At 48.1% G+C, this 983,846-nt stretch overlaps 396 protein-coding genes and 3 non-coding genes across 399 annotated transcripts; 197 read left to right on the top strand and 202 right to left on the bottom strand.

Moving 5' to 3' along the window:
* The first annotated feature begins 218 nt into the window (after positions 1-218).
* POJ06DRAFT_91266 (GDP dissociation inhibitor-domain-containing protein) lies at positions 219-2,481 on the top strand. The gene is made up of 4 exons (XM_056191753.1): positions 219-550; positions 640-761; positions 816-824; positions 879-2,481. The coding sequence occupies exons 1-4, from the start codon at positions 459-461 to the stop codon at positions 2,294-2,296; spliced, it is 1,641 nt and encodes a 546-aa protein (XP_056044676.1). The 5' UTR covers positions 219-458; the 3' UTR covers positions 2,297-2,481.
* Positions 2,482-2,558: 77 nt separating this feature from the next.
* Positions 2,559-3,424, bottom strand: POJ06DRAFT_194899 (Phospholipase/carboxylesterase/thioesterase; the record flags this gene model as incomplete). The annotated part of the gene is made up of 4 exons (XM_056184974.1): positions 2,559-2,777; positions 2,834-2,914; positions 2,970-3,164; positions 3,248-3,424. The coding sequence occupies 4 exons, from the start codon at positions 3,422-3,424 to the stop codon at positions 2,559-2,561; spliced, it is 672 nt and encodes a 223-aa protein (XP_056044675.1).
* Positions 3,425-4,081: 657 nt separating this feature from the next.
* Positions 4,082-5,199, bottom strand: POJ06DRAFT_91247 (uncharacterized protein). Its single transcript, XM_056191752.1, has 3 exons — positions 4,977-5,199; positions 4,702-4,907; positions 4,082-4,646 (listed from the first exon to the last, which is right to left on the bottom strand). The coding sequence occupies exons 1-3, from the start codon at positions 5,056-5,058 to the stop codon at positions 4,398-4,400; spliced, it is 537 nt and encodes a 178-aa protein (XP_056044674.1). The 5' UTR covers positions 5,059-5,199; the 3' UTR covers positions 4,082-4,397.
* Positions 5,200-5,354: 155 nt separating this feature from the next.
* Positions 5,355-9,278, top strand: POJ06DRAFT_250819 (uncharacterized protein). Its single transcript, XM_056187334.1, has one exon. The coding sequence runs from the start codon at positions 5,658-5,660 to the stop codon at positions 9,147-9,149; it is 3,492 nt and encodes a 1,163-aa protein (XP_056044673.1). The 5' UTR covers positions 5,355-5,657; the 3' UTR covers positions 9,150-9,278.
* POJ06DRAFT_250818 (Prp19/Pso4-like-domain-containing protein) lies at positions 9,279-10,213 on the bottom strand. Its single transcript, XM_056187333.1, has 4 exons — positions 10,029-10,213; positions 9,924-9,968; positions 9,745-9,849; positions 9,279-9,672 (listed from the first exon to the last, which is right to left on the bottom strand). The coding sequence occupies exons 1-4, from the start codon at positions 10,039-10,041 to the stop codon at positions 9,422-9,424; spliced, it is 414 nt and encodes a 137-aa protein (XP_056044672.1). The 5' UTR covers positions 10,042-10,213; the 3' UTR covers positions 9,279-9,421.
* Positions 10,214-10,719: 506 nt separating this feature from the next.
* POJ06DRAFT_91205 (nucleotide-diphospho-sugar transferase) lies at positions 10,720-12,564 on the bottom strand. Its single transcript, XM_056191751.1, has 3 exons — positions 12,138-12,564; positions 11,208-12,081; positions 10,720-11,160 (listed from the first exon to the last, which is right to left on the bottom strand). Exons 1-3 carry the CDS (start codon positions 12,410-12,412, stop codon positions 10,825-10,827), a joined length of 1,485 nt encoding a protein of 494 aa, XP_056044671.1. The 5' UTR covers positions 12,413-12,564; the 3' UTR covers positions 10,720-10,824.
* Positions 12,565-14,013: 1,449 nt separating this feature from the next.
* On the bottom strand, positions 14,014-15,360 carry POJ06DRAFT_250812 (ribosomal protein L1p/L10e family-domain-containing protein). Its single transcript, XM_056187332.1, has 2 exons — positions 14,919-15,360; positions 14,014-14,863 (listed from the first exon to the last, which is right to left on the bottom strand). Exons 1-2 carry the CDS (start codon positions 15,329-15,331, stop codon positions 14,179-14,181), a joined length of 1,098 nt encoding a protein of 365 aa, XP_056044670.1. The 5' UTR covers positions 15,332-15,360; the 3' UTR covers positions 14,014-14,178.
* Positions 15,361-15,757: 397 nt separating this feature from the next.
* Positions 15,758-17,378, top strand: POJ06DRAFT_91184 (protein-tyrosine phosphatase-like protein). The gene is made up of 2 exons (XM_056191750.1): positions 15,758-16,158; positions 16,211-17,378. The coding sequence occupies exons 1-2, from the start codon at positions 15,894-15,896 to the stop codon at positions 17,254-17,256; spliced, it is 1,311 nt and encodes a 436-aa protein (XP_056044669.1). The 5' UTR covers positions 15,758-15,893; the 3' UTR covers positions 17,257-17,378.
* A 37-nt stretch (positions 17,379-17,415) lies between these two features.
* Positions 17,416-19,766, bottom strand: POJ06DRAFT_221493 (uncharacterized protein). Its single transcript, XM_056185626.1, has 3 exons — positions 19,555-19,766; positions 19,375-19,499; positions 17,416-19,319 (listed from the first exon to the last, which is right to left on the bottom strand). Exons 2-3 carry the CDS (start codon positions 19,460-19,462, stop codon positions 17,500-17,502), a joined length of 1,908 nt encoding a protein of 635 aa, XP_056044668.1. The 5' UTR covers positions 19,463-19,499; positions 19,555-19,766; the 3' UTR covers positions 17,416-17,499.
* A 73-nt stretch (positions 19,767-19,839) lies between these two features.
* Positions 19,840-20,792, top strand: POJ06DRAFT_250808 (uncharacterized protein). The gene is made up of 5 exons (XM_056187331.1): positions 19,840-19,992; positions 20,094-20,123; positions 20,190-20,208; positions 20,292-20,431; positions 20,494-20,792. Exons 1-5 carry the CDS (start codon positions 19,990-19,992, stop codon positions 20,545-20,547), a joined length of 246 nt encoding a protein of 81 aa, XP_056044667.1. The 5' UTR covers positions 19,840-19,989; the 3' UTR covers positions 20,548-20,792.
* A 22-nt stretch (positions 20,793-20,814) lies between these two features.
* POJ06DRAFT_91135 (S-adenosyl-L-methionine-dependent methyltransferase) lies at positions 20,815-23,386 on the bottom strand. Its single transcript, XM_056191749.1, has 4 exons — positions 23,169-23,386; positions 23,046-23,095; positions 22,657-22,993; positions 20,815-22,601 (listed from the first exon to the last, which is right to left on the bottom strand). Exons 1-4 carry the CDS (start codon positions 23,190-23,192, stop codon positions 20,907-20,909), a joined length of 2,106 nt encoding a protein of 701 aa, XP_056044666.1. The 5' UTR covers positions 23,193-23,386; the 3' UTR covers positions 20,815-20,906.
* A 24-nt stretch (positions 23,387-23,410) lies between these two features.
* On the top strand, positions 23,411-24,454 carry POJ06DRAFT_267382 (Thg1 C terminal domain-containing protein; the record flags this gene model as incomplete). Its single annotated transcript, XM_056189235.1, has 5 exons — positions 23,411-23,424; positions 23,470-23,736; positions 23,793-23,968; positions 24,021-24,109; positions 24,164-24,454. 5 exons carry the CDS (start codon positions 23,411-23,413, stop codon positions 24,452-24,454), a joined length of 837 nt encoding a protein of 278 aa, XP_056044665.1.
* Positions 24,455-25,387: 933 nt separating this feature from the next.
* On the top strand, positions 25,388-28,671 carry POJ06DRAFT_91097 (fungal-specific transcription factor domain-containing protein). The gene has a single exon (XM_056191747.1). It carries the CDS (start codon positions 25,468-25,470, stop codon positions 28,537-28,539), a length of 3,072 nt encoding a protein of 1,023 aa, XP_056044664.1. The 5' UTR covers positions 25,388-25,467; the 3' UTR covers positions 28,540-28,671.
* Positions 28,672-28,920: 249 nt separating this feature from the next.
* Positions 28,921-29,622, top strand: POJ06DRAFT_237360 (uncharacterized protein; the record flags this gene model as incomplete). The annotated part of the gene is made up of 1 exon (XM_056185945.1): positions 28,921-29,622. One exon carries the CDS (start codon positions 28,921-28,923, stop codon positions 29,620-29,622), a length of 702 nt encoding a protein of 233 aa, XP_056044663.1.
* A 155-nt stretch (positions 29,623-29,777) lies between these two features.
* POJ06DRAFT_91116 (uncharacterized protein) lies at positions 29,778-33,306 on the bottom strand. The gene is made up of 5 exons (XM_056191748.1): positions 32,740-33,306; positions 32,620-32,682; positions 32,421-32,568; positions 31,985-32,370; positions 29,778-31,932 (listed from the first exon to the last, which is right to left on the bottom strand). The coding sequence occupies exons 1-5, from the start codon at positions 33,203-33,205 to the stop codon at positions 29,933-29,935; spliced, it is 3,063 nt and encodes a 1,020-aa protein (XP_056044662.1). The 5' UTR covers positions 33,206-33,306; the 3' UTR covers positions 29,778-29,932.
* On the top strand, positions 33,302-34,782 carry POJ06DRAFT_250794 (Rix1 complex component). The gene is made up of 4 exons (XM_056187330.1): positions 33,302-33,500; positions 33,552-33,624; positions 33,682-33,786; positions 33,842-34,782. Exons 1-4 carry the CDS (start codon positions 33,456-33,458, stop codon positions 34,657-34,659), a joined length of 1,041 nt encoding a protein of 346 aa, XP_056044661.1. The 5' UTR covers positions 33,302-33,455; the 3' UTR covers positions 34,660-34,782.
* A 166-nt stretch (positions 34,783-34,948) lies between these two features.
* On the top strand, positions 34,949-37,158 carry POJ06DRAFT_250791 (uncharacterized protein). The gene has a single exon (XM_056187329.1). It carries the CDS (start codon positions 35,037-35,039, stop codon positions 37,023-37,025), a length of 1,989 nt encoding a protein of 662 aa, XP_056044660.1. The 5' UTR covers positions 34,949-35,036; the 3' UTR covers positions 37,026-37,158.
* On the bottom strand, positions 37,143-40,005 carry POJ06DRAFT_250789 (transcription factor Vhr1-domain-containing protein). Its single transcript, XM_056187328.1, has 2 exons — positions 39,116-40,005; positions 37,143-39,062 (listed from the first exon to the last, which is right to left on the bottom strand). The coding sequence occupies exons 1-2, from the start codon at positions 39,555-39,557 to the stop codon at positions 37,537-37,539; spliced, it is 1,968 nt and encodes a 655-aa protein (XP_056044659.1). The 5' UTR covers positions 39,558-40,005; the 3' UTR covers positions 37,143-37,536.
* Positions 40,006-57,060: 17,055 nt separating this feature from the next.
* Positions 57,061-59,833, top strand: POJ06DRAFT_289693 (uncharacterized protein; the record flags this gene model as incomplete). Its single annotated transcript, XM_056190320.1, has 4 exons — positions 57,061-57,117; positions 57,182-57,297; positions 57,369-57,543; positions 57,612-59,833. The coding sequence occupies 4 exons, from the start codon at positions 57,061-57,063 to the stop codon at positions 59,715-59,717; spliced, it is 2,454 nt and encodes an 817-aa protein (XP_056044658.1). The 3' UTR covers positions 59,718-59,833.
* On the bottom strand, positions 59,834-61,972 carry POJ06DRAFT_90916 (Misato segment II tubulin-like domain-containing protein). The gene is made up of 6 exons (XM_056191746.1): positions 61,574-61,972; positions 61,450-61,516; positions 61,341-61,404; positions 60,824-61,288; positions 60,254-60,768; positions 59,834-60,197 (listed from the first exon to the last, which is right to left on the bottom strand). The coding sequence occupies exons 1-6, from the start codon at positions 61,770-61,772 to the stop codon at positions 59,951-59,953; spliced, it is 1,557 nt and encodes a 518-aa protein (XP_056044657.1). The 5' UTR covers positions 61,773-61,972; the 3' UTR covers positions 59,834-59,950.
* A 125-nt stretch (positions 61,973-62,097) lies between these two features.
* Positions 62,098-63,532, bottom strand: POJ06DRAFT_295051 (uncharacterized protein). The gene is made up of 2 exons (XM_056190495.1): positions 63,467-63,532; positions 62,098-63,414 (listed from the first exon to the last, which is right to left on the bottom strand). Exon 2 carries the CDS (start codon positions 63,395-63,397, stop codon positions 62,192-62,194), a length of 1,206 nt encoding a protein of 401 aa, XP_056044656.1. The 5' UTR covers positions 63,398-63,414; positions 63,467-63,532; the 3' UTR covers positions 62,098-62,191.
* Positions 63,533-63,631: 99 nt separating this feature from the next.
* Positions 63,632-64,860, top strand: POJ06DRAFT_250755 (survival motor neuron interacting protein 1-domain-containing protein). Its single transcript, XM_056187327.1, has 3 exons — positions 63,632-64,104; positions 64,161-64,650; positions 64,701-64,860. The coding sequence occupies exons 1-3, from the start codon at positions 63,749-63,751 to the stop codon at positions 64,794-64,796; spliced, it is 942 nt and encodes a 313-aa protein (XP_056044655.1). The 5' UTR covers positions 63,632-63,748; the 3' UTR covers positions 64,797-64,860.
* On the bottom strand, positions 64,861-66,569 carry POJ06DRAFT_250752 (Pre-mRNA splicing factor PRP21 like protein-domain-containing protein). The gene is made up of 4 exons (XM_056187326.1): positions 66,347-66,569; positions 66,241-66,287; positions 65,627-66,188; positions 64,861-65,577 (listed from the first exon to the last, which is right to left on the bottom strand). Exons 1-4 carry the CDS (start codon positions 66,447-66,449, stop codon positions 64,907-64,909), a joined length of 1,383 nt encoding a protein of 460 aa, XP_056044654.1. The 5' UTR covers positions 66,450-66,569; the 3' UTR covers positions 64,861-64,906.
* Positions 66,570-66,641: 72 nt separating this feature from the next.
* On the top strand, positions 66,642-68,570 carry POJ06DRAFT_250750 (PCI domain-containing protein). The gene is made up of 6 exons (XM_056187325.1): positions 66,642-66,874; positions 66,925-66,981; positions 67,040-67,276; positions 67,330-67,719; positions 67,767-68,114; positions 68,167-68,570. The coding sequence occupies exons 1-6, from the start codon at positions 66,791-66,793 to the stop codon at positions 68,374-68,376; spliced, it is 1,326 nt and encodes a 441-aa protein (XP_056044653.1). The 5' UTR covers positions 66,642-66,790; the 3' UTR covers positions 68,377-68,570.
* On the bottom strand, positions 68,571-69,868 carry POJ06DRAFT_250744 (translation initiation factor 2, alpha subunit). Its single transcript, XM_056187324.1, has 2 exons — positions 69,553-69,868; positions 68,571-69,494 (listed from the first exon to the last, which is right to left on the bottom strand). The coding sequence occupies exons 1-2, from the start codon at positions 69,628-69,630 to the stop codon at positions 68,643-68,645; spliced, it is 930 nt and encodes a 309-aa protein (XP_056044652.1). The 5' UTR covers positions 69,631-69,868; the 3' UTR covers positions 68,571-68,642.
* Positions 69,869-70,226: 358 nt separating this feature from the next.
* POJ06DRAFT_281064 (uncharacterized protein) lies at positions 70,227-71,211 on the bottom strand (the record flags this gene model as incomplete). The annotated part of the gene is made up of 3 exons (XM_056189921.1): positions 70,227-70,906; positions 70,959-71,040; positions 71,134-71,211. The coding sequence occupies 3 exons, from the start codon at positions 71,209-71,211 to the stop codon at positions 70,227-70,229; spliced, it is 840 nt and encodes a 279-aa protein (XP_056044651.1).
* A 1,929-nt stretch (positions 71,212-73,140) lies between these two features.
* On the top strand, positions 73,141-74,816 carry POJ06DRAFT_195676 (uncharacterized protein; the record flags this gene model as incomplete). The annotated part of the gene is made up of 2 exons (XM_056184998.1): positions 73,141-73,632; positions 73,677-74,816. The coding sequence occupies 2 exons, from the start codon at positions 73,141-73,143 to the stop codon at positions 74,814-74,816; spliced, it is 1,632 nt and encodes a 543-aa protein (XP_056044650.1).
* A 526-nt stretch (positions 74,817-75,342) lies between these two features.
* On the top strand, positions 75,343-76,639 carry POJ06DRAFT_250735 (putative spi1-GTP-binding protein). Its single transcript, XM_056187323.1, has 5 exons — positions 75,343-75,693; positions 75,759-75,871; positions 75,925-76,082; positions 76,143-76,271; positions 76,328-76,639. Exons 1-5 carry the CDS (start codon positions 75,496-75,498, stop codon positions 76,396-76,398), a joined length of 669 nt encoding a protein of 222 aa, XP_056044649.1. The 5' UTR covers positions 75,343-75,495; the 3' UTR covers positions 76,399-76,639.
* A 20-nt stretch (positions 76,640-76,659) lies between these two features.
* On the top strand, positions 76,660-78,419 carry POJ06DRAFT_250731 (yeats family-domain-containing protein). The gene is made up of 7 exons (XM_056187322.1): positions 76,660-76,682; positions 76,788-76,899; positions 77,162-77,354; positions 77,423-77,574; positions 77,620-77,790; positions 77,842-77,962; positions 78,017-78,419. The coding sequence occupies exons 2-7, from the start codon at positions 76,888-76,890 to the stop codon at positions 78,103-78,105; spliced, it is 738 nt and encodes a 245-aa protein (XP_056044648.1). The 5' UTR covers positions 76,660-76,682; positions 76,788-76,887; the 3' UTR covers positions 78,106-78,419.
* Positions 78,420-79,679, bottom strand: POJ06DRAFT_250728 (uncharacterized protein). The gene is made up of 2 exons (XM_056187321.1): positions 79,040-79,679; positions 78,420-78,983 (listed from the first exon to the last, which is right to left on the bottom strand). Exons 1-2 carry the CDS (start codon positions 79,580-79,582, stop codon positions 78,744-78,746), a joined length of 783 nt encoding a protein of 260 aa, XP_056044647.1. The 5' UTR covers positions 79,583-79,679; the 3' UTR covers positions 78,420-78,743.
* Positions 79,680-79,808: 129 nt separating this feature from the next.
* POJ06DRAFT_250726 (eukaryotic rRNA processing protein EBP2-domain-containing protein) lies at positions 79,809-81,100 on the top strand. The gene is made up of 2 exons (XM_056187320.1): positions 79,809-79,898; positions 79,946-81,100. The coding sequence occupies exon 2, from the start codon at positions 79,989-79,991 to the stop codon at positions 80,913-80,915; it is 927 nt and encodes a 308-aa protein (XP_056044646.1). The 5' UTR covers positions 79,809-79,898; positions 79,946-79,988; the 3' UTR covers positions 80,916-81,100.
* Positions 81,101-81,696: 596 nt separating this feature from the next.
* Positions 81,697-83,089, bottom strand: POJ06DRAFT_90691 (uncharacterized protein). Its single transcript, XM_056191744.1, has 3 exons — positions 82,338-83,089; positions 82,029-82,277; positions 81,697-81,972 (listed from the first exon to the last, which is right to left on the bottom strand). The coding sequence occupies exons 1-3, from the start codon at positions 82,693-82,695 to the stop codon at positions 81,782-81,784; spliced, it is 798 nt and encodes a 265-aa protein (XP_056044645.1). The 5' UTR covers positions 82,696-83,089; the 3' UTR covers positions 81,697-81,781.
* A 383-nt stretch (positions 83,090-83,472) lies between these two features.
* On the bottom strand, positions 83,473-85,078 carry POJ06DRAFT_195089 (cation efflux family-domain-containing protein; the record flags this gene model as incomplete). Its single annotated transcript, XM_056184982.1, has 5 exons — positions 83,473-83,781; positions 83,834-84,090; positions 84,139-84,613; positions 84,668-84,778; positions 84,848-85,078. 5 exons carry the CDS (start codon positions 85,076-85,078, stop codon positions 83,473-83,475), a joined length of 1,383 nt encoding a protein of 460 aa, XP_056044644.1.
* Positions 85,079-86,001: 923 nt separating this feature from the next.
* On the bottom strand, positions 86,002-87,775 carry POJ06DRAFT_90701 (uncharacterized protein). The gene is made up of 4 exons (XM_056191745.1): positions 87,500-87,775; positions 87,158-87,448; positions 86,978-87,108; positions 86,002-86,924 (listed from the first exon to the last, which is right to left on the bottom strand). Exons 1-4 carry the CDS (start codon positions 87,594-87,596, stop codon positions 86,208-86,210), a joined length of 1,236 nt encoding a protein of 411 aa, XP_056044643.1. The 5' UTR covers positions 87,597-87,775; the 3' UTR covers positions 86,002-86,207.
* Positions 87,776-87,956: 181 nt separating this feature from the next.
* POJ06DRAFT_267358 (ribosomal protein L10-domain-containing protein) lies at positions 87,957-88,955 on the top strand (the record flags this gene model as incomplete). Its single annotated transcript, XM_056189234.1, has 5 exons — positions 87,957-87,984; positions 88,069-88,157; positions 88,217-88,290; positions 88,340-88,430; positions 88,497-88,955. 5 exons carry the CDS (start codon positions 87,957-87,959, stop codon positions 88,953-88,955), a joined length of 741 nt encoding a protein of 246 aa, XP_056044642.1.
* A 92-nt stretch (positions 88,956-89,047) lies between these two features.
* Positions 89,048-90,299, bottom strand: POJ06DRAFT_90659 (uncharacterized protein). Its single transcript, XM_056191743.1, has 4 exons — positions 90,260-90,299; positions 89,937-90,189; positions 89,728-89,855; positions 89,048-89,671 (listed from the first exon to the last, which is right to left on the bottom strand). The coding sequence occupies exons 1-4, from the start codon at positions 90,260-90,262 to the stop codon at positions 89,207-89,209; spliced, it is 849 nt and encodes a 282-aa protein (XP_056044641.1). The 5' UTR covers positions 90,263-90,299; the 3' UTR covers positions 89,048-89,206.
* A 106-nt stretch (positions 90,300-90,405) lies between these two features.
* On the bottom strand, positions 90,406-91,843 carry POJ06DRAFT_90623 (SWIB/MDM2 domain-containing protein). The gene is made up of 4 exons (XM_056191742.1): positions 91,530-91,843; positions 91,360-91,455; positions 90,926-91,300; positions 90,406-90,866 (listed from the first exon to the last, which is right to left on the bottom strand). Exons 1-4 carry the CDS (start codon positions 91,584-91,586, stop codon positions 90,591-90,593), a joined length of 804 nt encoding a protein of 267 aa, XP_056044640.1. The 5' UTR covers positions 91,587-91,843; the 3' UTR covers positions 90,406-90,590.
* Positions 91,844-92,699: 856 nt separating this feature from the next.
* On the bottom strand, positions 92,700-93,266 carry POJ06DRAFT_90552 (uncharacterized protein). The gene has a single exon (XM_056191740.1). It carries the CDS (start codon positions 93,127-93,129, stop codon positions 92,806-92,808), a length of 324 nt encoding a protein of 107 aa, XP_056044639.1. The 5' UTR covers positions 93,130-93,266; the 3' UTR covers positions 92,700-92,805.
* Positions 93,267-94,677: 1,411 nt separating this feature from the next.
* On the bottom strand, positions 94,678-97,146 carry POJ06DRAFT_274933 (uncharacterized protein; the record flags this gene model as incomplete). Its single annotated transcript, XM_056189632.1, has 3 exons — positions 96,604-97,146; positions 94,827-95,162; positions 94,678-94,752 (listed from the first exon to the last, which is right to left on the bottom strand). Exons 1-3 carry the CDS (start codon positions 96,787-96,789, stop codon positions 94,678-94,680), a joined length of 597 nt encoding a protein of 198 aa, XP_056044638.1. The 5' UTR covers positions 96,790-97,146.
* A 186-nt stretch (positions 97,147-97,332) lies between these two features.
* On the top strand, positions 97,333-99,425 carry POJ06DRAFT_281059 (uncharacterized protein; the record flags this gene model as incomplete). Its single annotated transcript, XM_056189920.1, has 3 exons — positions 97,333-98,255; positions 98,306-99,179; positions 99,264-99,425. The coding sequence occupies 3 exons, from the start codon at positions 97,333-97,335 to the stop codon at positions 99,423-99,425; spliced, it is 1,959 nt and encodes a 652-aa protein (XP_056044637.1).
* A 347-nt stretch (positions 99,426-99,772) lies between these two features.
* Positions 99,773-102,429, top strand: POJ06DRAFT_90545 (uncharacterized protein). Its single transcript, XM_056191739.1, has 2 exons — positions 99,773-101,135; positions 101,191-102,429. Exons 1-2 carry the CDS (start codon positions 100,120-100,122, stop codon positions 102,263-102,265), a joined length of 2,091 nt encoding a protein of 696 aa, XP_056044636.1. The 5' UTR covers positions 99,773-100,119; the 3' UTR covers positions 102,266-102,429.
* POJ06DRAFT_90466 (uncharacterized protein) lies at positions 102,430-103,566 on the bottom strand. Its single transcript, XM_056191737.1, has one exon. It carries the CDS (start codon positions 103,470-103,472, stop codon positions 102,594-102,596), a length of 879 nt encoding a protein of 292 aa, XP_056044635.1. The 5' UTR covers positions 103,473-103,566; the 3' UTR covers positions 102,430-102,593.
* Positions 103,567-103,578: 12 nt separating this feature from the next.
* Positions 103,579-104,861, top strand: POJ06DRAFT_250695 (Dcp2, box A domain-containing protein). The gene is made up of 3 exons (XM_056187319.1): positions 103,579-103,936; positions 103,997-104,482; positions 104,533-104,861. Exons 1-3 carry the CDS (start codon positions 103,823-103,825, stop codon positions 104,824-104,826), a joined length of 894 nt encoding a protein of 297 aa, XP_056044634.1. The 5' UTR covers positions 103,579-103,822; the 3' UTR covers positions 104,827-104,861.
* On the bottom strand, positions 104,862-105,746 carry POJ06DRAFT_250689 (thioredoxin-like protein). Its single transcript, XM_056187318.1, has 4 exons — positions 105,531-105,746; positions 105,417-105,472; positions 105,241-105,344; positions 104,862-105,185 (listed from the first exon to the last, which is right to left on the bottom strand). The coding sequence occupies exons 1-4, from the start codon at positions 105,597-105,599 to the stop codon at positions 104,992-104,994; spliced, it is 423 nt and encodes a 140-aa protein (XP_056044633.1). The 5' UTR covers positions 105,600-105,746; the 3' UTR covers positions 104,862-104,991.
* A 1,545-nt stretch (positions 105,747-107,291) lies between these two features.
* POJ06DRAFT_237331 (uncharacterized protein) lies at positions 107,292-109,032 on the top strand (the record flags this gene model as incomplete). The annotated part of the gene is made up of 6 exons (XM_056185944.1): positions 107,292-108,294; positions 108,342-108,387; positions 108,437-108,531; positions 108,586-108,666; positions 108,725-108,841; positions 108,887-109,032. 6 exons carry the CDS (start codon positions 107,292-107,294, stop codon positions 109,030-109,032), a joined length of 1,488 nt encoding a protein of 495 aa, XP_056044632.1.
* A 432-nt stretch (positions 109,033-109,464) lies between these two features.
* POJ06DRAFT_195864 (ribosomal biogenesis regulatory protein) lies at positions 109,465-110,112 on the bottom strand (the record flags this gene model as incomplete). Its single annotated transcript, XM_056185005.1, has 2 exons — positions 109,465-109,725; positions 109,792-110,112. The coding sequence occupies 2 exons, from the start codon at positions 110,110-110,112 to the stop codon at positions 109,465-109,467; spliced, it is 582 nt and encodes a 193-aa protein (XP_056044631.1).
* Positions 110,113-110,755: 643 nt separating this feature from the next.
* Positions 110,756-111,945, top strand: POJ06DRAFT_195457 (WD40-repeat-containing domain protein; the record flags this gene model as incomplete). The annotated part of the gene is made up of 3 exons (XM_056184992.1): positions 110,756-110,864; positions 110,920-111,719; positions 111,778-111,945. The coding sequence occupies 3 exons, from the start codon at positions 110,756-110,758 to the stop codon at positions 111,943-111,945; spliced, it is 1,077 nt and encodes a 358-aa protein (XP_056044630.1).
* A 331-nt stretch (positions 111,946-112,276) lies between these two features.
* POJ06DRAFT_267346 (clasp N terminal-domain-containing protein) lies at positions 112,277-114,247 on the bottom strand (the record flags this gene model as incomplete). The annotated part of the gene is made up of 6 exons (XM_056189233.1): positions 112,277-112,412; positions 112,465-112,919; positions 112,968-113,511; positions 113,565-114,019; positions 114,071-114,135; positions 114,193-114,247. The coding sequence occupies 6 exons, from the start codon at positions 114,245-114,247 to the stop codon at positions 112,277-112,279; spliced, it is 1,710 nt and encodes a 569-aa protein (XP_056044629.1).
* A 312-nt stretch (positions 114,248-114,559) lies between these two features.
* Positions 114,560-115,284, top strand: POJ06DRAFT_90279 (uncharacterized protein). The gene has a single exon (XM_056191734.1). The coding sequence runs from the start codon at positions 114,728-114,730 to the stop codon at positions 115,277-115,279; it is 552 nt and encodes a 183-aa protein (XP_056044628.1). The 5' UTR covers positions 114,560-114,727; the 3' UTR covers positions 115,280-115,284.
* A 972-nt stretch (positions 115,285-116,256) lies between these two features.
* On the bottom strand, positions 116,257-117,875 carry POJ06DRAFT_195070 (uncharacterized protein; the record flags this gene model as incomplete). Its single annotated transcript, XM_056184980.1, has 2 exons — positions 116,257-116,343; positions 116,400-117,875. 2 exons carry the CDS (start codon positions 117,873-117,875, stop codon positions 116,257-116,259), a joined length of 1,563 nt encoding a protein of 520 aa, XP_056044627.1.
* Positions 117,876-118,045: 170 nt separating this feature from the next.
* On the top strand, positions 118,046-119,789 carry POJ06DRAFT_90346 (thioredoxin-like protein). Its single transcript, XM_056191736.1, has 4 exons — positions 118,046-118,127; positions 118,310-118,528; positions 118,589-118,685; positions 118,747-119,789. Exons 2-4 carry the CDS (start codon positions 118,397-118,399, stop codon positions 119,652-119,654), a joined length of 1,137 nt encoding a protein of 378 aa, XP_056044626.1. The 5' UTR covers positions 118,046-118,127; positions 118,310-118,396; the 3' UTR covers positions 119,655-119,789.
* POJ06DRAFT_90282 (uncharacterized protein) lies at positions 119,735-120,729 on the bottom strand. Its single transcript, XM_056191735.1, has 3 exons — positions 120,023-120,729; positions 119,922-119,964; positions 119,735-119,865 (listed from the first exon to the last, which is right to left on the bottom strand). Exons 1-3 carry the CDS (start codon positions 120,461-120,463, stop codon positions 119,816-119,818), a joined length of 534 nt encoding a protein of 177 aa, XP_056044625.1. The 5' UTR covers positions 120,464-120,729; the 3' UTR covers positions 119,735-119,815.
* A 255-nt stretch (positions 120,730-120,984) lies between these two features.
* Positions 120,985-122,707, bottom strand: POJ06DRAFT_194978 (beta-glucan synthesis-associated; the record flags this gene model as incomplete). Its single annotated transcript, XM_056184975.1, has 2 exons — positions 120,985-121,042; positions 121,104-122,707. The coding sequence occupies 2 exons, from the start codon at positions 122,705-122,707 to the stop codon at positions 120,985-120,987; spliced, it is 1,662 nt and encodes a 553-aa protein (XP_056044624.1).
* A 1,068-nt stretch (positions 122,708-123,775) lies between these two features.
* On the bottom strand, positions 123,776-125,286 carry POJ06DRAFT_250656 (mitochondrial K+-H+ exchange-related-domain-containing protein). Its single transcript, XM_056187317.1, has 3 exons — positions 124,378-125,286; positions 124,288-124,326; positions 123,776-124,225 (listed from the first exon to the last, which is right to left on the bottom strand). Exons 1-3 carry the CDS (start codon positions 124,898-124,900, stop codon positions 123,924-123,926), a joined length of 864 nt encoding a protein of 287 aa, XP_056044623.1. The 5' UTR covers positions 124,901-125,286; the 3' UTR covers positions 123,776-123,923.
* Positions 125,287-125,765: 479 nt separating this feature from the next.
* On the bottom strand, positions 125,766-126,484 carry POJ06DRAFT_90165 (uncharacterized protein). The gene has a single exon (XM_056191733.1). The coding sequence runs from the start codon at positions 126,258-126,260 to the stop codon at positions 125,880-125,882; it is 381 nt and encodes a 126-aa protein (XP_056044622.1). The 5' UTR covers positions 126,261-126,484; the 3' UTR covers positions 125,766-125,879.
* Positions 126,485-126,708: 224 nt separating this feature from the next.
* On the bottom strand, positions 126,709-127,002 carry POJ06DRAFT_267338 (uncharacterized protein; the record flags this gene model as incomplete). The annotated part of the gene is made up of 1 exon (XM_056189232.1): positions 126,709-127,002. The coding sequence occupies one exon, from the start codon at positions 127,000-127,002 to the stop codon at positions 126,709-126,711; it is 294 nt and encodes a 97-aa protein (XP_056044621.1).
* Positions 127,003-128,181: 1,179 nt separating this feature from the next.
* POJ06DRAFT_250648 (aquaporin-like protein) lies at positions 128,182-129,433 on the bottom strand. Its single transcript, XM_056187316.1, has one exon. It carries the CDS (start codon positions 129,390-129,392, stop codon positions 128,538-128,540), a length of 855 nt encoding a protein of 284 aa, XP_056044620.1. The 5' UTR covers positions 129,393-129,433; the 3' UTR covers positions 128,182-128,537.
* A 1,093-nt stretch (positions 129,434-130,526) lies between these two features.
* On the top strand, positions 130,527-131,883 carry POJ06DRAFT_90094 (uncharacterized protein). Its single transcript, XM_056191732.1, has one exon. It carries the CDS (start codon positions 130,932-130,934, stop codon positions 131,514-131,516), a length of 585 nt encoding a protein of 194 aa, XP_056044619.1. The 5' UTR covers positions 130,527-130,931; the 3' UTR covers positions 131,517-131,883.
* A 367-nt stretch (positions 131,884-132,250) lies between these two features.
* POJ06DRAFT_289652 (uncharacterized protein) lies at positions 132,251-133,779 on the bottom strand (the record flags this gene model as incomplete). Its single annotated transcript, XM_056190319.1, has 4 exons — positions 133,344-133,779; positions 133,098-133,292; positions 133,007-133,039; positions 132,251-132,958 (listed from the first exon to the last, which is right to left on the bottom strand). Exons 1-4 carry the CDS (start codon positions 133,548-133,550, stop codon positions 132,251-132,253), a joined length of 1,143 nt encoding a protein of 380 aa, XP_056044618.1. The 5' UTR covers positions 133,551-133,779.
* Positions 133,780-133,855: 76 nt separating this feature from the next.
* On the top strand, positions 133,856-136,196 carry POJ06DRAFT_295033 (FYVE zinc finger-domain-containing protein). The gene is made up of 3 exons (XM_056190493.1): positions 133,856-134,274; positions 134,342-135,443; positions 135,490-136,196. The coding sequence occupies exons 1-3, from the start codon at positions 133,963-133,965 to the stop codon at positions 135,942-135,944; spliced, it is 1,869 nt and encodes a 622-aa protein (XP_056044617.1). The 5' UTR covers positions 133,856-133,962; the 3' UTR covers positions 135,945-136,196.
* Positions 136,197-136,280: 84 nt separating this feature from the next.
* POJ06DRAFT_250641 (uncharacterized protein) lies at positions 136,281-139,378 on the top strand. The gene is made up of 3 exons (XM_056187315.1): positions 136,281-137,386; positions 137,444-138,483; positions 138,535-139,378. The coding sequence occupies exons 1-3, from the start codon at positions 136,517-136,519 to the stop codon at positions 139,202-139,204; spliced, it is 2,580 nt and encodes an 859-aa protein (XP_056044616.1). The 5' UTR covers positions 136,281-136,516; the 3' UTR covers positions 139,205-139,378.
* Positions 139,379-139,626: 248 nt separating this feature from the next.
* Positions 139,627-141,849, bottom strand: POJ06DRAFT_195661 (uncharacterized protein; the record flags this gene model as incomplete). Its single annotated transcript, XM_056184997.1, has 2 exons — positions 139,627-140,980; positions 141,032-141,849. 2 exons carry the CDS (start codon positions 141,847-141,849, stop codon positions 139,627-139,629), a joined length of 2,172 nt encoding a protein of 723 aa, XP_056044615.1.
* Positions 141,850-143,538: 1,689 nt separating this feature from the next.
* POJ06DRAFT_289646 (armadillo-type protein) lies at positions 143,539-145,305 on the bottom strand. Its single transcript, XM_056190318.1, has 5 exons — positions 145,095-145,305; positions 144,880-145,046; positions 144,713-144,826; positions 144,371-144,664; positions 143,539-144,323 (listed from the first exon to the last, which is right to left on the bottom strand). Exons 1-5 carry the CDS (start codon positions 145,243-145,245, stop codon positions 143,712-143,714), a joined length of 1,338 nt encoding a protein of 445 aa, XP_056044614.1. The 5' UTR covers positions 145,246-145,305; the 3' UTR covers positions 143,539-143,711.
* A 3,023-nt stretch (positions 145,306-148,328) lies between these two features.
* POJ06DRAFT_250635 (uncharacterized protein) lies at positions 148,329-148,999 on the bottom strand. The gene has a single exon (XM_056187314.1). It carries the CDS (start codon positions 148,633-148,635, stop codon positions 148,339-148,341), a length of 297 nt encoding a protein of 98 aa, XP_056044613.1. The 5' UTR covers positions 148,636-148,999; the 3' UTR covers positions 148,329-148,338.
* Positions 149,000-150,491: 1,492 nt separating this feature from the next.
* Positions 150,492-151,748, top strand: POJ06DRAFT_89985 (uncharacterized protein). The gene has a single exon (XM_056191729.1). It carries the CDS (start codon positions 150,713-150,715, stop codon positions 151,697-151,699), a length of 987 nt encoding a protein of 328 aa, XP_056044612.1. The 5' UTR covers positions 150,492-150,712; the 3' UTR covers positions 151,700-151,748.
* Positions 151,749-152,254: 506 nt separating this feature from the next.
* Positions 152,255-156,119, bottom strand: POJ06DRAFT_89990 (uncharacterized protein). The gene is made up of 4 exons (XM_056191730.1): positions 155,842-156,119; positions 154,418-155,795; positions 153,968-154,368; positions 152,255-153,918 (listed from the first exon to the last, which is right to left on the bottom strand). The coding sequence occupies exons 1-4, from the start codon at positions 155,944-155,946 to the stop codon at positions 152,350-152,352; spliced, it is 3,453 nt and encodes a 1,150-aa protein (XP_056044611.1). The 5' UTR covers positions 155,947-156,119; the 3' UTR covers positions 152,255-152,349.
* A 471-nt stretch (positions 156,120-156,590) lies between these two features.
* POJ06DRAFT_89947 (uncharacterized protein) lies at positions 156,591-157,469 on the top strand. The gene has a single exon (XM_056191727.1). The coding sequence runs from the start codon at positions 156,729-156,731 to the stop codon at positions 157,308-157,310; it is 582 nt and encodes a 193-aa protein (XP_056044610.1). The 5' UTR covers positions 156,591-156,728; the 3' UTR covers positions 157,311-157,469.
* POJ06DRAFT_89951 (uncharacterized protein) lies at positions 157,470-159,979 on the bottom strand. Its single transcript, XM_056191728.1, has 3 exons — positions 159,573-159,979; positions 159,232-159,474; positions 157,470-159,182 (listed from the first exon to the last, which is right to left on the bottom strand). Exons 1-3 carry the CDS (start codon positions 159,696-159,698, stop codon positions 157,629-157,631), a joined length of 1,923 nt encoding a protein of 640 aa, XP_056044609.1. The 5' UTR covers positions 159,699-159,979; the 3' UTR covers positions 157,470-157,628.
* A 2,197-nt stretch (positions 159,980-162,176) lies between these two features.
* POJ06DRAFT_89934 (citrate synthase-like protein) lies at positions 162,177-163,944 on the top strand. The gene is made up of 2 exons (XM_056191726.1): positions 162,177-162,575; positions 162,632-163,944. Exons 1-2 carry the CDS (start codon positions 162,386-162,388, stop codon positions 163,675-163,677), a joined length of 1,236 nt encoding a protein of 411 aa, XP_056044608.1. The 5' UTR covers positions 162,177-162,385; the 3' UTR covers positions 163,678-163,944.
* On the bottom strand, positions 163,844-165,864 carry POJ06DRAFT_89909 (uncharacterized protein). The gene is made up of 6 exons (XM_056191725.1): positions 165,541-165,864; positions 165,375-165,457; positions 164,977-165,316; positions 164,724-164,920; positions 164,543-164,671; positions 163,844-164,495 (listed from the first exon to the last, which is right to left on the bottom strand). The coding sequence occupies exons 1-6, from the start codon at positions 165,711-165,713 to the stop codon at positions 164,161-164,163; spliced, it is 1,257 nt and encodes a 418-aa protein (XP_056044607.1). The 5' UTR covers positions 165,714-165,864; the 3' UTR covers positions 163,844-164,160.
* Positions 165,865-165,874: 10 nt separating this feature from the next.
* On the top strand, positions 165,875-167,540 carry POJ06DRAFT_89867 (uncharacterized protein). Its single transcript, XM_056191724.1, has 2 exons — positions 165,875-166,367; positions 166,418-167,540. Exons 1-2 carry the CDS (start codon positions 166,005-166,007, stop codon positions 167,432-167,434), a joined length of 1,380 nt encoding a protein of 459 aa, XP_056044606.1. The 5' UTR covers positions 165,875-166,004; the 3' UTR covers positions 167,435-167,540.
* On the bottom strand, positions 167,541-169,252 carry POJ06DRAFT_89863 (uncharacterized protein). Its single transcript, XM_056191723.1, has one exon. The coding sequence runs from the start codon at positions 169,129-169,131 to the stop codon at positions 167,647-167,649; it is 1,485 nt and encodes a 494-aa protein (XP_056044605.1). The 5' UTR covers positions 169,132-169,252; the 3' UTR covers positions 167,541-167,646.
* Positions 169,253-169,547: 295 nt separating this feature from the next.
* POJ06DRAFT_274905 (SWIRM domain-containing protein) lies at positions 169,548-172,239 on the bottom strand. Its single transcript, XM_056189631.1, has 2 exons — positions 171,104-172,239; positions 169,548-171,047 (listed from the first exon to the last, which is right to left on the bottom strand). Exons 1-2 carry the CDS (start codon positions 172,130-172,132, stop codon positions 169,800-169,802), a joined length of 2,277 nt encoding a protein of 758 aa, XP_056044604.1. The 5' UTR covers positions 172,133-172,239; the 3' UTR covers positions 169,548-169,799.
* Positions 172,240-172,418: 179 nt separating this feature from the next.
* Positions 172,419-173,841, top strand: POJ06DRAFT_221386 (uncharacterized protein). Its single transcript, XM_056185625.1, has 3 exons — positions 172,419-172,724; positions 172,842-173,490; positions 173,542-173,841. The coding sequence occupies exons 1-3, from the start codon at positions 172,458-172,460 to the stop codon at positions 173,634-173,636; spliced, it is 1,011 nt and encodes a 336-aa protein (XP_056044603.1). The 5' UTR covers positions 172,419-172,457; the 3' UTR covers positions 173,637-173,841.
* A 113-nt stretch (positions 173,842-173,954) lies between these two features.
* POJ06DRAFT_89775 (SNF2 family N-terminal domain-containing protein) lies at positions 173,955-177,156 on the top strand. Its single transcript, XM_056191722.1, has 6 exons — positions 173,955-174,204; positions 174,267-174,602; positions 174,660-174,883; positions 174,932-175,542; positions 175,594-176,001; positions 176,055-177,156. The coding sequence occupies exons 1-6, from the start codon at positions 174,085-174,087 to the stop codon at positions 176,915-176,917; spliced, it is 2,562 nt and encodes an 853-aa protein (XP_056044602.1). The 5' UTR covers positions 173,955-174,084; the 3' UTR covers positions 176,918-177,156.
* POJ06DRAFT_89727 (Ribokinase-like protein) lies at positions 177,156-178,780 on the bottom strand. The gene is made up of 2 exons (XM_056191720.1): positions 178,155-178,780; positions 177,156-178,101 (listed from the first exon to the last, which is right to left on the bottom strand). The coding sequence occupies exons 1-2, from the start codon at positions 178,510-178,512 to the stop codon at positions 177,395-177,397; spliced, it is 1,065 nt and encodes a 354-aa protein (XP_056044601.1). The 5' UTR covers positions 178,513-178,780; the 3' UTR covers positions 177,156-177,394.
* Position 178,781: 1 nt separating this feature from the next.
* POJ06DRAFT_89769 (uncharacterized protein) lies at positions 178,782-181,493 on the top strand. Its single transcript, XM_056191721.1, has one exon. It carries the CDS (start codon positions 179,066-179,068, stop codon positions 181,286-181,288), a length of 2,223 nt encoding a protein of 740 aa, XP_056044600.1. The 5' UTR covers positions 178,782-179,065; the 3' UTR covers positions 181,289-181,493.
* Positions 181,494-181,498: 5 nt separating this feature from the next.
* Positions 181,499-186,060, bottom strand: POJ06DRAFT_250605 (armadillo-type protein). The gene is made up of 11 exons (XM_056187313.1): positions 185,656-186,060; positions 185,397-185,594; positions 185,152-185,336; positions 184,229-185,098; positions 183,893-184,178; positions 183,619-183,825; positions 183,389-183,556; positions 182,698-183,338; positions 182,121-182,640; positions 181,918-182,064; positions 181,499-181,866 (listed from the first exon to the last, which is right to left on the bottom strand). Exons 1-11 carry the CDS (start codon positions 185,755-185,757, stop codon positions 181,648-181,650), a joined length of 3,543 nt encoding a protein of 1,180 aa, XP_056044599.1. The 5' UTR covers positions 185,758-186,060; the 3' UTR covers positions 181,499-181,647.
* On the bottom strand, positions 186,061-187,971 carry POJ06DRAFT_250603 (uncharacterized protein). Its single transcript, XM_056187312.1, has 6 exons — positions 187,771-187,971; positions 187,670-187,717; positions 187,543-187,618; positions 187,364-187,470; positions 187,237-187,310; positions 186,061-187,184 (listed from the first exon to the last, which is right to left on the bottom strand). The coding sequence occupies exons 1-6, from the start codon at positions 187,848-187,850 to the stop codon at positions 186,193-186,195; spliced, it is 1,377 nt and encodes a 458-aa protein (XP_056044598.1). The 5' UTR covers positions 187,851-187,971; the 3' UTR covers positions 186,061-186,192.
* A 74-nt stretch (positions 187,972-188,045) lies between these two features.
* On the top strand, positions 188,046-190,040 carry POJ06DRAFT_250596 (uncharacterized protein). Its single transcript, XM_056187311.1, has 3 exons — positions 188,046-189,195; positions 189,250-189,869; positions 189,923-190,040. The coding sequence occupies exons 1-2, from the start codon at positions 188,192-188,194 to the stop codon at positions 189,635-189,637; spliced, it is 1,392 nt and encodes a 463-aa protein (XP_056044597.1). The 5' UTR covers positions 188,046-188,191; the 3' UTR covers positions 189,638-189,869; positions 189,923-190,040.
* A 222-nt stretch (positions 190,041-190,262) lies between these two features.
* Positions 190,263-193,757, top strand: POJ06DRAFT_250594 (glycosyl transferase). Its single transcript, XM_056187310.1, has 3 exons — positions 190,263-190,393; positions 190,495-190,617; positions 191,075-193,757. Exons 1-3 carry the CDS (start codon positions 190,334-190,336, stop codon positions 193,484-193,486), a joined length of 2,595 nt encoding a protein of 864 aa, XP_056044596.1. The 5' UTR covers positions 190,263-190,333; the 3' UTR covers positions 193,487-193,757.
* Positions 193,758-193,878: 121 nt separating this feature from the next.
* Positions 193,879-196,000, top strand: POJ06DRAFT_250591 (adenylate cyclase associated N terminal-domain-containing protein). Its single transcript, XM_056187309.1, has 5 exons — positions 193,879-194,022; positions 194,082-194,424; positions 194,488-194,801; positions 194,859-195,339; positions 195,396-196,000. The coding sequence occupies exons 1-5, from the start codon at positions 193,973-193,975 to the stop codon at positions 195,831-195,833; spliced, it is 1,626 nt and encodes a 541-aa protein (XP_056044595.1). The 5' UTR covers positions 193,879-193,972; the 3' UTR covers positions 195,834-196,000.
* Positions 196,001-196,103: 103 nt separating this feature from the next.
* On the bottom strand, positions 196,104-197,512 carry POJ06DRAFT_237294 (uncharacterized protein; the record flags this gene model as incomplete). Its single annotated transcript, XM_056185943.1, has 3 exons — positions 196,104-196,970; positions 197,023-197,388; positions 197,468-197,512. The coding sequence occupies 3 exons, from the start codon at positions 197,510-197,512 to the stop codon at positions 196,104-196,106; spliced, it is 1,278 nt and encodes a 425-aa protein (XP_056044594.1).
* A 973-nt stretch (positions 197,513-198,485) lies between these two features.
* POJ06DRAFT_195009 (Alpha/Beta hydrolase protein) lies at positions 198,486-199,525 on the top strand (the record flags this gene model as incomplete). Its single annotated transcript, XM_056184976.1, has 3 exons — positions 198,486-198,647; positions 198,701-198,847; positions 198,899-199,525. 3 exons carry the CDS (start codon positions 198,486-198,488, stop codon positions 199,523-199,525), a joined length of 936 nt encoding a protein of 311 aa, XP_056044593.1.
* Positions 199,526-199,743: 218 nt separating this feature from the next.
* On the top strand, positions 199,744-200,387 carry POJ06DRAFT_281033 (uncharacterized protein; the record flags this gene model as incomplete). Its single annotated transcript, XM_056189919.1, has 5 exons — positions 199,744-199,774; positions 199,853-199,951; positions 200,070-200,175; positions 200,229-200,289; positions 200,346-200,387. 5 exons carry the CDS (start codon positions 199,744-199,746, stop codon positions 200,385-200,387), a joined length of 339 nt encoding a protein of 112 aa, XP_056044592.1.
* Positions 200,388-200,658: 271 nt separating this feature from the next.
* On the bottom strand, positions 200,659-201,804 carry POJ06DRAFT_267307 (chromatin modification-related protein EAF7-domain-containing protein; the record flags this gene model as incomplete). Its single annotated transcript, XM_056189231.1, has 3 exons — positions 200,659-201,441; positions 201,490-201,626; positions 201,711-201,804. 3 exons carry the CDS (start codon positions 201,802-201,804, stop codon positions 200,659-200,661), a joined length of 1,014 nt encoding a protein of 337 aa, XP_056044591.1.
* A 301-nt stretch (positions 201,805-202,105) lies between these two features.
* Positions 202,106-205,096, top strand: POJ06DRAFT_221360 (MCM2/3/5 family-domain-containing protein). The gene is made up of 2 exons (XM_056185624.1): positions 202,106-202,467; positions 202,521-205,096. The coding sequence occupies exons 1-2, from the start codon at positions 202,265-202,267 to the stop codon at positions 204,982-204,984; spliced, it is 2,667 nt and encodes an 888-aa protein (XP_056044590.1). The 5' UTR covers positions 202,106-202,264; the 3' UTR covers positions 204,985-205,096.
* Positions 205,097-209,676: 4,580 nt separating this feature from the next.
* POJ06DRAFT_250570 (cytochrome P450) lies at positions 209,677-211,925 on the top strand. Its single transcript, XM_056187308.1, has 3 exons — positions 209,677-210,073; positions 210,154-210,307; positions 210,375-211,925. The coding sequence occupies exons 1-3, from the start codon at positions 209,920-209,922 to the stop codon at positions 211,639-211,641; spliced, it is 1,575 nt and encodes a 524-aa protein (XP_056044589.1). The 5' UTR covers positions 209,677-209,919; the 3' UTR covers positions 211,642-211,925.
* A 179-nt stretch (positions 211,926-212,104) lies between these two features.
* Positions 212,105-214,000, top strand: POJ06DRAFT_221353 (Saccharopine dehydrogenase). The gene is made up of 6 exons (XM_056185623.1): positions 212,105-212,215; positions 212,292-212,377; positions 212,475-212,601; positions 212,650-212,760; positions 212,814-213,063; positions 213,113-214,000. The coding sequence occupies exons 1-6, from the start codon at positions 212,208-212,210 to the stop codon at positions 213,872-213,874; spliced, it is 1,344 nt and encodes a 447-aa protein (XP_056044588.1). The 5' UTR covers positions 212,105-212,207; the 3' UTR covers positions 213,875-214,000.
* Positions 214,001-214,960, bottom strand: POJ06DRAFT_221350 (domain of Kin17 curved DNA-binding protein-domain-containing protein). Its single transcript, XM_056185622.1, has 2 exons — positions 214,807-214,960; positions 214,001-214,757 (listed from the first exon to the last, which is right to left on the bottom strand). The coding sequence occupies exons 1-2, from the start codon at positions 214,892-214,894 to the stop codon at positions 214,099-214,101; spliced, it is 747 nt and encodes a 248-aa protein (XP_056044587.1). The 5' UTR covers positions 214,895-214,960; the 3' UTR covers positions 214,001-214,098.
* An 82-nt stretch (positions 214,961-215,042) lies between these two features.
* On the top strand, positions 215,043-216,889 carry POJ06DRAFT_300510 (uncharacterized protein). Its single transcript, XM_056190714.1, has 4 exons — positions 215,043-215,974; positions 216,029-216,256; positions 216,314-216,366; positions 216,414-216,889. The coding sequence occupies exons 1-4, from the start codon at positions 215,138-215,140 to the stop codon at positions 216,820-216,822; spliced, it is 1,527 nt and encodes a 508-aa protein (XP_056044586.1). The 5' UTR covers positions 215,043-215,137; the 3' UTR covers positions 216,823-216,889.
* Positions 216,890-218,349, bottom strand: POJ06DRAFT_250563 (5'-AMP-activated protein kinase beta subunit, interation domain-containing protein). The gene is made up of 4 exons (XM_056187307.1): positions 217,808-218,349; positions 217,649-217,751; positions 217,119-217,600; positions 216,890-217,064 (listed from the first exon to the last, which is right to left on the bottom strand). The coding sequence occupies exons 1-4, from the start codon at positions 218,271-218,273 to the stop codon at positions 217,036-217,038; spliced, it is 1,080 nt and encodes a 359-aa protein (XP_056044585.1). The 5' UTR covers positions 218,274-218,349; the 3' UTR covers positions 216,890-217,035.
* A 155-nt stretch (positions 218,350-218,504) lies between these two features.
* On the top strand, positions 218,505-219,778 carry POJ06DRAFT_250560 (uncharacterized protein). Its single transcript, XM_056187306.1, has one exon. The coding sequence runs from the start codon at positions 218,681-218,683 to the stop codon at positions 219,545-219,547; it is 867 nt and encodes a 288-aa protein (XP_056044584.1). The 5' UTR covers positions 218,505-218,680; the 3' UTR covers positions 219,548-219,778.
* Positions 219,779-220,201: 423 nt separating this feature from the next.
* On the top strand, positions 220,202-222,271 carry POJ06DRAFT_221342 (PIG-X). The gene is made up of 4 exons (XM_056185621.1): positions 220,202-220,508; positions 220,584-220,717; positions 220,768-221,186; positions 221,238-222,271. Exons 1-4 carry the CDS (start codon positions 220,350-220,352, stop codon positions 222,116-222,118), a joined length of 1,593 nt encoding a protein of 530 aa, XP_056044583.1. The 5' UTR covers positions 220,202-220,349; the 3' UTR covers positions 222,119-222,271.
* Positions 222,272-222,379: 108 nt separating this feature from the next.
* POJ06DRAFT_89178 (uncharacterized protein) lies at positions 222,380-223,266 on the top strand. The gene is made up of 2 exons (XM_056191717.1): positions 222,380-222,981; positions 223,045-223,266. The coding sequence occupies exons 1-2, from the start codon at positions 222,517-222,519 to the stop codon at positions 223,195-223,197; spliced, it is 618 nt and encodes a 205-aa protein (XP_056044582.1). The 5' UTR covers positions 222,380-222,516; the 3' UTR covers positions 223,198-223,266.
* Positions 223,267-223,334: 68 nt separating this feature from the next.
* Positions 223,335-224,470, bottom strand: POJ06DRAFT_267298 (uncharacterized protein; the record flags this gene model as incomplete). Its single annotated transcript, XM_056189230.1, has 2 exons — positions 223,335-224,115; positions 224,181-224,470. 2 exons carry the CDS (start codon positions 224,468-224,470, stop codon positions 223,335-223,337), a joined length of 1,071 nt encoding a protein of 356 aa, XP_056044581.1.
* Positions 224,471-225,503: 1,033 nt separating this feature from the next.
* POJ06DRAFT_89166 (uncharacterized protein) lies at positions 225,504-227,333 on the bottom strand. The gene is made up of 5 exons (XM_056191716.1): positions 226,948-227,333; positions 226,773-226,846; positions 226,652-226,713; positions 225,997-226,585; positions 225,504-225,939 (listed from the first exon to the last, which is right to left on the bottom strand). The coding sequence occupies exons 1-5, from the start codon at positions 226,993-226,995 to the stop codon at positions 225,921-225,923; spliced, it is 792 nt and encodes a 263-aa protein (XP_056044580.1). The 5' UTR covers positions 226,996-227,333; the 3' UTR covers positions 225,504-225,920.
* A 130-nt stretch (positions 227,334-227,463) lies between these two features.
* Positions 227,464-228,668, top strand: POJ06DRAFT_267296 (PIH1 family; the record flags this gene model as incomplete). The annotated part of the gene is made up of 4 exons (XM_056189229.1): positions 227,464-227,614; positions 227,670-227,759; positions 227,816-227,959; positions 228,016-228,668. 4 exons carry the CDS (start codon positions 227,464-227,466, stop codon positions 228,666-228,668), a joined length of 1,038 nt encoding a protein of 345 aa, XP_056044579.1.
* Positions 228,669-229,164: 496 nt separating this feature from the next.
* Positions 229,165-230,181, bottom strand: POJ06DRAFT_267295 (uncharacterized protein; the record flags this gene model as incomplete). Its single annotated transcript, XM_056189228.1, has 5 exons — positions 229,165-229,482; positions 229,541-229,624; positions 229,679-229,831; positions 229,892-230,037; positions 230,106-230,181. 5 exons carry the CDS (start codon positions 230,179-230,181, stop codon positions 229,165-229,167), a joined length of 777 nt encoding a protein of 258 aa, XP_056044578.1.
* A 181-nt stretch (positions 230,182-230,362) lies between these two features.
* Positions 230,363-232,026, bottom strand: POJ06DRAFT_89305 (Der1-like family-domain-containing protein). The gene is made up of 5 exons (XM_056191718.1): positions 231,921-232,026; positions 231,703-231,851; positions 231,575-231,634; positions 231,426-231,520; positions 230,363-231,119 (listed from the first exon to the last, which is right to left on the bottom strand). The coding sequence occupies exons 1-5, from the start codon at positions 231,938-231,940 to the stop codon at positions 230,625-230,627; spliced, it is 819 nt and encodes a 272-aa protein (XP_056044577.1). The 5' UTR covers positions 231,941-232,026; the 3' UTR covers positions 230,363-230,624.
* A 195-nt stretch (positions 232,027-232,221) lies between these two features.
* On the top strand, positions 232,222-237,162 carry POJ06DRAFT_89105 (uncharacterized protein). Its single transcript, XM_056191714.1, has 7 exons — positions 232,222-232,596; positions 232,649-232,755; positions 232,824-233,721; positions 233,784-234,115; positions 234,169-235,329; positions 235,380-235,529; positions 235,581-237,162. The coding sequence occupies exons 1-7, from the start codon at positions 232,320-232,322 to the stop codon at positions 237,129-237,131; spliced, it is 4,476 nt and encodes a 1,491-aa protein (XP_056044576.1). The 5' UTR covers positions 232,222-232,319; the 3' UTR covers positions 237,132-237,162.
* On the bottom strand, positions 237,160-237,741 carry POJ06DRAFT_250523 (uncharacterized protein). The gene has a single exon (XM_056187305.1). It carries the CDS (start codon positions 237,676-237,678, stop codon positions 237,193-237,195), a length of 486 nt encoding a protein of 161 aa, XP_056044575.1. The 5' UTR covers positions 237,679-237,741; the 3' UTR covers positions 237,160-237,192.
* Positions 237,742-238,677: 936 nt separating this feature from the next.
* Positions 238,678-241,321, bottom strand: POJ06DRAFT_89158 (uncharacterized protein). The gene has a single exon (XM_056191715.1). The coding sequence runs from the start codon at positions 240,911-240,913 to the stop codon at positions 239,090-239,092; it is 1,824 nt and encodes a 607-aa protein (XP_056044574.1). The 5' UTR covers positions 240,914-241,321; the 3' UTR covers positions 238,678-239,089.
* A 1,159-nt stretch (positions 241,322-242,480) lies between these two features.
* On the top strand, positions 242,481-243,563 carry POJ06DRAFT_89097 (uncharacterized protein). Its single transcript, XM_056191713.1, has one exon. It carries the CDS (start codon positions 242,658-242,660, stop codon positions 243,477-243,479), a length of 822 nt encoding a protein of 273 aa, XP_056044573.1. The 5' UTR covers positions 242,481-242,657; the 3' UTR covers positions 243,480-243,563.
* POJ06DRAFT_89096 (mitochondrial distribution and morphology proteins-domain-containing protein) lies at positions 243,564-245,977 on the bottom strand. The gene is made up of 2 exons (XM_056191712.1): positions 245,191-245,977; positions 243,564-245,140 (listed from the first exon to the last, which is right to left on the bottom strand). Exons 1-2 carry the CDS (start codon positions 245,849-245,851, stop codon positions 243,648-243,650), a joined length of 2,154 nt encoding a protein of 717 aa, XP_056044572.1. The 5' UTR covers positions 245,852-245,977; the 3' UTR covers positions 243,564-243,647.
* A 607-nt stretch (positions 245,978-246,584) lies between these two features.
* Positions 246,585-248,257, top strand: POJ06DRAFT_267287 (pseudouridine synthase; the record flags this gene model as incomplete). The annotated part of the gene is made up of 5 exons (XM_056189227.1): positions 246,585-246,708; positions 246,779-246,800; positions 246,870-246,936; positions 246,997-247,049; positions 247,105-248,257. The coding sequence occupies 5 exons, from the start codon at positions 246,585-246,587 to the stop codon at positions 248,255-248,257; spliced, it is 1,419 nt and encodes a 472-aa protein (XP_056044571.1).
* A 192-nt stretch (positions 248,258-248,449) lies between these two features.
* POJ06DRAFT_89018 (uncharacterized protein) lies at positions 248,450-249,142 on the bottom strand. The gene is made up of 2 exons (XM_056191710.1): positions 248,883-249,142; positions 248,450-248,829 (listed from the first exon to the last, which is right to left on the bottom strand). The coding sequence occupies exons 1-2, from the start codon at positions 248,992-248,994 to the stop codon at positions 248,642-248,644; spliced, it is 300 nt and encodes a 99-aa protein (XP_056044570.1). The 5' UTR covers positions 248,995-249,142; the 3' UTR covers positions 248,450-248,641.
* Positions 249,143-249,920: 778 nt separating this feature from the next.
* On the bottom strand, positions 249,921-251,262 carry POJ06DRAFT_89028 (RF-1 domain-containing protein). Its single transcript, XM_056191711.1, has 3 exons — positions 250,869-251,262; positions 250,783-250,801; positions 249,921-250,718 (listed from the first exon to the last, which is right to left on the bottom strand). Exons 1-3 carry the CDS (start codon positions 251,105-251,107, stop codon positions 250,266-250,268), a joined length of 711 nt encoding a protein of 236 aa, XP_056044569.1. The 5' UTR covers positions 251,108-251,262; the 3' UTR covers positions 249,921-250,265.
* A 299-nt stretch (positions 251,263-251,561) lies between these two features.
* Positions 251,562-252,843, top strand: POJ06DRAFT_194822 (Alpha/Beta hydrolase protein; the record flags this gene model as incomplete). The annotated part of the gene is made up of 3 exons (XM_056184969.1): positions 251,562-251,966; positions 252,024-252,170; positions 252,226-252,843. The coding sequence occupies 3 exons, from the start codon at positions 251,562-251,564 to the stop codon at positions 252,841-252,843; spliced, it is 1,170 nt and encodes a 389-aa protein (XP_056044568.1).
* Positions 252,844-253,219: 376 nt separating this feature from the next.
* Positions 253,220-255,229, bottom strand: POJ06DRAFT_267283 (uncharacterized protein; the record flags this gene model as incomplete). Its single annotated transcript, XM_056189226.1, has 8 exons — positions 253,220-253,406; positions 253,468-253,545; positions 253,604-253,807; positions 253,878-254,129; positions 254,185-254,321; positions 254,374-254,800; positions 254,847-254,933; positions 254,991-255,229. 8 exons carry the CDS (start codon positions 255,227-255,229, stop codon positions 253,220-253,222), a joined length of 1,611 nt encoding a protein of 536 aa, XP_056044567.1.
* A 314-nt stretch (positions 255,230-255,543) lies between these two features.
* POJ06DRAFT_250502 (uncharacterized protein) lies at positions 255,544-258,419 on the top strand. Its single transcript, XM_056187304.1, has 3 exons — positions 255,544-255,912; positions 255,972-256,872; positions 256,928-258,419. Exons 1-3 carry the CDS (start codon positions 255,810-255,812, stop codon positions 258,312-258,314), a joined length of 2,391 nt encoding a protein of 796 aa, XP_056044566.1. The 5' UTR covers positions 255,544-255,809; the 3' UTR covers positions 258,315-258,419.
* Positions 258,420-258,427: 8 nt separating this feature from the next.
* On the bottom strand, positions 258,428-260,133 carry POJ06DRAFT_88942 (pyridoxal phosphate-dependent transferase). Its single transcript, XM_056191709.1, has 3 exons — positions 259,804-260,133; positions 259,052-259,741; positions 258,428-258,998 (listed from the first exon to the last, which is right to left on the bottom strand). Exons 1-3 carry the CDS (start codon positions 259,896-259,898, stop codon positions 258,542-258,544), a joined length of 1,242 nt encoding a protein of 413 aa, XP_056044565.1. The 5' UTR covers positions 259,899-260,133; the 3' UTR covers positions 258,428-258,541.
* A 39-nt stretch (positions 260,134-260,172) lies between these two features.
* Positions 260,173-262,368, top strand: POJ06DRAFT_250494 (chaperonin Cpn60/TCP-1 family). Its single transcript, XM_056187302.1, has 7 exons — positions 260,173-260,279; positions 260,384-260,447; positions 260,501-260,571; positions 260,621-260,715; positions 260,772-260,814; positions 260,868-261,455; positions 261,513-262,368. Exons 1-7 carry the CDS (start codon positions 260,255-260,257, stop codon positions 262,265-262,267), a joined length of 1,641 nt encoding a protein of 546 aa, XP_056044564.1. The 5' UTR covers positions 260,173-260,254; the 3' UTR covers positions 262,268-262,368.
* Positions 262,369-262,810: 442 nt separating this feature from the next.
* POJ06DRAFT_88877 (RNA polymerase II) lies at positions 262,811-263,635 on the bottom strand. The gene is made up of 3 exons (XM_056191708.1): positions 263,441-263,635; positions 263,241-263,381; positions 262,811-263,181 (listed from the first exon to the last, which is right to left on the bottom strand). Exons 1-3 carry the CDS (start codon positions 263,444-263,446, stop codon positions 262,930-262,932), a joined length of 399 nt encoding a protein of 132 aa, XP_056044563.1. The 5' UTR covers positions 263,447-263,635; the 3' UTR covers positions 262,811-262,929.
* A 424-nt stretch (positions 263,636-264,059) lies between these two features.
* Positions 264,060-267,434, top strand: POJ06DRAFT_195408 (trypsin-like cysteine/serine peptidase domain-containing protein; the record flags this gene model as incomplete). The annotated part of the gene is made up of 9 exons (XM_056184991.1): positions 264,060-264,334; positions 264,387-264,444; positions 264,500-264,518; positions 264,570-264,668; positions 264,731-264,876; positions 264,924-264,995; positions 265,048-265,311; positions 265,368-265,799; positions 265,848-267,434. The coding sequence occupies 9 exons, from the start codon at positions 264,060-264,062 to the stop codon at positions 267,432-267,434; spliced, it is 2,952 nt and encodes a 983-aa protein (XP_056044562.1).
* A 138-nt stretch (positions 267,435-267,572) lies between these two features.
* Positions 267,573-269,270, bottom strand: POJ06DRAFT_88812 (uncharacterized protein). The gene is made up of 4 exons (XM_056191707.1): positions 268,427-269,270; positions 268,304-268,375; positions 268,173-268,243; positions 267,573-268,117 (listed from the first exon to the last, which is right to left on the bottom strand). Exons 1-4 carry the CDS (start codon positions 268,865-268,867, stop codon positions 267,712-267,714), a joined length of 990 nt encoding a protein of 329 aa, XP_056044561.1. The 5' UTR covers positions 268,868-269,270; the 3' UTR covers positions 267,573-267,711.
* A 3-nt stretch (positions 269,271-269,273) lies between these two features.
* POJ06DRAFT_250480 (fungal-specific transcription factor domain-containing protein) lies at positions 269,274-272,444 on the bottom strand. Its single transcript, XM_056187301.1, has 2 exons — positions 272,029-272,444; positions 269,274-271,968 (listed from the first exon to the last, which is right to left on the bottom strand). Exons 1-2 carry the CDS (start codon positions 272,131-272,133, stop codon positions 269,479-269,481), a joined length of 2,595 nt encoding a protein of 864 aa, XP_056044560.1. The 5' UTR covers positions 272,134-272,444; the 3' UTR covers positions 269,274-269,478.
* A 1,508-nt stretch (positions 272,445-273,952) lies between these two features.
* Positions 273,953-274,069, top strand: POJ06DRAFT_t41. The gene has a single exon. It is a non-coding gene; the product is annotated as a tRNA-Leu (tRNA).
* Positions 274,070-274,179: 110 nt separating this feature from the next.
* POJ06DRAFT_250475 (armadillo-type protein) lies at positions 274,180-281,066 on the bottom strand. The gene is made up of 11 exons (XM_056187300.1): positions 280,543-281,066; positions 280,442-280,490; positions 280,333-280,395; positions 280,129-280,284; positions 278,304-280,079; positions 276,609-278,246; positions 276,024-276,557; positions 275,533-275,972; positions 275,375-275,484; positions 275,011-275,323; positions 274,180-274,956 (listed from the first exon to the last, which is right to left on the bottom strand). Exons 1-11 carry the CDS (start codon positions 280,914-280,916, stop codon positions 274,320-274,322), a joined length of 6,090 nt encoding a protein of 2,029 aa, XP_056044559.1. The 5' UTR covers positions 280,917-281,066; the 3' UTR covers positions 274,180-274,319.
* A 264-nt stretch (positions 281,067-281,330) lies between these two features.
* Positions 281,331-281,605, top strand: POJ06DRAFT_267274 (uncharacterized protein; the record flags this gene model as incomplete). Its single annotated transcript, XM_056189225.1, has 2 exons — positions 281,331-281,393; positions 281,444-281,605. The coding sequence occupies 2 exons, from the start codon at positions 281,331-281,333 to the stop codon at positions 281,603-281,605; spliced, it is 225 nt and encodes a 74-aa protein (XP_056044558.1).
* Positions 281,606-282,441: 836 nt separating this feature from the next.
* On the bottom strand, positions 282,442-284,476 carry POJ06DRAFT_250468 (Aspartate/glutamate/uridylate kinase). The gene is made up of 4 exons (XM_056187299.1): positions 284,151-284,476; positions 284,016-284,096; positions 283,768-283,957; positions 282,442-283,722 (listed from the first exon to the last, which is right to left on the bottom strand). The coding sequence occupies exons 1-4, from the start codon at positions 284,330-284,332 to the stop codon at positions 282,559-282,561; spliced, it is 1,617 nt and encodes a 538-aa protein (XP_056044557.1). The 5' UTR covers positions 284,333-284,476; the 3' UTR covers positions 282,442-282,558.
* A 1,094-nt stretch (positions 284,477-285,570) lies between these two features.
* POJ06DRAFT_88675 (small GTPase superfamily) lies at positions 285,571-286,779 on the top strand. The gene is made up of 5 exons (XM_056191706.1): positions 285,571-285,846; positions 285,925-286,064; positions 286,120-286,248; positions 286,300-286,358; positions 286,412-286,779. Exons 1-5 carry the CDS (start codon positions 285,795-285,797, stop codon positions 286,584-286,586), a joined length of 555 nt encoding a protein of 184 aa, XP_056044556.1. The 5' UTR covers positions 285,571-285,794; the 3' UTR covers positions 286,587-286,779.
* Positions 286,780-286,971: 192 nt separating this feature from the next.
* On the bottom strand, positions 286,972-287,867 carry POJ06DRAFT_267271 (Endonuclease/exonuclease/phosphatase; the record flags this gene model as incomplete). Its single annotated transcript, XM_056189224.1, has 2 exons — positions 286,972-287,740; positions 287,797-287,867. The coding sequence occupies 2 exons, from the start codon at positions 287,865-287,867 to the stop codon at positions 286,972-286,974; spliced, it is 840 nt and encodes a 279-aa protein (XP_056044555.1).
* Positions 287,868-288,018: 151 nt separating this feature from the next.
* On the top strand, positions 288,019-289,366 carry POJ06DRAFT_88597 (nucleoside phosphorylase domain-containing protein). Its single transcript, XM_056191704.1, has 5 exons — positions 288,019-288,333; positions 288,403-288,478; positions 288,526-288,605; positions 288,667-288,731; positions 288,781-289,366. The coding sequence occupies exons 1-5, from the start codon at positions 288,117-288,119 to the stop codon at positions 289,255-289,257; spliced, it is 915 nt and encodes a 304-aa protein (XP_056044554.1). The 5' UTR covers positions 288,019-288,116; the 3' UTR covers positions 289,258-289,366.
* Positions 289,366-291,485, bottom strand: POJ06DRAFT_88639 (tetrapyrrole methylase). Its single transcript, XM_056191705.1, has 3 exons — positions 291,231-291,485; positions 290,837-291,171; positions 289,366-290,778 (listed from the first exon to the last, which is right to left on the bottom strand). The coding sequence occupies exons 2-3, from the start codon at positions 291,153-291,155 to the stop codon at positions 289,475-289,477; spliced, it is 1,623 nt and encodes a 540-aa protein (XP_056044553.1). The 5' UTR covers positions 291,156-291,171; positions 291,231-291,485; the 3' UTR covers positions 289,366-289,474.
* A 1,020-nt stretch (positions 291,486-292,505) lies between these two features.
* On the top strand, positions 292,506-293,294 carry POJ06DRAFT_194871 (flavoprotein; the record flags this gene model as incomplete). The annotated part of the gene is made up of 1 exon (XM_056184973.1): positions 292,506-293,294. One exon carries the CDS (start codon positions 292,506-292,508, stop codon positions 293,292-293,294), a length of 789 nt encoding a protein of 262 aa, XP_056044552.1.
* Positions 293,295-294,169: 875 nt separating this feature from the next.
* On the top strand, positions 294,170-296,053 carry POJ06DRAFT_250449 (uncharacterized protein). Its single transcript, XM_056187298.1, has one exon. The coding sequence runs from the start codon at positions 294,253-294,255 to the stop codon at positions 295,894-295,896; it is 1,644 nt and encodes a 547-aa protein (XP_056044551.1). The 5' UTR covers positions 294,170-294,252; the 3' UTR covers positions 295,897-296,053.
* Positions 296,054-298,158, bottom strand: POJ06DRAFT_250448 (rab-GTPase-TBC domain-containing protein). The gene is made up of 4 exons (XM_056187297.1): positions 297,791-298,158; positions 297,611-297,736; positions 297,121-297,548; positions 296,054-297,066 (listed from the first exon to the last, which is right to left on the bottom strand). Exons 1-4 carry the CDS (start codon positions 297,966-297,968, stop codon positions 296,158-296,160), a joined length of 1,641 nt encoding a protein of 546 aa, XP_056044550.1. The 5' UTR covers positions 297,969-298,158; the 3' UTR covers positions 296,054-296,157.
* Positions 298,159-299,269: 1,111 nt separating this feature from the next.
* On the top strand, positions 299,270-301,380 carry POJ06DRAFT_250444 (uncharacterized protein). The gene is made up of 4 exons (XM_056187296.1): positions 299,270-299,475; positions 299,598-299,675; positions 299,732-299,870; positions 299,924-301,380. The coding sequence occupies exons 1-4, from the start codon at positions 299,411-299,413 to the stop codon at positions 301,256-301,258; spliced, it is 1,617 nt and encodes a 538-aa protein (XP_056044549.1). The 5' UTR covers positions 299,270-299,410; the 3' UTR covers positions 301,259-301,380.
* A 15-nt stretch (positions 301,381-301,395) lies between these two features.
* POJ06DRAFT_88558 (PhoD-like phosphatase-domain-containing protein) lies at positions 301,396-303,530 on the bottom strand. The gene is made up of 3 exons (XM_056191703.1): positions 303,279-303,530; positions 302,516-303,219; positions 301,396-302,466 (listed from the first exon to the last, which is right to left on the bottom strand). Exons 1-3 carry the CDS (start codon positions 303,363-303,365, stop codon positions 301,533-301,535), a joined length of 1,725 nt encoding a protein of 574 aa, XP_056044548.1. The 5' UTR covers positions 303,366-303,530; the 3' UTR covers positions 301,396-301,532.
* A 589-nt stretch (positions 303,531-304,119) lies between these two features.
* On the top strand, positions 304,120-305,604 carry POJ06DRAFT_250441 (eukaryotic mitochondrial regulator protein-domain-containing protein). The gene is made up of 2 exons (XM_056187295.1): positions 304,120-304,840; positions 305,041-305,604. Exons 1-2 carry the CDS (start codon positions 304,295-304,297, stop codon positions 305,515-305,517), a joined length of 1,023 nt encoding a protein of 340 aa, XP_056044547.1. The 5' UTR covers positions 304,120-304,294; the 3' UTR covers positions 305,518-305,604.
* Positions 305,605-307,229, bottom strand: POJ06DRAFT_208549 (Threonyl/alanyl tRNA synthetase). The gene is made up of 2 exons (XM_056185408.1): positions 306,823-307,229; positions 305,605-306,767 (listed from the first exon to the last, which is right to left on the bottom strand). Exons 1-2 carry the CDS (start codon positions 307,028-307,030, stop codon positions 305,686-305,688), a joined length of 1,290 nt encoding a protein of 429 aa, XP_056044546.1. The 5' UTR covers positions 307,031-307,229; the 3' UTR covers positions 305,605-305,685.
* Positions 307,230-307,701: 472 nt separating this feature from the next.
* On the top strand, positions 307,702-310,116 carry POJ06DRAFT_281006 (rab-GTPase-TBC domain-containing protein; the record flags this gene model as incomplete). The annotated part of the gene is made up of 3 exons (XM_056189918.1): positions 307,702-308,429; positions 308,484-309,803; positions 309,879-310,116. The coding sequence occupies 3 exons, from the start codon at positions 307,702-307,704 to the stop codon at positions 310,114-310,116; spliced, it is 2,286 nt and encodes a 761-aa protein (XP_056044545.1).
* Positions 310,117-311,395: 1,279 nt separating this feature from the next.
* On the bottom strand, positions 311,396-312,927 carry POJ06DRAFT_250434 (uncharacterized protein). The gene has a single exon (XM_056187294.1). The coding sequence runs from the start codon at positions 312,907-312,909 to the stop codon at positions 311,530-311,532; it is 1,380 nt and encodes a 459-aa protein (XP_056044544.1). The 5' UTR covers positions 312,910-312,927; the 3' UTR covers positions 311,396-311,529.
* A 450-nt stretch (positions 312,928-313,377) lies between these two features.
* POJ06DRAFT_195087 (lethal giant larvae like, C-terminal-domain-containing protein) lies at positions 313,378-316,379 on the bottom strand (the record flags this gene model as incomplete). The annotated part of the gene is made up of 2 exons (XM_056184981.1): positions 313,378-316,242; positions 316,311-316,379. 2 exons carry the CDS (start codon positions 316,377-316,379, stop codon positions 313,378-313,380), a joined length of 2,934 nt encoding a protein of 977 aa, XP_056044543.1.
* A 524-nt stretch (positions 316,380-316,903) lies between these two features.
* Positions 316,904-318,483, bottom strand: POJ06DRAFT_250431 (50S ribosomal protein L30e-like protein). Its single transcript, XM_056187293.1, has 3 exons — positions 318,293-318,483; positions 317,783-317,851; positions 316,904-317,722 (listed from the first exon to the last, which is right to left on the bottom strand). Exons 1-3 carry the CDS (start codon positions 318,293-318,295, stop codon positions 317,012-317,014), a joined length of 783 nt encoding a protein of 260 aa, XP_056044542.1. The 5' UTR covers positions 318,296-318,483; the 3' UTR covers positions 316,904-317,011.
* Positions 318,484-318,864: 381 nt separating this feature from the next.
* POJ06DRAFT_195574 (ANTH domain-containing protein) lies at positions 318,865-320,822 on the top strand (the record flags this gene model as incomplete). Its single annotated transcript, XM_056184995.1, has 5 exons — positions 318,865-318,888; positions 318,938-318,955; positions 319,021-319,137; positions 319,192-319,315; positions 319,369-320,822. The coding sequence occupies 5 exons, from the start codon at positions 318,865-318,867 to the stop codon at positions 320,820-320,822; spliced, it is 1,737 nt and encodes a 578-aa protein (XP_056044541.1).
* Positions 320,823-321,920: 1,098 nt separating this feature from the next.
* On the top strand, positions 321,921-322,976 carry POJ06DRAFT_267256 (uncharacterized protein; the record flags this gene model as incomplete). Its single annotated transcript, XM_056189223.1, has 1 exon — positions 321,921-322,976. One exon carries the CDS (start codon positions 321,921-321,923, stop codon positions 322,974-322,976), a length of 1,056 nt encoding a protein of 351 aa, XP_056044540.1.
* On the bottom strand, positions 322,967-323,964 carry POJ06DRAFT_250424 (HSP20-like chaperone). Its single transcript, XM_056187292.1, has 4 exons — positions 323,781-323,964; positions 323,349-323,716; positions 323,203-323,293; positions 322,967-323,147 (listed from the first exon to the last, which is right to left on the bottom strand). Exons 1-4 carry the CDS (start codon positions 323,854-323,856, stop codon positions 323,116-323,118), a joined length of 567 nt encoding a protein of 188 aa, XP_056044539.1. The 5' UTR covers positions 323,857-323,964; the 3' UTR covers positions 322,967-323,115.
* POJ06DRAFT_250422 (mediator of RNA polymerase II transcription complex subunit 8-domain-containing protein) lies at positions 323,965-324,894 on the top strand. Its single transcript, XM_056187291.1, has 2 exons — positions 323,965-324,183; positions 324,250-324,894. Exons 1-2 carry the CDS (start codon positions 324,085-324,087, stop codon positions 324,856-324,858), a joined length of 708 nt encoding a protein of 235 aa, XP_056044538.1. The 5' UTR covers positions 323,965-324,084; the 3' UTR covers positions 324,859-324,894.
* Positions 324,877-325,963, bottom strand: POJ06DRAFT_88284 (uncharacterized protein). Its single transcript, XM_056191702.1, has one exon. It carries the CDS (start codon positions 325,693-325,695, stop codon positions 324,895-324,897), a length of 801 nt encoding a protein of 266 aa, XP_056044537.1. The 5' UTR covers positions 325,696-325,963; the 3' UTR covers positions 324,877-324,894.
* Positions 325,884-328,113, bottom strand: POJ06DRAFT_88250 (ammonium transporter AmtB-like domain-containing protein). Its single transcript, XM_056191701.1, has 2 exons — positions 327,519-328,113; positions 325,884-327,456 (listed from the first exon to the last, which is right to left on the bottom strand). The coding sequence occupies exons 1-2, from the start codon at positions 327,655-327,657 to the stop codon at positions 326,072-326,074; spliced, it is 1,524 nt and encodes a 507-aa protein (XP_056044536.1). The 5' UTR covers positions 327,658-328,113; the 3' UTR covers positions 325,884-326,071.
* Positions 328,114-331,703: 3,590 nt separating this feature from the next.
* On the bottom strand, positions 331,704-332,935 carry POJ06DRAFT_88203 (HAD-like domain-containing protein). The gene is made up of 2 exons (XM_056191700.1): positions 332,453-332,935; positions 331,704-332,401 (listed from the first exon to the last, which is right to left on the bottom strand). Exons 1-2 carry the CDS (start codon positions 332,560-332,562, stop codon positions 331,768-331,770), a joined length of 744 nt encoding a protein of 247 aa, XP_056044535.1. The 5' UTR covers positions 332,563-332,935; the 3' UTR covers positions 331,704-331,767.
* Positions 332,936-336,265: 3,330 nt separating this feature from the next.
* On the bottom strand, positions 336,266-339,184 carry POJ06DRAFT_88180 (putative phosphatase regulatory subunit-domain-containing protein). The gene has a single exon (XM_056191698.1). It carries the CDS (start codon positions 338,990-338,992, stop codon positions 336,359-336,361), a length of 2,634 nt encoding a protein of 877 aa, XP_056044534.1. The 5' UTR covers positions 338,993-339,184; the 3' UTR covers positions 336,266-336,358.
* A 3,540-nt stretch (positions 339,185-342,724) lies between these two features.
* On the bottom strand, positions 342,725-346,127 carry POJ06DRAFT_88156 (WD40-repeat-containing domain protein). Its single transcript, XM_056191697.1, has 5 exons — positions 345,736-346,127; positions 344,568-345,687; positions 344,315-344,518; positions 343,516-344,265; positions 342,725-343,463 (listed from the first exon to the last, which is right to left on the bottom strand). Exons 1-5 carry the CDS (start codon positions 345,984-345,986, stop codon positions 342,981-342,983), a joined length of 2,808 nt encoding a protein of 935 aa, XP_056044533.1. The 5' UTR covers positions 345,987-346,127; the 3' UTR covers positions 342,725-342,980.
* A 323-nt stretch (positions 346,128-346,450) lies between these two features.
* On the top strand, positions 346,451-347,971 carry POJ06DRAFT_250404 (uncharacterized protein). Its single transcript, XM_056187290.1, has 9 exons — positions 346,451-346,559; positions 346,621-346,763; positions 346,850-346,925; positions 346,980-347,025; positions 347,077-347,166; positions 347,221-347,278; positions 347,345-347,461; positions 347,524-347,536; positions 347,607-347,971. The coding sequence occupies exons 2-9, from the start codon at positions 346,761-346,763 to the stop codon at positions 347,765-347,767; spliced, it is 564 nt and encodes a 187-aa protein (XP_056044532.1). The 5' UTR covers positions 346,451-346,559; positions 346,621-346,760; the 3' UTR covers positions 347,768-347,971.
* POJ06DRAFT_250402 (uncharacterized protein) lies at positions 347,972-349,322 on the bottom strand. Its single transcript, XM_056187289.1, has one exon. The coding sequence runs from the start codon at positions 348,824-348,826 to the stop codon at positions 348,017-348,019; it is 810 nt and encodes a 269-aa protein (XP_056044531.1). The 5' UTR covers positions 348,827-349,322; the 3' UTR covers positions 347,972-348,016.
* A 115-nt stretch (positions 349,323-349,437) lies between these two features.
* POJ06DRAFT_250401 (Mysoin-binding motif of peroxisomes-domain-containing protein) lies at positions 349,438-351,950 on the top strand. The gene is made up of 4 exons (XM_056187288.1): positions 349,438-349,567; positions 349,646-349,902; positions 349,964-350,341; positions 350,402-351,950. The coding sequence occupies exons 1-4, from the start codon at positions 349,495-349,497 to the stop codon at positions 351,923-351,925; spliced, it is 2,232 nt and encodes a 743-aa protein (XP_056044530.1). The 5' UTR covers positions 349,438-349,494; the 3' UTR covers positions 351,926-351,950.
* A 212-nt stretch (positions 351,951-352,162) lies between these two features.
* Positions 352,163-354,857, bottom strand: POJ06DRAFT_195789 (uncharacterized protein; the record flags this gene model as incomplete). Its single annotated transcript, XM_056185002.1, has 2 exons — positions 352,163-352,449; positions 354,380-354,857. 2 exons carry the CDS (start codon positions 354,855-354,857, stop codon positions 352,163-352,165), a joined length of 765 nt encoding a protein of 254 aa, XP_056044529.1.
* A 1,743-nt stretch (positions 354,858-356,600) lies between these two features.
* On the top strand, positions 356,601-358,248 carry POJ06DRAFT_88007 (N-glycosylation protein-domain-containing protein). Its single transcript, XM_056191696.1, has 4 exons — positions 356,601-357,052; positions 357,113-357,347; positions 357,404-357,523; positions 357,583-358,248. The coding sequence occupies exons 1-4, from the start codon at positions 356,700-356,702 to the stop codon at positions 358,015-358,017; spliced, it is 1,143 nt and encodes a 380-aa protein (XP_056044528.1). The 5' UTR covers positions 356,601-356,699; the 3' UTR covers positions 358,018-358,248.
* Positions 358,249-359,056: 808 nt separating this feature from the next.
* POJ06DRAFT_250390 (uncharacterized protein) lies at positions 359,057-360,959 on the top strand. The gene has a single exon (XM_056187287.1). The coding sequence runs from the start codon at positions 359,273-359,275 to the stop codon at positions 360,683-360,685; it is 1,413 nt and encodes a 470-aa protein (XP_056044527.1). The 5' UTR covers positions 359,057-359,272; the 3' UTR covers positions 360,686-360,959.
* A 178-nt stretch (positions 360,960-361,137) lies between these two features.
* POJ06DRAFT_87941 (uncharacterized protein) lies at positions 361,138-363,064 on the top strand. Its single transcript, XM_056191693.1, has 2 exons — positions 361,138-362,081; positions 362,133-363,064. Exons 1-2 carry the CDS (start codon positions 361,590-361,592, stop codon positions 362,868-362,870), a joined length of 1,230 nt encoding a protein of 409 aa, XP_056044526.1. The 5' UTR covers positions 361,138-361,589; the 3' UTR covers positions 362,871-363,064.
* On the top strand, positions 363,065-365,033 carry POJ06DRAFT_87942 (negative regulator of Ofd1/Enhancer of translation termination 1). Its single transcript, XM_056191694.1, has 3 exons — positions 363,065-363,439; positions 363,497-364,371; positions 364,427-365,033. The coding sequence occupies exons 1-3, from the start codon at positions 363,259-363,261 to the stop codon at positions 364,577-364,579; spliced, it is 1,209 nt and encodes a 402-aa protein (XP_056044525.1). The 5' UTR covers positions 363,065-363,258; the 3' UTR covers positions 364,580-365,033.
* POJ06DRAFT_87714 (Arp2/3 complex, 34 kd subunit p34-Arc-domain-containing protein) lies at positions 364,655-366,051 on the bottom strand. The gene is made up of 4 exons (XM_056191692.1): positions 365,634-366,051; positions 365,271-365,554; positions 365,086-365,218; positions 364,655-365,030 (listed from the first exon to the last, which is right to left on the bottom strand). Exons 1-4 carry the CDS (start codon positions 365,941-365,943, stop codon positions 364,804-364,806), a joined length of 954 nt encoding a protein of 317 aa, XP_056044524.1. The 5' UTR covers positions 365,944-366,051; the 3' UTR covers positions 364,655-364,803.
* Positions 366,003-367,426, bottom strand: POJ06DRAFT_250384 (uncharacterized protein). Its single transcript, XM_056187286.1, has 4 exons — positions 367,143-367,426; positions 367,011-367,083; positions 366,818-366,960; positions 366,003-366,760 (listed from the first exon to the last, which is right to left on the bottom strand). Exons 1-4 carry the CDS (start codon positions 367,264-367,266, stop codon positions 366,270-366,272), a joined length of 831 nt encoding a protein of 276 aa, XP_056044523.1. The 5' UTR covers positions 367,267-367,426; the 3' UTR covers positions 366,003-366,269.
* Positions 367,427-368,010, top strand: POJ06DRAFT_250381 (Rab5-interacting protein-domain-containing protein). The gene is made up of 2 exons (XM_056187285.1): positions 367,427-367,600; positions 367,667-368,010. Exons 1-2 carry the CDS (start codon positions 367,532-367,534, stop codon positions 367,925-367,927), a joined length of 330 nt encoding a protein of 109 aa, XP_056044522.1. The 5' UTR covers positions 367,427-367,531; the 3' UTR covers positions 367,928-368,010.
* Positions 368,011-369,090, bottom strand: POJ06DRAFT_250379 (cytidine deaminase-like protein). Its single transcript, XM_056187284.1, has 7 exons — positions 368,925-369,090; positions 368,821-368,847; positions 368,698-368,762; positions 368,551-368,631; positions 368,421-368,499; positions 368,256-368,365; positions 368,011-368,193 (listed from the first exon to the last, which is right to left on the bottom strand). The coding sequence occupies exons 1-7, from the start codon at positions 368,971-368,973 to the stop codon at positions 368,146-368,148; spliced, it is 459 nt and encodes a 152-aa protein (XP_056044521.1). The 5' UTR covers positions 368,974-369,090; the 3' UTR covers positions 368,011-368,145.
* A 177-nt stretch (positions 369,091-369,267) lies between these two features.
* POJ06DRAFT_250369 (yeats family-domain-containing protein) lies at positions 369,268-370,208 on the top strand. The gene is made up of 3 exons (XM_056187283.1): positions 369,268-369,355; positions 369,417-369,612; positions 369,670-370,208. The coding sequence occupies exons 1-3, from the start codon at positions 369,329-369,331 to the stop codon at positions 370,092-370,094; spliced, it is 648 nt and encodes a 215-aa protein (XP_056044520.1). The 5' UTR covers positions 369,268-369,328; the 3' UTR covers positions 370,095-370,208.
* On the bottom strand, positions 370,209-372,343 carry POJ06DRAFT_250364 (P-loop containing nucleoside triphosphate hydrolase protein). The gene is made up of 3 exons (XM_056187282.1): positions 371,944-372,343; positions 371,731-371,888; positions 370,209-371,673 (listed from the first exon to the last, which is right to left on the bottom strand). The coding sequence occupies exons 1-3, from the start codon at positions 372,217-372,219 to the stop codon at positions 370,320-370,322; spliced, it is 1,788 nt and encodes a 595-aa protein (XP_056044519.1). The 5' UTR covers positions 372,220-372,343; the 3' UTR covers positions 370,209-370,319.
* A 148-nt stretch (positions 372,344-372,491) lies between these two features.
* POJ06DRAFT_267233 (FAD dependent oxidoreductase) lies at positions 372,492-374,245 on the top strand (the record flags this gene model as incomplete). The annotated part of the gene is made up of 3 exons (XM_056189222.1): positions 372,492-372,714; positions 372,769-373,076; positions 373,130-374,245. 3 exons carry the CDS (start codon positions 372,492-372,494, stop codon positions 374,243-374,245), a joined length of 1,647 nt encoding a protein of 548 aa, XP_056044518.1.
* An 829-nt stretch (positions 374,246-375,074) lies between these two features.
* POJ06DRAFT_267232 (uncharacterized protein) lies at positions 375,075-377,287 on the top strand (the record flags this gene model as incomplete). Its single annotated transcript, XM_056189221.1, has 3 exons — positions 375,075-375,851; positions 375,901-375,970; positions 376,023-377,287. The coding sequence occupies 3 exons, from the start codon at positions 375,075-375,077 to the stop codon at positions 377,285-377,287; spliced, it is 2,112 nt and encodes a 703-aa protein (XP_056044517.1).
* A 224-nt stretch (positions 377,288-377,511) lies between these two features.
* Positions 377,512-378,617, bottom strand: POJ06DRAFT_267231 (Vta1 like-domain-containing protein; the record flags this gene model as incomplete). Its single annotated transcript, XM_056189220.1, has 4 exons — positions 377,512-378,127; positions 378,181-378,308; positions 378,358-378,458; positions 378,518-378,617. The coding sequence occupies 4 exons, from the start codon at positions 378,615-378,617 to the stop codon at positions 377,512-377,514; spliced, it is 945 nt and encodes a 314-aa protein (XP_056044516.1).
* A 246-nt stretch (positions 378,618-378,863) lies between these two features.
* Positions 378,864-379,822, top strand: POJ06DRAFT_250353 (thioredoxin-like protein). The gene is made up of 3 exons (XM_056187281.1): positions 378,864-379,050; positions 379,102-379,406; positions 379,468-379,822. The coding sequence occupies exons 1-3, from the start codon at positions 378,879-378,881 to the stop codon at positions 379,798-379,800; spliced, it is 810 nt and encodes a 269-aa protein (XP_056044515.1). The 5' UTR covers positions 378,864-378,878; the 3' UTR covers positions 379,801-379,822.
* POJ06DRAFT_250351 (ubiquitin-like autophagy protein Apg12-domain-containing protein) lies at positions 379,823-381,054 on the bottom strand. The gene is made up of 3 exons (XM_056187280.1): positions 380,780-381,054; positions 380,020-380,709; positions 379,823-379,969 (listed from the first exon to the last, which is right to left on the bottom strand). The coding sequence occupies exons 2-3, from the start codon at positions 380,701-380,703 to the stop codon at positions 379,910-379,912; spliced, it is 744 nt and encodes a 247-aa protein (XP_056044514.1). The 5' UTR covers positions 380,704-380,709; positions 380,780-381,054; the 3' UTR covers positions 379,823-379,909.
* Positions 381,055-381,267: 213 nt separating this feature from the next.
* Positions 381,268-382,163, top strand: POJ06DRAFT_221227 (ribosomal protein S8). The gene has a single exon (XM_056185620.1). The coding sequence runs from the start codon at positions 381,435-381,437 to the stop codon at positions 381,909-381,911; it is 477 nt and encodes a 158-aa protein (XP_056044513.1). The 5' UTR covers positions 381,268-381,434; the 3' UTR covers positions 381,912-382,163.
* A 122-nt stretch (positions 382,164-382,285) lies between these two features.
* On the top strand, positions 382,286-383,455 carry POJ06DRAFT_87620 (uncharacterized protein). The gene is made up of 3 exons (XM_056191690.1): positions 382,286-382,752; positions 382,811-383,031; positions 383,091-383,455. Exons 1-3 carry the CDS (start codon positions 382,434-382,436, stop codon positions 383,205-383,207), a joined length of 657 nt encoding a protein of 218 aa, XP_056044512.1. The 5' UTR covers positions 382,286-382,433; the 3' UTR covers positions 383,208-383,455.
* Positions 383,203-384,428, bottom strand: POJ06DRAFT_87623 (HotDog domain-containing protein). Its single transcript, XM_056191691.1, has 4 exons — positions 383,797-384,428; positions 383,685-383,732; positions 383,519-383,629; positions 383,203-383,466 (listed from the first exon to the last, which is right to left on the bottom strand). Exons 1-4 carry the CDS (start codon positions 384,361-384,363, stop codon positions 383,341-383,343), a joined length of 852 nt encoding a protein of 283 aa, XP_056044511.1. The 5' UTR covers positions 384,364-384,428; the 3' UTR covers positions 383,203-383,340.
* Positions 384,429-384,540: 112 nt separating this feature from the next.
* On the bottom strand, positions 384,541-386,892 carry POJ06DRAFT_250338 (WD40-repeat-containing domain protein). The gene is made up of 3 exons (XM_056187279.1): positions 386,520-386,892; positions 385,185-386,466; positions 384,541-385,136 (listed from the first exon to the last, which is right to left on the bottom strand). Exons 1-3 carry the CDS (start codon positions 386,657-386,659, stop codon positions 384,735-384,737), a joined length of 1,824 nt encoding a protein of 607 aa, XP_056044510.1. The 5' UTR covers positions 386,660-386,892; the 3' UTR covers positions 384,541-384,734.
* An 849-nt stretch (positions 386,893-387,741) lies between these two features.
* POJ06DRAFT_195066 (uncharacterized protein) lies at positions 387,742-388,595 on the top strand (the record flags this gene model as incomplete). Its single annotated transcript, XM_056184978.1, has 4 exons — positions 387,742-387,970; positions 388,022-388,162; positions 388,220-388,324; positions 388,384-388,595. The coding sequence occupies 4 exons, from the start codon at positions 387,742-387,744 to the stop codon at positions 388,593-388,595; spliced, it is 687 nt and encodes a 228-aa protein (XP_056044509.1).
* A 184-nt stretch (positions 388,596-388,779) lies between these two features.
* On the bottom strand, positions 388,780-391,892 carry POJ06DRAFT_250332 (Sodium/hydrogen exchanger family-domain-containing protein). Its single transcript, XM_056187278.1, has 4 exons — positions 391,699-391,892; positions 391,545-391,647; positions 391,067-391,495; positions 388,780-391,019 (listed from the first exon to the last, which is right to left on the bottom strand). The coding sequence occupies exons 1-4, from the start codon at positions 391,717-391,719 to the stop codon at positions 388,939-388,941; spliced, it is 2,634 nt and encodes an 877-aa protein (XP_056044508.1). The 5' UTR covers positions 391,720-391,892; the 3' UTR covers positions 388,780-388,938.
* A 995-nt stretch (positions 391,893-392,887) lies between these two features.
* POJ06DRAFT_87572 (uncharacterized protein) lies at positions 392,888-394,401 on the bottom strand. Its single transcript, XM_056191689.1, has 4 exons — positions 393,759-394,401; positions 393,628-393,713; positions 393,448-393,578; positions 392,888-393,397 (listed from the first exon to the last, which is right to left on the bottom strand). Exons 1-4 carry the CDS (start codon positions 394,059-394,061, stop codon positions 392,976-392,978), a joined length of 942 nt encoding a protein of 313 aa, XP_056044507.1. The 5' UTR covers positions 394,062-394,401; the 3' UTR covers positions 392,888-392,975.
* Positions 394,402-394,418: 17 nt separating this feature from the next.
* POJ06DRAFT_208476 (Oligosaccharyl transferase STT3 subunit-domain-containing protein) lies at positions 394,419-396,989 on the bottom strand. Its single transcript, XM_056185407.1, has 2 exons — positions 396,368-396,989; positions 394,419-396,320 (listed from the first exon to the last, which is right to left on the bottom strand). Exons 1-2 carry the CDS (start codon positions 396,834-396,836, stop codon positions 394,501-394,503), a joined length of 2,289 nt encoding a protein of 762 aa, XP_056044506.1. The 5' UTR covers positions 396,837-396,989; the 3' UTR covers positions 394,419-394,500.
* An 88-nt stretch (positions 396,990-397,077) lies between these two features.
* Positions 397,078-398,516, bottom strand: POJ06DRAFT_267221 (uncharacterized protein; the record flags this gene model as incomplete). Its single annotated transcript, XM_056189219.1, has 2 exons — positions 397,078-398,323; positions 398,392-398,516. 2 exons carry the CDS (start codon positions 398,514-398,516, stop codon positions 397,078-397,080), a joined length of 1,371 nt encoding a protein of 456 aa, XP_056044505.1.
* A 107-nt stretch (positions 398,517-398,623) lies between these two features.
* Positions 398,624-399,895, top strand: POJ06DRAFT_87500 (uncharacterized protein). The gene is made up of 5 exons (XM_056191685.1): positions 398,624-398,798; positions 398,850-398,955; positions 399,013-399,140; positions 399,201-399,506; positions 399,558-399,895. Exons 1-5 carry the CDS (start codon positions 398,783-398,785, stop codon positions 399,803-399,805), a joined length of 804 nt encoding a protein of 267 aa, XP_056044504.1. The 5' UTR covers positions 398,624-398,782; the 3' UTR covers positions 399,806-399,895.
* Positions 399,896-400,287: 392 nt separating this feature from the next.
* POJ06DRAFT_87505 (uncharacterized protein) lies at positions 400,288-402,348 on the bottom strand. The gene is made up of 5 exons (XM_056191686.1): positions 402,016-402,348; positions 401,887-401,954; positions 401,639-401,831; positions 400,823-401,575; positions 400,288-400,766 (listed from the first exon to the last, which is right to left on the bottom strand). The coding sequence occupies exons 1-5, from the start codon at positions 402,255-402,257 to the stop codon at positions 400,418-400,420; spliced, it is 1,605 nt and encodes a 534-aa protein (XP_056044503.1). The 5' UTR covers positions 402,258-402,348; the 3' UTR covers positions 400,288-400,417.
* A 1,821-nt stretch (positions 402,349-404,169) lies between these two features.
* POJ06DRAFT_250322 (P-loop containing nucleoside triphosphate hydrolase protein) lies at positions 404,170-406,795 on the bottom strand. Its single transcript, XM_056187277.1, has 5 exons — positions 406,505-406,795; positions 406,408-406,444; positions 406,240-406,346; positions 404,584-406,180; positions 404,170-404,524 (listed from the first exon to the last, which is right to left on the bottom strand). Exons 1-5 carry the CDS (start codon positions 406,522-406,524, stop codon positions 404,441-404,443), a joined length of 1,845 nt encoding a protein of 614 aa, XP_056044502.1. The 5' UTR covers positions 406,525-406,795; the 3' UTR covers positions 404,170-404,440.
* Positions 406,796-407,173: 378 nt separating this feature from the next.
* POJ06DRAFT_250320 (centrosome microtubule-binding domain of Cep57-domain-containing protein) lies at positions 407,174-410,289 on the top strand. The gene is made up of 6 exons (XM_056187276.1): positions 407,174-407,804; positions 407,862-408,375; positions 408,432-409,021; positions 409,068-409,349; positions 409,410-409,804; positions 409,865-410,289. The coding sequence occupies exons 1-6, from the start codon at positions 407,457-407,459 to the stop codon at positions 410,064-410,066; spliced, it is 2,331 nt and encodes a 776-aa protein (XP_056044501.1). The 5' UTR covers positions 407,174-407,456; the 3' UTR covers positions 410,067-410,289.
* Positions 410,290-413,423, bottom strand: POJ06DRAFT_250316 (uncharacterized protein). Its single transcript, XM_056187275.1, has 3 exons — positions 413,034-413,423; positions 412,817-412,984; positions 410,290-412,759 (listed from the first exon to the last, which is right to left on the bottom strand). Exons 1-3 carry the CDS (start codon positions 413,365-413,367, stop codon positions 410,691-410,693), a joined length of 2,571 nt encoding a protein of 856 aa, XP_056044500.1. The 5' UTR covers positions 413,368-413,423; the 3' UTR covers positions 410,290-410,690.
* On the top strand, positions 413,424-414,736 carry POJ06DRAFT_208468 (CDK-activating kinase assembly factor MAT1-domain-containing protein). Its single transcript, XM_056185406.1, has 2 exons — positions 413,424-413,616; positions 413,680-414,736. The coding sequence occupies exons 1-2, from the start codon at positions 413,589-413,591 to the stop codon at positions 414,651-414,653; spliced, it is 1,002 nt and encodes a 333-aa protein (XP_056044499.1). The 5' UTR covers positions 413,424-413,588; the 3' UTR covers positions 414,654-414,736.
* On the bottom strand, positions 414,608-415,607 carry POJ06DRAFT_87282 (uncharacterized protein). Its single transcript, XM_056191682.1, has 2 exons — positions 415,074-415,607; positions 414,608-415,022 (listed from the first exon to the last, which is right to left on the bottom strand). Exons 1-2 carry the CDS (start codon positions 415,500-415,502, stop codon positions 414,828-414,830), a joined length of 624 nt encoding a protein of 207 aa, XP_056044498.1. The 5' UTR covers positions 415,503-415,607; the 3' UTR covers positions 414,608-414,827.
* A 1-nt stretch (position 415,608) lies between these two features.
* POJ06DRAFT_87326 (uncharacterized protein) lies at positions 415,609-417,596 on the top strand. The gene is made up of 2 exons (XM_056191683.1): positions 415,609-415,863; positions 415,910-417,596. The coding sequence occupies exons 1-2, from the start codon at positions 415,808-415,810 to the stop codon at positions 417,246-417,248; spliced, it is 1,395 nt and encodes a 464-aa protein (XP_056044497.1). The 5' UTR covers positions 415,609-415,807; the 3' UTR covers positions 417,249-417,596.
* Positions 417,243-418,414, bottom strand: POJ06DRAFT_250306 (Translin). The gene is made up of 5 exons (XM_056187274.1): positions 418,155-418,414; positions 417,908-418,084; positions 417,811-417,847; positions 417,643-417,757; positions 417,243-417,591 (listed from the first exon to the last, which is right to left on the bottom strand). Exons 1-5 carry the CDS (start codon positions 418,301-418,303, stop codon positions 417,275-417,277), a joined length of 795 nt encoding a protein of 264 aa, XP_056044496.1. The 5' UTR covers positions 418,304-418,414; the 3' UTR covers positions 417,243-417,274.
* On the bottom strand, positions 418,415-420,621 carry POJ06DRAFT_250302 (pyruvate kinase). Its single transcript, XM_056187273.1, has 3 exons — positions 420,463-420,621; positions 420,362-420,406; positions 418,415-420,076 (listed from the first exon to the last, which is right to left on the bottom strand). Exons 1-3 carry the CDS (start codon positions 420,569-420,571, stop codon positions 418,689-418,691), a joined length of 1,542 nt encoding a protein of 513 aa, XP_056044495.1. The 5' UTR covers positions 420,572-420,621; the 3' UTR covers positions 418,415-418,688.
* A 564-nt stretch (positions 420,622-421,185) lies between these two features.
* Positions 421,186-423,195, bottom strand: POJ06DRAFT_250299 (tRNA synthetases class II-domain-containing protein). Its single transcript, XM_056187272.1, has 2 exons — positions 422,234-423,195; positions 421,186-422,187 (listed from the first exon to the last, which is right to left on the bottom strand). The coding sequence occupies exons 1-2, from the start codon at positions 423,071-423,073 to the stop codon at positions 421,213-421,215; spliced, it is 1,815 nt and encodes a 604-aa protein (XP_056044494.1). The 5' UTR covers positions 423,074-423,195; the 3' UTR covers positions 421,186-421,212.
* Positions 423,196-423,521: 326 nt separating this feature from the next.
* POJ06DRAFT_250294 (P-loop containing nucleoside triphosphate hydrolase protein) lies at positions 423,522-425,651 on the bottom strand. Its single transcript, XM_056187271.1, has 2 exons — positions 425,381-425,651; positions 423,522-425,335 (listed from the first exon to the last, which is right to left on the bottom strand). Exons 1-2 carry the CDS (start codon positions 425,391-425,393, stop codon positions 423,744-423,746), a joined length of 1,605 nt encoding a protein of 534 aa, XP_056044493.1. The 5' UTR covers positions 425,394-425,651; the 3' UTR covers positions 423,522-423,743.
* On the bottom strand, positions 425,652-427,037 carry POJ06DRAFT_250293 (peptidase family M28-domain-containing protein). Its single transcript, XM_056187270.1, has one exon. It carries the CDS (start codon positions 426,944-426,946, stop codon positions 425,780-425,782), a length of 1,167 nt encoding a protein of 388 aa, XP_056044492.1. The 5' UTR covers positions 426,947-427,037; the 3' UTR covers positions 425,652-425,779.
* A 1,143-nt stretch (positions 427,038-428,180) lies between these two features.
* Positions 428,181-429,115, top strand: POJ06DRAFT_250292 (uncharacterized protein). Its single transcript, XM_056187269.1, has one exon. It carries the CDS (start codon positions 428,332-428,334, stop codon positions 429,082-429,084), a length of 753 nt encoding a protein of 250 aa, XP_056044491.1. The 5' UTR covers positions 428,181-428,331; the 3' UTR covers positions 429,085-429,115.
* Positions 429,116-431,612, bottom strand: POJ06DRAFT_250290 (uncharacterized protein). The gene is made up of 3 exons (XM_056187268.1): positions 431,355-431,612; positions 429,800-431,299; positions 429,116-429,747 (listed from the first exon to the last, which is right to left on the bottom strand). Exons 1-3 carry the CDS (start codon positions 431,500-431,502, stop codon positions 429,347-429,349), a joined length of 2,049 nt encoding a protein of 682 aa, XP_056044490.1. The 5' UTR covers positions 431,503-431,612; the 3' UTR covers positions 429,116-429,346.
* POJ06DRAFT_87191 (uncharacterized protein) lies at positions 431,600-432,538 on the top strand. Its single transcript, XM_056191681.1, has one exon. The coding sequence runs from the start codon at positions 431,914-431,916 to the stop codon at positions 432,406-432,408; it is 495 nt and encodes a 164-aa protein (XP_056044489.1). The 5' UTR covers positions 431,600-431,913; the 3' UTR covers positions 432,409-432,538.
* POJ06DRAFT_221188 (MRG-domain-containing protein) lies at positions 432,530-433,902 on the bottom strand (the record flags this gene model as incomplete). Its single annotated transcript, XM_056185619.1, has 6 exons — positions 433,650-433,902; positions 433,583-433,595; positions 433,292-433,531; positions 433,138-433,239; positions 432,674-433,092; positions 432,530-432,638 (listed from the first exon to the last, which is right to left on the bottom strand). The coding sequence occupies exons 1-6, from the start codon at positions 433,847-433,849 to the stop codon at positions 432,530-432,532; spliced, it is 1,083 nt and encodes a 360-aa protein (XP_056044488.1). The 5' UTR covers positions 433,850-433,902.
* Positions 433,903-434,050: 148 nt separating this feature from the next.
* On the top strand, positions 434,051-436,914 carry POJ06DRAFT_250280 (SPX domain-containing protein). The gene is made up of 3 exons (XM_056187267.1): positions 434,051-434,280; positions 434,336-435,963; positions 436,019-436,914. Exons 1-3 carry the CDS (start codon positions 434,198-434,200, stop codon positions 436,699-436,701), a joined length of 2,394 nt encoding a protein of 797 aa, XP_056044487.1. The 5' UTR covers positions 434,051-434,197; the 3' UTR covers positions 436,702-436,914.
* On the bottom strand, positions 436,915-438,146 carry POJ06DRAFT_250272 (cyclophilin-like domain-containing protein). The gene is made up of 7 exons (XM_056187266.1): positions 437,969-438,146; positions 437,835-437,875; positions 437,677-437,772; positions 437,568-437,603; positions 437,435-437,503; positions 437,311-437,367; positions 436,915-437,246 (listed from the first exon to the last, which is right to left on the bottom strand). The coding sequence occupies exons 1-7, from the start codon at positions 438,114-438,116 to the stop codon at positions 437,091-437,093; spliced, it is 603 nt and encodes a 200-aa protein (XP_056044486.1). The 5' UTR covers positions 438,117-438,146; the 3' UTR covers positions 436,915-437,090.
* A 219-nt stretch (positions 438,147-438,365) lies between these two features.
* POJ06DRAFT_87077 (uncharacterized protein) lies at positions 438,366-440,489 on the top strand. The gene is made up of 5 exons (XM_056191680.1): positions 438,366-438,713; positions 438,772-438,825; positions 438,874-438,899; positions 438,957-438,993; positions 439,057-440,489. The coding sequence occupies exons 1-5, from the start codon at positions 438,450-438,452 to the stop codon at positions 440,350-440,352; spliced, it is 1,677 nt and encodes a 558-aa protein (XP_056044485.1). The 5' UTR covers positions 438,366-438,449; the 3' UTR covers positions 440,353-440,489.
* Positions 440,490-440,851: 362 nt separating this feature from the next.
* On the bottom strand, positions 440,852-441,704 carry POJ06DRAFT_267200 (uncharacterized protein; the record flags this gene model as incomplete). The annotated part of the gene is made up of 2 exons (XM_056189218.1): positions 440,852-441,057; positions 441,116-441,704. 2 exons carry the CDS (start codon positions 441,702-441,704, stop codon positions 440,852-440,854), a joined length of 795 nt encoding a protein of 264 aa, XP_056044484.1.
* A 2,259-nt stretch (positions 441,705-443,963) lies between these two features.
* On the top strand, positions 443,964-446,585 carry POJ06DRAFT_86913 (uncharacterized protein). The gene is made up of 2 exons (XM_056191678.1): positions 443,964-444,530; positions 444,580-446,585. Exons 1-2 carry the CDS (start codon positions 444,102-444,104, stop codon positions 446,392-446,394), a joined length of 2,244 nt encoding a protein of 747 aa, XP_056044483.1. The 5' UTR covers positions 443,964-444,101; the 3' UTR covers positions 446,395-446,585.
* A 329-nt stretch (positions 446,586-446,914) lies between these two features.
* POJ06DRAFT_195247 (ribosomal protein S21e) lies at positions 446,915-447,245 on the bottom strand (the record flags this gene model as incomplete). Its single annotated transcript, XM_056184986.1, has 2 exons — positions 446,915-447,163; positions 447,222-447,245. The coding sequence occupies 2 exons, from the start codon at positions 447,243-447,245 to the stop codon at positions 446,915-446,917; spliced, it is 273 nt and encodes a 90-aa protein (XP_056044482.1).
* Positions 447,246-447,592: 347 nt separating this feature from the next.
* On the top strand, positions 447,593-449,062 carry POJ06DRAFT_86902 (transcriptional activator of glycolytic enzymes-domain-containing protein). The gene has a single exon (XM_056191677.1). It carries the CDS (start codon positions 447,858-447,860, stop codon positions 448,932-448,934), a length of 1,077 nt encoding a protein of 358 aa, XP_056044481.1. The 5' UTR covers positions 447,593-447,857; the 3' UTR covers positions 448,935-449,062.
* A 632-nt stretch (positions 449,063-449,694) lies between these two features.
* Positions 449,695-452,774, top strand: POJ06DRAFT_289554 (uncharacterized protein; the record flags this gene model as incomplete). Its single annotated transcript, XM_056190317.1, has 3 exons — positions 449,695-451,316; positions 451,367-451,722; positions 451,780-452,774. 3 exons carry the CDS (start codon positions 449,695-449,697, stop codon positions 452,526-452,528), a joined length of 2,727 nt encoding a protein of 908 aa, XP_056044480.1. The 3' UTR covers positions 452,529-452,774.
* A 662-nt stretch (positions 452,775-453,436) lies between these two features.
* Positions 453,437-454,469, top strand: POJ06DRAFT_250244 (transcription factor e(y)2-domain-containing protein). The gene is made up of 3 exons (XM_056187265.1): positions 453,437-453,807; positions 453,920-453,990; positions 454,060-454,469. The coding sequence occupies exons 1-3, from the start codon at positions 453,743-453,745 to the stop codon at positions 454,203-454,205; spliced, it is 282 nt and encodes a 93-aa protein (XP_056044479.1). The 5' UTR covers positions 453,437-453,742; the 3' UTR covers positions 454,206-454,469.
* On the bottom strand, positions 454,470-456,820 carry POJ06DRAFT_250241 (U3 small nucleolar RNA-associated protein 8). The gene is made up of 3 exons (XM_056187264.1): positions 456,117-456,820; positions 455,620-456,063; positions 454,470-455,551 (listed from the first exon to the last, which is right to left on the bottom strand). Exons 1-3 carry the CDS (start codon positions 456,762-456,764, stop codon positions 454,565-454,567), a joined length of 2,079 nt encoding a protein of 692 aa, XP_056044478.1. The 5' UTR covers positions 456,765-456,820; the 3' UTR covers positions 454,470-454,564.
* A 979-nt stretch (positions 456,821-457,799) lies between these two features.
* POJ06DRAFT_250239 (P-loop containing nucleoside triphosphate hydrolase protein) lies at positions 457,800-459,653 on the top strand. Its single transcript, XM_056187263.1, has 7 exons — positions 457,800-458,049; positions 458,131-458,290; positions 458,369-458,475; positions 458,532-458,740; positions 458,796-458,879; positions 458,928-459,002; positions 459,063-459,653. The coding sequence occupies exons 2-7, from the start codon at positions 458,238-458,240 to the stop codon at positions 459,159-459,161; spliced, it is 627 nt and encodes a 208-aa protein (XP_056044477.1). The 5' UTR covers positions 457,800-458,049; positions 458,131-458,237; the 3' UTR covers positions 459,162-459,653.
* A 97-nt stretch (positions 459,654-459,750) lies between these two features.
* On the top strand, positions 459,751-463,179 carry POJ06DRAFT_86770 (P-loop containing nucleoside triphosphate hydrolase protein). The gene is made up of 5 exons (XM_056191675.1): positions 459,751-460,029; positions 460,351-460,607; positions 460,663-460,881; positions 460,935-461,114; positions 461,168-463,179. The coding sequence occupies exons 1-5, from the start codon at positions 459,906-459,908 to the stop codon at positions 462,842-462,844; spliced, it is 2,457 nt and encodes an 818-aa protein (XP_056044476.1). The 5' UTR covers positions 459,751-459,905; the 3' UTR covers positions 462,845-463,179.
* Positions 463,025-465,289, top strand: POJ06DRAFT_250228 (TLC domain-containing protein). The gene is made up of 3 exons (XM_056187262.1): positions 463,025-463,805; positions 463,861-464,195; positions 464,252-465,289. The coding sequence occupies exons 1-3, from the start codon at positions 463,514-463,516 to the stop codon at positions 464,963-464,965; spliced, it is 1,341 nt and encodes a 446-aa protein (XP_056044475.1). The 5' UTR covers positions 463,025-463,513; the 3' UTR covers positions 464,966-465,289.
* A 154-nt stretch (positions 465,290-465,443) lies between these two features.
* On the top strand, positions 465,444-467,754 carry POJ06DRAFT_250227 (uncharacterized protein). The gene is made up of 2 exons (XM_056187261.1): positions 465,444-465,782; positions 465,852-467,754. The coding sequence occupies exons 1-2, from the start codon at positions 465,570-465,572 to the stop codon at positions 467,454-467,456; spliced, it is 1,818 nt and encodes a 605-aa protein (XP_056044474.1). The 5' UTR covers positions 465,444-465,569; the 3' UTR covers positions 467,457-467,754.
* POJ06DRAFT_250224 (ChaC-like protein) lies at positions 467,755-468,851 on the bottom strand. The gene is made up of 3 exons (XM_056187260.1): positions 468,796-468,851; positions 468,294-468,733; positions 467,755-468,235 (listed from the first exon to the last, which is right to left on the bottom strand). The coding sequence occupies exons 2-3, from the start codon at positions 468,631-468,633 to the stop codon at positions 467,853-467,855; spliced, it is 723 nt and encodes a 240-aa protein (XP_056044473.1). The 5' UTR covers positions 468,634-468,733; positions 468,796-468,851; the 3' UTR covers positions 467,755-467,852.
* Positions 468,852-469,949: 1,098 nt separating this feature from the next.
* POJ06DRAFT_300416 (uncharacterized protein) lies at positions 469,950-471,902 on the bottom strand. The gene is made up of 2 exons (XM_056190713.1): positions 471,825-471,902; positions 469,950-471,768 (listed from the first exon to the last, which is right to left on the bottom strand). The coding sequence occupies exon 2, from the start codon at positions 471,553-471,555 to the stop codon at positions 470,071-470,073; it is 1,485 nt and encodes a 494-aa protein (XP_056044472.1). The 5' UTR covers positions 471,556-471,768; positions 471,825-471,902; the 3' UTR covers positions 469,950-470,070.
* On the top strand, positions 471,877-472,254 carry POJ06DRAFT_237181 (uncharacterized protein; the record flags this gene model as incomplete). Its single annotated transcript, XM_056185942.1, has 2 exons — positions 471,877-471,948; positions 471,979-472,254. 2 exons carry the CDS (start codon positions 471,877-471,879, stop codon positions 472,252-472,254), a joined length of 348 nt encoding a protein of 115 aa, XP_056044471.1.
* Positions 472,040-472,614, bottom strand: POJ06DRAFT_250215 (uncharacterized protein). Its single transcript, XM_056187259.1, has 4 exons — positions 472,442-472,614; positions 472,273-472,391; positions 472,170-472,252; positions 472,040-472,139 (listed from the first exon to the last, which is right to left on the bottom strand). The coding sequence occupies exons 1-2, from the start codon at positions 472,585-472,587 to the stop codon at positions 472,340-472,342; spliced, it is 198 nt and encodes a 65-aa protein (XP_056044470.1). The 5' UTR covers positions 472,588-472,614; the 3' UTR covers positions 472,040-472,139; positions 472,170-472,252; positions 472,273-472,339.
* A 4,656-nt stretch (positions 472,615-477,270) lies between these two features.
* Positions 477,271-477,751, top strand: POJ06DRAFT_289544 (uncharacterized protein; the record flags this gene model as incomplete). The annotated part of the gene is made up of 1 exon (XM_056190316.1): positions 477,271-477,751. Exon 1 carries the CDS (start codon positions 477,377-477,379, stop codon positions 477,749-477,751), a length of 375 nt encoding a protein of 124 aa, XP_056044469.1. The 5' UTR covers positions 477,271-477,376.
* Positions 477,752-486,815: 9,064 nt separating this feature from the next.
* Positions 486,816-490,272, bottom strand: POJ06DRAFT_250194 (uncharacterized protein). The gene is made up of 4 exons (XM_056187258.1): positions 488,906-490,272; positions 487,627-488,852; positions 487,449-487,574; positions 486,816-487,397 (listed from the first exon to the last, which is right to left on the bottom strand). The coding sequence occupies exons 1-4, from the start codon at positions 490,097-490,099 to the stop codon at positions 487,307-487,309; spliced, it is 2,637 nt and encodes an 878-aa protein (XP_056044468.1). The 5' UTR covers positions 490,100-490,272; the 3' UTR covers positions 486,816-487,306.
* POJ06DRAFT_250192 (uncharacterized protein) lies at positions 490,263-492,265 on the bottom strand. Its single transcript, XM_056187257.1, has 3 exons — positions 492,090-492,265; positions 491,748-492,035; positions 490,263-491,692 (listed from the first exon to the last, which is right to left on the bottom strand). Exons 1-3 carry the CDS (start codon positions 492,207-492,209, stop codon positions 490,361-490,363), a joined length of 1,740 nt encoding a protein of 579 aa, XP_056044467.1. The 5' UTR covers positions 492,210-492,265; the 3' UTR covers positions 490,263-490,360.
* A 92-nt stretch (positions 492,266-492,357) lies between these two features.
* Positions 492,358-493,404, top strand: POJ06DRAFT_86462 (uncharacterized protein). The gene has a single exon (XM_056191670.1). It carries the CDS (start codon positions 492,507-492,509, stop codon positions 493,089-493,091), a length of 585 nt encoding a protein of 194 aa, XP_056044466.1. The 5' UTR covers positions 492,358-492,506; the 3' UTR covers positions 493,092-493,404.
* Positions 493,328-495,636, bottom strand: POJ06DRAFT_267183 (WD40-repeat-containing domain protein; the record flags this gene model as incomplete). The annotated part of the gene is made up of 6 exons (XM_056189217.1): positions 493,328-494,125; positions 494,221-494,439; positions 494,493-494,712; positions 494,761-495,243; positions 495,293-495,471; positions 495,526-495,636. 6 exons carry the CDS (start codon positions 495,634-495,636, stop codon positions 493,328-493,330), a joined length of 2,010 nt encoding a protein of 669 aa, XP_056044465.1.
* Positions 495,637-496,811: 1,175 nt separating this feature from the next.
* On the bottom strand, positions 496,812-498,497 carry POJ06DRAFT_267182 (arginine-tRNA-protein transferase; the record flags this gene model as incomplete). The annotated part of the gene is made up of 6 exons (XM_056189216.1): positions 496,812-496,925; positions 496,982-497,370; positions 497,427-497,941; positions 498,019-498,191; positions 498,253-498,274; positions 498,331-498,497. 6 exons carry the CDS (start codon positions 498,495-498,497, stop codon positions 496,812-496,814), a joined length of 1,380 nt encoding a protein of 459 aa, XP_056044464.1.
* A 416-nt stretch (positions 498,498-498,913) lies between these two features.
* POJ06DRAFT_86515 (uncharacterized protein) lies at positions 498,914-500,667 on the top strand. Its single transcript, XM_056191671.1, has 2 exons — positions 498,914-499,290; positions 499,349-500,667. The coding sequence occupies exons 1-2, from the start codon at positions 499,272-499,274 to the stop codon at positions 500,614-500,616; spliced, it is 1,287 nt and encodes a 428-aa protein (XP_056044463.1). The 5' UTR covers positions 498,914-499,271; the 3' UTR covers positions 500,617-500,667.
* Positions 500,668-500,681: 14 nt separating this feature from the next.
* On the bottom strand, positions 500,682-504,029 carry POJ06DRAFT_274780 (uncharacterized protein). The gene is made up of 3 exons (XM_056189630.1): positions 503,587-504,029; positions 502,811-503,535; positions 500,682-502,759 (listed from the first exon to the last, which is right to left on the bottom strand). Exons 1-3 carry the CDS (start codon positions 503,935-503,937, stop codon positions 500,719-500,721), a joined length of 3,117 nt encoding a protein of 1,038 aa, XP_056044462.1. The 5' UTR covers positions 503,938-504,029; the 3' UTR covers positions 500,682-500,718.
* Positions 504,030-504,208: 179 nt separating this feature from the next.
* POJ06DRAFT_267179 (RNA polymerase II transcription factor SIII subunit A-domain-containing protein) lies at positions 504,209-505,389 on the top strand (the record flags this gene model as incomplete). Its single annotated transcript, XM_056189215.1, has 3 exons — positions 504,209-504,544; positions 504,599-504,622; positions 504,679-505,389. 3 exons carry the CDS (start codon positions 504,209-504,211, stop codon positions 505,387-505,389), a joined length of 1,071 nt encoding a protein of 356 aa, XP_056044461.1.
* A 233-nt stretch (positions 505,390-505,622) lies between these two features.
* On the bottom strand, positions 505,623-507,189 carry POJ06DRAFT_86326 (uncharacterized protein). Its single transcript, XM_056191668.1, has one exon. It carries the CDS (start codon positions 506,693-506,695, stop codon positions 505,856-505,858), a length of 840 nt encoding a protein of 279 aa, XP_056044460.1. The 5' UTR covers positions 506,696-507,189; the 3' UTR covers positions 505,623-505,855.
* A 780-nt stretch (positions 507,190-507,969) lies between these two features.
* Positions 507,970-508,809, top strand: POJ06DRAFT_188040 (uncharacterized protein; the record flags this gene model as incomplete). Its single annotated transcript, XM_056184784.1, has 2 exons — positions 507,970-508,292; positions 508,350-508,809. Coding segments are annotated over 2 exons (783 nt in total), but the record flags the coding sequence as incomplete, so codon positions are not given.
* Positions 508,810-510,649: 1,840 nt separating this feature from the next.
* POJ06DRAFT_300405 (uncharacterized protein) lies at positions 510,650-511,402 on the top strand (the record flags this gene model as incomplete). Its single annotated transcript, XM_056190712.1, has 4 exons — positions 510,650-510,664; positions 510,739-510,807; positions 510,870-510,934; positions 510,972-511,402. 4 exons carry the CDS (start codon positions 510,650-510,652, stop codon positions 511,303-511,305), a joined length of 483 nt encoding a protein of 160 aa, XP_056044458.1. The 3' UTR covers positions 511,306-511,402.
* Positions 511,403-512,548: 1,146 nt separating this feature from the next.
* Positions 512,549-513,397, top strand: POJ06DRAFT_195857 (MFS general substrate transporter; the record flags this gene model as incomplete). Its single annotated transcript, XM_056185004.1, has 2 exons — positions 512,549-513,016; positions 513,071-513,397. Coding segments are annotated over 2 exons (795 nt in total), but the record flags the coding sequence as incomplete, so codon positions are not given.
* Positions 513,398-514,048: 651 nt separating this feature from the next.
* POJ06DRAFT_86295 (uncharacterized protein) lies at positions 514,049-516,261 on the top strand. Its single transcript, XM_056191667.1, has 3 exons — positions 514,049-514,391; positions 514,445-514,579; positions 514,630-516,261. The coding sequence occupies exons 1-3, from the start codon at positions 514,296-514,298 to the stop codon at positions 516,058-516,060; spliced, it is 1,662 nt and encodes a 553-aa protein (XP_056044456.1). The 5' UTR covers positions 514,049-514,295; the 3' UTR covers positions 516,061-516,261.
* Positions 516,262-517,421: 1,160 nt separating this feature from the next.
* Positions 517,422-519,407, top strand: POJ06DRAFT_274773 (uncharacterized protein; the record flags this gene model as incomplete). The annotated part of the gene is made up of 4 exons (XM_056189629.1): positions 517,422-517,851; positions 518,000-518,284; positions 518,331-518,917; positions 518,970-519,407. Exons 1-4 carry the CDS (start codon positions 517,614-517,616, stop codon positions 519,405-519,407), a joined length of 1,548 nt encoding a protein of 515 aa, XP_056044455.1. The 5' UTR covers positions 517,422-517,613.
* Positions 519,408-523,823: 4,416 nt separating this feature from the next.
* Positions 523,824-524,855, top strand: POJ06DRAFT_237165 (uncharacterized protein; the record flags this gene model as incomplete). The annotated part of the gene is made up of 1 exon (XM_056185941.1): positions 523,824-524,855. One exon carries the CDS (start codon positions 523,824-523,826, stop codon positions 524,853-524,855), a length of 1,032 nt encoding a protein of 343 aa, XP_056044454.1.
* An 849-nt stretch (positions 524,856-525,704) lies between these two features.
* Positions 525,705-527,463, bottom strand: POJ06DRAFT_86255 (Zinc/iron permease). Its single transcript, XM_056191666.1, has 2 exons — positions 527,132-527,463; positions 525,705-527,073 (listed from the first exon to the last, which is right to left on the bottom strand). Exons 1-2 carry the CDS (start codon positions 527,315-527,317, stop codon positions 525,961-525,963), a joined length of 1,299 nt encoding a protein of 432 aa, XP_056044453.1. The 5' UTR covers positions 527,318-527,463; the 3' UTR covers positions 525,705-525,960.
* Positions 527,464-528,827: 1,364 nt separating this feature from the next.
* Positions 528,828-531,023, bottom strand: POJ06DRAFT_250147 (uncharacterized protein). Its single transcript, XM_056187256.1, has 5 exons — positions 530,810-531,023; positions 530,652-530,721; positions 530,522-530,600; positions 530,328-530,466; positions 528,828-530,264 (listed from the first exon to the last, which is right to left on the bottom strand). The coding sequence occupies exons 1-5, from the start codon at positions 530,883-530,885 to the stop codon at positions 529,051-529,053; spliced, it is 1,578 nt and encodes a 525-aa protein (XP_056044452.1). The 5' UTR covers positions 530,886-531,023; the 3' UTR covers positions 528,828-529,050.
* Positions 530,873-531,669, bottom strand: POJ06DRAFT_86121 (uncharacterized protein). Its single transcript, XM_056191665.1, has 2 exons — positions 531,003-531,669; positions 530,873-530,940 (listed from the first exon to the last, which is right to left on the bottom strand). Exon 1 carries the CDS (start codon positions 531,585-531,587, stop codon positions 531,138-531,140), a length of 450 nt encoding a protein of 149 aa, XP_056044451.1. The 5' UTR covers positions 531,588-531,669; the 3' UTR covers positions 530,873-530,940; positions 531,003-531,137.
* A 15-nt stretch (positions 531,670-531,684) lies between these two features.
* On the bottom strand, positions 531,685-541,731 carry POJ06DRAFT_267168 (uncharacterized protein; the record flags this gene model as incomplete). The annotated part of the gene is made up of 10 exons (XM_056189214.1): positions 531,685-531,719; positions 531,776-537,371; positions 537,436-537,648; positions 537,718-537,815; positions 537,868-537,935; positions 537,987-538,716; positions 538,770-538,886; positions 538,940-539,510; positions 539,571-539,942; positions 539,995-541,731. 10 exons carry the CDS (start codon positions 541,729-541,731, stop codon positions 531,685-531,687), a joined length of 9,537 nt encoding a protein of 3,178 aa, XP_056044450.1.
* Positions 541,732-542,376: 645 nt separating this feature from the next.
* On the top strand, positions 542,377-545,579 carry POJ06DRAFT_86008 (armadillo-type protein). The gene is made up of 2 exons (XM_056191664.1): positions 542,377-542,955; positions 543,008-545,579. The coding sequence occupies exons 1-2, from the start codon at positions 542,597-542,599 to the stop codon at positions 545,478-545,480; spliced, it is 2,832 nt and encodes a 943-aa protein (XP_056044449.1). The 5' UTR covers positions 542,377-542,596; the 3' UTR covers positions 545,481-545,579.
* Positions 545,580-546,023: 444 nt separating this feature from the next.
* Positions 546,024-547,523, bottom strand: POJ06DRAFT_280958 (hexokinase-domain-containing protein; the record flags this gene model as incomplete). The annotated part of the gene is made up of 3 exons (XM_056189917.1): positions 546,024-547,255; positions 547,306-547,356; positions 547,418-547,523. 3 exons carry the CDS (start codon positions 547,521-547,523, stop codon positions 546,024-546,026), a joined length of 1,389 nt encoding a protein of 462 aa, XP_056044448.1.
* Positions 547,524-549,625: 2,102 nt separating this feature from the next.
* On the bottom strand, positions 549,626-552,099 carry POJ06DRAFT_250139 (P-loop containing nucleoside triphosphate hydrolase protein). Its single transcript, XM_056187255.1, has one exon. It carries the CDS (start codon positions 551,844-551,846, stop codon positions 549,669-549,671), a length of 2,178 nt encoding a protein of 725 aa, XP_056044447.1. The 5' UTR covers positions 551,847-552,099; the 3' UTR covers positions 549,626-549,668.
* A 1,917-nt stretch (positions 552,100-554,016) lies between these two features.
* On the top strand, positions 554,017-555,771 carry POJ06DRAFT_250134 (Quinolinate phosphoribosyl transferase). The gene is made up of 4 exons (XM_056187254.1): positions 554,017-554,253; positions 554,313-554,396; positions 554,456-555,343; positions 555,398-555,771. The coding sequence occupies exons 1-4, from the start codon at positions 554,151-554,153 to the stop codon at positions 555,643-555,645; spliced, it is 1,323 nt and encodes a 440-aa protein (XP_056044446.1). The 5' UTR covers positions 554,017-554,150; the 3' UTR covers positions 555,646-555,771.
* On the bottom strand, positions 555,772-556,929 carry POJ06DRAFT_250132 (uncharacterized protein). Its single transcript, XM_056187253.1, has one exon. It carries the CDS (start codon positions 556,840-556,842, stop codon positions 555,826-555,828), a length of 1,017 nt encoding a protein of 338 aa, XP_056044445.1. The 5' UTR covers positions 556,843-556,929; the 3' UTR covers positions 555,772-555,825.
* A 24-nt stretch (positions 556,930-556,953) lies between these two features.
* Positions 556,954-558,560, bottom strand: POJ06DRAFT_250130 (translation initiation factor eIF 4e-like domain-containing protein). Its single transcript, XM_056187252.1, has 5 exons — positions 558,116-558,560; positions 558,011-558,047; positions 557,723-557,959; positions 557,522-557,664; positions 556,954-557,469 (listed from the first exon to the last, which is right to left on the bottom strand). The coding sequence occupies exons 1-5, from the start codon at positions 558,322-558,324 to the stop codon at positions 557,355-557,357; spliced, it is 741 nt and encodes a 246-aa protein (XP_056044444.1). The 5' UTR covers positions 558,325-558,560; the 3' UTR covers positions 556,954-557,354.
* Positions 558,561-558,693: 133 nt separating this feature from the next.
* POJ06DRAFT_250126 (beta-lactamase-like protein) lies at positions 558,694-561,391 on the top strand. The gene is made up of 7 exons (XM_056187251.1): positions 558,694-558,832; positions 558,888-558,986; positions 559,041-559,138; positions 559,186-560,233; positions 560,290-560,700; positions 560,749-560,887; positions 560,937-561,391. Exons 1-7 carry the CDS (start codon positions 558,797-558,799, stop codon positions 561,263-561,265), a joined length of 2,160 nt encoding a protein of 719 aa, XP_056044443.1. The 5' UTR covers positions 558,694-558,796; the 3' UTR covers positions 561,266-561,391.
* Positions 561,392-563,665, bottom strand: POJ06DRAFT_250123 (organic solute transporter Ostalpha-domain-containing protein). Its single transcript, XM_056187250.1, has 2 exons — positions 563,285-563,665; positions 561,392-563,238 (listed from the first exon to the last, which is right to left on the bottom strand). Exons 1-2 carry the CDS (start codon positions 563,320-563,322, stop codon positions 561,660-561,662), a joined length of 1,617 nt encoding a protein of 538 aa, XP_056044442.1. The 5' UTR covers positions 563,323-563,665; the 3' UTR covers positions 561,392-561,659.
* Positions 563,666-563,690: 25 nt separating this feature from the next.
* On the top strand, positions 563,691-565,465 carry POJ06DRAFT_250121 (Sec8 exocyst complex component-specific domain-containing protein). Its single transcript, XM_056187249.1, has 4 exons — positions 563,691-564,499; positions 564,553-564,726; positions 564,778-565,148; positions 565,203-565,465. The coding sequence occupies exons 1-4, from the start codon at positions 563,851-563,853 to the stop codon at positions 565,242-565,244; spliced, it is 1,236 nt and encodes a 411-aa protein (XP_056044441.1). The 5' UTR covers positions 563,691-563,850; the 3' UTR covers positions 565,245-565,465.
* An 86-nt stretch (positions 565,466-565,551) lies between these two features.
* On the top strand, positions 565,552-568,271 carry POJ06DRAFT_250119 (peptidase M24, structural domain-containing protein). The gene is made up of 9 exons (XM_056187248.1): positions 565,552-565,854; positions 565,926-565,997; positions 566,043-566,196; positions 566,255-566,316; positions 566,370-566,640; positions 566,698-567,141; positions 567,196-567,345; positions 567,400-567,832; positions 567,883-568,271. Exons 1-9 carry the CDS (start codon positions 565,683-565,685, stop codon positions 568,042-568,044), a joined length of 1,920 nt encoding a protein of 639 aa, XP_056044440.1. The 5' UTR covers positions 565,552-565,682; the 3' UTR covers positions 568,045-568,271.
* A 5,303-nt stretch (positions 568,272-573,574) lies between these two features.
* POJ06DRAFT_85707 (uncharacterized protein) lies at positions 573,575-575,406 on the top strand. The gene is made up of 3 exons (XM_056191663.1): positions 573,575-573,917; positions 573,972-574,209; positions 574,260-575,406. The coding sequence occupies exons 1-3, from the start codon at positions 573,771-573,773 to the stop codon at positions 575,300-575,302; spliced, it is 1,428 nt and encodes a 475-aa protein (XP_056044439.1). The 5' UTR covers positions 573,575-573,770; the 3' UTR covers positions 575,303-575,406.
* A 5,374-nt stretch (positions 575,407-580,780) lies between these two features.
* POJ06DRAFT_250104 (cyclophilin-like domain-containing protein) lies at positions 580,781-581,881 on the top strand. The gene is made up of 7 exons (XM_056187247.1): positions 580,781-580,985; positions 581,046-581,087; positions 581,166-581,189; positions 581,265-581,294; positions 581,359-581,376; positions 581,441-581,599; positions 581,658-581,881. The coding sequence occupies exons 1-7, from the start codon at positions 580,953-580,955 to the stop codon at positions 581,820-581,822; spliced, it is 471 nt and encodes a 156-aa protein (XP_056044438.1). The 5' UTR covers positions 580,781-580,952; the 3' UTR covers positions 581,823-581,881.
* Positions 581,882-582,550, bottom strand: POJ06DRAFT_250100 (RNAse P Rpr2/Rpp21/SNM1 subunit domain-containing protein). The gene is made up of 2 exons (XM_056187246.1): positions 582,214-582,550; positions 581,882-582,163 (listed from the first exon to the last, which is right to left on the bottom strand). Exons 1-2 carry the CDS (start codon positions 582,435-582,437, stop codon positions 581,941-581,943), a joined length of 447 nt encoding a protein of 148 aa, XP_056044437.1. The 5' UTR covers positions 582,438-582,550; the 3' UTR covers positions 581,882-581,940.
* Positions 582,551-582,728: 178 nt separating this feature from the next.
* POJ06DRAFT_250097 (P-loop containing nucleoside triphosphate hydrolase protein) lies at positions 582,729-585,166 on the top strand. The gene is made up of 4 exons (XM_056187245.1): positions 582,729-583,159; positions 583,866-584,395; positions 584,445-584,809; positions 584,864-585,166. The coding sequence occupies exons 1-4, from the start codon at positions 582,925-582,927 to the stop codon at positions 585,045-585,047; spliced, it is 1,314 nt and encodes a 437-aa protein (XP_056044436.1). The 5' UTR covers positions 582,729-582,924; the 3' UTR covers positions 585,048-585,166.
* POJ06DRAFT_208367 (ribosomal protein S5, N-terminal domain-containing protein) lies at positions 585,167-586,470 on the bottom strand. Its single transcript, XM_056185405.1, has 3 exons — positions 585,852-586,470; positions 585,637-585,788; positions 585,167-585,576 (listed from the first exon to the last, which is right to left on the bottom strand). Exons 1-3 carry the CDS (start codon positions 586,377-586,379, stop codon positions 585,468-585,470), a joined length of 789 nt encoding a protein of 262 aa, XP_056044435.1. The 5' UTR covers positions 586,380-586,470; the 3' UTR covers positions 585,167-585,467.
* A 627-nt stretch (positions 586,471-587,097) lies between these two features.
* Positions 587,098-587,743, top strand: POJ06DRAFT_237146 (ureidoglycolate hydrolase; the record flags this gene model as incomplete). Its single annotated transcript, XM_056185940.1, has 2 exons — positions 587,098-587,479; positions 587,535-587,743. 2 exons carry the CDS (start codon positions 587,098-587,100, stop codon positions 587,741-587,743), a joined length of 591 nt encoding a protein of 196 aa, XP_056044434.1.
* A 1,440-nt stretch (positions 587,744-589,183) lies between these two features.
* Positions 589,184-590,612, top strand: POJ06DRAFT_250092 (Eisosome component PIL1-domain-containing protein). The gene is made up of 2 exons (XM_056187244.1): positions 589,184-589,396; positions 589,447-590,612. The coding sequence occupies exons 1-2, from the start codon at positions 589,279-589,281 to the stop codon at positions 590,349-590,351; spliced, it is 1,023 nt and encodes a 340-aa protein (XP_056044433.1). The 5' UTR covers positions 589,184-589,278; the 3' UTR covers positions 590,352-590,612.
* POJ06DRAFT_250091 (uracil-DNA glycosylase-like protein) lies at positions 590,613-591,903 on the bottom strand. The gene has a single exon (XM_056187243.1). It carries the CDS (start codon positions 591,820-591,822, stop codon positions 590,980-590,982), a length of 843 nt encoding a protein of 280 aa, XP_056044432.1. The 5' UTR covers positions 591,823-591,903; the 3' UTR covers positions 590,613-590,979.
* A 5-nt stretch (positions 591,904-591,908) lies between these two features.
* On the top strand, positions 591,909-593,024 carry POJ06DRAFT_85614 (ribosomal protein L11, N-terminal domain-containing protein). Its single transcript, XM_056191662.1, has 3 exons — positions 591,909-592,358; positions 592,427-592,624; positions 592,701-593,024. The coding sequence occupies exons 1-3, from the start codon at positions 592,194-592,196 to the stop codon at positions 592,788-592,790; spliced, it is 453 nt and encodes a 150-aa protein (XP_056044431.1). The 5' UTR covers positions 591,909-592,193; the 3' UTR covers positions 592,791-593,024.
* Positions 593,025-596,562: 3,538 nt separating this feature from the next.
* POJ06DRAFT_85569 (uncharacterized protein) lies at positions 596,563-597,520 on the top strand. The gene is made up of 3 exons (XM_056191660.1): positions 596,563-596,775; positions 596,833-596,893; positions 596,954-597,520. Exons 1-3 carry the CDS (start codon positions 596,736-596,738, stop codon positions 597,390-597,392), a joined length of 540 nt encoding a protein of 179 aa, XP_056044430.1. The 5' UTR covers positions 596,563-596,735; the 3' UTR covers positions 597,393-597,520.
* Positions 597,521-597,913: 393 nt separating this feature from the next.
* POJ06DRAFT_85574 (kinase-like domain-containing protein) lies at positions 597,914-600,309 on the bottom strand. The gene is made up of 2 exons (XM_056191661.1): positions 599,962-600,309; positions 597,914-599,905 (listed from the first exon to the last, which is right to left on the bottom strand). Exons 1-2 carry the CDS (start codon positions 600,139-600,141, stop codon positions 598,004-598,006), a joined length of 2,082 nt encoding a protein of 693 aa, XP_056044429.1. The 5' UTR covers positions 600,142-600,309; the 3' UTR covers positions 597,914-598,003.
* A 289-nt stretch (positions 600,310-600,598) lies between these two features.
* POJ06DRAFT_250076 (uncharacterized protein) lies at positions 600,599-603,132 on the bottom strand. The gene is made up of 7 exons (XM_056187242.1): positions 602,658-603,132; positions 602,222-602,575; positions 602,002-602,171; positions 601,752-601,943; positions 601,160-601,701; positions 601,031-601,106; positions 600,599-600,983 (listed from the first exon to the last, which is right to left on the bottom strand). The coding sequence occupies exons 1-7, from the start codon at positions 602,989-602,991 to the stop codon at positions 600,900-600,902; spliced, it is 1,752 nt and encodes a 583-aa protein (XP_056044428.1). The 5' UTR covers positions 602,992-603,132; the 3' UTR covers positions 600,599-600,899.
* Positions 603,133-603,261: 129 nt separating this feature from the next.
* On the top strand, positions 603,262-604,624 carry POJ06DRAFT_250067 (RmlC-like cupin domain-containing protein). The gene is made up of 4 exons (XM_056187241.1): positions 603,262-603,813; positions 603,870-603,965; positions 604,014-604,231; positions 604,286-604,624. The coding sequence occupies exons 1-4, from the start codon at positions 603,386-603,388 to the stop codon at positions 604,393-604,395; spliced, it is 852 nt and encodes a 283-aa protein (XP_056044427.1). The 5' UTR covers positions 603,262-603,385; the 3' UTR covers positions 604,396-604,624.
* Positions 604,625-605,828: 1,204 nt separating this feature from the next.
* POJ06DRAFT_237136 (glycoside hydrolase family 3 C-terminal domain-containing protein) lies at positions 605,829-607,077 on the bottom strand (the record flags this gene model as incomplete). Its single annotated transcript, XM_056185939.1, has 3 exons — positions 605,829-606,642; positions 606,701-606,945; positions 606,997-607,077. 3 exons carry the CDS (start codon positions 607,075-607,077, stop codon positions 605,829-605,831), a joined length of 1,140 nt encoding a protein of 379 aa, XP_056044426.1.
* A 665-nt stretch (positions 607,078-607,742) lies between these two features.
* Positions 607,743-608,941, bottom strand: POJ06DRAFT_85479 (uncharacterized protein). The gene has a single exon (XM_056191659.1). It carries the CDS (start codon positions 608,702-608,704, stop codon positions 607,952-607,954), a length of 753 nt encoding a protein of 250 aa, XP_056044425.1. The 5' UTR covers positions 608,705-608,941; the 3' UTR covers positions 607,743-607,951.
* On the bottom strand, positions 608,793-609,916 carry POJ06DRAFT_250055 (bola protein). The gene is made up of 2 exons (XM_056187240.1): positions 609,394-609,916; positions 608,793-609,328 (listed from the first exon to the last, which is right to left on the bottom strand). The coding sequence occupies exons 1-2, from the start codon at positions 609,638-609,640 to the stop codon at positions 609,180-609,182; spliced, it is 396 nt and encodes a 131-aa protein (XP_056044424.1). The 5' UTR covers positions 609,641-609,916; the 3' UTR covers positions 608,793-609,179.
* A 563-nt stretch (positions 609,917-610,479) lies between these two features.
* Positions 610,480-612,190, top strand: POJ06DRAFT_280937 (uncharacterized protein; the record flags this gene model as incomplete). Its single annotated transcript, XM_056189916.1, has 6 exons — positions 610,480-610,649; positions 610,705-610,809; positions 610,872-611,015; positions 611,070-611,723; positions 611,833-611,910; positions 611,989-612,190. 6 exons carry the CDS (start codon positions 610,480-610,482, stop codon positions 612,188-612,190), a joined length of 1,353 nt encoding a protein of 450 aa, XP_056044423.1.
* A 494-nt stretch (positions 612,191-612,684) lies between these two features.
* Positions 612,685-613,875, bottom strand: POJ06DRAFT_250044 (NADH-ubiquinone oxidoreductase complex I, 21 kDa subunit-domain-containing protein). Its single transcript, XM_056187239.1, has 3 exons — positions 613,741-613,875; positions 613,389-613,656; positions 612,685-613,326 (listed from the first exon to the last, which is right to left on the bottom strand). The coding sequence occupies exons 1-3, from the start codon at positions 613,783-613,785 to the stop codon at positions 613,091-613,093; spliced, it is 549 nt and encodes a 182-aa protein (XP_056044422.1). The 5' UTR covers positions 613,786-613,875; the 3' UTR covers positions 612,685-613,090.
* Positions 613,876-614,084: 209 nt separating this feature from the next.
* Positions 614,085-615,179, top strand: POJ06DRAFT_267138 (replication fork protection component Swi3-domain-containing protein; the record flags this gene model as incomplete). The annotated part of the gene is made up of 3 exons (XM_056189212.1): positions 614,085-614,383; positions 614,437-614,512; positions 614,574-615,179. The coding sequence occupies 3 exons, from the start codon at positions 614,085-614,087 to the stop codon at positions 615,177-615,179; spliced, it is 981 nt and encodes a 326-aa protein (XP_056044421.1).
* Positions 615,180-616,819: 1,640 nt separating this feature from the next.
* POJ06DRAFT_294928 (fungal-specific transcription factor domain-containing protein) lies at positions 616,820-620,527 on the top strand. Its single transcript, XM_056190491.1, has 3 exons — positions 616,820-617,577; positions 617,632-618,139; positions 618,192-620,527. The coding sequence occupies exons 1-3, from the start codon at positions 617,072-617,074 to the stop codon at positions 620,343-620,345; spliced, it is 3,168 nt and encodes a 1,055-aa protein (XP_056044420.1). The 5' UTR covers positions 616,820-617,071; the 3' UTR covers positions 620,346-620,527.
* On the bottom strand, positions 620,528-622,630 carry POJ06DRAFT_250038 (Isochorismatase-like protein). Its single transcript, XM_056187238.1, has 2 exons — positions 621,946-622,630; positions 620,528-621,890 (listed from the first exon to the last, which is right to left on the bottom strand). Exons 1-2 carry the CDS (start codon positions 622,464-622,466, stop codon positions 620,615-620,617), a joined length of 1,797 nt encoding a protein of 598 aa, XP_056044419.1. The 5' UTR covers positions 622,467-622,630; the 3' UTR covers positions 620,528-620,614.
* Positions 622,631-623,237: 607 nt separating this feature from the next.
* On the top strand, positions 623,238-625,295 carry POJ06DRAFT_85288 (amidase signature domain-containing protein). Its single transcript, XM_056191658.1, has 2 exons — positions 623,238-623,768; positions 623,818-625,295. Exons 1-2 carry the CDS (start codon positions 623,520-623,522, stop codon positions 625,207-625,209), a joined length of 1,641 nt encoding a protein of 546 aa, XP_056044418.1. The 5' UTR covers positions 623,238-623,519; the 3' UTR covers positions 625,210-625,295.
* Positions 625,296-626,774: 1,479 nt separating this feature from the next.
* Positions 626,775-628,627, top strand: POJ06DRAFT_85271 (permease for cytosine/purines, uracil, thiamine, allantoin-domain-containing protein). The gene is made up of 2 exons (XM_056191657.1): positions 626,775-627,917; positions 627,969-628,627. Exons 1-2 carry the CDS (start codon positions 626,863-626,865, stop codon positions 628,597-628,599), a joined length of 1,686 nt encoding a protein of 561 aa, XP_056044417.1. The 5' UTR covers positions 626,775-626,862; the 3' UTR covers positions 628,600-628,627.
* A 675-nt stretch (positions 628,628-629,302) lies between these two features.
* Positions 629,303-630,902, bottom strand: POJ06DRAFT_250030 (uncharacterized protein). Its single transcript, XM_056187237.1, has 2 exons — positions 630,434-630,902; positions 629,303-630,316 (listed from the first exon to the last, which is right to left on the bottom strand). Exons 1-2 carry the CDS (start codon positions 630,827-630,829, stop codon positions 629,795-629,797), a joined length of 918 nt encoding a protein of 305 aa, XP_056044416.1. The 5' UTR covers positions 630,830-630,902; the 3' UTR covers positions 629,303-629,794.
* Positions 630,903-632,363: 1,461 nt separating this feature from the next.
* Positions 632,364-633,131, bottom strand: POJ06DRAFT_237126 (Matrixin-domain-containing protein; the record flags this gene model as incomplete). The annotated part of the gene is made up of 1 exon (XM_056185938.1): positions 632,364-633,131. The coding sequence occupies one exon, from the start codon at positions 633,129-633,131 to the stop codon at positions 632,364-632,366; it is 768 nt and encodes a 255-aa protein (XP_056044415.1).
* Positions 633,132-633,467: 336 nt separating this feature from the next.
* Positions 633,468-636,728, bottom strand: POJ06DRAFT_85211 (high-temperature-induced dauer-formation protein-domain-containing protein). Its single transcript, XM_056191656.1, has 3 exons — positions 636,481-636,728; positions 635,210-636,379; positions 633,468-635,160 (listed from the first exon to the last, which is right to left on the bottom strand). The coding sequence occupies exons 1-3, from the start codon at positions 636,574-636,576 to the stop codon at positions 633,712-633,714; spliced, it is 2,715 nt and encodes a 904-aa protein (XP_056044414.1). The 5' UTR covers positions 636,577-636,728; the 3' UTR covers positions 633,468-633,711.
* Positions 636,729-638,283: 1,555 nt separating this feature from the next.
* Positions 638,284-639,962, top strand: POJ06DRAFT_85167 (PLC-like phosphodiesterase). The gene is made up of 4 exons (XM_056191654.1): positions 638,284-638,721; positions 638,782-638,861; positions 638,916-639,250; positions 639,301-639,962. The coding sequence occupies exons 1-4, from the start codon at positions 638,618-638,620 to the stop codon at positions 639,757-639,759; spliced, it is 978 nt and encodes a 325-aa protein (XP_056044413.1). The 5' UTR covers positions 638,284-638,617; the 3' UTR covers positions 639,760-639,962.
* POJ06DRAFT_85173 (uncharacterized protein) lies at positions 639,560-641,235 on the bottom strand. Its single transcript, XM_056191655.1, has 3 exons — positions 641,165-641,235; positions 640,199-641,114; positions 639,560-640,093 (listed from the first exon to the last, which is right to left on the bottom strand). The coding sequence occupies exons 2-3, from the start codon at positions 640,747-640,749 to the stop codon at positions 639,943-639,945; spliced, it is 702 nt and encodes a 233-aa protein (XP_056044412.1). The 5' UTR covers positions 640,750-641,114; positions 641,165-641,235; the 3' UTR covers positions 639,560-639,942.
* Positions 641,236-641,331: 96 nt separating this feature from the next.
* Positions 641,332-643,194, top strand: POJ06DRAFT_250013 (NUDIX hydrolase domain-like protein). Its single transcript, XM_056187236.1, has 4 exons — positions 641,332-641,712; positions 641,798-642,024; positions 642,110-642,821; positions 642,885-643,194. The coding sequence occupies exons 1-4, from the start codon at positions 641,646-641,648 to the stop codon at positions 643,067-643,069; spliced, it is 1,191 nt and encodes a 396-aa protein (XP_056044411.1). The 5' UTR covers positions 641,332-641,645; the 3' UTR covers positions 643,070-643,194.
* A 68-nt stretch (positions 643,195-643,262) lies between these two features.
* POJ06DRAFT_250012 (Ribokinase-like protein) lies at positions 643,263-644,706 on the top strand. The gene is made up of 2 exons (XM_056187235.1): positions 643,263-643,833; positions 643,893-644,706. Exons 1-2 carry the CDS (start codon positions 643,531-643,533, stop codon positions 644,559-644,561), a joined length of 972 nt encoding a protein of 323 aa, XP_056044410.1. The 5' UTR covers positions 643,263-643,530; the 3' UTR covers positions 644,562-644,706.
* A 39-nt stretch (positions 644,707-644,745) lies between these two features.
* POJ06DRAFT_250010 (Spt20 family-domain-containing protein) lies at positions 644,746-646,677 on the top strand. Its single transcript, XM_056187234.1, has 5 exons — positions 644,746-645,267; positions 645,324-645,418; positions 645,497-645,532; positions 645,584-645,668; positions 645,723-646,677. The coding sequence occupies exons 1-5, from the start codon at positions 644,859-644,861 to the stop codon at positions 646,568-646,570; spliced, it is 1,473 nt and encodes a 490-aa protein (XP_056044409.1). The 5' UTR covers positions 644,746-644,858; the 3' UTR covers positions 646,571-646,677.
* On the bottom strand, positions 646,678-648,573 carry POJ06DRAFT_250006 (nucleotide-diphospho-sugar transferase). The gene is made up of 6 exons (XM_056187233.1): positions 648,273-648,573; positions 648,057-648,217; positions 647,840-647,987; positions 647,365-647,786; positions 647,104-647,312; positions 646,678-647,046 (listed from the first exon to the last, which is right to left on the bottom strand). The coding sequence occupies exons 1-6, from the start codon at positions 648,418-648,420 to the stop codon at positions 646,743-646,745; spliced, it is 1,392 nt and encodes a 463-aa protein (XP_056044408.1). The 5' UTR covers positions 648,421-648,573; the 3' UTR covers positions 646,678-646,742.
* Positions 648,574-650,461: 1,888 nt separating this feature from the next.
* POJ06DRAFT_195677 (kinase-like domain-containing protein) lies at positions 650,462-651,614 on the top strand (the record flags this gene model as incomplete). The annotated part of the gene is made up of 3 exons (XM_056184999.1): positions 650,462-651,258; positions 651,317-651,451; positions 651,509-651,614. 3 exons carry the CDS (start codon positions 650,462-650,464, stop codon positions 651,612-651,614), a joined length of 1,038 nt encoding a protein of 345 aa, XP_056044407.1.
* A 394-nt stretch (positions 651,615-652,008) lies between these two features.
* Positions 652,009-652,616, bottom strand: POJ06DRAFT_195916 (cytidine deaminase-like protein; the record flags this gene model as incomplete). The annotated part of the gene is made up of 2 exons (XM_056185008.1): positions 652,009-652,352; positions 652,532-652,616. The coding sequence occupies 2 exons, from the start codon at positions 652,614-652,616 to the stop codon at positions 652,009-652,011; spliced, it is 429 nt and encodes a 142-aa protein (XP_056044406.1).
* A 292-nt stretch (positions 652,617-652,908) lies between these two features.
* On the top strand, positions 652,909-656,374 carry POJ06DRAFT_280928 (Frag1/DRAM/Sfk1 family-domain-containing protein; the record flags this gene model as incomplete). The annotated part of the gene is made up of 12 exons (XM_056189915.1): positions 652,909-652,953; positions 653,014-653,059; positions 653,112-653,229; positions 653,252-653,331; positions 653,390-653,506; positions 653,557-653,769; positions 653,818-653,944; positions 654,038-654,070; positions 654,125-654,209; positions 654,261-654,306; positions 654,357-655,628; positions 655,683-656,374. 12 exons carry the CDS (start codon positions 652,909-652,911, stop codon positions 656,372-656,374), a joined length of 2,874 nt encoding a protein of 957 aa, XP_056044405.1.
* A 573-nt stretch (positions 656,375-656,947) lies between these two features.
* Positions 656,948-659,031, top strand: POJ06DRAFT_249990 (CRAL-TRIO domain-containing protein). Its single transcript, XM_056187232.1, has 8 exons — positions 656,948-657,127; positions 657,200-657,293; positions 657,354-657,364; positions 657,504-657,651; positions 657,708-657,881; positions 657,941-658,069; positions 658,127-658,278; positions 658,333-659,031. The coding sequence occupies exons 2-8, from the start codon at positions 657,288-657,290 to the stop codon at positions 658,568-658,570; spliced, it is 858 nt and encodes a 285-aa protein (XP_056044404.1). The 5' UTR covers positions 656,948-657,127; positions 657,200-657,287; the 3' UTR covers positions 658,571-659,031.
* Positions 659,032-659,191: 160 nt separating this feature from the next.
* Positions 659,192-660,668, top strand: POJ06DRAFT_196171 (uncharacterized protein; the record flags this gene model as incomplete). The annotated part of the gene is made up of 5 exons (XM_056185014.1): positions 659,192-659,270; positions 659,341-659,410; positions 659,477-659,555; positions 659,633-659,771; positions 659,836-660,668. 5 exons carry the CDS (start codon positions 659,192-659,194, stop codon positions 660,666-660,668), a joined length of 1,200 nt encoding a protein of 399 aa, XP_056044403.1.
* Positions 660,669-660,802: 134 nt separating this feature from the next.
* POJ06DRAFT_84881 (uncharacterized protein) lies at positions 660,803-662,732 on the bottom strand. Its single transcript, XM_056191653.1, has 5 exons — positions 662,470-662,732; positions 662,320-662,389; positions 662,182-662,260; positions 661,992-662,130; positions 660,803-661,938 (listed from the first exon to the last, which is right to left on the bottom strand). The coding sequence occupies exons 1-5, from the start codon at positions 662,543-662,545 to the stop codon at positions 660,938-660,940; spliced, it is 1,365 nt and encodes a 454-aa protein (XP_056044402.1). The 5' UTR covers positions 662,546-662,732; the 3' UTR covers positions 660,803-660,937.
* A 179-nt stretch (positions 662,733-662,911) lies between these two features.
* POJ06DRAFT_267119 (P-loop containing nucleoside triphosphate hydrolase protein) lies at positions 662,912-663,777 on the top strand (the record flags this gene model as incomplete). Its single annotated transcript, XM_056189211.1, has 4 exons — positions 662,912-663,085; positions 663,153-663,350; positions 663,416-663,553; positions 663,613-663,777. 4 exons carry the CDS (start codon positions 662,912-662,914, stop codon positions 663,775-663,777), a joined length of 675 nt encoding a protein of 224 aa, XP_056044401.1.
* Positions 663,778-664,263: 486 nt separating this feature from the next.
* On the top strand, positions 664,264-665,330 carry POJ06DRAFT_84834 (uncharacterized protein). The gene is made up of 3 exons (XM_056191652.1): positions 664,264-664,807; positions 664,870-664,952; positions 665,005-665,330. The coding sequence occupies exons 1-3, from the start codon at positions 664,507-664,509 to the stop codon at positions 665,257-665,259; spliced, it is 639 nt and encodes a 212-aa protein (XP_056044400.1). The 5' UTR covers positions 664,264-664,506; the 3' UTR covers positions 665,260-665,330.
* On the bottom strand, positions 665,255-668,994 carry POJ06DRAFT_221056 (uncharacterized protein). The gene is made up of 6 exons (XM_056185618.1): positions 668,912-668,994; positions 668,512-668,770; positions 668,387-668,446; positions 668,083-668,330; positions 667,296-668,022; positions 665,255-667,242 (listed from the first exon to the last, which is right to left on the bottom strand). Exons 1-6 carry the CDS (start codon positions 668,920-668,922, stop codon positions 665,401-665,403), a joined length of 3,147 nt encoding a protein of 1,048 aa, XP_056044399.1. The 5' UTR covers positions 668,923-668,994; the 3' UTR covers positions 665,255-665,400.
* A 383-nt stretch (positions 668,995-669,377) lies between these two features.
* POJ06DRAFT_237109 (protein-tyrosine phosphatase-like protein) lies at positions 669,378-670,330 on the bottom strand (the record flags this gene model as incomplete). Its single annotated transcript, XM_056185937.1, has 5 exons — positions 669,378-669,468; positions 669,518-669,621; positions 669,670-669,675; positions 669,731-669,809; positions 669,867-670,330. The coding sequence occupies 5 exons, from the start codon at positions 670,328-670,330 to the stop codon at positions 669,378-669,380; spliced, it is 744 nt and encodes a 247-aa protein (XP_056044398.1).
* Positions 670,331-671,059: 729 nt separating this feature from the next.
* On the top strand, positions 671,060-673,901 carry POJ06DRAFT_249949 (heat shock protein 70 family). The gene is made up of 6 exons (XM_056187231.1): positions 671,060-671,232; positions 671,319-671,427; positions 671,485-671,508; positions 671,569-671,612; positions 671,671-672,030; positions 672,089-673,901. The coding sequence occupies exons 1-6, from the start codon at positions 671,194-671,196 to the stop codon at positions 673,523-673,525; spliced, it is 2,013 nt and encodes a 670-aa protein (XP_056044397.1). The 5' UTR covers positions 671,060-671,193; the 3' UTR covers positions 673,526-673,901.
* POJ06DRAFT_274716 (uncharacterized protein) lies at positions 673,902-675,046 on the bottom strand (the record flags this gene model as incomplete). The annotated part of the gene is made up of 2 exons (XM_056189628.1): positions 674,853-675,046; positions 673,902-674,805 (listed from the first exon to the last, which is right to left on the bottom strand). The coding sequence occupies exons 1-2, from the start codon at positions 674,861-674,863 to the stop codon at positions 673,902-673,904; spliced, it is 915 nt and encodes a 304-aa protein (XP_056044396.1). The 5' UTR covers positions 674,864-675,046.
* POJ06DRAFT_84647 (uncharacterized protein) lies at positions 675,010-676,292 on the top strand. Its single transcript, XM_056191650.1, has 2 exons — positions 675,010-675,609; positions 675,669-676,292. Exons 1-2 carry the CDS (start codon positions 675,408-675,410, stop codon positions 676,187-676,189), a joined length of 723 nt encoding a protein of 240 aa, XP_056044395.1. The 5' UTR covers positions 675,010-675,407; the 3' UTR covers positions 676,190-676,292.
* POJ06DRAFT_84672 (uncharacterized protein) lies at positions 676,275-678,027 on the bottom strand. The gene is made up of 4 exons (XM_056191651.1): positions 677,638-678,027; positions 677,426-677,582; positions 676,987-677,375; positions 676,275-676,937 (listed from the first exon to the last, which is right to left on the bottom strand). The coding sequence occupies exons 1-4, from the start codon at positions 677,875-677,877 to the stop codon at positions 676,395-676,397; spliced, it is 1,329 nt and encodes a 442-aa protein (XP_056044394.1). The 5' UTR covers positions 677,878-678,027; the 3' UTR covers positions 676,275-676,394.
* Positions 678,028-678,268: 241 nt separating this feature from the next.
* POJ06DRAFT_280923 (XRN 5'-3' exonuclease N-terminus-domain-containing protein) lies at positions 678,269-682,336 on the top strand (the record flags this gene model as incomplete). Its single annotated transcript, XM_056189914.1, has 5 exons — positions 678,269-678,272; positions 678,344-678,422; positions 678,487-680,072; positions 680,121-680,387; positions 680,442-682,336. The coding sequence occupies 5 exons, from the start codon at positions 678,269-678,271 to the stop codon at positions 682,334-682,336; spliced, it is 3,831 nt and encodes a 1,276-aa protein (XP_056044393.1).
* Positions 682,337-682,456: 120 nt separating this feature from the next.
* POJ06DRAFT_84589 (signal peptidase 22kDa subunit) lies at positions 682,457-683,687 on the bottom strand. Its single transcript, XM_056191649.1, has 5 exons — positions 683,197-683,687; positions 683,051-683,127; positions 682,918-682,994; positions 682,747-682,859; positions 682,457-682,697 (listed from the first exon to the last, which is right to left on the bottom strand). The coding sequence occupies exons 1-5, from the start codon at positions 683,349-683,351 to the stop codon at positions 682,577-682,579; spliced, it is 543 nt and encodes a 180-aa protein (XP_056044392.1). The 5' UTR covers positions 683,352-683,687; the 3' UTR covers positions 682,457-682,576.
* A 176-nt stretch (positions 683,688-683,863) lies between these two features.
* POJ06DRAFT_208301 (ras family-domain-containing protein) lies at positions 683,864-685,329 on the top strand. Its single transcript, XM_056185404.1, has 5 exons — positions 683,864-684,210; positions 684,306-684,333; positions 684,395-684,484; positions 684,541-684,669; positions 684,733-685,329. The coding sequence occupies exons 1-5, from the start codon at positions 684,148-684,150 to the stop codon at positions 685,068-685,070; spliced, it is 648 nt and encodes a 215-aa protein (XP_056044391.1). The 5' UTR covers positions 683,864-684,147; the 3' UTR covers positions 685,071-685,329.
* POJ06DRAFT_208297 (P-loop containing nucleoside triphosphate hydrolase protein) lies at positions 685,330-687,965 on the bottom strand. The gene is made up of 3 exons (XM_056185403.1): positions 687,111-687,965; positions 686,111-687,063; positions 685,330-686,060 (listed from the first exon to the last, which is right to left on the bottom strand). Exons 1-3 carry the CDS (start codon positions 687,882-687,884, stop codon positions 685,349-685,351), a joined length of 2,439 nt encoding a protein of 812 aa, XP_056044390.1. The 5' UTR covers positions 687,885-687,965; the 3' UTR covers positions 685,330-685,348.
* An 897-nt stretch (positions 687,966-688,862) lies between these two features.
* POJ06DRAFT_84508 (uncharacterized protein) lies at positions 688,863-689,986 on the top strand. Its single transcript, XM_056191648.1, has one exon. It carries the CDS (start codon positions 689,242-689,244, stop codon positions 689,830-689,832), a length of 591 nt encoding a protein of 196 aa, XP_056044389.1. The 5' UTR covers positions 688,863-689,241; the 3' UTR covers positions 689,833-689,986.
* POJ06DRAFT_249922 (thiamine diphosphate-binding protein) lies at positions 689,820-692,568 on the bottom strand. The gene is made up of 4 exons (XM_056187229.1): positions 692,243-692,568; positions 692,071-692,169; positions 691,924-691,991; positions 689,820-691,867 (listed from the first exon to the last, which is right to left on the bottom strand). The coding sequence occupies exons 1-4, from the start codon at positions 692,383-692,385 to the stop codon at positions 690,141-690,143; spliced, it is 2,037 nt and encodes a 678-aa protein (XP_056044388.1). The 5' UTR covers positions 692,386-692,568; the 3' UTR covers positions 689,820-690,140.
* Positions 692,569-692,783: 215 nt separating this feature from the next.
* POJ06DRAFT_84395 (vacuolar protein sorting-associated protein 35) lies at positions 692,784-696,024 on the top strand. Its single transcript, XM_056191646.1, has 3 exons — positions 692,784-693,258; positions 693,390-693,796; positions 693,846-696,024. The coding sequence occupies exons 1-3, from the start codon at positions 692,952-692,954 to the stop codon at positions 695,898-695,900; spliced, it is 2,769 nt and encodes a 922-aa protein (XP_056044387.1). The 5' UTR covers positions 692,784-692,951; the 3' UTR covers positions 695,901-696,024.
* Positions 696,010-697,078, bottom strand: POJ06DRAFT_84417 (uncharacterized protein). The gene is made up of 3 exons (XM_056191647.1): positions 696,601-697,078; positions 696,453-696,535; positions 696,010-696,393 (listed from the first exon to the last, which is right to left on the bottom strand). The coding sequence occupies exons 1-3, from the start codon at positions 696,955-696,957 to the stop codon at positions 696,120-696,122; spliced, it is 714 nt and encodes a 237-aa protein (XP_056044386.1). The 5' UTR covers positions 696,958-697,078; the 3' UTR covers positions 696,010-696,119.
* Positions 697,079-697,317: 239 nt separating this feature from the next.
* POJ06DRAFT_289463 (xylose isomerase-like protein) lies at positions 697,318-699,095 on the top strand (the record flags this gene model as incomplete). Its single annotated transcript, XM_056190315.1, has 7 exons — positions 697,318-697,378; positions 697,438-697,474; positions 697,540-697,638; positions 697,685-697,846; positions 697,906-698,128; positions 698,192-698,377; positions 698,431-699,095. The coding sequence occupies 7 exons, from the start codon at positions 697,318-697,320 to the stop codon at positions 698,722-698,724; spliced, it is 1,062 nt and encodes a 353-aa protein (XP_056044385.1). The 3' UTR covers positions 698,725-699,095.
* POJ06DRAFT_249905 (uncharacterized protein) lies at positions 698,729-700,207 on the bottom strand. Its single transcript, XM_056187228.1, has one exon. The coding sequence runs from the start codon at positions 700,135-700,137 to the stop codon at positions 698,833-698,835; it is 1,305 nt and encodes a 434-aa protein (XP_056044384.1). The 5' UTR covers positions 700,138-700,207; the 3' UTR covers positions 698,729-698,832.
* A 528-nt stretch (positions 700,208-700,735) lies between these two features.
* On the top strand, positions 700,736-702,592 carry POJ06DRAFT_249903 (uncharacterized protein). The gene is made up of 2 exons (XM_056187227.1): positions 700,736-702,334; positions 702,388-702,592. The coding sequence occupies exons 1-2, from the start codon at positions 701,000-701,002 to the stop codon at positions 702,433-702,435; spliced, it is 1,383 nt and encodes a 460-aa protein (XP_056044383.1). The 5' UTR covers positions 700,736-700,999; the 3' UTR covers positions 702,436-702,592.
* Positions 702,593-702,828: 236 nt separating this feature from the next.
* POJ06DRAFT_249900 (Rec8 like protein-domain-containing protein) lies at positions 702,829-705,090 on the top strand. Its single transcript, XM_056187226.1, has 3 exons — positions 702,829-703,019; positions 703,077-703,307; positions 703,362-705,090. The coding sequence occupies exons 1-3, from the start codon at positions 702,987-702,989 to the stop codon at positions 704,880-704,882; spliced, it is 1,785 nt and encodes a 594-aa protein (XP_056044382.1). The 5' UTR covers positions 702,829-702,986; the 3' UTR covers positions 704,883-705,090.
* A 70-nt stretch (positions 705,091-705,160) lies between these two features.
* POJ06DRAFT_249899 (P-loop containing nucleoside triphosphate hydrolase protein) lies at positions 705,161-708,843 on the bottom strand. The gene is made up of 7 exons (XM_056187225.1): positions 708,733-708,843; positions 708,566-708,660; positions 708,418-708,517; positions 708,293-708,366; positions 708,084-708,237; positions 707,888-708,031; positions 705,161-707,826 (listed from the first exon to the last, which is right to left on the bottom strand). The coding sequence occupies exons 1-7, from the start codon at positions 708,803-708,805 to the stop codon at positions 705,398-705,400; spliced, it is 3,069 nt and encodes a 1,022-aa protein (XP_056044381.1). The 5' UTR covers positions 708,806-708,843; the 3' UTR covers positions 705,161-705,397.
* A 2,326-nt stretch (positions 708,844-711,169) lies between these two features.
* POJ06DRAFT_249895 (uncharacterized protein) lies at positions 711,170-713,040 on the top strand. Its single transcript, XM_056187224.1, has 2 exons — positions 711,170-711,214; positions 711,383-713,040. The coding sequence occupies exon 2, from the start codon at positions 711,662-711,664 to the stop codon at positions 712,877-712,879; it is 1,218 nt and encodes a 405-aa protein (XP_056044380.1). The 5' UTR covers positions 711,170-711,214; positions 711,383-711,661; the 3' UTR covers positions 712,880-713,040.
* A 378-nt stretch (positions 713,041-713,418) lies between these two features.
* POJ06DRAFT_267098 (uncharacterized protein) lies at positions 713,419-715,005 on the bottom strand (the record flags this gene model as incomplete). The annotated part of the gene is made up of 2 exons (XM_056189210.1): positions 713,419-714,547; positions 714,599-715,005. 2 exons carry the CDS (start codon positions 715,003-715,005, stop codon positions 713,419-713,421), a joined length of 1,536 nt encoding a protein of 511 aa, XP_056044379.1.
* Positions 715,006-715,599: 594 nt separating this feature from the next.
* On the bottom strand, positions 715,600-716,547 carry POJ06DRAFT_249893 (heat shock protein 9/12-domain-containing protein). The gene is made up of 2 exons (XM_056187223.1): positions 716,232-716,547; positions 715,600-716,173 (listed from the first exon to the last, which is right to left on the bottom strand). Exons 1-2 carry the CDS (start codon positions 716,239-716,241, stop codon positions 715,779-715,781), a joined length of 405 nt encoding a protein of 134 aa, XP_056044378.1. The 5' UTR covers positions 716,242-716,547; the 3' UTR covers positions 715,600-715,778.
* Positions 716,548-718,667: 2,120 nt separating this feature from the next.
* On the top strand, positions 718,668-720,229 carry POJ06DRAFT_249886 (uncharacterized protein). The gene is made up of 3 exons (XM_056187222.1): positions 718,668-719,132; positions 719,195-719,289; positions 719,354-720,229. The coding sequence occupies exons 1-3, from the start codon at positions 718,687-718,689 to the stop codon at positions 720,049-720,051; spliced, it is 1,239 nt and encodes a 412-aa protein (XP_056044377.1). The 5' UTR covers positions 718,668-718,686; the 3' UTR covers positions 720,052-720,229.
* A 554-nt stretch (positions 720,230-720,783) lies between these two features.
* Positions 720,784-722,135, top strand: POJ06DRAFT_84272 (P-loop containing nucleoside triphosphate hydrolase protein). Its single transcript, XM_056191645.1, has one exon. The coding sequence runs from the start codon at positions 720,860-720,862 to the stop codon at positions 721,739-721,741; it is 882 nt and encodes a 293-aa protein (XP_056044376.1). The 5' UTR covers positions 720,784-720,859; the 3' UTR covers positions 721,742-722,135.
* Positions 722,136-722,196: 61 nt separating this feature from the next.
* On the top strand, positions 722,197-724,427 carry POJ06DRAFT_249883 (Metallo-dependent phosphatase-like protein). Its single transcript, XM_056187221.1, has 3 exons — positions 722,197-722,598; positions 722,677-723,705; positions 723,756-724,427. Exons 1-3 carry the CDS (start codon positions 722,433-722,435, stop codon positions 724,217-724,219), a joined length of 1,659 nt encoding a protein of 552 aa, XP_056044375.1. The 5' UTR covers positions 722,197-722,432; the 3' UTR covers positions 724,220-724,427.
* Positions 724,406-725,617, top strand: POJ06DRAFT_249879 (regulator of volume decrease after cellular swelling-domain-containing protein). Its single transcript, XM_056187220.1, has 2 exons — positions 724,406-724,792; positions 724,846-725,617. The coding sequence occupies exons 1-2, from the start codon at positions 724,458-724,460 to the stop codon at positions 725,495-725,497; spliced, it is 987 nt and encodes a 328-aa protein (XP_056044374.1). The 5' UTR covers positions 724,406-724,457; the 3' UTR covers positions 725,498-725,617.
* A 155-nt stretch (positions 725,618-725,772) lies between these two features.
* Positions 725,773-727,016, top strand: POJ06DRAFT_249876 (uncharacterized protein). Its single transcript, XM_056187219.1, has 2 exons — positions 725,773-726,537; positions 726,597-727,016. Exons 1-2 carry the CDS (start codon positions 725,838-725,840, stop codon positions 726,701-726,703), a joined length of 807 nt encoding a protein of 268 aa, XP_056044373.1. The 5' UTR covers positions 725,773-725,837; the 3' UTR covers positions 726,704-727,016.
* Positions 727,017-727,151: 135 nt separating this feature from the next.
* POJ06DRAFT_289447 (IMP-specific 5-nucleotidase) lies at positions 727,152-729,419 on the top strand. The gene is made up of 10 exons (XM_056190314.1): positions 727,152-727,384; positions 727,452-727,465; positions 727,524-727,582; positions 727,640-727,772; positions 727,804-728,005; positions 728,066-728,153; positions 728,204-728,273; positions 728,321-728,671; positions 728,728-728,850; positions 728,901-729,419. The coding sequence occupies exons 1-10, from the start codon at positions 727,374-727,376 to the stop codon at positions 729,158-729,160; spliced, it is 1,311 nt and encodes a 436-aa protein (XP_056044372.1). The 5' UTR covers positions 727,152-727,373; the 3' UTR covers positions 729,161-729,419.
* Positions 729,065-730,818, bottom strand: POJ06DRAFT_289441 (mediator complex, subunit Med17; the record flags this gene model as incomplete). Its single annotated transcript, XM_056190313.1, has 6 exons — positions 729,065-729,347; positions 729,403-729,563; positions 729,617-729,718; positions 729,772-730,016; positions 730,067-730,683; positions 730,733-730,818. The coding sequence occupies 6 exons, from the start codon at positions 730,816-730,818 to the stop codon at positions 729,221-729,223; spliced, it is 1,338 nt and encodes a 445-aa protein (XP_056044371.1). The 3' UTR covers positions 729,065-729,220.
* Positions 730,819-730,938: 120 nt separating this feature from the next.
* On the top strand, positions 730,939-733,014 carry POJ06DRAFT_84137 (P-loop containing nucleoside triphosphate hydrolase protein). The gene is made up of 12 exons (XM_056191644.1): positions 730,939-731,179; positions 731,255-731,263; positions 731,337-731,412; positions 731,481-731,534; positions 731,594-731,663; positions 731,710-731,753; positions 731,808-731,872; positions 731,920-732,349; positions 732,403-732,455; positions 732,503-732,534; positions 732,584-732,819; positions 732,874-733,014. Exons 1-12 carry the CDS (start codon positions 731,159-731,161, stop codon positions 732,885-732,887), a joined length of 1,104 nt encoding a protein of 367 aa, XP_056044370.1. The 5' UTR covers positions 730,939-731,158; the 3' UTR covers positions 732,888-733,014.
* Positions 733,015-734,382: 1,368 nt separating this feature from the next.
* Positions 734,383-736,556, top strand: POJ06DRAFT_249835 (general substrate transporter). The gene is made up of 3 exons (XM_056187218.1): positions 734,383-734,946; positions 735,000-735,221; positions 735,269-736,556. The coding sequence occupies exons 1-3, from the start codon at positions 734,714-734,716 to the stop codon at positions 736,401-736,403; spliced, it is 1,590 nt and encodes a 529-aa protein (XP_056044369.1). The 5' UTR covers positions 734,383-734,713; the 3' UTR covers positions 736,404-736,556.
* Positions 736,557-737,100: 544 nt separating this feature from the next.
* Positions 737,101-739,146, bottom strand: POJ06DRAFT_208257 (Pescadillo N-terminus-domain-containing protein). The gene is made up of 2 exons (XM_056185402.1): positions 738,994-739,146; positions 737,101-738,922 (listed from the first exon to the last, which is right to left on the bottom strand). The coding sequence occupies exons 1-2, from the start codon at positions 739,089-739,091 to the stop codon at positions 737,131-737,133; spliced, it is 1,890 nt and encodes a 629-aa protein (XP_056044368.1). The 5' UTR covers positions 739,092-739,146; the 3' UTR covers positions 737,101-737,130.
* A 1,777-nt stretch (positions 739,147-740,923) lies between these two features.
* Positions 740,924-741,414, top strand: POJ06DRAFT_267085 (uncharacterized protein; the record flags this gene model as incomplete). Its single annotated transcript, XM_056189209.1, has 2 exons — positions 740,924-741,085; positions 741,133-741,414. The coding sequence occupies 2 exons, from the start codon at positions 740,924-740,926 to the stop codon at positions 741,412-741,414; spliced, it is 444 nt and encodes a 147-aa protein (XP_056044367.1).
* Positions 741,404-742,111, top strand: POJ06DRAFT_84081 (uncharacterized protein). The gene has a single exon (XM_056191643.1). The coding sequence runs from the start codon at positions 741,582-741,584 to the stop codon at positions 741,990-741,992; it is 411 nt and encodes a 136-aa protein (XP_056044366.1). The 5' UTR covers positions 741,404-741,581; the 3' UTR covers positions 741,993-742,111.
* POJ06DRAFT_249829 (SacI homology domain-containing protein) lies at positions 741,886-744,660 on the bottom strand. Its single transcript, XM_056187217.1, has 7 exons — positions 743,983-744,660; positions 743,818-743,923; positions 743,490-743,767; positions 742,957-743,431; positions 742,832-742,904; positions 742,599-742,782; positions 741,886-742,545 (listed from the first exon to the last, which is right to left on the bottom strand). Exons 1-7 carry the CDS (start codon positions 744,376-744,378, stop codon positions 742,231-742,233), a joined length of 1,827 nt encoding a protein of 608 aa, XP_056044365.1. The 5' UTR covers positions 744,379-744,660; the 3' UTR covers positions 741,886-742,230.
* Positions 744,661-745,659: 999 nt separating this feature from the next.
* On the top strand, positions 745,660-749,927 carry POJ06DRAFT_83969 (P-loop containing nucleoside triphosphate hydrolase protein). Its single transcript, XM_056191641.1, has 5 exons — positions 745,660-746,125; positions 746,172-747,191; positions 747,237-747,608; positions 747,660-749,571; positions 749,624-749,927. Exons 1-5 carry the CDS (start codon positions 745,757-745,759, stop codon positions 749,884-749,886), a joined length of 3,936 nt encoding a protein of 1,311 aa, XP_056044364.1. The 5' UTR covers positions 745,660-745,756; the 3' UTR covers positions 749,887-749,927.
* A 155-nt stretch (positions 749,928-750,082) lies between these two features.
* POJ06DRAFT_83964 (histidine phosphatase superfamily) lies at positions 750,083-751,958 on the top strand. The gene is made up of 2 exons (XM_056191640.1): positions 750,083-751,425; positions 751,488-751,958. Exons 1-2 carry the CDS (start codon positions 750,356-750,358, stop codon positions 751,897-751,899), a joined length of 1,482 nt encoding a protein of 493 aa, XP_056044363.1. The 5' UTR covers positions 750,083-750,355; the 3' UTR covers positions 751,900-751,958.
* On the bottom strand, positions 751,959-755,562 carry POJ06DRAFT_84017 (uncharacterized protein). Its single transcript, XM_056191642.1, has 4 exons — positions 755,242-755,562; positions 754,913-755,184; positions 754,184-754,860; positions 751,959-754,137 (listed from the first exon to the last, which is right to left on the bottom strand). Exons 1-4 carry the CDS (start codon positions 755,377-755,379, stop codon positions 752,018-752,020), a joined length of 3,207 nt encoding a protein of 1,068 aa, XP_056044362.1. The 5' UTR covers positions 755,380-755,562; the 3' UTR covers positions 751,959-752,017.
* Positions 755,563-756,985: 1,423 nt separating this feature from the next.
* POJ06DRAFT_83952 (L-Aspartase-like protein) lies at positions 756,986-758,978 on the top strand. The gene is made up of 2 exons (XM_056191639.1): positions 756,986-757,299; positions 757,430-758,978. The coding sequence occupies exons 1-2, from the start codon at positions 757,102-757,104 to the stop codon at positions 758,819-758,821; spliced, it is 1,590 nt and encodes a 529-aa protein (XP_056044361.1). The 5' UTR covers positions 756,986-757,101; the 3' UTR covers positions 758,822-758,978.
* Positions 758,979-759,134: 156 nt separating this feature from the next.
* POJ06DRAFT_237073 (ribosomal protein S6e-domain-containing protein) lies at positions 759,135-760,095 on the bottom strand (the record flags this gene model as incomplete). Its single annotated transcript, XM_056185936.1, has 3 exons — positions 759,135-759,666; positions 759,732-759,919; positions 760,090-760,095. The coding sequence occupies 3 exons, from the start codon at positions 760,093-760,095 to the stop codon at positions 759,135-759,137; spliced, it is 726 nt and encodes a 241-aa protein (XP_056044360.1).
* A 274-nt stretch (positions 760,096-760,369) lies between these two features.
* On the top strand, positions 760,370-761,453 carry POJ06DRAFT_249812 (uncharacterized protein). Its single transcript, XM_056187216.1, has 2 exons — positions 760,370-761,225; positions 761,285-761,453. The coding sequence occupies exons 1-2, from the start codon at positions 760,471-760,473 to the stop codon at positions 761,430-761,432; spliced, it is 903 nt and encodes a 300-aa protein (XP_056044359.1). The 5' UTR covers positions 760,370-760,470; the 3' UTR covers positions 761,433-761,453.
* POJ06DRAFT_249810 (P-loop containing nucleoside triphosphate hydrolase protein) lies at positions 761,454-765,226 on the bottom strand. Its single transcript, XM_056187215.1, has 6 exons — positions 764,887-765,226; positions 764,668-764,821; positions 762,941-764,610; positions 762,526-762,877; positions 762,364-762,470; positions 761,454-762,314 (listed from the first exon to the last, which is right to left on the bottom strand). The coding sequence occupies exons 1-6, from the start codon at positions 765,178-765,180 to the stop codon at positions 761,562-761,564; spliced, it is 3,330 nt and encodes a 1,109-aa protein (XP_056044358.1). The 5' UTR covers positions 765,181-765,226; the 3' UTR covers positions 761,454-761,561.
* Positions 765,227-765,450: 224 nt separating this feature from the next.
* On the top strand, positions 765,451-767,068 carry POJ06DRAFT_249808 (phosphoribosyltransferase-like protein). The gene is made up of 4 exons (XM_056187214.1): positions 765,451-765,791; positions 765,995-766,086; positions 766,147-766,880; positions 766,939-767,068. The coding sequence occupies exons 1-4, from the start codon at positions 765,721-765,723 to the stop codon at positions 766,999-767,001; spliced, it is 960 nt and encodes a 319-aa protein (XP_056044357.1). The 5' UTR covers positions 765,451-765,720; the 3' UTR covers positions 767,002-767,068.
* POJ06DRAFT_208232 (uncharacterized protein) lies at positions 767,069-770,847 on the bottom strand. Its single transcript, XM_056185401.1, has 4 exons — positions 770,682-770,847; positions 770,312-770,614; positions 767,647-770,256; positions 767,069-767,592 (listed from the first exon to the last, which is right to left on the bottom strand). The coding sequence occupies exons 1-4, from the start codon at positions 770,733-770,735 to the stop codon at positions 767,242-767,244; spliced, it is 3,318 nt and encodes a 1,105-aa protein (XP_056044356.1). The 5' UTR covers positions 770,736-770,847; the 3' UTR covers positions 767,069-767,241.
* A 111-nt stretch (positions 770,848-770,958) lies between these two features.
* On the top strand, positions 770,959-772,175 carry POJ06DRAFT_249802 (histidine phosphatase superfamily). Its single transcript, XM_056187213.1, has 2 exons — positions 770,959-771,136; positions 771,207-772,175. Exons 1-2 carry the CDS (start codon positions 771,109-771,111, stop codon positions 771,851-771,853), a joined length of 675 nt encoding a protein of 224 aa, XP_056044355.1. The 5' UTR covers positions 770,959-771,108; the 3' UTR covers positions 771,854-772,175.
* POJ06DRAFT_249801 (Ctf8-domain-containing protein) lies at positions 772,176-772,837 on the bottom strand. Its single transcript, XM_056187212.1, has one exon. It carries the CDS (start codon positions 772,703-772,705, stop codon positions 772,295-772,297), a length of 411 nt encoding a protein of 136 aa, XP_056044354.1. The 5' UTR covers positions 772,706-772,837; the 3' UTR covers positions 772,176-772,294.
* A 44-nt stretch (positions 772,838-772,881) lies between these two features.
* POJ06DRAFT_83880 (uncharacterized protein) lies at positions 772,882-775,763 on the top strand. Its single transcript, XM_056191637.1, has 2 exons — positions 772,882-773,293; positions 773,348-775,763. The coding sequence occupies exons 1-2, from the start codon at positions 773,233-773,235 to the stop codon at positions 775,672-775,674; spliced, it is 2,388 nt and encodes a 795-aa protein (XP_056044353.1). The 5' UTR covers positions 772,882-773,232; the 3' UTR covers positions 775,675-775,763.
* On the bottom strand, positions 775,759-776,896 carry POJ06DRAFT_249795 (ribosomal protein S8e/ribosomal biogenesis NSA2). Its single transcript, XM_056187211.1, has 3 exons — positions 776,759-776,896; positions 776,512-776,638; positions 775,759-776,370 (listed from the first exon to the last, which is right to left on the bottom strand). Exons 2-3 carry the CDS (start codon positions 776,624-776,626, stop codon positions 775,877-775,879), a joined length of 609 nt encoding a protein of 202 aa, XP_056044352.1. The 5' UTR covers positions 776,627-776,638; positions 776,759-776,896; the 3' UTR covers positions 775,759-775,876.
* Positions 776,897-777,101: 205 nt separating this feature from the next.
* On the top strand, positions 777,102-777,404 carry POJ06DRAFT_267070 (uncharacterized protein; the record flags this gene model as incomplete). Its single annotated transcript, XM_056189208.1, has 2 exons — positions 777,102-777,281; positions 777,345-777,404. 2 exons carry the CDS (start codon positions 777,102-777,104, stop codon positions 777,402-777,404), a joined length of 240 nt encoding a protein of 79 aa, XP_056044351.1.
* A 482-nt stretch (positions 777,405-777,886) lies between these two features.
* Positions 777,887-779,251, top strand: POJ06DRAFT_249791 (uncharacterized protein). Its single transcript, XM_056187210.1, has 2 exons — positions 777,887-778,375; positions 778,425-779,251. Exons 1-2 carry the CDS (start codon positions 778,076-778,078, stop codon positions 779,175-779,177), a joined length of 1,053 nt encoding a protein of 350 aa, XP_056044350.1. The 5' UTR covers positions 777,887-778,075; the 3' UTR covers positions 779,178-779,251.
* POJ06DRAFT_274672 (uncharacterized protein) lies at positions 779,252-780,472 on the bottom strand. Its single transcript, XM_056189627.1, has 4 exons — positions 780,413-780,472; positions 780,241-780,351; positions 779,465-780,167; positions 779,252-779,416 (listed from the first exon to the last, which is right to left on the bottom strand). The coding sequence occupies exons 1-4, from the start codon at positions 780,413-780,415 to the stop codon at positions 779,265-779,267; spliced, it is 969 nt and encodes a 322-aa protein (XP_056044349.1). The 5' UTR covers positions 780,416-780,472; the 3' UTR covers positions 779,252-779,264.
* Positions 780,473-781,921: 1,449 nt separating this feature from the next.
* On the bottom strand, positions 781,922-783,604 carry POJ06DRAFT_280894 (general substrate transporter; the record flags this gene model as incomplete). The annotated part of the gene is made up of 3 exons (XM_056189913.1): positions 781,922-782,974; positions 783,028-783,484; positions 783,537-783,604. 3 exons carry the CDS (start codon positions 783,602-783,604, stop codon positions 781,922-781,924), a joined length of 1,578 nt encoding a protein of 525 aa, XP_056044348.1.
* Positions 783,605-786,828: 3,224 nt separating this feature from the next.
* POJ06DRAFT_280893 (Metallo-dependent phosphatase-like protein) lies at positions 786,829-788,916 on the bottom strand (the record flags this gene model as incomplete). The annotated part of the gene is made up of 2 exons (XM_056189912.1): positions 786,829-786,893; positions 787,977-788,916. 2 exons carry the CDS (start codon positions 788,914-788,916, stop codon positions 786,829-786,831), a joined length of 1,005 nt encoding a protein of 334 aa, XP_056044347.1.
* Positions 788,917-790,852: 1,936 nt separating this feature from the next.
* Positions 790,853-791,908, bottom strand: POJ06DRAFT_83772 (uncharacterized protein). The gene is made up of 2 exons (XM_056191635.1): positions 791,738-791,908; positions 790,853-791,687 (listed from the first exon to the last, which is right to left on the bottom strand). Exons 1-2 carry the CDS (start codon positions 791,810-791,812, stop codon positions 791,142-791,144), a joined length of 621 nt encoding a protein of 206 aa, XP_056044346.1. The 5' UTR covers positions 791,813-791,908; the 3' UTR covers positions 790,853-791,141.
* An 896-nt stretch (positions 791,909-792,804) lies between these two features.
* Positions 792,805-792,898, bottom strand: POJ06DRAFT_t34. The gene has a single exon. It is a non-coding gene; the product is annotated as a tRNA-Tyr (tRNA).
* Positions 792,899-793,226: 328 nt separating this feature from the next.
* POJ06DRAFT_249783 (apoptosis-antagonizing transcription factor) lies at positions 793,227-794,492 on the top strand. Its single transcript, XM_056187209.1, has 4 exons — positions 793,227-793,360; positions 793,415-793,597; positions 793,654-794,261; positions 794,320-794,492. The coding sequence occupies exons 1-4, from the start codon at positions 793,301-793,303 to the stop codon at positions 794,384-794,386; spliced, it is 918 nt and encodes a 305-aa protein (XP_056044345.1). The 5' UTR covers positions 793,227-793,300; the 3' UTR covers positions 794,387-794,492.
* Positions 794,493-802,350, bottom strand: POJ06DRAFT_249779 (uncharacterized protein). The gene is made up of 5 exons (XM_056187208.1): positions 799,491-802,350; positions 797,929-799,436; positions 795,254-797,869; positions 795,037-795,202; positions 794,493-794,980 (listed from the first exon to the last, which is right to left on the bottom strand). The coding sequence occupies exons 1-5, from the start codon at positions 802,240-802,242 to the stop codon at positions 794,778-794,780; spliced, it is 7,245 nt and encodes a 2,414-aa protein (XP_056044344.1). The 5' UTR covers positions 802,243-802,350; the 3' UTR covers positions 794,493-794,777.
* A 1,033-nt stretch (positions 802,351-803,383) lies between these two features.
* On the top strand, positions 803,384-805,137 carry POJ06DRAFT_274666 (vitamin-D-receptor interacting mediator subunit 4-domain-containing protein). The gene is made up of 2 exons (XM_056189626.1): positions 803,384-803,971; positions 804,020-805,137. The coding sequence occupies exons 1-2, from the start codon at positions 803,455-803,457 to the stop codon at positions 804,946-804,948; spliced, it is 1,446 nt and encodes a 481-aa protein (XP_056044343.1). The 5' UTR covers positions 803,384-803,454; the 3' UTR covers positions 804,949-805,137.
* A 561-nt stretch (positions 805,138-805,698) lies between these two features.
* POJ06DRAFT_280890 (Sec23/Sec24 trunk domain-containing protein) lies at positions 805,699-808,210 on the top strand (the record flags this gene model as incomplete). The annotated part of the gene is made up of 3 exons (XM_056189911.1): positions 805,699-806,487; positions 806,536-806,633; positions 806,680-808,210. The coding sequence occupies 3 exons, from the start codon at positions 805,699-805,701 to the stop codon at positions 808,208-808,210; spliced, it is 2,418 nt and encodes an 805-aa protein (XP_056044342.1).
* A 115-nt stretch (positions 808,211-808,325) lies between these two features.
* POJ06DRAFT_83754 (uncharacterized protein) lies at positions 808,326-809,584 on the bottom strand. Its single transcript, XM_056191634.1, has one exon. The coding sequence runs from the start codon at positions 809,380-809,382 to the stop codon at positions 808,465-808,467; it is 918 nt and encodes a 305-aa protein (XP_056044341.1). The 5' UTR covers positions 809,383-809,584; the 3' UTR covers positions 808,326-808,464.
* Positions 809,585-809,946: 362 nt separating this feature from the next.
* Positions 809,947-811,277, bottom strand: POJ06DRAFT_195893 (cyclin-like protein; the record flags this gene model as incomplete). The annotated part of the gene is made up of 3 exons (XM_056185006.1): positions 809,947-810,369; positions 810,561-811,027; positions 811,085-811,277. 3 exons carry the CDS (start codon positions 811,275-811,277, stop codon positions 809,947-809,949), a joined length of 1,083 nt encoding a protein of 360 aa, XP_056044340.1.
* A 634-nt stretch (positions 811,278-811,911) lies between these two features.
* Positions 811,912-812,241, top strand: POJ06DRAFT_267058 (ATP synthase complex subunit H-domain-containing protein; the record flags this gene model as incomplete). Its single annotated transcript, XM_056189207.1, has 2 exons — positions 811,912-811,924; positions 811,979-812,241. 2 exons carry the CDS (start codon positions 811,912-811,914, stop codon positions 812,239-812,241), a joined length of 276 nt encoding a protein of 91 aa, XP_056044339.1.
* A 625-nt stretch (positions 812,242-812,866) lies between these two features.
* On the bottom strand, positions 812,867-814,147 carry POJ06DRAFT_267057 (hemolysin-III related-domain-containing protein; the record flags this gene model as incomplete). The annotated part of the gene is made up of 3 exons (XM_056189206.1): positions 812,867-812,925; positions 812,995-813,069; positions 813,121-814,147. The coding sequence occupies 3 exons, from the start codon at positions 814,145-814,147 to the stop codon at positions 812,867-812,869; spliced, it is 1,161 nt and encodes a 386-aa protein (XP_056044338.1).
* A 1,077-nt stretch (positions 814,148-815,224) lies between these two features.
* POJ06DRAFT_237052 (uncharacterized protein) lies at positions 815,225-816,127 on the top strand (the record flags this gene model as incomplete). Its single annotated transcript, XM_056185935.1, has 1 exon — positions 815,225-816,127. The coding sequence occupies one exon, from the start codon at positions 815,225-815,227 to the stop codon at positions 816,125-816,127; it is 903 nt and encodes a 300-aa protein (XP_056044337.1).
* A 94-nt stretch (positions 816,128-816,221) lies between these two features.
* On the bottom strand, positions 816,222-816,882 carry POJ06DRAFT_83590 (translation machinery associated TMA7). The gene is made up of 3 exons (XM_056191633.1): positions 816,599-816,882; positions 816,390-816,537; positions 816,222-816,331 (listed from the first exon to the last, which is right to left on the bottom strand). The coding sequence occupies exons 1-3, from the start codon at positions 816,627-816,629 to the stop codon at positions 816,316-816,318; spliced, it is 195 nt and encodes a 64-aa protein (XP_056044336.1). The 5' UTR covers positions 816,630-816,882; the 3' UTR covers positions 816,222-816,315.
* Positions 816,883-816,991: 109 nt separating this feature from the next.
* On the top strand, positions 816,992-819,506 carry POJ06DRAFT_267054 (kinase-like domain-containing protein; the record flags this gene model as incomplete). Its single annotated transcript, XM_056189205.1, has 4 exons — positions 816,992-818,499; positions 818,553-818,690; positions 818,747-819,015; positions 819,070-819,506. 4 exons carry the CDS (start codon positions 816,992-816,994, stop codon positions 819,504-819,506), a joined length of 2,352 nt encoding a protein of 783 aa, XP_056044335.1.
* A 1,298-nt stretch (positions 819,507-820,804) lies between these two features.
* POJ06DRAFT_249749 (uncharacterized protein) lies at positions 820,805-824,582 on the top strand. The gene is made up of 3 exons (XM_056187207.1): positions 820,805-820,982; positions 821,032-821,916; positions 821,970-824,582. The coding sequence occupies exons 2-3, from the start codon at positions 821,219-821,221 to the stop codon at positions 824,290-824,292; spliced, it is 3,021 nt and encodes a 1,006-aa protein (XP_056044334.1). The 5' UTR covers positions 820,805-820,982; positions 821,032-821,218; the 3' UTR covers positions 824,293-824,582.
* A 604-nt stretch (positions 824,583-825,186) lies between these two features.
* POJ06DRAFT_t42 lies at positions 825,187-825,258 on the top strand. The gene has a single exon. It is a non-coding gene; the product is annotated as a tRNA-Glu (tRNA).
* On the top strand, positions 825,218-826,305 carry POJ06DRAFT_249746 (uncharacterized protein). The gene has a single exon (XM_056187206.1). It carries the CDS (start codon positions 825,372-825,374, stop codon positions 826,260-826,262), a length of 891 nt encoding a protein of 296 aa, XP_056044333.1. The 5' UTR covers positions 825,218-825,371; the 3' UTR covers positions 826,263-826,305.
* POJ06DRAFT_249745 (uncharacterized protein) lies at positions 826,306-828,083 on the bottom strand. The gene is made up of 3 exons (XM_056187205.1): positions 827,531-828,083; positions 827,235-827,471; positions 826,306-827,185 (listed from the first exon to the last, which is right to left on the bottom strand). The coding sequence occupies exons 1-3, from the start codon at positions 827,839-827,841 to the stop codon at positions 826,480-826,482; spliced, it is 1,254 nt and encodes a 417-aa protein (XP_056044332.1). The 5' UTR covers positions 827,842-828,083; the 3' UTR covers positions 826,306-826,479.
* Positions 828,084-828,441: 358 nt separating this feature from the next.
* POJ06DRAFT_249743 (uncharacterized protein) lies at positions 828,442-829,096 on the bottom strand. Its single transcript, XM_056187204.1, has one exon. It carries the CDS (start codon positions 829,073-829,075, stop codon positions 828,584-828,586), a length of 492 nt encoding a protein of 163 aa, XP_056044331.1. The 5' UTR covers positions 829,076-829,096; the 3' UTR covers positions 828,442-828,583.
* A 102-nt stretch (positions 829,097-829,198) lies between these two features.
* Positions 829,199-830,453, bottom strand: POJ06DRAFT_249739 (uncharacterized protein). Its single transcript, XM_056187203.1, has 4 exons — positions 830,408-830,453; positions 829,796-830,343; positions 829,619-829,727; positions 829,199-829,564 (listed from the first exon to the last, which is right to left on the bottom strand). Exons 2-4 carry the CDS (start codon positions 830,189-830,191, stop codon positions 829,386-829,388), a joined length of 684 nt encoding a protein of 227 aa, XP_056044330.1. The 5' UTR covers positions 830,192-830,343; positions 830,408-830,453; the 3' UTR covers positions 829,199-829,385.
* On the top strand, positions 830,373-832,025 carry POJ06DRAFT_249737 (ribonuclease III domain-containing protein). The gene is made up of 5 exons (XM_056187202.1): positions 830,373-830,461; positions 830,518-830,659; positions 830,717-830,992; positions 831,056-831,783; positions 831,839-832,025. Exons 2-5 carry the CDS (start codon positions 830,603-830,605, stop codon positions 831,945-831,947), a joined length of 1,170 nt encoding a protein of 389 aa, XP_056044329.1. The 5' UTR covers positions 830,373-830,461; positions 830,518-830,602; the 3' UTR covers positions 831,948-832,025.
* POJ06DRAFT_294881 (uncharacterized protein) lies at positions 832,026-833,850 on the top strand. Its single transcript, XM_056190490.1, has 4 exons — positions 832,026-832,400; positions 832,455-832,589; positions 832,643-832,831; positions 832,885-833,850. The coding sequence occupies exons 1-4, from the start codon at positions 832,224-832,226 to the stop codon at positions 833,782-833,784; spliced, it is 1,401 nt and encodes a 466-aa protein (XP_056044328.1). The 5' UTR covers positions 832,026-832,223; the 3' UTR covers positions 833,785-833,850.
* Positions 833,851-834,446: 596 nt separating this feature from the next.
* Positions 834,447-837,303, top strand: POJ06DRAFT_249734 (uncharacterized protein). Its single transcript, XM_056187201.1, has 3 exons — positions 834,447-834,747; positions 834,841-836,551; positions 836,607-837,303. Exons 1-3 carry the CDS (start codon positions 834,598-834,600, stop codon positions 836,933-836,935), a joined length of 2,190 nt encoding a protein of 729 aa, XP_056044327.1. The 5' UTR covers positions 834,447-834,597; the 3' UTR covers positions 836,936-837,303.
* A 65-nt stretch (positions 837,304-837,368) lies between these two features.
* Positions 837,369-842,287, top strand: POJ06DRAFT_249728 (uncharacterized protein). Its single transcript, XM_056187200.1, has 7 exons — positions 837,369-837,643; positions 837,703-840,107; positions 840,154-840,801; positions 840,851-840,929; positions 840,980-841,399; positions 841,468-841,568; positions 841,629-842,287. Exons 1-7 carry the CDS (start codon positions 837,519-837,521, stop codon positions 842,054-842,056), a joined length of 4,206 nt encoding a protein of 1,401 aa, XP_056044326.1. The 5' UTR covers positions 837,369-837,518; the 3' UTR covers positions 842,057-842,287.
* Positions 842,288-842,313: 26 nt separating this feature from the next.
* Positions 842,314-845,476, top strand: POJ06DRAFT_249725 (WD40-repeat-containing domain protein). Its single transcript, XM_056187199.1, has 7 exons — positions 842,314-842,765; positions 842,817-842,968; positions 843,019-843,305; positions 843,352-844,179; positions 844,232-844,354; positions 844,407-844,873; positions 844,928-845,476. The coding sequence occupies exons 1-7, from the start codon at positions 842,571-842,573 to the stop codon at positions 845,393-845,395; spliced, it is 2,520 nt and encodes an 839-aa protein (XP_056044325.1). The 5' UTR covers positions 842,314-842,570; the 3' UTR covers positions 845,396-845,476.
* Positions 845,477-846,697, bottom strand: POJ06DRAFT_249722 (uncharacterized protein). The gene is made up of 4 exons (XM_056187198.1): positions 846,381-846,697; positions 846,152-846,278; positions 845,969-846,101; positions 845,477-845,916 (listed from the first exon to the last, which is right to left on the bottom strand). Exons 1-4 carry the CDS (start codon positions 846,511-846,513, stop codon positions 845,815-845,817), a joined length of 495 nt encoding a protein of 164 aa, XP_056044324.1. The 5' UTR covers positions 846,514-846,697; the 3' UTR covers positions 845,477-845,814.
* Positions 846,698-846,771: 74 nt separating this feature from the next.
* Positions 846,772-847,974, top strand: POJ06DRAFT_249720 (nucleoporin complex subunit 54-domain-containing protein; the record flags this gene model as incomplete). Its single annotated transcript, XM_056187197.1, has 2 exons — positions 846,772-847,127; positions 847,177-847,974. Exons 1-2 carry the CDS (start codon positions 846,890-846,892, stop codon positions 847,971-847,973), a joined length of 1,035 nt encoding a protein of 344 aa, XP_056044323.1. The 5' UTR covers positions 846,772-846,889.
* Positions 847,975-848,851, bottom strand: POJ06DRAFT_249718 (uncharacterized protein). Its single transcript, XM_056187196.1, has one exon. The coding sequence runs from the start codon at positions 848,754-848,756 to the stop codon at positions 847,995-847,997; it is 762 nt and encodes a 253-aa protein (XP_056044322.1). The 5' UTR covers positions 848,757-848,851; the 3' UTR covers positions 847,975-847,994.
* A 2,123-nt stretch (positions 848,852-850,974) lies between these two features.
* On the bottom strand, positions 850,975-852,493 carry POJ06DRAFT_249714 (uncharacterized protein). The gene has a single exon (XM_056187195.1). It carries the CDS (start codon positions 852,459-852,461, stop codon positions 851,382-851,384), a length of 1,080 nt encoding a protein of 359 aa, XP_056044321.1. The 5' UTR covers positions 852,462-852,493; the 3' UTR covers positions 850,975-851,381.
* Positions 852,494-854,172: 1,679 nt separating this feature from the next.
* On the bottom strand, positions 854,173-855,251 carry POJ06DRAFT_267040 (uncharacterized protein; the record flags this gene model as incomplete). Its single annotated transcript, XM_056189204.1, has 4 exons — positions 854,173-854,246; positions 854,304-854,548; positions 854,613-854,838; positions 854,894-855,251. 4 exons carry the CDS (start codon positions 855,249-855,251, stop codon positions 854,173-854,175), a joined length of 903 nt encoding a protein of 300 aa, XP_056044320.1.
* A 691-nt stretch (positions 855,252-855,942) lies between these two features.
* On the bottom strand, positions 855,943-857,303 carry POJ06DRAFT_249705 (uncharacterized protein). The gene is made up of 2 exons (XM_056187194.1): positions 856,464-857,303; positions 855,943-856,411 (listed from the first exon to the last, which is right to left on the bottom strand). The coding sequence occupies exons 1-2, from the start codon at positions 857,147-857,149 to the stop codon at positions 856,033-856,035; spliced, it is 1,065 nt and encodes a 354-aa protein (XP_056044319.1). The 5' UTR covers positions 857,150-857,303; the 3' UTR covers positions 855,943-856,032.
* Positions 857,304-858,562: 1,259 nt separating this feature from the next.
* POJ06DRAFT_237035 (uncharacterized protein) lies at positions 858,563-860,956 on the top strand (the record flags this gene model as incomplete). Its single annotated transcript, XM_056185934.1, has 5 exons — positions 858,563-859,036; positions 859,083-859,295; positions 859,345-859,928; positions 859,955-860,212; positions 860,278-860,956. 5 exons carry the CDS (start codon positions 858,563-858,565, stop codon positions 860,954-860,956), a joined length of 2,208 nt encoding a protein of 735 aa, XP_056044318.1.
* A 785-nt stretch (positions 860,957-861,741) lies between these two features.
* Positions 861,742-863,609, top strand: POJ06DRAFT_83268 (uncharacterized protein). The gene is made up of 2 exons (XM_056191632.1): positions 861,742-862,028; positions 862,080-863,609. The coding sequence occupies exons 1-2, from the start codon at positions 862,009-862,011 to the stop codon at positions 863,347-863,349; spliced, it is 1,290 nt and encodes a 429-aa protein (XP_056044317.1). The 5' UTR covers positions 861,742-862,008; the 3' UTR covers positions 863,350-863,609.
* A 932-nt stretch (positions 863,610-864,541) lies between these two features.
* On the bottom strand, positions 864,542-865,385 carry POJ06DRAFT_249698 (uncharacterized protein). The gene has a single exon (XM_056187193.1). The coding sequence runs from the start codon at positions 865,156-865,158 to the stop codon at positions 864,844-864,846; it is 315 nt and encodes a 104-aa protein (XP_056044316.1). The 5' UTR covers positions 865,159-865,385; the 3' UTR covers positions 864,542-864,843.
* Positions 865,386-865,522: 137 nt separating this feature from the next.
* On the top strand, positions 865,523-866,753 carry POJ06DRAFT_249696 (DASH complex subunit Duo1-domain-containing protein). The gene is made up of 4 exons (XM_056187192.1): positions 865,523-865,929; positions 865,991-866,110; positions 866,165-866,327; positions 866,378-866,753. The coding sequence occupies exons 1-4, from the start codon at positions 865,540-865,542 to the stop codon at positions 866,629-866,631; spliced, it is 927 nt and encodes a 308-aa protein (XP_056044315.1). The 5' UTR covers positions 865,523-865,539; the 3' UTR covers positions 866,632-866,753.
* Positions 866,754-868,928, bottom strand: POJ06DRAFT_249693 (uncharacterized protein). Its single transcript, XM_056187191.1, has 4 exons — positions 868,535-868,928; positions 867,787-868,414; positions 867,638-867,737; positions 866,754-867,587 (listed from the first exon to the last, which is right to left on the bottom strand). Exons 1-4 carry the CDS (start codon positions 868,576-868,578, stop codon positions 866,941-866,943), a joined length of 1,419 nt encoding a protein of 472 aa, XP_056044314.1. The 5' UTR covers positions 868,579-868,928; the 3' UTR covers positions 866,754-866,940.
* A 41-nt stretch (positions 868,929-868,969) lies between these two features.
* POJ06DRAFT_249689 (uncharacterized protein) lies at positions 868,970-870,374 on the bottom strand. The gene has a single exon (XM_056187190.1). It carries the CDS (start codon positions 870,186-870,188, stop codon positions 869,088-869,090), a length of 1,101 nt encoding a protein of 366 aa, XP_056044313.1. The 5' UTR covers positions 870,189-870,374; the 3' UTR covers positions 868,970-869,087.
* A 3,475-nt stretch (positions 870,375-873,849) lies between these two features.
* Positions 873,850-875,045, top strand: POJ06DRAFT_267032 (uncharacterized protein; the record flags this gene model as incomplete). The annotated part of the gene is made up of 2 exons (XM_056189203.1): positions 873,850-874,231; positions 874,285-875,045. The coding sequence occupies 2 exons, from the start codon at positions 873,850-873,852 to the stop codon at positions 875,043-875,045; spliced, it is 1,143 nt and encodes a 380-aa protein (XP_056044312.1).
* Positions 875,046-877,126: 2,081 nt separating this feature from the next.
* POJ06DRAFT_83127 (fungal-specific transcription factor domain-containing protein) lies at positions 877,127-880,010 on the bottom strand. The gene is made up of 4 exons (XM_056191629.1): positions 879,411-880,010; positions 879,328-879,355; positions 878,240-879,274; positions 877,127-878,190 (listed from the first exon to the last, which is right to left on the bottom strand). Exons 1-4 carry the CDS (start codon positions 879,653-879,655, stop codon positions 877,243-877,245), a joined length of 2,256 nt encoding a protein of 751 aa, XP_056044311.1. The 5' UTR covers positions 879,656-880,010; the 3' UTR covers positions 877,127-877,242.
* A 1-nt stretch (position 880,011) lies between these two features.
* Positions 880,012-881,491, bottom strand: POJ06DRAFT_83078 (NADP-dependent oxidoreductase domain-containing protein). The gene has a single exon (XM_056191628.1). The coding sequence runs from the start codon at positions 881,244-881,246 to the stop codon at positions 880,287-880,289; it is 960 nt and encodes a 319-aa protein (XP_056044310.1). The 5' UTR covers positions 881,247-881,491; the 3' UTR covers positions 880,012-880,286.
* A 601-nt stretch (positions 881,492-882,092) lies between these two features.
* POJ06DRAFT_196054 (OPT oligopeptide transporter protein-domain-containing protein) lies at positions 882,093-884,764 on the bottom strand (the record flags this gene model as incomplete). Its single annotated transcript, XM_056185010.1, has 2 exons — positions 882,093-883,784; positions 883,850-884,764. 2 exons carry the CDS (start codon positions 884,762-884,764, stop codon positions 882,093-882,095), a joined length of 2,607 nt encoding a protein of 868 aa, XP_056044309.1.
* A 1,690-nt stretch (positions 884,765-886,454) lies between these two features.
* On the bottom strand, positions 886,455-888,573 carry POJ06DRAFT_195826 (glycoside hydrolase superfamily; the record flags this gene model as incomplete). Its single annotated transcript, XM_056185003.1, has 2 exons — positions 886,455-888,159; positions 888,212-888,573. 2 exons carry the CDS (start codon positions 888,571-888,573, stop codon positions 886,455-886,457), a joined length of 2,067 nt encoding a protein of 688 aa, XP_056044308.1.
* Positions 888,574-896,331: 7,758 nt separating this feature from the next.
* POJ06DRAFT_208167 (general substrate transporter) lies at positions 896,332-898,213 on the top strand. The gene is made up of 2 exons (XM_056185400.1): positions 896,332-897,007; positions 897,057-898,213. The coding sequence occupies exons 1-2, from the start codon at positions 896,487-896,489 to the stop codon at positions 898,198-898,200; spliced, it is 1,665 nt and encodes a 554-aa protein (XP_056044307.1). The 5' UTR covers positions 896,332-896,486; the 3' UTR covers positions 898,201-898,213.
* Positions 898,214-901,383: 3,170 nt separating this feature from the next.
* POJ06DRAFT_83011 (fatty acid desaturase-domain-containing protein) lies at positions 901,384-903,053 on the bottom strand. The gene is made up of 2 exons (XM_056191627.1): positions 901,885-903,053; positions 901,384-901,831 (listed from the first exon to the last, which is right to left on the bottom strand). Exons 1-2 carry the CDS (start codon positions 902,768-902,770, stop codon positions 901,440-901,442), a joined length of 1,278 nt encoding a protein of 425 aa, XP_056044306.1. The 5' UTR covers positions 902,771-903,053; the 3' UTR covers positions 901,384-901,439.
* Positions 903,054-904,462: 1,409 nt separating this feature from the next.
* POJ06DRAFT_208159 (catalytic protein) lies at positions 904,463-906,301 on the top strand. Its single transcript, XM_056185399.1, has 2 exons — positions 904,463-905,555; positions 905,612-906,301. Exons 1-2 carry the CDS (start codon positions 904,568-904,570, stop codon positions 905,929-905,931), a joined length of 1,308 nt encoding a protein of 435 aa, XP_056044305.1. The 5' UTR covers positions 904,463-904,567; the 3' UTR covers positions 905,932-906,301.
* Positions 906,302-908,306: 2,005 nt separating this feature from the next.
* Positions 908,307-909,605, bottom strand: POJ06DRAFT_82995 (NADP-dependent oxidoreductase domain-containing protein). Its single transcript, XM_056191626.1, has 2 exons — positions 908,866-909,605; positions 908,307-908,813 (listed from the first exon to the last, which is right to left on the bottom strand). Exons 1-2 carry the CDS (start codon positions 909,447-909,449, stop codon positions 908,414-908,416), a joined length of 984 nt encoding a protein of 327 aa, XP_056044304.1. The 5' UTR covers positions 909,450-909,605; the 3' UTR covers positions 908,307-908,413.
* Positions 909,606-913,905: 4,300 nt separating this feature from the next.
* Positions 913,906-914,420, top strand: POJ06DRAFT_249665 (uncharacterized protein). The gene is made up of 3 exons (XM_056187189.1): positions 913,906-913,955; positions 914,021-914,243; positions 914,313-914,420. Exons 1-3 carry the CDS (start codon positions 913,945-913,947, stop codon positions 914,328-914,330), a joined length of 252 nt encoding a protein of 83 aa, XP_056044303.1. The 5' UTR covers positions 913,906-913,944; the 3' UTR covers positions 914,331-914,420.
* A 1,713-nt stretch (positions 914,421-916,133) lies between these two features.
* POJ06DRAFT_82980 (uncharacterized protein) lies at positions 916,134-916,944 on the bottom strand. Its single transcript, XM_056191625.1, has one exon. The coding sequence runs from the start codon at positions 916,720-916,722 to the stop codon at positions 916,399-916,401; it is 324 nt and encodes a 107-aa protein (XP_056044302.1). The 5' UTR covers positions 916,723-916,944; the 3' UTR covers positions 916,134-916,398.
* Positions 916,945-918,113: 1,169 nt separating this feature from the next.
* Positions 918,114-919,833, top strand: POJ06DRAFT_249662 (uncharacterized protein). Its single transcript, XM_056187188.1, has 2 exons — positions 918,114-918,687; positions 918,743-919,833. The coding sequence occupies exons 1-2, from the start codon at positions 918,247-918,249 to the stop codon at positions 919,529-919,531; spliced, it is 1,230 nt and encodes a 409-aa protein (XP_056044301.1). The 5' UTR covers positions 918,114-918,246; the 3' UTR covers positions 919,532-919,833.
* A 1,718-nt stretch (positions 919,834-921,551) lies between these two features.
* On the bottom strand, positions 921,552-923,119 carry POJ06DRAFT_82943 (PLC-like phosphodiesterase). The gene is made up of 5 exons (XM_056191624.1): positions 922,850-923,119; positions 922,760-922,777; positions 922,622-922,693; positions 922,437-922,560; positions 921,552-922,378 (listed from the first exon to the last, which is right to left on the bottom strand). The coding sequence occupies exons 1-5, from the start codon at positions 923,015-923,017 to the stop codon at positions 921,708-921,710; spliced, it is 1,053 nt and encodes a 350-aa protein (XP_056044300.1). The 5' UTR covers positions 923,018-923,119; the 3' UTR covers positions 921,552-921,707.
* Positions 923,120-926,426: 3,307 nt separating this feature from the next.
* Positions 926,427-928,039, bottom strand: POJ06DRAFT_280873 (uncharacterized protein; the record flags this gene model as incomplete). The annotated part of the gene is made up of 6 exons (XM_056189910.1): positions 926,427-926,505; positions 926,583-927,160; positions 927,218-927,367; positions 927,411-927,536; positions 927,638-927,925; positions 927,980-928,039. The coding sequence occupies 6 exons, from the start codon at positions 928,037-928,039 to the stop codon at positions 926,427-926,429; spliced, it is 1,281 nt and encodes a 426-aa protein (XP_056044299.1).
* Positions 928,040-929,342: 1,303 nt separating this feature from the next.
* Positions 929,343-930,689, top strand: POJ06DRAFT_294866 (RTA1 like protein-domain-containing protein; the record flags this gene model as incomplete). The annotated part of the gene is made up of 7 exons (XM_056190489.1): positions 929,343-929,490; positions 929,546-929,676; positions 929,739-929,802; positions 929,872-929,910; positions 929,964-930,283; positions 930,339-930,409; positions 930,466-930,689. 7 exons carry the CDS (start codon positions 929,343-929,345, stop codon positions 930,584-930,586), a joined length of 894 nt encoding a protein of 297 aa, XP_056044298.1. The 3' UTR covers positions 930,587-930,689.
* Positions 930,690-935,700: 5,011 nt separating this feature from the next.
* On the bottom strand, positions 935,701-937,199 carry POJ06DRAFT_249647 (Zinc/iron permease). Its single transcript, XM_056187187.1, has one exon. The coding sequence runs from the start codon at positions 937,043-937,045 to the stop codon at positions 935,921-935,923; it is 1,125 nt and encodes a 374-aa protein (XP_056044297.1). The 5' UTR covers positions 937,046-937,199; the 3' UTR covers positions 935,701-935,920.
* A 1,328-nt stretch (positions 937,200-938,527) lies between these two features.
* On the top strand, positions 938,528-939,863 carry POJ06DRAFT_300258 (chaperonin 10-like protein; the record flags this gene model as incomplete). Its single annotated transcript, XM_056190711.1, has 5 exons — positions 938,528-938,566; positions 938,602-938,946; positions 938,993-939,241; positions 939,271-939,456; positions 939,515-939,863. The coding sequence occupies 5 exons, from the start codon at positions 938,528-938,530 to the stop codon at positions 939,704-939,706; spliced, it is 1,011 nt and encodes a 336-aa protein (XP_056044296.1). The 3' UTR covers positions 939,707-939,863.
* A 2,076-nt stretch (positions 939,864-941,939) lies between these two features.
* Positions 941,940-944,719, top strand: POJ06DRAFT_294863 (Melibiase-domain-containing protein; the record flags this gene model as incomplete). Its single annotated transcript, XM_056190488.1, has 3 exons — positions 941,940-942,470; positions 942,522-943,125; positions 943,177-944,719. Exons 1-3 carry the CDS (start codon positions 942,431-942,433, stop codon positions 944,717-944,719), a joined length of 2,187 nt encoding a protein of 728 aa, XP_056044295.1. The 5' UTR covers positions 941,940-942,430.
* On the bottom strand, positions 944,683-946,851 carry POJ06DRAFT_249638 (transcription activator amyR). Its single transcript, XM_056187186.1, has 3 exons — positions 945,883-946,851; positions 945,378-945,831; positions 944,683-945,330 (listed from the first exon to the last, which is right to left on the bottom strand). Exons 1-3 carry the CDS (start codon positions 946,806-946,808, stop codon positions 944,881-944,883), a joined length of 1,830 nt encoding a protein of 609 aa, XP_056044294.1. The 5' UTR covers positions 946,809-946,851; the 3' UTR covers positions 944,683-944,880.
* A 309-nt stretch (positions 946,852-947,160) lies between these two features.
* POJ06DRAFT_249634 (uncharacterized protein) lies at positions 947,161-948,048 on the bottom strand. Its single transcript, XM_056187185.1, has 3 exons — positions 947,555-948,048; positions 947,220-947,304; positions 947,161-947,178 (listed from the first exon to the last, which is right to left on the bottom strand). Exon 1 carries the CDS (start codon positions 947,959-947,961, stop codon positions 947,557-947,559), a length of 405 nt encoding a protein of 134 aa, XP_056044293.1. The 5' UTR covers positions 947,962-948,048; the 3' UTR covers positions 947,161-947,178; positions 947,220-947,304; positions 947,555-947,556.
* Positions 948,049-948,342: 294 nt separating this feature from the next.
* Positions 948,343-949,704, bottom strand: POJ06DRAFT_280868 (uncharacterized protein; the record flags this gene model as incomplete). Its single annotated transcript, XM_056189909.1, has 5 exons — positions 948,343-948,478; positions 948,514-948,973; positions 949,029-949,415; positions 949,450-949,548; positions 949,584-949,704. 5 exons carry the CDS (start codon positions 949,702-949,704, stop codon positions 948,343-948,345), a joined length of 1,203 nt encoding a protein of 400 aa, XP_056044292.1.
* Positions 949,705-953,993: 4,289 nt separating this feature from the next.
* On the bottom strand, positions 953,994-955,181 carry POJ06DRAFT_237011 (protein kinase; the record flags this gene model as incomplete). The annotated part of the gene is made up of 3 exons (XM_056185933.1): positions 953,994-954,423; positions 954,586-954,841; positions 954,893-955,181. The coding sequence occupies 3 exons, from the start codon at positions 955,179-955,181 to the stop codon at positions 953,994-953,996; spliced, it is 975 nt and encodes a 324-aa protein (XP_056044291.1).
* Positions 955,182-955,349: 168 nt separating this feature from the next.
* Positions 955,350-955,825, top strand: POJ06DRAFT_267009 (uncharacterized protein; the record flags this gene model as incomplete). Its single annotated transcript, XM_056189202.1, has 3 exons — positions 955,350-955,444; positions 955,556-955,641; positions 955,707-955,825. The coding sequence occupies 3 exons, from the start codon at positions 955,350-955,352 to the stop codon at positions 955,823-955,825; spliced, it is 300 nt and encodes a 99-aa protein (XP_056044290.1).
* Positions 955,826-957,111: 1,286 nt separating this feature from the next.
* On the top strand, positions 957,112-959,800 carry POJ06DRAFT_82790 (catalase-like domain-containing protein). The gene is made up of 3 exons (XM_056191622.1): positions 957,112-957,425; positions 957,486-957,798; positions 957,850-959,800. Exons 1-3 carry the CDS (start codon positions 957,192-957,194, stop codon positions 959,535-959,537), a joined length of 2,235 nt encoding a protein of 744 aa, XP_056044289.1. The 5' UTR covers positions 957,112-957,191; the 3' UTR covers positions 959,538-959,800.
* A 2,108-nt stretch (positions 959,801-961,908) lies between these two features.
* POJ06DRAFT_274617 (uncharacterized protein) lies at positions 961,909-963,510 on the bottom strand (the record flags this gene model as incomplete). Its single annotated transcript, XM_056189625.1, has 2 exons — positions 961,909-962,256; positions 962,749-963,510. The coding sequence occupies 2 exons, from the start codon at positions 963,508-963,510 to the stop codon at positions 961,909-961,911; spliced, it is 1,110 nt and encodes a 369-aa protein (XP_056044288.1).
* Positions 963,511-964,980: 1,470 nt separating this feature from the next.
* Positions 964,981-966,130, top strand: POJ06DRAFT_249623 (putative glyoxalase family protein). Its single transcript, XM_056187184.1, has 3 exons — positions 964,981-965,363; positions 965,456-965,655; positions 965,717-966,130. Exons 1-3 carry the CDS (start codon positions 965,230-965,232, stop codon positions 965,791-965,793), a joined length of 411 nt encoding a protein of 136 aa, XP_056044287.1. The 5' UTR covers positions 964,981-965,229; the 3' UTR covers positions 965,794-966,130.
* A 1,367-nt stretch (positions 966,131-967,497) lies between these two features.
* POJ06DRAFT_294861 (uncharacterized protein) lies at positions 967,498-970,056 on the top strand. The gene is made up of 4 exons (XM_056190487.1): positions 967,498-967,989; positions 968,048-968,713; positions 968,801-969,348; positions 969,449-970,056. Exons 1-4 carry the CDS (start codon positions 967,814-967,816, stop codon positions 970,003-970,005), a joined length of 1,947 nt encoding a protein of 648 aa, XP_056044286.1. The 5' UTR covers positions 967,498-967,813; the 3' UTR covers positions 970,006-970,056.
* A 264-nt stretch (positions 970,057-970,320) lies between these two features.
* POJ06DRAFT_274614 (major facilitator superfamily domain-containing protein) lies at positions 970,321-972,738 on the top strand. Its single transcript, XM_056189624.1, has 7 exons — positions 970,321-970,632; positions 970,699-970,775; positions 970,830-970,881; positions 970,947-971,121; positions 971,179-971,274; positions 971,333-971,833; positions 971,893-972,738. Exons 1-7 carry the CDS (start codon positions 970,372-970,374, stop codon positions 972,438-972,440), a joined length of 1,710 nt encoding a protein of 569 aa, XP_056044285.1. The 5' UTR covers positions 970,321-970,371; the 3' UTR covers positions 972,441-972,738.
* A 426-nt stretch (positions 972,739-973,164) lies between these two features.
* On the bottom strand, positions 973,165-974,561 carry POJ06DRAFT_249610 (uncharacterized protein). Its single transcript, XM_056187183.1, has 2 exons — positions 973,241-974,561; positions 973,165-973,208 (listed from the first exon to the last, which is right to left on the bottom strand). The coding sequence occupies exon 1, from the start codon at positions 974,292-974,294 to the stop codon at positions 973,509-973,511; it is 786 nt and encodes a 261-aa protein (XP_056044284.1). The 5' UTR covers positions 974,295-974,561; the 3' UTR covers positions 973,165-973,208; positions 973,241-973,508.
* Positions 974,562-974,833: 272 nt separating this feature from the next.
* On the bottom strand, positions 974,834-977,085 carry POJ06DRAFT_300248 (major facilitator superfamily domain-containing protein). The gene is made up of 2 exons (XM_056190710.1): positions 976,271-977,085; positions 974,834-976,222 (listed from the first exon to the last, which is right to left on the bottom strand). Exons 1-2 carry the CDS (start codon positions 976,774-976,776, stop codon positions 975,046-975,048), a joined length of 1,683 nt encoding a protein of 560 aa, XP_056044283.1. The 5' UTR covers positions 976,777-977,085; the 3' UTR covers positions 974,834-975,045.
* Positions 977,086-977,219: 134 nt separating this feature from the next.
* Positions 977,220-979,958, top strand: POJ06DRAFT_249607 (fungal-specific transcription factor domain-containing protein). The gene is made up of 2 exons (XM_056187182.1): positions 977,220-977,630; positions 977,679-979,958. Exons 1-2 carry the CDS (start codon positions 977,410-977,412, stop codon positions 979,750-979,752), a joined length of 2,295 nt encoding a protein of 764 aa, XP_056044282.1. The 5' UTR covers positions 977,220-977,409; the 3' UTR covers positions 979,753-979,958.
* Positions 979,959-981,454: 1,496 nt separating this feature from the next.
* On the top strand, positions 981,455-982,703 carry POJ06DRAFT_280861 (uncharacterized protein; the record flags this gene model as incomplete). The annotated part of the gene is made up of 2 exons (XM_056189908.1): positions 981,455-981,803; positions 981,850-982,703. The coding sequence occupies 2 exons, from the start codon at positions 981,455-981,457 to the stop codon at positions 982,701-982,703; spliced, it is 1,203 nt and encodes a 400-aa protein (XP_056044281.1).
* Between the last annotated feature and the right edge of the window lie 1,143 nt (positions 982,704-983,846).

Raw genomic sequence — 983,846 nt, 5'->3', positions numbered from 1 at the left:
TGCAAATAGCTGAATTCGCAGGGTACGTCTTGCGCTGATGAATATAAATGTGCATCCTCAAAGTCAACCTTCAGATGTGGCCCCGGCCGGGACAGGCATGTTAACCCTAATCTGGGGAGCGACTTTATAATAATAAGCTGAGTTCTAGCCAAGTTAGGGCAATGACGTGTGCATCGAAAAGCTAGGGCAAAGTGTATATCGAGTATGATGAGCTGCCGCTCGTGTAGCTTGCACGGATCGATTCACTACTTCCGGCCCCGCAATTGCAGTCCTGAACAAACTGGATCTCCTCGTTTCCGACTACCCAATTCGACTGTCTCCGTCAATTATTTTCTGACACACTTCAGTTTTGTTGCGTCTATTCGCTGTTCGACCGAGATAACTGCAGGTAGCGATTTCTTGCACTTCAACCCATTCTCCGAAAGATTTTCCTTTATCCATAGCCCCCTCAGACCCCAATGACGACCATGACCACGTCGGCTGCGAGTTCTACCGAGACGTGCGATGTCCTGATCTACGGTACGGGACTTATCGAAAGCGTCGTTGCTGCGTACGTAATTTTCGATCTCTTCATTGAGCTAAGCGACTTTCTCTGCGCAAATAGATTCACTAAGCTCTCAGCTAACAGTTCTCTGGCAGGGCGCTGGCATGGCAAGGAACAAATGTTTTGCATATAGACAGCAACCCGTATTATGGCGGGTCATGGGCAGCTCTGAACTTGGACGAGCTGAAAGCCTGGACGGACCGTGTGAACGAGACTGGTAGGTGACGCACTAAATTTTCCCAAAAGACTGTATATTAACTGCAACGTTTAGCCAGCAATAGTATGTCTTGACGAGTCCGCCAGTAGATGAAGTACATGCTCACATGAAATGTAGACACCCCGTTCTCGGACGCCTATCTTTATATTTCACGCAACCTTGATCCGCGGAAATATGCCATTGATCTCAGTCCACACATTCTTTTTACACGCTCCGACCTTCTCAATCTCCTCATTAAGAGCCGGGTATCTCGCTACCTTGAGTTTAAGCCATTGGGCTCCTTTCACACTTTCGAACAGGACTCATTTGAGAAAGTTCCCGGAACCAAGGAAGACATTTTCACAAGCCAGACACTTACTCTTCTCACAAAGCGCAGCCTCATGAGATTCATGAAATTCGTTATTGATTGGGAACAGAACACAGCCGTTTGGCAGGAGTACAAAGATGAACCAATTTCGAAGTTTCTGGAAGAGAAATTCGGGCTGGATGGACCACAGATTGTCGAATTAGTCCACTCTATTGGATTATTGCCAACTCCAAACGCGCCAACCGCACTGGCACTTGGTAGGATAACTCGATATCTAACGTCGATGCACGTGTACGGCAACTTTCCAGCCATGTATTCCATGTATGGTACCGGAGGAGAGCTGGCGCAGGGCTTTTGCCGATCAGCTGCTGTTGCTGGCGCTGTCTATAGACTTGGTACAAAGCTGAAGAGCTTTGACGAGATTTCAGGAGAAGCAGAATTGGATTCGGGCGAGAAGATCAAGGTCGCCGAGAAGGTCATATCAAGTGAAGGTACTGTCGCTGGTGACGAGGAGGTCACGAGGATGGTGGCCGTTGTCGAGAAAGACTGCAAGGAGTGGTTTGCTGAAGGAGAATCTGCTGCCGTTGTGGTATTCCCGATAGATACGCTGGACGGCAACAGATTTGCTGTCCAGGTGCTTGTTATGGGAAGCGGTAGCGGGCAGTGCCCATCTGGCCAGGCAATCTGGTATCTCTCGACGCAGGAAAGGGGCGAGCAGGGCCGGAAGGATTTGTACGTCGCACTGGAGAAATTGGAAGAGAGCATTCTGCGAGAGTCGACTGAGAATTTCGAGTTTGACGTCAACGAAGAGGATATCTCCTATCTGCCAAACGGTTTGCCTGTCATTTCATCAGTGCGATTAGGCGAGAGCTTAAGAAATTTCACCCCCAGTGAGTCGCTGAAGTATCTCCTTAAGCTCACCTACTCTCAAAGATTGACAGTCAGTCCTATTGAGCCTACGGCAGATTCCAAGTTAATACACTCCGTCGCGCCGTCTATTGATCTAGCGTTCGAAGATATTGTTGACCAGGCTAAAAGTCTCTATGAGCTAGTCACAGGCACCACCGACGATTTCTTTGATGTTGACTTCGAAGATGAGGATGACGAAGCTACCGCAACTGCTGCGGCAGCAGATAGCGACATTCGTGATATTACTGACGACAATGATGACGATGTAGTGGGCCATCACTCCGATTTCGAGGAAGTCGCTGGTGAAATGACCATATAACCTGCAGTTTGTAAACAAACTGTGTAGGGTGTGATTCTCGGTTATTGTTGCGCGCTTCAAGGAGTCTTGTACTATTAACTCTGTGATATATTTTGCTTTTGTCTGTATAATGATCGTCATTTGACTAAATTTGGTGCTACGTGTGTGGTTTGTTATTTCTCCATCGTATCGTTTGCACGGGATTCAACGTCTTGTTAACAAGTAACTCTACACCAAGTCTAGATACGACAATCCACATTATTACATCAAGCTCAACTCTCTCCTAATTAATCGGTAGCTGTCTGTTCAAAAATTGGAGAACATCATTGATTTCCTGTGGTGACGCACTATGAGTTAGACCCTTGTACTCGTGAAATTCCAAGGGAATATTCAGGGACTCCAAAACCTGCTTGGTGAAAAGACCGTATTCATATTTGACGACGGGATCATTAGTACCGTGGCCAACGAAAAACGGTAGTTTGATGCCCTTCTCTTCGTGGAGCTACATAGCGCGATGATTAGCATGGGCTGGTCGTAGGAAAAGATAGTGGGTCGAACCTTTGCAATTTGCGATCGCATGGGGATGAAGCCTGACAAACCAACAACACCACCGAGCTTGATGTCAGTAGTCAAACCAGTCTAGAAATTCCATTTCATTAGCAACTTTAGACTGGCTAACTTGCATCGCACTCACCAATAAACTGATTGCACAGCCTTGGCTAAAACCACCAATTACTATCCTCTCGGGCTTTATACCCTTGGCGATCTCCTCGTCGATATATTTTCGCAGACGGTCAGCACTTTCGAGCATACCCCGTGTATCTTCCTGACTCTCGACCTTGTCGAGTGATATGATATCGAACCATGAGGGCATCTGAAGACCAAAGTTCTGCAGAATCACGCATTAGACTCAGCTGACACGATATCCTTGGCACATCACCGCAGGCTCGTAGAGCAACAATAGCCACATACCAAGGTAACCTTCTGTGTCGGAGCGTTGGGGAAGATGAACGCGACGTGGTCGAGCACCTTCAATCTCCGGTACTCGTCTGCCAAAAATCTCCATCCAGATCCGGAATCGCCGAGACCGTGCATGAAGATGAAGGTCGCAGTGTGCTCCTTGAGAGCGGGGATACGGACTGCTGACATGCTTGTACTGACGTCGTACTCGACGGGGAGCGTCGATGTTGGTCGGGCAGGATATAGTGCGGCGGCGGATGATGAGTGCTTCGACGCAGTCGAGAGGGACCACGGGCCGAACAGATATAGAAGGAGCAGGCCCGCTAGAAAGACAAGCAGAGCGCGACGGAAGAGGGCGATGGACGACAGCGTGGCTATTGAGAAATGCAATGAAACTGTGGTTATAGGAGATGAGTTCAGCCGTAGGATGAACCGGCGACTAAAAGAAGAAGTGCTGGTTTTAATTACTACGGAGATTAGTTAGGGCAGAACAGGAAAGTACCGCAGTCCTTACTGGAGGCCGGAGACATGTTTCCGCACTACTTCTACACACTACCAGTGTCTGTGATAGAGAGGTCAGTAAACTTATTGGCCGCAAGATTCGTTTACGGGCATGTTGGACAAAACAACGTCGGTCGCTGCCCTAGCTGTCATGAATATCACGGCGGCTGTCCTCCGCGGATAGATACCTCTTTTCATGCCGATAAAGGGTACCTAATTTCTAGTTATCAGCAGGTTTCTAGACTCATTGCATGTCACTTCAAAACTTTCTGTTCGTTATAGTGTTCTACATGTCGATGGATTCGCACGTGTTGACGACCCAATCATGTGCCGCCTTCCCGTCGTTTCCTTTTCTTTGAGACTGTTATCGGCCTTCGTTGCAGACCCACAGAAGTGTCTTTGCTGTTGCTCGCAGAATCAGTCTTGGACGAGCAAGATATGTATTAAATGACGACGTTGCTCGGGTTGGTCTCCAGACCGGCATGTAAACCAGTCAAGATATAATACACTGACGATTAATGTTCGCTTAATGCCGCTAGTCATTTACAAGTATAACTTTTAGTCACTCCCAATGTACTCCTTGTCTCAGAAATCAATATACACGAACGCCAATCCCACAGGAGACATCACATATCCGCATATAAGTTGACATATTAGCCATCTAAGTAATCTTTCGAATTTTATCCAGCAAGACATCAACGCGGGCTCCCAGCTTTGGTTGTCCGGTCCTGGTATACTGCATCATTTTCTTCTTCTTAGTCTGCCGTTGCTCGATCCGTTGCCTCCGTTCCCCTTCTCGACGTTCGCGCTCTAGTTGCGCAGCTTCGAGCTCACCCCGCAATTTGGCGGCTGCCGCCTCTTCTCTTTTATATCGAGATAGCTTTGGTTTCTTGTTGCGCCGGTCGACAGGCTAGATCATTGAACATGTTAGTCGCTTGAATTCCAAAGCAATATAGAACTAGAACCTTCTGGTCCGCTTCTTCCACTTGGCGCGCGGCATTTTGGTATTTATCCTCGTCCGAACTGTCTGCATCTTTCGAAGTAGAGCGCTTGACGCCGTTCTCTCGGGACGGAAGCGGCGGCGGAACTTCGAGCCCCATACGTTTCAAAGTTTTTCGATATGATCGCTTAACGTCCGCATTATGTGACAGTGTCTTTTTAATTTTCTCAACTAAACCAAATAATTAGCATTCTTTTGCAAGAGTGTCACATATATGTTGCAATTTTGGTAAGAACTCACGTTTGCGCTTGTGCACGCCGTCGGGCATGGTCTCGAGAACTCTGAACGAACGACGAGTCGCAGGGGTTTCTTCTCCTGACATTTTACTCTGTAGAAGATGCCTGAGGTATTATTCAAAGTAATATAGAATATAAACAAGAACGTATGAAAGCTTTCTGGCCACCTTCTGGCAGGTGAAGAGGCAACAGACTGAAGTCAGCGAAACTTCCTTGTTTCAAGGCGCCAACGTTAAATCCAAATATTTATTCGGCATTGTACTCGAGAGTTGATAGTAATTAAGCTTCCATATTCTAAGTGGCGCTAAGCAGTATGTGGAATAAACTAAACGGCATCAAACAAAATGAACCTTAATGCAAAACCAAAATTCGCCTGAGGTCCGAATTTTTCTTTCCTCTCGTTCTGCCTGAGCGGCGCATACTATCAAACGGAGCATTGTCATACCTAAATAATAATAGGCCGTAGTTCTAGTAAATCGCCATTCTGAAGGATGTTATTATTCGTTGAATGTAGCTACGGTGAGCGGCAAAGTCAATCTCACTCGCTTCAGCGCAGAACGCAAAAAACTCGAATCGTGCCATCAAACGAGAGCGACAGTCGTAAGTCGTAAACCTCCACAACCACGAGCTAAATACATCTGCGTGCTTCCGTGAATAACACGACGGAGACAACCATCAAGGGTATATGGCAGCCCGGCGCGTTCCACTGCTGGATCTCAACAGGCCGTTCCGGGCGACGCACGACGAACTGCTGTGGTGGTCGCTGAAATCATGCTGGTCATCCATTTGCCATGCCTCCTCGATTCCACACACGCAGCAGCAACTGCCGCCGCCTCTTATTGGAATTTTATATCCTGAGTGGACAATTGGATTAATGCGGAAGACTGCGCGTTATTTGGAAATGCGTCAGAAGCGGTTGTTGCAGGTACTCTATGCGCGCCAGCGACAGTATTCTCAAGCACACCATGAGTCCGTGGAAATCGGCAATTCACATAATGTGAGTCGCGACGAGCGCTATGAAGCGCTGCCACAGGCCGATGGCGGGATATCTCCGGAGCCAAGGATACCGACTGGACTTACAAAGGAACGTTATTGGGATTTGCAAGAGCAGTCGCATGCCCACCATTCAAGCACTGGAGCGCAACTGTCGCACGAACAAAGACGATCAGCCGATGAATGGATTCCAGAGTCGTACCTCAAGATTCCGGACGACCCCGACCGACAGTTTATGAATCTCATGCGGATAACTCGATCATACAACGTCCACTTGGCAGACACGGCGTTTAAACTCTGGCGATTGTGTCTCGAATCGATTATCACGCGAGTGCAGATTATGACCGAACGAGTGCAGGTCTACAATTTCTTTCGGGAAAGCAACAGCACCGATGGCTGGCAGCGCATGATTTTGATTTTCAACGACGTACCCGAAAATCGACGTACCGAGCTTGACTTCCGGTTCAGATTGTGGGCACTCCTACGGCTCGGACTAAGCGATGCGGCAGATGCAGCATTTGTAGAAGGCATGGCAAGATTTCCGGCAAATATGGACATGCAATGGAGTATGATTGATCGATATCATACCCGGCGAGAGGAATTCAACCAAGTGTTCCTCTTGTGGGCTGCACTCATGTACCACACCGATCCAAAATTACGCCATAATCGTCGCCGGACAGAGAACACGATGCGTGAGCTGCTCATTAAGTGCCATGAGCATGCCGAGGTCGTCGGCCGGGTGATTGATACATACAATGGTAAAGAGATGCACCAGTTCGGCAACCGCTTTGCGCGAATCGCTATCAGTATCTTCGCGGATCTGGGATCGCCGATGATTGCGAAGGAAGTGTACATGCGGATGCATGGGCGGGAGTCAAATCGGGGGGATCTTGCGCGGGTCGTGAGGATTCTCAATCGAGCTGGAATGGCGCAGGACTCATCGCAGCTGATCGAGACATTTGAGAACGACTATCCAGCATGTTCAAGTACGGATCTGATCATCGGCACGAAGCTGGAGACTCTTGCTGCAGCAAAAGACTATAACGGTATGCAAGAGTTATTCGAGAATGTGATTGCAAGTGGTGCGCAGCCGTCACCGTATCATTACAACGTCACGATGCATGCGCTCGGAGAGATCGGTCAGGTCGGGATCGTAAACAGATTGCTTGAGGACATGCGGGAGAAGAAAATGAAGATCCCTATTCAGGTTCTCGGCACAGTGATGTGGAGCAGGTCGGTGGTAGGTGATTTGGATGGCGCGATCGAATTATTCGAAAACATCGGGAAATACGGCTTGAAACGCAACGATGTGGTTTACAATATCGCGCTTTCGGTCTATAATAAGCGCGATGATGCGGAGAGCATGCTACTGACATTCCGGCGCATGCTACGAGACGGTATCATACCAACAAAGCGACACATCACAACGCTTATGGCACTGTTCGCCAAAAGAGGAGATATCGAGCGATCAGAAGCCATGTTCCAACTTCTACAGCATTTCGACGTCGAGCCAGATGCTGCCGTGTTCAACGTTCTCGCTGCCGCATACATCCAAAAGTCCGCCCACATGCCCACTGTGTCCAAAAACATTCTCCAACGCATGCGGGAGGCGGACGTATTCCCAGACACGCGACTGTTCGCGACACTGCTCCACGGGTTTGCCAGGGCCCATGATTCTGCCGGTTTGAAGCGAACGATTGAGCAAATGAAAGCGCTATCGATTCCGATGAACTCTGTGACTTTTGGTATCATGATTCATTACCTAGGCATGGCTAACCAGCTACCCGCTGCCGAAAATGTGTTCCATCAGCTCGATGCTCTTGGTATCGAACATGACGTGTTCCACTACACTTCGCTGATGACCGCGTACCTTTATCATGGGAACACGGGTATGGTGCAGAGAAAATACAGAGATATGATCGCTGAAGGCATTGCCCCGTCATTCATCACCCTGCTGACGCTCATGCTATCGTACCGAGATCGACGAAAGCACTACGCTGCCGAGTCCCTGCTGATGATGATCGACGGAATTATAGATCGTTTGCCGCCGCTCGACATGACGAACCCCGTGTCACCGAAGACAACTATACCGGCATATATCTTCACGCCGATAATCCGCTTGTATCACCCACTTGGCTCTCGGAAGTACGCACAAGTGATCGAGCGTTTCAACCAAGTCAATGAATCCCGCGAGTTTGTTGACCAGATCCAGCCAGATCTTACATTCGAGGCGCAGGCATGCATTGCTGCCGCACGAGCAGGCGATTGGGCCACCGTTCAAACACACTGGCGACGACTCCTGACTGTCGCGCTGCTAAAGCACCGCGACTACGATCCGTACACGAACAAGTACTCTGACCAGATCAAGGGCATAAACCGGATCTTGTTTGGCGATGCGCTGACCTCCCAAATGGACGCGATGATCACGACGGATCAGTACGAGGAAGTGGAGGTCCTGTGGCAGCAGATGCGCGATCTCGGCGTCAAGTTCTCAAACCGCAACTGGAACGCGCGTGTACGTGCACTCGCGCGGACTGACGGCCGTGTTTTGGATGCCATGGAGATGGCGACCAAAAAGCTCGTGGATGGGTACCTCAAGATTCGAAAGCACAAGGACACGGCCAAGTGGACGTCCGAGAAAGCGCTCAGATCCAAGTTACGCCAGCAGAAGCCGAAAGTACGGTATTATCTGCAGACGCGAACCGTCCGATTCTTCTCGGATCTGCTGCAGGAGAAATATAGCATTGAGAACGAGCAGCTGGATGCTAATCCCCACGACCCTTCGGAGTACCAAAGATTGCGAAAGAGATTCAGGAAGATATTTGCCATTGTGTACGAGTATCGTTTCAGACAAAAGATGAAGCGACAGATGATTGAGCGCCTTCGCAAGCTCCGAACTAAGAGTATCGAGTACTCCTACTACAGGCAGTGGAGACATCACCAGCGCGTTGCGCTCAACCTGAGGAAAGGGTTACAGACGACGCGCAGGAAGCGGATTGAGGAAGTGACCCAAATAGTCTCAGAGCGCGGACAAAAGATTACTCCTGAGATCAAATATGCGATTTGGAAATTGAGCAGGGCGAATAAGAAGAGTTATGGGGAACAAGTAGAGCTGTTGAGAAGTATTGGAGGATCGGTTGTTGATGGTCAAACTGTGCATAGAGATGGTGGAGATGTTACATAGGAGGAGTCAAAAACTTAAACAGCATGTTATTTGTACATATGGGTATTGGATTTGATTTTGAACTGTTTTGGTTGTACATATTTGCATAAGGATTTGGCATGGCATCATTTTGTAAGATAAGAGTCGTGGAATATCATGTACATATCATAATGACCAAGTCTTATTTTCGTTTCTGACGTCTATTTACATTATCCCGTATAGCACAACAACATATCCGATTCATCAAATGATACAATAGTATACAAATCTCGCAAACCAAATATTCCGCCTCCTCACAGCTCGCGCTGCGTCAAGGTTTGTAGCTCCGCTACAGCATCATCCCGCTCCTTTGTCAACTTCGCAACAACACGAACTGCTGCGTCATGATAATACAATGCCGTACTCAGGTCCTGCCTTGTCTTGAGCAATTCTTGTCGTAGAGTCAGGGTCTCGAGGACCAGGGCGTCCCATTCGTTTTGGAATGATTGGAGAAGCGCGGGAATACTCGCCTGTGCCGGCGTTCGGGGCGCTGGAGTTATTGATGCTGTTGTCGCTGCCGTTAGCGTAACTGGTATTTAATCAAAGGAAACAAATAACATTATGAACTGGGACGCACTTTTTATCGAAATCAGACTGTCGACGGACAGTGCATCACCGGATATAGGATCCGTCCCGTGCTCTGCTATGTACCCTTCTATTAATTTTCTATCAAACACGCTTCCTGTCTTATTATCAGTCACGAACACGTATTTATAACTCTCGAAAAAACGAGCTTATTTAGAACTGCATGCATACCGCTGTTTGGAGAAATCACTGGATCTTGAGGGGTCGTTCCCGAAACTGACGATCTCCTGTTAGTGGTGCTATCCAAAGGTTGTAGTCTCTGGTTTCTATACATACTTGCGCAGATCATTGTAACGCGGCCAATTCCTATTCGAAAACTGGTGGAAATGATACCGTGCGTGCGGAGTGAAGATGCGATGGGGTTGTCTCAAGTGACACTATGAACGCAGGGCAGCTCATCAACTTTAGACAGGATAATTAAACAAACTAAATTAAAGTTTTGACACGGACTGACGGTTTCAATCATAAGGCTTTTATTTTGGATTTCAGTAAAAATTCTGCGCAACTTTATCGACATCTGCCTATAACATATAATAATAGCGTACAAATGAAGAGTAACTAAAATATCTCATCTACTGCTGTCCAATTACACACATTCCAAACATACAAACGAACACAAAAAGTATAATCACTAATCATAACAACTCGCCCAATCAAAATGCTATTTTATTACATACAAACAGAAAATAGGAAAGGAAAAAGGCAAAAGTATATATAACAATGAAAATGTCGAACGGTTAAACGTACAATCATAAACGACGAAACAATGGATCAGCCACACAAAAGCAAAACACCTGACAAAACGAGTAATACACAAAAACGAGGTAATTATGACGGGGGAAAAAAACAAGTCTATAGTCATCGCATGGAACTGCAACCAAACTCAAAATGAGGATTAAAAATTAACAATTAATGTCACCCGGCTCTTCACAAATTGAAAATCAAGACTGTAAGATCGTAGATGACTTAATTAAATGTCGGGAGCACATGAGAGTATAGCTGTATAATGCTGAAATCAATGGAACCAAATGCAGAAACAAACTGATTGTCCAAACTGGGACGGAGAGGTTGGTTAATCGGACGTCCAACCGCCGACTGCGTTAACCCACGACGGAATACAGCTTCCGTCGTTACTTTCGACGTCGGCAATGTCGGTGTCGCATCTGCATCGACAGCCAACCCCGTTTTCTCTATCAACGTCCCAGTGGTCCCAATATCTATCTTCTTCTAGGTCTTTCTTACTCATGGGGTCTCGAATGTATGGTGTCCGCGGAAGCTGCTTCCGTGGGGCGTTACCGGGACAGTGCTGAATGGTTGTATGCCGGTACCCGATATCGCGGAAATAGTGAACCTGCGACGGGGCAAGGAAAATGCCGGCGGCCAAAGAGTGAACTGGAGCATCACCCCACTATAGGTATATTAGACACTGTGTTACCACAAAAATAGAGAACTTACTCTTTCGTTCCAGAAACCACCGCTTTTATCTAAGAGCTCGAAAAACTCATTGTACTCCTTGCTTCGGAAAAAGTCTAGCTTGGCAATCTCGAAATTGCTCCAGAAATGACACAAATTATACTTTTCACCGTTCATGGCTTCTGGATCGATCTTCTCAGGCTCAGGAATGCGGAACTGGTCATCCACACCAGAAGTTCTGGGGCCAGACTCTTTCTCTTTCTCGTCGTTCTCTAGGAAGACCTCCCACATGCCCTTGGACGTGATGTTGCGTGATCGTCGGAAACCAGAAGCGTACCTGAACAAGTTCGGGACAGTGTCGACGAGCTCCTTGATAATGATGGTGAAACCATAGACCTTTCCCTTCTCCTCCATATACAAAAACGGATCATAAGTGATATCGCAAAAGTACTTCACATCTGGCTCGACACGCCAGTACCAGTCATACTTTGCCAGCATAGGATGTTTGTAAAACTGGCCAGAGTAGAATCGGCACATATGGTGGTAAGATTCCACCCCACCGTACATGATCGCGGCGTCGCCTTGTAGGGCAATGGACTCCTTGACTTCCTCTGGGTCCGCCCAGGACGGGAAATCCCAAAGCTCTTTGTTGATGACACCAAACTCAACCTTAGACTCTGTGTAATTCAAAACGGTTTCCCTGAAAGTCGAGTTGAATTCAACGTCGTTGAGGAAGAGATATGGATAGTGGAACCATCGATTGAAGTGGCGTTCGACGGACTTAATGGAGTCGATGACACCATCCAATTCCTTATTCCGCGCGAGGATGACCATAACAGCGTTTGCTCGCGGACGCGACGTATCGGGCACCTGACAGCCGACGACAAACGGCGCATCAATTGTTTCGTTCATAGTTCTGTCACTTTATCAGCATCGTTTTGTGGCGGCTAACAGAGAGCCAATCAGAAATACCTTATATCCGGCAGCCGACTTCGTGACGGAAGCAGGCTAGTGTTTGACGGGACTTGGACGAACCGAATTACAAGAACTATAAGCACAAGCGGCAGAAGTAGGACGACGCCGAGAGGGGCCGAGATGTTGTGCCGTATTCGCACGCGCTTTCTGGCATAGTCAAGTGGCTTACCCTTAAATGATGCTGCCGGAAAGAGAGAGCCTGCACTGGCGGGAACCGGCAGATATTTGGAATCGCCTAATTGACGATGTGCCCGACGTCCAATGCTCGACATTGGTGGATAATGTTGGAAGTGCAAAAAACTTTGGATGTAGTTAGACGCCGAACGAATAATTTGCGTGCAAGACCGACGAGCGAATGGTGCTAAGTGTTAATTTGCACGCTCTCCCCGAGACAAACGCCCAAATGAAGAATGTCAGCGAGCGGCCACGAAAGGAGGTGTGGATAATAGAGCGCCTCGGAGGAAGGGTGTCGGTCTTTAGGCGTCGGAGTACATGAACAGGCGCAGGATAACTGCGAAACGTCGGCAGGCGCTGCCGCGAGGGAGGATGGTACTTGCGGCAGGCAAATAACGAGGAGATGAGGAGAGGAGCGGTTGGGAGAGTCGGAGACGGAAGTAAACGCAGCAAAGCCTCGATTTGCAAACTGCAGAAGAAAATAGGCAAAGGGAGTGGGGCGAACAGTCGTGGTGGTGGATTAGGATTTGGCGGCCGGGACACGATCGATAGGCAGCTGGCGGTGGCTAAGTCTTGGGCGACACTTAAAATTCAACCAAGCAAGGGTCGCTCAGGGACGCACCCTAACCCGCCCGTGTCGCGCGACACGTCCCTTACTGAAGTCGATACCGCCGATGCTTACGGCAGACTGACGCCACACCTTGTCGACCGAGAACAACCGAGTGGCCGTGTCGACTGTGTCGAGAGTCGCTTTATCAAGACCTGCGCACTCGGCCACGCATCCCAGCTGAACCAGACCATTTTGTTAACTCTTTGGATATATACATCTCTCATCGTAATCCGCACATAATATACCGTCGACTACAATGGCAGCCGATATGCGCATCCGTGTGTTCCATCCACTGCGAGTGAAACGGATGCTTGCGGCTTACAAATGTCCCGCTGGACGCGCAATTCCCATGTCAATGATCCTAATTATGGATACATGTCTGGTCCTCTACTCGGTCCAGAAGACACGCAGCCGCGCTGCGGATTGTAGGGACTGCATATCTAAACATAGAATCACGTTCATTTATCGATTCATTCGTCGACTCTCCAGCTACGGAATGTGTTCCTGCTCCCAGGCGACGGAACCACTTGGCACTAACAGAAGCACCTCACTTTCCATCCAACACAAGCACAAGAACAGCTTATTTTTGGTACCATAACCACCATCACAGAAATCGTCCCCTTCCAAAAGAAAAGGAATCTTCATTTTCCTCGTACTACACCAAGAAATGAAATTCGGCAATGGAACTGTGTGTATCCGATCCAAACCAGCAATGCAAACATCCGTTTCTCGCCAACCTCAAAGACCGCGATCCCTTGCCCCGCAGAACATAAGGATGGGACTGAGAATCTTGCTTGCATCTCTCGCGTCTCTTTGGTACAAGGTCGGGAATTAGTCCGCAATGCAGCCTGGACTGGAAAAAAAACTGATACCAAGTGTCGAAGAAGAAAAAAAAAAAGGAAGAAACCATCGCTCGTGCGAAAGTTCTTTTCAAACGATCTCTGACGCACGTGTCGTAGTGATTAGAAAATTCTGGTCGTATTCTTCACGCCAAGTCCCACTTATGCAGGTCCTTTGGTTACTCGCGACGACCGAGACAGAAAGAGCATGTGCTGACGGCCATTTAGATTTAATTCTTTCAAAAATGAGACTTGCAATAGAAAAATGAACAATGCGTTAAAGAGTAAAACATGACGGGATAAATCCCAAACTTTTGTCTATCTTACATGCATGCAACCGACCCAAACCTATCCATTTATACATCAAGTTTCGTTCAACTACAATAATTGATTCGGTTCTTCTGATCCCCAATATTCAGGTTAATTTCTCGGTCAAATAAATCGGCAAACTGATGCTATCCTTCGTCTTCAAATGTAACGATCGAATACCATCCCAGCCACCCTTGACAATGTTCTTTGATACCATGCCGTCAACAATTGCTGCTACGTTTTCCGCCAGATCATCCACCGAAAACGTTGAGAATCCGATCTTGACACTCGTGCTGTTCGCTGCCGGTACAAACACCATCGCGGAATTCAATGTCCGAGTAATCTCAGCGTTCACCCGCTTAGCCGACACTGCAGCTCTCTCCCGTGCGAGTTCATCCTCGGGCGAGATATTCACCTTACGTTTCTTACTCGCGCTTGCCTGTGCGACTTTGGCAGCGGTTTCCATGGCAGCAGCAGCAGCCGGATTCAGGATGTGAATCGGAATTGGCATCTTTTTCGTGGAAATAAATGGCTTTCCCAACAACTCTGGCATCATTGTCACAACTCGGTCATCAGCCAAAAACAAATCGTGGTCGTCCCGTAACCGACGCTTGGCCTCGAATGTCTTAAACTTTGTCTTCAGCTTCGAGATGCCTACGATCCGTTCAATGCTGTCCTTTACCGGAGAGTTCTCGTCAACTAAGAGAATGTCTTTATACAGCCGTTGTGGATCCTTCGTAATCAAACAGATCGACGTAGTGTCCGGATTATGAATCGGGTGTGGAACAGTACTACATGACTTTCGTTAGCGTCATTGTCCTTATTCTGTCCAGCATGCACACTGACATTCGTCGAGGCTTCATCAATGGCTTATCACTGAAATATTTCTTCGCGCTAATAATCAAATACAAAGATTTCTTCTCCGACTCCTTCGGATCCGACGGATCGTCGCTCAAAAGATTCAGTTTCCGCTTCTTGCTAGGATTGTTGCTCTCCGCTGCCGCTGCGGCTTCCTCTTCTGATTTCGTCTCCACGTGCTTGATCAGTGCAGTAAGAGCTTTTTTAGTCTGCTCTAGTGGGAGTGGCGAGGACGAGTCTGACGATTCGGCTGGCGCTGGCATGGATGCAGACTTTGCTGGCTCTTTTGGCTCGCTCGCTCGTTCAGCGGCCTTAGTCGTCCCCGGGGACACGGTCGCCTTGTTTTTTGCTGGCGGCTCCGATCTGGAAGCCTTCTTATTACTCTTGCTCTTTGTTGGCATTATCAACTATGATTCCAATAGGCTTGGTGGTTGCAGCTTGAAAATGTGTAAAAAAAAAATTATCTCCCCCAGTTGGGAGTTGAGATAATTTACCCGGCCTGGGATCCGTCGTCGACATAATAGAACGGTGATCAGGAACGCGCACTTTCGCGTGGTAGTGCCCCTGTCAAGCATTTGTCATCACTCTTGCGTAAATGGGAGTCATGGGATTGTTATTGAAATAAACGTACTAAATTGTTTTAATCTGGCGCATGGTATTGTAGCCGTGGCAGGTTGTATTGTTTGGTAATTTGGCCGCCCAAATGGCCATCGCGTTGTCAACTATCCTTAAACTTGGGAGATTGTGTTCTCCCGCTGTAATGCCTTTTACTCCACAATCTGACGACGGCTCAGTAACACTTTTGCACGCATCTCTGTTGGCTAAGTGGTATTATTGTGAACGTGCCTCAGTCCGCACACGAGCAACTTCCATCTGAGGCACAGCACGCCGTCCAGACGTAGCACATCTTTCTTCCAGTGTCTGCGGCGTCCCGTTCACTCTCCTCCACCACCATATTCATCAATGGCGGAGTTTCTCCGCTCGGCAATCGCATCGCCGCGAGCGAGACACTATGACCCGGTGGCGGACACATACCTCGATCTCGCATATCTCGAGAAAAATATCATCGTATGTTCCATGCCCACGAATGAGTTCCCGAGAGTGATGTACCGCAACTCGCTCAGCGATCTCCGCAAGCTACTAAACCTTCGTCACGGAAATCATTGGCATGTGTGGGAATTTCGAGCCGAAGGGGCCGGATACGAGGATTCTGAGCTTTACAATCGAGGCAAGTTCGTTGCTACTCACTCGGGCAGGATCGATCGTACTAACCAGATCAGTCAGCCACTTCCCATTTCCAGATCACAACCCCCCACCGTTCGCCATGATTCCGACCATTGTGTCATCGCTCCACAAATTCCTGTCTCAAAATCCCGAAAATGTCGCCGTGCTGCATTGCAAGGCCGGCAAGGGTCGATCCGGCACGATCTTCTGCGCGTACCTGATCTCGCAGCACCACTGGACAGCGCAAATCGCGTTAGCCCATTTCACGTCCAAGCGGATGCGCATCGGTTTCGGCGAGGGCGTTTCGATCATATCACAGAGAAGATGGATACAGTACGTTGAGACGTGGTCGCGGGATCCAAACAAGGAGTACCGTGATATTCCTGCTGTTGTTACCGAGGTCAGAATTTTGAATCCGGTTAAAGGATTGGAGGTCCGATGCTGCGGGTTCAAGGAACATGGACGACGGATCGTGACGCTGTATGAGTTTACGCAGGGGGATCATGTTGGAGAGCGCGTGGTTGCCGGCGGATCGAGTAAAGATCCCAGTGTATGGTTTGGCGCGAGCGAGGAGAGCGTCGATTCTCAAGAGCAACCTACGAAACCAACGACAACGGTTTCGGATCCAGCCGGCAGCAGCAGCCATCATCACCATCGCCACGTATCTCTGCACCGGAGCGGCACATACCGGTCGATCCAATACCAGCGCTCTCTCGACCCCTCACGGGATCCGACCAAGCTCATGACGGGCACGGAAATCATCCTGCGTCCAAAGGCAGATATCCACATCACCGCGGACGTCAATATCACGGTTGAAAAGAAAATATACGGACCTGCAGGGCTGTCGTTTCTGAGCGCGACCTCGTATGTTTGGTTTAACGTGTTCTTTGAGGGCGATCATGATACCGGCGGCACGTTCAGTGCCGCATGGGAAGATATGGATGGATTTAAGGGGACGAAAAAACGCGGCGGAAAGATCTTTGATCGGTTAGAGGTCGACTGGGTCGTTTGCCATCCCATGGAATTGCCGGCCCAGCCAGAGCAAGAAATCGATCTCAGAGCGTCCAGGGACAGCATCGAGCAGAACTCGGCCGTTGCATAGATTGTAGATATTGTACCATATGTTCGTTTGTTTTACTGTTTCATGTGGGCTTTGGAGTTACAGTTGCTAAGGGTCATGGCAGGCGCTGAGAGTGAGTTACGGGATATATTTACGAAATGGCATGCATATTTATAGACTGGCTACACGACTCATTAATAAACTTCGCTATTTACAGAAATGCAAACAATGTTACAAGTCAAAATTGTGTTCATCAAAATAATAAATACATTATATACATGCATCTTAGACGAGAACCTGCCCCGGATCAATATACAATGGCTTAAAATAGCCGTCCTCGGACTTGCTATCGCTGGGGAAAGTGACGACGGCCGGGCTGTACAGGTACCAACCCTTGAGCGCATTAATTGCTGCTCGAGTCTCCGCCTCCTTGATGCTATTACCCTCACCAGTGCCTAAAACATTGGAGCCAGAGTACACGCCAACAACGAACATTGGACCGCGAGACAATCGACCGGTCTCTGCGATCATGCGCGAGATCGGAGGCGCCAGGTTTTCGCGCGCGCAGAGCCGGGATAGTTCTCGAGTAGGCTGCACGATCTTGAAGAGAGACGAGACGTCGACCTTGCGCGACAAGGCGTGATCTCTGATGAACTTCTTCGCGGCAGCCTCGCCATCGTGAATGTACACGCCTCCAACTACAGCCTTCACGAAAGAGCTCATGGCGTCAGAATAGCGCTGGAACCCAGTGTATTCTCCTTGGTTTCCGTACTCGTCCACCTCGGCGTACTCCGTCAATCCGTTCAGCCTTCGAACGACCAGCCGTCCGTACTTCAACATTCCAAAGCCATCTGGCAGCTCAAGGGACGGCGCGACTGTGAACCCGACGTCTTGTGGCGCGTCGTCGCTTGTCTTCTCAGTGGATCTCTGCCTTGGGGGTGAGGCCACGCTTGGCTTCTCTCGCCCGACGCCCCAGTGGTGCCCGATGCTGGCGAGCGCGTCTTCGCCGACATAGGCCCAACGCGCCTCCTGAATGACTTCTTTCGGCAGACGAGGGTACTTGCAGACAATAAACTCGAGAACGTACAGCTCGAGGAATTCCTTCCCGAGAGCAGCGAGCGAGCCATTGTTCGGATACACTCTTGCGAGACTTGAGCTCTCGCAGTTTAGCGCGCGGGCAAGTGTCGTCAAGGGAAAATTCTTCGACAGGCCGAGACGGGCATGGAGCGCGACAAGAGCAGACGACTTGGCGACTGTAGCTTCGTCAAAGTTGATGATCCTGCCTTCTTCAACCTGAGCAGTGTCGCTGTTCGACGTGGCGTTGGTCAGCTCGGGAAGGCGTGCAGGTGGTGGAATGTGAATCTTTCGTGCCAGCTGGTAAGGCGTACGCTCGACGGGAAGTTGCACTAACTTCCTGTGCGTAACAATGCTTGTCGGATACAAGCACTCATCAACCGGGACAGCGCTCCTGAATCGTTCGCGGTAAAGCAAGAATCTGGAACTCGGCAGCGGCTGCAAAAGTGCCTGCGCCTCTCGCGCCCGCTGAGCCTCCACTTCCGCCGGAGTCGTGGGTTTGTACCTAAACGCGTTGAACGACGGAACCTCGTTCTTTCTGATTCTGTCTCGCGCCCATTTTACATACGCATTATACAGCGCCTCGTACCGCAAACGATTCAAACTATCCATGAGCTTTCTGTATGCAGGTGGCTGCTTACTCCGAATAGGCAGCTTTCTAAGCCGAAGAACACGTCCCCGACTGCTCATCTTCTTCAAAATAATAGCCTCGACCCTCGCATCCCGTCTGTACCCCATCACACGCTGCAATCTTTGCCGCCGCGCAGCCTCCTTCTTGGCGACCTCGCGTTGCACAATCTCATCCTCGGCAATCCGCTGTTGTTGTCGAAGCCGGTTATACACTAATTTGAAAAGCTTGATGCGTCGCAGCGCGTTGCCTTTCTGATATCCCGTCGCAGTCTGCGACCGTAATGTCTCCCGCTCAGAGTTCATTACTTGGAAATTCGCTTCCTCCATTCTTCGTTCCCCGCGCGGCGCAATGCTGGGGGTGAACCGTTTCGGATTGCTTAGTGCTTGTTTGTAGATCGAGGCTACAGAATCACAATCAGGTTTTGTTTGTGGTCGTATGGGTGGAACTTGACTTACCATTACGCAATTGTTGGAATACCGGTGTACGACGGTGAAGAACGGTCGGTATCATTTGACACCGACTACTTTGTCGAAGGACCCGCATCGTCGATATGTTCTATATATCCCTAGAGGACAATGGTCTGCCACATGTTAATGATGATGTCTTCTAGCCGGACCCAGTAATCTTTCACATACCGGTTACTAGTCAATTACACCTCGCCGAAACACAAAATTCCCGCCAACTAGAGCTCTCTATCCTTCCTTTTCTAAGACCGTAGATTCTTCCGTCAACACTACTTCACTTCCGATTTGCAATTCCCGATACGTATTTGAAAGTTCGAAAATTTTGTTCTCACTTGGCCGTGCTAGGGCACGCGAATAAACGCCAAAGAGACTCTCCCATCGTGCTCAGGGATACGCTAGCCAGCGTAGAAGAGGGCACCCAATCATTTTCGGCCCTTTACGGTGTTGGTTGTGCTGTGCGAGTTATCCGCGAACGCATATATTTCCCCCACAAAGCCGGATATTTGCAGTGCTAACGTGGGATAATTCAAATTTTTGGGCGGAGTTTTATTTGGTCTGGATATAGTCGTTTAAGCTACTTGTGGATCAAATTTATTGAATTGAGATATGGTCAGTAGTTTGTGAGCCTATGGCGGGCAGATCGATTGCTGCGCGAACTTAGATTATGGCGATTGCGTACAGATGCACGGTGCTAATTTATTGAATAATAGTCCGCTGGCAAGAGATATCCGTTCCCTAAGGTATGTGTTTGTCGCCGCTGCACTAGTTGAACGTTTTTAATGGAATCATAAACTAACCGCACACAGCATGTCTGGGCCACAACAGGTACAAACGCCTTTTCAAATACCTACTCCTGGCAGGGACCGAGATATAGCAATGCACAGAATGGGCTGACAGACTTCAAACAGGTGGCTGGTGGCCTAACCCCAAGAACTGGCAACGCAACACGATTGGCGTCACGGCGAGCCTAGTTGGGGGCGGCATATTTTTACTTTTCTTCGGACCGCAGATGATGGAGCCAAAGTTGTCGCTTGAAAGCCGAGATCTCGTATGTCGAATCTTTGTTATCTTATGTTGTTTTAAGGATCGGCGGGCTGACGTCGGATGTAGCTGTCGTTAAAATTCAACGAGGCTGCCAGGCAAGGGCGATTGAGCAAGGAGTAAAAAAAAAACTCAAGGAATTCGCGACATATCGTTTGCAACAGAGATATTCACGAGGCAGTTGCTGCGCGATGGGTTTTGTACAATATGCAAGAGTAATGGACATACGACAGTTAATGTGCATGCGCTTGGACGGGTTGTGATTGTGGACAGTACATAGTGGTGATGTTAGGTACATGTTTTTGGTTGTTTAGACTCATTGGTCTCGGGAATGTAAAGGGCATGATCTCTTGTTTAGCAGGATGGCCTGTCGTGGCCATCCAGTCCCGGTACGGTTCGAGTAAAATGACCCTTTTTTGCCCATTATATGACAGTATATCCAACCCTACCAAACAAAACATTTTCAGATCTAACCAATCGTCTTACGCAGTCTCGTCGGGCTCTGCCACCTCGGTCTCAGTCTGGTCTGTAGTCGCAGGAGTCTCGGGCTCAGTCTCGGCCGGCGCATCGGTACTCTCGGCCGGTGTCCCGTTCTCCTTCTTGTTGCCCTCGTCCCGGACATTCTCGACCCTGAACACTCGCAAGAGCAACTCCGCCGTGTCCTGCTTCGGCAGCATCAGGTTGACGGACCCTCGGCCCCGCCACATCGGGAACACGAGCGGCTTGTTGTCCTCGGCGGCGTCGACGACCTCCAAAAACACACAGCCTTCGGTCAGAGCCAGGAGTTGGTTCAAAAACTCCTTGTCCTTTAACTCGTTAAACTTGGGAAACGTGACATGACACAGTGTTTCGAGCGTGTCGAGCCCGCACCGGACAACACGCACTGCATCGCCTTCGTTGCGCGCGATATGTCTGTACAAAACCGCCATGCCTTCGGATTGCACCCGCCACGGGCAGGTGCCCTCGAGCGTCTTTTGGTAGGCAAAGAGCTTGATGCCGGCGTGGATGAATTTGACTTTTGTGTCGTTGAGCGAGATGACAGGGAATAGCTGGGGATGGACGTAGTATATCGTACGGACGGGTTCTCCGGTCGCGTTGCGCACGAGGAGAGACGTGCGCGGGAAGTCGTCGGAGATCGAGTAGAACGACCAGCAATTCTCTATTGTGGTATGATCGCTTGCGAGGAACTTGAACGGTTCCTCGTTTGCATCACGCGGGAGTCGTTCTTTTTTCTTTACCGCGACCGGTCGTCGGTCTGCGTCTGGTGGCTGGGTCGGTTCGGATTCGGTTGCGTCGTCGGTCGCCTTTGGGCGCTTTGCGGATCCGTCCTGCTCGAGAACGTCGTCCGGCCTGGGCTTGCGTTTAAGCGGCGCCGAGGTGGCCGCATCGCTGGCTTCGGCGATTTTCTCAAACAACGTGATGAAGAATCCGCCCGTGTCCTGGTCGTGCGGGTACACTCTCATGCAGTGCTCGACACCAAGCTCGATCTCGTCGCCCTGGACAAAGCAGCTGGCCGGGATCCCGTCCTCGGGTCCGTCCTTCCACAGCTTATCCTTTCCCATGACTTTCCAACTCGTCATGCCCTTGCGGCGGACCAGGCCCGGTAATAGTTCTGTGCAATCCACGACCCGGACCTTGCCGCGCCACATTCTCACCGCCTGGGAAACGACGGCTTCGTTCTCGATAGGGTTGAGCGAGCAGGTCGAGTAGACCAACTTGCCGCCCGGTTTGAGCAGGTGCAGGCCGCGGTTGAGAATATTGATCTGGGTCTGGTGAAGCGAGAGGCCGTTGTGGATGGCCCAGTCGCGCCAGACGTTGATGTTTTTCCGCATCGTGCCGTCGCCCGAGCACGGGACGTCGCACAGGACACGGTCGTACCGCAAGTAGGACTCGTCGCCGATTCTGATCCGGGGGAACAGCTGGGCGTCGTGGTTGGTGACGACGAGGTTTGGCGAGTTGAGCCGTTTGACTTGGTGGATGAGCATGTGGCTCCGTTTGTGGTCCGAGTCGTTCGCGACGACGATGCCGGTCGGGTCCGGGACAGCGTGGACTGCTTCGATGAGCTGGGCGGTTTTGGAGCCGGGTGCTGCGCAGAGATCGATGACGGCGTGGTGGGGCTGGACGTCGAGCAGGAGCGGCGGGATCATCGAGACTGCCTCTTGGCGGGATATGTTGCCCTTTTTTTGCCCGTTAGTATGTTTAAAGATCAAGCGGGACGGAGAAATGACATACGACGTCAGTTTCAACCACAAGGAACCGCTGGAACCGGGCAAACGGCTTGCTCTTCCTTATCACGGTCTTGCCGACTCTGATCTGCCACGCCAGGCCGTCGGGATACCACGGCAATTTGGTCGGCGGCTCTACTTCTTCGCCTTCCCACGTGATATTTTTCAAGAACGGAACATACTCGCTGACGAGCGTGTCCCGGATCTGCAGGGCGTCATGGTGGCTTGTGCCGGTTATGCGGAAGGTGACGGGCAGGGTCTGTTTGCAGGTCGCGAAGAATGCCAGCCATTCTGATTCCGGCACGATGTTCAGCGCTCTGTAGTATTCCTCAAACGCGGCGTTTCTTGGGGTATCGTAAGTCTATGAGAGCCTGATTTAGATCGTGGAAGACATACTGTTTCTGGATTTCGACCCAGCCGCCGGGCTGATCGCGCGATCGCGGGTGCTGCATGGGGATTGCGGTTAGTAAAAATTGTGTCAATGTGAGACCTGCGGTAAATGCCAAAATTCGCGCTCACATCATTACGTCCTCGACGACCCATCCTATTTCTCGGAATTAAATAGGTCTATAAAGTGTAAAGTCGATGTTTTGCACTTGGTTTGGGTTGCTAAAAAAAAAAATCTCAAATTTTTGGGACATAAGGGTCCGATGAAGTTTTGTGCGGCGCAGGGAGCAACGTTGGTTTAGGTGGAGGACCGATCTTGGGGGTTCGAAATTTACTCGCCAAAGAACGAACGACTGATCGATGCAAGAATCGGAATGGCCAAATCACGGTATGTGGCTTACTGGCAGTGTATGCGACGGACTAACCAGTGCAGGTTCGAATATGTGCGGACGTACGAACAGGACGGGATCCTGCTGCCAAACACATATGTCGTCATCCGGCTCGACGGCCGGGGATTCCACCGGTTCTCGGCCCGGTATAATTTCCGCAAACCGAACGACAAGCGGGCGCTGTGTCTTATGAACGCGACCGCGAAGCAGGTCATGGGGCAGATTCCGGACGTTGCAGGGGCATATGGACAGAGCGATGAGTATTCGTTTGTGCTGAGACGGGAGTGCCGGCTGTTTGATCGCAGAGAGGCGTGAGTTGGATTTGCGTCGGATTTGTTATCGTTGTTGATGTTGACTGGCAAAAAAGTAAACTGGTTTCTACGTTCGCGTCGACGTTCACGGCACATTATCAGTTCCTGTGGCCGCAATATTTCCCGGATACGCGTCTGGATGGCAGTATGTTACCTTCGTTCGACGCGCGGGCGGTGCTATATCCGTCGCTGCGAGAAGTGCGGGATTATTTTAGTTGGAGGCAGGCAGATTGTATGTCGGATTTGTATTCGTGCATTCTACGAGTGCGGACGCTGACTGGCAGGCCATATAAATAATCTGTATAATACGGCATTTTGGACGTTAGTACTCGGCGGCGGGCTGTCCGAGCACGACGCGGAGCAAGCGTTGATGGTGAGTGCGAACGACAGTTGGAGGTGATAGACCCGACTCACAAACGTATGGCAGGGCACAAACTCAGGAGACAAGAATGAACTGCTGTTCAGTCGGTTCGGCATAAATTACAATAACGAGGAGGCAATGTTTCGGAAAGGCACGATGCTTGTTCGAGATGTCTGTAGTGCCGACCCATCATCGCCGGAGTCGACAGACAGCAGAGATGTGCCGGACCAGCACGAGAAGAGCAAACGGCAGGTTGAGCGGGAGGAGAAGGCGAGGCGGAAGGCGGAGATCGTCGAGATGCATGTTGATATAATCGGGGACGAGTTTTGGAAGAATTCAGCGAGGTGGATTAGTTGACTACGGATGGTTATAATGATGTGAGCTAGGCAGCTTCTGTATTACTGTATATAGATAACTTAGGTAAGTTATGTAAATATAAGGAATCTGCTGTTTCGCGCCATCCGAATTGGGAAGTCCAAGTCGAACGCTATTAGTGGGCCGGCACGGCTGTTGGCGCGGCCACCAATCAACGTGCGGCAATGACGATCAATGCACGCGCGGCTGGGCTCACATGCAAGCCACGTCAGCACAAGGGTGTCGTACTCCATTGTTCCATTGTCTTTTTTTTTTTTTTGCATTCGGCCTGGCTCTCGGACAATTTTATTTAATTGTGCGGCTTGCGCGCCTGCACCGCCACAGCGGCCGGCACGGCTCGGCTGCTTGCACAACCTTATTCCCGATTGGGTTTGGTTTCTGGCGGATAATTCGATAGCATAAGAAACTGAAAGGTTTGTTTATTGGGCAGAGAGCGACACCAATGCGTAAGAACCCGCGTCGTTGCCCACTTATGCTTGGTCGCAGGCAGCCAGCTATTATAGATTTGGTGGTCTCGGTTCCGGAGCCGCGTGGCTTAAGACCTCGGCTACCGGCAACTTCGGCCTGTGCCGCAAATCCGGTCCATCCATCACTCTTTGCTCGGTCCTGGTCCGGCTTGCCTGCGCTGGCGATTCCGAGCACGACAGTGACCGAGAGATTGTCCAGTCCAGCTTGCCGGCCTCGGAATCGTCGTCCTGGCCTCTGATCACATGACTGGTGGACGGCACGCTAGTCCCGATCGAGTCTGGCGTGGGCGTCAGCCGGTTGGCCTGTCGATTAAGGTTCGTGATCCGACAGCGGCTTGCACGTGCAGAGTACGAGCACCTTGGAAATTGTGCGCAGAGAGTTTTGGCAGCCGGCAGCCGGCCGCGACAAAAGGCGAGGCGGTGCAACGCCAGTAGTCAGTCGTCTCCACTGGACGACAGCAAAAAAGAACTTCCATACACAATATCGCCTACTTTGCTACTCTTCCTCTCTACACCACAACTTCGCAAATGGCAGACAACCGCCTCCCGCACGCGATGCCTCCCCGGCCGCCACCGCTCCAGGCCAGCTACTATCCTCACCACGTCCTGCCGCCGTTCATGGCTCAGCCGGCTCCGCCACAGCCTCAGCAAGCTGGTCACCAGCTGCCATCTATCGCTCAACACGCTGGCTACGACTATTCGTATCCTCCACCACCTCCACCACCGCCGCCGCCACCGCCGCCGCAATCGCACTACCACCATCCGCCGACAGCACCTGCGCAGCCTGTTCCGGGCCCGCAGTACGCGCCTCCGCAACCACCGCCGCCGCCATTGCCCCATCATCCGCACCACCACGGCCATCCCCACCCGCAGGCCCTGCCGCCAAACATCGCGCGCAGACCATTCCGCCAACGTCGAAAAGATCCGTCATGTGATGCCTGTCGCGAGCGCAAAGTCAAGTGCGATGCGACCGACTCGGCCGCGTGCTCAGAGTGCACGTCACGCAAGCTCAAGTGCCAATTCACAAAAGACAACTCGCGACGCATGTCCTCATTGAAGCAGGTCCAGGACCTCGAGCGCCAGCTCGCGCATGCACGAGCTCACATCGCGGCGCTCTCCGCGACCCTAGACGGAGCGTCTGCCGCCGATGCTGCCGACGCTGCCGCCGCGGCCGCAGCCATCGCAGACCCTGGCTCGCCTGGGTCGGTCTCGTCGGCCTCGCCGCCGCCTCAGTCGCCGGTCCAGCGCCACGTCTCCCCGTCCAGCGCACGGCTGCCGGCAAGTCAAGTCAACGGATCGCCGCCGCTGCTCGACATGCTCCCTCCGCCAGCACCAGCGCCCCGGCCGCCAATGGCACGGCCGAATCATGATTTTTCCGCCGTCAGAGACCATCTCCAAAAGTACAATAGGGGCGTGTACAAGCCGCCAGCGCCGTATCGGGAGCCGGCAATTGAGTCTCACAATGCGAACGAGTCGATTGGATCGAACAAGATTAAATTGCCGCCGAAAGAAGACGCGATCCAGCTGGTGGGCGCATACTACGACAGCATCCACTCCTGGATGCCTGTCGTTCACTGGCAGACATTCCTTGCCCAGTTCGAGCACCTGTACGCCGGCGGCGGCGATCTGTCCAGAGTCTCTCCACCATGGGCATCCACGTTCTTCGCCATCCTTGCCTGTGGTGTCCGGGCGAGAGCACTGCACGGCGACCGAGCCAGGGAAGCGACAGCGACAGGAAGAGAGTACATCATCGCGTCGCGCATCTTCACTGACCTGTTCAACGACGCCTTCACAATCGACCACACGACGGCGGCCCTGCTTGTCGCAGTCTTTTTGGTCGAACTTAACTGCACGTCGGCGGCGTGGACGTGGCTTGCTGCTGCGGTTAGAATAGCCCAGGATTTGGGACTCCACAGAGAACTTAGGCCGGGGTCGATCACGGCCGGCATGTCCGTCATCGAAATCGAGCTCCGGCGACGGATCTGGTGGGCGTTGTACGTTTGGGACAGGATCTTGGCCGCCGAACTCGGCCGCCCGTACCTGATCTCCGACGATGACTGCGACGCGTCGTTCCCAACCCCGGTCGACTGTTACTGCATCACCGACGCCGGCATCGTGCTTGCCACCCCACTGCCGACCGGACCAGACGACCAGCACGCGCCGCCGTCGACGGTGCTGTCGCTCTCGAACCCGCAATCCTCGGTCGGGTGCTACTTCATCCCGACCATCCACATCCTGCGCATACTCGGCCCGCTTCGTCAGACGCTCAAGAGTCCCGTGATTGCCCGAACGACACTGTCCACGTTCGACGAGTACTTCAACCAGTTTTGGAACGCGTTCCCGTTCCTGTCGCCGTCGATCGGCGCGGCCTCGGACGAACATCTCGAGGCAATGTCGCTCGTGCCCGTGACCGTCATGCAGAACTTGCGCCTGATTTTGCACCGGCACAACGTGTCTCCATACGCGCCGCCAGATCTGCGCACGTACGCGCTCGACAGGTGCGCCATCATCGGCCTCGAGACAGTCGCGTTCCTGCAGCGCACAATGATCCGGCCGCCTGGTCCGCGGCCGATGCTGTCCAAAGCAATGCGCAAGCCCGAGCATTTCTGGGCCGACAGAATCACACAGAGCCTGACGGCATTTCAGCTCATGAATATATGGCGCACAGCCTTGTTTTTAATCGCAAGAGGGCTGTTCCGGCATGCCCGGGTCTGCGTCAAGGTGTCTGCTGCCGCCCACGACCATCGCGAAGTTAACGTTGCATGCGGCCGCTACTTGGAGGGCCTCCTTGTCAAACTGCGCGACAAGCTGGCGCAAATCGACGCAGCCCACGGCGACGGGGCCGAGTATGTCATCGAAACCGACGAAGACATGATGGCGCTCGTGTCTGGCGACCTGCAAGCCAGCTCGGACGCGTGGATATGGGAGCAACCGTCCGACGACTGCGGCTCGTCCCGGACGACGACCACGACGCCGTTCATATCGCCCGCGGATGCGCGCGCCCACCCCAGCGTTAGCGCTGCCGCTTCAAAACGGCCACCGCCGGCCGGCGAGAACGGACACGGCGGCACGACGCCGCACTCGTTCACGTTTGATGTCATGGCCGGCGTCACGGCCGACGACGCCCACGTCGACGCCGCGAGCACGAAGACCGACCGGACACCGGAGCCGTGGAACAAGTGGGTCCAATTGGATGAGATAATGGAGCATCTCGACTCGTACCGCGCGTTGATGCGGCCGCGGGACGAGTTCATCGGGCGCGCGCGGCGAATCGGACTGGTGACCGAATTGCTCAATCTCGAGCGCGTGCTGGACGAAATGCTTGTGCCGTCGATCATGCGCGCTGTCGTCTGCGGGCGCGAAGAGTATTCAAATGGACACCCGGTCTCGATCAAGGGCAAAGAGAAATCAGAAATCACAACTACATCTACGGACGACGACGACGACGACGACGAAGACGACGAGAAGCCCATCAAAGGCATGAAAATATCTCGGCCCGACAAGCCGCGTGAGCGCGATCGCGAACGCGACGAGCTAGAGGCGGAAAAAACGAGCAGGGAAGTTAAGCGGGCGAGAATTAGTATTGCGAATATTATATAACATGTATCATACAATCATGCCTTGTTTTGGGTGGGGGGTGGCGGGGGTTATAGTCTATATAATTGTTAATATTTGTGTATAGGGACATCTGGCGTATGTTTGTAATGGTCTGGGAATGTAAGGATTTTGTATATATGTCATATATTAAGATTTGGGTATGTTGGATTTTGTTGTATGACTAAGACTTAATGTAGTGCTGTTGCATTATCTAAGGTCTGCGTTTATCGTTGGTCCGAACTTTTACGGTGTGGCGTTTGAGGGGACATGGGATTAGGGTCTGGCTGCCCCGCAAATTGGCGCACCCAGACTGGCAGTAGTAGTTACTCGAATTTTCGCAATAGCTCGCAACGACAGCAATCAAACCTGTTCGCTCTTGACAATATGCCACCGCCGCCAACTCCGACATCAACAAGAGACGTGAGCCTGTCCGCGTTGCTCGCCCTGGCATCATTCGCGCCTACCGCCTACAGCTCACACCCGTCACCAGGTGCCCGCCGCCCCGCACAACATCGCCGCCAGCACCGAGCTCGCGTGCAATGCCCGCTTCCTTGGACACTCACGTTTACAGTCAAACAATTTCCCCATATGCCAATTGTCGAGGCACGGGAGGTTCTAGTGGACGGGCTGGCGCCGTACGGGCATCTTGCCGCGATCACGCCCGTCCGGCCACTTCCAGCATCGTCGGCGGCGGCTGCCACAGACACGTTCGAGATCGAAGTCCGGCTGCACGATAGCCGGACAATCCCGCCGAGTCGGTTACGGGTCTGGCTGCCGGTCATCCGGCGGCCCTGGACTGATGACGACAGCGACGAAACAAGCCACCAGCAGCAGCTCAGGTGCCCGTACTTCGTCAAGGTCGGACCGCCGCGCAAGGGCGCCGTCACGAGCTATTGCGTGTATTGTCATGCGACAGATCACTTGCGCGCGGACTGCGTCAAGGCCGGGCCGTGTGCTGGGTGCGGCAAGATGGGGCATTTTGTCGGGACGTGTCCGGACGCGCTCAAGCTGCGAACGCCGCCGAGGCGTACGAAGCGTTTCTACGACACAGCAGTGGTACCCCGCGTGGATGGGGATGGTACCTGACTGACTAGGGGCCAGTTTCAAGGTTGGAACTTGCAACGACGTGTTAACTGCTTGTCTGGACGTTACGGTCAAGTTATGCTGCGGCATCCATCGCGCTCGCCCATGCCGGTCTGCGCGATATGTTGGAAAAGGGCTTTGTATTTGACGGCAAAATAGGCTATGCCGACCTACGAACTCCCATTAATCCATAGACATTAATACACAACCCCAAGACGCCATATCGAAAAAGGACAATCTACCCTATAGTATGCTTTGTATCCTAGCCATATCTTATCATATCGTACGTTCAAGACCTATGTCATATGCGCATTCAGAAATTCGCAAACGGACAGTGCATCGGTAGGTCCGTCAGCCGCGGCTTCTTCTTTAGCTTGTCCGTCGACGTCGTAGACTCTGAACCAGACGACGTAGCCATCACGGTGCCTGACGACACCGCATTCTGACTAGATGTCACTGTGCTCGTCGAGGTCGTTGGCCGGGTGAGACTGTCTGGGCGTGGTGTCAGCCCAACAGCCGGCTGCTTTCCCGGTTTCTTCTTGCCCGGTGGAGCTTTGTCCGACAGTATTATGTGCCGCGCGTCGAGCAACTTCTTGCCACTCACAGGCTTGGTCGTATCTTTTTCCGGTACCAGCTTCGGCGTTGACTTCTCCGGACCAGGTCGCTGCCCACTCGCCGGTTTGGCCGCCGCAGGCTTAGCCATCGGCTCATGCGCCTTATCTGCAATCAACTTCATGATAATCCTCTCCGCGACGGAAGGCGGCGCACTTTCCACAGACTTTACCATACCTTTGTCAGGAATAGGTTCAACGTCGCCGACAACGACAGATTTCGCTTTCTCGACCGCTGCCGCGCGAGGTATTTGCCGCTGAAATGTCGTTGCCTGGCGTTTAATGGGTGGCAAAAATACGCTCGGCTTCGCGGGCTTGGCGTGAGAGTCCGGCGGCAACTTGGCCGCCGGTACGACCGGTGACGGTGTAGCGGTGTCCCTGGGTAGAGTCGCGCGCGGTAATGTCGGAGACGCAAAAGTCGAGGCTTTTTTCTTGGGTAGAGGCACCGATGACAGGGTTGTCACGGGCGAGCCGGTATATGTTTCGTTTGATAACTTGCGTTTTTTGACCACGCGGCCAGGGCGAAGAGGTGCTGCGCTTGGAGAACTAAGTGTGCCCGACGACGCGTTGACAGGGGACTGCTGGTTCAAGCGGGAGAGGCTCGTCGACAGTTGGTAGATGTCGACTGCAACAAGATCAGGCGGCGGCACGGAATCCGGGCGTCTGGGCGACACGCGACTAGGGGACGAACCTCTTTGGAATGGCTCCGGATGCATGGATTGCCGGTGTCGTTGTGAGCCCTCTGTTGAACTTGACGCATGAAGTGCACCAGTAGGGGGGATCTTTTCGTCGTTCTCGGGTTCCGGAGCTGACGGCCGTCCTCCTGAACGGTCTTGTTCGAGATGATTTATTAGTGGTGGCTCCAGTAGAATTGGTGGTAGGCGCGTCTTTCCGGAAGGATTTGATCCATTAGCGTCTTTCGCAATATTATCGGCGGCTGGCTCTTCATAGTGGGTTATACTCTGTGTGGCCACTTCGTTTCCGCGCTTCGCACAGGGAAAAGCGTCGTACGGCCGCTTGAGAGGCGATTTAACTTGTAATTCCTCAGGCGCAGCGGCGTCTCTAGCGGGGCGACACTCTGATCTATGCTCGAGCTGTGGAGTTTGAGGCGCTTGTGTCCGATCTGGAGAGCGGTTTCGCTGAGCTTGCCGTAATAGGACGCTTACACTAGTAGGATTTCCATTTTGGCGTTGTTCTGGCTTCTGCGAGGACAGTGCCGGACTGCTCGCGCGTGACGACGGACGTGATGAAACTGGAGATGCAACGACGATAGTGTCGGTCTCTGCGATAGCTGAAGCTACCTCGGCGGGCGTTGCTGCCGACGCCGCTAACATCGCATCCGGGGCATCATTTAGGCTGAGAATGTACGTAGATAACTTATTCCAAACCCTCGAGTGCATACGCAAGTTTCCGTTAAATTCCGAACGTAGGAAGATGCGCATTTGTACGATTTCGCGGATCAATTGCGCGCTTGGATGAGATAGGTTTCGTCCGAGCAGTATGCACACACCGAGAAACTCAACAGGCGCGAATCGACGAGATTTGTCAATTTTGCCACCCCATGCGTGCGTAAATGTGTCTGGATACTGAACCACCAGCTCGTTTAATCGATCGAATACTTTGACAATATGCGTCCGAAATCGTGGTGAAAGCACTGCTTCTTCGTTGCTGGAATCCCTGCAGAATTTAATAATGTGGGCTACTCGAATATGTCAGTATTGATAGAGTATCTAACAAGTACCGCTGGCACATACTTCCCGATACCAGGGTCCCGGCGGAATTTGACTCCTGGAATTTCTTCATCTGAGCTAAGACAATAATCAAGACTTGTAGTCCTCTCTGTCGTTTCATATCAATCAGGGCCTCAACGTTCGGATATCGTTTCAAGAGTTCCCGCGCGACTGTGTGCGCCGGTGTCGACATCGCTTGTAACTTCTCAGCCGCGGTAAGTGGCACGCCTAGTTGCACCCTTGAGAACATTTCCTCCTCTTGGTCGCTGGTCAGGTCTGCGTACTCGACGCATAACAGTTTGATGCTTAGAAAATATTCCTTGACTTGCTTTGGAAGCCTAGGTTTCTTGCCGGAAATGTACCATTTAACTCCTCTACTGTCGACGAACGGAATTTCACCGTCCAAAAACCTGAACTATCATCAGACTCACGGCATCTACTACTTGCGATTAATGCATACCGCATTATTGAGGATAGTCGTTGCTTGCCGTCTATCGCCACCCGAAACCACTTGTCACTTTCGTCTGACATTTTCTTCGCGTTAAAAATGATTGGTGGCACATAATAACGCGTCATGAGCGATGAAATCAGATTTTGCATCCTCTGTTCTATCATAATGTCAGCATATCCGGTCGCCATGGAGTGAACATACAGCTTACTGTTCCAAACAACTTCCCGCTGGTAAGACGGATTCAGCTCGATCCCATTTTTTTTGATACAGGCTTCTTCAAGTTAGTCCTGGCTTTTCTATTCTGACACAAAATCCAAACTTGTCATACCGTAGAGATCCGCTATCGACCAGTCGCGAGCGACTGGCTCCGGTATCGTTTTCTTTAACTTCTCCACTGAAATTGAAGGACTGTCCTCTTCGTCGTCGTCAACGATAGAGTTTCTCAATCCCGATGCTGGAACGGCGTCCGGAGCGGCATTTGACCTATTTGGCGCTTCATTATCACTGTCGTCGTCAACGCCAGTAATCAGGGCTTCCAATTCCTCATCATCGCTTTCGTTCGCATGGAAATCATATGTAGTCTGAACCTTAGGTTTCACAGGCGACGGTCGTGGCTGACCACCTAAATAAAAAGCAGCCGGTACTCCGGACGCAGTCGAGATCGTAAACTCCGTCGACGGTGGGATTGGCCCTGGTTGAAATTTTGGCTGGGCTCGTGGATCGGTTGAAGGACGAACGTTGTGGTTAAGAATAGTACTCGTCGCGTCTCTGGATGATGATCCAGCTTCTAGCATTTCGCCAGAAGTCAACCTTTATACTCCCGTTGAAAAAATCGTCCTGGTGAACGATGTTTCCACAATGCTTGTGTAGTCACGGTGAGCTCAGGTGAGCGGGAGTGACAATTAAATTGATCCTGATGCCTCAAACAATAATCTTCACACCGTTGCGGCTCACGGTCATCGCCTTACATTCAAAGCTTGAACTTGAAGAGCTCAAACTACGAACCTATCGATTGATCTCGACACATAAGACTGGACTCTCGAAATGGGCTCTCAGAGAAGGAAGAAAGAGAAGAAAAAAGACTTCGTTGTATGTATGTTGTCGTGGGCAACCGGCGCAGATCTAACGCTTGGCCAACAGAAACCAAAATTGAAGGTGGGAAAAACGAAGCCCAAACCAACATCACACACAGAACTTGGGTTTAAAGCTAAAGGTAATGCTTGTACGGCCCGAAACTGGACGCATATCGCCTGTCTAACATATTGCGTAGCTATTGGTCTCCCAGAACAATCGATTACAAAGGCACATACTCCTCGAGAAACTTTTAATCACTACTTATCGCTAGCGAGACATCACTCGCACACTGCACGTCGAGGTATTATGACGGATGTCTTCGGAGATTGGCAACGACATCTTACTAACGAAACCAGAGGCGTTGACATATTTGCAGTCACATCTGCCGGAGGATGTAGACTCATCTCTGTTCACATCGATTTCGCCTCTCATACTCGATCCCACATCAACAGTCCGCGCTGCCGTCCTCTCACTCGTGCGTGCCATCCCAACTACATCGCTCGCACCACATGTCCATTTAATTTCATTATACATACACGCAGGAATGACTCACCTAGCACCTGACGTTCGCGCAGACTCGTCCAAAGTCTTGCTGTTATTGTTGAAGGCGGAGGAATCTGATATCCCGATGCAACTAGTCACCCGCAGCTGGGCCAAGTTTTTGCATTGCTTTGGATCACTGCTAGGATGGGATCTGGCAACATCTCCGACGTCAAGCAGTTCTACTGCCCCATCGGCCCATACTGACGGTATCAAATGGAATAAAGTCGGCAACGCGACAAGTATAGACGGAATTGCTAACGCAGCTGGACATCTTGAGGCGCTTTCTTTGTTTCTCCGACTGGGCCTCTCCGATAACTTGACTCGAGAGACGCAAGCGCAGAGGCAGGTACCGGTGTACCATGCCGACACCGGTAAACACCTGATTCCTCGCAATACGACAGCACCGTATGCTCGGCTTGGTCTTTTTGTCGAGGATAAAAGTGGTTTATTATCCACCGTTTGGTCGACTGAGGATACCAGTGCCAGATACCAATTATTGAAGCCCATGCTGTCTGGTATACTATCCGGGTTGGACTCAGGACGCCGACAAGGTGGTGAGATTGGAAGGACGTGCAAATATTTAATTGATTTCTTGGACAAAGTTAAGCTTGAAACGGAGAAGTTGCAGTGAAATCCACTTTGTTTAATCAAATGGAGTGCTTGTATATAGCATTTTGGTTGGATATGGGTAAAGTTCCTAAAATACATAGATGCCGTGGTATAACAACGTATGGCAATTATTAGATTTGTAGCGTAATTTGGAATAACTAATACTGTATGTTTAGTTATGTTATTTATTGTTATTCACTGTGTTAAATTGTGAAGCGCGCGAAGATCACGCCTCAGCCCGGGTGACACTAGCAACCACATTCAGCGATGTCAACTGGACTATGAACCGCAGGAAAAAAATAGCAGCCACAGTTAACCTAGCATTCAATTGACCACGAGCTCTCGTCTCGCAGCACTAGACCATCCTCAATTCCTTTCCCTGCTCAACTGTCGAGACCGATGGCACATCCTGTCCTCCTCGACCAGTTATTGCGCGAGCGCACGGCCGCTCTGCTGCAGTCGGCGACTGACTATCGTCGTTACGCACGCCACTTGTCATCTCGTCTTCATCGTCTACGAAAGACACTAAAAGTCCGTCGGCGTGTTCCAGCTAAAGCCAGAAAATCAACATCCGCTGTTCCGGCGGACACGCTAACGAGCAAGTATAAGACACATGTTCCCTCTGCGCCGGAATTAAATACCGACAAAAGATTCGCTGGCATCTTACTCCTTGCTGCTGAGCGTGCCTGGGCACATGCCATGGAGTCTAAGGCGACAATGGAAAATAATGCTGCTGGTGCGCCAGAAAGGAAACGACATATTCTATCTCGACTAGAAAAGGCGCGGAAATATGCGGCTGCGTTGCAGTCCATTCTGTTGGACGATAACATGTCAGTGACTTCCTTCACTGATTACGAAAAATTGCAAGTTGTCACGTACGTGTCTGTGATTATGGCTACCGGTGATCTTGAATCCCGAAACTACGAGAAAGCGGTTGCGAGTTTTGCTGTCGCATATACAGGTCTGTCGGGTCTTGTGCTCAACTTCTCAACCACAGACGCGTCGGATGACGACAACGATATGGCCGACTTATATCGTGATTTGCTCTCCAGTACAGTAGAGCCTGCACTTAAGTTTAGCGCGATTCAGGTTGATTCATCTTCGCGATCTGTCGCAGTCCTCGCGCTTGCTCGAAAATATTTGCCGACCTCGCCGGTCGACAAACTAGTCTCTAGCGTCGCGAAAGACGAGACAAAGGCGAAGGAGTTGCTCTCTGGGAAGAGTGAAGCTGTGGAGGCGTTGTCGACTATGCCGACAATTCGGTGGCGGTCGCATACAGCGCAGCTCCGGGATGCGTCGGTCGCTGCAGCTATCTTGGCAGCGCGTACAGCAGACGATACATTACTCTCCGACGTCCTGTCTCCGTCTGGCGATGCAGCGAAGAACTTGTCGTCGAGGGACAAGGCGCTACGTTTCGACCCTGCATTACTAGCATGGCAGGATGCTGTTGACGCTGTGCACGATGCGATTGCGGAGGTGACAAATTCCTCGATCGACGGAGCACAGGAGCGAATTCAGGAATTGTACATTGTGTCGACGTACGCAAATTACAATTTGATCTCCCGAAGAATCGCTCGTGATAATGTGCTCGCCTCGCAACTGCGATCTACGCTTAATAAGAAGCAGAAGAAAGAGTCCACTCCTAGGTCGGCGGTGAGTAAGTCCGTCGCCGGCAACGTCAGAGCCATCACGGGTATCTACGATTCGATTCTGCAATCTATTTCTCAGATCGTCGAATTGCCAGGCGTGGCGGCCGACGAAGCACTCTCAAACGCACTGTCGTCATTGCAAAAGTACTACACTAGTTTGCGGCTAGGTATCGCAGCGGCCGGATACCCCCAGGCGTCCGTTGACGCAAGCATTTACTGGAAGAAAGCTGTGGACGAGATCAATGATGTCGACGAGATCGCGTTAAATCTTGATCTTGACGATACTGAAGACGATTACAATACCAAGATTTTATTCACGGTAGACGTTCCCGGCACCAGAAAGTTACTGACGTCAGGTGCTGCCACGTCGCAATCTTATTCTGAGCAGGCAAAGATTTCCGAAGAAGCTATTCTCGAAGCGCAGCGGAACAAAGGTTCACAACCATTCGTTATCGACACATTGACATCTGCAGCCATGTGGATAGATCAGCAGACTGGAAAGACAAAGGTCGTGGATATGGAGCGATTGGTTGATCTCGAGAGCATGGCCAGGTTGACCCCGGTTCCTGCAAAGCCGGTCTTTTTCGACACAGCGTTCAATTTTATTGGGTACGAGGACGGTATAGAGAAGGAGGCAACAGCTTCTGCTGCGGCAGCTGCTAATGCTAGCAGTGAGCCAGAGACTCCGACTGCAGCGCAGCCGGAAGAGAAGAAGGCTGGATGGTTCTGGAGACGGTAGATGTGCGATGACGATCGTGTAACTTGCATGGAAGGTAGACATGTTACTAGGACGTTACTAAAATCGTAAGACGCTGTGACGTGTTTGAGGAGTCAATGTGTAAATAGGTAGACGAATAATTATTCTGACAGGAATAATATTGGGATCCCTTCTTGGATCCTCTTTGGTACTAGCACACGTTCCGTGCCCTCTGAGGATATGCTACAACTCCTAGGTACAGGCTAGTAATTAGTACTTTCCCAAAGAGGAATAGCGCGAAAGTTCCCAATGGGTATACTCGGTCGTTTGTAACTGCATGTAGAGAGAGAACCAATTCAGATCGAAGAAAACATCTAATTCCAATTTACAACCAATCGCCAAAAAGTTCCCAATACCGACTATTTGTACCACCCTCCGACCGTGGGCAACCATAATAAACGTACAAGGACGTATTGTATACCGATCAGACAACCGTCCCAGACAAAATCAAACTCCGTCCCAATACAGATAATGACAAAACAGTAAATAGCTTTTAGACCCCCACAAGTGCTCCAATCGATATCCTCCTCGTTGCGTCCGCCGGAGATGTCGACGATACTGGCTGTACAGGCACCGAAGTATGCCTGAGGGAGGGATGCTGTTGTTCGTGCAGTGCTTGCACTTGCGTCATGGTGATCACCTCCACTCGCAATGCCTGAGCTGTAATACCAGCACCAGGCTGTGCTGCGTGCATGGCAAGATTCGCGTCGGCTTCTGATGTGATCTGAACTCGGAGACCGCCTCTGTTGCGGAAGTAGTAGAGCGCTACAGGCGCATCCTCAGGTAATGACAGCGTTTTGCGGACGGTATTGAGCAGAAAGGAGAGACTTGATTGTGTGTTTCCAGCTAGGTCAATTGGTTGGATGGTACAGGGGATAACACGATCACCGTAGAATAGTTCCAGGGTCAATGACGATTGCTGCTGTAATGACGAGGCGTTGGCTGGGAGAGTGCGCGGTAAGTTGTCTTGCGAGTTAGAGACAGCAACAGTTGCCGTCGAGTAGAAGTCCTGTTCATCCTCCGCCGACAAGTACGACGAGAAAGTACTCGACGATGATGACGATGCGGTAGGTGAACGGACTAGAGGAGGCAGTGATGACTCGCTCCGCCGAGACGATAGAGCTGGCCGGTAATTAAAGTAGCCCATTCCGAAAGACGAAGCACTAGCCTTCGTGGCCTCAGCCGAGACCTCACTGGCCACCGACATGCTTTCGACACCGTTAATTAGTCCAGGAGACAATGGCCATTGTCCTCTGACCGGTATCTGTTGGTCTTGCTGTTGCTGTTGTTGTTCATCTTTCGGGTTATCCCGTTCAACTGACAGTGACTTTGATCGAGCCTTGGATTTTGGCAGTCGCTTCCGGTTTCGTCGTACCGACTGTACAGCGGCGCGAACGAGCTTGTCAAAATCGGGAAGAGTCTGGGGCGGGAATCCATACTCCTCACGAAGAGTGTCGGCCACAGCGATGATAACATCGTCCTGCTCGGATGCCTTCTTGGTGGAGAGTGACATGGAGTCGATCAATTCTAGTCGTCGAGCGGAAAATTTCTTCCACTGGCCCTCATCTGTGAAATGCAGCTTCTGGCGGATAGTTTGGGTCACGCCGGAAATGCGCATTGAAGGCGCACGCTTTAATGGTGGCGGAATGAAGATGGAGGATTTTCGCCGTTGCAGGGCATCAGCTGACGAGGACAGGGACGGCAAAGATGGCGGAGGCGTGGGAAGCAGCGGCGAGACACCGTGAAAACGAGGCTGCGTCGCTGGTTGCGTCGACGGAGATACAGATGAAGTCGCAAGGGCACAGTATCCTCCCTGCGATTGGTTTGGTGGATGGAGATGCACGTACCGGCCTCTGGTTCCCGCCGCGCTAGAGTATTCCGGTAAAGGAGAGTCCGCTGTGTTTGGTCGCCGCAATTCCGTGAAAGATAGGTGTGGACTGTTGTCGTCCTCATCTAGTTTGTGTGCTTGAACCTCGACAATTATGTCGACGTTGCTGAGTGCCTGGCGAAGTGACGCGTCTGCAATCGTCAATTTCTAATAGCATGTTACTGCTTGCGATAAGGGCGCTCACCATCAAGTATATATTGGTATTCAGTCTTGCCAGCGAGTACGGCAGGCTTGTACTGTATCCTGAATTGCCTCTCGTCCTCAATGAAGAACGCACTTTGAATGTAATTCTGAAGTCTGCTGAAGTTGAGGTGTTCGTCTTCCAAGTTCCACTGGATTGCACGCCCACCACATTCTATGCGGAGAGTTCTAGGTGTGCTTGGAGAACGTGACTGCTGTTCGTCTTGTTGATATGTGGTGCCGTATATTCCGTATGCTGACTGCTTTCCAATTTGTGGCAAGGACTTGACTGACGAAGTAGAAAGAGCCACTGGCATGGAGACGGAGTTGCTGACGGACGGCTGAGAGGAAGGCGTGAGGAAGGCAGCTTCTGTTGACGTAATGTTATCGAGTGATAACGGCGAGTTCAGGGCTGAGAACGAAGGCATAACAAAAGTGTTAGCCATGAGCCCGCGGCCAAACAAACTAGTATCGCAATATTTGAGTGCAGATGATGGTGTAGCTGAGCTAGTACGGTAATGTGGATAGCAGGGACAACAGGTAAAGAACAGCGCCCGAAGAGCCGACCTGAAGCGTGATATAGGAAAGAGCACAGTATTGCGTCTGGAAGGTTTCGAGGTTGGGCCGCCTTATTGCGAGCTTGAAGGTACTGGAGGCGCATGCACCAAGCCGAGCGGTCTGCGCGCCGCTATTGCGGGAGACAACGCTGGTACCGAAAAGTACATGTCATATCAGGCGGAAGATCCGTACGACGAGCAGAGTACTCGAGGGACAGTCCACAATCCCCGTTGTTAGCTGTTACTAGGCAGAATCACATCGGGGCGAGAGGCTGACGATAGAGACGGAGAGTACACCCGCCGAGCCTAGTGCCCCGAGCGCGAACGCTGTTCACTGACCTGCGACTCCCGGTGGCCAGTGCGAGAAGGCATCGGGACCTTCCTGGTATCTGCGCGGCAGTTGATAAGATTCCGTTACATCGCGAGCCTGTTAGACTCAGGTTCATTGGTGACCGTGCAGCTTACGGAAGCCAAGTCTGGGCTAGACATGTCGTATCTCGTCTGAAATTGCAGTGTGTCTACCCGGACGCCCGGGCGCACGGGCACTCGTAGAGTCACCGGCAGTTCCATTTCCATCGCGCCATAATAGTGCAGATTCGCCCCCGGCCAACTGCTTCCTCTCTAATAAGTCATGCGTGTTTGCCACTTAAACACCATATGCGCATCTGCTTGTACGAAAGTCTATGTCTTCGGATGGCTGGGCGCCGATTGGGTATCCGCAATAACGTCATATTGAGACAGAGTTCGCACGGATTTGCTCATGCTGGCTCACTCACTGTCGTTGGTGGCAACTATCTCCGCTCCCTTTAACGGAGCAGGACTGGAGTCTACAGACCATCAATAACTTTTCGATTGGGCGTTGCTTCTGTTATTCTTGAGTTGGCTCGCACATTCGTCTCAGCTGTCGCCGGTTTGCGTATGTGTATATACGAGCGCCCTTGTTGCATAACATCAATTGCAAAACCCTTACCCTAGCCAAGTAATCCAAGTAAGCCAAGCTGAGGGGCATATCGATGAAGCACGCAAATCGCACAATCAATCAGCATGCTGTCTCAGTCAAGATCACGATCGCCAATAAGTTTGCAATCAGAAGTTACTTAAAACAGGAGTTTGCATGGTTACCTGTGGCAACGATGGCTGTCGTGCTCGAGGTTCAGACGTACATACGACGGAAACGCCAATCACGGAGGGTAAGTCCTGGAAAGTCCCGTTGAATCGCTCACTGCTGATAAGCCGTTCGACTCCTCCACGGCCCGGTGTCCATTCAGTCGCCTATAAAGGACGCGGCCGATAACCAGAAACTTATCTACAACTCGGTGAGTACTTACAATCGTTCTAATTCTACGAGGTTGATACCTACAATTCATCCGCGCCTCAATCGTCTACCAATGTGAGGTGCGTCTAATCTGTTGTCGCAGTTGTGATAGCGATAAGATAGTAGCCGAAGTTGCAGCCTCGGATTAGCGTTTACGGAGCCGAGATGCAGCCAGACACTATCTCGTTGCAGCCCATGACTCACCGAGGACTTGGGAGTCCGGAGAGTCGGGCCATGACTTGCCTGTCACCTCCAAATGCTCTAATATGCTATTGAGCAAATTGGCCCGAGACATATGTGGACTGCATCCGCGATAGCACTGCGAGCTGCGCCCCCTCTCAGCTCTGGCCGAGAGCACAGATCGCGTGGCCCGGGTACCATTCGTTAGAATACCGATAATGCCAATGGACACAGACCGTCTCTACATTCAAACAAGCGCAACCTAACCATTGCATAAACGCCTTTGCTGACTGACAGTGATACTCATTCTTAGGGACGCGGGAAGGAATGCATATCTTGTCTCCCACTTTCTGGCTGAGCATCACATCCAAATGAGCCATCAGAACATCATAAACAACAGGGTAGATCTCATTTGATCCCCTACACGAAGATTCGGCAGGCATGTGTCTATGCGAATGTCTTTGCCACGCACCGTGGAATGTTCCAGCAGTTACAATTGAGCCGCCGTAAGCGCACAGGACCAAGCGACGTCTCTGACGCGGGCAACTCACGGGGCACGATAAGCGACCCCTTATCGCGGACAGCTGACCACCTGTGGGTTTGGTACCGTGACTCGTAATCGTTGCTTATCGAGTCGAGAAAGAATACTCTCAGTTTACAGTACTACCAGCCAAGCCAATAATACGCATTTGGGATCAAGCAATAGCTACCGAATGTAGTGGGAGCAGCACCGGAATATGGGCCGGATATTTATCATTTCCCATGTTCCATAGTTGGGTAAGTCAACTTAAACCATGAGGTCGCTGAGGACGGCATTCGGCATCGCTCAGGGTCACACTTGAGTTGCGGTCGCGCAGATTGTAAGACTAACCAGGGACGACAATGAAAAATCGGCGACCAGATAAAGGAATATGTAGTTAACCAGGCTTGTGGCTCTTGATTTCTTGACTTTTCTGGTCCGAGCAGATGAATTGGCGGAGGACTTATTCGGCTCTTCAGCCGACCCCTACGAATATCAGTATCACGTACGCGCTCGCGATAAACACCAGGAGCTCGCCCGCAAGAGAATGCAGGGAATAACGGGGTGAAGTAGGTGGCGGCGTGTGCTCGCGAAGGAGATAAGCCATCATTGACCAATCGGCAGGGGGTTGTCAGCGGTATTCATTCTCTGGCGTCGAGCCATGCATGGGGCGGGAAGGAGAATGGGGCCGTGCCTGTTAAGCAATGCGACTAGGGATGGGACCGATTCTAAGTCATCGGCCCTGCGCAATGCTCTGGCGTTGCGAGTTGTGACAGCCAAGACCTATTCATTGCAGATCTCAAATGCACTTATATATATGACACACTATATAGCAAGAATTCTGGCTCACTGTTTTTCAGGCAAATCCTATTAATGACTGTGTGAAACTTCGCATGTAGTTATGGGTAATACGCAAAGCCACAATGCGTTAGAGTCCGGGACCTTACTACTCGTCGGAACTGGGATAACTTACATCGGCTCAGATAACTTAATTGATTTCGTTTGTCAGAAATAAGTTATAAGGCATGTTCGCCTACTACATCTGAAATGGCTAGTTCCTAGCGCGCAGGACTTCTGCAGATGGATGTCTGAGACTAAAGAAGCACTAAAGAAAAGCTTCGACCCTCCGCTGAACACAGACATTCTCATATCCATTTAACGTAGACCCTCTGCAGCGGTAATCCTATTTTGCATTCCGATCTTTCATTCGTACAATTTGTAGATTTTGCGTCGTGCTGACAACATCAATAGCTAGGTACGAAATTAGGGATCCCGAAGCCCTACGATAAGCCAGTTTGAAGTTCTGAATCTGTGCGCCAAGACGCAAAATAAAGTTCTGCTTCAGACCATTAGCTGAACGTTATTATTGTAGTGAACTAAGGGGTTCTTATCGTCAAAGTTTGATGTCGCGGAAGATCCGATGTGTAACGGTGCCAAGCCCTTACAGGGATTGCCGATATCCAACCCCAGTTAGCGTTGCGAAAATATACAGATATATCTGCAGACCTAGATTGGGGCATAAGACTATGTATGGGATAACAAACTAATTTGGAGTAGTATGACAATTGACAAAGTATCCCCAAAGACTGGGATTAACTGTCGAGGTGGTCTCTAATGTAACTCGGAACTTGCCACATTCCATGTTGCTGCTGTTGGCGGGCGCTCGTTCCGTAAGGGCAAGTTTGCAAGTCACCGTTTTTCCGATTCCCGAAAGCGAATATATGGCGAATCGAATAAGGGAACCAAGCGTCCGCCGGGACTCCATAAGGTTGGCCCGGGCAATAACTGGTGCGGCTCTCTTCGCGCGTGCTTGCATCGTACATGAAACGTTGACTTACTGGTACGAGAGAATGTGTGCAAAATGCTATTCACGAAAGTATCTTGCAAGTCCTCTTGTGAACACTATGTCTCATGCTCGACAAGCGACAAAGTCATAAGGGTTAGGTTGACCTGCCTCTGACATTTGCCGTTAAGTTTAGGACCGGCCAAGCCCTCCTTCCAGTAATTACAAAGCACAAGTTACGCATCTGGCGAGAAGAGCTAATATAGTATACTTCATTTCGCGAAGACATTGTGGATACAAGACGTCCAGATCAAGCCAGTTACTGGCAACGACTATTGATATCGACAGGCACAGACCAACCCATGCGGTTGCCTTTGAGTCTGATCATGCGCGGTCAATCTTCCGTTTTCTCATCTACAATATTGGTTGGTCCTATCATACTGCATGTCTGTCTCTCGATATTTAAGGCTTCAGCAAACTCAGTTTACTGAATAAGGTACGTAAATATAGTATTAGATCGGCCGGCCGTCCCTCTTGGTCATGAACTGCCCTGAACCTGAAATTGGTCGAGCGGCTAGGAGCGGCACCTGACTTTCTGATTAATTTGCCCTGTGGTATCTGATTCGCTGCAGTTCAGACTCGTTCCGCAAAATTCAGTGGTTAACGTTGCCGTCTAGCCATGCGTCTCTCCTGTTACCGAGTCAACGGTATGTGATCGCATCGTGCAGTACACGAATGGAAATACGACTTACTCACTGACATGCATTATGTGGTATATCACAAGAGTCGAGATTGAGTCGTCGTGACTTATTATTGCTACAAATGTGCTCCCAATGCAGGGAGCCACATTAAATTGCATCATTTGCTTCTGTGTCGCGCATTCCTTAGACAATACTTTGGTCTCTCGCAATTTGCTGGTATTCGCAATTTTACAGGTCCAATCACAGGTACGACCGTCTTTAGATCCATAACTCAAACGGCAGGAACTGCGTGTATTACGCTGCGAAGGTACCATACACCATGCCCCACTACTACCTTACTTATCCATGATTTTAAGGTTCGTAACACCAGATTTTTTTCTGAACGTAACTTGAAATTTTCCTCAATGTGGAGATAGCCCAGAATATTTCTTTGTTATTCATAGATCGACACACGCTGATCGCAATATGGCCCTTGACCTTTAAATAGCACCTAACTAACTGATGCCAGATTTGAAGACGTTTGCTTCATTTTTGCTTATGATTTTAGCTGTAAGATAGATATGGAAGAGGTACAGAGTTAATGTTATTCTAAGCTGGCCAGCAAACAAAGCTCAGGGGGTACTGGATGGATTATCTTACCCGCAGCGCGATTGATACGTGATCGCAATTGGCGACGACTATGTCGCCATAACTAGTGCTGACCGATACTCTTGTAAGTACATCAGTTGCCCTATATGAACTACCGTGGCGGGTTTGCGTGTCGGGTCTTGTCGATGTTCATCCATATCGCTCTGGGTTGGGCCCAGGGCGGAGCTCCTTCTTCTGCGTGCTCATACATTGTGGACAGGACGAGCAGAAATTTGTATGATGGAATCTTCCAGTGGTTTTAAGTCAGAATCACTATTTAGCAGTGTGCTGTTCGCCAATCTTCCTATGCTGGTCATCGTTCTCCCATAAACTGCAGGTTAATCAAGAACATGCAACGCAATATCAAATATTTGGACAGTGGTGACTACTGACTAATTGCTTGTCATTCTTGTTGATATGGACTGAATGTCAAGAATTGAACTTTTCGCGATGACGTATTCTGTCGACAAAATTACGAGTCTGACGACTTTGTTGTGAGCGCTGTACACAGGTTCCGCGTGCCACGTGCATCCTCTCAATTTCCGAGTTTATGCTTACTTTCTGTTGGTTTGAGGCGACCCGGGTATGCTCGATACAACGGAAATTAGACAAGATTAAAAGCAAGCCAGCCGTCGGCACCGTATACAGGAAAACTAGATAGGATAGAATTTAGGGATCGGCACGGATACACGGATAACGGATAACGGATATATCCGCGGATATCCGTCAAAAATACGGATACGGATAGTGGTAAAGCAACCTTGATTAGTCATATCCATGGATAATATCCGATGATAAGACACATAATAAAGTTATCAAGCAAATTATTACCGAGGGAGGTATTGAATTTTTCGGCTGTGTCGGGAATAGATAGTCATAAGGAACAACCAGGTTTACGCAGTAGCTTTGCTAGGAACGTAGTAATTATTATGTCGTCCAGCATTCGCAGCGCCGCTTCTGAGCCACATTACCCTAACCCGGAATGTGGAAGAAACCATCACAATAATAACAGCTTGTATGTCTGAATATAAACCGATCCATTACCTATATTAGACCAGCTCATTTGCAGAGCAAGGTGAGCCGGGTTCATATGTATGGATCGCCGAATCGATCTTAACGATTATACGACGGTCTTATTGACTCATAAGCTCAAGAAGGCGTTTTTAGCCCAGTTGAACGGTATATTTAATATCAGTGATGGTTGTAATATCATGGGATTGTTGGGTAGGGGCACTGGCGGAAATTTCCTAATAAGGCTTAGTGTATCACTAATGCACCAATAATATGCACAACATTTATGATCTATGCCGGAAATAGACTAGTAAATAAGTTTGGTAGTAGCCAGGGAACTTAGCAGCCGGCACAAATCCCTCAAAACGTCACTTGACGCGTAGCGTTCGCGCGCAACAATTGTTGACAGTTTTCAGAGCGCGTTTCCTGTCTTGTCTCAAATCCCGGTATCCTGCATTGCGTCAGGTCCATCAGCAATTTCAGCTTTATTATGGCGGCGGACATACCAACCGTGGGTCTCACATTTCCTACGCTTGTTGCTTTCAAAGAATATTTCAACAGTTTAGCGAAAACAACGTTTTTGCCGTTGTTCACGTGCACAGCAAGCCCACAAAGAGAGAAGCCACGTATAAGATCGAATGTAAGATGCATGGAGAGCCAAGACGATGGAGAACCCAGCCTGATGACCCTGACCCTGACCCTGACCCTGACCATGAAAGTTAATTTCCTTCTTCCTTGTCGCCATACCATCAACGTTGGAGTTCCAATGAAACATGAGGATATTAATCCTCGTTGGGTAGTCAACAAAGAGTATCCTATCGTCGATTTGAGCGGATGGAGGCCCCTAAAGGATGAAGAAATTAGTGTACTTCTCGATCCGCCCAAGGACGCGCCGCGAAAGGGACGACCTCTGGGATCATTCAACAGGATTACGAGTGCCGTGGAGAAATCTACAAGTGCAGGCTGTTGAAAATTGAGGGTGTCGTGGTGCCAGCTAAATGGTGTGGGTCATGTGACCCTACATCATGTTAGCTAGTTGCATCGACGACGACCGAGTTTTCACTGAGGCAGGTGGTTGACACTCATTTTCGGGTTCTCAGGTGCCTAACAAACGACTATATCCGTCGTTGTAATGTATGCAATGCACGGGTACCATTTGGGCACAAAATAATCCTTTTGTGTAGTGGCGACTGGGAGGGTGTCTACACCTACCAGTGTTCCCCCTTATGGGAGACAATTGAAAAAAAGATTCAACCTTCCATAAACAAGCAATTTTTGATTAGTGAATAACTATTATTTATTAGTGACCAACTGTTAAATATTAGTGATCATCTATTATTCCTTAGTGACCAAGTCTAAACTCCCAACCGGACATCACCTAATTTCCTTAGCTAGGAATTTTTCGTACACAAAGTAGAGTGCACTCAGTGTGCTCCTTAACGTACTCTGATAACCGGGATAAAGAGCTTGCGATCTTTTCGGAGCCTCACTGAGAGGACATTTTAGTGACCACGTCACAGAAAGATTTAGTGATTCTATCACTAAATCGAGGTTCTACAGACCCCTAGCAAGAAGTAAAAGAGGAAGGGTGCTCAGGGCACCTGACGTCGGTGTATGCGCTGTCGAGTTAGTCTAGTTATTGATTCCAGTAGTACACCTATTTTGTTAGGTAGCCTTCCTAGACCTCTACCTACGAACATTTTGTAGTGTGCCGCCATGGACACTAAATACAACTTAAACATGGAGTTTTTGGACTCCGCCTCGACGATCCTGTCGTCCATTCCCGCGCTTACCAAACTACACAGGCTGCAAGAGAAAATGTGGCAATTGCCATCAAACTGGACATAACGTCCGCACTTGCCCAGGCAGAACCAATCCAGATGATGCTAGCGATGAGTTTTCTGTAGATGTCGGTAACGCAGGCCTTGATGATCATGCGCCGGAATTATGGCGAATCGAAGACAACACGGGGCCAAGTGATTTCAGGGATCTTTTGGATGGGATGTCTAACGCCGTTGTTGGAATGTAACGGGGCGGTGCTCGACGCGGCGCGGACTGGACGGGACTGGATTGGACTAAGACATCGTTCGGCAACGCAAGTCTTGAAGATTACGCGCCGGAATTATGGGGAATCGAAGACAACACTGGGCCAGGTTGATTTCACGGATCTTTTGGATGGATGTCTGACGCCGTTGTTGGAATGTAACGTGCTTGACGCGGCCTGGACTGGACTGGATTGGACTAGGACATCATTCACCCCAAAGGCTACGGCTTCAAGAATCAAAATGTCAACTAAGGTCGATCAGAGAGAACCTTAGCGTGGGAAATTGTTATAGTCTATCAGTCATATCTACATTTCCCACATGAGCCCTGTTAGCGCGATGAACTCGTATGAGTTTGCTCATACGAGGACTCTGCGGAAGATGAAGTATTTGATGAGGTGACCAAGTGGTTCAAGAGTCCACCGAGAGATCTGACAGCGATCCACTTGCTTATTTTAAGAGCAAGCATAACGATTTTCCAAGAATCTCGCGAATGGCGCGAGATCTTTTGGCTGTCCCTGGGTCCTCCGTGCCCTCGGAAAGAGCTTTTTCTGGAAGTGGCAATCTTATTACAGTCCGCAGGACCCGCTTGGGTGATAAGACCATTGAGGCATGCATGTGCCCAAAGAGTTGGGATTGGTCAAGAGAAGCGAATGATGGTATGTCAGTGAAAAAAATAATTGGCGCGATAGTGTAAGGCACAGTGAAAGGTAAGTTCGACTAGAACTTATTTGAAAGGGGTTGTTGGATATCCGTAGTTATGATTGCTTGATCAACTAACTATCGTATCCAAGGTAATTATGATCTATATATATACTGTGTAAACGTATGATTTGTGTCTAATCCTCAACAAGAAGTGATTCTTCACATGAGGTTACTCTAAATTTCTCATGTGAAGATAGTCTACTCAACTTAGGTAAAATCCCTCAGACTATTCTTCTTTTAGGAGGATCAGCTCATATGTCATACGTAATTGTGAGACAATCTCATAAGAAAATTGCTCATGTGTCATACGACAACCCTTGATGAAGTAACGCGAGCAGGACTATAACGTCAAGTTTCTCGTTGGGTACGGGCTATTATCCTTAGTAACGATAATACCTTTGATCGTACCTGAGTGACGTGTGCATAAGCAATATTTAGCTTTGGTGGCTGAGCTCATAAGACCACTTCCGCACTTCGCACTCTTACTATCAACTCTCATGACGTGTCCTCCTCCTTTTAGTATTACTCCATATACCTTAGCATGAACTTTATAGCTTACACATTTTACTTAGCTTATTCTGAAGTTATAGTTGCTTTTTCAACACTCCCCCACAACTATATACTGCTAGTCATAAATGTGTTTCTTATGCAAGGCTTCTGATACGGTCAATTTCTTCAGGCTTAGTGCCCATTCGAAGTACTTTTCTGAGATATTCGAACGCTGGTCGAGGCAGAGGCTTTGTTAACAAATCTGCTGCCATTTCTTTCGTCGGACAATATACAATCTTCAACTCGTTATTTGAGACAAGCTCGCGAGTGAAGTGATATGCAATATCGATATGTTTTGCCCGTTCATGATGAGCCGGATTGTTAACCATCGCTATGCAGCTTTGGTTATCTTCGAAAATTTCGGTTGGCTCCGTTTGTAAGTAATGCAGCTCCCTCAGAAACTTGCGCAGATATATTCCCTCCTGAGCTGCGTTGCTGAGAGCCACATATTCTGCTTCTGCCGTAGAACGAGCAACAGATTGTTGTCTAGTGGACTTCCAGCTAACAAGTCCAGTCGGTAATAGGAATGCGTAGCCAAGCGTCGAACGCTTTGTGTCCAAACAGCCAGCCCAATCAGAGTCACTATAACCAAACAAAGGAAGCTGGTATAGTTGAAGAGTGGAAACACGGCAATAGAGTAAACCGTGATTTGGAGTATATCGTAAATATCGAAAGATCCGCTTTACTGCAACCCAATGCACCCAACCAGGATTGTGGCTATAGCGGCTAACAATGCCAACTGCCGTTGAAATATCCGGTCGTGTATGAGTGGATGCATAATTAAGGCTGCCAACGGCATTACCATACGGAATCTTCTTCATTAACTCAATCTCACTCTCTTGTGTGGGACACTGATCCAGGCTAAGCTTGATTTTTGGATCTAGAGGAGTGCTAACTGGTGACGAATTTGCCATTCCATATCGATGCAGCATATCTTCAATGTATTTTCGCTGAGAAAGAATTAGTGTACCAGCTGATCTATCATAAGTAACTTCGATTCCTAAATAATAGGTTAATTGACCCATATCAGTCATTTCAAATCTTCTGCGAAGTTTTGATTTAACTTGTTCCAGTCTATGCGCTCTGTCTGCCATGATGATGAAATCATCAACATAAACTACCAGGATAACTAAGCCATCGGAAGACGACTCGTTTTTGTAGACGCACCAATCAGAGTTCAAACGGGTAAACCCTTCATCTGATAGAGCACTGGTTAGTTTGTCGTTCCAGCAGCGAGGAGCTTGCTTTAGACCATAGAGACTTCGACGAAGAAGACAAACGCATCCCTCCTGTTCTTCAAAACCAGGTGGTTGCTTCATGTAAATAGTTTCAGATAATTCACCATTCAGGAAGGCAGTTTTAACATCCATTTGATGAATGAACATTCTGCGCTGGACGGCTATATTTAATACCAGTCGAATGGAGCTAGCTCGTGCCACGGGTGCAAACGTTTCGTTATAGTCATACCCGGGTCTTTGAGCAAAGCCTTGCGCCACTAAACGGGCTTTATATCGAGCAATGGTACCGTCCGAACGCTTTTTCACACGAAACACCCAACGTGAGCCAATTGGTGTTGCGCCGGGGGGTAGATCGGACGCAGGGACCAAACTCCAGGTGCTGTGTTGATGTAGTGACGCTAACTCGTCACGGCAGGCTTCCATCCATTTGTCAGCATCAGGACGAGAACGCGCGTCATGAATCGTTTGAGGATCGGACATCACAAGATCAACAGCATTTGCTTTTTCAAGAACACGGTCGGCTTGCTTAAAGATTGGTATGACAATGCGAAAGTTGGACTGAAGGTGTGACGGACAAGGGTGATTCTCATACCGCAGTACATCAGAGTTATCAGAGACATCGTGCACTGGACTATTGGCTCGAGCTTCTTGGATACTCTGAATTGTAGAAGTCTCAGTGGTTGGATAGTCATCAGCAGGATGCCCCAAGCCGGTAGAGGCGTCGGCAGGAAGCCTAATGAGATCCTTATATAATCGAGTCTCATCAAACGTAGCATTTCGCGATACTAATAATTTTCGTGTCTCTGGATCATACAATCGATAAGCCGACTGCTCATTTGGATAGCCGACAAAGACAGCAACTTTTGTCTTATTGTCAAGCTTGTGTCGGTCAGTGACTAGATAATGAGCAAGACAGCCAAATATTCGAAGCTTTGAAACGCTGGGTTTGCGGTTAAACCAACGCTCATAGGGACTGCGACTTCCAGTGGTAGTGCTTGGACTGATGTTGCGGAGATGTGTCGCCAAAAGGACAGATAAACTCCAGAACTTTGACGGCATACCAGCCTGAGCACGCATGCTTCGTTCTTTGTCAAGTAACGTGCGATTCATGCGTTCAGCAACACCGTTTTGCGACGAAGTATCCCGCAGGGTACGACGTAACTTGATGCCATGCTCCCGACAAAATGTCACAAATTCACTGGACTCATATATACCACCGTATTTACCACCGTTGTCACTTTGAAGTTCACGGAGTTTCCGCCCAGTATGCCGTTCAGCAGCGGCAAGAAATATGCGAAATTTGGCAAGGACTTCTGCTTTGCGACGGAGCAAGTAAACAAAGCAGATTGACGTTGCATCATCGATAAAAGTAACAAAGTACTTAAAGCCGTCAATAGATTCAACAGGAAGAACGCAAACATCAGAATGAACCCGATCAAGAGGGTGTTCGCAGCGACTTGTGCGAGAAAGAAAAGGTTGAGCATGTGCCTTCCCGTGTTGACAAGCGTCGCAGAAGTGTAGTGGTGTGTCACTAAAATTTAGTCCTGTTGCCATTTGTTGACGTCGCATCTTGTTTAGGTTCTGTTCGCCAAGGTGGCCGAGACGTGCATGCCAAAGATTAATATCTGTGGTGGCATTTGTACTGGCATACGTAGCTTTAATGGATTTGGCAGAACGAGACGCTGCACAATGAAGGTACATCAGTCTATCCTGAACGAAACAGGTTCCGATGCATTTGCCGTCTTTAAGAAGACGAAAACGATTTTCTCGAATACCAACGTCAATCCCTTTTTCACCCAGTGAATAACTGCTCAGAAGGTTTTTTCTCAATGTCGGAATATACAGAACATTCTGTAACATAAGATGATTTGGCACGCCATTATTTGAGGGGTGGAGACGGAGAAGAACATCGCCAGATCCAATGACTTTTCCATCGGTGTCTTCACCACCAAAATCAACTTGTGCAGACCACTTTTTGAATGTGCGAAAAGACGTAATATCATTGCACATGTGGTGAGTCGCACCAGTGTCCAGGAGCCAAAGGTGTCTTTGACGAGACGTAGAAACAGAAGAGTAAGCATTAAACGACATTCCATTACTATAAGCACTAGTTACATCATCAGGTTCTTCATCACTCCAGAGTAATTGTTCGTCGTCATATTCATTGACGTTGGAGAGCCTGGTTTGTGCGGGAGTATCAGTCCCCAATGTTACTGACTGCTTGGTGGCTGACGCAGAAGTCCCAACAACTTTCGAAGTGGGCTTATCGGCCATTTTGGTGGGGTTTGACAACCCACACACAGCAGCAACAAACTCAGGATCCAATTCACACGAGAAGGCCGTGACCTTCTGGTTTTTCTCGGAGTTGTTCTTGATAGTAGCAACGTTGGCTTTCTGTTGCATACCTTGTACCTGCCGAAGCTGGTACTTCTTGATGCGACAGTCTTTTGCTTCATGGTATCTCTGGCCGCAGTGCGTACACTGAAGACCTTTCTTAGCCAACCTCTGGTTCTTTCGTCCCTGGAATTTCTTCCATTTGTTTGAAGAAGATTTTTGATGATTGTGTGACTCCTGGCTAACTGACACATTGTAGGCTGCATCAGTTGAACCTTCCGTCAAGGCCTCGCGCTGAAGTCGGAAATGGGTAAGAGCCTTAAAGACGTCACCCACCGGCATATTCGGATTGGAGAGAAGGGAAGGAAGTGCATCACTGTAGAAGGAGGTCAGTGAGCGGAGAAAGACCTCGACAAACATGGGCTCGTCGACAGTTTGTCCGGCCACATTCAACTGATCTCTGATGTGAGACAGTTGTTGAAAATGTGCTTCGAGGGTCATGTCCATTCCCATCTTGGTCGAGTATAGCTTGCACATTAATCTAGGCTTTGATGCCGCCCAGATCATGGCAAACTGGTCCTCTAGCGCTCGCCAAACATCACTAGCCTTAGTCGCTGTGAGATGGATCTTCTGGTATGCACTCTCCATGTTGATTAACAAGCATGAGAGTGCATTGTTGTTCTTCTTCAGCTTTTCTTCAGAGAGATTAGCAACTGTCTCCGTATATTCCAGAGCTTCAGCTAGTTGGAAAGCACGAAGATGGAGGAGCACGCTTTGCTTCCAGGAGAGGTAATTGTCCTCTCCCTTCAGCTTGGGAAAATCTCCGTAATAGCCAGACTTAGAGAAGAGAACTTGATTTGTTGTTGCCATATCGCCAGGGCTCATAACCTGAAAAAAATAATTGGCGCGATAGTGTAAGGCACAGTGAAAGGTAAGTTCGACTAGAACTTATTTGAAAGGGGTTGTTGGATATCCGTAGTTATGATTGCTTGATCAACTAACTATCGTATCCAAGGTAATTATGATCTATATATATACTGTGTAAACGTATGATTTGTGTCTAATCCTCAACAAGAAGTGATTCTTCACATGAGGTTACTCTAAATTTCTCATGTGAAGATAGTCTACTCAACTTAGGTAAAATCCCTCAGACTATTCTTCTTTTAGGAGGATCAGCTCATATGTCATACGTAATTGTGAGACAATCTCATAAGAAAATTGCTCATGTGTCATACGACAACCCTTGATGAAGTAACGCGAGCAGGACTATAACGTCAAGTTTCTCGTTGGGTACGGGCTATTATCCTTAGTAACGATAATACCTTTGATCGTACCTGAGTGACGTGTGCATAAGCAATATTTAGCTTTGGTGGCTGAGCTCATAAGACCACTTCCGCACTTCGCACTCTTACTATCAACTCTCATGACGTGTCCTCCTCCTTTTAGTATTACTCCATATACCTTAGCATGAACTTTATAGCTTACACATTTTACTTAGCTTATTCTGAAGTTATAGTTGCTTTTTCAACATGTCAGAGGAGGTTAATGAGGAGTCAGATTGTAATACCTCGTCACACCGTCACCTTGTCAGGAACCGCTCCTGAGGGTTTCGTACCTTCGTTCCTGTCTCGGCGCTTGGCGCTCCACCGAGGGAGGCCCCACCGAGGCTCCACCTAGGCTCCACCGACTCGAGGCCGACACGTCGTCCGCGGATATGTAAAGTTTTGCTTATTTGTTTTGTAATCATTTAGTGCTTATTGGTTGGAGAGGCTCGGACCGGGCCGAGGGAGGAGTAATAAGAAACGCTCGTTCCCCGTCCGAGTCCTCATTGATAATATTCTAAAATATATCGTTACAAGCCATCCAGCTCCACGTAACATATAGTGCAATTCCCGTCGACCCTTACACACCTCGTCACATTGGGTTAGAGGTCGCCTCCTCACACTGGAGGCGGCGCGCCTCCCCGGCTCCTGAGTCTCAAGGATACTATGTAATATTAAAATGTATATATAGAGAATGGAAAGGAGGAGTCGGGCCTGGCAGGCTTCAATAAATATTGAAGGACAGTAAAAAGCTACCATACAACTTCCCCCACCCTTTTTTGTGCTTACGCCTCTCTTAGTGCGGCGCACACACAGATGCAGAAGAAGAAACGGCAGCAATGATCTTGGGTTGCTGAATTGTTGGTATTGTGGACTTAACTGTCGCCGCAACGGTTGGCCCATGGCGCAGTACCTGCGATGCAACCGTGTTTTGCCTGCTAGTATATACTCCTCGCTCTGATTATTACTTTAATTAAGTAATTTACCCCGACATGTGATAACTAATAAGCATGGTGATCCAGCAATCATGGCCATGCATTTTATTGACCAGATAGAGCAGGATCAGTTTGTCAGATCATATTGTTCGGTCCGTCGCTCGCCTTCCATTGAGAATCTGAGACGTCTCTTGAGCTCCTCTCCCGAACGCCAGCGAATTAGGGTGAATTCTATCAGACCTGGAAGTTTAGCAGTCACCTAGCTAGTGTGTGCGAGGGCTGCACGGCGGCACCTCAGTGATCGGAAATTCCCTACGGAACCCTCGCTATCCGATTAGCCACTCTGTCGGGACGGCCCGATACAAGCTGTTAAGCCGTGGAGTTTACGGGCTGGCTGCGTCTGGGTACTCCTTGGCCATATCCGTCCAGATGGGTCATTACAGATACTTCCCCAACTGGGTGTGCCACCGGAACAAACAACTGACTTCGTATATGTTACGCCCGAGACGGGTTCTCATTACTTTCTCTTTAGGGATATGATAAGCATGTAAGAAAAGTCGGGCAGAACTTGATAATCTTCGTATGTACGCTTACATGCAAGATCTGTTAGCTTAATTGAAATAGGACAATTACGTTAGAGTCAGCTCCTTGGCCCTATACGGTAACAGCTGCACGGCTCATGAAATTTCGTAAGCGCTCTGGCGCAAGGAGAGGTCAGTGAGCTTGTACCGCTAGACGGGGGATCTCTAGCTCTGTACCGTCCTTAGTGCCCTGTGCTTTTCATAGTCCCATGTAGTCATTGGGCGCTGATAAGGCGAACGTCCTGATAAGGAGTCATGGCGATTACATGCCCTATGTCGGTCCTCCGTCCACAGCTGTCAGGAGTCTCGCATTGCGACAATCCCACTTACTAACATGAACACATGGCCGTTCCTCTATTTTCCCTTTGATATCGGAGATCTATGTCAATTTGCTGCTCTGAAAGAAAAGAGTACGCTGCCAAATCTTTAGAAAAATTAGCGTGCCAAGGCGTGTCTGATAAAGGATCGAAAACTTTCGATCATTTGTCGGCACACACAAACCAAGCCCATGCTTTGCTTTGACCAATTACAGTGCGTGAATCTATGCGCCAATCGATTCATCCATATATTATTGTTTACTAATTGGTGAACGATGCACGCCATGAGAAAGCCAATTCCGAGTACTGCAGGTCTGCAGCCAGCAGAACCCTACGAAGAAGGTTCGAGTGTTGCCATTTAAGGCTAAAGCTAACCTTAAAGATTAAGGTTTCACATGACATCAGCGAAATCGTGTGAATTACGAGACCAAATTTACGGAAATCCTACGAGGAAACTGAGTAGGGGTAAAAATGATTGCTAAACCTCTAATAGATTTTGAATTTAGCAAAGGAAGTTCATGGAGAGTAAACCAATCATTCCGCTTTGGGACTAGCGTAAATAGCCGTCGGTACCCATCCGCCGAGAGTCAGTACCTCTGCTATAGCGCTAGAGCTATTCCCATAGATCCTGACCCTGACCCTGGCGATGGCACCAGCGGCCTGCCTGGGCCCGTAGGATATTGCTAGATGATTCCAGTCCAATAAATTATATAGGTCATAGTACCTTATGCATAATAATTGACGGGAGGCTTATCTTCTGCGTTCATTTACGGCGGCTAGTTAGCCGGATGGCATACGAAACAGGGCCGGTTGCACCACACGCCAACTTGAGCTGGTCCAGCGCAGCATCAAGTCCATCCGTAGAAAGGTCTGGAAACCCGGCCGCTGAAAAGGAATAGTGCAGCCTAGCATCGTCGAATTCAGAGTGCGAGCGTGAAACTGACAATAACAACAAATGTCTACCCTTGCCCTACGCCAAAACGCGTATACACATGTGCATTAATTAGCGCATTGATCATGTTATGATCCACAAACGCGTTACGTACAAGCCACTTCGTCACGCTGAAAAATTGGGGTTTACTCGAGACTTTATTTGACCTAAAGACTTGAGATTGACGTAGATTCATATTCTGGCCTGATCTATATCGATCTGCCACCTATTCTACGTGTTCTACGCAATAAATATTTTCTTTGATCTTTAGAAGTTAGATCGAAATCGAGAGGTTTATGAGATGGTAGTGGGCCAGTCGGATTCGTCGACTTTCAAGTTCGACTTTTCTGGGATCAATGTGAGTTTTCCGCAATAGTATTCTTTTGGCAAACTTTCGATGAACTAATCCAAAACCATTATAGTGGTCCAATGACGATCCAGTATCTATTGTTAACGCGTATCGAGAAGCTCTGAAGAGACAAGAGCAGCAAAAGAAACGGAGGCTTCTGGAGAGTCAAATTGTTACGAATGCCAACAGGTATATACGCCCCCAGTCCCACGTTTCCAGCGATAATATGAATATACTAATCTATTATGTACTATTTTTAGGGAATTGGGTTCTGTTGAGTCATCAGCGACGATCTCGCCCACCATTCCGAGTGCGAGTGGAAGCATCAGAGATCAAGACTTCACCTCTAATCGCGGCATCAACGTCAAGAACGGCAATATCAACAGAAACGATGAGATTATACTGCCAAGTATTATTGGCTCACAAGTGTCTGAGGTATATTCAAATAACTCCTAGTTGCTACAAGTATGTCCTCTCGGAACGAGATGATCTAACTACGACAGCAATCTCGAAAGCGGTCGGCCATAGAATCACCTGAAGAAAGACGCAGAGATGTCAGATCTTCTCTCTATGTATTGTGGAACTCACGAAATGTCCCAAGAAGACTCTTGCAGAACAATCGACGGAATGTTCGGAAGCACGCACCGCCTTCTTATTTCGCTCAATTACGTCGTCCTGGCGACAAAGCTGCGGCTGTGACGTCTGTGAATTCTGCAGGCGAGATTGACCAGAACAATTCAAGTCAGGCGTCAACGGGGTCGGTGACTCTTCCTGGAAGAACGCAGGCTCATGCAACGTCCGACTCCAGCTCATTATTTTCGCAGTCGACAGTCGGACTTTCAGAAATTCTAGAGCAATCCTTAAGACCTCTATATGTGGATAGTATTACGCAGACAGATACTGCTCTAGATGAGGCTGTTAGCGACAGAAAGAGGCGCTTGGAAGTTTCCGATGTCACGCCCGACCGCAAAAAGCGGCCTGGGTTTTTTTCGGCCGATTTCGAAGACAGCGATGGCGAACTTAAGGAGATTGAAGTTGAAGAGCCCTTTCTTAAGAAGCGGCGACTGTTTGCGAATGATGGTGTCACATTAGCGAGCAGTCCCGCATTTTATAGGAGTACATTTGAACTTGATGGTCCTGGCCTACATATATCACCGAGAAAATCCGGCACAGATGAATCCAATATCGCAAGGCGGCGGTTAGAGTTGGAGCGAGAAGAGCGAGAGCAACAACAGAGAGAGAAAGAAGAGCGTCTAGAGAGGGAACGACAAGAGAAAGAAGTTGAATTTGAACGGCAACGGAATGAACTTGAGGAAGAGCGGAAGCGGCAGCAGCTGAAGCAGAAGGAGTTGGAGGAGAAAGAAAGACAGTTGAAGAAGGAGCTTTTGAAAAAGGAACAGCAATTAGCTGAGCCGTCCACTTCTACTCCTTCCTTGACGCCGTTTGGTGACAGTGGAGCGAAAGCTGGATTCACAATGGGTGGTACAATTGCAACACCCCCGACCACGCAAGCAATTAGTTCGGATAAGCCATCCTTCGCTTTTGGTTTGTCGACGACTACCTCTAACGACAAGACAACAACATCCGCTGACTCACTACCAGGCTTTTCTTTCTCGTCTGGTTCAGGAGCGACAGACACTGCAGGATACGCCGCTACAAAGACAAACGGCGACACGAAGGAGGACCCGAGCACTTTATCGTCAACCCCGGCTCCTAAGTTCCAGTTTGGTGCCAAATCATCAATGGCTACAACTGGATTACCGTTTCAGTTTGGATCGTCATCTACCACACCTTCTTCCTCTGCAACTGCAGTACCCCCCATTGTTGTCGGTACACAGGCAGCGTCGTCCGCTCCGTCGATCGGCTTCTCGTTCGGTGCAACATCTGGTCCATCTAGTACTTCTACTTTGTCGTTGTCGACCAAGCGTTCTGGATCTGCGGAAGTGCCTTCGACATCTTTATCTGGAATTGGAAAGACATCTGCCGTGGAATTTTCCTTCGGCAAAGCGAGTACAGTTTCAAGTGCACCCATGATATCTACTCCGTCTTCTGGATCGTCTCTGCCTGGGTTTGCTCTCACTAGCAATGCTTCTACCACAGTCGCTTCCACACCTTCACATGGCCAGCCACTTTCGTCGGCAACTACGACCGAAGCGATAGCAGCTCCATCATTTTCATTTGGCTCATCCGCAGCACCTCCAGCCGTACCGGGTTTAACCAGGTCGGCACCGGGGGCTTCATCGCTATCTACCTCAGAAACTAGTGCGCAATCTTTTAACTTTGGTGCTGGATCTACCAGCGCTCCAAATCCATCGGCAGTTTTTGGGTTCAGTGTGGCCACAACAGCTACTCCTACTTTCGGATCCACTACTGCTTCCAGTACTCCGGCTCCGCCATCGACTCCTTCGTTCAACTTTGCACCTAGTACAGCAAATCCAGCCAGTATATTTGGGTTTGGAAGTGCTCAAGGCACGGCTATGCCTGCGCATATGACTTCGAATGGTATGACTTCGTCAACTCCAAATATGTTCGCCTCCCCTGCTCCATCAGGCACACCTCCGCCAGGTAGAAAGCTGGCACCCATGAGAGGGCGGTTACGACGACGCTAGACCGTTGTGGGTAGTTTTGCATAGGTATTATATTCTTGTAGATTATTTATTTTATTGTGTATGGAAATGAGTATCGGATATAGTCTGTATGTTTACTATATGAACCGGTTGTATAGACTTCGACGAATGAGTTTATGTGTATTTTATGGCGTTGTATGATCTTGAAGGTATCAAGTTTTGATTGTCATAAGTTAATCGAATAGTAAGTCTCCCAGTTGCTGTGCAGCTTTTATTCATTCGTCGTCGTCTCCAGAGCTGTCCCCTGACCAGCCAAATTCGTATTCGGCGGTCAGATTATCCAATTGATCTTTCAGTTCTTCTCGTTCGTCGCCACGCACATACCGAGAGACGAAGTCCTTCATGTCGGCCAGTTGATACTTTGTAAATGAAGTGCTATACAACGCTGAATACAAAGGTCCTGCCTCTGGAAAGTAGGATGGATAAGAGGAAGGCGTTGGATAGCCCAGCGAAATTAGTCGCCTAAGTCGAATCGCCTGTCAGTCTATGGTGCCATGGAAATTGAGAAAAAATCATACCGGTCTACAAATCCGCCTTCATTTTGCACATCCGTGGCTTTCGCGTACTCCTCCCAAATCTGTTCCATGCTGCCGTTACTGCCTCGACGGTCTCGAACGATGCCGAACTTAGAAAACACATGACCTAGTCGGGACTTCGCTGCCCTCGACTGTGAGAGCTTGTCTTGGTGCCCATTATTTACACTATTTGTTCCGCCTAGTTGCAAAATCGCGTGTCCAACCGCCAATTCTATCCCGCTGACAATATTACGAGATCCAAAAGACGTGACCTCAGATACTAGGTTGTCCATCGAGACTCTCGACTCAGACTCTTGTAGACGTGTCGGCAGCGTTAAGGATTCAAACGCCGCATTCAGCAAGCCAGTGTATTGCCATAAACTGCTAGGATCAAATCCATCATCTGCAGAGAAGAAGCTTTGTAATGCGGTCGTATCTGGCTTGAGACATAGAGGGACGTAGGCGGTTGATAATGCATTTAGAGCTGCGACCGTTTGTATCCTGGAGTATTGGTTTACCTACCATCAACATTAGGCACCATTTCCTAAACTTTGTATAAACAGCAGAACATACCCGGTCCAAAATAGCATTGTCTTCCAGACCCCATAGTAGAATTGTGCTTTTGGGAATGTACTCATCGCGCAACTCGCTCAAAGCTTCCGCTGTAAAACCTCCCCAAGCGGAATCAATGTCTGTAACAACGTTCACGCCGCCTAATAAATCGCATTCTTCGAGAAGCGCTCTGAAATGTGTTTCCAGGACATGTTCGCCTGCGCTGCCCTCGTTATTTCGGTTATGGAATTCACTTACCCCTATATCGTAGCCTCTAAATTCTCTCGCCTTGCCTACAGAGCCATGGACACCTGCAGTTGGCGAACCTAAACCGCCGCTGCCTCTTGCACGCCCTTTTGGAGCATCTATAGGATGATATTCCCAACTTGAAAGCTGCAAGAGTGACCTTGGGTGGTGAAAAATGTTGCAGTAGTCTGACCAGTACAATGTTGTTGAAGGAGTTAGCTTTGGAATGTGTTTCGCTTTCTATATAGCACGGCTTAGCACACCTTTCTGAAACTGCATCGACGCTAATTACCTGATCCAACGACTCTATGTAGGCACCTTTTGGGACTCGTGGCTCTTCGATTCGAACAACATCTCTAGCGTCGTTAGATTACGATGGCAGAGGTATTTATACATCATACCCAGGCGTTAAGCTTTCCGGCTCGTTTCCATACAGCACGTTGTATTTCGTCAACGACCCAAATCCGCCTGGAAATAGCTGGATCAGACTTGTTCTACCACCAACAATCTAAGATATGTTGGTACCTTTCAGATCCCAGAGCAAGCACCGAGGAGTAAACGTCTCCGTGCTTCCGTCTGCTGCAAGACCACTACGAAAGGTAACGTTATGATCAACTGGACTTATAGTGTCATCGTATGTGAAATAGCTTTCTTGAGCATTGAAAAAATGCGTAGAAAGATGATTTGCTGTTGCTGAGAATGAAAGATGAAGAATTTCTCTCATGTTGGCTAACTCCTGTGACTGCACCAATGTCAATCTAATAAACACAAACTGATATATTCGATTGAAATTCACCTCAACTTCTTCCCTTGACTGTCGAGAGGTCGCTTCGAGAACACATGAAACACAATTATCCGGATGATTGCGTGAAGGGCATCTGCGATGCTACTGAGGACCACATCGGGCTCTACTCCAGACCTAACCCTATGAGCCAGTTTAAACGTCGTGAAAGGTTAACTTTCACTTTTAACTCCCCTGCCTAGTCCTTAGGGTTAGGTGTTTAGCGAGATGCTGAAAGCGTAGACATTCAAAACTGTGAACCAAGACCTGATGAAACAATGCCAAAATATTCAATTACCAAAACCGAGCAGTAATTAATATAAGTTAAATGTAATATACAACGCTAATTAAAATACTCCAATTCATAAGCTCTTGTTCCACTTTTCGACACAGCTGCCACTACAAAAGTCACGCCGAACTACCAAATTGTCAATTCCAACAACGCCATTCCACCATTCGTATGCATATGCAACTTCTTTAACCATAAACGCTCCACATTGTCCACATGCATTTTTGTATAAGTTCATTTTAGTTGCAAGATTAACCAACTCCAAAATATTCATCGGCAAGTTCCACTTGCTGATTTCTTTTTCTGTTGCCCGGTATCGCGACAAAATGCGCAAACACAGCTCTGACAGCCTCGCAGTAGCTGAATTAGATTCAATTTCTGCAGACGATGCAAGGGCCAAATACGGCGAAGCGCCAGATTTTGCATCACGTAATGCAGCGTTATCTGGCAGTAATCGAAAAGGGTTCGGGTGCACCGTAAGCACATGCAGCTGCTTTAGCTGCAAAATCTGTGCAGGTAGATACTGCAGTTCGTTACCGCCCAAAGACAGGTTTTGGAGATTTCGTAAACGGTATATTGCATTTGGAATCGCAGACAGTCGGTTGTTCCTTAATGAGAGTACAGTAATATTTTCAACGGTAAATAAGCTTGGCGAAATTTCGGAAATATAGTTATTCGATAGGTAAACTTCAACATCTTGTCTAAGTGGTCCAGCATCTTGATGTCCGGCGAAGCCCAATTCTAGTGCCACGAGATTCCTCAGGTCACCAATCTCATCTGGGACTTTATCCAGATTTAAGCCATCTAAATCTATACTTCTCATTCCATCCTCAAGTGCTAGGCGAATGCGATCCGAAGCACAATCCGAAGGCCTGTCGACTATAACGAAGGAAGAGCTTCGGCCCGATAGAGCAGACGTGGTCCTACTCGCACTCAAACGAGGCTGTGGCTCCAAGAGACCGTTGAACGTCCGAGAAGAGGTAGTTGAGATAAAAGACCGATTTAATTCGTCCTTAGGAGGAGAAGACGGTAGTGCTACCCATTCGTCATCGTTGACGATGTCGGACGTGAGCTGCATGCGCTTGTAACCCTTAAGCCTATGATGTGTCTGAGAGTCATTTCCACAGTCACTATCGTCTGCATCTGTACTAGCTGGCTCTATATATGAGTCGGACGTTGGATAGTCGCGCTTGCGGTTGATCGTCGACAGCGCGATCTCATCGAGTGGACGCGACTGATTATGGGAATATGGCAGAAGAGGCTTTGCTGCATTCGACATTTCAAAGAACCTTAAACCTAATAGATATTAGAACCAATCACACAAGCTATAAACGGAAAATGAATGTACCGACAAGTACTTGGCTCGATATGTCCCGCGCAGTCTAGAGAACTGTGGTACGACGCCTCCAGGCTGTTAAGTTGGCGTGCGCTAGGTCGCATGCCCAAAAGTCGCGTTCTGTTGACAAGTCCCCGATGCAGCACGTGACCAATTTTCTGTAATGTCGAGTCACGTATCGTATCACCTGGCGACGCGTCTCGACCACTTCCCTAAGCATTCGGCATATAGTCAACCTCTATGGACATGGTTATCCTTTTCTGTGGTTGATGTAATAAGTCTGCTAGATGAAACATGTCATCTAGGAAAAGGAGAGCCTCTTCCTCACCCGTGTCTGAATGGGATAAATACTACGACAACGCGAGCGGAAGTGGGGACGAGCAGCTTGATGACGCGGAAGTCGAGATTGTCTTTAACGAGAGCCAGACAGATGAGCCAGGAGAAGATCTAGACGATGACGATGAGGAGTGTCGTTATAAGCCTAAAAGTACAACTATTCGGTTAGGAACCTATACTGCTGGACCGTTAGATCCCATGACAGGACAGAGAGGAGCACTACCTATTTCTGATGATGCCAGGTCCATAATGTTGAATTACGATGATGAGAGCTCAATCCCTGAAGATGGAATGTCGTATTTAAGATTTGTGAGGTCAGTCTATTAATGCTCATCGTCGTTGATGGTGACTTGCTCTAATAAATGACTAGACGAGAAGCAGAGGCCAGACCGAGTTTCGTATCATCGAGACGCAGCAGGTCAGACAGGGAATGTGCTACCACAGATGTTCAGAATCCGAGAGAACCGCAGCCAGTGTCTGACCATCCTATCACAAAGGAGTGGCATCGCTATATTATGAGCCAATATAAGTTCTCCCGGTCCGTGCTGGAAGCCTCATACGAAGCCATGCCTGTTATAATACAACGTTCTGAACTTCCTGATAGTCTAGCCAGTTGGAGAGAATTTATTCAATCGTCAGATCATCCGCCTACAATGCAGCTGTTATCTGTTTTAGAACAAGAAGATATTTTCAGGCTCTTTAAATATTTCCAACGCTGGATAACACCTAACATATCACTGTCTATGTCTCGGTGGCTTTTTGCGCTGTTGGTTCGTACATCAGATATTGTACCTGGTAATGAGATTTCGATACTACGACAACTAAGTCAAAAGTGCTTGGAAGTGAAGAGGGAGTCAAAGGTAATCTTGTCCAATCCTCAGTGCTGGGCGTATGACTAATTATGTTATAGGAATTAACCAATATTTCTCGTGCGACTGTTGACATGGTTGTATCCATCGTTTCAGAGTTCTTTTCTCAAAAGGATTTGGCAGCCTATTTGTTCTAGCTGCTCGTTGGTAGCATCCGTGTACATCAATATATCCTCCATTATAAAATCTTGAAACTACTATTACATGCTAAATGCAATTATTATACACTATATCAACAGCATAGTATTTACTGTTGTTGCCTCTTTCGCCGTTGTGCTTCTTCGGGCGTCAAGGCTGTTCCATCAGAATCAAATAAGTCGCTTCGAGCACTAGCTAGCCTCTTAATGTTGGATGTGACATCACTGAAGGCAAGATTCGAAATGGCATTGCGTGCGTCGATCTTTGCCTTTTCTTCTTTCCAACGTGGGTGCAATTGCTCAATCCGCATATGCTCCTGGAATTCAGATGACGGAATCTGTTGATGACAAAGTGGGCATTCCTGCATGATAATTTTACTCGCCTTCTGTGTGCTTCGTCGTGTACTACCTTGCGGTAAAACCCTTATACTTTGCAAACCGGGATTCAGGGCAGCGGCTTCTGCTTGGCGTTGCCTTCTCAATCCTTCTTGTCGTTCCCTAATTCGTTGTTCCTCCTCTGATTCCTCTAGAGCTGGGGACGGCGACACAGCGGCACGCGGCGCCGGAATCTCCAGCATCTCCTCTTCCACAAGAGGTGCTGTCTCACTCTCTATACGCGATGCATCGTTAAATAACGACATCATCTGTTTCTGCTCCAAAGAAGCATGCTCAAGCTCTGATAAAGACATAGGAGGTGGTAGTTCAACGCCATCATCAGCCGAAGTAAATTCAATCGTCTCTACGACGACAAAGTCGTGCCAGTCAATCTGGGCGTACGCAACTAGGTGAAGTCAGTGCCAGTAGTTTGCAATGATAAGGGTCTAACTCACTTCGTTCGGCCTCAGCTTCTTCCGCAGCTTTCTGCGTCTCCGCCTCCTGATGCTTCTGCCAATCCGCCCTTTGTTGGGCTTTCTCTATCACGTGGAATTTATTCTTAAGATTCTCCTTCCATCTGTCACTCAGATATCTCGGAGGATTCAATACTTTCCTATACTGCTCGACTAGCTTTGTGAAATATTGGTAAAATGAGTGATTGGGCCGCAAAAAGTCGAATTGATAGTTTCGCTCCTCTCTTTGCGACAGCATATTAGAGAACGACTTTCCATTCTTGGCGGTAAATAGTGCAGTTAACCGCAGAATATCCAAATCTTGCGCAGATATTGGCGGTATGGAAGCAGCGAATTCGAACGCTGGTAATTGGACAGGTCCCTTGGGTTTCTCGACTTTCTGCAACTCTGGCTCCTTCGCGTCGACTTGTGCAATGCCATATCCAGCTCTGTTCTCCCTACGCTCATCTAGTCGCCACTCATAGAATGGGTAGTATGGGTCCGCTGGGTTTAGGAAACTAAACCGCGTATTATTCTTTTCGCTATCCCTGATGCGGGTTTCAAACTATTTGACGTCAGATTTAATCTCAACACGGTTCGAAACGAAAAGCACATACGGCTGCACCATTCCGATACACATATCCGGCAGTTTTCTCAATAATTTCTAAATAATTCCTGTGTCAGCCGGTTTACAACAGTCGGAACTTTGTATAGGTCGCTTACCTCTAATATCTGGTGGTGGAATAATGATACCCACCGGAGCAGATATCTGAGCATGAGAAAGTTGCGGTGTAGTACCGTTTCGCTGAATATTGGACTCTGCCATGACTAATGTCAAGTAGATTTAACAACCAATTACAAACTCGTCTGGAATCAAAATCCCTAGAAATGTCAAACGCGCAAGTATTCTAGTCACGTTCAAGGTCGTATTTGGCTTGGAGTCAGGTGGTTAGGGTACTTAAGGAAAGAACCGCAGCAAGATTGAGGCAGAAATTTATCGGTTATGCATTCACTTACGGCTTCATCTTCTCGAACTCCAAGCATGCCCCGCCAAGTAGGGCAACGTTCCATACACGAAACGCGCCGGGGCAATAACTTCGAACAGAAGCATTTTATATCCTAGTTGTTGATTCTTCTCCTAGAGTATTCTCATAAGCATCCTCCAAAATGTCTGATGGAATACCGAAGCCTGAAAAGGATTACAGTGATGTCCTAGAGGTCGAGCTACCTAAGCTCGATGAGCTTGCGAAGGTATGACAAATCATAGAGTCAGCTGTAAGATTTCTCAGCTGATATGTTAGACGGACATCCAAGGCGCCGTTGAACGCCTACTCGCTCTAGAAAAGCAGACTCGACAGGTATTTGGCATTGTTCTGTGTATATGCTAATATGGGTTGCTATTGACTCACTTCTAAGTCGTCTGATCTTGCGTCCACGGAGAAACTTCTGGTCAAAATCATTACCATTTACAAGGATGCAGGCGATTGGAAACAGATGAACGAACAAGTCCAGCTGCTGTCCAAGAAGCACGGCCAATTAAAACAAGCAATAACTATGATGGTCCAAGAAGTCATTAAGTTTTTGGACGACGCTCCTGATACCGATACGAAGGTGGACACCATTGAGAATATACGCACTGTTACTGAGGGAAAGGTTGTTTGATATTTTGTATAGTTATGCTAGCCAGATGCTGATATGCGGATTAGATCTTTGTTGAGGTTGAGCGAGCTCGAGTCACCCGCACGCTGGCCAAGATCAAGGAAGATCGAGGCGATATTGACGCCGCTGCGGAACTTATGTGCGATTTGCAAGTAGAGACATATGGATCTATGGATAATCGAGAGAAAACGGAGTTTATTTTGGAGCAAGTTCAGCTTTGCGTGATTCGTGGTGATTTCCCGCAAGCCACGGTGCTGAGCCGCAAGATATCTACTAGTTACTTCGATAATCCTGAAGTGCAGGACTTACGACTACGTTTCTACGAGTTGATGATTCATATATCTCTACATGACGATCAGTACTTAGATGTCTGTAAGCACTACCGTGCGGTCTACGATACGCCAAGCGTCAAGGATGATGAATTGAAGTGGAAAGATGTAAGTTGGTGGTAGCACCTTGCCTAATAGTAGCTAATGTGCGATAGGTTTTGCGTAGCATTGTTTACTTCATAATTCTCGCCCCGTTCGACAACGAACAGTCTGATCTTATCCACAGGATAGAGTCTGATACCCGACTTCAACTACTACCTATGGAATCTGAATTGATTAAGTGTTTTACTCTTAACGAGTTGATGCGATGGCCCAGAATTGATGAGATATATGGGACACACCTCAGAAAGGTGGCAGTGTTCGACGTCTCGGATCCTAAGGGCGAGAAGCGGTGGGATGATCTCCGAAAGAGAGTCATTGAGCATAACATTCGCGTTGTTGCGAAGTATTACACTAGAATCCACACGTCTCGCCTGAAGACATTGTTAGACCTCTCTGATCAGGTAGGATATTTTAGGGTTTTCATCAACAGCGTCAGACTAATCACTGGTGCAGGAGACTGAGGCCTACCTTTCACGCTTGGTAACTCAAGGAACAATTTACGCCCGTATAAATCGTCCAGAAAGGATTGTTACTTTCGACAAACCCAAAGATTCTAATGATGTGTTGAATGAATGGAGTAGTAACATTTCTAGCCTTCTTGGATTGGTGGAAACTTTAAGTCATCTTATATCCAAGGAGGAGATGATCAGCGCGAAGGCATGAAGAATAAAATAGTATTTCTCACCGGACCAGTTGTATGTTACCCTATGGACTGTATTAGTTTGTTAGTCGCTATGAATTATGGTGATAATGATCTCAGTCATATAAGAGTGCGACTGGTGGATGTTATGTTCATCGGAGAATGTAAGGGTCATGGCATGCATGACAACCCAGCGGATATGTGTGAAGATAAGACATGTGTTTATATTACAAAGTTAGTTAATTACATCGACCCTAAGCAAACTTCCGATGCCACCATTGCCGATCCGTTATTCTATGTCACCTGCTTCGCTCTCGGAGTCATCATCGTCACCCGACACTTCCTTATTCTCTAATTCCTTTCTCTCCATAAGAGCCTGAAGTTCGGCATCATCACTTTCGGTAACCGCCTTCGGCTGCATCTTAACTGTGAATTCACCACCAGCGTCCTTGATGCTCTTCTCGATTTCTGTTATAGCCTTCTCTAAAATCTCGATACCTAGCTGCTTGTCCAGGCAATGGGAGGTCAAGACATATAAAGGAGGCGAGACTAGTCTGACTTTAACTGGGACGGCCTCAGTATGAAGCGCTTCCGCCTTCTTCAGAGCAGCCTTAACCGCGTCGATGCCTTCATATCCGAAACATGTAACATCGACATCAGCGCGAACCTTAGTGGGTTGTGGTGTTAACCGGCGGGCAATATGCTGTTGTAAGTCGTCCAATACGGCCTTAGACGGCGCCTCAATGCCGTCAAACACCGCGTCAGGGTTTGTAATGGCGATTTTGAATGCATCATAAGCATGTCCATACTTCTTGTACAACGGCCAACCGATTGTCGTGTATAACTGCTCCAAGGGAATATTATTCTTCTCCGCAACATGCCGTAAGATCGAATGGACGGCCTTAGACTTATTGAATTTTTCGTCACACTTAATCACATCTTCTGCAGAGACCCGGCGTTTTGAAAGATCGATATATCCCTTCTCTTTATCGACACGTAGAACGACGACAACTTCATTGCGGCCAACTCGAATTAGCTTTTGGATTGATCGGATACGACGACGGGAGAGCTCAGAGAGTAATATCATGCCCTCGATGTTGTCGTACTCAAGAAGCTTCACGTAAGCTCCCATCTCTGCAATCTATCGTGACAGTAAGCTAGATTTGATCTCAAGATTACATTCACTTCAGAGATCTTACCTGTCGAACATTGACCACCACCAGATCATCGACTTCGGGGTACTTGTTCTCGTAATAGCGGCAGTTGGAAAGACTCATAGCTGCGGTTCAATAATTATCCAGATCCTATTCTATAAGTAGTTCGCAGTTGCAGGAAACTTGTGGAATTTGATTGGCCAACGCTCAAATTCTCAACTGCAGACTCAATTTATAGTTAGCTATTACAAAATCTGCAGCCCACCAAGGAGAGGATAATTTTTTCAACGGGTCACTCTGGGTTAGGGTAATTTTATTGAAGGTCACCATGGTCAATGGCATGAATGATAATAGTAGTGGATCAAAGCAACTGGCGTCTGAAATCGAAATGCATGTTCCTCTAACTGATACGTGACATGTTATAGACTACAGGGTACAGGCTACATTCCCAATTTGCTATTTACCAATACAAGTGAACTAAATCTACCGAGAAATTGCTCCTGAAAAATATTGAGCAAGTAAACAGTTGTACTCATTCATATTTCTCCTCCTCAAGTCAAGTTGTCCTTTCTGTAATAAAGTAACATATTCGATCCTTCATATCTGAAGTCCTTGGTCCAATCTACGGCTGCTTCTTTAATCTAGTCGGAATTGTCGTCGATTGAGTATCTGTAGGCCAAGTTAACTATATGAATGAAATTATTCCTCGTTGACTCCACTTACGCGAAAAATACAAGCTTGACAACAAATGCAAGGGCCATGTGTGCAAGCACCACTCCGACAAGTAAAATTCTCGAGGTCTTCGCTTCAGTGCTATTCAAAACTGGATAAAGGTTTCGCACTAAAAATGTAGTTGAAACAGCAAATCCTACGGCAGCCGAGACCCACCTCACAACATTAGAAACCGTTGGGAAGTTGAAGATTTCGATAGGTGAAATTGAAACGAGCGCCACTGGTACCCAGATGGTGTTGGCATAGCCGTATAACGTGACGCATTCAAGGAGCCGAGCATGCTCCGATCTGTACCATTTCAAGACGCCCCATAGAACGATTGGCACTATGAACGTATATCCGTACATCAACGCTGCAGCAGCTGAAAGTAATGCAAAATTGTATTCATAGCGCATACCTGCCACATGTGAGGCAATGGCGCCAGCGAGTGTTGATGAAAAGAAAAGAACCAAGATAACCGTCGAAGCTATCCAAAAAGGGCCGTATAAATCTGGGTTGTCACCAACAGTGTCAACAAAAGAGACGCGCGGATAAAGAGCATAAAGGCATCGTTGTAATACATCTGAAGTCTCAACATTAAAAAACTGCGCATAAAAGTGAACTGTCCATATCGATACGGGGCGATTGGGATCGTTCTCTAAGGCAGATGGAGGCTCATACAAGCGATCTTTTAACAATGTCAGAGCCTCGCCAGAGTCTAATTATTTAGAGATACATACGCTGTCCTGCCGGTATCTTTCCATGAATGTTGTCTCCCGTGTGGAAATCATGGAATTCAAGATCAGTTTCGCCAAGGTCGACCTGGACACAACGTCAGTTATGAATTCAATGGCATTTTTGATAAGCTCTTTGCGCAATATCTCCATGCAATTCTGGCAGGAAAGGTTAACATACTCCTTCAGCGTCAACATCGATTAAGGTGTCATAATCGCCTCTCGGCGGCGGGTTGGCCGCTGCAGTTGATCCCGCCATGACCAAGATAAACAATAAAAATTACTAGGATAATGGGCGCACACCACCAATCAATGAAAATATAGTATAAATAACTAAATATACTCCTTAATTGAAAACTTTCCAAGTATCTTGTGATGGCGCAACTTGACCCGAATGGCAATAGTACTTGGTCCGATCGGTTGCTTCCCTATTGTTGTAGATGCTGCCATGCAGCAAGTGCTGCATGGGACTTCTGAGGGTTTTGAACTGTGCTACTGTCACTACTCAAGGGCTGAGGGTAAGGTTATCTTCCTTCAGCGTTAGCAATGACAACGCATTAACATTTCCAAGCAGCAAATACGACAACGCATAATCAAATTCTCCGTAGTCTGTCAAAAAGAAAAGCGAAAGTATGTCTGCGTAATAATAAGCCAAAAGGGGTTGAATCAAATGGCCACGAATTCTAGGAGCTAGCCGAGCGATCAACATAGATAACTACTACAAGTGTGTTATTACTTGTTACCCATCCCATACTATATGCTCTTGCGGTTTACCTAGCTAGACTAAGTGCAAGTTCACCTTGGTCATGCTATACACGTAATGCAATCATCATATTATAACACAAAAACATGGCGATTCACACATTGCTAATTTCGATTGACTCGCGAGTTACCAGCATAGCGAAGTTATTAAATATCACCCTCTATGCAGCATAATTAATCGCCGTCATTGGTCTCATAAAGACGCTATCGCACTTTCAGTAATCTTTCCTTTATAGGTTAGCCCCAAAAAATTCAGCTAAGCTATTTTAGGCAGTGTAAGTGGAACGCGTGTTGGGAGTTTCTGTGATCCGCGACAGTTCGCTCGTCATTCCGCCATATCATGTCTTGACTTGAGTCTTCACATATTTGCTGCACACTTGGCTGTGAATTGGACTCTACAATATTATCCCTCGAACAGATCTCAGGCCCCGACGTAATAAGTGTCAAGTTGGCTGCGAGCCGAAGGGAATCAGGTAAGTATCCCATACAAGGCGATTCGTCACAACTACCCGTGTTGCTGACAAGTGGAACGGCAGTCAGCTTCTTTCTAACTGCCTGTAATACCAACATGCCGATTGACGATTTTGGAGAAGACGAGGACTATGCATTTTTAATGCCCTCGCGCCTTTACATCAGTCCGCCAGGATCTGCGAGAACCTCGTCCGGCAAGGTTACCGCGTCGAGTCAAAGCGAACGATCCCTGGAGACAATGAGTACTACCGACGATGAAGATTCCTATAGTATAATATCAAATATTTCCAATATAGATGAAGAGGAATTTAACGACAATATCTCCACATTCAGCAGCACCGGGGTCAGATCGGCAGCTTCGTCGTCTTCATCAGAAGCTGAATTTGGAGCCGCGAATGGTCATGATGAGCTGCCGCACTTCCATGATTCACTAGTTCATCATGACATAGCGGACATCGCGGATGAACTAAGCGATCCTGATCTTACGAATACAAATGAGAGCATCCGCGACGGAGACGAACATGTTGGGCATGTCAGAAGCGATATACGATACGATACGACGGCACTTGTCGAGGGCGATGCTGCAGAACCTAGCATGTGCACAGTTTCAAGCCCGACTATCTTGGTTAACGATACCGATGTATCTAGATTGCAAACACTGATAGTATATTGCATGTGCTGGGTCAATGACTTTTTGAACTGGATCTCGTTTAGGTACAAATTAATCTCGCCCGCGCTTATCCTTGGGATTCCGAACGTTATCTTCTTCAGTAATACAGACGACAGCGAAGTGCTGGCAAAGGTGCAGCCCAAGCTAATCAATTCCTATAAATGTGCACCATCCGTTCTCATTTCTCCCCTCACGTCTTCGATTTGGTCATGGTTGGAAAGGCTAGGCTATGTACCTCGCTTTATAAGTTGGGTTCCTATTATACGTCGCTGTGAATATGTGAGCATGGAACAAGGCAATCGCTATATTGCGATTGATACTTTGTTTGATGGCCAGAAGTCGAAACTGTACGCAGCCCATGGTGAATGCGTTGCCGGATCGCGACTGAATCGGCGTACTTGCCCTGACTTAATTGTGGTGGAGTACGATCCCTCCGGTCCACATGGGATAACAAGTCGTATGTTAGACAACCTGCGGCGAGTTACCAGTGTTGTCAGTGTGCCGGTCCTTGTTCTTTCAGATGCAAAACAGCTGGTCCACAGTGACTTCGATTTCCTTGCTGAACGGTCCTCTATGGCTCGTCACTTAAATAGACTTAGTGAAGCATGCGACTCATCTATCGCAATATCTACCAGTGATTTAATCGAAATGGACGATAACGATATCTATAACGCCTTGATATCTGCCTCTCGTTCAGTCTGTCGTGTTGGATCCAATCATAGCGTCGCGAAAAATACACCAGTTTGCTCCAATAAGAGCTCCGTTTACGAAAAGACGGTATGAACTTCGTACAGCTATGTTTGCTATGCTAATGGGTATAGGTCTGGAACAGGCTCATCCTTGGAGCTGTGATTGCATCTCTCACATTGTGTTTACATACATTCTGTCCATCGGTGCCTTACGGATTGCAACTTCAGCAGACAGACTTCCGATTTCACGTGATTAGCAAGAACAGCATCCTTATAAAGTCCCCCACGCTGCTGCATCGACAGTCTTCCTTCTGGACTTCTGCCCATTATGTCAGTCATGATTTCAATGTCGATACAGTGTCCCGTGCTTGTGGGGAAGTCGTTCCAAACGCTGAAATCTTAAAGGTCTTTGGGGACGAGGCTCTGATTACCCTCGACCCAAGAGATGCTTGGGGCGATATAAATATTACACTTTCTTCGATGGCATTCAAAAAGTGGTATATCGTGAATCTAGGCCGACAAGAATACGCCCACGATTATGACGTTGAGCGCGATAGTATGTTGAAGTTATTCAAAGCTTGGACAGCAACAAAGAGCGTGCGTATTTGGGCTCAATCTAAGGAGCTCTATTTGGACTATGTGAAGCCAGCTGCGAAAGGTGCTTCCAAGTGTGCTGGAAAAGGGCTTAGACAACTTGGAGACCGAATTTCGGATCATTATTCTGAGTATTCTAACATTGCTGTTTGGCCTGCTCTGCTGAAGGGATACAATGCGTCCTTGATATTAATTACTGAAAATGGGAATCAGGGCGCATTATTTGTCAGAACCAAGTACGACGCGGCTAAGAAGTTCTCAACTCAGGGCTTTGTCGAATTGTCGCAGTGGTGGAGTGACCTCACCACCCATTCTGGTGAAAGAACCACGTCCCTTTTGGCCGTCGTGTACACTTCCTGGAAGAATGCTAAAAATTCTATGGAACCGACAGCTGTTAGCGTTTCCGCAAATTTGAAGAGGCTAAACTCTAAGGTGTACGAGAAATACGTTCGGTATAAAAATGTCGACTTCAAGTCGTCAGTGTCAAGTGCGGTTAATGCTCACCGAAAGTTGTTCCAGGTAATTGCGAAGGCAAATAACAAATTTATCGAAGGTTTCAAGTCTGTGGAAGAGGACGCGAGGAATAAGCATTACCAGAATACCGCGACCGCTAGCAAGAACGCTAAGAAAGTATTTGATAAATATATGAAGACGTTGAGAAAGTCAATGCAAGTCTGAATTGATGTCGTGAGCTCGTTACGTGCAATTGAGAGTCTTTGGTGGGGTCGGTTCAAAGTATGCGTTACAGGGTCGGCGCAGGATTGTTATATTTGGTCTTTGATGACAATTGCTGTTGTTCTGTGATGCGGGATTTGCGTTCGTTTGTGAATGGTTTTGACGTTCTGTTAGGTAGTTTTGAAGTTTCGTTTTGTCCACAATAGTCCTTTTCATTGAGTCGACTATAGTATTGTCGCGGTAAACTAGGGTATAAGCACTGTCTGTTGCATGCAAATGCAAAGGATTATACAGACTGTTAAACATATAGTAACCAAACCATAAGCGAGTCGTAAGATCGCCATTCTTGAAGTGAATTACTATAAAACGACCATACTGTACGCATCCCTGTCCTACAGCTACTGCCAGCTAGACCGATGCAAACCATTCTGTTCGTATCAGTTCATGTGGTGCAAAAGTGCTCATGAACAGTTTGTGTATGGGGGCCAGCGAACTGATGGGTCGTGGCCAACAGTAAACCTAAATCTCAAGTTGCGCGTGCTCGTCCCAAATTTTTCCTAACATTCTCTGACCTCGTCTCGATCTCATCCTTCTCGATCCCGGCAATACATTATATATTATAGACGTATATACCTGGACATTAAAGCGTTCTTTATATTTCTACCTGGAACTATCTACATCGATGTCTGCACAAGAAACAAAGACCGACGAGGCTGTCAACGCGGTCGAGCCAAAGCCAACCGAAGAGGCAAAGCCCACTTCAACACTCCCTACATCAAACGTCTTCAGCATGTTCGGTGGCTCGCCTGCCAGCTCATCATTCTCTATCTCGACCGCCACTGCTGCAGCGTCGTCATCCAAGGACAAAGAAGGAGGGGATGTAAGTGCGTTGTTCAGACCGGTCGATAAACGTTGATCCAGTTTTCTGACTAACAATTTTAACAGGGAGATGCTGACGAGGCTCCAGCTTCGCCCGATGTTCATTTTGAGCCTTTAGTTAGACTCGAGAAGGTTGACGTGAAGACCAATGAAGAAGAAGAAGAGGTCACTTTCAAAATGTGGGTATCGTTTAAGACTCGCCTACCACTGATCTGGTCTAACTACGTTGTAGTCGTGCCAAGCTTTTCCGATTCGACAAAACTAGTGAGCCTGGCGAATGGAAGGAGCGAGGAACCGGTGATGTCCGATTTTTGAAGCATAAGGGGTCTGGTAGAATTCGATTGGTCATGCGGAGAGACAAAACCTTGAAAACTTGTGCAAATCACTACAGTACGCATCATCTGTTTACCAATCTTTATTCCTGTATGAATATATTACTGACGTCAACAGTCATGCCAGAATTAAAACTCTCTCCTAATGTCGGCAGCGATCGAAGCTGGGTCTACAATGTCTCTGTTGACATCAGTGAGGGTGAGCCGGAGGCTTTGACTCTGGCCATTCGCTTTGCCAACTCTGAGAGTGAGTCGCTGGATGTCTTCATTAATTTCGAAAATGTTGCTAACGTCGTCATTTAGATGCCAATATGTTTAAGGACAAGTTCACTGAGGCCCAGGAGTTGAATGCAGCGGCCTTTGTCAAGAAGTAAGAAGGATAATTGCATTGGCAAGCTACAGCCGTAGGAATCGCGTTTGAATTTAATGAGAACTTATGTAATTCGAGTTGGGATGTCGAATTGCAATGTATAAAATCACGCCTTGCGTACCACATCGTTTGTTTATCAAGGATACGACGGTTGACTTAATTTGTATACGGAATGCAATGGATATATTCGCTTGCGTTTCAATCTTCCTAATAACTAAACGAATGACGAACGCAAAGTTTATCCCATAGCGAAATTCATCCCATAGCGAAATTCGCCGTGATCTGCAGGTACGCAAAGAGAATGGAAAGCCACAGGCAGGGGGGTTTACACCATCGCCGTGGGAGGCCATCGCCGTGGGAGCATTGCGCGCTGTAAGTTAACAGTGAAGCTAGCACCCACCTGCGATTTGTATCGGACCGCCGCCGCGCTTATTCTTATCCTTCTCCAACCAGTAATTTCTCGTACAACAGAAAACGTTTAAATTAGTACACAATGACACAAGACGTAAGTAAACTGGTTCTTATCTGATGTTCTCGAATCTCGACATCCGTCGCACTCGACATGTCGTCACGACGCGTCGATGGTGTGATGCGACACTGGAAGGAAATTTGACATATCTCACAAGACCATGTTGAGTGTTAATCAAATTGGCCGCAAGAGATAATATGATTCGCAATTGGATTTTCTGATCTTGCGACCCTTTCGGTTGCCTGTTTCGAGCATCATCGGGATCTGGCCATCGGGATCTGACAGTTTGTTTTTATAGGTTGTGCGGACGATTAAAGTAACGACAACGAGTGAGGTTTTGACGGATCTTGCTCCTGTGAGTGAAGGGTTTCCGATGCGCAAGTGGTCAGTCAAGATCACAATGGTCGGACCATCAGGGGCAGAACTACCGGCCAGTATTTTCGACAAGGTTACTTACAAGCTACATCCGACCTTCCAAAATCCTAATCGAAGTAAGTTCTGTCTATGAATTCTTTAATTGGGTTTGCTGGACCTGTGACGCTTATGGTTCTGTCAACAGCTCTCAAGAAACCGCCATTCAAATTAGAGGAGCAAGGATGGGGTGAATTCGATATGACAATCGTTATGCATGTAGTGGACAAGGGAGGAGAAAAATCAATCGTTCATGATTTGAATTTCTTGGAGCCTAAATATGATGTTGAGCATAAATTGGTAAGTATTTCAATCTGGTGCAGAGCGAATCTAACGGTCTCGTAGTCATTCCCGACCTCCCGGCCGCTTTTGGCGAAGCTTCTTGCGGAGTCTGGACCGCTGCCAGATTCTGCGACTGCTGGTAGTCCGCTTCCTGCTGATGAACCTAAGAAAGAAAAGCGGAAGCACGAAGGCACGGATGCGTCTAAGAAGAAGAGCAAGCACGAGAAAGCATCGGTATGTATAGTTACAAGAGAATTGGCTTGACATTTTGCTAACGTGAATTAGATTGACGTGGAGCGACTGGCTGAAGGCCTGGAGAAGCTCGGCCAAGACGATATTCTTCAAGTTGTGCAGATGGTTACGGAGAACAGGACGCCAGATATGTATGTCAAGAACGACGTCGAAGGTAAGTGCTATTTTCGTCTAATTATCGACTTCGACTTAACAATATTCGTATTAGAGGGAGAATTCCATTTGGATCTATTCACACTGCCCGACAACTTACTAAAGATGCTGTGGGATTTTGTTAAAAAGAGAGCCGATATATAATAAGTGCGCACTACATCGAGTGGACGAGATTGACTTTCTAAACTATGATGAATTTATTTTACAGTTTGTTGGTGCTTGCCAACCTCCTTAGGATTTAGATACTAGCGATATAAGGTGGTATTGACGACCAAATAGGTCAATGTTAGCACGATGGTGGACTAGGGCGACACTCACCAGCATGAGCTAAAGATGTCGCAGTTGTTCGCATAGCGTAGGCACATGTATAATTATGCAAGATTTATTGGTTTGCTTTTATGGTTTTTGATGAGTGTCGTTTAGTTCTTGTATACTGCTTGTACTATATAATTGGAGCATCTACCGAATTAAACATTACGTGACTCAACGTTTCGTCCCCACTAGCAGCTTCAATGGTATACAGGCAATTATGTTGGCAATAACTTCCATTCTCTTCAACAGCCCTGCTCCAACCTAAAACCGAAATCGGGCCCGGGTTGGTGTTGTTATAGATCTGCTAACGCAAATGCCGTCGCAATCGGATGTTCAGGTAGTGTTAGTGCCGGGATTGCGAAAATCTTGTCATCACAGTGCGCCATATCTAGATATCGATTAGAAACACCCTATGGCAAGAGCACGACTGTTTTGCAGAATTATCGCATATTTGCTGTTATTGCGCAATCTCACCGTTTTAACACGCTTTCTAGATTTGCAACTTCCAATCGTGAAGTAGGGGGTAGCTCGTCGACAACTCGTGCGATATTCGCGACAATCCGATCCCCGTGGTCCGTATATGCCAATATGGCAGGTATTCCAACTTTATCCATTTCCGTCTCCGAGTAATGCATCTGAACGAAGCTAATGGTGATATACTGTTGAGCAATCTGGGAGAGCAACGCGGAAATCATCTTGCTTTCTTGAGACTGCCGAGGGCAGAATTAGCAGACGCGACGGCCAGCAGCCGCAGTTTCAGACTAACCTCATCATATAGAAGGACGATCACTACTTGATTGCGATCTCCAGACTCAAGAGCCTCCAAATAACCGTCAGAATCAGCATCTATCAGCTTTCCAAATGAATGGGATTGGGCGTGCGACGAAGGTACGGTCGCGTTAGCCTTTAACTCTCGCAGTCGATCCTCTCTCCATTTCAGTAGAACCGACATATCCTCCCGTTTCCGCTCTCCATTCATGTCTAGATCTATCAGTTCATCCAATTCAGAGTCCAAATCGCTGTCTTCCTCTCCGACTTCTGCCTCGTGACGTTCATTTCGAACCACGTTCATTGTCCTTGTATATTCCTCCAGCGTCTCCTGCGACGGAACAGCTTTAAATCCTGCTTCCACTAATTTCAAGCTTGTCTTCTTCTCAGCTACATCGTCCAATACAGTTGTAGTAGTTGGCGCATGAGCTACCGCCTGAGCTGTTCTCTCCCGCCTAGCTCGAAGTCTGTCATTGCTCGCCTGTGCCGCAGCTACCCGCGCATCAGATATCACGCCTTTTGGACCGGTATTCTCCGTCATCGTCTTCAGTAAACAAGTCCAAGACTTTATGATTAGTAAAGGAATAGAAAGCAATGATATATCATTTAATCAAAATGAAGCACATGAAGTCTTCAGCTCGTGCGGATCCCCCAAAAAATCGAGAGATCGTGCGGCTCAAAGTAACTTTAAGCACTGAGCCCTAACCCAAAACCATAGGATTATTCCCAAATTTTTACGACCGAAATTTTCTGATGGCCTATAAAACCGCGACATCGAGCGCAAACTTGATTGACTCACTACCAGCCAGTATTACCAGTACGCTTGGCCATTTGACAAGTAGGTTATATTGCTAGAGGTAAGTGCTGATAATTGTGCTTTCACCTCTGTGTCTAAGTGATTTAGGTGATCCGAGTCATCTAATTGTTAGCGGACTCAAACGTTGATCATGGTCAGCAAATTAAGGACCGCACTTAGTCGCCACCGTGGTGTTGATTATGAGGCTATTAGACTGAAGTCGCACCATAAGCGGTTGAAGAAAGAAAAAGTCCAGAAGAGTGCGAGTAAGAAACCTAGATTGGACGTCCAAGAACCTCAGATGACTATCCAGTCTGGCACCAAGAAGAGCAACAAGAAGCCAAACAAGGTTCCTGCTAAAGTTATAGTGGAAAGTGAGAACGAGGATGAAGATTCTGGGCAAGACGGGGGCTATGAGGACGTTGATAGTGAGGAAGAGGAGGAAGATGGCGACGAGGAGGTCGATGACCCGACAGTATATACAGCGCGGATTCTAGATACGTCCAAGCTTGAGGATGATCTGTCAAGCGATTCAGAATCAGACGACGAGGAAGCTGTGGTACGGGAACCTACTCCAAAAAAGAACATCGTGATGCCGCTCACAGGAAACGCAAAAATGGAACAGGAAGACGAAGAAGACGTTGCGCTCTCTGACCTCCCTACCGATTCCGGATCAGATGAGGAAGACGGCGAGGTCGTTGATATAGTTCCACACCAGAAGCTCACAGTCAACAATGTCAAGGCTTTGAAGCAATCGCTCTCAATTATCGCGGTTCCATTGTCCTCTTTTGCATTCAACGATCATATGACGGTCACTTCGGATGAGCCTACAACTGTCGAAGATGTCAACAATGACCTTACACGCGAGCTAGCGTTCTATAATCAGGCATTGGCGGCGGCCACTAAGGGACGCAGCGCACTGCTCAAAGAAAAGATTCCGTTTTCGCGTCCAGAAGATTACTTTGCCGAGATGGTCAAGAGTGACAGCCATATGGAAAAGTTGGCACGCCGCCATAGCGCTGACAAAGCCTCTGTTAGCAAATCCAGTTCAAAGCAGAAGAATAAAAAGAGGAAATAGGTGCAAATAAATAAGCAGCGGGAGTGTGGATAATGTTCAAATTACAGGGAATTTGTTCGTAAAGGGTTGGGTGTATAATTGCACTAGCATTTGTCCATGGTGATTTTTTTGCATGTACATGTGCATGATCATTATAGTACACTACGTGCCGACTTTTATCGTACCAATGGAGATGTGAATGACCTTAGGTCAATATTAATTGTCATCTGTATTAAGCTTTAAATCGGTCACAACGCCCTATGGATACGCTGCGCAATGGCTTGCAATATCGAAATACACGGAAAAGATATAGATTTGAAAACAACAACAAACCCCGACACCATGTAACTCCTAAACATATCAAATATCTCTAGCTTGCTAATCCTACAGTGAATAGTCATCCCATTGTCCATAATCTTCATTCTCGCGCACCATCAGCTCCCGTTCCTTAACGAGAATGCAAGTCCAATTCCAGTACGCAAAGCTATCCCTTTCCCTTGTGCTCGCCTGTTGAAGTGCATCGCCGATGTCCTCGCTCTCACTGGCTGGTATACGAGGAGTTACAGTCGTTAAATCGGTAGACGCCGAATTAATCCCCGGAGTCGCACTTGGCCTCACAGACCCATTGAATTCTGTGTTATCAGTCCTCACGTGTGTGAAATCGAGTCTGCACTCCTTCAAATGTTTATCAATGCAGATATTCGTCCTTCCATCATAGAGAGACGAAACAACGGTCTGGGCGATTACATTTGCACCCTGTTCCGGCGTCCTTGTAAACCACAGTTTGCTGACAACGTGATGCATCAGAAACTGGACGTATAATGGTGAATGTCGCTTTAAATCTGTAGACGGTACAAATCCTATTTATGGAGACGATCAATTACAGCTTATAACAGCATAGTCCCAATAACTTTACCTGGCGTGCAGATAATCACATCCACGTTTGCACCTTGGAAAAATTTACTCCATTCACTAAGGCACAAAGCTTGGACAGCTTTGGTCGCCGCATATGAGATAGGCTTGGGAATGGGACCGATCGATTTACCCTTCTTGGTCCGGAACATCACACCGCTCAAATCTATCGGAACTCATCAACATTATCCTTCCAATCTCAGCAGCTCCTCAAATACACACCTGCATTCTTGTAAAGACTGCTACCAACAAATACCACGCGGTCTTTGATACGAGGACTCAGGAGGGCAACCAGTAGCCACTGGGACAGGTGGTTCACAGTCATCCCCATCTCACACTTTTCTTCCGTGAATGAGGGCGGGCCCCAGCATGATATTCCAGCGCCGAGGACAACAGTGGAGATATCTAAATTCTTTCCCAGGACTTCGCTGGCAAAGTTGCGAGTTGCTCTAAACGACGAAAGATCGCAACCTACATTTGTAGTTAGCTCATGCCCATTCGCACATTGGAAAGTTGTGGACGAAAACATACCGATTCCTTCTACCAGCGATCCGCTTTGTTCAGCAAGCTGCCCAAATCTCTGTAAAGCATCAACTGCGTGTTCGCTTGATGGATCACGAAGTGCTAATATGAGATGCAGCCTTGGCGTTTCCGTCGTTGAGGATGATCCAGTAGATGATTTCGATGACACTGACGCTGTCCGATCCCGACTCTCGACGCTGCGCCTTCTAAACTTCTCAATCTGTTCTGTAGCAAGTTTTCCATGAAAATGACCACCAAATGTACCGTGACTATGAGCAGATTTGACCAATAGTTGTTCGACAGCGAGAAAGTTCAGTCCTGATGTCGTACCAGTCCACACTATGACTTTGCGACCTTGCGCATCCATTGCTGCTGTTCGCAGTGAGCGCTTCTTCCAATTATGATGCCACTCTGCGTAAGTTTTGCTTGAGTGCGCTGCGAGTGCAAACAGAACATGTCAATGCGCATGTCTGACTGCTAACGGCGTCGAACATCCGGCTGCTAGCCGAGAAGCCCCGACTGATGCTCCGTGGAGTCATGGCCGCGGGCGGGCGATGAGGTCATAGGCCCTTGAACTAGACGGCACCAGACCCAACGTTTTGACAAAGCCGAGATCCCATGCCATCTTCTAGCACATGCTGGCAAAGGACAAGCCTCAACAGCACGTGCTGGCAGGTGTAGAAAGACGACCTCAGTTCGTCACAACTCGAATCTGATTTGGTTAGTGGCAGTAGACGAAGGGTTCTGTAGTAAGAATCTGGTTTAGGTTAGCGTCATTGCGTCAATAAATAACCTCTTGGCACTTCCTTACCTTGTTGAGAAGGCGTCGCATAGCGTCCTCTGTGTCTATATTACACGCAAGGAGGCATATGTCCGCACGCCGCCTACGATATGGTGGATAATGTTTTTCAATGCTACCATGGCAGTACTGTACGAGGATGAGGATGCTGTAATATGAACAATGCAAACAAGAACCTAGGAAAATACCATACAAACCAAACAAGCATGAACAAGATGCAATTTTAAATAATACCATCCAAGAACGTAACGCTGAGCAACGCTGAAATGACTATAGATAGGAACTCTAGATATTAACCCACAGCTTGAATTAACAAGGCTCAACCGTCTCTGGGGTGCTGAAAGCTTACGACCGATCTATATCTATCGTACTCTCCCACTGTATGCCTGTCTTTCCCCTGAACTTCACGGCATTGACCGTCGGGCTGCCATTCACACTTGTCGTGAATCCTGGGGACTTCGAGTTCGCCATGGTCTCTGCGCCCAAGTTCGCTTTCAGAACGTCGCCTATTATCCTATTTACATTTGCACGCACACGAGTCTCGTCAGCCGTTGACCCATGCAACCGCAGTTTGATGTTAATTATGAATAATCCGTAATGAACTTGCCACATCCGAGAGTCCTCGACTGATTTGACTTCGGAATCGCCTTGAATCTAGCCTCGGGTTAGCTAGGTCCGTGTCGTCTCCCAAGGAGTAATAACTTACCTCGTTCAAAATCATCTGTGCGCACCTTCCACTGAATCCCATCAACAACATGCGTCCCAAAGTAATAGCTGTCATCCAGCCGACGAAGCACATTGCGAATGCGATTACTATCGCCAGCACGTTATCAATCGTACTATACCATGGCTCTGATGTCCAAAGTGGCAAAGACAGTATTACAAGGCAAGAGCTGAGGGTGGTGAGATAAAGAGGGTTATTCAGTCCGTACTTTAGTTTCCGAATGTACGAAAATTGGACAGCTGTCCAAGGATCAGCTAACGAGACGAAAGATGAGTCAAATTGCATACCTGTTCCTATTCGCTCATGATTTTTGAAAACTATCGATGATACAACAGTAGCCATTATTGAAAAAATGACCACAATTGGCGTTCCCCGAGCATAGAAGCGTTCTGACTCGTGGTCATGCGGCGAGCTTTCAGTAATAACATGCTTCATAAAGTTTTCGCATAAATGTGAGCCTATGTCAATCCCCATGAACAGAAGGCCAACCGTGCTGGCAAACCCAGCCAATATCTCCGCTCTCTGCAGTCCGAAAGGGTGCCTTATACTGCTGTTTTTCCAAACTTCAAAATTAGACAAGACATCTACTAATACCGACAGTGTAGCTGCGAAAGCATCGTAAAATATGATATGGGATAGGGCCATCAAAACCGTAGACTCAGAGCTAATAAACCACAGCTGAAGTCCAACTAAGAAATGCAGAGAACACCATCCTAGTTGGATTTTCTGATCTCGTGACATACTTTGAATTGCGTCCTTGTGCTATAAGATTGTTAGCCGACGCCATAAAACGCGAAGTGAAACGTATATTCCTACCGTGGGCACCGGAAAATGGGCAGGAACGACTGGTGGCGGCCTAGGTGGTGGCTCGAGGAAGAAATTCATAGAGACGGAAGAGTGTTTGTATTTGTGTCCTCGCCGTTGATTCTAGAACGACTAGTCAGAATGCAAATCTCGCGCGTTCGCAAACCATAGCCCCGCGAGGCTTAAACTTACAGGCTTATTCACTGGAGATCTGGACGCGACGGTAGACTGGAAATTGAATGGCTTCCGAGGGACTTTTACAGGCGATGTCGACCTCGGGGGAGTAACGTTAACTGGCATCGGTTGGCCATTCTGCTCCGTCGTTTTTTCAGTTGCAGTATTACTGCCATCGCCATCGTCTAGGGTCACACCGTCAAAATCAAACGCGTTTAAAGTATTTGCAGGGGCGTTGACCCCCAGCATCCCATTCACCGCAGTGTTCACTTTGGGGCGCACGCTGTGCCGTATTGGACTCGGTGCCCTTGATGCCGTTACCGTTGTGCTGTTCTCGTCAATCGCAGTCTGCTCGAGCGACTCGCGAGACGAGCTGTATATATTCGATTTGTACGGTGATGAGGAAATTGCTATAGAAGGTGGCGGTGGAAAGACGAAAGACGATCGGCCCCTGCTCGGCGACGGTGACCGCGATCTGCCGTTGTAGTTCGTGATATCCGCGAATCTGTTACCGTTCGCAGGCGGAGGGGGTGGGAGCATAGTTGCTGTCATTGTTGCAGATGTTGATGATATTGACATAGCTGCGGTGTTTGGAGCAGGGTGGGTCGTGGACGAGTAGGCATTGGTGTCGTTGCTATGGTTCGGCACCAGCGACACCGGATTTGGCAGTAGAAACTCCGGTGCGATGTCATATAGGGAGACACGTTTTTCACGCCTTTTGGATCTTGGCGAAGGTGAGTATGACTCCATTATCGTGACCTCGACCGCTGAACGACCGTGAATTAGTCCGAAGTCGTCGATGCAGACCGGGTTTCGAAGAACTGCTGCAGGGGTACTCGAGGCTAATTGACCGTCGAGTCGTACATCCTCCCAACACTCCCAGCTAATAGGTCGCGTGATAGTGCAGGGTGCCGCGTTGCATTCAAAAATACAGAGACGCCACGTTCACTTCTTAGTGGAAAAGACTGCAGTGGTTTAAACTAATATCTGGGCGCCTTCCGTTGGTGGATCGTCGTCAACTTATCCGTTTGGCGACAGCCAACGAAGGGTACCAGGCTGCACCTAGCACCGCTGCGGTTGGGCCGATCGTCAAAGAAATGGGCATAACCAATTGAAACTTTAGTCGCTGATGTAAGCACTGACTACACTATATGTCACACCACTACTGTTTGATATTATAGTTATCATACGTCTGAAGGTTCTTTGCTACTGGCTATCGAGGTCAATTACTTAATCTTTCCATTTTGCGTAGTGAGCTTATACTCAACCGGCTTAGAGGCTACATCAAACCAAGCGCCCTCGAATAATGATACGGACGAAGCGTTGCTTCTCTTGTGGAATTATGTACAACATATAATTGGAGGGATACTTCGCTTCGCTATGAAGCATACTGTAGTTCTAGTCCAAATGTTTTCACTCCTTGTCCAGGCCGCACGTCTATCTCTGCTCCCAAGCTGAACAAGAATGCCTTGACGCGGCCCTCCCACAACAGCTTGATGGTGGGGCTACTAGTTGACACTCGAGCCTTCCATACTGCCTCGTCCACAAATGTTTTCGTGTCCTCTCTGGAATCTTTTTCTATCGTTGAGCGTTCACTTTGGCCCTTTTCTACAGCTTCAGAAGGCAACAGGGATTCTTCAGATTGTAGAGGCTGTTTCAGCAAATCTTCACTGACAGCAGTGGGATTCGACGGCGATCGCTTCCACAGCTCGCATCCAAGTGTCAAATCGCTTTCGTATGAGAACGCATTAAAATCGAGCCTGCTCGCGAAAGTCGTATTAGTGGTCGACTTGACAGCATAGGTCGCCGACAGCTGACCCATTATCGGATTCAAAGTCACCGTCATCGTCATTGGAGTGCTCACATACGCGGAAGATGTTGCATACCGCAAGCCTGTTGAGACGCCGGCCGCCTTATTGAACACTCCATAATATATCTCACCACCGGCGCTCAACAATGATTGCGAAGATGACTCGCTTAGTTTTGAATCGAACCCAAAGTTGTAGAGACCTCGTAGACCCAGCAAGGCCTCGTCGGTACTGTAAATAAACTCGCTGCACCATTTTCCAGCATTCTTTTGTATCTGAGTCATCATCTAACGTATTTCGTTAGCATGCACTGCCTCCAAGCCGTCAGCAATAAGCTTACCGTTCCACCATTACGTAGTCTGGAGTCGCTAACTGCAGAGATCACTATTTGGTCAGTCGGCGACAACTGTCGAATGTACATAGCCTCAAGGATATTATTAGGCAGATACAGTTTACCGTACAGCAACGTATCTAGAATGCGTTAAAACCCCCTTCCACTACTAATGCCTCATATGCGTACTCTTGATATCAATTCTTTTTCCTCCGAGCCAAATCTCTCTGTACTTTGGGTCTTCCGGAGCTTCCGGTAGCTTAACCGGCCTATAGCCACAGAGGACTTTTGTCAATTCCACGTCATCCGTAGAAAGTCGACTTGACGACAGCAAGTTGTTCGGGGCACAATAGAAGTAGGATATCGCTCCATCAACGATACCACTGAGGTTCTTGACCGAATATGACGACGCTGACGCTGGCGAGGACAGTGCTGACACGTTGAGAATGAATCCAGTCGGCAAGGAGAAATCCAATAACTCTAATTACCAATTAGTCGACTTCACATTATATCGTCGCAGCTAAAGGTTACCTCTAGAACTAGCCGTCAAATTAGAGTACTGGTTCTCGGCGTTCCAATTTGTTGCCGCGTAGAAGCTCTCGAGGATATGCTCTAGATACGAGTGCATTGCGAGGTCCAAACTTTGCGTCCGACCAATCTCGTCAATCCGTACAAGACTAGTATGCTAACGCCCAAGTCGCTTCTACGGCATTATAATATGATTCCAATGTGCCTAATTATTGAGCAGTCCCTGCTGTAGCTGTTTTGTAGTTCTACATTGCCGTATCCACTTTGTTGCTGTCCCGTTCTAACGTTCAGGAGTAAGCCTGCACTGCCACCACTGCCACACATATTCTATAGGGTCCCGCGAAAAAAATGATGAAAAATTGGAACTCCCAAAGGCTGAGGAGAGATAGTCAAAATCAATTTCGCCGCGGTTTGCTCTTAAAGGCTTTGATCCACCGGAGCTGATTTATTTTATGATAACATGCCGAAGTCAAAAAGGTCTAAGCTTGGTAAGTCCAGCGGCCAAAAATTTTAAGAATACGTGTTGAAGAACCCTCAGAAAGGGAATCTGGGGACTGACGCTTTCTACATAGTTACATTGACCAAGACCCAGAAGAAGGGCAGGGAGGGCAAAGAACTTCTATTTAATCAGATAAGAGAGGCCCTTGAAGTATATAAATATGTTAGTACTATTTAACTCTTGGAGTAGCACCATGTAGAAGCCAATTAACCTTTTGTTAGGTCTGGGTATTTGATATTACCAACATGCGAAATTCTTTTCTTAAGGATGTGCGACGAGACTGGAATGGTAGTCGGTATGAAGTGTCTTGCATCGAGCTGGCGCAGAATACTAAGAGCACATAGGTTGCTGTTCGGACGAACAAAGGTTATGGCGAAAGCGCTGGGACTAACGCAAGAAGATGAGGCTCGAAACAATTTGAGCAAGCTGTCGAAAGTAAGACTTATACGTTGGCTGCTACTATTACCATAGCCTGGAGAACTAACAGCGACTGTGAATTAGTACGTTAAAGGAGCCGTAGGTTTGCTTTTGACCAGCGAAGACCCAGAAACTGTCGAGACCTATTTCTCAGATTTCGGTAAATCAGACTTCCCGAGAGCTGGTCAAGTCGCCAGCGTTTCATTCACAGTTCCATCTGGAATAATATACTCACGTGCAGGTCAAATTCCAGTTGAGGATGATATACCGTTGCCTCATTCATTGGAGAGCACTTTGCGGGTACAGCTCGGTGTTCCGACGAGCTTAAAGAATGGCAAGATCGTGATCGAGAATGATTTTGAGGTCTGCAAGGAAGGAGACGTGTTGGATGCGAAGCAAACTCGACTACTAAAGCTCTTCGGTATTGCTTGCGCAGAGTTTAGAGTACGATTGGTTGCATACTGGGGAGATGGCATCGTTCATGAATTAGATACAACTCACAGTGACGAGGAAATAGCTGATGGATCCGATATTGTAGGATAAATAACAAAAGTACTGGAATTGGATTGGGTTTTACTAGCAGGTTTATATTATACATTTTGTCATTTTGTACAATCTAAGTGAACAGTTACAAGCCCAAGCCAAGCGATTCTTTTGAACATTCATACTCACGGGCACATTCGATTACGGAGTTCTGACCCTGACCTAATATTGAGACTCGACCAGCCACGCTGGCCATAAGAGTAACCCTTTAATCCAGTCGTAAGCTCATCATGCTCACTGGCGCTGGGAGATTATCGTCTAAACCGTGATCGGTCACCGTTGCGATCACGATCATGACGATCTCTGTAGCGGTCCCTGTCGCGGTCGCGTTCACGCGCTCGGTCGCGTTCGCGATCTCTGTCCCATTCTCTGCCTCCATGTCGGGCGCGGTATCTGTCTTTATCGAATCTCTCTCGTTCGCGATCTCCTTCACGGAACTGATCCTTCTCACGCTCTCTTTCACGCGCTAGATCTTTGCCGACAGGTCGAAGCAATGCAGCCTTTGTGTAATGTCTACCGCCCAAACCACCTCCTAATCTTCGTGGTTTCCAAGACTTGACTGTTCTTCCGCGCTCGACGTCAACTAGGACTTTTCGTCCCTTTATCGGCACGCCGTTCATTTCTTTATATGCGGCTCGCATATCCTTCTCTCTCGCAAAAACTACAAAGGCATAGCCGCGTGGCTTGCCGGATTTTTTGTCTCTGACAATTCGTATCTAAGCGTCGGTTAGCTCGATAATCGTTCAATGCGAACAAAATTCAACGTATTTACGCGCTCAATTTGCCCATATCTTCCAAACTCATCATCCAGGTCTTGTTCCGTGGCATCGTACGGCAATCGAGATACAAACAATGTCTGGAATGGATCGCCCTTAACCAGTGCATCGGAATTAGGATCCCCTACACTCACAATTAGCAATACTCCTGCCGCAAATTTCCAGGGTTTAAAATCCATCGGTGCGAGTAAGATGGGTCACATACAAGCTTTCGATCCGTCTCTTAACCGATTTTCATGGGCATCTTTCTTCTCTCGTCGCAGTCGCTCGATTTCCTCGACCCTGGTCTCAGTGGGCACATATGATGATTCAGGAGCATTAACTAATTCAAGATATTTGGCAACTCCCGATATTCTCGCGGTTTGTCGATTTTCTGGGGCCGTGTCCGCTGGTGGTAAATATCGCAGCGGAGGACGTGGTGCGAATAGCGCTAACAGAGGGGGCGGCAACTTGTCCGTCTGCCAAAATTAACAGTGAGTATCATGCTAAATATTTATGTTGATCCTCTCATATTTCATGTCGGCTTACCATTGTGAATGCTAATTATCAGCTATGCACTGAAGAGGGTTGAATGAGAAGAGTGGAACGAAGGGTTTGTGTATGGACGGGCAAACTCTATTCGAATTGTTCGCGACCATCAATCACGAAGGCATCAAACGGACCATTACCGGAAGAGTATAGCGAGCAACTGTCAAATTACGTGATGATAGTATACATACTTGGTTAATGATCAAGTTGTACAGAAGATCAGAGCACAAACCAGATAGAATATGCTACATTATAGATGCTCAGACTGATAAAAACCAAGCCTAATGGACTCGCGTAGACACGATCACGACATTAAACAATCGAATGCTCACTACGCTTCACCAAATAATTCATCCATATTCTGAGCATGGTCATCTTCTACGGATGACGCTTCATTGCTGTTGGTCATATCCTCGCCGCCTGTAATTTCATCCCGCTTATACAGATGATTCCCCAAAATTTTATTCATCGTGAACATGTGCACCTTGTCTCCAAATACCGGTCGCATTTTACCGTCACATAAAATTTCCCGTTTGTCCTCCGGGTTCTGGAGGTCGTGCTCTTTTATGTACGTCCATATACTCTTCACAGCCTCTGGACGCGACAACTAACATAACGTGTTAGCATCCAACCAATCAGGACATTCTTAAACGAAAAGTTTCCTACTTCTGTCACGCCCAGAAAATCTGCCAACTGTGGGCTCAATAACATCTTCGCGTTAAACGGGTTGTTTCGATTAACCTCGCGTCTCTTCTTGGTCGGACCAGCATCCATATCACTTGATCTCTTCTTCTTTTTGACAGCAGCACCGCGCTGGATGGACGCCATACGCCCACCACTCCTCACAGAATTCAATTCCCGATGTAACTGAGCTGCATACTCTGCATCCGACGTTGGGCGTTTCGTATCTGGCGCGGACGATTTCCTGGCACTGCCTGACTTGCCATATTTCTTTTCCGGCTGCTCCTTTTTTATTGCGGCTGCCTCTAGCTCATCCTGGATATTATGAAAGCACTCAACGATAGCACCATCTACCTCTCGCTATAAGTGAATTAGAATGTCTTGCCAATAGCTGCACCAGTCAGACTCAGAATAATTACTTTATAAGGTGTAAGATCAATTTCAAACAACGCCTGCAGCGCATTTCGAACTTTCTTAGCCGATATGCGCTCTACATCGGAAACTCGTAATATGGCCTATTACTATCTTGTTAGCCATTTCTGAATTCTGAACCTAGCCACACCATGTATTCGAGCTCCGGAGCATGTACATCAATTGTTGGAATATAAGGCGTTGGATCGAATGGCTCCCGCTCGTCCCCGGACATCTTTATGGTACATGAACGTTCTGGCCGGCTGGCAAGATACACATCGCCTAACCTACGAAGTCTTCGGAGCCCAAAATACACAATAACAGTACTGCAAATATCAGAAAGTCTTCACGGTTCCAGGATTTGGTAACACAGTTAAATTGTCGCTGGGTCTATTTGATCTGGACGGACACAATCAGTTGCTGAATCACGACGTGTGGCTGGAGCAACCAAATCCCCGCCAAACTTCGGTTGACAATACCGTGGCTGTGCATGGCGTCGATTTGTCTCCATATTATTTGATCCTGACGTCAGGTAGCCTTAGCAGTCTCAATTTTCAGACCTTTCCACATGGCGGCAATTATCGATCACAGTATTATAACTCCACCGCTTCGAGTGTTGTGTGGTTAAAAATTAAACTCTTAGCACTGGTATACTTCCACCAATTGTAAAGAAATGTTCAACAAATGCCGTGTAGCCAGGTGTAAAGGTTGGCTGCATTTTAATTAACTGAAAATAAAGAGAGTGCCAACTCAGAATGATTGCGCGAGGCCATACACATTTGCGTGTATTGCCAAAGCTGCTTGCACTATGCGAATGCGCCTTCCTGAATTGGACTTTATATAGTTAGTGTAACTACATAATGAATATAACATTAAACTATGTTGTGCGCATATGGAAAACTGGAATAACAGACACATCGAGCCATATGCTGTTGCCGGTCATTCCTCACTAGTCGCTGACGAGAGACGAAGTCAACGGATTGAGCAGTCCCGAGTGCATTGGTTGCCTTCATCATTATGAGCAGATCGCTAATTTTAGGGCTTCGCGAGAATATCTGGCGTTCCATTTTCGGAAATCAGTGAATCAGGGGCAAAGCTTATGTTGAAATATGGAGTTCGGACGCAATTTGCGCTGCCCCAGACAATTACGTGTTTGCAGCTGATCTTCGCAAGCGCATGAGAAAGGAACATATCATAGACCATCGCGCGCACGCAACAGCTATGTCAAGAATTCAACCCTTGGATCTTGATGGCGGTAAAGTATTATCAGTCGGTCCAAGTGTCTTTAGAAGGAAGATCGCCGTAAGTGGACAAAGCTAGGGACGAGTTCATAGGAAACTTCGTTCCGCTCAACTCTTAAGAAACTCATCCGCCCAAATATATTGGACCCAAATAATAAGGGTATCCAAGTCTAAGCCTCATTGAGGTCAACTCATGTAAATTGGTCTATTATCTCAGTATGGATCAGACCGTACTCCACCGTTAAACAAAAGATACGTAACTATTTCTTCCCAGCTTGGTAGCAACCATCCCACACAGAGAGCATATAGGCAGACGCAGAACGCTATGACAGCTGGGTTATTGTATGGTCGACCGACAAGCATGAGAGATATCATCGTACCGAACATAAGAATCCTTTTCGGAAACGTAGACTGGACTGCCACGCTGGATATATTAAAAGTGCTCACGACAACCAATGCCACTATGCGAGGTTTCATCTGTCTATTCGTGTGAGCATGTCCGCATTGCTGGTTCAATACATATTTTCGAGTGCGCATTTTGCAATACCGAATCTCCTTCGTCTTCGAGCGCTCTCGTCAATGCTAGACCTGTTGAACAACTGTTTATACGTAATCTATCGGACGTCCTTTCAAACGCTCCAAGAGCAGAGTTTCTGCTTGCGTGGAATGTGTCCACAGGATCCCGCAAACATCTCTTCCTATCATAGTCGGAAAAGAAAAATGGTTAATACAGAGGCTAAAATGTCAGCCGCAGAAGCAGTTTGATATAACAGACATGGGACCCCTTGAGTGTTTCTTAGGGATAAAAATCACCGCGATATCGTTCACAGAAAACGTTAAAGATGAGCCAGTCAAGATATATTGGAACTCTGCTCACAACATTCGGAATGGCAGACGCAAGCCAAAATCACTCCCGTTAGATAAGTACACGCAACTTCAGAGGCTGCCCGATGATAACCCTGGCAATAAAACTGAATTTGGACTGATCATTGGCAGCCTGATGTATACAATGGCTACAACCCTACCAGACATCGCATTTGCTGTATCTAAACTAAGTCAATATTGTAATAACCCAGCAGAACAACATGTTGCTGCACCAAGGAACGTACTTCGATATATAAAAGGCACCATAGATCATGGAATTGAGTACAGGCACACCAGCAAGCTTGAATTAGTAGGTTATTGCGATGCGGACTGGGCTGGGGACAAAGATACTAGACGATCCACCAGTGGCTACCTGTACACCCTAAGTGGTGGGCTGTGACATCGAAGTCAAAGCGACAGGCTGCAACCGCACTGTCAACCACCGAAGCTGAGTGTATTGCACTAACTGAGGTGGTGAAGGAAGTGTTGTGGCTCTGAATGCTCCTGAAAGAAATCGGACATGACAGACACAGTCGACCACCGTTTATGAAGATAATCAGGCATGTAGAGCCTGACGAAAGATCCAGCACTTCATACTCGTACAAAACATATTGACATTAAGTACTTCTTCCTGCGGGAGAAAGTGGCGAACGGTGAAACAATAGTGATCAAGTATATGCCAACGGAGCAGATGATCACTGACACGCTAACCAAGGCACTGCCGGCACAGAAGTTTCAAAGGTTCAGTCAAGCCTGGTCTGATTGCTGGAGGGTAACAGGACTAGTGCAAACAGGAATGGTCATGTACATTCGTTAAGTTGGAACTAATTATTATAAAATTATGGGATCACGATATACGCTTGTTCCGTTGTACGATTAAAAATAGGATGTAGATTACATTACGCTGACAGATGTAATTGAGTGACCAGGGAGTTCGTTCCCAGGCTCACAGCAAACTCGTATCGTATGGCAGCGGGTAACCTCTCAGTCGAACCGCGCAGTCATCCGGCTTGTCAGTCCTCGACGTCTGACCTTTGTATTCTGGTGCAACAACCGTTACCTGAACAGAATGCGCTATACCAGGCTTGCTGTCGTTCGGCTCACTCCATTCACTGGCCCGAACGATTCGGTAGCCAAGAGGACATGCTTGCCTCCCAGAATCGACGGAAACTCGATCTCGTCATGACTGAAACCTGGCTTAGATACTACCTTCTGGTCCCTTTAGGACTCGTGGTTTGCTTTCGGCGCTACTGATATGGCCAACAGCAGCGACGCGGCCTGCTTGATTTGCTCGTACTGATCACGGCGTACATCGAGAGAGAACGCGTTCAGCAGGCGGCGCGAGTTCGAAATCAAATCACGTCACATACCTGGATCGTATTCTTCAACTGCAGCGCATCCCAGGAAAGCACGAGCCGATATACTTCTCCGAAAATAAACAGGGCCAGATAGGTCGGGATGGCGACCGTGTTGGAGTCCCGGCGCTGGGCCGTGTCGATGTTTGCGTTGTTGATGTTTGCCTCGAACTTGCCAATCAGGTAGCCTTCGAACGCGAGAACACGGCCGGCCTCGACGATCACGACGACCAGGAACGAGACGCTCCAAGCGGTGACCGGGTTGTGACGAGGTTCGAATCGGCTTCGTCCTTCTGGAACGGAATAATCGAATAAGGACACGCCTTGGAAAACCCGCACAACATCGCCGCCCTGGAGGTCTTGTCTTTAATCGAACTGAAGTTGCGGACAAGAAAGATCTCAGTTGAGAGGCAGGCGTGATTTCATATGGTACTTGTCGAGAAAATTTACGAATATTACGTAGAAAATAATTGCCCATACAAAAAAAATCAAAAAAAATAAGAAGGTCTAAGTTATTTTATTTTCTACTCTTAATGTTGCCTACCTCTACAACCTACTTTCGACCCACTTCCACACCGCTTGCAACCTTTATTTTCCTCACGTCTACAACGTACTTTCAACCATTCCGCACCCCTCAAATGGATAGCGACAGCGATATTTTTATGATCTAGCGCTATTATTATTATTATTTATGAGATTTTGGCCCACGAGCAGAGGGTTCCGCCCTACGGTCCTGTTATCAATCCCCGCAGGATTAAAACAACACCTATCCGAAGGGTTCATCTCCATGGGAGGGAGCAGGGTTCACCCTATAGTTACAGTTTATAGCCGGTTGGTGCCAAACGGATACCAAACCCTTGCTTCTAGTTGCTCAGGATGGCTGCATCAGAAACCCTAGTCCCCAATCAGACGCAGTCGCATCACGGTGGTGGCCTGACTGAAAACCTGTGGGCGATGATAATCGCTAATGCGGGCGGCACCTGCCGCAATTTAAGCCGCCTGACAATCACGAAATAGAACTTTAGCTTCACTGGGGCTAATGATTATCGCCCAATATTTTCTCCGGGCAAAGCGGCGGGCAAAGCGGCGGCCGACAAGGTAATTCCGCAACTTACAAAGTGGTCCGGTTAGGTCAAGCCTGGTTTAGTGTTTTTGCAAATTGGATTGGTCTTTACTTTAACTAGATTGGTGCACATCGAATTGCTTATGAAACAGTTATTATTGGACCAGCGCGTGGACTCATAAGCGACGTCCTAGTGGTATGAATACCAAATTACTTTAGCTAAGTTTGCAGCTTAGCGTGGGGCAGCACGTTGCATTAGATACGCTAAGTGCGGCATCCGGCATGGCGGGATCCGACCATCCGCCCAACTAGGGTCGATACCAACTTCGTCCGATGCAACTAAATCAGGTAAGCTTTTCTATGTTCGCGTTTGCACGGTCTTAACTGCAGAACTACTGAGGAACTCGCAACGACGCCCTGCCAAGAGCCGGTCAGGAACGGGGAGTGAACATCTCGCGGGATATTCGGTGCATCGCACGTTGTAGCCAGAAATATCAGCTAGATTTGCGACAGACGCCACATGACCATGTAGACTGGAAAGTTAATTCTGGTCCGCCATTACTGTAACAAACGCGATGTCATCCTATATTTAACTCCGGCTTCGCTCGAATTTTGTCGACTAATCCAGTTAGCCTTGATTGCGCGGCACTGACAACTGCACTAGACTGTGGTGCATATTCTGACTTACACGTGTGCCCAACATATTCTCCTTTGCCCAACAGGGCTAACCGAGGCACCGCAGTGATTAAGTCCTTCTCCTAACGTGACGGCCAGATAATCATACTGAGACGGGTGGCCTCGTGTTGCTTGCTGGATGCCAGTTCCGCCCAGAGTACTTGTCGCAACTGGTAACTCGGCGCAGAATGGTGGTGCCGTATGAGACATTGTGGCGACTCTGCTTGCTGCATCTCGCATCAGAACCAGTTCGAGCCGCCGCGAGATCTTGACTGCACACTAAGGAAAGAAATAAACCATTCTCGTCTATTTTACGGACGAAGTAAATCCACTGTTATAATCCAAGAACTTATCCGTAAAAGGTTTACGTGCGGCTATGTGTGCCATGGATTATGCGGCTCCTCGTGCGAGGCTATTTACTTTTCCTCATAGCTGGTTCATCTGTGCACCAACTTCGAAACCGCCGTCGTTAACACACATGAAGATTCGATGTGCACGCAAGAGTCAGCCCCGCCTTGCTCACTGGCGTGCGGCTGCTGCTGCTGCTGCTGCTGCTGCTCCTGCTGCTGCCAGTTGCCGCAAACTATTTCTACGTTCTAATATTATTCCACCTGCCCGCCGTGCATGTGTTGTCTCGCCGGTCGTTTTTCGGCAGGCTTCCTCATCTGCCGCTGGTGTGAGATGGATGACCGCGCTCTACCGAGGAGATCACTAGACTCCATTTCTCCATTGTCTTCACAATCGTTACTAAACGACTACTTTCGTCAGGCCGCGTCGCCAATTATGCCGTACTCGAGGGCTCAATTTGCGGAGTCTCTTCATCGGATGTGGAATGTACTTTTGTCGTTCAAGACTCGTCGTCATATGAAGAAGTGGTTCCGATGGTCGATACTTGGCGTTATGATCTTTACAGCGCTGTTCTTGCTTAGCGTCCGCCTGCACATCGTCAGTATAGATCCTTCAGTCCTGCCACTTTTAGGCAGCAGCGGCGATCTCGCTGGCACTTCCTCGACGACCATTCAAAAGTTGACAACGAGCGAACGCAAAACGACTGCGGTGGTAGCTTCTCCTGAAAGCAATGCTGAGAAGATGCGCATAAAAGCAGAGCGGGCTAAATTCCAGGCACAATTCGACATGACCAAAAAGCTTGCTGCTCATCCTACTCCGCTCGATTTGCTCCGATATTGCTCGAACCCGCGACACAAGCTGTCAAGCGCGAATTACCTGGTTTCAACCGTGGCAGACGAAGGCACGATAACGCGAATGGACTTTGGCTGGCATCCCCGCAAGGCGCCTCGATACAATCCGAATATACTGCCCTTCCCCAAAGATTACAAACACCCTTATATTGGCTTCGCGCGACAGTCGCCCAAAGGTGTTCTTTATCATCACGAGATCGTGTGGTGCGAGATGGATTGGGGGGAAACGCCAGCAATTGGCCGAAAGGTACTCGTTTGCGCACAGCCTGCTCAGAAATTGAAGTTGCCTGAGTGGGTTAGCAAGCCCGGGTCGTGCAAGTCGCTTCCGTACTTGTCGTTGAAGGCTGGTCATTCGGATCCGCGAGTGCTGTTTTCTCCCCGCGGCGAGCCGTTGATGGTCGTAGGAAATAATGGAAAGTCGAATTGCATGGGACAGTTTGCGATCGACTTGCGAGTTGTCGTTCCAGGTTTGAACTGGAAGATGGGACTTCATCACGTCCCTATTCGGTATGCCCTGTCCAGATTCCGTATGAGTCGCACGCCCTAACGAATTCCAGATATAAGACGCTCACCGAACTCCCTCGGCCTGAATATAACGAGGTTGAAAAGAACTGGTTCTTGATGTGGGACGAAGCCGACATCGGATACGTCCAGCACGAGACCGAGCATCGTTCCGTGTCTTTGCTCAACGCGCCGCAGAACAAACAAGTCAATATCGCTACGCCGGGCATCCAGAAGTGTTTGTCTGCGCTAAAACGGCCGATGAAAGACCGCAAGACCCAAGCCAATGACATTCACCAAGCTACGAACTCGCTGCGGGTAACATTGTGCGACTTTCCCTGTATCCCAACCATCCATAACACCGTTATTATCGAGCTGATGCATATGAAGTACAAGAATGTGTATGAGCTTTTTTACAGGCGATACGTGATTATCATGAATGTAACTGCGCCGTTTGATGTCATTGGGCGGACCGGCAATCTCATGTATGCGGGCACGGACGAGCGGACAATGTTGTACTCTGTTAGTATGACGTGGGACCACGAGCATTACCGGGGTCATGAGGAATGGGATGAGGACGTGCACGGAGGTCATCAGTATTTAGAGGAAATGGAGGCAGAAAAAGAACGACAGGCAGCTCTGCGGAAGCCGCCAGTCAAGGACGGGAGCACTGTGTCGGCGAGCAAAGAAAAGGAAGAGAAGACCACGGAAGGGTTGATTTCACAAAATTCGAAGGATGGAGCGAAGAAGGTGAAGAGATACCTCACAGTGGACTCAAGCAGCAGGCTCCTCAAACGAGCAAAACCGGCTGATGGCAAGGACGGCGATGGAGCTCCCTCTGCCTCGGTACTCTCCGGTTCGAGTAGTATAACGACTACGGTGCTGACGACTTCTGCTGAGATACCGACAGCAACGGCTTCAGCGTCCTCGGTACCGCCTGCGTCTCCTCTTCCAGGCGAGTTATCAAGTACTCAGCAGCCACAACGTATAGACAGCAAGGCTTCTACTTCTCAGCCCAGAAAGACGGATCATCCCCAGAATCCATTAGTTAATAAGTATTACCATGGGTGGCTAGATGACACGATAATGATCAACATAGGCATCAACGACATGGACGCTGGGGTGTTGCATGTTCGGGCACGTGATTTACTAGAATGCATACATACGTGCGAGTAGTTACTTGATATGTCGCCAGTGAAGCCAGTAACGTGGTCTTAAAGCGTTACAGGATGGAATGAAAGGGTGTCGTTTTTGCATACTTCTAGAGTTTTTCATGGCGTTTGGGACTTTATGATCTGCGTTACATGTACGAACATATGCATATTGAATTGAATGAACCTCACTGCAGATCACAAAGAGCATTTGGCTTTTAGTGTTGTACACCAATGACATCCGCGAATGGCTGCTGCTGATGAATGACAAGCATTACTGCCAAGCGGACGAAATCGTTCCTGCCGCTGGGTGCATAAAATTTAATGTAACGAAGTCCACAATTAGATCTGCGGCTCATGTGGCATGAGACAAGAGAGGCGCGCTTTTCGTCGTGGGCAGATCCGCGGATGGAGCTTTACCATCTTTATTCATCAACCAAAAGCCTGGACAAAGAAGTAGGCATAGTAGCTCTCTCTAGCAAGTGTATCCGCTCCTGGTTCGTCAGCGAGAGCCGCACGCTTGAGCTTATGGGAGGGTTGCTCGAGAACGCCAAGGGGGCAGCACGGCGGCTGCAGCCCGTTTATTTTGTTGAACTCTCGCACCGTGTTGTCTTAATCTCGATTAGCTGCTTCCCTTTGCCGTACCTCTGTCTCTCCCGGTCTGTCCGTCGGTCGGCGCACCTCGATCTTGTCCTGTTGCTGAGTCCTACTGCTTCCAAATGGACGGTCACTCACAACTGAACTCGCCATCCTCGGTTTCCCCATTGTCTTTGTCGTCAGGAGTTTCGAACAGCTACTTCCGCCAAGGCATGATGAATCCCGGCTCTCACCCACCGTCTCAATCGAGCGACCGTCGGTGGTATAGCTGGTTTACATCGCTCAAGATCCGACGCCGGCTCAAGCGAACCATGCGCTCGGTGTTACTCGTCTGCGTCGTCTTCGCCTTGATTTTTGCTATCGGCCAGTACTGGCGCAATTTCGACAGGGACTCGATAGCGATATTTTCTGACAGGCTGACTGACCACTCGGCCAGTGCAACTCCAACCACCACTAACACGGACAAGCCTCAAGCCCAACCTGACGGGAACGACAGCAGCAAGACGGAATCGGACAAGATTGCAGATCTCAGGAACGCAGAGCGTCCGAAATTTGAAGCAGAGCTCGAAATGACGCGCCAGCTCGCTGCACATCCCACACCACTCAGCTTGCTCCGGTACTGCTCGAACTCGCGATACAAACAGTCCAGTGCCAATTTCCTAGTCTCGGCCGTGGTGGACGAGGGCACTGTGGCCCGCATGGATTTTGGTCGAAATCCGCAAGCTCCACGATATAACCCCAATATCTTACCGTTTCCGAAAGATTACAGGCATCCATACATCGGCTTCGCACGTCAGTCTCCCAGGAATGTGCTGTTTCATCATGAAATTGTCTGGTGCGAAATGGATTGGGCCGAGACGCCGGTTATAGGCCGCAAGATACTCGCGTGCGTAGGAACGCCTAAAAGACTAAAGCTGGACGAATGGATTACGAAGGCAGGTTTGTGCAGAACACACAAGTACTTGGGCCTCAAGCAGGGCCATGCGGATCCCCGGATCCTGTTCTCACCGCTTGGTGAGCCTTTGATGGTGGTCGGGACAAACGGATTGTCCAATTGTATGAACCAGTTCGTTATTGACCTACGCATTGTAATTCCGGGACTGAGTACAAAGATGAAACTTTACGGCGTTCCGATTAGGTAGGCTCCATTATTAGCTCTCGCTCACTGTCAGGATCGCTAACGGGTCGCGTAGATTCAAGAAGCTTACAGAGCTCCCTCGCCCCGACTACAACGAGATAGAGAAGAACTGGTTCCTAATGTGGGACGAATCCGGCATTGAGTACGTCCAGCACGAGACCGAGGACCGATCAATTTCCGCTGTCGCCTTACCACACGACAAACAAATCAACATTGCAACACCGGGCGATCAGAAATGTGTGACCTCACTCAAGCGCAGATTGGGCCGTAAGGGACAGGCGAATAATATTCATCAAGCCACGAATTCGTTGCGGGTCACGCTGTGCGACTTCCCTTGTATTCCAACAATCCACAATACTGTTATTATCGAGCTGATGCACATGAAGTATATGAATAGATTAGAATTATTTTATAGACGGTATGCGGTCATCATGAATGCTACTGCACCGTTTGATATCATTGGACGGACCGGCAATTTGATGTACGCAGGAACGGACGAGAACGTCATGCTATATACTGTCAGCATGGCGTGGGATCACGAGCATTACCGGCAGCATGAGGACTGGAATGAGACGGTACACGGCGGTCATTGGTTTTTCGATGAAGTCGAGGAAAGGGAGAGAAAGATAGCAGAGGAAATGTCAAGGACACTTAATGTAGAGAATGCAAATGAGGAGCAGGGACAGACCACAACGGAGGAGAAAAGGGAAACGCTGCGAAAGCGTGCGACGCCGGCAGACGACATGGATGTCGAAATCGACGACCTGGATACAAGTGCCGCTTCGACATCAGTAGCAACGGCTCTCAGTACCTCCGCTGTGACTGTCACAAGACTATCTGCATCGTCTTTGGGCACGTCATTGACGACATCGGCCTCTAGTACCACTTCTAGCGCGGCAAGTCATTCTAGCACGTCGCGAGGGACTGAAGGCAAGGCGGCCGAGTTGAAGACTACGAATAGTCTTCCCAAATCGCAGTCTTACCCGCAGAATCCTCTGGTGAATAAATACTACCACGGCTGGCTGGACGACATGATTATGATCAGCGTAGGCATCAACGACGAGGACTCTGGAGTCTTGCACGTTCGGGCGCGTGACATGCTAGAATGCGTACACATATGTAAGGACTGATGTCGAATACAGCCAAGTAATTTTGAATTGGTCTGTGCTTTTGTTGCGTTGATTGACATTTGGCGTTTTGGGAAGCTACATGAATTTATGCATGAACGACTAAAGTATGGTTATGACACCACTGCTAATTTCATGATCTCCATCTGGAGTCTGCCAAATATTGTTGCATGAGAGTCCAATTAATCTCAAAACCTGCCAAGAAACCCAGATTTCAACGCATCCCGCTGTAGCAGCGAACCAAAATTGTCCAAATCGTTTCTCAATTGCAAAAAGTTTCGACAAAAAAAAAGCCTCCCTCTTGTCTGCTCCAACACCGCATCAGCTTCCATCACATGACAACGGTCTCTTCGCTCAATTCGTTCCCATTCTTTCCTGCCAATGAATATACTGATTGTTTGAGCGCATTTGCGGCGAACCCGGACTGCACAGAAGCACATACCCCTTCGCGGCCGCTATCCCGGCGGTAAGGTTCGACTGGAAGATATCGCGCTGTATATTTAAACGTGGGACGAGTGGCGTTTCCAGAGCTCTGAGCCGTCCGAGGGCGGTCCAGTCTGCGGAACTGCCGCATCGCGCCGGGATATTTCGTCAACTGGTGAGTAGGAATGATCGTGTACTCCGCATCAAACGTTTCCAAGAATTCACAGAAATTCTTCGCGCTTCTGACGAATACTAACTTAAGACAACGAAATGGGAGCCGTATGCCCAAGATCATGACAGCAATAATAGGACTAGCGACCCATCGATTGAACGAAGGCGGTGCGTTGGAGCAGTGAACTGGCAGACTCGAACCGCCGATTTTTGACGTGGCGGGCTTCCATAGCATTGGCAAAGTATCACGTATCAGAGATTTTGTTGCGCCATAGACACCAACAGCAACCACCGATGCATGCCGCCGGTTATGCCTTCCGTATGGTACTGCGAAATGATTAAGCACAGTCGAGCCAGATAATGTAAACCGGGACAGAACCAACTGAATATCTCTGGAAATTTTACAGTATAACGAAGACTTATCTACTGCTCCTTTTGCAGAAAATGTACCACCAAGACGTTGAGGTGCATTGCGCACTGGTGAAGTTGTATGAGACGAGGTAGACAGTGGCAGGGACAGTTCAATATCAGAACAGAACGCGCAGACATAGATTGCCCAGACAAATGTAGCTCCGCCAAAAATGCAGAATATGCAGTTTTCTAAAGTGGTCTCCATACCTTCAGTAAAGATCACTGTAATTATTGATCAGGCTGATGGATGTGAAGCGAGAATAAGACCGATGAATTTCCAATCCAACTGGTGGGCTTGGGTGATTCACATGATTGAACAATCAGTTCAGTTCGCCGTCGATTCATGAATTGTGGCCAATTAATGCCTAACTGCACATGCAAAACTCTAAGTTTTGCACATGACCTGGATGACCTGGCGTATCAACAACATACAACTCGACCGATCAGTTCTTAATTCTCTCTCTTGGCTATGTGATTATTCTAAGGATGACTAACTATTAGTTCCAAGCAAATTTGAATTACAGTGCCACGGCAGTCGATGTGCAGCTATTCATAATGCCGATTCAAGCGCAATTCAACTTTGCTCATGCATCTCTAGATGAGGTCCTTGATGATTTGTGCGTCAGGTTTATTATAAATTGCCCACCAGAAGAATTAGCTTCCGTAGAGGTGAGATGGGATTAGTGTTTGCATCAGCCAGCCGTGAACTAATCAAGTTTGTGAGTAAAGAGAGTCTGCTTTCAAATCGAAGAAGCGCACTGGTTCTTCGAAGATTTCATACGGTCTGAGAATCCTCAACTGCCATCACTCTCGCAAAAGAAGTTCACAGCACGGATATTTGCACATTGCCCGTTATTACGGAAATGGAGCGACGTGCAAGATCAAGCGTTTGCGGACTTCCTGCAATACAAGACCAGAGTGCCCGTGCGCGGCGTAATCATTTTGAATAAGAAGATGGATAAATGTATATTAGTGAAAGGGTGGAAAACGTCTGCTACCTGGGGATTTCCGAAGGGGAAAATTAACCAGGGCGAATCAGACGAGGACTGCGCTGTGCGCGAAGTCATTGAAGAGACCGGCTACGATGTCTCAGCTCTGCTAAAAAAAGAGGACTACATCGAGCTTACAATGAGGGAACAGCAAATGCGATTATATGTTGTCGTTGGAGTGCCTATGGATACCGTGTTTCAGCCACAAACAAGGAAAGAGATCAGTGTGCGTAAGCTTTCGGTGTTTGCTGTCGACGTTGCTAACGAGGGTTCCAGAAAATTGAATGGTTCAAGCTGAGCTCGTTGCCAACTTTCAGTAAATCAGACGCCACTGCAGAGAATGGAATCAATCCAAAGAAGTTTTACATGGTTGCTCCGTTCATAAAACTGCTTCGGAGGTGGATAAATGATCACAAAGTTGCAGCACCGACCCAATCGAAGAAGATACTTCAGAAGAACGGTATTCGGCAGCATATGTCGGAGCCAGTGACACAACGAATAGACGACATCCCTCAAAAGGAGGACCCGGCGCAGTCTATATTATCGCTGCTAAGGAAGACGCAGATATGAAGGGATAAGTGATTGCGTGGATGATACGCTGCATGTAAAACATTCAATGTAGATGCATTCAAAATTATCCGCGACCATTAATTTACAGTAACTAAAGCAAACAAGAATATATACAAAATTCGTAAAGTAGATGTGGTCTCAAACCAGGCGCGGTTCGCATAACCACTAGACTTTATATCTGTATTGCTCAAGGACGTGAAATGGACTCCATATACCCCTTGGACTTTGGTTTGTCGAATAGACCGGGTGCTTCATTCTCCGCAATTTCTGACCAGACGCGTCTCGCAGAATTTCGACCTTTTTTACTATCTCATAAGGCTTCATGTTTCGCACGCAAATGACTTTCTGCCGGCCGTTCACTGTCACAATGTTAGCATAATCCTTATCTCCGCAACAGTTAAAACGTAAACATACTATAATCACCAGTAACAATCGGATGGCCCTTCTTCACGTCAACCTCCATTTCAATTCCCGGGTTCTCTGCCCTTAGCGTTTCTAGGTTTTCATGCAAATATTTCCTAGACAGCGCTTGTAAGTCATCCGTCATCTTCTCTATGTCAAATGTTCAAGCGTATGTCTACAATTCGTACCTCATTCCAACTGAACTACCCCCCCAATTGCAATATCTAAAGGTCAATTTCTTGCACTGTAACAGCTGGCATTAGATTGCATCGAAAATTTCAGTCACAGCGAAATATACATACCGGTAGCACAAACGCTCCAACACCATTCCGCGCAACTGATATTCCTCTCCTGACAGCTTGAATTGGCATGATTACGAAGAACTCCTTGTTGGTCAATAAAAATGCTTGTATGAGCCAGACGAGATTCGGAGGAAATTCGTCGCCGCAAGCCAGACTTAGGCAAGGTTAGGGTAGGTTCCAAGGTTGGGAGGTTGGCACAGGATTTTAGGAATGCACATTACTAAGTAGACAGGTTTTATGACTTTTGAGCGCAAGCATATTCACTCGACCACACTCTAGGTTCGATGATTTGTGTATTACGGTATAAGTATGCGTGGTTACTAAGTGATGCAGAAGGCCTGTATCCCAGCAGACTGCAGGGATCCTAAACTAGGTCATCGGAATCCATGGACGAAAACAGCCAGATAGTATCTGCTTCAAGTCAATGAAGCTCTTTAAGTTTCGATGGGAGCTTTCGTAAGTGCGATATGTGCTAAAAGACTGCTGACATATGTAGTATGGTTGGCTTCCGTCACTTGTAGGGAATCAGATTCGCAGCTAATCGAACTAACCGTACTGCTGGAGTTAGCATTTCTTGAAAGTATTACAGTGATCGTCTTAGTCGTCGGTTTCAAAGTTCAAAGACTCAGAATATTCAGGAAAAGTAAAGGACGAGCAATTGAGTCAAAGAACGAGCGTAAGAAATGCCGTTCAAAACAACAACTCCCGCTAATTGGACGTAATGGAAATCCTCTTCATTAAACTCGACGGTATTGTACTGTTGGAAGGTGCGTTAAATGTCCGTACTAATTCTTTTGGTCGAGATGAGGCACGAGAACATCCAAGGAACCAAACGCTCCTATCCACTATGGTCTATTCGTCCGATGAGGGTCTGGTCTCACACGTAGAATATCTTTAAGTGGCAATATCTTCAATTAGAAATCATAACGTTTAATACAGGTCAGCGTCCTGGCGTTGCAGTTCATCAATACGAGCTCCCCGTGTTGCATCAGCTAAAAGCCTCGTGAAAGGTTTCGGCGTCCGCCTCAGTGAGATATACGTTGTAGATCGGCCACGGATATTTGGAGGTATCTGAGATCAATCAGAGCGTTACTGATGCCGGACTCGATGAATGCATGGAGACAAACATTTGTGATTGTAAGGAGATCGGCCATGCAGAAGTGGATGACATGATCGAAAATGACCCTAGAAGACACTAGTGAAGACGAGGGAAAACTTGAGAAAAGTGGTGAGCAGCACAAGAAGGTAGAGACAATTATAGTCGAAACCTTGCTAAATGACAGGAAACAAACCAGAGAAGTGATAACGAAGTGGTCAAATGCAGTTTTGTCCAATTTGATACAGCGCCTACAAGTACCGAACCCGCAGTATGCGTTTGCAACGCTTGTGGCTAGCGTGAACCTTTGATTGAAAGTTAGCCGGTGCCTTGCATAATTATTAGGATCACTTCCCATGCAAGGACGCGATTTGCGCGCGTTGGATAAAGTAACTCAATAACACGCGTCGAATAGCCCCCCTTGAATGATGGTACATTCCAACACCATCGCGCTCAGCTCGACCCGAACACTCGGCCCCCTAGATCGCCTGTACTTTTAATTGACCGACCCCGCGACGTTTCTTTTTACGTCGTCTCGTCTCCCCTTCATCTTCAATACTGTCTATGAATTGGCCCCCTATGCGCAGAGTCGAACTTCACCTTCATTTTCTGTTACCTAAGCTGTGATTGGCGAGGACTATATACGCGTGCCGCCATCAAGAATCATGTCGCGACGTCGAAATCCACTCCTCGCGCGACCAAAGTCGATGATAATTGACCAAAAGACGATCGAAAGCCTCACCGAAGAAACAAGTGAGGTCCGCAGCAAATCGCGTTTTAATAAAAGGGGCTCGTTAAATCGAAATAGCAACAGTACAGTTTCTTCGACCACCTCTATTGCTCCTTCCAACTCGTCTATGTCATTGTCTTCTAATGCTGTTGCGAATGGTCAGCTGTCATCGACAGTGAATACGGCAGTTATGTCGCCATCATCATCTTCATCCACAATTGCTTCTTTGTCTGACAAGTCGCCGGGAAGTCATTCAATCAGCTCACCTCCAGCGAAAAACCAACGACGAGACATACTTGGCCGCATGAGATCATCATTGGATCGACGGCGGAATCTTCCATGGAATCAATCTAACAAGGACAACTCTCTGCTTTCCAATTTGGAACCAGTGTCTGATCTCGGACAACTTCCTCGGGCTGGGCGGAAGAATAATTCATCTACGGCATTTAGTTTGAAACAGATGACGCGGAGCACAAGTGCTCTGTTCATTTTCAATAGCAGCAAAGTGTGCATATCTTCGCCATCCACTTCCCCTTCTGCGACCGAGGATTCTCTATCCTCTACCGACTCATCTGCATCGTCCGAGTCGTCTCCCCCTACTTCAATCACCTCAGCATCATCAACCCCCTGCTCCCCATCTCCTGTAAGATCTCATCACGAGAATATACCGGCTACTATCATCGAAGACGAGGCAACCGACACCGAGTCACCGACATTTACTCCAAAGACTCTATCGACGGCCGTTACATCGCAAATTCCCCGTCTCCGTCCTGTGCCCCGACCACGACGCAACAATGGACATATTACCAGACCTCAGACCATTGTGGGATTTTTCCGACAAAGCAGGCTGTTTTTTTCGTCTACTTCAAAGTCATGCGATGTTTTTGGGATGCCATTAAGGGATGCCGTTATTGCGACTCGTCTCGATGTTAGCAGAGGTATGCATTCTAGCGTAGTGAAGGTGGAATGTTACTAACTATTGCAGACGATGGTAGGTATTGGGTTCCTGCCGTCGTTACGAGATGCGTCGAGTAAGTGGCGATGTCTCAGTCTCCATTGAAATCGCTAATGGTGGGATAGGTTCTTAAACCACTATGGCCTACAGGAGGAGGGACTGTACAGAATATCTGGCAGCGTCTCAGGAATCGAAGAACTAAAGAAAGAATTCGCATTTTGTAAGCTGATACCGTTGAATGTTGCATTTGAGCTAGACTAATTTACGAGTCTAGACGGCGAAGAGATGGTCTTGCAACCAGGCGTTCATGACGTCCATACTATTGCATCTCTATTGAAGGCGTATATCCGAGCTTGTATGTTGTGTATTTCATAATCTCCTGCGAGCGACCAATTGCTGACTCTTGCACACAGTACCTGAAGAGCTAATAGCTCCTACTCCTCAATTATTTTCTATTTTGACTCAAATTGCAGAGGAGGTCCCTTATGACGCCATTCAAGATTACATGGCAACATTACCTGTCTATGTAGGTGTCAGTGTTGGGATCTGAGGCGACGTCTTCTAACGGTATACAGAATTTTCACCTTCTCCGTATGCTTTGCACCCATTTTTCTCTCGTCACATCAGCATGCAGCAAGAATCGCATGACACTTTCGAATTTAATGTTGATTCTGTGTCCGACAATGCGCATGGACAGCAAATTGTTCTCGTGGATGGTTGAAGACGTTGATCTATGCATGGGACCAGTTGGTCGGTCAGCCATAGTAAACAATGAGTACGCTGCTGTGACTGATGAGACTAGGTTCCCAATAGGCATCGAGCAGCCTACAGGCGCAAAGGGGAACGAGCGTCTCCTATAAGTCGTTTCGAGATAAGAATTATTGATATATGTAGATTAGACTGTAACGAAAGTGTATATTGATGAACATAGTTTGTAAATGAAATACTACGGCCGGTATGTCTACGTTCATTTCCTGGTGACTACCATATCATAAGTTGAGTTGTAATAAATTCTTTGGTCAATATCGAATGCATGCAAGCGAAGACATATACAAACCTTGACAAATGCCCGGAATCCCAACCCGTAGTATACATGTGAACTAAATTCCTCACCAAATCATGCAAAACCCCAGCTATATATATGTATACATGTTTACTTCGACGATCTCTTCGCTCGCTTGCTTTTGTTTCCCGATCCCGATTTTCGTGATTTCTCCCCGCCTCCGTTCTCTGTATTCTCATCAACCTCGACAAGCCAGGGTTCTTCCTGGTTTTTGCCTTTGTAACCCCATTTCTTCACCCATTCTCCCTTCGCTTCGTCGTACACCTGGTTGCCAGAATTGCGAGCTTTTGGAGTGATACCTTTTTGTTTGGCAAATTTCTCCCACTTTGTAAGAGGTTTAGGAACGGGCACCTATACATAAATCAGTTAACACCAATCTTGGTCAATCTTGCATCTAAAGGTGCAGAATATACATACAGGCTTCTCTCGAGGGAGCTGAGTAGTGGGATCTGGTAACTTTACAAACACCCCATCATTGTGCTTCACATCCCCCCCTGTCCGACCGCCTGTCACGACCGGAAGAGCTAAAACGTGGTTAACAAGCATCTGAGCAGAATCCCTGGCTAGTGACCACAAATATTCCTCCCTCTTTGCCTCATCTGCTGAGCTCATGATTTCAGGATCCATCATATTCGTGTCGAAGACGGCGAGATTGCCGAGATCGTACGTCACTGGTACGGCGCGCTCGACAGTGACGGGCCGGCTGCCTACAGACTGCGTACTTGTGGAGTCTGACATATTTTATTATTTCGGACTCTAAAGAATATCAAGCGATCCCGAGCTCGAATCTGTAATTGACAAATTGACGCAAATGATTTGATTATTGGAAAATATTCTTCGACACCGTCTAGTTGGGAGGAATAAATCTAATGCAACCAAAATCTATGACGTTTATGCCATATTTGCAAAATGCCTAAATCCCTCAGAGAGTTAACCTCGGGTCAATATTTCTCCTGCCCCGATAAGCTTCTGCAGGGGGATACAATAAATTGAACCTAAATATTATGTGACTTTGGAGCGATCATGACCAAATCGTGGCTCCACACTGACACAAATCTAATTTGCTTGACGTCAGGCGGCGGAAGACAGTCGAAATGGCATCTTGGCCAACGATGCTTGTTCTAGTAATTTATGTGCATATATATACCTGAGGTTCTGCTATAATTAAAACAGTGCAAACGATAGTCCGACCCGCAGAACTTGAAAAGTTGTTGTTTGGCGGGCTCTTAGCGGGCGGCACCCCGCCCGTATTTTGTTCCCAACTCACTGGGTCGCCCGTGCCCGCAATGCGAGAGCCTCATTCCATGTATGCGACCATCGTCATCGATGCCTTTGGTCGCTCTCCCCTTTCCACCACCACCATCGCAATCCGCAGTCCACAATGGCGGCACCCGCAGATATTCAAGACAAGATCCAGGCATTCCGTCAGGAATCGGAGGTTCTAAAGGAGAAGATCAAGCGACGCAAAGAAGAGCTCGATGACGCCGATAGTATGCCCTCGATCCTGATCTGACGGAATCGGACGCTAATGCTACTTGAATCTAGTGCATAAGATGGCGGCCGACATCGAGCCTTTGCCGCGGTTAAACATGAAGATTCGACGAACGCTAAAAGGCCATCTCGCTAAGATCTACGCCATGCACTGGTCGACCGACCGGCGACATCTATTGTCCGCGTCGCAAGACGGAAAGCTGATAATATGGGACGCATATACTGCGAACAAAGTGCATGCCATTCCTCTGAGATCTTCATGGGTCATGACATGCGCGTATGCGCCATCTGGAAATTACGTGGCTTGTGGTGGCTTAGACAATATATGCTCAATCTACTCGCTACTGTCTAGAGACGGTCCAACTCGGGCCCATAGAGAATTGGCCGCCCATGCCGGGTACATATCCTGCTGCCGCTTTTTGAACGATCGGAGGATTCTCACATCATCTGGCGATATGACATGCATGCTGTGGGATATCGACACCGGCACAAAAGTTCAAGAGTTTGCCGACCATCTAGGCGATGTTATGTCTCTTTCAATAAATCCAACAAACGCAAATGTCTTCGTATCAGGCGCATGTGATAGTTTTGCAAAACTTTGGGATATACGCGTTGGGAAAGTTGTGCAGACGTTTGCGGGTCACTTGTCTGATATCAACGCCGTTCAATTCTTTCCTGATGGCAACGCTTTCGGGACAGGTTCAGATGATTCCACTTGCCGTTTGTTCGATATTCGTGCAGATCGAGAGCTGAACAAGTACACACTTCCATCTATTAATTGCGGAATTACATCTGTTGCATTTTCCCAGTCTGGTCGGCTGTTGTTCGCTGGCTACGATGATTTTGAATGCAAGGTTTGTGGTCACATATCACTAAAGCTTGCTGAGACGTACTAATTGATTGTTCGTGCAGGTCTGGGACGTATTGCGCGGCGACAAGGTTGCATCGCTTAGCGGTCATGATAATCGTGTTAGCTGTCTTGGACTCAGCAACGACGGAATAAGCCTGTGCACAGGATCATGGGACTCTTTAGTAAGTGCGGCCCTTGGCCAACGGCCGAAGGTACGTTGCAGTTGCTGACTGATTTAGCTCAAAATATGGACGCCGTAAATGATAAGTTGCGGAGAAATTGGACGCGTACCAATTACTTCGACTTGTGGGTGAGTTGGTAGGACGGTGTGGTAGGACATTGTGGGCAGGCGTTTATATGCTACATTTACGAGAGCATTTGTCAAGCTTTGGCCGCGATTGTTTCACTTCGTCGCAGCATTGCAGATTATTGGCATGGGGAATAGTCAGTGTGTTGTCCGTTGTGTATAACAAACACAATGCATTAGGTAGACTACAACAAAAGGATACCGCTACCATGCCAATTGCTCGAATAAAATCGTACAAAATCTTGGCATTATTGTCAGCTCTTCGGACCAACGCGATCGATTCCCCGTAAAGGGGGCCTTTCGTCTTCAACCTTCTGAGTTGTGGATTCTCCGCTTGGGTTCGATTTTTGAAGTGCTTTCTTAGCCATGGCATCCAAGTTCTTCATTATTCTTTAAAGAATATTAGTGACCAGATTACGACTATTTCTCAAACGATACATACGTTGCGGCACGCTGAGGCCAAATGCTTTGAAACTCCCAATATGTGGGCCTCAGAGCTTCCCGAACGTTTGGATTAGCATCTGCAAGTCCGCTCTTGATGCAAGTCTCAAATAGTTCAGCACAATTAAAGCTCTCCATAATCGTCTTATGTGCCTGATGAGCAATTAGGGTAAGCTGTAGCCATCCGGCCGCATATAGCCTTGTCTGTGCATTCTTGTCTCGACAGGCACTGGATACCATGCCAGCCACTCGCGGTTGAAATGATGTGTACGCAAGTAATACCGTGATAGTGACGTTGGCGCTCTGGGCCGCCATTTTTTTCGTAGACGAAGACAGTTTCACCAATGACTGCAGAAATCCATCTACAAATGGATCGATGCCATTTTTCGTGATAGTGGCCAGGTCCATAATTAGTTTGCATCCGTGTACGCTCAGCGTCGTTCTAAGAGAACTCACCTAAAGCATTCAGTTAACTCGGTACTTATCGTTAAAGATTCAACATACAGCCTTGGTTATTCCCTCTGATAGACTTCTTAGGCATGTAATAAATGTGATTGCATGATCTGCATAAGCATTTCCTCGTAATATTTCCCTGAGGGCCACAATATTTTTCTGGCGCTGAGCCCAGTTAGCTTCCGTCTCTTTACCGTCAAATGCTGGTATGAGATCCTCCATTAGGTGTTCCAAATCTCTCGATGATGCGACGAACGTCGGCTTCAAATTTTCTGTTGACGTTGCAGGTAACTGCTTCAAAAACAGTTCAACTGATGGGGAGACTGCCTGGGTCATACCTAAAGGCACTACTGGGACTTTTATGTTCTCGTCCTGAGCCTTAACTGGAAGTACAGCCAGTGGTGTCCGTTTCATTGATGGAATGGCCACATTGGATGCAGGCACCGGTGTGGCCAATGAAACGACTCCGGTTTCAGATTCATCTGAGATTCCCTGAATGCCCAGGGTTGACAGTACTTCCGACACCAAGTGAGAGGGTATGTTCTGATTCTGCATTTCGGACTTCAGTTCAGTCATAGCTTGCGCCGTAGCATTCCTACAGAAAATATCAGCGATATTCGGTAGTACTCTACCGAATTCGGCACGCACTTATAGAGATCAGCGACGCAATCTTTGCAAGCATTTCGAACAGACTCCGCTGGGTCGCGTAAGGTAGATACGATATCAAATAGCAATGTTCTCGGCGAAAATTTTGGCTCTGCGGTCTGTAATGAGCACAAAAATGCAAGTGTCTGCTCTCTCACGCTGTCGCTGTCGTTCAAAAATCCGGCTTTTCGTAGACAGCGTTCCACGTCAAGGCTAGTCGCTCGCCAATAATCTGTCAGAGCCTTCCGAGCAATATCGTGAACTTTGCTATTGTCGGCAAGCTTTTCAATTAAGACTGGGACCACGTCATTAGCGTATCGCCGTAGCTTGGGCTGGTCTTGAAAGTAAATCCTTTTTACAAGGTGACACAGACAAGCAAATGAATACTGCGAAACTTTGACGTTTTGGTAAAATGATCCCTTAATGAGACAGAAAAAGTAGATCTCAATGGCTTTAGGCTAGATAAATCCGTTAACACATCGAGCAGGACTGAGACTAAGCTGGCTAACCTCAACTGCCTGATGCTTAAATTCATGACGCAGATAGCTCAAAAAATTGACCAGTGAGTCAATGTCTTAAATCGGGTAAGCAGGTGCAAGTCCTTGAAATGCAAGATACATAATTGACGTACCTATCTCTCGCTGAGCGAGCTGTCGCTGAAGCGATGCTGCATCGGTGAAGGACATTGCCGAGCGTCGATAACAATAATCCAATACCAATTCACCCAAACCTCGAATATTAAGCTGGAGCTACTGGAAACTGTGTTGGTCTCGTCTCCAAGTGTTACGAAAGAAGAAGAAACCAATCGTGCGAAATAATCTTCAGAGACGCAAGAAAACGGCGATGGCTGTTTGTTTACAAAAATGATGAAGCACGTGCATCATTACCCGGGCAACCACGGAACCTACCCTCCTTCAGAATAGGCCTAACCCTGAATTGGAGTTGCCCGCAAAGGCACAGCGTCGACCAGGCCAATGATGAATCACGTTACCGGACAAAATTGATTGGGCGGCTGCTCCATGATCGCTTTGCTCCGACATTTTGATCATCTACAGCAACAGCGTCAATAACGCCACAAAGGTTGGATTTCGCGTTTGCAGTAATCGTGTTCAGTCCGTTTAGAATTATAATTTAGGATTGTATTTGCCGCCGGATAGATTGTCAAGATGCAGCGATTTGGCACAACTCTTCGACGTTCCCTCATCGCTCATGGCTCGTTTCGAGCACCGCGCAGCTCATTGACAACTGCCAGACGATATGCTTCTTCAGGTACTTCGGACGAGTACTACAAGGGCATAGACCCCTGGGTCGTTGGTTTGCCCCTCGCGACCTTTGGTTTATTAGCATTGTACAAGGCGACTGCGCCCACTGATTTTCACTCTCCTGAATACAAGAGAAGAATGGCATACATCAATGAGCGACGCGACTACTACACGACGATGGCAGAGGAGATTTTAAAGGCGTTTGAGGTCCAGGAGTATACCGATCCGGAAGACGGAGTTACGGTTAATATTAATGAATCGTCCCTCACTGAAGATGATGTTCGAATGGCTTCCTACTTACCCACTCCCATCGAAGATTTCGTTCCTGGATCGAAGACCACTAGCCGCGATGTGCCCGTGGATATTTCGGATGAAATGCTTAGCTATCTTGAGGAATCGCTTAAGAAAGATGGTCTGGATGAAATAGTTGAATTGGTTAAGAGCGGCAGCGCATAAATTCTTGTAGCTACCTGAATGATGGCGGCAGGAACAAGAAGGATAATGTTCTATCTAGAGTTGGTATTAGGATTGTATAAGTGTTGTTGGAGACTTGACCAACGTTATGACGGCGGCCGGCGTCAAGTAAGCTATATTGATCTATGTCTAACAGCCTTTTGCACGAATTTATATTGGTTACATTGATTTGCCTGGAGCTATACATATACCATGGTAGATCTTGTCCGACAACAAAATACTTAATACCTACTACCTAATATAGTAAAATCTGGATTGAAATGCTTGACTGAAAACCTACACAGATCGCGAGCAGCTTTAATTCCTTCCTTTGTGTTGTCGCATAGCACACGAGCGAATCTTAACAACGCAAGACATTCGTCATTATCTAGCTAAATCGTCGGTCATGACTTGCATATGTTACAACTACTATTCAAGCAACTAGCAATTTGACGATTAGAACGCTAGGACGCAAACTTGAATAATTAATCGTTTCCGCATGAAACTTATCGAAAGTGCACGTGTGGGCGGATCACACATAACTCTTTGAAGCTCTGGACGAGCCGACCAGAACCGCCCTGCCCGGTGCCAAATAAACTCAGGATTCATGACTAGAACACTATTAGCTTATCTGTCACCAAGTAAGTAAATCGTGCTTACCGGGACTCCATCATATTCCATCTCCCCAAACTTCTTCACGATGCGCCGTCGTTTTCTTCGGGCTTTAACCTGTTTGTATCCTAACAGTTTGGAGCACAATGTCACTACCAATACTCAGTCTTCTGCGCAGGAGGAACTTTTAACAACGTACAACCTACATGCTAATAATACGGCGACAACAACTGCCGCAACAGTGGGTACAATAACCTCAATCGACTCCCGGTTCGACGTAGCATAGGTGCATGATGCGCCCGGCCCTCCAGAGACCCAACAGTTCTACAATGTGTTAATATTGCCAGTAGAGTGCCCTTCGCAGAGTGTCATACCGGTTGCTCTATAGAGTTCATATCAATCCAGACAGGATCAGAACCGGCAACTGACTGCCGCAATGTCTGCAACATGGTGTTCTACAACTCCTCGTCAGCTCTGCACCTTTGTACCGATGATCAATAGCTGCACATACCTGTAGAGCAGTCCGGGGCACGCTTAGGATCGTATTTCCGGTGCATACGCTGATAGAATCGTAGTATGAAACTTTCTTTTGAGATAGGGTCCAGTTATAGGGGCTCTTAGCCACGCGGCAAGCGACCAAATACTTTGAGAAGCAATTCTCCACTGTCCATCGGTCCTCTGTTAGAGCAGCACACCGGCGCATCTCGCCAGAACCACCAGTAATGGGAGTTGCGCCACCTGTCGGTACTGGCTCGAGCTCTTCCGTGGGCTGTCCAGCCTTCCATGACCATCTACCAGACTCTAAAGCACTGACAAGATATTGCAAGATTTCATTGGAAGAGCCTAATGTTGCATTGAGAACGGGACTAAATCCGCATTTCATATACTGGAGCATAGCCACTGCGGAGAACGGATTATCCGACGTATCTGAGGCAATTAGCCACGAGGGATTAACTCTTGCTCCACTAGATGTGATGGCGATATCGTCTCCATCGCTGATCGTGCACACTGATGAAGGTATAGCTTCAAGTTCTGCCGATGAAAATTTGGAAGTATATAATAATGCTCCATTACCAGAATGGGGTATGTCGTCGGCACTGAAAATATAATCAAAATCCAATCTTGTATCGTATTCCGAGGAAGGCACGTCGATATCACCAAATGAGAATAGAACGCGATAGAAGTCCTTAAACAATACATTTTGCAACAAGGGCCATCCTTGACTTGACACAGCAGTGTCATTCCACGTCAGATTTTTGGATCGATCCAGTTCAAGCATCACTGGAGTATATACATATTCTCCCAAAACGTTTTCTATCTGAGAGGCCAAGTTGTCCAAATCAGTGGCAGCTACTGTAGCTTGACTAGCCGTCGAGGTTACGCTGTCTGATCGCAGAGATGAGACGCTTGTCGTAGCCTGCTGCGTGACAGTTGTCCCGACAGACCCTTCGTCACCAACATTGAGAACCGCAGCACTTTTTGCTGACCGTAGATTCATGGTTAATACGATCGTTTGTGCATTCAAATTGTCGTCAGTGTGATGGATCCATTGCTCTTTGAGAATGTCCGACAAGAACACCGAAAATGTGATTGTGGTATTGCATGTATACGCCCTGCCATTGTACAAAAATATAACCGTCTCACTACTACTGGAAGGACCGCTGTCAATGCCATCCGACGAAGTTCCGCTAACTGCTGTTGATGTATTGCTCGAGTTATTGTCTTCTGCGATGAAGGGACACAATTGCCAATTACTCGTCCGACTATTCCAGTACAGATCCAAAAATACCCGAGAAGCTCCCCTTCTTATTATCGCGGCGAAATTGGTCAACGTGTTAGAAGTATAATTTAGAGGTTCCAGAAGAACTGTGTTGAGATTGATCGCAGGGTTCACCAGTTGGTCGATCGACACATTAAGTGTCAAATCCCTTTGTGAACGGATGGCATATTCGTCGGACAAAGCCAGGCTGGGCCAGTTCAACGCCATTTATATCTCTAACAATCGGGCTGATAACTGCCTCATATCCATGGGCATTCTTTATCTTACTCGCACGTAGGTAATTGTTACCGGAGCCTATGACACAAAACCCTTACGCAAAAGAACAGTTTCCGTGTCAGCTCATTACGGCGACAAGAGGAGCACGATGAGGAACAGGCGATCTGGCGTTTACGAACCCAAGGTACATTATAACATATGTACATAGACTGCAGAACCATAGATCTGAGCGAACCCCATTAGGTGAGGTGAGGATAGTCCGATTATCCTCGGTATGCGGTTTAACAGTAGAAATAATACAAGACGCGAGGCCAATTAATAATCCAATTGGATGATAAATTCGAGCTGGTGCTGCCCTAAGGTATATTTACCGCAGCACAGGCTGGATGGATTTGATTACGCGACGTCAGCTCACATAACGAAAGGTACTATTATTAACACGTCCCAGCAACTCCATTGAGTCCGTCCCCAACCACAGTAACTTCCAAAGCAGTTACTACAATATCAAGACGATGCGTCTTACTAGCTTCTTTGCTTTCTTATCTGTGGCTATTGCCACAGTTTCTGCTAGCAATGTTTTGGAACTAAACGAGAAGAACTTTGACCAGTTGATTGTCAACAGCGGTAAGCCATCTCTTGTCGAGGTAAGTCAACTTGATCTGGAAGTAGCACAAGTCCCGCATGCTAAGGTATATGTTTCCTAGTTCTATGCGAGCTGGTGCGGTCACTGTAAAAATTTGGCACCTATCTACGAAGAATTGGCGGACTCCTACGCGTCAAGGAAAGAAAAGATTCAAATTGGTAAGCCTAATTTTGTCATGTTCTCGTGTCAAAATCGAGCACAATACTGAACAGTCGCAAGCCAAAATTGATGCGGACGTGAACCGAAAAGTTGGAAAGAAGTATGATATCAAGGGTTTCCCAACAATCAAGCTTTTCGACGGGAAGGGAGGTGATCCAATTCCATACGACAAGGGTCGACACCTCGATGCTTTCCAGGAATTTGTGAGCGAGAAAACTGGTCTCAAATCTCCTGGCAAGCCAAAGACCCCACCATCTACGGTGGTGATGGTGAAAGATAGCGACTTCAAGCACATCGTTCTGGATCCGACTAAGGACGTGTTAGTGGCCTTCACTGCGAGTTGGTGTGGTCACTGCAAGGCTATGGCGCCAGCCTATGAGTCCCTTTCACAGGTCTACGCGCCTGAGAAGGATATCGTTATTGCAAAAATGGATACAACTGATCCCGGTGCTCAATTCACTGCTCAGGACTATGGCGTGACTGGCTACCCGACGATTAAGTTGTTCCCGAAGGGAACTACGCAGCCATTGGATTATAATTCCGGTAGATCCGTCGAGGATTTTGTGAAATACATCAATGCCCACGCCGGAACACACAGAACTGCCGATGGCGGTTTAGATAGTGAAGCCGGTCTTGACTCCGATTTCGCTGGAGTGATTGCGAAGCTCAAGAGTGTATCGGACGAGTCTGTTGCTAGTATTATTGCGGATGCCAACGAGGTTGCTAGTAAGTCCATTGCTCCATTCTCAAAATACTATGCCAAAGTTGTTCAGAAGGTTGCTGCCAAAGGCTCATCCTACCTGAAGAATGAGATCAAGCGTCTTGACAATATCATCCAAAAAGGCACAATGGTCAGGGAGAAGCTTGACCAGTTCCAGATCAGAAAGAATATATTGTCGGACATTCTCATAAAATTATCGCAACCGGCTGCTACTGAGGAGAAACAGGTGGACAAAGATGAGTTGTAAATTTAAGCTCGGGCAATTTGATTGCAGAAGAGTCCATAATTGTGGGCTTGATATGGCATGTTATATTCTAGGTCAATAAAACTGGTGTCTTCGACTCCTAGTATGATCGCCTCTATAGTACTAATACCTCAACATGCTCTTAATGCATTCACCAACGATAATTAATGTAATTTCCTTTCAAGGTCATCTATGCGCCGCAGCATTTCGTCCACTATTGAAATGAATGTTAGTTGCTACTTACTATAGAACACTGCTGGTGAAACTAACTTTTAGCTGTCATGTCCATCGCTACATTCTGAAATCTGCCGCTCTGACAGTAGACAATTAGAGACGTCACACATCCTATCGACGGCGGTATCCAAACTCACCAGCTCCTCAATTAATCTTTGTATCTCGACTTGGAGCCCATCGGTTTGTATGACCGCTACTGGGATGGAACGGTCCCTGCTCTTGAACCTCGGTTTCCCTCCTCTTCCTGCGCCTCCTTGAGTTTTCAGCGCCGGCTCGGACCTAAGCGAAGCTGAGACGTTTTCGGACTGAATCATCTCTCTTGACGAGTCATTCAGCTTGGACTCATCTCTGGTGGCATCAGATAACATAACCGATTCACGATCGACTGAATCCCCAGTTGTTTCGTTTGCAGGACCACTGTTTGACTCGTTGGATCCGTCGGTAGCGTACTCGTATGCGTCGTCGCTCTGATTTGACTTGCTAGGACTTGTACGTTGTAATAATAATTCCTCCGGATTGGATCCGCCCGCTGCGGCTCTGGGGTCGTCTTCTAAATTCTTTAATTTGTCGTCATTCATCTGTCCAATATGTGAACTGGATAGGTTATATGTGAGTGTGATCCGAAATTCACGATCTCGTCCGCAACCATGTGAGTTTTAATTCTCCATTCCAATGTAACGCAACGGCCGTTCCGTCGATGAGTATTATCTTTACTGATAGCGATGTCAGGGCCGCAAGATAATTCGTCGGCAACTTTCGTATACTAACAAGTACTTAGACGAGACCGTCTTGTAACTACAATGTTGCGATTGTAACTCTATGCCAGGAGGTACTCCGGTAATCGTGTAGCATCAGCGGGTTTTCAGTCCATTCGTGTCCTTCCAACATCTAACAAAATCTATAGAATACAAATCAAAATCAACATAGCTCTAATAATTCAATTTTACGCCCAAACCTTTGCAACCACGAGACAACATTTTTTGCAAACAATCATACACTAACAGATAACAGAACCCGCTACACACATGCTACAGTTCCATCTAACAAACGTATGAGAAATTCCATACGCCGTGCGCAGTCGTAATTATTCATAATCCCTTCACATTGAACAGCCGTGCATCAAAGTGTTCTTGGGGAAGTCATAACCAGCAGCACTCCTAGAATCAAATCTGTTAGCCGGACAGAAGTGTCGTTAGAATGATGACCACAAGCACTTACCAGCTAGTGTAATTATAATTTGAGTATGCAGCCGAATGGTTGCTGATATATTCGGTCGTAGGATAACCTTCTGGGTCGCAGGTAAGAATCTCACTGCCCTCAAGCTGATATATCCGGACATAGTCAATATACATCATCCGAGGGAATTCAATCGTTGGCCAATCAATATAGGTCCATGAGTTTGAAAGACCCAGATTTAGAATAATGCTCATTGGTTCCTCTGAAATTTGTCTAGCCCCGATATTACCGTTCTCACCAATTGCCTGTCCATAGAGAGTATAAGTCCGCTCGTCACCAACTTCCCATTCGATATAGCCCGACTCTGTTCCAGGCTCATACTCAAACCCGTACTTCTGAAAGTATGTACGGTCATACCACTCATTGTTTAGAGTCGTAATACCGGAAACAGCCTGCTGAAAGGGGCCACCTCGGTACGTATTCATTGCCGTTGTAGTTACGTTGTGAATCGCTATGAAATCATAATTCGGCATATACCAAATGTCATATGGAGCAACTTGCAATGACTGCGAAGCTAAACCGACCTTGTATGTAGCATTTAGATCACCATTGGCCCCTTCCAATGCATCGATTTCAGGTGCACCACGGCCGGTTCCAGGGTTGGGATGATCCTCCCCGTTACATGTGCAAGAGCTTAATTTCTGACCAGGAAGAAAGGAGATGCCATCAGTCGACGATTGATTAGGTGTAATACCAACGTCGCATTCGTTGTACGCGTACGGCCAAACACCTTCCGTCGTTGCAAGATAGCCTGGTCGGCCCAAGTTCCCCATGGTCCAAATACCTGGCCATAGACCTGGCTTGTCACCCCGGCCAGGTAAAGATGCAGACACTTCTAGTGCTCCTCCCTTAAAGCACAATTTATTCCATGACTGTAGCATACCAGACCGATAATCGAGGTTGTGATTCTTGAATGCATCGAGACGCAGAACCAACGTTCCATTAGCCGTTGTGACAGCATCAGGATCATACCATTCCAAGTCATTCGTAGCGGCGTAATTTAGATCAATGGCTTGCCAGAACTGGTCTTCCTGCTCATAAAACGTTCGGCCCTCTTTGTTGAATTCGTCCGAAAACACCAGATTCATAGTCTGGCCATCCTTATTTTTGCGCGTCATGGCCGACGCCGGAGTATCTGGATCAACAAGAGATGTCCTGATACCCTTCAAAATGCCATATTTATAGGATGTCAGCGAATCATCAATCGGTTTGCTTTGATGAGGGACACCAGCGTGACCTGTAAACGTTAAGACAGGCAAGATGATAAACACCGCTATTGCACCCAGGACCATGGTGGACAGTGCCACCAAACTAGTGAAACCACGCGCGTCAAGCCAGGTCCACTTAGCGTTCTCTTTCGCATCGAGAATGGGGTCTGGGTTGTGCATGTAGTCGTCAGCTTCTTTTTCGTCGATGTGGAGAGGAAACGATGAGACGGGGTAGCCACCAAACGGTGAAAAATCGGGGTCGTTCTGGACAGCGCCTTGAGCAGAAGTGGGATCGCCAAGAGCATGAGGATATATGTACGATGAAGATGACGCTCGTGATGATGCGTAATGTGAAGTAGCGCGAGAGGAAGAGCCCATAAGAGGTGAGGCGTTGGCCGCCGACAGTCTGGACGGATTGTAGCGGTCAAAGGCCGCTGATGACGATGCCGATGGTGACGATGAGTGTCGCGATAATGAAGAAGTAGATGATGACGATGAGAATACAGCCTGCCGAGAATTGTGAACGTGTTCGCCATGCGCAGATTGGAAAGCCGCCGTGACGACGGCAGCAGGATTCGTTGATGAGCCATCTCTATTCACATGCGACAACGCGATATCAGATGTCGCAGAGAAGTCAGACTGAATAGACGCACGGTCTGACAAATTTGTCGTCGATTGCGCCGGCGAGGCGAATGGGTTGAGAGTGCTCCTGTTGGCTTGCATTGAGGATGAAGGAGATTAGGGAAGCGAGCCACAAATGCAGAGGACGATCGTCAACAAATTGGAGCCGCCAGTTACCGGAAAATTCCGAGTATTGCAAACAGCTTGCTCAAGTCTCGTCCGTTGATAAGTTCAGTGTATAAATACCAATGGTGGTCTATAGAGTAAACCGTCTGGAGATGGTGTGGTGTACAAGAGCCAAGCTTGTTCAGTCCGGTTATTCTTTCCTGAGGAACTTGCTCCTGCGTTCCTGGATCGCACCCTGGCGTTGCATCACGTGCGCCAAAAATAGAAGCAAACAACGCAGTATCATGGGTATAGAATAACGCACCTCAGCATCTCAATTATTTTTGTTGTAGCGAATTCTACGTACCAAAATAACGCGATATTTAATACCACTGACGGGACAATTTTAAACGCGTCCTGGCGGCCCCTGCCCTTCTCTATTAATCATAGACATAGTTACAGATTCCGGATTTCAAATCTTAACACAACAATTATCGGCAGGCAGCTAGAATTAGCCGGACTATCTGCCTGCCACAACACCGACCGCCGACTAAGAAGAATTTTGCAGGATCACTAGTAATTGGATGCTACGGGCTTGTAAACAACGGGTTCTATAGATTATGGAGTAGAAATACTCGACATTTTTTGCGCTTCATTTTCCTCTTATGATGCCTCGACTGGTTAGGTCACGTGAAATAACGGTAGTAGATTGTAGTAAAATCACATATATTACATATTTACAAATGCACCGATGTGTGCTGCTCCGGTAACGACCTATCTACAATTGGAACTCAAGAAGATATAAAATACGTGCATGTACACCACCACGCTCGTCATCTATGTATGTCCTTTAAACCGCTTCGTCATTTTAGGTTTTCTTTTCCGTTTTGTCCTCCTCTTTCATTTTCTGTTGAGCTTCCTTCTTTATCCGTACCCGCACCTGAGCCAATGCGCGATGAAGTTCGGCTTGTACCTCCTCTGCGTCCATTGCTTTAGCAAGAGTCGTTACTTGAGAATCTTCTAGTAACATCTTCTCCCCCTTTGAACCACCTGGTAGGTCCACAACCATTGGAGCCTCACTGCGGTACACTGCCTCTATCACATGGCTCGGTTCCAACACAAACTTATTCTCATCTACTATGCGCTTCAACACTTTGGCACCTTCCCAAGCTATCACTCAAGTATTAACTACAAGACACAGCGAATGATAGTGGCAATCAGTAGCAACTTACCTTTCCAATGAGACCATGCGCGATATAACAAGTAGAATCCTGATAAATTGTCAGCATAGAATTCAAGCAGTGTCATCCTGTTGAGCGTACCCGGAATATTTGGAATTAGCGGAATTAATGCGACAGGCAATGTTAATGGAGCGCCCACAAGACTCAGGACCATGTACTTGAAATGGTAAGGCAGGCCCTTCTCTGCCAGTTGGCGAACAAATTCCGCGGCTTCATGGTCCTTAATCAATCCTGGAGGGTAAACCAATGGCACCCGCTTTGATTGCATCAGGAATTCTCTATCTCTCAAATTCCTATCTCTCAAATCGTCATTGCGCTTCCAAAACTCCCACCATTTCTTTGGATGTGTTGGCAACAACCCAGCGGGTGGTCGTGGGACGCCTTTCAAGCTCCATTCGTCATATGGGATCCGATCCATTGCTGCGTTTCCCCATTTTGTCACTTTAATCTTCCACCACGTAGTTGAGCTCTCCCAAGTTGTCCACATGTTATGGGCGCGCTGAGCTAGTCGATCATCGAATCGTGGCGGCAATGCATGTGACGAAGTCCTCTGTGCAATAACGAGGCGAGAAGCCGTCGAAAGAGGAAGAATGATAATCCGCATCGTCTAAATATTTAAAAATATACTTTAGTCAATCAATTTATCTTCCTGGTTGCCTGTGGGGTCACTTGTCTATGCGATTCGTAAGAAAGAATTACACCACTGGACAGTTGCTTACTACAGTCTGAACCATGGACTCTAGAGGTCTTGGCCAGTGTTCACAGCTCCCCGCGCGAATCTATTGAAAACGAATGTCTTGCTATGATCTGTCGGACGTGAAGAGAAATCGCATTTGACAACATGTAGATCCGGCTGCTTCGAGACACAAATCACAGTATACTTGTGCATGATCGCCAGGCGAGGCGGCTATTGTCACCTGCTTCATACTTCCTTGTATCATTGGCCTAAACCATGGGCCGGGTAATTTTAGTCAGACGCTACAGCTTGTTACCCGCACATTTCGCTGTATCCTTGCCTAATGATTTGCTAGGATCCACTGTTCGTCTACAAATTATTTGTTAGACTTGAACCTCGTGTAAGTTAATGTCCAGAATTGCTGATACCTCAATTTGACCTTAACAACGTTGCAGACGTATACGGTATTGATGGTAAGCAATAATATTTTTCGTCAAATCGACTTTTGCATTACTATGGGTGTGCCCTCCCGTAGCGCCAAATTTACCAGACTCGCAAACCAAACTCCCAATTCACAGACCCGCAGATGGACTCGTTCCCGCCTTTCCGCCAGATATACGACGTGCCAAAGAAATGAGCCCGGTCATCAACGAATCCCTGGAAATGGCAGGATTGAGTGATGATGACATCCTCGATATTATAGAAGAGAGGATTGCAGATACTGCCAACGACGAGCAGTTAGAAACCGGCTCCGGTGCCAGCTCCTTTGGCGCTCGCTCGTCAGGCACTGCACAGCGCGAGGAAGAGGGCCAAACGGGACATGACTGAATCCATGGCCCTCGTTTTTGAGAGGCGCGAAGCGCGTGAGCATAAAGTTCACGTCATTATGCTCTATCAGTCGCAGATCTCAGACCTGAGACAAGACCTTCGGCACTCGCGTGAGGAATGTAGAGTCCTCCGTGGGAAGGTCGACGAGCTGAGGCATGCTTCCGCTCGTGAGAGGGCGGATCTTACTGCCGAGAAAGGCCGGGCTCTCCAAAGGGTAATGATGTTGGAAATGCTTCAGAAAAAGTAGATTAGATAAAAATTTACAATATAAAGACAATTCTTCAGACTCTTTCCATATTGGCTCATACTTTGAACGTATCTCAGATATGCCCAACAGACGGACCCGAAGCTGGTGGATACGGCAACAAGTCTCTATAATAACGCGTCGGTACCGGTTGTCATCAGCTGGTAGGGGCATTTTGAGTCTGGCAATGACCCTTGTAATGCCCTCATACCCCATTCTGCAGCCTGCCTTGCAGAAAGCAACTGCTTGTTTGTCCTGGCTAAAGCAGCTCTCTCAACCGGATCCTCTGGCCAAGTGTCAAAGCCGTACGATGAGGAAAAGAAACCGAAAACTAAATAACTACCTATAAATATACGAGACAGAAAACACAACACATAACTAGCACAAACAAATGAACATAACAAACCAAAGAAACTAACTCTGTCATTACAACCGCTGAGATTGGTTTGGGGTCGCATATAATAGTACGACCTTGCAGCTTTTTCTCATTGTTTGGCTGCCTGCCGATCGCGCGCTGCCCATGGCTTCTTCATATGGCCTCTTGAATCTTACAATAAACGACTCCGGATTCCTAACGAAGCTGCAAATGTCGCGTTGCATTCTTGGATTTTGACTGGCACTCGGCGCCAGTAGCCCAGTGCAAGATCCGAAGAATCTCCATCGATTATTCGTCGTTCTCGTCCTTTGCCTCCGGATACTCACCTGGAAGGAGCTGGAGGGATTCCAACTCCTCTAGGTTGCTGGACGACTGGACCATTGGCTCATTATCGACGCAGTTGCTCGAATCTTCTCCCGAACTTACGCTTACAATGCCATTGAGATCAGACTCGCGGAACTGGATGAGCGGCAAACGCTCCTGAAATAGGCCAGGAGTGAATGTCGGTGGTGGCCGCACAATATACCTGCCGGTGCGATCAGGGTGCGGGGACGAATAAAACGACACTAAATGTTTGCACATAACGTGCATGTATAACGAGCGGCGCATCCAAACGAGCGGCGCACTTACCCACACCCACGTTATAAAACATCGCGACAATTCCACCAAAACGCCTAAAATCAATTTAAACTACTCAGAATCCTCTTCCTCAGACGTCTCTATTACAATTGTGTCCGGTCTCGCCGCAGTTGCCACAGCGCCGCGCGCGCGTTTTTCCCTTAGCTTCCGACCACTACTTGCCTGTGTTTCCTGCTTTACCTGTTGCGCAATGTCCCTTTCGTCTTGCAAATCTTGTGCTTCCTGTTGACTAAGTGATCCTCCTTGCCGTAGACGTGTTTTTTTTAGCCCTCCGGCGTTTGCTAAGCTCCTCCATTCCTTGCCGAAGGATCTGGTTCTCCGCCTTCAACAATGCCAACTGGTGCATCATTTTCGACGTACCCTTGGCACTGGTCAACAGCTTCGTAGATTGAGGTTGGGGAGCTATTTTGATGACGAGCAATTCGATTCTTGATGAAAGTAGTCTGTGATTAGGCTTCGGTTGGGTTGTTAGGTGTCTGGGAAACCCAAGGTAGGGGGGTACCAGGGCCGGAGTTGGAGGCGTTGGCGTCTTTAACTTGAGATCGAGCATAGAAATCACACTCTCGGGGTCTAATGGAAGAAGTCCAGTACCTCGGAAACCTCCTTGGATGTTTTTTTCCGTCATTGCAGCGAAAAACGCAACGCGGAAGGTAGGAAAGAAGTTGTCCTTGGTAATGTGGGTAATGTGAGCCCGCATCATATCCTCAACTTGCCTACCATATGCCTTCTTTAGCGGGTTAAAACACCAAGATCGAGTGGCTGGAGCATGTGAGAGGAATGAGGAGGCATACATGAGGGTGATGATGTTGTTTTCCTTGCAGTATTCCTCGAACTCATCCGAGTGGTGGCTCTCGTGGCCGTCGAGGATTAACAGACGATAACCACCCACAGTTCGGGACTTAATATGCTTCTCAAAATGCCGAATCCAATCCATGCCTTTCTCATTCGTCGTCCAACCGTTCTCCGTAACAGCGATTACCCAGTCGGGTGAAAATCCGCTGTTTTGATACCAAGACGCGAGGTGGTTTTTCCCTGCAACAATGACGAACGGCGGCACCGTCCAGCTCTGGGAATTGACGCCCTGGATTACCGTAGAACATTCCCGATTGCCAGGCTGTACCCGAAAATTCTGCGCATCTGCCATCTGGTATGTAGTCTGGTGGCGTCGAAATGTCTACGGAAAGGCACCTACTATGTTTAATGGTGATGATTCAGATTGCCCTTTGATCAAGGCGTATATGCAAGTTGCCTCGATTATTTAACGTGCAATATGACAAACCTTGAACCCAGCTTCACACCCAGCTTCACACCCAACGTAACCTTACATTCGATTCCAGGCACCACGCATTGAAAGATTCACACCGTATCTACATAACAACCGAAGTACAATACAATAACCAAACTATGCTCCAATAAATAACCATACTTTTTACACTGGCTGAACATGCAGAAGCCTCTTACTAGATGTACGAGCGCCGTCAAAACCTGCTCACCTCAATGTCGGCGTCGCCAGTCTTCTTTTGTCGTCTCATATTCTCCATTAATCTTTCGACCGCCATTGTTGGATTCGTGACGAAATTGTCATGTTCGCCTTCATACACAATAAAATCGAAAAGTAGTTGCCCCGATATGGCACCTACGCAGGGCATCACTATAGGAATCCAGAAATAATAGCCAGCGGTTGTGAAAACTTCACGTCCATACCCAGCCATGTATGAGACTAGTCTAGGTCCAAAATCACGAGCGGGATTGATGGCATATCCTGTCTGCCAACCGAGGGAGGCCCCGATAGCGTACAGAGCAAGCCCCAGCACCAACGCACGGATAAGATTCCATTCCGTAGGAAGCTTGTAGGACAAATGCGGAGAGGATTGGCATGCGACAGCATTCACGAAGAAGACTAAAACAATGGTCCCGACTAACTCCTGCATTGCACGACCGGGCAAGTCAAGGAAGCTCACCGGGTAGGTGCAATAGATACCAGCTGTCCTCAAAGTACCGGTCACTTGTCGTCGCCCCCCATCGTAAGCTGTGATCGCATTTCGATAAATACCGAAGATACATGCAGCGCCGATGCCACATCCCACCACCTGGGCCAGAACATAAATTGGCAGCTTCCGCCACGGAAATCCCCGAAATAAGCAGTTCGCCAGTGTTATTGCGGGGTTCAGATGCCCCGCTGCTCCGCCAGTGATCGCTGTAAGATGACCCATCATGAGTCCGAAACCGAAACACAAGTTGATTGTGACCTCGTTGCCCATCTCATTGTTCGACAACAACGCCTGGGCCACCGCGCCATCTCCTAGAATGATCAGAAGAGCACTGCCAAGCATCTCCGAAAGCGGCTCTCGAATTTCTCCACGCAACCACTTATATAGCGGGATTTTGATATGGCGGCGTCGCTCCTCGGTTGCCCTTTCTTCCTTGTCCTTGCCTCGAATATCAGGGCGAATAAGAAAGTCTTCATGTTCCACCATCGGAGACGGTGTTTGAGCCCGTTTATAGTACCTCTTCGAAGAGAAGTCAGACACCGGCGTAGACGAGCAGTTGCTGTCTTCGGCACTCCATATGCCATTTCCAGCAAGTCCATGGCCAGCTGTTGCTTTTTCAATCTCCATTTCGTATGTAATAAAAATTACTCTGCCGAATGGACGTTATGCGTCGGTTGCATGCAAAACGTAGTAACCATTATATGGTGGAGCTAGATTTGCGCCAGAGAAGGTGGGGTCCTTGACTCGGCGTTCGAACAGCACACTAAATTAGACAGAGGAGGACATACTAGCGTTACTGGAACGGGAGCGATCTTTCCCCGCAGCGGTCACAAATGGGAGGTGATAACAATATTGCCGCTGACTGTGCGGGTTAAACTTTCGAGGCCCTGCGTGCAAATAACGTTTCTTTCCCCGGCGGGGTTCCAGCGCGCCGTGACATTTTCCGTTGTGCTCGCAGGCCGTTGTCTCGGGCTGCGTCACGTCTAGGCCGAGGTCGAAGCTTAGCGCCAAACATCAGCCCTAAAGGCGATCTCCCGAAACCTTATTTCCACCCCCTGACATCTGACATATACCGCCTATATTCTATGTGGTATCATACCCCAGTGCTATTCTAACCTCATATCTAAACTAAACTACCTTCTCGCTGAGCAATGCACTTTCAGCCAGCACTAGTAACCGTGCGTGCATATCTCACGATTAATGGTGCAGAATACGCTACAATACAACAGGTATGGAAATGCGCTACAGAACTAGAACTTTTTTGGCAGTAGCCGATACGGGGCATCAGATGAAGCTTCCTCTGAAAATTAATGCTACAGCTTTGGATAGGCGTATGGCATTACTTGCAGGAGGATTTCAGGTCGGTCCAGCTGCGACTTTTCTGTGGTATTCGGGTTAGGGGAGCCTCTGAGGTGGAAAATTAGCCGCACACAAAATCGCACCAAAGCTCAGTAAAAATCGACGCAAAAAAATCCAGAACAACTGTAGCAGAGCTATTGTTGGCTCTTGAGGCTGTTAAGACATAATATACGAAAGCAATTAATTGTCACTAGAAGCCGCTAGTGATGAGATCTGGCAGATCTGTAACAGCGACAGCCCTTCGCAAGCCCGGTGTGTCTCTCTTTGGAGTGAATTCTGGCATACAACGCCGATTCGTCTATGATACATAGCAGTATCAGCCGCACAGACTTGTAGCACAACTCAGGGGTAGACAAATTTCTCGCAAACAGCAAGCGCACTTGGTCTCACCTATTACGTTCAACTGTGGTATGATCCATAATACGAACTTACTATGACAGACAAATCAGGTCTGCTGATGATGAGCTCGATGTGATCGACAAAAGTCAACCGCATTCATACTATTCCGCTCGCGTAAAAGCAATGGGGTCGCAAAAGGAGTCGCAGGCCAAGCAGAACCGGAAAAAGAAGAGAAGGCTCAAGCGCAAGAATAAGCGGCGAAGGCAAGATGCTATTGATGACGAGCACTATGACTGCGTATCAAGTACTTCTCACCGGCCATTGCCGTATTTGGGCGATATTGCTGAGGGAAAACCAGCTGGCGAGAGGGAGATCGCATCGACCCTCCGATTGGCGGCAAATGTAAATGACCGTCCAGAAGATATTAAAGATGCGACTCTATATATTGACCAAAATTTTCCGGAAGGTGTTGAGGACAGCAGAGATTATGCGGGGGCCGATGGTCGGGATTGGACCAACCATACAGCCGACCATCCAAACTATCATTCTGGCAGGGATGAGGACGACAGTTTAGACGGAGCGGGCGGCGATGACAACAATATGTCCGATGCTGAATGGGAAAAACGTGAATCCAATGCAGAATTCGAGGCAATTAAGGAAGTAGATCGGTTGGACCGCGAACTTGACCTGCAAGAGGAGGAAATTCTATGGACTTTCATGAACACTGGTTCAAGAATTCAACAGTCCAGACGAAAACATAATAGTTAGTATATTGAATAATACGGTATTTGTTTACACTAGCTGACAATAATTTGTGTAGCCACGAACAATTTACACGATATCCGCTAAGCACTTACAACTCCATAGAATTATTGCAAGGTGGCTTACTTCTCTTCCACGTTCTTGACTGTCTCAAAATCATTGTGTTGGTAGTCGATCAATCTTAGGAACATATTTCCAAATTTCTGCGTTGTCTTTGGTGATAGGATGGTGTCCTCAAGCGCGTCAGATGTCGAGTGCTTCTCCGCAGCGCCCGTGCCACAAGCAAATGGTCCCGACTCACTACTCGAAGAACTCAGTATCAGCAGATGATCCGGATCATGCAATGTGTGGGTCTCGATATGAAGCTGTGTGACTTTGTTCATCTGGGACATCGGCGGACTGGTGATAGCATCTTTAATAACTGCTGGACAACGCTGAGATACAGTTAAGGTCGCAGGACGTGTAGAAAGAGATTTCTTTTGCGTACCGTCTGGATGTCGCGATCTCGCAGACTGGTCTTGCAAAAAAGCCATTTTCTTTGATGTATGGTGTGCTGCAAGTACACATGTTTGTGGAAGACGATGTATATTAGCCGCATGCAAAAGCGTTCTCAAATTGGCCGGTTGCCTCGCATGCCTGAACGCCACAGTCCTTAAATGCCAATACCGTAAATGAAACATAACTCCAATATTTACAGAAGCAATATTACACAATATTCAGCTACAAAGAAAATCTGCATATTATTCATCTTCCGTGTATTGTTCCGTGACGGTGTCGGACTCCACACCATCGGTGTGCACATCCTCCTCATCTTTTTGTATCCGACCACCATTAGCGTTGCTACTATACCGACTGTCTTTATCTTGGGCAGTGGACTTATCTAATGGTGATGATACCTGACTGCTGGCTACGCTATCGGCTCGCCTCCATGGCTTTTGTCTACCGGAAAACGCATTTTGCCGTAATAGACTGTCAGCGACTTCGCTTCTGTGGTTTGGCGTATGAGGAGACGTCTCATCAATCTCGCTACCACTGCTAACCTCAGCAGCTCGTCTTCGTTTCGATTTGGTAGGTTGTCGTGGAGCTCTAGTAGATCGTGATCTTTTCTTCGGTGTCGTCGTTGTCTCCCCCTTGATATCTTCGCGGAATTCGAAATCCAATTCTTTATCCGCATCTCCACCAAGCTCATTTATCTTTTGCTTCTTTTCATTGAGCAGAATTCGCATTTTTTCCAAAGTTTTTATCTCGCTCTCGTCTTTCTTCTTCAGAAATTCCTTTGCTTGATTGCGAAGATCGTCGACCTGCTTCTTAGTGGCATGTAGCTCTCTTTTTGCTTCCGCGATTTGCTTCCCTAGTATCAAATATTCCCTAACAGAATCTGAAACCCACCGCATAGGACTGATCAATGGATTGTCGTCATATTTGAATTCGACAGTGCCAAGCACGTTCTATTGACATGTAAGCATTTCCTAGTTCCAGCAGCTGAATCCACATACCGTAAAGTGGTCAACATAATATTCAATTGATATCTAGATGCGTTAGACACTTAAAGAAAACACAGCCAGATCAGGACAGAGAAAATCGTACCAGATAATTTTTGTTATGATCCTTCACTCCTTTCAAAAATACTAGAGGATATCTGTATTTGTCACGAAGTTCCGGTCCTTCGAAGGTGTCTTCATGTAAAAATATCCATAACAGTAAGCTAGCCCATTCACCACTAGGAATCAAATTGTTGTGACTCCGTATTTTCTCAGCCTCTAAAGGCGTAACTTCATAGATCTAGTCGGTTAACGTTCAGACATATGGAACGCATAGGGACTTACGACGTACGGAATATGGCTTCTTGCCGTCAGTGGCTGCAATACCAACTGAAAACTTCGTTGGCGATGGGTTCTCGTCGACCTGATCTGCGCACATAACAAATGGTCCACCTTTGTTGAGCTCTGCGAACGATAATGGACCACGAGAGCATTCGTCATTTCTTGGATTGTAAAGTCTTGAGTCATCCGACAGGTTATCTTCGTGTAGATCTTCCATTTCTACGCTATATTCGGAATCCACTTCAAAGTTGGATATACCAATATACTCAGTCTGTGCTCTTAGAAATACTTGCGTATGGCGTACAGAACATGATATATATCGCACTGAATCTAGATCGTAAGAACAATCACACGCGTTGATATTTGAGGATATGTGAGGCGACGTCAATGCGGCTCAACTCTTCGCTTCTTCTGGTCGACCTTTCGTCGATTATACCCAAGACAACAGTGCACGTGCCACACAGTATAACCTCCACATTTTATGCTACATTAGCAACTTAAATACGAAAAGTCTCTGGCGGTAGTGACACTCAGCTGTCCGCCTGAGACTTCCATAAAGGCCTTTAGATCATTAGCGTTTCCGTCGCAACACATCTCGCGTCGTCCGATACTCCCTTGTTGTAACAGTCATGGCGTCTCCTAATCGTCGTTTGCGAGATCGATCGTTCTCGCCTATTGGCAGGGACTTTCTTTCCACTTCCCCTGTCCCGTCCATAGCTTCGATCTCATCAGTCGCGTCGGGGACGACAGTCGTCGAGACACTTCGATCTAAGAAGCATCATGCAGCGAGTCATGTATCTCACAGGCCGCGACGTGTTATCGGTGGAGACAGTTTCCAGCTGCCTCCAGAAATACCATCATCGGCGATCGTATCTCAAACATCGAGTGGGGGCGAAGAGAGCCTAGATCAAATGAAATGTCCTATATGTAATGAAACGATGGTACGTACTTGTCAGCTCTGTCGCACACCATCCAGAATGTGCTCTTTGCTAATAATCGCTTTGTCAGACGAACCTAGCGGAGTTAAATGCCCACCTTGACGAATATCATAACGATGTGGGACAGGGCGAGAAGGATAACATGCGGTCAAAATTCATGAAATATCTGTCAAAGGCCAAAAATTTCACTCCAGTACAGGCATTAAATCAGACATTTGCGTATGCAGATATATCAGATCTTGGCTTCACTATGCCTTTGGCACCAGGTATCAGTCCCGACACATCGTCATTCGCTCCATCCAATAGTGGAGCTGGTTTTGCAGGACCAGGTGCGCTGGGTTCGACAAGCGGTGTCACTTTTGTTGGTCCTCATAATATCACTCCAGCTGGTGGCAATGGGAACGCCCGCAGAGTAACTTCTCCAGCGGGTATCAATGGTTCACATTCCCATGCTGTTCACCAGAAGCCGAAGTTGACCGAAGAGTCTATTACTCGTGCACATTGGCAACGAGAAACTGGAAACGATCATTGCTCAGAATATAGCTGCAGGCGTCTTCTCACTAGTAAAACCGGGAAAGTAAATTGTCGGTCTTGTGGAAAGCTTTTCTGCGATGAACATGCGGCATGTCAGATGAAGCTTAATAAGCGAGCGAAGTGGGATCCTGCGCACGGAATTTGGGCAAGAGTCTGCTTTTCGTGCTTCGAGAGCCGTCCAGGATTTAACGACACTTCTGGGACAATAGAGGATCTCTCGAGCCTGTTCACGGAGAATAGAAGGAAAACCGTCACCAAGGCACATTTGGAGGCGAATTTGTTGGAGAAACGTCTTGCGAAGTTAATAAAGCTTTTGATTGAAACCAGCGATCCGAGCGTCAAGGATTTGAGTATGCCGGCTATTACTGGCGCTGGAGCTAGTCAAATGGCAAAAGGGGCGGCTGGTGCAGCAGCTACTCTGGCAACCGGGTACTTGAAGCAGCTAAGGAACTATCGTAAACAGCCCGAGCAGTCAATTGTCGCATGGCAGGATGACAAGGATGTTCAAGATTGCCCTTACTGTGAACAAAAGTTTACATTCTCTTTACGAAAGCATCATTGTCGGCTATGTGGAAAAGTTGTGTGCGCTTCGCCGGAAACTATGTGCTCGTCGAGAATAGTATTGGACATGGAAGCGAGTATGTACTCGAAACGGTTTAATGGCAATGTTCTAACTGTTCATAGTCTCCGAGTACCTCTCTGAAAAGATGTATGAAGACATTGCCGTCAGGGTGCGTGTGTGCAAGGATTGCCGGGCAATAGTCTTCGGCCGTCGCGAATTCTCCGAGGATGTTGCGCATAAGCCGAACTTCGTCAAAGTGTACGAGAACATGGTTGAGTTCAGGCGCGGAATAGAGTCACTGCTTCCACGCTTCCAGAAGTTGCTTGGCAACTTCGACGATCCAAGCAAGCCTCCATCGCATGAGCTTTTGGCCGAAGCGTCGAGAGTGCGCAAGAAGTTGCTATACAGTTTTCAGGAATATGACACTGCTGCTAAACGTATTTGGAAGATGTCAACATCCTCGGCACAACAAGCTAAGTTACAGAGTAATGTTCATATGGCTGCCATGCAAGTTCTGCAGCTCTATATGCTTCCTTTGCGCAGTTTACCGAACGCTTTGAAGCATGCTCAGACATAGAAGCCGTGGTGTGAGAAGCTCAAGGAACGGCACGGATTGTTTCAGTAGATTCGGCATTTAATGGAGCTCTAAGTGTATAGTAAATGTTTTGAGAATATGGTCATTGCAAATGGCGTATGGGGCGTTGCAGTTAACATGTTGTAGTACATGTTTTGGTAAATACATAATACAAAGTAGAAGGAATTGCATCAGTATTATAGTTGTGTAGACAGGTTAGCTAGCGTTAGATTCTGGATGTAGGGCCGGCAAGAGAAATTTAGGTTCAGGATAAGCGCCTCGACCATTCTCACTCCGTGGGTTGATGTAACTGCTTTCAGCGTCATATAGGAGCGCGCAGACATCCTCGACAGAACAACTCTACACGGGCATCACTACACGCGCTACGGAACACTAACGCCTTCGATATCGTTGCTGACGCGACAGCGAATCAAGCAGCACAACTTTACGAATTTGTCGTTCTGTTTGAGAGACGACAAGCTCTGTAGTCTTACTTTCGTGGCCAACTACCCCAGATCCTTAGTTTCGGCTCATGGTCGCCGAAAACGACACATGCAACGCATTCAGCCGCCGCCATGAATGCTCCGTCACCTACAACGTCCTCCGCGGGTACTGGCACCACAGCCACTGGCTTTGGAGCGACAAAAGTGGCCATTGACGCCATAGATAGGAAAATCATGGGCCTCCGAGCTCGATTGACACCTGATCCATACTGCGATCCTGCATTCCGCGAAGAATATGTGACTTATCTGTCGCCTGGGTCAAGCGCAACTGTTCCACGGAGTGGCGGGCTGTCGGGGCTGGAGGATTCAGTGAGCGATGGGGCTAGTGGTAGTGGAAGGGTGTGGGATGAGGACGATTATTATCCACTTTTAGGGACAGATCATAAACCACAGAGAGCCTCGCAAATACAGGACGAGCAAGAAGCTAGCAGTGCCCATACTACACAAGAACGGTATTCGCCATTAAGAGAATCCGGTTGGAAACATGACCGACAACATGGTAATAGATCCGACAGTCAAGCAATGCTCGACATTATCCAGGACAGGGGTCTCGTCAACCCCCATCACCACAGCGATGGAGACAAGGATGCAGGCAGCGTACTTAGGGATGAGGATCAAGACATATCTTACGATCGGGATCAAAATCGTGAGCGCGATACAGAAGGGAACGGTAGCGTACGGTGGTATGGCAACCATGACCGAGATAGGGCCAACCAACATGACCATCATGGTATCGACCGCCATAAAGAACCCGAAAACCGCAACAGGCTTCTTGTGCGGGATCGTGCTCACTATAGCCACAAACTCTCAAGTAATGAGAGTGAAAGGAACGATATTGGTCAGCCTAGACACAGAAATGACCCATACAGGGGCCACAATGGTTCGTCAATACCACCTTCACCACCGAATGAAGTATCTGACAATACCAAGGCCAAAAAGCAGGTAGGAACCGATGCTATTGTTTGCATGCAAACGATCAAGCTAATTGCATCAATATAGCTGTCAATATCACGTGAAGATATCGATTACCATCCCCTCGCACGGCTGCCATCTATGTTAAGTCCAACTATCCCTTCCGTCTTCGATTCTGATGAAGCGGATATCGGAAAGATGTTGGGCATGATAACTCCTACACTTCCACCATACTTTGATACCGATCTGTCTGCGCTGGGTATACGACTGGAGGACGACCGACATAATAGATACAGCAAAATGCCATCGGATCCAGTGCTTCAAAGTCATGATAATTCATCAACTGGCAAACCGCGCAGTCGCATCGTTGTTCTACGCGTTCCGTCTTTTAAGTCCGGAAATACTGCACCTAGAAAGCGCGATTTATCAGAAAACGTGAGAGAAGATGCTAAGAGGCGGAAGCTGGAAAACGCATTAGCAAGCCGAGAACAGAAAGCCAAGCCAGCCGTCTCGGCGATACCTCAGTCGTCGACTGACAAAGCACTATCGATATCTGCTATATCATCGAAATCGTCCCTGAAAATTGCTACCGTTGCGGCTGGTATAGCGTCCAAATCTTCTAGAACAACATCGCCTATATCGTCATTGTCCCCTCAACACCCAATTGTATTCTCCAAGGAGAATATTAGCTCCAGTAAGCTGATCACATCGCCATTAGACCGTCAGGCCGCCACTCCGCCATCTCAGGTAGTTGCTCCCAATGACGCTGCATCGACTCCCGGAACACCAAGTACAAAAAAGAGTACACTTGCTGAATATAATAAACGGCGGCTTATCGCTGGAGGCGACGCATCCTTCTCGCCAGCGTCGCACAAAAATGAATACGCGAATGACAAGGTATCAGCATCTACTACGCATAGGTTGTCCTCAATAGACTCATCGCACAATACGATACAGAAAACAAGCAGTAACGGTGGTGTATCTTCTAACACTCAGGCCGCCCAGGTTCTTGAACGCAAAGCGCAAAAATGGATTGCTATTGCTACTGATAGAAAGCACGAGTCAGACAGACAAAAGGAAGCCGGCGACCTGAAGGTAGCAAGCTTATATGCCATGGATGCGCTGCTGTAAGTGATTTTCTAAATTGTGTTCCACATTGACGTCTAATTCGCTAATAGTGCCTATCTCGTTGGTTTTGACTACGATGACAAGTGCTTGACTATCAAAAACCGCGTTCCATCGGATAAGAACTGGAGTACTCTTGTTCCATTCACTCGTCACCTAGTGACCCTGCATGAATCCAGCAAGGCTCCTTTTCTGGCCGGTCTCAGCTATCAAATCCGTGCAGTTGTCTATCTCCGCATGGCAGGATATCAGCGTCAAACAGTGAAGGCATTACAACATTCTTCTGTTGTGGAAGCACGCGAAAGTGGGACCGCGGAATCTCCTGAAACAACAGCATCTGGTGGAAGTAGTACTAACAACCACGTTGCCGAGGTAACTGAATTACTCACGAAAGCTTCAAGGAACATGGATTTAGCCGCTTACGATTTTCAAAGAGCCACAAGAATGTTCCCGATAGAAGCTGTAATTGAGCGGTGTCCCCAGACATGGCGCCGGCGTGCTTTACCGGCCGAGCATCTCTCTCAGTCAATGTCAGCTGTCATGGGCGGAGGATCAAGTGGACCTGGGTTACGCCCATTGGAGGACCAGTTCGTGTTGCCAATACAGATGTATTCTAGCGTTCGGGAAGTGGCGGCATTTGGTGCATCGCTGCTTAGAGAATGGGCCGACCAAAATAACCTGAAATACGAATCGGCCCTCGCGAAGGGGACATCGGAGCAATGATGGTAGACCGCTTAGTTTTTGGAATTCAGTTTTTGGAATTCGTGGACGTTACCATTTCGTTGTACAATATTGGTAGTATTTGGATTTTGATCTGTTCGCATATGGTTTGATGGCGTTATATGTCCTATGATTCTCGCTATATGGTGTAGACCATCAATTTTTACCTTGTCACGATATGAATGTGATCAATCATTTTCTGTTATTCTAATAATCTGGTCTCTTATTCGACGTCAAACTTCATGGAATACTAGAATAAAATCAACTGACAAAAGCATACACGAAGACAAACTTAGCGCGCACACAAGAGATTAGCATGGTACAATGACCAATAGAGCAGCTTGCCATGTACACAAAACAAGGAACAAAACAAACAAATCCGAAATCCACCAAACGTTACAGATCAAGAATTCAATCGAACCAAACTACCACAAAACGCATCTGGGCTGCTTATTCTTGCATTGGAACGCATCAATGAACTCCTGCGAATCCTCCGCGACCGCGAGCACGCGCACAAAGCTCGGCGAGTGAGGGTCGGTGTAGATTCTCTGAGCCGCCGTACCGGGCCTAATCTTGCCGCACCACCAACGGCCGTAGTTAATAAAGAAAATTTGTTCCCTTGTCAGGTTCAAGCCCGGCAAGATCGGACTTGGGTTTTGCGCTTCGTGCTTCTTCCACGCGTTGAACGACGCCGCGATACCGCCATTGTCGGCAATGTTCTCGCCCTCGGTGAGCTTCCCGTTCACGTGCAGGATATTTCCGTCTTCGTCCACGACAGTGTACTCGGAGTATTGGTCAATAAAGCATTGCGCTCTTGAATCGAATTCTCGGGCGGTAACTGGAGTCCACCAATCGTTCAAGACACCGTGCTCGTCGTATTCGCGACCCTGATTGTCGAACGCGTGCGAGAGTTCGTGGCCGGCGACGGCGCCAAAGGCACCGTAGTTCATGTAACTAGGCTGAGATTCTGAGAAGACCGGAGGTTGGAGGATACCAGCCGGGAAGACGATCTCGCCAAGAGGAGGATTGTAGTATGCGTTCACGGTTGAAGGCGTCATGCCCCACGCCGCTCGATCCGTCAATTTACCGAGCGACTTCCATTCCTCGGTTGCAGCCTGCTGTCTGGCAGATACGTAGTTTTCAAAGTACGTCATCGACGACACGGTCAATTCCTTATAGTACTCAGCTAGACTTTCCGATGACTTAACGTTAGGGCTCTGGTCAGGGTATCCGATTTTCTGGACCAAGTTATGCACCTTGTCGATGGCGACGCCCTTGGTCTTGACGTCCATCCATGGCAAAACATTAAGTTTCTCGACAAACGCCTCCTTAATTCCGTTGATAATTTCTTCGCCCATGCGCTTGGCCTCTGGCGAGAAAGCATCGTCGACGTAGTACTTCCCAAGAATCCACCCGGTGAGGGAGTCGACTTCATTCACGCAGGTCTTCCATCGTTCAGGGCGAACGCTGACATCAATACCTCGGAGCCTATTCCTGAACTCAGTCACAGGTTGCGAAACTGACTCAGACAAGTGACTCGCAAGGACTTCTATTGCCTTCCAGAGGAAGTAAGTTTGCAGAGTCTCGCGGGAAGCGGAGGCCACAACGTCGTTTAAGTCGATAAGGAATTGGGGGTAGGAAACTATAATCTTAGAGGGAAGTATGCTGGAACCGGTCATTGTGCGGATTATGTGGCCGAAATCAATCGCACCGAACGCCTCCTGAAGTGCGGCAGGAGTGTACGGATGATACGTCTTGCCCCCGTCATAGAGTTCCTCGCTGGGAGCAAATTAGTAATTTGCAAATAGAACACAAGCCAGGGTCACTTACAGATCCATTCCAATATTGGCAAGGTTGGTTTCAAAATCGACGACGTCTTTAGCCAATTTCTCGTATCGCGCATCAGCCTCGGCTGCCGTTAACGAACTATTCGCATCAACTAGCACATTGGCCAAAACCTGCTTGATCGCAAGGACGTAACTCTCAATAACTGCCGGCATAGAGTAGTAATCCTTCGACGGCAGGCCGTTCAATGGTTGATACAGTTTCAGCGCGTCATAATCGGGGTCCATATCGTCAGCATCAATATCGAACTGAATTAGAGCGGTGACGGCCAGTGTCTGCAAGTACAAGACCGTCTCTGTCACGTCGGCAGCCGCAGCGCGGGTAGACTTGGCGAAGAGGGAACTAGGGCCCTCGGCCCACGACTTGACTGTCTCAATAGCTCCTTCGTAGGTCGGGTAAGTCGCCATGATCTGCTCGAGGATGCTGTAAATGGGCTCTGCACCCCGAGAATCAATGCGGTCAGTGTCCATGCACGCAGCATACACACCGGTAGCCTTATCCCAAATCTGCCGGTCAGCAGCCGACGTGCCAGTGTACTCGCCTTCGAGAATCTGCCGGGAGAGGCGAAGTGAGTCCTCGTACATTACGGTTGAAGTGAAGTAGTCGCCCTGGTCGGCTCTCAAGTCATGTTTTGCGATCCACCCGCCACACGTGTACTGGAAGAAATCTTCGCAAGGGTCAGCGGTCAAATCGACGTCCGCAAGTAGACCAGCCGCAACTGTGACGCACTCGGGAGTGAGACAGATTTCGTCGACCGGCGCGGTATCGTTGCGATGAGTCAACTTCCACAATCCACGGAGCATCAGAACAAAGACAATGAATCCCGCAAATGCCAGACCTAGTTTCACCCAAAACGGCTTCTTCTTTATTCTAACGGTTGTAGATTGGCCATTGCCAGCTTGCGCGGCACCTTCATCTGAGGCAAAGATGGCGGTGACAGTTTCGGGGTTGGTGGGATACGGAATCTCATTTGTTGTTTCTGAAGTCAGAAGAGGAGCTGAGTCGGCTTCGTCGTCACTCGCAATGCTGCTATTACTATCCGGAATGCGGTCACGCGTGGCTGCCGCGGAGTCACTGTGGAGACGTCGTTAGTACCATGACCGAATCCTTCTGACGATGAATTGCGACGTAAGAGCTAAGTAACTCTGAAGCACGCAATAATATAAAACAATAATGTATATAATAAAGCGAACTGCAATATTTTGCATCTCTTATGAGCTTGCAAACATTTCTCCAGCAACTCTTCAACACTGCACAAACGGCTACACCCTACTCGGTCAAAACGCACTAAGTTAACAAACTTACAATCCTTCTTCAGCCATCTTCAGCCGGATCCAATTCAATCTCAGGAACACGCCAAATTCGGTTTCCGTTCGCGTTCAATACTTCCAGTCCAGCGGAAACGGCCTCTGGAAGTGAACAACTACGAAGCTCGACTCACTTCCAAACGCGGCAAGCTCGGGTCGGCGGGGATGGTGATAAGCAATGTGTACCATTTAAGGTACACTTCATGTCCACATGTATTCAATATAAAGTAGGGTACCTCTGGCGGTACTTACCCTAACCCTTCCGCGACATCACCTTGTTGGCATTCGTGCTAACTGATCAACCGTCTAGGTTACCCTTGCCCAATTTAAAGCGAGCCCTTACCCTACAAACTCAGCTAAATGCCCTTACCCTTATCACGTGATTTTGAACAATCAATGATGAGCCGCACGTTGTCTCGGGTTGTCGGTCGAGGAAACTTTGCTCGAACGTGCATTACCCCTGAATTCATAAACCTTAAAAATATTTTGTACGACAAGTCGCGCGACTTTTTTTTTTCCGTGCCGACCGGCGCGTCGGCGAAGAAGTGACGAGCGTTTGTCTTGAGCAGTTTTATGACGTGATAATGACACAACCCAGGGCTCTTATTATAGCAGGACTGCCAGATTTTGGACCATTCGACATATATATTATATAATACTATAATACTATGCTACTTTATACGACACGAACCATAAAGCGTAGTAACAAAGGTCATCATCAATACTATAAATCGCACAATTTCAACATAATCGTCATATTTAAGAAAACCGTTTGCCCCGATGTCAGATTTGTACACACACCTCTCACGCTCACGCTTCGCACGAAATTCTGTACATACACGTATATATCTAATGAAGAAAAAATTAAAATATGTATAATAGCTAAAGGCACAAAAATTGGAATAATACAAGTCATGAAAACACATTTAATACACAGATAACAATTGTGATAACAAAGAATAACCTTTATTTGCCTTCCCGATAATAATAATGCAACTTCTTCGGATGCCATGTGGATAAGGAAAGAAAAACCCGTAAATGATGATGATGAAATGACGATTACAATGACGCAACGGCGGTGAGATCACCGTACAAAAAACAAAAGCAATAAAACCTCGCAAATGATTGGGTAGGTGTTTGGCGAAAGGATCCACAATCATGACATAATCGTAACGGACGTGTGCGTTCGCAGTATAGCCGGCTTCGCCTAGTTGCTTCATCCGAGACCCGTAGCGACGGCAAGAATAGGGCGTAGTCGAACGAAGAAACAGGCACGTTGTAATACACAGTTCGGACAAGAAACGACATAACTGAAACGAAAATATCAAGGGACCAAATTCAAAGCCGACCTATGTAGTTTACATGTAATTATACCCTCTAAAATCGCCATTGGTGAACGCGTTGCGCAAGGGCTGATGTACAGATTGATGAGTGAAATAGTGGGGATGTCCTTGGTGGTGCTGAGCCTGATGGCGCTGGTGGTGCTGTCCGTTTTGTGTCTGTGGTTGTTGCTGATGCTGCGCATTCGACTGCTGGCCGCTGGACGACCCAGTATAGGCGGAACCACTGGTGCCATTGACAGCCTGCATAGCATTACTATCTTGAATTTCCAATCCCTGGATACGCCTGCTCAACATGTTGGTACCGTCATTACTGTTCGCACTGCCGCGGGCGTAGCCTTGGAATGGCGAACTGGATCCGTTACCATTAGCGGAACCAGAAGCTGTGCCAGCAGGAGAAACAATTATCTTCGACTGAATGCGACGGCCATAAGGCGTGTTACGAATCGATGGCAGAATCGGACGAATAACGTCGACGAGGACTTGACGAGTCTGAGGATCGGCATAGTCAATCGCAGTCTGAATAACATAGTTCGCGAATGAGTCTCGAAGAAGCTTCTCCAAGAACACTGACGAGAGCAACTCATCGATAAGAATCTTGCGTGTACCTGGCTCAGCGATACGAATGCACTGTGACCGAGTCAGTTAAGCTCATAAGACGGATGAATAATACTAACCTTCTCAATAACATTTGAACTAAACTTTTGCATTGAGAGCGTGCACACATTACCCGCGAATCGACGGATCAAGGGATCAGAGTACTTTGCGTCACACAAGTCCAAGACATACTGAGTAACATAGTTTCCAAAGGGATCCTGTACTAGAGTGAACGCATGCGTAGTGATCTCGTTCACGAGCTGTTGCTTTTGAGCATCTGACGCGTGGTCGATGCAGCGCTGCAAAACACAACAGCCATGTCTATGTGTACCTACGGCAACGCAATTCGCGCTGACGGCATCAAATATAAACTGCTACGGATTAGTACGTCCTGCCAGGTACAAAGAGATACATCAACATACCTGTGCATCATCAGTGCTCAGTCGGTTGAGACATTTCTGGATAACGTGATTTCCGTTCAAGTCTTGAATAAGCTCGACAACATTTGTTTTCAAAGCGTTTACAATTAAACGAATCTATTGTAAATGTTAATATCCACTATAGTCTATTCCATTTTGAGTATTCGTACCTGCTCAGGAGTGGAGACATGCTCGATCATCTTCTGTAACGCGCGAGTACCATGCTGGTTCAATGCAATTTTCACAAGCTGCGGAGCAGCAGTCTCTACTAAAATTGTGCGCTGCTCATCGCCAGCATGCTCCAACAACTTCTGGCACAGATAGTTTCCAAAGGGATCTGATCTCATTAGCAGGAACTTCTGTATGAACCTGACAGGATGCTTACCAATCATAAGTTCAACAACGTGAGGGTATGTCTCGTTGAAAATCATATTCAGATACGTGGGGTTCCTCTCCTCCAATTTCTTTTGCAAGTAGCGACATCCATGCTGGTCCTTGCACAAAGAATAGATCTCGTTCGCAAGACTCTCGAGCATCACATTCGCGAATCGGTTCACGTCCTGCTCACTCTGGCGTCTGCTAGATGCAGTCCGGTGAATCAGATTCGCAGCAGAGGGCTGTGGTAAATTAGGTTGCGATGGTGTGTGCTGATGCTGGTGAGGATGGGCCTGTGGAACGGGAGGACCTGGAGCGATTCCCTGACCATACAAAGTGTCGGAAGTCGGCTGCTGATTCGAGCGGTACAGAGGGGGATACGAGTACGTAGAGGGATGAAAAACCTGCGGCAACATATACGGAGGATATACTCCGGGCGATGGGACCGGGGAGATACCTTCACTGTGGAAGCCTGGAAGTGGGCTTACTGATGGCTGGAACCCCGGCTCGCGGCGCTCGATGTCTGAAATTGATCGTTGCGAAGGCTTTCGACTATGCGATACGTCATTCGGGAATGACTGCATGACTATGAGTCAAAGAAGAAACACGTTAACAAGCGGTAAACACACCTTAGAAGAACCAGTTCCATTGAAGAGCTGGTAAGTAGATGGTATGTCTACTGAACCACGCTTATCCTTATACTGAACCGGGTCCACATAGGAAGAAGACACGCCGGACAACGTATGCTGATGGCCAGCACGGCCGCGAGACATGAATGGCCAGACCTGTTGCTGAGCGCCAGCTTGAGAAGCTGTCGAATGTTGTTGGCCCGCCGTGGACGTGACCTGAGATACAGGTGGTTGCGACTGCGATGACTGGTTAAAGCTCTCGCGGCGTATAAGAATGGGGAACTTGTCATCGGTAGTGTTGAACTTAAGCTCCGGGTTTATCGCGACAGACGAGGACGAACTGGCCGCACTGTCATCCCCAAACAAAAACTTTGTCGTGTTAATCTGGCCAAGAGCATATGTTGTATCGACGTCCACCGCGCTCTGTGATCGAGACTGTGAATCTGAACGACCAAGAGACAGCTTCGGTAGATCAAAGAGCAATGGATCGTCATTTGATAGTCGGCGGCTCGGACCGAGCGACGTCGACGTCAGCGTACGAGTACGCGGAATTGCCTCTTCTGGAGGAGTCATCAACTGCTGGCCAGGCAAACGGAGCATGCCATTAGGAGTGACCAACCCAGCGACGCCAACGGGTACAGTCTGGGAGCGTATCCTATCGCCGCCGACGGTAGTGCTCGGTAGAGCGTCACGGTAGTCTGGAGGCGTTGTCGGTTCGCTGATAGTAGTAGCAGTGTTGGCACTGTTATCTGCCTCATTGGCAGCCATCTGGAGAATCATCTGCTCGTCCTTGCGATGCTGCTCAGCGAGCAGGTGCATTTCGTGTTCGAATCGTCTGATGTGCTCTTGTCGCATGAATTCGTGCTCCTGGCGTTTCTGTTCAAGCTTCCAGACGTATATTAGCAACAGTGAATCACAAAAAATCAGACTTGAGGACCCACCATCTGGGATTTTTGAGAAGGCTGTAAAGCAGAAGAAATTCGTTAGTAATGTACATCAGATCAAATGACAATGGAGCAATCCGACAGTCCCGGACATACTGCGGCTGCTCCATACTTAAACAGCAACGACATGACTTGACACTGAAAGAAATGAAAGAAATGGAAGAAATAGAATGCTTACTGTTCCCTCGTATAGACCGAGCGGGGACTTGCTGAGTGCTGGATCGACCATGATCGAAGACCTATTGTCGACGATCGACGAGATCCTAGGGGCAGCGCTAGAGCTCAAGGTGCCCGATACAGTCGGGGACGAGCCTAGTCTGTCAACTGTAAGGAATTGACCGCTGCGGTTACCCGACTGGGGCAGCAACAAATGGGGGGAGTGGAAGCCGGACTCTGGGAAGGCAACGCTTGACTGCGACGGTGGTGAAGGAGTGAAAGCCGCAGACACGGCGGTTGAAGTAGTGGAAGTCGCCGTGATCGCCGTGCTAGAGGGTGCGGAAGTATTTGGAGAGCTTGCAGGCAAAGGCGATGATGACGCGAGTGGAGAGGAGGACGAATGGCTTTTGACGTCGGAATGCTGCAAAGGAGTAGGTGGCTGCGGCTGTCTTGAGACGGGCAACGAACTAGTGCTTGTTTGAGCAGAAAATGCCATCAATCGAAGAAATCGGACTAGAAAGAACCCAGCGCAAGGAATAGCGCAGGATGGTTAGCCGTGTGTAGGCAAAAAGATGGAAGTCCGCTGGTGGGCGTTGGGTAAGCAAGTCAAGAACAACGAAAGAAAAGTGAAGACACCCGGTTGAGTCTGGCTGACGCAAAAACCAACCCAGCACATAAAATGGAGGACTGAGGTTTAGAGGAGCAAAAGAGAGAAAGGCCAATCGAAAAATACAAGTAAACGACCGATCTAGCTATTGCGGGAACAGGGGGTTGCGTTATGGCTATGCCAGCGGGGGAGCAGAACGAAGGCGCTCCACACAAACTCGGTTGAGAACGGAGACAGCAACTTTGGTCGCACTCCACCACGCGAGACCGAGTGCAAAACTGAAAATAGACTCACCAACACGACAATGACCGATCTAATGTACAAGGAGCCCAGAGAAAGTGAGAACGAAGGAGATGAATGGCAGAGAATTCGTTGGGAGGGAGCGGCGGCGACGAGGCGCGAAAGTTAACTATAATACAGGTCGTACTGGCAGACCAAGGTAAGCTCCCCGCCCAAAGAAACAGGATGGCGGGGGGGGAAGACGAACTCCTTTGTATAGTAGACGGCTTGATTGAGCCGAGTAATACGGGTGGAAAGGGTGATAAGGGAGAGGGAGTAAGGCTGTAGGGAGGAAGAGATCGCTCAATGAAGTGAATGCGAGAAAAGGAGCTGGAGAGTGCCACGAACTGCAGACCCGGACTACGGACTACGGACAGGTGGAGGTTAAGTGGACGCTCACACCGTGACAAGGTGTCGGGGGCCGGGACCTAACTTAGCAAGTTCAGCAACGAATCGCTCGTTACCTGCTTGCTAGGCCGAGCAGACCGCAAAAGGCGTGCGTGCGGGCGGACGTACGATTCACGGGGTCTACATACATATCAGCGGCGACCCGAGACTTAGTCAGACGCCGGACAGCTACCCTCAAACACAGAAACTGAGATCACCCCCGGGGAGCGTGACCGCGGGCGGAAACGGCCCTCAAATTATACTTACTACAGAAGATGTGTTGCACGCGCGTGAAGCTCGGTCTCGGGCTCCCACGCGAGTCTCGAATCGCGAATCGTCTCCCGGTCTCCACTTCCCCCAACCCTGACCTCCCGGTTGTGATCCGCAGCAGCCGTTTCCGCGGACAGAATCTGCAAATCTCAATCTCACCATTGCAGGCAGCTCATCTGCAAAGAAACCGCGTGCTGGGGAGATACTGGTTTTCTGGCTGGATCGTGTCAAGTCTAAGATAGCGAATAATATTCGCGCAAATAGGCAGACAGCAGTCATCGCGAGTCACGAAGTCACGGACTGCTCACGGCTCAGTCACTGATCTTCTGTCGCGGCCAGTTGGGAGAGGCTCAGGCCTCACGGGTCGCGGTTTTCATGGCTAGTGTAGCTGTCATACTGACCTACTGGCTTGGTGCCCAATTCCCAAGACATCGCCAAAGCCTAAACTGTACCCACAAAACCCTCGGAGACAGAGACCAGGTCTCGCCACCGCTGCAGATCCCACCGAAGCTGGCAGCAGGGCCAGTCGCTAGTCGAGGAGCCACTGAGAAGTGGGGAAAGCATTTGAGAACCGGAATCGCCAATACTTGCCTGGACGATTGTCGGGTAACAGTTCGGCGACTCCACAAGGGGTAGTTGATAGGTATTGGCTCAAAGGAGAGTTGTATAAACAGCCTCATGCTGGCTGCTCTCCATTCTGCGTCAGCAAGACTCATCTTTTCGCGAAGGGGCGGTGCTAGTTTTGCCCTGTACTTCGTACCATGCATAAGTTACGAGAAAATGCTTGCTGAGTGATACGGTCCGTTGCCACACGAGCACACGACGCGTCGTCTGCCAGCCGGCCGGGCCGCCCGCGTGCATCTTGCCCCAGATCGGTTGTCACAGGTCCGGTGAGCCGGCCAACAGTAAGCACCAAGCCGGCACTGACCTAGCCAGCGCATGCGAGAGCAAGTTAGTGTAGGCCATAACCTGCTCCTGCCAATCTCGATGCTGCACTAACTAGTGTAGCCAACGCCTTACTCGATTCGAATCGGCATTCACCGATGCAAACGACAAGCGAGCGCTGCCGGTTTTAAATTCCACTTGTACCCTTTTTTTTGGCCTGCCCACCACCGCGTGTAGTCCGTGTCTTTTAAACCTAGTCTCGGCACCTCTGCCGCTAGGATACCAATGCCGCTACCACTCACTGCCACTACGACTATCTCATGCCCAACACTACCCGTGTCCTACTGTCCATCACCGTCACCGCCTTATGGCGATCCCGATTCTCTTGCGGCGATCAGTCTCACTGAGATTATGTCCTGATCACTGCCGCTTTCGACTTTGGCTTGACCTGCAGACGATTCCTTCCGGCTAAAATGATCCGGACTCTATATGAATGGTGCCACACGCATTGTCCACTTGGACAATTTGATACCTACAACTACATCGCATAGATTGCTGTCGCTAAAGCGACAGAGCTTTCCGATCCGTCAACAAATCCGACAGCGCGTTAGCCTTCCAACCAAGAACAACTAGAAGAAACAGTTACCTTACTTGAAACGCAACATGCTCCACCGAGCATTAAATGCTCGGCCGAAGCCTGGTGAGTGGCATTCCAGGTGTTATCTGGTTGTTGTCTCGTAATTTCACCATAGCCTTGAGGACTAGGTCTGGTTAAACCCTACCTAGTCTGTAACAAAAATATAACCAGCAAAAAATGCGGTCTCGGAAGCCATCCACAGTGGGCTAGGGTTTCACGGAATTGCTCGGATAAGTCGATAAAACTGGCAGTTGGACCCCGCATAAACTTTTGTGACGTCACCCCACATGTTGGCTTTCGATGCTGTTTGGTAAAATAACGATACGACAACAGTCGTGAACGTTGAGTCGTGCTGTTATGCAAAGATATGGAAGGCGGCATAAAGTAGACAAATCGAGTTCGGTGACCCAGGTTTGAAGTTCTGTGTAATCTGGTTAAATATTGGTATATGCGCGGGCATTACGTCATCATTTCTTGTTCTACAGTTCCGATGTCTGCGCAACCCATATCTTTTCGACCATGTACTTTAGAGGGTTTGCCCGTGGCTTGCCCGTCTTTTTCTATTAATAATAAAACCCTCATGGTCTTAGAGAATCACTAGTACCCAACCCTCTGTTCCCGTTTGGGACTAGCGTAGGCGTCGCAGACTCGACGGTTTAGACCTGAGCCTGTTACACGAGCTAGAGATAACTGGCAACTCGTGCGGCGCCCAAGCAGCGTATTTAATCGTGAACTTCGCTTCACGGTTGTAAATCAGAGAGAAATTCCCAATGATTCTTCGAAAGTTTGGCTTCTTTTCGTCATTGTAAACCTAATGACAATACTTGAAACGTCATGGCAACTACACAAGTTACAAAAGGCAGACTACCCATCAATGTGACGTCCGCTTCTCTGCTCGGTGATATCTACAGCACTACGACCTACTGTTTGCGTGACAATGGGTTTAATGGTAGGATCGGGGATGTCACTCTCATCTCTTACGGCGACACGATGTTTCGCGACTCGTCTTACACCGACAAGTTTTGCGGCATGACTTCTGATAGCGTGGCGATAGCGACTTCCAATCCTCTTCAAGTCATTGATGTTTTACTGGATAGCGGTGGCTGGCCAGAGCAGTTTTGTCCACTCAATCCCGCATGGAACGAGGATAAGAGTGTTGATGCCATGGGCATCACCAACATTGTTGAAACAGGCCCCGGAAGGGGCATTGTGTATTTCCTCAAGAACCACAGACCTGGTGGAGTCAATAATTTGGTTGGCGCAGGCGTCGCGACAGTTACTATGCATGGCAATCGGCCATCATGCACACGTCTTGCCGAATATTGGTGGGACGGAAAGACGGAACCCCACTATGGGGACATTTGTGCCCTCAAGTTCGGCAACCATATCTACGCGTACGGCCACGGCCCTACTTCCGCGGAATTCGTCTATGTCTGTCGTGTCTTGACTTCGCGCGCGACAGACCTCTCTGCCTACGAGTACTGGAACGGCTCAAGTTGGCAGAAGGAACGTCTGTATAACGTATCCGAGAAGGAGAAGATATTTTGGCAGATCCAAAGTGGCCAAATTATCTGGAGTCCGTACTATGACTGCCTCTTGTTTGTATACTCGAACAATTTCCTTGATAACCAGATCCTGGCCGTGACTGCCAGCTCGCCCACCGGTCCGTGGTCATCGCCTTTTACTCTGCACAAAGTTCCGACGGGGAAAACATACTCAGCCACTCCGCACCCAAACTATGACTGGACTGGGAAAACATTGGTATGTACTTACACTAAACACCCGAATGCGCTGCAGGCTGTCAAGATTACGTTTGCATGATCGCAGACGACGACTTCCCACGTTGTTACTTCTGGTTTTGATGGTTTGAGTTTGGAACAACTGTCGAACCCCAGCTCGACATCACCAAGGATCGAGATTAAAGAGCGGCAGAGGTTAACGCGCATTGAATATTCTTCTGCCGGCCTCGTTTGTGTTTGTGTTTGGCTTGCCTTGGGTTATAATATATTGTAGCGCAAGCGATATGTATTTGGAAATAATACGGTTCCGCAGTTATTACCTCCATTTCCTGGTGCATAACACTGCCTGCAGTCGGCCAGGGAATAGAAAGGCCAACTGGCCAAGATCTGTTAAAGGAATAACTATGTTTAATCAATGGAAGTATGGAAGACTGGATATGTTGACAATAACTTGGTGTCATAGGATTAGCTGACGAGAGAGGCCTGCTGATTACACGCGGCAGTATGATACTAAGAGGCACTCGTAAGCGGACTAGTTCCATACCTTAAAGTTTATTCACCAGAGACATTTGCAGACTATCTGAGCCGCACCACCGTAATGATAGAGTGGACCGCCGCTGGGACGGACGGAGATGAACATAGTACCGGCAGCGAGGTCTCATGATGGAATTCAAATTGAGACTGGAACACCGATGACGTAAAGAAGATTCTATTTACAAGCAATGAAAACAATCAAAATGCGTCCCCGAGTTTTAACCGCGGCGCAACATTCATAGACAACAACTCCTGGAACAACAACTTCGCCGCGTACGGAATCGTGAGTTTATAGACATTCTTCGCCGACTGGCATGTCGTACACCACCCGTTATACCCCATCAATCCGCACTGTCCACACACATCCACATCGAAAGCATCAGACGAGATCATCAGCCGTTCGAGCAGTAGCTGAGACGCGCCATAAGCGATCAGACAGTCGCGTTCCATCTCGCCGAGACGTAGACCACCGTCCCGTGATCGGCCCTCAGTCGGTTGACGGGTTAATACTGCTCGCGGCCCGCGCGCACGTGCATGCATCTTGTCCAGGACCATGTGCTTTAGCTTCTGGTAGTAGATCGGTCCAAAGAAAATGTACGCCTGCAGACACTCGCCAGTGATACCAGACGTCAGCATGTCCTTCCCCGAATAGCTGTAACCTTTATCCACCAGAATCTTCGCCATATCGGTCAATTTACTTCCACCAAACGCGGTGCCATATTGAAGCGAGCCGTCCAGCACACCGGCTTTCCCTGAAATCAATTCAATCATTTTGCCGACCGTCATTCGGGACGGGAAACCGTGCGGGTTCATGATAATATCCGGGCACACGCCCGAGTCTGAAAACGGCATGTCTTCTTGTTGGACAATCACACCGCACACGCCTTTCTGGCCGTGTCGCGACGAGAACTTGTCGCCGAGCTCGGGACGGCGAGTTTGTCTTAGCAATACTTTGATCAGTGGTTGCTCGGACTCCGACGACGTGAGCAGGACCTTGTCGATATAGCTCGGCTCCGGCGACTTGTAAATCACTGGACTATCTTTATAGTCATCTGCCGACGGCGTCGGACCTCCTTGAGCGCCAAGGAGATTGTCCCCCGCGTTGTTAGGAACTTGTTTGTTGACGTACACCATTCCTGTCGACACTTGCTCACCTACACCTGGCAATCCGTCCTGCTCTAAGATCGCGTGTTTGAGAATCGGGTTACCGTCTTGGTCTCGCTTAACTCCATCTAGTCGGTCATGAGTCTGGTTCGAATACCGCTTCAGAGTCGTCGTATTCTTCCTCAGCACTTGACATCGTCCAAACCCACGGTCGATCGACGACTTGTTGAGGACCAACGCGTCCTCTATATCATAACCAGAGTAACTCATCACCGCCACTGTCGCGTTCTGACCAGCGGGCAACTTATCGTACTGAATAAGCTCAATCGTGCGTGTCTTGACCATTGGTTGTTGAGGATAGACCATCAGATACAGCAGCGTGTCGATTCGTTGCAATTGATTGTATGCAATAGCGCCAATAGCCTGTTTACCCATGGCGCATTGATACGTGTTCCGTGGCGACTGGTTGTGATGCGGATATGGAATCAGCCCTGCAACCGCGCCGAGAATCGTGAACGGTTCGATTTCAAGATGCGTGGTAGTGCTGTTGATTTCGTGCTCGTATATCGCAATGTTGCAGTCGTTCTCCTCGTTCACGTCTAGATACTCAACCAGTCCTTTTCGCAGGAAATCGTCAAACTGCATTCGGCCCTCTTTCAGTACCTACCTTAGTTAGCATGATACTACTATCAGCAGCGATCCTCCTACATACCTGAATATACTTCGCCGTAACCAAGGACTTTTGCTTGTCAACAATAATCAACGGCCGACATATCCGTCCTCCGTCAGTTGCAATATGCACGGCCTTGTGATGATGATTAATATAGAAGCTGATAAATGCCGATACCCTACCCTTTCGCCTCAGGTTTCTGAACCGCGTGACGAACTTGACGGGAGTCCGTGTAATGCCTAAAACAGTGCCGTTCAGGAAAATGCCATATGATCCAAGCGCATGTAGTTCATGGCCGCTGATCACGGAAATGTCTTCGGCGCCCAGAACGTAGATAAGCTTCTTGATCGGCTCTTCTTCGTCGTCGGTGGTGATGTGTGTCATGAGGGCCAAGTTCTTGACTAGACCGCATGCTTCGCCTTCAGGCGTGTCAGACGGGCACACTTCATCATTAGCATCGCTCGCACAACCAAAACTCAACAAGATACCTACGCATTCCAAACTGCGACGGCTGCAGTGAGCGAGGTCCGCTGACTTTTCTCGTCTTTTCGAATTGACTCGATATTCTAGTCATCATGCCCAACGCGCTAATATAACTCAACCGGCTCAGCACATGCGTAACGCCAGCACGCTCCATCTTAAACCGCTTCAACGACCAATTTCCTGTCGATATCGCACGATTCATGCCCATCGTGATGTTATTGCTGTGGATAGTGATATTGAGCAATGCGTCGAACTCGTTTGTCCTATTCGGTTTCTTGAGTACCTTATCGATGCTCGTCTTGAAATCATTATTAAACTTCTTGAACAAATCTTCAAATAAAAGCGATAACAACTGGCCAGCGAGTTCAAGGCGCTTGTTACCCACGTAATCTCTGTCGTCTACTAACTGGGGATTAACCATTGCCATAAGAACTCGTCGCGTCATGATTGCCATGTAAATGGCTTTCTCTCTGAAGTCAAGGTTATGTACTGTAATGTGTGCAATGACCGTCGTAGCGAGCGCTTCTAGACCTTCTTGCAGTGCCGACAGCCTCGGGCTCATTGGTCGCCTGCTTGTCTTCACTTTTGTACCGAGATATTCCAGCGCCTGTTGTTGTGTGAACACGTTCAGTTTTGCGCACTCTTCGATGTTGATCGCGAAGACTTCTTGGTACCGTGAATCTGCCCCAGCCACGAGCTGCAAGATCTCGAAATCTGACTGAATACCACACGCCTTCAGCACCAACACGATAGGAATATCTTCTGTAATCGAATTGTGCTTCAGGTAGATTTTGCCGTGCTTTGTGAGGATATACGTCTTGGATTTCCGTTCGTGGGTGGAACTCGTGACTGAAGCCTGGAAAATACCTTTCTTCTCGTCTGCTTCGACGATGATGCGATTCTTGCTCAGCTGTTCCTGTACAAGAATGACCTTCTCTGTACCATTCACAATGAAGTACCCACCGGGGTCAAGCGGACACTCCATCAACTTCGCCATCTCAGTCTCAGACTTGCAGGCCAGCACACATCGCTCACTCCGCAGCATAATCGGCATCCGTCCGATCTCAAGCCCCTTGTGAATCACAATCTTCTTTCCCCTCGTGTACTCCACGTCCACGAAAATCGGTGCGGCGTAGGTCAAGTCTCGCAGACGACACTCATGAGGCGTGATCTCAGTGCTCAAACTGTTCTGGTCTTTTCTTTGTGGCATGCCGACGCGGATATCCAGGTACTTCAGGTAAAATTCTGGGTCAACGTCGCTAACCACGCGTTCGTTCGCGCGCACGATTTTTTTGAGATCAACATTCACGAAGTAATTAAATGAATCCAGATGTTGCTTCACGAGACCTTTGATTTTCAAAAACGCAGGTAATAGAAGCCATTTATCCTATCCTCATTAGCACGAATTACGTGATAACTACAGTAAAGCGTACCTCAGCGGTATTGACCGCGTCAGTAATTTTCTTCCCATGATACACCGGTTGCAACAACTCATTAAACGACGCATCGGGCCGTGCGTTGTCCTTCTCAATCGCCATATTCCAGTCCCTTTCTGAAAAATGTCGTTTCACACTCTGCGAGAAGGCAATCACATAGGCAGCCTAGTATCTACCGACGAGGTGTAATCGTTCGTTAGTCTCGGGCTACAAATTTATCCTAAAGGAAAGTTGCGATGCTCGTGACGGTGCTCAGGGTGGGCTCCCAAACCGCGAAACTTTATAATGTCCCAACCAGGCCACTACAAAGTCGCGTCAACAAACTTTCGTTTAATCCACGACAACGCGAACATTTGATTCACAGAATATTCTTACCATACTTTAACAATACTACAAACTTGATTGATCATCTATGCGCTTCAGTGCTTAGACATTACACACATAGCAGATTATCTTCGTCTCGTGCTCAGCGCGAGTTCAATGCCCAGTCCAATTTCAAACATATCCCAGGCACCCAGCCACCTTCACAACACCAATCCTGCCGATTACCAACCGATTACCAACACCGCAAAGTTCTCAACCATCTGAGGTTTCTACGATATATATAATCCTGTCTTACAGCTTGTGATATTGTTTTAGTGTGTCGCACCTGACTAAGGTGCAGAGCGACTGGCAACGACAGCAACGACAGCAACGACAGCAACGACAGCAACAATATAGCTGGAAATGACAAAGGGGCCATAACAAGGGGAAAGCAGTAAGGAAGGCGGACGTTTACAACATTTCACAGGATCAGCGAACCGAAACGACTTCATCGTGTCTCAAAGAATGTATCTCATCGTCATACCACGAAGAATAGCCGTGAATACTCAGTACAGAGCAAAATGAAATCACTTCATCAACCAAAACAACAACCCGCATCGTCTCAAACCCAGTCTGCAAATAGCCAACCGATTGGTAGTAGGTCTGGCCTGTCATTTTGGATGCCATTCATGTCAAATTCTCCCGTACCGCCACAGTCTTTTGCATCGCAGACCATGTACAATGTTGTGGACAAATGCAGAATAGTTGGAGATTTTCCTCATGCAGAGGGTAGGCACACGAATGCTAGGCAAGGCGATGAGGCAACAGTGACTGGTATTCAGTTTGACGAGACCGATATTGAAATCGTGCCGTTTCCGCAAAGGCGACAGGGTATTCGTGTTCGATATCCCACTGGCAAAATCGACAACGGCTCACTGCGGGTGCAGTTGCTTAAGCAAAAGTATATTAGAAGGAAGCAGATGGCTCTAAAGTCTCACAAGATCAGATTAATTCGCGACAGATTAGCAGTGCAGGTGCGCGCTTTGAGTGATGCAATAGGAAGAAACCAGATGGAGATCAAGGATAATACGGAGGACAGTACTAGAGATAGAGGGATCGTTACTAACCTAGCTACGGACACGCCGGATTTTCTGAGGGCTTAGAAATGACCGAGCTAAAGAATAGTGATTATGTCTGATCGCATTATCTTATATAGCGAGCAGATTCGATCTATGCGGTAGCGCTGGGCCTAGACATTCTATATCATGGCCACGGAGACCTGACTCCATAGATTTGAGTTTTACGTTGTTTACAGTGCGATAACTATATTTAACGGCAATAATTTATTGTCTGGCTACAATGGCACCAAATCAAACCTATCACCTAAGATACACAAGTAGCACTCGGGGACCTACTAATTCCACGCAATGCATTACATAATTCCACAAACGATACCATGCATCCCCTAAATTGCAAAGTACTCAGCGGCGTCGTCTCCGACCACCTCGAGGTACATGATTTGTATCCGAGGACTTTGGTCCCATGTCTCCACCCGAATTTGTCGGCATTCGCTTGCTGATCGCCTTACTCGAAACACCGGCGCCAATCTCAATATCCGGCTCTTCAACGACCAACCCAGGTTCCAATGGCCGTCCGCCAGTACCGCCAAACTCGGCACTAGTAACCCACCGCTTGTCCGCCTCGGTTAGCCGGTCAACGGGAATCGTCGAGACGCCGGTCGTGTAGTCGCAGCAATCTCGAGGTCCGAAGCCAACTCCCCATCTACAGCGCAGCGTAACATCGTCTTCAGTGTAGGTCTCCATCGTCGTCTTAATCAACTCTGCGTCAGACCGATAATAAACCTTCAAAAATGCGCACCGTTTCTCCTTATTCATGATCACGCCTTGTACCCGCGCGGCCTGCTCGAATACAGAAATCAACCGCTCTTCTGACATTGAATTTGGAACACCTCCGACGAAAAGCGTCCGACTGAGAACTTTGATGCATCCTGGCGGCATGGTGGGATCGAACGTGACGTTTTTGGGTCGGATTTCGACGTCAGGATAGCGGCGCGGTGGAGTGCTAGATCTACGGCCACGGGGACTCCGGCCCCGATAGGACGGAGATCGGGAATTGCGACGACGCGAACGAGGCGACCTGCTTCGTCGGGACGAGCTGTATGGCGGAGAACGAACAGAGCCACGTCCGCGGTCGTCGTGATCAGCTGGTGGCCAAGTAGGTAAGACACCTTGTGAAGTAGGCATCGGCAGACCACTACCTGGCGCTGCCGTTGTGGTAGCTTGAAGAAGCGCCGTGATCTGATTCAAAGGGACTCCTTGACTGATGAGCAGCTGCATGAGCATAAGTTGCTGTTGCATGTCCACCTGCGGCGCAGCAGCGGGTTGCGCTGACGGCATTGGGAATGAGAAACCAGGGATTTGCGGCTGCGTTGGTTGAGGAGCTGGTTGTTGCGCACCGGAAGTTAGGAATGGAAGAAGGGCTGACATGTCTGGAAGGGTCGCAGCCGATGTGGTCGGAGGTGTTTGAGTCGTCGTTGGAAGAGATATTGGCTGAGATTGCGGCTGTTGAAGAGCAGCAGCTAGCGCACTGAACTGACCTTGCGGAGGGACAGGCGACTTTTGTTCAGTAGCGTGCGCGCCATTAGCAGCACCAGGCAAGAAAGCCGACAGAATAGATGATGGGTCAGAGTAATTTGGCTTCGGAGGGGATTTCGGCCGTCCCGCTGGTTGTGAAGGTGCCGATGCAGGCTCGCTCTTAGCCATGCTGGCAAGAGCTTCAAGAATCGAAGACGTCGATGGCACAGGAGCTGCCTGTGACGTTGCAGCAGCTGATGCTAATGCGGGCGGGGGAGTGTTTCCGTCTTTGAAGACATCAGCGAGCAGATACGAAGGAGGCGGATAGGGGGGTGTAGTCGATCCTGCAGACTTTGCAAAATGCGACCGAATAGTTGCCAGGAGTTCAGGCGAAAAGGTTGCCGCTCGCTCCCATATATCTACGACTTTCAAAATCTTGTCCTGTTGCATACTGTCAGCGGGTCCGTGGCAATATCAAACTTCCACATACCTTTTGGTCTGCAGGGGCAGATACAATATCAGCCATCAAGCTGTCAATAATATCAGAAACATGGTATACACCGGCCGCCGGAGTCCCTTCCGGAGACGAAGGAGACGGCACCTGTCCTAATTTTCGGGCCTCGTCTTGATATGCCCGAACGATAGCGTCGACGACGTACAACGCGCCAAGTTTATGAGTCGCAGGGGCACGTTTAAAATGAGTATATAGTTTCTGTACAAGAACAGATTCGGACTGTTGATATATACGTGGATCTCGTTAGCTACATGCTCCTCATACCGCGAACAATCGCGTCTATTTCTATGTTAACTGGTAAGACTAAGTATATTTACCTCGAAATTCTGCATAGCTATATCCGAGAGTCTTCGAATCTTGGAACCTGAGACGCCAGGAGGCCGAAGTTCCAGCATGCTTTGCAGCAAACTCTCGAATTCGGTCACGGCTGGTGAAGAAGACATAATTACTGTTTATCCGCAGTCCTTTGAGCCTTGTAGCAGAGCGCAAACTACACGTTCTTTGGAATATAATGTATTCTTCCTCAACAAAAATGTATGTGGGAACTCAGCGATTACAGTCTTCCTACTGCTGGCTGAGTGAACGTCACGAAATAATCAAGTTGGAAGCACCAGACTGCAGGCCAATTCAGATTACAGCTCTACTCTGGACTGGATAGATACGGTGGCGACTATATACAGTTCTACTGATATTGAGTGATCGCCCGTTGTACTGCAAAAATGGAGCTGTTACGAATTAGATTTGACCAACTCCAGATGAACATCAGAACATATTCCACTTGATAGTTAAACACAGTATCTCTCCATATGATCGATCTAGTGCACGCGTTGCATCTGGATTATAATACCGCTGGTAAGTAATTACAATCCATGCGAGGCACTAGTTTGTGACCTTATGCGCAAGACTACCTAACGAGGGGGGAGTTTGAAATCAACAGACGAAAGAAACTTTTACCTACAGTACTACAGTACTACTAATAATATGATAGGACCTGATTCCTTTGTTCTAGAAGTGAGAAAGTATAGACCGAGCGACACCTCTGGTCAAGAATGTGTACAACAGAGATCGCTTGCGTCTGTTTCTCGACTTATCGAACCTGGGCAAGACTAATAATGCTCTAGAATGATCAGAGGTCGCCGCTCTAGATGTATCTACTATTGGCGAGATGGATCGCAATAATAGAACCTTTGTTGGTGGTAGGTGTGAAGAGAACAAGAAACTTTTGCGGTGGAAGGTGTTTTGCACTGCATTGCCCCTTAGGGTCTCTGGCTTCAGATATGGTATATTTGTAACTGGTTTAGACCAAAGTATTGAGCCGGGTAACATTACTACTCTCGAGCCGGAGTGTTGGGCCTCAACATCAGAATTACTGTAACTTATACTCAACATGTGAGTATGATGCGGTCCATTATTGGATGTTATGCAGTGGATTATATGGATCCTGTTTTCTTGAGACTATATTTGTAACGTCGAACACAGTACATTGGCTGGCAAAGCACATATCGCGCACATAAATGCAGGGTGCATCATGCTGCTGATTGTCTTTTAAGAAGATATTTGTTTCCGATAACACGAAAACTGCTGTAACACCGTACCTTATAATATGTCCGAACGGAACGTCTACAATTGCAAAAGCAAGCAAATGCGCATCGTTGGTGGGTTTGCTTGACGTCAGTGACTGAATACATGCGCAGGAGTCGCGTTTAATGTCTTTAAACAAAGAACGGCACCGTGTCTCCACACACAGCACGATTTATAGCCAGTGATTTGTGGAGCCAGATGCGAGGAGACAAGTGTGGCTTTTTTATCTGCGCGGGCACTTATGGACGTGTGATGTTGAATCGCGGGTATAACTCACCGTGAACCTCCACGCGCCGCAGCGACTTTATTCGGCCTGTGCCTGTCTCCGGCGGATGCACCAGTGTCGCACTATATGCACTATCGACATTCCGTGTCGGCAGCTGGCTGCAGCGGAACATTAAATGGTAAATTTAGTTAATCCCCGTTAAGCCGATGCAATATTTACAGCTAATTCGTATCGGCTTAGCGAAATTTTCTGCTTAGATAAAAATCATTTGCTGTGATCCGACTTTTACAAGAAAAAGAATCGGCTTAAAGGTGTTAACGGCTTACAACGAATCGGCTTAATTGGGTTTTAGACCCTCGACATCCGTCACAAGTCGACTCGGAAACGCATATGTCGCAATAATGTCACAAATCTCGGACCAAGCGCATCCGAGCCTCAACTTCCCCGCCCGCATGGCGTCTTCTAGACTATGCATGTATCGACGAAGTTCTAGCAGATCTCACCTGTAGAGGCCAGGGGCAGGCAGAATAATGAGAAAGTGCTGTCCCGCTTCCACGACTCGCGTCTCGCATCCATTAATGTTTTATAAGAGAATACAATGTCGTAAAATGTCAAAGCTGCTTGCTAGCGACGCGACTTCCGAAGTCCGCCTGCAGCAAAACCGGTCCGGGTCGGGGCCGCTTTTCCATTGGTTACCCCAACCACCCAGATTACCCGGCCGACTGCCGGTCCCATTCAGCGAATAATAAGAGCCGTCGTCTCTGCGCTTCCTCATTTCTGTTGCGTCCGCAAGTCCACCTGCCCGTCTTCGTTCCCGTCCTCTTTCTTCGTACTTCCTCATTCGCAAAAATGCCTGCTCCTTCGCGTATTGCCTCGTCTTTCGTCCGCGTCTCCCAGCGTCCATTGGCAGCGTCCTACCTCAGAGCCGCCCGCCTCTACTCCACCGCCAAGGAACCTGTACGTTTCACACTCTATAGTTTGCCAGAATTTGAGGCAATTGATCTCTGTTGCTTCTATTGATGTTATTTTCTCCCTTCTCGTCACGGCGAGACAGGGTGATCAAGCGTCCTATTTTGTCTCGATTGGTCCCGTCGATCACATCGTTCTAACGCTGTACTTCTTGTAGACCCTCAAGGAGCGTTTGGTTGAGCTCTTCCCTGCCGAGATTGAGAAGGTGAAGGCCTTGAGAAAGGCCAAGGGTTCCACCGTATGTTGCATATTTCTCCAAATTCGTGATTTTCGTTTGGTTCTTGCATTGAGCCGAAGTGCTGAACTCAGTTGTGAATCCGGACTCACTAGCTTGGTCATCACCTGCGGTTGCTAATGACTGTCCAGGTTATCGGTGAGGTCACGCTCGACCAGGCTTATGGTGGTATGCGTGGTATTAAGGGTCTTGTCTGGGAAGGTTCCGTCCTCGACTCTGACGAGGGAATTCGTTTCCGCGGCAAGACCATTCCCGAGGTGCAAGCTATCCTCCCCAAGGCTCCCGGTGGAAGCGAGCCTCTTCCTGAAGGTAGGTAGTAATCTTACTACACATGCCGCTCTCTTTGTACTAAATCACTCTGATAGGTCTCTTTTGGCTTTTGTTGACTGGCGAGATCCCCACTGAGGGCCAGGTTAAGGCCCTTTCTGCTGAGCTTGCCGCTCGGTCTGACCTTCCGCAGCACGTCAAGGACCTCATTGATCGGTCCCCTGCTACCCTCCACCCTATGGCCCAATTCTCGATCGCCGTCACTGCCCTCGAGTCTGAGTCTGCCTTCACCAAGGCCTACGAGAAAGGTGTCAATAAGAGGGACCTATGGCTCTATGCCTACGAGGACTCCCTCGATCTCATTGCCAAGCTTCCTTTGATTGCTGCTCGTATCTATCGTAACGTCTTCAAGGACGGTAAGGTCGCTGAGATCGAGAAGGACAAGGACTACTCTTACAACTTATCCAAGCTCCTCGGCTACAGCAGCAACTCTGAGTTCGTGGAGCTCATGCGTCTCTATCTGACCATCCACTCTGACCACGAGGGTGGAAACGTCTCGGCTCACACAACTCACCTTGTTGGCTCTGCTCTCTCCTCTCCCTACCTCTCCCTTGCCGCTGGTCTCAACGGTCTTGCTGGTCCTCTCCACGGCCGTGCGAACCAGGAGGTCCTTGAGTGGATTCTCGAAATGAAGAACAAGATCGGCAGCAACGTTACCAACCAGGATATCGAGAAGTACCTCTGGGATACCCTCAATGCCGGTCGTGTCGTACCTGGCTATGGTCACGCTGTTCTTCGCAAGACTGATCCTCGATATATGGCGCAACGCGAGTTCGCGCTTAAGTATCTCCCTGACTATGATCTCTTCAAGCTTGTTAGCCAGATCTACGAAGTTGCTCCGGTGGTCCTAACTAAGCACGGCAAGACCAAGAACCCATGGCCCAATGTGGACTCCCACTCAGGTGTCCTCCTCCAGTACTACGGTCTAACTGAAGAGTCCTACTACACTGTCCTCTTTGGTGTGTCTCGTGCCATCGGCGTCCTTCCCCAGTACATTATCGACCGTGCACTTGGCATGCCCATTGAGCGTCCCAAGTCCTTCTCTACCGAAGCTTACGCTAAGCTTGTTGGCTACGAGTTCTAGGCTAATTGTGACATAGTTTTGGAGTGGCTGGTAGACGCGTGTAAGAATTCTGGGCGGTATGAGTGACGAAACGATAATGAGCATATTCTGCTAAATAGTGTGACCGGGTTAAATACAATTGAAATAGGTTATTTTGGGAAGTTCAAAAGGATATACAGTTGTGTATAGTTAACATATTTGTCTCTTTATCACATCATGTCTTATCATTGCTTTAAAGTACTTTTTAAGGGACAAAGAGTTGATTATCGCTTCGTGTTCGTACTGTTACACTCCATGAACGCATTCCTTATTAGCGTAGATCAGTCGCAAGGGAGATTATATGCTCTTATGTATCACATAGCATAACAGAAATATACTACACCCTTTATAGTCACCGCTTTTAGACGTACCTGACTGATACATGAACATCATAAATCTACACGAAAGAAATACATGCACAATGATACTTCCAATTCTACAATATGTCATACCATACATAATCACCTAATTCAACTTTGACGCCTTCTCGTACAATAAATCTACAACGGCCGTCATATGGCGAACAGTATCCAACGCCGCATCGTACGTTGCGTCCTGGCGCTGCTCGTCAAACACGATCAACCATCCATTGCCCTGGTCAAGAACACCATAAAACACCTTGTCGAGGATCATCTGCGAAAGCTTGCCCTCCACTTGACGGGTATCAAGACCGACAATTTCTGCGACGTGCGAGATTTCGACACACGAGAAAGGTTCGATCACGCGGACTAGATTCTGCTCCAGAAGGGTGTCGTATAGTGCAGAAAAGTGCGAGCGGATGATTGGATCGCTTGAGAGTTCTGTTCTCTGTTAGCACATATGTCGCCTCAGTGTTCAACCAACGTACCTGTCTTGTAGGTCTCTAGGGCCTCCTCAAATTCCTTCAAGCTTCGGTTAGAGTGCGCCGCTGCAACAGCCTTCATCGCTTCTATGTCACGACCGGCATACTTCTGTGCCATCTTGCCTGTAAGGAGAGCTGCATAAGGTCAGCCTACATACTCAGATCATCAATCACTAGCAATACATACAGTGGACGTCGTCGGTGAGATTCAGCATGATCTTGCAAAGTAGCATGTACTTGAGAACCGAAACTGCTCGAGCGTCTTCTTGACTAGAATACCCTTCGAGAGCCTCTACAAAGTACGAGAAAGCGGTCTTGTAGTCCTTATCCTCAGCATGGAGAATGCCGCTCTGCATATCTAAGCTGGCTTGCATCAATGTCGGGCTAAATCGCCGTCAGCACATGTCTTACAAAGTGAGTTTGACAAATTCGCAACATACCAGTAAATCGCATTTGCACTTGTGCGCGCGCTGGTCAACGCCGCTCTGCTCTTTGGTATATTTCTAAGTGCGTGATACACCCGACTCTCAAATAACTGCACCTCAACCAATACCATCTTGTCATCCAACCGTTTCAGCTCCTTGAGCAGCGTGTTAATGATATTTAATGCATCAAAGTATGCCCCACGCTCAATGTACAATGACACGAGCCGGGTCTCGAGGCTTTGCCGGAGGAAATTACGGCGCTCGGAAACAGCCCATGCAATGCAGTCTTTCGTGACGGTAATTTGAGTATCGATTGTGCCAGGAACAGTCGAGAAGAGGTCGATCAAAGCACGTACTACTCTCGTATTAATGAATCGCATATATAACGGTATTAAGTATTTTCTGAAGCTTACTTATTTTGGCCACTTTCGATTTCGCGAGCCCAGACATGACTGTCCGTGAGGTATGAATTAACTCCCCAAGCTCTTTGATCTTCCTATATTGCATGCAACGTTAGCACCTCATCGCCGCAGTCATCGATAAACTAGCAATAGATATAAATTCAGAAGCGGAACATACCTGTGGTCACGATACAAAGCGCCCAGTTCATACAATGCGGTCTCTTGCTCCGCGATGGCCTTCTCATTGTTACCAGCGCTTTTAGACAGGATATCCCTGTACAAATGCTCCGCTTTGGCAAGGTTATCCGCTTTTGCCGCCGCCTGTGCTTCTTGTAAAACTGTAGCAGTCATTGTCTCCGATGTATAAATCAGGTATCAAGATGTTTACGTATGATGACAAAAGACGACCAGAGTGATCATATATATTAGTGTGACTCGCCTGGACACAAGTGCGTGATTACATGTACGCTGCAGGGAACGCAGGGTACCGAGCGTTTAGCAGCCACCGCCCGAGTAACCATCATCAATCAACAGTCCCAGTACTCGGCGAGGCAATCGCGTCATTCTAGTAGAATCACTTGATTTCATATTTCGGTTTGATTATACGCTTGATCCGTCTGACGGAGAAGAAGAAGCGTCCTAATGAATCAATACGTCCGGCCTGGCGCTCCACCGCCACTCCCACCAGGGAGCATTCACCGTTCAGGCTCCCGCTCTCACCGGAAACAGGTACCACTGCCGCCAAAGCCAGCACTTCCAGCCTCTGCTCCGCACCATGCGCAAGTACAGACTCAACATGCCCAGGCAGCTCATGCTCAGGCACAGGCGCAGATGGATAAGCGGTATATCCGACGTCCTGTCGAGAAGAATATTCCGCCAAAGATCGAGGCGTTGATCCCCGATGCGAAGCTGTTCAGAGAGTTGAGAGAGGTGGAGCAGAATATGGATGCCACTATTAGTCGCAAGAGGTTGGACATTGAGGATACTCTCGCAAAGGGCACGAAGGTGTGTATATGCTATTTGGTTTATCGAGGTACGATGTTAACAAGCTGTAGGAGCGCAAGAAGTTGAGGATATTCATATCAAATACTGTAATTGATCAGCCATGGCAGACAGTGGACCGTATAGACGAGAATGCTTTTGATTTCGATATTGGAACTATCCCATCATGGCTCCTCCGTATTGAGGGCAAGCTTCTTGACGATAACACCCTGATAGATTCTCCTCACCGTCGCAAATTCACTAGCTTTTTCCAGAGCATCGCCATCGAACTTGATAGACCCAAGGACTTATACCCAGATGGTAATATAGTGGTATGGAATCAACAGATGAAGCCCGGCTTACCGCCACAGCCCATGTCAGATAGCGTCGACATCAAAAGAAAGGGTGACACCGATATCAATGCTCGTATATCGTTCTACCTTGCAACATCGCCAGAACGGTTCAAACTGTCTGCTCCGCTGTCGACTGTGCTCGGCGGATTAAAGGAACAGACTCGACAAGAGGTTGTGATGGGATTATGGCAATACATCAAATTTCGGAATCTGCAAGATCCAGATGAAAAGCGGACAATAAACTGCGATGACGCGTTGCGTCAGGTATTTAACAATCAAGACCGTATCTCGTTTGCACAGATGATTGAATATGCCGGGCCACATCTCTTACCACTAGATCCGATTGTGATTGATTACACTGTAAGAGTGGATAGGGAGTCTACTCAGGCCGAGTTTGCGTATGATATCGATGTCGAAGTGGATAGCCCACAGCGCCAAAATCTTCAGAATGTTCTTGCAAATTGGCATAGTAATCAGGACGAAATCCATGCTTTGGACGATCAGATTGGGATCACTATTCAAGAACTGTTGACGGCTAAGCTTCGGAGAGATTTCTTCACCCAGATGGCGCATGATCCTGCTCCCTTCATCAACAGGTGGATTGGCAGCCAATCTAGAGATCTTGAGATTGTGCTTGGCGATCGAGACTTGCAGAGCGAAGAGGTTAGACGCGCAGGATTCTACGGAACCGAGGATCTGACGGAGAGCATTTTCTTGCTGCTGAATAGTCGGAAGTAGCCGTGATCCGCACTTGTGGTGTATGTTATTTCGGCCCTACGTGCCTTTGCGATGTGTATTGTTTGATTTCTGGGTTGGTTAATTCGTAAAATATGTACAATATTGTATCTCTGTCTGCCACATTACAAGAGTAGACATCAAGTTGAAATTCTTCTAATTAATGTACTATTTGTTAATACGATGCTATCTTGGCATTATTTACAATAGTGGATTTATTGCCTTTCTATCCATGCGCGGTCGTCAAAGTACTTTCTAAGCGGTTTCGGGATCCAAACCGCCTTTCTCTCGTGATCGTAATAATTCTCCAAAATTGCAACAATAACTCGCGGGACAGCCATCGCAGTTCCGTTTAACGTGTGCGCATATGCTAGTGTCTTCGCGTCAACCTTGACACGCGTATGGAGTCTCCGAGATTGGTAGTCTGTGCAATTCGACGCCGACGTGACCTCACCCCAGTTTTGACGACCTGGCATCCACGCTTCGATGTCATACTTTCTGTACGCTGACGCTCCGAGATCCGAACCTTGCATTTCCAGGACGCGGGCATGAAGGCCTAGGCCGCTTATAATGTCTTCTTGTAATTCGCGAAGTTCTTCTAACATATGATCTGAAGTCGGAGTGCCTTCAGGGGCCGCTTCATTTGGCGCAGCAACCCATGAAAAGAGCTCGACCTTAGTAAACTCGTGCACTCGATATATACCTCTGGTGTCTCTTCCTCTAGATCCAGCCTCCGCACGATAGCTCCTGCTCACACCAACCATCTTCACCGGACACTCGCTTATATCAAAAGATCTGTCATTGGCCCATGCGGCAAGTGGAATCTCTGCAGTACCAGTCAGACATAATCTGCCCTCGTCACAGCTGTCTGGCTCTCCTCCTGCAACCGTGATATTATAAATCTGCTGCTCGCCATTAGTATCTCGTGGTCTGAACCCACATGCATGGGCAAATTCCCGACGCACTATCGACGGCGGAATCATCATCTTAAATCCTCTTCTCCGCGCCTTCTCCAGTGCGTATTGCACTAGGGCCTGTTCCAGAACTGCCCCATCACCTAGCAAGTAATAAAATGCGTGTCCTGAAACATTTGAAGCGGTCGTCAGATCAATGATACCTAATTGTACTCCGATATCAACATGGTCAACTGCCTGGACAAATCCATCATCGCAGCGTTTCGCTTCGGCCGGATCAGAAGGTGGAGGACATAGGTACTTTACAACACGCTCTTCGTCCCGTGGACAATTGTCAGGGATCAAATTGGGTACTTGGTCCATGTATTCGCGTATCTTACCATCCAGATCTTCAATCCGGGCATCCACCACATTTCCCGTATCTTTCAATTTTCCGAGCTGTTCCAAGATTGGGATCTTATCTTTAGCTGCGCGCAGTTTGATCTGTAAATTTTTCCGTTGCGTGTACACCGCCGTACGATCTTTCCGGAGAGCATTAGCAGTGGCATAAAGCTCTGCTATAAGTGGAATAGTGTCTGCCACATGCGGAAGCCGGCGAACATTGCAGGACGTTATGTAGAGCTCTTGGTTTGCGACTAAGTGCTTAATATTAAAGTGTGGGACTGCAAGCGCTGATGGCTGCTTCTTGCTGGATATATTGCGAAGTCGAGAAGATGATGTTATATGCCGATACCGTGATCGCCATTGTTGTGCGCATTGCGCACTTCGTGGCATTGGTGCTTGCATGGGTCGTTTCGTGGTATTGCGTATAGATTTGATTTTATTATGTATCTGAGTTTGACCGTACGAGAGTTCCGTGAGCCCGCCGTACGCAACCGAGTCATTTTGTAGCTCGCGAGAGTACAAGAATTGTTAGGGTTTTGGTGAAGTCGAAACAGCAAGTTTTTGGCGCCAGATAAGTTCACCACGCGCTTGCGAGTGCCTCAGTTGCCATATCGTACTCAGAGCCATATAAGCGTGAAATGTGAACTTTTCTAATTTCAGGAGTACTACAGTTGATCATTGACGTCCACCGCCGGTCTGAGCCAGCAAGCACCGTCGGGACTTCCGCTTTTAAAGCAGTATAAGCAGCTGACTGTTATACGGAGATCCATTAATACAATGGATAATGATTCGTAGATTGTAATTGTCTGTAGAGATTTGATACCACAGTCATTTCTAGTTCACAATCAAACGATAGAAATCGTATAGTTAAGGATACCACAGTCATTTCTAGTTCACAATCAAACGATAGAAATCGTATAGTTAAGACGTAGCATATTTTACACCAGTGTCAAATTCTCACATTTTACTACACCATAACGGATAATATCGTACCAATATCTCAAACAAACATAAAGTACACAGTTTATAAATTCTACAGGTTATAGATTGCTGCAAAAAGATATACACGACTAGATCTGGTCCATCATCAACGACGATGCCATCACAGCATCATCACCCATCTCAATATTCTCAGAGATCTCAGCAGCAGCGCGTTGTTGTGAAGCAGCTTCCCTTTGAAACGCCAGTCGGTCTAAAAACAACTGCTGCCTAGCTTGCTCTAATTCCCGGCGCTCAGCCTCAAGAACCTGCTCAAGCTCTTCGAATTTGGCAAGCTTGAGCTCCAATTTCCGCGTCTGCATGCTAACCAGAGAATTAACAAGCCTACTCATCTCCCGCTCCTCGTCCGTAGCGAGTAAGTGTGCACGCGCAGCGGTAACACCAAGAGCAATCGAAGCTGCCTTCTTTACTGTTCCATTGGCACTTTCTTCTTTGTCGGTGCTGCTTTCCGTAGATCCTTCCTTACTACTTGAATCGACGTCCATCTTATCCTCACCGTTTGCAGATGCAGAGAACGCAGGAGTCGTCTCGGACTTCGTGCGCCTCTGAAGTTGGGCCTGGATGGCCCTAGTCATCTCGGGTAGAGCACTCTGTGCAGCAGCGGCTGCAACTTTCGGGTCAACTATGCTCGCCAGGAAAGCAACGACACTCATGACTGGATTGTCAGCCTGAGAAAGTGGAATGTGATTATACTGCAACGCTCCCATTTCTTCTGTTTTGCTCTCCAAGTACGGGTCTTCAATTGGTAATTGCAGGAACTTGAGCACGCACTGCTCACGTGTTCGAGACCCAACGTGATCAGCAATCGCGTTCCAATCCTCGTCGTAAAGCTCCATACCCTCCAGCAACAATAACGTCTCCTGGTCCGTCCAATCCTGGTCCCGCTCAGCTGCCAAATAGGATGTGTCCTCAAACTTGACAAAGTCAGACGTCTGACTGGAAGACGGAAACCGATTCTCAAGGAAGCAATTTGCGCAGAGATCGTACTGCTTATTCTTCATCGAGTGATATCTTACACGCGTACAGTCGTTTCCGCAAGTGAAACAATTATATGTCTTCCGTGCATTTCCATTAGGTGTATCTGAAGCAAGCGCAGCCGATGTGTTTTCGTAGAATATCTTGCGAATTTCCAGATTCAGGTCCGGCTTGATCGGTGGAGCGGTCATTGCGCGTTCAGTAGATTGGTGCGGCTGACCAGCAGATGCGACCGCGCCAGCACCGGGATGGAAAGGCTGCAAACCTCGTGGAGTATCTGCTATTACGCGGAAGTGTCCTGTAAAAGGCGGTCCAATTGTAGACGGCCGAGTTTCAGGATCAACCTTTGGCTATAGTCAGCACTACTCTGAAAGATATTGTAATTTGTGCCTTCACTTACCTGGTAATTGATCAGTCCCCATTGCTCTAAAAAGGCATGTACTCTCATAATTGCACAAACGTCACCAGCAAGATTCCGACGACAAGCCGTAACTGTGAGATACTCGACCGGGTTCAGTCGGTAGGTATTGATCATAAAATCTCGGTAATCACGGTACACCGTCGGGGTCTTAGACCTATTCCGATTGTTGAAAAACTCTGGTAATGACTTCCTCTCAATATCATTGATGTTATTCATGTCAAACCACGCGGCATAGGAAGGGATTGTAACGCTGTGTGTCTGCTCGACCAAGAATGCTTTGGCCTCTTCTTCTAATGTTCGCTTTTCCACCACGGTCTCTTCAACGACGACATTCACGCCACTATTGTCTGCAGGAGTTTCGCCATTTGCAGGGGCTGGAGCCTCTTCGGATGATTTAGTTTCTGGTTCATCAACGTCCATTGGCATTGACACCTCCGGTTCTCCTTCTTGCTTTGGTAGTGGCTCTGGAGCAGCGTCTTCGACATTCGCCTGGAGCTCAGTATCTCCGGTGATTGCAGTAGCAGCTTCCTCGGCAGCACGGACACCTGGAATTACTGTATCGCTATCTGCTACTGCTCCTGCTGGTCTGTCCTCGGCTGTTGGATCAACAGACTCCGGCACATTTGGCACAGGATTAGCAAACTCCTCTGCTCTTGCTGCTGAGTCAACAGAGGTTTCGGTGATCACAATGCCAGACTGCTCTTCGACAGTGGGTGTGTCCTCAGACTCTACCGGCACAGTTGCTGATTCGGCTTGACTTTCCGATTCCAGTATTGCCACAGGCCCCTCAACTGTCGCAAGCTCAGCAGGCAACTTATTGTTTTCCTTTTCCTCTATTATGATCTCCGTAGTAATTTCCTCCTCAGGCGCGCTGGATGGTGCGTTGTCGGCACTGTTTATAGCAACTTCTGCAGATTCTGGGACAGGAGTTAGCTCTGAGGCGGGATTGTCAGATGCCGCAGAAGCAGGCTGCTCGGACGGCTGTTCTGGCGCCGGAACGGTATCCATTGTATGCCGTGTTAAATTTCGAAGTGTAAAAATCGCGGTGGGTGATGAGAAATTGGCGGATTGAATTCTGATTCGTTTTGTTTGCGTTTTGATGATGGTGCATCTAGCGTTTGGTTCAACGAGGCGTCGATGCGGCGGAGAGAAAAGATCCAAACAAGCATAAATCTCGCATGTAATGGTGGTTGTGACCACAAAGCTCAGATCTAGCTACCGGAACGACATCTACTACCCTAACCCAGATCTCCACATTTGTCGGCGATGACAGAAACGTTCCGATGAAGTAAATCATCTCACAGGCGCGAGCAGTTCCTTATAAATTTTCCAAATGGCATTTTTCCACCTAAGCTCGTCTGTGCGACGACCAGCGTTTGACTTTCTTCGGCATTCGGCATCACTGAGGCGTACGTTATCGTCACTTGCTGTTCTTGAGGCTGTCTCACCAAGCTATTCTGTCCTTACCGCTGCATCCAAGGTCGGTGGTCCGATCACAGTTTTACTTGCGGGATCAATAGCCTCTACTACGGCGGGTGAGGTTGCAAAGGCTGAAGGTGTTTCCAAGGTCCTGACGGCGACTAGTGTCGAGTACGACCATGTACGTATCGTTTGCTTAGTCCAGTAACGTCACTGCATTTCGTCTTTTCATTAGCGCAGATTTATCGTGGCTGGCACGGTATTTTCACATTAGACCTTGCTAAATGTATTCATACAGGGTCTGCCCGAGAGCTTGGCACCTCTGATCAGCGAGAACGTGAAATCTGGAAGCTACACACATGTCTTCGCTTCGGCCTCTGCATTCGGCAAGAATGTACTTCCACGTGTTGCGGCCTTACTCGATGTTCAGCAGATCAGTGACATTACGGCCGTGCAATCGGAGGATAGCTTTGTCCGACCAATTTTCGCCGGCAACGTGATCGCGACCGTAAAGTGCAAGGATCCTATTAAACTCATTACAGTCCGCACTTCTGCGTTTCCCGAGCCGACTATCTCTGGGTCATCTGCGCCAATTGAAGATGCCGTTGATCCTGCGGTGAGCTCGCGGACTACATTCGTCTCCGAGGAACTCACTAAAAGTGAGCGACCTGACCTAGGATCAGCCAAGCGTGTGGTTTCGGGAGGTCGCGGTCTCAAAGACAAGGAAAACTTTGATAAGATCATCTATCCGTTGGCCGATGCTCTAGGTGCGGCAGTTGGTGCCAGCCGTGCAGCTGTTGATTCCGGATTTGCGGATAATTCATTACAAGTCGGCCAGACCGGCAAGGTTGTCGCGCCCGATCTCTACGTTGCGGTTGGAATAAGCGGTGCTATTCAGCACCTCGCCGGTATGAAAGACAGCAAGACAATTGTGGCTATTAACAAAGGTATGCTTATATACTCAAACCTCAGTTACGTAAGGCTAACAGCTCACACAGATGGCGACGCACCAATTTTCGAAATCGCGGACGTCGGGCTCGTTGCCGATCTTTTCGATGCAGTCCCGGAATTGACCGACAAGCTAAAGAAGTAAAGCAGCTAACTTTAGAAATGCATGTAGTGGTAATCATTCCCGGTGTTTGTTGGTCATGCGTGTTCAGACGATTATATACATTAGTGTTTGAAAAGAGAAGAGATATTGTAACATAGACTGCCGTTAGTACGAGACATACTAAGTTTGTAATATTAATCTATAGCTATTTTGGCCCACATTCGTCATGAAGCTGTTTGACCTGGAGGTTCAGGTGAATCCTGATTTACTATTATCGACTCTAGCAGTTATGACCCTAGGGTTTGTTTGCTTTACTAAACGCGTTCGCGTCGCGTCGACCATAAGGTCTCTTTACTGAAGCCGCCCACTGCACGACACAGCATACCAGCCATCGCCTTCGCGGCGCTTGCCTCGACGATTAGATCTTCTTGACGTTATAGTTAGTATTTTGAAAATAAAGCCGTTATCGCCAAGTCTAGAATCCACGACGATGGAAAATATTACTTCGACTGGGGCGAACTTGGAAGGAGAGCGTGAAGCAGTTTCTGATACAGATTCTGTGGATTTACCTACTCCACCAGCTACTTCATCTCCAGAACCAATATCCGAGGTAATATCGCCTATTCTGAGAATAGGATTACTTTGGGGTGGGGGTTGCTAACACTGGAACAGGAGCAACGAGAGTTTAATGCGCTTGAGCAAGACAAGAAACTTGCCCGTCTGCGCTTTTTAATTGAACGATCTAAAGTCTATTCCTCAATTCTATCTGACCGGCTTCTCCAGCAACAACAAGAAAAGGAAAAGGCACAAGCTCTCGCTGAAAAGAAGAAGCTGCTGAGAGAGGAGAAGCCGAAGTCCATCGAAGTACGACCAAATGTTGCGACGCGACATGGTGGTGCCTCTAATCCCTCTGCAACTAAAACGAGTCCCAAAAGCTCACGGAAGGCAAATGTCAAGACCGCTGGCAAGCACTCGAGTTATAGTATTGCCGACTATATATCCAAAGATGTAAGATAACCATCTCCATAAGAATGAGAAGGGTGTGTTAGTAACTCTGAACTCTAGGAGCTTGCGTCCACCAAGAACACTTCTCAGGCCCTTCGAGAAGCGGCGACTGAGGAATCTAAGGGTGCAAAGCCATTGTCACATCCGCGTTCAGCTTCTGCTCGACAACCCGCTTTGGTGACCGGCGGCGTTCTGAGAGACTATCAACTTGCCGGGGTGGAATGGCTTATTTCGTTGTACGAGAATGGACTTAATGGTATCCTTGCTGATGAAATGGGCCTTGGGTGAGTCAGCTTTGTGGCTAATGTTGCCGTTGCTAAATTGTCCTGTAGAAAAACATTGCAAACCATCGCATTCCTAGCGTTCCTCCGAGAAAAGGGCTCATATGGCCCATTCTTGATCGTCGCTCCCCTTTCAACTTTGACCAACTGGGTCAGTGAAATAGAGCGTTTCACACCGTCAATTCCTGCTCTGCTCTATCATGGCACCCCTGAAGAGCGTGCCGAAATGCGCGATCAGGTTCTGTTCAAGAAAATCAGCGTGAAATTTCCTATTGTAGTGACGAGCTACAACATCATCATGAACGATCGCAATTTACTGGGCAAACTACAATGGAAATATATAATTATTGACGAGGGGCACCGAATTAAAAACATGAACTGTAAGCTGATCAAGGAGCTGAAATCATACGATTCCGCGAACAGACTGCTTCTTACTGGTACACCGTTGCAGAATAATCTAGCGGAGTTATGGTCTCTCCTGAATTTCATATTGCCGGATATTTTCCCAGATCTGGAACTGTTCCAGAGCTGGTTCGACTTCTCAGCATTGCAACGAGAGAATGGACCTCAGGAGATAATTAATGAGGAGAACAGAACTAGTATCGTGTCGAACCTGCATGCGATTTTGAAACCGTTTTTGCTTAGGCGATTGAAATCTGACGGTAAGTAACCTCATTAAAGTACTTTGGTTTTCACGCTCACCGCAGTTGTAGTGGAATATTCGTTGCCTCCAAAGAGAGAGTACGTATTATATGCTCCGATGACAGCTACGCAACAGGAGTTTTATCGACATTTGTTAGCTCGTGATATTAAAGACTATCTACTGGATAGAATCATGGAAACAAACGGCACGAAGCGGAAGGCTGGCCCAGTGCTCGGCACGCGGGACAAGAAGCTCAAACTCGATGCAAGCAGCCCATCATCGTCAGAAAACGATGGCGTTACTCCTGTGCGGAGATCGAAGAGGCGGGCGGTTAAGGAGAGTTTTGGTACATACAAGGAGCTCTGCGATAGGGATTACTTCAACGCATTGGAGCATCCGGAGCAACTGGTGGATCAATACTATCCATCGCAGTCGGATGACGAAGAGGAAGCGCATGCAAGGGAGGTGCTGAAAGCTAGTAGGTTTAAATTCGAGCTCCATAACTCTGAATACAATGCTAAATCTCGCTAGATAAGGCAGTTAATAATAAGAAGCTCCAAAACTTGATTATGCAGCTTCGTCTCGCTTGTGACTCGCCACATTTGTTCTACACTCCATGGGACGACCCCCAAGGCAAAGTTGATTGCCCTGACGAATCAATTGTCAATGACTCCGGCAAGATGCTTCTGATGGATAGGCTTGTTCCGGAGCTTTTCAGGCGAGGTCATAAAGTGCTGGTATTCAGTCAATTCCGAAATATGCTGGATATTATCCACGACTGGGCTGAGATTCTTCGAGGTTGGAAAGTGTGCCGTCTTGATGGACAAGTTAAGCAAGAGGATCGCAAGCTTGCAATTGACAATTTCAACAGCGATTCGAAGTACAGACTATTTCTGCTCTCAACGCGTGCAGGAGGTCTAGGGATTAACCTTTCGTCAGCTGATACTGTTATTTTGTTCGACAGCGACTGGAATCCTCAGCAAGATCTGCAAGCCATGGATCGCGCGCACAGAATTGGACAAACTCGGCCTGTTATTGTTTACCGTCTTGCAACTGCAAATACCGTCGAGCAAACTATGCTTGAGAAGGCTGACGCGAAGCGACAGCTCGAGAAGCTAGTTATTCAACGAGGCAAGTTCCGAAGTCTCGTTGGCGGCTCGAAGGCGGCTACAACTGAAGACGAAATAGCGGCATTGTTGTTAGGAGATAGTGGGCTGGAGAAATTCGTCGTCAAAAAGAGGGGCGATGTCATTCTCTCCGACGAGGAGTTAGAGGTGCTGTTAGACAGAAGCGATTTGGCATATGAGCGGGCAGCTTATGGGCATCAAGACAAAGGCCATATGTTCAGAATTGTTGATACTGCTCCTTCCGCCGAGGGAGACGTCCTTAGTTAAACGGGAAAGCTGATATTTGCACTTTACCTTTTGTATTTATGTATGATATGCATGGATTGAGTTAGACTTTGTGATTAGTTTATTGTAGAGTATATAAACATATGAGAATGGTCGTTTAATAGTTAGATTACCAAGTTAGGCGAGTTGACAGTCGGGAGAACCACTGTGGCAATATTCACGTCGGGGCTACGGTCAATACTTGGTAAAGAACGCAGACGAGTGGTTGTCAATAGAGTTACGCGTTCACAGTCAACTGAGAGGTGAATGCGATTTGATTCATTAGAGTTGGTAATTGGAGCTAGTGCGGGATCGCTAAAGAGCGACTGAAAAGCTAAGCTGAAACGTTCCTTTGCATAAGTGCTAAGGGGGATGGTTGAGTTGTCCAGCAATCCAGCTCCCTCTCCAGTTCGCTAAGCCCGCGCTATAATACATCTATGTTCTATAATGATACCCGTATGACGGACATTGTGGCATACGTCATAGACCTAACCTGTCTTTGTACTCCTTAACTCTGTCCAATACTGCGGATCCGTTCCACAATTCTGGCTTTCCCTCGTCGCCAGGAAGAGTCAGCTTTGCAAGCCCAACTTGCTCTACCGATAAGCCAGCTGCAACGTTGCCGTATATTGCTGCCTCTACTATGTCTCCGTTGGAAAGAACATAACCGGTGCACAGTCCCCCTACGAAAGTATTTCCCGCTCCTGTGGGATCAATCACGCGTTCGGGAAACGGGGTGTGGTAAGCCTCTAGCCACATCTTCCCGCGTCTCTTCGACAAGACAAGGCAGCCATTAGAGCCTGCTCTGATGACTATCGCAGCGTCTTCTCGCATATGTGGCAAAAATCGTAAACCAATTTCTTCAATATCGTCCTTTTCAAACGGCTCCGGTAGATCGAAAAAGGCAGCAGCCTCTGCAGCGTTTGGCGTCAGAATGTCCACCATCGGCAGAGCATCTAAGCAAGCGTCCAGATGCTCTGGCTTACATAGGTCCGGAACAGGCTCCCATGCAATCACTGGAATTGGCAAATCTTTCTTTGAGGATTTTCTGAGCTCGACGATACCGCGAATGAGACTTTGGGCTCTTTCCGGGGAGCATATAACGTGAAACGTTCGAGATTCTAGAAGTTTTGTACCAACGACATCTTCCGTTACAATCCGTTTCTTTGGTGTCGTATATCGAAATCCTACAGTGCGATTAGCAATCGATTTTATCGTTGATTAATGCCCCCCAAGTTACCTCTGAACTCCTTTTCTCCGTACCCATTCCACCCTCGTGTGGTTAGTCGTGTAGGATCCTCTCGGAAGATCATTGTCGTTTGCAGACTAAACAGTTCCTTTTTGATCTCCTGAGGAAAGTCGCTCCCAGCGTCTACAATCCATCCAACACCCTTTGAGAGGGGATACGGCAGAAAATATCGAGCACCGTAGGCTGCATATGTTCCTGCACCTCCAATGACATCGTATAAGCTTGTTCCGTCCAAATAATGTATCTCATCGATTATGAACATGCCAAAGCTTGTAAATATCATTCCAAACTCGTCTTGTGATGACGAAGGAGAACTAGTCTGAGCAGCAGTTATATCAATAATCGCCATTGATATGATATTTCATAAGTATATGAAAATGTTATATTAGGGAATATAGTGTGTGCGTTCGATATGGGACCGTAATTGCTCGGATTAATGTGCCCTTCGCCGGTCCTAGCCTAATGGCATTGATACAGACACCGCACGAAGTGAGTACTTAGTGACCAATCTGCGCCTATAAGTTGTAAGTATAAGTAAGGTATGCAGGATCCTAAACTATATCGTATGCTTGTATTACCGTAGGCGAGAGGGCCTAAGGATTGCACTAGCTCGAATACGAGGGCGAAGATTCCGTGCGGCTCTCGTGAGGTTGTCCATCCCTCACAGGGACAGGCGATCACTAACGCCTCTACTTCAGGAACAATTCAATTCGACGAATGTAAGCGTATCATTTCTAATTTTCCAGCTCATGAGAGGGCACAGTCCGAACGTATATATCTGCCCTTGCCACAGCCCGTAGGGCGTGCGCACATGCATATACGCTTCCTCAACGCGTCGTATAAGTTCTCCCATTTCTGATCGAAGATCCCGTCAACCGGTGAATCAACGGTTTTGCGCAGACATGCCGTCTTCGATTCTCGATTTGCCCACGGAGACATTGGTTGACATTTTCCTGATCGTTATTCTGTCATCAGATTGCTTAGAGTCATGCCCCAGGATAAAGATCCGAAATGGACCGGTTCGACGCGGGCCCAGGGTGTCATCTAGTAGTTGCCTTGGCAATGCTTTAACAGACTTGATCTTTTCATCAACAAATTCACCTTCAAATAGCATTGTTCTATCGGGCACTATTCACCGTGCGTATGCATTGAGTCTCGTGTGCAAACGGTTCTATTCTGTGATTTATCACCCGTCCCAAGACGTTCGAATCTGGAAATCAGTCGCCGCAACTTTCGGCTACGACGAGTCTCTGACTCTTGGGAATATACTAAAGTGCGGGACTTCGTCAGTCTTGCCACAGGCAACATGGCGCAATGCAGCGTATGTTGCGGCAATGTGGAATAGGCCTTTCAAACGCGCAGCAGGCGGCGGAGGATTGGGACGCGTTAAGACAACTAAGTCAATGTCAACATCATTGCCGCCCCCTCCACCCAAAGGAATCATACGCACTGTTGATTTAGCTGCACCCGGTCAGGGAAGGTCTGGACCAACGTATGTCACGCTCGAGCCGTCTTCGAAGGATGCGGGGAAACTATTTGCCCAGTCGGTGGACGCAAGGGAGGAAAACCCTCGATCAGTTTCAACCACTTACGGGATCGTGTCGCCCGAAACCTCAAGAAGCAAGATTATTTTTCGCGGCATGGATCAAGATATATCAACATTGGATTTCTCATTACCAAATCAGAGCAACCTCGTCATGGAAGAATGTGCCTTACTTTCAGACAAAGTCGATACTGCTATAGGATATGAGATATCACGATACTCACCCTCAAGTGGAAAGAAAGAAAAAATATGGAGATTACAAGAACCTCCTCCTGAGCGATACATTACTAACGGTGACTCATTGCTCGCATTGTATTCGCCGAATATGGTTTTCTTTTGGACGGGCTCTCCAGATAATCCTGCTCGATTGCAATGCTATCAAGCTGTGCCGTCTCTTCATACGGCAACCACGTCTAGTTCATCGACATCGTCATCATGTTCATCGTCAGTCTCTCCTTCCATGCTGAATAATGTTAGCGCGACGAGACATTGGTCGACGCAATCGCTTTCATTAGCATCAATGCGCAGCGACACCTTTACGGAATGTCATAACGGCAAATCAGAATTGCTGTGGGATATCAACTTGTCGCGCGATTGGAGCAACGATAGTCCGCGGGAACAATTCTGCGTTGTTCGGAATATGAAAATGACATCTCGCTATGCGATAGTTCTAGTCCATTGGTATCCTACCAGTTCAATGCACAAGCTATCGGGCACATCGTTTCGCATTTTGCATTTAGCAACAGGAGAGACGAGAAATGTGCTGATGTTTAATCAGCCTGATCTCTCTGCGCCGTATCCGATGTTCACTACAGTGTCGGATCACGACTTCGTCGTGACGGACACTCACATTGTCTCAGGCGGTCCAAATGGAGAGCTCTACGTCTGGAACTATCACATGCAGAATACACCGCTCTACTCTATTCCTGAACCAGACACGAGAAGGCTCACGCATGTAGAGGGATCGTTCGCGCCGATGTACACCTATCTTACTGTATCGGTCGACGGGAAATATTTAGTTGCAACCGCCAATAATCGTATCACTGTGTGGAACATGTTTGCCAAGAAACTAGAAGGTGTATATCACAATGGCCGTAAAGTTACTAAGCGCGACTTCTATCTGAGAAATCCATTCGACAATTTCCGCACAGGCATTTGGATCTTGTATCGGGACTGGCGCAAGAAGAAGCGAGTAACGACGGCTATTGAACGCTTGGTCAGTGACAACTATTTTGTCGAAGAGTACGAACTGGTTGGCGAGAAGTTCAAATATATCATGGAGCCATTCGGCGAGGACAAGCTCGAACGCAGTTTGACAAGTGCTTGTCACCTTATTGGTAGATGCATCAAGTCAAGTGAGCTCATAAATTTACTCGAAGCCATGAGATTCTGGGTTCGTTGGCTACTGATCACAATCTGGGCATATGGCTATTTTCTACTCCTTCGAGGAGAGAAAATGCTGATCGGCGCTAGCGACGGTGTCGGGGAACTGAGAAACAGTGCAGACGTCGAACACAGTGGTGTTGAAGCAGTTATTGACGATGAGGAAAGTGTGGATATCGATCATATTCTCGAGGAGTAATGCGTTCTATGGTTTCTTACGGATTTCCTTATATTGGTATTGGTTGGGTATTGGTGAATGTTAGGATCGACTACAAGGGCTCTTATTCGTTGGGATTGCATTTATCATTGATCGCTAAATGTATTCATAGTTATAGATTAGACGCCGTTTAGATCATGTATCCCGATAGACGTAAATAAATGCAGGATTAAGGATTTAATAGATATAATGTTAGATATTGTTACGATCACTAACACATCATACAAGCAAGACGTAACTTGAAACAAGCTAAAACTGCCTAAATCTAGTATACATGTCTTCATCAAATACAGCTCCATATATCGTACAAAGAGAGCAAAGCAAATCAATTCAGAAGCTGTTCACTTTCCAGTCCACTCGTCATCGGACTCCGGTGCTTTCTTAACCTTTTTCTTTGAGCCACTCTCGTTAGACTTCCGCTTCTTATTTCCACTACTGCTGGCCGTCGATGGCGCGACAGCCTTTTCAGCCGGAGTGGCTTTAGCTTTCGGAGTTTTAACTTTCACTAACGACGGTAGTCGCTCGATGACCCCAACAGGCAAGAATGTCGTGTGGGCGATCTGGATTACTCTGTTAGCTGTAAACGTCAATACATCTAGGAGTGTGCCTACCTTCTGCGCAAAAGTTGCACTAGGCATAGCTCGGAATAAATCCGCTGGCAACGAAGCTTTGCCTGGCCATGTCTGCATAGACCAATTATGAGCCTCCTCGAATTGCCTGATTATAGCCTGAGCTAGGTCTGATAGATAGTAGAGATTCTATGGAATCGATTTGTTAGTACTGTTATAAGTGATTCGTCAAAAACGGAACGTACTTCTCCAGATTTCTCTGAGATGGCGTCACGGACTTGCTTGACGCGCTGGGCGAAATAGAAAATTAATGAGATATTCTGCTCCGTGACGGTCGCATTTAAATAAAAGATAATATACTGAGCAAAATCAAGAAGGTCATCGACATCGGTTCCGTAGTCTGGATGGTGAGCCAACATATGCAATAATCGAGCAAAGCACCGTTCCATGATTGTGGTCTTCTGCTGCTGCTGCTTTGCCAACCGCGCTCTTATCCAGGTAACAAGCTCATCTTTAACTTCTTCCTCAGGCTCATACGCCATTAAGAACGCAATCGGAATGTACTTCTCCGGTAGTAAGTCAGCTGCTAGGTACCGCTTCAGCTTGTCGATGAAGGCCTGGCGAACTTGGAAGTCCCTGTCTTGAACCAAGAGTGCCAACTGATTGATATCTTGTGGCTGTATCAATCTCTCGTATACCGGTATCTTGGCAAGTTTAAGAAGTAGAAGCCCAGCTGTTAGACGAAGTCTAGATTTAAAATGAAGTCTTTCTCTGCGTTAGTGATCACAACAAATAGCAAAAAAAGAAAGGAAAGTTTCTTACGGCGTATCCTGATCCTTCGTCATTTCACCGGAGTTGGCAACTAAACAATTCAGAAGCTTTAAGACGGGCTGGGCAATTTCTTTTGCCGTCTCGGCATCCTCAGCGGCACGCAATCGATTGACCAGTATCCGGAGCGCCAGAATCTTTGCTTTACAGTCATCTTCCAATTGACTGTCCTCGACCCAGTCCTTGTCGTGTTCTGAAGTCGATACCCGATTCTTCAAAAGTATTTCCTTGATGAGAAATCCCGTAATTTTGTCAATCTTAGGCTCGACAATTGCGGATGCACCACGGACTAGTTCTGCAAGAATAGCCAATTGACAAAGAAAAGCCGGATCTGCAACATCAAATTTCGTTGCGACGACAAGCAAGTCACGAGCATAAGCGTCTTTCTTCTTACTTTGCAATATAATGTTAACAGCATGCTTTGCTTCTCCCGCTGATCCATTGGTCGCAAAGTTCGACAGTGCCTCAAGGAACTGACGTTCTTGCGGCATATCCCCAGGGAAGCGCTTTGCAAACCCCGCACAGGCCTTTAAAGTGTCAATACTTCCATCAAAACCAGGTTGTCGCTTCTGGATTTCTTGAGTCAGATCCTGCATATGGGCCTTGAGTACCGCCGGCATCGAAGTCGAAATATCCTGACATTCTGATAAGAAGAAGATACATAAGTGCACGAGATGAGTCTTACCTTGAGCAACTCATGGGCAACTGCATTAAGTCCATTATTGGCCCGTTTTGAGATTTCGACGATGGGAGGAACATTGCTTCTATTGTAGAATATCAAGCTACTCCGATACATAAGTGGCATCAGAGTCTCAAGAATACTTGATACACTCTGTCTATTCGATATCTCGGTCTATTATTGAGTAAGCACTCGTGAAATTGGATGTCACCATTCAATAAAGTTCCTGAACTCACCAAAGCCTTATGGACAGTCTTGATATCAGATTCTGAAGTAATGCAGTCTTTCATGAGCTTGTACATGCGTCTATCGTTCATCATGTAAAATTTAGCCATGTGAGCCTCGGCCTTGGACGAGTCAGGAAGTTGCTCGCCCATCCACTTTATCAGTCGATCAAGCTTTCCTTTCAGTTCCTCGCCCTCACTATCATCTACCACACCCCCCTAATGACAGTCAGAATAGGTTATATTCAACTTGAACAAAATCGTATTATGCAAATATATTCCCTACATTGTATTTCTCGCACAGCTCAACGAATGTCTGTAAGATTTGCGCCATTGTTCTTTGCCGGATAGGAATGGCGTTAAAGGCTTTTCTGGGCTTTTCGTCGAGATATTTGATCACAGTCAGCATTCGTGTAACTCTCTTCGTATCGTCTGAGTCAAAAGGCATCAATTGTTCGTAAATGCAATAGTCGCTCAGTACGGTGGTCTCCTTGTTGTTCAAATAGTATATCTCAAAGATACGAGACGGGATCCAAGCCAATTGAGCAATGATATCTTCATCTTGTGAAGCACTGGTTAGAGTTAGCGTGCAAATAATAGAACTATGGAGCCGAGCACTTACATATCCTCATAGGCAACATCGTACAGGCTTCCGAGAACCTTGATTGCTTCCGCGCGGACAGTGAACTTCCGGTCCTTAGCACGCTCGGCGAGATTGATGAGCACCGTTTCGTTTCTGAACTTCCGAACGATGCACTTGTAATCCAGATTTCCAATTGCTTTGCATGTTGCCAACCGAACCTTGTCATCGTTATCGATAAGCTTGGCGGCGAGTCCTTCAACCGTTCCCTTGACAATATCTGCACGGTTTCCCAAAATAAACGCACATCCCTCAGCCCATTTGGCGCGAACTGACGGATTCTTATCATTTTGCCGACCAAACCAAGCATCCCAGCATGTCGGATGAGCTGAGATAAAATTCACTCGGCCGGGAATATCTCCCGCAATTAACCCGACTGTTTCAGTCGCCATAAGTCTCATCTGTGTGTTGTCGACCAAGATCTCCTGTTCGAGCTGTGGAATCACATTCTGTAAAACCTCCGGTGCGGCTTTCCAAATCTCGACGATGAGACTGTGAGCTTTCTTCAGTTCTCCCAGATCCGTTTCAGATATGTCATCGGCTGAGGATTTTGTCGAGATATCGTAGATGACGTCCGTAAAGTACTGTGATATGTGCCGCGCCATTCGATCAGTACAATTAATGCAGATAGTCTTCGCCATGTTATACGCCGGCGGCAACTGAAATAATGAAGTCTGTACTTTTGACGTCTTGGCATTATTGCCTGCCTTGGGCTTAACTTCGACTGTCTTTGCGCGAAGAAACTGGGCGAGGATGAGTGTGATCACCTCGGATGGAATTGTGGGTGCTTCGTCGATTAACTGGACTAAAATTTCTCCCATGTGAAACTCAAGGTTTTTAAGTCCATCAGGTCTATCTTTCGTAAATGATGTGATACAAGCAATTCACACTCAAACTGAACGTACTTAACGAGATCGAAAAACATCTCGAAGATATCCGACATGAGATCATCACCATTGGGCAAATCCGATACAAGCACGATACTTTTCACCTGTGACAAGCTCTCAAGTAAATAGCAGTACTGTAGAAAGTAAGGCGAGTCCGGATCAGCAAGGCCTTTTAGTTGAAGCACGAAATGCTCGAAAATACTCTTGTTAGTGAAACGTTAGCGTGCACAACTTCCATATGCCGCTGTAGCCATCATACTCACTTGCAGCTGAGTAGCAGTATATGGCGCGTCAGGCGCATATAGACGTAAAATATCGGCTAGACAGCATGCTACATATGCACGCACGCCCTTATCTCTGTGGTGGAGCAGGTTGTTGGACACTAAGTCCTTGGCTACTTTGTTGACGGTTTTTAGTTCCACAGACCCTTGATCAAATTTGGCAAGTTCAACATGAACAGCCTAAAGATTTCATTAGGCGCAATCCACGTTTGTGATTCGACAACAGTGTCGTATCGCATACCTGTAACCTCTTCAAAAGCTCTGAGACTGCGATGGGCTTGTTGGCTTTTGGAGCGAGCGGCTGATCAAACTTCAGACGCTCCCATGATTGAACTGCCGGCATTGTAAAACAACGAATTCACGATCTGCGGTGGATATCTATAGACGCGTGTTTGTCTTGACAAACGATCCGTGGCAATCGAGTTCCCCGATGCTGCAAGCTGCCAGGTTGCCGGAAACAAAATCCTTCAAATAAACAGAGCACAGGAAATATGCTGATAGATTCACCAAATAGTATTGCTTGGAAACGGCATGCTACGAAGGTCCCGGGGTCGGTGGTTAAACCTGAATGCGGCACTGCGTACTTTGCGGATTTGGTTTTCCCGTTCATGACGCGACATTGACGCGTCGAGTCACATCACCTGCCTCTCGCCGGATGAGTCACAACAACCTCTATATCTATCGCCTGGTTGTGATCCGCGGAAATATTTATTCGACATCTAAAGTATGGACCTACGAATAATGCCTGCAGAAGTCCTCATATTGCATGACTTCCTTGTTATTTCGATACTATTCGCTGAATTCTATCTTTCAGCATCCCGCAAAAGCTTTCAAAGACAATCGGGTCAGACCCGTAGCTCCAATGAACCGAACATTGTGGTATATCGGTGTTTGAAGTGTATTGTTCTACGAAGATTCTGAATCCAAAGCCAGTTGATTCCGAGATGCGACTTCCCTCAACATGGTCACTGTGTTCTTCAATCTTTCGCTTCTTGTTTCTTCGAAAGTTGCGTGACCATACATTTCCCTGCTGCGAGTATCCTGTGATATAGTGTGTCGTTTCGCAGTTGAGCTTCGATAGTCGCTCTAGCTTCATAAAATCTCCAAATTCGTCTTTCATGATTGACAAAACCTTGTCTAGCAGACGATCATCGTTGGCTCCATGTGTATGACTCAAATCCAAAATCCATCCGGTAGCTGGTGGTAACAGTCCTCGAATCGCTGTTGAAGGCAACGGATCCAGCGGCCTAGTAATGTCCGGCAACGGTCTTCGTCCATCAAACCTCCAGGCCACGGCCCACCGCCTCGTAAACTGCCCTTGAATAAACTCGGCGACCGCATAGTTCGAAATTCCGCGTTTCCGAAGACTATTCACCACATCTTTCAAGCTATCAAGTTTGCCCAGCATACTCGTGTACCACGTGCTTCCGGTGTTTACATCGTTACGCAACATTTCAATGCTCTCATTAATCATGCGCGTCACAAACGCTACCTCGCCTCCGGGAGTAATCATTTCCTCGGGCGCCGCAGATGTAAAACTACGAGCAGGTGTAACTTTGAGAGCCTGGGAAGCATTGTAGTCAGCTGATGAAGAATAGAAAGGCGGGTTGCACATAGTGAAATGCAAATGCTGGCTTGTGTGAGAATCCCCGCAAGCATGAGGACCGAATAAAGAGTTTCCAGGATCTGCCTTGAAGACAGAAATCTGCTCCATCAGGTTGTTCCTGGAAACGAGCTTTGCTGCGGTTGATACAGCGACATCGTCGACGTCTGGGCTTAGGTTAGTTCTTGAAAATGACAGTAATAGAACGTCAGAACTTACCTGTTGCAATGAAGTGCCAATTACGTCGAAGACGGCACCCCAACAATGGATATATACAAGATGTACCTGTGCCACTAGGACAATTATGGAATTAGTGTAAGCGGTCAATTTTGCCCGGAGAACTTACATGTCCAAACCCCAAATAGGTTTCGAAGAGTTGGTATCGTTAGAATCAAAGGAGTCCGAATCCAACAGATCTTGCAGCCATAGAATATAATTTAGCCGATTGGCAACCTGTTCAAGAAACTACTGTTAGATTACATATGGTCTGACACAGAGGCATAATTCCTTAGATCAGAGCCCTACCCTAGGACAAAGTCTATCTGGTAACAACTCGACATCGATATCAAAGTCCTTGTGCAGAAGCGCCTCTGTAAGAGCGCTAAAACAGTAAGCTAAAGGCCATAATTAGCTACTGACAATCAGTGCGTACCAGACAGCTTCCGGGTCAGTAAAATCCACGGTCATGTCATCATGCAGACTACATAGAAAATGTGAGTGATCAACGCACCCTTTAACAAGACTTGAACTTACAACTTTGCGAGCTTGGAATACGACTCAGCTAGAGCTCGGAAGTCCGGAGGATTGTGAGCATAAGGATTTCGAACATGCATAACGCATTGCCATGCTATCAAGGTATTTATAGAGCTAATATGTCGGTCGACAACAGCCGATAAAATGCAAATAATATGACGACCCTCCACGAAAGATCCGAGGTTTCGCGTTTATGCAGGGGATGCTTGGGATTAGGGTTTGCATTGTTTTAGTGAGTTCAGTCCAAGCGTGGACGAGAGCAAACTATTTGAAAGATTTAACATTACCAGAAGCGGCCAGGCTGCAGCATGCTATAATACTTTACGCGCATATTGCGAGAAATTAATGTGCGAGCTGACTAGCAGAAATTGAAGACAGACGTCTCTCGCAATCGCGTCCCCTTCACTGGGAGTAGGCAACGATGGACCAGGCCGGATCCGACCATTGCCATTCAATATTTAACGATGACTTAGCTGTCACTCAAGTCATTTCATATGGTCATAATTCCACTCCTATTGAGAGTGAAATCAAAGAACCGGAGTCGAAAGTACGAGTGGCGTCACTTACAGACGCCGTAGATGAGGTGGACGATTCTGACGACGCTGCGTCGGTAGCGTCTATCGACCCAACGTCGGAATGGAACTACAATGTGAATTACCTTGCTCTGCTTAATTATGAGATCGAGGAATTTATGCATCCGGCGTCACATTTTCGGAGGGCTGTTACAGAGAATGATCATGGTCACCTGACCACAAAAGGTGCCCTTACGAGGCGGTTTGGATTGACTGGCGAGTCTACAGCAAATTATCCTCTAAAGGCGAGCATCATTGAATCACGGACGCATTGGTCTCCAGAGGAAAAAGAATTGTTTTTCGAATATCTCGGAAGACGGTCGCGTCATGATCCCGTTGGGATCTCGCGTGGAGTTGGCTCGAAGTCAACTGTGGAATGTGCAGAGTACATTGCTCTTTTAGAACGGGGACTACAGCAATTGAGAGCAAAGGAGCGGAAAAGAAGACTGCATGGTATGCGGATGCGATGGAGACGACTTATGAGAAAGATTCCGGCGGCGAGAAAAATGTCAGGACAGTGGATTCGGTTTGAAGAAAGTGAGAGCCGAAGACTGGAGAACTACACAGAACATTCAAGTAGAGATAAAGAGGCAAAAGCCTGGTTGAGGTCCCGCGCCATACCTGAAGAGCCACAACCGCTGAAAGAGCAGCTGTCTGCGGAGATCGACAAGGAAGAGAGAGGAGCTAGTAATGATGAACTACAGCGAATATCAGGCTTGCTAGACAACTACTGTGCGGACTTAATTGATCGTGAGAACGAGGCTCATCCAGATGACGTATACTTTGATGGTATAGGTGAAAAGGTTGCTCGCGAGTGCCAGTTGCTTAATGTCGAAAAGATTCTTGAACTGTCCTTAAGGTGCGATGGATTGTTCGGTATAGCTTAGCCTATTCTGTTTCTAATGACTAATAGGTTCTACTATCAACAAGAGAACCTTTCAGCTTCTGTCACGGAGTACTTACATCGGCATGCACTCCAGTTCTCGACTATCAGCTTCTTTCACGGTCTCGTACGGCAATTTACCAGACGACTGGTCGCCACAACTTTGACAGTTGCAGAAACGCGATTGTGTGTATCGGGAATACGAATGTTTCATAGAACACAAGTAGTCCATCGCGAAGATGTAGAATCGGCGTGCGCAGCAGTCGGTGCAGAGGTTAACTCGGATAGGTTCTGGATAGCTTTCAAACGACGAAATGAGGGGCTACGAATAACAGAGCCCAAGTCAATCCGTGAGATAGGCGCGGAAGAAGTAGCAAAGTTATTGAGCATTCCAGTTACGCGTCGGAGATGACTAAACAATGAACAATGATTTTGTTGAGAGCATTACTCGGCGTTTTGGTGCGGCATGTTAATGGCATGTTTTTCAGTGTGTTTACATCTCTCTCATGCTTATATAAGGAATTTTCTTGCAAGTCTGGTGTTCGGCTGTGCTAGTCGGTACTCGGTAGATATCAGGAAGCAGGTGTTGGGATTTTTTTGGCTGCGTCTCGTGACTCCAGATCAGGTGCAAACAGGAAGAGCATCTACGGTTCTCCAGTCAGTCCCAGCATTCCTTGTCGGAATTCATGTTTCATACCAAGATGGAAGCAGTACGCAGGGGATCGTCCTATCTGCCGCGTGCCTCACTAGTGCGCGGAATATGTCGGATAGCGCAAACCTTCAACGAGTAGAGCCAAGAGTATGCGATTCCAAGGATGCCTATCTAACTGAGAGCTTCTGACGACCCGTGCTGAGCCTATCGTAATTTGATCCGCGCGCCTGTGGCGTCATCGCGCATAGACACATGTCGTATGTGTGGCTTCCCCTCTTGTGGCGGTGCATCATGCTGTCGGTGTCGGATTGAGGGGCAACGCAGATGATCGGAGGTGCTCTAGCCGACTTCCATAGCTACTCACTCTGGATAAATACCTCCACACACCGGCCAGTCTTCCCCCGAGAGATTTTGCTAATACCACCCATCCCATATACAATCCATCCACCATCCGCCATGTCTTCTTCCTACTCTGCCTCCACTTCCTCTCCCGATCTTCCGCGGCCTAAACACAGAGTGAGTATTTATTCGATCCGATCATCTGGATTGTTGGCCGATGCCAATGAAAGTCACGTAGGTGATTTGTGTCCGGCTGACTTCCGCTTTCTTTACTTTAGCGTACGCCCACAGGCTTCAGCCCTAAGGAGATCACGAACATCGAGGCGTCTATCCCTGCTGAGTCTCGTCAGGTCTGGCAGAAGTTTGGTGTCAAGGAATTTGGCGGCAAAGAGGAATTTCAGGTGGGTGCTATGGTTTGATTGCTACATTCTTACTCTCGCGGGCTGCCATATGGATCAATGGCATTCCACGTCCGCTCATGTCGATTTCGTTTGGTCATTATTGCAACTATTTGTTCGCATCCGATTATTCTTCATGCTGCATTGCCGGAGCCGGCCATTAGCCACCTGTGAGTGGAGTGCTCCTGCACCGCCACTGGATGATGTCGGTCCGGGCTAGCCAGTGCCGCAGTGGGCCGAGTCCCGTGTCGGTGGGATCATTCGATGGAGTGAGTGGTCTGTGCCCAGAGCTCGCGTCAGCCACCGATGGTCACGCTTTGCTACACATGACCTCCACATCTGGGGGACCACTCGAGCCGCATTTTGCGTCGAATTGAGTTTTTTAATTACGCATTGATCCATATGGCTTCCCGTTACAATTTGGATATTTCTTGACCATATTCACTGACTCCTGCCGCAGCAAGAATTCATCCGCCATGTCGAGACCACTCTTGCCCGAAGCATTTACAATTGCGACGATCTGGCTGCCTACCAAGCTGCTTCCCAGGCAATCCGAGATCGATTGATCATTGCCTGGAACAAGACCCAGCAGAAGCACACAACCAAAGACCAGAAGCGTGTCTACTACCTCTCGCTCGAGTTCTTGATGGGCCGTGCTATGGACAATGCGATGCTTAACGCTGGCATCAAGGATATTACCAAGGCCGGGGTTGCCGATTTGGGTTTCAAGATTGAGGATCTTCTGGAGCAGGAACCCGATGCTGCCCTTGGCAATGGTGGTCTCGGTCGTCTTGCGGCTTGCTTCATTGACAGTATCGCGTCCACGAACTATCCGGGCTGGGGTTACGGGCTCCGCTACCAGTATGGCATTTTCAAGCAGCGCATTGTTGACGGATACCAGGTTGAATCGCCTGATTATTGGTTGACATTCTCCAATCCGTGGGAGATTCCTCGTTACGAAATTCAGATTGATGTTATGTTCTACGGCTACACTCGAAAGTACACGAATGATGATGGAAAGGTTGTCCATGTTTGGGAAGGCGGTGAACAGATCCAGGCTGTTGCATACGATGTTCCTGTGCCTGGTTATGGCACTGAGACTACCAACAACTTGCGTTTGTGGGCCAGTAAGCCGACTCGTGAGTTCGACTTCGAAAAATTCAACGCAGGTGACTATGAGAGTTCTGTCCGTGAGTCTCAAAAGGCTGAAACGATTTCCGCCGTTCTGTACCCGAATGACAATTTCTACAGTGGCAAGGAGCTTCGTTTGAAACAGCAGTACTTCTGGGTTGCTGCCTCTCTTAACGATATCATTCGACGGTTCAAGAAGACGCATCGCCCCTGGAAGGAGTTTCCGGACCAGGTTGCAATCCAGCTTAACGACACTCATCCTACATTGGCAGTGGTTGAGCTTCAGCGCATTCTCGTAGATATGGAAGGCGTCGAGTGGGACGATGCATGGAATATTGTCACCAATACTTTCGGCTACACCAACCACACGGTGCTTCCTGAGGCCCTGGAGAAGTGGCCGGTTCCGCTTTTCCAGAACTTGCTTCCACGTCACTTGGAGATCATTTACGACATCAACTTGTTTTTCTTGCAGCAAGTCGAGAAACTATTTCCCAAAGAACGCGAACTCCTTGCTCGTGTCTCTATCATTGAAGAATCTTCGCCGCAGCAGGTCCGCATGGCGTACTTGGCCATCATAGGTTCGCACAAAGTCAACGGTGTTGCTGAGCTTCACTCTGAGCTCATCAAGACAACTATCTTCAAGGATTTCGTCACTATCTATGGTCCGGATAAATTTATGAACGTCACCAATGGTATCACTCCGCGTCGCTGGCTGCACCAGGCTAACCCGAAACTTTCCAACTTGATTGCTTCTAAGGTTGGATCATATGACTTCTTGAAAGACCTAAACTTGCTCAAAAAGATCGAGCCGTTCGCTCACGATCCCAAGTTCCAAGACGAATGGGTTGCTATTAAGAAGTTTAACAAGGCCCGCTTGGCTGCTCACATTAAGGAGCACAATGGCTTCGACGTCAATATTGACGCTCTTTTCGATGTGCAGGTCAAGCGCATTCACGAGTACAAGCGCCAGCAGATGAATATATTTGGTGTCATCCACCGTTACCTCTCCATTAAGACCATGACTGAGGAGGAGAAGAAGGAGGCAACTCCTCGTGTCTGCATCTTTGGTGGCAAGAGTGCCCCTGGGTACTACATGGCCAAGACTATCATCAAGTTGATCAATGCTGTCAGCGAAGTTGTCAACGCCGATGCCGACATTGGTGATCTCCTCAAAGTCGTCTTTATTGCGGACTACAACGTAAGCAAGGCAGAAATTATCATCCCGGCTTCCGATATTTCGCAGCATATTTCTACGGCTGGTACTGAGGCATCGGGCACTAGCAACATGAAGTTTGTCTTGAGCGGTGGTCTTATTCTCGGTACTGTTGACGGTGCTAACATTGAGATTACTCGCGAGGTCGGCGAGAACAACATATTCCTCTTCGGTCACCTTGCGGAGTCCGTGGAGGATCTTCGCCACAAGCATAGGTTCTCCAAGGTCCCGCTAGATCCCAACCTTGAGAAGGTCTTCGAGGCCATCGAGAGCGGCATGTTCGGCGATCACAACATCTACGGCTCGCTCGTGTCCTCCGTGACCGGTTCGGACTACTACCTTGTCTCCGACGACTTCCAGTCCTACCTCGATGCGCAGAAGCTTGTGGATCAAGATTTCAAGAACAAAGACACCTGGGTCAGTCGAAGCATCACTGCTGTTGCCAACATGGGCTTCTTCTCGTCTGACCGTGCCATTGATGAGTATGCCGAGTCTATTTGGAACATCGAGCCAATTGCAGTGGAATAGAGTATGGATATCTAGAATAGTAACGTGATTCGCACAAGTTGGGTTTGTGCCTTTATTAAAGTGGATATATAGTTGTTTTTATCTTGAAATGTCGCCTACCATACAGTTATAGGTTTTGATCGATGCGTTTATAAAAGTCTAGAGTACCTTGTACTTAGTTACTTAATTATATAGTTATGAAGTTTGGACTAGTGCTACATGTGTTGTTGCTCATGGCTGCCGTAAATGTTACTAAACGCGACTGATCCGTGATCCAGGAAACTTGATTACCCCTGAATTCAGCATAAGCGTCAAGCTGTAACTGCAATTGAGTCCTTAAATGGAATATTAAATTGAGCTTATACCATGACAATCGCGTCACGATGCCAGTTCTCCCGTGCTTTCTGATAACCACTCAAACTCTCAGACGACGAAGCTGGCCAGCCGTATTGGTTTGCTTGATCAATCCACCCCTAGTCACGATTAGCATCGAACTACGTAGTAGACATGGCGGACGTCAATATTCCGGGCTATAATATGGTGACTCTGATGAAGAGGTAAACAGGAACTGTATTATTCGTCGCGGGTGCCTTGTTGTGCATGCTGACGGACATAGGCTCGAGGCGGCGACTTCGAGACTCGAGGATCTGACAGTCTTCCAGACACAGGCTATGCAAAGCCGGGGTCTTTCTACTCCTACGACCTTGTCAGAAACCACGATTCCTGGGTCTGTTACCCCTACGCCGGCAAGCACGTCTACATCGACCATCGCAACTCCTGCTCCAGCCGCTCCTGTGTCCACACCGGCACCGACACCGGCACCGGCTTCGGAGCCGACTCCCGCCCCAATTGTCGAAGAGCTCCCAGCTTCATTAAAAGAGTTTGACGACTTCGTTGCGGATCATGTGACCCCATTTGTGGAGCTCAGCAAAGGAATTGATCCTCTGGTTGAGAAGCAGGTTGGTCTAAAGTCCTCAATCGAATGGGAAAACCCACGCGCTAACTACCTGTTACTCCTCTAGGCCAAGTATTTAGTCGCAGCATTTGATGCGGAGCGCGAATTCTTGCGCATCGTCTCAAAGTCAAAGAAACCAGCACCATCGTCTCCCGTCTTCCTTGATCTATTCAAGCCGATTACAGCTCAAGTCGAGCTAGTTCAGGACTTGCGTGAAAAGAACCGAACGTCCAAGTTCTTCAACCATTTGTCAACAATTAGTGAAGGTGCACCTGGATTAGGATGGGTTGGTGTTGAGCCTACTCCTGTTCCTTTTATTGGGGAAATGAAAGATTCTGCGCAATTCTACTCCAACCGCGTCTTGAAGGACTACAAGGATATGTACGAGTTCTGACTGTTAAGGTTTGCAACTGGTAGGTATTAACAGTTTCTCAACAGTGATCGAAAGCATGTCGAATGGGCGCAGTCTTTCCTCAAAATCTTGACCAGTCTTCAAGCCTACGTGAAGAAGCACCACACAACAGGCCCAACCTGGAATGCCAAAGGCGAGGAAGTCCAAAAGGTGCTGGCGGAGTTGTCTGGTGCGACACCTGCTCCTGTTGAAGCTGCTGCTGGAGCCCCGCCTCCTCCACCCCCACCTCCGCCACCTCCAGCTTCAGTCTTCCAGGTTGCATCTGAAGCGCCGGCTCCTAATGGTGGACTGGGTGCCGTTTTCGCTGAGATCAATAAGGGCGAGGCTATCACTTCGGGCTTGAAGAAAGTCGACAAGAGTCAAATGACACATAAAAATCCGTCAATCAGAGCGCAGGAGCCCATACCGTCGGATAAACCCGGCAGTCCAGCACCACCGTCAAAGCCTCAGAATCTAAAGCAGAAGAAGCCTCCAAGGATAGAATTGGAAGGTACCAAGTGGATTGTGGTATGACTCTATTGGCGGAAGAAACAAAGTGTCTTTGCGCTGACCTCTTGCTCTAGGAAAACTTTGAAAACAATCCTGAGGTAATTGTCGAGGCAGAAATCAACCACGGCGTTTTCATTCACCGTTGCAAGAACTCTACTGTCCAGATTAAAGGAAAGTTCAACACCGTGACTCTGAACGAATGTAACTCCACTGGTTTGTTAGTGGAGAGCTTGGTTTCTAGTGTCGATGTTATTAAGTCAAACAACTTTGCACTACAGGTGACTGGCAAGCTGCCTACTATTTCCGTTGATCAGTGCGACAACGGCCAGATTTACTTGAGCACGGAATCCCTGAACGTTGAAATTTATACCTCGAAGTCATCAGGCTTGAACGTGAACGTGCCTGACGAGGCTGAGGATGGCGACTTTAAGGAGCAGCCGGTGCCGGAACAGTTGCTGCACAGGATTTCAAAAGGCAAGCTTGTAAGCACCATTGTCGAGCACATTGGTTAAGCGTTTGTTCGAGCATAGGCATAAGGATCTCCACGATCCCTGTGCATTTTGGTTCAATTATTGTCCTTGACGGTTTCAGCAGATTTTGATGAGTTAGCCTTTCATGTACGCAGATCGAAGAGAAATGTATGTACCAAGACGAATGTTAATAATGCATTGTACAGTAACATATAATATACTCTACATATGGCCATGACAAAGTAGGGTTCGTTATGAACCATAATGTGCATACATGATCACCAATACTTCGACTTCTCCTACCACGGCACATTACTGTCTGTCTCGTACATAGAACAGGTATGCATTTTCATGCATATATAGAGGCAGCGGTGAAATTACCTCCGAATGGCCTCTTCGGGTGATTGGGTCTCGGAGATAAACTGCATGACATGTCTTGTATGAAATCTCAAGATGCCATGGAACGATAGCAAAAGGTGCTAAGAAAGTCCGCGGCGTCCATGGCGTGAAGTAAGGCTTCGAAGGATCTTGCAAACCATACGCGCCATCCTGCCATGGGAGTGGTGAACCGCAGTATTCCTCCAAGTAAGGATAGTACCATCGCGGATCGTAGACACTCGCTGCACCTCTAAATAACCTGACGAACTCCTGCAATTCCGTTTGCTGGATTTCGACTCGCCGTTGGGCAATTCTCTTCAGCAGGTCCTTGGCTTCTGCACTAGGTTCCGAGGCAGTACTATCGAGTCTGAAATATTCGGTTGCTAGCTGACTGATGCTTGGATCATCAGCAGTCACGGCTTCTCCAGCCTGGAACGAATCACGATACTGTTCAACTTCCATTTGTCCCTTTGCCACAAGATCCTCTGCCGAAACTCCATCCAAGGTTAGATCCTGGATCTTGTTCATCAAATTCTCCACCGTCATAGCTCGGACTTTCTGATACAAGCGCTCAGGATCATACGGACCATCGACACTAATGGGCGTAAATTTCTGCTCAAACATATTCCTAGGATCTTCTTTGCAATTCTCCTTGAACTTTTCAAAAGCTTCGAGTTGTTTTGTGTCCACCTCTTTCGAGAACCCTTCTGACGGCTTTTCTCTTCCTACTGCTGTGAGTACACACTCAGGCTCCACGGAAAACACGTCGCCAGGACGAAGTGGGTAGAAGCCATGCTTCACCTGTATACGGGTTAGATCATGTCTAGTCACACTAGACGGATAATATACGGACCTTCGATCCATTGACCTTCACCTTCCCTGATGAAATAAATTCTCGTGCTTGCCTTGGACTGCTGGCAAACATTGCTCGAAACATTGCCATGTCCAACCTCCGTTCTATGGGAGCATATAACTGTAATGCAATTGGTACCGGCTCTCGCTCACCTGACTTGTCATCTTTGTCGTGTAATGTCTCTGCTCCAACGAGATTCTTCTTGAATACACCCAGCCAATTATTTTCTGTGATATGATCGCCATGATACGCTCGTGTTTCTCTTTTTGATTCCCATTTCTGTTGATATAGTGAGGCACTTCGCCGATAAGCCTCCTTCTTGAAAAAATTGTATAGATTTTGCTTATGCCATGACGCTCTTAAAAGCTTTAATAATTAATTAGCATTACTTCCAGAAATTTTAATAGAGCTTTCGCTTCACAATTGTACAAGGAAAACTGCTTACACCTCTCGCTAGTGATCGAAGCGGAGAACTGGGTTTCTTCGGCATGTCGACCGTTGGGTCCTTGTTGAGTCTAGTCGTGGAAATTCGCTCTCAGTGATACCGTAAAATCGCAGCCGGACTAAATATCCTAGTGACGGAATACAATAACTGCGGCAATAATAAATTGTCGTTTGCTAAAATAATTCGGCGCGTTTGATAGTCTACAAAAATTTCTGGTGACGCTTACTTCGCTCGTATTAGACGGCATTAAAGTCAGCATTTTGACCATTACCGTCACAACGCCGAGATCCTATGCCACACCTTTTTGCCAGATGATAGCGACAAGGCTTAGCGCGCGCTACTAGCACAAAGGCTTTCGCGCGCTCGGATGTGTATAAATATAATCGCACTTTGTCACAACTCGATTCTGATTTTGGTTAGTGTCAGTAGACGAAGGGTTCGTGCATACTAAGAATGAGGATATTATTTTTCCCATCGCATGTGCAAGGAATTCAGGGGGAGCGTGGAACTGTGATGGAAAGGTTAGGGCCTTAGGGGTCACCACTCACCAGTCTGGACGGAATAATAATATACCGCGACCGATTCGTAGCGTCGGCCCGGTCGGCCGTCGGTTTGTTTACCAGCTCTCGGTCAGGCAAGATGATACACCGTCCTTGCCAACTCAACTCTCCACCAAGATCTTCATGATACCTTCGGAAAAATGTTCGCTTGGTGCCAGCAAGCATATTTTCTCAGCTTTGTTTCAATTGCGGCTTGGTTCCATGTAGCTGAGTCGAGCGTATTTTTGCGCACTAAGCTCAACCAGATAGGGCAAACAAATGACATTGCTGGGGGTTCTCGGCTTGTTTTCTACCTAAGAGATGAGATATTCGCTCCTTTTAGTACTTCTCGTGTTTTGCATAGGGCTAAGGTAGGTAGTCTGCCACCGGTCGTGCACAATTTTTCGCTCCCGTTGATTTCAGGTCTGTCATGCCTTACAATCAATTCTATTGATGGTAATTATCAGGGCGATACGCAGATGGTCTCGGAAGGAAAATACACTGGAGGCAGACACTTTCGACGGGTTCCGGACGTCACTGATAAAGAGAGCATACTATCGTTTGCAAGAATGGCTGCGAACGCATACACCGAAGATCCATCCTCGGATGGGTGGGTCGAAGTTGGCGCACCTTGGAATAGAGTATACGGGCCGATATTTTCTGTTTCGCAATCGTAGTGATTAACGCGACACAGTCTTTAGGAATTGGCTGGGACTCTGACGGTGTCCGAGGTCAGGTGTTTGTGGCGACGGCCCGGTCAGTCGTCGTCATCGCACTAAAGGGAACCACGACCCTTCTTTCGACTAATGGAAGCGATACTTACGAAAACGATAAGATCAATGTTGCTGTTGAATTCTTACCTATATTGCAACTTTGAACTAACGTCGCGTAGGATAATCTCTTATTCTCGTGCTGCTGTGGTAGAGTAAGCTTTGCATGGACGACAGTATGCGACTGCTACACAAAGGATACATATACCTGCTCCCAAACATGTCTTGAGAGAGAACTGAGATCAAAAGACAAGTATTATGAGGCGTCCCTGAGGGTATATCATGATGTTGCAAAATTGTATCCAACTTCCAGTATTTGGCTTACTGGTCATTCCTTGGCTGCGTCGTTGAGCAGTCTCATCGCTCAGACGCATGGTGTGCCAGCTGTCGCGTTCGCAGCACCAGGCGAGAAGCTAGCGGCATCACGACTGCATCTTCCGACGTGGCTACATCCGGATAGCGAGAAACACATCTGGCACTTTGGAAATACTGCTGATCCTCTCTTTATGGGTACTTGTAACGGGCCGCTGTCGGTTTGCGCTATCGGGGGGTATGCAATGGAAAGTCAGTGTCATTCGGGATTGGAGTGTGTATATGACACTGTTGCTGATAAGGATTATGAAATGTCCTTGACCTATCATAAGATAGAGAAGGTCATTGAAATTATTGACGAATATGATAAGCCAGCAGCGTGCTCGAGACCCATGAGCTGCCAGGATTGCTACTTGTGGAACTTTATCCGTGATTAGTCGTTTATTGTACTGATATGCGATATACAGTTAATTGCACGTTCTGTTTCCCACGTATTTAAGAAAAATTATGTTTGTGTAGTTGAAGATTCATACATCCCTGGCAATTTTCGCCCTAACCCGTTCTGTAAGATTTCACCGATTTAAACAACTTACAGATGTCATCACGTTTACCTTTTAGATCAATCATCAGATCATTCTCGTCGACTACATCAAGAATGGGTGTTACTGTTACTCCAATTGCTCCCGGTAAGCAGTTATTGAATCTTTCGGGTGTCTATAGCTGCCGATTTCAGCTAGCTGACTCGCGTTTTGTTATTTGAACAGGCAACGGCGTCGACTTTCCTAAGGTCGGCGACACGGTCTCCATGCACTATGTCGGCACATTGGAGAACGGAAAGAAGTTTGATAGCTCTAGAGATCGAGGTATGTCATATATTCTCCGTTCTTGTATTTGTTTCTAGTGATCTCGACGATGACGTTGTAATTTCTGTGGCCGAGTTATAGCTATAGTGACGTCGTGGCCATGACTAACAAGCAGAAGGCAAGCCATTTGATACCAAGATCGGCGTTGGCCGCGTCATTCGTGGATGGGACGAGGGCGTTCCACAGCTCAGTCTTGGTGAGAAAGCTAGACTTACCATCACTGGGTACGATTTATATGAATGTTTATCGGGTGTTGCCGATTTCTAATGAATGATAGTGACTACGCCTATGGATCGCGTGGTTTCCCTGGCCTGATTCCTCCTAACGCTACTTTGATTGTGAGTTTCGTTTGGGTCTACGTAATGTAGTGATCTGTTTTCTAATTTTGCGTCAGTTCGAGGTCGAGCTTCTTGGAATCAATGGCAAAACTGCTTGAAATTACTAGGATATAAAATTTTGCACAATATGCTTGCTATTTATTTAAGAATGTATTAAAGTGATAATTTTCAATTGAGGATAATGGCACAATTAGGCTGAAGTAGTTAAGAAGGAAGTCATTGATTCGTGAGATTTGTTAAAGCCTATTCTTCATAATTACATAACCTCATAGTACCCTAAAAATACACAACATAACTAGCTAAGTCGAACCACCGCAAATATCGTACATTCTTATGAACGGATGGTACGTTGACTACTCGCAATCAACATTATTTCTTCGTTTGCCGTGAGCTCCGTCGTGGAACACGCCGCGTTTTGGCAGCAGCTCCACCTCTTCCGCGTCGACCTCGTCTACCGCGATTATAAACCGGACGACTGAGCTGTTCTTCCTCCCCTTTGTCGCTCCCCTCCGATTCGTCCTCTTGCTGTTCATCCTCACTTTCCTTCTCTTCGTCGTTGTCCTCGTCTTCCTCGTCCTCTTCGTCAACCGCTGGTTCTTCGTCATGCCGTCTTGTGATCCGCCCGCCGGTACCTCCTCGTCTGCCGGCTCTGCCTCGTCCTGGCCGACTACGAGTAGTTCCGGAACTCTTATCGTAAGCACCGGAGCGGCCACGTCGTCGCGTAGAGCGAGGTACGACTTCTTCTGCTTCTTCTTCTTCGGACAACTCTTTGTCCGATTCTTTGTCCTCCTCTGGCTCTGACTCCATCTCAAGACTACCCAGATCATCATCCTCGCCGCTTGCTTCACGTTCTCGTTTCATACCCCTAGTAACTGCCCCACCTGCAGTAGTTGACATCTGAGCTGGGCTTGTCGCCTGACTATCAATTGCTCTCGCATGTTCGAGCATTAAGTCGCCGTACTCTTCCCATGGCAAAGAGAACTCCTCTCTCATCTTCGGCGGAACGAATAACGAGTTAATAGCGTCTGTGTCTCTCCCTTCTTTCTGGTCGGCTTCTAATTCTGCTTTCTGATGCCGAGTTACCATTGTTGTTGGTGGGGAGGACGGCATATCGACAGGTGACTGAGACGATGATTCCTCCGATCCATCCTCCTAAAGATGTTAGACGCCGAACATCGAGGATATATGCAAATTACTGACAAGCTCATCTAATCCTTCAAGGTTATATAATGTAGATAATTTGTCCCAAATACCCTTCATAGTGAGATATGGCCCCTGGATACTTGCATTATTGACCATTTGACCAATGCAGATCATAAGAAAATGCTTATTTATTCCTATTTGACAATTACATTAACAACCGATCCGACTTTAAATGCACATCCATGGATCTTCGAGCGGACTTAAAGAGAGTAACTCACCGACTGGCTTGTACCGACATATTGCCTTGAAAAGAGCGGTCTCCTGCTCGATATTCCACGCATCCGGTGGGACATCTTCTGCCTTTCGCACCATATTCAAACAAAGTGTATATGTACAAACTACAGATTAGCACATATATCTTCTATCCACGGATTATAAAATCTACTCTTCGTGGCGACGGTGCTTACGACATGACGAGTGTGTGGATGGTAACTCAGGGTATCAGTTGCAAGGCATTACCAAACCCTCAGACTCGAGACTGGACGGCCAGGAGAAAGTCAGAATTGTCCGCTAAGCCGCAAATGCAAGTGTCAGTGTCACATTACCCTCTCTTTGTCTACGCGTTTTTACGCGTCGCGTCGCGCTAAACCCATCCCTGGCCAGCGAACTATCCCGCTCTTCTCCCTCCATGCACTCATCTGATCTACTACTCGGTCAATTTCACCAGTCGGTCGCACTGCCATCCTTTTCTAATTGTTGGCCAGCTTTGCGAATTTTGGCGTGCTATATTTGATATTTTCTTCATCAGTGGCCAGTTAACATATTGTGAACAATGGACACTCAGGATGGCGAATTCGTGCCTCTCAATGACGCGGTCCAAAATGATCGCGTCCGCAAGTTCATGGACTTTCTCGACGATGAGGATATTGCTACAAACTACAGAGACCATATACGTTTAATGCTAGCACGCAATGAACGTCGCCTTATCGTCAGTCTCGATGAAATTCGGGAATTTGATCGCGACTTTTGGAATGGGTAGGCTTTTTGGTGATAAGAATAGAGATCTTTGGACAGCTAAGATTTATTAGAATCTTGAACGAGCCTTCGGAGTATCTACCTGCCGTAGATCGTGCGTTGAAGGATGTCGTTATGGCAGTTCGCGACAAGTCGCGCCATAGCGCTAATGAGTCTGATGTCTTTTACGTTGCATTTCGAGGCGGTTTCGGTGATCATGCGGTGAATCCAAGAACGATCTCAGCGCGCCATGTTGGAAAGCTCGTCAGTCTTGAAGGTATTGTGACTCGATGCTCACTTGTTCGTCCTAAAATTGTCCGATCGGTACATTACTGTGAGGAAACCAAGGTTTTCCATGCTCGCGAATATCGTGACCAAACTATGGCTACCACCATGCCAATTATTGGCTCAGTCTATCCTACCGAAGACCCGGAGGGACGTCCTCTTATAACAGAATATGGCTATTCTACATATCGCGACCATCAAACTATGTCTATCCAGGAGATGCCTGAGCGTGCTCCTGCTGGACAGCTTCCGCGAAGCATTGATGTAATTCTCGATGACGACCTCGTCGATACAGTCAAGCCTGGCGACAGAATTCAACTAGTCGGCATGTACAAGTCCATGGGCAGCAGATCCGCGTCGAAGGACACGGGCTCCGCCCAATTTCGCACCGTTATTCTTGCCAACAATATCGTTCTGCTGTCAACGAAGGCTAGCGGGGGTGTCGCTCGTGCCCGTATCTCCGACATCGATATTCGTAACATTAACCGTGTTGCACGGAAGCGAAACCTTTTTGAGCTTCTGTCACAATCACTTGCTCCGTCGATATACGGTCATGACCATATCAAGAAGGCTATTCTACTTATGCTGCTGGGCGGTATGGAGAAAAACTTAGATAACGGCACTCATATTCGTGGCGATATTAACATTTTGATGGTTGGTGATCCTTCCACGGCGAAGTCCCAGCTCTTGCGCTTCGTTCTCAACACTGCGCCCCTCGCCATTGCCACTACTGGTCGCGGATCGTCCGGCGTCGGTCTCACAGCAGCAGTTACATCTGACCGCGAGACTGGTGAACGAAGATTAGAAGCGGGAGCTATGGTACTTGCTGACCGCGGCGTTGTCTGTATCGATGAGTTCGACAAGATGAGCGACGTCGATCGTGTTTCTATTCACGAAGTTATGGAGCAGCAGACTGTTACCATCGCAAAAGCCGGCATTCACACTTCACTTAATGCACGATGCTCGGTCATTGCGGCTGCTAACCCAGTGTTCGGGCAGTATGACACTCACAAAGATCCTCACCGAAATATCGCCCTTCCTGATTCGCTTTTATCTCGTTTCGACTTGTTGTTTGTTGTTACGGATGAGATCAACGATGCTCGTGACCGAGCTATTTCAGAGCATGTCTTGCGTATGCATCGGTATGTCAAACCTGGCGCGGAGGAAGGTGTCCCAGTACAGGAGGACAGTGGCCAGAGTCTACAGGTTGGCGACGGATCAAGTTCGCGACATGCGAATGGTGACGTTGAGGACGATGAGGATATCGAGGTGGCTGGTGGTGTTGGCGATGACGCGGACGAGCACAAGGTCTATGAGAAATATGACGCCTTGTTGCATGCTGGTGTTACAACAAAGACGAAGATTAACGGCACCAAGAAGATCGAGGTTCTCAGCATTCCATTTATTAAGAAGTATGTTCACTATGCAAAGACACGTATAAAGCCGGTTCTATCGAAGAATGCAGCGGATTATATTGTCGCTACATACTCGGGACTTCGAAACGACGAGTTGAGCTCCAATCAGCGCAAGACTTCGCCAATTACAGCGCGTACTCTTGAGACACTCATTCGTCTTGCGACGGCTCATGCCAAGTCCCGACTGTCAACGCGTGTTGAGACCAAGGATGCTAAGGCAGCGGAACAAATCCTGCGATTCGCGTTGTTCAAGGAGGTCGTCAGACCAGAGCGCAAGAAGAGACGTAAATTGGAAGGTGAGTATGACAGCAGTGATAGCGAGTCCGATGAGGACGAGTACGATGAAGATGCGGACGACCAGTCGTCCTACACACGCCCGCACTCGGCTGGGAAATTGACTCCTCGTCAACATGACATGAGAGTAGCTCGTGCAAAATCGAAAGCAGCTACTCAATCGAGCAAGATTGATGAGCTCGAGGAGGATCCTCTATATGATGAAGATCCACAGACTCAAGATAGCTTCCGGGTACTGGCTGAAGCGGTTGAAGCGATGGGAGTGGCAGACACTGGGGATGGAAGCGGTAGCATGGCAGGCCAGCAGCCAGGAACAGGTATTTCACCATCCAGACTACAGCAGTTCAGCAGAATCCTCGGTCAAATGTTGAACACACCTATATTTGCTGATGGCTACGCTCGGTTAGAAACGCTCATCACGGAGATTAACAAGAGAATGCAACAAGAGGACCAGTTCTCCGAGCAGGAGGTAATGGCAGCTCTGAACCGTATGAAGGACAAGAACCAGATTATGGTGTCAGAAGATATGGTGTATGCGATTTAACCTGCTGGTGGATACTATGCGACTTGTGGTGAAGGAATTGGTTCTGTTGTGGTGTTGGTGTAGATTGCATTGGTGGCTAATGATGTAAAATGGACTAATAATAATTTGCACATTCTTAGTATTATATACACGCCACCCGTCGCAAAATATGATAATCAATGGCATCCTAATTGCTATTGCTCCTTGGAACTAGAGTGTGCACATTGTCATACTTTGTTGACAAATGAGGTACCTGGCCCTCTAGCCATGCACGCAATTATTTGAAATTAGATCCTAACCACACCTCAATAGCAGGTTTCCGCGCAAATTTCTTCTACTTCTACTCTTTTAATTATTTTATGTCGCTCATACCATTCTCAGCGTCCTCGCCATAGTGTGAGTTAATCCCGTTAGCGGAAGTGGGCATTTTCGTTCGTCCACCGTCGTCAGCGACATTCTCGTATGTTCTGCTGCTTTTGACGCAATCCCTGCTGATGTTGTGAGTCGTGTGAGTCTCGATATGCCATTATGACGACCGTGATACAGGCTCTCTCAACTTTGCGAGTGTGAAGGGTCACGACGTATTGTAGTGAGATCTATTGGACGACTCTTCTAACATATGGGTGTCCTTTACAGCGCTGGCAACCTGAAGTCATATGCGGTGATAGCAAGGACGCAAACCCGGTGGTAAGTATCGCAATTGCAGTGATCGGAGGATCCTCTGTGATTGGAGTTTTTCAAGGGAAAGAAGACGGTCATGTGCTAGCCATGAAATTGAGGCAGATATCTCACTCTATTCCTCGATGAGGCATGTCAATAACATTCTCATTCGACACAATAATCTGGTTGCCTGAGCTTGGATGAGTTAGTCTCACTAGTTATAAGCTACCCGTCAGATGTTGAATTCGAGGGCTTCTATCAGGATGACAGGCTTCCTTTCGCTCGAGCAACTCGTCAACGATACCAAATATCACATATTTAATTTCCTAACGAGTACGTACAATCAACCCACCATTGTGTTTTGAAGTAGTCAACAGCTTGCGCATGGATGCACACCGAGCGGAGTTCTCAAGACAGACAGCCTGAAATCCTAGCTACGTGCTAGATAACTTGGATATTAATGTCAAATCAATTTGACTGTGAATTGCATCGGGCATTCTTGAGCCGCTCGTCGGGGTGATGTTGGAAGACCTAACCTGTGACAGTTGATTAAAAACACTGCATTGACCCAGGTCCCTTCCCTATGGAAAAATCATCGACCCTGCACACACAAACCGTACGCATGTCACAACTTGTGTAAGGTACTATTACGACTCGATGAAGACACTCGCGAAGGGACTCCGCAATTCTGTCCCAGTGACTCGCGAGTCGCAGTGACTCCTCGAGACCTGCATATCCACTTCGACGGGGCTTTGCTGAAACAATATGGGGGAGCAACTGGGACTAGCCTCTCCCATATGGCATATGACTTCCTCCGACAGACTTACAAGAAATATTTAGATACAATTTATTACAGGCATTTGCATACCTACGTTATTGGCTCTCCAGTCTGATGACCGTTTTGGACTTAATAATGAGACAAAGGACCTATAATAATCTACATTGGTGAATGAAAGTCAGATTTTGAAACACACCAATGGGCGAACACAACGAGGCTATGAAACAGTCAAATAATTAAAAGCGAATCTGTTGCTCCAACCATATCTTTGTGGGGGTCACAGTCAATCCAATTAGCGTGGTCACCACTCCCATGTAAATTGACGCTATTAAAAGAGATAAGGTTACAAAATGAATATATCCCTTCTATAAGTCGAATATAAGTCATATCTCACTAACCGGAAATCCCTAACTCAACGACACCTTGCGCAGATGGTGCTCATGACACTGGTGGTCATTACATTTCGACGGCTAGGTGGTCAGGATTAATGCAGGCCCGCTGATGGCACAAGTGCGACGCCTCGTAGCCTCGGTAGAGCAAGTTATATACGCCATCCTCGCTGGCAGCAGTTAGAGAACGAATCATTGGTTGGAGACGAATAATAGTTACCTCTTTGTTAGATAGCAGACCACGCGATGGGCATACTGAGAACTCGCCTGTGGCGACCTTGGTGCAGTACCTCAACAGTATGTTCCTTGTACCGTTGATGTCTCGGTCGCAGACAAGCCCACAGTGTGCGCATCTGAACACCTTGCTCCCCCCAACGTTGTTCTGACGCCCACATGCTCCGCATGTCTTGCTTGTGCGTGCCTCGCTGACCAGCACCATCCGGCACCACCAGTACTCCTTGACTTGTTGACGGGCGTACCAAGTCATGAACGTCCGCACTCCCGGGTCTAAGGATATCACCCGAGGAGGTGGACCTTCCAACATCTTCAGCGGCCCGGGATCACACAGGTAAGCTGGCTGTCAACGCCTTCTTCGATTTAGGGACTCCCTCATCCTGTATGGCGCGCAGACATTCGTTGTACGTCCACCGTGCTGTGCCAATCCACATGGTATGGGTCTTTCTGTTGCTCGTTCTGTTGCTGGTTCTGTCGTCGTCGCCGCTGTTGTCGTTGCTTTTGCAAACCCATCGTTATTGAGAAAATGTGAAGCTAGATGAACAAGAAGAGGGTTTGTTGGAACTCGCAAGATAGTCGTTAGACCTTGTTGCGTTCCCGTTCCAAGAGGTATTGACAGGGACTATTTATACGTTCAATGCCTACAAGACCCGATACTCCTCTCTAGTGAATGACTGTATTTTCTCTGTAGCTAATCTTTAAGAAGTAAAGATTTGCAGGAACTGCTGAACATGGCAGTACGGGTGAAAATACAATCATTTTCCTAAACTCTCTAGAGTAGGGATCTACGATCATACGACTCTAGCACAGAATATGATATCATCATATTCTGTCCTGATGACCCCGCACGGCATCACTCTCAGGTGGTCTCTATCAAATGATCTTGATCATCGTGAACTGGCCGTCGCCTGAGGAACGATGGTGCGGTAAATGTGTACCTGAGTCAGGGGTACACTAAACTCTAATACAGGATCTCGACGTGGCTCTAATCACACGACTATCACTTGAACCGGCACTCACTAAAAGTGAGGTCCAGTCCGTCGGCTCACCATCACTAGTATCAAGTATCATGACGTAGAGAACACCATGGGCGACTACCGTTTGCCTTGTGCAAACTAAAGAGCGTACACATTTACTATCTCACTATGAGGATACAGTTGTCCTTTCAACACGTTATTGGCGCGCGCTGAAGAAGTACGTAGATGAAGGCTGGTCAAACGTATATTAGAACCATGCTCGGACGAAGGCGAGAGGGAAGATTCAGCGCTCAAGCGGGAACACCACGGCAGCCGGGATAGGTGAAGATATTTAAATCTCAGACGAGATGCACAGAGGCCGGACAGCGACAAGAACCGCGCGACGCAAGGCTTGCGTGAATGGCGCGTGTTGCGAGTTCGCGATGGCGGCTCGCGTCGGCGGAGCGCGTCGAGCGCGGAAGATAGCTAACATCAGACGAGAGGCACAGATACCGGACAGAGACAAGAACCGGGTGCGAGTGTAATGAAAGGACCTTTTTCCGGGGTCAGGGGGGTGTCGAAAATTAGCTTGTCCGTGTGTCGCTTGGGCTTGTTTGATTAATGATTTTTTATGTGGGTTTTCTTGACCTTGGCTCCTAGGAAGAGGAGCAGCCTGGCAGAACATAGGAGGAGTTTGTTCTCGCTGCTTGTACATCGCAGCACTATTGTCCACCAGATGCCGGTTTGGGGAACTAACGGCAAGTCAATGCCTCTCGATCGAACGTCTGTCGGACCAACTGTTAGGGCTGTCGGCGGATGGCGGATATGGCGGATTCTATCAGCCAAATTAAAACGTGGCGGATATTTGCGGATATCGAATAAATATCCGTCAGGTTTAGAATCGTTAGGGTTGTATGAAAAATGTCGCGACTAAAATGGATGCACCATAAAAGGCGGATTTATTCGACAAGATGGCGGATGGCGGACAGGATCAGATTAGTCGGATATCCGCATCCGACACAGCCCTATGTAGTCCGAAGTTTCAGCGAATTTGAAGATGCTTTTTGACTAAGTATTCGTTAGTCATGAAATTCGTGGGCAACGCTGTGGCAGGCGGCCTTTCCGTCTCGACCCCATGCCGGCCGCGGTGACGAGAATCGAACCAGCCCCTGGTAACGCGTGTATTACCATCCTAACTTGACCATAATGAGTATCCCTATTGGAACACAAAGTAGATAAAAAGCAACCCCCGCCCCCATCCGCTCAAACACACTAACCATTCGTGGGAGAGGGGGGGAGGATTGGGTCCAAGATGAGTAACGCACCCTTCGTATATTTACAGGAGGTGTCGCAGGATTCGGTCCAAGATGGCGAGAAGCAAGCCTCTTGGTCCCGCTCCTGCGACGTCTTTCTCAACAAGGTAAAGGGCACTTGCTCCCGTTCTGCGACGCCTTTCTCAACGAAGTGAGAAAGTGCCAGCGGCAAGGGGAGTTATTAATGCAACGACACTAACCAAAATCAGATTATTCACACGCGAATCATTCGCATACGGCTGTAACCAGAATCAGATTCGAATTGTGATATTCGGTGGCTCCGATCCCGGCGTTGTCAATGGGTCTGGTGCCGTCTAATACAATGGCCTGATTCACTGATCCGAGATGGGCCGATAAGGTCGGACCGAGTACGAGCGAACTCATCGCTCGGCAGCTGTTCCCAACTCGCTAAAATGCTGAAGCTAGCCATATCTGGGCTAGCCAAAGTATAATTTTCCGAACACGAGTGCGGTCACATAGAAGTACAGTCGTGCTTACCCGGATGTCCCTCATCGCATCGTTTATCGTTGTTCGGCCACTCGAAAATTGTTCAGTTCCCAGTTGCTCTCCCCCCCTCGCTGAAGGTACCGCCAGTCTCTGCACCATTTTTCCTCTCCTCAAGCACAATGGCTCTTGAAAACTCCTCTTCAGAGTCTGTCTTCATTGACAGTGTGGTTCTGTCATCTAATCTGGAGTCTCTCTATACTGGCATACTCACGGGCGTTTCCGTTTGGAAGCTCCTCTTCGGTGTTCTCGTCTGCGTAACAATCTACGACCAAAGTACGTGCTTATTGTGATTTGTCGTCTCGGAGTTATATTTTGCTCTTCCCAGGGACTGGCATCGTTGACATTGAGCATAGTTTCCTATGTCACTAAGAAGGGCAGCATTGCCGGGCCCCGGTTCAAATTGTACCCTATTATTGGCCCGTTCTTGGAGTCGGTTAATCCCAAGTTCGAGGCCTACAAGGCTAAGTGGGCCAGCGGTCCTTTGAGCTGCGTTTCTGTATTTCATAAGTATGCATTTCGCTCATTAGTGGTGCTTTTGTTTTGTATCGAGAAGTTGACTGTTTCCGTTGTTTAGGTTTGTTGTCATCGCGTCGACGCGGGACCTTGCTCGCAAGATATTTAACTCTCCTACGTATGTAAAGCCCTGCGTCGTTGATGCTGCTATCAAAATTCTAAGACCTACGAACTGGGTTTTCATGGATGGCAAGGCCCACGTCGACTACCGCAAGGGTCTCAACGGTCTATTCACTCGCAAGGCATTGTCTGTTTACTTACCTGGTCAGGAGGAGCTTTACGACAAGTACTTTAAAATTTTCCTTGAGATGTCCGAAAAGGGCCATGTGCCTTTCATGCACGTTTTCCGCGAAATCAACTGCGCTGTTTCATGCCGTACTTTCTGTGGTCATTACATTAGTGAAGAGCAGGTTAAGGTTATCGCAGACAAGTACTACCTTATCACTGAGGCTCTAGAGCTTGTTAACTTTCCTATTATCCTTCCATTCACCAAGGCCTGGTATGGCAAGAAGGCTGCTGACATGACCCTTGATATATTCCAGCAGTGCGCTGCTAAGTCTCGCAAGGCTATGGAGGCCGGCGGTGACGTTACCTGCACCATGGACGCCTGGATCAAGGAGATGTTGGAGGCGCGTGACAACGTTAAGAAGGACGATGGTACCTCTGGTGTCAGCATTCGTGTTTTCAATGACAAGGAGATTTCTGAGACTATCTTCACGTTCTTGTTCGCTTCGCAAGATGCTAGCTCCAGTGCGACTACGTGGCTTTTCCAGATCCTGGCTGACCGGCCAGATGTGTTCGCCAAAGTTCGTGAGGAGCAGTTACGCGTTCGTGACTACGATGTCAACAAGAGACTCAGCATCGACATGGTTGATAAGATGACATACACTCACATGGTTGTCAAAGAGGCCCTTAGATACAGACCCCCGGTTATTATGGTTCCCTACTTGGTCAAGAAGGACTACCCCATCTCTCCTGACTACACAGTTCCCAAGGGCTCTATGGTCATTCCGACCGTCTACCCTGCGCTCCACGATCCTGAGGTCTATCCCGAGCCGGAGACATTCAACCCAGACCGATGGATCGGCGATGATAGCTTGGCCAACAAGGCCCCCAAGAACTGGCTTGTTTTCGGTACTGGGCCCCACGTCTGCCTTGGGCAGACATATGCGGTTATGAACTTTATTTGCATGATTGGCAAAGCTGCGCTTTTGATGGACTGGACGCATGAGGTCACTCCCGAGTCTGAGGAGATTAAGGTGTTCGCTACTATCTTCCCTCAGGACAACTGCAAGTTGAAGTTCACCAACCGGGAGATTGCGACGTAAGCGGTCGAATGGTGGGTTAAAATTGGTAATTTTTGTACAATAGTGGTGGTTCGCGTTAAAGAGGTGATTGGCATTAATAGACACTTGGGGCGATGTCCGAGCAATTCCTCACACACACTGGAAGTTTTTGCCGACATAAGTTTTGTATTTAGCCATTATAGGAGTGTGGTATTCTAGAGGCGTTTGACTTAACTCCTTTTCCCTTTGAATAAATAATCAATGTTATATTTCTCGTCTATTGTTTATTTACTTACTTGATTGTAACAACGTGTAAGATTCGTCCCTACATCGATGCGTTTACGTATACGCTAAGCCTCTTTTCCATCTAATTCCGAGAGAGCAGCGTCTGAGCCAATCTCACGGCCTACCTTTGGAAAAGATGAATAACTCGTAACCTCCGACAAGATGTAGAATCGCCTAAATGCAGTTTCCATATTCGGCCAGACTCTCATTTACTTGGTCCCGATTGCCTTAGGCTTAGGGTTAACGTAGACAAGGAGCTAAGGCGCTGCTGAATCCAAAGTTTCTCAGGGTGTTTTATTTTATTTACACAATTGCTTGTACAAATGACGCAGTAAGATTTCCCGGATGAGATGGATAACTGAGCGTTAGGGTGTATAAGAAATTGCTAATTTGCTGTTTATAAGCAGGAAAGTACTACTTTTAGGCTCTGGTTTCGTGGCGAAGCCCACGGTCGATATTCTTGCTGCGCGGCCCGACACCGAGGTCACTGTCGGTATGTACATGCAATTGGTCTGCCGCGGTTTCTCAACGGAATGCAGACTACCTATATGTACGACGATTGTATTATTAAGCCTAACTGTTGTGTATAGCGTGCCGTACTCTTGAGAAAGCAAAGGAGTTGGCTGGGGATTCTGCAAAGACCAGGGCCATTTCGCTTGATGTCACCGACGAAGCTGCTCTTGACGCTGTCGTCGGTGAACATGATCTGGCTATCAGGTACGTGAGACTTTTACATATCCGCAGCCTGTACTTACTGTGCCAAAGTTTGATTCCATACATTTATCATGCTCTTGTCGTCAAGTCCGCCATTAAGAGCAAGAAAAATGTTTTGACAACCAGCTACGTTTCCCCGGCTATTAAAGCATTAGAGGAGGAGTATGTTTGTTTATTACTCGTCGTCAGAAGTTGCATGCTGATGACCCTCACAGTGCCAAGAAGGCTGGAATTCTTGTTTTCAACGAGATTGGCCTTGACCCTGGCATTGACCATCTCTACGCTGTGAAGGCTATCGATGAAGTTCATGCCAAGGGTGGCAAGATTGTCAGCTTCCTGTCGTATTGTGGTGGTCTTCCTGCGCCCGAGAACTCGGATAACCCATTGGGATACAAGTTCTCTTGGTCATCTCGTGGTGTACTTCTCGCTCTCCGCAACAATGCTCGCTTCTGGCAGGATGGCAAGGTATGGATTGCACCTTAGCTCCTTGATGCGTTGTTAACATATAGATAAGGTGGTAGAAATTCCTGGCAAGGACCTCATGAAATCCGCTAAGCCTTACTTCATCTACCCTGGCTTTGCCTTTCTCGCCTATGGAAATCGCGACTCCACCGTCTATAAGGAGCTCTACAACATTCCTGAGGCCCAGACTGTCATTCGCGGAACACTTCGCTACCAGGGTTTCACCGACTTCGTCCTTGTGCTTGTCGACCTCGGATTCTTGGATGACACCCCAGTTGATTACTTGAAGGAGGCAATTCCTTGGAAGAAAGCCTTCGCTAAGCTCATTGGAGCCAAATCCAGCAGCGAGCCTGATATTTTGGCTGCTATCGACGCTAAAGCTTCGTTCTCAAGTGAAGAGGAGCGGGCTAGAATCATCAATGGCTTCCGTTGGTTGGGTCTCTTCAGTGACAACCTCATTGCGCCACGAGGAAACCCATTGGACACGTTGTGCGCTACATTGGAGGAGCTGATGCAGTACGAGGAAGGTGAGCGTGATCTTGTCATGCTGCAGCACAAGTTCGGCATTGAGTGGGCCGACGGCTCCACGGAAACTCGTACTTCCACGCTTGTCGACTACGGGGACCCAAGGGGATACTCCTCCATGGCTAAGCTCGTCGGTACACCTTGTGGTGTTGCCGCCTCGCTCATCTTGGACGGACATTACAAGCAGACCGGTGTTGTTGCCCCTCTTAGCTCGGAGATCTGCGATCCTTTGAGAGACGTATTGAAAGAGAAGTACGGCATCTATATGGTTGAGAAGACTGTGAACTAGACTTATCACGCATTTTTATCCTTTGTGGCTCGTTTGGATATGAGTTTGGTACGATATATTCCTTGTGCATTGTATAGTTCAAAAGTGCTTGTACTCGGTTTGGTCAGGTCACAAAAATGCAATAGTTCATCCTTTATTTTAACACGAAAATGTAAATGCAATATATACCGAGCCTGTAACACCAATAGAAAGGACTAATGATACATATGTCAGATAGACATTCTTTATTTTAACTTCATAGGCTTTGGTCTCGTCGCGACAGTAGCAATCGGCTTTTTGCTAAAACTAACAGCGAGCTTGATTGGTTGCGTTCCGTCGCGCTGGAGTTCCCTAGCGGACTTCGAATCATCCGACTCTGACTTATTTTCATCATTCTCGCCTTCCTTCTTTTTCAGCTTTTTTAGCTCTTCGCCCTCCATTTTCGCCTTCTTCACTTGCCTTTCCAGTTGCTTTTGTTCTCGCTCCAAATCATCTTTGTCGCCCCTCTCCCGCTTCTGAGCGAGCTCTCGTCGCTTAATAGCTTCTGGTGAATTATCAATGTACGCAATCGTAAAGCCGCCTTCTTTGCCCGGATCAACTTCAACCCTGCATATGCCCTGATCCCCCAAAACCTTCACAAACTCTGTCAAAGACACCCATTTCGTGGCATTCATATGAATATGGTTTCGATCGGAGATATACTCCTGATAGAATTTATTAAAATTAACCTTCTTTTCACCGTGACTTGATTTGAGTAGTGAAAGGAAATCGCGCTTGAACTGCTCTGAGTATTCTGCAATCTTTTTCTGTGGGTTTTCGCCGATGATGAGCATTTGGCGGACATGACTTTCTGATTGTGTATGGCAACGAAAACCGTTTTCATCTCGGCACTGTTTTTCACAAACTATTGAAAGGTTAGAAACATCGGTTAACCAAGGCACACACTGACTTACCTTGACAATACCAACGTAGCCGTTGAAGGCCTTTAGCCTTCATTTTGTTGGCTATATACTTTGGTGTACCAACTTCCGCTCGGCCCATTATTGATGATGTTCCCTGTTGTGATGATGGTGTTGACAAGCTTGATGTGGCGCGTCTGTGTGCTTGGGTCAGGAAGTTATTTCTTGATAAAAGACTGCGAGCAGCCTTCAAACTTTAAAATTTGTCCTAAATTAATGTCCGGCTTGGGAGTTCTTTCTCTGCACAATTCTACCTCAGAACGACTTCTTAATTTCGGCCGCGCTCATCATACGGCACAAAGGATTGCAGTGGTTGTCCGGCGAAATGACTGCAGATACAGAATTTGAGAGTCAGTCCGATGCCTTCATGACCTGGTTGCGAGCCCAATCAGGTGTGCGAATAACCAACAAAATCAGCCTCTGCGACCTTCGATTACAGCAACAGGGTCGCGGCGTGATCGCAAATGCGGATATCAATGAAGGCGAGGTCGTCTTTTCAATTCCGCGATCTGTCATACTAAGTATAGAGAATTCCGGGATTGCAGAGAAAGTGCCAGAGATTTTGGAATTGGATCATTGGATAGGCATGATTATTACGATGATGGCCGAGGATCGGCCTGATTCGCGGTGGAAGCCATATTTTGACATATTACCCAGGCAATTCACGACGCCCATGTTCTGGCCGGAAGCTGATTTAGAGGAACTGTGCGGAACCACGGTGTTGAGCCAACTGGGCAAAAGTGATGCAGAGGCTACATACGGCGACATTGTCTTGCCGATTGTCAAGAAGCATATGGATATTTTTGCAAAAGTTGATCATTCGATAAGTGCGTACCATAGAATGGGGTCGCTTATACTGTCTTACAGCTTTGATGTTGAGCGAGAGGGCCAGTGTGATAAAAATGAAGTGGATAGAGACGACGAGACTGACAGTGTCGCGGAGGTTCCTGAGCTCGACGAATCTGACTCTGACGACGAAGAGCTGTCTGCTGAGGACAATAATGGAGATGAAGGCGAGACGGCGAAAGAAGACAACGAAGACGTAATCGAAGTCGAAGAGGAGGAGGAGGACGAGGACGAGGACGACGACGAGGATCAGAAGTTTGTGAAGGCAATGGTCCCCATGGCGGACATGCTGAATGGAGACTCTGATCTGTGCAATGTACGTCTTATTTATGGCTCCGATCCATTTGAGTACCACTAACAAATGAATCAGGCCAAGTTATTCTACTCGAAAGAGCATTTAGAAATGAGAGCGATTAAATATATTCCTAAAGGCAGTCAGGTGTACAACACATACGGCGACTTGCCAAACGCTGATCTTCTCCGACGTTATGGATATGTGCGATATGGCAAGACGAAGGATGACGTTGTCGAAATCGAAACTCAGCTCGTCATTGATACCGCTTCTCGTGGTTTGCCCGAGTCACATTTGAAAAAGAGGGTATGTCTAAGTTACCAATACATAACTGCAATGTAATAGAACGTAACCGTCGTCTAGATAGATTTTATGGTCGAAGTTGATGAAGAGGAGGACGAAGAACTCCTTGATGAGTACGTGCTCTTTGAAGTATTACCAACCGAAGCTAACCTATTCATAGCTCCATTCAAATCCCAACATCATCCTCGGCGATTCCGACGTCGGCCCTCCTTCTTACTTACATTCTCATGTTAAACCCAGCGGCCTTTAGGAGTCTGAAGAAGCAGGGCCACGAAAATATTCAACGCATCGCTCGCAAGGAACTCAAATCGGAGGAACAGCGCGAGCTCTGGATTGCGATTATTAAAAAGAAATTGGCCCAATACAAGACGGATATTGTGACCGACGAAAATTTGATTCTTGAAACGTCTCCGGACGTTAACCTTAACTTGCGCAACGCCATCGAGGTCCGATTATCTGAGAAGCGCATATTAGAGGCAGCGATGAGAAAAGTTCGAGAGTGGAAGATCAAGGACAAGAAGAGACGAAAGGAATTTACTACCAGGCCTTCGAAGCGAGGCAAGATCTAATTCCTTAGCAATTTTTGGCAACTGGCACTTATTGACATCGTAAATATCGAGCATAAATTGACTATTATGGTAGCATTAATTACAAATATACAACAGTTGGAAGATACTCCACGTAAACAATCTGAAATACAAAAAAAGCTTAACAGCAACACAAGGACTCCTTATGCTAATTACCATTAATACCAAAGCCTTATGACAGTATGAACAAGCGGGTCAAAGCGGTGCGTAGAGTATCTGTGTAACTATACGGCGTTAGCTTCACATGCGCCATTGTCCCACCATTTCCAACAGCATACCATATTTTCTAGCATATCTGCTTACGCTCGCTACGGCGAGAACATTGTGTTTAATAGAAGTAGTCGCGAGATGATTTAACACCACATGATTCGGAATCGGCAATACGCTACTGTCATCCTTTTCGGTAGAATTTGTATTCAGAATGACAGTCTCGAGATGAGGTGGAAGATATGGCGGTGCAGGATAATCTTCCGATATATATCGTTCAGTTGCTTCAGGATTCGTGAAAATCTCTGGAATTTGGCTGGTATACTCCAGCGGTGGTATTGAAACTGTGTCCTCGAACTTTTCTTCATCCAACTGGCCCTCGCGCTCCAAGGAAGGAAGGTCTAAGCTGCTAACTTCTATGTAGTTAACAAGATTTCCCATCGAATCAGTCGCAGTCGGGAGCGCATCCGAACATCGTAACTCATTGTCGACGACAAATCGTATCCGGTGAGTACCAGGTGGCAAGTTTACTACGGTTGAAAACTCATTTCCACTATATCATTTAGTGACAAAACTGGGATCCTCTTAGAACCACACATACTTCCGAGTCAGTTTAATCATTTTTCTCCATCCAGTGAAAGTTCCCGTGACATAGACCTTCTTTCCTCCATGAACCCAACTAATAAGAGTTGGAACAGTTTGATCTATTGATCCACCAATTAGCTTTCGCATAAGCTCAGAAACTATAAGAAGCATTTACCGCTTGGTTCCCCATACGATATATCGATCTCCTCGCCAGAGAGCATTTTCGAAACTGGCTTCCCTGTCACGGCTGCCTCCTCCGCAGGCCTGTCCGAATCAGTTGGTTCGACATTTTCGCCTAGCTTCAGCCGCTGAAATTGAATATCATCCACAATGTTCTCCGCATGTTGCGCAACAGCTTCTGAATTTATCCCATCATCTGCGGCTATCTCACGGTGCTGCGCGTTCGGTAGCGAATCGAGCGATTCAGAACTCAAAGCATGGACGATCGATTTTATTGACCTGGCTCTCTTATCTGCCGTAACGTCTTGGGACTTGAAATAAGATCCTGATTCGTTGGAGCTGTCGTGCGTGAAATCGACTGACGATGTGTCCTGAGGGCTGGTCACTGATGACCCTGCCGTCGACTGCTCCTCAGTCGGGGGCGCCTCCGGCGGCCTCTCCTGGGAAGTCGAGTTTCCCATTTTCGGGTTCCACTAGAACACGAGCTTTATGAAAGTGTTTGCAGAAAAATAAAGATTGGAGTGAAGACGAGGTGCTGGCATTAATGTGGGCATTCACACTATTCGTTTCAGATCTTGGACTTCCCCAGCGACGCGACAACAGCCGGGTAACTTGAATCGGTCGCACTGAACCTGTGGACGGCTCATCGCACAAACAAACTCACTCGCTTGGTCTATCTCACGAACTTTACTCACAACTTACCTCGCACTGATCATCGATCACTGGTCCACCGAACGAGACCTGCGGACGCCGTGCCGGATGTCATCCACGATTAAAAACAGACCAATAGTCATCTAAGATATCTTAGATATATGCGACTCCCTTCTCCTTACACGCTCATGGGACAATAGCTACCTATGACTTGCATATGGCATTGCCAAACAGTTACCAGGGGGCGAGCATGTCAGTAATCGGCGTTCTTTGGGCAGTCTGCAGAGCTCCTGTGCTTATCCCGGTTCGAATATTTGTTTACTTTATTCGACTGATATTCTGGCCAGTTCCCACAATATTCCGATTCTTCTATAAGCTCGTCAAAGCAGTCTTGTTTCCCCAGGCATTGCTCAATGCGTTCGGACCCCTCTATTTTTTTTTCTTCACTTCAATCAGTATCGGAATAGTTGTCGGTCTTTGTTTTGGAGTGGCTTCCAAGGTACTGCAGTTTATTCTTGGAATATCACAATCGCAGAGAATAGCCGTGGATGAAGCGCCAATGTTAAGAGATGGAACCAGAGTGAAGTCCAATAAGACCACCGCAGCTCTAGACGGACACAGAGTAGATACATTAGCAGCTTTAGAGAAGGGCAAGGATATGGAAAAGAAATTGAAATCGTCATCAATTGGGGCCCGGCGAAGGAGGGACTTACCATTGACTTACGAGATGCAGAAGAACGCAATTAAGCGTGACGTTTTCGACACTAAGGAGCTTACACCGGCAGATATCGCCGCATATAATGACGACAGATTGTTCGAGACATTCAGCAGTAATGCGGCACAGCTGAGGTACATATCATCGATGCCAGTGGAGTCGGAAGCTTCGTTGAGGCAGTCTTCCCTCAGGGGCCGCCATCCACCGACAATTTTGGAGGAGGAGGAAGAAGACTGTACTTTGGAAGTAGCGGGAATTCCAAAGGAAGCTGAATCTCGGAGACCACATGATAATTATGCAAAGCCTGAGAGGAAAAGGCTTGTCGGCCTTACGGAAAGAAATCTTAATCGAAGTTCGTTTGGCAGTTAAACAAAAGTTACTTGGTTGTGTATCATATGAATGACACTCGCTTGCATAATTGGATGTGATGGTGAAACGGATTTATAATGTATTTTGGCGTTATTGGTGGCTCCTTAATGTACAGATATTGTAATATGTAATATGATCCACATGCTAATGATCCACATGTCGCAGGTCTAACATCCTAAACGGAAACAGGACAACCTTTGATAAGACTGAATATCATGTAATAAATTAGCATATAACTGTTAGCTTGCTCATGTGACACGAATGTCCACTGATAAAAGTTGACCACCAATATGTAGCTATCGTGGATCTTTCATTGAGTTCCAGTAGTTCATGGGTTTAGGGTACCAGTAGCGTGAACTTTAATTTGAACCCTTCCCAGTTGTCTACATTTCACATTTAAAGCCTAACTGAAACATCGCCGAACTCTCGAACCACACTTGAATTGAACCAGTTCCACAGTGATAAGGGCAGTGCAAAAACAAAAACAAAATACACTACTAATGCCGCCTAATCCCTTAATGAAATAATTCAGACGTGGATACTATTAGAGTCGCTTATTGTAAAAGATTTAAAGACTCTGAACGGTTCTGAGACTTTTTGAGACTATACTCGCGGGAGTTCTCGTTAATCACGAAACCAGGGTCATCGGTTTAAGAACCCGAATGGTTCGTTCAAGCATAAACGCTAGGAGCTGATTGAGCAGACAGTTACTCTCCTCATATTATCAAAACAGCTTAAGAACGATATCTGCATCTGGTTATCTGGCTATCGGATATATTGATCTAGGGCGCCCGATAGTACTATGGCGTCTATCAGACAGCGTCATACGTTTATTGTGCACTCGCAATTTCGCGATACGGCGGACACACTGAATTTGAGCAAGGATAAACTGACACTCAATGATGTGCCCGGGACAAGACAAGATAGACTAATTGTGACCACGGACCATCTTAGGGAGAAGGTAATTATAGCATTTTTTGTACTGTTGCCTTACATTTTAGCGGAGATGCAGCAGCTGATTATGAATGCCTGACAGGACCTGGTACAAGCGGTCGAAAACATACGAATCGAGATAGTTTCACGAGAGAATTTCGCGCATATAGCACCATTTAACAGACAATTGGCTTGGGGTACTCATATTAATGTTGTCCCTACAGAAGGATTCGATTGGTATGCCATTGCACTCGCTTTAGGTGACTGTGAATGTTCACAAGTGATAGGAATGGCTTTTGCCACTGGATTAACTCGTCAGTAAATTCGAAAATTGTCTGTATTGGCCAAGAATCTTTTATTGAGGTTCCTTACGGTTATTATCTGCATTCGCAGCACACAGATTCCTCACCGCTGCTGTCATATATCGAGAATACATACGCAGCCGTTAACCGAGATATGTTGGAAGAAGTGAATACCGCCAATTACATAAGTATGTCACTCAACAAGAATTCGACAGACCGGAGAACTACTGGCCGACTCGTAGCAGAGGCCTATTGGTATTATGGGCGTTGGACGAAGACAATTAATGCCGGCGGTCCGGACCATAGAGTCGAAGTTGGCCTGCTAGGAAAAGTTGCCGACGATCCTCAGGGGGATTTGACATATGGCGGAATACTGGCAGTTATTGGGGATAATGAACAGTTTGGTATGGAAGATAATTCATACTGGTTAAATTGGGCTAACGTTGCATGTACAGTTCCCACGTTGTTTGATTTTTCTCCCAGACATCGGAGCGTTTATCAACCAGCGGTCTATTATCCTGATTTTCGGCAGCCGTACGGACTACATCCTAAGCATTTAACTACGGTGCTTGGGGACATTTCTCCTCCTCGAACCAAAATCACCGTATTAGACGTGAATGAGGAGAACGGCGAGATGGATGCGTCAGAAGCACCGACGTCATGCCTATTGTATGGGTACTACGTTCTGCCCAACTTCATATTTGTTGATCAGTATCAGATCTCAGATCTGGCTGATGCGCAGGCCAGTAGTGTTAAGAGGGTTGTGGGCATATGGGGAGAGACAGATTTGGAAATACCAGTGTGGATGGTCGATAAGTGGGGCAGCACGATGCTATTAGAATTGATCCCACCAGAACAGCCTCTCCTTCCCGGACAAATGCAGCAGATGGATATTGAAATTCCTATGCATTCACGATACGAGGTCCCAGGATGGAATACTACGATCGTTAAACATGAGATGCCTTGGCCAGTATTATTTTGGGCATGCAACGGGTCAGCTGAGGCTGATATGACGACAAGTCCCTTTGATAGCAATGGTCTTGGTCATGAATACTTGTTCGCACCTGGCACAATGTTTTACTACCTGCACCCTAACCAGACAATCTCAAATCCGGTCAATACGACATGTCTAGTTACGAACCTCAACATTCCCGTGGTTCCACTGGAAACTTACAAGTATGTACAACCATGGACAGTCACTGTCATATTACTTGGGTGCATATGGATTTTCTACAAAACATTCCTTGGATTTAGACGCGATGGTGGTATTAGGAAGTCTCCTGGGGCTAAACCCGATAAAAATAAATTGAAAGGCAAGGGACCAAAGACAGAATAGTTAATTCACGGCATTTGTATTTATAGACACAATTTAGAGAATTGTACAGATTTTGCACTATTCTTAGTTGTTATCCATCTCTCAGAACACTCAGCAATCATATCTAGTACTTAATGTTCTTTAACTAGAAAATCAGAGTTCACTTCCAATGAGGAAATAACGGTTAGGGTCCCAATGATTGTAACGCATCTCTGCGGGGCTTGTACCTGTGACGTAGTGAGTGGGGATCCGTTCCACACGCGACGAGACGTACGCAATGTGAAGGACGACAGGCTGCAATTCTCTCGGTCAATTCGCGGTAATTATTGTCACACATTCCCATTGTGCTGCCGGACGTCACAAGCGATCACGGTCTCAAATATGTCAGTGGAATGCTGAATGCCAGAATACTATTGTAAATGATGTCATTCTCACCGATATTAAGGACAGGCGTTCTGCCTGTTTGTTTTCGCTTCCAGTCGTCAACTTTGTTATTGCCAAAGTCAATGATCACGCGGTTCTGTCCGAATGCAGCTCGTATTTCAGGACGACAGCAGTTCGTGACTAAATCCCGTCTTTATCAGTATAAACCAACTGTGAACTGGAGACAAGGCGTTCTGTACTCATCATCAGCTTGCGCCTTTACTTTCTTCACATCAGGATCGTCAACCATTCTATGTGACGCTTCCGGCGGTCGTCAGTACTACTCGGGTTCAGGTGGGGCAGTTTCCAGAGAAGTTCGCACCGAAGAACCACGAGTGGCCCGTCTTGATTATCGGGAGCTAGCACTTGGCAGTTTCGCGGGACTATTTGTTGGATTCTTGATTGGCAAACTCAGTCGTGTACTTGTGTTCATTGCAGGAAGTACATTTCTATTCCTGCAGGTGGGTATTATATCTTGGTCAACAATAGCGCGCGCTGCAGAAGGTTACTGACATATTGCATAGTTCCTTGCAAGCCGACGGGTGATCTCGTTGCCATATAATCGATTTTCTGCATGGGCAAGGAAACGCTACGGAAATAAGGAGTTATTAATGGAGAACATGTCCTTCAAAGTTGCCTTTGGTGCAGCTATGATTGTTGCAGCTGCTAATGCGTAAACGTCAGCCACAGTTATGATAATACTTATGTCATGGCTTCTTTACTTGTTACGAGGGAATAGTTACTTGTGCCTCGAATAGATGAAGTCACATCACTCAGTCAAGATCGTGGTTTACGGCTTACTACATATAACCCACTATCTCCTAGAAGTTCCACCAAACCCGGTTGACGTTCTCACGCGCTGCTCGCGAACACCTGATGACGAACTTGAGCTCGTCCAAGAACTACTACCACTGAACGGAGGTCTATTCGGTCTGGGCCCAAAGCCATCATCATAAAACATAGCATCTCTATACATACTTGCTCGCTCTGCGGTACTAGGCCCGGAATTCGCGAATCGATTGTATAGTGCAGTAGCGGCTGCGCCCGCTCCTAACCCCGACCAGAATCCCGGCCTCCATTGTCGTTCTTGCTGGTATTGTTGCCATTGCCTTCGTTGATCGCTTTGTGTAGACGAGAACCATTTGCCACTGCCATTGTTGTTATCATGACGAGAATAAGGTGGTGGAGGTGGCCCTCCATCTCCTCCATTGTCATCACCACCATTGAACAGGTTTCCAAAAAATGATCGCGTTGGACCACGTCGTCCGGATGGGATACTGTTATGTCGGCGATATGCAAAGTACCAAGCCAGGTAGTATACCAGGGCAACGAATCCCAGGAACATTAGTAGGGTCGATAAGAAAGAATAGTCTAAATTCAAGGAATGGAGGTCAGCCTCAATGTAAACGGTGCGCGACCGCTCATGCTTCTTACCATCAGATCTGCTATTTGACTTGAAGTAGCTTGGTTTTCCATACCGGGCATAGCCAGCATCTGTGAGGTGTATTGTATATTTCACGCCGCAAGAACCGCGTAAAATATATCGGTCATTGGCAGATGAATATCCTTCACACTGCACCTCTGTAGTCCCTAGCCTAAATATCACAACTTAGTATATGTTGTCCGTGCTTGCGGGGCCAGCGTGTAGCTGATCACTTACTTGAAGTATCCAGGAATATCTGCTGAGCAGCTCCATTGCACGTCCTCGCTGCCTCCCTCTCCTGATCCCATGTTCCTGCATTGCATGACCTCGACTTCGTATAGTCCCTTTGCATCACCACCAACCACTTGCAGTTGCGGAATACGTTTCAGGCGTCTACCGTTGGTCATGACACCTTTCCGTAGGGTCAATGTCTGCACATTTGATAGTAGCCCTTTCTTGTCAGCTCCAAATGCCGAGGTCGAGTGAGGAAGGGCCAGAATCAAGACGAGGCTCTCCAACAATTGCATTGTGGTGAGCTTCATGCTAAGTACTTCGTATTGCTTGCTACCGTGTTTTTCGCAGCTTCAAATATAGCGCCTTATAGTAGTCGACACGCAGACTATATAAGAGGAAAGGTCGGTACATTGGAAGCTGGTGCCTGACGTGGGTAGGAAGGCACAATTTGTACGCGCGGCCTTTGGAGGGCAACGATCGCGTGTCGCTGGGAGTTTTGGATACGTGTTGCATTCGACCCTTGTATTAGACGGCACCAGACCCAACGTTTTGACATCGCCGAGATATGATGCCACCTTGCATCTGGCAAGGAGACAAGACTGAGGTACTCTACTCGTCAGAAGGCTTTAGAGCGCTCGCATGTGTGGACGATCTCAGTCCGTCACAACTCTAATCTATCGATAACTCCCTTTTTGCCACTGCACTTCCTTACCTTGAGAAAACTGTCGCTTGAATGGGACCAAGTGGCTAGGTTCTCGCCTCTTGGACCGAATCCTGCGACGCCGCCAGCGGCCGCCTGTAAGTAGACGAAGGGTTCGGGTGTAATCTGAGTTGGAGTGGACGGAGGCGGCGGTTGGGTTGTATTATAGTTGGAAGTGGCTTATACTGTGCAAAGTGCATACGCACCATTTAATCAATTTGTTTTTTGTTCGTGCAACGTTGAATAGATTGCGCGCGCAGCAACCGCATGTGAGTTTTCTTGGCAGGATGCGTTATTCGTCATAGACGCGAGAAATAGACAAGAACAAGCCGTCGCAAGACAATGGATGAAGCGTGCGAGTTCGTGATGCGGTGCGCGTCAGGCGTGATTTGTTTACTTGAGATTGCGCGCACGGTCAGCGAGTTGATGATAGTCAAATGTCGGTGATTCAGCCCAAATTGGGATGCCCTAGGCACAATAATACTCGAACTTCAAATTATACGGCTCGTACTTCTCATTATATGTCCGGAGTGATGTTCGTCCGCGAGTGAGTGAGTGAGAATGCGCTGCTGACCCCACTTCGTCTCAACAGTTTTACGATTCCTCTTCTCAGCTCCACCTCAAAGTCTACACTTCTGGCTCCTAGTGACTTCGGAGCAGATAAGAACTCAACGCTGGCAGTTCTCATCACGAGCCCTATCAAGCGAGCTGCTGACTTGTCGACGGCACACTATTCGTTTTTGCGCTTCAGTTTGCTAATCCACCACGGCTATGTAATTGAGTATCCTTCTAGTAGATGCAGAGCTAGCACGTCCAGCTGGTTGCGACTCTGCGTGAACAACACACTAAGTCACCTCAAATGACAAGATGGTTAATAGGTCGCGCAATTGACTATAGACAAGGTATACCTCGTCTTATTGATAAATACAACACTGACAAACATGTAATCATACAACCAATGCACTACCGAATTTACTACAACATGAAAATGACAAAGAAGATACCTTCCTCGCTTAAACGCTTGGAAAAATTAAAACCGAAATTTATGAAGCAGACATTCCCCTAACACACGTTAGCAAGCAATACTTAATTTTCCTCTTGCAAACACCCTGAACTTACGTGATGGACAAATCTCTCATGCCTTGCAGAACCTGCTCGACTCTGCTGTCTAAGAAACCACCAGCGTATTCTTCCCGGGTACTGGGATCCAAGTACTGCTGTACCTGTGCCATTCTAGTATATGCCTCGGAGCAAAATCTAAGCTGAATCTTAACGAGAGCTTCGAACGATGGATCGAGGTAAGGAACACGCAAGTCAATCAATTGCGGCAATTCGCTAATGAGCTGAGTATTTAGCTCTTCGTAAATTTGCTTGGCAACCTCAGCATCTTTCTCAGCCTTTGGTAACTTCTGGACGTCATCGGATGGCTTGTCAACGAGCTTCTTCACCTTAGACCTCATGGCGTCATAATCCAGCAGCTTGTGGTTACGCTTCTTAATCGCGTCATTGATATCGGGGAAGTACGAGCAGAAGCGGGAAATGGGTTCCAAAACTGTGGCACGGTATGGCCCATCCAAGGCCTTGACGGTGTCGGCGTCGAGATCTTCGACCGCCGTGCGGTAGTATTTGCTTACGCCGTCGTTGGCACCGGCCTCGCCGTAGAAAGCGTCGATGGTCTCAGCAATACGAGTCTGAGCGGCTGTCATAGCTAGTCAAATAAAGTCAGTCACACTCCTCCATATCGCAAACTGGCATAATCCTGAAGCCTGCGCACCTCGTAACGAATCCAGGTAACCCTTGGCTTCCTTCTGCAGCTTGTTGGCCGCCGATTCGAGTCTGTGATCCTTTAATCAGCAATTATAATTAATTAGAAGCACTCCCATACAAGTACTCACGTTCTGAACCTCCGCTCTTCTAGCTCGAACTCTCTGTCAATTGTCTTTTCAATTTGGCCAGTCTTCATCATGACCTACCGACCGTTCCGATTAGCCAAACATAACCGCCCAAATCACTTTTCCTTTGAAAGAGAACAACTCCATATGTTCCATACTATTGGGTAACATTACATACCGTTGTCCCGGCACGATTGACCGCCTTCTTAAATCCGGACCAACTCATTGCGATGGCAGAACTCTGAAGTCAGTCTTGCGAACCAAGGAGAATGTCCTCGTCGATGCTCGCTCAAATGTGCTAAATTCAAATTTCAAGTCGGAATCAGACTGCTTCCTATATATTGAAATTGCAAGGATTGGAATAGCTTCTCGAGATTGAATGATAGAGGAGGAAGAGGTGAAGCGGGGCCTGAAGGCGTGATATTCCCGAGCAGATGACAAACTGCGCCTTTGCGCGATCCGCTGAAGCCAGGCCGCAGTGCTGACGTTGCTCGCGGATGTCACGGATTACCTGCTTGGGTGCACATCGTATCCCGTCATGGTGCATTTAATGTTGCAAGTACGCGACCAGTTCACGCATACACAGCCACACCTCGCACAGCCACTCTCGTCCGCGCCGCACCGCCCGTCACTCAGCACGACGTCCATTTGATTTAATTTGATTTATCCGAACCGCCATACAGAAGGCAACACCATGTCGAATGAAGGCGAATACACGCTGATCCCATCGCCTGGGTTCGTCGTGAAGACAGCATTGCAGGCTCCAACTACAGATCCGCCAGCTTCAGTAGGCACAAAGGTGTTTGTGAACATATGTTACAACAAGCGTGTTCCCGAAGCACCAGGTATTCAAGACAAGTTGACGCGACCATAAGATAAAGTGTATTAACAACTGCGCAGGCGGGCTTGAGAGGATTGAGGAAGCAATAATGCGTGATGATTGGGCCATACCGATCATAGTTTCGTCGGCAAGGGAAGACAAGGATAAAGGTATTGGTATATATGCATCTCACCCGAGAAACAAGACTGACAGTGGCTTTATCTAGCTGGATCCAAGTGCTTGGTATATGATTGCTGTGCGAATACGAAAATATTGCAGCACGCCCTTCGTGACAGCAACGTTCGTCTCGTTCTCATCGAGTCTTGTTTAGAAGTAGCAGAGGGTCATGCGCGAACAATATTTTCTCGAGGTACATATCGACGAACTTAACTGCCGCGTTATTGAATCTATTGACAATATTGGCAGATTATAAACTCCCGAAATTGAAGTGGAAAGGCCCTACAGGAATTCCAATTGTATATCGTGATGAGGCGGTGTATAAATCCGTCCTAGGTAGCGACACTGAGACGGTCCAACCTACGATTACTTCGACATTAGATGACCTTGCGAAGAATATAGCGAAGGGTGATGAGCACCAACAGAAGGCCATTGCTGGTACAAATGAAACTGCTACCGAGACAAGAGCGAAGTCCGATAACCCATTGTTGTTTATCGAACAGGAGGCCAATCAAGAAGCTCATGGTATTTCGTTAATTCCGAACAGAGCGGGCCAAAGTCGGAAGAATTTAATTATTGAAGAAATAGATAGCAAGCCGTCCATGAAGGTAGCTTCGACAGGAGTTCCGCCATTAGTCAAGGAGCCAGATTCGTCGAACGTGACTCTCAGAGACCTGAAAAGGACTTCGTTTCCTATGTATCAAGTTGCGGTTACATCAGAAGACGCAAAGGCGCTTTCTTCAGCAAACTTGGAGTTCGACGATAGCTCTCGGCTGCTAGTTATCAAGCTACAAGGGTCAGAGTCGAAAAATGTTGAACTCACGGTTCCCTCTCGGGCGAATTTAGAAAAGATTCAAGCTTTCTTTGCAACCGACTCCAATATTTTGTCCATTTTTCTATGATTGGTGCGGTAGGCATCCAAAGCCCTATAACAGAAGAGCCGAGATCGAAGTGCATCGTCTCAAGGCAAGGGATTTTGTCCGCAGATCAGCGCGTTAGAATTTGCGACCTTTGTGCACTGATATAAATTGGTGGATTAACGTGTACTCTTCTGTAACTGGAAGAAGTTGAGGACATCTAACGATATCCACGTAGAGCAGATGTGATAGTCGAGTCAGGAACACCCAGCCGCTCGGGAATTACATCTAGAAATCGAAGATATTTTAGACATCAATGGTAAGATATCACTAAGTTTCTGCAAAGTTATTCTCTACGAGTCCTAACAGTGAACATCGCACGCAAGGCTGAACGCCTTTGATATCTCGCGTCAGGTGAAATACCGATGACAACCGTAACCATTAAGCTATAATATCAGTAATGCACATATAACCAACTTTTGTCGAAAGAAAACCAGCAAATCCTATGCACTGTATACAGAATACCCAAACGAACAAAAGACTAAAACCGCTCCTTTAACCGTGACGCCACAATCCTGAGATTTCCGTGCACCTTACCAGGCGGGCTACCTAAAATTAAACTGACGACGGCTTCACGCGCCATTCTGATATTCTGGAACCCTCCCAAAATGTGAATTTTGCTGTCAGCAACTACTATTCGAGTTCGTGTAGCATTCTCAATAGCAAACTTGGTTTTGCCGTCTTTGCCTGCAATTCGGCCTATCGCACGGGCGAGATGGTCGCCTTGCAGAGTTTTTACATCTTTGATTTCAAAAGATTCAATATAGAGATCGTCTAGCCGAAGTAGCGCAATAGCGTCCTACACAAGTTAGCTCGGAAAAACCAATGTCATCCATCGAAAAGAAACAACAACTGACATCAACATCGAAACCAAGAGTAAAAGCTTTAATAAAGTCAGCTCCTTTCTGAATAGCGCCAGTGTCATCAGTCTGCCTGCTTGTCTTATGGTTCTGTCAAAACATTTTCTTGTATATAGTGCCACATTATAGACATACCCGTAATTCCACAGTCTTTGTCCGGACGTTCATTCTAACTTGTAGCTTCAGATGCTCAACCAGTGGTGGATATATCTTAGTCCAAACGCCCTTTAATGGAGTCATCCTATGTGGTGGAACTGGAATCTTTCGAGACTGCGATTTAACGCGGACCTAAGTTGCATATTGCTATTAGATCCAATGTCGATGACCATGATTTCTGTGCTTACGTACCCGCTGTTCCTTTGCGCTTCCAAACTTTGGCCGGCCGTCCAGATCAATTTCCATACCACCTACAGAAGAAGGTACAGTGGAGACTTCGGTCCGTTCGTCTAATCCTGAAGTTGCAGTTGAAGTGGCATCGATCAAAATTTCGGCGTCTACTTGACCATATGTTAGTTCTTCCTCCTGCTGCGGATTCGAAAGAATAATAAATTGCCAATTATACCATCATCGTCGTCAATTTCTATCTTCCCAGCTACTATTTCGGCAGGTTTCTCCCGTAGCGCTGTAGGTGCGGGCATTTTGAATAAATGGATACGTATTTTGATGCAAGAAAAATTTCGCATCCAGCGGCGCATATGAGGGTACACTCCCGGTACGGAAAGTACGCGGGGATCGCCCCGAAAAATAGTCGCAGTTCAGTACAGGATCTACGCGGGGCTCAGCTCAGGCACAACTGACAGTCAATGCGCAAGTTCTACGTAAAGTGAAAGCCAGAGTCTAGAAAGTAACTGACAGCATCATATAAAATCACTTACTTGTAATTCCAAACTCAACGCCAATGCCATTATACACTCCATAGTATTAGACAAACCACTCTCCTCTAAACTCCACCAGGGACTTCAGCAAGTCCTGGAATAGCACAACGAAAACGATCTAATGCCGAAATACAACCGTCCAAAGCACAAGCAGTTTAGCACGATTCTCATCTTACAGACCCTGATACGCTGCACAGACGGACGCTTCATGATCCACCGAGCCTGTGACCTCTACCCCATCTAAATGATGCACTTGACCCTTCTTGTCTTGTATTAGAGGAAGTACTTCCCGGCTGTCCAGATCCTGCCGCCGCACTCGGATAGTATGCGCTGCCAAACGACCGATTCACACGTCTAGCATCGGTTGTCCATCCCGTTTCGGCAGACCATGCGCCAGGCAACAACTTCTTCAACCATTGCGGAGTCTGGATAATAGGACTTGGGGGCACACCTGGTTGCGACGTCTCCAAGTGCTGATACAGGTACGACGCGGCCGCTCCGGTTGCTGATATCAGAAATGGTAACTGACCTTCAATAAGCAACTTAAATGCGAGGAGGAAAGCCGGGAGGTATTTTGCTTTGAATGTGATGCCAAAATAGAAACTCACAATCCGATCAGGATTGTACTGTGACCATGTATGGGTAAGAGCAACCAGTAAGGGCGCCATATATGCCATACCACCAGTGAAGTAATTCAAACCCTAAATGCCAGTATGTTAGACCAGTCTCGTAGCTAGCGTGTTAATAAAGCTAAACTAGGATGCGGAAATGTAGGGAACCACGACCACGACCACCAGCAATTGAACCATGCAGGCAGGTTTCTCAAGACAGCGCCCACGATCCCTGTACACGAATTCCCAATTATATTGCGAATGATTGACTCTGAGAATCGTATACAGGGCTCAATCTTCTCCATAACCAGAACCCAGAAACCTATGGAGCATAAAGGTCATGGGGCAGAAACAGGAGTGCTTAATAATAGGGCAAAGCAAACGGAACCTACTTACAGCAATAACACCGCCAAGGAGTGATAGAAAATAAACGTAATCTGCAGTAAATCCTCGAAACTTTTCCAACTCGAGATCTTTACTATAGGTGTAAACTAAAGCGCAAGTTAGAGCTAGAATGACTCAGCTATTAATCACAAACCCCTTACACATATAAATTTCCATCAATTTTGACATCGGATCTCCGGTAACGATAAAGAACGCCGTAACTGAAGCAGCAAAGTTATTCAAATGTTCAATAATCGACATAAGGCACCAAGACGTCGAGAACACGAACCTGGCCTCCATAATTGCAGCTTATATACAGTCACTGGCCAGTAGTTGACTAGCAAAGCAGGCGAAATGACATTCAGAAGAGTGCCGAAGGTAGTGCCTAGCGTTCCGACGAGGAACAGGCGTGTTATTGGCGGAACAGAGTAGATGAACCTATTATCAATATTGGCAAAATCCTTTCAACCTCAATGCAGATTACATCGAAGTCTCAATAGGACTTACTCTACAATATCGTTGGCCATTGATGTGTCTCAATGGATGACTAAATTGCTCGAGCGAAAATTTTCTCTCACCGGAGAAGATGCGATTCTCATGTGCTTGATTTTGGAGCTTAAGCAATGAGAACGATTTTGACTCCAGCATCCCCAACCCTGGACTTTGTCATCACCGTATCATGAATTTACCACCTGTCTTTAACTCGGCCCTAGCCCTTAAGTCCTTGACGCGTCGTGTTCGCGTCTACCGTGCGGCTCATCTATTTTGTCGCCGTCTCTTTCCCCCCTGGCCAACGTTCTGCTCCGCAGCTGTCTGAGGTGACTTGCATTCCGTTTCGAGGTCCGCATTCACTATTTATTATCGTCGTATAGATCATCAGCGGTACGTTTGTACTCGTGAGCTGAAATGGGCGCCGGCAATCGTCTCGCACAATTACGCGAGGCGAAGAAGTTGAAGGCGGAGGGCAAGTCGCGACTGTCAACGTACCAACTAGAAGAGTCCGAAGCGATCTACGATGAAGTTGACGAAGCAGGGTTTAAGCAGGTTGTTCAAAAGAGACTGATGGATGAAGACTTTGTCGTCGACGATAACGGACTGGGGTACGCGGACAACGGAACCTATGATTGGGACCATACGGGAGAAAATGACGATAGTGAAGTCGAAGACGATGGCCCCAAAAGGAGTGAGCGATTTGTAATCTGGTATGTCGTGTCGCGCTAATCGTCATTCTACAGAGAAGAAGAACCCAAAGGATGGGAAGCACGAGGTCTCCAAATCGCAGAAGAACTCGATGGAGAAGTTCATGTCGAAATCGTCTATCTTACCGAAGAAGCCTGCACCTGTACGTATCAAGAGCAACAACGCCAACGCAATATATCTTTGAGAACTAGAGACTAAGTCTGGATTTAGAGGGTTACTGCTGAGGACGATCAGAACTTTATGGACGGCTTATTAGGAGAAGTTGAAATGGCCAGCACGCGCAAGCCGACCCAGAACGCGTCGTCCCGGCTTGGAAATTTCACGAGCTTTTCTCGCTCGCTTGCGAAACGACACGCATCACCTCCTCTTCGAAATAGGCCAGCGAATGTGGCTAGCTTATTCGGTTCGCGACCGGATGCCGCAGCTGTCGTACCGTCTTTACCTGATGATTATGAGAACACGGTGGACGTCGAAATGGAGGAGACTGACCATACAACCAATTTACCGTCGTCGCCAAGCGATGTGAAGCCCAAGTCCAAACGCTTTATCAAGCTCGAGCAGGTTTCGGACGATGACGATTTCCACATGAGCGACGACGACATTCTTGCAAATCCAGTCGCATCATACGAAGCTGAGAAGAAGCAAAAGCAAGAAGAAGAAGAAGAAGACGACGAGGACGAGATTTCAATCGAGAGGCCTATGGGTGCGTCAGCAAGCATTTCTGTCGAGAGGATCAACATATCTGCATCCAAGCCGTCGTTGCCGAAGCCTAAGCCCAACACAAAGCCCGCGGGAGAGGAACCACGGACGGACCCTCCTGTCGAAGGATCAGACATGTGGACAACCATGAATGCAGCGCTTCCCGTTGCCTTGGCATCATCTCCATCCCAGAACGTCGGACCAATGGTCGGAAAGCTTCCGCTGTCTGAAGTCGAGGAGGACGATGGAACTATCAAGCTGTTCTGGACTGATTACTGCGAAATGGGCGATCGTTTACTACTGTTCGGAAAGACGAAGCATAAGAAATCGGACACGTATGTCAGTTGCATGGTACAAGTCTCCGGTATCATGCGAAAGCTTTACTTTCTACCGCGACCTCATAAAATTGGTACGTGCTATGCACTGCGTGTCACGACTGCTGTTTGATTATGATTGATTAACACTATATAGACAACGGAATCGAGACCGAAGAACCTGTGACAATGCAGGACGTCTATTCCGAAGTCTCGAGACTATTCAGCAAAGACAAAGTCGAATGGCGGTCAAAACCGTGCGAGCGTAAATACGCATTTGATCTGCCTGATATTCCGCATCAGAGCTCGTATCTTATGGTCTTGTATCCATACACGAGCAGACAGTACTCGCCAGACTTGAAGGGCGACACGTTTTCGCATGTGTTTGGTACAGGCACTGGACTTTTTGAGCAATTTGTGTTGATGAGACGAGTTATGGGACCGTGCTGGTTAGAGCTCAAGGATGTCGAGACAAAATCCGTCGCAAATGTAACTTTTTTCTGATGCATTTCGTTTTGGTTATCAATCACTAACCGTCACAGTCATCCTGGTGCAAGGTCGAGCTTGCGGTCAGCGGCCCAAACAACATCACGCCAGTCCCAGACGGCGACGCGCCCCAGATGACGCTAATGAGCGTCGCACTCCGGACAGTCATGAACCACAAGGACAACAAGCAGGAGATCGTGGCCATCAGCGCCCGCGTGTTTGACAACATCCAGCATGACACAACCGAGTCTCCCGAGAAGCTACGTCCGTACACGTTCACAATCGTGAGGCCGATCGGGGCCGTGTTCCCGGCAGGTTTCGAGGCCGAGGTTAAGCGCAAAGGTCGGGGCACGATATCGGTGGAGAGAAATGAGCAGGCGTTGCTGAGCAATTTCCTTGCTCGGGTGCAGAAATATGATCCGGACGTGTTCATCGGACACAATCTCGACTCGGTCGGCCTCAACGTGCTGCTGCACCGGATCAAAGCCCGGAACGTGCCCAATTGGCACCGCATGGGGCGCGTGAAGCGGTCCGAATGGCCGCGGTCGTTTGGGCGCGGTGGCGCGTCGGCGTTTTTCGCGGACAAGCAAGTCGTTGCCGGCCGGCTTTTGTGCGACCTCGCGAACGACCTTGGCAAGTCCGTGATGGCCAAGTGCCAGTCGTGGAGTCTTACCGAGATGTGCAGTCTCGTGCTTGGCGTGAACAGGTACGAGACGGAAGAAGTGGACACGAAGAAGCTGTCGAACTGGACCGACACGGCGACGGGCTTGTTTGAGTACATGATGCACTGTGAGCTCGACACGCATTTCATTGCTGGCCTCGCGATCAAGACGCAGATGCTGCCGCTCACGAGGCAGCTGACTAACCTTGCCGGCAATTCGTGGGCGAGAACACTGAGCGGAACTCGGTCCGAGCGAAACGAGTACATTTTGCTGCACGAGTTCACAAAGAACAAGTACGTTGTGCCGGACAAGCAGCAATCCAACCACCCAGCCCATCACAAGAAGCCGGACTTGGACGACGACGAAGACCACAACGACGACGAGGCCGTGGTGGGGTCTAACAAGAAGAGAGACAAGTACAAAGGCGGTCTCGTGTTCGAGCCTGAGAAGGGCTTGTATGATAAATATGTACTGGTTATGGATTTCAACAGCTTGTATCCGAGCATTATTCAGGAGTACAACATCTGTTTCACGACCGTGGACCGGTCGAATTGCGTACGTGCGACTTTAGTGCATGGGGAACATTGTTAACATTATCGAACTAGACTGAGACGGACGACACGGTGCCAGACCCGCCATCGTCGGATATTCCCATGGGCATTCTTCCTCACTTGATTGCGACTCTGGTCAGTCGCCGCCGACAGGTAAAGAGCCTGATGAAAGATCCCAAGGCCACTGCTGTCCAGAAAGCTCAGGTATGCATTCTAGTAGTATGTCTAACGGGTTACATATGCTGACCAGGACAGTGGGATATCAAACAGCAGGCACTCAAGCTCACGGCCAACTCGATGTACGGGTGCCTCGGATACACCCGGTCCCGGTTCTATGCCCGGCCGCTGGCAATGTTGACAACATACAAGGGCCGGGAGATTCTGACCAACACCAAAGAGCTGGCCGAGTCCATGGATCTCAAGGTCGTGTACGGCGACACGGACTCGGTCATGATCAACACGAACTGCGACGGGTACGCTGACGCGGTCAAGATCGGGAACGAGTTCAAGAAGGCCGTCAACGAACGGTATCGGCTACTCGAGATCGACATCGACAACGTGTTCGAGCGGCTGCTGATGCACGCGAAAAAGAAGTACGCGGCGCTGAGCTGCGTCGTGGACGGGACCGGCAAGCTCGAGACCGTGGTCGAGGTCAAGGGCCTCGACATGCGCCGGCGCGAGTACTGCGCGCTGTCAAAAGAGGCTTCGAGCTTTGTGCTGGACCGGATCCTGTCGGGCGAGCAGACCGAGACCGTGGTCGAGAAGATCCACGAGTACCTGCGCGAGCTCGGCGACCAGGTCCGCAAGGACGCGATCGGGTTCCAGAAGTTTGTTGTGTACACGAAGCTCGGCAAGGACCCGGAGCAGTACCAGGGCGGCAAGACGATGCCGCAGGTCCAGGTCGCGTTGAAACGCAAAGCCCGGGGCGACAAGGTCGTCGCGAACGACGTTATCGCGTACATTATAGCCGCTGGCGAGGGCAGCAACCCGGCCGACCGCGCGTATCCGCCGCAGGACGTCACGAAGCTGGGCTCGGACCTCAGGCCCGACCACGAGTACTACCTGGCGAAGCAGGTTCTGCCGCCGATTGAGCGGCTGTGCGGCGCGATCGACGGCACGGACGTGATGCGGTTGGCCGACTGCCTTGGTCTCGACACGCGCAAGTACGTGCTGCACAGTGGCGGCGGCGGCGGCGGCGGCGGCGGCGGCGAGTCGGGGCCAGTGTTTGACCTTGTGCCGCTCGAGAGCACCATCAGCGACGCCGACCGGTTCCAGGACGCCCGGCGGCTTGTCCTGCGGTGCCCGTCGTGTGGGAACGAGTTCGAGTTCGAGGGCCTGTTGGCGTCGCGGCAGATGTGCACGCCGGCCGGCGTCCGGTGCCTCAAGTGCGAGACCCATCTGGCGGTGTTTTCGATCGTGGCCCAGGTCGAGCGGCAGATCCGGCGGCACATAAGCCAGTACTACAACGGCTGGGTCGTGTGCGACGACAGCGCGTGCGGCAACCGGACCAGGCAGATCAGCGTGTACGGCAAGCGGTGCATCGGCAAGGACGGGCTGGCGAACTCGTGCCGGGGCATCATGGGGTACGAGTATTCGGACAAGACGCTGTACAACCAGCTGCTTTACTTTGGGTCGGTGTTTAGTGTCGACAAGGCCAAGGGCAGGGGCGATGTCGAGGTCGACGCGCTGGCGGAGCACAACCGGGCGTCGTTTGACATCGTGGCCGGGGTCGTGGCCAAGTACTTGAGCGACTGTGGCCGGCGATATGTGGATTTCCACAATATCTTTGGCTTTATGCAGACTTAGAACGGATTGGGTACATGTACTATAGACATATAATTATTGATTACATCAGACATTCCATACATCAATGGTCCTCATATTCGATTCCGTCGTCGTCATCACGCACCCGTTCGCCGTCCCTGGCCAGCATGGCCTCCAACGCACTGATATCACCGGGAAAGCTCTCCCTGCGGGTGCCGCCCTGGGCGACGGGCAGCCGGCCGTCTGCCGTGACGTGGTGCATCAGGTTCTCGCGCTTGAGCTCGTTGATTTCGGCCCGGCGCTCGGCCGACGCCATGTCGTCTGTCGTCATGGCCGCGAACTCGGCCGCCGTGAGGTCGCCGTCGGCCAGTCTGCGGGCCAGGCCCGGGTTGTGTTTGAGGTTGAGCAGCTTGTCGCGCAGGACGGGCCGGTTCATGTGGCCGTTGTTCATGTCGAACAGGGCCTCCTCGACCGCCGTGCCGATGGAGGATATCGACTTGCGCCGGGCCGCCGTCGTCGTCGCGGCCGGGCACGACGCCGCGATCGCGTCCGAGATCGCGGCGGCCGACTTTCGTCGTGCTTCAGTCATTTTGGGCTGTCGTCGCAGCAGTAGGCCGATTAAGTGATTATTTCTTAGTCCGTGATCAAAAGGTCGTTGCTGAAGAATCGAGGTCAGCGCGATCTGTATTTGACTGGCGGTCGCGCGACTCGTGATCCTCATCGCTTGCGTCATACCGCGTCGCGTCGCGCGAGGCTCATGCGTCGTCCGCATCACGGCATGTCGTGACGCGGAGAGCGTGTGGCTGTAGCTGTGGCTGCGCGGAAGTGGCAGTTGTGCAACATCTCGTTCGGGATTCACACTCGCTGTGGCTCGCCGTGGCTGGGGTAGTATGCCCCACAGTAGAATTTTCAGCGCAGAGAGTGTGTGTGGGGCATTTGGACGTGGTGGCGTCTTGTTGTCGTTATTTACTTTCGGTTCCGAGATCGGGCTTTGCTCGCGATTATTTCGTTTGACAACTTCAGAGCCGGCCAAGCGTCCTTTTCTTTTTTGCGGGGTGGGGGGGCGGCCGCCCCCGGGTTCTGGAACGCGCGTGGAACGAAAATAATTGGCAGCCCCGAAGCGATTATTGGGCGGGACAAAATAAACGCGCGCGCGTTCCCGTCCGTCCGGTCTCATAAAAGCGAGTGCAGCCTGGACTTGATTAGGGTTTGCTCCTCACACACACGCGCACACACACAAATCCACAAATTCGTGCAGGAACAAGTCGCTAATTTGCACCTTGGTTTGGTCGGTCGGCCGCAACACGGAATGATCGCGCGCGCAAACTCGATGCATATGCACCCCAACTTTTTACCGGACCTGCCTAATCCGGGGTTCGGTCCGACTTAGCTTATGTTTTTACCCCCGCGCGTGTCTTTAAGTTCGTCCAAAGTGTTATTCCAGAAACTGCTGTCAGGCCTGTCAGGCCCCGGCGCTTCTATATTACTCTACCGACATTGATGGCAAAATTAGCGCGATTTGCCGAACCCGGTCTTCGACCTCGTGCGGGTCAGATATCTGCCAGGCGAATAGTATATCCTCTCCAGCACTGTGCTGCAATCCCCAACAACCGTTCACCGAAGGTTAGGCGCTGCTGCGAATAAGTTTGCAACGGAATTCACATTGACAATAAGCTAAGTAGACAATAATAGTACATCGATCAACTTTTTAAAATTCTCACTCGCCATGAATAACCTTGAGATTTATTTTAAACTCCGCCCAGCTGGAAACCCGATGCAAAAATAAATAACGAACCGATAATACGACAATGGACGCCATAGTCTAACACTGTAATATGTACCACTACCACCATCACAGGCTGAATCAACCATGCAACCGCGGACAAAGAAAGCCCAAAACCGAACGCAATTTCCCATAACTTCCCTTCCAATATCCAATGCAAAATCAATGTAAAAAATGCCAAAGTCATACCCATCCGTCAAATCTCAAAATATCTTTCCTACCAACCCCGGGCATGATACCCGAACTCGGTGTGGTCAAACTCTGGCCGGTCGCCGTAACTGCTTCCGCCAACAACTGCCCGAGACGGCTCAGGATAATGTGTCAGATTGGCAACGTCGTGCGATGTGTGCCGCCGCTTCAGAATCGCTGCCGTCGTCACGTTCTTTTGTTGCCGCTCCCAGAGTAAATTCCGTCGCAGTGACTCCGACAGCTCGGTCGCTAGCATATTGCGCCGGGTACTGCGTGGCGAAAGCGCGGGCTGGGACTTGGATGCGATCGACGCTGACGACGGGAACGTTGGCACAACCACTGGCTCCGTCGACGTTGTCGATTTTAATGATTGGCTGTCGGCAGGCTCTGACCGCTGAACGTGCTGTGCTACAGCCGACGCGCGACGGGAAGACGCCGTCTGCTGCTGTTGCTGTAATAAAAGCTGCTGGATCTTTGATGACCGCAACGAGTTTTGCTGCAGGTACGTGGCGGCAATAGCGGGCGTAGATCGAGATCCGGCGTTTGCCAACGCCGTCCGGTCCGGCTCGGTGTGTAGCAACGTGGACAAGAGCGACCGGCGCGACGTGATCGTGGGCCGCTCTTCTCGAATGAAGAACGAGCTCTCGTCAAAGCTCGGCGGCCCGCTCTCGTCGACCGAATCCCAGTCAGAGTCAGCGTCATCGATTGCGCTTTCGGAAACGTCGTCGTCTTCAATGTCGTCGTCGTCGTCAATGTCGTCGTCGTCCTCGACCTCTCCGGATGACGGAATCGTGACGACTTCGTCTCGGAACGACGTTCGCTTGTGATGAGAACCGTTGGCGCTGAACGCGGACGAAGATGCGGCCAGTGGCGGCTTCTTGGCAGAGAACGAGCTGCGCAGGTTCGACAACGCCTGACCATTCGGCGCCAACCCATTTCCAGCCGGCGAGACGCTCTCACCGAACCCGTCCGATTCACTGGGCGACGATTCGATAAAAAACATCTTCTTCTTGGCCCCCGCGTTGCGAACGGCCACGCGAGCGGCGAATCCATTCGTCGGGTCGGCTTTGGCGACTGGCTGGGGCTGCGACCGGGGTTGTGACAAAAACAGCTCGCTCCGGACAGAGTGCACGGAAATCGCGGACGGCGAGAATCCGCGTACGATGCTGGTGGACGACGGCGCTGCTCTAGACAGCCGGCCGCGGTCCGAGTCCGTGTCCGAGTCGGAAGCGTATGCAGACGACCGGGGGATTGGCTGATGCTGACTGGGAATATCGACGGCAACGGGTTTCGGCGCCGGCGGTGGCGGCAGGAACAGGGGCTGCTGCTGCTGATGCTGTTGCTGTTGCCGCTGAGGCACCACCGGTGTCGGTCTAGCATTTTCTTTATTTGCGGTCAGGTCTTTCTGCTTCTGGAGCTGGGCAAGCCGCTCGGATCGGAGAGCCTTCCAGTGGTCCTCCTGGCCCATGTTGAATGTCTCTATAACTCTCTGAAACCGCTCGGTCGTGTTGGACTTTTGCATCTGGGGCCGGGCAGACTTGGGCTGCGGGTGGGCGTGGTGGTCAGACGACGCGGACTCGACCGACGACGAGAGATCAGGACACGGCGAGCAGGACGCAGACTTTGCCGAACCGGTGCCGTCGTGGCCGTTGGCAGTGCTGCTGGCGACGAACGCGTCGCGGTTCCAGAGCCGCCAGGACAGGTTCTCTAGGCGACGGCCGTTCTCTAGGTTCTCGGCACATTTGGAGAAGACGGTCCAGATAGAGAAAAGGTTTTCCGCATCGGACGTGTCGAGTTTTGTGATGTTGTCGACTGCGAGCGAGAGGACCGGGTCCTTCAGTTTCGCCGGCATCGTGCCGAGTGTTGAATCGGGGATGAAGATGATGGACGAGATGGTGGAAGTAAGCCGAAGGGGATGCGAGGTTTGGGGGAGGGGGGGAAGAGAGGTGAGAGCTGGCGAGTGTAATAATAATGCAGAGAAGGCGTTTTGCCTGGGGCGGCAAGTGGGAGGACCGTGGGTCGGTTGTGTCTGGCATGTGCTCTTGGCGGGCCAATCGCGCGTTCGGCTTTTGCGCTGTGCGGGTCATGTGCTGTGCGCCACAGTACTTCCCCATGTGACCGTCCGCCGATGACGAGTGGCGGACAAGTGGCGGTGCAGCGGGTTGGCGGTCTCACTCATCATCATCAGCCTCGTCCTCCTCCTTGGGGGGGCTGCACCGCCACATATGCATCAACAGCCGCTTCGAGGAGCAGCCCTGAGATTTGCTGTCAGCCGACTCAACTCACTGCCAGCCAGCCAGCACACACAATACACAGACACATAGTGCCGAACAAAATACACGAAAAAGAAAAAAGAACAACAGCACTCACCCAGAGCGACCAGCGCAGATCCATCGAGTGCGCGGTGAATGGCGCGTCCATTTCGCACGCGGTCTGCTCGGTGCGACCAGTGCGTGTGCAGGGCAGCAACAAGTTCCTGGTGGAGCGCAAAATGATTAGTTAGGCCAAACCCCAGCAGGCGCAATCGACCAGCTAACTAACTAATTAAATAATTACTCACATTCGGCGGCACATGCAGACCGGCAACAGCCGCGTAGTGCGCGCCCAGCGACGCGTCGTGTTCATGTTCATCACCACCATCGTCGTCACTACGAATAATAACATCATCGTCCGGTCCTGTTGCTAGCCGTGCGCCGAGCACTTCATCCGGTGCTGGCATTGCCCGCGTACTGCGATACACACGCCGGCCCATGAACGGATCTGCGCCGGCCATTGCCAGCGCCTGGGCTGTTCGCGTGGGAATAGTGGGACGGCCGGCCGCCACACTGTCGTAGACCGTCAGTCTCCTGCGTCTGCTGCCGTCGTCGCCTACACCACGACCACTGCTGCTGCTGCTGCTGCTGCTGCTGCTCTCGCCAACCTCATCTCGAATAATCCGATCTGGGATCGCCTCGGCCGCTGTGGCCGTGCGCGTGGCGCGAATCCTTCCGCTGCGGCGCAGGTGGCGGTGCAGCTTTTTGTCGTCCTGGTCGTTGTACGATGATGACCCCGGATAGTCTTGCACCACTTCGCTCATGTCGTCCTCGGCCTCGTCATTCCTGTCCTCGTCCTCATCCTCTTCACCCGACTGCTTATTCCGCCGCCGTCGTTTGGCCCGGTGCATTGCCGTTCCTAGCGATAGCGCGTGTGAGCAATTCCCCACGTTTGCAAACCAAACACCATTGGCCGCGAACCGCCGGCTGTCGTATACCTTTCGTATCTGGATCCTATTCAATCCCGACAATCGGCCAGCCTTGTAATTAGTTATGACTCGCGCTGGACAAACTTCCTCCGTTGGATAGCAGGCTGAACGAAACCGCCTTGTCGAATAACTAAAAATTATTTCGTGGTCATCAAAAGTCGACGAACGCCGGAATGGATATTTGCGCGCCGTGTTATTCAACCTTGCGCGGTGCAGTTGTGCAATAAACGCGCAAATGTGACGCGACTGCGGCGCTCCTTCGTCCGATCGTGATTTCAGGGGCTCCTGTAGTATATTCACGTCAAACCACACCCACGCCCGATCCATCACCTATTCGCATCCTGATTTGTCGACCATGGCCGATTCGGAACCAGAACTAGGTCCAGCGCGACCACCCGCCGCCGCCGCCGTCGTCGGCGGCGGCTTGCAACGCCCAGAATCACCATTCTCGCTCGACAGACGGCTCCTCCGTGAACTGTCCGTGCCAGAACACATGCCGGCACCGCACGCCATCGGCGCGCCCGATCCATCATTGCTCGCTGTCGGGCCGCCTCCTCCTGCTGCCCCTGCAACGGCAGCAACAACCCTGACAAATTTACTCGACGCAAAGCGCGGCAAGGCCGGGTTCGACTCCCCGGACCAGGTCCATCTCAATTACCGCTTGGCCCACGACCGGCAATTTTTCAACCCCGGCCGACGGCTCGACCGGCTTGTCGCGGACGTGTTTGCAGATGCCGGTCGCGGTCTGCACGCGTACGGATCGAATCTTGCCGACGTGTGGAGACTGGACGACGTCTTGTCGAATATCTATGTGCCGGACAATACTGCTGACGATAACGACCGGTTTGTAAGCGCCGGCAAGTTGGCGACGAATCAAACCCTGCCCGCCATTGTTGTGCCTGACCGTGCCCAGAGAAAGACGAGGTGGGATCAACCTGGTCGCGTATCCGAACGCCGGACCCATCGCGAGTCTGATCGAATTCGTCGGGATCATCCCGGTCGCCAGATCGAAACCAGCCTTGGCTCAGATACAGTTGGGCACAGAACAGACCGCGACCGGTTGCTGCGCAGGGACGATCGAGGCCGCTATCGAGACGACAGAGACCGCGACAGAGACCGCGACAGAGACCGCGACAGAGACCGCGACCGCGACCGGCACAGCCGCGCAAGACGCTAACGATTTTGTCTGAGCTCATGTACCATACCTTGTAATATATTCATATCAATACATACATTAGTAAATTACAAGCCGTACGCCAAATCAACGTATTTACAATCAACCGCAAAAGAAGAGATCGAAAAAAACTATGTACAAGAAAAATGCCACGACAGGACGGCGGTCAGTTCAAATCGTCAACGTGCCAATGCTCATCAAAATAATCTGGAACGCAAGCTGCAGCGACCACAGCCCGACCTTCCTCATCCGCCGAGACCGCTCCTCCTCGTCCTTCACGTTCGCCGCAATCGCCTCGTACACTTCGGCCGACAGGTCGTCCATCAGGCCGCTGTCAAACACGGTCCAGCTGCCGTCAAACTCGCCCAGCTTCTTGACAACCCGGCAATTGATCGGGATGTACGTGTTGCGGTTGTTAATGTACGCCACGATCGGCCGCACGAGCGCGTTGTTGATGTACGACAGCTCCGGCGCGAGCAGTGGCACGGCCGCCCGCACATTGTTCAGTTGAATCCGCAGATCAAACACAATGTACTTTTCCGGATCCTTCCTCGACATCGTGCCGGGGCCGCTGCCGCTCCGGGCCGCCGCCTCCGCCACGTCCTCAAGGTCGACCTTGTTGCGGTTCCGGATCCGATGGAACAGATTCTTCAGCAACCACTTGTCCTGCGGGCTCTCGTCACCGTCCTCGTCCACTGCCGCCGTGTCCCTCTTCCGCTGCCGCGACCGCATCGTGTGCTCCCACCGTTCGACAATCTCGTGCATGACCCGCGAGAACTTGGCGTCGCCGTCATCAGACGGAATCATAATGTCCGCAATAATATCCACGTCTCCACTTGTGATCCAACTAAACGGGCCCTCGCCTATGCCGCGATTCAGATGGTCTATATTCACCCCGTCTATCCGTATCCGCGACGTCTTCTTCCACGGATTCCGCGGCGCCGCCGCCGCCGTCGTCGTCGTCGTCGTCACACGGCGCCCGTCATCCTCGCCGAACGTGTTCGCGTTACTCGGCAACTGCCGCGGGTGGATCGTAAACAGCGAGTCGTCGTACGAACCGGACATGTGGTTGGCACATAAGAAATCGTAGAATAGCCACTGCTTGCGCAACTGCGGCAGGTCGCATGAAAATATGCTGATCTGGAACGGCCGGAACTCACCCGGCTGCAACACCGTCACGAGAGAGTCTTCAAGAACAAAATGGTCAATCTCAAAGTCGCCTGGCCGATGCGCTCGTTTGTATGACCGCGGGTCCACGTTCCGGACCCACCGCACATGCGTCCGGTCCACAAGCCCGCGGATGCCCTTGACTTCAACATCCTTCAGGATGCCCTTGCCATTCATCCATTTCCGGAACGACAGCGTCACGTCGATAGAGTCGACCGTCAAATCAAACTGCGTGTAATTCCCGTCATCAACAACTTCATCGCTCGCAGGGGTGTCCCCATTCGCAGACGATGCTGCCGCAGCAGCGGCCGCCGCCGCGGCAGTCGCTGGCGAGCCTTTTGTCACTCTGTTGTTGTTCCTGCCTGGCCGCCGGGACACGAACACGTTTCGGAACGCTATCACGCCGTCATTCCAGTGCGGCACGATAGCGCTCTCGAACACGACCGTGACGCCAGTTTCTTTGGTCAAGTAATTTCCAATCATCCTCGCCAGCGTTTCTACAGCTCGGTTAGCTCAACCTCATCGCCACCTGATGGCAATAACTCACCCTGAGCAAACACCGTATTCGCAGTCAGAATCACCAACGAGAAGAACGTCGTCGTTCCCAGAATCACCCATATCACATTCCCGACAATCAACCAGGAAAAAAATGCAGACATGTCATCCATATTAAACGGTCTCACTTGTCGAATCAGCGTCCACTTGAACCGGATCCGAAGCCGATCAAACACGCCCGTGGCCGCCTTCAAAAGTTCTTCTTTTGTCGGCCGGTGCAGGCGACGCGAGACAGTGCTGCTCCAGTTGTCATCGCCAGATTCGGTCTTTGGTGGCTGGCTGGGTTTGTGCCCAGATTCAGCACGTTGGTTAGAATATGTCCCCTTATTGTTGGCCGCAGGCTGATTATGATCTTGAACGGTGCGATCAGGCGGTGAATGGTCATCAACTTTGTTTGCGACTCTCCCGAACATCGAGAACGACCGTGACGGCAACTGCTGTATCCGGCCCCTTGCGAACACTTCCTTAAACGCAACCCGCGTCCACAGCGGCGCAGGCTCGTATCGTGCCGGCATCCTCGCCGTCGCCGCAGGCCGCCAGACGCTCAGCATATCTGTTCGCGAATGTGTCCCGCGGGACGTCAATCCTGCCGCCACAACTCCGTCACGCCGACGAAAACACTGAACAAACTGATTCCGGCATTGACTGATCATTGATTAGTCTAGCAATAATGAAAGGGCCACAAGGACCCCCTTGTACACCCAAATCGGCGGCCCAAAGGTATTAGAATATGTGAGATCCTTTGTCCCGACCGTCAGTACCCGTCACGCACTAACTGATCCGGAAACTATGTGCAAACCAAAAAAATTTCCGATGCAGATCAGTTGAATGTCTACACCGGGACCGACGGATATTCTTTCTTGTCAAGAGTGGAGTGGATAAACGAGACGATTTCTTAGCTCTGGAAAACTTAATTAGCACAGGGTCCCGGCAACTTTTTCCCCACACCAGCTACCCTCAAATCAAGCACCACGTCGAGAAAAAAATACTTACAAAAATGCGTTTCAAGTCAGACGACGTCCATATCGTACGACTACTTGTTGTGCTATTTCTGTCGCTTTTTCGTAACGAAATCTCCCCGACGATCCGCAAACAAACGGCTTCTTGCTACTCTAAAGTTGCGATGGCGCCTGTTGTAGACAACTTTTTCGCACGTTCGGCTGACAGGGCTTGACTGTGGCCTGCTCCTTAACTTTTTAGTCCATTTGCTTTCCGTAAAGGGTCTCGTACCGAGTGTCCTAACGGCTTGGATTAGGGTTCCTTGCCCTGGCTCGCGGCGAAAAACTTTCTATCAAATTTTTTGAAAAGCAACGCATTTCTATCTTCACCGCAATCTGCACTTACGGCTATTCCGTTAATTTTAATCGTTCGATCCGAGAACGAAAAATGGCGGCTACAGCGGGTGATTCCGGTGATTTTGTTATTAAGCCGGAGAATGTTGGGTCGAATGTCGATACCTCGACATGGCCATTATTGCTGAAGAACTACGACAAGTTGATTGTCCGGACGGGTATGCATGAACTGGCGACTTTGACGGATTCAACGGATTCAAAGTAGTGATTTATGCTAACTTATCGTAGGCCACTATACACCTATTCCAAAGTATGCACGGTTTTATATTGAGATGATGCCGATTATGAGGGGGACATGAAGCTAATGGTTTGCACGCAGTGGGAGCACGCCGTTGAAGCGAGATATCAAGAGTTATATTAGCAGTGGAGTTATTAACTTGGATAAGGTACGATTTGCTAACAGACCTTCTGATGTGATCGAAGTAAGAGGCTAACGGACTGTTTAGCCTAGCAATCCTAGCAGTCACGAGGTCGTCGCGTGGGTTAAGAGAATTCTAAGGTACATCTTGACTTTATCCTCATGCGTGCGAGAATCCCGTTTAACCAAACTACAGGTCCGAGAAGACCGGTCACAGTGGCACACTGGACCCGAAAGTCACTGGCTGTCTTATCGTTTGCATCGACCGCGCAACCCGCTTAGTCAAGTCGCAGCAAGGCGCGGGTAAGGAATACGTCTGCGTCCTGCGTCTACACGAAAGCATCGCGGACGAGAAAGTGCTTGTCCGCCAGCTCGAGACGCTCACAGGTGCGTTATTCCAGCGTCCTCCACTGATTTCTGCCGTCAAGAGACAACTCCGTATCAGAACTATCCACGAATCAAAGTTGATTGAGTTTGACAATGATCGCAAGTTGAGTGTATTCTGGGTCAGTTGCGAGGCGGGAACGTACATCCGGACGCTCTGCGTGCATCTGGGATTGCTGCTCGGTGTCGGTGGACATATGCAGGAGCTGCGACGAGTCCGGTCTGGTGCCATGGGCGAGGAGGACAGTTTGGTCACACTCCACGACGTTTTGGACGCACAGTGGGTCTACGACAACACTCGGGACGAATCATACCTTCGCAGAGTCATCCGACCGCTCGAATCGCTTCTTGTGACTTACAAGCGTATCGTAGTTAAGGATAGCGCGGTCAATGCGGTGTGTTACGGCGCCAAGCTCATGATTCCCGGTCTGCTCCGATACGAGGCAGGTATCGAGGTCAACGAGGAAGTCGTGCTGATGACTACCAAGGGTGAAGCTATCGCGCTCGGTATCGCGCAGATGTCTACCGTCGAGCTGTCGACGTGCGATCATGGCGTCGTTGCGAAGGTCAAGCGCTGCATTATGGAGCGTGATACGTACCCGCGACGGTGGGGTCTTGGGCCTGTCGCTCTCGAGAAGAAGAAGCTCAAGACGGAAGGCAAACTGGACAAGTACGGTCGGATGACAGAGGCTACGCCTGCCGGGTGGAAGAACGGCTACGTTGACTTGTCGGTTAACGGACAGACAATCAAGGCAGAGACTGCTGCCGTGGAAGACGTCAAGGTGGAGGAAATCAAGACTGAGCTAGTGACGGAGGTCAAGGTAGAGACGGTGGGTGAAGGCGAAGATGAAGCCCAGAAAGCCGATGGGGAGGAGTCGCCAGAGAAGAAGAAAAAGAAGAAGAGGAAAGCGGATGACGATAGCGGCGACAAGAAGAAAAAGAAGAAGAAGAAAGAGGAAAAGTAAATACTTTCTGTGGGTTTGTAAGAGTTAAGCTTTGTATTCTCGCGTTCGGTTCAAAAAGTGTTTTATTACTTAATGCAAAGTGTTTGGTTCAATCAGGATTGCCATGGTTGCAAATCTGACTACGTCGACAACAATGCGAAATAAGCAATTACTGATTGAGTATAGCGTACGGAACAACTGCCAAGCAAATCATTAATAATTAAAATTAGCCAAGATCATCGACTTCGATTCACCCAAACAAAATAGATCACAACGCCGAGTAATGTGAGCCATAAACAGCATCCCAGTGACTTTGCAAAGCAACTTTTTCATGACGAACGCCGGATAGCAAGTTGCATGACGCGGTCGGTAAGCAACATCCAAGGAGTTGTCGAGAGGACGCACTTATATGTAACCGGCCGACAGAACGCCAGCCGAAGACGAGGAGGAGACCTCGTCATCATCTAGGCAGACAAATGTGTCCTCACCGCTGTAGTAGTAGTAAGCACGCCGGACGACGACTTGTATCTGGACGGGAGTGTATGTATAAACAGCGGTCGCGAGGAGCACCAAGCAGGTGAACAAAAATGAGTCTAAGAAATTATTAGTATCGGATCTCGTCGCGATTTGGGGGGGACATGTGTACTGAGTACGAACTGCTCAATTGGCGTCATAACGTATAACGGCAGTGTTACGTCATACCGGTACTTCCATTTCTTGATGAATGCCCCGAGGGAGGAGTTGGACGACGACCTCATTGTACGACTGACCTCGCTGGTCGACGACGGGTGGACAGCAGGAGGAGGGGAAGGCGACAACCGGATCTGACAGCACGCGGATATGGGCAGCGGCAGTGAGCAGACAACACACGAAGGCCGTCAGACGAGCTTATATTGAAACAAAGGTTGGCGGTCAGAGGCTCGGAAGGCGCGGGAGGGCGAGGGCCAGTTTGATAATGCACATAATATACACAGACATATATACACACCAACGCAGCCGCATGGCGCGTGAGCAAGGGTGAAGCTTATGGGTAAAGGTAAAAAAGGTGAAGCTTATGGCGACTCTCGGTACCACCATCGGCCATACTGCAAGCCATATTAGCACTGCTGTGGCATGTCGAGGCCGCCCGATGATCCCGCAGGGTCAGTCCATACTCATCTACACGGAGTATGTGGCAATGGCGACGTGCTCGTTGCAGGTGACGACGAGCAGAGGTGATTGCTTATTGATCAGTGGCCTAAGTCGCGTGGACTCAGAAGCGACCGGCAGCATGTTGTTAAGTGTACTACTGTCTGTCGTAAGTGTAAGCGTGCCTGTTACTTTTCCTTGTAGGGAGTAATGCCGGTTGACCACCGAAATCAAGTAGCTTGTAACCCTGAGATATTACTGGCGACAGCAGTCATTTTGCAGCAAAATCCTGGCTACTCCGGAACTTGCGGCTACGTCACTTCATCGCGCTAGTTCAGGGGTGCGGGAGCGTAAGCCGCAATTGGCCTAGCGCGTCTCTTAATTGTCGGTAGTCTTACGCCGTTCAACCATTTTGTCACGGCTCAAAACAGCCAAGAACCTCGCCGGCTTTGATTGTCCTCAGTGGCGACTAGCTGGTCTTAACAAGGCAGTATGATGCATCATCCTTAATCCACAAACAAACTGTTTATTTAGTGCACTCACTCGTTCAGGTGAGTCACGCGCTGCCGATCTCGCCCTCTCTGATGCGGTCGCTGCCAGCGCCGCAGCCGCGGTTTTCCGACGCTGAATTGATTAATCTAGACGACTGCCGATTCTAGACTAGCGTGGGGCTCACAATTGACTAATTGACTACTCAACCTTCAAACTCTAAACCAGACCTCCGGAACCTCATTCCAACAAGAAATGCCCTGCCGGCATTACCCGAACCCAATACCCTCGGTTAGCTCTTCCAGGCAAATCGTAATACCTGAAGCATTGGCCTGTTTTGTTACCAACCCATATCTCCAACATTATACATACAACTGGAATTCGCAAAAGTAGTAACATTTAGTATTCTCAACTATTTATTACTCTTCCGTGGCTTCTGATCGTAGTTTTCTTCGAGCTCGACTAGCTTCTCGAAATCCTCAAGTCCAGCACTGCCTGCGACCGCTGAATGAGATCCCGCAGAACGAGCACCGGCTGCGATGTGCTCATGTTTTACAAGGGTATCTTCCTGTAGAACCTCGCTGTAAAGCTCGTCGAATGGCTCATTCAATTCTCCATTCAAGCTGTCCTGTCGCTTTCTCTCGCGTCGAACTGCCTTTTTCCGTTGCCGTGTTTTTTTCTGCCGCAGTTGCTTTATCTTCTGCCCGCGCCGGCTATTCTCGGGATCTCGCAAATACTCCAATTCTTCCGCCAATTCCCTCCTTGCCAATTTCCGATTCTGTTCACGTGATCTGGTGGCTTGCGACGACACCACCAATCCTGTCGGTATATGACGAAGCTGCACTTTGCTGTTGGTTTTGTTAATCTACGTCGCTGATTAGTTGCGACACTCACTACCATATATATATGTTCTCCCAACGTGTTCATGCCTTTTGGCCCCCTTTCCCCCTATGCTTGTGTTAGTAGCCGACCGGAACGAGAGTTCAGATCTCAGATCAGAACAGCATATGCATACCCGCCCTTTATAAACACTTCTTCAATCTCATCTTCAGGAATCGCTGGTCGCGGCGGCAATGCAATATTCTTACACCTCGGCATCGCAGAACAAAATGTTGCCATGTGGTCTCGTACTATATCTGTCGATCCAGAGTACGAACCGCCATGGTGTAACGTCGACCTCCTGCTGGCCAAGGCGAAGAAAAGCGATTCCGCCTTGAAGAAATACACAACATGCCGCACAATTTTCGAAATCATTTTTGGCTAAGTAATCCGCAGAATCTACCAGACTGGTAATAGAGAAACCGAAGAAGTGGCGTGGCCTGAAGCCCTTGGATAATGGGTTAGGGTTCTTGATGTTGCTGCTTATCGGGAAACGCATTAGGAAGCTCTGCTGTTAAGGTTTAATCGCGCTTGCGGTTTTGAGTTTAGCACCTTAATAGAGGCACTATTGCCACGAATATGCCGGATTACGTGGAGCAACCCGTCATATGATTGACGGCAGCGTCCGTCTTACTCAATCGACAAACGTTAACTGTCGCTGGCGAAACAAGCTGTTGCCACGGTCAAGCCGCTGCCGACTGTTTGCATGCAGGCAGCAATGGCAAGGTCATCCATCATGCCGACACACTTAACGATGTTACTCGGTCTCGTTCTATTGTTGGCGGGTGTCGTTAGTGGTATACAGCTGCCGTTCATCGGCAAGCCCTTGATGCCGTCGCCGATAAGCCCCGACGAGCAAACGTATGCTCCTGGATTCACTCTGCGGCATATCTTCCACCACGGCACTGAAGATCATCCAAAGCTGCACTTGCGGAAAGATGTCGGTCCGTCCTACCGCATGGCGTCAGGACGACGGTCATTTCAAGTCTCATCGCGGCTAAAGACGGTTACACGAATGTCGCAGAGAGATCCGGACTTCATCGAGTCGTATCTTCATTACGCAAGGACGAAAGGTGCGGTTGCGATTGACTTCGATTGGACTCATCAGGACATTATGGTTCCGGATATTACCGACAGAGATACGATGGTGGAACTTGCAAAGGTAACCGCAGATGCTTATGTTGAGGGTCCCACAGCCGGGGACTGGATTGATGTCGGATTGCCTTACAATGATGTTCGTCTTTCTTGTCTATATCAATTGAAGTGCGCGTAACACTGACCATGGCGATAGACTGGTGGGTTTGGCTGGGATTCGAACGGTTTGCGGGGCCATGTGTTTGCCGACGAAACCAATACGACTGTCATCATTGCTATCAAGGGTACAAGCGCAGCTCTATTCCACAGCGACGGCGACACCGTGACCAGCGATAAGGTTAACGTACGAATGCCCATGACTCGTCCCAACGCTGACCAATGCTAACGAGTGAATATAGGATAACTTGTTATTTTCTTGCTGCTGTGCGCGTATCAGCTATCTCTGGAGCACCGTCTGCGACTGTTATGAGAAGGCGTATACGTGCAGCCAATCCTGTCTAGAGGGCGCTCTTTACGCGGAGGATAAGTACTACAGAGCGACGCTCGACATTTATCGAAATACCTCGTCCCTCTACCCCAGTGCCAATATATGGGTCACCGGCCACTCGTTGGGAGGTGCGATGAGCGCACTGTTGGGTCGGACATACGGTCTTCCTACCATTGCGTTCGAGTCTCCCGGCGAGCAACTTGCGGCACAGCGACTACATCTCCCATTCCCACCAATTCCACTTGACGAATCGACAATCTGGCACGTCGGCAACACCGCAGATCCGATCTTTATGGGCGTCTGCAACGGTCCAACTTCTGTCTGCTGGCTAGGCGGGTACGCGATGGAGACGCAGTGCCATGCGGGCTTGGAGTGCATTTATGATACTGTGAACGACAAGAGATGGCATATCTCGATCTCAAACCATAGAATACGGCCGATTATTGACATGATGCTATCGTACAACACGACACCCGAATGCGTCGCGCCGACCAACTGCCAGGATTGCTATGATTGGAAGTTTGATTAGTGGTCTTGTTTTATTTATAAGGAATCTTTTTGACTAATTATTTCGTTGGGTATTTGGATAGGCGTATTCGTTTCCCTTTTGGTAGTTGTGGTGGGTGCCTTTTGGTGGTGGAATAGTTGCCGTTGATTGATGTGTAGTATGGCTTCTAGCGAGTGCATTCATTGTAATATTTCTTGTCATGCATTTTGGTAAATTGTGTTCAAGTTTACGCATCTGCATCCACTATAGAATTTGGGGTTATCTTGTTACTGATCTTGATTATTTGTGCTACGTAATTGATAACTTACTTGAACATATCAATAGAAATCGAAAATTGGACTGGGACGCTGCACAAGAGGTCACTTATCGCAAATAATAAGACTCAAGGTCTCGCACGCTACTTCTCAAACTTCCTCTCCACGAGCGGCGTCTGCGGCACTGAGACCGGGACCTCAACTGGTTCATTGCCACTGAGGGCAGCGATAATTTTCTTGATCCCATCGCTTTCGATCGCTTGCGGCGCTTTATCGTAGACTGTCATGATCAGCGCAAGACTGACGGCAAAGACAATGGCATCGCCGTGGCTAGATAAGCACAATTGTTAGTGCAATTCGCGATAACGTCGACAAATCGATCGCGACTCACGGGATCGTGCGGATTTTCTTGTGCTTTACCAACGTCTTCCAGTACGATTCAAATGCCATACGGGCAACAGGGATATACCTATCCGTAGCATCAGCGCCTGTACATTAATTCTTGGCTCTAATTTTGTTGGACTTACTTCGCTTTTCCATTGTTCTGATCAATAAACGCCCATAGACCAGCCAGGAAACCAATCACCTTAACGCGATACTGCGGCATCAACTTGTTTGGCATAATGTACTGCGATGCACAGAGTCCCGCCCACGCTGTCGCGGTCGTCATTGTTAGGAACAGGTTTGTGCGGAGGAAACTCTTGAGCACGGTAGTCAATTCTTCCTTTGCGCTGTTTGTTTAGTTCGTTAGTGAGGATGGCTTGGCGATATGCATGACTCTGTAATTGTCTATAAACATACTTAAGTTTGAACTTCTTGTAGGAGACGAGGGAAGTAAGCGCATATATGCCACCAACATATTTCGTGAATTGACCAAACTGCGCGACAGACGACTTGGCAAAGCTCCGGAGACAGGATTCGTCGTACGGGTGCATCAAGGCGCAGGAAAGATGCTCAATTCCAGGATGTGCTTGCGAAACAATCGGATCAATCAAACGGAAGTTAGAAGGAAGCGTATAAGAGTCTGGATACAAAATTGGCGAATTAAACGGTCTGCCGTCACGTTAACACTGAGCCTAGTGAGAAACTTTAACACAAGCGTACGCACGGATATCGTTCAAGTGTAATATTCTTCATGCTATCTATGATTTCGAGTGGAGCAGGCCAAGACAATTCCGTCGGATAATTCGCAGGTCTTAGCGGGATATAATTCGGCGCAAACTTCATCATAAATCGTTTAAAGGTCTTCATAAAAGTTAGCTTTTGATCCATTGAATAGTATGTGAAAATGGCGTACATTATTACAACAGTCAAGATCATATGTGAATGTGTGTAACAGCTGAGCCATCGAGAAAGGGAACAAAATCCAAACACCAGCTTGCTGCCGCAGGAATGCAAACTGCTTCTTCGTAGTCACATAATTGAACATGTACTCCACCGCAAGAGTAGCACAATAAAACGCAGCATACGATCGGAGCCTTCCGGCGGGATGAAAGTACACGAACGATCCAGATAGAATGCCGGAAGTGAACGGCACAAAGTAGGGAGATCGTAGCGCCCTGGCAATACGTCGATGGCGTCTTCGGAACTTGCGCGCTTCAGAGGAGGCAATACCTGTGTGTAGTGACATCGTGAATCTGTACAGTAGTCTATATGTTACAAGAATCATGGTTACAGATACGGAGGCACGTGTGCGTTTTCCGGAGATCAGGCGAGGCTGTGGCCTGCAAACATTAGAAGGCGCCACATAAAGTGATAAGTAGCACTTACCCCTTCTTTGCCAAATACAAAGCATATTCAATCAAGGAGAGTGAGGTGTATGATCCAGCATACAACCGAGTTGACGCTCTCCACATCCTAGGCATGGTCAGCAGCACGTTCACAATCCTCCGACAGCAAGCCTGAGCAACGTACGAAATATAAAAGTCACTGAAGTTCTTCGACTGAAACATGACCTCCTCCAGTGACGGAAGAACCATAGTAATTTTGTTCCCCACCACATTCTCTTTTTCCTCAGACTTCTGGATTCCACGTATGGTCAAACTGGTATTCGTGGCTTTGCGGAGAATAGTCTGATACTCCATCGGCGACACTATATAATTCGTGATATACGCGACGAGTTCACGCCGGTTTTCGTGGCCGTTCGACGACATGATATTTTCACAGTGTCCAGCTAAAGTTTAGGAGAAAGAACACCAAACATCCAAGGACGTGGAGACCAATATTAATAAACAGTCCCGGCTACTTACCCCGCCATATGTTTGTCCCCGTCGATTCAACACGATTGAGTTTGACCTTGTTGCCCTGCCTTCTGGTATTAATGTCCCTAACCTTATCAGGGATAGTCTAAAAGCTACAACTAAATAAATCAAGGCCTTCGTTGAGCACAGGCACTGGGTTAGGGCCCTGCATGCGGCGGACTATTGCGCGACAAATGTCATGGTAAACAGAAACATAATGCTGGTACACAAAGTGTTTTTGGGTAAACTTGGTTCTTGTTTAGAGCAGCACGGACAATCAACGAGATTCGATTCATTATTTATAACAACTACTCATACTTTGTTCAGCCGTTGGCAGCGTTACTACGAAGCTTTGAGTCGGTCTACAAGACCCGTTGCTAGATTTCTCGCGAGAACTAAAACACGTCCTAAGTTATAGCCGGAATAGTTTACACGCATGATTCGGAGCTAAGGTATTGCTTCAAATCGGCATTATTGACTAGAATCGGGAGCGATGCGGCCGGAAGAGAACGCCGCAGTCGATTATTATGCCGTTCTCGGTCTTTCGTCGACAACTTGTACCTACGAAGATATCAAGAAAGCCTATCGAAAATTTGGTGCGTATTCTATTCTTTACCCATTTGGAATAATGCTGAAACTGCCGCCATTCTTTTAGCTCTGCTGTATCATCCTGATAAGAATCAAGGGCAGGTAGAATTTGCCGAAAAGTTCAAGGCCGTTGTTGAGGCGAATGATATTCTCAGCGATCCGGCTAAACGGCAAATATACGACCGCGCGCGACAAAACTTGCGGCCTCGAAGTGCTTATGGGACATCGTCTACGCAATATTACACAGACCCGTTTACGTATACAAGCACATCAACACCGAAAGGTACTTGGAGTTGGAACAATAGTCAGAGGGAGAAATACGGGTGGTCTAATACGCCGAGTTCTGGATCGTATTACACATACGGACGACAAAGAAATACATCATATACTCCGAGTGGAAAGTCGCAGTGGTCACGATCATTCTCGGAGTCGTCGCGAAAGCAGAGTGCTTATGATCATGCAAACCGCAACGCTAATTCAGGTCCTACCAACAAGAACAGCCCAAACAATAATTTCAATAACAAGACTAATGATAAGGCAAAGAAATCAGACAGTATTCCTCACCGGTCACCAACAGCGGCGAAACCCGCAAATAATTCTCCCAATACCTCGACAGAGGAGAATAGACCCAAGACGCCACGATCATGGTCATCCTCGAGGACTGCTTATTCCATGCGCACTGGTGAACGAACCTATGTTCCAAGTCCTCAAAAGAGCACAACTAATGCGACCTCATCTGAGCCGAAACCAGGTCCGGAAATGCCACCTCAAAAGAAAGCCGAAACAAGCTTTACGGAAGAGCCCAGTTCGAGCTCAGCTTCAGCATCGTCAGCATCTCCGCCGTCGGAGGAAATTAAGAACTCTGGTGGTCAGGCATCACCTAAGCTGTATGGCAAACAATCAGCGCCCGCTTCGTCTAGTACGGGTCCTGGGCTGAAGTTTTCGTCGCCCAAGGTCGAATTTATGAAGTAAGTCGAATGTACGCCAACTCAAAATTTGAATCCTCGTTCTAACAGTCTGTAGTCGGCCAACTGCCAAACCCAGAGTATTTACAAGATCGACGCCAACGAATTTCAATTTTGGTGTTCGAAATACCACTTTTTCTGATTCCTGGACTAAAGACAAGACTGCCGACGCCAATGGTACCTATTCATCACCTACTACCAGCCCCAGCGGCAGCAAGGAGGACCCAGTAGACGTTGACAGTGACGAAGACGTTTACATGTATCCTGATTCGACGGTTCCCAAACCTTTTCAGGAGAAGATTAATCGTTCATCAGATACCGATAAGACTGACAATGGCGTTGGGAGTAAACATGATGCCAATGCAATCCCCAACAACCAGTTCATTCCAGATTTGTGGAGTAATGCGTTTGCTAAAGAGAATCCGTTTTGGTTTAACTCACCTAGTGTTGGGCCTCGTTCGAAGATACCAACATCTACGAAGAAAACGAAACTTCGACAAACTTCCAGTCATACGAAGCCCGCGTCTCCAGACTCTCGGAAGCCAACACTAGAAGAACATGAAGAAGGAGAAGAAAATGGAGAAGAAGTCGAAGAAGGTGCCTCTAAAAGTCAACCACCTAAATCAGCTGAGCAGGCATCTAGGTCCCCGACTGCGGGCTCACGCGAAGGCACGACGGAATCTAAGCCAATTTTAACGCCGTCGCCGACAAAAAAGCGTGACCGACACCGTTTGAAGTCAACAACGAAGTCCAGAGCCCCCCTTGGGCCTAGCTCGTTCGACGACCTCGGTTTGTTCAAGACTGTCCCACCATTTACTCAGGGAAATGGCGAATTTAAAATGGACGATCTCAGGAAGGCATTTCCGATCAATCCTGAAAGCGCTGAGTCTGCAACAGCAACTAAGACAACTTTTGTCGAAACAGATATTCCGATGGATTCACCGCGATCACCTGCAGAACCAAGGTCGCCAAGGACTCCGCCTGTTACTAATGCGGACTTCGCGAATGCCACTTCACAGCCATTGCCGTTTGACCGAGACGCGCCAATATTTGCGGCAAGTCAACAGCAGCCTGTACCTACGCCAATAGACCATCACGATTCTCGGGCTGTGTTTGACATTGAACCTCCAGCGGCTCCAGCACCGCCGATGAACACAATAAATCCCGCGGAAACAGAGCTGATGGATTATTGGCAGAGAGTACTTGCGTACCAGCAGCAATGGAATGACTACGAACTCAAGATGACGATTTACATCAACGAGCGGCATCATGCTGACAGTCAGAACTCCTTGCAAATTTTGTCGAATTCTGGAAATTTGGATCATTACATAAAAGCATTGCAGCAAGACGAACGCGTGAGGGCCAGGTGGAACGAAGCCTTAAATATACATAAACGCGTAATGATAAACTTGTTGGCTGTACGTAGAATAGCAGAGGGGTGGTAAGATCAAGTTACTGTTTCATACGAATAATGTAAATATGGCACACTTTCGGTTTTGTATTATAGCAGCGGGCAAGCATGTATCAGTATCAATCAGTTGTAGAATAGTTAATAGTTATCATTACAAAGATTGTGTTTCGTAGATCTCTATAAGCCCCTAGCAACCAATGACCAAACTTAGTCAAGAGACGTAAATGTCCTGTTCAATGCCAAAAAAAGGAACTATCACGACTACGAGCTGTATATGTCCGCCAACGTTTCCTTTATCTTCTCCAGCAAAATACTGTTCTCTTCTTCTGTTCCTACCGTTATTCGCAAGCCGCCAACACAGCCAGGCTCCTTTCCTCTATATCTGATAACAACTCCTTTACTCTCAGCTAAGGTCTCATACAGTCTCAAAGCGGTAGGGCTAGATGGAACACCATTCGGTTTATCGAGAATTTGGACTAACAAGAAGTTCGACGCATTGCCACCAATGAAGTTTCCGATTCCTGGAATCTTAGGAAGCTCTTCTAGCAGTCTTGCTCGCTGATGCACAATTGCGTCGATGTTTTTGTACATGTTGGATAGTCCGCTTGGCGATAGGGCCTTCAATGCAAGTGTGCTGGTTAATGATGAGATATTGTAGGGAGCTTTCACGTTGTTCAAAATTCGAGCGACAGCCGGTGATGCGTAAGACACGCCCAATCTAAACTGTGTGAGCAAGCTATACTATGGTTATCAACTTAGGAACCAACATACCTAATGCCGGCCATGCCAAATGCCTTTGATAGTGTCTGCATGACTATTAGGTTGTCGAACTTCGTGACCAATGGCGCCACAGAGCTTCCAACTGGGGAGAAGTCAATATATGCCTCATCAATGACCACAATGCCATTCCAGGTGGGATGAGCAAGAATCTTCTCAATAGATTCAGTATCAATTAAGCTCGCTGTAGGATTGCCGGGCGAGCAAAGGTAGACAAGGTGAATTGACGCGTCTCTAGAGAGAGCTTCCATTACTTTGTCCGCTCGTAAAGGGAGACCTTTAGCCTCAAGGTCAAGATTGACAGTAACCACCTCTACATCATTGATCTGAGCTGAAACGGAGTACATGCCATAAGTCGGAGGGCATGTGAGCATCTTGTCTCTCCCAGGTGCCGCGAAGCAACGAATAATTGTGTCAACGCACTCGTCGGATCCCACGCCGACATACAGGTTATCTGGAGTCAATGGAATAATATCTGACTTCCCCTTACTTGGAGCATTTCGAAGGTTACATAGCAACTGCTTAACATTCTCCTGGTGGGGGTCGGGATAGCGGTTAAGTCCGGCAATTAGGCCGCTGCTAACGAGGCTAGAAACATCCCTCGATAATGCCACAGAGGAAGTGTACACTGATGGTCCATAAGCATTCTCATTAGCATCCAGGAGCACACCGGTTTTATAGTCACTAGTAGATATATAATTGTTAGCTTATGACAGCTTTGAACCTGCAGGTAATCAATCACTCACTCTCGAGCGCAGCGATATGGCTCCAACTGCAAGATGTTGGGCCTGGTAATTGCCTTGAGGTCAAAAGCCGGAGAGGTAAGGTTTGCAACCGTCATCTTTTAGAATGTTAGATGCCGTGACGAGCTTAAAAGAACTTTGAATATTGGAAAGACGTTCTTGTGAAAGGGTTGAGACAATGGTCTGCGAGATTGCTCATCGCAAGACTTTCTTCGAAGCTGATATTAAGGTTTGACTCATACAGCCGCACACCAAACTGAATCAACAAACCGGCCAGGGAAATACGTGCGTGTGCTGGAAGCTACGTACCACCCTGGCACCAGCAGAAAAACGCGGTGACGCGCCGTGAAAAATATTACACGTAGCGCATCTTTTAAAAGGATTGTACTGCTTCCAGAACAATCGGCCACCATCAATAATCATCGCTTTTCTTCTATATAGGTGAATCACGAAAATGCAGGCGCCGGTTGTCGTTATGAGTAAGGCATTGATTTTTTATTCAGTCATACTCTGCTTTATCGCATTGCTTCGATTTTATTGCAAGAAGCTATGTAGTCTTGTCTTAACACACCTTTCATTGTAGATGCGGGCGGCGAACGCCAAACTGGTAGACGTGCTCAGGTCTCGAATATTACAGCAGCTAAGACGTATGTATATTTTACTGGTAGGTCAATGATGGCCCTTACTGACGTTGGTTTAGCGTGGCTGACATTATCCGGACATGTCTTGGACCAAAAGCTATGCTCAAGATGCTGCTTGATCCCATGGGAGGTATGCTACAATCCGCTAATGTAATAATTGCGAATACTGATTGGCTTAGGAATTGTGTTGACCAATGATGGGCATGCTATTCTACGTGAAATCGACGTCACTCACCCGGCGGCTAAAAGCATGATAGAGCTTAGCAGAACTCAGGTAAACAAATGATCTACCGAAGTGTCCAGTAGAGGAAATTGCTGAGCATTTGATAGGATGAGGAAGTTGGAGACGGAACTACTACGGTTATCATCTTAGGTGAATATATAGTGAGCTATAGAGATCGTAATATTTTCTAACCAGGGACTTAGCGGGTGAGATTCTCGCCTTCGCCTATCCTCACGTCGAGCGAAATATACATCCCGTCGTCATCATCTCTGCCTTCAAGCGAGCTTTGGCCGATGCCCTTGAAATCATCAATGATATCTCAGTTCCAGTGGATGTAAACGATGACAAGCAGATGTTGCAGCTGATTTCGGCATCTATCGGTACAAAATTTGTGGCGCGATGGAGCACCCTGATGTGCAATTTGGCGTTACATGCTGTACGGACTGTTGCTATTGAGATCAATGGCAAGCGTGAGGTTGACATCAAAAGATATGCACGCGTCGAGAAAATTCCTGGTGGAGAAATCGAAGATTCGAGAGTTTTGGATGGTGTCATGCTTAACAAGGACGTTACCCACCCGAAGATGAGAAGGAGAATAGAGAATCCTCGTATTATTCTTCTTGACTGCCCGCTGGAGTATAAGAAAGGTGAATCCCAGACCAACATTGAAATAACGAAGGAGGAGGATTGGGCCAGGATTTTAGAGATTGAAGAGGAGCAAATTAAGTCATTATGTGACACAATTTTATCGTTCAAGCCAGATCTGGTTATCACTGAGAAGGGTATTTCTGGTATGTTTCCCTGTATGTGGACAATGGTCTTGAATATCGTGTCTAATTTCAAGTTAGATCTTGCTCAGCATTATCTGCTGAAGGGTAATGTCACTGCTCTACGACGTGTCAGAAAGACCGACAACAATAGGATTGCTCGGGCGACTGGCGCGACCATTGTTAATCGCATCGAGGATCTGCGTGAGTCTGACGTCGGCACTCAATGTGGGCTATTCAATATTGAGCTTATCGGCGATGAATATTTCACATTTCTCACGAAGTGCCAGAATCCTCGAGCATGCACTATCCTGTTACGTGGACCTAGCAAGGACATTCTGAACGAGATCGAGAGAAATCTTCAGGATGCGATGTCCGTTGCTCGAAATGTGTTCTTCGAGCCTCGACTATCCCCTGGTGGAGGAGCTACAGAGATGGCTATTAGTGTCAAGTTGGCAGAGAAAGCGAAGAACATAGAAGGTGTTGTCCAGTGGCCGTACAGGTCCGTTGCCGAGGCAATGGAAGTTATCCCACGCACTCTAGCGCAGAACTGCGGCGCCAATCCTATCAAGGTTCTTGCGGAATTAAGAGCTAAACATGCGGAAGGTCTTTACACGCACGGAATTAATGGAGACACTGGCAAGGTCATCGACATGAAGGAATATGGTGTTTGGGAGCCGGAGGTTATCAAACTTCAATCCATCAAGACCGCCATAGAAAGTGCGTGTCTTCTGTTGCGGGTCGATGATATCGTCAGTGGTGTGAGGAAGCAGGGCGACAAGGGCAACAAGTCGACAGGAGGTACCGACGGCGACCCACAAGCTGGTGCCATGTAGGTGTAATAGATGATGATTTTCAAGAGTTTATATTATGTATCTGTGGCCTCAACAGTAGGCAGAAGTGTTAGTGAGCGAGACAAGGTCATGTAGATAAGATTACAATTCAATTCTTAATCATAATCAAGGTCGTGTCATGTTTAATCAGGATATCACCAATGACTATGAGCTACGCATACGAATACTCTCGTCGTTACTCTGACAGTCGGAGTGCTCCGCTCCGCAGTCAATACTCTATCGACCAATTAGCTTATAGTTCGACCTCTCTGCAACAGCTGCTTTTTCTCCTTCGTCCGTTCTGTTACTCTCAGGCTGGCCGAGACTCGCCATACATCAGAGCAGCTATCGTCGCCAAGACTTGGTCAACCATCTCTTTGCACAGAAAAACACGGCATAGATTGACCAAAATAGCTTCAGCACTTTGATATTACTCGGCATGCATCCGGAAACTAATAATCGACACATAATGGAGTTACTGTAGTTGGGTTCACTTAATTATGCAAAAACTTCACGCAAACATTTTATGTTGTGTAAATAGTATAAAGTTATACACTATTGATGCCTAAGGACTAATATCTATAATAACAGAAATACCCTGTAACTCCATGAGATGCCGAGCATATCCTCCTCCACCCTAACTATGCAATCCGGTGCAGTCAGGTTTATTGGCTCTGACCGTCTGGGTGCAAGGATTGTGCCACCAGGGCCACCATGTGTTGGCGTTCTTCGTCAGTGAATCGTTGGTCGCATTCCTCGATTAAACTGTGAAGCGCAGCTTCCGATCCGGGAGCAACATTGATTAGCTGTAATTTCTCTGCCTTCTCTAATTCATAGGCTGATATTTGCTGCAAAAACTCCCGAAGATCTTCCGCAGTCTGCTTCGCTGCTGGTGTCCCTTTTAGATATCCTTGGAGCTGTGATCACATTATTTTCGGTCCACGCCCGAAGTCGCTAAAATTAAATTTATTCCTACCTCTAATAATATCGTCTCCAAATTCTCTGTCCGTTGAATTGCTCGGTGTTTCGACGCTGACCTCTTTTGCCGTCGTTTTATGTCATGTATGTGATCCAAAACTTCGTAATTGGAGATTAGTTTGTCTCGCGGGTTCTCGACCTAACAAATGTTAACGGAATTTAGATCGAAACAGCGTTCTAACCTCATGCAAACCGTACCTTCATCCTGATTCTGTTGTTTAAGCAATACTTTGAAAATACAAGTGGCTGCGACAATAATTTTCAGAGGCAATCCGCTAAAGACATCGCCATGGGATTAGTTCAGGAAGTACCTAGGAGTGCTAGGCGTCTAGCGTGAACGCTGTCGTACCTACCCCTGTAAAGGCGCTCGATAATCGCGGTGGACCGTACTCCTAAATTTTTTTTTTGGAGCTCGTCGAGAAATTGACTTGCATACACTCGGGCCCTCAGCAAGGACTGCCAATAAAGCGACTCTGAAAATAGCAAGACTCAGTAACTTCTCTTTAACTCTGGCGATCGGGAATACGGGATATCGGACAGACGTCAATGAACGAAATTTATTTGTCGGTAATATTCGCTGAAGATGGATCCTCAGAATCACAGCTCCAAGCGGAAGGGTTCGCCCATTTCTGAGCGCCTTGTAAAGAGAACTGTGGATACTGGGCCGATTATGAATCTGATGAATGGCACGCCGGATGGTGAACTGCTTATTGAGGACGAAAAAGGAGGTGAATTGTATCTTGACGATATTGAGGAGTTAGAAGACGAGACTCGCGCTCAGAGTGGCGCGTTGGTCGATTTGGGAACGCCGTCAGATATGTCTCCAGACTCCCCGGTAAATGGTCGGCGAAAGTCGCTAAACAGCAATACAAATTACAATAGCGGACCAAATGGAACGACGAATCCCGAGTTCACGGTTACAACGTCGTTGGGCGATTCAGTAGAGTGGCAGAGGACGATCGAGAAAGTGGTTAAAAGTGTTGTCTCAGTGCGATTTGCCCAGATTGCGAGCTTTGACTGTGAACCTGCGTTGGTCAGTGAAGCTACTGGATTTGTGGTCGATGCTGAGAGGGGTATAATCATGACGAACAGGTCAGTAGAATTTTCCTTCCGGCCGTCTAACTCGAGCTAAGTAGTAATTTAGACACGTCGTCGGAGCAGGACCCTTCACGGGATATGCCGTTTTCGATAATCATGAGGAGGTAGATTTCTAGTTTTGTTGCTTTTACGGATCTGCAGCTAACAGAGATTCAATAGTGCGATGTGTACCCAATATGTACGTTTTCGATGATTTCCAAACCAGAACTCTATTAACGTATACATTAAGATCGAGATCCTGTTCATGATTTTGGATTACTCCGATTCGACTCAAAAGACATCAAATATATGGATGTTGTGGCCTTAACATTGCGACCAGACCTAGCAAGTGCGTTACAGTTCACCACCAAATTCAGCTGAGCAGTAACCTAACGTTTCTCTTATTTGTAGAAATTGGAGCGGAGATTCGTGTCATCGGAAACGATGCCGGTGAGAAATTAAGCATTTTGTCCGGATTTATCAGCCGGCTGGATCGCAATGCACCTGATTACGGATTCCTTTCATACAACGATTTCAATACGGAATATATCCAAGCTGTACGAAATTACTATATTATCTTGTTGCATATCTAACTGTGAGATAGGCTGCAAGTGCTAGCGGCGGTTCAAGTGGCAGTCCAGTGGTCAATATTGACGGTTATGCAGTTGCAATCCAGGTATGCACAAATATCATCTTACCCTATCTATCAGATGACTCATCCTGTCCAGGCTGGTGGAAGTAGCGAATCATCGACAGACTACTTCTTACCGCTCTATCGAGGATTGCGGGCACTGCAGTGCATCCAGAATGATGAACAGATTACACGAGGTACAATTCAGGTGCAGTGGCTACTAAAGCCGTTCGATGAATGCAGACGTCTTGGATTGACGTCAAAAACGGAGTCGACCCTCAGAAGAGCATTCCCTGATTGTATTGGGATGTTAGTTGCCGAAACTGTGCTCCCCGAAGGACCCTCTTATGGGCTAATAGAGGTTGGTTGGCTGCTGTCCTCTCATTCCAAACAGTCGCCGAGCTAACAGATCGACAGGAAGGTGATTGTCTCGTCAGTGTAAACGGAGAGCTTCTCACGAAGTTCGTACGCCTTGATGAGATTCTTGATTCTTCCGTCGGACAGACTGCCAAGGTTGTGATACAGCGAGGAGGAGTCGACTCTGAAGTTGATATCCCCGTTGGGGACCTGCATGCGATCACACCCGATCGATACGTTGAAGTCGCTGGTGGTACTTTCCATAACCTTAGCTATCAAGTCGCTCGCCAATATGCCATTCCGGTTAAAGGAGTGTTCATTTCTGACCCAGCTGGATCATTCAGATTGGATCGCGATAGGGGATGGATGCTTGAGAGCATTGATAATGAACCAACTCCAGATTTAGATACATTCATAGAGGTCATGCGCAAGGTTCGAGATAGACAGTGGGTCGTTACGACGTGCCGTAACGTTCAGGATATGCACACATTGGTATGTTAGGCCGATCATATTGCTATGCGTAAGCTAATCGCATTTTAGAGCACGGGAATTGCGCATATAGACAGACACTGGACAGGAGCGTTCAGAATGGCAATAAGGAACGACAAAACAGGTCTTTGGGACTTCCATAGTCTTGGGGATCCGTTACCTCCTCTCCCTCTAAAGCCACAGTCTGCCAAGTTTACTGAAATTAACAACACAAGCATTGCGAAGGCGGCAAAACTTATCCGCAGTTTTGTGAAAGTCACATGTTTGATTCCTATCAAAATTGATGGCTTTCCAAGATCTGCTAAAACCGGGCACGGTCTAGTTGTCGACGCAGAGAAAGGGTTAGTGGTTGTAGCACGCAGCATTGTGCCGTATGATCTATGCGATATCTTGATCACCGTTGCGGATTCCATCATGGTTCCAGGCCAAGTGGTGTTCCTGCATCCTACTCAAGGCTGGGCGGTCGTGTCATATGATCCTGATTTAGTACAGGCGCCAGTCGAAACCGCGATCCTGAGCAGGGAGATGATTCAGCGAAATTCTTCCACGATTTTCATGGGCTTGAACCAGAATATGCGACCGCTGGTTGCGCGGACGACCGTGACAGATATCTCGACCATGACTGTGCCTGCAAACCCAACGACGCCGAGGTATCGTGCGATTAACATAGACGGTGTTACGGTCGACACTGTACTGGGTAGTCAATGCGGTTCCGGCGTGTTGGTTAATACCGAGGGAGTTGTGGGCGCGCTGTGGCTTACTTTTCTGGGTGAGCGCAATAATAGTAGTCGGGATGTGGAGTATCATGCTGGTATCTGCACCTCCAACATTATTTGCATTCTGGACAATCTGCGCCGGGGTGAGACACCAACGCTTCGGATTTTGGATGTCGAGTTGAACGTTTTGCAGATGAATCAGGCGCGTATCCGAGGCGTGTCAGAAAAGTGGATTAGGAATGTTGAACAGGCTAATGATGAGCGCCACCAGCTGTTTGCAGTCAGGAAGCTAGTGTGTGGTGATACACCACAGGTCTTGGAAGAGGGCGATGTTATTCTTTCTGTCAACGGAAAGACTTTGACACGAGTTTCGGAGTTGGACGTGATGTACGACCATGAAATGCTCGACATGGTCGTTGTGAGACTGCGTACGGAGATTCACCTGAAAGTGCCCACCGTCTCTACCGAGAACTTGGAAACCGATCGCATTGTTATTTGGTGCGGTGCAATTTTGCATGAACCGCATCATGCAGTCAAACAACAGATCAAAAAATTGCATTCTGGTGTTTACGTATCCGCTCGAATGAAAGGTTCGCCAGCGTATCAGTATTACATTGCTCCGACATACTTCATAACTCACGTGAACGGAAAAGCAACACCTGATTTGACCACTTTCCTGCAAGTCGTATCGTATATTCCTGATAACACGTACTTGCGACTCCGTATTGTGACATTTGACAATGTTCCGTTTGCGAGTTCGATAAAGTCTAACTTGCATTATTTCCCGACGATGGAGCTTGTGAAAGATTGCACTCGTCCTGGCGAGTGGAAAAGGTATACATACATCGGCGGAGTGCGCCGGGAGAACCTTCAAGGATTGATTGGCGAGACGACTGGTGAAGATGGTAGTGACTTCGAGTAAGGCGGTGAATGACTTGTTCAGGAGGAGACGCAGATAGACTGTACATATATATGTATATATTACATTTCGGTAGAACTAGGCATTGCTTTACATGGACGGATTAATTTGCATTGTTTTGGTTGTATGTATGCTCATCGCGACAATTTTTGGAGGACAGTGAGTGCACACAGAGCAAAAGCTTAATATACATCGATCACCTCACGTTTGAACAGTCTAGTTTATTATTCAAATCTATTCGTAAATTATTGTAATTCTATTTGGCCAACTTCGATTTTACTCAAACCCAAGCAACCAACTGCTTAGTAAGATCGACAACGCTCTGTTCCAGAGAGATATACTCAATTCCAAGATCCTTCTTAGACTTCGAGTTATCGACATCGTAGAGCTTCTTACTTGAAATGACGCCCTCTGTAGGAACCTTACCGGTCAACTCGGGAAAGTTTTTGAGCACGATATCAGAGACTTCCTTGTAAGAGTATTTGCCAGCCACGATGAAGTACCGCTGGTTCTCGGCCGCGGGGGTCTCGAGGGCGTTGACGTGAGCCTCGGCGACGTTGCGAACATCAACCCATGCGGGGGTCGGGGTCGCTGGAATAGTCGCTTGGGAGCCGTTCACGAGAGCCCAGACATTGGCGTTCGAGGTGTTCACCGTCTCAGGCGTTACATCGTGGATCATTGGGCCCCTGGATGTATCCGTTAGTCAGACTGGATGGCTGGTATAGACATGAGGGAACGTACCAGACGAGAGGTGGATTGATGGTGGTGATTGTGAAGTTGGGCTTCTCCTTCTCGACGAAGTCCCAGGCGGTCTGTTCACAGGACTGTTAGAACGGCAACGTCGGTGTTAAAAGACGATTACGCAGACTTACCTTCTCAGCAAAGGTCTTGGACGCACGGTAGGTAGTGGCCGGGTTAGTTCCGATGGCCTCCTCCCAGGTGACCTTAGGCATTTAGTATTTTGCACTGTTTCGACCTCCACTAACATCACATACGGGATTCCAGTCTGCCTCGGAGTAGGTATGCTCCGGCCAGTCCCCCTTGGCGCCGTTGATAATAGCCGCAAAGCTCGACGTGATAATGACTCGCTTGACCTGCGGCGCGAAGTTCTTGGTCGCGTGGAGAATAGACGTAGTGCCCTTGATGGCCGGGTCCAAAAGATCGTTAACAGGGTCGGTGACCTTGAAGTGGAATGGCGACGCCGTGTGGACGACGACGTCGACGCCCTTGACTGCTTCGTCGAACGCGTTCGGCGCGGCAATGTCCTCAACAATTGCGAACGACAGCTTCGCGTCGGCGGGGTACAGGCCCTTGAGGTAGTCGGCCTTGGACTGCGAGCGGACGGTGGCCTTGACCGTGTAACCTTTCTCGAGTAAGATCTTGAGGACGTGGCCGGCGATGAAACCAGACGCTCCAGTGAGTAAAGCAATCGTCATTGTGAGAGTTGTAACACGTAGATATTGTCGTGGGCAGCGTTGAAGGGAGGGTGAATTGGATGTTGACGTGGATATTTCGATGATATATTGTTTTATAATAGGCTTGCATCGGCGTTAAGGGGTAATTTCGGAGTTTCGGTGCGCGTTCATCGCACCAACTCCGAAAACAACTTACTCATTATCGCCCTTGTGCGAAATATAACTACTTAGCAGGAAATGAGTTTAAAGTGAAACGGGCATAATAACTTGAAGGAGCTTGTGAAGTGATTTTATCTTGTGCGTGCTTTGACGATTCATACAGGGATGCGGATCAATATTATTGACCGCGCAGCCAAGGATCCGAAATGTACACAGCATATCCTATGGCTGCTCGTATGATTAGGTCGACCCCATCCTACTTTCTATACATGTAAACAAATCCCATGTAATACACTGAATTCTATGAGTATATATATACAACATCGTCCAGAATGTTGACGAGAATCGACAAAATGTTATGTACATCAAACAGGCACGCCAGCACCCCCAACCTCATCCCTAAAATGACAATGTAAATTCCAACTCCATTTTGAACCTCGAACCAAAGTGAAAGGCAGAACAATAAATTATGATTATTCCATGGAAAAGATTCCAGTATTAATCAAGTTGTCCAGCACGACGTCCCCACCAACCAAACACGATGATAAATCCTGGCCACTGTCAACGGCGTTGGACAAAAAATTAAAAGATATATCTACGAGGCCAACTCCTGTTTGACTCTGTCCAGGCCAAGCTTTCTCCAACGGCAATGCTGGAGTGGTAAGGCCAGAGGTAACATTGACGTTGTTGTTGGCCCTGTCACCGTTTTGTACGGAATACGGGGAATGCTGGCCGGAGTTACTGGTGCTTGTGTCGACACCTGACGCGTACGAATAAGTGCTGAACATTCGCAAGTCCTCTCGACTTTGGCTCTGATAATTTGATTGGTCCTGCTGGTACTGTTGCTGGCGTTCCGAGTAATACTTATTGTGACTAGACTCTTCAGACCTCCCAGCAGCCTCAATAAGCGACTCGGAACTTCCATCTCCCGAACTATCTGCAACCGTCTCTTCGTCTTGCAACACTTTCAACTGCTTGCGAACATTTGCTACAAGCACCTTTAGTACTTTATATGCGGATACAGCCAATTCGTTATGCTTGCTGAACTCCCCCAACCGGGCAACTGCCCCTTCCGCAGCCTCAAGACAGACCCAAGCATTCCAGCCCACCTGTTCCACATTCTCAGTTTCAATTCCGTTATTGCGCAACTGGTTGCCGACAATCATAAAATTTCGACGCGCCAGACCGTTCTGACTTTTAATCTCCCGAAGGATGTCCCTACAGATGAGTATGGACGGTTCCAAGTTCCAATATACGAGCAGGAAGTGGCGGTATTGATGCGGCTGGACAACCTTGAACCGGTCTGCACAGACTCGGAGTAAAAAGAGACAGAAACTCATGGGGTCCGGGACAGCTACATTCCGTCTGTAGAGCGCACAGCCTACCATGAAGACTGTTGCGGCCAGGGTATCGCGGTGACCGGCGAGGAAAGGATATTCTTCATCCAAGGAAGTGTCCGGGTCCTGTGGACGAAGATAGGGAGGTAGTGAAGCGACGAATGAAGCCAGGTTATCAAATAGACTCTGCGGATCCGAGTCGAGCAAGGCCATAAACTTTCCGAGACGATAAGTAGTCAGCCGTACAGTATAAGGTGTGATCTGTTTATCAGGTCGCACAGTGGGATAATAGCAGGCATCCGACAAATCCAGCGGCATCGGTATCGAGCACATATCATCTGAGATCATAAACGGCCTTGAGAGTGTGAGCGCCATGCATCGGTCCCAGTAATGCATAAGCCACCATAGCCTGCGCCGTTTCTCCCGCTCGAACGTTGGCGCTTCGTTTGGAGACTCAATATGTAGATTAATCTCCTGTGCCATTCTGATCGCTTGGCCGATGCAGTACCAACTGTCCTTCATTCGAAGATCGTACTTGTACCAAGCAGCTCTTAATACGTATTCAACGACCTTGCCATACGAATCTGGAAGCATGTCCGCAAGCTCAACCGATACGGCGTGATAGTCTCTTGCCAGAGTAGAAATGTCACTGTCAATCTGCTGGACCGTCGCTACATTCTCCGCTGGCAGGAAATATAAAGCGCTGGCAAGAACACGAAACATCAGACACGCAGTCTCCACGGCATCCCAGGTAGATCGATCGTGGAGTTCCCACCATGCTTTCACATCCTGCAAGAACTTGACTTCGTTCAGCACTTGATAGAAGTTTGCTTGCTGGAAAAATATTGTAACCAAAAGATCTGCGTATGGTTGTGGTGGCATTGTGCGTAATAGACGACTCACAATCGTCAACTTGTTTTTAGGGAACTGAGATGGCCACCGATCTGGTACGGCAGTCAGGTCAGCTGCGGCGACCTTCCCCGGCAACGAATCAATCTCGTGGCTAAGTTCCCGAAGATCCTGCGCGATGCTCGACGGTGCTGTTCGGAAATACCCCAGACTTTCTACCAGCGCAGTAGCATCTGCCCGCTCGTCATCGTTGGCCACGGTCCGGCTTCGAATTTCATAGTCGTCATCAGCGCCATCGGATGCTGGTGAGGCGCTGCCTGGATCACTTGCTCCTCCTGATGTATATGGCAGTTGCGACTCATGTGGCTTGTGATACGATATTGGCGGCTGGATATGCTGAGCTAACGCGACTAATTGTGTGGCTCCGTCTGTCGTGTCAAAGACGGAAGTTGAACTTGAAATGGGGACAGTCTGCGTCGGAAGAGCTGCAGCCGCAGCTGCGTAAAATGGTGAGACAGGATCAGAAGTAGAGTAGTAAGAACTGGCCACGGAATTTTGATGCGGCAGGAGCTGTGACGCCGTAGACTGAAAATGCAACGTCGGTACAGGATTACCAGATGTCGACTGGGGAAGGGGGGCTATTGTCGGTACGGATCTAGTAGAACTCGAAGAGCGCGACGACTGGTTGTTTGGCCGTCGTCGATTTTCGTTCGCATAGCGACATAAGTTCTCGACTTTGCGCAGAATGCACTGGTTACATGGAGATTCGCGATCACACTAGGTTGCAGTAGTTAGAATGGGAGCTGTAACATGAGAGACTGCTGATTACTACTGCACCTTTTGTTTTCTCCGGTGACATTCTGTGCATGAGACGACGCGTGTCTTTCTGGATAGACGCGAGCCTGGCGCGCCGGTCGGAGCTGAGTTAGAGACTGGAAGCATTGGTCAGAGTAGGATAATAAATGGCATGAAATGTTAACGACTTTCGGCGTTCACTAATCGGATGTCGTCGTTCGCAGGTCTGACACGGCTTATTGCAAATGGTACCGAACGCTACAATCTGTCGTGACGATGGCAGATGGTCGCGAGAAAGATAGGTCAGAATGACTAGGCTAGTGAGTTATGTAGCCAAGTCTCGTTCGCTCGTTTGCTTTGGGTCAGTGCGTGGTCCCGCGTTTCTGCCGATCTGCATGTCAGACCATAGTTTAATCGTTATTATGGCAACGGGGTCTATTATTAATTGATTGTATCTCCTCTGCGCCCGTTTGTTTCGCTAGGGTGAAGATTCAGCAGCTAAAGACAAATGCGGTAAGCTATAGCGAACCATCGTCAGTGACATCACGCTATGTACGACAGATGCATAAAACGGGCATGACTGAAGAGGCGCCAGTGTCTCGGCCGTCGGCTGCACGCTTAGTAAGGTTGACAAGAGCGGTTATTTGTCGGGCTGCAGCGAATTTGAGATCCCCTAGGCTGCGAGAGGGAATTGCACTACGTCTGACGTGTCTGAGCAATACCGCTCTGTTTCTTGTTATCTGATCCCAGTCACGGTCGTGCGGCACACAATAGGCTGCAGTACGGTTCGTTAAACGCGGATGTAAGTGGAGAAGAGGTGGAGATACGATTCTCCGGGGCTAAGACAAAATTTTTGCTGCTGCTCTTGCGTCATTGTGCTTCCAAGCGCAAAACCTTGCAATAACGATAGTCGATCCCCGATATAGCGGTGATTCTAAAATTTGGTGAAAAATCAGTTCGTTATAACGACTGCCTTCCTAAAAAGGTTTAGTACCTCGGTATAGCGTTCAAACATTGATGCCCGGATTACATTGGCTTACGATGTTTGACTGTACCGATGAAATGAAGGGCTTAGGGGATGCGCAGAACAAAGGGCTTGCTGCGCCTCGGGAGCCCCACCGCGGTGCGGCTTCCACAGCCTATTGCAGTATTATTTTCAATAATCAATTCGTACTAGCCTTAGTGGTCGATAATCGAATAGTGATATGACTCGTAAGCTAGGTACAGCCCATAGAGAGACCGAGCCAGTCGTCAAGTCGTCGTCATTGGAACCTTAAATCCTTTCACTTATAACGATAAATTTGCGCAAACCTTACGGAAGTCACGTGTTGGTACCCACCACCTTATTATGATATTAATAAGCTAGGATAGCATGGACACTTATCTCGTTCGTTTGTCTTCAGTTATCCCGTTATAAACCTCAATTAACTTGATAACTCAGATTGTTCAAATTCGCTGCCCGAACGTACGTAAGCAGGTAGCGAGTAATCGACCTCTACTCTCGCCTCCCCTTGGTCCATAATCCGATGAAGCCTCTTCTCCAACACCTTCGAATATTCACAATTTATCCACCGTATACTTCGTTTCTGCGCGTCTACCATACACAGTAGCACGAGAGCCCGGTCACAGAAGTCATTGAGGTCATAGTCCAAATTTTCCAACCAATAATCGCGCAGTATTGCGAATAATCATTCACACATCCTAAATAGCATGTAGCTATACTGTAGACAGAAAAAGTTCTTTTATGTGACGCAATTCCTGTATCGTTGAACCCAAACGAAAACCAAAAGCAGATAGCATGCAGTAACGCGACAAGAATTTATTTTTTTATTTTTTTAAAGTAAATTCTATAATGTTGTTAAGTTAGTTAATGCTCAGGATACTGCACGCAAAATTATAAGGGTTAGGGATGAAATGAATGCTCATTATGACTGGGCGGCGGAGCCCAATTGGATACGTAGAGAACGGGAGCTTGGCCGAGTGGTCTATGGCGTCAGATTTAGGTATACATCCAGTATTTGCTTACTGAACGCCGAAATCTCTGATATCTTCGGATGCGCGAGTTCGAATCTCGTGGCTCTCAATATCTACTTTTTTTAAGTTCTACGTTTATATAAACCTTTTTATATATATTCCTGAAATTTTACCGCTAAAGTGGAAATCTTGAAATTTTGCTGTTGGTCGAAAAGTCTCCGAGTATATTGGATATAAGTCTGTGAGCTACCTTCATTAGTCATTCGTAACTAAAAAAATGGAATATTTCTTTGTAGTAAGTTATCAATTTTATTCACAAAATTATCAATTGACATTATCATCAACCTAAGAATCTTCTTTTAAAATGCAAAATCTGTCTTCAACTGAATGCTAGGCATTGAATGCATGCCATCTTCATCATTGTTAGTGGGATGTATCATCGCCTGACTTCGCATCAGCTTGTCGAGTTGCAAACGCTGTGAGGCGGATATCCGCGCGACCACGGACTTAAACGAGACAGTGTCCGCACCTGCTATCTCAATCAACTGTCGCCTCTGAACAGACAGCAACTCTGGTTCGTCATCGTTGATGCTGTATAATATAACAGGTATGCAAACCGCCATTGCGGGAGCAACTCTTTCGCCTTCTAAGCTCTTGATGAACGCCACCAAGATATCGCCCACCAACTTCAGCATGTCATCCCCGGTATTTGTTAACAACTGCTCTCTCGTTGCCAGGGCTACTAATTGGGGAAGAAGCTTGCGGCCTAGCATTTGGGTGAATGAGCTGCGGCTGGAAGTAATAAGCAGTGATTTTGCACACTGGGTCGCGACTAATGCGACATCGGGGTTGTTGAACGACTCAATGATTGCCGTGGTGCAATCTTCGATCAGTGAGTCGTTCGCGGACATGATATGCTCGCAACTTCCGATAACAACGACTAGACAGAGGAGACAATTCTTTCGAAGCGCGACAGATTCCTTATGTTGGGCATGGCTACTCTCAATGTTAGCCGGGGGGCGAAGCGCAACTAGGCTACAGTCGACATACCTTGTCTGCTCCAACGTAGAAATCAAAAAGGCAAAAAAGCTTCGGACCTCCTGCAAAATTTGCCCGTACGACTCCGCATCAGACTCTGTGCACGACTTAACAACATTCCTAAGGACGCCCTTCAAATTTGGCAACAATGTCGGAATAACGGCGGCCTGACATGCCGGCGTATCCAGGAGACAATTGAACATGTGGAGGTAAGTCGCATACAAGTCAAGCCGAATACCAAACGGGAAACTTTCCAACATGTCTTTGAATGCGTCCATTGCTTGCTTGGTAATTGTGATTGCATCGGCCGTGAGTGTCTTGGGATCTATGAGACTATTAGCTATCATATCCCGTAACCCCGCGTCAGTAATCATACTCGTTGGCAATTCGGCCAGGGCAGGATATATTTGGGTAAGAATGAGGACTACGCCACGTAGTAGCTCAAACATCTGGTTGAGCCCATCACTAATCATATCATTTCCATTTCTAACTGCGTCAGCTGCGATCACTTTTTCATAAGCCACTCTCACATACATATCCGTATCGAACATCCGCCTGGAGGCCGGATGATTAAGACACAAGTTCTTAAGGATCTCAATCAGTGGTTCTTGGCAAAGATAACCTTCTGTGAGAATTGTCCGATCAAACAAGTCGATCGTCTCTGTGAAAACAGAATCTTGATATATCGAATTTCCACAAATCGAAGGCCGTAAAATCTTCTTCAGCGCATTGAGAATCGCAGGCATATCATCCTTCGAAGCCATGGTGTCGCCCCCTGGAGCTATAACGAGGGCCTCAAAGCATATACCAAATAGCACAAAGAAGAACGCTGTCGGCTCGTCGTTGTTTTCGTCCTTGCCGCCATTTATTACGGTCCCTTTTCGGTCGCCGAGAGCACCAATAACAAGATCTGGTTTTTGATCAATCAAAGAAGCGATGGCTTCCACAATCTTGAGCCACGACTGTTCATAGAGCTACGAAATTGTAAGCCTTCATAGACGGTTACAATGGACAAAATATCTCACCTGCAAAACACTCTCCTTAGATCCAGCAGAATATGCGTTATCTATTGGTCCTGATAACGTCATCGTACCATTCACCGGGCCAGATTCAGGCTCGAATCTGAGCTGCGCAAACTCTTTAATTGCCGTTAACCACAGCGGAGTAAGAGATTTGACGTGCGGCATTGTAACATCCCGCAAATAATCTCGTTCAATACTGGCGACCTGCAATTCAGCCCAAGCTGACAAAGTGGCAAGTTTCAGCATCACCTGGGCAGTAGAGCTAATCCCTTTCAGATCGCCTATCGTAATCTCGTCTCCCTCAGTCATACAACTCTCCAGCGCGTTGGTAAGCAGCTTGAGAATCCTTCCCATCCGCGGGACATCTTGCACAACACCATTCGCAATGAAGTCAGCACAAACGTTAATAGCCTCAGATGCGAGCTCCGGAGAAGAATCAGACGAAAATGCAGGTGTTAGTGCCGACGCAATTTGCGCCTGGTACTGTTCCAAAAGGGCGGAATCTGCAAAGTCCGGATCTGCTGTTTTGCCAAATGTCTATAAGATGTCAGAGACCACTCGCTATTCCAAGTATCCTGAATACATTACCTGCAGAATATCATCTAATAACCGTACACCAATGAGCCTCATTTCGAGCACACTAGACGTTGACGCCGAAAACGCAGCACGAATAATATCGCCAACTTTCGGAATCAAATTACCTGGAACTTCCCTATTCATCGCAAGCATCTCTTTCAGGCAAGTCAGTGCGAATACCCTAGTTTGCCACTTCAACGGCTCGCCGCCTTCCGTTTTGGCATTCGAGTCACCCGTTGCGCCTCCAGGTCCAGCTTCAGATGCCGCGAAAGACGCCACTTCTTCATCTCCAAGTTCCGGTTCAGGTGCAATATTCTGGGCAAGTGATTTAGCAGATCGCCTTCGTCTTCTTGCGACTAGTTTGACCAAAATTGCTTGACAACGAGCAACCCATAGACGCGCCTCAGTGACGCCCGTCTGAGCAAGCCACGTCAAGATAATGCTTTTTAGACCCTCATGCCAAGGTGTGGCATCATATGCCAGCCAAATGTGACCTTCAAGTGCTCGACCTGCGTACGCAAACACGCCATTAACATCATTCCTAGCGAGTTGGTAGTATCCTTCGATCGCAGCGTTCCTCAGGTCATTTACCGGCGAGTTGATATATTTCGCAATTTTCTGACAAAAGCCCGTTGTGTCGAAGTACTGTGGCGCGAAGAGGATCGCGTGCTGGTAGCACTTAATCGCCTCCACAACAGTAAACGGGTCATCCTCGTTAGCAATCTCTTGAATTAAAAGAGAAATCAGTTCTCTATTCTTTGGATGATCTTGAAGGTCCGGTCCAAGAACTCCAATCAAAGTGTCGATGCAGTGCACAAGAACCCGCACTGTCGAATACTCGATTTCGAGATTTGACGACAGGATGGAAATGCACTGCTCGTTATGCGTGTCCGAAAGATAGAGAGTGCAGAGCATACCGATGGTACTCGGCGCGTAACTACTAAATGTCAGGCCAGCTGATTCCATAGTCGTTGACAACGCCTTCAGCGCCCAGAAATGGACAGTCGGGTGCGGATCGTTGCTCAAAGACATTAAGATACTGGCAATATTCTTAAGGTGGAAGCCTGCGGCCATGCCACCAACATGGCTGTGAATGCTGCCCAAAGTAAGTGCTAACCCTGCTCTCGCACTAGGATCTCTATTCTTTACAATCTCGTCAACCGTGTTCTTAACCTGAATGCCCATGAACTGATGCCCACCAATAGCAGAAAGGCGCCCTATGGCATCTGCAGCAATTATACGAACATAAGCATCCTCCTTCACAGCAATTGACCGCAGCATTTCCATGATAATGTTTAGAACTGATTCGTCAGCGAGCCTGTGTCTGTGATTGTTCTTAACACTAGTAACCAGTTTTACAATTCCTGAGAGCGCGATGGTGACATTGGCCGTAACAGCTGCTCTTCGGCCAGGATCTTTCTGCAGGCTGGAAGAGTTCAAAAATGACGCTACTTGCTCTAGTATACTCTCCTGAATTTTCTCTGTCTGCAACGGTAGGAGTAAGACGAACACTTCAATCGCATAGTCCACAACCGCCGTAATGGATGACTTAGGATACGACTGCCATGGGACCAATCCAGACTTAGTTTCAAGCTTGCTGAGTATATGGATATAATCATGCTCCAAAGCTCCCAGAGTTGGCTCATGCAGCTATAACATGGTTAGTCGATCGTCATCACCTTTTTGTTGATAAGCTTGAGATAATACCATTAGCTCGACGCTGGAACTAAGCGAGTCTGTGCTAAGCCAGCTTTTGTCCTCGTCGACTTCATCGTGGGTTTTCTCGAAACCAAACTTTGCGGTACTGAATCCTCGTATGATACTGCACACACCATAAGCATAATTGTCGGCAACTTCCCATATAGACTCGTAGGTTCCTGCACTCGAAGCAATTGTCGTACTTAGGGGTGACGTGTAATTATCCGGATCCGCAAATAACGACACAGCCGAAGTTAAAATATCAGCCTGCAATCCTTCACCATGCTGAGCGTCAATTAACGCAATGTAGCACTGGAACACTCGCCGCCGAACCATCATTTCATAATCAACCAGATGTAACGATGGCGACAATCGCATCGTGGGATCTTCAACAATTTTCTTGGCCAATATTATATTCAAAAATGTCATGGTATTTTGTAGCATGACAACTAAACGTTTGGAAACATCGCTTGTCAACAGTCGCCCGTTAAATTGCAGGAATGCCAGGATTGACGACAACGCACATTCCCGGACGTGCAACAAGAAACTGTATTCAAGCGAATTCTTCTCCACAACAGCGTCCTTCGATAACGGTTTAGGCAAAGCACTCTTCCACAAAAGCAAGAGTTGACTAAGATGCAGCTTAACAAAATTTGGACCAAGTGACATTAAACCGCTGATCAATGTCCACGCGACTTCAATTTGCGTTGTTGAGACAAGCACGTCGGATTCACCGCTACCTTTCAAAAGGGAAGTAGCGAGCGAAAATATCCGAGACGTAAGATCCAGAGAGGCATACTGTGGGCGGAGATCGGTGACACCGATAGTGATCGACAAACCGTTTGCATAGCCAACACAGCGTCCAGCGACGTCAGCGGATGACCGGCGGCTTTTCAGAACAGCCAGCTCGCGATTCAAGTTGTTCATTATCGTAGTCGTCATATGTACGAGCTGCGATGGCACATAAAGGACAAAAGCCCGTATGCAAGAACATGTCGCGATTTGGACAGTGTAGTTCGGATGTTGAAGAACCAATAATAGTGCATCGCGGATAGACGTTTGCAAAGATATAACTGCAGACCCCAAAGCTTCTATTAAGAACTTGAGCGACCCAACGGCTCCAGCCAAAGCGTATTTCGATGGCTCGTACTGATCCTTCATAACTACAGGATAGTTCTTCAGAAATTCATTCACCAGGATCTTAACTGCATTCATTCTTCCATTTTCGCCAAGAAACTGCTGACCAATCACGTCATTGAGCAAAAAATGTATATGGCGCCGAGATGTCAGTTTCTTGAACCGATGATTCACAATATTGGGACTCGACAGAATGTCGTCAAGCAAATTCTTAACAATTGCCAAATACTTCGATTCGATTTCCGCAGTACCGCACATAAACAAAAATTCCGCATATGTCTCCGTGACACCAGCGCGCACTCTTGCGGATACACCTGGTTTGGTGTAAGCTCCTGCTAGCTGCGCCAGGGTATCCTCAAAGGTGTATGTCACATGTTCAACTACTTTCCTCGTCGGCTGAGATGGAGGAGAATGTCCCTCTTCTTCTGGACTTGGCGGAGGAAGCTTCTTGAATTTCTTTGGAGCAACTTCAACAATACTTGTGGTGATGGTACTCGCGACGGACAGCGACGATGCCCAACAAACAGCTGCGGCTTTCCGGACGCAGCTTTGAGGAGACTCAAAGGCTTTCATAACGATTGATTTAAGATTTTCCGAGTCTGAATGGTTGTTAAAGTATGACGAGTTCTTGAATATTTCACGAAGACACTATATTCGAATTAGCATTGGGTCACTTTCGTAAATACAACCACCGTACATCAAGAGCTGCCACCCTGACAAGTGACGACTTGTCGCTGGCTCCATTCCTGGCCTGCTTCCATACATCTCGAGCAAGATTCTCATCAACGAAGGAGCCGGTCATACTGAAGATTTGCGAAAGCGATTTAAATATACTGGTTCGATATCCAGCATTCTATACAAAGAGTTAGCAGCGTTCTCAAAGAAAATTGACTTATCATACGTTACTGGAGTATCTCAGCACTCTCATTAATGACAAAGTTCCATGAGCAGCCATAGCCATAATCTAATCGAGTAAGCCACTAAGTCCTATTGGGCAGAGGGACACGTACACTATCACCGGCTACTGAAAATATATCTCCAATAACGTGAACCAAAAAACTGAAAAACACTGTTAATTGCTACCTGTAAGTATTGACTAGGTCAAACTCACAATTTGGAATCGATATTCCTGTCGGCCTTGCCCGTGTTCAAGGCAGTCAACAGCTCACTGACAACATCAAACAATGTTTTCCGATCGCCCTTCGCATAAATCTCCATGTAGCACCGACCCACCAAAATACGAATAGGTCGAGTAAAATTAGACGACGATAATGGTGTCAACTTTCCTAGTTCGTTCTTCACGAACATTTGATGCGAAGTGGCTCCATCTTCGTCCAGCGATTGCAGGTACTTAAACAGATCACTCAGCCATGTAAAAAGATAAACATGTTGTTTATCTGCCGTCAGAGAATTTAATGTAGCTATATCTAATTCATCTGGCAAAGTCGGAGTGAACTGGCTCACTCCCCGTGATACATGGGCCATCACACCCGGAGCTGTAAACTTACACCTTACTTCAACTGGCGCTTCGTCATACAATGCCTGACAGACGCGTGCCCTAGAAGTGATTGTCCAACAAATTGATACCCCTCCAAAGCTTGACTGTCGGCTCTGTGGATCAAAGCGGTTGTAATCCGGGCTGAGGTTCTCCAACAATCGCGTCGACTGTGCGGCAAGGGCCAGCACCAAACCTTATTTCGGCCAGATCGTTAGAAAGCTTGGAAGACGGTAGTTACATCGCTTGCGCGAAGGTGAACTTTTCTACATTTGTTCTTCTAACAGCAACAGCAGCAGCGTCGGTCCTTCACGGAAGCGTGGATTTCAAAGTAATACATATTATTGTGCGAAGTTTGGCTTCCCCTCTCACCCCAGGAGTTGATGTGTGATCGCAGACCGGGTATGCCGGAGTCGAAGAGTCACTTGTCGCGAATTGAAGAGGAGCACCGGCAACTATCTCCGATTGTAAGGATTAAGTCCCAATTATTTAGCATACGTTTACTGACTGGATTCAGATTCGTACAGGATTAGTATATGGCGCTCTAACGGGAGCGGTCGTCGCTGCGTGTGGAGGATTTACGCTCCAATTGATTTCATCGAAGTTTAGGATGATGCCCGTCGGCCTAAAGACGTACGATGGCGTTCTTGATTATATTGATAGCAATGTAGCTGATTAGAGTAAGCAGTCTATTGGCGTCAGGATGTATCATAGGCTGTGCGACCATGGAGCAGGACAAACGCGTCAAGCAGCACGTGTTTCTACGGCAGTGGGACCGAGCACTGGGGGGATCGGGAGCTGGTACGGAAAGTTATTCCGGCATCGAGGAATGTCCACCACTCCGAAATTGATATATCCATGACGTACAAGCAGTTCAAATGCCGCTTCTGCTAGCCCAAAATCGAAGGTCACGCGCGCACCCAGCGACCTCGGCACGAGTGACACTGTGACACTACATTGATGGTTTATCCTCCATAGACGGAGAATTCCATTCCTAATATTCTGATATGTTGTCACTTGTAAATGATTATATCGTCGTTCAACAATGCGTATGTGAAAATTTACATACACTGCCCATTCCTATGATTTGTTTTAGGGATATTTTGTAGCAAAATAGCGAAAGTTGTTAACAGCAAAGATGGGACTCGCAGATTTGGTTTAACGATAATGCCCGTTAGAATGTAGGATCAGATATATTGCGCAGTCATCCACGACGCTATTATAGTAACTTCGTTAATGTACTCAAGTATGGCGAATGCTCTATTCTAGCTGATTATCGCGGAAGAACATTATGCGAGTGCCGTCATAATTCTTCTTTAGCATATGTATAACGCTGATATTATACGAGGGCGCGTTATAATGGTCTACATGTGGATTTCGCGTCGGTTAGGTTAGACATCTGCTGGTTATGGGGTGTGGTCAATCTTTGGAGTTCATGGTCGCTGTCTGCCTGCATATAGGGTACACGTTTGGACTTATCGTTTTCGGGAATCTAGATAAATTGTGAAATCGACTGTTTCCAGTTAATTCATTATATCTAAGTTAATGACCAATCAATCACAATTTCACGCCAACCTGACCCTTAACAATCGAAATATTCCAGTTTTATACTCTCTCTTTATTTTACTTCTATCAATTTAACAGCCACGGCCTACTCTCCAAAAGATCCGCAGTCGACGGATTACATAACAAGTGCTGATGCAAAACATTCAACGCTTTTAGTGAATCCTTCTCTTGAATGACGCAGGATATGTTGATTTCGCTTGCGCCCTGGCTGATCATCTCGATATTGACACCAGCTCCTGCAAGTGTAGAGAACATCTTACCCGCAATGCCGACCATTTGTTTCATCTTCTTGCCCACTAGGCTGACTATTGTCATGTCTCTGATAACATCGACCGAGCCAAGACGTTTAAGCTCGTCAACAGCATCTCGCAGGTCATGCTCCCTTGACTCGGAATGTAGGGCCATTGAAACGTGGACTTCTGAAGTCGAAATAAGATCCACAACTAATTCCCATCGGTGGAGGATGCCGAAGATCTCAGCTAAGAAGCCATGAGAGTGGAATCGCTTATTTGAATGCAGGTTGAGAACAATGATATTCTGCTTCGTCGTCACAGCAGTGGGTTCTTTCTTTTGTGAATTGAAAAAGGACGAGGAGATTCTCTCCAAGGCTGTAGGTGGATGCGGAGGGGTGACATCGCCTTTCCTTGATATGTTGTCTGGGAAGATGACGGTGCCATTCCCCGCAGGATTCTCGACATTTTTGATTCTGATAGGTATGTGGGCCCTGATAACTTGCTCCATTGTAAATGGATGGATGACTTCCGAACCGTAGTACGTGAGCTCTGCTGCTTCGTCAGGTGTGATCATCGAGATAAGTCGCGCTGTGGGGACCTTCCTTGGGTCAGCAGTAAAAATACCGTCCACTTCCTTCCACACCTGGAGTTCTTCGGCATTGACGCCAACAGCAGCAAGAGCAGCGCATAAGTCAGTGTAGCCACGTCCGATTGCGTTCAGTAGACCGCCCGGGACAATACCGAAGTAACCAGTGATAACCGGCACTTTCTCGCCGCACTCCTGTATTTTCTCGGCAATCTCATCCGCAATATGATCATAGAACGACTGGTCTAATCCGTTCTTCGCCGAATGACCAATAGGGATAATAGAGTCTAAGCTAACAAACTGAGCTGGGATGCCACGGTCGTTTAGCAGACTGGTCATAACCAAACAGCTAAGCTTCTCGCCGGCACCCATGATGCTGTCCTTCGTTCTTGGGCTGATCTCGTCAATGACCTTTATAGCATTAGAGATGTTCTACAAATTAACAACGCTACATACCTGGGCGGCACTCAAGAACTTCTCAAGCAGCTCGCATTCGCGACCAATGCTAGCCTCCAGACTGGCCAAGATCTCGGCATCTCGAACAAGACTCCGCGAAATTGTAATATGGTCGGTTTTAATCGCGTTTACAACGTCGACATGTTTTGTGGAACCCTTCTTCAACGCATGCTCAGCAGCCTTCAAAAGTCTACAGTCATTAGCTGTCAACGGAGCGCAGCAATGCATGACGCAGCAACCCTACACACCTGTTTGTAGTACCATCGGCCTTAGTATCGGAACTTCTTGCCGAACAGACGATTGCCACCCGATAATCCTTCAGATACGCCCTGATATGACTGTAAGCAATCATCCTTGTCGCCTTAGACGTATGCCGGACCCACCGAACAATATTATCCACAATTTCTACCGGGAACTTGCCCACGCTAGTACCGCCAAACTTTTGGATTATCCAGCTATCAGAGGCCTGGCTAAGAGTTTGGCTGCTGGTCATGCCATTCTTCAGACTGACACTGCTATCACTGGCTGCCGAGGCCGGCCTGTCATACACTGCGGGTAGTGGCATGCTCGCGTAGTTTGTGACGACCGTCAATGCCGCTAGCCAATAAGCCCAATGAACAAATTTATGCTGCCGGGTGAGTGTGATCTTGGCGATAGTGAAATGAGTCAATTGAAAGGGTGAGCCATGTTTTAAGGTCGGGCCGATGACTATTCAAATTTTTCGTTAGTCGCCGCACGAACGAATGCGGACGTCAATGGAGCCCTAACCCGGAAAGTGGCAAACCTTCTTACGCAGTGCAAGTAATGGTGAAAGCATTGCCAAAAGCTTTAAAGTTATATAGCTCGCGTGGCGGAAGCCCCTGAATATGGCCAAACTTTGGACTTTTGAATAATGGTTGGCAACGGAATCAACAGCTAATAATGGACATGCGGTGAACCACAATTAGGGTGCGTTTGAAGAGGATGATTAGAATTACGGCTAATTTCATTTACCAAAGACGCGTCAACAACCCGGAAGGCAAGGAATTTTCAGTTTAAGATACATATAGTCCATACTTACTACACGCCATTTTGCGTAGCCAATTACGAAGATCCAATTGAACTCCAGGGACTCCGGGGATCGAGAACAAATCGCCGGAGTTAGATAGGTCGCCGGCCACTCGGATTGCTTAACCGCGTACGGACGCTGCCGTAGTCATCAGTAAGTCAAGATTATTCGCCGTCATCTGAGCCCCTGTACGCTGGATACTCAACCTTATATTACCCACAAACCGCCGGATTTATTCCTGATACAGAAGCTTTAGAGCCTCACAAAGCTCTTTTGGAGATCGGAACCACGACCGGCATGAGAAGGCCACAGGACCCGTCCCGTTCTCTAGACGGGAAGTGGGAAATAGAGGTTAGACACACATATATACACATGAATGGCGTCTGACAGCGTGCCATGCTACGTGTGCAGAACAACGGGGGAACGGATGTCTGACGGTTTCGAGACATTGTTGCGTGACGAAAATCTAATGGGCCATAAATTTGTTACCGAGTAGACCAAGGCTAGCAGTGTCCTAGGCTTGTTCGGGTCCAATCTCCTTAAGAGACTACGGCCACGTCTGTCGACTCGTCATTGCGGGTTTAAGGACCCTGAGCAAAGGCGCTGACGCCAAAAGGTCGCGCTCCGTTGTAGCGTCCGTCCAGGTGCTAATATGTGTAGAATTGGCGACTTCGTAACTGTCGCTGGTTCTGGACCGTTGGTGCATTGCGGCAGGGTCAAAAGAGAACCACTTGAATATCTACCGTACTGAGCTTTATGCTTCGCCGGTTTGTGAAGCCTTGCTGCCCTCGCGACTGGGTTAGGGAAGCAGCAAGCGGCCCGAGCTTCGGAAACAATCGTCCACGATCATTCAAATTCACAGCGGCCAGATAGATAGATTTCTGTCGCTCCAAGTTTATAAGGTCCTCGATCTTGCCTTCGTATTGCTATTTCGATTTCGCCCTACTTGTTCGCGGTAAATACTCCATAACACATCACCATGGCCCCACCTCGTCCTCGCAAAATCGCTGTCGTTGGGTCTCGCGCCGTCGGTATGTGAGATTTGGGAGAATCGAGAATTGTTTTCAATAATTACAGAGATTGATTCTAATATGGGTGGTGTTCTACAGGTAAATCTTCTATGACTGTGCAGTTTGTCGAGGAGCATTTCGTAGAGAGCTATTACCCAACAATCGAAAACCAGTTCTCTAAGATCATTCGCTACAAGGGTCAAGACTACGCCACGGAAATTCTTGACACGGCTGGTCAGGCACGTATAATTCATACCCACTCGTGGATACGATCAGGCTGACCAGTTAATTCAGGACGAGTTTAGCATTATGAACCAGAAACATTCTATCGGTGTCCATGGATATGTTCTAGTGTACTCAATCACGTCAAGGTCGTCTTTCGACATGATCCGAGTTATAAGGGACAAAATTCTAAATAATACGGTAGGAGAGATTATTTCGGGTTTGTATCTATACTGATAGTGCGACCGTCAGGGCACTGAGTCGATACCAATGGTCGTGGTTGGTAACAAGAGCGATCTCGGCGCTCAAAGGTAATCCAATGGTGACTTGCTTGCATCTGGAAACCGTGCCAACTAAAATTTAGGAAAGTCGAAACGATCGAGGGAAGGAATTTAGCACAAGAATGGAACTGCCCGTTTGTCGAAACCAGTGCTCGTCACAACGCCAATATAGCAAAAGTGTTTGAACTGCTAATCGGTGAGATCGAAAAATATCAAAACCCAACGCCCGATGCGTCAGGGAAGTGCACAATAGCATAAGGCGGAGAAGGTTGTCCACATGAATTATTGACAATCTATTAACTGAATATGCGCCCGGGTTGTGTGTAGACTGTTTGGACTTCGTATTTATCTAGGTTGATTGCTTGACACGGGCATGCGAGATGTCATCGGGAATTGGTGGGCAGGAGTTACAGTCAAAATGGAATTTGCGATTAAAAGGCGCAGCATCATCTAATATTTCGGCATTTCAAAGTATTTAAGAGGGATCAAACCAATGCCTCTGTAATCGATTGTATTTTACATTCGACAATTTAAGAACATGGTACGCGATAGAGACAGACATCCTTCCTGCGTAAATCGGTACAACAATGGCATTACTATATTCCGTAAATACTGACAATTGCAGTAGCAAAGTCACAATCAGTTATTTCTTTTTAATAACAATATTTGCAACGACCGGACGATGGTCGCTTGAGTATACGCCGTCTTCAAACTTGTTATCCAGAACTGCATAACCTAAGACCTTGACACCAGGATAAACAAATATATAGTCTATAATTCTGTTTCTCTCACTCTCAGTAAATCCAGTAAACGTGCTGGAGTTTCCGTACATGAGGTTCTTGTCAACAACCTTCCTCGCGTCCTCCAGGAAGCTCGAAAATATTGGGTATGCCTCATGATTTGGCTCAGAATTCATATCCCCCCCGAGTACCAATACATCATGGTCCTCTAGGTTGTCGATGATGCCCTTGATTACCTTCGCACCCATTTTCCTCGCGACCGAGCCTTGACTATCTAGGTGTGTGTTCAGAGCGTAGATAACACGACCACTAGATTTGTGGTTCAACAGCGCGACATTGACAATCCGGAAAGTGGCAGCATCCCAACCCTTGCTAGGAATATCCGGCGTATCGCTCAGCCAGAACGTCCGATTGAGCTCGACTTTGAACTGAGAACACCGAAAGATAATAGGAGCATACTCGCCCTTCGATTTGCCGTCATCTCGACCTACTCCACAATAAGTCCACTCATCGCCCAAAATCTTCATCAGATCCAGTAATTGATTATGGAGGACTTCTTGCAGCACGACAATTGCGTTCTGATTGAATGTATTGAACATAATGGAAGCAGCGATCGGATACTTCCGCTTCTCCCAAAGTTCTTCGCCTTTGGCAGGATGCTGATTTGAAAATCTAATTGTCAAGACTGTTAGCTGCCACTAACGTAGACTCACAAACGGTCCCCTTACCGAACATTGTGAGTGTATACTCTAACCTCCAGTTCCTCGTTGGAGTCTTCCCACTTCACATTCAGATGCATGATCCGATAGCTTATAGTAACTCAGACGTAGCAGACCGAGATTGAATCGCAGCATTGTGATACCGATAATTCTAGCCTGTGATTTGACGATCGTTGTTAAATCGGATGAAGCTTGCGCTCGCTGTTCGACGGTCCACATCATAGATATGACCGGGTAAGTCCCCGCCGCGCACATGCGGCTCATCGGTGCGTGATCCGTTTGCTCTTATCGCCATTGGCCTCAGCATCCTTGTAATATCGATATTAGCAATGTCTGAGTCATCTGTAACTGAAGTTACTACTTCTCTCACACAGCGGGCTACCGTGGTGATGAACTTCATCCGCGGGATAGTGCCGACAGAGCTCCATTATCCGAAAATCGCAGTCATATGCGGTTCGGGATTACACCATCTTGCTGATGCACTGAACAGCTTCCCTAGGTCTGAAATTCCGTTCTCTGACCTACCATATTTCCCATTGACTACCGGTAGGCATTGCACAAAATATATTGCTGGAATGGCGGGTGAGCATGCCACGTGCTGACTTTAAAATACAGTTGAGGGTCACCTCGGCAAATTGGTCTTTGGTTATTTTGGCACAGTGCCAGCTGTTTGCATGGTTGGAAGAATACAGTAAGTATAACTGTGATATAAGTATTATCATTTACTAAAGTTCCAAGTTTTTATGAAGGAAATCCTTTCGATATCTCGGTATTTCCTGTCCGACTGTTTAGTGTCATGGGCATCAGTACGCTGCTTGGTGCGTTTTATAATTTTTGACTGTCTACCAAGAACGACGACTGATCAACGACTTAATATAGTTACCAATGCCGCGGGGGGCCTAAACTCTGAATACAAAGTTGGAGATCTCATGGTTCTCAACGATGTAAGCTATTGTCCGATTACCTGTATTCGGTAACTAATCTCTGATACAGCACATAAACTTTCCAGGTCTGGCTGGTTGGCATCCTCTGAAAGGTCCAAATGATCCTTTAATCGGGCCACGATTCCTGGCACTAAGTGATGCCTACGACCTTGAACTCCGCCGCAAAGTTTTCGAATCAGCGCAAGCGCTGAAACTAAGTCGCGCTATTCATGAAGGCGTGTACGTCTTTGTCAGTGGTCCTACCTACGAGACTCGAGCAGAGTCACGAATGCTAAAAATGCTCGGCGCGGATGCAGTCGGTATGAGTACCGTGCCAGAGATCATTATCGCCCGACATTGTGGAATGAAGGTGTTGGCTATCAGTCTCATCACGAACGCCGTTGTCACAGCGCCGACACCAAAGGCCAGCCAAGGACCGGCAAATTTGTCGGCTGGAAAGGCCAATCATGAAGAGGTTATTGAGGCGGCCAGACAGGCTGGTGAAGACATGCGTGCCTTGGTTTTGGATGTTATTAGCAAGCTTTAAAGGTTCGCGTAAGAATAGAGTGTTGACAATTGTATAGATATCATAACCAAACCAAACCATACGGCATTGTAAAACATCTTATCTAATGCTAATGCACATCTACATATCCTTTGAAGTTACCAATGCGCGAAATAGAGTCCCCATACCAAAATGCAAGAATAATAGGCAATCAAATAAGTCCAGAATAGTACCGCATATCATTGCCATGCAGAAACAGTTAAAACAATGTGCATCCCTCATCAATCACCCACGTCTGGCCACTTGGCGTCTGCTCAATGACTGCACAGCTCTTGCCTACCACCAGTATGCCAGGAGGTCGACTACCGGCTCTTTCAAAGGCCTCCGCCACATGTTCCAAAGTAGTCCGAATAACGCGCTGGTCAGGACAACTCGCGCGCTCAATGATTGCACATGGAACATCCATTCTCCAGCCTGCATCGCGTAGCCAGACCGTGACATCTGCCAACCTGTGAAGGGCCATTAAGAATATAGTAGTTCGAGAATCAACATATTCAGGAATAGCGGGTGTCGTCCCCTTACGTCCCGTGCCAGTGCAGATAAGAACTTGATCTGCCACCTCCCTATGTGTTGGAGAGATCGCCGCTAATAATGGTCCTGATAATGCAGAGGTAATACCAGGAATGACTTGAGGTTTGTAACCATGCTTGGAGAAAAATAGATATTCCTCCGCGCCGCGACCGAATATATACGGGTCACCTTGTTTCAAACGGACAACTGACTTGCCTTCCTTAAGAGCGATTATACCCATGTTGAGAAGTTGTTCCTGCGCAGCTTCGGCATTTCCGGGGAACTTCTTGGCAATAAAAGTCTCGACATGTCTTGGAATTAGATCCAAAACACCGGCTGGCACAAGCTTATCAGCAAGAACAAGATCCGCGGTTGTTATCGCAGCCAGGGCGGAAGTTGTCAAAAGACCCGGCGCACCAGGACCAGACCCTACAAGTGCGATAGATCCTTTCTTGTTGGTAACCACGTCCTCGACAGCAGAAAAATTGCGACCGTGCCGATACTGTGAACAGAGATCTTCGATTGAAAGCGCTGCTAGTTGAGAGAATGGATAATACTCGACAACCTGTGATAACCACCTGATTCTCTGCTTCTTCTTTAGAGCCCGGCTTTTCTCCAGATCACTTCTTTCTTCGAGAACTAGTTCATTAAACTTATGATTCTGTACCGCATCATCATCATTCTGACCGATCTCGTGGTATAAAGAGTCCAAATTGACGTTATGGTGCTCCAAATCTTTAGCATCCTCCTCTTCGATACTCCGTTTGAGCTCCCCTACTTTGTGACATGCTTGAGCAATGTCAAGAGGTAATGAGCTAACAATTTCACGACGAATGCGACTGGCAAGACGACAGCCTTTCCCTGACGTGGTGACACCAACCTGAAGAGGACCATCGGTGTGTGTTGACAATAATGTGAATGTCGACAGTTCCGGCGAATCAGCCACGTTAATCGGAATTCGTAGCCGTTTACAGAGTGCCGATATCCGGATACCTAATAAACTGGTCAGCACAAGTGCAGTTTCGTTTTTATATAGCATGTGCGCACTCACCTACAGTTGAAGGAGAATGATGCGCGACAAAAACGGTGTCAACAACATTGTCGACTTCATCTCGGCCCAATACAGTTAGGTCGTCATCCTTGAACGCACGTTGAATCCACCTAAAGTTGGGACACGATGCTTCCCTGTCTTGAACTTCAGTCTCCCAAACCGCCAGTGTCTGTGTAGTCTCTGAAGTCTTTGGAGCAATCAAGATGACATCAGCTCCACATTCCAATGACTTTGATACTCTCGTAAGAGAAAGAGCTGTCGAGCCGACAACTAGATGTACCTGCGAATTGCAGTTCTGCGAAACCAATAAGCCGGGCATATTATCTAAATCCCACCTGCCACATGAGAGAATTAAGGTCAGTTGCAAGAGTATTTTTTGTCAGGTCCCACATACAAACTTGAGTGGCGCGGCACTAAAATGTCTAATTTTCTGACGGACTTATATCCTGAAATACAATTTGGTGATGCATTTAAGTTGCCCCTGACTGTGGGCTACGTGGAAGTATTTTGGAGATATCCTCACAAGCCATATGCAGAAATTATTAGCCAGGATGTGTTATAACCCCAATTTACTAGAACTACTATAGGACTAGTGAAAGTATATATATCTTTCATTCTGCAAATTGGTCATCATAGGATATGTACAGTAGCGCTAGTCGCTATCATACCATGTTGTGATCCCGCTCGGCCCGGACTGCAGGTCGAATGCAGCCAGATGTGCCTGTTGTACGTATCCGATATCTGTTGTGCGAGTCAATACCCTTCGGTGTCAACTTAAGTCACCGTCCGTTCGAGCCCCGTCATCCGATCTGTTCGAATCTAGTTTGAGCCGGGAGCTGACGTGCCCTATTCGCGTCCAAACGGCAAAAGTTAACGAGGGATCGTGATGTCCGATCCTCAAAAATAACTATTTTTGGACTTTATGCCAGACTATTGCTACAAAATATCTCGCGAAACGCAAAGGAAGAACGCTCCCAGTCTTGACATGTTGTGCCGTGTCTGGCGAGGTAATTGTCAATAAACACGGCGAAGCCTTCAGAGTCACAATTCATCCATATGCCGGAACGATTACCTGGAAGGCAGTCGAGTCCGTCCTTCGATTGGGCCTGAGCCGCATACGAATAACCTGCTTTGCTGCGCTCAGAGCTGGGATATATTGTAAGGCGTGATTTTGTGATTTTCTCTAAATCCTTGTTACTGTAAAGGTCAATATGTAATCTTCGGAGGTCGGACACTTGGATCATCGATTGGATGGTGAATTTGATGCGTAATAACGTAATCGACTAGAAGATTCTTCTGCATACTATGTGTGTTATTTATTAATCATAATAATGGCCGCTAAGTAGGTTCGAGCAGATTCCCGTTCTCTCCTAAATTTTGCTTACAATACTCCGCATATACGCGGAGAGACGTGCTGGTTGATCCCATAAAGCTCTAAATTTTCGCCGGCTAGCACAAAATATTAACGCCCATGTCGTCATCTTGCGGCGATGCCATCTTCGAAACTTGGGTTCGACCTGAATTCAGTGGACATATATACGTGAGTTACTGGCACATCGATTGAATTCATTTCTGTAGTTATTGATAGCTTGTTCGATATTCGGCTGCGACTAAGAGTGAGTGGGTTGTCACATTCAGACAGAGCGGTTGTTAGTGTTTACGCGTCAGTATGGGGGCCCACGCACACGTCCATCCGCCAGACCCGGTCCCTCATAGTTCCCTAGTGTCAGCTTCGCATCCGGGATTACCGCTCAATGACGGTAAGCTGCACGTATTGCTTGCAGCAACGGGATCAGTTGCGACAATCAAGGTTCCTCTTATCGTCGAGAAATTGCTAAGAATCTACGAGCCTTCTCGGATATCTATCCAGATAATTGTCACTGAACCCGCCGAACGCTTCCTTCCGGCAGCAGACAAGCCATTGCCAGCGTCCATTCATGTCTGGCGAGATTCGGACGAATGGGAAAATTGGTCGACAAGAAGTGATCCTATCGTTCATATTGAGCTCCGAAGGTGGGCGCATTTGTTACTGGTAGCTCCGTTGTCGGCGAACACATTAGCCAAAATCGCGAACGGCCTATGCGATAACTTGCTCACCTCGGTTATTCGAGCATGGAACCCGGCAGTGCCAATCCTACTCGCTCCGGCGATGAATACATATATGTACACAAATCCTTTGACGAAGCGGCATTTGCAAATAATACAGGATGAAATGGACTGGATAACAGTTCTTAAGCCAGTTGAGAAAGTGCTGGCATGTGGTGATATTGGAATGGGGGGAATGCGCGAATGGTCCGATATAGTTGAGGTTGTGGTGTCCAAGTTTCCGCCACCGCTGTATCCGAAAAAGTCAGACGTTGTGGATTCACAGGGAGTCGTGCAAGACAAGCCTAGGCATAACACTCCAGACCATGCGGGTACTGGACATATAAGGTTCCAGGATCCAGAGAGCGAATAGACGGTTAGAATGGGACAAAGGGCAAATTTGATTCTATAAACGTTTAGGTTTCAAACAAGGTGGGGTCATACTGGAGTTGGTGTGTTTCGTTGATTCTATGATGTTTCAAAGTGACTTCTTTATAAATATGTGAAAGATTGGGGTTTAATGTCTGAAATGGTCTCATGGTGTACGACCTTGTGTATGAATAAATCGATGGCAATAAATCAAGGCTGATTGGTGCAATATTAAAGCATTGCTAATAATTGGTGTATTATTAAGCTGAGACTAAATATACATGTAGGAGAGCCTAGTCACGCCTCCTTTCCGCTGTGAATAACCTAGCGCGTGATTGATATCCAAATCGACGGCCCTTTAACTGCAAGCTGAGGATTACTGCTGCGACTGGTGGCCCTATTGGAGCTCGGCGTGACGATCACACACGAGACTTGACAGGCGACTCTTCTTGTATTCGTCTACCGCGGGCAATACAGAGCATCAGAGTAAGGGTAAATATGAGCGCAAATGGATCAATTCCAATGCCTCGGATGCTCTACCTGGCCGGCGGTCGCATGCAAGTCGCGTTCGCGGTGGAGGGACAGTTGGACAGTTGAGTCTTAACATCTTAACACGCACAACTGTCACTGAGATGTTCGAGTATAAATCCTTATGTGCACCCGTTCCCGACACTTAGGTAGTACTGACAGCAATTCACTAACTGCACGGCTGTTACCGTGGTGCCGCAGGTACGCCTCGGCAATATCGTCACCGCGAGCTCAGAGCCGGTCACGGGCTCAGGCTGAGGTGGAAACCACCCCAAAAAAAGGCAGTAGGAACGGAACACCTTTGACTCACCACAACCCTTCATTCAAATGTCCCGACTAATCTCCCAACGCCGTCGAGACTGATCATCACCCGCCCAACACATTCAACACGACAAAGAACTGGACTACATTGTGCAAAAATTTCTCGAGTCTTCATGCCATCTCTTGCACCGAGTGCGCTGCCGCTGTCTAATAGCAGCAGTACGCGGCGACGCTCAAGCTTGAGTGACAACGGCGATGAGGATGTCAATCGACGGCCGACGACATTTGGGAACCAACTTTTGCCGTCAATTGGCAATCTAGACTCGCGCTCCCCGGATACAGCGATGCGGAGGAAGTCTGCATTTACTGAACTCTCACTGCCTTCGTCTTCGCCGCCATTACGGACATTGCCTCCGGAAGTCGTGTTTACCGAGGCCACTTCGAACGTTCACAATGCACACCACCACTCACACACTCATTCATCTTTCACTTATATGAGCACCAACAATGGCAGTTATGGCCACCATATTCATATTCCTTCATCTCCACTTTCGAGGTCGACCGCTTCCCTGTCCGACATGACTAGCTCGCCGCACTCACGGCGGTTGTCGTTATCACCATCATCACCACCATACCTTCCACACCATGCGCATCACGCGAGGCATCACGACCGGAACCCATCGATACATCATTCACATTCAGAGTCACTAATCGGGTCATATGAAGAGTCGCTCCTATCCGGCCGAACTTCGACGCCGTCGTCGAAACCTGCCGTGACGTTTCTGGCGCGGATAGGAGTGCTGGGTACTGGTGAGAACTGTCCGCCAAAGTTGAAATGCCCAAGACATCTCTCTCTTGAGTTTGAGGCTGTGTATTACGACTGGCAACTCTCTCATGCATACGGTGCACGGGGTACACCATATGTTGGTATGTTAGACGTGGAGGAATATTACACAACCAAAGCTATCAAGGAAGGCGCAAAGGAAAGTGTTGCAGGAAACGACAGGAAGCGTCACAAGAAGCACTCAAAGTCGTCGGCATTCTTGGGCTACAGGATACCACAACAAGGACAAATTCAGATCGTCATTTCGAATCCCCACCGAACTGCGATTAAGTTGTTTTTAATCCCGTACAACTTAAGAGAGATGCCTATTGGCTCGCGGACATTCCTGCGACAGAAGACAGTCGTGATGGACGAAGGTACCGGTCCGAAAGGAAGTCTACGTCAAGCAGTTCATTTGCATGTTGTGTGTCCAAGTGAGGGAAGGTATTACCTCTTCAAAACTGTGCGAGTTGTGTTTGAGAATCGTGCGCTGGACGCTACTGCAACGTCTGGACATGGCTTGGCTGGTATGTCAGTGTCTTCTTCTTCTTCTTCATTACCCGGATCATCTAGGGAGAGTGTCAAGGTTGAAATGATCATGGGCGATTATTCCCGATACAATCGTGACAGTAACTCGAAGACCGAAAGGCGGCGGAGTAGCGCTGCGTCTACAAAGCTACGTTGCCCTCTCGCATTCCCGCCAATTGTACATGACGAGTGCGCGATTGCGGAAGACGAGCACGTTTCTGAGATTGCTCGCGGGACTTCCAAGCTGTCTCTATCTACCTCCGCATCCGACGTGGGTCATATGGTTGCCAGCATCCGAGACGGAAGCAGGACAAAGGACGAATTTATCCAATCCAAGAAGATAGAAAATAGGCGGTTATTGCAGCAACAGCCCAATGCAATTTTGTGTGAAGACGAGAACGAGAATTCAAGTAACTTGATAACGTGGGGAGAGCTCTACAGTCGTCGTCTTAACAATAATATTTGACTGGCGCGGGCGTTTTCGGGATTGTCTTTATATCGGCTCGGGTTAATGTTAATTTTGGCAAGCACGTATTTGGAGCATCATGTGTTTCTTACTGAAATGTCGGTTCTGGTTCGTTTGGTGGGGAGTAGTAATTCTGTCCGTTATGCTGTTAAGCAATATGCATTAGAAATCTACCCATTTGCGAGATAAACGTGTAAAGTACCAAAAGTCCCCGAACAGTCGTCGCCAAGAATATTACAGTAGAGTTCAACTCCAAAATTATTACAACCAATTCGCGCCGCGTAAGAACCAAGCGATCCAGACTCCGAAGATACCAATACAAATCGATAAACTCAATGCCGCAAACGAATTAGGATTGAGGCCCAATAACACTCGGGCTGGTTGCAGATTGAAGTTAAATCGCGCACGAGACGCCGTGCCGTTGACCTGAGGACGAACCGTACTTGAACCCCCGCCGTCTGGATCCGCGGCCGCCAACTCAGCATTGATGCCAGACAATATTGCGCTTTTGTGAAGCAAGACCATTGACCGATCGACATCCGATTTCTCTTCTAGAACCGGCTGCTGAGTTTGCTGGGACTCGTCCACGTTTGTTGTGCCAGGCAATCTCGGCAGTTTGCTTACAGCACTCGCGAGACGCTTAGTGCTTGTCCGTCTTTGCTTTTTCTGCTGCCGCAGCATGCGTGATTTCTCCTCCAGTATCCTCTCTCTCTCTGCTCTAGCTGCCGAATCCGCAATTTGCTTTTCTAAAATGGCCTCCATTTCGTCGTATGGTGGCTTCTCTTGGACTTCGTTCAACTCAATATAATCATACCCGTCATGCAGTTTCTCGTCGTTGTCAGAGTCATTGGTAATGCCATTAGCTCCCTTTGTCCGTCGTCTCCGTCTATGCCTCCGCCGAAATGATAGATTAGGTGATGGCGGTCGAGACGCGGGAATGGCTTGCGGGTCTGGAAACTGCCATGTTCGAAGTATAGAGTACTGAGATATATTTTTCCACGCAGGCAACAACGATGAAGGTGGATACTGTGTGTATAGCGCAAGCGACATGGACATGGCGTCGGTAATGCTGACTGGAAGTGGCTGAGGCATCCGTGAGATAACGGCATGGATCATTTCTGATTCTTTGGCGGGAAATTCAAATACTTCATCCCGTCTGTGAACCGTTATCTAGAGCAATATTTAGAGCACATGCCAACGGGAGACACCGCAAGGAGTACCTACCACTGTGTATAAATACACCGGGATCGAGGCATCTTCACAGCCAAAGAAGAAGTCAAACAGAAGCACGATCTCGGAGTAGGATTGAACATCATGCGCAAATAACGTTAGCACAGCTGCCAAAGCATAAAATGGCTTAGTGTATCGGAGATGACGACTCAATGGCTTGTCTAATTGTTCGAGCAACGGCGGGATCAAATTCAGGTGATCCAACGCAGGTTGCAATGTTGGCATCATGAAGTCGCGTAGCCGATGTAAGGACAGATGTTCAAGCACTGGTACTGCTTTCTTCTGCCCAAACACCAAGTATATAACTTGCGCAATGTCATGGTAACCTTGGAAGTATGATAACTTGGGGTGGAGCCGTAGGACTTGAACGATGACGTCTAGCAGCTCACCTTTCTTCATGCGTAGCTGGCTCTCGGAAAGGTCTACTCAAGAACACTCAGTCAGATTCCATCACCCTTGCGGGCATGTTGCAAAATTGTCTTACTCATGGGGTAAAATATAAACGCTCGTTCCACATCTAATCTAGCTTGTTCCTCATCTTGGTGTGGCGCAATTGCAGCCGAGTCTGGGTCAGCTCCAGCTTCGGCATTACATCCAAGAAGAATAGGCCCTACAGTTGTCGTTAGCCAATGATTCAAGTCTTAAAGCTAGCGGCACGCCATACAGGCCAGTCTTCTTAACGAGTCCGACAATAATCCACCTTTCGATTTCGCGAGTCTGGCAAGCGTTCTGTGATCTCCTTTCGAGATTGCCTCTTTGATCTGGGACTCCTTGGACAGTCGAAACTTCTGCTGCGGTGTAAGCTGCGGCAATTCCGGAAACAAGATCGGCGGATCCATCATCCTGAAGTAGGCGACACCGAGCCTTTATTACTCGACGTGCGGATCCTGTAACCTTTGGCGGCGTAAGGTCAAACGTGCGATAGCGGTCAGTTCCACTTCCCGAGTGCGTATTCGCATATGAGTCAAACGTCGCGACTAGTACGGCATATACGCATTAGAATAACCCGTCTAGAACCCAGCCATTTCTTTACATCAATATTAAAAAAGAAAATTTGTGTCCTTTTGAAACTGGTGGCTCATCTTGATCTGTGATTGTGTAACCTCTAAGGTCAGGCAAAGCAAGATATGAAGCTTTGCAGTATCTGGTGTCTAGACAATTTGGCGCAAACCGGTTTACGCAGAAGTTCAGCTTAGGCTGGCAGCCATGTTGTTTCCTTGGCGTATTCTGTTTTACAGTTGCAACAAGCACCAAAATGCAACAAGCAAAATAGGTAAATATCCCTCGGAACGAGTGTTCCAGTAATTGTCGGCTCTTTTGGCAATACTACTGCAATCCTAGTTGAAATGAGAGATACCCTACAAGTTCCACCTGCTTCATTACGAATATCGTCCCGCCAAGGTGTAGACTGATCTGATGGCATGAACTTAAATACTGTGAACACATTCCACGTGGAAAGCAGAGCTACAGAAGGTCCCGAAACTTTGAATCAATTGCAGTCTCCATGAACAGAGCAGCAAGCACAGAGCAAACCAGAACATGCCAACGTACACAAGCTCTTTCTAAAATCTAAAACTAATAAGCTCAAGCTGGCAATAGCCAATAAGCCGATAGAGCATATACTTACCAACGACGAATATGGCCAGACCTAGTTGGCGTCACATTAACGTAGGAAAGAAACCAACGCGCTGGCAGCTCGACTATATCCTCCGTTAGAACTACTAGCATGTGTGATGGTCCGAATCTTCGAGCGCTCTAATCTAACTTCGCTGCCTACGACACAGTGCTCCAGCCGCCTAAGGTTCATGAACGCTTATGGACGACGGAGATGACTACGACCACAAATTTATATGTGTAGCGGTCGGCGAAAGCTCTGTGCGGCTTGCTGGCCCTTCTCGAACCAGCAGCGACGGAGCAGGCTTAGTATTCGTAATAATACGAAATTACGAATGTACTCCGCAAGTCAAAAGTGATATAGAACGATTAAAATAGGTTTGCGTTCAACCTTTACTGCAGTATACTGTCGTCGCTTCGATACTACTGAGCGGACGGTTTGCGGGCCGCTTGAGCCGCTCGCCGGCTCGGCTCGCTTCACGTGCGACTCCACAGCCGTCATACATAAGACAGTTTGGAGGTAGGTGGGGGAAGCCGCGGGGTTGCACAAAAACTCTGTCTTCGCCGAGGCGCCGTTTTGCCTGTCCATCTGCTTTCCTCCGGTGTCTCTTACTCGACAACAGCCTCCTAGGCCTCGACGATTCCCTCTTCCTTTTCCTCAAACACAATAATGACTGCTGATTCCACGCCAAAGATGTTCATTGGTGCACTGGACGCCGGCACCACATCTACAAGGTGAGAATAGAGCCTGTGCTCCGCGAGAATGTCGTGCACGGTGACTTTCACCCCACAATATTCTCCGGTCTCCGTTGACAGTCCCTGACATTACGTGTGCTAACGAGAGCATTCGACTGCAGATTCATCATATTTGACGATGCTGCCAAGCCGTACGCTACACACCAGATTGAGTTCGAGCAGCAATATCCACATTCCGGGTGAGTCGTAATGTTAGTTACGCGTTTCTCGGAAAACGACGCTGACCGATTAACAGCTGGCACGAGCAAAATCCTTACGAGCTCATCAAGTGTGCGAACGAGTGTATTGAGGGTGCTATAAAGAAGTTTATCGCGGATGGATACAGTGCCTCCGACATCAAGGCTGTTGGAATTACTAACCAGAGAGAAACGACAGTATGTCCTTGCAACTTCTTAAGACATAAAGATGTCCTAACAGAATAACATAGGTCGTCTGGGATTCTGAAACTGGGAGACCTCTGTACAATGCCATTGCTTGGCCTGACACCCGTACGTCGCGTCTTGTACATCACTTCAAGGACAAGGAAGGCGCTGAAAAGCTTGTCCAGACATGTGGCCTACCGATCTCAACCTACCCATCCGCGCTAAAGCTGGTGTGGCTACTAGAAAACATTCATGCCGTCCAGGAGGCACGGAAACGTGGGACGTTGATGTTCGGTACTGTTGACACCTGGTTAGTGTACAACCTGACTGGCGGCAGCACACCGGGAACAGACCCCAAATTTGTGACGGACACCACCAATGCCTCGCGGACTATGTTTCTAAATATCAAGACTCTAAAATATGACGACTTCCTTCTTGATTTCTTCGGAGTTTCTCAGGGTGTGAAGCTCCCTGAGGTTGTATGTTCCGCGGACGACAACGCATACGGTAAAATCGCGTCTGGCGTCCTTGCGGGAACACCAATTGCTTCGTGTCTCGGTGACCAGTCTGCTGCGCTGGTCGGACAACGAGCGTTCAGTGTGGGCATGGGCAAGAACACGTACGGTACTGGTCTGTTCTTGTTGTACAACACTGGTGAGGAGCCTGTATTCTCGGAGAATGGTCTCTTGACCACTGTCGGATATCATTTCAAGGGCGAGAAACCGATATATGCTCTGGAAGGATCCATTGCTGTGGGCGGTGCTGCGGTCAAATTCCTGCGAGACAATCTGCAGTTGATTGCGGAATCAGATGAGGTCGGACAATTGGCGGCGAAGGTGCCAGACGCTGGTGGTGTTATTTTTGTCACCGCTTTCTCGGGGTTGTTTGCGCCCTACTGGATTGACGACACGCAGGGAACCATCTACGGAATCACAAACTACACAACCAGAGAACACATTGCTCGTGCAACTATTGAGGCCACCTGCTATCAGACTAGGGCCGTATTGGAGGCAATGGCGAAGGACTCTGGCTACGAGCTGAAGATGCTCAAGGTCGATGGTGGCATGAGTAACTCCGACGTGTGCATGCAGATCCAATCCGACATCGTTGGCATAGACGTTGTGCGACCTCAGTACCGAGAGACAACAGCACTGGGTGCAGCAATTGCAGCTGGCTTTGCAGTTGGAATCTATACTGACTTTAATGACCTAAAGAACATTAACACGGAGGGAGAGACCACATTTAAGCCTTCCATCACTGAGAAGAAGCGCGAGAAGTTGTACAGCCTCTGGCAGCGTGCTGTGTCGCGATGTGGTGGTTGGCTGCAAGACGAGGATGACGACTCCGAGACTCAGGAGGAGAAAAGAATTGAAGACGAAGTGCAGAAGCGGTTTGCGTAATCGTGCACGGTGCGATTAGCCAGGCGTTTAATTTCTATGCGGCGTGGGGTAATGTGTTGATAGTATGGAATTTCGTGTAATTTGCTCTGTAGAGACATTTACGGCGTTGATATTAGGAGGCTACCATAATCTAATCTATTAAAATACTCGATAAGCATACAAGTGGTAAAGCTTGCATATTAATATCAGCAATATCCATAGCCACATAATAACGCGATCACACAGCGTCAATTTTAATACCAGCGAAACTCCAGTGAAAATCTATACAGCTTATTTACGCCTTTAGCGTGTAATTCCATCTCTGCGTCCCGTCAATGTATAACTGATACCCTAGTAACGTAGATCCATCTTCTCTGGTTTCGATGTCAATCTTTCCAACTTTAGAATTGCCGTCCGGCATATACATGATGGTGACGTCTTCATTATCCCGCTGTTTGTGGGTCCTGATCGGGAGGTAAAATTGGCTGAGCGGACTGGCAGAGAACTCATATGTATCCTTCTTCGAAACTCCATCTGGCGAAGGAAACTTTATCGCGGCCGCCTCATGTCTGTCGCCGGACAGGATCACGACACCGCCGACGTCCCAGAACCATTTCAAAATAATCGCGCGCTCGTGCAGATATCCAGCCCAAGTGTCGTACATGTCAATGCCTCTCCAGTTCTTGGTAAACGGGATCGACGACACGATAATCTTGAATGGAGCATCCCTGTGTTCTTCAAGCCACAATCGCAAGTCGTTCAGCTGCTCCTTGCCTAACAGTGTCTTATTTGGCCCATCCGGAGCATGCTTTAGTGATCTATATGACCTCGTATCCATCAAAAAGAACGGGATTCCTTGTCTTTCAAATGTATAATACATCACGTCGGGATTCACCGGAGGAGGATTCCCAGTCCCTTGGTAGGTTTTCCATGCTGAAGTAGCAGGATAGTACAGTTTAGATGAGTCAGGGTCATAGTCATTGATGATCTCGTGGTCGTCGAATACATGGACCATTGGAAGACGGTTAAACCCCGAAAGCTTAAGGTCCGCGTAAACGTGTCTGTAGTGTACGCGATATGCCTCTTCATCCTCCCCCATCAGTATTGGAACATCAGCGTAGATAAAGTCGCCTAAGAAAAGGAAAAAGTCGACCTGAGATAATAGAGCCCGATATATCCGGAACCCATTTATCTTCAATGGATGATCGAACGGGTTGTAAGGAATACGCCTGTATCCATTAGGCTAAGAAAAAGTATCGAACGAACTGTAGCACGTACGCTTTAATACAAGATGAACTCAGAAAACTGAACTTTCCCGGCGCGCTGGGGGCTGTAGTGAACGTTGAATTGAGACTGGGGGTCGAGATTGCATAAGTCGTCGCTGGCTTCAAGCCTGCAATTTGCACTAGCGCAGTATAATCTGTCGATTCATCTAACTTGTTCGCAAAGTTCTTTTCGAGCCAGCCCGACCAATTCGTTATATTAAACACGTCTGGTTTGGAGGAATCAAGTTCACGATATCTAACGATCAGTGGAAATCTGAGCGCTTCGCGTATAACAAATCGAGCTGACGTATCTGATACGTAGCCTGCTCTGGTAAACGCAAGATTGAAGATGGGCATCACCTGGTGCGAAGTATATATCAAGTCAAGCGCGAATGCCAAAAGCGAGACGTTAATAACAATTGTCAATAAAGTGGCGCCAGGCCGTGTTGCCGACGGCACTCCCCAGACCAAGACACTCCATAACGATCTTGGCTGTGGAGTGTCTGCCGATGCTTGGGGAAATACAGTAGCATTTTCTCCTGTCTTTTTCTCGGAAGAGTTATTTGCGGCAGTAGTTGCTTTCCCCGATGAATTTGCAAGTCCTTTAGCTTCAGATTCGAGTACCGCCTGCCTTTCCGAGCTGAAGATGTAAAAGAACAAGGTGAAATATGCGACAAACAAGGAGTATATCACTTTAGGCAACGAACTGGATGGGATCTAGGCGAAATAACTTGTTAACAAGCCCGAGATCAACTGGTAGGCAATTGAGGTCTTACCCATCGCAAGAACACATAGGTAACAAGCCGCATTAGCGTGGAAGACCCAGCACACAAGCACACGAGTATTGATCTAACGAAAAGCATGTTGTCTATAAACGATCGGGTGTATCAAGTTCATGTATGACTATCTCAAGAGCAAACAGCTTCGTGTGAACTCTGCAGGACCAGATCATTTATGTTGTCAATTTGTGGTCTGGCTCGGGCTTGTCTGTATACGTCCAAACGCGGTCGCCGCTTTACAGTTTCACGCGCTGAAACTTTGAACCTGACCCTCTGAGTGACACACACTTATGAAACTACATTTTGTACAGCTACAAAACCCACTCACTAGTTACATATTCATATACAGGAGCTCCTAGAAAACGATAAAAGTTTATCGTCACACGTCTAGAAAGTTGTACATCAGATACAGTTATGTCGACAATATCACTAGCCATTCAATCGATTCCGTATACAATTATCGTTAACAATGACCGTTCCATGCAACACATATTAGGGAAAATATGCCTGCACCTAGAAATCAGAAGGTACCATAAGCGTCCTGGTAACGTAACAAGAGGTTGCGTCGAACGCCGTCATCACATACATACGGTCGCAAAGGCGAACTGAATCACCCCGGACACATATCCGACAGCTAACGCTTGGTTTTCATCATGTACAACGTAAAACGCTGGAAGGTCATTGAAGAAAAAAAAAATTCAAAGCGAGAAAATTTCGCTGCGCTTTATACGTGCGACCCTCCCTCCGTGCGGCTCTCCACGCCTCAGCATATTCGTCTAACCACCGTCGTAGATATAGATCAAATGCCAGCGCGCAAGGCTCCGCACTAACGATGCTACGGGGCTATAGTGAAAAAATTACACCACCTAGTGCAGTGACGACCACGACCAGTTCGACCTACAAGACGTCCAGAGCAGTTGAAGGCCAAGCGACGGTAGGGAGTGAGAGGGCTTCTTTAGCCAATTATTTTGTTCTTCCTCCTTCATTGCCTTCTCCTCCACTGCGGACTCGAAATGCCGCTTTCGACGACAAAGAATCTCGTGACATCGGCCCGTCGATGGGCGCGAGTTCAAGCGAGTGCCACTAGCAGCTATACGCAAGTTAGAGGTGTCCGGATAGGACCCGGTTCATATCTAAGCCGCGACTATGGTCTGGTCGGCCGGCACACGCTTCCTCGTTCGCATATGATACAATGGTTCGGCGACAAGTCTATCAATGGTGACTTCCACAACAATCCGTTCTGTTACGCGCCGAGGAATCACATGCCAAATTACATTCCGCATTCAACTTCTAAAATTTTTCGAGATGACAATGTGAAGAAAATGGCAGACCCAGACTATCGAAAAATCGTCAATGAAAATACTTACAAGCCATTTCCATTAAATCCATACACGAAGACTTCATTCCTGCTATCAGAGGAATTGAGAGAGGCAATTTTGGAGTCCTCTAAAGATCCTAAGATGTCTCTTTGGCAAATTAGCTCTAGGTATGGTATAAGGAAAGAGCGTGTCGCAGCTACAGTCAAGCTGGCCAAAATTGAGAAGGATTGGGAGCAAGAGGTGAGAATCCATTATGCAAATACTATACAGCGGTGGGAGGATTCCAGACAGTCAGCGTATGATGAGATCAAGCACAATTTTCGATTAGTCTTGAAGACTTCAAATTGGTTAGAAATGTCACTACTGATTTCGACGACTGTTTTGGATGAATCCGGCCCGTTGAGACTTGTCTGCTGATTGCATTACTGACAAAATTGAAGGGAAAAATAACGCCGGATCTTGCTCAATATGCTCATCGCATGTATATGATGATGCCGATAACTAATGGCCGCTTATCGCAGACTTCTCTTGCCGACAGGCTAGGAGAGGAGCCTATGGAAGAAATTGTCCCCCCCAAGACGGCCCAGCGCAACAATATTCAGATCATGCACGAGACGGCAGAGTTCTCGCCACAAGATGCGGCGAGCTTTTTTCACGCCCCAGAGGCTACCGAGTTGATGGATAAGCAGCTGTACTCAGATATTCCCAAGCCGCTCAGTTTTGAGGGTGTCGAGAAGAAGGATCTGGTGCAGAAGATCAAGCAGTGGAAGGGAACTTATACCGATGTCGTCTTTAAAGGCGAGAACGTATGGGCCGCAATTCCGGCAAAGGCGGGCAAGGTTGGTTACCGATATGGTGCTTCCAGAGATCATCGGAAAAAGCATCGCAAGCATAAAGACGAAAGACTTAACGTGTAATGTGATCACAGCATCAGTTTGTACATACGCACATACGATAAATCCTTGTACATTTAGAACACCTAAAATGTAAAAATTGACTCATGATCTCTATTATCGTAAATAGGTTTAACGCCAAAATCTATATATGTGTATCTATATCCCTTATGCACGGAACCGAGATTGTTTCTAAATTTCTAGCCTATCAAAAAAGTCCCTCAGCATCTCGACTTCACCCTTCTCCCACTGTGAAATCTTTCCCTGCCATTTTGCACCCTTGCCTCCGCCCTTGAGACTTTTGATAATGCCGTCACCCACTAGGCTGGAGGCGACTCTGTCAGCTCCTTCTCCAATCACCAGTAGAGCACCTCCATTCTTGCCTGCGCCAGATGCAAGGACCAGTACTCCGCTACTAGCTTCCAAGTGGCCGATTTCAGCGACAAGAGAATTGAAGTAATCCAATCCGGCGCCGTCAGCCCGATAAACGTAGGACTTCTTATCCTGCTTGAGTTCTTCCTTAATTCGTGCAGCGTCAGACTTCACCACGTCAGCCCTCCATAACTTCTCTCGCTTTAAAGAATCTCGCAGTTGGCTATCCAATCGGCTGATCTTTGCCTCAATTTCCTCTGTTTGGCATGAAAGTCGGGAATTAAGGACCCGTGTCAAATTATTTAACTCCCTAGCATATGCACGCACGCGATCACCGATCAAAAAATGCAATCTGCTATTTGATCCTCTAATTGGCAATTGGTGAAGAAGAGCAATTGATCCCATCTCCCTTGTATTCTTCAGGTGAGTACCACAGCAAGGATTCGCGTCGAGATTGCCAATGTGAACGACGCGAAGAATACCCCGCTCGGCGTCGTAATCATCCGGAAGCTTATCCTTGTTAACGAGACTCTTGTCAGGCACTTCAACCCAGATGTCAATACCTTCTCGGATAACATCATTGCACCTGTTCTCCACTTCTATTACTTCCTCATCTGTTAACTTTCTTGGCAGCTCCACGTAGGATACTTTTTCTCCCAAGCTCCAAGCCAATGTGGGTACTGCCAATTGATCTAGGATCGCCGAGATAAGGTGTTGTCCGCTGTGTTGTTGCATATGGTCAAACCGGCGTCTCCAGTCAATCTCTAGCTTTACAGCAGTGTTAGGCTCGATAGGCTTTGGCACCTTATGGAGCGCAGTGAGTAGTGCACGACGAATTGCGAGGACCGGTAGTTCAGACTCAGGAGTGACGATAACGCCATGATCAGACGGCTGACCGCCACCTATTAATGCTCGTGAGAAACTCACGTCGCACACATCTTGTTACGGTAAACTTACCTTCTGGAAATAGAATTGTGTCCTTAAGCTCGACTTCATATGATTCCTGAATGTCATCTGACGACTGTGCTGGTAATTTCGACTTCTTAGCAGGCTTTGACGGATGAACTATTTCGATTGGCCGACAACTGACTACTGTAGTCTCAAAACTGCGAAGATAGGAATCAACTTGGCAAGCTAATGCGCCCACAACTGCTGAGCCTGCCATTATTTCTGTATATTGTGAGATAGCGGTTACCGACACAGAGGTTCGAAGAGCAAATGCCTGTAATTATTAATCATCTGAGAGTACTAATTTGACGTATTTCCCAGTAGTTTTTCCCGCGGCGTAGTGATGCTATTCAGGAACACAACTGTGCCTATCGCGGTTAGATAACAGCGAGTCCGGGTATCCAGCACGGTGCACACTTACAACCATGAGAGATGGTGGTTTGGGTCACATTTCGGTTGGGACTAACTTAAAACACGATGTGGTCTGCCTCACAAATCTAGAAGCTCACGGTGCTGCTCCCCGCGCTGACTTGCTGCGCGGTGTGCCATACAAACCGCTCTTGGATAACCTAGTGCTCCACCCCAACACCGCATCCTCCTCCTCATAGTGTACATATTGCGCACTTGGCAGCGCACAGAATGTCGCTATTGTCGACGATCCGCAATAAGGCTGCTGCATTGACGCTCTTCGATCCCAACGCAGAGCGACCTTCGCGCGATGAGATCTTCCGACAGACGTATCGGCTGCCAGCAAATGCTACGCTGCAAGCGTCGATATCTACCGAGTTTGCCCTCGAATCTTCAGCACTATATTTCCCAGGAAAACTGCTTTTGTCGGAAGCGTATCTTGTTTTCGATTCGATAGAAGCGAGATCATGCTACTTTGTGATGCCCCTGGTTGCAATTCGTCGTGTCGAGCGACTGGCATCTAAAGCCTACCTGTTTGCTCTCACGATCCAGACCCTTCACGGACTCAAATTTAATTTGCAGTTTGTCGGCTTGCGTTCTCAAATTGAGCAGTTTTGTGACCAGCTGAAGCAGAATTTGCGTTCAAACGTGTCCGACATGCGTCTCCTCCGAAAGTTCCTGACCACACTTCACTCGGAATACATGCTCTCAGATATATCGACGTCCGGACCTGACGGTAAACGCGAACCCATGGCTGTCCCCCCCGGTGGTCTGGGCCAATTATTCAAGTATCCAGGCGACGCTCGGAAATTGCGGGATAAGTCAAAACTGAGGCTCTGGGCAGAATACATGCGTGATCACGGTCGGAATTTAACATTGATCCGACTACCGACATTTCAGAAGCTAATACGCGTTGGTCTACCGAATCGACTGAGAGGCGAAATGTGGGAATTGACGTCTGGATCTATGTATTTGCGCCTTGCGCATCCGAATCTTTATCAGTCACTGCAGAAGGAGTACGTTGGTCGAACATCGCTAGCAATCGAAGAGATAGAGAAAGACTTAAATAGGTCGTTGCCGGAGTATCCAGCATACCAGTCCGAAGAAGGTATTGAGCGGCTACGAAGAGTGCTTACAATGTACAGTTGGCGCAATGAGTCGGTCGGTTATTGCCAAGCCATGAATATTGTTGTCGCTGCCTTGTTAATGTAAGTCATCTCGGTGTGCCAGCATAGGACTGTGCTAACATGACCAACGAATAGCTATATGAGTGAGGAGCAAGCGTTTTGGTGTCTATCCATGCTTTGTGACCATTTGCTGCCTGGCTACTATTCACAGACAATGTATGGCACTTTGCTTGATCAACGTGTATTTGAAGCGCTGGTTGAGAAGACGATGCCGATTCTGTGGGAGCATCTTGTCAAGTCAGATATTCAGCTGTCCGTTGTTTCACTACCGTGGTTCTTGTCGTTGTACGTGAACTCAATGCCTCTAACGTTCGCTTTCCGAATTTTGGATGTCTTTTTCCTGGAAGGACCAAAGGTCCTGTTTCAGATTGGCCTTGCTATTCTGCGCATCAATGGCGAAGAGCTTCTGGATGTTAACGATGATGGCTCGTTTATTTCCATTTTAAAGGACTATTTCTCTAGGTTAGGCGACTCTGCACATCCAACGTCGAAGAACGATAAACTGCGCGAAGTAACGAAGTTTCAGGAACTGATGGTCGTGGCATTCAAGGAATTTTCCGTCATCACAGAAGACATTATAACTGAGCAGCGACGGAAGCATAAAAACCATGTCTTGGATGGCATCGAATCATTCGCTAAACGGACACAGCTTCGGAATCTGCACAAGACAGGGCATCTCGCACAGACTGACTTGTCTAATATTTACGACAGATTTTTTCAGGCCCTGCAATCGGCCAGGCTGGGCCTAGGTCCGACAAAGACCCTCATGGATATGGAAAGCTTCCAGATATTTATGCAAGGCATCACCAAGTGGGCAATCGAGCCTCATGACTTCTTGGCCAGGCTGTTCCACAGATGGGACGTTGAACTCCGAGGTGGATTATCTCTGCAAGATGTGGCAACAGGTCTCGGCAGCATCATGGAAAAGGATATCATGAACAGCATGGCGTATTTTTTCGAGCTTTATGACGAGGATGGCGATGGTAAAGTTGATCGAGAAGGTATTCTACAAATGTCTGAGGGTCTTCTCTACATTACCCGCCACATCACTCCCAAGGCGGCTGAAGGTGAGGACATGAGCCATCAAGCTGGTTCTAACGGTGCGTCTCCACCTCCTGGTAAGGAAGCGGTAGCAGTCGATTACTTGTCATCAATAAGTGCCTTTATTCGACGGGCATTTGAGTATGCGACTCCTGATGAGCTTGAAGGTGATTCTGTGTCAGAGAAGCTTGTTCCGGTAGACAGTTTATCGTCATCAAATAATAAGGTCAAGGCCAATGCTGCTTTAGATCCTAATCACCCCCTTCATATTACGCTCCCAACATTCCGAATGGTGGTCTTAGCGGATGAGGCTCTCGAGCATTTATTCGCGCACGACTTCGCGGCCTCTATTAAGTTGGAACCAGCTAAAGGTATGCTTCGTGAAAAGGGCACGCTTCGTGAATTGTTCGATACTCTGGTGTCAGATAGTATGCGTGTTGCTGGAGAAGTTAAGCGGCGAATTGATGAAATGGAGCGGCAAGCCCGAGAACAACAAGCCCGCGAGGATGCCGCCGCGAGCAAACCTTCAAATCAGCAATTGCCGGATGACGAAGATGACGAAGATGATAGCGTCAGGGAAAAGGATAGAGATATACTGACAGGTCTGGAGATTGAAGGAGTTGTGGACTTGCAGATGAAGAATAATCTGCCATCGAGACCGGTGTAGATGTCATATATATAGAGAACATATGGAAATGGATGGTGTAAGACGTGCTTTAATGGTAGGAGTTCTTATGTGGACGGGGAAATAAAAAGTTACGACGGTGTTACAGTGCGATCATGGTTATTTTGTTCATTGTGCCCAGTAAGTGTTGTCTATCGATGGAATGTACTACAAGACGCAATAATATGAGAAACTGTGAACTTTGTTGTACTTTAATTCAACCAGAAGTATTTTGGCCCTGATCGATACATGCAGTCGAGTTGGTTGCAAGGGTTCTTATGGCACGACCTGCATTCGTCCATATCAGCCGTATAGCCTGTAGTCGAATTAGAGTACAATTGCACATAACCCGACGCGCCGCTCGTAAGCCGTGATCTGACGGCGTACCATAGCCAATCGTGGTATCCATTTGAAACAGCTATTCCAGGCAAAATTAACAAATTCATCGGCGCAAGAGTTCCTCCATTTTCCTCTCATGAATAATCCACACGAAATATTTATTGACTCGGTAATCACAAAGTCTATCCACCAACGCCCTGATTTCTTTACTCCTCGTCATCATAGCCTGTTAATGGGACTCTATCTCGCTGTGGTACTATAGAATGAAACTGTTAATACTGGAAACACTATCACACGCTAATCGACAAACTCCGGCACGCCAAATAAAGAAACATACATGGATAGGAAACAGGAATTGGTGTATGATCAGCATAAATATATTTTCGGCGGAAAGAAGTGAGCGCTATGATGCCAGGGATCATTGTCAAGGAGAGGGTCAATGGCCAGAAATACTGTGGACGAGTTCGAGCATAGTACCGCAGAGTCTGCAATGTTAGGCCATTAGTCTCAATTTTCATCCATCAACTGCCGCGCTACTGCGTATCGATTTCATAGAATCACACGGTATTCCACGATGGCTAAACTCGAGCAATGTCGCCCGGCATTTTGTCTCTTGTCACTAAGCTGGAGTACTCACGTCGTATGGTTTTTTCATGAAAGTCGGCCTTTCCATCATCTTCAGCATATTCTATATTAAACTAATAATGTGGTTTTATGTCGCAAAGGATCAAGAACACAAATGAATTAAGACAAGAACCCTATTAACGCGGCCACCCAATATGGACACGGACTCCTGGTAGAGCCGCAGAGTCCTCGAGCCAGTCCTATTGGTTGGTAATAACTGCCTAGGTCGATGAATGTATAAGCCATAAAACACTCGCAAATTAGCATCCTAACACACAGAACCTGATTAGGTGATTGTGTCCCTGAATTCTGAGGATTGCGTTAATGTAATATCATTCATGAACAAATGACATCAGCGTCCGTCATAGCACAAGGGTATGTCCATGAGTCTGTCGTACCTTGTTCATTAATACTTGTGGTATGCGTATCTATTGGCCGGAGTTTGGCGTACATTTAATAGAGCTCTCTAAGGCATTTCGCAATTTCCACCCACTTATCCAGCAGCGTTTCTATAGTGTTTTGGGCTTCAATATATACGACATCTCTCAACCGAGAGCCACCATTCTCCATATGGGACATTTTCTGCCAGTACGCAATAACAAGGTCCTCTATAATATCCCCCAATAAGACGGTCCCAAAAACTTCGCCTAATTTATGTCTCGTATCCACAACATCGGCCGTGGTACTTTGTTCCATTACCGTCCGCAGCATGGTTAGCAGTGATACAAATATTCTTTCTCTTCCGCCTCCTAGTGTCGCGATACCCATAGCAAGCTCTTTTTCTCCGGCACGTCCACGAACAAGTTGGGTCAGGTGCATGTAGCCTCTAGTTGACCCGAACACGCCACCTGGAAATATCATAAGCAGTGTTTTCAGAAATTCAGCGACATCATTGGTAGTCACGTTGAGACTTTGAAGGACCAACGGGTCTAAATGCATTGTCTTGTCCATCTCATTTGAGGTTTGCGTCCGTTCCATTAGATCCCCACAGTATGTTGCTAGTCTATGCAACGTCGATGACCGAGATGGACCCGTGAATATGGAAGCCCCATCACCAGCATGCAGAAGCAAATGCGAAATGAGCGTCTGGACTATAAGTGGTGTCCACAACGCGGAGTTGGATTCCGGCAGCGTACTCAAATGATGCGGGACGTCAAGTCTGCCTTCATGAGGCACAGCGAAGAATGACAACCAGTTTGCATACCATCGCTTCAACGACTTTGCGCGCTGTCTTTCGCCGTAATATGTGAGTGTAGCTGGCCACGGTTCCTTGTTCCATGGTAAGTCGCGAAATAGTGGGGGTGCTGGTGGTGCTTGGGATACCAGTTTGAGAATGTGGGGCCGGAGTAGAGATGCCGCCCATTCTGCTGAGGCCGCGAAAATTCGAAGAGCAGATCCAGATAATCTTGACAGTCCGACGTATGATCTTGCATGGTATTTGCGTAACATAAACGAAAACGAAATGATAAATTTGGCCAAGTACGCACCAGATGGGATCAGGTCAGTGTGGACTGATGTGCCTGATACGAAATCGTCCGCTGGTGAAACGTGCTTTTTGGCTGGTGTAAGCTTGTTATTTGCTTCTGTCTCAATAAAGAATAGAATATTGCGCTTTAAATTGCGGAGACTGCAAAATATGTGAGGATGTCGCAAATGATGTAGAATTGCAATTGTTGGGTACAATAGAAGCAAGCGAAGAAGTTTCACGATCGTAATGTTCTGGAGGTGACGCTTACAGGCCTTAGACAGACTCATGTCATCTGATGTCTCCGATAATAATGCATAGCTTGCAACAGTGGTCCTTCTAGGCTGTACGCAAGCATGTATGGACATGACCACGGTGGCCGATTTACAAAATGCCTACGGAGGTAATAATCCCGCCAGAATAGCAACATAGTACGAACGGATCCAGTAATGGCATAAATTCTATCTAAGTGGAAAACACAATTACAAATCGCTACAACGCCAGCCTAAATAAGTACAAAGATGCCAATAAAAGCAACCAAGCATGAGGATGAAATTTGATGCCACAACAAGAAATGCAAACCATACTGCTAACCCAAAAATTTCGACTTGAAATACGACGTCGCAGCAGATCGCTTTTGGTCATCTATGAAATCCGAAATATTCTGCGCGGAGTAACAAGTTAGATATTAACTTTGGCAACGCTAGCAAAGAAACAGAGGAGCACTTACTTTAACGTATTCACTTGATGCATCCTCTAGCTTTGAGAACTGACTTTGCATAAATCCCAGCCGCTCTCCTCTCTCATTAGCTTCATCCGCCATACTACCAAAGGCACTATTGGATTTTTTCCCGAAGTACGACGATGAGCGAGATGATACGGGGGATGAAGTCGTAGAATGAATCATCTGAGTAGCCGCTAATCTCTGTTGCTCTCGACGGGCTCGTTCTTCCTCTACCATTCTCTTGGACTTCGGACGATGTGGACCGCCAACTACAAATGAACCCGTTAGTGCGGTGTCGCAGTCGACCAAGTGCAGGTGCATACGTACTGAGTAAATCGAAGTCCTCGACAGTAACGAACTTCGTGCCAGACATCCACTGTATGGTACTAATGGCAGGTCGCGGTGGCGGTCTCTTCATTACGTCGTATAGGGAATCCGTGATCCTTTCTCCACTCTTTCCGGTAGTCTTCACTGCCATAGCTTTACCCCATATATTAAATAACGCAGACTGATTCTTGCCAATGCCAAGTAGCACATCTCCATTCAACGAAATTATGCTCCTCGACGCGTATCGAACATCGTGAAATTTTTGCGCCGACAAACTGCTAATTTCTCGGAGTGACGGAATGGAGTAGATTCGGACGAACCCGGATTCACTCACACAGACGAGCACCAGAGTATCGCCCTGCCGTAATAGAGACAACCCTGCAACCAAAACCTTGTCATCGAAAGATCTGCTCGTCAACTTCGACTTCGGCAGCCTAATCACGCGGGCTTCATCGGGAGTAACTGCGATCAGGGCGCCAGAAATAACGATTCCCTGGGGCAACTTTTGCAAAATAGTCGGTGATGCGGCGGCAGACACACCGTATTCTGTATCAAACGGTATAGCTGCAATGACTTTCCCCTTCAGTTGGATTGCGCCGACAAATTGTACTGCATGTGCGCCTCCTCGAACAGGAATGATCCGGAAGGTCAGTAATCGTCCCAAATTCGTGCCAACGCTAAGTACAATTGAGGAGTACCCATCGCCCTCAAGGGCCATGAGTGAAAATTCTAGGGAGAGTGGGATCTCTAGTTGCACGCCTTGGCTCGAAGTTGATGACCGATCGCCATATTTAAGAGGGAACTTTTTATTCGACATATCGATTCCCAAGCCATTGACGTCCTCCAAGTAGATCAAACTCATGCTTCGCAATTCCACAACCGCCAACGTACCGAACTGATATCCAACGGCGAGAAATCCGATATCACTATTCTTGACCGCTGTGATAGGGCCCCGTTGAGGACTCAGTACAAACACTGGTATAAAGCCTTCCTTCATTTGTGGGTTAATACGCCCTGATATATGCTGAATCATAGGAGGGCGTCCATCTGGTCCCACTATTTGCAGCACTTCTAAGCGCCTTTTCAGTTCCTCCGGCGACGTCGGCTTATTCAAGCCAAATTTAAAATACACCAGCTCCCCTGTCTCGCAAGCAACGGACATCTCGCCCATTTGACCAGCAAAAGAAATAGCCGACACTCTAACATCCACGGACCTATCCAACGCATCGGCTATCGAGAGATCCAGTATTTGGGAATCCTCTAACTCACCGTGGGACGCGTCCCAAAGCCGAACCCATCCATCGGAATGACCCGCGATAATGACGTTCCGGATATCAAACGTTCGTAGGCGCGATCGTGCCGGAGCACCGCCAGTGAGCATCATATCTGGTTGTTTCTTTCTAGATGACATCATACCGATCCACTGCTCCCTTCGGACTGCAGAGACTGAACACGTCGACGTGCGCGGCTGGATCCAGCATAGTGACGGCGGGAACATGGACGCAACGGGTAAAGCTGCTCCTGAGGGATATTCAATCGAGTAGAGCTCCCCGGAGGAGAGGATCGCGACTAACGCAACCGGGTCATGGTTGCCGGCGTAATATGGTGATGTCCGAGGAATCATGATAAAGTCCACGGGATCAGCCCCTACGGGAACCGGATAAATTCGTTGCCGTCGTGGCTGCGAGTAATGATCACCTTGAGCCTGATAGGATGTAATCTGCACGACCGGGGTAGGGCCAAAGTCCATGTACGTGATGCCTTTCAACGGTAAACTACCTGGCTCGCCTCCAGCAATTAGTAAAGCTGTGTCTTCTGGATTGGTCGTGCAGCACCATGCAACTCTGTAGATCGGTTCACGAGGAGTGTTGGCAATATCCGAGGAATTGACGTAATTTTTCCGAGGATGGTTGACCTCTGTATCCTCAATGGTTCGTGCCTGAAGAAGCACGCCTTCTTTCGCGTCCCAAAAGACAAAAGAACCGTCCTCATAAGCTGTGACAACGTGATGGCCATTGGGATGCCAGGCGCCGGTCGTTAGCCGAGGAAATCTCGACCTGGTATGCTGAGAAGGATGGAGATCGCCGCCGGGTGCGCCTGGAGGAACTTCATATTGCAAAACCCGGAGAATATTTTCATCCACCATTGAATATACGATGGCACAATTTTCATACCCAATCAAAATGACCTGAAATGACCTAGGGTGCAATGCAAGGAACAATACCGAGGACATAGGTGCCCTTGGGATGGCGGACTTCTGCAGATTGCCGATGCGGAACGGCGTCTTTGCGCCACGATCGACGTCGTAGACCATAGTTAAACCATTTTCAAGTCCAAGAAATAGCCAATCTAAAGATGGATCTGATTCAATCGCGGTAATTGGGCAATTTGGTGTAAACACTGACAACACGTCCTTAGTATCGAGAGACAGAACTGTGACCGCATTGTTTGCGTCCACTGTCACTAGATATATTGATTTAACAATTCGCATATGAATAATTGGCTTTCCAGGACATAAATCAAACTCCACTTCGACGCCTGGCTGTCCAAACACGTACACCCGTCCCGTGTCTGTGCCAGCCGCGAGCAGGCTCTGAATTGGATCAAATGCGAGGACTGATATACCACCTAAGATTCCAAATCTTCCAATCTAGATTGCGGCAATTAGCAAGCCATTTATGCTGACACCAGCTTGAATTAGGTGGGAATGTATCTTACATCTTCGAGCCCGAATACCTGTGGCGTTAGCCCGGACGAGAGATCACGACCTGACTTCAGCTTGAGCATGGTGAAGGTGACTGCGTCAAGAGAAGGTAGCAATTAGTGGAACGCGATGAACCGTTGCAAAAAATCTAAACATAGATAAACTATTACTTATTGTAACAGAACATAATTCGGTGTTCGGTGTGCACGTATTGGATTCCCGTAAGTGGCTAGCTGAGTACGTAAAGGTGCATGCAGCAGGTCGGTTTAGACCTTTAGCGTCAGCATCTGCGGCTTTATTCTTCTTGTCATGAACCTCACGACAACCACATGGACCTTACAGTGTTTGCAGTCACGGTCGGAAAACCGCATTGTTATGATTGTTTATTATCATACAGATACGGGCGCAATTAATGCATAATTGCCTGTAAGTGAGTACAAGAAATACATTACGTTGGCGAATCCAGGGGCTGCCAAGATGCGGAGTCGCGCATTGCGAGTTACGAGCTGGGAGCTTGTCGACATTATATTTTGCTTCAGGTATATCTGCCACTCTACGCATATAGACTACAAGGTTGAGTATCAACCCGGCATACACATTTGTCCAAATGGCTTTTTTAAATCATGCATTCCGGCCTATATAAATACACGCATTACGAGACACATCACGTAGACAAAACTTTTTATCCCTCCTTTTCGCAACATGTCTTCTTCATTTAGACCTTGATGGCAGCCTCGAGAGCTTTGCGACGCTTCTCCAGCTTGGTTGTCGTCTTGGTACCCATGACGCCGCCTCCCCACCTGCGGCGAGCCTCCTCGTGCTTCTCGGCGAAGTTGGACTTGATGGCAGAGATAAGTGTTGCAAGCTCAGCTTTGTCCTCGGATCGGACATCAGTCAAAGCAACAACGGCCGAGGTCTTCTTGTGTACAAGAGTTCCAAGGCGAGCTTTGCCCTTGACAATTGCGTATGGAACACCCATCTTGCGGGCAAGAGCGGGAAGGAAAATGACGAGCTCGATCGGGTCTACATCATCGGCGATGAGAAGGAGCTGCACTTTCTTGTTCTCCAGAAGGCCAACAATGTGATTGAGACCGTACTTGACAGTGTATGGCTTTTCCGAAACCTCCTCCTTCTTCTTTCCCTCAGCGATGGCAGCAGCCTCTTTGGTGAGACGCTCCTTCTTCTCAGCCTTAGTCTCAGGTCTGTACTTATTCAAAAGCTTGAAAGCCTGGGTAGCGGTATTCTTGTCGAGGACAGTCTGGAACTGAGAGATGGCCGGGGGAACCTTCAAGCGCAGCTTCAGAATCTTGCGCTGGCGCTGGAGACGAACATACTCAGGCCACTTCACGAAACGGGACAGGTTGCGCTTGGGTTGAATGTCCTGACCAATGCTGAAAGAGCGGGGTCGCTTTTCGATCAGAGGGTTCTACACCGATATTAGAGTCTGAAAAGCACACAATGTGGCTGAGAGGACGACCAAACATACCTTAGGAGCTTTCTTGGTGGCCTTCGTCGAAGGGAAGGGGGCGGGGGCTGGCTTCTTTCCTTTTGGCGGCTGTCATTGAGGATATGGAGTCAGTTTCATTCAACGGAAGCAAATCAAAGGAGAATGCTCTTGAGTGTGACACCATAAACCTCTACAGTCTCGTCAATGAGCTTTTTACAGCGTCACTAGATAGACTCAGCCTTGTCAAGGGAATAGCGACTAACTACCGATATCTTGCGATAAAAGTAAGTCACGTCGCACTCACAAGTAGAAGATAGACATTCTCTTTCCAGAGAAACGGATATTCCGAGAATAAGTAAATCTTCTAGCTCGTGCCCTCTTTGAAAATCCATCATCAGCCAACACGCTGACTATCAGACGCATACATCAATGACGGGAAGTTCAATTATCGAATAGCAACAACGCCAAGCGATGTTGCTGCCCGACTATTCGAGGATAACATGGATCTATAGTCAAAGCACTCTCCTGCCAACAGAGAATGGTACTCACCATTGTGATGATGTGGTTGCCGAGTCGTACTGATCGTCGATGGTTAGTGCTGGAATGACCAACTGAGCTGGAAGCGATGTTCACGCTGCCGACCTACTTCTCGAGTGTAAGTGGATATGTCCAACTACCAGGAACGTGACTGCTATTTCAAAGTATAATAGCCCTATTCCAGCTAACTTGTAGGGTTGTGTAGACAATGCAAAGGATAACATTGCATTTGTGTCACTTAGCAGATCAGGTGATAAAAGCCTCACAAAATCCGGGTAAGTCTGTGGTGCACACTCATCGGAACGCAATATGTGTCCGGCCCTCGGCTTCGGTGCAGCAAAGGCACTAACGAACTTTGGGTGCTGAGAAACTAGTCTATTAAAGCATTGCCACAATTTCTGTTCACCGCATTATCTGGACACGTGGGAGGACATACTGCAGAAGTTGTCTTCCTAGGAAATATATATTAGACTAGATTGTCGTTTGCGCGAAACTCACTCAGGGCGGGAGCTGTGCGTTACTAGATAGCTTTCGACCTGCCGCTATTACACTATCCCGTTCCGGCGAATACGCCGGCTATAAGAATGGGCTATGACAAGGTTGTCAAGGTATGCACATATTCTTTATATTGATGATCCAATTCTAACTGTCGTCGAGGGTGCCACCAAAATAAAGGTCAGTTTGGAACATATGTATGACGTCAATCATCACACGGGGTGCTAAAGTATGAATGAAAGTAGATGGCGGCACCCAAGGCCAAGTACATAGAGCCTATCTTGCAGGGTACATCGAATAGAGCTGATCTCGAAGATATCTTTCGGTGTCTGTCGCCCAGGCTGCGTGATTCCGCATGGACTGTATGAGATTTGGCTCGCGCATTCAGATGAATATGATCCTAATGGCTCGAGTAGATTGTATACAAGGCGCTGATTGTTGTGCATATTATGGTCCGGGAGGGCCGGAAGGATGTCACATTGGAATATCTTTCGCATCATGCTCGCATGCTGGATTGCAGTCAAATGAGCTCAGGCGCAGGTTCGTCATGTCCTGTCCGCTGCTAAATTAATCGACAACTAACAGTTGCACAGCTGCTCGTTATGGCGATACTATTATGCGATACAGTAAATATCTTCAGGACAGAGTTCGTCAGTACGCATCGACCAAAATCGATTATGTTAGACACAAGAAAGATAACCCAACGCAAGGGCGGCTACGAAGCTTGTCGGTAGACAAGGGGCTCTTACGAGAAGTCGAAAGTGTTCAGTCGCAGATTCGCTATCTACTACGGTGCAGATTTTTGCCAAATGATGTCACCGACGACATTTCGCTTACGGCATTCAGATTGCTTGTCCACGACCTTCTCGCATTACACCAGGCGGTTAACGAAGGTGTAATGAATGTCCTGGAACATTATTTTGAAATGTCAAAGTATGATGCGGAGCGGGCCCTAGAAATTTACAAGACGTTCGTTGAGGAAATGGAAGGAATAGTCGAGTACCTGCAAGTAGCTCGTAAGCTTGAAAGTGCCACACGCCTCAATGTACCAAATATTAAGCATGCACCGACATCCCTTACTCAAGCTTTAGAAGAATATTTGAATGATCCAGACTTTGACGTAAACCGAAGGCAATTTTTGGCGCAGAAGGAGGCAAAGATGGCAGCTCACAGAAACGATATTTCGGTTCCTGACCCAATCGCTAGCGCAATTTCTCAGACGGATGGATCCGGACGAGCTGGCTATCGGTCTCAACCGCAATCCCAGCAAGTGCCCAGTAGCTTCCAAAAGAAATTGTCGCCGGAGCAGAGCTTGCTCGATTTTTTCGCGTCTATCGAGCAGCAGGAGTCGATCTTCCCAGAGGGAACGAACGGGTCTGCTCCCGCGCAGCAGCAAGCAATTCCCGCTCAGCAGCAGTTTGCTTATCAGCCTACAGGGGGCGTGTATCCGTTCCAGGGGCAAGGAGCGCCGCAGCAAACTCCACTCAACCGGGATTTCACTGGCACAGGCTTTGGCGGATATTCATATCAGACTGAAAGTCAGCCATTCCCCACATCGTCGGTGATCGCACAGCCGCTGGCGGGATACGCGCCTGGTCCACAGCCTGGTGCGAATGGATGGGGGCCATTCTCAGAATCGCAATTACAGCAGCCCTCGATATTCTCCCAGCAGCAGTCGCTTCAACCGCAGACAACTGGAAGCACCAACCCCTTCCGCCAATCGACAATGTTCACCGGAATAAGTCCGCAGTTCACCGGTGGAGGCGCGGAGGTGTCCACGAATCCATTCCACGCTGCGAAACCGCCGTCGCTCGGACTGAGCGCTGTGCCAGAGTATGGTGACACTCAGCGACCGCAACAGACCGCCGCTGCTCCAGCAAAGCTCATTCCGCAAAGTACGAACCCTTTTGCCCGCCAAAGGCTTGAGACAAATGGGGCAAGCGGGCTGGGCCAGAGTTCCGCGATGTCACCACAATTGCAGCAACAAAGCCTCACACAACAGACTACGGGAAGTACAAATCCATTTAGACAATCGCAGGTCCGATGATGCCACAAAAATTCCATGCTAATATGCGCACTCTCTGGGTTAGATTTGGTAAGAGCGTGTGCATCGAATGATTAATTTACCACTCAAGATGGCAGTCTGGTCGGTATTATTCTTCTTGAAATTCCTTTTTGGCGCGTCATTGGAATTTTGTTTTGAGTAATACTAATGGTGGACGATGCGAAAAATTAATTTATCGGTCTAACTGTGCGTTTGTGTATCCTGTTTAATTTTGTGCAGTTGCTTGTTCGTTTTTATTTCCGTACTGTATGATTGGCGTAACTAGTAGTTTGACTTCAATATTGTAAGGAGTCATCTGATGATGCCCTACGTTGTCAAGAGTGCACGGAAATTGGGGGGAAGGCGAGTGTGCCCCGCGGAGTTGCTTCCCGGTTCGGACACGCCTGTTGAATAACTCGCAATCGCAAAACGTCCACAAGCCACTACACTTTGTTTCGGCGCTGTCTTGTCAATTCGTGCTGCTAATATTCTTTGCTGTATGGCTTCGGGTACTCTGTTCCATCCGCGGGGCTCAAAGGGTTGTTTGCCGAATCGACGTGGAGTTGCCGAACTAGCTATCATACAAAATGCGAGTGCCAGCGTGGCTCTTCTTCCCAAATCCCAATTGTTTCCCCACAGTAGATAGCATTTCCTGCCCGTCCCGGAGGATAGCAAAACTTGAGGTGGTCCGTAACGCTATGATAGCAGAAACATCTCGCGTAACTGGCTCCAGTGGCGCACGCGCTTTGGCCCGCCGCACGAACACCCAACCTCCACATGGGTCGTCGATCCCAGCGGACTTATGTCCAACCGTGCCTGAAAATCTGCACCCACCGTGACCAAATGCGGTATAACCGAAACGCTGTTCCTACAAGGACTAACGACACAAGGAATTGCGATGGCGAAACATCCTGGGCTGCACATGCTGCAGTGCATATTGCTCTTCAATCTTATTTCCACCTTGTGTATTGTCCGGATATCACAAGCTGTCTGCCATTCAGAGTCCAGATACCCTTTTTCTCAGAATTTTTGAGCTGGCAGTTTGATACCGGAGTCTGTCGTTTGCGCTTTTCGTTTATTTGCTCCCAATATTCAGCACCCATGAACGTCCTACAGAATCGGCTGGCCTCACACGACAACGCGGAGACCAATCATCCGTCGACCAGGAATACCGCGCTCTCAACTGCGCCGATTGAAGGACCGCCGGCGACGCTAATTGAGGATGTGTGTGCGCTCTTCGTTATAACATTGCGGTTGCATCTTGGTATCATAGACGCCAGCGAGCCTGACTGCGAGCCTGACCTCGAGCGCGCAGCGACAGGCGGATCCGCGCCCGCCGCTGTTGACCAGGACGACGACAATGATGAGGAGGAAGAGGAGAGGAATATTGTTGCGAACGTGGTCGCTTTTATGATGGGCTACTTGCACATTGCGTGTTCGTTTCTCAGCAGCACTCGGACGGACGACGATGTTGAGCCCGGTATCGACGTAACCCAGCCGGACAACCGCGTCGAGAAACACGTCCATTTCGATGACACCAGCGCTATTGATATTGCGCGAGCATCTTCAGCCAACGTAGTCAAAAAAATAACCGCCGCCGCCGACGACGACGACGACAATGAGGAGGAGCTGGAGATCACGCCATGGCCACCTCGTAGGCCACAGAAGCCGCTCGCATTCGAGCCATCGTCGAGACGGAAATTGACGGATCGGCGGGATGTAGACACTATTTTCGCGGCAGTCTCGCGCATGCGGCTTGATCGCCGGTGCACGCAGCTGGAGCACGTCGAGGCGGCGATGATACGCCGGTGGTACGGGCCCCAGTTCGTGGACGACATGCTTCGGGTGCGACGGATAATTCAATGCCGGAACATGAGTGCGGTGCTGTGCCAGCAGGACAGGTGGAAGCGGACGGACGGTGCGCACGAGAAGGCGGCCGGGTTGAACCATATGTTGACACGCCGGGCACGGGAAGTGGTTGTTGAGGTCGCGGGTGAGCAAGGACGTGCGCGTCAGGCTACAGATGGTGATGCTGGCGATGGGGTGAAGATGCTTGGATTTTGCAATATGTCGCCGGAAGTCAGTAGTGTGGTGGACTCCAGGTGTGTCGATGGCACTGCTGGCGTTAATTGCACTCCCGACGGACAACAAAGTTAAGAGATACAGCCTTCATTACGTTTGAATACACTAGCTTATATTATTCGTCATACCATACTATACCATACTATCTACAGACTCGTCTCTTATTTATTCCAAAATATAAACCTCACGCAGCGACCGCGCGACCCCCCTACGTTCAGCTGAACTTTGCTTGACTAAAGTCCATTTCTGCAACACCGTTAGCGAGCGTCGTTCGGAAACCACCTGCCGACTGACTGCATACCTGGATGCTGGTCCTGGAACTTCTTCAGGATCTCCTGCTTTTTGAGCTCGTCGCTCGTAGGCTTGCCGAGCTGTTTCTGCTGCTGATCAAACTAGATTTCGTCAAGTCAGGAAACTCTCCGCTGTATCAGAGACCCTAAAACCTACCATCATCTTCTCGACCATGCTCCTCGTCTCGTCGTCCAAATCGCTAAGCTTTGAATTCTCGGGCTGGATCCGCTTGACGTCGACCTTGGGCGCACTGGTGACGACATGGGGCCACCACTCCATCTTGTTCGACTTGGCGAGCGTGATGGTGATTTCTTTCTGGTCGTCAAGCGTCCAGGTCGAGTCGTCGACCTTGATGTCCTTGTACAGCTGGCCCGAAATGAACGGAGCGCCGGGCGCCTTCTTGAGCGCGACCACAAGCGACGTGCGGTTGATGTCGACCGTGAGGTCGCGCGAGCGAGTGCCGGGCGGCACGCCGATCACGATTGTTACTTCTTCGAGAACCTGGGACCATTTATATGGGAGTGCTTTTAAATGTGTTAGTGTTGATCGCAGTGTCCGCGGGCCAACAAGGCGGGGGTGGGGGCGTACCTTCCTGCTCGGCCCTTTCTTTCACGATGGCAGCGGCTTCCTCTTCTTTCGTGGGTTCTTTGGCTGTGTCGGCCATTGTGTGGATGTGAGGTGTGAGATGGTGGTTGGGATTGGTCGAGTCGTGGGATTGGATGGAAGTAGGTCGAAATCTTGCATCGCGTTGGGAGAACCATCAGTATGAACTGTCGCGCTCGACGCCGTCGTTGGAGCCCCGCCAAAGTTCACACGACATGTCATGCAATAGTATCGTATTTACCCACGGGATATACCAGCAAATATAATACCGGATTTTTCATAAGTTTTAATGGCAGCACGAGCGTCACCAGTGAAACTGGATCCGGCAATGGACGCCGCGGCCGTTCCGGTCGACTCGCTCGAATCAGTCCGCCAAAGGCTGTCCCAGGTACTTTCTTGGGCACTTTTTTTTGGTCGCCGCAAAAACAGACTGCTAACAAAGAGTCTCCGCAAGCTCACGCACTGGCTCAACCGGCTGCAGGCCCTCGTCCAACAGCCGACCCTGCCGGCCTGGCATACGTTGCACTCGCAGTTCGCAATGGTGCTCAAGCAGCTGGCGGCCCTGTCCCACACCGTCAACCAGCACGCCGACACGCTGCGCACGACCAACGCGTACCCGCTGCCGTCGTTTCCGGTCGTGCAGGAAAACGGGCTGCTGACTACGTTACTGCGCAAACGGGTCGAGCCCGAGGTCGACGAGTGGATCAAGTTCGGCGCCGACGAGGGCGCTGCCCAGCACAACAACTACAGTGGCGGGACCAAGCGACGGAGAATGGCGGACGACGTGTGGTTCTTTGCCAGCCAAGTGGCCGAGAATGAGCGCGAAAGTCGCGCGTGGGACGGGAATTTCACTGCCGAAGAACTCGTACGGAACCGTGATGTGGCCGGCGACGAGGGCGCCAGTAGTACTACGGCGATCAATCTAGACGACGGCGGCGGCGGCAGCGACGTCGAAGCGAGTTTGGAGCAGGTGTTGCGGTATGTTTACCAAGGTGTTGACGTACGCGAGCCGGTACGCAATGTGGTCATAAATACGAGTGTGCGCGGGCCGGCGAAAAAGTAATGTGATTTGTGAAAGTCCAAATATATCCGAACATAATCACTTGCCCTTCTTGTCCTTCTCAACTGGAGCAGCGGCGCCCCAGTACATGACCATCTGCACAACAAGCACGCCGTTAAGCAGCGCGCCCAACACGACGCCGGACAGCACGATCTGGTCGTCGACCTCCTGGACCGTAGTAAACACTCGCGCCACGCTGCCGGCCAAGTACGCAAACACCGACACGGCCGACAACTGGCCAGTCGACTTGTTGCTGAAGATCGTCACGATCTGCGGCACTTTACTGGCGAGACTAAGCGGGATCGTGGCCGCCTGTAGGGTTGCCAGGACGGCCGGTGACGGACCGGGCACGGCCACGACAAGGTAATACGCGGCCGCCAACACGGCCGGCACGACGCCGACGGCCACAACGGACTGGCCAGAGTACACCAGCAAAAGGACGAAAACGACCACGTCCTGGACCCACAAAAACGCCTGCTCGCCGTACGTGCTGAACGGGAAGCCCGCCCGGACGGCGTACGCCAGCAGGCCGAGGTAGCTCAGGCATTCGAGCCCCGTGCCGGGAATCGACACGCCCTTTGCCGACCGCGAGCCCACGAGCTTGGCAATCTGCGGCAGCTTGATTATCGAGGATGCAAACACGATCCCGATGCCGACGATTTTGCTCAGCGCCAGTTTGGCGCACGGCGCCAGCGCGACCGGGTACGGCGGCGCGTCCAGGAAGCTCGCGTCGCGGACCAACACGTTGTAGCATTCGTCGCCGACGATCGATTGACCTAGTTGCACGACCGGCGCCGGAAGCGACCGAGTTATCTGCTGAATTGCTGATGCCAGTGACATTTGAGGTTAGATACTGAGTGGTGGCTGGTCGAACAGCTGGTCGAACAACTGGTCGATTTTAACAGTTAGAAGAACACCTGGCAACAATAAACCTCGGGCGTGCGGCTCACATGTGTTAGTCCACGCGCGCATATTTATGTACATTGTTCGACAAGGTTTACTAAGATTTTTATCAATGCATAGTCTATTACAGCCACCACACGGCAAACAAGAACACGATAAAATGATGGTGATTAAGAATACTATACACGAAAATATATATCGTAACCGACAAGTAAACGTCCAAATTATTACATATAAGTCAAAATTAAGGTAATACCAACACCTGGACAGTAAATATCCAATTAAAAAACCTAACCAATCAAACACTTTTTATTTACGACGAGCTCATGACCTTTTCGGACGTCTCTGCAGACGCAGCTTCGACAGCCTTGTCCTTGTTATCGTCTGCAGACGAGCTCGATGGGGCAGGCAACTCGACGCCAGTAATGCCATCGTTGACCATCATGCCACCCACGTTGAGGAAGCCAGCGGCATGGAGAGCCTCGGCCAACTCGTAGTCGCCCATACCTTCTTCGAAGAGCAAGTGCTTGTCGAGACCCTCGATCTCCTGGTGCTCGGGAACACGGAATTTCAAGCCGGGAATGTGATCGATGATGAGGAGCAGGATGACGGTCACGACAAACGTGTAGCCGACAATGGCGCAGATCTCGGCAAGCTGGTAGCCGAGCTGGATGTAGTTGTGGTCAACCCAGCCCTGTGCCTCGGTAGCACCATCGAGCAAAGACACCCAGTCGGCGGCGAAGAGACCGGTCAGGATAGCACCGATGATACCGCCGATAGCATGAAGCTTAAAGACCTCCATGCCCTCGTCAACACGGAGCCACTCGTTGACGTTCGCGCACAGACGGACACCGACACCGCCGAGAAAACCGATAAGGGCAGCGAAGTAGACGGGCACGAAACCGGCGGCTGGCGTGATCGCAACAAGGCCGGCAACACAGCCCTGGCAAGCGCCGACAAGCGAGAATCGGCCCTTGTACAGGACATAGTCGAGAGCGGAGAAGCCCATGACGCCGGTGGCGGCAGCAAGGTTGGTGTTCTGCAAGACGTAGGACGTGCGAACGCTGGCGTTGAGGGTGGAGCCACCGTTGAACCCGAACCAGCCGAACCAAATCATCCAAGTGCCAATGAAGATGAGGGTCGGGTTATGGGGGACGTACTTGGGGATGCGTCGCTTGGGGTCGTTGTTCTCAAGACGCTTGCCGATGACGAGGGCATACGCGAGAGCGCCAGTTCCGGACGAGATGTGGACAGGACCGCCGCCAGCGAAGTCAAGGGCAGGAAGATTGAAGAGCCAGCCCTGGGCGTTCCAGGTCCAGCACACGATGGGGCAGTAGACAATAGTAGCCCAGCAGAAGGCAAAGATCATGGAAGGGAGCAGGCGAGCGCGCTCAAACGCACCGCCAATCATGATCATAACAGTGCAAAGCGCGAACATGCACTGGTAGAGAGCGAACAGGGGTTCAGGGAGGTAACCAATTGCGACAGACACGACGTTCCTCATGCCAAAGTTGGTGAGGGTTCCAATATAGGGGTTGGCGTCAGCGGCGTAGGCGAGGGAGTAGCCCCAGAAGAACCACTGGAAGGAGATTACACCGAGCACGCCCATTGACTGCCACAGCAGGGTAGTGGCGGACTTGCGTCGGCACAGACCGGCGTAGAAGAGGCCGAGACCGGGGATAATGGGGAACACGAAGACTGAGTACGAGTTAGCACCTAGCCCGGGCGAACAACGTCGGGTGCGTTTAAGAAAAACCTACCAGTGGCAGCCATCATCCAGACCTGGTGGAAGCCGGACGCGACGTAGGCAACGTTGACGTCCATGTCGCGGGAGTTGCCGCCGGCCGAGGTCCAGTCGAGGGAAGTGTCATTGAAGACGGCAGATGGAAGTTCGGCCATTGTGGGTAAGTGGGAGATGTTCTGGCTGGGGAGGAGGAGTAAGAGAAGAAATGACCATGGCTGTGAGGCGGGGGACGGGGCTTTATATGCCACGGCGCAGCCAAGTTCGGTTTAGTATTATTATTGACGGAGCAGATGAGCCGCGTCTGCTATCGCGTCGCATCTGTCCTGGCGTCTGGCAAGTTTGAGTCTGGTTGTGTCTTCGTTCTTTGGCTTCTTCGGTTCTGACTCTTGCACTGTTGCTGGCGGAAAAATTGCTGCACCAGTTGCGCCGCAAGTGGCCTGTCCATCGTCCTGCCTGCTGTTTAGCCACCACAGTACCTGCTCACGTACCTCAGCAACGCGAATCACGGGTCACAATCTTGTACCTACCTGGCCAATCACGGCGCCCGCCGTGTTCGCCCGAGCTGAGCTGAGCTACCGCCGAGGACGACGAATCATCCTCGACAGGACTCCATTCATTCATTCTTATGATATGGGCTCCACTATTGCTGTGGTCTGCACGGACCCGGCATCCTGTCTATTGGGATTTTGTCGAGAGTCAAGCTAGACTAATCGGCGACGCTAAAGGCAAACAATGGGAGTGTTGCATGATAGCGCCAGCAATATTATCACATTTGCTGGCCAAATCATGTACATAGTGGGTCATCCATTTCTTGGCTCTATGCCAATCACCAAGAGTCTCGCTACTTGCTCAACCTGCGATTTGTGACGACAGCGCGCGCGCCACTGACGTGTGTGGATTGTCGCCTGTTGGCCATAAGTCTGAACTCTGAAGGCCTGCAAAGACGACTAGTCGATTCTACTATATCATGTCTATCGAGTACCAACCGGGTCTGCCATCCGAGTGCCGGAATAGCACTGACGAAAGACAGTCCCTCGATCAGAATGGCATATGCTGCCCGCCAAACTGCACTTCCACAAGCGCCACCCCCTGTTCCAACTGCCAAACCCACACGCTTTTGAGCGGCCACGCCAGAATAAAATCAATAGAATCCCAGCACATAGTCGTGGTCCCCCAAACTATTGCGACGCGCTCGTATCCGGGGACTGTTTGCATCCTACTTAAAAACTCACGTCCGAGGACTGAAAACTATGATAGCGGGTTCTAACGCCGGCCTGGCTATGGTTGGGCGGTAAACTTTAGATAGCAGGGCCTTAATCAGGCGACGCACTCATGCAGGGTTGGCTCAGCGTTTGCGCAGTTTTTAAAACCTAATCGACGGGCCAGAGATAAGCACCCGAACCTCGGCAGTGCCGGCTTCTTCTGGTCGTTCCTACATCCACCGCGTCTGCTTGGATGGGGGGAGCAATTCATTTTTGGAGAATCGAGGGCACAGGCGGCGACGTCGAACGGCGTGATGGACGAGCGTTGGTCGGCGATGAGGCGCATTTAGCAATGGCAGACGCCAGCAGAGCGCCACCGCGAGCTTATTAGTTCGTACGGCGGATGAGGATGGACTCGGACATGTGAGCGTGGGTTCGCAGACCGGTTCCCGCTGCGTTGGAGGATTGACGTTGGTGCTGGGAGAGCGGATCGTTGATATGGCAAAGGTCCGGGATGGGCCGGCTAGACGAGTGGCGCGATATAAATATGTCCGAATGCCAGGGTCTGACAGTGCATTATTGATTGAATAATCTATGCCAAATGCACGCGAACTAAGTGCATTCACAAGACGCATCATACAGTCCTACTGGCGCTACGGTCCAGTCTCCAAGTCTGTCCAACGGCGAACAGACAAGTCCGCTAACTACAATCACACGCAGCGCAATCCCCACGAAGTGCCGGTCGACGTATCGACAATTGATGCCAATCAGGGCATTCCGGTCGTACGCAGCAACCGCTCGCCGGCAACGCAGCCGCCGGACGCCACGTCCGTTGGTTAATTTGTAGTATTGGCGTCCATACGCAGATGGAGTACACTCATCCCTGAGGACGATGCCAGTTAGAAATTAAGTGTGGCTGTAGTCATGGCTTTTAATTCTTCGGCTGCGTGTTACATTTGTATTAAGAAGATAAGTACGCTTCTTGGTCGTTGGCGGTGCGTTTGTTCTGACGACCTGAGTGTATGATCACACATGGTAGTCCAAGGCAAGCGAAGCGTGACGGTCGCGTGACAGGCCGACAGGATATAGTACATGGTAGAGTGAAGTGATTCATGGGCTCCACAATTAATCCTGCCCAGATGAGATGTGCTTGCCAAGCCTGGCCAGTCCGCCAGTGAAAGGAAAGGCAACGAATACGCAGCTCCTTCAACTCAATTCAATTCCAACAATAATAACTATCGCGGCATAGATGCCATAATAATAATTGCATAACAAATTGAATTGCGAATGATCGATTCAAGCTTTCGGAAAGTCGAAAATCATTGTGACTCTGTAGATACGTAGGATATGTGATCGAGGTACGGTGTTTAACATTTACGGTTTAGACTCGTTGGGTCTTACAAAACTTTAGATATGGGATTACGAGTGGCGTTTCGGGTCTTCTCACGTCAAACGTTATTCTTGGACACTCGGGCGGGCTCACGAAAAACCCGAGGATGCGGATGGAAGAATTGGAATTAGTTTATGTCTGACCTGGCCGGCGTCAGTAAGCGTCGTTAGCAACTTCGAGATCGCTTGTGACGGACGCCACTGGTGGCCGGCCAACTGTACGTTTATTGCAACAAAAGAGACAACCTTGTGAATATAATTTGTCTATCGGAGGGCAAATGACCCTGTTGGCATCGTTGGTGTCTCGTTTCTCGCCGTCTTCCGCTAACGCCGGACTACGACTAGCCTGTGGGTCCAAAGAGAACGACAGACAAAGTGCTCCAGGCTGGCATGTCCTTGTGTAAGAATCAATTAGCGCACCGCAACTAACTCTTTCCGCGCGTGCAAGCACAACTGTCACATGAACTCTTAGGACGGCGCGCGTCTTGGGGCATGTCGGATCTTGGCGCAGTGGCTCGGGCCGTGATGATCATCGCGATGGACGAGCAGAGTCTGAGCTCCGCTCACAGAATCGTGTTGCCGTTGTCACTATTGAGTTACAGTATGCACGTGTATTTGCGGCGCTCGCGATAGCTGCGTGCACTATCGATGATATCGACATGAACAGAGTCGGGCATTGCTGTGTCAGCCAGCAACTCTTTTACTTTGCTTGGGTGGGCCACACTACACTTCGCAAGGAAACTGGTCCCGGGTCATGCCGCGGCCTGACACATGTCGGGATATATGCACTGCGTGAAGATTGAGCAGTAAGCAACCAGGCAATTAACCATCGTATCTGACCAAATACCCTCCACCCAACCATGCAAAGCCGGCTCAGCAGCCCCCAGGTACGTGTCGGAAATCAGCGGCGGACTGTGGCTTGCATCTGCATTCTTAGCGTGCCCAACCCGCAATCCGGTTCGATGACCGCGAAGCGATTAGTGGCCGCAGAAGGCCGGCTTCTGCGGAAGGTTTCGCGCTGTGTCAGCCTCCGCCTGCCTAACACGAGGTTCTGTGATCTGTGACCCGATCTGTGATTCATGATCTGGATATCGGCAAATGCCATCTGGTCAACGCAATGGCCCAATCACAATCATCACTGCATGATGCCCCGTAGTTCGAATCAATCAATTTTAAATGCTATTACTCACCTAACCATGGCCAATTAATGTGTTGCTCGGCGACGGCTTCCCCACACTAAACCCTGACGCTATGCCCATCTCATTGCAAACCATCAAACCGCCGCCGACGCCGCATCACAACCTTCAGCCCCTGGCAAAAATTTTCTCGCGTGGCTTATTTGTTTACGCTCCACGTCTCAAGACCAGTCAAACACGAATTTCTGTGCCCCAATGAAATTTTTTTTTTATTATTTCTCAGTATATCCGGAGTCAGCATTGCATTATGACATGACACGCTGCGATTGCGTGATCACTAGTGCACTGGTCGCGGTGCGCTTTAGATCACAAAATTACCTAGCGCGCTGGGGCAAGCGATATACCGCCTGAATACCAATCTACGGTGCAAACGGATCAGGCGACAATCCCCAGCTCGTCACGCTTATCGTGCATGAGAAGCGATATCGGCTGGGCAAATCTTTGGTTTGATGCGATGCTTCTATTCGTTCTAAAACCGCTACGCCTCCTGTAGGACGCGAACGATAAACTCGTCGCTATCTTCCACCCTGACCACGTCGACTGCCAGTAAATCCGCCACGACGAAATCCGCGCCGGCAGCAATAACTTCGTCCTTGGTGTGCGTGCTCACGATCCCGACCACCACCGCGCCGGCCGCTTTGCCAGCTCGAATCCCAGCCGGCGCATCCTCAAACACGACCGCCTTCCTGCCCGCACTTTGATCCGCGGACAACAACTTGCGGCCGAGCAGGTACCCTTCGGGATTGGGCTTGCCCTTGTCGACTTTCTCGGCCGTAATAAACACGTCCGGAATCGGCATGCCGAACATATCCAGCCACTGCGACGCCAGCGAGTACGACCCGCTCGTGACGATCCCCCACCACCGTCGCCGGCGGCCGTCACTGTCGTCGTCGTCGCAGGAGTACAGCGTGTCCACCCGTTGCAAGAAATCGAAAGCGCCGCGAATGGTCCGAGCCTTGTCGCCAAACTCCTTGGGCAGGTCTGACTCGAGCTCGTGCGCGATCGTGTCCGACACCAGATGCGGCGTGTGTTCGAGCAACGTGTCGACCGTTCTTTTGCCGTGCGACGTGGCGAGAATCCGTTCTGGCGGGATATTGTGCTGGTTGCCGAACCTTCCTCCCAAATCAGCAAACCAAGTTCCCGCCCGGAACCAACAGACTTACCGAGTCCAGTACGCGACGATCGCGTCGGTCGAATCGACTAGGGTCCCATCCAAATCAAATAGGATCGCATGCGTAGGGATCGAGATTGGATAGTCCTGCGTCACCGTCATGTTGGTTTTTGGTCTCGCCGAAGTTCGTCTGTTAGCAAAAACCGCCAATGCGGCCGTATATTAATCGACAGCGGCAGAACAACAGTTGGTATTGTTGAAGACCGGCCGCCCCTGTTAACCCGTCGAGTTATATACATGTCTTGCTCATCATCCGGGGGGGGGGCGTGGGGCGAGCTTAGGTCGCTGCCGGGATGAGTGCCGGATTTGGGTTTGTCCGTGCGGCTCACTAGGTTGAACTCGCGGAGCAAACTACTCCGCTCGGAGCAGTCGATCCGACGGCCGCATTCTTGCTCAGTCGCGACCAACCTCCATCGAACAGATTGAAGATTCCATCACCAGACAGGGCTGTAGGCGGATAGGCGGATAGGCGGATTTGGCGGATACAGATGGCGGATAATCCGTATATTCTTAATTAAATTGAAAAACGGTCAAAATCAATCAGGGTTAGGGTCATAGTTAGCCCTAACCCTTAACTTGCATAGTCCGACCAGAGGTTATTCTAGCACTGTCGTACACGCTCACATGTAGCGGGGATCACCGACCATATAAGTTGCGTCCGCTACAGCGAGTCCATTTAGAAAATTCAAATATCATGTTAGAGAACTCTGCGAAATTTTTGAAGAAATTAGATATAGGGATCGGCACGGATACACGGATAACGGATATATCCGCGGATATCAGTCAAAAATACGGATACGGATAGACATTAGGCAGACACAGATACGGATACGGATAAAGCAATCTTGATTAGTCATATCCATGGATAATATCAAGACACATAAATAAAGTTATCAAGCAAATTATTACCGAGGGAGGTATTGAGTTTTTCGGCAGTCTCGGGAATAGATAGTCATAAGGAACAACAAGGTTTACGCAGTAGCTTTGCGAGGAACGTAGTAATGTCGTTCAGCGCCTTTCCTGGGCCATACTACCCTAACCCTGAATATGGAACCGTAACAATAACAGCTTGTATGTCTGAATATAAACCGATCCATTACGTATATTAGACCAGATCATTTGCACTTTGCAGAGCAAGGTGAGTCGGGTTTATATGTATGGATCGCCGGATCGATCTTAACGCTTATACGACGGTCTTATTGACTCATAAGCTCTAGAAGGCGTTTTTACCGGAATTGAACGCTATATTTCATATTAGTGATGGTTGTAATATCTTTCATTCATATTTTGTCATTCCTAGGTGGATATCCGTGGATATCCGTGGATATGACGGATACGGATACGGATAAGCCCATTTCTTCTGGACATGGATACGGATACGGATAACGATATGTCACCTGGATACGGATACGGATATGGATAACGAAAATTCTTATCCGTGCCGATCCCTAATTAGATATATAACAACTATTAATGAATTTTGCAAATTTTTAAGGGCGGATGGCGGATGCGGATATGGGAAAATTTGGCGGATATCCGCATCCGCCACAGCCCTGAGACACCAGAACTGCTCCGTGGTGTGGCGGTTCATATGGAGAAGTGTGTGCAAAGTCTGGTGCCAGGAACAAAATGAGACTTCTGTTCTCAATGTCCGTGTCTATCGAGCGTGAACATTGGGCAGATCGTTGCTCGTTGATCTTACTTACGGCACTAGTGCCCCACGTTTAGTGAAATATTCGGGTTTCTTTACGCAGACCTGCTACCTGGCGGGCACAAACAGAGGACTGCAACAGTCCTGCAGCGAGGGCTTGATGCTACGCGCGGTAGAGAACTACCCCTATGCCCACGTGGAGACGTCCTGTCAGATTGGTCCCGATGCAGAAGGTCATCGATGTCGACTATCCTGATGGGCAAAGGGGCAAGGATGAATAATTTGGACATCCCCGTTGCGGGTCTGGTGCGACTGCCAACGTGCATCAAAGTTGACAATATTCAATGAACAGTCGGTGTAATGAACGACAGCTTGAATGTAATTATATTTGGACCGCAACTGGGATGAGCGTTGGGTCTGGTCCTAATACACATACACGTGGCAACTGGGACGCATTCCACACGAGGTAAAAAGAAACCACAACTTGGGCTAAATTCAATTGCCAATTTATTCATGCAACTGCGGATACAGCGCACAGTCCTGCTTCAATCTGACCGAGCGCTCGTCATTCACATTTTTGTGACTAATTGTCCATCTCTATTGCCGATAAGGTCAAAATAAAAGTCACTGACAATTGACCGACAGGCAAGATGTGGATATGGCATTGTCCGTGACGCAATTGTGATTGTTCGATTCGCATGTCGATTGGTGGATTAGCAACTGGACATAGATCGACTCCCACAAATGGAAGACTCGATACCTGAGCAAGTACTACAGGTTGCAAGTAACAATGGACGTCTACTTCGATCACACAAATACTAAATCATTTGGTGACAGCTGTCATCATGGCACCTCAACCCGTGGACTAGAGAAACAGAGAAACATGGCCTTTGTGTAAATCAGGGAATTCCTGACACCCATAATTCCATCCTATTAGAATCGATTCTCTAACCTGATTTCAGCATGCTTGAATAGAGATGTTCAACAAAGCAAGATGCTGGCGCGAACAACTCCGACTTGTTATTGTCGACCCGCCGCCTATGTCATATTGTGGCAGCGACAGAACCCGAAACGTTCAGATTTGAGAAAATCACAAAAAAGTTAAGATTTTAAGCGACAACAATCTCAGTGCGTTTTACGCCAAGAATAAACTTGAAACGAAGCACTATGTAGGACGCCACAGGACTTGCCGGAGCCAGTTGGTTGGAGTGCGCGAAGTGACGTAATGACAGCTCTCATATGTTCATCGCTAGTTGATAGAGTTTACTACGACTTGTGCGGGCGCTGCAGCTCAATTGTCATGTGCACATCACATAACGTCGAATCAAAAAAAGTAAGGCGACCTTTGCCTAATCGTTCAAAACGAACAAATAATAATTTTAATAGCCATTCTCTTGGCATCCGTTATATGATCTGCCCCTCACCAGACGGGGATTTAATCGTCTGCGTTTATTCAGCTGGCGAGTATGTCCTCACAGCTTGCCGACGAGATCTAAGTCCAACTAAACCTAACCCGTTCCACATGTGCAATTAGGATATGAGTAAACAAACTCGCGGACCTGCTTAGTGGCATTACCGGGGGATATATTCCTGCCAAGCGTAAAGAAAGACATATTCTTTATTTCACCCAAATTAGTGTTAAACTATAGATACAAAAGACCGGCGAGAAAAAAAAATCGAATCACATAATTGTAAAGCATCAAGCAATACCGGCCTCTGATTCACCCGGCGAAAACTGGAAAGTCAATAGTAACGTGAAACAATGCTCACAATGCATACATCGCCATAATACGTTGAATCTTACACTTTATGCCACTCCTGTAGATAAAACAACAAATGAATGTGGAAACACGAGTTCGGAACAAAAAAACCGTCAAACACAAAAAATAACGAATGCTAAATGTCGAAAACAAAACAAACGAACGAACAAACAAACTCCATATCTTTTGATCATCAGCGACACTTCCTGCCGTCGCCTAAATTAATCGTTGCTCGCGCACAATCATCACGTTCCATTTTGTACCTTTCTATACCATGCATCCAATTTTCGCCGTCCGGTTAACAACCTAATCCTGGATAAATTATAAGCAAGCGAAACCAACGCGTCCAGTACACTGAAAACAAAGAAAAGCAAGATGCATAATTAGCATGTGCAATGCTCTTATACAAATTCAAACAAATCCAATACTAAATCTTCGCGCTTTTTGACACCAATATGCAGTATCTCTATAGACACGTGTTTCTCATTCACACGGCAGTCGGCGTCGATGCAGCGGATTCTGGCACCGAGTCTGGAGGTATGCTTATGATTGGTGAGTCGAACGGCGACGTATTCTCCGGCGAGGGCGACACAGATCTCAACCCTCCGAGGAAGAATCGCGGGGAGGCCCTCGAAAGCGAATTGGTCTGCGGCGCCGCCGGGGCGATTGCGGACACAGTTGTTGGCTTGACTGGCGATAAATTTGACGAAGACGCCGTTGCCTTCTGCGACCCTTGGAACTGCAGGCCAGTTAGCACATTCGCTATATAAGTTTCATCAAATGTACTTACAAAGCAGTAACTATCAAGAAACACCTGATACGATGTCGAATCTATAGGCGGCTTCTCCTGTACAACTCGACCTGGCGTGCTCTCTTTGACATCCGGGCCAATGTTGGCCAACTGACGGTTCACATGTCGCAAATCCTCTGATGATGGGCCAGACGCACGACCGATGCCGTTCTTCATAACCGCTGGCATGTCCGACATCGGCGAGCCTGTATCTTGCGGCGACTCATTAGGGCTGCCAGAGTTGGAAGTGTTGTTGATAACTTTGTATCGCGCGGGCCCGAACGAGAAGACTTTACCATTGATCCGTCGGCTGAGCGGCGGCGGAGCCGCGGCAACAATGGTGTCAAACGACGAGGAGCTAGATGTTGAGTTGGAACTGGACGATGACGTCGCGAGGACAGCGTTCAGCGACGCGCGAAAGTCATATCGAGACGTGAACGGACGACCACTAGGCGGAACCAGCTCGACCGGCGTCGTCGGCCGCGAAGACTTTATTTTGGAGGAAAGCGACGTGTCAGCGATGGCAGTCAATCTGCGAGAGTCTGGAGAAGAGGAGGTAGAGTTACGGGATGTGTAGTATGAATCGAAAGAGTAATCTAGAGGATCTGGTCTTGGAGGCTTGTTGTGAGATGTGAAGGAGTATGCAGGTGTGTCTGGTCCTGGGAGAATGCTGGACGTGGAGCCCGCAAACGGGGGAATTGGCAAGCTAGTTGACGATAAGAACGAGGCTGGTATGGAACCGATCGCACTGTCTGCAGACGGATATCCAAGAGACGAGGATCCTTCGATAGTGGAATCCGATAATCGACGATCGTACCGATCGTACATTGCATATTCGCGTCCAGGCTGTTTGGAGCCTCGTCTCAGTTTTCTCTTGAACTCAACTTGGTAGTTACTGGAGTTATTGTTGTCCCAGTACTCTTGACCATTGACGTTGAACCGCACACAGAAGTACAATGTCTTGGATTCAAGCTTTGAAAAATCCTGTAACTTAATCGAGAACGTAAACCGATCGTAGCCCGGCGGGGGCTTTGGGGATCGACTTTGGAGGACGTCCGTGAAATCGGCCCCGACCTCGGATACTGTTTTCCAGTAGTCCACGGTAAACTTTGCTGCAACCCACTTCATAAAGGCGAGATTCTTTACAGCCACATGGCCAATGAGAGACCGTTGATCAGCCGATAAGAACACTCGTTCAACGAACACAACCGCGCTCTCATTCGCATGATCTGGAAAGTTGGGAAGCACAAGCTCCCAATCGTATAACGTTGACGGACTCGGAATTCGCACCGGCGTCGAGTTGCCGTCGTCGTCCTCGCCGTCATCATCGTCGCCTATTTGAACACGACGATGAAGCGAGCGTGACATCCATGGGAAGTATTCGTCATCCTTCTCATCCGCCGGGGAAGCTTCGTTTGAGACAGCCGCCGGACGCTCGGCTTGCAAGAAGTGTCGCACATGCTCTAGGTGTGTATCAAAATGCACGTTCTTCGGATATGTCGGCGTCGATGGAACTGAACGCGGCCGTCGAGGTTTGAGCGAGGGCTTGACCAGCTCGCCCGACTTCTTTCTAACCATGCGCGGTTGAGGTTCGTCATCCAAGTCTGTGTCATCGACCGCGGACGCGTTCGTGACGCGCAAGTCGAGCATGGACTTGGAAGAGGTGATGATCACAGATGTCGATGAATCGGACACGGTGGTTCTGTCAGGAGAAGATTGACGTCGTTGAGGCGGCATGTGCATGATAGCCTCCTGTAGCGCAGCAAGATTCTTTATTCGCCGTGAAGATCCCCCAGCGACGACGGTGGCGCCATCGTCGTCATCACCTTCCACGTCGTCACCTTCCACGTCGTCGTCGGTCGACGTCGGCGACGAGGTGGCGGACGAACCGTTGACAGACGAGTCCTCATCCTCGTCATCAGCTAAGGAGGCCTCGACTTGCTTTGCCGTCGGCTTAGACGCCGGGTTATTGGAGTGCAACGGTCGGCCGCTCTCTGCAGAAGTCATCGGCGGGTAGCTGGATGGCTCTATCGCAGCGGCGTTTGCGGACTCTACAGTGGAGACTGCGAACATGCTGCGATTTTGCTGCGTGTAGTACTGTGGTTTCTGCGGCGAAGACCGTGGCTGCTTGTGCAAAAACGATGCTGAGCGTGGGACTGCTCCCGGACCATTCAGATATAGTACTGTCGACGAGGAAGTTTGCGGATGCATGGCAGGAGGGAGAAGGTCGGTGTGTGGTGGCTGATTCTGGGAATGTTGGCCACCGTGTGTCTGAAGTGCGCCAGGCGACGAAGACACCACGGGCGAAGTTGCCGGCGGAGTGTAGGGCATCAGAAGATGTGGAGCACGGGGGTGAGCACGATCTCGGGTCGTGAATCGAGTCCTTGTGACGCAAAAGAACGAAAGAACACAGAAGGGAAGGAACAAGCGGCGATGGCGGTGAGGTCCAGAGAGCGGTGGTTAGGGTATGCGCCGCACGAGTGCGAAGTTAGTTTTGGGACGTGCTTGATAGGTACCCCGTCGAGCCACAGTGGCGGTGCGGAGTCAAAACCTCTTTCATGCGACACGCGACTTTTTCTTATCGCGCTGGGCGACCTCGCGCGATCATTTATCACGAACCGCAGGGCCAGATTGCACGCCTTCGTCAGGACCTGCGAGCAGGCCGTTATACGGAACGTTAAGTCCCCAACTTGGAGCTGGAAATTTGTGGCATTGTAGAGAACTGAGAATTGCACACTGCCCAACAGATGTTAGAACAGAGTTCTTGAGGACAAAACCCTATGTCGCCGTTGGACCCAGCGGGAGCGACAGGAAGAAGATTTGCGCTCTGGCCAGCACCGTCGCGCGCCTCTGGAAAGTCCCCAGAATGCGGTGATTCCTATCAGTGCAATGCTATCGGGGCAGTTCTGCGCAGATCGTGGGCCGGCCGCGGTCTGGTATCACCCGAGGCAGTGAAAAAACCTTTACTCGGAACTCTAGAGCCACGCAGCCCACGCCTGGGAGACCATCTTAATCGTCTACTTGTGAAAGTTGGGCCGCTCTGTACCTGCGGCACATGCGCTGGAAAACCACACCACCTTCGCTTGTGTGGTCTTGTCTGTCTGTCGACGGCTCAACAAAAAGCAACGAATCCCCTGCATGACATCATCGACATTCCCCATTCCCCCCACCCCCCTGCTTAGTCCCGAGTTTGCGGAGTCGACAATTCTCCGGCCAATATTGCCCCTGCTGCAGGCATCAGGCAGGCATCAAGCAGGCTCAATAATGGCCGATAAACATCACGACGCAGCTGACTGACTCGGTGTTACGTGTCCTAAATTTCTAAGCTACACTCCTTGATAATATGGCAACCCCACGTGACAGAACGAAGCAAGGTTCTCATGCGCCAAGTTTCGCAGATAAGTCCAAATTGGTTTGTCTTAATCTATTTGATTATTTTCAATTCGGGGTTTCAATATGGCGAAAAATCGCATCCAAGTTAGTGCACAGTGCAGTGAGTCTCGGATGTCTGCGAAGGCAACAACGACGCCACGCATATGGATCTGCGCCCCACTCATGAGATCGTCCTCCTTTTCCCGTCTGTTAATTTCTCAAGTCTCTGTTCGCATTTTGATCTTTGCAGACCCGTTACGCAAGTCACGTTGTTGCGGCTCTTCCGATGGAAGAAGAATTAAAACGGCACCTGGTATTTCCGTTACGTGACGACTGCTATACACGCGGCAATGCCGTCGGGCCAACCGGCTGTCAGCTCAAGCACATTCCTAATCTTCCTGTCGCCAGTTAGCTGTCTGAATGTGTCTATTCCAGCAAAATTCTTTGACTCCTGTCAAAAGAAACGATTCCAGACAGGCATCTTCCACAATTGGCAACGCGGGGAGCTGTGGCGTTGACCTCGTGCCGCAACCTAATGTATGCATGCGCCAGCGATGATCTGCAGATCATCGCGACCCCACCTTTTTCTATCCTCGAGATCATTGGCGGCCAGTTGAACAAGAGATTCTGAATTGTATACGAGTTACTTTTTAGTCCATATGGTAGATCATTTCGTCTGTTCTCCACTCCCCCCCCCCCCCCCCCCCCCTTACCGTCATGTTCGCGAATAACCTTATCCTGTGTGCCATCGGCTCCGAGCAACCAGCTTTTACAATGTATCGCACTAGTAGTCGCGACCACATGGCTCCGCAGGGAATCCAACTTTGCAAATTTCCATATTTTCTATAATCAAAACTTGAGTGAAAGCCTACGAAATCACAACTATATCCAGAACCGACGGTCCGACCAAGCGATAAGCGAAACATTATTGTACTGTGCCGTTGGACAGGCGATAGTTCGATCTCTTAATTCGACTCGACGTGTCGAGTGCACATGTCACCGCGTCCCATTATAGTCTCCTCGTCAGTCCATTTTTCCACGGGTAGGATTCGACAAAGTAGAGTTGTGCTTGAGGCAATGCGATGTTCTTCATTCGGGGGCCGTCACACACTAGTGCGACTTGCCGGCTGGCGTGCATCCAAACTGCCAAACCTGTCAACATGCGGCTGCGGTTGCACTTCGCAAGCCTAAAGTTCAACATTGTTGTGCGCATTGCAGTATACAATCTACTGCGCATTCACCCTAGGTAGAGTCCGACACTACATCTCCCCGGATAACCACTCAGACAAATAATGTGTCTTGCGTCGTTTAACATATTTATTCCGTCTTTATTAGATTTGGTTCGAAAGCGGTCGCTGGCGCCCTCTTGAGCTGTCGTGGGAATTACAATCTTGATGAGAACACGTGTTGGGGATGTCGAACCCCAGTCGTTGTCATAGTAGGACTGAAACATGGACCCACATGGCAGGTTCCGGTGAACCTCTTGCCGACATGAAATTCTTATTTGAATTAGAGAGCTCGAATTTTCACTCGTTGCACTGAACAGGTTTCTTGAACAAATTTCTGTCGACCGTAACTGTCTTTGACAACCGTACAGATGATTCTGTGCTTCCGAGGTTGCAAACGAGGTCCATGCAGATTAATGCTCGGCCAACAGAGAGGATAGATCCATAAATGTAGTCAGTGGTCGCACTAGTCGGCGCGCACAAATCGTACGATGCGCATGTGCTTGTATTCTTTCCATTTTGCAACTAAAGTCGCATCCGAATCGCGAACTCGACCGTTCTGGTCTCATCATCGGATAAACAAGCCCAAAAATCAGCTGATGAATAAGCCTGTGGCAGTGCATACGACACGTGCCACCTGCCTTCTCCCTCCCCGGATCTACCGGAAGGCATTGGCAACATGACAGCGTTGGGGTAGAAAAATTTTGCAAAACCTTATTTGCAATCCAGTGCTGTATTAACTTTCAGTACGCCGGGCTTCAAACTCTAAGTTTTTCCGATAACCAGGTGATGTGCCCTTATCCCCAGTTCCACTGACGCGCTGGGCGGCGTGGCTCAGATTGTGCATGGAGCGCGACATACAAAATGCCACCGCGCGGATACTAGGCTAGAACAATCGCGAGCGTAGTTAGATTGTCCACCTTGAAGATTAGTTGAAAGCTCGTCTCTTTGGAGGATTTCCTTGTAATATTTCGGGAAATGCAGCAAAGGGTCGAAATGAAGACTGCCATAGCTGCCACGTTCCTGCCAGGACGACTTGAGCTAAAAGTCTCGTACGACGTAAGTGGTGATGCCAAGAATGTACTGAAGTGATCGTCTCGTTGCCGTCGCGTGCAAGTCGAACGCGATAGGCGTATTTCCCGGGCAACTTCTGTATAACCTTCAGAAAAAGTCGTCTAAAATCAGACGTGCAGCTTCGCCCGAGGGGCATGGGACTCACGAGCACACAACGGCCACTTCAAGCGATACTCCTTTGGCCGTGGCCATCGACGCTCTATTATTTGCATGTGTACGTCGTTCGATAAGTACTCCATCAGGAATTTCTGTCCATCTTGCAAGATTTATCAACTAAGCGAGAAAATTGCACAGAACTGGTCATCATTGGTATCGTCGGTCCTCCATGATACTCACTCACCCACTAATCACAGCACTCATCGACCATCAATTGATCCACTTTTCATGTTAGGTATCAAGTACATATAATGTATTGATCATCAATCAGCGTAGACTCGATTTGGACGCACTCAAATATCTACAGGGCCAGAATACTCTGCGTATTTTGTATAGCCACTGCAATCAATACTACTCTTCTTTAGCTTGGTCCTACTGCATCTATCATCTCTACTCCGACAGTAAGCGTTCCAAATATATTACATACAAACCAACATATTATACAGTGAATATACCACAAAATGCAATAAAATACTTTTGTACGCCGCACTCTAGATAGTCGTGAAAACGCGCTTTTTCAAGCCCCTTTCCTCCTCTTTCTTCTGCTCTTCCTCATCTAAGAACTCCTTTGTATGCCCCTGATCATACTCGCGTCTGATATATTTTAATCCCGCGATATTGTAACCCAGCTCGTCCTTCTGTCGTTGAATAGCTTCTCGCAGATGCGCGCGCACGCTACTTAGCATTGGCCGCATTATCTCATTCCCAATGATTTGGCGATGATAAAGGCGAATAAGAAAAAATAGAATCCGCGAAGCCAGTGTGATGTTCCAGCCTTTCTCGGCCCACATGTTGATGAACCTAAGCAGTGACAGGACTTTCTCAAACGGAAGCAGCAGTAACGCATCTTGCAGTTGTGACGCCTTAATCTTCTCAAGCACGTCAAGCACGTACCGCTCGGCGGCAATGTTATCCAGCGCTACAAACACCGCACTCCGTGACGGCGGCGCAATATTCGGATTCTTCCTCTTCAACTACACGGCTCGTTAGCATGCCTCACCAAAACGAAATAGTAAGACAACATACGACTTCGTGGTCCTCGAGAAGCTCTAGATCAGCGACCCCAAGATCCAATGCCTCCACGATCCGTTCGCCTGCAACCAGTGTCTCCACCGTCTGCTTTCCGGCGGCTGTGGTAACCTCGTCGTTCTCTTTCTCACCACTCTGCTCCGGTCCATCAAGAGCGTTTACCAACGTAGACTCATAGAGTTCTTCCAGTTCCTTCTCTCTTTCTTCCTCCAAGAATATTGGATCGTCTGTTTGTTGCCAGATTCGGATACTGCGGTCATGAGATGCTGAGACGACGAACTCTCCTGAATTCGCAACAGCAATTGCCCAAACTTCAGACAGATGACCCTCAAGCTTTTGGATATTTTCAAACTTGTCGCCATCCCAGTATTTAACTAACCGATCTTTCGAGGCTGAGAAGAAGTGGTGTGAGTTCGGTTCGAATTGAATAGCCATGATACTGTCCTGGTGTGCAAAAATGGAACGATGACAGTCGCCGAAATCCAAACCCCAGATCTTGATGTTCTTGTCTGCCGAACAAGATATGAGGAGCTTCGAATCGTGGGATATGTCCATAGAGAGTACCGGCAGTTTATGACCGTAAAGATTGAGGAAGAATTTAAGAGTGTCAACGAAAAAAACCTTGATCGTATTGTCGAGCAGCGAGACAGCAATGTACTTGCCATCTTGAGATTGTCTGACCGAGAGCACATCATCTGTGAGCTCAAGCGTTCGTGCGTGCTGGAGCCTCATCCGAGGAATGGTTCGCTATTCTAAGTTAGTCGCGTGACCCTTCTGCGATCTCTTCTAGACTCACTCTGGTACCAGGGACTTCATCTTGAACAATACGGAAATTCCAGAACTTGACACTTTTGTCTGCACTGCCTGTAACAAGCCCCTTGCCGTCAGGATTAACTTGGAGAGACCACAATGCACCGTCATGGGCGTCAATAGTATCGAGGAGCGCTGAACTTGCGACGTCAAACATTTCGATCTGACCCGACTTTGTGCCAACGACGAGCTAAATAGTTAGCATGGTATGCAAATAATTAGCGGCCGCAAGTACTCACAATGCTATCACCAGGTAAGAAGGTTGAGCAAAGGGCATATCCGCATTCGAATGTTCGAATGCAATTAGTAGTCTTAACGTTCCACACCTTCAAACTGCCGTTGCATGCGGAAGCGAGCATTGTATCATCAGAACTAAGCGCCAGAGATCTCACGTCCGTGCGATGACCCGGAAAGTCGAGGGCGTATAGTCGATTGTACTCTGGAGGCACTGAGCTCTTCTTGAGCTGTTCCGGGACCGCGAGAGTATAAAGTTCGATGCAGTTTGAAGAAAGCGAAACGACAACTTGAAGCGTGTCCTTTTTCTGAAGATCAGGTGTCGTGAAAGCCCAGTCCATACTTCGCACACGCGCAGGGGTACGGATGACAACCAACGGCACGTAAATCTCAGTCACGTCATCCTCTCGGATCTCTTCCAAAATCTGTTCGTCGTTTGCATCATCGCTTTTTGCGGCTAGTTTTTCTTTCCGCCGCCGTCGTTTTCTGTTCACAGACTTCTTAATCTCCTCCGCAGACCGCATTCTCCAAACTTCAACAGCTCTGTCTGCGCCATGGCACGCGAGAAAAGGCGCCGACGGATGGAATGCCAGACCAGCTGCTCGCTCCTTACTTTGTCGCAATAATATACCCTGCGGCTGCAGTCTATTGTGGTCACCATTCTCGACATTCACCTTCCACACCTTTAACTCCGATTCCCCTCCTGCCGTCATACAGATTTCGCCGTTAACTGCCAGTGCCCAGCACTCACCCCGGTGAGCAACATGAGTCTCAACGCAATGCTGCGTCGCCAGGTCCCATAATTTAATAAGACCATCTTTTGAGGTACTTATGAGCCAATTACTAGCATTATTATCGCCATCTAAAACCATCTCTCCGAAATCTTCACCAGTCCAACTTTTGAACTCAAGGCCGGTAATTTGATCTTTGTGGCTGCGAAGACGGTAAAGACCAACTTCAGAGATAAGGTCCCAAACAATGATATTTGAGTCACGAGAGCCACTTGCAAGTCGCGTACCTGACGGATCAAACTTCATGACCGAGACTGCAGATTTGTGTCCGTTAAAGCTGACAATGATAGTACCTGTCTTTGCATCCCAAACTCGAATAGATCCGTCTGAATATCTGCGTTCATTAGATACCCGCACAGAATGCTAAATAGCGCCAACTCACCCTACAGCGAAAATATCATCATCTCGCTTCGCAATACAGCTCACTTCCGCTTTGATGTCGACCTCATTCCACTTATGCACTTTTTCGCCCTTTTTTATGTCCCAGACCATAACACTCTCCAACGCGCCCACTATTACTTGCCCGGCGGACGTCGACGACGACGTAGCCGGTGGTAGCCATAGTACGTTGCTGTTCGAAGCAATGACGCCGAATGAAGCGTCGGGTTCAAACCGAAGGTAAGATGACACCATATTGTATAATTCTAGAATGATCTTCAAGGTTGATCTTCAAGGTAGAAGATCACCTTGTACAGTCTTTACTATATACCAAGGTAATATCAGAAAAGATGTCGGCAACTGTGGAAGGAAATGAATTTGCTGCAGTTACTAAATTTTTCTGCTAGGGAAACCTCGAACCTTGCCCGTCCACACGATAGTTGTGATTACGCTGTATTCGTTTAGTCCTAAAGCATATATGCCATTTGTGCAACAATGTCTGGGCAGTAATAATTCAGGGGTCGATCGAACAGGAAGTAACGCAATAATGTATGATAATAATAATGCAAAAATAATCTGGATTGCGCTACTTTGACCTGTTCAGGTTCACTGGTTCAATCGGCAATTAAATCTCCACGTTAAGTCATGCGGCAACAACACAGAATCCGCGTCTTCATACCTTGCGTTACATCTATGGATAACGATTCCATGCAAGTTGGGCAGAGACAAGTTGCTGCAGCAGACTGCTGTTAGAGCGAGTGTCTTTTAGACTCTGAGCTACAGCATCTTACTTGTAGAAGTCGGCACTTAACGAACTTTATTTACCCGGTAACCCAACATTTAACGTTCTGAGCTACATCTCAGAAAACTCTGCTTATTCCGTGGGTAGAAACTGGCTTTGGGCCGCATATGCTTTCGAAACTACGAACCATGGAATATCTGTCTTTAGCTTCAGAAAACGCTCACTTATCAATTTGATCGGATCTCGTGGCAACTGACACTCAGAACTTGGCTGAACAATCATCTAGAATGGTATAGTCTATACACTGAATTGATTGATTCCGGAACGATTATGTCGTCAGTGTACAATGCAGAAGTGAGCTAACAACTTTGACAAGGCCGAGCAGAACGCCTTCCGCTTCTCTTTATCGTCTCATCCTGTTGCACTTGGGTTCTTCCTAGGATTCAGACTAGGTAAATATCGACTTTTCCTTAGCTATACTTTGTGAGAATTGCTAACAAAATAAGCGGCATTATTAACGTACATTTTTGGCCTCATTTTCACAAGTAACTTGTAAGGGACACTTTAAACTATTGACTCTGAGGATTGCTAATTGGCATGTAGCGTTCTGATTTTTATCATTGTTATCTTACTACTGGCTGCGGATTTCTGGAACACTAAGAATGTCAGCGGTCGTTTATTAGTCGGGCTTCGGTAAGTCAATGGAAGCTCTAATTAAATCAAAGCAGACACTAAAGTTTGATTCAGATGGTGGAACGAGTCATCGTCAACGGGTGACAGTATCTGGGTATTTGAGAGCGCGGACGTAAGTAATACGTTCCGATATTAGGAACAATCAATCGGAGGCTTGTCTCTAACAGTCGTGATTTAGCCCCAGCGCGAAATCAATGGGACCGACTCACGGTTTTTCTGGACAGTCCTGTACAGTACTCCAGTCGTCTGGAGTCTTCTTGCCTTGCTGGCTATTCTCAAGTTTGAGCTCATTTGGGTATGTTGCTAATATGAAGATATGAAAATCTGCTATTTCCTGACAGCAATTTTTTGATTTAGCTCTCTCTTGTCAGTATGTAGACGATTTGCTACTAGATCCGACGTGACTGTTTGTATGGTGTGACGATACTAACGCTATTTAGTCATCGCCGTCATATTGTCCTCTACGAACGCGATGGCTTTCACTAGGTGCGATCGATTCGGCAAGGCTAGTGGTATTGCGAACAGCATGTTCGCGCGGTCATCACGAGGGTTGATGCAGCGTATCGCAGGAGGCTTTATTTCCAGAGTTTACGGAGGTTAATCTGGCTATGAATTATGTCCCGGAAGCGGACTCTAGAATGTGGTAGTTCCGAGAAGTACCAAGTCAGTGATGACATTATATTTAAAGACAAATTGGAAGCAAGGATATATGATATTCGGGATAAGTTATCTGTGTTAAGACGGCAGTATATCTGGACAACGTTTTAATCAATAGTTTGTATTAATACTAATTTTCGAACCTCATTCCGATTAGAAGTTGAGAGGCCGTACGGAGCACTTTAGATGCCCATTATAACCCCAGTCTTAGTAACTTCAGAAACTTCTTTCTCAAGCGCTTCCGTCTCAGTTCCATCTGCACATTCTGGCTCATTTTCAGCAAGTATTCGTCCCACTCATGTCTCACAAGTTCAGCATCGAGGCCAGGTATCATTTTTGCAATAGTGTATTCATCTAAGCTGTCAACCTTATGAAGCTGGTATTCCCGTACGCATCTCTCCTGGTCGACCCTCTTGGACTGAATCTTCAGCTGCTCTACAAACTCGTCTGCTTTACTCTCTGCGCGCCTTGTGACAGATTCGACACTTTCCAGGGAATCCCAGTGTATTACCTTTACAAGCTGTGACGCGATTTGCCTCCTCTGACGGGAATATATCTCCAATTCCTCCATTTCCAAACAATACGAGCAAATCCCAAAGGGCGAATGCTGATGTCGGTATAGAAACTGCCAGCTGCATTCATCATCTGGATCAATTGTGCCTTTATCGGACAAAAACTGATATATATCGACCTTGGATTCGACGAACTGTACATGAATCGAGCTACCGTTGACATATTCCGACTTCACACTGTCTCTTGTGCCGGGGCCTTCACCCCCATTATCATCCAAATTTTCAAGGTCAAGAGAAGCTATTTGCGCAGTGTCATTGGCAATGCATTCTGTAGAAGTCGCGTCTGTACGCTCAGGCGTAAGGGTTAGAAGGTGGTTAGGTGCTGCAAGTGATATATCCTCTTGTCGGCCATTCAACATGCCTGCGTCGTCGTGGTCGCAATGAATGTGAGAGACTCCAGCTATAGAAGTGTATCGTATAAATGAATGCATTTAGGTTGAACTGAAGCTGCGGACACTGGTGGTGGAGTGGACAGGACGAACATTGCCTTTATTTCGAAGCGGACTGGTGCCAAGTGTGTAGTAGATGTTCAACTCAGTTGCAATATCCACTGCGTGTCAGCAGATAATAGAAACCGCATTCTGTTGTTGGTATAGCAAAGTTGCAGACAGCTTTCTACGTAATGACCTTCGAATTTTTCCACCTCCGAGCAAACGCTAATGCAGAAACGTTGGAATGGTGAAGTTATAATCACAAGTTGCCTTGTGAGATCTCACGTAACAGAGGCAACCCGATCTCCATATGTTAGTCGGATTGCCTGGTAAATATACAAGTTAAGGCGGTTACCAAATCTCAGGTTTGCCCTGTGCCAGTATTGAAACTGATTTCCTGAATTATTGCAACATTACGACCTTAAGAACTCCTATTGATGAATGAAGATACTGGCTCACGAAGAGCAAATACAAATGTATATTGTTGACGACCAAGTGTAGACTGGCTTATGCATTTAAGCCGCATATATAATATTTTCGACAGATATGTCAGTTCGTCTCGGGGCTAACGGTTCGATTGTTGATGTGCAATGACGAACTTGACGAGCATTCCATTGAACTGTATACAGCGCGACTATCTCTCACTCGGCCAACTAACGAACCAGTGGATGCCATATGTTGCAAATATGGAGTCTGAGCATGTCGTGTATAGGAACTCACCGTTGGGTGAGTATCTAAAGGGTGTGTTGTTTATATATCGCTTGCATAATGGTGGCGACCATAGATGGACGGAGATGTTAACAATTATTTGACTATCAGCTTCAGGCGAAGACGTCCCAACAGATATTGAGGTATCAGAAGACTGGGACCCATCGGCTGGATCGGCGACTAAATTTACACGGTTTGCGCCATCAATAGTGAAGCATCCAACTGTTTCCAGCACATCCCTCGCGACAACTGCAGGCAAGGCAAAGAGAAAGACCGCGATATTCAATGGATCCAATACTGAGTTGAAGCCGCTCCTTCTTGGAAATGAAAGTTCTATGAAGAAATTACGGTTCCACTTCTTGTTTGCTGTACGCTGCGATGCCTGATGCTATAGTTATTTGGACTATCGATTAACTTTAAAGAGCACAGGCGCCATTGAAGAGACGGCTCGGCCCGCAAGAGAACTCCCGCTTCTTAGAACGGTTCAGATATGTTTTGGTTACGTCACAGCTTCTGGAAGAAAATGTGTCAGTCGCCGCGTTTGGGCGATCAGAAGACCCTGGAGACCATTTCCAGAGCCGGTTTCTGGACAGTAGTTCGAAGTCAAGTAAAGGCAATAGATCTTACTTGGGTGCTGGCACTAAGCACTGGGTTGGCAGTGGCGGATTCATTGTTGTGGTTGCAGTTCTATTTTCATGGTTCGTCCGTGGAGGAGATAGACTAATCTCGGGCGTTGGTACAAAATGCAAATTACTCGTCGGCATGGTGGTTGGTCTCTCAGTATCGTTGTTTTTTTATGCACACGCTGTAAGTACAGGCGCTTGAGTATGGCTCTCTGACTTCTAACGTGTTCTTATTCGAGCACAGTGGCGGAAACGATTACGGAGTACTCGAAAGACAGCCATCGATTGCGCAACGCGATTTATAAATAATAATCACCTTTTTGACGTCAATATGTCGCGCACAATTGGTATCGTTCAGGAAGTTGAGTTTATTTCTCGAGGATTTGGTATTCCCGGAATAACAACGTCAGTATCCGTGCCGTCGTATGGCGCCTCTGGTCGAAACTCGACGTCGTTGTCTAGGATATTGAAGCGCAAATCGCCGATAGGGCTCCGGAAATGCAAAAAACTGCGGAGTCAGATCTCATCGGCATTGAAACTGAGCCTTTCGCTTTACCGACGATCGATGGATGGATTATCCGAGCTGTGCAATCATTCGGATTTGGAAAAGTATTTCGACATATACGACCTTAATGGCACCAATTCGATGCACCTGGAAGAGGAGGACCAGCAGAGAAACAATGGAGATGACTCTGAACTATTGGACGATGATGAGAATGTGGTTGATGACGAGAGTGAGTGTATTGAATCCCTTTGGCAATTGAAACAGCAGTTTCGCCGACTCCATCATACTCGTCGGAAAATTCTCTGCTGTTTGTTGGCTATGGATGCTCATGGAGACCGCTCTGACGTTAAGAAGTGGAGGTCAGTGGTGCAGGAGATCAAGACGTTGTCGGATTTGATGAAGCAATTATCAGATGATCTAGGCCGGTCCTTAATGCAAGATGACGTAAATGAACTAGTCGAATTCTATGCGAAGGAACACGCGGGTCAGCATCAACAACAGGAGTTACCACAGAGGAGATATTCACATAGGCGAGTGCCGTCGCTGCAACTCCACATACAAAGTAAGTGGAGACCGCATCTACAGGCTCTCAACACAATGGCAGCCACCTTAAGAAATATCGAAGCCAAGATGTTTGTACTGCGTGAGGATTCGGCCAGGTTAGAACGGCATGATTTACGCATTTCCGAATCATTTTCAAATAAAACACCAGTCAGGGCCGGCACCAGTAATGTTGATTTGTTTCTAAAGAGATCAAGATCAGGTCTAGGCCTTACGATGGACTTATCTGCATCGGAATGTAAGCAAACATCGTCCGATATGCTGGTGAAACAGTATAATAGTATTGGGGCAGATCTGAAGACTTTACTAAAAGAGTGGGAATCTGACAGAGAAAAACTTTACGAAGCAATGTCTGATACTGGTGCACGTGCTCATCGGGCATCAAGCCTTGATAGACAATATGACGTTGATAATGATTCTTCGCCAGTATCGTCAGTTATGTCGTCACCAGATAGTCTAGTTTCTGGGACAACTTTTGACAGTTCCAGCACACCATGGTCGCCACAGGCTAATGACGACGGCAGATTCATAATGAGAGATTTGGAAGATGACATGGATCAAGAACGGGAAGAAGATTATGGCATCGGGTTGTTACTTGAAGAGAACAACGCCTCCGTTCCAATGGCTGCCAAATCAAAGATAGTCGAGAATATTGCATCTGCTATGGTTAGGCAGCAAGACAGGATGTTAAGGTCATTATAAGCCGCAATGATTCTTGCAAAATAATTTGCTCCTCAAATTCAATGCATTACTGTGCAATCTAAGCAATGTCCAAACCATTGTCCACTACAATACACAAGCCCATTTGCAACTCGCATACCATATACATAACACCATTCTGTATACTGTAAGAAAAATAACCCAAAGCCATTTCATATTGACTGCAGTGTTATAACTAGTTCTAAATCTACTGATTGCGTCTAGTGTTCATCGAATATTCTAACGAATTCTAGCCAGTCTAGACGTGTTCAAATGAACACCAATCTCGACCTCCTCCGTCTTCTGGTTAAGTTTCGAGACACGACGATTCTGTGACTCGAGCTCCGTATTAATCGACTTAGCCATGGAGTTCAGTCGATTGGCAGCGGCACTCACATCATCGAGAGTAGCATCAATGTCTCGCTCAACCTCAAAGTCCTCATCATCCGGCTCGAATTGGAACCTCGATGCATGTGCAAGATCTGCTTTTTGCCTAGCCATCTGTTCACGATACCTCAATTCCGTCTCTGTCAGCTGCCTTCTGCGCTCACCGGGGATATTGCCCATAGCCGCTGCAACACGTTGCTGAGCTTGATATTGATTGCGCCTGTTTTCTTCGCGCTGGAGCTGCTGCTGGTTGAAAGTATCTCTAATCTTCTGTTCTCTTTCTTGAATCCTTCGTCTAGAGTTGAAAGGATTCGACACGTGAACAGCGAACATTGACCGATTCAAACTTTTGAGTTCTCTAGCGTAATCTTCGCCCAGCTTGGTATTGTTCTCTGTAATTGCAATTGAGCCCTCTGCGTTTGCAATCTGATCACCCTGCTCCCCGAGCATCTGTAAGGTTCGCAGGCCGGAGGCTTCCGCTTCTTCCGCGTATCTTCGCGCCCTCTGAGCCGAGCTCAAGCTCTCCTTTTTCACATACTTCATTTGCTCCTTAATAGCATTGATTTCGGTGTCGTCCACTCCCTCTTCTTGGTCGGCATCAAACGTTTGATAGTTTGCGCTGTCGCCATAAGAAGGCTCTTCAGAATAACGCTGAGCCCGTTCTTCTTCTGTCTCCATTATCGATGGATCGTAGTCTCGTGATACAGGTTGCAAACTTGAAGGCACTTGAGGCTTTGGCTTCCTCCGTGCTCCCTTGAATAGCTCTTGCTTGCTTTCCATGACAGACGCAGCATCGTCGTCACCTCCATATGGATTATTCGTGGACATGCTGGGAATGGAGGCATTGTCCCGATTCGGGGATGGTCGGTACTTATCTAGCGTTGAATACGAAGGCGGAGAGTATAGCGGCGAGGACTCGTGTGATGCACTGCGGTCGTATGGTTTCGAGGTACTGGAAGTTGACGCGTACGGATTCGAACCTGCGCTCGCGTTCGAATTATAGGGGTTGCTCACACTAGAACTGCCCGTAACGTATGGATTAGGAGCCGGTGATGACGTTTCGTACGGACTCGAGTAACTCGAGCCCTGATCCCCGAAGCTCGCATTGCTGATATTATTCTCCTTGTAAGAGCCATACTCTGCGGAGGTAGGGGCACTGTTGAAAGCACTGCTGCCCAGGGCATAGGGGTTCCGACGGTCAGGTACCGGTTCCTCTGGCTCTCGATACATCGTATAAGGATTGTAATTTCCGCTCGAAGTCGACATCTCCGATGGCGTGGGTGACTTCCGTCCTGACTTTGACCGTCCTAGTAACTTCTTCATTGTCGGTTAGGCTGAAACTGTGAATATGGGCAGTTGATGGCCAGATGAGTTCAGATGGTAAGGCCGTCTCAATTTAGATTTGGGCAATCTCGAACAGACCCTAACCCTCGAACAGGCGGACCACAGTATGATACAAGTGGCGACTACAGGCGCAGACGCGCCATCACGTGTGGTCAGAAGTCCGCATGCAATTTCATTCCCCGTATCTAAGCACAGGTCCATCCTCTTGAGTTACTCAATTCTACCGCCGTTGTCATTTCCCAATATTCCATCTACTGCGCCAATCAAATCATTACAAGATTTCCAATTGATTCAGTCGTCCAAGTTAAAGTCAACACAGTATTTCTGTTTACTTTTCTAATTATATCACGTCGGTTCCGATATTCACTGTCAAGCTCACAAATGAATCTTCCGTATAATACTATTAGCGGATACGAGCTAGACGGGCCGTATTCAAATGTACACCAACTTCGACATCTTCGGTTCGCCGGCTAAGACGGCTGACGCGCTCGTTCTGTGCTGTGACTTCTGTGCTAATGGACTTCGCCATCATGTTGAGTCTCGTGGCTGCAGATCCAATAGTATCAATTCTGGACTCCAGCTCGTGCTCGGTTTCAAAGTCTTCCTCGTTGGGCTCGAACATGTATTTAGATGTCTCTGCAAGTTTTACCTTGTTGGCATTCATCTGTTCTCGATATTTGCGCTCGGTTTCGGTCAATTGTCGGCGACGTTCGCCAGGAACGTTACCCATGGCTGCGGCCACACGCTGTTGTGAATCGTACTGTCGTCGACGATTTGTCTCTCGGTCAACCTGCTGTGTTCGAAACGTATCTCGAATTTTCTCCTCCTGTTCCATGAGTCGCCGCCTGGAATTGAATGGATTCGAGACGTGGACAGCGAACATCGATCGGTTGAGAGTTCTTAACTCTGAGGCGTAATCTTCGGCCAGTTTAGTCTGATTTTCGGTCACAGCCACGCCCTTCTCCGCGCTTGCAAGCTGATCACCCTGTTCGCCCAGTGATTGCAGCGTTCGTAATCCAGACGCCTCGGCTTCCTCCGCGTAACGCAATGCATTGCCTGTAGATGTCAAGCTCTGTTTGTTTGTGTGTCGGATCTGCTGCTTTAATGCTTCAACTTCGACGTCTTCTTCCTCCTGCTCTTGTTCCTGGATATGCCCATACGACACCTCCGCGGTGCCAAATTCATGTCCTTCTCCATCTAGCATTCCACCTGAATGTCTCGCGGCCCGCTCCGCTTCTGTCTCCATAATCGATGGATCATAATCCCGTGTCTGTGCAACTGAATTCTCGATGCTGAATCTTTGTGGACGTCCTATCAGCTCCTGTCGCAGTAGACTTGTCGATGTACTGGATGTGTTTGCAGCTGGATAGTTGTACGGCGTCGACGCCGTCAAATCAGTCACAGGTGGTGTCGGGCGAATCGTTCTTCTGGACGAGGATGATGACGATAGTGATGAAATAGAAGACATGTCGTAAGGGTTGTTCTGTGGCGGAGGCATATAGTTGACGCTGCTGGAGGATCCTACAGCATAATTTGCACCAGCTGGAGATGTGCGCGCACTAGTGCCATTCCTGCCGTAGTACGACGGGACACTGTTATATGGATTGCTTCCTAACGCAAAAGGATCGTAGGCCGGTCCAGAGAGACCGGTACCTTCGGCATATGGATTCGCCGTATTTGGGTCGTCTGCGTCCGACGGCGATTTTGTGCGGGACTGTTTAAAGATCTTCTTCATTGTTTATGCTGTATCAGGGTGCCGTATAATTGGTTTGTTGTGCTGTGGGCTATATTTCAAAGCGTCCTAACAATTCGTAATGGATAGACGTGGAGCAGGAGGCGAAGGGAAGAAGAACGACGGTCTCCGTACGTAGATCATCGACCGCGCGGTTAATCGCGGTCTGTTTTGAGAGTGGCAATTCGTGGCTACGTCATACTACTCTGAGCCGTGACTTGACACACAGCCTCGCAAGCATTGGGTTAGGGTGCCATCAGCCCGGCTTTAGTTTAGGACGACAAGAGATAATAGTGGGTATAAAGTTAAATGCCTCTGATTATAAAATTGTCACCGCAAAAGAGCTATTACTCGACTTGAGTGCTTCAAATAATTTTGGTATACGGTTTTTAATCTGCGGTCTGCCACGGACAGATATGCTCAGAGTATTTATTGTCACAGTGGACATCGGGGGTGTTGTTCTCTAGCTGTCGATACAGTTTGCATAGTATGTATATTGAGACAGATTCGAGGCAAAGCGAGCCATAGACTTAAAACGGCAATGACATGCACTTTGGACATTATGAATTGAATAATATTACTATGTTTGACTTACAACGCATAGCAGGTTTCCACCTGTTATCTTCCAGTATTGTAGTTTGTGGTCTTGCCATGGCCGCCATGTTCAAATATTGAGATTCTTCCATACTCATCATATTGCCTGGTCATAGTCCATATTTATATGCCGTTCCGAACTGTAACAAGCATATATTGTTCTAGTGGGTAATTACAAATCCTGATGCGAAATATGACTTTGTGTGATTACTAGAGAGCAGCCTGGTTGTCCTTGACGTAAACGGCTGCAACCAAAGAACGATGAGGCACACGGTCGTTACGAACCTCGATTGACACCGCGTGCGTGTGATTCTGATGATGAGGAGAATCGTGTCGATTAGGTCAGTTAGGGCTAGTTAGCTGTGTCCCAAGTACACGGCTGCGGCGTCTGTATGTAGGAAGTCTGTGGTAAGCCTTTGAAACATGATGACGAAAGGCGGGGTGTACCGCGTGAGTGAAGGACAAGTCACTTTGCCCCGCACAACGCTCAGAGCCGTCCACTAGATCTTGCGTCGGACACATTCGCACGTCCTAATCAGCTTTGTCCAAGCCTCCAGAACATCCTTCTTCTCAACTTCTAACCCGCGTGTGGTGGCTACCTGAGTGTCACTCGAATATATATTAAGTCTTCCCTTGTGCTGGGACAACGGAAGGCTTGTCGAATGAAAGCGCGTACTCGGGGTACAACAGACCACATTCCACACCCGTCGCTGACGCGACATGCCATCGTCCTTTACCTCCAGCTCTGAGAATGGCAGTGATCGATACAATGGCAGTGGGCACAACTACCATTATTTAGCGAGCAATTCGTTCGGGAACGAAGGCGGAAGGCGTTATGGTCAGGCCGGCGGAGGAATGCCGCACGAGGACTATACCTATCGCTATCGACGACGAAACGTCATTCTCGACGAGGAACCCACCACCGATGAGGACGATACAGAGGGCGAGTTAACTGGTGATGAGGACGCGGATGTGGAACAACAGCACGAACAGTTTCGGAGACTGTTGCAGCAACAGCAAAATAGGATTTTGAGTGAGCAGTCAGCCAATCTACTCGCTGCAATGGCCTCTCGGTGAGTTTCCTGAGATGACTCTTCGCTGTAGTTGTTACGGCTAATATTTTGTAACTATAGTCTGGTACCCAGTGTACGACAGAACATGATGCCTCCAGTTCCAGATTATCGTCCACTGGGTCCGGTTGCATTTAGCGAAAACTTGAATTCATCGACGGGGATCCATACTCCGACCACCCACTCTAATATGAACTCATATCCTCCTTCTAGGGCTAGCCCGAAGCCGGTCGTCAGTGAACGGAGTCTTAAAGATCTTATTCGACCAGGCCAGAACTTTGCCCACTTGGTCTGCAAGGTAACTTTGATGAATTCTTGTTCTATCTGAGACTTTGCTAAGATTTCTTTGACTAGGCTCTCTCTTTGCCGCCAAGCATTCATGGAATATTCATTTGCCTCCATGAAGCCTGGAAAGCGATGAACTCTCCAAATGACTCTGCAACGTCCCTGGAACTGGTACTAGCCGCTCTATGGGTATGTAGTCGGCCACCATTGGTATATGCGCCTTTCACTTTACTTATAGTTCAATTTAGGCAGGTGTTTCTGCATACCTATTTTATGCATTTATTGATGGATTAATGCTGCGGTGGCAAGTAGTTATAAACTTTATGATTCCGACAAAAATTAATCCAGAGTATAGGCTCGTCATGTATTCATCTCCAGCAACCATATTACGATTACTCTCTATCAACACATTAATGGCAGCAATGACCAGAATAGTATTAACAACCTTTGCCGGCGATCCTGTGAATTTTCTGCCGACGTGGATTTTAATTGCATGTATACTTACAGCGGCATATGCCATCCAGAACTTTGTCACTAGCAATATTGCAATCGAGGAACGAGCACGGCGAGTTGACATATATCATATAGCAGTATTCGCCGTGGTGCCGGTCGGGATTGCGAGTTTCATTACTATGATTGGGTTAATTAGGAGTTTGATGGAAATTCGCAGTGGGAACATGTAAACGAATAGCTTCCAATTGCATGTCTAATTTTTGGCGTGTATAAAGGTGTCTTCGGTTCGGTTTTGTATTTAGCGGGATATTAAGCTTGTCAAATGGCCCACAATCAGGTTTGCGTATACGGCACCAGGAGCCAGCATTTATATAGTTATGAACTATATAAACTGAACATTGGAGAGACTGCATAATGAGCTTATGTTTCATACCGTGACGGACTGAGCTTATGTATTCGGCTCAGGCGCACGTTAGCTAGTGCGCCGTAGATACTCCATGCCCGTCAAGCATGTTTTGACAGACAATGTGTACTCCAACTATTGCATACCCACTTTTGATAAGTAAGAAGTAAGTTGACTGACTCTAGTCTCTCATATAGAAGCATTGACAACGACGGCAACTGACTTGGACAAGATTTGGTCCTCAGCTGGAACCGTGGCACTGCCCTAGAAACATAGGCAGGAGAAATTCAAATAAAAGCTTTTTCATTTCCGAAGAATGTTGTTGCGAGTGTGAAGACCATATAGACCTCGATGAAGGCCTCATTTGTTTACTTCTAGACAACCAGCCGATTGTCGCATACAACTATGGTCACCGAGCTGTTTGTCGGGGAAAGCAATTGTTGGATCCATCTGGTGAGAATCGTCGCAGCTTAGGCTGGCACACGTTATTGGGTTTCCACTCTTCTCGGAAGCATTTTCATATTGAACGATCGACTCTCTTCGGTCGCGATTTTTTGTAGGGGATCTGCGCGCGGCAGAACCTGAAAGACCCCCCATTCGTTAATTTTAGGGGTCTCATCGCACACTCAAAGAGGTCTAGAAAACTACGACCGAGATTCGCCTTATCATACGTTTCCATTCCCTGCTAAGCGTTCGCGCTACAAGCCCTAGCGTATGGGGGGATGCCTTCACCACTTGCGCCAGTCGGAAGCCTCCACAGTTTTGATCTTGACCACTATTAGAAGGGTCTCGTGTCAATCACGTGACAGTGAAGCTTGACTGCATATTTACAGAGGCGTTTGTTTTCGAAACGAATCGAAGGTTCCGGCACTCTAAGCTCAAGCGAGCAGCAATAATCAATCCACCAGCGGCAGGTTGACTTCGTACTATGATGTAGCGTCGCGTGCGCTATACCGAACTCTGTCCGATATTTATAATCCAACCGGCGACTGCAACGCTCTCTCCTCTCTCCTCTCTCCTATCAGTCATTACACAAAGATCATGCATTGATTTTGCTGCAGTCATCTACATTCTAATTTGTTATGGACAACTCACAGAATAATAATGATAGTGGTACTATTGGCCCAGATCCCACTACGCGTCCGCATGCCGGCCCATACAATATCGTCTTCGTGAACTACACATTCACCTACACGCCACATCCGCAACGGAACAGTCCGAATGCTCAAGACACTTCTGGGGAGAGTCCCCGGACCGGTGAGAATGCTACACAGGCACCTGAAGGTCCTCAGAATGCGCAACCACTGCGAGAGGGACCATTCCACGGATTCGTTGTCTATGGAGCTCCAACAATATTTGACAATGCGATGTTCAATGGCATGGGTGGCCAATTTGGATTCGGAGAGCCACCGAAGCCTCATGCATCCAAGGCCGCTATTGATGCATTGAAGGATGTTGATCTCAAGACGATACCTGAGGGCAATTCGACGTGTCCTATCTGCTTTGATCCATACTCTGAAAAGCCGGCCGAGCCGCAAGTCGTCGATTTACGTATGACAGATGCGCCAACAGGTGGTGAGAACGTTGCTACTTCAACTCCAGAGAAGGCGAGCTTATCTACGGAAGAGCTTGAGCGCATTCATGACCATGAGTCACGTCAACCAGCTCTGACCACTGAAGCTGAGGAAGACGCCGCAACATACGCAGATCAGCGACAGCCAGCATCCGAACAGAATCAAGAGTCACGACCACACTCGGACGCGTCAGAGCACATTCCCATTGAGATGCCATGTGGTCACATATTTGGCAAAAATTGCTTGAAGGAATGGCTGATGTCATCGACTACATGTCCGTTGTGCCGAACAGCAATTGAAGCTGAGCCGCAGCCCTCTCCAGAGCAGCAAGGTAGATCTAATGGTAGATTCCCATTCATCTTGGCGCCCTTGTTCTCTCTTTTCAGGCAATCCGGTCTCAATCAGGACCACTCAGACGCTCAGAACCAGCCGACGCATTCCCAAACACCTGAGCCTGCACCTACACCGCCTTTTACCACACCATCTGCTCCGCAACCTTCTCCAGTGGAGCCGTCCATAAACCGGAATTCATCCGCGGGTTCATCCTACGCTGTTCGGCATCATCCTTACTCGCGACCGACAGGAATACCGGCCAGCGGTAATGCTAGTACTTCTGCATCTGCAGTCTCATCTGCCGCAGCGTCAACAGAGTCGCTATCATCAGTATTAGCACGACCTGATCTCGAGTGTGCTTCCGCTCTAGTCGGACTCTGTGAAGAGAGTGGACCGTTCATCCGACTTGACTGCGGTCATGGTTATCACGAGGATTGTCTTCGGACATCCATGAGATCACACGGAGATGTCGAGATTCCGAATCTTCGAAGCGAAACCGACGTTTCTACCAGCGCTCCCGATCAGCCTCGCGTTCGACGCGAAGTTTGGTGTATGCGGTGCCGGCGATATGGAGAAGTCGACGGTTGAGTTTGACGCCGTAACTGTCTATTTTTTTTTGGAATTGGTTTTGGAATTCTGCATTGTATTAGAGGGCTGGTCTGGTTTCACGAAATCGTTACGACGGGTTAAGATGCCATGGTAATTTGGATTTTGTTTTGTTTTGATGGATGATCATAAGGAACTTGTTCTTTGATATTACATGTACTATAGGATACGTTGGCGGTCAGTGGGGATTTTTGTAACGAACTGTATCGTCACAATAGGAATTACTTCAATGCATAGAGCAGTCAATTAACTTCAGATTCAAGTCCAGAACTTAATGATCCGGTTTCATCAGATCTGAAGTAACATAAGAACCAATATTCCAATTAAACCTGTTAACACCGTAATCTTGCGATACCAGATGTAGTATACTCTATGCGTGCAAACCCTGATCCTACCCAGGTTGCCAGCCCTATCACTGGGTGCCGTATATAAATGCAAATGTACGGGCCAACTACTATTTCCCATCGCCAGTAATTGCCTACCCCGTGTTGAGTTCAAACACAAACGGTCTTGTTTAGTGTATTCATTGGTGGTACAATGATATGTTGCAAGAGCATTTACTGAAATAACACGAGCGCACATCACAACTTCTTAGCTCATAATAAGGCAACGCCATGGTGGATATAATTAGATGTCCTACGCGCAGCCCGAATTGACCCCTCTTGACTCAACTGTCGCTGCGCCACGCTGTCGGGAAGGCTGAGTACGCTCTCAGATAAAGTTGGGAGCGCGGATGGTTTTTGACGTACGTATATGCGTCCGGTCAGTAGTACTAGTGACCACTGACCAGAGATGTCACGGTCCTTCCTTTTTTCCATACTTAAAGACCCCTATACCCTTCTAGTTTCCATTCTGATTTACCAATTATGCCAAGTCGACAGCTACCATGAAGAATTTTTTGCACCGCGGAAGAAAGCCTCTTAGTTCTGCCGCATCCTCTGATAAAGACAGCAATACTGATGATTCGCGAAACAACTCGCTGTCCTCATTATCGGTACCTCCATCGTATAGAGGCACTGGCTATGACACGTCTTTGAGCAACTCCGACTCCCACGCGTCTTGCTCCAATTCCACCGGCCGCCGTTACCCTTCTCCACCATACAGTACGAACCCTTACGTATGTAATTCGTATTCCGCCTTCAATCCTTACAATGGTATCGGTTCCTTAAATAACAGCGGTCAATATTCGGATGTACAACTGCGTGCGTACTCCGTCCCGACTGAAGGTCAACATCGCCATGAGTTATTTGCAGGTAAACGTTCCCTCTCGCCCAGAGGGGCACGGGGACCCGGATATACACCTGCGCCTTCCTATCACGAATACGACGAAAATTACGACCCTTCAATTATGGAGACCGAAAACGAAAGGCGGGCAAGGGTGGGCGACTGTGACGACATATCGGCGTACATTTCTGACACAGTGTATCAGACTCAACTAGTGGAAGATGAGGAGCAGGAAGTGCTCGCGATAAAAGGACAGATAAAACACATCAACAAAGAAACAGATCGCACAGCTCAAAATGCAACAGCATTAGCAAATCAAGCTTACGAATCTGGAACGAGAACCTTGCGGATGCTCGGTGAACAAGACGATATGCTTACAAGTGCAGGAATTGCACTTACACAGACCGAGCGCCATAATATTGCCGCCGATGACAACATCAAGGAAATTCGGACCGCCAACCGTCCATTATTCATGCCAAATATGCGGAATCCCCTATCACGAGCACCTAGACGCAAAGAGCGAGCATTGAATACTTTGGCGAAGAATGAACGTGTTATTTTGGAATCAAACCATAATGCGAAGTATCGTATCAACAATGTCGTTGACCAGAATTCTGCGTCCCAGGGGCGTGCAAGGATCGGATCACCCATTGGATCCCACTATGAGGCGCAGCGTAAGCAAGAAATCGCGCAGATGACCGAACAATCGTCGTATCTGTTCGATCCTGACGAGGAGGATCTGGAAACCGAACGAAGCATTACGAGTAAGGTTGATGATCTCTCTGTTGCATCCAAGAAGTTGAACCTTGTCGCGAGAACAATTAACATGACGCTTGAACGACAGAATCAGCAACTCGAGTGTATGTCAAAGCAGTCTGACAAAATACATTCGACGCTGTACTTGCAAAGTGCTCAGATGAGAGATATATATACGAAACGGTAAACGCGCAGATCAAGTTTGGAAGTGGCCGTGGTCAATGTTTGGATTATTGTGTTAGAAACATTGTCGACTTCCATAGAGCAGTTCATCCCGATGAGGCACTCGTAATTGTATGTAACAGAGCATCGACCCCTGAGTAACCTTTACTATGCATTGACGTTTACGCCCGATGCCTTCAGGCAAGTCTCATTTAACAACGTAACTGGCTCGCTTATGCTCTGTATGTAGCAAGTTAGCTGTTCTGGGAGAAATCGAGGAAAACGTTGAGAGACAGACAATACAATTCGTTTGGTATGGTCTCACTAGGCTCAGTATATTTTTCAACTCAATATTGCAAGTGTCGAATCAAATAATTGCATTCTCCCTCCGATTACACGAGCTTTTTCTTCACATGTCGACTAAACGGACCGGCCCACAGGGCCTTGCAAAGTCTGCCAAGCGAAAGAAAGTCGCGAATGAAGACCCAACTGCAGCTGAACAGCAAACAATCGAGCTGCCAGACGACGTCGATCCTGAAGATGAACTCGGACAGCTGTATGCATTACATTCTAACTACATGCAGTCTACGAAAGGTAAGGTCTTGACGCTTGGATGACATGGAGAACAACTATTGACAATCCGCAATAAAGAAAGTCCAAAACTCCTCTATGCGATAGTACATGACTGCGACAGACAACTACGGAATTCTAAGACTCCTTTGCCTCCAAAGTTTCACAAAGTATACGCGGAAGCGTTGTCAATGCTATCCGCGTTTGCGAAGAAGAGGAAATCACGGCCGACACCTGTTGCGCCGTCCTCCGCAGCCGAACAGTCAGCGGTCACATCTGCGGATTCACCAGAAGATTTTCTGCTCGCGTCTATCGAGAGAGCTGAGATTGGATTAGAAAATTATCCCAAGTCCATTGATATCTTAGTCGTGCGATCTGAGACGTACCTCGCCTTGGTAGAGCTTAAGTTAAAGAATTCAGCAAAATCAAAAAACGTTGAGGGATGTGTGAGTGCAATTCAGAATGCTATTAAAGATTATGACCAAGCCTTGATGCTATTTACGGAATTGCCACGGAAAGTTACAGAAGACCGCAAAGACGGCGAACAGGATGTTAAGGACAATGCAAATACAACTGAGATTACCGCCGAGCATTTCGTGAAAGTTCTTCAAAGGATATCAAAAGTTTTAGAGACAACACTTGAGTCAGACTTCATCGCGGAGCGGTTCCCAGATCTTTACACGTGGAACGAGTGTCGATGGGTAGCTGAGTTGGACAAAGCCCCAGAGGATAAGTTACTCCACCGTGGGCTCGGTGAATTCTATCTAGCTCGCGCGTACCCGTATGTTGCTACTGTTGAGAGCCAGTATGAGGATGATAATTCAGATTCAGATGGTGAAGAATTGGATAGGCAGCCAAATGTGGCCGCAGAGCATGCTAAAGAATTTCTTAAAAAGTCTCTAACTCATCTCTACGCTGCTGAGTCAGGAGAAGATGATGGTGCATTTCTTGCAGTTGTAAGTAAACGTAAAGAGCGACACTCAGTGTATATCGAAGCTGACGAGTTACTAGATTGCGGAGGCGCAAATTTCTTTAGCAAATCTGGACTCGGACGAAGATGCGCAAAACGAACTCTATGCAGAAGCCGTTAAGCGACTCCGGAAGGCGCAGGAACTAGGGGCTGGTGATTTCACGGACATGATTAGTGAGATCCAGAATACTTAGGAATAGTTTGTGCCGACAACAATATTTTGTAAGGTTTGCGGGGATTCATTTGTTTAATGGACAATTTGGCTACAACTAGTCTGGCGCAGCTCCAACAGATCCAAGTAGCATAATATTCCTAAACTATAACAGACTAGACAAGTGCTTTCTATAATCAAACTGCAACCCATTTCGTACACCATAGACTTCGTAATTCACTAGCAGAATCATCTAATTTTGATCCTCTAACGAGTGCCAAATCTTCGTCCAGATGCAGTCTTGCGCTCTTTCTCAGCAACCTCAGGCTTGGCTCTGTTGAGAACTTTCAGGAAGTCGGCAACTCGGAATCTCATTCGAGAATGCATATATGCCTTGGAACATTTAATGTGGTAGTGAAAATAATCACGGAATATCTGAATGTGACTTATACAGTTGTCTCGTCGGTCCCTGGTAATATGTCGTGGGAAGAGTACTATTAGGCATATTAGAATCCGTTGGGAATTATTATAAAGCTACGAGGTACTCACCAAATGTGACAAAACCAATGTCGTCCGAAGCATTCAGACCTGGTACGGAACGGATCTCAAGAGGAGGCTCCTTGTGAGAGTATAGAACTTGAGGAGCATTCTGAATAGCTCGTCTCCTGGCATCGACAAACTCCTTTACCAACATGTCAGCAACAGCCGACCAATAGGGCTTTAAAGACACTAACCTGCAAGAAAACCTTGCCAAAAACCCGATCAGTCTCCTCTCGGAAGACAGTAGAGAATATAACGGTCACTCGATCGTGAGACGCCTTGATAAAAATAGACTCTTCGTCGCGGTAATGAATTGCCATCACGTCCGCCCCGCTATCCTCGGGCACAGATAAGTCCAGCGAGTTTTTTGCGGCTTCAGCAGATAGCTCATCAAATTGAGCGAATGCCTTCTCGAACGGCGCTGCCAGCGCATTGCGCTTCAACAATGCTATCTTCTCGATCAGAGCCTCCTTAGCGTCTGTTGCAATTACACACCACGTTAGGACTGTGTTCAACAAAAATGAATCAATTGATGCCACAGTGGGCAATTAGCTCACCGATTTCTGGCGGTAACTGGTCCAAATCGATAACCATTGAGAAATCGTATCCCGTTTCTGGAGGACTGACAATATAGGGCCCGTATTCCTGCCGAAGCAGCTCCTCAACTCCGTATTTTTGCAAGTCATTGAAGCATTTGATCGACAACGAGATCAGGATCTTTGTTTTCGATTCAGGTGTCGAGATATGATAGGTAACATTATCGAAGTCTGATATAACTTGGTCGATGGATACGGGCTGATTATCTGGGCTAAATCTTTCCGTCAAAATTGACTGGATTAAAAGATTGTGATATTGCAGCAACAGCATCGTGACCCAATGAATTCGATCTGGCGGAAGGGATTGATCGATACGAGATTGCGATGCGTAGCAGGTAGAATAGCCTCAGGGCTCGTTCGAAGGCACCACCACCCTAAACTCGGCCAGTACCAACCCCTTATTGCGTACCTGCAACACATTTGCAAAAATGTAATGTAATTCGATCATATGCTAAATGTAATCTTTCAAGGCATAGATTATGTACATTGGAGACCGATAGCCACTATAGGATCAAATTATATACAAGACCACACACTACATTATCAGCATTTGGCCGCGACGATTAATGATGGAATTAGATCTCGGACAAGCGTGAGCTAATCTGAATCAAAGCCATCTCCATCATCATAAGTCGTCGACAATATATTTAGAATCTGAGCCGTTATGCCACTTTTCGTCTCCTCAAGCTGGGTAATTGCGGACCATGCTCGTCGAAAGTCCGGACTTCCCGTTATGAGCATGTTATACTCCGGTATAATATATAGGCGACTCATAATCGTAAATATTTGTTCATCTGCTTGTTCCTCATTCATATTGCTCAAGACTTCAAGCCTAGTCAGTGAGTACCTCTCCGCGGCCATGATATACTCCACAAAATATTGCAAAATACCCGCATCGAATGAGAGGGGACCTGCAATTGCCTTGTGAAAGTGAAGGTACTGATTTAAAATAAATATCGTCTCAGTTCTGGCTTCGATGTCTTCCTCCCTGTATTCGCCCGGAAGGGTGAATAACAGCGCAATAACCAGAGACTGGAATAAATTCAACGTGCACGACTTACGAAATGCCCGCGAAATAGCTGATCCATCTAAATCGGGTGTCGTCAGTGCTACACCAACGTAGATCCAACGTCTTGACAACATACTATTGATCGCTCTTGATATTAGCAGACTCAGTGTCCGAAGACCAGCCAGTCGTTGGCGCCGCTTACGACCCCGTATGTGCTGGAATAACACTTCCATGCTCTCCACTGAGTTGAGAGCCCGCTCAACTAATATATTCAGGGCTCTACAGTTGCGTAAGCATATACGTGACACCAGGAGTTCTGCGAAACATACACATTCTGTTGCGTATAGTTGCCGGTTGTTGCCAGCACTCCCAGATTCTCTATTATTGATCCAACTGGCTCTACTAAGGAATGCAATACAATGTCAGTGTAATCACAAAGTTGCAATTAGGAACCTCAATACCTCTTTCTGGTTCTTGGCTGGCATCCCGCAGTGTTTTGGCATGAGTGTACGAAATGTATCCTGCTAAATATGACAGCGACGCGAGGCCAGCCAGCAAACCAAATTCTTTCAAGAAACCTCTCATCCAGATCAGCCTAGAACTCTATTGTCATTACTGTTGCATTCCTTATAGCGTGGAGATATATGTGGCGCATGAGTGTTCTCTGGTCGCGCAGACAAGGGTACAGACAAAACCGCGTGATAACGAAGGTTGATTGTCGCCTTGGGACAAATAACGCTTACTTTCGACTGCCCAATTCCTCGACACAGAGATTTCTTTACGCGAGCCAATACTCACGGTCCCAAATATTCTCTGGGCATGCGTTAGTAGTATAAACACATCATCAGCCATGGATGAAAAAGAGCGGAAACAAGCGATCTATCCTCTGTCTACGGAGAGCCTACAGCAGAACGGGAAGGTATGGTCAAAACGCTTGTCCGGTCGTTTTGATGTTGTGGATTGATCCTGACTATGTCTTGCCTAGACTGTCTACTATATTCGAAGTGTCACATCGACTATATTTGGAGTGTCAGCAGGAATATTAGGCCTTGAATCCTATTATGGATTCCTCTTTTACTTCGGCGGAACCGCATTCGTTAGCCTGCTAATGTTCTTATTACTGGCCAGAGGACAACCAACAGAGTATTTCACTTCGGCGAAAGACATATGGACAGGCAACACACTGGCGGGACTCTCAAGTTTTGTGTTAACGTGGACATTGTTCTATGGCTTGGTGGATGCCTGATGCTAGACACAATGACAAACGCGTCTGAATTGTCTGAGCAATAAGTTGTAACATTAATCTACGGTAGATTGGACAATACAAATAATTAACATTGATCAGTATTAGGAGCACTTTGAACTACAATTGCCCGAGCTAATGTACCAAAAAATGTACATGTCGTTTATGTCGATGCCATTCTAAAACGAATCCACATTCTGACCTGGCGACTCAGAACGCCCTTAACCATCGAATTCTTCAGGATGCGCCTGATGCCACTCTTGAGGACGCTGTATAACCGTTAGATACTGTCTTGGAATCCATATGGGCAGATTTCGTGTTATTTTCTCACCTCTTTGATAAATTTCTGAAGCAGCTCATAGCACTTCTCAGAATCCATATTGACAACTTCGACGCCCTTCGAAGCAAGTAATTCCTCACCACCCTGGACAGTTTTGTTCTCTGAATCAACACCATTAATGCTTTTTCCACCTCATTAAAGCGTTGACTCTCATACCTCCCATGACAACCCGGTTAATGCCGTAAAGCAGGCATGCCCCACTGCACATAAAGCAGGAAGCCAAAGTAGAATACATCTACAGAAAGGTCATCACAAAACTCTGAAATATCTACCAACTATGTCTTACAGTGGCAGATTTGTAAACTTTGGCGTCCACTCGACCGGCGTCTATAAGCGCAGCTGTCTCAGCATGTAGAATTGGATTGTTCTAATATTGCCAGTAAGTGCCACGATCCAATACACTAGCCTACTAACGAAACAATTAGCATTTTACCTTCTGAATACGCTCATTGTGTCCACGTCCGAGAACGACGCCATCGGCGGACACTAATGCAGCTCCTATCCGAACCATTAGAACAGATTGCTGACAACTTCTACCGCCAATTGTCTAACCCACCAATAGGAATACCACCCTCTTCATAACCTGTACTCTAATCAGCATCTACACTCTCAAGGTTTATTAACATCAGTCATATCAAGCAGTTAGTTTAGTTAACTCACTCTTAGTCGCCTCCTCAAAAGCAATCTGGAGTCCAAGTTCGTCGTTCATTACGCCCCTCGTCAAATGTTAGAACGTCAAAAACACAAAAAAGAGCATTAACAACGAATTAACTACTCAATGTAAATCTAAGAATATTTACTCACATTTTTGTACGATTTAATGAAGTCGCAGCTTGGCCCTGACTCGCTCTTCCTATCAAAGTTTCGAGGTCTCGGGTTTATCGTTAGCGTTCAAGGGACAACCTGAAAATTTACCCGGCACATGTCAATTGTGTTACCCGGATTAAGTTAGTCCCGGGTAAGCTCCCACCTCATCGGTAATAGAGAGCAACACATTAATTACCTATGCAACACCGTGGTAGGAATGGCAATCACATTGTAGGATAAGGTATGCAAGGAACACAATGTCTAGCGGATCGAAACGGTTAAAGGTATGGGCATCTTTTGTTACGTGGTATCATATCACCTGTTGACTTACACTTCCGTTAATAGAATTTACAAATTTGTCGGCCGTTTGTGTTTGGAAATATGGCAGTTCCATTGAAAGAAGACAGGTCACCAGATATACCAACAGATCACACACATTCGTGGACAGTATTTCTGAAAGGTGTCAATGGTGATGATTTGTCGAGCTTTGTGAAGAGAGTCGTGTTTAAGCTCCACGAGACATACGCGAACTCTACTCGATGTGTGTCACCTTGGTTATGTTACTGAAATGGTCTCTTGCTAACAATACTGTCTACAGCAATTGAAGAGCCACCTTTTGAAGTTACAGAGACTGGATGGGGTGAATTCGAGATATCGATCCGAGTATATTTCGTTCCAGAAGCAAGCGAAAAAAATGTCGTTATGTATCATCACTTGAAACTGCATCCTTATGGACCAGAAGCCGAGCAACAAAAAACAAACGGAGCTACAGTAACCAGTATGCAGTATGATGAGTTTGTATTCAACGAACCTACTGAGTCATTATTTGAGATTTTGACAAAGAAACCAGGCGCGGTTTTACCTTCGCAAAAATCAATGCTTGTTCCGTTTAGTGTTGAATCGGAGAACGAAGAACTTGACAGACTTTCCGACGCACATGCGAAGGTCCAAGCAAATATACGGCGTCTAACAGAGAGAATACACGTTCTAGAGCAGGAGAATGCTGCACTGCAGTCGCTATAACGTCACTGCAGATATATGGCCCATACAATGGTCCGTACATGGATATGGATGGACAGGGCCGGGATTATGTATATTAGGCTTTTACGTATGTACATCAATTTTAGTAAATATAATCACGATTAGTCTTCAATGACCATGAGAATAGGCCATTGGCTTTATATATTAAAAATATGCCACCGAACTCGCCAAATATCTAATGTCAAACCGATACTTTTGAACATTCCTTTACTTCTGTTTTCTGATCTTAAAGGATTTTAATGGATCAGCGCGTTTTGGCTTCGACCTTGCTTTGTGAATAGCTCGCGCCTTGCGTATTCGATTTTGCTGAGTTTTGCGTATGCCAACAAATCCCAAATCTTTCACGAGACTCTGGCGTCCAGCTTCTGGTAGTAAATAATCTGGCACATGCTTAAGATGGTGTTGAACTCGGACAGCATGCAGCTCACGGTCATGGCGCAACTGCTCCAGTTCGTCGGGATTCTCTTCAAAGTGCTTCTTGAGCTTCTCACTTGCAAAAATCTCTTGCTTGAGCTCCTTTGCTCGTGCTTCGCGAATAGCTGTTCTGGTAATAGCCCTAAACGCATCATCCATACGATATCTAAATGCATCGACCTGCTTCATATCGAATACAAACGGCTTGATCTCAGCACCACCGTGATTCATCTTCTGGTCTCTCTGAATTCTGGCCATGACCTTCTCGTCCCGCTTCGCAGTTTCCAACGATGACGCTTTGTGTTTTCCCCATTGTTCCTTTAAAACGACGAAGGACAACGCCATGCCAGAATTTCCCGCACGCCCAGTTCGGCCGATTCTGTGAGTATATGCTCTAGATGTTGTTGGCAAATCAAAGTTGAAGACACACGAAACATTCTGGAAATCAATGCCACGCGACACGCCATATTCCTTGTCGCGTAACTTCCCTTTCTTGGATTTGCCTTCGTTCGACTTATTGCTAGCAGAAACACCTTCCTCGTCTTTAATTTGTTCTTCTGGAGCGATCTCATCAGCTCCATCCGTAGCTATTATCAAGTTGTACACGTTGCGATTGAACTGGTCCAGCACGTGCAGCCTGGAGTTAACCGGAAAATCCGAATTCATAACGCAAGACCGAATGCCAAACTGCTCAAGAAACAACTTTACCCTGTAGCATCGGTCGATGTCGTTTACGAATAAAATTGTTTTTCCCTTGATAAGCCCAAGCTTGAAAATAACATAGGCCAATAGATATTTATCAATCTCAGAGCATTTAACCATAAACTGCTCCACTGTCGCTCCATCTTCCTCCGATTCATTTTTATCCACATGCAGTGTAATAATTGCTGGATTTCGACAGAATAGACCCTTCAGTTCGTTGACTTCGCCGGTTAGGGTAGCGCTCATTAAAAAAACCTGAACGGTTTTCAGTAATCTTTTCTGGATATTCTCGAGATCTTCTTGATAACCATATGATAGAATGAGGTCGGCTTCATCGACCACAATGTGAGTGATATTCTTAACTTGAAATGTAGTCGATTTGACATGGGCTAGTATCCGCGACGGCGTTCCAATGACAATATCCGGGCATTCTGACAACAGTGACCTACAAAAGATGTCAAACTGCAATTCTCACCTAACATTTCCATGACGAGTCGCTTACCGCTGAACTTGATCGGACACGTTCTGGGCAATATTTACGCCACGAACCAACTTCCCACAAAACACAACTAGCTTATTAACAAGCTTTAGGCATTGCTCTGCCAGTTCTCGAGTTGGAACCAAAACAATTGCGCGAGTAGCGCTCTCATTTGGTTTGTTCTACCACGGTTTAATCAATATCACAATGATATAAAGAGCTGCGCTTGTGGCTTACCTCTTTTGCTCTAATTATTGCCTCGATAATAGGAATGACATATGCCGCTGTCTTCCCAGAACCAGTTTTGGCTCTTGCGAGAATGTCCTTGCCTTCAAATGCTAATGGAATCGCCTTTGCTTGAACTAAAGTCGGCCTGACAAATTGCTGCCTAGAAATGGCCTGCAGTAGGCGTTGATCAAGACCTAATGACTCAAAGGTCAAAGAGCCGTCTACTAGATTCTTGTCGACCTCCTTATCTCCGCTAATTTCTTCGCGTTTCCTCTTCGACACCATCGTTGACTAGCCAGTTCCTGGTCAATACCCGTATAGCGGAACAAACCTGAATCTGCGTTCGCAAAAAAAAAAATTGACACCTTCAACTCCTAACTGGGTACCCTAACCCTATTGGAAATAGAACCGCCAACTGGGAAAGTCTGCTCTAGCCGGGGTAAACCTTTACAGCAGACGGCACATCATGTATCATCGCGAGACTTTTACGAGGCTACGTGCATCCCCACGCTCGCAATTGATTTCGATTTGCTTGCAAAGGACCTCAGCAACCAACGATGCCGTCCGGGCCCGAATTGACACCTTCCGCATCGCGATTATCCGCCTGGCTTGATCCTCCGACAAAGTTTGCCATGTTTCGAACAACATCAGAACTACCTGCGAGAGCCGACCTTGTAATTATTGGAAGCAGTTTTAGCGGCGCCAGTGTTGCATATCATGCATTGAAGGCTTATCCTGGATTGAGTATCGTCATGCTCGAGGCCGGTGATGCTTGTGAAGGTAGCATTTAGTTGCATAATTGTTGCATCAGGCTCTAATCCCGATATTGATTAGGTGCGTCAGGACGCAACGGCGGTCATCTGCGACCGGACTTTTACACTTATACGAGCAAAATTGCAACGAAGTACGGTCCTGAGGAGGCAGTTCGACTAAGCAAATTCGAACGAGATAATTTTGAAGCTGTTAAGAGACTAATCAAAGAAGCGGGTGTCGATTGTGAAACTGGTCATGCCGGCGAAACTTGGCAAGTGTTCCTCAGTCAGGAAGAGCTTGACGAAGGTCTCCGGGAGCTTACTATGATGCGTGATCTTGGAGGGGACGTACATGATGTCAAGGTGTACATGCGCCACGAAGCCGTGAAGGTAGGGAGGTACTTTGGTATTCTGACGCTATACGTTGTACTGACCTACCCTAGGTGACTGGTATCCAAGGGTGTTTCGGTGCTATCGTGTCACCAGGTTCGCCAATCTCACCTACGAAATTGGTTTCTCATCTTATTGAACAAAGTCTTATTCGTGGACTCAATTTGCAGACTCATACGCGCGTCCTCCGAGTCGCACTGAACCAATCTAATGGTGCAGCTCCGTTCTCCGCGGGCAGCAACACCACGAGTGACTCTGAATCGGATGAGTTTGAACGCGTGGATATGAACTCATTAAGAATATTCCCGAAGAAGTTGTCATATTTGCACAAGATTACTACTTCACGGGGCACTGTTCTGGCCAATAAGGTTGTGCATGCTACGAACGGCTATATCGACACTCTGCTCTCTATGTCATCGGACGTTCCTGGCGCAACAAATTCACGGAATAGCGCGGTGTTGGTCACTCCGGTTCGTGGTCATGCTGTTGAGGTTGCGCCTGTCGGCAACCGTCGTAAACTGAGCTTAGACCCGAACCATAATATCACCACTATGGATTTCCACAGAGGTTGGGAATATTTGATTCAAAGACCAAACGGAAACTTCGTTTTGGGTGGTGGCAGGCAGTTTGGCATGGGGAACGATACTGAGTCGCTCAATAACAAGACCACGCTTGAGACCGAAATCGAGGGGAGCCTTGACCTATTTGTGAGATATTTTTTTACGCAGACCTTATGCTTTGATAACGCTCATTATCTTGCACCTCCTAAGACTGTCTTTGGCGATAGGGGGACCAACGGAGACTATTCGGTGGACTACAAGATTGTCAAGCAATGGACTGGCACAATGGGGTTCTCGGCGGATGACTTCCCACTCGTGGGGAAGGTCCCTTCTGGTCAAGAATACTGCATTGTCGGATTTAATGGCCGTGGTATGCCGCGCATTTTCCTAGCTGCTAAAGCACTGGTTCGTATGATCCTGCTGGAGGATGAGGGGTATAGGTACGACTGCCAGTATAGTTCGACAATTGGGTCATTACCTAGTAACCGGATTGAACGCAAGATGGATGCAGCTGAGTACGCTTATATGCCTCAGTGCTTCGACGTTACGGAGGAGAGACTGACCAGAATGATCAACTTGGCTAGGCTGCATAATGAAGCACAACTGTGATTAGGGTTGGACCGCTATCTGCTGTTTTGATGGGTTGGGGGGGTTGGGGTTGTTCGATAAGGACGTGTTTGGCATGTGTTAGGTAATCATTGTTGTGTTTGAAAGGGCGTTCGTTGGCTTTCCATGACTTATTTGATCAGTTGTCCTGCGTTTCTATTTTTATGTTTTCTGTTTTATTTTTATGTTTTGCTTTTGCCTTTGACAGTTTATGCTCTTGGCCATGATTCATGATTGCTTGTGTTTATATTATAGGCTTTAGTTACACAGTTTTTCAAAGTTTTGTAGCGCGCGTTGGTGGAGAATGGCAAAGGGCAGTTGTAACTTACCAATTATTGTAATTGACAAAACTTATCTTATTTGAGAGTACATCTCGGCAGCGCGCTCATCATAATGAGTATTGGAGTAACCAATAATGCATGATGGTTCAATTATTGTCTAGTCGCGTCATTGGACCATTCGTGATGAATCCTATACGAGAGTATGTACACCCATCATACTATCGCAATATCGAAATACTTGTCACATCCTTGCCAACAAATGCCCGTGGTCCAGCAGAATTGTCCATCGTACCCGAAGAACGGCTCAAGTGAAGGCGAAAATGGAGGTCGCACAGACCTCCAAACTGTTTATACCTTTCCACATACGTTGTACAGATGTCGTACAAAGTATGCGCGCAAGAACGCTGTGTTGTTGCTCACATGCACGCAATCTTCTGTATTTGACTGACTTATACACTCTGTCATTCTGACTTTTGTCTTTGCATGAGAATCAGCAGCTGTCTATTTTGTGTTGACCCAAACCTCCCTGTTAATTCAGGTACTATTTAGATATGTCATGCGTATTGCCGCTCTCGCATGAAAATGTTACCGCGGTGCAAGAAAATATTGACCAACAGCATACAAGCGGTCCAGAGGTTTACATTGCCACACGGTTTGTCCAGGATCAGGCAGCGAGGATAAAATCAGAGCATGTGGCGATGGCCGCCCAGTCAGGCTCGATTTGTCAAACACAATCGACGCGACGCAGCGAGAGGAGCAAGAACAAGAGCAATAAGGAAAGCATGAGAACAAGAGAATTTAAGTCTTCAGATAGCTCTTTATTGGAGACCCGATCGTGTTTGTCAGATAGCGTTATGTCTCCTAACAAGGGTGATCAGCCGATCCATTGGTCGTCCAGTCACTACGCACAATACGAGGATGAAATTAATGTGAGACAGCAGGAACTAAGATCTGAGCTACCAGTGAATTCAGACGACGTGCTTGACAAAACGCCATTCAAGGAGTTATCGGGAGGGTTGGCTAAGAATCAGGAGCCCTCTGCTAAGTCAGCTCACTACATGAAGCCGTTTGACAAGCCTACCCGCAGGCCAATGCGAGACGATCGTGGCTCTAGGAAAAAGAAGAGAAGAAGCGTTCCAGTGACAGAAGGAAAAGGCAAGGAAAAAGGCAGGCTCGATGCTTCGAGTTCTGAAGGAGGGCATGAGGGGAGAAAAAGACGTGGCAAGAAGTCATACCGGACGAAGACGACCAAGAAGTCCAAACCGATCGCTGGTTTAGTGTCTACGCTTGCCAATATTACAGAGAGTATTTCTTCATCTCGACTTACGGTAAATCGATGTAACCTGTTTACGATTCCTGAATCTGACCTCAAGGCAGCTTCCGCATAAGCCTTCAGCAGGCATCTTTAATCACGGCCGCCAGGCCAGTAATAGGCCTAGCTCAGGAGGTAGAACGATGCTACTCGACATATCGCTGATTTGCTTACAATTGTTGTGCAGTTCCAGACTTGGCGTTCACGAGAATTGAGAAACTGACGGAGCCATCAAAGTCCAGCAGGGTAGCGCGCCATGAGAAAGTAGTGATGATTTCGGAACCGAAGCAATCCAGCTCGGTTCATGACTACACAAGTCATATGAGAGACGCTGAGTTAATGGAAGGCACCATCAACACGGTGCCGACTGCGAAGGACCAGTTATCGCTGTCTCGGCCTAGTGAGCAAAAGAGTATAACAGATGGCGCTGAGATGTCCAATGAAGAGTATAATGGATCTTCGTCACAAGTTACGAAACGAAGACAACTTGCTCAGGACCAAAATGCGATTATTTCACCGTGGCCTGTTCATGCACATGAAAGGAGAGTAGTGGCTGCTCTCGAAGAAAGTGCAATTGCACAGACTACTCCAGTCGGCAATACGCAAACATCCAGCTCTGTGGCAGCTTTGGACACTACTCCATCTGTGGCTGTAGAAGTTCCGCAATTTTTACCCCATCCAAAGGAGCTTTTAAGAATAGTTCAAGAATACTCGCCTTACAGCAGTGCACCGAAAATGTTTAGTCAAGTATCGAGTATTGTTCCAAACCGGGCAATTTACAAATCGACAGAGCACAATCAATACAGCTTCCATCAAGAAGATCGTATGTACCGGCCATCGACAGCGACTGCAGCACGTGACTATCAAGAATGGTTCCTGGGACATCCAACTTCCACGAATGATGAGCACTATGAGAATGATGCCTATTATCCGTCCTCGTTCTGTGAAGGGTCTTGCGTAGGCAACTGCTACAGTGAAACTGCCGACGGTGACTTTGATCCCTCGGTACCGACGATACCGCTATACGACGGTAGAGATGACCTCTCCGGGAGAGCCGTTCAAATCAATAACACTCTGCTTTCGTATCCCGAGTGCCTAGATTACAGAGTACCTGAAAATGACAGAGCTGACGAAACCTACGCTAATGACGAGAGCTCAATTCCTGGTGTAACTACTTTTGCATATGGACAACACATGCCAAGCGCTGAATGTGGCAGCATAAGTTTCGATCAATATATTAATAACGACTACCAGTATATGACAGACACGAGTGTGTCCGCCCTGGATTTATCTGTTTCCGACCATCAGCCAGTGATAACCACCGCCAAATCAGGAGAAGAGACTTCTCGGCTGCATTCCACTAGTTACTGCTACGGACGGCATTCTGACACCAATATATATCATACTGATAGTCCAGAACCACCGAAATTCAAGCGTTATCGATTACATTAGTGTAAATTAGGGGGTAGTAAATTAGGATTAGTTGTATACAGCGCTAGAAACGGGTTTATCGATTACTGGGTTATTAGGCAGACATATGTTCAATGGCAAGAGCAACTGAGATTTCATAGGTGGCTACAAGTTCATGCGCATCTTTACGCCACTAAATAGATAACCGTAACTCAAACACCGAGATGACATATTCATACAAATTCTTCGCCTCACATTCTATGCCATTATACATTCTCCCCCAAAAGTTTTAGAGCCGTCTTCAGCTCTCTGACCGCGGTATCAACGTCTTCATAATTTAGCGCCGAAATAGCATATCTCGAATGTTTCTGTGCCAATGAGAATCTCTGTGCCTCATCCATAATCTGCTGCACTTCAACCTTTGATACGTGCTGTTGTTGTTGATGATGATATGACTGTGCCGATGGTGCCGAGACAATTGGCGGAGCTGCAGGGGGAGGCGTAAACATAGGCGGGGAAGGTGCAGAAGGCGCAGTAATAGGAGCAAATGCAGGCGCAGAAGGTGACTGAGAATACGTTGTCGGGAAAGAAAGGGTAGACGGTACTGAAGGGGCGGATGAGGTAAAGTCCAATGACACTGCTTGAACAGAGCTGGACAGATCGTCGATTGTTGATGTTTCCGGCTCTGGCGACGGAGCTTGTGCAGCAATTTCCGGCGACTCATATGCGTTGGGATCTTCACCTGCAGCGTAGGCCTTTAAGATTCTGGCAGCATGAAACTTGCAGTATTTGATACGGTCTAGAAGGCCCTGGTCTGGTTCTCCAAAGAGCTTCAGAAGCTCCAGGAAATTTGATGCAGCGAGTAAATTCGAAGCCGTTGCCCTATGCAATTCTAGATTATTATCTTCACAAAAAAGAAGGCGGCAAAAGCTTACTTCGTTGACTTTCTATTAATTATATCTTTGTCCGCATTTGCAAATACCCGAGTAGCAAATTTCTCAACGTATGCCTGTCCCACCAATTCGTCTGTTATTGTGTCATGATCCTGCAGTTGGATTTTATCCTAATAATGTCAAACAATGCCCACACAGTGAGGATGCCAGGGCTAGTACCTTCTCAATAAGATCTAACAAGTGTGTGACATATTCTGCAGCGGCAGGGTCTGTCTGGTGCACTTTCGCTGCCAATGCCTCTTCAATTGCATAATATTTACCTAATACGCACTGTAAGCATCATTCATCCGAATTGAACAAACATTAATGGTTTCTGTACAGTAATAGGCTATAACCGGATCAGATTTCTCTAGCTCATTCGCTCGCTTAATAAAGATCGTGACGAACTTCAGCGACGGTGGTGGACCTTGGATAGCCATCGCAGCGTCTAGCGCAATATTCAGTGAGATGACCTCACCTTGAAGGTACTAACAGCAATTTGATGTTGCTGGTTCTGTAGATTAAACCAACCTCTATCGATACGCAAGGCAATAAACGGAGTGGTCTACCCGTTCACTTGAACTTGTGATTCGGTTTAGTCTTGACCGACCTCCAAACCTTAATCCTTCGCATCCGCGCTTTGAATGTTCAAAAGTTGGGTCTGTACCGTCTATTACAGTTCACCTCCCACTTCAGGCGCAATGCTTTTCACCACTATTATACTAGCTGTTCAGCTATTAGTTTTGATCTCTCCAGCTTTGGCAGGATTTTATGGCTCCGATACGGCTGTGATCAATCTCACCCCCAAGACATTCAAGACCGAGATTTATGATACAAACTATACATCTATTGTGGAGTTTTATGCAGAGTGGTGTATGTACTCTTTGCCCATTAAATCAACGAGCTAAGACATCATGTAAATAGGTGGGCACTGCAAGAACCTTCGACCCCAGTATACAAAAGCGGCCAAATCACTAACCGGAGTCGCGAAAGTCGCCGCGGTTAGATGCGACGACCAGTCTAACCAGCCCCTGTGCTCGCGCTACAATGTCCGAGGATATCCGACGCTCAAGATATTCCGGCCAAACAGCAAAGTTCCTTCGAACCCATATATTGAGGATTATGAAGGCGGACGGACGGCAAAGGCTATTGTTGATACAATCTTGACTAAGATCCCGAATAAAGTGCAACGGCTTAAAGCTGAGAACTTTCGGACTTGGATAGAAGAGGTAGGCTGTGCCGGTCGTCGTCTACTCGTCCTTTGAGAGGAAATATTCTAATTCAGTATAGAGCAAGTCTCCCAATGTTCTTTTGTTCCACAATAATGCGAATACTCCACCAATGTATAAGGGCCTTGCCATAGATTACGCGGGAACAGCCAACTTTGGTATAATTCAGAAGTCGGAAAAGGTTGTTTCGAAAGAGTTTGGGGTTACAAAATATCCGACGATTGTTGTAGTCACCAAAGACGATGTTGGCGAACATAGACACAACTACGCTGGTGAACACAAGAAGGAGCCACTGTACGAGTTTCTAAGCGGTTTCGCTACCCCAGCAGAAGGGGCAAGAGCACCCAAAAAGCCAAAGAGGGCGAAGAAGGCGACGCAGCATGAGGAGCTTTAGGGCATTCATAACGGGTTAAGGTCTTAAAATATAATATACAACAGTTGCCCACCTATGTAGCCAACTACATCATAAACCTGCAAACATTAACTCCCTAGACAAGCCAAAATCAACCAAACGCCGCTGTGTTGCAATAGCTAATATGCAAATGTCCATCAATCTTAAAGCACTACCTCAAATGTCAGTCGCATTCAAAATAAGGGTGCTAAGGAACCTTACCTCATGTAAATATCCTACTTCTTGATCTAAAGCAGGCGCAAATGTAGAGTTGACATACACGAAAAGAGGATCTATGTCCTTGCATTTCAACTGTCGTCTCAGAAACCTTACAACCACCTCGAATCTCTGAGATGCCGTTATCCGCGCGACGGGATGTGACAAAATTGGAGCTGAACCTATCGCTCTGAATTTAATGGCTACTTTGTGCGTAGCGGGGCGGGCGTAAAGTTCAAGAGCTCCAGTAGCATCACTAGGCAGCGAGGTCAGAACAACTGATGCCGCCAATGTAACCTTCTCTTCCGGTGCCGCCTCTTCGGGAATCGTTTCTTGTTCTCTATCTTCTTCCAATTCTTCCTGTTCCGGTTCTGTCGATTGCTCGCGTGTTCGTTCTGCAAGACCACGACCCGACGGACCTCGTCTAAAATAGTTCGTAACAGATGATGACGTAGATGACGATAATGACGACGCGGGAGACCGTGTTGATGCATGCAGGTGCTCTATATCGGGGCGCCGGGGTCGAGCGAGAATGCGAGACCGAGACATGTTTGTGTCGTTGTAATCGTCATTGTCGTCGTCTGGAATGGACATGCCAGCGCTGGACGATCCAGCTACTACTGATCTTAATGTCGATGACGGCGTATTTCGTCTACTGACTCCCTCTCGCGTCGGATGTGATGGATCCATTGCGCACTACAGAGGACAGTTGAAGGTTAATGCGACAATTGCTGGCAAACGGAAGTCCAATGCCTCAGAGCCATACTTCGATCAAAACATTTTGAAGCGTAAATACACTAAACTGTATTAGATTCAATCTTGAGTATAATTTGCTTCAAGATCAAGGCTCCTATGGAGGTCAAATGGCAATAAGCATGAGGGTAAAGTCAAGTTCTTGTATCATACGAGTACGTCACGCTTTGAGCATAAAGACGCGATAACTGCAGCATTAGCTAACGTGCGGCGCCTGCAAGATGCCGATGGCCGACGAACAAACTGCCGCGCCTATAAAAGCGACCAAAACGCGTTTCAGTTCTTACACTTGCCGTAAATTCAAGTAAACAATTATTATAACACTGTTATTGCTGTGTGAAGAGTACCGGAGAGACGGCCTTGGGAGACGTGGTCCTATTTGCTGTAATCGTAAAATTTTGCCGCGCTTGCAACTGTAACCGTACCTGAGCCTCGACGGATAAGGATTCACAAGTCCAACGAAGATGCGTTTGGAGTTTCAAATATTTTCCTAAACCTCAAGCCGAAGATTTTGCTTGCCATAGTGATAGTTGCTAAAGCTTCTGACATTCGCGAACAAGATAGCAATTCCTATTTGCGGTACATCTTAACTTATACGGTATCGATTGCCGCTCTTGATTAATTCGTCTCACGTCCAATTGCATTGACGGAACCATAACATCTCCCCGATGTCGCTACACAACTTATCCTACGTCTGTTCGCATCTAAAAAACTGCTCAACGGCGCGCGTCCCTATAACGTCAATACAATATACGAAGCTGCATCTAGGCGTTATCTTGGGACTATACCGTCACGGTATCATATCTCACGTGCAGTTGGGAAGCAGGAAAGGACCCGACACCGATCCTGTGCAGGTCACGAGCGAGAACATTTCGACGAGACGGTTATGGGTCACATTGAAATATCACAACGCGGAGCCGGTATTAAAACACGCATTGCTAGAATCTAAACCGTCGAAGAAAAAGACAATGAAACTGCCGGGATTAAAGCGATTGATCGAAGGATATTGGGCTGAGAATACGAAACCACTTGATCCAGGGGATTTGCTCTTTTTGCGAACGGATAAAGGAATACTGGAAGCAAGAGAGGCGGTTGAACTGCAGAGAGGTGGACAGTTATTATGTCGATTTACCTCACTGAGGTGACCCAGTGGATTATTGAAAAGATACGATTGCAAACAGTCGCCGCGATTTCCTCGTGTTGGGGGGGCATGAAGAAATGGGTTGGTGCATATTGGCCTGGCATTTATACGGTGTTATATAGATCTCCCACATGTAAATATGAGCTTCTGCAGGTGTTTCGAGCGTTGCATTATAGCCCGTGATCTGCCGGCGCAGGACCATCGCGGGAGTAATGCTGGCAACATAAAACACAATAAATTGTCTTCTTTGAAAATAGCGGCCAATAATTCAATAATTATAGTAGGCAATAATTTCCTAGCTGGGAAAATACGTATCGCAAACCCCAGGCGGTTTATGTCCGCTATGAGGCTATTTCTCGCACTCGCGTAAAGGGTGGTAACCGGTATCCGTTCTGTTTGATGACAAGCTCATTCACCTACGACATCGTCCGCACCTGGACACTGTAGGTGTTTCCAATTAAAAGTAGTGCCAAGCTCGCAGTATTTAGCAGATTCAGTTATTTCGACGTCACATAACCGCGTAATAATGGCAGACTTTACTTTCGATCTAAGGCCAAAGTCACGAAGCGCATTAATTCCTCCGCTAACGGCCGTCTCAATCGCCCGTTCGCTCATAACCGAAGTTGCTAATACTTGGAAAAAAGGCTCAACATATCCCCACGGCGTGCAGGTTTACTGTCGCAATCTACTGGGCGAGAAATGGATCGCACGGATATCGGTTCATCAAGAGCCATGGGACTGGTTTAAGGCTGGGATTTGCGACAATCATACGGAGAACGAGGCCGAGTATATCAAGACGTTGGATAGTTTTACGGAGATTGACGCCGGCGAGTCAGGCTGGAGAGGTTCGTTATGTACGACGACTTTGGATACAAGAAGTAATTTAATAACTGTGGATTTCAGGGGTGCATACGAGATATAAACTGTCGTTCCCACTTAGTATTCGTGAGATTCCCGAGTGGGTGCTAGCTATCCAGCCGGATCCAGATGTCAAAGAGTTCTTTATTATCTCGGTGCCGGCAGATGTGCCGGTCAGTAAGGATAGCGTGAAAGGGCGGTACGCGTCGATTGAGTATGTGCATGAGCTTCCGGATGGCAAAGTTGAGTGGACCATGGCTTTTACCGTAAGTGGTCTTCAATGGTCTTGTTCATTGTAGCCAATGATGCTGATTTGTTCGGTCAGAGCGATGGAGGCGGCTTGATTCCTCGGTTTATTCAAGACCTAGCCTTACCCAGCACGACCGCTCACGACGTTCCAAATTTTCTCGCGTGGGCTCGAAAGAAATACGCAGCAGAATAGAGTTACAGGACCTGAAGTTATGGATCGACCGATCGTCGTGATTATTGGCACAGATATGTATTCATATATTCCGAAGGAGACGTGACAGTTTGTACACGCCAACATGTCTATTCGAATCTATTATCTATGAACTCTACATGTCAGCTAGGCTCTTTAAGTTGTATTTCTTTGGAACAAGAAATACGCCCGTAGCTTCAGCAAGCAAATGACCATGTGCAGATTCAACTCTTCCGGCGACCAGCGACTTACTCGTCGTGAACTAGAACTTGATATTAGCTCGCTGTACGTAACCTAAGCAAGACGACTCGTACGTCTGTAACGTGGGAATGGATCGCAATTACTTGATTCGTGAACGTTGGTGCTCGGTAATTAATATTGAGATTCGCGGTAACGGCAGATTGGCCAGGTAGCGGAAGAATAGCCTAGACCACTTAGCAAAATCCATTTCCGTTCAGCAATAACAGGCAATGGACATACTGCACGCGCAAGTGCTTCGTCAAGCAGAGCGCCAATTAAACCTCCGTGCTATAAAGTTAAACCCCTTTTTTAGAACGATGTTGACAAAATTGACCGATAACAGGAAACACACCACAATTCCAGGAAACCCAGACAACAGGCTACCGACGTGAATGACAGACACAATTTGATTCGTCTTCTTGTTAACAAACACGATTCCTGGCACTGCAAACTTGCCCATCCCACTCAAGGTGCCCGCCAAAAACGCCTGCTTCCGGTATTCTTCGGGCGCATTAACCCACATCCTGCGCTCCTCAAACTCGGGTTTCGCTCGCATTTGCTTGACAATGCGGGATTGCTGAAGTTGCTTCTCGACGCGGTCGATATACGCTGTCTCTTCCGGTGATCCGACTTCAGGGAGCTTCTCCTGGAACATCGTCAAGACCTGCAACGGCGTAAATTTGTACGCCAATGCGGCGCCGGCGAGTAGCGATGAGGCGGCCACTATGAGCGTTGCGTGTTCGGAGAAGAATGATCGATGGGGAGCAGTAGGTGAGGCTTCAGCTGGGGAAGAGGTTGCAAAAGGGGACGACCTGACTTGACGCGCGATCAGTGACGGAGTATTGCTTCTGATACGGACTCGCTGGCAGTTCGCGCCGAATAATCGGACAGCGGAAGCAAAGCCATTTCGACTAGTCATCGCTACAAGGCAACTAGTGCCAGACACGGTGTGAAGAGTCCAGAGGTCGCCAGGCAATTGTGATCCATCGCTGGCGTGCGCGAACTCCCATCGGTCTCATCTTCGACCGACCCGGCATCTACAGGTTAGGGTAACCGCTGGATTGGCATCCAATTTATCTGCGAAACCAACTGTTTTCACATATCTAGATAAAACAAGTTTTGGGCGCAAACTTTCCAAAATACAATTGCCAATATTATACAGGACCGATACGAAAGATTAACTTGCCAGTATAGACCAATTTTGAATTAAATGACCCGATTACTCCAACATCGTCCGACCCAAATTTTGAACCATGTGCGCTCAAATCAGAATGAACGAGAACAACTACATCATATTGACTTTGGAGGCGACATTATGATTTCGTCGTCGCTAGACGATTCGCCCTCGTCGATTTCCAGCATCGGCATATCCGTTGCTCCTGTGGCAGGAAGTCTGTCTTCCACATCTAGGTTATCCAGCATAACTTTCTCACCCATGAGGTACCGCAGACAGGACTCGAGACAGTATTTTTGTCTCTTTGCGAATTCTGTGGCGATAGTCTGCACTTGATACTCAATCCGTCCAACTTCCTCGGCCAATAGATCCTTGCTTTGCTCAATTGCTATTTTCGGGGCGTTCTTGCGGGGATAATCAGGCGGGAATCGCGCTTCCATGCGGATAAATATAAGACCGTTGTCTGGGCCCCATGGACCATTGAGGCATACGACAATTTCTCCGCTGCTAACGTTGATCTGATACTGATTAGACCATATCTGCATTTAACATTCTTCATGGAATACCTTTTCAAATGTGATCTTAGGAAATCTGTTGCCTACAATACTGACTTCCTCACCCAAATTCTCCGGCACACCTTCACGCTCCGTAAATGCTGCAGTGTCATCCGGCTTTGCAAAAGCGGATCGTCCAATTCGAACACCAGATAGCCAGTTCAAATGGGATATCTTGTCGTACTTTCCACCCCTTGTCATATACCTCTGGAGGTTTTTTGCCGGGAACTGGGATGCCCGCGACAAAGTAGTTGCGCCTCGGGGTATTGATTGGCGAATGCCAAGCGAAAAGAGGGGACCGGAGTCAGATTCAGTTTCGGGCTCTTTGATGAAGCTCACATACGGCGTCCCGCGGCGGGTAAGCCTGTATTTGAGAGGTTCGTCCTTCACGTGATGCACACCTTCAAGCGTAGAGTCACTGACCGACCACAATCGCAAGTCATGGTCTTTGGACCACGTAACTAGTTGAAACTCGCGATCATCTACACCTTGATCCCCACCCCGAGCCCGCCACAGAAATTCCTTGACAGGCTCGGTGTGCCCGATAAACTCAGTGACAGGCTTGATCTGCTCTACGACTTGCTCGCTTTTGTTATACACGATGTAAAGCCCATTCTTTCCGCCTCGCTGCGGCATAATACAACACCCGTCTCCAAAGGGTGTATGCCGTGCGCGCCAAACTGGGAAGTCCGTCGTAATGACCCGCACCGGTTCATCCTTCTCGTTACTATAATCCCAGAACTTGACAGTCTTGTCCAGCGAGCACGTGATCAGCTTTGTCTCTATCACTCTATCGAAATCGACGCCGTAGATCTTAGTCGAGTGCGCATTTATGGATCGGAGCGGTAAAGCACCCATCCTGTCATCCCAGATGCGCACGTACCGGTCGTGGCTCGAAGCGACAACATGCGGGTTCTGTCTATTCCATTTCACCTGTGTTGCGCTCGCGCGCCAGTCACAGAAGGACTGCACGGGTTTTCCGGGTGTACGCATGTCCCAGCAGTGCACAAAAGCGTCGACTGCACACGTCGCTAATCGTTCGGGATCGTGCGCATGGAAGTTGATGTCCGTGATAGCGCGCGTGTGAGCATGCAGGACATGCTCGATCGCGTTGCGGGACGGAAGGGCCATGTTCCAAACCATCGCTTTCCGGTTCGAAGTGGAGATCACCCAGGTGCATTTCGCGGCGTGAGGCGACCATTGGACATCTGCCACCTCCCATAATGTCGAGTGTCGGAGGAAGCGGGGAGGACAGTATGGATCGTCTAAGTCGACGACGTAGAGACCGCTTCGTCTGCAAATTTCAAGTTAGATATTCATCTGCCAGTAGAAGACAGTGGCATATACGAGGCAAGAACAACATCGCGACCTGAAGGAGAAATTGTCATTGCGCCTACGGGACGCTCGAGATGCAAGGAAAGCGAGGTGCCGAAGGTCTTTGATTCCCAGGGCGAGGACTCCCCGGCTATCTGCTGCGAAGTCGCCATCTGTTGTAGTCCTCTCGAATACCGACTGCAATAGCTGTGGAGGTTTGATTCACAGAAAGGGCAAAAGCAGGTCAATCGTGAATTCCGGAGCTCATTGTTGCTCTTATATGGCTCCAAAATGCTGGCAAATCCATAAAGAATATTTATACTGCCATGTTTGGTCCGGAACGTAGAGGTATTGTCAGTCAACTGAGCAACGAGGGACGATGAGAATTAAAAATCGAGTGTTGTCGGGTGCACTGCTGAGCGGCTTAAATCGGTGCCTTCACCTTGTATTAATTAGGCGGCACCAGACCCAACGTTTTGACAATTTGGATGCCGGCATAACTGGCAACCCTCAACAGCACGTGCTGCCTTCCAGTGACGTCGACACTCTGAAGCACCAGTACGCATTATGCGGCTAACTTAAATTTTCGGTGCGCAAAAGTCCAAATAGACTATATCACTGCTGAGATATATCATTTAATGGAAATATGAAGCTTACTAACAGCTCGCCTTAATTCTCAGTTGCAGGTGCTAGGTGCCATTCCTAGCACTTGATCGGTGATGTCAAACCTATTAATCTTCAGCCAGGAGGAGGAGTAACCATAGTGAGGAGAAATAAGACCCATTCTTATGTATTAAAGTAGAAATTTGGTCATGCCTTCGGCACATATATATCTGTAATAATTGATAAAATAGCATCCAAATTTAGAGTCATGTCCTTACCAGAAATCTCGACACGGAGGACGACAATCTACCTGCTTTGCCAGGTCAGATCGAATCATTTGTACTGCGACATACGACATGGTGCGACACAGGTGGCAGGCACGCGGACTGCTTTGCCGCCGCACCTATAACCCTAACCTTCTCGTGCTTTAGGTCCACCTGAAACCATTGTGTCTGCACACCAGCAATACTATCAAGAATACGCACGATCAGTCCACAATGCCTGCGAATGATCTCCCGGTAAGTGCACTTCATGCATTTGGCTCTTAAAAAGGTGTACGCTCGGCTGCACAGTCCGCAGCTAACCCAATATTCAGGCGATGATGACGCCAGCAGAATACCAGGAGCATATCCAACCGGCCAGGCCTCCAGCTATGTCCCCCTCCCAGTCAGTCTACAGGGTCCCCGTACGCACTCAGTCTCAGTCCGGACTTCAACAGCCACGGCCAATCCAACATCCGCAGCAGTTGCACCAACAGCCACAATACCCTACCCCATACAGCCCGCCTGCACAGAGGTCAAGTAGACCGTATAGCGCGATGCCGGCATTACCCGCACCAGTCGACCCATTGTACCAGATTTTCTCGAGCGTAGATAAAGATGGTATGCACTTGATCTTAGGAGTATCCGACATGTCTACTGACGCGTTTTCAGGAAGCGGAAGGCTGTCGGCGGGCGAGTTGCGGTCCGCATTAGTGAACTTTGACAAGACCAAGTTCGATCCGGAAACAATCAAGCTAATGATCAAGTTATTCGATTCCGACGGGTCCGGTACGATTGATTACACCGAGTTCAGTAAGTCTTTCGGGCGTGCATGCACTTAACTTAAGTAGACATGCTGATTTAGTAAAGAACGGCTGTGGAATTATCTCGGGGAGTGGCTCGAGCAGTTTCAGCGGTTTGATTTAGATCACAACACAACTATATCCCTCGACGAGTTCTCTCTTGCATTACAATGTACGTTTTGATTCCCCTCGCTGTCCATTTCACTACATTACTGATGTCAATACAAACAGCATTCGGGTTCCAGTTCACCCCTAATTTCGTGCGTTTCATGTTTAGCCACTACGATAAGCGCGGCACCGGCGCAATTTCGTTTGATTTATTCGTGCAAGCAAATATCAATCTTCAACGCATATACGACGCATTTAAGAAATACGACACCGGACAAGGGACAATCCAGATAGGTTTTGAGGACTTGTTGACTGAGGTTTTGTATTTGAAGTAGAAATGTGCTTGATGTGCTGCTTTGTCGGTACTTTGTTTGTATTATGAATGGTAATTTGTGTAAGGCTTTTGGTATATTGCTATAGTTTTTGGATATCTGTATGTTTAGATTGTTTTGCCATGTGAGGGTAGTTGCGCGTTCCGGCTGTATCATGCTCAATTTGTCAATCATTTATGTAGGATTATTGACTTCGTATTCGGTATGAACTAATTCAATGATAATCACTTGCACTCCGTATGTCCGATAACAGTGGTATGACAATGAACCAACCAACCCAAAAAAAGAGAACATATGCAAATAAAACGATATCTATACACTAAGGCATCGCGGATACTGCAACCGATTACTTTGACTTCTTAACGTCAGCACCCCACGTGATTCCCCTGGGCTGATCAGGCTGTCCGGCCGAGCTTGAGTACGCAGCTGGCTCCTGCTCGTCGCTTGAGACCAGACCTAGAGCCGCGAACCTTTCGCGGCGCTCACCCTCAGTCTCGCCTGCGAACGAGATTCTCGGTGTGGGTGCCCGCGCAGAGACAGGCGGACCACCATCATCTTCGTCATCGTCGTCCTCGTCGTAGTCATTGGCGTCGTCAATATCCTCCTCCCCACCGACGCCAAAGTAATCATTGCTGATTCTCCGAGCCCGCTGTGCGCGCTCTTCTTCTTCTTTTTCTGCACGTTCAGATCCTTGCAACGCCGCCAACCGTCTTTTTCGCTCCGCAGGAGTCTCCTCCTCGTCATCTGCATGTGACCGGCCTTTCCGCGACCGCGGCACAACCACTTCATCCTCAGTAGTCATCCGCTGCAAAAAATTCTTAGGCAGTTCGTTCTTCTCCAGGCCAGATCCTGACGAGCTCCCGCTAGTGCCCTCGCCAGAACTCTCAACCTTCTGCATCTCCAAATCCCCACCGTGTGTATTGTGCGCACCGACAGCAGTGGACCCGCGCCGTAACCCGACCCACGACAACGCGCGGTCGAGCCCGCTCTCTCCACCTGCGGGACGGTGGCGGTTAATTCTATACCGTCGGATGACTTCGCCTTCTTCGTTCTCAACAATGATCTCATCGTCTAGCTGGTACGCGATCGCTTTCGTGCCGCTTTGATCGTCCTCGTCATGCTCTCTGCGCGCTTCAGACGACGCGCGACGTCGTCGCGGGGACGCTTCGCGGTCCTGTAGTGACTCCAGCGGCTCGACCCACGGTGTGCGTTTGCCTGTGTCGGAATTTATCGTCGTCAACACCTCGCCATTCGCGTCCTCGACAATCAAATGAGGCCCTTCCTGGTACACAGTGTGGTCAGTAGGGTTAGTTTGCTCTTCTAAGGTCGCCTCGCCAGCTCGTCTCGCAACATTTTCCGGTATTTGCACGCCGGCGTCATAATCTAACGGCATCGGCTTGTCCTCCAATTTGACATCTCCTTTCTTCGACTTGCGCTTGCGCGGACGGGACATTCTTCCCGCTGCTTTGGCCGGGCGGCGTGGTTCGCCATCCGCATCAGTCGGATGGCGGTGGAATAGCCTGTTGAGATTTGAGTCGTCACCCATAGTGTCGACTTTCCGGAACGAGAGCGACTGTCCGGACTCTATCCTCGGCAACCGTTGAAGCCAAGAGGGCCCATTGCCGTTACCAGTCGTGTACGACATCGTGATGGCCATAGTGTTCAACCGCTTCCCGAGAGTGAACACCGCGATGGACGATCCGTGCACGATGATGGATGCGATGACCAGAAACGTCACGACTGGCCACATTACCGCCACGACCATATAGTTCTCGGAACCTTCGGGCGGTAGCTCGGCGAGTGGCGTGGGACTATCGTGTTCGAGCTCTGCCCGTGCTAGAATGGTGATGAAGATCGCACCGACTCCTATGGGGCCGAAGTGGCCGCAGAATAGGGCCTCGCGCCAGGTGCGGATGTCTGGGATGATCGGCTTAATCATGAGCATGATCGGGATTCGGCGAAATAGGATGATCAGGATGGCTAAAATCGACAGCTTCCACGGGCTGATGCCAAGCTGGGGCGAATCATAGAGACTCCACGGCACGATTGCGCCAAAGTAGACAAAGTAGGCCAGATTGAGCAACAAGTCGATGACGTTGGAGACGTGCGATTCCTCTGTCTTGTGCGTGAACCAACCGTCCCAAGAAAATGCGGCGCCGGCCGCGAACGAGACGAGCAAATCGTCGGTGCCCAGGATCGAGCCGACGCCAGTGCAAAAGAGGGCAAGCACAAAGTAAAACACGAGGAACGATTCGCGGTCGATCAGGTTGTGACTCTCTGCGAACTTGATCAGGTGGCGGCCAGAGTACCCGATTACTACTCCCAATATGCAGCCAAAAATGCATTCATACAGAACAGTAATCAAGATCCAGTGCTTGACGATCTCGCCTCCGTGACCGGCGTAGCGGATCAAGTAGAGCGAGAGATCTAGTCGGCGTGAGCGAACGCACCTTGACACCTTGTGGAGAACTTACATGCAAACGGAAACGCCATGCCGTCGTTGCATCCGGATTCGGCGGACAAAAGGTTTCGCAAGTGGCCGGGCACACGTTTAGCAAACTTGCCCTTTCCGACGACAGCGGACGCCAAAACGGGATCCGTGGCCGTAATGCAGGCTGCGACGACAAGAGCCTCGACCCACCGCAGGGAAGGCACTAATTTCCAGATGAATACAGACGAGATCAGCCAGCCAAACGTCATGACAGGCACGAGCAAGTAAAAGACCGAGATCCAGTGCCTGAGCATGTATTTTTTGGGCAATTCGACCGCGACGGCGAATATCTGGACGATCAGCACTATGCGCGATATCTCGAGGGTGATGTAGTCGACGTTACCCCAAGTACTGGGGTTGAACCAGTCGAGAGCATGAGGACCGAAAATGACGCCGACAATGGTCGCGACAGCTAATGGCGGTTAGCAAGAGAGTAGAAACTGAGACAAATCGCGACACACTGGCTTCGCCGATGTAGAGCTTCTCCTTGACGAAAAGCGAGATGAGCGAGAAAATTGTCGTGAACCCCCCAATGATTGCATATGCGATATGCGGTTTGGTAATCTGGGCAGGTTAGCAGCAGCAGGTGCCGAAGTCCGGATCCCACAGACTTACCCATAGCTGGTCCCAGGCCATTCTGAGGAGGAAGAACGGTCAGGATCAGAGGATCTGGGGGTCGATATGATGCGTGGTCCTAACTGAGTGTTCGCGACGGCAGAGTGCGCGCGATAAATATGCAAACAATATATCGATATTATGAGAAGGAAAATAACCAAAAGCGCATGGAACTAAGATACCCGACGAGCTGTTCCAGCAGATGTGCTGAAGAGAGCCACGGGAGCGATAGCTTAGCGTGCAAACGCAATCAGATCAATAGACTTTGCACTAGCGCACGCAGAAGGGGTCTTGGTGCAGCTCGGCGATGAGACTAGGTCTGGGCGCAAGGCACAGATAACGTTTTTATTGCGGAGAATGTCGAAGGCAAAGCAGAATATGCACCAGATACTCGAACTCAGAATGGCCCGCATTTTGTGATAGTGGATGAATGAAATATCCCGGTCGGCGTTGCAATATCCTACCTGGACGAAGTTATTGTTGTAATTCGCCATACTTATTTTGACGCGAGCAGTCAGCCGACGGACTCGGCTGACCATTTACTGGCTGAGTCAGAGGAGAGGTGCTTAAGATGAAATTGAGAGCGATCAGGTCTTCGCCATAGATTATCGGAGGCATTTTGTTACTAGTTATAGCATTTTACAGAGCCGATTGAAGCGTAGCGCGTCGCCTTGGCACTGTGCACACGAGTTGGTCTCGCATGCAGCATTCACAAGGTTGCAACTACATATATTATTGCTCTTCGACATACGCAGTCATAGCACATCGATTCAACACGTCTGTTTAAGTGGATGTAATTAATATCTGAAGGCTGATGCAAACATTGTCACTGGCCTGAATAGATGGTACTATTCGCCTTAGCTTACGAATACCATCTGTACAATTTCTGTGACGGCCCCATTGTCTTCAATACTCGAGACTCGCTTTTGAACACGTACGTCGTTGTCGGTGTTTATTCGCTTCTATGGCGACATTTGTATGGTGTCCGCCAGTCAATGGTCTTGTCAAGTCAAATGCCGTCCCCAAGATTGACTTTTGATATGTGAACGTCAAGTTACAGGTGTGCCGAGCCTGCTCTGTCATTCCTACTGAGTCAATTTATCTACCACATGTCAGTTATCAAAGCGCATATCCTTTATCACTGTCTCGGTTACGACATATAAACATATATAATGCTTAATCGCACCACTTCGCATAATTATATATTTTAGCAATCTATACACCTCCACTCATATCATTTTTACCATTCAAGCGCGTCATTTTTGCTCCACGTATTTTCAGTTTGACTTGCCATTGCCATGCAATGAATCACCATTACGCAGCAACAGCTCACTCCGGCCGGTCCCCATGTACGTGTCCATCCCGCGATCAACGCCACTCAAGTAGCGAATAATCGTCATCAATGACCGCGGCATGACTCGCACAAAAGGCATGAATCTCGCATACGCCGGCATCGTCAGGCGGCCCTGTTCGCCCCTGTCGAGTGCGAGCACGATGCGGTCCGCCACAATGCTCGTATCGAGTACCGGCGCAGCGAATTTGCGTGGCGACTTGACACCTTCAAAAAGCGAAGTCGCCATTTGTCCTGTTGCGACGAGAATAGTGCGCACACCGGAGTCTTTGTCCGCATTCGGTCCGACTTCGTACGTGAGCGACTCGTACAAGGCAAGAAGGCCGCTCTTAGATGCCGCATATGCGCCTTATCCAAAGTCAATAACAATATCAATATAAGCAATGCCACAAACATACTCAGTTTGATCGGGCCGATATAAGCCATGACGGACGACACAATCACGATGTACCCGCGACGCAACTTCAACATACCAGGAAGACAAGATTTGACGGTATAAAACTGGGACGTCAAGTTCACGCTCATGCACCTACAAGGTCAGCAACCACGACCTCGATATAACGGAACTATTAGCATACGTTTCAATCTCCTCGTATGTCAAGTCCATGATCGTCTTGCCGTGAGTTATGGCAGCATTATTGATCAAGATGGTAATATCCCCAATCTACACAATTAGAATGAAATTTCACCGGTGCACTAATTCACGTACCTCCTGCTTGATGACATCAGCGGCATCGATAACCTGTTCCCGCGACGAAATATCGCACTTGATATAGTATACGCCATCGACGCGGTCCTCCGGATCCGCAATGTCCAACACGACAACCGGAATCTTGCGAGCTCGCAGGCGTTTCACGATATTCGCGCCTAAGCCGTTGCACCCACCTGTTACTAGTGCGATGTCGAGCTCGGGATCAAGATAGTTGTTGCTAGAGTACCCGCGCAGAAAGTAGTACACCTTCGAGGCAGACGTGCCGCCCAGTGCAGATAATACAGCATTCATGAGGCCCATATTACAGATAGATGGTACTGTACAGCACAAAAGGTTCGGCGATCAAGAAAGCAGAATGAGGGATTGTCAGTAGATGGCAAGATCGAATCAATTTCAGGTCAGCCCCGTGACAGGCGCGAAACGCCGCAAGACTCAGATTCAGAATTGTCCTACCACGCAGCCATGACATGGTCGCTAACAAGATCTTGTGCGAGCTCTCGAATGCGAGAAAGGCGTGAGACGTGAACACCCTAACCCACGCGTTTCGGACGCGTCTGCTGTGCTGCTCCGCGCCCGCCATTAACTATGCCTGCCCGAATTTTGATATGCTGCTTCGATGCCGTCCGGTAGCATGTCTTGAACGGATCCGACAATCTAGTTCGCATTGAAGAACTTTTATTCTCTAGACCATTTATGGTATACATTTGACCGTTCATATATACAGACACAAACAAATCATTCAAACTCTCAGTACCCTGGCCTTGCCCTTCGCTTGTCCTCCTGATGGGGGAGCCTTGATTGTGCGTCCGCCCTTTTTCTTGCCCTCCTCAAACGCCGTGGCAGCCGCATGATCCCGTCCAAAGATATCCAAATCTTTCACTTTGTAGACTCTCACAATCCAGTTCTCGGACGTGAATGCCTCCTGTACCGTATTAAGCTGTATCGGCGCCGCAGAGCTATCAGTCACCGGAGACGGAATTCGCTGGTTCCGCACTCGGTCCATTGCAGGCTGCCGCCCAAACAACTCCGGAAACCGGTAGTACGACATTTTGTACATCATCGAGTTACGCATTGTTGGCGTCGCTTGCTCGTCAACTCTATATTCGCCTCTAGGAGTAAAGAAATTCCTCTCCTGCACCTCATCAGGCCATATCCCCTCCGCGATCCGCACCATCCATAAAAACTTGTTCATATCATCGCCAGAGTACCCGATCAGCCCGCCAAAAATCACAAGAATGTAGTCAACATCGTGCTTTCGCAAAATTGGATAGCTTACTTCCTCTCGCGAACTCATAGCCTTCCCAACAGTGGCAATATGTGTGTTGTTCCACGTATTGTTATCGACTAACGTCGTGCGGTCGGCCATCCCGCCAATCTGGTACCCGTAGTCCCACCATGACATGATCTTCGCGTCTTCAGGCGTGTTTTTCCGCAGCCAGTAATATGCTTCCCGAAAGTCGTCGATAATGTGTGTCGATCCATCAGGAAGCTGGCTCGCCAGTACAACAGATGGGGAAGAATACGCATTCGAGGTCACCCACGTACAATGTTGCACAAACATGTACAGGTAAACCAAAAAAGATCCCATTACAACCACTCGCGACCACGGCGAAAAGATTCCGACTATCGGTGTTCGAGTGAGAGCATTGATGTTCAAAAGCGAAGAAGATCGTTCCTCCTTGGTGTCCTCGCTATCCTCGGGATCCTCGCGAGTGCTTTCCGGCGTCGCAAGATTAGTAAATTGGTCGAAAATTGTCGAGAGAGCAATCGCACCACAAATGCAAACAACAGGCGTAAGGGTCAGCATCAATCGAACCATCACGCCAGCAAAATAAGAGCCCAATATAGCGTAAATGATGACAAACAAATGCTCGTCTCGAAGTTGCTGAAATAGAAGATACACGCCGGCAGGAAAGAGCCAAATGAGCATGTGAGTGTCAAAGAAGAACGACGGCCAAGCGGTCGGCTGATGCTCCGATACGGATGCAATAATCGGAATGTGAATCTTCGCGTACCCAGTGTCCCACAACGAGTAGAATCGACCAGTCCATGGCGCTATCACACCAGTAAATGTAAGTCCAACCACGGCAAACGCGCCAAGGGCAAGAAGACCCACGGTTGCTACGGTAACCAACACTTTGAACTGACGGGATGGCAGACGCGCTCGAACATACTGTGAGAACCCGACAAGCTGAAGAAGGCCAAAGACACCGAGAGCGCCCATGTGTTCGCTCGATCGGATAGGAAGGAATCCGACAAACGGAATCTGCATCGACCCAAGCGTTCCCAGAGAGTACCAGGATGAGTATGCCACGTACAATCTGTTGGAATAACGACCCATGACTATAAGCACAAGCGCATGAAGAGGGATGATGTTGGTGATAAACACATATCCACCCCAGGCCGCGACCATGTAGAAGTAGAACAACGCAGTCAATGCGCCCCAGAATGACGATCCGAGCTTGAGAGCCTTGATCCAAAGATAGAACGTGAACATCAATAAAAAGATCGCAATGGCTTCGTTGTCATATGATCCAGCGACGGAGCGCGAAATGTAGCCTAAGGCAATTAGTGGCTGCCGTACCGTTGATAAATAACTCTCTCACCTGGAGCTATGCCTATAAATGCCGCAGCCAGCAGTCCAGCGCCTTCATTTTTCATTTCAGTCGTGAACAAGTATGTCACGTAAGCCGTCAATCCTGAGAAAACGGGAGCAAGCATAACACAAACATTCCTTATGTCAACCGGGAGCGTGAGCGCCTTGAGCGAATGATAGATCAAAGCAGACGTGACCATAAGACCAGGGTACAAGGTCCCGCCAGTAACACGCCCAAGAGGGTACCATGTCCGGTCGTCGAACCAATCGAGGAACGAATAAAAGTCATGAGATACAAGATACTTTGTCGCTCGAAAATTGAACCAGGGATCAAACTCGTGGATAATACTCTCGAATCGCGCAACTGAGAACAGACGGGATGAGATCGCTGCGCCAGCAATCGTAAGTAGGATCACCGTCCGCAGCAATGGCAGTGCCTGTACGGCTGACGGCGGAATGGACAACCGCAGCACAACCATTATCTATGATGAGCAATTGACCTAACCGAAATCGCAATGTGGACTTATCGGACTTGAATATGATCAACCGGTGCTACGGACTGGACCGTTCGCTAGTCAGGAGAAACAAGTATCCTACGTGGCATTTGTAAGCCGGGTAAATTTCTACGAAACCCTCATTGTGTAACACCTTCACTAAATGACATGCCGGTCTCGCTTGAGCTGTGAATTTAGAAACTTCATATTACTAGTGTATAAGTAGTCATGCTCGCTTCCTCTTCTTTGACTTCTTGCCAATAGCGTCCTCTTCATCATCATCATCAATCCACCGTCCTTCTCCTCCTAAGTCGTTCTCAATGTCGTAGTCCCCGCCAAAAGGCTGTAATGGCACGAGTCCTCGCGTCTTCATACTCGAGATTTCCTTCTTTGTGGCTCGCGCATTCTTCAGCACAGTATCCAGATCTACTTCGGCAATGATATCCATCATCGAATTTGATTGTTCCGATGCAGATCCTGTCTTATTATTAGCCGGCTCCGACGTTGAAGAAATGCTATCACCAAAGTAGTTCCGCGACGTTATTGGTCTGGGCGCCTCTTCTGTACGCCCAGAGGAAGCTATCTGAGGGCTTTTTGTCGGATTTAGACCTCTTGAGTCCTCCTTCACGTCATTATCTGAACTAGACGAGGACCCGTCATCATCCAGTCCAGCAAATGGATCGTAGTCCGATCCTACATCTTCAAAGATGTCACCGTCGTCTAATACCTCATCTCCTGATCTCGGAGCTATTTTCTCTGCCGAATTCTCGTTTTTCGCTTCGTCTGACACCTCATATGGAAGCCCCGGCAAGCCTAGTTCCATTTCACGTTTATCTGGTTGATGCTGCAGAGTGTCATCCATAGTCTTTGGGGTGGGTGACCTCTTTTGCTGATAATGATCATGCGCATTCGAGCTTAGTTCAGGCGATAATTCGGACACAAGACGCCGCTTAATCATCTTTTCCTTCCTCTTGTCACTTTTCTTCTCATATTTCTTAGCGCTCACATGTACTTCAGCTCTCGTTTCCTCCTGTAAGGCATAAGATTTAGCTGTTCCAATTGGCTTAAATTTCGACTTCGACTTCTCATTAATCTTCTTCCTCAGCTCACTCAATAGCTCCGCCTTAGATTTCGTCGCCTTCCTTGCACTATGAAAATCGTTCTTCTCCAACTCATTCGACGTCAGAATCTCATCAAGCTGCTTATCAAGTTCCGGATCATCCTCCCCAGGCTTGTAGTCCTCGTCCAGAGTCACTCGCTCAGACGCATAAATATCCTCTCCACGGCGAACACGCGCAAGAAGCTCGTAGTCTAATCCACTGGAAGTATTTTTCGGTGCTAAATCTTCTTCTTTGGTTTGCCGTCGTTCTTGCGCGCGGTCTCGGTATTGTGGTCGTTGCTGGGCTAGTTTTGCTTGCGAATCCCCGCGTCCAGATTTCTCAAACGTCTTGGACTGTGACTGTAGCACTGATCTACTGTCTGAGTTAGACAGTAGTAGCGTAGAACGCAATTGATGTCAAAAATTGTGTGTGCAGCATACCTTTTTGGTCCGGATACTCGAGGAGGTGACTGCTTTCGTCGAGGAGTTGCTGGAGGTCGAGCAGCAGCAGCAGCGGCGGACTCAACTAGAAGCCTTCTGAAATCGTCATTCGTCAGACGCGACATGTCGCTTAGTTTAATGTTGACTTGAATCAAATCATGAGCCGTGGCAGGCAAAGTAATGGAAATACGGCGAAGGAGAGTAAGACATGAACGACTGAGGCGATGAGTATCGCGCCGACGCTTCAAAGTTGCCTCCTAACCTTTCAAATAGCTGTTGTAATTTACATCGCTTAGACACCGAAAGTCGATCGACGTATACGACCCTCAGCTGAACACATAAAGAAATTTGTATTACGGTAATTCCAGAGAGCTCGATTTAATTGGTAAACATGTCAGATCAATTGGGTATGTTATCCGTCCATAATAAATCAATCTTCCCGTCGCCAACTGGTCTAGATAAAATCATTCGTGAGCGAGTGAGCATAAACGAGGCAGCCTATAAGCGAATATTCAAGAGTATACAAGCTCTGCCGAATCTGCGGTTTTCATGCAAGGAGGAAATGTGAGTAGAATTTGCGCTGTCATTAGCAGTAGTACATGCTAACACGACAACGGATAGAGAATCGGCGAAAAAGGAAATCGACAATGCGTTAAGCAATTATGAAGTTAGTGTATTTAAGTTTCAACTTCAAAGAGGAATTAGCGGGAAAGAAATTGCCAATTATGAAGCTGAGCAAGCCGAGATCAGTACGTCTCTGCGATTCATTGGAAATTTTAACAAGTGCTAATATGCCATGTGAAACAAAGGAGACACATATGACAAAGGCAGAACAGTGACGCTTAACCTTGAGTCCGAGCTCTCAGATGCACGGAAATTACGGTCGCAATTGGAAGAATATGACAGGTTTACGCGAAAGATGGCCAGCGATAGGTTGCGCACGCGGGCAGAGACAATAAAAGCTTTGCAGCGGCTAGAAACTGAGATCAGAGAACTAGAGGCAGAAAAGGAGGAGTACGCGAAGGTGTGGACTGCTCGACGGGAGCAATTCTCTGAGATCGTTTCAGCACTGCAAGGTATGCAGCGACAAATCAGAGAAGAAAAGGAGGAGCAAGGTATGCGCAGCTGTATATTTCGTGTGATTTCGTAAGCTGACCCGCACCTAGATCGGAGAGAAGGTATGGATGAGACGGAAGAAGGCGAGGCGGTTGAAGTACCAAAATCGGGAGTTCAATCTGTTTTAAGGTCTGCCAGTGGAAGTGCAACGCCTAATCCACTAGTAATGTCGAGTGCAGAGGAGGGAATGGGGGAGGCAGTGACAGAGACTATTGCCAGCGAGGTTGAAGTGTCAGAGACAGCAGCAACAGTAGCAGAAGCAGAAGCAGATGATAGGGACAAAATGGACGTATCATAACATCGCTGTTACAAAGAATGACAATTAGCCGTATTTTCGCATATTAATTGAACACAGTTGCCGCAATGTCATGGCCTGCGTAAAACGAAACTGATTAATAACTATACAATATTGCTGGCATATTCTCAGTCCGTACACTAATTTACACATGAAACTTTTTGCGAATCAAAGGGTAATCATTATAAACAACCAAATTGACAAACCCAGAAGGGCGAATAAATGAAAGTGAATGGCAACATTCTAATGACTAGATACATCATATCTTGAATTGTGGACATAAAGATGATATATGATAGTAAATGATCCGCCGCTCGATAGATCGCTGTAAATCGAACGTAAATATCGCTGAACATGACATTGAACTCCAAATAACACAGTGGAGCAGAGTCTCATAGTCTACAAAGCATGATTGAAATATGAGACTGCGAGTGCCAGACTGACAATGCTATTACAAATGGTTGCCAAAGTGACAAAAGTGATAAAACGAGGGAAAATGCATCTAGTAAATGGATATTTAACAGACCGAAGGGGTACACCGAGCTCTAAGTAAACCTACGAATAAATATGCTTTTGACAATGACTGAAAACAGAAAACCGTTCATTCGAGCGGAATTAATCCGATGTTTGATGTGAGCTATTTACACCGGTCATTTCCACATCCATCGTCCTACTTTCCGCAAAGACACTCGTTGAATGGCCATGTAATGCAGAGACCGCCGTGAAACTGTAGCTTTGAGATCGCAGACCTCTCATGTTCTTGCGGAACTTGTTCATCTCACGCTCGCACGCATCTCTGTGATTGGAATTTGTCATTTCGACATACTGTTGTGGTTCACATCGAGATATATGACTCGAGAAGAAGTTGCTATAACCACCATCTAAGATGTAGATATCGGGATAATGCAGCTCGGGATAACGATGCATGTTCAGATGTCTGTCCCGATTGCGCAAGTGTAATGCCCTGCTTATTATTAGCAATCATTAAATGGACAACACTCATCAGCAACTTAGGCCTACATTCTTGGTGCTCGATGAGCCGAGTATTCGCAGTGGAAAATCAGTAGGAGTCGCGCCTTTGGTGGCCGATTCAAGAACAATTCCTCCAATTGGTTCAGGGAGTTTACGTTAACGGCGCCAACAATATGCCCTCCCTCGAATTCGTACTCAAACCGGCAGTCAACGATTACATGACGATCGTAGTACTGCTGGAACTTTCCATCGAGTACGTCAACCAACGTGCTCGGTACTATTCTTTTGAATGGATCATCTTGCTGTGCAGAGAAGCATGGGATGGGCACAGTTCCGGGTGAGGCGGAAGGCGGAGACATGGGAGACCTATTCTTTATGGCAGTGGCAGCGAGAATCTCATGGCTCTCGTTCATTTCCGTAACGAGAACGTCGCCAGGCTTTTGGAACATGCTCTGCGTTCTTCGACATTTTGCCCTCAGACCCTTGTTAGCTGGCCGGGCGACGAGTTGAGCCAAAGGTGACTCTGTAGGCGATCTTGAAGAAATTGCAGGTTTAAACCCTCCATAACGAGACGAATTGTTTGCCCCAGGGGAATCAATGCCAAACCCGACTGTTTTGGGTGAGCTTCCCGGATTGGGAATTCCAGCAAATATAGCATCCAGGCTCCTTTGAGTTTCGTCCAGATTGTGCGGCGTTGAGACGCTTCGAGCGGACATTGACGGAGGTGCGAAATTGGAATTGGACGCGAAAAAAGATGTTATCGCCTTCGGACGAGAAATGGGTCGCGAACCGAAACTTTGCCTACTAATAGATGTAAGTGGTCAGAAATGCAGCGAGGCATTATCAGTAACCAAATCGACTTACCTAGGTTCTTGTGGACTGTCAAAGGAGGAATTAGAAGAAAATGATTTCAGCGAGGACACGCTCGTGAAAGAAGAGGATGACAATGATGAGGAAGCGGCAGAGAGCGCCGGCCGCGACTTGTGCGGCAAAGGAGACACGTCCATAGAATCTCCGCTTGGCGACGATGACACATGTGCAGGTGGGGTGCGATTGACTGTCGTACTATGTTAGCGTCGATATCCTGTGAATGCCAATGAGAGTTGCCTTACGTTTGGAATTCTTGGCTCCAAACGAGAACGAAGGAAGGAGTGATCGACGGGGGGTTGGTAGCACGGGACTGTTGAACCCCCGGAAGTCAGTATTTCTATGCATTATCGGTCATTTAACGTTCTACATACCTCTTTGCAATGTGGAAGTTTTGAGACAAGTCGGCTGCTAGGGTAGTTGTGGGTGAGTCGAATGAGGGCGAAAATCCCGTGTCGAATTCTCTGAAGGCAGGGATATTGGGCATTGAGGCTTGATGCGAGTGTGATCCTTGCCGAAGCATTGCACGCAGATTCAGAGGAGGCGCTTGCTCGTGTTCATTAACAAACACAGAAGGAGGCGGCATCATAGCTGCCAAAGGCGATGATCGGTCCATCGGTGCTGTGCTGGCCGGAATACTGGCTTCCGAGCTGAGAAGGAGCTACGGCAGAGGCGCGCACAACTGATTTTCCTGGCCACAATAAGTCCAAAGGGTGAATATCCGGGATGACCAGGCACGAGAAGGGAATATAGTGAAGCCAGATGGAGGGATCTATATTATGTGTGAAGATTCGGCGTGATGTCGAATAAGCCAACAGACGGCCACACCACTGCCGTGATCAGACGAGAAAGGAAGCTAGAGGGACCGGGCGTGAGAAACGTGTTTACAGTCTTCCGCTTCGGGCTAGCGCTGTCACTCCTAACGCGGCTCAAGCAGGAATGCCGCGACGCGAGCAAAGTGGATCTGGCGCCTCAAAAACGGCGCCAACAAGAGGCGCGGCTGCCACGGCAACGCTTCTGCTTGCGGCGCACTCTGCAGTTGGCGTCTTCCATTCCGATCATCGTATAGATCGGTGACTTATCCGAATGTAAATCCCGACCCTTCCTAAGTCGCCATCATTTTCCCAACCATTGAGACCAAACCTTGTCGGCTTTGGGTTGAGACCCTCACGTGTGCCCTGATCCCAGGACATACAGGTCGGGATTTGGGCACTGTGGTGCGAAGTCTCGCAGTCATTGGTCATGCATGGTAATGATTGCTGATATACGATAAACCGCACCTGCCCGCCCAGCAGAAAATGTTGGCAATGTTGCTCAACAACCTCACACGACCACTAAATGTTGAACAGAAGATGACGGCAGACTAACAACAGAAGTATCAGCGAGATATTTTCAGGCCCAGCCGTCGGCCGAACCGTTCAATTAGTAATCTGAGATATAATATCACTTGAAAGTCAACTTATTTTCTAATATTATGTATCGCAGATTAATATTTTCAGGCTGACTTTCATTCACAAAGTGCACAATAGGATAGTGAAACTATTCATTCGACAGTCAAACTGCCTGACAGATGCATGAACACTACGTTCCGCAGCATATTTCTCCAGCACCCTCGTAGGAGCTGATGTCTGGCCTTGGTCACGCGATGGTGGTCGTCCAACGAATGTCCCCGCTACTGCGGAACATTCTGCGTCGGACTTAAATCAAGTTGCTGTTTTGTCTTTCGTCTCTAGAAAAGTATATTCGTACAATCATGTACTGCCAACGTATTCTGGCCCAAGAGCAAAATATCAGTTCAAGTTCCATTTGGACAAAAGGAATTGGATCTTGACTGTCGTTACACAGAGCTGCAGGACAGAGACGCCAGGTCTAAACTTCCTCATTATCGTATAAAGGTTTGAACAATGTACGACGCCTGTAGTTAGGATCAAGCCATCTGCAAGCATCACTGCTATTGGTTTCACAAGGTCGTGCGTGGTTGCTGCATATTGGCCAATCTCCTAATCCCATACGCGTCCAGTAATACGCAACGTACCGGCTCCATGGCATAACAAACGCCCACGACTATGGCTCTGATCGCGCTCTTCAAAATCTTGCGCAGTTGATTATTAGTGACGTAGCATTTTGCTTATTCACGACTCGGCGGGAGATGAGGATGATGAACGCATAGCAGCAGACAATTGGATGGGTAACGTCATCTGGCACCGGAAGCCTCGGACTGTTCCAGTATATGCTCTATAGAGCGATGTTGAATTTATTCATGTGTACTATATGGCCCTTGGAGCAAACTGTGAATGGCCCGAATGCCCAAGTGTCGGTGAATATTTCAGATTCAAGAACTCGGGACTGCATACAAATCTGTTCCCGGTTAACTGTCAGATGCGGAGTCTCAACTGCAGTAATGAGCAGTGCTACTATGCTGATATACAACAGCCACACGCGCTTACTGTGCATCGTCAAACCATTGGTATGCCACCGCCACACTGAAAGACTTTTACGTGAACATACTTTACTGCGCATGCATCATCACTGGATTGGCAAGTATGCACATCAGGCGGCCACGATTCCCACGTCGACAACACTTCGTCTTTTTATTTGACCTACTACTACCTACGACACAGCCCCCTAGCCTAACGTAAGAAATCACTTATATGCATGCATGATACCGACATTAGTCGATTGGACAATTCTCCGTTTTTGCAACGCGACCATATGTAATACTACTCAGTAACGATAGACGAAGCCAAATTTAGTCCCTCCCGTTCAACAATCGAAGATAGAAACACCCAGAAACAAAATTTAAGCAGACGCCGTGGGCGCGGGCGCGGCAGTCTCCACACTGTCGAGGAAAAAGTAGTTCCCGCTAACTTTTTGCTCATGATCCTTCGTGACCAGTTAGCAACGATTCACAAATGATAGTTATCAAGAAACGGGACACGTACCAACTGACTGTCAAGCTTATTAATACGGGGCCTGTAAGAAACGGGATCACGACGGAACGTGACGTTCAAGTTCTTCAAGAACGTGTTGCAACCGGTGAGCAAGCCCTGTGGCTTAGTGGCAATAGCATCAACAGACGGCTTGCCCTCGAAAACGATAACACGGTCAGCCAAATAGGTAGCCATGATGAAATCGTGCTCAACAATGAATGCTGTCTTCTTAGCATGCAAAATGAATCTCTTAATGACTTTCGCGCAGATAATACGCTGCTCGGAGTCGAGATAAGCTGATGGTTCATCAATAAGATAAATGTCAGCAGGTTGACCCAGAGCGAGGACAATCGCCACGCGCTGCAATTCACCACCTGACAAGTTCTGAACCTCCAAATCAATGAGATCGTCAATGCGCAATGGCTTGCAGACATCGGTCTGGAACTGAGGCAGCAAGAAAGACGCACGAATCTTTTTGAAGAATAGCTGGCGGACAGTACCAGAGAATTTCGGGCTGATCTTCTGAGGCTTCATGCTAACAGACATCTCCCCAACCTTCTTTCCATTATCGGGGGTGAGACTGCCAGCCAAAATACGACAGAATGTAGTCTTTCCAGTACCGTTCTCACCCATCATTACAATGATCTCGGAATCCGTGAACTCACCGGCCTGAACTCGCAGTCTGAAATCGCCCATTGTCTTCTGCATAGAGGGATACTTGAAACTCCTGCTCTTGTCCAATGGAATAACGTCGGACGCATCTGCAAGTCGGAATTGAAGAGATTCTTCCCGGAATCGCAAGTTCTCGGTGGGAATATTGCCATCAAGGAAAATATTGATGCCTTCTCGGACGGAGGCCGGCAAACTGACAACACCGTACACTGATGGAACACCATACAAGATACAGACAAAGTCAGACAGATAGTCCAAGACAGACAAATCATGCTCGACAACAATAACATAACAATCGTGATGTAATAGGCCACGGATAACCAATGCAGCATTCAGTCGCTGCTTGACATCAAGGTATGATGACGGTTCGTCAAACATATACACGTCCGCCGCCTGGACGCAAGTCATGCCGATAGCGAAACGCTGAAGTTCACCACCGGACAATTGTCCAACATCACGCTCCAAGACATCACGCAATTGCAAGTCATCAAGCATTTCGTCAAAATTGTCTCGTTCGAGTTTAGCCTTCAGCAACTCTTGTACCTTGGTCACCGAACCCTTGATTGCACGCGGAATGTGATCCACGTACTGTGGCTTAATAATCGCCTTCAAGTTATCTTCCAGCACCTTGGTGAAGTAGTTCTGAAGCTCGCTGCCTCTGAAATATTTCAAAATTTCTTCCCAGTCCGGCGGGTTCTCGAAACGGCCAAGATTAGGTTTCAGCTTTCCAGCTAGAATTTTCAAAGCAGTAGATTTGCCAATACCGTTTGTTCCCACGAGACCGAGGACCTGACCAGGCCGAGGTGTGGGAAGACGATGAAGTTTGAACGAATTTGCAGAATATCGGTGTGTGACCTCTTTGTCCAGATTTGTTGGCAAATTGATGATGTGAATGGCTCCGAAGGGGCACTTCTTTGGGCAGATACCGCAACCAATACTATATTGGCCACATTAGAATATGCGCCCCGTATATGAAAGTTCAACACGTATACTAACCATAAAGTCTCGGATATGAACGCAATCTTTGATTCTGGAGTGACTTCGATACAAAGCTTGCCGGTTCTTACAACTGGACACGATTTCCGACACTCCTGACGGCATTTCTACATATAATTGTTCAGTTTTGCTCGTTCCAAACGAATGCCCACATATATGACAACACACCTTCGGTTTGCACTTGTCAGCATTGACAATCGCAATTCTAAACCAGAAGCCAAAAAGTTACTAGCAGCAAAATTACATCAAATCCAATTCTCCTCACCTTGTCAATCTATCAGACATGGCTAAGGCTAATTAAAAAAAGGCGTAGAATTCAGGACGATAACAACTCTTAGTGGCAAGTTAGCCAGACTTCCAATTTCAGAATATATCTCTGTAATCTGTTCTGAAAACCGATGATGGCGTCTGTGCAAAATTCGTCTGGTACTTTTCAACCTCAGGTTCGTATTCGGTTTCGCTTACCAAATTTTCGCTTCGTTTTTGTCTACTATACTCATAACCCTAGCCCTTCAAGGTTGGTATTTGTGTGTGGCGTAATCAATCTGACACAAATCCCTTAGTCCGACAGGGACGTCGGTATTTTAGGAGAGCAACTGAATTTATGAGAAAGTTCGCGAGTCTTTGACGTTGCAACTCCAGAGATGATTGTGGAATGTTGCACGTAGCAGTCGCGCCGCTACGACGCCAGTATTAATCTACTAAATTGATTGGCAGATAGCGGTTTAATGAGGAATGCGTCCGATAAACAGAGTATTGACTACTGAGAGACGTTAAGCATATATAGGAGCGGCACTCCAACAACATGTAAAGTGAATTATGTAGTGTGTAGGATACCATGTGGATCAGTTTCCGCGCGCCTACCGTTGTTATGGAAACCAACTGGATGACATTGACAGCAACACAACATTCCGAAGCCACGCCTCGCTTGCGGCTAGTAGGCACACACCCAGCCCGTGCAGCGCATCTCAGTTGTGTGGCACTAACGTCGCCACTCTAGAATTTCTGCACTTGATTCAAGAACAGAACGAGCTCGTGTAGGCGTCTAGCGTACTTTGGTCATATTCCAGGTGAGAGTTAAGCATGTTTTGTAGAGAGCAGATGGCGACGCAGGATAAATGCCCCGATCCGCGTTTGTCTTCTTTTCACTGAGTTTCCGTCTTTGTTTCTTTATTATGTTCTAATTTAATATCCTTTTGCTGTTAGTTATTTATGGAATGCTCCCGAATATGTCGTCAAGCTTAAGCATGTTTTCGATAGAGAGCAACTCAGCCGAACGGGAGCGCGCGTCACTAGAGAATAGTCTATCCCGGGAATTGGAAATGTCGGGAATGAATTTTGGAAATAACAATAATGATGATGGGGAAAGCTCTTGTGACGAGCAGTTTATGGGAGGAATGTCGTCCTTGTTGCTACGTGACTACGACTTAGATGAGGGAATCAGTGCAGCGGCGGAAGAACTAGATGCCGCCCTCAATGAGTTGGACGGCGCAGGGTCAACGACACCCTCCTCTATAGTTGAAAGCATCGAGTTAGGACGCGGTCTGCCAACTGGATCCCCCCCAGTAAGTAGACTTGAGAATGATCACCAGTCTCTTATTGCTGACACGACACATTTGTAGGAACCAGAATTTTTGACAACTGCGCGTAAGACGTCTCAAAGAACCAGCCCTAGTGAAATGCATCGACATGTATCAACATCGTTTTCACCCGTGCAGCCCAAGCAACTAACAACTCGTCGCGCATATTCGCAGTCTACCCCAAAACGTGCTCCTTCACTCGAGGTAATCAGTGAGCGTTCTCTTTCTGACTTGAATCGAGCCCGAAGTCCAGCCGAAAGTCGATTTGCAAGCAAAAACATATCTACTGCGAAAATTCCAACTTCGTTCAAGAATACTCAAGATCTCCTGATGTCACTGGGAATGAATACCGAGGAGACCGACAACATACGTGTCTCAAGACGTCGGAATCGCGAGGCAGTCGCTCTAGCACCCGAATCAGCAGATGATGCGAGCATCAGGCTACCAGATATAACTGGGATATCGTCACTGATATCTGGCGATGACACTAAATTGAGTTTCGGGAAGGTCAGGCACAAGAATATCGGGTCCATTCCTATTTCCGATGATGATCAAGGTATATGCCAGTATAGCTCTGCTGAGAATGAAAGCATGCTAATGAGTTTGTTGCAGCTATTTTAAGCGCGCTACGTACTATGCAGGAACGGATACGGCAGTTAGAGACAAAAAACGAGTCATACAGAACTGCAGCCATGAGCTTAGAATCAAGCTTGCGACAGGCACAGAAACAGTATGAGACTGCCACCTTAAAGACCAAGTCCTTGGAGCAGCAGTTGGAGCAGCGACGCCGTGAAATGATTGGCAGCATTACTGCAGCTGAAAAGCAGAAGATACAGAAAGCATTAGAGAAGGAAAGACAGAGTTGGCAAGAGAAACAATCAAATTTGAAGCTGCGCATTGAATCTTTGGAGCGTGAACTGTCTTTTCAAAATGTGCGATATCAACGACTAGAGGATGAACGCAACGAGAGCGTCAGGTCGTTAGCTGAAGCTCTGGCAGAGATTGACAGGGTAAAAGAACTGAACAATAGTTTGAAGTCACAGCTGAGTAGGGAAACTCAGACCAGTAAGTTGGAAAATGAAAATCTCTCGGCGAGGCAGCGGATACATAGAGAGGCCACAAGTCTGAAAAAGTCGAGGACCTCAAAGACTAACAATGTCGACGAGGATGAACGTGGTACTGGAGTGGAAAGCAATGACGAGGTAAGCCCCATAAGGTTAATTGTGGCATTCTTATTAACAAGAAAAGACCGCGGATCTGAAACCTGTGCCAAAGCCTACTAGGAAGAGAGTGTCAAATTCGCGTAGTAAGTCGATCAGAGTCGCGCGAAAGAAGCCATCGAAAGTAGAGTCGTCGCAGCTGAGGAACCCTTCTTTGTCGTCTCGGCATAGGCGGAACCCAGAACCAGTTGAAGAGAGCGAATATGAAGAAAATGACGACGATGACTTAAGTTCGAGTAGTGTGTATGATTCGGAAGATGAAAGCGATGTAGAAACTACTTACAGTGGTGGTCCGTCGGACACAGAACCGGTACTATCTCAAGCGTTGTGACAATTGCTGGATTCTTTATTGGACTAATTGTGCATATAGATCGCTCAACGATATCGCCGTTACCAAACCAAAGCCAGGAAGCATGCACCTGCCAGAACGAGAAGCCACAAGGCTAAGCCAGAGGTTCAAGCTCGCGGTGCCTATTTTGAAGACATACCACGTCCCAATATCAGTATGCGGAAAGCTATGGATAGTATTTCTCAGCACAATCCGGCCAACTGTACGGTGTGTTCTCGAAGGCGGTACAGGAAGTACCAACCAGGCAGCAATCAGCAGCCTTCTTGGCAGTATCCAACTGGGAATACTCCTAAAGACCAGGCTGAAAGTGAAGAGCACTGGGAGGAGGAGAATACAGTCCGACCATCTATGCGTCCAGAGACCGCGGTTACCTCGGTGTTGAGCCAACTGGAAGATGAGTTTAGGCACCTGAAGCTGTAAGTTAAATTGTTGGATTCGGTATGCGATGCGGCGAAACTAACAAATGCTGAACTTAGTCAATATCAATCTCAGGTTGACAAGTACGAGCAACTGGATCCGGCTGTAAGCAAACGAAGGAGGAAGGCTGTCGTCGGTAGATTGAAGGAGATAATAGAGGAACTGGAAACCAAAGCTGATCAGATATATGCGCTATATGATGTGCTCGAGTCCAAAGGATTTGGACCGGGTCCATGGTTAGGAGCGGAGATGTCTGTATGAATATACAGTGCGTGTGTTACGATACTAGTAGAGGGGAATTATATCACTACCTACGAACAACTCCATCGCGCGACAGTTAATTTATAGGGACGTGTTCTTAGTTTTGGAAGGTACTACTGGACCTAACATAGAAGTTGATGAATTTTTCAATTAGACGTCTGAAGACTCAAATGTATGGTACGGTTGAAACGTCAATGTGTGCAATAAATCGGGTTACTGTTGGTCGTCATTGTATTACTATATCATCTTTTTGTATTCTAGCTTCGGCATTATTAAATTATCCCGACCAAATCTACATGTAAGCTGTGAAACGAGCGGACCACTGATAGGCTGACTTCAACTTCCACAGGAAGCAGTCGACTGTGGTGAGCCAGATTGCAGCTTTTCCATTTTTCTTGGAACTTAGGCGATGCCAACACACTTCTATGCATGGCACAGGACATTGACATTGTGCATAATTGAGATCGGTGGACATACCGATTCTTGACAAATCGCAACGAGATCACAACCATGCTCGAAGTTCCGACGCCTTTCAGTAGTGACAAGGCAGCAAACATTAATCATAACGCTACGCTTATTATATATTACCCTTTCTATTATAGTGTCACCTGTATCTTGCTCAATTTAGTTCGAGCGGGCATGATCTGACAATCTTGCGTTTTTAAACCGACTTATTTTGGCTACTTCGCCATTTTCATCCAATGGCACGAATTCCCTTTCCGAGACTTTCAATGAATAGCCGCCTTGCCTGTCAATTATTCTCTGTCGCATGCGGTGGTAAGCGACGGCGATCTCTTGTCTGTGGATTTCCGGATCGAGTGTCATGTCGTCGTCGATGCAGCCTAAAATACTATTATCGGTAATTTTCTGCCCCTCAATCATTCCCGAAGAGGACGGTTGCGATTTCGTTGGGGCAGATGGGGAAGTGGCTGAAGTGTGAATTGTTGCTCTCGACATCTTGAAGAGTGATTCCTTCTTGCGCGCATCGAACGGCATCGGTGCCTCAAATGGCCTCTCGACGATTGCCTCCGACAATACCGGTCGGTTAGACCCTTCATCAACCTCTTCAGTCGACTCATCCTGCATATGCACATGTGGCAGATTCTCATTGGGAATAGTGTTCTGCCGTATAAGCAGTTCAATATCGATCGGCTCCGGTAACTGTGACGATGTGGCGTTGCTTAATCGATTTTTAGGGATCGGTCGCCCGATGATAACTGGTTTCAATCTGTTGCCTGCTCCGCGACTTGGCTCCGGTGGACGTTGTCGTGATCCTGGCTTAATTGATGGAATTGGAGGTGGTGGCTCGCGTTCCTTTATGTCTCCAAATGCTGCACTACTATTGGACTTGGCTTGCTCGGACATCGGAGAGTCGTGCTCGATAATGGTGTTGGCAAGTGTGGACTCACTACCTACGGAAGACTGAAGTTCGACTGAGTGGCGCACTCGATACTGTAATCCTCTTTCCACGGCGTCGTCGAATTCTTTAGGACTTCTCATTCGTGATGCCAGAGCAGTGGAGGGTTGCCTTTCTACGATGTCACTGACCGCACTAGCTGATCCGGAATTGTTGGTGACCGGCACTGGATTATCAATAACGGAACCAATTTGCCTGTTTAATTTAAACCGTGAAACTTTCTTTGGTTTTGGCTCATCATTCTCAGGCTTAAGGTCTTCCGATTCAATTTTGCTGTGGCAGTTGTGAGACAACGAACCTGATGACGTTGACACTAAGGAGCTTGGTAACTTTGACTGGAATTGCTGGACATCAACTTTCTCAGAGAACCTAACCTGCTTAGCCCCGATGCTCTCTTTCAAGGGCCCACGCTCAGGATGGGAGATAAACGATGTCGACTGTATTGGTTCGAGCGCAGTAGGCCCAATAGGTTTCGGGATATTTCCAGTAGAGTATTCTGTCACAGGAGGTGACGCGACTGTCAATGGATGGTAGTGTACGGGTGTATTGAGGCCACGCGGCAAGTATGGAAAAAAAGAACCTCGGGTCCTACCGAACTGATCCTCATTTTCCTCATCGTCGTCGTCGTCATCAAACGAATGATCAGAGTCATCACTGTCATCATCGGTACTACCAGCTAGGGTCCATGATAATTGACTCTCTGTAATATCAAGATCCAGAATATCTTCGGCGTCCTCTTCCTCTTGCTCGTCAATCTCCTGGGCTATACGTTCGATTTCGAATAGGTCACTTGGGATGCCAGAGGACTTTGCTTTGGGACGCGAGCTCAAGAATGACGTTGATGCCAGTGTCTGTTGAGCAGGCGTGGGCTGGGACGCCATTGGCACTGTTCTTGGAGGACTAGAGGTTATGGGAATGGATGGTTCCGCGAGAGACGAAACAGTTGGTTGATTCCATGATACAGATTCCTGCGACTCAGAAGCCAGTGAAGCATCCGGCTTTGGACTTTCTTTATTCGCTGTCTTCAAAATGGATTTTGGCTGTGCCGCAGTCTCATCCTTAGAAACCTGTGAGAGTACGGAGATAGAGGTTGGCTGCGACTCGGAATCTGTAATAACATCGCCAATATGATTACTCTGCCCTGTCGACGACTTTTGAATATTACTTCCTGAGTTGGACAGTGCCGTGCCCGGTTCTAGCTGCAGCATAATTTCGTTTAGTTTCTCCCCTGCAAATTGTTCCAGTCCCGTAGTCGACTGCGGAGTGACTTTGGATTCTACAAAGGCATTGTTAAATCAGTCGAGCCAGCATCGTACATCTTATTATAGCTCACCGATAATATTACCATAGTCATCCAATTCCTCGCGGATTTCCATCATCGGCATCCCGGACTCCTCATCCACTATCAGTTGGTCCGGCTTACCAATAACATCCAACGCCGCCCGCTTCCGTTCCTGTTCGGCAATCCGAGCCTCCATCTTGGCAACTGCTTCGCGCAAATCTGCAAGCAATTAACATGCTAGACTAGCCCAAGGTTCGTCAATTCATACATTCCGCCCGCCTGCCTGCCATCTGCGAGGCATGGTACGCCGACTGCTGAATAATATATCCATCACCGACGGCCGTATAGATCTCATTCGTATGTACCACCTGTGCCTTCACTAACGCTCTAGGTCCTATCTGTACGATAGCCTCACGTGTCAGTGTCCGAGGATATGCTGTTAATGTTTCCTGCAGCGCAATATAGTTTCGCTCGTCACTGTTGATTTGTTCGATTCTGGTGCGAAGTGTAGCAACAGATGAGCGTAATTGTGCCGCATATGGGGAGAAGACGTCAGGCGTCGTCGGGTACGTCTCTTCCTCAGACGGCGTCTGAGTTGCCATATCCCATAAAATAGGTCTTCGTCGTGGAGGTCTTCTATTGAAGTCGTCAGACAATATCAAAGTAACTTCTACGCAAGAATTCATCTCGAGTTTAAATTCCCTTAATTAGTGGGTTAGGGCTTTAATCTCCCAACTTACGAGTTGTTCAAGTATCTGCAGTGCCTCGATTTGTAATCTAACATTGCATTGACTGTGTTACCAGTGGTTAATAGCTCACGGTGATGGACGGAGTATCACGAATTGAAGACGGTAAGGATTGGATTGGTTGTTGGATGCTCTACGGCTCATGGCGATTGCTGACTAAAGGATCAGAGGTTTGCCCGGTCTGCAAGCTGGACACGTACATGAACCCGTCCATGCGATTCCTGATTAACACGGAATGTTACCACAAAATGTGCGAGTCATGCGTCGACAGAATATATTCACAAGGCCCCGCACCGTGCCCATATCCGAATTGCGGCAAGACACTTCGTAAGAACAGGTTTAAAAGGCAGTTGTTTTCAGATGTGGCGGTTGAACGTGAAGTGGATGTGCGAAAGCGAGTGGCGAAGGTGTTCAATCGGCGTCGAGAGGAGTTTGCGTCGCTGAGTGATTATAACGATTACTTGGAGGAAGTTGAGACTGCGATTTTCAATCTGGTTAATAAGGTTGATGTGGAAGCAACTGAGGCACGACTCGAAGCATACGAGGCAGCAAACAGGCAGGCAATCGCTACCAACGCGAGTCTACAGACTCGGGAAGCCGAAAATGCTGAGCTTCTGCGGAACTTGGAAGCAGAGCGACGGCGACAACAGAGAGCGGAAGCATTGGAGGAATCAATGGCCGAGCAAGAACTCAAGCGGGAGGTTGAGAGGAAAGTTATTAAAGAATTGGCGAATGCGAGGGAAGGTGAAGCGGAGAACGCAGTTCGGAAAGCAGTCGCAGCAGCGCAGAAAACAGTGCAACTCAAGAAGTCTTCTGCTAGGCGCAGTGCTAGAGATACGTCGACTGTGTCGTTTGAAGCTGCTGCTTTGTCGATGATCAACACTAAATTAGCGACGCCGGATGCTCGAGATGATTTGCCGTATGATACTCTTGAAGAAGAGGAGTACGTGAATGATCTCTACACCGTCGGGGAGCATTATTATGATCCATTTTTGGATAATATCGAGAATAGTCAACAAGCGAAAGCAGCGGGATTTGGAGTACGGAATGTGTATGAGCAATTATTGTTTGAGGCATTTATGGGTCTTGGATGCTTTATAGAAAACGAAAAAGTGCGCCACAAGGGTGCTGTGACAACATGAGTTAGAGCATTGCTTGTAATTGTATGTCCGCATATTGTCAGGAGTTACGGCGTTTCTTAGTCGAGAAATAAAATGAAGAATACGATTAAAGGTCCAGAATGTACATCTAGATCATCCAAAAAATCAGTCCAACGAACCACCCAAGCACCACAAACAATTTTCAGTTAGTAAATGTTACATCATCGAGCTATTATCAATTTCGAGATTGCAGCCGGTATCAATCTTAGCCACCTCGGCTTGCGTCGGCTCTCGTGGATGATGCGGGGTCCCGTAGTAGCGCATATAAATCGCGTTGGCATGGCGTCTAATCTCTGTATCCAATGCACTATTGCCGCTAGATATTTTATATCCCAATCCGTACAGCAATTTCTATACAGGGAATGTAAGATTGAGAAAATCATCGTGCAAGTAAGTACTTACAACCTGAGTTTTGAGGCACGTGTTATACAGCTCCTTGGCATAATTACACACGTCTTCTTTCCGCATAATGTCCTCCGGCGTCCGACCATCTCGCCAATTAACAGGTAAATCTAAACACTCACGAATCACATGCTGATAGTCCTGGCAGTTAGCTTCAGCAGCATTATGCATGTACTTCCGGCGCTCGTCGCGTGACATTGGATGTAACACGAAATTCCGACGTGAAACTAATTCTTCGGCCGTCTCCTTTGTCAGTCCAATATTAACTGAGGACTCAAGAACCGCTTTGCGACGGAGCGAGGGTGTATTGGCTTCAAAGAAGGCTATCAATTCGGGGTCCAGGATTATTTGCTTGCGATCTGGTTCATTTGACTTGAGAATTGGCTTAGCCAACCAAGGTACAGAAGAAAGGTAAGCCGATAATCCCATCTTTCATTGAATAGTAGCAATGTATCGTTTATGCTGATTTGGTGAGTTAGAGATCAGATCGAGATGCCCGCTGGCGCTCTCGTCGAAACTGGCTGCCTTTTAAACATTGTTGAATTGGATCACATCATACAGATACATCATAATTTCGTATGCTTGGTGTCCTGAAACTTTAGACCCGTGATATATTCACCTAACCCGCATTGCCTCTCACGCGGCGCGATAGGTAAACATACTGAACATAACTTCAATGCCAACATATCCGTGCATATTTCCACTCGCGTTCGCGATATTCTATACCATACAGTATGTCCGGAACAACAGATCGTACAACACGAATAGCGTCACGCATTCGTGGCGCAGGGTATGTCGCATTTACGTCCGTCAACTGACCGCACTGACAATCATAGTACTCGCAATGTAACTACCTCATCCTTTGCGATTTCAATGCCGAGAGCACGAACGCCCAAGTCTGGCGGCAAGAAAAAAACTCCACAGACTGCACTGCGGAGCAGGACCCTGGGACCGAGACGGACAGCATCTGATAAGAAGATAAATGCAACCGCAGTAGGTACGACTGCATCGGAGTCTGCTTCCGATTTGCGGAGTAGTGGACAGGTTACAGTTTTTGCACGGACACCACAGTATGCGAAACGATCTACGCCGTTGCGGAGGAAGATTGATCACATTGATGGAAAGAGCAATAAGTCGCGACAAACACCTTCGCGAACGCCGCCGCAAAGTTCTGCGAAGAAGGCTGCTACTCCTCCAACAGATATTGAGCACGAAGAGGAAGAAGTATCTGACGAGGCGCAGGACGAAGAGAACAATGAATTGGAGGAAAGACAGTCATCCGCAGAAGTAAGCGACGAGGACCGGCCATCTGTGGCAGAAGAGGACGCGGACAGCAATGACGATGAGATAGATCTCAATCCAAGCGCCTATGATATTGACCGTGAAGCGTATACGGCCCACGACTCGGACGAAGATCCAGAGTACGAATCCCACAGACCTGCTGCCACCAAACCAGCACTTTCGGAGAAGCGGAAAGCAAAACGTTTGCCGCCGGCACCTGCAGTGAAAAAGCAGAAACAGTCTACAATAGACGCAGCTGAAGCCAGCAAGGACGACACTCAATACGTGCGCATCGTGACGCATAAACTGCCGCCGAGAGACGGCGGTCGCGGTGCGCCAACACTCTCTGACGTCGATGTTGTGTCGCAGGTCATTTCAGAACAAGTTTCTTTGTCAGCGTCCACTCAGTCGAGCATGTTTCGGCGAAAAATTCTGGCGGCGTATGCTGAGGAGCTTGAGATACGGTTTTCAGAAATGTGCGACGCTGTCAATACGCACGGCGTATTGGCCCGTGCCGCAAGGAAGGCGAGGCGAAACGTGGATGAGTTGAGAGATAAGTTGCTAGCGATTCGGAAAAAACGGCGAGATGTTGCGGATGAGGTAGTCAGTATTCGGGCAGCGCACTTAAAAGGGAACTTGGAGGCAAAAGCGGAGAACTCGGTCAAGGAAGTGTTGGATGCCGTCGCTGGCGTGAAATCTCGGGCGGCAAATATGCCTGCCGTGAAGGCCGAGGAAAGCGTTATCGGAGACGACGCTTCTGACAGTCGCATAGGTGTGATTGCAGAGCTACAGAAAACAGTGCCATTAGTTTGCGGCCACGGCGGAATTTTGGAACGATTACGAGCATTCAACAACATGTTGGAGCAGAAGGAAAAGGAGTTAAGTCTGTCGTAGATTTGTATGTATTATACAATGATGTACTATATCTGGCCATCACCATCATCGTCGCCAGGCATCCAGCCTTCCGGCAATTCACTTCCTCTGACAACTAAAGAGTATACTGCTCTCTCGACCTTGTCGACCGAGCTGTGTAGCGTATTCATTTTCTTCACAAACTCTGTGGATGACAAATGTGATGAGCTGTTCACTCGCACGCCAGAAAATCCTATCCTCAATGTCCGTAGGAGCTGGCATATCTGGTTCGCAATCGGCGAAACTTGGACGGCATGCGACGACGTTACGTCAGATAGATTTGTAATTGCGAACCGCATGAGTTCGCCAGTTGTATCAAACAGACCTACATACGGTCAGTATCTGAAATGACGCATTAGAAAAGACCGTGTGGTACCAAGGATGTAATCCGTGTAAGTGACTAGAAATTCGTCTCCAATCAACGTCTGCACCTCCTCGTGCGAAAGAATCCGTCGCTCCATCAGGTATTCGCGAAACAACAATGCTTCAATCTAACAATATTAATACCAAAAATACCAGCATACTCGAGAGGGCGTGGTCTCACATATTCCTGAATAGCTCCCGAGATTTGCCGCTGGTATCTACCAACAGTCAGCAATTAGTTGACCGTAAAAGATATGCCACGGCCTGGAACTCCCTACCGCCATGCACCTGCCCCTTGCAGATCGTCCCTAACGGAACCAAATGCATCTTTTATCTTCCGTCCCAGTCCGGCAATATCGCTATCAATTTTGGGCGGTAGTTTGATCCGCGTCTTGTCCGAATCTCCTCGTTGAACTTCCGCATCGGCATATTTCAACCGTTGAAGTGCAAAAATGCTGCTCGAAACCAATAAAAAACATGTTAGTCGTGAAACTTAAGACATAAATACACGGCATGAACTCCAACATTTTCTTGCTCGCGGCAGTGATGTCCCGTGAAGCTTTTATAACGCGATCCCGCGCGTCATGGTGGGCGTCCAGTGCAGCGGCAAAGGATGAAAAGCGTGTTGTAACACTCTCTCGGTCGCTTATAGCACTAGAACCTGAAACCGACATTGAAGTTATTGGTCAATTCTCTGTTCCGCTCCAGGGGCTTCGCATTGACTACAGCAGGTTGTGCGGCTCAAGGTCGGACAGGGCGCCGAGCTTATGCTCATCTACACATTCACGGAGAATCGCTGATAAGTCGTCCTTTAAAACATCTTGCACTACCAGTAGTGCAGTACATTTGTTCAATTCATACAATATCCAAGCAGTGGACAAAATCCTGCGAATCAAATCGTTACGCAGCAAGAACCCACCATACATATATCATAAACAACAAAGAAGTCTATTAACAAAGATTACATCAACCGAGCACAACCGATCATACCAGCGACCGACAATATACATGGTTGCTGACTCGATCCCGTTCAGTAGTTTTCTCGCATCAACTGACCATTTAGACGCACTCCAAAACTCGAAGAGTGTTGGTGTGGCCGAGACCACCGGTCCAGCCCTGGATGGCGATGACGACCTCACCACGGCCGAGGATACCGAGCTCGACAGCCTGATCCATACCCCATTTGAGACGCTCCTCGACATCCTCCGACCACTTGGTGGCATCGGCCTTCTTGGGGGCCTCGTAGAGGAATGGATAAACGCCCCGATACAAGTGCGAATATCGCGCAGCAACGGGGTTACGCGTGACCATTAGAATGGGGCAGGTCGGGCGGTACTTGGAGCAAAGACGAGCGGTCGTACCGGTGGTGGAGAGGACGATGATAGCCTTGGCCTGCTGCTCGAACGAAGCGGAAACGGCGGCAACGGCGATGGTCTCGACAGTGTCAGTCGGACGAGGGGTGAGGTATCTGAGGTCGTTGAAGAGAGGCGGATAGCAGATGGCCATCTCAGCGAGGAGACAGGTCTCGTGCATCATGCCGACGGCCTCAACGGGGTAGTTGCCCTTGGCGGTCTCACCGGACAACATGACACAGTCTGCGCCATCGAGCACGGCATTACCGACATCCGAAACCTCTGCACGGGTAGGACGGGGGTTGTAGGTCATGCTGTCGAGCATCTGAGTCGCGCAAATGACAGGCTTGCCAGCAAGGTTGCATTTGGCGATCATCATCTTCTGAGCAATAAACACCTCGCTCGCGGGAATTTCGATACCGAGATCACCACGCGCAACCATGACACCGTCGGTCTCTTTGAGAATGTCATCGAAGTTGTTGAGACCCTGCTGATTCTCGATCTTGGCAATGATCTGGATCTCCTTGCCTTCCTCGCCGAGAACCTCACGGATGGCCGTGATGTCGGAGCCCTGGCGGATGAAAGAAGCAAAGACCATGTGGACCTTGTTCTTGACGCCAAATCGTAGATCGGCCTTGTCCTTCTCGGAAAGAGGAGGGAGATCGACGTCGGTTTGGGGAAGATTAACACCCTTGTGGGAAGAGATCTTGCCATTATTGAGACACTTGACCTTGAGGTTGTCATCATCGATGACCTCGACGACCTTGAAGGAGAGGACACCGTCGTCGACGAAGATAATACGGCCGGGAGAAATGACCTTGGTGATGTTTTTATAGTCGAGATACATGATTGTGTTGTCACACTTGTTCTTGTACTCCACGTCGGTGGTGATAATCATCTCTTCGCCAGCGGAGATGGGGATATCAGCATCACCGACAGTGCTACCGGTGCGGATCTCGGGGCCCTTCGTATCCAGCGCGATGGCGAGAGGTCGGCCGGGCTGAACGCGCTCAGCCTCACGGGCATGGTCGACGACGCTCTGGTGGTACTCGTACGAGCCGTGGGAGAAGTTCATGCGGACAACGTTGAGACCAGCTGGACATGGTTAGTATGAATGATCACAGTACAATCTCGCCATAAAATTGATGCAGTATATGAGACAGTTATGTCTGGCGAAAAAAAAGAGAACGTGCAGCTAATGGTGTGGCAGTGGGGAGTGTCGGAGGCGGCGTGGGGATATCTGATCGTTGATTGGGGCGCCGCCTAAGCTACGCAGAAAATTGATCGCAGAGCGACAGGAGTTGGCCGGCGTACCTCATAACTGCTGCACCACTCAACGCATAATGTCCACCTACAAAACAAATTAAAAACTGTTCTTACCGGACCGGAGCTGGTTCATCCTCTCGACGGAGTTAGTCTTGGGGCCTGCAGAGCGTCAGATATGGTGCAATGGGCCCGAGTAAATAAGCTAGAGCGCGTACCAATGGTGCCGATGATGCCAGTGCGGCGAAAGTTGCGGGCTGGCGCATGGCCGGCATCGAGACGCGAGAGCCACTCAATTGTGGACGAAGCTTCATTGTTGAAGATCATGATGACTGTGGTGTTACGGAAGTAGAGTAAGGCGGAGGACAGGAGTGAAGAGATCGAGAGAGCAGACCGAACTCGAGGCGGTCGCAGGATTTATGACGACCAGCCGCAGCAGGATCCGGCCAGGCACAGTGTGCCCGCGACATGTCCGCTTGCGGCGTATATGCGCAGTGCCGCGCCACATACGCTTCGCCCGAACGAGTTTTCCATGGCGGACACGGGGCCAACTCAACATTTTCCACGCCATTATTACTAATTCTGCTATCCAGTGCATTTCGAACTCAATGCAAACACCGTCAATGCAATTATTCAATATCATTCAGCTGCCAGGTATTTACCATTTTATATCGCGCAATTGAGCAGCATTGGTCTCATCGTGCTCACATGTGCGGCCAGTCTACGATGTACAGCGTCTGTTGAGTGGTTTAGGTTGCGTCGGCCCCGAATAAGTCGTCCCCGACCCTCATTGGCCGGTTTGATCAAGCCGAAAGGCGCGGACCAGCCAACGATAGCAGCCCGGGCCGGCAGTGAAAAGGCCGTGACAGCGACCGATGATATGTGTGCTGAGCACGTGTCGTGTGCTCATTCAGTATGACTATCGTCTGCAGTATTTATATCATACAATCTAAATTCGTCTATATACATCAGCACTTCTTCAGCTGAACATTATACACTCCTAGCTGCTCGTCAGTAACTCGGCTCGGACTGCCCACCAGTGGATCCGCGCCCGTCTGTGTCTTGGGAAACGCGATCACGTCCCGGATCGAGTCCGACCCATTCAGCATCGCGCACAACCGGTCAAATCCAAGCGCGAGACCCGCATGCGGTGGACACGCCATTGTCAGTGCGTTAAGCAGGTGCGTGAACGGGTTGTCCGGCTCCGTTTCTCCAGGCTCGAGTTGCACTCGAATGCCCGGGACTCGCAGGATGCGCGACAACACAAACCGCTGCAGCGAGGAGTCGTGAATACGTGTGCTGCCGCCTCCCACTTCAACTCCGTTCACTACGATATCGTAGTGCTGCCCAATAATTGTCCGCGGATCAACTTGAGACGACTGGTCTTCCACGGCGGCAAAAAGGGCTGGCAGGGAATCAATGCTCGGCATCGTGAACGGGTGGTGAGTCGCCACGAGCCTGCTGTAGTCAAACTCAACGTAGCCGTTCACGATTCGTCCCGACTCCGCTGGCGTGAACAGCGGGAAATCAATGACCCACAATGGCGCAGCGGCGCGATCTGACAAACTCATCGTCTCCTGCATGAGATGCAACCGCTGTCGGCCCAATGGTGTGGGATTTTCAAACGGCACTCGTTGTCGTGTGCACGCGTAGATAACGTCGCCATCTGTGATGTCATACTTTTTCTTGATTTCGCTGGCAGTAGTCTCTAGGTCAGACACCAATTTCAAATCAAACTCTGCCACGCAGCGACTCAGCCATTTCGACGATTCTTCCTTTGACAGTCTGACCTGATGAGAAAGCGGCACACGCAAAGTCGGATAGCCGTCTGGCGCGGTTACTGCCGCCGGGAAATTGGAGTTCTGGGCATGGAATACAAGAATTTCAAACACTGGATAGTCCGGATCTGTCTTTGAGGTGGCAAACTCGCTGAGATCGAAAATCTGCAGAATTAGCCTATGTAATTGCGACTACAGAATAAGCACACACCTCCATATCGCTTCTCAGGTCAGGCTTGTCAATGCCATACCGACTCAGAGCCTCAATATACCGCAGCCGCTTAATTGGCAATTGCAACTCGATACCCTTGATCTCCTTCCACAACCTCACCAAAATCGACTCGACGACGCTCTGCACATCTAGTGCTTTGGCAAACGACATCTCCAGATCGACCTGGGTAAACTCAGGCTGCCGATCTCTTCTCAAGTCCTCGTCCCGGAAGCACTTCGCAAATTGATAATACCGGTGCACGCCTGACGCCATCAGCAATTGTTTGTATTGCTGAGGGCTCTGAGGAAGTGCGTACATCTTTCCGGCATCTGTCCGGGAGGGCACTAAGAACTCCCGCGCTCCTTCCGGCGTAGAGCGAAATAGTAGTGGTGTCTCAACTTCGATAAACCGGTGGTCCTCGAACACATTGCGTATCAAGGTCGCAACTTTACTTCTCATAGCCAATGCGCGTTGAAATTGGAACGATCGAAGTTGCAGGTACCGATATTTCGGATCCCAATCCTTGGTGCCTCTCATCTGCGACACTAGATCCTCCGCGTTATTTAGAACCGTGATTCGTTCCACCACAATCTCCAGTCGCCATGGAATATTCCCCTTTGCCCTCCCTACATGTCCCTCCACACAGACGCACGTCTCCTGCTTCATCCGCCGCAGTAATACAACGTCCGGATTCTCAACATCAGCCGGTCTTTCAGTCAAATCCTCAAACAACTGTATCGTGGCAATGTCCTCATCCGACGCCTCGTGCTTGTCATTCTCTAGTTGCTCAGCAGTGCGATACAAGAATTGACTATCCCGCAAATTCGCAAACGCCCTCATCCGCGAGACTTTCCGTGGTGGGGAATCGATCCAGCCGTGTAACACTACCCTCGGGGTCGAATCATCCTGTAGTTGCGTTTGAATGCTCGCGTCCCGATATATCTGCCATATTGTGTGCGTTGCTTTGGGAAAGTTGACTATTGTCAGCGCGAACAGTTAGAAAAGCCCGACTCAATTAGGTCGCAGGGCGATGCTTACATTGCTTTTTTAGTTTCCCTATTTCATGTCTCTTAAGTGAAGACTGAGCGACGTCGACAGATAAATTATGCGAGTACGCACGGCCGCAGTGAGTTACTTGAGAACATACGCGCAGCCGTTTGAGTAACCGCAGTGCACTCGGCTGGAGACGCATTCCGGAGTACCGTAAATAAGCAAAAAAAAAAATTAGGCACGATGGGCGTGTCGGGCGGGATGTTCGACAAGCTCAAGGAAAAGTTCCGGATTCGCGCCGCACGGGGGCTTGCCGGGTTCACGCGAACATCCTCGAGCCGTCAAGATTGAATCACCGTTTCGTTTTGCTTTACTCCACCCGGGGCTACATTTATTCAGTTTTCAGCGCCAGATTTTTCAAATGGCAATGAATTCCGTTGTATTCTGCACTTCGAGGACAACGTTCTCAATTTCAATGCAATTATGAACTCTATGCATAATTTCTAATCCTCACTTGCAACTATTCAACAATCTCCTCATCATCCTGCTCTTTCGGATTCCACAGCCCGTCCAAGCTAAACTCTTGAGCCCACTGCCGCACAATCTCCTTCTGCTCGACATTCTTCCCTTCCTGATTCTTCAAAACAGTAACACCACTCGTCTCTGTCTTCGGCAATTCAGTAGGCGGTTGGGTGAACCGCTGAATCCGTCCGTCACGCCAATCGTTCACGACCGCCATCGCCGCAGCCTGCAAATTCGGGATGCCGCCCTTTCCGATCCGACCCCGTTTGCGTGCCACATGTACGAGAAAATCCGTCGTCTTGTCAAGCTTGCCAGTGTTCGCGTCGACTCGTGGAAGCAGTGCCGGGAGATCATACACGGCTTTCATACTGTCAAACAGATCCGGCACGGACTCAAGCCGCTGCAGAAGTAAACTCACCGCCGGGATCGCATCCGTCATTTGCTTTGGCGGCAGCGCGCCGAGTAGAAGTAAACGTGCCTCGTCGCTGACGGAAGATTCCTGTGACGACGTGGATTCTGACGGAAAGACAATACCGGGCGAATCGAGAAGCTTGAGTTTATTGTCAATCTTGACTTCTCGCAGTGAGGTCGTAACGCCTGCTTCAGCTCCGATTGGACACGCCTCCCGACGGCCACCGAGGCGGGCCGTCAGAGAGTTGATGATGGAGGATTTGCCGACGTTTGGGTAGCCGATGACGCCGACGACGATCGAACGCTTCAGGTTTGACCTGTTTGCGTAGGCTTTGAGAGCGTGAAGTAGTGTTGTTGCAGTGCTCTGTGAAGTGACGCTCTTGAAGTTGAGTTGCTTCGCGTTGGGTGCAGCTGACGAAGCACGGACACTAATTGTCGGGAAGTAGTTTTTAAGATAGGTCTCCCAAGCCTTTTGAATGTGAGCGGGAACCAGATCAATCTTGTTGAGAACAAAGATCAGTCGCTTATCGAGCGAACCCAGAATAGCCTTCTCGATCTCCTTTGATCGCGTGCCTTCGGGATCACGGGCGTCAAGAACGTAGAGAACGACATCGGACGCATCAACAACTGTCTTGAAAACTTTGTCAAATGATTTGCGAGAGGTTTCAGGTCCAGAAACATCCCCAGCTGCGGATGTGAACCCAGACCATTCTTCTTCGTCATCGTCCTCGTCATCGTCCTCGTCGTCGTCCTCGTCAGACATTTCCTCATCCTCATCATCTTCGAAATTCTTCGCTGCCTTCCGAGCGTATGCCAACAGCGCGTTCATCTCGCCTCCCTCTTCCATCTGCTCATCCTCAACGTCGTTATCGTCCACCAGCATATCAGTCTCAACTTTCTCCACCACACCGGCAGCCTTAGCCTTCTCCCTCGCCTCGCGCCGAAGTTTTTCCCGCCTCTCCTTCTCAGCCTCTTTCTCCTTCGCCAGCTCCTCTATGATCTTATTTTTGTACGGAAAGCTGTTGGGAATCTGTGTGACATCGATCCGTCCACTCTGTTTCGCTCGACTTTTCCAGGTCACGTCTTTCTTGGCTAATTTCTTCTGCTTTTTCCGTGTTGCAGCCGCTTTCTTCTTGATGCCCTCGCGCATCTTGGTAGACGTGCGCTTGCTCGTCGGTCCTAAGGGCGTTAGCTTGATCTCGGTACCGCGTGGTGTGGACTTACTTCGAATCCTCATAGTTCAGAATGTCTCAGTGATTATTAAACCGGTAAGCACAAGCGGATAGTATCAATGCTGAAGACTGCAAGACAAATGCTACCGAAGACGAGTGCGAAAATCCAAAACCGACTATTTGGCTGCCCTAAAATACTACTAGGATAATGAGGAAAAATGTTTTGCCCGGATAGCTTGTGGGTTAGGGTTGAAATTGGGAGTTTCGCAGTGCCCACACGTGACCGCGACTCGGAGCCGCTTGGGCGCCGCCATATGTGTAAACTGCACTGATAACATTCACTATAATATACAAGTAGCTCCAGTAAATTACACTAATTCTCCACTAATGACCAAACGCTATGATGCTAATCCCAATATGCCATACCCGTTCTCAATACAGCCAGACAAAATTACGCAATAAAGTCACCGAGACCGAGATAGCCAGCAACCCATCCCGTCACAATCACGGCCCAATCGTGAACTGCGTCTGAGCTAAGATGTGCGCCATCGTCATCCATTGTATGCCATACTGTCGGGAACGGAATGGGAATTACATGCACGACGGGGGTACCTCGTGTGAGGAAAGGCATATGATCGTCATCAATAAACACATTTTGCATAACATTGTCCGATTGTACGAATGGTTTCCTGCCCTTTGTCTTTGCAAGACCAGCATTTCTGGCGGTGGCTTCGGTTTCCGCAATATCACGACATGCCCAAGATGTTATTTCAAAGAAGCACGGAACGGATGGAGAATCCGCACCTAATAAATCCAGCAGCACAAACAGATCAATGTCCTGCAAGACCGACAGTCGCCCAAATTGCGACGGTCTCCTTTCTGCTTCCCATAACTCTGCCAAATGCCGTGCACCATACAGCGAATCCTTGTCTGACCACTCTACCAGCGCTTCCTCACCATCCATAAATATTATCTGAAGTCCAGTGTCGTCTGCTGCCGCAGAGATGTCGGCTTTCCATCGCGCAAGAATGTATGGCGTCAGTGTCTCGGCCAGGTACATCAATATTGCACAAGGCGCAGCTGAGTCAGTGGCACCAATAAATCCAAATGGGGAGATCTTGGAGTCATAGTGAGCAACAAGGGTTAAATATCGGCTTGGCATATCGTCGCTTCCTGGCGGCGTAAGTCGAAATATCAGATTCGTAAAATTTAGCATGCCCATGACCCCGCCATATTCTGGCACAGTAGCCGTAAAGGCATCCGTGACGGCAGTCCAGTTGGATAGTGCGTCGAAATGGGTCGTGAAATGGTTCCGAACGATCGTCGCATTCTCAGATCCCGGAGTTCGAGGGATTAAAATTGGTGTGAGAAGCGCAGCAGGATTGTTATTATTTTGTCCATTGCTGGCGCCCGATGAACTCTGTGCACTGCGACTGCTAGCAGTTGTGGTCTTCGTATAGTAGTTTGGACTTAGTGCCGGTAACGGCGGGTGCGAGTCGATCAATGCCGATAGTTGAAAGTCGGTTAACTGTCTCCTTTGACTTGGGAGGCATGAAACTAATGCAGATAACGCTAACAGCTTCAGTAGGCCGGAAATATTTGGCAGTCGGAGTCGCATTTTGGTTGATTTGAGCGACGTGTGCTGGTGCGATTCGTTTGAGAGCAATCCAGATTTACCAAGCCGTACGTTAGTCCAAATTGGGAGATTCACTGAGACCGGACAAGGATTTTGAGCGGTTGTATCAGCCTACTCTACCTTACTAGCACCCGTCATTTTTATCGATTGTGTACGAACTACGAAGAAGGCGAATTCACTTTTTTTATTAGTTTAAAGCTGTGGGGATGACTAATTTGTAATTGACCGGGGAGTCTGGGTAGTGATGGCGACTAGCCAAAGTCATCAAGCGTCTCCAAATAGATGAAATTTGTCTATCATTATCATGACTTATCGTTAGAGCAAGGCGAAACGGCTTACTATTTATAGAGCTCGTGAAGAACGACTTTTTCGAGGTCGCTGACGGCTTTATTGAGAGACTATTTGTAATATATACTACGGGGGGAGGGGGAGGGAGGGACAAATATAATGCTCAATGTGTCCATTCCCTCCACTCCATCCCATAGTGAATGCGGAAAATCATAACCAAATCTCGTCAATTGCCAGTCTAGTAGACAGCTACAGTTTTGCATTATAATTGTTACGATTGCAGCTCATTGCGGATGCTGAAGGGTTAGCTGCGGGTTTGGTGACATGTACCGTATTATCCTATAGAAACCCTACTCACAAACCGTACGCATGTCACAACTAGTGTGAGTTACTATTTTACGCAGCAACCAGGAGTTGCTTAGCGCCGATTCCTTTACGCACCTATAATGATTACGGACAAACGAGGCAATTAAACTTTGTTTACACAGACTGGTAGTTATTCAATAATTCGTTCAAGTAAAAAAGGTTGAGATCATGAGGACGCAACTGCGATGTAGCAAATGGCGCTCGGCCGACTAATGGGCTGCACGACCAACACAGTCGCCGGATGTGCCGGCATAGGGTTAGCAGGGACGATATGTAGCAGCAAATGGCCGAGACACGAACCGCGCCCGGGCGTGCGGCTGACAAACTCTCGGCCGACAACGACGACGTAGTCCACCAAGCAAGAGTTTCATTTCAATTGTACCAAACTGGCCCTTCAAATCTGCATCACACAATTTGAGATTATAATGGTGATCTCAGTCTTGTCTTCGACACGGTAGTCGGTAGAGTTCGCCACATGCTGTCGTGCAGCATTGCATGGTCGGCCGAGCTGTGATATTTCGTAAGCGCGGTATTGCATTGCCCACGGCCTTGTACTGGACTATCCTTGTACTCCGCGCATTGCGCAGGCACGCTGGGGGAAAGGATCGCTCTTGGCTGTGACCGCCTCGTAGATATATAGATCTGGTCCCTCTCTTCCTTCTGATCTACAGGATCAGAATTAACACTTCCCTCAGAATTACACACACAACCCAATGTCTCTCGCCGGAAAGTCCATCATCATCACCGGAGGTGCTAAGAATCTTGGTGCACTCACTGCATTCGAGCTCGCTCCTCTAGGCGCCCCAAGCTTTACTCTCCACTACCACTCCGTCTCCGACAAGGAGAAGGCCGAGGCAGTCGCCAAGGAGTTGAAGGAGAAGTACGGATCAGAGGCCATCATCTTCCAGGGTGCCCTCGAGAACCCCAAGGAGGTAGAGGCTCTCTTCGCTGCCACCAAGTCGGCTTTTGGCAAGGTCGACATCGCCATCAACAACGCGGGCATGGTCCTCAAGAAGCCTTTCGTCGAGATTACCGAGAAGGAGTACGATGTCATGTTTAACGCCAACTCCAAGTCCGCCTTCTTCTTCATCCAACAGGCCGGCAAGGACCTGGCTGACGGCGGCAAGATCGTCACCATCCTTACCTCCCTGCTCGCCGCCTTCACCGGCTTCTACTCCGTCTACGCTGGGTCAAAGGCCCCTGTTGAGCACTTCTGCCGCGCCGCCGCCAAGGAGTTCGGTAGCCGTGGCATCTCTGTTAACAACATCGCTCCCGGTCCAATGGACACTCCATTCTTCTACGGCCAGGAGACTCCCGAATCTACCGAGTACAACAAGAACGCATCCATGAATGGCAAGCTAACCGACATCAAGGACATCGCGCCAATTGTTAAGTTTCTCGTCACCGAGGGCTGGTGGATCAACGGACAAACCATCTTTGCCAACGGTGCCTACACAACTCGTTAACTTGTGAGCCTGTATTGTATAAAGTATATGTATCTGTAATGATTATAGTAGATGTTCAAGCACAAAGTTCACTGTGATCACTTGTAATAACTGTGTATTCATTGCGAATCACATTCAATTGCAGCGACGGCAACCACCACCGTCATGCGCCGCACAGTTGGCGGCTTAGTTCCAACTACAACTGTGGGCGTAAATATCAGTACCGATAATATTTCCAAATTACAATCGGTAATACACCCAATACATTCAAAAAACACGCGAATTAGCCCAATCCGGCTTTCGATGTTTTAACTTTGGCCATAATCGGCAACGACATGCCAACATTTCCCGCAACTCCGAGGCCGGAACCAGATACCCAACCCATTTTCTCCAACAACTGTCTGCCTCTGTTCTCGCTATCAATTTCCGGGGCGTTACTGCCCACAACATCACCATCTCTATGTCTGAATGAGCCGGTACCACGTCTAGAGTAGTCCTTAGTCACCGGAATTTTGGACGCCTTCTTGTCTAACCTGGGAAGATAATATCTGTCCTCCACGATACTCAAAGTGCCGAAATCAGCCTCCAAATATGACCTTGAATTCTTGAACAAAATTGTAAACCTCTGTGTCCCGCCTCCAATCGATTTAGATGACAGATTATACGCAGCCGCAAGGACGTGAACTATTATTGTTAGGCGCAATCAACCACGCAATAACAACTTAGACAATCTTACCTGCTTTGCGCGAGTTCTTATCCATGGGTGGCAGCGACAGCGTCGTTTGTCCATCATTTCGCAAGAATGTCTCAATTTCGCTCTTAATATCAGAGACCCTCATACCCCGGCTATACTTCGCGTTGAGGTCCCGCGTTCCTTTCCTTGCCTTCTTCCCCAGTAACCCTTCCCGTCTCAGTGCCTCACGCTCTTTCTTTTTTTCCTTCTTGGCCGCTTTGTCCTTTAACCATTGAGACTTTAGCTGATGCTCAAGCTCTTCGTCTGAAATATCAAATTGTGGCATTCGTTTCATTTTCTTGGAAGTTGTGATATCCATGAATTCCGCTTCCGCGAACCGTCGCTCAGACTCCAAAATGTCATCGTCATCGCCATAATCGTAATCGTCCTGACCCATACCAAAATCTCCATCTTCGTCATCCTCACGTTCATCTTCATCATCTTCATCATCATCTTCATCATCATCTTCATCTTCATCGCCAGCTTCGTCTTCATCGCCATCGTTATTGTCATCACGATTCCCGTCTTCACCATCCACAGTCTCAATCTGGATTTCCCTATGTTCGAGGCTACTTTCGTGTGATAGATTAGTGTCGCTTACATTAACAACATATTCTTGCTGCACCATGCCCATGCCGTCCATGCCGTCCATGCCGTCCTCGCCCATATTAGTCACATTCTCATCCTTCTCAACGATACCGTCCGCAGGATTAACTTCCTCTAGGAACTCGTCAAGAATCTCGTCGTCATAGAGATTCTGAATATAATCATCCAGCGGGTCGCCGTCATCGTCATCAATCAGAGCCTGGTATGGAAATGAGGCTTTAGGTGCTTTTCTCTTATTTGTTTTCTTTTTCTTTTGCTTCTTGGACGACGTCGCCGCTACTGATGCCTTTTGCGTTAACGTGATTTTGTCCGCTACCTCGATATGCAGAGACTCATCCACAATTTTAGGGACAATAGGGGCAGATATAGTCAAATCCAACGGGCGCGCGGGAAGTCGTACGCCGGACGCACTAAGCCGGATATGTCGAGGAGCAAACACGATCTCGTCATTGAACGGCACGTCTACTATTTGTTTGACGTCGTCTGCCATAAACAGCATATCATCCGGCATGTTCTCAACATCATTTTCCTCAGTGACGCCCTCGGCTGCGTGGTTTGACTTATCGGACCTTGAATCAAGCTCAATTGCGTTGTCGGCCTTAGCCAAGACCGACAAATGCCGCGTACTCTCGACGAGTTCATCTTCCTCGTCCAACAGCTCGTTGTATAGCTCATCTGCGGATGAATTTTCTCCCTCGGAATGCGGAGACTCCAATTGACGCATCCTCTGGCCCTCCTTCGCCGCAATATCATAACCCGGCAACCGTGCAGATTGGACAAACGTAACAGCCGAACGTGTCGTAGGCGAATAATTGGCGTCTTCTCCAACGGGGTTATGATGCCGCATGGTATATAATGCCTCGTCCCTCATTGAAAATGCGCGCCTTTGTCCGCGCTCTATAATAAAACAATGTCAACAACACGCAGCTGGACACTCACACAGACACCTCACCTTCACTCCACCTATCTGTGCCATGATTTTTTTTCGCACCACCTTGTTGCTTACCGTTGCGTCTGCCACTAGGCTTGCCGTATCCATTTGTAGCTCCGCGGCCGTTCTGATGGTCCTTCTGGCTTGAGGAAAACCTTTTTTTGGGCATGCTGTGCACTGCTTGGTCAGTTGCTATTCGCAGTGAATACTGATATGTTGGCTCCAGTGCAGAAGACGTGATCTAATCGAGTTCTCTTAGCTTGAGTGCCTACGGTATGAGCGGTAGGTTTGTGCCCATTGATGGGTTAGGGCTCCACCTTCAATATCTCCACGATGGCGATCCACGATCTAGAAGATTAGCACAGAATGACCTCAGATCATCTATTAACAGCGCAAAGGAGAACAATTGTTTTCCATACTATACTCCGGTCATGGTACCTCTTCGGGATCATCTTCTTAGCTGCTGGCATGTTGAATAGGGTATCGTATTGCGCGAGCTGCTTTCAGAGACAGTCATGAGAGCTAATGTTAGGCATAGATTTATATAACTCCTCGATTCTATACATTGGCACAATCCAGAATGGAGTTCAACAAGTACGTGCTTAATCTCGTGCTACGACTAAATTCCCAGCTCTCCTATATGGTCACTGTTAAGCCGACGACGACTGCAAAGGCCTTGGCGATATTAACAAACGAGATTGCTGAACAAACGTACGTCAATGCGCAGACACAGACAGAGGACGAGCAGGAACTGCAATCTCTACAGGTACCAGAGCTGTCAGATCCGATTGAGCCATTGACAAACTCAGACGAAAGCCTGCCACTGAGCTACTACTCTCTCCGACATCTCTCTCAAAGCCTGAAACTTGTACCTAGTTTATTTGCAACACCCGGGTTATCAAGCACGCACTACGCTGCGAATGATCTCAATCTGTTGATCGAGAACCTAAATTTTGCCGGTGCGACTGGCGGGAAAGGCACGAGCGAAGTATCCATGGTGTCGCAAATTAAAAGCCTTGCGACGCATTTGAAGGAAGATATAAGGGATATTAAAAGCTTGGCATTGACGCTGTAGGAACACAGCAAGAGATGCAAATAAGGCGTATTTGTCGTTATAGGGTGCATAATTAGTTTTCATCAATACACTATGTTACAAATATCCCATGCAATAATGGGACCTACCACGCATCCTTCGCCTAGAGGCCACGAGAGATGGCTTCGTACGCCGGGGTGGAGTTGATGTATGACTCCACAAAGTATGATTTCTGGTTTTTGGCGAGAAAACTGATACTTGTCAGCAAATCCCTCAACACACTCTAACTTGGCAAACAACAACTCACCGCAATAGTTCTTCAATGTGCGCTTTCAGCACGTTTATGCTTTGTTGATCCATATGGGTATGCGAGAGTAAACCAGGGAGAGATACTGGTGACAGATTAGACATGACAGTTATGATAAAAGCAGTCCCGCCGATGAAATGCAGTAGCCACTCCATACCGAATAGTCTGACTAAATGCTCAGCTCCATAGATCTCGCTAGGAACTTTTCCCGGGTTTCCACGCGTCACCTCTAAATACTGCTGTCTTTCGAACCTGTAGAGTAGTATTGACCCCAATGATTTGTCGAAATATAAGTGAAGTCCGGCCAGAACTTCGTCGAGGATCTCAGTCTCGGCATTTCCTAGACGGCGTTTCAGGTAGAATGTTCGGAATTCTTGCAGAATCTCTTGGATATTTGGTGAACGAGGGAGTTTGACCAACTACGCATGTCAGTAGAGTATGCATCACATGAACCGACGACATACCTGTGAATTCTTTGTAACGTTTTCCCAGTCATCCACTAATTGAGCTTTGAGAACATCTGGCACGGTAATGTTGACATCCAGATGTGACATGTACTCATCATCCTATGCCACTTTAGCTAACTGACCCAATACATTAATTCGTGACTTATCCCACCTTCTCATCAGCCTCTCTTCGCGTCTTTTTTGTCCCTCTGGCAGCTTCAGGATGCTCCTTGGTAGCTTCTTTACGCTTCTGTGAGCTCAATGTCGCCGCGTTGCCGCCCGGTTGAGTCGACTCTCCTTGCCCAGATCCGCCAGGTTTCTTGCTTCGCAGTTGTTGCAAAGCCTCACTTTTCAGCTCCTTTTGCATTCGAAGATTTTCCTCTGTCCATCGTAATACACGCTCTTGCGGTAGCTATACCGAATTAATATCCCGTGACCGAACACAGCAACCAGGTCAACTAACCCATTCATCCCATCTATACACCGCATCAGCATCTTCGGAACATCTCATACTCACAACTTAAACTTACGATGACTTCCATCCTTTATAATGAACTAGGTACGCGACTGCAGCTCTGTTGTCTTCAGGGATTTCCTCGATATCTATATCTGCATTCTTCTCATTCGGGACGTAAGCCTTGAGAATCTTAGACTCATACAGTAGCGGTCCGTGGAAAGCAAGACATCGTGCATTAACAGAGAATCCTTCACTAGGGCCAGTATTAGCCATAATATAAGAGTGGAGGTTATAATGACCGATTACTTTATGTTCACCACTGATAGATTATTGATGGTTTTGGATCCCTAACTTAACGCATTAGCCTGTTTGGGTAAGGGTGTCATTATAGTAAGCGCGAATCGCGTGGGTACGACTCCGCTCTTCTGGTGTCACCCACGTGTGCGCCAAAGCTGGCGGCGCATATCAGGGAGATCTTTAACAACACTGAGGAATGACGACGCCGCTATCTTTTTCTCTCAGTAACTGTCGGTCCGCCTGGCCAAGGTGCAACGACCATTTTCAGCGCTCATATTAATAGTTACCTTATATTTATAATCCTCTTTTGTAGAGTTACCGAGGATGAAGTTCAGTCGCACAGTTCAGTTCAATGCAGTTCCGGAGTGGTCGTCATACTATATCGGCTACTCGAACCTGAAGAAGCTGTTAGTGCACACGACGTCTGACTGGTAACCTATTCGCTAATTAACAATACTCTAGAATTCATTCGCTTGAGGCTGATGCTGCGACTCGGTTAGCGCTTGGACATCATGACGCAGAGCGTATATCCCTCATACCTCACGAGGAGTCCACTGCAGAGTATGACGCTATTTTTCGACGTGCGTTGGACGATGAATTGGATAAGATTTGCAGATTCTACTCAGAAAAGGAAAGAGATTCGTTAGCCAAGCTCGAAAGATTGCAGAAAGATATTCATGATTTCCATGTCAGGGCCGGTGTTGACGAAGCTAGCACGTCGTCTGGATCTTCCTATACTGCCCGTCGCCACTCCGACGTGGAGAGCGTGGCTATTGAACGACGCGAGATGGTGGATAAGAACGGAGATACGATGTCAATGGACGATTATCATGAGGGAGACGAGCAGTTTTCGGAACTTTCGGACTTGAAAATCACTTTGAAGAAGCGGGCCATAGCGCTCTATGTGTCGCTTTCGGAGCTGCGTTCCTATGTTCAGCTCAATAGAACTGGATTCGGAAAAGCACTGAAAAAGTACGCCAAGTGCATAGGTAGGGAGATGAGTGGCAATTATGTTCTCGATGTTGTGGAGCAGTCATATCCATTCTTGCATTCGACGCGAGAGGCGCTAGAGGAAAAGATCGCAGAGGTCGCTAGTCTATACGCATCAATCAGCACTCAAGGAGATATTGGTCAAGCCAAATTGGAGCTCCGTGTGCATTTGCGTGAATACGTCGTTTGGGAGCGCAACACGGTTTGGCGTGAAATGATGGGAATTGAAAAGAATATCCAGGGCGTGGGTCTCACCAACCAGGGCCTTCTTGTCAGCTCGAATCCTATTACTGATGCGTTGGAGCATAAGGGAATTCTTAGTCAACCTCCTATCGTGATTTACACTCGGTTTGGCGTGATCAGACTTCCTCGGCTACTATTCAACTCAACTTTTGCTATCCTGGCTATTGTTGTTGCGGTATTCATAGCCCTTTTGACCGCTCCTATTTTTGACCAGCCTGAACAGCAGAGCTGCCTTGCTATTTTGATTGCTGCATCGCTGCTTTGGGCTACGGAAGTTATTCCTCTCTTCGTGACTTCAATCCTGGTTCCCTTATTGATTATCGTTTTCCGAGCTGTACGATCAGATGACGTGTACCATGAGCGACTGAGTGCTCCTGATGCGACGAAGTATATTTTTGCGGCTATGTGGACTCCCGTCATCATGCTGCTGCTAGGCGGATTTGCGATTGCCGCTGCTCTAAGCAAATACAATATCGCCAAGATTATTGCGACATGGGTCCTCAGCAATGCTGGCACACAGCCTCGCAATGTTTTGTTGACAACTATGTTCGTCGCGATGTTTCTCAGTATGTGGATCTCAAATGTTGCAGCGCCTGTCCTCTGCCTCTCAATCATCCAGCCTTTGCTACGTACGCAAGACACCAGCTCCAACTTCCCGAAAGCGTTGATTTTGGGCATTGCTTTGGCGTCCAACGTTGGTGGTATGGCTTCGCCAATTGCCAGTCCACAGAATATTATTGCGCTACAGAACATGTATCCGAATCCGTCATGGCTCGCATGGTTCTTTATTGCTGTTCCGGTCTGCATTACGTCGATTTTGCTTATATGGCTCATGATGGTTGTGACGTTGAATCCAGGTAAGTACAAATATGCTGAATTTTGGTATGGAGGTCTAACGAATTGGTTTAATAGCTAAGGGAGCTATTATAACCAAAATCCAACGAAGCAACGAGAAGCTTAACAGAACGCAGATTTTCGTCTCTGCCGTCACCCTCTTGACGATCGCGCTGTGGTGTGTTTCCCGCCAAGTTGAGTCGATTTTCGGCGATATGGGTGTTCTCGCCATCATACCACTAGTGGTGTTTTTCGGCACTGGTTTGTTAACCAAGGAGGACTTTAACAACTTCATGTGGACCATTATCATCCTTGCCATGGGTGGTATTGCACTCGGCAAGGCAGTGTCGTCGTCCGGTCTTCTGGACACGATTGCGATTGGTATTAGATCTGTTGTAAGCGGTATGGGTATCTATGGCGTCATGGTCGTCTTCGGCTCTTTAATTCTCATTATTGCGACATTCATTTCACACACCGTTGCGGCTTTGATATTGCTTCCTATTGTTGCGCAGGTTGGGCAGGCTATGGACGATCCTCGTCCTAACCTTCTTGTCATGGGTGCTGCTTTGCTTTGCTCTTGCGCTATGGGCCTCCCTACGTCAGGTTTCCCTAACGTCACTGCTATCTGTACGACTGACGATCAAGGACGGCCGTACCTTAGTGTCGCACTGTTCATTACTAGAGGTGTACCGGCTAGTGTGCTGGCGTACATTGTTATTATTACGTTAGGGTTTGGTTTGATGAAGATTGTAGGCTTGTAATGTAAGCTTGACAATTCTGGGTATGCCAATTTGTTGAGATGGTTGGGGAATATAGAATTATGAATTTGTTAGGGATAGATATCTGACATGTAATGATTGGTGCATTGTTTAAATGATTGTCCACAAAGATGCTTACTGAACACCGTCACCCACATCCTGCCTTGTTATATCATTTGTGCCTTGCTTTACGAAAGTTATGAATTATGCAGCATATTATTAAGTATTTTTTTGGTCAATAGAATAGAAAACCGTATATACTATAAGAGATAGGCTAAATACATTCGCACTTTTCCACTGTATATTCTGGCAATTTTCATACAACCTAGATACTTTTGTTACTTGCTGAAAGAAGGACAAACGCACAGTCCCGCGCAGCGAGCGAGTCACAACTACAAAACACCGGAGTTGGTGATGGTGATCTTGGTGCGAGGAGCACCGCTTCGGCTGCCGAGAGCCTCGATCGCCTTGACAACATCCATCCCCTCAATGACCTCACCGAAGACGACGTGCTTGCCGTCGAGCCAGGGGCATGGAACGGTGGTGATCTGACACATTTATTAGCAGTCGAACACCAATTGAGCATATATAGACCGGGCAAAGGATACTTACGAAGAACTGCGAACCGTTGGTGTTAGGACCGGCGTTGGCCATCGAAAGGAGACCAGGCTATGCATGTCAGCACACTCGAAGTCACAAATGATTGGCTGAGACCCGTCGAAAACATGATCCTTACCTTGGTGTGCTTCTTGACGAAGTTCTCGTCAGCGAACTTGGAGCCATAGATGGACTTGCCGCCAGTGCCCTGTCAATCACATTAGTCGGGTCTGGCTCTGCACTCGACGGGAGCAAAATAGTAAAACACTTACGTCACCACGGGTGAAGTCACCACCCTGAAGCATGAACTGAAAACGAATACATTAGTACAAATTAACATAACATTAGAGACAAGAAGTTATCGAGATAAAGGACACTTACGTCAGGGATCACTCGGTGGAAAGCAGAGCCGGCATAGCCAAATCCCTGCTCACCGGTGCAAAGAGCCTTGAAGTTGGCAGTGGTTTTGGGAACGACCTGTAACGAAATATTAGACAAGCCGCTTGAAAAAGACTGATTAACATATGCATAACACTTACATCATCGTAAAGCTGGAAGGCGATACGGCCAAGGGGCTTGTCTACGTTGAAAACAGGTAAGAAAAAGTGCAGATCACAGCAGAGTTGTACAATTCACAACTGAATCAGCACACACAAGCAAGTTCAAAACCTACCAGTGGCAACGTCGAAGAAAACCTTAGAGCCCATATTGAACGATGAAGCAGAAAATGAGCGAGATAAGAGGAACTGAGTTGGAGATCGGATGTTTCTGGTGAAAGAAGAAGCAGAGGGGACAAGTCGTCGAGAACAGGGCACGATCATATTTATCTGGCTTTTTGAGTGTGGAAGACTCGATTGCGATCGGCCCGCGTTCTTTAACGGGCGACCAGAGCACGCGGTTGGCGTCACTGCGTCGTAACTGCACAGAAATTTGCACACCTGAACTGAGTGTCAGTTTAGAATAGGCCGTTATGGCATAAGCGCTCATGTTGCCGGCGAGGCTCTTTTGTGATCAGTGAGTGTGACTGAGCTGCTGCCGTGGCAGCATCGGGCACAGCTGCGTCGACTAAACACAGAGACGCCGCGGCTATAGGTTAATATCGGTTCCGGAGAGGCACGGCACTCTCGGGCTGCTATTCATCTGCTAATTACACGATGAACACGAATCGCGTGCTCAATAACGCGAATATCAAGAACCTGCGGGATGCGGTTCAGAACATATCTCTCTACGACGTCAAGGCGTACGTTCGGAAGGCCCAAAATGGTATGCAATTTGTCATAGTTGATACTCTTCCCACGCTCATGGAATTGGCCACAATTGCCATGAGTGACTTCTCAATACAGTCTCGACTACTCGATCAGGTGCTAACTGCCAATGTGATTACAGTCATGATGAATTTTACCGTCATGGAGGCGAAGGTGAGCCGGCGTGTTTGTGGACGAACATTGTCTGGACGAATTGACTAACAACTAATAGGTTCGGGAGGCTACTAATAACGAGCCTTGGGGTGCCAGTAGTACGCTTATGCAGGTACGTGGCATTGAATACATGTGGAACTGATTATGCTAATATTGGCAGGAAATCGCGGATGGCACATTCAACTAGTATGCGCATATCACTGACCCTCCTTGCGGGTGAGTATCTTAGCTAACAATGTCTAGTGCGAACTTCAATGAAATTATGCCCATGATCTACAAGGTGAATTGAGCGGACTGAGAACTATATGTAGATACTGGAGTGAGCGTGCTAACTATTCGCTAGCGATTTACCGAGAAGTCCGCCCACGAGTGGCGTCAGATATATAAAGCTCTCCAGCTTCTCGAGTTCCTTATCAAGCATGGCTCTGAGCGGGTAGTTGATGATACCCGAGCACATATTGCTACAGTCAGCATGTTGCGGTCGTTTCATTATACAGATCCCAACGGCAAGGACCAGGGTATTAATGTGCGCAATCGTGCCAAGGAGCTGGTATCGTTGTTGGGTGATGACGAGAAGATCAGGGCAGAAAGAAAGAAGGCAAGAGCTGCGAAGGAAAAATACATTGGAGTCTCATCAGAAGGTGGCGGTTTCGGTGGTAGCGGCAAAAAATACGGAGGTTTTGGTAGTGACACTCTACAGTATGGAGGATACAGTGGCAGTGTTTTTGGCGACGGTGGAGGCTTTGGTGGTAATAGCAGTTCCTCGCAAGGGTACAGTCCTCATGCGTCCGACGACCGATTTGAGGAGTATGATGCCGGTTCATCTACTGACGCAACTACAACGGAATATGCAGAAGTAGGGTCCAGCTCCCCTAATAGATCCAAAGCGTCCGAATCTGGCAAGGCTAGTGCTCCAGTGGTTGATTTATTTTCGTTTGATGAACCCGAAGCAGCTGCACCGTCTGTCACCAAGTCGGCAACGTCTGCATTTGAAGATGAGTTTGATGATTTTCAATCGGCCATTGCTCCAACACCTAATATAACGATGACAACAACTTCTGCGGCCAAACAGTCTACCTCGAGTATCACTGATCTTTTTAATGCGGCTCCGGTCCAACCACCTTCCGGGCAACGTCAAGCCCCTACCTACTCACAGTCCGCGTTTACCCAGCCAACGAATGCCCAGCCGGCATTTAGTACCACATCGTCAATGGCAACGGCTACTCCCCCTCTCAGCACTCCATCTTACTTTTCTACTACTCCCGGTTATAATCAGCCAATTACTCCATCATTCTCTAGCATTCCAGTAGGTGCATTCCAGGCTTCCTATAGTCCTAACATGACCAATCCCTCAACTCCGTCGTTCTCATCTGTGGCCTCCGTTGAGCAGCAGCCGGCTAAGAAGAAGAACGACGTATTTGGATCGCTATGGACCACAGCCGCGTCTGGTGTTTCGAAGAAGCAGCACGGCAATGGTACTGATGTCGCTGGAAATGTGACGATGGGTCAGCTCGCCCAACAAAGCGCTCAAGCGGGTATTTGGGACCAGGCATTAACTAACAGCTCCAGCTCAAGTACTACTGTTAAGCCGGCAACTGCCCCAAGTGGCAGCGGCAACCCAGAGGATTTACTGCTGTAATCGCTGGTGCGATTCTCGAGGACGTAAGAGGAATTTGATGGAGTGAAAGTTGTTTATAGATACATGCGCGTCCTTTGTCGTTGTTGGTTCGATGATCGGCGTTTAGTTGCGCCTAGTTTCCAAGATGGTTATAGTAGTATGCTTTGATAGTACAATCTTTCACAGGTTCCATTTACGACTCAATAAATTTACGAATGTCTAGACCATAATTTGTTGTTGATAATGCGGCCTACAAGACAGCGAGACCGAAGTCCCATGCTGTCAGTAATGGTACATGTATTTACTTATACAAGATAGATTCAAAATACAGCAGAGCGTCCGAACTAAAACAAATCCCACAATGAATTCTACAGAGCGAAACCGATACAATAAAGTTTTTCGAGAAGAGAACACCGGAACAAAGAGACCCATTAACGAAACTAACAAACGGAAAACGCTGATGCTGTACGTATCAACACAGAACCGAAATATCCCGATAACCTTGAAATTCAGAGAAATATTATTCATCGACGTCTTCCCAATCGTCGTCATCGGGATGAAGTTTACTCCGCGGTACCTCTGGAACTTCGGGAGCGGTATCTTTGTGACCTGCTGTGTGTTGAGGTGTCACACTGCCGGGGACATCGTCAGGAGCAGATTCCTGGAATGCAAATGCATCTCGCTGAATGATCTCGACATATTCCTCAGGTACTAGCCCTGTTTCACCTGGATAGATATATTAGATATCAATTCCTACCCAAGCTCGAGAATGGAAATCGCGTACCAGTTAGCGGGTCCTGAGCAACAAGCCATCCCTGCCCGTGACGATAACTAATCCAGATTTCCTGTCCTTCCTTCAGCGCGACCTCATTATCATTTTCCGGCTCAAAATCAAATAAGGCGACAGCACGTCCATGGATCTCGTCCTCAACGGACGCCACAGAAAAGAAGTATTCTCGTTCGCCGCCAGCGGCGGTCGAGATCACCGGCGACGATAGGTATGGATCTTCCGCCCATGGTGGGCCATCGTGTGGTTGTAACTGAGGTTCCTCCGACTGCGAATATTCGTCCTCTTCTTCGATATGTGTTGGATTTGGCGATGTAGATGCTAAGGAAGAGGCCGGTGGTGCTGGTCCCAGATGCAGTGGATGAAATTGCGGGTATGCGAAATCCCGGACAAGAGTGTGAGAGTCTGGCCTTAAAACTATTGCTGGATTCAGCGTTAGTGGGACTGTGTCGTCTGACAGTTGACTGTACAGTGGTAGTGTTGGATTGAGAGGTGCTGTATTAAGAGAGACCTTTTGCTTATATTTCGAAGAGGATGCTGACGACGATGAGGAAGATAGCGAATGTGGGAGTAATATAGGCGCCATGATCATGTAGATAGGAAGCCGTTCATTGCGCGCTAGGATTATTATTATATATCTAGAGGCACTGGAAACCGGAGATGACGATGGAGTTCATTACCTGGAAAGAACAAGTAGAGAACGATGATAATGCCGTGGATCCGCGAGCAACCAACCTCAATCTGAGGACTACATATTCCGTGTCAGCACTGATAACAATAGCCTAGTCTGGTCAGCAATTTGCACGTACCTGGCTGGCTGTATACCTGGACAAGCTACTTGTCTCGAGATTGAGGACTTCGTCTGGCACCACCACAATGCGAATGGGTTGAGGGCATCTGCCCTAACCCTGGTCACCGGGCATTGCATCGCCCTTTCTCGCCCCGGCAGCGACATTGACAACTCCAATCATCTGTTCTACCACCAGAAATATAAGAGTTTCCAATCTCATCCACCAATTAAACCTGAATTTCGCAGCTGCAACATGATCGCCTTCTTGTCCAGAAGATATCCTACTCCCATCTGTAAGTATCTCGTCACCGCCCATTACTCTAGTTCCCATGTCTTTTCGTTGCATTGCCCGAGCGGTGCGCTGATTGGTGGAATTCGTCAAATGCCGTCGGCGATCGCGGAAGGGGCTGGGCGAGTTGAATATTCTCAAAGGAAATTCTGGCTCATGTTTTTGTTTGCATGATATAGTAAAGCCATTGTGGCCATTCTTCGTCGGAGGTGAGTTATCGAATTTGTGCCAATGGCAAAATCATTACTGATGCAAATTATCTAGCCGCTATTACTTACTACGCTGTTGGCAAGGCTGCTGATGCGATGATGGAGTGTACGTGCTTACAATTCGGTCGTCTCGAGATATACTTCTATTTGTCGATACGAGTACCTAACGTATTTCTGTAGCCGATGAGTACAAGAACGACCCCCGCAACCCGAAGTTCAAGAATGCTCACTAAATGACTACCTGAAACACTGGAGGGGCGACGACGGGTGCGATGCATATGTATTTGTCATGAGTGAGCGTTACCTTGGTTGCATGTGTCTAGTTGCTATAATAGATATGTATTAGGATTAAATAGATTGAGGAGTACACAATACAATACGCCATCAGTTATCCTTGACGTTATTCGGCAAGGCCAGCGTTTCTTCGAAACGGAAATATCACACGAGAGTAGAAGTTTTACGAAATGGTGAACTCTCATTACCAATAGCTGTCGTTATTGCATTGGTGGGCGCGATTGCGATACTATGATATGCCCCTAGTCTCTGTCTGGAAAACTGAGCTGGGTGATTGATTGCATGGAGCTGAGGCTTTACTTTCGTTCCACAGCTATTTCTGTTAATTGGCCAATGCTAAAGAGAAACTGTTGGCTTGTTCAGTATGGAGCCTGTTTGAAACTCACGTTTTATTGGGAACTGGCGGCTCGTTTCGCCTGATTAGGATTTCCATTATAAATATGCGGATTAATGTAGCGGCAATCAAAAAGAATATGGGCCTTAACATTTGACAGTAATCTTCTGTCGAGAACAAGGATCATATCATACTGTTCATACACATGTAGCCAAATTGAGATAGCCTCGTATTATTGCCTGAATATCTCTCTTCGGATTGATGAAGAAGTGTCGTGTTATTTCCACTGATAGATGGTTGCTTGGATGCTCATCGGTTTCCATTGTATTTCCCGAAAGGCATTGATGAGTTAAAATTCTTTGGACTCGTAATTCGGATTGTTAGGTTATAGTAAATATTTTGAATTTTTCTTTCTAATACTATTGACAGCCGGCACGAATTGAAAACTTTATTCGAAAATATACGTACAGGGCAATTGATTAAGCCCACGAACAAGTCGTCGATCTCGCTGAGGGAAGAGAAGAGATATCACAATCACCAGTCAGGCATGTCGTTATCGAGGAACCTCCTCAAAGTTGCCAATACCCTAACCCTGACCGGTCGCGATATGGACCGTAGCGGGCTTAAGTTTAACCATTCAACTAGCGTCTTGGCATTACTACGAATACAGGAATGTCACGCACTTCCGTATTCCAACTCGAATATTGCGAACGATATAGTCCATGCGAATACAAGGAAATTGTATTCGTGTGACGCCCTAATTACTCACAAGCTATTTTCCTATCGCTTCGAGCGTGTTTATGTACATGGACGTGGAAGACGTGTATTAACGTTGTCGTCGGCTAACGTACGCGTGGCAAACTTAAGCAAGTGCTCGATGTAAGAAGTGGGTGTTGTCGTAGTAGTCATATAAACGTGTGGGGGGGCAGGTGAAGATTGTAAACAATGTTACGAGAGAATGAACCAGCAGCTAGTCGCGAAAAGTATCTCAGTATGACCATAGATATCATAGTACATCTGTGGAATATATAAGCAATGGTCGATATTGGCGATCCATCGACTTTCAGATGAGCCAACCGACAGTTCCTGCACTTATAGCCGTCGAGAAATCGTCTTCACCACCCGCACCCGACCATCCACAAGGCGGACCTCGAACAGCTTCAGTTTCATCAAATTTTACAGACGGTGCTGCCAGTGACTTGTCATCAATCGCGGAAGTTAGTTCTGGTGACAGTGTGCGAGACATCGGAACTACAATTCGACCGACTGTTCTTGTTTACTCAGCCCACCAGCGCGGACATTTCGATGATCTAGAAGCAAGGGAAGCAGTTGCGCGGCGGCTTCATATCTTTAAGTACGACGAGAGAACTGACACAAGCAACAGCGGTGCCATATCGAGTCTATCGCGTTCAGCGAGTTCCGCGAGTTTGGGGAGGTCTCAAACTAGCAGTCAATTGTTTCCGAATTCTATAGCCAGCGGGTCTACAACGCGGAAGGTATGTAATTGTGGGGTAGACATTAGAACTAATTTTGATGGACTGGTAGATGTTGAAACTAAATACATGCGAGTCGGTCACCCAGCCGCAAGGGTCGCTGTCTTTGCGTTCGAAACGCAATCCGCGATCTATCAGTGCACGAGCTGCTGCTGCGTTCAGGACTGCTGATGCGGCTGTTTCCGGAGTGGCCGCTGCTACGATTGTCCTTAGAGGTGTGGCAGTGAATAAGAAGTTGGAGCGGGATATCCAACAACGACGAACCGCAATTGCCAAGATTCTGAGTCCAGAGAGAGCGATTAATCGAAGTAAGCTACTAACTCTGCGATTTCCTGTTATTCAGAAGCATCATAAAGACAAACTATTCTCGCAGGAATGCGAGTCTTCACGGCTATTTGACGTCGCATGGCGGGGGCCTGAAGGTGAAGTTCTCCCTAACATTCAACCTGTCCAGACGACTGGGATATCTGATGGTTTTAAGGAAGACTTATCTTCTGGGTATTCGTCAACAGATTGTGATGATGAACAGAAAGCTGGCAAAGTCAAGGTTGGGCATGGTAATCTTGATGACGCAGCAACACTCACAGACGCCGAGCGGATAGGGGCTGAACGTACAAATCCTGTACTGGAGAGGCAAGGGCAGTCACCAACAGCGACAGTACAGAGGCTCGCTGGGTCAAATATTGACATGCGTGATTTTGTGGAATTAGACGAGGTTCTCTCTACTCATAGCTCCGCAGAGGACGATTGCTGTGGGCAATGGCAGCTACCACAAGAGCGCGGTGGACGTAAGGGGCCTGGATATCAGCGATTCGACAGTGACATTGATTCGCTTCTGTCTTATGGCGCGTCTTTTATATCTGGATCGAAGTTCCAGAGGCCAGTATCCAATTCGTTATTTTCTAGCGATGCCAATCAGCAGTTAGGTGTGCCACGAAAGATCCTTGAGACCATTGGCTCTCGACGACGAACTCAACCGCACAATGTCCAAGTTCGTCCGCCTCAGTCGGCATTGATTCCAATGACACCAAACACTGCAATATCATTGCCGCACATGGTTGAAGTTCCTGACTCTGAGGATGAAGACGGATTTGCGTCAGACGTGGACACTTTTGACTTAATCCAGACTACCGATGCAGATGTGGCCGTTCGAAATTCCGCCCACAGAGATACCAGATTGCCGCAACGTGACAGAGTGCTGGCGTGGAACCAGTTGACATCGCTTGTCTCTTTGACCTCGCTTCCACAATCGTCGTTGGCAACGACACCACGAAAGCCCCTGCAAAGTCTTGGAAGTCAGAGCCGCGGAATGGCAACGACTGTAAAACGCAGCCCTACGAGATGCCCCGAGAAGGGTCCCAGAAGAACCGATAGGGCAGAGAATGTCAACCTTGCAACCAGTGCATATTGTGGCAGGGAGGCCCAGTTAGAATCTTTATCGGCAGCACAGTTGAGGGATATTCTCAAAAGGTGGGGCTTCAAAGCGCCAAGATCTAAGAAAGATATGATCTCTCACATTTTACACTACTATTCCAAAATAAGGGCAACTACAACTTCCGGCGACACTACCGAGGGCGAGACGAAATCACCAAACCGGCTGATTATGTCCACCGAAGAGATCAAAGCCGCTACAATGGATCGTATTTCGCGTCATATACGCGAAGCCGAATCGGCGCGTGGATGGTGGATGAAAATATTGACGTATGAACCAATACTGGTAGAAGACTTGGCTCAGTTTCTGGAGAAGGAAGGAATGTTAGCCGGTGCACAAAAGTACGACCTAGCGGTCATTAAGGAGTGGTGCGACAGCCAAAGCATTTGTATGGTCAGCAAGGATAGTCCAGGTGAGACACGCAAGAGACGATAAATGAGGCATATATGGAGATGTATGATATTGGAGTCCAAGGATGTGGAACTTTGGTGTAATACTATTAAAGCTAAGATATGTTTGGCCCGTATCTGTCCTTCGCCTAATATCAACTAGGCGAAAGTCTTCAGTAGGCCAAGATTATTAATTTTTCTTCGACTATTGGCTACAAGGACGACTGTCAAATAGTTAGGGTATCGTGAGTGAGGCGACCTATAGGAACCAGGTGATACATAACCCAGAAAATATCGGATTGGTCTTAGGTTTCTATATGGTCTCCGTATCAAACCCGCTTTTAACAGTCGATGGATAGTCGGTACCAATATTTTGCTGAACGAATTCCGAGAGCTAATACTGATGAACTTGAATTAAGTGACGTGAATGTACAACTGGCAGTTTTTGGTAACAAACCCAATGCGAAAACATGAACCGGCCATTTTAGCTACTACTACAACAACCAACGAGAACCCAGTGAAACCGTTCATCGCTGAGCCGACCATACACTACAGACGTTAGCGTGTTATCCTGAACTCAAGAGCAAAGCGTCATACTTTTTCAACAAACCATCACGCTGCGCCAATCGATTGAAGCTGTCGTCAGCCTCTCCACGGGATCGAAGGAAACCAGAGAGAGCGTATGTAGTGTAGGCGCCAGGAATCACAAGGCCGGACTCATCGACGTCGGCAACGTTGATCTGGACGGATGCGTGATCTGTGGCCTTGATGATACGGTTCGTAGCCGAGCACTTGCGAGGCACGTACAATTCCACCTGGAGACGGTCAGTATTTCGGGCTGGTAGGATGCTAAATCAGTAGTAGAGTACGTACGAGAACTCCCTTATCGTTTTCCATTGTTGTGACTCTGGTGACAAGGTCTATAGGATTGAGACTGGATGTAATTATTACAATTCTGAGACTCAGCTTTTGTCAAATTCACTGATGCGGAGCCCCAGGGCGGGCGATGTGGCAGGCATGGCAAGGGTTTTGCCCTAGACCGCTTGTGACTGCTTTTGATTTGCGTCCGTGAGTGATGTGACTCCGTGAGTGGCCAGAAACAGCGTGAGCTGTGACTGTGACTACTCCGTGAGCCAGGCGGAAGCGAGAACACTCCAGCATGCAGCCCTAACCCTGCATACTCGCGTAGATGGGTTATCAGGCTCAGCTGAAAGTTGCGACAACTCCCAGCATCAGTGGCCGCAGCAGGAAGTTATCGAGCAGTAATCCAGCCAGCAGCGAAGCGACGAAGGCAGCTACAGCCAAACGTAAACACTCGGTCATCCCGCTGCCTATCATCGCCAGCTCCATCCCGCGATCTGGTGCTTCCAGCACCCAGCAGCCGCCCGTACCCTTTCGCACCCCTCCACGCACCCGCCGCGTGTGAGATTGTTCTCCGCAGCCGCTGCGCCGTATCCTCCACACCCACAACCACCGCCCACGCTGTCGTCTCTAACCGTTGACCTGGCAATGGCGGACTACCGATCGTTCGACGATAGTCTGGCCGGCGTCGTCGTCACCGGCTCCGGTGGTCCTGGTGGGTCCTCCAATCCCCGAACCACATTGCTTTCTCAAGCATATAGCACCGGTTCTCAGCATCGCTCCGCACAACAACAACAGCAGCACGACCCCCAGATCGAGAAGATCCAGAAGTCGCTCGACCAATTGCACTCAAAGGTCGACGCCCTCCAGCATATGATCGAGCAGCGTGTCTCTGCCGAATCTGTTTCGCGAAACACTGCCACCTATCTCAACACGCTCCTCGATCGTCAGCGCCGAGGTCTGTCCGCAGCGCTCCAGGGAAATGTTCAGACTGGTCTGGCCGTTGATCCTGACGTTGGCGGTCCTGGTGCCACTCATGGCATTCTCAGTGCCAGCGACGTCGAGATGCACGATCCACGACTGATGACCTTGCAAAGCAACGACCTTCGAACTGTCGGGCACGGTGACTCCACTGGTTCCGGCATATTGAGCGACGCAATGGACTCGGTGGTCGGCCAACAAAGTTCAGATGTCTCCCAGCGGGGTTCCAATGGAGGCACAGGCCCGAACAACCACGCGGCCGGCAACAATGGCGGCAACGTTGGCCCGACTCCCAATGCTATGCCGACTAATAGTCAGCTGAACAACAACATGATTATTAGTATTGCGAGGGGACAGAGCGCAAGCGCGCCAGTCGCACCGGTGCGAAACAACAACAGCCGCAGACGAAACAGTTCACATATTGGAGCGCAGTATAAGATGGATCGAGCAACTCAGTCAGTCGACAGGTTTTGGGAGGAGTGGACCGTAGGTATTAACGGCAGCCCCTCGATCCAGGCCCTTAATGCAACCTTCCGTGCATCATGGCGAAGTGAGGTAGCGGAACGCAAGTTCTACTCTCAGAGACTAGTGCTTGTGCGGACAATTGAATGGATGGCGCGGACGCGACATATAGCTGTCAATGAGGCTGTCGACGAGCTTGAGAAAAGACGGCGCAATGAGAATATCAGCTTAAGTCGCCTATGCAGAATCCTCAAGGAGGAGGAGACCAAGCGAGGTGAATAGATTTCAGGGAAAGGCGTCATTTTGATGAAAGATGCCAAAATAAACTACATGAGAACAAATTTTTAGACGCTCGTTCATGACTGATTTATGACTTTTTTCGTGCTGTATTCTATTACGTGATTATTTGTTTGGTTCTATGGTTCTTGCATCATTTGTTTGTGTTTGTTATGACTTGTCGGCGTCGATAGGGGTGAACGTGACTTGTATAACTTGTGTTCGGATTCAATTCAATGTCTACAGCCTGAAAGTCATTACTCAGGCAGGCCGTACAGTGGACGTGTTTGATATGGTGCACCGGGACTTTGGTATAGAAATGTACTTCATGACTTCGAATGTAAAATATGGTATTCGTGTATTGCTTATTGCTGGGTATTTACGTTTGTATTTCCTACTTTTTTTTGTCAGATTTCGTGTACATACATATTTGCTGTTGAGTATGTAGTAATTACTATTAGCAGATGACTTACATGTGCTGCAGACATACGCTGTTATATGTTTGTTTGTTGCATAAATTATGTATAAGTATATACATGGTCGATCCTCAAGCCGCTGTTGGCAAAAATGGTTATCTGCGGCGCACCCGAGGTTAAGTTCTATAATTACTGAGTTTGGAAATTCGCCATCACGGTTTCAACACCCAAGTGTCAAATCTTTCTTTCATTTATTTACACTAGTTCGCACTGGGATTGCGCTATTAGCATCCAACAAACTGTGTGACTGGCACAGTTCGCACTTCCAACCTTCCCTTTCAGTGTGCGGAATGCCTGCTCCAACTGAGTCTCACCCGCTTCAGTCGTCGGAATCGCCTGAACCTCATGAGAACCTCGAGCTTTCTGATGCGCCAGGGTCACCTATTATTGCGGACTTCCACGATGCGATAGGTGCCAATAGCAATGACACTTCTGGCGCAGAGACTTCTGCTGCGATTGAACCATTAGAATACGACGAGGATGGTGACGAGAATCAGTCGCTGCTCCATCCGCAGCCACGCCTTGCTCAAGGACGTCATCTATTCCAGAACACCATCCTCACAAACTCCAAACATTCCACTCAGCGTTCATCCTCACCCACATATACCGAGGACTCACTGGATTCTGCGACCGAGGCCGACCTCCTCCTTCCGTCACCGTCATCCGCTTCGTCAATTCGGGAATACTTCAAGAAGCGCTGGGGTACTTTCGTTACACGTTTTGTAGCATATATTCTATTTGGAATTGTGTTTATTTTGGCTTGGAAGCTAGTTTTCTTGCCGAGAACAACACTCCGACGCGATCTGGCGCGACTGCGGCACTTCCAGATTTCTCTACCCGACTTGGAACGGACACTTTTCCAAGTGCCCGAGACTGCCAAGGTTCGCGAGTGGAGCCACTACTACACCAGTGGCGCTCATCTTGCTGGTACGAACTACTCTCAAGTGCAGTGGACGGCGGACAAGTTTAAGGAGTATGGTTTCCAGGCGGAAATTGTTCCATATGACACGTATCTGAACTACCCGCGAGATCATAGCCTTAAGTTGCTGGGTGTCAATGGAATCGTCCGATATGAGGCTCCGTTGAAAGAAGATGTGCTTACACAGGATCCCACGACTAGTGACCCGAATTCGATCCCTACCTTCCATGGGTACTCTGCTAATGGCAATGTCACAGCAACTTACGTTTATGTGAATTATGGTAGGCAAGAGGATTACGATTTGCTGGAAGAGAGGGGTGTCGACATTGCAGGAAAAATTGTGATTGCGCGATATGGCGGCCTTTTCCGTGGTCTCATTGTTAAGGGTGCACAGGAACGTGGTGCCGTTGGTGCTCTTATGTATACCGACCCAGGTGACGATGGCCATGTTACTCTCGTGAACAAGTATAAGGCATATCCTGATGGTCCGGCCCGCAATCCATCTAGCGTTCAAAGAGGCAGTGTGCAGTTTTTGTCTACTGCACCGGGTGATCCGACCACTCCTGGCTGGGCAAGTAAGGCGGGTGTGGACAGAGCTGACCCCCATGAGAGAATTCCGTCTATCCCGAGCTTACCTATCAGCTATCGAGACGTACTACCCCTTCTCATAGAATTGAACGGTATGGGGCTGAACCCCAATGACCTCGGGGAAAGTTGGCGGGGCGGAATGCGCGAGTATGATTACTCTATTGGTCCCAGTACCATGGACGTGAACTTATATAACGACCAAGAGTACAAGATCACGCCTATCTGGAATGCGATTGGCCGGATTGACGGAGTGATTAAGGATGAAGTAGTGATTTTGGGAAACCATCGTGATGCTTGGATTGTTGGTGGCGCTGGTGATCCAAATAGCGGTTCAGCAGTCTTGATTGAGCTTGCCCGCGCCTTTGGCGAGCTGAAGGCCCAAGGATGGAAGCCACTGCGATCGATGTACGTACAGCGCAATTCGTTTATTGAGAATGTGTTAACGTTTGGCTAAGTGTTCTGGCGTCATGGGACGGCGAAGAGTACGGCTTGCTCGGATCAACTGAGTGGGCTGAAGACTTGGCGAAGTATCTTGATGCGAATGCGCTCGTCTATGTCAACGTTGACGGGGCCGTCACCGGAAGTCATTTCCATGCCGACGCTTCCCCTCTGCTCAACACAGTTGTGAAGGACGTCATTAAGCGGGTATCCGATCCAAAGGGAGGATATGTGTACGATCACTGGCTCCAAGAAACCAAAGGCCGGATTGGCAATTTAGGGTCTGGTAGTGATTATACAGTGTTCCAAGACCATCTTGGAATTCCTTCGATTGACTTCGGATTCTCCGGTGGCGATAATGCCGTCTATCAATGTGAGCATCTACAACCGTCACGCTTTTCGAGCTGTAATGTAAACTGACCAATACCAGATCACTCTAACTATGATTCATTTCATTGGATGGATAAGTATGGCGACCCAACATGGGAATATCATGTCACGATGGTCAAAATCTGGGGTTTGGTGGCACTACAGCTGAGTGAGATTGAAGTAATTTCCTTCGATGTTGGCGAATATGCCCATTCTCTGATGTCGTACTTCAGTAACGTGAAAGCGAAGATCTCCCGTATTGTTGGCGAAAGCGAACTCGACGTTGATATATCTGGTGGATTCTACGACTGTCCCGAAGTTCGTGGTTCACTTATTCGGGAATGCAAATATATTGACGTGACCGCCATTGACGACGTCGATCTTCCAGATCTGAAGCTGGGATGGTGGTACATCAGCTCGTCGCTTCGCAACTGCAGCGATGCTTTGGATAAGCTGCTCGATGCTGCGTCGTCTTTTGATGCCAAATCCAGCTCTATTAAGAAGCAGTACTTCACTGATTATCCTTGGTTTAAAGGATACAAGAAATTGCGACTATATTTCCAGATACAAGAGCTCAACAGCCAATACAAACAGTTTGAAAGGATGTTTCTGTATGAAAGCGGTTTGGACGACCGTGAATGGTATAGACATGTCATTTTTGCACCCGGAATTTGGACAGGATACGCAGGCGCGACGTTCCCTGGCTTGAATGAAGCTCTGGACGCCAGAAATATTACGAATACGAAGCGATGGTTAGACATCATTACAGAAAGAATTTCGCAAGCAGCGGATTTACTTTCAGAAAAGTAATCCAAAAGCACTGTGTACTTTTTGTGGGCGTTGGTTAATTGTCGTTGTGTTCGATGTGATTGTGTCATATATCGTCATTGCTGTTACAAGTTAATATACATTTGTTTTTGGTAACCGCTTTTATACTTGTAGATCTGTTGTGTTTGTCATATGGCGAATGTAGCGATCTAATCAAGACTGATTTGGATTAAGATGCAATGTGAAAACTTGACTACTACCGTCCTTCAATGTACCTTTGTACAGCTTCATCACCAAGGATGAATTGACGACGGCCCTGAAACAAGCTTTCCACTCCTGACTATATTCTCAGATGAACCGAGATCTCTCGACATAAGCCAGAGCAGCCTTGGAATATTGATCTGCTTGTATCACTAAGATACCGGACTCTCTCGAGAAACTTGATTATCTTTGTGAACAAGATAATCACCGTCGTGGGATACTCTTTAGTCTCATTGCTTCTTCCCAAATCCACCTACAGTGAAGCAGTCCGCAATTGAGAATAATCGTGGGATATATAGACGGTGTGTTTGGCGTATAAGAAGTGTGTCCTGTTGCAGTCCGACGGGTGACACATAGGAAAAGGACTACAAGGGGATAAGTACAGTTTCTAACGGTACAAGACCCTTATACTAGTTAGCGACACGGCACTTAATGTAATAGAGACAATACTGCGCTCAGCTTTGCCACTGGAATTAAAATGAAACCGCGATATTTGATCCGAGTATCATGGTGACATTACATTGTTGTCTCTAAATTGGAGAGAGTGTCTTGGAAATCTTGTGCCGCGGTTCATACCGGATCACATGCTTTTGGCCCATCAAATAATAAAGTTATGCTATGTCATGGCCAAACCATATCCAGTTATAGATGTGGTAGTCTTATTGGCCTAAGGTTTTACGCTATTCGAACTCAAACTTAAGGCCCTCCGGTATTTGCACAATTCGAGTAGATACCGACATCAAATTGTTTCATTCTAGACCTCTAGCAGATTACGACAGGGCAGTTATACCTCCTTGACGTTAGAAGTGCGACGCGACCATTGGCATCCACGGTGTGGCCTGAAGCCTGTCCATAAATCATCTTGTGGAGCGGAGAAGCTGTTGACATAGCTTGTTATCAGCGGAATAAATTGAACTGGGACAGAATCATAACGGCTGATCTTGATATCCTGCTGCCCAGGTATAACAGGAGTGTACAGAGCCAGATTCAACAGTATGGCGGATGCGCAGATAAGGGCGAAAGTAAACCAGAAGCTGATAGAGTCCGGCGAATACGAACGGTGAGTGTGCATCATGTACCTATGGGCAATATCCTTGCGCTCGCAATGGCAGGATGAGAATGAACTGGCAATATAACTTCAGCTGCATATATGACTGATTAACAAATTCTAGTTTGTCTCAATATTTACGACAGAAGCTAATCGAAACTGGCTGGTACGATCAAGTTACTGAGCTGGCATTTGGTATATCATTTTCCTCTGCAATCAAAATCTGCAAACATTTGGATCATCTGAATTGGCTAACAGCACTAGATTCATTGCGTACACAAGAGAACCCCAATTTTGACAGACTCATTGACTTTGTGGAACCCAAGGCGTTAGCTCTTGTCCCGGAATACGTCAAAGTCGAGCTCCTTAGCATGATTAAGCGGTTTTTGGAAGGGATAGTTGACAAATAAGACCACCTGGATGAAATAGTGACCTACTGGATACGTTTAAGTTTGCATGCATTTACGGAGTAACATGTTTATGTAGTGTGTAAATTCGCGCTGTGATTCAGCACCATAGTTGTGCGCGTAACAAGGAAATTAGGAGCCTTTAGTGGTTCGTACTAATTAGCTACTTCATGAATGCTATCACTTATGAAATAGCGGATTTAAGTCCTATTATGTATTGTATAGTTACGTTTTATAATTACTCCCCGGAGTGCGTAAGTGTAAATGAACGTCCATCATGTTACCAGTGTAATTGTCCAAGCTATAACCCATAAGATGCAGCAAACTTGTGTCCCAAACAGAACAAATATATAAGTACATATCTACGCTCTACTGCTCTTCATTAATCGGACGCTACTAACAACGCCATCAATTCCCGAACCGGAGTTCCGAACTTCAAGTCTCCGAGCCCAATCTAAGGCCGTTTCTACTATCTCTAGAACCTCCATGCGCCCCATCAGATCCTGGATTTCTCCATCAACGAGTGTAGACAGTGACGATATGACACCTTGCTGGAGAGATAGAATGCCACTCGCGTCTATGAAACACGGAATTATGTTCCAGATGTCGAAAGTGTTCAGATCCAGCGCTGGCTTGGCTATCAGCACCTTAAGAGATTCGAGAGCCTTTTCAAGAACTGTCGTTGGATAAGATGCGCTTAACGAGTCGACGATGGTATGGTAGGAGAAATCCTTCTCTATGCGTGCAACAATGAGATTGACTATCTCAATACCCACTGGGCCGACTTCGCTACTCAGCAACGTTGATACTAGGACTTCCACAAGCGCATCAACTGATACGCCATGAGTGTATCGTAGAGCCGTCATCAACAATTGAGAATCGGAGGACAGGACAGTAAGTAAGCTGGGATATTTCGCCGTAGGGAACAGCGGATGGCTGAGAATGTATTTAAGACTTTGAGTGCGAAAACCTGACAACTTTACCTTGTCGTTCTCAGTATCAAAGATCAAGTCAGCGATACTCGATATAAGGAGAGGATCCACCTGTCTTGCAGCAGCACTGTTGTAGTGAATTGCCTTGTCCTTATGGGACAATACAGTTTTAGCATGCCCATCAAAGTCGTCCGTTCTAATTTTTGACTTATTCTTGGACTTTTGGTTCCCGAATTCGACTTCCACCCAATCCGATTTACCGGTGAGAAAGGGTAAAATACGCCCATCAAAGCCTGAAACGTCTCCGGTGTTCTTAAGAGTCCGTAACTGCGCTATAATGCTTTCCAATAGATTCTGCGACGCAGCTAGGGCTGCCTGCGCCTCAGCCTTGTATTTTCTGGCCGAATAATGCTCCTTCTGAACAGCCGTTAGTATCAGAATGGTTGTCATAAGAAAGTTCCAGGTGATAAGGATTGCGGACTTACAAAGAAAATATTGGCCGAGACAGGTTTGTCCTTATCTTGTGTAATGCTTTTGACCTTGCCTGTTACGCACTCGAGCAGTTTACCAGAACCAACATTAAATGCAATAACTTGAATTTGGCCGTTCTTGGTAGTACCCACAGCCGCGCGCTTGCCCACGCGTCTTACGAAAGTAAAAATGTCAGGATCTGGTAGGTCGAGACTAGCTAGTATGGTCTTGTACTGCCAATTAATTAGGAGTACATGTGCACCAGTGCTGAGAAGAATGGTGGATTTTCCAGCTGGAACATAGCTCAAGACAGGAGGAGCCTTACTTCGCGAGGTCACGGAGGAGACGAATGGTGCAAGATCCAGAGTGGTACGGCTGAGCGTCGGAATAGTAATGACCTCAAGACTGGTGTCAAACAATCGAAACAAAATCCCTGACTCATGGAACTGAATATATCCCTGTTGCTAAATTTAGCCATCTAATAATAAAACTCAATAGTTCAAGTTCCTACGTCGTTTTCGTCGGAGTCCAATAAGTTCCATCTATCTTCCATTCGAGCCCCTGCAGAATTGATCTTGAATTTCCTCATGTCAAGGACATTGTTGGCTGGGCGCCCGGCAACCAACAGCGAGACTTCATTCTCAACAATGTCACTAAACTGCGAATATAGTATAGAATTACCGCTGTCATAGAAACTAGCACTCCACACCTCCTCAAATTGCTCCTTGTTATGGGCATCTCGACCAATCTTGAATGCCACGATCTTGCCGCTGTTAAAAACCACGACCACGATTCTATCTGGAAGCAGATTTAACGCTACAACTTCGTCGTCAAGTGCCGTCTCAATCACCCGTCCATTCTCTTCCAATCGTCGCAGATATATGTTTCTCTTTCGTTCACGGATCGCAACAAAGGCGGTAATACCTTCACCCTTCTGCGCAACGACGACCGCCGGACATAGTACTTCTGCCAGTGGTGAGATCGCCACAGATGCGATAAGTCGCGGAGTAGGACGAAGCGTTATCCGTGAAATGCCTGCTGCTGTTACGGCCAGGTCCAAGACTGAGGGTTTGGGAGAGGAGATATGAAAATACCGGACTGCTGTCGACGGCAACGTATAGATCGTGAATGGAGGCGCTATGCTTGACATTTTGCGCATTAGCTTGCAGCAGATGGTCAAAGTAAATATACAGATAAGCTGTGGCTACAGCTACGCGTACTTTGTCAGTAGGAAGTGTTCTATGGATGACCAGAAAAAAATTAATATTTCGAGTATAAGTTACCCGGTGTTAGTCCAGGCTTGGGACTTTGGCGTTGACCCCTGAGATGGAGTCCCACAGTTCGCAGCGTTATGAACTACTTGTAGGTTGCAACCATATCTCTGCCAATTTTTGCTCGCAGTGCAATTAGTCCACAACGAATCTAAGCATTTATAAACAAACGAATTGCCACACGATGTAGGGTTTTGTCTCACGTTGAAGTTGATGGTATATTGTAAGAGTGCTGTATTGACGCGGAGCAATTAATAATTTTTAAGTCGCTGCTCTTCTCACCAATTCGTCACAAACTGATAGTCTGATACTTTTTAGATTAGATCTACATCCGTGCGGTAAACAACCCCGCGAATGCCTTGTACCTATTGGCTATCAGGACGATCGGTCATGCAAACCACTTGACTAACGATGCTTCTGACGTCTAGGAACATTCTCGAAAGTAAGGCTCAGCGCGTTCCGACGGCCGCAGGGATGGGATATACACCTAGGTCTGTGTCCGCTTCACCATCCGTACGGTCGTCGGAACTCAATCGTAAAAATCTGAGGTATATGCGACTCCTTCTGATCGCTTTCTGGTTCCCCCGGGGGTGGTAGGGTTGTACATAAACTGTCAACTGGAATAGTTCATACTGGTAGCGATGAATGAAACGGGCAGGCAGTAATAGCTTATAAATATCTTACATGTTACAACAGCAGAGCTGTGGTATTCCAGTCACAATTTAGTCCAGTTACAAATTGAGATCCAAGTAGCAGATGATTCGCCTGTAATCTAGACGAGTCAAAAACGTGAATAAGTAAAAAATGATGATTGTAAGTCACGTCGTTGAGATTCAATCCTAGCGCCACACTGCGCCACGGCTAGCATTCGAGAAGTACTCATGCGATTAGCTTCATGCACAGCCATTTCTAGTCTTCGCGCCCTGTAAACAAACATCAACCAGGCGCGCCGCATATTCTGTCCTGGCAACACTTAAAACCATTGACTGATCACAATCACGAAGAACGCCTACTTCAACACAACACTGTTCGCTCCACTCGATCTGTGGCATCGCCGTCTGTGCCGTTAAGTAGGCTTGATTTCAACAGAAGGTTACAGGCCACTCCCGCATCCCCCTTGCTCTTGTGCAACGTCCCTCTATTCCTGCCAGGCCCGAATTTGGCCGTCGTCGAGTAAGCCATTGTTTTGCTAACCTCTTGACACTATTGTTCTGCAATTCATTTGGTATGATTGGTATCTAACAAGCTGTAACGACGACCTAGTGGTCTAAAGAGTAGGACGGGAATTTTTTTCGTTTGCGAAACAGCAAGCGTCATATTACCTATTCTCAACACGATTTGCAACATCGCACTACATCTGAATGTCTTCCACAGTACAGAACGGATCCGATGGCTTAGTTTCCCGGAAAAACGCGTACGTAAATTTATCAGACCTCGTGCGAGAAGACATATGACGCTCAAAGATTATTCGCTAACCTCACATCCTATACAGCGTTGTAATTAAAGTCGGAATGATCGGCGACGCGCAGATAGGGAAGACGTCTTTGATGGTGAAATACGTGGAAGGAAGTTTCGACGAGGATTACATACAGACACTGGGTAGGTTCCAAACTATTCGATACCTCATTTCATTTTCTAATCGGGTCATGATGCAGGCGTAAACTTTATGGAGAAAACGATCTCAATTCGGGATACGGAAATCACATTCTCAATTTGGGACTTAGGAGGGCAAAGAGAGTTCGTCAATATGCTACCATTGGTGTCAAATGATGCTGTTGCAATCTTGTTTATGTTTGATCTTACAAGAAAATCCACACTCAACTCAATAAAAGAATGGTACCGCCAGGCTCGGGGCTTCAACAAGGTGTGTATAGTAATTTATAGTCTCATGTTAAAGATCAGCTGCTAGATAGCCTCAGACTGCGATTCCGTTTTTAGTCGGCACAAAATATGATACATTTGCAATGTTCCCTAGAGAGGACCAGGAAGAAATAACAAAACAGGTATGCAAGTACGATCGTGAAGATGATACCGCTTCTAATGGACTATAGGCGCGGAGATTTGCGAAAGTCATGAAAGCTAGCTTAATATTTTGTTCAACGAGCCACTCTATCAACATCCAGAAGGTAGGCATTTTACTCTCGCACGCTATGCTTTCCCCACTAACGTGAAACTGATTGCAATAGATCTTTAAGATTGTCTTATCGAAGGCATTTGAATTAAAATGTGTCATTCCCGAGATCACGACCGTCGGTGATCCCATCCTCCTGTACCAGGACGTGTAAGCGACGAGAATGTGCTACGGATTGCACGACGTGAATTTCACGACACGTTATCAAGTCTAAGACGATACAACTGGGGTGCACATAAGCTCGTCCATAGGACGAGCGTGAACTTGGATGATAACAATTACCACGATTTGCGATTTGCTGTTAATTTCGGTAGTGTGACCATTCATTGTCACTTCCATTACTTTGATCATATACTGGTTCTTGTACATTGCTTTATATCCCAATTATAAGAATGTTTCTTCTAACTTGAATCGCATATCCTTACATTGCATGCCATCTGTCTGGTCAAAGTAGGCAGGATTTCGCATGCCGATGACCGGCTTATCGGCCCATCAACCCCATTTTTCTCGAAAATCTTAATGCTACGTGGCACCAGAAGAGCACAATCCAGATGTGCAGCCTTAAATGCTCGAATAGGTATCTTATAGTAAAAAGACAAAATAATCAATTAATAATCTAGACCAAATTGGAAGTATTCGCTTGACAATGTGGGGGGCGCCACTGCTGACGTATTACCCGGAGCAGTCGAGCAAGGTGGCCGGTTCTGTGAGCTTCTTCGGTTAAACCTAGTAAGATGGGCAATGTTTCCCGTCCACAACTTGACCTCGATATCCTCCTCCCAATCATCGACTACGCGCTTGGCATCGCATCCATCATTGGTATTAGCGAGGACTTTGTCGAGATTGTTTTGTGTCTATTTCATTGTTCGTTATTGTTGAAACAGGTTACATATTCATCATGTCTTCATCATCGAATCCGGAGAAGAAGCATCATCCTAATCTCGTGGACCCGTCCGGTGCTGATTTGTCCAAGGAGGACGCCACCGCGACCGCCATCTTGCGAAAGAAGAAAAAAGATAACGGTACTTTGATTTTGTTTATCTATTAGAACTCTCGTTTGTTGTTACTTTGATTGTGGGATTTCCTGATCGCGGATCGTCGGATGGGATCTCGAACTGCATTAGCGGGTGCCCAGAGGTGATTATCACCCACTGGTGAGCCTCTGCGGTCTGTCGACTCCGCGTCGTTCTAAACCATGTTTTCACTGTACTTATATTCTGACAATGAAACTGAAGAATATTTACGTTGGCTGGATGGCTGCGGGAATTATGTGTTTAGTTGTAACGTGGCGGCAGTCCTGTCTGCAGTTGTGGCGAATTGATTGCTAACCGTCAATCCTATAGCTTTGATCGTCGACGATGCTGTCAACGATGACAATTCAGTCATTACTCTCTCTCCTAACACGATGGATCTCTTGCAGTTTTTCCGCGGGGATGTCGTTATCGTCAAGGGCAAGAAGAGGAAGGATACTGCGCTGATTGTCCTGGCCGACGAAGAGGTTGAGGATGGTGTCGCTAGAATCAATCGTGTTGTCAGAAACAATCTTCGTGTCAGATTGGGTGATATTGTTACCGTCCATGCCTTCCCTGGCATCAAATATGTATGTGTAGTTGCCTTCGTCTGTATCGACCTAACTGACCAACTGTTACTGACAGGCCAAACGAATTTCGTGCTTGCCCATAGCCGACACTGTGGAGGGCCTAACTGGTTCTCTCTTCGATGTCTATCTTAAGCCGTATTTCCTGGAGGCCTACCGACCAGTCCGAAAAGGCGACTTGTTTACCGTGCGCGGTGGTATGAGGCAAGTGGAATTCAAGATCGTTGATATGGAACCTTCAGAGTACGGTATTGTTGCCCAGGAAACAGTTATTCACGTACGTCGATTGCTAAGCTCGGATTGGATGGTTAGATGCTGATAATATTATAGTGCGAAGGCGAACCGATCAATAGAGAAGATGAGGAGAACAACTTGAACGATGTTGGCTATGACGATATCGGTGGTTGCAGAAAGCAAATGGCCCAGATTCGTGAACTGGTGGAGCTTCCTCTTCGCCACCCTCAGCTTTTCAAGAGTATTGGTATCAAGCCACCACGAGGTATTCTCATGGTAAGATCGTACTTTGTCTATCTAGCGGGAGACTGTCATTTAACTTGCAATAGTATGGTCCTCCTGGTACTGGTAAGACCCTCATGGCCCGAGCTGTTGCAAATGAAACCGGGGCATTCTTCTTCCTCATCAATGGTCCGGAGATCATGTCCAAGATGGCCGGCGAGTCGGAGAGCAACTTGCGAAAAGCGTTTGACGAGGCTGAGAAAAATGCCCCATCGATCATATTCATTGATGAAATTGATTCAATTGCACCCAAGAGAGAGAAGACAAATGGCGAAGTTGAGCGGAGAGTTGTTTCCCAGCTTCTTACTCTCATGGATGGTATGAAGGCCAGGGCCAATGTTGTCGTCATTGCCGCTACGAACAGACCGAATGCTATTGATCCGGCGCTTCGTCGATTCGGTCGTTTCGACAGGGAGGTTGATATTGGTATTCCCGATCCCACCGGCCGTCTTGAGATCCTCCGCATCCACACGAAGAACATGAAATTGGCTGACGATGTTGACTTGGAGACGATCGCTGCCGAGACTCATGGTTACGTTGGCTCGGATCTAGCATCACTTTGCTCTGAGGCCGCCATGCAGCAGATTCGAGAGAAGATGGATTTGATCGACCTTGAAGAGGAGACTATCGACGCTGAGGTCCTTGACAGTTTGGGAGTCACGATGGATAATTTCCGATTCGCGCTTGGTACTTCCAATCCCTCTGCACTCAGAGAGACTGTTGTCCAGAGTGTCAACGTTACCTGGGACGACATTGGTGGATTGGACAAGGTCAAGCAAGAGCTCAAAGAAACTGTCGAGTATCCGGTTCTGCACCCAGAGTCATACGCCAAGTTTGGTCTTTCGCCGTCCAAGGGTGTTTTGTTCTATGGTCCGCCTGGTACTGGTAAGACTTTGCTGGCCAAGGCCGTTGCTACCGAGGTTTCGGCCAATTTCATTTCGGTCAAGGGACCTGAGTTGCTCTCTATGTGGTTCGGCGAGTCTGAGTCCAACATTCGAGATATTTTCGACAAGGCTCGAGCCGCCGCACCATGTGTCGTCTTCCTCGACGAGTTGGATTCTATTGCGAAGTCTCGTGGCGGGTCAATGGGTGATGCTGGTGGGGCGTCTGACCGTGTCGTGAATCAGCTTTTGACCGAGATGGATGGCATGGGGGCGAAGAAGAACGTGTTCGTGATCGGGGCGACCAACAGACCTGATCAGATTGACCCCGCGTTGCTCCGGCCTGGCCGTCTTGATCAGCTTATCTATGTTCCGTTGCCAAACGAGGAGTCGCGTCTCTCTATTCTTCAAGCGCAGCTCCGAAATACTCCGCTCGAGCCTGGCCTCAACTTGCGGGAGATTGCGCAGTCTACTCACGGCTTCTCTGGTGCCGACTTGTCGTATATTGTTCAGCGTGCGGCAAAGTTCGCCATCAAGGATAGCATCGAGGCGAGCGAGCAAGCAGAGAAGTCTGATGAGGATGTCGCGATGGAGGACCCTGTTCCCTATATTAACAAGGGCCACTTCGAGGAAGCCATGAAGACTGCTCGACGAAGTGTTAGCGATGCTGACTTGCGCCGCTACGAGGCGTATGCTAACACACTTCAGATGTCGAGAGGAAGCTTTGGCAATTTCCGATTCAGCTCTAACGACGCCGAGGCGGCTGCTGCGGGCACGACTGGCGTTTCCGAGGGGCAAGCGGCCTTTGGAGCGGATGAGGGCGATGACGATTTGTATAATTAAATGCGCACAATAGCAGCACAGCTTGATGGGCATTTACCAGATCGGGGCTGGTCATCGTGGAGATGAGAATGGTTTTGTGTTTGTTTATCTGTATTGTTATATTCATACAGTTGCCTGTTCGAGTTATTATATATATAGCAAATGTGATTATTGGTCAATATATTATAATCGTATTATAGTGGCTGGGAAATATATCAGATGTGGAAACACCGGCTCGGCACTGGAGTCCTACTTCGCACGTTGAGTCCATGGTTAATAAATCTTGACACGCTTGTGGGGCCTCTCTGCGCAAGCGTGGCGCGTGGTCGCAGTGTGTAGACCCACACGCCTCGTTAGTTTTTGCACGACTGTTGCAAAACAACGCTAAATCATCGAAATCTTCCTATTTTGCAACCGTCGTCCACGCCGCGAGTTCGCTAGAGACCTGCGTCTGCTTCTGTCGTATAAAATTATAAATAAGAGGTGCCCATAGTATTTGATAGTGCTGCGGACGAGCGCCAGACCGTCGATTCGGCAGTACACCGTGGCCACAGATTTCATCCGAAAACTCTCCGCGACAACGGCAGACGCTGTCCTGACAGACTAATTTAGCCGATTAGCTTATTAGTATACCATTGTTTCTTTGATTAGACGCAGCAGGTGGCCATACACAGCATACTCATATAATAAATGTCGACACTATCGTCAGACGCGACACCATCTGCAGTAGCGAGTGGAGCTACGCGCAACCGACGAACGTCCTCCGTGGGCCAATTCTCTCTTGGAGATAACGCATCGCCAAGCCTGAGCACGATGGTTCCAACCGACACGCAGATCCGGGGTAGCCAGCACCGGCAACGGGCACTCTCGAAATCCGACAAGCCGGGGGAAGCCACTTCGGCCACTGGTAGCGACAAGAAGATCGGATCGATCGAGCGCACGTGGATACTTTACCGCGAGATAGCGTACCGGAATACATGGGGTATGTATTACTGGAAATGACCGGTATGGCGCCGTGGGCTAACCAGGAATGACAGTTACGCCGCTCATTATGATGCTGGTGCCGCTAATTGCGTTTGCACTGTCGAAGGATCGCACGCCCAGCAATCCAGTGTACCCGTTTCTCTTCCCGTCGTACAAGATCATACCGGCAGAGGAAGGTGGGATGGTGATGTACGGCAAAGGCAAGAAGGATTTTTGCTTCGTTATGTACTACATGCTCGTTTTCAGCTTCCTGCGAGAGTTCTCGATGCAGCAGATCCTGGAGCCGCTGGCCAAGGCGTGCGGTCTGACTAAGCCAGGCAAGATCAAGCGGTTCATGGAGCAGACGTACAGCATCATGTACTATGGCACGATGTCGCCGTGGGGCCTTGTAAGTCGTTGTGGATGGCAATAGTTGACAGAAGCAGTCGGGCTAATAGGAACAAGTACATTATGCACCACATGCCGCTGTGGTACTTTGAGACGCGGCCTATGTATGAACACTATCCTCATCAGTCGCATGAGCTCGACTTTAAGCTGTACTATCTCCTGCAAGCAGCGTTTTGGGCCCAGCAGTCGGTAGTACTGTTTCTGCAACTGGAGAAGCCGCGCAAGGACTTCAAGGAGCTTGTGTTCCACCACATTGTGACGATTGCGCTTATTTTCTGCTCGTACCGGTTCCACTTCACGTGGATTGGAATTGCCGTTTACATCACGATGGATGTGAGCGACCTGGCTTTGGCGACGTCGAAGACTTTAAACTATCTCAATCACCCGATGACAGGACCATTTTTCCTGTTTTTCATGGGAGTGTGGATCTACTCGCGGCACTACCTGAATCTGCGGATTCTATGGTCGGTGGCGACGGAGTTCCAGGCTGTGGGTGACTTCACATTGAACTGGGAGATGCAGCAGTACAAATGCTGGATCTCGCAGTACATCACGTTTGCGTTGCTGTTTGCGTTGCAGGCTGTGAACGCGTACTGGCTGTTTTTGATTCTCCGGATTGCGTACCGACTGGTATTCTTGGAGATCCAGAAGGACGAGCGCAGCGACGAGGAGGACGAGGACGAGGAGGACGACGAGTCGAAAGCGGATCGAGACCTCCCGGCGATTGAGGTGAACGGCGGAACAGACGATGAAACGAAGAAGACGATTTAGGGACTGTGTTCAACGGAGGGCAACTTATATATAGACACGTACTTGCTACTATACCGTTGTCAGTAGTAGATTGTTACGTCAGGACAATAAATACGGGTTCGCGTGGGCGCCTTTGAGTTGACACACGCACTGTGAAGAAATGAGTTCCCATCCAGGGGGCCGGCAGATACGTGTGCGAGCGTGCCGAAAGTTTCGCGCGATTGCTTCTGCCATTAAGCTTGTTTGCAATACAGTAGTAATAATAAGCAATTCAGGCTTGCCAGCCTGTCTATCTCAAACATTTTGAGTCGCTAGGCGGGGACTAAATATAGCCAGCAATCGGCCGCTAGTTTGGTGACGTCACAACGTCTGTTACTTGTGACTCTGACCTGTGACCCGGTCCCGTCACTCGCGTGTCACCCGCCCGCGCGACCCCCGCCGCGGTGGTGCTATACTTAGTATAACCGCCAGCACCTTGCCCAGCATCATCAATTCTCGCCGATTAAGCTTGTGCCTGCGTCCGGTGTTTATCGCGTATTCTTCTTGTCCGCCCTCGCCCTCCAGACCTTAAGTCCCAGCACTCAGCTGCGTCCGTATACGTGCCCCGCCTCTCTATTTATCAGCCATGGGTCGCAGAAAGATCCTCATCAAGCCCCTCAAGGACGAGCGCAACCGCTCCGTTACCTTTCTCAAGCGGAAGGCTGGCCTTTTCAAAAAGGCTCATGAGCTTTCAGTCCTCTGCTCTGTCGACATTGCCGTCATCATCTTCGGTCACAACAAGAAGCTCTACGAGTTCACGTCATGCGACACCAGGCAGCTCATCGAGCGATACAATTACGTGCGTTGTCGCAATGTGTTGCTGGCATCTGGCTTGCTGCCTCCTAGACAGGTGTGCTAACAATGGTAGACCACGCCTCATGAAAGCAAAGGCCCCGCAGATTTTCAGAAGGGATCTGAGATGACCGATGATGACAACGAAAACGAAATCTTCTCTGAAAACGCGACGCCAGAACCTCCCGAGTCCAACCGATTGCCCTCTGTCGCGATCAACAGATCAAACACCCCGAATCCTCGCCAGCAGGCTCCACATATTAATGTTTCTCCACCACGCACTAAATCGCAGGCGCATTCGCGGTCTCATTCCCATACGTCCATTGCAGCGCAGACTCATACCGGTAACACCAGCAAGGTTGTCCCGGCCGTATGTGTATCAATGCCGCAGATAATACCAGGAACGACCCAGATGCAATCGTCGCTGTCCGACAGCGCAGGAATGGCGGCCGCCACGCTGGCTTCCTTCCCGGGGCACGCTTATTATTCCTTCGCGCCCCGTCCTCAGCCGCAGCAGGGCCAATCAGTACAATCCCAGAATGCACAGCTAGCACAGCAACAGGCCTACAACTTTCAGTTGGGTTTCCAGTTCCAGAATGGCCAGCAGTTTGTCGAGGCACGGCCCAACACTGTTCCACCCCAGATGCCACAGTTTGAGTATCAAGTCTCCGCGCCGCCTCGACCCGGCGATAATATGCGGTTGCAATATCGCTCGAAATCTTCTACATCCGTACCAGAGAATGCAAGTGTACCGACCGTAATAGCTAAGCAGGAGCAATCGCCGCAGCAGCCATCAGAGCAGCCCAATTTGACCATGGAGCCAAGGCTATCTAGCTCGCCACGGGCTCAGAGCGTCGATGTGGGCTCAGTAGCGCGCAATAGCAGCGGGAACACGGGAACCTCCAGTACGGCGTATCAGCTTTCATCGGTCAGTCCACCAAATTACATGGATGGAAGCAGCGGTGCGCCGCCGTCGGCGGCGAGTGGCTCAACCATGCGTCCGAAGCTGAAGCTTCGAATTCCGCCAGACGAGACTACTCCTGCTCCGAACTCAAACGTGCAAAAGGCACATAACGCGGGTGCGCCGTCAACTGATGCGTCAACTGCTGTCTCATCCTCTCCGCCGTCGCAGGACAACAACTCCGCGCCATCACTCTCAGCTGTCAAAGATGTGTCGTCACCGGTTGTCTTACTACCGCCGCCGTCGCCGTCTGCGTATCTAAATTCGAATAGTCTTGGGGGGCCTGGAAATCCATTTGCTAGGCCCACGTCGCTCAGTAGTGCGGGTGCGTCCGCTCCATCGCATAGTTTCCCGCCTACAACTGGTGCTGCGAATGCCAACGTTAGTAGCGCGACTAGCATGCCGAATGCACGAGATCAAACGCCAATATCGGCCCTACCGTCGCGGTATGTGTCTGATTTACTACCGTCGCCGTCGACGTTGTACACTCCAGCGGATTGGGGTTTACAGTTTAGCGCTAAGAATGGAATGCTGGCTCAGGACTTATTACCGAGTCCACTCCAATTTCACACCCCAGTTGTCTCGTCAGCTGCGCAGTCGTTTAATCGCGATCGAAGCGGTCTCGGTGAGCGCGATACGGATGCATCCGGTCCGAAGAGACGCGGATGGAGCGACGAAGACGATGGTGAAGGTCCAGAAGAAAAGCGACTAAAGACCTAGAATTGTTCAACTGTTTATTAGTTTTTGGCTTACCAATCGCGTCATATCGTTTGACATTTGTTCTGTTTGGGGTGTAATGGGACATGAAGTGAAGATTTGTTTTGGATATGTGAGCAGTTGACGCTCGGTTACAAGACTTGATATCTTCGGCCCGTCTTTGTCTTTCGGCATGTTTCTTCAAAATTTCTATGGCGTTTCGTGATTTGTTAACCGGTTTGATCAAAATAGGATTGTTTTTCGAGGAACTGTAACATAGTAGACACGATGAGTATTTAATGCAGTGTAGTACAAGAGAAGATTCTATCACCTATCATGCACGCCATGGTCAATCCTGACTGCTATGTTAATACTGGCATGTCTAAGTATCACTGCCATTGCCATTTCCTGACTAAGTCTTTATACCTCGTCGTCGACGGCTTCCAGCGCCTTCACACGCCTGACCAGATCCGACACATGGTAGTCATCTTCTTCGCCATCGCGACCATGCAATTCCTCGAGAGCTTCGCCCAGTTTATACAAATACTCTCTGTTGTAGCCCGACGGACCTTTTGATTTGAGGATGAGCCTGGCGAGACCTTCGAGATCAGCCTCGACACCAGCAAAAGCAGGGTTGTCTGGGGTGCCGATATAAACGATTGTTGGGATGGTCATTAAAGGGAAAGCTGCGGACTTGGAGGGGAAGAACGGGGCCAGGTGAACTGTGTAGCCATTTTGCTCTCTTAGATCCAATACGCTAGAGACATGTCGCACTTTTTCAGGAATGATCTTATACGCGACGCCTGTTGCAAACTTTTTGTTAGTGTTATGCATTGTCCATCGAAGAGAGATACTACTGACCCCACGTGCGACTATCGGGCCGTTCAAACGCGGCGTGGGGATCATCAAGCGTCTCCCAGAATTCGCGACGGATGAGGGTCACGACCCTACCAGGAGCCGTCGGTGTGCCGCGGTGGTCGTGCGACTTTTGCCAGAACCGGCGGACGTACCCGCATAAGTATCCTGGCACTGCCATCTCGACATCTGGCGGCGGCTTGAAGATGAGAGAGCCGTAGCCAAATATCCAGAAGTTGTTGTGCGAGATCTCGGCCACAGGTTCCGTAAGCGAGCGTACGGATTCATTCGGAAGCAGCCGTGGGGTGGACGATGGTGACGGTGTGGAGAGACCAGGGGAGTCCATTTATCTTGTTGTTGCCTTCTACTTGTCTTCAGTCTTGTGATGTAAAGGCTAGGAGTCAGCTATATGATATGTTTAACTCCTCGCCTGGTGTTTTTCTTGACTAAGCTAAAATTTAATTACTCCGCCAATATTACACTCACGCGCACTTAAAGAAGAACTTACAGTTGTCATCTGGCCTCGTAACGTGCAGTGCTTGTGGCAGTGTAGTCCAACGAGCTGTTCAATTTATTCGGGCTGCTCCAAGTCAACACAGCGTCGGACGAAGCAGTAGCGACAGTTACCCGGCTGTTCGTTTGGTCTGAAGGGCGTCGATGGATGAAGCATATTGCTGGCTCTGCTACGGGAAGGCACCCAGTGTTGTTTCTTGGAGGGCATCAAAACGACGAAACTGAAAGAACGGAATCGCTGTTCACGTACGTGTGTAAGGTTGAGTAAATGGCGCAGGCAGCGAGCTTCCTGGAAGGCTCTGTTGTTACATACTCGTCGGCGCTCTTTTAACCGCCCGCCAACATATACTAAACATGGGAATATTCCTGGTCCAAACTTGAGCGCGGTATTGGCAATGCACTATCATTGCCGATCGATGGATAAAGCACGTCATGCGCAATCGAATATCCCGCTAGATACGACGAAGTGTTGCCATCGCCGAGCACAAACACACGGAATAGCGCCTTAATCGAATGAGCGGCAGCTTCGCGGGCACCCTATTGGTTCTAGACCACTCGTACATATGTCGTCTATTACGGTCGACCGCCCAAGCACTCATTCGTCCCCGCAAAACACGTGCAGATCGTTACCGGACGACCTGCATGCACACATAACCCATTCGGGAGAGAAGCCAAAATATCGGCCGATTCCAGTCTCGCACGGGGATTACTCCGGTCTCCTTGTCGCGCGAAACCGATCCTGCGCGTTCATGGTCTTCTTTCCAAAATCGTATGCGCGACCAAGTGTAAACTTCCACGTATACCGAAACGATCCCGACCCAATTGAGGACAATTGGCCGGGCGCCTGCTGCGACATCTGAATCGACAACGACAACCCGCATAGAAAAACATGCGACCAAATCCATCGCTTTCACACACTGTTGGTTTAGCAGCCGTTTCAATCTTACCAAGAACGACACCGTAGGCTTCGATATGAGTATCCGCCGCTCGTCATCAGCAGAATCACATATACGGTCGTCACATTGGAAGTGAAAGCCGCATCTTGTAAGGGTACATCAACAGTGTGACTAAATAATGTAACATGCGACCGTACTTGGACTATTACAACCGATAGTCTACAACGCATGATTGGTGACGATATAATGAAGCGGCACTGAATAAATTTAGACTACCAATGTCGGTGCATGTTCCACAGAATTATGATTAGTCTAAATAATTGACAGTACAAGCATGAACAAACGCCATCTCTGTACATTTGACCACTGTTATTCTATCGTCGAACCCAAATAATGGGACCCTCAACCGCCCGTTCAATATCATCGTCGAAGCCATCATGCCATCGTCCGACAACAGCCTTACTCCCAGGTAGCATGACAGCGCGGTGGATCCATCGCTGCTCCTCAAAGAAATCCGGGTCTACTTCAAACTCCAATTGACGCATGTTAAACACCGCCCACCCTCTCACGCCCATGATTGGCTCCTCGATTGGTGAGATTTCAACAATTGACCGTCGGCGCTCTGTTATTCCGGTAAGCTGGTGCGATGTCCCAGTTGCCATCAAGGAAATAGGCCCGCATATGTCATCAGGCACGTCGAGATGCCAATCGACAATGTCGCCAATAATCGATCGTCTTGTCTCGGAACTCAGCGGAGCAGACCTAAAAAGTTCAAAATCCCAATAGTTAAAGAACGCGTAGGCTCCGAGGAATATCTTATTGTCGTCAGAAACTGGTTCACCATCTGTCTCTGTCTCCCAAGCCGACTCGTCGTCATCTCTTTCGACCGACACAATCGAACCACCATCAACATGCGAAGTTTCATCGCCTCCTGAAATCGTGACATCCGGTGTCATAATTGTACTAGCATTGTCATCCTTTATATCCAACAAAGCTAGTCCGTTGCCTTCGACGAAAACTGTCCTCGTCTGGTTATGATTTAACTGCCCATGGCTTTTTCGAGGTCGATGGATGTACCGTAATGTCTCCACTACATCCATGCCTTTGTGGAATTCACCAAGACCACTCTGAACATTCATCATTTGCCAAAACGTCACAAGCGCAGCAATAACGTGCAGCTGAGGCTCGCCAGTGACAGGGTCGAATAGCGGGTGACGTGGTGAGTCGTATACTATGCGATAGACCGGATCCAGGGGTCTAGGAGCAATTCCTGGAAATCCCAGGGCAGGAATGAGGACGGATTTAATAAGATTGAACATAGACAAGTGCTCTTCACTGGGTGATAATGACAGTGGCGTTCGGAACAAGAACTCTTCAACGGCAGTGGAAGTCCTAAGCCAATGATAATTACGAATGTTGTGGTCTGCAAGCATGGATACTGCATATTCCATATCGTCGAGCACGAAGTCCTTGTGTCGCAAGAATTTCATCCGGCCTTGGTACTGTCTCCGATAGTCGTACTTAGCCTCGAATTCCTTCAGCCGCAATAGATCTGTCACCAAGATTTGTCGCCCGCTGTCAGAATCAACTTCAAAAAACACAGCTAGATCAAATACCATATGAAATCTGGTCCGCCAAAAGTATCTATTGGAACTGAGTTTCTGATAGATGTCTCGTGAGGTTGCTAACAGACTACACAGCGCGCGGTCTGGCAAGTGATTTGCAATTGTTTGTAGAATCTCGGTTGGCACTTCCTCCATGAAGCTACTACGAGTTCCATGCGCGCTGTGATCTGAAGCTACGGCCGGAATAGCCATCAGTTGCACTGAACCGTCTGTCTTCCACTCGGAACGCAACATCCAGCGCACTCAGATCTGCCAAGTATTGAGTTGAACTCGAACCCTGCCGATTCACCGGTGGGAGAACGACCTGACGATGTATGACTGTGTTGTCCAGGGCAGACCTGACCTGGTCTCTCAAAACCCGAGCGGCGCTCTCAGATGGAAAAGAACGCTGTGACTCGTTTGCTTTGCAGGACCGAACGAGTAAGGACGGCCAAAATGGAAGTCCGCCTATAGCACGAGAAGGTTAGGGTTATCCAATTTACCCGTCAGGAATGCACACTTACTTGTATTAGACGGCCGACCAGACATACAAAGTTAGCAAGAAATACAACAAAAATGTCTGGTGGTTACGCCCTGCCATGGGTCACAAGCAACAACGGCCAGCTCCAAGAAGCTGGCCTCTCATATGTATGTATATATTCATATACATATACATAGACAAATAACAGGAACATAATGGTGATAGAGAAAATTCTAACGCCGTTCCTTATCCCCCGTGCCCACAGTCGAGTACGCGTCCCGGAACTAGTAGTGACCAAGTGGCTTGGATCTCGCCATCCTTGGACTCACCTTGTTCGAGGCGAATCAGCATATCGAATTAAAGAGGAGTCTGTCAGGACTCCTCTTATCCCCCGTGCCCATACTTTATCCCCCGTACCCACAGTCGAGTACGCATCGCCCGAACTGGCGAGCGAATCAGCGTACTCGGATTAAGTCAACGACTCTCCAACGAGTACGGGAGAGGACAAACTGCTAGAACCGGCAGTGTACCAAGTGGCATGCCTCTGGCCACTCAGACTCACCCCGGGTTCCATGCTGTCCTCTTGCCCACACTTGAGAACACTGTCTGTCTACATTAATGTTAGCCAAATGACCAGGTTGTAGGAATTCTGAAGTATACTCGCTCGTGATCGAAGAGGATCTCAGCCAGTTACAGGCTCCCCTCTTGGCTCTCCGCAGACTGTGTCGCTTGCCAGGCGACTTAGTATGTTCCCCGTAAGACGATGACGAGGAAGGGGGGCAGCAGCAGCGGGGAAAGACGGCCATATTTACAACCAAGCGAGAAGCACAGAACCTGCGACCACGACCATCCGATCTGTGCGACTCCAGAGTCTTGGCAAGCGCCGTCAGCACTCGAATTAATTAATTAATTTGTTGTCTACGGCGCGAATCCACGTCCGAGCGCGATCGTATTACACTGAATTGGAGTACAGAGACGTCTTGCAGCCGGCAGTGTCGGATTCCTGACGCAATGACGCGAACAACCACTCACTATCAAGAGGATTTGAAAAGCGCTGTCTCCAGGATTCCATATCAGCTGGGCCACTGTGGACGGTTACTGTTTCGCGAATTGTGGATGAGAGAGGGACGCGTTGTTGACGCGTCACGGAAACGCGCGCAACAAGCATCCGATCTGTGTAACGCCAGAGTCTTGGCAAGACAGTCATCGCGTCGAATGTGAAATATTAATTAATTGCATGAATGGCCGAGCCGACGTGAACTAAATAATTAAACAACATCACGAGGAACTGGCAGCCCCGATAAATTAATTACTGGTCGACAGCGATCAAACACTGACGGTTCCGCCCATTGCCGGTCTCAGAGAACTGCGCAACTGGCAGGCCATGCTGGTCTATACACTCCACACCGAAGTCCTCTTCTGTATTATTACAGGAAGAACACGACGCGTGTTTGCGGCGCGTTCGAGCGTGTTAGATTTGCATCCTGTTCCGGACTCACAGCTTGAGCCGCACTCGCGATTCGAATAAACAAATCACTCAATTCTCAGCGCGCGTAAATGAGACAACAAGACTGAACGTGACAATAATGCTACCAAGCTGAGCAGCACAAATCAGACAGACTAAACAAATCACCCTCCTGCCGTCTCAAACGCAAAAAAATGACAAGCAATTCGCCCGTTTTCCGCTTTGGCGGAGTAGCGCAGATCGGATAAAGCTAGACAAAGAGTTCACATGCACATTTTGCCAATATAGCGCAGTCTGAGAATGCGTAGCAGAAATCGGACAGATGAACTAAACGATCGCTTACTAAAAATACGGATGTCCGGTCGCTGCGGAAGGCATCAACTCCGGGATTACCCGGCTTGATGCGGCAGCTTTGGACCGGAGTCTTGAGTTGGATCCTGTTAGCCTTTGGCAACGAAACGCGGTTAGATTAGTTATTCAATGACGCATTGTGCGGTTTAATTTTCGTCAGACAAGACATGCCGACAATGCGAATTTACGTATTTTTTAATGTGTACGAGTCTGAATCTAGTTAACTAGATCACTTTTTCGTAATATAACTTTGACCTGAGATACAGAAGTAAAAACTGCTTATCAACCTACTCCTGGGACGACTATGGGATGGATCGGCAGAAAGTGATGCAGCGACGCGTGCGACGTATAGAATTTACGTCGGGGATCGGCACGAATAATATCCATGCCAATTTTTCCTTATTCATATCCTGTATCCGTATCCAAAGTAAAATATCTATATCGTATCCGTATCCAAAGTAAGATATCTATATCGTATCCGTCCGTATCCAGATATATTGGCTTTATCCGTATCCTATCCGTAGTATCCACGGATATGACGCACCTGACCTTGAAGGGGCTTTTGCTCAGTCGCTTTTGGTTTGAGCCCGCGCCCATGGAAAGAGGATGATCCTACGATAATTATTGACTATATTGACCACTCAATTAGGCTTCAAACCTCTATCTATCCACACTCAATAAGGGACAGAAACCCTAACCTAGCAGTGCAATAACAGCTGCTACTATCATAATCAGATTCATGTTTTGATTCAAGCTTCCCTCCCGCTCACAACTACGAGCTCGCCAAACTCTGTATTCATTGGACATCCAGTTCCCTATACAACTGAATATTCGCAAATCGCAACTCACTTAAACTCTCCCAATATTATTAGTTTGCACATTTTGTATTTGTTACAACACTCGTATCCGTGGATATCCAGTATATATCTATGGATACGACCAATCAATATTACCTTATCCGTACCAGTATCCATATCCGCATATTCTCTATCCTTATCCCGACTTAGGGATGGACACGAATAACGAATTCGAATACGAATAACTGAAGATTTCTTGCTTACTAACGCGAATACGAATAAAATTTAGGGTAAAAGTCCAAAATACCACTGAAACTTTTCAAAAAGTCCAAAATACCACTGAGCCGCGTACCCACCGTCCCCAAGTAATTTTCTACTCCACTGACCTCTCAAAATAATTTACCCTCCTTTGCGGTTTGAGCCCACCTGGACGTCCTCACAAGAAGCGAGTCCGAACTGAAGACTTCGGGATCTCGAGGAAAAAGGTGACTTGCAGTCGATGTCACAAGCAACTTGGTCATAATGCATCAACATGCAGAGAGCCATTGGAGGAGTAGGGATGGGTTGGACTTGGTGGCCAGGGTAAATAATATGATGTACAAATGTAAGAAAATTACTTGGGTACGGTGGGTACGCGGCTCAGTGGTATGTTGGACTTTTTGAAAAGTTTCAGTGGTATTTTGGACTTTTACCCTAAAATTTATTCGTAAATTATTCGTATAAATTATTCGTAATATTCATAAATTTTTAAAACAAATGCAATATGAATTATGAATTATGAAATCACGCCTCCCTGGCCTGCCCACCCTTATAAACTGCCCTCAACAACATCAACTTGCTCATCGTCTCGCCACTCAACGAGTGCCTCCGCAAACCTAGAAGGTCTCTCCCTGAATCCCACAATCGCTGTCAGACATCTTATTGTAAGAAAGGATATAGGATTAATCTCCAAGGGATTGAAAATTGGTAGAATAAGACGCGTCGTTCAGTTATTCATTGACGCGTTACTCCTTGACGCGTCATGATTGGCTGCATTAAAGTTTGAACACTGCACTAGCGTCTTGGCAAAATTACAAATAATAAAATTCAGAACGTCGAATACGAATAACGAATACGAATAGCAGAGGAAACTGTTATTCGTTGTCCACCATATATCCCGTATCCACGACGGATATCCACGGATATATCCGTTATCCGTTTATCCATGCCGATCCCTAATTTACGATTATATTTTCTGCTATTGTCGTCGCTCTGGTCTTTGCGGATTTAGGCAACGCATCTGCATATGAACACCATTGCTGTCTATCTTTTGTCACTTCGTATGTCACGTTTAGGGCTGTTACGAATATTCGCAATATTCGCAATTTGCAAAACTATTGAGTAGTTTATTTTATATCGATGTCCCCGTTCAGTTGCGCATTGCAGAAAACAAATGTACCACATAAGCACTGGGAGGCCGGTATGCTATCTATAAAATGAGGTGCTAACTGTAACAATGAATGATTTTTACTGCTTATATACATCATTAAGTAGCATTAGAATCCGCATCGTTTCTGCCTTCATGGAGTATCCCCGCACCACAAGTACGTCACTCCCCGCATTGAGTAATCTCTCAACTGAGACTGCGGAAGCTGGGAAAATTCCTAACAGAAGGCTAGGAGATGATCCAGCTGGAAGCTCTGTACCAATTACCTACTTAGGCAACTTTCTAGCTTATTTTAGCTATGTCACGTGAAATTGCGAATAACGAATAATTATTCCTATTCGCATACTTTGATCTTGCGAATAAAATCGGCGAATATTATTCGCACTGTGAATTGCGAATACGAATAACGCATATTGCTGATATCTGCGAATATTTGTATTCGCAACAGCCCTAGTCACGTTTGTGTAGAGTGTCGGATGCCATCCCGCGCAAAGCTCCGCAGGATCCCGACTCCAACTTTCATCTCGTAGCTCAGTTGGCCTCGAAGTCTTATGCTACGAAGATGTGGCAAGAAAGAGGTGTTTATACTAGGGTTGGAGAAGATGTCGCCTACAGGGCGATATCACCATATCGTACATATGCGGTGATGCGATATAGCCAGAGGAAATATCCTCTGGCGATAATTTAGGCGGTTATCACCCAAATTTCAAATTAGGTGATGCGATATACGTATTGACGGCGAATATCGCATTGTATCGCCAAGATTCCACGTGGTTCTCATCACGGTAATAAAGGACCCTGACATAGAATACCTAAGTAATTGTCAATTAGGAAATCATACTTAGGTATTCTCTTTGACCCTTCGACCTACACCGTAATTTTTAATAGCGTTAAATTAATCTTGGTACTTAGTCCTGCGGATTATCGCCAAGTGGGCGATAAAATGGGGTATACGATATGCGATACGGGCAAAACCCGGCGAAATCGTATCGTGTCCAGCCCTAGTTTTATACCTTATAAAGAAGAATCATGCGGCTTAAACCAACCGTTCCTCTTTCGGTAGCGTAGTGTACAACTTTCGTACCCATTTGCCGACAATGGTATCACCATCACCGACACTTCGGAGCTACCTAAAACTTCATTTAACCCGACTGGCGAGTAAATATCTTTAGAGTAAACAACGCGTCTTCCATTCCATATCGTGAACATCAATTATCATCACATCATTCTGCCGCCCACAGAGACACTAAACATGGATCCAGCAGCAGCTTTCTTGTCTACACCCGCAGTCAATAATCCCACTATTGTGTATGTCGGCATGGTATTAGAATCGGTAGACGACGCTAGACAATTTGTCAACGCGTATGCGATCCAGCACAAATTTCGGGGAGAAAATGGTGTAGTCAAAAACAAAGATAAGACACTGTTGTTTTTGTGCAAATGTGCCAAAAGACCATTACACAGCTACTTGACCAACACAATGGACACCAGCTGGAAGTATTGATCGCGAAGCTTATCCGAAGAACCGACCCAGGACTGCTACGACCAGGAAAACCATGCTCGACCTTGTCCGGCATTCTACTGCATCATTTGACGCAATTGCGTCAGTGGTAAACACTACACACGGACTGTGCTTGCTGGGTAGGTATGTCTACAATCGATCATATGATTATACTCAGAAGAAAGGTACACCAACAGCAAAACTCATCGAGGCACTGCAGGACGAATGCTATTTACATCGCGTTGAGGTGGCCATGGACAACATCCTCGAAGCATTGTTCTTTTGCAAGCCTCAGGAAATTCAAATGGCCAGTCTGTATGAACAAATGGTAATTATGGATGCCGTCTATAAAGCCAACAGATTCCGGTTACCATTAGTCAATGTTGTTACAGTAGACGACAATGCGGATTGCGTTGCGCTTCAGCAGTGAGCAGACGAGTTCATAAACTTGGGTGTTTTCAAAAAGCCGCGTGGTGTTGAGGATACGATTGTCGGGAAATGGGTACGAAAGTTGTACACTGCGCAGTCCGAAAGACGAATGGTTGGTTTAAGCCCATGATTCTCCACAATAAATTGTGCTGTGAGTGTAAGATAGACGCAACTGGAGATTTTACGCATGAGATGGCTAGCCCTTCGTTAACCCTTCCCGGACTCGCGATAGGCTGGATGTCATCCTTAACCTTTCGGTCATGCCATGTCAGGTGTAAGCTTGGCGTTGTTCTGCTCAGGCGCTGCACGCAGTCCGGACTGCTACCGTTCGATACCAAAATTGGCCAACGAGCAAACCGGCAGATGTGCATGCGCTCTGCAATTGCACGTTGTTCACTATAGGAGTGTTGAAAACAGTATCGAATCAGCCGTCACTAGGAGGAACAGATATTGAGCTGCCTTACATCGGAGACATCATAAGTCGTTACAAGCTTAACCTCCGAATCATGGTAATGCCCTCGGAGTACAGGGATCTTGTTTTTGCCTATTAATTCCGTCATGCTGTGGAGTAAGTGAATATATCATCTGTCTGATACTCAGGGGTTTATGCAAAGTCATGCTGGCGGCCCCTCATATTGAAGAACTACCCATATCTTACTGGGATCTTCCACGACACTCCTAAGTGTTCTAGAATATGAGATTGGTCATGTGGAAGTAGTGCCTTGTAAAATGCTGGCATTTCCTTTTAGTCTCTATTATTAAAATATGCTATGTATTTTCGACTTTAAATCAAGAGCTCGTAATTCCACTGAACATTCATCTAATCCCCACCTTCCACATTATCATGAAGCCACTCACATGTCTTTAAGGCTTTCAACCGGAGACTGATAAAATCTTGTTGTATATGCTCTGAAACCGGTCAGAGCCTGTTGCTCGACAGGATGGTTGACGTCAAAGACCATCGCGCACCGTGTAGCTCAGGCGGCGCATGTTCTTGGAGAAAGACGGACATTTACAAGTTACGATTTCTGGAAGCCAGAGAAAGAGAAAGTAAATAGTAATGAGGTAGCTGGTATATCGCCCTTGTGAAGCAAAAGGATACTACTGATAAGTGGCACTTCGTGAGTGAGCGATATGAGCGACATTGTGATTATCGCTTGAAAATATGAAGGAGATTCCCGCAGCATATATATTTCTGCTACTTTTGAATAGTAATTCCAACGCCCTCAAACGAACCAACTGATAATGCCACATCGCCAACATTTGTCAATAGCTCGCCATTCACCGCCCAGTCCGACCACATTACTTCTAGTCCGATAAGCTGGGCCATATACTCTACTCTACACTTCTGATCAGGAACATGGCATTGAAATTGCAGTGTTGTGCAAATATAACTACTACAAAGTTGAAAGTTATTTATGATATTGAGGAAGCAATATGAGGGTCCTAATCCTTCTTTTTGTATTATTCACTTAAAATATCACAACATCGTTTGATGGACGTGTCCCATTATATTCATTGGTTCTCGTCCTTGCCTCGACTTCACTTGTCCTGTATGGGACCGAATTCTACTGAACCTAAGCATCCCATATGATTCCCACGCACTCTTGCTCCATAGCCCTATCCTCCTCGTGTCAAACATCAATGCTTGTGCCCTTGAGACCTCCGCCTTTTTCTCCAATCGACACAGCTTGTTCTGCAGCTCTATCATGTTTGCGCTAATTATGAGATGGTTACTATATGAGATAGAAGGGTTAGTTGCCGTAGGACTCTTGCACGTGACGTACCTCTCCAACGATTAACAGACTCGAAGCAAATTCGTCTGACCAATGGATGATCCGAGACGCCAGCCCAACTTGTCGTTCGTCGTGTTGAACACTAACACTCCATTCCTTTCATACCTAAATCATCACTTTCTATCGTCGACGGATGGTGTCGGCAAGATTCGGCAACCTGATGATGACCGCATCAGATTCAACACTGCGCAGTGTGGAGAATACTACTTCCTCCAGTGCTCAACGTTGCGCGTGTAATGCTATATCCTTCATCTGTCGACTAATCCCTACTCTTTTCACAAAATGGCGTTGCGGAACGTATGAACCGCACTCTTCTTGACAGTGGTCAGTCCCTGATGTTTCATCTAATCTCGGCAGAGGCAGTAGCAACCGCAGCATACGGTCGCATCCACCCTATTGGAAGGTAGGTAGGATACCTTATGAGTTATGGACTGCGGCGGCACCCGACCTTAGGCATCGACCTTAGGCATCTACGGGTATTTGGTGCAAAATATATGTCCAGGTTCCAAAGGAGTTACGCAAGGCAACTAGGATTTTCGTGGAAGAAGATTGGGCCGTACCCGCTACATACCTATAAGCTCACTCAGGGTACCCTGCCCCCCGCAATATGTGCTAACTATTGTCCAGCACAGTATGATACAACTGATTTCAAAGCCAGAATCTATATGCAGCAGCATTCCGTACGAAATGACTTCGAAGTGTAGGATGGTCGCATCAAAAGCAAATAATGACTCGGTCTAACACACGTAGGCTCCAGCCGTAGCCGTAGGTCGGTGATACACACATCGCCTAGAAGCACAAACCCTTCTTCTCAATGTCCTTTGAGAGCTTGTTTCAATAAACAGCTTGATGACAAGAGGGTAGTCACGGAATTGACCAATGAACATCTAGCCAGCTCGATGGGGTTAACCCTCATGCCTCTCCAGAAACAGACCTTTGAAGGACTTCATAGATTTTCAGTATGAATAACTAAGTGTAGATCGTTTCGTATCAAGCCAGCCCAGTCAGAGTCACTATGACCATGGCCAATTTGCTTTCACAAACAGAGCTATGTACCGCACTCACCGGCCAGATACAAAAGGGTACTTATGCTAGGCCCAAAGCGAAATAGCAGGTAACGGTCCAATGATGAAATTGTTGACGCTAAGTCGTATTAAATTTTTTTCTCTATCTTCCCTACCTTCTGCTGGGTCACATGAGAAGGCTCGTCGAACCATCGAGGACAGACCCTATGCCTAAGCACCTGAAATGTCGTCTCTTTTGAAATTGCGGTGTTATGCAAAATGTGATACTCAAGAGTGAATTGAGGAAGCAGCGCGATAGTGTTAACTCTATGTTATTCACACAACAATCTTGCAAGTATCGCCGTAGGAGGACATGTCCGCATGTCCCCATTATATACATGTGTTCTTGTCCGTGCCTCGATGTCCTTTGTTTGCACATTAGATTTGTTCAGTTCGTACCAAATTATATAATTATCCCACAGCATTCCACCGTACTCGAGTTCCATAGCCAACTGACCCTCCCCGTATCAACCACCAATGCATTCCTCCACCTGTCTTCTCCAATGCACATTCGCTGCGGCATCACGCATTGTTGAAAACGCGTACTCAGGTCCAAGTCCAGCCACCATCCTCTTGTTAACCGGCTGTCACGCCCGGAACGATAGTACAATCTGTGTGGCTCGTGTAGCGATATCAAGCCCGCACAATGGCACAGCGATGGCGTAATCATGTAGTGGCCGAGCTGCGAGCTCGACCCCCAGCACTTCTCCGATTCACCCGTGTTCGTTCCGTCCGTCAATTTCGGCTATGACTTTTTAAATCGCCAAAGGCGTTCGGCACCTCGGACTTCCATGCGCTGCAATATTGAGTACGGCGGTGGCAATGGACCGTCAATGCAGCAAGGAACTAATTACCACATATTTCTAACAGATACGAAGTAGCTAAGCAACAACCACTCGGATGCTAACCACTTCTGCAATTTAGATGAGTTTCGCCAGATAAGAGATGCGAACAGATGGATCCATCTCAGATAGGAAGTTGATATATGCTTGACAACGAATAGCGGTAGGCTCGAGTGTTGCAGCGCCAGCTGATAAGTGATGGGTACGGTATTACGATCGTACAGATACAAAGGATTTGGGCTATCCTTTATGGTCAATAAGAGCTTACGGCCGGTATATCATATATACATTGAGAAAGGGATTAAAGTTTGGCATTGTACACAGACAAGGCGGAAGGACAGGATGATAAGGACAGGCCGCCGACGGTTCGCGTGTGAAAGTAACGTCTATAAGAAAGTAGATATTCCCGGGTGTGAAAGAAGTTGCATCATTGATCATGTCCAGGGGTGGATACGATTTGCGAGCAATCGTAACTCGTAATCGTACTGTGGTAATATGATTACTATACAATTGATTAACCATATCATACTAGCAATGAAGTTGGTTGCCCGTAAAAATCGTATGGTTGGTAGGCTCTTAGGTACGAACGGCTACAGTCCTCACGCTGATGTAGGAGGAGTAGAGTGAGCTGGAAAAATTCTAGCATATAAATAACTATAAGATACAAATGAGCATAATTACTTATCCGCTTCCTTCGAGTGTTGATCTACAAGCAAAGTCACCGTGTTCGCATCGTTTTTCACTCCATTGAGTGAGTTCTTAAGCCTAGAGCAAGTCCCTGCCTGCACTGATTAACCTCTCAACCGGTACCTCAGAGGTAGGGATCGCAAGCTATCCTTGGCTGCTCCCATTTGCGGGTACTCTTTTTGGTGATCTCTCCACCACCGTAACGGCAATCCCTCCTCAGTTGTAGCCACCTCAAAGTACTTGTCGACATCTGATCGCAAAGCTCTTCGAGGCTATAACGACCGCCGATGCCGAAGACAGGATTGCCACCAAAGGTGCGCCACCGCGTTATGAGATGAAATGTAGCAGCCAGGACCAACGCAGCAACTTCATTTACGCCACCGTCCACCTACTCCGCCTCAGGAGCGGCCGTCGGGAGTTGTTTCTTCTCTAACCGATTGTTGGACGTCCCTTTATGTGGCGAAGTTGCTGCTCGGTCCGCTGTGGGTTCCTGGTGCGACGGGGTGGCAATCGAGAGAGCAATATGGGAGGAGATTACAGGATTTGCGTTGATACTTGGATTCTGTACATGTTTGTGTTTATAGATTTTGGTACATGTACATGCTAGCGTCGAGTATGGGATAGAGGAGATGGGCGGACTCTCGGAATTCGATATGCGCCGAGACTGAGAAACGGGCGCGGGCACGAACTCGCCGTAGGAGCATGCTCTCGTCAGAAGTATCTATTCGCTAAGGAAGGAACAATAACTGATTGAACAATATTGGATACGGCACAACAGAGGACGAGATCACGCATTAAGCATGGCGCGAGGGGGTTAGTTGGCTATACGTTGGAGAAGGTATACGGAAAGATTTTAGATGTGTATCATGAGACGAAATAACAGCATAGAATCGGTAGTACATGTATGATAAGTTGAGTACAAGTGAGGGCAGCGTGACAACACTCAAAGGATATATAAATCTGTCCCACGTTTGTGATGTATCGTTGTCGACAACAGTAATCGTTGATTATTACACGTACCTCCTTTCACATCCAGCCTCCAAAGTCTTAGGAACGGTATTTACCTTTTAAGAAGTAAGTTTCTTACCAACAAAAAAGCAATGTCATTCGCCCTAGGAGGGAGTTGACAGGGATTTCCGGTAGTAAGTAGCCGCGGCAAATCGTTAACCACTTCATCATTAGCTCCTATCCTGTGGCGTCAAGACTTTCCGTGACGGGCATCAGTAGCAATCAGAGATGTCTGCAGTTATGGGTGCAGAACTTCTTTGACGACATGATTGGCAGTCAGATATCCAGGCGCTCAGCTGCCAATCCTAAAGTGGACGACTGTTGTTGTTGCGTGATGACGTGATGCGTCCATCAATGGACCTAGATTGAAGAAGCAGGAATAGGCTCGTGGGCAACGTGCACATCCGGATGGCATGAGGAGAATCGAATGGCTATATGGAGAGTTGGACAGGGGTGAGAATGGTGTCACATAGAGCACGTGCTTTAAGCGAATATGGTGGCTACGTGGACAGGCAAAGCGCTGATATGTATATATGGTTGGGGGGCCAAACGAACTTGTATATCGTCGCAAATAAGATACTTTACAGTTCCATTGGCTTCCAAATTATCAAAAAGCGCAACCGTAGACCAATCGAACTGTCCATGGGCGAAGTTACATGGAAGCGTGTGAGGCTATCTGCGCAAAATTACGTCAGAAGAGCGATGTCATTCTTTCCTAAGATCAGCGTTACTAACGCTGTAGGCATGCTGCTGACTTAATTAAAGCCACCGATTAAGCCGCACCATCGCAGCAGCGATGGCTGAGTTGACTTTGTTATTGTTACAGTATACACTACAAGCTATACCACATCTGAATATATAGGAGAAGAATTAGAGAACTAATTCTTGTTGCGACACAAGTGCTTACTAAACGAGGGTAGGTTGTTAATGTTGCGTGATTTTGGTCGCTGTCACAAGCGGGCGTGTCATTGATGGGTTTGGTAATGTTGGGGACTAATACTCTGTTTCTGTTCAAATTGTTTGTATTTGTACGAGGGGGTAAGCCCCCCTTAAATACATTAAATGCTTTCTTGACAGTCAGTCCGACTGGCTGGTCTACAATAACCACCTAGCACTAGTCGCGCGCCGTGCATTCCCACACATTTCTCAATCACCGCCATCTCCTTTTGTAGGGCTCCGCGAAAACCGTGTGTGAGATGATCCCGACGATGCCGGGACACGGAAAAGCGCGAGGATGTCTGGACCATTTTGAAATTGTGGAAGTCAAAGGAGACTAATATGATAATAGACTTTTACTTTGCGAATAGAATCGAAAAATCGGTAAGTAATGTTTGGTGATTGCAACAACGTAGTAATTATTGACGTTGTACAAGTTTGTTTTGGAGGGCGGGACAAATCATCCATTAAATGCATGTCAAGTTTGTATGTCTCTGCGTACTCTCCACGTCCACTGTACATGTGCCCATTTTTATTTCAAGGATGCACCAAATTCACCATTCAGCCAACCAATTCCCCCTGTGTCATTTCCTGATGAAATTGCCTGCCACTCGAGCTCTTCTTACCTTGTTTGTCCAATCGACATTCGCTGACGCCCCATGCGACCGCACTATATTGTCTGTACTGATGCGTCGAGTGTCCTCTCTTGGCTTGTCACGTCTAACTGCTGGCTGTCTAATTAATTGCCAATCGAGTTTGTCACGTTGACAGTTTTTGTCGCTACACGTGCTTGAGCTAATGATGAGATGGCTAGCGCGTGAGACTTATTGGACTTTTGTCATCGCTCTTTTGCCATCGCTGAGCGCATGCGCTTCCACCGAGTTTGCTCAATGCTATGGATTTCGCGGTGAAGTCTCCGTGATCCGAGCCTAGGAGTCCGAAATGCGTGCGGCGCCGGAGCCGCACAGTACCACGCCGCACGTCGCCCGAACTTTATTCTCGTGAACCACATGTCGAGCAACGGGATGTTGAGCAGATTTAGAGCACATATTCTCAACAATGAGCTCACCGATGTTCTTTCAATGCGGGATTCAAAGGAACAGTACTTTAAAGATAGCTTTCTTTCGAAGGCGATGATACGCGGTAACAATCTGTTTATTGTTATTGTACAAGTTCGTTTGATGTCCGGATATACGACACTCCAGCTTAGGGCTGTTGCGAATACGAATATTCGCAGATATCAGCAATATTCGTTATTCGTATTCGCAATTCACAAACAGCATATTCGCCAATTTTATTCGCAAGATTAAATAAAGTATGCGAAAATTATTCGTTATTCGCAGGGTATCACGTGATATAGATAAAATAAGCTAGAAAGTTGCCTAAGTAGGTAATAGGTACATAGCTTCCACTTAATATCGCACAGCGTCCAGAAGAGCAAAAACGGGATGTTACAAAGACTACAGCCTCAAGACAAGCCTCAATTGTCTGACATTTATCGCTTAACAGCGCCCGCATTGATGCCAATGAACACGGAAGATCATAATTGGTATGCGACTGGTGGAGGGTCAATAGAAAGGATTACCCTCAATTCCAGCCTCCGCAGTCTCAGTTGAGAGATTATGTGGGGAGGGACGTACTTGGGGTATGGAGATACTCCATGAAGACAGAAACGATGCGGATTCTAATGCTACTAGATGATGTATATGAGCAGTAGTTGACTGCCCGACTATCATATACAGAGCTGGCGTACATAAGTGCTAGTAAAATCATTGTATACAGTTAGCACCTCATTTTATAGATAGCAGACCGGCCTCCCAGTGTTTTTGTGGTACATTTGTTTTCTGCAATGCGCAACTGAACAGGGACATCGATATAAAATTAACTACTCAATAATTTGCAAATTGCGAAATGCGAATATTGCGAATATTCGCAGGTTTTATTCGCAACCCAAAATTTTGCGAATAGTTATAATTCGCAATTACGAATATTCGTAACAGCCCTACTTTTGCCCTTGAACTTCTTCTTTTTTGTTCCCTTGCTTGTTGCCGTTTCCAGCTATAGAAATATCAGCGCTTCGCCTGTCCATGTAGCCATACTTGCTTAAAAGTACGTGCACGCCATGTCACACCATTCTCACGCCGCGTTCCATCTCTTCTTGTAGCCATCCGACTCTCCTCTTGTCGATCCCGAGGCGCACGACCCCTCGAGCCTATTCTTGCTTGTCCAATCGATTCGCATGGCATGATCCGTCCACATGCACCAGACGTCCACTTTAGGATTGCCAGCTGAGCTGCTGACCAGCCTGTCGCCACGGACGATTCTGCACCCTAAATGCAGACACTCTGTCTGATTGCTAATGACGTCCGTCTATTGTGGAGAATCTGTAATGATCATCATATCATGGTAAGATAAATTTGGTAAATGTGAGGCATGACGCATTGAGCGGAATCGCGCGAAAAGTGATAAATTGAAAATAATAGTAGACATCTGCTTCTCTGAGAGAAGGGGGTAAAAGAATGAGACATCATGTCAAACAACTCAGGAAGCTGTTATTAAAAGAAACCCTGATGATCGATTGAGTTTTAAAGAGAGCGATATATACAGTTTGCCTACTGATCAACACAGCGGCTGCTACTGTGTCATGTATTCGGAAATGCAGTAACTCACCTCATCATAATGAGATCATGATGCTGTCTCAGTAGATCTTTTGTAGCATATGTATCAAGATCGTGAATAAATTTATTATGTCCTCTACATACAACAGCAAATCATTATCTAGCGCTGAAGGTTGTGACCGATGTCTGATGTCATTTGCAATCCTACTCTTATGAAGCTAATTTTGATGGAATATCCCTGCTCTAGCTACCAATTATCAGTGAAACGACCACTGACTCAATTGCTGGCCAAATAGGTCATAGAACACCAGTTACTGTGTCTTTCCACAACCACAATTGGTTAAAATGGAGCATTAACTGGAACGCGACTTTTTCGTCTTCTGGACTAAGACTGCTTCTTAATTGTACATTTTGTTGACTTAGATGTGAACAACCTAATATCCCAACGAGCATGACAGTGATGTCCTTGTATCGTAATGATATGTATACAAACGGAATTTTTTTTTCTTCGGGGTCTTTCTGTCGATCCCAGGTACATGTTTGGCATGTCGTCTTCACATTGCTCTCATACAAATACAGAATACGACACAATCTATCACGATCTATTATTGCTGATCAATGTTCAACGTAGCTCGTCTACTAACAGCCTGGTGCTTAACACCCGGGAAACCACGAACTTCTGGGACTGATACTGGACTGTACATGGTCAATGAGACGTTAGACGCGTACCAAAATAATAGGACATACATAGAGATTGATGATCGTCTATCACCGCCATCGGTTGTAGCACTCATACTGAGGTCAGATTCAAGACCACCATCGCTTGCATCAAAATCAACCTGCAGACTTGTATCACCAGCATATTTATCCATACTAGTAACAAGTTAGCTCCTATAACTGCAACTACCAAGCGAAATTTCCCTACAAAGCTATCTCCTGTTGATATGTCTGGAACCGATAATCGACCCTCACATTGGGCACATTTGACTTCTCAACGCGGTTCCCCGATACACCTGGCAACATGAAATCCTTTCCCAACCAATGGGCTTTTATAGCGGCTTCAAATCCTGATTGCAAAACCGAATTTTTCGCGAGCTCACACATGTCGACAGCCGAAAGTCGATAGATTTGTGCTGCGACAGAATATTCCTCAATCAAGGCCTCCTTAGTGTATGCAAACTGCAAAGGATCATCAGTGGAAAGCGAGACATTCAAGCCCCTCTTAAAGTAGCTGAAGAATGGATTCTTGTCATAGGCCAGAAACAGTGCGTTATTACTCAACGGCGACATTGCGATACCGATCTGGTCGAGATAATACAAGTACTGTAAGAAAGGGACCTTACGCAGCAAGATACCATGAGAGATTGAGTGCGCAACCAAGAAAGCCGAGACCAAATGGTCGGTGTCTCCGGCCTCTCCAGCGTGCGGCCGGAGAACAAAGGTATTGAATCCGCGGCGCTTGCGCAGCGCATTGAGCGACGTCATGTTGGCATAAAGGTAGTACAAGTAATAAGAATATGGAGGGTTCTGAGCCGTGCACCACTCTCGCGGGACAGGATATTTGCGGTACAGTCTGCGTTCATTTTTCGATTCATCATCAACAGAGTCAAATCCGATGACACGCTGCAAGAAAATGTGTAGTTTTGGGTGCGAAGAGGGATCTTTCGAGACTTCAAACAATGGCTCGAACACATTAGTCACAACTTGCTCGAAGTCGTTAACAATTCCGCTGGCTTTGTAGACATCGTACAACCTTGGAACTTGGATCAGCCAGCGAACATTGGGCGAAAATAGCTTGTTGTCCACAACCCACTCCGCGAGACGATCCCATTCGTTCCTACTCTTGCCATAAATTGAAATCCTGTATTCAGCCATCTGATATTTGCTCTGCTCGAGATCATAGATGACTTCACGTGTAAGCTCGGCCAGATATTTACCATTGATGTAGTTATCAGTCTTTAAAAATATCTCACGCAACCTCGATTCACCAATCGGATTATACTTCAGATTGAACTTATCAAAGCGATGGAAAGTGTCGCGGTGCGCATGCATGTCAAGCGTGTCGATACTTAAATCGTAAGCAGTCAAGTTCAGAGACTCAAATACTTCCTGGAGAGTTAGCAGTTTTCCGTCACGAAAAATTACAGTTTCCTGTGAGGTCAGTTAACCACAGTTGACTGATTCACGTTATACCACCAACGTACATCTGGACACTTTTTCATTTTCGACTTTATAAACCGTAGCAAATGCTTCTGGTTCATGCATGCTGAATGATGGACGTGGGTATCGACTTTTCTCACGTTGTAAAAGTCGCGATGAGGATTGCGTTTCGTATCGGCCAGCTCCTGATACTCGTTCGTAAGAACGTACAGATTCCAGCTACCTTCCAAATATTGTAGACGCCTGAAAGCAAAACTCTTGGATGGGCCGTCGGAGCTAATATTACTGATCTCCTCGAGATCCATATAATACTCGCGAATTGTGGGTACCTGAACTAGTCGCTGCAAGACACCGTTAATCGGTTCGTAGACATGAAAGAGACCAGTTCCGTCAAGACTGAATTGGATGGAGTCTTTTATTTCAGGTACCTCGCAGTCATCGATGTTGAAGTCGGCACCTACGCCTTCGACACCGTCTGGCTTCGGTTTTGAAGTCGGCATGTCACCGTCTGTCGGGGCATCTGACACAATCGGCTCCTTCGAATCCGTCCAGGAAGCCTTGGGTGGCGGTGGATAGATCTTCCAGGCGGGACTGTCGCGAGGATTGTCTTCTCCCCTCTGGAGGGAGCGAGCCTGGTACTTTTCGCGGAAGTCGAGGCACTTTTGGACGTTACGGCAAATCATCTCGAGCTCAAGATCAATCTCGTCGGTGTGAGTGCCGTAGGACGATGTTCGCGCTCTCGCTGCGTCTAACGGCGTTGAAATGTCGGCGGTGCCTGCATTGCCCACAGTCGCTAGCTCCGGGAGGTCGGCCAGGTGGAGCGACCGGATAGATTCCGACAGGCGCGAGAGCGGGCCGGTGTGCGACGAGGACCGTGAGCGAGCAGGCCCGGGTAGCGGATCCGAGGAGTGGATGAGAAAAGGCGAAACCGGAGACGTTGCACTGGCAGCCGTTGTAGTGTTGTTTGTGTTGGCGCTGTCAGGTAGATGCGGCGGTAGCGTGAACGACCGCCCGAGATGGGACGAAGACGGGCTCGGGCTGGTTTGCTGAGCCCAGTACTTCGCGTCGAGCTCCTGAAACGCGCGGTCGTCGGCGTACGAGAAGAATGGTGTGTTGGTGGATGACGCAACGGACGCTACCATGTTGATCTCGTCGTCGCCGTTATCGATATGAACGGCGCTGTGGCCGTTGGCGTCTGTACTGGCATTGGTCATGCTGCCGTCATCCATCATCACCATAATCCTCTGGCTGGGCTGGTGCTAGTGCTGCTGCTGCTGGTGACGATGATGCTGATGGTAGTGGCGATGCGGTCGAGGTGTCGTCTCAATTTTCCCTGCGTGGAAGCGGACAATAATGTCAGTTAAAACTTACGTGCGGCTCAGTGTTTTACGCTGTACATTATTGAGTGACGATACGCAGACATATGTTAAGTTTATTACTTCGCTATTTACACGCTTGCTAAATCCTTAGTAACTCCGAGCCCAGCGTGATGACAAGTACTACAGCTCGTCCCGGATGACAATGCGGTAATCATCTGCTCCTTCCCTCTGCTCTGTATTGTCGTCTGTCGCTTCGCCTGCACCTCCACCTACGTTTTCAGCATCTCCCTCCTCGTTCTGTACTAGGTTGGTTGGTGACGACGACACCGATCCCGACGGGTCCAAACCGCTAGCAATGACATCAAGCTTTGTACCACCAGAGAACTCTCGTAACTCATCCTTCAGCTTCTGCGGGAACTTATCTAGCAATTCTTTCCTGTCATGCAAACTGTGGCCGCCCCTGCTCTGGTCGAGTTCGACTAGGACCTGCCCCTTACTTACAACAACCGTTACAACCCCAATTACCTGGCCATTCACGTCCACCAAGGCGACCGAGTAAGAAAATTCGTCATCCGCCGAGGCCACTTTCCCTTCAGGGGTGAGGAACGTGCCTGCTGCCATCTGTCGTTGAATGTCGCGTTTCAACATATCCGCCGATGTCACCAGATCTGGGGCGCTTTTTGCTGCAAGCCTTTCCCCCGGAAATATACTATCTATCTCTACATCCACGTCGTCTACGTTAGTCTCTGTGCCAGAGTCGCTATTGGTAGATGGCCTTTCCGCGGACTGCTCGTCCAGCGTCGAAGATATTACAGTTTCTGACTCCGCTGCCATCTCGGCCGGCTCAACTATGCTTCTCTCATCAGTTGTAAGTCCAGATTGCCTGTGATATGCTTTGTGTCGCTTGCCGCCCTTGTACTGTGTCACAATATCATGTGTACGGTACGAACTTCCGTCAATATCATGATCAATCATTGCGGCCAAAATTTCTGCATCCAGCGAAGCTTTTGATCTCGATTTCTCCATCTCTTCTTCCAACAGAATACGCTGACATTTAATCTCATTTGCGCGATCTTCTTTGGGCGGCAAATATGCGACATCCTGGCATAATCGAGGGGTGTGAATAACCATCAAATAACGACAAGTCGTAACTTCCTTGATCCATGCTATCTTATCATGCGAATTCTGATTGCAATGAAATTGAATCTCGATCTTACGCTCCCTTCCGGTTAAGTCGCAGACACTGCCACCGCCAATCTTCTGTACCAAATACCGCATCTCGCCCGCCGACTGTACCGTAGTCTCCGCGCCAAGACTCGATCGCGCCTTGTCTCCATCTTCTCCACCAACCTCATCACTACTCTTCTGCTGCAGTACGCGCCCGAGTATGTAAGATTTGCTATGTGGATCTTCTTTTGGTGGATACAGTGTAACGCCCTTCTGCGGCGCCAGCTGATGAAACTGCTTCACTTCGACCTTGTGGCAAAACGAATACGTCCACCATCCTGCCATCTATTTCACAAATCAGCACCTTCGAATTTGTCCTGCCTAGTAATATGGAACTTACGTAGTACAAGCATGTTCCATTCAATGGCTCCAATAAATCCCACCCACTAGCTTGTGCACGTCTCAGCTCCTTCTCTTCTTCCGACTTCGACAGTTCCTTTTCTGAAGCATTAAGGATGGTCTGTGGTTGAAGGACTGGTAATGAGCATAGAAATTTTTCGCCTTGCAATTTCAATGTCTCGTACTGCTGGATGTTATTGTCGTTGCGATTTGCTTGCTCCGCCTGTTCGCTTAGCAGCCTGGCCGCTTCGTCGTCACTAATGATATCATCTGACATTGATATTTGAAACTAGGCAGTAGAGTTAGCTCCTACGGTATATAGTAGTTCAATAAACCTCACTACCTGTGGAAACGCGAGAATATCATCCTGGACGGAAAACAGTGCGAAAGCGGGCACGACCGAGATCGCGGTGAGCGCTGCCCAGCACCAGGCCGACCGACCATTCCTCGATGTCAAAAGCATATCATCCAATGCCAGCAGTATAACCCTCTGCGGTGGCTAAGTGAGCGTTGTGCGGGTTGATAAATGACGGTTTCATATTAATCGTACAAGCTCACCCCGATTATGGGTTAGGGTGTACAGACCATTTTTTGGGCTCACCCTTTTCTGGGACATGTCGCTCTCCACCATCCTGGACGCATATTACCTGTTCAGAACCCTGGGGAAATTTGCGTGATAGTGACGTAACAGCGTATAAGTTCAACTGTTGAACACTTTATCTGACTTTAGATTTGCACAGCGTCCTGAGAGCCATTCTATATGTCACTCTTTCCTCCAATCGATAGCTTACCTCAATCGTTGTCATTATCAGACCTCGAACCGCTTGAGTCGCTAGCACAATCCGCCCCTATAGATGACGCAAATGTTAGCCGATATTACAGTCTTCTGATATACAGTCTTATCATAAATGACAATATCGAAGAAGCGCGATTCGTATTAAAGCGGACACCGCTTACTAAGACAATAACATCTGCAGGAGCATCTGAACTTACGGAGACGGCATCATCGCTAAGCACAGCGAGGAAAATTCTTACTTCTCTGTGGAACAAAAACTATCTGGCTTTTTTTCCGACGATTGACGCAGCTCTAAAGAGTGTGCCACTAGAATCGCAAGAAGCTAATCTGCTGCGGAAACTTGTGGATCACGTTCGTGAGACTAACTACAAGTTCGTGTCAAACGCATTTTTATCTGTTTCTATGTCCGATGTCGCCGTTTATTTTGGCCTATCTGATATAGATGCAAGGGAGTTCTTGGTACGGAAAGGATGGAACATTAGCGATGAAGATCCATTGATCGTGAACCCTCCAGCTCTTGCAAGAGGTGTGCTTTATATGCCGTCTTAGACCGATCTGATTGTCTAACGTGTCTCCCAGAATCACCGAAAGCTGCAGCGCAACAGAAAGCTAGACTGGATTCATTAACCTCATTGATCACGCACATGCAGAGGGCGTAGTTGTGCGTACTCATATAATGTGTATAGAGTAATGTATCAGATATGACATCACCTGCCCTACATGATTCTAAAATTGGCACGACACTTGGGTCCACATTGAATTGACTATCTCCACCGCAATTATATCTACACAAATTGCCGGGCATCGGTTTTCGAGGTCCGATTCTCCGCGTATGCCACTAGTCTCCGCATATGTCTCCATTCTTCCGACCGCGCGTTTGCGGCGCCTCCAAGATTATCACCAACTTCAAATACAGTGACTACCGAAGACAAGCCCCCAACAGCTAGTCGTTTTCCATCGGACTTCTCCCAGGCAACTTTATTCAACGCTTGGCATTTAGCCCCGCTAGCAATTGTAGGAGTACTACTAGCAAGAGGAACCTCGGTCTCAGTCAAAAGATCCCAAACATCCACTTTTCCGGCACATCCAACAGATGCGAAAACTGCCGGACGAACAGGATTCCACGCAACGTCGAAGACGGCGTCGTCTGCAGAAAACTCCATCAACGGTTCGTCCATGATTGACGTATGGGAAGCTGAACTCAAATTCGGAGTCTCTACGCTCGTAACCCCAATTTTGATACCCGACTTAGACGCGCTCATAGTTGACTTCGTTGATTTTCGTACTCGCCACAACTTTAGGGTCCAGTCCAAACTAGAACTTAAGACAAGATCACTCAGGTCCAATGGACCATACGTCGGGTGGAAGTTAAGACCTGAAACAGGTGCAGCATGACTGCGATAGGTTGTCGACAGATCTAAACCGGCCTTCGCACCCGCTCGAACACTGCGATTACATGTGTATAGATTACCGTCTTCACTTCCAACGAGGAAGTAACTTGGATCGGAAGCTTGGAATCCCAGAACCGTCGGTGCAAGATCTTCCGTTCGCGATGGAGGTGGCAGCTTGAAATCATACACTTCCTACATGACTGTGTTAGTAGTTCCACTCGAACTGAAACTGCCAAACTGCCACTTGCATGAGGTAGTGCTAGAAAGTCGGCGTTCCATCCGCATACGCGACCATCCGTACTACAGCTAATAATATTTGTCGCATTTTTCGTACCGACAAATTCAATTGAGTAGACAGGATGCGTATGCCCGGCGCCTGTAAGCGGCGATTTAAGTATAGCGTCATACTTCGCTCGCGTGTCCCATACTAAAATTTGACCATTGTAGCAACCACCAACAATTAGATTAGGGTGAAAAGGAGAGAATTTCGAAGATAAAATATCGTTCTAGGCATCGGGTTAGACTAGATTAATTTAACAATTTCACGTAGACATATCACCTGGGAGTGAAAAATGTACTCCGGTCGATCACGGAGATGAGCATTCCAAACCTGTATGATTCCCATCGGTTCGCGGGGAGATTGCGGATTTTTTGAGTACGCTGCTAGCAGCAGCTCAGCGTACTTTGGGGACCAATCGATGGCAGTTATTGTACGATTCGATGACCACCTATCCGAATAAAACTGTGCAACTTGTTTTATCATCCCTTCCGATTGTGAACTAGTGCGAGATTAGCATACAAATCGCAAGTTGGGGATTCGTACATACTCCTTATCATCAAACCCAGACGCGTAGTCGACTAGTATATCGTAGTCATCATCTAGTACTCGTTCCACTATCTTACTTGACCGTTCTATAAACTGGAGGAACTCCACAGACTGCAATAAATCTGACTTCACCTCTGGGCGCAACTCCTTAATATTTATTTTGCGGGCCGACGGCTCGTACTCCACATTGAGCCTGTCCCTAGACTTTTGCTGAAGATATAATTCTTCTTCTACCTCTCTTCTCAGCCTTTCTCTAACCTTTTCTTGAAATTCTCCCAGATCAGATGCGCTTAGTGCATCATGCTGCGCACATTCATATTGTGGCTCTTCAGTGATCCAAGACTCCGCAGTCTGAACCTCTTTGCTATAAGTAATCTTTTCCTCAGCCACTCGCACTTTGCTGTCGGGTAATTGCGTCTGCGCTAGAGGGGGGGCGTCGAACAGAGTAATAATCGTCGTGGAAAGATCAGAAAATGTAGGTGTGCTGTGGTGGTTAGCTTTTGACTGTCACTAAAACAGCAGTACCTACATACGCTGGAGCTTTCCGTGGGGAATATGGCGCAGTGTCTACGAAGGGATCACTGCTCTCCTGTCCAGCCGAAACAACGTTATCTCCTTCTAGGCGGGACTGGGAGCGAGGGGAGCCAACCAAGCTGGCGACAAGGTGATCGATGTCAGAGCGTCTATCAGCTGCACTTCGCGAAGGTGACAGCTAATATGATGAATTAGCGATACACATAAAATTCTCGGTGCAGATGGTACTGACTGCATCGCGAGATAGAGAATGCTGGGGCATTTGAAGCCGCTGCTGGCGTTGCCGTCGCAAGTCGGCAAGCTTAGCCTTTTTGGCCTCAATCTCGGCCCGCCGCTGTTCCATGGTTAATAATTCAACAGATGTCTTGAGTGCAGAGTACTATTCGCTTGTTGTTCACAAAGAGATCGGATTGGCGCTGTTATAATAGTTCTGGAGAACAGTGCCCAAACGACGAAACGCCAATTGTACCATACCCTCGACTACTTTGCTTTAAGATTGGCGTCCCCTGAATCTAACAATCAGAACCAGACAGGAAATATATCGCTGACGGCCGAAATCGGGTTAAATTACCGAGTTACGCCTCACTAAGGCGAAATGAGGATGACTTTACAATTTATGAGTTGGGCCATGTATCAGAGAAGGAATTAAGCTGAGATTTAGCAGAGTAACTTAGTAGTTACTGTTTATACTGTAATTATGTCTAGAGAAAAATAGTCCAGATCCGAGCATGTGGCTTGCGAGTTGCGGGAACATGACAAAATGCGGGGGCCGTTGTCGACGTAGCGAAGGAAGATGTCTACATTCGTGTTTGCCTTCTGGCATGTCCCCAGACCAGTTTAGTAAAACTGCGTTCTCAATGTAATCCCAACACGGAAAAACCGATATATGCAGTTTTACAAACCATTGTATTCACGTATCGGCCTGTGGGCAAGTCAGCCAGACCACCCCCACTTAGTGGTACAATCGCTCATTATTGTCCTGTCGAGGTTATCAAGTTGTTGAAGGATGGACTGAAACTGTCACGGATTCGACCATTTATCTAATGGTTTTTAAAGGTTTTTATTTACGTCGATGCGCTTTATCCCTGGATACCTCTTGTTGCTCTAATACCCTGTACGTCGCTTGGCATAAACAAAATAAGTGGTTTGGGAGCCTGCTACGCCTCTGGCAAACTTGGAATTGGAGGGCATTTGTCAGCAGCATCTTCGTCCTCATCTATATCTGAGCGTTTCCTATATGATGGCCAAAATTGGTTCAAATCCCTAATTATTGCTGCACGTCTATTATAGATGAAGGTCGACGAGATATCTTTATCCGGCTTTCAACGAGTAACGGCAGTTTCGCGGCATGTTGGACGAGATCGTTGCGATGGATCGAATATGTGTGCAAAGACTATTTATGAGAAAACTAACGACTGAAGTGGTCATCTGATTAGCTAATCCGCAGAGGGGCCGCGCTGTTAGTTTACAATATGCTGGATTTCGACATAGTCTACGGTAGTACATATGTCCCATGGCCTACTGAATATATAGAAATACTTCATAGAACAGATCCAACCCTATAACTGCAGCCATTTGCAGAATAGGTTCCAAGAAGTTTGCAAAGACAGTTGGATGCATATTGGACAGGCTCTGTAATGTCCGTTAGCAAAAGACTATTTCAAGACCCGCATTAGGATGGCTGTTACCTCTCCAGTAAATATGTACTTCTGGATAACGAGTCGGACCTTTGACATATCGATACTGCTCATGATTTCCTCTTGTGATGGCATCCCTGGCATGTCGGCATCGAAAACAGTCTGTATTCGTGGCAGATGGTCTTCGTCGTCGTTATCTTCTTCACATCCATCTTCATCGCTGGAACTGGCCATCGTCCTCTCCTGCACTATTGAGCGTCGCAGATCTTTGGCAGGGTCTCGCACTCTGTGATGTGGGGCAAAAGACACGTACTCGGAATTTTCAAATTCAGCCGCAAATTTATCAAACGGAAAATATATATATAGTTCAGGATCCAGAAGTTCGCTTGGACCAAATGAAGCTTTGTACTTCATCTTTTGACAACTGTGGATATACAAACCTGATCGATTACATTCAGCATCGAGCTAGTAGCTTCTCCACGGTAATCGTCCTTACCCATGTGGTAATGTGTCCGCTCTTCCTCAAGTGACAGTGCTATCTCGCGACATGCACTCAACTTTCCCAGGCTGTAATTTGAGTACTCCTCTCTGCACATAAAGTACACACTTGAGATTGTATTTGGTAAAAAGTCCAATACAGCCATGGCTATCAATTGACCGTCCAAATAGTACATCTGGTGCCACAGCCCTAGTCGTTTTCTAGCTGGCTGCGGTCTACCCGCAGAGACGTTCTCTCTGTCGTATGGATCATAACCTCGTTCGAACTCGAACGGCTGTCCACAGAGAAATCGTCTGAAACCATGCTTGGTAATCTTACTATCTGGCTCATGATGGCACGTCTTCTGATAATGTATGTATAACGAGAATTTCTCGTCATTGCAGTCTGGTGGTGCAAGACGCACCACGAACTTGTGTGCAACAGGAATGTGGGCGAGTTCAGGGGGAAGATTGTCGTACTCAGCGCGATGTATAGTGGAGACAAGGTCAAACTCAGAGTTGTGCTTGCCTACTCTGTGTCGTCTGTCGTTAGAATGCTGGTCACACAGCTACACAGCATGGTCGAGTTGGCCAACTACAAAGGAACATACAAAGATGCCGAGTGCGAGGACGAGAAATGTCGTCTCAGCGCTTCCTCGTATTGCGAGCCCAGTATGAACCGGTTGAATCGATTGATTGCCTGACGGTGTTCTTTCGACGGTCGAAATTCAGATGCAATGAGTCGAATAGTGTATTGTGGGCAGCATGAGTTGAGAAGATCGGGCTAAATTATCCGTCAGTGGCGTGATAGTGGCCCGTTAGATTGATGCATTATGAAAGCTCACTTTGTAAAGAAATGTTCCAGACCTACCCAAACAGAAATGTTAAAGCTCGTTTTACAGTAACTACAGTGATGCATATACCTTCTAAATCCGCGGTCCATAAGAAGCTGGTAGAGATCGACTGTCATTGATACCGAGGTGAATCCAAAGACAGAGCTGCCGGATGAGCGGTGGCAATATCCGCATCTGCGCTCGGCGATATAGTGTCCTGGAAGGACGGCCGTAATCGGACTATCTTCAAGCAGCATTCTTTGGCTATGTAATTTATATCTGGTCGGTACTGGTCGACTGTGTCGCTGTGACATATTCGAAACGAGTACTAACGATCACAAGGTCGGGGGTGTCAGGGTTAGGGCATCCTAGCAAACAATTCTCACAGCCACAACATAGTGAACATCTCTCCCCAGAAAAAGTACATGTTACCCGATAGTATTGATCAGTTAGTTCCTAATACAAATCACTGATTTGGATATCAACTCGCGAACAATGATATCAGAGTGGCGCAACTCTATTCTATTGACCTCGCTGGACAAAGTTTGGAGTGTGGAGGAAAGGTTCGGATGTTCCTCGCAATTTGGCATCTGGAACGCCCCGTAGAAACGAGTTCATTACATGTTCCAGATGATACGAAATCGACTTGTGTAATAGCAGTGTAGTACTACCGGTATATTACGATACGGCAATAAGTTGGATCTATGAAATTCGCGTGCATTGTAGAGCACAAGCAACTCAATGTGACCGTCGCCTTCTATCTGCGATTTGAGTCTTTGTGCGAATAAGAGAGCGTATAATAAGATTTGACCACTGCTTGACACCTCACTCAGACGAAAAGGTGCGCTTCGCTGTACGTCAACGGATGCAGAACGACGTCGCCGTACGCTTCTTCGCACTCCTGCCCTGCCTCGGAAGTTAGACCGGTTGTGATTCGATATCGAGAACTGTACGTGCGTCATTGGCCGTGATCTCTACTGGTCTACGTTTGGTACAATGTAAGACTTTCGCCATTGTGAAAACTATCCAACATGCAGCTCTCCTTGTTTCGTAAGTGCGTCTGATGTCGTCCATTTCGTCCTGCGGTGCTAACCCTCGCGTTTGATAGTCGATAATCCGGTCGTGTCGGTGGGCTGTCCACTGACCGGCACAGTCCGTATCACTCTGGACGAGCCGACTAGTATTGCAGACATTTGCGTTCGCTTTAAGGGAATTTCATTTACTGCGCGAACGGTTAACAACGGTCAGTCGACATACCGAGTCACTGAGCGGCACTCGCATGCGGACATTACTATTTCACTCTTTGATCAGCCAAGAGGAACCATCTTACCTCCGGGCGAGCATATTCTACTATTCACAATTCAGGTTCCTGTATTTTCAGAGTGCACATGTCTAGCTCATTTCGATCAGTACAACCGGTTCCGTTTCTCATGGTGGACCTGTCGACATTCGGCTGTGGATGTTGGCTTAGTACGGACTGCTCTGCCACCCAACTGTCGCGCCAGCCATAACATGTATGTCGATTATCGTGTGGTCGCTTCAGTTGATCGGCCTGGTATTTTTAAATGGAAGATGCCTGTGTCACACACAGTGACCGTGGTTCCTGCTACGCTCGTACATGCCTCGGATTCACGTTATGGGAGCGGCATCACGAATACCGCCACAGAATATAAAACGGTCATTCATTCAGCAAAGTGCGACAAGTTACCAGAATCGTACTTCGTCCCTGGAGCGCTGCCAAAAGTATCTGGACTGAAGAAGCTGTTTTCGTTTTCATCCAAGAATACTTACGTCGATGTACCGATGGAAGCTGCGATGATTCTGTACAATAATGGTGAATCCTCTCTTGGCGAGCATCTACCGCTTGAGCTATACATCTCAGTTAAAGTCGACGAAATTTCGCGAATAGCTGGAATCCTGAATATCAAGCTCAGGTCATTAAAGGTGGTATTGCGTTCAAAGACATCAGGTTACGCCCAGAGATATCCCAACTGCTCTACAGAAAAAAGCACTCTGTTACAGCACAATAACCTTGACATTCCACTAACTCCTGAGAAAAGCGAATGCGGCACCCCTCGTTTTCGGATCGATGACAAAGTTTTCAAATCGATCGAATTAGGAAACGATATTTTTCCCGATTTTGATATTATGAGTCTCAGACATCGTCATAAGATTGGCGCGGCCATAGGATTATCATTTAATGATGGCAACACTAGAGTTGTTGAGATATCTCGTGCCATTGTTATCAACTCCGGAATAGATTATGATTTGGACACAAGCATGCTATTGCCACCACGGTACCAGATCGGCGAATACAAGTACGAACCCGAGAATGGCACCTTGAAATTTGACGATGAAACAGGTTTCTTTGATTAAGCAAGTTTGTAAATGAGGTTATGCAAGAGATGAAGAATAGATAACAGACTTACAACAAAGCTTAAATGAGAACACAAAACTTCGAAAACACCTCCAAAATTATCAATGAAATTGGATATTATAAAGCCCCCTTTCCGCGGCTGCAATAGAGACTGCTTTCTGCAAACTGTCAATAATATCGACCCATTCAATCAACACGTCTTGACTCCCTTCGAACGTATCATCCGTAGACTTCTCCCGTAACACGTTCTCCACTTGAAAACCCACCCACTTTACAAGTTCTACCGCCTTACTTAGATTTACTTCCTCCGTAATTACTCGAGACAAGTATTTCTCAAGGAGATGGACGTCATCCATATGAGGACCTTGCATTTCTGAGACTGAAGACAATAACCATGTCTGTAACAAATTTCTCAAATCGTCAATTTGATTTTTTCCTTGAAAGGTGGGTATGGAATGCTGTAATTCGATAATACTCGAAGGCTCAAACTCCTCCTTCTGTTTTGCGGCTGAAGATTTCCGTAGATGATGCTGTCGCTCTTCGAGAATCTCGTTGAGAATGTCTTCGGGCAGTTCTTTGAGAATGTCCTCGTCAACATTTAGTGCCCATCTGCCATTGTCGACAGAGTTCAATTTCTCGTAATTTGGTAGATTGGAGTCATGTCGAGGTCGGCGAATCGTATTCAGACTCCCAGTTTTTGAAGAGCTCTGCCTTTTGATTGTGCTTGCAAATTTCAACCTTTTCGCACCTAGACTTCCTGCATTCTTGACCGGACTACGAAATGCGGTCGTACTCTCTCGGTACTGCTCCTGAATCTCTTTCACAATCTCAGGTGGCAATTCAGATAGCACATCTGGATCAATGCTAGACTGGGACGGAATTTCAAATGTAGATTGAGGCTCCTCTTTCAACTTTTGCTTGAGGTTGTTGTCCATGCAAATTTCAGAGCCATTCATTTGAACACCCTCCGAAGGATCTCGCTGAACTTCCTCGCCCGTACGTGTAGGAAAACAATCGTGAGTAGCAGGAGTAGATGGCCGTTTCGGGGGAACAGATCGCAGCATAGTGGACCTGGTTTCCAACGGCAAATTTCTTTCCTCGCTAAGCTCACCTTCCAGATCGGCGTCTAGTTTATCTTTCGCAACTTCAATATCCGTACCTTTAGGCCTGCTTTTCATTTGAAAAAGAGTAGTCTGCTTAGCATCTTCACCATGTGCCGGCACCAATTTCGTCATTTGCAAGCCGAGTCCTCGAATATCCCCCACTCCAATCTGAAGTTTCCCGAGGAGCAATATCGCAATCCTACTAATATCGTCCGCGTCGGATGTAGGAGAGGCCGTACTGTACGACCTGCTGAACGCGTCACATTCTCCACAGCCGAGATATTTGGTAGGCTCTAGAGGTGCATTTTCCGCGCGCTTGTAGACCTTCAGTGTCAAGCTTTTACCGATCATGCTCAGATTTAAAAGCCGATTCGATAGCTCACAAGCCAATGATCCAAGAAACGTGTCAACTTGTTCTTTCGTTTCAAAGCGCACGCCCCAATTTACCTCTGCACTGACGCTTTTTCTCATTGAAACCTCACCGACTCGGCGAAAATCTTTGCCCTCGGCATATGAACAAAGTTTATCTCCTGTCTTCACGCCTACGATACCTTGCAGTGTTGATTTTGGCACATCGAGGATGTCGCCTACTTTGTCGATATTGAACCTCTCATTTAGTTGCGCACCGATGCTATATCCAATTCCGGGAAGATCTTCCACCTTCAATGCACTGATCAACTGCACCACCTCTATCGGGCGAACGCGATACTGACCAGCGGGCTTAGCCCATTTCGTAGCAATCTTCGATTGCAGTATATTGCCACCGATGCCAACACTAACATGGCACTGCGTGAGTTCAAATACTCTATCGCGGATTGACTGTGCAAGCTCGAGAGATTTCGCTTGGATTTCATCGTCGTTTGGGGACCAACAGAGGGATGTGACGTCGAGTAGTGCCTCGTCTATCGACACGGCTTCGATTTTGTCGGCACCAATGCTGGTCAATACGTTGTACATATGGCCAGAGGCTTGTTCATAAGCATCGAATTCATACGGAAGGGTTATTAGCTCGGGGCATAATTCCTTTGCACGTCTCATCCTGGTTATTTAATCAGCAAATATCTCTGTGCATATTTTGGCCCTCACTTACCACATGCCATTCCGCACTCCAAATTCTCGCGCAACATAGTTGCAGCTTGCCACTTCCGAATTCTGATTTCCTCCATGGCCAACAGAAACTGGCTTGTCTGCATATTGCGGTTGACCTCTTACTGCTATAGACGCAAAGAAGCAATCAAAATCAACATGAAATATAACGTGAGAATTTGGTGGGAATTCCAGGGGACGTTTCGACGCCAGTGTGGACGAAGCCGATATCAGATTTTGAATCTTAAGCTTCAAACTTGCCTTCCACGTACTTAGATGATGCAATCGCGATTGCCCATAGTATGTCTTCAGAAAATCTGGATTCAAGACTGTGGAATTCCGAGTATTTGGATTGGCAAGCAGAGCCGCGTTGTGCTCTTCGGGCGAAGTAAACTTTTCTGGTGACTTGGAAGATATTACGAGAGGCGACCATATCCTCGATGGCATAGAGGCCGCATTCTGCTCTAGATAGCTCGAGGGCGAGCCGGTTGGAGGCGTACACGGTTGTGCTACTGGCGAGCCAGGGCAGGAGGGGTCTGGCGACTGACTTGATAGCCCATGTTCCTGTCTGCTAACCACTGAAGCAATACTGAGACGTCTTTGAGACTCTGAGGGCTGTATAACCCGATAATCATGCCACGGGAGTAGCTTTCCAGCTTCAATACTCTGGATAATCCACTCCGGTTTAACGACCCTGTATCGAGCAAACTCGACCATCTTCTTTGGAGTCTGTATTTAGGTTAGGGCAGCGTCATAACTGACGTGGGTACAAATACTCACCAAAGATGAGGCAATTATATGTGTAACAGCCGTCTTACCATCCATATACTGACTAAAGACGCCACCGTAGATTACTACGAGCCTGTGTATCTCTCCTATGCTAGGTTTGGTATACCCATTGACATGAACTATGCATCCCTTGAATATCAATGGCCTCTCGCTCCCACCGTCAGACTTTCGTGTATGTGCGTCTAGATTCTGGAGCTTGATCTTCTTGTTGCGAAAGTACTCACCAAACCCCCCAAACTCAGAACCTGCGTATTCCGCGCCTTCTTCATTGTCGAAGGTATGATTCGCAAGAGCCGCGGCACGTTTTGGATCAGCTAGTGGTGGTGGGTGATGAGATGGCATCCATTAACACTTAGTTCTGATACTTGGCAGTTAAGGTATGTAAAATTTTCAACCAGGACAGCATTGAATGCATGATGTGCTGATAAATGAACGGGAAGACTATTATGTTCCCGCCAACTGAGCTGTGTGACGTCAAGCCTAACCCTTTGATCTAACCCTCCGCTATTAACTCCTGGTTAGAAGCGTCTCCTAAATTTCATCCAGCTGTATAGAACTCCGCAACTGCATTTGCTTTTAAAGCTTGGGGAGCTGCTTTATGTATAAATGTGACATGCCAGAAACTATGGGGAACGAAGATAAGCCTGTATCACAGGATGACAAGGATGAGCCAGAGGAGTCAACGACAACGATTGGCGAACTCAGTTCAGCCGAGATAGAAGCCCTGCTGAACGTTAAACCTGGCCGTATCGAGCAAGAGAGGCCGATGCCGCTGTTCCAGATATGCCTACAAACATGCATGTTTCATGCTAATCGTCAGTTGTCACCTCTAGGGAACGAAGAGTATGTCACTAACCGATTGGCTACCATATTAGGTATCCTTGACATTGGCGACATTCCGTACGATATCATAAAGCCCGTCCTGAGCAGGATGGGCCCGAGCCAGTTGGTGCGTGATATATAATGAGCCTTTACTTTATGTACATGCTAATGTAGTTATTAGCTGGCTGTTGAGCAGAATAGTCCTGTGAGTATGCTTCTGGACTTCGGATCCTGCTCGCTCTGACACAAATAAACAAACAGCATATCCAGCTGGAATCGGATGAGCTCTGGGAGAGCATCCTACGGCATACATTCAGCGAACAGGAAGTGCAGGAGTTAAAGGTTCGCAGAAAGGGCGACGTTCGACAGCAATACTACAGTCTGCTTGATGCGCGTCGGCAGCGCCTCAAGAAGACGTCTCAAAAGGTTAAGGCGCAGTACGAAGCACTAGAACGAGAAAAAGCACAAAAAAGGATTGTAACGCTGGATATTTTTGAGGATCCTATGGAAGCTCAGAGAAGGAAGAAGCGACTGTTGCAACAGAGCTCTGCGTCGGCGTTAAAGAAGATGAGTGTAGTAAAGCGAGCAAGGATAGAGTCCATGTCTAATCCTATTTTCTCGTCAGACAACACCAAGATTACTTCAACGTCAATGCCGACAATAGAGCCCATGAGTCACGAGGAGGCGGACAGAAGGAGACAGGAGAGGCTGAACCAAAGAATTTCGGAGAAGCAGAAGCATCCGAAAAGCTGCGACATATCTAGCGTCGCAGTTACACTTCCAACTTCTCACATATCCCCAAAAGTTCCGATGAAATTCCCGGCGCAGACTGGACAGGCACAACCACAATTGTCGTTCTTCAATGGCTTGTCATCTCATAAGTCGAAACTACAGACGCAGCCAACGACGCGTGACGCTCGACAAGTCGCGTCTCCATTACTGCCATCAAAACGGGTTCATAAAAGGCCATAGATTGGTTGCAGCGTATTAGATGGTGATATCTGGAGTTTGGGTTGGCCACATTTGGAGTTTGGGGTCAAAAAAAGGGAAGTCCTGTTGCTACTATGTAGTAGCGTACTTTCGATAGTACGATGTACTACTTCTAAGATGTCGTAGTAATGTTTATCTTATTACATTCTCGAGGATGTTTAACGTTGACCGTCACACCTTGATCACATTTCTCACGATAAAATATTACAAACGTGAGTGATCACATATTAGGTAATATTCGCACAAGTACGCGTGTTCAGTTTTCAAACGGCGGCAAAGATATGAACAGAAGATAATCAATCGCTCTTTCAATGATTTCAATAATTTCGCATTACTATCAACGCCGCAAAGAATCATTAGACATTATTGATGGTTGTACGACAATTACCATATCCAAAAAATCATATAAAGTTTAAGTCATGAGTATCATCGCTATAAGTCCAGCATTTTAAGCCTTGGTGACACCTTCAGGGATGGTAACTCCAAGCTCAGCAAAGTCTACCCGGCGGGTCAAGTATAACACGGCAGAGTTAAGTAATGGCAAAGCCATAATATCTAAAACACCGTAGAAGACTCCCTCGGAGGTGGGTGAGATAGCGTTGGCCCCTTCAGAAAGGGCCCAAGAAATGGCGTACAAGAGATAAATGAGACCGACGGAACCGACCACAACGCGGAAGTATGCGGTCAGCTTTTCGTATGCAGTCGCAGAATGCAATGTCTGGATAGACTGGACGGCGACGTACGCGAGATTGTACAACACGAGCAAGAAAGCAGCGACTGCAAAAGTGAAGTAACCCCATTTGTAGCTCGAAGGGACAAGCGCGCCGATGAGCCCGCCAACAACGTAGATCTCTTGCATACCGGCCATAAACAAGACGGTGGGCCAAGAGAGACCGGCAAGGAAAGCCATGTTAATGATAAGCAGTGGCGAAGTAAGGAACCACCCGATATAGCGAGCATAGAAGACTTGTCGGATCCCACCATCTTGGTAGTGTGAAAACTCAGTCTGGACACCTGTCCAGCCTAGGTTAGACGCCAACGAGAAGTAAGCAACAGCGGAAAACAAGGTAGCAGCAATTGATGTGTAGTGGAAGAAGCGCTCCTTGCGAGGGACAAAGTACGCAGCCACGACATAGGCTAGTGCTGTGACGGACATGATACTGAAGACTGTCCAGTACCAGTTGGAGCCGTCGGTGACAAGATGAATTGTAGTCCCGAAGTTTGGATTAACATCAAGCGCCTCGTTACCGCCACGCTCGAGAAGCATATTCATGGTTGCTGGGGGCATGAAGAATAACGTACTTGGTTTGACTGCGGAATGGAAACGACTGGTGGTAATGATTGATGCAGACACAAACAGAGAAGACAGAACGAGCAGCTTTATATATTAGACAAAACCGGAATAATACTTGCACAACGGGAAACTACTTCCGTGACCAACAATGAGATCGCGATCATGGAAGCCACGGGAACGACGGCCGACGGCAACGGTGATGGCGAGGCGGCAATGGAGCTCACGGATATGACGTCGAGCGATGAGTTCAAGACCTGTTCCACTGACCACTCGGCATTAATTCAAGGCAAAGCAGGCAGCGGGGACTGTCGGAAACCGTATGAGTTCACGCGCTTTGCCACATGTCTCTCAGTCGTCCGCGACTCCTCCGAAGGCCAGGAACTGTTGCTAGATGTGATTACAAAAAGCACGGAACAGTCACATGGTGCCTGGTACCTTGCTGAGTGTGATAAACCATAATTGTTGGTATAAATCACACTGAACCAGATTATTAGCAAGCAATTCGGTCCGCTCGATTCCTCCACAGTCCTACGCTGCTTGCGGACCGTACGGTTGGTGCTTATGACGTCATGTTTGCCCCTGAATTAACTACATCACGAGCCCATCCTGGCGGGCCAGTTCTCGGCAAACTGACTTGACTTGGATGACCTGTTCCTGCGCTCGCCCATGCAAACGCTGGTCGGCTTTCTCGGATGTGTAAGATTGTCGATTGCAGCGACGGTGACCTGCTCTCGAATGTTCGACCGACAGAATCTGCTTACGCTAATAATTAGTTGTGCCATACGCTCCGCCGGACTTGATCGGATTCTAGCTGCTGACTCGTCAGGCCACCGCGAGCACCAGCCGATGACGTCAAACAACTGAGCAGGTTAGCGAGGTCGGTCACACTGACAATGCGTCGTTGCTTACTGACTGCTGCTCATTCACGCTGCATAGCCGTGCCGTTCCTGTCCGTGGTTCAGCTACGGCCGGATGTGGCGGGACAGCTAATGCATCATGCATTAGCCACTGCGGCGCTGACTCCAGGAAATGTGTGGCGCATTCCAGAACTTGCCATAATCAATCTATACAGCAATCGGCACTTCATCAGCCGCAGCCTGTGGCGTACCTAGTGCACCCCCCCTGAGTTTAGCCCATCCTCAATACACAGTCCAATTTATCTATATAATAACGCTCTCCGTCCGCACCATGCTGACCCGATTATTCTTCTCGTTGACTATTGACTGTACTCCACAATTCACTATTTTCTCAAGCCTCACAACAAAGGAATGTCTTCCACGTTACTATCTCGCGGCAACGAGGCCGTCACCATCAATCCTGTCGCTTCCGGCGTCACCATCCGCCTGACAGATCATGGCAGTAATTGGTACTGGACTGCCTTCTGTATCTTCTCTGTTACAGCTCTTGCCTATGTTGTCTCGGCGGCTTTCGTTCCCCGCAAGGAGCGTATCTTCCATTATTTTAGTATCGGGGCTGCTTTCTTTGCAGCTTTGACCTATTTCACCATGGCGTCGAATCTCGGTAGTACCGGTATTCAGACAGAGTTCTCCCACTATATGGGTGGCGGGGTACGCCAAATCTTCTACGCAAGGTGAGTTCGCTCTTTATACGCCCGCAACACGTTTGACCAATCGGCTAACAATACTAGATACGTGGGATGGTTCTTGGTTTCCCCGTTGATCCTCACCAATGTCTTGCTGTTTTCTGGCGTCGCTTGGCCGACTATTCTCTTCACTCTTGGTGCCCAGGAAATCTATGTTGTCTCTGTCTTGATTGGGGCACTCGTGCCATCAACATATAAGTGGGGATACTTCACCTTCGGCGTAGTCGCCTGGTTCCTGGTCATGTACCACCTTGTTTTTGTTGCACGCACGGCTGCCAAGGAACTGGGCTCAGATGTCCACAAGCACTTCCTCGTGATGCTTTGCGGTATCTCGTTCATTTGGACTTTGTACCCGATCTCTTGGGGTCTCTCGGAGGGTGGTAACGTCATCGCTCCGGACTCCGAAGCTGCATTCTACGGTGTTCTCGATGTTATCACCTTGCCAATTCTCTGCTCTTATTTTGTCTACGCCAGCAGAAAGATCTCGGTCGAACGTCTTGGGCTTGCATTTGAGCGCGGATTCAAGCACCCAATCGCCTCGACTTTACCTTTCACTGAGAAGCAGGCTGCCCTAGAGTCTCCTGAGACGGCAGCCGGGGAACGTCACTCCGCTGAGACCGCTGTCAACAACGAAACGGCTGCTGTCTAAATGTTCTCAATTGTTTGATTTATCATTTCGCAATTAACGACTGATGATATTACTCTCTGGTGGGAGTCATGGGGTTCCTAATTTCGGATATGGTCGCGCTGGACAGGGCGACTCTAATGTGTAATATTTACTCGATTAATAATTAATAGCACTATGTAATGAATTGTATGGCTCAGTAGCAGTAATTGGAATTCATCTTAATTCGCAGTTATCATTTATATATTTGACTTAGTTGTATAGGCCTGATTCCGATTCCGCGAAGATTCACAACTTGCTACCGTAGTAACAAGCGGGTGTGAGTGCCGTGCCAATTATATCTTTCACCTAGTGACTTAACGTCAGCACAACACTTTACCCCTACTAGCTATATATATCACGATTCGATAATTTATCATATGCTACAAATATATTATTGCTCTTTATGCTGAGATCCATCTGAATGTCCTTAATGTAATCATCAAACAGACGTGTCGACCGAATCCAAAGGCATTTTTTTCGTCGGCGGGAGTGCTCGCCAATTCTCCGCAAATCAAAAATCTTTAAGTTTCTTTCGCGTTCTTCTGTACGTTGGCGAGTAAACCGTCTATCAATTATCTGCAACTTGTCATTTCGTTGCCGTAACCCGTAAGCCCACGCCGAGAATACTAGTGGCTCTAGGGTTGTCCACGTATAATGAATAACTACGAATATTCGTATGGTGCATTTCGTTTAGTTGCTGGATTCTTACGTAATCATTTCAAAAATTTGATAAATCCTAACCCTGGCCATACCTCAGGATATTGGATTAATCTCCAAGGGATTGAAAAATTGTAGAATACGCGTCGTTCAGTTGTTCATTGACGCGTCATGATTGGCTAAATTAAAGTCTGACTCTTGGCAAAATTACAAATAATATTGGTCATTCTTATTCGACGCTCCCAATCTTGTTCGTTGCGAATAAACGGAAATTCTGCGAATACGAATAACGAATGGAATGAGGAAAAATTTTATTCGTTTACACCCCTATAGTGGCTTAACACCAGTCTCTGTTGGACATCCGTCCAAGGAGAGCTCAGGGCTGGAAGGAAAGACTGCGAGGGTCGCGATTTAATTTAGGGAAGTCAAATTGGGAATGCAATGCGACGGCGAACTTCCCGAACACGCAATAACCTTGACTCTATTCTTGCTAGTTTTGGTGTCAAAACTTTAAGGAAACTTTAAGTAAAACCTGCTGAACCCCTACCCTAGAGTACTACCCGTTGTAGTTCGCAGTAACCGAAGTAGGTTTGCAACCATTCCACAATAGTTCTAGCGGAAATCCAGTTGTCCGTGAGATTCTTTAGATCCCCTTGCCCTAACATTCTTTCTGCCTTATGTTTGTGCAGCTGGCAAGAAAATTACCCTTACCCTTGACTTGACATCTGCCGGGTACTTGTGAACGGTACCGTATCAGCAGTACACTATTCCGCATATAGTCTAGTCTCAACTCTCCTCTTTGACGCATACATACCCTTGCCCTTGTTTACAAATTCTCGCATGGCGCGTTTTATGTTTACATTCTTCGCAGCCCATCACAACCGCTGCTCATTTTTCTTCACCCTCCCCAACCGCTCATCAATTTTCTTCATTGCCCACGACCATCTACTCAGTTTCGCTCTCTTACAACACTAAATACTTCTATTATTCCACCGCTTCAATCCACTTAGACGATTGCACAATGGACGAGCTTCAAGTAAGAGTTGTAGACTCTAAGTACTGTCAAAAGTGTGCAGCATGTCGCACGCAAGTTGTTGTGACACGCTTCAGGAGCTTCAGCAAATGTACTCCGGCATGAGTGGCCGCGGTTTCAAGACCTGCAAAAAGTGTCGTGACAGAGTGCGTCGAGGAATAATTTTGATAGTTCGGGAGTAGGAATGGCTGCTAATAAGTTGTGGCAGAAAGCGTCGAAGAAGGAAGGGGGCAACGTTGAACACGGATACGAGCTTTATTGCGTGCTCACCGAGTACGACATAGTATCTCTTTCTACTGGACACGCGCAGTCTCCATGACGAAGGCAAGAGGGGACGCAGACTGACGCAGTGGTTCACGGCATTGCGAAATGCAGGCTTGGATGCGGTTCAGAAGTCAGAGCTTCATGACACATTGTTGCCGAAGGTTGTCTGCGACAAGAACAGCGCGCCGGCGAGTCTCGTGTACGAGTCTTATGAAGAAATTCATGCATCGTCGATTAGAGAGATGCTTGAATACTGCAGATCAATTGGCCAGCCGAGACTCTTCCGTTATTTCTGGGCCAACTGGTACAGGCCAAGTTTTGGCAATGTTGGCTCTCGGTGGGAAATCGCCTCTCTCTGTGGCAGGTATGTTGAAAATTGAGGGTGTCGTGGTGACAGCTAAATGGTGTGGGTCATGTGACCCTACGAAATAATAAAACTCCTTACCGATTGCACCAAAAGAACCGCGTGTAAATAATGAGATGTCTTCGAGCCGTACGCCGTGTGGCTTTGCCCAGGAAATTTTCTCTCCCGCTTTTTGCCATGAATACCGAGTGGCGCTTCTCGTCGGCATTCAGATATCGGAGATCAAGATACAGCAGTCTCCGGTTTCTTAGTCTAATCTCATCTTTCCGTAGCAGTATTTACTAGAACCGAAGCATTCTTGACGCTCTCATCCTATCCTTTATGCTACCGAGAATCCCGCGCGCGAAGCAGAATGAAAACGTCGTTCTCCCTCTCCCGACTGACCTGTTGCCCAAACAGGCATATCAAACAACCGCCTTCCTCAACTTAGGAGACGTAGACGTCATATTATAACATTGGAACTGGAGGAGCGCAGCTGTGCAAGCACAGAGGACGAGCTAACCCCAGTTCGGCTGGCATCGGACTTAATGTCCGCGGTTATTGGCGGGTAGACGGAGCCAAGGCCAGAGGAGGAATCCGACAATTCACCGGCCCGATCCGAGAGCCAAACTCACAACTAAAGATGCTGTTGGCACCGAGCAGGATACGCTGAGTAATTACGTTTGTTTTAAATGTATCCGGGGTTTATCGAATTTCCCACTGGAGATTGTTTCCCACGAAACTCGCTTTCGGAACTAACCAGGATTCTCGCTCGTTGTGCTTAAATCCGTTGGTCTTTCTCTGCGCATCTTGCTCATACGTGGGCATCGAGACCGGATATATCGTTCACGCTTCATCCCCAAAAGTGATGGGAGAACATCTACCACGACGACGACTATAGACACGCAGTAATAACATAGGCAACAGAATGCAATCATACTTGCAATATCGATACCTTCGAAGTTCCATTCACAGGTTGATCGGTTCCGACCGCGAGAAACACGCTGTGGACGAAGACTTTTCCTCGTCCAGAGATTCTCCCGCCCCTGACGCTGTTTCCAATCCACCTGGTTCTGATCTCGAAAAAGAGCACACCACCCCTATACTATCATGTGCAAAAGTGCTCGAGAAACCAGATTCTTGCTGCACGAGCCCGTCGGAGCAGATATTTATTGTCAGCTGGGACGGTCCAAATGACCCTGCCAATCCCAAAAACTTCAGCATAGCTCGGAAGATGATGACCACACTCATTGTTGGTGCCATTGCACTAGTTGTCCGGTCCTTTAATTCTACAATGGAAGGCGCAAGAAATCCGAAAACTCACCTCCGACGAACGATACAAAGCCGAGTTAGAGGTTACTCATCGTACGTTGTCAATGCGCATGAAAGTTGCCTTGACCAGACCGTTTGTTATGGCGACAGAGCCGATTGTTATTCTGATGACCCTATACATTACGGTGTTGTACATTGTGCTGTTCACCTTCCTGGATGGATATACTTTCATTTTTAAGGACGTCTATGGGATATCGCAGGGTCTCACAAACGTCTGTTTTCTTGGTATTTATATTGGCACATGTCTGCCTGCACTTCTGATATATCCTATTTATCGCATTACGGAAAAGGATTTGGCAAAAGTGCGTGCTGCAGGACGACAGAACTTGGATCCCGAAGTGCGTTTATGGTTCGGAATGCTTGGAGGATCGATATCAATTCCTGTATCGTTATTTTGGATGGGATGGACCGATTATGTACGTACCATGAATGGGAATTTTTCTTGGATCACTTCGCTAACTGCTGAATAGCCATCGGTCAGTATCTGGTCACCTCTAATTGCTTCCGCGCTCTTTGGCTACGGCGTGCTCTGCGTTTTCCTCATGGTTTACATGTACGTGATCGATTCCTATGAGATCTATGCCGCATCCGCCCTCACCCTTGTCACTTTCGTGCGGTACCTAATAGCTGGTGTTATGACTGTCGTCGGTATCCCGTTCTATAGGAACATGGGATCGCATTGGACTTTGACTATCATGGCTTGCATCAGTGCCTTGTTAGTGCCACTTCCATTCGTGTTCTATAAATGGGGTCCTACAATCAGAAGTTACAGTAAGCATGCGGCGGTCAAAGTTTGATCGAAGGTTTGGATTTTAGAGATGCATATAGTGTTAATGCCTAACTGGCGTGGGGGACTTATTCCTGGAGGGACTTGAGTTTATTTGTACATATCTGACTACTAGACCTTATCGCTCAAGTGATAGTTATCTATTGCGTGTCCATGTATGTTATTTCTTTCAATATTCCCGCAAACTCAGATGGGGAGATATCCATGTGTTGGGTCAAGGTGCGAGTCCTCAAACACCGCCCGTTATACGGTCAAAGTTTGTCTTAATACTTTGTGCATTTTGGGATTGTCTCAGTTTAATGCTTCCTAATTCGACTGCACCGAGACCGCAGACATCCACTTCGAGCGATTACACTTGGGATAATCCCGTCGCGCAGGTTATTGTAATTCGGCTGAGAATTTTACGAGCGTTGCGTCTGGCGGCAAACAACATAATTTCAAATGCTTAAACCACACCCATACGAATGTCTAAAGACAAGAAAACGAAAACGACAGAACAAAGAATAGCAGTATCTTAGTAAGCGTGACCGTTAACGTATGTATGGGTTTGAAGAGGTCGACTAACAATTGTACTCAGCTAATACAATTTGGTAGAGCATGACGCTGTTACGTAATACACGTGCGGCCGATAGGAATCTAAAGTGGTTGTGATTGAGAACCCTTATGGAGTGCCTGGTTTTGTAGCGCAGGTTCGCTTTCCTTCATATGACCACAATTCTTCGCGTTTTAAAAATCGTCGTTCAGAATTTGCGGTGAATGTCTTTGGTACATCTTGCCCGATGTGTCGTTCATCGGTCATAAAGTAATAAGTTTAAGGAACTGTGACTGAGGACAAAGAACTACTCCTATTTAGAATCTCCCATTCCTGGTAATGATACCTAGACGGATGAGCCGTGGTAGTAATTTCTATGTCGATGGAGGTATCCAAAACGGGTATTGCGGATGTGCCAGGGACAGATCTGGACCTGGCCTCTTTGAACACGGAAATCGACCGTTTGGGTGAGGTATCATACGTACGCTGTATCACTTATAGCGACGGTTATAACATGATTGCTAGGATATTCATATGTCTGAGAGGGCCACATTGTCTTTGCTGCAAAAGCGTGCACGATGTTACGAGAAGCTCGGCAAATTTCAATTGGCGTTTGAAGATGCACGTCTGATTACGTTGCTTGATTCCAAGAATCCGGAAGTAAGCGTTGTCCTCCACTCTATTGCGTCAGTCGCTAATTCTTTGAGTAGGCATTTTTGTATGCAGGAGAGATTACTCAGAAGTTGCTTCACAAGCCAACCTCATCGCCAGAACCGACTTCCAAATCCCACAATTTTGTTCGTGTATTTCCCACGGAGATCATCCTGCAGATATTCAGATATCTCTCCTTCCCCGAGACCGCACGGTTACAACTAGTATGTAAATCATGGCGTACATTTATCGAAGACGCATCCAGCCTGTGGACTGTCCTGGACTTTCGACGATGTCGCGGCCCTGCAATAGCAGATTGTGTCCTTAAAAATTGTATCAAACGCGGTAAGGGCAAAGTCACACAGATTTCAATCGGTTATCCTCCAGACCGCGATTTTCGTGACAACGAGTGTCTCTCCAGGAACGGCACGCTGTTAAATGCACTATTCAAGATGACATCGGATTTAAAGTACGCGAGATTACTACCCAGTTTGCATACCCTGCATCTAGAATGCTACACAATGCTGTTCGCGTCCAAGGCGGCTTATTTTGACGAAATGTATGGGTTCTTGGAACGATTACAAGAAGTCACAATCGAAATAGTTAATCTCTCGGGGCTGCTAGATATTCTGGACTTAGGGGCGGTAAACAGTCTCCGCAGTATCCGCGCGGTTTATTCGCTGTGCAATCTGACAGCTGAAGAACGCACGATCGAATTCTTGAAAGGGTCGAATCCATTCCGGAAGTTCTCTCTTCCGAAGCTAGAAGCAATTTCACTGAACGGCTATCAATGGAAAGACATGACCCTTTCACCAGTTGAGAGACATGAGAAGGCGTCCTTTGTTCGCCATCCAAGAGGCAATATCACGATTGATCAAGTCTCGCTTGTGAGATTTCTATCCATGGCAGGGAATCTAGAGCTCTTTGAATGTTCGAACGTTGCAATTCAAATTGGCCATGGCGACGTTCCACTTGACTTCCGGCGGAACTTAAACTTGCGGGAAGTGTGCATGCGGTGGACTCGAATTCGGCACTTGCCAGTCCTGCCTGCGTCAGTTACAAAGTTAACGATCTCGGATTCGACTGTAGGAGATCCTCGTGCTCCTTTGCCCACGGCTGAAGTAATTATGCAATATGACAGTTTGCATAAAGACTCCCATGTCAGTGAACTAGATCTATCAGGCACACTTGATGCGCAGCGGAATATTTTCTGTGCTTTGTCGGCGGATATGTTTCGCCAACAGGGTGTACTTCTTGAAGCGATTCTTGTGACTTACAGAGCAGATCAGTGGTTGCGATCTCTTGACCTGTCTGTGTGTGATGGACTGTCATTCACAGACCTGAACCCCAGAGATGATGCTACAGAGAGAATTACGTTTACATGTACGATCTTGGAACGTTTAAGGCTGATTGGGAATAAAACGATAACAGATAACACGATTCACAAGCTTCGGCAGGAGTTGGACCATTTGATGGTTGTGGAGTTGTAGCACATTGGGATTTTCTGACTTCCTTTGACGTGTCCGGTTCAAATGTGTGAGTTCGCATGGTGCCTGCTAGTGTCAATTGCGGTTCTGCAGTCCTTGTCATCATCTATATGCTAATATTAGATATCCAATGTTCATATAATGCTGAATGTCATTTTTCTCAGGTACGTGTCTCTTTATGTGGGCCCACCTTGTCTCAAACCCCGCCACGTCGACACGATGTAACTGCCAGCCAGCGATATAAGTATCACAAGCTAAAACAGTATCCGGAAGAGAAAGCTAGTTTCCTTGTAACGCTAGATGTTGACTACACATCGAAATTCTAACAGTACCATCTCTAACATCTAGTACCGAACTGGTAATTGTGTTCGTGACTTTGCAGTGCTTTCATCTCAGGTATATCTCTTAAGTAGTGTCAGGAACAAAAAGGAGTGCAATGATCTTGCTCATCAGTGTTGCATGATCACAACAAATCAAATTGACATCGATTGAACTTCTACGACATGCTTGATCACCAAATCCGTGACGTAGAGAATTTCTCATGCAGTTGTAATGGCGCACCGACAAGATCATATTGCTGGAGGCTGCAACTGCCCGGCTGCAATATAGTGAGAAGCGAAGTCTCCAAGCTCCCATTAATTAGTACCAAGAAGGTCTAATATGCCTCCTACTTCGAGCCTGACAGATACTTGACAGTCCAGTAGGTAGGTAATTCGTAAGCGGGGAAACGAGGGCAGCCTAGCGCGTCATCAGTGTAGGACGGTGTAGGACGGCAGTGTTAAGCTGCGGCGCGGATATACTGACCATACTACTCAGGAGCCGACATCACAATTCATCTCAGAACACATGAAGCTCAACTAACTACTTAGTCCATAAAACATGTAGAAATTATGCGACAAACTAATGATCCCGACCTTATTTTCCTCGTCATTATGTAAGTCGAGTCATGTCAATTCTGTCAACGCTTTAGTGACGGTTGTTTGCGATTTGCGGCTCCTTATGACTGCAAATTGAGATTATGTCGCCTGTGTAGCCTGCAGCTGGTGTGGCATTCAACACTGTGCAGAAGCGTCTAAGAGCTTTGATGGCCGGGTCTGGAGTAAGACGCGTTCTTATGATACTGTAACACCAGAATGCACCCTGAACCCGTGATTTGCAGCCGAACCCAGATATGGGAAACAGGCGTTTGTTGAATCGTAACTGATCCTCTGACGCCGGCAGCCCTTAATTCATTGCCTCTCGGTGTGCACTGTCATGCACTTGGTGTCATGCGCTTGGCTGGGCTCACCACTTGAGCCGCACACTCTTCGTATTGCGTTTCTTGATTCGATGGCGGCCGAACCGAGACGTGACGGCGGCGCGCACGGAACACGGAACTGCAATCTCAGCTGAACAAATCACTCAATCTCGAACTACGCGTAACACGAATTCACCTGTCGCCAGACCGCGGGCTATTTCTGTTATCTGTGCCTGTCGTCTGATTATATATATCCGCGCCTGTCCCCACTGCTGCTGTTCCCGCTGATTTTCTACTTCCTCAGGGCAAGGTTCTCGAGATGAAGTCGTCTCAGTGCCTCGCGTCAGACACACTCGTACGCACGACTACCGGTGTCAAACGTGTCGGAGATGTCCAACCTGACGATTATCTCTATGATGCGGGAAATCGTCCATCACTTTGCCTTGGTGTTGCGCCACCTGCTACCGGTCAGTTGAAGGAGATCATGTATACGGAGTTCGATTCCCGTGCAACGTCCTCTTTCACCTGCACTCCGGATCATCGACTTACTCTGACCGGTACACGACCTTGCATCTCAAGAAATCTGTCTCCTGGTTTACTCGCTGTGACCGACAACTGCCGGTAAAGGAAGCCTGCGATCTCCACCTGGACATTTTGAGTGACTACTTCTATCAAGATCTTGTGCATGGTGATAACCATCTACAGCCGGCTGCCGTTTATACGCGTACATCGAGACGGTCCTCGACCAGCGCTATCATCCTGGTCACCAGGACAAATATTCTAAATATATCGACGACTATCTTGTGCTCGCGCATGCTCCTGGTCTGGTCAGAGAGGCCAGAGAGGCCATCTATGACTCTATGGATAGCTACTTGGAGCAACTTTCTACACGCAGAGCCGAAGCCGAGGAGGTTGATTCTACGGATGAGGTGTTCGAGGACGTCGGTTCTACAGATGACGTGTTTGACATCGACGAGTGGTATGTGCTTTGTCTTTCGAGCCTTGACGCTGCCTCGTCCTGCTAACTCTTTCTCAGGGGATCCTAATGTGCTCCCAGCCGAGTACTCCTTCCCAGAGAAGCCTTTTGTGGAGTTAGACCTTCCGAGCTCCCAGTCTACTCATTCATATGTCCCATCATCGCAGCCGCCTCCGCCTGACGACGAGCCTCGCTCGAATTCACCGTTGTCTGACTCTTCGTCAATGTATCCGGATATTGCGCATGCGGATCGTTCTGCGGCTGTCCGAGAGTCTCTTGATAGTATTAACTGTGATTGTGGTGGGCTTCGGAAGGTGCTTCGCCGTTTCAAGACCGAAGAGCAGGCAGAGCTAGCGCTCAAAATTTTGCAAAGCGATCTTCATCATTTGATTGATCCTCTGACTGTCACCGATGGCGAAGAAGTCTCCATGACAGTCGAGGAGTATGAGCGACTCTGCTGCGAGATCGTCAAAGGCAAATACTTGAAGGTCTATCGTGTTCCGCTTGCCCTTGATCCATCCGCCGTATCCGCATATCCGCAAGCTCTGCCCGGTGATCCATACTTTTTGGGACTGTGGCTCGGTGATGGCACGGTTAATACTACGGCAATTACGGCCGCGGCTTCGGACCGCGAGACTCGTGCCTTGGTTGGAATCTTACGTTTACCGACTCGATAGCTCGAGGCCACCACATGATAAGCTCTACTTGGCAGAAAACTTGGACACGCCGGCTGGCACAGAGCTTAGAAACGAGTATGTAACGAACAGTGATGTCTTCCAGTACAGGATCGTGTGCTCGCAAGCACGACGGTACGCCCGGAACCCTGTTCGGGATGGTCTTCGCGAACTCGGCCTCCTCCACGACAAAAGCGGCGGTATTCCTTCTAAATATATGGAAGCTGATGAAGACACGCGTCTGGCCGTTATTGCTGGCCCGATCGACAGTGATGGTAGTTATCGCAAGTCACACAACACATACCAATTCTCCCAGAGCACCGAAGGCCACAAACAGATTGTATATGATCTAAAGAAGTTGGCGAACAGTCGTGGCATCTCGGTCACAGGTGTTAATCTAGAGATGAGAAGGCCTGGGTTTGGAGTCGAGGCTTACGCCTACTTATATCGTCTATCTTGGTAAGGGTGCAGAAAAATTCCAGAAGCATCTGCTCCTACCTCGCAAGAAAATGAATCTGGAACACACCTATAAATCCCATGATGCCCGCCCTTTCACAGTCTCCGACGCACCAGCTGGTGAATATAGAGCAATCGAAGCCAGGGGAGGCCAATTCCAGCTCGCCACGCCTTGTCGTCTATGACTGCCATCTAAGAAGCTAAAAGTTGGATTTGCGCACTACACATATTGCTAACATCTACCTTTGCAATGAAGTTAGTGATAATAGATAATCGTGATGAGCTTCGTCGCGTCTCATTGTTTCTGTTGTTTGATGATCGCTGGGATGGAGGACAAAATCGTTGGCGCGCTGTCTAAAAACTCCATATTCAAACTGTATTCATACTTGGTGTCCCTTGCGGTGCACTACGTAGATGTTTGCAGGGGGGAGGACTTACGGAGACTAACTAACCAAATAGCTGTTCTGCCGAAATCACTTTCTAGGAATAACTCGTCTAACGTACGTCACTGTTGAAATATCAACTATATACTCAATAGAGTAATATAGTGCACAAAAGGAAAGTAACCCTCTGCAGAGACCGGAGTATAACTCGGCACAGCAAAAGACAGATCTGACGATCGAAGCTTTGCTGATAGCATGTGGCTAAACCTTGAACAGACTAGTGGGAAAGCACGAGTTAGGCCTTTGAAGCCTATTGAGCGTTAACTCGGAACTACACTTGAGCCGCACCATCGTAAGAAAGGCGATGGCCTTACAAACAATGACCGAGACAATTCTGCAGAACGATGGGATATTACAGTTACCATCCGGGTCTCATGATAATGTGCTCTTGGACATGAGACTCCATCTTTCTTCTGACTGACATCAGCAAGAGTCTGATGATTGATCATCGTTACCCGATACATTGCTTGGTAACATCACCTGCTGATTTAATTGAAAATCACTACTAGTTAAAGATCAGCAGTTACGACATGAATTGTCAATGATCAATCATCGGCGACGTTCAGATTTGGGTCACAGAAAGGCTATTTCCCAGAGTGCGAATTCTTGTATATTTAAAGACCTCTTAATTCCCTTGGGACCGGATGATCAAGAAGTAAGATCAACGGATCACCACAACACCCTTATTGTTGTTCACTTCCACTTGTTCATATAAAATTTATCACATCGCAAAACTTCACCACCGAATGAGACACACCACCGAGTGAGACACCTGATCATCATTATCTGACCATAATCCTTGTAAACACAACCATCACTTCTATCAAATCGATTCAAATCACTCAAGATCCTCTTCCTCGGGCCCTCTTACCCCAATTTCACAACGCGAGTTATGGGCCCGGCTGGCCGCATGTGCCACATCGCCGTTCCTTTGGCGCAGTCGTCATGCGCTGACGCCCATGATCTTGCGGTTCTTGCTCTCCGGCCTGCATCTTCTCTCTGGACCTGTAGCACTTGTCCTTGCTGTAGAGTAAGGCTTCCTCCTTTACGGATTCGGGCTTTTTTTGCCTTTCGGCGTTTGCTTAATGCCTCATTCGCTGCTCGAAGTGATGCAACTTGATGCATCATTCCTTTCGCCCCTTTCGCAAACTGGTCGATAGCTGCGTAAATCGAGGTTGGCGAGCTATTTTGATGATTGAAATACGAGTTTTAACATATTCAGTTTGCGAGGTTGCTTCGATCGGGTTGTTCGGGGTCTTCGGAACCAAGGTGCTGGTTGATCAAGAGGCACTTCAGGAGGTGTTGTTGGGCCCAACTTGATATCTAATTTAGATATCACGCTCTATGGATCAAAAAGGACGAGACCTGCGCCCCGAAAGCCTCATAGGATGTTTTCTTTGGTAATAGTAGGGTGAAAGGCTGCATAGAACGCCGCAAAAAGTTTTCCTTCCTTATGTGGCTAATCTGAGCCCGCATCATGTCCTCGACTTGCCGCCCGTACGCTTTCTTTAGCGGCCCGAAACAACCCACATCAAGAGGTTGGAGATGTGAGACGAGTGCGGTGGCATACAAAGAGTAATAATATTATTATCCTTGCAATAGAGCTCGAAAAGTGTCGAGTGGTGACTCTCATGACCATCAAGGACTAGGAGGCGATATACGCCCTTAGATCGATCTTTGGTATGTTGATCAAAGTGCCGAATCCAATCTAGGCCTCGTTCGTTTGTAGTCCAGCCGTTTGGGCTTACAGCGATGACCCAGTCTTTCGGGATCTGGGTATCTTCATACCAAGCTGAGAGGTGATATTGACCTGCAACGATGATGTACGGCGGGACTGCCCAGCCTTGGGAATTGACCGCCTTGAATAACAGTGACCCATTCCCGTCCTCCAGGCTGGGCCATTTTCGGACGTCCACGTCGCTCTGCGCTTACCAGTCGAGATAATGCCTATCATAAAGCCAGTTTCGTCGAAGTTGTAAATATCCGCCTCGTGAATGCCGTATTTCGTAATCATGTTCTGTACGAGCTCAAACCATCCGCCAATCACATCAGGATCTTCGTATCGGGCCCTCCTGTAATCGTACCTGCGTAAGACACGCGTTTGGAGCTCGGGATACCGCGCAATGAATCTCGAGGTCCAGTTGGTGCCAACACGCGACGCGCCACGCGCGTCAAGTACGCGATTCGCCATATCTTCCACACCAGAGATCCGGGGAGGAAATGATCGCGAATCTAGGTCCAGGATGTATTGAACAATCATCGATTCTTCCAGATCCGTGACGTTTCTCGAATTGGCCACAGTATCGCGTCGTGGCCGTTGACCGCGTCTTCTACGGGCTAGGGTTGCGCGGCTAACTTAATATATCCGAGCGGCCTCGCGAATGCTTAGCTTAGGACTTTGTTCCATAGCCAGAAGGGCTAGAATTAATTGACCTTCGTCGCTTTTCTTTGCCATATGTGGTTGTGACAAAAATGCGGTAAAAGGTAGAGATTACTAACGAAGTGGAAAAGTGTCTCACTCGGTGGTTTGTCTCATTCGGCGGTGAAGTACGTTATTAGGACCTCGATTATAAGTATAATCTACTCACTGTTACGAAAAATTCCCGATTAAGAATTTTTGGTGATATCCGGTTGGGAGTTTGCGTGCGGTCACTAATCGATAATTCTAAGTCACTAAAGCTTTGAAAGCGTAACTATGACTTGGTATGGAAGGCTGAATGATATTTCAATGCTCTCCCATAAAGGGGGGGGACAACTGGTAGGTGCAGGCACCCTCCCAACGGCCACAACACAAAAGGATTATTTTGTGCCCAAATTGAATGTGTGTATTACATACAAAGCAACGACGTATATAACAAAACGTTAGGCTGGGGGCCCAAGAGCCCGAAAATGAGTGTCCCAACCCGAACTCTAGTGAAAATCAGAGAACCACCAACAACAGATATATCAAATCTTGCCACACCTGCGACTCGATCAAGTTCAATGGAGTCAGCGAAGTTCGGGATGTCACCAAGTTGGCTCTGCTGTGTCTTCAGCGACGACATCGAGCATCTAGTCCGACGATATCGTTGGAGGCTAGAGTGGGATGCGCGCTGACTGACGCTAGACTGTCTGATGCAGTATGCTGAAGCGGTCGAAGCGAAGAGCGGCTATCAAGGTGTCTGGCGCTTCGTTGATGGCACTTTGAGGCCGATCTGTCGCCCCACACGAAATCAAAGGGTCGTGTATTCGATGGGCGAGTGTGTATTTTCGTGCGTGTTTCGGATAAAAAAGAGACGACGCGAGTCAGTCAACAAATTCCTGCTAAACGTAATTCACTAACTCCGTGAATTTTTTTGGATTGCACAACGCCGTAACTTCCTAATTGGGACTTGACCCCCACGACCTGTTTCGAATAGGGTTTAGTGGCTGCTATGATATCAAAACAGGGTGCTAAATCCCTCTAATCGGTGGCTAGTTAAGGCTCATTGGTATACTGCTTCGCGCCTCTAGTCGACATCCAGAATAACTTACGAATGGTAATCCGCCGTCAGCTAGAATATACGTTCAATCGTGAGCTCGACTGATCCGGTCCGCTCAAGATCATATCGTATTTGCTCGACCGTAAGTGTAGGTGCAATACTTTGAACGACCTCAATCATCCCCGGAGTAACTGGGCGTCTTCTCCGGTACGTCGTACTGGCTCCAGTTATGTCCCCATCCCATTAGGAACTAATGATGACGGTGGCGGTGTCAATGGAATCACGAACCAACCGTATTAACAGAAAGCCTATGAATATGCAGGCAATAAATGTCGTCGCACTGTCGCTCGCCATTTGGTCCAAATGGAAATCAATATTACAAACCGGCCGATCAGCTTACTGTTCAAGCCCCGCATGTGGTCTTCGCTCTTCCGAAGCAACTGGTTTATCTATGTTCATGCAGTGTAGGTATAGAGTTTATTCCTAGTCCACCGTATAGCTGCGGATCGTTGCATAAACATGCCTGCCTGGACATATCTCTTGCGACGATCTCCTGTTCTCCTCGAGAATCAAAATCAGCAAAGTAGTGCTGTGGAACGCGGAGAAAATTCCCCCCCTCGTCGACTATCCTTCGGTTATTTTGAATCTCTGAGAAAGAAATCTTTCGACGATGGCATGGATCTCACTACATTCTCAGATCTATCAGCACAGGTTCTAGAAGCCAATCCTCAAGCCATCGATTGCGCAGCCGAGATAAACAGACAAAGCGACAGCGAAATGGTACAAGTACAGGAACAGGAACTAACCTGCACGCATAGACAACTTCGTTATTTATTTTTTCGCCCACATGACCAAAGGTTATGCAAGCGATGCCAAATGCTGCTATATATATTGGCGGAGGAACGAGCAGTGTATGACCAACTATTGTCAACTATAGAGCAAAATCGAGGGGGTGGTGCATCATCCGCACTAGCCAGACAAGCGTATATCGAAGCCAAGCGAATCGTTAGCGAGGAGTTTCATGCGACTGCCAACATTGATACACGGATCAAGAGCGGGCAGGTTAGCAACAAACGGTCTGACGGCGTGGAGTCTGAGAGGATTGTCAAACGAAGCCTCATTACATTAAAAAGAGATCGAAAAGGTAAAATGCCGCTTACAACAGTCGGATATTCAGTCAAAAAAGATTGGACTACGATGGAAAGTAACAGCAACACTACGACAACCACAGCCAGAAGAAAAATGCACGCCACCTTTAGAGTGAAAAAAAGTACAAATCGAAGAAAAAGGCCGACTCACTTATTGAAGGAGACCAATATCAGGGCTGAAATGATTACCAACAGTCTCGCGTCAGAAACTTTGCCGGACGTACATAGGGCCGGCATCAAAGTGCGCAGGCTTCGAAAGAGAGAGTCGGAAAGACTATTACATGACACATCTATAGACTCACTGTCTGATGATCTCGAATATCCATTTGCGCAGAAATCCACATCTAAGATTAAGTGGCGCCACACGAAACGGCGACGCTCAAGCAGGCTTGCGAGTGTGTGAATAATCCGCACATCCCAATAAGCGTGATCGATATCCTATACACGAAACTAATTTTCTGCAGCCAGCTCCTACATTGATGATAACGGAACGAAAATAGTTGTCAGCCAGCTGGGCTGGGCATCTCTAGCACTGACTGTAGCTCACTTCATGATTTTGGTTGTTCATGTGCTCTCAACATCTCGTGGTTCATTCGCTAGCACCCGCTTCCTAAAGGCACAAACAAATCACTGAAGTAGTAGTGCAACACTTCATGTTAGACTGCCAAGGTAGGAACCAATGGAAAGTCTGAGCAGAATTTGGAACCAGTAGGCTTATTTCTCAGGACAAGCCGTACGGTCATGTGAAACTCCGCACTGATACTGTACGTACGAATTAATGAATGCCAGTCTAATATTATCTGTACCCACTAATATCTGTTTGCTCTTGGGTATAAACTATGTAGTCTGTGCCTATGTGGACGGCTTAATATACCTACAACCTTCCTACATAATACGGCTACGGCTGAAGCCGATACCTTGTCTGTACACTCCACTCGTTGCACGTCATGCTCAGTCTCGCATGTTAGCGTGCTACGGCGCTCTGAAGCTCAGATAACTGAGAGAATTTCCTCTCTGTTCAACATAGTATGGCATTTACAATGTCCTGTACTCTGCAGCCGGAAGTCCATGGGACACGTCGGACATGTCCACGGGAGTCCACGCAATGAACGGAAGAATTCTGTTCAAGATAGACGGTAATTGCAGCACGCCAGTGCACTTGCTAATCACATAATAAAGTACTCCACAAACTCAAACTATCTCCTAACCAAGCAGTCTAGAACCGAATATGCAATCGTTTTCGTACCACCATATTGCAATAACAACAAGTCCAAGCTAATGTACGTCAGACGTAGACCAAACCTAGCAACCTCAACTATGCCCAATGCCCAAAACTACCAGACATACATAGAAAAAAACCGAAAATATGCCTATCAACATCAGGGAACGGATGAAGAAACAAATCTAAGGAAACAAGGCAAAACACCCCCCTCCTCTATCCGAATTTTAACACCCCTTCGCCTACTGACACTGTACCATCACTCGTCGTTAATTGAGACTCTATGCAATCAGACATCCCCCAAATTCATCGCGACGCCCACTAAAACAATACCGGCAAAAGCCCAATTGATGCATACATTTGGTTTCCGACTGTAGTTAACAGCGGTAGCAAACATCTGAAGTGCAATTATAGTTAAGAAGCCGGCGACGATGCCAAAAAGAACGCCGTACACTATGCTTCCTTCGGTCTCCGGCTGCTGACCACGGAAAACTAGCCATGCAATTAGAGCACCGGCGGGCTGTGACAGTCCCCCAAGGACAAAAGCGGCACCCAGCGCCATCCATCGCGAACCAAGAGCGAGATATAAGGGAAACGCAATCGTAAATCCTTCAATGAAGTTGTGGATCGCGAGTGCGATAAAAACACTCAGTCCAAGTTCGGGATTGGCGTACGACGTTGCAAAAGTTATGAACCCCTCTGGAACCTTGTGCAGGGAAATGGCTAGAGAAGTCTGCAAGCCAATAGAGAGCATGTCCGCAAATGTGGTAGTAGGTACGGGTGCTGCTACCACTGTTGACTCAGCACCGTTGACGTCATTGATATTGATAACAGTCGATGAAGCAGATGAAGTGCTAAATGAGGCATCTTTTTCGAACTTATTAAAGTCCACTCTAATGGCTTCAGGAAGAGACGACCTTGCTGAACTTGTGCGAGACAATTGCGCCTCTGTCTCGCTAGAATCCATGTTCTCCTCCGCATAAAGTGAGCGAGTAATTTCCACCATAAGAGGGGAGTGCTCGGACATAGCGGAGCCATAGTTAGCGACGATGATAGGCCTGTTATGAATTTCATGGCTCTGTGTCTCAGTGGAATGAGAGTGAGCATGAGAGTGCTCATGGCTCTGCAGTCCAAGCCCAGCTGAGTCATTCCCGTGAGACTGACTGTGGCCATGAGTATGACTGTGTCCATGAAGGTTGTCGATACTTTCATGCGCGCAGTGAACGACACTTCGCTGGGAAACAGCATGAATGACGAGGTTTAGAACTGCAAATATGGCTACGCCAAGTACGTAGGAGGCCATCACCACCAATCCCGATGGTGTTTGCTGATCGAAGAGCGAAGGCGAATTCACAACATTCTCTAAAGCTTCTGGAAGTAGCTCGTACATCGAAGTCAAGATCTGTTATTAATGGACGATCATTAGGTCGTTAATTCCCAATTGCAAGATAGTTACATACCATGACGCCGGAACTGAGACTGAATCCGTACACGAGAATTCGTTTATCCTCCCGGATATCAAAGTTCTCAAATCTTTTGAACCGTCGAAGCACTAAATCACAGCAGATTATATAACTGCCTAGCACACAAGCAATTCCTGAACAGACCGCTAGCAGCCAGCCTCGCTCATTATTGGAGAGAACCATTGCTAGCTACTTGTGGGCTCTCGAAACCAGTGACGTGCTGGTTGAAACTTGCAGTCAGAAAATTCTGTATTTTGAGTGAGGTTTTTATGAATGTTCAGTCGGCATTCGAGTATTCACAATATTGTGCACCTTGAAGGTTAGCCACGATGCCATAGCCGCGGATGATCCCTTCGAATGGCAATTGATAATTCAAATCGCAATTTTCTGGCCAGACTTTCCACCGGTCCGCGTGCGCAAGACTCCGAACTAACGCAATACGTACTAGTTCTGGCGATGGAATTATTCGCACGGCCTGCCCCTGAATAATTAACTCTGAAGCGATATTACCCGGCCTCCTTGATAGGCTCGATATATCGAGAACATATGTGCACTCGTGACGCAGATTGAACTTGCAATCAACAACCTCTCCTCTTACTCGATTAGTGTTATTCATTTATTTTAAATTTTGTTCGAATCCTATCTCATAGGGATCGGCACGGATAAGGATTTTCCGTTATCCGTATCCGTATCCGTATCCAGCCAACATATAGTTATCCATATCCGTATCCGTATCCGTAAGAAATGGGCTATATCCGTATCCGTATCCGTGATATCCTCGCAGGAATGGCGAGAATATGAATAAAAGATATTACACCATCACTAATGTGAGATATACCGTGCAACTGGGTTAGATACGACTGTCGTATAATGCTTAAGATCGATCAGGCGATCCATACGTATTAACCCAGGTCACATTGCTCTGCAAATGAGCCGGATGAGCAGGTCTAATATATGTAAAGATCAGCTTATATGCAGGCAACATAAGCTGTTGTTATTGATACGGTTTCCATATTTCGTGCCCGATTCTACGATTGCTCTGATCGACTGATGATTGCCGCATCTGGATGACAAGAATTAAAATTTACTTATCTAATTTGTAATTAAATACGAAATATGAAACAAGCATAACTACAAATAAAAATAAGACTTAGAAAATAAAAACATGGCTAAATAAGGCTTTCTTTGAATGACTGGCGAAAGGGAAGGATCCATGTCAGCATTCGCTTGCGATAACTTGGGACGCAGATTCATCAGGGGATATAATGTCAACCGAAAATGCGGTACCTGTCTCACTCACTTCAAGGCGACGACGCGAACGGGATCGCGGGCCTTCGTCAGAGTCGCCTTCACTATCTGTGCCGGTATTCAGCGCATGATAATCAAGACGCTTCGCTCGAGGGGGGCGCCATGCAGGGACCCCATCCGGGCCAAATGTATCGTAAGATCGACTGCAACGTGCACAATAGATTTCTAAATAGCTTACCGCCTTAACGTGGTTATCTATTTGACTATTTCCTTTGGAATGGCTGACTGCATTTTCCGAATACGGTGTTTACAATGCGAAATATCGACAACGGTCATGTGCACCGCACTATTCCATATCGGCTTGCTTTCTATTCGTTGAATAAGAAGGTGCTGTTCGGGTTAAGACCTATGGGAGGTTGCGCTACAGTGCAGGTGAGTTCAGCAAGTACCCTTTAGCAGCTCATGCGTTCAATTGTGACCACAGACATTACAAAAATACATTGTACAATACCATAAATACAGTTGTGCGAATACGTAATTAATACAGCAATGCTTCAAACCCAAAAGTTACAAGGAATAAGTAGGACAGCACACCAACTTGAATTCAAACTATCGATATTCAACATACATGCACATCTAGTAGGTAACAGCTCGTCAATAGGAGTGCCTTACAATAAGCTCGTTTCGTTAGAATTAGTGGCAGCAGATTTCGCAAACGGATTATTCGATCGCTTTGTCGCTGCCTCTTCATGCTCCATAGGACCACCAATTCCAGTGTGATGGCTCTGTACTCCGAATGGAGATTGTGCGAACGCGTTAAACTGTCCAGTCGATCCCGTATAACCTGTACCAGTAGAAGTCTGGAAGGGTGACGATGAATATGCATTCTGGAGAAAACCAGTTGACATGGGATACTGAGCAGCAGGGTCAAAGAGGGCATTACCTCCGAAAATATTCGCCTGTGGTTGGTGCTGCTGCTGCGGTCGAGGTTGGCTACTATGCGAGTATCCAGTGGGTTGACTCTGGACAGGTTGCTGAGCAGTAGCCTGCGAAAATAGGAATGGCGAGGATGTCTGTGATCCGCCTGGCGATGTATGCTGCGAGAGAGAGAACGACGATTGTGACGTAGTGGACGTACTAAAGGGTGATTGAGAGGAGAAAGGCGATTGCGATGCATTCTGCGAGAAAGGTGATTCCGATGTTTTCTGGGGATAGAACTGTTGTGCTGCCGGAAACAGCTGCTGTGAGTACGGATTTTGCCCAGTAGAGTCGGAAACATGCTGAGATACAGACTGAGCCGGCCCAAACACATCTACTAGAAGATCGGTATTATTGATGTTACTGTATTGTTTCGCCTGGAACGGAGTTGTCGACTGCTGATATCCCGTTGGCTGTGACTGTACCTGGAATGCCTGGAATGGAGATGTCTGAGAATAGCCAGTGGGCTGTGGACGCTGCTGGGAAGCAGCCTCCTTGGCAGAAAATTCGTTAAACAACAAGTTACTGTTCTGCGTATCGAAATATGCTTTCTGTTGTTCTTTTACCGCCTCTTGCTCACTCAACTTAATAGCTCGAGCCATGTCCTCGTCTTCGACGACATCTATAGTAAGGCGTTCACGCCTCCTAGATTCTTCTTCTGCCGCGGTGAGTTTACTCTCTTCCAGGGCCTTTCGGAAATCTTCATCGTTATCATAATCGGACTGAACGGGCGTTCTTCGCGGAGGACGATGATCATACGAGGGGCTAGCGTGTGAACTTCCATTGAACATGCTGTCACCTGGCTGACTCATCTTATCTCGCATATTGCTTCTGCTGGCTCGTTCGGATCTAATTCTTTCATCATCCAGTAGCAACACCGTAAGGTCTTTCGCCTTCGCACGGACTAGACAATTGCGACGGTCAGCATCCAATTTTCCAACGTAAGCATGAGCCACTTAATACGTACCGTTTGCTCCCTGATCACGACCTTCTTCATCGACATACTGAAACTCACGTAACGTCTTAATAATAAAGGTATTATCTTTAGCCCACCGCACTACGTCCTCTGATCCCACATGGATGCAATAGTCTAAAACAACAAGAGCCTGGCGTCACCGTTAATTAGATGTATTTCCACACAATATTCGCGAAAATACTAACCTTCATTACATGACGCCAATTCTTTCCTTTGTCATTCAATCGCCTCTCGATCATATCCATAATCTCTATAAAGGAACCACTAGCCGCTATGAGTTTCTGCCATCCACTCCAACTTTATCAGCAAGCTTACGGGTCGAATGTACACTGAGCAATCTCATTCATGTCCGTAGACACCGGACCCCAGGGATCATTACTGGTCGCTACAGCTTCATGTTAGAAAATCCTCTCGAAGACCAACCGAAGAACCAAGTCACTTCTAACATCTGCCTGCCAATAGATACTACTAACCGTTTCGGACCTTGATCTGATTTGAACTGTACCCGTTGGTGACATTCTTAATGGATCTCATGAGAGATTTCGACATGATGGTGGTTAACGAATCACACGATAATGTAGAGATTGCCGAAAATTTGGCGTAACTAGGACAGTCATAAATAGTCAGTTTTCCATAATGACGTTCCCTAGAAGCCGCTAATTTTACCTTATGTCAGTTTATTTGAAGGCTATTAATGCACACTCCGGGTCTTTATGAAATATGTCGACAGCGTCGAACGCCCGAATACGATACGACTGTCGAACCGACGATTGCCAACCTGAGGTTGATGACGACGGCGGGTCAAGAACTCGAGACAGAGCTGAGCGAGTTGAATAAACTCAATTTCCCCATCAATTTCAACTTGATACTCGTATAAATGCGGCTTACTGCCATAATCGCATAAAATTCTAAGCACTGAAGGTCTTTATATGTAAAACCACGGCGCAAATATGCCATCACTTGTGCTCCATCAACCATGATGTCATATCGAAATCTTATGATAACTAAAGGACGGCAGACCCTCAAATATGCAATTTTGAAGTAACTTAAGAAAAAACCACGATAACACCAACTTCCCAACCCGATGAGCCTAGCAATAAATACACTTGTCCCCCTACCGTACCTAATAATGCACCGCGTTGTGTTTACATACATGACGAACATCTTTGTCCTGTCACGTAAAACCCCAACTCCTACCATCCATAACATTACAAACTCCAAGAGCAAGTAACAAGTTACCCTTTTTGGCATCTAAAACATAGTTAGACGCCATAAACGAATGCGAATTAAATACTACAGAATGACCAAGCAAACTTACTTGCTAACATCTCATGACGAGCTGAGTACCTTAAGCATTGCCAAGTACGTTCGAGTACGCCATTTCTGTTATATTAATACCACGCAATATTAACATAATCAAGTAGCGAAAGGCAGCTTACCAACTTTCCGAGACATAGACTGCAACGCTATAATAAGCGCCTGGTGAGTCAACCCAGGGAACCTGTCTCTATTTAATCCAATCCACTCTAACGGAGGTGTAGCCTCTCCCATATCTCTCAGCTGTGGCGTCGCAATGAGCGGTGGCTCGAGAGGAATATACGTGTAACTCTTGTTGAGTTCAACATCCTTGATCTTCTTCTCAAGTTCCTCGCTTTCTAATAAATGTGACCCGTACTTTGTGCCATCGACGGCGGCTGTCTTTCGCATTTGGAACGATCGAACGTGAGTATTCCACATATCTCGAATAAAGTTGATCGAGCCAAGATTCCATCCAACGTCAACACGCCCCTCGAAAACACTTCTGAAGATGAACTCTACGGTCGTCATCATCCCTATAGGTTGCCAAGTTTTCATCGAAACGCTCACTGCAGGAACGCGAATAATGATGCCCCCTTTGGCGTCACCAGTATGTTGAACAAACTCTTCAACAGTCACGAAATTCAGGTCCTCCTGGAAGCGTTTGGTCGTCGACAACGCAACTAAGAACTGGCCCAACATCAACTCAAGATGGCTTCTGATCTTCGCGGATTCCGCGTCAATACCGAAGTTCGCGTGTGCATTCATAGCTTCCACCTTGAGTACTTCTGAATCTGACAACGCACTGGGGAACACGTTCACGATGACGGTCTTAATTGATACGTTCAGTTCAGTGCGAAGTCCGATTGATTGAAGCTTTTCATCTCGAGTCCTGGGAGGAGATACTTCTGGTTCCTTCAAGTTCTCTGTTAGCTTGAACCTCTCCGAATCCCGCAACACTGCTTGATATGAAGCCGCCCTATCCTGATCCAGACGAGTAATTGCGTTAAGAATGGCTAACATGTTGGATGGTGCCAACACCGTTAGATAGACCTTAATGGCATTACAGTCCGCAATGCAAACCAGTCGGTCGCAGATATCAGGTGTAGTTCCTCTCTGGTTGAACATTGTCAAATGAATAGCACTGCCCGTTGCAATTAAGAACAAACGATAGTCAAAATAGAGCTTCGCACTCAATGCCTCTATACCCGTGGACACTTGAACTAATGGGACACCAATGCGACCATCATCAAGCACTTGCCAACGAATAGCAGAGCGTGCTCGAATATTATCGAAAGTAAGTTCACCACCGAGTCGGCCCTTGGACTCCGCAGAAAAGTGGCACAATCCAAATGTTAAGTTCTGGTCCCAATCGGACGATTTCCGCGAAGCTAACCACACTTTGTCTAGACCAAGTGCCAATTTCCCGAGCGACTGACCAAGGTCGATCCGTCCTTTCAAGTTGGTCAACATAAAATCAACATTCCAGGGGAAAGCATTGGTGGACGCAACGCGATGATATCTCCGAACCAATAACTCGGCTCGCTGATCGGCGGTCTTCTTGGGATGTGACGTTGCAATACTATGATCGCGTGACCAAATATCTTGAAAGAGTAGTAGATCGTGGCTCTGCTTAATGTTGAGATCCAGCAGAACTTCGTTGACTTTTCCAACAAAAGACAAGCCAGTGTCGCGACTCAATTTCTGACTACTCAAAGCACCGACGGTCAACTCCTCGACAGCAATCTGACCACTTGACTCTCGAGAGTAAATATGCTGCAGAGATGCCCTCATGTTTAGCAACCGCATCGCACAAGAGAGAGATCTAGTAGATGATGTTTTGTGGAACGTATTCAGTGTCAAGTAAAGCTCGTCGACAACTGCATTTGCGGCAACTTTCGCAATCGGCTCACAACTTAGGGTAAACTCCTGACGCCCAAACCGGAGCCCGAAGTTCAATTCGAGATTGCCCAACACCTCGGATGCTTGTACAGGCGAATTTGCGTCCTCCTGCAGATCGACTTTGGCCTCAGTCACAGGAATAGGCGCTTCCTTTGGCTCTCGCATTGCATCCTGTAGATACTTAACTATTTCTATAGCTACAGGCATCACCTGAGGGTACAGCTTGTTGACAGATGACTCGATCAATATCTCGCCACAGAGTGACTGCGTACGGGATGCAGCTAGGTAATCCATCAAAAAATGAACTCCAGGAACTCGAAGTGTCGCTACGGGCCCTGTTTCCTCATGTTTCTGCTTCCCAAGTTCTGCTTCTGGTTTCGGCCCGAACGTCTGCGCACGACGACTCAGTAATGGCTCCTCGGTATATTTTTCGTCAGTGCTCCCAATGAGTTCGATGGTAGCACCGGCAAAATCCGCGCTAACATTGGCAGAGCTGAAGAAACACTGACCAGCTTTCGTGAGGATTGTTGGTTCAACCGCAGTACCATTGGACACTAACGTCTCGTTGTGAGAGGCCGATCGACGCTTATAGTTTTCGATCTTCTGCGCAACTGAATCTGCCGTTTTTGATACCGATGATGCAATAGCATAAGCCACTTTGACGACCGAAGAGATGATCTGCACGTGAACATCGGAGCTCCTGATCGCAAGACCCAGCGCTCTATTACTTGCATCGTGTTTGAGCGACACACGGACTGATATCTCTGGTATCACGGACAAGCTCTCGGACAATAGTTTGGAGCAGTTTGCAGGTTGTGGCGTTGGATTAACCTCCTTCACGATCACTGCGAAACCGCCGACGACCATATTAATAAAGCCCTCTCCCTTTGACGCCAGGCTAATACTATCTGATTGGAAAGTCATATGGAAGTTTCCAACAGCGTCTTCTTCGAAGTTGTCAGAAATCCAGTGAAAGGATCCATTCAGGAGCTGAACTCGTATAAGTGATTTAAAAAATATTCCGTCCCATGCCTGCTTCTCTGGCGGATTATCTGCCTGCAACGGTGAGTTGGCATCTTTGAGCTTGTTGCTAAGATGGAAAAGTTCTTCTGGAAGTTCAATGTTCGTCAACCGCTCCTCGAACTGACTTAGAATCTCCACAATCAACGTCGCACTGTAAGGCGATATCTGGAATCGAAATATATCATTCTTCACAGCAATTGCATGCCGAAGCAGCTTTCCGTCGTTCTTGTGTTCCACAGTCTTGCATGATAACATCAAATTCGTGTCTAAAACCTGGAAGCGCCCACTCTTAAACTTCTCGTTTATCACAGTGATTGAGATCTTTGGCAACTTCCCAAATATTGACAGTCTAGACACCAGACTGTCAATCGAACTATCCGTTGCTGACCTCCCTTCGACCTTAATATCATCAATTGACATAATAATCTGTGATGCTAAGCACTCAGCCTTGATTACAACTGCCTTTATATAGAGCGAACCCCGAAGTCTCAGGTTGCTTGCGACGGGGACCTTCGATGGCCGTTGGTAGGATTTATGCGACTCAAGCAACTTAATTGCCGTGATCCATTCATTTTGCGCTCGCACTAATTCACCTTTCGTTACATCGCCAGACAGTACACTAGCCAACGTCGGAAACGAGGATGCATCTAAGTTGACAGTGTGCATATTTATGCGTATATCCGCTGCCCTAGCAGTCTTATCGACAGCTTCTATCCGAATCAAAGTAGTCACCTTCGGGAACTTTGTTGATGTAATCATTGACTCCCGAGATTTCTTCCGCTGCCTGAATTCATGGACCTGCTCACCGGCTTCAAATGCAACTGATCGAACGCGATTAATTATTGGGGTCGATATAATCTGAACCGCTGATCCACGGATTATATACTTCAGCGACGGTAATACGTTTAGTAATACTTGATAATTGCGAAGATCCAGAGTTATTCCCAGTTTATCGGCCGGCTCCAGATCAGTCGACGCCACTGGCAGCTGACTATCCAGAGGACTGACAATTTCCGCTGCCTCGGCTGTATTCACAGGCTTTGGAGGGAACATCTGAGACAATTGCTTGACTTCGTGATTGACAATGTCCCTCAAAATTACGGCAAGACCTATTGAGTTCTCGATCATTTCAAATAAGAGCTCATTAACGCGAACGTATGACCGAACATCGGACGGATTATCCAAAGTCGGCACCGATATCCAAATATCTGAGCGCTGTACTCCTAGAGTGAGTAGTCTCCGCTCACCCGTGGCATTAGGCCCGAGCAGATCCAGCTCGAACGCGGTAGATCGCAACAAAACTGATGAAGGTAATGCCGACGGAACTGCATGTGGGTAGTTACTGTTGCTGATAAAGCCAACCATACTCGTTTGTATATTGTGACCTGAGGTCTGAAGTCTGAAGTGTTTGCTATTGAAGACTGAGATGAACGACTTTATAGCAATGACAGAATGACATTTAACGTCCATCTTCTGCTGAGGCAGACTGGTTTCCTTAATCAATGCTGTTGTCTTTGCTGGAGGTGCTGGTTCATCGGTCTCCACGGACGCAGAGACTAAGCGGCCATCCAGAACACTTTTGGCGTCCTGTATTAGTGATAAGGAACTCCAATTGGTGATGGCCCGCACTTCTTCGCACCCTGCAGATACGTCAACGACATTCTTGGTACGGATACGATTCTTCCGTATCACATGATGCTGCTGACTTGAAAATACCGACGTAGCTGACATTGAAGTTGGCAGATCTGGAATAGGCGCTGTTTTCGACGATATGCTAAAAGTAACGTAAGAAAGTTGCAGATAATCCTCTTGCTCTGTACCGTTTGCAATATATATTGTAATTGTCTCGACATCTAAGAAGAACGCCACTGTTGAACAAATTGGCTCCACAATTCTTCGCTCGCCATCAAAGACATGGGCGAAAATGTAGCTAGTACCGATGTCAACCATTTCCCAGCTTCTCCAATCTGACATAATACGAATCGATTTATCTTTAGCATCATTTGGTGGTAAAATGCTGTCGACAGATAAATCCCTCTTGAGTCCAGCGCAAATCTCGGCAGGCAGCTCTCGATATATGTGACGCAGCCGGGACATGAGCTTCCAACTGTCATTGGCACGTATATGCGACTTGGATGACCTGAGAACGTAAGCGGGCCGAGTAAGGAAGGCCGGATCATGTGATATTTCATAGGCATTGCTTGCCACTGCAATGAGATACACGAGATTTTTCTTCCGGTTCTCTTTCCTAGCCGAAATAGCCGCAGTCTTTTTGATAATCGGTTGCACCTGCTCTACGATGTCGATCAGAGTGTGAACGATCCATCTCACGTCCTGATTTTGTGCTATAAATCCGGCAGATCTGATCTTGATTGAAGTAGAAGCCTTCTCTGTCGCATGATTCCAGGCCTCAATTCTTTCGATCTGGAGCTCCAATGCTGTACTCTGCTTTCCTGCCACTTCATCGTCGACATGTGCGAGACCCAGTGTCATCTGAAAGAGATTGAAGCACATACTGCAAACTCGATGCACTGGATTTCGGCGAATAGATTGTTCAGTGGTTGCATCTTTACTCTTGTCCGACAGCCGTAGACTCACTGTGACGGCCTTAACCTCAAGATCAATATGGTCACCCATGGAAATCTTGTCAGGAACCATAGCACAATCTGTTAGACTATTCTCAATCTTGCCGTAGCGTATATGAAGACCTGGAATGACTACCCGAGCGCTTGTCACGAGCGAAATTTCCATAAGATTACTCTCCAATCGTTCAATCACATCGATCTGCAATCCGTCAAGCATGGATGACACGTCCTAATAACGCGCGATCAGAACCGGCCCTACCCCACAACATAGTACTAATCCGAGGGGAATTTACCTGTTGACTAAAAGAATCGAGAACATCGACAATGGCCTCAGTTCCTGACGGCGATAAGAAACCATCTATTCCTCCTCTGAACTCAACCACGTAGCTATCGTATCCGGTGTTGGTGCTGTCCAAAGGTAGAATACTTGTGAGATCGCTTTGAATCATGCTCTCATCCAGTTCATAGATCTCTCTCTCATATCCATTCTTTATACATTCCAGATCCTAGAGATATGTGAGCAACCTATCAAGCTCAACCACGATTTAGTGAGTGGCCAGTTATAAGATACATACCCTAAACGCAGTTACACATGAATAAGGCGGCATAAATGTGCTGGCAAATTTTATCTCCTGCTCAGCCTCAGCATTTTTGCATGTAGCATTGTACGCATCTAATCATGTCAGCTGACCCTTTGGACTTAAAACTAAACAAATGTACTATACATAGGTAAGTTCTTTCATTGGAGGACTCTCTATCCATAAGCTTACTCAGGTCATGATGGATAACTGAGCTATGTGCATGTTTAGTCGCGACAAATGACAGCAAATTGAGACCCACTTACGACAACGACTCTCCTCCGGAACTCGAAATAGACTGCGCCCCTTTCCCCTTCCTTTCATTCCACTCCAACGAAACCGACCTGTCGAGCATAAGTGGCGGTGGCATTGGCGGCAAGGGTAACGTAACCGGAATCTTCGCCAATTCTCTCTCGTCTAACTCCACGGTTGTCTGGTCCTCCAGCTCTGGCATCAGGAAAAAAGGAACGCGATTGAATAGATGGTCATGTTTACGTATATGCTCTTGCTGCAACCTCAAACGCTCCTTACCGTTCTTTTTTCGGTCGAAGTTCGTGATATAAAGTGACGTGGTGAAATATGCGAGCACTCGACTGGCCTCGACATCTTGCAATTTTTCACGACAAAGAAAACTTACGACCGGTACCTTCACTGCAACTCGAGAATTGTAAGTTTGCGTGCCGAGATCATTGAGACTCACTGAAATATCCTCAGTAATCAGCTCCAACGTCGACTTCTCGTTATGAATCAACATCCGAAGTGATGGCATATTCATACGCAATAACGTTGCGTCGTATAGAGGTGGTTCCGGAACTATCAGAGCATTTTCCTTATCTGAAAAAGTAAAACAAAACACCGAAAAGGCATTGGCGATGCCTTCGTACAGCTTCGGCGCTCCTTCAGTGAACACTATTCCTAGGTCAAAGTCCCAATTGCAAATGTACGTTGGCTCAGAAGGTGGCAATCCGAACATACGGTGGCCGAACACGTTAATGCCTGCCAACAACTTGTCAGATAAGAGGAATCACGAGACCGACGTCGTGACTTACCGTCAATGAACATTTCTGGCTTAGCCTTAGCGACTTCATGCCTCTCGACCATCAAAATTCGATCGTCAGGCATATCCAACATAATGCCCTGAATTGGACTTATATTCATTTGGAGATCTAGCGAAGGTCAGACGAGACTACCCTCAACCAGAAACACGTGGCGGGCGTACCCATGTAATAGTTTGTGAATCTTAAGTCCACTTCGAACAAATCCATGTCCAGTCTCAAATGCGACTTCCCCGAATATATATTTGTCGGCAATATTAGAGTGCCGCAGTTTGTCCTAAATGAAACCAAGACATCCGTAGCATTGACAGTACCCTGAATATCCGCACCTGAAGGCGGCTCTTTCTCTCCGTGACTCCTGCTGGTATTTGATACACCACCTAATACACTTTCGGAGGAATCATAATGATATGTTTTAATCCCGTGTTGTAAGTAATCCGCTGCTGTAACGCTTCGCGTGAATTCGTCAAGGGTCTTGAAATGAACATTATCGCCAAAATAGTTTTCACGGACTTTGATCAAATAACGTATCAAAAAGCCATACGCAATCACCGCAATTGAACCTGTAGAAAGATTTATAGTTAATGTATCAATAGGCAAAGAGCGAGGAGATTCTGTATATGTGTATGAACCGACAAGTTCAAAATCCTTAACTTTGCCGAGATTCTTCGATGCCAGAAAGCTCGCTTGCGTATTCCATGGTGGAGCGTGGAGAACAAAATCAACCACTTCAGCCTATTCACAAATCAGTTCCACTGCCATACATATTCGAATTCGAGATGTATTACTACTCACATTCAGGTGGAACGGAACTTCATTGACAATCGGACTAATCTGTTCCAATGGCACCACAATATTCGCATCCAATTTCGGACCACTGAAGGCTAAGAAGATATTATCGTCAAAGTCTGCAGGATTGCTGATAATGTTCGAGTCATTGACATTCAAGTACAACGCGAAGTCTGATAAGGAGAGGTTTATTAGGAATTTCTGAGGGATAAATGAAGAATATGGCGTTTCAGGTCCTGATGAAAAATCCGATATCATATCCGTGAATATTGTAACGTGCTCGCGAAGAAGATACGCTTGCGCACTTGAAGCATCATTATTGAATACCCAAGTCTGGAGGCCGTTCCATTGGAGTGGGCATGTGAGATCTCCACTCATCTATTGCCTTGTTAGCCGTATCCAAATGTTGTATACAACGTCATAATCGTGCCTTATGCGACTTCGCGGACCACAAGATATCATGGTTAATGCTTGATCTCATTTCGAGGCTGTTCAGGTCCGCGGTCATCCAGTTCAACCAACCACTTTTAGATGGGACAAGCGCCGACGTGTACGTCATTGTCGACAGCTGTGACATTTTGAGCTCAATCCAACCAAACGACCGAATCAGGTTAGTGGATCCGACCTCTTCCTTCCGTCTCTTGAACTCAACGTCACGACTGGGTTCGCGAATGGGTATACGGAGTATAGTAGAATCGTCCATCTCAACGTAGATCTTGAACTCCGTGGCTATTCGATCCTCTCCAGGCTGTAGCTTCTCACGAGGCTTGCTATTTACTTTCGCTGCAGGGAAGAACATTGACTGCAAAACGACGCGCTGTCGGTCAGCCCATGGGCCATACTGAATAGTCGCCGCGCGAAGGTAAAGATCAATACCCCACTTAGGTGGTTGACCACCATTTCCGATGTCCACGCCTTCTAACCTGTCAACATGCATAGATGCTTCCAATGGAACTTTGCCTGCAACATCGTAATACAATGTGAAGCGAGCCTCGTCAGCATCGAGAACAGAAGTACATTTGGCATATTCTTCAATTTGTTCGGTATCGGCCACCGGGTCCATTTCCTCGTCATCGAGATATCGGGAAAGTCCATGCCATTGTCCACTATACGCATCATCTTGCCCTGGACGACTATGGCTGCTAGTTGGAAACCGGCCATGTAAAAAGGCAAATAAGTCCATGAAACTTCGCCATTTGCTAGTTTTGTACGTCATGTTCAAGTCAATTTGCTTAGTCTCCTGCTTCTCGCTGCTATTTCCGTAGGAATTAGTGTTCGCGTCAGGCTCCTTGTAGTCCATATTTGCTCGGATTTGGATACTAGGACTATTGAAGTTGAAATCATACACCATCTTATACTGGTCCAATTCCGATCGCGAGCGAGCAGCACCAACCGATCCAGCGGCAGATGCAAAGTGATAGATCATTATATTCGGAGTTCTGACATTTCCAACGACCATAGCGCCCTTGTCGCATTTAATTTCTATTGGAAAGAACTTAAGAATCGTGGATGCCTTCTCTTCGCTGTTAAAAGTTGCATATGACGCATCCCGATGCGTCTTATTCTCACCAGATGACGCATCCTGCGCTGCAAATGATGATTCGCTAGAATCGGACTCTGGTTTGCTCTGATTCAAGTCGGAACTATTCACATCGGCACCATTTTTGTCCGACCCACTATCTGCGCGTCCATTCGCGGCTCCAAACTCGTGCAGGGCCGCAGCATACGCCGGCGTGCGGTTATACACAAACCATTCCACGCCTTCCATATACAACACAAACCGCGCCGGTAGCCCGCTATTCTTGTCATACATTTTCTCGGAAACTTTCAGCTCCGATTTACGTGTCCGGTTCAACCAATACCGCCACGTGAAATGTCCCTGTACCACAAAAATCGACTCATTAGTTCCTATGTACCGTACATCCTTAAAAAAAACACGTCCGGCTAAAAACGAAACTTGTATTGAGCGGACGTCTATATATACGCGGTAGCGGTGCCACGTATACCAGCGTAGCGACAGCGACAAGATCGTCGCGATTACGCGATTAAAGTAGAACAGCACGAAGATCGTGGCAATTCCTGACCCGAGGAGCTCGACGAGAAAGACCCAGCTAAACCCGCCGGACGCACGGAGCGGCACTGCCGCGAACTCGGAGCTCGAGTCCATTGTGAGCGAAACTCCAGTTCGTACACTAGATTAGAGGATTGTATCGGCGGCTCATGGCGCAGGCTATTGGGCAGTTGAAGCACAGCTATGTATCTTCTTATCGTCTCGCGGATATCGATATAGTGTGAACGACGTCGTCGCGATGAGAGTTGTTCACGGTGTTTGATGCAGGACGGCGCCAGCGATGCGAAGGCGGATGTGGCCGTGCGAAGAAGAGCTTACACTGCCACAGCATAAGCCTCAGCGCTGGGAATTCGCCCACAATAGTGTATTGGGACCAGATGTCAAGCACTTAGCGAGTCATCAAAGGCACCATCGAAAGCTCTAAGAACCTCCAGTAAGAATTGACGTCATTCTGAACTAACAGATAATCGACTTATGATAGCAGTGTTATGATTGGCATTAGCCAGTATCTCGTTGTGTCTGGCGTATTGTACAACATTTGTTTGGTTGAGGCAAATCTAGCTCGATAGGATATATTCCTACTCAAAGCAGCATGATCAGCCAGGATGAGTATTCTTTAGTCGAGAAGGTGCATCAGATTCACTAATTCGTTCTATACAGTGACGTCGCTAACTATCTATACCAGAAAATCCGGCAGTTATATCAACCCGGACATCCGCAGGCGTTATACGAGTCAGTAGGCTGTTGCGAATCTTCCAACAAACAGCGTCTAATAATTTGTAGAACTCAACAGGAACTTCAAGCCCTTCAAAAGTCATCGGAAGGATGGAACCTCGCGAATTTGATGCTATCAAGTGCCGACCCGAACGTTCGGTTCTTTGGTGCTCTAACTTACACGGTGAAGTTAAATAACGATTGGTAATCGACAGCGATAAAGAGGAACCATGGGATATATGCTAACATGGCTAGGCAATCCATACCAATAGAGTCTCTTTCGCAATTGCTTCTACAGCTTCTTAAATGGTTCCTTGCACATAGCCATGGGCCCCGCTTTATCACCCAGAAACTGGCTGGGGCAATAATACTTGCATTAATCAAATTTCCTGAATCGGTCTACTCGATATGGCCGTATCCAGTTCATGATGTCGTAGTTTCTATTGCAATAAATACTCCCACAATTGGCACTAAAGAACCACTAAATGACGATGCATTTCAACGCGTGGTGCAGAGTTTGAGTGCTCATGATCTTATAATCATATTGCTCTTCTGTACAACATTTGCAGAAGAAATATCTCGGGCAGATGTTCCACGGCATAGTCGGTGCGTAAGCTGACCTATTATTCTTAGCTCTCGTTTGTTAATGTACACACAGGCCACCACTGTATGAACTCCTTCTCGATAGTACGGCACACGCACTCGCAGTTATCAAGCCGATAATAACAAATACTCCATCGACTATAACGTCGGCAGACTCGTTCCATCCAATTCTGGTTTCTGTGCTAAAGTCGTTCCATTCCTGGACTCTTTCATGCGTCTCGGCCGATGCCAATGCGCCTGTCGTGTCCACTCTCGCTGAACTCGTTCCACCGGTTACGGAATTCTTGCAAATTGAGTCCGACACTACGGTATACACCACTGTCACCGACGTGTTAATTGATTTTATGGAGTGGGCGGATAAGTTACTAACACCACAATCTATGAAAATTCTGCTCAATCTCTTCTCCGGCCCATACGCGGCTTCTAAAGTCGAGAAAATTGTGTCAAAAAACGAAGCCGACGACGAGGATATCACCGAAGCATTTTTAAACACCTTTATATTCTTTGGCGAATTAGTGGCCAAAGATATTGCAGCGAATCTTAGACGACCAGAAACCCGACGGTTAATCGAGCTTATATTGAGTCTGCTGAAGGTCCCGGGTTACCCAATTGAGGACGAAAACGTGAGTAGGCGAACGCTTGAGTTTTGGGATTTGTTCGTCGAATCGATCTTATTCGATGATGACGGAACATTGCTGGAAGACGCGAACGACACGCAGCTAGCCGATGCCCAGTGTATCATGATGGAAGTGATCGAGTCACTCTGGACTAAACTGCGAGTGCCAGACAGCAGTACCGCAGTGCGATGGACACAAGACACTCGGGACGGGTTTTTCGCATTTCGCAAAGATGTCGCAGATTTGATCGAGAGCTCATATCAACTCGTGCAAATTCGACTGTACTCAGTCCTAGTCGAATTCGTGGTCCGATCGATATCCGTGTCGCCGATCGACTGGCCGGGCGTCGAGGCATCGCTCTATGCGCTCAACGCGATCACTCAATCGCTGACGACCGACCCACCTGAATTCGAGGTTTTCAAAATGCTACTTGATTCCAACTTATTCTCGCTCCTCCCTTCGTCTCCGCTTTTGCGTGCCCGACAGACTTCGCTCTCGTTAATCGCGTCGGCTATACCATACTTTCAATCTGAATCAGGCAGGAAATATATCCCGTCAGTCGTGCCGTACCTGTTTAAATGTCTCGCGAGCCCTTCGCTTGCGCTCCATGCGTCGCGTTCGATTTTACAATTGTGCTCTGAATGCGCGGCGGCATTGACGGATGATGTACCCGGGTTTCTGAATATTTACCGAGACATGCTCGAGCATGGTGGTGCGATTGATGGACTCGCGAAGGAGCGCATTGCCGGGGCTATCGCACAGGTCTTACAGCAGGGCGTTGATGACCTGCAACAGCGCACTACCTACCTGGGCGATTTGGTTAGCATCCTAGCCGCATATGCGGAGGACGCTGCAAGGGTCGCGAATGACCCTGCTGGCGAGTCCGAAGCTCGGGATATTGCTGCGTCAGTGCTGAAATCGCTTGCGATGGTCGGCAAGGCGTGCCGCGAAGTCGAAGACTTCGACGACACAAACAATTTGTCCACCCGAGACAATCACTGGAACACAAATGGGGCATCAGGCCGCATTGTCAAGGACAAGATTCTCACAATAGTCATCGCGATAAGTCGCATACCCTCATTCGCCGGCGATATCACTATCAGACAAAACGCAACTGGAGTATTGAAAGCTGGTTTATGCGAATCTTCGCCGGGCCCGTTTACATGGGCCCCGGCTGTGATTGTGGGATACATCCGAGATGAAATCGTGAGTGTTGGGAGGCTAGGCACTTTGCAGCCCGTGTTTGCACTCGCGGCGAGGTTAGTGGCGTCGTATTCGAGCTCCCAAACACTTGATATCCGCGATTCGTGCGTACAGCTTCTCGAGGTGCTATACACCGGTGCCCTTGTGCCCAACAACGCCACTACCGAAAATTCCGATCCGGACGTGGACCAAGGCATGCTGGACGTGCTCGGCAGTTACCTCCCACGATACCTCGACGTCATCTTTGCGAGTCTTTATTTCCAGCCTTTAATTTTGCAATTTGCTGTCACGATGGTGACAGCGAAAGAACCTCTCGTCGTCAAATCCGCGGTCAAGTTCTGGTACGATCTATTGAACTTGTCGCCGGATAGTCAATCTCCTGGCCTCGACGACGCAGTAAGACAAGTCATTGACATTACCGGCCCACCCTTAATGTCCGCCGTCGGCTCCGCGATATCCGGCGCGGCAGCACGCAGTCTTGTACCTGAATACGCCAAACTCATCAAGGCGTTCTTCAGGACCAATAGTGGCCGTGCACAACAATGGCTAACAGCGTCACTTCAAATTGAAAGTTGCCCGCCACACAAAGCGAGAGCGAGGCGCATTTTTGTGGAGAAGGTCGCCAGGTTGAGGGGTCGTCCGCCGACGGAGACGGTTGTCAAAGATTTCTGGATTGCGGAACGGGGGCAGACGTTTGATTATGTGTGATCGTAGCGAATTTATGGAATTAGATCATTGGGCAGTTCTCGATCAGACCCGCAGTGCGCAATCTAACACAAGACTGCTGCCCTATCTCCTCATTCGCTAAGGTTTATTGGCCCCATGGGGTTAGGGCGAGTTAGGCACGGAATCTTACTGCACGACACCCTGTCGGGAAATTATATGATTTGAAATAATTCGCTGTTCTCAATTACAGCAGCTACGACACATGCACGATTCAACACAGCATATACGATAAAGGCAGAAAGATATACAATTCGCCAAAATAGCAATAAGCAATATGTGCGATGATGAAAATTCAATACAATACAAATATGATGATACCGACCAGAGCACAACACGCAAAGTGATACATACAATAACAAATATTTTCAAAATAAGAAATCCGCAACCCGTGTGTAACCCATCCCAAACGCTACATAAGTACCAATACATAATTTCTTAATATCTGTTTTAGGAGATCCCATCCAAGGATCCTAGATTGATAGTCCGCCTGCAAGCTACCAGATGATGCCACGGAGAGATACTGACTTAGGCGACGAGAGCGCACAATGCGGCGCCGACGCCACTGCCGTCCTTGGCGATGCCGATACGGACCTTCTTCTCATTCTCGCCAAGAACGTCTTTCAAGGCCTCGCGCATTAAGTCCTCATAGCCAGGGTAAAACTCAAACACTGAGCCATCGACGCCGATGTCAACGACTGGATTGGACTGGCAGGCCTTGGTGTGCACGAGAATTCCACCGATAACGGCTCCCGCGAGGAGAGCGGACCTCTTGCCAACACCCTCAACTATAACCTTGATGGCCTGGCGCTCAATAAGAGTGGTTGGCAGGCCGAGATCTGTTTCGACAATGGACTTCACGGCGACGAGATCGGGGGTGGTATCAGCTTCGACACGGGAGAGAATGGAAGTGTCGAGGGACCATGCCGTAGTAAGGGGAGTGGAGGCCTTGGAAAACATATGGCCCTTCTCATACAGTTCGAGGAGGATACGGCGGAGGATCTCGCCGAGGAACATACCGGACACTCTCTTCTCGAACATCTGGTAGCCTGGATTAGGCGTCTCGAGGTCAACGGCATCATCCCAGGTGGTGGTCGGCAGGACCTTCATGTTGTTGTCGAAGGAGCCCCACTCGGTGTTGATTACCATAATGGACTTGTCAGCCAGAGCGGACGCGGACTTGTCGAGTTTTTCCACAGCCGCCAGAGACTCGGCATAGGCGCCATTTGTGCCAGTGCCCAGAATGACACCAACCAGAGTGGCAGCCTCCCCAGGAGAGGAGTATGACCGAGACATGAGGGTGCCAACCGTATCATTCACCAGCGCAGCGACGTGGACGGGGAGTTTGAGGAGATTGAGTTCGTCTTGGAGAAGCTGGCAGACATCCTTGCCGACGGCATCAGCGACGTCGAAGCCTTTTGTCCACCGAATGAGGGTGCCACTGTTGATGGCTGTCTGGTTGACGGGAAATGAGAAGGTAAATCCAAGTTTGTAGATGTGTTCGTTGGCGGCGTGACCGCCCTCTTCATTGAATTTCTCGTCGAGATGTGTCTTGATGAACTCGTCGACTTTTTTGGCAAGGAAGGAGAAGAGCTCTTTCGATGTCCCGACCATGAGGCTTCGAGGGATGACGCTCTTTGTCTGGAGCAGATCGAAGGTTCCGTCACCGTTGAGGTGTATTGAGCAGACACGAAAGTTTGTGCCGCCCAGATCAACGGCGAGGAAAGTGCCTTTCTCAGTGCCATTGGGCACACCAGTGACTTGCTTCATTAGAACAGAATACACAGCCAACCAGAAAGAGACAGCATACCAAAGCTGGGAATCATGGCCATGGGCATACCATCCGACTTCAGACCGAGGTCTGCGAGAGACAGTTAGCAGATGTTTTACTAAGACGAAAATGCAGGCTAGGACGTCCTGACCAGTGAGCCGAATGAACTCGTTCGAGATTGCGATGAGCCGGTCCTTGGAGACATCGAACTGCTTTGAGATGGAGGCAGCCTCCTCCAGAAGCGAAGACGTGGTCATGTTGGTGAAATTGGCGTGAGCGAGTGGAGCTTGATTGAGTCTGAGCAGTCTGGCGAAGAGTGGTGAGAAGACCGACAGGGTTGCCGTGAGAGACGACGACAGAGAAGCGGAGGTAGAGAGCTCTCGATGTAGGGTTAGGGCGTAAGGGATGTGTGCTTGGAGTGCGACCGCAACGGCTATGGCCACGATCGCCCCTGCTCAGTCTGTCAGTAGCAGAAAGTAGCAGCCACAGCATCAAGCCAAGCCGTACAACACGATTAATTGACGCGCGGCCCAATTGAAAACTCACCTGTTGCGAGAAAAGCTCGGCGACTGCTGGAAACGCGAGAATTTGCAGCGCCCGTAGGCACAGTGACGTCGCCGCTCTCAACACGGCCGACGACTTCGTAGCTCGCGTGAAGCGTTCGACGCCCTGGAACCGGGCCCACTTGCGGCGAGCCCGCCATGGAGTTCCACCAATCAGATCACGTGGAGCGGCTGTTGGTATATCTGAGTCTGCGCGGGCAGCAGACTGCCAGTTTCTCGCTATGAAACAAGCCTACAGCGATGCAACCCAGCAAGCTTCTATCCGTCCCTCAAATCTCTCAAAATCTCAATGCCCGGGGCGAGCAGTCCTTTGCTGCTGATGCCAGTCCGCATGCAGCATAGACGCTTCCATATTTCGCTTAGCGCCTCTTTCCACGGGCCGGCCGCTCGGCTGCACCTACGAGTTTTCCGGAACCCTACACGAACTGGGTTCTCAATAGCATCAACACAGACAGCTCATGGCCAACTGGGCCGATTCCGGGGCCCCGGTACTCCGCACCTGAGCAACCATCTGCTGAGTTTTTATCATAAGTTGATGGTTGTGGCTCGTTAAACTGGACAGTCTCCTAGGAAGCACCAGATTAGACTTCTGCCGTTCGTCGAAAGTTTAATCCGGTGGTGCCAACAGCTTGCGGTTACAATCGCTCAACTCGTGTCGTTCAACGACATAGAAACAAATAACTTATTAACTTAATTAATTGACGGGACATCATGCTACGAATTCAGCCTGAAACCTGCTTCATCACTATCCGCCGTGACGTAGCGAGCGGCCCACGGAAATATGTTTCGGATTCACATTTTTCCGAACCCACCCGCCCTGCCGGGTCGCCCCGGCGCCAGGGTGTGGGTTTGGCATTCCGACGCGATATGGCCTGGTGGCTCCTGGATTTAGGCAGCCCGAGCGAGCGAGTTGCAATTACGATATCAAAACTTGGACTTCATAAAGTCCGGTTGTCAGAACTCAGAAGGAATCTCCCGTGTCAATGGTGCTTTTAGATTTGTCTGGGTTTATCGATCATGGTTAACTCATCCGATATCGCGTTAATGATCACATCGAGCGAGGCACCCACAATGCTATACAAACACGCGACGTCTACTCAAGGTTTTCGCTCAAAGGTAGTCCGTGATCAAATGAGTGACTGTAATCCAATATTTCAGATGACAGTTGGCATACCGTTCTTCTGCTGCTGCATATCTTGCTATAATCATCGCTCTAATGGCGCCTGGCTCATTATTATATCTAATCATGTACGCAGTCATATAGTGCGCCATTCGACTGGATGGTGAGTAACTGGTAAATTAGTTTACCTTTTGAGCCACAATTCCTACTCCTGGAGGTATGGCGTCATGAGCACATATGAGCAACATCAGAATTAGCACATCGATACGTAATGTGCGAATGAGCCGAGTTTGATAGTTGACCTTCCATCATTGATGGTGCTCAAACATTGGAGCAATATAGGCCATCACCAGTTTCAGTAGGACAGCGACAAACCATGAAGCAACCTTTCTACCAGATAGGGGACGCAGAGACCGGTCCTGTTGCCCAAATAACGATTGTCACTCAACGATGGCGCTTCACATGGACATAAACTTATACACATGGCAATTACCAGTATTTATTCGTCGCAGCACAGCCAGGAGGCCGGCTGCCAACCGCGATTTCTTATAGCTACGATAACAGCAAGAAGAACTCATCTAACCGTCTTTCGGTCATGTCAGTGATGCTGTGCATGAAGTCAGTACTCATCACTGTAGAGAAAACCATATTTTTGCTGGCATTTTTTAATTTATATACAATTATTGTCAATTGGCTATGTACAGTAGTGCAAATTTTACTTACACAGTCAAACTCGCACATTTCCTCTCCATTGCCTTCTCGAACTGACCCATGCCATCTTTTAGTACCTTGAGCGTGCCATTAACCAATCTATGAACCGTATACTTCCTTGCTAGAACGGTCAGGTCGTCATGATCATCCTCATCCTCTTCGACATCACCGCTGACCTCTCCCTCTATCACTCGTCTGATCAAATACCGATCATGCGATACTACAATCAGAGCCCCATGGTATGTCGCTAGGGCGTCGCTGAGAGCAGTGACTGTATAAAAATCCAAATGCGTCGTAACTTCATCGAGTACCATCAAGTGCGGCCGTTCCCATAATACCAATGCAAATGCAACTCGGACTAATTGGCCACCTGATAACTTCGCAATCGGAACAGCGGACGCCGTATTTCCCACTACACCAAGCATCCCAAGAAGTCCCCGGCATTCTTGCTCCGAAAGCGAACCGCCTGATTTCTCAAGCAACAAGGACAATGCTGTACAGGTCATGTCTAATCTTCCCAGCTCTTGTAGCGACTCAACTGAATGCTGAGAATAGTACCCCATCTTCAATCTGGGATGCTTCGTAATCGAGCCCTTTGTAGACGTAGTCATGCCAGTAATCAATTTCAGCAGTGTTGACTTGCCACAACCGTTGAGACCCACAATTCCTACACGATCACCAAGATGAACAACGAGATTAATATCGTGCAGGACATCTTCGCCTCCCCGAGAATACCGAAAACTGACGTTCTCCATTGACACCAACGGCCCCGGAAACCGTAGTTCAGTTGCAGGCGGAAATTTCATATGCATCTCCCTTTCCTCTTCCGGGACCTCAATCTGTGCACGACTACTATCGTGCCAACCAGGCATATCTCGATTCACCTTAAATCGTCCACCTTTCGCATTCACTTGCATACCCATCCGGTCATCCAATTTCTTCTGCCGTGACTTAGCTTGTCGCAGCTTGTTGTCATCCCCGGTTTTTTTACCCATTTTAACGTTATTTTGAATAGTCTTCTGCATGTGCTCGATCTGCTTATCCTGCGCCTCCTTCATGCGTTGCAGGTATAGCCGTCTTGAACGAAAGTCTTCATCATATTCGTCAAGTGTTCCACGAAAATACTTTAGAGACTTGTCGCTGAGAATAATTGTCTCCTCGCAGACTGCATTCAGGAACGAACGATCATGAGAAACAACAACAATTGTCGTATCTGAACTGATCGAATCAAAGTACTTCTGTAACCAAATAATCCCTAACAAGTCTAAGTAGTTCGTAGGCTCATCGAGAATTAGAATGTCAGACGCCTTGGCAAGCGCCGCGGCCAGAAGAAGGCGCATCCGCCAACCACCGGATAATGCGTGAACTGCTGACTGTATCCGCTCTGAGTTGAAACCCAGGCCAGACAGTACCATACGAGCTTTGGCTTCAAGATCAGTAACCCGCATCATTTCGAGCTCGGACTGCAAGATTGACAGAAGTTCAACTGCTTCTTGAGACTCTTGCTGCACCATGGATGGGCTTGGATCTTCCAACAACAAGGCTGACGACTCGGACACTTTCTTTTCCATCGCGACAAGCTCCTTCCGGGCTTGCAGTCCACGCGCACCGCTGCGAAGCCTTGCCATCTTCTCCGCATAGCTAAACTCATTCAGTACACGATTATGTCGAATGTGACGCATTGCCCGAACGACAGATAGAGCATCTGTCGTGTCATTTAGCGCATGAGAAAGCAAGTCATGCTGCGATAATAACTCGTTGCGATACTTGTCACTCTCGAGAACGTATTGCAGGACTGTGGTGCTGCTGGAGCCATTGTTAATAATATCGGTTTGATTGATCGTCTGGTCTAGAAATGCGATCTTCAAACTCTCCGGCATCCCAGGAATAAGCCTGTCGGATATTGCCCGTAATAATGTTGATTTTCCCGTTCCATTGCGGCCGATGAGTCCATATCGATGCCCGCGCTTGAGCTTCAATTCAGCCTGGACGACGATCTCAATTGCGGCAGTCTTTGAAGATTTAACGAGCTTTGACTTTGAAGACACAGTAGAATCGCTATGTGATGCAATCGGTACAATGGAAATATTTAGACCATTGATGTCGATGTCTTTGATCGCCGCATCTTGCTTAATGTCGAACCGCGTCTGCCGGCAGCTGACTTGAATTGAGCCCTGAGAGTCCATACAATGAATAGGACTATAACCTGTCCGGTTAACAAATCGTACTTCCCAATATAAATATGCCGGGATAACTAGAATCCTACCTCATATAGTGCGATCTGGCCCTGAGGAGGGAAATGATCTGTGCCTCCCGGTGCCTGGACAGCACCTAGTATTGTAGTATGCCGATAAGCATATATACATGTTTCGCAACGTATTTTTACGCCGCAAATTTAATTGAAACAAACCCCTACCCCCTTGTTATTTGTGGCTAATAAGTTTGCTCAATAGTTAAATCTTAATGCCAATTTTGACCTCCGTCTGGCTGAAGTTGTCCAATCGTTTGACTTTCACCCAACGCGCTTCGTCTAATCGTCTCCCATTGATTTATCTGGGTAATCGAATAAAAGAGATTAATGGAGAGTAACCAACCATTCCTCTTCGGAACTAGCGTATTTTGTTCTTGTTGCCGTCAAGTCGGCAATTGCATAGTCATGTCAAGCCATTGAATTACTCATACTCCCTGATCATATGCTCGACAATTTGCGATTATGTTACCATACAGTTTATGCTACCATGGCAAGAGTTAAAAGAGGCCGAGCGAGTCAATGTGATGCATGTGTATGAGAACCGTCTACAATTCAACGTATATACACAGAAATATTAAGTGAACGATGACGAAACATTGATAACCTGAGCAAAGATTTTGACGCGGACTGTGCCTGTTTCGGGATCGCTCGTTGTTACTGCCTTCGACTTCATGTGTACCATGCTATTTGAGTTTGATGATTCTAACAAATAACCATGACCCATCCATCCGAAGTGGGCCAAATTTGGGATGACATCGGGTTATGATATCCGAAAATGCGGGCTACTGGTTTCAGTGGTTGTCAGCCGCACATTAAGTTATTATAAAGATTAGTCACTTAGCGACCGAGTAAGCTGGTATCTACTGCCGTTGTCAAAACGTTGGGTCTGGTGCCGTCTAATACAAGGGGTATCTATTGAATTATTTCCAGGAGTAGTGGTCCAAGCTTGGACTGAGGCGCTTTGGCGTGGAAGTTATATATCCTCTTTTCGGACTGATCTTCTACTCACCCGTCGAGATATGTTAGGATGTCGACTCAAAGATATTCGGGAGCGACAATGGAGAGATCAGAAAAGTCCAAAGTCGTCCTTATTCCGTGGGATCCAAATTCCAGTGAGCACAGGGAGCGATTGTATTTGCAGCGAGTTGCTTGTGGATGGAAAGATGACATGATTGAAACATGGCGAGGCTTACAGCGAGACGGCAAGATGGCGATCCAATGGGTGGTATGGCAACTCGAGTTCCTTATTATTTTTTATCTACTTTCTGCGCGCCAGTAGCGTGGAAACTGTGGAGTGGGTCCCAAACAAAACGTCACATGGAAAGGATTGCAATTGGAGATGCCGACATGATCTGCACAGAGAATGAATTTATGTTCGACGCCACTGTTACATTATCCTTTGTTGTGAAGCTCCAGGAACCACCTAACGGGCTTGAATACACCCAGACAAGCTGGACAAAGGCGCGGAGTAGAGAACAGTGGTAGGGAGCTGAGAGCGCGTGTGGTAGATCTCTCCTCGTATTCTTGTTAGTGCACCATCTCAGTCGGTCTCTCCATAATGTAAGACTACTTCCGGTGCGCTGGTGGCTGACTATTATATTTTCTCAGATAGAGAGTAGAGCCTCGTAATTGCATAAAAGGGAGGAATCTCCCCAAAAGATAGAAATCCAACAATTAGAATATTCTTTAGCAGTTTCCATGATACAATATCCAAACATGACCCCAAATCATTCTCTTTGTTCAGTGGGGATTGGCAAATTGACGAAGCGCTCTGCGACAACCACTGTATCCCGGTTATCAGAGTAGATAGAGATGACATGCAGAGCGATCGACATCTGAACATGCATAAAGTGGACGCGAATTTGTAATCATTTTGCCCTCGAGATCCTTAGCTAACCAAGCTGTCAAAATCACGAATTTTCTTTGCTGAGCGAAGGGGTTTTACACTTTGACGCGAACCCTGAATGCAATTGCTTGGCTTTTGAATGGCTTCTTTAAACTATAAAGCCGAGCTCAGAATAGCATGGTGCGGCTAATCTAAACTCTATCAAGGGCTCGCCGTTAAGTAGACAGCAATCATCGATTGCAGATTGTGGAACGTTTGTGATGCATTAAGCAAACCCGAAGATACACGAACTTTTTAACCTACGCATTCTCCCATAGATCGCACTATACGCAGTTTCACCTTTATAGACGATTTTAGGAATTTTGTATACACCGCAAGAAAATATCTTCAAAAATGCTGCAGCACCACCCGGAACGCGCTATATTCTCCCTACTGGACACGGATTTGTACAAGTTGACTATGCAAGCTGCTGTCCTGGATCATTACCCCAACACGTGTAAGATTTGATTGGTATTCTTCTGTCACGGATATAGCTAAATAAGCAATTTATTACAGCCGTCACGTACAGTTTCAAGAACCGGACGCCACAGAAAAAATTGAACCAAGCCGCGTTCGATTGGCTACAAGCACAAATTAATCGTATGGGAAATATCTTGAGAAAGACGAGGCGTCTACCATTAGACTAACTATCTGATAAGTTCTTGGGAGTCTGTCATTTTCACCCGAAGAAATAAATTACTTGCGTTCAACAGTCAAGCAACTTCCCGAGCGCTACCTCGTATTTCTCGAGACGTTCCAGCTCTCCCCAAAAGACCACGTGCAGCTAGAGTACGACCTCGAGACTCAAGACGTCAAGGCAAAGATAAAAGGATTATGGGTTAATACCATTTTATATGAGATCCCGATACTCGCGCTAGTGTCTGAGGCGTACTTCAAGTTCGTTGATACAGATTGGGATTACACTGGCCAGGAAGAACGCGCGGAGGCGAAAGCTTTAGAACTTCTCGACTTCGGCTGTGCGTTTTCCGAGTTCGGCACCCGTCGACGCAGATCGTTTAAGGCTCAAGAGCTGGTCATGCGTGGCTTAGTCGCCGGCGACGTGAAGTACCAATCCAGTCCGGCCGCGAAGGTAGGCTCGGGGCTCCGAGGCACCTCGAACGTGTACTTTGCGTGGAAATTCGGGATTCCACCCATCGGCACTGTTGCGCACGAGTGGATGATGGGCATCGCTGCCGTCTCGCAAGATTATAAGAACGCAAATTTTCTGGCAATGGAGAAATGGCGAGCGACGATGGGGGATGCTAATGTTGGCGTGGCGCTGACGGACACATTTGGGACTGATGCGTTCTTGACTGTGTTTACGCCCAAGCTCGCGAATATATATACTGGGGTGCGGCAAGATTCAGGAGATCCGCTATTGTTTTTGGATAAGATTGCGAAATTTTACGATGAGCATGACATCGACAAGTCCAAGAAAGTTGTTGTTTTCAGTGACAGCTTAGATATTGAGTCGTGCAAGAAGTACAAGATAGCGACCGAAAAAGCTGGCATGCTCTGTTCATTCGGCGTTGGGACCTTTTTCACCAGTAAGTCACACCTGTTTCCTTCCGGGTCCCCCGATAAATTCTAACACCCTATAGACGACTTTCACTCACTCACACAACCACATAAGAAATCAACGCCGCTAAATATCGTTATCAAGCTCTCGTCGGCCAACGAAAAGCCAGCTATTAAGATCAGTGACAATCTAGGCAAGAACACCGGCGACAAAGCTACGGTGGAGGGAGTCAAGCATGAGTTAGGGTATATCGAGCGCGCATGGGCAGGCGGCGACGAAGAGAAGCGGTGGAACGAGTCGGATGAGACAGCTAGTGAGTTGTCGAGTTAATTTTTAGTGTACGCCTAGAGTCTGGTCGTATTCGACGCTCAGGAATACCGTCGTGATGTAACGAATGGTTAAGGACTTAGGTAGCAACGCTCAATGATACTGTACAACATATATGTTACAATATTTCCTATGTGTCTAGTAATATTATCAGATGACAATCAGATGACACAAACAGCATATCTAGTAGCCCGTGCACTTTTTAATGATATTCCTAATTGTCAGCCGATCTTGAGGATGCACACTTGCGACCTTGACGTCTTCCAAGTTGATCGATACCAAATCCTTATTTTCGTCAAGGTACTTCTGAATGTAACTGTACCTGCTCTCAATAAGATCCTTCACAAACGGTGACGCGTATTTCGGTAAGGTCTCTACGAGCAAATGCGACAGAAGCAAAACATCCGCCGATTTAGGCTTCTCGCCAAATAAATACGGTCCTTCACTCTCACTCAATGCACTCTCAATCGACGCTAACACCTCACCCGCAAGATTCAGCATTCTCAGCACACCGCTAAACTCTGAGGCGCCGCCGGCTGTCTTGTTAATCTTATCAACCAGAGTCTTGGGAACTGTGTCTTGGACGTCGGAATATCGGATGGCTTGTTTCTTGAGAAACAAAATCCCAGGAACACTACTGTTCCTCCCGAAACTCGAATCGGACGTCGCAGAGTCGAGGTCGTGGACGTGTGCTATACGGCGTTTCGCGGCCGTGAAAAGGAACATGGGTGCCGCGTATTGTAAAGGAAAGGGGATCAATTGGATCAGGCCCGGCCGGAAGATCTCTTGAAAGTGAAGAATGTGGAGACGTTGTATGTAGAGTGATAGGATCGTGAAATTGTCGGAAATAAAAGTTGAAAGCGCTATATTTTGCGCCTTCTGGGTTGGCGAAAGGTCGCTGTTTAGATCAAAGCCTTCTGACTGGAAGAACCTCAAAACATCAAAAATTCCTGACGCTACTATTGTCCGATTAACGCGCACGACTGGAAGTCTGTCTGATGGATCAGTTAGCATGTTGTCCCATAATATGGGACGCGAAATGAGCATACAATCATTTGAGAGTAGAGGATTAGAGCTTGGAACTATCACATAGTCCGACGGAGTTGCTGCCACTTGTAAGTATAGTATTGCTGCCAGGCAGTCCGGATCAAAGGACGGAAGCTCGCCTATTGAACCCCAGACATGTAATTCAAATGGCATTGCACATTGATTGAGCCTTGTCGGAGTCGCTCCTTCGATAGCGAATAAAATATGCAGGCGCCAAGAGAAGTTTAGTGACTGCAAAACTACGCGCAAACTCAATCAGTAAACCTGGACAAGTAAGCTCCACATTACACGTTACCCTTTTGCCCACTGGAGCCTCTACCACCACAAAATAGAAACATTAGAAATAGACATGTCATGACGTATTTACTTTGTGGCGACGATGTAGTAATTACTGACAGAGGACAAGGGTGAGCACCACAGGCTAACAATTAACCACGACCTGAGATACCGCTACTATATTACAAGCAAGCGCAGAACAAATACAACAAAATAGCATTATATAAGACTCAAAACAGCCATGGTAGAGTCGTTTTACACGATATGCATGAATTCCCATTCACTATGTGTATAAACCCAAGCAATATTAACAGATCCGCGCAACCAAAAGAAAACCGCAATAGCACAACAAGCCCGACCTATATTTTTTAAAAGAAATAATGAATATCTTAAGCAGAAAACCTTGGCTTCGCACGCGAGCTCCCGGAAGTCGCGGCATCTTTGTGGCTAGAAAAATCGACCTGCTCGGACGGAGGCAATTTTAGGAGCTCTTTGAAGCGATGTCTACTGCTTTTAGCAACAATTGAAGCACATATAGAATATCAGATTGTCTTACCCAATAGCCAATAGCGCTTTCTCATTATTGGCAGTTCTGGTCCAAATGGAAATTCGGTAATGCGCCTTTCGAATGGTAACAACTACACCCATGATCTCATTGTCACCCTCATCCTCGAGGGTCTCGCCAACAGCACCCAAAAGCTTCACATCGAGTCAGCGTACGTCGTCTGCGCAAAATGTCGAATAAAAATTATCTTACCGTGTTCAACCACAAATCGTCAATGTCGACCTGTCGCTTGTCTCGACACTGGTATGCCCATTTTCCACCATTTTCGTTCTGAACATCTTCCCACTCTGGACGAACAGATTTCTTGAACAAATGATAGTCGGACTTTTGCGGAAGCTCGGATGCCTTAGGAATATTGTTGTAGATGCCCCAGAATTCTTCAACTGAATCGAAGTCGATAACTTCCTTCAACTGGTCACCCCAGTCGGACTATATGCCATTAGCATAGTCCAACTTCAGCATCAATGGCTATGCACTCACCTTGCTACCACCATGCTGGGGTTTGGTGTACCATAGACTACATTCTTCGAGGTTAACCATCCGCCTACACAATCCAATATATGTCATTGCATCGGGACGACTTACGTCCAATTATGCCTTAGCGGGTGCTTAACAGTGAAATCTATTGGCGAATCAAACACAGTGCTGGTCTTATTTTCGTCGTCCACTTCGTTCTCAGTGCCCGCTGGTGATCCCTCAGTAGGAGCAGACTCTTCAATGACAACGTCAGCAGGAGCTGGCTCCTTCTCGTTTACAATATCGGTGACTGCGGGAGCAGATTCGGTGTCGCTCATGGTGACTGTTTTATATATATATCTGACCAGCTGGTGTTAGCAACTTCTTGTTCATCAGCTCGTCTGATCGCAACTTCTGGTAAATATTGTGCAGGGATTAACGGCACTGGACCAACGGAAGCGACCGCATAACAAAGTTATCTAGATTGATTATACTTACACGCCTAACTAAAATGGCGGCGATATTAATATCACGACCGATTAATTGCCAGATTCGATTAAAAATTGAGGCAAGGTTTTCGCGTTGCGTTAGGTCAATTTGCTTCGGTTTAGATAGGGTACAGGGTTTTGCGTGGAAAGCGCCGCTTAAACTTAAAACTCGAATTGGAGCCAGTGGCGGCGGAGATCGGTTCAAAAAGATGGTGAAACCCGGGTTTCACTCTTGAGGTTGAAGTGATTGGCAATTGTTCGATACAATAGATCAACAAAGCAATCGTAAGTTCGGAAGACGCCAGTACGTTTAGACTATACTATGAGCGTCAAGCGACAGGCAGCCGATTTCGAGCCGGTGAATATTGTGCAATTACGACTGTCTAGTTAATATCGCTAACAATGTGATCAAGGTCGATGAGTCTGACTACCTCGAGTTCATTGCTTTAGGCGGCGGCAACGAGGTTGGACGAAGCTGTCACATCATTAACTACAAAGGAAAGACCGTTATGGTGAGTTTGCAGGTTATATGCGTGCTCCAGGCCAGAACTAACAATCCGGAACAGCTCGATGCGGGGGTACATCCCGCGCTAAACGGCCTTGCAGCCTTGCCGTTTTATGACGACTATGATCTTTCAACTGTCGACGTTCTTCTGATCAGCCAGTAGGTACCTTTGTGCACTATCAGAGAGCAAGTAGTAACATTTGTAGCTTTCACCTGGATCATGCGGCGTCTCTTCCGTACGTCATGACGCACACCGACTTCAAAGGTCGCGCGTTCATGACGCATCCGACCAAAGCTATATACCGATGGCTACTGAGCGATTATGTCCGAGTCAGCGCAATTTCGTCAAACGACGCGTCAACGCTTTATACTGATGCCGACTTGAATGCCTCATTTGAGCGAATAGAAGCCATAGATTATCATTCCACAACAGAGGTGGAGGGTATTAAATTTACAGCATACCACGCAGGACATGTCCTAGGTGCGGCAATGTATTTCATCGAGATCGGTGGGATTAAGATATTATTCACAGGTGATTATTCCCGGGAAGAGGACAGGCACTTGAATGTGGCAGAAGTTCCAACAGAGCGTCCAGATATCCTCATAACAGAGTCCACATATGGCACCAGTACACATCAGCCACGTATTGAAAAGGAGACTCGATTGTTAAACGTGATTACAAAGACTATCCTGAACGGTGGCCGGTGCCTACTACCGGTATTCTCACTAGGAAACGCCCAAGAGTTACTATTAATTCTGGATGAATATTGGCAGAATCACGGGGAATTAGACGGCATTCCAGTATTCTACGCATCATCCTTGGCAAGAAAATGTTTGGCGGTTTATCAGACATACATCAACATGATGAACGACAGCATACGTAAAAAATTCCGCGACGACAAGTCCAATCCATTTCAATTCAAGCATATCAGAAGTTTGAAAAATCTGGAGCGGTTTGACGATTTGGGACCATGTGTCATGGTCGCTAGTCCAGGAATGTTACAGAATGGAGTTTCGCGTGAACTTTTAGAGCGGTGGGCACCTGAAGCCAAGAATGCTCTGATTTTGACCGGCTATTCTGTTGACGGAACTCTAGCAAAGCAGATTCTTAATGAGCCGTCGGAATTTCCATCTATTGCAGGAGGAGGTATCAAGGTACCGAGAAGACTATACGTTGAAGAAATTTCATTTGCCGCACATGTGGACTATAAGCAAAACTCAGAGTTCATTGACCTCGTCAATGCATCGAATATTGTATGGAGTCAGGTGATATTGTTGATAAAACGTACGGCTACTAATACACTTCTCAGATATTGGTTCATGGAGAGCAAACGAATATGGGCCGCTTAAAGAGTGCACTTCTCAGCAAGTATAAAGATCTCCGACAGACAGACAACGAAGTGAAGGTGTTCAACCCTAGGAACTCGGAAGAGGTGCGGTTACCATTCCGAGGAGTCAAAGTAGCGAAAGTTATGGGATCATTAGCTGCCAAACCCCCCATGGATGGCCAGATTATATCTGGAATTCTAGTACAGAAAAATTTCGAAATGAGTATCATGGCTGCAGATGATTTGAAAGAGTTTTCGGGATTGACGACAAGTACGATCATACAACGGCAGAGCGTTGCAGCGGATGTGTCTGCAGAGTTGGTTAAATTCCATCTAGAGCAGATGTTCGGGAGCGTTAAAGATGCTTCTGTTGCTGGTGGAGTTGGCTACAATGTAAGTTTTTAACTGCGATGCAGATATACTCGGAGCTAACGTTGCAAGGTAATGGACTCAGTGAACGTGTTGTGTAAGCCCAAGTCCATTGTTATCGAATGGGAGGGAAATATGCTGAATGATGCAATTGCGGACTCCGTCCTTGCGATTGTACTTTCGGTTGATGCATCCCCAATGTCGGTCAAGTGTAAGTACTTTAATACTAATCTTGTGCATGTCTGTACTAAGTATCACAGTAACGTCCAAACCGTCTCATTGCAACGCGAATCTCGCCCGTCCAGAAAAAATTGAACGTGTCCTTGTGTTTCTGGATTCGCAGTTCGGCTCAGCTGTCGAGCCGCTGGAAAATCCCGAAGATGGCGTATATGTCAAAATCGACGAGCACGTCGCAACCGTCAACTTCCGAAGCATGGATGTCATATGCTCATATGAACCTCTGCGGAGCCGAGTTAAGCATGTCTTGGAACGTGCTGTAGATACTATTCTTCCCTTAGACTTCGATGACGACAGTTATGAGGATAGTGACGAGTCGAATAGCAGTGTAACAATTAAGAGCGAGACATAGATGAAAGAAATGTTATTGTAATCGGATGGATTTATAACAGGAAGGAATGTGTGTGCCATATGTAAGATAGTTATCTGTATATAGGAAGGAAGTTATGATGTGAATTGCAGGAGCTGAAGCATATATAGTCTCTATAAACGATTACTTCGTATACGTAATGTACGCCTATGGCTATACTAAAAACATGCATCCGACCAACCACGCCAACTGAAAGCAAATGAGTCAACCAGAAATGACAAACCAAATGACCCATGCAAAAGAAAACTTAACAAAAAAGGCAAGACAAAGAGTAAAATACAGGTGACCATAGAGCGTGAATCCGAATCCAAATATCTGATAATCATTAAAATGCCCTACATCGATGATAATCCAAATAAAAGAAATCTATAACTGTCTATCGCGAAAAGTTTACGGAATTTGTCGATAATGGAGCACCGCTAGCTGGATGGTCTCCCCATAAGTTAGCCGCGTCCAATTCAACAGCGTCGTCCATATCCAGTAACAAATTCGGTGTACTGTTACTTCGGGCCAGCGGCTGCTCGCGACTTGGCCTACTGCTACCCGCTGCTGATGACGGTCGTATCCACGAATATGGCATGGGATCAATTACATGGTCAGGTGTGAGTTTGTTAATGAGAGGCGTGTACGTTAGTGACTCGTTCACGGTAACAACTGGGTAATGGTAGTCTCCATACTCCATCGCCTTCGCCTTTCGGAAGAGATCTTCAGTCTCTTTGTCCAATACCCACTCTTCTTTCATGCCAATCAGTTCCTCTTCGTCTTCCGCATACGGAGATGCTGAAAATCGCCGACGTTCATTGGGATCATCTCGTGGCAGGCCAACATATCCCGCTGACGAACTGGCGGCATCCTCCGACATCCCATTTCTGAATACTGTGCTAATACTGCTTGATCTTCTCGAACTCGGTTTAGGCAGCCAATATTTAGCCTCTCCGCCACGCTGGTACCGCAGACCTTCACGTAAGCGTGCCAACCTTGCCGCACTCTCGGGATGGTCGATTGCGCCCACCGTGTCAAAAAGTCGGTACTGATACTGCTCACCACGAAGCGTGTCTTTGAAATCCTCCACAACATCTCCCATTCCAAATGCATCTCGGAGGGCATAATATACCGGCATTCTTGCAGATCCAATACTGTTATCCACGTAGTCTTTCCACGAAAAGGCGTACCAGTGTCCGATCGCGAAAAGTAATAACTCTACGCACATAAGGCTGTTCTGTACGACACGTGCGACATTATTTGGTGTGTAATATCCAACATCCTTGATAACTCCAAGCAGTACCATTAACGAAAGCATAAATCCTTGCCAATAGGATGCGAAAAGAATAAGTTTGATGCACAGGAATTTCGGAACCGGTCGGAATGGCTTTAGCGGCGTAGCGAGACAAATCCAGAACAATGCGAGACTATAAAGGGCAGTCGAAACAGATGCATTATAAATCAATCCCAACCATAGGTACCCTGAGCTGACAGAGATATAACCCTCTTTGTAAATCCCAATCGCTTTCATGAGAAATGCAACAACGGCAAGCAACGGCTTCAGCCAGGCATATTGGAGTACACCACGTTTGATAGCGAGAAAAGTGTGTGGATCGGAAATGTCAACCTTCGGGAGAATTTTGCGAAAGGGAAAGAGATGCTCTCGAGGAGGTTGGCCATACATCGTGACAATAAGGTTGCGTTCGCCGCCGAGAAAGTTGGCGAGGAGCCAAAGAAATTGGTAAATGACGAAGGCCTCGTACACATCTCTTATCGGATCGATAAAAATCGCAAGCCGGTGTGACACCAAGCCAAGCCAGCAAGAAAGGGCATAGATCGGAATCAAAAATTGGATTCGAACAACGAAACGTTGCAGTAGAGGTTTCCGGTAATTCCTTGCATGCATGTATATGGAAACGCTAGAAGTCACAGCAGCTGCAAGCGCGAAAGCTCCGGTGACCGCGATCAGTGGGCTACACAGTCAGTGGCAGAATTCGTTAGAGAAGCGAAGATACTTACGTAGGAAGATGCCCCTTCTGGGGCACTAGCTCCGACATGCTGTCCGGTTTCCCTCAAAAATAGTGACCGTAAATTTTGCAAGGCAGCCGCAATACTAGAGATGCCTTCCTATAGAAGTCGAAAGACCATTAGATATGACATATAAATCCAGCCAGGTTTGGGAGAGTGAATGAATGTGGCGGGCTATGTTCTCTGAGTGACGAATGCCATCGACGACCAATGTTATTGAGAGGAAACTTTGTCAAGGAAACTTTGTCGGCAGAAGTTTCCGTCGGCACTGGAGTCTAACTGCTATGCTTATTCTGGGGGTCAAAATTTGACAATGTCCCTACAAATTAGGCCGTGTCGTTCGCAATATATGTCCCTGGATATAAGCCTAATTGTGCCATTGTTGATTCGGTTTCACGCTAGGTCCATCCTCCACATAGCCGCGCGTACCCAATGGACGATGCACGCTGACGTGTTTGCAAGCGCACAATAATTCGGCATACCAGTCAACAATCTTATCTCACTTGGCCAAATTTGTCGCGCCGCTATTGTTTAACCTCTTCGTGGTTGTTGTCGCCATGTCGGCAAAGCAACCTGGATTCAATCCCTACGCGACAGCAAACAATCCCTACTCTGCGACATCATCTGGGCGGAGTGGTTCTGGCTCCACCGACAATAATCCGTATGCAGCAGCCAAAGGGAATTCTTATGGATCAAGTCCAAGTATAAATAATCCATATGCTGCTGCCGTGACAGCCAATAGTCCCTATGCTTCAGGCGTCCACAAGTCGGCGACGTCGTCGTCGCCATACATAAGCAAACAGTCATTTTCATCTGCCAAGGTCTCATACTCTTCACCAAGCTCTAACAGTGTCTTCACTTCACCGCCTGAGCCATCAAATCAATACTCTGCATCTCCGACCTCAGGTTCATTCACAACCTCATCCCATGGATCCCAAACATCCGGAAAGAACGCCGCCGCATCATCTTCAAGTGGTGCGAGTCCGTATGTTCGGATCAAACGACAGCCTTCTGCTCCTTCCGTTTCACAGTCATCTACATCAACTGAAAAAACGCCGCCGATTCCTCTACGAAAGTCGCGTAGCCGTACGTTACGACAACCACGTGCATCCCCGCCTCCGCTTCCATCTGGAACCGGTACGTCACCAACAAAACAAGATGTGCAAGACTTAAGTGGTCGCAGTTATGATCAACAGCATATTAATGGTATGATTTCTGTCGCGGTATTTGTGGAGAAAAGACTAACATGGTACGACCAGACGTACTCAAGTTCGTTGAGAGGGATTGGGGTGCGTTAGCGTCGGACGATTGCAATCCTGTTGCTACAGCACTGGAGCTTATGGATACCAGTTCAGTCGGGCGAGCAAGTGAATTCGATGATTTCAAAGATCTGTCCCTAAGACTAGAGAGCATTATGCAAGTCATCTCCAAAGGTATGATTCTTGTTCGTGGCTCTTGATCTTTCTTACTAAAGTTTTTTACAGACCATTATGACGATATCAATAATTCAATTACGATATTTAATGAAATACTGACAGAGATTGAAGAAGCAGAGACCAGAGTACGCCAGTTACGAGAGACGCTAACCATAGCGAAACAGAACTTGACCACAAAGCAAACTCAAATGCGTGGCCTAGCTGAACGCGCTGCACGGTATCGGGAGATGATCTCTATCCTAGAGCGAATAGAACGTCTACAGGGCATTGCTGAAAAGTTGGAGTCAAATATTACTGACAAACAGTATAAGAAGGCGTATGAACTTCTACAGGCAGGATTACACGTTCTGAAGGACAATGATCTGGATGAGATCGTTGCGGTGCAGTCAATAAAGCAATATCTCCGAGCGCAGGAAAGGGTACGATCCAGCGTTCAATCGATTTTATGTGTAGTGAGCTACTAACTTGTGCAGGCATTGTATAATGTCATGGATATTGATTCCATGTCCATTTGATGTGTTCACGAAGACGGCGTTAGGGGCGATAGATTAGTTGCAGGAAGCTTAGATCAAATTTGTAGTTACCTAGCACGCCATCTTTTTGGGCTTATTACGTCATTTACACTGTATATATTTTACTATCTGTTACGAATCGCACTGCTATAATGGGATGTTGTCTATCTTGTTAGTATTCATACAAATGCTGGCATATCTTAATACAGTCGTCGATTGCACGGTCTGTCCCAAGCACCGCGTTCGGCAACGCCAAAAATCCTGGCACGAGATGCGTCAACTCACGGCTCATGGCGCCGCGTGGCCGCTTCGCACAATGCTTGTTATCGCCCATATCATCTCGGTAAACCTCACCATTTAGCCCTTGCTGCTCTTGCTGCATGAGCACCAGATAGATCGCGATCTGATACAGCGTATTTATTTAAAGTAGTTTTCTAGTTAATGATCCCTGCAAGCCTCAACCAGGCTATCTCGCGCGCACTACGACTGTCACTTCCGGCACGACAACTCACACGAACCATGTCCACAGGAACCACCGCTTCTCGCACGGATACAACGTCTCGGCTCGATGGGCTGCGGAAATTGATGGCAGCGCATAATGTTGACGTCTACAGTAAGTCGTTGTGACTGAGAGCGTCCCCGAAGCAGTCTATTTGAACTTGAACACCTAACCTGCTTGTGTAGTTGTGCCGTCCGAAGACGCGCATCAGAGCGAATATATTGCTCCTGTTGATGCCCGTCGTGAATATATGTCTGGTATGGAGTACACTTATATGCTGAAAGCAGTACTAACGAAGACAGGATTTACCGGTTCCGCTGGATGTGCTGTCGTTACGAGTACAAAGGCTTCATTATCTACAGATGGCCGATACTTTTTACAAGCCGAACAGGAATTGGACTCAAATTGGGAGTTGCTGAAGCAGGGATTACCAGACGTCCCCACGTGGCAGGAATGGTAGGTTAACTTTGGACGCACGATTAAGGGAGAATCGTCATTGACGAATCATCTCTAGGGTTCTACGTGAAGCTGAGGGAGGAAAGAACGTTGGCGTGGATGCACGCCTGATCACTGCTGGTATGATCCCTTAGCAGCGCCATAATATTCGGACTGGCTAACAAGCGGCTTAGCGCAGGCGAAAAGTCTGGCAGAAAAACTTAAGAATAGGAAAGGAGGTGATTTGATTGGTATGGACACCAATCTTGTCGACCTAGTTTGGGGCGAGAAACAGCCAGAGCGTCCGAAGGAACCCCTCAGAATTCTTGGTCTCGAGTTTGCTGGCAAGCCGTTTGAGGAGAAGTTAGTTGAGATCCGGAAAGAGATCGAGAAGAACAAAGGATCCGGGCTTATCGTGTCAATGCTTGACGAAATTGCCTGGCTTTTTAATCTCCGTGGAAACGAGTGAGTGACTTTTGCGTACCCAACGTAATAATTTCCTAACGTCTTCTCACCTCATAGCATCCCATACAACCCGGTGTTCTTTTCGTACGCATTCATTACACCTGCTGAAGCCATTCTATACATTGATGAAGACAAGATAACAGAGAAAGTTTGCGAGAATTTAGGTGATAACGTGACTGTCAAGCCATACAACGCGATATTTGATGACGTTAAAGCTTTCGGAGAGGTCACTGCTACCGAGGAGCAAAAGGTGCTGGTTACTTCTAGTGCATCGTGGGCCTTGACGAAGTCCCTGGGCGAGAGCAAGGTCTCTACGATCAAAGCCCCAATTGAAGCCGCCAAAGCTGTTAAGAACGAGACTGAAGTTGAAGGAATGCGAAAGGCGCATATCCGGGATGGAGTTGCACAGATTCAGTATTTCGCGTGGTTAGAGAGTGTCTTATCGCGGGGTGACATTTATGACGAGGTTTCGGCTGCTGATAAGCTGGAAGAATTTCGAAAGTATGATTAATTTTTCGGGCTACGAGGATTGAATGCGCTAACGTGACTTGACAGAGAGAAGGAGCATTTCGTTGGCCTGAGTTTCCCGACCATCTCTTCTGCCGGGTCTAACGGCGCTATCATCCACTATCAGCCTGAGAAGAGCACATGCGCTCGGGTTGAGAAGGACAAGATCTATCTGTGTGATTCCGGTGCACAGTTCCTGTAAGTAGTCCCAAAATCCTTCACCACGTAGTAGTCCAAGTTAACGGTTTCTAGTGACGGCACCACGGACTCGACAAGAACCCTTCACTACGGAACTCCAACTCCCGAAGAAAAGAGATCATACACGCTTGTGTTGAAGGGCCATATCGCAGTTGCGCGGTCTGTGTTTCCCAAGGGTTCGAGCGGATTTATCCTCGATATTCTTGCCCGCCAGCATTTGTGGCGCGAAGGCTTGGACTATCGCCACGGTACCGGCCACGGTGTTGGTAGCTTCCTGAACGTGCATGAGGGTCCGATCGGCATTGGCACGAGAATGCAGTACAATGAGGTTCCTTTGGAAGTCGGCATGTTGATTTCCAACGAGCCTGGATACTATGAGGACGGACAGTACGGTATTCGGATCGAGAACGTAGTGTTGGTCACCGAGAAGAATACTCCTAACAATTTTGGCGACAAGAAGTATTACGGTTTCGAGACTGTTACTATGGTAAGTTGGTGAGGAGGTTATGTCGAGAATGAGGCTAACGTCTGGAATAGGTACCCATGTGTAAGAAATTGACTGACCCAACAATGTTAGACGAAGATGAGAAGAAATGGTTAAACGTATACCATGCTGAAGTGTACGAAAAGACGAATTCGTTCTTAAAAGGGGACGAGTATACTCTAGAATGGTTGAAGCGAGAGACGTCTCCTATTTAGAGCATCTCAATGTGCACACAAAAAAAATCCTAGGAATGCATAGCAGACTATCCAGGATTTCTATTATTTTGGCGTTTTAGTTTTGGGAAGTGAATGCATATGCAATGGATGTAGTTTGCTGGTCCGTAGATGTTTACGTTTGGTGCCTGTTTTGTAAGGTATATCATGTGGACAACAAGTTGGTTCTGTATTCAAATATATATTTTTTGCTATACTCATTCTCAGTGACAGCTATAGAACTCTTAGTATGTCGTGCAAATCGATCTAATAACTACGCGCAAAGACCAATTGAGTTATCAATTTATCTTGCCTTGTATGCAGAAGAGCCCAATGGAATATTAGATGTAAAATAATCTGTACGTAAATAGGCGCGTGTTAGATGTCACGCCGTTTCCGCATCCCGCGCGGCTCAGTGATCCCTGCGTCGGGGGGGTGAACGCGCCGTGCGAATAATAGATTGTATGTCGGCAATATTATGCTAGCATTTTGACGCCAAGATTGGCGACCAATTCCACCGAGAATAGATGACACATGTATAAAAGGGAATGTAAGTTGTAGATAATGTTGCCGAACTTGGTAAGCACATGGCTGGTCCATGCTGTGGTTGTTTCGAATGACCCGGGGACCTGCCGCTTTGAGGTTCTACTGGTCGACTTATGGTCTATGCATTTGGCTCATCAGTTGACTATCGCTGTGATGGACGACTAATGAGAGTCAAGCGGGCCGTGCGAAGCCCCGTGAGTTGGTTGATTCTCCTGATGCTTTGGTGGACGTAATTTGTCTGAAACGGCCAGTGCGGCAATACAGGAATTTGGTTCCAATGGCAAATCAACGGACGCGGACAAAGTATAATGCATATACCTCCGCAATGCCTGGACTTGCTCACAGCTGGTTGTAGTTAGCATGTGCTTTGTGATGATGCGTGGGCAGCATTGATGAGCCGACTGCTGACGTGTAAGCAACGATCTCGCCACAAATAGGCTGTCGGCAGCTCAATGTGGAACGGAATCGTTCATCGATCTGGTCCTCCGCACTGTGCCCGGCTGGCTTTTGCGGGTGTAATCGCGAGCCGGAATCTGCGCCTCGCCTCGGGGAATGAATATCTGCCGGACGAGTTTGACATGAGACTGTGTCGATACTACTGCGCCCAAACAGCTGCGGAGATCGTCTCACGCCGACTCTTTCAGTATGGCGTGTGGGATGTTTACTTGAATTGTCATGTTTTGTTGTACAACTGGCGCAACTTTGGTGAATGTTTCTCAATCACATCCTTGTCACGCACTGCACGAAGTCCAAGTCCATAGACCAATCGCAAAATTTAATTTGAGTTTGCTTTTTTTGAATTGCGAATTTGCGAGTGGCGTGAATGTATTAAGGGATGCCCGGCGACCGCGGCAGTTTTTCGTGTGTTTCATGGTTCGCGAACAAGGCTTCGCGCTGCCGACAACGTCAGGGCGCGGACTGGCCCAACGCTACTTGTCGTTAGCGCCGACGGCGGATTAATTACCGGCGCATTTTCTTAAGCTTTTGCGCTTCGGCCTTTGTGTGCACCAGTACTACTAAATTGACAACTTTCCTTTCGGATTAGTGCCTATTGAAACAACGCAACTGTTAATATAGTCAGGAACGGTCGACACCGGCAGTCAACTCTACGCTTGAAGTCGCGAGCTCAGCTGCTATCTGACCTTCATCTTAGTGCTCTCTTCGCAGCCAATACTCGGGGCTCCAATCGTCGGTGCCTCCGGCACGCAAGCAAGACTGTTGTCGGTCTTCGCAGGTCATTCATTGGTCCTTGCGCGCCCGCAGTTCCCAGTTTTGAGGACAAAGTTTCATTTCATTTTATGACATTACGCACGGGAGGTCATTAGGCTTGGCAGCAAACTTAGACTAGGAATCTTAGTCCGGCCGGCTGCATCGTTTAATTTGAACCCATGAAATTTGCCAGCAAGCTAAATTAGCGTTTTTGCGACACAGAGCTACTGCGGTTAAGTTTAATGGCCGGCGATGTCGACTGCACTCTACAAGGCGCTCTCGATTTGATGATATGCAAGCCCGGCAGCCGTGCTTGAAAAATGAAGGCGGCCGAGTAAACACACTCGAATGGACGAGCTGGGTTTCTAGGAAGTGAATTTAATAGTAATTCGTACTGCCACCTCGTGTATGAAATACTGATATCTTGATACGGAGCCGGCGCTTCTGTCCTGCTTCACGGATTCGGATTAGAGATGAGGTCGTGTTGCTTGTCAACAATCGGTCGTTTGGCACGGCGCCCATGATAGCTTAGGTCTGTTCAGGCGATTGCGGTTTCGACATCTGGTCGTGGCACAAATATTTGGATGATTCGCGGTCTACTTAATCCTAACTGCATACCAAGGGTATTGTAGTCGACGCATGTCGAAGGTAGCGAATTTCGTTAGCTATTGTGGCTATGCTGAGCCAAGTCCACCTCCAATCGAATTGTCCGAGTATGACACCCCCCAGGAACTTCTAAAAATATTTGCGAAAATCATCCAGCCCAGACTCGTCGATCCTGCAAGCCGTGAGTCATTAAAGGTCCTGTTTCATCTGTTCGCCGACGGCCACCAAGCAGCAGCACGTTAAGTGGAAATTGAACTGATAGTGGTCTTTTTTCTCGTCCAATGGGACGTCGTCGGTACCTTAGCTCGTCCGACCGCCCCCGTATACTTTGACCAACACTGATTTTGGTCCTAACCCAATCAATTTATTGCGGCGTCAACCCCCAGCACAGCTCACCGGTTCTGGTTTCATGGCGTATGGTCGACGGGTACCCGCACCGCGATCGCTCCAGCCGGCCCGTCAGAGTCACATCAAACATGGGTTGCTAAGTTTAATTCGTTAACGTCGAGCAACTGTCTTAACCAGGGGGTGCCAAAATGAATCGACATGGTCCTGTCGAAACTTGCGGTTTAGATAAGAAAATGAAGAAAGCAAGCGGTGCATTTTATTACTGTTCTAGAAATTTCTATCCATGCAGCTGATATGAGCTTCGAGGCCAACCTCTAACCGACCTGGTCCGGACTGCGGGTTTGATAATGTACGTGGGGCTCAGCATGCAGCAGGATGTAACTGAAGCAATTTGATTCGCACGATCTTCGCAAACGTCAGATGACTTGTGCAGCAAAATCATCGCTTTGTGGCAGACAGAACGTTGCGACCCTGTGTATCATAGCAAGCAGAGGGGGCTAGAGACGCTAATCCGGAACAGGTTTAACGGCAAGACTAGAGGATTTGTGCAGAACGCCACAATGCCCGCGTGACGACGGCCTTGGTCGAACAAAGGACCGTCCTGCGATTGTTATCGGCTATGATTAGGCGACTTTTGTCTCGGACACTGCAGGCCGATCGTAGATGTGAACAGATTTTTAATTATGAATCGGGGGAAACCAGCGTCTAATTCGCGGACTAACCTGCAACTATTAAAACTTTTATTGACTTAGAGTGGCTACAGTTGGCAAAGTTAGTAATAAGACCGTCGCCAACCGACCCACCTCGGGTCATAATCGCAGCCGCGCCACCGCAAGTTGCATGTTTATTAGCGCATTCGCAAATTAAGGGTCGCCCGAAGCTTGTGTCGCAGATCGTCATATTATTCTCTGTCGGCTCCTTGATCGTTGTCCATTGCTTCGTAAGCTCTTCGTAGTAGTGCCAAACATTCATACTTTCGACTAAGCATTGTTGGCTCGATCTCGAACCATAATCCTGCCCGGTTATTTAAATAGAAACAGGTTCGCAAGCGCGACGGGAGTATGCGACATTTTTGTGCTACTAACTTATTTCACAAACTACCGATGCGACTCAGAGATGAAGTTACTGTTGCAGCAGACAACCAACCACAGAAATTAAGGGTCCACGCGGCGGCGACTGCATCCATAGTGCGACAGTCGATTACCACTTCGTCCGCTAGGCCGGATTACACTACAAGTTGGAATAAACCAACGCTCGGCAGCTCAGTCTGGTTATTCAAAGCAGAGCAAATAACTGGAGCATATGACGGTCACAGACTATGGCTGCCCGAATGTCATCGGAGTCCTGCACATTCAAAAATTTCGAGCCTGTGCCGTGTTCTAGCGCAGTCGCGCATCTGTGGCGTTCAGCACATCAGTCGTCTCGAGTATGGAATACAGTGATTTGCGACGCCCGGCACAGGATGTTGTCGTGGCGTCGCAAACTGCACTATGGTATGGCTGATAAGATGACGGAGGGAGGGGCAAACATAGAGTTCTCGTTTATTAACGGGTTCTTAACAATAATGCGACGTCGACAGGATTCCGGGCTTAAATTGCCGAACCGGATCTCAGTCTCAGGTTTTCTCGCTTAGATGGTATCAAGAGATTTCTAGCATGGTTTCCAACACCTAGTCGCCCTCAGTCTGGCTAGCCGAAGTGGGCAAGTCTCAGTAATTCTGTAATGTGGAAGTCACAACTCACCGAAGACACCGTGCGCGACTCTGTTGTATAGTTATGCCCTATTCGTCATAAGGTGACGGAGCGCTGAACAATTCTCTGATCGACGTTCGTCCACGTTGACAAGTGACAGTTAGCGACGAACGACACTGACCGACAACCGACGACCACAGTTAGCCAGACATCGCTTGCTGCTGGCGTCCGAATTCTGAAATGTTCGTCGGTAGTGCGTCATATTTCTCAGGAATGATAATGGCATCTGCTAACGACTACATTAAACTCACTGCGCCGAACCTCATTGATGGCTTCCTGTTTTGGTTCCACTGCCTGCGATTACACCTGCCATTTTGCCCAAGAAATCTGCTGTCTGTCAGGGGCCCGCCCGCCGTCGACTTCGTCATCAGGTTTTGGCCGCGTGTCGGCTTGCCGAACGACTGCTAAGCCACGACGGTTGTATCAAGCATACATTATTTGCTTAACACGCGGTGTGTCGCGCGCTCGCTCGCGTGGGCGACGCGCGACTCGACACACGACCACCAATTAACCAATGTCGCGCTCAATGCGCCATAAACTAAAACTCAACTCTCCGCAGCCCGACTTCATCGTTCGCAAGCTTAACAATCCGTACCTGCTCCGCCAACTGTCGCCTGCCGTCTTTCGTACCGCGTGATGATTGAATTGATTGCTTGCTCGGGCCCGACCCTGGCGGCAACTTGCTTTTCTGCATTCTCTTGTAACAAAAAAAGCTTTGGGCGCTGACCCTCTTCCTTCCACTCACCCCACCCGCGGGCAACAGCACTACACACCAAACCTGGCCTGGCTTTGCCTCTCTCCCTCGCGACCCGTCCCACGTCTCGGACATCCTCCGCTTTCCCTTCCCTCCCCTCCTCTTCCCTTCAGGCCTTTCCATCCCGCTCTACTTACTGTGTCCTCGCTTGCGTCCCCAAGTCTCGTTCGGTTATCGTCCCGTTCTTTTATCGGTTAAAGTTCAGTCCCGCTTAAAAATAAGGTCCAGGCCGTAAACTGCCGGTCCTGTGTGTTCTTACATAGATGGCTTCTCCTCAAGTTCCCGGCACTTTCTCTATCCTTCCTGTCAGGTCCGATCTATTGTGAAAGCTCACGTATTCGCTGCTGCCGCACTTTTGTCTCGCGCTTTTAGGCGTCCTCGTGTTATTCCGCCAGTGTCTTCGTCGTCGCGCAATTACATACAGACGCGAGCCTCTGCCAGTTGCGGACGTCGTGAAGGTATATGATATAGTGCCTGGAGTGTTGGGCGTTATTACGCGATCTCAAGAGCAGGATATGTCTCTGCTGGCCTATATCAGCACCAACCACAACAACAACAACAACAACAACAACAACAACAACAACAACAACAACAACAACAGCCACCACTACTACCATCACTACGATTCGTATCAGACACCAACACCGGCATCTCCACACGCAGTGAGCCACCATTCGTCCCCGTATTCACAGTCCCGCTTCTCAATCCTACCACAGCGACACGACCAAGAAGGTGCGCATTCGCGCGAACTCGAGTCTCTTACTGTGAGCGGACGTCGGTTGCCGCAACGACTGTCCCCGAGCTACTCTGGGTGGTTACTACGGAATCACGACAAGTTCTCTACACCGCAGATGGCTGACGAGCTGCGGTTCGCGGCAGAGGACCCGTATGAACAGCGTGTTCCGCAGAAGCAGCAGCAGTTACTTGATCCGGCCAGTTTGGGCCATTTTGCGGGTATGTATGCTGATGTTGGCGGCATCAATTATTGACGGTCGTCGTTGCAGATAATGAAGAGGATATCTCACCCACCCGGCTGCCGTCTATCCAGACCCTATTGACTACAGCCTCGACGAGCGCTCCTTCTGCGCCAGCCACGTCAGAATCCGGAAGTATCTCTAACCCGTCTATTGCCCCGTCAGTGTCTTCTACCCCAACTGCAGCCGCCGAAGGAATCGCTCGGAGTTCGATATCGTCCAATACGTCGTCAAACTCGACTGCCTCCGCCCCGGCGCGGCTGTCGCCGACCATGACAACAACGTCAACAACAAGTACACCAACTGCGCAGTCGGGGTACGACCCTGCCTCTGGATCCACTCCACAACCACGTTCGGTCCGTGTACTGCAGGCCTCATCGGCCTCCATGGCAGCCGCTGCGGCAATGCAAATGCCGACATCAGCCTATCCACCGCCGCCGCCGCCGCAACCGCAGCAGCCGCAGCATCAGCAGCAGCAGTTCATGTATCCCGGTCCACTGCCAGCCATGGCCGCTGCCCCTCAAATCCATCCTCCTCCCCTACCACCGCATTACATGGCCGTTCCGCCGCCCCAGCCATACTACATACCGGCCCCACAAGCTGCACAATCCATGTATCCGGCGGCCGCGACTCCGTACGGGCTGCCGTCGCACCCGGCACTCGCACACCAGCATCCGGCGCTGCGCCCGATGTCGCTCGCTCCGGGCATGCCGTTACCAATGGGGCATAGCATGCATGGCATGCCGGCCGGGCAGACACACCTGTCGCCGCTCAAGCCGAAGCGGAAACGCGCGACTCAGCATCAAGTCAACAGACTGAACGAAGTCTTCCAACAGACCTTTTTCCCGTCTACAGAGCAGCGGCTGGAGCTGTCTCGTGAGCTCGGCATGACGCCGCGGACTGTCCAGATCTGGTTCCAGAATCGACGGCAAGGATGGCGGGCGGAGAGCCGACGGACGAGTGGTGGTGAGAGCCACGGGTCGCACTCTGACCAGCAGCATCACCATCAGCAGCAGCACCACGGCCATATGCCCGGCGAAGGTATGGAAGGGGAGTACGACGTTAGCGAGTAAAAATGTACAAAACTGCATACTCGGCAAAGTTCCATGTAGAAGAAAAATGTACTTTTATGGGATTAGTATTTAGGAGTCGGTAGACTTTATTTTTTAATGTTTTGGTTTGAAGAGGATAGGTTTTTCTATACTACTGCTGCTTTGGTTGTATTTCTAGCTATGTCTTGGATATCGAGAATTGTGCAGTTTGAACAAGACGATATGCATCTAGGTCGGGCGAGGAGAAGTGTACGTTCTTTTTGTTTGAGCGCCCGTTTGTATAGTACGGTTTGAGTCGAATTTGATGCGAACGACTGAATTATTGTGTAGTCCCCAACGAATTGATCTTGAGTAAATACAATTCCCCCCCAATTTCGCGCTTACCGACCTGCCAGACCAAAAACTGGCCTGGCGTGCGCGTCGCGCTCGCGGGGGCGAGAATAAACGACCTCTTGGCATCTCGTGCTATCCTGAAACAAAGTACGCAATTGTCTCGCGCCCGCGGCGTTTTATATTACATATATCTTGCGGGAATGGGTTGGGTTGTTTTGGGAATGCGTTAGGCCCTATCGAAGGCACTGTCGAATTGCACGCCGTCCGGTTCGTCTTTCTTGAAATAGAAGCCCAAAAACGGTTTCTGTGTTTATACTGCGAAACACGCATACGCACTGCCGCCATGAAACCTCACAAAGTATGCTTTTTTGGATCCTTGGATTGGGGAAGGGAAAAAAGGAAAGTGTGCGAGGCACAGAGTTGCATTGCATGAAGTTTATTTGCCTCTGCGCGTCGCGTTCGCTCGGTGCCCGTCGACCAAGTCGACTCGGCCGGGTAAAGTAGTACCACTCGACAAGGCGAGTCGCCAACCTGGGAGCGATTTGAAGGATACGGTGCTGTGAATGCTGGCTGCTGCTTGTCTTGCCGAATCGACGATCCCACAAAAGTCGGTGGCGTTATTTATTAGCCTACTGAATTTTTAACGGCCGGCATGCGCAGGATGATCACAAGACAGCAGCAGCAGGTCTGTGTGGACCGACAGTGAATGGAAGCCACGAACCTGCACCACATGTGGCGGCGATTTAAACCGGCGCAGTTCACCAGAACCAGATCGGACGGGTACAAGATTACCAGTTGTGGGAAATGAATTTTCCACGGCTTTGGAATTCTTTTGTGTATAATTCGCCGACCCGAGATCCCGGGCCCTGGCGGCAAAAAAGCTAATCTGCGGGACCCGCATGTTTGACAGGTCGCAAACGCGCTTGAGAGCGCACGAACGCATCGATTACCGGGCGAATGGCATCGTTGTGGTTTGGTCGATCTGCACGGGAAATAAAATATGCAGCATCTAAGGTGTTGCGGCGTGGCAGATCCGGCAGCCTGGATGTGGCTGCGAACAATGCCTTCGTTGACTAGTGAATATGCCGCAAGAAAGTGCGGTCGTGCCCATTAAGCAGCCAGCCAGAGATTTGCCATTCATTTGACGCGACGCGCAAGCCCACATCCAGCAACCTCGGCTTCTGGTATATGTCAGTCTTGCTAGTCTTGATTACGACATGCCAAATTGTAGTTCAATGCTATCCGTGACTTCCTGTTTGCCACTTTACCCGCGTGTAATTTGCATGCGCCCAAGCAATCTAAAAAGCTAATATCAACACGATTTGATGCTGAAATGACAGACCAGAGTCGACGGTAACTGGGAGCTCGCTTGCATCGCCGCTCCGCTCAAGTGTTGCCGCGCCGTCGTCGATACGGCGTGTCAGATGTGACGCAGAATATTGTTTTTTTCGGTGTCTTGCTGGTATGCATTTCACCCCCCTAACACTAGTGGAATCTGAACCAAAAGCGGTTTAATATATTGCAGCTTAGATAACAACCTCCGTTGCTTAGTGCCGCTAATCAAACCGGAACCTGCACGGCTGAGCACATAAGCTGTCAAGATCGTGCCCAAATCTAAAAATATCGCCGGCTCATAATTTGTCAACCTAGCACTAGCGCTATCTTCGATTTTACCTGTCACTTGTGACAGCGACCCAGCCAGACGATCATTGCTATAGTCGTCAATTGGTTTGATCTTATGGCAGTATAAAGAAACACAAACCAGAATTCTCGAACGCAAAGTCGATCGACATGATGCCGGAGGCCATCTTGGTTACAGACTGTGTCGGTTAGCACCGGCAAAATGCAATCGACAACGTTCCTGAGCACTACGACATAACTCCCTCCTGAAGCAATGTCTTCGAAACCAATGTAATATTTAACTATTCGAGTGATGCTTCTGCGTTTCATCACATTCTACTAACATCAGATGTAGTTCTGTTCGCACTATGCGATTCCCAGTATCCTGGAATCATCCACTACGCCGCAGCGAGTTTCTCGTACACCTAAGTTTAACGTTCACAGATTACCTGTACATGAAACTCTATGAGTCGCACGACAAAGTACTTTGGAATAGGGTTTGATGCATGTGCACCGGTTTGGTGTGCGTCACCGTTAGTTGCGGGCAACTCATAACGAAGGTCGCAAACGCTATGCATAAGAACGAAGAACATAGACCAATTGAATGCCATGCGCCAAGTGCCTGTCTGTGCAGTCGATAGTTAGAATCGGCTTGATTCTGGCTCGGCGATGTTGAGGTCGCAAGTCTTGAGTCTCGGTCACCGAGATGATCTTGCATCTTATCGATGCTGTTAGAAATATCGCGCTAGACGATAACCATAATGTTATCCAACAAGACAGTATTTCTAATTACGTGGTCGCCTTTTGTGCAGCTGTCCTGCAGTAGTCAATAGCAGCCTATATCGCGGGCATAACTAATTTCGCAAAACTTCTGTTCTTGTCTTAACAATATATCAAGGCTCCGATGACCGATGACGAGAATAAGATTCAATGAACGGGGTGGGTCCGTGACAGTGCCTGGAGCACGCACAACGCCCCCACTGTCCTCTGGATAACGAAATTGGCCATATGGCAGTTGAAGTGGATGCCGAGGTCTAACATGGCTTACAACTACACTGGCAAGCACCAAGACTTTCCGTTTATGTGCAACGCACAATTGATTCTGCTTCAGTATTCTGTGCATATCCAACTGGCGACCAAATTTCGAAGGGATGTTCGACGACCATGGCCATCCGCCGATCAATTGTCCGTTATACTACATGCTCCCAGTTCGCTAACTCCATAGAGCGTCAGGTAGTCACAGTATTTCGTATTCCGCCAAATTAAACACCCTCGCTTCTACGCGCATCGTCGGGTCTGGACCAAACAATATATGAAGTTTAATGCTGCGATGTGGCGCACGTACTCGATTGGATTGGCCCTATATTTTTGTTCCTGCCCGCTTGATGCGAACACCGCTGTCGGCGGGACTACCCGGGTTGCTTGTCGATATTCCATTATTTAGTTGCTACGATATATAGTCAATTTTGCAGGAGACTTGTTGTAGCAGAGGATTCGTCGAAGCGGATGTCGTCAATGTGCAGGAAAGAGGCCGACCTGAGAGGCGGACTTGTGCGAAATGCAGGACGGGTAGTCCGTACCTTCACACAAGCACATCGCAACTGATCCCACTATGTCTTCATATCCCAGAATATACGCGTCAGTTCTCCTGTCGCGAAGCTCGACTTTCGCAGTAATTATTGCTATGTGGTAGCTGGTGTCCTCCTGTCAATCGCCAAACGTCTCAATGACGACAAGCCAATTGAGTTGAGATGATATTTGCCATCGCCTTAATCACAGATATTCTTGGTTCTAGTTGTGGCAGTAGAGTTGTGCTTGCTTCATACCATGGTTGGTTGTGCGGTGAGCAGGTTTGTTACCGTCGGCGCCGTCGTCAGAAATTGTGCCCGCTTGCGAGTCTGAGGACCCTATCAAACAACAGCGTTAATAACAAATTGGTAAGTTGTTCAAGGTGCCGTGTAGGGCGACGGGTGGATGATGACTTTGAATCAAGACGAATGGTTACGACCGTCAGGGACTTCCGACACACACGTTCATGGTCGTCCGCTCGACCACTTTTTGATACGGTATTCACGACTGTATGCAATACATCTGCGTGCGATTTAGGCCCAGACTGTCATCCTTGACTAAGTCCACAACCAAAGTGCGACATGGAAATGACCGGACGACGTGTCCGAGTGCTTCATACATGTCGGAGTACACGTCAGAGCGCGCGATGTCTGAGCTGTCATCTGAACTGTAAACGCCGTGTATTTGTTGTCAGTAGATTTCAACCATCAGATGGATCAAAGGAGATGTGTCATCTCACGTCTTGTGCTTAATTCCGCAAAGTACTGTTCCAAGGTTGAGGTTGTCTGAGTGACGTCATTTCGCTATCTATGACGTCACGTCTATTTTTGAATCGCCAACATCCGATTTCATCTTGCCTTCTCTGGCCAACTGATGGGATGAAAGAATCTCGCTCACTAAATACCTAATTGTCGGCGTTTGCATTAGGGATTCAATGTAGAATTTGTTAATTGAAAACATGGCAGTCATTTCTCTGCGTCAATGTTACTCCGACACTGTCATGGCGAACAGTTCTACCATTACGATTAGGTTGCGCAGGAGACGCTAGTCTACGGCGCTATGACGGATTGACCAGTCGTCCGAACAACAGCGTCCCTTAGTGCAATAGACAAGCTGTCGTGGATAGTTCCTACGTGACGGGTTCTGGTTCAGCTGATACCGAGTGTGGCGATCCCCGGACGGTGGGCCTGAGTCAACTGATCGGAAAGTGAGCACAAATCTGTCCTCGACGCTTTTAGTTTCCAAGAACACATATACATATCTTCGTTAAGTGACTACTAAGAATGAAAACTATGAACAAGGTAGTAAGATAGTCTACTGGTCCAAAAAAAAAAATAATTGATTACACTTCAGCGTCAGCTGCGAGCCAGTATGGGAGCCAATGGGTACTTTTTGGGCAGTATCTTAGCAAACAATCGAGCTTTTTTTTGCAGAACGTTTGCCGAATAGTGTAGCCTATGACGGGATCCGGCGCAAGATCAACTTCTGCACAAACCAATTCTTCTATAACGCAAAGCAATACGCAAACAAAATATCATATCCTACTCTTAGTCCTGCCATACATAATACACCGGCACCATATTCACTCAAACAACCAACCGCAGAGCAATGGCAAGAGAGCAGCCAGCAAAGTCTGATTAAGAGCCCACACTCAAGACAGAAATCAATACTCCAAACCAGTGCACCCGTCCGACCTCATAAGACCTCATAAGCACAGTAACCTCATAAATATAGAAAAACATAAACTGAAAATTAAACGAGATATATCAAAGGTTTACGACCGCATTCTTCATATCCAAAGAATCCAATGCGGAGATACACCAAGAATATTATTCTATCCACCTCATCTCACAGCCCTTTTCCTTTCGTGCTAGAAAAAAACAGCGTAACTGTAGATCGCATGTAGCATGGGATCCTGGACCTGGTGGGTGTTTAAAGTCTGAGGGAAGGAAAATTCGGACAATAAATATTGATCCTCAAGGACTATGGTTAGGGTTTCAACACGTTAGGGTTGCTTGCGTGGAAGCTGTGGGTTAGGGACAAGCGGGCAATTCTACTGGTCTACTCTACGAGTACAATCCGTTGGAATTCGACATATACTCTTGTTTCATTATTATCTGCAGTCTCTATTCCTTTGTTTATTTAAACAATGAATGGAAATGTGCGGCTAGAGACTTCTATGGTGAGTTGAACCGTCGGGCCATCTATCGAGGATCGTACATGAGTTAACTTAGTCTGCTAGGGGTCTATCACGATCGAGCTTTACTATAACCATGCTCCAAAGGTATAGTACACTGACGTACTTTTAATACATTTACGAGTCTGTTATTTGTGCGGGACTTGCGGCTCACGAAATATACAGACATGCAAGAACTTTTACGAACTGGTATGGAGAGCCGCAGCTGTGTTCGTTGGTCATACATTTTTACAGACCTGATTCTCACGTACATTGATCTTGCAGGCTCGAAGAGGATATTACAATGGCACAATTGTAGGTATTGTTTGCAGGTTGGTACAAATTTGTACCTGTGCAAGATATACTAACGCGCTCTTAGTTTCATCGAATAATTCCGGTAATTACAAAGATGGTTTAGCCGGCACGACTTAAAGCAGATTTACTAACTGGTACTGATGAAGGATTTCATGGTCCAAGGTGGCGATCCTTCTGGTACAGGTAGAGGCGGCACTTCGATTTACGGCGAAAAATTCGAGGACGAGATTCATCCCGGTTTGAAGCATGTCGGCGCTGGAATTGTCAGTATGGCGAATAGCGGTCCGAATACAAATGGCTCTCAGGTGCGTAACGCACAATTTTCTATAGTCCTGTGCTGAATGGGTGACTAACGATATACAGTTCTTCTTAACGCTGGCACCTACGGACTGGCTAGACGGCAAGCACACAATCTTCGGACGTGTAATGGACGGGATGAAGGTTTTGCAGCGGATGGGTCTTGTTCGTACTGGAGCGGCGGACAGGCCATTGGAAGAGGTTAAGATAATACGAGCAGTTGCTCTATAGCACTTAACCTAACATACAATTTACCGATGAAAAATGTACAATAATGAACATATATACAATGACGCCATATATTCTCCTAACTCCAGATTATGCAAGGATATCGTTCACTCCTGTACGTTCATTCCACAACGTGATCTGGTCTCTCAGTAAACACTAGAAAGTCTCTGTTCTGGCCAACGGGGAACCGTTTCTGACCGCCACAAACTTTGCACGTATGTGTCAGAACATCTGCGTGAGGCACAGTATTTACTGATCCATTTTCAATAGCGATCGCACATGTCCTCCCGGGTATCAGCACTGTGTCGCATCGTTTGCATACAGAACGCTTGATATTCGGATCTCTACCCAGCCCATTAGTATCTCTTTTCACCTAGTGGCAGAGTATACGTACAATCGGATCACACCCTTTCGAGCAACAGATTTCATCTGGGATGCGTAAAACCGACTCAATGGCGCCGTTGCAGAAGTCGCTGATTCTGCAAGGTCGGGTGAGGTGCTGGCCGAGTTCGCCATCAATACTGAGGCTTGGTACAAGAACGACGTCCGTAGATATTGATCTCGATTTTTTAACGATTTCGTTAGACCAGCACTGGTTTTTCCCTTCGCCTTGGCCATCTTGATTTGCAAACGCTTTATTATTGGCTACAAAGTCATATCAACTCAATTCGTGCTTTCAACCAAAGAGCTGTAAGATTTGGGGACCATGTCAATGTGAGGGTTGTGTACATACTGGGTTAGGGAATCTTCATAAAACGGCAATCTTTGATTGACGCGCGCGGGGCCAGGCGGACGAGCTTGCCCTGCGTATATCTGAAACTGCAAACAATTAGTCACCAGGGTTGAGGTAATTTGGTGTGTTCTTTCTTTCATTCATCACTGGCGCAAGCTTGCTTTCTAAACATCTTTGGATATCGCCACCTCGCGATCTCCATCATATCACATTTGCCGTTTCTTTCTTAGTATCCTTCCACGGTCAAGACCTCGCTTGTCTCCATCTTGGCTTGATCGTTTGATTGTGCTTGATTCATTTCGATCCATCCAGATCAGATCTCGTCACATACTCCGCATCTCAAATCTCAAAGACTTTTAACCAAATTTCACCATGGCTGACAACGGTGAAGAAGAGCTCCTCGACTACTCTGACTCTGAGGATGTCGCTCCAATTGCCTCTGCTGCAGCTGTCGCAACTGCAACCACCAACGGCGAGTCCAAAGACGAGAACGGCGACAAAAAAGGGTCCTACGTCGGTATTCATTCCACTGGGTTCCGCGATTTCTTGCTCAAGCCCGAATTATTGAGAGCTATCGTTGATTGCGGATTTGAGCATCCTTCAGAGGGTTAGTTATGTTCCATCTATAGTTCCTTCCTGCAACAGTTTGTGTTGCCCTCTGCCGGCAATTGTGCGCGCTCGCCCTCCTACTATCCACGCTGTTCCATCGTTAAAATTGAATCGATTCAGTATACGCATTTCACGCAAGGATTCGTTTGTACTTGCCGAGTTTCATTTCAGCTACTGTATATCTTCATTCTGCCGATGGCGAGACGAGATCAGGTCCGGCGATGCGGTGAAGCGAGACTCGCCGACATTGACCATCACCAGTCGAAGGTCGCCAGAAATTTGTGCTTTCTTTACGAGGAGACTTTTGGGTCATGTTGTGAGACGTGGTAGGGGGGGTTATGGCGATGTTTGACTGGTCGATTTGATTTGGTCCTTTGATGTGTACTTTGTACTGAAATTTTTGGTGGCAAATGGTCTATGCTTGGAAGGCGTTGGTCGTGTGGATCAATCGAGGATGATTGCGTGCGACTACTCTGCAGGTCGCGGTGATCAGCGTTTCCGATCGAAGCTGGCTAGGAATCCACAGTAATTGATCTCATTTCGCACGACTAATAGCATCAGCATTTAACATGCGTTTTAAGTCAGCAATTGATTCCGTGTAAATTCATTGAGATTTATTGACAGTGTACAAAAGGAGGGCAGCGCGTGCATCGGCATCTTGCAAATAGTTTGAAGACTCGAAGCTAATCTGACGATTTCAATAGTTCAGCAAGTTTGTATTCCGCAATCTATTCTCGGCACCGACGTCCTCTGCCAGGCTAAGTCAGGTCTTGGTAAGACCGCGGTGTTTGTTCTCTCGACCCTCCAGCAGCTCGACCCTGTGACCGGCGAGGTGTCCGTTGTGGTTATGTGTCACACCCGTGAGCTTGCATATCAGATCAAGAACGAGTATTCTCGATTCTCGAAGTATATGCCCGATGTCCGAACAGCGGTGTTCTTCGGTGGTACACCAATTCAGAAGGATATCGAGGTTATCAAGAATAAGGACACGAGCCCCCACATTATTGTCGCTACTCCTGGTCGACTAAACGCGTTGGTTAGAGATAAATTTGTTCGACTGAACAACGTGAAGGTCTTTGTTCTTGATGAGTGCGACAAGATGTTGGATACGGCGGACATGCGACGTGATGTACAGGATATTTTTAGAGCAACTCCGCATCAGAAGCAGGTGATGATGTTTTCGGCCACGCTCAGTCAGGAAATCCGACCAATTTGCAAAAAGTTTATGCAAAACGTAAGTTTTACAAATTAGTGCTGCATGATTCTTTGCTAATACGCTGAAGCCATTGGAAATCTATGTCGACGACGAGACCAAGTTAACTCTGCACGGTCTCCAGCAGTACTACATCAAGCTTGAAGAAAACGAGAAGAACCGCAAGCTCAATGACCTTCTTGACACCTTGGAGTTCAACCAGGTTATCATTTTCGTCAAGTCGACTCAGCGTGCAAATCAGCTCAACAAGCTCCTGACCGAGTGCAATTTCCCTAGTATTGCGGTGCACAGTGGCATTCCCCAGGAGGAGCGTATTGCGCGGTACAAGTCGTTTAAAGAATTCAACAAGCGTATTTGTGTGTCGACCGATGTGTTCGGTCGTGGAATCGATATCGAGCGTATCAATTTGGCGATCAACTACGATCTTCCAGCTGAGTATGTTTTCGATTTCATGGCTTCTAATGTGAGCGGTACTAACAATGGTTCTAGTGCCGATTCGTATCTCCACCGTGTGGGTCGAGCAGGTCGGTTCGGTACCAAGGGTCTCGCGATCTCGTTCGTCAGCTCAAAAGACGACGCCGACGTGCTCGACAAGATCCAGGAACGATTTGAGGTCAACATTGCCGCATTCCCGGAGGACGGCATTGATCCTGCGACGTACATGAACACGTAGGCCGGTATTGCTAGCGAGAGATTGGATTTGTATCTTATAAAAATGGATATTGTTTGCGGTTAAGAATTGTAGCTTCTTACGATATACTTTGTATTTGTATATTTCGTCGTGAATTATAGTTGTCTATGTATTGATATATTTCATATAGTTATTGTGAATCGAGATAAGCCGATCTGTAGTTGTTCATCGTCTTCATGTTGTCATCGTAGACACGACCTCCCTAGGAACCGCCATAATCGGATAAAATGGAACAATAGTTATTGGCATAGATGTATATTTTTGTATCAGCGGCGTGATATACAATACACCAGGCGCGCGAAACTTTTTTGCGTCAAATTATACACAGCGTGCTCATGATAACAACCCGGAACGTAGCAGAACGACAATAACCAATGAAATGAACTTTTCCCAAACACACGCCTAATACGTCCGCTTCTCGGACGCAAGCAGGTCGCTGTAGACGTCGAGAGGAGACTGGACAAGGGAAGTTTCGGTCCAGAGGTTCGGAGTCAAGAAGCCGTAGGTGTTGCTGTTGTTCGTTAGTTCATTTGACTGTATATTCATTAACTGTTGCCAGCAAAATACGTACCCAATGGCGACGAAGGTGGCCTTGAGGGTATTCTCGAGTGTCTTGGTGGATCCGCTGGACGAGGTGTAAGCGTCTTCTATGCCCGCGAGCTGGAGAAGTCTCTTGACGGCGGGCGAGGCAACGACACCGGTACCACGGGGAGCAGGGATCAACTACACGCGCAACTCGTTAGTATTTATGTCTACTTCCAATACCACACTCTTTGAAAAACATACTCTGACGGAGACGGAACCGCACTTGCCGGTCGTCTTAGCAGCAAGCGAGTGAGGCTGACCGAGGGACGCGCCCCAGTAACCACGACGAACAGGGATGACGGACAGCTTAGCGATGATGATGGCAGCACGGATGGCAGTGGCGACTTCCTTCGCGGTCTTGATGCCGAGACCGACGTGACCGTCCCAGTCACCAATGACGACGATGGCCTTGAATCGGGTGCGCTGACCGGCACGGGTCTGCTTCTGAACCGGCTTGATTTTCATGACCTCATCCTTCAACTTGGGCAAAAACTCGTCGACAATCTGATACTCCTTGATGGGGAGCGAGTGTAAGTAGATCTCCTCCATGCTCTTGATCTTGCCGGCCTTGACGAGACGGCCGAGCTTGGTGACGGGCTGCCACTGGGCCTCCTCATCCTTGCGACCGCCGCGACGGGGTCCACGACGACCACGACCACGGCCCCTGTCACCACGGCCCCTGTCACCACCACGACCTCGACCGAATCCTCCTCTTGGTGCTTCAGACATTGTTGATATGTTGATGTTGTTGTGGTGGTGCTGGTGTGTCTGCAAGAGATACCGGAGGGCAAATGCGTTGCTGCTCTGAGCTGGTTCCACGATTTCGGCGCTGTCGAAGGCGTAGTGATCGCGCTGCCCATTCCGTGGTAAAGCTTGGCCGGTGATCTGGCTGTGACTGCTTTTCCCATCGCTACGTTCCCACAGCCCAACCCTACTTCACGTGACTTAAGAGCCCTAGGAGCATAGCCACAAGAATCCCAGCCAAATTGCGTAAGCCACAAGCTTCTGAGAACGTGGGGGGGTCATGGTCTCGATCTAGTGGGGCGGTGGGGGCCTTGTATGCATGGCCCCACGAAATCACGAATCCATCCCACGCTCCCCGCAAACTGCCCATGCATTACGCAAATTGCTATCTCTGATTATCATGGGTTATGGCAATTGTAGATTTAAAATATAATAAAGTATCAGATGCGAAATTTTGCGTACGATTCTGAGATGGTCAGGAGCAGTATCTAAGCAGTATCTATCCATGACTGGAGGGGATTGCGGTACGAAGATGGGGGTTCAATGAAATGGACACCCGAGGGACTGGGATGAAGCTAAAGTGCGTGGATCTAGCGCTGCTGGTGTGGATATATATATATATACCCATATACCCTCCATGTCCCTGCCACTTGCCTCGCCTCACAGTCCGACACGCTCTCATCCCAACCAAGAAATCTGCACAATGACTATCGCGACCTTCGAATACTCCGGCGGCACCATCGTCGCGGAAGAATTGACGCCCGAAGCGTTCAGCAAGTTCGGGTACGTCATCTCGGCCACCCATCAGGCTCCGAAAGTCGCGCCCGGCACTCACGGACTCGCGTTCAGGCAGTCGGACGTGTCGGTCCCCGTGAACAACTATGGCAACTCGCACTTCAAGACCGAGGCGCCATGCGCGTTCAATTTGCAGAGATTCGCGCCACCGGCGACATTGAACAGGGAGAAGGGAGAGTACCTTGTCAAGGTCATCGAGCGCCACCCGTACACGACGCAGACGTTTTTCCCAATGGGAGTTGATGCCAGCGAGCCAGCTTATTTGGTCATTGTTGCTGAGAACGATGAGAGTGAGTTGTGCTTTGATGAGAGTGTGAGGAATACACAGAACTAACATTTTGGTAGATAGCATGCCGGATTTGTCGACTGTTCGGGCGTTTGTTGCTCGGGGTGGCCAGTCTGTTACGTACGGCGCAGCCGTCTGGCACGGCGGCACGTGCTCGCTCAGAGACACGTTGGACATGACCATGTTTATGTACGATAACGGCGTGAAGGAGGACGAGATGCATCTTGTTGGCATCGATCAAGGTGTTCTTGTGACGTATAGTGTTTAAGCGGGCAATATTTGCATGGACTTTTTATTTGGGTGGTGGGAAATACACATTTTGGCGTTTGATGTTGTTTGGTACAAGTTTGGAATTTGAATATTGTACAATTAATTCATTTGGACTGTTAGTTGTATAGAAATGGACGGCAACTGCGTCAGACGACTCCGCCGTTATTTGGTCGTCAGGGCGCTGTTCATGGCAAGAGTGATATTGCTGCTCAAGTCCGTTGCACAGCAGTAGACGTAAGTTTGCCGGCGCCAGGCACAGGATCAACGGGAATCCGTTGACGTCAAGTGGGTCTCATGGTAATTAAAAGGTGCAATCACGAGATCATGTGGCAGATGGGTGAGTTCAACAGTTCTCTATCGCCAGCCCGTCGAGCGTCGATTTACGAAACCTAGAACGCCACGGATAAGTTAGCTGGAACGGGACGAATCTAACAATCAGACCGTAGAATAGATTAAGATGCAATGTGTCTGATAGTCTTGGACAGGACTGAAAGAAGGCACAAGGTTTTAGTACATTTAGTAGTAGACCTCTGCTAATTGACGTCATCGACCTGTCATTGTGCAGGGCCCTGACAAGACAACTCTACGGCATTGCGGGTGATGGTTGGCGGATGCTGGCGATCGGCGGTGATATAGTTGGAATTGTCGAGGACGGGGAGATATTTGGTCACTGGACGCAGAATTTATTAGGTCGAGGCGAGACAACTAAGGTGCTGTACCTGCGTCGTACCTTGTCGAACCCTGCTCCCTGTATGTGCAAGATGATCGCCAGCTAACGGCACAAGCTCATCGCATCAGCAATGCCGTCGCGGTATATTGCCCTTGTCAACCGCCATGTGTCCAGGCACAAGATACCTGGATAGCTCCCCGCATCTTGGCTTACCCCGTAGTGCTCGCGAGAAGGCCAGGTCCCAGCTTGAACTTAGCTGGTAGAGACGTGCCGATGTCTTGATCATCGTCGCCATGCCATGACTTTGCCACGCGCGTAATCGATTGACGCGATCAATCACGCAGAAACTGTTATTGACCGGCCAAACAGACCCAGATATCAGGCGTACTCAAACATATAACTATCAAGATGTGGCCGGACTCTTTCTAGTTATGCTGCTAATTGCTGTTGTGGCACAGTAGATTTACAATCAAGCGCAGCAAGGCGTACTGCCTGCAGTGCTACGAGATCGAAAGAGATGGTAGAGGTTCTTCCTGAGACCCACTGGGACCCTCATTTGCGTTGCTAGGGGGACTCAGAAATATGGACGATAATCGCGGGTACACAAACGGTACGGCAATCCGTGCGGCGCGAGCATGCGTGATGACGTACGACTGCCCACATGCGGTCGGGCCTTATATAATCGGCCCTCACCAATTTACGTCAGCACTCTTCTCGATGATCACGCATAAATAAACATGGCTGCACCCCGTCTCTTGAGCTGGTTCCATCACGCCCCGTCATCCTATTCCCTCTTATCTTCCGTACACCCTGTTGAACCCTACTACGACCTGCACCTACAATCAAGTCGACGCTGACTAATAATGCACCGAACATATTCCATGCGTCACAGCCGGGCCCCGACTGCTCAGCAGATGGCGACTCCCCCTCCTCCACCGTCGTCTACCAAGAGCGGCCGGTTCTTTGGCAAGGGCTCTCTGGGTAAGTCCATCAATTCAGAATTGCCATCATCTACTAACAACCCATCATAGCCCACACTTTCCGCCGCACCACTGCGGGCTCGTTCGGTCCCGATCTCGCCCGCAAATTGGCTCAGCTCGTCAAGATGGAGAAGAACGTCATGCGATCGATCGAACTGGTTTCCCGCGAGCGACGTGAGGTTGCCAAGCAGCTCTCTCTTTGGGGTGAGGAGTGCGATGACGATGTCTCCGACATTACCGACAAGCTCGGTGTTCTCGTTTACGAGGTCGGCGAGCTCGAGGACCAGTTCATCGACCGCTACGACCAATACCGTGTCACTATGAAGTCGATCCGCAACATCGAGGCGTCTGTCCAGCCCTCCCGTGACCGAAAGCAGAAGATCACCGACCAGATCGCTCAGCTCAAGTACAAGGACCCCAACTCTCCCAAGATCGTCGTTCTCGAACAAGAGCTTGTCCGTGCCGAAGCCGAATCGCTGGTCGCCGAGGCTCAGCTTTCCAACATCACGCGCGAGAAGTTGAAGGCGGCGTTCGCGTATCAGTTTGACGCTCTCCGAGAGCACTCTGAGAAGCTTGCACTGATTGCCAATTACGGTCTGAGTCTGCTAGACCTCATCGACGACCAGGCCGTTACTCCCGGCGAGACCAGACCTGCGTACGATGGATATGAAGCCTCAAAGCAGATCATCATCGACTGCGAGAATGCGCTCGCCAACTGGACATTCGAGAACGCTGCCGTCAAGCCTAGCCTGTCTATCCGACGGGCCCAGCGCGAAGGTGGCTTCGAACTCGAGGACGAGCCGCTCCATGGTGAAGCTACCGAGGAGTGGGGCGAACAAGAGAAGATTACTGAACCGACGGCGGCTTGGGGTGAAGAGCCCAAGGCTGCAGAGCCGGGGGAGGCGTCTGAAGCACCGGTTGACGACAAGCCGGCCGCGCCTGAAATGGCGGCTTGAACCCCCTGTGAAGAGTTTACCTGATTACGTTGTGACGTGAAAAATAAAAGCACGCAAGTGATCAACAAATGCGTGGGCGACGAGTCCGTTGGATTGCGCTGTAATTATGCAATTGAGTATTTTTATAATCTCTCTACATTTTTTGCCTGTGTAATAGGTTTGTATTTTTCAACGGCTGGGTGTATGTGCTAATGGTATTCTGTCTTGGTTTACGTTTTGTGTAATTATTTGTTTTAGCAATTGACCAAGTTTATCAACCATTCCCTCCATGTTGTTGACAACTATTATAAATCGTAATGCATTGTTCTAAGATTATAATATCTTATTTTTTTTAGCAGCAGCAAAGTGCTCAGTTGCCATCCAATGCTCGCTGGCGACGACAATTGTCTGGGACATCGTTCGACCACGTGGACATGATGTCATGTGGCGGGCTACCAATCCCTTATCCGCATCAATAGCACAGGTCCACGAAAGATACTGTCGACGGCTAGAACTGATCTGTCGTCATGGCCCGGCGTTCTGCTGCAAATATATGTCCATGCTTGTGTAGCCATTGGCGACATACCTATAAACATACGTAGTCGGAATGCCACCGTCTTGCAAGTGGCAAGCGGCACGACATAATAAGCTATCTTTGATACGTCTCTCGTGCCGTCTTCACATACTGTCCCAAACCTTTCCAGAGCTCCGCTTTCATAGCCCTCGAATAAGCGGCCACACGGCCCGAAGTCGACGGAACGACGAACACCTTAGGGCCGCTGCCTGCCTGGGCGCAGAATTGAATTTCGCCCATATCTTGCCATCCAAATTTGAACTGGTCCTTATTTAACGACTTGCCAGTCTTGTATCGGTAGATCGCCTCCCAAATGCCTTTACCCACAATACAAATTGCGTTCGGTTGAAACCGCCGTAGTTTAGACTCAAGCTCGCCTGCACTGTGCACCATTTCGTCTTTGGACAACTCGCTCTGTTCAGCCGTTGTCCTCGAAATCAGATTCGTGATTCCAAGATTCCAATCCATCGGCAACCGCCTGTCATCCACGCAAGTCAACCTTCGCCCGACGCACCCCGACTCAAACAGTAACGGCCAAAATAAATTGGTCGGATTGGCAAACATGTGTTGCTTTTGCGACGTCATTATGCCGGGGTTGAGACCGACGAAGACGCAGATGAGGTCTGTTGCGAGGCAGTCTGGGACTGGTGCAAGGTGGGCGTACCGCGCTGGTGGGGTGTAGCGGCGGGGAACCTTCCGTTTCTTGGTGATTTTGGATGGGGAAGACGGGGTCAGAGTTGGCGATGCCGACATATCTGACGCGCTCAGAGAGCTGCTTGGAGTCCCCGGGAGTGAGGATTTGGTTGGCGATGGCGTGGTCGGTCGTGACGACGGACTTTCTTCCATGCATGCAAATTTGTCGAGAAGGCCATTAAATGAGATGGTTCGTTCGAGTTTGCCTTTTTCATTTGCTGCCATGCTATTGAGTGTTATCGCATATAATCGACATAAAACAATTAACTTAACTACTCGTTGCCTGGGAATCAAAAGGTGCTCCGACTCGCGTAAGGGTCTTGTAGGATGACTGCGCCGCAGGCGTCTTAACGTCTAAGGTAGCCTATCTCCCACAACTAGTCGTCCCAGTTCCGACATTATCGAGAAATTCCGTCCATTCCTCCCGCATCTCCTCCTCTTTCACTCATTCTGCTTGGGCATTGTTGTATCCTCTTGCCGTCATTGCCAGTAATTGTGCAATCTCCTCCGCTTGAACCACCCCTGCTAAATTTTCCACTTATCCCCAACATCCCGCCTACGTCCAATCCCCAACCGTCACAATCTCCTCAGTTTCAATGGCAGCCCGCTCTGGTCCCACGAGGAATATACTAGTGAAGCTGATAGTGGGTGCAGGGACTGCCTCGCCGTCGCCGCCAGTCGGTCCCGCACTTGGTTCGAAAGGTGTCAAGGCTATGGATTTTTGCAAGGAATTCAATGCCCGAACTGCGCATCTCACCCCAGTACGTCTTTCGAGCTTTTCCAATCATTTGTAGCAGGAAATCGGCTAACAAATGTGATTGGAATATAGGGTATCCCGATTTCGTGCGTAATCACAATCCGTCCCGACCGTTCGTTCTCGTTCGAAACAAAATCGCCGCCAACTGCGTTTCTCATAATGCGTGCTGCGGGTATCGAGAAAGGTGCTGCGCGATATGCAGTGGGTGATCCCCCAGTGGGCCGCATATCACTCAAGCATGTGTACGAGATTGCGAAAATTAAGCAGAAGGTACGTTGGTACATTCTTTGTCATAACAGACAATGTGGCACGTGACAGGCAGTTTGGCTAATGAGTTTGTGGATAGGACTCGCAGCTTTCGGGGGTCAGCCTAGAAGCAGTCGCTCGCTCGGTGATCGCGACAGCAAAGACCGTGGGCGTGGAAGTCGTGCGCTAAATCCCGTAATAGACTCTCTCGAAATACATTTCCATGGTTTCCGCTCGTCGCACCAGCAAATCTCTCATCGCTATTCCCTAGTTACGTAGTCTTCTTGTTTTGTAATTTCCTTCCACTCTGCTTCATAGACATATGTTTTTTGGGTCCACGCTGCATAATACGCCACGGGCGATCTTGCTAATGTCTTGTGTTTGAGTGTGGTATACATGGTGGGCGTCTGGTGCTTACAATTGGTGTTGCGATTTTGTTACGATCATCATATCCAATGAAGGAATGAAGGTTAATATATATTTTCAACATCTAATGACTATACGCAAGAGTGGGCGGGGTGGGATCTAGATGTTAGGATAGCGTACAACAGTAACAGCGATAGGGTATAATACGAATTGCATTGATAGTCTGAATTCGGTGCAATACCCGACATAAATTCAGATACGTGTGACTCACAGACAAGTAAACAAAACAGCCATGGCATTACAGGGCGCAGTATGGCGTTTTGGAGTCGTCGATAGGGAGTGTTATCAGATCAATACATGGATTAGCGTCTGGCAAAATGGTTTATTCGACGGCCAACCTCTCTCATCCGCCCGCCTTTGTCGATCCTATCGACGGAGGATAAGTTGTGATTATGTCGTAGATCCCGACTACATGGCGATTGTAACTGTAACAGCGATTGATTTATACCTGACTTCTATTGTAAACTCGACAACTGTAATTTAGTGGAATCAGTGGAATCAGTTAATTGTGATCTACTATTTACGGGGAGTCGTTTTGGTCGGTGTCCATCATAATGATGGCGTTCTCTTAGAGACTCCAACGTGATGTGGCGCGTCAAGGCCGGAGCAACCACTCCTGTTTGTTTACGTCTCAAGGTAATCGTTTACATCTTGGCCGACGGCACCAAAGGACTCTTCTCGTTGCACTTGTATTCCCACTCTGTTTAACATCCTAAATGCTTCCATTACTTGTTACGTTTTGCTGTATTTATTAGATTTCTCTTGCTTCAGTTGTTACAGAAGCAATTCATGAGGAATAACCTCGTACGCAACCATGAGCATAGCAAATTGCCAACCATTCCTCTCATCTCCAAGAAAATCGCTCCTCGGCACTCCATACTCAGTCACAACAAACGGCAGGTTCGCTGCGCAAACACTCGCATCGTCACCGACCTCGCCATCGTCAGCGCCCCGGTACAAAGACTGTGAGCAAGCATGTGCGATCCCGATTCATTCGTTGTTGAACCCTGATAATGTGGCCGACGAGGCTTGGACTAGGGATGATGTTAAGTTTTTGTTGAGATGCAAGCGAAATGACATCAATGCCGAAGTGGTGAGTTTATTGTCTGAAAATGTATACAGAAACCTATAGAGCATGCTGATGGCGCAGTCTTGGACGCAAATTTCTATTTTGATGGGCGATAAGACACCAGCGGCATGTCAGCGGATGTATCGCAAAATTCTGTTCGCGTGAGTAGGCGGATTCTCGAGCAGGCCGCGCATAATTTTCTAACTATTGCAGAGCTGAGAAAGGACTTGCAGAAAGGTCGTGGGATACCGTCTCTCCAGCCACGACCGATGTATGGAACAGCACGCCCTCATCATCAGAAACTCCACTACAATATGCAAATCCAGCGTTCAAGTTTCCACATGCTAATAGCTTTCACGCGACAAATACCGCACTAAGAACAAGTCAGACTGTATCACCTGTTGATTGTGCATACCACTCTCTCGACAATTCGAGACTACGTCAGACCTCGACGGGAATGCGGACCTTCCCGGTTGCATATGAGGAGTTGAACGGCGTCAGGTTGGCGCCGATAACATGGCTACCGTATCGTAGATCGGTGATAGTTCCAACGGGCACGGTGGGACCAGACGAATCAGACCGTTCAACTTCTCAGCGGCACTCTCAGCAGAATCTGGAAGTTGACGAAACAAGCAGACTTGGCACTGACCTGGCGCGAATAGCCCCGTTTACGATTGAAGATCCAGGGAGGCAAGATGAATCTCTTTCAGACGAGTTAGAGCCAGATATGCAATCTCGTTCAAGCGAAGTCCAGGCACATTTGCAAAAAAGAGAGCAAGCGCAGGGAGATCGTGACATCCTGTCCACCACGTCGCCCTTGTCATCACTGTCTGAATTTGATGAGACACCGACTTGTTCTGATGGCGAACCTGAAGAGACACCGAACTGCTCTGATGGCGTTAGTCTCTTTATATCGGATGACGAAGGAGACGAAGATAACAACTCGGACATACATGGCGTAGTGCCAACACCAAGTATCCCTAGTGATCCATTGAAAGAAATTGTCAACGAGTCTGGTATTCAGAGGTCAAAAAGGGCATACTCGAATAAGATTTATGACGAACGACAATCGAAGCTTGCTCGGTTTGTACTGAGATTATCTGGGTCCGGTGAATGTGCTGACACGGTTTTAGACGTGGAGCACCTGTTGAACAGATTTCGGGAGCGAATGCGCAGACGATAGTCATGTTACGGGACGAATGCCGACTAGCATTCTCACAGATCGCTGAGATGTTGTCTAACGATAATCCGGATGTTAAGGGCGGATATTCTGAATTGCAAATCCGTCGTGCGTATAACACAGAGATGAGGAGGACTATGCCTAGCCGAGGACCCGATTCTGGATCGGATGACGATGATGATGATGATGATGACGAAAATGAACTCGAGTAAGTACCTCTCATACCGTTGAATAAGATTGGTTAATGTAAATATAGACCGCCATTCCAAGAGTGGGAGGAGCAGTTGCTACTTAAGCTTAAGCACATGCAGGTTAAATGGACAACAGTGAAAAAACACTTTCAGTCAAGGTCGCTTGAGTATTTGAAAGAACGCTGGAGCGAGATCGCACCGTTGATTCCGAAACGTGGAGAGGCACCATTACTGGAATACGAAGACTACGAAGGAGACGTAGAAGGGGATGAAAGAACTGATGGTCCTCATGAGAGCGCCAACTTCAGTCCCCGCAAGACGGTAGAATAATTTTCGCATACTTGTTGCAACCAAAAGGTAAATACTAAGCAATTACTATCGATGCGACAGATAATATTGTCTTTGACAGAGTCCGAACAGTTCAGGTTCAGGTTCATGCATCTCGTGCCGTGTCGTCAAGAGGTTTGTTGTTTTGGGCGGAATTGCGCATAAAGTGGACAATTCTGGATGCTACCCCGATACTGCTGGGGAACAATAGAGGTCGAACAGTTTTGTTGTCTGTTGTTTATCGTTCTAAATTACGCTTGTTGTGCTTTATTCTGCTGCTCTGCATTAAAAGCTGTGTTAGTTAGTTATTGAGATGGATTACTGGTTACGCGCGTGAGACGCTTTTTATTCCTCGTGATCTCGAAGTCGCAGACCCGTATGAGGACTAAAGTTATCCACGCAGTCTTGAACTGACGGAATATGATTTACTAACAATAGCTTTAATAAAATAGATATGAGTTAAATATGTAACCCGGGCATGAAACGCTGGCAAGTATAATATTCAACTATTAGCGTGATTAAACGGGATTGTGTTCTCTACTCAGTTCCAGTAAAATTCCATAGCCGTGATGTAAAAATCATCAAAGATTTTGTAGAAGACTATAGGGACATCCTCATAATAATCCGAAGAAAAAGTGAGGTTCATCTCCAGAACAGAGCTAAAAGGTATGAAGAGGAGGAAAAAATTGCTCCTTGCCCGGAGACCTTGGGTGCTAAGAAGTTACCCGGATTGAGATTTACCGACGCGGCAAACGCTTGATTGGCTGACGCATGAGAGCCGGTTGGGTTTTGTGGAGATCCGAACTCCAGCAGTGATTTCGGCTTGTGACCGGGAAGAACGTCGGATAAGCTAACAGTTTCTCCCTTTTCCCACCTTAGGCCAAATTTCCTCTGCTGCAGTCAACTCTCACGATTTCGCAAATACCATTACTCTGAGGCATTATGGCGTCTTTGGCTGTTCGTCCTGCTACGCGACTTTCCGGTGTGTACACTGTTGCGTTTGGTTGACTTTGGTTCGTAACTAACACGGATATGTCAGTCGTCGCCAGATCATCTCGCATGTCTGGTCGCCAGCTCATACCACTCGTCATCGCCCGAAGGTGAGTATTTCAATATTCGTCGTCTTAAGTCACTAAGGGTTTGACTAATATCTCACCAAGATCCGTGTCGTCACAATCCCTAACGCCTGCCGAGGCCAACGAGATCCTCGTTAAACAGCGCGCAAATCGGCCAACTTCTCCCCACCTCACGATCTACAAGCCACAAATAACATGGTACCTCTCCGGTCTCCACCGTATCACCGGCCTCACTCTCGCGGCCGGCGTCTACGCCCTAGGTCTCGGATACTTGTTCGCTCCAGTGTTCGGATACTCGCTGACGAGCACCGCCATCGCGTCCGCGTTTGGTGCTCTCCCTGTTGCGCTCAAGTTCGGCTTCAAGACGCTCGCGGCCTTCCCGTTCACCTTCCACGCGTATAATGGCGTTCGTCATTTAGTCTGGGACACGGCGAGCCAGCTTACCAATAAAGCTGTTGTGCGCACTGGATTTACAGTCATCGGATTGACCGCCGTCACCAGCTTAGTTTTGGCATTGATGTAAATGAAAGAAGGCAAAGGCTAATATTTGTGAAATTGTATGCCTTCCTATGAATTAAATAAATGGATGACACGTTGAGCGGTGGACAATGGGCTGTGAGACAAGGGCATGACAGAGTGACTTCCGGACCTGATTTGGCCATTAAAACAAATACTGTGGTCTAACGGTCATTCGCATAGCTTGCTATTTGACATTAAGTAGTGCCAATAATATTATCATTCTCGCACGTGGACCTTGTCAACACGTAAAGTCTGGCGTATGAGAGCCGACGTTGGATTGGCACGTCGTTACGTAGCATTTCTCTCACTACAAACCATCACATTATGTAATACATGCTCATTAGATCGTCCCTATAATCTAACAAACCGGCCAAAAAACTCCCGTCCAGTGTTGTTGATTCGCTGTAACAATAATATCTCCTTTCAACATATTTAGACATCCAACAATGCACTGACGACATGCAATTGATATCCACCATCTCATCCCTTAATTGCCACAGTTACACACATAAATTCATTACGCAAGCTGCCTAGAAACACAAACACAAACATCAAAATGGCATACTAATACTAAATGGCAAGCAAACAAAATACATGACCGATAAAATACCCTCTCTATTCTTTCTCCTTTTTCTTGTAACTCACTAAATGCGCGCTTTCCGCTGGTACAAGCGTATGCTCATGATTAGCACTATTGACCATCTTGCCTTCCTTGTCAACCGTGCACATCTGAATTCCACTCACGAAGGGGTCTGCAAATATCTCTTTCAGAGTCGCCCGCTTGTCTGGGTCTAATTCTAGCATGCGACCGACAATGTCGCGAGTCTCATGCGGCATTAGTCGAAGCAACCGCCACGGGCCCTTGATGACGGGTGTTGGAGAAGTGCCATCAGGGTTCGTGCCCGGCGGCCTGGATGGCAATTCGGGATGTTCGGGGTCAGCCGGCGGTGAGCTGAATAATCGGAATGAATTGTCTGATTTGCGCGGCGCTTTCCATGGGAAGCGACGGAGTAACATGCAACAGAATATAATCGCTACCGACCAAATATCTGCTGGCTGAGGATCATATTTCAGTTCTGAGCAGACTTCTGGAGCAAGATATGGATCTGACCCAACGATACCGTGCGCCTTCACAATCTCCGATTCAAACGGGTATCGGAAGACTGACGCCGAACCGAAGTCGATGATCTTCACGATACCAGCCTCCGAGACAACGCAATTATCAAGCTTGAGATCTCGATGCGCTAAGCCCATCTCATGGAGGTAAGCGACACCTGATAAGATTTGCTTGAATACGCAGTAAATCTCAGCCCGGCTCATCTTGCCTGACATGACGATGGCGAAAAGGTCGTAAGGACAATATTCCATGACCTCAAAAAACTTTCCGTTCTCGTGCATAATGTCAAGTGTCTCAATAATGTTTGGATGATGTAGTGTCGAGCCAATGCAGAATTCAGCCGTCACCTTCTTCGCGTATTCACGCTCGCTTTCGTAGGAATGCCGCGCTCTAAACTCTTTGACCGCAAACGTTGTGCCATCAGACGATCGTTTCATTAATCGGACCGAGCCTCCGGCACCAGAACCGAGCACCTTTCCGAACCGACCATATTTCTTGTTCAACCCAGGACCATCTTCTCCGAATGGCATAGATTTGAGGTTCGTAGACGACCCCGACGATCCAAACCCGAAACCTGAGCTGTTCGAAGGTGCCGCAGGAACACTGTTCACGGACACGCTCGATCCGCTCGATGGAATATCCTTCTTCGACTTGTGACCTTTCGGCTTGAAAAATCGCTTCAATTCCATCATACTTCCATGAGCGCTCTTCAACTTCCCGCTACCACCACCAGTTTCCGAGCCAGATCCAGAATCGTGATGATGGTGATGATGATTCTTGCCGATAGCCGAGACAAGCGAGACAGCAGACGACGCAGCAGCAGCGGCGGGATGAGCGTAAACACCTCGCTTGGACTTAGCTGATGTAGAAGAGGCTTGAGTTGTTCCTGCGGATGGTGCGGACGTGGGGCCACCCGTGCTCGATGAACTGTCATGATTGTGGAGATTGTGATGGTGGTGCTGATGGTGATGCTTCTTCTTAAACACAAACCGTGGAGCGATATCCTCTACACTCCGGTTTGGCGGTGGTCTATTTTTGCGTGAATATGGATCATCTTCTGGTGCGAGGTGCTGGCCATAAGTAGCTGCGTCCTCGGCCGGGGATGGTTGTTCTTCGTGCGATACGTCGCCCTCAGAGCTCTCGCGAGAGACCGGATTCGACGGCAATTCTCGCGTGGGCGAATCGAGAAAGAATTTTACTTTGCCAGGAGTAGGACCGTCATCGGCGACAATGTTATCGCCACTACCATTTTCGTCCTCTTCGTTATCCTCCTCATGGCCAACGTCGTCCTCGTTGCCATTCTCATTCGACGACGGTGACCTACTTATGCCAATTGACGTCGGGCCGGTGTTGGATCGAGTGGCTGGAGAGGACGGAGTCGAAGTAATCGGTGATTCCGCCTAGAATGGTTGTCAATAGATGACCTTGGACTGGACGCAGGTACAAAAATACGTACAGTCGACGCCGGCAGTGAGACCTGCTCGTAGTGATGCGTGTCATCACTGAGCAGACGGTTCTTCTTGAAAGTGAGATCAGTCAACTTGTCGGACAGTAAGTCGATGGGAGTGGCATTCGAAGCGGCCAGCTGATCTGTGGTCGAGCCGGTTGTCCCGGCCGCAGCGGAAGTGTTCTCCATCGCTGCGATGGGAACTGAGGACAAAGCGAAGACGATCGTGCCGGAGCACGCGGCAAAGAATGCTCGTTAGCGAAGGACACAGTACGGAACCCGCAGAGGTCGTTGGACTCAATAGGGTCGAAAGACTGCCGGGCAAGGACGGGAATGGTTGCCCGGGGCACCTGCTAGGTGGACTTTGCTTAGCGCAAGTGGCAGCAAGATGGTCCGCTTCTTCGGACGTGCCGTGCGTCACCCCCTGCTGCACGTGATGGCGGCATTCAAGGCAACGCTAATCAACTAAAGGATCACGTGATATAGAGGGTGACCGCAAAGCTTTGTTCAGTGATTGCGGGTTTGCAGTGTTTTATTGCCGATTTTGATAATCGAGCGGCAATTGTGGGCCCTGGACCCATCAACTAGACTGCACATGCGTTTCACCTACTGCTTACGAAAGATCTTCGAATGATTGACATATGTGGCTTAGTAGCTACTCTGGTTTCTAGTTAAGGGCTCTATGAACTCCATGGCTATCGAGCCTCTGGAGCTACAAAGATGATACGGCTGGCCATGTCGGGTCAGCCGGCTGGGCCCGCATGCCGCGAGCCCGAAGAATTAACTAACCGGCATGACGTCAATTTCTTTGACTGTCCCCAACCCCCACAAAATAAGATGGACTCACTGGAAGAGTCAGTAGTAAACGAATACGACTCTCCAAGCATTATCTAGCCAGCCACACTTGATTCACAACTCAACTCACATCATGCCGCCGTTATTTATAGTTACAGTTCCCAAACCTCACTCTTACTCTGAATGCCGTCGAACACTACTGTGTTTTTCATCGGAACGTACTGTCTAGTTATCAACTGCGCAGGTGTTAGTCTCTCGTCAATAGATACACAGCTGTCCTTGCCTTTACAACTTCCTGGGCCCCAAATCCGCCCAAAAGAGAGGAAATGTTATGAAGCTCACCACTACCTGCCCGCACGCTATAGCGTGTGTTAGAGTATTCGAATCCAAATTTTGGTAAGGGGCCACTTACAACTCCTTCAACACTTGCGAAGCGGACTCTCCCAGTGAATCACCGCCCAAACTTTTCACGATCTCTAGCGCAATGCTTTCTAAATTTTTAGCGTCATCCTCAGTGTTCTCTAGCGATCCCGGAAATCGTTCATTCCTCTCCTCAAATATCTCCACGGCCCTAAACCCGAGATAAATAGGCATAAGCCCATTTTCCTCCCGTAAGCCACTCAAAATCAGCTTCGCCTTGGCGGTTTCAGGATTGTATTCTTCCTCCAAAGATCGCCCGTCAATTACAACGATGTAACGCGAGAATTTGCAAAACGTCTCAATTTCGTCGTCCAAAATGGCGTCCGTGGGCCGATCGAGCGCGGATAACAGTTCTGCAACACGCTGCTTGACCCAGTCTCGGTCCCGCACTGCTTTATTCCGGTAAACCGTCTGCAGTGCGATGTATCTTAAACTATCAGCTTTCATGTCCGGAAGAGTACCTGATAGAGGTAGATTTCCTTCCTTCGCCACAAAATCGGCCGCGGCACGGGCAAGAATCCAGAACTTAGTTGACTAGCTTTATTAGAGCCTGACTTAAGGTGTCCCACAAGACTTGTACCTACATTTTCGTGAAGATTCTGCGCTCGAGGGTCGTTGAGAACCGATGTTATTGGCACAGTCGTCTTCTGTGTTGCGCGCAATACCGCAGCGATAGCTTCGTCAAAGTTCTCCGGATCAGATGACCGTATACCACTTCTTATCAAGTCTTTGAATTGGTTCTTCTCTGCATATATTGACGGCGGACTACCTCCGTGCTGACATTGACGTTAATACCACTCCATTAATGCCAAAGATGAATGGAACATTGTCTACCTCAGCCTTCCATTGCTTCAAGTATTTTAGTAGTATCACTACGTACGGAACGTGCGCGTGATCAATCTCATCTAGTGCGTCCATGTTTATGGCGTCTGCAAAGTGCTCAAGCTCCGGCCAAGGACAGTCCAACCGTAGATCGACTGTCGAGTCCGGATGAGACTCCACAACTGTATCAAGTCAGTCAGAGATAACTTGCATATCCAAATTGCGTACTCGCCTGTATGTTCAGGAATCACGATTCGCAAATACCCGTAAAATCCGATAGAATTCGATAAAACTAAAGGGATCTTCTTGTCCCATAAAACCTTGGCCACATTCATCAATATCGACGGTCGAATCTGGTGAGCAATCACTAAAGAGAATGATTCCCAATATGATGAGTCCACGCCATCTAGCTCCCTCAAATTCAAGATCTGTGAATGTCCCATGGAATCAGTGTTCAATTCTTGCAGGAACTCAGTGACTTTCACGGCTCGAGGTTGTCCCAGGCTGGAATCGTTGAGAAAGAAATTGGCGTCAATATCGTCTTCCGTGACAAGCTTATCGTCTGCAATAGTAAATGCGCCCGTTCCTACACAATGTCGCCGAGTTAACCAATGATACTCCCACAGTCATCCCTCTACTCCTCTACTACCAATATAGCAGATACATACCAGGCAAAACCAGATTCTTCAAGATCTCGGCTCCGGCAGCAGACGCGGTTAACAGTAGCACATGCGCTTCTTCGAGCGCAGCTTGTCCGTTAGCAGCCCAAAGACGAAGCTGTCTGTCATACTTTTTATCTCGCGCGGTCAGCACGTGTGGTGTTGACGGTTGCTCAGCATCCACTTGTAGCATTGTTGCAAATTGCTCTGCTACTCCTGCTAATGGCGTAGATGGCGTTTCTGATGGTTGGTCTGAAACTGCGTTGTCGTCGAGAATCGAAGATGTCGCGGTCGTGATAGGTGGGCTTGTATTATTGTGACCAACAGGATGTTGCTTAATCATGGAATGACAGGATCGACACGTGCGAATAAGTCGGACAACCCTTTTAAGATATCGACGAATTACACCCGTGGTTGATCTTAAAAGTATTGACGATATGCCAATCTAGCTGTCCCGTTATGTAAATTCTAACGCAACCGGACGAATGCGATATAGATGATGAGTAGAACCCTTGCCTCGCCTCTTCAGATTAGGGTTATCATGTTGAAAGTATGGGTTTGGGTTTTACTAAGCTTTCGTTGGTCTGCGATAACTTTCAAGGCTCTCCGTCAGGCAACGCTCATTTGAGACCTACTCATTGAGATCATTACCGAGGCACCTACATTCGGACGGCAATTACTGGACATATACTTCAGGGTCTGCTTGTCTCGCGGATCTCTGGAGATTGAAGTGACTTATGTGGTTGCCCTTTTTCCGCTCTGGGCTCACGGCAGTCGTCTCTATCCGAACTCGACTGACTATTAGTCAGTTCTCGGTTATATGTCCAGGAACGCCAGTCTCGCCGGGAGTAGTACGACCAAAAGTACCTATTTCTGCTCTTCGAAAACGGGCTATGCGGTCTACATCTTCCCCCTCACAGATAACCACAGAATTAACTATCTCGCGCACTACAACTCCGATAATGAGTACCATGGCGACTACATCGCGACTGGACACGTTTGATGAACTAGTGGAAGAGATCAAGCGGCAGTTGGGACTCACTTCGGGAATAGACTCCGACGATGTCGACGTTGAGCAGTTGATGGACGCTATGAGGCGGTATCGGTCGGAAATCTCGCACTGGGAGAAATATGCACTCGCGGACTTATCGAGGAACTATACGAGGTATATCTTCTTGCACAAGTCTGGATGCGTTGGACATGAAACAAATGACGTTGTAGGAACGGTGTTGATGATATGAACGACAAAGCCAATCTTTTGGTCTTAGTATGGAATCCAGGCAAAGGTTCACTAATACATGATCATGCGGAGGCTCAGTAAGTGCTGTTTTCATAATCACACATGACAATGCTTACCATACCTAGTTGCATAATGAAAATTTTGCAAGGAGAGTTAGTCGAATCGATATATAAATGGCCAGAAGGACACAGTCCTCGACGAATGGAAATAGACCGTCGAGTGGTGTACCACGAGAACGAGGTAACCTACATGCACGACAAGTTAGGATTGCACCGAATCAGCAATGAAACACAAAAGCCTGCAATATCCCTGCATTTATACACACCTCCATGGGCCGCCAAGAGTAGGTATTGTGTATGACGTTATCAGGGCCATGGAATACTAACGATAGAGTCAGATGGCTGTTTAGCATTCGACGAAAGGACGGGAAAGCAAATCAAGGTCAATCTATCAAACCTATACAGTGACAGCGGTGTCATATGTTCGAGGCGAGCCGATCATGTCTAGATTTGTACTGCTAGCTCATTACCTTTTTTTGTTTGATCATTGTGATATCTATTTCCGGAGTTGAGGTTCAGGTGAGCGGGGTAAAGTCGCATTTTCCATTGTAGCACATATGGTTAGAGGTTTTGCATTTTCAGGAAGTTTGAAATGTTTTGTATTATATTAGAATCGAATAATCCGCGCCGTTGCATGGACTAGTTGTCCCTGACAAGAATCACAGCTTGGAAAAAGACTTACGAGGATGAATGAAATGGAAAGCCTTCCTAGCTGTCCTCGGGTTTTAACCAGTTCCATCTCACGCCTTATTACGCTGAGCGGAACATTCGTTGTGAACCAAACAGTAGACTCACGACCCAATCAGCGTTTCGCGCCGACAAAACGTGCAGTATTAATAACCCATGTCTGATATTGGCGAGCATGTGGCTGAGTGCGAAATAATAAGGACCAGCTGCTGTCATGGGCAGAGTCTGAGCGTCTCAATATCCCTCTGGAGATCGTCAGGTGTGCCGGCAGCGTATTCTGGCAGATCGTCGACAACAGATGTAGATATTGAATCAGGAAAATGTACAAGTGGTCCTTATCTTGAGCAACACATCAACTATAAGTCTTCGCAGTTAGGCAGTACATTGATGGCAGAATTAGGCGCTTGGGTGACCACTGATGGTAGACTTAATGCAGCTCGTGTTAAGCAGACAACGTCGAACAGTGCCCTTATTCAATGATCTCACCTTCACTGCCAATAAATCGGACGACACTTCAACATGTGAGATATCACGAAAGGGTTGCAAACCGATGGGGTAAGGTTTGCAGAGATTGACAGCGCTTCATTCAACGTGGCAATCATCGAGACAGCCTCGACCGTGACAGTAAGAGGAAACCTCTACAGTACTAGTTAGATTAACCCAAGCTCGATGAAGCTCAAAAGCTGTCAAATTTTGTCTCTGTATTTTGAACCACATGGCCCGAGTAGGTAAGGACACAGCCTCGGTATCAACGACAGCTTGACAGCGAGGAGATATTGAGAATAATACTCATTTGAGTTTTCTCTATTACGACTAATACTACGATATACCTTGCAGTTACGTACGCTCTAGATTTTTTTTTATATTATGGTTCGGTGTTTACAATAACTGAGTAACATGTGCTAGTCAAGAATAGTTTGAAACAGTGTGCTAATCGCAGGACCTCGCTTCGTAGCTTGACAAAATTTACTGCAGCCAAAGTTTCAAGCCCGTGAGAAAGAGAAATGCAAAGGAAGGAAGTCAGATTTGGGACAATAAAATTCAGTGACAATAATTTGAAGAACTCGACCACCTCATTTCCGCTTATTTCTAAAGCGTAAACTTTCCGGCCTCGACCAAGTTTCGGCTACTATTTCCGATATACACAGTATACGTTCCTCTCGGCAACAACCAATTCCGCGAGACCACATCGTATTAGCTCAAGTCGCGTCTCATGAGATCGAAATTGGCTGAAGAGGTTTGCCCAGGTGACGCAGATAATTTCTCGAAGCCGCGCAGTGCTCGTACAGAAAACTCGACGCCATCAACGTCCGGATACGAAACGTAGAGCTGCAAGACCTCTGAACCGCCAACACTGCCAGTGTTGGTAACCGATGCCATAACTTGAACAAGAACATCCCATAGAGCAGGATTGCCACCGGGAGCGCCACCTGCTGGACTTGGATGCGAAGGCTGAATGTCTGAGTATCCATCCGGATACGGATACTCTTCAGGATCGTACGTGATCAATTCTGCAGCACCCTGTTCAATGTATGGATAGATATAATTCGAGTACCGCGGAATATCGGACGGATACACCGCCGACCCGAGAGACGGCAGTGAATCGTTGAGGTAGACCGGGGAGCTGTACGATGGAGGACTAGGCACTTCGCTGTCAATTGTTCCACTTAGACGAGTTACGGAAACACCACTGATATTGAACAAAGTGTAACTCAATCCAAAGCCGAACTCGTAACGTGGTTCGATATCATATTTGTCGAATTGACGATAGTCGACAAAAATACTTTCCGTAAAATTTAATTGGGGAACTGGCTCAATGACGTCGTAAATTACAGTGGCGGAATAATCGCTCGTATTCTTTGCGATAGTGAATGGCAGCTTTCCAGACGGACTCACTGTTCCATACAACACGTCAGCTATGCCAACACCGACGTCCTGTCCGGGGACAAGAGAAAGAGGACAGCCGTGACGTTGTCGTGTTCGATCCAACCTTCCAGATCGATACCGACTACAGACTCGACAACAAGATGGTGTTCGCATTTTTAGATGCGACCATCTGCACAAACCCGTGCCACGCCGAAAGATTATTGCAGTCACCTAGGTTCCCTTCGACAGCCACAAAGCCTTCACCTGAGTCTGCCGTAATAAAGACGGCGGTATCGACCGCACCAGCGAGCATCGTCGCACTATCGAGGTCATAATCGTCTAGAAGGTATTGCACAGAGGTACCTTGAACAATGGCCTTCGCGTTGATAACTTGAAAAGGTGTAACCAGGTACGAATAATTTGCAGTTCCTGAACCCCGGCCAATCTATGCCTACTTAATATTCAGACCAAAACAGTTAAATTAAAAGAGACATACGCCAAGCGTTCCATTATCACACGCCCGATCAGCACATCCGTTCGGTCCGAAAATTGCAGGTCCAGCAGCGGAACCGAACATGCAGGCAGCCTGTAAACGCTAATTCCGCTCGTCCACGGCCAGCATCGGGAAGTCCAAACCTAAAGAAACTTGTTACTCACTATTGGCGCGAAATCAACTCAACAGCTATCATCATCCTCAGTACGACTAGTACGAGTCTGTACGATGAGTTCAACAGCGACGTGTTGTCCCGGTAGGGATTTATCCGCTCACTTAATTATCCGGAGAGGACGGCGATGTCGGTTCCGCCTTGGTTTGCTAAGAACAGCATGGCCTGCAAGTTATGTTCGTAGTAATTTTAGTTGCTTGTACAAGTAATAGACTCCACTGCGTCATCAAGATCGAGAATCATTGGATGGACCAAAGTCGGAGAAACAGATCTGATGTCGCGGGTGTTGTGCTTGGAGTTAGATGTCTAATCTGCCGTACTCTTTTCCAGTTACTTTCTCATAACAGTGAAACGCTTGTCCAGAATTAGACAAATGCTTTATCCAAGTAGACGTATATTGTAAGCGACAACTGTGGGCAAACTGTGCAATATAAGGGAGACGAGATTTTCTGCCCGTGTTGAACGATATCCTCAACGACGAATCAAGCCACTCACAGAGTCCCCGCAGCGCACGTTCTAAGAAAATCTCGAATTTTGAATGTTATAGTACGCTGCTTTAGATTACGTATTGTTCGCAACATGTGGCCAACCCCAGGTTCAGTCTGTGAGGTAGTATTGCTTGCACCAATTGGAGAAGTTGTGACAAATTGATCGGCATAGATCAGACTAAGTGCTGCGGGCAATAGTATGTGATTAACAGCTTGTAATGCCGCCACGATAAGGTTGTAAAATGGCAGTTTCTATTATTGCTTCCAAGCGACTCAATAACATAACAGCAGTAAGTAACTAATTGAGCTCTTCAAGTACTGCTTCGTACACTCGGGTTATATCCAATTCGTGCCCGCGAAATGGTACCATAACTGCAACAATATCTACCCGAGTTCGTTCGACAATGCTCTCTAGCCTCATCTTTTCGGTATTGTTCATTCGCTTATGTGAGGGCACGTCACCAACAATCAACTTGTGAAATATTTTGTCCAGCTTCCGAAGAAATAAAAATACTTTTTCGGGCGAATTTATTGGTAGCGATGGAAGGGAATCGTTCAAGTCATCGGCAATTCGTAAAAGGTACTGTGACTGTATGAATGGCGTACTAGTGCTGGACACCGAATACCAAATTAGATCCACCAGCTTACTCAGATCATCCAGTAACGGTTCTATTGTATAATACACTGAGTCCGGCGGTCCCGTATCCGAGAACTTTCGTACGAATTTGCGTGATATATGTAGAAGTTGCTCGTCAAGATAATTGATCAGCTTGGATTGCTGTGCGGACGACAGTAACCTTGACGACAGTGTATGCGCATTTGCTGGCAATGATTGCAACTGCGGCGAGTCGACATGCGATGAATTCAGAAAATCAAGATCGAAGCCGTCAAAGTCTGGGGAGAATACAGACGATAATGCGGCGCTGGCTGATGACGGTCTTATGCTACGTTCTTGCTTCGGACTCTCGACTTGGAAGCCTCCGGCATTGCTGTCTGACGTGTACGATTGCTCTGCATTGTCTGCATTATCTGACAGAGTCGGAGAGGCCATTATATAATAGTGGAACAATCGATGTATTCGTAATTACCTTAATTATATTATTAAGGAAAACGAGATTTGATGAAGCCATGATCTAAACATGATCTCCAGCTTGGTGCTGTATGCGATCTGCGCCTCAGCCGTCCTACAATTTATCCACCGGACACTAGCTAGAGTAGTATATTCTTCTCAGCTCCCATACTTTTGAGGTTACGAGTGTGATGGGTCATTTTGGGACATGTATTGGCCCGTTCAGAACATCTTCAAAGTTTCAGAGTTCTTGCGACAAATTCAATATTACTCTTCATGTCTTGCGTGTACTCTTAATATATACGAAAAACATATTTGTAAAAATCCATGACTGAATATCAATCACTATGCTGATCTAAACCAACTCCGATTGTCCGAACTTTCCCAACAAACCGATAATAAATGAGAATAGTATGTACAGAATCGATAGCAGTTACATGTACGCTACGTACATTGCCTACTCCGCTTTTGTGTTTAGCTGAACACCATGCCATTCCTTCATCTCGTCCGCAAGTACTTCGTTAACCATTCTATGTTGTTTGATCATAGGAACACCGTTGAATGCCTTAGAAACTATGCTAATAGCGAACATTGACCCACAACCACCTAAATAGGCGGCCTATTAGCTTTGACTTTCATCAGCTGCCTCAAATACACCAGCTCGGACTTACCAGAAATATCTCTAACTGACAGCTTTGATGGTTCAAAGGCATCCATTAACTTGGACGACAAATATTTTTCATAGTTATTCAAACGTTCTTCCTCATCTGCATTAAACGCCTCAGTCGCGAATGTATTCGTCCTCCCTTCGAGGTGTATGATTGGTAATTGAGTAGTCCGTGACCGCCATATATTTGCTACAAGAAAATTAAGACCTCCAGACGCCGGTGACCATGCGTGCCGTATTTGACGTAGCATTAGTAATTCTATCTGAGACGGCAATTATCTCTTGACAATGTGCATTATTGTCAGACAAATGCCGCCCTTGAGATTGGTCATTCGAAGATTTGGTAATCCGCTAAGGCAACTTCTCCAGTACCACACCCGCAATGCTAACGCTCGGGTAAGCAAAAGATACTAAGTTTATGCCATATACGTGTCGTTGTAATGGAAATAAATTCCGTAATCTCTGTTGTGTTTGACGGTAGTGCCACGTAGATTTTCAGCGCAAAATTTTTTAGGGTAAATCATGCGGGTGGTGTCCGAGGAGCGCCGCGCACTACCGAAGGCCTCCGAAGGCTACGGAAGTGCTATTAGTAGTCAACAGTAGGCAGCTGCGTTAAGCCGTCGTTCCATCCGCGCCATCCTTCCTACTTTTATCAACATTCCCCTTCACACTGATTGCTAGCGCAGATCCTGTTGTGAAGTTTGTGTCCTTCGTGTCGTTTCTTTTCCTTTTTGTTTTGTTTTGTTTGTTGTGATTTTTCCGGTTATTGTTCTGCTACAGTATTTTGTCGGGCCTTGAATTTGTGTTGATATCGTTTTCGACTTAAAAGGACATCCCCAATTTACCGCCAAATACAGCTCAAGTGACTTGCAATTTGTCAGATTGTATCCGGTACCTATCTTTTGGTATGTTTATAAGCTGATCGACTTAGGCAATTGTGGATGCAATTGCGGCCACCAAATCGGACCTGGAGTCTCAATTGCTGGTCCTTTTATTCTGTTTCTAATAATCTCTTGACAGTACGCGAATTCATTCAATCGATCAATACATCGGTTATTCTTTCGGTTAATTGTCAGTCTACCACTTAGCAATGTCTTACGCCTACGATTACTCTCAGCAGCAAGATTCGGCTTCTCCGCAAGCTGGCGCCTCTGGGGCAGCTCCGACCGCAGCTGACGCGTCTGCCGCCGCGACATTCTCGAACACAACTCCCACCCCTGGGGGAACTATGGCTGCTAGTGACTCGAAGACTACTCTTTGGTATGAGTTTTCTGATGAATTCTCTAGGTGATTGGAAATGACTAACAGCTCTCAGGATGGGCGAGTTGGAGCCATGGATAGATGAGAATTTCGTTCGTCAGGTTTGGTCTAACTTTGGCGAGGCAGTCAACGTTAAGATGATTAGAGACAAGTTTTCTGGGTAGGTGATGATGGCGATTGTCTTGTCGATTATGTTGAGTACGCACGTCTAACGTTCTTTAGCACCAATGCTGGGTACTGTTTTGTTGATTTCTCCAGCCCTGCGGCTGCCGCGAAGGCTTTGACTCTTAACGGAACTTTGATTCCGAATACTCAGCGTGCCTTTAAACTTAACTGGGCGTCTGGTGGTGGTTTTTCTGAGCGAAGGTTAGTATATAGAATTGACAGATTGATGTTGCATATAGCTTACTAGCGTTGTAGAGATGATCGCTCCCCAGAGTATTCGATTTTCGTCGGCGACCTTGGCCCGGAAACCAGCGAGTATGTCTTATTGAATCTTTTCCAGAGCCGCTACCCATCGTGCAAATCTGCAAAGATCATGACTGACCCAGTGTCTGGCATGTCGCGAGGATATGGATTTGTTCGTTTCACTGATGAATCAGAGATGCAACGCGCTTTAACCGAGATGCAAGGCTTTTACTGCGGCAATAGACCTATGCGAATCTCCACCGCGACCCCTAAAAATAAGGGTGCCGCTGTTCCTGCAGGCATGCTTCAGCAGCAGGGGCCTGGCCAGATGGGAATGTACCAGATGGGCATTCCTCCTATGGGCTATTATGGTGCTCCTCAGCCAATGAACCAGTTCACGGACCCCAACAATACTACAGTCTTCGTTGGTGGATTGTCGGGCTATGTTACAGAGGATGAGCTACGAAGCTTTTTTGCTGGGTTTGGAGAGATTACTTATGTTAAGATCCCTCCTGGAAAGGGATGTGGATTTGTTCAGTTTGTTCAGCGCCACGCCGCTGAGATGGCTATCAATCAGATGCAGGGCTATCCCATTGGTAACTCTCGCGTGAGACTGTCTTGGGGTCGTTCGCAGAACAACTCGGGTCCGGTCAATGCTCCTTACAGGTAGATTTGCCTTTTTTTGCATGTATATATAAAGCTTAAAAAGTTATTGCAATGTGACGTATTTGTATCTGTTTTAATTTTCTTTTACTGAGTCTTGGTTTTTCCATAGGCCTACTCCTCCTCCTCCAGTATATCCTTCAATGGGCTTGCCTCCACAAAGCCACTATAGTCCATATGCACCGATAAAGTAAGCAAAGTCTGTCTTCTTTGTCTTTTGTGTTTCAATTGGTTATTATAGAAGAAGGAGCTAATATAATTAATGTAGTCCGCAGGCCGCGCATTTACATCCCCCCCAGCAGCAGGGTCAGATTCCACCCGGTCCGCCGGGCGCTCAACCCCAAGGACAAGATCCTAGCGAGCCAATTCCAGTAGCTCGATTAAACGAGCTGTACTTGGCTGCTCGTGACGGCAGATTGGACCGGATGGAGGCTGACGGCAGAGGGTACCATGGAGTTTATGCGCAATAGATAAGTGAGATTGTTCTCTCGCGTGAAGTCTTTTCTTTTAGCGTTATTTACTCGTCATGTCATGAAATTTCGTTTCAGGTTGGGGCGTTTCGAAAAGTTTCTTGATATTCATCATTTCATCTTTTGCGCGCGTTCACAGAAACTTCCTTTACCTATTCTTTTCATATCATTCATTATCATGTGTATTTAATTCTTATCGCGTTATATTTTTTATCATTGATATTGTTGATAATATGTCACGCTGGCATGATTGTCACTTAAAGGTATCTACGGTATTAGAAATTGTGTGTTATTCATTTTATTATCGATTCTATGGCTTTGACGGTTTACTGTTATCATTATGTAAGGTTGGTATTATTTGAACGGTTTCACAATTTATTTGATGTTTCGTTTATTTTTATTTCCGTATATGTTTTATTTAAATTTAGCAAGAAGAGCTGTTAGTTAGAAACAATATGTAGTGGTTATTCATAATACAATGTTTTCAATACAACACTACGATGTTACATAGGGAATACCTATGTGTTACTTTGTATGCTGCGTCGTCAAGCAAATACACTAAGGACTCACAGTAGGAGCAGTGCAGTGCTTAGTCAAGCCGATGGCTCTTCTCGATTTGCATTTTCAGTGGGATGAATCGGCAAACCCGCCAGTATTTGCTTAGATACAGTAAAAGTGAATTAGCCGGATAGAGTCGAATAGGATGTGAACGATGTCAAGTGATATATATAATATACTTAAATGTAATGACTATATGGACAATCATATCTTAAGGCGAACCCATGCAATCAACCTGTAACACTAACTTTCGCAAGCCGACCAAAGGCAGCTTCAACCGTCCACCCATCCATTTGTCATATCTTTATCCGTTGACTGCGAATTATTATACCGTTGTCGTTCCTACTTGTAGTACTTTGAAGTATCAACGCCATGGTATGGATGATTCACGAAATTGAAGAGCGGGAATATGGAGAACTTGAAAACAGCCAACCGTGAGTAGCTCGCAGCGACTTTCTGAAGCTCGGGGGTGAGCGCAGACTCACCATAGATCGGAAGGCCAGCCTTAGCTCGCTGTGATAGTTCCTCTATATCTTTGGCCTGTTCTCTCGCATTCTCGGAGTATCCAAGGAAGCGGTCTACATTTGCACGGTTAGATAATATCCCCGTCTACTCTAGTTTGTGACGGGCGAAGACTCACACGAGCTGCGTTGATATGCGATCAAAAATCCGCCGACCGCACCCAAGAACAGTGACGGAGCGGGACCAAACATAGACCGTCGTTGCCTACTCGCATAAATGAACGCTTTTATAGTATCCTGGACGCCTCTGCTAAGCTGCGTGTACTTGTTGTAGTCCATCAAACCGACGAGGACAGGCGCCGACGCAGTGACTGCGGCCCAGATACCGATGTCTGAAGCCCGGAAATATCGGACTACCCTGTTGAAATGAGGATCTGCATCAATAAGCTACCACAAATTAGCAACCTTTTAACCACGTATTGCAAATGGACAATGGCGTGAGAGGAGTCACTGCCAGCCTGAATCACATACTGGGTAGTCCCCATTTGGCACGGAATGTAAGCCCTCCTCAGACATCTTATGTGTATAATGACAATAATTCAACGAGGCTAGGAATATGTCTCTATACGATTGTTGAATGTTGAATGGCTGGATCTTGTATTAGGTCAGTTCTCACGGCGAAAGTTTCACCTCGAGTTCTCATTGGTCAACCTCATGAGTGCGGCTTGAAGATTGAGCCGGTTGACACTCTGGTTCCACCACACTCAGTTTCACCTTGGCTGAGTGTTACCCGGCAGACGCGAACCAATGTTCACAATGTTTATTTGCGCGTAAAGCTGAAATGGATGAGATATAATCTCAAGCACCTAGCAGTCATGGAAAACCTATTTGGACCTGACGATGATGATTACCCCGATGTCGATGACAAGATTAACATGGGATACGGTGCCGACACCGTCGAAATTGATATTGACAGTGATCTGTCGAGGGACGGCGCGAGCATGCCAACTGCCGAATACAACATAAATATCGGCGCCGGGCTCTATCCACGAGACGACGGACCCGAGCCGTCTGTGGTGTGGGGTGCGAGACCTCCGGAAGTTGTCGATTTGGGTATTGACAAGGAAGTTGTTATTAAACAAAGGTCAACGCGTGCAAAGCTAGACAATGAAAGGTACGATTTCATTGCAGTCTTGTTCCTGGTCCTGGTGTGCTAACTGGTTGCAGATTACTTTCTGCCGAGGGTCTCATCACCATTAAACGGCGGGCTCCCAAAGTCAGGTTTAAAGGAAAAGGCCAAGAGGTTAGTAATCAACGATTGTAGTGTGATAGCGCCTTAGATGATTGACGACTTGTATCTATAGTATCGTTATTTGGGACGGCTTCTTGAATGCTACCAAATATGGGGCCATCAGGTATTTCCAAAGGCGAATTTCGAAGACTTTCTCGCAATGACAGAAAAACTGGGTCGAAATAAGCAGATGAAGGTCGTAAGAAGGCAATGGATCGATGAATGGAAGCCAACACGTCCGCCGGAACAGAACAGTGACGAAGAGGATAGAGCAAATGATTTGGATCAGAGGCAGACCTACGACGATGGAACTGGGTTCGTGGTTGGCGCGGGATATGATGATGACGAAAATCACGACTTTGTATCACTAAAACGCCAGAAGGCGACATCGTCCGACGATGATAATAGGGTCTCTGGCGAAGGGGAGGCGGTTCAACTCAATGATGATGTCGTCTCTCCGCAAACAAGTACTTCTAATGGCCCACAGTCGGCTATTGAAACCGTTATCCCGGAGCAAAATTCAACACGGTCTGTATCAGATACGGTTCCACGTGATGTGCCACTCCCTGAAGAGACAGAGGAGTCTGCTCCGACTACCGGCCCATCGCCCAGTTCCCACCAAGACGCATTGTTCTTATTCGATGATGAAGACGAAGATAACGACGATTTATACGACTAACGCTTAGTCGTGAAATATAGTTTGTACAGTGAATATAGATTGTCAGATGGTTGATTGTTACATACAGCATCGAGAGCCACTACGGATTCGCCAGGTAGACCTAAATAAACACGGACGACAACTTTCTGTTGCTGTAGTACAACGCATGTCGCAAACCGACTGATATGCCAAATGCTGACTTACTTTTAGTCTCTGGACATAAAACATGCGGAAAACATGCGGACAAGATAGCGTGGCCTACGGCTGACATAATATCAAGCCGTTCACTTCGGGCTGGTCATTAAGTTATCCCGAATACGAATATTAGAGTATGGTTGTGTTCATGCCTGGCCGTAAGCCTGCCATGATCTCCTCGACCCATATACATCCAGGCGGGACCGAGGCGAAAATAAGACAGCCACAGGCATGAGAAACCATTGCTTAAGGAAAGATTTTGAATTTTATGATGGATTATATTTGCGGACTGATGACTTGTATCCAACCCACAGCATGAGAGAGTTCGGGTGGTCGGAAGCCGCAGTCGCATTTTCCCGAGCGGCATCGCGTATCGTTCGCGTCGTAACGTTTGAGCCTTCCAAGTTTAAACAGCCATCCATAACCTAAACTAAAAGCTTAGTAGGACGAAACCGACAACTTTTAGGTATCGGCATTCGATCGAGCAGCAATCAAAAATTGGACACGCTTGTTTCGCAGTGAATCCAAGGACTGAAATCTGAGAAGCTGAGATGGAAGACTCTAGGATGACAACACAACGTCTAGAAAAAAAATCGTCTATTAAAGCCATAACTGCCAACTCGACGGAATGGCCTTTGCCATTTCGGTGCTGTGCTGACGAGGATTGCTAAGATCAATTGTTAGTCAGCCTTTGGCGTGATGTTTTGTCCACATTCGGTTGTATTTAATTATAAGTCGGAACGGCACACCGCTACATTATGGGGAAACTGTGCGGACAGCAGTTATACAAGGTGTCAATGTATGCGATCCGATAGTATGACTAATATTCACATATTAACTACGTCTTAACTAATCCAAGAACCATTCAAGAAGCTACCACTGACAGACGCCTTCCACGACGCCTGAGATGCAGCCACCCACCTGCGCCCTGGGAACTAACGCCCCACGATTTGCATCGCTAATCCGACTTCAAGCTCGGAAGACGCTCGCATACAACACTCAGATTGCGCTCTCTATCAACGATTTACAGTATAGAATGGTTAAAACCCACTACGGAGTTAGAATTTACAACACGCAAGGCTTGCACGTTCTACCACTCCGCTCTCGTGACCTTTAGCCATATAGAGAGTGTAGGAGTCAGCAGCAGTTACTTGGAGCGTAACCTCCGGTAACCCGGCCGCTACTCGTCCATGAACAGCCACCGTCAGTTTGCCGTGCGTCGGAAATCTTTCTCACTCAACATAAACCGAATGGTCCCCAGACTTTTCTTGCTCTGTGATTCTAAAAATGGATTACTTCAACCTATATCTCGTTCCGTATATAAATGCTGGACGCGCGGACTGCAGTCAACCTTGACAGGTGATGTTACCCGCATAAAACTTAGGTGGCTGTCTGGCCTGGAATCATTCCCGGCGACAGTCAAACCTTACTTCGACTGTAATCCCCGGCTGCCCCCTCTCCGCCATCTTTAGAAAATATTCTGATATACTCTAAATTCTTGTTGTCTTTCGTCTGCAGCCACACCTTCTTCCACTTTGCTCGTCGGTTATTGCTACTTGGGCCTGCAGTTACCCGCTGTCCTCGTATTTTCAGTGCCTTTTTGGGGGGTGTTGGTGGTGGTTGATTGGCTCGGGCGTATCGATAGTCATACATCCTACGGTCACTCGCGCCCGGCACAGTGATACGCTTCACGGACACTCGCATCAAGTGCGATAGCAATGTTTGTCGTGCAAACCACCCACAGCAAGACCGGTCTCAAGCGGCCTGATCGACCGTGCGACTCATGCCGTCGTCGCAAGAGCAGATGCGTATTTTCTGAGAACGACTCGGTCTGCTTCTTGTGTCGGTTTCATAACTACGAGTGTGTCTTTAGCGAGAATCCTGCGCCGAGAAAGAGACAAAGACGGAACAGCGCTGATTTGGCACCTAAGGACGCTGCTGTTGCGTCGGCCGCTGCTAAAGAGAAAGATGCAAAGGATGGCAAGGACAAAGACATGAAGGACAAGGATGCAAAGGATGCAAAGGACAAAGATGCACCAGCTAGTGCAATGGTGGAGGTTGCTCCTGCGGTAACAAGCGAAAGTGCTTCTGGTACACTTACGGCAACAAGTTCCCCGCCGGTACCGAAGCTACAATCCATGTCGGGCGTGCTGGCTCTCAACATTCAGCAAGATAAAAAGGACAATGGAGAGGCTACCACCGCCAAGCGCACACGTGCGACCAGGTATGGTATCCGTTTACTGATTTTTATTGTTATTTCGACAACTCATATCAGTAGAACGACCTCACGAAAAGCCAGCGCCTCAGCAATGGCCAGTTCTGATACGAATTCGACTCCGCCAGCATCGACTGCTGTCGCGTCGGCAGCTACTCCAGATTCTCCATTCCCAGACTATGACTTCCTTCCTCACACACTTCTCAAGAATACGCTAGGCCTGCAATGTCGGCGATACATATCCTATATTGGTACGTCTGCAGAGCATGATCCCGTCCTGATGGACCACTACGGTTTCGATTCGCGCGATCGAGCATCTTTACCAGCTGTTGGTCCGGACTTTCAAACGAAGAGGCAGATTCGACGGGTGCAAACCGAGGACAGTAGTGGAATATCTCGGAATGGGCAAGTATCATTTGTGGTGTTTGAGAGTGAGGATCTTTTCAGAACCGGATATCCGAATCCGTCGGGTAGAGACGACACGATTGGTGGCAATCTGGTGGAAGTGAGAAAGATTCAAGATATCATTGGCAAGTTTGGTAGACAGCTAGTTGGATTATATTTTAGAATTGTATGTCTCGTCCACTGTCTGGTGTTGGTAGTATTAGTGCTGACGTGATCAGGTCCACCCATCGCTTCCGATTTTGCACAAAGAGGAGTTCTTAGAAAAATATTACCGCAATCCATCCGAGCTTTCGCCGTCACTTCTTGCAGGATTATATGTCTTTGCGATCAATTGGTGGACCTATGATGCCGATCTCGTGCCATTCCCGCGCCCGCCGCAGTCTTCTCTCGAAGCGCTGGCGCAAATCAATTTATATCGCGAAATCGATCGGCCAACACTGTCAACAGTGCAGGCGGGCATTCTGTTGCTACAGCATCAGACGTTTCGTAACCAGGTCACGCGGCCAAGTCACTCGTGGGCCATGCTCAGTGAGGTCGTCGCTGTCGCGCAGGAGGTCGGATTGCACATGGATCCGACAAAGTGGGCCATTCCAGAATGGGAGCGTGGTGTACGGAAGCGTCTCGCGTGGGGTTTATATATCCAGGACAAGTGGATGGCACTGACGTTTGGACGACCATCACATATTCACAAGATCAATTGGACCGTCACGAACCTTGAAGACGACAATTTCCCTGACGATGACGGATTGCTCCTTGCAAGTGGTGGTAATGCGCACGGAGGTAATGGAGATGACGAAGACGGTCTGGGAGGTGACGATCTTATTATTGCCGACAACAATGATAACAACGGCAGCGTCAACCGCGAGACGGGCAAGGTCATGTTCATGCAACTTGTTAATCTTACGAAGATCCTGTCGGACATTATGGATGAATTCCACTCGGCTCAAAGCATGGCTGACTTATTTGCCGAGGACACGACATCCACAGCTCCTACTAGCGGCGGAGACGTCAAATCAGACCAACATGATCCTAACTCGGATGTGTTCCGAATAAAAAGGCTGCTGGCTAAAGCACGGCCGTTGCAAATTCGACTGAAGGACTGGCTGGAGCAGCTCCCGGATTGCTTGCGAATGGAGAATATTACCTTTGGCGAACTTTCCGCAAGTGGCAACTTGCATCTTGGATATCATGCCGCACAAATTGCCCTCTTCAGACCAATCCTATCTGCATTGTCCAAGGTCGATCGTAATCAGTCTCCGGCGCTGAACGAGATATACGGATTAGTCTATCGATCGGCGTTTGCTGAGTTCGTGTCAGCGGTAGAGTTTGCGAATAATTTGAAGCCACAGCATATCCAGACATTCTGGTACGCAGCATCGAAAAACAATTTCGCAATCATAGCGACGTTCGGCGTTATCTTGCTGTTGACAGCCAGCACGGATGCCGAACGGACTGCGTGTAGTGAAAAGCTAGCGGAGTTCCAGTGGACGTTGAAAGTCAACGTCCGAGGCGCGGAGTTTTTGCAGCATGCAATTTTGTGGGTGGAGGAGTGCAAGTACTTGCTCAAGAGCGAGCTGAGCAAGAAAGGTGGCTCCAAACAGCAATCGAGTCAGGTGTCGTCGCAGCAGACGCAACCAACGCAACAGCTTCCGACAATGAATTCGCAGGCACAGTTACAGCAACTGCCAATCTCCATGCAGCAGGTTATTCCACCTGTGCCCCCAGCGCCCCACATGCAGCACCCCCTGCAACACCTCCAACAACTACAACAGCACCTGCACTTGCAACGGCAACAACAGCAACAGCAGCTTCATATATCACGTGGTCATGAGATGTCCTCGTTTTTTGGGACAAGCGACCACCAGCAGTTTGCCGATAAGCCGATGATTCTACCGACGTCGCAGGCCCCTGTATTGCACCCTCCGCATTTATCCGCGCCGATCCTCCAACCCTTGCAGCCGCAGGGTGTGTCCATGCCGCCATACGTCGCTCACACCAACACTACGATGGGCGAGAACGACATATTTTTCACGTCCCTTGCCACAGATGGTCGTTCGCACGTGATTGACCAGCACGCGAGCACCAGCGTTGACGAGCTTGATAATTTGGAATTCTTCAACATGAGGATGCTGAGTCATCCATGGTTGGAATCATCTAATGCGCCGTTAGGCGAGATGGCCGGCGCTGCGCATGGCACGCCTACCGACGATGGGGGCACACCGACGGGGATGAATAACGAGGCGACGGTCAACGACGTTAGGGCGAAGGCTAACGGAAGTGTGACCGGGAGCACTGAATCTGGATCAGGAAAAAACTCTGGTAATGCAGGTGGGGCCGATGACGACGGACAGAGAGATGACGACTGGATGTAACCATGTATACGCTGGATAAAAGTTTTCGTTTAAATGTTCATGTTGATTATTTTAATGGGGGATACGGTCGTGAATCAAGTCTATAAATAAGTTAAATATGTGTCTTGTGTTTGGTAATGCTTTGTGTTTGGAGTTGTGTATATTATCATTCATATGGTTTGGTTGTTTAGACTGTACTATGCCATCATAATTGATCATACTAATAAATTAATTCGTCATTGAACTACAGTCCATATTCGTCATCTACTGCATAGCCGCAGACTTGGATTTTACATCTGGCACAACACGGCGGCATCCAAAATTCGCGCGTCTACTCCCTTGGCACCGATAAACACGACATCCTTTTGTACAACAACACCGCATACACCTAGCGCCAAAATACCCGTCATTATCTGGCTGGACAGAGGCGCGACAAACACATCGGGACTATCGATCCCGCAATCGAATGCGTTTGTGAATGCAGCTTTTGCGGACTCGAGAGCTTGGATATTTTTGATTGTGTCGAGGGCGGAGATGGACCCGGTCGGTGCCTTTTCGAGCGTCATGACTGACTCAGGCGCGGATGCCAATTTCGCGGCGGCAGACAGCACAGAGCATGCTTTTCCGCCTGGGACGCACCGTCCGGGGAGTTTTCCATTCGGGACAAATATCTTCTCAATTTTTTCGTCAAACGCGGCGTCGGTCGAGGATGCGACTGCATATCTGATACCGCCGCCTTCGAAGCCACGGTAATCGACCGAGATTATCGGACGATCTCTGAAATGCTGAAAGAGAGCTTCCGGGGTGGAGTTTGGGAGTCTGAGGAGCGTTGCCCAGACCGACCTTGCATCGAGGGCGGAATGTGCGAGGATTGTGACTGTTGAAGTTGACGGAGACGCCAGGGTAATTCCTGCTGTTGAAAGGGAACCTTTTGTCGTCACATACGCTGACACTGACGACGGCATGTTTGGCTTGATGTCAGATGTGGTAAGGATGTAAGTTAGCTGGCTCGCGTTCAGGAGTTCGTTCGCTGACAGGACAGTGCCCATGTAAATGCCGCCTTCGGAGGTCATTTGGGAGATTATAGTCGCGGACGGAGTGAATTCTGGCGTGCTCGCAAACGGAACGCCGTACAGGAGTGGCAGATCGCGGCTACCATCGATATCAACCGTCTTGTCGGCATCTAACTTGGCTGCCTGAGCCATTGCGGTCTCGCGGGGAGTGAGCGACCCGAAGCTCGACTCGTCTAAAGAATCGTAGATGCTGGTGATGACTTCGGCAACAGTCTTTGCCCCAGAGACGTACGACGCGTGCAGCGGCTGTAGCGACAAGGGGGACGCAGTAAGAGCGGGCTCGAGCTGTGCGAGGGCGGCGGCGGAATTGGCGTCCGCGATTGACATGAGGGCCTTGGAATTCGAAGCGTAGCCGAGGAGACCGTCGTACGCGCAGAACATATCCATAGTGGCAGAGACAATGGTGCCGTTGAATCCGCCGGTGCAGTCAGTCAGTACGCACGCCTCGAATCCATGGTCATTCGCTTCGCGGAAAGTTGTAGCCACACAGCATCTAACCATTAGAGCCTTTTCGAAACTTCGTGAAACAGACAGCGCGCAGAACATACTCAGCAGTGACACCGCAGAACAATAAATGGGTGATTCCCCTAGACACAAGGATCTCGTGAAGATCGGTATTGTAGAATGAGCCCTTGCCAGGTTTATCAAGAACGACCTCATCCCTCCTCGGCTTGAGCTCGTCAACTATATCATGTCCATACGCGCCGCGGACAAGTAATTTGCCCATAGGACCTTCGTCGCCAATGCAGAGTACATGACGCTTATTAGCGTGAAGTTGCCTATCGCGCTTCGTCGGCGGGCAGTCCGAGAGATCAGGCACATGTCCTTCGCGCGTATGTACAACAGTCATGCCGAGATGGCGGGCGGCACGCAGGGCGTCCAGACATGGCTGGATGAGTTTCGCGACTTGGGCAAAGATCTCCGGAGACGGGCATTGTACTGCGCCATAGCCGGTTGGCAGAACAAAGTCCCGCTGCATGTCAATGATGATCAAAGCCGTACGCCCGGCAGGAAGCGGAAACGCCGCGGGACGCGCGGTGGAAATAGTGAGTGGAGCTGTCACAGTCATTTCGTTAGATGGTATGTTGAAACTCCAGTGTGAGGATAGAGTGAAAAGGGAAGAATAAGAGAATAGGGGGTAAACAAGATGGGATTCGTGAACGTGTCTCGGCGGCTACCGTGTTCAACGACGACTCGTGTCTGATCCACTCTGAGCTGTCGTCCCGCAAACACTTGCGAAAGCATAGCTTTACATTTTGAACTTTCTATTTATTTTATTTAAAATTTAGCATTATTCGGCTCAAAAAACGTTCGCAAGTTGCTGTGGAACTCTCAGGGGACGCGCGACTTGGTCTTAGTTTAGCTGGTGAGTCGAGCTCAGAGTGGTCGCGGGGCTCCGGCGAAGCTTGGGCCGATAAGGACTTATCGTCGCCGACCGATTCACACGCTTTGCCCGTCGGGCATGCCGACCCTTACCTTGACCCCTGAGTTCTATTGGGCACAACTAACTGGTTTTTCGAGAACGTCCACCAGCTTTAAGTTATGCTTTTAATCATTTGCTCACCTTTAATACGCAGCGTACGCATGTACCATAAAATTGAGAGATTTCAGAATGTAACTTACAAGCTATCTGACAGCATTGTGGCTGGCCGATTCGCTGGGCCGGCCGTCGGCGCCCGAACACGGGCGCCAAAAAGTCTGCGCTAACGCCAGCATCATTAACGCGTGCGAAAACAAAACTCAGAAACGGTGCTTTCTCAAGCATGGCGGCATCCGTAATACGAAAGTGTAAGTGCATGGTTTAAATTGTGGAAATTGCCGCAAATAAGTGGGCCCGTCGGCGAGGACGACATATGTCTGTTAAAGCCGATGAGACTCCTTGCGCTACGACGATAATATTGGTTGTAAGCTGTGAATGACACATGACTGCCATATTGCTAGCGGTTAGGCCGTAAATGCGCGAGTAAGTTGACGGCCTGACTCGTCTGATAAGACGAGACTCAATAAACCTTGTTGGTTTAACAGGCAAAGCCGCCCTTTGTACCCACTTCTCTTCGACCTGTTCCAGTTCAGAGCCCTGCACCATTTGACGCCGTTCCTAGTCAATTCCACAGCAACCAAGATGTCTTCTGAGCCAGCATATATCTCCATTTCTGCGGCAAAGAAAAATGCGCTTTTAGACGCGATACCCGCCGAATGGCGTGTCGAGATCCCGACCGACGTTGACAACTTGACAACGTTTGCTGAAACGTGCGGCGTTTTGACGGACAAAGAGGTTGAGATCACGAGTAACTATGATGCTGTCGGTTTGCTAGAGCAAGTGCACCAGGGCGTGTACACGTCGTTGGAGGTTACTGTCGCATTCTGCAAGGTCAGTCGATAGATTGTTGGAGATCAGGACTACGGCTAACGATGTTTAGAGAGCCGCGGTCGCACATCAGGCAATCAACTGCTGCACTGAGTTATTTTTTGAACGAGCGTACGAAGTCGCGAGGAAGCAGGACGAGCACTTTGCACAGACCGGTAAGCCCGTCGGTCCGCTTCACGGCCTTCCGATCTCGATCAAGGATTCGTACAACTTGAAAGGCATCGACTCTGCAATCGGCATGCCCGCCTACGTAAACAAGCCGGAACCGGCCTCCTCCGCGATTGTCGACGTCATGGAGAGTCTCGGCGCTATCATGTACGTCAAGACGAACGTCCCGCAGTCGATGATGGTCCTCGACACCGAAAACAACTTGATCGGTCCGACGCGCAACGCATACTCAAAGCACCTCACTGCCGCGGGATCCTCTGGTGGCGCTGGCGCGATAGTCGCCTTCCGCGGCTCGTTGATCGGTATGGCGACCGACATTGGCGGTTCGATTCGGGTGCCGGCGTATTGCAACGGCTCGTTCGGCTTTAAGCCGTCGTCTGGCCGTCTCCCGTACCACAATATCAAGGGCTACTGGCCCGACGGAGAAGATGTCACAGGAGTTCTCTGCGTTGACGGTCCAGTTACGACCTCGGCGCGTGATCTCGAGCTCATTGTCCGCTCGATCGCAAAAGCCGAACCATGGCTCATCGACCCGTCGTGCGCTCGCCTTCCATGGGTCGACCCGGAACCACTCAACCGTCCCCTGCGTATCGGCGTGATCCGTGGTGTCAAGACCTACGAGCCAATTACGTCGATCTACGCGTCCTTTATTGACAAAGTCTCTTCCGCCGGCCATGAGCTCATCGACATGGAAATGCTCCACGGCGACGAATTAGCTGACCTCGCGACCGCGTTCTTCAAAGCCGACGGCGGCGAGTTCCTGCAAAAGATCTGCGCAATGTCCGGTGAGCCCCTCACTGATGCTGTCGCGCAAGGCGGATTGTACCCGTGCGAGCCAATCGACCTCATTCAATTCTGGGCGCTCAGTCATAAACGTTCGAGTATGCAGCACGAGTGGTTACAGTACTGGCTTGAGACTGCGACTAAAACCAAGGACGGCAAGCCAGTCGACGTGATCCTTTTACCCGCGCAACCACAGCTTCCGCGACCAAAAGAGCCTTTGACAAGCAATACCGTCATTCTCGCATGGAACACGCTTGACTACCCTGCCGCGGTATTCCCTGCCGAGACAATCGATTTGAACAAGAAGGACTACAAGTTCGAATTTCCTGCGCCTGTTACGGCGGCAGAACACCGACTGGAGGCCTTGTTTCCGGAGAACAGAGCGAAGGCGTATCAGGGATTTCCTGTCGGATTGCAGCTTGTGGGTCGGAAACAGGATGAGGCTGGCCTGTTGCAGGCTGTCAAGATTTTGCAGGCGTTGACTGAGAAGTGATGTATTATATTGGTTTAATTTGTTAACGGTACTATCTGCGTTTTGTGATAGAATGTTATCATGGTATGGTGTCCCGGAAGACGTCAGAACTTAGTCCCACTTTGGTACTATGTACTAGACAGAGATCATGATCACGAGGCGGCCCCTTCCGATAGGGTCCGTGGTCATGGGTCACTGGTCAGTGATTATGCGGGAAATTGCATGAAAATTCGTCGGATGCAGTTGTTGTCGCATGTTCTCCGTAATGTCCGATATAATGATTGAGTTAAATTGACGCAAACACTTGATATGCCACGTGCGTAACCGTAAAGGCACATGCAGACGGACAAGGTGATTGACGAAGGTGGCGTCTGCCAATTTCTGACTACGCCTTTGGCGAACAATCGGCCAACAGAGTGTCCGAGGTACCCTGTTTGACATCGAGCGCGATGGCACAGCAATTTTCGCTCGCGATTTCTTGTGATTACAGATGATCAGTCAGAAATATATTCACTTATTCAGGGTACGGCAGTGCATCCCGTCGTTATCTAGTCGTCGACAACCGGGATCAGGGTTGTCTGTGCATTTGGCAGACGGTATTTCGAAAGTAGGTGGGTCTATCTCCGACTCCCCCCGCAGAAAAGTCCGATCGAAACCCGCCATTGCGGCTTAATCGTTGTGGCGCAAGAAACAAGCTCGCAAATGCAAGCCGCGCGAACTGACCATAGACAAGAACAGCACGGCCACAACCTTGTTAGATAGTAATTCTGATTAAGAAATCCGCCGCCGGCAAGATGCCAGATGCGGACCATTTGCCACAGTGCACCGCCATAGATAAACGTTATTTTGGCGTGACAGAGGACGCGACTTATCTTGGCCCCCCTGCCGAGTAGTGAATAAGAGAAAATATACACGAATTCAGGCACAATTGCGCGGTTTATTCGGTTTATTCGCCGAGCAAGATAATGCGGGTTGCGAGCGCCGACGCCACTTTAGCGAACCTGCAGCCAGCCGACGGCGCTGGCGGCGCAATGGGCAGTTTGCCTTTAATGATAGAGAAACGAGCACACCGTGTTTGATGCAAATACAGTGCCAGCATACCTGCTATCACTGAATAGAGAGAGGTTCCACTACTATTAGTTCATACTACTAGCTTTCATATGCCAGTATATATCGCTGTTGAGAAGTGGGAGCAATGTATATGGGCATAGCGCACTCGGTCGTGTTGAAAGAGCTCTTGCCACTGATTGTCCTAACTCTAATTGTGTAGGTTGCCCGCAGGCCAACGTTGTGAATAAATCTGTGGCCGTTGTGCTTATTCAGCTTGTGGCTATACTAAGGATTAAATTTAGCGGATGTGATGTGGCATTAGCAAAGGCTACCGGCAGAATTTTGGCGTTAGCGTCCTTGCACCGTCTCGGATGTCCGTATCAGGCGTTGCGATCTGCTGCTGCCCGTCTTATCAGCCGACGACTCCAAGGTCACCATTTGCGCTAGCCACGATGACTCCTGCTTTGTGGCAGAGAGCGTTATCGCTTGCGCATCAGCTCATCTCCTCGGCGGTGCGTCGCGTGTGCCCCGTCTCGATGTAAACACTCGCACCTGTGATTGCATTTTAAAATCTCAACCGCCTCCCTAGTCTCTGAGCTCTGCCATCAGGACTGTCGCCAGATCATGACACTTCGCAACAGGTTCGACAGCATCGGAGCCGACATCAAGGCAAAGGCTACCTCCCGCTCAGCCTGGGTCCTTCCCAAGGAGTCCTCGTCGTTTGCTCCGCCCGACACTTGGACGAACAAAGACAATGACGTGACTCCGGCCTCACGACGGACCTGGACCGCGTTCACCATTCTCGGCTTCTGGTTCTCGGACGCGCTCAATATGCAAGGCTGGGAAGCCCCTGCCTCCATTATCGCTGTGGGGTTGACCTGGCGAGAGGCAATTCTCTGCAACTGTCTAGGCATGATCATTGTTGCTATCCCGCTGATATTCAACGGTGCTATTGGCGCGAACCTCCACGTGCCGTATCCCGTGGCTGCGCGCTCCGGCTTTGGCTTCCAGTTCGCAAAGTTCGCCGTCATCGTCCGTTTCGTGACTGCCTTGTTCTGGCATTCCATCCAAACGTTCTCGGGCTCGTTCGCACTAACAAACTGCATCTCCGCAATCTGGCCGTCCTACCTTAACATCCCGAACCACATTCCCGAGAGTGTTGGCCTCACCACCCAGCAGATGGTGTCGCATGTCCTGTTCTGGTGCATCCAGTTCCCCATCCTCATGATCCCGCCGCACAAGCTCCGCTGGTTCTTTATTTTCAAGGCCGTCGTTGTCATGGCGAGCTGCATTGGCGTCGCCGCCGGCATGGTCAAGTACGCGTCCTCGAACGGCGACATATGGGCCCAGGAACCGCGTGTCCATGGATCCCAGCGCGCGTGGCTTATCATGACGTGCATGATGTCGTCGGCCGGCGGCTGGGCGACCATGGCTACCAACATTCCTGATTTCACGAGATACATGCAGGGTAAGAAGGGCCAATTTTGGCAGGCGCTCTTCCTTCCCGTCATTAGCACTTTCCTTGCGGTCATGTCTATCGTCGCCACGTCGGCCGGTAAAGTTGTCTACGGAGAATATATTTGGGATCCGACCGTCCTCGCGGCAATGTGGACTGGTCCCAAGGGCCGCACTGCTCGCTTCTTTGTCGGCTTCGCGTGGGTCGTCGGCCAGATCGGAACGTGAGTCAAACCGGAGCCAAAACCAGACTTGCGAACTAACTTTTCTCACAGAAACTTGTCTGCGAACGTAATCACCGCTGCCAATGATTTGACGTCGCTGTTCCCGAAATACATCAACATTCGCCGCGGCGCCGTTATCGTCACCATCATCGCCGGCTGGATCATGCAGCCGTGGAAGATCATCAACTCTGCCGCGTCGCTGCTGACGTTTATGGCGGGTTTGGCGATTTTCCTCGCGCCAGTCGCTGGTGTGCTAGCTTCAGACTACTGGCTTGTCAAGCGGCGCAAGATCGATGTGCCGGGCCTGTACGATCCGCACGGCAGGTACGAGTACTGGCACGGTCTGAACTGGCGCGCGCTCGTCGCGTTCGTGGTCTCGCTTGGGCCGAACCTGCCCGGTCTCGCAAACAGCGTCTCGCCGTCCCTGGGACTGACCGGCGGAATCGTGCACCTGTGGGACGTCAACTACCTGTACGGCTTCTACGTCGCTGTGTTTGTCTACGTGGGCCTCAGCCTAACCTTCCCGGCCAAGGAAACTTTCGTGCCTGAGATGATCTCGGGCGATGTCTGGCCCGGGACTGTCGATGCCGAGAGCGAAATCATTGAAGGCATCGGCGAGGAAGGAAGTCTGGACACTAGTGAGGAGAAGAAGCAAGTCGAAGTCGAGAGCGAGAAGTTTTAGATGGCATTTTGTATTTGTACTGCTTGGGTCGGCTTGTTATTTAATTTAGTCCTATTTAGCTAATGTAATTACTATACACGCATAATTCAGCAGCTTCAGGCAGAAGTGGGATTGCCCAAGAATGTGAGATGCTGTATATATAATCCATTGAGTATCCGATGGTTACCACAGCCATTTGAAATTTATTTGGCATACCAGCTTCATTTGTTCGGCTTAGCAACAACCAATTATTTGATATACAAACCCTCGCTTTGACCATCTATGCGAATTATCAATTGCCATCCGTCAGAGAATCGAGCATTTCATATTCGCAAGCTGTACTGCCGAGAAACTCTGAACATTCGCAAGTACCTGCGGCTTGACCGTCTGCAATCCACCATGGTTACCGACGACTGCAGTGCGTTACACGTCCACTGTTAACTAGTCACAGCAAACTACTTTTGTTGTTGCCGCCTCATTTTTCGCAATCTGAAACAAAGTTTTAGCCATTTGTAGCAGAAGTTTGGACATTGGTGGGCAAAATTGCTTACCAGGAAGGCCAGATAAGCAACTCGTTCGGCTGGCCATGGCGTAAAGTGTTGGATCCTTTCCGGATCATTACTTCGACGCCGTTTGACAAAGAGCGAGACATGCACTAACGCACAATTTGTTGGACACCGTAATTTGGGAGGTTTGTGGGGTGTAAGGCAGCTCTTGTCAAGGCGGCCTGACCTCGCGGATAATGCATGCAATGCGTGAGGAGACCAATAACGACAATATATTATCCCAGTAACATCTCTATATCGTCATATCCACATTGCATCGACATCCGTTCACAGTATCTACACAATCAAACTCAATCCCCCCAATCTAAACTATACACTTCAAAAGAAGCAAACAAAAACACGCTCTGCAGGTTCTTGTGACCACTATGTACAATCAATATATCGAACCCATTGGGGCGTAAGCATAATTAAGAGAAATAACGGAGCGCAATAAAAACGTCATAACATGTCGTGAAAATATTAAAAGTGGAAACGCTGCCCCAGAGTCTATAACCCACACCCAACCGGAACCCTTGAAAGAAACAAACATCGAAAATACCCCATAATACCCCAACGCGACTAGCCCGCCTGTAACTGTAATAACACCGTCTATGGATTTAACTGCACGGAAAACAAAACGCAAAACAGTCTATAAACTAAGATGAGAAAGATTAAACGATCTGCTCCGGAGCCAATGGCTTAACAATAACAGAAGTCGAGCGCGCAAGGCTTGCGGTCACGACAGTGTCAGCCGGCAGCAACGCCGCCTCTTCATCGGGTTCAGAACCTGAATAGACGGACGACCCGTCCGAAACGCTCTTCAAGTCGTCAACTTCGACAATCATTTCCTTTGCTTTGCGCTCGTCAAGAACCTTCTTGCGCCAGTAGTAGATATATTGCGCCAGGATGCCGAAGTTGAGGACAGTCTGGCAGGTGCCGCCGATCTTGTAGTAGTACTCCTGACCGTCAATGTAATAGAAGATAGTCTTGACAAAGTCGCCAGACACCCAAGCGAACAAAAGCGTGAATCTGAACCCGGACAGCGAATGCCGCGTATAATTGAGAATCAGCTGCGGCAACGGTAAGACTGCCTCGAAGGCCACAGCCACACGAGCAATAATGGCAAACCAAGTGTCGAACGATCGTAAAAACAATTGAAGTATGCCTACCACAGCCATGAATATGGCAATACACTAAATCACTAGTAAGCATTGTATTCGTTCAATCGTCGCGGTGATAAGACCTGTCTTGCAAGAGACGGCTCATCACGTGACGCGATAAGGGGCAGCACGCCAGAAACAAGGACGTACCAGGTAGAACTTCCAATCGCTTTTCCATTGCCAGAAGTACATTGGCCTCTTGAATGGAATGAAGACGTCTTCCATCGATTTTGATCGGCGCCAGACGGCTGGCATGTACATAAGTGCCATCTTTAGATAGATTAGCTGGACGACAAGCATGGATGCGGCCTGCAGGAAGATTGGTAGCTCTAATGGCCGCCCCAGCCAGTAGAATATTCTGAGAGTCGAGACGGCTATCAGAAGGGCGCAAGTGTCGAGAGCAAATCCCTCAGATGATTTCCGCCGCCAGACGTAAAACATTTGATCAGCATAGGACGTTACTGGCGACACTGCCAAGAAGGCAGCGATGATGTAGTTGAGAGGGATGCCGAGGATCTTGATATCGGCAGTTGCGGACGACGACATGGCTGTCGGTTCTGAGGGATGGATGGGGATGGATGTGAGAGAAGGCAATAATGATAAAGGAATTAGTAGTGGTAGTGAGGATTGTGAGCCATAGGGAGCGACCGCAGTTTGCTTTGTACTACTTTGTGTGGCCTCGCGGGCGGCGTCAGCACCTGCAGCGGATATCCCGGCGTACCCCAGCCTTCCGCACTTTCACCATAACCACCTGCGCATAGCCGCTTATGTTAACACCGTTCGCGCCGCACGATCCGCAGCCGGGCCTCGGTTCTGACCGGCGATATACCCGGGCAGATCAAAACATCATCAAGCAATGAGAGTATCGCACAAGTCGATCTTGCCGATTGCTTGTCCAGACAACACCATTCACTGTCATTGATGTCGGCCTGCTGACGGTCGTGGTGGCAACTAGTTGGCGCAAAACAACTGCGAGGTTTGCAGCCGAGACCGACCGCCGCATGTTGCGTGACGTCATGTGCCATGAATTAGACCGGCAGAGACATTTTCATTTTTCTTTTCTGCACGTCATCAGCTGCCTCGGCCAGTTGGCATCGCGAGTCAGTTGGTCTCGCGCCATGACGAATAACTTAGCAATTAACAGCAATAATAACTTAATAATAATTGGTAGTAGTAACTGATCCTGCAGCGCATCGTGATGTCACTGGTAGTCGCCACCTCTATACGCTTCATCCGGCACTGCCGCCCGCGGTGATAATCGGGGTGCGCAGAAACGCAGACCCTAACCTCATCCCCATCACTCGATCCGCCTGCTCGTCGATCACTATCTCGCGAGAAGCTTAATTGTTTGTCATCCGTCAATGTCAAACCCTCACATCCCGCCGTAAACGCAGTTGCCTTGGTCCTTGGTGATCTATCTAATGTCTTTGACAGTGCGTGACGGGTCCGCCGTGGTCGTCTGGTCGAGAGCATGGTTTGGCGCAACGCAGATTCAACAAATCGATACATTTTAGCATAAACTGAGTCGACGACCGCGTGCACGGTTTGTCAACTGCTGCGACGAAGAATACCCCAACTTATACCCGTCACGATTTCACGAAACACATATATTCTGTCATTGCCAACTACTCCTCGCCATCGCCGAGTCCACAACACACAGTCGGGTTTAATTGCTCTGAGAAGCTGGTCAATGAAATTTGAGCACGAGGGGACAAACCTAAGTCTGAAAGTTTGAAAACTCAGATTTCGTCGCGGCTTGGCCGCCGTTGCTTAACACGACATATCTCGAGAAAGGTGTTCGTCTCACTATCGGATGCGGTCCTTAACCGGACCAATCCTAGTGCAACGAGATACGTTCAAGTCTTGAATATTTCATTATATTTGTACACTGCGGGGCTTTAATGTCCCTTTATACTCCGAGCCGGCACCCAGCCTTATTTCAACTATTACCGGGAAGAGATCGACAAACCAACACCAGACAATCAAAGCGGTTAACAACAAGAATCAACCGCATTCATCAGTGCATAATAGAAACAAAATCTCGACAGTACGAAAACAACAAAAAGCACACAGAACAAACCTAAGATGTCCGTTTTCTGGGACCATACACTTTACGGATGGCGGCAATGTCGGCTGCAGTCAGCGCGGTCACACCATTCGCGAACGGATACATGACTGAGTTTGGCACGTCGGAGTGTTCCAGTCCTAGAGAGTGGCCGAATTCATGCACGGCGACGCTTTCCAGTAAATTAGTCGTCCACCTCTCGGCTTCATCGAAATGCGCGTCACCGGCCAGTCGGTCAAACCGATGTGAACCAGTCGGAGGCGGAAAATATGCATGAGCCAACACCTTGCCGATGCCATCAAACGGGTTACCGTCACCGTGTTCCCCGTGTGCCCACCCGATTCGGATGTCGGCATCCTTGTCGCGGTCCACTTGGATGAATGACAGCGGCGAGACCGCGCTCCACTTGTCGAACGCTTCCGATACAATATCTGCAGCCTTTTCAGGCGCCATGTCGGTGGAAAACGAATCAAAGCAGTACGTGATAGTCTCCTTGTTCCACCTTTTCTGTCCGGCCGAGAGCTCGGCTAGGCCGAGCCCGTCGGGGAGGCCACAGCGGGGCGTTCTCATGAGGTCTGCAGTTTCATCATCAAAGTTCCCTGTCGAATGTACATGCGCGAATCCCTGCAGCTTTCTTAACGCGCCACGCAGGTCCGGTTCTGCTGCAGTTTCGAGATACCCGAAGCGGTCAAGAAAAGCTCTCAAATCCGCCTGCGCCTTCGGGGATCCGCGCGCCACATCTTCTGCGGCGGGTGGTTTCCAAGCAGGCATAGTCGTCGTCATGATTGATAAACGCAGTGAACGGTTCTGCCAATAACTTCTTTGGCAATGGGCGATATGAAGAAATTTGGACTGTAATGACGGCTCCTTTGGCATGAAATGGAGATCGACGGATCAAATAGCATAGTGTGGCTTGAGGAAAAGGGCATGCTTCAGAAGAGGTCCAGGGCAATGATCATCAACAATGCATGACTGTCACACCGATACACAATGGCTGTCACAGTGATCTTATCTTGATTGTTCCAGATCGGTCATGTGAGGTCTTTACAGTCTCGTGTCGGTTCAATTAATTTAATTACTCTTGACTCGACTACCGATCAGCCGCGCTGTCGTAGTGCGCATCTGCCAATTGCATCCCCCCTGAGAATTGAGACCTGCCGTTCTCGGGCACAGTCATGGTATTATAAGGCCTGTCATCAATGGAATCGAACTAGACGAACTGCTTTCATCGACCCGCCAACGAGAAGACGAATCAAGGCACTTTCACACTCTGCCGTAATGTCCCAGGCATTAAGTATCATGCATTAATTATCTACAATTGCCCTCTAATATATCACAAAGCAACACACTCTTTTTGTACAGATTACGAAGAAGACTGCTGCTGGTGCTGATTCTGACCGCCGCCGCCCAACCGCTCAAGCACCGACTTCGCCACGGCGTCGACTGCGCCTCTGGGCCTCAGCAAACTCGGCCCCGCAGCCTTCGTCTCCTGCACTCTGAACAGCACGACCTTGGTTCCCCTCCACACACCGACCGCACTGCCAACGCCGTTCGCCGCGCCGCCCGCCACGCCGGTCACCGCCGACGCGATGCCTGACGCCGACTCGCTGCCGACAACTTCATGCATGACAAATATCGCACCCCACAGCACCGAATAGTACCACCCTTTGGCAGCAACTGTCCATTCGAACGCGATCGGCTCGTGGAATTCTCGCGCGCACGATTCAGGCAGCACTGCTTCGTCGTCTAAATGTCTCAACGCGTCCAAAATCTCGGCGTTCTGCGCCGGGTTGTCAAGTCGGGTCCGTCGGGTAGGCGACGCGGTTGTGCTCGAAGATGCCGACCGCAATGGCGGCAGTATGTTCAATCGTGGAACATGCGTCGGTAGGACGTCTAATAAATGTAATATGATATGCAAATGAAGCTTCGAATGCCACGACTCGAACCACGATCGCGTCGGCGTGAACGGATCGCCATCTTCCGAGGACAATTTTATCGACGCTGACGCCTGTGGTGACGAATCCATGGATCCTTCACTCTCGCCTGATGCCTTGCCTTTGCCTTTTCGTTTGGAATAATCCGATAAAGCGTCCGCACCGGACGGCATGTCGGCTGCATCATCGGCATTGAAAATGATAATCACGTCGTCCTTGCGATCTGTAGCCCCGGCACTGCCTGCTAGCCGTCGCTGAAGCCGCACATCCTCCATACACCGCTCAAACGTCAAATCCCTCAGCGCTTCGAATCGTCTCCCCGCTCTCATAATCGTATACAACAAATTCGCGTTCGCTTGGTGATTATTATTAGCGATCATCCCGTTCATGGCAAGCAGCAGTTTGTCCACCAGCATGTGGTTGTTTTCATTGGCAACCATAAACGACGGAGTCGAGAGGGCCGAGAAAAGGTTCATTAACCGGATGCACGTCAGCCGCCCGATATTCACGATATGAGGTGATAGGTTGATTTGTATGTCGAGAAGGCAAGGGTAAAGTGCTGAAAGTCGCCCGTTGCTGGTTGTAATTAGACTGTAGATAGAGAGAAGGAGATAGTCTGTGTATGTTCCGCCACTGCCTGCCGAAGACGAGTCCCATCCGGAGATACGCATGGACGATGGCAACGCATGATGCGAATCAAATGGCTTATTGAGGCGGACGCAGAATACCGAATCACAAGAAATGGTTTGCAAGACATAGACGCAAAGTCTAACCAACCCCACCCGTGATGGATCAAGGCGGTATGTATGGGCATAGTAGAGAAATAAAACCACGAAATCGTGGATTCTGTCCGACGAAATGATGTAGTTTCGAAACCGCTACATCAATAAGCATTTTGCCGTATTCAATTAAGGATGTTGAACTTACGCTATTGTGTCTTATCAATTCCCAAAACAGCATAATCAACTCTGGAGCCCATTCCACTTGCTTCTGGCTACCTGGCAGATACGATGCACTGGCTTGCATAGGTTGATTCAATAACCTCGACATTCCGTCTGCAAGGAATTGCAGGTCTTGTATTCTATGCAGACGTGCCAAATAAAACCTGTACCAATTCTTTTGGTGTTTGCGTGACACATTCTGTAATGTCTGCGAATTTGAAGGCGCGTTATCGTCTGCCTCTTCGGGAATGTGGATGCCCAATGAAGACAGATTTTCGTCTTCTGGAACGGAGTATGTTGCTAACACTATCAGTAGCTGAAGTGCATATGTTACCAGTAACTGCCGCGGATCAGAGAAAACGACATGATTGTATGGCACCCTCCAGCCGGGGTTATATTTCATTGTCGTGTTGAGTAAGGAACATAGCATTCCCAAAACCACCCGTTTATCGGGGTTGCACACTATATAACTCATGAACCGGACGCCTCGGATTGGTAAGACATGTGCTGGATAGTACATTGCTTGCGAAGCGAGCGCTAACATAGTTTGTAGCGTCTCAATCTTGTTGGATTCAAATTGACTTGTCGTGCCAACTGGCGTGGTACTTCCAATACCGGTTTCCCAGATTACGTAGGCAACAGTGGTCGGCATGCCCTGGACTAACGGAATCGCAAAACCAGGTAGGAACAGAAAGTCCGTAAGTGTCTCAACAAGTGCGGCACCTAACGGCCGATCATCTGCATCATCCTCCTCCGACGCTTCATGTCTCGCATCCTCGTCGCCGGCTGCATCTGTACCCCAGAACAGGTCATGCTGCCAATCTGCCAAATCCGGGCTCTCGTAAATAAACGGCATTATGCGCGTTATAATTCGCATGCAGTTTAGCGTTTCCTTCGTCGCACGTGCAGCTGACAGCGATTGTTCCCCGCTGCCGACTGCACCTCCAGCGGATCCCGAACTGAGGTCTGGTGGTTGCAATTGCTGCGGCGTCAGAGAATAATGTATTTGAGACTGGCGAAGGAGATAGACAAGTCGAGAGATCACACTGACGAGTAAATGTTCGAGATTCATCAATGCCGTATCTCGGGTGCGACGCACGTCAGATGAGGAGAAAAGCGCGAATATGTCGTCTGCGGATTCTGGTAGTTCCCAGAACTTCAGCACAAAGTTAGCATATGCTGCAACTCCAGTCGCTAATAGACGCCCAATTTCAATGGCATCATACGCATCTATCGTGCTACATAAATCGTCATTACCTGGGCCCAGAAAGGGTCTATTGGTGAAATATTCGGCTCCTCGAATAGCCGAAACACCGACTGTTTGAACGACAGCTTCGAGCTAGACGCGCCCATTTCTTCGGTATTCCAGAAAATTCAATCCAATCTCAAATTGCTCGATAAGCTAATTATATAACTATCGGTCGTGAAATCCCTCTGCTGCAGGTAGTGCAGGGAATGTGTTCCGGTGCTCTGTTGGCTTATTCCGTGTGAAGACACGAACTACACTTCTGCCCGATGTCAGATATTTGGCGATGACGACAACATGCGGGACACAGATGCAGTCACAGATCACATGATAATCACATGACTTCCCGACTTATGTCCGCATCTGTCTTGTGGCAGGGGCCGATTCAGTTTGCGGAAATTGTGGCAGAGTTAGGGTTTTATATGACACCAACGTGTTTGGGTTATGTATCCAACCCAATCCGCAGATAAGTTATAGGCCAAACTGTTTCCAAGCAGCGTTTCTGCTCTAATCTAGAATTCAGATAATATTTCGTGTTGTGTTTACTCCACTCCAACAAGGAAGTGGAGGGTGATCGTACACTCCAACACTCCCCCTCAACCTGCACTTCCGGTGCGAATAATTGATCAGATCCTGTCGAGACCATCCCGTAAACGTTGGAATGTAACTTTGGGTAATGGTTTGGTGAGAATGTCTGCAAGCATTTGCTCAAATGCGAACAATGGAAATGTCTTGAGACTCGACTCTTTCACGAGTAAAATGATAATGTATGTCAATGTGCTCGGAGTGAGCATGTAGGCTTGGATTGCGAGCCATTGAGATGCAGAATGTATATTACTGTCTCAATATACAACTGGACTACCCACATCGCTAACAATCACCATGGCTCCTTCCAAAAAGGGAAAAGGCAAGAAGGCAATATCTAGCTCTAAGAAAAAGCCGACTGCTGACCGGCCATTAAAAGTACAAGACACTGAGGAGTGCGGAAGCCAGGGACCGCTGGCATCTCGACTTGAAAGTGAAAGTCGGCCTTCTTCTTAGTGCGGTGAGTAATTGTCGCAAATAAACCCCAGAATAAAATAGCCAGACGGCGAATTGCCCCATTAACATATGATCCAAGTGCAGTTAACATTGCTGATTACACTGGCAGTGCCGAATCGGTGCCCTCTTGGAGTGTAGTGTAATTGCATAGGCCAGTCATTGAATACAGCCAAACATCGTCAATTTTTGATCGTAATACCGAGCCATCGTTATAAGAAACTGATTTTGCACCAATTTTTTCGGGTGATAGACTGTCTATCCGATATTTATATGTTGCAAAATCTGGAAGTGACTTGTTAGCGTGACAGAGGAAGAGGTGGTGTGGGTTTTTTGTTTTGGGTAGGGGGACAAGACTTTCGCAAGACACTGTAATCGAATAGAGTCTGGTGAATCAGTCTGGCGATCGGCGTTGGTCTTAGCACTACATTTCAAACGCGCAGCCAAACATGTTTAAAGTGAGCATGATCAAATTTAATGATGACTCCTTTGGCAGTGTTATCTGCCTGGTGTTGCTTCGTTGTTATTGAGGCGAGCGCCGAGAGGAATGTCGTCGTCAATAGCAGTCAAGCCGTTGGTGGCTGCGAGATGCGACTAGAGTCTCGCTGCCCAAACAATGAAGTTCTTTTCATCGTAGACGGGAATTTGTGCTCCTGAGGCTGCCGTTGTAATTGTCAACCGACCAGTTGTGGTGGATGACATATCGCTAACCGGGCTCATAACCAAACCGGTCTTGGACTTCACATATCAGAGTCTACTCTACGAAGAATCGCATACAGCCTGCTGTCCAATGAAACTTAAATTCGCATGACATGTGCCATCTCTGGTTTCCGCTCCGGTTCTATAAACGTTAACTTCCCTTACCTGTAATCGCACACGTGATAGGCTCGCTGATTCCGGTCAGCAATCACGGTACTTTGCGGCAAGTGCTTCAGCCGTATATAACGTCGCCATTTATCGCTAGATGACAGCCTCAAATTGAAAGCGATTTGGACAGAGTAAACGGCTAGTAGTCATCCGACCTAGCTGGATTGCTCAGAACAGTTAACTATCAATAATCAGGGCTTTGGCACAGCATATCCGCTTTACCAGAGTGGACTTCATATAGTCATGGAGAATGCAAGCAAGATTGAGCAATTTCGCTTTTGTGCAAAGTCAGCGATTGCGGTTGACGGCACGCAAAAGCGAGTTCCACAGGCCGTCGGACACAGAGGGTTAGTGGACAGTTACATGTCGACATGAGCAAAGACTAACGTGGGGCATACTTGTAATAGATATTCAGCCAAGTATGCGGAGAATACATTATCTGCATTACAAGCTGCAATAGAGGAAGGTGCAGACGCAATCGAGACAGGTGCGTACTCCCGAATGTAATACAGAAAAAACATTGTCCTAACAATGGCCATAGACGTGCATATGTCTTCAGAAGGTGTTGTCGTCATATCGCACGACCCTTCGACTAAGCGCGTCTTCGGCAGCAATGACGGTCCTATCAAGAATCGGCCATATATTGGAGACCTTGACAAATTGCTTACAGTCCGTCCCCCACATGAGAAAATGCCACTGTTGCGAGAGGTCTTGGGGTTGTTTGTATCAAATCCACGGTTTGAAGATAAATGGCTCGTAATCGACGTCAAGGCAGACAATGGCGTCGAAATTATTGAGGGCATCGCCAAGGCTATGAAGGAGATCAAAGAAGATTTTACATTCTGGAACAGGCGAATCGTGCTGGGAATTTGGCTGGTATTTATCGCGAGTATATTAGCAAGGTCGCCTGTTACTGACGGTAGTAGGTCAAATTTCTACCGTACTGCGAAACGTACCTTCCTGAGACGCCCATAATGCACATTGGCGTCGACCTTTGGTATGCCCGTAAATTCCTTGCGACACCGACTTTGGTCGGATTCAGCATTCTACTTGCATCATTATACTCGACTGACGGATACGCGCTGATCCGCGAAGCGCGTGCGGCGGACAAGGCGACCTATGTGTGGACTGTCAATCCGGATGAAGCCATGCGCGTGTGCTTGGCCCTGCAAGTGGATGCGGTCTTGACAGATAATCCAGTGCGATTTGATGAACTGCGAAAGGAATATCTGAATAGAGAAGCAAAAGGAAGGGATAGAGAAACTGAAGTTGATCCCGAGGGCGCGGTCGAAAAGATTTTGACCTTTGGGGCTAAAACTAGACTCTATGCATTAGGAATGCTGGTCAAGACTATCAGTCCGTTCCTAAGAATCATGTACGAGTAGGCCGGCCCTATACACGTAATATTTGAATCGAGCAGTGTTCTATATATTACAACTAATATCACTCAAAAACCGATAAGGAAGACACGTTTAATGCACAACAAACCTGTAAGCACATTCTAGTCTAATCACAAAATGAAACACATTAAACAAGGACGCCTCGAGAACTAACAAGACGTGCGTGATCTATTCTGTCGTTGTGTCAGTGCTCATGGCCGCATCGACTCGTGCCTGATATTCGTGGAACCTGTTGACCGCTTCCTTCCGTCGTCTGCGGGCTTCTGGATTGTCTTGAGTGTCGATCTCGTCAAGAGAAAACAGCCGCTGCAGAATTAATCTTAAAAGATTGTTAGTAAATTAAAAACAGACTTAGGCGACACGAAAAATCTAAGACAGATAAAGAAAACTCTAGATTAAGAGCGAATTTCTCGTGGGATCATACTCAGATAGAATGCGATGCTTATCCGACTTATCAGACGCAACCTCAGGTGGGGACGAAACAAATTGATCTATCATAGGTACGAGCTCTGCGGTCGCAGCATTCAAAACAATATCTATCCGCTCTATAGGATCTGTTGGCACTGCCGGCACCTTGACTTGCTGCCGCGGAGCAGCTGCCGACTGGTTTTCTTTCCCATGCCTAGAAACAATGCAAAGCATGCGTGCGCCGGAAGCAATCTTTAAATCCACTAGCTTCTCCTTATCATTTGAAAGCTTTTTGCCACCAAAGACGAGAGTGATTTCGTCCTTCGAGTGTCCGAGAAAGCGGGCAGTTGTAGCCCGGACGTCACCCACAGTAGCGCGGCCCTTTGCAATATCTCCTGGGCTGGAAAAATCAACTCGAAGAAACTGTTTACCGTGTTTCACCAGTATATGATCCGGCTTCTTGTCGTCCGCATGCTGATGGGACTTGGAGCTAAGGTTGTCGCGCTGTTGGTAACTAGCCGGTTGAGTCTCCTGTTCAGTTCCGCCAAATCCAAAAAACCGCCGCATTATGAGACTGCCGACTACGAGTCCCGATACTGCGGCAACCGCTGCGTACGAAAGGGCTCTAGGAGACGAATTCTGTACGACGGAGCGCGTTATTTCCTCGCGAAGCCGCGAAAAGTCAGAGGCGCACCTGAGCAGAAACTGAGCAGGAGGGCCAGTAGTCAGCGCTGTTGCAAAACGGTCCACTGTTTCTTGGAAAGCGTTAGTGGTTTCTGCGGCTGATTTTCCAGAAATACTCCACGGTGTCGCAGTATCAGAAGATACCGTGGCAACTCCTGAGGACGACAACTTTGATAATGAGGATCGGAGGACGTCGGTTACGACGACTTCGGAGAATCAGAGAGGAGGCGTAGAAAGGGCGGTTGCGACTGGATTATAAACTCAGCATATATCGTTTGGCAATTATGACAGTTAATACTCCTTAGAATAAGCGGCATGCGTCTTTTGCGGACTTCAATCTTGGGCTATAAAATATAACTGTCAACAACGCCGGCGAAAGTGAATGACTACCAATAGTCTCGTACAGTTGCTCTCAAGCACGGCGTGCGTTGAGCCACATATTGAGCCGCACGCACTATCCGAAGCAGCGTAATTGAGGTATGATAGTTGCTCCATTCCGCTAAGGTACGGAGTGTACTAACCCGCCGTCGGACCCAACAGTTATCAGCAGCTTGCAGGTCAACAGGACTTCCATTAAATCGTCCAAAGTCTGCAGATTGGAGGGATATAGACTCGGCATTGCATCTCTTCTTACTCGTCAGGGCAATTGCAGGTAGTAATTGCTCGTAGTGATAGAGCCGAGCCGGTTTGCTTCTGCTTAGTCAAAGCCGCTCTGTGAGGTTCACATTAAGCCAGGGCACCAACTCCGATTTCGACACCGAGGCAGGTGGTCATTCGATATGACAAATTCTTTAGTTACTCCTCTTACAAAGAGGTATGGAGAGTCCATCGATACTTACTTCTCGGGTAAGTGGTGTAAATTGACGTTTGTGGTAGTTTGGGGAAGTCTGGTATTGGTCAGCAACAAAGCTAACAGCTGTGATTTCTGCAGGAAGTCCACTCAATCGAGTGTCATTCTTGCGGGACAACTACGCCTTCCTCTCCGATGCTCTTACAAACCCTACGACGCGGTTTTTGCCGATGCAAAAGCTTGAACCGTCAATTTTCCCCGATACTGGTCTCCTAAACACGTTAGTGTATGACGACCTTAAAGATGCCATTGGAAACCCGTTCGAGAAGCCAGAGCCAGAAGCGGTCTCCGCCTGGGATTCTTCTAAGGTATAATATCTTTTATCGGAGTGAATTCATGTCGAAGTGCTGCAAAATTATATTCTTAGGCAGTTGCTGATATGTGGCCCTGTAGGAGAGTCCTCTATTAGTCTTCTTGGGCATTGACGAGTCGAAAAGCGGTGGTGTTACCTATGGGAATTACAGTGGTCGAGCCTACTTCGCACTGGATGTTACTGTCCCCGTTGATTCAACGACACCATACGCTACCGCACTTGCAGATATTGTGGACAAGGTAGAGGCTACAGGAGCGCCATTCACTCCCGTGCGTACGCAGTACGTCCTCAACTACTCTGAAGCCGCTATTTATGCGCAAGCGCGATCTTACATGGACTGGAATATCAGAAACCCGTTCTGCGCCGGTTGTGGAACTCGGACAATGTCGGTTAATGGCGGTGGAAAGCGAGTGTGCCCTCCGACCGATCGCGGTGTCGCGAAAGGTCCATGTCCTACACGTGGGGTCGTCACTAATATTGCTTTCCCGCGCTCAGACCCCACCATTATTGTTGCAGTTGTTAACTCTGCCGGTGATCGATTGTTACTTGGTCGGAACAAGCGATTTCCAGCTGGGTTTTATTCGTGCTTGGCTGGATTCTGCGAGCCGGGTGAAAGCATCGAAGAGTCTGTGCGAAGAGAGGTCTGGGAAGAAAGCGGTGTCAAGCTTGGAAAGGTTGCCATTTATGCCAGTCAGCCGTGGCCATATCCTGCCAGTCTGATGGTTGGAGCAATTGCGGAAGCATTGCCCGATGGAGAAAGTATTCATTTGGAGCACGATCCTGAGCTGGGAGGTAAGCACAGCCCTTAATCTGCGTGTTCAATATAGTACGTAGTTACTAACTGGTTTATTTCAGATGCTCAATGGTTCCCTTTCTCTGTCGTGAGGGATGCGCTGACAATTGCGGAAAGGAAGAGCAACATTCTTGATATATCTGGCGAGCCGACGGAAGCGCCGATCAAGGTCCCACCAAGCAAGGCAATTGCACACAATCTTATGCGTGCAGTCGTTTTTGAAAATGCTCATTTGCCAAAGATTTAAGGGAATGGGAGGAATTTAATTGAGTTGAGTTGCCTAGTAAATTGAAGGACGACGGGGTTTTAGATAGATTTGATCATGTACAGGAGGACATGCTATTTACAAATATATGTCATACTTCATTTGGATCCCTTCGTGCCCATACGCATGTAAATGTAGATGCGGCATTGCCACCTGCTCCATTTCCCAGCGGCAGGTACAGAATTTTAAGCTGGACGTATCGTGTAGATAGCTATCGCCAAGTGGTGGAGTCGGCCGATGGTTGGGAGTTCCCCCAACCCCGATATTACGTTTCGAGATTGCCAGCTCAACCAACCGACTGCCGAGCAAGATTTTGCGTCGGGACAGAAGATCGGCAGGCAAATGTCAAGAAGTATTTGATCTGAAATCAACAGCTTCGCAAGTGCGGAGCCTCAGCTACTGAACCCTTTGGAGGCCAACTTGTCTGATAATCGTCAAACCATATGCCGCACGTTACAGTATTCGGATCACTGAATTATGATCTTGTAGTGAGCACTCCTAGAGTGCCACAAGGAGGAGAGACAATTCACTGCGACTCCTTCGCAACACATTGTGGTGGCAAGGGCGCGAATCAGGCACTGGCCATCCGGAGATTGAGTCCCCCAACATCTGTCGGTGTTCGAATGGTTGGCCGTGTAGGAGAGGACGCATTTGGACAGCAATTGAAATCTGGATTGGAGAAGGCAGGTACGAATGTTTCGCTGGTCGAAACCGTGCCCGGAGAGTCAGGTGTGGCGGTCATCTTGGTAAGTTCGACAGGGACACGCAATCTGAGGCAATATCGACGACTGAACAGGTGATTTAGGTAGAGCGAAGCGGCGAGAATCGAATTCTGGTCAGTGCGGGTGCCAACGGAACTTATGAGCCCAAAGATGTCAAGCTGGACTTATTTAGAGTGAATGGGCAGGCTCTTACCGACTATCTTGTTCTCCAGAATGAATTGCCGCTGCCAGTGGTTCTTCGCGCCATCGATGTTGCATATGATAGCGGCATTAAGATAGTATACAATCCGTCACCAATGGAACAATCACTATTGACTCCAGAGCTGATTTCCAAAATCTCGTATCTTGTGGTGAATGAATCGGAATTGGCTGCATTGATACAAGAGGACTTCGATATATTGGACTTTTCGAATTACGATGCTCTCATTGAGCTGGTCAAGAAGGTTCATACCAAGTATGACTTTAAAGGTACAGTTGTAACTACTTTTGGGGGACATGGGACAGTCTATTCTATTTACGGTGCGGAGAGCGTATTCGTGAAACCGTTCAAAGCGAAGCAGGTGATTGATACGACTGGAGCCGGAGATAGTTTCCTCGGCGCATTTGTAGGGGCAGTGGCGGACGGCAAATCCGTCCCGGAAGCCATAAAATGGGGAGCTGCAGCAGGATGTTTGGCTGTTGGGAGGCAAGGAGCTGCAGATAGCATTCCAATGCTATATGAGGCTCAAGTTTTAGTCGAAAGCGGACATTAACTTCGTCCGTTTTGAGACGCGAAACTGCTCTAGCTTTGTAGAATAAGAGATAGATACGGTAGTTAAAAAGTTGTTGTACTTTTGTATATTTAGAGACAGATATCAAGTATTGGACTGTGAATTTAGATTTGACAGTAAAAATGCGATTTTGGCTCAATAAGCATGCCTAACTCGGCGGATGTACCAACAATTTCCTTTTTTGTCGTTGGGAGGAAACTGAGCGCCGAGCACTCGAGGTCATCACGACCTCGGTTGTCTGAATTCTGTAAGCCAGTGTGCACACATCCACGCAACAAAATGGTCTCCACTGCGTCTAAGACGCGTCCCGGGGGAATCAACAATACTCATCGACCGGTGAATGCTTCAGCTAGTAAGACAAAGCCGGTAATCGCGAACGGGATCGCAGCGAAGTCAACGACAGGGACGCCAACGAACGCGCAGACTCCTACGGCTAATGTCAAGAAAATAAAGCTCACGCAGAAAAATTCTTTGTCTAATGGGACGAGTAGTTCGACATCTAGTTTAGCTACGCGAAAACCGGGATCAGCTAGCGTGACGACGAAGAGTCATCCGAACAACAGCTCGACGGCACCTATAATCTCGACAAATTCAACTGCAAACACTATCCTGAGAAACCATATAATCGATGACGAAACATATTACAAGGCTGGAGGAAAACGGCCGGCACTGGCTGAATACAAGTTTGGTGAGTGATGGAATTCTAGCGACGATGCCATGGTCTGACGGTCACTGTGGCTTTAGCTGAAACTAGCGAAGAGATTCTACAAAAATATAAAGATTTCCCACCAAGCATAGAATTTCACATGCACCCTACTCATTATCGCTTTGGCAATCAGGTACATACGTTCTTTTGACATGATGGCTTGGATGTCGCTTGTGCTTGTGACAAAAATATTGACGTGCAATTAATTCAGGATGCTATCATCCCAAAGAACAGTCCGCTGATAAAGGTAAGACCACGTTAGATTGTAAGCATCACTTGCATACTAAAATATTACTAGAACTTTTTGGAGCTTGTGGAGCTAGAGCAAATCCCGCCAGCTGCCGTGGAAGTCTTCAAGGAGGCTGGTGTGCAATACTATGAAGGTATAGCGTATGACGTGCGCGTAGAAATATTATGTCGGCTAATACGTGAGGAAGGTTGCATAATTTTACAGGTGTATGACCATCGAGGAAGCGCACCAATAGTTCCTTCGACACAGTCGGATTCGAGCCAGAGTCAGATCGGGGTTGTTAATTTAGCTACCTCTGCCGCGAAGGACCAAGGCTCGCAGAAGTCGGTAGCTCAAGGCAAACTCAACGCCGCTACTGGTAAGGCGACAGTCAATACAGGAAATAGCGCCAACAAAAAACCAACCTCAAAGCAAGCTGCTGCTGCGGCCGCGGCTGTGGGGGCTGAAAAACGAGTAGCGGGCCCAACGCCAGCTGGTACAGCATCCACACAGCCAACAATGGCGACAAAATCTGCAGCAATAGCCAATCCGCAGGCTGCAGTAGAGCCTAAGACATATAGAACTCTCTTACGACCTACCCCCCTTACAATGTGGTATGACATCAACGCTGGACTGGACGGCGCGAATAATCGGTTTTCAGACGCTTGGGCACTTGAGCTTGAATCGAAAATTTTAGCCGCAACGGTCCCTCGGTTAAATTTATCAGTCCCGGACGAGTCTGCTCTCTCGCCTCAGATCCCTCCTGTGCTGGAACTATACCCGTCTACTGTGGCGGTCCCAGATAAGTATGGTGGGCTTCATGCACCAAATCCCCCTACAAATGCAAAGCGGAAGCGGCCTTTGCATGAAGATCTACCACACCAAGGTACAGAGTATGAGGAAATGATGCTGATTATGGACGAAAGACCGCCAGCAGGTACTGGGCAGTTCTTACGTCTTGGTTTCGTCGAACAATGGAGGAGGAAGCGAGAGCGCGAGCGACTGCAGAGGGCAAACACTGCGAATAATAGCAATGCCGCAGGGCATCGGAGATAGCTGCATATTTGCGGCGTGAGCTTTGCGCTTCTTTTTCAAAAGCTTTAGAAGTGTGATTTGTTGTACTAGTAGTGCATGTACATTATATACTTAAGGGACGGGTCAATATTGTTCGGAACAATGTATTATACAATGCAAATTATGGAATAATTACACAACATGCTGGTCTCCATCAACTTCGGTCAAAGAGATCGTCGTCATCGGCGTCAATTCCTTCACCTTCACTCTCCACAAGTTCACTCTCGTTGACTTCATCATCGTCTTCATCTTCACTGTCATCACCATCCTCGATGGCTTCGTCTTCATCATCGTCTGAAATATCAAGGAGTCCTTCTGCAGAGTATCCGCGTAGGACTTCATTTTTGGACTGAGTTCCCTTCCGGACGACATACCGGCCCTCAACAGTGCATCCCACCAGCCGAGACTTGTCCTCAATTAGGACCCCATTGCCGATTATGCAATTGTCCAAGTGTACGCTATCATATATTGTTAGCATCGCTCTTTTAAATCTTTGTCAAACACTCCGCACGCACCCGTCACCAAGTACCACTCCATCCATAACAACGCAGCCAGATAACCTGCATTCACGACCAAAAATGCAGTCTGCTCCGACGATACTTCGCTTCACGCTAGTCTTCTCTTCCATAACCGTACCAATTCCAACTAACGAATCGCGACCTATCGCTGCCCCTTTAGCTGTCGCTGTGGTTGGAGGTGGAATATAAGAGGATTGCCTGAGAATCTGACAGTACAATCAGAGATGCTCGTACAGGACAGATTTGAGTATTACGTACCAGACGATTGGCCTCCAAGTAAGCCGAAACAGATTTGCACCTTATAAAACTGGCCTCCTTTGGAACCACATACATGCCTATAGTGTGTCGGTCTGCTGATTTGACATGTCGCCATGAATCCCTGGCAATATCCCGAACGACTGATGTCCATGGCTTTTTCCACTTGAGAGATTCTCCACTGGCGCCTTTTTCTGAAGTGACTGCTGAACCAGCATTTGCATCTCCGAACTCGTAGTCGAGAGCTTTTCGGGAAAACACGTAGATAAATGTTTCGAGCAATGATGTCGATATAGTAGCCTGTGGATATTCCCACAACATGGACATTCGGACGTGAAATTGATTATTCGCTTTCGGCCGAGGATAAATATCCAGCAGCTGAGGATGGCGATTCGAAATAGGAGTGTGAATTGTAAGATTTGGCTCTGGCGCTAATCATCAGTTTAAATCCTTAATTTTTGCGGGGCAGGTCAGATACTTAATGTTTGCTTGTCCAACGTATCTAAACTATTCGTGTACCATATTCCAGTACCGATAGTCTTCAAAGGCTGATTTCTATGAATATCGACGACGGTTTGGGGAGCCAGATCAGTTATAAAATCGCATGGGAGCAAAATGAAGTCGAGCTTATTCCACAGTTAGCTCCAGCTTCATGCTGCAACTTCCACAGCATCATAAAGACTTTAGATATATACCTTGATCTTGTCCTTAAGAGCCTTTACTATGAATCCAGTTTCGCCATCGTGAGCGACAACCTCAACCTTCATTGACTTGCTGGTTTGCATTGAGTTGTATCCGAGTGCAATATACTGTGAAATTGGCTGCTCCGCGCCCGAGCTACACACCACAATGACGGCTGAAACTGAAATTAGAATTACTCTATACTATAGCCGATAAATTTGTAAGCGTACATGACAATCCTGCTCGCTGACACCACTCCAAAGCATAATAAAGCATTGGCTTGTTAGCAATTGGTAAAAGGGCTTTTGGCAATGAAGGCGAAACCAACGGTGCCAGACCTGTACCCGGTCCACATAGTATAATTGCTTGAAATTCCATATTTTTGGGACCTGACGGTCAAAAACAATCTGGACCAGTCCCAGTATGTAGAATTGTGGTGTCGGCGTCGTCCGCGGTGCGTTCGTTGGTTCTGGGAAATATTTTCTGAATGCTCCGAATTGCATTTTTCCTAGGTTCAGCCTTCTACACGACTCCCGCCCAGCATTCAACAAGGCGAACCACTCTAGTGATTTAACTTGAGAAAGAGGACACTCTCGTATGAGATAACACGAAGACTTAATATAAGTCGCTGCACTGCTTGTAGCGCCTATATGATCTGATCCATCGATATCTTCGCTCGCCAAGTTGTTCATTTTATAGGTTTTGTCCTCAGCACTACTACGGATACTATCAGCAAATAGTGGCGACGATGTCCACCAGCTCGTCACACAAACGCCGACGACGAGATCATACTCCAATCGGCTCTCATCGCTCTTCTGGCCATGGCGACTATCACAGGCGTCCACCCTCGCCAGCGCCTCCGCGGCCTGTATCATCATACCGGCCGCAACAGTCACGAGCATCGGGGGCATCCACGGCTGCGGGAATTGGGCACACGTCTACGTCAACTTCGCACCAGCGCCGTACTTCCTATGAGGATTATGACAGATCGCGTCACTCGTCTTCGCATGGCAGGGAGAGCTCAAGCCGGTCCGGTGGTCGGGGCAATGATGATTACCACGGTGACCGGAACGGAAGAAGCGGCGTCAGCTCTGGTTCTCGGGACAAATATCACGGGCGCTACTCGAATGGGTATATCTCCAAGGACGAGGAGTGGGCTGCAAGAGCTGGTGCGGCTAGCGAGGTTAGATCTAGCAGAATAGATCGATATAAATCATCGTCCCGGTACACGCCTCCACGGCAAACCGACAGTAATGGCGCAGTTGGCAGTGGTGGTAGTAGCATTCGGACAAATGAATATGGTGCAGTAGGAAAATATGAGAAGCATGGATTCGATCCCACACCGTCAACCACCTATCGGTATGACAATCGAAGAGTCAGGCACGCCAGATCCCCCCCGCAGGTCGCATTATCACAGGATACGTCATCCATGTCTGGCAGAATACGATTTTTTGATGAGGCTATGGCCAGCGCCAGTGCAAATCGCGTAAGCGATGGTCATATGCCATCATACGAAGTTCAAGTGACAACTGCTACCGCCTCGGAATATTCAGATGATCGATCGGATGACTATGGGTCTCGGCGATATGATGACAGAAGATACGGCAGCGACGACACTCGGTATGATGATGCTCGGAATGATAGTAGATACGATGATCGCATGTATAATAGCGGCCGCTATGATTCTTCAGGGAGTTCATATGACGCCGGTGGATACTATCCCCACCCGCACGATTATCGACCTCCTCCTCCCAGCGCACTAGCATACTCTCGCACTCGACAACCTTTTTTTGAGGATTATCATCCCCCGCCTCCTGAAGCCACTATTTTGCCTCCGGCGAATGGGTCTGGATATTATGACAGTCGGCACCATTTCCCTCCCCGACCGTCTCCCACCGACGATCGGTCCCCCGAATATGCATACAATTACGAGTCACATATGGAGTCAAGATTATCGCAGCAGGAACAACGCAAGGCCATATTGGAGGAGGCTACGGATGACCCCGGCCTAAAACGACGGCGCACTCGTTTTGATGTTGTCCCGCCCGAAAATGACGAGTCTTTGACAGCCACAGCAACAACAGCTACGCAGTCAGAAGCTCGTAAGCCTCGGCAAGATGACCAGGTTCTTGGACGGCTGAGCAATTCCTTGCCAAAGGACTCTTCTGAGAAGGTTGCAACCGTGGGTACATCAAAGGGATTCAAGAAGACTTTTTTCAAGATTCCAAGCGTCAAAGAGAACAAAGAGAGCAAGTCTCGCAGGGGTAATGTCCGGAGAGATGGGCAAAACGGCAATTCTAGGCCTCGTAATGGCGATTCTGGTCCGGAAGACGAGAATCGCAGTGGCATGGGCAGCAAGGATTTACAGGATCGTACCGACCAGCAAAGAGTTACGCCAGCGCGGCCCGACAATGTACGGATGAAGTCTTCGAAGCCTGAGGAACGCACTGGATCAATATATGAGCGGAAGGCTCAAGTTGGGGAGGGCACGTACGGTAAAGTTTACAAGGCCGTCAATACAGTCACAAACGAGATGGTGGCTCTGAAGCGGATCCGAATGGAGGCGGAGCGAGATGGATTTCCCATTACAGCCTTGCGTGAGATCAAGTTGCTTCAATCAGTACGGCACGAGAACGTTGTTTCGCTGCTTGAAATGATGGTTGAAAAGAGTTCGGTGTATATGGTGTTTGAGTATATGGACCATGATCTTAGCGGCATTTTGACTCACCCTAACTTTGTGTTGGAACATGCGCATATCAAACATCTTTTCAAGCAGCTACTCGATGGACTGGCATATCTTCATAAGCGGGGAGTTCTCCATCGTGATATCAAAGGCTCGAATATTCTTCTTAGCAACTCGGGACAGCTAAAACTTGCGGACTTTGGATTAGCACGATTTTACAATAAGCATAAGGCTACCTTAGACTACACAAATCGTGTGATTACATTGTGGTATCGACCACCAGAACTTCTTCTCGGTGCGACGGCCTACGGAGCTGCCGTGGATGTCTGGGGCGCTGGCTGTCTAATGGTCGAGCTATATACTCGAAGGGCCATTTTCCAGGGGCAAGACGAAATCCAACAACTGGAGGCCATTTACGATATTATGGGGACTCCTACCAAGGAGAACTGGGCTGAAGTAGAGAAATTACCATGGTATGAGCTTATCAAGCCGTCGCAAGAAAAAGAGTCTCGATTCCGGTCGATGTTCGAAAGGTAAGGAGATGCCGAAAGCTCTAGATTTCGAAGTCACAACTAACTTCGCGGTTCATAGTGTACTTCCTCCATGTGGACTGGAGCTAGCAACGCAGCTTTTGTCATTGGATCCAGCCAAGCGGCCGTCGGCTGCTGCAGCGTTGGAAAGTGACTATTTTACTACGGAGGAACCTGAGCCCGTAAGGCCAACGGGGTGCGTCAAATTTTACTTTTATATACACGGATTTAACCTAAGGCTAACGGAATGTAGACTCGGTGATCTTGCTGGAGAATGGCATGAGTATGAATCCAAGCAACGACGAAGGAAAGAGAAAAGTCAACAGAGTAAGACCTCGGACGCTGACAAGCGAATATAGCTTCATCTTAGAGCTGTACGAGCGTACTGGCAGGATAATTTGAAATGACAAGAATTTCATTGTAATAAATATTCAGGCGAGATTTCTATTTGTTGTAAATATGTTAAACTTGGGGATGCATGGGAATAATGTTGGATTTAGTTCTGCATTGAAAGGAACGTAGGTTGAATGGATATTCAGGAACGATATATTGAAATATCTAACAGTTATATGCATTAATAATGGTGGTTCGGACCCTTCACCAGCCAGCTGGTACAGACATAATTGCAAATAGAGGAACTTGGGGTTAACTGCACGCACAGTCTTTCTGACAGTCTTTCATGCAACGCATGAATATGGTACCCCTTAATGTACATTATGAAGATAGTGAATGAAATCACGTAATTTTCTTTCTTTAGTGTCCACGAGTCGCTGCCTCGAGACATTCTCTCTCCAGTCCATTGACGTGAACATATTGGATTCCAGCGGCTTCTAGCTTTTGCTTGCCAGCATTATTCTTAATGAACGTATCTGGCTCTATCACACCAACCTTCACAGTTCTTAATATCCCCGACTCAATTATCCGGTCGACACAAGGTACGTTTCCGCTTAGCCGTTCGCTGCACGGCTCCATTGTTGTATATATCACCGCTGACTTTAGGGGAGGCAGTTCATCATCTGTGAGCTTTTCGATGGCGCATTGTTCGGCATGTGTATTGCCAGGTAGTTCACGCGAATAACCAGTAGATAGTATGATATCTAGAACAAGAAAGGAGATTGGCAAGAGAGATCCAGCTGAAGAGAACTAAACATGACGCTGGCCTTCCATTTCACTTCCAAACTTGCGTCCTCCCCCAATGGAACACCGCCATTCCGTAGGATCAGATGAAACCCATACTTAAACTATTTACCTTTATCTGTTGTGTTGCCTTCTGCACCTTTGGGGAGAAGGATAACAGCCCCGACACAATAAGCCGTTGGTGTCGGAACACATTTCTTAGCTTCTTGCAGAGCGAGAGTCATGTATATGAGATCTTGTGACATTGGTCTTATGGTCATATTATAAAGCAGAAAAAATTCCCGTCACAATATTGAATGGGAACATCGACTATTTTTATACCATCGACCAGTGACCGTTGCTTATACTTTTGTCACCTAATCCGGGTAAGAACAGTGGCCGAACTCAATTGCGATCAGGCACAGTTGCTCATCTTGCCTGAATCATACGAAGAATACATTTTCGAGACAATTCGTGTTCACCCAATCACCGTATATATTGGGGCCGCCAACCTGCATTCCGCGTATTGTTGGCACAATGTCGTCAGAAAAGCGGAACAAGCCCGGCTCCGTGGTGGCATCCGTACGTGCACATGCGTAGTGATTCTCCCGTCGAACCTAGTTGACAGTTGTTCTTTTATAGGCCAATGGCAAATGGGTTTCATATGCTCATACTGCATTTGCAGGATGTAGGTGTAGTGGACATAGTTTAGCTCTTGGATGCTAATTGCCCTTGTGCAGATGCATTTCTCAGCGCTTTAGTTTTGGGCATGACCCTACATTTTCATAAGATTGTTCGCAACGAGTTCTACGGATATCCAGATGAATGGCTAGTAGTTCGTCAGGTGACATTAAGGGAGTATTATCTAATCTAGGGCCAGGTTTCCGTCAGTTTCAGCTACAATAGGAGATCGCTATCCGGAACGAAGTGTCTTCCAAATATTCATTGCTGTCACAGCTGGTACGGCCTGAGCATATTGTAATTAATTCATTTTCTTGTGACGCTGACTGAGATTCAGGACCGCGGTTTGCTCTTATATTCTTAACTTACCTCGTGAACGCGAAGCCCGGTGCATTCTTCCCAAAGGTACACGCTATGGTCGGTTTATTGCGGACATTCACCTGCGGTGGATGGGGTACGTTGATGTTTGACAATCGCTCTATGAATTTGGGCTGAACTGAATAGTTTACATCACCTCTACCGATGATCACGACTGGCATGATATTTTTATGATCGCCTATCTGCTGTTAACCATTCCGTGGACTATTGGGGGAATAAAGATATCTACGAAAGGCAAGGCTCTCAGATGGCGCAAGGTCTTTGGTATCGCATTCTACGTCATGATTATCCCTCTTGTTTATTTCTTCATTCAGCATAAAATTAATCACATCCCGGGAGGTACGTGCAACCGAATTTTCTTGCCGTCAGTAGTCTGACGAATGACAGCTTATACAACATACGCGTTCTTTGAATGGTCCTTGATCTTCTTCGATGTTGCATATGATTCGGCTTCGGTGTTTGATTTCAGTGCATTTGAGATTAGAGTGATAGATATGAATGGAATTACAGCAGGGTATGTGCCACAATTTAATGTATAATATAATGCAATGTGGAGTTTTTTGTTCGTTTAAATATTGTGTATATTAAAACACTATTTCTTATTTAGATTTCCACCTGTAAGAAAGTCAGCGTCAACCAGGTCAGTATGACCGTCCTAATAGAATACATCAGTATTTCGCTAATTCTTATGAAGGGATCTCAAGCATAACGATACGGGGCTCTTGACCGGATTCAGCATCGGCGGGCTACTAGGATTTATGATTAGCGTATACAACTCGGTATGATTGATCTGTATGCGATGAGAAGTCGGCGCTGACAATAAAATGCAGTTCATCTTTTGGTCCGTCCTCACGTCACTGGGAGTCTTGATTTGGTGTGAGTGCGGGCGTGGGCTTCGTGAGTGAATCAACTGACTCGATATTCAGACTTTCCACTATGGTATATGGGAATTAGCGGCTACGAAGTCACGCTTCTATCTAGCATTGCCCCAGTCCTTCTTGGACTGCCATATGCTACAAAATTTTTCGCCAAGTTTCCTCAAATTGCTCAACTTGGTCAACTCATTGGTGTCGCAGCTTATCTTGTTCCCGGTCCCAGCGACAGACTTCTAACAGTTACTGTCGGTGTCATATTTGGCACAATCGCGCTCTCTATAGAGTTTTGGAATGTCACCGCTAGACCGTTTTTGGGTCTGTCTAAGGCTACCGCTTTCTCAATTGGATTTATTCTGTCCGCTATTGCGAAGTTCGCATTCTATGCCAACAACCCAATCTGGCCTATAATGCACGCGGAAAATAGTGGATGGAACAAGACCGGACTTGCTCTTGGCGTTATTGCTGCGTTGTTGGCTACTCGTCCACAGGCAGGTGCAGTTGATGTTGTCCCATCTTCGAAACGCGGATGCTTTGTTTGGTCTGCATGTGGGTTGGCAGGTCTCATTTTTAACCTGCACTCTCTCTTGTCTGATTCCAGCACTTTGGCATACTGGGTCTGGACCGGATATCCGGTCACAGGGCCTCTTCCTGTTCCGCACGGTGCCATTACGATCTGTGCAATGGCTCTTGGAGTTTATATCGGTGTCGTGGCCAAGCCTGTTTCCAGTAGCTGGACAGGGTTTATAATTGGTTCTATTGGTGCTACCGTACTGTATAGCTATGAGAACTGGACTGGTTATTTTGGTGGTCTTGTTCTGACAGTATACCTGTTGTCGATTGTTCCTGCCTTCCTCGAGTCGGCTTCTATCCACTCCCCAGGACGTACCTTTGGACTTGCGTTTTTCCTTTATGATCTCCTTGTTCTTGCTCACGTGTGGGTGGTGGCGTACGCTTTCGTCCCCGGTGGTCCGTTGCTCCGTGAGCGTACCGACATTGTTCTCGGCAGCGCGATGTTCCTGATTGGTTTGGGAGTCTACGGCGCCGGAAAGGTTCCTACGAGCGGTAGCTCGAACGCGAAGATCAACAGTATAAACTTCTACAAGGTCCGCTCGTTTGCTCTTATTTGCCTCACTTCGCTGTCTGCTTTGGCTGCTTCTATTGCGTACAAGCGATTGTCGATGGAGACGCCCAAGCCTTACAATCCGGATGCTAAGCTCATGACTGTCGGTATTTGGACTATCCACTTTGGCCTGGACAACGATATGTGGGCGAGCGAGGTGAGAATGCGTGATGCGATCCGAGACCTTGAGATTGATGTTATTGGTGAGATGGATTATGCGTAATATTATTCTAGTAATGTATTAATAGTCGTTCTAGGTCTCCTAGAGTCGGACACGCAGCGTATAATTATGGGCAACCGAGATCTGACCCAGCAGATTGCGGAAGACTTGGGAATGTACGTCGATTATGGTCCAGGACCCAACAAGCATACATGGGGTGCGGCGTTGTTGTCCAAATTTCCGATCCTTAACTCGACACACCACCTACTCCCCTCGCCTGTTGGTGAGCTTGCGCCGGCCATTCATGCTACACTTGATGTCTACGGCAGTCCAATCGATGTTGTCGTCTTCCACAGCGGACAAGAGGAGGACGTGGAAGACCGACGGCTTCAGACCGCTGGTGTCAGCGATATAATGGCTAGTAGCTCGAATCCATTGATCCTGTTGAGCTATTTGGTTACCAAACCTCTGGAGGGCAATTACAATACTTATGTGAGCGAGAAGACAAGAATGCACGACATCGACCCTTCGGATTGGGACCGATGGTGCGAGTACATTTTGTACAGGGACATCAAGCGTGTCGCATATGCTCGTGTCAGTCGATCGACGATTACCGATACGGAGATCCAGACGGGAAAATTCGTTATCGGCGATGATCCTACGTCAAGCAATGCCCAGATCCCAGAGTCCGAGGTGCCCAAGGAGTACCACTATCCAGCCATGTTTAGAGGCGAAGGAGTTCGTGGACATAGATATCATGTCTTTGACGAGCCAAGATACTATCAGTGACATGATATGAGGTTTTTTTTCTTCATTATGCTTATTAGGGCGGTCGTCGATATGTAGTGGACAATGTAATTGCTATTACGAAATTGTCGCCGGTTGTAATTGGACCGAGTTGTACATGTAACATCAGTAGGTATTCTGGGTATGGCAAGATAAGAAAGCAAGATGTAGAATGAAGTCCAAACTGACGAATCCCATTCTGATCCGTGCCAAACTCTCTGATGTCAGTATTCTCAACGTGACGAGGCAAATGTAAAAATGTCGTGATCACTCAACTGTTCGCCTATTCCGTCCATGATATTTTGCAATTGCATCGGGTTAGAGAAATGCGAGGAGCAGATGGCAGATGGCGAGGTTGATATTATCTCTTAATATCCCGTCGGGTATCTAGTGATTGTGCCAAGCAGGCTGCGCACGCAAGTAAACCATAGACAGCCCGCGAGTTGACTATAGATCAGTGATGCGGAAATATAGTTTTGTCCTCAGCCAAACTGACCCAGAAACAAATAAACTGGAATATATAAATTATAGCCCGGGCAACGAAGCCGCCGGATGTGATGCGTCGCTACGGCTGGTGGGTGCGTTGCCCTGACGCCGCCACGATCTTTGTGCATCGACGCTCGCTGCGTTGGCTCAACCGGTCCTTTTAAACCCTTGTGCTTCCTATCTAGGTACCGCGTTAGCTCGCTCAGTCAATAACCTCCTTTCTGACTGTGTAGGAGAGCTAAATTGTTTTTTGTCTTGCAATTAGTATTGGTAAGTGGATTGTTATCCTACCTGACCTACGCGTAAATGCGGTCGTGCTAATCAGCGTGGCGGAAGGAGTAGTCGCTCCGGAGTACATATAGACTTCAAGACGCGATATAGAACTTGCATCTTCGCTTAGGCATTTTTTTTTCATTAGGTTACATTCGATATGATGGTATGGACTGGCTGAATAGATAATGCCGTACGGTAACATGAGTGCTGACCATGCTTCCAGGAAGAGTCCAGGTACGTTCGATGTCAACAGAAATAGTCGCATTGAGCGTATCTATGTTTGTTCGGGATCTTTCTCAAGTTGCCGTCACTGCATTAGAGAATACCGAATAGGTTGCACTATGTGTAACCCTGAGACTAACAGGTGCTTTAGCAACAAGGATTACCCATTGACTTACGGCCCCGGCGCGCCATCAGGTTACCCCGGCAATGTTTCGCCGGAGCAACAGGCTAAGGTTGGCATGCTTCGGAACGAGTTGAAAAGTAGCGGTTGTACAGATAGACTAGACGATGCTTCGTTGGTAGGTCCCTTTTCTGGCTCCTAGAATATGTGTTGGGAGACTCACGCGGTGTACAGCTTAGATTTTTACGCGCGCGCAAATTCGACATTCAGAAGGCAAAGGATATGTTTCTAGCATGCGAAAAGTGGAGGAAAGACTTCGGTGTTGACGAAATTGTGGCCAATTTCCATTACAGTGAGAAGGCTGAAGTTTCCAAGTATTATCCGCAGTACTACCACAAGACTGATGTCGTATGTAGACGAATTGACAGTATCGACATGGACCTGTTGCCTAACTAGAATATGTGTAGGAAGGAAGACCAATCTATATTGAACAGCTTGGCTCTGTCAATCTTACAGAGATGTACAAAATCACGACTTTTGAGCGGATGTTGCAGAATCTTGTTTGGGAGTACGAGACTTTCGTCTTGAGTCGTTTGGTATGTGCTTGGCAAAGCATTGTCACAGAAAATTGCGCTAACGTCGTGATGAACTAGCCTGCGTGCTCACGCAAGGCAGGACATTTGATTGAGACATCCTGCACAATTATGGATCTTAAGGGAGTCGGCATTTCCAGCATTCAGCAGGTTTACCAATATGTTCGTGAAGCGTCAGTTATCGGCCAGAATTACTACCCTGAGCGTATGGGGTAAGTACCTATCATGGCGTTGCCTTGTTTTCATATATCCTAAAGCGAAATTAGTAAATTCTATATGATCAATGCGCCGTTTGGTTTCTCGACTGCCTTCCGAATTATCCGGCCCCTGCTCGACCCTGTCACAGTCTCGAAGATTTTTATCTTGGGAGGCAACTACCAGACAGAGCTACTGAAGCAGATACCAGCGGAGAACCTTCCGACAAAGTTTGGTGGAAAGTGCGACTGCGAGGGTAGTTGTGAGCTGTCTGACGCGGGCCCATGGCACGATCCTGAGTACATGTAATCCCTAGAATAAGAGCGTCTATCCATTAGGTCTTTCAAATTAGTATATAAACGGGTTGTTATCGGTCGCGTTTGTGTATGTGCAAAAGAGAGAGACGTTGTGGGTTTGCTCGCCTAAGAGAATTGTTGTATAGTTGTTTTCATCTTACTTGCTTAAGCCGCGTTTCTACCTAGTCGTATGTTGCACGTTCTTATTTTGTTGTATCTTCATGTATGTACTGTACTTTACGTACTTCTTTTGGGTAAATGATAAATGAACACACACGCTTGCCCTATTCTGGGGACGCCACGGGACTGCCTCTCGACGTTTCTAATATTAACCAACGAGCGAGTAAGCGTATGGAGCAGCGTTGGCGAAACCGACAGCGGCGCCGCACTTAAGCCACACAGACGTATCAGACGTGCAGAAATACGGCATAAGCGCAATGCGGCTTTGGGCCGGCCTGTGACAGAACAAGCTGTGGCGCGCGCATACGCGTCGGTCGGCCCGAACGGTCCGACCTCCTGAGTCGCAGCTGTTCGACGTATTAAGCGCCGGTTCGGCGAACCTGCACGAACGACATCATTGTCATTTGCACTTACTACAACGAACAAGTATTTTTTTTTGGATACGATATACGGTATGGCCACGAAGCAGATAGTTCGGTCGATCAAGAACGTCACGAGTGGGTATTCCCGCCCAGAAGTCAAGGTCCGGAACGGTGAGTGGCGCAAACCTATACGTTGACGAAACGATATGTAGTCGACATTTGCTGATTCGCATGAGAATAGCTACCAGTAACGATCCGTGGGGGCCAAGCGGAACCGATATGGAGGAGATCGCACAGCTCACTATCCACAGGTATGCTCTGATTGTAGAAAGATCGACTGGAATGCCGGAGACGGGAGCTTATGTCGCGTGATGTAGTGATACGTTCTTTGACGTCATGGATATGTTGGATAAACGACTCAACGACAAAGGCAAAAACTGGCGGCATGTAATGAAGGTACGTGACGGTATTGTTTAGAGCCGGTGAGTGATGAATCGGAAGCTGAGCGTGGTACTGACCAAGACCCGTCCTAGGCATTGCTGGTGCTCGATTATTGCCTGCACGTTGGATCCGAGGAGGTCGTGCGCTGGGCGAAAGATAACATATATATCATCAAAACCCTGCGCGAGTTTCAGCACATTGATGAAGATAACAAGGATCAGGGAATGAGTGGTTCGTCGAGTGTCGGATTTCTTTGTGTCAATTCGAATACTGACGACAGTGTGATGTGATATAGTCCGCACAAAAGCAAAGGAAATCACGACGTTTCTGCAAGATGATGAGAGAATTCGATCAGCGAGGGCTAATAGACATTTGATGAGGGAACGACTGCTGCGGTCTGGGTACGACGCTTTCCGGGATGAAATTGAGCCTGCGCAAGGCCGGAGGCGAGCATCTACCTTGCCGCAGCGGAGTTCGTTTGATATTGAGAAGGATATTGCATCCTTGCGTGCGTCCCACGAAAGTAGAGTCAATGCCAAGAAAGAAGGTCAGGCTGAGCGACAGGCGAGAGCGCGTGCCGCGTCGGCAACGGACGCTGCTCGTGTGTGGCGGAAAGATGAGCAAGAAAAGCAGCGGCTGAAGGAATATATGGATCAGAAGAACAGTGAGCTTCTATTTGGAGCCGTAAGAACCGATCCGCAGCCACAGATGCCACAGCAAACAGCGCAATCGACCGGACCGGCCGCTTTCCAGTATGCTCAGGTTCCCGGGTATCAAAGGGTGCAGGCACAGTCTGCGCAGCCGACCGGCTATCACCAAGTAGTGTACCAGCAACCTCAAGCTACTGGCACTTACGCGTTTGTTCACGCAGCTGACCAGCAAAGGATACCTCAGCAGTATCCTCAGCTCACCGGTCAACTACAAAATCTGCACACAGCCCGGCCACTCGTTCCTCAGTATACCGCTCAACTGCCTCTACAATCATACTCATCGACTGATATCACGGCTCAGCCTGCCAATCAGGGCGCTCAGATGCCAACTAGGCACCAGTTGGTTATGCAGCGCAACCAACAACCCGTCCAGCAACAGTGGCAACCGCAGCAGCCATTGGCAGCATACTACGGCTAATTTTCATCACGCCGAAGTGATCAGCGCAAACCTTACAGCCGGACAATTCTCGCCCAGTGACAGTGACAGATGAGCTCGTCTGGAATCAAACTCTGTTGTCACATTGAAAACTGGCATAGTGATCTGGAGATCCACATTGGGTTGTAACTTACTATATTGATACTAGGCCAACTCCTCCAATCTTGTCTGAGATGTTTCCGATGTACCCCTCTATAAGATAATGTACATAAATAATATCCAATAACAAGATCTGTATTGTTGTGTGAAAATCATTGTCGGGCAAACGGATTGTTCCTTCCAGTCGGCTGAGGAACAAGAGTATGCTGCGGTTGCTGCTGCTCTTGATACTGCTGTTGGAACATCGTCTGTAACATGGGTTGCTGCACCTGCGGCTGCGAGTAACCGTAACCAGTAGGTGTGGCCGACTGCGGATTCGATCCGTATCCCGTCTGCGTCGAGTAAGCAGGAGACAAGTACCCAGTTGCCATCGGCGACTGCGTCAGGTTCGAATAACCGCCAAAGCCTGCACCTGTGAAATCCGATGCAAGCGTTGCCGGTCTGGTATAGGGCGCCTGGGTTGTCTGGAACCCGTAACCGGTCGGCTGGATGCCCATGTGCTGCTGCATCCCTGATTGCTGCAGACCAGACTGTTGCTGCGAGATTCCTGTAGGCAGCTGCATTTGATACTGGCCTGACAGCTGGTAGCCTTGCGCAGTCTGCTGGGGTTGCTGATACACTGCGCCGGTGTATGTCTGCTGTTGAGCCTGAGTGTATTGAGGCGAGATATAACCAGTGTTATTCACCGAAAGTTGACTCAGCTGCTGCTGCGGCTGCGGCTCAGCAATGTCAATTAGATTTCCTTCGTCTATGGACTGAAGCTGATGCGGTGGAACGGCGTTGGGTTGCTTCCCGTCGATTCTCTGGCTCAACCTTATCGCGGTCGCAAGGTCGTCGTCCACAGGCGACATATTCTTTACTCGTCTCCGCGCTTCCTCTTCTTGGGCAGTAGCTTTACTCTCCTCGAGAGCTCGCTGCAGATCTCCGTCGTTATCGTCATCAACACCAGTATTACGCCGTCGGCGCTGAGGTCGTCCGGGCCGATCTGGTTCGAATCCGTCACCACGGCTGGACCGGCCTGGTTTGTCGTTACGGAACATTTCGTCGCCAGGATGGCTCATCTTATCGCGCATGAAATTCCTATTCACCCGTTCGGTTCGAATTCGTTCATCGTCGTAAAGGAACAAAGTAAGTGACTTTGCCTTTGTACGGACTGTGTTTGGCTGGTTAGCAAGCGCTCAGAGTATGTGCGATTTCGAGACGTACTGTTGATGCCTTGGTCACGACCTTCTTCGTCGATGTATTGGAACTCGCGAAGAGTCTTGATGATGTAGAGATTGTCCTTTGCCCAACGCACCACATTTTCGGAGCCGACATGCAAGCAGTAATCCAAAACCACCAGTGCCTTGAATCGATTAAGAGGTGTTATCTATTGGCCAATATATAAAATACATACTTTCATGACATGCCGCCAGTTCTTGCCTTTGTCGTTGAGACGTTTGTCTACGATTTCCATAATCTCGAGCAACATCGCACTAGATCACACGATAAATATCTGTTCAAACCTGTAATCGGCCAAATAAACGGGGCATACTCGTCAAAAGTGAGTTGGGCAATCTCGTCCATGTCGCCACCACTGGGACCCCATGGATCATTGCTTGTGGCTATGTCGCATTAGCTCAACGATTGCAGCCATGATAAGAATACCATTAACCACGTTATTGTGGAAACATGGAGAACTCACCATTTCTGGTCTTGACTTGGGCGGTTGTGTAGCCGTTTGTGACGTTCTTTATCGAGCGAACTATAGATTTGGACATATTTTCTTACTGCGAGAGGACGATAGTAGGCAGCAAGTGTATAATACAAATCGCGTTCTAGGTTGATATATATATATAATCAAACAAATTGTAAGCTATATTGCCAATTCTGATGACAGAGTTACTTCTCGAATCTGATTGCGTGGACCATTTGCGCGTGAGTGTGGCTGTGGTGCGATAGGGTTACTTTCTACGGCGCAACTCGGCTCAAGCCGCGAAGCAGCACAACCGCGACTGGAGATTTGAATTACTTGTGTGTGGGGTAGGGTAATGTGGGGGAGCAGCATGCCGGAGCTGCCGGGTCCCGACATTCCGCTACACTAACTGCACTTGCCTCATCTTGTCTGGCCACTACCACATGTAATCATGGTCAAGAAGTCCAGCTCAAGCAAGAGCAAGAAAAGCCAGACGAGAAGGTGGCCGGTTGACGCCCAGGTCGAGGTCGAAGTCTTCGTCGTCGGCTCGCCAGGAATCGGGAGGTACACCTGGATATGGAAGTGGGGCTACAACCAGAACCTCCCAGAATTTATTCGCAATCAGGTATCCCAGCTTATGAAATATAGCATGTATTACTATCGCACGGCTGCAGCTAACTCAGGATTTTCAGGTCGCCAACAGATTCCAGCATCTTCCCACACGCAAGATCGAAATTGACTCTGATCGCGTATCAGTCACGGTCTTGTACAATTTGTACTTCGAAATAAAAGACGAGGGCATCCTTCCGAGGTATCTCCTCGACGAATTCAACGTCTACATCTTTTGTTTCTCTGTCGCCGACCGCGCGTCCTTCCGAACTGCCGAGAGGGTGCGCGTATTTATTTACATCCAATATATCGTACATATATGGGGACAATTGCTGACGGTTGGTAGTACTGGGAACGACTAAAGCTCGAGCACCCGTCCGGCTTTGTGACAGTACTAGTGGGCCTCAAGGCGGACCTCCGGACCGATCCGGATACCCTGGCTGCGTTGGAGGAACGCAACGAGAAAGTAATATCGCCCGAAGAAGTACGTCTACTCCATGCATATTACTTCTCAATGCCTCTCATACTTACTAACACGCCTAGGGACAACGACTGGCGAGCAAGATGGGCACGAAATACTTTGAATGTTCGGCAATCAACTTTGAAGGGATACACGAGCCGATATCAGAAGTGGTTTCGCTGGCACTGGCAACAAACAAAGTAAAGGCTATAAACACAGGGAAAGACGGATGCTGTAGTATAATTTGAATGTATGGTTTTAGATCGGTGAAGTTTGCATGAGATGTGAATCACGGCCTGTTGACAATATCCAAAGAAGTATAGATTGTAATTCCGATTTAGACAAAGACACAACTTGCTAGTTTTCGCTCGGTCCGCTGAAACCGCGGAGAAGATTTGAGGGTTAGATTAGAAATATTGATACTCACATAGTGCAAGATTCTTAGCATTGCATCCAATATCACTTGATTGTCTGCACCATCTGTCTTATGTACCGTCAATGACTCGGGTACAACTGGTACAACTCAATTTGGGTGCCCCGCTTTCGTAGGAAGACTGTAACTTATACCTCGCGCTTCCCTAATTGTTCGACTCCAACTCAGTGCGCTGAGCAACAATTAAATTACCAAATATTCAAGTTGCAGACTGCTTCGTCCGTCTAAAAATCTGTACTCCGAACTAATTGGCGCGGATGATCGCATTATTTATCGAAGGCTATGATGAAAATTGTCCTCTACAAGCGCCCCTGAATGTCGTCCGGCATTTATACATTGCTGTGGAGATGTGACGTCATGGCAGGCCTCGAACTGCACGGCCTCGATCTTCGTCAACAATCACCTGGACATAATTCATGCGTTGAAAACTTACAGGGTTAAATACCCCGCTAATAAAAGTCGCCGCGCGTTTCTGCAATATTCTGCAATACGCACTCCATGGCAGCAGCGATCTCAATACCATAACTTAACTGTGAAGTTCGCCATGCTCTCTGCAAAATACATGCACGTCCTCCTCCTACGCCTCCCTAGACGCATTGCTATCTCAGGATTTGCACCCCCTTCACCAATTTCGGCCCTATGTGTCCTTCCATCCCGCCTACATCAACCCCGCCAGCGCACATACACTACCGTCTTCCACAAAGTCGACAGCGAGTTCCCAGACGACGAGATATCAAAAGCAAGACGTTGGCTCAATACCTTCAAGGTCTCCGACATCCCACGTGACAAGTTCGACATCTCGTTCGCTCGATCTAGCGGGCCCGGCGGCCAGAATGTGAATAAATGTCTGTCAAATTGGTGGTGTTGTAAGCTGCAGATAATGCTGACTTGTTTGGGGCCATTTTAGTGAATACGAAAGCGACGATTCGGTGCTCGTGGGACGAATTAGACTGGATTCCAAACGTCATATTAGAACGACTTCGCACAAAAGTACGCATGCAACCGCCTCATTTCCAATGGCGGTTTCTAACTGGTTATGCAGCACTTCAGGTACTTAACCAAACATGACAATGTGGTAGTACAATCCGACTCCGCGCGTCAACGACACGAGAATATCGATGACTGCTTCCAGAAACTACACGACATGATCCATGACTGCGCGTTCATCCCGGACGATGCGTCAACGGAGAAGGTGGAAAAGTGGAATGAGATCAAAAAGCGCGCCAACGAGGCGAGGTTGGCGGCGAAAAAGCGGAACGGTGAGAAAAAGAGATTGAAGAGGACCGTAGATTGGTAGTTAACGTAATAAATGCATTTTGTTATGAATATACGCCTATGGCGTTATGCGTAGACGTGATATTGATATGACACTAACCACAAATATTTTATTCCGAAAACCCAACTTGCATGACACAACTAATGAAAACACAACAAACATCTACGGAATGCTGAACACTGCCTTCAACTGTCTGAGCAACAACCACTCGTCACGCGTAACGTCATCTCTGTAAGCAGGATCCTTCAACGTATCGATCGATTCCCTGCTAATTTCAGAGTACAATGTGTCCGAGTCATCGACGTGTCTACCCCACGTAGGCTGGTTCGCAGGCGTGTCAAGTCGCATCGCAACTCCTCCCTGCGCCTGTCCTTTCTTCACAATATCGACCGACTTGTGATTGACTTCCAAACTGACGACTCGACCAAGCTGCAGCACCTGCCGCATCTGCGTAGCAGGGTCAATTCGAACAGCGGCGATAGGCGTGCCGAGGCGAACAGTACCATCCGAAACGTCGACGCCGATAATCATAGGGTTACGCTTGTTGATGACCTTGATAGTGTGTAGTACGCATGGGAAGACAGCTTGTGCGGCAGTCTCCTTACGTTTCAACTCGAGCAGCTCTTTCTGGTAGTTTGTGAAAGCATCAAACAGGTGATAGATAATGTCGGCACTGAAAATACGGACGCCCTGTTGCTCGGCATACTCCTCTGCTTCCTTGTCGATCTTGACATCGAAACAAAGCATAACCGCAAACTCTCGAGCTTTCTCGAGCATTGTCGTCGCTTTCATAACATCACGCTTATACACGGGACCGATAGAGATCGACATCACAGGAATCTTCATCTGCTTCAAGAAATCAAGCAACGCCTCCAACGAACCTAGCGTCGACGCCTGGACGCAAACGCCTCTTCCGCTCTTATCAAGCGCACTCTCAAGACTGGTGAGATCGGACATAACCTCGTCCATCAACTCCTCCTCATCGTCGTCGGGGCCAACCAGCAGAAGTCGGGAACCGGCAATTGCCTTGTCTAGATCATTCGCCGCAATTTTGACACCAAGCGCTGCCTTGACTTCCTTATGATGCACATACGCGGACTTGATCCGGAGCTCTCGTAACGGCTGGGGAGTAAGCAGTGCTCTCACATTCGTTGCTATCGGACCGTTCATTCCACACAGTACTATCCGGTCACCTTCATGTAAAATACCGTTCGACAGTACGACATCGATCGTGGTGCCTAGACCCTCGATCACCTTCACTTCCAGGACCGTGCACTCGAGCTCTGACAGGTACATGAGCTTGTCGCTCATACGACTTTGGGTAAGCTCGATCAATAGCTTCAACATATCAGGAACACCTTCACCAGTAACCGCTGACGTGGGCACAAGAGATACATTGCGCGCCATGTTACGGTTCTTGTAGTAAAGCTCCGAGTTAAGACCTTGCTCTGCGAGCGCGAGCTTCGTCTTCTGCAAACGGTCCTCAAACTCCCGCTGGACAGTTTTAGACTGCTTGGCAAGCGAGTCCTGGGCGCCATTGTTGGGAATAGCCTCCCATCCATACAAACGGTCGATCTTGTTCAACGCGACAATGAACGGAGTTTTTCGTGATCGCAAAAGTCGGATGGATTCGAGAGTCTGTTGTTCAAGACCGTGCATAATATCGATAACCAAAATAGCAATGTTACATAGCGACGAACCACGCGATCGGAGGTTGGTGAACGACTCGTGGCCAGGCGTGTCGATGACCAGCAAGCCTGGAACCTTGTACTCCATGGTTTGATCCTTGTTGACAACTGCAGTCTTCTGCTTGATAGCGTCGATGGGGAAGTACGTCGCACCAATCTGCTGGGTGATACCACCAGCCTCGCCTTCCTGAACATTGGTCTGACGAACCTTGTCAAGGAGTTTGGTCTTACCGGTATCGACGTGACCCAAGATACAGCAAATCGGAGATCGTAGGTTGTCCTGGGATCGGGCATCCAAAGCAGCTTTGTGTCGTTTCTAACTCATGTAAGTTATATGTCCAAATAAGTTATTGTCAAATAACAACCTACATCTCGTCGCTGTGAAGCTTCCGCTTTCCTTTGTTCTGCCTCAGCTTTGATTTTTTCAATCTCAGCCTTTCGCTCGGCCTGACGACGTTGCTCTTCCTTTCGGGCTAATTCGTCCACGTCCGCTTCCTCTTGCTCTTTGCTTGACCACGTCTGTTTATTGTCGTCTAAACTGGTGGAAATTTCCGTCTTCTGCGTGCTACCGTTGCTATCAGAAGACGCACCGTTTGACTCCTCGTCAGAAGCGAGCAAGTTCTCCCAAGAATCTCCGGCACTCTCCACTTTATCGGACTTCAACGCATCCTCCCACGACTGTGAAATATCTTCCCCAGGCTTTTCATCAATTGCCTCCAAATCTGAAGTCTTCTCCACAGCCGTGTCCACAGCGACATCCTTCAAATTGTCGACTGAATCCTCTAAAGAAGGACTGTCCTCCTTAGTCGAAGAATTATCATCCTGCTTACCCTTCTTTCTTCCGTACACAGGTCGCTTTTTCCTGCTGTCGTCCTGATTCTTCTCGTCAAAGCCAGCAATGTAGACGCCTGCATCTCGCAACTGTTGGGCACGCTTCTGCTGCAGTTGGAAAGCCTCTTTCTGTTTCTTTGTAAGAAGTTTGCCTTCTCGCTTCAGTTCCTCCCGCTTGGCTTTCTCCTTCTCCTTTTTTCTAGCCTTGGCTTCTTCTTTCAGTCGAACTTCCTCAGCGGCCTTGCGCTCTTCTTCCTCAATACGCCTACACTATTGTCAGTTTGCTTCTTTTCACATAACAAGTCTTAGGGCAACAATGTCTTACCGCCGCTCTTCTTCCTCCTCCTGCTTGCGTTTCTCTTCAGCCTGACGCTGAAGCTCAACTTGTCGTTCAAGAGCAGCAAGCATTTTATTCTTTGTCTTGGCCTTCGGATCAGCCTTGGCGCCCTTCTTTCCAGCAGCCGGAGTCGCTGCAGGCGCAGCAGCAGGAGCAGCCTCCTTAGCTGCTTCCTGTGCCGGGGGCTTCGCTTCTGGTGCGGAAACTCCGCCAGCGCCAGCTTTCTTTCGCTCCATCTGGAGGTATTGTTAATACATGGTCACAGACCAACGTAGTCCGAGCAAATACGTACTTGTTGCTTCTTTCGTAATTTTTCCTTCTCCTTCTTCTCCCGTTCTTTCTCTTTCTTGCTCTGTGTTCACAGTTCCGTTAGCTTCATGACTCTCCTACACAATTAAATCTGTACATCTTTATTACCTTCAACTGAAGAGCAGGTCCCGCGTCCTCCTCCTCCTCGTCATCATCATCATCGTCATTGAATTCAGTCTTAGCGGTACCATTATCTTTAGAAGCAGGAGTGGTATCGATATTCTCATCAGCCTCCTCTTCCTTCGCAGGAGCTGGAGCCGGAGAAGGGGACGTTCCTAGTGGAAGCTCGGCACCGTCAACCTGAACAACTTCCTGATCCTCCTCGAATGCAGTATCCCAGTAATCGTCCTTTCTCGGCTTCTTATCCCTATCGCAATATCGTTAGTTAAACGTCCAATAAATCAGCCCGACTCCCTCGTTCACTCAAGAATTCTCCTCCGCGTGCTGGAGAGCTCTCGTATCGTGGCTTTCTCACGTCGTCGGCATGTCGACGATGTACAACACTTACTTTTTACCCATTTTGTATCGATAATAATGCTAACTTTATCCTATAAATAAACGGGACCAGGAAGTTTTGGTTGCGTTAATAATTAAAGTCGTTGCTCAACTATTTTTCACGGCTGGGACAAAGAGTTGCCGGTGTAGGGGAACCCTTACCCTAGCATCCGGGAGACGCGCACTCTGCAATCGGTTCCGGGTTGGAATGATTGGTGTTCACGCAAATCTTGTAGATCAGGAGATCAAGAGAACGCGATCATGATGGAATCAGTCCCGATGCCATAAGTAACACATACGGATTTAATATAATGACGATTATTCAGCTATATTACAAAGATTTGGGCACATTAACGATGACCCAGAAACCAGAAATAATGCTAGAAAACCACTACAATGCGTAACCAACTCCTCACAAAACCCACTTTTTCACCCTGATGGACATAACGCCGAAGCCCATACATGCGCCGATTTATATCTCATCCCATAATTACATCGCCACTTTCTTTAATGCTATTTGGATCAACGTCGTCGAATGGTGCCCTGCCTTCTCGATCGACGTCGTCAGCACTACATAGGTCAGTATATAATGAGGAAGCGTACTTTATTAAGGACATACGCTTCGTCAGAATCTGCATACAGATCATCCAGTGTACGACGTAAGTCTGGCCGTTTGGATGGTGTTAATACTGCTTGACGAGCCTGACAAAGAGTCTCGTAAGACTACCAAGATGTTAGTGCCAGCCCTGTCCCACGCAAATGACTGCATACCCGTAACTAGCGGTTTGTTAGTGTTACGTCTTCCGCTAGTCTGACTAATACGTGCACTTACTTGAAATTTCATGTTGTCGTCTAAGGCCACACAGAATCGTCGGGCCTGCACGAACTGAATCGACCTAATAAGATCCCACCTGGCATTGACATTAGTATCACTAATATCATTCCGCTTTTCCTGATCCCCCACATACCCGTTAGACTCCATAACATATGCGACAGCCACCGCCGCACTTTTCTCGTTCCCTGTTTCACAATACAGCAGAGTTGTTCCACCGTTTTCTCTCGTCTGATCAATCATCTGCTTCGCAAGCGGAAAACTCTTGACCAGTTCTATGTAATTCGACACAGGAAGCCCTTGGTACTCATTCTTATCCGCATACCGGGCCTTCATAATCTGCCACGCCTGTGGCGTCGTGATGGCTAGCACCAGCTTGATGTTGTTGTCGCGTAAGAACTGCTCGTCCTTGGCTACATTCCTCGGGCCCAACCATAAATGCGGATAGATCTCTTGGGCCAGTCGCCTGCATTCATATCGCCATTCTTGAATGACCGACGGATCTGTGAAGAAGCATGGTGGAACTAGTGTACGCGGGAGCGACGGTGCTCGTGAGCGGTCTAAAGCTGGGGTGCTGTGACTGACATCCGGGGCAACCATGTGTGAGGACCTGGACGGGTAGAAAGAACGCGAAGAGCCTAAGTAGGTTCCTTCACGATCAAGATCGTGGATTATTGAATGGTCTGGCTCTCAACAAACCGATTTAGCTGTCGAGCGCGTTTATAAGCGCGTTTATACGAGCAATTGAAGTTGTATTATTTACGCCGCAACAGACGAACTTAGTCGCATAGTAATCCCCGTGTACGAAACCCGTAGCCAGTATAACCATCTTCTGCTCTCGGATTCGGACCAGCACAGATTTGCAGGACAGGTAACAGCAATATTACCCTTAAGTACAGTAGCGACAACGTGCTATTACTATATTATCTGCGTCCCAAATTCCGGGGCCTAAGTCGCTGTCATCTAAGTGGTCGCAATTACGTCATATGCTACATGGTGTACTACATGCATAAGGTGTCGCTGTTTTAAATAACAAGATACATCGAATCCACCTACAAACAATTTGATCAATATCATAGCATATATACCCATTGATAGCTACAAGCTACTGTTTGCATTGCTATATGGAAATCACCGCGTGTTGGAAACCGAGTCGAGTATCCGCCGGGCCGGTATTCCCCTGAGTCCATGTCTCCTTTTGCTTAGCACCATAAGCTGCACGCTGCTTTTACACTCCTACGCTAAAGTTCTCGCCACCGTTGGCACCTCCAGCTTCCATTGACTTCCACGTCCGGGTGACCATATTGTACTTGAGATCCGAGCGACCCATCGAAAATTTATTTCGCAACTTGCCCATTTGGCTTTCCCACGCTTTTCTCTGCCCGATATACAATCCGCATCATACCGTTCTTGCCTCTACATTTACTCGTGGCATATTTGTTTGTATAATAGACTGTTACACAATGTTAGCTTCTAGACTGGCACGAAACACGGCGCGCGCGGTAGGTAGACCTTGTTCCTTCTGCTCGATCGTGGATCATCGGTCTTGATCTTGAAGGGATTATACTGACCTGTGGCGATTCTATAGACGTGCGTTCGACGATTCCCCGTCAGCTCGACTCTCGGAGCTCGCTTCAACTCGAACGGAAATGGAAAGGTTCAGGGTACCGTTATTGGTATCGACTTAGGCACGACAAGTAGGTCAATATGATAAATCACCGGTTGACATATGCGAGCTAACAATTCGGTTTTAGACTCTGCCGTTGCTCTTATGGAGGGTATGGTTTCATAGGTCACAATTGCAGGTATATGAATTTGCGTCTGACATTAATCGTAAGGAAAAATCGCGAAGGTTTTGGAGAACAGCGAGGGTGCTCGTACAGTAAGTGCAATGTGGACTACGTGCTAGCCTATTTCCAATGGACGCTCATTATACTTAGACCCCGTCGGTTGTAGCTTTCACAAAGGATGGCGAGCGATTAGTAGGTGTACCAGCTAAGCGACAAGCGGTTGTCAACCCTGAGAACACTCTCTTCGCCACAAAGCGTCTCATCGGTCGACGATTCGAAGATCCCGAAGTTCAGAAGGACATCAAGCAGGTTCCGTACAAGATTGTCAAGCACACAAATGGTGACGCCTGGGTTGAGGCACGTGGTGAGAAGTACTCGCCAGCCCAGGTTGGTGGGTTTGTTCTCAACAAAATGAAGGAGACGGCTGAGTCCTATCTCGGCAAGGCTGTTAAGAATGCGGTCGTCACTGTTCCTGCTTACTTCAACGATGCCCAGCGACAGGCCACTAAGGTATTTTGGTATTTTTGCATAAAATGGAATAAATTGCATTTCGCTCATTACTATACAGGACGCTGGTCAGATTGGTGGTTTGAATGTTTTGCGCGTAGTCAATGAGCCCACTGCTGCTGCGTTGGCTTATGGTCTCGACAAGGAGAGTGACCGAGTTGTTGCTGTTTTCGATCTTGGTGGTGGTACTTTCGATATCTCTATTCTGGAGATTCAGGGTGGCGTTTTCGAGGTCAAGTCCACAAACGGTGATACTCACCTCGGTGGTGAAGATTTTGACATTGTCCTTGTACGACAGCTCGTTGAGCAGTTCAAGAAGGAGAACGGACTTGACCTCCAGGACGACAGAATGGCTATCCAGCGTATTCGTGAGGCTGCCGAGAAAGCTAAGATTGAGCTCTCCTCCACGGTCTCGACTGAGATCAACCTTCCCTTCATCACTGCAGACGCCACCGGCCCTAAACATATCAACACCAAGCTTACTCGCGCACAGTTCGAGAGCTATGTCGACCCTCTGGTCAAGAAAACAGTTGAGCCGGTTAAGAAGGCCCTGAAGGACGCCAACCTTTCTCCTTCTCAGATCGATGAGGTTATCCTGGTTGGTGGTATGACCCGTATGCCAAAGGTCGCTGACACCGTGAAGTCGATATTCAATAAGGATCCTGTCAAGTCTGTCAACCCTGATGAGGCTGTTGCTATCGGCGCTGCCATCCAGGGTGGTGTCTTGTCTGGTGAGGTGATGGACATCTTGCTTCTCGATGTCACTCCCCTCAGTTTGGGTATCGAGACCCTCGGCGGCGTCTTCACTCGTTTGATCAACAGGAACACTACTATACCCACCAAAAAGTCGCAGGTCTTTTCGACCGCTGCTTCTGGTCAAACGTCTGTCGAGATTCGAGTCTTCCAGGGTGAGCGTGAACTTGTCCGAGACAACAAGCTTATTGGTAACTTCACTCTGTCCGGTATTCCCCCAGCGCCCAAGGGCGTTCCTCAGATCGAGGTCGCATTCGATATTGACGCGGATGGCATTATCAATGTTCACGCCCGTGACAAGGCTACGAACAAGGACTCGTCCATCACAGTGGCCGGGTCGTCAGGTCTCTCTGATGCCGAGATCGAGAATATGGTTAAGGACGCCGAGAAATTCAGAGAACAGGACCAGGAGCGCCGTGCTGCCATTGAGGCTGCCAACCGAGCCGACTCTGTTTGTAATGATACCGAGTCTTCCATGAAAGAATTTGAAGCGCAGATCGACAAGGACGAGGCGGAGAAGATCAGGGGTCTCATTGGTGAGCTCCGTGAGCTAGTTGCCAAGGCTCAGGCTGGCGAGGAGATTTCTTCGGAGAGCTTGAAGTCCAAGACCGACGAGGTCCAACAGGCGTCGTTGAAGCTTTTCGAGTTGGTGTACAAGAAGAAGGCTGAGCAGGAGAACAGCTCTGGTAGCAGTTCGTCGGAGAGCAGTAGCTCTGACAGTAACAACAGTTCGAGCAGCGCTTAAGCGGGTAGTGGGTACTGGCTGTGTGTGGCTTGTGTGATATGTATTATATAGTACTGTAACATGACTCTCCTTGGTTGCATCTGGTGCAGTTTATTTACTCTGTCGTTATTGCTTTCTTAAGTGTAAATATAATGCAAGACCGAACAGAACAAAGATATGGTTGATTCCTCATCTCCTGGTATTTTCAATAATTCAAAGGATTTTTGTGGTCGCTTAATTTGTTAAGTGATCGCCATTGGAAAGTTAGAGAATTGCTGATGTCCTCCCCTCTAGTTGCGTTGTGTTTGCTGCTTTGATAAGACATGGTTTGGTCTAATGTACATAAATAAATGGTTGCGGGACACTAAGTTAGGCTATCTGAATAGATACAGTAATATTACCGGGCCTCAAAATCGACTCCCTCATTGGGTTGGATGCTTTGTGATGCGCTGATCCAGCCCACTATGCCGCCCCCCGTTTCGCCACTGGCGTCGTCATCCCTTTCGCTTCCTATACTTCCTAGTTGAGGAGGTAACAAATCCTTGTCGGATTCATCACCTTTATCCCCTTCGTCGCTATCGGTGACATCGCCCCACAAAGACGTGTCTCTAGTTATATTACCAGCCGTCACACGTACTCGACGCAAAACCAAGTAAAGCGTCTTGCCGTAGATGTCAAAACCTGTGTAGCTTGTCCTCATTTCAGGCTTGATGTCGTCGTCATCGTCGTCGTCATTTTGCTCATCTTGTACGGGCGCTGTTGTCATAGGATCGCCATCGCCATCAACGTCAATGACCTCTTTCTGCCGCTTCTTGCTTGTCCGAGTACGCCGCGGTATCAACTGCATATCTTTTATCAAAACCGCACTCTGCTTACTCCGATCCTTGACCAGGAACACGGAACATTCCCAGCCTTCGCGGCGGTTACACACGACATCACCGGTCTTGTTTCCAGCCGCACCTTCTCGAATGACGACGCCGGGTATGTTACTACTCGCAATAGTATCGTTCTCGAGAGTGGTCTGTCTGTCAGGGCCGTCGCGGTCGCCGACGACGCGGACAACGCTGAGACCTTTTTCGCGTTTTTGTTCTCTAAGGCGACGATGAACTATCGGCTGAATCGCCTTGAATATCGAATGCAGTCGTGATGGCGCGGAAGATATTATTTCAAGCTCGTTGTCGTGACCCGTATGTTCCGTTGCGGATTGACGGAGCGTTGATGTGAAGTACGTAATGTCATCTTGGTTAAGAAAGATCCGAACGAGGATGGTGTCGCGTGATGAGAGACGGAGATATCGTCGGCTGCGTATTGTTAGTATTCGAATAACAAATAGTAGACATAAGCTTACATTATCGGCATTCTGGTTCAATATTACTGTACTAGGCTTCTAAGCCCCCATACACCCAGCATCGCAAACTACTCCCGTATTCGGCAGGCGTTACGGCCAAGTAATGTTATAGGGTTTCCGCTACTGCAATGCACTGCCCGGTACCTGAAACTCTGCATGAGCACTATATTGGCACAAATAGCACGAATTTGGGCAGCCTAGAATATTACTACTTTATCAAAGTTATGACCCCCAGAGTCTAGCAGATGAGGCTATACAGTGCAAGCTTTTATGGTTGAGGTATTGAGACGTACACCTGGCAGGTCATCGCGAGGCGCAGGGGGCAGATAAGACACGGCTGAGCTTTAACAGCCATAAAACGCGAGATGACGATTCGCCGGAATTTTGGCACTATCTGTTTCGGTTTAGGCAGAAAATACGCGTTCAAGGAATATATAAGCGCACGTATGACTGCACTTATTCCTTGTTGAGACCCGTCCTTGTTCGGGCTTAGGTAATCAGTAAGGTTTCGGTTGTTGTACTACCATCGAAAATTCTGTTTTACGAAGCAACACCATGATTATGAGGAATATCTTGATATTTGTTTTGCTTATGTGCTTTGCAGCCCAGCTGGTAGTGGCAAGGCCAGCTGTCGACGCCGAGAGTACCATACGAAGAGGCGGTTCATCCGGTGGCAAAGGTGGGGGAGGCGGTGGCAGCCGTGGTGGAAAAGGAGGTAGCGGCAGTAGTAGCGGTGGAAAGGGAGGGAGTGGAAGTCGTATGTACATGCTGGATATCGCTCTCAAATTGGAAAATGTACTGATATTTGAGTTGTAGCCGCTCCTAAGAACTCGCCCTCGTCCAATTCCGGTGGACGGACAGCGGCCGGCTCGGGAACAAGACCATATGTTGGCGGAAAATACTATCCAGGTGGCGCTACAGTTCCGTATACCGCGGGCGCGAAGACAGCTGGAGGACTATCGCCAGTGTTTGTCGCTCCGTTTGCTCTAGGCGCACTTTGGCCCGGCCTGTGGCTCGCCGGTGCGTATGGCTACTACTATCCCCATACCATCATCTATCAGGGCGAGACTAGAAACGCTACTTGTCTCTGCACGGAGTACCAAACGTGCGGATGTGATGAGAATACGGAGGATGATTACATCAAGAATTTGCCGTCTAACATCACAAGGACTACCACGGTCAACGGCACGGAATACCTGCTTATCAACGGTACTCTCGAGAATGGCACCACTGCGTCTGGCGGAAGCGATAGCAGTGCTACGATACTCCGAATGTCGCCTGCAGGGATGGCTAGCTTGCTAGTCAGTGTCGTCTTCGCATTTGAGTTGTTGCTATGAATAATGAAAGTACCAGGAGATAGCACTCACCATTTCATTGGTATCTTGCTGGAATTGAATGCATTTAGCTGGATGTTTGAGCATGATTTTGGCATACTAATGGTTAATCGATCTTGAGTTACCCACTTTTCGTATGCAACGTTCGAAACAAGCATAAATCATACAGTACAATCTCCGGCTATCATACAAATGTAACAGATTCAAATCAAGAAAACTTCTGACTATCTAGTACGGCCTTGACGATAACCTCCCAATCATCCACCTCGAAGACCAATTTCGCCACTTCCGGTCCCACGAATTCCTTAAATTTCTCCTTATCGCTGTCACCAACTTCATCCATCGTAGCCACCTCCGGGTCAATGAGAGCTCGCAGTCCTTCCAGAACAGCCTTTCCCAGCCGACTCTTGTCCTCGTCCGTTACCGAACTGGCCGAGCTAATGACGACGGCCCAGTCTTTGAGATTACCCAACACCAGAACGCGGATAACTTCCGGTCCAATCGCGCGTAGGCCCGACAGTGCACCGTACTGTGTACCGATGGACTTGGATGAATCCATGAATGCTTTCAGCAGCGTACGCGTAACACGTGGTTTCAACGTGTGGTACGTGTCGCCGTATTGCGTACATACTTGTTGGAGAAGAGATGCCGCGAAATCGCGGACTTGGTAGTGGTCTTCATTTGAGGACTGAGATGAACCGAGTCGTTTGCCGACTAGGAGAGTCAGAATTGGTGGCATTACAGAATGTATCTAAAGGAAGTCAGTATGTCTTCCTCACACATGCATGAACAAGACGTACATAAGGTTCTATGAAGATAGTAGGGTTGGTCAGTAATCGATGCAATACCTGCAGCATCAAATACAGCATTGAAGCGTCCCTTAGATTCAGTCGAATCTTCTCCGCCACGAACTGAATAAAGTACGGAATCAACTGGTGCAATCCAGGATCATTTCCTAAGCTATTAAGTACCGCGTTCTTCATTGTCCCATTAGATGAATCTTCCGTCAGAACAGTGACTACTCTTTCAAAGTATAGCTGTAATTCTCTTGAGAGCGCGTGCTTCACAAGGGGCTTCACCTCTACCTCTGCAGAAGTGTTGCCAGAAGTTGCCATTGATGTCCGACTTTCTGCGGGCAATGGATTCTGCGGTATAGCCGGTTGCACACCCTCTATGGCCAGCCAATGTGCTAAAAGACGTCAGTCGACCTTCATCATCAATATATCTCAGGCCGGATACCTGTGAACGAGACCTCTCTCGGAACTTTTGGCAATGGCATATTTATTATCTTTTCAAAATCAACCTCGTCGTCATCGATATAGTACAACGTCTGTCCAGGTCCGAGGATAGCTTCGCGGAATCGGAGTGGTCGAGCGGAATCATAACCGTAGAGCGGCTATTCTTGTCAGCCTATCTGCTAACATTCGAACGCAAGCTAAACAGCAACATACCTCGATATTGAGAACTCTAAACGCATTACTTATGTCCGCAGTCGTCAAGCTTGTCCTTTTTGAATGTTTCATAAATTTCGTAGCTTGTTCCAACACTTCATTTATTCGATACTCGATATCCATAGCTAGAGCCTTCGCCACATCTTCCGGCAGGTTCACAATACCTAGACCCTCTGCCACATCCCGCACTGTATCTGCTGGTGACCATAGTGTATAGGAGTATTTTATTGACGATGCCATAATGGATACTAATTCTATTTGATCTGCACAATCAGATGTCGAGATGGTCGGGAGATTGGGCTGTCTATCGTTAACTTGACGGAGTAAGTACTGCCAATATGGCAAATCCTCCCAAGTCGAACGATTCGCTATGAATTAAAAAAGTCGCGGTTACTCTGAACTAATAAGACCCAGTTTGACTCCGCATGATCGATTTCGAAGCAAGGCGTGGGTTGGGGTTGTTGTGATGGCCATGATGTACGCTAACAGGTGACATCAACATGGACGAGGAAACTATCGAATTACAAACATTTTCAATTAAATATTCAGCACAGAAGGATTCAGTACCTTTGTCCAATATTGATTAAACTATTGCGCTTTATTTCTTTGCGCCAGATATTGCTAATCAAAAATGGGTAAGCTTTTGAATACTTTGAATCAATACTCACCTCGGCATGGGATTCGTCCTAACGCAGTGGCAATGTAGGAATTCCTAAGTTTTTCCGGTGGACGTCAGAAAGATATCCTCTAATATCTCAGCTTATCGAGGGCGATAAAATTCCTGAGTATGTTTAATTATTTCCCTTGTCAGTGAGAAAATCTGGAAAGGTTCTGATTGGATTGGTGAAGATTCGATAACTTGTACCTCGATATGAACGGCATCCTGCACAATTGCACGCACAAAGACTCCGACGACGCAACTTTTCGAATGTCAGAAGATCAGATGTTTATAGCAATATTCAGTTACATTGAGCTCCTCTTTGATAAAGTCAAGCCCAAGAAATTGTTCTTTATGGCTGTGGACGGAGTTGCGCCCCGGGCGAAGATGAACCAGCAACGATCTCGTCGGTTCCGTACTGCGTTGGACGCTGAAATGGCAGTGAAGAAGGCGGTTAAAGAAGGTACGACGTTGCCGAAGGAACCGCCGTTCGATACAAACGCGATCACGCCCGGTACAGAGTTTATGAGTAAACTTACTAAACAGTTACATTATTTCATTTCAAAGAAAGTTTCCGAGGACTCTCGATGGCAGAATATTGAAGTTGTGTTATCGGGACACGAGGTTCCTGGTGAGGGAGAACACAAGATTATGGAATACATCCGCTCAACGAAAATGCAACCAAATTATAACCCAAACACGCGACATTGCCTGTACGGGTTGGATGCCGATCTGATAATGTTAGGTCTGCTCAGTCATGATCCCCACTTTTGTCTTCTTAGAGAGGAAGTTCAGTTTGGTCCAGCAAGAAATAAGCCAAAGGAGCTCTTCCATCAAAAGTTTTTCTTGTTGCATCTTTCGTTAGTGAGAGAGTATCTGGAACTTGAGTTTCAAGATATCAAGCACGCGCTCAAATTTGCTTTCGACTTTGAGCGGGTTTTGGACGACTTCATTTTACTTTGTATTTTCGTGGGCAATGATTTCTTACCTAACTTGCCCCAACTTCATATCAATGAGGGTGCATTAACTGTCATGTTCGATGCGTATAAAAGGGCGCTGCCAAAGTGCACCTCGTATCTTACTGATTCAGGCACGATAGACTTGGAGAATTTACGGTTTCTTCTAAAGGAGCTGGTGGACTTTGAGTTCAAGCTATTTGAAGCAGAGAACGATGACTTGTTATATATGGACTCCAAGGCGACTTCGAATGGGCGCAAACCAAAGCGTGGTGGATTGGAAATGACTCCTCGACAAAAGATGATTTTCGACAGTATTGAGAGTTATTTGCTCAAAGTTCGGACAGATAGCTCACTGCGAAATTTGAAGTGGGAATTACCGCTGTTTGCAGTGAAGGATGACTTGCAGTTCATTGAAACCATGGCTGGAAAATTGTCCCTTGATTGCGCTGTGTTAGACATCCCTACGGGCCAAGTTGTTTCATTGAAATTGGACGATGCAATAGGTTCCGACGAGATAGACGAGGAAGCAGAGTATGCTATTCAGCGCGTATTGTCACAATATAGGTCAGCGCCTATTCAAGAGGAGAAGTCTAGTGTGACAGATACCAAGCCTAGTGAACGCGTATTGAAGAAGTTCAACGAGTGGAAAGACAAGTATTACAAGAGCAAACTTGAGTTCTCGTATGGTGATAATACAAAGCTTACTGAACTTTGTGAGAACTACGTTCAAGGGCTTCAGTGGGTTTTGAATTATTACTACAAAGGTGTATCATCGTGGTCTTGGTTCTTCAAGTACCACTACGCTCCAAGGGTCTCAGGTAGGCCACTTACCTGTCAGTCACATAGTACTGTGCTAATAATCACAGATATTTCAAAGGGTCTCTCAGCTGACATGAACTTTAATCTCGGCACTCCGTTTAAGCCATTTGAACAGTTAATGGGCGTCCTGCCTGATCGCAGTAGCAAGCTCATCCCTATTTCGTACCGAGACTTAATGCATGACCCTTCATCGCCTATTGTGGACTTCTATCCTAAAGAGTTCGATCTCGATCTTAACGGAAAAAAGCAAGATTGGGAAGCCGTTGTCAAGATTCCTTTCGTGGATGAAGAGCGACTGCTGAAAGCAATGCAACGTATGTGCGGAGCTATGACTCGTTATTTATGACGCACACTGACACAAGTGGCAGCTCTGGAGAAGCAACTCACGCCTGCGGAAAGGATGCGTAATACTTTCGGCAAGATGATTAAGTTCAGCTACGATCGGAACATCAACGAAGTTTATGCTTCATCTTTAGCGGATGTGTTTCCTGATATTCCCCAAAACCATTGCCGGATTTCCGAGTTCAGGTTTCCGCCGATGGCGGGCCGTCAGTATAAGAGCGGTCTTTGCATGGGTGTACAGCTAGGAGCGCATGCGCTGGCTGGTTTCCCGACCCTTAAAACGATTCCCCATACAGCGGAGTTGACAACGCGGCATTCAGTTAATGTATTCCAGCAGGAGAGTAGACGCGAAGCTATGATTGTCGCGCTAGACGATATTTTTGAGGAGCTCACCACCGAGCAAATTGCGACGAAGAGGCTTGAAACGAAAGTGTTCGTCGGTTGGCCGTATATTCAGGAAGCGATGATTGTTGAGATTTACGATGAGTCGTTCAGGTACGGTTTGGTAACTGCGAGCGGCGCGACTACGACGACGACGGTGACGCGGTCTCCAATGACTCCTGCAGATGTGCAGGCATTTGATATCAAGCGTGCAGATATCTACAAGCAATACGCTCGGCTAGGCGTCGATATTGGGACTGTGGACGTTCTTGCTAAGGTTGTGCTATTGAAAGGTCTGAAGCAGCTGCCAAATGGGGCTCTTGTTAAAGAGTTCGATTACAGCCCATCACTTCGCGTAGACTATGCCATGCAGACTGTCTTGACCTCGGTTATCAATGAAGATGAACGATATAAGGAGAAGCCGGCACCATTAATATCTGACCAGTTTCCAGTTGGCACTCGTGGATTTTACCTTGGCGAGGAGGCATATGCGCAACCCCTGCAAGTACTGGCAATCCATGGCGGACATCACGCCGACGTTTTTGTCGCCGCTGCGGGATTCGAGGACGTGAGGTTCGGGACCGCTATTGCGGAGGTGGAGCAGAAAAACATCATTTATTATCCGTCAATTGAGTTGTGTCGAGAGTTGCATATTCCGTCGTTATTGCTAAGTAAGATTACTGCTAGTTTTTCAGTTACGCACGGCGAGCAAGATTCGTTGGCCAATATTGGCTTAAGCCTAAAATTTGAGGGAAAGAAGCAGAAAGTCTTGGGTTACACCAGGAGGACGGCAACAGGTTGGGAATATACCGACAAAGCCAAAAATTTGCTCAGGGAGTATCAGACAAAATTTCCGGATTTGTTTGACGGCCTCAAACGGGAGGTCCATACGGGTAAGGCAGACATTACGATATTGATCCGCTTGGATGCTGACATGGTAGCAGATCGTCCCAGTATCTCGGCGCTTCTCAATGTGCCTGACAAAATTGCACGCAAAAGATTGGATGAGATAAAGGCATGGCTTAAGTCATCCGAATCTGGCCGAATGGACCGTGTCCCACTTGATTCCGAACAACTGCTGCCCGAATCCGTTGACGAAATCGAGAAAATTTTGACTGTGCGCCTCGAGAACGCAGAGCCTGGAGAACCTATTGCGATTGATCGAGTCCCGCAGGCAGCGCTCTTAAAGCCTTCTGATGCGACTCATAAACTCGGACATCAGCGCTTTGCCTTAGGGGACCGGATAGTGTATGTCAAAGATTCAGGCAACGTTCCGATCGCGTCAAAAGGCACAGTTATCGGCATCACGACCGCAGATGGGAGACGTGCATTGGATGTTGTTTTTGATGTAACATTTCTGGGTGGAACTAGTTTGGGTGGTCGCTGCTCCCCTGACCGCGGCATGACAGTGGAATGTTCTTCGGTAGTTAACTTGACGACCAAGCAGCTGCTATATAAGGTGCCATACAAGCAGAACAATGGAAGCGGACGCGGGCGCGGACGTGGACGTGGCCGTGGAGGTCGTGGAGGTCATCACTAACTTTGATTTTGGAATAATGGCTATCTGAGCATAAATATTCAATGTGTATTTTATGGCTGGATGTATCATGCTTCTAACATTAGACTGATTGTATATTGGATCCTCGCGTGCACACCGTGCGCTACGTTTATTCTGTACATATAGTCGTCGTTTACAATTGATTTAAATATATCTTTAATCTCGTTTATTCTACTGTACATGGTGCTATCGATAACAATTAAAACCTTTTATCTGAGTCCTCTATCGTGTTGACTTTAGCGGAGGGAATACGAATTTTTCCCGTTCGGCACCTTTATTCCAGAGAAGCGGGCCCACGTACGGCTGTAAGTTCCATTCTAATGATAAGGTCGCATTGCGACCACTGTGAACCGTTAGTGTCGAAACATGACCGAGAATAACAATCTACGTACTTGAATTTGCCAGTAACATCGTAAATAGCGTAGTCGGCGGTCGCGTCGCGTAAAGATATTAACGCCTCTTCCTTGTCCTTGATGATAGCATCCCAAACGACAACTTTATTGGTCTGGAACATGGAGATCGTCAGATATTATACGTCATGGACAGTAGTTATCATTTCTCACATATGGCTTGCCAGGATATGTCGCCGCCAGGTAGACAAAGAGCTGTTTCGTGTTCCATGTAAACAACGGCCTTAGATCTAGTAATGCTTGTTAAATTATTATATCATTTATTTCCTCGACGAGGTATTCAAACCGGCTTCTAGATCGAACTTCATCAAAGCATATTCTTGTCGTTTATAATTGTATCCTATCTGTGGTTTTCCAAAGCGACTATATTCATACTCATAGTTGGCCACCCTGCCCCATTTGAACTAGTTCACGCTATAATGAGCAACTTACACGTCAATGCTTTGTAGATTTATTGAAGCGGATGGTATATTGATAAAATAATGATCCTCGATTAACGACGCTATACTGATAGATGCGGCTAACAACACCGTGACCGTTGTAACAAAGCCACAATATTGTTGTATCCGTTGGAATGTTGAAAACATATTGATATCTCGGGAAGAAGCTGTTTAATATTCCAAACCCAAGCTGAGCTGTGGTGGGAGAAATGAAATACGAATTCACTATTTCCAAGCTGTGGTGTTGCCAACTTGTCACTTTAAGTTACCATCCGATGGGGATTTGTATTTCCACACTGGGGGCACGACACACTTTTTGTGAGCACGTAGAGCCAACTTCGCCAATCCATGTGTACTTAAAGTTTTGCAATATTTCCACTATTACGCAATTTACAGGATGAATGATTGCAGCTTTGAATTAATCATAACTATAGTAGAGAAAGAACGGCGGACGCACAGCTAAGCTGATGACGTCGACCTTCGATCATGTCGTAGTTGAATCCAATCTTCAAAAAACCCTAATTGGGTCGCATTAATATGGCGTAACTGCTCGGAAACTCAATGTTAATGCTGTAACTACAACAAAGATACGACTATTATGCCATACAGCATTAAGCCCGAGCTCTGATGTTTTTTCTGTCCGTTGCAATCTTTTGCATCGCGCCTCTCAGCGAGTCTTATCTGCAATTGATTTTACATTCTACCGAATTATATTGCTGCGCAAATGTGAGTGCCATGTTAATTTCATAGAAGGGTCTATTGACGATGCTTGCTTGCTGGGAACATTATTTGTGCTTGGACTGATAACTGCGAAATGACTCCAGTTGAATGGTTGCTCAGAGCTGTTGGCATGGCACGCATGGATGGGATTCTCGATTGATCTTTCCACATTTCGCCGGAATCATTACGTGAGCTAACAGTGTTATTTCAATATAGACTTAAAATGGCTGAGCAACAGGTTCCTACTTTCAAGCTTGTTCTTGTTGGTGATGGTGGCACTGGCAAGGTTGGTTGTTATTTTTTTCAACCGACGTCGATCTTCACAGGAATCGACCTTAGATGTGGGCAAGTGGATGGATTGGCTAATTATGTCTCTTGTAGACCACCTTCGTTAAGCGCCACTTGACTGGTATGCGACTACTGGCACTTCGTCTTCAAGATCCACATCATGAAGCTAATCATGTGAATAGGTGAATTCGAGAAGAAGTACAATGCGACTCTTGGTGTTGAGGTCCATCCTCTCTCCTTCTACACCAACTACGGCGAAATTAAGTTTGACGGTATGCTTGTGATAGTTGCGACTCTGTTCAGATTTCTCATTGCTAATGGCGCGTAGTCTGGGATACTGCTGGCCAGGAGAAGTTTGGCGGTCTACGTGACGGTTACTACATTAACGGACAGTGCGGTATCATTATGTTTGATGTCACTTCTCGTATCACTTATAAGAACGTTCCTAACTGGCATCGTAAGAATCCTTTGACTGTTCTACTATCGATAATGGCATGGATTGTAGCTAACGCGGTTCTAGGTGATCTGGTTCGTGTCTGCGAGAACATCCCAATCGTCCTTTGCGGCAACAAGGTCGATGTCAAGGAACGCAAAGTCAAAGCCAAGACCATTACTTTCCACCGAAAGAAAAACCTCCAGTACTATGACATCTCCGCTAAGTCTAACTACAACTTCGAAAAGCCTTTCTTGTGGCTCGCCAGAAAATTGGTTGGTAACCCTGCTTTGGAGTTCGTCGCTTCGCCCGCTCTTGCTCCTCCTGAGGTTGAGGTCGACGACGCGTTGATGAATAAGTACCAAGCCGAAATGGAGCAGGCCGCCGCCATGCCACTTCCAGACGAAGATGATGCCGACTTGTAAATCTAGAGGGATAAACAAATGTTATGACTTTTGCGTGTACGAAAATGCGGACGAGGACGGAAATTTGTTAGTCGGTTTTATAAAGACGGGACAACGGTACGGCCCGGTTTGGCTTGAGTTTGTTATGAGATGTAATGAATAAACGACTTCGTTTCGATTTAAAGAATTGTATTCAATCGTTGATCTGATAAACATGCTATAGCAAAAATTGTTGCCGACGGAGTTTGAATAATGTATGGTGTCATATTTTCTATCTCTTGCTCGTAAATGCTTAAATCCTAATGGGATATATACTGAAAAGTGTAGGTAACATTCCCTTGCCCGACTTCCTGCCGCAATAAGAGATCCTGAATATCCTTCATGCTATCGTTGGTAAAATGGTTCCATGTACTAGTGTCACCGTACAACATTGCCGGAGCCTTGACAAACTGTCTGCCGTCAGACTTGCAACGCTTGCATCTAAATGTGGTATGCGTATCCGACATCGCATCGGGCGTGAACGAAAATAGCTGTCTCAACGCATCTAGCGAGAAGTGTCGCTCGACATCCTGAGCTTCGTCGACGACACAAGATGACAGAGATTGTTTATGAGATTGTCGCTGGAAAATCTTCTCTTCAATTGTGCCAGTGGCAATAAACCGGTAGACAAAGCAATCTTTCTTCTGCCCATCTCGCCACACCCGAGCTAAAGCCTGTTGATCAGCGGCTGGGTTCCAATCAGGATCAAATAATACCAAGCGATTTGCGCCGATTAGATTGATACCGCACCCACCGGCTTTGCTGCTCAACAGAAAAACAAGCTCGTCTCCCTCAGGATCGTTAAACCTGTCTACGAGCTTCTGCCGCTTGTTCACGTTCATAGTGCCATCCAGTCTCAGAGTGCCATATCTCCGACTACGACAGAATTTCTCGATGACGTCCAACGTCTGCGTGTAATTGCTAATCAGCACGATTTTGTCGTTCGTATCTCTATGTATCCGTGCAAGCATTCTAATTCTGTCAGTAATATCCCAATAATTCTATCATACTCGTGGACACACCGTTCCAATACCTGCATCTTTCCAGACAGCAGCGTATTTATTTCGCGATCCCTACTAGCACGAGATTCCTTTGGTACATAATCCGCCGGAAAAAGCTGCTCGCTGCCCTCAACATCTTCCGGCAAATTCAGAAGGTCCGGATGATTGCACAACTTCTTTAATAGTCCAATTGCTTTTAAAGGCTGCGACTCAGTGCCTCGCAATAATTTCTTAATATCAGGAGACGTAAGGAAATGATTGTACAATGCCTCTTGGAATGGTGACAATTTGCAGAATACAACGTGCTCGTACTTTACCGGAAGGTATTTTGACAAAATATCGTTTGTTCGACGAATAATGAAACGATTGACAAGGGTAGCTAGTTCACCGAGCTTCTGGTCACTTTGATCGCGATCTTTGTCAGTAGCATCTGCATCTCGCCCCTTGAGAATTGAGATTTCATAGTTCTTTCGGAATTCGGTGCGAGTGCCAAGAAGCCCTGGGTTGGCGAAATTTAGCAGCGCGAAGTATTCTGATAAATCGTTCTGGATCGGGGTGCCCGATAATATAACCCGTCGCTGCACGTTCAAGGAGTCAAGGGCTGTAAAAGTAAGTGATTCATTATTCTTCAACCGGTGTCCCTCGTCACATAGCATCAGCCCGATTTTAGTATTTCTGAGCTCAGAGACATTTGTGCGGAGTGTCTCGTATGAAACGATCAATACTGGACGGACTGCGGCTTGTCGTCCTTCTGCGATTGCCCATTGCCGGAGCTGGCGGGTGAGTTCTGCTTTTGATGCCTTGCCGTCGACTGCGAACGGATTGAGAGTGTCTTTGCCGAGCCATTTCACTAGCTCATTGGCCCAGTTCTTGACCAAACTGGACGGACACGCGATAATGCATTTTTCTATTGTCGACTTTCCAGCCTCGGGAGACTGTCGAAGCAAGGTCCACATAAGGGCGATGCATTGTAACTAAACCCATTAGCAGTCTTCATTTATGCCATCAAGGCAATACATACTGTCTTGCCTAATCCCATCTCGTCCGCCATGATGCAGCCACACGCTTTTGGATCAACTAACCCTGTAGTGCATCTATACAAAAACTTGACGCCTTCTACCTGATGCGGCCTAAGCACCTTAGCTAGCTTTGGGTCGATGACAACAGCAACCTTAGGCCGTTCCTGTTCTTTCTTGGTTATTCCAAGCATTTCTGCTAAACTCTTATGAGTCCGCGACACGGTCTTGGGAAGGTCCAGCTCCGGAGATTCAATCACTGAAGCTTTTTCACGATCATCGACAGTGGGGTCATATAGCACAATAGCAAATTCTCCGGTAGGATCATGTAACGGTCTCACAACTAAATTTGCCCGCCGCAACATTCCAAGTGCTGGCGGCGGCCGATTAATGATATCCGCTTTATCCTTTTTCGGCACCACAAATTTCTGACTGAAAACGTCCTGGGGATTTTTCGGCTTGTATACGGGGAATCTGTTTATGCATTTCGCACCTAAAGGTGTCCGACTCTGTTCGTCGACGTACATTGAATCTCCCCTCGCATCGACAATGCTGTCTTCTCTGTAATTCACCTTCCTTCGTTTGCGAAGCGGTAGGTCGCGCGTACTTTGTGATGCCCCGCCGGGCGACTTGAATGGTTTCGTGAGAGTCGAGAGTGCGTCGATGGATGCTGAGCGACGCCGCAACGGCGCGCAATTACCGTTTGATGTACCATCGCCAGCTATTGTGGCCGGCCTAGCAGATGCAACGCGAAGGAATTGCGCGTCGGGATTCGCCATCTCAGAGAAATTTCGTAGAGAGAGGTGGGCGGCAATGGCGGTGGCTGTGGGGACGATCTCAGCTGCTGACAGGTCTGCTCGTGCTAACGCGTCAGATGTAAACAACAGCTTGTTGACACCGACCCGCGTCCTTACGCCAACGCCAGGGTTTAGGGCTACACCCGCGATTTCGCGATTTATCGGAATTTTCCCCCGTCACATAGCACATTGCCAAACTTAACTGCTGTCAAGATTGCCCCTAAACTCGTTGGTAGATTCACTCTTAACCTGAACATTGTCACTCTTCCCTGACCAATGGTTTGTATCGTAGCTACAAAAATACAAACGTTTCCTGTGACCGAATTGACATTACGTGGCTCAAAGCGTTCGGCATACGTTGTGTTCTTCGGCAACGATCCAGGCATTGTTTTTAGGTGTCTCATCGGCCTGCTTAGAACGGCAGAAAGATGCATAATCAACGGATGCAACGTGCAATTGCATGGGCTATTATTGTTTTACAGAGGCAACCGTTATCTAGTGCCGTTTAATTTCTCGCCTCGATAGCTAGCTTTGCGATATTAAGAAAGCCAGAACTGCCAAGTCTGATCATTGTTCCAGCAGAGACATGGCCACTCCGCGGGATCGTTGACCCTGCTTGCAGCGTCCGTAGCCGCTGCAGTAAAGTCAAACTTCGTAATCACAATGCTCGGCCCCCGATATATATAGCGATAAAATCCGGTGCCGTAATTCTAAAAATTTGGTGAGAAATCAGTTCGTTAACACGATTGCCTTTCTAAACAAGTTTAGTGCCGCGCTAAGCCGATACGAGGTAGCTGTAAACATTACATTGTGCTAAATGGGGTTCTACTGTAGTTGAGAGTTGTCCACCGTTAAATCGAAATAAGGTTGCCGCGGAAAACGTGCCAGCTTAACCTTATTTCGGGAATTGTAACCCTACTTGCTCAAAGTTGCGAGCCTTGGCCGTATTTCGCACTTTTGCTTGAAGGTTTATGTTAATAATAGCTTGCCATTGCGCGGCCGGAAGGCATAGATTGTGGCGGATCCGAAAGGAATCTGCATCTGGGCAAAAAGGTTCTGATCTTCGTAAAGGTCCGGTTTTGCAAGTCAATTCTGTAGACCCACAGATAGCATTTACTTCAAAAGGCAAGTGTACGACTGTTTCGTCATTTGCCATCGACATCGAGTCTCATATCTCGAAGCACTTTGACGTGCTCTATCGCGAGAATCTGCATCCCATAACGACGCAAGGTATCGATCATCTCGTTCATCTCTCCCTCTTGTTCTCACGCGCTCCGCCTCACGCATCCGACAATCTTGCTACCGACTACTTCAAGCTCGAGAACGTACCCCGCAAAGCATGTGGATGAGAGCGCACATGAGGTCATCAACGACCACCGCCCAGTCGGGTTATGTTTACGGGTTTAACTGTAACCAGCGTGGACATGAGTGCGACAGCATTGACAACTCTCGGCGAACTCTTGCGCGCACAGTTCAAGCTCTCACGGACATGAGAAATCAAACGTACCGTGATTTATTTCTGGACTTCAACGGCGTTGTGCGAGATGCTTCTTGTGTGTGCGGTCCATATCTTCCCATGGCGAGACCGTGTATATTGACTTCAGCAGGTTCTCGGTCTCCTGGTGCTCGGTGTTCAATATTCTTGCTGACTATCGCGGGCGAAGTCGACTCGTACAAATCCGTCACCTGCACGCTATCATATAACGGACTTGACCAGACTGCAATGAAGGCTCGCTTAATGGAGATCTGCTCTACAGTCCGGAAAGTATGTACGAGGATCGCCACGATAGATAATAACGGAAAGCAGCCGAGATGCACTTTCCTGATTAAGCAGGGTCTTATATTTAAGCATTATATGCACACGTGCTTCACATATACTCCGTCGCGTGTACTGGCACAAATTCGGTCGTTCAAAGGTTTATCTAAATAGTACATATTCATTGACAATGCCTGCATAATAACAGAAATAAATAAATCAAATACATTATTCGTAACTCCATTTTACCCGATGTTATACTACCTTTCACAATCCGCCTGTTGAGCACTTTTTGTATTCTGAGCACAACGAAACACCGGCTCCAAAGAAAAAGCATGATTCGCTAGCAAGAGCTTTTCACAAAAACACTTCGACAACCAAAACAAATCAAAGAAATAAACTTTCTAGCTTTTGGTATGCGTTTCTATAAGCTTTAACTATTGGGACAATATCAAACGCAAACGTGTCACGTTCCAGCGACCTTACAATCCTGTTCGCTGTTTCCGGAGCGCTTTTCGTTCCTGCTCCTTTGCGGCGTCATAGACCAAAAGCTCATGTAATCCTTTACCGCCAGGAACCATAGGCAAAACAGGAACCTTCTTGTCGACGATAACTTCTAACAGGACGGGTCCGTTGTAGTCAAGCATCTCCTGTAGCTTACTTTCCAACTCCTCTGGCTCGCTTGCACGGATAGCCTTGACGCCCATCGCGTCCGCCAGCTTGACGAAGTCAGGATTCTGCTGATGCGTGTGCGCGTATCGATCTTCGTAGAACAAAGATTGCCATTGGGTAACCATACCCTGCTCCTCGTTATTCAAAACAACAACCTTGACACCAATGTTGAACTGTGCGGCGGTGGAGAGCTCGGTCAAGGTCATGTTGAACGAAGCGTCGCCATCAATATCGATGACAATATGATCAGGCTTGGCAACTTTCGCGCCAATGGCGGCTGGCAAACCGAAGCCCATAGTGCCGAGACCACCGGAAGTAACCATCGTTCTCGGGAATCGCCATCGGAAGTGCTGGGCAGCCCACATCTGGTGCTGACCGACACCGGTGGTAATGATCGTCTTGTCCTTATACTGCTCGGTCAAGCGCGAGATCTCAGAAATTACGGTTTGAGGCTTAATGAGGCTACCAGGTGTCTCGCGCTCGTAGTCGAAAGGGAATCGCCGTTTCCAGTCATTGATCTGGGAGAACCATTCTGGTCTGGAATCCACGTGATTGAGGAGAGGCATCAAGCTGGCCAACATCTCAGTGACGTCACCCTCGACAGCCTCGGTGACATTGACAACCTTGTTGATATTCTTAGGAGAGATATCAAAGTGGACGATACCACCGCGACCTTCTCTCTCGGCACGGCGCGCTTCAGGAGCGAACTTAGCCAAGGAACCGGTGACACGGTCATCGAATCGCGCACCAAGTGCAATAATGAGGTCAGCCTCCTGCATGGCAAAGTTGGCATATGCGCTGCCATGCATACCGAGCATATGAAGAGATTTGTCATTCAGCTCGTCAAAGGCACCAAGAGCCTGGAGGGTGGTGGTGACGGGAATGCACGCCTTCTCAGCCAGTTCTCGAAGTCGATATGGGCCCTCCTCAGAGCCAAGGACACCTTGACCGGCATAGATAACAGGCTTCTTAGCCATGTTAATAAGCTTGGCGGCGTGTTGAAGGGCCTTGTCGGTGACCTCGATGGACGACGCGAGGCTAGAGATGGAAAGGCCCTGCGACGGAATTAATTTCATGGTCGGAATAGGAGTGCGGAGAATGCCAGCAGTAACGTCTTTGGGCAGATCGACCAAGACTGGGCCCGGCCGCCCTGAGGTCGCAATCTCAAACGCCTCGTTGATCCTTCGGGGAAGTTCGGCGACATTCTTCACCATGACGTTCCACTTGGTGCAGGATCGGGAAATACCGATGACATCAGCCTCCTGGAAAGAATCGGTACCGATTGAAGAGGTCGCGACCTGCCCAGTAAATACGACCAGAGGAGTGCCGTCCGAAAGCGCATCCTGAAGAGGGGTGATAACATTGGTCGCGCCGGGACCAGAAGTAACGAGGACAACGCCAGGCTTCCCCGAGACTCGAGCGTAACCTTCGGCCATATGGCCGGCGCCCTGCTCGTGGCGAGGCAGAATGAAGTTGAAATGTGGCGAGTTGTAGATGGCATCGAAAACAGGTAAGATAGCACCACCGGGATAACCAACTGCAACATGCATATTAAAATTAGTAGTTCAAATTAGGCAACGCAAGTTTACTCACAAATATGCTCAACACCGTGCCTTAACATCATCTCGTGAAATATGTCGCCTCCAGAAAGGCCGACAAAGCTGTTGTAGTGATATTGTTAGCTTGCCACTCATGCCGCCTGTACACGGGGACTGCAGGATCGGACGAAAGATTACTCACGAATCATCAAGATGGGGAGGAGTGGTTTTCAGGGGCGACAATTGCTCTAATTTTGGCTGAATGTTCGATTCCGTTGTAGTTGATGGGCTCGTCTTGGTGCTGTATTCGTGAATTAGTAAAACGACAAAAATCCGCGCGTGCGAACGGTGAAGAATGGGAAAATTTAACATACGCAGCAGCGGAATGCTGAGTCCTCCGAGTCTGGCGATTGAGGGAGGCGGCTGTAGTTGATCTTGAACGAGAGGCATTTGGCCGTAAATTTCGGGATGCCCGATGGGCAGTAGCCCGTGCTGAGGGAGTGAAAACGCGGAGCATTGTTGGACTGTATAGATTGTGTTCAAGTGAGGGGAAAGGAAGAGAAGATATGACCCCGGCGCCGGCCGCGAAGAACTTTTTGCCTTCGCGGAGTCATACAAGCTTTGCCTTCGCCCGGAGCTCGGGTTAGGGTCACGCCTCCCGGACATCTGCCCCTGGAGCGACTGCTTCTTTCGTAATTTAACTGAAGCAATTGCCAGATAAAGCGATCTAATCAGTTGCATCACGTGCCCCGTTATCAATCTGCAGATTGCGCGGCCGCAGTGGCGGCGTTAACTCGCTAAATTTTGGAATAGCAGGACTTTCAACGCTAACTGAATACAGTTAGTAAGGCGACATTTCTGTTTATTTTCGGTTGTTTCTCCAGCTACAGCTGAGGGTATTTCTATACCGGGCGACCGGTTGATATTTTGTTTTTTGACTACAATATTAAGTATCTCAAGTGTCCTCTGACCGACCACCAGCCGTGTGGATAGCATCTCGAGCTGGGCCTGTGTATTATTCCCATAAAGTAGGAGCCATCTGCTCGCCGACTGTGTTCTACTCGCCGCCGTCTCCAATTCGTCATGTCTACGCCCATGCCTTCGCCCTCGAAGGAGGAGCAGGCCCGACTGCTCGAGGACGCCCTCAGTGTCGTTCGTCAACAGTCCCACTTGATGCTCAAAAACCTCGAGTCCAAGGGCAAGCTCATGGATGCTCTCAAACATGCCTCCTCCATGCTATCCGAGCTCAGAACGTCGGCGCTCGGTCCGAAGCAGTACTACGAGCTCTACATGGCCGTCTTCGATTCCATGCGCAACCTATCCGTCTACCTCAAGGATAACCATCCAAATAATCACCTCGCTGACCTTTACGAGCTGGTCCAGTATGCCGGTACGTCAACTGTCACGCGACTTTTCATCTATTTCGCTACTCAGTCAATTGTGCACAAGTAGTACAGAAATATTATTTAATGAATTGACTATGATTGAGTATTGGATTGGTGACATACTAACGGCCACTAGGTAATATTCTGCCTCGGCTCTATCTTATGGTCACTGTAGGAACAGTCTACATGTCAGTTCCTGATGCCCCTGTCAAGGAAATCTTGAAGGATATGATGGAAATGTGTCGTGGCGTCCAACATCCCATCCGCGGTCTCTTCCTCCGCTATTACCTCTCTGGCCAGTCACGGGATTGTCTGCCGGTCGGCGACAGCGACGGGCCGGACGGAAACTTGACCGATTCCATCCACTTTGTCATTACTAATTTCATTGAGATGAATAAGCTATGGGTCCGCCTCCAGCACCAGGGCCATAGTCGTGAGCGCGAGAAGCGTATGAAAGAACGTCAGGAGTTGCAAATTCTCGTCGGCAGCAATCTTGTTCGTCTCAGTCAACTTGATGGTGTTGATGCCGAAACCTATAAGACAGTAAGTCTTGGCAGTAGAGCTTAGCTCACGTTCATGCTAATTGTTATAGTCTATTTTGCCCGCCATATTGGAGCAGGTAGTTCAGTGTCGCGATATCCTGGCGCAAGAATATCTCCTTGAAGTTATAACCCAAGTATTCCCCGACGAGTTCCATTTGCAGACGCTCGATCTCTTCCTGTCTGCTACCGGCAAACTTAACCCCGGCGTGAACGTCAAGAATATCGTCATCTCAATGATCGATCGTCTTGCTGCCTATGCCAACCGTGAAGCCGAAGGACAGGCGCCTGAGGTCCGCAAGGCCCGAGAAGAAGCTGCTATGAAAAAGCTTGCGGCTGCGGTCAAGCGCATCAGATTCAAAGACAGTGTCGCTGAAGAATACGGCTTGTTTAAGGACCATACTGTCGAAGACAAGGAGCAGCCAGTCGCGCCTCCTCCGCCAACTCTTAATGGTGACTGGGAAGATGCCAGTACTGTTGCCGGAGACCAAGAGGATGGTGGTCACGACGAGACGAATGCAGCAAATGGCGAAGCCTCAACGAATGGCCACACTGAGGACGAGACTCCGGCGGCTCCAGCGCCGGCGGAAGACGAGCCCAACTTGTTGGAAGAGATTAGATTGTTTGAAGTTTTCTTTGAGCAGATCCAGCTACTAATCAAAGCTCGCCCGGATCTGCCGATTGGTGACGTCACGGCACTTCTCGTTTCGCTCACGAATCTGTGCCTCAACTGCTATCCGGCCGAGCTCGACTACATCGACCAGATTATGGGTTTCACGCTCGAGAAAGTCGAAGAATTCAGGGACAACGCGGACCTACACTCGCCGCCAGCCAAAAACAACATTCTTGCACTTCTTCTCGCGCCAATATCCTCGTACAAGTCTCTGCTCAATGTGCTCGCCATTCCCAACTATCTCCGACTTTTGCATGCTCAGTCGTACGCGACGCGCCGATCAATTGCGGCCGCAGTTGCGCATTCGATTCTCAAGAATTACACAAAGATTGAGACTCCGGAAGATGTCGACGGGGTAGCAGAGCTTCTTCGCGTTATTATCAAGGAGGGTCAACAGCCGGCAGTGCCATTCAGCAACACTGCCGCCGCTCCCGTTGCTCCACAGGCTGCCAATGGCGCTGCTGGTGCCACTAAGCGGAAGGACACCGAGACTGACGAGACGGTTGAGGAACAGGGATGGCTTGCCCGGATTGTCCATCTCATTCAGTCAGATGTTCCCGACGTTCAGTTCCGGATGCTGCAGCTGGCCAAGAAAGCGTTTGGCGAAGGCGGCGATCGCATAAAGTTCACGTTCCCGGCGATGGTCACTTCGTCTGTCAAGCTCGTGCAGACGTTCTGGGGCAAGCGCTTTGTCGACAACGCGTATGCACAGAAGATTGTCGCCGTGTTCAAGTTCGCGCATCAGTTGATCACGGAAATGTACTCGTCCGGCGCGTCGCCGGATACTTGCTTGCGTTTGTACATCTTCTGCGGACAGATAGCGGATCAAGTCGAGTCTGAAGAAGTCGCGTACGAATTTTTTGCCCAGGCGTATATTGTATTTGAGGAGGCACTCACGGACTCGCGTGCGCAGTTCCAGGCATTATGCATTATCGCGGGGGCCCTACACGGCAGTCGCAATTTCACAAAGGAGAACTACGAGACCCTGATCACCAAGAGCGCGCTGTTCGGATCGAAACTGCTCAAGAAACCGGACCAGTGCCGGGCCGTGTACTTTGCGAGTCATTTATGGTGGGCGGTCGAGATCGCGGTGCGGGGCGAGGAGGAGGGCAAAACGCCGCTCTATCGGGACGGCAAGCGCGTGCTGGAGTGTTTGCAGCGCGCGTTACGTGTTGCCGACGCGTGCATGGATTCGGCTGTTTCGATCGAGTTGTTTGTCGAGATTCTGAACCGGTACGTGTATTACTTTGACCGGGGATGCGAGGTTGTCACGGTAAAGTACGTGAACGGGTTAATATCGCTGATCATGTCGAATTTATCGAACACGATCGATCAGTCGACCAACGATTCGCCGCGGAAACATTTCGAGCGCACATTGCAGTACATTAACGCACAGAAGGAGGAAGACGATAGGTTTGATCAGATAAATTGGTGATTTGAGATGTGATGAATTGTTTGAAAAAATATGTGGTTAGTAACATGGCAAGTGTGTTTTGTAATATTTTTTTGTGGTTCTTTTTTGTGGAATTTTAAGTCTTTGTATGCGCATGTTTAGTATTTTAATGTCTTGTCATTTTGCTGGTTAGTGTCGGGGAGCAGTGATAATATAGTTCATTACAATCACCGCTGTGGACTTAAATTATTATACAATCGTCTATACTAATTGTACATCCCCATCGGCAATGTGCCGCCGCACAACCATATACGACAATACATATATATTCCCCTTCCTCAGCTCTATTTTATCGCCATTTCCAAGATCTATTTCACCCGGCACGTCGTGCAAAACCCGTATGAACACGGCTTCGTCTAAATCCGGCGCGTCGACCATTTGTAGCCCTCCGGCAGTGTCGTCCAGCCGTTGCAGCGACGGTGGGAGCGACGATAGGAACCGGAGGTCGTAGTATCGTTTCAGTTGATTCGCGCGGCTGCGGGTGTCAGCGACTTTATGGTCTGCCACGGCGAGCAAAAAATAGTGTGCACATACCGCTTCGTGTAGCGTAGTTCTGACTGTGACAATCTGGCTTGCACGCCCGCGTTACTCACTACGTGCATGTAATACTTTTCGATCTACCAGTCCGCACATCAATAAAGCTGGCTTCCCAAAAAAAAAAAAAAGACGGCGGGATCCCAACCTTATGTATCCGCGCCCGTAAATATCCCCGCACCAAAAACTTCACTCGCTCAAGCTCTGTCTCGACGAGCAGGAGGTTCAACTTTGCGCTGCCGCTCGCGTCTCCCGAGACGGTGTTGACCTCAATAAACTCGACCTGTTCACGAATGCGGTCGACGATCGTGTCGAGGAGGTCGTGCGCGTAGGGTAAAATGTCCGGACACGTGCGCTCTGCGATCCATAGTCGAACCAGTCTGTTGAGGTCTCGGGATTTTTGGTCCTTGACGTGGGCAGAGTCGGTTGTTGGGTGAGCGGTGTAATAGTCGTTGTCGAGGTTGTTGATTAGGTCGTCGATTTCCAGGTCCCTTTCGTCTGTCATTCTCGGAATCAAAATAGAAATAAGTGCTTCTAGTATTGTATTTAACAATAAATGGACTGGTTACAGAGAGGCAGTAGGATGGGGAAGATGTAGAGATATGGTAATGATTGTGTATCCCTGCAGCACGCGTTGGATAATGAAAACCCTAGTTCACGCCGCAACGCGTTGGGATCACGCGTTGCATTAACGATCCCTTCGAAGGCCCGCCGACGGACAAGAAAACGTCATTTATTGTTTTGCGAGATGGGACCACGTCGCAAGGTGTCAAAAGAAAAGACTACAGGTCCGGCGTCTGCAAAACCCGAGCAAACTGTGAAGGCAGACGAAGAACGCGAGAGCAAAGGTGGTGCTGATGCAGACATGTTTCCGCGGGTGGAAGGATTGAAGATGTTTATCGGTGCGCACGTTAGCGGCGCAAAAGGTTGGCCGAATCCCCAGAAACGAGCCGAGAGGCTGAAAAGACTGATTTGGTTATGGCAGGGGTTCACAATGCGATTACGAACAGTTACAAGATAGGGTCCGAAATCTCTGCTGGGGAGGTTCAATTTGGTGGGCTCAATGACTGACACCAGCGTATTACAGGGGAAACGCGTTCGCGCTTTTCGTGAAACAGCAGCGGCGGTGGACGTCGCCGCCTCTCAAGTCGGAGGAAATCGACCAATTCGGCGAATTGCTCAAAGAGTACAAATACGATGCCAGAAAGTATGGCCAAAAGTAGCGTCTGAAGATATAACCACGGTTTAACGACATGTAGACATTTATTACCCCACGGGTCGTACTTGATTAATCTCGCCAATCTCGACGACGAGAAGAATCACCAGGCCTATTCCGCGTTCTTGGACGAACTGCAGAGGTGCGAACACCTTGGCATCGGCCACTATAACTTCCAGTACGCCGGTTTCTGTCTCGCTCCCGCATTAGTGCGACGTTATTAACACTAGAACAAAGTCCCGGATCAACGCTCGGCCTAAACAAACGAGATGCGCTCACGCGCCTGGCAGCAAACATCAACGCGGCAATCAAAGCGACCAAATTTGTCAAGATCGTGCTCGAGAACATGGCCGGCAAGGGCAACTTGATCGGATCCAGCTTCCAGGACTTGGCAGATGTGATCGCGCTGGTCGACGACAAGTCGCGAGTCGGAGTCTGCATTGACACGTGTCATACATTTGTACGTCGGAAGTTTTGTCCAAAATTCTGGTTTTGAGACCGTTGGGGGACTGATAATTATTAGGCTGCCGGGTACGATATCCGTACGCAGGAATTGTACGACCAAATGTGGTCAGATTTTGACAAGGTCATTGGTCTGAAATATTTGTCCGCGATCCATTTGAACGACTCGAAAGCGCCGTTGGGGAGTAACCGTGATCTGCACCAAAACATCGGCCTGGGCTTCCTTGGACTCGAGTCATTTCGGATCGTAAGTTGATTTAAAAATAATTGGCGCAACGACGACGTTAATGCAAGGTGCAGCTTATGAATACGAAACATGTCGAGGGATTGCCAATGATTTTGGAGACTCCGAATCATAACGACGACACAGTGTGGGGCAGAGAAATCAAGCTTCTCGAATGGTTAATCGGCAGGTCCAAAGACGATCCCGAGTTTGTCGCCAAACGGGACGAGCTGTGGCAGAAAGGCGCGTCAGAGCGGAAGGAGGCTGAGGCGAAGACAAAGAAGACGGACAACAAGAAGCAATCCAAGTTGAGTGGGAAGAAGAAGCGGAAAGTGGAGACGGATGAGGAGGACGAGGACGAGGATGAATAATCAATGTATTTATTTCCAGCAATTTACCAAGCAAAGCACGAAAGGTTGACATAGTGTACAGCAAATATACCCGCCAGTAGCCAGCCCTTGTCTAATCTACATTGCTATTTACCTTCGTACTTCGTCCTGCGTATCGTAAGACTTGTCGATCGCACCCATGAGCAGTTTGACGAGCCACGTTTCTGGCGTCAGGGTTACGCCCAAGCGGGCCATTTCGTCCTGCTCGACCTCAAAGTTACTCGTGCAGTCTACCATGCCGCCGACCTCCCGGTCGGTGTCGAGCGCGCCCAGGAACTGACGGGCTTTCAGGTCGCTTCCGACCTGGGCAAACTGGAACGCGACGGCGCCAGGCCCATATCTTGACGACGCCAGCGCTCTTTTGGCGCCCTTGATAACATCAAACACAGTCCGCGAGTCTTCACCGGCAGGCTGGCCGTCCGTGATAGTGATCACCATGATCGGCTTCTTCATGGCTCCGGATCGGGCAGGTCCGAGGACAAGCGGATCAATAACTTTGCTGAGCAGGCCGGACCCAAGCGGGGTCAGGCCCGCGAATCTGACTTGGCTCACGAGATTAGACGCCGCGGCCTCGCTGTTGACACCGTTGCCCATGATGTTGCTATTCATGAACCTGACCTCGATGCCGTCAGCGTCGAATAACGCGGCCGCGTATGCGACGCGGGAGAGAATCAGCTTGAGATCATCAATGCGCTCGCCGTTCTCTTCAAACGCCATTGATCCCGAGTCGTCGATGTAAAGGACGATGTCGTATAAAGCCAAACGGACCAGATCGACAGCGATCTCCATCGGGAGGCGCCATAACTGAGCAATCTGCTGGATCTGGCCGGTGATCCTGCTTGCGATAGCGTCAAGAGAGCCGGGAGGATAAAACGACTGTAATCCATTTTCCTGGACAGCTTTCTGCAGCAAGCCGAGGTAGTTTGCGTTTGGGGCGCCTCCGCCAGCGCCGGCGGGAGCAGAGGGTGGAGCACCGGGTGGAGCACCGTACTGGCCCTGCGGAGGGTATACTCCGTATTGCTGGCCGTACGGCGGTTGCCCATACTGCGGCTGTCCATAAGGCGGCTGCTGTCCGTAAGACGGTTGACCATATTGATTTTGCTGACCGTAAGGTTGTTGGCCATATTGATTCTGTCCATACTGTTGTTGTTGTTGTTGTCCAGGATAAGGCGATCCGGCGACCGGCGGCTTACCCGCGGGAGGTTGCTGGGGTGGATAGCCGCCATATGATTGCTGAGGCGGCTGGCCATAAGATGCCGGAGCCTGACCCGGAGGACCTCCAGGCCTGCTGGAAGTGGGAACGGAAGGGGGAGCGGGAGCACCGGGAGCGGCCCCAGCGGGGGGAGGATAAGCTGCCGGGGGTCCGGACGCCTGGATTTTGCTAGCAAGGCCCATGAAGTGTTGGATTTGGTGTGAATGGATTGGAATACAAGAATGAGGTGTGTGGCGGGGTGGATTGGCAGCGCAAGCGAGACGGTTTTATCATTTCATGTCGAGGGCGCATTAACGTGATGACTTCATGCTCAGCCACGCCCGCGCCGCACCTGCCAGTCATGTGATCGGACAACCTTGTTCGTGTCCGTCTTTGCGAATTTAGCAGCAACAGCAAAGAAGCCTGGGTTTATGATTGTCAAACAACTACTGTCAGCCGTGGTGTTTGTTGCTGGCAAGATACGTCTCGGGGAAGAATCACCACTGCGTTCAGTTCTGCATGACACGGTCGAGACGAAGCAGAAGCACATTGTCGCATATATTGTCGCAGTGGCCAGGAGCCTGGCCAGGAAGAGTTGGCGATGGCTGGTTGATGACTAGGAAGGACATCGATCGCGCATTATGGCTTCAGTAGCGTAATGTATTCGCGTCGTGGTTTGCCCCGTACGCGCCGGGCGCCGCGCGCGATCACGTGACCGCCAACGCAGAGCAGCACAGCCTCAGACTTGCAAAGCGAATGCGAATGTGCACAGCCCCAAAGAAAGCCATGGCTCTAACTGGGCAAAAGCGACATGACGTCAGGCAGCACGATATTACGACTTAACGAATTGTCGCTAGTTAACTAAATGTGCCTGGCAGCCTCCGCACGCGGTTGGCTGTGTCATCGTGCTCCTCTTGCCCCTGAATGCACACTCACTAACTGTTCGCTATTTAACCCTCCCCCGACCTTGGCTGCCCGCTCAACTCGCGCGATCGATCCTGACTCCTGCTTCCTCATCTCGATCGGCTCCTATCAATTTTCCTTCTACCATCTCAATTCACTTCAATGGGTCTCGCAAGCAAGCTCGCTGCCGCTCAATCCGCACCAGGTGGGTTCGGCAATCCTGCTGGCGGCTACGGCGGACCTACGCCATATAATCCAGCTACCAAACCGGCGGCCCCAGCCGGATATGGTCAACCCCAGTCTCAGTATGGAACCCAGTATCCTCAGCAGCAGCAGCAGCAGCAGCAGCAGCAGCAGCCTCCCGCTGCTCCATACGGCAACAAGCCTGCCGGTTACGGTCAACAGCCCAGCCCGTACGGTCCGCCTCCTGGTCAGAATCCTGGTCAGAATCCTGGTCAGAATCCTTATGGCCCCCAAGGCCAGTATGCTCAGGCACAATACGGACCGGGCCAATACGGCCAGCAGAACCAGTATGGGCAGAACCAGTATGGGCCGCCGCAAGGTCAGTACGGTCAACAAAGCCAATATGGACAGCAAGGTGGCCAGTACGGTCAGCCGCCGCAAGGTCAGCAGTACGGCCAGCAGCAAGGCAATTTCGGCGCATATGGTGGGCCCCAGGCCGGCCCCGGCCAGCCCAGCGGCCAAGCTGGACAGTTCCTCTCCCTTCTCCAACGAGCTGTCCAGGAAAACGGCCTCCAGGCATTCTATCCTCCTGGCTCAGTAGATGCCCTCGCCTCACGCATCTCCGGCCAAATCAGCACCATTTCCCAACAGTGGAAACTTCCCTTCGAGATCGCTGTTGATCTCGTCCGCTTGGCCCTGTACGACATTGTTCTCTACGTCGACGATTCGGGATCAATGGCGTTTGAAGAGAACGGTGAACGTATCGATGACCTCAAGTTGATCATTTCTCGCATCGCGTTCGCGGCCGCGTTGTTCGACAATGATGGTATTGAGGTTAGATTCATGAACAGCCCAATACAGGGCAACGGTGTCAATAGCGAGGCCGCGGCCAGCAATCTTATCTCACAAATCAAGTTTGCCGGCCTGACACCGCTCGGTACCGGGCTCAGGTCGAAGGTGCTTGATCCGCTAGTCATCGGCCCCGCGAGATCTGGTGCCATGACGAAGCCTGTGATGGTCATCTCCATCACGGACGGTCAGCCCGCCGGTGAGAACGCCAGGACCGTGTTTGACGTCATCAAAGCGACCAAACAACAAGTCTCGCAAACCAGATACGGCCCCGGCGCAATTTCGTTCCAGTTTGCACAGGTCGGAAATGATCTCGGCGCCAGACAATTTCTCGCGTCGTTGGATTCGGATCCTAACGTCGGAAGCCTCGTCGACTGCACGAGTAATTTCGAGGTCGAGCAGGATGAGATGGCAAAAATGGGTGTTAGTTTGACCCCGGATACATGGGTTGTCAAGTTGCTCCTGGTAAGTCGCTTTCAAATAGACCGTGCAAGCTAAACGCTAACGCTCACATGTAGGGTGCCATAGATAAGTCGTACGACACTCAGGACGAGTCCCGTCGCTAGATCATTAAATATTATCATATTGGGTTATTTGAATACTGCTATTGTAAGATATCAGAATTACCGAATCATATCAGATAAGCAGAATATTCAGACCAATCAGTCAAGACCTAAATCAGTTGCCATAACTGCCACTTAATATTCGACGTACTTATCGGCATTGACATTTCCACCGCCACGGGTTTTCTGATATATGATAAACCACAAAGTACGTCAAACCACGCCACTGGCACAAGCCCTATCCAACCACTCGAAGTGGAATCGGGTAAGGGCTGGATTTGCCGAGCCCCGGACATCGTGCGTGTCTATGCCCTAAACGCGTAACTTCTAAAGTCTTCCCGCATAACCGGACAAAAATTGCACGCGTGCGGACCGTGGGAGTCGATTTGACCGCATACGAGAGTTGCAAGCCCAGCCACCCATGTTTACATTCCACCGCAAGAACCACACCTCGACATTTTTTTCGTCGCAGTTATTGTGCACCAGAGTTGTTGACATCTAGAATCATCTGCATTAGTTTTGTGAACAGCCGGCTTTGAAGCCAGGACTTAGTGATGTTTTACTCCGAGTCGCTTCTGTCCAAGAAGGTAATGCTTTGTCACAGCCTCAAATTTCCAGAACTGGTTTAACTGATAATCGAACAGGGCCCGCTTGCTCGGGTGTGGCTTGCAGCGAATCTTGAGCGCAAACTATCAAAAGCTCAGTTTCTACAGACCAGCATTGAAAAATCGGTCGGGGCGATCGTCGGCGACGATGTGGCTCCAATGGCACTCCGCCTGTCTGGCCAGCTCTTGCTCGGCGTTGTCAGGATTTATAGTCGCAAGGCGAAGTATTTACTGGACGATTGTAACGAAGCTTTGCTGAAGCTTCGAATGGTACGTTTTTCGATCGGACGATTAATGTCGTGGTGACTGACGTTCAGTTTTAAGACGTTCAGTAAAGGCAACGTCGATCTGGCGACTGGTCCTGCAGCCGCCAATCCTCAGCAGCTGACTCTGCCAAACACTATCACTGAACTCGATCTGCTTCTTCCCGATCCATCCTTGGCTCTCGGCTTCAATCTGAATTTCGACGCCCCAGTCACTCAAACCATGGTACCAGGTGCCCACACGTCGAATGTCAAGGACATCACGCTTCCCGAACTCCTAGATTCTATCGAGATTGCACGTGGCACAGACATGGACGATGAGCTTGCGAATATGGGAGATGACGAACTGATTCTCGACACGGGCGAGTTCTTGGTCGGCGAGACTTCGGGTGGCCCGCCAAAGCCTGCCGCCGGCGGCGACGACGACGACGAGCGATACCAGGCACCCATTGACGAATATGTTCCGGACGAGAGTATTGAAATCGGTCGAGACGGGCAGGTGAATTCTGATATGATTGAAGATTATGGAATCGAGCCTGTGCGCGACGAGATGGCTGGTCAAGCGCTGGATGCAGATGAGGCTGAGGCACAGAAGAGTATGCGGCTGGATGATGATTTGGAGCTTCTGGAACTGCCCAGTCTCAGACAAGACGACGACGAACCACTAACGCCATTGCGTGACGCGGATTTGAACAGACCTGCCCGCGCCTCGGCAGAGCCTGAAGGCGACATGCCGCCTGCGAAGAGGGCACGAGTGCCTGCCAAGCGGAAACTTAAAGTCGACACGGTTACTGAGCTTAAGGGAGCATTCATTAAGGACATGCAGAATAACCGGACGGGGATTATCAAGCAATATGCCACCCTGCCGTATACCCATGAAAACGTGACTCTGTTCCACATGTACGAGACGACTGGTGTGTTTGATATGGTCTTTAATCCGTCATACATGCACGAGTCGCTCAGTAAGATCCTTTCTCCACAATTACTACAAGAGGTCAACAGTCGGAAGCGAAAGGCTTCGGGCGATGTTCCAGAAAGCGAGGATGAGGCAGCGAAGAAGATGCACAGCGACGAGCTGGAGCCCATTCCCTATGAGGATAACGAGGTCATCATGCACGATGATGAAGAACGGTATCAGGCCGCCATTGACGAATACGTCCCACCAAACGAGGGAGGCCAGGAGCTTCTTGATATGCCGTTCGACGAACCTCTACAAGATGACGCGACTGGCAGAGTCGTTACCTCAGACGACGCTGACCTCGTCGAGGACGAGCTCGAGAACGAAGTGCCGACCACACAAGCTGTCAGTGGCATTTCCCGACATACTAAAGAGACGGCGGTTATGCTGCAACAAGAACTTGCCGACCACGACACCATTGATTTCCAGTCGCTAACTGTCAACTCTACGCGCCACCAAGCCGTCAAGTTGTTCTTCGAGACGCTCGTGCTGGCAACCAAGGATGCCATCGAAGTCGACCAGCCGAACCCGTTCGGCGTGATTAAAATTAAAGCCAATGACGGCCTGTTCCAAAGCGATTGGCTAGCTGCCGTTAACGAGAAGCCGTCGGTCGAGGCAAACTAATTTACTACTATCAACATCAGCAAATTTTTTTTCGCTTTGTTTGTTATGTTCGGGTATGTTGAACGAACGGGTGCATTTTTTTTTTTTGAGATCAGGATATATCGGGTTTTGTTTTTGTATTTTATCGTGACGGCAACCTCGGGTTGCGGATTCTTTTGTATAATTAGAGCTATCCGGGCGGAAATTTTTAATGCTTGTCGGTCGTTAAGTAGTTTGCCCTTTCTGCGGGTAGGATTACCATTCAACCCTGACCAATTGCTAGCAGAGCTACATTCTATGCGCGTAGACGTATCATCATGCAATTACTCTAGCTAACAGAAAAATGTAACTTTAAATCCCATCCTGCAAATAATCCGTTTGTAGCGAAAAAGCAAAACGTTTCTGACTATATATATATATATATGTACACATCTAAGACATGTCGAAGCAAATAGCTGACCGTAATATGACACCAAAAAAAGAACGCCATGTATACACCCGGGTTATATGAATAATCATTTAGCAAAAAGCCACGTTTATGTCCGACCAAACCAACCTCGTTTTTGACTGCCAGTTGGCGACGTGTTGAGAGTATTCTCGGAGTCTCCAGACTTGAAGTACGCGCCCAACGGACTGCTTCCACCGGAAACGACAGACATCGTGGCACCGCCGCCGCCGCCACGCAGTGGCTTCACGATCCGCTGACTCCCGTGCAGGGCCGTAATGCCAGTCGATCCAGGTGACTTGTCGCCATCGGCCTGCTTTCGGAACGCTTTAACGTCGTCTAACCGTTCCCGGAGCGCGCCTAGGCGAGTTTCAAATCCTTGAGTCTCAATCGCCAGCCGCTCCTGCGCGTCCTGCAACAGCATTTCCAACCCTGCAGTTCGCTCGTCTCGTGCACGGAGTTTGCGCTCGCTGATCGCTAACTCACGCTTCAACTGCGCGTTCTGGTCGACCAGCGCACGCTGGACCTGCGTTAGCTGTTCCAAATTCCGCTCTAAAAATGCCATGCGTTTTTGCTGCGACTTGCTCGCATTGGCGGTCTTCAGGACCGACCGGTACTGTTCCCGCATTTCGTCCAGAGAGATCTCGAGTTCGACAACGCGCTCGCAGCGATTTTGCAGGTCGCGCATGAGCGATTTTTTAACTGCTTCGAATTCGGCTAGCTGTTGTTTCACAGTCTTGCCATCGCGGTCCTTGATCGGCGACGTGGGCGCCGACGAAGGCGATGGCGCGGAGATAGCAGCTTGGATGTTCGTAGATGTGGGGGTTAAAGGTGAGTCAGCCAATGCCTCGCTTGGTCTAGTAAATGTCGATGACACTGACGATGTGGATGAGACTAACGACGATGATGATGCCGAGAGTGGTCGCGCAGTCAATGACGTAGCAGAAGAGGTCTCTGTCATGATAATCTTGCGTAATCTCTTGTTATCCGCCATGGCAAGGACGAGATCCCGCTTGGCGTCTGTTAATAGAGCATCAAGAAGGGACTGCTGTGTCTTCATATAATCATCAAGCTTAGCCCCTTCACCATCCGACGGCACTGCTACCTCAGCAACCGTCTTTGTCAAACTCTGCAGCAATGCCTCAATCTCATCGCGTCTGGCCATCTGTACTTCGACTTCCTCAAGTCGGTTATCCAAAACTTGTTCTGTCCGCGAGATAAATTCACGAGCTTCGATCAGGTATCCTCTCAACGCTGTAGTCTGTGATGCTTCTGAACCACTGATGGCGTCAACTTGGTACTCATCCAAAATCGAGAGCGCGGCGCCTATCCAATCTTTCTGGCTATCCTTTTGTGGTCCATTCTTTGGAATCGACTCGTCTTCTAGAGCTGTGGCTTCGTCATCGCCATCGGCAACCTCTAGACCATTACTGAGCGCAAAGTATTCGAACCCTCTTGTCATCTCCCTAATCTTGTCCTTCTTCCGCCGTGTGCGCTCCTCAAGTTTGGCACTTTTCTCTTGGGCCAGCATTGTGGCATCATGCAATTGTTTACGTACAGCGTCAAGCTCAGCAGTCGTTTCAGCATTAAGCTCCTTCAAACCATCCATCGTGATCATAGTATCTCTAGATTCGAGTCGCAGCTTCTCAATGTCATTCTTCAGCTCAGCAATGTCAACATGAACCTTTGCGTCAACCTCAACTGTTTGATCTGCACGCATCTTCAAAGTCTTATTTTCTTCTCTAAACTCAGCCACAAGTCGTTCTAAGCCCGAGATCACAGTCTCCCTGTCCGTTAATCTATCTTGTAAGTCATTCTCTCGTTTCAGGAACTCCTCGCGCTCATCAGCGTCAAATACAGGTTTGGGTGTAGCGCTCCGCAATAGCAAATCTGGGGCAGGCCATGGCCGAGGGGTACTTGGAGTCCCTGACGGAGTTCGTGGCGCTGACGACGCACCCAACCCAATCCATTTGTCCTTCGGAACTTGCTCGCCTCCTCGCCATTGCGTGATCTCCGTCTCCAGGGTAGCAATATACTGCGCATATGCGGAATTCTGTGACTGTAATTTTTTGAGTTGTAACTTGAGTTCAGCAGGTGATAACTCAGCATTGATCTTAGGCTTATTCTTAATATCCTTAGCACGCACGCCGAACCGCAAGGTTGAGATCGTTTCTTGATCATTATAGCTGGAAGGAGAGCAATTCACAATCAATGTCGTACGCGAATTGCCGCCAAGAGATTCTTGCAAAATTCGTGTGAGCTTCGAATCGCGATAAGGAACATGGGTTGACTTTCCATCAGTGAGAGCGTTAATGACCATGCCGAGTGCAGAGAGAGACTTGTTGATTTTTTTTGCTTCTTCGAGCACAATCCCTGACGCACCCGTTTTGCCAACTTTCTCGGAACCAGCCAAGTCGACGAGGAACAGTTGACCAGTTTTTGAACTCCCAGTTTCAACGTGCTTCTGGGAGACGACCAGCGCAAAAATGGAGTGGGAACGCGAAGATTCTTGGTTCATATCTTTGAATAATCAATGTTAGAAGATGTCAGGATGTAGGACTGATAGTGCAGGTATACATACTTGTCGACGCAACAGCCCTAGCTGCAGCGCCCTGTCGCATTACTTCATAAACTTCCTCCACACTGGACACATATATCTCACTAAGACCTTTAACATATACGCCTTTGGATTTTTCCTCGTGGATCGGTAGATTGTCGTTGGTCACTAAATCACGCATTAGCAGCATAACCAATTGAAGTTGACCTCGGGCGCTCACGTTGAAGTAAATCTTTGATCCGCTCCATATAAATCTCCATGTAGCTCACTCGCACCGTATACTCAATCTCCTGGGGACTCTGCATTATTGACGCAAAGATCTGCTCGACGATCCGAGGAATTATACCTCGCTGAGCTCCTTCAATGCTAGGACCCTATATGACCATTAGATCTGGTCTCGACTGTGTTCCACAATTAAGGAGCTGTTACCATCATAGTGTACGATTTGCCTGCACCAGTTTGACCATATGCGAAGACCGTTCCATTGTAGCCATTCAAAATATCTGAGCCAGTTAGAATCACCTCCCGTTGAACGTCCGGCTCCTACAACGCACCATCGACTGTGGACTTTATACTGAAGTTGAAAACATCGCTCTGCTTGCTATCCATAGAAAAAACCTGATCGAAAGTGAAACTCCCCCGAAAGTCCTTTGTCTTTGCCCAAATTAGCATTCTGCGACAGCATCATAATCACAACCTTACATCAAGGTCGCACGTGTCATTGGCGGCAAAGGACACTATAGGAGAACCTCCTTGTTGCAATTCAATGGAATTCTGAGGCCGGAAGCGTGCGACGACTGTGGTGTGACGGAATCAGCACTGACGCACATATAATAAATCAAGATATTAAAAGTGCCTGTTCAACCAACCTTTGATCGAGCTTGAGTTTTCACGGGAAGGCGTGTAACTAAACTGCATGTTAGCCACATTATAATTCCACATGTTGAATAGGCAAATCACTGAAAACTCAGGAAAGCCTGCGAGTTACCTCATATTTCCTACGATCCTGAGCCGTCGGCAACAATAGTAACGAGGTAAACAAACCCCTGCCAGAAAACCTCGTCAAAGTAGAGGCTGTCGGCGTAGTATAGCGAAAATAGACTCCACAATAATACCTCTAACAAGACTCACGGTAAGAGAATGAAATCGAAACCAAGTGGTAAGGTACTTGCCGAGTACTAGATGGTGAGTTTCGAGCCGAAGTAGATAGTCAAACCTATCTAGGGAGAACTAATAAGAGGAAGTGTGTCCATAAGGTACCAGAACCTCAATTTACGCCAGAACCCCTGTGCCGAGCCTTTTATAGCTAACTCTCGGAACAACCCGTGTAGCTTAGAACCACATGGTCCATCACGTGGTACTGCCAATTAATTCGCGTGTCAAAATCGTGAACAAAAGGTACTGAATTATTCTTCAATAACAACCCGATGATTCGTTGCGAACTGCGCATCAATTCGCGGCTCAAGGGCTCACTGCGGGTTTTGTACCGACCTGATGTGTTGTTTCTAGAGCGCAATATGTAAGGCAACTGGACCCTGGGAGAGCCGTTGGCAGCTATACGAGTAACGAAGTCAAACATAGGTGTTTAAATATTGTAGAAATGTACGCCTCTTCGTAAGTAACGCCAATGTGGTTCCTCTAACTTAACGGTATGGGTTCAACCAAAGAGTCATCTTAAAACGAGGGTAAAGCTGACGTGGATAATGAACAAACGCTCGCTTGCCTGATAATGCATATCAGCAGGCGTATTTTTGGTTTATGAACTTGCACCCCTTCTTTGGGAACTCGCCGACAATTCAGGTTTTTTCCAGGATTGGCGTGTTGAAGGAGTCCCTGCCCGGTTGGGCGAATCAGATCAACAGTCACTTGCTACATCCGTCTCATCTGACTCATCGGCGGACAGGCGGGGACGAGTGCGACAAGAAAGAAGTCCATGGCCAGAATAAACCGCGGGCCGGTTACGTACGTGAACACCAGACCTGTCCCGCCCTCGAGAACGCACAGCCTTTCCAGTCTTTGAACATTCTTCAAAACCCTTCTATGGAGCCAGGTTAATTCTAATTCGACCCGTGTGGACTGTCATTATTTGTCCGAGTTGGAACTGTATCAGCATGGTGTCAATGTGGGGACGTCGTGAAAATTAGGGTCTGCATGCTCTCCTATTCGACTTTGAGCCTGGTCAGGCACGGCGTAGGCAATAGACACGATCATATGACATATGACTTACAATAATATCCTACCTAATGAGATTGTCGAGCTAGACGGGGGGATTTGCAAGCTGAGCGGACAATATTCGAACGTACCAGATTACATGATCTGGTATTCCCTCAAGAAGGTACGACGATTCCGCCCCACACACATGTATATGGTACTCCACCCGGATTCCGGCCAAGCATAGGCTACCATTCGTCCGTAACACTGGATCCAATTCCTCCGCCAGATACACGCAGGTGAATGCAAAATGAGACTAGCCTCGGTGCCTATGCGGTTATTCCCGCACTACCATAGTAGAATAGCCATGTAAGTGTCCAATGGTCTCAACGTCATGATGACGATCGCTAAGTGGGCTACCAGTATATTCCCAGCATCGGTACATAGCGGTACACTCCGTCCGTCGTGAAGCGTCGTTCGAGTAGCTAATCGTCTGAGACACGACAGCGCAACGTCGTCTATTGGAGTTCCCTCAGGGCCAATTCTTAACATATACCAGTGCGAGTGCGAAATTGTAAGTTACCACAAATGGAACGTGGAGTACCCTTCACTCGCACGCGCATAGCTCACAAGTGAAATGTTGACGCGTCGCCACAGTACCATGGATGAATTCAATCTAATTCCTCATTTTGCGAACTTTGCAACCTATGTCGGATTGATGCGAGAGAACGATTGATTTGACATTGCAGTTGAAAGATTTTATTAAACTGAATTGAAGTGACAATTATAGCTGAGAATCACTATGTGCGGAAGGACAGTCTCGGAAAAGGATTGGATTGTTACCTTTCTAGGTATTACAGTCTTCACGATGTGAACACAGACATCCGATAACTCCGAACATCTCTGAGGCAAATGTCGTTAGTGGCGTTGCCGGCAGCACAGCTCCTTAGGCCCCACAAACCTATCACATATAGGTGTGGATACCGTAGACCGAGATATAAAGCTTAGACATCTGCATCATGCGCATTATGGGGTTTCATCTGCATGATGCTCATCGGATCAGCAATATCCGAATTCAGTATGAGACCTGCATGAGACCCTTACATGCCATAATACTGGATAAACTGTACGTAAGGAATAACGTCATTGTGCCCAACAGGAAGAAAGACTGAGGGCAGGACGTGATAAATCAGCAGCAGCGTACTCGACCATATACTGGGGACAGCACAGCTGACATCACCCTCAACCGTTGAGACCTGCATGAGAACCTTTACATGCCTTAATACTAGATAAACTGTACATAAGGAATAACGTCATTATGCCCAACACGAAGAAAACTGGGGACACGACATGATAAATCAGCAACATGTACTCGACCATATACTGCGGACAGCACAGCTGACATCACCCTCAACCGTAGCAAGTACTTGTCGGAAGCTTCATCTGCGGTACCACCATCAAGTGAGTAATAGGGTCCAGCAGATGATCAAGTCATAAGTTCTGCCAAAATCAGCTGGTGATGAGCGAATAATAGACAGGACTTCGAAATATAAAACGAGTGCGTCTGTCTGTCTCTGAATAACTCCAGTACTTCCCCCTCGCCTTCGTCTGACTATTGGAAACAGCAATTCCCGTCCCTAGGCCAACATGTATCTTCTTCACGCACTTGTCGTACTCGTTGCTTGCATGGACCGCACATTGGGCAGGGCGATTGCTGCACGCGACCCCACACCTGCTGCATCAACAACATATCCCATCCCATCGGTCTTGACCCCAGCACGGGCGACAAGTCCGCAGTTTAGCCAGTCGCCGCTGATGCACTCGACATACACTGTTGCCTCCAGGGCTGATTATGGAAAGATGGTCGATCCGTCGAACAATTACACTCTATTCCGCGACGGAGGTGGATCCTGCGCTATTGCGAATCGAACTCTCTGGTTCTTCTGCGACACTCTGGCATACCGAACGTCGGACGGGAAGTATATGGGTGCAGCATCCAATTCCATATCCCTGGCGACTAATTTTAGTGAACCAAACGTCTTGAAAGATGCATCGTGTACGCCTGCCACTGGTATCCGTCCCGCTATGCCATGGACATCGGTTGAAGCCACCGTTGCTGGCAGTCCGACAAACCGATATGCGCTTTGGTCGTACACCAACTGCGTTCCCACCGGCGACAATACCGCTGTTCACTTCTGGATCGTCACCAAGTTTAATTCGGGCTCATCCACTAGAACCTACGGCAACACTATGGCTCAATATTCGCTCGATCCCACGACCAATCAGTTCACAGTGACGCGCGATACTCAAGTCACATTCGCCCCGCCTACTTATACATACGGATCGTTCGCCAACGTCGTTGTCAATGGCGTGGCATATCTGTATGGCCTCGACACAAAATACAGCAAGAATGATGCGCATCTCGCGAAGGCGCCGGTCAACACAATCGCAGATCTTAGCACGTGGCAGTACTATAACGCCAGTTCCGGAACATGGAGCTCGACAATGCCGGTCCCAACTGCACGACAACAATCAGCCGCAGTAATCAGGAACTCAATTCCGTTTTCCACCGGAACTGTCTTCTTCTCCGAGTATCATAACGCGTTCCTCCTCGTATTTCTCGACAATTGGGCTGACTCCAAGTTCCGAGTGTTGTCAGCGCCTTCGCCGGTTGGGCCGTGGACCACCAACAACTTGGTTATCTGGGCAATGACTCCTGGACCTGGTGGATACGATTATGGTGGTGTCGCGCATCCAATATATTATACGAACGACGCTCAAGCTGGAAAGTCCTTGATGTTGCACTATTCGTATCAGAACACATCTACGACGTACACTGTGGCCAGTCAGTTGACCTTCGCTTAATCTTAGTTGATGATGGAATTGTAGCTGGAAATTTGACGTTGGTATACATTCATTGATTGCGTTGTAATCTTTTGGTTAATCTGTAACTTGTCTTGAACAACGTTGCAACTCCATGCTAGTGACACTGTATTATCTTGAATATATCCATGCAGTAAGAGTTGTAAACCTTCCGTGTTTCAGTACTAGGAAGAGGCTCACACTAGATTGCCCGTTTAATTGTAGAGCAAAATTAATCGGGACTTGCATGTCCCCGCTGTAACTAGAAGGAAAACTTCTCCGGAGAAGTCCCACAACGCGATTCACCATCAGAACGGCTGTTAAAGCTCTCCAATTACCCTTACCCCATGAGCACCAATATTACAGAACGGTGGAATAGGGTAATGGTTTGCTTTGAATTACAGATATTTCCTCGTTTAGTTTAAATATATTTTCATTATGCCGCATAATATCCAAGGTGAAGGAGCACACAAGACGAATAATACACAAACAATTAAACAGTTCAGATAATTTGCAGACTATGGTTAATGCACTTGTGCTTCCTAATTGTTCAAATACACTTCCGGCTGATAAAGAACCGCCTGCTGTCCATCTTTTTCTTTCTTTACACCTAGAAACGCACTAAGGCCAATCCCCATTCCCTCCCGTGGCTGAGGATAGTCCTCCGGCACGCGCATCCGGTTGCTTGAATACGGAGAACCTGGTGGAATGAGGTAGACGGCAATATTTCTTGTTTCGAGACTCATAAAGGAAATTAGCGTTAGGACCTCCTCTATAATTGAATCCAGGCCGTCAAGAAAGCTATCATTTAGAGAGCCATCATGGCCGAATAATCGCGTATCGAGCGATGTGGAGAAATACTCGCCGAACGAAGCGAAGATCGATCGTCGATGATCTTGATATTGTATTGTCATCTTCAGAGCATCACGTTCTCCTTGCTGATTCAAAAAGTTTGAATCTAGCCTCGCTTTGAGGGTAGCTGTCCGCCACGCTACAACGTCGTCTTTCGGCTCGGAAACAATTTTCTTGTCATTGTTGACAATAATGTTCCTCTCAATGTTCTTTAAGATAAGCGATTCCTCAAGTTTAAGACCTGGATGTAAAATCTTGTTAAATACCTCATTAACTAGCCACTCCGTAAGGTATGCCCGCACTTGTATCTTCTTCAATTTAGGGTCCTGTTTCTGGTTGAACTGTTCGATCGAGTCCGGGTATTTAATCCACTGCGCTCTCCACTGAAAAGCAAACTGAGCCAGGGTTTTATCCAAAAGATGAAACCGAGACATATAGGCGGAATCGTCAAGCATTTGTCTTGCGCCCTCCAATGACATGACCGCTAGTTGAGACTCCAACTGCTCTATCTTGCTAGTCTTTTTGTGGTAATAGCCCTTTAGTAACTCCAATCTGTACGATTTGAAAAGGTACCATTGCAGTATATCCTCCGGAGAGCGCATAGCAGCGTCGTCTGGCATTGGCTCTGGTGCATTCGGTGGCTTTGAATGGTTCTCAAAAGGATTTTTGTACCTCATCCTAGCCGAATCTGGAGACGATCTCCCCGATTGCACCCTCTCTGGAGACGGAGAAGGCGGTTTCAAAGACGATACTCGAGGCGTGACTGGATAAGCGGGAGCAGCCTGTTGCGTTGTGGTCATTGGAGCGAGCTGACTATTCCTAAGGTAGGTCATTAAACAGCATAATTGACCATTTCATAAAGTAACTCACCTCTGGAGATACTTTGTATGGCTTCCCGTCAATAGAACGTCTTTAGGCGGAATTTCAGGTGCATTGGAGCCATTTACGAGTCGACTGGATGTAAGTTGCTCTGGAAGCACCGATCGCACCGGCCGGACGTTTGTAGTACGTTCTCGGTCCTTCATATGAATTGTATCTCTTCGCGAGAGACCTGGTCCGTCAGATATTGAAGAAACAAGCTCAGCAGAATTGCCTGGTGACGCAATTGGAGATGATATAGCCTCGGGTGTCGCGGAAGGAGGAGTCGGAAGAGGATGTGAAGCTGACGACTTCAACCCAGTAGTCGACGACTTGGTGGACTTAATAGATTCATTTTCATCGTTCTTGTTGCTCTTGGACCACGACTTCTTCAGCCTTGCGTTCTTTAGGCTCGACATCGCATCGGATCGGGAGAGGAGCTGAGCAGGTCTTAGACAGGTCCCTTAGCTGCAACAGCGGAGTCTAGGCGGTGGTCTAATGAGGAATGTAGGAGGAGAAGACAAGCAACTTAATGTAAATTAACTGACTGTTTCCAAAAGAAGCTGAGTCGCATCAGGTTAATTGCTGCGTTCTGTACACACGAAGTCGTACGCACTGTGTACGCGCGCACAGCCACGCACAGCCACCATTAAGCAACTTATTCGGCGCGTCACAGACTGCAAATAACATCCAGTAAAATGCCCTGCTAAGAGGTGTCAGCATTGAAAATACTCTCTCTCACTAGCGAGGTCCTCGAACATCTGACAACCCATGGCCTAGCCCCTAAGTTTGTAAACTCTGGATGAGAAAGTTATGTATGCGGTGAGGCATCATAGAGCAGAACCACATCCTTATGGAAGCAAATATCACGATGTTGAGACCTCGAGACGAATACGCTTAGGCGGATGAGACCTGCAAAGTTTACCGAAGCAGAGCTTTTGACAGAGTCAATTGACTGGGACCCATAATTCCAATGTTTTTCAACAGTTTAGCGGTGGAATCTTGTTCCGATCTAAGTAGTATCTGCGAACTAACCCAGAAAATGCAAATCCTGGTTTATTTCGATTGAAAATGACAAACAATACTAAGCACACCGTCACATCAAGATAATCACATCCACATCCTTCACAGTGAAGCCCTTATGAACATATAACGCCGGTTCCATCCTTCTGTAGACATACTTGGTCACATCCTACTTAGGCTCACCAGTCGACTCGGTTGGACGTGCCGACTGGGACCCACCCGTCGGCTTTCTCTCACCCGGCCTTGTCTCCCCCTTACCGGACAGGTACTCGGAGGCAGAATGCAGGGCTTCTGTGGCAGACTGCTGCGCGGTAGTCGCGTACTGCTTCGCGGCATCGACGAACGAATGCTCATAGCCCTGGCTTGTATCCTTAGTCTCGGACGATTTGCCGGTAACAGTGTCTGTTGCAGACTGGGAAGAAGACTTGCTCTCTTCAGGCTGGAGATGTCGCGCGGCCCTGTCGTAAGTGCCAGTGACCTGCTCCTTCATCTGCTCGGCGTAGGACTTCTGCGAGTCGGGAGTCACAGTCTCGGAGACCTTGTCGGAAACGTTCTTTCTGCCAGCTGCATTACATGTGAGCTATTGGACAACATCGGTAAACAATAATCAAGAGAGTCATACCGTCGGACATTTTGAGAACAGAAGCGATTTGATGAAAGTAAGTCTGAAGGCTGAATATAGAAGGTACAATGATACGATCTGTAGAAGTAAAGACACTCTACGACACGGGAGACCGCATTTTATACTTGACTACAGGTGCTGGCGGACGAGGCCATACTTGCAAGGATCTTCGTCCGGCCATGGGGCACATGCTGGCGACGTCAGTATCATCCTGACAAGCGACCGCTGCAGTCCACCCAAAGATCTACTGCACAATGACTTGGAGAGGATCGGCAGATCTACTGGCAATTACCCGTTTGACGTCATATCCTTTTGCAGAAGACGCGATGAAGCCATCGCCTGTAGATCGCGTTCACGATGATGTTATAGTATCGTTACCCGGCCTCCAGCGGAAACTTACCCCGGGGCGGGCAGCTCTTACGTCACTTCACGCCGGATCGACAGGGTACATCCAAATCGGCAATTGACGGTGGTTGGCACCTACGCGGCCGGGCTACGCCAGCTGTCCCGCGGCTCATCACCAGACAAACGACCGCCGCAGCGATCGTTTCCGGGGGACAACGGGCAGTTTCATTTGCTGAAGGCCAACACGAAAGTTTAAAATGTAGTAATTCTAGAGTCTAGACTGAGGGACTGATACGAAGTAAGCAACCAAAGGTTTGTGCAATCTCACCTGTGGAGAACTAATCCCCTGCACAAACATGGCAGATCGCGCTCAGGGGTGTTCGTCGCCTGCTGAGCATCACTGCGGGTCTCGTACTTTGTTTGGCTCCTTCAGTTTCCTATTTTCAACAAAGGTAAAGCCGATCACTCACGCTTCTTCTGTACACAAAACGCCTTGCAACCTGTGCATCGCCAATGCTTGGACTCGGTATGTGGTAACTGAATCTTAAACCATGGAGGTAATGGCTGGACTGCTGCCAACATCCCGGACAGTGATGTTCGTTTTGGCGGAGGCGAATTTGTGAGCACACTTCTGGGCGAGTAGACGTGGATGCGCTGCCAGCCCAAGTCGTGGGGCAAGCATATTTATTAAAGTTCGCAGCATGGGACTTCGTAGGAAAGGACACGATGGAGATGTTGCATCGCAGGGAAGCACATGCTCTGCGGAGGTGATCCTCTGCTGTGCCTAGAGGAAGAAACGTTACTCGCACTCCACGTTGGATTTATGAATGTGAAGCAAGGGAAATCCCCCCCAGCAGACATTGGACGCTGGTTGACAGTCGTCCACAGGCTAGTAGGGCACCTCGTTTAGAGCAGAGTGCGTCGCATATGCAGCTTAAGAGCCAAGTCTTGGCCAGCATATTCCTCTTGTCCATTGCAATTTTCTCCAATCGTAAGTAATGCGTCCGATGGATGTAACGGACACACTTTTCTGATGCCAGTCCGATGAAAAAATGTGTTGATAATATTGGATGTCCCTGTGCATCAGCAAATAGCAATAAAATATTAGTTTGTCCAATTGTGTAGGCACATATTGTTGGATATAGAGTTTTTTCTGCTAGATCTTGTTGTAATAGGATATTAGATAAGACGTGAAACTGCGGAAGAAAGATTCGTTGACTTTGTAATTCTATATCTCGATGACCTGTATTTTGACAAGCATGAGGCAGGACGGGCATGAGTAGAATTGCTTGCAATATTTGCTTTGATGCCATAATGATATCTAATGCTTGCTTATGATTGCGATAATAGCATTTTAACAACAGCTACCTACATCTGAACAGTGGCCATATGCTTCACATCGTCTTTTTTTCGCAGAACAATGTTGAGCTGACCTTGCTAGAGACAAGTTCGTGACGGGGTTCTACTGGACGACGTTGAATTAGAGAAATGGCTCTACTGAAGGTTGAATTAGAGAAACCACTATGCTAGATATACTTGGTGTATCTTTGCTTTACCCAGAACTTCACAGTCTGTGTAAAGCCGTAGTAGGTAGCGTGGCAAGCGACATCGAACAATTGGGTTCGGTCGCTTAAGATAAACAGCAGTCAGAGGATCGGACGGCACGTTTAAGTCCCTGGCCACCATCGAACTAGCAATGAACGATTAATCGAGCAACAGTCATGGCGATCTGGATTATTTCAGTTCATACCAGGTATTAGAGATATTTAGTCGCATATAGTGATTCTGTGTATTGCCGCTATATAAAGCCGTATATTCATATCGGCACAGATACCATAGCTCATGACAGTATATCAAGAGCGTTTCAGTATCCCACCTCAATGAAAAGTCATCTTTTAAGAAGCTTTGGTGTTTTGGCCTCTGCTCCTTATATTCGCCCGTGCGCAATTAGTATTGAAGGCACGTTATTCAAACGGACATTGGTAAATTTCCCAAAAAAGTACCAATTGAGATGTGACAGCATATTTTCGTAAATGATTCGAGAATAGAAGCGTATGGGCGGCAGCAATGTCTGCGCTAAGCTTCTGTACCTGTGTTCCTGATCAGCGCAATGTCGCGAGCTCTCACAATCTCCGCGTCGCGTGTACAGCCGCGCTATTCAGCAGCAACTTGCAAGCAACAAATTGGAATCCAGTACAAAAATTTGCAAATGTTCTTGCTCAAGTCACTTATCGGAGGACTTGCAACGCCATCATTCTCGGATAAACAGAGTAGCTGTCCGAAATCACTACCGCTATTCTACGGGAAAACCGCCGTTTTTTCGCCTACGCTGGCAAATCTGTATTACGAGCGCCTTTGGACACAACACGGCGGCGACGTGCTCCGGATATCAGGATTCTTTGATATTGAAGGGTCCACTACTCGATACGAGAATGATATTGGCGATAACAGAGGCCACGATTGGTTCGACAGGATATGGCATCAGGTGTACCGTAACGCAGATTACGTCTTCGTGGATGCGGAAACTTGGGCAGACGCTTCTCTGACCGATGCCAGGTGCAGTGTTTGCGGAAATTGATATCCACTTGTGGATATATGTTAACGGAATTGATGGCCAGAATTGTTTCGTTTGATCCGTCCTGGATTACTTCATGTATCCGTGCGAAGCGAATCCTACCCGGCAGCCAGCATGCATTCTGGCCCACGAGAATAAGTTGGAATTTACTTTGATACGTAATTCGTCCGCTTTATAAAGTACGCTTACGCCATAGATTTAGATCCTAACTATGTTCCTTCCAAACGGCATCTTCGCGCAAAACGGACACCTCTTAGTGGCAGACTCGGGCTGACAGCCACGGAGACTGGCGAGATCCAGCTTTGTTTGCATTCGGTTCGGGAAAACATGAAACTTCTCGAATCACCAGAGAAAGATTCAAATATTTCAATGGATAATAATCAATTGTTCGGAGACTGCGGTGTGATTGGTGGCAGTCCGAAGCAACCGGCATGCTCGGCGAGTAGCCCGAATTATAGTCGTCCAACTAAACGACGTAGACGACAAAAGCATCGAATTGAAAAGTGGTCTCCATCTACTCTGGTTTATCAAGATAGGACAAAGACTGTTGCTCAAGATCGAGACAGAGTCGATACGCCCGACGTGTCTGATTTTTCATTGAGGAAACCTACATATTCGCCTAGGGATGTCTCTGAAGCAGAAGGGGAGAATGAAACTACTCTGGTTGAAGGCCGAATCCATATGTCTAAACGACGCCAGGAAGGCTCGGGCGATACTGCTGATGTGAAGGAAGTGGACACTATCTACGTCGCTTCGACATCGCCTGTTGCTATAGAAGCTGCGAATCTAGCAAACACGAAATTACAAGCTCCTCTACGTGACCGAGACTGTGAACAGTTTGAAGTGGAAATCTCTAGTGTCGAGGATAGCTTTGTCTATTTATCCAGAATTCCGTCATGATGAGTCGCCATTTGGTCTATCACGTTGAGCTTTGCTGGCGTTCCTATTTTGCTTTGTGTGCTACAAGAAAATCTGTACTACTACGCTTATTTGACTATGGCTATGAATACATCGATGTATAGCAACTGAAATTTGATCCGTTACATAAGGACTCCGACAGAAGAAACGAACAGCGCCACGGAACAGCAACTTCGAAAGCTCTGTGCTTCCCACGGAGAGATAGAAGCGTTGTTCGTGAAGCTTGTCTTTTTGCTGTCCGATGCTCTTTGTCTACTATTTTACGCGTACCGAGGGATGGGCGGTCCAGCCTTGTTCTCACGCTCCCACGTAAATATCGAGATAATTTGCCAGCCGATGTCCAGGTCGTTATCACTCGACGTCAAGCTGGATTGCATCAACCAACGGTTAACGTCTCTGGCGAACAGTTGTGTCGGCCAATATTATGCGTATCAATCTCGACCCATAAGCAGGATGGGGACCGTGCCGATTGCTGGCCCGCTTCGCTGAGAGTTTCGCCAGATGATACTTACTGGATTGTTCCATATACGAGGCAATGAACCAGATAAGTCAATGGCAGATAGCGCCGAATGTATTCCTGAAGAGAAATTCTATCCATCGTGCAGCACCAGCTCGCGTGATGATGTTACGTCGGCGTTCCAAATACCCTTACCCAATGGCGTTGGGTAATATTATTGGTAAGCTTCGGAATTCTGATCTAATTTTCCCAGCTCCCCCACTGAGGACACTCGAGTGAACCAAGTGATCTTTATTGGCTTACGCGCGCGCATATTACTATTAACGTACACTAATGGCGACGGCAAACGATCCACCTTCTTCCCTGTCAAAAATCCGTCATATAGTGCTGGTGCTGTCTGGCAAAGGCGGTGTAGGCAAGTCATCTATTACGACGCAACTGGCGCTATCGCTAGTTCAACAAGGTCATTCTGTCGGCGTTCTCGACATAGATCTTACGGGACCGTCACTTCCACGCATGTTTGGTCTCGAATCGAAGAAGATTCATCAGAGCTCAAAAGGTTGGGTACCGGTGTATACTGATGCGTCGAAGCGGTTATGCGTGATGTCCATTGGATTTTTGTTGAAAGATCGGGGTGATAGCGTGGTGTGGCGAGGTCCAAAGAAAAGCGCAATGATTAGACAGTTCGTACGGGACGTGGTCTGGGGAGAGCTGGATTATCTCTTGATCGACACTCCACCCGGTACTTCGGACGAGCATATTTCCATCGCGGAGCAGCTGAGAGATGCAAAACCGGATGGCGCGGTGCTTGTTACCACACCACAGGCTGTTGCGACCGCGGATGTGCGCAAGGAGCTGAGCTTTTGCAGGAAGGTTGGGTTTGAAGTGCTTGGAGTTGTCGAGAATATGAGCGGATTCTTGTGTCCACATTGCGCAGAGTGTTCACATATCTTTTCAAAGGGTGGCGGTGAGGATCTGGCAAAGCAGTATGATGTGCCGTATTTGGGAGCGGTGCCTATTGATCCTCAGTTCGTTTTATTGATTGAGGAACAGCATGCCGCCGCAGCTGCGGAGGCTACGAGAGACCACGAGGGTACGGCGAGGAATGGGTCAGGATTTAGTTTGATTGAGATGTATAAAACTTGCAAACTATGTCCGATATTTGCGAAGATTGCAGAGCAGATCGTGGAATCCACAAAGGATAAGATTAGATAAAATACGATACTAAGTATGATGCAAGAATAAATCTACTAGACTTGTAGTTGCGAAGTTCCTTTGGCATTCGAAATTGCGGGGCGCCGAAGATCTCATTTTAAGTCATACGTCGATTGGCTACAGATCTGTAGATCACAGCCACAGGGACAGTAATGTGTAGCTGGCAGGACATGCTAGTTTTTTGCAGAGGATTTTGTGAATGTCGCTGCTTCAGGTCTGTAGAATGCAGGCACTCATTACGTTGATTTCTAGAATGACGAGCTGTGCCCATGCCTGCAAAATTTACAGCACGAGCTATACAAGGTTCAACGTTTAGTGTGTAGACATAACTTTTCGCCAAATATAATATGATTATTAAGGTTTTAATGAACCTAAACACAACGTCGACTTAACGGAGTTGCAGGTTGATTCATAGGGATGGGTGATGCGGCTTGCCTGCTATGTGCTGCTAGCTCCTCTCAAGTTGCATGCTTTGGATAAGTTTGCGCGATTGTCATACGTGGATCCGTCTATATATTTGAACCCTCAGTGACTGGACAGAACGGTGTACGAGTGCGTGCATTGCAAGAAGTAGCCGACCTCTTGACACTAACTAAATCATATCGCCCTCAGTGACAGACACGCGCAGCACCCAATAATAGGAGGGCCTTCCCTGACTATCGATTGCAACCGAACCTCTTCTTTTGGCGTAATGGACTCAGAACCTGCTACCGCAGATGTTGCAGCGGTTAATTCGCAGAAGCTAGAAAATGCGATCCGCGCGTTTCAGAGCAAGAGGCCGGTCCCAGAGATCGACTTTACTCTATACACAATGGAGGATGGCACGATGGCGTCCACGAAGGAGAGAATCGTGAAAGGTATTTATGTACTACTGTGAACAACTGTAGTAAATTGCGGCCATACCGGCTAGGATTATTGCTCACCAGGCCGTATAGATGTTCCTGCGACTGCGACATTTGCGCCATCCGACGATGAGGTTTTCATATCTTTGGATCCGCCAATGCCTAATCTTCAGTTCTTGAAACAGCATTTCAGCCGCGAGGGCAGGCTATCAGTTGACCAGGCGTTGCGCATCGTCCGAGCAGGTACAGCGATTCTTCAGCAGGAGCCTACTCTAATGGAACTGGATGCGCCTCTGATCGTTTGCGGTGATATCCACGGACAGTTCTTCGATCTCATGAAGTTATTTGAGGTAGGAGGAAACCCAGCGGAAACTCGGTATTTATTTCTAGGAGACTACGTCGACAGAGGCTACTTCTCAGCTGAAGTCGTTTTATACTTGTGGTCATTGAAATTATGGTATCCCAACTCGTTCTGGCTACTGCGTGGTAACCACGAATGCCGACATTTAACAGAATACTTCACGTTCAAGCAGGAGTGCAAGCACAAGTATAACGAGGAATTTTACGAGACTTGTCTGGAATCATTTTGCGCGCTTCCGTTGGGCGCAGTCATGAATGGCCAGTTCTTATGCGTTCACGGTGGGTTATCGCCAGCGATGCAGACGCTCGATGACATCCGGCGAATCGATCGGTTCCACGAACCACCGATTCACGGAATAATGTGCGATATTCTTTGGGCTGATCCTTTGGAAGAGTTCGGAAGCGAGAGCTCGTCGGAGCACTTCAAATACAATAAGACGCGCGGGTGCTCATACTATTTCTCGTATCCGGCGGTGTGCGCGTTTCTCGAGAAGAATAAATTGCTGTCTATTATCCGCGCTCATGAGGCGCAGGATGCAGGATATAGGATGTACCGCAAGACGCGGACCACTGGGTTTCCAAGCGTCATGACAATTTTCTCGGCCCCAAATTACACGGATTCATATCACAACAAGGCTGCGGTATTGAAATATGAGAACAACGTCATGAACATTAGACAGTTTAATTGCTCACCACATCCATATTGGTTGCCGAACTTTATGGATGTTTTTACATGGTCGCTACCGTTTGTTGGCTCTAAGAGTACGTCTTCGTTTGGATATATCTAGGAGTTGGATACTAAGGTTTTCTAGTCACGGAAATGCTGATTGCAATCCTGAATATTTGTACGAAGGAGGAACTCGACCAAGAGACACCTTTGTCTGCACCAGAGGAACTAGATGCAGAGGATGCCGACAGCGTAGACCCTCGTCGTAATGCGCTCAGACAGAAGATCATTGCCATTGGACGCGTATCGCGCATGTTCCAGGTTCTACGAGAGGAATCCGAGAGTGTCAGCGAGCTCAAGAACGTTCATGGTGGCAAGTTACCAGCGGGTACTCTTATGCTTGGTGGACAGGGTATTAAAGATGCTATCTCTTCGTTTGAGGAGGCCAAGAGGATCGATATTGAGAACGAGGGTCTGCCACCGTCAATTGAGGATGTGGCTAAATCCGAGCAGCAGCATAGAAGAGAGGCCATGACGCGTGCTATCCATGAGGCAGACTCGGACGAAGACTTGCAGCGTATCGCAAGACGGATAAGCTGGGAAAAGTAGGGATTCGCAAGTTGAGACGTTGAATTGTAATTGTTGCGCTATCTTTGTCTTATTTTTGGAGAATCATCCTTCCACGTTTGTAACGACTAAACAAATCATTCTATTTGTTTGCTATACAGATGATACGGGCATGTGCCAATGACAGCTATGTTCAGGACAGGGAAATTGTGCTAATATTTGCATACTATCTACGTTAACCACTTCCAACACTCGTAGTAGCCGAATTTCACCTAACCCTATGAGCTATTTTCAACCTTTTGTTTTCTCGATTCACCTTCAAAATACAATAACATTCACGTCACCAAGCATGCCTATAACAATTCTAGAATCGCCTCCGACGCCGGAATTATTTGAATTCCAGAGGCCATCTACTGGAGATGCAATTGACCGAAACGATCTGAGTGCACAGCCGTCAGCAGAGTCCCTAGGTCAATCACGGACCTCGACGCCTGCCCTGCATTATCACTCGTTCGGAAGGGTTATAACAGTACGTCCTACTGGGGCTGAAATCCCCGGCGTTGGGAATATTCCCAGTGACGGTTCTACTTTAGCTGATGTATTTGTTGCGGACTCGTAAGCTCTAATTTGTTTGACTGCCAAGGCTGGTTTAACCTCAATACCGATAGAAACCTCATACTTTACGTGCCTTCGAGAACTAAGGGAATTTCAATACCTTATAAACACTTAACTGTTCATGCCATTCAGCGAGATCCGGCACTAGGCATATATATGCAGCTCGAAGATATTCCCTTCACACTTCCGCCGTCTACCCCAGCCCAAAATGGAAACGGAGTCCAGGCCGAGGATGTGCATGATAACAGCTCACCAAATGACGAGATTGATGATGGCAATAGTGACGAATGTGCAGACGATGGCGATCTAGAAGGCGTCTTAGAACTCGTTATAACAGCGCTCTCAAGTTCAGATCCTGCTGAACAAGAAGCTGACATTACGAAGTTGTTCGACGCACTTTCTTCATGTTCGGCCCTAAACCCTGATCAGGTTGAATCAGAAGATGAAGACGACGAAATGGGAGACGATGTAGCGGTTCGAGTTCTTGGCAGTCGTGAGGATATCTTTGCTCAGGGGCATGAATGGATTACTGCTGAGAATGTGGACCAGTTTGCGGATGTCGAGGTAGAGGCAGAGGACAGAGTTAGGTTTGCGGATTCTAGAAACGAAGCTGATGAAGCCAGATTTATGGATGCTGAAAACGAACAAGAACCGCGCGAGGAGAATGGGGACGAGGATAGGATAAAGTTTCGGAGAGTCGATTAATAACTGGATAAGAATAGCTAGAATTATGTACGATATCAAATGGAGTTGCAGAATATGACAGATTCATTAGTTGGATCCATTATCAACTGAACAGGAACCTGTTTTGGTAGTAATTGAGCATTATGCTCTGTGTATTGAACACACAGTGACAACTGAAGAACTTTGTGGGTAGAGCCGCGTGACAAAATCTACGCTGATATGGTAAGTGCGTACCATGTTATGATACGCGGTTCGCGTAGCGCAGACGCTCGTTAAAGAGTCGGCTACCTCCGTGCGTCACCGCTCACTTTGATCGAATTTCGAATTTACGAGCCAGTTGCGTTCTTCTTCTTCAACAAGCATGCCACATTCACCGCGCCGGCAGACGACCTACTTTCCATACGTGTCGTCCGGTCCGGGAACCGCGGAATTCCTTCCGCCCTTGCTTACACTGCACCCGTCTCCTCGGGCCGCGTCGAGGGCGTCGACCCGCGAGATGTCTGACGGGTTGAACTCTACCACCGCTCCGCCGCGATCACATACTCATCGAACGCACCATGCCCATTCACTCTCCTTCTCTCCATCTGCCTCTGCGTCGGCATCACCTGTTACAACCACAACTTCAGTGCATTCGCAGTCGCACTCGCCGGCACCAAAACCTCGAATACCGCGGTCCGCATCGAACGCGACTTCGCTATCCTGGCCAGTCAGTCCCGCCACAACGTCACCATCATCCACAGCCACGGTGATGTCACCGAGCAGCATGAATATGATGGTATTAACTTCCTCATCTATCCCGCAGCATCCTCCAAGTTCTGCGCCGTTATCGAAGGACGAGAAATTGCGCCGAAGAGCGAGTCAGCCTGTGCTCGTCAGAGCCTACCATCCGAACACGTCTCCGTCGAAGCAGACTAAACATGGGGGTTCTCTGAGAACCGGTATTTATGGAAGCGTAGCCGGCAGTGGCGGTGTACATGACAGGGTCGAGTTGGCTCCGGTGCAGTATCCTGCTGCGGGAATGTTTACTGTGCACGCCCTGTTTGGAAGTATTGGGTGTTCGTGTAAGTGCCAGCTGATCTTAGGTCTGGATGCAAGATTGACTTGCTAACTGGCTATGTAGTGCCTCAATTTTACGAAGCCGCGTTTGATCTCGTGGAGGTGTGCGACGCGTACTTTCACATACCGGGACATTTATCTCCAGAGGCCGTATTTGGACGTGGAAGTTAATACCAGGGTGGGATTGGGCACGTGTATGATATATAGTTGAATGCGTGACAATGTAGGCGCCGAGAGTATTTAAGATGACTCGGTCAGCCGGTACACGGGTTTGTATATTAGTTGCATAGGCGGGCATCCTGACGGGATCTTGGTTGCATAAGTCACTGGGTGACTTTGGGCGTGATTTATTATTTATGGCATCTGGTATCATTAGTATTGGCTCCATTGGTGGGGAGTATATTTAGTCAGTGTTTCGAGATGAATCATATATACTTTCCACTTAGAGATTGTGCCCTCTTAAGCTGAGAAAAAGTAAACTAGGTGAGTTGCTAGAAGGTTAGAGGCGTCGTAAACTTCCCTCCCCCGCATTTCCAAAGTCATTATTTGCCAATCCTTTCTATTAACATAGATGTGAATTGGAACTGATGACCCATATTCCCTTACCCCATGTGTTGAATGACGACCCTAATCCATGCTTCTTGCGCGGGAAGCATTGACCAGGCCGCGGATCCACACGATAGCCAAACAAAATTGCTCAGATCTGACTAGGAGCAGCACGATTTTGATTGTCAATTGTTGAGAGAATAGTCGTCCGAGAATAAGTTACGATATCTACATTACTTTCTGGAATCTTCACCAATTGTACGCGTATATTCGAGTGTTACGCTAAACTTCAAACATGACCACGAAGTATGTATAGGAGCGATTAATGTCAAAGAATAACGAGTACGATGCTAACAATTTCATTGCAATGCAGATACAGAGTAGAATGTCAGTAATATTTGAGTGTATTACCTAAAGTGCTTTCCGCTAATCCTGGCCCTTTCAGACGCGCTAAAGTCTCATCGGCGAGACGGATTCATCGAGTGGATCAAAGGATTGCTGGCGGTATGTGACGACCGTGAAAAGTGATCTGCGTAAAGAACCAACACTAAAGAAATTGAGGTTCCTTTTGTTTTGCACTCGGAGCCGGCAGCGTACATCAAGGGCGTCGAATCATGGGCTGAGGCGACAGGTATTACCCGACAACAATACGCCGCCATCATGAGCGATATTGAACAGTTGATCGAAGACCAGCGTGCGTATGCTATTTCTTATGCTATTTACAGGTCGAGATCGGATTTTGGCTCAAATTAACGAAGTGGAGAATGAGAAGAACGGAACGCCGCATCTGGCAAAGATAAGGCATCTCGTACCGTCCGTAGGTACATTTTTCACGAAGTTGCCCTTGGAGAAAGCGTTTTATGCACAGGATGCAAAGCGTGCCATTTCATGTCGACGATTAGTTAGTCCTAGTTTTAACGATGTTCGGTATGCCATTGTCGGTCATGGTAATTAATGCATGGATTCATTGGCTGATGGATGAGCTAGATTGATCTTGAATACAGCTCAGATTATGACTTTGGCGTCAGCAGAGGAATCTTTGAAGCTAGTCACGTTGGATGGCGATGTTACTTTGGTATCAGGCACGATTTACCATAAAATTCGAGCGTATTATAACATTCTTAGTACGAGGACGGCCAGTCTGTTACTGTCGATAGTCCCATTATTCCCGCTCTTCTAGAGCTACTGAAGCGAGGTAATATTCCACAGCATAACGTACATCATGATTAACACGGTTTATAGATATTGCGATTGGTATTGTTACTGCAGCTGGCTATGCAGATACATCTGGCACGAGATACAAAGAGCGACTCGAGGGAATACTCCTCGCAGTTCGAGATTCTACGGAACTGACGCCCGCTCAGAAAAGGAATCTACTTGTCATGGGTGGCGAATCGAATTTTCTATTCCGATTCTCGGTTGATTCGGGAACATTGGTGTACGTTGATCGCGAGGAATGGATATTGCCGGAGATGGCAGACTGGGAGGAAGGTGACATTCAGAGCTTACTCGATCTCGCGGAGGAGGTTATTAGTTCATGCCAACACGTTATGAATTTGAACGGAGAAGTTGTTCGAAAGGATAGAGCCGTTGGTATGGGATTGTGGAGAGCTATTCGACAGTATTCACGGCATGCTAACGGTTGTCAGGTATCGTTCCGTTGCTCGGGAAAAAAATGATCAGAGAAGATCTTGAGGAAGTCGTCCTGGGTACCCAGCGACGGTTAGAGTTCTCTGAGTACGGCAGAAAGATCAACTTTTGCGCGTTCAACGGTAAGTCGAGTCCGCACGCCTATATACGTACTCGCTAATGCGCTCGGCAGGTGGCAGTGACGTGTGGGTCGATATTGGCGACAAGAGACTAGGTGTCAAGGCTCTCCAGCGATATTTAGGACAGATCTCGGGACGACAGACTCTTCATGTTGGCGATCAGTTCGCATCGATCGGCGCAAATGACTTCAAAGCACGATTAGCGGCATGCACCGTTTGGGTCGCTGATCCTAGCGAGACCCTTGACGCATTGCAGGAACTGTGCGGATATATTGACAAATATGCGACAAAACGATTCAAACCCCAAGCCTAACATGACACAAAACAGATTTTACAGAGTATAAGTAATAGGTGGTTATCTATGTGTCGACCGTTATTTTTCTTTCAGTGCGGACATAAGGTCAGCGATCAAATTCATTAAACTCGACTTAATCGGGGCTACTGCTAGACTTGTGACCAGAGGTTCAAGGATTTCTGATTTGCCTGTGTCGGCAGTATGTCTGTCCCATCAAGTCAGCAAGACCGACATTGTAACACAAAAATTGTAAAACTCACGTTCGGCTTCCCAGAGGTAATGGAATGGACCGTCGAGCTTCCAAGTTTTTGCGATGTAGCTTGGATAGGAGGAGGTGGAGAGCGACATTGATGGCCTCTGCAATAACACTATCTGGCCCGCCATCTACATCCATGCTGTTGTCCTGGTCCTCTATATCAATCTAAACATTCGCTAGTATCAATTTGTATGACAAGAGATTGACTCGATTCTCACAGTCTCGAGAACAACTTGCAGACCTGGCAAAGGCATTGTGACCTTGTTGCCAAAACTCAGCGTTATTCCTTGTGAAGCCAAAATCCTGGTCTCTCTGGCAATCTGAAGGACATTAGCGCCTTTCTCACGGAAGGCGATATCTCATCATAATATACCTGAAAAAATAGTTCATCTTCAAACAAGAGATCTCTTGCCTGCTTGATCTCGGTCTTCACATCCGTGCTGTCGTAGTTGATTTTCGTAAAGTGCTGTCCAGTCCGGACGTGCTCGCCATCCAATGGCCTCAAAACTGCGACCGACAGCACTTTGGTTCGCTTCTCGCCTTCTGTTTTGAGCACGAGATTTCCGTCCGCATTTCGTCGCAATGTCGCAATTCCTTTCTCTTTATAAGTCGACCCAGCTTGCATCGGTTAGATCATGGTCGCCGTAATACGTCATACGCCAGCTTACCATCAGCAAACCCATATCGAACACCCATGCCCCTATAATCCGGCATCCTCATCTTCGACAACACTTCCCCACAAACCGCAATTTCCTCCACCTGCTCCCAATACTTCTTCTCCCGCTCCGCTTCCTCGGCCAACCTCCCCGCGGCCTTAGCAAAACGTTCTGTGGCCGCACTAACCGCCTGCGTCTTCCATCCCAAGCACACAGACATATCCTCCACGTACGGCTGCGGTCTAAACCTATCCGTACCTAACGAGCCGACAGGTACGTGACTCTTGAGATGCGGAGACATGGAGGTCGTGCCGGCCACTGGACGCACCGAGGATATGAGCAGCGAGATGAAGTCTAGTGATATTGCGGCCTCGTTCTGCGCCGCGCCAATAAGCCGGCTGAGGTCAGCTCGGGCATTATTAAAGTCTTCTTCGAATTGGGCAATGTCTGTCGCGCTTGGTTTCACCGTCGTCGTCTCGTCCTTCGGATTCTCTTCTTCGGGAGATGGCAGGCCATCGCGGTTTTGCAGCTGCTCGATTTCCTTGCGAAGGTTTTCTTCTGTTATGTTGATAAACGGTCCTCGTTCAAGAGATATCTGTGGAATGATCTGATCTAAATTCCGAATCGATCTGAGAACAGACGTTAATGATGATCGTGAAGTACGAGGAGGATATTCACCGAATAGTCTGGCTAGGATCTTCAGCTAGGGGAGGCGGCTCTAACGACACAAATATATCATCGCCTGATGTTGACGTCGCGCTCATTATGACATGACCGAATGATAGACGAACCTCAAATCTGCGTAGGTAATAATGTGAAAGGACAAGCGCTGGCCCATCCCGTTCTCGTGAAAGAAGTTACCCGGGTTGAACCGAAAGAAACAAGCCAGTCGGCCGGATGCGCATTACCACTGAAACTTTTCAATGAAACAACTTGTTGAGCCGCACGATATTCGTTCGAAGGTCTTTCTTCAGCCGGATTTTCACCTGTTGAGAAAGGACAGATATTCGTGTCCAAGCCTGACAAGTTTACATTTTTGAAGTCTCGTCCTATTAGTGATTGTGATATTTAAGTGCCTTTACGTTTTGTACATAGCAAGACACGATGTCGACGACTGTGGAGAAGGTAAGAGAGAGTGAGCACTCTCTGCGAAAATATGATGATCGTGATATTGAGAAGTGCTAACGAGACTGCTATCAGATCAAAGAGGTAATATTGTCCTCGTCATTTGGAATCCAGATTATTTCTTCGTGGACTGCATGGGTAACCAAATTATGGATAGATCGAGCTGGAGATGTCCAGGACTCAAAAGAACAAGGCGACAAGTTTTCATTTGGGACAGTTAAAAGCTAAGCTAGGTCAGTCTATAGCTGCTATTTGCTTCCGTTTTTTTTGTATTTTCGTGAAATGGGGCTAACGAGGATAGCGAAATTAAAGCGAGAGTTGTTGACGCCTACGAGCAGCGGTGGTGGGGGCGGCGGTACGTTCACTTTACACAACGAGCTGTGCGTAATGGGATCATGTGGTTAATATATGTAGCTGGGTTTGATGTCGCGAGAACTGGTGTAGCGTCCGTTGGGTTCATTGGTTTTCCTAGTGTCGGGAAAAGGTGCGTAACAATTTCATTCGACAGGAATTTGGCTGACAAGAATTAGTACGCTTATGAGCAAGCTTACCGGCACGCACAGTGAAGCTGCAGGTACGTGTTGACGTTGATGACGTAGATCTCATGGCGGTTAGCTCATAATGATAGCTTACGAGTTCACGACGCTGACAACTGTGCCCGGAATTATTATGTATCGGGGGGCCAAGATTCAAGTACGTGGCCTTCTCTGTCATAGGATTACGCCTAACATCGAATACAGATTCTGGATCTCCCGGGAATCATAGAAGGTGCGAAAGACGGTAAAGGCCGCGGTCGCCAAGTCATTGCGGTTGCGCGCACGTGCAGCTTGATCTTCATTGTGCTCGACGTCTTGAAACCACTCACCGACAAAAAAGTCATTGAAGCAGAACTCGAAGGGTTTGGCATTCGGATCAACAAAACTCCACCCAATATTATCATCAAGAAGAAAGACAAAGGCGGATTAAACATTACAAATACTGTGCCGCTCACCCACATTGATCATGGCGAGATTAAAGCCGTGATGTCAGAGTATAGGGTATCGTCTGCGGACGTGTCGATCAGGTGCGACGCTACGGTTGATGATTTGATTGATGTTCTCGAGGCGCAGAATCGGAGGTATATACCAGTGATTTATGCGTTGAATAAAATCGATTCGATTTCGATTCAGGGTGAGTTTGTACAAGGTGAGTATTGAGAGGTGAATTTGTACTAATCAAGGTAGAACTGGACTTGCTGTATCGGATCCCCAATGCCGTCCCTATTTCGTCGGAGCATGTATGTCAATGATCCATTCCCATCGTTACCATTGCTAACAATAACAGGGCTGGAACGTTGACGAACTGCTAGAATTGATGTAAGCTGATATCATTTTCACGATTTACAGTAGATGCTAACGAAGATAGGTGGGAAAAGCTCAACCTGGTCCGCGTATACACGAAGCCCAAAGGACAGCCACCCGATTACGAGCAACCGATCGTGTTAAGACAGGGCCATTGCACAGTCGAACATTTCTGCAACGCCATCCACAAGAGTTTGGTAGAGCAGTTTCGGACGGCGGTGGTTTATGGCTCAAGTGTAAAGCACCAGCCGCAGTATGTTGGTCTCGGGCATGTGTTGACAGATGAGGACGTTGTCACTAGTAAGTAATTTGCTTGTCTATCGATTGATGTGGTTGGGACCTAACGTGTTGCAGTATTGAAGAAGTAGATTGGCTGATTTGTGCTGTCGAGCACTTAAATTTTGAATTGGAGATATTATAGAGTATATCTAAGAATGCAATTCATTATTAGGTTTTTAACAGGATCGAAGTCTACAATAAAGCGTGTCTCATTTACTGTAGTCTGGTCGGCCTGAATCGGTCAATGAAAATGAGTCAGACGTAGACCGGGCAGTCATGTGCCACGCCCCTTATTTGCAAACAGTATGATGTTCCAATGTGTGGGTACCACTAATTAGGCAAAATGCGAACGACGGACGATGTTGGGGGGGGGGGCCGTCATATTAGGCTATCTCAGATTCGGCCGCTAGGCCGCCACATTAGAGATAGTCCAGAAAAGTGTCAGGGCGCTGACATTCCGAACCGCCAAGCCCGGAGTGTGTCGCGTGAAGGAGAGTTTGACAGTGTAGGAGCGAAGGCAATTGCTTACGATGGAGTTGGCTGTAATGCGCGTTGCGTGCGAGAGGATTTTTGTATCTCACGTGCTGAGTTTCGCTTGATAATGTTACTAATGTATCATACTTCGGTGGAGACTCCGCGTTATCCGCCGGCCACACATGTGTGGGGCCGGGGCCCCGCGAATGTAATTCGGCTGCGAGCAGAATAATCTGAACGGATGTCGGCATCGGCTTTGGGGTGGGTTTATGATACCTGCCTGCGAATAAACGCAAGCGCGAACTAAACGCGAATGGAAAAAAAAGAAAAAAAGCAATGCGTGCTGCACCATTCGCATTCTCCCATCACGAGTTCTCATTCTGTGATCCGATTGTATTGTCAAACCTCGATACGCGATCCCCGCTATATCGATAAAATCTGGTGCCGTAATTCTAAAATTGGTGAAAAATCAGTTCGTTATAACGATTGCCTTCCTAAACAAGTTTAGTACATCGGTATTACGATCAGATGCCCTATTACATCGGTTTAACGAGGTTTGGCTGTAATTGTTCCGGCGGTGCAGTTACGGCCTTGGCGCTTAATTTTTCCGGTCAGTTCTTATTAGTGGGGGCACCTCATCCGAAGCGTAAGTGCCTAGACCGGCAAATCAATGCATCGGTGCGGCTCGATCAGCCCATGGACTTCCGTGTTCCGAACGGTTTGCATTCTCGGCGGCTACCCGAGCAGTGCCTCCTGCCAACAGCACCAGCGTCTTTTGTTGTGGTGGCAGGGTCCGTGAAATTTGTGGCTGACTATTGAGAGAGTAATATCATGCGAACCGCTTACTCCTGAAGCGCTGGCGATGCTGCGCGACTTTGGAGCCAAAAAAGAATTTTAAGCGCAAGCGCACCCGGGAGTGGCGGGGGCAACAACCCTATCCCCGATGAGAAAGTGCGGGATCGACGTCAGTCCCCATGATTGCCACCGACATCGGATTTACGGATTTACGATGTTGCGCGCGTGTCCGACTAACCTGCGGGTCTCGCCACGGGGTACCTGGGTAGTTGTCGTCACGCTCTTTCGGCCCGCCGACGCGGAGAAACAACGCCACTGCCCGCTGGAAACGCTTGTGCGGAACCTTGACCTGCTCGCCGTGACTTAACTGTGAGTTGCCACTCCGGACCGGGTGACCGTTGAAACGCGTGACATCATCGTCTCGCGGATATCGGCTTGAGCCTGGTCGTCTGCGAGACCGCCGTCGGACGTTCCTGGACCATATGGAGAAGCAAAACTCTGCTGTATTCGCGTGTGCATCCCCGCGGGGTGCGTGGTCGATCCCGCCTGTTGCTTGTACTTAAAGCTACTCCTGTCCGCTGTCCACAGCCTGTATCCTGTTCACTGTGTGCAACTTGCTAGTTGTCTGCTTATCTACATATCAACAATGCGTGCTCCGAAGATTTACAACCCCTACCTCGTGGCTGCTGCCGCGACGATCGGCGGTATGCTGTTCGGTTTCGATATCTCGTCTGTCTCTGCCTTTGTCGACAACGAGACCTACCGCGAGTTCTTCAACTATCCTGATTCCACCGAACAGGGAGGTATCACTGCTTCCATGGCCGGTGGCTCCTTCCTCGGGTCACTCTGTGCTGGGTTTGTTTCCGACAAGCTCGGAAGGTAGGGAGTTCCATTTGCTGATTAACGACAGTTCCTAACTAACTACTCGATAGAAAATACACTATTCAGCTCGGAGCTATTATCTGGGTGATCGGTGCAGCCATCCAATGCTCGGTGCAGAACGTCGCGCAGCTCGTTTGCGGTCGTCTGATCGCCGGTCTTGCCATTGGTATTTGCTCCAGTCAGGTCCCTGTCTACCTCGCCGAGCTCAGCCCAAAGAAAATTCGTGGCCGTCTCGTCGGTCTCTTCCAGTGGGCTGTCACCTGGGGTATAATGTATGTTGCTCACCCCCTGTTATATTTATTTAATGCTGACGATTTAGGATCATGTTCTATATCTCGTACGGCTGCACATTTATAAAGGGCCCCTCGTCATTCCGTCTTGCGTGGGGCATTCAAATGATACCCGGCTTTCTTCTCCTCGTCTCGCTTTTACTCTTCCCTGAGTCTCCGCGATGGCTTGCGGCTCGAGATAGATGGGAAGAGGCCATCGATATCATCAGCCATGTGCAAGGCAAAGGCGACGTAGAGGATGCCGACGTTCAGATCGAGATCCAGGAGCTCCGCGAGGCCGTTAGAATCGACAGACTTTCCAAGGATGTCACGATCTTCGACCTTTTCGCCAAGGGTTCGAGAGTCCGTACCTTCGTTGGCATGTCCGGTCAGATTTGGCAGCAGCTTACCGGCATGAACGTCATGATGTACTATGTCGTCTACACTTTCGCAATGGCTGGCTATCAGGGCAATGTCGGCCTTGTTTCGTCGTCAATCCAGTACGTTATTAACGTTGTCATGACCGTGCCCGCACTGCTCTTCATCGACAGCTGGGGTCGCCGCCCTCTGCTCATCTACGGCGCATGCATCATGGCCGTCTGGCTCTTCGCCGTCTCCGGTCTCATGGCGGCCCACGGCCACTGGGTCCCGGAGGTGAACGGCAACCCAAATATTCGGTGGATTGTTCCGGGAAAATCGGCCGCAAAGGCCATCATCGCGTGCAACTATCTCTTCGTCGCCACTTTCGCCACAACTTGGGGCCCCGGCATCTGGATCTACGTGTCCGAAATTTTTCCGCTCAAGCAACGCGCTGTCGCAAACGGTTTCTGTGGTGCGTGGAACTGGATTTTCAATTTCGCGCTCGCTTTCTTCGTACCGCCCGCGTTCCAGAACATTCAGTGGCAGACGTACATAATTTTTGCCGTGTTCTCTGTCGCCATGGCAGCTCACGTGTTTCTTATGTTTCCAGAAACAAAGGGCAAGACGTTGGAGGAGATCGATATTATCTGGGCCGAAAACATCAAGCCTTGGAAGACAGCTAATGCCGACGTTACTGAGCTTGCTGCAAACAGAGACCTCGCGAAGCAGGAGAAGACGAAGGAGGTCGAGCATATGGAGCATACGGCCAACACAGTACCACCTGTGACGGTTGACCCTACGGCGCAGGATGAGCCAAAGGTTTAATTTTGTTTGTTTCAGGATATTTTTCGACCGATTAGTCATTGGACCTTGCATTTAGTAGGACTTGTAATATTAGAATAGTAATATGGACTGTAACTTGTTTATGTATAATGTACAGTGTCCAATACAAATAGTTTTGCGTTAAGATTATCCTAGGAGGCAATCTAGCTACTAGATGGACAGGCGGGTTTTTGCAAACAAATCGAGCAAAGTCCACGTGGACTAGATAATACGGACTGGTGAGATCTAGCCTTGATTTGCGTACGCCAACGATTGATCTAGCTTCTTAATGGTGCTCAGCAAGGCCCCCCGGTTATTCATTTAGGGTAACGATAGCCAATGCCCATGCCGAAGGTGTCATTTTCGTTAGCAAATAGCTCATCCAAAGCTGGCGCCTCTACTCTTCTAATTCAGCTTGGATAAGGCAGAATGCGAGTCAGAACTTGTTTTGGAGCATTCGTCGCACCGTTCCCTGTTTTATAAAAATATATTCTCACAAAAATTTCAATATTACAACTGGAATATCTTCGCTTAATAGAAGTGAAGTGCCGCTCGAGATGACTCGAGTCGACGTATACGGAATCCAAGAGTGGAGTCAAGGTTACCTTGAGCAGTCCAAGTAAGGTGATGTGATTGTTGCACTGAGTGCACTGGAGAGCTTCGGCTCGAAATTATCTCTAGTTGCAGATGCAATAAAAAGACCATGAATTACTTCTATAAATACACAAACCTACAAAACCCTTTTCTTATGCTGCTTATTCTTTTCAAGCTTGCGCTTCTTGTTCTTCAACGTGTCTCTCCGATAGTCCTTCTTCTGAATACCGTACTGCATCTGGTTATACAATTTCTTCTGCTTATTCGTCATCATGATCTTCCGCAGCTCTTTCTCCTCTTCAGCCTGCTTCTCTGCGGCCGATGTCTTGGGTTTCTCGCCCGCACGCTTGCGCTTCTTGGAGGTGGTGGAGGAGTACATGATTCCGTTGGCCTCGGACTCGAGTTCGCGCTGATGCTGCAACGCTTCGTCCTCTTCTCCTTCTTCTTCCTCTACTTCCAGGTTTTCCTCTTCAATTTCAACCTCCTCCTCATCGCCCTCAACCCCTTCATCCTCCTCCTCACTCGCTTCCATCACCTCCTCTTCACCCATCGCTTCAGGATCATACCCAGCTCCATCTCCCCACGGACTCAAATGCGGCGGCAACGTAGCACCCACCCCGTAGTCGTCAACCGGCGCCAGTCGCCCTCTATTCAGTGAATCAAAAATCCACTGGGGCTGAACGTATATCCGTCCCGGAGCCCTGCTCGCCAACGCCGGCCTATCGCAAACCTGATGCGTTACTTTGCTCAACAATGCGTCGACTTCACGTTGCCGTGCGTCGAAGTCGATCTCGCCAGCATCGGGCACGGCGTCAGTGTCAACATTGAGGTATGCGTCCAGAGCCGATTCGGAGATGACTGCGCCACCAAGGGAAAGAATCGTGAATTCGACTATGTCGAGGGATACTTCGCGGCCGATGAAAAATGTGAAGGGGGATAGCAGGTTCCTGATCGCGTCTTCCGGGGACATCTCCTCCGGTTGCGGGATGATGTCGCTGATGGCAGTGTCTGTGCTAGGTAATGCTGTGAACTGATCCAGCTTCTCGGTCGCTTCTTCCTCGTCGTCGTCTTCGTCGTTGTCGACAGGGTATTCGTTAGCGTCTCCAGCCGCGTCGTTGGTGATTTTGCTGAGAACGGTCGAGATAGTCTGCGCGCGCGACTCCATTTCTGACTCGGTAATCGCTGTCGCTGTCGTACTCGCCTGCAAGGATAACTCCTTGTCGCGCTTGCTCTCCATAACATATGCCGAAATCCCACCAACGCCCTGTTCCTTCGCAGAATCGATTTTCGGAGGATACACAAGCCCGGCATCCGCGTACAATTTGTACAGCACAAACTGCAGTAACGTGTTGTAAAACTCCAAAAACGTCAACATAATCCGAAAGTCAACATCTGCAGGCACGTTCTGCGGAAATCTAAATGGCACAAGCCACACGACTTCCTGCCCCTTAACCTCGGCCTCGTAGTAAACGCCCTTAATACTGACAAATACTTTTCGCAAAAGTCTTTCCCGGGATATGTATGCCATCCACTGGTTGCACAGTTTCTCTGCTTCCTCTGTTACTCGTGCCGAGATCTTATCCGACGCCGGCATGGCCGCGAAGAGGAACAACATGCTCAACGAATCATCTAAATCCCTAACAGCGTCCAAAAACGTAGGATACCGCTCCTTCACGATCCTATCAAGTTTATACCGCGGTCTATTCTCGTCCAACCGCTTGGCGTCAGATACATCGCCTCTGCCTAAAGCCCGCGAGAGCTTGCGGGCGAAGATCTTGTGGTCTCGAAACTTTTGGATAACAGGCTCGTGGAGAAGGTACTGGATGTCCTTGGTGTAGTAGAATGTTGTAGGCGCGGTCGATCCTTTGTTCGCCTTTTTAGCACTTCGCGGGGCGCGGGGGTATATTCCCTTGAATATGCAAATACGACTTATATAATTGTCAATACGATCTCGCCCAGTATCGACGATACTACCCGTGATATTCAGGATCTAACGTACCGAAAATCAGCCAGAGAAAGCTGAAGCTTCTTCACCGCCTGCGTACGGGTGATAAAATTCTTCGCCGCTCCGGCCTGGTGCCTTTTTTTGATCCTCATCGTGTCTACCGCGAACTGCTGTTGTTGAGCGCGAAGTCGATGTGGGATCTTCTTATCCAACAACTGGGAAAAAAAAAGACGGCAGCGGAAAATTTCTGCGGTGGGAGTTTGGTAAGGGACCACGGTGTTTGAGAGTTACGCAGGGGCTAATTTCTTCCTCTTTAGACCTGCAATAACCCACTAGGCGAGAAATAGCAAAAGAGAACCGTCCCGGACCTAGCAGTATTCGCAGATAAAACAAATACTGGAAAAGAGGAAACAGTGACGGTTCCCCGGAGCGCGACTCCAAAAAGCGATTTTCAGGTATAATTGTGACTCAAGACAAGAAACCCCATAACAGACTGACGCTTTACCAGCTTGGCCATCCGGAGCACGATTGAGGGTAAGGGCCAAATGCGGTCCCTGATCGTACTATTTTCTCTTTTATGCATGTAAATAGCTTGTAAAGTACACTGGCATTCAATCACAAAATCATACGGGTTAGTATTGGTAGACAGACGCTATCGTCGGCGTGCGGCGCGCGGCAGTCGGCATTCCCTTTGTGGAAATACTATTACCCCTTGTATTATTTTAGACGGCACCAGACCCAACGTTTGACAACGGCGAGATCCGATGCGACCTTGTATCATATGCCAAAACACTCAACACACGCTACTGGGCCGTACCAAGTAACGTGCTCGCATGTGTAGAAGACGACCTCAGTCTGGAATCTGATTTCGTTAGTGGCAGTAGACGAAGGGTTCGTGTACTAGCAACCTGATTTTGTTAGTATCATTGCACGATAACTCCCCTCTTGCCACAGGTACTGTTCCGCCTTGTTGAGGCAGCGTCGCAGGAACGGGATCAAGAGGCTTGGTTCTCGCCATCTTGGACCGAGTCCGCGACGCCTCCTGTAAAGAGGCGAAGGGCACCATGGATAACTGCCGTCTTGCCGCCTTCTCAAAGTCGTCGTAGGCGGGACCAAGCGGCTTGGTTCTCGCCATCTTTTGGTCCTACGAACAACCAACCTCCCCAGTGTGTTTGTGCGGATGGAAGCGGGGGTTACGTTTTATCTACTTTGTGTTCCAACAGGGACGCTCATTACAGTCAAGTTAGGATAATAATACACGCGCTACCATGGCCGGATTCTCATCAACACTGCCAGCATGAGGTTGAGACAGGGAGGCCGCACACGTTTCCCACGATTTCGTGACTAACGAATACCTAGTCCAGACACATTTTCGGACCGAGAGCTGAAACTTCGGGCTACAGTTGGCCCGACAGACGTTCGATCGAGAGACATTGGCTTGGCGTTGGTTCCCCAAACAGGCATTTGGTGGACAATAGTGCTGCGTGAACGAGCAGCGAGAGCACACTCCTCCTATGTTCTGCCAGTGCTAGGAGCCAAGGTCAGCAGACGGGAGACAAACAATTAATAAAAAGCACGTAAAACAATCATTAATTTAAACGAACAACACAGAAGATCAAGCAACAAGCCTACTCACGTACAAACTAATTTCCGACACCCCCTGACCCCGGAAAAAGGGGTCCTTTCAAACCCAAGACAGCGGGGTCGCACGAGAATCGTGGGTTAGCAGTCTGGGGGATGAGAGTGGGGCTACGGCACACCAGCCGCCTGGTTGCCCAAGAGAGAAGAGCATCTCGTCTGAATTTTACATATCTTCACCTGTCCCCCGCTTCTGTGGTGTTCCCGCTAGATCTCTCAACCTTCCCTCTCGCCTTCGTCCGCACGTTGTTCTGCCGTCCCTTTGACCCTTCATCCACGTACTTCTTCAGCTTGCGCCAATAACGATGGATTTGCAACAGCAACTACAACAGAACGAGCAACAGAAATGTCCCTTGCCAATTTGGAACAGCGTTTCAGCGCAAGCCAGCAACTGTGGCTGCCCTCTTCTTTCTGCAATGCCGAGAAACGGGATTCGGAGCAGATTGCCCTCGACTGGGCCACTTGCCTTAGGTTGTCGTCCGGTGCTAAGGTACACGATGACCAAATGGTTAGTGGACGATACTGGCGAGGAAAGATCGTTAAAAAAAGCCCAAGACGGACAAAAAGAAGCCCAGGATGGGTGAAAAGGCGCGTGCTCTAGAGGAGAAGGAATTACTGGCGAAGTGGATTGGGACGGCACGTTGGACATACAACGAATGTCTGCGCGCCATAAAGGAGGAAGGGGTCCCTAAGTTCAAGAAGGCATTGAGAGCCAGGGCGATTAACAAAGAGGCGGCAGAGATGCTGAACAAGCCCTGGCTCGAGGAGACTCCTTACGATATACGGGACGCGCCGACGGATGACCTCCTGAAGGCGTTTGAGGGCAGGAGCAGCTAGGTTCAGGAACGATATGAAGCCGTTCGAGATACAATACCGCTCTCGCAAGTGCTTCCAGGAGAGTATCGTCACCCACAGCAAGCACTGGCGCGCTGCAGGGGGAAGTACGCCTTTCGTCGGCACATGAAGAGTGCCGAAAAATTCCGGAGAAGCTGTCTTATGACAGTATGGTGACGGAAAGGCTCACGGGCTACTTTTACCTGTGTGTTCCCCTGCCGCTGGAGATGGTGGAGGGCCCTGGAGGGATTCCGAGAGTGATATCCTTAGACCCGGGAGTGCGGACGTTCATGTGTGATGAAACAATAGCTTGTGTTATGATTGTCTCGTTGATATTGTCTTGTGTTTGTGTGTTTGTGTTTGTCTTACGTTTGTCTTACATTGTAATATTGTTCTTGCTTGCCTTGTTTGTCGCCGCTGGTCTGGCGGAATATATAAAGGAGGGCTTTGTCCTCGCCGTCAGACCAAGGGAAAAGACCTTGTCTTCTTGTTCCTTGTCCTTGTGTATTTGCTTTGTAAATACAACCTTGTGTTTCCCGCCCAGTTCCTTGCCCATTAAGTGTTATCCAGCCCTTGCCTAGCCAAGCCCTGTGACATCATGACAGGGTACGCGCCGGATGGTGAAGTGGTCGAAATAAAGCTCTATTCTTTGTTCTTGCGACCGAGAATGCCCGTGTAAATGTGCTACTCACAAGTGGCTATTAAGTCTGATAATACACATAAGAGTTCTCTAATTACTTTCGCATGCGACACCATAGCGCCTCTCTTATATGCCCTTTCAATTCTACTGTCTAGTCTCTTAAGTTCCAAATCTAAAATCTACTCAGTACGCTTCTTGCCCTCCTCAAGACCACGGATTTTGCTCTCAATCTTGCTCTTCTCTGACATAACCCATCCTCTGATCTTGCCAGTTCCAGGATGAACGACTTCTTGTTCGCCGACGTAGTCCAGAGGCACGAGACGCGGCCAATTAACATACGCCAGACCATGCTGAGCAATAAAGTATATAGAGTAACCGAGCACGACAAGCCATATCCCGATAAAAATGCTGATTGAAAGCTTCGCGTCATTTGCGCGCGGTAGAAAGAGGGCGGCTCCAATCATCAACACTGCCCCATAGGAAATGAATGGCATCTAGAAAATGTTAGAAACTTAGAACGTAATGAAGATATGCCCCGATGACTCACGGATTGGACAAGAAGGGGTCTATGATCTCTGAACGGGGGTTCGACAACCTCGTACGGGTGGTGGTTTCCCAGGAAAAGATCGTATGCGTCTTGGCGCGGGCCGTCAAAGAAGTTATTTCGGGTATAGCGCTCGATTGAGTTCATCAGATCGTTTATAGCACCCGTCTTTGTTCGCTTACCGGTTCTAGACTCTATTAGCAATGGAATTAGTCTTAATGCAGCAGCATCCATACCTCGTGAAGTCAGTTTTGAGAGCACCAGTGCCGGAATATGCTCTCGAAATGTAATCCGCATTGTCAGCCCAAACTAGCGATTATCAGCATTCGCGGTATTGAATAACCTAGGACAAAGTCCGCACCATTTCTAAATAGCAGTTCAAACTTGGTATCATCTTCCCAACGACCACCGAACGCCAAAACCTTCGCGTCGACCAAGATCTTCTGAAGGGTCCATCCAGCGAGCATACTCTGCACAACGTTCGTGCGATCAAGACAATCCATGCAATTCGTCCTAACAACGCCATTCTGAAGCTTTTTTGGCACAGAAACTTGTTTCTCAGGGTCCGTCACGGACTGGAACCAGCCCATCTTGTCTGCACCCATCTCCACTAGCCGGTCTATCAAAAGTTGCACACGATGAAATTTCATACCACGGCATTCGTGATGGAAATCGAAGTAGACATACGCGACCTCTGGATCACCCAACAACTTAATAGCCGTCTCGTACGCCGATTTGACTGGTTGCTCATGGCCTTTTTGGTTAACGAGGTTAACACAGTAATTCGTGCCGTAAGATTTCTTCTGCTGATCAAAATGCACCCTTGCGGTCTCAAACTACATTCATCAGCGTCCGAAGAAGATACGGGCAACTCCTAAGATGTACTATACTTACAGCTGAGTCAAAAACCCTCAATTTCGGCTTATATCTCAGATTATTGATCTCCGCCCAGTATACCGGGACACTTCCGCGCGTTTGAACAAAACTATATGTGTCCTCCCCTTGCACCTCTAGAACGATAAGTTGTTCTGTCTCATTGAAATTGGATACGTTGCCGTGCTGATCAATCCCACGGCTGAAATATCTCGTGCCAGCCCGGAAACGGCTACGTCGGGATATCAAGCCGAATGTAAGCGGGACATCGTTAATTGAAGTCTTCGATAGGCTGACGTCTACAAAGCGCATGTTAGACTCAATTCAAGTCTCAGCTATTAGCACATACATCCAAATATAACGGGTAGAATAAATTGGTCGGCATCGGAATTGGTTTTGGAGTATTCGATCAATTCACTTTGTGCGTATCTATTCCAAAAGAATCGCTCATCGGCCTGATTTATAATGTTAGCAAAAGTAGAAAATGATAATTGCCTTCATCAGATGTATTTACTTTCTTCCAAATAGCCACATCCGGTGCAACCTGCTGCCGTTGCATACTATTCGTGAGGTCCCACGTATACGAAAAATACATTGGCCCAGTCTTAATATGTCGTTTCAGTAAAGACAGATACGTTAATTCGTCCTTATCCCTGACAGCCCCATCGCGCAATGAAATGAACTCAAAGTCCGTGATCCTGTAGACAACATGACCCTTGATGAGGCCAATCTTCTCGCTCTTCGTGATAACAATGACATATTTCCCAATCCGTAAACGCATAATGCCGAGGATACCGGGGACAGATTGCCCGAATGTAGCATATTGGTCGGTATCGCCGTCATCTGCTTGCCTCGTTAGCCAACCAGTCATACGACATGTCAATGTCTGCCACGACACATGACATGACATGCTGATCTAAGCACATACTTTTGGTAACGGTAATTTCACCGGTTGGCTTTGAAATATGCAAGACAGTAGGCGGCGAAGTCAGATTGTTGATAAATTGGATCTCTGTGGGTGACGTGTATGAAGACACGTACAACGGCGCAGACATTTTTATTCCGCTATTAAACTTATCCCACTAATTTCTGGTCGCTGCTTATAGCTTCAGTATTTAACTGAAGCTCAATTGACGCAGGACAAACTGATATAGTATTGTTCGATTCGGTAAATTGTGAATTCGGGTGTGGGCGCGGGTGTCACCCATACATGTTGGCGCGCACAGCTTTCTTATTGTTGTAACGAGGGTTTCGTGGCTAGTTACAAGGTTTTTCAATACTATTTTGGTTTCTCATTTGGTAATGGTTGTGATGCCAGACTTGCCGCATATACGCAATTACCCAAGCTGCAAGTAATTCCGAGCTAACTGGATAGCGATGCTAGAGATATAGCCGCAGTCGTGGAAATAGTAGATAAATGACAGATCGGGCTCTATCTGCGAGGTAAGGTCATCATAGGATTAGTGCCTGCCCTGGAGACAGGTATCGCGTTTGTGTATAAGAAAAATGTTGAAAATGTGGCACCGATATTTGGACTTGACAGAAGCAGGTCTGAAATGGCACAGCGTTTTGCTGCAAATTGTGCAGACATCGTATCAATGTGAAACCCAGGTAACGATATTTACTGACGAGACCCACAACTACTCCACTACACATCGGCAAATACCGATGGACAAAATGTCTCATGTATATCAGCTGCATAGTAAATATCCAGTGCCAACTGAGCTAGACATATAGCTTGTTCCATCATCTACAATTGTGGTTTTGAGAAATAAGAAAATTCTGTGAGATGTCTCAACGCATCACGAATACGAACTTAAGGTTTCATGAGCCGATTTGTGTTCAGATAAGGACAGGAACCGAATCTGGTCAGTTCGTCAACCACCATCGTCGATGGTCAAGTCCAGAACTACTGAATAATAACAGGCTCGTACCGAGAGAGTGCCAAACACAGTCTGGGCATCTCTCTTCAACGGACCATAGCGGCACCGCGTTGCTCTTATGGGATCCGGGAGCGTAGCCTTAGTATCGATCGTCGACTTACTTTGCGCGCACGAATTTGACGCCAAGCAATCGCCGGATAGTTCCTGCATAACGCCAGCTGTTGATTATTGATAGCCAGATTGATCGCCAAACACGGGTAATTATTTCCTATGACACGACCTACTTCGTAGGGTGGGAGAGGTCAAAAAGGTCGTCACCAACGCATAGTCGTATCGTCAGAGATCACTACTTGGTTTGTATCTGAGTTAAATTTCTTTAGCCTATCTCAAAGTTCAGAAACTATCATGGACGAATCAGAATATAAAGAAAAGGCATACAGTGCCAGTGAGGATATTACAGAGCATGACCCACCCTCCTCAGAGGGTTGCGACCTATCCGCGGTCCTGACAAGTCCGACGATAGAGCAATGTGGCCCCAAGCTGTCCTTCAATGAAGTCGAAACGGTTGATATTTCCGTGAGGAATCTGACTGTTACAATAACGCCTGCGACAGTAGTGAGGATTCCGGGAATTAGGAGGAAGAAGAAGAAGCTGAAACCCGATGATGCCGAAAAGGGATGGAGCGGAGTGGAGAAGAAGATTCTGGATGATATATCAATCGATGTCCCATCAGGGTCCGTGATGGCCATTATTGGGGGTAGCGGATCAGGAAAGGTAACTATAATCGTCCGCCGTCGAAATGAGATCTAATATTACTTAGACTTCATTGCTCAATGTCTTGGCACACAGAATGAAATCTCCTAATCTTCACATTAACGGATCTGTCATATTTAACGGCCATTCAAACATTCGGAAGATTCGACACGCATATGTTTTGCAACAAGATATTCTCCTCCCGTCACTCACATGTCGAGAAACACTTATATATTCCGCGGATCTGCGATTGCCGTCGTCAACTACAAAAGACGAAAGAAGACAACTGGTTGAAGAGGTTATTCTTGAATTGGGTCTCAAGGAATGCGCGGACACCATTGTTGGAGACAACGAGCACAAAGGTCTCTCTGGTGGTGAAAAGCGACGACTGAGTCTCGGAATCCAACTATTATCCAACCCTTCAGTTCTATTTCTGGACGAGCCAACGACCGGCCTCGATTCATATTCAGCCCAACTACTGATTAAGACGTTGCAAAAATTGTCTCGAAGAGGTCGGACTCTTATTTTGTCGATCCATCAACCTCGATCGGACATATTCTTCTTATTCGACTCTATAACGCTACTTTCACAGGGACAGCCCGTTTATTCCGGAAAAGCCAAAGACTCCATGACATACTTTTCGCGTCTTGGCTACACGGTCCCAGAACACATGAACCCAGCAGATTACTTGATCGACATTGTGGCATATGACACGCGGTCTGCCAAACTCGAAGACGAATCTCGCACTAGAATCAGGTTATTAGTAACAGTCTGGCGCAGAGAACAGAATTTTGAACGGGTGCGCATCTCACATGAGCCACCCTCACTGAAAAACAAGCGTGCCCCTCTATGGCGAGAAATTGTTGTATTGACAGAAAGAACATTCAAAATCACATATAGAGATACATTGGGCTTAGTCGCTGGTACCCTAGAGGCGATCTTCATGGGCATCATGTGTGGCTTGGTCTTTTATAATCTGGATGGCAGCTTGTTGGGTATTCGGTCGATGATGGGAGCTCTTTATTCTGCGAATGCACTCCAGGGATACTTGATCCTAATGTATGAGACGTATCGACTATGTGAAATAGTATGTGTCAGTCGTTAACTGGTTGACAATGCTGACGGATTGTAGGATATGAAAGTATTTGACAGAGAACGAAAGGATGGTATGGTCGGCGTCGCAGGCTTCTTACTCTCACGACGGCTTGCACGTCTGGCAACTGAGGACGTGATCTGTCCATTTTTGTTTGCTGCTATCTCATACTTTATGATCGGCCTCAGAACTTCAGCCCACCACTTTTTCATCTATTTTCTTAATGTATTATTGCAACAGTGGGTGTCGGTATGTGTTGCTACCTTGTGCGCTGCTATATCCAGAGATTATCCACAGTCATCTTTGATCGCCAACATGGTGTATACTGTCCAGTCTATGGCTTGTGGATATTTCAACCAGGCAAGTACAATGCCAGTGTATGTGCGATGGATGAGATGGATAGCATATGTGGTGAGATGTCCCTGAACTGTATACTCACCATAAAATCTAACTGCTTGTCAGTATTTTGGATTTGGCGCGGTTACCTCCAACCAATTCACAGACTACTTTGGAGACTGCCCGTATGGTAGAGAGTCGAATCCTGAATGCATTCAATATACCGGTTCATATCAGCTTTCATCGTTAGGATTTCCTCAACATTGGATTGCGGTCCCACTGATTGCGGTTTTATGCTTTGCTGTCGGATCGTACTTAATTGCCGGTCTCATATTGACATACATACCGATAGATGTCTCAGCCGCCACGTCGACGCGCAAGCAAGACACCTTGAAGTCTGTGTCTATGGACGTTGATTCGGGATGGGAATCACAGAAAAAGCAGCGACCGGTCAGTGTTGACATCACAGGGTTGAAACTTGGAATCAAAAAGCGTAACATATACTTGATGACACGTCGGATCGATATCCTGCACAACGTTACCGCCCACTTCGAACCAGGCAAAATAAACGCGATTCTAGGCCCATCCGGTTCAGGAAAGAGTTCATTGCTGAATTATATAGCTCTTCGATTGCATTCATCTGTATTTTCACACTATTTTTCGTCTGGATCAGTGCTCTTTGGTGGCCAGGATCCTTCTCCCTCAGTTCTGAAGTCAATTTGCTCATATGTAACGCAAGATGATGATGGTCTTCTTCCGTCCCTCACGGTGCGCGAAACTTTGCAGTTTGCTGCAGATCTTCGGCTTCCACCTCATCTCTCCAAGGAACAAAAGCGGGCTCGTGTTGAGGAGGTTATATTGAAGATGGGTCTGAAGGACTGTGCGGACACGCCAATCGGCAGTGAGCTTGTGAAGGGCATTTCCGGTGGAGAAAAGCGCCGGGTATCGATCAGTGTCCAATTGCTAAATGAGCCTAAGATCCTCCTGCTTGATGAGCCCACGTCAGGTCTCGATAGTTTTACTGCTGCTTCAATCCTAACGGTACTAAAAGGTCTTGCTGATGAAGGGCGTACAATCGTGTGCACCATCCACCAGCCACGATCGGACTTGTTTTCGTTCTTTGGAAATATCTTGTTGCTGGCTAAAGGTGGGCGTGTTGCGTATACAGGCCCCGGAAACAATGCCGTTCTGAAATATTTTGCTGACTGTGGACATACCTGCCCGCCGCTCACGAATCCTACCGACCATATTCTTGATTTGATCTCGGTCAATCTTCAAGACCCAACGAGTGAGATAGTCACACGCAAAAGAGTCAATAAACTGCTGGAAAGGTTTGAGGAGAAGTCGCGATCGCAGAAGTTGTTGACAACAAAAGGCGAAATTTTACTTGCTGCCGAATTGGGATCACTAGGACGCGATAGAGCCCCTTTCTTTCGCGCAATGCCAATATTGGTGAGGCGTGGCTACTTGGACATGATTAGACGACCTGCTATCATTGCTGCACGATTTGGCCAAGTTGTGGGATTTGGAGCAATCTTAGCGCTATTCTTTGCGCCGCTGAAACACGACTATTATGGCTCTGTCAATCGTCTTGGTATTATCCAGCAGTGCTGCGCATTGTACTTTGTCGGCATGTTGAACAATATTGCTGTGTACCCTGAACAACGTGATATATTCTACCGCGAGCACGATGATGGAGTATATGGCGTCCTCCCATTCCTGGCATCTTACTCGTTGTTTGAGATCCCACTGGAAATGATTAATGGCCTCTTTTTCGCTGCGTTCGTCGTAATGGTAACAGGGCTTAACCGCACGGTTGAAACCTTTTTTTTTACCGTATTGGCTGCATTCGTTGTCGTGAACTGTGGAGAGTCAATCGGTATTGCTTTCAACACGATTTTTAAACATTCCGGTTTCGCGGCGACCATGACTTCAGTGGTGCTGACTATTGGTACACTAATGAATGGCCTGTTCTCTATGCATATGCTTGGATTTCTGAGAGCGTTGAACTACGTGAATCCGTTGAAGTATACCACGGGTACGTTGCCAATCCTCCTTGATATCGGCTAGGGTACTAAAGTAATGAATAGCGGTTATGGTCAACTATGGTTTCGCTGGTCTAACTTTCGGATGCGATGACTCGCTTCGCCTTGCCAATGGCCAATGCCCCATTCCCACTGGAGAAGTGCTGCTTGAAACATATGGATATGTAGTACCCAAAAGGCTCTATGTAGGTTACATGCTGGTTGCAATGGTGATTTATCGCCTCTTAGCATCCGCTCTGTTGATAATAATGCGTTCTCAGCTGCGAATAAAGAGTGGGAAAACGGTCGTGAGTGATCAGGGCAATTGACGGAGCAGCGAGTTCGTGAAATTTGCGTACGGAAAAGCACACAGACCGCACACTCTGAAAGCACATGATATATATGCTGCGTTATGCTAAGCTAACGGCAGCAGTAGTAGGTATCCGCATACACGATACTTTTACGCATTGATTAGAGCATATTGATGGTTGCATTGTTAGCATGTAGAGTTGATTTTTCTTTAGAATTTCTTCGAGCTGGCAGTGTGATGTATTTGTTGACGTACAGATTCCCAACCTGATCATAAACTTGAGCCGCACAGTGTGGGTCAGATATAGAGATACTTCGGGTCGGATTACTGTAACTTCACGGCCAGGTCAGATCTGGTCCTGCCAATGCCATGGACTTACAAACGCACGCCTGTCAGTCAAAGACCCATTATAGATATGGAAGTACACAATTCCAATGCCATCAAGCTTGATGCTTGATGGCCATTAAATAGCGATACATTTCGTCTACATGCAACCGCAGCAATCAATGTCTCGTCTATTAATTATCCTGGTCCTCCTATCAGCCGGCATACTCGCGTACTACTTTCGCGCTCTTTCGACGCGACCATCGATCCCGGATGCTCTCGGACTGCAGTCAGTTTTACAAGACTGGCACATATTCTACCACTTGGGCGGTTACAGTCCTTGGATCCAGCATCATACGTCGACAAGCTCAAGTCTTCCTCCACAATGCGTAGTGGATCAAGTCCACATGTTAAGTCGGCATGCAGAGCGCTATCCTACTCTGTCAGTTGGTATTAAAATGAAGTCCATGATTACGAAACTGAAAGCAGCTGGAACGCCTGTGTTTCCCTTCTTGGAATCTTGGGAAGAGTTTTTTGAGGTGGATGAGAATGGAAAGAGTACTGATTTGGAGGAACTTACGCGTGAGGGTCGATATGCGGGCGTCCGACAGGCGTACAACACAGGAGTGACTCTGCGAGAACGGTATGATCATCTTGTGGACGGCGGAGACGATGGAGAGAATAAAACGTTCTCGATATTCTCATGTTCATGTTCACGGGTCCTACATACGGCTGAGAATTTCGCACTGGGTTTCTTTAGGGAGGATGAACTGTTTGCGAATGTGCGGCACGTTATCATCCCTGACATAGCACCAGAACGAGGAGCTGATACACTCACCCCAGTTAAGGCTTGCATTCGATACCGTCAGGATACTGAAGCGGGACGGAAGAGGGGATCAGCACTTTTAGAACAGTTCCAGTCAGTCTATCTCTCCCGTGTCGCGGTTCGTCTTCGACAGCAATTTGGTTATGATTTCAGCGTGTCTGATTTGTGGCACATGCAAGAACTTTGTGGATTCGAAATTCTAGCCACGGGAAACGAAGAAAGTCCTTGGTGCGGTATCTTTACACAGCGGGAATGGGAGGAGTTCGCTTATGCTCGGGATTTATTACACTACTATCGGTCCGGTCCTGGTACGCCATATAGCGCTGTTATGGGCTTTCTCTATTTAAACGCGACTCGCGAAGTATTGGAACTGGGACCTGAAAGAGCCGGGAAGCTATTCTTCTCATTGTAAGTTGTTCAAATGTCTGTTTCTGCAACCTTGGTAATAAATTTGCTGATTACTGTGGCAGTGCGCATGACGGTGATATTGTGCCGTTAGTCGGTACTTTGGGTTTATTTCCGGAGGTAGAACCTCTGCCATATACGTACGTACCGGACAATCGCAATTGGAAGCTCTCGTCCGTTGTTCCAATGGGTGGTCGTGTTGTCTTTGAAAGGGTATCGTGCGTATCGACGATGAGTACTTCAAGCGTTGGCGTGCGAATTCTAGTGAACGATGGCGTTGTACCGGTTCCTGGGTGCGAATCGGAAACCCGCGATGGAGAAATATGCCCTCTGGATGTATTTGTCAAACTTGTAGACAAAAAAGGAGAAGAGGTTGGCGAGTTTGACGAGGTCTGTGGTTTAAAGGACGGTCTCGGCAGGCGTCCTTCATTTTTGAGACAGGATTGGGAGCAAGGTCCCGGCAGATTGCATTTATAATTGATAGGTCCCTGCACGTTGCATTTCTAAACTCTTCTTGATGACTTTATGATTAGCAAGGATTAGAATGGTAAATATACATTTTCTAGTAATGTACTTAATGGTACATGGCGATTTATCACGAAAATTCCATTAAATCGTCAGCTTTGCTCTTGGCAGGCTTAGTAGCACTTGTAGTCCAATCATCCGGGATGTTCGCAGCAGGAACAGGTACCCATTCAGCTTCCGCTTTCTTCATCGCACTCCAATAAGCTTCCTCCTGAGCCGGGTAGGCACCATTGCTACGTTCTCCGGCTTCGGCATCTGAATCTCTGGGCGTCGATGCGTATTCGTCAATTTCCATCTTATTCGCCGGCTTTGCATGTCTCCATCGCTTCACCTTTCGTCCACCTTGGGGGAATCCGAATTGGTTTAAGTAGTCATCTGGGTCCTCCGGTAACTCATCGTTGCCTACAACACCAACATAGCCACTATATGGCTCGTCGTCAGATTTGTCATCACCATTGACCAAATTCTCAGACTTCTCATCAACGATTTCAACGCCCTCATCCTCAACAGGTGCGTTATCGTCTGCATCGTCAATGTAATCTCCCTCGCCATCACTAACAGACGAGATCGACGGTGAGGGTGGTGCCACGTACGGATTGATGTAGTTACTGCTACCCTTGGGCTTAAACCGGTTATAATCATCCAACACATCCTCACGGTCCTTTACGTCCTCGTCACTCTCGCCCTCGGAATCAATGGCATACGACTTAGCTTTGGAACTTCCTTTGTCTGCTTGGCTAATAGGAGCAAACTGACCGTCATCACTGGAATCCTCGTACTCTGGCATTGACGTATTTTGCGCGGGCGCAGACGACGGACCTGCGGTCTCGTGATAGTCGTCACTCTCATTACCATCGCTATAGTCGACAGGCGGAGCATGTGAGCGAAACCGCGAAAAGTTACCTGCATCGCCATACCCATGAGTTGGCGCAGCCTCGTAACTACCTCTCGGACCGGGCGGGTTCGTCGACATACCAGTAACCGCATGATAATCGTCATCAGCCTCCAAGAAAAATTCCGAAACTCTAGCGGTATCACGTCTCAGTGCTGGCCTTCGCGTGGTGCTTTCAGTGAATTCTTGTCGGCGAATTACAGTTTCGCCATCTCGATCAATCGCATATTTACTGTCGCGGATGCCATTTTGGAAGCGTCTATTGGCTTGAGCGATGGCTTCGGTCGTTTCCTCGTCAACAGTCTCAGTGATACCGATTTCATCAAACAGCGACCTTGTGCTGGCAAGGTCGTCATATTCGAATTCCTCCTGAACACGAGCGGGGCGACTGCGGCGTGAATCCGTGTTGATCGCCTGGTTGTAATTCTTCAGAGCAGGTGGTAGCAGAGCCGAGGACGTGACCAGTTTAGTAGCAGACTGCACTTCATCATTGTCAATATCCATCGCCTCGTCATCCGAGTCAACCTGTTTTGTTGCTCCTTTGTTCGTGCTCGCGTCAACGGTGCGGTTGCGCTTCGGCTCGGTGCCTTTCAAGCCAGGATACAATGGTTTAATAAACCGCGCATTATCCTTGTCAGGATTCCACGTCTCAACCTTAGCTCCAGTTTGTTCCTTGAGCGCGGCGTTGGGATCAATTTCTTCGATGTCATCAAACTCGTCTGAGTCGAAGTCAGTCTCTGAGTGATCCTCAGTCACGATTTTGTTGCCCCGCAGGTCAATGCTGATGACGCGTTTGCCCCGGCCATTGCGCTTCCGATCGAGAGCCTCCATCTGTTTCATCGTTCGCTGCTGCTTGCGAAGCTGCATTGCTCGCTCGGCTGTTGTCAACCAGCGCTCACTACCTGAGCCTGGTAATTCGAAATCACTGGCATTATCAATGATTCTCGTCCGCTGCACTGAGTTCGCCTGGAATGATAACAAATTCGAGAGCTGATCGTTCGCTCGATCCAAGCCCGGTAACATTGCCTTGTCCGTCGTAATTGGCTGTCCGCCCGCACTGCCTGAGTACGTGAGTCGTGCATTGCTACCTGTTGTCGCTTTCTTGGACTGGTCATTGTAGATCTCGTTCTTGAGTTGTCCACGTTCCTGACGGAGCTCACTTACGAGAGCGCCGTATTCTTCCTTAGTTAGAAGGGGAGTGTGACAAGAAGTGCATGGCCCTAAGCCTTCTCTGACGCAGATGATTTTGCCGCAATGTAGGCAGTTCGGAGCTACTTCAAGAAGTGGATGCCGTTGTGCTATTGCCTGTCAGAAATGACAATTTGAAAGTATAGCAGTGCATACCTTGACAATTGCACGCCCGACGCTCGTTCGTGCTGCTGTACTCAGACTCTAAAGTCATAATAGCATTTTCAACTTCCTGCAGTGAATGCACTTTTATAGATTTTTGTCCATTCTTCCCTGCTAGTGCCGCACCCACTCCGCTCGTTTCAACAGGTCTCTTCGCGGATTTCTTGGTCGCTAAGTCCGACGTCAGTGTGCCCTCGACCTTTTTCTTCGGCGAAAACGGGGCCGATGGCACTGTAGGAGTTGTTGCGCGGGGAGAAGAAGAAGAAGGAGCGGCAGGCGCTTTGACTTTAACTGGCTCCAATGGCATCGTAGCGACAGCGTTGTATCCAGAATTCAACTTCTCCGCATCCTTAGCATTCTCGGAGTAATAGCTTAGCGATAGCTTATTTGCAAGAATAGGCGGTGGCGCAGACCAACGTGCATCTGGTTGAACGGACGGAGATCTTGATCTGGAAGAAGAAGGAGGAGGAGCTGCCGGTGATGGTGACAACGATGACGCAGACGATGCTGGTCCTTTGACATTATATGCAGATGAAGTAGACGCCCCTTTCCCAGTGATTATTTCCGGTTGAGGTTCTGTCGTGGTTGTTGTAGTCCATGCTGGTTGAGGAGTTGGTCGCGGCGTGGGCTGAGGAGATGGGTCATGGTGCCGCTCTTTGCCTTTGTCCTTCCTATAAATCAGTCAGTGATCAACCTGACACCTCATCAATTGTTATATCATACTTCACACCAACGTAATAATCATCCTCTTCCGCCTTTTTCATATACCCACGCCCAATATCTGGCGGACGAGTATTCGAGGCAGGCGGTGCTGGCTTTGCCAGTCCACTCGAATTCGAGACTTTTTTTGCACCAACTGGTGCTCGCTTCGTTACTGTGCGAGCATTTCCATTATTTGATCCTGATCCAGACCGTTGCTTCGCTCTAGACGGCCACCGCCGAGAGCAAAATCCATGAATGAAATCAAGCGATGCGGCCTCGTGGCCCAGAAGTCCCTATCCGCGTGAATGCTCGTACGATAGTCAGTAGACAAATCACAATATATTTCTCACCTTGAAATGCTCTGCAGCTTCGTCTGGTCCTGATAGAGACGCGGCATAGTGGACTATCTCTTTCAAGGTTTGCTCATCTAGTGGTAGAAGATTGCCTAGATTTCGCGCAGCGATGTCTTCAAACACTGCGGACGACATCGACGCTGATATTTGATTCTGTCCAAAATATGTGAATACGTATACTGAAGTTGTAGTCCTCTCACGAAGGTGTGTAAATGGCCCGTGAAGACAAGAAGTAACTGAGATCGCAACGTTGATGCGGCTATGAATTCGAACAGGAAATCAATCCCCAGAAGTTGCGGCTCCCTAACCTTCGTCGCGTCACGATGCTGACTGCGGAAGTAAAATAGAACAAATAACTAAAGCCGATTAATTTATTAGGTATTTATGAGAGAGCATGTGAGTGTTGAGATTGGACAGACCCTGCATAAATAAAAAACCGTGAATGGATTAAATCATGCTGGGATTTTTTTAGACTCGTCCTACAATAACTACGCCGAAATAGATTGAACAATTTATATTCTATCGACAAGGAGACATCGTTTCTCACTATCAGCAATTATGGTGCTTCACCCTAAGGGTATTCGTGTCTCGGGATGTCTGAAAGGGAGTCATGAGCCACAAAGAAAACAACGGCGTGTGTGCACTTACAAGTGACAACGAACGCCCATTATTGACCAGAGACGGAGAGAACCCCAGAGAGGTTTTGTCGCAACCGAGGAATTGCCGTCTAGGCCAATGCTGTGTACGTTTACTTACTTTCCCCAGGTTTAAAATGGCCAATTCGCAAGTCGTAAAATAAACTGGCTTTTCAAAAAAAAGAAAAAAGAAAAAAAAAACCGCACAAAATTTAAGCTCGACAGGCAACAGAGGCTCTGCACAGCCTTTAAAATGAGCCCGAATTGCACTACAGAATAAGCGTGACTGCCTCGAACTCTGCGGACTTGGGAAGCGTAAGCGACTACCTGCTTGGGCGATGGAAAATGGAAACAGTCGGATAGGCCGTTGGGCTTGCAGAAGCATCTCACTTTTAGCGGGGCTATTGAGCACACCGTTGTAATCGATAACAATCCCTGCTTCCTCAGGGACTTGACTATTCTGAACAATTACTTGAGAGTTTCCTGCTCACCCAAACAATTGTCTAGACGCTGACTTTACCCGAGTTTTATTGATTGATGTTTGTAGAAAGGGTATCAACCAATTCCGCAGGTGCACCCAGGAAGGGAGTTACGTAGACTGAGATCGAAGAATGGGCAGTATTTGTGCCTTCCATCAAACGGATGTACTAGATTTCGCCTATCCTAGAATTACAGTCTGCTGTCGCCGTGCCTATAATCGTCGTCACCTGAGGCCGGTCTCGAAAAGCCAGAAGCTAGTTTAATCCACCGGTAGAGGGCTCCCGCCAGGATTCTAGACAGATAGTATCATAACAGGCTACTCCATAAACCTGGCGGTATATCATACGGAGACTCAGTACAGCTCGAACAGGAGAAGTTGCAGAAGTAGAAGGCGGCAGACGACTAGGTTGTGCCCCGGGGGGGCGATAAGATTCGGAACGCATACAATGCGGTGGGGTTTAGGTTTTGCGCTTTACCGGATACATATTAGCCAGCCCTACGATTGGTGCGGTTAACACCCTAGGAACATTTGGAACTCAAATAAACCCGTGCTGGGAAACGTCGGAACGGAAGCTGTGCACAGGGGCCGAGTCCGAGGGTGGATCCGACGGAGCCACCGGCCACTCCTTTCAAGAACTTTTCTCCAGCTCGTCGACGCCCGGTTTTGCCCGCCTCCGTTGCCTATTACAAGGGTCGCCTATTACCATCTCGCATTGCCCCTCTATCCGACCATTGACTAGCGATGCTCTTGTCTGCTGCTTCTCGTCGTACCGTTGCGCGAGTGCTCGCCTCCAATGCCCGGCCATCTGTCAGCCTTGCTGGGAAACTTAATTCAGTCCCTCCAACGGCTCGTGTTATGGACGGCGTGCCTGCTCCCAACATTTCGATCACCCCCGCTTTTGCCATCCCCAGATTATTCTCAACTGCCACAGTGAACATGGTACGTATGGTTGTGAAGAATATGTTCTTCTCTGTTAATTTGGTCTGTTCCTGCATTACTGCCAGTGTGGCAGGATATGGCAATGCGGCGACATATTGATGATCCCGAGCGATAGCTAACGTTTAAACAGACCAGTCGCATCGAAACAGACGCATTCGGCGAGATCGAAGTCGCAGATGACAAGTATTGGGGCGCTCAAACCCAGCGCTCCCTCCAGAATTTCGACATTGGTGGCCCGACAGAGCGAATTCCGTTGCCCGTTATCCATGCGTTCGGCATCCTCAAGAAAGCCGCGGCCATAGTCAACGAGCGATATGGCCTCGAGCCCGAGATCGGGCAAGCCATTCAGACTGCTGCGCAGGAGGTAACTGACGGCAAGCTCAACGACCATTTCCCGCTTGTGGTTTTTCAGACCGGTTCTGGCACTCAGTCAAACATGAATGCCAACGAGGTCATCTCCAATCGTGCTATCGAGCTTCTGGGCGGCAAGAAGGGCTCAAAGAAGCCCGTCCACCCTAACGACCACGTCAATCGATCGCAGTCCTCGAACGACACTTTCCCAACTGTTATGCACATCGCTGCGGTCACTGAGATCACCAAGACATTGATCCCTCAGATTGAGCTTCTCCATGCGTCCTTCATCAAGAAGGTAGAGGAGTTCAACTCCATCATCAAGATTGGCCGTACACATCTCCAGGATGCTACACCTCTGACTCTTGGCCAGGAGTTCTCCGGCTACGCCACGCAGCTGGAGTACGGCCTTGAACGTGTCAAGGCCGTTCTTCCCCGACTCCGCTACCTCGCCCAGGGTGGTACTGCAGTCGGTACCGGCCTAAACACTAAGAAAGGTTTTGATGTCGCCATAGCTGAGGAAGTCACCATTCTCACCGGCGAGCAGTTCTACACTGCCCCTAACAAATTCGAGGCCCTCGCGGCCCACGATGCCATCGTCGAGGCGTCCGGGGCGCTCAACACTCTCGGCGCGAGCTTGTTCAAGATCGCGAACGACATCAGATACCTCGGCTCTGGTCCGCGATGCGGATACGGCGAACTCTCGCTCCCTGAGAATGAGCCTGGTTCGTCTATCATGCCAGGCAAGGTCAACCCGACTCAGAATGAAGCCCTCACCATGGTCTGCGCTCAGGTCTTTGGCAACCACACCGCCATCACCGTCGCTGGAGCCTCTGGCCAATTCGAGCTCAACGTCTTCAAACCGGTCTTGATCCGGAATCTCTTGTCCAGCGTCAGACTCTTGGCTGACGGCTGCCGCTCCTTCCGCCTTCACTGCGTTGACGGAATTCAGGCTAACACCAAGCGCATCTCGCAGTTGATGAACGAGTCGCTCATGTTGGTTACCGCGCTTAACCCGAAGATTGGCTACGACGCCGCTTCTAAGGTCGCCAAGAATGCGCACAAGAAGGGTATCACCTTGAAGGAATCTGCTATGGAACTCGGCGTCTTGAGCTCCGAGGAATTTGACGAATGGGTCAGACCCGAGAAAATGATTGGCCCTAGCGACTAAGTGGAGGAGAGCATTTGTGCATTGGATACACGAATCGGGTGTTTTGTAAAATTGGATGGATTAATACGCGAGTACTAGAATGATAATAGAATATTAGTCGATAATTAACTTAACTTAAGTTATGCTTTTTGGGAATTAATATTTTCAGCGTACTACTAGACTACCGACTCAGAACTGTTCTTCGAAGTACGTAAATTATTTTTGATGTACATGCGGCTACCGAAATATACTACACAAAACTAACAATAAAGCCAAGAACCCATAAAATAATGACACTTTTTGCGTTTCACTGTAATCTAGACTAGTAAAACATCTAAGCCTTGATGGTCGACGCCCGCATGGACGACGCCCGTCTCTTCCGGATCTCAGCTCTCTTTGCCTTATCCTCGGTCACACGCTTGGCCAACAGCTGAGCGTACTCAGCAGCTGCCTCCTTCTGGGCCTCAGCCTTTCTGATCTTGAGAGAAATGAGACGACGCTTGCGCTGGAGAGTCTGAGGAGTAACAAGACGCTGGATCTTGGGGGCCTTGGTGAAAGTCTTTCCGTTCTTCTCCACAGTGCGGCGAACAACGTACTTGCGGACATCATCTTCCTTGCCGAGACCCCAGAATTTCCGGATCTTGGACGCACGCTTAGGGCCGAGACGCTTGGGATGTTCGACGTCGGTCAAGCCGGTAATGTCGGACTCACCCTGCTTGACGATGGCGAGAGAAAGGACAGCGAGATCGTTGGCAACAATGCAGCCACGGACGGACTTACGCTTGCGCTCACCTGTACGGCGGGGTCGGTAGCAAGAGTGGCCCTTGGCCAACAACAGACGGACACGCGATGGGTGCATGACACCCCTAAACTCGTTAACCATTGCTCACTAATGTAATGTAATGCCATGAACGCAACAAATAGTACGTACTGCTTCATGGGAAAGCCCTGCTTGTCGTTACCACCGGTGATTTTGAAGATGTAGCCCTTGAACTCATCGCCGACGCTGTCACCCTCGACCTCCTGGCCGATGCGCTTCTCCATGAATACGTGAGTGCGACGCTCGTCGTCGATCTCAATCAGCTTCTGGGAGCCATTGGCCGGATATGAAATGTTGAGCTAGAAAACGATCCTGTCAATGTCCATTATCCTTCATAACCGACAGAATCCCGTCTATAGAATATCTTGTGCTTCTCAACCAATGAATTACATTCCCTTCTCCTCCATTCCAATTTTTATCTTAAGCCATAACTCGGCCCAAACTGCCCCCATATCAAATATCCACATACCTTCATGTTGAGTGTGCGGAATAGAAATGCGAATTGGCTGGCCGGTATATTCTCAAAAATGCGTGATCGCACAGGTCCTCAGAGCGTAGCGTTAGTGTCATTCGGCCACGAGCAAAGTTTGTGATGAGATGTAGCGGGATTCATTTGAAAAGCAGTCACACTTTAAGTATAGGGCTATGCCCTATAATAAGGTGATTGTAAGGGGTTTGTAGTAGTAGTGTACTTATGCGGAGCGACATGACGTTTACACAGGGTGATCCATATGGGTAAGGGGATACGAATTCGGCGCTCTGAGTGAAAATGGGAGTTACATAAACATTAACTTTGGTGAGTACTTTCATCCGCATTCGTTCCCTTAAGAAGTAGTGCATCTGCAAAAATATGCCAGAACCACAGCCATTTGCAGAGGCGCTGTCATCTTCGCCTCAGCTCTTCGCGCGACTGCTACCAACCGTTTTTTTCGAGAAGTATCTCGCCCTTGATCCGCCCATCCGACCATCCCTCAGATCACCCAAACAGTTCAGACCATGCAGTATAAATACCTCAGCTCTTCCAAACACATTTGGATCGGCAGTAGTGCGGATGGGTGAATGCATAGCTGTCTGTGGAATAACAGGATACATTGTTGACTCAGCCGAAGTCGGCCCTTCCTCGCTTTACACCAATGTCGACATTGTCGGACGAACAGGCCCGCCACAGCCCGAATTAATGAGCATGTCAGAGTGGATGTATGAGACCGCTTTAGCTACAAAGCTATTTAATCCGGTACAACTGCGGATACAAGGAACTACGCAAACACTTGTCTTACAGGCGCAGATCCAGCTTTTGTCGCAGATGTACTCCGGAGAGGTCGCATGGGCGGCGTTGTTGGCTTCGTTGGCGGTCACTAGGATACCGAAGGCAATTCCTTCGGATGATGAGGAGACTGTCACTGCTGATTTTGGAACTGAACCGGATATACGGTTTTCGAGGACGGAGTCAAAGAAGTTGGAGTTGAATTATCAGAGTCTGCCATGGTGTGTTAGTTTTGGTGTCATGGAGGACACAGGACTCGTGTTAGCGGATTTGGAGGGCCGGGTGGAGGATGCTAGCGTTCAGGGACGTATAACTATAGTTACATCAGCGGGGACAAACAGGTGAGTTTGATGTCGTACGTTAATTTATCCGGGCCGTGAAATACTGACGGTCATTTAAGCCTCCAAAATTTGTGCGTATCTGCAGGGAAAAGCGTCATATCTAAAGACCATATTCGGCAATGCATATCCTTGGCCAAACAGAGGGCGGCCGAGCTGGATTCGATTTTAAAGTCTCAGATATATCATGCCTATGGTAACGGATGGTAGAATTAGGGATTTAGCCATAATACATCTATCTGCTAAGAATTACAAAAAAAATCACTTGTGTCTATATAGCCCATACACATATACTGGCTCGACTACATTATTCCTTACAGTCACATGCTCTTTATTTAGTTATGCTCTAATGGCTTGGCGTTGTCTGCGTCCGACTTCAGCGTACTTACGAAGTCTACCAAGTCCCATCTTGGCAGGTTCCTTGATCGGGTTCGGCAAGTATGTACCCGAGTAAATACAATGAACGACCATCTTCTTGTGATATTTGAGATCAGGAAGCAACTTAGGCGTGATCAAGAAGTACTGGCTTGCGTTCTCCTGGCACGCGACGTCGACCATTCGGCCATGAACCATTCGCTCATTTCGGGGATCCATACCCTGGTTAATCTCATCAACGACTCTAAATGGCGCCTTGGTGACGCATTGCAGGGACATAAGGTAGAAAATCGTCGATACGGACCGCTCACCACCTGACTGGCGCTGATGAGTGAGAAGTTGAAGCTGCTCGTGCTCACGGAATTTCACTTTGATTTGAATACTCCAATTCTCGTAATCCTCGTCTTTGCCAACGCTTACTTCACCGGCGCAACCAATAGACCTAAAGGCGTCGGAGAACTCTGCAGAGACTCCGCTGATTAGGTGATCTAACTCCGGTTCCCAATCACTTCGAATTTCCGTAATCTGAGCGTACAAGTCCCGAATTCGCTCATTGCTGCTGTCGACTTTCTCCTGGAGTCTTTCAATCTCACTCTGTCGCTTCTCGTACTGCTCGATAACGTGCTGATTTCCACCGAATATGCTTTCGAGCTCTCCCTTGGTGCCAGCGATTCTACCATCTAGCTCATCAAGCGTCATGTCGGTTCTATCTGACAACTAAAGGAACTTAGCATTTAATTGTAGCATTACACAGTAACAGCCATACTTCTTTAATCTGTTGTTGCTGTTCCTCCGTCATGGCAGCCATCATCGACTCGAGTTCTTTGTGTCTTCTCGAGGATTCAGCTCTGAGATCTTGGACACGTCTCCTGGCTACATTGATGATTAGTACCTCCTGGATTTGCAACAAAGACAAAAAAATGCTTACAATTCTTAACTTCTTGAGCAAGTTTCTCAAGATCTTGGTTTGCTGCGGCAGCGCGATCTTTAAGTTCCACCGCATCGCTTCGTTTCTTCAGGCCGTCAATAGATTTAACTACAAAATCCTTACGCGCCTCCCACAGACGCTCCAGCAGCTCCACAAGCTTAGTCGCATACGCCTCGCGACGGTTCAAGTGTTCGCGAATTCTCTCTTGAGCTTCGGCGATTTTTTCCGCCGTGTCATCGGGCTTACATTCCAGCTCCTGAAGGGTTTTCTTCAGTTCTTCCACTTTGTCACACGCTTTATACCAGTCTTGGAGCTCCTTGTGCATGCGTTCACGGGTCTTTGCGAGAGAGTCCTAGATAAATGCTTGTTAGACTATATCACGATATTGACGGCAGGTCACACTTCAGCAAACAACCTTCTCGCTCCTGAGCTGTCTTATTTCGACCAGTCTCTCCTGAAAAACTCTCTGATGTTTCTGCCGTTCATCCTGCAATATGGTCCTCTGCTCTGCAGCCTCTTGAATTTCGTAATTAAGCTGCGCCTTGCGTTCTTGATCTACACCGCCGTCTGACAACAGCTTCGTTGAACGCACATCGCGCACTTGAGTGTAGATAGCACGATTGCCGTAAAAAGACCTGTTAAGGAAATACGAGTCTCTTCCAGAGATATAACGTCTAATTACTGGATTGCCGTCTGCGGTGACAAAACGTTCGATTTGATCTCGTTGAGCTGGCGACAGAGCACGGCGAGAATACGCAAACTCATCGAGATTGGCGGCGTGGCATAGCATATTGAGAACTGGATCAGGAGCTGTGACGGCATCCAGCAGGAAACCATCAAAATGAAGGTCGCGCAATTCTGTAGGCGAGCAGATTCTTTTCCACTTGTCGAACGTAGGATGATCGGTCCCGGAATATTCAACCACGGGTACGTTCAGGCGTCTCTTATCTATAACGTTCTCGGTGAAAGTCATGTAGTCCTCGCGGGATAAGCAAGTGAACGTCAGCATTTGGGTTCTATGAACCACGGTTTCAATAGCGTCTGTCAGGTTTTGGTCGATCATTGCAAGCGTGAGTATGGGAGGTTCGAACACGTCGCTCTTGAAAAGATGCTTATTTTGACGGAGCCAGACAACAGCGTCATAAACTTCCCGATCGACCTTTTGGACGTGCCTCAGCTTCTGGTTGCTCACCATTTCTAGATTTTTGATTTCTTCTTGGCGTGCTGCAATGCCTGCGTTCAGCTTTGCGATCTGGCTGTCGACGGCATCCATGGCAGACCTTGCCTCGTCCCGTCGTCGCGTGGCGTCTCTGTGCCGTTGACTATTCTCCGCTACCCTGTCTAATAGCTCACCCTTTCTGGAGTCGTCAGGCCGGTTAGCTGCTCTTTCCTCGTATTTCTCTAGTTCTTGCTTTGTTTTGGCAAGTTCTCGCTTATGCTTCTCCCGATTCTCCCGGTACTCCTTAATCGCAGCCGTCTGTTCATCTATAGCGGTCGCGAAAGTATCTTGGTCCTTCCATTTGGATGTGTACTTCTCCAAAGCTTTGTCACTAGCAGTCTTCGAAATCTCGAGAGCTTCGCTGGCTTGCCTAAACAAATCCTTGGCTGTTTCAGCCAATTGCAATGACGGATCAGCGCGCGCTTTTGCAGCCTCGAATTCGGCCCTTAACTGTCTAGATTCGTCTTTCGCCTCTCTAAGTTGACTCATAAGTCCAGAATACTCTACGAACGGACGATATCGTTCGAGTAGCTCTATCTCAGCCTGCAATCGTTCGCGCTCCTTGAAGCGCTCCACTTCCTGTCGTGCAATTTCCTGGCGTTCTTTCAGTTTCGCCAGTTCACGCTCGTTGGATTCGCCAGACGTTGTGATAGACTTGTACTCAGCGTGCAATTCGTTGAGCTTCTCATGACGAGCCAACATCTGGGGAGACCCAGTCGCGCGTTCGGTCTCGATAAGAAGATTCTGTGGTGTCATGCCCGCAAAAGACGCGACCTTATCTTGCGGTAGAAACTGGCACAAGTTGTCGATTTGAACGTTGTATCGATCAATTACCTCTTTCACGTTTTTCGCAGTCTCGCGCTTGCCTATTGTGCGTGAGTTAAGTATTCATTGCAACAGTTAGACACCTCAAATCGGCATACCATCTAAACTCCATTCAGATCTATTATCCTTGTAGATAGAGCGTTCGATGATAGGGTTCGGCTCGCCGGGAAATCCTTGGAGCTCGATCTCAATCGTAGCCTTATTCTGCCCATTCTTTACGAACTCTCCAACATCCTTCGCTCTGGCCAGAAGCTATCATGTAAGTTAGCAATATGATACGCGTTACCACACGAACTGTGCGAAATAAACAAATATACCTCAGGCTTTCCCCCAAGACCTAGACACACGGCGCAAACAAGTGTACTCTTTCCAGTACCGTTCGGACCAATGATCATGTTTAAGCTAGGACCGAGATGGAACTCTGCTTTGGAATACGTAACGAAGTCGCTCATGGCGACGCGCACGATCGCGCCAGGGGAGTGACTGCTGCGCATCTGGTCTGAAATGCGCGACCTCTTGATGGAAGGCATGGACTCAGAGTAAGCAGACACGCCATCGTCATAGATGTCATCGTCCTCGTCGAAGTTAGCCTGACGCCTGAATGATGGCATGGTGCCGCGTTGGATACGCGTATGTTACGATGCAGGCGTGAAGAAGAACGCGTTGTGGTCGGCCCAAGTAAATGTACAAAATTTAGACGCGTCTTGCAAGCTCGACCCTAACCCTTTCAGATTTGCTTATACAAATGGGCCCGGTCGAGTGGCCACCCGTTCTATTGTTCGTAATGTGACTAATGTCAATAGAACGAATAGTTTGATAATTTGAGACGTAAATTTTATACATACTTACCTAGCTACTAAAAGTAAGTATCCATCGTACTTGCGATAATCCATCGGTGGGGTTCATGCTGGCCCAGCCCATCCATACGATGTCCCCACGTTGTTCGATATTCACATCTTGAGCCGCATAGAAAATCTTGCACAAAAATCTCCAAGCGGGCTGTCATCGACCGCAAAGCAGCTGCTCTGCTCTCATCCACTCTTTCCCTGTAAACGACGTGTTCGTTTGTCTTGTTTTTATCGAAATACTTTGACCGCTAGCTATACTTTTACTATCATAACTTAACGGCGGATCCAGTGAAATAATTCAGCATGTCGTCGAATTCGATAAAACTGCTAGCTGGAAACTCCCATCCAGAGCTTGCCAGACTTGTTAGCATGCGGTACGTTCTTTGTCCCGTTTGTCAGATATTATATACTATTTGCACGAAGCTAGGCATGTACTGATTCATATTGGGCTGCTATCGGGCCAAAGATTGGTCGTGATGAGCAGACAAGGACCTTGGCAGTGGGCCCCATGTCGAGGATAGCCATTGGCGCTCAAGACCCATTTTTGTGCCCGATATATGCTCGGTATCACTACTAGTCTAGGGATTGAGCTAGCAAAGATTGCCGTATTTCAATATTCAAATCAAGAGACATCGGTCACCATTGGTGAATCAGTACGAGACGAAGATGGTAGGGCCTTGCCAGAATATATGAAGCAAAGTCGAAGTTGCGAGCTAACATTTCGCCCAGTTTTCATTATACAAACCGGCTGCGGCGAGATCAACGATAATCTTATGGAGCTTCTTATCATGATCAACGCGTGCAAGACTGCGTCCGCGCGACGAATTACCGCTGTTATTCCCAACTTCCCATACGCTCGGCAAGACAAGAAAGACAAGTCCCGGGCACCTATCACGGCCAAATTAATGGCCAATATGCTACAAACCGCTGGCTGCAATCACGTTATCACCATGGATCTCCACGCATCACAGATCCAAGGCTTTTTCAACGTCCCAGTCGACAACCTGTATGGTGAACCGTCGGTCCTGAAGTACATCCGAGAGAACGTCGACTACGGCAATGCTGTCATTGTCTCGCCCGACGCTGGTGGTGCGAAGCGTGCCGCAGCACTTGCGGACCGACTTGACTTGAACTTCGCACTCATCCACAAAGAGCGACAACGAGCAAACGAGGTCTCGCGTATGGTGCTCGTCGGCGATGTTGCGGGGAAGGTAGCAATTTTAGTGGACGATATGGCGGATACTTGCGGAACGTTGGTTAAGGCAGCGGAGACGCTTACTACTCATGGCGCCGTTAGCGTTATCGCTATTGTTACGCACGGTATTTTGTCTGGAAAGGCGGTTGAGAGAATCATGGACAGCAAACTTACGAAGGTTATTTGCACTAACACTGTGCCGCATGACGATAAAAAGGAAGTTTGTCCGAAGCTGGATACTATTGACATTAGCCCTACATTGGCTGAGGTACGCAGTACTTCAATTTACGTGTTTGTTGTCACTGGCCGCTAACAAAACCGAGCAGAGTATAAGAAGATTGCATAATGGTGAGAGTGTATCTTACCTATTTACTCACGTTCCTCTGTGATATTATTTTATTTCGGGACATTATGGCGTATTTGATTAAATTGAGAAATTTACTAAAGCAATATTAATCTACAAATGGCATGATGTGGACCATGTGGACCACCGGATATTTAGTCTCTAACCACAAAACTCGTACGTTCGAAACGTACACCAATATCCTACCAACACTTTATAAAACAAGTCAGAACACGCCATGTGTATCCTTAGTCTATATTTCTACTCTGTTTCCTTCCAGTTTAGCCTAAACATTAACAAGAGAAAGTCCCGGAGTACCAGGAACTGCAGCCTCAGCCTCCTTAGGATATGCTACCGGAACTTCCTCACCGGTAAGAATATTCACACCGACGGAGGAGCCCTCCTTGACGACAAACGCCTCAATACTCTGACTGCCGATTCCTCGCTGCAACGCGGAGATGGTGGCCTTGACGGTCTCAACCTCGTCGAAAATCAGCTTGCGATTGAAGACAACATCAGGAGATTCCTGGCCGCCAGTTAGACGATGCTTGAGGTGATTGACAAATGGCATAGATCGCTTCATGTCACCGAGTTTTTGAGCGTTGGCCGTAAGATCAGGCGAGAATTTCAAGGAGACCTATGGCATCGTCAGTTTGAAATTTGAAGCTGTGCTAAAATGAAGACAACATACACTGTCGAAAGCGTCACGGACAAGGTCGAGGTACTTTTCTTGCCATTCAGGAAACTGGAGGGCAATGTAAATGGTCAACTTGGTAGGCTTCTTAGGATCGAAGGTAGTGGGTTTGCCCTTCTTCTGTTTCTTGATATTGGCACCCTCAGTCTCACGAATCGAGCGCGCGACACCGCGCACGTAATCCAACGCAGCAGTAAGGCCAATGTCAACAGGCTGGCTAACCTCAGGAAAGACAGCGAACTGAACAGATTGTGGTCTCTTAAGGACTTCTGTCCATATGTACTCAGCCCAGTGAGGGGCGATAGGATTCAAGAGCAATGCCTGCTGCTCAATGTATCGCAACACGAGATCCTTGTGCATGCCAACATTGTACGAAGTGGCTTCTCTGTAGTAATCCCGAGCAGCCTGGAAATCGAACAAGCCGGTCTTCAACGCGGCCTTGTAAAAGGCGTTGTCGTAGTTCTTTTTGGTTGCTTCCACAAGCAAGTTCATTTCGTTCTCGAAGGCCCGATCTAAGAAAGAATCCTTAGGACCCGTTCGGAGATCGTCGATGTTCTTAACTTGATCTTCGCACCACTCCCGCATCGTGTACAAGCGGAGAATCATAGCATTGGCGTTGCTTTCGTCAAAGTTGGCATCTTCGAAAGTATCTCCAGCATCGGCGAGAGCTATTCTAGCACAATCGGCACCAAATTTCTTGACTATCTCATTCAACGTCATGAAGTTACCCGTGCTCTTGGACATCTTCTCATTATTGAGCATGAGATGACCGTTGGTACGGACACCACGAGGCCAATACTTTTCCGGGAAGAGCGCGACATGGGTGTACATGAAGAAAGTCAAGTGATTGTTGATCAAGTCCTTGCCAGACACTCTGACATCAAGAGGGTAGAAGTACTCAAATTCTCGCCTCATTGCTTTCAACTTGTCCTCAGCGATGGTAGTGCTCTTGGGATAATCGCCACGGGTAAAGATATAGTCAAAAACTTCATCGGTCATTTCGCTGGGGCTAGCATTCGCCAAACCCTTAGTCTTCCCAAATATGTCGGAATGCAAATGGTGAGCAATGGTGTAGTAAGCCATATACACAGTCGAATCTGACAAACTTTCAACGAGGTACTGTGGATCCCACGGGAGACGGGTCCCAAGACCGTACGAACGAGCACAAGCCCAGTTGTTAAGCCAATCCAAAACCGATTCGAACGCGTGTCGGGACTCAATGCTGAAGGTGTTCATGTGTTCAAGCAATCCATAGGTCTCCTTCTTCCATTCTTCCTCGCCGTAGTCGATATACCACTGGTCTTCCAACGACACAACGCACTCGTCGCCACTTCGGGAAATAACCAAAGACTCCGGCTCATCGTAGACGAAAGCATCACCAGCAGCAACTAAGTCGTTCTTCACCTTATTCTTGGCAATCTCGACCTTCTCGCCTTTGTAAGCACCGATCAACATGGTACCCTGATAGAAAGCATCCTTGTAGGCAATCTCCTTGGCCTTAGCTAACAATTCCTTATCTTTAGGGGACTGGATCTTCAACTCCTTGACAAGTGCAACTGCGGTGAGATCTCCATAAGTAGGAGTAGTGATGATAGGAATAGGGTCAAGTGACGCCCATTCTTTCTCGATACCGTAGTAATCCGCCTTCTTAGCCAATTCAACCACCGTAGCATAATCGTCCGGAGAATCGGAAGGCACAGAAGTGACAACGCCGGTACCCTTTGAAGCCAGGATGGTATCCATGGGAAGCACTCGGACTTCGGGATAGACGCTCAACGGGGCGTGGATCTTGGCACCAATGATATCCTTGCCGGAAATCTCCGCTAAAAGATTAGCCTCTCCGCGAACCGGAGTGATCTTCTGGAACGACATGTTCTTCGCGGCACGCGCAGTGCAGACATATATTTCGGTAGAGGAAATCTCATACAAGCCGTATGTGATATTGGGGCTGACAAAGCAGCACGTCTGGCCGTACATAGTCTCGGGACGGAGTGTGGCAGCAATCAAAGAAACTTTCTTGCCCTCAATTTCGAGGCCAGCCTTATCAAGGACGGACCTCGCCGATGCCGGCCATTCCAAGACCTGGATCTTAATACCTGTGTAATCCTGCGGGTTCACACCCTCTCCACTTTGTCGGTCGTGATCCATACATGGCTGACCGTCCTTAGCAGAATATATGGTGTACCTCAAACCAAACTTCACCTTGCTCAATGACTTGAGGCTCCTCATCTGCCACCTCACAAACGCGTCGTAGTACGGATTGGCGTCAGTAGTGACCATACTTCGACGCCAGTCAATTCGCGCACCAAAACTGTCGCAGTCTTCTTTGCACTTAGGTGGGAAGAACTCGAGCCAGTAATATGGGTCGGCAAACTTCTTAACTTCTTCCCGAGGAATTCCAAGCTGCAACATGATTTCGTACTGGAACTTTCCGCGGCCCTTCTTCGCAGCAGCCTTTGACTTGTTGGCTCGGAATGTTGTAGGATCAGCTTTGGCATTGATGACAGGAACGGCGGTTGGTCCTGGCTCTGCATCCTCTTCGGTGGGCGCGTTTTCGAAATTGGGACCGAACATTTCAATCTCACGGATAAGCTTGTCGGCACAAGCCTAATAAATAGTTAGCATCTTTCCATCAATATCACGCTGCAGGCTCCCCACTCACCTTAATTGGCATACCAGTGCAGTGGAACCCGAGAGGAAACAATGCCCGCTTGCCCAACATTCTCTCGTAGCCAGTCTGAAACTCGACCTTACTCATAGTGAATGAGTGACCAGCGTGAAGGACACCGTTCATGTAAGGGTAGGCCATGGTGCCAAAGAATTTGGGGTAGTTTTGGCGAAGTTCGTCCGGATCGGTAATTGAGGTTTCGTCAATAGCAGGCGGGTTGATCTCGAAGATTTTCTCTTCGGCCCACTTCCTCTGGAATTTCTTCTCCGCAGCGATAAGTGCGTCTCGCTTTTCAGTCTAAGAGCTGGAGTTAGTCTTAATTTGTCTCCACAATCGACGACACAAGAACAAAGAAACAACTGACATTCTCCATCACTAACGTCTTGGCCGCCGAATCGGTGCCATTTGCGATAGTCATTTTTCTTATATACTCGATACCAATTGACCAGATACAAAAGTAATTAGGAACTGCTTGTGGTTGGCCTGTGAGTCTTATAATGGGTGACTTGCCAAATGCAAAATACTCATTGAGCTAGTTTCGCTGTATAAGTAATAATTTGAGCCCTTAGTGGAATTTGGGGGGTACGTGACACTAAGATATCATCATCCCGCGGGACCGCCCACTTATACTCTCAAGTTGATATTTCGTAGATGGCAAGTTGATATTTTTGCCTTCTAACTTAAAACGCGTGCCCGCCACAATTTTTTCTGTCACTCTTTTGTACCGTGGCGGAAGTCGTACCCGCCGAATATTAGCAACATATTAGGCTCGTTAGTAAATCGTATTTTGCATGAAAGTTTATCTCGTTCGTCATGCTGGTAATGACTCTTTCCTTGCGGTGATGTTGACCGATTTTGTCGGCAGATTGAGAGACTAATGCGGATGTAGAATCTACCGACAATTATCGGCACATTTATGGCGGTTCAGGAAGAGATGTCGACTTGACCGAGTTGGGGATGCTTCAGGCGAACGAATTGGCTAATGTATTTGATGGCTTGAGTCTGCGGAACTTGTACTCGTCGCCCCAATTAAGAGCGTGTCGCACTGCGTCAGCGATCTTGAGCCGATGTCCGTCGACTGAACTGGAGTTGTCCGATCTGATTGTGGAAAGGCACTTTGGTAGTTTGGAGGGCAAGTCATATAGAGTTAAGCACAATGAGGGTGTCGGCGACGAGCCATATTCTCTCGTCGCCAGGAGGGTTGAAACGTTTTATTTGGAGGTTTTGAAGAAGCAGATTTTTCAGGTTGAACACATCGACTGCATAGTTGTGGTTTCTCACGGCATTACGTTGGACTATTTGCTGAGAGTGATCCTTAAGGATTTCAGTGATGATGGCCTCTGTACAAATGGTGCCTTTCTGTCCAATGCTGCGTATCACTTACTGGAGATTGACGCAGTCAACAAACAACTGGTCTCCTCACATCTCAATGTCAAATTTCACTTGGCTGATGTCAAGATGAAAGTTTCTAAGACTCTTAGTGGGGTTAAGTATGATTCCAAACAGACGAGAATGGATTCATTTTTGAAGAATTAGGTTGTTTGAAACGGTAAGCATTAGTCTACTTTACATTTATTAGCATACTTCTTCCTGTCACATGATGAAAAACCTTTCACAGACCTGTACCAATGCTTTGCATTTGCGGACACACACTAGTTATTGCCATTTTTTCTGATTCACTCTTCGGTTGAAATTTGTACACTAGAAAATTTTACGGCTTGAAAGTATCTAATTGTTTATTTAGGAGTAATGCATACTGCGTGTATCGAAGGTTACGTGCAGATTTGGTTATAGGGGGAGTTTCGGGCGTGATCCCAGACATTTTAGATACTGATCTACTGTAGCATTAACCAATCAAATCTATTATTCTCATGCACCGCTACCCTAATTGAAGAACTATCGCACAAAATATATCGTACACTACTCGAATTTCCATTTTGAGTCTTTAAGCGGGACCTTACTGCAATATTGGGAGGTTTATCTCAGCTTCTGATTTACTACAGGCTCTGGCCGTGAAGTAAACAAAATCTTCTTCCTAATGACTTCGACAATCTCCACAGCAGTTCCATCCGGACTGCCATTCTCCTCCTGCTTCTCCGATTCCTGCCTCGTAACGCGCCGTAGAACGCCGAATGGCGGGCTCAAATCGACAATTGTGCCTTCCATCCTCTGATAGTCCCCGATCCATAACCACGCCGTCTCGCCATCAAACGTAAGCCTTCCAATTTCTGATGGAGTGCCATCTGCGGATGACTGGCCGGTGTTCAGCGTCCCTTGGATTTCAATGAGGGCTAATCCTGACGGTGTTTGTAGAACTTGCGGGAAGTCGTAGAACGGGGATCCGCTGTTCGCAGGGAGCGTGTTGAGTGCGAAGGTTGCCGACGGCATGCAGCGCCTTCTGTGTAGTCCGAGCTGATTGCACTCTGTATACAGCGATAACTCTTTTTCGACAAACAGCTTGCTTTTGGAGATAGGCGATGGAATTGTGTTGCGGCGTAGTCACCAGCCGTCGGGAATTCAAACAAAGCGTGAAGAGAAGAGCCGCAGCGAACTCAGGCAGTGACTTCCTGATGATCTCCCCAAATACGCAATCTCCGACGAGCAGTCTTTTCGACCATATGTCCCGGTGATAATAATACAATGTCTTCGTTGGCATCTAGTCTCCAGCGACTATTGCTGGTCCAGTTTGTGCATAAAGAAGGAGACTCGTCATTCCCATTAATTGCAAAGTCACTGGCCACTCATCCGCTGTTGCGTGATGCGGGACTAAAGTCAATAAATGACAAAGTATGGGATCATTCGTCTGAATTTTGGTGAATCGGAATGGTTTATTGATGAGAGGGCGGGGGCTCCATAGAAACCATTGTTGAGTGTATATTGACCATCTTTAGGAATGCGAAGGGCTTTACAATAACATGCTACAAGCGGAAGGCCTTGTGCGTCAACCAAGTACGGGCATAGGCGCAGAAGTAGATCGTATGAGCGAAGATTGTTTATTTGCAAATTTCTGCCTGACTAATATTGATTCAGCTTCACCTTCGGTCATTAAGCTTACGGATATTTTACATTCTCGATATCGGAAGGAGTTAATTGACCAAATTCGGCAAGATGAGTACAATTACAGACAATACCTCCGCGAAATTGAGGAAATTGGGAGAGGCGAATGGGATAGTCGACTACAAGATTTGGAGATTGTGGCGAATCAGCAGAATGAGCTCGAAGAAGACGAAGATCACTTTGAACCCGAAAAGCCAGTTGCAGAGGAAGTTAGCAAGCATCCAGGTGACACAACACAGCAGAGAGAGTCAGGGCCTGAACAGAGTACGGAGTCCATCATGATAGCTGATGAGTCTGCGAATTTGGAAGATCTGGAGATGAAAGATATCATAGTTGACTTGCCCGCCGAAGACCTCGTTTCGAAACCCACCGATGAAGTATCACCTTCGTCAACACTGCGACCACAGCGGGAGCCGGAAACTATGGAAATAGATTCGCAGGCGACAATCGAGATTACACAGGAGACAGCGACGTCGAAGTCAATGATCCCGTCAACGAATCCTCCTTCTGAGGCGTTTTCAGGTGACTCTGCGACGCAGGAGAGTGACCTTCATATTTGGCAAGCCCAAAATGATGATTCGACTACTGCGCTACCTAATGAATCTACCGTATCGATGCTGCTGGACACGACCGAAGATCATCCATCCATTCCAGATGGTGCAAGTCAGGTTAAGGATTCTACGCGTGAGGTGTCTGAGCCGGCAATTTCAGAAGAGGAAATGCGAATGGATGAATCTAGTGCTGCAAATGTCAATACCAAGTCGGCTGAAGTTAGCACAGAATTCCCCGATGGATTGCTACGGACCACCAACGTAGGGCCGTCAGTTGACAAGGAAGATGTGGAAATAACTGTATCGCCCCTAGTCCCGAATGATGCTGCCGGTGTTCGGCCAGTTACATCACAGCGTTTGCCCGCCCACGTGCGGTCTACGGACATCAATGACATCGTGGGTTTCGAGCAAGGAGAACGCGAAGATATGGAGCGAACGATCTCGCCTGAAGCTACCGAAATATCTGAGACAGGAGCGTCACGTGCCCAATCGGCTGAGCCACCAAAGTTGGTCGAAGAGATTGGAATGCCAGCGATAAATGCTATCGGTGACGAATATGCGCCTGCGACGATGGAAGATGTGGAGATTCCGGATTCGGAGGTCGACGAGCGTGAAGTAATGCAGGTTTCTGGAGAGACAGCGGCACCTACCACTGGCGGCCAATTTGTTGATAGTGAGGTTATTGCGCCTGCGGAGGTTATTGTGGATTTGAATATTACAGAACCTGCCATGATGCAGGGACACGAGGACGGCCGATCAGGTGAAGGCGTAGTTGAGAAACCAGGACAAGGTGATCTCCAAGTAACGGGTTCACCAGCGGAGACTATCCCCGATGCTGCCAAGAAACAAGCGGAGACACTGAAAGATGAGATGAACGAAAGGCAACTTCAAGAGGCAGAGCAAGAGTTAGAGCAAGCTACGGAAGGATCGAGGCCCGAAGTCGAACACGAGACTTCTCTGGAACCACCATCCGAACCTGTACGAAAGGGCCCAGGGCGGCCGCGCAAACGTGGGTTGCGAAAACCAGAGCCGGAGCCTGATGCTAGTGGTCCGGAGGAGAACGAGCTGGAACCAGAGCCTCTTCAGCATGACAAAGTTGAGACGGAAGTTGAAAACGAAATGCGAGAGAAAATTGTGGAGCAAGGAAATGTGGGCCAACAGGAAGAGCAGCTACATGAGCACGAGGAGGAAGTCGAAGAGGAAGAGGGCGAGGAGGCCGACGGAGAGGAGGATGAGACAGCTCCGCGATCTCTGCGTGGCCAACACAAGCGTCGATATTCTATTGCAAATACTGAGTCGTCTCCTCAGATGGCAGAGAACAAAAGCAGTCCAGCAACTCCAGGAGGCCACACGCCGCGACCGACAAACCGCAAATTTCAGACTCTTGTTGCTCCTCTTTTGGCGAACATTTCGTCAAACAAATCTGCTTCTTTCTTTACTAGCCCAGTTAATGAAAATGACGCACCTGACTACCATGATCTCGTGTATGAACCCACAGATCTTAGAACAATAAAGAGTATAGTTAAGGAAGGGCGGATACAGACCTCCAGCGAACTTGAACGGGAGATCATGAAGATGTTTGCAAATGCGGTTATGTACAATAGATGGGACTCTGACATTGGCGCGTGGAGTAGGGAAATGCAGAAGGAAACAGAGACGCTTATAGCCATGTTCAGGGGTGCGGAGAGAAGAGGGCAAAACGGCAATACCGTGGCGTCAATTCCAGAACTGAAGCGAAGGAAGAAATAAATGTACTGGACAAGAGAAGATATACTATTTTATATAGCCGTTATGTTCCTATCACCAGCAATGCAATATTGATGGACGACGAGAATACTATTCATCGTAAACTTTTATTTGATGGAAACTAAGGAATAATTACAAGCGCACATAGTACAATAGATGCCGGGAAAATATGAAACAACCCTATAACCCACATACTTTGTTTCCTTTACTTCCTCGCTTGCATTCTGCGGATGTAGAACGCCAACTCCTCGCCCTCAAGAATATAACCATCAACACGACCACTCTGTCCTGGGCGTGACGAAACACAAGCGTAGAGTCGACCAGCACCGAATTGAGATTCAATGGCAGGCTCAACTTTGGCAAGGCTCTGTCTGGCAGCGAGTTTGCGCTCAAGCTTGCTTGACCGCTTCTCGGTGGCTTCCTCCTGAGTCTTCTTTCCCTTCTTCTTGCCGAGAGTCTGGCCGTATTGAGTCTCGTACCATTGGCGGAATGGAGTAGCATCGATCTGAACAATAGCAGCCTTGGTGAGAGTGTTGGTACGGATAAGTTCGTTGTTGGAGGGGTGGAAAGCCACGCCCAAGATACGGGTCTTGCGAGCGATACCCTCAGAGCCCCATGAGTAGTTACCTGACTCGATACGGAGAGCACGGAACTTAGTATTGCCACCTCGGGTGCGAACAGTGTGAATGCGCTTGGGTCCTGTACAGTAAAAATCGTAAGCAATTTGTGAACACATAATGTTGCGTCGCCCATGTCAGAGTGCGAACCAACACATCCATGTCTGCATAACGGGCAGTCATGGGTCCAACTACAACAACGGACGGGCTGAATAAAACGTACCGATACGAGTGTTGGCAGGCTGACGGCCCAACTCGAATTTCCGCTTCTTGCGGTAGGAGGCACGCTTAGCACCGGTGTGCGAGCGCTTGTGGCGCGAATCTCGGGAGATACCCATGTCGAAGTTGCTCTGCAGAGATCACTAGTTAGACGACCCAATCCAATTATAAAAACCAACGGATAAAATAATGCTGATCTAGTATTTCCGATATATCTGTGATTGCACCCAATTTTATAAGAGAGCACATACCTTTTGGCGTTGTCGAGAAAGAGCGGTTGGGTGCTGGCAAGTATGGACAGGGGACGGACAAGACGAAGCGCACTACTTTTGATGGTATGGCCTGCCCTGAGTCGAAGTTCCAACCTTCGAGATGTGACGCGTTTGCTAGCTGGAGGTGCGTGACTGCTTTTTGGCGGCAACCCTTGCCACACATAATGAGCCCTGAATACGTTAGTAGCCCTAATAGAGGATCCTAAAGAGAAGCCCCAACCCAATGCTGTCGAATAACAAATTTGTATTTAGCATGAATTCTCATCAAACGTCGTATTAAATTCAGTACAGCGGAGATAAGAAAGGATTCAGAAAAGACCAAATGAGTATTTATGACCAAGTAGAGATTGAAGACATGCTCTTCGATCCGGATCTACAAATTTACACTTACCCGTGTCCTTGTGGCGACAAGTTTCAGATTTCGCTGCTGGATTTGATGGATGGTTCTGATGTGGCAGTTTGTCCTAGCTGCAGTCTAATGATTCAAGTCATTTTTGAGCCCGTAAGTTGGTAACAGATTGATGCGAATTTGCTTGAGGAGGTCCAAGCTGACTTGATGGCGTAGGAGGATTTGGAAAGCGTCGCTACTGAATCAGGCTCGCAGCCAGTTTCTGTATCAGCTTAAGTGCATCGATTACCGATATAATCTATCGCTGCCAATCTTCTGGTTTCGTTCCGCTGATAGTGCGTTGCCATTCCTGTTGGAATAGAGGCATCTTGTTACATTCGATCAGATATAGTATTCTCAGCACTTCTCGTGTTTAGTAGTTTTAAATGTTGTATGATTGCTTGTCACGGTATTGTCATTATTGGTCATCTTAAATGGGAGTCTGCATCGGTGTTTTTGATTTAATGGCGTACATGACTGAATAGTGCCATTTTCTTGGATTTTTGAACGGGGTGTACGACTAGGTATTCAGGGGTCGGGTTGTGTTATTAAAAGTGCTATTGTCGGTCGTTATTACTAGTTCTTTATTTGTGTATTATGTTGGAACTGAATTACTCATAATGTGGCACAATGCGATTGGTAGAGTGAACATTGTTAGGCAGCGCGATATCTGATGGCGCTGTCTTACGGCATAGTCCTAACGTTCCGTCGCCCGCGGACGTGCCAGTACCATAGTCCCGCTTTCCGTGTCTTCCGCGCGCGTGAGCTTTATAGGGTCCCGCTTGCCAAGCATCAGCTATATAATTGTTGATCTCCACTCGCGCCATTGCTAATATATAATGACTAGTACTTAGGATAAACGTCCCTACGATATATTTCTATTTCATTAAAATTCAAATTCACACACGATGGTGCGACCTGCCAGTGTTGCGACGCGGTCCCTAACGTTCACTTATCCCGGCTCGCACCCACACTGGACATACGATACTGTCCCACTCCCGATTCCAACGAACCAAATCCTAATCCAAGTGACAGCATCAACGCTAAGCTCATGCGATATTGCTATTTGGAACACACAGATGCTGTGGGCTAAGCCAGGTGAGAAGGGTCTCGGCCGGGATTTTGCTGGAGTGGTAACTTATGTGGGGGGTAACCACGAAGGGAAGTGGAAAGTGGGAGACGAGGTTTGTGGAATGTACTACCATCCGGTATGTCTTGATTTAGACAGTGTGCGAAATAAAGTTCTAACGAATGAAGTACGGTTCTGGCACGCTGGCGTCTCATGTCCTTCTTAATCCCGCCAGAGATGCTGTCATTCGTAAACCGGAGATTCTGCCGACACTTGAAGCTGCAGCGTTTCCGCTAAGTTTCAGCCTGGCGTATCAGTGTCTAAAGAATGCGCCATTAACGCCTTCTTCTACAGTATGTGTATTTGGCGGCACGACCAGTATCGGACTATTTGCGATACAGTTGGCAAAGAAGCATTTCATGGTGCAACGTGTCGTGGCAACTTGCTCTGCAGGCGATAGCGAGGTTCTGGCTCGGTACATGGGCGCCGACGATGTCGTGGATTATACCCGTGTAGACGAGCGGGATCTCGTCGACGCGGTTTTAGCCACCGCAGGCGAGAGCATGCATTTTGATCTCGTGGTCGACACTGTCGGCACGACTCCGATAATAATGGAACGGCTGAAGGACTTGACACCCCCCAAGACGGGTTGGTACGTGACTACAGTTGGCGATAAAGATCACCCTGAAGGCGTGTCGTTTTTGTCATCCTCGAGTCTAGGGAAGACGTTGGTTGGCGCGGTCAGGGGTCCTCGGTATAAAGTCGAGGGAGCCGTGCCAAATGTGGAAACACTGAAGTTGGCTTTGGAGCTATATGAGCAGCAACGTGTAAGGATCCTGATTGACTCAGTGCTTGGGTGGGATAACTACCAGGAGGCGCTGGACAAACTGCAAAGCGGTTCAGCGCACGGCAAGATTGTCATAAAAATCGATGAATTTTAGTCGAACGACTTTGTTTATGAATCATTGTAATGGAGCAGCAGGAGTTCAGGATGGTTCTAATGTATTAATGAATATTCTATGACTGATCTACAGAAGCTCTTTCCAGTCTTCGTAACGCTTCTTGCGCATCGGGTCGATATCTTGCAATTTGTCCAAATAACCCGCTACCGACGAGTCAACTTTCTGGCCCGCTAATGTCGCGAGCAGTCCTTTGTAAAAAGCTAGTGATTGCAAACACCCTGATATTGTCAGCCAATTAATCGCCAGTAAACAGGAACCAAGCTTACATTTACTATCCGGTTCGATCTCTAGCAAGTCATGGATCGACTTAATCTCCTTCTCCAGCAAACCAATGCGCTCGTCACGACTCAGTTTAACAATGTCATCCGACGTCATCAACCACCTATGATATAGCCACACGCTCTGATCATCAGGATCAGTGTATATCGCCTGCGTAATCAAATAAATCTCCTTGTCCAAAAGCTCCCTCGCATCGATCTCTGGCTCTTCATTGAGCAACCGCGGAATCAACTTCGTTCTATTATGCCATGCCGAGAAATTCGAGAAGTTGGAGTTGATTTTCACAGTTGTGTAGTCGAATTCGGGACGGACCATGCTTTTGCCGGTTGCCATCTCCATGCGTTGGACAACGTACCGTCTATATCGCCATCCATGGAAATTGCGTGCATCACGATCAAGCATTTTAGTCACTAATCCGAGTTCAAACTTCCAGGATGGCGAGGGGGCAGTTTGCAGACACCATTGGCGGTGATTCCAAATCCAGTAGCATTTAGGGAATTCGACAAGTCGAGCGAAGAGGAATTGCAGTTCATTGTCGATATGGGACTGAATTGCGTCTGCGGTTTGCGATTTGAAAATCGAGGTCAGGATTTCCCGGCGGTAGTTCCAGACCGTATAGTATTCTGGATTTTGCTTAAGAAGTGTGGTGGTTAGATCGAGGGTGCCAGGGGTATAATCTTGATTTTTGCGCTGTTAACCGTTAGCGACTGTCCTTACGTTCGTAGCTAGCTCAAGAAAGAATACTGAACAAACTTGGACTTACTGAACCCAGGACCTTATCTACCAACGCTTTATACTCGACAATCTTGCCAGCTTCTCGACGACGCTTTTCTTCCCTCGCCTTGGCAGACGCCCGCTCTCGCTTTACACTGTGCTTTGTATGTCGTCAGTATTTCATGGGCCGTACCTATAAACAGTGCTAATATGATTCTTACCATTTGAATCGATATTGATATACACCCGAGTCGAATATGCGGTTGGTTGACATCGCGGAGATGACCAAGCTAGCGGCACGTGATCCGCCTACAGTTGTCAAGAGCGCGTCGTGCCTGGCGACTGACCCAGCCATGGGTCCCAGAAAGATTAATTATCTACCCATTTCATATTTGCCCCGCAATTGCATTGTCGGGAGAGGTCTGTCAGCGAGAAACAAACTCAGCACCGATAAGCGAACAACGAAATATGCAGCACTGGGACGACGGTAACAAATTCCATTCATTTGATGGCTATCGAAGTTATTTGTCATAGTGCGCGTCCAGTCATATTGAAGGGACTGTGGCTGCTACTGGAAGAGATTGTGATTGCGTTGACAGTCGCAGCCCAGCTACAATGTGTCATGATGACGCCGTTTCATGCTATTGACGGACGGCGACATGCCACTGTTCAAGCTATTAAGAACGACAACTATTCTCGCTGGTCTGTCATTTTGCGAGACAATCAATGTCGCATTATATGGTCATGCCTTGCCTTTACGGCCGGACTTGGAATACCCTGTCAGACAAAGATGAGCCTCTATGATATCTCGAACATGGATGTATATGTCCTATGTCGGTGAGTTACTAACTGATTAAGTGTGGAAGTGGATACTTCAGGGGAGTAGTATAGGATGAGGGTTGGACCTCCAGAGATGTAACGGGGTCATTATTAACAGACGGGCATCTCCGATATATGTTGTACAGTCTTAATTCACTCATCAACTTCTGACTTGAGCATCCAAAAATGGCACTATCCGGCGCGAGCAACGCACTCATTGCGTGACGTAATACCAAATGATGCGCATGCTTCGCCTGCAGTCAATTTAGATAGGTAACACAGTTTAGACCGAGAGTCGCGGTTCGTCTGGGGAAATTATTCCCACTTCCGCATGAGCTGTCACTTCGTCCCCCGCCACAGTGGCCGACGATATCGCCAAACGATATCGCCAAGCGACGGTTGCATTTCTAGCAGAACGCCAATCAAATCTCAACTTCAACCCCGACTGGGGGCACCCACCACTGTTTTCACGGGTGACGCAACGCACAGCCAAGCTCTACTACTTAAGAACCGAACCTGCGGCTACGTGAAAACGGAGGCAGGAATGAGCACGGGAACCAACGCTAGTTTGAAACTACGAGTGGAATGATGAAGAGACTCATTGCTTTGGTGCTTGATCCAGTTCCATACGACTAGCATAGTCGGATAGCCGCATTCCGAACTTTCCGAGATAAGCCAGATAGTTCGATCTGCATGAAAAAAGAACATAATAGACTTGATAAACAAAGACATTGTCCAATATTTCCATTGTCGCCAAAATCTAACCAATGCGATAACATCAAATTTACAACATAACCAGCCGTAACCAACAGTGTAATATACTACACAATGCAAATACCCTGAACCGAACCAGCAAACAAATCACGCGCAACCGTCTACATTTTATCAAACAGAAACCGCAAAGAGGCAGGTCAGTTCCGGTTCGAGCTCAAGCTGCTTCTTTGGCTCTCGACATCCTCCATGTGAGTGCCGTGGACGTTCTTCGCGTCTAGCTCCAGGTCAGCAACCCCAGCGACATCGCCGTTGTCGATAAGAATTGGCTTGCGCAAGTTCCACTGCTTTGGCTTCATGAAGAAACCAGTGCTGAAGAGGTTATCCATATGCTCGAGCGCCACACCGGAGGTCTCACGAACGACGAAGAAGACGAAGACGGCTATTGAGGCGTTCAAAATGCCGAACATGAGGAAGGTTCGCCAGCCGATGCTCTCCATCGCGACAGGGACGATGCGTGAAACGCAATAGTTGAAAGCCCACTGGGTCGCGAGCCCCATCGCGACACAGTACTCACGAATGCGGTTGGGATAAATTTCAGAGACATAGGTGAATGGCACAGGTCCCCATGACATCGAGTAAGCAACACAGAAGATGTAGACCATGACGATCATTCCGATCGAGGCGGGTGAAGGCGAGGAGGCATCAGCAGCAGGAGGCTTACAGGCGAGAACAATGCCGATGATGAGCATGGCTGTGGCCATACAGATGGCGCCGACGAACATTGGGAGACGACGACCGGCACGCTCAGCCAGGAAAAGTAGGAACAGCATCGAGAAGACGGTCTTGACAATGCCGTAGACACCGGTAGCGAAGAGCGAGGAGGAGGTACCGTTGAGGCCAATTTTTTGGAAAAGAAGAGGAGCATAGTATGTAAGCGCGTTGGTGCCGGAGAACTGCTGGGCAACCATAATCACGAAACCGATCAAGACACGAATGCGGTACTGAGGAAGGAACATTTCGGATATCGTTGCACCATGAGAGACACGGAGTTCTTCATCGATAGAAATGCAAATATCCTGATACTCCTGCTGGAGCTCCGCGTCCTCTGGATGAGCCATGCGCATATAGCACAAGTTGTTGAGGGCCATCTCGCGGTTGCCGCGCTTGACGAGCCATCGAGGAGACTCTTTAATGACGATGGCACCAACGAACAACAACGCACCAGGAACAAGCTGAAGACCCATAGGGACCTGCGACCGTTAGAATTCCGGAACATAATTCCTAAAGTCAAAGTTATGCTTACTCTCCACTGATCATGGCCCTCCGGGGAAAGTCCCCGCTCGCAGCCATAGTCAATCCAATATGAAAGCATAATACCGAAAAAGATGGAGAAACCATAGGCAGTACCAAGCTTTCCTCGAATTCTTCGGGGTGCGACTTCGGAAAGATATGTAGGAGTAAGCATCGACGCAGCACCGACACCGAGACCGGACACAGCACGACCAACGTAAAGGAGGTTGATATCATGAGTGGTGATGACCTGGAGAACGGCACCAATATTGAACACGAGCGAGGCTATAGCCATACCCCAACGACGACCGAACCGAGCTGTGAAGAAGGCCATGAAGATTGTGCCGAAGAAACAGCCGGCCTGCAAGGTGGCAACAATGTTACCCGTGACATTTGCCATGTTGGAGGAGTTCAGGCCAAAGTCGCGCTGGAAGGATTCAATCTGGACCGCCGAGCCAATGAAACCGGTGCTGCGACCGTTAAAATTCTGGAACAAATCCTCGAAACCATAGTTATACTTACTCATAACCAAAGAGGAGGCCACCAACGCAGGCCGTCGCTGCCGTCAAGTAGAGTCGGTAATTAAACATTGCTGGTCTCTGGTAGTGTAGAGTCTGGGGCCTGTCGACGTGTGTGATGATGGCCGTCAGAGACCGGGAGGACGAGGAAGATATATAGCGCGATCGACTGGACGAGGCGTGCGGAGAGTCCACGGATGCGTCGGGTAGGAAGTGCGACATTTGGGGACTCCGAGAAGCGAGATTGAGATTATCCGGGGCAGTCCGGGGTTAGTGGTGCCTGCCCGCGGACTGGAGGTGAGTGGGGAGCCGTGACTGTCGCAAGGCGATTTACGGCCGAGGGGGCGATGAAAGCCTGTGGGGGGACTGTTTCACCATCGCACTCTTGCTGCCCACGCAGATTACCCTAGAAACAGCTTTCCCACTCGCGCTGTTGCGGTGGCTGAATAGCTTATGGCCCCCCATGGGTTACCCGGTCCGTTCTAGCGTGTCCGGGGCCCCACATTGGAGGCTCGGAAATTATGGCTCGCCCAACAATTAAAGCGACGCCGCTTCATCGTTTATCCGACGACCGCCGGAGTCGCATCTATGACCATATCTATGGTCAAATGATCAGCATCGCAACTTAAAAGTATATGACCTCCTCGCGTAACTATCAGCTGGCACGGCTAGTTGGGCACTTGTAGGGTTTGATGCTCCAAGGTGACAGCGGTGTGCTTAGCAGATTGCAAGATTGCGCTAAGTTCCCCGTGAAGTTCTAACCGTTCCGGGAATCAGCCAGTTATCCCCGTGGCTACCGGATAGCGCTTGATTTGCACACAAACTAACTTTTATCTAGGGCCTGTGACCCCCGCGCGTGACGTAGGCTCAGTAGTCGCCTGCGATTCCACATCCACCTTCGGCTACCCCACAATCTGACTGCCCTGCCGGCTCTTGCTACGGGTCCAGGAACCAAGCAGCATGTGGCGCCGCACCAATGCCTGCAACCAAAACCACCGGTTCGCGCGAACAACGAACGTGTGTGGAGTGATCTGATACGGTCTCATGCGTCTTTTTTTCTTTCAGAGTCCGCGTTAAGACCAGGGTAGTCAATCGTATGACTTATGATTTATGGCCGTATTAATTATGCCAGGGGGGTTGAAAACGTAGAATGTTGGTTCTGCGTGGCTTATCCGACGCAACAAATATAGCCCGCAAAAAGCCATATTTGGTAATCCGTCCGCGTTACTAAGATTGGTATCATGACCGTTTGTCCCGCCCCCGCTTCCAAATACAGTATCGACAATGCACGCTGTATATAGTGTTCTACAGGTATTCCATGGCTGTGTTCCTCGCAACGATCCAGAGTGGGGGGCTTAGGAGGGGCGTGGGGGGTATTTTCGCGACTATTGCTACATTATTCGATCAATCCTTCCAAAATAGAAAACCAAATTGTAATAACTTATATATATATATATATATATTAATTCTGAGGTGTTACTCTCAATTGATATATACCATGATTAAGAAAACATTCATGGCCTATGATAGACTGCGCCGATCAGGTGACACCAATTTTGACCGCGTAATTCTCGCGAAACGAACTTGCACTTTAGCATATGCTCTACGGCATACCACGCGAATGACAGACACTTGACTGACTATGTTGGTCCCAATGTTGGCGAAACAACACTATGGACTGACGGCAATGCCAATGAATAATCAATCACTGGTTTGATCTCCTGTCTCGCAGTACATGTGTTGTAAGGCCTCTGTCGATCTCGTTCCAATCAAGGAATATCAAGAAAAACCGCAGCTTGTTGCTAAAACTCAGCCATTCAGTTTTTAATCTCGCGCTGACTGGCAAAGAGATTGTCAGCGGAGAAATCCTAGATATAAGCAAGACCAGCAATTTGGCGAAACACCGCACCCCCACTCCGTCCTCCCCCCGTCTCTGGCTTCGCCGGCAAAAACCCGACAGAGCTAGCTGCTTTGCTGTCGCGCTTATCGAAGGAGACATGCTTGGACAATGCGGCTGTTCGGAATCGGAGTGGAGAGACAGATTCAGCAGCCAGTTGAATGCTCTCTGTCGATCCTTTGAATTAAGACTGCAGAATCGATCCGAAACCCCCACACGGCATACTAGAGCGTATGACCCCATTCGGCGAACTGTTGCGACGGCAAGCATCCTAATCCGCATTGATTTCACTCTTCGGATGCGTACGTGGTGGTTGCTCGGTTATTTTTGCAGGCCGGATCGGAAATATTGCACCGCATATTACATTAGGTACTTAAGAACTCAAGCCTGCCTGCTTCTGCGTAACTAGACAAGATATAGAATGCACATAGTGCAGTAATAGTTTGCTAACGGAAAGACGGTTCGACTCACAAATCAAGGAAACAATAATAAGACAGTGTCTTGCTGCAATGTAACACACTCCACTTCTGTTCTTTGTTCCAATTTAGGACAGGATCGGCAAGTGACACTCTTGACCCCCAAAGGTCATTCTTGCCGCAGGTCAACTTAGTCATGGCAGACTACCGACGTCGTCCACCCACGCAGTCATTAGCTATATACCCTGTGATGAAGCGCATGAAGCGCGGTCATAGCCAGTTGCTGGCTTCATGGTATTAACGGAATGTCATGATCGATTGAGCGGATGTATGAGACTTGGCCTCTGAATTAATATATTCTTTGCGAGGACACAGCTCTATGGTCTTGATGTCACATCAGTGGGCAGCTAAGACCAATCATTGGATATTAAGAACCTACACTTCAAAGGCACGACGAGCGCTTTCCATAAATCTGCAATACAGCTGCAAGCACTCCACCGCATTATTTGCTGCGGGTGCAATTTCAATCCTGGCAAAAATTCTCGTCACAAATGATGCCGTCCATCGCCTGCCTCAGGCGTACACAGCTCGGGTATTTGTCCGTTAGGCGCTCAGTCTATCGAACTGCCTCCCATTCTTACATGGCCCCACCGAATCCCGACTAGTCGCTCATATGTGCTTCTGGCAGAAGCGACCTGCATGGTTGAACGGTGCCGCAGTCTCAGTTTCGCGTGGCAGTACGCGAAAATTCGTTGCTCGGCATTTGCCTAACTGTTGTCCGGAGTCCCCCTAACCCGCAGTGCTGTCAAGGTAAGCTTCACACCAGAAGGCGGGGCCCGCAGTAAATGATGTGGGGGGAACCGCACTGGCTCTCACTAGCCACCCGACTAACTGCCTGTTTTCGGGTCAGTTGCGAAGAATAGTCACCACGCATTCGTTCGTCTTCATGAAAAGCAAGCCCGCTACACTTACTCTTTTTGCAATTATCTGGCACGTAAAGGAGTCATATCCACAACAAGACCAGAACCTTTAATCCAGGTCACCTCGTCTTGGGACTAGGAACACAAAGAGGCATCACAGAGGGCATCCCATCATCTCATGCGAAGATAAGCAGAGACAAAAAGAGACAATTTCCAAACATAATAGCTTGTGTTGCCGCACGGTTACGTCTAGCTGGTTCTGTCTGATGGCAGTCGAGTCATCTAGCTGCAGCTGTGTGGTATCCGATAAGATGTGGATTGTGAACTGGCCATACATTTAACGTCCATTCGCACGAAACCGTGTAATTACGGCATACTGGTCATATACGTAGCCGTCAATCTACATATTTAAGTAGCAAATCTCGGCAGGAATGTGACTTGGAGACCTGTTCCAGAATGCAGGAGATTAACGCTAGGAATTGAGTCAAATTAAAATGCGTTGCTAACTGGACTCGGATTAAAATTCGCCTAATCAAATACTTGCTAAAGCTGGGATCAAGCCACATCTCGATTCCTGTCATATGACGGACTGGGCAATACTATTTATTTTATATAAAACCGCCCTGATATTAAACACGAAAGGCAACAAAACAGTACCCATCCCTTATATCTGCTATCAAACTGCAACGCATACATACGGTATATAGAACAAATACAACGCGAAAACCATAACACAATCCCATACGAAAGGCACAATACGTACAATTAAAGAACCATCCTAAACGGAAGCGAAAGGAGAGAACAAAAAACTTCATATGCCTTATTCCCCGGGACTCCCGAGGATATTCATGCAATACAATACATCACAGGCACTTGGCCAATCTTGAGCCAATACTAATCCTCAAAATTGGCATCAGTAAGCCGTAACTCGCGAGGAAGAAGATTGGTAATTTGGTTCCATTTGCTGCCACAGTTGTTGCCAAACCAATTGGGCATCAAACCTCTTCCCGCAAGCCAGTTCCTCTTAATACGGAAACACTATGGTCCGAGCAACAACATTCCTGAAAGAATATGACTCGGACTGACCAGAGATGCACTTCTAAAAGCTCTGTGGGACTTGGGACGCCGGCTATACAGTTTTCTGTTAGCATCAGAATTCGAATCGATATGGTCGAGACTACATACTGGGCTGGAATGCATTCCATTCTTACGCTCGTAGCGTCCTCTTCTCATCTCTTGCTTCAAAGCCACCGAATCTAAAGGCTTCAACAACTCGAAACTGCACAGCAGCTCCTCAGACACGGCCATAACCGCACCCCAGTTATCGAACTCGCCACAATAATTCGGCGCAGAGAATACTGTAACTAGTGTCCGTTCGTTGAAAAACTCATACCCATCTTCAACAACCATATGTGCTCGACATACTAGATCAAACTCAAACTTAGTGAGGAACTTGTTAATTGCCGACTTTCCGAAACAGTAAGATACTCCTCTCTCATTGTCTTCCCATTCGTTTGGTGTATCCGTAGGATCGGACCATAATAGATCGTTAAGGAGTCCATAATCTGGGACATCGGTAGGTCGAACAATATCCCGAATTTCATCCATTGAGTTCAATACCGGTGATAATCCCCCATGAACGCAGAAAATTTTTGATGCAACAATGGATGCGATCGGCAACGTGTTGAAGCAGTCGACGAATGTTTTCCAAACTTTAATACCGCATCGTCGTTTGCATTCATCATAGAATCCATATACTCGGGTCACATTAGCGCATTCGTGATTTCCACGGAGAAGGAAGAAGTTTTCTGGATACTTGATCTTGTACGCCAGTAAAAGCAAGATCGTTTCTAGTCCTTGCTTCCCTCGATCAACATAGTCTCCCAAAAAAAGATAGTTCGCCGACGGAGGGAAACCACACATTTCGAATAATCGGATCAAATCGCCATATTGTCCATGGATATCGCCGACAATCTTAACTGGCGGCGAAAGCTCGATTAGGGTAGGCTGCGACAAGAAAATTTCTCGAGCGTATCGACATATAACTTGTATCTCTGCATTTTTCAGACACACACTCTTTGTTGCTTTGCCTGAATATCCTACATCGAGTAACCGCTGTATAATCTCATCGATGTCTAGCGACGGACCCATTTCTGGACCGCTAACTGCTGGTGACCCATGACCCGGGCTAGCGGATGGCCGCGAAAGATTCATATTGCTCATGGATTCTTCTAAGCCGGCGGCCGATGAATCAACGTTGTCCAGATTGCTATTACTTCGACGGTGCACCTTACTAGCCGAAGCAACGACGGCGTCCGGGATCGACGTCGCCTGATCATTCGCTGCCGAGGACGCACTGCCACTCCTTCCGTGCTGAGCTTGAGACGATGGAATGTCAACGGATGCGTCAAATGAACGCCGAATTAAAATAGGCTCTTTCGGCTCATGCACTTGCATCGATGGTGGCAAATTTGCATTATCAAACCCGGGTGGTGAAGGAGAAGACGATATTTCTCCGTTGGTGTTAGCAGATACATACTGTCCAGTCGATTTTGGATATTGGGGTGAGAGGGGTGGATCGAGCGCGGACGAACTTGTGGCCACATCACTAGCCGAGCTGCTGTTGATTTTCGACCGCAGGGATTTGATAGATCGTGATGAGCCTTGCGTGTCTGTTCTTGAGAACGACGGGTAGGATTGCAGTCCCTCGCCTCCTTTTGTTTTAGAACCATTGTTTCCCATAGCGCTGGACGACCGTTAGCAGGCGACCGACTCTAACCGTCAACCATCCAATCTAAACTAGAATCAGAATCGCTATTGCGTACCGTTCAATTGCCTAAGATCAGCAAAAAGAGAGCCGTTTGCCGGTATTCAAAAAGGAGCCCCGTGCTGATGATGAGTTGCCGCTGACTGCACAAAGACAGTACCGATGCCAACTATTCCAACAAAGAAGCGAATACTACACTCGATAGATCGTTAGTTACGATTTTCACCTGATGAGATATCCCTTCTTGTATATCGGGTCTTCATAAATCAAGATCATTCCACGACCAACCACGGTGGCCTGCTAGGAACGTCGGATCAGGATTCAGAGAACTGCAGCGAGATAAAATAGTCACAAAACATTTAGGAACAGCTATGCCAAGTACGCCAGAATCGCATATCAAGTTTGACTGTCATGCCGTCTCGCACTGACCGTCGATTCCGCCAACTCCGCACATCCCGCAAATCGCGAAATGCATAAAGATCGTATCATGCAACCGTCCATAAACAAGTATAGAGAATACTTACATATAATAAATATCAATGACAAACGATTGAAATGCGCGTCGTCGAGAGTATATTCGGGCGTGGATCGGTGAGAATAGCAGGGGTAGGCGACTTATCCCAGGAGGTACTTCAGTTCGGAGACAGCCGTGGTAAATGTGACAAACAGACACTGACACCCAATGCAGTTGCCATATATATCTACGAGGAGTCAATGAAATCCTCGGGATTTGGTGCACGATGAATAAACGGAAACGAGCGAGATCGTTGGTCCGACGAGTTAGTACTACTTGGCTACAGATTCCATCGGAAAGTGTATCGCGTCACGCATCATGACTACACAAAACCCTCGTGCTGACGCGTCATAAATAGCTGTAAGCCAACCACGGACTTTAGCTCGGCTCCGACCAATTCCCTCTTAAGTAAAATTTTGTCGCCACGTCGTCGATGTGGGCAAATGTTCATAACTCTTAACTTAATACCGTCAATTTATCTCCATGCTTTGCTAATAGTTAATACAGTTTACATTTAGGTCAAGTTGCAATTCTGCGCTGTGTTCAGGTTCGTATAAGTTTTTACTGTAGAGTCGATGTCGTCTTTCAATCGTATTATTGATCCGTATAATGATGAATTCATGAAATTTAATAACTAGAAGCTGTTACCGACAAATTGATGGGGAGCAATAATGAATCGCTACTCTGAGACATTACGGAATCATAGTGTTGGAAGACTTACGACTCAATGTGGAAGGCTTTCAGATCCTAGCGCTAACATGTTTTCGACAGGACTTCTACTCGTTTAGATTCAAAATAGTATATGTAAGAGATCGTATCACATGATGGACGAATGCGTGCGGGCTTGTTCAACGGAATAGGTCATTTAAATATATGACAATGTATCAAATGATAATCTGTACAACTTTGACGTCTTTGTAGATGGACAGGGACACATCAAATCAATCATGAAGCTTGATCCAAATGGTGTCCATAATTCATAAATGGAAGCAAAACTTTCTATGTGATACATAGCTCGGATCTGGCAACTTCTAACACACTGGAACATGTCCAATAATACAAACCGTCGTATCAGGTACAGTTTTGAAGTTACAATTAGATTCTCTTCTCAACCTTTGCCTCAAGCTCTTCCAACTTATGTTCTGCCTTCTCGAGAGTCTGCATCGATTGTTCAATGCTGGTAGCACTGAACCATGACAAAAACGCGTTCCAAGCGATCGACACAATATTCACAAACATTAGTCGATATTCCAAAGGAACGATTCTAAAATTCACAAACTGTACCGCTGGCCAGACTGCATAATTTCCGACCATTGTTCGCCACCATTTTGTACGCAAATCCTCCTTGATCTGATCCCAAGAATGCAACTGCAAAACGCCCATGCTCACATAGAACGACGCGATACCCACAGGTGCCCACACCGTCTGGTCAACTGCCATTCGCGCCAGCGCCTCAAGCATTGGACGCCCCGGGATCACAATGCGCGTGCTGACTAGTTTGTACCATTGAATCACTACAGGCGCGAAGACAACACCCCCGTGGAAACACATTCGCCCAGTACGAATATAGTCATATTTGCCCTTCAATGCTGGGTCAGGTGAAAGTGTCTGAGCAACAACATCTCCTGCTCCAAAGAGAAACTAGTCCTGTTAGAAAAGCTTTAAGATGTTTCGGATGGAATAGTTCATACCGCTGTTGTGACGCACTGTGTCAAGATTGGTCGTGTGGCCAACCGTGCGTTGTACCACTTATAAAACGTTGACATTTCTAGCGTTCTAATAATGTATATTATGCTCGTCTACGAGACTATCCAATGTTCCAACTGTCTCAACTTGTCTCTGCTGATGACGGTCAGTGCGCTCGATGTGCGAGCAATTGCGTGGTGCCAAAAACGATTAGACGAAAAGTTAACGGCGGCCAGCGCGTGTCGTCGATAATATAATTCCGCGAAGAGCGATTCAGATTTCACAAGACCAAGTCAAACGAATGTAGAAAAATTGCCAGCAGTTGGACTGAAAGAGGCCTGCCTCGATGACGATCTCGTCCGCGATGATCGTTTGCGCATCGAAGACATTTGAAACAAAATGACGATAACCTCTGCCAGCTACTGACGCCGATAAGGGTTCGCGACCCTTAGCTTTCAGCAAGGGGTTGAGTCAGTCCCCACATCAACCGCCTAGACACTACTGTCGGCTAAGGCAAAACGGTTGTGGGTTAGGGCTAAGGAAACATCGAGGAATTTTCCCCAAGTAGTTAGTAAGCATTTCACAATTCCTTGTTTAATAATATGACAACAGCGGGACGCATGTTAGAAGAGTTAACCAGCAACTCCTTCATTTAGGCAACACGGAGAGTCAGCCAGTCGTTCTCTTTATTATGGTTAGCGTATATTTTCTGCACCCATGCTATGTGCCGATTGGGCTCTTCGTTCCTCTCGAAGCCTGAGTCGGCTCAATTACAATCCACCTTGAGGGCGTATTCGACACAGTAGATATCTCAACTGTCAGTCGGTGCCATTTCTGTCCCCGGAATGAAGCGAATATAGTGTGTATTATTCCTAAGTCGAAGCTTAGCGACACACGATCATGTCGTGCTATGACTTACTGCTGCCGCTGCAGCTTATTCTGCCACAGGTTTAAGGAAAACACTTACGACACTGAGCAAAATTTAAATTATTCAATCATTGGTCTCTATTCACCACGAATAGTAAGCAAAGACGGGCTGCGCAATCGAAGTTAGGAAGACCAAAAAATAAAATCTCCGGAGCGTGACTCGAACACGCGATTTTCAGGTAATTGTTGCTCGGAAATTCCATTACAGCCTGACGCCTTACCAGCTTGGCCATCCGGAGCTCACGCACCGAAATATTCGGTAGCACACCTAGGCATGCCTTTATATCACGTGACTTATGAGGGCATCAAACATTTAAGGCGAGGGAAATAGCCAAATATGCTGGAATGTGTAGAGATGATTTCCAATCGAGCTCTTGAATCTGAGTTGAGGTTTAACAAAAGAGCTCTTCTATATTATATTATTGGCCCAACGAAAGGAATCTGTGGCTCTTATGATTATGCAATTGGTGTTTAATGACTATGAGCTATCCATCTTGGAAAGGTTACCCTGCTTCATATACACTCATCCCACATCTGAGCCGCACCCAGAAAATTGTCGCCTTCGACAAACTTGTCGTAAACGACCGTTCATTGCACGCGCTTACGTAGATATATGCGAAGAGAGATAGGATCTAGTCGTTATGGCTCTAGAAACGTCGGATGAGAACTACCTGAACGGTCTTGCTGTTAAACGGCAAATAGTCAGTGCTTTATTTCGTGTCGAATATTAGATCAAAATGCTGACTTATGAACAGGCTATATATGAGCGCACTTTGGACGGCAGAATCCAGTTACAAAAGGCACTCACAGCGCTAAACCTGGCCCTCAGTCTATCACGGCAGGATTCATACGGGGACAACCAGGATGTACAAGTTTTGGTCCACGAAGCGGAGGAGAAAGTTCTGCACTTGATGGAACAACTGATTTCTCTACGGACTGTATGATTTGTCCCTCTACGTCTATACCGGGCGCAGGTTACTGATTTCATACTTAGAAATTATTAGAAGTGAACTCCTTATTGGCCCCTGGTGCTCCATCACGGAAACGTAAACGCTCAGCAACAGTTCAAGCACACTACGATGCGTGCACGGCGTTCAACTCAACTTACACACCCTATCGGACCGCGGTGCTCGGGAAGTGGTCACGGAAAGTTCAATCCGCGAACAGTATGTCCGGCCTTGGTAACAAGTTCACAGTCTTGAATCAAAGTATTTCCAGTCAACTTGAGGATTTGTTGCGAGATACGGACAGATTGGTGGCAAGGACACGCGTCAACAGGACCACGAGCGCCGGAAATGTCAAGTTAGATGGTGCCACACACGAGGGTCGTGTTGATGACGGAGCTGTGTACAATAGTGGAGCCTCGCTGCTATACGATGATACCGATTTCTATCAAATTTTGTTGAAGGACTTGGTCGACAAGAATATGGCTGCTACTGATGCGGGTGGTGTGACGTGGACGGTTTCGAAGCCAAAGACAAAGCGGCCAAACTTGGATGTGAAAGCATCCAAGGGACGGAAACTGCGATATCATGTGCAGGAGAAGATTCAAAATTTCATGCCCCCTATTCCGTCTACGACCTGGAACGATGAGCAGATTGAGTATGCTAAATTAATTTTCCGCAGATTAGCTCGTATCACAGTACTAACCGCGTTTTAGTGATTTATTCAGCGGCTTGTTCGGACAAAAAGTTATGGATGTCGTTCAAGAAGAACAGGAAGTGTAAACGGGTAGTTAGTCATACAGAGTCATAGCATTGCACGGTGAATATTTTGGAATTTTGGGGTTATCAGCGATGAGGATCACTTCTTCAACGGTCTCAAAATCTGAGATATGACATGTGTATATTGTTATTTAAGTTACATGTATAATTGATCATAGCCGTCAGGTTTTCCCGCTGTGACCACAATTACCAAAACTCCTTACTCTTATAATAACCAACATATGATACAGAACGACTGCTAAAAACTAAAAACGCATGAGCAAAATAGACCGGCAAAATACCCATACTCGACGAATCCATATTCCAAAATGCTATATGCACATGCCAGAAACAGATGCAAATAACAGATTACATATCTACTTTACTTTATCCTAACGTACAGAGAACGATACAATTATGATGGAATCTCTCGCAGGTTCAACCATTTAGCAATAATAGATTCTAGGACGTCCCGCTTGACAGGTTTAGCGAGATAATCGGACATTCCTGCATCCAGACATCGTTCCCGGTCTCCAGTTACTGCATTGGCGGTCATTGCGATTACAGGTACATCGCGCACGCTGTTGTCACTATGCCGCCGAAGTCGTCTCGTAGCCTCTGTAGAAATTGGTTAACGGCATATCACATAACACACACAACCAGTGCCAACTTACCATAACCATCCATCAGGGGCATTTGACAATCCATCAACACCAAATCGAAGGGTTGCCTGCACGACACGCGACGATCGAGAGCGTCAAGCGCCTGCTTTCCATTACACACTGCTTCCACGCCATATTTCAATTTTTTGAGCAAGTTCAGGGCAATCTGTTGATTGATCTGGTTTTAGGTTAATATCGTGCTCCCCTAACAAGCGCAGAGCCGACTTACCAAATTGTCTTCCACCACCAAAATCCAGATAGGTCTCGACTCGCGAGCATCGACTGTGCTATTACTCGCACACGATTCAGCCGAGTCTGAAGATAGCGTTGAAGATGCCGCTGAAGCGGACGACACTGACGATTCCGACGTCGATGTCCTCGCTGCACTGGGCGGCTTCGTCCCTAGATACGTGTCTAAAGATGACAACGACTCCTGAGGATCGCCATCTCCCTCTGGTACTTCAGGATGCGACACTACTGAAACTGGAGATGGAATATCAACCAACTGCTGGTACGAGTTTGGGCCGGCATCCCAAGCCACAACCGACGACGCTTCGTCCGGACTATATGGACTCGGCTGCGCGTCGATTGGCGCCTTCATAAAGGGAACAGTGAAATGTGCGATCGTGCCCTTGCCATACTCGGAATCGAGCCCAATGGTGCCGTTCATGAGCTCGACTAAATTCTTGCTGATGGATAGCCCCAGTCCAGTGCCACCAAATTGTCTGGCTGTGCTATTGTCTCCTTGTTCGAATGGTAGGAACAATTTTGACATCACCGCCTTGCTGATACCGATACCAGTGTCAGAGATATGAACCTTCACTTCTACTGTGTCATCTGTTTCGTAACCGTCTCGAGCTGTGAGCGTGATGTGCCCGCTTCTTGTGAATTTGACAGCGTTAGTCAACAAATTCATCGCAATCTGTCTAAAGCGTCCCGGGTCACCCATAACCAACGGCATAGGCTGTATCGAAAAGTGAATATCATCAAGTAACCGCAATCCCTTCTTCGCAACCGGAAATGAGAGGATTTTCAAAGTCTCTTTCAGGACACGTGTCACATCGAACGGCACATTGCAAAGCTCAAGCTTGCCGACCTCGATCTTGCTGAAGTCTAAAACGTCGGTGATCACAGTCAACAATGCATCAGCGCACAGCCGAATATTATCAGCGAAATTACGCTGCTGTGGCTGCAGATCCGTGCTGAGCAATAAGTCACTCATACCAATGACTCCAGCAATAGGAGTGCGAATCTCATGAGACATATTTGCCAAGAACTCTGACTTCATTCGCGATGCCTCTTCTTTCAACCGCATTGCGTTCAACGCGTCCTCCTTAGCTCGTCGCTGGTCATCGATGTTAATCAAAGCGCCGATCCATTTTGTGATCATGCCGTCGTCGCTCTTGAGCGCCGTGCATCGACAGACGTGCCACCGGTAATTGCCCTCCGCGTCACGGATCCGGATTTCAATAGTCTCGTAAGTTCCACACTTGGCATTTCTCAGAGCTCTCACAAACACTTCACGGTCATCGTCGTGAAATTGCCGAAGGTATGCATCGTTAGCAGGTCCAGGGGCGCCAGCACCGCAGAAAATATACCAGAAATTATTCAAGTAATCTAATGGTGGCGTCGTGTTCGCCGGCGCCCGCGCCGAAGGGGGATCCGCAGTCCAGATAATACAAGGCATAGTCTCTAGTGTCGCCACAAAGCGCGCTTCTGATTCGCGCGCAGCTCTTAACGCGGCGTTCTGGCTTTCAATCATCATAGCATTGGCCATTGTTGCCTTGCGGATATTCTTGAATAGCATGGCATTCGTGATTGAAATACCCATTTGCTGAGAGAGCAACGACAACACCTCGATATGACGAGTGTTGAAGGAATGCGGAGCGCCTTCGAGATACAACGCCCCGAGCACAATATTTTTGTGCCGGACAGGATGCACCAGGACACTGCGACCGTCAGGGTGACTCTTTTGCCAGCCGAGACTAGCGCCCAAGAATCGTTCGTCGTCAGCTGAATTCGCCATGACCACGGTCTCGCTGGTATTCAATGCGTACGAGATCGGCTCTGAAAAGACCGTGTTCTCAAGGCTCTCCAGACTCATCCGGGGATACTTGAATGATTCGACGCCACTCACAGTCCCCATGGCCGCGACACGGAATTTCGAGTCCTCGTGGACGACAACAGCAGCGACCTCTGCGCGGGTAGTATTGATGAAAATCTCAATCATCTTTTTGAGCAATGTATCAACATTAATTTCACTCGAAATAATCTGGCTGCTCTTGATAATCGACGTCAAATCGAGGATATCTAACGTGTTGCTACTTTCAGACCGGTTTGCGTTTTCATGCATATCCGTCTCATCGTCCTCTTCCCATTCGCTCTCGACGGCACGCTCTTCCGTAGTCTTCCGATACCCGCCATTTGCGTCCGTCATAGATTGTGGCAATGGCGCTCCGCCTTGAAAATAGTCCATGTACGACAAGGACTGCACTCCAGCGCTAGTATTAGGCCCGCCTTCGGCCGTGACGTCGGACTGCACCTTAACTGCAACTGTCTGAACGCCAACGCTCCTGTATCGTGTACTATCAGTCACATTAAAGACGTCCGGATGCCGACGCGACATATCCTCGACAACAGCCACGGCCCCGCATTCCATGAATACGGCAACTGCTCTCTTGAGTAGGACCTGCCCGATACTTTTGACACCTCTCCGCATGCATATTTCACCGGCGAGACCGTGAAGGATTGCGGTGTCGAATTTGAACTTGTATTGTTCGCAGTGCTGAAGAACGTCTTCGTATCTGACCATCGCTTTATCAAAATGCCCAGCCAAATCCTCCAGCTAATTCCACAAGTTAGGATGATCATAAGCTGTGGCTTCTAAATACAGCTCTAACTCACCTCCATATCAATCATCCCCCAACACATGTAAAAAGACACCTTACTAACAGACAACCATTCTTGTAAAGCATATTGCTGCTCATGAATCCGTGCCAACATCATCTCGCGTTTCTTCGGATCAATATTTCCTCGTCTCAAAATCTGCACCATCGCGATACTAAGCACAAATCCCGCATATTGCGCCGCGCGCGAGCAATGCCATATTGAACGATGTGTCGATATATATGACGAAACCTCGTATATCTCGTCGTAATGTCCGAAGAAAAAGAGGGCGATCATGTAATATTCGAGGTACACAGCCGTTGTAGCCAGAAATGGCATCGATAGCAGACGGTTTCGGTATGCCACTGAGTCGTGCTGGTCATCGGTTAATAAGTTCTCTGCGTCGCGACTAATGGTCTTGCCGGTTAATGCTTGAATGGTTTGCCTGACCGCACGGATAACGATGATTGAATCTGAATTCTCGTATAACACATCAGCTGACCCAAGTGTTGAATCACACTGGCTGAGAATCGACCGGAGGTCATCACACATGAAAAATCGAATGCGAATATTAAGCGATTGTAGTTGCAGCATAGCGACCCTGTCACCCGAAGTAATGGCATGTGAAATTGCTACATCTATCCGCTCGAGAGCGTCGCCGAAATCGTGGCCCAAATGACCCAAGTAAACGTAATACGCAAAGGTGGCACGCGCAATAGAACTAGAGTTCTTGCACTCGTCAATCATCCTATAACTTATCGCGCGTAACTTATTCGCAAAGTGGTACAACCGAAATCGTGCTATAGCGACCATGCCGAGATATATGTATGCCAAACTGATATTATCGTCTGCTCCGATATTCGTCTGCATGTTGAAAAACACCAAGACTAATTGAAAAATCTTGTCAGGAGCACCTAAATACGCCGCCATAAGGCTCTCAGCTGTCAATCGTTCGGCGAGTTCGATGACAGGGTCGTCGGTCCGCTTGGGAGACATTAGGTCCTCCTCGTTGGCATTCTCGATCATATCGTAAAATTCCCAAAATCGGTCAGTGACCGTCAACTCGTCTAGCCGGACGCGCGTGCAGAGTTCCAGATCTTCGCACGCAACATTCATAGCATCACAAATCTTGCCATAGTCCCCCATTAGAAAGTACACCCGATTCCGCAAGAGGTGGCATAATCCCTTGTGGTCCTTCTCATGTGAATTCTGATACGTCTCGTCCAACGTCGCCAGGGCTTCGTGGCCCTTGCCTTGCCAGATGTACACCTCTGCCAATCGAATGAAAAATTGAAAAGTCTCGCAGTAATCCACATCCGGCTGTCCATCGTCCCATCTATGCGTCTGGAGAAGACTAATACCAACTTTGTAGAGCTCAGCTGCTTTCACAAATGAACCGTTGTCAGATGCAATTTTTCCTGCTTGAAGAAGTTCCCGACGATAAGGCAGGCGGTATTCCTTGTCTTGGATCAGCGGTATTGCCGTCAACAGGTGCTCGCATACTAGATATGGATCGTGATCATCCCCTACTATTGTCAGGAACGTTTAACCAGAACTAAAATAACTTAACCTCGACATACCCTTCATTAAAACCTGAGCAATCAACAAATTCATCGTCCCCACATTCTCAGGTCTGACCAAACTCAAAGCAGCGCGACTAAACCGCTCATTAACGAATCGGAAGTGATCCTCATCTTTATCTTGCATGATCACACCAGCCTGCAACAGCGTCTGCAGGCTCGATAGCGCCTTGTCATCCGACTCGATCAGCGTGATTGCGGTGTTATCGACCGCCGGAATGTCGCTCGAGTCGCTCGACGACAGTCCTTCCGGCATCGACATAAACCGCCGGACCAAGGCGAATGAGAATGGTGAACCGAGGAATGCAGCCCAGATGAGGAAATTTTTCGTTCGCTTTGGGAACTCTCGCAGCCGTCTGAGAATGAACGACTCATCTATCTCCGTATGCGCCGTGAAATTCAAATAGTGAGCGTTCAATTTGTCGATATCGTCATAAACCCATTTCGACTCGCGCCAGTCGAAGCGGATGGACTTCTTATTATACAATATGTTTAGAAACTCCCGTAAATAGAATGGATTTCCTTTGATCCTTTCGTATAGGAAATTCACGAGATCACTAATTTCCGACAGCTCGCGATGCAAAGTAAGCGACACGAACTCCTCAAACGACTGTCGTCCGAGGGGTTTTAGCATGATCTTAGTCAGACGTGGATAATCACTGTCGAGAAAATCCTTGTACTGTGGCGCCAACTTCTCCGCCTCTCGCTGCGTGAAAATCAAAACCATGTCGACTTTAGAATGAATAATGTTTAGCAAAAGTTCGAGGGTCTCGTCATCAGCATAATGTATATCGCCGACCACAGCTGTTATGACAAACATTTCAGACAAAACTCGCAGCGTCGTGAGAATGAACGACACAAACTGCATCTTGTTGCCGGTCGCGTTCTTAAACATGTCCTCCTCAGTAAACGACGTCGAATCTTGGCCCAATAGCTGTTGTCGTATTTGTTGACTGCTCGTGCGACTTGACTGCGATACAGCGTCAAAAAACTCGTCCGCAATGGAGTCAAACGCGACGATAGATGACGACGACTGAGACGCATTGTCATCTTCTACGTGAAGAAAATCCCGCTGAGACTTCCTCTGTGTGTAAGCGCGATCGACTTCGACAATCGCCTTGAGCTCCGGAATAAGGGCCCCAAGTCGCTGCATATTGTAGCATTGCATTCCCAGCCGTGACCGAAGATTGCTATAAAATGCATGCACTACCTCGACTTTTTCAGACAAGACTTGTCGCAATATGGCAGACAGAATCTCGACCGGCGCCTCGAACGGCCGCCGCGCTTTCGATCGAACAGCAAAGTGCGCGAAGTAACCGTACTTCCGAACCGGAGCCTGTAGTGAAGTAACAAAGCTCGACTTGCCGATACCGGGATAACCTCGTATGACAATGACTTCAGTTTTGTCATATCGATGACTTCGTCTGGAGTCTCCGCTGCCTGTGTAGGACTGGCTCGCACGCGATGACGCGACGTCAAGCGACGTGACGGACACCGACGAACTGCTTGAAGATACGGTTTTCGAGTCTGCCGAGAGCGCCAACGAGTCCGAATGATTAGCAGCATTATTAGCCTGAAACCGTTTGGAATGAAATGTCTGCAGGTCGGAGGTTGATCTGCGGCGCTTGACGAATTTACGGATGATGCCTATGACCTGGTCTTTTTCAGCATCGCGGCCGATTGTTTCGGTCGGCAAAATGAATATCGACGACACGTCATTAGTGCCGAGCTCAAAGTCGTCGAGAATATTCCCTTCACAAATTCGCACAAGTCTCTGGACTTCAAGAAGATCGTGCTTAAGCCCGGTTACTGATCGATACCGCTGTCCTGCTTGTTTGGCGGTCATTTTCTGGATGATGCTGTCGATGACTGATGGTATATCGGGCCTGTACGACTCGATTGAAGGAACAGGCGTGTGCAGGATGTCATGGATCACGTCCATTGCTGAGCCGTAGAACGGTAGCTGACCTGTCAGGACCGAGAAAAAGACGATGCCTAGAGAGTATATGTCGGTGCGGTGATCGACGCAGCTGGACGCGCGTCCGGTCTTCTCCGGCGAGAGATAGACATACTTGTAATCCAAGGCTGAGTTGTCGACAATGTCTTGGATTGTACTGTTGGCGATAGTGCTCTGTACGTTGCGCGTGCTGCAGCCGAACTGCATGATCTTCACCGTGCGGGTGCTGGCGTTATAGAAAAACGCATCGTCTCTAACCTCACCGTGGACGATGTTATGCGAATGATGCAGGAGCTCGAGACATTCGCAAGTGCCGATCGCAAATTCTAGAAATTGTGGGAGCGTCATGATGCTTTTTGGTCGCAAGGACGCGGCTGCCGGACGGCTGGTCTCCGTGAGACTCTCGACGTCCTCCTCCTGCTCATCGCCGTTCTGGTTGTCAGTCATTGCCGAGGAGAACTCAGAGAGCGAGTTTTCTCCGAGATACTCGAATATTGACACGACCGCTCCTGTCTTCTTGAGGTGAAAGAACTCGAACGCGCGTATGATGCGGGCGCTGGTTGGGTCAAGCTTCTGCATATGCCGTACTGTGGCGAATTCCTGCTCAAGGCGGAGAGACCGCTCGGAAGGCGAGATGCGGGCAAGGATGGGGGTCTCGGTGACGGTTACATGCTTACCGCGGACATGCCAGGACTCGTAAGAGGTGATGTAAGCCGAATCGAGGTCGAAGAAGTAGTTGGGTATACTGCGGAGCTCCTCCACGAGGTCGGGGGGTAGAGAGCACGGCGACTGCATTGCGCAGACCGCAGACAACCGAGAGATGACTATGAGAAGGAAGACCGGACTATCGGTGTATGATGAATACGAATTATGGTGGTGTTGAAAATGAGCTCAGGAAGGACAAGTCAGTGGTGACCACAATAGGAAGCAGTAACAGCGGGGACCGACAGCATCCGCAGCAGCAAGATTTCGCTTGGTGGGCCTAATGGTCCGTTACTACGGTTACCAAAAAACGAAGGCATATACTACAAATAAAGTGTACAGTGTCGTCTTTGTGCACCAAAATACTCAACGAAATAATTTTAGCCTGACAGCAAAATAAGGTTTGTCGAGGAGTGATCTCCAATCAGCCAAATCTTTGCAGATCGCTATAAACTCAGATGCTCAGTCGATAATATGAGTAGCGAGCAATTGTATTGAAGAGAAAAGAGAAGCATGAGAATAGAGCGGGGAGAAAAGGAGATGCCGCCGACAACCTCATGAGGTCGCTGTTACGGTGATAGATTTTATAGAGGTGACCGCTCCCTTATAACAGAAGAGCAATTGATGCGACCTGAAGTAGCCCATTTAGAAGCCTGAAATCTAGGTCTCCAGCTGGGGACGACATTTCGACCCTACGCGTCGCTTCCGCACGGTGTTTGTGCACGCGGGTTAGAGATTGGTCAGTAATTAATTGGTCAATAATACCACGTAGAGTTGCGAACAAATCTCAAGACAAACCGCACGTGCTTTTTTCCCGCGGGGTCCTAACTTCTTCTCTGGATCCTCACCCGGGTCGGTTTCCGCCATCTCTCTCTTTACTTGTCCGTCCTCGTTCCGGACGTGGATGGTCCTCTCGGCTGGCGGGCTGGCTGGTTTGGTGTCCATGCCTAGGGGCCCTGGCAGGCAGCTGGTGTTGTCGCCTTTGGTTTCCCTTTAGCGTTTTTCCTTCCTTTCTTCGTTTTCCGTTTCGTTTTCCTCTTTTGTATATTTATGCGTTTCGTTTGCCTTTCGTTCCTTTGTTTTTCGACGGTACATGTCAGTAAAATAGCTTGTAAAATAAACTGGCTTGTCAACCCAAAAAAAATATCCTCAAATAATGAATGAACCTAACCCAAATTTGTCCAGTCACGTGCTATTTTTATGAGAGTGCTACTATCACGACTTCGTAAACAAGAAGGAAAAACCACGAGACACAAACGATTCACCGTACTCTATCAACTAGGCTGGCTGTTGTCTGATCTGAATATGGCCGCGTCGCCGCGCCCAGCGCTACCAGCGATTACTGCGAAACCGCCTGGGTCGGCGCATATTCCCCCATCGCCTGCTGGTTTTCTCTCCATACCTTCCGTGACTCAGGCACCGCCGAGGTCTCTGGCTGACGCCATCGCCGAACGAAAGAAGCTCTTCGCGAATGGATTGCAGACACCGATAACAATACCTGGCATTGAAACCACAGTCCAGAAGCCAAAGACACCGTTACAAAGCATCCCGCCCTCAAGGGACTTCACCAGAGCTAACACCCCTTCCACCGCAACAACTCCTCTAACATCCGCCACACCTACGACAGTGTCCGGATACAATGCTCTACCGACACCAATTCCATCAGTAACTGCTTCAAAACTATCGATATTTGGCGCACTCGATGCGTTTGAGGGGAAAATTGCAGATCTTATTAGCACCGTCGGACGGTATGCGCCTGGTGCGGGCGCCGCCAAGGACTTAATTAATGCTGATTTTCAATTAGGCACGGCAGTGGATGAGCGTATGTATTCCTTCCCTGTGATATTTCACTTTCTCTAATGGGTTGTAGTCCTCACGTACCAGGACAATAAGACTCTGATAGCCAAGCTATCGGCAGTGTCATCTGAACTCGATGTACAACTCAACGCATTACTAAATACGCTATCGGACGCCCGAATAGAACTCCTCTCAATCCCTGGTACCAACGATCTCAACTCTAAAGACACAGTCGACACTCCGAAGACATCGTACACAGAACTACTAGCCTACGCGACCAAGATAGCGAAGTTCTCCAGAGCTCCGCCAGGGTTTACACCACCGCCTGCATGGGCGTCACCGCCTGCAACAGAACAGCCAAAGAACGAAACATCGCCAGATATCCAGGCTCCGACCGTCGCCGAGGCCGTGGCGAGGACTTTGAAAGACGTTTACAAGGACTCGGGATCTATTCCTGCGAACCTGCCATGGCCTGCAGAGGACGAGATGAGGCGTGGCATGTTGGTGCAGTATAATCAGCTCTTTGGGAGTGATGGTGGAGAGAAAGGTGTTGTGGCAACAGAGATGGCGGTTGTTGTGCCGGGACAGGAAGGGCATACTGACAATAGGTCGCTGTCGTCGAGCTCGCAGGTGCAGACAAATAGTAGCGAGCCACAGTTTGGGAATAAACGCAAACGCCACGAAAAACGGAGGAATAAACAGCGACAGGGTGAGTTTGCTAGTGATATCGATCGCGATGATGACGACAGTGAAGATGACGACGGCGAGGACGAAGATTACAACGAGGATGAGATTGATGGCCGAAATAATGGCGACGGCATGCCCTCTAATTCAAGTGACTACATCGATGCCCAAGAGGCTTTCCGGCAGCCCAATCCAAGCAGCGGAGTGCGCAGTAACGGCATCGCTGCGCCGGCAAGTAACGGTCATTCGCGGCAAGACAGTGCTGTAAATCGCGAGGCCCTATTAGATCTGGATCTGTTTGATCCTAATGAGGATTAGTAGTGATGGATTTGTATCTTATTAATACAGTGTACTGCTAGCTTGCTCAGCTTGGTGGTGTAATTGCATCCAGGAATCTTCGTCAGGAATTTGTGCTAGCTGTAGCCGGCAAGGTATAGACTACGCTTTATCGTAGTGGCCACCAATTCTGAGCAATCAGCAACTCCACATAGTTCTATAATAATAGGGACGTAGCCCTCGTAAATCTACATGGATTTCATGTTCTGTCTACGGAATATTTATTGAGCTGCTAAATATTTCGAAAGCCATACATATAGTGCGGTCCTAACCCCGGGATATTCTTATTGCAACGCTCTTGTCGTGCGGCGTCGGCGGCGACTCGATAGCACATAAAAACAGCTCGACAGTAACGTTACATCAAGCACTGAAGCAACCATCTGGCAATGACGGATTCGTGCACTCACCTGCAATAACAGTTCCATTTCCACGACGATGCAGTACTCGACCTTTACGCCCGAGGACCTCTCGTCCAGACTGTCCGGTATGGCTCTCGAGCCCGCTCCCGAAGCTGCGTCACCACCACAGTCGGCCGCTGGTCGACCAGGCCACCGCATGAAGCGGCCCGCCAGAGTCTTCCACAATATCGATGCGCACTCGTCCGATCCGATTTCCCAGCCGATTATCCCGCAGGATGCGCCTGCGCCCTACGATGCTGCTGCTGCCGCTGCCGCGTCCGCCCCGACCGCATTCGTACCCGCCTTGCCGGAAATGGCAGCCGCTGCCGCTGCGATGGCGCCTGCAGTCGCGCCGTCCAAGCACGCTGAATACAACTCCACAATTCACCCGGTTGGCGCCGGTGTGGGCCCGCGTGTGGATCCGGATCAGATCCCGTCCGTGGTCGCTGTCCGGGAACTAAACCAGAAGTACTACACCACTCACATCTACCCGACCATGGAAAAGCTATGTCCTCCCGTCGCGGCAACGGAGTACTGCGCCGTCGACCAAGGCAGTTCGAATCCGAAGTTTGGACGGCTGACGCTGTGCAGTGTACCTGCCTCGGCCGACCTGCTCGCTACAACCCATCTACCCCTCGGTCTGGTTCTACAGCCGTTTGCGAAGCTCCGGCCTGATGAGCAGGAGATCCCGGTACTGGATTTCGGCAGCCAAGGACCTCCTCGGTGTAATCGCTGCCGCGCATACATCAACCCTTTCATGCAGTTCGCGGAAGGCGGGGTCAGGTTCATCTGCAACATGTGCCAGTTCGCAAACCCAGTCCCCGGGGACTACTACTCCCCCGTTGACGCATCCGGCCGACGGATCGACCGTGACCAACGACCGGAATTGAATTTGGGGACCGTTGAGTTCGCGGTGCCGAAAGAGTATTGGAAGGTCAACCCTGAGCCGATGAGATATATTTTTGCGATCGACGTCAGTGCCGATGCGGTTAACAAAAGTTTACCGCATTTGACGGCGCAGGCAATTCGACGGGCATTGTATGGGCCGAATACTGGTCTGCCGGAAGGATGCAAGATTGCCATCATCACCTATGATCGCACCCTGCATTTTTACAACTTAAACGTAAGTTGCAGCATATCTTGTAAGTTAAGAGCTCGCTAACGAGAACAGAGCAAACTCAGTCAAGCACAGATGATGGTTGTGACAGAAGTGGACGAAAGTTTTTTGCCATTGATGGATGGATTATTTGTAGATCCGGAAGAGTCGAGGTAGGTACGATCACTCCCCCTGGTGGACGTACGTACTAATAAACAGATTCATCATCGAGGACCTTCTCGACCGCCTCGAAGTCATCTTTGAAGATCTCAAAATTCCTGAACCCGCATTCGGCGCCGTCCTCGACGTGGCATTCCAAGCATTATGCAAAACTGGGGGTAAGATCATCACTACGCTATCTGCACTCACAACCTGGGGTCCAGGCAGGCTAGCTTTCCGTGACGACCCACGACAATACCACACCGAGAAAGAGAAAGTTTTGTTCTCGGCCGAAAATGTATATTACAAGAACTGGGGACACAAGTACGCTGAAGCAGGCATCGGATTTGACCTGTTTGTCTTCCCGAGCACATACGTCGACGTGGCCTCTATTGGCATGGTGTGCGAGTTGTCTGGTGGCGAGATATTTTACTATCCTAATTTTGTTCCACAACGCGACGGCAGACGAATGATCGCCGAAATGACCACGGCCGTGAACAGAGAGATAGGGTACCAAGGCCAGCTTAAAGTCAGGTGCTCCAATGGGCTGCAAGTTTCTGCGTATTACGGCAACTTTTATAACTCTCGCCCAGCAGGCGATATCGATTTGGGCACGATTGATGAGCATAAGTCTATTGTCGTCATGTTCAAGTACGACGGCAAGTTAGACGCGAAGCTTGATGCTCATTTTCAAAGCGCACTTTTGTATACTACAAAGGACGGTCAGCGACGAATTCGTTGCCATAATTTTGTGGCGGGCGTTACGACGCAGGTTAAGGAAGTTGTCAAGTTTTGCGACGAGGACGCGTTATTGGCAGTGATGGCGAAAGAATCAGTGCAGCGCATGACATCAAATCTGTTGAAAGATATTCGGGCTGGTATTAACGACAAATGTGTTCAGATTCTTGCCTCATACCGGAAGCATGGTGCTACAACTTCGTCGCCTGGACAGCTAATACTGCCGGAAGCGTTGAAGGAGTTAACGATCTTGCTACTCAGTTTGTTGAAAACAAAAGCACTGCGTGGAGGTAACGTAAACAGCGATGTCCGCGTGTTCTCCATGCGCCTTCTCAAGTCTATGCCATTGGACGATATGAGCTTGTATCTTTACCCGCGCATATTTGGGCTGCACAATCTCCAAGAGACGGACGGATACGTGGACGAATCCACGGGCCAATTCAAAATGCCGGCATATGTGCGCGCATCACTGTCCCGTTTCGACGAAGGGGGTGCATATTTGATCGACAACGGCCAATCCTGTTTCCTCTGGATCCATCGCCGTGCGAATCCTAACCTCCTCAAAGATCTTTTCGGTCCGACCGTGGACAAACTAGAAGCGCTTGATCCATATCTGAACGAGTTTCCTGAAATCGACACGGCGTTGTCACGACAAGTGCGGAATATTATGGCATACCTGCAGGATCGTCGCGGGTCGAAGGCGCTGTCGATACAACTCGCACGCCAGGAATTTGATGGAGCGGAGTACGAGGTCTCGGCTATGATGGTTGAGGATCGGAATAACGAGGCGATGAACTACGTGGACTACTTGTGCCATATACATAAGCATATTCAGCTAGTCAATGTCAATTGACGAAACGGAAAGTATTTGCATATGGAGTGATACGAATAAAATTATGTTTGTTCTGACGACGTTTATGTATTGTTGCAAACAATAGTGTATATTTAGACGGACTGTTTTGGGTGACGACTTTTTGTCTGCGAATGGATGGGCTAGCTATGGCTTTTTTGTGTATCAGAGGAACTTTTGCTCTAATGCATTGCATTCTTGTTGCACCCAGAGCTATCCACGTCGTCCCACTTATATACAGAGAACGAACATTACTCCTAATGCTCAACCATCGGCATCAGTCCAATGGTCTCCTCCTCTCTAACCCGTCCCCGCGTTTCCTCATCACGATCCTCCTCAGACCGTTTTGTGAATCCACGCACAATCCGGGCATTATCCCGTCTATACACCAAGTAACTCTGAAAATCAAAAACGCCGCATAAAACAACTGTGTAAGCAATATACAAAACCGTACCTGGCGGCCGTACCGTCAGTCGTATATCATCTTTGGCAAGGCCGGTGAAGAGCATGCCCATTCCACGACACGTGGCTGAGACGAGGAGGACGTGCGGATAAGAAGTGTCGAACGAGACTGTATTCCCTTCGTCCCAGTTTACCACCACCTGTGGCCAGAACCTCGCAAAGTCAAGCCAATCAGCTATGCCTTTCAGGAGATCTACAGCGTCGATATAGAGGAGGCCCCAGAAGCCCATGCCGGTTGCAGGATCGAACTTGACTCTGGTTGCAAGGACGTAGGCCAATGCGGCCGCGAGCAACATTGTTCCGCTGACGAATTTTGCGACGATGGAGAAGCGACGGCGGAGCTGTGCTGTGGCTCTTGTAAAATTTGGCAGGAGAATGAGTGTGAGTGTCAAGAGTGTTGAGAGCGAATACGGTAATCCTGACAATATATCCCATTTGTTGATATCTGGTGCGCGGTAGTAGCGGGCCGCATGTTGGCGAACGAGCGAAGTTGTCGGGAATATGTACGCGAATATGTATATGAATCTGTATATGCAACTTTGTAGCGAGAGAATGATATAATCTGCTGAAATTCCTCGTAATTCAACCGCACTTGGCAAACTCCGTCGTGTTTGTCGAATATGACGGTATAGTACATATGGAGCGGCTATCTCGAGGAGAAATGCACTTGCAAACCAGACATTCGCGCAGAAGCTCATTGCGCTCTCAAGCATGGTTGCGAGGGGGTAATATGTACACTGCACATTTATGATGCTGGTTATTCCAAGAAATTCGCAGTAATACTGGGCCTTAGCTGTCGAGCCTGTTCACGCTCGGAAGCGGCGGCAACGCGAACCGCAGAATCGACGTACTCCCAGCCGCGATAGCAACATCAAGATACTGATACTTCTTCGCTACGTGTATCCTACGGAATAGATGTGTATTTAGACGATAGATTTCTAGTTCTCAATATTATATTCTATCTAAAAATACAAATAGCCCATACCGAATTTGACTTACGAAAAACAAACCAAATCCACACAATGATTTTACCGATATCCTGAAATTCCCAAAATACTGATTATTTTTACGATGAAATTCCATAAATGCAAAGAGCGGTAGCTAGTACCTTCACATCACGCCGCTCTTAAATGAGCGAGGAAATGAGCGACAAAAACAAACACGGAAAATAGACCAAGCCAAAGACTTTTGCTGATACCAGTTAGACGAAACGTGAAAAACACGTTCGCAAAGAGCGAAATGACCATCGCACGAGAAAGCCAGTACGACGCCACAACTTAAACCTTCGGCAGACCACTCAGAGACGCCTTTTTGCTCTCTATCCACTGCGGATCGACGAGCTTTTCTCGCGCTTCCCACAAGAACTTGTAACTAGTCTTTATTGTACCATCACTGACGCCCGCGCGCTCGGCGATCTTGCTTGCAGATCTTCCTTCACCGAACAAACCCGCAGCCATGTAAATAGTCGCGGCGGCGATGGAAATCGGCGATCGCCCAGCAAGAATGCCTTCCTTCGCAGCACGACGGGCGATATACTGCGCGCCGCTGGCGACTTGCGTAGAAAGACCGAGATGTGAGCAAAACCGATTAAGCAAGTCTTCAGCGTTAGTACCGACGGCCTGATACTCGCGATCAACTTGGCCCACTGCATTAGTAGTTCCGCCGAGCTCGAGTAGTATGCTATCGATGATTTTGAAGACCTGTAAGAGTAAGTAAAGTTATAGGAAACAGACAGAAAGGATTAAATAGAACAGAAGATCTAACAAGATGAAAGATATATCCATTCAACCGCATTTTTGGTTGTATCCTTTCCATACTTATTTTTTGCACAGGCATTACTTCCGTTCTAGATAATGAAAAAGAAGATTACCTAATAAAGGTAACTACTTACTTTTCCAATCTCTTTCTTCGGGACACTCGTCAAAAGACAAATCTCCTTAAACGTCCGACCAACGCCAGATTGCCGGCAAGCAATAAAAATCGCGGCGGCCTCGATACTCTCCTGCGATTTTCCCTTCAGCTTGCGATTATCCTTCACCTTTTTATAAATATCCTTTGCCGTATCCTGGACCACCCTCGGCAGGGAGTACCGTTCACACATTTGCGAAATCTTGGCATATGCTGCTTGAAGCTCGTTATCCTTCTTGTCATGCACTGCCTTATTCTGTGCGCGGTTTAGTTCCCTGCCGACACTACTTCCTGGGGCGCCGTAGGAGATTATGGTGTCCAGCTGATTTCCATCGAGCAACGGATTCAACGCTTCTCCTACACGCGAAGGATCGTCATTTCCCTGATCGTCATTCGCGAACGTACGCCATTCAGACCGTGTATCGATAATTCTATCGCCTAGCACCAATCCTAATACACAACTATTAGTCGCCACCCGCCAGTTCCAACGATCAGGTCTCAACTTACCGCATGACCCACAAACCATATCCCCATCACTGAAATTTTCGACCAAATTTGGTGGTACTTCCTTGCAATCGGGACAGATCAGATGGACATTCAAATTCCGCTGAAATGCAGACTGTTGCACGTTCACGCTCGACACCGGCTGTGAAAACGCTACGCTGGTGGCGAGTGGCGATGCAGTCGATGCAAATGCCATGGATCCTTGAATCGTGCAATTGGAATTTGAAGATTCACCGTCCGCCTGATTCCGATAACAAACGAAAGAACCAATCACAAAGGTCAGAAAACTCGATGTCAGTACGAATTCGTGGACAAGGAAAAAACGAGAGTGGAGAAGGTGACGCAACATAAATCTGAGTGGGGTCCAGTATTGATATGTTCATTCCCTCGTCACGTGCTCGCTTTCGTAAGCGCACTGGTACTTGTAGGAGAAACCCTATCCCTGGATCCATCGTGATTCGTCGGCTGGCCGAATTTTCGTCCTAGTTTGGCCGCGTCGTCCGCGAAAGCAAACACTACTTCTTCGGTGAAACGTTTCGGATACCGCGATTTATTTGTACTTTCTACACTCACCGGTTTATATGAACTAAAATGCTGGCTCAATCGATTCGTGTTGCTTCGGTAGGTCAACAGTTTCTGCAGTTACGTGAGCGATGGGGGGATTGGCATGTGTGGAGCACAAGCACCGAGTCTGAATAGTATAGACTAGGTTTCAATAGATGGACTTTTTGGGGGATTATTGAGATCAATTGCAGTGGGTTTTATGCTAATTCGGGATTCTGATACAGCGTGCGTCTGCTCCTGTTCTCCGACGACGATTCGGCACTTCCATGCCACGACGAGGTACGTAGCTATCCATCTAATGATCTCAACAATTCCATATCTAACTTGCGCTAGACCTTGTCCAGGACCTCTATCTCAAGGAACTCAAGAGTTACAAAGCTCCCCCTGTCAAAGCTTCCGATTCTGTCGGCCAAGTCAAGCCCTGGGTCTCTCCGTCAGCGCCTACCCCTCCCACCGTTGAGGCCGCTGCGCCAACAGATCTATCTGAGTACGATTCCCAGGTTGTTGAAGTCGAGGGTGTTGCTGTTGATGCTGAGGAGGACGCTGAGGTCGAGGATTGGTTCGTTGTTGAGCCACTTGAGGATCCGCACCATTAGATGGATTAGAAAGAGCTAGAGAATATGATTACTGGGGCCAATAATACGTTGAAAATTTATTATGTTACAGTGCTTTGTACAGGTTGGATGTGATTTAACCACCAATATATCCGCAAAATTACGGGTGTCTTGATAGCAGTCGGACCAGATTGAGCGCACCATACGCGGTGTCGAGCGGCTGAAAAGATAGTACAGAAAAGCGAGACATGATCATGTCGCTGCCTGCTGATTTAAAGACGTGAGTGTGAGCGTAACAGATTGGACGCATTGTTTGCGACAGAAGTTGACGGACCTGGTGCCAAGAAGCAAAATGGCACTGGCGTTGTTATTCCACGGTTATACATGCCCTCGAAAGATACCAGCGCATAGTTTGCAATTTTCCGGAAACGAACACGATATTCAATTCTATATAATTGTCGTCAATCCGTGTATGTCTGGTCGCAGCCAACCGACCCTATTACCCTCACACGCTTTCTCAATAAAGGCAAGAGAACATCTACCTCTCGCAGCGCATTAATAAACTAATACCCAATACTTAATATGTAGCCTAGAATAAAATTGACATAAAAGCAAACTGTATAATATTCGCAACGCCATCAAAAACAATATCAAATTAAAAAAAAAATTACAACAAAGTGTGAAACCCGAGTTTAATATCCAAATATGTTATAGATGCACCCTCCGCTGTTTATTCGGCGCGACGTTAGAAGCCGTGGCGATCGCCATGGCAGAAGTTATAGCAATTGATCATACCCTTGAGGTGGCATATTGCTGCACCTAGGACGCACATGTGGAAGATCTGGTGCGATGATCCGAACAGGTCGAAACCTGATAAATGTCAGCGAATGACGCATATTTGAATATCTGTATTGAACTTACGACCCGGCCTCCAGCGCTCGGGAATCCTGGCGGCATAGATGGCGGCTCCTCCGATGTACAAGGCACCTTCGGCTATCAAGTACTGCAACTGAATCCGATGATATAGTTCAGAGTATCCCAGCTTGACACCGCCAAATGTGATTGGAATGATTCCGCTCAGTCCAAAGAGGACAAACATCAGCGCGCGGAATGGACGCCATGTGGGAGACCCGAACTTTTTGCGCATAGTGAGGATTGTGCAAATTGCTCCAAGACCGCAAACAATACTGTAGAAGACAGGCATGTAGTGCGGAATTGAGTGCAGGCCGTAGTAGATGGCAGGCACGTATGACCCAACGATGAGGAAGATAATGCCTAGATAGTCGAGCTGGTTTCCAAATTTTGCGATGGACTCAGAGTGGCAGTTTAAACAATGGTAAGTGGAAGACATGCCGAGACAGAGAACAGCACCGACAAAGAAGATGACGAAAACGACGAAGTCCTTGGCAGAGGTCGACGGATACCGGGGAAGGAAGATGTCCAGGGTGACGGCGAGGAAGATGAGGAAGAATAGCGAGCCGATCAGGTGAGAGTAAATGTTGACAGACTCATTGTGGAGGTAGGCGAGAGACTCGAAGCACTTCCAGACGGAAAATGTTTCCCGACGGTAGCCGGATCTGATGTAGTGATTATCGCGCCTCCACGCAGGCAGCTCGTCCCATATGACCGTCACAAGCTGGCGGGCAGCAGAGACCTGGGAGCGGGAGAGGTTGCGGCAGATGTCGGCCGCGTCAGACGCAATTTTCTTGAGACTCTCATGGTCGTCGCCGGCCTCGATTTCGAGACAAGAGTACTGAATCTGGCTCTTATGGGTGCTAACTTCGTGGCCGGACGTTGATGTCATCACTGTCAAAGTTGACTGGGCAGACACAGACGCCCGGCGGTGGCCAGACGATGCGTTGGACGAGGACATGGAGGCTGATGACGAGGCTCCTGACGATGGGGAGACTTCGCAAGCGGCAGTGAGATCAGATGCAGCGGGGATCATGTTGACGTTTGTATAGGGAGTGCGAGCCGGTCGGATCCGCTTCACTCTGATATACGGATGGGAGTAGTAACGATTGTCAAGAAAGAAACGACTTTGCAATGAGTGCGCCAGGATAAGTAGTAGTCAACGGAACTGAAGAGAATAGCAGCAAGTTGGCGGATAACCTCGGCAACTCATCGGACCAACGAATGATGGTGATGAGCGCAGGCAGCAGCAATTAGTGATGCCTCGGCCGACCTCAAAGTTATCTGAGTTGGGAATTCGTTGCGCTCCCATCAAAATTGGATCACGTGACTACGTCTTCAACAAGACACGTTCAAGCTACGGCCAATCTCTCTTTAGGCCCAGATAAGAGTCGGACCGAGGACGAGAGCCGCCCCTTGAATAATCGATCTCATCGAGCTAAAATGTTATTACGCATTTGTTGTGCGCAGCCATTGCTTAGCAGGCCCCAGTAGTTTCTCCAACAGCCCGGTGACGACGACTCGGCTGAAATCCGGCGCGGCTCAAGATGGGAATCCTCGATTTACGAAGCCGCCCCCTGACTTAATAGAAGCGATGCCGTGCAATTGTAAGATCATATTGACTATTAAAGGATCATAGTAATCCATCTCTAGTAGACGAGGTTGCGATTATGACCCAGTCAATCTACACTACAGCCGCTGTCAGCTGGATGTAGGCTAAGTCTCACGGCAGGTTGCCGATGGCGGCCGTTGAATCAGGGACTCGAACTAAAGTAGGGGCGCGTTAGACGCAGTGGAGCTGTGGTTAGGGCACCACGCTAATGGAAGCCGTAACAGGCATGCCCCAACACTGCATGTGCTGAGTGGCGTGGTAAGGGCTCCGTCCTTTTCTGGGTCCGGTCGTGCGCCAGCGCCTTCGTTGTCGCCACACTCCCGTCGGATGCCACACTCCATTATTATAAAGAAAGTTAGTACAATACCCTTACTACAGTATTCCCAAAAACTCAGTACAATACACTTAAGTTACTAAATCTGAACTTAGGGTTTAGCCGTAGTCCGGGTGTTTAGTTACCGATGACAAGTACCTCTCGGCTTATATCCAACCTTCCAGATCATGCCTGCCGAGTTCATCCCCGGATGTGCCATCGGCGATCTAGACGACAACGACGACGCCGACTTTAAAGACGATTACGGCCTGGTCTCGCGGGGGAACGACACGCGTTTGCAGCGTGATCCCGACACTCAGCAACGCTACTTCACACTTCTTCAGCGAAGATATCTTGCAGCCTGTGCCGACGCACCGGGCGTGGATGCCTTGCGTCGCACATTCCAGACCTTAACTATTGGGACACAACATGGAGTCGACCAGGACGACGGGTCGGACGAGGACGCCGCCCGGAGAATGGCGCTGGATCATGTCGTCCTGGGCCTGCGCAAACTGCGCGAAGCCGTTATCGCGTCGGGCCCACCGACTCCGTTTGCAAAGAAAGTACTGCTGTTTTCAGTCAGAGTCACAGTCCTCCTGGGTCATTACCAGTCGTATCTGCCCGCGATGAAGCGGTTACTTGACGACGTGCATCCCGTCATTCCTCTATCTTCAGCCGAGCGACATGAAATCGGCGGATTGTACGTGCTGCATTTAGTGCACTTTTCGAACGATTTGACTGCCGCATACGACGCCATGCAGCAGTACGACCTTTTCGACGACCTCGCGCTACGTCAAATCCTACGCGCATGGGCGGACTTCGACTACGCTCTTTGGCGCCGGAGATATCACGCGGAACCCGACTCTGGACGACGCCGAATAATGGCGTTCGGCGATCGCACGATGGCAGTTGAGACACTGAAACGGCTTGGTACGGCGTATTTCTTTATGCAGAAGGACGAGATTGAGAGACTTACTGGATGGCGTTGGACAGATTGTGTGGAGAAGCTCGGGTGCGGCTGGAGGCTGGAGGAGACAGGCCGAGTGGTCATGCGTGAGCGGAAACATAGGCCACAAGCCAAGGCAGCATGAGTGAAATATTATGCCGAAGGTTTAAGCATTGCTCTGGCGTTATGGAGTTGGACTCTGAATTACTGGATCATGGTAATGACATACTAAGGCTCTAATGTTGCATTGTAGAATAGCAATTTTAGCAAATAACACCATATCGAACCAATGTAATATAAACTGTACAATTCTCCCTAGTCTGTCTCATATGTTTACTTTTTGCCAGACCTAGATCACACAATTAGTCTAATCGTCCTCGCAACCAGCATGATAAAAACGCACGCACTTCTTTATACCACCGGTGACTAGAGGTCCACCTTTGGACGCCTTGGCAGCTAACTCCTTCCGCGCAGCAGCTTCGGCTTTCTTCTTGTCCTGGAACGCTTTATCGTCTTCGTCGACCTCCTTTCGTTCCTTCTTGGGAGCCTTCAATGCTAAAATTGATTGTTATAATTAAAGAGCATGTAATGCAGAATATACAAGGAGTTAACGTACGCTTTGCTTTTCCTCCCTGTCGTCCGGACATTCTGTATATTAACTTGTGACCTGGTAGTTGATATCTAGGAATAAATTGAACCGAATCTAGCTAGAATTTTTGTAGAACTGGAAGCATAACTCGCTCACCGATTAAGCCATGAATTTCATACGAGGTCGACATTTGAAGCCCAACTGCAGAGATGTCGCGCGCCCCAACACCAGAGCCTCACAGATCAAAGATGAACATAATAATTACGCTCCGCCAATCCGAGTTTTGCGCGACCCCAAGGCCAAGTCATCGTCAAAACGCGAAGTACGCGCGTCGCAGCTTACTTATTGGTGGTATTTCGGTTAGTTTTATATTACATCTGCAAATATTATCCCGTTTTAAACCATATTTACTCATATCGCATGACTCCAGTAGTGAATTTCGTCGCCACAGAGTCGTTGTCCCCGTCATCCGCATCCTCCGCATTTTCGGGATCGGCTGGTGCGAATAGAGAAGACTATGGGAGGGCGAAGGATAGGAAATCGCATGTGCCACCGTCTTTTGGCAACGTTTCGTCTGCGGATAGAGTTGTTGACCATTATTCTAATAGTACTGCGCCGGCGGGGAGCATGAGTGATTCGCCGAGGGAGCATCGGCGGCACCTGGATCGCCGTGACCGTGAGCGCGAGCGCGATCGTGAGAGAGGTCGCGATCGAAATCAGAATAGAGAAAGAGAAAGGGATAGAGACAGGGAGCGGGACCGAGGTCGCGATCGAGATCGACATTATCGCCATTCTGATGCACAGGACGATCGCCATCGCTCGCCTTCGCGAGACCGCGATAGGGATCGACGTCGTCATCTACACCGTGATAGCGACCGATATACTATTCACCATTCCCACACCGATAAGCATTGTCGTGATCATTCCCATGGCAAGTCTAGATCACAGCCCCCACGCGACCAGTCTGCTGAACCTCCTCCTCACCCTACAGGGTCCTCAATACCCAAGTCTCCGGAGCGGGAGAACGGGGACGTGTTTGGGGCCACGCCGAGCAAGCGACCATTGCCTGAGAAAACTGAAGAAAGGAGTAAGAAGCCGAAAATTGGTATCACGATTAAGCTCAACCGGAACGCGCTTGGTGCTGCTACGACGACGACGACGACGACGACGCCTGTAGTCACGTCGACTCAAAATTCTGCAAACCTAACTCCGGCAACCCAACAAGATGAACTCGAACAGGATGTGCAAAGTGGTCTTTCTGAAGGCGAGGTAGTTGAACCACCGCATGCTCGGGAAGTCGAGCAGCAAGTCGCGGTTCCGTCTGGTCATTATCCAGATACTCCTGACCAATCCAAGGAGCCTTCATTGTCTCGTGAGGCTACCCCGGCTGATATACCGAGGTCACTGGAACCTACTCCCGAACTTGAGGATTTCGCGCTCGAAACGTCTGATATACGAGGGCGCAGAGAAGAACGCGTGGCCGAGGAGGAGCCTGCCGCCGCGGACTACGATCCAACATTCGATCGGCAAGATGAAGCCAAACGGCATGAAATCCAGCTCGAGGCAGTTTGTCACAATCATGAACTACAATCACCAGGCCAGGACGACGGAGTAGACGACATGTTCGCGGATGCTGATGACGACGACATGTTCGCTGACCCAGCTCCGGCGCCCAAGCCACGGGCAACGACGGGCGCGATTCCAGTGTTGCAAAAGGGCACAAAAGCTCACGACGACTCTAATCTGACTTCGAACTGGGACGACGAGGAGGGTTATTATCGGGTGATTATTGGGGAGATGCTTGATAACGGGCGATACCATATCCAGGCTAATCTTGGCAAAGGAATGTTTTCGTCAGTCGTTAAGGCATTTGATAGTGTCGAGAAGCGAGAAGTTGCAATTAAGATTATTCGAAATAATGAGATCATGTAAGTTGTGCTCGCGTTGGCGATGTTTGTCCAGCTCGGCTGACAGGGTGTAGGTACAAAGCTGGTATGAAAGAAATGGGCATTCTTAAAACGTTGAATTCGTCGGACATGGATGATAAGAAGCATCTCATTAGACTACTCTGCAGCTTCGAGTTCAGGGGACATCTATGCTTAGTGTTTGAAGGCATGAGGTAGGTCCAACCTGTTGGCTGGCCTTGCGTTTCGGTTGAGCTAACATGAAAAAAAGCAAAAACCTGCGCGAAGTGCTAAAACGATTCGGCCGCGACGCGGGGATAAACATTACAGCCATCCGCGCGTACGCGCAGCAGATTTTTCTCGCGTTGCTTCATCTCCGCCGCAACAATGTGCTCCACGCGGATCTGAAGCCCGATAACATTCTCGTGAACGACGGCCGTAATGTGCTGAAAGTGTGTGATTTAGGATCCGCGTCTGACGTGTCGGAAAATGCCATCACGCCATACCTTGCTTCGAGGTTTTATCGTGCGCCGGAGTTGAGTAAGTGCTTTAACTTGCTTCTTAAAGCTGGAACGAGTTGGCTAACTGAAACAGTTATTGGACTGCAGTACGATTTCGCGGTGGATATGTGGTCGGTAGGGTGTACGCTTTTCGAGCTCTACACGGGCAGGATCCTGTTCCCGGGATCCAACAACAACCAAATGCTCAAAGTCATAATGCAGACGCGCGGCAAGATACCGCATAAGCTCCTGCGCAAGGGCGTGTTTACGCCATCTCACTTTGACGACCAGATGAACTTTTTGTCGCGTGAGACGGACTCGCTGACGGGCAAGCCGGTGGTGAAGAGCATACCGTTCAGCGGGCGGGTTGTACGGGATTTGAAGAGTCGGGTGTTCGAGTATGCGCGAGGGGAGGATAAGGGCGTTGTTGGAGCGTTTGTAGATTTGTTGGAGAAATGCCTGAATTTGAATCCGGACAAGCGGATTACGCCTGCTGAGGCGTTGCGGCATCCGTTTATTCGTGGGAACTAGTTTGTTTCGTGGTCGCAAATGTATGATAAAAACAAGGAGTTTGCTTTGCTGCATTTGCGGAATTTGTACGGTGTATACCAGAAAGATGTGTGTATTTAAGATCTAAGGATGTGACTGCTGTAGACTTGCTCTTAATGGTATGGGTGGTTGTGATTATAGACTAACCTGGTCATCTGGTTTGAAGTCGGCGGCAAGGCCAAATCTGAGTCGGTAGATCGATCTAACACGTTGTAGTGCAGACCTGGCAGATCGACCGACCATGCAAAGTTGTAGCGCCGATCTGGTAATCTCGGTCAGACAAAAATATTGGATGGATAAAGAGACTAGCATGCAGTATAATTGGATAACATTGCTAGCCGATTGTCCCGTTTATCGTGCGGCTCGGGTTGGCTCGGACGGGGAACTGTCAATGATGATTGGTTATGAACCCAGAAGAGATGATTGAGTCAAAGATGCAAGTTGTGTCGTGAAGAATGTTACGGTTACAATGACAAGGCAGTTTAAAGTTAAATTACAAGAAGCGGAAAAAAATCCCTCAAGTTGGTTGTAAACATAAACTCAGGGCCATCAAGATTGTCAAACTGTGATTAAATTTGTCAAACGTGCCTACGTAAAGCATTAAGTTTTGCCATTATTTATAGACTGACATCGATAAAACCCGGCCGACACAAATTTTTGCCTTTCGTTGACAGAAGATGGCTGGGATTATGTGTGCTGATGCAAGTGGCGGAAAATTGTGCTATATAAAGAACATGAGCCAGGACCACCAACCAAGCAGACTAGTGCAAAGAGAAATAGAAAATGCCGCTCAGCTTTGCTATTAATCGAGGAATACTACACCGGAGCATCTAGATATTCACAACTGGCCATAGTAGTCTGTAGAGAAATTTATAGAGAGTGTGTTCTTCCCACTTTCCGTTCTTGTACAAGTACGACACTAATGCAACGCTAATGCACCTTGTTCGGCTGCCAGGCACAGTCTAGCCGAGTTTGGCCTCGGCCTGCATGGCCACCACGGGGCTGTCCGTGCGTAAGATGTTCCGGAAAGGCGCCGCTGGTATTCTGGTGCAAAGAGTTGTAGCTAAAGCCACTAGCGGCCAGTTACAATTCCGCGAATTTCTGTACCATAATAGACAGCGATGAACGGGTTGTCCGTGCGGAGGCTTGGTCCGACTCGGCTAGTGCCGGACATGGCTCAGCTTGGAATATGGCCCTAACCCTGATGATCACCCCTGGCACTAAGTAGTTAGTTAGCAGTAGTTGTGACGAGGCAACCACGATCAGATCGGCAGCTGAATCAACAGTCAAGGACGATCATCGACCTTCCTCGCTATGGATTTGCACAACGCAATTATAATAGTATTAATGATAGCTGTGCTGCAATATGTGAACCTGACTCGTTATACTACGCTTGCTGCCTGAACCAGCCGGGTGCCGTTTGCATTTCTGGGTTAGGGCAAACCTCTGGTACAGTGTGTATGTTTTGCCGCTTCTTACCCAATTCTGCTGCTGAGTGTCTCGACAGCTCTACTTTCTTTCCTTCTTTGCGCTCTCCTCCACATCACCACTCTACATCACCGCTCGTTCTCTGTCACTGACGACTCGCCCCCCACCCACGCTCGTTTTCATTCACTGGTCCCTGCCGAACTCATGCTGGCTCGCTCGGTCGACTTCCCCAACTACATTTTCTGATCAATAGGCCAACCCCTGAGATGGCCTCGACCGGTGTTACTACTGTCTATCCTGCGTCTGCAGTGCCTCCCCAGTCGCCGGCGCCGGCAAAGTGCGCACTGCCTGTCGACCCCGAGTCAGACGCGTCGCTGCTGTACATGATTGCCGCTGCAGCTGCCGGCACCGCGACTCAGCTAACAGACTCGTCCATCTCGTCGCCGTCCCTGCTCTCTACTGGCTCACCGTCCTCGTCCAGGTCATCGTCCCGATCTTCTTCGCCGTGTCCGCCATGTCCCGAGCCGGCAATGCCCTCAGCGTTCGACGCCGCAGCTCCAGAGCCCGTCCATCACGACAAAATGCGTCGCCAGCGCCCACCGACACGAATGTCCTCTACCGCTCAGCTCTCAACCACGACAGCTCCCACACCGACACCGACACCGACGACCGACAGCCATCCGCTGCGGTGCCGTAGCTCGCCGACGCTGTCCGTGACTTCGAGTGCGTCTTCGCTGCTCAGCTCGCGAGCGTCGTCGCTCTTTTTCAAGTCCTCGTCGACGGTCTCGTCCGCGTCCTCGTCCCCGCCTTCGTCTTCTTCATCGTCCGTCTTGAACTTCTGGGCAGTACCAACCCAGTCGGTTCCTAGTTACGGCGCGACTGCCCGACAAAACGGCATTGTCGACAAGAGACTGCAGAGCTTTTGGACGGAAGAGTTCCGGATCCTCGAGTCCGACTTGCAAAAGTATGTGCCTTCGTATCGCGCTGGTTCTGTACGTTGTAGCTAATGCGTCGTAGATTCACAACTAGGCAGGCAGTGTACAAAGCTAATGTGCTACGCGTTTCCGTTTTGCCTTTCCTTCGCAATCACGGCGGCGAACAGACATCGCGCACGGTGACTGTCACCGAGCTTGAGAGACGAGTCTACATTCTGCACCGGTGGTGGACGGCTCTCATCGCCGGCCTCCGCGAGCGACTACCTCACGCTGTGGCCGCGCAAGATCGAGCGGCATATTATGAAACAATCTTCGGCATTCTTGCGCGCGACGAATGGAGGCTAGTCACGAGCAAGGGCGCCGTCAAGATGTACCACGACGCATTACTCGACACAGTCAAATTAGCCCTTACCAGGCTTTTGATGAAGCCGGTTGCTGTCAATATCGCCGTGTTTGCCGGTGCTGTACTCGCGCACGCATTTTTCTATGTTCCCGGCATCGCCGGTCCGCTCTTGTACTTATTACGGGCGCGGCAGGCGGAACTGTCGCGCGTAAGAAGACAATCCGGATTCGCTACTCAACAGTTACGGTCACTATTGCAACCAGCATCCACGGTCCTACCCCCCAACCTGTCGTCTTATATTGGTGTTTCAAATGAAATATTCACCACCAAACCGGATGCGCCGGCAGCAATCACGGACGAGATATACGGGCCCTGGGTTCACCGTTGGTGGGGTGCACAGGACAGCGACGTGTTTGCCTCGTTCGTCAAACACTATTACTCGATCATGTCTGACTATGTCGGGCCCGTTGCTACAGTTTGCGAGTGTACTCCCGACGAAGCTCTTCTCGCCGGCCCAGGAATTTTTTACATTCACGCCGTCATTCTTCGCCACTTCGACTCTCTTGTTCACCGTAGCCACGCTCTTGTGGCAGCTCAGACCCAGACTATCAACGAAGTCAACCTCAGCTCAGCAACTCTTGGCACTGCTGGCTACCCGTCCACCAGCCAGTTGTCGCGAATGCGAATATTAATCGCCTTGAAAGAGATTCTAGAGTCCAAGAACCCGACATGCGCGTCGTATGCCTCGACTTACGCCCGCTTCTTCGAATCATCAGTTATGCACGCGGTCGCCAAGCGCACTGCCGTCTTCGACGCCGACGCGTGCGTGGCCCTGTGCGACCTGTCAGAAGTGGTCCTGTTCGTATTGGCCGGTAACACGCGGAAGGAAGAGCTCAATTGGGGGTTTTGGCTCGACGTTTGCAAGCGTATGCTGACATCCGAAAGTTCCATGACCGAAGTCCGCACTTGGGCGCTGTTGTACGTGCTCTGGGATCATTTGGCGTCGGCAGAGGAATATGGCGCAGTCGACTGGGTGCTTTCGGATGAAGTGTGGAACAGACATTTCTGTCACTGGGCGCCGCTTGTGAGAGCTTACTATATGCGGTTGCTATGTTGGCGAGTGATCAGACAGTCATCTCCTCAACGGGAGGCGGCACTTGAGCGGTTTCATGGACGACTAAGTGAACTTCATACTGCTGTCCGGAATGCGGCGGCGAAAGGCGTTCGTACTAGCGGCGTGCCGTGTTCGCCTGTTCCGGGTCGGCGATTGGGAATCGTGCAATGTTCGGGCCAGGATTCTCCGGCACACCTATTCTTTCTCTCGTCCCTGTTGTCGGTGCCAGTCCCTGGACTTACAAAAAGCGTGAATCGATATGACGTGCACGATGAAGACGTGTTTATTGTCTCGTCCACTTCGTCGTCTGCCGCGTCGAGTCCGAGCGCCAGCCCAACGTCGCCGAATGGTGATTATTTCAGCAATGGCAAGTCGTTTGGCAATATGTTACGCCGACTGAAATCGTTCCGAAATTCGTTCGTCGCGACAAGTCCTCCCGCAAGCCCAGGGCACGAACCGCCGACGACGTTGTCACCGGAATCGTCGCCAACCGAGATGCGACGACGCATGTCGGTATCGACTGTATCGTCGTCGTATTCAGCGGCGTCCACGGCTACGGCGTATACAATGTCGTTGCCGTCAGACTCGTCCACTCCCGACCGTCGACGGTCAGAAAAGACATACTGCTTCACTTTGCAACCGAGTGACCAGCACAGACAACAGGCAGCCGTAAATCCCCGCGGATCGTCATTGCCACCAGGCGCACATATTCCGAACCCGCGCGCTCCTTTTGCTCGCCATTTTGCCCCTTCACACAAATCAATCAAACAATCAGACTCGCTTGAGCAAGGACTACCCCAAACCGCACTGACATACGCAGGTCGCGCATTATCGGAATGGAACTTAACTGTCCGCCAGTTCGAGCGGTTTGTCGAAATGCGACGGACCCGTGACGGCGTCGACGAAGCGGATATCGGCACGCCGAGCGTCATCGGCGAGTCGTTCTAAATTCCTTCTCCTATATGTTGCTATTATGTACTATAATTTTTCACCCAGCATTGTATTCATTTACTGTGGAATGTTTTTGTCTTGGATATGGAGTTTTTAATTTGGTCTTAGAGTGGCTATTGTGTCTATCTCGGCGAAATTTCTGGATCGGAAATTAGAGTTGCCGTGATTCTTGATGGGATTTGCTTGTTTATCGTTTCTTTTTCGGGCATATGTAAGGGAGATGTAGCTATTATTATTTAGGCTTTTTGTATTATATTTATAATTGAGTGCTTTTGAATTGCATATACGGAGAGAGAGCTGTGCTAGCCGATACGTTTGCTCGACGCTACAACGGTAAAGTTAATTGCGGCGATACAGGAATAAGATATAATTATTCAAACTGTTGTTTTCGCCGTTGTCAGTGCTGCGGACCGCCCGTGATGCTCACACCCTAAAACTGTTCCGACTTCCGAGAGCGATAAGACAAGACTGATGTCGGCGGCAACATTCTTGAGAGGGAGCCAAATTGGTGCGTACCAAAGAGCTATATATAATACCAGCAGATACTTGTCGAATAATGGAGTCAATATGTGGTTCAAAGAGCGGGTCCTTGTGAAACTTCTCGGCAACTTGGCCGTTAAACAAGCTGCCAAAACTAAAGGCAAAAACTGCCATACAAGTAGTTACTGTATCTTGCCATAAATGCCATTCAATCTTCAGCGGCCAAACGTTTTGCAAAACCAAGTTGCACTCTTCGAGGACACACTAACATAAGGCAAATACTCTGGATCTAAACTAATACGTATACAGCCACTAGTTCAACGCGTTTTGCACATGTACGGCTTATACGTTGTAACCGTTGCACAGTAATACCTACAGGTTTATGAGAGTCGGCCAACGTAGGTTTATGAATCCGAAATAGTGTAATGGCTAGCACGGTCCGCTCTCACCGGGCAAATCGGGGTTCAATTCCCCGTTTCGGAGTTTTCTTTTTGATCTTTTTTTTGTTTGGGTTGAATGAATCGAGATGGGTTCAGGCCCGTCCGCGTGCTAAAGAAATTCAACTTTCACACCCTCTTACGCATGTCGACAAATAGATGCCGATCACTCTGGATATTCCGGCGCTTCGTAATGAATTACAGGTCCTGCATCTGATTGTGCATAGAAACAAGAATCAGCATCGACAAGCAAAGTGGTGGAAGTACGTCAGCATTATTCATCGGACCGTGAAGAAATTGGTGGCTGTACCCCAAGCACGGCAGCAGCAAGAAGGGAAGCCGAGACCAAAGAAGGATGTAGTGAGGGTTGGTAAAAAGGATAGACAAAGGAGAAGGGGGTCTGAGAGGAGAAAAGTGAATAGGGAAGCGGAGACTGAAAATGCGCCGACGACGAAAGCGAAAAAGATGGTATTTAGGCGGACGGAGCAGAGCAAGGCGACAGGATTGGTTAAACTCGACATGTCTCTAGGGGATGTTGAGCCGATTCGGTTCAGTCATGTTGAGAGGGCGGAATACTTGGTATACAGAGTCATTCCGAAGGCATTCAATGCTTTTCACAGGCTAGTTGCGCATGGGCAATACGTTACGCTCGGACTAGTGCTTTTAGCTGCTGTGGCAAGGATCTGGCATATTTTGAGACAGGACACGAGGGTTTTTAAGCCCAGTGGTAGGACTATACCTGTTACTGATAATACCACGACAGTCGGTGAGACCGACGATTTGGGACTTGTGATTAAGCGTCGCGAGGATGAGGTCGGGGACATGATTGCGGAGTTTGAAAAGATCAGGGACGATGATGGGGACATGATACTGGATGGCTATGAGGATGGCGGAGTCGACGGCGGGATCCAGGTCTACGACGAAAACGTGTCGGAAGATGAAACTCCTATGGAGGAGTCCAATATCTCACCGTCAAAGACAGACAAGGTCGAGAGAAGAAGCAGCGAGGTGATGGACGATGACCTGGTCAGCCTGAAGTTTTTCGGTTGACATTGTGCGACTTGCACTTATCACATTAATTGGAGTTATGGCACAGTATGTCTTGTATCTATTATCTAGCAATCTATGTATATATGCATGACCCAAAAGCAAACCACGTGTATAATCAAAAAATCTTGTACAATGGCAGAAGTCGCAAAACACCTGAAGAAACAGAAAAAAACCGGCTCAGAACATTATTCACAGAAAATCACTTTTGGCAACCACTTTATTGTTCCTGCTCGTCTTTTGTCTTCTTGAAGAACGGGTTGGCGTATCCGTTTCCAGTGTGCTTATCGTTAGGATCATACCAGTCAGCAAATGGATACGACGGGCGTGTGCGCAAGGGATCGTCAGCCTTAATGATACCGAGATCGATTTGTCGCTGAATTAGCCGGTCCAGATATGGAATCAGGTGCTGGTCGCATTTCTCGAAGCCCTTGTACTTCAAGATCTTATCTGGACCCTCCAACACCACTTTCTTCAGCATGGACGGGACGAATGGCTCGTCCTTCATCTCCTCGATCGAGTAGAAAATCGGATGGTTGGAGAAGATAATTGCCTGTGACTTTGGCAGTCGGCGAAGCGTTTGCCGGCACACACGGACATTGTATTTCAAGTAGCTGGTATCCTCGGGGACAGTCTCACCCGGTCCCAGAGCGTAGATGCCGTTACAAAGCAGCTCGTGATCCCAGCAAATAAACCAGCTCGCACGTTCGACCGGGTCGGATGGCTTCATTCGCGCAAACCATCGCTCCATTGATACTTTGAGCTTCTCTTCGTAGTACGGGACTTCGTGATGGATAACATCGAGGTGCTGGCCCATTTTATTCTGAACGCCGAAGAAGCCACCAGGTGCCGGGACAACCGCGGCCACGAGATAATGTCGACCGTCTTCGCGCTTCTTGACGATATAGAAATCTTCCTTTGTGAGACTACCAAGTGTCAGTAGCGGACAGCAAATTGGACACCTTTATGACATACCGAGCAAGATAATGCAGCGGTGGTTCCTTGAATGGCTTCCGCAGATCAATCTTCTCACCGGTTACGAGGTTATCGAGACCGATATCGGTCTTGATAAACAGCTTGGGATATCTCTTGGTGAGATGGTCGACGACGGTCTCGAGGAGCTCTTCGGCCGCATCTTCGCCGTCAGGAAGACAGTCGCAGTATTCGTTGCCTGTTCTTCGGATAATATCCATTTTCTCGTTGACATACCGTCTGCAAGCGCGTTAGAACCTTTATAACAACGAGACGATCACTCTGGTCGCGCTACGTACTCGTACCACTTGTCCATGTCTAACCAGTGGTTAATATCGAGCTTGAAGATGCTCATAGTCTGGTGATATGGCCATCTGAATGGACGCCATGGACGGTCGTCATAGCTCTTGAGCTTGTCGGGGGTCAGATTCTCGAGCGGAGTCGGTTCAGGGGGCAATTCGAGCCCGGCATCTTTTTCGCTTGCGGCAAGCTTGTCGGACGGAGCTGTCGGAGACACGCGCTTTTTGACAACGTAGGAGTACACCAGCCAGATCAGGACGGCGACCACCAGGACAAGATGCGGACCGAGGAAAGGGGTTGGATCAATCATAGCTGTTTGTGCTGCGACCAAAACTGGGAGCAGGGCAAAAGCGGTCTTTAAACACAGCGTACTGTAGACGGGTAGGGAGGTATGGGCTGATTAGGCAGGCAGCTCCTTGACGCACTAGCTCGACAGTTCGTCAATTACGCTACAAATTCACGTAGCTCGCCAGCACACCAAGTTCGGTGGAATTGTGTGTTGGACAGTGCTGCTGCCCAGGACGGCAACCAGGTCCATAAAGCTCCACCGTATGAGCTGCGGAGTATAAGCAATCCCCTGTTGCGGCGGGAACTGCCATCTCTTATCGACGCCGACGCCATCTGGTACGCGTTTCTAAGCAGCAAAATCGTCGTACATTGACCATGTTTAATGCCCTTACCCTCGAGAACCGGATCTTTTCTCCCTTTATGGGAAAGCATAAGCGAAATGATACAAACATAGAAATGGAATAACAGCACAGTGAAACGTGCACCCACCTCGCTAAGGTTTCAAGATGGTCTGAGCTGGAGGGCTAGCACATCCTTGTTCGCCGTCATAGAATCTGGTAGCATTTGCGACAGTAATTTTATACAGACTCTGGAGCATTTTGTCGAAAACTCCCAATCATTTCTGAAGTTATTCTGTCAGCATTCTGATTGTAGATGAACAAAGAGACTTTGATATCAGCGTAGGTATCTATCGCTGTCATCGTGATAATTACAATCGGTATCATCAGCATGTGTCAGTAGTATTATCCTGTCGTAGCTGCAGTCTAATCGACGTTATTATTTGCATTTTCAACATTCCCATCCTCAGTATGGTCGCAATCGAGATCTTCGTTAGAAGTGACTTCAGCACGTACATCCTCTGCAACCTTTCTCTTCGCTTGTCGCTCTATGACTACGTCTACTATGTCTTTAACCCTCTGAATACTGGTCACGCTGATAGTACCATCCTCACTCAGATCCGTCAAGTCAACGTCCAGAAATTTACGAAGCGCACTTGTCAAAACTTCATACCGTTCAATAGTCCATTCCATCATACCTATGTCCTCGTTCTGGCCGTTCCCCATAGCCACCGTCGATGCGAATCGATTGTGCAGACCGTGCTTGAACAGAACATTTTCTTTCATAGGACTGAATACATTTGATATATGCCTTCGTAGAGCGGATGGTGGTGAGCGTGTATGAGTTGCAGGCACGTCCAGAATGCGGTGAGCGGCGTGAGGATCAGGCTGTTTAAACACGTCAGTACGGTCATTCATCAGAATATAGCTAGTTGCAGGGAACAAACATAGGAAGCGTAGGGGAATCTTATTTGCAAACGTGAAAACAAACTTAACAATGCCATCTTGAATCTCCAGTACTGTAGTGTGCCTGGCTGCAAGAATGCGATGGTTATATTTTGGGGTGAGAGTGTGAGTCGGGGATTATTGTCAAATTGGCTGGCATGCTGTTCTACGCCCATGCATCAACTTACTGCATAATATAATCCAATACTATTGCACGTCTATATATATATATTACAAATGCACGACCTCTGTCGAATTTCTTCGTTATCCCTTGTCCCGTCCGCTAATGCTTCCTACTCCTGGCGCTGCCGGCACTCTTACTCTGCGACGTGGAAGCGGACGTAGACGGCCCCGCTGTCTTTCCAGCCAAATAACTAGCAACATCAAAATTCATAGGGTTCGCAATAGCAGATGGGACTGATTTAGCTTGCTGTTGTTGTATCTCCTTTAATTGTTCTGGATCTAAACAAAGTCAGCATTACAGCCTGATGCCAGTAGGCTGTTGAACGGGCGCACCTAATGAATCCATCATTTTCGGCAAAACAAACACCATAATGAGGGTAAGCAGACCGATAAGCAACATCGGATTCTTGAATAGCTTCAGAACATTGAAGCCCTCGCGATACTGCTCCACATTAGCATAATGCAATTTATATGGATCGATATCGGTCGATCGTAACAAATCATACGTACTTGGTAATAAACAGCCGGAGCAAACGGTTTCAGTTCAATAGGATAAGGTTGTCTAGCACCTTTAAATCCCCATTCGTTCCCGCGATGTGTCAAAAATACTTCCACTTCGTTCTCGGCAACGTCGACCCGCAGCGTCGGGAAAGCATGCTCGATTGAGTTCACAGACAGTACATATGATCCCGCAGTAACGTTCAAAAACACAAATGACTCGCCATCGGCACGAATGTACGATTTGTACTTTGCTTCGGCGGATCGGAGGACGACTTCCGTCGTCGGGGAGAAGGTGAGAGGTCGGCCATTGGCGATTGTCGAATCTAGAAAGCCGCGGAGACTATAGGCGGAAACTGTGTGTGCAATATAAACCAGCACAGTAAATATGACCTTCCACCGTAACATTGTGACAGTTATCTTGTGGATTTAAGGATGATTGTGTCGAGATGTAAAACGTCAAGTCAGATCGTGACTGTGATACCGATGCATGGAGTTCTAGCAAGGATTGGGAGTTTAAGGTACGCCGAACATTGCCTCAGATTTTGACTTAAAGGCCACTAATGAAGGGGCGCCTCACAGTTAGAATAGTAAATCATGCAGCGTTTTGCATATATGTCATACCGAAGATGTGTATTTCTTGCTAATTTTGTATGTCTGGTCGGCCGTCTAATACAAGTAAGTGTGCATTCCTGACGGGGAAATTGGATAACCCTAACCTTCTCTTGCTGTAGGCGAAGATGTCAATAAGGCTTTTTGGAGTGCCTGAACACTTGCATAACGAATTTTTGTGTCTAGAATCAATGCCTGTTACGAAACATGGAGAAACGAACTAGTGAAGATGCGTCACAGGAGCCGCCTGCTAAAAGGACGAAAGTGAGTTATAGCATGAACCGGATCATTTTAGTTCCCGTAAACTAATCGCACCGGCAGACGGCGTTGCTGTCGCGAACGGAAGCGCAACAAGTCTCAACAAAAATAATTAAAAAAGTAGACAAACTTTTGAAGTCGGTTAGATCACTACTAGAAGTGACGCCGGAAAAGCTAGACGTTGACGATACCGCATTCGTTACTGATCCTCGAGTCGACCTGGCGATCGCCCTGAAGCGGATGGATGCTGAGAAAGAGCTCGACTGGGTTAATGTATCTGAATTCGATGAGATTAGAAATGATTGTAAGACAGATACGAAGAACGAGGCTGGCGCTTGGGTAGGTTATATTCTCGAGATCGAGCTAGATATGGTGAGGATCAATTGTGCTGATGATATTCAGGACCATCGGTTGCCATCTGTTCACTCGCTCTCCACAGTTAGTCAGCGAGTGGAGGACTCACATAGTATCAATGCGTCTACAGTCTCTACCTGGCCCCCAATGCTTCCGGAAATAAAAAATCCCGATATCGCGAAACGAATATTTGTTCACAGGTCTCTTGCAAATGAACTTAGTAAAACTTCGAGTGAATCAGCACAGCATTACGAGCGACTCGAATTTATTGGAGACTCGTTCATAAATCACGTCATGTCGCGATTGGTATATCTTCAATTTCCAGGCGCACGGGAAGGCGAATTGACGACGCTACGGATTCATTTGATCAGTAATTCGACTCTCAATACCTGGGCAAAGTTATACGGTTTCGACAAAAGATTACTAGTATCTGCATCTGCGGCGAAGTCTACTAATGTGCTTGTGGATGTTAAATCAGTTGCGGACACATTTGAAGCGTATGTTGCCGGACTGCTGCATGATTCTGCAGACGGCGCCGTGATTGCTGAGAAGTGGTTAACAGAGCTGGCGACGCCCACGATTCGGAATATCAAGGGCACGAAGATGAGGGCCGCACTGGTTGACAAGCAGGCAAAAAATAAATTGTATGATATGATTGGAACTGCCAAACGAAGCCCTGAATATAACGTTTTGGAAGGAGATCAGACAGCTGGGTATATAGTCTCCTGCGTGTTGGACGGGGAGGAATTAGGTCGAGGCTGGGCGACCAATGTCAAGTAAGTGCACACTCTGTTGATCCGGATATTGAATAGAGAATTTAACGATTATCAGGGAAGCTGGACTGCGCGCTGCAATGGACGCCCTTCACAGTCCTACTATCATAGCCAAATACAGGCGTCTGAAAATTGCACAGTTTGTCAAAGACAACAAGTCCAATTAAAATTAAAACACAAAATATTTTATTGTATAATAGGGTTTCTAATATAGAGTGCATATAGTTCTAACTGTTTTCGTAAAAGCAGTGAGCTCTCAGTGTGTTTACTAGTTGGGAAGAATCAATTGGTCTAGGGCGGAATTTTAAGTACCACTACCACAAAGGTCTGCAACGATAATCCTCAATCAAATCACCTCTTTGTCGAGATATCCATCTGCGTGACCGAGTCAATAACTAGCAAATAAACAGCTGGACGATCGCGTTCGACTTAAGTCTCTAACTATGGCAGACTCTGCTCCGCAATCGACCGATGTCACCACAAATGGCATCAACAAGAAGAGGGCACGCTCCAAAAATCAGATAAAACGACAACGGGCAAAAGAAAAGAAGATACAAAGCTCACGGGAATCGTCTATCGCAACTGATACATCTTCAACGTACGTGTCAGAAGCTGAAAGTGTAAGTTCTTTGACGATGGTAGATGGCGTTGAGGACAACCGTTAATGGGTGTAGGTTGCGCAATATGATGATGTGAAGCAAGAGGATCTAGATGTTGAGACGAAATATGAGCAGGATATTGAGATAAATCTTGACGATCCCGCATTTGCGGCATACAGATCTGTCCTTGAAAAGTTCCATGTCGCCGATGTAAGTAGGCGCTTTCTCACTGACAATTAGCACTGCGCTAACTAATTGCGCAGGAAGATGAGATACCAGAGGATGAATACAAGGGCGAAATTTATTACAGTGATGAAGATGACAATATTCAGGACGAAGAGCAAGAAGCGGCGACGATGGAGCATGTGATGAGTAAGAAGAAGCAACGGAAATTGAACAAGATTTCGATCGCTCAACTGAAAGCCGTAGCTCCGCGACCAGAGCTAGTCGAGGTACGTTTTTGAAGTTTAAGGTCCAAGAGTTTTGTTGCTGACAGATTTATCAGTGGTATGACGCGGATGCGGCCGATCCACTACTCCTTATCCAACTCAAAGCCACGAAAAACGCTGTCTCGGTTCCCAGCCATTGGAGTAATAAGAGGGAATATTTAGCGTCGAAACGCGGTATTGAGAAGCCACCATTCGAGTTACCAGACTTTATCAAGCACACCGGTATCATGGACATGCGCGATAGTACCAAGGCAGACGAAGCAACAATGAAACAGAAGACGCGGGAACGGGTTCAACCGAAAATGGGTCGACTTGATATAGACTATCAGAAATTGCACGATGCTTTTTTCAAGTTTCAGTCGAAACCAAAATTGACGAGCTTCGGCGAGATTTATTATGAAGGAAAGGAGTTCGAGACGAATATTCACGACAGAAGACCAGGCGTGCTATCAGACGAATTGAAGGTCGCATTGAATATTCCACCTGGCGCACCCCCGCCATGGCTCCTTAATATGCAGAGGTTTGGACCACCTCCCAGCTATCCTGGATTGAAGATACCGGGTCTGAACGCGCCAATTCCACCTGGAGCTCAATGGGGCTATCATCCTGGAGGATACGGAAAACCGCCAGTAGACGAAGCCACCAATAGGCCTCTGTATGGCGATGTTTTTGGAGTTTTAGAACAGACAGCTGGTGGAGACGAGAATTTATTTGAAAATATCGATCATTCTCTTTGGGGAGAGCTGCAACCTGAGGAAGAGGAGGAAGAGGAGGAAGAAGAGGAGGAAGAAGGTGGAGGAAGACGAGAGCGAATCGAAGAGTTTGAGGGCATTGATGAGGAAGAGCGACCAGTTATCTCGGGATACGAGACGCCGTCCGGCATGGCATCGTCGGTCCCCAGCGGAATTGACACTCCGGACTATATCCAGCTCAAAAAGCAGCGGATGTCATACTAATGGATTGCTTGTTCTATACATCTGTAATATAGTGTACAAAGCCTTGAATGAAATGATCAGGCCGTGCCTGTAGTTAAACCTCTTCGCAGTATACTTGAGCGTACACGGAATGATAAGGCTCTAACATACTATCTACTCGCATTCACACGCTTGCAATGCAGTTTATAAATAATATCACTACACTCGTAGTACCGAACAATCCAGACAGGCACCGAAACCACAATAACCACCTAAAGCTCTTCTGCAACTATCCGCACCTGATTCAGCCATCAAAAGCTGGACACCTGCATCATATAATGGCCATAACAAACCCAAATGATCGAAACAGGGCGAAACGATGTCAGTCTTTTGGTAAGGAACAACTTCTCAGTCCGCCACAATTTTAAGTGAATCAAAGCAGTTGAAGAGCTCCAGCTAAAGACTTGCTAACAAAGACCGATCTAGAGCAGAATGTAGAGAATGCAAATCGGAGAGAATTGTAGATAAGCATCTACAATAATTTCTGCTCAGAATGAGTTGTAGAAAAAAAATTTCGGGAGACAATCAAAGCGTTAAGACTCATACACAGGGCAAGGGTTACAATAAGGGTAAGGGCAAGGCGCAGGCTGAAATGCGCTTCAAAGGATCCGGGTTGGCGAAGTTATGAGCACAGCCTGGCGCACCAATCAGCGACCGCTTATGTTGACTGACGGTTCTGCAAACAAATCGTCTCACACTCAGCGCGAATGCCTGAAGTGAGGGCTGCCGAATAATTACGCTATCGGCCACATAGAGATTAGCAGCACCCTTACTACTCTCTTTCACATCGCAGCTATGATTGGGCGACATGTCCGACTGCTCCGCAGTTCTGCGGCTTTAGTTGCGAGAGCGCCCGCACGCCGTGGCTTCTCTTCGTCGCGTCGGGCCATGGCTGAGGTCGAGGTGACGGTCGACGGGAAGAAAGTTATGATCGAAGCTGGATCGGTATGTGGACCTTACTCTACATTGTTGTATCGACTTATACCGTTATGGTTCGATTGGCAAAAAATGTGAGTTGCTAACTGGTTATGCGTAAAGGCGCTGATCCAGGCGTGTGAGAAGGCGGGTGTCTTGGTTCCCCGTTACTGCTATCACGAGAAGCTAGCAGTTGCCGGTAACTGCAGAATGTGTCTTGTCGATGTCGAACGAGCACCAAAACCAGTGGCGTCGTGTGCTTTTCCGGTCCAGAATGGTATGGTCGTCCATACCAACAGCGAACGTGCGATGAAGGCGCGAGAAGGTGTCATGGAAATGCTACTGGCGAACCATCCGCTGGATTGCCCAGTTTGTGATCAGGGTGGTGAATGCGATTTGCAGGATCAGGCTATGCGTTATGGCTCCGACAGAGGCCGATTTAAGGAAATTGGCGGCAAGCGTGCTGTTGAGGATAAGGATATTGGTCCATTGATTAAGACAGAAATGACGCGATGCATCCATTGCACCCGGTGTGTCCGATTTTCCAATGACGTCGCTGGTGCTCCTGAATTGGGGACCAGTGGTCGTGGCAACGACATGCAGATCGGCACTTACCTCCAGAAAAACTTGAATTCCGAGTTGTCCGGAAATGTTATCGATCTCTGCCCCGTTGGTGCTCTTACATCGAAGCCCTACGCTTTTCGGGCTAGACCATGGGAATTAAAAAAGACTGAGTCGATCGACGTCCTGGACGGTTTGGGTTCGAACATCCGAGTTGATTCGAGGGGTGTGGAGGTTATGCGAGTGCTGCCTCGATTGAACGACGATGTCAACGAAGAGTGGATTAGCGACAAAACCCGATTTGCTGTTGACGGTTTGAAGGCTCAGCGATTGAGTATGCCTCTTCTCAAGAACGGCGACCGATTTGAGCCTGTTACCTGGGACGAGGCCCTGTCCACCATAGTCCAGGCATATGAGAAGCTTGCCCCGAAGGATAATGAGTTCAAGGCTATCGCTGGCCACCTTGTCGACGTTGAGGGCCTTCTCGCCATGAAGGACCTAGCTAACAGACTTGGATCCGAAAATCTTGCTCTCGATCAGGTCAATGGTAACGAGCCACTGGCGCATGGCGTTGACATTCGATCAAACTACCTTTTCAACTCGACTATTCACGGAATTGAGGAGGCTGATGCAATTCTCTTGATTGGAACTAACCCCCGGACTGAGGCAGCTGTCCTTAATGCGAGAATAAGGAAGCAGTGGCTGCGATCGGATCTTGACATTGGCCTTGTTGGCGAGCCGTTCGATTCCACATTCAACTTTGAACATCTTGGAGAGAATTCTGCCAGTCTAAAGAGTGCGTTGGCCGGAGATTTTGGCAAGAAGTTGCTTGATTCCAAAAAGCCAATCATTGTGGTCGGCAGTGGTGTTACTGAGAACGCCGATGCGAAGGTTTATTTTGAGATTCTCGGCCAGTTCGTTAATAAACATGCCGACAAGCTCATCACCACTGACTGGAATGCTTACAGCGTCCTCCAACGGACAGCGTCCCGCTCTGGTGCTTATGACCTTGGTTTTGTCACTCACGACCCTGCGATCGCTGCTGTCAAGCCCAAGCTTGTCTGGCTTCTCGGTGCCGATGAGATCACTGCTGCCGACATTCCTAAGGATGCTTTTGTCGTCTACCAAGGCCATCACGGTGATGTCGGTGCTCAGTATGCCGATATTGTCCTACCCAGCTCTGCCTACACCGAGAAGGTTGGCACCTACGTCAACACTGAGGGTCGAGTTCAGGTTACCCGTGCTGCGGTAGCGCCGCCAGGAGTCGCCAGAGGCATGTTGTGATTACTTGGACTTCGTAGTATTTGGCTACTAACGACTATCATTAGATGACTGGAAAATCATCCGAGCTGTGAGCGAATATCTAGGCGTCGCTCTGCCATATGACGATATCTATGATATCCGGTCAAGAATGAACGACATTGCTCCTCACCTTGTCCGACATGATATCATTGAGCAGTCCACTCTTGCTGCCTCTGGTGTCAAAACTCAGCTTGTTGACGCCAACAAGTCGGCGAATGCGTCCGGCGCTAAGCTGCAGAACCCAATACACAATTTCTACTTCACCGACGCGATCTCGAGGTCCTCGACGACAATGGCTCGAGCTTCTATTGCGTTTTCGAAGGGCGAAAGTGAGCCGGTAGCGGCGTATGCATGAGCTAACACATAAGCTGGGTAAGATTATTTAGGATTAGATTTTCAAGGTCAAATATAATTGTTTAAATTTTTGATAGGGTAAATTTAAGGAGAGTGATACCTGATGTGGCTCTCTTGTATTTTATTTCATGTAGTTACATGTCATAGGTAACGCATGGTAATGATGGGTATCGCAAGCCGTAGAGATGTATCAAGTCGGGTTGCTTTGAGATTACTGTTACTCAGCCCTGGAGATTATATAAAGTAAGAAATCTTGAAGGTTGTAGTCCTAATAGATACGCCAACCAGAATTTAAAAAAACTGCAGTGTTTCTCGGTCTAAGCGTTAAGTGTCTGTTCGCAAAATAATAACCCCCTTGTTGTTTCCTACCACCGACTGGATGAGTTTCACAACTTCCCAAGCGCCGTAATTTTAATTCTACAGCGCGTCTTTAGGTCTTCCTCTGTCGACAAACACGCGCTTCAAACGACAACAGTATGCTGCCACACAACTGGCATGTTTTGCGATACGATTTCAGATAATAAGTTAGCAGTATTGTGGTTAGCAGTTGCTAATTCCAGTGCTGCTAAAGAAGGCCGATAACTATGGCTGATCCACGGGGACATGTGCCTTCCACTGGGTCAAGTGCGGTCGGCGAGATATCCAAGCACAATGGAGGGCCCAAATCTTCCAGGAATTCTACGGTAAAGCCTAAGAATAAACCGGGTCGGTAAGTACTTAGGGGATATTATCATTTTTGCGCTTTTGAGTCTGACTCAAATAAATTAGTCAAGGACAAGTTAACGGTCGGTCCAATATGAAGACTGCCAGCAGCACAGCGAAGAAAATCTCAAAAAAGCGAAAGAAGAAGCGACGCGCCGTGGACAACATAGATCCCAATGATGCAAACACCGTTGTCATTAAAATGAAGGCGGATGAAATTTATAGTGACCAAGAATTTAGTTCAGACAATGACATTGTTATCCTTGAGAATGGTAAAACGATGCTTCGTGGTGATGCTTCCAGTAGTAGCATTCTAGCGGCACGGGGCCCGGATGATGAGTACTCTAGTGATGAGGAGGGCCAGCCGACAATGAAGGCTGGTAATGGAACCAAGCGCGCGTTGGACTCTGAGTCAGACGATGAAACGCAGACGCAAGTACAGAAAAGGTCAGCTACCAGTCTGCCGTGGGTGGATTATCGTGACTTGCCACAGAAGAAGGAAAAATGGTACGATCGTCCAGAGAAGCATGCTTCATACCATCATGAGTGGGGCGGGCATGAACGGGGTCGATCCGACCGTGAACGGGATTGGTATCGCCCACAGGCTATGTATGATAAGTCAACGCCAGCATACGATGATTTACAAGATCGGCGACAATACTCTCCACCATACACTGATAACTACCGACGTGATAGACATGACGACTATTATGAGAAAGACTCTACTGACTATTCTCCCGATAAGCACGAGATTCGGTATAGGCAGTACGTTCCAATCCCGCGGCGTACATATACCGAATCCTTTCAACCTACTCCGACGAATCATAGACCACCACTACCCGAACAGCCGGCAGATTACAGACACGACTATCCTCCTCTACGATACAGATCAAGATCAAGATCGAATTCCCCCGACCGTTCTACAAATATTTCTGGTCAGCAAGTTTTGAGACCGCTAAGACCTCCAATAGATCGCTCGAGTGACACATACCTCCGAAATGGACGGAGCCGCAGTCCCGAGTCTGCCCGCGGTGATCTCTACAGGCGGCTATCGTCGGCTGATCGGGAACGAGACGAAAACAGACAAGGACTGGCCATGATTCGCCCTGACGGAGTAAAACCAGCGCCAGAGCGACCGTTAAGACCTTCAGTAGATCGCGCGTCTCAGAACCTGCTAAGCAAGGACCAGACCGCTGAATTACCAGTACCACGCAATCTTCCGAAAGCATCGTCACCATCAGCTCCACAGTCACCGGCAGCATTGCAGTCACGACCGCCTGTTCTTATGACGCCTTCTCAAAAGCATGCAGTAAATGTGGGGGCCGCCCAAGCATCTTCTTTTAGCCACCCAGCAAAGGCATATCTAGAGAGTTCATCGCAAGTGCCACTGTCGCAGAAATTGCCATCCATCACGACGTCTATTCACCAGCACGCATCGAATGTTGACAACGCTGAGTCATCGAATGCTAGCGAGCCTGTTAGGACAACTACTTGGGCCGCCCCACAAGCACCGTCTGCATCGCCCCGGCAATCGGTAATAGACACAACTCGGAGTCTGCAACGAGCAGTGACTATTAGGAACGGTGAGGTATCGAATGTCGAACCGCCTGTTAAGGCTTTTGAGGCCTTATTATCATCAGAACGGCCCAATGAGCCCGCGCCAATCCCAACTGATGTGAAGGTGTCACCGCAGCCACCAGAGAAAAATAGGCTCCCAACGATTAGCCGGACTGCCGAGGTAGTCGTGCCGTCCTCACCATCGTCTTCTCAATCGTCCGCGTCTGTGCCACGAATACCAGCAATTCCCTTACTCTCAGAGTCACCCTCTGGATCAGCGAATGATGAGCGAATAGCACGGCCGCTTCAGAAAGGGAACATGCAGCAAGTCAACATATCCACGGTGCCTCCTACTAACAACACCGGGGGACAGACAAATCTCACGTCAAGTGCCAAGATCCAACCTGTTAAGCCGGCTGTCAGGCGAACTACTTCAGTCCATCCAGTCCCACTTCCGCTGAGGCATGACGCCGCATCTGTGGCATCTGCAACATCATTGACTCAGAAGTTGGAGGTGACATCCGTTCCTGACTGGCAGCGTCAAGCGGCAGGCTGTATGCCTGTCGAGCCCAATGGTATGGGTCCGGCGAAACCAGAGGTCGACCAAGACGAAGTAGACAATAGAGAGATTACGTGCCTCCTTGGCGAACATTCGGCTGATTTTGAAGAATATGATTTGTACGATGAGACGACTGATATGGTCAATGTCCATCGTACAATCAATTTGGATGCATTTGATAATCAACGAGCCCGTGCTGAAATCCATGCTCACAGACCTCGTGCGAGTATTGATCCTCGTACCTTGCAGGGACTACGATTGCTCGTCGAACCAACTGTGCGTAGACCGTACATGTCTAAACGAGCTAGGAAGTTTCTGCGCGCTGTCGGTGCATGGCCAGGTTTTAAGGATTACGGTGAGTTGGGTAATGTTTTCACTGTGGAGTTTCTAACCTTTGGCAGAGGGAGCAGTGGTGCATGTGGACTTCTCTCCCTGGGAGCACCAGCAAGTCCTGCGATTGATTTACGGTCTGTCCGACTCTACGGACGCCATTGATGTACAACTAGATACACTGTTGTCATCTCTTTCAGGGCGGACTCCTGCAGATATCGTGGGGTACATAACAGACCGGTGCGAACTTGCACATCGCCCGACTTACATGCAGCTTACTGAATGCAAAGTGCGGCCTGTCTGCCGCAGCATCCCATTATTGGCCTCTCGTGAGATGCGGTACGGTCGGACACCGCAATATTCGCTTGCCGATGACGCCCTCTCCCATCTGCGCTTAATTCGGGAGTGCCATCGCGGATCTGGTGACACTATGAGTATCACATTTTCATCTGACGGCAAATATTTCGCTGCGGGGAACGTCGCATCGGAAGATGACTATAATCGAAGTGGAAATTTACTGCTTGGTGACTTCACTCGAAATCGGATCTGGGCTTTGGATAAGCATCGTCATAAAGCACCTGGTCTGCAAGAGGTTATTTACTCGTCTGTGCCGGCGGCAAAATTCTCGACTATGAATAGTCGGACTCTATATACAGGTGGATATGATGGCATCGTGAGATCTTGGAATGCAAGCACAAGAACTGTCAACGATTCAGCAGGTATGTTTGATCCGCAAGTGCATCAGTAGAGGCCGCTGACTGGTTGCAGTGATCAAGGCCCGGGTTGAAATGATCAAGACTGGTGTTGTCAACAACTCAGAACTTGTCGCTGCTGGAACAAGCGAAGGGTATGACAAGGAACTATTCTGATTTCGTGATTACTCCTGACTTCATACAGAATGGCATACATACTCAAAGTCAAAGATGATAGCCAAGGCTTCCATAATCCTCTGCTTATAACGCCGATTGTCACGAAAATGCCGGCAGTCACATGCATGGACTTCGTCGGATCAAACAGTAATAAACTGGTTATTGGCTATGACACGGACGAAGGCGCAGTCCACAATGGATTCGGCTTAATTTATGACGTGGCATCGAACTCGAAGTCCAAATTAAGTATGTCGATGCCGTATAGCGATATCTATTGCCATCCAACACTTCCATACTTTGCAATGAGTCTGCTGAATAGAACGTTGTATGAAGGTAGAGGTGGCACCACATTCCGTGTGTTCGACTTTAATCATGCTACGGCGAGGACCCCAAAAGTCATGGCTAGCATGACTACTCCGCAATTAGATATCAATAAAGTTACCATGAGGTTTGCTTTTCCTATCCGCCATGCGAGCTGTTGGCGCATTTTTTACTGATTTGCTAACGAAAACGTAGTCCGGATATGATTTATGGCACCACTAGCGGTACAGATGGGTCGACGTACGTCTTCGATTTGCGATTTTGTGCTACACATCTTTTCAGACTTTGTCACGGTCGTAGGTTTTGAATTCAACTATGTATTTATATTGAGTATAGTTTGCTGATTGGAAACTTAGCTACAAAATCCGCTCTGGATGCGAATGACGATGTCGAGTTACAAGATACCGGCGTTGAGGTAGCACTCTGGGTCCCCAATCATCGTCACCACTTCGTCACGGCGTCGTCTGATGGGTGCTTAAAACTGTGGGATATCCGCACCGGAACGCTGATGAAAGACCTTCTTGAAATTCCAAACGCAATCATGAGTGCGGAGTTTACACCCGATGGTGATCAAATCCTGGTTGGCGACAGTACTGGTGCGTTATACCAACTGGCACATACAGGTCCATCAAATGGTCCGGTGGAGTATTACGATGTTATTGAGAATGTTGGTGGGAGTGATAGACATGTTACTGGACACGACGCATCCGAAGAGCTGATTCGCCGGCGTGTGGCGAGAGTTGTTACAAATGAGTTTGGCCAACGCAGTGTGTGGCATTATTAGATCTTTAGTACGACGAGCTCTTTTAATTTTACAGTGTTTGTAGTACGGTATGCGGAGGATGGCGTTTTAGGGAGTTTTGATTACTTTGGTTGACCATACCTTGCTTGTATATATTGCACTATATAATAGCCATTATGACTTTTCGTTGGCTTGGTACTCTGTATTGCTACTATTGCTACTCGATCATTGTTGTAATTATATGGTTTCTTGTATAACATCGGGCTAATATGGTATTATATATAATATGACCCAGTGACTTTCACGAATAGAATAACCATGTTGCTGGAGGTTGTCGCAACTCAAGTTTGTCATGAGAGGCGTTTCTGCACAGGACATTCCGACGCGTGAAGGTCGCGTCAGGTCGCTCAGGAGTCGCAAGCCGCATGGCCCTGCGCATTTAATTGAGCGCTTACACGCGTAACTCACACTGTTCGCCGATATCACCATCCAGTTACTCCGCCACATATATGGTCGACTGTCGTATTAGGCGACATATTCGGCTCAGCAGTATAGGATGACGACGCAGCAAGTTGTGGTACCGAAGTACGCACACACGCCTGGTCTGACGCGTCTCGCGTACTCCGTCGACGGTAGATCCCTGCTTACTGTTGGATCCAACAGGCTTATCCGCAAATTCACTGTTGACTCCGAGGATGAACCTTACTCGATCGAACACCATGAAAATGATATTCTTGGGGTTGCAACGTCTGTACGTGATTACTGTCTATTCGATGATGCAGAAGCTGACGACCGGCCAAAGCGAACACATTTCGCAACTTGTTCCGAGGATGGAACTGCCACTTTGTTCTCAATGAGGACGAATGAAATGGAGAATATGCTTGTACGCCAGTCTCTTCCGATCCGCGATATTACATTTAGTCCTGATGGCCAGTGGGTTGCCGTTGCTGGCGAGTAAGTTCCTGCTGGTGTTCGTCGTGAAGTTCATATTGATTTGGAACTAGTGAAACGATGGTCAAGCTGATTAACACCAGCGACATTACTCGCATAATCACATTGCCAGCCCATAGGCAAGGTGTGAAGCACGTCTCTTTCCATCCTAACGGCGCATTGTTGGCGACAAGCAGTATCGACGGTGCAATTCGCGTGTTTAGTATTAGTTCCGAGGAGCCAGAGTTGATTAAGATGATCGAAGGATTGACGCCGTCCGTGGAATCTTCACAGGAGACAAGTACTAAAGTCGCTTGGCATCCCGATGGTCGTGCATTTGCAACTCAGAATAAGACTAGAGGTACGGCAGATGCATGGTACAGTCGTGGCGGATCTAACTCCAGTAGATATCATCACGGTCTCGAGAGCCACGTGGAATATCGAGAGATCTTTCGCTTCAGGGCATATGGGACCAATTAATGACTTTGCTTGGTCGCCTAACGGGGCATACTTAGCGACTGCAGGCTCAGACGGCAAGATCTTAGTGTGGGATACCCAGACGCAGAACATTGTCGAAAAGCATAGTTACAAGAATGTGTTATCTGTTCAGTGGAATCCGACTCAAAATTCACTGTCCTTCACGACGAATCAGGGACAGATGTACACTCTCCCCAATATAATCCCAGAGAAATTAGATCCGCCGGTGGGAAGGTCAATTTACCCATCACCGCTGATCAGAGATCCAGACGCCGGTGACGCTGTTAGACTGCGTCAGCCGACTGGCGAGTCAGATACGAGCGGGCTCAGTAAGCCGTACGGCCAAATCAAGATGGGTCGGGATCGTCAAGTCGAATATGGGTCTGATGTCGGCGAGGGCAATTGGATAGACGACGACGACGGAGCAGGATACATTCCCGACCTCGTACCTGACAATGATTCCGTTGACAGTCCTGGATGGGGCCGAAAGCGACCTCTGGGGCACGACTTTGCTGACGATTTTGCAAACAACAAACGTCGATTTCTGACGGTTATTAAGAAGATGCAACATGAGGCCTTCCAGCCTGGTAGTACGCCTTGGAAGAATGGGAGACGATATTTGGCTCTGAACTCAGTTGGGTATATATGGACGGTGGAACAGGATATGCATAACACCGTGACGGTGAGCTTTTTCGATAGAGGATTGAATAGGGAATATCACTTTACCGATCATTTTCTTTACGATAAGGCGTGTTTGAGTAAGTTACGGTTTTGTCTGCCACGAAATTAGCAGTAGCTAACGATCAAAAGCGGAGGAAGCAGCTCTGTTTGCAAGCTCTGGCAGCGATGGCCAGAACTCACGAATTTTCGTCAGAGAGCATGGTAGTTTGCAGGATAGCTGGGATCTAACATTCCATGGCGAAACTGTCAGCTGTGAGTCTTCTTGACATAGATCTCCCTTTAGGTTGATACTGACATCTGGAAGCTATTGCATTATCAGCAACAACAGTAGTGGTCTGTTCATCGAGAGGATACGTCCGAGTATTCAATCTCCAAGGATCACCAATTCGCATATATCGACAATCAACGAACGCTGTTGTGTCCTGTGCGTCTTGGCAGGATTTCGTCATGATTGTGCGTAACCAAGGTGATGGATCTGGTGGCTTAATTTATAGTATCGAGAATGTCAAGTACGATGAGACATTCCAGAAAAACGACGTGGTTGATATTCCATTTGAGAGTAGACTGAATTCGCTGTTTTTTTCTGACGATGGAGATCCATGTATTTATGACTCAGACGGCGTATTGCTGATCCTAATGCACTGGCGGTCGCCACTGCAGGCAAAGTGGGTGCCGCTGCTGGATACAAAAGCTATGGGTAGGAATAACCCCGACGAATCGTTCTGGCCATTGGGTGTCCAGGAGTCCAAATTTCATTGCATTATTTTAAAGGTGAGTTACTGAGGCAAATTTTGCAGACGTACTCAAAGTTGACAAAAAATACAGGGCGGTGAGAAGTATCCGTATATCCCACTTCCCATTTCCTCAGAACTCGACATCAGCATGCCGATTTATCCCGCCTATTCCAAGCTGAAGGAAGCGGCCACGGAGGGCAGTGACCAAAATGGACCGACCGACACCATGAAACTCGAAGAAAAATACCTTCGCGAGACTGTCCTTCTACAACTTTATAAAGATGCGGCGCTAGCAGCAAGTGGCGGTGACGACGGACTGGAAGACGACCAGAAAGACGAGATGTCCAAACGCGAGTTGAGCATTGACAAGACCATTTTACAATTGCTCCAGATCGCATGCCGGACAGGACAGCATGGCAAGGCATATGGTCTTGTGGGCATGATACACAAGGAGCAGGCGTTACAGGCTGCGAATAAGATCGCCCAAAGGTATGAGATGATTTCGTTGGCAGAAAAGATTAATCGTGAACTCGAGAAGCGGGCGGGTGATTTTTTGTAGACATTGGCTATAAAGTAGTTCTCTCTGTATATTAGCACAAGCAATTTAGTTAGTCCGCATCACTAGATCAGATGAGTTAACTCTCGATGCGATGGTGAGCTCACTTTGAGTAACTTCAGTGCTCGATTGCAAAGAAAGAACAAGAAGTAGACTGCAGCAAGCTGCAGCCGCTGGATAAGTTTGAGCACTCTACATGCGAACATCTATATTTTCCCTATATTGACTATAACCGATGAAAGGTGACACCACATATTAACTCAACCCCGACATAATATTCAAACCTGAAAAGTCTGTACATAACATGGAATAAGCTACGGTCAATATAGCCGCAGAAGACTGTGTTCGTCAAGAGAAAGTACGCAGGCTTCCTCTTTAGTCGATGCTTTGCTATTTTCAGTTCGTGAAAATTGTTGGTGTGTTTATTGCTCGTACTTGGCCTTCACTTTGTTCTTGAAGAAGGACGGGGTTTCGTAGTCGTTGATGGGAGTGCCGTCCGAGTTGGGAATGACCTTTGTCAAATTCTGCGTCTATTAGCACTGCATGTTGTAGAGATATAAACTGGGGAGGGCATACCAAGAACTTGGCAACACACGCGTTAAGGGGTGCCTCGTCAAGTCGGCAGCGGCTCAGATCGTGATTCTCATTCTCTAGACAGCCCCAATGCTTACGGAACTCAGCCTGGCAATTCTTGTTGATGTCTTCTAGCCTACAGACTTCAATTAGCTTCGCTGACATCTGCAGCGCAAGTTACCGTACACTGATATCGCGCATCGAGTAACCCGACGACCCTCCTTCAGGCAGTCGATCTCGCCAGACCGGCTCTGGGAGCGGCAAAGCATAAAGTCCTCGTTATACGGAGCACATCTCGCGCCAACGAAGTAACCTGTACAATGTACCGTCAACATCTCTCCTTGTTATGACTGCGCTCTACCTCTCCCCACCCAACCACCAGCAACTGCAAAAATAGGCACAAAACCATACATACTGGCTGACAAAAGCGGAGCAGATGTAGCGCCGATCTCCGGGACACTAGGAATATGGCTCGGCAACGGGGTTGGATCCGTTATGTAATATGGCAGGGCATGTGGTTCCCGCGGGTTCGTCTTTGATGTCGTCATTGTGCTGCGATACTCAATTCACGTAGAGATTCTACTTCAACTATTCCAATTTAAATTTGTTATGTCACCCGGATTAAGAATGCCTGCTGGTTACAGATGCTGGTCTCCGGGATCCTGGAAGCAATAGCGAAGTGTAACCTGAAAATCCCGAGTTGTGATTTGGTGGGTTGCGCCCGACCTCGACTCGAGCCGGGTAACACTACCCTACCCTACGCCTGCGTATCACGTGCACAAAGTCAACAGAAAACATCGCGAGCGATGCACACAATTTATATAATGATTGCGCTAGGAAATTTTAGGTCACCGATTTAGACACTGTGTTTGCTTAATCTTATATTGGTCTACATAATTTAGTTTGCATATATCGTCTACAGAGATGGCGTTCACGTTCGGACAACCGCAGCAGGCTCAACAACAACAGTCTTTATTCGGGTCGAGCACGACATTCAATCCGTCACAATCACAGCAGCAACCGTTTTCGCTATCATCATCTAAATCTTTTAATCCGTCTGCGAGCACGCTAGGCTCTTCAGCATTTGGGCAGTCTGTGAATCAGCCGGGATTGGTGGGAAATTTGTCGCAGTCAGTCGTCGGACTTCCATATGGCCCAATATGTAAGCTTCGCACCGAGGGGTAAAATAGCAAGATGCTAATAACGATCAGCGACAGCACCGTCAATACCGGATCAGCTCCAGAAAATCAAAAATTCGTGGGACCCCAGCTCGCCTGAGTGCGCATTCCAGTTTTACTTCTACAACAAAGTCCCGTCCGAGCATGCATTGTTGTATAGCAAACCTCCGAATCACGATCAAACGCGATGGGAAGCGGCCATCGCTGCCCGTCCAGACTCGGGTTCAGTCCCTGTGCTCGCGGTCGGGTTTACAGATCTGCAGAAACGGGTGAACATTCAACACCAGCAAGTAACTTCATACCAGGTGTGCTTGCACGAAATCAATACACGACTCACGAAGTTGATCACGCGGCACGATTTATACACTACTGTCAAGATTGCGGAATTAAAAGCGCGGCACGCAGGACTTGCGCATCGGACGATGAGCCTGGCGGCGAAGATCCAGGTATTGAAGAGCCGCGGGTATGCTCTCAGGCCGGACGAGGAGATGCTGAAACGTAAATTTGAAGAGCTCACGCGCGTGTTGAATGATCCGGCTGTGTTTGGCAAGATCAACGAAGTGTGGGCTCGCATGATGGTTGTGCGGGACCGGATCAAGATTTTGAATGAGCAGATGCGACAGACTGGCGAGCAGTGGGAAAACGCCATCGATTGGGAGAAGGACGAGGAGCAGCTGGAGAAGCTCGCTCGGATTTTGAAGGGACAGCAGGCGGGGTTAATTTACCTTGCCGATGTGCTACGGAAGGATATGGAAGAGGTTGATCAGATCATTCGGCATTTAGAAGAAAAAAGGATGAATGAGGACGAAAGGGCGCGAGGAAAGAGGTGATTGTACATTGTATTATATACATCAATTTTTCACAAACCCGTCAAACCCAAGAACTAAGCGTTCCTGAGCCTGTTTCCATTTCTGGGCTCGAAAATCGATTTTTTCTTTTGCGCTCTCAAAATTCGTTACATCGAACACCCGCTCGAGACCGTATTGCTCGACAGACACGGGGTGCCGCTCAATATCAAACATGCGCATCCGATTCGGCCGCACGCCGAGGTCGTCCTCCTGGAACCGCCACCGCTTCTGCTGGTTTTCGTACGCATTGAACTTCTCGATGTCAATAAACGGTTCGAAAGCAAGAAACAGCCGGTCGTAGACTTCGTCGCCCGGGTCATCGAACGTGACGGTGACGTACCCAGTTCCGACCGCGCGATGTACAAACTGCTTGCTTTCTCGAAACTGCAGCACTCGGCCAACTTTCTGCAAGAACGCCAGCAACCGAGTGGATTCTTTTAATCCGTTTAACGGCGGCCAACATCTTATTGCGAAACGCTTAAGATTTGGATTCGTAGGACCTGTGTACAGGTCGTTTGTCGACTCGAACTGGCGGGAGATGAGTTTCTTACGCTGAGTGACTAGCTCGCGGACTGGAGGTGATATTTCCGGGTCGTTTTCGAGGGCCTCAATGCGTCGAGTGTGAGACGAAAGGTCTTCGAGGTCATTCAGATTCGAGGTGCTGTAACTCTGGAAATGGTAAGGTTGCGGTGTTAGTGCAGTACACGCGTGCGGTCGTACAAGACGAATTGTTACTATTCGAGCTGGAGAGTTATGTATCCGCATTGCTCTTCTCCGTGTAGAGAGTTCTCGAGGAATACAGATGAGTTGCCGGGGATTCGTGAACTGCTGGAATTGAGTGTACGATGGGTTTCGTACCATAGCCCATCAGCCGTTAGTTGCAGATAGCCTTGGTCGATGCTATAACATCCCGGGATGCATAATGCATGTCGAAGATTCAGCTTGCCGCCATTTTCAGACCGGGACGTTTATTTGAGCGTTCATGCGAACACCTGAAACTGTTGTGATTCGCGCTAAAAGGTGAAAAGCAGTTTTGTTTATAAATTTACCTTGGTTCTGTTCGTCATGGCAATTGCTCTGTGGTCGTTAACGTTTTGCCGAGGAGATGTCATTGTTCCGGGCAGCACGTATGCCCTGCAGACACAATATTTGCCGTTCGAGTCCGTATCGGACTCACAGCCAACCCAGCTCGGAGACCAAACACACTATAAGGATACTTACACTGGGTTTTGGGCCCGTGCACTACAAGAGGTCTCGTATTGATATTGGGGGACGAGAACGATCCTGCGTTCGCATCCATAGTTCTGCCATGGTGACCACTCAATCGGAAATATCTTCCCCTCTAAGCAATGCAACGTCGCAAGATGACGGTTATATCGACGTTCTGGTGCGGAATCAAAGTCTTACGACATACTCGATATCCAACCAGCATGGACTTGCGGTGTTGAAGGAATACTTGTCATCGAGAGCAATAACAACACGAATGACTATGGCGGCAGTGCCTTCCAACCCTATGATACTCAGTCGCACCCAGACTACGCAGTTAAGACCGGCGAACAGGAGGTTTCAAAGTCGGATTTCTATGCCACGTGTGCAGATTCCTGCTCGGACGCTTGTCTTCGTATTGGAGCCCTGATTTTCGAGTCATCGATGACGAGTTGCATGTGCGTAGACTTTTGTTGGCTTGCACGGTCGCGCTGTTGGGACGGATTTAGCTGGTCGCGATCAAGCTGGGAGGCACGGACAAATTTCAATTCCTGTACCGGGCAGGCTCTACCGGGCAGACCCAGTTATCAGCCTGGGTCTTGCTGACTGCCGTTCTCTGTTTCCTGGCATTCTTCTATTTCAGAGATAATGTTGCCATCTCACCTATCTGTACACGACCGGAATTCTTTGAATCCGATTGAGCAACACCAGCGAGTATGGCAAGGACCGACGACGGCCAATATAAAGCACCCGGGCGCGGGACCGACCGGTGCAAGGTCGTAGTGCGGCCGGCTTCACGAAGAATTAACCAGACGAATTCTTAAAGAATGTGCAGTTGGCATAGGCGTATATGTTGTGTTAAGAGTAAATACTGGTATATATTGCGAAGACCTAACAGATTATCAAGGGGAGCGTCCATTATCTCTAGCAACTGGACTGTGGTGGTGGCATTGTCGCCATGTTGAAATAGACGTACAATCGTCACTAGCAGTAACAAATTACTTCGTTGTCTACGATTAACCTCGACCATTCTGATAGGGTTGAATTTCAGTGCCTACCTAATTTAAAAGCTCAACTTTTTACATCTTCATCACGGTTCCCAAACCCCATCGTACTAGTCTTTTGTTTCTTCTTCTTTGTTTTTTGATATCACCCAAATTCTATTCCAGACCAAATAAGACCCGTGATTGGTGGGGTCTTTTGAGATCAAGGGGGACCGGTTCGGTGGAATGGGTGATCTTCATGAATGCCCGGTCTGGCTGAACAGTTTCCATGTGGGGGGCAATTGAGTTTTTTTGGTACATTCCGATGAGCGATGCCCATCGCTAGGCAGAGGACGACCAGGGGGGAGGGGGGCCCTCGCTTACCGAACAAACAGGATTTGCGTTGGCTTGCAAACTCTGGAATTAAGTATCCGCTGGTGAAGATTAGCTGATGCTAGTTGATGTACAAAGCCACTACGAGGTAGCGACGAACCGGGGGGTGTACTTCCTGCGCCACGAAGAGCCGCAGAGTGGTTGGGAAGTTCGCGGCGGCGGTCGATACGAAGAGTTGCGCCTCTCACGACGATTTATGTACAATCTCACAGCCCGGCCCGGCCGTTTGGTTGCCGTATAGGCCAGTGTGTATATTTAGATATCGGTTGATGGTCGACCGGGGTATCAACCAGCCAGTTCAGTTTAGTGTGCATCGACCTAACGCGAACTAAACCCGCACTAATAACAAAAAGCGGGGCAGCCGCCGATCATACACCCCGCACAAGGATGGTTCGTATAATTCCCCATTTCAATTCATCGACCTCACAAAGTACTCAGGATCAATTAATTTAGAAAAAATATACTCAAAAAGGTATTATTATTATTATTAGAATAGTGAATAGAACCCCAAAGTATGCTTATGCACCGGCCGTTTCCTGTGTATGCCCCTAATGCCCCGTCCTGCCCGTCCCTAATTCACAAAAAAAGAAAATTTACAATTCACCTGTATGAATGACCCATAATGCAAAATTAGAAGAAATGCGAGTACCCAAAGCCATCCATGAATCCCATATACCGAATTGAAAAAAAAAAAATAAGAAAATAAAAATACAAGATGATCTATAACCATTAAAGAAAGTCGAGAATCCAAATTTTAAGCCCGTGCCATAAGTCCGATTACCCACAAAAAATATAACAAAAAGAATGATCACAAGTACGGGGCGAGCCACTTGTCGTCAAACCAGCCGACTTTCTCAAACGCGACAAACAGACGGGTCGCCTTGTTGACGTCGATCCGGCACGCCTTTTGCGAGTCTGTCCGGCGGAACAAGAGACCCTTGCGGGCCCGGAACACGCGCTCGGCGAAGATGCGCTTCTTGGAGTCGAGGTACATTGCGCACGGCAGCCGCAGAACCGACGCGAGCTGCAGTTCGTACGGGTGGACGAGGTGGCGGTCGGGGTCGTCCGACAGGTCCATCGCGTTGCCCTTCCAGTCTGTCCGCATGCCCTTTGTGCCGTCGAGCGACGACTGGGGCGGGCAGAAGTCCGGCACGTCGTCGAGGTCAATGTCGTGTACTGTCGACGTGCGAGGCGACGACTCGGGCGACGACGGCAAGCGCTTGCTCGAGATTGGCAGCGTGAACGCGGTCGGCGACACGGTCGTCGGCCGGACTTTCTTTGATCGCGGAGACGACGGGGCCGAGTTGCGGGTCGACACGCCGCCGGACGGAGACTGAACATGCCGCGGTTTCACGACTCGCGCTGGCCGGGCAGGTGCTGCTGCTGCTGCCGCCGGCGACGGCAGCGGATGGGTCGCAGTGACCGAGATGACAGTCGCGATCTGAGGTTTGTAGAGCTTGAGCATCTCGCGCTGGGCCGCAAGCCAGCGGCGAGGAGACTTGGAGTACTGCTCGTACACGGTCGACTGAAAGTACTCGGAGTCGTTCTTCTTGTCGCTGGTGTCCTTCTTGTCCGGCTTCGCCACGGCGGACGCGGCAGCCGCGTTGTTCTGGCGCACGACGTCGACCAGCGGCCGGAACATGGCGGCCGCGCGCAGGTCGGACGACGACGACGAGTCGTGAGACGAAGCTGCAAACAAGGGCGGATCTGCTCTTGTCGATGGGCCGTCTGTGCTGGCGAATGGCGACGGTGGAGGCGACAGCATTGTGGACGATCTGTGGCCGGCAGGCGACCGCTTGTCGTCTAGGATCAAGACGTCGGACGCGGCCATGACCGGCGTCGGCAGAGCCGGTAGTGATGAGCTCAGGTTATCAAGATGGGAGGTCATGATTGGAGTAGTGAAAGAAAAAAGTGCATTTGCCAGAGAATGAAAACGGGCAGTGCGGGAAGAAGGCAGGTTTTAATATGGGCTGGCAGGCGACTTGGGACCGGCGATTCAATTGAGTTTGGTACGAATGGTACGAGATGCGCGTGACGTTTGCGCCGCCACAGCCCGTACCAACCTAACCCAAAGCGACCGGTGGCTGATGCAATTGCCCGAGGTTAGTAATCGAGTAGTGTGGGCCACGAACAGAGTGTCGACACATTCTGCAGATTGTAGATTGCAGATTGCAGAATATAAAATACAAAATACAAATACACATTGGCATCGAATAGAATAGAATAGAATATACAGAACAGCGCTTGTACTACGGCAAAGGGCACACGGCATGCGGCTGAGTCACATGCAGAAGAAGAAGAAAGGCATGCGCCACAAGTCACCAGCCGCCGGATGTGGCGCAGTTCTGCGTCATAGTTTGCGATCGAGTTCTGGCCCCCTTTTTTGGCCGTCAGTTATCATTTGTAATATCGCAATCAATATAATAACCCGGCAATGGGTCCAATGGCTGGTGTGCGCGTGCGGATGGCGACGACCAGCTGCTAGTCTAAGCAATTGGCCTCGTTGTCGCCAATTGCTTTTGTTGGTAATTGGTGTTGTCAACACAAGCCAAAGGTTTGAAGGCAACGATGTGCAAGCCTGGCCTGGCCTGGCGATCAGTGCTTTGGTGACGTCACGCGCGCCGTTTCACTGTCTGCCAGCGCACTGGTCCTTACACCGCCACCTGAGCCACGCAGGCACCGCCACTGCTGTTCGCGGTTGCCAGTTCGTGCTTGGCCGCGCGACACTTGTGGCGTGTTCTGCAACGACTAACCTGCATTCATCTAACTAACCATTTTATCATCCTCATAATAAAATAGCGACCAAGGCGACAAATTTTTCATCATCCCACCTCGCCGAAGTCCGAGTGGCGAACTCCCGACACATCCGCGTGAATGAATGACTCGTAATTCTAGAATGAGCTAGTCTTCATTTGCCGTCTTCTTCCGTGACTAAATATAAAACAATTAATTGCTTACACCCCGTAACCACGGCCAGGCAACAATAGTTCATGCCGGCAGACCTCACCCCATACATATCATATACATATCATACACTACTAGTAATACCATGTCGATGAGCCAGTGGTGGCGGCGGCTGCCGAATGGCTGCCAGACAGACATACGGTGGCTTGCGGCGTGACGGGCGCCCTGCGTCAGCATCAGCCTGGTTTCTCCTTTATCGCACCCAGGCTAGTGTGATAAGCAAAATATATATGCCAGTCACCTCCTCCTGATTGGATTCTCTCCTATCCATATTTTCACCTGACCCATCTCAAGCGTGTAAACCTATTATCCGATTCCATACCACCGTCGCCGTCTAACACATCTTTAAATCTAAATTATACGCACAGCCACCAGCCCACGCATCTTGAAAGCTTATCACTCATTCAACTCCCTGCCTAGTGCCTACGAAAACTTTTCCCCCCATGACTGCTTGTGCTCTACAGGGCTATGTACGCTTGTATACTTCACATCTTATGTGGCGCAAACTGGTACTCTGTCACTTCTTACTGCTCGCTTTAGTACGAAGTCGGTTTGACTGAACCGCACGTGAATGGGACGGATATCACCTGTAATTTCACCGTGGCACGAACATATTCATACATTCACATCCGACTTTACGCCTGTAACCTCATCGCCATCGGATTCCGACCCTTCTTATTCCGCCCCATAATCGGCCGACTCCAGTCGCCTTCTGCCATTAGCAATATTCTTCGCGACCACATGCAACAACCCAACCAGCACTCACCGACTAGCTTGTCCGCAATCCGCTTAATCCCGAGCTGCGGCTTGCGGCTCTTTTGATAAAACAGGACCACGCGCCCGATGCCGCTCTCGCGGAGATGAACCGTCTTGATCGGCAGCTCTTCCAGCGCCACGAATAGCTCGCGCTGGATGCTGTAGGCCGGCAACGATGCGTCCGGCAGCGGCTCGAGCCACAGCCTGACCGACTCTAACAAATTGTTGTCCAAGATCGAGTCGTACAATGAGTGTCTGGATTTGTTAGTGGCCCGCCCCCCAAAAAAATATAATCATACATAATCCCCATCGAACTCACTTTTGCAAAACGTCCCGGACCTCGGGCAGCATCTGCAGCTTGTGCGTAGCCGGCACGCCGTCCTTGATCGCCTCGGCATCCTTGATCGCGGCCTGCCGCATGCGCTCCCGGACCTCAACGATCCGGTCGTCCTGCATCTGCTCGATATCGTCTTCGTCCACTTTCTTTCTCTTCTTCTGGGTCTTGAGCGCCGCGTCCACTCGTTCTTCCAATTCCCGTAGTCGTCCTGGGCTCCCCGTCAGCATCAATCACCACGCACACCTTTTATCCGTCACACATACGCTGGTCCGGATCCAGCCTGTCAAGCTCATTCTCGACCCGCTCCTTGCGGTCCTTCTTCCTCCTCCCCGTCACCCCTTCACCCTCAATAATCCCGCCATCCGTATCTCCCCTCCGCCGCGACCTCGTGCGCTCCTTCGTCCTCGTCCCGCCCGACTCGCCGGCCTCTTTTACTCGCTTGTGCCGCTGGATCTTGTACACTTCCTCCGTGATCGGCAGCCCGATCGCGTCCACCTCGACGTCCTTGAACTGGTCCTCGTCCAACTCCGACAGCTCGTCGTCGTTGTCAAATATGTCCTCCAATCCATTCTGCTTTTCTTCGTCCTGCGCCGGCGCCGTCGGCGAATCGATGTCTGACATTTTTGGTCGAACGTGATCACTGGCCCTGTTATATCTGATGGATATCGACATGGTCGATGGCGTCCCACGAATCCACAAACTTGCAATCGCCATAGTACTTTCGACGAATAAAACCGTAACCGCCGCACGGCGACAGCCGACTGCACCAACAATTTTTCGCCGCACGGATAATAATATCGCCATCCATCACTTTCCTACAACCTATACACTCATCTCATCACCAAATCCGTTCATCTAATTAACTAAGAAGAAACCAATCATGTTCGCAGGCGGCGCACCACCCCCTCCATCTCCCGAAAAAGTCGACGAGGAAGACAGGGTTGCGTCCGGCATGATGATGTCGGTCGTGGTTGCCTGTGTTGGCCTGTGGTTGAGTATGTCGATCTGGTTTTATATTTGTTTTTTCTGCTTGCATTGTGAGATTTTGCTAATGGCGCGACCGATCTGTCAGCTCCGTCTGTCGTGCAGTTTTTCACAAAGTGATGAGTGCACCGAATGCACAACCTACGTGCAAACAGCACCAACGAACAACAACGACGTCCCGAGTCTGAAAACGCGAGCCATGGCAGTTGTATATTACGAAAGTCAAAATGGGGGGGGGGGCAATATTGTACATAGTAAAGGAACAATGGGGTTTTGCTATACGCATCCGCATGCTGGACTCTCGCATCTATATTACACAAATGCCAACTACTCATGTACAGAACAATACCCTACAAAACCATACCCTGCACCGGTCCAAATAACTGGTATATACATACTCGGCAAACAAAAAAAAAATTCATGGCGAATAGTAGTTCTCAATATCAGTCTCCTCCTCTTCCGGATTCGGCGGGGCGCCGCCGAACCCGTCTTGACTGCTCCCACTCGTCCTGCGAGTCCGTGTGCGGTCAAGATCGTACATCGCGACGCCGCTGTCTCGCTTGTTGTGACCAGCGGTGCTGCTGTCCTGCGTCGATACGTCCGTCGTCGTGCTATCCGCGACCGAGTCGTCGAATATGGTCGATGATGAGGTAGGCTGGGACGAGTCCAGTGACCCGTCCGGGTCGTCCGAGATAGCTTGGGGGAATAATATCCGCGGCTTAACTGGCGCGATTGCGAACTCGTCGTCCGAATATTGGTTGTCGGCTGGGAACGGCCGGAATATTTTCTTCCCGCGGCTGTCGCCTGTTAAGAACTCTGCTCACTTTACAATAGTTGGTCCAAACTTACAATACAAACGCCATGCCTTTCTTGGACGGATCAGGCCATTCGGACGCGACAGATTGGCGAGACCGCTTCTTGGCCGTGCCTGGCCGCGTCACGAACGGATCATCTGCATATTCATCGAAAACACCCGCATCTGTCGTCGGGTCTTTGTATATGCTAAAGGCCGTTTTCCTATCTGTCCGAATGCTCCCAAACTCATCCACACCATCATCCACTACCGTCGTCGTCGTCGTAGTGCCCGGCGTCGAAGGGAATAACACCCTGGCGACTGCCTTGCCCTGCCCTGTTTCTTCAACAACCTCCTCGGTCATGGCTAGATCTAAATCACATTGCTGCTGCCGCCGCCGACGATACGGCGTTTCCCGAGGCGTGACCATCTGAACACCTGGCTGTGCGCCCGAAATCGTCCGCGTTCGTGTCCGTGTGCGCGAGCGGGTTCCTGCGTCGGCATCTGGCCCTGCCGCCGCATCTTCAGTGCTTCCCCGCCTCTGGGGACGCGAACGCTGCGCATGCTGATCACTCTGCTGCTGTTTCTTCTGCTGCCGCCGGTCAAGTAGTGCGTAGTGATCCGGATCAAACATCGGCCCGTACCGCGGCGTAGCTGGCGTGACCATCTCCGTGCCGCTGCCTGCGAGACTGTGTCGCGGCGGCGTGGTCGGCATCCTTATTTTACCTTCAATCGAAACCATCAATAGCTCTGTCTTTTTTCGGATCCTGACGAGCGCAACTGTCGGACTGTCGATATTCGTTCAGCTGTTCAAAGACGTAAATTAGTTCCGTGCTGGCTTGTTCCTGTGGACAGGGGGCGGCCACAGCTGGTCGGGCTTCGAATGCTTTGTGGATGGGCAGGGTAACCTTCGACGCGTTTTATTGACGCCGTAATTTGACGCGTCATGACCGTCCATTGACGCGCCTGGTTTGCGCATCACATGTAACGCTCGTTCACTAAGACTTAACTGTTGGATTCTTGTTTGGGAGGATTGCGACTAGCATATTCCGGTTTCTGATCTCTTTGCGTATTGCAATCCCATTAGCAGCAGTTCACTACGTCCAAGCCCTTCGATTGGGAACGCAAGCTTAACCGTCCATGACGCTAATATCATTACGATGACGTAGGAGATATGCCATGCAGTCGCGAAAACAATTCAGCCTCCATTCTCTCTGCTACTCGTGGCCCGCTTAGAGTCTCGCAGATCAGATCCGTCAGGAAAATCAAACTCAATCGCGAGAACAGTCTGACGAAAACGCCAACGCAAAACAACCCCTTTCTCGTCATTTGGGTCCCTGCACACGGGTTCCAGCGTCCTTGCTTCCCCCATATAGGTCTATCACGAAACACGTTATCTGCCGCGATGTAACCGATGTTAGTGGATAATATCAGTCAATTGTCTGTCCATTGACATTTCACGCTTAAGTTGGTCAAAGAAGCACATAATTCTTATTCCCAGAATATCACAGCCGAGACCGACGTCGGAACCTCGAAGCATGACCATACGTGGCACCACAGCAAGAACGGAACAGCGATCCGAACTGCACAACTGGTGCGGCAATGAGCGAACCCCAGGAACAGTTTACACACCGTTTGAGTATTTAATAGTCAATTCACATAACTAGCTATAATTAAGATGTACGTCATTAAGACGTATGTAATTATGATGCGATTCTAAAACAAAACATATAGATCAATTTCATGGCAGTTGCTGAGTGCTTTGTTTTTAACTGCGAGCTCTATTTGCTGCGTGCTTCACGGTGTTTGTGTGTGGGGGATGATCGAAATGCACGCGATAAACAACCGAAGTCACGCGGCGGGTCGATCATCAAGTTCGTCGATGTCTGCCCCATCAGCCATAATTCTCTCAATTGTGCCAATCGCTCGCGCGCGTGGCTGCTCATAATCGGCAATGATGTCCTGGCGCTCGTTTATTGAGTTGTACCTCTAACGTGTCGAGCAGTCCCTTGCGTATATAGGCAAATCGCAGGCACAAGATCAAAATCTTCGCACTTTTAATTGCTATACCAGTTTATCTGGCGACGCGATGCGATACCGAAACACACGGGCATGTCAATGGTATATTTCTAGTTAGGCGATCCAATTGTCCGCTATGGCTTCTGAGGCTAGGAGCGACATCGTCGAGCAACCAGTTGGTACCGACCAGCAAGCTGGAGTTTCGAAGGAGAATGAACAAGCAAGCGGTACTGTAAACCGTGACTATGCTGGTTCCCCCTCCGCGAGCTTATCGTACTCTCAACATCAGCTAGGATCGATTAGTCATTCTGATAATGGACTTGGGGCTACTGATTCTCGTGAACAGAACAACAGTGAATTGGGGTCTACGAACAGTTCGCCTTCAGATAGCCACACCCTGGCAAAACAAGTCGTAATCAATTCTGAGGCTCTAGAGAAGACAGGACGCGAAAACAGCGGTGCAGCTGGTGGTGAGCTTGTTCCTCATCCGGACGAAGACGACGAGCCGAAGGATCTAGGATGGAACCAGCCGTCTGTCAAAATTCATCCTCAACTGATAGCCGGCGTGCCTAATGAGCTCCTATGGATGCTTATCAGACGTTTTAATATGGTAAGTTGCGAGAATTTTTAGTAAGTATTTATATTAACAAATCTAGCAAATTTACCACGTCAAAGCGATTAATTCAACCCCACCAGGTGGCATTGATCTCAATATTGCGGACGAGGAAGAGTTCAGTTCCCCTGATAAAGTGCGTACTGGCTTTGAAAGGCTTTACATGACTGTATTTGTTGGCCTGCTTGGATTCTGGCATCATATGGCAAGATTGAGGTCGTGGAACGAGACACGACGAACGACTTGTTTCTGTCTTGTGCGTTCCTCAGCTTTAACTTTGTTCTACCACTCTGACTTGGATGTAGGTATATTCCGTCTGCTGGTTGTTTGACATCCTTATGCCGACCTTCTTGATGCTTCTTATACTTCTCGTCGTCTATCCTCCATCAAGAGCATTTCTTTTCCCACCAGAGCCTGCAATATTCAGAGGGAAGACGTCCGGTGTAGAAAAGGCGACGAATCTCGGGTCCAGCGGCGACCTAGGCAGCGGCGAACATTTCACCGGTATTCATGAATATAACAGAGGGGAAGCTGCAGAGAAGGAGGCTCAAGATTTTGTCTCCAACCTTGTCTCTATCGCAATTAATGCCGTCAAGAAACGGAATTACAATGATTCGGATGGCATCTCGGAAGTTGATCAGGAAGAAACAAAGATTACTTACGACAACAGGGACAAGAAGTACGATAACAAGCCAAATATAAGTATCGGCGCCGTTTTAAAGGATCCCGCTACGTATGCTGCTCAAGTCGTTGATCACCCGGGAATGGCCCAATCCGAAGGCGGCGTTGCCGAGACCAAGAAGCCCATAGAGGAGGCTCTTTGGATAAAGGTGCGACCTGCCATGCATGCTGTCACTGTTATTGCGGATCAGTGGGAGCGATTTTCCAAGTATTCATTTATGTTTGTGATCATAGTTGTGGACCTGATCTGATTCTTCAACTCAGTGCTCTATCGCCCACCCCGCCTTTCCCCAGTTACAAGCATCGACTTAGATTCGCCTACATTCTTGGTGTTATTTGGCTGGCTTCATGCTATGTCAATTCTTTCCTGTTCATGAAATTTGTCACACTCTGTGTCGGGTTCGGCTTCTTCGGCAACCCTATCATCGCTATTGTTTGGGACTGGCTTGACCGACACTACCCCGAATGGAAATACTATATGCAGTTGCGAAAGTACGCTATTGTTTTGGCAAGGAATGGCTGCTATGATTCAAAGCGCTAATAATATGCTCTGCTAGCAATATTCTCCGAGGTGTACCGACCAACCCGCAGCTTACTATTACTTTGCTCCGCTTGGGCGAGTTTGCAAACGCTCCTTTGCCACCGCAACCCATTGACATGGAACTCCCCGAGACTGAAGCAAGTGTCATCGGCTCGGAATCAGCTACTGAAGGCAGCGGCGACAAGTCGAATACTAAACGGCGATGGCTTTCCTCAGCACTTCGGGCTTTTGTCAAAGCGGTTGTCAAGGGTGGACTTGTTGTAAATAGTGCTGCAGCAAAGATTGGATCGTCGTCTAGCGCCAAGAGAAGATTAGGCGTTGTTCCATCGTCAGATCAGTCGGTCTGCTCGGGTCCTAGTCAGTTTAAGGCGCGACATCTTGGCAACAAGGGCTACGTGTACATTTCCTCGGGTTCGTGGCCGCCAACTGTCGGATTCGTGGATGAGAGCGGTCTTAAGGATCCTAAGCAAATCTTCAGCCTGCCCGTCTCCGAGATTTCTGAGCTCAGAAAGGTTGGTGGCTTGGGCTGGAAGACTGAGGCGGTAGTTAGTTGGGCTCTGCAGAGAGACGTTCGAAATGGCTTGGAGATTTATGACAAAGCGGGCAATATGTTCGTCGTCGATGCTATTGATTCAAGAGATGATCTGTTCAATCGTCTCATTGCAATAGGAGGACAAAATTGGCATGCCTTCTGACTTGGCCTTGCCGTAACTGTAGTGGTACACTACCATCGAGAATGTCGTCATATGTCAATCGTTCTGAGATCAATAACAATATAATGCCTAGTTCATGGTGAATGACTGCGGGGAAGGCTTCAAATAAAATGACCAATGCTTTGTAGCGATTGGAATTAAAACTACGCGTACTTAACCGTCAATGAAGCTAAATAATTAGTATGAGATTGGAGATATGCCATGCAGTCGCGAAACAATTCAGCCTCCATTCTCTCTGCTGCTCGTGGGCTGTTGCTCGTCGTCATCTTAGAATCCCGTCACCATAGCATTATACATTTTTTACAGGGCAAAGTTGTGGTTACATCCTGGAGAGTCACATACTAGATCATAATGACCCGATTCATGAGGCTCGTCATCATTAAGAGGGAGTGGAACTAGAGTTCCTCGAGCCTCACAGTATATGGACAATCCGCACGGATGAAGATATTCAGCATACGAAGAAATTTTTCTTGGTCAAAGATGTTCTCCCAGAAAAGCATCATGGAGCGAACGTTCTTACTACTTGTAAGTACAGTCCAAATAGCGCCGGAGTTCCTACGGCTTGACGTGCCTAAGTACATTAAGTGCAATAAGTGAGCAGCTGAGAAGCAAGTTACCGAATAATGGCCGCTAGTATTCCGTCTTCACGTTGGTCACCTTATCTTCACAGTGAACAAAGGAGTCGAGGGAAATGACGTCGTAGCTGTCGACCAAATATGCTAGCCCTAGGCCAAGTTGTCAATGCATTCGCTGGGAGTTTAACCTTTCGCTAACAGATGACGGATGTGTGCCGCTTGCCCTACAACCGTCGTCCCCGCCACGCGATCTCATTAGACAGTGTGCCTCTCGATCTTTCCGTACCTTTATTAGGCACCGACCTTCCATTGCCTATCAAACACAAAGAACAAACGGTCTATTGATCCTGACCTTGCGGGCATCACTTCCTTCGCACAATACATTCAATCGCAGTGTTAAGAGTTGTCGATCTAGTGGAGCTGCTACCCTAGTCGTCGCCCACTTGCCTAGCCCCGAACATGTTAATCGAGACACGAAGGTAAGGTATGCCATTTCTCGCAATATGTATGGATCGCTGACGAATGCATAGCGGTATGTCGCGCCGGACGTCCACGTTCGTCGACACCAACAGCTTTGTCTCTCATCCTGCCCGCGTGACAATCAAGCATCCCCAACTCCGTGATCTCATCTGCAAGACCGCGAATCCGCATGAAGTCCTTTTCGTGAGCGACCGCGTCGTCAAGAGCATTGACACCGACACCGGCAAGACTGCGCAGTGTGCGGAGTTCGCATTTGAACCGCGCTGTCTATCTTCGGCATATGGGATCATAGCTGCTGGTGGTGGGCGGCGGGGCCAGCTCGGGATCACGTATCGAAGACCTGAAGAAGATACCGACAACAGAGTCGATTTGCCTGTCACGATGATCGAACTCGGTGGATACATCAATAACTCGGTCACTCTGTTTAAGCCAGGTGCAGCGAGTGTGTCTGCCCTGGTCTGCAATAACGACCATACACTGCGAATACTGGATATAAATGATTCGTCATACGCGGTCATCGATACACTTCAACTACCCGTTTCGTTGAATCACGCAAGCATATCGCCCGATCGTAAGTCGATAATAGCATGCGGCGATTCAGCGCACCTCTTCGTCTTCCATCCCGAGGAGCGAAAGCGCCGCAACGAAGCCTCGGATGAGGCAACCCGCGTCGACTCACTAGGCCCCCTCAAATGGGCACGTACTGCAACCCTGGCTACATCGGCCGACGGTGGTTTCTCCACAGCATTTTCACCATCTGGCGTACTCTTTGCAGTGGCATCGCAGGATGGACTGGCAAGCATATACGACTCAAGGTATCTTTCTGATTCATCATCAACTACCTACTTAAGCACCCGCAACGTGCCTAAGCCATTGAAGTATATCGAGTCTACGCGACCTCGTGAAGCTGCTGGAGCCTTCCGATGTTTGAAATTCTCGACTGGTCCGGAGAATCTGCTGTTAATATCGGAGCAAGCGGATCGCGTCCATGTTGTCGATACACGACGATTCGAGGATAGGCAGATTCTGGACATCTCCAATACAGTTAACGATCCCATCAGGAGTATGAGAAGAAGACGAGATAATTCTGGCAATGACAACAGTAACCCACCATCTGGTGGTGCTTCTGGTCCCAGTTCCGGACCTAGTGACAGCAGTTTAGATGCTCACCGACGGAGGTTGGTGGAAATCATGGCCAGCTCGCAATACCCTGAAAAGGATGAAGGGATATCCGGGATTGCATGGAGCGATGAAGAACAAGGCTCAGTTATTGTGGGGTGGGATAGCGGTATTGGTAAATGGACGGTTAACAGGCGTTGATATTTCATCAATTTTGTACTTCCATTGGAACCTACAAGAACTTGTTTCATGGATCGTGAGCCATGCGTACCTTTTGCGTATTTACATTTGCCAAAGATAGTTTTTTTTCCATTACATACTGGCAATGAAGAAAGAGTGTTTGCGAATACCGCCAGGCATCACACATGCGGACAGCATGATAAATCCAGTATTCGAGACGGAGTTAAAAAAAATGGAACGGAAGACGAAATCGACCATTCTAGTATTGTCTTCTGAGTATAGGATAGAAATACAAGGGGCCTGACCATGTTAGAAACAATGAGAACATGAATCTGATTAGTAGCACCTGCTTATGTACTTGGTAAGGGTTTGTGTCCGTTACTGAATGCTGGATATAAGCGGTGGAAGCCCAACGTCCCTCAAGTGGCTGAGTTTTCCAGATGGGCGCTGACGCTGACCCCGATTGACGTCATGAATGTGATTTGCTGTGCCTTGTCCCTGAGCCGTGTGACGCGTGCGCAACTCAATGCTATAACCGAGCCTAGCTCTCCAATTTTAAAATTTCTTCGAAACATCTCGTTTGATAGGACTCAATGAATCGTGCAAGCCAGGACGGTATTGATAGGGGTGTCCACGAATAACTGAAGATTTCTTGCCTACTAATGCGAATAATTATTCGTAATATTCGTAAATTTTCAAAGCAAATGCAATATGACTGGCCTGGCCTGCCCACCCTTATAAACTGCCCTAAAAACATAAATTTTCTCATCGTCTAGACGCATACATGTCAGCCGGACCCAGAGCATATAGCCACATTCACCGGAAATCCGACGCTATGACGGCCTCGTGAATATTTAGCGGTAACTACCACGACCGTTTAAGTACAAGCCAACATCATCCTTTACTGCGTCTAGTATGGCAGTCCTATAATATCGCAGCTAGATAGGATTACTGATATTGATTATAATAAGCAAGTTACGTATGTGACAAGCAAGATATTATGGTATTGCGAGACATTCGAATCGGCATACAGATCAGGCGGCCCTTAGAGATTCCAGAAAGTCAATAAATCTCGACCTTGCTGTTAATTGCATGGCCCCCACTATGCCCTCCAACAGGTAGCGGCCGCCGTGAAATCGAACATTACTCTCTGGGATTTTGCAGGCAGCCCACTCATTTTCTGGAAAAAAATCGCTTATCTTAAGCCCCGTTATCCTCGGGAGAGGGTTGGGGTGTCCATGTCTAATCAGCCACTAAATTAAAAAGAATGTGATGCAAAGTTATACTCGCTCACCTTTCTGACAGGTTGTTGCCCATCCGCTCTCCAAACTTCAACGAATACCTCGTCCGGTTTCCCAATCCAGGTATGACTACGGAATTCAATTGGACCATAATTGCCTTGCTCCAAGTTCTTTACCATGGCTTCAGCCATATATTGGTCCATTTTTTACCTCGGCAACAGGATCTTCGATACTCTCATAGGCAGTACGAGGACTTCTGTAATGTGGCACTTCTTTAAGGCATATCAATATGACGACTTTCGCACCCAGATGTTGGATCCACACTAACTCCGCATTCAATGGGGACCTGCAGCTGTGGCCTGAGACCGGGACGCCAATAACCAAACGATTGATTTGGTTCTTTCGTGGTCTTGCCATAGGAATTTAATTCCTTCATGGTGGTGGATCCGTAGTTCACAATTCGGTGAATTGCTCTGGGCTCGTGAATAGAAAGATATTCGTTAACACTTGAAGCGATTATCTCCCTGAATACGGCGCCTGTATAGTCATGGAGGGAACTTTGGGTAGTTACCACCGTCGCTAGCTGCATTAAATCGTATCGTATCGCCCATATCGCATAAAATACGATACGATATCGCCAACTGGGCGTTAATGCGCAGGATGGTGTAGCTTTAGTAACCCAAGGTGGTGTAGCATTAGTAATTGGGAGGTGTAGATCTTGGGTCCACGCTCAATTACCATCTCAATCTGGGTCCTAATTAGGAAATTATTCGATTATCCGCCTTATCCGCCAATTTAGGACCTGACGGATATTTATTCGATATCCGCATCCGCCAAATTAAGACGTGGCGGATATTTATTCGTGCGGATAATTTGGATAATTTGGCGGATAGACTCCGCCATATCCGCCATCCGCCGACAGCCCTAGAAGTAAATACTGACTGTTTTTGGCAGCTAAATCATAGAGTGCATGAAATATACGAAGAAGTCATTCTGCTCTGCTACTGAGATTAATTTCCTACAAACTTCTCGCTTCGACGCGATTGGGAGAAGCCAGGTCGGTCATCCAAACCTAACGCGACGCGTCGCTTTTCACCCAACGACGAAACAAACAACACCCACTTCACAACCAAGCAACTTGACCATGCCGCCAGAAACAGAAGCATTGCTAGCATCCCTGCACGAGCTGCAAATATCTCTCAGCGAACCGTCCGCCACTCAACGACTTTCCGAGACTGCTGACGCGTCGGCGGCGTCGAGAGACGATCGATTATACCAGGAGCTCGAGCAAGTGCGCGCCGTCAACGGGTCCATCGCTGCCGTACTGGACTCCATTGTCGTCGCCGAATCAAATTTAGAGGTGGGCAGGCAGTTGGGACCTAGTTGCAATATTCCCGCGGTACTGATACTTGTGTTCACAGAAAGTTGTTGCAACGACAAAGAATGTGGACAGTCTACTGAATTTGTGGACGCGGATTTTGTCGCAAGCTGAACACACCCAGCGGCTTGTTTTTGATCCAAAATGGGAGGGAGCAACGAAGGTATGCTATTGTTAAGATGTCTATTAAAGCAAAAGAGGTAACGGTCGATCAAAGGACGAACAGCTTCGCCAGCAACGGCTGGCAGCGATTGCGGCACAGCAAGCACAGGCTAAAGCGCAGGCCGAAAAGCGCGCGCAGGAGATGGCGGCCGCTAGTCAGAGGCGGAAAGATGCGGAAGAGCAGAAACGCAAACGAGATGCTACGCTGCAGAAGAGAAGTTCGTCTGTGTTGTTGATCGGCTGCAAGTGAATTGCTGACGGCATGTAGTATATGGAAATAAACTCGGAAGTGGGAAGGCATCGGTTTCGGCGACCAGCTCGTCGGTGTTATCAGCACCGAACCCACGGAGCACGACCATGCGCCCGACAACAGCTTCCACCACTACGACGGAAAAAACCACAAGCAGTTCGAGTGTTCCGACGCGGCAACGCTCAGTTCTGCGAAACGCGAGTAATACGGCTCCAGCGCGTGCTAACATGTCACGGACGGCAGATGGTCGCTTGTCCAATTCGAAAGGCTAGGGAACGTCAGTCTGGAATTAGTGTATGAGTAAAGCAGGGTATAATTTTGGATGGGCTTACGGATCGTCTTTTGAAGTCACTCAGGCTGTACAGTGGAATTGATGTGAATATAATTATGCTAATCACTATATCAATTTTTGGAATGGTTATACCAGCAAAAATGCATAATTACTTGCGTGGATCACATAATCTCCAATATTATAACCTACTATATCCGCCCATATATCTGATCCGTCCATACATCCAATGTTCCAGCCAGTACCCAATGCAAAGCCCAATTAATTCACCGAATTGCACATACCGAACCACTCATAGGTACTTCAAAACGGTCTCGCGTCCCAAATTTGTAAGTCTCATCCGCGAATCAAAGTCATCCATGTTAATGTACGCGCCACATAATCGTCTCTCGCCATCAAACGCACTGCGCCCATGCATGATCCGCCAATTGTCAAAAATTAAAGCCCGACCGGGCCGCAGTTTGAACCAGTACTCCATCTCCGGCCTCGTGACAATCTCGTGCCATTTCCTTATCGCTTCGTAAAATCTGATAACATCAACGTCAGGATCGCCTCCTTCCCATCGGTCCATGGTCGAGCGGTCGTCATTGTTCCAGCGGACTTGGACGAGCTCACCAGTAGCTTCGTCATGGTTGAGAATGGGCCTGGACGTGGTCGCTGGTCGAATGCACACATCTTCATTGCCGGCGCTGTGGGCTGGGATGCGAATTCGTGATAGGGTCTTGTAATGCTCCGGCGCTTCTTCGCGGAGCACCCGGGCCGATTTAAACCCATCTGCCAAGACAGATTCACCGCCTGAGCCGTTGTGGTGGAGCAGATGCAAGAGCTGAAGGCCCGGTGGATCTGTGAAGTAAGTTCCGTCCGTGTGCAGACCTAGGGCGAGATCAGTGTAGGCAGTGTCATTTTTGGCAAGGTCAGAAGTGAAATCCCAGAAACCGCCTGATCGGTTAGTCAGTTATACAGATGAACAGCCAGATGTATTATCCTACCGTAATGCGTCTGACGCGCGAATGATATCCGGTTGATAAGCTTCTCGGTGTCGTCCGGAGTCACGGGAACGTTATCGACAAAGCAGAATCCATATAATTTCTATCAACTTAGCATTGAGCATTCAGTCACTCTGCATCGAAGCACTCACGATCTTGCTCGTCCACTCGGCGACACCAGCATCTGATTCCATCACGTTCGCGAACTCGACCACAGGCGGATCATCTTGCACATCGCCACAACTCCAGAGCACCCTCCTGAACGATAAATGTTTCTCAAGGACAGGCTGATATGAATGCAAATGCAACCAGTCCCATGGGTAAAAACTTTCGTGGCCATCGTTGGCCCATAGTACTTTCAATCCTGCCTCCAAAGCTTCTACAGACTCCGGGTGTACGGTTGCCGGGATACTAAATGTGTTGATGAGCCGCTGCTTCGTGATTGGATGAAAACACGACGAACATTGACAAGAATCGCGGAGCCATATGTTGTGATATGAGGAGGTGACGCCCTCGTCCCATGGGATATACACTCTCTTATTGTCGAACGACAGTTGATGATGCGGGGAAACCACGGTCCGAGGCACGACGTTGGCATTGACTCCCATGCTTCGTGACAGCGCACCACGACGAGTTGACGACGCATGCTGAGTCTTTTTCGATACTTGCCAGGAGTAAATTGATCGTAATGCTGTCCGATCGATCGCATTGCGCAGGATGGGAGTGTTCGAGTGCGCCGCCGTGCGGACTGAGTTGCTTTGCGCTGACCGAGCGATTTGCCTGATGCACGGTTAGCAACATATCTCGCAAAGCAATTTCAAGCTTCGGATACACTCTGCATCGATATGGAATAAACAGTCCCAATTAGGGGATGCATAAGACGCATATGATCGTACATACCTCGCTTGCCGCAGATTCAACAACGACTTCAGAAATCGACGCATTTTTTACAGTTCGTAAACGTTCGGCGTCGAACTGTCGAATAGTCAATAGATCGAGCCGACCGCGCCAGTCAAGCCGGCCAAACGAGGACCGGTGTGGATGCAACTCGCACGGGTCGTCGAAGTCAAGGCCTCCCTGAGTCTTATTCAACGAACGTTTCGATTGGGAGTTAGAGTGAAGATGACGTTATTCACAAATTACCCAATTCTGGGACGCCCATATTGGCTGTAATATTCCCATAGACACTGTTCAATAAATTTGTCTTCAATTGGGTAAAATTTCGTATGATCGCCATACGACTGAATCAGTCGACCTTGACGTAGTAAGGGGGAGGGCGCCTGCGACGTGGACCTCATACTTTGGTTGGGCGCCGTTTTTGATCGGCGCGGATTTTGAGAGCGCGAACGAGCGGCTCAGCCATAAATTTGAGTAAATATTCTTAAGCAAAAACTATTACGTTCCTGACCCATAACGCCGTTCCCTATAATACACAAATATCGAACAATATTGTCTACTTTCTATAGCCATCAAACTCCTTTTCCGCAAACCCAACCTCACCTCTGCGTTTCAGTATAAACCTTGCATCCAACCATTCTTCCATTTGCTGATAGTTCTTAGCCAACCTCAGATCTGCACGCTCCTGCTTAGTCAACAATCCCTGCGTCATCTCGACGATCAAGTACTGCGTGTTCTTGAACGGACTTCCATATTCCATCGCGTACGACCAAAACAGTTCGACCGCTTTCCACGGAGTGCGTTCGTACCCAGCAAACAGCGCCGGATTCTGTAAAAGCCCTCTGGCGGCCATAACTCCGTCTGCACCCGTAACTTGAACAATCTTCTTCGCATCTGCCGCTAGGAAGCAGTCGCCGTTAGCAACAACATACACTTCGCGGGGAACCGCCTCGCGCACCCGTCTGATCGCCTCAAGACTCGCCGGCACCGAATTTCGTTGCTTATGCAGCCGACCGTGCACAGTAATAATATCTGCTCCTGCCGCCGCGATCCGTTTGGCAAATTCAACGGTGCGGTCGAGGTCTGCGTGAATCCGGATCTTGACATCGAGAACGACGCTGCGGCCGAATTTCTCGCGCACCCCGCGCACCATCGATTCGACAGTCTCGATCCGGCCCATCAGGACCGCGCCTATTCCCTCCTGATTTTGTTCTTTGATCGGACAGCCGCAGTTTAGTCCCACTCCCGCGACATAAGCCTTGACAATGTCGGTCGCTTCTATCAAATCCTCGGCGTTCGGCGCGCCAAACTGGGCAACGACTGGGCCATCCAGGTCGCAGGTCGAAAAATCTGCCATGCGCGCGTACTTTGAATTTTTGAATTCGCGGGCGATCATCATGGGCGTGTAGGTGATGTCGACGGCGAAGTGGCGCTGCATGAGTAGACGGAAAGGAAGCCGGGTGTACCGCACCATCGGCGCGGCTATATATAGCGGCCTGTTCGCCGACCTTGCATTTGCAAATAATGAGAGGATATTTGTCTTGCATGGCTCGCCTGTTGGCGGTAGTGTCTCGGGATCGTCGACTGTGATGGCGCGAGGGAGAGGAGTTGAGGAGTCGTGTGTCACTGTCGCCGGAGGCTTGTGTTGCACGGTCATCGCCGTGAGAGCCACTCGAACGCGAGTTGCAGTATTTGCAAGCACGTCCGATATGCGTAGACCCAGCAATGTGAAATTAAATAACGCGGCGAGATACAAACAACGGTTTCTAACTTGCGGGTAGGGTAGTTTGGATCTCGAAACGTCAAAATTTCCATCCTACGTAAGCCGCACTGGACGGGACCGTGATGGCAACCAATTCGAGTAAGGGCTAGGGTAGCTATAAATATACCGGGAATGGTTAGACTGAGTACACATGACGTCAGAAGTGCGTGCGTGCGGCGCTTGTCTCATACTTAAGCTTACAGCCCAATAGAATTAGTTGGCTTTTAGTCCCGCCGATTCTAGGATCGAACTGGTAAATTTTGCATTCGGACAAGTCTGAAATTCTGCGCCGCCTGTTTGTGGGAAGTTGGCAATTCTGCCGGACATACTGGCGTTAGGCAAACCTGGCGAGCTCGTACTCGCAGACTGCAGTCCGAGTCATGCGCTCAGTGATCAAGTGAGGATCCTATCCGACGACTCTCTGACGTGATTAGTTTCTGTCTGGGTTTCGCGAGGCAATGATGAATCCAGCCGGAGCACGGGTTTGGGCACCCCATAAGCAGAGACTTATTTGTCTGGCTTCCTTTGCCTCGCACACTCTCTGTCGAACCGCGCCATTCATGATAACAGGTCTATATTAGGTCGGATGTCTTTGGACTGTGCCAAGTCTGCGGCAGGGGCCGAGCAGCTCGGCCGTTCCCACAACGGATCTCACGAGCTGGCGCGACCTAAACATAGCTGTCCAGTAAACTTTAAAGTAGCTAAACCTAATCTGAGTATCCGCCCGATAGGATTTAATCACGGCTTGACAATCCTTAGTAAGATTTAGATTATCGTCCAACAGTTTGACACATTAATCGATGACGTTCGCACATGGCATCCAGCTGAGTCGTGACTACGCTGTGAATGAAGTTTACATTGTTGGGATCTCTCGCCGACCCATATTTATCAAACGGCCGCATCTGGTAAGAACCTGAGTAGCAGGTGACATCACCTTTGATGCACGCACTCCACATTCGGCAGTGCTAAATCCTAGGACTGGCAGTCTCCGGAGTAGCGGTTTCCGCAATCAGGCACACTGTGAGGACAGGAGTGCCACAACCGGCACTAGTGAACGGCCATTTCGGCGATGTAGACGGTCCTCGCATTGCAGTGCGCAGGGGTTCCGCGTTTCATGACTTGCGGCTTTGAAACTTCAGCTCAGGGCGGGTTCGTCACTTGCAGATGACAGGTGACGTGATGTCATCTGTCTGTCATGTGTGCGTACGTCTGTAGTTTGTCTTGTGCTGGCCATTGTATGATCATGATCATCGATCGAGGTTCGCCAAAACCCGATAAAAGTTGGATAGCGATGAGCTGGCTGGCTTGTTGTTTCCTCTTCAGCGGAATTGTCGGACACCAGACTCAGTATGGCACGGCGGGGACAACGTACCGAGGACGGATTTTAGCTTGTAATCCAGGGCCCCGGATGCTTGTAGTTTGCCCAGCCCTACGCGCTAACCATGCCGGTATCTCGCAAATAGGCGCAACGAACGCACGCGCCGTCCGCTAAAAATAATCCCACCGCACGCCTCGTTAGTCCGGGAGAGTCCGGCAGCCCTTCAAGGCTCCAACCAACCAGCCCGCACAAAAAACAGCAGCTCTCGAGGGTGCGGATACGAGACGGGATACAAATCGTACACATCCGTCACCGGAATACAGTTTGCACGGCAGCATTGTTTTGTCCCTTGTCCATAGTTTCAACAAGGTTATCGTGCATCTCCAGTCTATAGTTTATTTTTTTTTGCTTAAGCAGCCTATTTACTCCAGAGAGGATTCCTACTCCGAGGGCGGAGGGCGCGAAGGGCGCCATTGGTGTCGTTCACAATGTCTCTGTCGCAGTTAATTTAATAAATCAAGTCAAGCCTCAGTCGAACCGATATTACAAGCAATTTGACCAAACACGCTATATGTCATGCTTCACGGGGTAGAGATATCATCGCAGCATTTTACGTCACAGGGGCGACAACATCCAAACTATCGGCCGACACCGAAACTCTAATGCACAGTTGCTCTCGACACTGGGAAATCTAAGCGAGCGGGTTAGATTGGTGCCTGCTCTTATCCCTGCTCGGCACAAGGAATGCGAAAAGTCTGTCCAAAATGGTGTATATAAACGCCGACTTGCGGGAGTCGGAGAGTACCTTGTGTGGGACTATCATGGTGACCTGAATGAGCCGCTGGTCACTGATAACAGGGCAAGTCACCCGATGACGAGCGCCCTAGGCTCGTGTTGTCTAAAAAAAATCGCGCTGGACCCGCCGACACTACTCAATCAGCTGTGTCTGTCCGGCTAGCCAATGCAAAATGCCAAATGCCTTAAAAGACATGCTAACGGTCTTGATAATTTATTTATTGTCGATAACACTACTGTCGCCTATTTATTTAAAAGACGCACATCGAAAACGTAGTGACAATAGATGACATAACCTTAGGGCGGAATGATTGCTAGCAAGGCTCTATCGATGAAGCTGGGGGAACCCAACCTACACGGCACTAGCTCACATGTATGATCTTGCGATCCACAACTACGGGCGAACACATGCATAAAATGTCATGCGCCGTGGAACGCATTAATTATGTCCGATTGAAAAAAATCTCACGATGCAAGAGGGCTGGGCGGCGGTTAGTAATCGATGACGGCCGACACATAATTTTAGTGTTCATGCACCTTGTCACGGGTCACCAAGTCTGCCGCCAGCCGCCTATGGCCTTGCCAATTCCGCGCTGCCGAGGTAGGCAAGTTAGTTAGTTGAGTCCGAGTTTCAGACATTTAAGCCATTGGCCCCTGGTGGCTGCTCCCCACGATGATGGTTGGCTGGATCTAGAGCGCTAGTCACTAGTGAGGTTGCCAGATTCGAAGCAAACTGTTGCTGTCTGGATCCCCTGTCCCATCGTCCCATCGTCCCACTAATATCTCACTTCTCACGATAACTTAGCAATTCTTTTCACTTTGAACAGACTATCGCGCGGAGTGGCGTCCTCGCAAGGCCGAAACTCGTACTCGGTGCGGTATCCGAATCACGCGTCTGGTTGCGACAGCGCATTAAACTCAAACTGCCTAAAATTAGCCTAGCCATGCAAACAAGGTTTTGCGCTGTCGCCCGGCCCAACGGTGTGATTGCCTAATTTGGCTGACTTATTTGACGCCATTGCCGTTTTGGGTCTTTTGTTTCGGATCATGATAATGATCCCATAGCAAGGAGCACTCGAGCTATCGTACTGTAAGACCTCCGTCTTGCCTATTAATTATATCCTGGAAACAAAACTAGCAACATACGCATGTCTGTAGGTCTTAGCGCGGACTATTGCGAGCGTAGGCAAGGCGCTAATGTTTGTCGCAACTGTGTGCTAGAAGCATCTAGCGCGGGTAACGGTGACTTGCGGCATCGCTTTTGGCGTACAGGTTACATGGGGACCGACCCAGGTTACGGCTCGTACCTCAGGCCTCACCTGCTCGTCTATCGCGAGAGAAAGAGTTATATATGCCTCTGCCTGGCCTATCTCCCCCGCCTGCCGGCTCCCACTTGCTATGTCCTATTCTCAATCTTGTTCGCCTGCCTGGTCCCGACATTCAATGGTCTCGCAGACTCCGGTTCCGACGCACCACACCCTCTTCTTCCGCATCAGGCTCTACCCGACCGCGTCGACGACGGAGAACAATGCCATCGTTCACACTCCAATCTTTTCTTGCACACTCTCCCGTACTACCGCTCTCCCCATTCTCTGTGGCGGTGCCCACGATCCGTTCTTGTCCCTGCTCAAACTGACCGACGGCGCTGGCGTTGCTCTCCTTATCGACGGCAAGGCCGTCCGAACCCGCGAGCAAATAAACCGACTTGTCGCGATCGGTCGGTTCGGCCGCAAACCAGGTGCGCTTCCTATCGGTAAAGACAGTGCGCTCAAACTGGTTGCCAGTACTAAGAAGCGGAAGATTCCCGTTTTTGATGTCCTTTACAGTGAGTAGCTTGACATTGTCAATATGCGGCGGCCATGCTGATTCTAAATCTAGTTGAGCGAGATGGCGAGGAAGAAGACGAAGATGTTACCGACATCCACGCCTCGCCGTCAGGGTCCTCATTGTCGTCCACATCTAGCACTTCCTCGACCCTGGCAGCGTCGCCGACCCAGACATCTTCAATTCTCAAGCGGCTTATTCGCCGTCCCAAGACCCAGCGACAGCTCTCGTCGGCGTACGCAGACATGGAAGGCGCGACTGTGCAGGACACGGAACTTCTCCTCCGTCGCGCGGGCTTGCACGTACCCAGATGTTTGCGTATGCAAGCGCGCGAACAACACGTCAAGTACGCTCGGTATCATTCCCGAGAGAAGGACGACGTCTCGCCCGATCGATCGTCGGTGTATTCGTCACGGTCCTATGCGTCGTCCGTATCTACGTCCTCGACGGGCTCGTTTGACGACCGCCGCCGCGCGATAGTTTTCTCGGTCGGTCCTGATGACGGCGATGAGCCTATATTTTGGGAAGACGAGAGAGAAGAATTGCCGGCTTATGCGCAACGGGTGCAGTATTACCACCCACAACAACAATCTGGCAAGCAAGGATACATCTTCCCCACATATCATAACGCTAATCCCCCGCCATACGTGAATTCCCTGCAGCAGCAGCAACAATGGTACCAGTACCAGTACCAGTACCTCCAGCAGCAGCAAGCCCAGCGAAGCCAGCAGGCCGGGCATCGCAAGGGTAGCTCGTTGTCGTCTCTGGACAATGGCCGGCGGTTAGCCCGGATATACGAGGAGGATGAAGAGTAGATTACAATCTGTATTTTTTAGCATAATTTTGGGGGTACTGTTCTGGGGCATTATTGTATTAATACGTGGACTATGCATGGCGTTCCGAGCACAAAAGCGTCGCACTTATTTTTGCTTTTGCTTTTTTGTTTTTGTCTGTGTTGCTGACAGGACGGGGATAATACTTAATATATAATGCTTAATAAATTCACGGAGCAATCGATAGATAGTCAATCGTGACCTACTTCAACCAGTATGTCTTTTGCGTCTAGATCGAAATGCATTGGCCCCACAATGTGGAAGCCACATGGCATGCACACGATCCTGCCATCTTGCAGCACAGGCCGGATTGAGTTGCCGACTCTACGCGCAGCCAATACACATCTTAACCGAACAATTAGCGAGAGCTGAGATCGGCGAACGGCGACGCGGGAATTCAGAATTACAGATGCTTGCTGCAGCACTTTTTCAACATCAACGGCAACCACTAACGCGGGTAACTGAAATTGGGAATGAACGTCAAGCAAGACCACGCGGAAGTGACGTTAGTCACGAGACGGCCACGGGCTAAAATTCTTATGGTACCAGACCCTTGGTGATTTCACAATGCCGAGGCAATGCCGAGATCGAAGCTCGAAGCGAGCAATATGCGAGATCGCCGAGTCCGCCCGGTCACTAATGAGTGGGTGACAAGTTATTCGATTACTAGAACGAGTTTGCGTGCAATGGCACAATAATTAGACAGTTTGACGATTGACGCCAGGTGTAAAATCTTGTCCTGGGACGTCCGTGTGATGGCTTTTTTGATGCCGCGCTTAGTATTATCTACAGAAAAAATTTGATTTGCTTAACAACTCGCCTTTTGGCCCGGAAGAAATATCTCGAATAATAGCCCTCCCCGATCATCGACGATTGTGCTGCCATTTCATTTTGTCAGAACGAATTGTCAGCTTGGCCTTCGTTCGCTTCAGAATTTAACTACTGAAACTTTGCAAACCGAGTCATTTGTGTCTCACGGCGTGGGGGCGTTGACAGCAGGCGGGCAAACAGGCACGTTGCCCTGCACAAATGCGACAGACCCGGCTCTCCCTGTACTTTGTAGTTGACACGACCACACGCAAGGACACGTATTTACTGCGCTTTGCCATTTACTTAGCATAATTTAATGCGAAGATTGAGTTATATACGGGCGTGAAGTTTTTTTTTCACTGCCGATTCTCCCGCACATTTTAGACTCAGGGGAACGACACCCGAGAACTTTAACTTTACGACGCCAGCCGCTGACAAGTGACAACCCGGAAATAAAAAAAATTCCGATCAAAGTGCCATCCTAATTCGTGACTATGTAGAGCTTGCGGGGCCTGCGCAGTTCTGAGCTAATGGGTTTGAGGAATTTACGGCAAGATCAAAAAGTAATAAAGCCATGTACGTCTCGCATTTTGAAAAAATTTCCAACGACTGTTAGTCAACGTACATATTGACTTAAACAAAGTGTCTCTATATCTACTATCACACGATCTATTCAACCCAGCCCCGGTCTAGTGAGATCTACAATATCACATCCTACCAAGCCTACTCAAATGTGCCAAAGTCTACCGACACGGTCGCGTCAGATCCCTGGAAGCGACTAGGCCAAATTCCCCAAAATATCTCCAAACATTAGAGTATCATCTAGTGCGAAGTCTTTGTTGCCGTTTGTATCCACCAGACTTACATGCTTCATGCCAACGTTTTGGGACGCGACATCAATACCAGACATTTCACAGTACGGCGGCAGCGGAAAACTTATCAGATACGGATTGTCAGACGACTTAATGACATAGCCAGGTGGCGTGTTGCTACTTGCAAATACCAAAGACGAGATCAAGTCATCCCGTCCGCCGTTAAAGCTTGACGTCGTGCTACCAATGTCAGGGCTAAGGCTACTTTCGGCGCTGTAATTTGCCATGTCGGCTTCTCCAAAAAAGTCGCCTTGCCACGACGTCATTTCGTAGAGTTGCTCCGCTGAGCCGTTCGAGGAAACTATCACTCCGGCTTCATCCGACAGTGACGGCGGAGAGATGAGCGTCGTTGGCGATTCATGATGAATTAATCCAACATTATTTGAACTCGGCGCATTCTCTGTTGTAGACGGATGTGCTACTATCGGCTCTGATTCAAGTTGCTTCAAATTCCTCCGGACTTGATGCCACAACTCCTACTATCAAATTAGTACTGTTCATCGTACGCACGCACGGACACTCACAGTGAGCGCGGAGACGTATCTTTTTGCCATATCATTTTGTGCTGCCAACATTCTTTCCATATGGCATAGCTTCTTCGCACATTGCAGAATCTCCTTTTTCTTTAACGAATTCGGATGTTGTGCAAGAAACACAAACATCACCGTCGCCGCAGAAAAATATATATATGAAATATACCAGTACGACCCCGAAAGATCTTTGAACCCGCGGATCCTAGCCACGCTAAGAGCTGCGTCTAAACACTTCTCCTGATGTCTCTGCTTTCGCAATGAAATGCCTACATTAGGCTTCGGCGATCCCTGACCTCCGACAGGGATGTTCAGTGAAGGTCTGTAGATCAAGATTAACGCATGCGCATGGGCAAGCCTCACGACGTCTAGTTGTCTAGAATATGGAAGCTTTAGCCCACCAGATGATCGCAATCGTAAAAAGGATGGCAGCTCTTCCACCCACTTGACCACCTTGTCCCCAAGCTCATCAATTACATCCTCCTGATTCTCTGGATCTACATCGGAATATAACCTTCGTAAGACCTGCCGAATAATCTTCGACAGTTTGGCGTGTGCAATGGGCGTGTACATCAAACTCGGCTCAGACTCTTCCTCATCCTGTTCGTCATCATCGGCTGGAGATGCGTGCAATGCCCGGCAGTCATCTGTCAGCGCAGGAAGCCCTACTGTAATATCTTCATCCGAAAACGTCAACGTTTTGCCAAGCATTGCACACATATACGAATCAAGCGTGTAAATAGCCCAGAATGCCCTCTTCCGGAGCTCTATGTACAGAATGTCATTAGACTTTGTGCTTGACGCCTTGCATCCGGAGTTGCGGCGGTTTAGATCCAGATTATTGGCAATATTCTTGACAGATGCTAGCAAGTCCCATGACGCTTTCACGCGAGATGTTGTGAGCAGATACTGACACTAAATATATTAGGTACAAGTTGTCAATGTAGAGCAACCGGTGACGTACCATGATAAATTGCGCTTGTAGGGTAGTCAGTCGATCAACTAACGATTGCTCCATGCGCAATTCTTTTTGGGCTATTAAGTAGAATTGCTCCGCCCTCCTCTGCAGCATACGCTTCTGCTTGCTACCGGGACGAACACCAACTGGAAATTGGCATCCCATCGCCCAGATGCTGAACAGCAACGCGCTAATACTCCTGTCCGTCAACAAACTCTGATTATTGGCGTTCTTCGAAGGGTTGGTAGTATTGCTGACACGAAGACCAGGTCGAGCTGCCTCGTCGTCACTAATATCAAACGGCTCGTCATCGGCATAAAATCCGCACTCAATCCAGTGCTCTACTGATGGTCGATGTAGTATCCGATACGTAGGGCTCGCATTGTCGAAATACCAAGCCACAAGCTGCATGGCAAACGTTTTCGATGGCAGGGACAGAATTTTGGCATCAATTTCACCTGCAGCCGATTCAGAAAACCAAAAACGTCCCGAAGTCCCCCTAGGTCGTCGTTGCCGATTATTTGTTCTTCTTGGGATGGCTGGCTCTGAGATGCTGTCGTTATGCCTTCCCATTTCGGCAGAAAATGTTGCATCGAGAACTCTAGCTGTGCCTTGTTCTTCCACAGAAGCGTGATAGGGTACATCATCGACATGCTTTATATGCGCCACCGATTCTACTGGTTTCTCTCTACCTGACTGGGTCAACTGAACTCTAGCAGTGTGTGAGTATAGCAAATTCGAACTCCCGCCCAAGAATGACTCGTGCAGCCGCTCCTCAGCATCCGGACTTCCTTCTCGACTAGCAACCAGGCTAGATGATGTATCGATCACCGCAGGGTCGCCCAGAGTATTGTCAAGATTGCTGATGACAGCCGTGGAAGCAGTCGCGTCGCTTAGTGGTACCATAGCGACTTGGCGCTCGTCGATATTTTGAGCCAGCGACATGGCCGAGGACGACAAATTAGGCGCTGGATACACGCCGCGTGTGTATTTTTCATTATATGCGCAATTTATCTTGTTGTTCACGCATCGCATGCATGGCTACTGCGGTTAGGAACTACTATTGACAATATACTTTTGCAGCCATAGCATACCAGTGTCCCATCACACTTAACTTTCCGCCTAACATTATATCTATTAGCGCCATTCTAGGCCATCAACACATCACAGAGCTTACCTTTTGCAAGCGTCACAGGCGCGAGTACTATTCTTCCTAATTTTCTTGCATGCGGTAGTCTCTGTCCTCTCGCTCTCATCTTGTGACTGTCTTTTCTCGGCATATTGCCTCTTAAGTCGTCTGGGATTGGCTTCTGACTCAGTGACAGATACCGAGCTCAGCTTGGAAACACTATGAGCAGTTTGAGAAGGCGATTGCTCACACCATTCGCGGGAATCAATTTCAGTAGCTAGACTAGACAACATTGCTGCTCAACAGTCGAGGGGTAATCGATCCTACTGTCACGATCGAATTCAAACCATCTCTCCATCAGTAACTTGAAGCCAGAAATACTGAGAGGCAGTGCGCAAGACGTCTCGGGGCGGGGTACGTTGAGTACACTGACGATCTCAAATTGCGGGGTATTTCGGACCGTCGCCGATCTCTCGAGGGGGTTAAGTATATTCGAACTAATGCCGACGGCCCGCCTTGCATACCGTTCATCTCCCCAACTCTAAATAACACTACCACAGGTTATCAATTAAAATGTAACCATGCTGCGTTTGTTAGTCGGCTTGAGTTTATAGTAATCGCAAAGATTCTTTGGTCAACTTGAAAATTGGAAGAAGTTATCCAAGCGATTTATAAAGGCCACATTCTCAATTCCACCAACCATTCTATAACTGGCAATAGAGCTGCCTTATTAGGAATAGTACAAACTTCCAGTAACTTATACATATGGCGGTAAGTTAATTATAAATTATCGCACCGGAGAAAGTTCTTACATCATAGACACGAATTAGATGCTACCAACCGCAATTTTGAACAATTACAACGCACTCTAAATAATTCAAACCCCGGCCGCTAATACCAACACTATGACACATACATAGCGAATTACTGTTTGTTCTTAATGGCCCATTCCTTCGCTGCTTTCTTGACAAACTCGTCTCCAGCTTCTTCGAAGATATCTGAGCCCCAGTGTGCTGGAAAGTTAAACCGCTTGTGACACTCCAAGTCGTTCAGCTGCTCGAATTCCTTCTCCGGGAGAACAAAATCCTGGAAGTTCAGCTCAATTCTCGACTTGGTAACACTCTTGGGCAGGACCACTTGCCCACGCTGGACACCCCAGCTGACGAGCACTTGACCGGGGTTGACACCTAGCCGGTCAGCGATCTCGTGAACCTTGGGATCGTCGACCGTTCGTGGTTCACCGGTCGTATTGTTGCCAAGCGGGGAGTAAGCCTCAACCAAGATGCCGTGCTTTTTGCAAAACTCGAAGAGTTCGGCTTGCTGCAGATAGGGATGGGCTTCAATCTGGTTGACAGACGGAACGACAGTGCAATTGTCAAGAATCTCTTGCAGCCTACGGATATTGAAGTTGGAGACCCCGATAGATTTGACCTTGCCAGTTGAAAGCAGCTTTTCCAAGCCCTTGTAAGTGTCGACATAAGAGACCGAATCGAGCTCAAATACGCCGTCCTTGTCAAGCGGGAACCACTCGTCACCTGGGCGGAAAGCAACGGGCCAGTGCATGATGTAAAGATCAAGATAGTCAATTCCAAGATCGCGCAGCGTTTTGTCGAGGGCCGCTTCGATGTCCTCGGGGCGATGCTTGGAATTCCACAGCTTGGAAGTAACAAAAATCTCTTCTCGTGGGATGCCACTGTTTTTGATTCCCAGGCCGACCTCAGTTTCGTTTCGGTAGATCGCAGCGGCGTCAATGTGACGGTATCCGACCCGAAGTGCGGTCTCGACGGCGTGCTCGACTTCGTGAGGTTTGGCCTGCCATGTTCCAAATCCGACTGCTGGAATCGAATGGCCAGAGTTAAGAATAAAGGATCGGTTCAACGACATGGTAACAGCTAAGAGGGGTAGCGACGATCAGGCTGGAGGACTAAGGATGCAGAAATCACTAGACTGATGACGGCGACGAACCATTATTTATGTAAATAGCCGAGATCTTCAATAGCCGAGACGCTGCTAGCCTTACCCAGCGGACAGGGATGGAAAGTCCGTCTGCGTCTAACATCATTCCCGAAATCGGTATGGGAGGAATTAGCTTAGTGGTGTGGCTGAATTATCGCCGCTCGGAAAAAACTCCGCATTGTGCAAACTCCAGGAAAACTTCCCCCGGCCCACTTCTGCCCGACGGTTGCCTAATAACGTTCGGGCGACAATTTCTCAACACTCTCATGAAAGGTGAGGAAAATAGTTACCCTGTCAGTGTCTGCCGGTCTGAGCACGTTATGTCACTGCCTCTGGCTGTCCGTTCTAAGCACGGAAAAGGCTACATTCAGAAGATCGAATTGCAAATCTAAACAAGCATACTCGCAGCCATAGTGTACTAAAACGTGCTCCATAATAAAGCTGGTTTTGCAAATTTGAAATTTCCCCATCTATTTACTAATAAACATGTACCACATATACATTCCGTGATAACACCAGTGTGGAAGGCGGGGATAACAAAATGGTCAAACACACCTCGACTAGATTTTTGACCTTCCATAAAAGTATACATGTAACTTGGTAATATCAGCAATGCCTTATTCTCCGTTGGAAATCTACTGACATTATATCACCTCGTAACTAAACATATCGTATAAATCAAGCTCAAGTAATCTAATGATGATAATTCAGGTACGCCAGTAGTCCCGCAATTTGTCGTAGATTTGCCTTTACAGACACGACCAACGAGCGAAGCTACTGCCATGAACCCACTGGCGGCCCAAATCCTCCGTCTGGAACTTTAAGCAACGTCGCTATACCGGCGCCATCTACACCCTTGGTTTGGACCGTCGTGCCCCACCATTTTAATTGTATGCCGGTGTATTGGAGCGCGAAGAAAATTAGGATACCGCTAAATGCCATCCCCGCTGTGAGACCCGATGACAAAATATAGTTGTACTTGGTCCACCACATGAGGTACCGATGTCGGATATAATACATGAAAATAAAGGAGAAATAAATGCCCGGCGTAAAGTAGGAAAGATTGTAGGTAGCGCCATAACGTGTAATTCCTGACAGGATAACCACTGGATGAACGTACTTGAGGTACTTGGTGTAACGGCGACGCAAAGCCCAAAACCCGATGCCAACGACCGCGCCAACAAGAAAGCCGTACTTCAATGCGGGATAAATTACATCGTAAGTTCGATGCGGCCCAATAACGCCAAGCAGGAGTGTGTTGGAGTAGAGCTGGTTTGGGAATGTGCACACCAAGCGAGCTGACTGTGTGCTCGTGCAGAGGTCTGGAGTGTTGTTGATCAGCCAGGATATTGCGCTCGTGGTTACAAAGCATTGCAACAGCGTCGCGGTCATCTGCGCTCGGAAAACAGCTCGAGGGGGCATTCGAGCGTAGTGAGCCAATTTCTGATCACCAATGAAGGTCTCGGCCTGTTCGTCAGTGTTGTAGCCAAACACGCGGCAAATCAGTGACGCCATAGCGTTACCCTGAACCATGTAGCCTGCAATGATGACAGTTAGGGTGTCGCCAGGAATCAAATATCCTGTGGTCGAATAGATAACCGTGGTTGGAATAACTAGTGCGATGCTGACCAATATCACAACGACGACTGCCCAGACAGGGGTGTTTGTCGGATACCCAACGATAGCACCGACTCCAACACAGAATGCAATAATCAAGGTAGCGATAAACCACCAGTCAGGTACCTCCTTATACATGCGCATAGTTCGGGAGAACGGGTCATCAAACATGTCATAGTTGGACAGGTTGCGATCCTTGAGACTGCGATAGAAGCCCTTGCACGCGTCTCTGATTGTCTTCCACTCGTTTAACATAATATAGCAGAAAGCGCAAGTGTATAATGCATAATAAGCGCCAAGCATCGTCATGTTGCCTGCACCGATATAGACTTGAGAGTAGTTTTGATACTTTTCGGCGTCAAAATCATGGTTACTGATAATCTTGGTGAGATTATACTTTGCACCGGTACGATCATATACATTACTGTTGTTCGGTGGGAAATATGCAGTGTACTTATAGTTGGACCAATACAGACCGATGATGACGAACGCTCCGATCCAAACACCTATATATTTGTTGAGCGCAGAGAAGAATGGCAACACGAGAGGTGTGGTGTAATTGATGACCGACCAATCGAACGTCGTCCAGGGATTGATCCCAAGCCCCATCTTCGAACCGGTGATGAAGGCCAGATTCTTGTTCTTTGGCGCGATCCAAGTCATCCAGTTGAAAGTCGATAGAGCTGTAAAGAGATAATCCGGAACAAAGAAGTACAAGAACATTGCAATGAAACTAATCCAGAAAAGTTTGTATTTAGAGATAGTCCACCCATTGATGTTCTGCCTAGTTTCAGGTAGTAGCAGTGCCCTGTTAAGCTGTAGAATTGGAAGCACAGTCGGCCAAACTGCCTTGGACTAGTTAGCATGCAGCAACGGCTATTCAAGTAAAGTGTTAAATAACGTGGAAATTCTACCTTTGTGGGATACACGACATAGCGACGCATGACACCGGCAAGACCGAAACCGAAGAATTGAGTGACAAATGCCATTAGAAAAAGAAAGCCATACTGAACCCATTGGTTATCAAAAAATATTCCCAAGCGCATGACGAGACCATAGTGGAAGAAATTTGTGCTCCCCCCGCCAACATTTGTCATAATAGTGACAAACATTTGTTCTTTAAATGTCCAAGGTCCCGGATTTAACGCTAGTTTCCGGCCAAAGACATTGATAGTCCATTTCGGGAGCGCTTTGGCGATAAATTTTCCCGAGGGGTATATCAGAACCTGAAGGACCGTTGCATTAAGTGTGATAGAAGGCTGACGCTCGGAGTACATTTGATTAATAAACGACGCACAGCATACCCAGAATATACCGACTGCATAGGCACGGAACGTCTCGCATGGCATCGATGGATCATCTGTGGGTCGTACAACGGCACGTACTTCAGGATATGGGGAGTGGAACTTAAGCAGCGCTGCCTGAAGTCGAGTCTCAAGTTGGTAGTAATAAGACTCCAGGCCACTATTTTGCTCGCCTTGCACAAGGACCTTGATACGCTGCATCATAGTATCCGGAAAGATCACGTCCTCCTTGTAATACTCCGCCGCCTCCTCCAATATTGTCAATGATTCAGCAAGAGTCAACGACCGCATTTTGTCCAGAATATAATCTGGTTCCTCATCAAGAATATCGCGCAAATTTTCCACTGTGCCAATAAACGCATACATCTTCTCTTTCTCCGCACCTGAATATATAATTTCATCTTTTCCGTCAATGTCCGATTCAGTTGTGACATATGCGTCCTTCTTTTCGCTTGCAGAATCACTGCCATCGATGGAGTTCACCGTGGTCTCTAGGACAGCGGCCTGCGTCTCGTACTCAGCCATCTAAGTTACGTTAGGTTCTGTAGACAACAATTCCTTACCCAGCGAATAAATTAGCCAATCTGAAGTGAATCGTCGTTCAAAGCTTCGAATGAGAGGCGCACAAAGTTACCTTCAACCGTCAAGAGGACGTCAAATAGGTCAATGGATATCAAGAAGATCAATACACCCAATTGAACTCCTAAAATTAAGTCCTCGGACCTTGAACGTCAATGCTTTGCGCTTTCGGCTGATGGGACTGAGATGAGAATGCTGCCGAAGGAGTCGACAATATATAGGATTGCCCAATCCAACCCCAAGGTAAGAGTGGGACCGGAAATTCTAAAGAAGCGGTATAACATCTGTGGCACCTAGCAAACGCCGTATACGCGATTTAGTGGGCTCGTCTGACATTGTGAAGCCGGACCGATAAGAACAGGCTCAGACTCCCGAGTACTAAGTGGTCCGCGCTTTAAGCTTGCGCAGCTCCAGGATTTAAGGGACAAACCGTAATTGTATAATCAAACCAATAACCACTGAGCAAGCCAGAGACTAACATGAAGTCTCGGCCAGCAGCTGAATCCTGAAGCTCGAAATGTCGACAATGCGGCCTGTGATACGGCCTGTGGTCGCAGCAGATTGTCATTGGTGATTGAAACGGTCTGTGAGATAATCGCACACATGCCAGCAAAATGCAAGTGGCGGCGTGCGCCGTCGGCCTCGAAATGCGCCGATACAGGCCAGCATTTCGTGAACAGGACTGTAGGGTTCGCCACGTGAGCGTTGACATGCATTCCGCTGAGTGCTGACGCAGTAGTATGTCTGCCGGCCAGATTGGTCCCTGCCAGGACGCCATAAACACTTGGAAGGAGAACCCCAAGAACTCTTATCGGGCCGGCTACTCGCCCGGCTTGAGTGCCAATAAACTCTCTCCGTCAATCCTTGCCGCCTCCCCGCTGCCTACTCCCGATCCTGTAGCCCCAGTCCATGCTGAATCGCCTGATTCATTTTTGCTTTTATGCGGCAGCAGTGGGTGTGGCTCTGACTATATTGGCCCCTCAAGGATCGACCGTACTTCATGGAAGATCGACAAGAGCCTGGCGATAAGCGAATAAAGTTGCGCGCAAATTTATCGGAGCGGCGCGCGGAGGACGAGCGTCTTTATCGTTAACTCAATGATATCTCCATCGGAGAGTTTGTGGGAATGACAGGCTCCAGTGAGCCATTCTACGGCGTTACATGCGAATTGGACCTTATCTGCATAAATGTGGTTGGCACCCTCTTGTCAGTGGGTTAAACACTAAATAGGGTTAGTTCCCCCGTTTGTTTGAGACAGCGATGAGCCTGGTGGTCTGTCTTACCCCCGCAACACTGTATACTTAATTATCAAGGTGTTCAATTCACTGAAACGAATATTTTCTTTTGGTTCTCCATAGAGTACTAGTGCATACATCGGCGCGGATGTTACGGTGTGGGACCGCCCTCTTCGAATGACTCTAGACAGCACTGGTCCCTTTGACTTTTAAAGAGGACGCGGCATTTTGATGCGCTTCCCCCAGAATTGCCGCATACGCTCGATGAACCAACGTTGTCTTCTCCAAATGGTGGGATCTCTATTTTACAGTCTCTATAGTGAATACTGATGCTGGATATACAACCGATAGAATCACATTACAGATTTGTAGTTAGGCATGGTTGTCCTTGAAACGAGGTCCTAGCCTGGCCTGTCAGTGCCATTTATGCTTCTGCTCCTGGCACCGATAAAGTCAACGAGATCAAAGAAACTCTTCTTGTACTTCCTCTCCTGCGTCGTACGATTGACGAATTGGAGACCGAACTGCGCCCTGTAATCTCCAAATTCCCAGTTGTCCATGAAGCTCCATGCCAGCGCTCCCATCACGTTCACGCCGTCATTATATATGGATTTGAGCATCTCACTCGTGTAGCTCAGGTAATATGTACTCCTTGGCGTGTCAAACAGTTGATCTGGCAACTCTTTGTCTGCCTCTCCAAACACGGGGAATCCAAATTCACTGATAAGAATTGGCTTCTTGAACGTGTTCCAAATGTAGAACAGGAAAGAGCGCAGATAGGTTGGAGTCGTGTAGACGTAGGACTGAGAGCGATATCCTACATTCCAGCCATTGACTGTCGCGGTCTCTTGGACCACACAATACGGAAACAGAGGATCGGAGGCGTTCATGGCACAGTCGCCAACGCTGTTGGGGGCTTCGGACACAACAGTGACTGTATATGGATCGATTCCAAAGAAGTCCGATGTGCCACGAATATACGCCAAATCCGTCTTGGACAATGGATTGGCGCCAGGAAGGGTGCTCAGAATTGAACCTGGATATTGCTGACCCAAGAAGATAGGATTGCTGAAAACACTTAGTTGTATCTCCTGAAACCTGGTTGCCGCGGCAACATCGCCTCTATTATTGGGATTCTTGGGAATAGCAAAGTTGTTGTTAAATTTGATACCAATTTTGCCAGTAGCCTTAAGGTCATCGTGATAGAAATGATAGAGCTGAGCGTGTGCCTTGATGACATTGTCAATACCCTGGAAGTTGAATGAGTAGAGCCAGGGTTCATTAATGGTGACCCAGATAGGTACTCGGTCGGAGAAGTGCGTGAGGACGATCTTACCGTAGTTGACGAAAGCGTCCACGAACGAGCTATTTTGGTAACCTGCATTATTATATCCTATATCAGGCTTGGCTGTGATGTTGTCATCTGCCACAAACATCCATGGAGAGTCGAAGTGAAGCAACGTGACTATTGGGAGCATTCCTGCATCAAGAACGGTGGCGATCAAGTCGTCGTAGTGGGTAATTCCCGGCTTGTTGACAGGAGATCCCGGAAGCACGAATGGCAGGATTCGCGTCCAGGGGATACTGAAACTGTAGTATTTCACGCCCATCGCGGCCAGCCGCTCTATATCTTGCTTGTAGAGGTAGTAATTCTCATTCGTGATATAATCCTTTGGATTCGGGCTCTCAATGAGATTCTCCAACAACGTTGGTGTACGGCCCTCCATGCCGACTGCACCTTCGATTTGCGCGGCTGATCCTACAACGCCGAATACAAAATTGTCCGGGAACTGATAGCAGTCCGTCGGCCCGAAATAATCTCGAGGGGGCAAGACCAGCTCGGTGGATGGCACTGGCACTGGGCTGACCGTAGTTGTGTAGATTCCTATTTCGGTGTAGTTAATAATGTCGGCCTGCATCCACAGAGAAGACCAGGAAGCCTGGCCATAAGGATCCGCGGTATCAGTTGCTGTGATACTCGTTTCATTTGGCAGCCAGTTGCCCCAACTGCTTGTAGATAGGCTCATTGAGAGATGCTGGACAGCGTTTGTATATGCAGGACCATACGTCCGAGTCGTCGTCGGAGATGGCACCGAAGAGGCGACCCTAAAGCGCTGTCAGCTATTGAACAAACACGTGCTATAATTTTGGTACACACCGAACGGTGTCACGCAGCGTATAGGCGAAACGTTGCTGCCGATAATTTGGAAACGCTGTGATGGTCGCGCAGTCTGGACGGGTAGTATAGCCAACCGTGGGAACATATATTTCCTGCGCAATCGCCACTGCGACTAGAAAGATGGCCGTAAAGAATGACAGATGGATGTCAATCCCTGTTATACCTGTAATTCGTTTATAACAAGGACGACTGATCGTGCAGGGCGAGAATCGCAGATCTGTATAAATGGGCGCGTCGACTCCAACAGCTATACTAGAGACATCGTTGTCGCAGATTGACCTCGGATCGAGAGCCTCTGCTGTGGCGCTCGTGTTATTTTGGGTTGTCTGTCTGGAAGCCATTTTAATATTACGGACTGTTCAGGTATGGACTTAGACTTTGAGGGGTGCGAAAATGGTTACTTCTCCTCTGGGATGGCGTAGCATCGCCTTTTCTATATTCCCCTCAAAATTTATCTACTTGGTATCTTAACCAGTAGAACAGACAGACAGGCCTCCAGCTTGCATCTCACTGGCGTCAGTTCATGCAGACTGTCTATCACCTTGTCATTGTTTCTTATCACACTATGACTGGGTTAGGAAGGACATGGCGATCCTTAACCTCTGACGTCACGAGGTTCAGCTTCATGTAACCATCGATAGTAACAAGGGCATCCGTGGATCACCCAACCAGAACCGGACGAAGAGAGCCTAGACAGACATATTAATCAGGGCCACGGTTATAAAGGCTGGCATCACCTTTGTATGAGACTCGGTAACGGCGCGTGGGGTCATACTCCACCTGGATTATGATTTTATTTCCAAATAGAACTAGAGCTACTTCTCCGAAGCCCTGCAGCGCCCGACAATTATAACAAGTGCGGATCTCTCATCACAAAGTGCTGTTATCTGATAGAGTCAGCCAGCGAGCAGGGGAGGCGTAGGACCACTTCAGCGACGATTGCTACATAAAGTTTCAGAACCGTCATGAGCCGCATGGCGATGCTGTTCAGGTCGCCCCCGACTTTGTATGGCAGATGAGTCTGAACCACCCCCTCAGGCCATTTAAACACGCAACAGTTTGCTGAGGCGACAAGCTATGTGGTGTGGGGTCTGTCATCGAGTAACGAGTTGAACTGCCCCTTAGCCCTCAACCTTAATTCCCCTTTGCCCGACTTTGTCTACAACTGCGACGCATTCTCGTTAGACCTCTTTCGCTTGCTAGAAAGCTCCGTATCTTTCTTAAATTTTTTTTTTTTTTTTTTTTTTTTTGGCAATACGGTTTCTGAAGTTCAGCTATACGAGTGCTCTAAATGTGATCATCAGATCATGCAGCTTTCGACACAAATACAAAGCTCACCAAACAAAATCTCTGTTTTATTTGTGCTCAAAAGGGAAACTTGAGTGCTGCTTGTCCCAGAGTACAAAAATAGCGAAGACCCAGTAATCTTGGACGCAAAACTGGGTCAAGGAAAGGCGTCCCTGGAAGTTGAAGTGAAAGTTTCGAACAAGGGGGCGAGCTGATTCTGTCGTCGGCGCAGATCGACTCGGGGGCGTCGCATAGCTTTGAGGTGGATACGATTACGGTACCGTCAATATTTTATACTATTCGTAAAGTTAATCGCGAAAATGAGAACCTAATCGTAATGTAATCGTATAGTCTACGACAAAATCGTATGGTAATCGTATAGTAATCGTATTCCTATTTAGGTATGGCGTGAAAAATTAAGATGGTATCGAAGTGCGCATTCATCAAACCGGTTTCCAACTTTACTCGCAGATCACTACTCAAGAGTTGAATGGTAATTTTGTGCTATTTTATCTCTCTTTATTTGTTTGTCCTCTACGTGTGCATTTCAGAGCAGATAATGAAAGTCACGTGCCTGACTATACGATTTTTTGCGAGTAACCAAGCTCAGCGCTCGTATAGTTAATCGTAAAATATTATATGGACTCGTATAGTAATCGTATTGGACTTTACGAATACGAATAACGACTAATCGCAAATCGTATCCACCTCTAGTTGTAATATAGCTTTGTACATTCAAGCCTTGTCCCGTCCAGTCCGTCCTCGTTACGCAGATAGCTTCGTCGATGAAAGATACCTGCAACAAATGAACTGGACTACTCGAACAAAAGCCTATAGCCTACAAGACACAATACCCCTCTCTTCTGAATGGCGGTATTTTCTCTGTAGCCGATCTTAAAGAAATAAAGATTTGCATATACTGATGAATATAACAGTACATAAGAAAATACAGTCATCACTACACTCTTTAGAGTAGGGACCTACTAGCATACGGCTCTAGCGTGGAATATGATACCTTAACGGCATCACTGCGCAGGTGATCTCTAGCAAGTCATTTTTACCGGCCGTCGCCAGAGGAATGATAGTGGGGTAAGTAGGTACCTGAGTCAGGGATACTCTAAACTCTAATCAGGATAGTCGATGGCTCTAATCATACGGCTATCACTGTACTGCGCACTCACTTGGTGAGGTCCAGCCCGTCAGCTCACCATCACTAGTGTCAAGTATCCCACCGTAGAGGTCACCTAGTCACCTAGAGTGACGGCCGTTGACTTGGTGCAAACTATAGAGCGTACACTTTACTATTACAGTTGTCATTTTAACACCCCGTACAACTGTGTACTCAGTTGTCATTTAGATAGTAAATAGTGTGCGTTGTTCGCAAGGCGATTTTGTAAAAAAATGTAGACACTTATATGGAAAGATAAGAAGTTAGATTACTATGGAGAACTTAAAAAGTATCACAGACGAATTAAGTGTGTGACCCATTCAATACTTTACGTGATATGTGTAGTTCCCTGTAATAGTCACTTAGTCTCATTATAACTTGTCAACCACAATAAAGAAGATAAAGATCATTTTGCTTGTTGTTTGCAACCTGTGAAGGTACAACGTCAACATGAAGCAGGTATCTTAAGTGTTCGGAGGTTGGACCCGGCAAGCCTTTCGTAAATAGATCAGCTACCACTTCTTTCGTCGGACAGTACTTCACTTCTAGTTCACGTGATGTCACGTGTTCCCTTGTTATACACTATATCAATATGCTTGACCTGCTCGTGATGAACAGGATTGTTAACCATAGCAATGCAGCTCTGATTATCTTCAAGAATGACACTAGGCTGGGATTGAGGATAGGATAGCTCCCCCCAGAAACTTGCGCAAATTAATTCCCTCTTAAGAGGTGTTACTGAGAGCAACATACTCTGCCTCAGCAGTGGAGCGTGCGACAGACTTTTGACGTGCCGGCTTCCAGCTAAACAACCCAGTGGGGAGTAGAAAAGCATAGCTAAGGGTATTTCTCTTTGTATCAGCACAGCCGGCCCAGTCTGAATCACTGTAGCCAAGGATAGCCATAGTGTTATGTCCTGGACAGGGCTATCACGTTGATAGACCAAGCCGTGATGTGAAGTGTGGCGAAGATAGCGGAAAATCCGTTTAACGGCAACCCAGTGTGCCCATCCTGGATCTTGCATATACCGACTCACCATGCAAACGGCAGTAGCAATATCCGGACGGGTGTGGGTAGCTGCGTAGATAAGACTACCAACAGCATTGCTGTACGGAATCTTCTTCATCATCGCACGCTCTGTTTCGTCTTTCGGGTACTGGTCAACGCTGAGCTTATTAGTAGGATCAAGACTGAAGAGGCGTGCTAATCGGATGCCATGCCATACCTGTCAAGCATGTTTTGAATATAACGTACTTGGGACAAGAAGAGCGAACGTGTCGAGCGATTGTATCCAACTTCGATACCTATGTAATACGTTAATTGATCCATATCAGTCATATGAAAGCGACGTCCAAGTCTTGACTTAAGCTGATCCAGCGTTGGCCCTAGATCAGCAGCAATGAGCAGATCATCCACATAAACAACGAGGATGACCATATCCCTTGCAGAAGGTTGCCGCAGAACACGCACCAGTCTGACTCGAGGCGATGAAAGCCTTCTTCTTTGAGAACTGTAGTGAGTGTGTGATTCCAGCATCGTGGGGCCTGCTTGAAACCGTACAGACTTCGAGAAAGTCGACATACATATCCCGCCTGTTCTTTCAAATGTCGCATGTAAATCAGTTCATCGACCTTTCCGGTTTTTACGTCCAGTTGATGAATGAACATGCGACGTTGCACAGCGATGACAAGAACCAGAGAATGGAGCTTGCACGTGCAACTGGTACAAACATTTCGTCGTAGTCAGAGTCACGCCCTTGTGAGAAGCCTTGGGCGACCAGGCGAGCCTTGTAACGATCAAGAGTGCCATCCGCTCTTTTCTTGATGCGAAAAACCCAACGGCAGCCAATGGGTTTGGCGTGTGCAGGTAGATCAATCGTTCGAACTAGAGTCCAAGTATTATGTTCCTTTAAGGAATCCAGTTCTTCTCGACACGCCGCTTACCACTGATCAGCATCAGGACGAGCAAGAGCCTGCTTCATTGTCTGTGGATCGGGCATCACCAGATCGACTGCATTGCCTTCCCCAAGAACGCGTTCGGGTTGTTGAAAGATGGGGATGACGACTCTGAAGTTGGGCTGTGGACGAGGGGGGGGGGGAGATATCCTCATAGCGGGCGCACGACCGAGGATTACTCGATTAAGCTGGTTTAGCCAAGACGCGAGTCTTAGAGCGCGTGTTATGCGGAGATTGTGCAGGCATTGGGTGCAAGCTCGCATCTGTGTCAATATTAGCTTCATTATGCTCATCAGGACGGGAAAGCCGAGGGGTTTGAGCGTTAGCGGGGATTAAGCGAATAAGATCCTTGTAGAAGCGCAATTCGTCGAAAGTGACATTGCGAGACACAAACAACTGTCGTGTTTTTGGATCATAGAGCCGAAACCCCGATTGCTCTCTAGGATACCAACAAAGACCGCGAATGCCGTCTTATTTATGTTGCAGCTTGTTCTGGTCCTTAACTAGATACTGAGCAACACAGCCAAAGACACGCAAATTTTACACGATCGGTTGGCAATTGAACCTGGAAAGGAGACTTCGAACCTGAGGTTGCAGTTGGACTGATTTGCGCAGATGTGCTGCAAGTAGCAAGGCAACGCTCCAGAACATGGGAGGCATGCTCTTTCTCGGATATAAGGTCCGATTCATTCGCTCAGCGGTCCATTCTACTGAGGAGTGTGAGCGATTGTGCGCCTCAGTCTAATGCCTCGTTGTCTGCAGAATTCCACCAAATTAGTCAACTCGTATTCGCCGCCATTGTCGCTTTGCAATTCCTTCAGTGTACGACCACTCTGGGGTGACCTTATTTCCTCCATACTCTGGCCAGGTGACAAGTAGCAAGTAACAGTGACACTAGGCTACATTTGGCAAAACGTCGTTGCCATAGTAGATTTGGTAGTGTCAGCGACAGCAGCTTTTCCCATAGTAAGTTTACCAGCATTTTCTCGACTTCGAACAAAAATCCTCCGCCGCCCCATATGTTAGCCTTTGATACCAGAATAAGCCCGCAGCGCACTGGCGATTACCTGAAGTGGAACAATTATTTTATTTGCCCCCATACAGGCACTTGAAGAGTGAGCACTATTTATAACCCAGCTGCGAGGCAACGAAAATATGCCTGATTTTTTAGGATTTTTCTGATATGTGTTATTAGCAGACTGTAGGTCAGGTACGACCGTTTCCCACACAATACGGTCGTGCCTCCCAAGTAACAGATCACCCAGCGGCCAGAGATGGAGGAAATAAGGTCGCCCGACCACTCTGCCGTTCCGCCGCAGCAAGAAAGTCTTTAAACTTTGGGACAATATCAAAAGTGCCACTGTTGAGAAGTTTCATAATATCAAAAATGCCATTTCACACTGTACCCAGCGTACCCAGCACTAATCCCCGGTACTCACTCCCAAACTTAATTTGCTTGATGATAGCAATCGTTATATGGTGCTTCGACTTTAGTCGCGACACTTTGAACACAACCCTAACCCAGAGATCGATAAGCAACAATTTTACGGCGTAATTTGGGTACCGCACGCTATTTGAGTATCAGTCAAGATCTTATGGCAGAGAGTGAGAATTAGACCCTTGGTCTCAAAGGCGAGTCAGATGTTGAAAGTGGTCTTCCAAGGAGGTATCATTTTCATCTGGGTTCCATATAGTTTGCACGCAAGTTGGGGCTTGGAAGCCGACCAGATAAGTGCAAACTGAGTTTGCAAAGCCTTCCACACATTGTTCGCTTGCTCATAATCGAGGTAAAGCTCCTGATACGGTGTATCCATATTGACAAGCAACGCAGAAAGACCATTCTCATTCTTCTGGCGCTTGTCACATTCTTCTGGCGCTTCTCATGAGAAGTTGGGAAAATCCCCTTAAAGGCCTGCTTTATGTCCAGCACCGATGACAGATCCAGACGAGGAAGACTGCGCAGAAGTTGCCATTCCGTGACGATCTTCTCTTCTGATCGCCGGCTACGTGACGCTGTGCAAAACACAACATCGCTGGATCTTTTCCGCCATGGACGCTGACGCGCAACTCAGTCCAGCAAGAACATAGCCAGTAGCGTGACGGCATTGTCCTGGACGTATGGGTCAGTAAAGTAGGAGGCACTGTGAGTCGTGCTAGGTAACTGGAACGGCTCGATGAGCTTGAGGTACGGGTGTGTGTTAGGCGGCTAACCTGAGGTAGCAGGGCTCTAACCTCGAATTGGCCGTTGGTACAGAACAGCAATCGGCCATGCTTTGCGGACAACTCCGGGACGCAAGTACTTTGTACACTCACTAGTCTACATTAGGGCTGGACACGATACGATATCGGCAACTGGGCGATAACGCGCAGGAATGAGTAGAGTGACTAGTTTAACGTTTTAAGAGGTAGGGTTAGGGTTTGGAAAGGAGGGTTCAACAGAATATATTAAATATGATCTCTGTAGTTACCCCACAAAATATCTCTGCTGGGGACTTTGGCGTGCACTTAATTGAGTAATTACTTAGTCTTTCCATCTCAACGCCCTTTATTTACCGTGATGAAAATCAGATGGAATCTCGGCGATACGATACGATATTCAACTTCAATATCGTATATCGTATCGCCTAAATTATCGCCGGAGATACGATATGGCGATATCGCCTACACGGCGATATCGTGTCCAGCCCTAGTCTATATTATAAAGCACAGCCAGGCGTACACAAGAATTGCCGGAAAATTCAGTCACTTGGGCCATCGCGCTGCCGAGGAGCTATATCCTTCAACTTCACGATTCTTGCGGGGCAGCATTCACTCTGCTCTAATACCGTCCTGAACATTCTGTTCAGCCTATGAACGGCAGGTAATCTTGTTGAAGGCGATATGATCTTTCTGTTCAACCAGGCTGGTGTGCTCTGGCAGTAGATGGCTGTCGACCAATCACATTAGTAAAGCTCTCGTCCGATGCACCCGACATTCGGCGGTGTGTTTCGTCCGTTGCGGTGCTTCCCAAGCCGGCGTTCAACACATCCATCAGTGATCATAGACTATTTCATGGTTGCGGCAGGGCCTGTAACAGGTTTGGTCACAGAAGCGACCATGCGTTTCGCGGCCATCCGTTTAATTAGTGTAGTAGTAAAGAGAAAGCTAAGAAATTCACTAGGTTTCATAAGATTTGACATGTTTCTGAGAAGTTATTAATTTGTGATTGTGATTTAATCGCCTTCGCACTACCCTCAACGGGCACCGTGCATTCCATAATCCAACCCTTACCATGACGTATGTGGCAATTGCCCGGCCCTTGGCGAACCGGACTTCGCGTCGATCGCTTGCCTTTTCCAGCGATCCCGTGCCTGGCACGTTTCACAACTCAGCCTGAGCTTACACTCATTCCAATAAAGTTAAGGGTTAGGGCATTTTCGCGGCAGAAGTTTTTCCGATGCAGGTGGGCGTGGCATTTTTAGGTTTAACTAAGCTCTGTCCCTGCAGCGAACTGTTCGCCTACTTGCTGCAGTTGGACCCCGTTGTTCTAGGAGTTGCCCCTCTTGCGACCATCAATTATTAATTTGTGCCTGCCTTCCTACTACGTCATCTCGCGTATGCTTCGGTGTTAATTGCTTTTTTTTGTCTCTGGCGCGTGCGGCTTGATGCATGGCTGCAGCCGCCTCTTGTGTCGAGCAGTCGAGCAGTAACGAACCTTCGCTAAGGATGGCTACTGTTACAGTTAAATGGCGAAATTGCAGTTTCCAGTCGCAGAAGAGTACCGTATAAAAAGGCCTGGCGAGTCGCCTTATAAGATTTTGTGTCTCTCCCCTATATTCGTTCCTCCAGCTGCAGCTCGAACAAGATGGCAAAGAAATACTTCGGACTTCGCGGTAGGGCATTACATCGCGCCGTCGCGACCGTCGCTGGTCTCGGCTTCCTCTTGTTTGGTTACGACCAGGGCGTCATGGGAAGTCTGCTCACTCTCCCCACCTTTACCTCTACTTTCCCGGCCATGGATGTCGGTACCAATGTTCCAGCAGACCAGCGCGAGCACAACTCTACCATCCAAGGAGTCGCTGTCTCACTGTACGAGGTTGGCTGCATGCTCGGTGCTATCACCACGATGGTTACTGGCGATATATTTGGTCGCCGCAAAACTATATTCTTCGGTGCGATTGTTATGATCATCGGCACCGCCATCCAGTGCTCTTCGTTCTCGCTCGCTCAGTTCATTGTTGGTCGCATTGTCACTGGCACTGGCAACGGGTTTATAACCGCGACAGTCCCAATGTGGCAGTCTGAATGTGCCAAACCGGAAGCACGTGGCCAGTTAGTTCTGATCCAGGGCGCCCTTATTAGTGGTGGAATTGCCTTGTCTTACTGGTAATTTCGATTATGTCGAATGTGTAATATCTATATTGATGTCTTCTAGGATTGACTTTGCATTCTTCTTTGTTCCCGGGCAAGCCAACTGGCGTTTTCCTGTCGCCTTCCAAGCCGTATTTGCCATCATCCTTGTGTTCACAGTCATGGAGCTCCCTGAGTCTCCGCGTTGGCTTTTGAAAAAGGGATTTGACGAAGATGCGGCCTTCGTCTTTTCCGCTCTCTCTGACACTCCTAAAGACAGTCCAGAGATTGTGGATGAGGTCAACGAGATTAAGGCGACTCTCACATCCGAGCCCCGGTCATCGTTCCGGGAAATATTCACATTCACAAAGGAGAAACATTTCCATCGCACCATGCTTGCGTTTTGGAACCAAGTTATGCAGCAGATCACGGGTATCAACCTTATTACCTACTACGCTGGAACCATCTACGAGAATTCTATAGGTCTGTCGCCGATGAAGGCAAAGATTCTTGCCGCTTGTAACGGCACGGAGTATTTCTTGGCCTCCTGGGTCGCGTTTTATACAATTGAGCGCCTCGGCCGGCGCAAACTTATGCTCCTCGGTGCCGTTGGACAGGCTCTCACCATGGCAATTCTCACCGGCACTGCCCACGCCGCCGACAATGGCAACGGCCAAGCCGGCATTGCAGCCGCTGTCTTCCTTTTCGTCTTTAACACCTTCTTCGGAATTGGCTGGCTTGGGATGACTTGGTTGTATCCGGCCGAGATTGTGTCCCTGCAAGTCCGCGCCCCGGCAAATGGTCTTTCGACCGCCGGTAACTGGGTGTCTAATTTTCTGGTTGTCATGATCACACCTGTTGCCTTTAATAATATTGGCGCATACACCTACTTGGTCTTTGCAGCAATTAACGCCGTTATGGTGCCCGTGGTCTACTTCTTCTATCCGGAGACTGCAGGTCGCTCGCTCGAGGAAATAGACGAAATATTTTCGCGGAGCAACTCTTGGACTCCGTGGGATGTCGTTGGAATCGCGAAACGCTTGCCGAAGCATCATGACGTCAATGAAAAGCGAGATGAAGAAACTGGAAAGGGCCATTTAAGTCACAGGAGGGGGAGCCCTGCCGAGAAGCATTACGAGAAGCATGACGCGAAGTACAAGGATCAAAATCTGCTCGACAGTCGAAGTGGCAGTGACCTCTCGAATAATTCTGTCGTGAATCAGCGATAGATCATATGTTTAGTGATACGTTTTCTTATTCGCGTTGTACATAGATGGTTTGAATATCACATCATTTGGTTGAACATCTTGTTTGCCTTGCGTTTGCGATGCGAGAGCGTCCGAAATCAATTAAGAATGAAAACCCGAAATGAGAGTATGCTGGTGAATAGATTAAACTCTAACGTTTGCAAGGCTACATGCAATACAGTCAAACCTCGTTATCACGATACTCGACCCCCGATATAGCGATAAATTCCGGTCCCGTAATTTTAAAAATTTGGTGAAAACTCTGTTCGTTAACACTATTGCCTTCCTAAACAAGTTTAGTGCCCCGCTAAGCCGATACGAGGTAGCTGTAAACATTACATCGTGCTAACGGGGTTCCACTGTATGTTGTACTCATCTTATTGGAATTTCCTGAGATGACTGCGTGCTGTCGCCCCCTGCCTGGCACCGACAGAGCTGAAAGCCGCTGCACATGATAATATTGCTTGTACCCATATATCGGTTTGTTCTGTCCCCCTTCCATCGCTCAGAGTCTGGACTGCAGTGAGCATGTTCAGAGAGCATTAATGGCAATGAGATTAAAAAGCAGAGTAGCGAGTTGTTCCTTGCCAGAATTAGACGCTAGCTACCGTATGTAACACCAGCAGAATGTCAATTAATGACCGTCACAGTTTACAGGACAATGGAGTGTAGCTGGAGCTCCATTCAAGTGATCCGGCCCTCAGCAGCGCCTAGCGCAGGCGTCTCATGGTATTCAGTGCCAGCCACTCAGCCACATAACACCTTCGATAACCCCGGTATTGTGCCCCTAATCGATAATGTGGTCCAGCAATCTGTAAAGTCGATATAGAAACTCCATGGAAGTGATATACCGCATCCAGCAGCACCTAGCGCAAGTGCCTCAATTGCACTCGATGCCCAGCCACCCACTCAGGTATATAACACCCTCGATGAGCTCTTCATATTCTTCTCGCCTCATCAGTATATTCACTGGGGACACTTTCGTCAACCAGAACCGAATTTGAACTTTCCAGGATTCATATCGCCATGTCTGCACCACTGACCGTTATATAAACCGCAAGAAGAGGCGTAGGACAGTATGGAACATTTTGCTCGTACTTGCGGATTTGCGGCGATCAAGTAGTCGGTGAAGTGCACCATACAGAATGAAATTTTTTCCAAATGCCTCGGAAAATATAGAAGCACCAGAAGGTTGCCGGAGAATATGGGTCAGGTTGGGAGTGGACAGTCACGGAAGAGAGAAGCGAGGTCAGCAGAGCTGGACTAGCAATTGGATGGTCGCTCTCAGATTTGCAAGGCAAGGAAATCGGCTCAGTGGCAGAAACGCAGAACAAAGCTTGTTCATAATCATTCTATGGACCGGTATAATGGACTTACTTTTCATCAAAATCGGCCAGACGTCCTGGTCGCCACACAAGCTGAACACATACAACCCCAAGGCAATATCGATATGCTGCAAGAACCAACAGTCGGCATTTATGGACGACATCCAGACTATGATCTTCTCTAAAACGGAAGAAGACTAGCGTGCAATAATCGTCTCTCCAGTACTCAACTGACTGCATGTCATATCTCAAGGACCAATGGTTAGATTCGTTAGACGGTGAGACGAATAAATGTTCGTTAGAGCAACATATTAAGCACAACGTAAACTTCGGATTTCGTACAACATGTCCAGTCGAAGCATCTCACCATACTTTGAAGGCCCGTATGCTACATGCGTCGGCTACATTGCATGCATCGGCCCTGCGATTGTTAGAGCACGATTCTGGAGTCAGCAACTGAAAGACATATCAAAGTCAAGAGAGAACTTTATGTCTCCGCTTTCAATTCATCGAAAAATTGAGCCCATGCGTCGGTGTTGGTGAGCTGCGAATTATTGAGAAGGAAATAACCAAGATTTCTAATGGATATGACATGGAAAAGTCGGTGCCGTGCAAGTGCGCAGCAAAAGGAGCGCTTTCTGCCGCCCTGTCGGCACGATATAATACCCGGCCGACCCATCGTTCTGGACCACCCTTGCTGGCGTATAGATCTGCCGCGTGGTATGGTCGATCTTTGTAATGATTGGTGCAGAAGAGCTCCAAGCATGATCCGCCAAGAGACGTACCGCGCAAAGGACGGCCGAGCAAAAGTTGAAGGGAAGCACAATAAAAATTACTAATTATCGTTTTTGTGCCAGTGTTGATTATTACTGCTTGTTGTGATTGTTCTTGCTGTCCTCCTGATGCAATTGGATTGCGCAAGTGTTACCTTCTAGTCAGGCTCACGAACTTCTACCCTACAGTCCCTGGGCTAACTAATGCTGGGTGGCTATTAGCAAGTACATCAAGGAGCGCGTAGAACCACGGTCCATATGCTGTGGCTGCTTGGGCGGAAGCTATTGCTCGGCTTTCTCGCGATTTGTAAGATGCAGAATCAGTTTTATGTCAACATTACCGCGGAGATGCACCTGCACCGAAGTCGTGGGTAAGCGTATACTGACCCGCTCTCGAAGAGGTTAGAGCGAAGGTGAAGCGAGAAATTACTAACTTTGCATCGCTAGCGAGATGATTTAGGCTTAGTGTTGAACGTAATTTTCTCGGTCTGGCAGTGATCCACTCGAAGATAGATAGTGGTTTGGGATCCAGAATGCGGTGTTGAGTATATGGGAGACCGAGTGCGTATCTTTTGGACTGCAGCATGGTCGCCAACTCAGGCAAGGGTTTTCGGTCGATGGGGTTTCATTCCCACGCATCCAAGGAAAGATGCGATCCTGGTTGTCGTGGACCGTTTCAGCAAGATGGCACACTTCATCGCGACGTCGGAGCAACGTCTTCAAAGGACCTGGCGCGATTATTCCTCGACAACGTATGGAAGTTGCACGAATTGCCTAGTTCCATCATCAGCGATAGGCGTCCGACATTCGTTCCAAAGTGGTGGACGGAATTGTGTAAGAGCCTCAGTATCCAGCAGAACTTCAGTGCAGCGGTGCAGCGGTTCAACTACAAGCGACTGGAACGAACTTGTGCCTCTGGCCGAATTTTACACTGCTGTTGGATGTAATTGCTCGTGGATAAGTTTATGGGTCGCCGAGCACAACCGCAAAACAAGCACGGTCAACGAATAAATACCGGCCCTGCTTTCAATAATTAAGGAATCTAATCTAAAGTCTATGCTTCTAGGAACTATGCAAACAAAATATGTAATCTAGCGTGGCAGAGTCTGCGATAGGACATCGCCTACTTGGCTGTAGTGAGCGGACGAGGCGGCATGCCCTTGCCGTGCAGGTTACGGTAAAAGAGGATACCGGAACCCTTGACGCTCTCCTCTGCAAACATGCAGTTGCGCTGGTTGCGCCAGAGGGCCACGAGCAGGTTCGTGTCCGTGTCGGCGATGTACGACGCGCCCATGACCTTCTTGATGGCAGCGGTCGCCTCATGCGAGTAGTAGAACGGGATCGTCGACACCAGGTGGTGCAGAACATGCGTCTCGATGATGCTGTGGAACAGATGGCGGCCAATGAAGCCAAAGTCACGGTCGATAGTGGCGGTCGCGCCCTTTGCGAACGTCCAAACGTTGTCGTGATAGTGCGGCAGCGCGCCGTCCGAGTGCTGCAAATAGGTGATGGCAACTAAGATGTTAGCCGGCACCTACGACTGCGCTCCGCAGAGATGGAGCACTTACCGATCCAATGGTTTACCATCAGGTAGGGGATTCCGTAGAGCAGAATGGCGTTCCAGTGGCCGACGGTCTGTCCGAAGAGGTAGAGCGCGTAGATCATGGCAGCCATTGCGACGTCGGAGATGATGATGTGCGGCGTGTCCTTGGGCCCAAAGTACGGCCCGTCCTCGCCCAAATAGAAGTGGTTCAGCTTGTAGAAGGGGACATCGTACGAAGGCCCGCTGACAGCGACGAACAGGTACAACGGCCAGCCAAAGACTTGGTGGATGAACAGCTTGTACATGGACACGATGGGCGCGTCCTGCACCATCTCCGCGAACTCAGAGAGCCCCGGGTCGGCGTGATCGCCGAACCGGCTCTTCACAAAGGATTCGCGCGTGTGCGGAACGAACACGACCTCCCGCTCCATGTTCCCCGTGGCCTTGTGGTGCTTGCTGTGCGACAGGCGCCACGCGTGGAACGGCACCAGCAGGAAGCTGTGCAGGAACAGGCCGACGCTGTGGTTCACTGCCTTGCTCTCAGAGAACGCTCCGTGTCCGCACTCGTGCCCAAGGATCCAGATCCCGGTGAAGACCATACCCTGCAACACCGTGTACAGTGTCCACGCGGCGAACCGCGCGACAGCGGTCGGCAGATAGTGGATGTACGACGCCGCATACAAGAGTGACCCCACCAGGAAAAAGTCCCGCGCCACGTATCCTAGCGACCGCACCATCGACGGGTGGAAACAGTGTTTGGGTATAGCATCGTAGATTTCCTTCATCGTGAAGTCGACCTCTGTGAACACCTTTCCGTTCAGGTCGTAGTGAAATTCCTCGACACCCGCCTCCAGCCCGGCCTTAGCCCGATTACCCTCTTGTGCGTTAGGAACTCCTGCTTGGACAGCCATTGTTATGCTAGCTTAGATATTCCGAAAATTGTTTTTTCGGACGTGGCTCAAGGGAAGAAGGTGTCAGGGGCAAGAACAAACGAATTATCAGACTGGCCGGGTAACTCGCTGTTCTGGCCACCGGATATTAGGGAGATAGGGCGAGTTATGTACGGTGGATCACGGCAGCACTGCGCGGTGGCGAGCTCTGCAGTTTGGGGAGAGTCTGCGCTATGTGCAAACTTAGCGGAGCTGCTTGGAAATGCGTTTGTAGATATAAGTATTGCATTAGGAGACTTAGGACATTTAAGACATAGAATCTAGTACAATAACGTGACCTCTGAGACCAGACGAGGTCGTTGCAGACCTTGGTCAAGCACACCGGCGCTGTCGTGTGACTGCGAGCAGGCGCTGCGACGGTTATGGCACAATGCCCGTGTCTTGTCATCGCTGACATTCGGGCTGATTGTTACCCTGATTTTTCCTTATTTTGGTGTAAAAACTTTAAGGAAAACTGCTGAACCTTCCCTGGAAGTACTACTGATAGTTACTCTTGCAGTAACGGAATTAAGTTTACGCTTATTCCACAATAGTTTTAGTTGGAAACTCAGCCCATTACATTCTTTCAGTCCCCTTGCCCTAACATTCTTCAAGGATCCCCTTGTCCCCGTTGTTTACATTCGATAGTTATAACGCGTCTATTCCCACGCGTTTTGTTTACCATAACTACTGACAATTATATTCTCTCTTACGCAACAAGAATTATAGCAAACATGGAATCGTCTGTAGTTTCTCCACGAGGATCTCAGTACTCTCAAAAGTGCGCATCTTGCCGCACTTTAATTTGTTGCGCTACTAGTGAGGAACCTCAGCAGAGGGGAGAGCCTCCAGGTACGATGTGCAAGCATCTAGGACGAAATGCTCTTAAGGTAGCCAAATGCCTCGTCATCGACTAATATAGGTGACCAAAAGTCAGCTGCGTCAATGGACGATAAACAGTAACCTTCTAGTCTGTGATTACAGGCGACACTGTCAAATTGCGGGAACTTCCTAAAGATCTTACGACTAAGCTAGATTTCGAAAGAGTCTAGTGGCCGAGCTAACAGCCCTGGCTAAAGTAAAAATGTAAGATATGCAACAATGGATGATCCGCAGCCAAGCTCCTAAGTCAATAGATATGGAGAAGGTTCAGAGACTAGAGCAGTGGGTCTACGTGCGTAGACTTAAGGTATAGTCCACTCCAAGCGTGAACTCCAAGTGCTAATTAGTGACGCGCATGAATGGATTAACGAGATTCCCACTGTCCCTATCTACTATCTAGCGAAACCACAGCCAAGGGAACGGGCTTGGCAGAATCAGCGGGGAAAGAAGACCCTGAACTTGAATAGTTCTACTACTCAATGGGGTCAACAGCAGGGGCGCAAATGCGTCTGGAGCCTGCTAGTCGAGGAAGCAGCAAGTGTGAGAGCTTCCCGGCAAGACAACCTGGAACGAGGGAGCCTAAGTCGCGAGAGTGATATGGTAATCCCGTGGCGAGCCTCTAAAGCCGTCGTAACGCGCCGTCCAGAGAGGCCATCGCCGTTCGGACATTCCAAGTCCGGTTTGCCCGAACAGCACGTCATTAGTAACCTAAAATGTCGCGAGCGTCTTTTGAATTCGGCGTTGTGGCGTCGGCTGTACCTGTGGCGTCAACCATCTCTCCAAAGGAGTTTACTAACAGTTACAAGGTTAAGCCCCCTAGGATGAAAACCCAATTACCAAAATGGGGTCGCACTGCCCTTTGTAGAGGCAGTCCGTTTGTTACGATGTTGAAGATTGATGGACTTTCAAGCGAAAGGGCATGGGAAGCTTATATATGAAGGTCGTGCGCTCCAATGTATTCAGTTGTCGGTTGCCTATCAATCTCATAGATTCAACATGCGTTCCTTCGTGTTACCCTTCACCTCGGTTCTTATACTTGCAAATTTGTCAGTCGCTTTCCCTATTGCCGGTCTACACCCTGGCAGTCTTGAGGGCTTTAAGGATGCTGTTCTTTCTCTGTCAGCTGGCGGAAGTGCGATCTGCATTACCGGCACTGTCGCAGTAAACGTTTCAACAAGTACGAATGAAAAGCTTCACTTCGGGGAACCATCTAGTCAATTTGCGGTGACGGAGACATTTGTTGAATTTTTATCAGTGAATTCGTCTCTACAGACTCGAGTTTATGGAGGTGATGCCTCCGTCTCTGGAACTTTCAATATTAATGCCAAGCTTTGCTATCCCGTCGGCTGGTCGGCCAAAAAATCGTCTAAAGCTATTCAGTTCTTAATCCATGGTATTGGATTTGATAAATCCTACTGGGACTTTGCCAAACAGTACAGCTATATTGATGCCGCGGCTGCAGCTGGCTACCCCACGTTTTCGTATGATCGTCTGGGTACGGGAGCTTCGGATCACCCCAATCCCATTCAGGTGGTTCAATCGTCTCTCCAAGTCGAGATCGCGCACTCTTTGATTCAGTCCCTCCGTGCCGGTAGGTTTGGCAGTCAAAAATTTGACTACGTTGTCGGTGTTGGACACTCGTTCGGTTCTATTCAGTTCATCGGAATTACCGCCACGTATCCTAAGGATCTTGATGCCGTTATATTAACCGGTTTCTCCCTCAATACAAATGGCTTAGGGCTCACATTTGCCGACTTTAATCTCGCCATTGCGAGTCAGAATCAGCCCTTAAGGTTCGCAAACCTCCCTAGCGGTTATCTTGTTACAGGGTCTTCGATCTCAAACCAATTTGCGTTCTTTCGCTATCCTCAATTTGATCCTAGAGGTATGTGCATGCCAGTCCTCGTAATTAGTGACCCTATGCGCTGACATTGCTTGCAGTTTTTGCCCAAGACGAGTCAACAAAGCAGACTGTGACATTTGGTGAGATATTCACCGTAACCAAGCCGATCGTGCCTGCCGAATACTTCACTGGCCCGGTAGATGTCGTCATTGGGGAATTTGACATGATCTTTTGTCAAGCAAACTGCACCGAACCCAGCGACCAATCAGTCATGGTTCAGCCTGCACTGTACCCTGCAGCCAGTAATGGTTCGCAGGCATATATCGTACCTGGGGCAGGTCATGCTATTAATCTTCATTTGGAGGCAAATAAGGCTTTTGCACAGATCCAGGGTTTTGTCAAAGTTAATGGATTCTAGATTGCGTCTCAAGTTGGGTAAAAGTGAGCGTGTGTATTATGTTGGGATGTTGTCCTGAAGCCCTCTTCTTTGTGCACCTGCTTAGGTCTGAGGGGTATTAGTTACCAAACCCCTGAACAGGAATGGGTTGATTGCTCTCATTCCTTATTTTTAAACTTGTCCTCAAAGGACTGGTGACCCTAAAAAATATCTACGGTATCCAGTCTCATTGTCCTATGCTGATCGCTCGATCCCGAATCAATCAGGACTCGCTATGGCTCTAGTCACAGTGCCTTTTGTTGTATCTCGCGCTGACTTAGCTCGTCGGCTCATCATTTTGTAGCGTGAGTTCTATGACGCAAACCGATCATTTACAGCTGTGCAGAGATCCAATCAACTACATCAACTACATATGTTTTGTCTGTGTAGAGTAAGTGTATATTAATAAGCGAGACGTGTATCAACGGGCGCCTCAAATGTAGATGGTGTAAGTGTAGTTGACTTCAGTGTATGGGGTGACCCACTATGACTGTCACCGTCCCCTCAGTAGAAGCCCACCTAAGATTTTATGCCAATTTTGAAGTCGTCTTGATTAAAAATACCTTACTACCATGTAGGCTGCCTCTCTGACCTTTTTCGCTGACCATTTAAAGCATCTCTTCAGCAGCCAGTTATTGCGCCTTACCAATAAGCCATGATAGCTCCCGTCTTCTGAACTCGTCATCATTGAGGTGCATGCTCTCAAGCTGTCCTTTCTCCTCCATGATTGAGAGGAACAAAAGATTTAGGTCAGCGGTAATACCAGCACGAAACCATGACCTCAACACTTGACACATTCCTATTGTTCGCGCCTGAAGATTACTCCGTTGAGGGACAACCATCTGCCCTGAGCCTGAGAACAGTCTTTCACTCGGCAGACATGGATTGTAAACCCTGACCCATACGTACCGAGAGAGAAAGAATGTCCTGTTCCTAGCGACTCTTTTGACTGAGAAATTTCCCGCTCGATCGTGTCTAAAACTCGAAATCCGTGAACGTTAATGATATGGCTTATGTGGCTAAAATTCAGATCCTCATCCGCAGCCTCACTAAGCGTCTAATGATCTGCCAAGTGTACGCGCATATGGTAATGGCGGCTTGCTTGTCGTCAAAGAAGACATTCTTGGAGAGTTCACCTAACATGCCTCGTTGAGACTAGCATGCGTCACCTTAAAAAACATCGCCACATGATTGAATTCTTCCGGAATTGCCTTATCTGCTGAACTCCCACTCGCGTGAATAGATTGAATTTTCCCGACAATGTCCATCTCAGTCGTATCACTCCCCACAGCGCATTATACTAGTATTATTGATCCAGCACCAATTAGATCATCCGTAGCGAACAATCCCGTTAGTAGCAATCATATTGCACCAGCTTTATCTGAGTGACAAGGACGATCTCTTCCTCGCCAACTTGATGGTTCGGCAAATGGACCATCCCGTCTTGATCATAATCCCGCATCTTGGATAGCGATTCCATCATCTTCTTTGACCATTTGTTACGGTATTACTGGAAATCATCGTGTTCATGGCCATTATGATCGGATGGACGGCTTTGCGGAAACTCAAGGCACTCAAATACCGATAGCAGGTCTTTTCCGAAATGACGAGACGGTCATGGATGCCGATATACTTTGGATAGATCTCGGTTCAGATGTGAATCTTCCGACGATGGACAGACTAGTGAGGACGTCGTATGAATCGGAAAAAGTTATGACATTCGGCGGCGACACTGATATGCCAAGAGGGACTTGATCTTGCGACCTCGACCGGACATATTCCCGGGAGAAAAATTTTCCATAGTCTGGAAATGCTTTCTCCAGTTTCGAAACACCCTTGCCATATATGGTCCCGAAGAAATGAAACATCACTAATTGTTGTCGAGAACTGATATTTTGTTTGACCAAGCACGCATGGCCCAAAAGAGCACTAATGGCGTGAACTTAGATACCCTCATATTCCATCAGACTTATATGTGATAGATGGCCGAGTGCCTGGTGGATAATGACTGGGTATTCTTCATAGCTTGGCCTGTTATCTCGCTTATATTCGCTGTCAGCATCATTGGAGATCATCGCATCAGCGACGGAATTCTCGATTGCAGAAATTACCTTGTCCAGAACACTGCCATCAAAAGCAAAATGTTCCTTGCCATTGGAGGCTTGATACCTCCACTGGTTCCGGCTTATTCACGCAAAATTCAAGCCATAATTAGCATCGTATGTGAATTTGCCGTGGCGAGATTCCAAGCTCTTAACTAGTAGTATTATTGGCGGCGACGATCTAGCTTGTAATGGTTAGAGAGTTGACTTGAGGCCAATCTATAGCAAGGCATAATATTACTTTCCTATTTAACAGGGACTACAGCACAACTAGAATAGAATAACAGGCATCCGATGTTCAACGCTCAAACATACATTAAACATACATTTTAACATACAACATACAATGGCGCCTCATAAACCTAGTTATTATCCAAATATGAGAAATAAGGAGCATCCTTTTCAACGAGCTCCCAAAGCTCCTCAGCGACTCTAAGGACTTCCACCGGCAAAGGGGCAGCGTTTTCGACATTCCTTAGGTTCTCCTCCAGCTGAGATATCCGCGATGCACCAATAAGCACTCCGGCATCGCCGCTGCTGGATATAAAGGAATGATTCAGCAACCAACGGAATGCAATCTCATTGCTAGTTAGGCCAAACTTCTCACCAGTGACACGCAATTTGTCTCCTGCTGCGAAGTAGCTGTCCTTGTAAAATGTCTTTTGCGATAGCTGTCCAACACTGCTGTCAGCGTCATATCGGCTCCCGGATTGGGGAGCCTCGCCGCGCTTGATATTGGAGAAGAAGCCTCCAGCGAGAGGACTAACAAAGAGATATTAGCAAACCGCAATCTGAACGAAATAGAGTGACTTACGAGTAAGCATAAAAGACAATCCCCTTCTCCTTCAAAAATGGAAGCAAGTCTTCCTCAATTCGTCGTGCAACTATATTGTACATTCCTTGATATACTGTAGGCCTCACCCACCCGCGCTTCTCAGCATTGTCCAGGAAGACTTGGACCTGATCAATCTTGAAGTTCGACAGTCCCAAATACTTGAATCTTCCTTGCACATATAGGTCATTCAGTGCGGGGTGTGTTTCTTCGAATGCCGTCGCCGTGTCCGGGAAATGTAAGTACAAGATATTAACCGATTGCACTCCAAGGCGCGAGACTTGCTCTGGAATTGTCTTCATGAGGTTATCGTAGGATTGACAATTGGGAGCCGAGCAGTCAGCTTTAGTGTCGATCACGAATCCTTCAGTACTACCGGCGCCGAGATCACCTAATATTCGCTCGGACGCAGTCATCTGATCGAAGCCTGGATAAATATATGCTGTGTCAACTTGCTTAACCGAATATTTCTTTAGTACATCTAAGAATGATTTTGCGGTTTCAGTGGTCGGGATCCGACTCTCACCAAAACTAGAGGCGCCGAAAATAAGCTGCATTGGTGCCATTCTTGCATGGAAGTTAATCGATTAGTAGGCAACAAGTTAAAATACTATAATGGCAAGTCCAGATATCGAGGGCTTTACATTGAATAGGTGAATTCAAGCAATTTCATTCGAATATTGAATTAGCTCAGCATTTCGGCGCCGGACCCGCTAATCGACTCTAGCAATGGCGTCCCTGATCTCAGCCAGAGAGCCGATACTCCGATCCGAAATCACCAATTTATAGAGCCGATACTCCGATCCGAAATGACCAATTATCAAGCGCCCGATACTCCGATCCGAAATGACCAATTTTCCGTCTTCCAAATCCAAAATTCACATAACTAGTTCGTGCTTTGGCTTGTAGCGCTGACGTACCGAACACACATGAATGTTGTAACTGGAATCGGCCTCCAAGCGAAAATGCACAGATGTTGCTATGCTGTCGACAGCGTAGTCCTGTTTTTGACACTTATTCCTATTTTCGAAGCACCATGAGCAATTTGGGAATAAATCGCAGATGAGTGGCATATATTTATGAGGCGAGCCTACCTTCGGTGCAAGGTTCTCCAGCATATTGAGCACGAGCCGGTCCTAGCCATAGTACACGGCACGTCTTAAACGGCCGACAAAAATCTCATTTTCGCATTTTCAGATTTAAAGTTCGGCTCGACCAACTTTTGACCTGATTTTATGACCTTTCCCTTTTTGGTCTAGCTTTATCCTCTCGACGACACTATTCTGTTAAGCCCGGAGCAAATTTGCCAAACAGATGGCCGCCAAACTCCAAAAACTTCCCGTAAAATGGTGCCAAAACATGACTTTATGCATTTCAAGGAAGAACAATTAAACCTTGTAGCAGGCTCTACCGGCGCGACGCGATCTCGCGTGTTGCGGTCGAACGCGTCAACGTTCGCTATTATTGGTAATACATCCACATTGTTTGCTACATATAATGGCCCAGGCAATTTTTTTAAATATCCCAGCTGATGTCGAAGTCTGGAGAGAGCGTCTTTTCAATCCTCAAGACGGTTTGACTCTCACTAGTGAAGAGTAGGCCCAGATAAGAAAATACAGTAGAGTAGAGGCATGACTAAATCATTATATAGATTCAAGAAATACTTTCCATTTGCAGCCAACATATATAAGCGTGCAAAATCGGGACAGTTAAACAAGAATAATGTTAGGGCAGAGTATTATGAGTGCCGCCTTTTTGGAAAGGCTTCTCATGACAAAAAAAATCGCGAACCCCGACGACAAGCCGCCAGGGCAGGTAATCTGAACGTCTTATGTCGACACACGCCGCGGCGAAAGGAAGGACAATGTCCATTTAGACTAATTGTTCGTGTTACATGTGATGTCAATGAAGTCCCGTTGTCATACCGGTTTGAGCCCAAAGGACAGCACAATCACGACCTAGAGCGTTCTGATCAGATCAAACGCAATGAGTTTGTTCGAAAGCACTTTTCAGCAGAGGCCCAAAAGTTGTATAGACCCTCAGAAATAATCAAGGCGGCGTCAGAAACTAGATCACTGGAAGGTCGGCAAGTTCTCAAACAAAGAAGTAATAAACTTACAGTTGAAGGCGTTAACGCAGAATCCAGATGCGCCCGCCCCCAATAGAAGTATAACTGCTGAAGAAGATATCAGGGTCAGGGTCAGGGTCAGGGTAAGGGTGCTCCGAATACGAATATTCGCAGTAATCGGCATTATTCGTATTCGTTATTCGCAAGTCCCAACCGCTGCGAATAATATTCGCAATTTTATTCGCAAATCCTGAGCAGTGCGAATAATATTCGTAATTTATTCGGCGAATAACGAATATTATTCGCCGAATATTCGCATCTAATCACGTGCTCAGGGGATGCCCCCTAATAATAAATTTAATTCACAGTTTCAAGAGCCAATATGGCCTCTTACAGCCTTCCAGCTCAATGTGATGTAAGGAGTAAATTGATAGCGAGCTGCGCACTTTTCTTGCTCTGTGACCTAGTGAGAGGGTGCTTTTACCAGGTACATATTACAGTGCGTCAGTCTTGCGTTTTGTGGTTTGCGTCTTTCCTTTGGTGGTTTATGCCTCCACCTTTCATTTGCTTGTCGTTTTGTGCCTTAATGCCTTTGCTTCTTCTTGTGTTGGAACCGTAATAAACTATGAGCACTTTAAGGTTTCAGGGGCTGCGAATAAATAGAATAAATATGCGAATAACGAATATTCGGCGAATAATATTCGCAATTTTATTCGTTGCGGGGACATCCTGCGAATAATATTCGTTATTCGTTATTCGCAACGCAAAATGGTGCGAATAATTATTCGCCGAATAATATTCGCAAATGCGAATATTCGGAGCAGCCCTAGATATCACCGAAGCTATCGATTTTCTATCGACCCGATCGAACTATTTAGTCCGAAGACTAGCAGTCAGCAACGCTGATGCAGAAATTGACGGCTTCGTATTTGCTGCAAGGGAGAACATCATCAAGCTTCGCCTACGAGGCTACCTGACTCTTTTTGACAGCACTTACGCTACCAATGCCCATAACAATCCTCTGTTGCGAATATTCGGAGCAGCCCTACCCCTGTTACATATTACATGATAAATCTCTTTAAACTCTGAGTACGCATTTGCAGAAGACCGGAAATGCGACTTAACTGGGCACAGAAATTCTGAACTCCAAAACAAATACTAAGGGTTTAGGCACGGTGCGAGATTGGGCATTGAGATTATTTCTGTTCAGTGCGGCAGCATCACACTTACAGTTCCTCCCGACACCAACTGACTAGACCTGTCGGTGCTTTAATTGGTCCAAATTCTATGCATATATACTAGAACTGTCAAAACAAAAAGTCATAGTTGGATGAAGCTAATTCAATTTTGCAGACACCGAAATGTCGCGGCATGCACCAGGCGATGACTTGCAGCGGTTGATGAACAACGCGGTTGAGGTTGAGAATAATCAATCTTATCGGCTCGCTCTTACTCGCGCGGACGAGATTGAGGCGAGCGCTTTGCGATTAAGAGAGTATGCCCAACTGTCAGAGAACTGGGTAACAAGTGCCAGGACCCTTGACAAGAAAGTCCGACTGGCATTGCTGAGGGCCAAGGTTGCATCAATCGATCGGATCGCGAGTGAGCGTGTCTAGCGAAACAGGATCGAGAATATGTGCGCACAATGATAGCGAGTCATGAAGGGTATTTCAAAGTGATGGGCCAGTATGAGCATGGATACTTTGTAGTGCAGAGCTACGTCGCAAGCTCGGAGCGAGATCCGGTTGAATCATCTATCAAGAAGCAAACTGTGCAAATAAGCGCTGTCAGCTGATGTAAGAAATAATTTAAATTAATTTCAAGTTTTTGTTTCAGCCGTAACGACAGTACTCTTTACTATATCCCTAAGATAGGCTCATACGTATGCCAGCAGGCGGAAACAGGGACGCCGTAGAGGTGGTAAAAGCGATCATGGACAAAAGCGGACCCAGTGGCAAGCAACAGCAACCTCCATGGGCTTCCGTAATCTCGGCGCGCGTATTCGTCCCGACTAGCCATAGCGTCCGCCCACAGTTAGTTAAGACACCGATGGGTCGCTCGGCTTCCCTCCGTGTCACTAGTAGCTATCATTTCAGCACTCACCTCAAACATTGCCTCCATTCATTCCTCACACTTACACGTCCGACAAAGACGACATTGCGACTAACTACTAACCTCGTTATCACAGCCTGGCCTCATTTGCTGACACAAACGGCAGGATATTGTCAGCGATTGGACCACCCCGTATCAACGTGTGGTGTTGTATGGATGGCCGAAACCACGGGTGAGACCATGGGCAAGATCACTAGTGAAGAGAACCGGGGTAATTCCAACAGGAAGCAGCCCCGAGGATTCTGGACACGGAGTCGCACCGGGTGTATCAATTGCCGGCAGAGGCGCATCCGCTGCGACGAGAGACGCCCGTTCTGGTAAGTGCGACTCGCCTCCTGCTGCCCCAAGGGATTGGCAGCCATCACCGAGTAGTTTGTGACGATGTCTCTTGCGGCATGGCTCGCCTGTCGTTGTGATAGTCCATGCCATGTCACCAAGTCGGGGTTCGGAAGCTGATTGCCCTCGATTAGCACAAACTGCGTGATCCGGAAGATCAACTGCCAGAGACCGGTGGCGGTACCATTACGCGAGCGCAGGGCCCAAGCTCGGCCAGGAGAGCAGGCACCGTGGGCCATCCAGGTCCTATCCGCTTCTCAGAGTGCGTCTACATCACCGACGGCCCGGCAGAAAGATGAAGCGTTGGCAGTGGCCGGGAGAGCGGTAGCCTCGCCTTGGCAGGTCGTCTCTGGGAATCCTCTGGATGTGTTTGACGTACTGCCGATTGCTATGCCACTCCGGTGCAAGGAACTTCTCTATTACTGTAAGTACAAAATTCAGGGAACTGTGAGAACCCATTACAGACGCATAGTCGGTATCCTGTTGACCGTCGTCAAAGAGTCTGTAAAGTAGGCGACGCACTCGACGCAAGGCCAAAGAACCCCATGGACGATTGGTGAGTCTTGGAATATGTGCCAGATGCATGTAACAAGGCGCCCGCGGTCTGACCACATCTGGCAGCATTGCATCAGTATCTTACAGCCCAGTTGCGCTTCGGAACATTCTCCTCATTGCCGGAATGCACTACGCATCCAGTATCGGGCACCTGGCTGCCTTCGAGTCCACATTTCTGTTCCATAAAGTCCAGAGTATCCAGACGGTCAATAAGTGGCTCGCCGATTCCACTCCTGGTATCCATACGCTATCTTGCATAACGCACATTATCACACTGGCATTTACAGAGGTACGGCTCCGCGCTTATGCGACCACAGTTCATCTAAGACCTCACGGGCACGTCATGCTGACCTGATAGAGCTTTACTCCAGGTTGAATGGGTATCCTTCGCCTAAGGAAGTACAAATCTTGTTTGCATATTAGCAATTGAGTCAATAAGGAGACACCTCAGGTCTTACTATAAGCATTATTATACTTTCGGCTATTTCGTCGCATTATGGTTATTGCACCACATCATATAGTCAATCAAGTACTAGTTTCGCGGGTACATAGGACTTGAACGTTACTTGTTGTTGCGGCGTTTCGTATGTTACTTTTTTGGGACGTTGCCTACGGTTGCTGCGCGGGCGGACAAAGCTGTTTCAGAGGAAGACCAATAGATGGATGAGGAATATGTGAAAGAAGAGACCGCTGATGCCAGGAAAAGAATAAGGGTAAGCGGAACTGCAGGCTTGTAAATAATAAGCCTATCGCGATACTGTATCGCAATAGTATGTGATAATAAACGATATGCGATACGATAAAGGAGGTAGCGATATCGCGTATCGCAGGGGTAAACTTTAAATAGAATGCGCGACGCGTGTATTTCTCCTCCGCATTTCTATAAACTCCTAGTTCTCCTTGTATTTAACTGTCCATAGATCATAACACTCAACCATTGATATATCTATGGATTATAATGGTTAACTTTGACCGCGAGTTCTCTGAGTCGTCTTAACGCCTGATAGCGATGTCTTTCTGCCGGAGACGCCCACTCCTTCATTAGGGTCATCAGTCTTGTTGTAATGTGCTGTCAGCAATTATTATGTGCGTTCAGCACTAAGGTTATTCAGGAGAAATCACAGTGGTGGTGCAGAGAATAAGTTAATGTAACATATTAATTCAACTGAAGCCTGCCCCCTCAGTAGGCAGCGCCAGACGGGTCTTATTATACCTGCCTCTCCCGTTGTTCAACTAATTTTAGAACAAGGATATTCACAAACAAGGATATACACAAAGAACCCAATCTCATCAAAACAAAGATACGGCGCATGACCGACGCCGTCCCGACCGCTTTTGGGATAGTGCTATTACACACCAACGAGCGTTTTCGAGCGCAGCATCGACAAGCTGATCGCTGCTCCGATCGTTGTCCAGAATGAGCGTGACCTGGAGGAAAAGTTCGATCGGCTAGAACACAACGTCCAGGAGCTTAAGGACAGCGTCCGATCCGTTCTAGACCTTTTGTTACACAGAGATGGAAATTAATTGGTTTTGACCACACTCAATTTTGCACCACCCACTCCGCCATTCCCTTCCCCCTTCACGTCCGTACATCCCACCTCTACTCCACTATCTCACCAGCATCCACCGCATCTTCCACGTCGTCTGCATCCTCCTCCTCCCGCAAATAGTCAGCTAAGGATGGCGGCTTGCACCCAAACACGTCCGAAACTTCATTTCGTCCATCTAAGCAGGTTTTTATATTTGTGAGCAATACAGACACCATGTAGAATGCAGCCAGAGGAGACAATTCGAGTTTCAATGGGTACTTAATCCCATTAGATGTCCATCGCTGGAGTGTCAGTCCAAAAATCTGCTCGACTGGAATCCTAACTCGGGACATTTCAGCATTGAATGTTGATGAGGGTCCCATTACCCCATAGCCACCGACATATGCTGGATCTCCATAGACATAGAGGCCGCTGTAACTCCTGGGTAGTCCTCGCAACACGTTCCGGACCTTCACTTCCACTCTGATAACCTCCACAACTTCCAGTCGCCAATCTTCCTCTCTACGGGTCCCATCAGCGACGAGACCAGTCCATCCAGTCCATCCGGCGTAACGATTGCTTGGAACTTAAAGGCGTGCATCTTTTTGTAGCCCAAGTACACGATCCTTTGATTTCGCGTGGGGCGACAGATCTGCCTCAAAGTGCCGTCAACGAAGCCCCAGACACCACGGTAGCCACACTTCGCTCCGATTGCTTCAGCATACTGCATCAGACAGTCCAGCGTCAGCCTGCGCGCGTCCCACTCTAGTTTCCGAGAGTATCGTCGGAATAAATGGGCAATGACGTCGCGAAACACGCAGCAGAGCCAACTTGGTCACATCCCAAAAGTGTTGGCTAAATCGCCGTACCTAATCGGATACGCGAGGCGGCGAAGAAGGACGCAAAGGGCCGTCAAGGGTTCTGACGGACGCGCTGAGTCCATTGGACTTGATCCAGTCGAAGGTGAGGCAGAATTTCGTAGATCTCAGATTTCGTAAATCTGAAATTGTACTTCACTCTGTCATCGTCCATACTGTCGAGATCGAAACTAACAGTGCCATCATATGGTATTGCTGGGCGGTTGGGACGATCGGGCTGCTGAGTTTGGATCTCAGCCAGGACGCGTTGCAACTCCGCGCTCCGAGAGGTCTGAACAGGTTGCCTAGCGTCATACGTCCAGCCATACCCTGACCCTAACCCTTTGACGATGACGAGTAGGAGATAGTTGGCGTGCATTGTGCATGATGGACTAAATGGTGTTCGCAGATTTGTAGATTTATAGGACTGAATATTGTTGGATGAACGAGACGCGGTGTTTTAGTTCCGAATCTTAGGCGTTCCAAAACTCAAAATCTAAGTAAATAAAAAATGTGTAAAAGTCAAAAATTGAAATTTCATAACTTGCGTGTAAAAAGGGTTAGGGAAACCCTTTTAGGCAGAAGGCGCCGTTATGGTATCAAAAAAAAAGTGTTGCTAAATCCCTCTAATAATGCGGTCTGACGTATTATCCTTGTTCGAAGATGGAATGCGATTATGTTAAAGTGTTCTGTAGGCGGTGTGGCTTAGGTACTGACGGAAGAGTACGTCGGTTTACGCTAGTCCCAATGGTTGTTACTCTCCATGACTTTCCTTTGCATCTCGGCTATTACCCTTATCCACTTGGTGTACGCCTTAGGGGACCTGCTACCAAAAAGAGGAATTTTTTCCATAGGAAGACGACCGGCCCATGAATAGCGAAAAATAAAAGAATAGACTTTAATGATAACTTGACTAAGTATTCTAGCGGGACGCGGGTCTGTTATATAATAACCTGACTTGTACCTGTAAGAAAGATTAAATGTAGATCTCATGCGAAATGTGTTATAACGAGGATTTGCTGTAATGAGCTGCAACCCGTAATCTGCCAGCTGAGAGTGTGCATTCACGGAAATATTGTACTTCGCAGTCTATAGTGTAAAATCTATTACGCGTATTTCATTTCGTGGGCGATTGTACTTATCAGTAAGGCTCTATGCTTTACTATATTAATTGCGAATCTCTGGATGATATAAAATACACTAATATGGCGATATTTTGTGCCTCACCGGCATGATACAAGGGATTAACGCCAACGGCGGATCGGCCTGGCCAATGCATGTGATAATTACCTCAGAGCTGTGCAACTCCAAGAGCGCAAATATCAAAAATGTAACCTGCCGCGCAGGGTACCTGTACAACCTAAATTATTGATAGAAGGCGAAAAATTTTGCTTTAGAGAGCTACCACTGGACAATTCCATGTAAACTCTAATTCTAGCGCCGAGTCTATTTAACAATTGCGAAAAATTATGTGAGTAAAAAAGAATTGTTTCACCTAAGTTGTTTCCCCTAAATTGTTTCCCAGTTAGGGGAAAAACTGGGAAACAATTTTTTATAGTAAAGTTTTAGGTTGACCTTAGGTATAGTGCAAACTTACTAAGTTACTGGGAATTTTAATTATAAGGTTTAGCGCAAAAAGTATTTGGTACGACGAGTACTGCCGAAATGGCCATTTTTGATATTGCAAAACCTTGGCGGCCAATTTTGATATTTGCCCATCCACAGAGTGACTGATAAGCGTATGTATCACAGATACACTTTAGGCTCCCAAAACGGTTAAAATATCCATACGCTTGACTGTTTCATAGGTATTCCCAAATTAGGCCTTTGGTTCCAGCTGTAATCTTGTGCTAGACTGCTAGTATCCCAAAATGCAAACTCATTCAAGTACGACGAGGTAAATATGAAACCAATTAAAAGTATATATACGACGAGAATTGCACCCAAGGATGTATTGATGCAGAAGAAAAGAAAAGACAGAGGTGATGCAGACGGAAGCTCTTCGTCTATGATGGCTACTTCAGACAATGATTTGCCTCAATATCCCATAAAGGCACCGACGATAGGTCCTCTCTCTAAAGATGCTTTCTATATACCCAACTTCGATCCAGCGATCCATCTTGCATTTGAATCACCCTCCAGGCGTTACTCGTTTACGGAGCTTGGACTTCCTAGACCTCAGAATGCCCCGAACGTTTGCTTTACGGAACCCTTTCAGCTCTTTTCTGAAGAAGGAGTGCGGATGATGCGCCGCGAACTATTTCGAAAGGAGTTTCTTGACAAGTACATGAGATCATGGAGTCGTGCGCCTTGTTATATCTCAGGCCATGCAAACCATGAAAACGTACCGCAGCCAGATTTACAAGATTGCGAGAGAGACACTAACAAATAGATTATAGGAGGCGACGTTTATAAAGCAGGCGTGGCATCACCCAGCTACACAAGCTGCGATTAATGAAGCTTTCGGTGCTGCCCTAAAGCCCTTGCCGCGAGAGCAAGACCTCGGGTACGTTAACGTTCAACTGGGTAATGAGGGTCTTCCTGGTGTTTACAAATACACGGAAGAACCTAGTAAACCTCTGTCGCCATCAGAGGCTGCAGCCAACATTGCAAAATCTGAATATGACCATATTCCGGTCGATGCATGGCACAAAGATATGGTTCCAGTGGTCTGTGTGCTTATGCTGAGCGATACGAGCACAATGGAGGGTGGTGAGACCGCCATCAAGAAGGCTGATGGATCAATCATCAAAGCTCGAGGCGCAAAGATTGGCGGTGCGGTTCTCATGCAAGGCGGCCGTACAGAGCACGCAGCATTACGAGCGACAAACTGCCCAGAAAGGGTGAGTATGGTCACAAGTTACTGTTTCGCAGACCCGGACGCAGACGATAGTTGTACAACTTTGAGAAGCGTCGACCCGGTTAATGATGATAAACCGACACTCTGGAACGTGTACCTCGAGTATAAATTGAAGCGATTGAGAGACAGGATCGATACCGCGTTGGAGAAACTCGACAAGGGAAAGCAACAAGGTGAAATGCCAACAAGAGCGGAAATTGAGCCATGGATTAAGGAGCAAGTCACTTTCCTGAAGATGACCTCATTTGAGTTGTTTGAACGAGTTCCCAATTATCTTTTGCAGGAAGTCCCGGAGGATGTCTTGCGGAACTACTTGAGTGATGTTTAAATAAACAAGCCGGAGGCCAGTGAACTAGCAGGTCATCAGGAAGAGAATGGTTATCTTTTTCCTTTTCCTTTCAATTTTGTGATTTATGTACGTTTTATAGATTGGCTATCTTTTATCACATTTTTTATTTGTATTCAAATTGGTGGGTAGGTGGTAAATATTAGGGTTCTCAGTGCTTATATAACATGATTTCCAAGCAAACGTTGCAAACATGTCCCCAGAATGCATGAGGTCCTGTACTCCTGTTCATGATGCCGTCGATTCTTGGGGGCATGCCGGAAGAGGTAGGGAGAAGAAGTGAAGGCGCCGAGGACCCCCCCCCCCTCAGCTTCGCGGGTCTGGGGAACTGCACGTGAGCACAAGGCATCCCTCACGCTTGCCGATCACGTTACCTGCCATGCGTCACTCACAGGCAGCTATTCATCATTGGTTATATGCACGCATTCAGTTCCATACAAATTATCTAACCAATTTTTAGGAGGTCGACTTACTCGGCTACAGAGATTCATAGACATTGAGATATCTCGCAGAAGTCGGCTTTCGATGCGGGTCCTGAGGGGACGAACAAAGCAATCTCAGATTTACTAGTCGCCGCTCTACCCTTGTGTTGGTAGTGGAGCCATTTTTACTTAGTGTGAAGGTAATTTTCACTACGGCGAATAGTAATGGCCCAATTACTGTAGAAAAGTTTGGGATCCTGAAACTGCTCGGGTTCTGGGGACCAACTATTTTGCCCCCGAATCCAGGACGGTCGAGTGCGATCACGCTCGGCCTATTTTCGGACATTTAAGCCCAAAACTATTTTTGGCCTGCTTGACATAAGAAGATGATCCCGACATGACTGATAGACAAGACGTGACTCGACAGGTGGAAGCACGAAGTAGTGTAACGGGATGACTCGAGAGCACGGACTCGAGGAGGGACAGACTGGACTAAAAGGCAAACTTGAATAAACAAATTTATTACAAGAATACAAGACTTGAAGAAAGTACAGGCATGCCACCCCGTTGTATTGGTCGCTCTTCTAACGCTACGATGCCACCAAGAGCTACTGGATTTTAGGCGAGCCAACTCAACACGCTACATAGACGCCTAGTAACTCACCTGTGTAGACTTGTTTTGGTCGTATTATCTTTCGTGTGTTTGATTGACTCGAAAGTGCTGCAAGATCTAAATTCCCTAACCCAGCGAGTATCACGAATGATTTCAGGAACCCTTAAATGTCATCGCTTCTCATCATTATTCAGTGGGTTCTGACGAGCGGTAGGTTACGTAGATATGTCCTGACTGCTTTGGAATTAAGGCGCTTCCTCTCTCTCAGCCGGGTCATGCTATCCAGCGCCGGCCCAGTGTGGACGCTCATGCTCTGAGCACTGAGTCCTAGGGCTGTTGACAATATTCGACTTGGCGAATATTATTAAAACGATTATCGGTGTCGGATACGATATCGGCCGATCCCCCAGCGGCGAATGATACGAATATTCGGGGGTCGATATTGTTCGACCTTAATTCCTATTTTTTCGAATACAAAATTGAATTATCGATATTTGTATTCCAATAGTCGAATAGCGAATACGAATATAGGGGAAAACTGCCGAATTCGTATTCGCAACAGCCCTAGCACTGACCCACGAGCGCCGCGCTCAGCACGCCCTTATCGCCCGTCTTAGGTCTGGCTGGATTTTATATGAGTTGACCACTCTGAGTAACACAGAGGCGGTCAGGATTGATGATGGAAATGTATTTGTAATGAAAGCGCATGAAAGTGCTTGGAAGATATGTCGATAGTATGCAACACGATCTCGTAATTTTCGGTGTCTATCATCGAAATCGAGGATGTTCTGCTCGTCATCGTACATCGCCATAATAAGCTAACCTATTAATCCTAGGAGCTTTTTTTGGGGCTGCTTACGAACGAATCTTCAACTAATATTAGGTGCTCCAAGCAAGCAGAATGCAATTCCGGCCAAAAAAACTCTGAACTTGAGTTCCACCACAGAAACATAACTCTATTACGAATAATTGCAAATTAGTACCGTTTTACTTTTAGTTTCCCTCCGTTTCTTTTTGATTCCCATCACTCCCGCAAATCCAACACTGCCTGGCTAATTCTGGCGGGAACTATCGAACAAATCCGATGTTTCTAGAACCTGATGATCTAAAGCAGTCATTATGATTATTTGCTCGCAGCGGCCATACACTCAGGGCGGTATCTCGACGCGGGCTTGCCAACAGTACCTCTCTTCTCTTTCGCAATCCACATCACACGCTCCGGATAATTGCTAATGATGCCATCGACACCATCCTCGATCAGCTTGGCGATAGTGACTTCGTAGTCGACCGTCCAGGGAATGACAGACATGCCGTGCTTGTGGGCCCGCTGAACGATACGCTCAGTGACAAAGGGCTCGTATCCCGGTGTGTTGACAGTTATGTTGCTCGGGGTGCCGTGGACAGGGCTGAGGATCGACGCGCCGATCGACGCCGCCGCGGCCACCCAGTCTCCTCCGAAGTCGGCCAGATCCAGGCCTCCAAGCCACGGGTAGGCGCCGTTAACAGGAACGATGGTCGTGTCGTCCAAGAGGGCAACGGTTGTAGTTTCCGGGAACTTCTGCTTGATACCAATCAGGGTGCGCCAGTCGAAGGACTGGATCGTGGTGCGGGAAGCGAAGCCACGTCTCTGGAGGATCGGCACGATATCATTGATGTAGTTGTCCAACGGAAGGGTCTCGTTCGGGTGTTCAGGGTCGAGCTTGGTCTCGAGGTTGATGCCAATCGTCTTGTCGCCGTAGCAATCGACCAGATCAAGGACTTCCTCGAGAGTGGCAATGCGGGTGTTCGTGTATACTGATTATAGTGTGTGGTCAGAGTAGTCCACCGAGGTAAATAAAGACACTACACGTACCTTCAGCCTGAGGATGGGCCTGCAGCTGCAGGTCACAACTCATAGACTTGACCTCAGCAAGAGTCAGGTTAGCGATATACGAGCCCACAAAGTCTCCACGACACTTTGTGTCATAAATATAATGCTTCGAGTCGAATGTCAGTTGCTAAATACGGCGATTGCTCTAACCGGAGGTGTCGACTCACATCATGCCAGATCATCGGAATCCCGTCCTTGGTAAAAACAGTGTCCATCTCGAGGACATCCACGCCCAATTCCTACAACAGTCCTAAGTCAGAGATGACATGTTTCTATGAGTTAATACACTGGCGACGGAAGCTGACCATTGCGTTTGCGAAAGCCTATTAATTCCAAGAGTCAGTCATGTTTATACATATCCCGATGCAGGAGGGAAATAGAATAACAAACCCTACCCAGAGAGAGCTCTCCGTTCTCATGCCCAAACCTCCACGATGGGCTTGTACCTCCACATGATGACGGTTGGCGTTACCGCTGTTACCACGCGGAATGGAAGCCGCATTAACAACAGAGGAAGCAGCACCGAGGACAAGGAGAGATGACTCAATAGCGAAGAACTTCATTGTGAACCGTTTCGCGACCGAGAAAAGCAGATACCTTTCCAAAGACTTGGGACTGAGGCGCAGCTTCTTCAGGAGAAAGGCAACCGGATCTCTCTTTATATAGCTGCGCTATCGGAGTAATGAGTTCGCGAAGTCCATAGTCGCTGAATGGCCATGCACAGAGTGTGGATCGGTCCCACCGGCTGGTGCTGGAGCTGCCGCACGTATGCGATTTGCGATCGAAGCCAGACATTTACAGCAGCGAAGACAAGGAACGACAAGGACTACAAGGACGGCTGGATCAGGACCTTTTGGGGCTATCAGCAGCGAATTGCAGCATCGACAGCTCTCCCGTGCGATGGGAGCACCGATTCCCAGGGCGACCTGACTTGACCTCGGGCGTAGTGTCGGACAGGCTCACCCTGCGGTCGATCTTGGCGGGCATCGTGTCCAAGACTGGCCTTGGCGGGCATGCCGTGGTGCACCCAGGACTGATTGGCCGGCGGTAGCCCTGCTGTGCTTGGCCACGGAAATTCGTAAACTCGGAAAATTCAGGCGAAAGAAAAAAGAGGAAGCAATCAGTTTCATGTGAGACGTGTGTTGCCAAGCAAACAACCGAAACTACGATGGTGGTCTTAATTTAAGCATATCCCTAACCCTACACTCCGACCACGTTGGTTTTCATCGCAAAAGCGTAAATCTGAGACCAATAAGACGTCATCCAAGATGATGATTGCAGTCTTGACACTCTGACACTCCATTACACTGGGTATTATTATTGGCAGAAAATTGATGAGACGAATTCATTTAATCTCAACTGTAATCCTGAATACAGTGACCAGCGCAGTCTGCGATTTGGCTTACCGCAGTGGTCCCATCGACGAGACTGTGTGTGCTGAAAAGCGGTCTATGATGTGCCGCGCTGTTAACTACACCGTCCGATTGGTAAACTCATTATCCAGAATCGGAGTTTTAGCTTGGCGTACTTTCCAGGCTCCGCACAGTTCGCAACAAAAACATCTAAAAGGGGAATCTTGATACATTTCGAACAACCGCGAACCACCAGTCCAGGTCGCGAGCCATCAGAGGCGAAGTCAAGGCTCAGGATGAGGGCTGATTATCACGGCACTGGCTAAGCCTATGTCGCGTGCCTTCGCTTGCTTCTAAGTGACATGTGCTTGAAAGAGACTTCCTCTTGAGTATTGACTGTATGTCTTTCTGTTGGGCGGTCGCGTGATCGTCGGCATAAACAGCATGATTCAGAATATCGATCTCGCTCGTAGTTTCTCATAGTTTCCTTAATAGAAGATAAACCATTTTAGCATAGGCAGTTCGACGTAACCACGGCAGCCGCAGTCGTTCGCCGACGGCGGACGCCGAAGATGGTACAACACCCTCATGAATATATATTACTACTTGTTAGCAAGTGAGAGAGCCCAGATCGATCGACCGGTCGCTGCTTGCGGGGAAACTCCGGAGGCCGTACGAAATCAGCCCAATAATAATAATCATGCGTCTGGCTGGTGATCGGCTTCCAAGTCTGCTTAGCGCATTCTAACCAGATTCTACTTTAATGATAAATGAAGTCGGTGTAGCCCCGGCAACTGATCGGACTCCACAAACGCTAATCTGCCCCGACACGTGGGACAAATTGTGGATACGCAGTTCCGCAGGTGTATGTCTAAAAGTAAGCACCAAGAAACGTTCCCACGTTTACTCAGTTCATTTACCCAACTCGATATCACTATCGATGCCCGATCTTTCCGTCTGGCACATTTTCTTGACGACAATACTGTATTGCCGACTCAGAATGATGTTCCTGACAGTAACCCAGTAACCCCGATTGTGCAAGATCGTCCTGAGTTAGGTCTATACCTCGGTGCACTATCTCGGGAATATTTGAGGCTATATTCGTGGTGTGTGCAAGATGACAGGGTTCTTTCCGGAGAATTGTTCAGCAATGTTCGGATCAAAATATCAACATACCTCTGTTGGCTTTGATACATGGGGCAAATAGCAACGATTGACACAATGTTCTTGCCGTCGTCTCATGGTAACCGCAAAATTGTTAGTTCTAAATAGTGGTTTGTGTCTTCCGTTGGTCGTCCGTCGGATGAAACAAAGTTGAGCAATTAATTTTCTTTACATTCATGGATAACGACACGGCTGACAAGACTTGTTACAGAAGAACCGACCCCGGTCGGATATAATATCTGTTGGTATATATGCTCATGCACATGTATAACTGACTGAGCTCTTCCCAATTGACAGCCTTGACCATTCAGCACAATCCACCAAACAACCAATGGCAGCACCAACGAGAATAGAATCGCAGCCGCCAGCTACGGCTAAGTCTGTTATGAAGGACATTGATAGAAAATGTGCATGGATGTTCCAGAAGTGTTTGCAATGCTTCTAGAGGTGGCGCTTGAGGGAATTTGGTCGCTTCACAAGAACGTACAAATTTCACTTTCTATGAACCTCTGTAAATGGCTTCCTAAAGATCGCTCAGATTCGTCAGATGCCAATGGAAACTGATTGCACTATCTAGTGTGCTCATATAACCAATGATGAATAACTGCGGATGGGTGAAGGATCACAGATAAGGATGAACAATCCAAGTACATCAAAAAAGCTATGAGATGGAGATAATATCGTGCACGAGCAGCATCTTGAATTAGTTTGACCGTTCTAGGTGTGACTATACATGTCAGAGAACTTGTAGGTTGGCATAACCACTGTGCGAGTTGGTTGGCATAACCACATTGCTAACTCGCACAGTGGTTATGCCAATTGAGAGATCGGCATCCTTTAAACAAGATCTTCAGTTATAATTGTCCACTAGTGTACACCAGCTATTTGTCTGTTTGTATTGAGACTGCTGTATAGTAGTCAAATAAACTATGTAAAATATACTCCGACAGACTGTTTTATGCGCGAACTTCGGAGCTGTTCATGTATTTATATTCCCTTTTTCTATTCAAATTTCTAGTTGCTGCTTCTGGACCACTCCAGAGCTCGTTTGTACACGAAATGATTTATACATTGCGACACATCTTTCAACGCTCGTTGTGGTATTCTAATTGCGCCTGGGGATTTTTTGTTACCGTAACGAAGTCATGACTTCGGAACAGCCCTACGGGCAACTACGAGACTTACGTCTCTTAACAATCGGATTCCTGAATGGATATACCGAGACCCTCGGCCTCCGCGAGTTCCGAGGGACCGGGACTTCTGCGAGTTCTGATTCCCGCTCACGCGGGCGGCTGAACCTTGGCCCTGCAACCGGGCTACCAGTTCTTGCACACCACGAGACCCTCAGGGCACGTTCCTGTCACATACCCTCTTTTTGATATTTGCACCATGAATACAAGCTCAGTGGCATTGCCTACATTGACGGACGAATCGACACTGATTGTGCCAGTTGCTGTTACTGAATCGCGAAAAAAATATACTGCCGATTTTGAGTCATCCTATTCGCCATTTCCAATGCTATTCTGATGCCAAGACTTTGCCAAATATTTTGAAGTGTATGTACAACCCACAAGTACAATGTTTCCGACGATCCGCTGCTGGTGCCCACGACCTTAATGGCCATAGAAGCGAGAAAGCCCCGTGGATATAGAATCTAGATATGTCCCGAAGAATATCAAAACGTTTGAGAAAATAAGACGCGCTGGAGCAGATCTCTGTACTTAAATCAGACAGAATAGACCGAGATTCTGATAGGCGTCCACTGCAGTCGACATCATTGTATGTGCAGGTCGATAAATGTTGGACAAGAAGATCATTAACTAGCATCCGGACTGTCCGGTACCAACTCCATGCATTAGCAATAAAGGCATTCGGGTAAGCATGCTCCGCATTGCCAGCAAAGTCGTCCACTTCGCCTGAAAGGGGAGCAATGTTAAATACCCAGCTCTCTGGTATATCCATCGCCCAGTTTTTAAGGTCACTTTCAAGATCGAGAGCGCTTCGAATTATATTATTGGAACTAGCAGGCATTCGATGCCCAACTGATGCCCACAGTGCGGTAAATTTGGTGACAATGCCTGCCAGTGAACACGCAGGCTGTTCCAGTTCTGAAAGATATTCTCGGCACCATTCTGGATACTCAATCATCTCGACAGGAAGATGCCTGCGCCTCTGTATGTACCCTGTAGCCTGCGTGACAGTTAATTTAAGGGTCTAATGTCATTACGAAAGACTGGCACGACGTACGATTTGAAACCATATCAGAAGAACGTTTATAGCTCCGTCTATTCTAAGTGCTCCACTGACGTCCCTAACTTTCAGAATTGCAGCTGCGCCATCGAAATGACGGGCCCAAGAGTCCATCGAAGAGGTGTCACATGTGACTGATTTGGTTACCTTAGAATGAGAGCGTCTCAAAAGGCAATTAAAAAGCACTTACTTCAAAAATGCCCAGTAGAATCACAGCACGAAGAGTCTGATCTAACCCCGCTTGCACAGAATTCTGAATAGAAGATATAGTCATCCGCAGTGCTGAGACGTATTTTTGCCTCGCAAAAATCATAAGCTGAGCATCACTTTTAACATTGAAAGGCCAGCCAAGCCGACACAAGTCATTGCATCAATTAACATGCTATACGATTCGTCGCGTAATAACGAGCGCTATACAGATGGGTCCAGCGCAGTAAACGAAGGAATGATTAGATAATGTTCGAGAAGAAATTTGATACCTTCCTCTTCCAGCGACGGATTCGTCAAATATGGTGCATTTAGAAGAGGTTCATGTACGGGAGTTGCCCCATTAGCTTTCCTGGAGCATGAAGCTCTTTGACGATAGACTTTCCGTGCCACTTCTTCGCTCTGTTCGCGGAAGAGGAGCACCAATTGATCTCTGTACCCTGGACAAGTCTTGTTTGCCCTCAAGCATTGCGAGCAGGATGGCTCGACCTGATCACACTATGGCAGTCACGGTATCAGCAACGAGGTTTAAGATGCTGGACAATGACGTACCTTGATCCGCCTTGCACGACAATTAGAAGAGCCCTTGCTGGGCCTTCCACAGAATACCATTTATTCAAAAGAAAAAGATTGAAAATATGTTTCGATGTACTGGATGCGTGCGATGCTGATGAAATACGGCAACCATGTCATTGTTAGCGAGCGGTTGTGAGACTCTTCTTGCCTAATAGGGTAACCAGATCGTTGACCAAGCTTTTTCGCTGACGAAAGCGCAGCAAGGCTAAGGCACCAAGCAACCCTAAGTGAGCCTCATTTCCAGGTAAATGAGCATATTATTCTAAAGACTACAGTAGAACCCCGTTAGTACGATGTAATGTTTACAGCTAAATCGTACGGCTTAGCGGGGCAGTAAATTTGTTTAGGAAGGCCGTTTTAACGAATTGATTTTTCACCAAATTTTTAGATTACGGCACCGGATTTTATCGCTATATCGGGGATCGAGTATCGTTATAGCGAGGTTTGACTGTATTACGATCGCTTCGCATCTTCTTTACGTCAGTATGTAAACTCAAAGTTTGGCAGTAGCTCGCACGTAACTTTAAACACTGGTAAAGGGTCAATGTCATATTTAGACTCTAGGCACGGAATGCGAGAAGGCATTTCTTTTTGACTCGTAATTTTCTCGCATTCGAAACTTCGTGAGATTCCATGGTCGATCTTAGAGCCCCTTATAAAATATATAGAGTGGCTGAATTACTAAAGCCAGGGCGGGATATCTATATGTCAACTTCTTAAAATAGTTAAGATTAAGCTACGTAGGGGTATCCACACCGTCCCTCGGATTCTACAACGAGCTCGTAAGCACTCCCCGTGGTCAGTCATATTCAGCAAAGTGTTTGACTTGCACGCTACCGACCGCACAATCAACAATGATAGACCTTCCTGTTGACGTTATATGAAGCTGCTGATAAGCAGCTTATTTGGTACAGACAACATGACAATTGTTGAACCCAGCTGCCCAGACAGCTATGTAGTCTCCAAACGGCATGTAGTTTGGGTATGCAAATTTAAATTTTACACTTTGGGAGCAACTGTGCCGTAAAATTTGCGATACAGGTGAAAGAAAATAAGAGGATGTGGTCCTAGATTTCTGGAATAATGGCCAAGACATTGATTGAAACAGCGTGGCTTCGCAAGACATCTTATGGCCGTTGGAGAGGGAACGAAGTGGTTACCCGATTGAGCAATGGCGTCCATGATGGCTTGTATACACTATCGGCCAACTCAGCTAATATATATATATATATATATATATATATATATGACTTCAACATCACCCATACCGAATATGCTGTACTTTACTTACACACCTATAACTTTACTTGATTCTAATCTCTGAACATAAGCCTACAACATGGTTGATTCATATTATGCATACACGCCTTCGTTTGCTGCCGCTATTGCCATTGCGGCCCTCTACAGTGCGACCTTCATTGCTACGTTCTGCCAGTGGATAAGGTATCGTGCTTGGGTGTGGATTGTGATGGTATTAGCTTCTTTAAGTATGACAAGCCATTGAATGCTCGCGAAAATTTGCACGATATTAATATGAAGCAGTGGAATCTCTTGGCTATATTGCCAGATCGCTCTCTAGTCACCGGACGTCCACTAGAGGCCTATTCATTGCTCAGTTTACTCTCATCGTTTTGGCACCTGTTCTGATGGCTGCGGCGAGCTACGTTATATTCGTATGACACATCTGTATTTTTTAATTCTCTTACAGATAATAATCATTCCTTGATCATTGTAGGGAAGAATTGTTTTTCATGTCATGCCAGCACATGCACGGACGACGAAAAATCTTTGGGTTCCAGGTAAGGAAGTGCTCTCGCTACTCGGCCGCGGTGAAAGTTAGGTCCATTTACTTATGGTGTTGATATCAGCCAGGTTTATCACAGCAATATTTGTTGCCTGCGACATATGTAAGTCACAAATTTCTTAAACTTTTGAACCGGACTTGCTGATTCGACCACAGTCGCTCTGTTTCTTCAACTCGTTGGTGCTGTTCTTGTTAGCGGCACCAAACCAAATGACCCCGATGCTCACAAAAAATTAAGTACGGGAAAAGATATTGCGCTTGCCGGCCTTGCGGTGCAAATTATCTGTTTCGGGCTCTTCTCCATCATCGCAATTCGCTTCAACTTCGTCTGGAAGCAGTTTGATGGAGAATTCCAGGGAAAAGTCGGGCAAGAAGATGGACAAAAGTATTTCATAGTTAGCGGAACAGATCGGAAACTGAAAATGCACTGGCAGTCACTGTTACTTGTCCTGAACATAACTTGCGTTCTAATTTTGGTAATAAGTTGGCGCTTTTTCTGTAGCCGGTGATGTGTCGTGGACTAGTGCACAGGTCCGCTCGGTCTATCGTGTCTGCGATTTTGCTCTTGGTAAGACGGGGTACCTTGAACAGAATGAGTGGCCGTAAGCATTCTCCTTCCATTCGCATGCGACATATCTAATAAAATGCCACGCTTTAGGGCCTATGTTTTTGACGCTCTGCCAATGTTGCCCTGTGTCGCGCTCTTCGTGTACTGGCATCCCGGCAAGTACCTACCCTACCTTGGCTTCCGTTTACCCAAGTCGATCCGGGAAAACTAGACTCTCAGTGAATTCATATACTATGTCGGTTAGCTATTAGTGACGGAACATATAGGACATCTTTAATTTATTTTGTTAAGCGAATAATAAGCAAACCCATTGTTGATTGTTTCAAATTCTGATACTTTGGGAAGTCACAGGCTGATATCGTTAGCCCTAAATAGAACCTTGCTGTTCAGGGGCCGCTGACCGGAGCGAGGGCAACTATGCAGTACGAGAGCCACAAGGACTAGGGTAAAACGAGTCTCTTGTCTCGGTGAACGAATACGGCATGAAGTTGGAAGGGATTTTTTTTGCAACCAAGGCTTTTCTTATCAATAACACCTGAAGTCTTCAGTAAGCCTCCCTGATTTCTTGGTGATAGGGCTGGACACGATATCGCCTACAAGACGATATCGCCATATCGTATCGCCGACGATACGATATCGCCAGAGGAAATTCCTAGCGATATTTTGGGCGATAATATCGCCTATAATATCGCTTAAGGCGATACGATATACGATATAATGGGTGAATATCGTATCGTATCGCATCAAAGCGCACGTGATTCTCTTCCTGTACGGGGTTCGGCCAAGTAAGACTTTGGCTCTAATTTTTTAACACACTTTGGCATTTTGCAGCGGATTACTTGAAAACAATGACCCGTAATTAAACGAAATTAAAGGAAGAACAAAAGGAGGGAACGGTCCCCATATGTACGTATAGAAAGACAAACAAATAACCGACAAAGAAGAAAACAAAACGGAATTGTTGCCTATGCATCGTGTACTGTTGCCAACGACGACAGGCGCTAAGCTTCCTCCGAGGCATACCCGTCTCTTAACAACATTAGCATTCTCATTGTTTCCGGACTCATCGAATGCCTTCTGAGACCCAATAAGTCTCTTCCCTTGTTAAACACTCTCTCGACAGCAACTTCCGACGCCGGAATTGCAAGGTAATCCTTTGCTGCGGCTGCCATCCTCGGGAATTCCTCTTGATGTGCTTTCCACCAAGCACATAACAACCCTTTTCGGTTGTCACTATTCCCGTAATATCAATTGGGTCACTACCAAAATATCGTTCTATATCCGATTGCGGCTCTCTTTTTGGCTGCAATCGTTGCAACATTCTAGCCTCTAAAGTAGGCTGTCTCTCTAATGAATTCTGCTGGTGTCGGCTCTAATGGAGATGGATACCCTCTGTGAAGTTTCTCCTTTATTGTATCCACAATAAGCTCCGCATCTTCGCCAAGCTCTTTCTGCAACAGGCCAGCTTTAAGGCGCGGATCTAGCATTACCGCTGCGTAATGGTGTCCGATTCGTCCATAAACGTGTAATATTTCTGGTACTTAGCCAATCCGGCTTCAACGGCAGCTGCAATATCTACACTCAGTTCTGAGAATCTTCCTTACATTCAGCCGCATCCTGTAGAAGGTCCGAGAGTTCATAATAGATGCTCAGTGCGAGACTGATTTGTGGCGTACCACTTGACACTAGCAATGTGAACTCGTTAAATCTCGTAAGCACTTTATGTAGTTGTTGCAAGTACTTCCAGTCTTCAGAAGGAAAAGGAGGAATCTGATTCTGTAATCGAATGAACTCTTCGATCTGCCTCTTTGAAGCAAGTCCATCATCCAGCATTTGATAGGTGGAGTTGGAGTTCCACCGGTTGTCAACATCATAAGAATTATCTCGCAAGCCATTTATTTTGCATATGTTCTTCCAGCTCTGTTTTCGTTGAGGGGTTCTAGCAACCCACAGAGCTAGAATTCGCAGTCGGGCCACCGCCGACTGTGGTCCGATCTCTTGCCCATCTCGGATTTTGTCGCACGCATCGTTTGCACTCTTTGCGTTGCCTGATTTCAAATCTGAGAGTATTTCCTTGACGATAAGATTAAGAATATGCGCCAGACAGCGTATGTAGCTATCGAGGCCCTGAAATCGTAGGTTATGATTGTCCGACATGATGCTGCCAGTTGCAAGTCTCGTCGAGAGATTGAAATAGAGCTCTGAGACTAATGTCTCATTGTTGCTCGCATTGTCGGCAGTAATTGTCAAGAGCTTGTACTCCAGGTCCAGCTCTGTGAGAAGGTTTTCTACAATTTCTGCCAGATTTTCTCTGGTATGTGCCCCTTCAATCTCCTTAAACTTAAGAAGACGTTCTTTATACTCAAAGTCTTGACTTAGCCAGTGGCCTATAACCGCGAGAACTGCGATAGAATTTTTGCTCGTCCAGACATCCAGAGAGAGTGCAATTGTATTGCATGTTGCGTCTAATTCTTCTTTCAGTTTTAACCGATATTGCACAAACTCCGACTCAATGCGACGTTGTAGAGTGCGTCGCGATCCAAACGGTAACGTAACTCCAGGGAGATCTGCAAAATTTGTGCGAAATGTAGGTCTTTCTATAACTGTAAACGGCTGCAACTCTGTAACGGTCCATCGGAGGAGATTTCTTTCAAGCCTTGCCTGATGAGAGCTCTCAGCTCTGGGTTTCCAAATAGCACTAATTGATCTTTGTCCAGGAGCTGTAACACTAACGCTATTTGCAATACCATGCTTTTGCAGTTGAAGCTTCATATTACTGGTAGATGACCCTCTAACTGAATTGAAGGTCTTCCAGGGGCAGCCAGGCTGCTGACAGCGAATTTCTTTATCAACGTCCAATTTCTGAGACCTCTTATTGAAGAATTGCTTATTGGGTAGTTCTGTGATAGTAAGTATGCCCAGAGCCACTCAGTAACAGGTCTGGCTCGGGATCGCTTTGATGTGTCGGACGTACTACCGGCAACTGACGTGTCTTCTAGTACCTGAGAAGCAGATTCTTCAGGTAAGACATCTGTGCGTGCGACATTATCGACAGATCCATCAATTGTTGATTCTGAATCTAATCGAGGTACTTTAGGAAGTCGATCCTCAGGCACAGCTTCCTCATCACTACCATCATTGAGGAGGTAATAGTCGACTTCGCGACGGAAACGCGGAGGAAGATTATCCGGCTCGTGACTTGTGCCTGGACTGCGGAGGGATCTGTTAGACATTGGGATCTGATATAGAGATACAGATAGTTTTGATAGCCAAGTTAGATTAAAACTGGATGTCCTACTTCAATAGAGTCGTGTCAATTGGTGATATCCAAAGGAGTTTACGACCTCTACTTATACTTCTAGTGTTTGATTGGTCACCACATTACCCTCCCCCTGTGTCGCCAAGTTGAATCGCCGGCCAGAAAAGTCCAGGCGATACGATATGCGATATGGGCAAAACTCGGCGATATCGTATCGTGTCCAGCCCTACTTGGTGAAGAACTCGCGTGATTTCAGTCATGCGCTTTTTCTGCCATTGAGGTGAAGAACCTTCGGAAAGAGCGTGAAGGCGATGCAGATATGTCGGATGGCAGTGCCTGACCGTGAATTTTGTTGCAAATATCAGTATTCGTGTTTCTGTCAAAACCTAGTCAATTCCTTAGCTTAAACAATGCCGACAGGAGTTCATGTATGTCGTTCCGTGCCTCGGTAATTAGACGTCACGATACGGCGGTATGATAATCACAACGAGGTGCGCATGAATCCTTATGGGTGAAAGTTCAATTCTTCTACCGCGATTCCATTAGGGCTGTTGGCGGATGGCGGATATGGCGGATTCTATCCGCCTCGAATAAATATCCGCCATATTTTAAGTTGGCGGATATGGATGTCGAATAAATATCCGCCAGGTCCCAACCGCCGTATCCGCCGGCGGATGACGGATAAGGCGGATAATTTCCTAATTAGGAAAGATCGATGTGGAGTATTTAATGTCAGGTCCAAGGTTCACAGTATTGTAGCTGAGAAGTGTATATTCCGGGATCGCTAAGAGTTCCTCGAGGATATATTATATCGCAATGTCCGAATGAGTTAGCTATGGATTTCGAGGTTTGTATTCAAGATTTGAAAAAACTGGATTAATTCTTCGGAATTTAGGAACCAGGTAAGACTAGTAATATGGACTAAGCGTGCCTCAATACAGAATGAATAAGACAAAGCAGACGTAACGGAAGTGCGAATGATGCAAGGGGATGTTTAATGTGTGCAGCTCAGGCAGAACACTTCACATTCTTGTCGACGCGCTTGCAGAATGCAGATCGTCGATGCCGGTACGCGTGTGCTGACAAGTACATTGTCTCTGTAATCCTGACTATTTTATTTACTGTAGGGCTGTTGCGAATGCGAATATTCGCAGATATCCGCTATATTCGTTATTCGTATTCGCAAAATAAGCTGCGAATACGAATAATTGAATAATTATTCGTTATTCGCAAGTTATCACGTGACATGCTTAAAGAAGCTAGAAAATTGACTAATTAGGCAATAAGTATGTACAGTAGCGTCCAACTGCGTCAGGGTTAGGGTCTGGTTGCGTAAGAGCTAGTAAAATCATGGTATACAGTTATCATCTCATTTTATAGATAGCAGACTAGCAGACTAATTTGTTTCCGTCAACGCGCAACTGAACGGGAAATCCGATATAAAAGTAACTACTCAATAATTTGCGAATTGCGAATATTGCGAATATTCACAAAGTTTTAGCGAATAATTTATTCGCAATCGAAAATTGTTGCGAATAATATTCGCAGGCTTTATTCGCAACCCACGAATAATTATTCGGGCGAATATTCGTTGCGAATAATATTCGCAATTACGAATATTCGTAACAGCCCTAATTTACTGAAGGTGAGAGAGTCGTATTAACAAAAACGGGTGAATTTTGATTTCCCAAATAACGTTTGGCGCTAAATTATCAAAGGAAAGCTCTAACTTAATTAGGCTAGTGTAATCATTTAGATTTATCCGATCAAAGCGGATAGGAAGGCGGATTTATTCGACAAGACCGTAAGACGGCGGATGAGGATCCGACAAACTTGTAATGGTGGATGACGGATGACGGATGTAAATCCGCCAAACTTGCGATGGCGGATGGCGGATGGCGGATAAATTAGGCGGATATCCGCATCCGACACAGCCCTATGATTCCATAGATAAAATTGATATAATCCACCCATATTGAAAGCAAACTTCCATAAGCTTGCACATTATTGTAGCTCATGCCTGAACGATTACTAGGGGGGTCGAGCCCCCTCATTCAGGGAAAATGAGTCTCCACAACTTTTGCTACACGATCATCGTACGCTCATACTTATTGATCCAACGCCTTACATAAATTGGTGAGGCACAATATATGCTCACATTTCCTCTACTTAAACTTTCCGTCCCGCAATCTATGTACATACATAGCCATTCTATCCTTAACGATTCTATCTTAACGTCACATAATAGTCAGGCTTCCGCAAGTCCAAACTGCACCCGAACTTGCCTTACGCCCACTTGCCAAGCAGAGCCATAATGCCAGCACCGGCAATCAGAGAGATAATCATGAAGGTTAACTGATTGTTGTTTTTTGTCCTGCGAGGATTGAACAGGAAATCCCTCGCCAATAGCTCGACGAGGCCGGTGTAGATCAAAATACCTGCAGACATCGAATCGAGGATGCCTGACACTATGTTAGCCGTGAACGACCCACCGGAGTATGTCGTTCGCACTCCGAGACCAATGGCAATAGCAATCGGAGTTGTGAGCCCGTAGGCGACGCACAACGTCCACGGAAGCCACCTGTACTTTTTAGGAAACGGGATGGCGCTCATTCGGGCACCGATACCGAGACCTTCAAAGGCCTGGTGAAATACAATAACTGGATATAAAGTTGCAAATTCGTCGCCGACGACACCGAGATTGAGGCCAATGATTACTGAGTGAACTATGACACCAAATTCAAGGATGAGGAACGCAGCAATCTGCTCTCTGAAGAGATGGTTGTCAATTCTTTCTTTAAGGGACTCGATTTCGATTTCCGTCTCTATTTTTTTATCGGATTGAACTTGCGCGGAAGGGAAAGTTTCACCCTGGGCGCCCAAGTCGGAGTGTTGATGTGGTTTCGATTCTCCATCGGCAGGTCCTTCTTGTCGCTGCTCGACTACTCTATGCTCGACGTCCACGTCAGTGTGTGCAATTCCGTACTTGACTTCGACGTATCTCTCAGCAGCGAAGTCTAAGAGGAAGATAATCATCACCGAGAGAAGAGCAATCGCCGGCGGCCAAGAGTAGCTATCCCATCCTTTCGTCATGCCAACACAGGTCTGAGGTCCAATTTCCGAATACGCTGGGTCAAGAAGATGAATGAAAGCCGTGGCGACGATGACACCGGCGCCAAAATAGCGAGCAAAGAGGTAGACGTACAAGGGCAATTTGAACCCCCGCAACCGCACGGCAGCAACACAGAATATGGTAGTGAACGTGGACACAGCAAGGATCACGAATAGAGCAGAAATTCTAGCCCCTAGGTGGCCGTTGTAGTCATTCGGGGACGCGTTGAGATAGCAGACTACCTGGGCCGGGTCGGCAGTGTCAAGGTCGACATTGTTGGGATCGAATGGGCTCGACATGGTGGTTCAAAGTCTATGGAGTCTCCCTGGATACAAGCAACTAGGACGATCTTGGCATATGTCACGTCAACTGGCTTTTATGTAGGCAGAGAATAGCCAAGGTCCCCGGCGCCCGGGACATTTTTAGTGAACCCCTTGGTGGCGGCCCGCAAATAACATGTCTTGATGTAGAGTGAGCGCGATTACGCCCACTGAATCGGCCCTCCATCTCTTAGGGGACCTTGGTGGTATGGGTGTAATGTCAGTCTTGGGCCACGCCTTATAACTGCATGGTTTGGAAATGCACGGGATGGCCACAAGTCGCGTCGTTCGGTCTCATGGAATAATCTCATGGTCGGACCGGAGTATTATTTCGCGACAATCGGCACGTTCTAAGAGCAAGTGTATGTTAAAGGACGATGACCGTGAGGGGCGGATTCGTATATGTCTTTGTCAAAACCGAAACATTCCGCGTCAAAAGCATGGGTGAAACTCTAAATGGCCAATCGGCGGAATCGCCTTAGTACATTGCATCCGCAGAGGCAAGGCAATCTTGCGTATTCGAGCAAGAGCCAACATGAGGAAGTAGTCACAGCACGAATTCCACTGCGTCAATCGTCTAGACTGTCTTTCATCTCGCTCAGTGTACTCTATTGAAGACCCAACGATCGACCCTTATTCGAAATCAGTCGCTCAGGCCAGAATTGAGCGCTGTAAGGAACGTGTCCCCCAGTCATGAGCCTCTCATGTAAAGCCACATCTTCCGCCGGGACCCCTGAACGTCAGCCGCAAGCATTCACGAACGCGCCAATTCAGAGGATTGCCATCCGCGCCGACGTCAGGCTTTGCCAACGCCAACGAAAGGCACTCCATGAACCAGCGCCGAGGACCCCGGTGCTGGATAATCTGCACAGAAAAGGCGAGCCCGGGTCGGGCAGACTACACAAAAATTAGCCCTAACCCTTGTCGAGCGGAACGCATGCGGGTCTAACGCATCTGGAACTAGCTGTTACCGGGTAACCGTTATCCTACTTGTCTGCTCAATTGTCTGCCGTCTCACACGCGTTCGCGCTCCAGTCGTTATCTGGCTCAGTTCTTTTTTGAGCTAGTTGCTTCGGGTATTACACCTTATAGCACCCGTTTTACACAATGGCAAAGAAATTAGTTGCCAACGTACCTCCTAATGGTGTCTAAACCGTTGACAATAACAATATTCCGAATGTGTTCCTACGCGACGACGACGAAATTTACTTCCGATTATGTACTTCCGATTATGCTCGGCTGCAGGCTGGTACAAAGATTAAAACCGATTAGAACGATGTCATAGCTCGCCCACCGTTGTTGTCAGAACGAGCGGAAAGTCGATATCATATGAGTGCCCGGACACGCCCCGCGTTTTCTTTAGCTGCTAGCACCTGATTCTCCAGATTGTCCTCATTTACTTGAATTGCTACTCGCATTCCATTTCCTCGCACAGTCTTCTTTGTCTCACGAAATTCCACTATGGCATGTTCATATCCTCCAGCCCACGCCGCGGTTGTTGTAACCGCGAACGCGCTCCACTCTCGATTCTTCAGGTGCCCACGGAGGCACCGCAACCCGGCGAGGTGGTTGTTAAAGTCCAATGGACGGCGTCGTCACCTGCGGACCTGCATCAAGCTGACGGAAATCTTGTCACAGACTATCCTTTCATCCTCGGTTGCAGCTTTGCGGGCACCATTGTCGCCGTGGGCCCTGAGGACCCTAGCGCTGTGGCGCCGGACTCGAAGTCACTTGAGGTGGGCGATCGTGTATGTGGATATGCTATGTGGCAGCAGAAACAGAGCGGTTTTCAGACGTATGTGACTGTGCCTCGTCACATGACGGGACGTATCCCTGAGAACCTGTCGATGGAAGCGGCGGTCACCCTGCCAGTAAATCTGGTAACCGCTTTTCACGCTATTACGAAATCTCTTGGTTTCGTAATAGCCATGGCCCGTTCCGCCCAACTATACTTCCCAGGAGGCAGACAAACCCATCCTCGTATGGGGAGCGGCCGGCAGCGTTGGCAATTACATAGTTCAAGTCCTCCGTCACTGGGGCTACAGAAATCTGCTCGCGGTGGCCAGCAAGAAGCACCACAATGAGCTCAAGCGATTCGGTGCTACTGAAGTCTTCGACTATAGCGAGAGTAATGTTGTTGAGCAGATTCTCGCTGTAGCTGGACACATTCCCTACGTGCTTGACTGCATTGGCCATGTGGACAGGACGCTCCGTCCTCTCAGCAAGATTGCAGACCGGGAACCAGAGTAGCCGTTGTGGTACCAATCGTTATTCATCATGCAATGACTAAGGTTGAGCCCCAACTCACCAGGGATCCTTCTACCGTCCTAGTCGGCGAATGGAAGGACGGAGTCGAAGTCATTCCTATCATGACCTTCTTCTACCAAGACGTAGGATAAGCCTTGAAAGCGGTAGTTTTTGCGTCAGTTCACTAATATCTGTGTATAGAACGAGTACTTCAAGTGGCACCTGCAGCCAGATGTTATCCCGGCCCTGCTCAGAGCTGGGGCCATAAAGCCGAATAAGCAGAGGATCATCGAGGCAGAAACTCTGCTGGAGAGGGCACAACAGGCCTTGAATCTTTTGCGTGAACGGGTTCCCAGTGGCGAGAGACTGGTGTGGAGGATTTCGGATTCGTAGATGCTGGTAGCTCTGTGCTTCTACATTTCATAATGCTATCCTTGGACTTGAGAAAGATTTCAAGGGTTTCTGATGACTGAAGATCAACAAATATCCTCATGCAAAATATAGTCCGTAGGGGTGGACACGAATACAATTTTCTCTATTCGCATTCGCATTCGCATTCGCATTCGCATTCGCATTCGCATTCGCATTCGCATTCGCATTCGCAATTCGCAGAATAAACTTTTATTCGCAGCGAAATAAAATGTCAGCTGCGAATGCGAATGCGAATAATATTCGCATATTCCCCGAACCCTCAAAAACCCAAACCCTGACAAACACCGCCTCCTGGTTCTATAGCATCAAACTAACATGTATTTAGTCTTAACCTCACCGCCTGTATAGCGAAGTAACAGTCCAGCCTCCTTTAGTTACCTTTGAACCAATAAACCTCTACAGTATGGCCGATAGCGAGTGCAAAGCCTATCCGACAGCGGGGTTGACGACGTGTCTGTCGACTGGTCCAAACCTCAGCGAGCACGTCGACTTGATTATCGCCTCCTTAATGACGGTAGTGAGGGTTGCGCAGGATGCGTATTATATAGCCTTGGTGCTGGATCCGCGATTCAAAGCACTGCTGTTGGCGAAGGAACTGGGTGCATCAACTGCCGGTACAATAGTTAACGGCCTAAAGGACATAGGGCTGTTCACGTTTTACCGATAATGCCGATATTGACGATACGATATTGTCGCCGATACGATATCGGCATTCTTAAGTTCTGACGATTGCCGTTTGACGATATTTATCGTCGGACCCCTGGTTCGCCGATACGATATGAATATATTCGTCATTCGTGTCCACCCCTAATAGTCCGACTGCCATAGATAGAATTAGAATATAACGGAGTAGGCGGGAGCGTGCAGATTAGCATGTGCTAAAATCTGATGTTATTTGGAGCGTCCTTGAGATGGGCTCTCCCTATAGTTTGGGAGCCCTCTGCTGGTTGTGCGGCTCAACAGTGCCAATGATTGAACTCTGAAAAACCAGAACCCGAACCCGAAAGTCACGGTTGGAATTTCACCTTACAACATCTATTTTCGACTACGTCGCTTAATAATGTTCCTATTTTTGACTAAGCCCCTTAATAATGTTTCTATTTTCGACTTCGCCGCTTAATTATGTTTCTTGTTTTGGTTTAGTTAGTGGATTATGGACGGTCGGAGCTCCAGTTCAGACGTCCACATAAGCTGGCGCGATAACCTCTTTGTTGTACTCGAATAATAGACTCTAAAATATCTGATCTTTGGTTTCCCACCTCATAAGATTGTTAGCGCCGAACTCGAACGTTCCCCGAGCTTTTACATCATGTCAACGCGGAATTTGATTGATATTGTGAAGAGAACAGTATTATCCCCTCTGCTCATTCATCTCACCTCCTGCAACCACTTGATGTGGGCTGCTTCGGGCCCTTGAAACGCGAATATGGCCGACTGCTTGAGGGGCTAATGGTAGTGCGTCGAACCCATATTGATAAGGAAGATTTGTATCTCTACCCCCGTGTACGTGAGAAATCTTTGAACCCCGCAAACATTCGTGCGGGATTCACAGCTGCTGGGGTCACTCCATTAGATCAAGAACGGGTCCTCTCAAAAATCACCTTTCAGTTGCGTACACCAACTCCAGCTTCAAGCCAGGATCGGGATCAGATGTCAAGTCCCTGGGAAGCCCAGACACCCCGTACCGGAAGTCAACTTGATCGACAGATCCGGAGCCAACGTAAGAATATTCATAATAAGAATCACCATCCAAATAGCCTGCCAAGCAGCCGATTACTGCTCAGATCGAGTAGATTTCAAAAGGGTTCAATCTGGTGATGGCCCATGCAGTGCTTCTAGAACATAAAGTCAAGCAGCTACAGACTGAGAATGAGCACCAAAAGATAAAACAGGCGAGGACAAAAGCTGTAATTGGCAGAGACCTAATGCTCAATGTTGGGGTTGCAAGGGAGCGTATTCAACAGCTTGATCAGGAGATTTCTGATGGAGCTGCAGATCAGCAGGCTCCACCTCGACAACGTGCGCCATCTCGCTGCAGTGGATGTAATACGGTTGGTCATACAATCAGGCGATGTAATAGTAAATAGCTATCTATTTGAATTGCTAAATTAGCTAATTTAATTCTGTTGCGGTTGATTTTAATACGAAATGCTCAATTCTGACAATGTGGTGGTGAATTTTGACCGGTTCGCCCGTGTGACCGGTTCACGTTACTATAAAGCCTATGCATAATAATCGGTGCTGCACGGCCATGCAACATGGGGATGAGGGGAGGAGCGCCGCCCACAGTTAAGAGCCGCACTACCCTGAATTACCCAGCTTCCACTGGTTCCGAAAAGGTAATGACTCCGACCACGCAGACGCAAGCGCACACGCATCCGCCAGCTGTCAAATTAAACTTCACAAGTACTGTGGAGGCGAAGCAGACCCTGGCCCTGTCGGAGGATCTCACCGGGACAATCTTCGGAAGAGGTGGTGCCAGTTCGCTCTGGACCAACAGCGAAACTAACCCCATGGAGAAATACTCGGGAATTGTTCCAACGCGGCGATTTAGGCTATGCGAGTTTGTAGGATCAGGTCGCACGATGAGTAGGTATTTAAGCCCAATCATGCCACGGCGGTCGAGCTTACTGCATCTTCATTCCATTCCCCCGCTGTCTTGTTTCTTTCTTTTGAGTTGCAGGTATGACCCGAACCGTAATCACCAACGGCGTCAAGCCCGACCGTAAGTTGGACCCACCGGATAGCGGCATTGCAAATGACTGATAAGTCACAGCCATCGTGGTCGATGGGACTTCATTCGCCCTCAACGGACGCAATGTATCCTACCGCTTTCACGTCGATGAGCAAACTGGCGACCTCATCCTCAACCACTTCGGTGGCCCTGTAACAGAGGACCCCGCTGAGATCACCGGCTCGAACGGTGGCGGCTGGTCGACCCAACTCCATATCAGACGCGAGTTCCCGGACCTTGGACGGGGCGACTTCCGTTCCCCGGCCGTGTCCATCAAGCACTCCAGGGGCTACACCCTGAGCGACTTGAAGTACAAGTCGCACACGGTTGTCAGCGGCAAGCCCGACCTGCCCAGTCTCCCCAGCACATTCGGCCGCGATGACGAGGTCTCGACTCTGCTCATCCATCTCTGGGACAACACCAGCTCGGTTGCGGCAGATCTGTCCTACTCAATTTTCCCTCAGCATGACGCTATCGTCCGGAGCGTCAAGATCACGAATAAGGGTTCCAGTGCAATTAGCGTTGAGAAGTTGTCCAGTTTTAGTGTCGATTTTCCCCATGAAGATTATGAGATGCTCCAGCTTCAGGGCGAGTGGACAAGAGAGTGCACTCGAACTCGCCGAAAGATTGATTACGGTCTCCAGGGGTAGGTAACGAAACTCCGAACTGGAGTATCTTTATACTGACGAGTTTTCAGCTTCGGAAGCAACACTGGTTACTCTTCTCACTACCACAACCCCTTCCTTTCACTGGTTTCGCCAACTACCACAGAGACCCAGGGAGATGCTTGGGGCTTCTCTCTCGTGTACACAGGCTCGTTCCAGATCGAGGTTGAGAAGAGCCCCCAGGGATTGATGCGTACCCTCATCGGCATGAACCCTTGCCAACTCTCCTGGCGGCTAAAGCCGGGCGACTCTCTGGTGTCTCCCGAGTGTGTTTCTGTCTTCTCCGGCGCTGGTATCGGTGACATGTCTCGCAAGTTCCACCGCCTGTACCGCCAGAACCTCATCAAGAGCAAGTTCGTCAATGAGCCTCGACCTGCTCTCCTGAACAGTTGGGAGGGTCTTTACTTCAACTTTGACGAGAACACCATCTACAAGCTTGCACAGGAGTCTGCAAAGCTCGGTGTCAAGCTCTTTGTGCTGGATGATGGATGGTTTGGGGACAAGCACCCTCGCGTCAACGACCATGCTGGCTTGGGCGATTGGGTTGTCAACCCCAAACGATTCCCCAATGGCCTTAAGCCGCTCGCGGAGAAGGTTACCAAGCTGCAAGCCGCCAACTCGGACGAGACGCTGAAGTTCGGTCTATGGTTCGAGCCAGAGATGATTAACAAGAACTCTACCCTTTACGAGGAGCATCCTGAATGGGTCCTGCATGCTGGTGAGTACCCTCGCAGCGAGTGCCGTCAGCAGCTCGTCTTGGATGCTGCACTCCCTGAGGTGCAGGAGTTCATCATCAACTCCGTCGCCAACATCCTCGAGACCGTTCCTGTTTCATACGTCAAGTGGGACAACAACCGCGGTATCCACGAGAGCCCGACCCCTGATAACTACCACGCCTACATGCTGGGCATGTACCACGTCTTTGAGGAGCTGACTTCCCGGTTTCCCGATGTCCTCTGGGAGGGATGTGCTTCAGGTGGTGGCCGATTCGACGCTGGCATCTTGCAGTACTTTCCCCAAGTCTGGACATCTGACAACACCGACGCCCTCGACCGCATCCATATCCAATTCGGCACATCCCTCGTCTACCCCCCGTCATCGATGGGCGCCCACGTATCCGCCGTGCCAAACGATGTTACTGGTCGCACAACGCCCATCCGCTTCCGTGCCCACGTCGCCATGATGGGCGGCTCCTTCGGTCTGGAGCTCGACCCCGATCACATGCCCGACAAGGACAAGGCGGCGATCCCCGAGCTGATTGCGCTCGCTGAGCAGATCAACCCGATCATCATCCGGGGAGACATGTGGCGGCTAAACCTGCCCGAGTCTTCTAACTACCCTGCTGCGCTGTTTATCTCAGAAGATGGAAACCAGGCCGTTCTGTTTGCGTTCCAGATCAGGGCGACTACCGTCCACAACTACCCGCTGCTTCGTTTGCAGGGGCTGGACCCCATCGCGAACTACACGATTGATGGCGAGCGGACGCTTTCGGGTGCGACGTTGATGAATGGCGGACTTCAGTATAGGTTTGGAACTGATTATGATAGCAAGGTTGTGATGCTGAAAAAGGTATAAAGATGTGAGATTGGGTATATAAATAGGGTCATTGAAGGGGGGATTGACCTTTAACCCCAAAGTGGGAATTACAGGTTTTCCATTTCCATCCAGCTCTTCATCAATTTGATTTCTTGTGACCAAAATCTTACGTAAATTCAAACCGCCAAGAAAGGATTAAGTCACCGATGAACTCTAGCCGAGAATGGTCTAACTTCTGCTTCGGTCTGTTCCCCCGGCAAAGTTGCGCCTTCCCAAGATGGAGTCGCGACAGGTGTGCCTAAGTCCAACAGACCCGAGTCATCGCCTGCTAGCCAGTTCAACGAGTCAACTGCCTCATCATTTTGCCCTGAAACATCTTCAACAACAGCTTCTTGAATGGGATTTAGATCTTCTCGAGGCCATTCTAGGCTGTAGTCGATGTGCGGTGTCGGGCCCGCGAATGCTAGGACGCCTTCTGAATACTTTAGAAGATTGGGCAGAAGATGTGATTGTGTGCCTCTAGCCACGGACAGTGCGCCTATCACGGCATAGAGGAGCTCGCGAGGGCTGGTCTCAAAGGAGGAACAACTCAAGCCAGGAAGCATCGCGCTATCCGCGAGGCTCAAGCCGACGTCGAAAAGCTTTTGTTCCTGAAACCTTGTCAGAGCAGTTCAATATTTATGCATTTTCATCTCACCATTCCAATTCCGTGGCAGTCCTTCGAATGAGGCCCTGCTGAGCTTAAAGCTGACATGATGATCTTGCCTGCATCGATGGGGAGGGCCGGTGGGAGAAGGAGTCCGAAGTTGTTGCAGGACGACGAGGGCTTCTTTCCAAACGTCAGGCGCCACATGGATATTCGGAGCCATTGCTGCGTGATGAGCGTGTCGAATCGCTGGCTGGGTATCACTGATTGGTCTGGCTGGACGTTGCAGAGTTTGTCGTTGATGGTATGCGCGAGGTTCAGGTGTTTTAGTTGATGCTTGTCGCTCTCCGGCTGCCATTCATAGAGGGACCATGGGAGTGATTCGAAGAGGCGGATGTGGTTGATGAAGTCGTTCATTACAACTGGGCAGTTAGAGTCAATCACTTGGGGCTTCGTGATGGAACCTCGGAGTGTGACTGATCGGCGATGTTGAAGTGCAACTGTTCTGGATTTATGATTAGTTTAGACATGAGGTCGTTGTCAGAGAAATCCTTACCTTTCTGTGACGAACAATAGCCAGAATATTCGACGCCTCTCTTCACGCTCAACATCAGGTAGATCATGATAACCCGCCTCACTAGTGAGATCTAGTGACTGGGCGAGAAAAATCGCTTGGTTGAGATAGAACCACGCGTGACGGAAATTGTCCATGTTCCCGTAGCTTGCGAACAGGAAGAAAGACGCCAGCAGCGAGTCAAGGCCGCGGTCATCAACAACGCTGTATTGGCGAAGTGCACCTTCAGCCATCTTGATGAGGACATCTCCTGTGAGTCCAGGATCTGCTGGAACATGGAGTTCTGGGCCTTCGGGCTTGACCTTGTCCATGCCGAGCTGCATCCGGGTTGCCGCGCAGAGCGCAACGATGAGAGCGTATCGTGAGGGAGGGAGGTCATGCAGTCGTGCTGCATCGGAGAGCAGTTCGTCGCCATCGACTACCGGCATTATCGGGAAGAGGTATTTGAGGAAGAGTTGCACGTAGGCAACAACGGCTAAGGATAGGACTCTGCCGTGTGCGGCGTGAAGCAAGGGGTTGTCCAGAGGGAGTTCTCGCCTAGTCAAAGAAGATGGTTGTGGAATAGCATCTCGCGTGCTTTCGAATGGTGTTAGCGAAGGCTGGACATTCTCAATGTGTTGCAGAGATGCCTCGTTGCTGCTGGGACTTCCATCGCTGGCTGGCCGTAGCGGCCCATCCCGGGTGAGGACCTGAAAGCAATTGCTATCAAACTCGGCCATGCCCCGCCGGAGCTGCGACTGGCGGCGCCCTCGGCCCTCCTTGGGCCCCTTGCGGCAGATGGTATGAAGGTACCGGCAGGGGAGGCCTCCGGCATCGCAGTTTTTGCAGGGCTGGCCGCGGTCGCACTTAACCTTGCGGAAGCGGCAGTTGTCGCATGCCTGTCGAGGCTTCTCCGGGTGGCCGGCCATTTTCTCAGAGGTAGAGAATTGATGATGGAGTCTGAGTGAGGCTGTGCTCTGCTTGCGGCAGATTGAGAGGTCGAGCTGAGTTCCGAACCCTGAACCCTCTCAGTGGCAGGCAGTTGGAGATCAGGTGATGCACCCTGTTGTATACAATTTTCGGTACCTCGTCGTACCTGCTGGTATTGTCATTTTGGCCTTACCAAAAACAGACTGGTGAGAAACTTTGTTACTCCCACCAACCTTGTGTCAGTTCTCCAAGTTTAACTGCTGGTCAATTGTGACGATGCTTCAGCGTGCAACTTCTGGCGAACTCTACCAAACCAAATGGTAATTTTTCGGATTTAACTTGATTGATGGGAAATTCTAACCAAAACTAGGTCACTCGCTGTGACTAAAAACAATATAAACCAATAACACAAGAGTCGACGCACACAAAAAAGCTAGAACCGATATAACCTAATGACACCAACACATCAAAAGGAACGGAAAGGAGAAAACTCAAACCTCTGAGTGACGATCCGTTCTACAGTGGCAACGCAACTCACAATTCAACACACAGATAGGCAATCCAATTGGGCGTTCACGATGTAAAGGGGCGAAGCTTTATTATCTACAAGTAGAATGTACAAAAAGGACGCATTAAATAAAGAAGAAAAGAAGAAAAGGAAAAAGGAAACGATCATGGGTCGCAAGATATAGTCCCGATATATTCCCGATATCCCGACGCCGAGCCGCTTATCGAGCGACCCACGAACTAAATAGACCGGTGGGATTGGTTTTGTGGTCGCATAAAATAATACGACCTCGCAGCCTCTCTCATTGTTTGGCCGTCTGCTGAACGCGTCCTGCCCATTGCTTCTTCATATGGTCTCTTATATCTGGCAATGAAGCCATCTTGATTCCTAACAAAGCTGCAAACGTCACGCTGCATTCGTGGATTTGATCTAGACGCATCGCCAGTTGCCCAGTTTATAATCTCACGCAGCTCCCTCGATGATGCGTCATCGCTTTCAGTGATCTCAGGGTTTTCCGATGCCATAAGCTCGAAAGAGGCCAATCCCTCTACGTAGCTTGACGAAGTCACTCCCGGACCATCCACAACAGAATTAATCAATTCAGGACTTGAGTGGACACTTCCCTTGCCACTACTGCTCGTCATACCGGTGTCAGTGTAAGAACTCGGAACGTTCGAGTTCGGTACTAGCAACCTTGTGAGGTGGGAAACTAAAGATCAGATATTTTAGACTATATTATTCGAATACAACAAAGAGGTTATCACGTCAGTTTATATGGACGTCGGGCTGCGAAACCAAGAATAGAAACAAAAACTGCGAAATCAAAAATAGAAACATTATTATACGCGCGATCAAAAAATAGAAACATTATTACGTGCGAAACCGAAAATAACCGAAAATAGAAGCATTGGGTCTGGGGCGGTGGCGCAGCCAGGCCAAGACGTCAGGGCACTCAGGAGCGGCGGCGCCGTGGTCCTGACAGATGTACTCTGGAGCGGACCAATCCACTAATATAAACTAGGACATCAAGTCGAGGCTTGATGAATCGTGAGCCATAATCCTTCTTGAGGATCCTCCAATGACTTTGCAATCGCATTGTAGTGCGCGAAATTGGTATGATTGCATTGAAGCCGGGCCTGCCGCAAAGTGATGCAATTTCCCCTCGCGAACCAAAATTCCTAAAGCCTGGTCGATACCAATTACTCCAGAAATACCTGAACATCCTAGGCTGATTAATCGACTTGCAATATTCTAGCATCTCTCTGATAGAGCTACTATGAATCTCTTCATATGATTGAAACTGAAGTGAGTCGGGAGGGGTCGAGCCATCAGTATCAAAGACCGGCTTCGGCAATAAAGGGTGTCTAAGTAGATGCCGTTTAATCATGGCGCGTATTGTTCGTGCTTGGTCCCGGGTACGTGGTGGTGTCTGGCCATCAGATAAGATCCACTCTGCCTCATCCGACAAATAATAAAGATAAGGAGGAAGAGTTATCAATCTGATATAATTTCTTGCCTTATCATTTGAATCAAAACCTTTGGTAGGCAATTTACCTGTAATATACTGGTCAATTGCTCGGAGACTGTGCCATAGGCAAAGATGATGGTTATAACCGACGTTGTCTCTGTTAAATGCTATGCTTGCAGCTGTCACCTCTACCGACAATATCAATTGGATCCCAAAATACAGATGTTGAATTAAATAAATTACCTGCAAAGTCCTTATCTGTATGAACAACCGTCGGTTTTAAGCCAGATGCCCTTAATGCAGTTAACCAAGTTGTCAATCGACTTCCCCTCTTACCTTCTTCTCGGATACCACGCGTGTCTAAAAGATAGGAAAGAGGAAGCGAGACCAGATCGAGCTCCGTAAGAACGCAGTAGAGCTCATATCCGTGCTTGTTGGTACCAAAAGTCGAATCAATGAATATTTCTGTCATTTTCGAACGGTTATACTTCACCTTATCGTTGAAACAAGGAGTTGTGAATGCCAATGAACCGCCAGGTTCTTGAACGCCTTCAATTAGAAAATAGCCCTCTTGTTCTTCCACCAGCATCTGCGCGGATCTAAAATCATCCCTTGGATCCCTCTCCCATTCTCTTCTTGTAAGTGACATCCAGATATTATACACTTGCTGGCGGGTAATTGTATGTAAGTCTCATTGCGATTAAATTCTGATATATCAATCGGGGAGGGACTAGTTTGTGCGCTTTGATATATTTCTGCACCTCTTCAGTACATGGAATTTCGGTGTCTCGACGTGACCCTTATGGTCATAAAGTATTGTCAATGACAAATTTGATTTAGAAAAGTTAATACGGAGTTCTCCGTGGCAATCAAAAAATTCCTTCGTCTCTATAGGCTTTGTGTCAGTAAGGTTCAGCATAATTGCGTTATCGAGGTCCTGGAACCTTTGACTCTACAGGTTTAGTTAGCAATGTCTATCAACGTTTTATCACAATATCTATAGACATACTTGCGTTGGCCCGGCAGTTTTTACAGCTCTTGACAGATTTGACCCGTTTCCGGGCGGATAGACTATATCTTAAAAGGTTTCAGTTCTGCCCACCACCATTTAGTAGTTTAACTGCATCCATGCTACGTTTGTAGTTTAGGACTTGGCTGCGGATTGCCCATTGTTGCATACACTCACGTTATTACCATGCCCAGGGTCATTAACTCGGCCACTGACTCCTTTCAAAGCCAGCATGGTAGTGACGTCTTTATGGTGTTCCCGCAATTTGATGGTGTCGCACATCGTACGCTCTGTACATTGTACTAGCGGATGCTTTCACATCCACTATCCTGACCCTTTTAAGGGTCAGGTCATAGTTACTCCCGCCGTTTACCCGCGCTTGGTTGAATTTCTTCACTTTGACATTCAGCATTTGTCAGACCCTTTCTTTCGATTTGGGTTTCGACTATATCTTAAGCGCATGTATTGTTCCTTGCAGATAGTGATCATGCCCACAATGAAATCATTGTCATTTTACACACTAACTACCAATCACATACACCCATCCCCATTTAGTCTGTGAACTGCGTCCATGCTACATCTGTAGTTTAGGATTTGGCTGCGGATCACCCAATCTCCAAGACTTATTACCATCCAATGGCCATTACACCATCTGCTGCACACTCGCTTTCACGGTGCCGCGGTATCTTGAAGCTCTAAGGGACTCCCCGCAATTTGAGGATGTCGCTGTGCTTTCACACAACTAGGCGGCCATTACTGGCTACCTGTGCCCTGAAGAGGTCACTACTTAATTTAGTAGCTGCAACCTATTAAAGTTGAGCACTGGGCAGAAATCACATTGCGCGTCAACATCACTTTCTGGGTCAGGGTCAGGGTTTGGGTCAACGATACGTAAAAAACTTGTCCGTTTGCAGAGAATTGGGGTGAAAGTAGAAAGCACAGCGTAAACGACTTCATATTGCTCACGGAGTGCTCCAAGAAAATATTCTAAAGTACAGTCGTTATCCTCCCTTCCGCCGAATCGTACGATGAACACCATGATCTTGGCTTTCTGTTTGTCAATAGAAATAAGTGCCACGATGATCTTCGTAGGGGTGTTAACGAATAACGAATATATTCGAATTATTCGAATTATTCGTAATTCGAATACGAATAATTCAATTATTCTTGCTTACTAATGCGAATACGAATAAAATGTGTTTATTCGCAAATTATTCGTAATATTCGTAAATGTTTCGCTCGTTTGAGGTAACAGCAATTTTACACGACATATACTTCATAAAATCACGGCTTCCCTGCCCGGTCCCTCTTGTACACTGCTCGCAACAACATCAATCTTCTCATTGTCTCAGCACTCAATGAATGCCTCCGTAGACCTAGAAGATCTCTTCCCGTATTAAAGAGTCTTTCGACAGCCACCTCAGAGGCAGGAATTGCCAAATAATCCCTTGCTGCGGCTGCCATTCTAGGGAATTCATCCTGATTCATTCGCCACCATTCAAAAAGCCAACCTCTTTCCATGGTCACTCCGTCGTTGACCACAACTACCTCATTGTCGAAATACCGGTCAATATCAGATACACGGCGTTGTCGCCGTTGCAATTTCTGCAGAACTCGCGCTTCAATACTGTACCCTGTGACTATTTTTTCGTCTGCAGAAACCGACACAGGGTCTGTTGTTAGCGGGTACTGTCGATGTAGAACCTCCTTCAGATGAGTAATGACTTTCGCGGCAGTTGATTTTCCAAGTTCTTTCTCCAAAAGTAGAGCTTTGAAGCGTGGATCAAGGACGAGAGCTATATAATATGCGTCTACCCCATCCATACAGTTATAGTACTTTTGGTACTTTTTTAAGCCTGCCTTGACAGCATGGGCAATATCAACATCAAGTTCAGAAAATTCTCCCTCCATGGAAGCAGCATCATTGAGCATATCGTGCAATTCATAGTAGATTGGGATCGCGAGGCTGATCTGAGGTTCTCTCTTGGATACGGTAAAAGTAAATTCTTCGAATTTTTGCAGAATAGTCTCGACTTGTTGCAAACGATGCCAATCTTGGGCACTAAAAGGAGGAAGATATTGCTGCTGTGCAACCCACCTTCTTATTTGTTGCTTTGCTTCGATGGCGTCCCGGAGCATTCTATGGGTGGAATTCCATCTGGTATCCACGTCATATTCGATGAATTTAGATTTCAATCCGTTTGCTTTGCACATAACCTTCCACTGTTCCTTTCGTTGTGGCGTGCGGGCTATCCAAAGAGCCATGATCCGAAGTCTAGACAATGCCGAATGCGAGTCAATATCCAGGTTTTGATTTGTTTGCAGGAGATCGCAAGCATCGACTGCCGATTTGCGATCTCCTGATCTCAAGGCAGATAGAATATCGCTGACGATGAGATTCAGCACATGTGCCAGACACCTGACATAGCTATCAGTCCCTTGAAAGCGAAATTCCTCAGGACGCCCAGTTGTATCATCTGTTAAGAGCTGTTCCTGTAACAAGTATAGGTCAGACACCAGTGTTTGGTTATTTGATGCGTTATCCGCCGTAATAGTGAGAAGCTTGCGCTCAATTCCGAGCTCGACCAAGGTCTTATGCAACATATCGGCCATGTTTTCCCCGGTGTGTGCTCCAGATATTTCTGCAAACTCAAGAACTTGTTCCCGATATTGAAAATCAGCCGTCATCCAATGTCCGATCACACCTAACATAGCCTTCGAGTTTTTGCTGGTCCAAACATCCAGCGACAATGCAATACTCTGACACGTTAGCGCCAAGTCATCAACCAATTGAGCCCGACATAAATTGAATTCCGCATCAATTCGACTAGCTGCAGTCTGCCGGCAACGGAATGGAAGTGAAACACCTATATCGTTGAATATTTGTTGGAATGACGATGATTCAATTGCCAGGAACGCCATATCATCCGTGACCATCCAACGTACCAAATTCTGCTCTAATCTTTTCGCTACATCATCCTTAAAACTCTTCTTGAACATCGTAGTAAGCGATTGCTGCTTCGGTTCCCCTTCATCCCGTCCATGGCCATCACCGCCATTCAATGGGATGCCATGCTTGCCAAGGTGAAGTTTCATGTTGCTGGTGGAAGTTGCTCGGGCGGAATCCGTCGTCTTCCAAGCACACATTTTGCATCGAATCTCACGATCCACGATTGGTCCCTTCTTGCCTCGCTTCGGATACCATAACTTTCCCGGAAGCTCAGAGACGCTGAAGTTTGACCACAGTGAGAGATTCTGGTTCTTGTCGAGATGTGCTGACGACTCACCCGAGACACCAGAAGATTCTGGCAGTTCTTCTACCGACGAAGTCTCTTCGTGACAGGTGTCAGACGTCTGAGAGTCGGTTGGAGCAGGAAATTGATATCCACTGACTAGCCGAATTATTAGCTGTAAGTGGCTCAACGCCTTCAGTTGATAAATTCAATCGCAACTTCTTAACGATCCGGTCTTCAGGACCTGCCTCTTCGTCACTGCCGTCATTAAGGAGGTGATAGTCAATTCTCTCGGACTGACGAAAACGGCTAGACATGATAAGGGACAACTCGTCCTCGTCCATTCCGCTGATGGTGGAGATCTCACGACCGCTGTCAGACATTTTGCTGTAGATACGTATAGATTAGTTACAAAGGAATTGAAGAATATTGGTAGAATAGAACGCGCCGTTGTGTAAGAGACGCGTTTAGTTACTACGCGTCGTGTTCAACTAAAATAAAGTTTACACATAGGGTTAGGGTCATTTCATTACGAATAAACTGCGGATAATATTCGCTATTCGTATTCGACGGTTCAAGCCTTATTCGTTACGAATAAAAGAAATTTTACGAATACGAATATCGAATACGAATAACGAAATATTTTATTCGTTAACACCCCTAGATCTTCGAGCTTAGACTTCAATACTGCGTACATGTCAGCCATGCATGGAATAACAACGCGGCGGCTCATGCGGCGTGCTATGAGTGGCCGCTATGAGTGGATTTCAAAGTAGTCCGATACAAATGAGCAGAATCTTCAAAACACCGTTGTCTAAAATTTCAGCCCCAGCCTGGTCAGGGTTAGGCCATAGGACTTTTTGTAGACAAAAATATGCTAAATGACACGTATCTGACAAGCCGTGGGGTATCATAGCCCAATATGGCGTCGCCCAAACCCTCAATCCTTAAGAATGTATCGGTGCTTTATTTGGCCAACCCGTTGGATCCACTGATCGCGGCGGAGTCGGCAAATGACATGGTAAACCATGCATCTTTTAGGATTTCTGAGGGAGTTAGACGCTGCTCTGGGTTGTACCTTAGCATTTTGCGCAAGAGGTCCTCGAAAACTTCCACTTCCTCCTCCGTGAGCCTCACCCCTGGATGCTCGAGGATAGAATCTCTGACAGGCTCAGTACGAACATTGTTGGTGCTCACGATGTTCGTCTCATCTGTGATCGATTCATTGTCTGCTGAGCCTATATCCTTGAGCTGTTCAATAAGCGGATGCTCGGTCAGCATACGAGTATTATTCGGCCTATAATTTTTCGGTTTTCCACCCTCGTCGAAGTAGACATCGTGCTTCTCCCAAGAACTCCACCACGGCTCTGGGAGTTTGCCTAGAGGTTTGTACCATCTGCCGAATCACATCATGTGGGCCGCCAAGAAATGTTTCAAACAGTTGACATCCGGCGCGAATCTCGAATATCGTGCAGCCTAATGCCCAGATATCCGACCAAACACTTGCGTGCCCTTCGATATAGAGCTCTGGTGCGCAGTAGGACACCGTGTATCCTACTTCGTTCTGTGGAGGCGGTGAGTGAAAGATTGGCCGAAGTCGACCAGTAGAATCTTCTTAGTAAAACATTTCGATTCAAGGCTTGACAGATTAGCAGGCTCAACCAGATACTCCGGCGCAGACACCATGTTGTTGAGTTCTCCTGACCAAAGTCGGACTTCGTCAGTTACGGGGAAACCGAGTAGTTCGTAAACATCTTGATCCGACCACAAGTCGGCATGTGCAAGTTGGATCAGAACATTCAAGGTATTAAGATCTAATGCCGCATCAGCGCAAGGTCAATGCAAACGGCTAGAATATACAATACCTCCGTGTGCGACTCCTGCAGAGTGCAGGTATCCTACTACTAGTGTCACCTGTTTGGCGAATTTTCGAGCTAGAGATCCACGCAGCCTGCGGCTACCAGCTCGTCGACCTGGACTGTAACATATCTGGGCAATATCAGGACCGGCGAACAGAGACACCAGACATGTATGGAAGCCATTGGGACCTCCGATTGTAAAATCGTCGGAAACCCTAACCCTGACCTCCTTCTTTCCTGAAAACAGTTTCGGGGAGATTTGCCTTGTGGCACGCTCTGTCAACAAAATTGTCATACCGTCGCGTTTCAGACAGCCGTTCCAACCTATAAATGTCGGCCCTAAGCTGTTCTAGTCTAGCTCCAACTTTCTATATCGTCTCATTTATAGATTATCGTAATTGATATTTCACAGTCATATCATTATGTCCCGACAAACTATGATGCCTGTAACAGTAATCTGGAAATGGCTAAGCCAAAGGACAAAGGCTTTGTCGATTTCTGTGAGAACACAGTTATATCGGTTGCGCAGACTCTTGACAAGGATCAAGCTATCATTCGGTACGGTCCATGAGAAAATACCCAATCCTAGCATGTCTTAACAAGCCCATTTATCACTTTCTCTATTTCTTCACCACTTCCGATGCAGCCTCAACTAATCAACCTCGTTAGTGCACCTGCACTCCCGCATAAGTCTACTAAGGTCGCCGGTCAGTATGTTAAAGACAAAAATCATCTAACAGCCGACTTGATTGACAGTACGTACATACTATACTCATGATCACTCTATTTCTAGCATGTGCTGACACCGCTGTCCGTTAAGGTACGACTGGCGATGGCTTTGCCGCACACATTTATGTCGATGACGACAACACCAGGATGTTGGATCAGACTGAACATAGTCCAAATCCGACGATTTGGCAATTGAAGAAGAAATATTGAACTATCTTCGACAACCGGGGTATTATAATCAAGATTTATATTTTGTTAGGAGCAGTTGCTGTATAGAGAGAGGGTTGCAATTCTTTAGCGACTGGGTGAGGCCGGTTCTTATAAAACCTAACGTTTCGCCCGGAGAAGGCTACCCAGCTGCTAGCAAGCAGAAATTATTTTTGTATGCGGTCGTCGTGGCGTCGTGGTCAGGGACTCAGGGTTGGCTCAGGCGACCCTAACCTTGGTCGGTCGGTGGTGGCCTGTCGGTTCCTTGATTGGCCCTTACCCTAGCGGTTGTCGGTCCGTGGTCGTCGTATGTCGGTCGCGCCAAAGTGCCGTTTGCAGTTGGCAGATATGCTCAGCGAAAGTGCGCTTACATTCTGCCACGCCTCTGCAGTAGTGTGTAGTCGGTCACTGTGTCGCTTTCACGCCATAACCAATAGATATAAATATATCATTCGGACCGGCTGAATTTTCTGATTGATTCCGACCCTACCATTTTATGAATTTCACCAACCCCAATTTTTGGCGATGGTTTTTTGCTACTTACCCGACGTACCTCGGGGGCTTGTCGGTCCTTGGTTAGTATGGAGAACCACGAGCCTGAACCAACACCGGGGCCCTAACCCAGGGCAATGCGGCGCGTTTGTTAGGGGATGTCTTGTCTGTCGGTCATGGTTCAGGGCCCTGAACTGAAGTGCGCGTCGTGTGAAGTGCACGCCGAACTCGGCCAGCGGGGAATTTTACAAAATTAGATTCCGTCTGTCGGGATTTCTTGATGTTCCTACCGAAATTGTCATCTAGGTTGCTATTGAATTCAGATTGGTGAACTGATGGGTGCAGAGGCATAGGTAATGCGGTCCTCCGCATTTCGTAGCCACGTCTTGGGAGCGCGGGGCCCTAGGGAACGAACAGAAGTTCCTGTAGCACCACGCCTGCTCAGTTATGCCATTACCCTTCAATGTGCAGCTGTCATGCGCAGCATGCAACTTCCCTTGGGGATAGCCTTAAGCACCCTGACCCGAGTACTTGGCAGTGGTATGAATACCCTAACCTGATTTCTTATATGTGCAGGGTAAGGGTAATAGGCTAACGTCGCAGCCAAACTAGCTGTCGATCCTGTCGATCCTGTCGATCCCTGTTTTCTGTAAGGAACGAGGTGATGTTTCTAAACGTCATCCTTACGTCGACACTGTCCTCTATATTCCAACATGAACTCCAGAGTTATATCAATCCACCACTCGGACGAGCCAATTCGTACTGTTTTGCTATTGTATATAAATTGACGGAATATCTCAATTGAGTGAATTCAATCCTCTCATCGCCTCATTAGTCCGTTCATATACCAGGACTATATCTGATCATTTGACATACAATGGCGACAACAGTGGCTGGTGGCCTTCAAAAGGTCGAAAGTGCAGTCAAAGCTGCCACCACTGGTAATAAGAAGGCAGCTGATATCGCGCGTGACACTGTGGATGTGCAGCAGGGCAAATTTATTACCGCCGATTATGGTGTGCCGGTTCACAATACAGACAACTGGCTGAGAGTTGTGGACGGACAACACAGCGGTCCTTCATTGCTGGAAGATCAAATTGCTCGTGAAAAGGTTTGCGAGTCTAATGTTCTGTCCCAGTAACCATAGCCTGTTCTAACCTATCGTCATCAGATTCATCGTTTCGATCATGAACGCATTCCCGAGCGAGTCGTTCATGCGCGAGGCACAGGAGCGTTCGGTAACTTCAGGCTGAAAGAGAGCGCTGCCGATGTAACTAGTGCTGGAGTCCTCACTGATATCTCGCGAAACACCCCCGTGTTCATTCGATTCTCCACAGTCCAGGGTAGCAGAGGCAGTGCCGATACTGTTCGAGACGTTCGTGGATTTGCTGTGAAGTTCTATACGGATGAGGGTAACTGGGATATTGTCGGGAACAACATTCCCGTCTTCTTCATTCAGGACTCTATCAAGTTTCCTGACTTTGGTATGTTCCGTATCGCAGTTCAACTACTTGAGCACTGCTGATCTGGTCCAGTTCACGCTGTGAAACCGGAACCCCATAATGAAGTCCCCCAAGGCCAGACAGCTCACAACAACTTCTGGGACTTTGCCTTCCTGCATTCGGAAGCTACCCACATGTTCATGTGGGTCATGTCTGACCGCGCAATTCCCCGATCATTCCGTATGATGCAGGGTTTTGGCGTCAACACATACAGCCTAGTCAACAAGGACGGCAAGCGACACTTCGTCAAGTTTCACTTTATTCCTCACTTGGGCGTCCACTCGCTCGTCTGGGATGAGGCCTTGAAGCTGGCCGGGCAGGACCCCGACTTCCACCGAAAGGACCTTATGGAAGCCATTGACAACAAGGCTTACCCCAAGTGGGACTTTGCAATCCAGACGATCCCGGAAGAGAAGCAAGACGACTTTGAATTCGACGTCCTCGACGCTACCAAGATTTGGCCGGAGGAGTTGGTGCCTCTGCGAGTAATTGGAGAACTGGAGCTTAACCGCAATGTCGACGAGTTCTTCCCGCAGACTGAACAAGTCGCCTTCTGTACCAGCCACATCGTGCCTGGTATCGATTTCTCCGACGACCCTCTTCTGCAGGGCCGCAACTTCTCCTACTTCGATACTCAAATTTCGCGACTTGGTATCAACTGGGAAGAATTGCCGATTAACCGCCCAGTCTGCCCAATGATGAACCACAACCGAGATGGTGCGATGAAGCATCGCATTACCAAAGGTATTGTCAACTACTGGCCCAACCGACTTGATGCATGTCCTCCGGTCAAGATTGAGCAGGGTGGCTTCACCTCCTATCCTCAGAAGGTGGCTGGTATTAAGAACCGCGCCTTAAGCCCGAAGTTCCGTGAACATCACAGCCAAGCGCAGTTGTTCTACAATTCTCTTTCGGAGCATGAGAAGGCTCATGTCGCCAAGGCACTCAGCTTTGAACTGGATCACTGCGATGATCCTATTGTTTACCAGCGTATGGCTCTGCGCTTGGCTGAGATTGATCTTCCTCTTGCACAACAGGTGGCGACCATGGTGGGCGCTCCCACTCCGGAGAAGGCTGGGATGCAGAACCACGGCAAGAAGACAGGAGGGGTATCTCAGCTGGACTTTGCACCAAAGGAGCCAACGATCGCGTCGCGACGTATTGCAATCATCATCGGCGACGGCTTCGACCCCGTTGCCTTTGCTGGCATCATGGGCGCTGTCACGGGTGCTGGTGCACTTCCAGTTGTCATTGGCACACGACGCCAGCCAATATTCGCGGACGGCGAGGACAAGTCGTCCAGCAAGGGAGCGACTCCCGACCACCAATACGATAGCATGCGCTCGACAATGTTTGACGCGACCTTCATCCCTGGCGGTCCTCATGTGCAGACGTTGTCCAAGAACGGACAGATTCGGCACTGGATTGCTGAATCCTTCGGTCATCTGAAGGCTATTGGTGCAACAGGCGAGGCAGTCGGATTGGTCCAGCAAGTCCTGGCCGGTGTCGACCTTCAATTCGCTATGACCGCTAGCGCAGGTGTTATGGAATCTTACGGAGTGGTGACCTCTGCTGGTCCCCAAAAGCCAAAGAGCTTCAAGGAAGGATTTCAGATCCTGAAGGACTCGACAGATTTTGTCGGCAAGTTCTTCTTCGAGATTTCCAAGCACCGAAACTATAAGCGGGAACTTGATGGGTTGGCGGCCACAGTTGCATTTTAGTCGCGCAGATAGTCCACATATACCCATGTCATCTGTGTATTTCTATCTATATTGCACGCGGTATATAAGGAGAAGGTTATTTCTCCCCAGCTCCGACAACTCCTCAGCTGAGAAATCTTGACCATAATTTCCAAAGAAGTTAAGGAGCTAGCGGAGGGAGTGGCCACCTCGTCGGGCAAATTGAGCTTGAACCTTCTTTATCCCCTGGGTTTTCAACGCACACCTTCCATTTTCAGTCCTCACATTTTAGAGGGTATCATCATCTATCATTTCTAGTAGGGGTATCTTATCTAGGGTATTGCTCATCATCGGTGTTGCAGGGAGGTGGGACGGGATGGGACGGATCTTGGCTGGACTTCGATTCTCAATTCTTACCTGTGTCTCTCTCTTAGCGTGTCATTATAACCAGAATCGAGTCAAATAAATGTCATCACTCTTTTGCACATACTGTACCGTTTATTAGTAGTAGTAGTACCCAGACATAGTCGTCAAACGTAAGAGGAATAATACAAGACCCTCGTTCGATCTATCTATCAATCCACCCAAGGCTTGTGATTTGTTTATCTATTATGTACAGGGAATCAAAATCTAGGTTGATCACATTAGTGGATTTATGCATGTGATCCCAAAGTATTGAATAAGAGCTATTGGATGGTAATGACCTCTGAACAGGTATGAAACAGATAACACAGAAAACATGGGAAGATAACTCGAACAAGACACAAAGCCTTTGAGGAGATGTGAAAAAAGAAGAAAAATGCACATCAAATGTAGGAATTCCATCGACAATCAAAGTTCGCCACATCACTAACCGCTGCTTCGTTTGTCGTTAAAGTCTTTAATGTGGAAGTAGGTACGGCCGCGTATATCCCATGGCACGATATATAAAGTGGATTGGGTCGCGTGTTAGGCGGTATGATAGCGAGAACCACGTGAAGGATAGGTTAGGGTTATTGATGAAATCGGATTGTCGCGCTTAAACGTGATCGGCAAGCGAATGGATCGTCCCAGCGAGAGGATCGGTCGAAATTCCATACAAAGTAGCGATTTTTAAACCTCTAAAACTTGACGAACTCTTTCTTAATTACGCTCAATTTAGAAAATAGAGTAGCTAGATATCGACGACTTACATCATCGCTTTGAAAAACGATTGATGTTTATATTGCTGATTATATTTACTGATAAACCCCTGAAACCCTTTAGCCGTAATTTAAGATACCTGCTTAATTAATAAGATTATTTTTAAAAAAGAGGCTTGATAATGATTTATAGTCCATTATTTATAAAATTTTTTTAGGTAAGAACTGCTAGCGTGGCTAATATATAGATGTTTAAAATTCGCTACTTTGTATGGAATTTCGACCGATCCGCTCCTTGGGACGATCCACATAGTTATGTCACGTGATAAATTACGAGTAACGAATAATTATTCGTATTCGCAGTCTACTCTGCGAATAATTATTCTGCACACTTTAATCTTGCGAATACAAATAACGAATATTGCTGAAATCTGCGAATATTCGTATTCGCAACAGCCGTATGTCAGGATGACCTATAGTTTCCTTAAGTTCATTCTAACAAGTCATTGCAAGGTCTGATTGATGCGGTGATGAAATCTTTCCAGAAGCCAACCATGCTCACCGTCTTCGACACCTCTGCGAAAATTTCAAAAAGGTGGCCAAGAACATTGAAATTGCAAAACTACTCTGGAAAACTGCATCTAGAGTTGGAATTGGTGATCAGGGTAAGTAATATGATACACGAATGTAGTTTAGCGCAGATTTAAATGTCAAAATGTGTTTGCATTGCTCTAAATCTCACACTGTTGAGTGCACAAAAACCTGACTCGACGAAGGCGGGTACGGTGGGTACGCCGGCCAGTGGTATTTTGGACTTTTTGAAAAGTTTCAGTGGTATTTGGGACTTTTACCATTTAATTTAGGGCCCAAGATAAAGCTCTCTGCCTCGCCCGCGACCTCTGCCTCTACCCCTCCCGCGTTCAATGCCTACATCAGTATGAAGTTGTCGCTCGACAACCTCAAACCCAGACGGCACTCGACGAGTTGACCGGTCGGTCATCTGTTGCCCGGTCCCTGGACGACCTCGAGGTCGTATTCTTTCCGGATTTTGGACCCAAAGTCGATAATCTACCAGCTGCAGATCTCCGTGTTCAAGGTACCACTGCGAATTGAAGCGTTCGGGCTCCAGAGAACCGCCCTCGGCAAGGATAGGCTGAATTGTATGAGCACATGGGATTCCTGTTGTTCTAGTGAAGACGCCTGTACAAGGACGGAGAGCGCTTGTTGGAGTTAGGTTGCAATGCTGCGTATGAGCCAACAGCTTATCTAGTGCGTATGGGGATATAATCCCATTACAAGCAGCAAAAGAGTTGCCGACTATGACGATGCTGACGGGTATTCTTGGCACGTTCCACCTCCACGCTATATTCATGTTGTTGATCTTTGAAGATCAAGCTGAATGTATCCACAACGTCTTTGAGATCACCAACAGAGTGGTGCAGCTGAGATTTTAAGGAGCTATGAACTGCCTCTCCGCGGGAAGTAACAATTGTGCCAAAGTGAAGCGCATTGTTGGTCCAATACCGTACGAATTTCTCCTTCTTTGGAAGCAGCTCATCTGACAGGTAATCCATAAACTGCGGCTTAGATTCATAGCGGTTTCGGAGCTCAGTCCAGGCTTGGTTGAATGACTCCCGTGTCTGAGCGTTAACAAATGGATACCAAAATTTAAGAACTCATCCCATTGTTCACCGACGTGCTCCGTAGCCTGCTTTCGTGATAGGGGAGGTCGGACAATAAGAGCATCAGCTCTAAATATCTGCTTGGCATGAAGTTGAACATTCTTTGTAATGTGCCAAAGACAGAGAAGGTGGTTAGTAAAAGGATAGAAAGACCAAATTGCCTTCTGCAAGGCTTCGTCACCGTCAGTTACAATTGTAACTGGTGGAAGCAGGCTCAATCGGCCATAAATGCCTCCTAGGTGCTCAAACACCCACAGAATCGAATCCTCCCCTTCGTCGCTAAGAAAGCAACTGCCAACCGTAAAAGTGCGATTTGTAGAGTCATGCCAACGATATTAAACAACGGGAGGCGAAACCGGTTGGTCTTATAGGTGCTATCCATAATGAGGACCTGAGAATGCCAGCGAAGCATCTCAATTGATGATTTGTGCATAAACAGCAGTCGATAACCCGTTGATTCTCGTCGCGTTTGTTGAAAGAGATATAGTCCGAGTCCTCGTCAAGTTGGAATAGTAAAGCTTGTATAGGAGACAGCCCAGCGAGCTCCTTTCGCTTGATATCGGCCCGGAGATTATGGATATCTCGTCGCGTAACAGAGGTACTCGGATCTAATTGGCGAAGCGTTCGGACAGTCTCTCTAGCTCGAATCCCCGCTCTCACCTGCGTGTAGACTATATCGTAAACCCCGCCTCTTCGAATATCGTCACGTCGGTGAACTGGGTGCGCGTAGTCGTGGATTGACGCGTCGTGATTGTGCCCACTGTCTCGAACCTTAACTTCCCAGGTCCCATTTGATTCTGTCACAACAACAGAGAACGGACAATTGGTTTTACAGGAGCCAGTTAAATGACGTTGTCGAGTAGATTCATCACGATGTCTGCTCTTGTACTGCCCCCCGCGATCACACTGTAAGAAGACCTTGGAGATATCTCCGTTCTTTCGTGCCTTGCTTCTCTGAGTCCGTATCGCGTATCCGTGCATCCTTGCCCAAAACTGTATCGATTTCTTGGCGGTATCAACGTCAGGATAGACAGTCTCAGGAGGAGGTGGCATAGAGGTGGCAGGGGTCCCAGGACCGTCATCGTCAAACCCTTCCCACTCCTCCATCTCTTCGTCTTCGTCGACGTCGCTGAATTCGTCGTTTACGTCGAAATATTGTTCCGATAGATCATTGTCGCTAGAAGGGGACCCAGACCATCCGTCAGGCGACATCTCCAAGGAATCCATGAAGAGCCTAGGAAGTCGGAAAACAACAAGTGGTCTTAAGAGACGCGAAAGACGCGTTTAGCACCGGGTGTCATGTTTGTTGACGCCACGTGATTAACTTCCTGAGCCTAATACTTACCGCGTGGTCGCCATTCAAAAGTTGGGTTGGTGCGAGCCCCTCGCGTTTGACAGGAGGACCCTGAGGAAGGTTTCCCGCAGAGCCCCCCGCCCTCCCCCCGCCCTCTGTTCACTTAAGTTTAGCTTTTAACTTTTAGACGTGTTCTGAATAAATGGAGATAAAATAGACTGAACAGTCATACACTCATAAACTGCAATACTTAACATGCAGATGATTCTATACAATTACATCTAACCTCACTCATCACTGGACGGTGCGATTCATAACCAGACGACACTCTCATTCCGGCAGACTTGGCGCGCGGAGATAGGGCGGATTCCTGAGCAACACTCCACAAACTTTGCCAGTAACTATCCAACACCAGTCATAATAATTCCGCCCAACCGATCACTGTAGGGCTGCACACGAATAAAGATCTTGCTTATTCGTATTCGACTCTTTTTAACTCATATTCGTATTCGACCATTGGTTTGGGAGGTCTTATTCGTAGTTTTACTCTTGGTGGAGAAAACACTATGATGAATATCCGCGAATGACAGCGGCCGCCAGAGATTATTTATAGGGGTGGACACGAATACAATTTTCTCTATTCGCATTCGCATTCGCAATTCGCATTTTATGCGAATATTATTCGTATATTCGCAGGGTTGTCTACACACTAGTGAATTATTGAAGCCCTTGAAGCCCCTAAACCCAAAAGTGAGTTTCCGCGAATGGCGGCGGCAGCTAGAGACTATCTGGCGATTCCTGCTTCAGAAGTAGCAGTTGAGAGATTGTTCAACAGCGACATGGATCTGCTGGGCCTACGTAGACACTCCCTCAGTGCAGACAGCATGAGGAAGCTAAAGTTGTTAAGGGATATGTATGCCAACGACGAAGTCTGAATTCTAGTTCAATGCATTTAATATGTGCGAATATTGCGAATAATTACGAATAAATTTTTTTATTCGCATTCGCATTCGTAAGCATGAAAAATTCAAATATTCGCAAACGAATTGCGAATATTCGTACGAATGCGAATATATTCGTCATTCGTGTCCACCCCTAATTATTTATCTATACCAGCCTCTGGGGTGTCAGTAGAAAGACTGTTTATTAGTGGACTAGGGTGGGTACGATTTGCGAGCAACTCGTAACTCGTAATCGTATAGTCTATACGATTACTATACGATTGGCTGTAAAAGTTTACGATTAACTATACGAGCAATGACCTGAGTCGCTCGCAAAAAATCGTATAGTCAGGCACGTGACCTAAGGCTTCATAAGGTTTAACTGGAAGAATGAAGTACAAATGCCAAAGGTTTACTTGAAATCCATGAACTGGCGTAAATTTCCGCGAGAAAACGTGGGGGGTATGGGCGCCAGATAAATTTTACGGCGTAAAAATGGTTGCTGAAATGGCGGGTAAAGTGTGAGAGATATACCCCCACTTGCACCGTCGGACAGGTGCCGGAATTCATTGTATTCATTCTAACCCACGCTCCACGCGATGACTATTATTTATCTTTTCCTTGTGCCAACGAGCATATTGACCTTCAACCAGAAGACAATAAATCAAACTAGTCACTTCAGAAGATATCCTCATCATGATCACCGGCATCGCACACGTTAATCTCACTGTGCCGCCGGGCACGTTGGATCACGCAAACGAGTTTTATGTCGAAACACTGGGCCTGAATCCGACTCTTGTGCCAGAGCTTCAGAGGGGAAAATTGGCATGGTGAGAACCCCTGCACGCCATGATTGATAGTCATCAGGATTGCATGCAAATGCAACGAAGAACGAAAACCAAGCTAACTGACCTCATAACAGGTTCAACATCGGCCCTCCAGGAGGTCAGCAAATCCACGTCGGCTTCGGTACCAACGACCCGACCTCGACGCGACACCCATGCTTCAAACTTTCCACGATCGAAGAACTGGAGGCAATGAAGAAGCGGATCTATGAGCACCATGTGCGCGGAGGGCCAGCGGCACCTATGGCCGCCGACCAGCCTGGGGAGATGGATTCTGGTGAGATTTTCTGATATATCTGATCTGAATCTGATGCTGATATTTGGTTGGTGGTGTACAGGTGAACAAGGCAAGGAGTACCCCAATCGATTCTTTGCCAGGGATTTTGCGGGCAATCGGTTGGAGTTTACGTTGTAGATGAGTATGCAGTGATGGATTGCAATAGCGAAATAGGACTGTTCGCATTGCACGCATTGTATTCGATATGACTATTTTGAATTCATTGGCTGAACCCTGAACCTTGAACAGTAAAAAATCGATATCCTCTACCATTGATCTCGGAAACGTTGGACCGTCTTAAAGACGCAAAGATTTTCACTAAGTTGCCATTCGCGTAGGGCTGAAAACGAATAAAAATTTTCCTTATTCGTATTCGTTATTCGTATTCGCAGGATTTCCGTTTATTTGTTACGAATAATATTGGGAGCGTCGAGTACGAATAACGAATATTATCCGTAATTTTGCCAAGATGCCAGGGCCGTAGTCGAACTTTAATTCAGGCAATTATGACGAGTTACTAGGCGTCAATGAGTAACGCGTCAATGAATGACTGAACGACTCGTGTTCTTCGTTAGACTTCGAGGCAGTCATAGTCAATGATGGGGTGACGATGGAAAGAGGCTGGCTCTTCGAATGGTGGCGACTGAATCAGGATGAATTCCCAAGGATGGCAGCCGCCAAGAGATTATCCGCCGATCTGGGGACTGGCGGATTTGTATCCGTATCTGATCCGCCAATCCGCTTACAGCCCTGAAAATTTGCTTCATATTCTTTGTTTCTATATTTCCTTTCAGATCTTTTTTTTTGCTGTCGAACCGTCAGCCAGACCCAGGGTGTGGTGTGACGTGGTGCGGAAGGGAACATAGCTGCAAAGTGTGGAGTGACCAGTGCAAGACTGCAAGTTCGGAACTGCGTCTTTGGGTGGAATATGCTGCCGTGCTGTAACCGTGCGGTATCTTCCTTCACCCCCGGAAAATCACCTGAAATTATTTGAAATGTGTCAAACTTTAATACAAGAAATTTATAATTATAGACATTCTATTAACAGAGTCCACAGGGAAATGCCGAAGCACATCAAAAGAAACTGAAAGACGCAACAAAAATTATGCACGCAAAGACGCAGAAATGAAAGGAAATCATTCACAAAACAAAATGGAATCACTCCGCCGAACACCGCGCAGATTCCAGTGGATATCGTCACTTGACCGGGCCGGGTAATATCATTTTCATGCACATATATTCGTCTTAAAGTTCTAGCTTGATGTACATAATTTACATAAACGGGGAATTATGATTGTCTCCAATTGGGCATTTAATCTTATTTTTCGTAGCAGTGGCTCCTCTTTGTTTTGTTTATTTTCATCCCCGACCTAGTTTCCGGCATCTGAAGCCGGTGCCACGACTTTAGATTATCAGTGACTATATAGTATCGGCAGTCATTTGATTTAACCCGAGTAATTATTAGCGGCCTTTTGCTTTTGCCGATACTACTGTATTGTCATTCTCCCATACAGCCCATACGCATTACTAGTTACATAGTTCTCTAATAATAATGGCACAGTTCACAAATGTATTTAATCCTAGCCTTCTGCTCTTCTGTTGTCGCAGTACTTGGCCCAGGAAAAGGCGGTGACGAAAGGTTTAGAGGGTGCAAGTGGCAGCGAAATGACACATAATACCGTAGCCGGCATGGCACTCCCTCCTTTGAGCCGTAAAATCTCTAAGCGCTTGCAATATTTGCAGTTGATGGTGACATAAGCCGAAAGTGGTCTAGCGCAATGTGGCGCATTTTAGCGGTTCTTCCCGACGCAGACCCTAGATAGACTTAATTATTATCTTTCGGCACGAACTACGGCAAATGAAACGCTGATTCAACGGAGCGGAAATATAAATCCAAGCTCCGACTCCGATTGGATATATAGGCCAAGCTCCGAAACTCCGATGCGTGGTTGAACTCCATCTGTTTTCCGGCAACTACGAAGTACAAAGCTATTAAGTTACCTAGAAGTATCGGCCTGCTGACATTATCTGTCTTGACTACTTCCAGACGCTCGGATCGTTGGAGTTTGCGTCGTAAAGGTCCGATCAGTGCCAGACAAAACAAAGGTCCTTCTCCGTTCACCAACAGTCAACACGTGACATTAACCTGACTCGGAGGATGTCGATGGCTTTCAATAATATTTTCGGTCAGGACTCGGAAGTCGACCCTGCCAACGATGCAGCATCCAGTTCAGATAGTCCTATCCAAGCATCACATATCCGGGCTTGTACAAGTTGTGTCCGTGCCAAGGCAAAGTGCTCCACCAGCCTTGACGTTGGGGGAAAGTGTGAAAGGTATCACGTTCGGTCAAATCACTGCTTCCACTATCAACTGCTGATGATTTATCGGTAGATGTCATCGCATGAACAAAGATTGTCAGCCTTCACCTCCAGTGCGCAAGCGTCGGACAGTGAAGAGACCCACTGCAAATAAGGCTTCTAAGCTCGAGAAGAAACTGGACGGACTCGTCACACTTCTAAAGTCTGCTACTCAGAGTGCGCCAGGAATCATTAACGCCACATCTGTCAACTCACCACCAGAGGGTGCTGTGCCGTCAAGTCATGACAGTGCTTCTGGTTCGACGGCTGCCGGCAGTGTCGGTGTCGGCTATCGGGATTACACATACAACAGACCTTTACCTAATAGAAGTGGTTTTCCCGACTCTGGTTTTACTCCAGCAGCCTCCTCTTCTTCAGGATCAACATCAGTAAACTTGCAACCTGTATTTCATCCAGCTTTAGAGCTCAGTCCAGAAGATGCAGAGTCATATTTGAATAAGTTTCGAACTGATTTCGTTAAGCATTTTCCTTTTATCGTAATACCACCATCTATGACAGCTCATCAGCTTCGTCAAGGGCGCCCTTTCCTTTGGATATGTATTATGAGCGCGGCTTCAAGCAACTCCACGCAACAGATTGTACTGTCGAATGAAATAAGAGAAATTCTTGGACGGCAAGCATATGTTGAAGGCACCAGGAACATGGACTTACTCTTGGCAGTTCTTGTCTACGCCGCATGGTAAGAGAGTTTGCCGAAACCACCAAGCTTCGTGTTCATCAAATATGGGAAATTTTATGGCCGCTAATATTTCTGTATGGTTTTCAGGGACCGGCGCCATTGTTTCGAGAGACCCATTATTGTCAGTCTTGTGCAGCTTGCAATAGCGATTCTGTATGATCTTGGTTTAGATAAGCCACCTTCAAAAGATCCAGCTCTTGTACTTTCGTATGATCTGAAAGGAACTAGAAAGCCTTCAAGATTATTCAGGTCTCCGACTATGGAGGAACGGAGAGCGTTACTTGGCTGCTTCTTGATGAGCTCAATGTATGTATATGTCCATTGCCGACTTTTCCGGGCTAATATTGGCAGATCTTCTTCGACTTTTCGGAAAGGTGATTCTCTCCGTTGGACAGCATATTCGGATGAGTGTCTTCGTGTGATAGAAACACAGAAGGAGTTCGCATCAGATATACTTCTCGTTCAACTAGTAAAATTGCATCTAATCTCTGAAAAGGTGATTGACATACCTTGGTCGAGTGCTACGGCCGAAGTAGACCACTGCATGAGACCACCTGTGATGTTTTACCTAAAATCGCTGGAAGCCCAGCTCCATGATTTCAAGTCTAATATCCCTGGCGAACTAACGGATAATAGTAAGTCGTTCTTCAGTCAATTTTATACAGAGACTACCACATACTTTGAAGATATATGCGCTTGGTGGATCGTTATCAGACCACTAATACCTGGCAATAGAAACTCTACTGATGGAACTTTATAATACGGAGCTCAATATCCACGAGATTGGACTCCTTCAAGCACCTAATAGCCTTAGGGGTCAACATAATTGGCTGCTCGAATGCCTTTTTGCCTATCTCAATGCTACAAAGTCCTGGATCGACATCTTTCTAAGTATTCTGCCAGCTCAATACGTTGGGTTCTCAGCGGCAATATATACGAATATGGCCCACTGTTTTATAGGTATTTACCGACTCTCGACCTTTGAGCATCCTGAATGGGACCGAGGACTCGTTCGAGAGAATCTGGACGTCTCATTATTTTTGGAGCAGGTCGAGAAAAACTTCGCACAAGTGAAGGAGGCGGCAGGTCTTGATCTTGGTGGCTCTGAAGATATTGATTCTTTCAATAATTTTGCTTCCAGAATTAAGATTATTAAAATGTGGTGGAATGCAAGAACTGTGTCTACAATGGCTCCGCATGATACAGCTTCCGGTGATGTTATGGGTGACTTTCCCATGGAATTTCTAGATGATGACTGGCTGAGAGACTTACTTGGTCCATGGAATGAATAGTGGGCTTAAATGATGCTATGAACAAAATTAGTCATAATATTACAAGCGGAACGTATTGATCAGCTGCACTAGAATTTGAGATCAGGCGGCTAGCCTTCTAGATCGGAAGCCGAAGGCTGTGTACTGCTACTTCCGGATAGTCCGATCGGACGGAGCTTCATAAATATAGCTCCGATCCTAATCTAATTGATCGTCCCCAGGGCTATCGTAATAGTTCCACCGATCAATAAAATGGTCAACATACCGTAAATATATAATGGGCTGACATGCCGTTCACATTGAGAGAATCGCAAGATCAGCACAACATATTCGTTTGTTACTTGAATCAACTTCTCTGACACAACAATATCGGTACCAGTGACAACCATGGAAAAAACGGACGATCCAACCGCTGGTGCTACGATGCCTCCCCCGTCCAGAGATGAAGATGGAGAAAAAGCGACACCACCCTCGTCAACACCAGATATCATGGCAGCAGCTATGGAGCAATCCGTGGAAACCATGGACTCCATTGTCCCTGCAGAAGAGGAGCACGAATATCTTACAGGCTCCAAGCTACTCGCGACCATGTCCTCCTTGACATTGGTTGGGTTTCTGATGATGCTGGATGTTTCCGTCGTTGCCACGGTTAGTTAGCACTTTTTCTTCGTGTTTTCCACTTGGGTTTTAGTATTGCTTGTAGCTGATTTGAAGGCCATTCCAAGAATTACTACCGACTTCCATTCCCTGGACGACGTTGGTTGGTACGGAACTTCGTATATGTTGGCCACGTGAGTTCTGCTCTTTCCTCCATTCTTCCACTGCTTCTTTGACACATTGTATAGCTCTGCGCTCCAACCGCTCACAGGCAAGATCTACAGTAACTTTAGCCCGAAGGTAAACTTGACTCATCGGCCTTGGTGCTCCTTTCAACTGACAAGAGCTGACAAATTTTCTATCAGTGGGTGTTCCTCAGCTTCTTCGCCGTCTTTGAATTAGGAAGCGTATTATGCGGTAGCGCCACATCTTCGAACATGCTCATTGTAAGTCGGTCAATTGCGGGGCTGGGTGCTTCGGGACTACTCAACGGAGGCTATTCTATTATACATGCGAGTGTGCCATTGCCCAGACAGCCTTGTATAGACCACGACCCACTTGGAAGATGAGCCGCAGCTGACTAAAAACGCTTCATAGTGCACCTTGGAATTCTTACGGGTGTCTCCCAACTTGGTATTCTGTCAGGCCCTCTAATTGGAGGGGCTTTGACTCAGTACGCGACTTGGCGGTGGTGTATACTTTCCATTTCCGATATATTTGTCACGGCGCAGGGCTAATTTGATTGTGCTAGGCTTTTATATCAACCTTCCATGCGGTGGTGTTGCTGCTATCCTCCTCTTTGCTTCACTTCCACACCGTAACATCAAAGGTGCCCGAAAGCAGACCATTCTCGATACCCTAAGCAAGCTGGACCTCATCGGCTTCTCTCTATTTGCCCCAGCTGCAATCCAATTCATTTTCGCTCTTGAATTCGGTGGAATAAAGTACTCCTGGAATAGCGCCACAGTCATCGGGCTCTTCTGTGGTTCGTTTGGCACGCTGCTCGTCTTCCTGGCATGGGAGTACCATATGGGCGACCAGGCTATGATCCCCCTCTCTATCATCGGGAGACGTGCGGTGTGGAGCAGTTCCCTAAATTATGCCTGCTTTATGGGGTCGATGTTGATATCATCGTACTACTTGCCGATATATTTCCAGGCTGTACGGAATGCGACGCCAACTTTGAGCGGTGTGAATCTCCTACCATCAATCATCAGTATCATGCTGTTCGGTATTGTTAGCGGAGGACTAGGTATGTCTGATTCTCTTGATCTGGCACATTTTTCATTGGAAACTGCTAAAGATTACTAGTTGGACGGATTGGCTACTACCTCCCTTTCGCTGTGGCCAGCGGTGTCCTCACCACAATCGGTTCGGGACTCGTCACAACATTTACTCCCACTACCGCGGTTGGAGTCTGGATAGGATATCAGATCCTTATGGGCGCTGGGCGAGGTATTGGTATTCAAATTCCCATCATAGCGGTCCAGAACAATTCCTCTAAAAAAGAAATTTCTATCGTAAACGCGCTCGTGGTTTGCTCTCAGAACCTCGGCAGTGCGGTGTTCTTGTCTCTTGCGGAAGTCATCTTTAGCAATGGCTTGAGACACGGCCTTGCGACCTTCGCCCCGGAATTCAATCCTGATGCGGTTATTGCGGCGGGTGCGACGGCAGTCCGCAGTGCTGTGCCAGCGGCGTCATTGCCAGGTGTGATATTGGCGTATAGCAAAGCATTTGATCGTGTCATGTACCTCGCGACTGGCGCAGCTGGTGGGGCATTCCTCTTTGCCTTTGGGATGCGTTGGATGAGCATCAAAAAGGTACAGACTGTGAAGCCAGCGTCCGAGCAGGAGGTTTAAACGTTTCTTCTCACTGGTCGAGCCAACCCTATAACGTTTCTTCGGTATCGTAAGCAAGGTTGCATTGCCACCTTGCAGGTTACTGTACAATCTTGCGAAATTCGGCTCGCTTCTCCTCTCTCATATAGTACTTAACCGAAAGTTTATGCGATTCTCAAATAATGCAGTTTCCACAACTTATTAATTAATTAATTAAATAACGGACGAAAACGCGTCGATTACGAATCTCTTCAGCCATTTCTTTCAACAACGCCGGTGTTGCAGGGTACCCTGTGGCTGTAAGACGTGTAATCCATCGTACTAGTGTCTTTTCTTCCACGTTCGAGAGGATCTGATAGGTTTCGTGAGACTCAGTACGCGATTTAGCTCCAGCCATTCGAGCCGTGAGAGTTGACTTAGGAACTTCAAAGTGATGTGCAGCACTTCTAATGGATGGAAATTCTTTTCTAAGGCCTGAAAGCCTATATATATTAGTGGCGTATCAGGGGGGTAAGTACGGTAGGGGAGTAGGGGAACCGCCATACAAAAAAGACGCCTTACCCTGTCGTTACCCGGTAAAGCGTTGCAGGGTGCCGTTGCACAGTACTAAAAGTGTAGGGGAAGTGTAGGGGACGCTAAGAATACGCCCTAACCCACGGGAAAAGTGCGTTGCAGGGTCAGGACGTGTGTAGGGGGGGGACAGCGTTGCACCATAGTAAAGACGTGTAGGGGACATACGCGACGCGGCCTGGTACGCCATGACGGTGTCCTGGTGCCAAAACCCCGGTCGTATGGTATCCTGGTGCCAAAAAGACCGAGTCCAACTCACGCCGAAAAACATCACCAAAAATATGGGTCAGTGAAATTCATAAAAATGGTAGCATCGGAATCCGAAATCAGCCTGTCAGGGTCAGGGTTGATCCCTTTCTAAGGATATACAAAACCTTAAAATATGCCGTTTTTTATGCGTTGGAGGTTTCATCTCCATATATTTTCAGCCTCAGAATCCTCGCCGTAGTTGGTGTAGCTGGCTTGTGCTTTTATCCGAATCCGAAACGCTGGGGAACCAGGGGACTTAATTGTCATGCTTCAGGATTTGAGGTGCTTGAGGATTTGAGATGCTTCAGAATTTGAGGCAACTGATGCATATAATTCAATATCCCTCGCTAGCTTGTCGAGTCTATCTGTTTCACCCTTGGCTCTGAACGTCTTCCACAACGGCTCACCGTGCTCGAACATTTCGTCCATTTCCTCCAAGGCGAACAAAATATGAACAAATGCCGCTATGTTGAGCGCCCCAAACAGAAAGAACATACGCCAGCTTATGGAGCGCAGTAGCGGTGGAACTCCGAAGCCCAATGCGAAACTGGTGGCCCAATTTGTTGCCGCGGCGACTGCGACAGACTTCGCACGTACTCGGACTGGAGCAATTTCGGGAGGGTATAGCCAACTTATCGGGGCCCAAGACACGGCAAACGTGGCAACGACGAGGTAAAAGCAGGCTAGGATAGTCCGACTCACTGCGGTATGACCCACGACTATCCAAGTTTCTGGTTCATTCACGGTAGGGTTAGGTTTGCCATACCTCATGAGCAAGCCGCCTATGAGGAAGTGCCAAAAGGACATAACAGGTGCACCGATGAGAAGGCTAGGCCAGCGGCCCGACCGGTCTATCCACAGCAGAGATGGGACAGTCATGACGAGGTTGATAATGTACTGAATCGAGGATGCAAATCTAACGTTGGCGATTCCTGCCGACTTGAGCACATACCCTGTGTAGTACATCATCACGTTAATGCCGCTCAACTGACTCCACATCTTGATTGCCATCGAGAGGAAAAGGCGTTTTGCGTATCTTTGGCGAGAATAACTCATGGAAGGAGCTGGAATTTGCCTCGCGCTCGGACCGGATTTGGTCTTCGATTTCCTGTATTCTGCAATCACCAGCGGATCGTTGGGGTTTTCGTTAGCCGTGCGGGGGAAGGCAAGCACTTGCAGTACCTCGTCCCATCGGTCCTTACTAGCAAGCCACCGCGGCGAATAAGGCAAAAAGAACAAGCTGATAAAAAGTATAACTGCAGGAATAGTTTGTATGACCCACGGTATGCGAAAAGCAGCTTCAGAATTGATGAACGAACAGCCGTACTGAATAAAGTATTGAATCATGCCGCAGGTAATGGCAAACATTTGGAAGCCAACTATGCGCCCTCGTAATTTTCGCGGTGCGATTTCCGTTTGATACATAGGCACGAGCGCCGAGGTAAACCCAATGCAGAGTTAGTGAGATCCAGCCCGTCGGCTCAATAACTTCACTGTCAAGATACTAGCAAAAAGAGATCATCAAGCGTAAGGTTGTGCCGTGTCTAGCAAACTAGAGCCTACGCATTTACGGTCTAAATGGGAGAACAAAGTTGTTCTTTCAACAGTAATTTAAGGTCTGATTTAGATCTAATATAGTACAAAACTAGATATAAAGAGTAGATATTTGAAGTAGTTGAAACAACGAATAGGTTCTGGCCACAAGTGGATTAGGTGGCAACTGTGGCAGTTACTAAGAAGGGTAAGGTAGAATTGCTGACTAAAGTGTTGCTAAAAACTGTGATACCGTGACAGTTTCTGTCGTAGATTAAGACGGGAATCTCCTCCTCGACATGAACAGCGCACAGATCGTCTGTAACGCCCCCGCCGCCATCACTAGCACCCACTCCAAATCAATAACATGTACAATAATGTCGAGACACTTCCGCCTCAGCTCCGGGCTAATCGTGTCGAGAAATTGACTCCTCGACCCCGCAATCGCCCCCTGGATTTCCTGGTCCGAGAACCCCATGCCCCCCAGAAGGTCCTTCATTCCTCTGAATGCCTCGCTCTGGAAAATAGCACTCGCGATGGCTAAGCCTAGTAGCTGGCTCTGACCCTGGGAGATATTCATGAACTGGATGGCTTCCGAGATCTTGTCCGCCTTGACCAGGCGAGTGGTGACGTCGTAACCTGCCTGACTGACCGTGAGACCCAGACCAAGAAGGACAGAAAATCCGTAGACGTGGGCAGGCGGGCTGCTGGTCTTCATCGTGTACATGGTCGCGCCGCCAGCAGTGAGGACTACCCCACTGAAGAGGTACCAGGCCATGTGGTATCCCGTGCGAGGCATAGCATACCCGCAGGTGAGAATCGCGGCGACATAGATGCAAATCAAGGGGAGCAGTCGAATGGCAGCTTCGACACCGCTCTCGCCGTCTACAAAGAGGAAGTAGAAAGGGATGTAGTACACTGCTACAAAGAGGGATGCCCCTCCACAGGCCATACAGATGTACAGCAGCACGAGTTGGGGGTTGCCCAGGAATTCGCAGGGGAACAGACGATCGGTCTCGTTAGTGAAGACTGCAAAGTACTGCGTGATAGCGAAGGCGGTAGTAAAGATAACGAAAAGCACCACGAGGGCGATGAACCTCCCGTCATTCCAGTCCCAGATGGCCCCGCCGAAGGTGAAGGCGAGGACGAAGCACACATAGGTCGCCGTTGTGAGAATAATGCCCAGCCAGTCGAGCTTCTTGATCTTCTCGAGGAAAGTCTTGTCAGGATGGCGAGGGAGAGATGGGAGGACGAACAGGTAGATGGGGCTCATGACGCCGAAGAGGACAAGGTTGAGGTAGAAGGCCCAGCGCCATGTCGCAGAGCTGTCGGCGAGGGAGCCACCGATGATCGGGCCGAGTATGCAGCCTCCGCCGTACACGAAACCGATGAAGCCGACGTAAAAGGCTGCTTCTCGAAGGGTGGTCGTCGTGGAGACGAGGTTCAGTGTCCTGTGACGGGTGTCAGTCGAATCCAGATCCCACCACCGAGCTACTCACCCCAAGTACATGCCCGCGCCACCTGCACCAGCCCACGCTCTCCCGACAATCATGGCGTTCATGCTCGGTGCCGCTCCGCAAAGCGCACTCCCCGCGGCGAACATGGTAAGACATCCGATAAACAGCCATTTCGTATCGAAGATTGCGTATGCCTTCCCAAGTGGCAAGATGGTAACGACCGAGCCAAGAGTGAAGCCCACGCCGAGCCACCCCATCTGGGTGACATTGTCGAAGGAGTTTGACACGGCAGCCTGGAGATCTGCCGCGATAGTGGTGTCGAGTCCGTAGAGCAGGTTGGCTGAGAAGGTAGCGAGACAGACGAGGAACCACCTGAAGCCGACGATGGTCCTCGTTGGTGCCGACTCCTTGATGCTAGTGTCGGGAGAGTCGCTGTTGTCGGTGGATTTAGCAGGTGTGTTGGATTCGGGGATCTGATCCGGGAGATTAGACTGCTTCTCGAGATCTGTCTCACCTGAGGTGTCAGGGGTAAAGACGGTTGTCGACATAACGAGCAATCCAGTGACGTTCGCGTCGCCGAGTAGATGGTAGGATTGGAGGGCCTATTTCTCTTTGGTTCCTCCAATGCTCTGCCCAAGCAGGCTGGCGGTTCTTTATAGGCCCTCGACTAGGCGTCTCCATTGTGAATGTTTTCCTAAGTCATGCTCAGTCAAGGCTCCGTAACTCCGTTCTTCGGTTATGTAATCTAGAGGATCAGATATCAAGTATAGTTCCATGACCGTGGTATGATAATATCGAAAACGCCAAGAGGTTATTGGGATATATCCCAATTGGTAAGCGATCTACTTGGCGAAACGCAACCTGAGGTAAGATGAGGTCGGATTTCCCTTTGGGCAGTATTGGGCCAAGCTTGAGCCAATCAGCGCTACCGGAATCGCGGAGCTGGATTCCGCAACTCCTCTCCAAACTCCGTGATCTCCTTCTCGGACCTCCGGATTTCTCATCCCCAGGCTCGCAAGTTCTCAAGCTTCTTTACAACGGAATTATTCCTTGAACCTTGCGTCTTCCCAAAATATTTCCTCCCTTCGAGTTAAGAATTCCTGGTTCCATTCTCCGTCCGCCCTTCGCTTAGAGCGAGTCGCATTCATCTACTTCATCCGTCGAGCGTAACCGCGCCTGGTATGCCTACAGGTTTCGCCGCACTTTCGTCAGGACCGCCTACTCGGGAATCCTCTCCTCTCATCAAACCAAGTCGAAAGCAAGTCTCTCGAGCATGCGAGTGGTGCCGGGTCCGACGAATCAGATGCGACAATAATCGTCCTTGTCGCAATTGTCGAGTACGGGGCGGGCAATGCTCGAACAACAGGCCGGATGAGGTTCGGACACTACCCCAGGCATTGAAGTTCGTCGCTCTCCTTTGCGACTACGGCATTGGCTAATCTGGCTCCAGGGAGATTGAAAGGCTGAGATTTCGAGTGGAGGAACTGGACGCGCAGCTTGAGGCCCGGGTCGGAAGATCGAAACCCACTCGTTCAGAATCGTCTCTCGGCATGTTGACGCCTTCTGAATCTGTCACTTCACCAAGCAGTCTAGAAAATGGAGCTGTCAAGATCCTGTGGGAGGGCATCTACGTCGCCAGTGCCCGGTCTGAGCAGACCTCCTACTATGGGCCATCCTCAACCTTCTACTTCATAAGCCGAATTGGGGCATATCTTGGCACAGCGCTCCAACAACCAATCGTCGATCAGAGCATGCAGCCACGCGGCGCAAACAAGTCCCTTGTGAGTCCTACGAGTTCCGAGGATGCCCAAGACACGGAGATTGCACCTACAGACAATACCGCAAGCGCATACCTCTCGAGATCCCAGGAAGAGTACTTCCTCAGCTTGTTCTGGGAGTCGTACCACTGCATCTTACCCATCATTGACGAGGGAGAGTTCCATCGACACTGTGCTGCACTGTGGGATACATCTCGCCCGCAAAGGAAGGCGTCCCCTCTGGTAGATATCATCCTTGCGCTGTCCATGCAATACGGATTCGCGTTTCTCCCGCGAGACACTTCAGCCACCTCCAAGCAAGATGGCCACTGCGAGGATGCTACCATTGCGGGGAGGTGGTACTACAGACGGTGTCAGTCCCTCCTCGCACTTGAGCTAGAAAGCCCTTCCCTCACGACTCTCCAATGTCATATCTACTCCTCCGTCTACCTATGTTGTGCCTCCTTCCAAAATATGGCCCACACCACAATGTCCCTTGCAGTCCGTACAGCTCAGATTCTTGGACTCCACCTCGAGCCACCGGCGGACATGCCCCGCAGCGAGAAAGAACTTCGCAAGCGTATCTGGTGGGTGCTCTATACCGTTGAAATTAAGACGTGCATGAAGCTCGGCCGACCGTTTTCCGCACAGGAGTCCCAAACGGCGGTCACTCCTCCATCGGATGACCCCGAAGCTGCCTCTCTCCTTGGAGGGATCCTTGGATCATACGGTACGGACGTCACCTGGCTCACCTATGCCGTGCAGTGCCAAAAACTCGTTGCCACTACCTGCACCATCTACCGCTCGCTCTACGACAAATTCGGGGGCGTGCTCTGTCAGAAGGGCATCGAATCTCCCTACAAAGACCCTCAGGCTCTCGAAACCTGCGCTAAATTCCTCTCCTCCCGGACTAGCCTTCTCCAACAGTGGCTTGCCCAGGTGCCTTCCGGCATGAAGACCTCTCGTCGCTCCTCCGGCTCGCCTTTCTCCACAGATCGCACGGCCCTTAACATCGAAATGGCCGCTCCACTCTGGCTCCAGCGGCAGCGCATATTCCTCGAACTGATATACCACACTATGTGCATGAACCTCTATCGGCCGTTCATCGCCTTCTCCCCTAGCTCAGGTACTTACACCCCCGTCGCGGAGAGGCATGCTGCGGCGTGCATTAACCACGCAATTGCGCACACTCAAATCATGCACCAGGTGCTGAGCGAGTCGGACTTGTTAAACGGCTGGCAGGAAAGTTTCCAGTGGCAATGGAATGCTTCTGTCACGACCATCGGCTTTTTGTTGGCGTATCCTGTGGGACCGTCTACACCTGCGGCGAGGAAGTCGCTGGATAAGGCGGTGGAGGTGTTTGAGATCTTTGGGGGCAACTTTGCGGTTGCGGAAAGTGCGGCTGGGGTAACAAGGGACTTGGCTGCGAAGGCAGATACGTTGATTAATCGGTTTAGGATAGGGATAGTGGGTGGTGCCGGCATGGGAGAGGACTCGGGATTCCAGTCTAACCAGGGGGCTACAGGGTCGGACATGGGGTTTGGGCAGATGGGGGAGGCGGTACAGGGTATGGATAGGTCTGGATACTACTCGGAGTTTATGGACTGGGCGCTCACGGTGGATGCCTTCAACAGTTTTGAGGACTTCTACGCGGATACATGTAATCCGGCAGATTTGTGGGCATTCAACGAGCAGGGTAAAGCGGCGCTTAACTATGGGGCTCCACCTAAAGCACCTACCGCTTCTGGCCCATGCAACACAAAGTAATAGAGTCGGTGGAACCCTTGACTTCTGCGCTGTCTTGAAGGGTCTTGACCGAGGTAAGGGTTTCTTTCTAACTTTCAAATATTCTCCGCCCTTCTTATATAGTTATATGTAGTTATGTCCTTCAAAAAAAAAATTTCAAAAAAAGAAGAAAGCTCGTTACAATACAATTTTGAAAAGAAGAGAGAAACGAAAGGAAAAAGCTGACAACGCATCGATCATGTACTTGATGCGTTGGCACCGACGACAATAGGTACAGGCACCATAATAGCGACTCTAATTGGATCTGGCGCTGATCGCTCTGGCGACCCAGCGTGTCGCTCTGTCCGGCCACGGCAATGCGTTTTAGCAACACCCTACGCACAGGGAGGGGGGGCCATTTCAAAGGTGCCATTGCACTCATGCAGCGCCAGGGGCCGGGTGCCTTTCAGACCGGCTGCATTCAAGAAGATCCGCGAAATGGCGGTACGATTACGCAAATGCCGATTGGCTATTTTCTACTAACTTTGGCTAAGATCCATTTTGTTGAAATATCAACTATATACTCAATAGGGTAATATAGGTGCACATAAGGAGAGTAACACTCTGCAGTGACTAAAGAATAACTCGGTACTGCAAAGACAGATCTGACGATCGAAGCTTTGCTGATGGCATGTGACTAAACCTTGAACGTCGTGTGGGAAAGCACGAGTTAGGCATTTGAAGCCTATTGAACATTGACTCTGAACCACACTTGAGCCGCACCATCGTAAGAAAGGCCACGGCCTCACAAACAATGACCGAGACAATTTAAGCCTTTTCTTTGCTCCCAACAGTACAGTCCCAACTGCGCTCTCGGGACTTAGCCAAAATTTTTCGCAGCACAACTGTCCCAACGTACTACGGCACAAGTCTCCAATATTTAATTTTCAACGATCACAGCCACCATCCAACAGAATATAATACGGATCGCCGAACACATTTTCGAAGCTGGCGACTGTTTATTCATGCTGTTGAATAATAATAATTTAGGATATACTTGAAATTTAAAAATTTTATAAATCTGCGTATCTTAAGCTACTAATTATCTTTCAAGCAAGTAGATGGATTTAAAACCTTAGCGTAGTATTTGCGTCGACCTAGGAAACCCATGGTAGCGACGGTCGATTTCCTACCTATAGATGTAAGCTGGCGTTCAGGGGGCTGAACCGTGTCCGAATGTCCGAATTCCCATACTAATGAGCCGCATTGCCGCAGGTACTTTTCGGACATGGTTCAGGGGGGGTGGTTCTGTATACTAATCTGTGTCCGAAATTTCAAATATGGGAATTTCACGTCGACAAGGGCACCATTCGAATCGGTAATTTTGCTAGAATTTTAACAAATTTACCCCCAACTTTTGTCACGCGAACTGAGCGAGTTAATTTTTTGGTGTTGTCGGCCAGTTTGTGCGAGGGTTAGGGCTCAGTGTCCGAAAGTCCAGCGATGGGTTATGTTCTGTGTCCGAAATTGGGGTGACAGAAGTGGTTGTGTCCGAAATTGGGGTGACATCCCAGCCACTCTTTGGGAGGCCCAGCAGGTGTGAGACCCCGCGTCAGAGTCAGAGTACTCACACTGCCTGCGGTCGGACGAGCCTGTTCAGCCCATTAACCACGGGCGATTACAATAATAATTTTGCCAATAGAATTGCTGTAAATAATTCCAACTGAAGGTTCTGTCATTGATCATGTCTCACCTAAGCACTGAATTTTTTTGTCCTGAGTGTAGTCGCGCGGCGTTCCACAGCAGAACTGCCCTCTCGAAGCACATTTCCGACAATCATCGGAGACTCACATCTATCGATTATAATGGCCAGAGTTATACGCTCGCTGTTACTGAGGATGGTACCAAGTACTTGTGTCCCAAGTGTGAGGCGCAGATGACTTCATTGCGTAGCTTGAAGCGCCATATGGCTCAATTCTGTAGAGCTTCCGATCATGAGCGAGTGCACTCCGAGGCTAACCCTGCCGTTGCTCAAGCCAACGATAACGCACCGCAGGACCGCGATACGGTGACACTTACTCTTAACCTTGCGGGTAATATTCCCTATGACTTGCGATACCCTTCTTAGGTCCACTGGAGAGCTAACAATTACAGAACCGCGCACGCTCGACGACATTGGGTTGGTGTACGAGAATACGTGGCATGTTGCGATTTGCAAGCTTTGTCACTTTGTCGTCGACAAAGCCATAGTCGTTAAGCATTTGAAGAGCGTGCACAGGCTCGTCGTGCCTAATGATAACGCTGTATTGCTAGTGCTACGGATGTACAAACTTCGGCCGCATCTAGCTGTCATTTGGAACGACACGGTGGAAAATCAGCTAGACGAGTCAGACGATGAGGGCCCTGGCCCTGCATTGTTCACTGAACCGGCGTTTCGACCGGGGTCCAAAGCCCTTGAGGATATTCCCATTCTTAATGGCTACAAATGCGCTCTCTGCGACCAGAAGCTCATCCACGTCTGCGTCGCAACGAAAGAGGGCATGAGGACCCACTACAAACGCAGGCACACAGGCCAGGCTGTTGAATACAATGAAGTCAAAGTCCAGGCCTTCTATGGCAGGTCAAAAGTTTTTTCACAGCTACGCTATGTTCAGGTCATGCAGGGACCGGAGGAGATGGTGCCCCCAATCACATCATTCGGAATCCCTGGTGATATTCATTCAGTCCCTGACGCTAATAGCACAATAAATGAGAAAAGGGATCTGAACCAGTTCGGGGTGAAGTTCCAAGTATATCCTTTACTGGAAAAACTGGACTTAAGCGAGCTTGGGCCCCTCCTGCATGCGCCGCAGGACAAGTCGTTTGAGTTGCTCAAAGATTTGTGCCTTAAGATGCTGCAGGCGTCAAGGGAGGATACAAGAGCAGGCTTCCAGCCCATGCTGGGTAAGGTCATGATTGGGGAGCGAGACAAGTACGGCCGAACGGCTTTTTGATGCTGAGCTACATGTTTTTGCGCCGTAACTAATCCAATATTGCAGGGATTTCTTCTATGAAGTACAAGAGCAGGCGACATTAGAAAACTACTCAACAATATGGGGGAAAGTGTTGTGGATCGCATGCCTAGCGATTACAAGCACCGGAACTCTGCATGACGGGCTCGAGCTCACACAAGAGCAGACAGGATCAGCTAATGATCTTGTTCATGACCTCGAGAGACTGAAGGCTACTCCTGACGTCGTTGACTTGGCTACTCAGACTGCAGCCCTGGGAAATGTCGTAGCCCTGAGCACACATATCCTGAGGCAGCAATTTGAGGTCGTCAACCGTGTACTGCCGACAGGAGAAAGTGTCGTCTCTCAGTACCTTGTTCCTCGGGCTATCAGCCTATTGTCCTTGCGACCCAATGGCTCATTCGTCAGCTATCTTCAGATAACCCACGTCACAGCGGCAATGAGGTATGCGCTTAGAAGCACAGTACTATATCGCGTGGCCAAAAGCACTGAGCCATTGTTACTTGATGAGTATGCGCCATTGGAACGCAGATGTGTCATTAGTGAAGGGCTACTGTTAATTATACTGCAGGGACGACGTTGACGAGGAATGCACCCTGTTCCTCACTCCTCAAAAGTCCACATCGTTCTCGTATTGTGTTCAGGTCCATGCTGCCTGCAAAAAATTTGGGCAGAAGCACCAGGTGCCAACGATAACATGGGCAACAAATGACTTCTCTGCAGTTCGGCTTCAGAGTGGGTGCATTCTGACTATCAATTCACTAAAGTCATTCATCCAGGAACAATATAACGATGCGGAGGCGGGACTCCCTGATCTCTGTCTTGGGTTAGAGCTGCCTACGCATTTTGCGAGAGATATGAAGGACTATTTTAACATCCAGCAGCCCGGGTACAGTTTCTTCTCTGAGACGGCAAACAACTTGCCCAAGCAATATCTCTGGGATAGGATGATCGGGACAGCCAGTCTTCGGTCACGGTTCACTAGTGGGACAGAAGTCAGGAAAGAGCAGGCACAGAGCTATCTCAGAAAAGCTACCGAGTTCCTAGAGGTGCTTTTTATTCTGATGCACGTCACATATGGGTCACCTGCGAGGATGACTGAGATTAACACTTGGAAAATTGTGT

Source organism: Lipomyces tetrasporus (genome assembly GCF_029532465.1).
Source record: "Lipomyces tetrasporus strain NRRL Y-64009 chromosome Unknown POJ06scaffold_4, whole genome shotgun sequence".
NCBI classification, from domain to species: Eukaryota; Fungi; Ascomycota; class Lipomycetes; order Lipomycetales; family Lipomycetaceae; genus Lipomyces; species Lipomyces tetrasporus.
This window is presented reverse-complemented; position numbering and strand designations above follow the sequence as displayed.

Coding starts and splice junctions, on each gene's coding strand:
- POJ06DRAFT_91266 (XM_056191753.1), top strand. CDS start 459: ATGACGACCATGACCACGTCGGCTGCGAGTTCTACCGAGACGTGCGAT. Junction 551..639: donor ATCGAAAGCGTCGTTGCTGC/GTACGTAATTTT, acceptor GTTCTCTGGCAG/GGCGCTGGCATGGCAAGGAA.
- POJ06DRAFT_91247 (XM_056191752.1), bottom strand. CDS start 5,058: ATGTCAGGAGAAGAAACCCCTGCGACTCGTCGTTCGTTCAGAGTTCTC. Junction 4,908..4,976: donor CGGCGTGCACAAGCGCAAAC/GTGAGTTCTTAC, acceptor TATTTGGTTTAG/TTGAGAAAATTAAAAAGACA. Junction 4,647..4,701: donor TGGAAGAAGCGGACCAGAAG/GTTCTAGTTCTA, acceptor TCAATGATCTAG/CCTGTCGACCGGCGCAACAA.
- POJ06DRAFT_250819 (XM_056187334.1), top strand. CDS start 5,658: ATGGCAGCCCGGCGCGTTCCACTGCTGGATCTCAACAGGCCGTTCCGG.
- POJ06DRAFT_250818 (XM_056187333.1), bottom strand. Junction 9,850..9,923: donor AGTGATTTCTCCAAACAGCG/GTATGCATGCAG, acceptor ATAATAAGACAG/GAAGCGTGTTTGATAGAAAA. Junction 9,673..9,744: donor CAGTCTGATTTCGATAAAAA/GTGCGTCCCAGT, acceptor CAGCGACAACAG/CATCAATAACTCCAGCGCCC.
- POJ06DRAFT_91205 (XM_056191751.1), bottom strand. CDS start 12,412: ATGTCGAGCATTGGACGTCGGGCACATCGTCAATTAGGCGATTCCAAA. Junction 12,082..12,137: donor AGTCGGCTGCCGGATATAAG/GTATTTCTGATT, acceptor ATAAAGTGACAG/AACTATGAACGAAACAATTG. Junction 11,161..11,207: donor GTGGTTTCTGGAACGAAAGA/GTAAGTTCTCTA, acceptor ATATACCTATAG/TGGGGTGATGCTCCAGTTCA.
- POJ06DRAFT_250812 (XM_056187332.1), bottom strand. CDS start 15,331: ATGCCAACAAAGAGCAAGAGTAATAAGAAGGCTTCCAGATCGGAGCCG. Junction 14,864..14,918: donor TTGATGAAGCCTCGACGAAT/GTCAGTGTGCAT, acceptor AAAGTCATGTAG/TACTGTTCCACACCCGATTC.
- POJ06DRAFT_91184 (XM_056191750.1), top strand. CDS start 15,894: ATGGCGGAGTTTCTCCGCTCGGCAATCGCATCGCCGCGAGCGAGACAC. Junction 16,159..16,210: donor TTCTGAGCTTTACAATCGAG/GCAAGTTCGTTG, acceptor TAACCAGATCAG/TCAGCCACTTCCCATTTCCA.
- POJ06DRAFT_221493 (XM_056185626.1), bottom strand. CDS start 19,462: ATGCGGGTCCTTCGACAAAGTAGTCGGTGTCAAATGATACCGACCGTT. Junction 19,320..19,374: donor ATTCCAACAATTGCGTAATG/GTAAGTCAAGTT, acceptor GTGATTCTGTAG/CCTCGATCTACAAACAAGCA.
- POJ06DRAFT_250808 (XM_056187331.1), top strand. Junction 20,432..20,493: donor CGCTTGAAAGCCGAGATCTC/GTATGTCGAATC, acceptor CGTCGGATGTAG/CTGTCGTTAAAATTCAACGA.
- POJ06DRAFT_91135 (XM_056191749.1), bottom strand. CDS start 23,192: ATGGGTCGTCGAGGACGTAATGAT. Junction 22,994..23,045: donor TGGGTCGAAATCCAGAAACA/GTATGTCTTCCA, acceptor CGATACCCCAAG/AAACGCCGCGTTTGAGGAAT. Junction 22,602..22,656: donor TTGTGGTTGAAACTGACGTC/GTATGTCATTTC, acceptor GGGCAAAAAAAG/GGCAACATATCCCGCCAAGA.
- POJ06DRAFT_91097 (XM_056191747.1), top strand. CDS start 25,468: ATGGCAGACAACCGCCTCCCGCACGCGATGCCTCCCCGGCCGCCACCG.
- POJ06DRAFT_91116 (XM_056191748.1), bottom strand. CDS start 33,205: ATGCTAGAAGCTGGATCATCATCCAGAGACGCGACGAGTACTATTCTT. Junction 32,371..32,420: donor CGACTATCCTCAATAATGCG/GTATGCATTAAT, acceptor ATGATAGTTCAG/GTTTTTGGACGGTGAAATTC. Junction 31,933..31,984: donor CGGGACCCTGGTATCGGGAA/GTATGTGCCAGC, acceptor GACATATTCGAG/TAGCCCACATTATTAAATTC.
- POJ06DRAFT_250794 (XM_056187330.1), top strand. CDS start 33,456: ATGGGCTCTCAGAGAAGGAAGAAAGAGAAGAAAAAAGACTTCGTT. Junction 33,501..33,551: donor AGAAGAAAAAAGACTTCGTT/GTATGTATGTTG, acceptor CTTGGCCAACAG/AAACCAAAATTGAAGGTGGG. Junction 33,787..33,841: donor CTCGCACACTGCACGTCGAG/GTATTATGACGG, acceptor TAACGAAACCAG/AGGCGTTGACATATTTGCAG.
- POJ06DRAFT_250791 (XM_056187329.1), top strand. CDS start 35,037: ATGGCACATCCTGTCCTCCTCGACCAGTTATTGCGCGAGCGCACGGCC.
- POJ06DRAFT_250789 (XM_056187328.1), bottom strand. CDS start 39,557: ATGGCTAACACTTTTGTTATGCCTTCGTTCTCAGCCCTGAACTCGCCG. Junction 39,063..39,115: donor ATACCAATATATACTTGATG/GTGAGCGCCCTT, acceptor TGACGATTGCAG/ACGCGTCACTTCGCCAGGCA.
- POJ06DRAFT_90916 (XM_056191746.1), bottom strand. CDS start 61,772: ATGAGAGAAATTCTTCATCTTTCATTCTCAGCAACAGCAAATCATCTT. Junction 61,405..61,449: donor CCGGAAAGCTTAACGCCTGG/GTATGATGTATA, acceptor TAACGACGCTAG/AGATGTTGTTCGAATCGAAG. Junction 61,289..61,340: donor ACATAGAGTCGTTGGATCAG/GTAATTAGCGTC, acceptor CGTGCTATATAG/AAAGCGAAACACATTCCAAA.
- POJ06DRAFT_295051 (XM_056190495.1), bottom strand. CDS start 63,397: ATGTCGAATGCAGCAAAGCCTCTTCTGCCATATTCCCATAATCAGTCG.
- POJ06DRAFT_250755 (XM_056187327.1), top strand. CDS start 63,749: ATGTCATCTAGGAAAAGGAGAGCCTCTTCCTCACCCGTGTCTGAATGG. Junction 64,105..64,160: donor TCGTATTTAAGATTTGTGAG/GTCAGTCTATTA, acceptor ATAAATGACTAG/ACGAGAAGCAGAGGCCAGAC. Junction 64,651..64,700: donor AAGTGAAGAGGGAGTCAAAG/GTAATCTTGTCC, acceptor ATTATGTTATAG/GAATTAACCAATATTTCTCG.
- POJ06DRAFT_250752 (XM_056187326.1), bottom strand. CDS start 66,449: ATGGCAGAGTCCAATATTCAGCGAAACGGTACTACACCGCAACTTTCT. Junction 66,189..66,240: donor TGTATCGGAATGGTGCAGCC/GTATGTGCTTTT, acceptor GACGTCAAATAG/TTTGAAACCCGCATCAGGGA. Junction 65,578..65,626: donor AGAAGCTGAGGCCGAACGAA/GTGAGTTAGACC, acceptor GACTTCACCTAG/TTGCGTACGCCCAGATTGAC.
- POJ06DRAFT_250750 (XM_056187325.1), top strand. CDS start 66,791: ATGTCTGATGGAATACCGAAGCCTGAAAAGGATTACAGTGATGTCCTA. Junction 66,875..66,924: donor AGCTCGATGAGCTTGCGAAG/GTATGACAAATC, acceptor CTGATATGTTAG/ACGGACATCCAAGGCGCCGT. Junction 66,982..67,039: donor TAGAAAAGCAGACTCGACAG/GTATTTGGCATT, acceptor CTCACTTCTAAG/TCGTCTGATCTTGCGTCCAC.
- POJ06DRAFT_250744 (XM_056187324.1), bottom strand. CDS start 69,630: ATGAGTCTTTCCAACTGCCGCTATTACGAGAACAAGTACCCCGAAGTC. Junction 69,495..69,552: donor TGGTGGTCAATGTTCGACAG/GTAAGATCTCTG, acceptor CTGTCACGATAG/ATTGCAGAGATGGGAGCTTA.
- POJ06DRAFT_250735 (XM_056187323.1), top strand. CDS start 75,496: ATGTCTGCACAAGAAACAAAGACCGACGAGGCTGTCAACGCGGTCGAG. Junction 75,694..75,758: donor AGGACAAAGAAGGAGGGGAT/GTAAGTGCGTTG, acceptor CAATTTTAACAG/GGAGATGCTGACGAGGCTCC. Junction 76,083..76,142: donor AACTTGTGCAAATCACTACA/GTACGCATCATC, acceptor TGACGTCAACAG/TCATGCCAGAATTAAAACTC.
- POJ06DRAFT_250731 (XM_056187322.1), top strand. Junction 77,355..77,422: donor CTTCCAAAATCCTAATCGAA/GTAAGTTCTGTC, acceptor TTCTGTCAACAG/CTCTCAAGAAACCGCCATTC. Junction 77,575..77,619: donor ATGATGTTGAGCATAAATTG/GTAAGTATTTCA, acceptor ACGGTCTCGTAG/TCATTCCCGACCTCCCGGCC.
- POJ06DRAFT_250728 (XM_056187321.1), bottom strand. CDS start 79,582: ATGACGGAGAATACCGGTCCAAAAGGCGTGATATCTGATGCGCGGGTA. Junction 78,984..79,039: donor TCGTCCTTCTATATGATGAG/GTTAGTCTGAAA, acceptor TGCCCTCGGCAG/TCTCAAGAAAGCAAGATGAT.
- POJ06DRAFT_250726 (XM_056187320.1), top strand. CDS start 79,989: ATGGTCAGCAAATTAAGGACCGCACTTAGTCGCCACCGTGGTGTTGAT.
- POJ06DRAFT_90691 (XM_056191744.1), bottom strand. CDS start 82,695: ATGGATGCGCAAGGTCGCAAAGTCATAGTGTGGACTGGTACGACATCA. Junction 82,278..82,337: donor ATCGCTGGTAGAAGGAATCG/GTATGTTTTCGT, acceptor CTACAAATGTAG/GTTGCGATCTTTCGTCGTTT. Junction 81,973..82,028: donor CAGTCTTTACAAGAATGCAG/GTGTGTATTTGA, acceptor GAGTTCCGATAG/ATTTGAGCGGTGTGATGTTC.
- POJ06DRAFT_90701 (XM_056191745.1), bottom strand. CDS start 87,596: ATGCACTCGTATCTAGAGCATATCCTCGAGAGCTTCTACGCGGCAACA. Junction 87,449..87,499: donor TTTGACGGCTAGTTCTAGAG/GTAACCTTTAGC, acceptor ATTGGTAATTAG/AGTTATTGGATTTCTCCTTG. Junction 86,925..86,977: donor GACTACGTAATGGTGGAACG/GTAAGCTTATTG, acceptor GAAATACGTTAG/ATGATGACTCAGATACAAAA.
- POJ06DRAFT_90659 (XM_056191743.1), bottom strand. Junction 89,856..89,936: donor AAGAGACGGATCGAAAGCTT/GTATGTGACCCA, acceptor TTGTGAGTGTAG/GGGATCCTAATTCCGATGCA. Junction 89,672..89,727: donor GATATGGGCAAATTGAGCGC/GTAAATACGTTG, acceptor ACCGACGCTTAG/ATACGAATTGTCAGAGACAA.
- POJ06DRAFT_90623 (XM_056191742.1), bottom strand. CDS start 91,586: ATGTCCGGGGACGAGCGGGAGCCATTCGATCCAACGCCTTATATTCCA. Junction 91,301..91,359: donor TTGATCTTACACCTTATAAA/GTAATTATTCTG, acceptor ATTCACTTATAG/CGAGAGGTAGATGGTGCTAT. Junction 90,867..90,925: donor ATTTTCTGGGCGTGACAGAA/GTAGGAAACTTT, acceptor ACGTTATGTTAG/TTGTCGCGTCCAGAGGCTGT.
- POJ06DRAFT_90552 (XM_056191740.1), bottom strand. CDS start 93,129: ATGCGCACTCGAAAATATGTATTGAACCAGCAATGCGGACATGCTCAC.
- POJ06DRAFT_90545 (XM_056191739.1), top strand. CDS start 100,120: ATGGACGGTCACTCACAACTGAACTCGCCATCCTCGGTTTCCCCATTG. Junction 101,136..101,190: donor CTTTACGGCGTTCCGATTAG/GTAGGCTCCATT, acceptor CGGGTCGCGTAG/ATTCAAGAAGCTTACAGAGC.
- POJ06DRAFT_90466 (XM_056191737.1), bottom strand. CDS start 103,472: ATGGAGACCACTTTAGAAAACTGCATATTCTGCATTTTTGGCGGAGCT.
- POJ06DRAFT_250695 (XM_056187319.1), top strand. CDS start 103,823: ATGCCGATTCAAGCGCAATTCAACTTTGCTCATGCATCTCTAGATGAG. Junction 103,937..103,996: donor AAGAATTAGCTTCCGTAGAG/GTGAGATGGGAT, acceptor TTGTGAGTAAAG/AGAGTCTGCTTTCAAATCGA. Junction 104,483..104,532: donor AAACAAGGAAAGAGATCAGT/GTGCGTAAGCTT, acceptor CGAGGGTTCCAG/AAAATTGAATGGTTCAAGCT.
- POJ06DRAFT_250689 (XM_056187318.1), bottom strand. CDS start 105,599: ATGCCAATTCAAGCTGTCAGGAGAGGAATATCAGTTGCGCGGAATGGT. Junction 105,473..105,530: donor TTGGAGCGTTTGTGCTACCG/GTATGTATATTT, acceptor CAGCTGTTACAG/TGCAAGAAATTGACCTTTAG. Junction 105,345..105,416: donor GGTAGTTCAGTTGGAATGAG/GTACGAATTGTA, acceptor AGCGCTGTCTAG/GAAATATTTGCATGAAAACC.
- POJ06DRAFT_90279 (XM_056191734.1), top strand. CDS start 114,728: ATGCAGCGATTTGGCACAACTCTTCGACGTTCCCTCATCGCTCATGGC.
- POJ06DRAFT_90346 (XM_056191736.1), top strand. CDS start 118,397: ATGCGTCTTACTAGCTTCTTTGCTTTCTTATCTGTGGCTATTGCCACA. Junction 118,529..118,588: donor GTAAGCCATCTCTTGTCGAG/GTAAGTCAACTT, acceptor TATGTTTCCTAG/TTCTATGCGAGCTGGTGCGG. Junction 118,686..118,746: donor GAAAGAAAAGATTCAAATTG/GTAAGCCTAATT, acceptor AACAGTCGCAAG/CCAAAATTGATGCGGACGTG.
- POJ06DRAFT_90282 (XM_056191735.1), bottom strand. CDS start 120,463: ATGAATGACGACAAATTAAAGAATTTAGAAGACGACCCCAGAGCCGCA. Junction 119,965..120,022: donor AAAGATTAATTGAGGAGCTG/GTGAGTTTGGAT, acceptor GTCTACTGTCAG/AGCGGCAGATTTCAGAATGT. Junction 119,866..119,921: donor GATGGACATGACAGCTAAAA/GTTAGTTTCACC, acceptor TCATTTCAATAG/TGGACGAAATGCTGCGGCGC.
- POJ06DRAFT_250656 (XM_056187317.1), bottom strand. CDS start 124,900: ATGCGGATTATCATTCTTCCTCTTTCGACGGCTTCTCGCCTCGTTATT. Junction 124,327..124,377: donor GCTAATTCCAAATATTCCGG/GTACGCTCAACA, acceptor ACAATTTATCAG/GATTCTACTTGTTATATCGC. Junction 124,226..124,287: donor CGCATGGTCTCATTGGAAAG/GTAAGTTGCTAC, acceptor CTTGAGTGATAG/CTTGGGAAGGTGCCAAAGTG.
- POJ06DRAFT_90165 (XM_056191733.1), bottom strand. CDS start 126,260: ATGGGGTATGAGGGCATTACAAGGGTCATTGCCAGACTCAAAATGCCC.
- POJ06DRAFT_250648 (XM_056187316.1), bottom strand. CDS start 129,392: ATGCTTGGCAGTGCTCTTCTGATCATTCTAGGAGATGGCGCGGTGGCC.
- POJ06DRAFT_90094 (XM_056191732.1), top strand. CDS start 130,932: ATGGGGTCGCAAAAGGAGTCGCAGGCCAAGCAGAACCGGAAAAAGAAG.
- POJ06DRAFT_295033 (XM_056190493.1), top strand. CDS start 133,963: ATGGCGTCTCCTAATCGTCGTTTGCGAGATCGATCGTTCTCGCCTATT. Junction 134,275..134,341: donor CTATATGTAATGAAACGATG/GTACGTACTTGT, acceptor TCGCTTTGTCAG/ACGAACCTAGCGGAGTTAAA. Junction 135,444..135,489: donor AGTATTGGACATGGAAGCGA/GTATGTACTCGA, acceptor AACTGTTCATAG/TCTCCGAGTACCTCTCTGAA.
- POJ06DRAFT_250641 (XM_056187315.1), top strand. CDS start 136,517: ATGAATGCTCCGTCACCTACAACGTCCTCCGCGGGTACTGGCACCACA. Junction 137,387..137,443: donor ATACCAAGGCCAAAAAGCAG/GTAGGAACCGAT, acceptor GCATCAATATAG/CTGTCAATATCACGTGAAGA. Junction 138,484..138,534: donor TATGCCATGGATGCGCTGCT/GTAAGTGATTTT, acceptor ATTCGCTAATAG/TGCCTATCTCGTTGGTTTTG.
- POJ06DRAFT_289646 (XM_056190318.1), bottom strand. CDS start 145,245: ATGCTCGAGAGTCTTGCGAACGAGATCTATTCTTTGTGCAAGGACCAG. Junction 144,827..144,879: donor ATGTCTCCACTCCTGAGCAG/GTACGAATACTC, acceptor CATTTACAATAG/ATTCGTTTAATTGTAAACGC. Junction 144,324..144,370: donor GTTCAAATGTTATTGAGAAG/GTTAGTATTATT, acceptor ACTCGGTCACAG/TGCATTCGTATCGCTGAGCC.
- POJ06DRAFT_250635 (XM_056187314.1), bottom strand. CDS start 148,635: ATGACTGCTGTCTGCCTATTTGCGCGAATATTATTCGCTATCTTAGAC.
- POJ06DRAFT_89985 (XM_056191729.1), top strand. CDS start 150,713: ATGGCAACTACACAAGTTACAAAAGGCAGACTACCCATCAATGTGACG.
- POJ06DRAFT_89990 (XM_056191730.1), bottom strand. CDS start 155,946: ATGGCGATTGAGAAGGACAACGCACGGCCCGATGCGTCGTTTAATGAG. Junction 154,369..154,417: donor GCCGTCGCAGTTTGGAATGC/GTAGGTATCTTG, acceptor CTAATGATGAAG/TGTGCCCGTCTGACACGCCT. Junction 153,919..153,967: donor TTACGGCGAAGTATATTCAG/GTATGTAGGAGG, acceptor TAACTAAGGTAG/GTACTGAAAGAGGGCCGAAT.
- POJ06DRAFT_89947 (XM_056191727.1), top strand. CDS start 156,729: ATGAAATCACTTCATCAACCAAAACAACAACCCGCATCGTCTCAAACC.
- POJ06DRAFT_89951 (XM_056191728.1), bottom strand. CDS start 159,698: ATGTCTTCTTCACCAGCCGTGACCGAATTCGAGAGTTTGCTGCAAAGC. Junction 159,475..159,572: donor TAGCTATGCAGAATTTCGAG/GTAAATATACTT, acceptor ATATATCAACAG/TCCGAATCTGTTCTTGTACA. Junction 159,183..159,231: donor CTGCCCCTGCAGACCAAAAG/GTATGTGGAAGT, acceptor AGTATGCAACAG/GACAAGATTTTGAAAGTCGT.
- POJ06DRAFT_89934 (XM_056191726.1), top strand. CDS start 162,386: ATGACTGTCCAGGTTATCGGTGAGGTCACGCTCGACCAGGCTTATGGT. Junction 162,576..162,631: donor AAGCGAGCCTCTTCCTGAAG/GTAGGTAGTAAT, acceptor TCACTCTGATAG/GTCTCTTTTGGCTTTTGTTG.
- POJ06DRAFT_89909 (XM_056191725.1), bottom strand. CDS start 165,713: ATGACTGCTACAGTTTTACAAGAAGCACAGGCGGCGGCAAAAGCGGAT. Junction 164,672..164,723: donor TCTCACCGACGACGTCCACT/GTATGTATTGCT, acceptor GACCTTATGCAG/CTCTCCTTACAGGCAAGATG. Junction 164,496..164,542: donor CCTAGAGACCTACAAGACAG/GTACGTTGGTTG, acceptor AACAGAGAACAG/AACTCTCAAGCGATCCAATC.
- POJ06DRAFT_89867 (XM_056191724.1), top strand. CDS start 166,005: ATGAATCAATACGTCCGGCCTGGCGCTCCACCGCCACTCCCACCAGGG. Junction 166,368..166,417: donor CTCTCGCAAAGGGCACGAAG/GTGTGTATATGC, acceptor AACAAGCTGTAG/GAGCGCAAGAAGTTGAGGAT.
- POJ06DRAFT_89863 (XM_056191723.1), bottom strand. CDS start 169,131: ATGCAAGCACCAATGCCACGAAGTGCGCAATGCGCACAACAATGGCGA.
- POJ06DRAFT_274905 (XM_056189631.1), bottom strand. CDS start 172,132: ATGGATACCGTTCCGGCGCCAGAACAGCCGTCCGAGCAGCCTGCTTCT. Junction 171,048..171,103: donor GGGGACTGATCAATTACCAG/GTAAGTGAAGGC, acceptor CTATAGCCAAAG/GTTGATCCTGAAACTCGGCC.
- POJ06DRAFT_221386 (XM_056185625.1), top strand. CDS start 172,458: ATGGCATTTTTCCACCTAAGCTCGTCTGTGCGACGACCAGCGTTTGAC. Junction 172,725..172,841: donor CTAGTGTCGAGTACGACCAT/GTACGTATCGTT, acceptor GTATTCATACAG/GGTCTGCCCGAGAGCTTGGC. Junction 173,491..173,541: donor AATTGTGGCTATTAACAAAG/GTATGCTTATAT, acceptor CAGCTCACACAG/ATGGCGACGCACCAATTTTC.
- POJ06DRAFT_89775 (XM_056191722.1), top strand. CDS start 174,085: ATGGAAAATATTACTTCGACTGGGGCGAACTTGGAAGGAGAGCGTGAA. Junction 175,543..175,593: donor TAGGCGATTGAAATCTGACG/GTAAGTAACCTC, acceptor CCGCAGTTGTAG/TGGAATATTCGTTGCCTCCA. Junction 176,002..176,054: donor AAGGGAGGTGCTGAAAGCTA/GTAGGTTTAAAT, acceptor AAATCTCGCTAG/ATAAGGCAGTTAATAATAAG.
- POJ06DRAFT_89727 (XM_056191720.1), bottom strand. CDS start 178,512: ATGGCGATTATTGATATAACTGCTGCTCAGACTAGTTCTCCTTCGTCA. Junction 178,102..178,154: donor CGGAGAAAAGGAGTTCAGAG/GTAACTTGGGGG, acceptor ATCGCACTGTAG/GATTTCGATATACGACACCA.
- POJ06DRAFT_89769 (XM_056191721.1), top strand. CDS start 179,066: ATGCCGTCTTCGATTCTCGATTTGCCCACGGAGACATTGGTTGACATT.
- POJ06DRAFT_250605 (XM_056187313.1), bottom strand. CDS start 185,757: ATGCCGGCAGTTCAATCATGGGAGCGTCTGAAGTTTGATCAGCCGCTC. Junction 184,179..184,228: donor GATGTTGCCTATGAGGATAT/GTAAGTGCTCGG, acceptor AACTCTAACCAG/TGCTTCACAAGATGAAGATA. Junction 181,867..181,917: donor GTGCAACTTTTGCGCAGAAG/GTAGGCACACTC, acceptor AGAGTAATCCAG/ATCGCCCACACGACATTCTT.
- POJ06DRAFT_250603 (XM_056187312.1), bottom strand. CDS start 187,850: ATGCATGTTCGAAATCCTTATGCTCACAATCCTCCGGACTTCCGAGCT. Junction 187,718..187,770: donor TATTCCAAGCTCGCAAAGTT/GTAAGTTCAAGT, acceptor TTTTCTATGTAG/TCTGCATGATGACATGACCG. Junction 187,311..187,363: donor CCTATTTGGGGTTTGGACAT/GTAAGTTCTCCG, acceptor TAATTGTCCTAG/TGGCACAGGTACATCTTGTA.
- POJ06DRAFT_250596 (XM_056187311.1), top strand. CDS start 188,192: ATGGACCAGGCCGGATCCGACCATTGCCATTCAATATTTAACGATGAC. Junction 189,196..189,249: donor GAAAAGATTCTTGAACTGTC/CTTAAGGTGCGA, acceptor GTTTCTAATGAC/TAATAGGTTCTACTATCAAC.
- POJ06DRAFT_250594 (XM_056187310.1), top strand. CDS start 190,334: ATGTCTTCTTCCTACTCTGCCTCCACTTCCTCTCCCGATCTTCCGCGG. Junction 190,394..190,494: donor TTCCGCGGCCTAAACACAGA/GTGAGTATTTAT, acceptor TCTTTACTTTAG/CGTACGCCCACAGGCTTCAG. Junction 190,618..191,074: donor GCGGCAAAGAGGAATTTCAG/GTGGGTGCTATG, acceptor CTCCTGCCGCAG/CAAGAATTCATCCGCCATGT.
- POJ06DRAFT_250591 (XM_056187309.1), top strand. CDS start 193,973: ATGGCGGACGTCAATATTCCGGGCTATAATATGGTGACTCTGATGAAG. Junction 194,023..194,081: donor ATGGTGACTCTGATGAAGAG/GTAAACAGGAAC, acceptor TGACGGACATAG/GCTCGAGGCGGCGACTTCGA. Junction 194,802..194,858: donor TTGAAGGACTACAAGGATAT/GTACGAGTTCTG, acceptor GTTTCTCAACAG/TGATCGAAAGCATGTCGAAT.
- POJ06DRAFT_221360 (XM_056185624.1), top strand. CDS start 202,265: ATGGACACTCAGGATGGCGAATTCGTGCCTCTCAATGACGCGGTCCAA. Junction 202,468..202,520: donor GATCGCGACTTTTGGAATGG/GTAGGCTTTTTG, acceptor AAGATTTATTAG/AATCTTGAACGAGCCTTCGG.
- POJ06DRAFT_250570 (XM_056187308.1), top strand. CDS start 209,920: ATGGCTCTTGAAAACTCCTCTTCAGAGTCTGTCTTCATTGACAGTGTG. Junction 210,074..210,153: donor CGTAACAATCTACGACCAAA/GTACGTGCTTAT, acceptor CATTGAGCATAG/TTTCCTATGTCACTAAGAAG. Junction 210,308..210,374: donor TGCGTTTCTGTATTTCATAA/GTATGCATTTCG, acceptor TCCGTTGTTTAG/GTTTGTTGTCATCGCGTCGA.
- POJ06DRAFT_221353 (XM_056185623.1), top strand. Junction 212,602..212,649: donor GAACATGATCTGGCTATCAG/GTACGTGAGACT, acceptor ACTGTGCCAAAG/TTTGATTCCATACATTTATC. Junction 212,761..212,813: donor ATTAAAGCATTAGAGGAGGA/GTATGTTTGTTT, acceptor TGACCCTCACAG/TGCCAAGAAGGCTGGAATTC.
- POJ06DRAFT_221350 (XM_056185622.1), bottom strand. CDS start 214,894: ATGGGCCGAGCGGAAGTTGGTACACCAAAGTATATAGCCAACAAAATG. Junction 214,758..214,806: donor GCTACGTTGGTATTGTCAAG/GTAAGTCAGTGT, acceptor ACCTTTCAATAG/TTTGTGAAAAACAGTGCCGA.
- POJ06DRAFT_300510 (XM_056190714.1), top strand. CDS start 215,138: ATGACTGCAGATACAGAATTTGAGAGTCAGTCCGATGCCTTCATGACC. Junction 215,975..216,028: donor GAGACTCTGATCTGTGCAAT/GTACGTCTTATT, acceptor CAAATGAATCAG/GCCAAGTTATTCTACTCGAA. Junction 216,367..216,413: donor GACGAAGAACTCCTTGATGA/GTACGTGCTCTT, acceptor ACCTATTCATAG/CTCCATTCAAATCCCAACAT.
- POJ06DRAFT_250563 (XM_056187307.1), bottom strand. CDS start 218,273: ATGGGAAACTCGACTTCCCAGGAGAGGCCGCCGGAGGCGCCCCCGACT. Junction 217,752..217,807: donor ATCGTATGGGGAACCAAGCG/GTAAATGCTTCT, acceptor GTGGATCAATAG/ATCAAACTGTTCCAACTCTT. Junction 217,601..217,648: donor ATGATTAAACTGACTCGGAA/GTATGTGTGGTT, acceptor TAAATGATATAG/TGGAAATGAGTTTTCAACCG.
- POJ06DRAFT_250560 (XM_056187306.1), top strand. CDS start 218,681: ATGGCATTGCCAAACAGTTACCAGGGGGCGAGCATGTCAGTAATCGGC.
- POJ06DRAFT_221342 (XM_056185621.1), top strand. CDS start 220,350: ATGGCGTCTATCAGACAGCGTCATACGTTTATTGTGCACTCGCAATTT. Junction 220,509..220,583: donor CGGACCATCTTAGGGAGAAG/GTAATTATAGCA, acceptor AATGCCTGACAG/GACCTGGTACAAGCGGTCGA. Junction 220,718..220,767: donor CCTACAGAAGGATTCGATTG/GTATGCCATTGC, acceptor CACAAGTGATAG/GAATGGCTTTTGCCACTGGA.
- POJ06DRAFT_89178 (XM_056191717.1), top strand. CDS start 222,517: ATGATGTCATTCTCACCGATATTAAGGACAGGCGTTCTGCCTGTTTGT. Junction 222,982..223,044: donor GTACATTTCTATTCCTGCAG/GTGGGTATTATA, acceptor CATATTGCATAG/TTCCTTGCAAGCCGACGGGT.
- POJ06DRAFT_89166 (XM_056191716.1), bottom strand. CDS start 226,995: ATGAGTTGGTCCGGATTTAAGAAGGCGGTCAATCGTGCCGGGACAACG. Junction 226,847..226,947: donor TCAATCGTGCCGGGACAACG/GTATGTAATGTT, acceptor AACGGTCGGTAG/GTCATGATGAAGACTGGCCA. Junction 226,586..226,651: donor TTACCTGGATTCGTTACGAG/GTGCGCAGGCTT, acceptor TTATTTGACTAG/CTATGACAGCCGCTCAGACT.
- POJ06DRAFT_89305 (XM_056191718.1), bottom strand. CDS start 231,940: ATGGCCAACGATATTGTAGA. Junction 231,635..231,702: donor GCTGCAATTATGGAGGCCAG/GTTCGTGTTCTC, acceptor TTGCTGCTTCAG/TTACGGCGTTCTTTATCGTT. Junction 231,120..231,425: donor TCCTTGGCGGTGTTATTGCT/GTAAGTAGGTTC, acceptor ACTGGCATTTAG/GGTTTGAATTACTTCACTGG.
- POJ06DRAFT_89105 (XM_056191714.1), top strand. CDS start 232,320: ATGGGCGCCGGCAATCGTCTCGCACAATTACGCGAGGCGAAGAAGTTG. Junction 232,756..232,823: donor TACCGAAGAAGCCTGCACCT/GTACGTATCAAG, acceptor GTCTGGATTTAG/AGGGTTACTGCTGAGGACGA. Junction 234,116..234,168: donor AGACAAAATCCGTCGCAAAT/GTAACTTTTTTC, acceptor TAACCGTCACAG/TCATCCTGGTGCAAGGTCGA.
- POJ06DRAFT_250523 (XM_056187305.1), bottom strand. CDS start 237,678: ATGACTGAAGCACGACGAAAGTCGGCCGCCGCGATCTCGGACGCGATC.
- POJ06DRAFT_89158 (XM_056191715.1), bottom strand. CDS start 240,913: ATGCCGGCGAAACTGAAGGACCCGGTCCTCTCGCTCGCAGTCGACAAC.
- POJ06DRAFT_89097 (XM_056191713.1), top strand. CDS start 242,658: ATGGCCGATTCGGAACCAGAACTAGGTCCAGCGCGACCACCCGCCGCC.
- POJ06DRAFT_89096 (XM_056191712.1), bottom strand. CDS start 245,851: ATGATCAGTCAATGCCGGAATCAGTTTGTTCAGTGTTTTCGTCGGCGT. Junction 245,141..245,190: donor GAATACGGTGTTTGCTCAGG/GTGAGTTATTGC, acceptor ACCGAGCTGTAG/AAACGCTGGCGAGGATGATT.
- POJ06DRAFT_89018 (XM_056191710.1), bottom strand. CDS start 248,994: ATGAGGTCGTCGTCCAACTCCTCCCTCGGGGCATTCATCAAGAAATGG. Junction 248,830..248,882: donor AATTGAGCAGTTCGTACTCA/GTACACATGTCC, acceptor ATAATTTCTTAG/ACTCATTTTTGTTCACCTGC.
- POJ06DRAFT_89028 (XM_056191711.1), bottom strand. CDS start 251,107: ATGATTTCGAAAATTGTGCGGCATGTTGTGTATTTCTTCAAGGCGGAA.
- POJ06DRAFT_250502 (XM_056187304.1), top strand. CDS start 255,810: ATGCGGCCGGAAGAGAACGCCGCAGTCGATTATTATGCCGTTCTCGGT. Junction 255,913..255,971: donor GAAAGCCTATCGAAAATTTG/GTGCGTATTCTA, acceptor CCATTCTTTTAG/CTCTGCTGTATCATCCTGAT. Junction 256,873..256,927: donor CCCAAGGTCGAATTTATGAA/GTAAGTCGAATG, acceptor AACAGTCTGTAG/TCGGCCAACTGCCAAACCCA.
- POJ06DRAFT_88942 (XM_056191709.1), bottom strand. CDS start 259,898: ATGACGGTTGCAAACCTTACCTCTCCGGCTTTTGACCTCAAGGCAATT. Junction 259,742..259,803: donor CCATATCGCTGCGCTCGAGA/GTGAGTGATTGA, acceptor TATATCTACTAG/TGACTATAAAACCGGTGTGC. Junction 258,999..259,051: donor TTTGGCATGGCCGGCATTAG/GTATGTTGGTTC, acceptor CACACAGTTTAG/ATTGGGCGTGTCTTACGCAT.
- POJ06DRAFT_250494 (XM_056187302.1), top strand. CDS start 260,255: ATGCAGGCGCCGGTTGTCGTTATGA. Junction 260,280..260,383: donor GGCGCCGGTTGTCGTTATGA/GTAAGGCATTGA, acceptor CTTTCATTGTAG/ATGCGGGCGGCGAACGCCAA. Junction 260,815..260,867: donor TACTACGGTTATCATCTTAG/GTGAATATATAG, acceptor CCAGGGACTTAG/CGGGTGAGATTCTCGCCTTC.
- POJ06DRAFT_88877 (XM_056191708.1), bottom strand. Junction 263,182..263,240: donor TGGAGACGATATTATTAGAG/GTAGGAATAAAT, acceptor ATGTGATCACAG/CTCCAAGGATATCTAAAAGG.
- POJ06DRAFT_88812 (XM_056191707.1), bottom strand. CDS start 268,867: ATGACGATTGCTTTACTCACTGGAGCGTCTGGTTTCATCGCCGGCCAC. Junction 268,244..268,303: donor CCAAGACCTTTGCTGAGAAG/GTAAGTCTGCGT, acceptor TCCTGTGAACAG/ACCGCCTGGGACTTCGTCGA. Junction 268,118..268,172: donor ATCAATCCACCTCTCGTCTG/GTACGTTCCCTC, acceptor GGATACATCCAG/GGGCCCAATGATCCACGATG.
- POJ06DRAFT_250480 (XM_056187301.1), bottom strand. CDS start 272,133: ATGCTTCCAGTCTCTAACTCAGCTCCGACCGGCGCGCCAGGCTCGCGT. Junction 271,969..272,028: donor GTCACCGGAGAAAACAAAAG/GTGCAGTAGTAA, acceptor ACTGCAACCTAG/TGTGATCGCGAATCTCCATG.
- POJ06DRAFT_250475 (XM_056187300.1), bottom strand. CDS start 280,916: ATGGCCCATGTATCACGGGGAGTGAGCCAGTTCACTCCGACTTTGCCA. Junction 280,285..280,332: donor TGCTGAGATACTCCAGTAAC/GTATGATAAGTC, acceptor CTCTTTGTATAG/AATGCTGGATATCGAACCAG. Junction 280,080..280,128: donor TCAGGGTGGCAGCTCTTGAT/GTACGGTGGTTG, acceptor ATTCGAATATAG/TGTCTTCGTGAAATATTCAA.
- POJ06DRAFT_250468 (XM_056187299.1), bottom strand. CDS start 284,332: ATGCCACTACCCGCAGTGTATGACAGGCCGGCCTCGGCAGCCAGTGAT. Junction 283,958..284,015: donor GCCGATGGTACTACAAACAG/GTGTGTAGGGTT, acceptor TAATGACTGTAG/ACTTTTGAAGGCTGCTGAGC. Junction 283,723..283,767: donor AGTTCTTGAGTGCCGCCCAG/GTATGTAGCGTT, acceptor AATGCTATAAAG/GTCATTGACGAGATCAGCCC.
- POJ06DRAFT_88675 (XM_056191706.1), top strand. CDS start 285,795: ATGGCCCCACCTCGTCCTCGCAAAATCGCTGTCGTTGGGTCTCGCGCC. Junction 286,249..286,299: donor ACAAAATTCTAAATAATACG/GTAGGAGAGATT, acceptor TGCGACCGTCAG/GGCACTGAGTCGATACCAAT. Junction 286,359..286,411: donor AGCGATCTCGGCGCTCAAAG/GTAATCCAATGG, acceptor ACTAAAATTTAG/GAAAGTCGAAACGATCGAGG.
- POJ06DRAFT_88597 (XM_056191704.1), top strand. CDS start 288,117: ATGTCTGAGTCATCTGTAACTGAAGTTACTACTTCTCTCACACAGCGG. Junction 288,334..288,402: donor ATATTTCCCATTGACTACCG/GTAGGCATTGCA, acceptor TTTAAAATACAG/TTGAGGGTCACCTCGGCAAA. Junction 288,732..288,780: donor ATCTCATGGTTCTCAACGAT/GTAAGCTATTGT, acceptor TCTCTGATACAG/CACATAAACTTTCCAGGTCT.
- POJ06DRAFT_88639 (XM_056191705.1), bottom strand. CDS start 291,155: ATGCCCGGCTTATTGGTTTCGCAGAACTGCAATTCGCAGGTACATCTA. Junction 290,779..290,836: donor TCATTCTCCTTCAACTGTAG/GTGAGTGCGCAC, acceptor CCAGTTTATTAG/GTATCCGGATATCGGCACTC.
- POJ06DRAFT_250449 (XM_056187298.1), top strand. CDS start 294,253: ATGCCATCTCTTGCACCGAGTGCGCTGCCGCTGTCTAATAGCAGCAGT.
- POJ06DRAFT_250448 (XM_056187297.1), bottom strand. CDS start 297,968: ATGATGGATCCGCCGATCTTGTTTCCGGAATTGCCGCAGCTTACACCG. Junction 297,737..297,790: donor CTCGTTAAGAAGACTGGCCT/GTATGGCGTGCC, acceptor CGACAACTGTAG/GGCCTATTCTTCTTGGATGT. Junction 297,067..297,120: donor CGGTGTATTTATACACAGTG/GTAGGTACTCCT, acceptor ATATTGCTCTAG/ATAACGGTTCACAGACGGGA.
- POJ06DRAFT_250444 (XM_056187296.1), top strand. CDS start 299,411: ATGACTGCTGATTCCACGCCAAAGATGTTCATTGGTGCACTGGACGCC. Junction 299,476..299,597: donor GCCGGCACCACATCTACAAG/GTGAGAATAGAG, acceptor ATTCGACTGCAG/ATTCATCATATTTGACGATG. Junction 299,871..299,923: donor CTAACCAGAGAGAAACGACA/GTATGTCCTTGC, acceptor AGAATAACATAG/GTCGTCTGGGATTCTGAAAC.
- POJ06DRAFT_88558 (XM_056191703.1), bottom strand. CDS start 303,365: ATGCTTTTCGTTAGATCAATACTCGTGTGCTTGTGTGCTGGGTCTTCC. Junction 303,220..303,278: donor CCTATGTGTTCTTGCGATGG/GTAAGACCTCAA, acceptor TATTTCGCCTAG/ATCCCATCCAGTTCGTTGCC. Junction 302,467..302,515: donor AGTTCATCTTGTATTAAAGC/GTACGTGCTACA, acceptor TAATGGATACAG/GCGTATTCCTTACAACCCGT.
- POJ06DRAFT_250441 (XM_056187295.1), top strand. CDS start 304,295: ATGCCGCTTTCGACGACAAAGAATCTCGTGACATCGGCCCGTCGATGG. Junction 304,841..305,040: donor AGAAGGATTGGGAGCAAGAG/GTGAGAATCCAT, acceptor ACAAAATTGAAG/GGAAAAATAACGCCGGATCT.
- POJ06DRAFT_208549 (XM_056185408.1), bottom strand. CDS start 307,030: ATGGCAGGCTCAGCAGTTGTGGGCGCATTAGCTTGCCAAGTTGATTCC. Junction 306,768..306,822: donor CACAATTCTATTTCCAGAAG/GTAAGTTTACCG, acceptor GAGCATTAATAG/GTGGCGGTCAGCCGTCTGAT.
- POJ06DRAFT_250434 (XM_056187294.1), bottom strand. CDS start 312,909: ATGTCCATACATGCTTGCGTACAGCCTAGAAGGACCACTGTTGCAAGC.
- POJ06DRAFT_250431 (XM_056187293.1), bottom strand. Junction 317,723..317,782: donor CCACCAAGAAAGCTCCTAAG/GTATGTTTGGTC, acceptor ATATCGGTGTAG/AACCCTCTGATCGAAAAGCG.
- POJ06DRAFT_250424 (XM_056187292.1), bottom strand. CDS start 323,856: ATGGCCGACACAGCCAAAGAACCCACGAAAGAAGAGGAAGCCGCTGCC. Junction 323,717..323,780: donor AGAAAGGGCCGAGCAGGAAG/GTACGCCCCCAC, acceptor CACATTTAAAAG/CACTCCCATATAAATGGTCC. Junction 323,148..323,202: donor GTTCCAGGACCAGCATCCAG/GTATGCAGTCAG, acceptor ACGGTGTTGCAG/AAATGGACTTTAGTCAAGCA.
- POJ06DRAFT_250422 (XM_056187291.1), top strand. CDS start 324,085: ATGGCAGCACGAGCGTCACCAGTGAAACTGGATCCGGCAATGGACGCC. Junction 324,184..324,249: donor TCCGCCAAAGGCTGTCCCAG/GTACTTTCTTGG, acceptor AGTCTCCGCAAG/CTCACGCACTGGCTCAACCG.
- POJ06DRAFT_88284 (XM_056191702.1), bottom strand. CDS start 325,695: ATGTCACTGGCATCAGCAATTCAGCAGATAACTCGGTCGCTTCCGGCG.
- POJ06DRAFT_88250 (XM_056191701.1), bottom strand. CDS start 327,657: ATGGCCGAACTTCCATCTGCCGTCTTCAATGACACTTCCCTCGACTGG. Junction 327,457..327,518: donor CTGGATGATGGCTGCCACTG/GTAGGTTTTTCT, acceptor ACTCGTACTCAG/TCTTCGTGTTCCCCATTATC.
- POJ06DRAFT_88203 (XM_056191700.1), bottom strand. CDS start 332,562: ATGACGGTGACGCAGGACTATCCAATCTCGATCCCTACGCATGCGATC. Junction 332,402..332,452: donor ATCGTCGCGTACTGGACTCG/GTAAGTCTGTTG, acceptor TTTGGGAGGAAG/GTTCGGCAACCAGCACAATA.
- POJ06DRAFT_88180 (XM_056191698.1), bottom strand. CDS start 338,992: ATGCCCTACACTCCGCCGGCAACTTCGCCCGTGGTGTCTTCGTCGCCT.
- POJ06DRAFT_88156 (XM_056191697.1), bottom strand. CDS start 345,986: ATGGTGTCATCTTACCTTCGGTTTGAACCCGACGCTTCATTCGGCGTC. Junction 345,688..345,735: donor GATGATATTTTCGCTGTAGG/GTGAGTTGGCGC, acceptor TAATGAACGCAG/ATATTCAGACGGATCTATTC. Junction 343,464..343,515: donor TTCTCGAGGACCACGAAGTC/GTATGTTGTCTT, acceptor CGAGCCGTGTAG/TTGAAGAGGAAGAATCCGAA.
- POJ06DRAFT_250404 (XM_056187290.1), top strand. Junction 347,026..347,076: donor CTCATTTTCACAAGTAACTT/GTAAGGGACACT, acceptor ATTGGCATGTAG/CGTTCTGATTTTTATCATTG. Junction 347,279..347,344: donor GGGTATTTGAGAGCGCGGAC/GTAAGTAATACG, acceptor GTCGTGATTTAG/CCCCAGCGCGAAATCAATGG.
- POJ06DRAFT_250402 (XM_056187289.1), bottom strand. CDS start 348,826: ATGCATTCATTTATACGATACACTTCTATAGCTGGAGTCTCTCACATT.
- POJ06DRAFT_250401 (XM_056187288.1), top strand. CDS start 349,495: ATGCCATATGTTGCAAATATGGAGTCTGAGCATGTCGTGTATAGGAAC. Junction 349,568..349,645: donor GTTGGGTGAGTATCTAAAGG/GTGTGTTGTTTA, acceptor TTTGACTATCAG/CTTCAGGCGAAGACGTCCCA. Junction 350,342..350,401: donor TGTTTTTTTATGCACACGCT/GTAAGTACAGGC, acceptor ATTCGAGCACAG/TGGCGGAAACGATTACGGAG.
- POJ06DRAFT_88007 (XM_056191696.1), top strand. CDS start 356,700: ATGCCATCGTCCTTTACCTCCAGCTCTGAGAATGGCAGTGATCGATAC. Junction 357,053..357,112: donor CTCGCTGCAATGGCCTCTCG/GTGAGTTTCCTG, acceptor TTGTAACTATAG/TCTGGTACCCAGTGTACGAC. Junction 357,524..357,582: donor TGGTACTAGCCGCTCTATGG/GTATGTAGTCGG, acceptor AGTTCAATTTAG/GCAGGTGTTTCTGCATACCT.
- POJ06DRAFT_250390 (XM_056187287.1), top strand. CDS start 359,273: ATGGACAACTCACAGAATAATAATGATAGTGGTACTATTGGCCCAGAT.
- POJ06DRAFT_87941 (XM_056191693.1), top strand. CDS start 361,590: ATGAAGAATTTTTTGCACCGCGGAAGAAAGCCTCTTAGTTCTGCCGCA. Junction 362,082..362,132: donor AAAACGAAAGGCGGGCAAGG/GTGGGCGACTGT, acceptor ACAGTGTATCAG/ACTCAACTAGTGGAAGATGA.
- POJ06DRAFT_87942 (XM_056191694.1), top strand. CDS start 363,259: ATGTCGACTAAACGGACCGGCCCACAGGGCCTTGCAAAGTCTGCCAAG. Junction 363,440..363,496: donor CTACATGCAGTCTACGAAAG/GTAAGGTCTTGA, acceptor TCCGCAATAAAG/AAAGTCCAAAACTCCTCTAT. Junction 364,372..364,426: donor ATGGTGCATTTCTTGCAGTT/GTAAGTAAACGT, acceptor ACGAGTTACTAG/ATTGCGGAGGCGCAAATTTC.
- POJ06DRAFT_87714 (XM_056191692.1), bottom strand. CDS start 365,943: ATGCTGTTGCTGCAATATCACAATCTTTTAATCCAGTCAATTTTGACG. Junction 365,555..365,633: donor CCAGTTACCGCCAGAAATCG/GTGAGCTAATTG, acceptor TAATTGCAACAG/ACGCTAAGGAGGCTCTGATC. Junction 365,031..365,085: donor CATTGGTTTTGTCACATTTG/GTGAGTACCTCG, acceptor TATGCCTAATAG/TACTCTTCCCACGACATATT.
- POJ06DRAFT_250384 (XM_056187286.1), bottom strand. CDS start 367,266: ATGAGAGGTTTCTTGAAAGAATTTGGTTTGCTGGCTGGCCTCGCGTCG. Junction 366,961..367,010: donor AACTATACGCAACAGAATGT/GTATGTTTCGCA, acceptor ACGCAACTGTAG/AGCCCTGAATATATTAGTTG. Junction 366,761..366,817: donor AATATCAAGAGCGATCAATA/GTATGTTGTCAA, acceptor CACCCGATTTAG/ATGGATCAGCTATTTCGCGG.
- POJ06DRAFT_250381 (XM_056187285.1), top strand. CDS start 367,532: ATGGATGAAAAAGAGCGGAAACAAGCGATCTATCCTCTGTCTACGGAG. Junction 367,601..367,666: donor GCCTACAGCAGAACGGGAAG/GTATGGTCAAAA, acceptor TGTCTTGCCTAG/ACTGTCTACTATATTCGAAG.
- POJ06DRAFT_250379 (XM_056187284.1), bottom strand. CDS start 368,973: ATGAACGACGAACTTGGACTCCAGATTGCTTTTGAGGAGGCGACTAAG. Junction 368,848..368,924: donor TTTTGAGGAGGCGACTAAGA/GTGAGTTAACTA, acceptor ATTAGAGTACAG/GTTATGAAGAGGGTGGTATT. Junction 368,763..368,820: donor AGAGGGTGGTATTCCTATTG/GTGGGTTAGACA, acceptor TGGTTCGGATAG/GAGCTGCATTAGTGTCCGCC.
- POJ06DRAFT_250369 (XM_056187283.1), top strand. CDS start 369,329: ATGTCTAGCGGATCGAAACGGTTAAAG. Junction 369,356..369,416: donor GCGGATCGAAACGGTTAAAG/GTATGGGCATCT, acceptor TTCCGTTAATAG/AATTTACAAATTTGTCGGCC. Junction 369,613..369,669: donor ATACGCGAACTCTACTCGAT/GTGTGTCACCTT, acceptor TACTGTCTACAG/CAATTGAAGAGCCACCTTTT.
- POJ06DRAFT_250364 (XM_056187282.1), bottom strand. CDS start 372,219: ATGGTGTCGAAGAGGAAACGCGAAGAAATTAGCGGAGATAAGGAGGTC. Junction 371,889..371,943: donor CAATAATTAGAGCAAAAGAG/GTAAGCCACAAG, acceptor AAACCGTGGTAG/AACAAACCAAATGAGAGCGC. Junction 371,674..371,730: donor GTGTCCGATCAAGTTCAGCG/GTAAGCGACTCG, acceptor CATCTTTTGTAG/GTCACTGTTGTCAGAATGCC.
- POJ06DRAFT_250353 (XM_056187281.1), top strand. CDS start 378,879: ATGCTTTTCACCACTATTATACTAGCTGTTCAGCTATTAGTTTTGATC. Junction 379,051..379,101: donor GGAGTTTTATGCAGAGTGGT/GTATGTACTCTT, acceptor TCATGTAAATAG/GTGGGCACTGCAAGAACCTT. Junction 379,407..379,467: donor TTCGGACTTGGATAGAAGAG/GTAGGCTGTGCC, acceptor AATTCAGTATAG/AGCAAGTCTCCCAATGTTCT.
- POJ06DRAFT_250351 (XM_056187280.1), bottom strand. CDS start 380,703: ATGGATCCATCACATCCGACGCGAGAGGGAGTCAGTAGACGAAATACG. Junction 379,970..380,019: donor AAGTAGGATATTTACATGAG/GTAAGGTTCCTT, acceptor CATTTGAGGTAG/TGCTTTAAGATTGATGGACA.
- POJ06DRAFT_221227 (XM_056185620.1), top strand. CDS start 381,435: ATGTCGCTACACAACTTATCCTACGTCTGTTCGCATCTAAAAAACTGC.
- POJ06DRAFT_87620 (XM_056191690.1), top strand. CDS start 382,434: ATGGCAGACTTTACTTTCGATCTAAGGCCAAAGTCACGAAGCGCATTA. Junction 382,753..382,810: donor CGGCGAGTCAGGCTGGAGAG/GTTCGTTATGTA, acceptor TGTGGATTTCAG/GGGTGCATACGAGATATAAA. Junction 383,032..383,090: donor AGTGGACCATGGCTTTTACC/GTAAGTGGTCTT, acceptor TTGTTCGGTCAG/AGCGATGGAGGCGGCTTGAT.
- POJ06DRAFT_87623 (XM_056191691.1), bottom strand. CDS start 384,363: ATGACTAGTCGAAATGGCTTTGCTTCCGCTGTCCGATTATTCGGCGCG. Junction 383,733..383,796: donor CTGGGTTTCCTGGAATTGTG/GTGTGTTTCCTG, acceptor TTAACTTTATAG/CACGGAGGTTTAATTGGCGC. Junction 383,630..383,684: donor ACGAAGCACTTGCGCGTGCA/GTATGTCCATTG, acceptor TAAGTGGTCTAG/GCTATTCTTCCGCTACCTGG.
- POJ06DRAFT_250338 (XM_056187279.1), bottom strand. CDS start 386,659: ATGGCGACTTCGCAGCAGATAGCCGGGGAGTCCTCGCCCTGGGAATCA. Junction 386,467..386,519: donor CGCGATGTTGTTCTTGCCTC/GTATATGCCACT, acceptor TGAAATTTGCAG/ACGAAGCGGTCTCTACGTCG. Junction 385,137..385,184: donor CTAAGATCACATTTGAAAAG/GTATTCCATGAA, acceptor AATCAGTATCAG/ATCAACGTTAGCAGCGGAGA.
- POJ06DRAFT_250332 (XM_056187278.1), bottom strand. CDS start 391,719: ATGGCCTGGGACCAGCTATGG. Junction 391,496..391,544: donor GCTCTACATCGGCGAAGCCA/GTGTGTCGCGAT, acceptor AACCGCCATTAG/CTGTCGCGACCATTGTCGGC. Junction 391,020..391,066: donor CATGGCGTTTCCGTTTGCAT/GTAAGTTCTCCA, acceptor CACGCCGACTAG/ATCTCTCGCTCTACTTGATC.
- POJ06DRAFT_87572 (XM_056191689.1), bottom strand. CDS start 394,061: ATGGGCCTCATGAATGCTGTATTATCTGCACTGGGCGGCACGTCTGCC. Junction 393,579..393,627: donor ACATACGAGGAGATTGAAAC/GTATGCTAATAG, acceptor CTGACCTTGTAG/GTGCATGAGCGTGAACTTGA. Junction 393,398..393,447: donor TATCGGCCCGATCAAACTGA/GTATGTTTGTGG, acceptor ACTTTGGATAAG/GCGCATATGCGGCATCTAAG.
- POJ06DRAFT_208476 (XM_056185407.1), bottom strand. CDS start 396,836: ATGGTTGTGCTGCGGTTGTCCATTCCGCCGTCAGCCGTACAGGCACTG. Junction 396,321..396,367: donor ATTTATAGGCATAGCTCCAG/GTGAGAGAGTTA, acceptor TAATTGCCTTAG/GCTACATTTCGCGCTCCGTC.
- POJ06DRAFT_87500 (XM_056191685.1), top strand. Junction 398,956..399,012: donor TTTTCATGCAAGGAGGAAAT/GTGAGTAGAATT, acceptor GACAACGGATAG/AGAATCGGCGAAAAAGGAAA. Junction 399,141..399,200: donor AGCTGAGCAAGCCGAGATCA/GTACGTCTCTGC, acceptor TGTGAAACAAAG/GAGACACATATGACAAAGGC.
- POJ06DRAFT_87505 (XM_056191686.1), bottom strand. CDS start 402,257: ATGGACCGATCATCGCCTTTGGCAGCTATGATGCCGCCTCCTTCTGTG. Junction 401,955..402,015: donor AACTTCCACATTGCAAAGAG/GTATGTAGAACG, acceptor GGGGTTCAACAG/TCCCGTGCTACCAACCCCCC. Junction 401,832..401,886: donor TGGAGCCAAGAATTCCAAAC/GTAAGGCAACTC, acceptor ATAGTACGACAG/TCAATCGCACCCCACCTGCA.
- POJ06DRAFT_250322 (XM_056187277.1), bottom strand. CDS start 406,524: ATGTCTGATAGATTGACAAG. Junction 406,445..406,504: donor ATGTCTGATAGATTGACAAG/GTGAGGAGAATT, acceptor CTTCTGGTTTAG/AATTGCGATTGTCAATGCTG. Junction 406,181..406,239: donor TTCATATCCGAGACTTTATG/GTTAGTATACGT, acceptor TGGCCAATATAG/TATTGGTTGCGGTATCTGCC.
- POJ06DRAFT_250320 (XM_056187276.1), top strand. CDS start 407,457: ATGCTCCCGAATATGTCGTCAAGCTTAAGCATGTTTTCGATAGAGAGC. Junction 408,376..408,431: donor TATTTCCGATGATGATCAAG/GTATATGCCAGT, acceptor AGTTTGTTGCAG/CTATTTTAAGCGCGCTACGT. Junction 409,805..409,864: donor GAGTTTAGGCACCTGAAGCT/GTAAGTTAAATT, acceptor TGCTGAACTTAG/TCAATATCAATCTCAGGTTG.
- POJ06DRAFT_250316 (XM_056187275.1), bottom strand. CDS start 413,367: ATGGCAACTCAGACGCCGTCTGAGGAAGAGACGTACCCGACGACGCCT. Junction 412,985..413,033: donor GGCAGGCAGGCGGGCGGAAT/GTATGAATTGAC, acceptor AATTGCTTGCAG/ATTTGCGCGAAGCAGTTGCC. Junction 412,760..412,816: donor TGACTATGGTAATATTATCG/GTGAGCTATAAT, acceptor ATGCCTTTGTAG/AATCCAAAGTCACTCCGCAG.
- POJ06DRAFT_208468 (XM_056185406.1), top strand. CDS start 413,589: ATGGACGGAGTATCACGAATTGAAGACG. Junction 413,617..413,679: donor AGTATCACGAATTGAAGACG/GTAAGGATTGGA, acceptor CTAAAGGATCAG/AGGTTTGCCCGGTCTGCAAG.
- POJ06DRAFT_87282 (XM_056191682.1), bottom strand. CDS start 415,502: ATGGGATTATCGGCTTACCTTTCTTCTGTACCTTGGTTGGCTAAGCCA. Junction 415,023..415,073: donor CGTGCCTCAAAACTCAGGTT/GTAAGTACTTAC, acceptor TTCCCTGTATAG/AAATTGCTGTACGGATTGGG.
- POJ06DRAFT_87326 (XM_056191683.1), top strand. CDS start 415,808: ATGTCCGGAACAACAGATCGTACAACACGAATAGCGTCACGCATTCGT. Junction 415,864..415,909: donor TCACGCATTCGTGGCGCAGG/GTATGTCGCATT, acceptor TGACAATCATAG/TACTCGCAATGTAACTACCT.
- POJ06DRAFT_250306 (XM_056187274.1), bottom strand. CDS start 418,303: ATGTCGGTTTCAGGTTCTAGTGCTATAAGCGACCGAGAGAGTGTTACA. Junction 418,085..418,154: donor ACTGCCGCGAGCAAGAAAAT/GTTGGAGTTCAT, acceptor GGTTTCGAGCAG/CATTTTTGCACTTCAACGGT. Junction 417,758..417,810: donor CGGGAGCTATTCAGGAATAT/GTGAGACCACGC, acceptor TAATATTGTTAG/ATTGAAGCATTGTTGTTTCG.
- POJ06DRAFT_250302 (XM_056187273.1), bottom strand. CDS start 420,571: ATGATCTTCAACAATGAAGCTTCGTCCACAATTGAGTGGCTCTCGCGT. Junction 420,407..420,462: donor TGGCATCATCGGCACCATTG/GTACGCGCTCTA, acceptor GACGCTCTGCAG/GCCCCAAGACTAACTCCGTC. Junction 420,077..420,361: donor GATGAACCAGCTCCGGTCCG/GTAAGAACAGTT, acceptor AACCATGTCCAG/CTGGTCTCAACGTTGTCCGC.
- POJ06DRAFT_250299 (XM_056187272.1), bottom strand. CDS start 423,073: ATGAGGGCGTTTGCGAATTTGCGGGATAGTCAATTCTTGTATCGCACT. Junction 422,188..422,233: donor ACCTGAGAAGCGATATGGAG/GTGTGTGCTTAT, acceptor CTAATTCTGCAG/ATTTTCGATCTCAGCGAGTT.
- POJ06DRAFT_250293 (XM_056187270.1), bottom strand. CDS start 426,946: ATGCGACTCCGACTGCCAAATATTTCCGGCCTACTGAAGCTGTTAGCG.
- POJ06DRAFT_250292 (XM_056187269.1), top strand. CDS start 428,332: ATGTCTCTCGCCGGAAAGTCCATCATCATCACCGGAGGTGCTAAGAAT.
- POJ06DRAFT_250290 (XM_056187268.1), bottom strand. CDS start 431,502: ATGCCCAAAAAAAGGTTTTCCTCAAGCCAGAAGGACCATCAGAACGGC. Junction 431,300..431,354: donor CACAGATAGGTGGAGTGAAG/GTGAGGTGTCTG, acceptor GTTTTATTATAG/AGCGCGGACAAAGGCGCGCA. Junction 429,748..429,799: donor TAAGAACTCGCGCAAAGCAG/GTAAGATTGTCT, acceptor TAACAATAATAG/TTCACGTCCTTGCGGCTGCG.
- POJ06DRAFT_87191 (XM_056191681.1), top strand. CDS start 431,914: ATGGAGTTCAACAAGTACGTGCTTAATCTCGTGCTACGACTAAATTCC.
- POJ06DRAFT_250280 (XM_056187267.1), top strand. CDS start 434,198: ATGAAGTTCAGTCGCACAGTTCAGTTCAATGCAGTTCCGGAGTGGTCG. Junction 434,281..434,335: donor TACTCGAACCTGAAGAAGCT/GTTAGTGCACAC, acceptor ACAATACTCTAG/AATTCATTCGCTTGAGGCTG. Junction 435,964..436,018: donor GGTTGTGACGTTGAATCCAG/GTAAGTACAAAT, acceptor TTGGTTTAATAG/CTAAGGGAGCTATTATAACC.
- POJ06DRAFT_250272 (XM_056187266.1), bottom strand. CDS start 438,116: ATGATCGTGCCCTGTTCTCGACGACTTGTCCCCTCTGCTTCTTCTTTC. Junction 437,604..437,676: donor TCCACCGAGTGATCCCTGAC/GTAAGTGTCCTT, acceptor ATTCGTTTTCAG/TTCATGCTTCAGGGTGGTGA. Junction 437,504..437,567: donor GTGACTTCACCCGTGGTGAC/GTAAGTGTTTTA, acceptor TGTGATTGACAG/GGCACTGGCGGCAAGTCCAT.
- POJ06DRAFT_87077 (XM_056191680.1), top strand. CDS start 438,450: ATGAACACGAATCGCGTGCTCAATAACGCGAATATCAAGAACCTGCGG. Junction 438,714..438,771: donor TTACCGTCATGGAGGCGAAG/GTGAGCCGGCGT, acceptor AACAACTAATAG/GTTCGGGAGGCTACTAATAA. Junction 438,994..439,056: donor TTATGCCCATGATCTACAAG/GTGAATTGAGCG, acceptor ACTATTCGCTAG/CGATTTACCGAGAAGTCCGC.
- POJ06DRAFT_86913 (XM_056191678.1), top strand. CDS start 444,102: ATGAGCCAACCGACAGTTCCTGCACTTATAGCCGTCGAGAAATCGTCT. Junction 444,531..444,579: donor GCGGGTCTACAACGCGGAAG/GTATGTAATTGT, acceptor ATGGACTGGTAG/ATGTTGAAACTAAATACATG.
- POJ06DRAFT_86902 (XM_056191677.1), top strand. CDS start 447,858: ATGGCGGACTACCGATCGTTCGACGATAGTCTGGCCGGCGTCGTCGTC.
- POJ06DRAFT_250244 (XM_056187265.1), top strand. CDS start 453,743: ATGGCGGATGCGCAGATAAGGGCGAAAGTAAACCAGAAGCTGATAGAG. Junction 453,808..453,919: donor GAGTCCGGCGAATACGAACG/GTGAGTGTGCAT, acceptor AACAAATTCTAG/TTTGTCTCAATATTTACGAC. Junction 453,991..454,059: donor AGTTACTGAGCTGGCATTTG/GTATATCATTTT, acceptor TAACAGCACTAG/ATTCATTGCGTACACAAGAG.
- POJ06DRAFT_250241 (XM_056187264.1), bottom strand. CDS start 456,764: ATGCGCAAAATGTCAAGCATAGCGCCTCCATTCACGATCTATACGTTG. Junction 456,064..456,116: donor TGGACTCCGACGAAAACGAC/GTAGGAACTTGA, acceptor ATTTAGCAACAG/GGATATATTCAGTTCCATGA. Junction 455,552..455,619: donor TCTCGGCCAATATTTTCTTT/GTAAGTCCGCAA, acceptor ACGGCTGTTCAG/AAGGAGCATTATTCGGCCAG.
- POJ06DRAFT_250239 (XM_056187263.1), top strand. CDS start 458,238: ATGTCTTCCACAGTACAGAACGGATCCGATGGCTTAGTTTCCCGGAAA. Junction 458,476..458,531: donor GGATTACATACAGACACTGG/GTAGGTTCCAAA, acceptor GTCATGATGCAG/GCGTAAACTTTATGGAGAAA. Junction 459,003..459,062: donor ACTCTATCAACATCCAGAAG/GTAGGCATTTTA, acceptor TGATTGCAATAG/ATCTTTAAGATTGTCTTATC.
- POJ06DRAFT_86770 (XM_056191675.1), top strand. CDS start 459,906: ATGTCTTCATCATCGAATCCGGAGAAGAAGCATCATCCTAATCTCGTG. Junction 460,608..460,662: donor CCTTCCCTGGCATCAAATAT/GTATGTGTAGTT, acceptor TGTTACTGACAG/GCCAAACGAATTTCGTGCTT. Junction 461,115..461,167: donor CACCACGAGGTATTCTCATG/GTAAGATCGTAC, acceptor AACTTGCAATAG/TATGGTCCTCCTGGTACTGG.
- POJ06DRAFT_250228 (XM_056187262.1), top strand. CDS start 463,514: ATGTCGACACTATCGTCAGACGCGACACCATCTGCAGTAGCGAGTGGA. Junction 463,806..463,860: donor AGCGTACCGGAATACATGGG/GTATGTATTACT, acceptor CAGGAATGACAG/TTACGCCGCTCATTATGATG. Junction 464,196..464,251: donor CGATGTCGCCGTGGGGCCTT/GTAAGTCGTTGT, acceptor AATAGGAACAAG/TACATTATGCACCACATGCC.
- POJ06DRAFT_250227 (XM_056187261.1), top strand. CDS start 465,570: ATGGGTCGCAGAAAGATCCTCATCAAGCCCCTCAAGGACGAGCGCAAC. Junction 465,783..465,851: donor TCATCGAGCGATACAATTAC/GTGCGTTGTCGC, acceptor TAACAATGGTAG/ACCACGCCTCATGAAAGCAA.
- POJ06DRAFT_250224 (XM_056187260.1), bottom strand. CDS start 468,633: ATGGACTCCCCTGGTCTCTCCACACCGTCACCATCGTCCACCCCACGG. Junction 468,236..468,293: donor GCCCGATAGTCGCACGTGGG/GTCAGTAGTATC, acceptor AGTTTGCAACAG/GCGTCGCGTATAAGATCATT.
- POJ06DRAFT_300416 (XM_056190713.1), bottom strand. CDS start 471,555: ATGTTGCGTTCCGAGTGGAAGACAGACGGTTCAGTGCAACTGATGGCT.
- POJ06DRAFT_250215 (XM_056187259.1), bottom strand. CDS start 472,587: ATGGCCGTCTTTCCCCGCTGCTGCTGCCCCCCTTCCTCGTCATCGTCT. Junction 472,392..472,441: donor TCCTCTTCGATCACGAGCGA/GTATACTTCAGA, acceptor ACATTAATGTAG/ACAGACAGTGTTCTCAAGTG.
- POJ06DRAFT_250194 (XM_056187258.1), bottom strand. CDS start 490,099: ATGGTGATGATGGATGACGGCAGCATGACCAATGCCAGTACAGACGCC. Junction 487,575..487,626: donor TATCAACAGGAGATAGCTTT/GTAGGGAAATTT, acceptor ACTTGTTACTAG/TATGGATAAATATGCTGGTG. Junction 487,398..487,448: donor AGACGATCATCAATCTCTAT/GTATGTCCTATT, acceptor GACCATGTACAG/TCCAGTATCAGTCCCAGAAG.
- POJ06DRAFT_250192 (XM_056187257.1), bottom strand. CDS start 492,209: ATGCTTTTGACATCGAGGAATGGTCGGTCGGCCTGGTGCTGGGCAGCG. Junction 492,036..492,089: donor ATATTCTCGCGTTTCCACAG/GTAGTGAGGTTT, acceptor TCTACTGCCTAG/TTTCAAATATCAATGTCAGA. Junction 491,693..491,747: donor ATGGAACATGCTTGTACTAC/GTAAGTTCCATA, acceptor TTTGTGAAATAG/ATGGCAGGATGGTGGACGTA.
- POJ06DRAFT_86462 (XM_056191670.1), top strand. CDS start 492,507: ATGTCACTCTTTCCTCCAATCGATAGCTTACCTCAATCGTTGTCATTA.
- POJ06DRAFT_274780 (XM_056189630.1), bottom strand. CDS start 503,937: ATGCCATCTCATCACCCACCACCACTAGCTGATCCAAAACGTGCCGCG. Junction 503,536..503,586: donor ATATAATTGCCTCATCTTTG/GTGAGTATTTGT, acceptor ACCTAAATACAG/ACTCCAAAGAAGATGGTCGA. Junction 502,760..502,810: donor GGAGTGCGGAATGGCATGTG/GTAAGTGAGGGC, acceptor TTAAATAACCAG/GATGAGACGTGCAAAGGAAT.
- POJ06DRAFT_86326 (XM_056191668.1), bottom strand. CDS start 506,695: ATGCCCCCAGCAACCATGAATATGCTTCTCGAGCGTGGCGGTAACGAG.
- POJ06DRAFT_86295 (XM_056191667.1), top strand. CDS start 514,296: ATGTCGATGGAGGTATCCAAAACGGGTATTGCGGATGTGCCAGGGACA. Junction 514,392..514,444: donor AAATCGACCGTTTGGGTGAG/GTATCATACGTA, acceptor CATGATTGCTAG/GATATTCATATGTCTGAGAG. Junction 514,580..514,629: donor TTGATTCCAAGAATCCGGAA/GTAAGCGTTGTC, acceptor TTCTTTGAGTAG/GCATTTTTGTATGCAGGAGA.
- POJ06DRAFT_86255 (XM_056191666.1), bottom strand. CDS start 527,317: ATGGTTCTCTCCAATAATGAGCGAGGCTGGCTGCTAGCGGTCTGTTCA. Junction 527,074..527,131: donor GTCTCAGTTCCGGCGTCATG/GTATGTAACTAT, acceptor CATTAATAACAG/ATCTTGACTTCGATGTACGA.
- POJ06DRAFT_250147 (XM_056187256.1), bottom strand. CDS start 530,885: ATGTCGAAATCTCTCATGAGATCCATTAAGAATGTCACCAACGGGTAC. Junction 530,722..530,809: donor TCAGATCAAGGTCCGAAACG/GTTAGTAGTATC, acceptor ATGAAGCTGTAG/CGACCAGTAATGATCCCTGG. Junction 530,601..530,651: donor GCTCAGTGTACATTCGACCC/GTAAGCTTGCTG, acceptor CATAGCGGCTAG/TGGTTCCTTTATAGAGATTA.
- POJ06DRAFT_86121 (XM_056191665.1), bottom strand. CDS start 531,587: ATGCCAAAAAGGGTAACTTGTTACTTGCTCTTGGAGTTTGTAATGTTA.
- POJ06DRAFT_86008 (XM_056191664.1), top strand. CDS start 542,597: ATGGCTAGGCAATCCATACCAATAGAGTCTCTTTCGCAATTGCTTCTA. Junction 542,956..543,007: donor GATGTTCCACGGCATAGTCG/GTGCGTAAGCTG, acceptor ATGTACACACAG/GCCACCACTGTATGAACTCC.
- POJ06DRAFT_250139 (XM_056187255.1), bottom strand. CDS start 551,846: ATGGACTCTCAGGGCTCAATTCAAGTCAGCTGCCGGCAGACGCGGTTC.
- POJ06DRAFT_250134 (XM_056187254.1), top strand. CDS start 554,151: ATGCTGCAGCACCACCCGGAACGCGCTATATTCTCCCTACTGGACACG. Junction 554,254..554,312: donor GGATCATTACCCCAACACGT/GTAAGATTTGAT, acceptor AATTTATTACAG/CCGTCACGTACAGTTTCAAG. Junction 554,397..554,455: donor GCTACAAGCACAAATTAATC/GTATGGGAAATA, acceptor CTATCTGATAAG/TTCTTGGGAGTCTGTCATTT.
- POJ06DRAFT_250132 (XM_056187253.1), bottom strand. CDS start 556,842: ATGCCATTTGAATTACATGTCTGGGGTTCAATAGGCGAGCTTCCGTCC.
- POJ06DRAFT_250130 (XM_056187252.1), bottom strand. CDS start 558,324: ATGAGCGACACCGAATCTGCTCCCGCAGTCACCGATATTGTAAACGAG. Junction 557,665..557,722: donor ACGATTTGTGGTTGAACACG/GTAAGATAATTT, acceptor CTCGATGTGAAG/CTTTTGGGTGCTGTTGGCGA. Junction 557,470..557,521: donor AAAGCGCTATTGGCTATTGG/GTAAGACAATCT, acceptor TAAAAGCAGTAG/ACATCGCTTCAAAGAGCTCC.
- POJ06DRAFT_250126 (XM_056187251.1), top strand. CDS start 558,797: ATGAGCGTCAAGCGACAGGCAGCCGATTTCGAGCCG. Junction 560,234..560,289: donor TCGTCAATGCATCGAATATT/GTATGGAGTCAG, acceptor TACACTTCTCAG/ATATTGGTTCATGGAGAGCA. Junction 560,701..560,748: donor CTGGTGGAGTTGGCTACAAT/GTAAGTTTTTAA, acceptor TAACGTTGCAAG/GTAATGGACTCAGTGAACGT.
- POJ06DRAFT_250123 (XM_056187250.1), bottom strand. CDS start 563,322: ATGTCGGAGCTAGTGCCCCAGAAGGGGCATCTTCCTAC. Junction 563,239..563,284: donor CAGAAGGGGCATCTTCCTAC/GTAAGTATCTTC, acceptor CTGACTGTGTAG/CCCACTGATCGCGGTCACCG.
- POJ06DRAFT_250121 (XM_056187249.1), top strand. CDS start 563,851: ATGTCGGCAAAGCAACCTGGATTCAATCCCTACGCGACAGCAAACAAT. Junction 564,500..564,552: donor TGATCAACAGCATATTAATG/GTATGATTTCTG, acceptor TGGTACGACCAG/ACGTACTCAAGTTCGTTGAG. Junction 564,727..564,777: donor TATGCAAGTCATCTCCAAAG/GTATGATTCTTG, acceptor AGTTTTTTACAG/ACCATTATGACGATATCAAT.
- POJ06DRAFT_250119 (XM_056187248.1), top strand. CDS start 565,683: ATGATCCCTGCAAGCCTCAACCAGGCTATCTCGCGCGCACTACGACTG. Junction 565,855..565,925: donor GCATAATGTTGACGTCTACA/GTAAGTCGTTGT, acceptor CTGCTTGTGTAG/TTGTGCCGTCCGAAGACGCG. Junction 567,142..567,195: donor AAGCTGGAAGAATTTCGAAA/GTATGATTAATT, acceptor GTGACTTGACAG/AGAGAAGGAGCATTTCGTTG.
- POJ06DRAFT_85707 (XM_056191663.1), top strand. CDS start 573,771: ATGTCTCTGCTGGCCTATATCAGCACCAACCACAACAACAACAACAAC. Junction 573,918..573,971: donor CACCGGCATCTCCACACGCA/GTGAGCCACCAT, acceptor ATCCTACCACAG/CGACACGACCAAGAAGGTGC. Junction 574,210..574,259: donor CAGTTTGGGCCATTTTGCGG/GTATGTATGCTG, acceptor TCGTCGTTGCAG/ATAATGAAGAGGATATCTCA.
- POJ06DRAFT_250104 (XM_056187247.1), top strand. CDS start 580,953: ATGAATGGAAATGTGCGGCTAGAGACTTCTATG. Junction 580,986..581,045: donor TGCGGCTAGAGACTTCTATG/GTGAGTTGAACC, acceptor TTAGTCTGCTAG/GGGTCTATCACGATCGAGCT. Junction 581,600..581,657: donor CGAATACAAATGGCTCTCAG/GTGCGTAACGCA, acceptor AACGATATACAG/TTCTTCTTAACGCTGGCACC.
- POJ06DRAFT_250100 (XM_056187246.1), bottom strand. CDS start 582,437: ATGGCCAAGGCGAAGGGAAAAACCAGTGCTGGTCTAACGAAATCGTTA. Junction 582,164..582,213: donor CGAAAGGGTGTGATCCGATT/GTACGTATACTC, acceptor TGGGCTGGGTAG/AGATCCGAATATCAAGCGTT.
- POJ06DRAFT_250097 (XM_056187245.1), top strand. CDS start 582,925: ATGGCTGACAACGGTGAAGAAGAGCTCCTCGACTACTCTGACTCTGAG. Junction 583,160..583,865: donor ATTTGAGCATCCTTCAGAGG/GTTAGTTATGTT, acceptor CGATTTCAATAG/TTCAGCAAGTTTGTATTCCG. Junction 584,396..584,444: donor GCAAAAAGTTTATGCAAAAC/GTAAGTTTTACA, acceptor AATACGCTGAAG/CCATTGGAAATCTATGTCGA.
- POJ06DRAFT_208367 (XM_056185405.1), bottom strand. CDS start 586,379: ATGTCTGAAGCACCAAGAGGAGGATTCGGTCGAGGTCGTGGTGGTGAC. Junction 585,789..585,851: donor GCGGTTCCGTCTCCGTCAGA/GTATGTTTTTCA, acceptor TTGCGCGTGTAG/TTGATCCCTGCTCCCCGTGG. Junction 585,577..585,636: donor GCCACCTTCGTCGCCATTGG/GTACGTATTTTG, acceptor AACGAACAACAG/CAACACCTACGGCTTCTTGA.
- POJ06DRAFT_250092 (XM_056187244.1), top strand. CDS start 589,279: ATGCACCGAACATATTCCATGCGTCACAGCCGGGCCCCGACTGCTCAG. Junction 589,397..589,446: donor CTTTGGCAAGGGCTCTCTGG/GTAAGTCCATCA, acceptor AACCCATCATAG/CCCACACTTTCCGCCGCACC.
- POJ06DRAFT_250091 (XM_056187243.1), bottom strand. CDS start 591,822: ATGGCAGCAAATGAAAAAGGCAAACTCGAACGAACCATCTCATTTAAT.
- POJ06DRAFT_85614 (XM_056191662.1), top strand. CDS start 592,194: ATGGCAGCCCGCTCTGGTCCCACGAGGAATATACTAGTGAAGCTGATA. Junction 592,359..592,426: donor GAACTGCGCATCTCACCCCA/GTACGTCTTTCG, acceptor ATTGGAATATAG/GGTATCCCGATTTCGTGCGT. Junction 592,625..592,700: donor TTGCGAAAATTAAGCAGAAG/GTACGTTGGTAC, acceptor GTTTGTGGATAG/GACTCGCAGCTTTCGGGGGT.
- POJ06DRAFT_85569 (XM_056191660.1), top strand. CDS start 596,736: ATGGCGTCTTTGGCTGTTCGTCCTGCTACGCGACTTTCCG. Junction 596,776..596,832: donor TCCTGCTACGCGACTTTCCG/GTGTGTACACTG, acceptor CGGATATGTCAG/TCGTCGCCAGATCATCTCGC. Junction 596,894..596,953: donor CCACTCGTCATCGCCCGAAG/GTGAGTATTTCA, acceptor TATCTCACCAAG/ATCCGTGTCGTCACAATCCC.
- POJ06DRAFT_85574 (XM_056191661.1), bottom strand. CDS start 600,141: ATGGAGAACACTTCCGCTGCGGCCGGGACAACCGGCTCGACCACAGAT. Junction 599,906..599,961: donor TCTCACTGCCGGCGTCGACT/GTACGTATTTTT, acceptor CAACCATTCTAG/GCGGAATCACCGATTACTTC.
- POJ06DRAFT_250076 (XM_056187242.1), bottom strand. CDS start 602,991: ATGATTAAGCAACATCCTGTTGGTCACAATAATACAAGCCCACCTATC. Junction 601,107..601,159: donor TCGCAAGTGTTGAAGGAGTT/GTAAGTGGCCCC, acceptor CACACGCTATAG/CGTGCGGGCAGGTAGTGGTG. Junction 600,984..601,030: donor GGGCCCAGGAAGTTGTAAAG/GCAAGGACAGCT, acceptor ACACCTGCGCAG/TTGATAACTAGACAGTACGT.
- POJ06DRAFT_250067 (XM_056187241.1), top strand. CDS start 603,386: ATGTGGTTGCCCTTTTTCCGCTCTGGGCTCACGGCAGTCGTCTCTATC. Junction 603,814..603,869: donor TTATCGAGGAACTATACGAG/GTATATCTTCTT, acceptor ATGACGTTGTAG/GAACGGTGTTGATGATATGA. Junction 604,232..604,285: donor ACCTCCATGGGCCGCCAAGA/GTAGGTATTGTG, acceptor CGATAGAGTCAG/ATGGCTGTTTAGCATTCGAC.
- POJ06DRAFT_85479 (XM_056191659.1), bottom strand. CDS start 608,704: ATGGCCTCTCCGACTCTGTCAGATAATGCAGACAATGCAGAGCAATCG.
- POJ06DRAFT_250055 (XM_056187240.1), bottom strand. CDS start 609,640: ATGCTACGTCAAATACGGCACGCATGGTCACCGGCGTCTGGAGGTCTT. Junction 609,329..609,393: donor GTCAGTTAGAGATATTTCTG/GTAAGTCCGAGC, acceptor CCGCCTATTTAG/GTGGTTGTGGGTCAATGTTC.
- POJ06DRAFT_250044 (XM_056187239.1), bottom strand. CDS start 613,785: ATGTCTGAGGAGGGCTTACATTCCGTGCCAAATGGGGACTACCCA. Junction 613,657..613,740: donor TGCCAAATGGGGACTACCCA/GTATGTGATTCA, acceptor AATTTGTGGTAG/CTTATTGATGCAGATCCTCA. Junction 613,327..613,388: donor CGCATATCAACGCAGCTCGT/GTGAGTCTTCGC, acceptor GTGCAAATGTAG/ACCGCTTCCTTGGATACTCC.
- POJ06DRAFT_294928 (XM_056190491.1), top strand. CDS start 617,072: ATGTTTGTCGTGCAAACCACCCACAGCAAGACCGGTCTCAAGCGGCCT. Junction 617,578..617,631: donor AAGCGCACACGTGCGACCAG/GTATGGTATCCG, acceptor TCATATCAGTAG/AACGACCTCACGAAAAGCCA. Junction 618,140..618,191: donor TTGGATTATATTTTAGAATT/GTATGTCTCGTC, acceptor TGACGTGATCAG/GTCCACCCATCGCTTCCGAT.
- POJ06DRAFT_250038 (XM_056187238.1), bottom strand. CDS start 622,466: ATGACTGTGACAGCTCCACTCACTATTTCCACCGCGCGTCCCGCGGCG. Junction 621,891..621,945: donor TTCTGCGGTGTCACTGCTGA/GTATGTTCTGCG, acceptor TCTAATGGTTAG/ATGCTGTGTGGCTACAACTT.
- POJ06DRAFT_85288 (XM_056191658.1), top strand. CDS start 623,520: ATGTCTTCTGAGCCAGCATATATCTCCATTTCTGCGGCAAAGAAAAAT. Junction 623,769..623,817: donor TTACTGTCGCATTCTGCAAG/GTCAGTCGATAG, acceptor AACGATGTTTAG/AGAGCCGCGGTCGCACATCA.
- POJ06DRAFT_85271 (XM_056191657.1), top strand. CDS start 626,863: ATGACACTTCGCAACAGGTTCGACAGCATCGGAGCCGACATCAAGGCA. Junction 627,918..627,968: donor GTCGTCGGCCAGATCGGAAC/GTGAGTCAAACC, acceptor CTTTTCTCACAG/AAACTTGTCTGCGAACGTAA.
- POJ06DRAFT_250030 (XM_056187237.1), bottom strand. CDS start 630,829: ATGTCGTCGTCCGCAACTGCCGATATCAAGATCCTCGGCATCCCTCTC. Junction 630,317..630,433: donor GCGATTGGAAGTTCTACCTG/GTACGTCCTTGT, acceptor CTAGTGATTTAG/TGTATTGCCATATTCATGGC.
- POJ06DRAFT_85211 (XM_056191656.1), bottom strand. CDS start 636,576: ATGGGCGCGTCTAGCTCGAAGCTGTCGTTCAAACAGTCGGTGTTTCGG. Junction 636,380..636,480: donor TAGACCCTTTCTGGGCCCAG/GTAATGACGATT, acceptor TTTGTGCTGAAG/TTCTGGGAACTACCAGAATC. Junction 635,161..635,209: donor AATTGATAAGACACAATAGC/GTAAGTTCAACA, acceptor TTATTGATGTAG/CGGTTTCGAAACTACATCAT.
- POJ06DRAFT_85167 (XM_056191654.1), top strand. CDS start 638,618: ATGGAGAATGCAAGCAAGATTGAGCAATTTCGCTTTTGTGCAAAGTCA. Junction 638,862..638,915: donor TGCAGACGCAATCGAGACAG/GTGCGTACTCCC, acceptor CAATGGCCATAG/ACGTGCATATGTCTTCAGAA. Junction 639,251..639,300: donor TCGTGCTGGGAATTTGGCTG/GTATTTATCGCG, acceptor TGACGGTAGTAG/GTCAAATTTCTACCGTACTG.
- POJ06DRAFT_85173 (XM_056191655.1), bottom strand. CDS start 640,749: ATGCGGCGGTTTTTTGGATTTGGCGGAACTGAACAGGAGACTCAACCG. Junction 640,094..640,198: donor AAGCATCGCATTCTATCTGA/GTATGATCCCAC, acceptor CAATCTTTTAAG/ATTAATTCTGCAGCGGCTGT.
- POJ06DRAFT_250013 (XM_056187236.1), top strand. CDS start 641,646: ATGACAAATTCTTTAGTTACTCCTCTTACAAAGAGGTATGGAGAGTCC. Junction 641,713..641,797: donor CATCGATACTTACTTCTCGG/GTAAGTGGTGTA, acceptor TGATTTCTGCAG/GAAGTCCACTCAATCGAGTG. Junction 642,025..642,109: donor CCGCCTGGGATTCTTCTAAG/GTATAATATCTT, acceptor GTGGCCCTGTAG/GAGAGTCCTCTATTAGTCTT.
- POJ06DRAFT_250012 (XM_056187235.1), top strand. CDS start 643,531: ATGCCGCACGTTACAGTATTCGGATCACTGAATTATGATCTTGTAGTG. Junction 643,834..643,892: donor CAGGTGTGGCGGTCATCTTG/GTAAGTTCGACA, acceptor CAGGTGATTTAG/GTAGAGCGAAGCGGCGAGAA.
- POJ06DRAFT_250010 (XM_056187234.1), top strand. CDS start 644,859: ATGGTCTCCACTGCGTCTAAGACGCGTCCCGGGGGAATCAACAATACT. Junction 645,268..645,323: donor ACTGGCTGAATACAAGTTTG/GTGAGTGATGGA, acceptor CTGTGGCTTTAG/CTGAAACTAGCGAAGAGATT. Junction 645,419..645,496: donor ATTATCGCTTTGGCAATCAG/GTACATACGTTC, acceptor CAATTAATTCAG/GATGCTATCATCCCAAAGAA.
- POJ06DRAFT_250006 (XM_056187233.1), bottom strand. CDS start 648,420: ATGGAATTTCAAGCAATTATACTATGTGGACCGGGTACAGGTCTGGCA. Junction 647,988..648,056: donor CTCTTAAGGACAAGATCAAG/GTATATATCTAA, acceptor CTGTGGAATAAG/CTCGACTTCATTTTGCTCCC. Junction 647,313..647,364: donor ACTTGGAGGCCAATCGTCTG/GTACGTAATACT, acceptor TTGTACTGTCAG/ATTCTCAGGCAATCCTCTTA.
- POJ06DRAFT_249990 (XM_056187232.1), top strand. Junction 657,652..657,707: donor GACTAGACGATGCTTCGTTG/GTAGGTCCCTTT, acceptor CGCGGTGTACAG/CTTAGATTTTTACGCGCGCG. Junction 657,882..657,940: donor ACTACCACAAGACTGATGTC/GTATGTAGACGA, acceptor GAATATGTGTAG/GAAGGAAGACCAATCTATAT.
- POJ06DRAFT_84881 (XM_056191653.1), bottom strand. CDS start 662,545: ATGTCCAAATCTATAGTTCGCTCGATAAAGAACGTCACAAACGGCTAC. Junction 662,390..662,469: donor CCAAGTCAAGACCAGAAATG/GTGAGTTCTCCA, acceptor AATGCGACATAG/CCACAAGCAATGATCCATGG. Junction 661,939..661,991: donor TCGTGACCAAGGCATCAACA/GTACGTCTCGAA, acceptor AGCCAAACACAG/TCCGTACAAAGGCAAAGTCA.
- POJ06DRAFT_84834 (XM_056191652.1), top strand. CDS start 664,507: ATGCTCTCTGCAAAATACATGCACGTCCTCCTCCTACGCCTCCCTAGA. Junction 664,808..664,869: donor CGGCCAGAATGTGAATAAAT/GTCTGTCAAATT, acceptor GGGCCATTTTAG/TGAATACGAAAGCGACGATT. Junction 664,953..665,004: donor TAGAACGACTTCGCACAAAA/GTACGCATGCAA, acceptor CTGGTTATGCAG/CACTTCAGGTACTTAACCAA.
- POJ06DRAFT_221056 (XM_056185618.1), bottom strand. Junction 668,331..668,386: donor AATTACGAAAGAAGCAACAA/GTACGTATTTGC, acceptor CAATACCTCCAG/ATGGAGCGAAAGAAAGCTGG. Junction 667,243..667,295: donor AAGCTTCACAGCGACGAGAT/GTAGGTTGTTAT, acceptor TACATGAGTTAG/AAACGACACAAAGCTGCTTT.
- POJ06DRAFT_249949 (XM_056187231.1), top strand. CDS start 671,194: ATGTTAGCTTCTAGACTGGCACGAAACACGGCGCGCGCG. Junction 671,428..671,484: donor TATCGACTTAGGCACGACAA/GTAGGTCAATAT, acceptor ATTCGGTTTTAG/ACTCTGCCGTTGCTCTTATG. Junction 671,613..671,670: donor ACAGCGAGGGTGCTCGTACA/GTAAGTGCAATG, acceptor CATTATACTTAG/ACCCCGTCGGTTGTAGCTTT.
- POJ06DRAFT_84647 (XM_056191650.1), top strand. CDS start 675,408: ATGATTATGAGGAATATCTTGATATTTGTTTTGCTTATGTGCTTTGCA. Junction 675,610..675,668: donor AAAGGGAGGGAGTGGAAGTC/GTATGTACATGC, acceptor TTTGAGTTGTAG/CCGCTCCTAAGAACTCGCCC.
- POJ06DRAFT_84672 (XM_056191651.1), bottom strand. CDS start 677,877: ATGGCATCGTCAATAAAATACTCCTATACACTATGGTCACCAGCAGAT. Junction 677,376..677,425: donor GAGAGAGGTCTCGTTCACAG/GTATCCGGCCTG, acceptor GACGTCTTTTAG/CACATTGGCTGGCCATAGAG. Junction 676,938..676,986: donor CTATCTTCATAGAACCTTAT/GTACGTCTTGTT, acceptor GACTTCCTTTAG/ATACATTCTGTAATGCCACC.
- POJ06DRAFT_84589 (XM_056191649.1), bottom strand. CDS start 683,351: ATGTTTTCAACATTCCAACGGATACAACAATATTGTGGCTTTGTTACA. Junction 682,860..682,917: donor CATATCCTGGCAAGCCATAT/GTGAGAAATGAT, acceptor TCCATGTTCCAG/ACCAATAAAGTTGTCGTTTG. Junction 682,698..682,746: donor GATGTTACTGGCAAATTCAA/GTACGTAGATTG, acceptor AACGGTTCACAG/TGGTCGCAATGCGACCTTAT.
- POJ06DRAFT_208301 (XM_056185404.1), top strand. CDS start 684,148: ATGGCTGAGCAACAGGTTCCTACTTTCAAGCTTGTTCTTGTTGGTGAT. Junction 684,211..684,305: donor GTGATGGTGGCACTGGCAAG/GTTGGTTGTTAT, acceptor TGTCTCTTGTAG/ACCACCTTCGTTAAGCGCCA. Junction 684,334..684,394: donor CGTTAAGCGCCACTTGACTG/GTATGCGACTAC, acceptor TCATGTGAATAG/GTGAATTCGAGAAGAAGTAC.
- POJ06DRAFT_208297 (XM_056185403.1), bottom strand. CDS start 687,884: ATGGCGAATCCCGACGCGCAATTCCTTCGCGTTGCATCTGCTAGGCCG. Junction 687,064..687,110: donor AGATGGGATTAGGCAAGACA/GTATGTATTGCC, acceptor TAATGGGTTTAG/TTACAATGCATCGCCCTTAT. Junction 686,061..686,110: donor AAGATGCAGGTATTGGAACG/GTGTGTCCACGA, acceptor TGACAGAATTAG/AATGCTTGCACGGATACATA.
- POJ06DRAFT_84508 (XM_056191648.1), top strand. CDS start 689,242: ATGTGGATGAGAGCGCACATGAGGTCATCAACGACCACCGCCCAGTCG.
- POJ06DRAFT_249922 (XM_056187229.1), bottom strand. CDS start 692,385: ATGCTCCGCGTTTTCACTCCCTCAGCACGGGCTACTGCCCATCGGGCA. Junction 692,170..692,242: donor ACTCAGCATTCCGCTGCTGC/GTATGTTAAATT, acceptor TCACGAATACAG/CACCAAGACGAGCCCATCAA. Junction 691,992..692,070: donor CCTCCCCATCTTGATGATTC/GTGAGTAATCTT, acceptor TCACTACAACAG/CTTTGTCGGCCTTTCTGGAG.
- POJ06DRAFT_84395 (XM_056191646.1), top strand. CDS start 692,952: ATGTCTACGCCCATGCCTTCGCCCTCGAAGGAGGAGCAGGCCCGACTG. Junction 693,259..693,389: donor CGAGCTGGTCCAGTATGCCG/GTACGTCAACTG, acceptor AACGGCCACTAG/GTAATATTCTGCCTCGGCTC. Junction 693,797..693,845: donor ATGCCGAAACCTATAAGACA/GTAAGTCTTGGC, acceptor TAATTGTTATAG/TCTATTTTGCCCGCCATATT.
- POJ06DRAFT_84417 (XM_056191647.1), bottom strand. CDS start 696,957: ATGACAGACGAAAGGGACCTGGAAATCGACGACCTAATCAACAACCTC. Junction 696,536..696,600: donor TACGGGCGCGGATACATAAG/GTTGGGATCCCG, acceptor GCGGACTGGTAG/ATCGAAAAGTATTACATGCA. Junction 696,394..696,452: donor GAACTACGCTACACGAAGCG/GTATGTGCACAC, acceptor TGACACCCGCAG/CCGCGCGAATCAACTGAAAC.
- POJ06DRAFT_249905 (XM_056187228.1), bottom strand. CDS start 700,137: ATGGGCCTTGCTAGCAAAATCCAGGCGTCCGGACCCCCGGCAGCTTAT.
- POJ06DRAFT_249903 (XM_056187227.1), top strand. CDS start 701,000: ATGGGTCTCGCAAGCAAGCTCGCTGCCGCTCAATCCGCACCAGGTGGG. Junction 702,335..702,387: donor GGGTTGTCAAGTTGCTCCTG/GTAAGTCGCTTT, acceptor GCTCACATGTAG/GGTGCCATAGATAAGTCGTA.
- POJ06DRAFT_249900 (XM_056187226.1), top strand. CDS start 702,987: ATGTTTTACTCCGAGTCGCTTCTGTCCAAGAAG. Junction 703,020..703,076: donor AGTCGCTTCTGTCCAAGAAG/GTAATGCTTTGT, acceptor ATAATCGAACAG/GGCCCGCTTGCTCGGGTGTG. Junction 703,308..703,361: donor CTTTGCTGAAGCTTCGAATG/GTACGTTTTTCG, acceptor TTCAGTTTTAAG/ACGTTCAGTAAAGGCAACGT.
- POJ06DRAFT_249899 (XM_056187225.1), bottom strand. CDS start 708,805: ATGTGGAATTATAATGTGGCTAACATGCAGTTTAGTTACACGCCTTCC. Junction 708,518..708,565: donor ATGACACGTGCGACCTTGAT/GTAAGGTTGTGA, acceptor ATTTGGGCAAAG/ACAAAGGACTTTCGGGGGAG. Junction 708,238..708,292: donor GCAAATCGTACACTATGATG/GTAACAGCTCCT, acceptor ATGGTCATATAG/GGTCCTAGCATTGAAGGAGC.
- POJ06DRAFT_249895 (XM_056187224.1), top strand. CDS start 711,662: ATGTATCTTCTTCACGCACTTGTCGTACTCGTTGCTTGCATGGACCGC.
- POJ06DRAFT_249886 (XM_056187222.1), top strand. CDS start 718,687: ATGTCGCGAGCTCTCACAATCTCCGCGTCGCGTGTACAGCCGCGCTAT. Junction 719,133..719,194: donor GCTTCTCTGACCGATGCCAG/GTGCAGTGTTTG, acceptor ATTGATGGCCAG/AATTGTTTCGTTTGATCCGT. Junction 719,290..719,353: donor ATTCTGGCCCACGAGAATAA/GTTGGAATTTAC, acceptor CCATAGATTTAG/ATCCTAACTATGTTCCTTCC.
- POJ06DRAFT_84272 (XM_056191645.1), top strand. CDS start 720,860: ATGGCGACGGCAAACGATCCACCTTCTTCCCTGTCAAAAATCCGTCAT.
- POJ06DRAFT_249883 (XM_056187221.1), top strand. CDS start 722,433: ATGGACTCAGAACCTGCTACCGCAGATGTTGCAGCGGTTAATTCGCAG. Junction 722,599..722,676: donor GAAGGAGAGAATCGTGAAAG/GTATTTATGTAC, acceptor CAGGCCGTATAG/ATGTTCCTGCGACTGCGACA. Junction 723,706..723,755: donor ACCGTTTGTTGGCTCTAAGA/GTACGTCTTCGT, acceptor AAGGTTTTCTAG/TCACGGAAATGCTGATTGCA.
- POJ06DRAFT_249879 (XM_056187220.1), top strand. CDS start 724,458: ATGAGCTATTTTCAACCTTTTGTTTTCTCGATTCACCTTCAAAATACA. Junction 724,793..724,845: donor GATGTATTTGTTGCGGACTC/GTAAGCTCTAAT, acceptor CAATACCGATAG/AAACCTCATACTTTACGTGC.
- POJ06DRAFT_249876 (XM_056187219.1), top strand. CDS start 725,838: ATGCCACATTCACCGCGCCGGCAGACGACCTACTTTCCATACGTGTCG. Junction 726,538..726,596: donor TGGAAGTATTGGGTGTTCGT/GTAAGTGCCAGC, acceptor CTGGCTATGTAG/TGCCTCAATTTTACGAAGCC.
- POJ06DRAFT_289447 (XM_056190314.1), top strand. Junction 728,274..728,320: donor TCTAGAGCTACTGAAGCGAG/GTAATATTCCAC, acceptor CACGGTTTATAG/ATATTGCGATTGGTATTGTT. Junction 728,672..728,727: donor TCGAAAGGATAGAGCCGTTG/GTATGGGATTGT, acceptor AACGGTTGTCAG/GTATCGTTCCGTTGCTCGGG.
- POJ06DRAFT_84137 (XM_056191644.1), top strand. CDS start 731,159: ATGTCGACGACTGTGGAGAAG. Junction 731,754..731,807: donor CACGCACAGTGAAGCTGCAG/GTACGTGTTGAC, acceptor TCATAATGATAG/CTTACGAGTTCACGACGCTG. Junction 732,535..732,583: donor GACGAACTGCTAGAATTGAT/GTAAGCTGATAT, acceptor TAACGAAGATAG/GTGGGAAAAGCTCAACCTGG.
- POJ06DRAFT_249835 (XM_056187218.1), top strand. CDS start 734,714: ATGCGTGCTCCGAAGATTTACAACCCCTACCTCGTGGCTGCTGCCGCG. Junction 734,947..734,999: donor GTTTCCGACAAGCTCGGAAG/GTAGGGAGTTCC, acceptor ACTACTCGATAG/AAAATACACTATTCAGCTCG. Junction 735,222..735,268: donor GCTGTCACCTGGGGTATAAT/GTATGTTGCTCA, acceptor CTGACGATTTAG/GATCATGTTCTATATCTCGT.
- POJ06DRAFT_208257 (XM_056185402.1), bottom strand. CDS start 739,091: ATGAGGATCAAAAAAAGGCACCAGGCCGGAGCGGCGAAGAATTTTATC. Junction 738,923..738,993: donor CTTTCTCTGGCTGATTTTCG/GTACGTTAGATC, acceptor CAATTATATAAG/TCGTATTTGCATATTCAAGG.
- POJ06DRAFT_84081 (XM_056191643.1), top strand. CDS start 741,582: ATGGTGACGGAAAGGCTCACGGGCTACTTTTACCTGTGTGTTCCCCTG.
- POJ06DRAFT_249829 (XM_056187217.1), bottom strand. CDS start 744,378: ATGTCATGTCATGTGTCGTGGCAGACATTGACATGTCGTATGACTGGT. Junction 743,924..743,982: donor ATGTGGCTATTTGGAAGAAA/GTAAATACATCT, acceptor ATTATAAATCAG/GCCGATGAGCGATTCTTTTG. Junction 743,432..743,489: donor TGAGGGTTTTTGACTCAGCT/GTAAGTATAGTA, acceptor TGATGAATGTAG/TTTGAGACCGCAAGGGTGCA.
- POJ06DRAFT_83969 (XM_056191641.1), top strand. CDS start 745,757: ATGGACGAATCAGAATATAAAGAAAAGGCATACAGTGCCAGTGAGGAT. Junction 746,126..746,171: donor GGGGTAGCGGATCAGGAAAG/GTAACTATAATC, acceptor AATATTACTTAG/ACTTCATTGCTCAATGTCTT. Junction 747,609..747,659: donor TGAGATGGATAGCATATGTG/GTGAGATGTCCC, acceptor ACTGCTTGTCAG/TATTTTGGATTTGGCGCGGT.
- POJ06DRAFT_83964 (XM_056191640.1), top strand. CDS start 750,356: ATGCAACCGCAGCAATCAATGTCTCGTCTATTAATTATCCTGGTCCTC. Junction 751,426..751,487: donor GGGAAGCTATTCTTCTCATT/GTAAGTTGTTCA, acceptor TTACTGTGGCAG/TGCGCATGACGGTGATATTG.
- POJ06DRAFT_84017 (XM_056191642.1), bottom strand. CDS start 755,379: ATGTCGTCCGCAGTGTTTGAAGACATCGCTGCGCGAAATCTAGGCAAT. Junction 755,185..755,241: donor AAGCTGCAGAGCATTTCAAG/GTGAGAAATATA, acceptor TCACGCGGATAG/GGACTTCTGGGCCACGAGGC. Junction 754,138..754,183: donor TCGGGCGTGCAATTGTCAAG/GTATGCACTGCT, acceptor GACAGGCAATAG/CACAACGGCATCCACTTCTT.
- POJ06DRAFT_83952 (XM_056191639.1), top strand. CDS start 757,102: ATGCTCTTGTCTGCTGCTTCTCGTCGTACCGTTGCGCGAGTGCTCGCC. Junction 757,300..757,429: donor CAACTGCCACAGTGAACATG/GTACGTATGGTT, acceptor ACGTTTAAACAG/ACCAGTCGCATCGAAACAGA.
- POJ06DRAFT_249812 (XM_056187216.1), top strand. CDS start 760,471: ATGCCAGAACCACAGCCATTTGCAGAGGCGCTGTCATCTTCGCCTCAG. Junction 761,226..761,284: donor ACATCAGCGGGGACAAACAG/GTGAGTTTGATG, acceptor CGGTCATTTAAG/CCTCCAAAATTTGTGCGTAT.
- POJ06DRAFT_249810 (XM_056187215.1), bottom strand. CDS start 765,180: ATGCCATCATTCAGGCGTCAGGCTAACTTCGACGAGGACGATGACATC. Junction 764,822..764,886: donor GTCTTGGGGGAAAGCCTGAG/GTATATTTGTTT, acceptor CTTACATGATAG/CTTCTGGCCAGAGCGAAGGA. Junction 762,315..762,363: donor AGCAACAACAGATTAAAGAA/GTATGGCTGTTA, acceptor AAGTTCCTTTAG/TTGTCAGATAGAACCGACAT.
- POJ06DRAFT_249808 (XM_056187214.1), top strand. CDS start 765,721: ATGTCGTCGAATTCGATAAAACTGCTAGCTGGAAACTCCCATCCAGAG. Junction 765,792..765,994: donor GCCAGACTTGTTAGCATGCG/GTACGTTCTTTG, acceptor TATCACTACTAG/TCTAGGGATTGAGCTAGCAA. Junction 766,087..766,146: donor ATCAGTACGAGACGAAGATG/GTAGGGCCTTGC, acceptor CATTTCGCCCAG/TTTTCATTATACAAACCGGC.
- POJ06DRAFT_208232 (XM_056185401.1), bottom strand. CDS start 770,735: ATGACTATCGCAAATGGCACCGATTCGGCGGCCAAGACGTTAGTGATG. Junction 770,615..770,681: donor AGACGTTAGTGATGGAGAAT/GTCAGTTGTTTC, acceptor TCCAGCTCTTAG/ACTGAAAAGCGAGACGCACT. Junction 770,257..770,311: donor GCACTGGTATGCCAATTAAG/GTGAGTGGGGAG, acceptor ACTATTTATTAG/GCTTGTGCCGACAAGCTTAT.
- POJ06DRAFT_249802 (XM_056187213.1), top strand. CDS start 771,109: ATGAAAGTTTATCTCGTTCGTCATGCTG. Junction 771,137..771,206: donor TTATCTCGTTCGTCATGCTG/GTAATGACTCTT, acceptor ATGCGGATGTAG/AATCTACCGACAATTATCGG.
- POJ06DRAFT_249801 (XM_056187212.1), bottom strand. CDS start 772,705: ATGCCGTCGGCAACCTTCGCACTCAACACGCTCCCTGCGAACAGCGGA.
- POJ06DRAFT_83880 (XM_056191637.1), top strand. CDS start 773,233: ATGCTACAAGCGGAAGGCCTTGTGCGTCAACCAAGTACGGGCATAGGC. Junction 773,294..773,347: donor CATAGGCGCAGAAGTAGATC/GTATGAGCGAAG, acceptor ATATTGATTCAG/CTTCACCTTCGGTCATTAAG.
- POJ06DRAFT_249795 (XM_056187211.1), bottom strand. CDS start 776,626: ATGGGTATCTCCCGAGATTCGCGCCACAAGCGCTCGCACACCGGTGCT. Junction 776,371..776,511: donor GCCTGCCAACACTCGTATCG/GTACGTTTTATT, acceptor TTTACTGTACAG/GACCCAAGCGCATTCACACT.
- POJ06DRAFT_249791 (XM_056187210.1), top strand. CDS start 778,076: ATGGTGCGACCTGCCAGTGTTGCGACGCGGTCCCTAACGTTCACTTAT. Junction 778,376..778,424: donor GTGGAATGTACTACCATCCG/GTATGTCTTGAT, acceptor TAACGAATGAAG/TACGGTTCTGGCACGCTGGC.
- POJ06DRAFT_274672 (XM_056189627.1), bottom strand. Junction 780,168..780,240: donor TAGATAAGGTCCTGGGTTCA/GTAAGTCCAAGT, acceptor AACGGTTAACAG/CGCAAAAATCAAGATTATAC. Junction 779,417..779,464: donor GATCGAACCGGATAGTAAAT/GTAAGCTTGGTT, acceptor TGACAATATCAG/GGTGTTTGCAATCACTAGCT.
- POJ06DRAFT_83772 (XM_056191635.1), bottom strand. CDS start 791,812: ATGTCAACGTTTTATAAGTGGTACAACGCACGGTTGGCCACACGACCA. Junction 791,688..791,737: donor CACAGTGCGTCACAACAGCG/GTATGAACTATT, acceptor TAACAGGACTAG/TTTCTCTTTGGAGCAGGAGA.
- POJ06DRAFT_249783 (XM_056187209.1), top strand. CDS start 793,301: ATGGCTCTAGAAACGTCGGATGAGAACTACCTGAACGGTCTTGCTGTT. Junction 793,361..793,414: donor TTGCTGTTAAACGGCAAATA/GTCAGTGCTTTA, acceptor ACTTATGAACAG/GCTATATATGAGCGCACTTT. Junction 794,262..794,319: donor TGGAACGATGAGCAGATTGA/GTATGCTAAATT, acceptor ACCGCGTTTTAG/TGATTTATTCAGCGGCTTGT.
- POJ06DRAFT_249779 (XM_056187208.1), bottom strand. CDS start 802,242: ATGCAGTCGCCGTGCTCTCTACCCCCCGACCTCGTGGAGGAGCTCCGC. Junction 795,203..795,253: donor TGGTGGTGGAAGACAATTTG/GTAAGTCGGCTC, acceptor ACCTAAAACCAG/ATCAATCAACAGATTGCCCT. Junction 794,981..795,036: donor GCCCCTGATGGATGGTTATG/GTAAGTTGGCAC, acceptor CAATTTCTACAG/AGGCTACGAGACGACTTCGG.
- POJ06DRAFT_274666 (XM_056189626.1), top strand. CDS start 803,455: ATGGCCGCGTCGCCGCGCCCAGCGCTACCAGCGATTACTGCGAAACCG. Junction 803,972..804,019: donor AGGCACGGCAGTGGATGAGC/GTATGTATTCCT, acceptor AATGGGTTGTAG/TCCTCACGTACCAGGACAAT.
- POJ06DRAFT_83754 (XM_056191634.1), bottom strand. CDS start 809,382: ATGCTTGAGAGCGCAATGAGCTTCTGCGCGAATGTCTGGTTTGCAAGT.
- POJ06DRAFT_83590 (XM_056191633.1), bottom strand. CDS start 816,629: ATGTCCGGACGACAGGGAGGAAAAGCAAAGC. Junction 816,538..816,598: donor ACAGGGAGGAAAAGCAAAGC/GTACGTTAACTC, acceptor AATCAATTTTAG/CATTGAAGGCTCCCAAGAAG.
- POJ06DRAFT_249749 (XM_056187207.1), top strand. CDS start 821,219: ATGGCCTCGACCGGTGTTACTACTGTCTATCCTGCGTCTGCAGTGCCT. Junction 821,917..821,969: donor CTCGAGTCCGACTTGCAAAA/GTATGTGCCTTC, acceptor AATGCGTCGTAG/ATTCACAACTAGGCAGGCAG.
- POJ06DRAFT_249746 (XM_056187206.1), top strand. CDS start 825,372: ATGCCGATCACTCTGGATATTCCGGCGCTTCGTAATGAATTACAGGTC.
- POJ06DRAFT_249745 (XM_056187205.1), bottom strand. CDS start 827,841: ATGATTGATCCAACCCCTTTCCTCGGTCCGCATCTTGTCCTGGTGGTC. Junction 827,472..827,530: donor GACATGGACAAGTGGTACGA/GTACGTAGCGCG, acceptor ACGCGCTTGCAG/ACGGTATGTCAACGAGAAAA. Junction 827,186..827,234: donor CCGCTGCATTATCTTGCTCG/GTATGTCATAAA, acceptor GACACTTGGTAG/TCTCACAAAGGAAGATTTCT.
- POJ06DRAFT_249743 (XM_056187204.1), bottom strand. CDS start 829,075: ATGAATGACCGTACTGACGTGTTTAAACAGCCTGATCCTCACGCCGCT.
- POJ06DRAFT_249739 (XM_056187203.1), bottom strand. CDS start 830,191: ATGTTACGGTGGAAGGTCATATTTACTGTGCTGGTTTATATTGCACAC. Junction 829,728..829,795: donor CTCCGGCTGTTTATTACCAA/GTACGTATGATT, acceptor AATGTGGAGCAG/TATCGCGAGGGCTTCAATGT. Junction 829,565..829,618: donor GAAAATGATGGATTCATTAG/GTGCGCCCGTTC, acceptor GACTTTGTTTAG/ATCCAGAACAATTAAAGGAG.
- POJ06DRAFT_249737 (XM_056187202.1), top strand. CDS start 830,603: ATGGAGAAACGAACTAGTGAAGATGCGTCACAGGAGCCGCCTGCTAAA. Junction 830,993..831,055: donor AGAACGAGGCTGGCGCTTGG/GTAGGTTATATT, acceptor GATGATATTCAG/GACCATCGGTTGCCATCTGT. Junction 831,784..831,838: donor GGCTGGGCGACCAATGTCAA/GTAAGTGCACAC, acceptor AACGATTATCAG/GGAAGCTGGACTGCGCGCTG.
- POJ06DRAFT_294881 (XM_056190490.1), top strand. CDS start 832,224: ATGGCAGACTCTGCTCCGCAATCGACCGATGTCACCACAAATGGCATC. Junction 832,590..832,642: donor AAAAGTTCCATGTCGCCGAT/GTAAGTAGGCGC, acceptor CTAATTGCGCAG/GAAGATGAGATACCAGAGGA. Junction 832,832..832,884: donor CGCGACCAGAGCTAGTCGAG/GTACGTTTTTGA, acceptor CAGATTTATCAG/TGGTATGACGCGGATGCGGC.
- POJ06DRAFT_249734 (XM_056187201.1), top strand. CDS start 834,598: ATGATTGGGCGACATGTCCGACTGCTCCGCAGTTCTGCGGCTTTAGTT. Junction 834,748..834,840: donor TTATGATCGAAGCTGGATCG/GTATGTGGACCT, acceptor TTATGCGTAAAG/GCGCTGATCCAGGCGTGTGA. Junction 836,552..836,606: donor GCCGCCAGGAGTCGCCAGAG/GCATGTTGTGAT, acceptor GACTATCATTAG/ATGACTGGAAAATCATCCGA.
- POJ06DRAFT_249728 (XM_056187200.1), top strand. CDS start 837,519: ATGGCTGATCCACGGGGACATGTGCCTTCCACTGGGTCAAGTGCGGTC. Junction 841,400..841,467: donor ATCAATAAAGTTACCATGAG/GTTTGCTTTTCC, acceptor ACGAAAACGTAG/TCCGGATATGATTTATGGCA. Junction 841,569..841,628: donor TTTCAGACTTTGTCACGGTC/GTAGGTTTTGAA, acceptor TTGGAAACTTAG/CTACAAAATCCGCTCTGGAT.
- POJ06DRAFT_249725 (XM_056187199.1), top strand. CDS start 842,571: ATGACGACGCAGCAAGTTGTGGTACCGAAGTACGCACACACGCCTGGT. Junction 842,969..843,018: donor TGGGTTGCCGTTGCTGGCGA/GTAAGTTCCTGC, acceptor ATTTGGAACTAG/TGAAACGATGGTCAAGCTGA. Junction 844,180..844,231: donor TTACGATAAGGCGTGTTTGA/GTAAGTTACGGT, acceptor AACGATCAAAAG/CGGAGGAAGCAGCTCTGTTT.
- POJ06DRAFT_249722 (XM_056187198.1), bottom strand. CDS start 846,513: ATGACGACATCAAAGACGAACCCGCGGGAACCACATGCCCTGCCATAT. Junction 846,279..846,380: donor TGCTCCGCTTTTGTCAGCCA/GTATGTATGGTT, acceptor TACATTGTACAG/GTTACTTCGTTGGCGCGAGA. Junction 845,917..845,968: donor CGTGTGTTGCCAAGTTCTTG/GTATGCCCTCCC, acceptor TAATAGACGCAG/AATTTGACAAAGGTCATTCC.
- POJ06DRAFT_249718 (XM_056187196.1), bottom strand. CDS start 848,756: ATGCGGATACATAACTCTCCAGCTCGAATAGTAACAATTCGTCTTGTA.
- POJ06DRAFT_249714 (XM_056187195.1), bottom strand. CDS start 852,461: ATGACCTCCCATCTTGATAACCTGAGCTCATCACTACCGGCTCTGCCG.
- POJ06DRAFT_249705 (XM_056187194.1), bottom strand. CDS start 857,149: ATGGTTTCGATTGAAGGTAAAATAAGGATGCCGACCACGCCGCCGCGA. Junction 856,412..856,463: donor AAAGGCATGGCGTTTGTATT/GTAAGTTTGGAC, acceptor AACAGGCGACAG/CCGCGGGAAGAAAATATTCC.
- POJ06DRAFT_83268 (XM_056191632.1), top strand. CDS start 862,009: ATGTTAATCGAGACACGAAG. Junction 862,029..862,079: donor ATGTTAATCGAGACACGAAG/GTAAGGTATGCC, acceptor ACGAATGCATAG/CGGTATGTCGCGCCGGACGT.
- POJ06DRAFT_249698 (XM_056187193.1), bottom strand. CDS start 865,158: ATGCAGCTAGCGACGGTGGTAACTACCCAAAGTTCCCTCCATGACTAT.
- POJ06DRAFT_249696 (XM_056187192.1), top strand. CDS start 865,540: ATGAAATATACGAAGAAGTCATTCTGCTCTGCTACTGAGATTAATTTC. Junction 865,930..865,990: donor TCGCCGAATCAAATTTAGAG/GTGGGCAGGCAG, acceptor TTGTGTTCACAG/AAAGTTGTTGCAACGACAAA. Junction 866,111..866,164: donor AATGGGAGGGAGCAACGAAG/GTATGCTATTGT, acceptor GGTCGATCAAAG/GACGAACAGCTTCGCCAGCA.
- POJ06DRAFT_249693 (XM_056187191.1), bottom strand. CDS start 868,578: ATGCGTCGATTTCTGAAGTCGTTGTTGAATCTGCGGCAAGCGAG. Junction 867,738..867,786: donor CCGAGTGGACGAGCAAGATC/GTGAGTGCTTCG, acceptor CTAAGTTGATAG/AAATTATATGGATTCTGCTT. Junction 867,588..867,637: donor CGCGCGTCAGACGCATTACG/GTAGGATAATAC, acceptor CTAACCGATCAG/GCGGTTTCTGGGATTTCACT.
- POJ06DRAFT_249689 (XM_056187190.1), bottom strand. CDS start 870,188: ATGACCGTGCAACACAAGCCTCCGGCGACAGTGACACACGACTCCTCA.
- POJ06DRAFT_83127 (XM_056191629.1), bottom strand. CDS start 879,655: ATGTTGTCTAGTCTAGCTACTGAAATTGATTCCCGCGAATGGTGTGAG. Junction 879,356..879,410: donor GCCTGTGACGCTTGCAAAAG/GTAAGCTCTGTG, acceptor ATATAATGTTAG/GCGGAAAGTTAAGTGTGATG. Junction 878,191..878,239: donor TACAAGCGCAATTTATCATG/GTACGTCACCGG, acceptor TAATATATTTAG/TGTCAGTATCTGCTCACAAC.
- POJ06DRAFT_83078 (XM_056191628.1), bottom strand. CDS start 881,246: ATGTCGTTGAACCGATCCTTTATTCTTAACTCTGGCCATTCGATTCCA.
- POJ06DRAFT_208167 (XM_056185400.1), top strand. CDS start 896,487: ATGGCAAAGAAATACTTCGGACTTCGCGGTAGGGCATTACATCGCGCC. Junction 897,008..897,056: donor GGAATTGCCTTGTCTTACTG/GTAATTTCGATT, acceptor GATGTCTTCTAG/GATTGACTTTGCATTCTTCT.
- POJ06DRAFT_83011 (XM_056191627.1), bottom strand. CDS start 902,770: ATGGCTGTCCAAGCAGGAGTTCCTAACGCACAAGAGGGTAATCGGGCT. Junction 901,832..901,884: donor GATGGTAAACCATTGGATCG/GTAAGTGCTCCA, acceptor CTAACATCTTAG/TTGCCATCACCTATTTGCAG.
- POJ06DRAFT_208159 (XM_056185399.1), top strand. CDS start 904,568: ATGGACTTTCAAGCGAAAGGGCATGGGAAGCTTATATATGAAGGTCGT. Junction 905,556..905,611: donor TCCTCAATTTGATCCTAGAG/GTATGTGCATGC, acceptor CATTGCTTGCAG/TTTTTGCCCAAGACGAGTCA.
- POJ06DRAFT_82995 (XM_056191626.1), bottom strand. CDS start 909,449: ATGGCACCAATGCAGCTTATTTTCGGCGCCTCTAGTTTTGGTGAGAGT. Junction 908,814..908,865: donor ATTGTCTTTTATGCTTACTC/GTAAGTCACTCT, acceptor TCTCTTTGTTAG/TCCTCTCGCTGGAGGCTTCT.
- POJ06DRAFT_82980 (XM_056191625.1), bottom strand. CDS start 916,722: ATGCACGCCAACTATCTCCTACTCGTCATCGTCAAAGGGTTAGGGTCA.
- POJ06DRAFT_249662 (XM_056187188.1), top strand. CDS start 918,247: ATGAAACCAATTAAAAGTATATATACGACGAGAATTGCACCCAAGGAT. Junction 918,688..918,742: donor GCCATGCAAACCATGAAAAC/GTACCGCAGCCA, acceptor AATAGATTATAG/GAGGCGACGTTTATAAAGCA.
- POJ06DRAFT_82943 (XM_056191624.1), bottom strand. CDS start 923,017: ATGAAGTTCTTCGCTATTGAGTCATCTCTCCTTGTCCTCGGTGCTGCT. Junction 922,561..922,621: donor TTCCGATGATCTGGCATGAT/GTGAGTCGACAC, acceptor TTCGACTCGAAG/CATTATATTTATGACACAAA. Junction 922,379..922,436: donor GGCCCATCCTCAGGCTGAAG/GTACGTGTAGTG, acceptor CACTATAATCAG/TATACACGAACACCCGCATT.
- POJ06DRAFT_249647 (XM_056187187.1), bottom strand. CDS start 937,045: ATGTCGAGCCCATTCGATCCCAACAATGTCGACCTTGACACTGCCGAC.
- POJ06DRAFT_249638 (XM_056187186.1), bottom strand. CDS start 946,808: ATGGCCGGCCACCCGGAGAAGCCTCGACAGGCATGCGACAACTGCCGC. Junction 945,832..945,882: donor CTATTGTTCGTCACAGAAAG/GTAAGGATTTCT, acceptor TCATAAATCCAG/AACAGTTGCACTTCAACATC. Junction 945,331..945,377: donor ACTGCCACGGAATTGGAATG/GTGAGATGAAAA, acceptor ACAAGGTTTCAG/GAACAAAAGCTTTTCGACGT.
- POJ06DRAFT_249634 (XM_056187185.1), bottom strand. CDS start 947,961: ATGACGAGCAGTAGTGGCAAGGGAAGTGTCCACTCAAGTCCTGAATTG.
- POJ06DRAFT_82790 (XM_056191622.1), top strand. CDS start 957,192: ATGGCGACAACAGTGGCTGGTGGCCTTCAAAAGGTCGAAAGTGCAGTC. Junction 957,426..957,485: donor ATCAAATTGCTCGTGAAAAG/GTTTGCGAGTCT, acceptor TATCGTCATCAG/ATTCATCGTTTCGATCATGA. Junction 957,799..957,849: donor TATCAAGTTTCCTGACTTTG/GTATGTTCCGTA, acceptor GATCTGGTCCAG/TTCACGCTGTGAAACCGGAA.
- POJ06DRAFT_249623 (XM_056187184.1), top strand. CDS start 965,230: ATGATCACCGGCATCGCACACGTTAATCTCACTGTGCCGCCGGGCACG. Junction 965,364..965,455: donor CAGAGGGGAAAATTGGCATG/GTGAGAACCCCT, acceptor ACCTCATAACAG/GTTCAACATCGGCCCTCCAG. Junction 965,656..965,716: donor GCCTGGGGAGATGGATTCTG/GTGAGATTTTCT, acceptor GGTGGTGTACAG/GTGAACAAGGCAAGGAGTAC.
- POJ06DRAFT_294861 (XM_056190487.1), top strand. CDS start 967,814: ATGTCGATGGCTTTCAATAATATTTTCGGTCAGGACTCGGAAGTCGAC. Junction 968,714..968,800: donor GTTCTTGTCTACGCCGCATG/GTAAGAGAGTTT, acceptor TATGGTTTTCAG/GGACCGGCGCCATTGTTTCG. Junction 969,349..969,448: donor TGGCGAACTAACGGATAATA/GTAAGTCGTTCT, acceptor ACCTGGCAATAG/AAACTCTACTGATGGAACTT.
- POJ06DRAFT_274614 (XM_056189624.1), top strand. CDS start 970,372: ATGGAAAAAACGGACGATCCAACCGCTGGTGCTACGATGCCTCCCCCG. Junction 970,882..970,946: donor ACAGTAACTTTAGCCCGAAG/GTAAACTTGACT, acceptor ATTTTCTATCAG/TGGGTGTTCCTCAGCTTCTT. Junction 971,834..971,892: donor TATTGTTAGCGGAGGACTAG/GTATGTCTGATT, acceptor AAAGATTACTAG/TTGGACGGATTGGCTACTAC.
- POJ06DRAFT_249610 (XM_056187183.1), bottom strand. CDS start 974,294: ATGAGTTATTCTCGCCAAAGATACGCAAAACGCCTTTTCCTCTCGATG.
- POJ06DRAFT_300248 (XM_056190710.1), bottom strand. CDS start 976,776: ATGTCGACAACCGTCTTTACCCCTGACACCTCAGGTGAGACAGATCTC. Junction 976,223..976,270: donor GGCGCGGGCATGTACTTGGG/GTGAGTAGCTCG, acceptor CACCCGTCACAG/GACACTGAACCTCGTCTCCA.
- POJ06DRAFT_249607 (XM_056187182.1), top strand. CDS start 977,410: ATGCCTACAGGTTTCGCCGCACTTTCGTCAGGACCGCCTACTCGGGAA. Junction 977,631..977,678: donor ACACTACCCCAGGCATTGAA/GTTCGTCGCTCT, acceptor ATCTGGCTCCAG/GGAGATTGAAAGGCTGAGAT.